Source organism: Ambystoma mexicanum, chromosome 7p (assembly GCF_040938575.1).
Source record: "Ambystoma mexicanum isolate Mex_15411 chromosome 7p, UKY_AmexF1_1, whole genome shotgun sequence".
Classification (NCBI taxonomy): Eukaryota; Metazoa; Chordata; class Amphibia; order Caudata; family Ambystomatidae; genus Ambystoma; species Ambystoma mexicanum.
In genome coordinates, this window is record NC_090939.1 from 874,077,553 (window position 1) to 875,164,579 (window position 1,087,027).

Below are 1,087,027 nucleotides of genomic sequence, written 5' to 3' on the forward strand. Positions count from 1 at the left end.
AGGCCGAGTACGACAGTTAATTTCACATTCTTGGTGTTCATGGCCTGTAAGAATGTAATTGTATTTTTCCCTTATTCCCTCCTTGCCGTGAAGCGCTTTGAGACACATTGTGTATAGGCGCTATATAAATAAACTATTATATCATATCATATCCTCTCCCACCCTGCTGCCCTGGCACCCACTGCCATATCTGGAGCCCTCTTGCCTCCTGCAGCCCCTCCCATACTGGCTCACTTGCCATCTTCCACTATCCTGGCTCCTTTGCCTGCACCATCTTTACTGACACCCTTGTCATCCATGTCTCCTCTGCCTCTCCCTACCTCTATCTCTCAGGCACTCTTGCCGCTTACACGGAAGACCTCTGTATCCTACACCCCCCCCAAACGTCCTCCAAAAGTGGCAACCTACTCCATGTTGCCAAACTAAACTCTCGCTCTTCTGTCAAGCACTCCTCTGACATCTGCCACCTCCTTGAACTCCTGGACCTTGATGTTCTTGCTCTTACTGAGACATGGTTTAAGGTCAGATCTGTCATGAGTGTGGACACACTTCTCCCTGAAGGCCACAAGATCCTCTCCGCACCCAGGCCCAACAGGCTAAGAGGGGGAGTAGCCTTGATCTTTCCTGAATGGGTCCTGTTTCCATTATCCCCACTCAGGTCTACTCCTCCTTTGAAAGCCTGGTCTGAAGGCTCTGTCTCTCCCCTGTCTCCTCTCTTACTCTGGCCACCTTCTATCGGCCACCAGGCCAGTCCACCCTCTTCCGGAATTGGCTGACCTGGCCTCTTCTCTCCTCTCCTCCTCTTGCCAACTCCTCCTGCTGGGGGATCTTAACATCCATCTTGACTCTCTGCACTCCTCAGGACCTTTCTGCAACTTGTGCGACTCCTTTGCTCTTTGCATTCTACCCAATGGAGCAATGCACACTGCTGTCCACACCTTGGATGCTCTCATCTCCAAAAACATCCCACGCTATTCCTCTCACTACCCCACTCTCATGGACTGATCATTCTCTTCTCTCTTCTCACTTGAAGCTCTCTTTTCCCTTTGCAATGGCACACCCTACACCGTATACCACCTCCTGCCTTCAAGGTCATCCGACCCATAAAAAGAGTGTCAGTGGCTGCCTTTGCCTCCATCTACTCTCCTCCTTCTAATACTGCAGATGACTCCCACCCTGATACAGCCCTCTCTAATTTTCACCATTCCATCTCCAACACGCTTGACATTCTTGCCCCTGTCATTGAGGTCGACTGAAGCCTGCCAAAAAGTGTAACTCTTCGTCTGACTCTTAAACGCAAGTGCAGAGCAACGGAACAGAAATGGGGATCTTCAGGTACACCTTCTGACAAACTAGCCTGCCACCTTCTTCAAAGGCAATATAGACTCTGCATCTGCTCCAACAAAAGAGTCTACACTCAAGCCTACATCTCCGCAGCATCTAGTAATACGGCCAAACATTTTAAAGTCTGCATTGAGCTGGCCACCCTGCTGCAGACACATCCTCTACTGCACCCACCCAGGCCCTTTGCTCGGCCCTGGCTGCACATTTTACCCCAAAACACTATATGGGGCTTATATTGACGACACAGTCCTGTATAATAAGGCTTGGGAAGACCATCTTGTCCATCCCTTTACTATTATGAGAGCACTCAGAGGAGCCGGCTTAACTGCCAATCCATTCAAATGTAAGCTGGCTCAATCAGCCGTGAAATACCTCAGCTTCTTTGTAGGGACTGGCAGTGTCCAGCCTCAATGAGAAAAAGTGAAAGCCATCCTAGATACGCCCACGCCTAAGACCAAGAGAGACCTCAGAGCATTGTTAGGATTAATCGGTTATTAATGTAAATGTATCCCCAATTTCTCGGACAGAGCCGTTAGGCTGACATACAAATTAAAGAACGGCGAACCCCAGAAAATTCATTGGACTGACGAGGATGATGTATGTTACAACAGCGTAAAATAAACCCTGTGCCAGAACCCGATCCGAAAGGTAGTAGATTTTTTTAAAGAGTTTGTGTTACAAACTGACACCTCTCGTACAGGGTTAGGAGCAGTTTTGTCACAAGTATGTGATGTATTAGAACACCCTATCTTATTCACTAGTTGAGAAATATTCCCACGTGAAAAACCACGACTCTGTGCTAGAATTAGAGACCCTTGCCATCAAATGGGCCATCACCCATCTAAGATACTATCTCCTAGGAAGGCAGTTCACTCTCGTCACAGATCATTCTCCATTAGTGTGGATAAGCCAACGAAAGGACTCTAACCCTCGAGTCATACGATCGTTCCTAGACCTGCAACCCTACTGTTTCACTGTGGAGCACTGAAAAGGTAAAGACCAGGGGAACGCCGATTTCCATTCTCAGTTTCCCTGTGAAACAAATGCGGCTACATTGCATAGAGGAAGGGCATGTGAGAAACCAGAAGGTGTCTCACTCACTAGTCCCTGTGGATCTGTCATCCAGGTGGCCAGGACACAGCAATCGCTTTTGGATCCGGTTCCTGGGGGTGGACCAGCGTGGGAGGATCAGCTGGGTGAGGGGTCTTCGGATAGTGGGAGTGGGACACCAGATGGTGAGACGCGGTATCCCCTTCCCTGTAACACCTTTACCCCATCCTACCAGGTAGGTTATTTAGGAACTCTACCCCCGCCCCTTTTACAACATGAACAGTTTCACACGTACAGCCCGCTATGAGAGAAAACAGACCAACACCCGAGCAGTATACCCGACGTGTCCCAATACAATGGTCAGGCAATTACTGACCATGACACACAACTGACTTCCATTAAACTTCCCCACACGGATAAAAGGCGGAGCACTATTGTTAGGCAAAATTGCATGCAGTACCCTCTGGGACCACCACATACAATTAGGACTACAGGTGTAAGCAAAACCAACCTTTGGTATAAGTCTGTACTACACAGTTTTTGGTAGCGAGCTGAGCAGCCAGGCCTATCTCAAGAGGGAATGTGAGCAGTACAAGGATGTTACACAGAGGTCTTACAAGCACAGTGGTTCAAGTAGACACTTACACTCAAGGTTTCTTGGTAAAACACTTATTAATTTATTACACAGTCATTTAGAAAACATTCACTAGAAGGAGGCATCTTAATATACACAAATATACTTCAATACCAAACCAATACATTTCTGAGTAAATTAGGCTCCCCTGAAATAGGAGCAAAATGGCATTTCAGTCACTTTAAATAGGAGGAAAAGGCACAAGTTAATAAAATAGATCACAAATACTTTCTTAGGCAGTGCAAATAGTTTCAGTTCACTAGAGGACTCGATTCAGTTCAATAGGCATAGGCCAAAGTCAATGGGCTAGTGTCTTGGATAGGAAAGAGCAGTTGTTGTAGTTAAAGGTAAAGTCTTTGCCAAAGTTCTCAGAAGTAGTTTGTACGAAGAAGAATCATATGTTGGGTCACAAGCTGATTAGGCTGCAAGTTGGGAAAGTTTCACAAACTTTCACTGCGAGAGGTAGGTTCTCTCAATCGGTTTGGCACAGTACCTTAATATGAAGAAAAGATGCAGCTGAAGACGTTGGTTCCTGGCAGTTCCTGCAGATCTCACTGTTCCTGAACCTCAGTTGTGGGGACAAGAGGGAGGACGTCGGGGGACTCGTGCACTGCACAGGGACTGGTCAATCAAGCTGGCAATATGCAAGATCTTCGGTTCGAGTAGCTGTCGTCAAGCACACAAGCTGGTGCCCTTCCCCCTGGTTTATCCTAACCAGCTCTGAGAATGGTATCCAGGTGGCTTACGAGTTGATTGATCCCACCAACTCAAAGGAAGAAGTCGTCCTTGAAGGGGCTTCTCTGTCAAGGTGAACTTGGCGATTCGGAACTGCAGCAGGGCTTCACCGGGCAAACCAACGGTCCAGGAGTCGCAGCAGCTGTCCTCTCCCAGCTCGTCTTCGGTTCTTTCGTTCCAGTGGTCGACTCTGCCTTTCAGTCCAAGACACTCACCTTTTAAACAGTTTTCTCCCTTTCATTCCAGCTTAGTTGTTAGTCACCGGGGCACCTCCCTCATTTCCTGCCCACCCCAGACACTCAGGCGCCAGAGGCGGTCTTCAGTCCTGAAGCCCGCCAAAGGTGTACGAACAAAGGGACCAAACCCGGTTTGGCACGCAGAGACAAACTCTAGAAGGGCCTTTCCTAAAAGAAACTGCAAATAAAGAAGACCGGGACCTGTTTAAACAAAGGGGCTTAAGGCGCCATCTTGAAAAACATGGCTCCCGCAATTTTTAGATACTGGTGTTCGCGGTCGTGAAAAATCATGGTAGTTCGTTGTAAAACCACTGCCACCAGGCTACATGAGTTTCCAGATACAGGGGATACTAGGTAACCCGTCCAGCACTCTATAGGAAGATAGCGTGCTGGGTCTAGGAATTTAAAAAGACTAGTAAAGTCAATTTAACCTTACATTCTCTGGGAAACAGTAGTTTATCCCAGAGAAGGTATGTAAACCTTGGGACAGACTAAAAGGCTTCCCTGTGTCACTGCACTGAGGGTGATGTGTAACGCACAAAATAAGATGATGCCTGTGGAGTTGTCTAAAACTCCATAACCAAAAGGAATAAACACAGAAAACAAACAGAATTAAAAAGTTCAAAGCCCCAAAGTTTAGCAAAAGAGCTGGGGGTTCTCGAAGGTATAGAGAATTAGCACATTTAAGAATTCTCCCTAACAACGCGAGCACACTCGAAGCGAGGCAAAGCACACGAGGAAGCAGCAGTTTTGAGACGGCAACTGAATGAGAGAAGGAGGGGATTGCAAGGAGGGATGTTCCATTGACCTTAGACAAGGAAAAGTTACTTTCCAGAGACCTCTAGAATCGGAAGCGTAAGACCAGGAAACCAGGCTAAAGAATCCTGCACTGTGTGTCCGAGATACCCGGCACCCTCCTGCATCAATATCAAGGTGGGGAAAAGCAGTAGCCGCCGTGGTACCGTCCTTGGCTCCAAGAACAAAGCAGCGTCAGTGAAATCAACACAGTGGGTGAGTTGAGGAGACCGATTCAAGACCGGTCTGTGTTGAAGCCAAGGTTGCAAGCAGCAGCATTGTATGGCGAATGCTGGAACGAACATTGTTAAAGCATGTGTGATAAAGAGATGCAAGTAAAGTGAACTAAGATGCAATACCTTTGACGGAGGGGTCCGGCACTGCGTGGGTGCTCAATCAAAGGTCTCTGTAAGGCATCCAGCTGAAAAGTGGCAAAAGTGAAAGTGAGGAAAAGGTTATATCAAGTAGAAAACTAGTAATTGTGAATCGAAGTGGTCCTATGACGGGTCAAGCAAAATCCTGCGCACACTCGAAAGTATTTGATTTGGATGAAGCAGAGAAAGTTTGGAAAAGTAGATACATTTGGCCCGAGCCCGGCAGAGGAAGACCAATTGAGCATTTTATGTCAAAGTGAGTCTGAGCCTGGCGGAGGGGGACCCGGGTGAACAGTAAATCACCTAAGAGAAGTTAGAAAGAAACTTTAATGTTTGTAGTGTTGCATCAGGCCCTCCGAAATAAGGGACTTTGAATGGCAAAAAGACTTTGGCACAGAAGGCCCTGATGTTGAGGTTTTCAACTGCATCCTTGTGCTAGAGAAGCCAGAGAGTGTGCTAAGCTCGAGTGTGCCACCTTGTCCCGTGCTGAAAACGTGAGGAAGGGAAGCCAACCGCTTGAATATCCTGACATTTCATTTCCTGAACACTTTTCTTTTGCGTAACATTGTTTCCCACACTATTTGTATTAAGAAGTAAGGATTGGCAATACATTTATTAGTATAGGCCCTTTTATTTTGACAGACTCAACTAAGATTGCGTTATTATTATTTGATGTTCATAGCTTGCTCCCAACTTTGGATTTAGGATTAGATAGTGTGAGAAACCTGAAAGTGTCTCACTGACTAGTCCCCGGGGATCTGTCATCCAGGTGGCAAAGACACGGCCATTGCTATTGGATCCAGTTCCTGGGGGTGGACCAGTGCGGGAGGATTACCTGGATGGGGGGGTCCTTGGGGAGTAGAAGTGGGACACCGACAGGTGAGACGCGGTATCCCATTCTTTACAGCACCTTTTCCCCCAACCAACTCTGCAGGATACTTAAAAGCTCAACCATCCCTTTTCTTAACACAAACACTTTCTCACAGACCGATTACCCTGAAAGACAACTGACTAACACCAGAGCCATATAGTGACATGTCCCAACTGAAGGGTCAGGCTGAGTCAGGCAATTAGCACTAATTTCACACACCTGACTACCATTTCCGTACCCCATAGGGATAAAAGGCAGAACACAAGAGCACACTCTGAGCAAAGTGGAATGTTCGAGGAAGCAGTGATTCCAGGACGGCAGTTCAAACAGAGGAGGAAAGCGGTGGGTCCTGAAAAAACGGCAAGGATGGAATTGCCCTCGCCCCTTTCAACCCAGACCTGCAAATCTAAACAAAGAAACGTAAGACCGGGTATCGCATTTGGCGAATGATGCGACGGATGTCGGTGGCCCATAGAACCCTCCCGCACTGATAACCAGGGCGGGGAGACGAGGTTACCATCATGGTACCGGCCTTGACTCGAGTGGCAGGAGAGAGACCACGAGATCAGCACAGCCGGTGAGTCGGGAGGAAACCTGATAGTAGCCGGACTGTATTGAAATTATTGGCAAGCAATCACTCTGTTTCCTCGCAAGTTTTCTGATGATTAATTATAGGTTTCTTTTTTGCTTGAGAAAAGATACACTGTTGTGTTTTCCAAACAGTAATAGTATAGCTAGGAAGTACGTCTTTAGAATACATGTGCTAAGGATAGACAAGATATTCAAATTTCCATTTCCAAATTTCGCATAGCCTGGAGCCAAAGGAAGTATCTTCTTCTCCCTCTGCTCTACCTAAACAAACATTAGAAATTAAATATACCTCACACAAGACCTGAAAAAAAGGATCTATGCTAGGGAACAAACAAATATATTAAGCGACATCGAAAATAGGAACAATCAACAAGTATTTAAATGATACTTACCTCCTGAGGATCCACGTATAGTGGTGAAACACGTGTAGAGGTTCTCTCCTAAACTTTAATCAATCTACAGAATTTTATTTTGAGCAATGTACACTCAAAGAAAATACTCTTTCTTGATGAATATAATGCATGGATTTTTTTCAAAGGAGCCGGCCTGTGTCGAGCTTAATGTTGCAGTGGCAACAAGAAGAAACTGTAATTAAAACTACGAATAACAAGAGGCCATTGGGAAGGCCGATGGGAGGTGTCTAGGTGGTCATACAAGGGTCCAGTCAAATCCTTTGTACAATCGAAAGTCCTTGACATGTTGTTAAGTAGAAATCATTGTGAACTTGGTGCTTGCACCCGGATGAGGGGAACGCCGTGTGAACTGTGCGTAAAGCCTGACTGGGGGCTAAGAGAAAGCCTGACTGAGGGCTGAAAGAAAGCCTGACTGGGGGCTAAAGTAAACAGCATTGGAGGGACAAACGTGAACCCGACGGAGGGATGTCCACAGTGCTATTGGTTGGTCTGAGCCTGACTGAGGGAGACTAACGTTGAGAAACAGATCAGAGTCTGGCTGGTGGGGATCCACGGGTGAAGAGTAATCGCCCAACAAGAAGAGAATTAGAAGGAACTTTGATTTGACCGTTTACGATGTATCAGACCCTCTTAAGTAAGAGACTTTACTTAAAAGAGTCTAGGACACAGAAGGGCTGGGCATTGTTGAAAGGAACTGTAACTGCATACAGGAGAAGCCCAGGAGTATGTTGTGCTTGAGAGTGCCGCCTTTGTCCCATGCTAAGAAACATGGGGAAGGGAGACCCTGGCCATGCCATCCTGACCTATAGTTTTTGTAAATACTTCTTTATTTTCTTGAGAACACTATCCCACACTGTTTTGTAACTTAGTGATAAGGATTGGCAATAGGTTTTTTAGTATAAGCCCTTTTATTTTGACAAGACGCCACTAGGACTGCCATATTATTATTTGATGGTCGTAGCTTGCTCCCATCTTAGATTTAGGTTAGGCATTTTTCTCACCCATTTATACAGTTTAATAAACACCCTTGAACTGTGATCACTTGTGTCTGTCTTTACTGTTGACACCATGAGTTCCTTACATGTGGTGTCAGGAATGGGATGTGACTCATTTGAAACTAATTGGGGAACTCTACAATTTCAAAATCTTAGTCAGAGAGCTGCCAACCCCTCTGTGGCGGCCAAGGAATCAATAGGTTTTGATATCTGTAGCAGTAGGGAAGCTATTATTAGCCCTGGGAAAAGAGGAATGATTCCTACAGATCTGGTCCTGATACCTCCTCCAGGGTGCTATACAAGATTGGCCCCAAAAATTGGCCTAGCATGGAAGAGGTCCCTTTTGAAATACGTCGGGAAGATCAAATTGGCCAAGGAATATTGGAAAATGCTCTATTTCCTCAGTTTAAAGAAAGCAAACCAGAAGACACAGAAAGAGGTACCTTAGGCTTTGGGAAAGCGGATACACTTTTTAAAATTGAAGAAAGGAAGGGAGAAGATCCTATCATCTATACCGACCTACCCTTCGCCCGACAAAATGATCCAGCTCTTGCTGAAGCTTTTTACAAGCTATCTCGGAAGGACAAGGCTTAGAGAAAGGGAGCCCTTTCTCTTTCTTAAAACAAGGATTACTTTATAGAAGAGAGACCTCTACGGAAGGCTTAGTAAAAACACAATTGGTAATACCTACAAGCCATTGAAAGGTTGTGCTGGAGATTGCGCAATTCCATCTTACCGGGGGGCACTTAGGGCAATCTAAAACCCAGGCACATATTAGTGGGAAGTTTTACTGTCTAGGCATCCACGCCGATATAAAAACCTTTATCCAAACGTGCGAAATAAGTCAAAAGACCAGCACACACATCCCATTACCTGCCCCTCTGAACCAATTACCGATCATAGAAGTCCCTTTTTCAAGAATCGGAACGGACCTAGTTAGCCATCTAGAAACATCCAGGTTAGGCAACAAATATGTCCTTGTAATTGTGGACTATGCAACCTGATATCCGGAAGCATTACCAATGTGCAATAATACCACACAGCACATCTCTTACCATATTTCTCCAGGGTTGGCTTTCCCAAGGAAATACTAACAGACCAGGGTTCAAATTTTATGAGTAAGCTTATTGCAGAGATCAAAGAGTTACTCCACATTACCACCTTGCAAACTTTTGTGTACCATCCCTAAACCGATGGCTTGGTAGAAAGATTCAATACAACTCTGTAGTTCATTTTACAAAAATTGGTACATGAGGACGGGAAAGACTGGGATCGAATGATACCGTGGGAACTATTTGCAGTAAGGAAAACCCCTCATGCCTCCACAGGTTTTTACCCCTTTTGAACTGCTTAAAGGTAGAGAGCCTAGAGATATCCTGGACATTCTCTGGGAAACCTGGGAACAATGAGAAGAGGCACCTATTCCCATCTCACAAACCGCCACCAGAATGCAAGAACATATGAAATTGGTTTGAGATCTAGTTTGTACTCATATGAAAAAGGCCCAGAGCCAACAAAAATCTACTTACGACAAAAAGGTGAGCTTAATACCATTCTCCATAGGACAGAAAGTCCTGGTCTTCTTGCCCACCTTAGAAAACAAACATGTACCCAAGTGGCTCGGATCCTATGAGATAGTAGAACGAACAGGGACCTGTACGTATAAAGTAGCCCAACCGGACAGAAAACAGAAAGTCCATTTGTATCATGAAAACTCTTGAAAGAATGGAAAGAGAGCCCATCAGTCACCCATACCAAAGTATTAGCCTGTCTGGTTGCAGAAGAGATAGATAACTTTGAGTTAATTCCTCCAGAGCTATCTACCCAACAAGACGATCTAAAAGATGTAGTTACCTCATTTCCGTAGGTGTTTTCAGAAAAAAAAACAGGAAGAGTAAAAGGAACAATATTAGAACACCCAAGGGTAAAGTGGTTAATTTAAAACCATATAGACTCCCTGAAGCCCATAAACAGATAGTGATCGAGGAAGTCAACAAAATGCTGAAAGTTAATATCATGGAGCCTTCTTCAAGTCCATGGTCGTCTCCTATCATGTTGGTCACTAAACCTGACACTTCCTGGATAGTCTGCATAGACTTCCGACAAGTTAATACTATTTCAGACTTAGATGCCTATCCCATGCCACACATCGATGACCTCATTGATAAACTCGGAGCAGCCACCTTTCTATCTACCCTAGACTTAACAAAAGTGTACTGGCAAGTTCCAGTGTATGGCCCGGATAAGGAAAAGACAGCATTTTCAATGCTGCTAGGACTATTCCATTTCAAAGTCCTCCCTTTTGGCTTACACAGCGTGCCAGCCATTTTCCAACGTCTCGTGGATAGAATCTTGCAACCCTATTCCGATTTCTGTGGAGCTTATATTGATGATATCGTCATTTATAGTAAAACCACTTTTATACCATCATGAAAGTCCTCAGAGGGGCTGGCCTAATTGCTAATCCAGCTAAATGTAGACTGGCCCAGTCAGCCGTAAAGTACATCTGCTTCTTTGTAGGGAATGGGAATGAACAGCCTCAACGTGAGAAAGTAAAAGCTGTCTTGGGTACACCAAGCCCCAAGACCAAAGGAGATTTTCGAGCTTTTCTTGGGTTAATGGGATATTACCATAGGTTTATCCCCAACTTTTCAGACAAAATAGCTAGGCTAACAGATACACTTAAGAATGCCGAACACCAGAAACTTAATTGGAACAACGAGGATGGTATACGCTATAACACCTTAAAACAGACTGTGCCAAAACCCAATCCTGAAGGTAGTCGACTTCTCTAAAGAGTCCATACTTCAGACGGATGCCTCGCCTACAGGGTTAGGAGCAGTCCTGCCCCAGATTTGCGATGGATTAGAACACCCCATTTTATTTACTAGTCACAAACTTTTCCCACATGAAAAAAATTACTCTGTGGTGGAACTAGAAGCCTTGGCCATCAAGTGGGCAGGGCCATCTTAAGCACTTTTGGGGACCTGGGCATGTACATCCTTGCCCCACCCCACCAAACCAGAGGAAGGAAGGGATCAAGAATACTGGTTGCACACCTCACATGTCGCGCTCACAACCTAGAGGTTGATATGCTGTCTCGCAGCATAATAAGCATGTTTACTCCCTTTAAGTCCCCTTACCCTTTTCATTCTTGCTCTAATCAGAATGATAAACAAGTAGCATTTGAAGACCAACATTAGCAGTCTACAAAGAGGTTACTGTTCTAGTACATACAGGATCATTTTTATCAATAACATCCGGAAGGTATGCAGCATGTAGTATTAATGCAGGACTGTATGTAAAAGGTACATGTAACCCGTAATAGACAGAGAACTCACATTAGCTGCCTCACAGAATGCAAAAGTGCTCATGCATGGACAGAGGAGACCAATTAGAAGGAATGAGAAAGCTACACATACCGTAGCATGGATAGTGGATGCAGATTAGAAGTTACCAGGAAGGTGTCTTTATCCAGACAGACTGAGATTAGAAGTGGGATATGGTTTTCAAATAGTGTTGCCATTAGATATCAAAGGAACAAATGCCTGTGGTGTGCAATATAAATATGCTCACTATTAAAGTGGAAGCAACCCTATAGCCAGTGAAAACATGAAAAAGTATTTTATGAAGATCATACAATGAGAAGGAAATCACTCTGAAGGGCTGACAATTTTGAAAGTTTTAGGGCCTAGCAATATTGAGAGGTTAGGCAATACAAGATTAAATGAGATTCCCAGGTTCACAACTTGGTTATGGGGTGATGCTGGGATTTGTGCCAACTCTGTATTTTCTGCATTTGAACACTTTCTTTTCCAGTTCTTACCATGAACTAAAACAATCTCATTTTATAAAAACGGACTTGGAAAGTACACAAACCACATCACCAAACATGACCATGTTTAAACAAAATATTATAGAATGGTGTTTGTGACGACTCAGAGAGTGTCCAGGAACGAATAACACCCAGTGGATGGGGAAAAGAGAACCCGGTGCCCAGTGTACCCAGTGAAAAGGAACAACCCGAAGCACCCATATTTGGAGAATGGTGGGGCCATTCTATGGAGAGAGTGGAAACCCCGAGGATAAGGGCTGATGTAAATCAAACAAAAGGGAAAAAAGATAACACCCACCAAGAGTGGACGGACAAAGAAGGACCCATCCCTGGAGATAGAGAGAAAAACCCTTGAGGAGAAGGTTTGGAGCCACGAGACGAGTATCAGAAACCTGAACCACTGCATCACTGCAAGACGGCAGTTCCGTGGCAGTTCAACCGGACCTGCAGCTACAACACTTGTGTATAGGCGCGTTACAAATGCCATATCATATCATATCATATATCATAACGGCCCTGGGTTGGCTGACAAAACGGCTGGTAGCCTTCGGCCTGCCAGAACCCGAGGGGAAGACCTGGAACGGCGAGAAGGGAGGAGGAGGGACGAATCATGGCTTTGCAACGAGACCACAGTTCTGTGGCCGGTCAGCGGGTACTGTTACAACAACCCCGGCCGCGGGAACGCGACGGACAAACCGCTGTGCGGCAGCACGGCAGCCATATCAATGGCATACAATGAACAACAGAGACAAAAGCAGACCCTCATTTCGCATGAACAACAGAGTTAAAACCAGCCCCACTCACCCCACTACACTTATCTGGGCAGTTAGGATTCAGCCAGGGAGGCACAACCAGGAGGACCGGAGGAAGGACACAAGACGCCATGTTCTCAGGGAAAAGGGGGCGGAGCCTGGGAGGGTATAAACTGGGGAAGGAAGTGGAACATGATTGGCCAGTTACGTTCTGCCTATATAAATGCCCAGAGATGTTGAGAAGGAGTGTTCACTCTCGCTCTCTTTGCAGAACCGACCAGACATGGAGACATGAGTTACGGGGAGCACCTGGGCGTATGAAGACTAGGAGGAAAATACTTGCCAGAGGTCCATACATCGTGCCCTGCAAGGAATCAGAAGAAACCACTGCTGAATAAAGAAGGAGAGACTGAAGGACTCTTCCTGGAAAAGAATTTTGATATTTTTGTTCCAAATTTTGTTAAGTCTGAATAAAGAGCAGATTTTTCTTTCTTCAACACCGCCTGACTGTCTCATTGTCACAGTGTTATACAAAATGGGAATGGTTCTAGCTTCATTCTCTCCATCATCAAGAAAGTATATAAGTACCAACATACCAATCCATGTGATTTAACAAATTTGATCTGGGTTTGTCGTTTGTATTTTAAAGCTTTAAATACTTCCAAAACAATGGCTTGTTACATTTTCATTTATAAACGTGCATAAAGACCTTGGACTTTTTATCATCTGTAATGTATCATTTTTCTACTGTGCAACCAAGCTGAGAACTTCCTTGTAACCTATGCCCTCATGTCTGGAGCACAATACAAATGAATAAACGAAGAAACAAACCAAAAAGCAAACCGTTTTTGTGTCAAACAAGCAGACCTTAAAATATGTTTGCCTGAGGCCTGCAACATCTGGTCCGCTCTCGTCTGTCTACCAACCCTTCCACCCAAATGCCTACATAAGAAGAAAGATCAAGTAATGGGCTAAATGATACAAGGAGCATGCAAGAAGGCAAACCTCACAGAGGACAGCACAGTAATGTAAGATATATTAGATGATTTGCCCAGGATCACTGTATCGTCTGCTTGCAAATCCAGGATACAAGCATGAATGCTTTTGTCCATAGTCTTGAATTTGGATACTTAATCACCTCTTGGACTAAAGGTTTATGCCATCGTTGGAGGCGATTGCCTAGGTTATACAACACTTCATCTGCACAAACCGATTTCTAGACCTTCACCATACGGATGATATGTCAGTTTTAATAGCAACCCCTATCTGGTGCAGGTACATTGCTGATAATTGCAGATGTGGTTCTGCAAAACCAAGTACATTTGCAGGCAGGTTTATAAACTTCAGACATAGGAAAGGCTCAGCCAGCCTTGCTGGAATGTGATATTCTAATTTTGCATATGAACACATATCTCTGCAATGGGTGCTTCACACACTGAGCTAACTTCTGAACCATTGTGGCACTCAATTTATCAATACAGGATCTTTCCACAGGAAGGAAAGAATGCTACAGAGCTGTGCCGTAAGGAACGCACAAACTATGTATACCACAGTGAACACAGAAAGCAATACATGATGAATTGATCAAGGCAGTATTTACTTGTCAAAACAGAAAGGCAATGGGTTTAGAGCCTCAGCAGCACCCCATAAAATATCCTGACGTGTGCTATTTAAAAATGATGAACAATGGAATCTTACTTCTTCAGATCAGGCAACCTTGTGGGCCCTCCTGCCCAACATGGGGGCCCTGGGCAACTGCCCCTTTTGGCCTCCTATAAAAACGTCTCTGTAAGTGGGCCATTAGTCATCGTGTGTATTACCTATTGGGAAGAAAATTCACACTCATTACAGACCACTGGCCACTAGTTTGGATTAGTCAACGCAAGGACTCCAAACCTCGGGTCATGCAATGGTTTCTAGACCTACAACCCTATTGTTTTGCGGTGGAACACCGAAAAGGAAAAGAACAGGGAAATGTAGATTTCCTTTACTGATTCCCCTGTGAAACAAATGGGGTTATATCGCATGGAGGAAGGGTATGTGAGAAACCCGAAGGCGTCTCACTGACTATTCCCTGGGGATCTGTCATCCAGGTGGCCAGGACACGGCCATCAATATTGGATCCAGTTCCTGGGGTGGACCAGTGCGGGAGGATCACTTGGATGGGGGTGGTCCAACGAAGTGGAAGTGGGACACCGATGGGTGAAACATGGTATCCTTTTCTTTACAACACCTTTTTCCCAACCTACTCCGTAGGATACTTAAAACCTCAACCCCCTCCCCTTTCTTAACACAAATACTTTCTCACAGACCGAATTCCCTGAAAGACAACAGACTAACACCAGAGCCGTATACCTGACATGTCCCAACTCAAGGGGCAGGCAGAGTCCGGCAACTACCACTAATTTCACATACCTTACTACCCTTTCCCTTCCCAATAGGGATAAAAGGCAGAGCACGAGAACACAGTCTGAGCAAGGTGGAACGTACAAGGAAGCAGTGATTCCAGGATGGCAGTTCAAATAGAGGCGGTAAGCAGTGTGACCTGAAAAGATGCCAAGGAGAGAATTGCCATTGCTCCTTTCAACCCAGAACCGTGAAACCTCTAAACATAGAAACTTAAAACCGGGAATCGCAGCTGCCGGATGGTGTGATGGATGCCGGCAGCCCATGGAATCCTCCTGCACTGATAGCCAAGGCGGATGGGCAAGTTTACCATTGTGGTACCAGCCTTGACTCCAGTGGCAGAAGAGACACCACGAGTTCAGCACAGCCGGTGAGTCAGGAGGAAACCTGATAGGAGCTGGACTGTGTAGAGCTTAAGGTTGCAGTGGCAACAAAAAGGAACTGTAATTAAAACTGCAAATACCAAGAGGCCATAGGGAAGGCAGACGGGAGGTGTCAAGGTGGACATACAAGGGTCCAGCCAAATCCCTTGTACAATCGAAAGTCCTTGAAATGTTGTTAAGTAGAAATCATTGCGAACTTGGCCCTTGCACATGGCTGAGGGGAACGCCGCGTGAACTTTGTGTAAAACCTGACTGGAGGCTAAGAGAAAGCCTGACTGGGGGCTGAAAGAAAGCTTGACTCGGGGCTGAAGTGAATGGCATTGGACGGACAGACGTGAACCCGACTGAGGGATGGCCACCGTGCTATTGGTTGGTCTGAGCCCGACTGAGGGAGACTAACGCTGAGAAAAGGATTGGAGCCCGGCTGGGGGGGATCCACGGGTGAAGAGTAATCGCCCGACAAGAAGAGAATTAGCAGGAACTTTTGTTTTACCATTTACGATGTATCAGACCCTCTGAAGTAAGAGACTTTACTTGTAGGAGTCTTGGACACAGAAGGTGTTTGTTGGCATTTTTTAAAGGAACTGTAACTGAGTACAGGAGAAGCCCGGGAGTGTGCTGTGCTTGAGAGTCCTGCCTTTGTCCCGTGCTAGAAAAAGTGGAGAAAGGAGACCCTGGCCATACCATCTGGACCTATCATTTATGTGAACACTTCTTTATTTTCTTGTGAACACTATCCCACACTGTTTTGTAATTTAGTGATAGGGATTGGCAATAGGTTTTTTAGTATAGGCCCTTTTTTTGATAAGTTGCCACTAGGACTGCCTTCTTATTAGTTGATGGTCGTAGCTTGCTCCCATCTTAGATTTATTTAGGTTAAGTGTTTTTCTCACCCATTTATACAGTTTAATAGAAACCCTTGAACTGCGATCACTTGTGTCTGTTTTACTGTTTGATACATGCTTTCCTTACAGCTCCGGCCAATTGGTTATGGCTGTTATCTTTTCCAGGTCCTTTGAAACCCCCTCTTTTGACAAAACAAAACCTAAGTAGGCCAAGGAGAATTGGTGAAAGGAGCACTTCGCTGGTTTGGCTAACAGCTCATGGGTGCGTAGTCTATGTAGGACTTCTCGCACATGTTCGGAGGGTTGGATGAATATATCAAGATATCGTCTAAGTAGACGATGACATTGTGATATAATATATTAGCAAAAACATGATCCACATATCTTTGGAAAAAGTTAGGCCAAAAGGTATGACTCCATATTCAAAATGACCATATGGGGTGCAGAAGGTGGCCTTCCACTCATCGCCCTGTCTGATTCGTAGTAAATGATAGGCACCCCATAAGTCAAGTTTGGTGAAGATCGTGGCACCTCTCAGAGCTTAGAGTATATCCGAGATTAACGGTAAAGGATATCTATGCTTCATGGTACACTCATTATGTCCCCGATAGTCCAAACATGGACATAGTTCTGTGGAACATTTTAGGGAATTAAAAAAAGCGAGGCTCCTGCTGAGGACTTGGATGGTAAAATAAGACCATTCTTTTGGTTGACTTCAAGGTACTCCCTTAGAGCTTTTGTTTCCGGCTCAGATAATATGAACATACGACATAAGGGAATCTGGTACTCTGGACGGGTTTCTATCGCACAATCAAATAAGCGATGGGGTGGAAGAGACTTCTCTTGTTTATCACTGAATACATGATGGAAAAAATCAGAATATTGTGGATGGATGATACGTATATAAGACAAAAAAGAAGAACCTTGCTGTTAGGCTTGAGACGAAAGACGTATCACTTGGTTCCTCTTATCAATGCAATGCTGCATCTAGTATTCAGAACCCAAAAACAACACCTCAGAAGCCCAGTTAATATAAGGGTTGTGAAGGCGCAGCCAGGGAATTTTGAGTATCACTGGAAAATGGGCAGTTTTGATCAGATCGAAGGAGAGGTATTCCACATGATTGGCAATTGTCATCGGTAGAGGAATTGAATGTTCCACTAATAACCCTGGAACTAGGGGCTCTCCGTCTATGCCTTCAACTGCCACTGATTTGGATTTCCTTTGTCTGGGTATATGATATTGGTGAGCCCAAACATCAACCATGAAAACTCCTGCTGCTTTGGAGTCTATTAACGCTGGAAAGGAAGTGAGAACGCCGTCCTTCCACTCCAAACTCAGACTGATCACACGTAAATTGGAGGACGAAACTTGGGACACATCATCTATTGGCTGTAGCGTGTTGTCTAGGGAACTGACTGCCTTTTCCCAAACCATGGTTCCCTCTATGTTTGGGAGGTGGAGTTTCCCTACTTCCTACAAGGGGCTAATGGACACTCTTGAACTAAGTGACCAGCTGAACTACAGTACGTGCAAAGACCTTGTTCCCTGCGATGTGTTCTTTCCCCCCATGGAAAGAGGCCCTTGGGCTGAACCCAACTGCATAGGTTCAGGAATGTCTGGTTCCAAGTCAGTTCTGCCTGTTGTGCGTGGTATCTGAGTATAAGGAACAGACCACAAACATCTTTTTTCTGTCTTCCTCTCCTGCAACATATACTCCAACTGCAGGACCATTGTAAGTAGATCCTGAAAGGTAGCAGGACAGGGAACCCGGGCTAGCTCATACTTCAATTCATCATTCAGTCAATGACTGAATAAGGTAAAATTGGCCTCCTCGGGCCATCTAGTTTCATCAGCAAGCTGTTTGAATTTTGTCACATAACTGAGAAGAGAAGTAGATCCTTGTCGGCAGTCCAACAACTTTTCTTGAGCAGTATAAATAAGTTCCGGACGTTCAAACATTCGTTGTAATTCAGTAACAAAGGCATCCAACTGATCCAGGAGTGGACTTGCTGTTATGACAAAAGGGGTAGCCCAGCTTAAGGCACAATCCGCTAAATGTGACACAATGTAACCAACCTTTAATCGATCAGTCGAAAATTGAAGAGGCTTGAAGATGAACTGAATCCGACACGCATTCAGGAACTCTTTTAACTGTTTGGGATCACTGTCGTATTTTTCACAAGCAAGGGTCCCCAAGGGGGATCCATACGAACAGTAATTTGGTCCGTAACAATCTGCCATTAGGCAGCGTTCTCCTGACGCAATGCTTGTACTTCTTCAGTCAGGTTATGCACTGCCCCAAGCAAGTGTTGTACTTGATCCATAGTAGGACTAGAGGTGGCAAGGTCCTTTTGGTGCATTATTCTATCAACACAGGCCTTACCTTCGCCCACTTGGTTTTTTTTGTTGGAAATAGCGGTCCATCGTCCGCAGAAGCCACCTTCCCATGGAAACCAACCGGTGGCCTCTGAGACAAAACCCAATTGAAGGGAAAATAAATAGAAGGGAAAAAAAACCTTAGTAGTCTTGGATTCTCAAGAGTTGTAAATAGGCATCTTGACTAGCACTCGAAAAAAGGCAGGACTCCAGCAGACAATCAGGTTAGCAGCAGAGCACAGGAAAAAGGGGGGGCATAAAGGGGAATTGGCGAAAAAGAGCAAGGCAAGAATAAGGCTAGGGAAGTAAGAACCAACACTAATGCAATAAAGTGTAGCTTACCGCGTCTGCCGTCATGAGAAGTAGCGTTCGACAATGGATTACCGGAAGCGGAAATGCTGCCATGCTGGTAGGGGCACCGCGACTATGCCGATCGCTATTTTGGAGTGGGCAAAATCCGGCAAAAGCGCTGCAAAAGAGCGACCACAGACCCTGAAAAGGTCTGAAATGTTTTGGGAAGGAACCAGGGTCCTCCCGCACCCCCCAAACGCTTAAGAATTAGGAAAGACCTCTTTTATTCACTATAATGGACTAGGGGGAGGAGGGGCACTGGTAAGGCTCTCTCATGCAAATATAATCACATACAGAGACATGGGCAGGCACTGAAGAAGGCAATTATTGTTTAAATATAAGGTGTAATGAACTATTAACTGGATAGATGTGTAATTTTAGATCTTAGGCATTCTAAAATCTTAGTGCGGTAGATGCAAACGCTGCCTCCTTCCTGGAAAGAATGCAGCCAGTGCTAAAAATGGACTACAGACGCTTCCGCAGAGTTTTTCACTAAGGCTAACACTGGCAGCAGACAAAGTGACTCACCAGCTGTCTACTTTCCGTCAAGGGCCCATGCAGGCTAGGAATAGTAATTTACATGTTCTGTGCGACACAATGCAGAATGGGACAGATTATGAAAATAAGGTATGAATGGGACTACAAGGTCCAGATAACATTAGCAGGAGGAGTGAAATATGGATATAATGAATGACAATTGTTTATTAAAATGTTGAATTTTTCCTGGGGCTATGCCTCAAGGTTTGTAAAAGCATGCAGGGCTGCATTGTGCTTCTGAATAAGGCAGCAAAATGTAGAGCAGCATGTTCTGACAAAACCACTGTCAATGAAGGAAATAAGGCTTTGGAGCATCCCTAGTATGGAAGAAAGACATTTTGTGTTGAAGCTATGGTCCACATCTAGTAACACCACTACAGCAAGAGAGGACTATATAAAACCCTGCCTGGCACCACTTTGGAAGGAAGGAACGGAAGAGGGACAGGACAAGACCGTTCAGACAGCAGAGTCCTTTGCTACCATCCTCCTTTTTGTAAGATTAAACTTGTTATTCTTACAAGATAAACTTTTGGCCTTATTTCCCTTTAGGGGTGTTTTTTATTCTGGTGTGAGCATAATTGGGGACACCCTTACAAGTGGTGACTTTCCTGATGTGATCTGTTTTCCCCCATACTTTGCAAAGGCCCTGGCCTAGTCACCAGGAAGGAGTCACACCCATCCACAGCGACCGGTCCCCCAAATCAAAAACATGCATTTCCTGAGCGGTTTTAGTAGAAGCCATTTTAAAAGAAATCCTCTCTGATCAGTGAAGCGGGCGTGGCTCCAGAAAGAAAGACAGGCCAGTATTGGGACCTTGTAACTGAGGAAAACTCGAGTGAACATGCACATATGAGTATACTCTTGTAAGAGATAACAATAAGGGGACATGTATGTATGACAGTATGTTGGTGTGAATGGATGAAGTACGGGTCCAATGACATAGATTGAATAGGACCTTTGGTGATGTGTTATGGTATAGATTGGATAGTATTTCAGGTGATGTTTTAAGGTATAGTTTGAATAGGACCTTGGTGATGTGTTACTGCATAGATTGCATAGGATTTCAGGTGATGTGTTAAGGTATAGATTCAATAGAAGATGGGTTATGTATTGGAATTTCTGTTTTTCTACTTTTATAATGGAAAAAGGGTGACTGAGAGGAAAGGGAGCCTCAGCATATAAAGACTGAGAGGTAAGGGATCCTCAGCCATAATAGGTTGAGAAGGTAGTGCCACGCAGTATTCTTTTATGACAATAAAAGCAATGGGATCCAGTGGCTCTTCGATTGCTGTCTTTCATGGTAAAAAAAAAGGAAGGGGGACGTGGGGGGGAGGTGTGTGTGTGTGCCCCCCTCCCCTGGGATTTACACGTTAATGATATTGCAGCAACCCTCTGTAGTGCAGGTTATGTATTAACAATGTGCAAGCCTTTATTAGAAGTCTCACCATTATTTACATATACCTGTGAACATCCTGCAAGCCCTCAGTGGGAAGACTGCATTTGTGAGAAGTTTGCTGTGCTGTAGTGGAATTAATGCCAGGGCATTGTTCAGTCCATTGTACCGAGGGGAGGCCAAGTGGCCCCTCCCAGCTGAACTCAGAGGCGGCTGCTGCAGCAAATTGCTCTGCATAGTAGGATTTCCGCTGACCAGAGTCCCATCATTAACCCTGATATGCCACAGCCAATGGATTCGCCAAGGAGGGCCCCCACGAGAAGTCTCCCTTCTTTCCCACACAGTGTTACCTTTTGCCAGGGCAGACAGGCGAAACGCAGTGCCCATAATGTCTCCTTTAGGGCCCACCCTGCAGAACAAAAAGAGGCAGAGACATGCAGCCTTTCAACTCTCAGCACAGCATGTGCAAAACTCCATTTCGCTAAGTGGGATTCACTTTTTACTTGATGGAGCAAGGATTGATTTGGAGGACCAGGGAAATTACTTTTTTAAGTTGTTTCTTTGTTATTAGCAGTGCCTATTGTAATATGTAAATGTTTAAGTAATAGGAGTTGTGATGGAATATTTTATTGGGCAATGCAGGCAAGTAATAAAGCTCCTTCTAAATGCAATAAAGAATGGTTATACAAATTGTAAAATGTTTTCTTTAATTTACAAAGTGTTTTTCTTGTCTATATAACTTTATTTATTAAAAAGTTAAGTATTCGGTTTAGGCCGAATACTTGTTCAACTGTTCCATTTTCAGCCGAATACTTAAATGTACAATTGGGTACACCCCAACTCTAGACAGAGAAGCCACCACCCTGGCAAACTCCATGACAGCTCTTGGCTGCACCAAACTTATCTCTGAGCCCACCCATGCTAAAAGCTGCACACTAGACTGGATCCTGGACCACAAAACCAATGGCACCATCCTAGCCAACTGCCCCTGCCCATGGTCCGACCACAACACCATATTCTTCTCCATCCCCGCCCACCACAACCATACTGCTCCCTCCAATACCCATAAACCTGCCACCATCCTAGCCCGCAATACCTGCAACCTTACAAACAATTGCATCATTGCTTTCCTTGGGCAACCCCTACCCAACTCCGACACCTCCTTCCTGGTGCAACACTACCACAACCTGCTCACCAACACTCTTGACCTCCTGGCCCCCCTCGAAAACAGAAAACAAATGAATGCCCAACACCTCAAACTCTGGTTCACACCAGAACTCAAAGCCATGCAAACCAAGAAAAGAGCAGCAGAAAGCACCTGGTGCAAGAACCCTATCCCAACGAACAAATCTCTATTTGCAAACATCTCCCTCCTCTACAGACAATCCATTCACAAGGCCAAGGCATCCTCATACAACAAAAGAATCGCCAAATCAACCTCCAGTTCACGTGAACTCTTCACCGTCCTCCGGGAGCTGGAAACTACCTCCATCCCATCTACCACCTTCCACAAAGATGTCACCCAAGACACCCTCACCAACAAAATCGCCCTCCTACAGCAAAAGACTGCAGCCAAGAAAGTTAACACCACAGCCCCCGCCTAACCACCTACAGAATCCTAGGAGTTCCCTCCCTTCGAATTCCAACCCATCAGTGACCACACCCTCCGAAAGATCACCAAAGGCCTCAAACCAACCCAATGCAAAGGGGATTCCTGCCCCACTTCCATCGTGAAGGACTGTGCGGAACCCCTCCTCTCCATCATCATCAACTCCTCCTTCGCCTCCTGTACTGTCCCTGTGGCCCTCAAAGAATCTTGGGTATCCCCCTCACGAAACCCTCCCTTGATCCAACCATCCCCACCAACTACTGCCCCATTACCACTGTCCTCTTCTTACTAAAGATCACTGACAGGGTCGCATATCTTTCAAATCAGGACTTCCTAGAATTCTACCACATCCTGGGCTCCCAACAGTCCAGATTCTGACCCAAGCATGGATCCGAAACGGCATTAGTAGACCTCAAAAATCAACTTGACGATGCTAACGATCAAGGCAACATCTCCCTACTCATGCTCTTAGACCTCTCTGCTGCATTTCATCTAGTCAACCACAACACACTATGCCACCAGCTCACGTCCGCAGCACACTTCTCGCTTGATGCAGCTAAATGGGTCACATTGTTCCTCACTGACAGATCCTCCATAGTGTTTACCGGAGAAGCCTTGGCACTCCCCACCGCCACAGCATGTGGCGTAACACATTGCTCATCTGTCTCCCCAACACTCTACAACATATACACCAAGCCCCTATTAGACCACCTCGACTTGTGGTTGAAAGAAAAGCAAACGCTAGATGGGTTTGAAATAGCTTTCTCAGTGGCACTATCAGGTGAAAAAGGCAGACCATCTTCGGGATTGATGGTCGCAGTTCGGATCGGAAGTGGCCTACAAATTGTAAAGATTATCTTGAAGTCTCCTTTCGTCCTAGCGGTCCTACTCTCATGGCTTCACAGAGAGGCTGGTTCAGAATATTTATCTTACACGCATCTTCTTGTCATAACCATCTACTGGAATCCTAAGGGGATCCAAAGAGACTCATTGTTCGATCTGGTAACATCTACGCTGGACTCTGTATATTTAGAGTCGAAAGTCTTCGAGATAATTATTTGTGGGGATCTTAACATCAATTGCTCCACGAATATGTCAGAGTCAGCAGATTCAACAACCTCCCAGGCCTTTCAACAGGGAAAAGAGTGATCTAACTTAATGTCATCGAGAAATATATTCAACACAGCAACTATGCTTCCCGAAACCTGTAAGGCACCAACATGGAAGCGTGGTTTGGCTCACTCCACCATTGACTACATCTTTGCTTCGCAGTCATTTTTTGCTAGTCTGGTGGAAACCAATGTTCAATATACAGCTCAAAGTGACCACAATCTGCTATTCATAAAATGGTCATCAGCAAAGCCAGCTAACTTTTATTATCTGGGAGTCGTCGAACCAGTAAGCAAGGGAAACCGTGTACGGGTTACCCGGATCAACATCCGAGATATTACAGACTCCTATTCGAACTGCGAAAACCACCTTGAAGTGGATTATAGATCGATCTTAGAACCTTTTAGAACTGTCAACGTAGGTGCTAAGCATTCCAGTTTGGAGGAGATCTGTCACACTCATACATGCAACGCCTTACTGGTGGCGAAGCGCAACGCAGTACGCAGAGCGAAAAGAACAACTGTACGTTATAATACAGATCTTAACAGAACTCGTGCAAACAAGGTGACAAGGAAGTACAAGGCTTGGTTAAGATCATACCGTCTTGCTCTCTATCAACAGGACTCAGAGGCTATGTTAAAGCAAATTAACAACAGTAACTCCAGAGACTTTTGGAAATTGATCAACCCACGGAGTAAAGCAATAGATTCAACCCTGTCAAATGGCATTGCAGAGTCTACATGGAGAGAACTTTATTCAACACTGTTTAGATCTCCAGAGCCCACCTTGCCATCTACACTGTTACCTATAACTGGCCCCTGGGTCGATCTTCATGATCCAACTGACATACTGCTAGCTATAACTAAGCTGAACTCCTAAAGGGCTCCAGGGCCCGATGGCTTGTCTAATGAGAACTTAAAATCGGCTCCAGCGGAATGGGCAAAACTACAGAGCTTAATCTTCAAAAGATGCACTATTCAAAAGGAGGATCCCGCCCTCCTGGACCTCAGCGGTGATCATACCTATTTTTTAAAAAGGACGGAAAAATTACCCAAGGAATTTCCGACCTGTGGAATTAATGGATGTCATAGGGAAGGTCTATGGCAGCTTACTTCTGAAACATTTTCATCTCTTGGCGAAAAAGGCAGCTTTTGAAGACCCCTTACAATCAGGGTTCAAAAAGGGAACAGGAACTAGCATTAACATCTTGCTACTGAGCATATTAAAAGCCAAAGTCCTGGAAGGGAACCAGAAACTCTACCTGGCGTTCATAGACCTTACCCAGGTCTTTGACTTAGTCAACAGAGTGAAACTCTGGAAGAAACTAAGCCATTGGAACTGTCCGCCGGAGATCCTGGGCCCTCTATAAGCCATATCCTCCAACACCAGTGTACAGGTTCGGCTGAACTCAAGGGGGCTGCTATCTTCCGTGATACCAATATCCCGAGGAGTTAAACAGGGCTGCCCTCTTGCTCCGGCTCTTTTTTTGGCATACTTTGGGGAATACAAGGAAACAAATGCCAAGATAAGATATTTTCCTCCAGTAATTGGCAAAGCAAAAGTTCCTAGAATTCTTTACGCAGACAATCTAATACAACTCGATCAACGCCAATCGGCCTACAACGTCAGCTTGCTTCCTTAACCAAGTACACTAAAGACAATGATCTGGAAGTCAATAAATAAAAAACAAAAGATAATGGTGTATGAAAAAAGGAGCCGGAAAAGAAGCAACCCAACATGGTTCTTGTCAGGAGAGAAAGTGGAACAGGTTTTAGATTTCAAATATCTCGGGGTCCTGATCGACTCTTCGCAAAAAGACACAGCAATGAAATTTCATCTATATGCAAAAATTAGAAATCTCATTTCACAGGCCAAAATTCTCAATAGGAAATATGGTCGCTTTTCACTGATGTCACTGCTCAAATTCTCCCGGGGGAAAGTGATTCCTACATTCACTTATGGAGCTGACGCTATGCCATCTAATATGGCCTAGATTGGAGAGTCTTTTCTGGTGATCAGTTCTTAATCTTCCGAATTCCACACCGATAGCGTTGATCAGACGAGAACTTTTACTATCGTCTTTGGCAGCAATAGTAACTAGAGCTGCTATAGCAGAAGATTAAGGATCCATCGACTCCAACAATTTTTTCCCTGGTCCAAGAAGAGCTGAACTCAGGCAAGTGTAAAATGCTGGCCATTTGGGAGAACAGATGCAAACTAAACCTAGAAGTCTGTGGCAGTTCAATTGAAGAACTAGTTTCAAATCCAACTAAAACAAAAAACCGCTTGGATGAAACAGACTGGATTGATACGCTAGAGAAAGCCTCCACCTATAAATTGACCCAGCATCTGCCTACAATGGTCAGAAAACTGAACGAAGTTCACCCATTCCTTATAAAGCATCCAAATAGGAAAACGAGATAAACACTTCTCCGAGCCAGGCTGAATCTACTGCCTACAAATGAGATCCTGCAGATAAGAGGAGCCTCCATGACTAACAGTTGTCATTTTTGCAATTCAAAGCAAACTATTTAAACGCTACGACACCTCTTACTAGCATGCCCGGGCACAAGTCTATACAGAACCCCATACCTGTTACACCACTTGGAGAAAGCTTATTTGACAGAAGAGCTGTGGTGGGAGCGATTAATAGGGGGCCTCAGACCTTCATGGGCGATAGCAGCTACCAAAATTCTGGATTGCATTTTTAAGGACAAAGTAACAGAGCTCTTGTCAGAAGCTCAGAGCCCTTTAAAATCTACGAATTTTACAATATAGAGGGTATTTGTCTCTGACTTTAATTTTGATTTACTGTGTCTCAAATTGGTGCTTATCTTTATCTCTATTTCTACTTTTCTTCTTCTTCTTCTCTTTCTTCTTCGCTACCTCTTCGGTTACCAGTCATTTGGTCGAAAACCAAAGGATTGAATGCCATTTGATCGACAGTCAAATGGTCGAAAAAAATGGTCTATTTATTTATTTATTTTTTATGAGGGGGTTCCCCCCAAACCCCTGTTTTCTTTATTAACAATATTTTTTAACCAACCAAAACTAAAAAAAATATATAAATAAAAAAATCGACCTTTTTTTTCCGACCATTTGACTGTCGATCAAATGGTCATTCGATCTTTTATTTTCGACCATTTGGCTGGACACCTACCTCTTCATTTTGGATTTATTTACTCGCTTGTAAAAATCACTTTGGTGATGTAAGTAAGTAATGTTCTCTCAATCTGTGCTTAGATAGCATGCTCCCCAAAATGGCCTATGTGGGCCAATGACAAGAGTGCAATGAGTGAACTGAGAGGAATGGGTTTATCATGTCTGAGTAGCAGTTAATCTTCAGCTGTGATTTCGGCGGAATTCTGTTTGAATATTTGCAGTATGGGGAGAGGTCCTTTTCTGGGGGCTATCCTTTCTTGGTGTATTTCGGAATTAATTACAATGTGTGGTCGTTGTGTACATTCTTCCTCCATAAAGGTGCAGAAATGCTCTATGGAGTGCTTTTTTGTGCATCTTGTACAAATGCTACAATGCAATTGTTCACGTTCCATGCTTCATTGGGGTTATGAGGTAGTGGAAGACGTAACATGCAACCAACCCGAGTGTTCTGCCACACAGAAACATACTCTATTTTGAATATGAACTCCTCAAACTTTGCTGCCAGACGTACCAATTATGATGTCACTTTGCTTGTACCTCCAGGCGTTAGTATATTGACTAATAGTTTGTGGTCAGTGCGAAGCATTAAGTTGTGGAAATGCTGTGTGGCCCATGTGCATGCGAGCAGTTCACTCTCGATGAACAAGTAGTTCTTCTCAGGATCCATGAGTGCTCGGGATGCAAAGGCAGCTACTGGATTACCATCTCTGTCTAATTGCATCATAGTTGCACAAAGACCGTGCACACTGGCGTCCATGGTGGTAATGGTATGTTCCAAAGGCACAAATAGGCAAAGTGTAGGGGCACTGATTAGGTTTGATTTAATGGTGTTGAATTCCGATTGACACAAGTGTCTACTTGTATGATGCATTCTTCTTGAGGAGGGCTCAAAGCAGCTCTGCCTTGGCTGAAAACACTTGAACCAATTTAGCATAATATTCTGATAGTCTCATGAACAAATGCAACTGTTCCTGTTTGGCGAGGTTGGGGGCGTTTGTGATTGCCTCTATCACGCACATTTTGCAGCAAATCCCTGACGCTGAAATGATGTATCACAAATACTCCACTTTGGGATTTCAAATTGGCACTTTTCTTTCCGTAATGCAAATCTGCTGTCTTCTAGTATTTTTAGTACCTTGATGTCAGGGCGCAGAGCGTGAGTGCATGTGGTCGGGTGTGGGGGTGGACTCAAGAGGCATATGCAAAGGTGGGCCCCAGACAAAGGAAGCAAAAGAAACACACAAAGCAAAGATAAAGGAAAACATGTAAGCTTTATAAAAGTCATCGTTGCTCTTATTGCAGGAAAAAGGCACTCTGGACTACGTTTCCCAGCAGCCTTGGGGCCGGGAACTATAGTTTACAGGCCATGCTGGGAGTGGCACGTGCGCTGCATGCGCAAAGGCAAAAGCACAGGGCTTGTGCTCAGGAAACAGACCTGAGCAGTCACATCTGGAAGAGCTCCGGTCACGGGGATCAATGCAAGGGGCCACGTCCCAACGAATCTCCATTCCGGCCCTTTGCTTACCACAGATAAGTAGTGCTGATACTGCGGGGTGGGGGGGGGAGGAGCACCCGGGGAAAACGCGCAGGGGGCATCACCCAAGTAGAAAAGCCCCCTTGTCTCTAAGAAAGCTAAGTGCAATGCGCAACTTGTTGCTAGTAGCGAAACCTCTCCCAGCATGAGGCGCGGACAACGCGAGCACCGCGTCACACGCATAAGTAGCCATGTGTAGCCCGGATGCATTTAAAGCCACGGACGGCCAGCAAACCACACTGCATGTTAACGACATGTGCCGCTAGCCTTTTATGAACCGCATGTAAACACAGCCGCTTGCTCCCAAAAGCTGCATGGTTACAGACATGTGCAACCAGTAAACAAACCTGCATGTAAAAAGCAACATGCGGCTGACTTAGAACACTGCATGTGTTCAAATACGGGTGACTAGAAAAACGCATACCCTTGCATGCAAAAAACCTCAGATAAATCATTCATTGCATGAACGCTTACCCCAGGCAGTTAACCAGTCATAGCTACATGTACTTATCTGAGCCACAGCGGCATTACCGTGCAATCATTAATGCAAGCTCTCTTTGCAGCATTTGAACTGCTCCTATTACCGGACCTGAGAGTGCGCAGGCAGGAGGCCAGCACTCACAACCAGGGCTAGGTGCCCTACTGGTTAACCAGTGTTTTATGCTTGTTGAAATGTTGAGTGTATCCATGTGGGTGCATGATTATGTTGTAGAATTGTTTCTAACTTTACCCTATGTTCCCCAACCCATCCACTACCTCTTCCTAAACCTCTTTCCGGTTATCCTCAACACCCGTACCCATCCAACCAATGATTCCCTAACCCTCTTTCCCTGCTGGGTTTGCAGAGGTCTGTGTAAGCCTAGACTTGCAGGCGCCAAGATAGCAGTGGGGGTGGTTGGTTTGTGTCACTCCTGCGCGTGGAAGCTTCAAGCCTGACACTTGACAAGTGCAGCACAATGGAATTCTCTATACCATGGGTGCACAACATACGGCCCGCCATGCTCTTTGTTCCGGCCCGCGAGGCACAAAGACTTTCCTAATGGAGGGCGGCCAGTGGCCGCCCTCCATTAGGAAAGTCTTTGTTGTCTTCTGGGCCGGACAAAACACTGGCCCTCATTGGCTCAGCACACGCATGCACCACGTTGCTCCTACGAGACACGTAATGCGTGTGTGCTGCACCAATGGAGGGCCAGCACTACGGCTGGTGTGGTCCATAAGGCTTGATGCCAGAAGGCATTTCAGCCTTGGACCACGCCAGCCATAGTACGATTCCAGCGTTCCAGCTTACCTGCCGCTTACCTGCCTTCCAGCACGTCTCCGGTAAGTGGTTTGTTTGTGTGTCGGGTCCGTTTTGCTTTATGTTTGTGTGTGTATGTTGCGATGGGGGTTGGGGTGTCGGATGTGTATGAATGTTTGGATTTGAATGTTTTTTGTGTGTATGTTGAGATGCAGGGGTGGGGGGGTGCCGGATGTGTATGAATGTTTGGATTTGAATGTATTTTGTGTGTATGTTGAGATGCGGGGGTGTGGGGGTGTCAGATGTGTATGAATGTTGGGATTTTAATGTATTTTGTGAGTATGTTGAGATGCGGGGGTGGGGGGTGTCGGATGTGTATGAATGTTTGGATTTTAATGTTTTTTGTGTGTATGTTGAGATGCGGGGGTGGGGGGTGTCGGATGTGTATGAATGTTTGGATTTGAATGTTTTTTGTGTGTATGTTGAGATGCGGGGGTGGGGGGGTGCCGGATGTGTATGAATGTTGGGATTTTAATGTATTTTGTGTGTATGTTGAGATGCGGGGGTGGGGGGTGTCGGATGTGTATGAATGTTTGGATTTTAATGTTTTTTGTGTGTATGTTGAGATGCGGGGGTGGGGGGTGTCGGATGTGTATGAATGTTTGGATTTGAATGTTTTTTGTGTGTATGTTGAGATGCGGGGGTGGGGGGTTGTCGGATGTGTATGAATGTTTGGATTTGAATGTATTTTGTGTGTATGTTGAGATGCGGGGGTGGAGGGGGTGTGTCGGATGTGTATGAATGTTTGGATTTGAATGTATTTTGTGTGTATGTTGAGATGCGGGGGTGGGGGGGTGTCGGATGTGTATGAATGTTTGGATTTTAATGTATTTTGTGTGTATGTTGAGATGCGGGGGTGGAGGGGGTGTGTCGGATGTGTATGAATGTTTGGATTTTAATGTTTTTTTGTGTGTATGTTGAGATGCGGGGGGTGTCAGATGTGTATGAATGTTTGGATTTTAATGTATTTTGTGTGTATGTTGAGATGCGGGTGTGGGGGGGGGTGTGTCGGATGTGTATGAATGTTTGGATTTGAATGTATTTTGTGTGTATATTGAGATGCGGGAGTGGGGGGGTGTGTCGGATGTGTATGAATTTTTGGATTTTAATGTTTTTTGTGTGTATGTTGAGATGCGGGGGTGGGGGGTGTCGGATGTGTATGAATGTTTGGATTTTAATGTTTTTTGTGTGTATGTTGAGATGCGGGGGTGGCGGATGTGTATGAATGTTTTGATTTGAATGTTTTTTGTGTGCTGAGTTGGGGGGTGGGGGTTCGGGTCTGTATGGGTGCATGTTTGTGGGTGTGCTGAGTTGGGGGTGGGGGGTTCGGGTCTGTATGGGTGGATGCTTGAGAGTGTGTGTGCTGAGTTGGTGGGTGTGGGCTTTGGAGTGGGTGGTTCGGGTCTTTATGGGTGCATGTTTGTGTGTGTGCTGAGTTGGGGGGTGGGGGTTCGGGTCTGTATTGGTGCTGGTTTGTGTGCGCTGATTTGGGGGGTGGGGGGTTTTGTTGTGGGTGAGGGGGCCATGGGCATAGTGTTTGGTTGGGGGTGAGGGGGCCATGGGGCATAGTGTTTGGTTTGGGTGAGGGGGCCATGGGGCATAGTGTTTGGTTGGTGGTGAGGGACATAGGGCATAGTGTTTGGTTGGGGGTGAGGGGGCCATGGGGCATAGTGTTGCACTCCAAGAGTGAACCCAATTATAAAGCTAAAACAGGCACAGTTAGGAGATGTTCATCTTTGGCTTTTTGAGGAAACCTGACTCAACGAAGGCCATACTCCTCTTGGGCAACCCAAATAGCAAACTGTAGCAGTCCAAAATAACGGCATGTCCAATCTAGGGTCAATAAAATATATATAAGTTAATTAAACAGGCGAGATACAATAACTAAATAGAAATAAATTATAACAATGGAAAATGTGTAGTACAAAATGTAAGTTTGAAATGCAAATAAAAATCGTTACCCCTCAAAAACATTCTTTTTCCATGTGTTTAGTACAAATTGGGGGTTTAAAAAGCCTCCTGCCACGCCCCGCCTACCGCCCCGCCCACATTTACTTTTCGCCCCACTATAGCCCTCGTGTAAGGTACTTTCGGCCCTCTGTCAAAATCAGTTGTGCACCCCTGCTCTATACCAACCACAGACTAGTACGTTGTCCTGAAAGAAAGCAACGTTTGGTACGCTTCTTAGGAGGTTCGTGGTGAGCCGTTGGAAAATAGCAGCTGCGGCTAATAGACAGAAAGTCATCCTAGTATATTGAAAGGTGCCCTCTGGTGAAACAAAAGCTGTGAGAGCCTTTGAGTTGGGGTAAAGGCGAATCTGGTGGTATGCGCTATTGCGGTCCAACTTAGTGAATCCTTTTGCATCTTGCACCAGCAGTAGAAGGTTTATGTTCCGGAGAGGATATTAATCAGTGGCGATGTTCATGTTAGGCCTCTCAGATCCACAAACACAGTTTTTGACTGCCTTGTTTCTTTGAGAGTACCCGTGGGTAAGCCATTCTGTAGCTTCTACTGGCTCACTGGTGCATTGCCCGCAAAGTTCCTTCAACAGTTGTCTAAGTTCTTTGCATGCAGTTAGCAGAAATGACCTTACCTTTTTGGATGCAAAACTATACTATGGACATACTATTTGCGTGTCCCCATACCAGAAACTATATCGGTGATTATCTAGTAAATCTGCTACAGTCATTTGCTGTACTGAGAACACGTGTTCTGAGGAACAGGGATCGAATTTGATCTCCAGAAGCCTCTGGTCATCCTAACCTAAAACCATTGATCGATCTTTGAATTGGATCATGCTGTGTCTAGATCCAATTAATTCGATGTTGTGTTTGCGTAAGCTTCCGGTGCATTGCCTGGCCAATGTAAACTATCTTTGCAACGTGGAAATAGTTTGAAATATTTATTTTGTGTAATGATTGTGTAATCAGATCCTCAGTCAGGTAAAACTGCTGCGAGGACATTGTCTATCTTGATATCACAAAACGGTTTTCGATGATTTGTCTGGGACACGTTAACACAGAAAACCAGTGGGTCCAAATGTTTGCTGGGTTCCTTATCGACCAAGGCGTCTTGCACTGCTGCCCCAGTGCGACTTATACTGGTGTTGCACATGGATGCAAAATGCCCTACATTGTAGTGTAGTAGAATTCCTTTAGCATGGCTGCGCTGGACCGATTGCTGCCGATATGATTCTGAATTCCAAATTTGAAACATTCTCTGGTTTAGTCTCTTCTCTTGGGTTCTGGTGGATGTGAGTCGTCCGAGGACTTTCAATCCATGGGAACGTTCCCTCTTTCCGTTTTACGCCTCGTGACACACACTTCCTCCTTAACTTGAACTTGGCTCACTTTCTTGATGGACCGAAGCAAGTGTTCCACTGTTTTCGCTATGGTAATAGATTGTTCAAGGGTGGGGTCCCTGTTCATCCACAGCGCCTCTTGGGACTTCGTATTGCGACAGCTGGCAATCAGTTGGCCTCTCATAATTTGGTCTGCCATGTTCCCGAAGCGCACGTGCTTGCCACTTCTTTCAACGCAGTGACAAAATCATCTATTGACTTAAATGCAGATTGTAGTCTTGTATAGATTTTTGGTAGGATTTTCTAACCTGTCCAACGCTTCCTCAAAGACATCTTTGTGAGCTGTCCGCTCTGTTTTTTTTGCTATATCAGCTATTGCGAAAAGTCGTTACCCTCACTCCATGAAATGTTTCTTAGCAGCACTGATTTCCTTTCTGGGGTGAATGGGTGGCTCGCCTGAGGTTTGAAGGAATAGTGGTGGCGGAAGGACTCCTTGCTTGTTGTCTCCTTTGTTTGTTTCTGTCTTCATGCCTTGGAGTTGCTATGGGGAAACTGTGCATGGACTCATCTCACCCGCTTGGCTTGTAGCGACGCCGGCCCTGTAAACAGCAGACTCACCGGCCAAGACTCCGGCACGCCCATTCATTTCAATGGGCTCTCACCCGCCAAAAACCAAATCGGGTGTTTTCACCCGCCTTTGTGACACAAAAGGTTGAGCGCTATAATTTTGTTGAAATTACCATGTTGACAATAAGGAGGAATCTTCTGTGCTCGTTCAGCGGTGGATTATTTTGTTACTAGCTGAAATAACCGACTCATGTTGTGTAACATATATATGTAAATGTATAAAGCCATATGCAGGCGCAGGAGGGCTGGATGCATGCGGCTACTACACGCTCCCTTCTTGCCCCGTGTTGTCAGTCACTTGTGTAGGGATATGCTATGACGCAGCGCGGGAGGTGGAGAAATGGCACGCATCACTACACTCGGCTGTCCCGAGAAATATCGGGGACTGACTCATGAGCAAAATTTCTGAAGCTGCAAAAACTAAGGCCCTCTAACTCCATTCAAGGCCTTTGCAGGATTTCACTCATAAATAAACGTGCGCGTTACAAACGTCTTCACTCACACGAGTACAAAAGAAAAGGAAAGTGGGTGAGTTAAGTACAAAATGTTGCAATTATTGCTAATTTAAGAGACCGTACCCCAGAATATATTCAGCGTGACAATTAAACTGTAACGATTTCCCTGAATACAGTTGACAACAAAAAAAATCTGTGCAATGGCAATTAACTGTGTTAAAATATTAACAGAATAAGTTAAACGAAGGTGTAAATTAGGCAGAGCTCACAGATGTCCATGTGACGGGTTTGACCGTATAAGGGTGCCTCTACTGGAGCAGGGGGTGGGGATGTTACGAAGGATCAAATTTCACATCCGAGGTCGGGATTGGCACTGATGTATGGTACGCTGTACAGCACGTGCTAAACGCCCACCAAGGTGCTTGTCGAAGCGGCCATCTTTGACTAGTGATTTCCACACACGTTTACCTAAGCAAACCTGCTACCGTTTTCATTTGCATACGGATGGGTAAATAAGAATGATTGTGTTTCAATAAATAAATCTGCTTTTAATTTTCGATACAACAATCCAAACATAAATACAGAATTTAAAATTAATATATTTCTACTATTAAAAATAACAAAGCATCATCAAAAGAGAAACATATGTTTTCTTTTTTATTTTACAGCGGAGCCTTAATCTGGCATGCTCTGCAGTTATTACATTTCCCTAGACATGGCATAGCTGTTTAAAGATGGACGGGAGCCAGGGGAAGGGTTTCTAGCAGCCGCATAATTTGCACGCAGGAGTCCTTCCTCTGTTTTTTTTCTAATTCCACGGACTCTAGCAGGCGCCGCTGGTAAATCTACCGTGAGCTCGTCGTCATAGAGTCGAAAAGCAGAACGACTTTGGCCTCTGCTCGGTCTCCAGAGCAACGGCAGCCGCAGCAAACTAAGCCGTCGTTGGTCTGTGTAAGTATGCTTTTGTGTGGGGCGCTGTGTCCAATAAACCGACGGGCGGGAGGGACTCTCGGCGTAGAAGGGGTGGTTTGCGAGTCCACTGTGGGGACCCTTTCGGACCTCGATTTCCAGGCCTGTTTCATAGACAAAATATGTCCTAGCTAATCCTTCTCTCCTGCACGTTCATCCTAATGATGGTACCAAAAATAAATATGTATTTAGCGGCCGCTAGGTTTGGAGGAAGTTGGAGGCGGCCAATGGGTCCTCCCCTTCTATTTTGTAGCTTTGGCCTTGGCGACCCAGCAATCTCCCATGAAGTGTGTTGGAGGGGTAAAGAACGCGATAGAAGTTTAATTACAAATCGTAATAAAGATATGTAAACTTCCCGAACGGTTTGAAAGAAGAACGTCTGTTCGCTTTAAAAGCCTATATGATAAAGCCCCAGTTCATACCACAGATGGAAGCTGAACGGTGTGTCCTTTAGTGCGGTGCTCTTTCTCTTAAAACACATAATTCGTGGCAGCCTGCAATGTCGATATACATCCACTTTTTTTTTTTTTATCATAGCCTCTTTGTGACAGTCCTAATTAACTACTGTAATGTGAAAATTACATCATTGCCCCACTAATAATTTCAGTTGATTTTGTAAATTCGCAATACTTGCTGCCGGAGCCAGCACATAGTAGAATTTCATGAACTGTTATGGTAGTTTGATTATTTGTATACACTGCTGGATTTTGACACAAGAGAGATGTCAGTTGCATGTGATTGGTAATTTGTTAACCAGAACACTGATTTTAAATCAACTGCCGTAGTCGTGAAACCTTTTTGCTGCTATTCTGTTTTTATTCTAGCTGAAGTGGCCATTTATTTTATGTATCAAGAACTCTTCTCTTTTCTCCCTGAAAGCAAGCGACCAAGTATAAAGCAGGATGAGTGTGCACATGTTTTAAAAGTGATAATTTAGCATTGAGTTTATGCTTCCGAGCTCTATTATAAACATTACGTTGCATTTCCCGTTCTCCTGGTAGGCCTGTCCTTTCAAATGCCCCAGTTACTCGACAAGGGGAGATTATTCCTCGATACGGTCACTGATATATTATATATTGTCACATGTTGCTATTAGGAGCCCCTTTTGACTATGTTACTTGAGGGTTTATTTTTGTGCTGCATGAAGCTTTTACCCATCGCTTATTTGTTTGATGCCCAGTGTGCCTTTCATTGAGCCATTGCATCTTGATATGGTAGGACATTTTGGACAGTGGTGTTGTGTTTTCAGCGATATGCAAGGTTTTAATTCAGGATGCGTTTTCCTTGTATGTGAGACGATTTTTCGCTGTTGCATGTCATTTATGGCTCACAATGAAATGTGGTCTGCTTCCGGATGTTTCATCTCTAAATTTCAGAGGCTGAAAAAAGTAAAATGGGAATTTAAAACCGCTTGGCACATCTTCATCAATTATGTATTTTTACTTTTGTACATGGAAGAGAAAAAACAATCACCAAAATGTTCCTTACAATAGGCACTGCTACAGTTGTACCATTTTTTTAAAACCCTAAACTGTGACAGTAAAGGGACACCAACGACTTCCCTAGATTAAACCAACAAAATCAAATGATAAATAAGGTTTGATGTACACAAAACGTGCTATTGGTTAAATTAAACTACCATGTAATGTAAGCTTGATTTCTTATACTGTAAACAAAGTAATTGTATCAGGTGAACAATACAAAACGCCCTTTGGTATTGTATACAAGGGATGGTTATTGGGTTGTTTTAATTTCGGTGAATAGTACTTGTGCTCTTTGACAAATTGCATATTCAGGGTGTTTTGACACATTGCTTATTTATTTAGGTATACAGTTCAAATGAACTTTTGCCAATTTAACATCTTAAAAATATCAAGAAAAATCTTATACAGATACTGGACTGGCAGCCGGAGCATAAGCATGTAGCTCGGGCTCCCGGCCGCCCGTCAAGATCCTGTTGAAATACTGCACCGTTTGCACCCAGGTGTGGTTTCCTCTGGAGCCCTGACCCCGAGAATCCAGTGGGTAATCTGGAGGACTGGTGATGTGAAGGCACGCAAGTTTGAGGCCCATGGCGGCGAGAGCTGACTTTGGTGTGTGGGAAAGAGGCTGTGCTTTTAAGATGGCCCCTGCAGCAGATTGCAGGTGCTGGGATTAAGCCAGGCTCTTTCTGGTTTACAGAGCTTTGTCCGGCCCGGATTGCAGGGCAGTGATGAGCAGCTAGAGCCTCAACTGCGGTGCTTGGACTGGTGGACCGACTATGGAGGCAGCTGACTGGGCAAACGGCCCGGGGAGATGGTCAAGGGCGGCGCTGCCTCCTGACATGGTGCCGAGATGGCGGTGAATGGCTTGGTAGCGGCAAGAATAGGGTGGTGTCGGGGTGTTGGCCTGGTAGCTGCAAGAACAGGGTGGTGTTGCAGTGTTATGCGCTCGAAACCCTCATGGAGGCCATTCAAGCAACAAAGGCTTCCCTTGAAGGGATCATTAAGGAAGATGGGGTGGATGTATCCCCTGTAAGAGTGGATTTACGAAAAGTGTGCGAAATGGTCACCGAAGTGGAGAGTAAGCAATGTGGAGCACGACCTGGAATGTCTCAAGAACCAGATAGGTGGCCTGGTGGGAGCTACAAGGACATTGGAAACAAGAGCAGAGGATGCAGAAGGTCAATCTCTGCGCTGTAACATCCGACTTGTAGGGGTCCCAGAGAGGGAGGAAGGGCCGAGTGTGGAGCACTTTGTGGAACACCTTATTTTGGACACTAAGTGTGAACGGGCTCGCAAAACTTTTTACGGTCGAAAAGGGTGCCAGGCAGGCCCCTGTTGCCTGGGTGACTGCCGAGAGTGGTAGTGGCCAAGATTTTGAAAATTTGGGACAGGGACACTCTCTTGCAAGAGTCTGAAAAGGTTGGCTACTGCGAGGTGGGATGTACAGTTATGCATCTTCCCAGACTTCACTTTGGAGGTATGACGGCGGATGATGCAGTGAGATGGTGCCTTCAAGAACATAACTATAAGTACATGATGTTTTTCCTAGCCAATTTAAAGGTCATAGCAGAAGTCAAATCCTTTATTTCATTATATATATATATATATATATATATATATATATATATATATATATATATATATATTTTTTTTTTGCGTCACTGCTGGTGGTGTGGAATTGGTTGGACTCAGCATTGTGGTGCCCAAGCTTGCAGGGTGGAGAAGCGCAAGGAGCATTGCTACTGGGAGACAGTCTCTGGTTGGAGGGGCGGTGGCGCTGGGTTGCACTCAATTTGGGATTACAATTGAAGGTTTTTGGTTGTGGAAGCAAGACATTCTTGTGACGGGCCGAGCAGAGGTTAAGGGGGAAACACCCATGTACTACTGGCGGTTCACCCATGGGAGAAAGGTGTGGAGATGGAGAGAATGACTGGGGGTAGAGAGTAAGGGGATAGGAGGGAGCTTGTTTGGAGAAGGGGTGGGTAGCGTGGATGTGGGGGGGGAGGGAGTGGATAGCCACAGAGGAGACCAGAAATATGGTGAAGTGTGGGTGACTCGAGCGATGCAGGCGGGGCAAGTGGCCACGATTGGGGAAGAATGCGTAAATGGTAGGTTTTAAATGGGGAAAGACGGCCTGAAGATTGGGATGTCCGGGGGCTGGGAACACGGGTCAAACATCAGCGTGTGGGTGGGTTCCTTTTTAAAAGGCACGGGATTCAAGTGGCATTACTTCAGGAAACCCTCATGGTTCGGAAAGATATGGAAGTGCTTCAGAGACAGTGGGGGGTGACAATAGTGGGAATGTCATACTCGTCATCTGCCACGGGGGTGTTGATTTGGGTGGCCTCTAGAAGTTCCGTTTAAGGTAGAGAAGGTCCTGACGGAGGAAGCTGGGAGGGCGGTGGTGCTCGGATGGACCGTGGAGGAGAGGGCTACGTCTAGTGAACTCGTTCACGCTGAATATCGACCATGAGAAATATTTTCCAGCAGTGATGGATCTAGTGGGCGGATATAGGGAGGACTTGTTTATATAAGGGGGGTGTTTAATTGCATGTTGGACGTGGACAGTACTGGGACGTTGGGCTTGCAGAAACAGGCAGCGGTGGCATTGAGAAAGGTGGTGGAAGGAATGGACCTGGTGGGGTTATAGCTTGAGGTGTATTGGCGAACGTTTTTACTTTTCCGGGGTGCATGGCTCTCATTCCTGCCTTGATCATATTTTTGTGGGAATGGAGGACTTCACCACTCTTTTAATGGCACCACTCTTTTAATGGCACAGAGTACTTGGGATGCACCCTGTTGGAGCATTCCCCCTTGGTGATGCAGCTATAGGGGTTGCGGCGGAGGACCCAGAGGTGGCTGGCATTTGCAGGTTGCTTCCTTAAAGGATGTAGGGCTCAAGGGGGTGTTACGAGAGGAAAGGAGTGGTTATTTATTATTATTTTTTTAACTGGATGGTCGGTGGAGACAGCAGGGCCTCTATGGGAGGCGTTTAAGGCAACAATTGGGGGACTATATATTTCCAAGGTTACAGGAAATAGGAGGGAACTACAAGAAATGTTGACCAGGACCAAAAGGCAGGTGGCTGATTTATAAAAGGACCTTGCAGGGGGGAGTAAGGTGGGGGAGGAGCTAGTCCAGGAGCTAGCTGCTCGTCGTAAGGTTATGACTCCCCTGTCAATCTTTAAGATCAGCCGACTGGATGTATGGATCCATGGGGAAGGGGATACGGCATTGAAGCTATTGGCCTGGCTGATACGTAGGGAGGCGGGAGAGCTGACTTGTACCCAGGAGGGGTTAATGACGCTTTATGGGTATTCTACCAGAAATTATACACAAGTGAGGGGCCATACTCTCTGGAGGAGGCACACACACTGCTGGAATTAGTTCAGTTGCCCGCCCTGGTGGTGGATCTTGGGGAAGGGATGGAGGGACCAATTGAGGAGGCGACATACGGGAGGGCGTTGCAGTCTGAGAAAGGGTAGATCTCCGGCAAGTGACTGCTTTCCTTTCGATTTTACAGCTAATATGCAGACCTGGTGATCCCAGGCTTAACAGGCTTTATGACGAGGCATTTGAGACGGGGTCCTGCCGGCTTTGAGGGAGGCACTCATAACAGTGTTATTGAAGGAGGGGAAAGATCCACTTGACTGCACGTCCTATCTCGTTACTAAATGTGGATGCAAAACATTTGGGGAATATCCTAGCTACTGGGCTGTCTGGCGTGACTCTGATATTAGTACATCCGAATCAGTGCAGATTTATTGGATTTCATAATGCTGCGATGAATATTTGTCGCTTGCATTATGTGATGGACCAGGTTAAGCACCTGGAGGGGGAAATGGCACTGGCCTTCTTTGACGCAATGAAGGCGTTTGATTCTCTGGAATGGGACTGGTTGTTTAGAGTGTTGGGGGCCTATGGATTTGGGACTAATATCTGCAGCTGGCTGAGTCCGGCTATTAAATAAGCCGGTACCAGCGGTGAAGACTAATGATTGGGGGTCACAGCATGGACGCGTTATGGATGCCCGGTCTCGCCAGTTGTTATCCATGGCATTAGAACTGCTGGCGCAGTTCATGAGACGAGAGATGGGTGAAGCAGGGGTTTTAGCGGGAGGGATACAACATATAGTTTAGTTATATGAAGATGGTCTGTATGTGGGGGACCCCTGGATAATATGCCTATGTTGCTTGCTGTGCTGGGGAATTTCCAGAGGCTGTCAGGATTCCGGATCAAAAAAGTTGTTTATTTCCATTGGCAAGGTGTAGAAACATGGATTTAGCTGATCTCCCAGATTGGGGGATACGTTGGGAGTGGGAGTCATTCCAGTATCTGGGAATTCTAATCTTACATGATATGGAGGACACATTTGTGTACAACATTGGAAGGGCGTTCTCTGGGATATGGGGCTCTATCCAGTTTTGGAAGAAACTGCTTTTGTCACTAATGGGGAGCGTAGCGCTCTGCGAAATGGTGATACTACCGAGGCTACCCTATTTCACTAATATTCCATATGTGATCAAGAGTGTGTTCTTTGAGATGCCGGATGAGAAAATAGGGCAACTGTTGAGGAATGCAGGGAGGAGGAGGGTGTCGCTGGCGAACCTGCGGTGCCGGCAGTCAGTCCTAATTTACCTAACTATGGGGCATATTTTATGGCCCCACAGTTGCAGGTGGGGGGGACTCTAGAGGGGAATTATTGAGGGGATTGGTGGGGGACCTTCCAGTGGCTAGACGAGTGATGGAATTGTTGTGGGGCATGACGGAGTGGTGGGGGGTTAAAGAGGAGACAATGGTGTTTCAGATGGTATGGCGGAAGTATCTTTAGAAGTTTCATGTTGTGGGTTTATATAGTGCGGGTCCGCTATGGAGTGCAGACCAACTTATGGCAGATCATTGGAAGGGTAGGTATTGGACGTTTGCTGGAGAAAGGCTGGTGGATGGTAGGGGATCTGTTAGAGGATGGAAAACTGATGACGTTTGTTGAATGGAGCACGCAATATGGGATTTCAAAGGGATATTTTTTAACATATGGGGCGGTGACTGAATGGTTAGCTGCAATATGGAAGGAGATACCTGAAGAACTGGGCGTGAGTCCGCTGATGGAGGTGCTGACTGATCAGGGTGGAGGGTGGGGCCAAAATCTCCAGCATTTACCAGGCAGTGAGGAGCGAGGTACCCCTGGAAGTGCTAGCAGAGGTACCCATGGAAGAGCTAGCGGTGAAAAGTGAGAAAAGAAAGGGGTCTGCCAGCTATTTCAGAAGGAGTGGACACAAATTTAGGAACCGGTTCGTAAGATTTCAAAAAATGGCCAGTTTCATCTTATTCTGTTCAATAGACTGTATAATTTGTGCCCCTGACCAAACTCCATGCTATGAATGACGCCCTTAGCCAGGATTGCCCGTCCTGTAGGACAGAACCGGCGGAACACTGGCATATGATCTGGGACTGTGTGGTTATTACACGCTATTGTGGAGCAGTTATATCAAGGATCAATGTGTTATAGGGCACCAGTTTTGAATGCGACCCGAAGGTGTGATTATGGAGCATGATGTCAGGGGGGCTAGGGGACAAGATGGATAGCAAAATCGACTTGCCCAGGTTTTGTTGAAACTTTCCAAAACGGCGGATAGCCAATGCCTGGAAGAGGGCCCGGGGGCCTGCGGTAGAACAATGGACGGCAAATGTGCTTAGATGGGGATGGCAGTATTGGAGATTTTGCAGAAAAACAGTGACCCTGAGCAGGAGGAAGGGGTGGTGGTAGACCGGATTGAATTGTTCAATGAGTTGTGTTCCTCTGCAGATTTTCAAACCCCCCATAAGGGAGGGAAATTGGCAGTTGAGGGGAAGGGAAGCAAGGGGTTGCTATGCACTGTAATTGCTGAATTATTGTCACTGTATACTGCGGATATGGTTTTGGGGGGGTGAGGCGTAGACGGGTTACTCCGAATGAATAAATGTAGCGGGGGAGAAATTGTGAGGGGGAGGTTCAGTGGAATGGGCGGTTGTGGGGGTAAGGGATCGCCATCAACTCCTCCTTTGCCTCTTTTGGTGTCTCAGAAACAACAAAAAGGAGGGAAGGTTAGTAAAGGAAACTTATCCCGAACGAGGATCACGCTAGATACCGGGTTGGTGCACCACAGGATAGCTTCCAAAGTACCATGCACAATCACCTTCTTAATTAACAGTTGTCGGCAGCACTTCCTTTCCCATGTAGCCCAAAAAAGAGTCAAAGGATAGCTGAGAAACCCACCCTTTTCATCATAGGCGACGGGATTCAATTTAGGGCATGGCACAACCAACTTGCGTGTCAATAATACATGCAGCCAGGAACACCGCACAGGAATCTTCTATGCATCTGCAATAGTTCAAGAAACCGCGTGTGGTTTTACACGTGGCAAGTATACCTGCAGCCAGAAAATCTGCACGTTAATCTTCTTTCATGTGACTGCAAGAGTTCAAGAAACGTGTGTGGTTTTCACATGGCAATAGTACACGCTGCCAGGAAAGCCGCACGTTGGTCTTTGACACGCAACCAAACGTTCAGGAAACTGCATGTGGATTTTAAATGCAGCAATGTTACACGCAGCCGGGACTGCAAGAGTTTGCGTCTGCATGGAAAGCCGCACGTTGGTCTTCTTAGACGCGGCTACAGAGTTAGCGTGTGAAAAATTACACGCAGACAAGGAAAACCACCCGTTTCTTCTTGGAAGCGGCTACTGCCGTTCGTGTATGGGAATTACATGCGGAAAGAAAGCAAAAGAAGTTGCTGAAGAGATGCGAGGACGCAGATCAAAGTTTCAGCTACAGGACACTGTTTTTTTTTCAATCCGAAGCAGCGAGTGACGTCCAAACGCTGCTTATGAACGTAAGGTGGAAAACGTGTGACAATCTCTAATCACATAAAACTAACGACGTGAAAAATGCAAACGTCGTTTTCCGGGCAAGGTATCAAACGGCCTCATCTAGAATAGATAGACTTTGCGGTTCTATGGGTATAACCAAATCTTTGCGAAGATTGTCTAACAGGTCCAGAAGATTGTGTGACAGTTCCAGATGTGCTTTGACTGCCATGCATGACACAACTAGTCCAAATGCACTGGAGCAAGAAAAACAAATGTTTATTACATGCAACTGCGATTGGGAACAATCAAAAAGTCATTTGTCGAACAATACAAAAAATGGGTGTTTTTATAGTAGTGTAGTGACATCACAAAACATGGTTTCAGAATACTTTGAAAATACTGTTTGCTGTTTGGTCAACCGAAATTGCTCTATATGGGAATCTTTACAATGCCTATCCTAATCCTCAAGACCATTCTGTTAGCTCCCTTATGATGATGTCTTCATGTTGATACTCTTGGTTTCTCATGATGGTGATTGGACATTCACTGTGTTAAATATTTCATATACTCTTTAACATTTGATTGGTGGAGCTCCTTTTGGCCTTACTGGGGCAGGCCGCTCCATTCACTGTTGACCAATTAAATTGTAAGGTGTGAACAGTGTGGCAACAATGGTATTCTTCGCACCGTGTTCTCATGAGAACTGAGCGTTGGTACCATCTTGCCGTTCTCCCCCTTAGAGCTGCTCAACCGGCAGTATAATATTACTAATTCTTATTGGGAACATGAAACTCCTCTTTCCTTTCACATTGTTTGTGTGTATGACCTCATGTGATGTGCTCCTTGCCTCTTTCTCTGAGACCGTGCACCTGTCTGGATAATGTGTTTTCTGACTGTGTATAAATGTGTGGTCTCTTTGATAAAAACATTTCTATAATTAATTGATGTCATAATCGATGCCCAACAATTATTGCAGCTTTTGTTATGAGGTGGGGCCTTTGCGTGTCTCTTAATCCTGCATGCTGAGTTCTCTGTGAGCTGAGGGCTTATGTTATCCACTGTATGGGTCTTCACTTCTAGGTGGATGTTTTCCTACAGGAGGTCGATTGTCCTGTACTTGTTTTTGTACATAGTCTTGTTCCCACCAGAGCTGTAACCGTGTGTGTGTGTGTGTGTGTGTGTGTGTGTGTTTGTTTGTTTTTAGAACATAAGCTGGAACGTTATTAGTTATGTTTCACTTGCTGAATGTGTTGGACCGGGTTGAAGTTTTCTTATTCGTAGCCAATCCCTGCACAGCATTTTACACCTTTGCCTCAGAGTCAGTTTCTGGTAGAAACATTTATTTAAGTCCTATCCAATCTCTGCACGACTTTACACTGTGTTCAAGGCTGAATGCCTTTTGCTTTTTAAAACTGTACATGATGTTTTGAGGCCTGCCATGGTCTAAATGACCTATGTACCTCTGACGTACGTGTGTGTGTGTGTGTATGTATGTATATGTTGCTAAACCCATATGAAGACCACTTTTTCGGCGTCTTATAACTTCGCTTTCCATGAAGGAATTGTCAAACTTTGCCCAGCTCTGCCGGCTCTGAATTTTTTTCACCACATTGGGTGATGTTTTGTGCAAGGAGGGCAAAGTTATAGGGGGGTCCCAAAATCTTTTATTTTTTTTCTCCATAGACTGAATGGGGAGAAAAACCTTGCGCACGGCTACAGACCAAATGGCTGGATGGACTTTCACCAAATTTGCGGCTGGAGCGGGGGCTTGGGTCAGAAAGTGTGCTTTTGTGTGTTTGGAAATCCGACCAGTAATTTTGTTGCAAATAACTGAAATGTATGGCCCAAAAAATTTGTGATATCTGGGTCTGCGCCGCGGACCCATTTCTCTGTTCGCTCCGCGGGCTGAAGTCTCATTAGCCTGCAGTACGCCGTGATGTCGGCGAACATTGGACGCGGCCGGTGGTTGGCTGGAGGGGAAGCGTGCTGTGCGTCAAAGGTTTTGGGACACGCCGCCATGGTGTATTGGAGGATAGTGGTGTGTGTGGCAAGGCTGTAAACCATTGTGTGCATGGCTTGTCCTCGTGTACTTAGCAGCGTGCACACTAAACGTAGTCATATCTGGCTCCCCTCCGGTGTCCCAGTTCCCTGTTTGCCACGCGGTCACAATTTTGATTACAACGCAGTGTGTGATGACGGGATGTGTGTCAAGTGTTCCATGATGCCGGCATGTTGCATCAGATGACAATGCTGCGGTGAAAGGGCCTGAAAAACAGTGTATGGCATCTGGTGGTGGGAAGAAGGGATGGAAAGGGTGCGGGAGTGAGAAGTGCTTCATATGTTGTCTCATTAGAAGACGACAGTGGTGTGCCAGCGTTATTCGTGCATGCTGCGCGGATACATCGACAGGCAACAGTCTTGTGTGGTCATTGCAGGCAGCCTTAGTTATGGCATGCCAGCTGCAGCAGCAATGTCTTTCTGTGAGTGGTGGCAGGCACATTTGCAGAAGGGAGTGCATTCCACAAGACATGAACATTTACAGATTGGGTGTACTATGGTGTGCTGTGTGTGGCAAGTCCATAGCCCCTTTAATGCATGGCTGTTGCCCTTGCACAGAAAACTATGCCCACTGGTTGAAAGTCGGTGCAACATTGTCGCGCTGTGTGTGTGGTTTGGCTGCATTGCACACATTGTTGGTTGCATGGGTGTGGTGATTGTTAGAACATCCTGTAGTTGTCGGTTTATGGGTGGAGATGCTGCAGTGACTAGTCGTGCAATGTGTCCACTGGGTGCACTAATGGAATAGAGTACATATGGAAGAGGTTATTGCGCAACTGGGTCTTATGTGCTTGCGTAGTGTGCATTGCGCAGATTAGTAAGTGGTGCAGTGCACTATGCAGTATTGCTTGTATGCACATGGAGTGTGGAGAGCAGGACCAATGTTGTGAAGTGTTTTGGTTGCCATTATTACAATGGTTTCTGAATAGAAATGGGTAGTTGTGCCAAACACTGTGGTATGTTTGTGCATTAAGGTAAGTGGAACATGTGTGCTTGAATTCCTGCTTTAGGTTGCAGAGGTTGGGTAGAAGTGCTGGTGCCTATGTTGCTTTTCTGAATTGTGGCACATGCATAGTTTGCCTGCATGGCCTTATGTTGTGGTGTGTGTGGGCAAGGCCTAGACTGTTAGGTGCATGGGCCTGCACCCAACAGCCTAGGCCTTCATCACAGCCACCACAATCTAATGCAGTCATGCACTTGTCATTCTGCATGCATGTCAGTTTCGTGACTTTTACGCAATGCTTGTGGAGGACATTATAGACTTGGTAGAGCAGCAGAAGTGAGGTGCTATGTGTACATTAGCATACGGTGCACATGATTGCCCCTGTTCCACAATAGGGAGCCACATGTCGCTGTTTGCGATGGTTAGGCCCTTATAAGACCCTTGCTTTAGGAAGTGCTGTAAAGATATTGCAGCATGAAAGGACGTGCTGAAATACGTGTAAAATACAGCCAATTTATACTCCCTCCTACATACCGTTCACCACACCTGCACCCAACAGCCTAGGCCTTCACCACAGCCACCACAACATAATGCAGCCATGCAGTTCTCACTCTGCGTGCATTTGAAGTTGGTGACTTTTACACAATAGTTGTGGAGGACATTGTGGACTTGGTAGACAAGCGGAAGTGAGATGCTATGCGTAAACTAGCATATGGTGTACATCATTGCCCCTGTTGCACAATAGGGAACCAGATGCTACCATGTGCATTTCAAATGGTGTCCCTTATAAGCCCCTTGATTTAGGGAGTGCTTTAAGATATTGCAGCATGAAAGGACTTGCTCAGCAGCAAACGTGTAAACTATGGCTAATGTACACGGCTTCCTCGTTCAGCACACCAATGCAACTTTATGCAGCCATGTGCAAATATGTGCCCAGGGTGAAACTGGCAGGCTCAATTGCAGATGGGGTGTGCAGTGCACATGACATCAGCATTTAACCATAGCGTGCACTATGGTGTGTTCTGTAGTTAGGGCCTAGCGCCTTGCAGGCATGGCTTGAGTGGAAAGGGAAAAAGGAGTGTCCCTGCTTTACTGGGGCGCGGCACTCGCAATAGGTGGAAATGCGCACATGCCACATCCTGCCCTTTTAAGGATGGTGGGCATGGAATTGAACTGTGCGATTTAACCAATCTGGTGTCGAGGGTGTGGTTGACAGGAAGGGACAGTGATATCATTCCCCAAAAGTCGATGCAGTGAGGTTGGTGGAGCTGGAGAGACGCATAGTGCTCATCGTGTGTGATACCTTTGTGCAAGATCTGCACAGGTATGCCGTGGAAAGAGGCTTTGCTGCTAACTTTCAGTTGGAAGGAGTGTAGGTTTTTGGAGCACAGTCTGAGTGGGGTTCTGGTGCCATGGTTCTCCTTTGTACATGTGTGGCCTCTGTCGGTACTGTTTATGTAGTCGTGCATTATGGAGGCCTACATTTGGGGTACATGTCATGCTCACGTTTGCTCCGTCATCTCAAGAAGTTGACGACAGCAGTGATGCAGATTTTTCCCACTGCCAAGTTGATTTTCTCAGCCATACCACCAAGAGGAGCATGGGACCATGCCAATTTTATTTATTTGTATAGTGCACTTACAGCCCAGGGGCATCGAGGCGCTGTTACAAGAAATCTTACATGAAAATGTGATTGAGTACAGCTGACCAAAAAAGGTCTCTTAGATGCAGGAGCATAGAAAGCCAGTGACTGGTACATTAAAGGTAGGTGAACTGAAACAGTCAGGTGGGCACGCAATCAGTAGTACATCGGAGATCACAAGGCAGTGGGACATGACAGTTATACAAAAAGCTTGGTTTTGATGACTTTACGGAAAGCTTGGTGGGACCCAATCATCCTTGGGTGAGAGGGGAGAGCGTCCCAATGAGTGGCGCCAAAGTGGGAAAGCTAGACACCCCCAGCGCGGATTCTGAGTGACTTGGGAGTGATGATGGTGTTGGCATAACTTTTTCTGAGAGGCCTTGTTGAGGTGTGCTTACTGATTATTTGGGAGAGGTCGGGTGGTGCCAGATCATGAAGGCATTTATGTGTAACGGAGAGAGTTTTAAAGATGATTCACTCTTTGACTGGGAGCCAGTGCGCCTGTCTCCGTACTGTAGAGACGTGGCCTTCCTTGATGTGGCCGCTCTAAGGACGTTGATTTGCACCAGTTGGAGTTTAGCAAGGTTCTTACACAAGGTCCCTACGAGGAGGGCATTGCAGTAGTTCAACCTTGATCCAATTATTGCCCTAGCTATGGTAAGGCAGTTCTGACGGGATAAGAAAGGCCTGGCTGCATTGAGAACTTTGGAATAGTAGGCAGATGAGGAGGCAACAGCGTTAACCTGTCTTGCATGGTCAAGTCCGAGTCAAGGTAAACACCAAGTGTCTTAACATTATTGGAAACCTTGATGGGGATGTTGTCGATAGTAAAGGACATGTACTGCTGATCTAGATTGCTCAGTGTAGTTGGTGAGCCAATTGGGACGATTTCCGTTTTCTCACTATTGAGGCATAGCCAATTATCCGCCATCCATGACTGGATTGTGGAATATATGGTGGTGAGGGTGATCAAGTCCTCTTTGTAGTTGCCAGTGAGTGGAATAAGCACCGGTGTGTCAGCCGCGTAGTTGGTGTATGAGATGCACAGAGTCGAGAATGCTGAATAGGGGCTTAGTGAAGAGGGTGGGCGCAATGCAGTAGCCTTGTGGTACTCCACATTTGATGATGCCGGGGGTAGCAGAAGCTGATAATTTGTCCACAGCCATAGGTTGGGAGGTGTTTCATAAACTGAAGCGTGTGACTTCATGTGCAATGCTGGGATGTTCTGCACCGTCTATGACCGCATGAATGAGCGAGATTTGCAGTGGTTTCAAGGAAATGGCAAATTGTTGACCTCCATTGGCAATGCTGGTTTGTTGGCCACTATGCACAAAGTGTTGCAGAGAATCCTGTAGAAATGTAAGAGAAGCGTTCACCTTCAGTCGGTAAAAATGTCAGGCGGGGAAGCAAACTGACACAGTGAAAGAGATGCACATTTTTTTTTTGTATGCAAGCACATACATACCAAAAAAGAAAACAAATGCATCTTTTCAGACACTGTACTAAACACCAACCCCCCCCCCCGCCCAGCACAGAAAATCTGGATTCTGCAGTAGTTTCACAATCGCACCTGCCACATCCAGCTATTTGCATGATGGGAGCCATGGAAATGGGATCGTGGAGACTAAGGCATTGCTCAATAAGGGTTGTGGGGGTGTAAGCAAAACGTGTGACGGAAGGTACCTTTTGTACAAAGAAGTGCAGAAGCCTATGGTGGAAGTGTTAAGGGGCAGGAATCCTGTTATGAATGCAATGTGGGTATGATATGATGGCAAATTCTATGATATGCCATTTACAGTGCGCCTATACACTAGCTGTGCTACGAGTCAAGGGAGGAGCAACAGAGGGGAGACAGGCAACAAACCTACTGGACCAGTTGGCACTCTGATCACCCAAGTGCATGGGCGGGGTAAGCGAAAGTGCAGTACATGGAAGAAGAAAAAAATGACAAGTGAAAATACGGCGCCCGATGGTGGCAAGTGCAAGGATAAGTGCAGACCTCTGTAGATGGTGGAACTGTTAGGGATACAGCAAACAATCCCCAAGTGAGGGGTTTGCCAGAAAGGCAGTGCAGGGGTGCAACTGTCCGGTGGCGGGGGTGGGCCTGGCCCGACATCAGAGGGTGGCTAGGTAACCATTGCAGAAGTAGTTTCAGTGGAGAGGAAGAGAAAAAGCAGAGGCAAAGAGATTTTCAGTTGCTTCAGGAACAGCAATGGTTCTCAAGTTTCAGGGAGGCGATTGCAGAGGAAGGACCCAAGCAAAGAAAAAGATCTACAACCAAGTGGTTGCTTGCAGAAGCGAGTGACCCTAAGGGAATTGGAGGCGGATGAGGGAAGAGTTTGAGCATGCACATATTTACGAAGTGACAGTTGCAGGTATTGAAGGCCTTGTGCATTATGAAGAGGGTTTTCACCTTGTTGCTCACAGGTACTAGGGGCCAGTTAGACATTTCTGTCCCGGAGAGATACCATCCCTGGGCTTGTGGCCAAGGACAAGCTGCACAGTCCTCTCTTGGATGAGTTGCAGAGGGTGTAGAGTGGAAGGAGGCAAATTTCGACCGAGGTTGTTGCAATAGTGCAGCCTACTGAGAACCACAGCTGTGGAGACGGTGAGGTTTTCAGACCTTGCTTTATGTTGCTACTATACATTTAGTGCTCGTTTTGGAGCCACATTTTTACAATTTCTGTAAGACATGGGTTAGTGGTGAAAAAAATGTGTACTATTGTTGGAAGGAAAGAAGCGCATATGCAATTGATGTGTCCCTTCATGGCAGTGGATGGGAGAAAAAACAGTAACATTTTTATGAACGTAATGGATGCTCAGTGGCACATACCAGGCGCACAGGTACTTATCACAGAGTTGTACACATTACACAGAAATAATATTCATACCTCCAGTTTGTGTTGATGGGTGCTCACGTGGATGAATGTTGTTGCGCTTATTTTGCATCATTTTACTGAACACTCTACTGGACGCCCTTCACAATGACCTGCCACTTGGAGGCTTAATGTGCAACAGTACATATGAAGCGTTGTACAGAAGTGACTGTGTAAGGCTAACATCTTGAATGCAATTGTTGGATGCGTGTGTGACTATATAACAGTCCCCAATGAGGTGGTGATGGACAATAAATAGTGCACAGGGAAAAAAGTAGTCCTGCTTTACTGGGGCGGGGTACTTGGGGAAACCGTACGTGCCACATTCTGCGCTTCTCACCATGCTGGCCAATGGAAATGGGACTGTGGGCATTGTCCAATCAGGTGGTCAGGGTGTGCGTCACAGGAAAGGGCAGCAATCATTTTTTTCATTGCTCTGTGTAGTGCAGCTGGCAAATATGACAAGACACAGTTTTCGTTGTGGGTGATGCCTTTGTGGAAGATCTGTTTGTGTATGCCCTCCAAGGAGGCTTTTGTGGCAATTTCAGTTTGGAGCAAGTGGAGGCTTTGTGGTGAAGTGTCGAAGCGTGCTGTTTTGGCGGAGTGCTTGCAGAATGTCAACACGTGGCCACTTCCACAACTGTACATGTTGTGGTTGTGCACTTTGGAGCATTGTGGACCGTCAACTGAAGATGCTGAAAGCAGTGCAGCACATTTTTCCCCACTGCCAAGGTGCTTTTCTCATGTATACCTCCGGGAATAGTGTGGATGTATTCCAATGATTCCTGTCACCAGCCAGAGGTCGGAAGCGGTCTCATCAACAGAAGCATGTGACTTCTTGAGTGCTGCTGGGATGTTCTCCTGTGCGAATGAGAACATTGGTACTCGATATATAAACCTTTTCAACGCAAATGGCATGTCTGTCGACCAGTGGCAATGACATTTTGTTTCACAATCTACAGGCTGCAGTGATGACCCTATTGTAAGAATGTGAGCTGACGTACAAAACACAAAAATACTTAGAAAAAATGCAAAAAGGTGTTTCTATGGAAGCACCTTTTTTTTTTAAAAAAAAAAGGCTTTTCAGAGCCGCCACAACTAACGACGTCCCCTACCCTGGTTGAAAGTTATTCCCCACTTGCGCGCACATCAAGAAAAGTCAGCAAATATCACAATAGTTGCAGGGGGGGCGCATGTTAGATACACACCTTTTGCAGATGACTGCCATAGAAATGGGCCTGTAGAGTCTATGGGAGTTATCAATAAGGTTTCTGGGTGTAGTGTGTATGCACAGACTGTGGTACAGTGTATTTGTCGACAGAAATGCAGAGGGTGCGGTCATGGCTGTTTCAGGACCACAGCTTGCAGGTTTTTGGGGGATTTCGAAATACATTGATTGAAAGTGAATGGAAAACACTGTGCCGACACTGAAGTGGCTGCGTTATTTTCATTTGGTCAGCAAATGGAGAATGCAACAGAATTTGTGCTTTTCGACATGTGCCAATGCGTACTTCACACATAGGACTATGACTTTTCACAGCACGAACAGTTTTCCCCAACTATCACGTTCATCATTTTATGCCTGCCATCCCAATTTCACACCCCATCCAAATTGCCTTGGTGCCCTTCTTGAAAGTAGTGGAAGAATTTTTGTAGTAAGTGTTGCGCACAAATGCTTCAAAACACTCTTCAACATGTAAAGAAACCGCTTTCTACAGCAAACCCCTTTCCAACCGATTCAACTACAGTGTTTTGCACAGTGCCATGCCTCCCGCCCTGCATCGGTTCATTGGCAATTCCATTGTTCATCTCTGAAAGGTGCTTTCTTTATTTCCCTTGTTTCCTTTTCCAGTTCATTTCCATTTTGATCTTGTAACACATGCAACAGAAGGAACGGCAGGAAAGGCCCATCAGGAAGGGGCACCACCTGCATGGCTACCATAGGGGTTGTGCCAAGAGACGGAATTATTGGGTGGCCCTCACCTGCGTAGGTGCCAGTCATTGTGTCCTGCTCCCGGACGGACCCTTCTCACCCACTTCCAAGTACCTTCCCTCTGTAGAGTAGCACGTTGCAGTACATGCACAATACAATGCCCTTTGCCGGGTAAGGGTCTGTAGCGTGGGATATGGTCTGCAAGGATGTTTAAGAACTCCGCTGCCCTACAGGAGTGCCCCTGTTGGCCGCAGCAGAGGAGTAAAATGCTGTACATGAAATCACCCTACTGCATTGTTGGAAAGGCGGTAGACTGCCAACTGGTTCCTTGTGCTTCCATTTCAGTTGTCACATGCAGTACAAACACTTCATGCTACGCCATTAGCAGTAGCATCCCCAGAGATGCACAATTTCTGGAACACACAAATGTTTACAAAGAACGCAAAACGCAGCTTCGTTACGTGGAGCAGGAAGAAAGTTATTCAGTGCGACACATGCAGCTACAGTACTTTTCTAACCGCTACTGACATTGTTTGCGCTCTGAACATTCTGCTGTTTGCTTACTTGCCTTTACATGCACTAGTTACTTGCAAGCATAGTATGGATAGGTGGTTGTTAGTGCAAAGTAGCTGTAATGTTCCCGAAACAAATGTTTTTGCACCGAAGTTGTTCGGGCAGCTGAAGCAGAACATGGTTTTTTCAGTAAAGGCATAGGTTTGTAGTAGTGCAACTTAACCATAACGTCCCTTTTTAACAGTGTTTTTTTTATATATCTACTGCACACTCCTATAACTAGTTTAAGTGTTTATTTTCTTCATTTCTTTTAGTCTTTGCTGATGTGTGTACATCTGCGTGCATCTGGTTAAGGCTAACCTCTGTTATTCTGTCATTGTCATCCTTTACATGGTTTAGGGCCTACCTATACATACAACTGTTTGTGTATTTTGCTGGCTAATCTTTTTTTAAATTTGTTTTTGGCTTTTCAAAGAAAACCTTTACACAAATGAGAATTTACAAATTTTATACATAAAATTTGAAAAACGTACATATCTCGCCTATTTTAAATTATTCAATACTCCTCAATCCAAAGACATTTCAATGAGAATCACATATTGTCCAATTTCAAGAATACAGGTTTACATATAGTATGTCAGTTTAATTACAAATTACAGATATAGGTAAAATAACCATTTCATCTCGATAACAATTGCCAATTTCAAAGATGCAGATCTTCCATGCAGCATGTTCCACCAAATTACTTCTGGAGACACTCTCTCCATATTACACAGGCATCTACCAAAATGTTCTAAACGATTTATAGAGAGGGATTCACAATCAATAGGTGCCTACTTGTTTCTTTTACAGTTGTGCTCTTACAGAAGCGACCAGGCAAATGCCCACTCAGTACGGTTTCTGATCTCCAAGATTTCCCCTGTTAGCAACACATTAAAGCGGAATCGCTTAACAATATTCCTCCATTTTCTGTCGGGAAATGAACCCAACATTTTCCAATTTGAAACCAAATGCCCATACGTCAAAAATGCCCATTCGTCAAGGAGATCCTTACTTCGCCCCCACCCACACCCCAGTCTGAGTATAACAATGGGCATTTCACTTTCATAGGATTTGAGGTTAGGAGTTCCATATCGACACCAGTTCTGTCAAGTGATTCTCAGCAACATTCATACATAGATAATAATAATAAATGGGGATTTTATTTTCAGATCTAACTTATATGCGCTACTGGGATCAAAATTGTTACCTGATGCAAGAATCGGCTTTCTGAAAAATGCTATTTTGTTTTTTTCCATTCAGCGCTACTTGGCATGAACTGGAGACCCAGCTCATACCTAAGAGCTGAAAGCGGAATACTTTTTGGAAGATAATATAATAGACTACTTCAGATTTTTACTTCCATCCTACTGAAACCATATTGTGTACCTATTGGAAAAAATTCAAGACCATAATTAAGTTTGGGGATAACTTTTAAATTGTAAAAACAGAGCAGCGGCTGCATAGAATATCTGCAGTGCGGTCTATTGACTCTTTATTTGTGTAATCCATGAAACTGTACAATCTTCCAATACATTCAAATAGGCACATTTGTAAATACAGGGTAACCGAAGTACTTGGGTTTCTAATTTCCATTCTAAATTATTATCTGGGTACCAATTGAATGCTGGTGCTTTTTTCTTAGTTCCCAGTATTAGAATCATGGATTTCTTTTCATTTATACTCGGACCATTGGTGTCAATGTGTTTTTTTAAAGCATGTATCATACAGTGCAGACCTAATTGGAAGAAATTGTCAGCATATGCACACCAATTTACTTTCAATCCCTCAATTTGAGGAGAAATAAATGATGCAAGATCCAGTGGTTTCCATGCATCAGATACAAAGAGATTAAATAGGGTAGGGCCAAAAATACAACCTTGGCGCAGGCCATTCATTGTTTTAATTGGGATTGAGAGTTTACCTTCCCCGTTCAAGCGAACCTGGATCAGGGATCCCTCGTGTAAGTGAATTACGATCGATAAAATATGCCAAGGCAATCCTAATGCTCACAGCTTTGACCATAATGGAACTCTATCGACTTGGTCGAACGCTTGTGACAGATCTATAGGAGCAACATAAATGGGGAAGCGTATTTTATTTTCTCCGGGAGTTCTCTTGTAGTAACGAAAACGGCAATCCTCCCAATTCAGTTCCCATTTGCTTCCTGAATTCAAATTGCTTATACGAAAATATGGAATGTTTCTCTGACCATTCATCCACAAGCTTTAATACCAGCCCTACGAAAATCGTGGTCTGCGTCCATAATCGCTATAGGGCGGTAATTTTTGTCATCGCTTCTCACCCTTTTTATAAATTGGAATGATGTATGTTTTCCAAGAACTGGGTATTTGTTTGGTAGCAATAATGTCAGAGAACAACATATATTGCTACTGTTCACCTTGCCTGTCACTAAGCATTCTGTCTGTAACAAGCGCCACAATGCCCCCGGGCTGTTGCACGCTCCACAAATTCGAATACATAAATTGGCCCACATCGGAGTTTCCCTTAAAATAACATTGGCTAAGCCATTTGGACCTGAAGCTCTGGGTGGATTAGATTTCAGAATTTGGGTCACTTTTTCCACTTCTGTGACGTGACATTTCCACACTTGTGCATTTAATTCCAATATTATGTGAGAGGGCACATGTTTAGCTGCGTATATGTTCCCAAAATGACCCACCCATACTTCTTCGGGCACACAGTTTGCTTGGGTCCCCATTTGGTGTGATTCAATAAAATGTACCCATTTCCAAAATTGACTTTCCGAACCATCTTTCAGTGTGCACAACATAGCCTTGTTATCTGCTTTTAACATTGCGCACCGATGTTGCATCAATCCTGATGTTTATTACGATTTCCAAAAATCTGTGGTCCCTAAAATGTCTTAGAATTTACATGCTTCAAAGAATTTTTCTGACATAAAAATATGATCTAGTACTCGTGTTTTTTGTTTTTTTGTTTTTGTCCCTTTTGACCATGTATAAGGATCATTGTCTCTTTAAAATGGTGTTTACGTGTGAAAGGCCCCAATTCAAAATGAAAGTATGCCATCTATGACCCTGAAGGCTTTTCCTGTTGGAACCCAACGGTCCTACTTCAATCAGATATTTATCCTTTGCCTTAAGAATAGACCGCATACCAAGATCAGATTCCAGGTTGCTATTCAAATTATCTACTATAGGAGTTTGGACGTTTAAAACGCCGGCAACTAGAAATGAAGACCTTTATATTTGATAGTCCTATCCGAGAAGAGAGAATGAATCTTCTTAATTGTAGATGGTAGGTTATACGCCGGGTTCCAGTAAATGTTTACAACCAGGATATATGTTTTTACTTGCTCTGATGTTCCACCAACACTGTCAAGACCCCAATTAAAGAGACTTACTCCAGAATTTGTAAACCATCACCTGAACTTAAGTAACGAAGCCGCCAGATGGGCAGCCCCTAGAAGATTTTATTTGCAAGTTGGAACCTTGAATGATAGCCATTTATGATATTTATGGGTCATCCATGATTCTTGCATACATATGTTTATTAATTTGCCACACATCTCTTTTGAGGAAGATAGGTGAGAGAAACCCCTAGAATTCGAAGAAACCAACAGTATTTTTTTATTGGTACGCAAGATCAAGCTTTACATTTTTGAGTTGGCCAATTGATTCCCTTAGGGATAAGGCCAACCACGTCCAAGATTGTACGTCATCTCGTTTTGGGGGATTCCAGTGATAATGCATGGGGGATTTCACTCAAATACTCTCTTCCAGTCTCGGGTTGAACGTAAGCTTGTCTCCCAGGATTCTGATTATACAATGCCTCACTTTTGCTCCGGCATGCTTTTGTTTTCGAACATGGAATTCCCTGATTATGTTTTAAATCTTTAACATCATAACTCAGCCTGTTTAACTCAATTGTTTCTTTAATAACCACGTCATGAACAGTTCGAGAGAGTAAGACAATACGTACAAAATCATAGCGTTCTGGGTTTATAAAATCCACTAATTTTAAATCTGCAGAAGTCGGGAGTCTGTTTCGGTATCATCATTTAAATAATGAGAGGACAACTTCTATGTAAGGATGGTGGGCCCCCATAATCAAATAAGAAAGATAGTCCAAGCATCTTTCTATGAGGGAATATTGGCTTACGCCACTGAATTCTATTTGGATCTTCTGTTACTGGTTTACATATTGGATTCACCGGTAGATCAGCAGGAATGATATGTACTAATTGATCTTCTTGTGAAGCATTATCCCTTTGTTTTTCTAGCTCCAGAGATTTCATCAATTACTGAGACTCCATCGTTCCTGGAACATGGGGAAACTTGAATTGCAGTACTAGTAGGCTTGGCAAGAAAGTTTGCAGTTTCTAAGTCTCTATCCAGTTTCTTAGGGATTGGATACTGTGGTAAGGTTTGCTCAATAGTGCGCTTAATAAGAGATACCAGAATAGAATGATCAGTAACAGGATTATCGTCATCATGCTCTTTTGAATTATTCTTAATTAACTGAGGTCCAATTTTTAGCTCTTGACTCTTCATCACCAGTTGCTACAGGCAATGTATTGTTATTGCTTATTTGTTCATTAACCCCTTATGTGCCAAGGGCGAGGTATCTCATCCTTGGGATTACCTCCCTGTTGCCAAGGACGAGATGCCTTGTCCATGGCACTTAAGGGGTTAATGAAACAGAAAACGTTAGAAGGCATTGAATGGCGAAATACCAAAATCGGCCAAAAAAGGCCTTGGCACTGGGGGGGGGGGGGTTGGTAGGGACCCATGGCAGTTAAAAGGTTAAATACTTCTAAAAATGTGTTTGGACCAATTTTCTGCTCTTTTTCAGTGACTTCTAATAGATTTGCACTTCCTGTATCCGCATTAATACGGTTAATTTGAGTCTGACTTTCAAGGGTGTTTCTTTTAAACTCCAGTACTACTTCTGGTGGTTTCGTTGATATCACTTGGATATGTTGAGTTTCATTTGTCTGAGTTGTGGATTTACGGACAGAGTCCACGTTTTTTACTGAAAGCTTTGGTGATGATTTAGAGGGTGGTAGTGGATGATTATGAGGGGTTTTAAGAAATAACTGGTATGTCTTTGCTTTCAACCCCTCTTTTACCCTCTATGCACTTAAGCTTCATTTCTTCTGACAGGGTGTTTACAACCGGGTTGACCTCTGTATTCTCTACATACAATTCAACACCAGCAACAGTATCCGGACAGCCAACCAAACGAGCGGTCTCCTCTCCTTTAGCAATTTCGTTCTTAATTATGGTTGCAATTCCAGGGTTAATCTCCTTAGGCTCCATGTTTTTGCATTTTTATTTTTGTTTTACTTGAAATAAATTTAAAGGCTTCGAGGTCAGCGTAGCATTTTCCTCTTTGCCTCATCTCTAGAAAAGATTTGGATTCTTCATCTAATTGTTGAAGATCTTTCAACACCTCATCACTGGATTGATTTTTCTGCTTTTTCACCAACCTTATCTGATTGTCATTTAAAAAAAAAAAAAAGATTTGCTCTGCGTTTCTCGGCTCTCATGGCCGAGCGCTTTTCTTTGCGTGTGTACTACCACAGGAGTTTCATATGGATAGGTCTCCCCCCCCCCCCCTCCTCATCAATATTATTCCGAATGCTAATCCCATATATTTCTGTCTCCAGGTCTATTAGATCAGTCAAAGCTGATGAGCTATTTAATGATGCTGTATCCTCATGTAATGGAAAGTCCGTACTGAGATTGTTGAAACTTCATTGCCTTCGTCAGACTGTTTATGGCCTCCGTGAGGTCTTCAATTTTTCCAGAATTAAGTGCCACTATAGCATTCCCTCCCGAGCCTCCTCCCCAACTTCTCACCGCCCAATTTATTTTGTATGGCGTAAGTCTGCATGTGGTAGCCTTTTCTGTTGCGTTTCTTCCAACATTTCCCCAACTGGTTTACTTCTAGATACTGTATCTGCATAAGTCATTAGATTTTTCATTTGTGGAAATATCCCACAAGTTTGAGTAGATTTTTCAGGCATCAACATTTTTTTTTCTCGATCTGTTGCCAAAGTGGCAATAGCCTCAAGTAAACATTACACCCTCTATCCTATTAGGCATACCAACAATTTCGGCCAATGCCATTTTCATTGCCCTTATCTCCCAACGTGTTTGGCCATGCCTCTTGTCTAGCAAATTTAATATGCGGGTAATTACGGGGAAGGATTTGTTATTTAAGCTTATAAAGCGCACAGTCGCCGAGTCATCCTGGTGCTGAGAAGGGAGAGCTGATCCCACAGAAGATGGCCTAGTGGAGAAGAATTAGAACAGCATGGTTTTAAGAGCTCTTCTGAAGCCAAGGTGATTAGAAGCACTTCTAAGTGTCGGGAAGGTTGTTCCAGAGTCCAGCTGCAGCGATAGAGAAGGCGCTGCCCCCGATCTTTTCACGATTGAACTTGGGGACAACAAGAAGATTGGTGGTCAAGGAACGTAGAGCCTGTGTAGGGACATAGCGAGTACATTTCGCTTGCAAAAACTCTGCCTTGTGCAAAATACACAAGGACTTAAAGAAACCGCTGGCCCACCGGAAGCCAGTGCAATTGGCGGAGTACTGAGGAGATATGGGCACCATAAGGAGTGCCAGTGGCTAACCTAGCCACCAAGTTTTGCATACGCTGCAGCCGCTGTATTAAACCAATCGGTTTTGACAAATACAAGGAGTTACAATAGTCTGATTGTGAAAGCACTAACACAGCCACCAAAGGGGGGGGGGCGGAAGGCTTCTGGTATCGTAGGTGGGGCCCTCTTGAGGAGCCTGATCTGGTGATGGGCGGCTTGGCACACAGCAGTCACTTGATGGAACATGGAGAGGGTAGCAGAGAATATAATGCCCAGATTTCTCACTTTGCCGACTGGGCTCGGAAGTGGGCCCAAAGAATTGGGTCAGAAGGCTGAGGTACACAATGAGGATTCCGGAGGGCAGCCCACCACCAATACCTCTGTTTTGTCGCCATTAAGTTTAAGCCAGTTCAGGTTCATCCAGTCCCCCACGGCTCTCAAGCAGTCATGGAGGCACGACAATACCCTATCCTGGTCTTGATCTGAGCGGATCAGAATTTGGTTATCGTCCGCATAAGAGTAGCAATTGAGGCCGTAAGAGCGGATGAGGCAAACCAGTGCCCCAATGTATATATTAAACAAAATTGGAGAGAGAGGATCCCTGTGGGACACCACAAGTAAGGGAGCAGGAAGAAGAAAGGAGGGCATGGCCAGAGTTTGGATGCGATCTGAAAGAAAAGAAGTAAACCATGCAAGGACTTGGCCAGATATCCCAATCTGAGCCAGATGTGAGAGCAGAATTGGATGGTCAACCGTATCGAAAGCGGCTGATAGGTCCAGCAGAATCAAAGCACCCACTCCACCAGCAGAATCAAAGCACCCACTTCACCTGTGTCAACTATTCTGGACATGTCTTGTACCGACACCAGCACACTTTCCGTACCTCTCCCTGGTCTAAAGCCAGCTTGAGCGGGGTTAAGAATTTTGGAAGATTCCAAAAAAAAGAAGATAGGAGGGGAGTAATGAGAGACTCCAAAAGCTTAGACAGAAAGGGAAGTAAAGAAATAGGACGAAAATTGGCAGGGATCGCGGGGTCAAGTGTTGGCTTCTTAAGAAGGGGAATGACCCTTGCCGATTTCAGATCTAGAGGGACCAGGCCTGAATGGCATGAGTCATTGATGGCTGAGGTAATATCTTCTAGTAGGTCTGGGGCAATCTTCTTCATAATGGCAGCGGGAATAGCATCCTCAGGAGAAGACGATTTGATTTTCGAGATGGCGGCTAAGATCTCTACCTCATTAAAAAGTGGGAAAATGGACCAGCTAGCTGACAGGTCAATAGGGGGAGGTGGATACTGGTGTAATAGCATCAGGTGTCATTATTGCAGAGGATTTCGTGATATTTGAACAAATCACTTCAATTTTAGTAATAAAAAAAGCAAGGCCGTCGCAAAGCTATTGAGAGGGCTTGACCCTGGACGTAAGAGCCCCAGAGGAGGCTAGTGAATGTACAATTGAAAACCGAGCTTTTGGCTGACATAGGGCATCTTCAATTGTCTTGGAAAAAAGAGGATTTAGCCTGCTTAACCTCAGCCAGATAGTTAGAGAGCCCAAGGTTGTAGGAGTCTCTAAGCATAGGCTTATAGCTTTTGCGCCACTTTCGCTCCAGTTTTCTGATTTTCTGACGAGCTGATTTAAGCTGATCAGAAAACCAGGGTTTGGGGGTAGTCTACAACCTTTAATTTAAGAGGGGCATACAGATCTGCGGCGGCCACAAATGATTGGGAGAGAGATTTTAGAGAGAGTGGCCTCCGGGAGGCACAGTCGTTGGCTATTTGGGTGCTTAGAGCCTTAGTATTAACCGATCGCCAGGAACGCAGTAGAGTTTTTGGCGGTAGTAATTTAGGCGGTGGATTCATAAGTGTAAAAGTACAAGATACCAAGTGGTGGTCAGACCACACCACTGGTTCAATGGGGCCAGGACATAGCAGATCGTCCTTGGCAAATACTAAATCGTGTGTTTCCGTAAGAATGGGTGGGAGCCTGAATCAATTGATGTAAATGTAAGTCAGAAAAACTATCAAAGAGGGTAGTAAACTCAGTAGGTCGTGGGAGATTGAAATGTAAATTAAGATCTCCTAATACCACTAGATTGGTATATTGCAAATTCAGACAAGCTGTAAGGTCAGCTAGACCTATCGCAAAGGAACCTATAGGTACTGGAGTACGGTAAATGAGCAGCAGATGGATAATACAAGGTGGTGTAAAAGAAGAGCTTCCATATCAAGTGCATGAGGACACGGCAGTTGGGTGACCCCATACTTGTCCTGAAAAATAACCGCAGCACCACCACCATGTTTGGGGGGTGGGCGGTCATGGTGGATAATAAGGTAAGCGGGGGGAATAGCTTGAACTAATGCTGGTGCAGTGCTGGGGGTAAGTCAGGTTTCAGTTAAGCATAAGAAATCTGGTTGTCTGCTGGACAGTAGGTCCCAGATTGATCGTCATTCAAAACACTATCTGCTGTAGTGGGTGAAAAACTGGGTCACCCGGATTGATGGTACCCATTCTCCACTTCCTTAGGCCCTAATTATTTTTTCATATTCCAAAACCCTTTGTCTATCTAATTCAGAATTAGCCGATTAACCCATGGACAGGGGAGCTTGAATTGGTAATAAATGTGCCAATTGGGTTCTGACAATCTGATGGTTTCATTATGAGGCGGCAAAATTGAAAGTGTTATAGAAGGTGTGTGTGGGGGGAAATCATTGACACCGTATTTTTGAACATGAAGACATTTTCAATTCCTGTCCTCCTTTGTGTTACCAGAGTCGAGGGACCCAAAGAAAGTCGCATACGCCTACCTAATTCTGCCTCAATAGCTGGAGCGATAATGGAACAGGCTGAGTTTTATTATTCAACTGTTAATGTAAAACGCCATTTATCGAGGAGTTTTTAACACTTATATTGACATTCACTAACATAGGATTTGTAGGAACTTCCTGAAGCGCATCAGTTAATTCTTTTAAGGTATACGTTTGGGGGGGATTACAATAGACGGTTGTATGGAAACAGTTTCAGGAATGTTTAGCTCTGTGTCTCCGACATCAATCTGTTGCTTGAGGCTACTGTGGGTTTAAGTGTCGGCCCAAGACCCCATATGTACAGAGCACTCGGTTACATTTTCTAGTACACAAGGCGCCTCCAAATAAACAGGTTCTTGGTCTTCATTGGTCATATTTAAGGGTGTACCAATTGGCTTTTTACCGCTTCTTAACCCGTTGACCATTTTTCCTTTAAGAAAACTCAATCAGTGCAAACGAATAGCTCGTGAGAAACCCCGACTTCAGCACGTAGATTATCTACGAGTTATTCAATCACTCTATATACACATCGGATTGCACAAAGCAACCTTATTATTTAGAATACAGAGCACAACCGCACACTTCAAAGCACTTCTGGATGCGCACGCACCGTGCTATGAGGTGCTGCTGGGAGGCGGGTCAGAGCCAGGCACGCAGAGTATGATGGATTATGTAGTTCCTTGAGCGAGATAATGTTTAGCTGTATTTCAAGAGGCAGCATGATTCAACTTCAGCTCTCCTTATAGCCAGCGGCAGTCAGGAGAGGAGCAGAACTCCGGGCAGCACAACAGCACACTTCAAGGCACTTGGATGCTGTCTAATATCTATTTCATGTTAAAGGGAGTTGGCAGAAGTGCTAGTGCATCGTGCAAGTTGTCTAGATCTGTTAATGCTCGCTCTATTGCCCACCGTGCTTCCTGTCTCTTGTGGCTTACTTGCTTGCACCTATATTTGTTTGTACAATGTTAACTTAACAGGGGTTGCAATTCCTGGGCGATAAATGGCTCCTGGTTTCAATGATTTGGCTCCTGGTAAGGCCCCCCAATAAGACTGCCAGGAGCTGTAAAATGCACCTGCTTGAAAAATGGATTCTTCAGTATTTTCCAGCTACCACTACATTCACAGATACGTTTGTATGTAGAGCAGTCCCAAATGTAAACGGTCCCATTTAAACTACAAAAAATAAATTGGATTTCCCCAGTTTCACAGCAACGTCTCATTTATCTATTGAGGTTTGAATGGTATTTATTGGCTTGATTCATTAAGTGCTGACATGTAAAACAAGCATTAGCAATGCCAACAGCTTGGGCCTTTGTAGGTATGGGAAAGGCACTTACCAGGCACTGCCATAGTGGTATTAACTGGCCATTGATGACAGCAGGTGCACAATGTTGAGAGAATCAGTGCATCTAATAGTAGTGCCTGGCAAATGCCTAATACTTACGCAAGCCAAATCTGTTGGCTTTGGCAATGCTGGTATTGAGCAGGACTTCAGTCAAGGGCACGCATAGTGCTTGTAAATCGAGTGACTGATGGCAGACCCTGGTTAAGACACTTAGAGCTCCAATTAAGTCTTTAACACTCAGAAGACTTCTTTGAAAAACAAAACCCCTAGCAGAGGCATTTGAGTACAAAGTCTGATAAGACTTTATTGAAGCAAGCTGAAAGAGTTCTTTGTGGTGTTTTGGGCGAGACAGGTACTGGGTGGGAATGGCCATTGGGATTTGCATGGCCGTGGGCTGTCAATGGGTGGGCAAACAACCAAACACTTACAAGCTGTGCATCGCCTCATATGCCATTTCTCCCGATCTGTAATCTAATGCAATAGTTTCGTCTTATAGGTGTTGGAAGCGACACCCAATAGCCCAAACTAAAAATGTATTGTGTACTGCAGCATTCTTATGAATCTACAGTAAAGGCGGCCAGGGCCATTTTATTTAGAATCTGCTGCATTTGAGTCGTCATGATGGCCCTGCATGCAAAGCGTTGTAACTATTTTATTGGGCACTCTGCAAAAGTGCCTCAGCATGTGCTGGAAATCCTTTTCCTTCACATTGTTTAAAACAGTATGTGTGTGATTGGACCCTGCCATTGATAACTACAGCAGATAATATGAAGGTTGTGGGAGGTGCTCATGTCCTCTAAGAATTCTCACCTCTTCTTATTTGTTAATTGTGCCATTACTTTGGGTAGGAACATTTGTGTTTCAAAGACCCTATTTGCTTCTCGATCAGTGCTTGCTCTTAAGTAAAACAAATGACCAAGTATTGATAGAATTATAACTTGTTAAAGCTGGCTGATCTATGTCTGCTTTTTGTGCAAAAAACAGTACTGGCGCCAAGGAGCGGTTTGTCTGTATTACCAGCTTTAGTGGGCTATACAATTTTCAACAGCAACAGTTTCTTTGCACGTAGATTATTATTGTGCAGTATAAAATAAAAACATTTACTACTGCAGTGGTTTCATCCCATGAGACCAGGTACACGTATGTTAATCTCCAAAGATATGAGTGCAAACTGCACGCATAAGTTTGAATTCTAGCAGGGACGTCCCCTGCCTTCCTTTGTTCAGCAGTCAAAATGAACGTTTATTTAGTTTGATAATAGCAACATCTGTTCACAATGCAGTGATGCTACTGGCACTTACTGTGATGCAGTGAAGTTTAAATCTTTGCGGAAGTAAGGCCCTAGACTTAGCAATGTTGTCAGAATCTGGCATGAGAGCCAATGAGATGGCTGATTATGTCTCTCTCCTTTAGACCATGCAATAGGGGGTCAAGATTTCCATTAAAACGAGCATTATTCAATAATTGCTCCAACCCCTATTAGCCCACTCAGTCAGGAGCAGAGTGTGTGGTTCATTCATTTATGGGTGTGTATCAGTTTGTAAATGAGATCAAGCTACATGATTTTCTAAGCACTCAGCGTGACTATTCTGTCAAGTGCATCTGTTTCTCTAATGTGCTTATGCACGTCGCTTTTTTTTCTTTTTCTTATCCATTACACATTCACTATGGCAAGAAGGCATTCCTGGCATTTCACTTTAGTAGCTTGTGGGTCAGGTGAGTAACTCGTGGTCCGAGTCAAAGCCCTGAAACCCAGGTGCTACTTTCAGCTCCTGCTCCATGAATACCAATTTCAACCCCTGACTTAATGTGTGGTTGCTAGTTTATAGTGTCTGCCTTCTTTCTGCACATCTGAGCTCAAAACGTGTGTGTTTGTGTCTTGCTGTTCACTGATTATCTCTCATTTAATGGATATGGCGGGGTTTATGGGGGATCTGCTTGCAACGTCGATCTTTGGCTGTATGTTCAGGCTGGTGTCTATGGGTTTTTTAACTTGTATTTCCTTTCGTGTGTGGGATGTGTGACGTTCATCCCAACATTTCCCCCCCTTTTGTTCCTTACGGAATGAATTCCCGCATGAACTTTGTTCCTTAACTCTTGTTCATGTGCCCAATCATGCATCTCTTTTGGGACCCATATCTTGCTGACTTTTATTAAAATCCACACCCCCTCCCCTTTGCATAGTTTCAGGGGCTGTATCCTAGAAAACTGCATAGAAAACTGCAATCTCCTTATCCTGTGGGAACTACGTAACAGTCGAGATAATTTTCGGGCCTTGGGGGATAGCTCAAAGGGATCCCAGCGGGGCCTATGGCATGATCTATGGGTACCATTTTTAGATATGGTTTTTATCTCTACTCGTCTGCGTGTGTTTTCTAATCTTCCATTTCTACTTTTAAGTGATGCAAGGCATTTATTGGAACAGGGAGAGATCCAGTGTCCTGGTCATTTGCAGAAATGTAGGTGCAGCAGTGCACCATATCTCGTTACAAACCCCCTCCCTCCATGGCTGTGAGGTCGTCAAGGACCATGCGTTTCTGAAGTCATTATGCGCCACGCCCACAATTCTTCCCGCACAGCCTTGAGTCATGCTTGGTTGCATTTGCCAGCTGGACAGATTTGTGGCCGCTTGTATTCCAGGGGCTAGAAACGATAAAAAGAAAGTGTCTTTGAAAACCAACAATACTGGGTCGGAACTTCTTCTAGGGCTTTGTTTCCTTGTTTAGGTAATTTTGATTTCTTCCTGCGTGTCAATGACTGTGAGTCTTTCGGTCTTTGCACTACTGTGGGCACAGTAGGGAACTGGGGCTTATTCTTAAAAATCAACAAATGCTCCTCGGGTATTAACCAAATGCACTCCAGCACAGCCAGTCAGAAAAATGAATAGGTGTATGGGGCTCCTTGCACAGGCTGCATGTTTCCTCACCTCTCAGGCGCTCGTACAGGGCCGTTGGTGCTCTGAGAACAACCAAGGCTCTGTCTTTCTTCCTCAGCGAGGCTGCCCAGCAAGTCCCCTCTGAACGTGTCTTCTGTCGACATGGCACCGTGCTGTGGTTTTGCTGTACTGCTGTATCTCTCAATCCGGAAGACTCCGCTCGGGTCTGTGAGCAGCCGGCCTACCCTGGCCAGTGTGATCAGGCACCCTTGGAGGCCAGTCATTGCCTCATCAAGGCACACTAGGGATTTTTCACTGAGATAACCACCCACTCTCGGTGTGCCAGGCCCGGCTCCATGTCTCTTCTGCATCTCTCTGCAGACTGCTTGACACGCTCAGGGCAGGCCAAAGGGATCCACTGTGGGTGCGTGTTGCAGAGCGCCACTCTGCCAGGCACCCCAGGACCTGTTCAACTCGGTAGTTTAGAAGGTCACCCCTTTCAGTCCTCATGCCGTAGCTCAGAGCTCTGCCACAGCACTTTGTGCATAGTCTCCTGTGAGACAGGATTTTCAGGCAGTAGGGTCTCACACCAGAGGCACCCAGATCCAGGAGTTGCAGGCAAGTCCTTTTACGAGCTAATTTGCCCCCAGCCATCGGAGCTGCTTTGCTGTACCACCATCTTGGTTTGCGGCTTGCTAGTATCCCTACTGCTGCACAAAGTAACTTTCCAATTTGAGGAGCGGGGCTCGGGCCACAAAACCTTTTTGGAAAATTTCATTCAGGTACATCAAACTAGTCAAGCTATTGGCAACAGGCTTGTGATATTGGACTCTTGGTGAGTAAACAGTGGTGTGCCCGGTGCATGTGTAGAATTGAGGTGGCAAGTGAATTGTTTTGACGGACTGGCTAGTAGCTTTCAACTTTGAAATGTTTATCCCTGCGTGTTTGTGTGTATTCATCAAAGGATGTTTGTGAACCAGCATTCATTCAGTCCCCCCTCTTCTAAAATTAGTTCTCAATTGAGTGATCAGACCTCCGTGTAGATTGGACAACAGTTTATTATCCTCATTCAATTTCTGAGGCTATCCGACTGGGCATGGTTCATAGTTTAAAATACTTAATGTTAGGTTTAATTTTGTGAGAAAATAAAGGAGCATGAAGCCCAGTGTGTTCTGTAATGTATGCTTAAACCACTAAGCACATTTACTTTCCTAAATGTCAAATATAAATATCTTATATTTTAATGTTCCTAAAATGCTATCTTGTGCATGGCTCATGTTCACCTCATTGGCGTTATCTGTTCTCCGCCTCTCTCATAGTGGTATATTGAAATTCTATAATAGTGTAACACTGTACCTGCTAGATAATATATTTTTTCTAGGGTTTGATGCAGTAAATTTTGTATCATGACTACATATTCCTGAAGTTATCATTTAAAACTAACATGTTGAACATTTAAAGGGCCACTTCACAATGTTAATGCAGTTGTGTTTTTACCCTTGCAGAGCCCTCTTATGCCCCTTTCAGCTCCCTTATGGATTATGTGCCCTCAATTTGATGGTGACGTTTCTTTAAGGCATAAGTGATGACAATGTATGTCTAAAAAATACCTCTCTGGTGCCCAACCTAGGGAGGGGGGGGGCACCTCTGACTCAATTGTGCTGTGAACATTTTAAAAAACGGCCTACACCCCTTTAAGTAGGGCTCCAGATTGCTTTTTCAGTGGCAGTATTTATATTCCCTATTTTATTTTTAATTGGCAGTAAAATGTTTTTTCGGCTGTAAAGTGACCAAATGGGGCAATTTTTCAGAAGAGTAAAAGTATATTTTAGCTGTAAAAAAGTATTTTGTAATGCATCCTTCTTTGCACGTACTATTTTTGATCTGCAGGGGCACTTTCACTCCGATCTCCTTCCTGGGACTCCACTCTGCTTGGTTAACTGTTCAGTTGCGTCTGCAGATGGTAGCATCCTCTGTGTACAATATATTTTTATTTTTTTATTTTTTTTTCCTTTAGTTGTAATGTTTTTTTTAAAGTTTACTATTTGATAATTTGTGGGGAGTAAAAGTGGCTGGTACAGTTTTCTTTGTTTGCACTGATGTCGGCAATGTTTGGGGCGTCTCTAGCAAACCTGCACCTCACAATGCGACTGTTTCCCCAGTGAGACTTCGAGAGAGCATGCAAGAGCACTAGATTGGCATATATACAACTAGTATAATGTGGTACTAAGTTGGAAATATTTCCAGTTGCAAGCTACTAGCCAGGCCTGAAGTGTTTATCCCTTTTAGTTCACCACATAGACACAACACACTTTCTTTTTACTTTTTTACTCACCAAGGGTCCGTTATTAGCCACTGATTACACTTTTTGAGGCGGATAATAATTATCAAATTACAAATAGAGCAATAAAGTTAATAAGTATAACTAAAAAGAAGCCCACACTTTTTTCTAGTTTTTAAAAATAGGGTTTTTAGGGTAATCGAATCAGTGGAACTCCCTGGACAGTCTGCCGCACCGTACAAATCTTAAGGGATATTTTAGCCTCCAGAAAAGAACCAGTTTATGCAAAACTGGAGAAGGGGTGCAAAACATTACAATCACGCTAAAAGATTAGCTTGGAAAAAGAGCTAGAGCGCATGGTTAAGGAGGAGATAATGAACCGGTTGAATCCTCGGAAAGTCTGATTTGGTGTTGCAGTGAAGACCAGATGATCCAAATGTGTGTAAATCTCAGGGAAGTGAATTAAAATACATACTGATGTACATAGCCCTCCAGATATGGGGCATATAGGGCCTTTTTACATGTTTAATTCTTGCAAATACAGCACATTTCACTTTTAAATGTGTACCATTTACGCAGTATTGTCACTTAGGTCATCCTCTTTCTGCCAGTAGATGGCACTGTAGTATGAACCATTACTTATGCACCTGTGAGCTTTGTGAGCAGAGACTACAGTGCCAACTTGGCGGCTGAGTAGACATGAGCTGTGTTCAGATATGAGGCGATCTAAGACCTTGCCAAAGTGTGATGAGCAAGGGTGTGTGCGCAGGGGTGTAAGTGCAAGCAAAGGATGTGAAGGTTCAAGGATGCATGCAAGTTAAGGTGCATAAGAGGGAGCAAGGAGGTGCAATGGCGTGGAAGAGAATGCGTGAAAGCGAGGTATATGAGCTGCAATGGTGTAACTGAAGATTGAATCGAATTGTTGTGCAGAAATAGCAGTGCCCTGGATCTAAGACAGCAGATTATGGGAGGTGATGCCGACATTGCAGCGAATGTCTAACTTTGGCCGGAAGAGGCGGAGCGAAGGGGGCAGCATGCATGCATGCATGCATGCATGCATGTTCTTAATGAGGCAAATAACGGCATTACTGGGCTCACACAGCAAACATTTTCTTACAGCAAGTAGAAGGTGCAGACCTTAAGCGGCACATCCAGCTCAAGTGTTCACACTGTAGGGGGATGGGCAAGGTTGGTGGTGCATACAATGTGTTATCTCTAGGGGGGTCCTTTACAGTATCAGTAATGGTGCTGGCAGCACTGGTGTTCCTGTATTGGGAAATACTCCCATTACTTGGCAATGGCATAATTTGTGTTATTATAGTGCATAATGCGCTGCGCAAATAGTGTTACCAAGTTCGACCACTAGCTAAAATGAGCACCAGAAGACGTCTGAACTCTGAACAGCCAGGCACCCGGAGCCATGGAGGTGACAAGAGATGCCTTGTCATCCTGTATCCTTTTAGGGAGGCTCTTTAGGGAGGCTCCCTCACTCAAGGCGTGAGTTCCCCTGGCTCTCTGCATCATTTTTGTCCCTGTATTTCCATTGGGTTGCATTGCTCTTAAATTTCACTGTGATTCTGCTATCATTAGCACAACCTGATGAGAAAACTATAAGTAGGGGAGGTGTGGCTGGATTTTTGCTTCATGGTTCAGGTCTTCCGATACTGTGAGTGAGCGCATGTTCTTTAGTGCTTTTGCCAATTGTTGCTGGTCCAGAGACACTGCGTCTTTTCAGGATACAAGCAGAAGACGTGCCCTATTGTACAGCATTGCTCTTGAAAGTAAAGGTATGTGGAGAATCCTGCACTTTGTAATGCAATAAGACAGCTAATTGAATTCAGCTCCAGCTCCAGTTGCAGAGAGCTGCATATGTATTCTTCAGGTCACAATGTCTAGGCCTTTTATGCTGGCTCAGCTTTTCATCTTTCTAATCTTATTCCTATACCACATGGTAAAACATCAGGTGACGCACTAAATACTGTAGTGCAGTGGGATACCTAAATTAATGCCAACGGATAGCAAAGCTTTGTTATAGGGTCCGCTTTCAGGCAGTTGGTACGACTTGGAGACAAATATGTACACTCGAGAGTATGTGTCTGTCTTGAATTGCGTAGCATGCACCTTTAAATACTGAAGCAGGTACGCGTTTACCTGATTGGGATAATGCACCTGCTGCAGAAATTGTATTATCTGAGGTTCACAAGCTTGAAAATTGGCGAGGAGGAGTCTGCTGGGCCCAGGAACCATTCTACTGTGCAGCTTACCTCACCCTGCACTCAACATGGTCCAGTTACCATCTCAGTGCTGGTTGATTGGTTAGTCGAGGTCTGCAATCACGTCTTCAGACCTAATTTCAATCATTGTTTGAATGCAGGGACTGACGTGTCCCCAAATGTCTGAAAATTTTAGATGCATTTTACTCTCTCGGGAAGGAAAACTATTTTTTTACTCTGAAAATTGCATGTACTCTCTCATTGTAAAAACAGGAGTGCAATAATCTCCTCTTCAAAATCTTATCTGGAGCACTTGGTGGACAAGTTTCCCTTACCCATCATTACAGATATGTTGAATTGCATCAGTGGGGCGGGCACCTTTTACAATACTGTATTTATCGGCTGCTTATCGGATAATGGTAACAGAAGATTGCAACCGTTTGACCTTCTTTATTGCACCTTTTGGTTTATTCAGATATCACTGGATGCCTTTTTAGTCGAGGGCATATGTAATGCTGTGGGATTTTCAACGACTGGAAGTTGTAACTCCTGGGGGTGCAAAGCAAATGACCACTTGCACGTTCTGAATACTCACAAGGCATAGTAGGTTTGTCCGTCCTTCCCTCATCCCTTCACTGCTCTTGTAAATATTGTCTTTATTTATTTCAATGCCTTGTTCCTCCCCTCGCCCTGTGGGCGCTTTGACACGTGTTACTTACTGTATAAGCACCTAACAAGAAATAAAGTAAGCATATAATGTATTACCAAGTGTTTCGTCTGAATTTGTGAATCTGTGATGTCAATCCAAAATGGCTGCTTCTACAATTTATTAATCAGAATTTGGTCCAACTTATTTCAGAGTGATCCTATTAAATAATTACTAGGGACATTTTTTGCTCGAAATTAAAACCTGAATAAAGACGATCCTCAAAAGAATTGATCTTTTTGTTTAGGAGTTTGTTTGCAGTTTTTCATGATTTCTAACTTTTATTTTCCTTCTATTTTGTTGCAGGTTCTGGTAATTGGCAAGAAAATATGAAATTATTTAAGAGCAGTTGAAGCAAGAAATGTTGTTTGATCTTCCAGTAAAATCAATTTTTTTTTCAAAATTTTGATACCTCCAGATATGAAGTCATTTAAAAGTAGAACTTCCACCTGCCAAAAAAGGAAAATTGTTAACTGACTTTTTTCCTTGTGTAGCTTATGTCAACAAAGAGAGATCTCCCCTGGTTAATACAAAATGTTATGAAAAGCTTTTAAAGTATATTAAGAAGAGCTGAGTGGAACAATAATGAAAGAGAAAGTTCCCCATAAGGAACAATAATGAATACATGAACATAAGCCTATGATTAGGCAACTTAAAACCTGAAGCAATGAAAAAGCATCATGACATTCGGAATGCTACAAGCAATGTGCTCGTAAGGCAAAGGTGGCTTGAAACAAAAGATTGTATGGAGAGCAGTTATGTGAGCCAAAGCTGTCTATCTTCAGCCATGAAGAAGTAGAACAAAACTGCACTAAAGATCAAAAATACTACCTCTGTAAGACGGAAATAAATTCTTTTGCAATAAAAAACAAAAAACCAAATCCATTATTTGATGGCAACTAATTCAGCAGGCATCAGTTTGAAGAGCGCAGTCAAGCTGTCTATCAATGACACATTGAAGATTTGTCTTAGCGATTTTACAGATCCTGAAGACCCTCGCGCAAGGGAAATTGCATACCACAAGCTATGTTAGAACACATGTGTAGTGAATGTCTTATGACACAAGCCTAAACGGAGCGGGAAGATGCAGTCAAATTCACTGTTTTATGACGCAACAAATGCTGAATTTGTATCTTCAATCCAAGATTTTCTCCTTGAAGGCAAAGTAACAATGATGGAGGACATGAATCGCTTTACAGGAAAATTGCAGCTTACAATGCTTTAGAAGGACAGATGAAAACAAAGGAAGTTTCATAGAAGAGCTTGAATTTATTTATTTTTAGTAATTGCAAAAGGATAATTGAACCACAAAGTATCACTGAAAGTAACAGCAGATGTTGCACTCTCATGCAGAAGAAGAATTTGAGGCTATTGAGAAAAATGAGAACCGGTCTTGAAGCAGCTACAATTTTACAGAGAGCTATACTGACTTGTGAAAAATTGAAATTCAATGGAAGTTTTGAAGAAGTGAATTTGGCAGATTTTGAAACAAAGGAAGTTCTTTTTTACAAGCGGCGCTGCCAAGGACAGATGGATATGAAAAGTAATTCATAAAAGTGGGATACCACTGCATTGAACTGGGCTAATAAATTGTCAGATGTTTATATATGAAATACTATCACCACGACAAACTTCCTATGCTAGCACTTTCACCACACAGCATACCCGCGAAATGCCCTTACAAGTGACAATTGGGCTCACAATGCACACAGCTACTCGTAGCAAATTCATTAGATTTCTGCATACCTGGAGCTTCTATAGATAACACCAGAGTCCTTGGGTTTGAGGCACAGCCCCAGAAGTAATAACGCATGGATGAGTGTGGAGGATTTTACTTTCCCCTCAGAGTTGGTCAGAGGCAGATTTGTCTGTTATACTGCTGACCGCATTGTCTTCCTCGATGATACTCCATATCCTAAAGCAACTTTGCACGGTACAGTTATGGTGGTCTATCAGGAAAGAAGTCAGATGTCCTAACCCAATTGAAATATTGTGGCCATCGCTTTGATAACTGCCAAAGACGACTTGGTCCCGGTTTGAGGTTATGTCTTGCAACATTCCCAAAGGGTGTAGATCACAAAATCCTGTAAACGGTTAAATCACAGGTTACACAGAGAGGAATGAGGTTATTTTCGATTCCAACAGGATTGAGGCTCTACTTTTGATGATGGCTGAAGTCTTGCAGTAGTCATTTTTCAAAAATGTTTCGATAAACAGTTGCTGGATACCGTGACCATTCGGAGGATGCCATCCCAACTCCCTTGGGGGGGACCTTTCCCATGGGGCCTGGGTTGTACATCCGCAGTACAATAGTCCCCCTGCGGTGGTGAACAGGGGGACTATCACATGGGAGAGGAATCCCCTTATGGGATTAGGGACAACCCTTCCCAGAGAACGCAGTATAATTCCCCCCTTTAACCCAAACTCCCTCTTTACCGAAGACCAAGCCTTCTTTCCTATCTTCAGATAGGGCCAACCTCTTTGTTGCATAGTCAAGTCAACGTAATACCTCAGACTTGACTAGAATACCAGAGGACACTATTGGCTTTCTCTGTAAAGATTATATAAGTACTGTGAAGATGCTGATCACGCTTGAGAACCAGAGTGATCGCTCTAGTTTTCTGCCATATGTGATTGGTCCAAAACAGCTCAACAGGGAAGTGTGGGAGTTCAAATCCCTGTCAGCTACAATACTGAGGGAAAGCTACCCTCCAAGGAGGAGAGTAGAGAGCAGCTGGCAAGAGGCGAGCAGCTGCAAAAAATGCACTGGCAAGCCCAATAGAGAAGGGGGAGACGCGCACTGAGGTACGCTGCTGGTAGTCGAGGAAGAAGGGATGGTACGCGCAGGTAGGTACCATAATCAACCTCTGGGCACCACCACGCCCCCGAATGGGAGAGCTGCAGTGCAGAGCCGCTCTGAGAAGCACGCCAAAGGATGCAAAGCAAAGTCTCCAAGTGCTGCCGAGCCTCACAGAAGACCAGTTTCTCAGAGACCCGATCCAAGGGAAAAGGTATGTGAGCCTACTGAAAAGGGCTGGAGTTTGGGGAAATGAAGGGAGAAGTGCTGAAAGCATTTGAGGAAGGTTAGAGACACTGAAAGCAGCATGGTAGTCTGGGACTAGCACCCCCACGAGAAACTTAGAACAAGAGGTCTGGGACCCAGAAGAGTGGGGATGCACTTACTTGGCAGGAGCGTAAACAAAGTCGCGGCGTGCCGCATTGTGAGTCTGGGATCTGCGCCTACATGAGGATCCAATAAGAGTGACCCTACAAGGAACAGACTGTTCAGAAGGAAGTACATGTTTTGTCAAGAGAATAAATCAACATTTTGTGACACAACTTTGCGAGTCTCGGACCTGCGCCCATATGAAGACTTCGGAATAAGAGGATCTGAAAATCTAAAAGTAGGAAAGACTGTTCACTATTAAAAAGAAGATAAGCTTGTGATCAGAACCTGTTAAAAGCCAGGGGAAAGGAGCCAAACCATGGTCACTGGGATACTGTTTAAGACATTTGTTTTCCTTTGAACACTTGAAGTTTTGGAGCCCTTGCACGTTAGTCGTTAGTTTAATAGTGTTTGAGTCAGAAGTAGGGTTTTACGACACACCAGTGGAGGACAATTTCATTTGGACATTCTGACAGTTTTCCTTTGTTTCTTTGAGGCAGGGAAACCCCTCTTAGTTTTAGAGAGAGAAACGTTTATAACTAAAACAAAGCAACACCTGTGTCCGAGCTTTACGCTTGCACCCTCTCTCAATACACATTGTAATCTCACTAAAGAAACCGAGGCTGATGGTACAGTCAGAACCACTCACTACAGTTCCGACTTGTTCCGCTTACAGTTCTATTGTGAGTGGTCCTCCAACTAAAGAAGCTAGTCCGTCTACTCCCACTCATAGATGCCAGCTCAACAAGCACACAAACACAGTTCACATTCTTGAAGTTGGAGAAACTAATCTGTTGTCACCTCAGAATCAAAAACCTTTATAACATAGCATCTTGGCCTTTACAAGCCGGTTTTAAAATTGGCTATGGCTAAAAAGACTTGTCGAGGAACTGGATGCTTGGACCAGGTGAGCTCGTTATAATTATGGTTCTTTCTTAGATGGTACACGCATTGAGGCCACCTTAACTGTACTTTATGATGCAAATGTCTCAAGTTTCTATCCGGTAGTGCATAAGGAGAGTTGTTGAAGCACATATCACTGAGGCTTGCACTTACCAAATGCATCAATAATTAATTCTACAAGGAACACGTTAAAGTCAAGGAAATGATTTAACCTGAGCTTATAAAGTTATCTAAGTTTATAAGTAGACGATTCCCAAGAAACAAAATCAGTCCATAATTACATTGTGATGGTTCAGACAATTTTGAATGCAATGGCAAAAATGGAAATATTGAAATTAAAGAATCTCAGGAAAAAACACTTCATATGGTGGACACAACGCTTTTTATTTATCGGATCTGTCCGAACTGCAAACTGAGATTAACACTTTCATCACTTGAAGAGTTTAAGTACTTTTTCATCCTCCATTTGATAAACTACACAAGTATGATAGCATGGTGCTTGAAAGCAATCACCCGGACTTGTGGAGTGAGTTTCAGAAAGGCAATTGGGTAGTAAGCAAGACAACAGTTGGGTACAGATTAAGCTCTGGAACATCAAAACAGCGCATTGACAGAACTTGGTGTGGTTAATATTACTCAAAAGAAACTGGCTCTAGCATGATTCCTTTTAGCCTCTCCTGAACTGTCAGGACTGTCTACAAAAGCAAAAGATTACAAACTGCCAAAACATCACCAAACAGCATCCAAAGCAACATGCCAAAAGGAAGATGCTCAACAGATCTACAACTCGATCATGAAATTGACTGTGAATTATGATGGAAAAGAACTTCTCGACAAAGGCAGTTTTTGATTTAAAAATTCAGAATGACATATTAAGAATGACAGAAAAAAGTTGCTAAATGTACAACGGCTTTAAAGAAGACATGATTGAATCGGACAGTTGCAGCCTGTGGGCACCAATGAAGAACAAAAACTTGCCGCTGTGTAAACGTGCACGCAAAGTTAAGACAAAAGTCTCCGACACCATAGTGCAGTTGATGGCAGATCCTTCTTTAACACGTTTGCTGATTGCTTCACAAATTTGAACTGATGTTGATCTACAGGAATGCTCGAGTAATTACAAATTCTCTGCCGTACCTCATTCAATGTTCAACTTGGATGGTACAATGATTTTAGCTGCAAAAAAAGCAAGCTGATGAAGATACTGGAAGAGGAACCAACATGCAGGTCTTTAACATGACAGGTCTCCATTTGTTATTGAGGACTGTGAGGGGTTGGAAATGGAAACCGGACACAGTCGTCCTTTCTTTGGTTAAAGACATTTATTAAATAAAAATGGGTCGGGGAAAATGCCCCTTTGGCCCTATTCTAAAGAGGAACTTCCTATCTAGCAACCAAAAACTAAGGAGCTATCTGTGTCAGGATGTCAGTAACTGAAAAGCCGTACTTGTGTCCAAAACATCCTATCATGACTCGCACTATAAACCAAACCACAAAGGGGTGTAATGAAATGTCTTTAACTTGATGTTGGCAAAAGTGTTCAAAACCAAAACTATAAGAAAGACTCCCAAAGAAAATGTTCTCCGAGGTAAAGACCCTTGGATCCAGAGGGTAGTCTCCTTGCCCTGGATTTAATTGGATGGCAAAAATGTCTCTAGCTAACTGGACTCAAAAGTTTTTGTTTAAGCAATGGGTTCTGTAACAGTCTTTTTGTAGAATTTCTTGTAACTTTGCAGATCGCCTGGTGTACTTTCCCGCTAGGAACCTTTATATAATTTCAGCTGCCTGATGTGCTCATGAGGTGAGGCTTTTCCTTTTGTCTCCCTCACCTCCTCCCCCCCCACCCCCCTCCACCCCTCTCTACTTCACAGTTCTTCGGCTATATCGCAATGCCATATACCGTCAGGTGCTTGGTGTTTCTTGTCTATGGTAATGTTTGCTCAAACCTTTGCCCCCCATCCACTGGCATCTCGTGCATCTGTACTTATATGGGGTTTGCCTTTGTACTTTGCCTTGACTGCTTTCAAACAAATGTCAGGTATTTTCTGCATCAGCAATTTCGTACCATTCAAACATTTGTTGGTGTGCTTGTCTGAGTGCCGCAGGGTCCCCAATTGGGCACATTCACTGGTTCCTTCCATTGTCTCCGGTACTGCTTGCGCCTCTGCGTTGTGGTTCCTACACTGCTTTCAACTTTGTTTGGCCCATACTGGAAAACGCTGTCTCTTCAAGCGGCTCAACATTGAGGAGCTCCTGCGCGGCTCCCAGCGTCTTCACAGCCCTTCTTGCTCTCACGTGGCCTTTCAACTTCTGTCCCGGCGGCCTTCTCAGTTCCAATACACTTGTCTGTGTGCCTCTGCATGGGGTTCAAAATCTTCTCTGGCACTGCTCCATCCAATGGTGCGGTTGCCTTCTTTATATGTTCTGTGCACTGAAGATTTGGAAAAACTAGCCTGCATGTTGTACTTGAAGCTACTGTCACTTTTCACAAACTCCCTAATCCTCGACTCAGTGCCTGGGTGATGTCATGGATGTCATTGGACATTTAACTCTTAGATTTTTATTCTCAGATTTCACATAAAGGCACATCGGAAACAAAAGGTGTTTTGCAAACTGTGGGTTTGTGTCAAAGGAGGGGGGGAGGGGCCTGACCAGAGTAGTGTAGAGAAAAGATTTCTTTTCTTCCTCTAGAAAGGGGAACTGTTAGCTGACAATGGATTAAGGTCTTGGGTGTCGGAGGGTCTTCCTCATGGTTGAAAGGGGTGGGATACTATGTCTCATCCATTGAAGTCATGACATCTCCCTGGTAGTAGTCTCCTCCCATGTGATCCTCCCCCTGGGTCAGGATCATGTAGCGGCTGCCGTCCCCTGGCCACATGGGGAAGGTCTCTGCCGGGAGAAACAGATCTATACAGGAGCAGACCTATTCAGAAGCTATCTGACGCAATGGCTGAATTGCAAGCACTGCAAAAACCCCTGTGAAGACATGCCATGACCTTGAATTGAGTTCAACAAGAAAATGGAACTTCATCTTCTCAAGTATGCTTAAACGCATTTAGTATTTGATTCCTACCTACAAAATTCACTCCACGTGAATGAAAAGAGAAGGAAAAGCAACACCTGGTGAGTACAATTCTACACATTTTGAATTTTTATTTTGTATTGGAACCCTCATACTGCATTGTGACACTAAAGCTGAATTAAGTTTGCCTCATGCAGAGAGGATGAAAAGAAGCCTGCAAGCCAGTTTTAGAGAAATGAATCCAAGTCATCATATGGAAATTATGTTGGTAGACATTGAAAGCGCACATGAGAAGGCAAACGCAAAAAGAATTCTTCACTCCCTTTATGTATCGTGTTGTCATGCTACTACCCTCAATTTTCTCACCAATGTTTTTGTCCTTTCACTGTGGTGGTCACTGTTTTCCCCATCTACAGCATGTTTGTCACTGGAGTTGGAACTAATGGAAGATTTATAGATCTCAAAAGTGATTGCTCCTGCTTGCGGCCTTCATTTCTGGATAGTTTTCAAGACTTCAGAAAAAGAAATCCTTGAAGCGTTGGGAAGACTTGGACGTCTAGAACAATTTAAGAAGGAAGATGAACGATTGATGGAGCGACTAACCGCCAGGAACAAATATTTCAGACATTGGTCAACTGCGTTAGTGGATGTTCACAAAAGAGATTACAAATGAACATTTGCCACCAAAAAGATCCTCTCTAATACCATACATCTTAAGGACTCATTACCAGTGGAGTGGCAACGTGTTGATCAACACCTGAATTTCCCAGAGCCATCACAATTGAGGTGGGAGAAGGCAGATGATATTCTCCTATGTGTACGCTTCCATGAGCACCATAATCGGTCATAAAGCTAGTATTGATATGTTTTATTTCTATTGCGCTCGTGTTTCAGAGCGCAACAAGTCCAGGGAGGGGAACAGGGGAGAACAAAACAATGATCTTACTAGGCCCTAGAATGGCCTCTGAAGGAGTAGCAGCTTAAGGCAGCAGCTCCTGACCTCCACCCTAGCAACCATCTGAAACCTGGCTGAAAATGTCTAGCAAGAAGAGAATTGAGCCAGTGGACAACCCTCTTTCTAAGAGACCTAAAAAGGTTGATGAGGATCCTGAAGAAAACACCCCAAGCAGGGCTGACCTCTTTAAGCCTCTGAAGCAGGTGGCCTGTGATATGAGCGAGATAAAGGCAACTTTAAATGACTTATGAGGAGAACCCAGCGGTTTGAAGACTTGCATGGTGGACGTTGAGGCCAGAACATCTAGTTTGGAAAGAGAAGCCTCTGGCAGCTACAGAGCATATCAGGAGTTGCAAGAAGGGATGTCTAGGCTCCAACTGGCAAACATGAACTTGGAAATTCAGTCTAGGAGCAACAATTTACAGGTGACTGGAACCCATGAGAAGCCGGAGTCCAACCTGTTCACCTTGGTTATTGATATTTTTGAGAAATGTTTGCCCGGATGTAATGTGGAATTGAAGGACTTGGATATGGCATTCAGAGCTGGGAAACAAGAAGCCAGGAAAACAAGGCAAATTGTCAAGCTTGTGAAGACCTCCATGAAGGAAGATATTCTACTTAATGCAAGGCAAACAGAAGCTTTATTTTGGGAAGGAAACTTGTTTCATATATACCCTCACTTTGCAAAGGAAGAGGCCATTAAAAGCATTTTGGGAAGCGAAACGCATGGCCAAAGAGCGTGGACTTAAGACTTCCCTACTGAAGTCAGCTTTTTTTAACCTTTTTTTTTTTTTTTTTTTTCCTGATGGGATAAAAACTTACTGATGCCCCGGAACAAGCTTGCTCCTGGCTCAAAAACTATCCTTGCAAGAACACAGATAAAGAGGCTTTAATAACGGCTCTTACTTTCATTTCCCTTATTTGGTCTTAATGTTTAATGGCTTTTGCTATGTTAAATGTATCTGTCTTTTTAAAAACATTTTTTTTTTTTTTGCTGTTGTAGACCATTTTTGCATGATTTGGCTTTTAATATTTACAAGTTGCGGTTTAACGGCATCAGTGCGTGGTGTTTACTTTCATTTTTCTCGTATGTCATGTCGTAGGGATTGTATGGTCTGAATTGGAGTAAAGGACCCAGTGATGTGTGCTATTACCGCGAGGTCATTGTCTTGATACGAAGTCACATAGCAGCTCTCTTCCGGGTTTCGTACGATACGGACTCGTAACAAGCCGTAGGGGTTGCTTGGAGCGGAGCTGGCGTTGAGGATAGTGGTTGTTTGCCTTGGGGGGGAGGGGGCTTTCCTTGGGGGAGCCTATGATCGGATCATGACATGACTGTTTGGTTTTGCTGCCTTGATGCATATGTGGGCGCTGCTAAGTGAGCGCAAGGCTGGATGTCCGTGCCACAAAGACTGGTGTGAGGCGAGTGAATGAGGACTGTACGGATTAATGATTATGGGGACTTTGTTATAGTCTGTGTGTGAGAGCGGGTGAGTGTATATGAAGGGGGACCTAATATGAGGTTGCTGATGGTGTGACCCATGAGGACATAGTAGGTGGAATTTATGGCCTACTAATAGGAGTTATCATATATTTGGCATGAGATTTTAAGGCCACAGAGTTCAAATTGGTGGTGCTAAGCTGGGGGTGGGGGAGTGCATTCAGTGAATGGATAAAATCATGAGGTGGTATAAATGGGGGTACTCCACATTTGATCAGCATTGTTGGGCACTATCTAGATATTGGAAATATACAGTGATGAATTAGACTATTACAATTGCAGCAATACACTGCTTACATGGTGAAAGCTATTGATTGATATTTTTATATTTTTCTTTTAATTCATACTTTATATGAAGTCAGAGGCACAATGGCATGGAGGTCAGTCGGTACTTATTGACCTGAAGTTCTTATGTACATGTGCCTTTTTATGTAGGTGGCCGGCGTTCAACCAATAAGCTGCAAGGAATCCTGTGTACCATACTTGATGATCGTCTGCAATTTTTTTTGTTGTAGCTTGTAAATGGTTTGATAGTGGAATTTTGCGATACTGTGGTTCACTCTTAAGCTTGAAACGAAATGTGTCTATATGCGCATGATTACAGTGGCAGGTATGAGCTTCTGAATTCATGCCACTTCCATATTGAGTGTGTAGGGCTGTTTTAGGCAATCGTTGCTCTACTCTTATTGAGTATGGGCTACTACGCTATTAATAGTGCTGAATAGTAAATGTTATCCATTATTGGTTTTGTCAGCACTCAGAGTGGAATAGATAGGGCAGGAGCATTTAGTTCAATTAATATTTTTAGGCATGTGTACATGATTGAAAATGGATGGTTATTAATTTGAATCTAGACACAAGATTCACGGTCATTGCTTTGAAAGGGGCATGTTGAAGGTGTGAATTAGTGATCTTTGCGACTAGGAGAAATGCTTGCTTGTTTAGGACTTTTGACTCATATGGGTGATTTGTTGCTTATGGATAATGCAACGCAATGCAATGTCTATATTTGTGGCGACCACTAAACATATCTATAGGGTGGGGACAGGAGGGCGGGGGTTGGTGTTTTTCATTTTAGAGTTTACTAGTAATATTGTAGTGACTTACTACCTTTAAGGTTAAGCCTGTGCAGTGAGCAATCTATTTGTAACCAATATCAGTGTTACCTGTTTGCCTTATGCCCTGTGTGTTTTTTTCTTTTCTTCTTTCGGTTCTTTTCTCCTTTCCTACTATAATCTCACATTTTTCAGTGAACCAAAATAAGATCTGTGACGTGAATGCTAGAACTGTAAATCATCTTAATCTCGTGGAATGTTAATGGACTTAATGTTGTGAAGCGGACCAAAATATTGTTTGCGATCAAATTCATGTGACATTGCCTTCCTCCAAGAGACGCACCTGGATAATCTTGAGGCTGAAAAACTAAAATGGGGCTGGATTGGTGAAACATTCTTCTCAACCTACTCGTCTAGCAAAAGAGGTGTTTAGATACTTGTTAAGAAAAATCGGCCATTATCAATCATCTCAAGTAAAGCAGATAAAGGAAGGATTGTTTGTGTTTTAATGAAAATGCAAGATGTGAAGATCCTCTTGTGCAATGTGTACTCACCAAATCGGGATGACCCAGCTCATGAAAGAAAAGAGGAACAGATGCTTCAAAGCTTCAACGTTAATTCAACTTTGGTAGCTGGTGATTTCAATCAGGTAATGGATCCGGCCTTAGATTGTTCAAATGGGGGACTGCTCTAGAACTCTGAAGAAGAGCAAGAGATCTTTGGAGAGTCTAATAAGGGAACTCAACCTGGCAGACATATGGGGACTGGAACACCCGTCTGATAGAGATTTTTGCTTTTATTCAGTGTCATGGTGCATACTCGTTGACTTTTTCTTGACCTCTGGTCAGGTGACTTCAAGTTGCTATGATTCAAGCATCGGTCTCATTGCCCTGTCGGATCACGCACCTGTATCTTTATCAAATTGGAGACGAGGTGGTGGGGGAAATTGAAAAGTTTATTCAGATCAATAAGACTAATGTTAAAATTTCAACAGTCTGGGAAGCGATGAAATGCTTTGTCCGAGGAGTACTGATATCAAAAACTGGCAAAGCGAAAACTGAGAGCTAAAGAAATCTAAAGACTGGAAACTGAAGCGAAGCGTCTAGATAACCAATTTGCAGCAAGCAAAGATGAAAGGACTAGGACTGAGCAGAGGAAAACAAAATATGAATTGAACAAGCTAATATCCAGCCAAGTCGACTATGCTCTATTCAGACAAATGATCCATTTTGAAAACTGTGAGAAAGCAGGGAAGTTGTTGGCACGAAAGGTGGCCGAAAGTGATCTCTTCATTACTGCAGTAAGGGGTATGAATAATGCTTTGGAAACCCAGCAAAAGGGATAAACCAATTTATTTTGTGACTTTTATGACAAACTCTATGAAACTGAGCTAAAATGTTAGAAGGTAGAGATGGAAAACTTTCTTGATTTCCCATAACTTATCTCGACTGTCAGTAGATCAGGGGGCAAGCCTTGAAGGGAAATTGAGGATATACGCCAGGCGATCTCAAAACTGTCCGTAGGTAAGTCGCCTGGTATGGACGGACTACCAAATTGCACCTTTTATGTGAAGTCTAACGACGCTTTTGAGTCCGGCTCGTTACCATATACAATGCGGCATGCATTGATCACGGTCCTGAAAAAGAAAGGCAGATCAGCAACTAGATGTGAAAATTACAGACTGATTAGCCTGACCAATAGCGACCGTAAAATATTGGCAAAAATCTTGGCTGTCCGATTGGAAACAGTCATAGCATAGCGTCTTTGGTTCATGAAAATCAGGTCGGCTTTGTCACTGGTAGGGCTGTGGCAGATATGAGATGCCTGTTAGCGATTGAGAAAGGACACCAACAACCAGTCGCCAATGCAGTGATCTCGCTAGATGCTGAAAAGGCGTTTGGCCGTGTGGAGTGGACCGCCTTGTTCTTGTGCTTAGAAAGAATATTTGGACAGGACTTTCAGCGTTGGGGTAAGCTTTTATACAATAAACCCCTCTGCAAGTGTGCTTACGAACAGCCTCATTTCTGATGCGTTTGAACTTCATAGGGGCACCAGACAGGGCTACCCGCTGTCAGCTTTTATTCATTTTGTCTATGGGGCCACTGGCAATAAGTCTACGTGCTGATGTGGACCTTCAACCAGTTATTGTTAGTGATGGCAATAACTTGGTTTGGCTATACGCGGATGATCTATTGGTTGACCTTCAGGATCCTGCAAATTGCATACCTCACATGATGCGAGACATTCAGCAATTTTCGGCAACAGGAGGGGTGGAGACTGCAGCAGGGTTGTCCAACTCCTCGCAGATTTTAAAGAGTTTGGCCGAGTTGTTAGATGCTGCAGACGCACAAGCTTGAATGTGGACTGTGGTACTGTGTGAATACGGCAAAGGACGGGGTCCTGTGCACTGCAAATGCCGACCTCAGTTGCTAAGGTGCACAGAACTGTGTAAGTGTGGTAGTGACGAAGAACTTGTGATAACTATTTTGTAGATGATAAAAATGAACTCTGACTCGGAAGATGGCCCGTAAAAACGTAATTTGCCTTTAAAGGTAAATATTGTAGTTCTAATAAATTTCACCGAGAAAGTTGTAAATTATAACTTTCTAATTTAGTGAGCATACAGTCTAAGGTTTGTGATGAAGTCGCAATCATTTACAAGGCTGTTTCTCAAATGGTATAAGATATCAGAAAATTCCTTCTATGAACTTTTATATTCCTTTGATAATGTTTAACAAAAAACCGACTTCGCAAATGTTTCATAAAAGAACCACCCTAAAAGCAGTTGCAGCTCAAAAACTAAATTCATATCTGTAATGGTGGCCATCTTGGATTAATGACATTACATGCCCCCGCCACAAATTCAGACAAAGCACATGGTAGTATGATTGTATGCTTCTTTATCAATGCATACCTAGTAGGCAAACCTTCCCTCCATTCAAAATCCTACAGACCGTTCTTGTAATAGATGCCCCTCAACTATTTGGATTGGTATCAGCGGCTTCAGTGTTAGAAAGAACAATCAGATATATTATGGGTAATTGCAGGTACAAAGTATAGCAAGATGATGTTTTAGTTTAAGGCAAGGGAGAAGCCGAGCATAAATGATGCAAGGCAACATCTAGTGTTAAATAAGTTGGAGGAAAAGGAATTAACAATTGAGCCCATGTAGTGTAGGTATAAAGCACACAAGTTTGAGTATTTACGACATTACATATGTAAGGAAGGATGTAAACCCAAAAAATGCTCTCAAAGCCATCAGGGAGTCTCCCACACCGTCAACTATGGATGAGTACAGGTCATTTTTATGATTGGCTGAATATTACAATGAGTTTGAAGAATTTTTCAGAGATAACACTGCCTCTACGTTCATTACTAAAGAAAAGGATGTTCCGTTTGTATGGAGCAAGAAATGGGAAGAAGCGGTGGGAGTAATGAAAGCAAAGAAATGTAATGCAACTAAACTGTAAGGCTTCAGAATTGGTGAACCAACAATAACTAGATACTAGCATGAGGACTAGGCACGGTATTGTCACAGAAGATAAACTGGAAGGAAAGGGTGGTGAACCATGCTTCACAAGCAATCCAACACTGCGGCTAAATGCTCTGTGACAAAAAGAGAACTGTTATCCTGATTTTAGTGAATGCAATACTTAAGGCGTTGTCAGGTTGAACCCTCATAGTACAAACAGATCCTAAACCTATTGTGCAAGTTATATCAGTAAAAGGCATGTATAAGGCTATACCACGTTAAGCTCGGTTAAGTTTGATGGCTCCGGAGTAAGAATGTAGTATTGAATGCGTCTGATGTTCAGAGCGAAGTAGTGGATTACTTGTCAAGGCTTGTCTCTCTAGAAGGTGAAACAAACCAATAGTAGGGTGAAGAGGAGGTGCTAGTTAGTGTTTTGTTAAGGGAAGGAGTGATTGGTAAGCAAGAATGGGAAGAGTAGTTGGCGAAGTACTAACAAAGGTAATGGGTCAGACTAAAGATGGGTGGCTTTAAAAAAAAAAACATGCCTAGGGATTCAGAAAGTGCTGTATTGGGAGGTCAAGGAAGAGTTGATAGTGGGATAGTGGAGTGTTAATACAAAAAACATTACCTCATTCCACCTGTGGAGGGGGGGGGGTGGGGAGAACGCTGGCCCAAATTGCACACGAAGGAAACCTGTCTGTTACTTGCACCAAAAGGAAGCTCTGGGAAAGATTTTGGTGGCTTGGAATTGCTGTTTTTTATTTTAATAAATTATTTTGCTATGGAGAGGCATGTGAGAATTTTGGCCGTGCTACGAAGGCATTAGGTTAAAAAGCAAGACGTTTGAGTTCTATCAGCTCATGTTGAACTATCACCCGATCTCCATAACTACTTTTCTGGGCAAACTCCTGAAAAAGCTGGCCATCTCTCAGCTTAATCTTCACAATGAATCTGTTGGTTGTCTCCATGACCATCAGTCTGGCTTCAGAGCAGCCAGAAGCAGGGAAACTGCTCTCCTGAACATCCGTGAAGCCCTGCTTTCTAACCTGATTCTAATCTCTCATCTTACTCAGCCTCTCTTCTGCCTTTGACATGGTCAACCATGCCATCCTCTTCGTGATGACCTGGGTATCACCGACCATGCCTTGGCCTGGCTGACCTCGTTCCTCTCTGATCGACCCTCACAGGTCCAACTTGTGTCCTTCTTTTCCTAAATCTCACGCTCTACCTGTAGTGTTCCCCAGGAGTCTAACCTCTCTCCCTGGCTGTTCAACCAATACCTGGCACCTTTCATCCACTGCATTGCCGCTCTCTGCTCCAACTTTCAGTGCTATGCTGATATGCTTGTTTTCAGGCTGTCTGCTATCCAGGAGTGGTGTACCGCCAACAATCTCTGCCTTCATGCCAGTAAGACAGAGATTCACCTCATCGGCACACCTGCACCCTCCTTTCTTGTCACTCTTTTTGCTCCCACCTGTGAGGCTAAGAACCTCTGAGTCATCTTCGACTCCACACTCCTTTTCTCCTAACATCTCTGACTTCAAGTCAAACTACTAACTGCACCTCCTCGGAGGTATTTTTTCTTTACTCTCCTTCCCCCAGAAGCTCACTTTCTCTAGTGCTCTGGTTCTCTATGCTGCACTACTGCAACAGCCTCTTTCTAAACCTGCCTGATTCTACTCTCCGCCCTCTGCTACTCATCCAGAACAGGACTGCAAGACTTGTCCTTGGCCTCAAGCCCAGGTATCGTATCTCTTCAGCACTGAAATCTCTGCATTGGCTCCCAGTGGCTGGGATTAAGTTCAAGACCCTCTGCATTGTCCACAAGGCCTTCTGGCGCCTGGGTCCTCAATACCTCCAACTTTTTTTTTTTTTAAAATACCTTCCTACTCAAGCTCTTTGCTCCTCCACCTCCCTCCGGGTCAGTCTCTTCCCCAAGCAACAAGTTGGTGGTCGATCTTTTTTTGGGGCCTCCCTCTGGAACAGCCTCTCTGAAACTCGGAGAACCATCTGCGGTTCCGGAAGCACCTCAAGACCTTCCTCTTTGCTTCTGCCATCTCTTCCTCTCCCCTGCTGATTTCCTGTATGATACTGCACTGGTCACCTGGCTACCCTCTGATTTTAGGCCCAGGTTCACACCCGCACTGCCTCCCTGCAACCTTTGCACGTGGGTCTGTATCTGTGCCCCTAACTGCACTTTTGGACACCTGCTGTCTGCACTGCTTGTTGTTGTTTTGATCCCATGTACAGCACTGCCCCCTTCCGTTCTCCCTGGCACTTTTCTCCTTCCTCCCTATCCTGCATTTGCACGATCCATTGTCACTTGGCCTAGTAAGATCATTGTCTCTGTCCTGCCTCTGTTTCCCCCTTCCTTGCCTCATTGTGCCTTGAAACACTTGTGTATAGGCACGTTACAAATGCCATATCATAGATCAAGAACGTTTATTTTAGTCCTGGTAGATCATTTTTCAAAGGCCTGAAATCAAAATGGTGTCAAGTGTAACATGTGAAGTGGTCCAAACATTTTTGTAACCACTATTTAAAGAGTGCCTTACCCTGAAGATGTAATTGGTGATAATGGTCCCCAATTTAGGATTGAGGTGATCATGATATATGCTCCAAGTAATGTACTAGAAATTAACATCCAATTATATCATGGCTAGTGGTTAGAATGCTTTCCAGACTGCCACTGGAAAATAAAGTAGATGGTATTCATTCCATCACATATAAGATGCAGCCTGAAATTGACTCTGTGCTGCCTTTTGATTTAGTAGAGACGATTGTAAGAAGGACTCACGATCATAGGCCGGACACAGTAAAGTGATTAAGCACAAAGTGCTCCATTCTAACCCAACACCATCTGCTGACATTGTAGGTTGTACAGAAAATACTTCTTTGGGTCCTCTGCTTAATCGCATAACGAATACAGGCTAAAGGTATCCCTACTAAACACTCTATCTGTAGTCCAATGCGCCACGAGATGGCGGACCTATTAATTGCACAGGATCTTGACATTGTTTGCTTAACAGACACCTGGCTATCTATTGCTACCTACCATGCTGCCCAGCTGGCGACTCCACCTGGGTATAAAATACAAACTGACCATGAGGAGGGAAAATGGGAGAGGTAGTATTAAGATTTAAATGCCCATACTCTCTCCCTGTTCTGGTCAGTTGTAAATATTCTTTGATCAAATTGCAAATTGATTATAACACCTGTTAGTATATTAATTTTATACCAACCACCCGCCAATTCTCTAATTGGTGATGTCGCCAAATCTACTACCCCGGCTATCATAATGGGAGATTGTAATCTCTGGCAACATAACCCCCCTGACCTTAATGCAGTGTCACCTCTTACTGCCCTTCAGGCCATTGTCTTTAATCAACTTGTCAACGAGCCCACACATAGAGGACGACGCACTCTGGTCTGGGTACTCACTCATAATCTCCAGAATAGTATGCCATAATCACTCCTAGTCATTGGACAGATGACTACCTCATATCTATTGACCCCTTACATCCAGCCACGTATATAAAGGTTAATGTGTATCCCACACTAATAATTAGAGCAAGAAACCTCAGGGGGGCCATTCCTGGGGCTTTTGTTGTACTTGTCCTACCACTAATTTTGCCAACTAAAGAGACATCTCTTTATTGTGAAATCTTGTATATTACCACCTCGTTTATCTATTAAACATGCCTCTGTTAAAATTTGAACTGAAGTTTCTGGTAAAACTTGGTGTTCTACAGAAGTTATAAAATATTGAAAAACCAAGAGGTAGACATAGAGGCAATGGAGAAAAAATCTGTGCCCTTGTTTGGGATCTTCAAAGCGCTGGAGGGTAAAATGGTACAGCGCACTGCCAAACACAAAAGCAATACTTGGTGCTCCAAGATGGATTGTTCACAAAAAAAAATCCCATCAAGACACGATCAACATCCGCCATCAAGACCTAGCAGATTGTGGTGTTCTCCTCCCTACTGCTGTCACGTACTCCTAATTATGGCATAACTCCAGTGTTTCACCTCAGCCCACTTGCTGATATTGATTGATATATTATTTCTATTGTGCTCGTACAGTGGAGATAAACTTACTGATATTTTTAATGGACTAAAGCCTACCATCTGTGCAGGAGATGCCTGTCTGGCCCTTATTATTAAGGACTCAATTTGTCTGGGGCCCAGCCCCACAAATGAGGGGTGTATCGGACACTTTTACTCAATTAAAAATAGGCAAATACTGCCAACAAAAAATGGGAAACCGCATAGTACCATGTGGCCCTGTTTTCACTCGAACTTCATGGATATGTTTGGTCCAGTAGTGCATGTGCTACCACAGGAAAACTATTAACTGCCTGATTGAAATAAGTAAACTTATATATTTTCATGTGCATGAATTATTACAAAAACAATTCCGTTTCCCAGTTGAAACATTTTTACACGCTTATAAAAAAAAATACTCCCATTGGGAATACTTCCTAAAAAATGTTATTTCCACATTTTAAAAATGGGGAGTAAAATACTCCCACTTCCAAATCTTCTCTAGAGCACTGCTTGCGTCTTTGATTACTGACATGAATTCCTCCTTTACCAAGTCGGGAGTCCCACAGTGGTTAAAGACAGTATGCATCCCACCTATACTGATAAAAGAAACTCGACCCAGAGGTTGCAGCAGGGAATCACCGGCCTATCACTACTGTTCCGTTCTTGATAGGGCAACCTACCTGCAACTATAAGAACTCATTAACGAGCACTGTTTATCGGGTCTGCATCAGTCGGGGTTCCACACCGTGCGTGTCACTGAAACCACAATGATTAGCCTGAAAGACAACCTGGCTGAGATTGTGGGTGGACCGCGGGTTCGCCTTGCCTATGCTGTAGGACCTCTCGGTAGCATTTGACTTGGTCGGTCATTCTTTGCTGCTCGAGAGGTTGGGAAGATACACACATTGCTCAGACCATACTGTTGCACGGATGGCATCTTTCTTCGGTCCCAGATCAGCTAGAGTCACTACTGGGGGATTTCAGACGCTACCAGAGTTTGTCATGTGGTGTCCCCCAGGGTGCATGGCTTTTGCCCATACTTTTTAACCTGCTGGATGGCATCGACATTAAGTATACTACCAATGCCGATGACACCCAGCTGGTATTCTAGTTAACGGGGAACCATGTGCTGTACACTGCTATGGTTAATACAACATATGACCTCTTCCAAAATAGGATGATCGTTAACTCACTTGCCCTAAACAATTACAAAACTGAGCTGATATTCATTTTAAAATCGCCAATTATTCCATTCTGGTTAGCCCCCTATGGGAAGACCTTCGATATCGTAGACTCTGAGCTTAACATGAAAAAGCATTTCGAGTGGATTGGTTCCTCCGACGTATTCCACATCTATGACGGGTAATTACCACGGCTGTGCTCCTAGGTAACATTTTCGGCATCTGCGTCGATGCGCTGTCCTAGAGGGCTTCCGTGGAGCCGAAGTCACCAGATGTTGTAAGTAGGACGCACAGCGCCTGTAGCCTCAGTTCCGTTTTTTCTGCGAACGTGTTAGCTTCGGAGATCTTGGTGCGTCTCGGTTCTTCTGATAATTCTATCGGTTCTTCGAACTCGGTTATTTGTGAAGATATTAGGTCTTCGTCTTCTACTCCGCGGTTGGGATTCAAGAAGTGTCAGGACTGCGGTTCCAAGATGTCGCTTACGGACCCGCATGATGTCTGCCTCTGGTGTCTCGGCGAGGACCACGCCACTGACGATTGCCAGTCTTTGACGTCGAAGGCCTTGCGGGAGCAGAAGAAGCTATCTGTAGGTAGGGTTTCCAAACCCTGAAAGTCAAAATCCGCTGGGCTTTCAACCGACTATTCGAGGGGCGACTATCCGTGTCAGCTCAGGGGCTCTTGGTCCCGGAGTGGTTCCTGCCATTCCTCTGCCTCCTTGAGGCACTCGCGGAAGCGCAGTCACCGGTCGCCTTCCTCGTCCGAGGACTAGTTGCTTGTCCCACCAAGCATTCCCCTCCTGCAGAATGGGACGCATTTCGTAAGGAGATGTCGCTTTTTGGATCGCAGGGCTCCGGTCTGTCCGCGCCTTTGCGAGAAGCTGGCAGGGAACGTGCTAGGGCTACCGCTCGCACGCCATCAGGCTTGGGCGGTTGGCACGATCATCGGGAGCCATCGATTGTTTGAAATTTTAATTTTCAAAATTACAGTAGTAAGAAAAACAAATAACAAAAGAACAATATACATAATCTTTAAACTGCATTCCCAACTATATACAAACCTCACCCACAGTCGCATCTGATCTAAAATCGGGCCTAATACATTAAAAGAAATTTACCCCATATCTTGTTGAACAATGCACTTTTCTTCTCCCTTAGGTACAAAACCCTTTCGATATCAGCCAAAATATGCATCTCAGCAATCCACATTTCAGTTGTAATAGGAGTAGAGGTTTTCCAGTGCCTCAATATCAGTTTCTTTCCCACGACTGCTCCCCGAAAGATCCACTTTCTCTGGGAGGTACTCAAGTCTTCTAGCACATCAGCACTGCCCAGCACAATGGTCTTAAAATCCATGTGAACTCTCTCTTCGAGAACCCTCTCACAAATCTGATCAAATTCGAACCACATACCCCTCACTCTTGGACACTCCCACAGCATATGTTCAAAGTTGCCCACCTCATGTACACACGCCCAACAGTCAGACTTATCACTCATTCCTCTTTCCAACAGTCTCTCCGGTGTCCAATAAGTCCTATGCAGAATTTTGATCTGCCACGATCTTTCAACCAGACTCAAAGAACACAGTTTCACATTCTCACAAATTCGAGACCAATGATCCTCCGCAATGTTCTCACCAATCCTTCGGTTCCAATCCAGTCTCACAGCATCATTCATCTTGAAGTTAGACACAATTTGTTTATAAACATAGCTGACTAAACCACACCCACACACCCCCGGTATCCAACCAAGCAAATCCAAATTGATCTCTTTCTCCATATTTACGTCACCCAATGCTCTCTGGATCTTCCTATAGTCTGCCAGACAAATGGTAGGAATATCAAACTTCAACCTGACCTCCCTAGCAGTCATCCAAGTCCTACCATTAAAAAGGTCCCCAATCCACTGAACCCCAGCAAGGAACCATTCATGCCAGAACAAAACTTTCCCTTCATAAGTAACACTAGGTTTCAGCCAAAGTGAAGCATTCGGGTGTCTTAATGCATTAAAACCCAAACATTCATTCAAAGCCAACCAAGAAGTCCGTAGACTCCTAGTCAACGGATTTTCCAACCTCCGTCTGCACGGCTGACTCGTCAACAGCGCCCTAGGTGACAACGGGCTCACATGGCTAGACTCTGCACCAAACCAATCCGCACCATCTGATTTAAGACAGGCAAATAAGGTACGGGCCATGAAGGCCAGATGATATGCCCTGAAGTCTGGCACTCCCAGCCCACCTTTAGACAAGGGCAACTGTAGTTTACTTATCCTCAGGCGTGGAGGTTTATGATCGCACAAGAAACCTTGTATGAGCCTATCCAGTTCCCGCCAATACCTTTTCTCAATCTCCAATGGAACCATACTCGGAACATAGTTCACTCTAGGAGTTGACACCATTTTTAAAGCATTCACCTTCCCCCCCAAAGGGAAAGATGCAGCAAGGACCATCTATCCAGATCCGATTTGAAAGCTGCGCATACCACGTTCATGTTCACTCTCTCAAAATCAGCAATCGCGGGCAAAATCCAAACACCCAAGTACATCAATTTCTCAGGACACCACTTGAAGCCCAACCCAGTAACCAAATGTTTGTCACATAATCGGACAAGGGGCAGAACTTCCGATTTCGCCCAATTAATCTTGTATCCAGAACACCGATGAAAGACCTCCAGAACATTCATAAGTACAGGCAACGATTCAGCAAGATTCTTAAGGACCAATAGCAAGTCATCAGCATATAGCCAAGCTTTTTGTTTCAAACCCCAACAATCAATACCTTGCAGGCCATTCTTCAGCTCTCAGCTTAATGGCCAAAGGTTCAATACTAAGCACAAATGAGAGAGGAGACAACGGGCATCCTTATCGCGTTCCACGTTCCAATTAAAAAAGTTGAGACCTCCGACCATTAGTTTTAACATCTGCCGTGGGCTTGGTATATAGCAGTCTGATCCAGGAACAAAAATGATTACCAAAACCCATTTTTTCCAAAACACTAAACATAAATTGCCAGTTGACTCGAATGCTTTTTCAGCATCCAATGAAAGAACAGCCGAGTCTTCTGACAGCTCTGATGCTCTAGCGATGGTGCACAGTAGATTCCTCATGTTGCTGGACGTCGTCCTACCCTTAACAAAACCTGACCTGATTCTGATCTATCAGCTTTGGTAGAAGGTTTTTTAGCCTTAACGCCAGAACCTTGGCTAGGATCTTGTTGTCCACATTAATTTAACTAATAGGCCTGTAACTGGACGCCAACGTTTCATCCTTGTCCTTCTTTAGAAAGACTGAAATTGTGGCATGCCTAGTCGTATCCGGAAGCAATCCCCGTGCCCTAGAGGTCTTATACATATCCGTTAACAACACCAATGCAGAATTAGGTACCCATCTATAAAACTCCACTGGCAGCCCATCAGGGCCTGGAGACCTGCCATTTAATTTAGAAATTACATTCCTGACCTCATCCACAGTGATAGGTTCTTCCAACAATGTTGATTCTTCTTCAGAAATTTCTGGGACTGGAATCGCCCCCAAAAAATCTGCATTAGTCGCGTCAATGTATGTCTCATTTTTATACAAATTCATATAAAACTTCATAAACACCTCATTTATCCTCACCGGGGATAAAAGTAGTCAATCCACCAGAGTCCGTAATCGATGCGATTGAGCGCTCCGACTCGCTCACTCTCATTCTGTGAGCTAGCCAACGATCACACCTCTCACCCCGTTCAAAATAGGTGCACTTTTGCTGGAAATACCTTTTCTCCACTCTGTCAGAAATCAATGCAGTCAAGTCCCTTTTCAGTCGGTTTAACTCCGGGAATAAAAACAACTGTGATGGGTCCACCATCAGTTTCCGTGACAAATAATTTATTTTACTCTCTAATTCCAACTGCGAATTGTCCCATTTCTTTTTCAAGCCTCTCGCCAAATTAATAAACCTACCACGTACAGTACATTTAAATGCCTCCCAAACTGTGCCCAACTCAACTTCTCTATTACAATTTTCCTCCACAAAATAATCTATTTCTGTAGAAAGTTTGGCCAAACATCAACATTATCAAACAATTTACAGTCTCCATGTAAATTGTCTGCCCATAGTAAAATCCCATCTCAAATCTAGAACCACATGTGCGTGATCAGTCAACACAATATTAATAATACTACTCGCCTTCTAACTCTGTAACATACCTCCTGACATCAAAACCATGTCAATTCTTGAATAAGTTGCATGCGCTCCAGAATAGAAACTGTATTCCCTCACCAACGGATTGTCCATCCTCCAGCTGTCTTTCAGATCATGCTCCTCCATCAAATCCACTAGCGCCCGAGATTGCACATCAGTTCTCCTGCAGAATCTATTATTACTCCTGTCCAAAGTAGAGTCAATGACCGTGTTGAAATCTCCCTCCACGATTATGTTACTAGTCTCCAGATCCTGAACTGTTTTGTGCAACCTCCCTGAAAAAAGAACCATCATCCAAAGTTGGCGCATAAATATTGCAGAATGAAACCATCTTGCCCTGAATGTTGGTCAGAATAGCAACCATCCTTCCACCCTTGTCACATATTACTTTAAGAGCCTTAATCGGGGCATTTTTCCTTATCAAAATCACCACACCCCTAGATCTCGAATCAAAAGTACCGTGTACTCTTCCCAAACCAGCCCTTCCTCAAATCATCCAAATCTTACTTAAGAAGATGAGTCTCTTGAAGAAAATAAAGAAAAGGGTACCTCAAAATCATTGGGAGCCATCGAGGTCCCGATCGGACAAGGTGGATCACTCGAACCATGCCTGCTCCAGATCCCGGTCCTCAACGCCCTCAAGACTCGCGGAGCCTGTGACGTCTTCTAATTAGACGTCTACGCCATCGGCGCCGTGTCGCTCGAGGGACTCTCTCGAGGCTCTGCCTCCGAGGAAGTCATTGGCGCCGAGGCCGTCTAAGGACACACTTGGGGCACCGCCCTCGAGGCCTGTGTCGAAGCCATCGGCGCCACGCTCTACATCGACACTGATTCTGTTGACGGCCTCGACATCTTTTGTGGAGGCTTTACCAGAGGTACCCCGTGCATTGGTGGAAACTGAGGAAGGCCCTGAAGAAGTCAGTGAGGCATGTATTTGAACCTTTTTTTCTGTGCCCTCATCCAGGAATTTATTCCAGCCTCTGGAGTATATCTCTGAGGTGGATGAAGGGTCTGATGAAGGTTTGGTTCCTGATGAGGTTCCTGACAAACTCTTGTCTGGTCATAGCCAGTTGGAAGACCTGCATCAGTCTTTGCACAATGCCAGTGGTCTGGACACCTCTCCAGAGGTTGAGTTCCGTAGGCCTGAGCCTGGCATGCAGTCGGTCTTCATACTGGCGTCTCATGTCGAGGGTGACGGGAGTACTTGTGGTGGTCTGCGCCACCAGTAGATTTTCTGCAGGATGACCTGACGGATATCCTTGACTAAGGTCCACCCACTGACCTGGTGCTGCCATTTCATATCCCCTTACACAGAAGGGTGGCGGCGGCTTGGACTGAACCGGTCATGAGGCCATGTCCCATAGTTCGCCGGTTGGGGGAAGGCTGGCGCAGCATCTTGTAGAGTTGCGTGGCATTACTTCAGATGTGTGGGTTCTAGAGACCATAGCTCACGGCTACTGCCTTCCTTTCCGGCAGAGGCCTCACGACAATCCACCAGGGAATCTCTATTTGAAGAGTCATTATCCGCTCCTTGCTCAGGAAATCAAATCCCTGCTGGAGAAAGGCGTCATAGAACTGGTACCTGTAGCGGAGAGGAACAAGGGATTGTATTCCCCATATTTTTTTGATTCCGAAAAAAGACTGGGGATTAAGACCCATCATGGACTTGTGGGGGTTGAACAAGCTCCTCAGGAAGGACAAGTTCAAGATGGTTACTCTTTCTCAAGTCCTCCAGGCCCTTCAACTTCAGGACTGGTTGGTGCCTCTCGACCTCAAGGACGCTTTCTTTCATGTGCCGATTCATCCCAAGCACAAGAAGTACCTGAGGTTCGCGGTTGGCGACTTGCATTTTCAGTTTCGGGTCCTGCCGTTTGGATTGACCTCCGCGTCGAGGGTCTTCACCAAGCTCATGGTGGTGGTGGCAGCGTATCTCGGGAAAGGGGGGGGGATTCACGTCTACCCCTACCTGGACGATTGGTTGATCAGGGCACGCTCTCCGGAGCAAGTTCTGGATCATCTGACAGTCACCTGCCACTCCCTTAACAAGCTGGGCTCCTCCCTCAACTTAAAGAAGTCCAACTTGACACCAATCCAGAGGCTCCAGTACACCTGAGCAGTGCTCGACACATCCCTGGGGCAGTGTTCGCCTCCCCGGTTGAGGGCTCATCACATTCTGCAGATGGTGCACAGGTTTCAACATGCCCAGTCTCCTGGCGTTCGGAGGCCAGGTTGCGGGTGAGATTATTGCAATGGGCTCTTGAACTGCAGGGGTCGCAGTCCTCCGGCAGGATGTCGGACCCCGTTTATGTGCCGCCCTCGGTCGGCCAGGATCTTCTGTGGTGGGCTGTCGAAGGCAATCTGTTGAAGGGGGTCTCCATTTTGGCTCCCCTGGCCGGAGGTAATGATTGTGACGGGCGCTTCCCTCGCGGGATGGGGAGCTCGAGCCAACGAGTTGACAGTCAGCAGTCGTTGGTCTCCGTCGGGGTCCAGACACCATATCAATCTGTTGGAGCTGAGGGCCATCAGGCTAGCCCTGAAGGCTTTTCTGCCGTCTGTGCGGGGGAAGAATGTCCTGATTCTGACAGACAATACAGTGGCCATGCACTACCTCAACAAAAAGGGGGGGGCAGGGTCTCCCTCTCTGTGCAGAGAGGCGATGCAGCTCTTGTTCTGGGCCATCCAGCAGGAAATTTCGATCTGTGCAGTTCATCTGGCCGGAGACGCATGCGGCGGCGATTTCTCACGAGTGGGAGCTGGCTCAGGAGATTCTCCTGGAGATCATTGACCTTTGGGGGACCTCACAAGTGGATCTCTTCGCCACCATTGTCAACCGGAAGTGTGAAAGGTTCTGCTCGTGGGATTTCCTCCAAGAGGAGCCTTGGGGGATGCGTTTGTAGTGGAGTGGTCCTTCCCGCTACTGTACGCGTTTCCTCCAGTCCCCGTCATTCCGCAAGTGATGCGAAGGTTATTGACGTTCGGTTCCCGAATGATCCTCATTGCTCCGGCATGGGCCAGGAGAACGTGGTACCCGGACCTTCTTAACATGTCCATCTGCCCTCCACGCCGTCTTCCCTACCGAGACGATCTCCTCTCACGGGAAGGGGGTCTGGTTCTCCATCCAGAGGTAAAGTCCCTCAACCTTCATGCTTGGCGTCTGAACAGTTGAGGTATAAGGATTGGGACCTCCCTGAAGAAGTGATGGAGGTGTAGCTTTCGGCCAGAAGGCCCGCAACAAAGTCCCTGTACCGTCGCCGTTGGAGAATGTTCTGCGACTGGTGCAGGGTTAAGAATGTGGATCCTTTTTTTCATGTGCCATTCCTATCGTTCTCTTTTTTGCTTTCGTTAGCCAACAAGGGCCTGCAAGTGGGTACCATTAAAGGTTACATGGCGACGCTGTCCATATTTAATCGCTCGTCTGAGGAGTGTTCTTATTTAAGACTACTTTTGATTTCTCAGTTCCTGAAAGGACTCACTAATGTATTCCCACCGTCGCCTTTCCAGGTGCCTGGTTGGGATTTGAATCTGGTTCTAAATTTCCTCACGGGAGCTCTGTTTGAGCCTTTAAATTCTTGTCCTATTGAGACTGACCTTTAAAACTGTATTTTTAGTTGCGGTTACTTCCGCTCGCAGAGTGAGTTAGTTGCAGGCATTATCCGCTAAGCCACCCTTCAGGGTGCTCCATAGTGGTCCATCGGCTGAATTGGTTGAATTAGTGCAGCATACCTACACTTCCTAGAAGCTGTGTTTACATCTAATTACTTAATGTTTTATTTATTTTTAGTATGGAAATGCATTATGAATGCTGATATTTGATACGATCTTGTACTTCTTAGTTGTGTTACGATCTTGTACTTCTTAGTTGTGTATGTCTTTTAAGTTGTGTAAAATCCTAACGATGTGTATTATATCAAAAAGTATTTATTATTATAAGGACAGGGTTTGTCCTTCTTTTCTTCCGAAGGTTGTGTTGGAATTTAATTTAAGCCAGAATGTCATTCTTCTGGCATTCTATCCTCCGCCTCATCCTGTTAAGGAAGAGGAGAGGCTCTATAGGTTGGATCCTAGGAGAGCGTTAAGCTTCTACATCTCACACATGTCCCGGGTCAGAGTGGACGATCAGCTCTTTGTAGGATACGCTGGAAGGCGTTTGGGTCAAGCTGTTACTAAGCAAACCTTGTCCAGATGGATTATCTTGACCATCTCGAAATGCTACCATCTGGCGGGTAAGGACCCTCCGGTAGGCTTGAGGGCCCATTCTACTAGGGCTGTGGCTGCCTCCACTGCTCTGCAGAGGGGTGTTCCCATTCGTAACATTTGTGAAGCAGCCACATGGGCCTCTGTCCGTACTTTAGTCGAACACTATTCCCTGAATTCTATCCATGGGAAAGATTTGGCCTTTGATAAGGCAGTCCTCTATTCTGCAATTTGATTGGGCAATCTAAAATTCAAAATTCTTTTCCCACCCCCATACGATGGTACTGCTTTGGGAGTCTGTCATAAATGTGGAATACGTCGGAGGAACCAATCCCCTCGAAGAACAAGTTACTTTATTACCTGGTAACGTTCTTTCGATGGGATGTTCCGACAACGTATTCCACATCGTACCCTCCCAGCCTGCCCCTCTACAGAATTTCTTATGCGATTGCTGCTTATGTTTCTGCAAGTTTTTCTGTAGTCATTCTGGCAGCAGATTGGTGCCACACGTTCTGGGGAAAAAACTACAACTGAGGCTACGGGTGTCGTGAATCCTACTTATAACATCCGGTGATGTCGGCTCGACGGAGGCCCTCAAGGACAGCGTATCGACGTCATCAACGAAGGACGCAGATGGCGAAAATTTTCCGAAGCAGCACAGCTGTGGTAATTACCCGTCATCAATGTGGGATACGTCGTCGGAACATCCCATCGAAAGGAAGTTACCAGGTAGGAAAGTAACTTGTTCGTTTTGCAGGTAAAGGCCCTTGAGTGCCTATGTAAGTACATTTATTAACCAAATCTAGCCTTATTTGTCTGCAAACAATCAGTGGCCTCTGCACTGGTTAATACCCGCATTGATTAGCCTATGGGAACCTCAAAAAAGTCCAGTGGCCCAGAACGGAGCTGTGAGAGCAGGTACGTGGGAATAGCAGAAGGAATCACATAACTGAAGCAAGGAGATATCTGCACTTGCCCGCAGTGTTATTCAATATCCCACAAGATTCTCACTTTTATCCATAAATGCTTATGGGGTAAAGCACCAGAGTACCTGATAAAACCTACACAGGGCCCCGATTACGATCACCTTACGCTTCAACGGGTCTGACAAACTACCCCTAGATATAAGCTAAAAACAATTGTTGGCCCAAATTGCTTTCCTAATAATAAATGTAGGATCCCATGCCGCACTAGTTCTAAGAGGGCAATGAAGACTCCTCTTTGTAACTCAAAGAACTAGGTTACCTCTTCTCTGCCTGATGCTTGATTCTGCCTACTCTTGTGTTTGTATCCCATTAGTTTTTGTCCTTTTGTGCACACTGAGGCCTTTGCGGCCTTGCGCAAAGACATTATGCGAAGAAATAATATAATTAGTAATCAACTGGATTGTTTGAAAGGTATAACGGGTGTGGTGGAGAGTATAGAACAAGCGTGGAGGAATGGCACGGATGTAGTTAAGGTTTTGGAAGAAATTATATAGTTTCATGTTGACGTCGAACAGTGACACCCAGATATCTCGCTTTTTATTCTGATCAGAGGCAGCAGGCCTCCTGTTAAGTGTCGTACGAGGTCCTTTTACACTTTAAAATCTTGCAAATAAGACCCCTTTTGTCTTTCTATGTGTACATTTACGCACCAGTTGAGCAGAGGTCGCTACAAAGGGCAGGTGCCTTGCCAGAAACAAAACATGTTTTGATTCTGATCTGCATGTATGAAAATGCAGACCATGAAGGAGGGCTGTACAGACATTTTTCTCTAAACTTTTTTTCTCCGAGCCTGTGAGGGAGCACTCTGAGAGATGAGAAATTGTTTATGTTCAACTGCTGTTGTTTTTGTGTCTGGAGAAGGGGCATTGTGCATGATTTATTTTCCTAGCATTTTAGGACTATAGCAGTAATGCAATGTATAATGAAGATTGTCCATGTTAGCTGCACTGGTCAGTCTTGATTCTGTTAAAGGCGAGCATTCTGCTTAACTCTTTAATTTGCCACCAATATAGCAATTCAACTTTTAATAAACTTTTCTCAAAACAAATATTTATTTTGCTTTCAATAAAAGATCTTTAGTTTTAAAAGTTTGACTTTCTTTGTAGAGGCTCTCCACTGATCTTCTACTAGTCCCATGAGCCTCCTGGTAAACGGTAGTCCTTCCTCCACCAATCAGGTGCCTGACTCTCCTATAAGGACTACCAGCACTAGGTCCCTTCCTCTTTCTTTGCTTGCCGAAATAACCAAGTCTGTATAACTCTTCAACTTCCTCCTCGGGACAACTGATTTCGCATTCACCTTAGTTTGCGGTATTCTCATGCGGGTTTCTGCTCATCTCCTACGTGAAACAGAAAAATAATAATGTGAGGGGGGGAATGCGATGCACTGATAATCCGATCAGTTTCAAATACTTTCAATAGTGAATTGAATTACTTATCGCATTAATTTGGGTGGGACATAATGCTCGCCTCCTTGTCTTTAATAGAATCAAGACTGACCAGTACAGCTAGCATGGGCAATCTTCATTCTATGACAAGACGGAGGCGAGCATTATGCTTGTTCAAAGCTCTGTACCACCCTACTAGCCATTTCTGAAACTGGCTTAAAATAGAAGGTCTTAAAGGTGGATTCTGAGGACCAATCCGCTGCTTTCATGATGTCTTGCAAAGACACTCCTACGGAGAAGGCCCTAGAAGCCATTTCGCCTTTGACAGAATGTGCTCCAAATAGGGTTAAATCCATGCCGGCCCACTGCATAATTTCCCTCACCCATCTACTAATTGTCGCTGTGGCTACTGCATGATGGGGCTTCCTGCGCGCAATTAGCAATTGGGTGACGCCTTGCGGCCTAACAAGTGCTGTCACGGTTTCATAATCTTTAATGCATTGCGCTACGCATAGTTTTGTGTTTTTGGGGAAATGGGGATAGGAAATCACTCTGGAGTCGGACTTTGTCCTTTGCACAATGGTAAAAGCAATTCCCTCCGGATAGAAGATCTTTCTGTCTATCTCTAAAGCATTCACATCCGAGACTCTCCTGCATGCTGTTAGACAGAGCAACATCACCAATTTCCTAGAAAGCTGGGACCTGGTTAGCTGGCTGTTTTCCGGCCAGCTCGTAAACAATTGCAGAACGTCAGACGTCCCATAGGGAAGAGTATTTGGGTTCCGGCGGCCTCTTCATCCTAATTCCTCCCAAAAGCCTGTGGTATGCCGGTTGTTCCCCCACCGGAGCCCCTTCCACTCTCATGTCCTGCGGATAGCGCAGACCTATACTCCCAAAGTCCTGTAAGCGCAGCCTTCGAGGAATTTGTTTGCTAAAAAGTTTAGGACGTGTACTATAGGTGCCGAAACAGGATTCACCTGTAAGTTTGTGCACCATCTCGCCCAGGCATGCCATGCTGATCTATAGCTTCTAAAGGTGGAAGGCGCCCAGGAATCTGATAGTCCGCAGCGATCTGCGAAATTCCTGGCAGTTCCCATCTCTTCCTGAAATTCTGCAGGCTATGAGATGTAGGGAGCCCGCCTCCATCAGAGGATGGCACTGGCGGGATGGGCTGAGGAGGAGGTCTGGGCGATGCGGGATCTTCCTCGGAAAATCCGAGGAAAGTTCCATCACTACTGGAAACCAGGGCTGAGACTTCCAAAAGGGGACCACTAGTACTAGCTCTGCCTGGTCTCTGCAAACCTTCGCAAGAAGTCTCGTGATCATTATGAAAGGCGGGAATGCGTAGTAAACTGCTCCTGTCCACGACTGAAGGAACGCATCTGTCCCCGCTGCACCCGGGTCCATCCTCCAGCTGAAGTAGTTGGCTGTCTGTGCATTCAGTCTGGATGCAAATAGATCTGTGTGCATGGACTCCACAACTGGTCTAACTTCTGGAAGATTTGGGGAAGCAGTTTCCAGTCGCTGGAATCTGTCAGGTACCGAGAGTTCCAGTCTGCTACATTGTTCTGAGCTCCTGGAAGATATTCCACCGCTACTGCTATCTGGTGCTGAAGGCAATAGTGCCAGAAATCTTTCGCTAGCTCTGCTAGCATTCTCGATCTGGTGCCGCCTAGCTTGTTTATGTACCATACCGTGGAGATGTTGTCCATCTTCAGCAGCACGGAGCACTTGACTTTGTCCTTGGTGAAGGTTTGAACCGCAAACAAGCCCGCTAGCAGCTTGAGACAATTTGTGCAGCTGTAACTCATTCTCTGACCATTTTCCTCCTGTCTCTAACTGACCACACCTCGCTCCCCATCCAGCTTTGTTCGCGTCGGATACTATAGTGAGTTCTGTAACGTCGCCGAAGATGGCCCGACCGTTCCAGGCTTCCATGTTCTGTAGCCGCCAGTGAAGCTCTGAGATTGCCTCGGTGTCTAAGGTAACTAGTTGGTGATAGCCTAGACCTCCTTGTAAGTGTCTGATCTTGAGCCTCTGAAGGGCTCTGTAATTTAGGGCTCCTGGGCAAATCGCTTGGATGTAAGCTGCCAGAAGCCATACTATTCTGGCTAGGTACCGGAGCGAGATGGTCTTTTTCGCTAGGACTGTCTTGATCTCCTTCTTTATTGCTTTCACTTTCTGGTTCGGGAGATCCAGAGTTGCTTTTACTGTCTTTGGTGAAACCCAGGAATTCTACTCTTTGAACTGGCTGCAACTGAGACTTGTCGAGGTTCACCAGGAAACCCAGGTAAGATAGTAAGGTGAAAACCCAACGAATATCGTTGACTAGGGCAGCCTTGTTCTGGTTTAGGATCAGAATATCGTCTAGATAAATTATGATCTGAATACCCCTTTCTCTTATGGATGCTGCCACTGGCTTCATCAGTTTGGTGAAGGCCCATGGGGCTGAGGCGAGCCCGAAGGGAAGGCATTTGAAACGCCACACCTCTGTTCCAGCGGAAAGGTAGGTACCTGCAGTGGGCTTCTGCTATAGGCACTGAGATATGCATCTTTCAGATCCAGGCGTGCTAGCTAATCTTTCTCGCACAATAGGTCTCTGAGAAGATGGATTCCCTCCATCTTGAAATGATTGTATTTTAGCCACTTGTTTAGGTTTTTTAGGTTGATAACTGGACGCACTTTTTCTTTTCTGTGAACGAGGAACATATTGCTTATAAACCCTGGGGAAGACTGCGACTCGCGCTCCATTGCATTTTTTTGGAGAAGCTTCACTAGCTCGCTCTGCAGAAGCGCTGCTTCCTGCGCTGCTAGGTGTATCGCTCGCAGCTCCTGGGCTTGAAAGGGGTCGTCTAGAAAATCTATGCGCAAGCCTGCTACGGCATTTAAAACCCGAGCATTGCTGGATAATGCGTGCCAAGCGTTCAGAAATTGCAGGGTCCTGCACCCCACTTGCACATTTGAGGTACTCACCGCCAGTGCTCCTCTTTGTCTGCGACCTCTTGGGAACCTCGTCCGGGAGGGGAAGGAGTCCTGTTGTCTTCCTCCCAATATTGTGCTCTGTTTCCTTGGGCCCTGCGATGATAGGAATATCAACCGGCTGCTCGGCCCCTTTGGCGTCCGGTCCCAGAAAAAACTCACCCGGGAAAGATTCTCTTAACGGAGCTCTGAGCTGTCTCGAGGGCTGAATAAGTTCCCACGAATTTGGACATTTCTTTCGCAAAGGCCTCACCAAAAAGAAGGCCCTTCGCTCCTTGACCCACTTCATACGACGATAAGTCGCTTAGTTTTGAATCAATTTTCAGGAGCACTCTTCTCCTCTCGGAAGAGAGGGTGCAATTGGCGTTACCCAAGAAACACATGGCTCTTTGCGCCCAGTTTGCTAGGACCAGAGGATCAATGGGGGGGGGATCCAGTGTCTTTAACTTTCTCATTCAGATCCTAAATCAAGGACTTTATCCTGACACCCTCTCCAGGCTCTATCCACGCCTTTCCTGATATCTTTGTAAACCTTTGTTACGAAAGTAACCATCTTCGGTTCTAAATCGGGGGTTTCTGATAACTTGTCCGGGAGGTCTGGACGGGGGCATTCTGCTCTCATGCGAGACCTTGCCTCCCTGTCGAGCGGTTTGCGTATATGCTGCGCCATGTAAAGCCCTACTTTTGGGAACGGAACCCACCCTGTGGATTTAGGGTGCCTAATAGCCTCCAGATCGAACATATCGATCATGTCTTCCTCTTGAACTCGGATCACTTCTTCTGCTGCGGTGTGCCCTGAGGGGTCATAGTCTTCCTCTCCCTCGTCGTTGGGCGAGTAGCCCTGGTCTATGGCCCCTAAATTATTCACCCCTGGGGCCGGGGGTCTGGGCTGGCAATCTGTCGATTTTGCCAGGAAGGCCTTCTTTAACCTTGCGACGGGATTGTCTGCCTTGTGGGGGTCCTGGTCGACCCTCTTTCCTTGCTCAGGGGGGTGGGGTCAAAGATTCTGTGCTCTTCCAAGCCTTACACCCCAGTTCAACCCCTCCAAGGGGGTGTCCAGTTGCCTGGGCTAAGCGCCCTCTTTTTTCCCCCTAGGGGATTCCTGCTCCTTTTGTAAAATGCATGCCTAACCTCTGAGCAATCGGCTGCACTCCTTCTGAAACCGCCAGTGATGGGGGAATCTCCCAATACTTTTTTAAAGCTGAGTGACCGCTATGTTTCTTGATGGGAGGGTTCCTCCTCCAACTCTTCTTCTGTATATTTAGGAGTAGTAGAGTGCTCCCCTTCATAATGGGCCATAATGTCCTTTTGTTAGCAAGGCTAACGTTCTTAGTCGACTGCAACAAGAGTTTTGACCCACTGACGGAGGCAGCTGGCAAGCTGCAGGCCTTTGGGAGACGCGTGAATAGTTATTTATTTTTTTATTTTATTTTTTTATATTGGCTAATCGCAGCTGTATTCACGTGCTCCATGACAGGAATTCCGTCTTTTTTTTTTTTTTATATATAAAGCTGTAAGCTTTTCTCTGGGCATCCACACACAGCTCTTTCCGTCACTCGCGTAACAAAGTGAATGCCGGAAGGGCCCGGGGAGAGACGGGAAGGCTCGGACCTCCCGCTCCCTCAGGGTCCTAGCGCACACCTGCCGTGCGACGTCTAGAGGAGCGGGCCGGATGCCTTTTACAGGCGAGAGCACCTGCGGGTCCGGCTCCGCTGCCTCAGCCTCCCGAGTTTCGAGGAGGGATTACCCGTTGCGCGGCTCTTCCGAGCCGCTTCAGTAAGAGGGTCGTCGCTCGAGCGGTAAGCTTGAAAAAGCCGTATTATGGAAGTACGAATGTAATCAAGAATGAATATACATTTTTTTTTTGTTATTTAAATATATACGCTGTGCAGTAAAACGTTCATATTAGGTAAATCTCTCACACAATGCAAGCTAAAATGAGCTCTAAAGCGGTATATTAAACTGAGAGAATGCATCACTTATCTGTATGTTGGCAGCAAAAAGAAAGAGGAAGGGACCTAGTGCTGGTAGTCCTTATAGGAGAGTCAGGCACCGGATTGGTGGAGGAAGGATTTCTGTTTACCAGGAGGCTCATGGGACTAGGAGATCAGTGGAGAGCCTGTACAAAGAAAGTCAAACTTTTAAAACTAAAGATTTATTTTATTGAAAGCAAAAGAAACATTTGTTTTGAGAAATGTATTAAAAGTTGAATTGCTATGTTGGTGGCAAATGAGTTAAGCATAATGCTCGCCTCCGTCTTGTCATAGAATTGGGAAGTATCCTTCAAGTGTTTCTTTTACAGTGAATGCTTAGTTGCATTGCACAATTATTTTTCAGAGTCCCTCTGTTGTGTGCACTTACAAAGTTGCATCTATTTTATCGGTTCATAGACAATATGTTGGATAACATTTTTCCACAAATGTAATCTGTTTGTAGCCAGACATCTGCTATACAACGTTTTGGTAATGTGTTCTATTCATTTATTCATTTCTAAGTTATGTTCTGGTTACTTGCATACTATTTACACTCTTGCTCAGGCAAATAATGTTTTTCTCTTGCAATTTCTTTTTAAATAGTGTGTAAAATACTTCCCACCTTTAAAACCTTATTTCACGCATGCATTAGTATTCAATGTCTAGTTTAAACGACGGTTATTCCCTAACTTGGAGTCAATGTGATAAATAGTCAGCAGCAACAGGGCCCTTGCTCAATGGTGAGTGGCTGTCATTCCACAATAAGTGGTCTAACGACCTCTTTCATATATTGAAGACTACAATTAAAACATTCATAACTCTGCTCTCCAGCCAGTGCAAGCACTGTTATGCAACAAAAATGAAATGGTTGCATTTGCAAATGAAATATATAGAAATGAAATAGAAACTCAGCAGTACATGTCCCTGGAGCGGTAATCTAGATAGTATTTCAATGCTTATTTTGTGCTTCATGCAGGATTCCTCCAACTTTTTTAAGCGTTGTGTTTATTATTAGCTTAGAAAATAGTAATTTTACTGACTTTCGAAGGATGTAAGGCTAACTCGGGTCAGCCAACATTTAACTGATATTAGATGCAGATTTTAGCATTAAGTATTGCATATCTGTGCGATTTTTTTTTTTTTTTTTTTTTTTTTTTTTTTTTTTTTTTTTTTTTATCATCGCAACACTGGCATACCATTAAGCACTACTAGTTCCAGTAAATGAGGACTTTAATTGAGAGAATTATATCAAACCTCAAAACACATAATACAAGTCATTTTTGCATGGCTGTGTCAGTGACTAGGGTGGTTCGCGTCTTAAACATTTTAAATATATAGAGCAGAGATCAAATGTGCAAACCTTTGTGGAAGGAAAATTGAAGGGCATATTGAGTGATTTAGCCTCATGTAATATTAATATCTCCTTTTGCAACATGCTTTAGGAAGTGGGCCATCTGTGGAGTGGCTTCGAAATGGTAATTACGGTTGACTAAATTCCTACTTTGTGGAGTTTTTTTGATTCCAGAAACACTTAGTATTTGAACTAGTCAATAGCACTGCTGTATTAGTTCTATATGTTATGAGCTTCTCCAGTTCTAGATGGGTGTTTCTCCCACTGTTACGCTATTCCTATTCTATATGAGGAGATCTTGGATCACTTACCCCCCTGCTTGGCAGGTTCTGTGTGATGGGAATATGGACTGCCGTGTGACAATCCTGGAATGAGATGCGGACACAGAGGACTCATGGTGTTTGCCATAAACTTAAATAACCGAGGTTGGTAAATACCTGACTGGACCTAGTAGTTATTTCCCTACCTTAACCAAAACTGAGGGCCGGTTGTACGTCAAGATATCCAAAGCAAAAATGGCCTTTGTCCAGAATCCTATCCTAGCCCTCACACTCTAAAAGTAACTACTCTAAGGTACTAAGGGTAATGTCTCTGACTTGCAATGTTCCAGTTCAACAAAAAGGCGTGCATCCAACAAAAGTTCCAAATTAAAAACGTTCACAGTTCCACGGAATGACTCCCCTCCCCAGGATTCTCTCCACCAAAACAAAAAAAGTTCAAAAGAATAATCAAGTTCTTTGTAGCTCAAGAGGATAACCCCCCCCCCCCTCCTCTTGATGTTGCCACTTATTCCAGGGGACATGTCTCCCTTCCCCAAGTCTTTCTCACATTCAACGTAATTTGCAAATCCTAAGGGCATGAATCTTCCTTGGGATTCTCTGACTAGCACAACACCTGGTGTGCTCCCCTGCCAAGTTCTTTCATATAGTTCCTTGATGCATTTTGGGTGAAGGTCCCAGACTCGCAAAACACCTGATATGTTCCATTGCCAGGTTGCTTCTCTTTACACATTAACTGCAGTTGAGAATCCTTAGGGCATGGGTCTTCCTTGGGATTTTTTACCTAAAAAAAAAAAAACTTGGTATACTCTCCTGCCAGGTTCCTTTTCACATTCGCTGTAATTCACATCACCCTCTTTGCCTGCTATACTCTCCTGACAGGTCTTTTAATATTCCTTGCATTTCAGTCTTTTCTGCCACACTATTTTCCGACCTGTATTTTATAACGAGGCTACGGCCTAGACCCTTTTCCAAGGACTTCTTATTGTGTAATGAAATGTCCCAGGGGCCCAATAATCCTGCTCTGGCCCCCCCCCCCTCCCCCCCCCAGCCCTTGCCTTTGGTACACACTTCAGTGTCCCGGCGGCCCAGTCCCCCCTCAGCGGGCTCACCGGTTTTCAGCTGTGCCTTCGGGGGTCCCTCATATCTCCAGTGTCAGTCTGTGGCTTGTCTGGTCTGTGGAGCGCTTTGTTTGCTTCCACCATGCCTCCGGCTCCCCTTGACCAGTTTCTCAGCATCTCATGGCAGAGCTCCGACCGATGAGCTTCACTGGATAGTGTTCCCATGCCTTCCATGACCCCGGCAAGACTGTCTGCTTCTTTTGGCTGCTTCGACCCACGTCGGAAGCTGTGATTCTCGTGCGCCATCAGCCGCCGTACTCCTGGTTCCCCAGTCCCCTCACCCTCCCAAACTGGGTAAGGAAACAAACTCCAAACTTCTTTTCCCAGCATGGTTTTGAGCCAGGCCAATCATTCTTTTAGCCAGTAGAATGCTGGCGATGGTTCGCATTAGGAGTAATCATCGCTCATTCACTCGTCTCAGATTTTGTTCCTTTATTTGCTCTAATATTGACGAATGCTGTCAGTAAAATTGTTGTTGAAAGGGATGATCGCAATATGTCATGAGGGATGGAGGATAAATCTCTAAAAGGTAAAGGAGGATTTTGTGCCTCATCTGATGAAGTCATCACCCATGGGTTGTCTTCCCTCAAATAGTTGCTTCCAAGGTCTGGGTGAGAGGGTGGCTGCCGTCCTCTTTCCATACCAGGAGAGACTATCTCTAGGAAAGGAGTGACAACCTCATCAGATTCATCACATAAGCCTATAACTTGCATTTCAGATGCACTTCATTTACCTGTGAAGTGTGGGGGTGTTTGCACTCTTCTATCCCGTGCAGTTCTTTCTCTGTGAATGGGACCGCTATTGCTTTGACCAACTACTTGTATTCTTGTACTGTTGAGACCCATGACATTCCTGTTACTGAAGATGACCTGTTCTGTGTGTGCAAAATGTAAAAAGGTTTATGCTGCTTTTGTAACTATTCATTGCATGCACAGGAAACCCAGTGTTGGTGCTCATCTTTTCCATTTGTGAAAGGGTGTTTGTGCTACTAAACACTATCTGTTAATTGTTAAAGAAACCTCCTTTTACTGCTGCTGCATATGATTTCTATTCCGTTATAACTCTTTGTATGAGTCGGCTGGACTCTTGCATACCTTTTACTTGTTTTGTGGAGGAGAAAATTCATTTATACTCTTTTGAAATCATTTACTCTGAAAGTTTAAAAATGGGAGTAAATTATTCCCCTATAAAAATCTTATCCTGGAGCACTGGGGGGCAGACCACTTCATTCAGTACTCTAGTCGTGCTCGGTAGTTAATTATATTGGTAAGGACACAGAGCAGCTGAGGTGTCCTCATAAGGTAGAATGGGTTGATGAAGTGCAGAAGGTTGTGAAATTACAAATAGACTTAGAATAAAGTGGTAGGGCTGCACTCAAGTGTGTTTCTAGTACTCTGAACCTTTGCGAGTTTAAAGAATGTGAAACAAAAGCTGACAAACACCAATTATGTTGATGCAAGGACATATGGCAAGATTAGGACTGAGTATGAGACTAGAGTCCAGGTCATTGCAAGAAGTAGATGTAAAGAATGATTGCATTGAGGATGGACTGCTAGAGGAAAACACTGACTGGTCAAGAAATTACCAGTAGGGTTTCAAAACTGAAATTAGTTCATTACCTGGCTCGCATAGGAGCTGGTATTGGTTGCAGCACAGTTTCTAGCGTATGTAGCATGGTACATCATTAGCCTCCAGTTTTACGTCTGTGTATTACTGTGGTTGTCAAAAATAAAATAATTTAAATGTTGGGTGATGATTTGTGGGGGAAGATTTGTTGTGTTCTTTTGTAGCTCATCTTGTACAGCAAGAGTAGATGGAGTATGCGTTGCATGCATTTGCATGGAATGTTTGCAGGGAGGTGTTCAAGAACAGGAGTTGCAGGAGAGAGATGGTTGTGGCAAAGAGCAGTGCTCTTTATAACCAATAAAGACTACCCAACTACTCAGTGTCCATGTGCCAGTCGAACAACCACATCCATCCTAGGTCTTTCTGACAGGGTTCAGGGAGACGTGAGCGTCTCAGTTCAGCCCTGTTTCACCCCTTATAGTTGGTAGAAACGAGTTTAAAAAGACATCTGCAAGATACGTACTCTGGTCCCGATCTACAGGAGATTCGGGGATAATCTCGCTACCATCTTGCCTTCCGTTGCCAACGAATGAAACTGGTTATATACTGGCTCACAGACATTTTTACTGTTCCGCTGTTCTCTTAGGCGGCGAATAATTGAAGGGGAGGTGGAGGCTTCATTCTTCTGCAGTCTTTTTCGCCAGCACAGTCTATTTCGCATAGGTGGTGAAAGGCTCTTATTTAAAAGTGGTAATGCAGGAAGCACTCTTTCTTTTCATTAGCATCCTGTAGAGGGACACCAACTAAATGTGTGCGCAAATTCTCAATGTCTATGTATTTCTCAGTGCCTCTTCCCTGTCAGTATTTTATTTGCTTATTTATTGGACTGTTGACTCTATCTCTTGCCCCCCAGCCCCCGCTTCCCACCCTTGTCACAGATCCCTGACCCCAGAATAAACGCCGTACACCCTCTTATATGCTCTGGACACCGCCTCACCTGCTCTGCGTCCCAGTCATTTGTTATGGAAATGCTTGTATTTTAAAGGAATGGCAGTTGTAAAAACTCTGGGTAAATTACTTGGGGCGCTAATGGCAATCATCCCTGCATTCCGGGGTTGACCAGGGCTCTGCTCAGGCTATCAAACTGTAACAGGCCTTGTCTACACCGCTGCTCCCCAAGCTCATGGGTTATAGCATAAGAGATGAGATTGGCAAAGAATGCTGAGTCTCTTCTGCCCATAGTCATGTGACATGGGACTATAAAAGGACAGACACCCATGATATAGGGTTCCCTCAAAGAGGGACACCTGGTGGAACGGCAGAATAAGCATGCCACAGCCTTGGAGAGTCCAAGAAGGCACCCCTAGCAGTGGAGATTCAGCAGATGTCCGAAACAGTGCTCATACATAGCAGCAAACATGAAACAAGCACCACATTCAACTGGTGAAATGATGAATGCCATTGAAAGCAGTTGAGTGCAAGAGGCAGAGATGGGAGCACCAGAAGGTAATATTGCTCGAGCAGTCAGAGGACCTGCCACCACTGGGTGCACAGGGAACTAGGAAGGCCACAGGCCCGAGTAGATGTCTGAGGGAAAACATGCTAAATAAATGTGCTATGTGATTTTTAACGAGACTGCTGCCTGCAATCTGCAGGCACATTTTCGATTGTGATTGAAAGGAGAAATATAGCATGATGGAAAGGGAAGTCAAATTTATGAAGTATAGGTGACAGTCTGAGAAACCATTGAGACCGGACACACAGCCCTTTCCATCAGAGAATGAATGTGGTGACTCAACAGAGCAGGATGTTGAACCTTAGAAGTAATAAAGCTGTTAAACCCTATTCATGATGCCTTTTTTAAAAAATAAATCTCCACATCTGGTAACTTAAACCATAACTTAGGAACACGAAGTACATAAACTGTACTAAAAAATATACATGGCACCAAGATCTGCTTTATTTAATATATACTTGATCTTAAACAAAATTCCTAACCATTTTTACAATTTCCCTAAACTGTTTGCCTAGGCTAAAAGGATTTGCATGGTTGTGCTCTTTGGAGCCTTTACTCTCCTCGTAATGATTATCTGTTGGGTCTTTAAAGTCTATAGCCATAACTGTCTCCTCCCAATCAAGCATAAACAATGAAATCTGTGGTTGCCAGCAGGTGTCTTGAACTCTTTTCGCCCTAAAGCCCTGGTGAGTCAAGGATCAGTTGCCGCCAAGGTATAGTGAAATGCTACTCTGCCGTTGATTAAATCATATTTGTTTGGAATGCAGGTAAGACTACTTTTGTGTATTGGTGTAGAAAGGGCAGAGTAGGATTTTATGAATTGGCATCTATATCTTCCTCCTTTACCCACATTGCTCACACGATCTTGCTGTCCAGTTGGCCAAAGCGTGCCTTCGTTCTTAATCTCAGCTGGACCAGTCGAATAATATCCATGAAATATTGTTGTCGGTTTCTGGTGCTTGGTCCCACATAGAGTAAAATATATGCTTTTACCATGCCTGAAGATTTAAGATTGGAAAATTGCTGCTGCCACTACATATAGTTGGTGTAGCTATAGGGACAATTTATGGGTGGCCCTAATGTTGAATATTTGTGTACTATACTGAAATACAGCATAGGTTTGCTGGATTAAAAGTATTGTTCGCATAAAGATGTCTGGGATACACCCTTGACCCGCGTGGGTACATCTAATGGAGTCAATCGTCCAGTTCATTAATAAGTAATGAAGAGTCATGGTGTGCAGCAACATCCATGTCTAACCCCACAAGACCTTTTAGTAATCTCTCACCACGTACTACTCGCCTTACTCCACTTTCTAATTTATAAAATAAGCTGGATCATGAAACTAGGAACACCTTGATTCATTTGGAGTATGCATATGTTTTGAATCCAGTCATGCTTATTTGCAGACACTGTACTGAATCTAATGCATTTTGAGTGTAGCTTTTGTACTGTACAGTCTTGCATTCGTCTTGTAGACACTGTATTGAAGTTAGCCCTTGCTTATTAACATAACCAGTCTCACCCTACCGTGATCCTTGCTATGCGGACAATCCAGCTGGTCTTGAGTGGGCAGACAGAGCCACAAGCATGATTCTCACCACCAGTGCAGAGGCAGCAAATCTTCCATTATGCCCAGCAGCTCCAAGGATAGAGGGCCACTATGGCGCACCAGAAATCTGACCAACCCCCATCCCTGGCCAACTCCCTCTCTGACTTACCCCCCCCCAATAGCCAGCACTTGTTGGAGGAGATCTCGCATATTCCCCCCCCCCCCCCCCGGACTCCTTATGGCTCCACCCATCAGGACCCTTCAGTCTGCCCCCCTCACAGATGTCTCCCCTAATCTTCCCAGCTCTGCCACACACACCCTTGTCCCCCTCCTGCAGCCTCCCACCCCATCTCCAAATTCTTCCCATACTTGAGCTCTGCTCAGGTTAGCCTTGCCAATACCCCTTTTTCGGCTGACCCTCACACACATACCATTGTCACCCAAGAACCCGCCAAAACACAGAAGCGCAACTCCCTGGCGCTCTCATCCCTGCACTCACCTTAGCTGCCAGTCTGACCTCGGCCTGCACCCCTCTCCTACACAATTACAGCCTCCCCTATCTCACCCAAACCAGTACAATCCCTCTTCACTTCCCCTGCCAACACTTGGCACCCAGCTCCACCCGCCTTCCGGCATCTTCTTCCTCTCCCAGTGACCTCAGCAAATGCCCAGGCCCCTCACAAGTCGAGCCTCTCAGCCCTGACCACCCACATCATAGTTGGAGGGGGGGGGGGGGCTGTTTTACCCAATCTCACGCACACACCCTCCACCCCCTTCCTTAGAAACCATACACAGCAAGCACTCTGAAACATTCAAAGGTTGCTCTCTGCATCCACCACCACCCCCCCAACATCACCCCATCTTCCATTCCCGCCACCCCTCTTCCTCCCTCCCCGCTTATATCCTGACATGTGGGAATCCACCCAGAAGTTCCCCAAACCTGCAGGCACTCGCACCCACGTTCGGACCTCCGCCACTCCCGCTCACCTAACTCAATCACATGCATCCTTATCAGCACTAGATCAGTCGCCAAAAATAAATACATTTTCAACCTTGCTTCCTCTGAAAGTCCAGACATCCTCATCACAGAAACCTGGATCTGATTTCCAACCCATTGCACGTGAGGCATTCCCCCTTCCCCTAATCGTGCACAACAGAACCAGCAGACAGGAGGGTTATCCATCCTCCACAAACTACACCTCACTGTCTCCCACTATGTGGAACAAGCATGCAACGTAGACTGAAAATCTCTCCTTGTGAAATTCTGCACAGCTTCGTGCTCCTTTTTAGAATTCTGGGCTATAACAGGAAATTTGCAGATGGTTCTTAGTGCCTCCCTAGTGGCCATCCTGGTCACCCACTGCTCCCGCACCATGCTAGAAGATCTCAATATTTGGTTCGATGCCCCAATCAATCTCATGACTTGCCCACTCCTCGACAAACATGGAAGCTCTCAACTGATCAGAGGCTCCACAAATACTGCAGGACAAACCTTGGATGCAATTTTCAGCTCTTCCAATCTGATCTACACTTCCCGCTCCTCCCCTGATCAAAGGTCTGTCCCGATCACACAGCCATCCTCTTCTGACTTTCGACCGCCGCTCCCCTACCTCACTAGCACCGGACCATTCTCCTGCAGTCTGTGGTGGGACAAGGTCCTAGTTGCCCCTGACCTGGCCGACTTGCTGCTTGCCTCCCTTCCCCATCCCGGTCTCCAGTTAGGTCTGCCCTTAATAGACCTTTTTTGACTGATGGCTCTCAAATGCCTTCAAACCACTCATCCACCCCAGATCTTTATCCCACAGACAAGGCCTGACCCCCAGGTGGTTCACCCCTTCCCTCAAACTCCTCCAAATACTCAACCACTCCCTGGAGCACAAATGACGGCCCAACCGTTCCCCTCTCAATAGAGCCAAAGTCCGCAGTTCCAGCAGGGAATTTAACAAGATCATCTTGGAGTTAAAGTCCCCCTTTCTGCAATTCCCCTCCCCACCCCTCTTCTCCCATCTCCCAAGCACTCTGTGATGCCCTCTTGCGCCCCTTTTGCAACATTGCTATAGAAAAAACCCACACCATCAGCACTAAGCTAGCGGCGCTCCTTCCCCACCCCGATTGCTTCACCTCCTGGCTCACTACTCCCTCACAGGCCCTATCCTCTCTTCCTTCTCAACTTGCCTAAATCTGTGCAGGCAGCATTGCTAGATCCATAATTAACCATTCCCTGACCTCAGGCATTTTCCCAGCAGTATTCAAGACCTTGCCGGTCAAACCCCTACTCAAAAAACCCTCCCTTGACCCCATCATTCCGGCCAACTACTGACCAATCTCCAACAACCGCTTCATAGCCAAACTAATTGACCATATGGTATACGCCCAGCTCTGCCTCTCCCTGGTTGACCCTGCCCAGTTTGATTTCAGACCCCTGCAAGGAACTGAATTATCTCTTGTCTCCATTTGGGATCACCAGAATAGATTTGCATACTGTGAATGCTGTGCTGCACTAATCGTCCTTGATCTCTCTGCAGCCTTTGACACTCTCGACAATCGCATACTTTCTAACAGACTCCACTCGCTCAGCATCAAGGACTCCTCTGTAAGATGGATCTCTTCTTTCCTCCCCAACCAATCCCAAATCATCATCATCATCATTTCCCTCTCTAGACCTCTACCTCCAGCCCTGTCACCAATGGGGTCCCACAGGGCACACCCTGTCCCCATTATCCTTCAACCTCTCTGAGCCCCCTCCCTCATCCGCTCACTTGACCTCACCAGCTACAACTACGCTCGTGACACCCACATCATCCCCAAGATCTCTGCTTTCCCTCAACCTGACCTCGTGCCTCAGAAATCAACCCCTGGTTGACGGCTAACCACCTCCTCCTTAACCCCAGTAAAACAGAAATCGCCTGTTGAAAGACACTCTTCCCCCAAGCCACTCCTGCTTGTCTTCCCTAGGCTTCCCTCCAGCAGCCCATGGACGCCCATTGAACTTTCACACTATATGAATGCTGTATCTAGAACCGCATTATCCAACTCCAGGCCTTGAGGGCTGTAAACCCGTCAGATTTTCAGGATGCCCTTAATATTCATGAAAAATTTGCATACACTTCTAAATGCATGCACAGTTTTCCTCATGAATATTAATGAATATCCTGAAAACCCGTCAGTATTCCGACCCTCGAGGATTGGAGTTGGACAGCCCTGATCTAGATCGTGCCATATACACCTCAGCATTCTCAGACGCATCGTCCCTCGGCTCTCCTTCCCTCAGTCACAGCAATTGTGCTTATTGTAGTCTCCCGCCCAGACTACACTAATTCTCTTTACCTGGGTGCCTTGACTTCTCAACTTGGAATGCTTAAATGTGTCACTCTACGACTCGGCTCCTCCTTGCCCTCTCCCCCAGAGAGCAAATCACACCTGCCCTCCAGGTACTCCACTGGTTACCCATTGGCCGGCGTGCCACCTTCAAAGCCATGTGAATCACCCCACTGTGCCCTCCACAAGAAAGGCCCTGAATTTATTCAACATAAATGTACCCGCTACCAACCCAATATAAAACTGGGATAAAGTGCCGCACTCTGTAATCCCCCCCATTCAATTCCACTAGAATATGTGGATCCTACTCTGTCTAAGCTAACTCAATTCCACTCAGCATCCGCTGCTTAGAGGATCACGTTGCTTTCCAGAGGGCTCTCAAGACCTGGCTCTTCCCATCTGCAACCTGACAAACCTTTGCCTCACTTTGGGTTTACCCACATGTCATTTAGGCCATGGCTCCGTTTCCCCTCAGAATCTCTCCATAGCAAGGTAGAGCATAAACTCCAGCAGACCTTGGAACATCCTTCTGCGCCACATAGATGAGAAACAAAAACCAGCTGGCACTCGAGGGTACATATCGCACTTCAAAACACTTGGAGTTTCCAGGGTAATTTGTTAACGCAGCAGTCAGAATACTCATGGAAACCAAGACTCCTGAACCCTTGAGGCCTGCCTGCCTAGACTGCTAGTATAGGATGCCGCCATTTATTTAGCGCACAAGGATTTATTTCCGGAAACAAGTTGTTCAACAATTTATAAAACCAGTTTGTACCCTTCGGTTCAGCATAAAGGAAACATTACATACGACCTTAACATAAAACCAACACAACATTAAAATGCATAATAAAACCAATCCTAAAGTGAAATGTTCTCCAATGTCCACGTGGTGAGTCCTGACTCATGTGAACTCCATTTAACCACTGCGCAAAAAATTCCATTATTTTGTAGATCCTATAGTAGATCTACCTATCCATCTGCCCAACATGTTTTGTTCTCAAAATGCTAGAATCAATCCATAGAACCTCTTCGTGGGCTAATACTCTGTCTGAACCCTTACACACAACGTCTTTCTAGGGTGAGCACTGTTTTCCACTATGCTGCTGGGAGCCGTACAATCTTACACCTTTGCCCCTCTCACAGTAGTTGGAGCGGGTTATCCACTTCTATACAAACGGGGGCTACTTATTCTCTCCCCCCTCAATCACAGATGCTCTCCATTGCTAGCTACTCCACTTACTTGTGTCTGAATCCCACGGTTCCCCGTGTTATTAAGGATGCAAGTACTTCGGGCCTCATTTTAGCAGCTTTTCATTTACAGTAGGAATGGTTATTGCATACGCAATTTCTGTTCTAAACACATGCCCTAATTTCGTAGTAGTATGACATGTTAAAGGACATTTGTACCACACTGGCGGCTCTGCAAGAGGAAGGGAGGGTGAATTAGTGGGAGGAAGCAGGAAAAGTGCAAGAGCGCAGTGATGTGCTGTTGACGGCCACAGCCCAGTGGGTCCGTTGGCTGGGGCTGGGGTGTTTGCAGCCGGTAGTCGTCGTGTACTGTTGTGGAGGTCTGTTTTGTTTTTTTGCAGTGTAGTGAAGTTTGTGCGGTTTGTTGTGCTGTAGGTTTGTGGTTGTGTTTGGTTTGGAGTTTGAGAGGTGTGTACATAGGTGGAAATTGTTAGTAGAATTGGTTAGTTGGCATCTTTAGAAGTCTCTCTTGATGCTCCTCTGTCATGATCTGGGCCCATCTTGCACTAAGCTCCCTTTCACATCTGGCCCCCATCTCAACCAGCCTCCATCATAGCCTCTCCTCCTTACCTGCACTTGTGGCCAGTGCCCCTGCCAATGTCCACCAATCGGCTAGTGTGGAGATTGCCATTGTCTCTGCAATCCAATTGATATTTGGTACATGGTATCAACTGAGGTGGAGTGAAAGGGGGATTGCTGGGATAGTTCACTGTCTCAATGGGTGTCACCTGTGTTTGTCTATACTGTGTCACCTGTCTGACATTGCGGGAGCTTCCCTAAAGTTTCTAGGGATGTTGGTGTCCTTTCCAGTTCCGTCATCCCTTTTCCCTGTTTTTCTATTTTTCAGGTTGTCTGTGGTCTTGAAGAGCCAGGTTTTTAGTAGTTTCCTGAATTTGTGGTGATCTTTGGTGTTTCTGACCTCTTTTGGGATGTTGTTCCAGGTTTTTGCAGCGAAGTGGTAGAAGGAGGTGCCGGCAAGTTTTTTTTTTCTTGAGGTATGGTTTTAGTTCCAGGCGGATTACGTTGCTGGATCGGAGGGGCCTCTTTGGTTTGTAGATTATTTTCTTTTGTTAGAATTCTGCTCCTTGTCCATTGATTGCCCTGTGCGTTATGCACATGGTTTTGAAGATGCAATGTTTTACTGGGAAGCCAGTGTAGTGTTTTTAGGGCAGGAGGGATGTGGTCTCTTCTGGATAACTTGAGGAGTAGTGTGGCTGCAGCATTTTGGATCCGTTGTAGTTTCTTCCGGAGGTATTCTGGCATTCCGAGGTAGAGGCTGTTTGCATAGTCGATTCTTGACATGAGGGCGACGATAGTGAGTGTTTTGTGAGTGAAGGAGAGGAAAAGGTAGGATGATTATTGCTGTGTGGAGGAGGAAAAAGCTTTTCTTCACTGTTGCATTTATTTGTGGTTCTAAGGTTAGTGTATTGTCCATCAGGACTCCCCGATTATTTTTTTTATTTTATTATTTTTTTTTTTTACACTACCTTTAGGTGGTGTTTGTGCGGTTCCTAATTCCGTTGGCCACGGGATGACGGTTTTGTTCTCTTGGTCCTTGGATAAGATCATGATTTCTGTCTTTCCTAGGTTGATTTTCAGGTTGTTGGCATTCATCCAGTTGAAGATTTCTTTCAGACAGTCTATTAGAGCTCAGTGATCGCTTCGGAATCTTTGATTTGGTAGATGATTTGAGTGTCATCTGCGTAGTTGTAGCAAGTAATGTATTTTTTGAAGATTTTGATGACCAGAGTCTGGTAGATATTGAAATATAGTGGTGATAGTGAAGATCCTTGTGGCACTCCACAGTCAACTCGTGGAGTGGATTTGAAGGGTTTAATCCATACGGTTTCTGTTCTGTCTGGTAGGAATGATTTAGTCCAGAGTAGTCCTGTCTGTTCTGCTCATGTCTTCTAGTGTTTTGGTCAGGGTGTCATGGCTAACTGTGTCAAAGGCTGCGGAGAGGACGAGCAGAATAAGGGCTGAGGTTGTGTTTGAGTCTGCGTTGGTTTTTAGGTTGTCCCATATGGATGATCGTGCTGTTTCCGTTCCTCTTGCTGGTCTGAAACCGACTTGAGCTTGGTCTAGTAGGTGGTGTTTTTCTACATATTCTTGGGTAAGTTTATATACGTAGGTTTCCAGGAGTTTTTCTGGGTAGGGTAGGTTTGAGATCAGAGTCAATGCTAAAATTGACCAGGCGGAGGACTCTGTCAAAAATAAACTCACTCGAAAGTGAGTTTAACAATCATTTATTGCAATAAAACAAAGCTTCTGCGGAAGGGCCTACACGTAACATCAGAGGGATGCTGCTAGTGTGTGCTGCCAGTATTACGGTGAGCATGCTTTTTATAGGGAAATGATTACATTGAGTCTTATGCCTGGCTCAGAACCAGACATTTCCAAACATACAAATTCCTGTCAAAACACTTTTGGCTGTATTCCCAGACATTGCTGTGAGATTTTACAAAGGCCGGACATCGCAAATGGTCATTACTCATAACTTATCTAAGCAAATCATAATACGCTTCAGGATGTAGATATAACCTTTAACATGTATGGTCATATAACAAGCTAGTTCATCACACTCGACACGGGGGGAATTTTGCAAGCTACACACATCCTGCTGCTGTAGTGATAATAATGTCCATTTATGGGCTGTTGAACAAAAGCAGGACATATCTTATACAGAGTGACGCACGAGCGCCTGACACAAGTTTCCTTCACGCATATCCCAGAGAATAACAACTCCAAATATAGATACGTTTATGCTTATGTCTCGGGAAAGAGTGCGGATGCTAGCAATCATTTATCCATGAGAGAGAAAACCCAGGGTCAGTGAACACATGCTAACTTGCAAGGCCGCTTTCTGTGGAAGGAAAGTGTAAACGTGCTAACAGACGCTGTTTATGTAGCTTTACAGGAAAGGAGAGCAGGGGGACATTCCTAAATCTGAGTAATGTGTACAAGGCGAAAACCCTGGGCCTCGTGCACGGACACAAGCAGTTGGTTTAACATGGACATAATGCTATAACATGGGCAATGTTTTAAGTCTTGCTGAGGCAAAGAAACATGGCAATTACATGATTTTGGTATTTACATCGGCCTGTAGTTGGAGAGGTCTTCTACATCGCCACTTGTGTTTTTTAGAAGTGGCTTGATATATGCGATTTGAAGATCCTCGGTACGGTCCCTGTTGCTCGTGATGAATTTAGGTTTCTGTAGTATTCTGCTGGCGTTCCTTGTGCGAGGATTGATTTGTAGATGTCCGGGGGACAGGGATCCATGGGTGATCCAGCTTTCTTGCTGAGTTTTACCAGCATTGCGAATGCCTCTGCTGAAATTTCCGGAAAGTTTGTGAGTATGTGCTGTGGTTCTGTGTTGGTTTTTTTTGGTTGTACCTCGCGGTTGGTTGATTGTTCTTGTATGGTTTGTCGGATGTCATTTTTATTTTTTTATTTTTTATTGAAGTGGTCTGCCGGGTCGTTGCAAAGTTTCTCTGAGGGGGTTGGGGTATTATCGCAGCCTGGTGGGTTTCTCATCTCTTTAATGATGTTAAAGGATAGTTCCGGGACTTTTTTTTTATTGTCCCTACGGGTCGGCCATGTGTTTGTAAGCATAAATCGGTAGATCGTAGGAAACTTTCCTATGGACCTTACCCGACTTTTCGCCCATTATCGCACTCGAAATCAGCCTCCATTTTGTGATAATCCTATCATTCCGCCGCATCGACCTGGCTCACCTGCCTTTGCGGCACTAAATCAAATCCCCCGCCCCTGAAACAGACTTTATCAAAACATTCATATTCCCCGCCTCTATCCGTGACGTGACTGAGCTGCGTAGGCAAACGCGCCCAGGCGTCTTCTACGCGACTCCACACAGACCCCGGAAATCAACACAGATCAGCTCACAATACAGCGCGCCACAATTCGGAATATGAAACTGTACTTTGAAATCAAACCGCAAGATTGTAAATGTGGTAAAGTACATTTATTTGACATCAAATGTTTAGAGAATATTCAGCGATTTGCATTGTTATTTGCTCATGTTCCAAAAAGTTCGTATTGAGGAACGCGATGGTCCTTTGCTGTACACAGGGTCTTAGAGCATCTCACAATACAGCGCCACAATTCGGAATGTGAAACCGTGGTTTAAAAGCAAACGGCAAGATTGTACATTTGGCAAAGTACGTTTATTGGACATCAAATGTTTAGAGAATATTCAGCGATTTGCATTTTTCTTTGCTCTCGATCCAAATTAGTTCATCTTGAGGGAAGCGATGTTCGTGTGCAGTACACAGGGTGTTGGTTTACGATAAAAATAAGCTCTTCGGTCGCACTGATAATCGCATGGCTGTTCCAACAACGAGGCACTAGGCCACCACAACGGTAGGTATGTTGCATCTAACCGTTAGTACCGCGTAAGGGCATACTTGTACTTGGCGATCGTCCCATAAAATGGTCAGGGTGGTAACGTTGTTCACGCGGAGAAGCAACTGGCGGCTGTAGAAGCCGTCCGCCGGTGTCCGGTACTCGTGACACAGACCGTAGTGAATGATGTACCTAAAAACATAAAAAATGAAATTAGTCTCACCATCAGATCCTTATTAAAATCATAGCGAGGACAGCGCTACTGGGTGTACACAAGTGTTTAAAGGCGTGGCGAGGCAGGGAGGGGGGGGGAGTGGAGTACAAGGTAAGTAGCATAAAATAATAAATAAATAGGGCCAGCTGGTGGCAAGTGCAAGGTAAGTGCAGAACAAGTGCTGGGAAGGGGGGGCTGTAGGATACTGAGACAGTCCCCCAGTGCAGGGGTTGACAGGGAGGCAGTGCAGGTGGAGAGTGGAAGGGCCCAGGACCGAGGTCGCAGACAGTGGACCAGTTGTAGCAGGGGAGAGGGAGAGAGAAAGCAGAAGCAAAGAGGAAGGTTTTGAGGTGCTTCAGTAAAAGCAGATGTTTCTCCTCAAGATAGTGCGCGGTAGAAAACAATATGCCACAAAGAACGAACAAGTACAACTGAACCCGTCTTTAAAGCCACTGTATAGTAATGAAATTGCGGTATAAACTCATCAAAAGTTACTTACATTATATTTGCATTTTCCATTGTGTCTCTGTGTAGGGCAGACCCGAAACACCACTCCTTCTTTGCCGACGTTACTTCTTCTAATGAACGTGGCTCATCGTTTCGTTTCTGAAATTTTATTCATTATCTTTTCTTAGTCTTTCAGGATGGTCCCGGCCTGTCAAGGTCAAATCACAATAGAACCTTATACTGGGTCGTGGGCCGTTCCGCCACCCGAGCAAAACATCAAAGCAGCTGACCTTCACTTTGAGCGAGCACACATTTCTAGTTAGCTCCAGTTAGTGTAAGGGCATCTTGTCTGCGTGCCTTTTTTTTATTGTCCCTATGGGTCGGCCATGTGTTTGTAATACGGAAACATTCTATAATTTTTGTAAAAATGATTTATATTACTGTTTGGTTTAATTGCAATGGGCCTGCAACATGAGGAGACTCGAGAGAACAGACAATCAAATTACAATCATTTAAACCGTGATGTGTATTTCTCAATGAGCTCTGCTTTAGGTGGACATGGAACAGAGGCAATGTTGGGTGGCAATGCAGTTGTCCCCTGCATAGGTTCGTTCACCACTCCATGTATGTGCCTATCGAGGACATCTACGATAAGTCTCTCAAACTCATATTGCATATCCACAAACACTGGTTTGATCACCCATTGTTTACTTCTTTTAGTGAAGGCCTTATTGTAGCGAAGCGTCCCTAAAGTTCCGGTCGTCCTACTTTGTTGACGGCCAACATTATGGTTATGTGCCAAGACCGCTAGAAGAGTCCGATTTATCATGCCTTCCATGCCAAAATGCAATCTTTTGGGCCTGTACTTTAGGCACATATTGTGGAACACCTCCAAATCTCCTGTGTGGCAGAATTCCGTGAGTCCCCTCAAATCTCTTGTTATAGTTTTATCAAATACAATCTTTTCAATGGCCTTGTGAGTGGGTGATGAAGGAATCAACCACTTCTTCTTCCGTGCCTCCTCTGTGGACAAATGGCCATGTTCACATTTGTGGAAATGCTCATTTGTCGACCATCGATGTACGTTGCTACAGTGCAACATTACTGACCGCCATTTTTCCAGTAGAATTCCCAACGACCCTTCACATGTTTTTGAGCTCCACCAAAGATGGTTGCTGATTGACTTGGACCACTGTGAAATACCTTGCATATCTTTTTTTTTTCCTGCAGCCGACAATTTTTTATTGATTGTTTTTGCAAGATGCCATACGTCAAATTGGTGATTTATATTTTTGTACTCTTCTCTCATTGTCTTGGCAATTGAAACGTGTCTGTCCGTGGCTATCAGGTCGATCACCATTCCCCGCGATTGTAGTTCTTGCAATGATGCTACAAAGCCAACTTTCTCCATGGCCACTGAGGATGTACTTTGTGACACCTGCACGACCACCGAACTCACAATTTTCTTACTTTCCATGTCCTGAAAGTGGTAGGTGCAGTACTTGGCTGAAAATCCTGGGCTGTCGCACTGTCCATCACCGGCTAGCCTGAAGCGTTTGCCCGCGAATGTACTTTCCATTGACATTTTTTCCATTCTCCAAGCTTCGCTGATGGCTGGAAATAGATAATCGGTTTGGTATTTGTAGAACTGACTTTTCGCAGATGGTACAGGTGTTCACACGGGCTACAAGCGGCGAAGGTAGCTGACCAGAGCACTGAAACGAGTCACAGAATACTCAAAGTAACACAGAGAGAGGAATGGAATCGAAAATCTGCTGCTGTATGTTGTGAAACGGTCTGTTTATACTTATTGGGGAAAGAGGCGTCCTGCCATTTCCATGGCAACACGTCAATAGCTGAGGCGCAGCGATTGTTGACACGAGACGTGCTTGAAATGGGCAGTACGCGTCTGCTGATGTCAGGCTCAGGGGCGGGGGATTTGATTTAGTGCCGCAAAGGCAGGTGAGCCAGGTCGATGCGGCGGAATGATAGGATTATCACAAAATGGAGGCTGATTTCGAGTGCGATAATGGGCGAAAAGTCGGGTAAGGTCCATAGGAAAGTTTCCTACGATCTACCGATTTATGCTTACAAACACATGGCCGACCCGTAGGGACAATAAAAAAAAAAAGTCCCGGAACTATCCTTTAAACCTTTCTTTTTGTGTGTTGGTGGCATTGATGATTCGGTCGTCATAATGCCTTCTCTTTGCCTTTTGAATTTCCTTCTTGTATGCGCGGATTTGTTTTTGGAAGAGTTTTTTTTTTCTTTTTCATGTGCTCAATAGTGGGGTGAACCATTTTGCAGTGGCTCTTTTTTTAGATGGGCTGAATGGTTTTTCAGGAGCTATCTTGTCTATTTTGTCTGCAATCCGTTTGTGTAGTAGTTCCGCTTTCCCGTCTAGGTCAGCGAATTCTAGTTCTGTGGTTGAGGGCTTGGTTAATTCCAGTTGTTTGAATAGGTTGCTTTCTTTCACGTGTTTCCAGTTTCGTTTGGTGGTGGCTGTGAGTTTAGGAGGTTGGATGCATATTTTGGTGGGCATGGTGATCCTGAATGGGATGATGTGGTCGCTCCAGAGTATTTGTATCGGCGGTGCCGTGGTGAGTTTTTCATTGGTCAAAATTGCGTTGAGGGTGTGTCCTGCCGACAGATCACCTCCACTCACATAAAGAGGTTCATAGCATGTTCTCTGTATTTCACGATCGCCCGTGATTTGACTTAGATTCTAGTGGTCTGGAAAGAATAAGGGACCTGCATTAGCTTGTTCTGCTGTTAAGGGCGTGGGCTAAATTTATTTAAAGTGCTCGTTCTAGTGCTGTGGGTCCGCAGCTTTCTCCCTGCCTCCTTGTTATGCAATGTAGATCCCTCCCTCCAACCCTCCACCTTTGTCCTGGCCCGGCTTCCAAATGAATCGGAGCCGATACCCCAGTTCCTCGGTAGTTTAGTGTTGGCTTGCTGCCTGGAAACCAAAATGGAGAGCCTGTGTCTCTCTTGTTGGTATCGTGTTATTACAGAGTGCCATCTTTACGTGGCTGCTCGCCAACCACCTATCTATGTTGTCCTAATCTTATCGGGCACTTTGTCTCTCCCGCATTATTTGCACACACTGCTGTCACTGCCAAACTCGCGCCCGATTGATGTCTAAAACCCATTCTTACTGTGTAAATTGTCAAACCCCATTATTTTAATATAAATTACCAGCAAAAATTGCTTTGGGGAACAAAAATAGCCTAGTACACTTAATTCCATTATTGGCCCAACGCGCACTCAATGTTGATCGATAATGGCCGCTAGCACGGCCACCCACCTGCATGCACCCGTCAGCATAAACCGTTCCAAGAGACTATGCACAACACCTCTGCCATCAGATTGCAACTAAGTCCCACGACACAAATTCGGTCTAGCTGGACACATAACGAGTTTCCTGCACTTGCACACTCGCTCGAACTACCTCACAGCACTCATCCACATGCCTGCTCGACATGGGTAGCTCGGACGGGCTCAGCCATTCCAACCTAATTTAGTATTGGCCAAAATGCACATGTGCATTCTAAACCTCTCCGCCGAATTGCCCGTATTTTGGGCTTCAGTCCCATAAGGGCGTTCACCTATGGCCTTTTTAGGCCATACTAATGGGAACAGGCGCTGTACAAATGTCAAATTACAATCCCTGTAGTTTTTAATACTTCACGTCTGTCCATGCATCAAAAGCACTGACTGATCCATTAAGGCTGATCCAACGACCTAGTCACTTGTACTTTATTTTGTTACAGAGCTGTTTTGAGAACTTCTCAGTAAACCCCGCCCATCTCCGAAAGCTGTATTGTTAGCTCTTGTAAGCCTCCGTACACAAATCTGATGGCTAAGGGCACACCAAATGAGTAGTTGATATCGCCCAGTCCCTGCTCCTTTTCTTTATAAATTGGAAAATGGTTTTGCAGTGTTGCATTCTGTTTAAAAAAAAAAATCTATATTTTAACTAATAACTTGAACTAATGATTGGAGGATTGCAAAGGGTCATCAGTCGAGTCACAGCCACGAAGCAGAGCTGGAGATGGATGCTTCTCTAGGCAGGCAAGTGGTGTAGAGGCAAAGGAAGGTGTATTGTGGGAGGACACGGCAGAGCTAACGGCAAACAAATAGGCATTGGAGAGGCAATGGCAGGCCAGGGAGAAACTCTGCTGGGTTATTTTGAGGATTTGCAGCTGTGTTCAGGGCCATTTCTTTGGGCGTCCCCTCTCCAGAGGGTGCCAATAGGCTGGTGTTGGGCCATCTATAATGGCATGGCCATTCCAAAGACCTCTAAAATGTTTTATCTAGTCTACAGCCGGGATAGTATGTGGGTTTGGTAATCCTGATTTGTTACTGCGTGTTAAAGACCATCATGCACAGGTATCTTTGCAAGGTGCAGCTACTTCTATCCCAGACTGTAATCTGTGATTTACTACTGCTTTCACCATTCTTCTACCAGGAATTAAACATTTCAAGTTGCAAGCTTCTTGACAGGCATATTATTCACTCTGCCCCTCCATTCTCCACATGCACACAGTGCATCGTTACTTACGAGTCAGTTATACATTCCCAGTGGCGAGTGCAGTTTTGACTTTTTATGCATGGTTATCTTCGACATGGGTTTTTTTTTGTCCCCAGGGTCCGCAACTCAAGGAGCTCTACTTTTGCTTTGCAATCCTTATAATGCCAGCCTTGCCTTACTGGTTGTCTTTACTGTTTTGGTTTTGGCTTGCAAGTCACCAAGACAACTGTGAATGTTGTTGGCGTCTCGTAGGCTGAACAATAATATATTATGGGCCAGTTCTAAGCTTTGAAAAGAGATGTTCATTTTCCGTTAGTATTTTTTTGTAATTGTTTCACTCATAAGTTGAATCCCAAACCACCTGTTGGGGTGAATTCTCAGAAATGTGCTAATTCCCTTCTACCTTTTTGCTGGACTTTAGGACTTTTAATTTCTATGCTGGAGAGATCGAGACCTTTTTCCCACTCTCGTATTTTGCATTGATTTGAAAACTTTCTTGGAGTCTGACAAACTCCATAGGCATCATATTTTTTACATTGACGCACTGCGCCTTTAGTGCAGTGGCACAGGGAAGTCTTTCAGATTTCCCAACATTTTAAATAACTTCTCTTGGTTAAACTACTTTTTCCAAGTGCAGTGAAGTGAAATTGACTTTACTTGCATTGTAACTTTCTAGACCCAGCCCAGCTATGTTACAATAGGGTGCTGGAGGGTTTACTTAGTATCCCCTATGTCTAGTTTCTCATGTAACATTTTTGTTACCCTTTCTACAATTAATGGCTGGTGGCAGTGGTTTACCTTTTCCTACAATTGTGTTTCTACTGCGTGCTACAATAAAGTACCCATGGGTGCCCATTTTGTGAAAATGGCCCCAGTCTTCTTTTTTCGCCATTTCTTGTTGGAAAGGTCGTTAACATTTACTGTGTGTGCCAAACCAGGTTTGGTCCCTTTGTTCATTTTGTCTTTAAGGGGTTTCACTGCTGATGCCTGCCTCTGGCTCCAGCGTGTCTGGCAGGGCAGGAAGTGAGGGAGGTGCCCGAAACTCCCCGTGTTTAATCCTCTTTGTTACAGGAATGCACCAAGATGATTGGCTGGCTTTCCTTCGAGGGCAGCCACCTTGATGCGAGTGACAGCTAGGCTGCGAATGAATGGGAGAAACCTGCATAAAATGTGAGGTCTTTTGCTTGGAAGGCAGTCGACCACTGGACGAAGGAATCCGAAGAACTTCGAAGAGACGCCTGCTGTAACTCTTGGACCATTGGTTTGCCCAGTGAAGCCCTGTTGCAGTGCTGAAGCTCCGAATTCGCCTCGATTAGAGAAGTCCTGCATAGGCCGACTTCTCCCCTTGGGTTGGTGGGACCAATCTACCCCAAGACTAACTCATCTGGACATCCTCTAGGAAGCTGGCTGTACTTCAACTGCTGCTGCAGGAACCGATTGCCAGGAAGAGGAACACTAGCATAGTGTCGTCTTTAAGTCGGACCGGAGCTCCAGGAAGATCTTCCGGACTCCCATGAAGCAAGACAGACCAAGCCTGAGCCATCTCAATGGAGTGCTGGACCCCAGATGCGAGGACAGTCCACAAGGTATCTGAGAATCGCATTGGTGCTATTCGCGAGAAGCTGAAAACGCAAAGTACCGCTGATCTGAAGTTTGCCCATTGCTGCCATGGACCTTCAATTTGTAGTGCAGGTGTCCCCAGATGTCCTCCTTCATGTCCCCACGACTGAGTCCCAGGAACAGAATCTGCCATTCTACAACTGGAACGGAAGCTAGCTGGAACCAATTTCTTCAGACCGAAGGTACTGTAAACTAAGGGGTACTTGTCACGACCCACAGCCCTGATTCCCACTGGCAAGCCCATTGGCCAGGTGGAATCAGGACTCGGATCTCAAATGAGGCCTGGCATCCACGTCGCAGGCCCTCTTGGGGCCAGTCCTGGCGTCTTTGACGCCAGGCTCCTACACAGTGAAAGACATCTGCTGAGGGAACTACTTTATTTAGGCTTTCATCCAACATGGAAGCACCCACATCCTAAGAACCAAGCTATGCGGTATAGTGTTTTGGATGTTGTGGCCTACGGACTACTTTACCTGGACTACTTTGCAGAGGCTATTTAAACCACACCTGAACACGACAACACGCTTTGCGTTACTTTGCAGCTAGCAACGTGATGCTCACCGTGTCCACCTTACTCACGAGCCTGGGAAATCAGAACCTGCAGAAAGACAAAAGAACATCGTTGGCAGCAGCATCTTGCCTGCGATCTCCATCCTTCACTGCTCGCAGCTCCTGGGTAGCTCCGTTGGATCTGCGCTCTGCCCGAACCAAAGGACCTGAAAAAGGAAGAAAAGACCTCCTTAAAGGAGTTATTGGAGACATTTAAATCACAAATTGCTTTAAAAGACTTACCTGGCTGATCGCCTTTTGGCCGGCATCGCTCTGGGAATCCACACATGCTGGGAGCACACTGCGACCTACGAAAAAGGGAGAAAACACAGGTTCGCGAAGACAAGACATTGCAGCACTGCGCAAAGCGCTTACTTACTGCATCATAGCGCTTATTGTGCACCATCATTTACGGCGAGGCCCAGCTTAGCCAGTTCGCCACGCGGACGCTCCGCACATCTAGGGGAGATAAAGAGACATCATCAAACGGAGAAAGGCATGCAAGAATAACAACTCAATAAACAGCAATAAGACCTACCTGAAAGACATTACTTGGGCCGCTCTCGGTGAAGTAACTGGACTGCACACGCCCACAAAAGACAACGCGCCCCTGCCCAGAAAGCAGGACGGAGAGCTCGCCAACTTCTTCAACAAGGCGGAACGTCCACCGAGAACCATACCAGGGAATCGCTGAGAAGGATACCAGCGACCAACTGGCTGGGTGAGCGTAACGGTACTTGCCTCTTGTCATGTGGCCTTGCTGGTTCACAGTTCAGACTTGTCTTGGTTGCTCGTGTGCAGAGTTGCTTGCAGCTTTGCCCCTCACAAGCCTCCCAGTTTGTGGCCCAACAGTGATTTCATTTTCTACAAACACTGCTAAAGCATTGTGCAAACCTAAGTGCTTCAGCTCACCTAGACTTTTGCTCAATTAATATTGGCTGTCCTGGCTCCCTAAAAGACTCTTCTAACCTCTGACTTTGTGCTTCAAATATCCCTCAACAAAAGTCACATTCTATAACTTGTGCAGCTGGGAAAGGGTTAATTTACTTTGCATTGGGGAGGGGGAGGTTCAAAAGTACTTATCTGCTTAAGAATATTTGTTAACCATTGTTTTATTCCCTCATATTCCTTTTGACACTAACTTCAGTACTGCTCTAAATGTGCCAGATCAATGTCCAGTGTCCTAGTTATCTGTCATGGTTATCTACTGATTTAAAGATATTGAGAGTGTCTTTCGAAGTGTTTGTTATATATTTGCTCCCTTCTAAAGAAGGCTTATTCAATGGACTGTTAAATCAATAATGTTCAATCAAGAAACCATGAGTAAGTGTTTATTTGAATACCTGTCCCTGTGAATCTGTTACAACCCTACAGCTCTCATTGAGATAAGCCTGGCTTCTCATTCACTCTAAAAACACACCTAGGGCTCAGTAAATATGCAGACTTGTGATCCTAAGTACTTTCTGACCGTTAAAAATGATAATTGTAATACTAAAGAACGGTGGTGGAGAAAGTTAAATCAATCCATCATCCATCTTTGAGTGCATCTACAACACACATATAGGCTGTCCCTGCTTGGAAGAACACCCTGTCCCCATCTTCAGAGGGATCTCTCCCTAGGGAGCGGATGGTGTACTGCCTATCTAACGTGGATAGAAAGAAATCTATCCCTGTCCAACCTTCTGTCATACACTTATTTTAATAAAATATCAGATAAAGGTCACTAGTATTTCTAATGTAAGGAGACAAAATACCATATGATTGTCTGAATCTCGGTGGCAACTACCTATTCTCACATGGATTTTCCATCTGTTTTAATCACCATTATTTGGAGGTAGTCTGAGCCACTATAGACCTTATTCTGATAGAGGCATAAAAAATGCTCTCCACAGAGAGCATTTTGGACTAGAGGCTGGTACAGCTTTCCAGCCTAAAAACCACATTTCTGGATGTGTCAAAGTGGTATATTAGTGAACATCGTCTTCAGCATGAGATCACTCATGTCAGGTGGGGTCGACTGGTTTCGATGATCGCGGTTTCTTTGATCTTCTTCAGGACCATTCGTGTTTTGTCCAAGGTATAATTCCTTCTGAAGATCAAAGTGGTGATCTGTGGGACACCTCCGCTTCCCAGAATCTGTGTGGAATCGTGTTACCACGGGCGGATATGGTGGCACGTCAGATGTTTCATGCTATCTTCATAACATCTTGGTATCTAATGACAGTGCGTACAAATGCAAAATTTGTCTGTACACAGCGTGCAGCCTGTGTTAGGAGCACGCTGTGCTGATGTTTAGAGCGCTGTCTGCGTATGATTTTTGCAGACTAAAGGCACCGGATGAAACGTATCCACATGGGCCGGCCGCAACGGGCATCTCTATGGTCTCCACAGATGGGGACAGTGTGTTCTTCCAAGCAGGGACAGCCTGTATGTGTGGTGTAGATGCACTTGAAGATGGATGATTCATTATTTAACTGTTTCTCCATCACCGTTCTTTAGTGCTCAGTCACTCCACCAACTTTTGTAGTGCATGCTTATACCAAAGGTTGGGTTAACTATTGCTAAGAGGACAAGGCTGGTGCAGTCTCCCACAGGGTACTGCATACAATCTTGCCCAACGCCCCCCTTATTGCCGCTGACTGTCGTGTAATCGCGTTTCAGGTTAAGGTGGATTTTCATGTGGTGTAATGGTGCAGTGACTTGGAGTAGTCAAATAACATTAGACCATTTACAAAAATACTATGCTTATTAGACCTTAGCACACAGGTAAGTATTAAAAACCGTATGTGCAGGATTCGTAATTGCTTGGAGCTACTTGGCTTCTGGATTTAGCCCAGAAGAGCCTGGTTAGCTTAACACCAACTGCTACGTTTGCTTCCTTATGCCAGCGTGTGCTACAAAGATATCCCGACCAGGGTGCAAAATTTCAAGTCGTGAGCTACTAGCCACACATGTCACTTGCCCACATTTTTGAATGAAGAGTGTTGCATGATGAGAAAAGAAATTGCATACCAAACTTCAATTACAATATATAGTTGTAGCCCAAGCACCGACTATGAATAGTTGGAAAAGCCTCTATGGTTGGAGATGCAGCCCGTCGCTAACCTAGTCGGATTCCTTCATAGTTATCAAATGGATAAACTACCTCCGAGTTAACTGACATGCGCACAGCCTGCATGTTAAGATCTTGGCAGGGCGATCTGTCCTTTGTCCTACCAAGGTCAAGCAATGAAGTGGGCTCCTTGCACCAAGTCCTCATTGCTGCCTATAGTCTTTCAGAGTATGGCTAACTGGCCTCTTAGCTGCCTGCTTCTCATGCTTGATCTCACCATCCCTGCTTCACCACCATATCCCTGAGCTCTGTCCAGTCTCAAGGATGGCCTACTTCTGCCTCCTTTAAAATGCTCTCTGCATACTCTATTTTTAATATGGTTTGAGGTTGGTGGGACTATAACCACCTTGATTTTAGGAGATCTGATTGGGATCTTAACAAGCTGCATCTAAAAGTAATTCATTGTTTATCAAAACGGCCCACGCTCAATCAATTAAATGGCCCAAAGCTGTATACATGTCTAGTGCTTTGCACACATTTTACTGTAATGGTGAATATTTTGACATATTGAATATTGATACAAAGTGTGCATTGCCTGCTCAGAAGAAATGCACGTTTTGAATTAATGTTAGACAAGTATGATAAATTGGTGGTCATTCTTATGTTCCCAAAATGCACTTTGTTTTTATGCAAAGCAGTCAGCATCTGATATTAATGGCACCCACATTCAACACATACCGCCGCCCCACTGACAACCTGCTTCCCTGCAACACTTAATTAGCTGTGCCTCAAATGTGAGTGAAGCTAAATTATGCTGAAATACAAATCCACCCATTTATACGTGAAAATTATGCCATATATGAACAAAAATGCAGATCCAACATTCCGCAATTTGTATATGAATGCAACCTTTGTCGTATGAAACACCCTAACCTTGCTACCTTTTGTGAATTCTAGTTTTACAAATAGAAAGTGCTGCACATTTTAAGATGTCCCCAAGTAATAATACACAATCCTATTAGGAGTTATGGTCTACTCGTTAAAAGGTGTGATTTATGAGAGTGCTCTTTATTCAATAACTGTAAGCAATTCTCATGAACAAAAGTAATCGTTGACAAACTTGATACGCAGCCACCAGTATTGCGGGATTCCACCAAGAACCCTTCATCTCCTATGTGGGTCACACACTGGCTGCTTAACATGACACTTCGATTTGGTCAAGTTCAGCGTGGTACTCTGATGTTCCCAGTGCGCTCACCCTTGCTAACAAACTATAAATAATGGTGCTCGTCAAGTCTGAATCCTAACTGGCCCTAGCACTAAGGGAAACCTAACGCAAAGGAGGTCGTAGCAATGGGCTTCTGCCTGGCCCAACACTTGGATGACTTGGTTTCAGTCTCCAAATATGATGTAGTTCAAACTTTATGGAGTCTGTTCTGTAAAAACACAAATGTCCTCCGTATCTTCTCCTTTGGAGAAGAATGTATCTCTTCAGACTACTCTCGGCTTTTTTTTTAATCCAGTATTTTAAATCCCTCCAGGATAATTTGTAATGGGTGTTTTATGCCCAGCCTTTGTGGAACTTGGACTCCATAAAGTCTTATAACTCCTTGGTAGGCATACTGACTCTCAGTTAACTTAATACACAGGGACGTCGATCCACTCGGGAGTACTAGGATCCTGTAAACTAGTTGGCTTTTCTTACATTATTGCAGAGTATTCATACTTTCAATCTGTTTCACAAAGGATGCCAACACATCCGACTTTATCCGTTCCTCATACCTTTGTCGGTTTTCTCAGCCCTGGCATAAAACGGATGTCTTACACTTTTTAAAAAAAAAGATTTTTTTACATAGGGCATGTGGTTTCTCGGCTCTCAGGCTCTTGTACTTTTGTCGTCCTCTCCAACCTAGGCATAAAGTGTTTGTATCTTGTCACTGTTTTGCTTAGCTGTAGTTCTCCCCTTTCTTGATACTCTGTAACCTCATCTGGTTTGTCGATCTTGGAGTTCATAGCCCTCGGTGGGGTTTTAATTTGGATGCGTTCATTCCCTGTTAGTGTTCGTATCAGTGGCAACTGCTTTTGCGGGCGCCCTTCATCCTGCTGGTCTCTACGTCTATTGCCAGGCAGCAGGCCCACCACTGCTCTCCTTTGGTCGCACTACCAGCAGAGACGCTTGTGCTTCGGTCTCCTCTCTCAACTGGACCCTCTTGCTCTGTCCTGGCCACAGCCTTTCAGCCTCCAGCGAGCAGTCCTCTGCCTCCACGCCACCACTGGTTCTGTGACTTTGCGTTGCTCCACCCCTCCAGCTCTTCTTCAGAGGTTCGCCTCTATGTAGGGATTTCCCCTTCTCCTTCTGTAGGAGTCACGCTCGAGTTTGCCGTCTGCTCGGCTCTTATGCACATCATTCTGTTTTTTCCTGCACTTTAATGCCCTTGCGCTCTGCGTGCCCCTTTTAACCTGGACTCAGTTGTATTTAATTTCCCCAACGGCCTGCAAGCCACGCGCTTCATGCCTGTACCAACAAGCTGAGATCAGCTGTTTTTCATCCTGCTACGGCCTGCAAACCTTGCGCCGACCATCTTCTAACTGATCAGCTGTTCTTTTTCCTACGGCCTGTAAACCTCACACTCCATGCACGCACCAACAACAAATTGAAATCTGCTGTTTACCTGCACTGTCATGCTATGTTCCAGCTCGACACCTCATTTGTTTAGGGAAGCCTTTGTGGCCATTATTCTCTGCCACAGGCCCTCCTAATTTTTGAGTGCATTAAAAGCATAAATTTGTGGCAGAAGAAAATCAAGCTTGCGTAATTTCTTAGTTTTGCACTTGTCAAATGCAGCTGCCCGTTTTTTTAAATTTTTATTATTTTGGTTTATTACAAACCTTTACAATCTCACAAGAGAAAACATAGTTATACAATTTTTGCAAAAAATCAAAAATTATTACATTAATTCGACATTGAGTTTAGACATAAAATAGAATTCAAAAGCTTAAAATTCCAAACTTTGTACATATCAGTAAAAACTTGCAGAAAAAAAGTTAGGAACAAGTCACCTTTCTTAACAGAAAATTAATTGTCCCAATTAACTCAAATCACAGACATTTCTCAAGAAACGTGTCGCAGCTATTTTTAGACTTTATTTGGCACAGAATGCACCATGACAACTGTTTCTTTGTACTTCAAAAATAGAGACTACAAACTTGGAGAAGTACCTAATCCTCTGTGATTTTTAAGGCAGGAAACACCAGTAGGATATGCTGTAAGGTTTCAACTGTTTTGCAATATCTACACCAAGGGACAACCTCATTGGTCCGATTTCTAATACATAAAATTTGTCTGGTAGGTAAGACATTAAAGCGGAAGTGCATATAGTCATTGCGTAATCTCTTGCTTGGGTATTTACATAGATAGCCTTCCATATTTGCCTGCCATTTCCAAATGGAGCAGGCTGAATTATACAGTTTAGAGTTTTCAATGATTGATTTTGTAGATTGCCAATCTGAACCCATTAAACTAAATTTAACTTTGCCAGGTTTGTTACATAGGGAGCTCATAGCTAGACCTAATTCTGTCATGCAAGTCTCACTTTCTGTCTTTAAGGCAGCCATAAAAGGATTCGGAGAATCAAGGTACACACAATTATACAGCGTTTCTTCCTTGCTGATTTTGCATTTTTTCCAAAGACCGTCTTTTCCGAACCATAGAACCGCTCTCAATATTCTCCCTTCAATAGTTATCAGGTGGGTATGTAATTCCTTAGTAAATAGTTCTATACCATAGGTTAAGCGTGGTATAACCTTTTTTATATGTCTCTCAGCGGCACCATAGTAAATTTACCAAATTTATTATCTATTGCCCTCAATTGCCTAATGGCAATGTCTGCTTTTAGATTTAGCTGAGTTTTTATCAGGGCAAAAGAGTCCTGACCAGAAAAATAGAAACCTAGGTACTTAAATGAAGGTAGCGCCTTAATTCTCTTTCCTTCACATAACCAAGTAAAGGCATTCTCCTTTTTATTCTTATTGCCAAATCTAACTAACAGTTTTTGTTGGGTTAGTTTTCAATTTAATACCCTCGACAAATGATTCAAAAGCTCGTAGTAGCCTCTGCAAACCAATTTTTGTTTTGTCCAGTAAAAGAAAATCATCAGCATAAGCCAACCAGTCAATACACACATTATAAAGCTTGGGGGAAATCAAACCTTTACCACTGAGGGCATTTTGGGCTCCACACTCATCCAAATTAAAAACCGTTGGGGCCAGCATACCACCCTGTCTTAAACCATTCGGAATTATGATAGGTCTGGAAAGTAAACCGTCCGTTGTCAAGCGGACCATTAAGCTGGTGTCGGTGTATAAGGCAATGATAATCTGGAGTAATGGAGCAGGTATTTTGAGATCCTGTAGCTTCCGCCAGAGGAGTTGTCTATCAACAAGGTTCAAAGCTGAACTAAGATCCATCGATGCCACAAACAAAGATCTAGTCCCCTTTACCGTAGAGTTGGCTATCACGTTTTTAGGACCAACGAACAAAATATTTTGGACTCGGGGTCACCAATTGCGATTGGCCTATAACTGGATCGGGACATGCATGCTCCCTTCTTAAAGACAGGAATAACGATGGACACTTTCCATGATAGGGGTATAAGCTTGGTCTCCAAAATGTTGCTATACAATATATATATATATATATATATATATATATATATATATATATATATATATATATTTCTGAGGCTTGTGGAATCTGCTTAGATCACATGCTGTGCATAGGCCGACATCTAGTGGAAGCTGCGGAGTATTACAGTTTGTTTTTCGAAAGTCGAAAATGGGCGTCGACACAGGCGTGCCAGTAATACTATCCCTAGTGTGACGTCCACTGTACCCAAGATCCCTCACGCGTGTAGGATCCTCAGATTGTTTTTTTCCGCCATACTGGTCGGAAGCATCTTGCGGAGTTCCCTGGCCTTAGCCATACTTTTGCTGTTATTATAATTTTAATTCTTATTCATTCCCTTCCCCACCCCAACGTCGACCCTCAACCTCGACGACGGCTGGAGAAGTCATCGACCGTCGACTGCTGCACGACGGATCTGGGCCTCGGTAGGCCGCTGGCCTCGGCCCGGGCCTAGTAGGCCGCTGGCCTCGGCCCTTACAAGTAGGGAGAGTGGGGGGTGGTACATACTCTTCACTCTTGATATATAGTTACATTTATATATATTCCTACACTTAGCAGCCCGCTGCCTTAAGGTGCGTATGGAGGGTACCCCTTTTCAATTCTGCCCCAAGTGCAATCGCAAATACCCTTGGGTCGACAGGCACGCCACGTGCAATCTCTGCTTGCCGAGGGATCACCCCGAAGCCAACTGCAGAGCGTGTAGTAGGTTTAAACCTAAGACACTTAAGGACCGTTCGACAAAGCGTTGGGCCCACCACGCCAGGCAGGAGGCCATGGCAGCGGAGGGCGCCTTCAGCGATGGCAGCGACGCCGTACTTTCGGACGGCGAGGGCATTACGGCGTCGAAAGACAGCCGACGAGCGCAGGTCCCCGACCTCGGAAGGTCGTCCGGCAAGGCGGCTATGGGGAAGACCCCCGGCGACGCAAGCGCTACACACCTAACACACACTAAACACACTAAGACCAACCGGACCTCGACGACGTCGACTTCCCGGAAAGAGGCACAAAAAGAACGGTCCGACTCGGTGTCCTCTGGGCGCTCTCGATCGAGATCGCCTCACGACGCAAGGCAATCATCCACTCTTGCCAAGAGTGCCTCGCTACACACACTAACGGAAGTTCGGTCGTCGGGAGACGAAGACGACTTCCACCCCCAGGCCGCGCTCCAAGATACCGAGACCGCGGTTAACACCAGTGAGGCCCCACGCCCGAAGCACACAGATACCTTTCCAGACCCTCGACGCCAGGCGTCGAAAGTCTCTGGGGCCCCCAAGGGACAGGGAAAACATTTTTCCACGCACGGAGAAGGGGGGAAACAGCGGAAAGCACAGCCTTCCACCCCTGTAAAGCCTAAGCAGACAAGCAAACACAAGTCTACCCTTGAAAATAAATCACCTGCTAAAGTAATACCCTGTTCCAGGGAATGGTCCAGTGAAGACATAGACAGGGTTATGTCTAGGATGTCTTCCTTGGCTGATTTTTATGATAAGAACCCAGAACACTTTCTTTCATATAACCCTCAAGGGGCCACACCCTCAGGCTCCTCCGATCCTATCCCGCTAAGTAAAAAGCCCCGGGTCGAAAGACCTGAACCCTTCGAGGTTCAGCCTTACTCCACTCCATATTCTACTCCACTCCCCAGTTATCAGGGACAAGTTTTCCCTGAAGAGGACCAGGAGTTTGCAATTATGGAAGAACAAACCGGGACAGATTACTATGCAGAGGATGAGGACCTGGAGGAGGGAGAAGATGAGCAGGAAATTTACAGAGTAGATTCCCCAGTACAAAGCGAAGCCCCAGTTACTGACTCTCCAGTTGATAACCAGCCCCTCCTTAACGAGGTTCTCGCTCGAGCAGCGGAACACTTCCACATCGACACCCACGGTGTACAGGAGGAAAGGGACTTCGCGGAGGAGTTTGTAGGAGAGAGAAGACCGGTCGCTCAGACCATCCCTATCCTCAAATCCATCCAACGAAGAATAGATCCTTCCCTGGTGAATCCTAACCTCACCAGAGCTGTCAACCCCAGAATTGAAAAGATTTTCCGGGCAGCCCAGTCTGACCCTCTGTATATAAAGGGACATCTTAAACCAGATTCCCTAGTGGTGACCAACACTAGAAAGAGGGCTGGCACGCCCTTATCTTCATCAGAAGCTCCTCCCGACAAGGAGAGCAAAAAACTTTACGGGTTTGGCAGAAAGGTAGCCTCAACGTCCGCCTACCAAGCAAGGATTGCGAATTCCACCACCCTGTTGGCTAGTTACAATTGCCATCAATGGGAAGAAGTCGCGGCGCTCATTGCCTCTGCTCCAGAACCGTTTAAGGGCCAGCTGGCTCGGATCTCGGCAGAGGGGAGAGCCGTGTCTGGTTGCATTTTAAAAGCAACTTTCGACGCCGCTGACAACGCAGGGAGATTGATAGCAGAAGGTACTGTTATCAAGAGACATGCGTGGTTACGGCAGTCGGGATTCAAGACAGAAACCCAGGCTTCTTTAATAGACAAGCCAGTGGAACCCGACCTATTGTTTGGGAAAGCGGTCGAAGACGCACTTAAAAATGCCAAAGATGAATATGAGACTCTCAAATCCCTTGGCCAGCTTACCAACAAACCCCCTAACCAGAGGGGGAACAATAATTTTCGTCGCCCACACGGCCAAAATTCACAAAGAGGCAACTATGCCCAGGGACAAGGTACACAATGGAATAACAACCAGCAGTCTACCCAGAGTTACGGCAGGGGTAACAAGAGAGGTCGTGGAAGAGGCAGAGGCAGCCCCAACAAGGGCGGTGGCACGCCTCCACCAAAACAGTGACGCTCAGTTCAGGGTCCCTTGCCACGCAACCCCAGTAGGGGGACGCATTTCCACCTTCACCCAGGCTTGGGAAGGGATCACCTCAGACAGATGGGTGCTGTCAACAGTATCCGCAGGATATTGTATAGAACTACTGCAGCGTCCCCGGAATCATCCTCCACGACAAAGAGTGCACTCCCTAGAGCATCAAAGGATCCTTCTCGAGGAGATCGCCATTCTGCTAGAAAAGGACGCGATAGAACTCGTCCCAGGACACCAGGTAAACAAGGGTATCTATTCAACTTACTTCCTTGTGCCAAAGAAAGATTTGACAATGCGCCCAGTATTGGACTTACGGCCTGCCAACAAATATGTCAAGCCCCAAAAATTCCGTATGACCACGCTACAAGAGGTAATCCCCCTCCTAAAAAAGGGGGATTACATGGCAACCTTGGATATGAAAGATGCTTATTTTCATATTTCCATGCTCCCAGCGCACAAAAAGTACTTGCGCTTCAAGGTGGACAGTCGCCACTACCAATTCAAGGTACTGCCCTTCGGGATAGCTTCAGCACCAAGGGTATTCACCAAGGTACTGGCGGTGGCGGCTGCACACCTACGCAGGGAAGCAATCCCGGTGTACCCTTATCTGGACGACTGGCTCATAACGGGGGAAACCCCAGGAATTTGCAGGTCAAACATTCAGAGGACTATCGACCTCCTCCACGAATTAGGCTTCTCCATCAACGAGAAAAAGTCAAGTCTGGTGCCAAGCACCTCAAAACAGTTTCTAGGAGCTATCCTAGATACTCAGAAAGGATTGACCTTCCCTTCGGAAGAGAGAATTCGGAATATACTTCTGCAAATTCCGCATTATCAGTCAGGTCAACAGATAACAGTACGCAAAGCTATGCGGTTACTGGGCATGATGGCGTCATGCATTTACCTGGTCCCCCACGCGCGTCTGCGCATGCGTCCCATGCAGGAATGGTTGGCGAAACAGTGGTCTCAGGCAAGTGGTCATTGGGACGATCTAGTGGTCGTTTCGCCAACACTCGTACAGAGCCTACACTGGTGGACAAGAGAGAATCTCGCAAAGGGGAAACCCTTTTACGATCCCGAAGTACAAGCCGTGGTGACTACAGATGCATGCCTGACTGGGTGGGGAGCTCACCATCTCCACCACACAGCTCAGGGTCTCTGGTCTCACAGCCATGTTCTATCTGAACAAGCAAGGGGGGACTCGTTCGCCAAATCTGTCCAAGCTTGCCCAGAAAATATGGATATGGGCACTCAGACGGAACATCTTCCTGTCATCGCAACATGTTCCAGGGGAGCTCAATTCCCTAGCGGATGCTCTAAGCAGAAACTCCCTCCCAGAAGAACACGAATGGGTCCTTCACAGAGACGTAGTAGAAAATCTCTTCTCTCAGTGGGGTTTCCCCACTATAGACCTATTCGCCACAAGCGAAAACAAACAATGCCCAGGATTTGCATCCAGGTTCCCCCAGCCGGACTCCCAAGGGAATGCCCTGTGGATGAACTGGTCAGGGATGTTTGCGTACGCTTTTCCACCAACTCCTCTCATCAGGAAGGTGGTGTACAAGATGAACAAGGAATCTATGACGCTCATCCTAGTTGCTCCCATGTGGGCGAGACAACCATGGTTTCCACACCTACGCAGGATGGCGGTGTGCGAACCCATCAGACTCCCAGCCTGGTACAACCTACTGTCCCAGCAACAGGGTCAAACAGTGCATCAGGAACCCAACTCTATGAACCTAGCAGCATGGCTCCTGAAGTCATAGAGTTTGGACATCTCAAATTACCACAGAGGTGTATGGACATTCTAAAGGAGTCCAGGAAACCAAATACAAGGCACTGTTACTTTGATAAGTGGAAAAGATTCGTTATCTGGTGCCAGAATAAACAAATCAACCCGGTTGATTGCACTCCTTCCAACGTTGTGACATACATGCTCCACCTGCTGGATGCAGGGTTGGTTTTTAACTCGCTGAAAGTACACCTGGCAGCCCTCTCGGCTTACACCACATCCCATAACAAGGTCTCGTGGTGGAAAGTACCAGTGGTTAAAGCCTTCATGGAAGGAGTAAAGAGACTTCACCCTCCTATTTCGAACCCACCGCCAGGATGGGACCTCAACGTGGTGCTAGCTAAGCTCATGGGACCCCCATTCGAACCCATGCATAAAAGTAGTCTCAAACACCTGACTTATAAAACGGCCTTCTTAGTAGCCATTACCTCCATAAGAAGGGTCAGTGAAATTCAGGCTCTGTCAGTGCAGGATCCTTTCTTTACTATCCACAAGGACAAACTGGTTTTACGCACACACCCTAGGTTCTCACCTAAATTCATATCCAAGTTCCATGTAAACCAGTCCATCGAGCTTCCGGCTTTCTTCCAGAACCCGCAAAGCTCGGCTGAGGTGAAACTACACACCCTAGATGTGCGTAGGGCGGTCCTATACTATGTAAATAAAACCAGACCGCTAAGGAAAACAGATCAACTGTTTGTCTCCGTAGCTACAGGCAGAGAGGGGGATCGCGTCTCTAAGGGCGCTATCTCGAAGTGGATTATCAACTGTATACAGCTGTGTTACTCTCTTTCTGACAAGACTCTGCCTTTTACGCCAAGGGCCCACTCTACTAGAGGCATTGGTGCCACTCTGGCTTTCATTGCAAATGTTCCCCTCGACACCATTTGCAAAGCGGCTACTTGGAGCTCTATTCACACTTTTACTCAGCATTACTGCATTGACACTCATTCCAAGACAGATACACAAGTGGGACAAGCGGTTCTAAGACACCTGTTTGCTCATGACCCTTCTCACATCCCACCTCCTTCTTCTGGTACTGCTCGCTAATCTATGCACAGCATGTGATCTAAGCAGATTCCACAAGCCTCAGAAGGGATACATTACTCACCGTAATCGTATTTCTGATGCTTGTATCTGCTTAGATTCACATGCGACCCACCCTTCCTCCCCTCCGAGAGAAGGCGCATGATTGCTTGTAGTCTTACCTTTTCTGTCTATCTGCTTGGATTATCTGTACTCACGCTACTCCTCATGCTTCCTCATGTCAGAAAAAATACAATCTGAGGATCCTACACGCGTGAGGGATCTTGGGTACAGTGGACGTCACACTAGGGATAGTATTACTGGCACGCCTGTGTCGACGCCCATTTTCGACTTTCGAAAAACAAACTGTAATACTCCGCAGCTTCCACTAGATGTCGGCCTATGCACAGCATGTGAATCTAAGCAGATACAAGCATCAGAAATACGATTACGGTGAGTAATGTATCCCATATATGATTTTCCCCAAATCACAGGGTCCCTTTTTAAGAGTTTATTAGATAGATTATTCGGACCCATGGCTCCAGAGTTTTTGGATTTCCTAATCATATCAGTAATATCATAACTTGAAAACTTCAAAGACCAAGACTGAGGTTCAGACATGAGCAATTGTTGGTTACCTTTGTTCAGTGCATAAAGGTTTGTAAAGTGTCCATGCCAAACATCCTCATTAATTACATTTACTGCCATATCTTGTTGCGGTTTTTCGATTGCATTTATCAGGAACCAGAAGTTTGAACAGCAGTGCCCTTGCAATGCTTTCAACATAAGCTCACCATCTTGCTGCATGCGTACTGCTCTGTTGGATATGCCAATTCTTATAGGTTTGCTTGATTTTGTTTTTCCTCATATAGAAATCGGAGGATGACAGTACTTCCTTTTTTAATTTTCTCAGTGCTTTTCTATAAGCAAGTTTCCATGTATGGATCACCATATCCATAGGATGTTTACGTTTTGGTTTTACTTTGGACCCTGGTGTAAAACGGGGGGACAGATTGTCAATGGTGTCCTTAATATATGTAGAAAAGTTCAAGGGAGAATAGCATAGATCGCGATGAAGCTCAGTCATTACCCGATAGTCGCTTATCATAGTTGAAGTAAACTTCACGTTTTTAGTATGGCACCATTTAATTCTGTTTCCCTGCTGATTTATCATCACACCATGAGTGTATTTTTTTTTAATTGGGGTAGGGAATTTCAAGGCCATTTTACAGTTAAGAAAAGAGTGGTCACTAACACTAAAGCTAGAATCAATCACCTCTAAATCATATACACTCCTAAAAATACCAATAGACACAAAAATATAGTCTAAAGTGGATTCTAAGCCTCTGGCTTTCCAAGTATGTTGGTGCCTTCGAAGGAGATCCAAACCCAGAGATTCTGCAAAATGTAGCCACAATCTGCCTCTCAATACTCCAGAGCCACCAACCCTCACAGACTGTTCAGCATTGGCCAGCATTTCATCCCCCACTAACTTATCACATAGACAGTTTGCATTAAAGTCCCCCTCCATAATGATTTGACCTCCCTGGTTTGTCTCACGCCAGGTTTCAATTATAGATCCCAAAAAGGTCAATTCCTTACCTAGTTGTAAATCGGACATCTCAATGGGGTTCCAATAGATATTAATAAATAAAATAGAGAGACTCGTTGTTTTCTATATCCATTTTAAAACCCGCAACAAGAAAGTGGTGTTCCAGACACCATTCCCCCATTTTTGACCAAGAGTTGTTTTGCTTGATGGCTATTAGTAATCCACCTTTAGAGCGGCTTTTGTTGGAGCCCCGTGCACACAAATTGACCACAGTAAACCCTTCCCAGCATAGCTGTTCCCTAGACCAGGTTTCCTGAAGAAAAACAAAGTTAAATTGTGACAGAAAATTCATGCATTCTTGTTCAAAAGATTCACATTTCCCCCGAGAGTTCCAACTTACAAATTTGAAGAACGAGGAGGAGGCTAGACGGTATTGCCAAGCTTCCTGAGTGAGTCAATAGACTCCCTCAGAGTCAAGGCGAGCCACCTCCATTCCTGCTTGTTCAGGTTTGATTCCTCATCAGGAGGATTAGTGAATTGACTAGGTTGAACTTGCACCTGTTCAGACAGCATAGTTTTCTTTTGAGCAGTAGTTTGAGACTTATATTCATAGATATCAAAACCCAGTTTTTGAAAAGATTCTGATTCCTTCAACAGAACCGATCTAATCAGAGCAGAGGGTATAGCAAGTCTCACATAATCATATCTGATCCTATGAATGAAATCAACCAGGGTAATATCGGCCGAAGTGATCAGACTAAGTTCAGGCATGGTAGAAAATAATGAGTATGTACGATCGATTCAGTGAAATGGGCACTTGCTCTTGGAATAGTGCTGTCAATATCAGACCCGGGATTTCAGGAGAGACAGGTTGTTTCCAAATCAGATCCCATATTGTCAAAGGGTGAGAACCCATTAGTGTATACATTTTCCTGTAGTATAACGTTTTTGTCAACTCTTCCCATTCCGTGATCAATTCTACCAATACCATCCTGCATAGAGCCATGGGTAGAGACAAACTTCTCACCAGTTTGCATACTAGTTTGTTTCATACCCAGAGTAGAACTACTTGTTGGAGTCAGATTCTCACCCAACACCTTCAGAATAATACGTCGTTCTAGCTCTTTTTCATCTTCCGAACAGCCAAGAGACACTACGTTATTGTCAAGGATACAATTGGCATTCAGATTTTCATTCAGTTTAATTTTACTGTCTACTGTTCCGGCACTGCTGTCAACATCCAACTCCAAGCCATTCAAACCCTTATTAATAGATGTTAGTGTCTTTTTTGGATCAGAGAGAATCATAGTATGCTTATCATAGTAGGGTTCTCGTGGCAGGCAGGAGGTTGACATTCCTTCGGAATGCAGTGGTTGGGTGAACTCCCGTGCAATAATAGATGCACATGCGTCATGGAGATTTGTTCCCCAAACGCCCTTTAGAGTAGTATTGCCTTTAGTTGCTTCAAGTGAATGAGGACCTTTGAAGATCACGTCCGATTTTCTTTTTTTAGCTCTTCACTTAGTGTTAGCCCCCTCTGAAAAGGAGTCCCTCAAAGAAGTTCCCTCGTCACGTGCGAGACCCATAGCATTAGTAATTGACAGTGCACGTGTGTCTAGATTAGGATGGACCGTAGTAGGATTCACAAGTAGAGCCCCCTCTATGGGCTCTAACTGTTGAGGATCCAATTTTCTCAAAAATTTTTGAGACACTTTATTTCTGGCTGCATTGTTATTATTGTTTTTTTTATTTTATTTTGCTTTGCCAGTTTCTTACTTTGACGTTTAGAGATTTTACCTCATAGACTTCGTTATCCTGGATCTGGGAGGGACAATTTATTTCCTTGACCTTGTCTGTATTATGGGCCTGTAAATTGGTTGTAGGACTTTTTGGAGGCATCCCCTCCCCCACGGTCGGTGTGGATGGAATAGTGATTATGACATCAGACAAAGCCAGTTTTTCCTGGAGTGTTCGAATTGTCCCTTATTAGCTTAAGAATCTGCGCCATAATGCAGGGGGTTTCCTTATTTAACGCCACTGAAATGAACTCCGATAGGTAGAGGGGTATTTTAGATAGTTCTAACGATAAGTTGTTCAAAACCTGTCTGTTTTCTCAGTTCGGTTAGAAGTAGTCTATTAAATATACTTAGAGTGGTAACAAGATCCGAACCCAGACCCCCGCCCCCCACCTGATTATCAAGTTTCACTTCAGGGACGGAGGCCTGCCCGAAAGCAGTTGATGGACTGATTGGCAGTTCCAAAAAGTTGTCATAACAGAAACTACTATCTTTCTGTCCATTAGATTTCACAGAGGCAGCTTCACCCACACAACCATTTTCCCTCCCCTCAGTGAGCTCTAACAGTTCATCGACGAAAGGTTGCGAGGGGTCAATAGTATCCTCAATAGTTTTGCAGTATGGTGAACAGTCCTGAGCACATTACAGCAGGGCTTCTCCCTCTTCACTAATTACAGGGAGAGGAAGAGCAGAAGCCCGCGCCAAACTAGCGTGACGCGTGCTAACAGCGTTGAAAAAATCTGCTCTTATGTCTTTCATTGGTAATCCTGATTTTTTTCCCCCCATCTTTAAACACACTTACTTGAAAAACCACAACATTGACCTAAATCAATCCCTAAGTGTGTCAAATTATTTTTACCCTTTAGTGGCCAGCAGTATAACATGGAGTGTAGCCAGTCGAGAGTAAATCTTGCGGAGGAATAATAACAGACATGCACAGTTACAGATGGAGAAATCAAGGCACTCTTCCCACTGCACACAGCGAACAGCAAACAGTGCTTTCTCGTGCTTCCCGGTGCGCGCGCGAGTGCGCTGCACCATGGGATTTAATAGAAGAAAAAAAAGTGCCCGAGGCACAGAGTGGGAGGAGTCACGGGCGCACACTCCAGGCAGCGTGGTGTAGCTGCTAAAGGCGTCCTCCAGGCCGTGTAGTTAAGCAGTACTCACGAGCCACAGATGTCGGGTCCGGCCAGCAAACCGGGCTTTCTCGTGCTTCCCAGCTGCCCGTTTAGAAAAGCATGTGTGAGAAGCGCGCGTTTTCCGCCCGCATCTAGCTGCATGCTCCTGATTTGCCCAACTTGTGAGCTTTTTTCCACCATTCGTAGCAGCCTGAAACCCTTTCTAAAATGGCTTCCTGATTTTACTGCAGTCCTTGTTACCTGCCCTAGCCCCATGTCCATTGGCTACCTCTTTGATCTACCTATCACTGGGACTGGGAGGCGGGAGCCAGCCTGTATAAAGGCCCACTTCTAAGGCCCCTGGCCTCTGTCCGCTTTTCGGGGACCTCCATGCACCCTAAAATCATGACTATAAAGATGCTGCCCCTCTAAGAAATCTGCACCTCCTTGACATTGCAGCCTCCTGAACTGTTAGTTCCCATCCATTGGACTCACTCCTACCTTCGCTGTTTATCACATCTTTCTGCATGTTGCTCACTTGTTTAATTGGGATTCACAGTATTCCTTATAACCCTTTGTTAACATCTGATTCCCCCATTTGGAATGTCAAATTGTGCTTTTTGCTGCCTATTGCTATTTTCTGTGAATTATGCTTGTAAACTGCTACTTCTCTGAAACTTGCTGGCCAGTGACCTTACTACACCCTCCATTCCACCCTTAGCCTGCTTAGCCCCCCGCACTCTACCTCCTCTCCTCACTTCCACTCTTGTGGTGCTTTCTGTATCTCCTATCTTTTCCAACTGCTTCTACATTGACTATCCTTCCCTTCTCTCCAAGTCTACCAGGAAGAGGTTCTAAAAGTATATTTTGGATTCCAACCCTGGTCTTCCTATTGCCGACACCTACTCCAATGCTTCCTCCAGACAGACCCTCAATGATATCCTCTTTGCCGTTCCTTTGTGGGATCCATGGACTTCATATGATCTGTGCTCTGTCCTATCTCCTCATCACCCTTTAATGGTGGCACTCACTGGGAAGTTCTCATGGCTTCCTTCGATTCCTCTAAAGTCGTCATAAATGTATACCTTAATGGCACTGTCATGATCCAAGGCCCTCAGGCCAATCTCCTCCTCTTTGATGGGCGTTTCTCTCGCCTTATCAGTTTCCTCTCCTGCTGTCCCTTCCTATATCCCCCTTGTCTACCTTGACCTCTCTCTCCTCCTAACCTCCTAGGACTCCCTCTTCACCTCTGCAGGGCGTACCTCTGATCTGTACCCCTCCCCGGAAAGTCTTTAAGGTTGGCAATGTTCTTAATCTTGCCACTCAACTCTCGCTCTGCTGTCAAAAACTCTTCTGACCTCTGCCACCTCCTTGAGGACCTAGACCTTGATGTCCTTGGTCTTACTGAGACATGGTTCACGGCCAGCTCTGTCACAAGCTTTGACTATCGCCTCCCTGGCGGCTACAAGATCCTCTTTGCACCCTGATCCTCCTGGTCCGGTGGGGGTGGATAGCCATGATCTTTCCCAAGTGGATTCATGCCTCCTTGCCTGGCAACCCTGCTGCAGTCTCTACCCCTCCTGTTGCCTCCCAGGCCCTTTGCAATACTCTTGCCTCACTTCATCTCAGAAACCCAGGACATCTTGTCCACCCTCTCCTTCATCCCCCCTCCCTGTCTGTGCATGTTGACCCTCCTTTAGCCACCCCCCTTCTCTTCATTTCCTCCTTTCTCCACTGACTAGGTCGCCAGACAAGTCTAATCTGTGAAATACTTGTTGAAACAGGTTCATCCCTGTTCCTTTAAAACCATCAAGGACCACATTGATGCCCTCGCTCCGGCCCTTGCCGATTTCTGCAACCTCTCCTTTGCCTCAAGTCCTTACCCTCCCCTCTGAAGCGCTACTTGTGCATCATCTTCTGAAGAAACCCACAGCTGATCCTTGTCCGGCCAACTATCGCCCAATTTCCATTGCTCCTTTTCTGGGCAAACTCCTTGAAAAGCTGGCTATTGCTCAGCTTCACCTTCATTCCGATTCTGACTGTCTAGACGATCTTGAGTCTGGCCTCAGATCTGCCAGAAGCACGGAAACTGCTCTCCTGAACATCCGTGAAGAAGTGCTCTCCAACCTTGACTCTAACATTCTTTCTGTTCTCATCCTACTTGATCTCTCTTCTGCCTTCGACACTGTCAACCATACCATACCATCCTGCTCAACTGTCTCCGTGATAACCTGTGGATCACTGATCCGGCTCTAGCCTGGCTGACCGCTTTCCGCTCTGGTGTTCGCCAAGGGTCTAATCTCTCCCCCTTGCTTTTCAACCAATACCCTGCAATTCTTGCACGATGCATTGCCTTTTTCTGCTCAAACGTCCAGTGCCATGCTGACGACACCCGACTTGTTTTCATTACCCTCTGCCATCTCCTCCTCCTCCCCTCCGATTGCCTAACTGCCATCCAAGCTTGGTGTGCTGCGCCAACGATCTTTGTCTGAATGCCAGCAAGACTGAGATCCTCATCGGTCCTCCACGTGCCCCCCACCTGTGAGGCTAAGAACCTCGGTCATTTTTGATTCCTCACTCTCCTATGCCCATATCTCGGTCTCTAAAAAGTCAAACTTCCTACTTCACCTCCTCAAAGGTACTATGCCTTTCCTCTCCTTCCCCCAGAAGCTCGTCTCCCTAGCTCTGGTTCTCTCTAGGTTGGACTATTGTAACAGCCTCTTCCTAAATCTACCTGCCTCTACTCTATGCCCTCTTCAACTAATCCAGAATAGGACTGCATGACTTGTCCTTGGCCTCAAGCCCTGGTATTGTGTATCTCAGCTCTGAAATCTGTCCCTTGGCTCCCTGTGGTTGCAAAGATTAAATTCAAAACACTCTGCATTGCCCTCAAGGCTTCCTGTGGCCTGGGTCCAAAATACCTTCAGCTATCCCTCTGCAAATACCTCCCTTCTCAAGCTTTCCACTCCTCCCTCAGGGTCCGACATTTTTCAAAGAAACGAGCTTGGGTAGATTCGGCTGGGGCCTCCCTCTGGAACAGCCTCCCTGCCACTTTTAAACTTGACAACCATCTCCAGTTCCGGAAGCACCTGAAAACTTACTTTTGCTTCTGCCTTCGGCCCCTCCCCCCGCATTCCCCTGCTGATCTGTTTTCTCCCTGCACCATGTAACTTGCCTACCCGCTGCCTTCCGGCCAGGCACCTGCTGAACTTGCCACTCTCATGCACTGCTTATGTGTCCACCCCTTGCACTTGGTTCTGTATCTGTACCCATACAGTCCCCTCCACCCCCCCTTCCTCATGCACTTATCTGACATAACCTATAAACTCAGCACTTGCTGGCTGCACTACCACAGTTTGCCTTATTATCCGTTTCTCCTATGCTCCACGCTTACCAATTCTCCCCCTTTCACTTTTCCCCTCTCCCATACGCTTGCGTGTTCAGTGTCACTGGGCCTAGTAAGATCGTTGTATTCTCCCTTGTTTCCCTTCCATTGCCGCGCTCTTAAACACATGTGCATTAGCGCGATATAAATAAAATATATCCGAAATAACATAAATGTGTCCATCTTCTTTGATTATGGCATTCAGTTGACTTTCATTACCTCAAGCCAAAGGAGCAAAAGAAGGGTCATGTTTGAGTCAAAGCGTGAGATCCCAAATCCTTTCCAACACCCAAATACAGAAATTGCGGTTTGGAATGGGAGTCCTTGTCCCCGGTGAGGTCCCGCTTGTCCAACCCCTAGGGAGGGTTTTGCTTAGCAGACCCATCTGCCTAGCCAGGGACGAATTGTCAATATTCGTCTCAGAACTAACACAGGCGGTTCAGGAGGATGCATTTGCGACTTCGTGTAACAAGTCTGTTCTTAGCCTCTCACCGCCCTTCCAGTCAGCATCCATTGTGAAGAGGATCCCCTCTCCTTCATGAAGGCCTTCAAAACCTCGCTCTTCCCTCCAGCAACCCGTAAAACCTTTCCACACCTAGGCCATGAAACTGTTTGTACCTGCCCAGTATATCCTCGAACACAAGGTAAAGTATAATCTCGGAGCAGACCGGACAAGCCCGTTCCACAGCACATCTAAGCAAAATGCCATCTGATGCTCAAGGTACGTAGTTATGCACCACTTTGGTGGACACTAGTTGCAGGTACGGCCGACCACCCGCACACATGTATCCATTCAACAGACTAAAACACAATGCACATCTCTGCCATCAGAGTGCAGCAAAGTTCCACAAGGCAAATTTGGTCTTACTGGACACATACCGAGTCTCCTGCAGTTGCCCACTATCCCGACAACCTCTCGGCACCCATCCACATGTCTGACCATCATGGGTAGCTTACTGGGAACTCTGCCATCCCACTCCTTTTTCTATTTGGCCAAATGCTCACACATTACCCTTCTGACATTGTTCGCATACCTTGGACTTTGGTCACCCATGGCTGCCCCTCTCCCCTCACACACTAGCGCATTGAGGCCATGCTATGGGTCAAAAATGCTTTATAAATGACAAACTACTACTGTGGATCTAGGAAAAAAGCAGTGGCTCAGCATAGTTAAGGAGGTCGTGGAGCAGCGTTATATTTTTGGTGGTTTGTAGTCTCATTTTATGGGCCCCCTACTCTAAATCCCTCCCCTACTCTGTCCCCCCCCCTTTATTTTGGTGGTCATTAGGATTTCTGCTGAAGTCCCCCCATGCCACTGCATCCCTTTTTTTTCTATACTGAAGGTATGTGGTATTTGGTTGCCCACAAGGTGCCCAGTTCCAGGGTTGCATCTCGGGTACCTAGTTTCTGCCCTATAGTGATTTTATTTATATCTTTTTAAATCATTACCCTACATTGAATTTAGGGGGTATGCTGGTGGCAGCTAATTCTTTGTTTTGGCTTCACCAAGGTTTACAGACTGATTTACTGTTAGTAGCCCAATATACCTGTATGATAGCCATTGGGGTACTAGTGGGGTTTACAAGCCCTACTCTTAGCCCTTTTGTTTTAGGGCCTTCCTTAGTTCAGGGTTCCACAAGGAAGGCCCTAAAACTGATATTCTGCCACAGGGTTCCGCAAGGAAGGCCCTAAAATTGACTTTCTGCCAACACAGGCACTTTATGAGCCCAAGATGGCACCGTCCATGGTGGCTTGCACTGGGTTAGACCAGTTTCTGGTCATGGCTGCTACCATTTACATTTCCTTTGGGGCTAGGCCTGGGTGTTTAGCAGTCTTTGATGCTAACGTGATTGGTTTTAATGCGATTTGTGTGTTGGCAGAATCCATCCCCTGTGAGTGAATGGATAGAAATGGGAACCCCTGTTCCTGAGCTCATGGATACATTTTTGGAAGGTAAACAGGACTGCTTATCTGCTTGAGGCGGGTCTACTGTTTTCTACTGTTGCTGCATCTTTAGGCCCTCTTCTGGCCATACTGGCTGGATGAAGTGGCCTCTGCATAGCTCTGGATCTTCGGCTGCAGGGTGTCCTTCCTGAGATTTCCTGCCCTGCTAATTTGCTGGGGCCAGGCCTTCTATCCTGGGGCCATTTTACAGCAGTTTTCCGCCAGAGTGTTCTGCTCTGATTTTGGAAGCTGCTGTGACAAGGAAAGGTGTTGGATTCCAACAAATCTCCTTACTTTCGTCTCTGCCCGCAATATTTTTAAATCTTTGTACCACTTTTCTGCATACGATATACATTGTATCACTGTGTTGCTATGGTTTACCTCCTTTGTGTGTATTATGCCCTTTTGGTCATAGGGACTGTCTTCCTAAACTATATCCTGGACATTGGTAGTCCTCTTGACTGTTTTGGACATTGCTTATCCTTGCTCTACTTCAAAGTGCTGTAACTTGTATGTATTCTGTATAATACTTAATGTAATGGGAAACCACTGCTAAGTTCTGTGTGGAACCTGAACATGATGGGAGTTACTGTGCGTATTATTTAGGGCTACTCTTCAACTCACCTCTGGTATACTATAGGACATATTGTTGCATTTGCCACCAGGTTATGGAGTTTACACTTCTGAGTAAAGAACGGTTTAGAGCTTAGCTGACCGTTTACTTACACTCTGCTCTGTGTGTAGCCTAAGGACTAACCAATTTTTTTTCTTCAATCGTAAATACTTTGTGTGACATTTATAAAGTGTATATTCTTTCCATATACTAGTATAGTGCTTTATTGGGTTTTGACTATTGGGAATAATTGTGCATCCATGTCAACCTTGCGCCCTCCTAAAGTCTGCTCTTCTAACGCTATTATTGGAGAGCCTGGTCTTTCCTTTTGGGTGCCAAACTGTACCACCATCAAGTTTGAGGATTACAGAGCCCTCACAGTTTGGTTATGTTTTATACAATGCACTGATACCACCCAAGGGCAGTGTCCAGGTGCTCACGTGGCTCTGAAAGAGGACTGGGTTGGTCAGTGAGGGAAGAATGGTAGGATAGGTCCAGAACAAGGAGAAACGTGTGTGTGTGTGTGTGTGTGTGTTGGCTTGCAGATGGTAGGTTGTGTGCACTGGCTTGTATCCATACAGGTAGGGCCCAATGCCTTGGATGTTTCTATCTGACTGTTATGTTGGGGCGTGTTTACGTTTTTGTGTAGATTTGCAGGTGTTACATATTGTGCGCCCTGGCGTGTCTGTATGGCTAAGGTCCTGTGTCCGGGTTTGTTTGTAACTGTGCGTGGCTTCTGTTGGGTCTGTTAGCATATAGGTTGGCTAGCCCAGTGTATATAGTATTTGGGTGGTGTGTATGAGGAGGTAGAAGCTAGTGGTTAGTGCTTTGGCTTCTTGCTAAGTTCTTCTATGTGGCTAATCTACACAGTCCTATCTTTTGTGACAAATGATTAATCTCCATAATTCTTCTATTTTAGTCTTGCGCATGGTTAATCCTCACAGTTCTATCCAAGTCTGACGCATGACTAAACTTCATAAATTATGATGCATGCATAATCTTCACAATTCTAAGTGTGACGCCTGGCTAAACCGCACAACTCTATCCAAGGGTGCCGCATGTCGAAACTTCACATATTCACTCTTAAGTGTGACGCATGGATAAAATATATTGAAGAAAATAAAAGAGCCAGAAGGGAGAATGCACAGAAACGCTTCTAGAAGCGCTATAGCCACTCTACTCACGATGAAGATGTAAGCTCTTTAACAGGATGCTATAGAGACCTCCCATTATGAATAATAAGGAAAATGATATGGTGTAATCGGCATTAAGATTTGCTAAGCCAGAGCTAAAAGCTTCTCCTGGGTATCAGCCTTAACCAGTGACGCAGAGCTAGTACTGTGGAACAGTGAATTACCAAATTGCAGTTTGCAGTTCTAACATCCATATAAAATGCAAACCTATCCATTTGTCCGTTCTTTAGGACCCCTTATGCTTTATGCTTTAAATGTCTATATGTGTCCTAATGTTTTTTTAATTATCCCACATGCATAGACTTCAATATACATAGGCGATCGTGCGTGTACTGGCAGTTGGGTGTTTGGTAGGGTGGTTCTTTGTTACTTGGATTTGTGCTTTTGATACAGTTAATAAAAGGTTATCCACCAGCTTTAGCCTTCAGTGAACATTTCTCATTCAAATTGCACTTTGCCTTTTTACAGCCCGTGTACGATCTTCGTAGTGGAAAAAGAATGGTTTCCCATCTGCCCATAAATCCAGCCCCTATTTTGGATAAAGAAATGGGGCAGGCAATTGGTTTACCATTTCCTCCCTCCCTGTTTGAAAACCCTTTACAAGAACTGTCGCTGGCAATAAGTTTACCTTTACCCCCCCGCACCCTCCCTGGGTGACAAATCTATACAATTGCTTGATTCATGTGCCGTGGCCGGAACTTCAATCATTGACAGATTACACAATACCATTACCAACTCTAACATATGGAAAGATTATGGATTATTATTCCATGCACTAGACAGCCGCAACATCTGTGACTGTTAATCGGGGTGCCTCAATGGATAAAAGGGCTCTGCAAGTTGAGTTTGGTAGTCTTAAGGTATTAAGAGGCATTCGAGGCCCCTGTAGAGGTTCACAAGAATGTCGACCAAAGTGACGCCTCTTTCATGTTGGACTCTCCGCCAGACTTAACCTCCATGCACCCATTGAATGATGACTTTGCCTCTACGCCAGCACAGCCCTACCCGCGTGGCTGTTTGCTCTATTTAGGCAAATGGATGACAAAATGGAAGGTACAGACATATTGACGGAAATCAATCAAGTCTTATGCGTCCTGGGTTCTCTGAGGGATTAAAAACAGAAACCATGACTCCTTCACTCATGTTGGAATCACTTTTCTTTAAGTTTGATTTTTATTTAATCAAAAATGATTGCTACAGACAGTGGCATTAGATGGTAATACAGATAATTGTGCTAAGTATGTAGCACAGTCCCCAGTAGTGATTTCACAAGCGACTGTGGTCATGGCCAGTAATGCAAGGGATATTGTACAAACGTTAGTTGAACCTGGGAACAAATAATTATGCCTCCTGTACTGGCGCACTGGGAGGGACAGTTTTGCCTGATCATAATGTAGTTTATTATGCCGATTTGCGGGCTCCACCATCTGCTCAATTTGGCACCGTGAATGTAGAGGTTTGCTCCATTTCCGGGACAATTTCACAAATGGAAGGAAACTCTACTGTGCTAAGCGGGGTCGGTGAATAGGTTGTTCTTGGTAAGTCACCCCCAGTAGTTTACACAAGTAAGGGACAGAACAAAAAGGGAGGCAAAAACCACCAGAAAGGCTACAAATATGCCGTTCAGTAGGCTAATAAGCAAGCAACCAAAAAATCTTTAACTGCTTTTTAAAGCAGCCACTGGTAAAGTCTTTGGATGCAAGTGGGATTGTGATGGAGTTGGGTGAGAATGCATCTACCATACTTCTACCGAAGCCATAGGGGTTCCTTTAGCATCCCAGACTCAAATTGGATCGGGTACCGATATTTGCCCCTATTCAGTGTAAGAACCCCTTACTACTTCCTAACAATGTAGCACCATGTATCGAGAAAACAGTCTTGTGTACTATTCCCATCGTAAACAATAGACCTAGCTACACTAATTCACTTGTTGACTAGGAAAGGATAAAGGGAAAGGAGTTTACTCAGACATCACGATCTTAGATATATAGCGTATTGAAGGGTTTAAAGGGAAGAGAATCCCCAAGTGAAGATCTAGATCATCGTTGCCCCAAGGGGCCAGGAAGGATTCAGGAACGAGTAGCCTGGGTGGCAAGATTTCACTTGTCCAGTTGGGAATCATAAATTGGATTTGAAACTCAAACTACTTTTAGAAAGTGTTTTTCATGATAACAAACATGGTTTTCAATCGCACAAACATTAATCGCTTATTGAATGCAATTCCATCCCTTGATGCAATCCCCTCCTGAGCTATTAAAAGAATGTATGCTTTGTTTTTTGACCATTTTAGAACTGACCGAGTGGAAATGTTTTTTCAGTCTAGAATGATCTTCGACATTGTTACAAGTGTATTAAGCACTATTCGCACATTGGCTCCGACATTACACCCTATATCGATGGGGGTAATCATCGGGGCTGAGTGAGCAATGGTGGCCAACTGAGTCTACCTCTTAATGAAAGTGTGGTCTCCATAGCCCCTGAACGGGGCTCAGAACGAATGGTACAAGCTTTTAAAAGTAACATGAATCTTGTGTCACAAGCTAGTTATTGGTCATGGATTTCCAGTGTCCTAAGTGGAAGAAAACCAGAGACAGCCTGTTATACATCCTAAAAGTAGCTCTCATTTAATGTTCCTTCTATCATGGAATCCCCACTGCCATAATCGTCTAGTTACCAATCCATCAGTTTGTCTTTTTCTAAAGACAAAATCGAAAATAACCCCACGGGAGACCTGGTTTACTTTGCCACCAGTAATTGATAGTTATGAATGTCATTTTCCGTCTGCTAAAAAAGGTACGCATGGTGGTCGTCATTCTGGCGGTCTGCTGGCCCTTGTGAAATCTAGTCAGTCTAGCCTATTGAACATATGAACCATATTTTTGGTTTTATAGCGACCCATGTCAGGTTTTCCGTCGATTGTGATTCAGATATTTTGGTTTTAAATGTCTAGTTGCATTTAGGTTGCGGTAACTCAAATACATTTACAATCTAATTTTGAACTGCATAAATGAGTGGCTTGATAAATGGCAGAACGGACTGATCCTCTTTGCTGGTGACCTTAATGCCACATGTTTGCATGTACATTGAACTACTGGCCTAACTTCGGGGCTAAAAGCAAAGTAATATTTCGAAGGGATTGTGTCCTCCGACGTATTTCTTATCTATGATATTTGTATCTCCCAGCTTGCTGGCCTCGGAAATTTTTTTTCCCAGTAGAGGGCGCTGTGCGTCGACGTCCGTCGAGTAGGTGTTCATCGACAGCCACCGTATCGACGCCGACGTCATCATGCCTATAAATGGCCACACGCAGCGTCCGTTGCTCAGTTCCGTTTTTCCGCGCTTCGTGTGCCTCGGAATACCGTTGCTCAGTTCGTCAGTCGAAATATATTCATATTTCCTCGAGAAAACCGACTCGTACTCGATGGCTCCCTCTTCCGACCCGACAACTCCTCGGTCCGGTTTCAAAAAATGCCGAGACTGGGGGAAGAAAATGTCGTTGACGGATCCTCACAGGATCTGTTTGTGGTGTCTGGGAATTGAAAACCAGTGTTCGGAGTGTGAGGAATGCCTATTCATGACGGCGAAAGCCTTGAAGGAGCGTAAGGGGAAGCTCGAGAGAGGTAAGTCAGTTTTAACTTCCTCAAGTTTCCGCGGTAGAGTCGAGACATTCGTCTCCTCACCGGCGAAAGCATTCTCGGTCTAGGTCTCGAAGTGGCTCCCACCACTCGTCAAGGTCTAGGCACACGAAAAAGAGACGTAGAAGATCTCCTTCGTCTTCTAGTTCCTCTGAAAGAGTACACTGCCCCACAAAACACAGCTCTCAGGTTGAGTGGGAGGAATTCAGTAAAAAGATGCTTAGCGTCTTCGAGAAAGCGGCCTTGACCCCCTCGAAGTCAGCTGAGGGTGATACCCCGTGTGAAAAGCCCAAAAAATCTAAACGCCGCGAGTCGAAGCACCCGGCGAAAGAGTCGACCCGAAAGCTCCATGAGCCATCGGGAAGTAAAGCATCTTCGACGCCATGGTCGAAAGCCCCTTCGAAGCATAGATCAACGCCGTTATCGAAGGGTTCTTTGACGCATCCGTCGATTGAGTCGCCACTGGCGTAGACGCCGATAAAAGAAAAAACCACGGCTACTCCACAGCCAACGGTTAGGCGAAGAGCCTCCGACACTACGCCGAGAGCGTCGTCGACATCCTCGAGCAGGGTTCCAATCCTTTTCGTGTTCTACGGGGACTCTTCAGTTTTCTCGACGCCTTTGATGGCGCCTTCGAGGATTTTTACATCGGTGTCGACGACATCGACCTTTTCAAAGCCAGTGATGGCTCCTTCTGCTTTAGAAATGAGTTTTATCCCTTTTCACTCAGAACACCCCCTTTAACCTCAATTTATGAGGAAAGGGAAGACTCAGATCAAGAAAGGCCTTTTGACCTGCAGAGGACCACATCACCTGAACCAGAGACTTTTGACCCTGAGGAAAGAAGGTTGAAAGACCTTCAGGATGTATTAAAGGAAGCAAGTGGTTTAGACACTTCCCCTGAAGTGGAATTTGTCAAATTAGACCCAGGGGAACATGCTGAAACCCCTTATAGAACCCTAATGTCAAGAATCATAGAATTCATGGGTTGGTCTGCACCTTCACCTGTTTTTCAGCAGGATGACCTCACTGACATTTTGGATAAAGGTCCACAGGAGGATCCTGTGGTTCCATTTCACTCTGCCTTACAGAGAAAGATTTTAACTAACTGGGAAACTCCTGAAGTTATCCCTGCGGTTAACAAGAAGTTGTCAGCGAAATATAGGGTATCTGCTTCTGACCTTGAATACCTATCTAAACACCCTACTCCAGAGAGTCTGGTGGTCCAGGCTGCAACTTCATCAGGCAGTACATCTGCATACCCCACTGCTCCACAGGATAGGGATGATAAAAAATATGATGCCATGGCTAAGAAGGTCTTCTCGGCTTGTAGCATGGCTTTAAAATCTATTAATGCGACTTGTACACCCGCTAGGTTCAGCCACACTCTTTGGGAGTGTGCTTCATCAGCGGCTGACTGCCTCCAGGATGGAGAAGAAAGGGACGCATTTTTAAATATCATCAGAGATGGTAAAGATGCAATGTGTGAGTCCCTTCAAACTGGCATTGATTCTGCTGACAGTATCAGCAGGGCCATGGCGGCAAGTACCACAATCCGCAGGCATGCGTGGTTGAGAATGTCCGGCTTTGCTTCTGACGTACAGGCCAGACTTTTAAATATGCCCTTTGACGGCTCTTCCCTGTTTGGTAAAAAGGCGGATGACAGTTTGGAAAAACTGCAAACATCTAAAGCAGCAGCTAAGTCACTAGGAGCTGCAATCCGCCAAACTAATTTTCGTCCCTCAGAATCCTCTTGGAGAGGAAGGTCCTTTCGCTAATAATCCTCATATGGAAGAGGCAGAGGACGGCCGGCTCAGAAGCCAAGGAAAATGTACCCGTGGTGGACAGGGTAGAGGAAAGAAAGCTGCAGGAGCCGCTTTACCTTCGGCAACTGCATCAGCCGCTCCCAAACCACTCTGAGGTCTCCCATCACAAGACACCTGTAGGGGGCAGGTTAACTCACCATCTGACGGAATGGCAGGCTATTACGTCGGATGCTTGGGCATTGGAGACAGTTGCCCAAGGTTACTGCCTGCCTTTTCTACGCATCCCTCAGGGCCATCCACCGGGGAACAGCTCTCTGAAAGTGCCGGATCCGCTCCTCTTGCAGGAAATTGTAAACCTGCTAGAGAAAGGTGCCATAGAACCGGTACCTGTAGCGGACAGGAACAAGGGCTGGTACTCCCCCCTACTTTCTCATACCAAAGAAAGACGGAGGACTTAGACCCATCCTGGACTTACGAGAATTGAACAAGTTCCTCAGGAAGGACAAGTTCAAGATGGTAACTCTCTCTCAGATCCTTCAGGCCCTCCAGCTTCAGGACTGGTTGGTATCTCTGGACCTTCAGGATGCTTATTTCCATGTGCCAATCCATCCCAAGCACAGGAAGTACCTGAGGTTCGCAATTGGCAACTCTCATTATCAATTTCGAGTTCTGCCATTTGGGCTGACCTCCGCCCGAGGGTCTTCACCAAGCTAATGTCGGTTGTGGCTGCAAGTCTGAGGGAAGGGATTCACGTCTACCCCTACCTGGACGATTGGTTGATCAGAGCAGTTTCTTCGGAACAAGCTCGGATCCAACTAGATTATGTTTGTCACTTCCTTCACAAGCTGGGCTTCTCCCTCAATTTAAAGAATTCACAGATGATACCATCACAGAGACTCCAGTTCATTGGAGCAGTCCTGGACACGTCCCTGGGAAAAGCCTCGCCACCAGAGTTGAGGGCTCAAGATATTCTGCAGATGGTCACCAGGTTTCAAAATGCCCAACGTCTCCCAGCCTATGACTTTTTGAGGTTGCTAGGCCAATGGCATCCGGCATATCCCTTGTGCAAGAGGCTCGCCTGAGAATGAGATCCCTTCAGTGGGCACTGAGGACTCAGTGGTCACAATTCTCAGGGAGGATGACAGATCTCCACCGGATTCCGGACAAGGTAGCCCACGACCTTCAATGGTGGGCCTATCCAGAGAACATCTTGAAAGGAGAACTGTTTTGGCAACCATGGCCGGAGATAACAGTAGTCACAGACGCCTCACTCATGGGGTGGGGAGCCCATGCCAACGACTTGACCATCAGCGGTTGTTGGTCTCCATCGGAGTCCAGACTACACATCAACCTGTTGGAGCTGAGAGCCATCAGACTGGCACTGAAGGCTTTTCTGCCATCTGTACGGGGGAGAAACGTCCTGATAATGACGGACAATACAGTGGCCATGCACTACCTCAACAAAAGAGGAGGCGTAGGGTCACTGCCACTGTGCAGAGAGGCGATGCAGCTCTGGTTTTAGGCAATTCAGGAAGGAATCTCTCTATCGGCAATTCACCTAGCCGGAGAGAAGAACTTGACAGCGGACGCTCTGAGCAGGTAGAACAGTCTCCCACGAGTGGGAGATGGCTCAGGAAGTCCTTCAAGAGATCTTCGCCCTTTGGGGAACCCCTCAAGTGGATCTGTTCACCACCAGTATCAACAGGAAGTGCGACAGATTATACTCAAGGGAATTTCCCCCGAGAGGAGCTCTAGGAGACGCGTTCGTAGTGGACTGGGAGTTCCCACTTCTGTACGCGTTTCCTCCGCTCCCTGTCATTCCTCAAATGATCAGGAGGTTGAGAAGGTTTCGGAAGACCATGATCCTAATTGCCCCGGATTGGGCCAGGAGAACGTGGTACCCGGACCTTCTGGACATGTCCATCCACCCTCCAATTCGTCTACCGTACAGAGAGGATCTTCTCTCGCAGAAGGGAGGTCAGGTTCTCCATCCAGCCATCAAGACCCTCAACCTTCACGCTTGGTATCTGAAAGGTTGAGGTACAAGGATTGGGACCTTCCAGATGACATCATGGAGGTGTTGCTTTCGGCCAGAAGGCCAGCAACTAAACCTCTATACCGCTGCCGTTGGAATAAATTTTGCAGCTGGTGCAGAGAAAAGAATATCGAACCCTTTTCATGTGGTACACCTGCGGTGTTATCCTTACTTTATTTGGCAAATTCAGGCCTTCAAGTTGGCACTATTAAGGGCTATCTCGCAGCGCTATCGATCTTTAAGCGCACTGCAGAGGAGCCTTCATATTTCAAAATTCCATTGGTAATACAATACATGAAAGGTCTAACTAATGTTTACCCTCCAAGACCATTTCAAGTTCCCTTATGGGACTTAAATCTAGTTTTAAACTTCCTAAAGGGTGCTCCATTTGAACCACTCCACTCTGAAGTTTCTCACCCTCAAAACTGTTTTATTGGTAGCATTAACATCTGCTAGAAGGGTTAGCGAGATACAAACCCTATCTTGTAAACCTCCTCATACAATTTTTCACAAGGACAAAGTCGTTCTACAGGTGAAGCCTAACTTCCTCCCAAAGGTAGTTTCTGAATTTCACATTACTCAGAAGATTACTTTACCTTCATTCTATCCTCCTCCCCATCGGAGGAAAGAGAAAGAGAGACTACACAGGCTGGACCCTAAGCGAGCCTTGAGTTTTTATATCAGTAGACTTGCTAAAATTAGAGAAGCAGACCAACTCTTTGTAGGTTACGCAGGACATAAATTGGGATTACCAATAACCAAACAAACCATCTCCAGATGGATTATTTTAGCCATTCTGGAATGCCACAAACTGGCAGGGAAAGAGCCCCCTCAAAATCTAAGGGCTCATTCGACCAGGGGTATCGCAGCCTCCGCAGCTCTTCAAAGAGGGGTACCAATTCGAGACATATGTGCGGCTGCCACATGGTCGTCCGCACAGACCTTTACCAAATTTTATAGCCTGGATTCCTCCTCTAGTCAAGAGACTAGATTTGGCAAAGCTGTGTTACACTCTGTTCATCCTTAAAGAGTAATATGGCATCTCTTGCTCCCGCCTCCAATCAGACTCCCATAGCAGTGGTATATCATAGATGAGGAATACGTCGGAGGACACAATCCCTTCGAAGAACAAGTTACTCCTTACCTGGTAACGTTCTTTCGATGGGATGTTCCTCCGACGTATTCCTTATCGCCCCTCCCATCCATCCCCGCAGTAACATCCTTCAAGGGTAGTAACCCTTCATGCAAGAACTACCTTACTCTACAAAACGGAACTGAGCAACGGACGCTGCGCGTGGCCATTTATAGGCATGATGACGTCGGCGTCGATACGGTAGCTGTCGAGGAACACCTACTCGACGGACGTTGACGCACAGCGCCCTCTACTGGGAAATTATTTTTTTTCCCAAGGCCAGCAAGCTGGAGATACAAATATCATAGATAAGGAATACGTCGGAGGAACATCCCATCGAAAGAACGTTACCAGGTAAGGAGTAACTTGTTCTTTGGTTCCTTTTGGTCTAAATTACTAATCTCTATGGGCTTAGTGATGTTGAATGGAGCAGTTATAGGAGACATTCCGAGCACTTTACTTGGTATAGTGCCTTGTACGTCTACGCTGGATTATGTATTCACAAGTAGCAGAATGTGAGACATGCAAGCTTCTATCCATTATCCCCATAGAATTTAGTGATCATTGTATATTGACCGCAGAATTTGAAATGGGTTGGGGAGTGAGAGAGGGGTCTCATCACATGGGTATAGAAGTTACTCCTGGAAATAAGTTAAGATGGAATCCCTCAACGGTGGACCGTGTAAATATGGGTTATAAATTAGCCATTACACCGGAAGAGCAGTATGACTGCTTTTTGGTAGTTATTTTTAAGGTTCTGTAAGCTACTTAAATAACTGCCTATTCAGATTATGTGCACCCGTGAGGTACTCGGGGGAGTACCCTGCATCTTTATGATGCAGAAGTGGCAAAAAGAAAATAAATCAAATCCAAATAAGAGCAATCTAGAGAACCCCAGTATTATCATTGGCAGACAAATATAGGCCTATTAAAGGGGCCAGGCAGACCTATACAAATTGGCTGGAGACAGAACAATTCTCATTCCTTTTGGCAGCTAATAAATGATCCTGGGAACACAAACTTTGCTTGGGAGTTGAATCCAATCCCGGAATAGACATGGGTATCTCACACCGAACCGACCTAACATACAAATCGAGAACAACCAAACACAACCAAGCAGAAGAACGAACAAAGCTAGAGATAAACAGAACATAGAAGCCGTAACCCCTTACATCACCGAAAAAGAGGACCATCTGCTCAACAGTCATAAAATTTAGAAGGGGAAAAACCCACTGCAACTTAATACATGCAAGATCCATGTCAAAATACTCAACAGAGATCTTCAACCTTCTCTGCGACAACGGTATCACCATCCTGTTCATCACAAACATGGTTGGACGACAGTTACAAAATCACACTCCAAAGCTGCCTCTCCAACCAAGTCAAATGCGTTCAGTTAAACAGAAAAAACAGAGGAGGCCTTGCAATAGCATTCAAAGATCAGCTGTACGTAAAAACTGACGAACCTCTAAACATCTTGAACTGCGAATCCATGATCATACACCTATTGGCGAATCCAAAAACAAACATTAAATACATACTGGTGTACAGACCACTGACATACGATGCAACCTTCGACAACTTCATAGAAGCCATCACCAACATAGCCATGCAACACAAGCATCTGATAATCCTGGGGGACTTGGACAGTTGGTTCGAAGAAAGAAGCCAACTCTCAAAACTCACTAGGGCAGCTTTTTTTAAATTTGTTTATAGTTTATAAAAAAAACTTTTACAAAAAACAAGTTACAATAGAATTTTTTTTTTTTTGGGTAAAAGCAGCAATATCATAGAATTTATATTTCGAATGGATTGTGTCCTCCCACATTTTCCTCATCTTCGATATATCCTTACCTTCAGTTTTGCCTCGGAAAATGTTTCCTCTCCAGCAGAGGGCATTCTACTCGAGGCGACGACGTTGATGTCCCTCGGTGGCCTCCGTCGAGCACAGTCATCAGTTGTATAAAGGCCTCGAGCTCGCCCGTTGGCTTCAGTTCCGTTTTTCCTTTTAGCTTTGCTTCAGATCGAGATAAACGGCGCTTCAGTTATAGCGAATTATGTCGTCCTCTTCGAACCCGTCCACTCCGAAAACGGGTTTTAAGAAATGCCAAAGGTGTGCATGCCTCTGGTGCCTCGGTTCTGAACATCGAATCGACGACTGCGGTTCTTGTCAGTCAATGACCCATAAGGCCTTGAAAGAAAGACGAGGTAAACTGGTGGTGGGGGAGGAATCCTCAAAGTTTTCTTCGAGATGGAAGAAAGACTCAGCCTAGTCTTCGGTGAAACGCCATAAAAAATCCAGATTGAGGAGTAGATCGAGGAAGTCTTCCTCTTCTTCTTCCACAAAAGCGAAGAAAAGATGGCACCGATCTCCCTCTCCCTCGACTACATCGGAGGAAGTTATTACATGTCCAACAAAGCATGAGTCCCCTCAAAAGTGGAAAGCATTTAGAGCATCGATGATTAACATTTTTGAGAATGCGGCCCAGACCCCCTCAATGTCTGAAGATCATGCCTCTATGCACAAAAAAGCGACAGGGGAAGTTCTAAAACTAGGAAATCCGACAAAAAATTGTCGTGTGTCTTCTAGGGATTCTTCCCAAACACCTGAAAAGAAAAGCCTTCCAGTGCATAAATAGGAGGCAGACCTTAAGAAAAAGACTTTAGACGTTGATACGTCATTGAACCTTGATGAAAACATCTTTGCCTTCATCGAAGGCTGTCGAGTATAAGGGGTCGATGACCCAGCCAAAAGTTACGTCGATTACACTATCGACGGCCTCAAAGACTCCTTCGACGGCGTCTATTGTTTTGAAGGCTCCTTTGACGGTGTTGCTTGTCTCGAAGATACCTTCGACATTCGTAACACCTTAGAAAACATCAAAGAATGCCTCGACAACATTGACGGTAACGGCCACGACTTCGACGCCATCAACGCTTCTGTCGACGCCGACACCAATTACAGGAGTGAAACCTATTCCTGAGAAAGTATTTCACCCAGAAAGCAGGCATGATTTTTTTCAACTGTCATCCATATTTGGAGAAATGTCTTCAGGAAATGAGGATGATGATGATGGACCTGAAGTTTCATCAGCAGGGCTAAAATATGGTGCAAGGGAGGTCCCTGAGGAATTAATTGATCCTCACTCAAAAATGCAAGACCTATATGAATGTTTACAATCTGCAAGTGGACTAGATATGTCCCCTGAATACAGTTTGAAGAACCAGATCCAGCAGAACATGCTGATTTGGGTTATAGAAAACTTATGAACAAAAACAGAATTGATGGGATGGGATGGGGTAGGAACTCGCCTGTATACCAGGATGATGATATGACAGATATTTTGTCAGGAGGTCCTCAACCAGATCCCATACTTCCCTTTCATATTGCCTTGCAAAGGAGAGTAAATGCTGCTTGGGAAAAACCTGAATCCATTCCAGCAGTGAATAAAAAATATGTGGCAAAATACAGACCTTGTAACTCTGATCCAGAGTACTTGAGTAAGCATCCATCTCCTGAGAGCCTGGTAGTTCAGGCAGCCACATCAACAAACATGCTGCATACCCTACAATTTCCCCCTGATGGGGATGACAAAAAGATCAATGCGTGGTCGAAAAAGGTTTTTACATCAGGGAGTATGGCTCTAAAATCCACAAATGTATCTTGCACTCTAGCGAGATTCACTTATACTCTGTGGGACTGCATGTCAGCGGCAGCTCAACACATCCCGGAAGGAGAGGAACGTGATGGTTTCCTGTCCATAATAAAGGATGGCAAGGAGGCTTCGGGGGAATGCCTTCAAGCAGGTTTGGACACAGCTGACAGTATCAGCAGGCCCATTGCGTCTAGCGCAGTGCTGTGAAGATTTGCGTGGCTAAGGAAGTCAGGTTTTGCACCAGATGTTCAATCTAGACTTCTTAATATGCCATTTGACGGCTCGAGGTTGTTTGGCAGCAAGGCAGATGAAAGTTTGGAGAAGCTGCAGACCTCCAAGGCAGCGGCAAAGTCACTCAGTGCTGCTATAAAACAACCTCAGCAACGCCCTTACACAGGCTCATCTTCCTGGAGGGTTCGTTCCTATCGTTTTTACTCCTCCTTTGGGAGAGGAAGGGGATGGGCCAGTCAAAAAGGGCAAAGGAAATTTCCTCTGGGGCGAGGAAGAGGTGCTAGATCTGCCCCTGCAGCGGCATCTGTCCCTTCATCCACTGCTGGAGCTGCCGCGACACCACTCTGAGGTTTTGACTCACAAGACCCCAGTGGGAGGCAGGATCTCACAGCATCAAAGAATGGCGGGGCGTTACTTCAGATGCTTGGGCGCTGGAAACAGTATCCCAAGGTTACTGCCTTCCCTTTCTAAAGAAACCTCAATCACCCACCGGAATACAACTCTACCAAAAATCCAGACCCGCTCCTGTTGCAGGAAGTTTTTACCCTGCTACAGAAAGGTGCAATAGAACATGTACCTGTAGCGGAGAGGAACAAGGGTTGGTATTCCCCATATTTCCTCATTCCAAAGAAGGACGGAGGACTGAGACCCATCTTGGACTTGAGGAACTTGTTCAAGTTCCTCAGGAAGGACAGGTTCAAGATGGTCACTTTCTCAGATCCTTCAGGCTCTCCAAATTCAAGACTGGTTGCTATCATTGTACTTTCAGGATGCTTACTTTCATGTGCCAATCCATTTCAAGCACAGAAAGTACCTGAGGTTCTCGATTGGCAATTCTCACTATCAGTTTTGAGTTCTGCCATTCGGGTTAACCTCCGCCCCTAGAGTTTTCACCAAGTTGATGGCGGTAGTGGCAGCGAGTCTCAAAAGAGGGGGGGGATTCCCGTCTATCCCCTATTTGGACGACTGGATGATCAGGGCACATTCCCCAGATCAAGCCTGGGACCATCTATCCAAGACTTGCCACTTCCTTCACAAACTAGGGTTTTCTCTGAATTTAAAAAAGTCAAACATGATACCATCACAGAAACTCCAGTTTATAGGAGCAGTCTTGGATACTTGTTCGGGCAAAGCCTCGCCTCCCGAAGAGAGAGCTCACCACATTCTGCAGATGGTAACAAAATTCCAGAATGCCCAGTATCTACTGGCCTTCGACTTTCTCAGGTTGCTCAGTCTGAAGGCAGCCTGCATTTTTCTGGTGCCAGAGGACAGATTGAGAATGAGAACTCTTCAATGGGTTCTCAGGGGGGAAATGTCAGATCTTTTACAAGTTCCAACCAGGGTGGCACAGGATTTACAATGGTGGACTTGCAGACAGCACATCCTCAGAGGGGAATCTTTTTGGCAACCATGGCCGGAGATGACAGTAGTGACGGACGCCTCCCTTACGGGATGGGGGGGGCTCACACAGAGTTGACGATCAGCAGTCGTTGGTCTCCATCGGAGTCCAAACTACATATCAACCTATTGGAGCTGAGGGCAATCATACTAGCACCGAAGGCCTTCCTGCCAGCTGTACTGGAAAGAATGTCCTGATAATGACAGACAACACAGTGGCCATGTACTACCTCAACAAGAGAGGTGGTGTAGGGTCACTACCACTGTGCGGAGGCAATGCAGCTCTGGTTCTGGGCAATACAAGAAGGGATCTCTCTATCTGCCATTCACCTAGCAGGAGAGCAAAACATAGCGGCGGACGCTCTGAGCAGGCACAGCACAGTTTCCCACAAGTGGGAGATAGCTCAGGAAGTCCTTCTGGATATCTTCACCCTTTGGGGAACCCCTCAAGTGGATCTGTTTGCGACCAGGGTCAACAGGAAATGCGAACTGTATTGCTCAAGGGAATTTCTAGGAGTCGCATTCGTAGTGGACTGGGAGTTTCCACTGCTATATGCGTTTCCTCCAGTCCCTGTGATCCCTCAAGTAATCGGGAGGTTGAGGAAGTTCAGGAAAATCATGATCCTAATTGTCCCGGATTGGGCCAGGAGAACGTGGTACCCGGACCTTCTCGACATGTCCATCTGCCCTCCAGTACATCTTCCGAAAAGAGAGGATCTTCTCTCGCAAGAGGGAGGTCACATTCTCCATCCAGAGGTCAACCTACTGAACCTTCATGCATGGCTTCTGAGAGGTTGAGATACAAGGATTGGGACCTTCCGGATGATGAAATGGAGATTTTGCTTTCAGCCAGAAGGCCAGCAATGGAATCTCTGTACCGGTGACTTTGGAACAAGTTCAGTAACTGGTGCAGGGATAAGAATGTGGACCCTTTTCAATGTGATATTCCAATGGTATTGTCTTTTCTATTACATTTGGCTAATCTGGGGCACCACGTTAGTATGATAAAACGATACGTAGTAGCGCTATCTATCTTCATACCTTTTTAATAATACAATTTCTAAAAGGTTTAAACAATGTTTTTCCACCAATACCTTTTTCAAGTTCCTGTGTGGGATTTAAATTTGTTACTGAAATTTGATATGTGCTCCCTTTGAGCCTTTACATTCTTGCCCATTAAGGCTTCTTACTCTGAAAACTATACTTCTAATTGCATTGACATCAGCCCGCAGAGTAAGTGAGTTGCAGGCACTGTCTAGTGGTCCTCCTCATACCATCTTTCATAAAGATAAAGTTGTCCTTCGAGTCAAGCCTTCTTTTTTGCCAAAAATAGTTTCAGACTTTCACCTGTCACAGAAAATAATTCTTCCTACTTTCTACCCTCCTCCTCACACAAGTAAGGAAGAGGAAAGACTACATAGGCTAGATCCTAGAAGGGCTCTTAGCTTTTATATCTCAAGATTGTCAAAAATATGTCAGTGTGACCAACTGTATTTGGGATACACTGGTCGTAAGTTAGGACTACCTGTAACTAAACAAACATCATCAAGATGGATAATCTTAGCCATAACAGAGCTGGAAAATATCCCCCGAGGGTTTAAGAGCTCATTCAACTGGAGGCATGGCAACTTCAACAGCACTTAAAAGGGGTGTTCTTGTACAAGATATTTGTGCAGCAGCCACATGGTCATCCATGCATACTTTCATAAAACATTATGCTTTGGACTCAACTACCTCTCAAGGATGTCCATTTGTAAAATCTGTGCTACATTCAGTACATGAATAAAAAGATATCTGTTCTCCCGCCTCCAATAGAAAACTGCTTTGGGAGTCTATCTAAGATGAGGAATATGTGGGAGGACACAATGCATTCGAAGAACAAGTTAGTTACCAACTGTAACATTGTTTCGATTGCTCCTCCCACGTATTCTTCATAGACCCTCCCAACCTATACCACAGTACAGTTTACGTGGTTTACACTCCAATTTCTTTTGAGGCTTGGGTCAAAAGTGGCACGCCGTTAACCATAGTCATGGGCTCTGATGCACGAAAAAACAGCTGAAGCCAACGGGCGCACTCGAGGCCTTTATACAACTGACGTTGGTGCTTGACGGAGGCCGCCGAGGGACATTGTTGTCGCCTCGAGGCGAGCACCCTCTGCTGGAGAGGAAAAACTTTCAGAGGCGAAACTGAAGGTAAGGATATATATCTAAGATGAGGAATATGTGGGAGGAACATCCAATCGAAAGAACGTTAGTCGGTAAGTAACTTGTTTGTTACAGAAGAGAAACAATTTCATTATTTCTTTGCACATTCTACTTATTTGCATATATTGGTCGTATTCCTTTTTTAATCTATTTTACACACATTCCTTAAAGATAATACTCTTAACCTCCAGGACATACATTCACTGTGTAACATCCTTGACCATAAAACATCTATCAATAACGAAAGGTTATATACAAATTTCCCAAAGTAACTTATTCTAGGTGTAATAAATTCTGGACATGCAGTCAACAAATGAAATAACGTTTCTCTTTACAGAATCTGCATAGTCCCATTTCCATATTTTTGTGTGCCCTCAGACATACTGTATAAAATATAATTTCATTTGTAGATAAAATTGATTTTATGAGGATGAGAGTGAATGTTTTATCTGCTTGCACGGTAATGTCTTTAAATATGAAGCTGATTCTCCAGATTTTCTGCCGATAATATATGCACATAGTCTATTTACAAATTGCAATTTGAATATTTTGTTTTTCCCACTACAATATCTTGCGTTCTCTTCGCCTTATTCGGGTTTGTTTTCATAATTTCCATTACCTCTCCTATTTCCTCCATAATTACATCACTTTCCACCCTTCGATTGTGTATGTATCCAAGCGTATCATTCTCTTAATTGTCTGTCGAGTGTTCCATCTCGAGTGTTCATTTACTCACGAGGCTTAGGTTTTTCCATTGAATAAGGCTCGTAATCGATTGCAAGCCAATCTCATACCTAATTACTTAAATCGGCATACATTTTGGCAAGAAATACACTATAGCTCTCAATCTTACTTTCGATGGCTCTATATTCTTGTTCCATAGTCTTTGGCCAGAATTCTAGCCCGTACAGTTGGTAATAATTTGCTTCTATGGAATTCCCTACAAGGTTCTGGTGAGAATTTTCCATATTTGCAATCAACTCTTCATCTGGCTTATTCCACTTACTTTAGAGTTCAGATAATTCACAAAGATTTTTTTATACTTTGCGACTATAGGATAACCCAGGAATTGGAAATTATCTTTAGTTATAAGTCGAGTATTCTCCCAGTTCCAAACGTTAGTTTTTTAAATTTTGTTTTGTCTTGTCCTGCCTTTGATATCTTAATTATTGGTCTTCGAAGGGTTGGTTTTTTAACTCCAAGGCTTCCATGTAATTACCGAACATTTTTATTCTTTGTAATCCCACCCGGGTGGTATCAATAAGAAAGTCGTCGGCATATCCTGCCCAATTTATTTTCATCTTTCCTATTTTGGCAGAGACCAAGGTATTCATGTCCCACTCCTTTCCAACCCCGGATACATAAAAGTTGTATAAAGTAGGTCCCAAAATACAACCGTGTCTAATTCCTTTGTCAATAACGCACCACCTTCAGAATTCAATCTTATTTGAATCTTAGACTCATTTTGTAGAAAGATTATCAGGCTCAGTAAACCTTTAGGAATTCCATAGTTGAGTTTTTGCCAAAGAAAATTCATGTTTAGAGTCAAACGCTTTTCTAAGATCCATTGATGCGAGATCTATTGCAACATTATTTCGTTTCCAAACCTGATTTTGTAAACAATTCAACTATAGTCCGTTCTAATCCGTTCCAATACCCTTACGAAAACCTATCTGTCGAGAGTCTAAATCTTATAATCTGCATCCATTATACTTATGGTTCTGCATCCATTATACTTATGGTTCTATAATTTGATGGGAGAAGTCGTCAGCCTCTCTTAAAGACGGAGACCATATATGATCTTTTCCATGATTCAGGAATGGTTTGTGTCTCAATTATATATTTAAACTCCACATATAAGATCTTGGCCCAGACTAGGGGTGAATGCTTCAACACTTTATTTGTTAATTAGGTCCAGGTGCCCTTGATGGATTTGCATTCTTGATTTTTTGCCTCAATTTGATCTACCGATACTTCCAATTCCCATTCTCCTACCCTAATGTTTCCTTTTCTTTATCTGTAAAGTTCTGTTTGATATATTTCAGCCAAGTCTCCTCGTTGATTGGGTTATTTCTCATCATGTTATTTTCTTCCCTTTTATTTATAAGTTCCCAGAAAGCCCTTGAATTATTTTCTTGACTACTCTGGCATTTTTTCACCATCTACCTGAAGTATTCTATTATGTTCATTCTTTAGCCAGTTTTTGTACCTTTGCTTATGTACCCTTATCGCTTTTACCTTCTTCAGAGTGGTATCAGAGGACTTCACGATTTTTCTCATCTCCCTTTTCATTTCATTTATTTTGTTTATTATTTCGATGTTAAATACGCGTTTGTTCTTTTTCAATAGCATACTCTTGCTTTCCACATTCTTAACCAAACCTTTTACCCTAGATTTCAGATATACAGGGAACCCGTTCACTGGATATCTCTCTACTTAGTCTTCAAGCTTACATTCTTCAAATTCGCTTGTTAAAATTGTTCACTTTTTTGTTGGTCCACCAAACACGATTACCCTTAGTATTAATACTCGGGTTCTTCAAGTTATTTTCAGCCCTTATTGTGTGTCCTTCCTGCCATTCTATTTCTAGCAATAACATTGTATGATCACTTGCTTCAAGACTCTTTGACTTGAAATCTCCTTATGCTTTCAAACACATTACTAGTTGTAAAAATGAAGTTAATTGGGGGCGTGGCTTGGAGCCGCCACGATCGGCATGACTCCGTGAAGCTCTGGCTGGCCCGATGCGCTTATCATAAATATTGCTGCCCCTAGACCCCGTTTCTCCCCCAAAATGGACCGTAACGTGGAAGAAGCTCTCTGGCTGCAGCACGAAAGGTGGCGATCGGAACGGAGCCCGGCTTTTGGCAATCTGAGCCATTTTGAGCCTGGGGTCCCCGCGGCGGCAAGATGGCGGCCACTCCACTCGACTGAGCTGTAAGACCTGGAGGAATGGGGGAATGGGCAGCCGCACATGATCACTGAGTGCCGCCGAGGATCTGCTATCCCATGCGGCATAGGGGTGCCGTGACAGTGCCGTGTGCCACCAATCATCCGCACAATCACGGACGGCTGTGAGCCTTTGGCGCCTCGCTCACGGAAGGCTCCGGGAGACGCTTGCAGACGAAGCGGTGAGGAGCGCCGGCGAGCGGGGATGCGAACTGGGGGTGGAGACTCGGATCGCTTGGTTCGCCCCCTCACTTAGCGAGTCCCCGACTGAACATTAAACCACATCCGTGGGTACTGGCAGGAGCGCGAATCCACAGCATTCCATAATGACGCAAGCAAGGGAATCGGGTCCGCCGGGGCTCCACCGCGCTTCGAATATAGGAGGATCAAGCGACCACAAGGTGGCTCGTTGGAGGAGGGGTGTGGAGTGGGGCTCTGTATACAGCAGACTCTCCCCCTCCCCGCTTGCAGAACTGATAAAAACTAGAGCCGGGAATCTGAGTCCATCACATTACCCGGAGGGCCAACACTGAAGCCCATCATACAGTGAGCTCTGGCCAAAAACCACCAAAGAATCTGCTAGCATCGACACTCATTGGGCTTGTGATCCCCTGTCACCCAACAGAGTAAACACACGTGGAAAACACCAGGGGGTGAGTCGGAGTCCCATCAGGATGTCGAGAAGTGTGAAGACGTCAAAGCAGACAGATATTGCAACGCTGATGGCTAATACCCCAACTGAACGCTCCAAAAAAGGTGACACACCTGAGACTCTCCCCGACGAAAAGAATCCCACCAAAGAGGCATCAGCGTCCAAATCAACTCAAATGGTAACTAAGAATGATCTGCAGGAACTACTGGAGGCCCTGACGAAGGAAATTCACAAAAGCACAGAAGTGACCCAAAAAATAATCTCCCTGGACAAGAGAGTGATTGATGTGGAGAGGAGGACGGCGGAGCTCAAGTCGGAAGTCTGTGACCAGCGGTTTGAAGGTGAGACCGACGGGGATAAAATCAGAGCACTGGAGGAAAGATGCAAACTCCTTGAAGTGAAGCAAGAAGATGCCAAATCGATCACAAAGAAACAACATACACATTAGGAGGATTCCAGCTTTTATTCCGGAGACAGAGCTAAGAAGCTACGTCTCACAACTGCTTAGCTTCATCATAACCCTACCGGGTGAATCATCCCTGGATTTGGACAGGGTGCAGAGAGTCTCTGAGATCGGCCTCCAACTTCCCACCGGATGTCTTGGCAAGGGTCAATTTTTACCAAATCAAAGAGGAAATCATGAAAGAAGCAAGAAATATGGGCCAAATAACGTTACAGGGTTCTAACATATCCTTATATCAAGATCTAGCGAACTCCACACTCCAGAAGCGCAGAGCCATGAGAAACTTCATGGAATGGCTGAGGGGAAAAAAGGTTGCCTACCACTGGGGATTCCCGACGTCGGTCAAGTTCGCTTGGGAGGGGACTCGGAGACAAATCCGCTCACAAAAGTAAGCCGACAAATTCATGGGTGTTGGTGGAACAGGAGGAGGATCGGACTCGGAGGAACCATCCCAGTACCAACACAAGAAACCCTCTGAGAGAGTGGTCAAAACCTGCAAGGCGACGCAGACCTCGAGGGCCGCCCAGGAAAAACTCTAATCCGAGCTGATGCTTAAAGGCACACATCCATCATATTACTGGAGGAGGGAGTTGTTAGGACGGAGGGTGCAAAATGAAAAGTTGCGGAATGGGCGGACCCGGGGGTCCAAATGAAGATGAAAATCTCCAACTCTAGCATTCGGCACCGAAGGCACCGCACCAAGCAGGGGGGCACATGACCTCATTCTCAGTTCTCTCGGCGGCCCAGTTGGCCAAGTTGGGCGCATCGGCGCCACCAGTTCCCGACGGCAGTAGGATATTGCCTATTCTACCTGTTTGTTCTTGGAAGGTGGGGGGGGGTGGAGGGTCTTCTGAAGTTAAATGGACAGTCTGGGTATGTTGGCTCCGGCCACTCGGACCAGAACTTATGATCACATCACAACTATTCAACAGCAGCGGCAAGGAACAACCATCAAAACACTGCAACCGATTCAGATATGGAGGATCGCTCTCAGCAGACGGACATGAGCTTGCGCAAAGAAGAGAAAGGAACAAGAAAATATGGTTGATGCGAGTACAATAACGATTTTCTCTTGGAATGTGCAAGGGCTCAACTCTCTGAGGAATCAATCTGTAGAACACAGGCTGGGTCAATTAACAGGAGATATTGTGTTGCTTCAAGAAACGCATTTACTGCAGGAGGACGAACACAGTAAGATATAACAGTTACCGAAAGTCATACTTTGCCTCCTAGGGCCAAAAGAAAAGGAGTGGCAATACTCTTAAGCGGTACCTCTAACAAAAGTCACCATAAAGAGAGATCCAAATGGGCGATTCTTTTTGCTCAAGGGGATGTTCGAGGAGCTCCCAATTACAATAGCGTCTATCTATGGCCCCAACTCGGCTCAGCCTGCCTTTATTGAAAATTTGATTCCTACTATCCTAGCTTTCCAAGAAGGGCATCTGATTATGGGCGGGGATTTTAACTTGATGCCGAATCCCCAGATGGATAAGACTCTTCCGCCCACCAAATCTGATTATACTCGAGCACTCTCGATAGCCAAGCTACTAAGGGAAACAAACAGTGGACGCATGGAGGCTCTTTAATGGATCCTCAAGAGACTACTCCCATTACTCTCAGGTGCATTAAGTCTACTCGAGAATCAACCTTATTCTGATCTTGGCGGTCATTTACCCCTGTCTGGAAGCGACGACAATACACACTTGTATGGTCTCGGATCACGCCCCAGTGTCGGCGAAACTAGCCATATCGGGACAAAAGCTCCCGGCACAAAGATACTGGAAACTGAACGATACTTTGCTACTGGACGAATGCATCAGGGTGCAAGTAGAAAATACGATAACCAACTACTTTAAAGAAAACACCAAGGTAACCTCTCCCATTAACATCATCTGGGATGCGATGAAGGCAGTTGTCAGAGGCTCTCTAATCAGTGCGGGTGCGGAACACGGAAGGGTCTCAAACATAGCGGCTGCCAAGCTGGAGGAAAGGGTGCATCACCTGGAGGCGATCCTGAAAAGTCGATACACCAGGCAGGCCAAAAGAGAGCTCAGAAAGGCCAAGACAGCCTTAGAAATGCACTGCGCCAATCGCACCGCTAAAGCTTTAGCCTTCACAAAACAATTTTATTATATGAAGGGGAACAAAGCGAACAGAGTATTAGTGAATAAACTGAAAAAGACCCGAACCAGAAATAACATACTCAACGATAATTGGATCGAATGGCAAGACTCTCTACACTGATGCGGAGAAAATGTCGGAATTATTGAGGTACCACTCAGAAGTCATGAAGGGGCCACCGACAAAGATGGTGAGCTTACCAGAGTACCTACGGTCCATACTGAAGCAGAATATGAATCAATTGGAGTACCTCGAAAGGCCTACATCGGAGGAAGAAGTAATCAACGCCATCAAAACATTGAAACCAACCGCTCCTGGACCCGATGGCCTAACTGCATCCTTCTACAAGAAATACTCTAGGCTCCTGGTTCCTCAGCTGGCAGAATTATGCAACTCTTTCCTGACATCTGGCACCGTCTCCAGATCAATGGCGGAATCATGGACGGTCCTGTTACACAAACCCGGGAAGGCTCCTGAGCTAGCTGCCTCTTATCGCCCGATCACACTTATGAACAGTGACAGTAAGATTTTTGCGAAAGGTCTGGCAAGCAGGCTGGGGACGGCCTTGCCGGGGTCTAATCGACAGCGATCAGACTGGGTTCATCCCTGGAAGAGGGGCAAATGACAGTATCCGCCGAACAATAGACATTGTTGAACATGCCCACAGGTCTGGGGTCGGAACGGCAGCGATCTCTTTAGATGCTCATAAAGCATTCAATATGATAGATTGGGGGTACATGCAGGCGACCCTGGAACATTTCGTATTCATCCCAAACTTCACCAAATGGGTCATGGCTAACTATCAAATCCCCTCGACACAATTAAGAGTTAATGGCAGGAGATCCGAGGCAATACAGATATCAAGGGGACCCAGACAGGGGTGCCCACTATCCCCATTAATTTTTGCCCTATCTATGGAGCCTTTGCAGCTAAAATCGGGCAGAATACCAGGATTAAGGGGGTCCAAATTGGGGGCAGGAAATATAAAATTGCGTTATACGCAGATGTCTTGATAACAAATTCGAATCTGGCAGCATCTCTTGACGCCATTTGGAAAGAAATTGATGACTTTGGAATACTATCAGGATTTAAAATGAATCTAGATAAATCGTCAGCCTTAGCGATTAATGTCCCTAAACGGGAAAGAGAAGCTCTCCGCCCACTAATGCCTATTCCATGGGTGAAAGAGGCGATAGACTACCTGGGAGTTAGAATTCCTAAGGATCCGGCCCGACTATACGCAGCAAATTTTCCACACCTAATTACAAAACTTAAGAACGACTTGAAGTCATGGCCCTCTAAAGATATCTCCTGGTTCGGCCGTATTTCGGCCATAAAAATTAACACTATCCCCAGGTGGTTATACACATGTGCCGCAGTATCGACCCGCATTCCGGGCCCGGTGTTGGTGGACATGCAAAAGAAGCTACAGGGATTTGTCTGGGGGGGAAAAAGGGCACAAATCAGAAAGCTAATGTTGCGGGACAAAAATCAGGGGGGGGGGACTGAGGGTCCCAGACATAGCAAGATGCACTCTAGCAGCACAACTGTCATCGAAAGTGGGACGGTAGGGGTACGCTAGGCACTCTATCACCCATCTGGAATAATCCAGAGTTTTCACCAGGCTGCAGCCCCAATAATTTTCAAGCTTGGAGGGAGGGTGGATTACTTAAAGTGAGCGATTTCCTGGAGGAGGGCATGCCCATTCTATTCGAAAGATGCAAAGAGAAGTTTGGAGTGGGGGAAAAGGAAAGATTTCACTATACTCAAATAAGACACTGGTTATCTAACAGGACTGTTCGCGAGAAGTGCGAGAGAGAACTCACGGCTTTGGAGAGCACTCTTACCACCCCTACGAAAAACAGTAGAATCTCCATATTGTACCGTCTCCTGGACAGGACGGACCCCACAAAAAAAGAAAGGTACATGACCGAATGGGAGAGGGATCTGGGAAGGGAAATGGAAGTGGAGGAATGGGCAAAAATATGGGCCAGGCTGCACAAAAGCTCACAGTCCATTACAAATAGGGAGGGGGGCTATAGGTTTTGCTATAGATATGTGACCCCGGTCCAAATCAAAAGAGCCAATCCACATCTCTCGGACCAATGCTGGCGGGGGTGTACCACCCCCGGATCGTTGTTTCACCTTACATGGGCATGCCCAAAGGCGGAGGCATACTGGAGGGAGGTGCTGAAACACATTAAGGATATCACAGGACTCGCCATTCCTTGAGACCCGGGGATGGTTCTCCTAGGGGAAAGAGGGGGAGGGGCATTCCCGATTTCAGGCCACATACCTAGACTGTGTACGCACTTACTCCTTGCAGCGAAAATTGCCATGGCACGCCTGTGGAAACATAAAGACGGGCCCTCTATAGCATAATGGGGGTCCAAATGCTGCCACATCGCATTAGCAGAAAGGGTAACCGCGATCCGGAACAATTCGCTGACCAGACACAGGAATATCTGGGGCCCTTTCATGGACTATGCAACAAGATTCCCGGCCCTGTCTAGAAGGCCACCACTCACCAGGTGGCTACAAAGCAGCCCCCTGTACTGACTAATCCACAAGTTACATTGTGCCCACCCCTCCCAGAACGTTTACTTACCTTATCAAGCCCAGCCCAAATAAAATATCAGACATATGAGCAGTGCCACAACAAAGTATATCTCCGGTCCTCCATATGTTTTGATCTAATATGTCTGAATAATGTGATTAATGATCAAATGCTGTTGATGTATGGATGAAACTGTATAATAAAATGTTATGAAAAAAATAATAAAGTTAATTTCAGATTTGGAACTCTAGCTGTCCATGTTGGTTGTCATTCTAGGATCTTTTCAAGCCCCAATTAGAAGCCCAGTTCAACCACATGCCCCCTCGATTTTCTTTTTTTTTGGCCGCGGATACAAATTTGTATTCATACAAAAAGCAATCCTTTCTTTGCAATTTCTCTAGGTTACAGCTTGCATTAACATCCCCGGCTAAAATTATTCTGCCGTTAGCCATCTTTGAAAACCAATCCTCTAATTTCTGATTTAACTTCTCAAGTGTTTTTTCCAGGTTCACTTCTGTGGTTCTGTTGTCATTGATCAACAAGATGGGACCACATGTCCTTTAACGTTCCATCCTGTACCCAGTATGTTCCCATATACTCCATTCCTCTTTTCTCTAAACTCTTTCCCGTTCTCACCATTGTAGCTAAACCACCCTTGAGTCTATCCAGTTTTCCCTGGATTGCACATATACTGGAGGAATCGTACCCATCGCATATCAATCTTTCTGTAGCCCAAGTTTCTTGTAAAAACTGCATCGTTTTCTTTTTATTTCTGCGCAAATCTTCTTACTTTCAAGGAGATGTTTATTACCCCTCGAGTTCCAGCAGAGGATTTTAAGCTACCTCGTTGATCTAAAGAGGTTGTCTCAATGCTCTTAATTGCACAGTAGAATCCTCCAAGACCTCTGCCAAATGCCTCAATTTACTGTGATCCCCCTACGTTAGATTTATTGTCTTCCCAATTTCTACTATAATCATCACTCCTTCTTTCTTCTCTCTGCTTTTATTCTCCCAGATCGGAACATCGTATCCATATTTATGTAGACTTTCCGTTTCCTTCATTATAGTATTTCTCACTAGAGGTGAGTATATTACTAATCTTACATAATCATACCTCCAGCCGTGGATAAAATCCACTAATTGCATATCTGCGGTGGAAATTAGCCTCAATTCCTGTATTAGTTCAAACAGTTCCAATATTCTTGTTCTATTGAGTGAACTTGGGTCCCCTTCAAACAGAAAACCTAAGCAGCCTGACACTCCAGGCAACATTATGTAGTATTTAAGTTTCCCATCCATACCAATTGCCTCGCCATAAGAACTTGCCTTTCCATATTACACTCTTTTCGTACCTTGGGGATCATACAGATTCTTTTCCTTTATAATTTCCCTTATTATATTCCTCACCTTCTCTTCCGATGTAAGTTTGTCTTCCACATTCTCACCGACCGCATTGACATCCTTAGGAATAGTTTTTCCCTCATTCTTATTTCTCTCCTTAAATCCCCGAACTACATCCACTTTTTCTTCTCCCCCCTCTATCTCACACACTTTCACAACTTCCACTCTGAGGAACCTGCTGTTGCCTTTGAGGGTTTGTTGATACGTGCCCCAGGTGTCTAAATATATCAAACAGTTGTTTCCCTTCTCTCATATTTTTTTACTTTTTCAGATTATATATATATTTCTGAGGCTTGTGGAATCTGCTTAGATTCACATGCTGTGCATAGGCCGACATCTAGTGGAAGCTGCGGAGTATTAGTTTGTTTTTCGAAACTCGAAAATGGGCGTCGACACAGGCGTGCCAGTAATACTATCCCTAGTGTGACGTCCACTGTACCCAAGATCCCTCACGCGTCTGGGATCCTCAGATTGTTTTTTTCCGCCATACTGGTCGGAAGCATCTTGCGGAGTCCCCTGGCCTTAGCCATACTTTTGCTAATTATAGAAGTTTAAAATTATTTACTGACATCCTTCCCCCACCCCAACGTCGACCCTCGACACTCGACGACGGCTGGAGAAGACATCGACCGTCGGCTGCTGCACGACGGATCTGGGCCTCGGAAGGCCGCTGGCCTCGGCCCGGGCCTAGTAGGCCGCTGGCCTCGGCCCTGCAAGTAGGGAGAGTGGGGGGTGGTACATACTCTCACTCTTGGTATATAGGTACACCTTATATATTTCCTACACTTACCAGCCCGCTGCCTCAAGGTGCGTATGGAGGGTACCCCTTTCCAATTCTGCCCCAAGTGCAACCGCAAATACCCTTGGGTCGACAGGCACGCCACGTGCAATCTCTGCTTGCCGAGGGACCACCCCGAAGCGAACTGCAGAGCGTGTAGTAGGTTTAAGCCTAAGACACTTAAGGACCGTTCGACAAAGCGTTGGGCCCACCACGCCAGGCAGGCGGCCATGGCAGCGGAGGGCGCCTTCAGCGATGGCAGCGACGCCGTACTTTCGGACGGCGAGGGCATTACGGCGTCGAAAGACTGCCGAGCGCAGGTCCCCGACCTCGGAAGGTTGTCCGGAAGGGCGGCTATGGGGAAGACCCCCGGCGACGCAAGCGCTACACACCCTACACACACTAAGCACACTAAGTCCAACCGAACCTCGACGACGTCGACTTCTCGGAAAGAGGCACAAATAGAACGGTCCGACTCGGTGTCCTCTGGGCGCTCTCGATCGAGATCGCCTCATGACGCAAGGCAATCATCCACTCTTGCCAAGAGTGCCTCGCTCCCTAGATTAACGTAAGTTCGATCGTCGGAAGACGAAGACGACTTCCACCCCCAGGCCGCGCTCCAGGAGACCGAGGCCGCAGTTAACACCAGCGAGGCCCCACGCTCGAAACAAGATACCTCTCCAGACCCTCGACGCCAGGCGTCGAAAGTCTCTGGGGCCTCCAAGGGGCAGGGAAAACATTTTTCCACGCACGGGGAGGGGGGGAAACAGCGGAAAGCACAGCCTTCCACTCCTGTAAGACCATCCTTCCACCCTAAGCAGACAGACAAACATAAATCTACTGGGACATCAACATCCAGCAAAGGTACCCTTGATAAGTCCTCTAAGTTGCCTACTAAAGTCATACCCTGTTCCAAAGAATGGTCCAGTGAAGACATAGACAGGGTCATGTCAAGGATGTCTTCCTTAGCTGATTTTTATGACAAAAACCCAGAACATTTCCTTTCGTATGACCCTCAAGGGGCCACACCCTCAGGCTCCTCTGATCCTATCCCCCTAAGTAAAAAGGCCCGGTTCGAAAGACCTGAACCCTTAGAGGTGCAGCCTTTCTCTACTCCATACTCTACTCCACACCCCAGATACCAAGGACAGCCTTTCCCTGAAGGGGACCAGGAGTTTACAATTATGGAGGAACAAACCGGGACTGAATACTATGCGGATGATGAGGACCTGGAGGAGGTAGAAGATGAACAGGAAATTTACAGAGTAGATTCCCCGGTAGAGAGCGAAGCCCCAGTTACCGACTCGCCAGTTGATAACCAGCCCCTCCTTAATGAAGTTCTCGCTCGCGCAGCAGAACATTTTCACATCGACACCCACGGTGTACAAGAGGAAAGGGACTTCGCAGAAGAGTTGGTGGGAGAGAGGAGGCCGGTCGCTCAGACCATCCCTATCCTTAAATCCATCCAACGTAGAATAGATCCATCCCTGGTGAATCCTAACCTCACCAGAGCCGTCAACCCCAGAGTCGAAAAACTTTTTCGGGCAGCCCAGTCTGACCCTCTTTATATAAGAGGACATCTTAAACCAGACTCCCTAGTGGTTACCAACACTCGGAAGAGGGCTGGGACACCCTTGTCGTCAGAAGCTCCTCCCGACAAGGAGAGCAAAAGACTGTACGGGTTTGGCAGGAAGGTAGCCTCAACTTCCGCCTACCAAGCAAGGATTGCAAACTCCACCACCCTGTTGGCTAGTTAGAACTGCCATCAATGGGAAGAGGTCGCGGCGCTCATAGCCTCTGCTCCTGAACCGTTAAAGGGCCAGTTGGCTCGGATCTCGGCAGAAGGGAGAGCCGTGTCTGGTTGCATATTAAAAGCAACTTTCGACGCCGCGGACAACGCAGGAAGATTGATAGCAGAAGGTACTGTTATCAAAAGACATGCGTGGTTACGGCAGTCGGGCTTCAAAACAGAAACCCAGGCTTCATTAATAGACAAGCCGGTGGAACCCGATCTATTGTTTGGGAAAGCGGTCGAAGACGCACTTAAAAATGCCAAGGACGAGTACGAGACTCTCAAATCCCTTGGCCAGCTTACCAACAAACCCCCTAACCAGAGGGGGAACAGTAATTTTCGTCGCCCACGCGGCCAAAATTCACAAAGAGGCAACTATGCCCAAGGACAGGGTACACAATGGAACAACAACCAGCAGTCTACCCAAAGTTACGGCAGGGGTAACAAGAGAGGTCGTGGAAGAGGCAGAGGCAGCCCCAACAAGGGAGGTGGCACGCTTCCACCAAAGCAGTGACGCTCAGTTCAGGGTCCCTTCTCACGCAACCCCAGTAGGGGGACGCATTTCCAACTTCACCCAGGCTTGGGAAGGGATCACCTCAGACAGATGGGTGCTGTCAACAGTGTCCACAGGATATTGTATAGAATTACTGCAGCGTCCCCGGAACCACCCTCCACGACAAAGAATACACTCCTTAGAACATCAGAAGATCCTTCTCGAGGAGATCGCCATTCTGCTAGAAAAGGACGCGATAGAACTCGTCCCAGGACACCAGGTAAACAAGGGTATCTATTCAACTTACTTCTGCCAAAGAAAGATTTGACAATGCGCCCAGTATTGGACTTACGGCCTGCCAACAAGTATGTCAAGCCCCAAAAATTCCGTATGACCACGCTACAAGAGGTAATCCCCCTCCTAAAAAGGGGGATTACATGGCAACCTTGGATATGAAAGATGCTTATTTTCATATTTCCATGCTCCCAGCGCACAGAAAATACTTGCGCTTCAAAGTGGACAGTCGCCACTACCAATTCAAGGTACTGCCCTTCGGGGTAGCTTCAGCACCAAGGGTATTCACCAAGGTACTGGCGGTGGCAGCTGCACACCTACGCAGAGAGGCAATCCCAGTGTACCCTTATCTGGACGACTGGCTCATAACGGGGGAAACCCCAGGAATTTGCAGGTCAAACATTCAGAGGACTATCGACCTCCTCCACGAATTAGGCTTCTCTATCAACGAGAAGAAGTCAAGTCTGGTGCCAAGCACCTCAAAACAGTTCCTAGGAGCAATCCTAGATACTCAAAAAGGGTTGACCTTCCCTTCGGAAGAGAGAATTCGGAATATACTACTGCAAATTCCACATTATCAGTCAGGTCAACAAATAACGGTACGCAAAGCAATGCGGTTACTGGGCATGATGGCGTCATGCATTTACCTGGTCCCCCACGCGCGTCTGCGCATGCGTCCCATGCAGGAATGGTTGGCGAAACAGTGGTCTCAGGCAAGTGGTCAGTGGGACGATCTAGTGGTCGTTTCGCCAACACTCGTACAGAGCTTACACTGGTGGACAAGAGAGAATCTCGCAAGGGGAAAACCCTTTTACGATCCCGAAGTACAGGCAGTGGTGACTACAGATGCATGCCTGACTGGGTGGGGAGCTCACCATCTCCACCACACAGCTCAGGGTCTCTGGTCTCACTCAGTAGCCAAGAACCACATCAACCTGCTAGAGCTTCTGGCAGTATTCCGAGCGCTTCGGGCGTTCGAGCCCCATCTGCTAAACTTGTCGGTGCAGATCCGGACGGACAGCACGACAGCCATGTTCTATCTGAACAAACAAGGAGGGACTCGTTCGCCAAATCTGTCCAAGCTTGCCCAGAAAATCTGGATATGGGCACTCAGACGGAACATCTTCCTGTCATCAGAACATGTTCCAGGGGAGCTCAATTCCCTAGCGGATGCCCTAAGCAGAGACTCCCTCCCAGAAGAATACGAATGGGTCCTTCACAGAGATATCGTAGAAGATCTCTTCTCTCAGTGGGGTGTCCCCACTATAGACCTATTCGCCACAAGCGAAAACAAACAATGCCCAGGATTTGCATCCAGGTTCCCCCAGCCAGACTCCCAAGGGAACGCCCTGTGGATGAACTGGTCAGGGATGTTTGCGTATGCTTTTCCACCAACTCCTCTCCAGGAAGGTGGTGTACAAGATGAACAAGGAATCGATGACGCTCATCCTAGTTGCTCCCATGTGGGCGAGACAACCTAGTTTCCACACCTACGCAGGATGGCGGTGTGCGAGCCCATCAAACTCCCAGCCTGGTACAACCTACTGTCCCAGCAACAAGGTCAAACAGTACACCAGGAACCCAACTCAATGAACCTGGCAGCATGGCTCCTGAGGTCATAGAGTTTGGGCATCTCAATTTACCACAGAGGTGTATGGACATCCTAAAAGAATCCAGGAAACCAAACACAAGGCACTGTTACTTTGACAAGTGGAAGAGATTCGTTATTTGGTGCCAGAATAAACAAATCAACCCAGTTGATTGCACTCCTTCCAACGTTGTAACATACATGCTCCACCTGCTGGACGCAGGTTTGGTTTTTAACTCTCTGAAAGTACACCTGGCAGCCCTCTCGGCTTACACCACATCCCATAACAAAGTATCGTGGTGGAAAGTACCAGTAGTTAAAGCCTTCATGGAAGGAGTAAAGAGACTTCACCCTCCTATTTCGAACCCACCGCCAGGATGGGACCTCAATGTGGTGCTAGCTAAGCTCATGGGCCCCCCTTTCGAACCCATGCATAAAAGTAGTCTCAAACACCTGACTTATAAAACGGCCTTCTTAGTAGCCATTACCTCTATAAGAAGGGTCAGTGAAATTCAGGCTCTGTCAGTGCAGGATCCTTTCTTTACTATCCACAAAGACAAACTGGTTTTACGCACACACCCTAGGTTCTCACCTAAATTTATATCTAAATTCCATGTAAACCAGTCCATCGAGCTTCCGGCTTTCTTCCAGAACCCGCAAAGCTCAGCTGAGGTGAAACTACACACCCTTGATGTGCGTAGGGCGGTACTCTACTATGTAAATAAAACCAGACCGCTAAGGAAAACAGATCAACTGTTTGTCTCCGTAGCTACAGGCAGAGAGGGGGATCGCGTCTCTAAAGGCGCGATCTCGAAGTGGATTATCAACTGTATACAGCTGTGTTACTCTTTCTGAAAAAACTCTGCCTTTTACGCCAAGGGCCCATTCTACTAGAGGCATTGGGGCCACTCTGGCTTTCATTGCAAATGTTCCCCTCGACACCATTTGCAAAGCAGCTACTTGGAGCTCTATTCACACTTTTACTCAGCATTACTGCATTGACACTCATTCCAAGACAGATACACAAGTGGGACAAGCGGTTCTAAGACACCTGTTTGCTCATGACCCTTCTCACATCCCACCTCCTTCTTCGGGTACTGCTCGCTAATCTATGCACAGCATGTGATCTAAGCAGATTCCACAAGCCTCAGAAGGGATACATTACTCACCGTAATCGTATTTCTGATGCTTGTATCTGCTTAGATTCACATGCGACCCACCCTTCCTCCCCTCCGAGAGAAGGCGCATGATTGCTTGTAGTCTTACCTTTCTGTCTATCTGCTTGGATTATCTGTACTCGCGCTACTCCTCATGCCAGAAAAAATACAATCTGAGGATCCCAGACGCGTGAGGGATCTTGGGTACAGTGGACGTCACACTAGGGATAGTATTACTGGCACGCCTGTGTCGACGCCCATTTTCGAGTTTCGAAAAACAAACTGTAATACTCCGCAGCTTCCACTAGATGTCGGCCTATGCACAGCATGTGAATCTAAGCAGATACAAGCATCAGAAATACGATTACGGTGAGTAATATATCCCATATATTTTGTTTCTGCTTAAGTACGTCCTTCAGTCTCTCTTCTGAATTGGAATACTCCTTTTGAGTTCCATTTTCCATAATCTTTTCTTTGTTTTCTCAAACCTCATCCTCGTTAATATCACTATTTTCTGCCTCTTTTTCACTTATTACTTGTTCTGCTGTAAGTCCTCTTCCCAAATGTTGCAGGAATTTTAATGAGGCCTTACACGTCTTTAATTCACCCTCTTTTAAAACCCTCATCTTTTCTTTTTCTAGCGTTTTTGGAAATTACTACACCTAACTTATTCCTCAACATCCCCTTTTCTTTTTTCTTCTAATCTATCATCCGGAATCTCTTATCGCTTCTCATTTCTCCTTCTTGCCTTCTTTAGTCTAATCACACACCACTTTTTGCTTTTCTACTACCACATTTTGCTTTTCTACTCCACACACTTTTCCCTTCCTCTTCGACCTCATCTTTATCCCCTTGTAAACCTTCTTCCTCTTTTGCTCCTTTTTTGTCAGGAGCATCATTTTCAACATTCTTTTTCCGTGTTTCTAGCTGCGTTAATCTTTCTAGAATACCTTTTAGGCAGGCTGTTTGAATCCTAATATTTTTTTTACCCATGCTCTTGTTTTAAGTAGGATACTGTTACTATCTGATTTCCCACTAGTTTCGTCGTCTTGTTGTTCATCCACTTCGTCTTCCCCCTCTCCCTGCCCAAATTCTATTGGTTTCACCATCCTTGCCATTTGTGTTATTCCCTTGGAAAATATCAACGGGGTGTCGGGCATAGGGCTGCCTTGTTCATCTTGATACCCCAAACCACCCCCTTCTTGTTCCTGTGGTCTTAATGACTGACCTTCCTTCCCCCCCCCCCCCCCCCTCGTCTTCAAACAATGATTGTGACTGACCAGGTTCCATTCTTGGACTTGCACCTTTACCTGCCTCCATTTCTTCAAATTATTTCACCATTTGCCCGTCTATCCCCTGCATTTTTTCTTCTTCCTCCACCACTACTCCATGAATAGAAGTTATTTGCCTCAGTGACTGTCTAGGTGATTGCGGGACAGGCATTGTTAAAGCCCCTGCAATTGTACTCCTCGTGGAGAAGACCATGGGACCTAATTCCTTCCTAGAGCAAATTATTTTTTCCTCATACCTTATTTATTGTATTTGTTGCAGCCACATTTTAGTTATTTTAGAGTTAATTTGTCAAAACCTGTTTCTTCTTATAGTTAGTTGGTATTTCTCCATACAACATTAGGTGATTCTAGTGGCTATTATGTTTTTGCAAGGAGGCTTCATTCAGTTATGGTACCCAGAAACACAATTCCCATATAATAACAGTCTTTGTATAGCTTTTTTCATATGCACAATTTAAACTACGTTCAGCAATACTTTGCGAGTTCTTTCATATTAAATTATCATTTTGTTGTACGCCACCTTAATGACTATATGTAAATTCTTGCCAAAGAAGAAATACCTTATCCACTTGTTTTCCACAATTTGCACCATTCCTTTGTCAAAAAGACATCTCTATACAGCTTCTTCCGTATACACGCCGTATTTGCCCAGTTCAAACTAAGTTCAGCATTACTATTCAGTTTCTGTCATATGTGACTAATCGTTTCTAAATTAAGCCACCTATGCAGCTGAACTTAAACGTGTACATTCTGATTTTCATTAGTTTCGCTTTATGGCTTGCTGTTCAAGCAGCGTGAGACTCAGGTTTGTCTCTTAAGAGAAATCCTGCCACAGCTGCCGATGTCAAATGCTGCCATGCATCTGCGTACTTTCTTTACATAGAACAGTCAGCAATGAAAAGTCTGGAGCTAGCCGCGTGAGCATCTGAGCATGTTATTTGTGCTCACGGATCTTTGACAAGGCTACACGTAAAGAAAGCCTCTATTTCCCACTAACTCTTTTTATTGCCACTTTAACCGTCCCAGAGACCCAGAGTCCAGGAATCCTTTCTGATTCTGACTCTAGGTCACATACCGTAATGAGGCTTCGTACGAGAATCACTCCGCCCTCCCTGCTCCCGGCAACGGGCGAACTGGCACTTATGGGCACTTCTTGGGGCAGGTGCGCGCGGCTGTGCCTTCTGGAATTCTGGGGGCAGTGGGCGGGGCTTCTCTATGGCACAAACAATCTTATTTAGGTGCTTTTTAATATGCGTATATAAGCATTTCAAATGCTTTAGTGTGCTTATAGCCCATAGATATCTTGAAAAGAGCTCACCGTTGACTCAAATAAAATGCCTTAAAGGCTTTTCTTCCAATTTTATATACTCGACTCTTCAATGGAGCAGCAGACGTCCACCCAGGGTGACAGGCACTTCTGGGCACTTCTTGTAATCTGGCAGCTAAGAACCATGAAACTACAACTGGTCAAAGGGGCAACACACTCGGCAGGACACAAGAGGCAGACCTAGATGGGGAAAGTGGAGGTACTTCATAAATGGATTGCTGATACAATCGCAAACGGCTCCCGTGAAAGAATATTTGTCCCCTCAAGAAAGAGAGCAATCGCAAAATGGTTCACCCCACTACTAAGCACCATGAAAAAGAACAAGAAGCTGGAATTAGAATGGAGGAAAGAATACGATGGAGCTAAGAAAACCCAGTTTCAGATACAAATCAGATCGTATAAGAAGGAAATTCAAAAGGCAAAAAAAAGGCATTATGATGACAATCACCAATGCCACCAACAATCAAAAAGAAATGTTTAACATCAACTAAATAAACTCACCAGGTTGCGACAACACTCCAATACCCTCTCAAAAACTATGCAACAACTTGGCAGACAATTTCAAAAACAAAATCAACGATATGTGACAAATTGTACAAAACAGACCAACCAACACTCAACCAACCGGACCTGACGAGGAGCCACAGCACAAACTCTAACTTCCCGGAAATATCAGCAGAGACTTTCGTCAAGCTGGTAAAATACAGCAAGAAAGCAGGATCGCCCATGGATCACTGCCCCCCGACCTCTAAAAATCAATCATCGCACAAGGAACACCATCAGAATACTACAGAAACCTCCTGAGTCTTTCTCTCACAACAGGTCCTTCAAATTAGCATACATTAAACCACTTTTTAAAAACTAGTGGCGACGTGGTAGACCAACTACAGACCAATTTCAAACATTCCCTACCCAGCAAAACTCCTAGAAGCATACGTATACAAACTAACCGAAGAACACATAGAAAAATACCAGTTGCTAGATCAAGCACAAGTCGGCATCAGACCCACAAGAGGAACAGAAGCAACACTACTTTCCATCTGGGATGCCATAAAAACAAACGCAGACTCCAACACAACCTCGGCCTTGATTGATATGATATGATATGGTATTTGTAACGCGCCTATACACAAGTGCTTGACCTCTCTGCGGCTTTTGACACAGCCATAATCCCCCTAATCAAACAATTAGAAGATAAAGGTATAACGGACATGGCATTACTCTGGACTAAATTATTTCTAGCAGACAGAACAGAACCAGTATGGATAAAACCCTTCAGTCAACTTGTGGAGTAGATTTGGAGTACCACAAGGATCCTCACTATCACCACTATACTTCAACATCCACCAGACTTCGTTAATCAGGATTGAAAAAATATATTACATTATATGCTACAACTACGCAGACGACACTGAAATCTACAAAATCGAAAGCCCACAGGCCGATCACTCCATCCAGTCAGATTTGTTTTAGACCTTTCTACTAAAAGTAGCGCCAACAACTTAAATCAACGCAGGAAAGACAGAAATCCTGATTTGTATCCAAAAACCAAGAGAACATCTACCCCCCCTCCCGGCCGATGGAACTGGATCCACCCCTACACCATCTAAGGTAGTTAAAAAAACCTGGGTCTCCTAATGGACAACGCTCTAACTTTAGAACCACAAGTAAATGTGGTAATTAAGAAATGTTTCTTCCTCCTTCATTCAACAAGAATCCTACCTTTCCTCTACTATAATCGCAAAACACTGACCATCGTTGCACTCATGTCAAGAACAGACTACGCAAACAGCCTCTACCTCAGGATGCCGGAACACCACCTGAAGAAATTACAAAGCATCCAAAATACAGCAGATAGGCGCCTCCTCAAACTATCCAGAAGAGACCACGTCACTCGGTGCTAAAAAATGATACATGGGCTTCCAATCAAACATCGCATCACGTTCAAAACAATGTGCATAATGCGCAGGGCAATCAACGGACAGGGAGCAGAATTCCTACAAAAGGAAATAACAATTTACAAGCCTACTCTGATCAAGCAATGAAATCTGCCTACAGCCAAAACCATACGCCTTGGAACTAGAAGGCTCCTTTCTCCCACCTAGCCGCAAAAAAACCTGGAACAACTTCCCAAAAGAAATGAGATGCACCAAAGACCACAGTAAATTTAGCAAACTTCTAAAAACCTGGCTCTTCACTTCGGAACCAAACTGATACAAAGAACAAACTAAAAGAATATACGATGGCACCGCAACACCTAGGACCGACTAAGGGAATCTCATGGAGCAAGAAAGACGATGCTAGGTGGAACAGAATGCGAGCGACAACCCATGAGGACTGAACAATAACAACTCGGAACGGGCACAGGGTAAATGCGTAGGGCGCTAGCAAACCGATCCAAAAGGACTGGGTTGCAGCAACGACTAACTGGGATTAAAGGGTGGCCAAATGCAATGATGGGAACACAGACTAGCTGACTTGGCACAATGACCGAGGGATGAGACAGCCTTATGCTGGAACCTAATTGACGAAAGGAAGACACCTTGCTAAATCATGGAGACAGAATAGGAGTGTGCATTTCTCCTAACGGCTACTAACCTACCCCAAAAACTACTAAAAACCTCACCGCTCCTCACACACTTCACATGCTAACCAAACACAACCACACCTCTTAAAAACGCACTCTGTTCACCACACCACACCGCAACTACAAACACACCAGACAGACACACACACACACACACAACAGCACACGACGGACTAGGAACCGAATACCACACCAATATGCTCAGCGAACGGTGTTAACCGAACTGAAGCTGCCAGCAGTACTTCTCAGCCTCCTTGCTCTACTCCAAATGTCCTAACACGCATAATCCTAACCTACCCCCCTTCATTTCCAGATCCACCAGAGAGCTAGGGGACCACTCCGGTGGTGGTAGTGCGCGGTACAAATATCCTTTAACATTAACATCTTAAGGTTGTAAATTAATGTGATTTCATAATTTTTTTAATGTTTTTGCTTCAATATTTGTTTAGCATTAGCTGGTCTGGGGAGCCAAAAGTAGCTCCTGGAAGCTGCTCGTGTCAAGCATGTAGGATCTAAATGGCTCCCAGCTCCCCTCATTTTCGATCTCTGTATGGCAAAGGTGAAATTGCCTCAAACAAATGTGTCCACCTCAAAAATGTGTGGCGATTTAAAAAAAATAGAACCTTTTGTTCTTCAGTGGGGTGGCAAGTTGGAGAAGGCTTGTTGAGTGGCATCAGGTTTGTAACAAGTAGATCACACTTTTGCTGTTTGGAGTCTGCATATCCAGTGCATTTTGGGTATCCAAGGTGAACAATACAGTAGGGCAATAGAAATATGCCTTGGTGATTTTGATGTGCTCTCGTGCCAGTGACGGCAAGCCATTATAATAGTGTCATTTCACACTCCATGTCCAGAGAGCGGGTTCTCAGTGTTTCATTGTATGTCATTTTGGTGGGAGGATGGGGCAGGAGGTTGGCTAGGGTCCTTTATCCACCTGACCTTCCCTGGCCTGTTCTTAAGGGTATAGTTCAACACTTATGCGCAAACGGACACTTTCACCAGGCATCACAGTGCTGAATAAGAGCAAAACAGACCCCCAACGAATGCTCATACTGAAGATGGCACCTCCCCACCCCCCCCAGTCCAAGGACCCCACATCAAGGTGGAAAGAAATGGGTCTTTAGTTTGTCTAAAATCAAGATGGTTTGCAATGACCCAGAGTCACTGGTAGGGAGTGCCAGAGTTTTGCTGCCTGGACAGAGGATGCACAGCCCCTCATCTTTGTAGTCTAAATTTCAGGCTTGTCAGAAGTTTTGCAGAGCAGAGTACTCTAGGGGATAGGTAACGTTGCAGTTTACAACCTATGAAGCTGGGTGACACATTGTAAAATGCTCTGTGTAAAGCTTTAAATTGTATGCGTTCCTCCACTAGGAGCCAATCCAGTGCACGCATTGCTGGGGAGATGGGATCATTACGCCCCAGTTTTAGAAGAACCCTTGTGGTTGCACTTTGAACCCTCTGGAGTCTGCAGATCGATGCTTTTGGTAAACCCAAATAAATTGCATGGCTGAAATCCACTCTGCTTGCTATACATGCATTCACCAGTAGGATATTGGGTGGAAACGCAGAAAAGTCAAATCTTTTTAGAGCGTGAAGTTGAAAGAAACACGCTAGACCCTTGAGAGATTGGAGCCTCAAACGCCGGCAAATCCGACCAAACCTACAAATTCCGGGCCTTCAGAAAGGGGTAGGACCTATGCCTAATGAGGAGGGGGAAACTCGGAAAGCCAGGTTGCTGGGAACTGGTCCAATCCAGGGTCTGTTGAACAGATTGATCCAACAGGTGAGCACACCACTCTGCCTGTGGTCCCGGGAATGCAATGCAACCCACAAACTGGTGGACATGGTGCATGGGCATCCTGGACTGGCAGGGTGAGTGCTTCTTTAGGTATGTGCCTAACTATCCTTGCCACCTGTATAATTAGTCTTTTACGCAAGTTAACTAATAAGAGAGAGAGCCATATTAGTCTGTGCATAAATGTATAAAACACGATCAATCCTCCTCGGAGTGCTTATCTGAGGCACATGTAATTGATTAGGAGGTTGAAGAGTGCCTTTCCATCAAGTTTTTCCAAAAGCTGTGTGGTTGAATTGGAGTTCTCTGAAGTACAAGTTAAAAAACGATTGGGAAAGCACATGCAGAGGACCTGAATTTCCATTGGCAAGGGATGGGGGGCATGTGGGGAGAACAATTCCTCGTTTAGGAATACTGGATGAAACATTGTGCCTGGAAAGACTAAAGCATGTTACGTAACAGAGCTTACGTTCTGAATGCTTCGCAAATCAGTGTCTTTGGCATACCGAGACCCACCACATGTTGACCAACTGGTGCTGATTTTTGTGCCACTGAGTTTTGGTTCTATTTATTTTGAGATTTTGCTGGTAATGTCAGATTATGAAATACAATCCATCTGAACCAAAGACATTACTGTTTGTTTACATTGGATGTCGTACATTTATGAGCAGCAGTTTACCAGTTTGCTCATCCCTTACCCATTTTATTGTAGCTTAATCGGAACAGTTCCTGTGCCAGTCCCTTGGATAACCTATTAATGTATCCAGATTGCTTTTTGAGGATGCAACATCTATTTGACTTATTTTTATACATTCCTCTTACAGCTGGAAGGAACGTTCCATCCTCTCCCATGTGTTGAAAGATGGCAAGGTCAAGGTCAAGATCAAGGTCAAGATCCAGATCACGGTCACGAACCAGGTCACGGGCAAGGTCACATACCAGGTCACGATCCAGATCCAGATCCCGATCACGATCACGATCCAGGTCCCCAAGATGGAAACATAGGTAAAAACTAAGTTTTGTGTAAGAACTATCCACTTGTAATTAAGCCATAAGAGAGGATGTTAACAGAAATTGATATCAAGTGGTTAAGCTAAACATGCACTTCTTCTTTTTGTAATTCTAAACCGGCCAGTGCAAAGACATTCAATCTGGGTGGCTGAATTGCATTCTGGTGTGCGACAATAGTATGGCTCTTTATAAGGCAAGCCCAGTCCCAAAAGCTCAGACCTATAAATAGTTTCTAACTGTAATGGCTAATCCTTTCAGTGCATGACCTTTTTATTCCTTGATGCACCCGTAACTTAGTGTCTGTGCCCCACTATGTCTCTATTCTGTGTATTAGTGTACCCAGCATGATGGCAGACATTTTAGCAGACATTTTAGAGCTAGAAGTTAATCGCATACAGAAGAAGCCCAAACTCTGCATTATACACTGAAACAAAGGTAGCCCACTATTTCAGAATGTTCCATTTAGCTTTCTAGAAACTGGTCTTGCGTTTTTCCTCTAAGTGGGCCTTTAGTGCACTTTTCCTGGCTGCCCAAACCCCTATTTATGGCCGTTGGTACATTTTCTTTACAGCTTTTTTTCCCAGTGTATTTTATTTATCATAGATGTCCAGATAGTTTCCACCTTTCACAGATGTCTTTGTGAAGGTTAATCGTCTCATCCCTGTGCCTTTCATCCTGTTCGTATGCCATGCTGCCCCCTAACCTCAAATGATGGTACTTTGGCACCTAATTGTGAGTTCAGACTTTTTAATGTGTTTTTTTTAGGATATTACAATGAAAAGCATGCACTGTACATCCCTTTAGGAGTTTGCCATTTCCATCCTGTGCCTACCCTGCACGCTACATTTTTTCCATGAGCGGTTTTGTAATTTAAGCCACTTTGCTGTCACTTATGCCTGTAGATATATATGCTGACCCCTATGGTATGCCTTTAAGCAATGCACTGATTGCAGATGAGAATGTTTTTGCAGTTGTACCACAGACCAGTGTTGCTGGCAAGCTGACATCTTAGGGGCACCTGCCAGTTGTAATTGCACTGTACTACCTCTAAAAAGAAATCCCATGCGATACCAGCACAGGTATGCATATTGTTGACTTAATCTGCAGGTATTGGACTAGCAATTGTTTTTAACCAGTTCAGTTTTGCAGTATTTGAATCAGTAATATCACATTGTATTGAGAAAAAGGATAGAACAGTTTTTTGCTCTTCAGGGGCTTTTCTGTTCTGCTTAGTTGGGCTAAAGTAGACCCTAAATCTGCTAAATAATTTGCATGTCTTTTGGTTCATAAAGATTTAATTAGTCTAGTCCCTGTTTGAGAGATGGGTATGTGGCTACCACATGCTTAATGAGATGTTTAATTAGCTGTGCGTTTGTCACACCTTGCCCATATTTCTAGCCATGGTTTTATCAGTTGATTTAGTTTATTTCACCATTCTGTAGTTTTCGATGCTTAAGCCTTTCAGGTCATTTGTCCACAATTTGTACTAACCGATCCCCAAGGTTGGTCTGTTTGCAACAGAATTGCTGTACAGTATGTCCTCTTTAAGCAGGTTTTTAGAAGCAGGCATAGAATTGTGAAGGTACTCTGAACACTTGGTGCTCGTACACCCCTTTGTACTAAGTCCTCCATATATAAGCAGGGGGAAAAGAGGTGCATACATATTTCTCAAGTTCCTTCTATTCAGTACAGTCTGTGGCATGGCATGATTGCAATTAGCACTACCATCAGTTTTCTCCAGCGAGTTGTATCTATCCCATTGAAGATCCATGTAATATGCTCACAGCCTGTGGCCACGATATTTTGAGCAACAATGTTTTGGTATGGGCTGATAACTCCTTAATTTCCTCACTCCCAGCCCCAGCTCTGACCCAGGAGACACCCAATAAACGCCCCACTCCCCAAACAATCGCTGACACGCAAGCCAACAGTCGTCTTCTGGGCCATGCCCAGTAGCTAGTTCTCTGCTCCTTACCTTTTCCGCCAGTCACTACTGCTCCTTCTGTGTCAGCAAGGAATGCGTGTTTTCAGGCAGCACAATTGGCAGTCTTCCAGTGAATTGGGCACTTTCCCAGTGACAGATCACTGTTGGCGGGCAACAAACCTCTGCAGATTTGTTACTCTACTTCTGCCTAAACTGTCCACTGGCTAACTATATTAACTGCAGCAGAAAAGAAACCGGTGAAGAGCTGCACCTGTAAATGCTATGTGAAAAATAGCTTAAGAGCTGGTTTTGACTCTTCGTGCTTAGAGCATAAACAGTACCTCACCTGCGCACCCTGTCTCTGGAATAACTATTGCAGTGCAGGAAGCCTTAGGAGTGGGAGAGTATGGTCCGGGCACTAGAATAGAAAAAAAGTAGGCTAAAACGCAGGAGAGTAAACTGAACAATATGATCTGGCATTTATAACGTGCCTGTACACAGGTGTTTCTGGGCGCGACAAGACAAGGAAGGGGACACAAAGGGAGGACAAAACAAACTATCTTACTAGGCCTTGTGTCATTCAGATTGTGCAAGGGGAAGGGAGAAAAATGCCAGGGGGGGAGAGTAATGCCAGGGGGGAAGGGGGAGAGTGCAATAGGCAAAGCTTAAGTGCTGCTGGGGTGGCTGGCTCCGAGTAAGTGCAAGGAAGCAGGGTACTGTAGGGTTGTAGATACAGTCCCTAAGTGCATTTTAAGGCCGGAGGCAGTGCATGGGACTAAAGATCGTGTGGGAGCCTGGTGTCCATTAATGGTCAGAGGGTTGACCAGGTAACCAGTTCGCACAGCAGACAAGTACATCAGTGAGGGAGAAAGCGGAAACGAAAAGGAAGGTCTTGAGTTGCTTCCGGAATCTTATGTGATACTGCTAAAGTATGAGGCAGGCTGTTCCAGAGGGAGGTACCAGCCAACGAGAGATCTACCCCCACTCTCTGCCTGGACAGGCATCTGACCCTCAGGATTGGAGGTGGATGAGCAAAGTGCTCGAGAAGGAAAGTGCTTAGAAAGAGAGTTGGATATAGTGTGGTCACCATCCCCAGAAACCCTTGTGGACAATGCGGAGGGTCTTTAACTTGATCCTTGCAACCACGAGAGCCAGTGGAGAGATTTCATGGCTGGAGATACGATTCCTGCGCTTGAGGCCAAGGACAAGCCTCAGTCCTGTTCTGGGTTAGTTGCGGAGGGCGAAGAGTAGAGGCAGGCTGATTTAGAAAGGGGCTGTTGCAGTAGTCCAGCCTAGAGAGAACTGGGGCTCTGGAGATGGTGACCTTCTGGGGGAAAGTGAGAAAAGGTAGAATGCCTTTGTGAAGGTGCAGCTGGTAGTGGGACTTCGTAGTGAGGTCCGTGATGTGAGCAGATAAGGAGATCGTGGAGTCGAAGATGACACCAATGTTTATTGCTGCGCAGGGAGAGGGCCCAAGGAGGGTGGCCAGAGTGAAAGAGGGAAAGCGGGAGCAGGGGTCCCAATGAGAGATATCAGCCTTACTGCCGTAAAGGCAGAGATTGGGAGGCGCACCATTCCTGAATCGCGGATAGACAGTCGGGAATGAGCAAGAGAGGAGGTAGAGGGGAGCCTGAAGGAGAGCAGAGTCATCCGCATAACACAAAGTTAGAGAAGAAAGTAGAGATGAGGTGGGCAAGAGGTGCCAAGTAAAGGTTGAAAAGCCAGGGGGAGAGGTTTGAGCCCTGGGAAACACCACATGTGGAGAGGGAGGTGGTGGAGAGAAATGACCCAAGTTGGACCTGCTAGGTCGATCAGGATGATGGTCCACCAGGCTAGGGCCTGACATGTGATGCCCAAGTTGTCAAGGAGATGATTGCTTTTGAAGCGGTCAACCACGCTATCCTGATCAAAGGTAAGAACAAGGATGAGTACAGAGGGAAGGCTAGAGTCGAGATTAGAGAGCAGATCAGTTTCTGTGTGTCGGGCTGCTCTGAAGCCAGACTGATTGTCATGGAGACAGCCAACAGATTCAGTATGGAGCGGAAGCCAGGAGATGGCCAACTTTTCCAGGAGTTTGCCCAAGAAAGGAGTGATGGTGATTGGGCAGTAGTTTGCTGGAGAGGGAGAGTCAGCAGACAGCTTCTTAAGGAGGGGGTGCACAAGGGAGTGCTTTAGGGGGAGGGAAAATCGAATTCCTGATATGGTGCCACATGCCTTCTGGCGGGGACATCTGAGCTCCTTGTCCAGATTTTCCTGACTAAATAGAGATGTGATGGCACCCAAGGCCTTGTATGAAGAAGAGTGAAAGAGTGAGAAGCAAGGGAAAAATCTGCATTACTTGAATGATTAAGGAGGACATAAATAAGTAATATTCTCCAGACTTAAAATTGGACTGCCTAAAGCAGACACACAAGACAGAGGTGAGGGCTTTAGTGAAGCAAATGATTAGTGAACAGGTTATCTCACTACTTACAGGATCCACTATTTAAGTTATTTAGCGCAACAACCATTGCCCTGACTAGCTAAGGCTCAGGCATTTTGAGCTGCTCTGGGACTGAGCAGTTGCAAGTGAATGAAAACTTTAATGTTAGATCTTGATCACTACGTATAATATTTTTTAACATGTATATTTTAGAACCAGCGCACAGATGAAGCAATACAAGCAAGTCCGACATATCATAACCTCATTTCAAGAATATGTAATTGAGCAAGCATAGTTCAAATTCAACAGAGCCCCATCCCTTCTCCCTCCCCCACCTCCCCTCATGAGTCTTCCCCTCCTGGTCCGGACAGGTGAGCGAAGCAGCAAGCGGGTTGCCGCCCAAATTAAGGGCCTGCATGGCCAGCTGAGTTTTGTGGGTCAGCTCTGGAAAGTTTTGGTCGTAGTCTAGGAATGGCGACCCATATGTTCAAAAACGATGTAAAAGGCCGGATTTAGCTGCTGTGACTGTCTCTGCGATCAATCTGTCCCAGATTTGTATCCACCAAAAAATCATTGAGGGGCCTTCGACTGTCTTCGATGTGCGGCCCACTGTAATTCTCCCGGCCAGAAGGAGTTGTCAAGTTTGGCCATTTTCCCGGATCTCGGGTAGATCCCTGGTATTGGGGCCCCCAGTAGGATGGATTCCGGTTGCATGGTGATCGCCACTTGGTAATGACCTTTATCATGGCGACACATCGTGTCCAGAGATCTTTTACAATTGGGCATGACCACCACATGTATGATCCTGGCTGACCACATCAGCGCCAGCATTGGGGATCCTGGGCTCGGTTAAAATGATGCAGACGAAGCGGGGGTAATACCACCAGTTTATGCACACTTTCCTGATTGGTGATGCAAAAGGATGACGAGTGTGTCTGTGACCAAATGTCCACCCACACTTGGTCTGCCACAGGTTGCCATTGGTCCGCTTCCCACTGTGCCATTATAGGGGGCTCTTGTAGTAAGAATATCTTCCTGCAATAGTTTATAGAGCGTGGAGATTTTCTTTTGCAGCGGGAGTTCCTTTAGGGGAAGTTCAAGTGGGCTGCGGGTACAGTGTGCAGCTTGACTGATGAAAGGATGAGAGCACCAATGTTGCAAGTGCAATTGGGGAACCCTATCAGTTGCTGATAGCTGAAGGGCTGTTTTGCATTGTTCAAAGGAACGTAGCTGGTCCCCTTCAAAGAGTTGTCCCATGGGGTGCTAGAGGGCCAACCAAGATGGCGGCTCGTCTGTGAGCTCCCAAGGGACTCCTGATTAATCCTGAACACTCGCCGCAATCCTGACACAGAATTATTTCTCCTACACAGAAAAAAACTTGGCAAAGAACGCAGTGTCAGCTACTCCCAAAATCGTGGAGAAAATCGCCCCAGGAGATCCTGAACGCTGTTTGGCTGTGATGCAGGAAGTGATCTTCCAAAGGGCCGTCCTCGCGAGGCTTTGACGGGCCCCCCGTGGGGCACAGAGTGCCACCAGGATAGACCCTGGCCCGCAGGCGACGGGAGCTGGGACTTGGAGTCGGGTGTGAGCCCACCATATCGACAGTTGGCGTGAGGCGGAGCTCGCGCCCTCTCCCGACTGAGCGTGACGGAGACATCGGAGCGCGGCCGCCGCTGGGCTGTGGAGGGAGGAACACCGGTCCCAGCCGTGGAGGCTGGCCCCATACAAAGCCGAGCTAGAGAGGGGAGTACGGCGCCGGGCGGGGGAAGGCACAGATCATGCATCATAAGTGGGAGTGCACCCGCATGGCACGGCGGACCCGCGGGTGGAGGGTGGGGGCGAGTGGCCTCTCTGCGGTGTCCTTCTCCCCGTGCCGGTGGCGGGTGGACGCGGGCCTTGGAGATCGGAGCCAGCTAATACAACAAGCGAGCCATAGGCAGGGCAGCGGCCCATCCCCGCTGCGTCATGACTCTCCGGCTACATAGATATCCTGGCCGCAAAGGCGCACACACTGCTCTCCTCGTCCTTGCTACGTGCGGCCCAGACCAGAGTCGAAAAGCAGCGCAAAGAAAGTAGCACACGAAGCGAGGAAAACGGCACGTTTTCAGGGCCAAGAAAGCAACTGCAAGACTTAACACAATAAACCCCAACCCAGCAAGGACTGCCATAGTCTCCAGTGACTCACATAACACAGGCACAGCTCAGCCAGTAACTCCCTGTTCACTGCCGGCATTCAAGCTAAGACGCCCCAGTAACTACCCACATGGAACCCGCTGGCACATGTTCCACGAATCACCCACAGCAGCGCTCCAACTCATGCTAAGGTAAGCTCCCATCGCCGCGCGAAAACCACCATACAAGAGTATTCTAACCCACAATGAGCCTGGGTCTGTAGCTACGAAATAGTCATAGAACTGATTCCATTCTTGCTGGGACCATCTCTCTCTCTTCCCCCCCCCCCCCTGCCACCCCACCACCCCCCTCTTGCTGGAGTGAAAAAGACGGAGAGCGCCCCCTCGCCACCCTAAAGAAGCAGCTCCCAGAGTACCTGGTGACAACATCAGACAAACAGCGGCACCGGTCCCTCACCCTGCGTAACCGTTGGCAGTGGCGCACAGCTTGGACCCCCACCCCGCCAGAAATGCATTGCCAACCAGCTTTGCTTCAAACACAGCGCGATAACAAGAGGCCCACATGCGCAGGACCACCCCCCCCCCACCCCCCCAAATACCAAAAAGCCCGCCAACACACCTGGACTGGGCCTGATTCACGACAGCCCGCTTAATCCGCTCGCGCTCAGAGACCCTGTGACAAGCACCAAAATGGGCAAATCAGACAAATCGCAGCGGAAGCTCAACTTCAGTGTACCATTGTAGACCGCTAGGAATCTACACGCAGCCCGAACGCCCTGAACATGGAACACACCAGCCCAATTCAAGGTAGCAACGTGGAATATCAGGAGGTTACATCCAAAACAAGGAAGTGAAGTGCCACAAATTCGACGTGGCCATGATACAGGAGATTCACTTGATCCCACATAAGGAACACGCCTGGGATCGTAACTGGGGCTGCCACCGCTACTTCTCCACCTACTTATCGTACGCTAGAGTGGCCACCCTCATCAACCCTAAAGCCGGCTTCTGCCTGATAAAAGTAGAAAGACCCTGAAGGCAGAGCTCTCCTGGTTCTCGGAAGTATTGTTGCAAAGGAAGTCGCGTTTGTCAACTTGTACGGTCCCAAAGTGGATGGAGCAAATAACTTCGATTGGGTCCTCTCCCATCTTTCACAGACTGGTACAGCAACCATTATGTGGGGCGGCGACCTCAACACACACGTAAACCTGCAAAAAGACAAATCGCAGGCCACTGCAACCCCCACGTGCAAGGTCAGCCTTCAAGTCCATGAGATATGCAGCGCGTATAATCTGGTAGACATATGGAGGCACGGTAACTGGGAGAATCGCGAGTACACCTTCCTCCTTGTTTCAGCACAAAGTGCATTCCAGTGGGGCGAGTGCCTGATCCTTCCTAGAACTTTCTGGGATCACGCCACTGTGACTCTTGAGTGCATTCTCCCCAATGGGAAATCGGGAGCTCCACACTGGCTCTTTAAACCCGGAACGCAGACCAGGTATTCGCAACGGAACTGCAAGAGGAAATCGCATCCTTTCTAAATGTAAGTCCAGATTCAGTCTCCTCAGCAGGAACGCTATGGGAAACGCTGAAGTGTTATAAGAGGAGTATGCATTGCGAAGGAAAAGAGAATTCTAAAAACAATCTGACGTGAATTAGCTGCAAGCGAAGAACACCTGAAAGCCTTGGAGTTGCAGTTCACCTCTTCAAATCAAAAACATGTCCAAGCAGAACTTGAAGAATTACTCAAATTCAGAAATATAGCACAACGAGAGATGAAATTCCTACGTCGTGGCCACCTGATCCGTCAGTATGGCGAAGGGCAAAGACCTGGAGCACTCCTGGCCTGCCTAATTGCTGCTGATAAAAAGACCACCCTGGTAGAGAATCCGATCCCCACAAGGCACACTAGTCCACACAGAGACAGAAATAGTCAAGGTTTTCCGTGCCTTTTACCAAGACCTGTACAGTGCAAAACACTCCAGTGACCCCGAGCTATTACGCAAGTACCTAGCAAACCCTGAGCTGTACTGGGTAGAGGGAGAACTCTGCGAACCTCTGAATGACCCCATCACTGTAGATGAGATACTGGAAGCAATAAAGAGCCTACCCAACACCAAAGCCCCTTGGCCCGACGGCCTAATAGGTGAATTTTACAAAGCATTCGCTCCACTCCTTCAGAAGGTTTATGAGGAAGCATTCGAGTTAGGCATTCTCCTGCAATCCTTGAGGGAAGCCAATGTAATTCTCCTACACAAAAAAGACAAACCTGAGGAATGCGGTTCTTACAGACCGATCTCCCTAATAAACCTTGATAACAAAATATTAGCCAAAATCCTCTCCAATAGGCTGTTCCCCCGTTATGCCGGCTCTGGTACTCGCAGATCAGGCAGGCTTTATACCTGGCCGTAATACAATGTTCGGCATAAGAAGAATGTTCGGAGCCATGGGGGCGATTGACCCCACACATCAGGTGGTTGCAGTCCTTCTCGACGCCGAGAAGGCCTTCGCCTCTGTCGAGTGGCCCTTCATGTTTGCGGTACTCAGTCAACTCGGACTGGGGAACCAATTTATCAAAATGATAGCGTTACTCTAACAAACCCCAATCAACCATCATCCTTGGCTCAACAAAATCCGCAAATGTCAACATCCAACGCGGGACCCGACAGGGTTGCCCACTATCGGTACTGATATTTGCGCAGGTGATGGAACCGCTAGCCTCTGGCCTGCGATCACGACACATTCAAAGAGGCCTGGCCTTAGGACCCCACAAACTGGTTATCTCTCTTTACGCAGATAATGTGGTGTTATTCATTCAAAACCCCGACGAAAACTTAAACCCCATAATGCATGAGATGAATAAAATCAGCGCGGTCTCGGGCCTGAAAACTAACCACTCTAAGTCCATTATTTTTTCCCTTAACCCTCCAGCACCAGAAAATTTGCTGACTATATAGCATGTACGATACCTCGGGATCCTTCTGTCCCTGAGTCGGACATTTTTCAAGACAACTATGAAACCGCACTGAGATCGCTCCAAGAGAAAGTAAACAGATGGAAATCGCTGCCATTGACGATCTGGGTAGATCGTCATTGGTTAAGATGATAATCCTACCTAAACTCCTCTACCTGTTTACCAACCTCCCAATTTTACTCTTGCGTCTTTACCTAGGGAAATTAAAGAGCCTAACACTAGATTTTATCTGGGCTGGAAAACCGGCGAGAGTGTCCGACTCAACACTTACACTACCGACGACAGGAGGTGGGCTCGGGTCCCTGACCTCGAACGGTATTATTGGGCAGCGCAGGCGCACTTTCTGAATTACTTGTACTCCACCCATTTCATCAGACCACACGTTCAGATAGAACAAGCCCTTGCATCACCTAATCTATTAAGGGCGGTCATTATCAGCCAACAATCGGCACCTCACACCACGCTGAATGTGGTACAGGCCACACATGCTATCTGGAAAAAAATTGCTCAAAGGTACAGGGTAATAACCAGATACTCTCCCCTCCTACCTATTAGATTCATACCCGGAAATTCCCCTCACGAACGAAAGTGTTCCTCCAATGGGCAGATAAAATACACATCCACTCGTTCAGCGATCTGTTAGTTGAAGACACATGCATGACACTGCAGCAAGCTAAAGAAAGAGGAAGTACCTCCTCTCTAGATATATTTACATATTTTAAACTGCGCTATGCTATTCAGGCTCTTCCCTTCATTCCCACGCCAACCTCCAGCGTGGCAGTTGCTTCACGGTGTGATCCAGGCGCAGGGGGAGAGCAGATTAGTGTTGTCAATATACAGTTCTCTCCTAGCTGACAAGGCACCAGAAAATCCACGCACAAAGGAGAGGTGGGAAAAAGCGCTGCAGATTTCCATCCCTGACGAAGAATGGGTGTACATACTTTCAATCCGACCCAGGTCGCACTGAACTCCCGGTTTAAACGTATTCACTTCCAGTATTTACACCAAACATATTACACCCCAGCTAAAAGATCCTTACACAGACCAGAGTCAGCAGGGAAATGTGAGAGATGCATAAAGCTAGCACCCGACTTCCTTCACCTTGCCTGGGGCTGCCCGGCCCTGACCACCTTCTGGTCGCAAGTCCTCCAAGAGACGGAGGCAATAATTGGAGAAGAACTAAAACCCATCCCCACAATAGCGCTACTTGGAATGTCAAAACACTTAACGCCTTCAGTAAGGAAGCTAGCAAATGTATTACTGGAGCTGGCACATAGGAGAGTAGCCATGTCCTGGGGGCAGGGCCCAGCTCCCACATTTACAAAATGGCAGAAGGACATACTCTGTCAAGACGTGTAGACTGAGTTTATAAAAACATTACCTCTGCACGCACGCCCTCCGGACATCTGGGGTCCTTGTGTTGCACACCTGATTAACAGCAAGGGAGACTCTTCGTCCCCCACATCCTCGAGTCAATCAGCAAGTTGAGGGAGGCCAATGAACTAGCACAGAGGGACAAGCAACCAATAAATCTGCACTGGGCATGGAAAAAAAATGCAATGACCTCAAGCAGTCAATGGTGGGCGGGAGGGAGGGAGGTTGGGGGCGGGACACAGGGATGAACTGGGGCATGTTGATCGACCAACAGTTGGGCAAACCAAGTGCTGATTTGTATCGGTTTCCTGTTTTTCTTTCTTTGTCTTGAAAACTATAAATAAAGTTTTAAAAAAAAAATTGTCCCAGGGATTCAGGCACCCCTGCCGCCCCCACCCCACCCCACCCCACCCCACCCCCCCTCCCTGCAATCCAATTGTTGAAATTCAGCGGGTGGAATCCCAGTGAAAAGGTTGGATTATGGAATATTGGGGAGGAGCGACCCAACCCCCTCGGGATGCCCTTATGTTTCAACGCCCAATCCCATGTTTTAAGTATTTAGCGGAGGTCAGGGTCCCAGTCCAAGTCTGGTGCAGCGGGGTGTGCGAGAGGAAGTGCAGGGGGAGTGGCAGGCAAGATTGCTCCACCCATTTCAGACGTCCAGAGGTCAGTGCCTGTGTGTGTGATAACTGTGCTGCTAACTGATATTTGCGCAAGTCAGGGACCCCCAGCCCTCTCAATCTGGTGCTGCCCATAATTACTTTCTGGGAAACCCTAGACTTCCTACCCCTCCAGACGAACCAAAGCATTTTCCTCTAACCTTCGAAGAGGGGGTAGCGGGATCATGGTGGGCACGGAGGAACAAGCCTATAAGAACTGGCATGAGTCATTTTGCGTTAATATGCCCAATGACTGAGATCTCTTGTGTGAGCCATCGATCAAGGTCACCCTCCAACTCTTTAAAGAGTGGGGCGAAGTTTGTCGGATAGACATATCCAGGGCGAGCAGGGATCTGGACACCCAGGTAGGGAATCTTTCTTGCTCCATCGGACGGGGCACAGTGTTTCCAGGGACTCCTGCTCCTCCGGCCCTAGACCAACCCCTAAGGCAACTGAATTCCCAAAGTTCATAGTAAAGCTCGCTACCTCCCCAAATCTACAAAACTCAGTGAGGGCTGGAATCCGCAATTAGTTAATGTCACTGATGGATAGCATCACGTTTTCAGCGTAGAGTGCAATTTTGTGCTTGAAGGTGCCAGTGTGTAGGCCTTTGATCTGTGGGTCTAGCTAAATTAGCTGTGCAAAGGGCTCCATAACCAGAGCAAATAATAAAGGGGATATGGGGCATCCCTGTCTGGTTCCGCACGTTAATGGGATCGGGTCTGATAGGGAGCTATTCACCAAAGAAGGGTCTTTGGGGGACTGATGGCTCCCTAGGAAGAATTTTGGGAAATTTGGACCAAAGCGAAAGGCCTCCAGGGTAAGTCGCAGTAAGGCCCAGTCCACTTTATCAAACGCTTTAGTCGCGTTCAAAGCCAACAGTTGCCAACTCATGCGAATCCTGCGTCGTGACATCTACTAGGTTCGAGGCTCTACGGATATTATCCCCAGTCGACCTATGCATTATAAAGTCTGTCTGATCCCGGTCACAATGTCGGGTAGAGTGGCTTCTACATGGTTCGCTAGTATTTTTGAATCGATGTTAGCATCAATATTTAATAGGGAAATAGGCCTGTATGAGCCATTATCCCCAGGGTCCTTGCCTGGTTCGAGTACAAGGACAGTATTAGATTCCTGCATGGAGGGAGTAATGGACCCCGTCACCCCAAAGGAGTTAAAAAGGGCTGTTAGTGGGGCTATCAGTTGGGGGGGGGGGGATATTTTATAGAACCTTGTGTACCCATCTGGGCCCTGGGCTTTGGGTTTGAGGGATTTGATGGATACGTCTATCTCCTTACCTGAGATCGGGGCGTCAATGCTCTCCCCAACAGTCTCTGAGTCGTGGAAGTGCAGCACTTTGTAGGTACTCTAGTGTTTTTTCTTGGTTCTGCAATGATGCCGACATCACCTCAGACAGGTGGGCTGCCGCCAGCTGCAGTTTATCTTGTAGCAATATGGTATTCCCCTTCTCTTTGGCAAGACTTTCCACTAACGGTTTATTCGCTTGGTTTTTGGCATGATAACCCTGCTTAGACTTAGCCACAGATGTGCCATATCCTCCGCATAGTGGGCCTCAAGCTTTTTCAGGGCCTCTTGTAGAGCTCTTTGGGACTTTGGGGACCAGCCTTTGCGTTTGTGGTCGGCTTCCGCTCTCTGGACCTTTTTCAAGTTCTATTCGGATTTGTTTGCATTTGTGGAACGCCACCCCATGTGCAATTAGTTCTCCCCGCACAACGGCTTTCATAGCATCCGATGTGTTAGCTGGGGAGGTGTCTTTGTTTAGATTTTCCCTCAAAAAATTCCTGATCGCTTTTGCTATCGAGTCTATTAGAGGCATTTTATTAAGTATGGGATCATAGAGGCTCCCATCGGCGTCGAGGCAGTGGGTCAGGATCATGAGCCCGCAGCGACATTTAACGGAGCATGGTCAGATATTACTCTTGATCCGATGGTTACATCAACGAAAGCCAAAGTCTGAGGGGGAGGCCAGCAGGAGGTCAATCCGGGAGAAAGTTCTATGCACCTGCGAGTAGAAAGTGAAGTCCCTCTCGCTGGGGTGAAGCACCATCCACGTATCCAATATCTCTAGGGTTTGGAATAGCTGAAGGAGGCTCATGGCCAGTTTAAAGTCTCTGGGGCCGGAGGGTGTGATCTCACTTGTTAGGGACCCTGTTGAAGTCTCCTCCAACAATAATTTGGCCTTTCGCCCATTTGGGGCATAAATCGAGACAAGGGAGTAGAGCTGCCCTAATGAGGCATTTTACTGAGATAACGGAGCCTCCAGTATCTGAGGTCTCACCCATTTTGCGAATAGGATCGCTGTACCCACTTTCTTGGTGCTGTTGGAAGACCGGTATTGAAGCGGGAAATGACTGTTGCAGAGACGTATGAAATCTGCTGGCATTAGGTATGGTTCTTGAAGGAAAACCACTGCATTTTCTGCCGGGTAGCCGCTGCAGAGTAGATTTTCTTTTGGAAGGGGAATTCAAACCTCTAATATTCTGCAAGATGAACCTCGATTTCTTGTGTGGGCGGTTGTGTCCTGGGCCTCAGTGTCCTGTGGGAGGGGTCTGGGTCGAACGTGGCTCCGCAATCCTCTGAGAGCTTGGTTATCTTTATGTCCTCGTGCAGCTGGAATTTTAACCTCAATCTCCAACTAGAGGCTGAAACTACATTTCCTTCGGCCAACAGGGCCAGATCGAGTTGTGAATTACTCCAAGGGATCACAGGTGACATCCGCCTCCCGGATGGGCATGGGCCGTGCGAAGCCCGTGACAGATGAGAATCTTCTGTGGGTCCCCAGGCGGATCGGCGATCGCCACTCCAACTAATTTAAAGTCCTCTGGAGTGGAGGAGGCGCCCTTCAGAGCAATGGAAGCAATCTGTTCCGTAGACTGGAGATTCTCACTGGAGGGGGGTCACCTCACATTTCGTCCTTTCTGCACCTTTGTCCAGGTCGAACGCTTCAGTTTAGGGGGGAGTTCTGCCAGGCCCCGGATTAGGGAGCCAGATCCTGCCGCTTCCTAGTGAGTTGGGATGCAAGATAGTGTGAGCATCTTCCAGGTGAACGATCATCCTGGAAACCCCTTTGTAAGAAAACTGGAGCGCAGTCAGGAACAACCACCGGTATCTGACATGCTGATCTCGAAGGAATAGGGTAAATTGTCGTAGAGCGCTCTGTTTCTGAATTGTTGCCTTTGCTAAGTCTTGGAAGATCTGAAGGGGGGGGGCCTTGGAAGGTCAGGTCATCCTGAGAGCGACTTATTGCTATGATGGCTTCTTTGATTGTATGGAAGTGGACCCCAGTAATGACATCTGGAGGGGAGTCCCATTCCACCCCCTGACTGAGTCAGAGAGTTCGGTCTAAAATGAGTTGCGACTTATTTGTAAGAGGTAGAAGGGATTGAAATAGGTCTCCCACGTATTCTTTCAAATCTTGGTCCGGGACTGAGGAGCGGGGACCCCCCCCCCCCCCCCCTAATGCGAAGGTTGTTTCGCCGGGCTCTGTTCAAGATCATCTTGTTTATGTTCCAGGATTTCGTTCTTGTTGAGCAGAGCTTGGAGCATGTGCTGTACTTCGAGGAGTGTCGCCGAGTGCTCTTGTGTCAGACCTTCCACCTCCCCAACCCTCTGCTCCACTTCCACAATTCGTTAATCCGTCTGTTCGAGCTTAGTGATGAACTCCGCCATACAAGATCTGAACTCTGCCTTAATGTCCAACATAAAAGCCTGTATATCGCCTTTGGTTGCTAGCTGTCCAGCACACTCTGAGGACGCCTGGGGCAGAGATTTGGTGATGTCATTCTTTTTCCCCTTGTCAGAAGAAAGCAGCATAGAACTAATGTCCGCATTCTTGGTGGCTTTTAGATGTTTGGCCATTTTGTGTCGAGCCCTGGTGCTAGTCTCTGCTTCCTCCTGAGGAATGGATGGCAAGATCGCTGAGGTCATCTTCCAGGAGGGAGGGAAAAGTCTGCTGGGTTTCCAAACCTCTATGGGGGTGAGTCTTCGGGGAAGAAGGGTAAGGAGCAAGGTCAGACCTGGTTATCGTGCATCACTGCGCCTTTGATCAGCAGAGGGGAGGAATTACTTCAATCCTTTTGCGGTGGGGCATACCGGGGGTGGGGAGACTTGTATGGCTATTTGCTGCACCCAGCAGTTTCAGGTGGTGTTCTACTAGAGCAGGGTCTCTGGTTCAGTTAGGACTGTTTGCCGAGGGGCACTGTTGGCAACTCCTGGGAGGAGAGTAGACACTATCCGTTTACAGTAGTGAAGACCTTATGCTCTTGATGGGCTGCTGCAAGAGCCGGCTGTTTAGCAAGGTTTTTGCTGCCTTGGACTGCTGTGCCGTGTGGAAGTCCTGCCAAGCGGAGTGGTCGCTGGCCTTAGTGTGGGTGTCCAAGAAAATTGAAGTGTTGCTTGCGGGGGGAAAAGCTAGATCAGGTTAATTGAATTGCAGAGGCTCATTGTGTTAATTGGGTAATCAATGTGTCATTGTGTGGGCTGGGGTGGCCAGAGGCGATATCTCCTACAGGCACCTTCTTACAGTTATATTGACCCAAACCCCCCAATGGGTCAGTTGTGGGATCAGCTCAGGAACCAGCTGAAAGCGTAGCGTTTAACTGGGCCAGTGTGACCTGCAATGGACCGCTCCCAGGCTGAGAATGTAGGCAAACAAAGGGCCAGAGGGACGTAGCGGCACAGTTTTCAGCCCAGCCGCGGCTCCCTGCTCACCTCCGCACAGAGCACCCAACGCTCCTCCTGCACCGCAGGTCTATGGAGGCTTTGCACCGAGCTGGCTGACTTGGCAATGCAATGGGTGCGCCGTAGCAAGGCACTCCCGTTCTGCATACTGTGGGGTGCTGCATCAAGGGAAGCAAGTGCGGACGTCCACATCCTCACCACGCCGTGGTTGCCCCCAAGCCGCCTCTGTGGGGGCTGAGTGCCTGCCGTGGTCTGAGATGGTGTCAGTGCTCTGCTGTATCAGCCCTCAGTCAGCTGGGAACCTGGGGACTCTAGTCAGTGTATCAGGCTGTGTCTCCCCAGATGCTCGGAAGGGCAAGTATTTAGGATTGTAGAGGTCGTCAAAGACTCCGCCACGTCGCAGCTGCTGTATGCGACTTATAGCTCAGCGGGAGCTGGGGCCGAAATGAAGCCTTCCCGCTCCGTTATGCCCGCCCACCATCTTGAAGTCCTGTGGCAGGGGAGGAGGGACAGGTATGGCGTTCGTTCTGGCTACTACCAGAACGTTAGGGACCCCACTTCTTCGTGTTCATGCTTTTAAAAACTCGGATCAACTGAGTTGCTTTCATCCGCTTGGTGGTCACACAGGTATTGCTGCTTTTTAGACTGAAAGCAGGCTTCGCACGGAGGCCATCAATGGAGCAGCCTCATAGCTGGCGCTCCAGGCCACGTCCCCACCATGTATAATTTAATGTGCACTCGGAATTGGGAATCCCATTTATCTCAGATCTTGCTACTCTGGCTTTGTTACTCAATTATTTGTTACTCAGTAAAATCCTGTGGTTCTTAGAGTTGTTAAACAATGAGGCACATCTGCTGGTTTACACATCCGCTTGTGTACGTTTTATTGTTTGTTTCTTTTTTCCAACTTTTTTTTTACTTGAACGGTGCCCTCCTACACAAATATGCTTTCTTTTTATCCGGTCTGATTATTGGAGTGAGTGCTGCAGGGAAACTGTCCCCTTTTCTTTTAAGTACCATGCACCATACTTTTGTTATGTGCACTGAACAGACTGGTCTCATTGAAAGGATTATAATTTTGAAAAAAGTTTTCCTACTGTACTTTTTTTTTATAAACTTCATTATTCGAAGGCATATAAATTCAAAGTCAAATTATGCAACATTTTCAATGAACCAGCAACAATCGTCTATGCGCAGCTTACCATCACATCCTTCAGTTCAGTGATTGTTCCCTTGCCTCAGTTTTTACCTTTCCCTCTCCCCCACCTGCCTACCCCCACACCCCTTTTTTTTAACTCCAACTTTTGAGAACCAAAGGTCAAACAGTGTAAGGTATTTCATAGCCGATTGTGCCAAGTCATGATCCTGTAGTGGCTCAGATGACATTTGTGTTTTTGAGCAGACGTGTTCTGAAGTACTGGGCTTCTCTGTCCTTCACCAGATCGTGAAAGGGGTTCCAGACTGTTAGGAACTTCAGGTGTTTCCCTGACCTGAGGGCCCATATCATCTTTGCCATCACTCCCCAAACTTTGATGCCGGACCAGATTCATTTTTCCAGTTGTGTGAGGATAATTCTCGCCGCCGACAGGAGATGAGTGATTAAGGTGGCTCAAACCCCTGACATTGCGTATACCCCCTCTATGGGTGCGCCTAGCAGGATTGTTTTCGGAGACATCTACAGCTCTGCACTCGTGATGTCGTTGTGGCCTAATATTTCCTTCCAAAATGCTGCTGCTTTCGGACATGACCACATATGGAATAGGTCTCACCTTGCACCAGTTTCTCCAGCAGGTAGATAGGTTTTGTTAATTTTGTGTATACGGTATGGGGTCATATACCATCTAAGGCATACTTTGTAAGATGATATTTTGATCTTTGCACACTTGGAAGTTCCATGTGCCCTTGCCCCATATTTGATTCCATTCCTCCTCAGTTAATGTCTTTCATGTCTCTTTCCTAGTTCCCTCTATATGGGAGATTGTCCGTCAGTTGTGCATTGGAGAGTATTCTGCAGAGTCTGGTCACTCCCTTCGTTGTCTGCCCCTCCTGTAGGGTCAGTTCGAGACCCACTTGTGTCCTCGTACCCGCTTTCTTCACTGCTAGGTGGGATATCCAGTGCTTGATTTGTGCAGATCCATATCACTCTTTTTTTTTTTTTCCCCCCCTATTCCAAATTTCAGCTGGCAGTCTGTAGAGTAGTGGGGAGCCATCATTATAAATGTCCTTCAGGGTCAATGCTTCTTCACTGGACCATCCCTCCCAGAACCTCTTTTGGAGGCCTGGTGAGAAATCCGTGTTGTGCATTAGCGGACTACAGGGACCCAAACCTTGTGGAATGTGCTTCCACCTTCAGGCTTTATCCCAGCTCTGCAGTGACAACTTAGTTGATTCCAGGAGAGTTTCCCCCTTCTCTCAGATCGCTGCTTTCAGACCCAGCAGGGCGTGTAATGGGATTGTCGTAGCTGTCCAAGCCAGCACCAACTCATGTGGTTTTCAGATCTCGCCCATCTCAGCATTGGCGCCAGCTGAGCTGCCAAAATAGAGCTGTCCACCTTCGGAACTCCAAGGCCCCTGAGGAGCCGGGGTCGCATTAGGATGCGTCTTTGGACCCTGAGTTTCTTGCATTGCCATATAAACTTGTTTGTGTATGGCTCTTTGCAGCGCTTTGTGTTTGGCAGGTGGGATAGCCACTGGAATCGATCCTACCATATAGAGGAGGCGGGTGAGGGTAGTCTGTGTGTGTTTTTTTTTTTGTTCTTTTTTTTTTTTTTTTTAACTGCTGTGATACGGGCGACCCATGACAGTTCCTGGGTTTCCTAAATGTGCAGGTCTTCCTGCAGCTATTTCCATAGGGGTATTCAGTTAGTCTTGTATAGTTTTAGATCCTTTGCTAGGTGAATCCCCAGGTATTCTAATGTTTCCCCCTACCCATATCACCGGGAATGTCTTCTCGAGTTTCTCAATCACCTCTTTTCTCTGTGTTCATGGCTTTGGATTTGGAGAAATTAATGGAAAAACCCTGATGCCTTTCTAAACTCTTGCAGTTTTGTCTTGGCTCTCGGTATCGTGACTTCCGGTTCTCCCATGAAGAGCATGTTGTCCGCGTGAAGTGTAATTTTGTGGGTCTCTTGTCCGTATCTCGCCCCCTCTGAATCCTGCATCCTGTCTGAACTGCTTTGCGCACAGTTCCATTGCCATTGCAAAGACCAATGGGGAGAGGGGACAGCCCTGTTGCGTGCCTTGTCTTATCTTGATGAACTCTGAGCTATGACAATTGAGTGTGAAGCTTGTCAACGGGATCTGGTAGTTAGCGAGCACCATCTTTGAACTCTGGGCCACAGCTGAAGCGTTCCAGAACCAGTTTCAGATATTGCCAGTCCATGCTATCGAAGGCCCGTCTAGCATCCAGGGTGGCCACTGCAAATGTTTGTTGAGTTCGCCTCCCCACATCAATTACATCTATTGCTTGTCTCACATTGTCCTGAGTGTCTTTCTTGGATGAACCCTGCTTGATCATCATGAATTATGCTTGGCAGGACCTTCATCAATCTAGTTGTGAGGAATTTTGCATAAAGTTTCGCATCAGTGTTCAGTAATGCGATGGGGCGATAGCTAGAACAGTTGCAGGGGGTCTTTCCTTGGTTTCAAGGGCAATATGGTTGTAGACCTCCCCATATCGGGCGTTACTAGTCCTTCTCTAATCGCGTTGAATAACTGTGTCAATGGGGCCAGCAGCTGCGTGCGAAAGGTTTTATAATAACTGTTCCCAAGACCATCGGGACCTGAGGCCTTATTTGCCGGCAATGCTGAAATAGCGTCGATGACCACCTGTGCTGAAATTGGGCCCCCAAGATGTAGCCTGTCCTGCTCTGCGATCTTGTGTAGGGGAATAGATTGAATATAGGTTAGTTTCTCCATTGGGTCAAGCTGCTTGCTGCATAGGAGTTCCTTGTGGAATTGCGTCATTTCAATTTTTTTCATGCTCTGCTTTACATGGAGTTCCTTGCCTATCGTTGAGCTGTGAGATATAATTTCGGGTTGTTTGCTTTTTTAATTTTGCAGCAAGGAATCTATTTACTTAGCCCCCATGTATGTAGTAGGTCTGTTTTGTTTTTAGCAGCGACGGGCCACTCTATCTGCAGTGTGGTTCTCTAGTTGGGCTCTGACCTTTCTGAGCTCCCGTAGGGACTTTGTCGATTGTCGGGCCTTAAGCTGAGATGCGGCCTCCCTCACTTCCTCCTCCAGTTGGTGGGTCACCAAGGTTCTTTCCCTGTAATATGCCGATGCCTGTGATATAAACTCTCCCCTGACCACTGCCTTCCCTGCATCCCAAATCACCCCCAGCTTGTCTCCCCGTTATCTTTTTTTTATTTTTTATTAATGGAGCTCTCCATATGGGCTCTGTCAGTGCTATGTCTTGCAGGAGTAGATCATTTGGTCTCCAAGGGGCTTTTGCTTACAACCTTCTACCCCCACTCCACCAGCACCGGTGCATGATCTGAGTGATATTCCACTTCAATTTCCACCTTTGTGATTTTGGGGATTAGCATGGTAGAAACCAGGATCATGTCTATTCTTTAATAGCCTAGGTGGACGGCTGAATAATGAGTATACTATCTATTTTCCCCCTGAAAGAACTCTTGTGTCTTTATTACTCCCAGCTCCCTAAAGAAGCGACCCAGTGCCTGCCTATTTTTCTTATCCGCCACTGTGAGAGGGAGAGTCTTTTCCTATAATCAGTTGGCCTTTGCACCTGCTGCCCAGTTTACGTAATAAGCCACGTTTTACCGGTCATTGAGGACATATATGGAAAGAATTTTGTGTATGCTACCCTTTATCATCCCTTTGAGCCCGAGGTGTATCCCCTCTTTGTCCCTACGAAGTTGTAATTTTTTTTAAATTCTAGTGCCCGTCCTATCAGAATGGCTTATCCCCTCTTTTTTCCCACCACTAGAGGCGAAGTATTGCTGTGGAAAGGTGCGATGGGCCAACCTCTTATCTTTAGGGAGGAGGGTGGTCTCCTGAAGGATCCCTATCGATGCTTGCATTGCCCTTAGCCTTTTTCGATTTGCCTGGTGTTTCATTGTTAAATTTAGTCCCTGAGTGTTCAGGGAAACTACATTCGACTAAGGGTGGGGTGGCGGTCCGCAGTTCTGACTGTGCCATGGGATACCTGACTGCCTCCTACGTCAACCTCACACTACTCATCAGAGTTCTGAATTGACCTTCTATATTTTGCACCCCTAATCCCCTCCTCCTTGTGACCACCATAACCGGGATTACCCAGAATACCACCCCCCCTCCCCCCGCTAACAGCCCGGGGTGTTTAATATCTGTACGATGCACAAGGTCCGAGTAATCAAAGTTTCATGACTGTTTGGATTCCAAGATTCGGTGTTGCCTGGAGATCAGCACAGGCAAGCCTTAGGTTTGTATGTTAGATTAGAGTTGTAACAGTATGCTTCGAGGGGATTGGGTCCTCCGACGTATTCCATATTTATGACAGTAATCACCACAGCTGTGCTGCTTTGGAAAATCTTTGGCGTCCTGCGTCGATGACGTTGATACGCTGCCCTCGAGGACCTCCTCTGATGGCTGACATCACTGGATGTTATAAGTAGGACGCACGACGCCCGTAGCCTCAGTTCCATTTTTTTCCGCAAACGTATTCGCTTCGGGAATCTCGGCGCGCCTCAACTCTTTGGAGTTAGTTGTTTCTCGGTTCTTCGAACCTGTTTGGTATTGTGAAGTCTTTCTTCGTGAGGATGTCTACCTCGTCTTCCACACCACGTCCGGGCTTTAAGAAGTGCGGGGACTGTGGTTCCAAGATGTCGGTTACGGACTTGCACGACGCCTGCCTCTGGTGCCTCGGGGAGGCCCATGACACGGATGACTGTCGACTGCCAGTCGCTCATGTCTAAAGCCTTGCGGGAGCGCAAGAAGACGCTATCGGTAGGTAAGGTGTCGAAGCCCCGGAAGTCTAGGTCTGCAGGGCTTTCAACGGACGACTCGAGGGGCGACTCTCCGTGTCGTTGTCGGAAGTCCAGTGGGTCTCGGTCCCGGAGTCGGTCTCGTCACTCCTCTACCTCTTTGAGGCACTCCCGGAAGCGCTGTCATCGGTCGCCTTCCCTGTCCTCATCCGAGGACTCCGCCCATCAGCGGGTCGCTTACCCCACCAAGCATGCGACGCCGGAGGAGTGGGCTTCCTTAGGGAAGAAAATGTTGGCGATTCTCAAATCGCTTGGCACTGGTCCGTCTGCACCTCCGAGTGGGGTCGGTATCAGTCGAGAGACAATGCTCGCACACCTTCGGGCTCGGGTGGTCATCACGATTTGCGAGAGAGGTCCCGCTTGGACAAGGGGAATCGTTCTCATCATGCCCGGTCCAGGTCCCGGTCCTCGATGCGCTTGAGACCATGTGAACCTGTGGTGTCTTCACGGAAGACGCCGAGGTCGTCGACTGACTCGTTCAAGGCCCCGCCTTCGAAGAAGTTGTCGGCGTCCCGGCCTCGAGGACTGTCAACGCCGATTCACTCGACACCTTTCGAGGCTGTGTCGACGGGGGTACCCCATGGCTCGGCGGAACCCCCTAGAAAGGCTCTGGCCAAGGTCAAGCATGGCTTTGGTTCACGTTCTGTGCCTTCTTACCGCCATCTTGAGTTTATTTCAGAGGTGGATGAGTGCTCTGATGATGGCATGGTTCCTGATACGGTGCCAGACGAGATTCTCTCGGGCCATAGCCAATTTGAGGACCTGAGGCAGTCCTTGCACGATGCTGGTGGGCTGGACACCTCTCCGGAGGTGGAGTTTTGTAGGCCTGAGCCTGGCACTCATGCTGATTCCTCGTACCGGCGCCTTATGTCAAGGGTCACCGAGTACTTGGGATGGTCTGCTCCCCCGGGGGAGTTTCTTCAGGATGACCTTACAGATATCCTCGACCTTGGTCCACCAACTGACCCGCTACTGCCGTTTCATATGGCTCTACAGTGGAGGGTGGCGGCGGCGGCGGCTTGGACTGCTCCAGAGAGTTAGGTGGTGCAGGCGGCTACGGCCCCGGCAAAGCAGGCGTAGTATCCTACCATCCCTCCTGATAGGACGACAAGCGTTTTGAGGGCTGGGCGAAGAAAGCGTTTCTGCAGGGGGTATGGCGCTTCAGGCGGCCAACTCCATATCTGCCTTGTCACGTTTCACACACACTCTGTGGAACTGTTTCCTTGGCGGCTGAACATATTCCCGAAGTGGACGAACGGGATGGTTTCCTTGCCATGATTCAGGATGGCAAGGATGCCATGTGAGGCCGTTCAGTCGGGTTTGGACATGGCAGATTGCGTCTGCCGGTCCATGGTGGTGAGCACCGTGATACGAAGGTTTGCGTGGTTGCGGAAGTCGGGGTTTGCTCCTGATGTGCAGGCCCGGCTCCTCAAAATGCCCTTTGACGGGTAACATCTTTTTGGCAGCAAGGCTGACGAGAGACTTGAGGTTGCAGACCTCAAAAGCTGCAGCAAAGTCGTTGGGCGCTGCAGTTCCACAACCTCCGCCTTTTCGTCCTAGGGGACAGCAATGAAGGGGAGGTTCCTTTCGTTATTACTCATTCTTTGGTTAAGCGAGAGGAGCTGCCAGTCAAAGGGGCCATCGTAGGAGTGCCAGAGGTGGAAAACAAGGTACTTGAGGTGCCAAGGCCCCTCGGGCTGTTGCCTCTTTGCCCTCAGGCAACGCCGCAGCTGCTTCAGCTCAGTCATGAGGCCATGTCCCATGGTTCGCCAGTTGGGGGAAGGCTGGCACAGCCTCTTGCAGAGTGGCGCGCCATTACTTCAGATGTGTGGGTTCTGGAGATCATAACCCACGGCTACTGTCTTTCTTTCCGGCAGAGGCCTCAAGACAATCCACCAGGGAATCTCTTTGAAGAGTCCGGATCCGCTCCTTGCGCAGGAAATTCAATCCCTGCTGGAGAAAGGCGCCATAGAACTTGTGCCTGTAGCGGAGAGGAACAAGGGATGGTATTCCCCTTATTTTTTGATTTCCAAGAAAGACGGGGGGATTGAGACCCATCATGGACTTGCGCGGTTTGAACAAACTCCTCAGGAAGGACAAGTTCAAGATGGTTACTCTCTCTCAAGTCCTCCAGGCCTTTCAACTTCAGGACTGGTTGGTGTCTCTCGACCTCGAGGACGCTTATTTTCATGTGCCGATACATCCAAAGCACAAGAAGTACCTGAGGTTCGCGGTTGGCGACTCGCACTTTCAGTTTTGGGTCCTGCCGTTCTGATTGACCTCCACCCGAGGGTCTTCACCAAGCTCATGGTAGTGGTGGCAGCGCACCTCAGCAAAGGGGGGGATTCACGACTACCCCTACCTGGACGATTGGTTGATCAGGGCGCGCTCTCCCGAGCCAGTCCTGGATCATCTGTCCGTCACCTGCCACTCCCTCCACAAGCTGGGCTTCTCCCTCAACTTAAAGAAGTCCCATTTGACAACTCAGAGGCTCCAGTACATCGGAGCAGTGCTCGACACGTCCCTGGGGCAGTGTTTTCCTCCCCAGGTGAGGGCTCATCACATTCAGCAGATGGTGCACAAGTTTCAACTTGCCCAGAGTCTCCCAGCGTTCGAGTTCTTGATTGCTCGGCCTCATGGCATCCTGCATTCTTCTGGTGCCAGAGGCCAGGTTGCGGATGAGATCTTTGCATGGGCACTCAAGCTCCAGTGGTCTGTCCTCCGGCAGGATGTCGGACCCTGTTCAGGTGCTGTCCTCGGTCGCCCAGGACCTTCTGTGGTGGGCCGACAAAGGCAATCTGATGGGGGGGGGGAGGGGAGAGCTCCATTTTGGCTGTCCTGGCCGGAGGTGACGATCGTGACGGACGCATCCCTCACGGGATGGGGAGCTCATGCCAACGAGTTGACACAGCGGTCGTTGGTCTCCGGAGTCCAGACTCCATATCAATCTGTTGGAGCTGAGGGCCGTCAGGCTAGCCCTGAAGGTTTTTCTGCCGACTGTGCGAGGAAAGAATGTCCTGATCCTGACGGACAACACGGGTGCCATGCACTACCTCAACAAAAAGGGGGTGGGGGCAGGGTCACTTCCTGTGCAGGGAGGCGATGCAGCTCTGGTTCTGAAGTTTCGATCTCGGCAGTTCATCTGGCCGGAGACGAAAATGAAACGGCGGATGCTCTGAGCAGGCAGAGCGCAATTTCTCACGAGTGGGAGTTGGCTCAGGAGATTCTCCTGGAGGTCTTCGCCCCTTTGGGGGACCCCTCTAGTGGATCACTTCACCTCAGCTGTCAACAGGAAGTGCGAGAGGTTCTGCTCGTGGGAATTTCCTCCAAGCGGAGCCTTAGGAGACGTGTTCGTGGTGGAGTGTTCGTTTCCCACTGCTGTACGCGTTTCCTCCAGTCCCCGTCATCCCGCAAGTACTGCGGAGGTTACGGAGGTTCGGTTCCTGGATGATTCTCATTGCTCCGGCGTGGGCCCGGAGGACGTGGTACCCGGACCTTCTCGACTTGTCCATATGCCCTCCACGTTGTCTTCCCTACCGAGACAATCTGCTCTCACGGGGGGGTAGGGGGGTCAGGTTCTCCATCCAGAGGTCAGATCCCTCAACCTTCACGCTTGGTTTCTGAAAGGTTGAGGTATAAGTTTTGGGACCTCCCTGAAGACGTGATGGAGGTGTTGCTTTTGGCCCGACAGCCCGCAACCAAGTGCCTGTACCGTTGGCGTAAGTTCTGCGACTGGTGCAGGGTTAAGAATGTGGATCCTTTTGCATGTCATTCCCATGGTTCTGTCTTTTTTGCTTTCTTTGGCCCACAGGGGCTTGCAAGTGGGTACCATTAAAGGTTACCTGGTGGCGCTGCCCATATTTAAGCGCTCGTCTGAAGAGTGTTCCTATTTTAAAATTCCTTTAATTTCTCAATTTCTGAAAGGGCTCACTAATGTGTTCCCTCCGTCACCTTTCCAGGTGCCCGGTTGGGATTTGAACCTTGTTATCAAGTTTCTGATGGGTGCTCCGTTTGAGCCTTTGCATTCCTGCCCTTTTAGACCGTTAACTCTTAAAACTGTATTTTTGGGTGCAGTCACTTCCGCTCGCAGAGTGAGTGAGTTACAGGCACTTTCAGTTAAACCACCCTTCACTGTGTTTCATAAGGACAGGGTTGTCCTTGGAGTTCGTCCTTCATTTCTTCCGAAGGTGGTGTCGGAATTTCATTTAGGCCAGAAGGTTGTTCTTCTGGCGTTTTTATCCTCCTCCACATCCAGGTAAGGAAGAGGAGAGGCTCGGTAGGCTTGATCCTAGGAGAGCGTTAAGCTTTTATATTTCACGCATGTCCGGGGTCAGAGTGGACGATCAACTCTTCATTGGTTACGCTGGAAAGCGTTTGGGACAAGCTGTGACGAAACACTTTGTCTCGCTGGATTATTTTGGCTATCTGAGTGTTACCGCTTGGCGGTTAAGGACCCACCGGTAGGCTTACCAGCCCATTCTACCAGGGGTGTGGCTGCCTCTACTGCCCTGCAGAGGGGTGTTCCTATTCGTAACATCTGTGATGCAGCCACCTGGGCTTCCTGGGCTTTGGTGCATACTTTTGTACGTCACTACTCCCTCGATTCCATCCGGGGGCAGGATCAGGCCTTTGGCAAGGCGGTCCTTTACTCCGCAATTTGATTTGGCATGCTAAATTTCTGTTTTCTAAAATCTTTTCCCACCTCCGTGCATTGGTACTGCTTTGGCAGTCTGTCATAGATATCGAATATGTCGGAGAACCCAATCCCCTCGAACAAGTTACTCTCTTACCTGGTAACTTTCTTTCGATGGGATGGTCCGACAACGTATTCCATATCGCTCCCTCCCTGCCTTCCCCGCTACAGAATTTCTTATGCGATTGCAGCTTACGTTTCCGCAAGGCTTTGTGCGTCAGACTGGCAGAAGACTGCTGGCACACGTTCTGGGGAAAAAACTACAACTGAGGCTACGGGCGTCGTGCGTCCTACTTATAACATCGGCTGTCGGAGGAGGTCCTCGAGGGCGGCGTATCGACGTCATTGACGCAGGACGCAGATGCCGAAGATTTCCCGAAGCAGCACAGCTGTGGGGATTACTGTCATAGATCTGGAATACATCGTCGGACCATCCCATCGAAAGAACGTTGCCAGGTAAGAGAGTAACTTGTTCTTCTGTTTAAGGGTTATGATAGAAGACTTAGTCTATCGTCGCTGACTATCCGGCTGCGAGCTGCTGCCTTTTGGCCCAAAAGTTTCGGTTCCCTCCTGGACCTGCTTGTTCGTGCTGTGGACCATTCCCAGTGGTTAGCCACTGTGAGCTGGATATTTCGCATCTGGCTGGTTTCCCCGCCGTTCTGGTCGTCCTCCAGATTCAGCAAAGAGAGACCTTCGTCACAAGTGCTAATTCTTGTTTTCCCTCCCAACTAAACATTTGACCAAAAAGGTACGACCAGCTGTAGGATATGCGTTTTTCTTGAAGAGCCTTCGTCATTGGACGCACGAGTCTCCGATTGTGGAGAGTCGAAAGTGCCAAATCCTGAAACAGTTGCATTGGGTTACCATTGACTGTCGGGTCGGAAGTGGTTCTGGCTGCTCTCAGAATGCTTTCTTTTGTAGTGTAGGAAGTGGGGGCCCACCAGCACATCTCTGGGCCGTGCGCCGGGCTCATATATTCTGGGCCCAACACAGTGAATCCTATCTAACCCAATCGTGTCAGGCATAATGTCGTGTAGCATGTTGCTGAAGGTTTGATGCAGCGTGTCTCGGAGATTCCCCGCCTGGAACCGATTCAGGCAGGACCTTAACTGTAATATTGGAACGTTGCAATCTATTTTCAAGGTCCTCTGCCTGCAATTCTTGGTTGTTTGTGGCAGCTGTCTAGTAAGAGGCTGGTCTGTTTGGTCTGTTCCGCAAGGTTGGAGAGTGTTTTCGACCGTATCCACCCTGCCTTCCAGGTCATTTACTACTTTGCAGACCTCCTGCAAGGAGGCCCTTAAAGCTTCCCTCAGCTGACTAATTTGGGCCTGAAATGCATTCGTCATCCTGGTCTCCATTCCCTTCAAGCAGTTCAACAGGTCCTCCTTGTCAGCGTCCATTGTTCCTGGGGGGTGGAGGGGTGAATTCCGTTGAGTTCTGTGGCGACGGTGGTAGTCTGCTCCTCTGGTTGCCTTTGACCCAACACTTAGTCAGCTGGTTCGCCTGTTTTTTGGGGATCCTTTCACACATGGGGTTGCGCTTTTTGTCCTGGTGCCTGCCATTTGGGCTGTCCGGGCGTTACCCCTGTACTACCAACTCCCCTTATGGGTGACTGCCGTTGTCAGGACCTCTGTTATGTGGGTTTATGGTTTGCAGGCTGAAAACTGTCTGCGAACTCCCCGCCAGTGATTCTCCCCCCCCCCCTCTCTCTCTCCAGCCCATTGCTGCAAAGGTCCGCTTTAGTGGGGTGAGCTATTCCCAGTAGCTCACGTTGGGATTGCCCAAAGGCCCCCATACTCTGGGCCATCAGAGTGGCTGGTAGGTTTATGATAGCCGCTGGAACAGAGTGAATGTCAGAGACCAAAGGGACTCAGCACTCTGCATTCAGGCTGTTCAGTGCGAGGCCGTGTCTACCTTTGACCCTTCAGTGCTTTATAGAGATACCGATGTAATGGGGCTATTGGGCACCTGTAACATGCCGATGGGCAGCCTTGCTCTTTCCATTCTCTGCCGGGTCCGGCCTTGGATTATATCCTCTGAGGTGACGGGGAGCTGTTTCCCCCCCCCCCCCTGGGCAGGGATGTGTACTGGGGGGCACCTACCTTCCTTCGCCGCCTTCTGCTCCTCTGCTCAGGGGCTCTCATCCCTTGGCGCGTCCGCTAGTTGCTTCTGCCCCCGCTGCTCTCACCGGATATGTGCGGCTGTGCTCCCAGCTGGTACTCCGATCCCGCCTCAGCGCTCCACCACCAACCCTGGCGCAGACCGTACCACAACAGGGTTGGGCGCCGGGTGGCCCCGTGGGGGTCGCATGGCCTGACTTCGTCGGCATAGCCTCCTCTTCACCAGTACTCTCGACACCTACCCACTCTGTTCTGTGATGTGCGGTCCCCAACAGCCGCCCTCAGATCCGGGCACGCACAAGCGGGGTCAACTCGGACCCCGGATCCACTGGAGGGGCTCTTCCCGCCCGTCTCCAGTATTCCTGTAGCTGCCGAGGTGCAATCTCTGGTAGGAGCACCTCCCGAGCCCGCTTCCAGCATGCTCTAGATGCCGCTGCTCACCAAGTGTTTGTCCGTCTGTGCTCCTGGGCCGGAAGTAGGTGAGCTCCGCTCTACCCCACTGCTTCTTCGGCCACGAGGGCCGAGTGCTCTTTCTTTCTTCCTCTGATGGATTCCACCACAGTGCAGCCCCCGTGTGGGGAACCACCGTTTTACTGCTCGGCGGGAAGCCACTTTCTCTAGCTCCCTCCATGTTCCGGGCCATTCGGCTCTCTCCCTCCACCGCCAGGACAGGCATAGCTGCGTACAAACTGCACCAGTGATCTACACATGATGCTCGCTGTCCGCAAGGCACCTGTCCCTTGCTGACTATCGAAGCGCTCAGGCTCGCAGGGATAAGCCTTCTTATTCCCTTCGAACCTTAAGTCGCCTGGAACGTGCCAATTTGTTGTAAATTCGCCTTTTGTAGTTGCTGTGTACGCCTTTAGGAGCCTGCAGGTGCGGAGCACAGGACGTGCGTCCGCTTCAGCAGGTGGCCATCTTGGAATCTTTTTTTAAAAAAAAAATATATATTTTGACTGTTAATTCTTTAGTACCGTATACTCAAAGTGGCTGCTGATCATCGTGGTTTAAACCCTGTTCTTTGCGTCATACTTTTGTTGCCCATCTTCCTCCCCCTTCGTTTTGGAAATTCCCATGTAACGGTATGCACTTTCACAGTAGTCGGGCCAAGGACTCCCAGTCAATGCATTGTGTGTGCAATGGCTAAGACTAGGTTTCAGACTGCCTGGTCCCAATCCACACTCACCAGGTACTGGCCTTGGGCCAGTTGGTAGACTGTCCATAGAGGTCCTCTGGCCATTCAGGATACATGACCATGAGTTTCAAGAATCTGAAGCAGCAGGACCACCAGAGACCCGTTTTGGTCTGCTTTAGAGACCTTCATTGGCAAAGCAGACTGAGTATCCAACTTTTATTCAAGTCGAAAGGGAAATCCTGAACTAGCTCACTTTCACCTCTGCACTGGTGACACACACACACACCTGCCTGAAGCTCTGTTCTGCATCAGTTTTATCCTAAGGCTGGAGGAGTTGCTGGGTCTGCATTGGCCTGCACTGGGCTGCACCTGCCTGGGAATGAGCATCATCAGTGTATGGCCACTGTTTCACCCAGCGACTGAAAACTTTACTAGTATCTTACCTTCAAATGGATTGTGTCCTCCCACGTATGCCTCATCTTTGATATTCGTATCGTCAGATTTGCTGCTTCGGTAAAAAGAAATTCCACACCAGAGGGTGCTGTGATGATGTCGCTCGAGGGCTGCCATAGAGCGTCAACCTCATCTATAGTATAAATAGCTTGTGCCATGCCCGTTGGCTTCAGTTCCGTTCTTCCGAAAGCTTTTGCTTCCTCTGTATGAAAACAGCGCTTCCATCTTTCAAGATATCTTCATCATCTTATCCTTCTACCCCTAAAACTAGCTTAAACAAATGCCAGAATTGCGGGAAGAAAATGTCCATAGTTGATCCCCCATCGAGTCTGCCTCTGGTGCCTTGGTCCCGACCATCGAGTTGACTACTGCGGTTCCTGTCAAGCTATGACTGGTAAAGCTCTCAAAGAACAACAAGGTAAATTGGCAGTGGGGGAGGAATCTCGAAGGCCTCTTCGCAGAAAAATGAAGGCTCTGCGGAGTCTAAGGAAGCGTCCTGGTGTAAGTTGAAGTCTAGATCGAGGAGTTGGTCGAGAAAATCTTTATCTTCGAAGAGACCTCACCGATCTCCATCTTCTGATACAGGGGTTATCACTTGTCCATCTAAGTATGATTCTCCTAGAAAATGGAAGGCTTTTGGAGCCTCAAAAATGTGAATCTTCGAGAATGAGGGCCCAACCCCCCTCTATCGAAGACTTACCCGACACAAGTGTCGAAGGCTCTGTCGACACCTTACTCGACGGCGCCTCTATAGCACCTTTGACCTTATCGCAGCCAGCAATATACAACATAAACGCCATTGAAACCTTTGTCTAGAGCAACATTGATTCTGGCACCGTTATCAATGGTGTTGGCAAAACCAAGGTCGATGCCCTCTCAAACCACGGGTAAAATGTATACCCCTGTAACAAGGACTTTCAAGTCTAGGGCCTCTATTTGGAAGAACAATCCTCTGAGGAGGAGACTTCCCCTTTTGGGGTTAGATATGCTACAAAGAACGTTCCTGTGGTACTAATTGAGCCTCAGTCAATGTCTGACCTCCGACTGCCTCCAAACAGCTGAAATAGACGATTAAACTGAATTGGCATTCGACAAACCTGACCCAGCTGATCATGCTGACTCAGCATATAGAAGTATTATGTATAGGTTGGTGGAGTTCATGGGATGGAACAAAAATTCACCTACCTACGAACAGGATGACATGAGGGACATTCTCTGTCAAGGTCCTCAAAAGGATCGTGTTCTTCCTTTTCATTATGGCCGCATGGGAAACCCCAGAATCTGGATCGGCGGTAAAGAAATTTTGCTAGGAAATATAGACCCTCATCCTCTAAGCATCGTACAATCTGTATACCCCTCTATTCCCCCAGATAGGGACGATAAGAGAATTGATGCCTGGTCTTGCAATATTTTGTAATTCTAGCAGTATGGCTTTAAAGGCAACAAATATGACTTGCACCCTTGCAAGGTTTACATACACCCTGTGGGATTGTATAAGTGCGGCAGCTGATCACATTCCTGAGGGCGAGGAACGAGATGGCTTCCTGGCGATTGTAATAGATTGAAAGGAGGCTATAGGGGAATGCTTCTAGTCAGGAATGGACACTGCTGACAGCATCAGCAGTTCGATGGCTTCTAGCACAGTGCTACGCAGGTTTGCGTGGCTGAGAAAGTCTGGCTTTGCACCAGATGTGCAGGCCAGACTTCTCAATATGCCATTTGACGGCTTGAGGTTGTTTGGCAGCAAGGCGGATGAAAGTTTGGAGAAGCTGCAGACCTCTAAGGCGGCGGTTAAGTCACTAAGCGCCTCCATACTTCATCCTTAGCGACACTCCTACTCGGGCTAATCTTCCTGGAGGGCTCGTCCTTTTTGTTTTTTTATTTTTTTATTCCTCATTTGGAAGAGGACAGGCTAGTCCAAGAGGACAAAGAAAATGTCCTCGGGGTGGACAAGGTAAGGGTGCTAATTATGCCTCGGCAGTGGCAACTGTCCCCGCAGCCGCTGCTGCAGCCGCCTCTCAGCCACTCTGCGTCCTTGACCCACAAGACCCCGGTGGGAGGCAGGATCTCTCAGCATCTGAACAAATGGTGGGGCATTACTTCAGATGCTTGGGTCACTGCAAACAGTGGCTTAAGGTTCCTTCCTTATTTTTGAGAAAAGGTCTCCGGACCATCCACCGGGATGCAACTGTCGCAATTCCAGAAAGGTGCAGTAGAACATGTACCTGTACCGGAAAGGAACAAGGGTGGTATTCCCCATACTTTCTCATCCCAAAGAAGGATGGAGGATTGAGACCGATCTTGGACTTGAGAAACTTGAACAAGTTCCTCAGGAAGGACACTTTCAAGATGGTAACCCTTTCTCAGATCCTTCAGGCACTCCACTCCAAGATGGGTTGGTATCATTGGACCTCCAGGATGCTTACTTTCTTGTGCCGATCCATCTAAAGCACAGGAAGTACCAGAGGTTCGCGTTTGGCAGTTCACTTTCAGTTTCGAGTTCTGCCATTCTGGCTGACCTCCGCCCAGAGTGTTTTGACCAAGCTGATGGCGGAAGTGGCAGCGAGTCTCAGGAGAGGGGGGATTCAAGTCGACCCCTACCTGGACGATTGGTTAATCCGGGCACGTTCACCCGAACAGGCCCAGGAACATCTGAGCATGACCTGCCACTTCTTACAGAGACCGGGCTTCTCCCTCAATTACAAGAAGTCACATATACCATCCAAAGACTCCAATTCATTGGAGCAGTCCTGGATACTTCCACAGGGAAAGCCTCGCCTCCCGGGGTGAGGGCTCATCACATTCGAGGTGATTGTGTCCTCCGACGTATTGCACATCTGACAGTAATGAGCACAGCTGTGCTGCTTCGGTAAACGTTTTTGGCGTAGGCGTCCTGCTTCTGACGTCGATATGCTGCCTCGAGGACCTCCTATGATGGTCGATGTCACCGGATGTTATATGTAGGACGCATGATGCCCGTAGCCTCAGTTCCGTTTTCTCTGCGACGTTCGCTTCGAAATCTCAGCGTGCCTCGGTTCTCTCGTGTTGAATCCGTTCTATCGTTGTATTGTGAATGTCTTTGTCTGCTGCTACCCCGAAGTCGGGCTTCAAGAAGTGTTGGGGCTGCGGTTACAAGATGTCTTACGGACCCGCACGTCGTCGCCTCTGGTCCCTCTGCGAGAGCCACGCCACCGATGACTGCGACGAATGCCAGTCTTTGACGTCGAAGGCCTTGCGGGAGCGGAAGAAGTTGTCGGCAGATAGGGTTTCCAAACCCGTAAGTCGAAGTTCGCTGGACTTTCGACTGACTATTCGAGGGGCGACTCTTCGCATCGGCATAAGTCCAGGGGGTCTCGGTCCAGGAGTGGGTCCCGCCATTCCTCTGCTTCTTTGAGGCATGCCTGGAAGCGCCATCATCGATCGCCTTCCTCGTCGGAGGACTCCGCCAGATGGCGGGTGGCTTGTCCCACAAAACGCTCATCGCCGACCGAATGGGACGAATTCCGCCGGCAGATGGCGATTTTCGAATCGCAGGGCACAGTTCCGTCCGCGCCTCTGAGTGCATCTGGCAAGGAACACGCTAGAGCCACTGCTCGCATGCCTTCGGGGTCGGGCAGTCGGCACGATCATCGGGAACCGTCGCTGTCCTCATCGGACAAGGATGATCGCCATCGTGCCCGTTCCAGGTCCCGGTCCTCGACGCCGTCGAGACCGCTAGAGCCTGTGAGGCCTTCAAAGAAGGCATTGACTGCTTTGGCGCCATGTCCATCGATGGGCTTGCTTGAGGCTCCAGCTCCGAGCAAGTAGTCGACGCTATCGGCGCCGAGACCGTGGAAGGACCCGCTCGGGGCTCCATCCTCGACACCGTTGTCGAAGATGTCGGCGCCTCAGTCGACGCCACTCCCATTGCCTTTTGTTGAGAACTTGAGGTGCCCCGCAGAGCTGTGGAAGCTCCGAGAAAGGCGCTTGGCAAGTCTGTGCAGCCTTTGTTTGACCCATTCTCTGTTCTTCCTCCCAGGGTGGACTTGTTCCAACCCTTGGAGTACATTTCGGAGGTTAAGGAAGGGTCGGAGGAAGAGGGGGTTGTGCCTCCTGAGATTCCGGATGACCTGTTATCTGGTCACAGCGAAATCGAAGACCTTTGTCAATCTCTGCATGATGCCAGTGGCCTGGATACCTCCCCAGAGGTTGATTTTGGCAGGCCTGAACCTGGTACGCATGCTGACTACTCATACAGGCGCCTCATGTTGAGGGTGACGGAGTATCTGGGGTGGTCTGCTCCACATGTGGATTTTCTGCAGGATGACCTGACCAATATCTTGGACCAAGGGCCACCCACTCACCCGGTGTTGCCATTCCATATGGCCTTACAAAGAAAGGTGGCGGTGGCTTGGAGGGCTCCGGAGTCTCTCCCGGCAGTGAATACCATCCAGCGGCGAGCCCTGCTACTTGTCCACGCACCCCACGCCGGAGAGTTTGGTGGTGCAGGTGGCTAGGGCCGCAGCAAAGCAGGTGGCGTACCCTACGATCCCTCTTGATGGGGACGACAAACGCTTTGATGCCTGGGCGAAGGTATTTTCTTCTGGGGGTATGGCTTTAAAGGCAGCCAACTCCGTTTGTGCCCTTGCAAGATTCACGCACACTCTGTGGAATTGTGTGTCGTTGGCAGCTGAACACTTTCCCGAAGGGGAGGAACGGGATGGTTTTCTTGCCCTCGTTCAGGATAGCAAGGATGCCATGTGTGACCGTTCAGTCGGGTCTGGACGTGGCAGACTATCAGCCGGTCCATGGCAGCGAGCAGCGTGATGCGCAGGTTTGGGTGGTTGCTGAAGTCGGGATTTGCTCCTGATGTACAGTCCCGGCTTCTCAACATGCCCTTTGATGGTGACCATCTTTTTGGCAACAAGGCTGACAAGAGCCTTGAGAGGTTGCAGACCTCCAAAGCTGCAGCGAAGTCCTTGAATGCTGCAGTGCGTCAACCTCTGCCTTTTCGGCCTAGGGGACAGCAATGGAGGGGAAGTTCCTTTCGATACTACTCTTCCTTTAGTAGATCGAGGGGAGCTGCCAGTCAGGGTCCACCGTAGGAGTACCGGAGGTGGAAAGCAAGGTACTCAAGGTGCCAAAGCCGCTCGGGCAGTTGCCGCCTTACCCTCTGGCACTGCCGCAGCCGCTTCCGCTCAGTCATGAGGCCATGTCCCATGGTTCGCCGGTTGGGGGAAGGCTGGCGCCACATCTGGTAGAATGGCATGCCATTACTTCAGATGTGTGGGTTCTGGAGATCATAGCCCACGACTACTGTCTTCCTTTCCGGCAGAGGCCTCGTGACAATTCACTGGGGAAGCTCTTTGAAGCGTCCGGATCCGCTCCTTGCGCAGGAAATACTATTCCTGTTAGAGAAAGGTGCCATAGAACTGGTACCTGTAGCGGACAGGAACAAGGGATGGTAGTCCCCATTATTTTTTTGATCCTGGAAAAAAGACTGAGGATTGAGACCCATCATGGACTTGCATAGCCTATCTGAATCTGACCTATCTGTTCAGATTCCGTCCTCTGTCGCCCAGGACCTTCTGTGGTGGACCGTCGAAGGAAATCTCTTCAAAGCGGCTCTGTTTTGGCAACCGTCGCCGGAGGTGACAATCGTGACGGACGCACCCCTCACGGGTTGGGGAGCTCATGCCAACGTGCTGGCAGCCAGCAGTAGTTTGTCTCCGTCGGAGTCCAGACTCCATCAATCTGTTAGAGCTACGGGCTGTCAGGCTAGCTCTGAAGGTTTTTCTGCCGTCTGTGCGGGGGAAGAATGTCCTGATTATGATGGGTAACACAGTGGCAGTGCACTACCTCAACAAAGGGGGGCGGGGGGCAGGGCCACTCCCACTGTGCAGGGAGGCGATGCAGCTCTGGTTCTGGACCATCCAGCTGGAAATTGTGATCTCGGCAGTTCATCTGGCCGGAGACAAACGCGGCAGTGGATGCTCTGAGCAGGCAGAGCGCAGTCTCATGAGTGGGAGCTGGCTCAGGAAGTTCTTTTGGAGATCTTTGCCCTTTGGGGAACCCCACAAGTGGATCTCTTCGCCACCAGTGTCAACAGGTAGTGCATGAGATTCTGCTTGCAGGAATTTCCTCCAAGAGGAGCCTTGGGGGACAGGAGGGGGGTCGAGTTCTCCATCCAGAGGTCAAGTCTCTCAGCCTTCATGCTTGGTATCTGAAAGGCGGAGATATAAGGATTGGGACCTCCCTGAAGACGTGATGGAGGTGCTGCTTTCGGCCAGAAGGCCCACAACGAAATCCCTGTACAGTTGCGGTTGGAGGAAGTTCTGCGACTGGTGCAGGGTACAGAATGTGGATCCTTTCCAATGTTCTATTCCTTTGGTTTTGTCTCTTTAGCCCACAAGGGCTTGCAAGTCAGTACCATTAAAGGGTACCTGGCGGCGCTGTCCATATTTAAGCGCTCGTCTGAGTAATGTTATTTTAAAATCCCTTTTGATATCTCAGTTTCTCAAAGGGCTAACTCGTGTGTTTTCACCTTCAAAACCAAATTCAAATCCCATCCTGGCACCTGGAAAGTGGAAGTTCCTAATGGGAGCTCTGCTTGAGCCCTTACATTCTTGTCCATCGAGACAGTTATCCTTTAAAACTGTATTTTTAGTTGTGGTTACTTCCGCACGCAGAGTGAGTGAGTTGCAGGCACTCTCCGCCAAACCAACCTTCACTGTATTCCATAAGGACAGGGTTGTCCTTAGGGTTCGGCCTTCCTTTCTTCCAAAGGTTGTGTCGGAATTCCATCTGAGCCAGAATGTAATTCTTCTGCCATTCTATCCTCCACATACTGCTAAGGAAGAGGAGAGGCTCCATAGGTTGGACCCTAGGAGAGCTTTGAGTTTCTATCTCTCACGGATGTCCCGGGTCAGAGTGGACAATCGGCTCTCTATTGGTTATGCTGGAAGGCATTTAGGTCAGGCTGTTTCCAAGCAGACCTTGTCTAGATTGATCATTTTGACGATCTGGGTGTTTGGTGGGAAAATACCCTCCAGTAGGCTTACAGGCTCATTATACTAGGGGTATGGCTGCCTCCACTGCACTACAGAGGGGTGTTCTGATTCGCAATGTTTGCGAAGCTGCCACATGGGCCTGTCCATACCTTGTGAAACATTATTCCCTGGACTCTATCCATGGGCAAGATTTGGCCTTTGGTAAGGCAGTCCTCTATTCTGCAATTTGATTGGGCATTCTAAAAAAAGCTAAATTCTTTTCCCACCTCCTTACTTGGTACTGCTTTGGGAGTCTGTCAAAGATGTGGAATACGTCGGAGGACACAATCCCCTCAAAGAACAAGTTACTTTCTTACCTGGTAATGTTCTTTCGATGGGATGTCCCTCCAACGTATTCCACATCATACCCTCCCTACCTGCCCCTCTACAGATTTTCTTATGCGATTGCAGCTTCCGTTACTGCAAAGCTTTCTGTAGTAATACTGGCGGGAGATTCGTGCCACACGTTCTGGGGGGGAAAAAACTACAACTGAGGCTACGGGCGTCGTGCCTCATACACAACATCTGGTGATGTCGACTGTTGGAGGTCCTCGAGGGAGCGCATCGACATTGACGCAGGATGCCTCCGCCGAAAAAGTTTCCGAAGCAGCACAGCTGTGGTAATTACTGTCACAGATGTGGAATACATCAGAGGAACATCTCATCGAAATAACGTTACCAGGTAAGCAAGTAACTTGTTCTTCTGCAGATGGTAACAAAGTTCCAGAATGCCCAGCATCTGCCGGCCTTCGATTTTCTGAGGTTGCTTGGCCTCATGGCAGCCTGCATTTTTCTGTTGCCAGGGGCCAGATTGAGAATGAAGTCCCTTCAATGGGCCCTCAGGACTCGATGGTCCCAATTTTCATGGAATTTGTCAGATTTGTTTTGCAAGTTCTGGCCAGAGTGGCTTAAGATCTTCTATGGTGGGCTTGCAAGGACAATATTCTCAAGGGAGAATCTTTTTGGCAACCATGGCCGGAGATAATGGTAGTGACGGCGCCTCAATCACAGGGTGGGGAGCTCACACCAACGATCTGACAATCAGCGGTCGTTGGTATCCATCCGAGTCCAAACTACACATCAACCTTTTTGGAGCTGAGGGCAATCAGACTAGCACTGAAGGCTTTTCTGCCCTCTGTACAGGGAATGTCCTGATAATGACGGACAACACAGTGTACATGTACTACCTCAACAATAGAGAAGGCGTAGGGTCAATACTGTGCAGAGGCAATGTAGCTCTGGTTCTGGGCAATACAAGAAGGAAAATCTATCGGCAATTCTCCTAGCCGTAGAGTAGAACACAGCGTGGGATGCATTGAGCAGTCTCCCACGAGTGGGAACCAGCTCAGGAAGTCCTTCAAGAGAGCTTCACCCTTTGTGGAACCCCGCAAGTGGATCTGTTTGCGACCAGTGTCAACAGGATGTGCAAACGGTACTGCTCAAGGGAATTTCCTCCAAGAGGAGCTCTAGGGGACGCGTTTGTAGTAGACTGGGAATTTCCACTCTTATACAAGTTTCCTCCAGTCCCCGTGATTCCTCTCATAATCAGGAGGTTGAGAAAGTTCAGGAAAACCATGATCCTAATTTCCCGGATTGGGCCGGGAGGACGTTGTACCCAGACCTTCTGGACATGGCCAACTGCCCTCTAATAAGTCTTCCTCAAAGAGAGAGGTACTTCTCTCGCAAGAGGAAGGTCTGGTTCTCCATCCAGAGGTCAAGACACTCAGCCTTCAGGCATGCTTTCTGAGAGGCTGAGATATAAGGATTGGGATCTCCCAGATGACGTAATAGAGATTTTGTTTTCAGCCAGAAGGCCAGCAACAAAATCCTTGTACCAGTGTCGTTGGAACAAGTTCCGTAACTGGTGCAAGGTTAAGAATGCGGATCCATTCCTATGTGGTACATCTATGGTACTTTCTTTCCTATTACATTTGGTCAATCTGGGGCTCCACATTGCTACAATAAAAGGAGACCTAGCTGTGCTTTCTATTTCTAAGCACTCCTCGGAAGAGGTGCCTTACTTAAAATTCCATTGATTGTGCAGTTTTTAAAGGGTCTCACTAACGTGTACCCTCCAGTCCCATTTCAAGTCCCTGTTTGGGATCTAAATTTAGTATTGAAATTCCTTACATGCATTCCTTTTGAGCCTTTGCATTCTTGTCCGCTAAGGCTTCTATCTAGAACACAATCCTACTAGTGGCTATTACATCAGCCTGCAGGGTGAGTGAGTTATAGGTTCTCTTGTAAGCGTCCTTACATGAAATTGCCACAGATATGCATTGTCCTCCCTCCCTGCCTACATAGCCTATCCTGGTGCACCGGCAGGCGTAAGCTGGCCCCCAACAAAGGCACACCACTAAGGCACCTGTGCTGTGCCTGTCCCGTGGCGACCGGATACCGACGCCAGGACCCCTGCCTGTTACCATTCAATTTGCCCTATCGTGTCTGTTGCAGCGTTTCTACTGCCGATGATTTAGACTGGACCACTCCAAACTGAACTATACCATAGTGCTGGAAGATCAACCACAGAACTTCATATCTGGTATCTTAACTGCTGTTTCCAGTCACTCTGTATATGCTGCGAGCGTACTGCATACCGCCGCCACGCCTCCCTGTTTCTTTAACAGAGTAATGACATTTCTGATGTTTGTTAATCTGCTTAGAATCACATGCTGTGCATAGGTCCGACATCCAGTGGTCACTGCGGAGTATTGCATTTTGTTTTTCGTAGTCGAAAAGGGGACGTCGACAAGGCGTGTCTGTAACACTATCCCTATAGTGACGTGCATTGTACCCACAATCCCTCACGCGTCGAGGTCCCTCAGATTGTTTTTTTCCGCCCAGTTTCTGGTCGCCTTTCGCGGAGCTCCTAGAGAGACATTGCTAATACTTGCCATGGACCTCGGTCCTTTGTTATACTTAATATATTATTAACGATCCCTCCCCTCGACGTTAGCTGTGAAGCTGTTTCTCCGCCGAACAGATTTTCGACGGAGAGGAAGAGCGGAGGAGATCCTTCGGCGCTGCCGAACACGTGGCCTGGCCTCGACGGCCAACATACAGTAGGGAGAGTGGGGGTTCGCACGGCTCTTCTTCGTCGAGAACGAAGGATCCATCAGCGCCGAAGGGGACGCAGGGCACTCCGGCGTCTACCGCAGACCGTAAAGGTCTCAAGCCCCACCCGCAAACGCAGCCGCGACCAGCGATTGGGCTTTCATCTAACACGGGCGCTACCCCAAAAACATCCGACGTAACGCTCCATAGAGCGGCCGTCGAGGTACAACGCGCAACGCACACAACGTCGACACCAGAGCCCTCGACTGACAAACTCGTTGTCGAGAGCCTAGTGAGAATTGTCTCCGAAGACAAACGTGCGCGGACGACGAAACAAACGTCGAATACCGCGACGAAAAAGCACAAAGGTAGCCAAGAACTGCCCCTTTCATCTAAGGACGCTTCTGAACTACCGGAGGGCTTTTCAGAAGGAGACGGTAACCTCTCGTCGACGTTGTGGGAGCGTTCTAAGCGGTTCGAAGGTGAAAACACAGATTTCCCCCCTCTAGACTATTCAGGGGTACCCCATGAGACCCTTGAAAGACTCCATTCTTGCATGGAGAAAATGGAAAGGTTTCTAGGAAACCAAGACCCACCCACTCACAAAAGACAAAGAGAATGGCCCCAGGATGACCCTAGAGTCAAGATTCCTAGGCTGGTTCCCCCTTCCACAGATGTATGACCTCACTGAGGAGGAGCAATACCTTCAGGAAGATGAGGAGTGTTTGGGTGGGCAAGAAGAAGAACTTGAGGAAGAGGGGTTCGAAGAAGATCCTTACACTAATTTCGAAGAGGATACAGCTACATCGCAGCCCTGGCAATCCCCGTCAGTGCAGCCGTGGCAATCCCCGTCAGTGCAGCCGTGGCAATCCCCATCAGTGCACTCAGACCCTGATGCCTTTCACCCTTCTCCTCTCAAGGATTCACATATTGGGAACTCCTCTCCCATAGATGACCAACCTTCCCTCAATGCACTATTGCGCAAGGCAGCAGCGCATTTTGAGCTTGACACAGGGGAAGCTCTTCCAGACATAGACTTTGTAGAAAGAGTTATTAAAGAAAAAGCCCCTGTTAGCCAGTCTATTCCACTCCTGGCTTCTATTAAGAGAAGAATTTCTCCTTCCCTTTCTAATCCAGCTTTAGTAAGAGGGGTCAACCCTAGAATAGAAAAGCTCTTCAGCCCTTCATCCTCTGACCCTTTATACATCAGAGGGCACTCTATTCCGGACTCCCTTGTAGTTACCAACACAAGGAAAAGAGCAGGGGTGCCACTATCCACTAGGGAAGCACCACCTGACAAAGAAGGCAAGAAGCTGTACGCACTTGGGAAGAGAATCACGACCTCCGCCGCCTTCTCTACTAGAATTGCTAATAACAACTCCCTATTAGCTAGCTACGCAGATGCACAGTGGAGCAAGCTGCGCAGCGAGGCAGAGGATGCACCTGAACCCCTGCGGTCACGTCTGCTAACTGTAATATCAGAGGGAACACTTGTAAACCAGGGCATCGTTAAGAACTCCCTAGATGCCGCTGAAACTGCTGGCCGATCCCTGGTTCAGGGAATACTTCTCAAACGACACGTTTGGCTACGCAATTCAGGTTTTAAACCCGAAACCCAAGCCTCCCTCATAAATAAACCCATAGAACAGACGCATCTGTTTGGGAAGGCAGTTGATGAGGCACTAGAACATGCTAAGAAAGAGTTTGATACCATCAAGACTCTTGATCAAATTTCTAGACCCCCTAACAGGCGAGGCTATGGTAATAGACGCTCCTTTCGTGGCCAAAGACAGCAGCAAAACCAACAACAATGTTACTCTGCTACCAACTGGCCCTCTAACCAGGCACCCAGTTCAGTCAAAGAGGCCAACGGCGTGGCAGAGGAAGAGGTCGTGGCTCCAGCCCCAGAGGTTCCACGCCCAATACCAGCAAATGACCCGAAGATTCGGGTCCCCTCCCATGCATCACCGGTCGGGGGCCGCCTAACATCGTTCCTATCAGCATGGGAGGGAATATCGTCAGACCGATGGGTATTATCAACCATAACCCACGGATACTGCATAGAATTCAACGGTTACCCGAAGTACAAACCCCCACGAAACCAATGCAGATCACCGGAGCACCTCACCATTCTTTTACAAGAAGTAAAAGAACTGCTGAAAAAAGAAGCAATAGAACCTGTCCCCCTATCTCAGGTAACAGAAGGTATTTATTCAGTGTACTTCCTTGTACCCAAAAAGGACTTAACCATGCGCCCTGTATTAGATCTGCGCCCAGCGAACAACTTTGTCAAACCACAGAAGTTCCGTATGGTGACCTTGCAGGAAGTAATCCCACTGTTATCACAGGGGGATTACATGACAACGCTAGACATGAAAGATGCATACTTTCATATTTTAATGTTGCCAGCACACAGAAAATACCTCAGGTTCAAGATAGAGAACAAACACTACCAATTCAAAGTACTACCCTTCGGGATAGCTTCTGCTCCAAGAGTATTCACAAAAGTACTGGCAGTAGCAGCTGCCCACCTGCGAAGGCTATCCATCCCAATATACCCTTACCTCGACGACTGGCTCATAACCGGGGATTCTTACGAAACATGCTTCTCCAATACCCAAAAGACCGTAAACCTTTTGTACCAACTGGGCTTCTCCATCAACGAAAAGAAGTCCAGCTTAGAACCCAGCCAAACCAAACAATTTTTAGGGGCTCTAATTCAAACAAAGGACGGCCTCGTCTTCCCCTCCAACGAGAGGGTCCAAAACATGCTGTTTCAGATCCCCCATTATGTAACAGGTCGGGAGGTGACGGTACGCAAAGCTATGTGCTTGCTACGGATGATGGCGTCATGTATTTATTTGGTACCTCACGCGCGTCTGCGCATGCGCCCAATGCAGGAGTGGCTCAACAGCCAGTGGTGTCAGGCCAGCGGACAATGGGACGATCTAGTGGTGGTCTCGCAGGCCTTAGTACTTTCGCTGAGGTGGTGGACAAAAGAAAACTTGCTAATAGGGAAGACTTTTGCCACACCCGCGGTAGAAGCCACTCTAACCACAGACGCATCCCTCACAGGATGGGGGGCTCACCTATCCCATCAGACTGCTCACGGAGCGTGGACTCCGAGCTTAGCATCCAAACATATAAACCTGCTGGAACTTCTAGCAGTGTTCAAGGCACTGAAAGCCTTTCAGAAACACCTGCAAGGAAAGACAGTGATGGTCCTCACAGACAGCACCACAGCCATGTACTACCTCAACAAACAAGGGGGCACTCACTCTCCAGGACTGTCCAAACTGTCCCAGAATATATGGAAGTGGGCTCTCAGACACAACATGTTTCTACTATCGCAACATGTACCAGGGGAACTCAATCTGCTAGCAGACAAGCTCAGCAGAGACTTCCCACTGCCTGAAGAGTACGAATGGCAATTGCACGAAAACATCGTCTTAGACGTCTTCACGCAATGGGGTTTTCCGGAAATAGACCTGTTCGCAACTATGGAAAACTCACAATGCCAAAGTTACTCCTCCAGGTACCCCCAGAACCAATCCAAGGGGAACGGTCTGTCGATTCAATGGTCAGGGAAATTTGTTTACGCCTTTCCCCCGACTCCCCTTCTCAACAAAGTGGTGCACAAGATGCACCAGGAGCAGGTTACCATGATACTAGTGGCCCCAATGTGGGCCCGGCAACCTTGGTTCGCTCACTTGATGGAGATGTCCCTATCTCCCCCAATGAAACTTCCCTGCCCATACAACATGCTGTCACAAGACAAGGGCAAGACACTGCACCCATGCCCTCAGACCATGAACTTAGCAGCCTGGCTCCTGAGATCGTAGAATTTGGCCATTTACAACTCCCTCAGAGATGTATGGACATCCTCAGGGAAGCCAGAAAACCAAATACTCGCCACTGCTATGCTAGCAAATGGAAAAGATTTGTCATCTGGTGTACAAATAGGAGCATCAACCCAATTGACTGCTCTCCTACTGACATTGTCCTATACTTGACCCATTTACTGGATTCAGGTCTAGTGTTCAATTCTATTAAAGTCCACCTAGCGGCACTTTCTGCATACACCACTTCCCAACTTAAAGTGTCGTGGTGGAAGATACCAGTTATCAAAGCCTTCATGGAAGGGGTAAAAAGAATACACCCTCCAATAGCTAACCCAGCTCCCGGATGGGACTTAAATGTGGTACTTTCTAGACTCATGGGCCCCCCTTTCGAACCCATGCACAAAGCAACTCTTAAAGACCTCACTCTTAAGACTGCTTTCCTAATAGCTATCACCTCCATTAGGAGAGTAAGTGAACTACAGGCTCTTTCTGTACTAGACCCCTTCGTAACAGTTCACAAAGATAAAGTGGTTCTACGCACACACCCAAGGTTTGCACCAAAATTCATCTCAAAATTTCATGTAAACCAGTCTATAGAACTACCAACGTTCTTTCAAAACCCTTCCAGCTTGGGAGAAAAAAGTCTGCATACACTAGATGTACGCAGAGCAGTCATGTTCTACATGGAAAGAACCAGACCACTGAGAAAGACTAATCAGTTCTTTGTCTCTGTGGCAGCAGGAAGAGAAGGAGATGCAGTTTCAAAGTCCACTATATCTAGATGGATTGTTCTATGCATCACTCTGTTACACTCTTGCTAAGAGAGAACTACCCTTCAAGCCAAGAGCACATTCCACTCGAGGCACTGGGGCTTCCATAGCATTCATTGCAAATGTTCCCCTTGAGTCCATCTGCAAAGCGGCTACCTGGAGTTCTGTGCACACCTTTACAAAACACTACTGTCTAGATACACACTCTAGATCTGACTCCCAGGTGGGACAGGCAGTATTAAGACATCTTTTCTCTACTGTTCCTTCTCATAACCCACCGCCAACTCCGGGTACTGCTCGCTAGTCTATGCACAGCATGTGATTCTAAGCAGATTAACAAACATCAGAAGACAATGCATTACTTACCGTAAAAGCATTTCTGATGGTTGTATCTGCTTAGATTCACATGCGCCCACCCTTCCTCCCCGCTCGGATGGAAGGAACATAGACACCTTTTTTTATATATTCTCTCTTTTCTGTACTCACTCACATCTAGAAGGCTCCCTCAGGGCAGAAAAATACAAACAGAGGGACCTCGACGCGTGAGGGATTGTGGGTACAATGCACGTCACTATAGGGATAGTGTTACAGACACGCCTTGTCGACGTCCCCTTTTCGACTACGAAAAACAAAATGCAATACTCCGCAGTGACCACTGGATGTCGGACCTATGCACAGCATCTGAATCTAAGCAGATACAACCATCAGAAATGCTTTTACGGTAAGTAATGCATTGTCATTCAATGTACATTGCCATACCCTCCACATGATACTGTCTGTACTGCATACAATTGGAATGATATTCTATACTTTGCCTGCTTTGACTGCCCTGATAATACTGTGTGGACCAATTGTATGAAACTTGTATTGATGCTAAAGCAGCCCAACCTACTGTTTGCTGCAAGTCCAACCTATGCGCCATGGACCCATAGTGATTAGATTGCTTATACCGGCACCGGCACTTAGCCTAATGACTATGCGAGCTCTGCAGAAACTTCAGTTGCCTGAAACTATTTACGTACTATTGTATCATTAGAAATGTTTAATGCTTAAATTATCCTAACCTGCCAGCTGTATCGTCATTTAGAGGCCCATCATGACTAGCTGCCTTATTCCACATATGGTAACACACTATCCAATTTGTGACATATTGTACTTCTATTGGCCTGATTGACTTATGCTACTTTTATTATGTATTAGGCCTGTACACATCCTTTTTGACAATTTGATACCCATTTAAGAACTAATGTCTGTAAACTGCCATCCTATTGCGTCTGTGTAATAATGCGTACCTACAGCATATACCGCAATGCCATATCTTGGATGAGCCTTTATACCTCTGTCTTCATCGAAGTACCATCACCACCCTGTCTAAGCCTCACCTTAACATCGGCAGCTCACATACCTACATGTCTCGTAACTCCCTTTACTATGGCCAAACACTCTTTTACAGCGGAGAATGTTAAACCTACAGCCGTCCTCCCTCCTCTGGCACTCACTAACAGGATCAAGCCTACCCCATTCTTACCTCCATTGAATCCCTTACACACTATTGCTCCCAACTAAACACAACTACTAGCCCCTAATGCTTACATCTTGCCTGGGGATACCATCCAATATACTAGCTCTAGCACCCCGGATACTAGCTTAGAACCCCCCCTTCACGTAACCCACCCGAATCACCCAGGCCCAACTATAGTAAGAAACGCCAGGCTCTGCTGTAGACTGGGGAACTACCGCCCACTGCCCTACCCATCAACCGTCCCCCTCAATGCTCTAAAAAACCACCTTGAAAAACTCAAACCTCCTATGAAAACCAGACCGATACCAATCATAACTAACCCACTCACCCACAATACTAGCCCTATAGCCATCACCGGGGCATTAATAAATGTTAGATCCCTAGTAGCCCATGCAGCCGATATTGCTGATCTGATTCTCAATTAAAAAAAACTTGATTTCTTGGCAATTTGAGACCTGGCTACATGCAGTAGCAGGCCCATCCTTCCTTATCGCTACACCTGGCAACTATACTGTTCTCAGATCAGATAGAGCCGCGTCTAGAGGTGGTGGCATTGCCTTTATCGCTAAAGCCTCATTAGGATTCAGAATTGTCCCACACGACCCCACTACATCATGTAAACTATTGACAGCTCCACCTCGTGCACATTAACTACGCATCTAATCTATAGACCCCCGGGATCCATAGGCTCGTTTTGCAGAAGAAATCAATACTGTGATCACTGCCAATACCAAACTCTCCTCACAAATCCTCTTATTAGCTGACTTCAACCTAGGATTTAATGGCCCTACTGACCACTCCACACTGCTTCTGGCCAACTACTTGTCTGAACTTGGCCTTACTCAGAGAGCCCTCTTGCCCACTCATGAGAAAGGAAGAATCCTTGGTTGAGTAGCAGACCTTAACTGTACAACTAATATAACTTTTATCGAGCCACTATCATGGACGGACTAATTGCATTCAATCTGCAAGACTATACCTCCCATCAAGATGAATGTTATTGCTCCGTCAATGCCAACTACAAACAAGAAAAACATTACAGTAGATGACCTCAAGCCTTTTCTCGAATCCCTGCTCATACCCATACCTTCTGATGACCCAGCGGAGTTGATGGAGCTGTACAACAGAACTATCACCAAAGCAATAGACTTTATTGCACCCTTAAAAATATGCAAAAGTAAACCTACTGCTCAACTGAACACATGGTTCACCCCCAAACTCAAATTTAAGAAAGGAAAAACGGTAATGTGAAATTACTTGGAAAAACAACCCATCTACAGCTAATAAAGATACCCTCTTGAAAATCACAGCTAACTACAAAGAAGAAATACTCTTAGCTAAACCTGATGCATATAATGAACAGATTGATAAACTAGCTCTAGTACAAGAGAACTCTTCACCATCCTCAGAACTTTAATCACCCCCCAAACCCCACTACAGACGACTGCACCAAGGACCAAATCTGGTGCACTAGAAATCAAGATGCCCTTGCCAATAAAATTACACTGCTCCAAAACGGTGTCCAGTCAAAGGATCGAAAAATAAAGGATCGAATGCCTTTTTGTTGGAATACAAAAGGACCGGGAAAAAAAGGGGGGTGTTTTTTATTTATATATTTTTTAAGTTTAGTATGCATAAAAAGTTTTGTATAAAAAGAAAACGGGGGGGCGGGGGGGAGGTTAGGGGGGAACCGCCCATAAAGTTTTACACTTTTTTTTTTTTTTGGTCCTTTTTGTTGAATGAAAAAAGGCATTCAAGCCTTTTGTTTTCGATCCTTTGACCTACAACCCTCCAACATAATTGCTGACAAGAAACTTAACTTGCCTCCGCAAGGTAATACCTGGGGGGGAAAAAAGCCCTAACCTTCTTAAACGGACTCAACGATTTAAATTCACTTAAGTATCCCCCCAAGAGGTTAAAGAAATTATAGCCTCCCTCAAACCGTCAAATTGTCAAGGGGACTCCTGCCCAGCCACCGTCATAAAGGAAGCAGGGAGTATACTCGCTCCTTTCATCAATTCTCTAATCAATGCCTCCTTCCGTACTTGCACTGTACCTACTAATATGGGTGCTCACTCTTCTAAAAAAAAAAAATCTCTCGACCCTTATTATATATAAAGAAGCCTATAATCAGATACAAAACTATAAGCTACTCAGCCTCCATCAATCAGGCTTTAGGCCCATACACGGTACAGAAAACAGCCTTGATTGACCTAAAGATCCAGATCGACTATCTGGAAGATAAAGGAAGCTCAGCTTTCCTGACCTTGTTGGATCGGTCAGCTGCCTTTGATCTGGTTGATCACAAGGTTCTGTGCAAGCATCTTTCCACAGCGGCTCACTTTTCAACAGAAGCAACAGCATGGATCAATTCCTTCTTAAACAATCGGTCCATGAGTCTTCTCTGTGTCGGCTGCAGCTGACCCTATCCCCATATCTTGTGGTGTCCCACAAGGATCATGCTTATCACCCACCATGTATAATACGTTCACCAAACCAATGCTTGATGATTTGGACCATCTGGGTGTCTCACGAATTATGCAGATGACACCCAGATCCTTATACTACTGACGAGTGACTGATAAAGACCTAGCCCTTATAAACAGAATCTGTCATCATTCAGGCATGGATGGCCACACATAGTCTATGCCTGAATGATGAGAAAACTGAGCTGCTCCTCCTAGCCACCCCTATCAATGTTAATAAACTGGGCAATCAGTACCACTCTTTCAATATTGATGGAAACAATATCAAGGTCGCCAACGAGGTAAAAACACTAGGTTTCTACATAGACTCCTCCTTGAATATGCACAAACCGGTTAGCGCAGCAGCAGCCTCAGCAACTGCATATACCTGTAAATGCATCCTTGCCTGCAAACCCTAACTCTCCGCTGAAAGCTGTTACTTTCGCCAGAGCCGTAGTAGTATCCAACATGGACTATTGAAACGCAATATACTTGGGTGCTAATGAACACATTAAGAAACTACAGATCCTACAGAACAATGCACTCAGAACATCTCTGAGCATTTCTCGCAGACAATACATCTCTTCCACTAGACAGGACAACTGGCGCTCTATTAAGGAGAAAATTCAACTTAAAACAGCATCCTTTACTCAGAAATGCCTCAATAATTTAGCCCCTCGGTATCTTATGGATACATTCTCCAAAACCCATTGTGCCCGACCTACCAGATCTTCTAATTCGGGCTGTTTACAAGTACCTAGACACAAACTTAAAGCAGGCGGCCGTAGCTTTCCAATCTTGGCTGCCCAACTCTGGAACTCGCTCCCCATGACACGAAGATCTGACCAATCCTTCCATAAATTTAGGAAAGATGTGAACTGGTTTATCACCAGCGATGCACCCTACTAGTCCATCAGCCTGCCTTTAACTTAACTCTGTATAGTATAATCCGATCAATTTACATGGACTGTTTATACCGATTACATATTTTGACTCTGCATGCCTTATTTGTACATAACCTCTGCTGTAAATATTTCTCCTATTTGTAAATGACTATTTCTTCCTGTATTGCCTATTGTATATTTTCTGTGTAACTATGAAACTGCATATCCTTGTAATGCACCCATCTGGTATCTACCATCTGGTATCTACCTCAGGGTGTGGTGCGCACTATAAATAAACACACCATCTTCCATAAAGGCAAGTTATACTTAAAGTCAAACCTTCATTTCTACCAAAATTAGTCTGAGTTTCACTTGTCTCAGAAGATCACATTGCCATATTTCTATCTCCCCCCCCTTCTGCAAGTAAGGAGGAAGAAAGGCTCCACAACTGGACCCAAAAAGGGTTCTTGGCTTTTATATTTCTAGACTGGCAACATTTCGGCAAAGTGACCAGCTTTCCATTGGATATACCACCCACAAGTTGGGGCTAGCAGTAACAAAACAGACCTTATCCAGGTGGATGATCTTAGCAATTGGTGAATGTTCCAGGCTAGCAGGTAACCTCCAGATGGGCTAAAGGCTCATTCTACTAGGGCCATGGTGACTTCAATGGCTCTTCAGAGGGGTGTCCCGGTGCAGTAGTGTTCACCTTCCTGCCCTTCACTCCTGTTCCCTTCTTTTTGGCTAGCACCATCCTCCCCATCCTGTTTTGAGTCTCCCCTCCCATGTGTCCTCCACTCTAGAGGTTGCCCATTGTACTTGCTGCATCCCTCCTACCGCACCCTCTTCTACTTTGTCAAAATACCTCCAATACTATTCGTCCCTCAGCGACCCCCACGTTTTCATATCCCAAACTATCAGTTTCCCCTTCTCGTTCTACTCGCACTGCACGTATGGGGGAACTGTCAATCCTGAAGAGGAAATCTCCTGATTTCCATTCATCTTCTGGTAGGGGTGGGGTGGTGCTTGGGGCCTTCCAATTCCTGTGCTGCTTAACATACAGCTCGCTATCGAGCCTATTCTGTACGAGTCGAAGTTAAGGCCACCTCGAGGTCCCGTCTATTCACACCAGTGAGGGCGGGGTTGGTGGTTGACGGATCGTAGGGTCGGGGTGGTGCTTTGCTTGGTGTGGCTGGTGTCCCTCCCTCTCCACCATAAGTTGGATTTGAGAACCCCTCGGCTGGTCTTGTGAGCAAGGGATAGATTTTCTTGGGCTCTTCCTCCCCCCTTCTCCTTCCCGCCCACGTTTCCCCCCGCCATTGCTGCTGTTTCTGACCCCTTCTCCCTTTTAGCTGTGGCTGGAGTCTCTTGGAACATCCGCCACAGATCTAATACCTCCCTCCTATTTTGTAATTGTTTTCCTTTGTATTTTGCAGTTGGGTACGTGGATAAGTGTTCTAATGTTACTCTATGAAAAGACCCGTCCTCCAGCCATGCATGGGATGGCCCCTCCCCTATCGTTTCAGTCACCCACTGGCCATTGATTTATTTGCTCGCTATATAGGGGGAGGTGCTTACAAATGTGGGACAGAGGGGTGTCTATCCCCACTGTTAGTCAATTTATACTCTAGTATAATGCTCCCCCCACCAATCGTATGGGTCCTTTTCCCTCCTTTGGTACCTTGACCTTTGGTGGCTAGCAGTCAATAAGTTATTATCACATATATTTTGATCTTATGTACAAAGATAGTCAAACATGTGAAAAAATAAAACGGTGTTTAACCAACAAAACAAGGACACATAAAACAGAAAACATACCAAATTCCCCCCTCCTAATTTCCTTTTAATTCAATATCTGTTTTCTCACCCACTCTCGCAACATGTTTTTGGCCCTCCTCCACATATGTAAAAAAAAACACTAAAAATGAGCTAAAACAACAAGTTGAAATAACCACTACTTTTTCCTGAGCCCTCTAATTATATGGGGCTCCTACTTTTCTCTGTATTTATTTTCTGCTCTGGTCGAAACAATGCACCGTGGCGCCACCCTCAACCCCTTTCGTAGCTAGGCTCCTGTATCTCCTCTGTATAGTCTCTTCACTTGCTTTTAAAAAAAAGAATAAATGGCCATGTTAAAAGAAAGTGCTTTACTTCAAATAGCCACCCAGTTTATTAATTCAACCACTGCATGTTCCCTTCAATCACACCGCTCTGTTCCCCAAACCCCATTATTTGTCCTTGCAATTTATACTCCCGTGCCAGTGTTCTTCCAAGAGCCTCCGTTCGCATGTTAATCCACAATGTCTGGGCCTCTCCCTGTGGCCACAAAGCCAGAAACCCACGAACAGTTTTCTTCTGCATAGGCCGTTTTTGGGACTGGTCGGCTATAGGTGAGCTTGGCTGTTCCGGAGAGGCCCTGGGTCTTGCCGCAGGTATTGGGTGGGCAACGAAATCACACTAAGGGGGTCACCAAATGAAGGAACGTTCCTTATTTGCACGCCCCAAATAATTGCAATCATGATAAAAATAGGAATGCACCACGTCAGGGAATGAGACCAAGAGATAGTTTTGCAGGGATAACAAAGTTTATGTAATATAGAAAAATGCCAGCAAAGAACTCTGCTGCCCAAGAGCGCTTTGCCAAAAATTACACGGGCAGCACATTATAAAAAAATCGATGACGGGTTTAGGTGGTGGTAGATGTGACATTGCTGGTTGGTGAGGAACGTATAGCTGCGTCTGCTCCATAGGGGAAGCCAGACGCCTATTGGTTGTTGCTCCCTCAGGCCATCTTGTAACATGTGGGTCAGCTGGGCTCATCGCTGCAGTGAAGGTCAGTTCAAGCTGGTGCTACATTTCTAACTAGCTAAACTAAAGAACAGGAATTGAATAATGGCGAATACCTGGACATGACATGCAAGGGGATTCTTTGTAACAAGGTGATAATATATTGGCATGACCACCTCTACATTCAGGGCTTCATTGATACTGCACCTCCTGCACTCTGTATCTCTCCTGGGGGCTTGATTTACTGCCCATCCTTCTGGTGCCTCATGATACGAACAGACATGTTATTTGGACGAAAATATTGCTCCCAGATATTAGGCCTAGGGTGTGTGTTCTGGAATGGTCAAGGCGAGGGGGGGGGGGGTTGGATGCTTATCATGAAAGGGATGGTGAGGTTGGGGTGGGTGAGCGCTGGCGGGGTGGAGGGTGAGGGGGCATGGGCAGTTGTAGATGGATGGGCACTTGTGGTGCAGCCTGTCCCACACTCTTCGCCAGCGCATTCTGTGCAAGAATGATACTAGAGAATTGAAACATTGAAAGGACAGTGAACTGATGAACAAGACTCCCACATGGCTGGTCAAAAATATGAATGGCTTGATCCCTCGGAGAGGCTGGGGGTGGAAATGCCACAGCTTCGTGGAGTAGTGTATTTCGGGCCTTGTAGAAAGATGGCGTTTAGGCCTGGTACAAAATGGAGTTCTATGACGGGGCATGGGTAGGGTTAGCCTATTACGTTTGATACAGGGCTCTTACCCATGCAGTGTAGGAGGGGGGGGGCTTCTTCCTGCATGGCTGAGATGACGTTTATTTTATTCGGCGATATCCAGGGGGCTGGGATAGGAACATATCCTTCCCAACAAGTGGACAAAATGTGTTTTGTGGTTTCCAAGAACATCTTTAGATGGATAGTCGGATGCATACAGCTCTGCTACTCTTTCAAATAAAACGCTGCCTTTCACACCAAGAGCTCACTCCACCAGAGGTACAGGAGCTACCTGAGCCTTTATTGCAAACGTCTAGCTGGATGGCATTTGCAAAGCAGCTACATAGAGCTCTATCTACACTTTTACTCTGCACTACTGCATTGACACTCACACTAAAGCAGATTCCCAGGTGGGACAAGCGCTACTAAAACATTTATTTGCCGCTGTACATTCTCACAACCCACCACCTTCTCCAAACACTGCTCGCTAATCTATGCATAGCATGTGATTTAAGCAGATTCCACAAACCTCAGAAGGGATACATTACTCACCATACTAGTAGTTCCTATGCTTGTATCTGCTTAGATTCACATGCGCGCACCCTGCCTCCCCTTGGAGTAGAAGTTGCATAGATGTTGTCTTGGCTTTATCTGAATCCTAATCTGCTTTACTACACATGTACTCGCACTACACTTCATGCACCCTCATGTACGAAACAAAACAATCTGAGGCATCTCGACACGTGAAGCACCATGGGTACAGTATATGTCACACTAGTGAAAGTATTACTGATGTGTATAGGCTCATTATAAATGCCATATGAGTGTTTCAAGGCACGTCGAGGCAAGGGAGGGGGAACAGAGGGATGACCGACAACGATGATACTAGCCCAGGTGTCATTCAGATCGCCAACTGGCACCCCCTGTCGACATCCGAGTTTCGACAACTGTAATATTCTGCAGCTTCCACTAGATATCGACCTATGCATAGCATGGGAATCCAAGCAGATACAAGCATCACATACGATTACGGCGAGTAATGTATCCCATATATACCAATAGATATCCAGGGCACCATTTCACATTTGGTCTGTATTCCTTTATTTGCATTAGTTTACTATGATGATGTACTCCTGTGGACTGAAGTTTCTAAGCAATGAGGGCAGCACACAAATGCATGATGTTAGTGTTCTGGTGGTTAAACATTTGATGCCTCATTAAGAAGACAACTTGGCTTACAGCCTGTTTGATGAGCAAGAACTCTGAGAAACAGTATTCCTGAAACTTCCTTTTGCAGTTTTTTAAATCTTCTGTTCCATGAATCTGTGAATGCCTTTTAAATATGCACCAAATGCTTGCCGCTGTACACTTTTGTTTTCTGGCATCTCCACACTTCCATGATGCTTGGTAATGATACTGGTTTTCCCTTTGCATTTCATAGGTCTTCATCTCCAGCATATAGGAGTCCAGATAACTTCAGAGCGAGACCATTTAATGACCACCAGAGCAGTGAATTTAGAGGCTACAGAAGAGGTGCTAGAAGACCCGTACAGTGGCGAAATGAAGAATGGAAAAACAATCCAACTAATGTAAGATTTCCACCACGAGAGAATGTCCATAACCGACCTTATGAGCGCCGATCAACATCGCCAAACTTCAGAAGATCACCTTCTTTTGAAAACATGAACAGATTCAAGCCTTATAGAAGCTTTTCTCCTCAAAGAGGTGTAGGCAACCGAAGGTTTCCCTACCCTCCTCACCCGCCTCCCCAACCACACCTTCCCAGATATCCAGAACATGCAGCATACAAAGACAATGAATGGAATTTTCAGGATCAGAGGACACCGGGGCGATTTATGGACCATAAGAACCAGCCATTTAGAGGCGGAAGGGGAGGTGGGAGACCTTTTCGCGGCCCACTTGCAGGTTCCAATCAACGTGGCGGCAGATGGCATGAAAACGACCACTTTAAGCCTGTAAGGATGCAAGGTGATGAGTATTCACAATCTTATCGAAGAAGTCCTGAAGGGTTTGTTCCGAGGAACACTTTCCAAAAGAGGTATGGATATAAAATCATCAACTTGGTGTATGATTTTAACATATTTCTCTGAACATAACACTATTTGACATTTTTATTTTCATGGCAATATTTCTGGGTTTCTCCACCATGAGAATTTCATCATAGTTAATAACTGCTCAGGCGTTTTCACGGGTCCAGTAAAATCCAGCTAGAAAACCACATGGCGGCAGATCTGCCCCTCACTTGTATTATCCACAGCCTAATAAGATCTCAGAATACCAGAGGCTTTTGGAATGTACCTAAATAAAAGCAAAATTCTGTGCATTCTCTAACTTTCTACAGACAGAAGTGCTTTATCAGTTCTGCCTTGCAGAATCCTTGGAGTGGGAGGTAAGCCTTCTACAATTTAAATGTTGTTCTTGATCACAAAGTATCAACATGTTCTTTCGATCTGAAGAGGCTTCTGTAGTTCCTTTTTGAAAACCTTTTTGAAAACTGTCAATTATAAAAATTCACCAGTACTCTAGTACAAAAAATAAGCATTGCTCCCCCCTGTGCTTTTGATCTGTTTGCGTCTCCTCAGGACCACTTTTGGATCATCATAATTTGTGTAGCGCCTGTCACCATTGGTATGGTCCTAACGCGCTGTAGGTTGAACGCCCTCCGGTATAGGAAGATTCGTCAGAGGAGTTTAGAATGCATGTGTGCATTTTATCCAAGGTGAAATCGGGTAGGGGTGGCCAGGTACCTACTAGCACTCATGTCAGGCAGGCACTTAGGTGGGTGCTTTGAAAAGATTGAGCCTGTGAGGAGTAGAAATGCATTGCGTCCAGCTAGACTGAGTTTATATTGTGGGGGATAGCTGCATTTTGATGGCAGAGGCATTATGCTATATGTCATTGGCAAAGGCGCGTATGCTTGTAGATGTGCGCTGGAGAGCGTCCTTGCTTTTGGTAAGTATGAAATTGGATAGGTACCCATCTGCTGTTGCTGGCTTCTTGGATTTGTATCTGCTGTGTGGACTTGCCTTGTGTGTTCTACTGGATATTATCAGGTTTACACATGCAGTTCTTACCATGCTTCGATGAATGTATGGCAGTGCATTCCTGCACTGGTTATACTGGGGTGGATAGCTAGCTCCGGAGCATGGGGTTACTCAGGGTTCCCAAGGGAAAAGCCAAGTCTTGAGGGCCCTCCGGAAGTCAGGGTGGTCCTCTATGTGCTGAATGCAAAGCAGCATTGAATTCTAGATAGTGGGGCTTGAACGTAGAAGGTGGATCCTCAAATTGTGTTTGATTTGAAAGAAGTGATCGCCAGGAGGAGAGCAGGCCCTGACGGCAGGTTTCTATTGGGACGTAGTGGGTGATTTTCTGTTGAAGGAATTTTGGCGCAGTCTTTTGTAGGGCTCGGTGAGTGATGCACATGGTTTTGAAAGCGACCCCGTCTGACAGGGAGCCAATGGGGGGGGCTTGGGTGAGTTGCTCCTGGGACCAAGGGCGAGGGAGGAGAAGTCTAGCTGCAGAGTTCAGGACCCTTTGGAGCTTTCGGAGTTGATGAGCAGAGGCACCGACGTAGAGCGAGTTAGCGTAGTTTAGTCGGGGGAGGACAATGGACATGACTGCAGTCACCCTGTGGGGGTAGGAGAGTTAAGGGAAGATGCGTCTCAGTATGGGGAGGTGTACGTATCAGGATTTGGCTACAGTTAATAATGTGGTAGTCTGGTCAGTGTCCATTGTACAACCCAGGTTTTTGACTGTGGAGGATGCATTCGGGGGAGCAGGGGTCTGGGGAAGCAGTCCAGGGGGGCGGTTGAGGCAACAGGGGTTTCCTTTCAGCAGACCATGATTTCTATTTTTCCAGGATTGAGCAGGGGTGGTTGACGGTCATCCAATGTTCAATGTCCATGAGGCTGGATGCGAGGTTGGGTGGGAGGCTGGAGACAGATTTGGGGATTTTAAAGAGCATTTCTCCGGCATGGGGTCTGGCATGGATTCACATGCTTGTGAATATTCCCGGTGAGGCTGGGAATCCTCAGTAAAGGAAAAAGTTCCAATCCCTGTCCCCTGGATCATACTGCCCTATCCATTGTGACAATACTCTCACTAAGCCCTGCGTCTGGCAGCCATCTTCAGATTTCTACTGCAAACTTCTGTTTTGGGTGTCCTTGAGTTGCTCTCCGAGCTATTCATGTTTTTTTTTCTTTCGATGAAAAAGTTAAATTGTTTCGAGAGTCGGTGCTCTTGACTTCATCTGCCGACAGCAGGGGTCCGTTGTCGGTAAAGTTCTGCACCCCTCAAGGGCTAGGATTCATTAAAGTTTCTTGAAGGCCATCTTGGGCCTAAGTCACGCCCACCGACCATGACTGAGAAGGAGGGAAGGGCCCTCTTCCGGCCTTGCACCAAATGAGGGTTACGGAATGTGTTTGTGGAGGACAAGCACCTACAGTGCCTCTACTCCCTACACCCGGACCATAAGGAGGTAGAGTGCGAGATATGCCTCGGTTTCTCTAAGAAAACTACTGACTGGCATAGTAGGCTGGCGACATTGCTCAACACCTAGGCCTCTGACCAATGCTCCGAGCAGGGTCATGTATCGTCGAAGAGCGGTTTTCTAGGTCTCTTGAGGGCGCCACATCCGTGGGTGCCTAAGATGAGGCCAAGATCTGCAAGTCTGGGTTAATGGCGGAAGCGGGTCCCATAGTGGATTGGGCACGATCGGCATCGCCTTCTGCCTCCATTGCCAGCCTACCATCAAGCTCCTCTTCAAAGAGTAAGTCATCTACCCCGGATAAGCTACAGGAGACATCTGAGAAGCTGTGGACAGAGAAGGCTGCGCAGCCCACTCCGGTTCAACCGGCACAGGCAAAAACCCCATTGGCAGCTCAGTCGACGGGTACTACTGCCACGGCAGCGAAGGACGCTGACCCTACAAGGGTGGCTCCAACAGCAGTGTCCCTGTGCCCACGGCGCGACACCACCGCAGAGACTTTAGCAAAGTCTGCAGGTACGCCAGAAGGGGTGGAGATACCGGCCCAACTCCCAGTTCGGAACCCTCAAGGAGGAAAAAAAGGAGGGGGCAAGGTCATCTCCCAAGCCATGGAGGCCTCGTCCATGGACGACCAAGAGCAGGAGTCCATGCATACAGTCCACGAGTGTGATGTCGAGGATGCCAACAAAGGCGCAGGACCTAGTTTCCCTGGTTTGCCTTCTCAGCCGAGGGACATTTCCTTGGATATTTTGTGGACGCTCCACACCTTGGTGTCGGAGATGCAGAGGAGAAGACCTCCGTCACAGGGGGTCCCCGGTTAGCCTCCACCAAAGAAGAGGAAGCGTCATCGTACGCCAACATAATCAACTTCTTCCACTGCGTCGGGACCCAACTCCCCCAGCAGACCCCGGTACCGGCACGTATAACGGCCACAACGGCTGACATAGATGCAGTCGATGTTGAGTCACCACTTTTGGATGCCCCGCAAAGGTTTTACCCACCGGATGAGGTGAGTTCGTTCCACTACATGATCCCTGGGAACAAAGGACCGACTTGGGTATTTAACTATTTGTCTTTCTAGCGTTCGCATGTGGGGTTGTGTGAGCGGGTAAGTGTGGAGAGGGCTCATGTAGAGATTGGAGAGAAGAGGGGTTAGACAAGAGTCTTAAGGTTCTCTGTTATTGACGGCAGCAGTTGATTGAAGCAAAGTTGCCAACACAACTCATTCCAATCTGTTGATGCTTATCTAGTCCTGTTTTTTCTTTGCATTCCGGGGCTTGTAGTTCAACTTTTCCCATTATGAAACTCGGACTACAAGCCCAGAATGCAAATAAGAGCCAGGACTGGATAAGTACCTACTGATTGGAATGGGTCATGTTGTCAATTATGAAATGGAGGGAGGTGAGTGAGTAGTCAAGGACATTGATTTTGTCCATGAGGGTGCTGTGGTTGATAGTGTTGAAGGCCGCCGAGGGGTGTGAGTGCAGCACAGCCATCTGTGTCACCTGTGTTTTTGTGGTCATCCCATATGGAGACTAGAGAGAATTCAGTTTCATGAAGGGGTCTCAAGCCGGACTGGGTGGATGTCGAAGGTGGTTGGCTTCGTGAAGGTGCAGTACTGGAGTAGGCCGTACGGTCGGTGAGTTTGGCTAAAAAACGGGCGTTAGAAATTGTTCTGTAGTTTGCAGGCTATAGGGGGGGTCAAGTGTGGATCTTTTCAGGAGGGGTTTGATGTCAGATGTTTTTGAAAGGTGCAGGGAAAAGTGCCCGAGTTGAGGGAAGAGATAAGAATGCGTCTTGTGATGCTGCCTGCACAAGTTGAAGTGAAGATTTCTTTGAGGAGGTGGGGGGAGATGCATGGATCACTCTGGTATTTGGATGCATGGCTGTCAGCCAGTAATTTAAGTATTTGCATCTGGAAACGGGAGAGAAAGAGAAGATGGGGGTGGGAGAATGGGTTTATTGGCAGGTTGGTTGAATGGTTCATGTGGGGAAGTGGGTAAAGGGGTGGGTGTGCTGCCGGTTTTGTGCCCATGTGCGGGTTCTTTCTAGCTCTGCTGTAGAACTGGTCCGAGAGGGCGTTGCAGAGATTGGAAGACATGTGATTGGGGGTTTGGGGGGGTAGAAGTGTGAGGTGGATGTCATGAATGCTGCGATAATCTTGCAGTTCCTCGCTTTTGTTATGGGCATTGGCGATTCTGTTCTTGCAAGCATGTTTTGCCTCACGGATTTCAGCTTTGAATATATTGTGCTGATGGGCGTAGGCTGTGTTTTGTTTTGGGGAGAAGGGTCAGCCTGCCATACATGTTCCAGGGAGTGGTTGCAGGTTTCAGGGACTTGAGGAGTGGGTGAAAATCTGGCAAGCAACATTGTCTGGTGGGGGTAGGTCTTTATGTGGTGAGGGGTAGGAGAGCGATGAGTCTTTGTCTGATAGAAGGTAGTCCTCCTTCGACTGGTAGGTTGGGGCGGAGGAGAGTAGGGAGTCAGCCAGGTCTGTGATACTATGACCTTGTTCAATAGTGGGATATGTGTTGTTGTTTTGGTGTCAGCCGTTGGTAGAGGATGAGCGGGTGACCGGAGCGAGAAAAAGATAGCTGCGTGGTCCGTCCATAAAAGCAGTTGTGGGGGAGCGCAAAGATGAGGTCGGTGGAGCTAAAGATTGCCTCAAGAGTATGTCCTCTGGTGTGGGTGGAGCCAGTTAACTGCAGGGTCCTTTTGAGGGATTCCAGGTTGTCCAAGAGGGGTTGTCATGAGGTTGTCGGGCAGTGGGGGGGGGGGCTGGAGGGGAGGGAGGTATCGGACCATATGTGGAGTTCTCCATGTAGGGTGAGGGGGGGCATGAGACCAGGGTGGCTGCTAGGGAGTTGCATAGGGCGTTAGTGAAGTGTCAGTTGTTGCTGGGGAGCCTGTAGAGAGAAGCAGGAAGCTGTGGGTGAGCGAAAGGTTGATGAATTGTACTAGGAACAGTTCAGTTTGTGCAGCATGCCTGTGCCTCATAGTGTGAGATAGGTGAGGTTTGTAGAAGATCGCAATTCTACCTGCTTTGCATACTCTCTTGTGGGGTGTGTATTTGGGGGTGGGGGGGTAATGCCTTGTGTGCGATTGTTCGAAAATTGTCAAAGAACCAGGTTTCTGTGATGAACAGGATGTCTGAGACTTTCAGAGAAGATGAAGTCTATTATTTCTGATGCTTGTTAATCTGCTTAGAATCACATGCTGTGCATATGGTCCGACATCCAGTGGTAACCGTGGAGTATTGCATCTTCGTCTTTCGGGGGGGGGTCCCATAGGAGGAAGGGTTTGCTGGTAGCGGAGCAAGGTGGTGAAAGGGGTTTATGATGGAGTGGGTCGGAGAGTGGATTTGGACTGAGTGGGACAGTGTGGGGTTTGAGAGGACATTGGGTTGAGGATTTCTCTGGGAATGTTGAGGTTGCTGGTGGGATTATCTATTAAAAGATTTGTTTGAGCGACTTTACTTGATGGGGGGGGGTGAAAGTTGGGTGGGTAAGGTGTGGATAGGGATGAAGGGGGTAAGGACGAGGCAAGCAGAGATCAGACAGTTTGGGTGTTGTAGATTCTGTTAGAAGGGATTTTTGGATGCCTGTGGTGTGAGAGGGTTGGTGGGTCTGACTAGGAGGGGGTGTTGGCAAGGGATGCTTGGCCGACACTAAAGGATTGGAAGGCGGAGGTGTGGGGGGGTCTGGAGGATATAGGGGTGAGGGAGGGCGGTTGGCGAGAGGTTTGATGGGGAGTGTTCCCTCAGAGTACAGCATAGGGGTGTTGAGGAGGGGTGGGCGGTTAAAAGGGTGTGATGGGCTGCATTCTTAGAGGGTAGGATGTTATGACTAGGGCGGTGGGAGGCCTGCTGGTCTTCTGTTGCACCAGAGTCCCTCTTGTCTGCGAGTTAGTCAGCATGATAGATTTAATTCTGCTGCTTGTGAATCTGCTTAGAATTGCATGCTGTGCATATAGTCTGACATCTAGTGGTAATCGCAGAGTATTGCGTCTTGTATTTCGAGGATCGAAAGGGGACGTTGACATGGGTGTGCTTGTAACACTATCCGTGACGTGTACCCAAAATCCCTTACTCGTCGAGGTCCCGCAGATTTTTTTCTGCCCAGCTAGCTTGTCTCCTTATTCGGAGCTCTTAAAAATGGCAAATTAAATCTTTGTCCAAGACTCCGGTCGTTTATATATATTCGTCCCCTTTCGACGACTGCTTAACTACCACTGCTGAAGACCACAAAAGACAAATCTAGACTTCAACAGCTAGTGCTCCAGTCATTGCTGTAGACTGCGTGGTCTGGCCTTCTTCCCAGCCTATACAGTGGAGAGAAAGGGGTCTGGGGTTCTATTTGTTTTCAAGAATGTATTTCCTTCTCCCCTCTCTTTGCCCTTCTGGTTTTGCTGTCGCTATAAACCTGAGCTATGGACATGACAACTTTTAACATTTTGCCCTTCTTGTGAAGGCAAGTCTTGGAAGGACACGCACTGGAGGTGCAATCAGTGTCTCCCTCGATCACCACGAGGCGTCCTGTCTGTCTTGCCAGCTCTTGAGTCCTAAGACGATTAAAGAGCAGTGAGTTAAACGGTGGGCGGCCTACGCCATAATGCAGGCAGAGGGGAGCTCCCCCGGCACCGAGAGTGACGAGGAATTGAACGACCGCCGTGGCTTTGACACAGATGCCCATGACCTATCTTTGGAGTGGCCTCGCTCCAAGCGATCTGTCTGTCCCCGGCAGGCAGGAAAACGGTTATGCTATGGGGAGTGCACACGCTGCTCATAAAGGTAAACAAACAATCCCCTGAACCGCCTCGATGGACTCATCTGTACGGTCAAAGACACTAGTCAGACACCAACGGGTACGTCTGTTTCCTTGACGGAACCCGCTGATCTGGAGGGGCGGCAGCCCTCACCGCAACCACCTAGTGGCATGCGTCTGGGCATTCTACTGAAAAGTGCGTTGGCACAAAATTCATAAGAGCATTGAGACGCCTCTTCAGAGCGTGCAGACGCAAAAAGCATTGGCAATGTCGAAGACTACGGCGAAGCCACTTGAGCAGTCGACACACGCCGAACATATGCGAGAGCCTCGCAAAGATTATTTCGGCGGCTAATAAGCCCAAAGACCGGTTAAGGGATACGTCCACACGCTGAGAAAGGCAGGAAGACTATTCTGAAGGTCCCCTGCCCCTGGCTAAGACACTTGCAGATAAATCTCAACGCACTAAGCACTCAGCCCCCTCCAGACCTCTCTGGCTCCTCCTTATGGACCGGAGACAGATTTGAAGGGTGTATGGATAGACTTTCCAAATTTGTGGACTTTTCAGAAAGGTTTACCACACCTAACAGGCCTAGTGAAGCCCTGTACCCTACTGTATCTACATTTCAGAGGACCACCTGCCCCCTTCGTAAGTAGGTGTTTGACTTGACGGAACCTCAGGAGATTCCTCAGGAGATTCCTCAGGACCCGGAAGTATGGAAGCGGGCTCTCAAACAAGATGTTCTTCCTGTCTCAACATGTTCCAGGGGAACTCCATCTTCTGGCAGACTTGCTCAGCAGAGACTTCACACTACCCACAGAGTACGAGTGGTGACTGCAGTCTCCAACGTTTTCGCAGAATGGGGCTTCCCAGAGATCAACTTGTTTGCAACTTGGGAGAACTCGCAATGCCCAGATTATGCCTCCAGGTGCTCTCAGGACCACTCCAAGGGGAATGGTCTGTGGATAACGTGGTCAGGGAAATGTTTACACTTTTACCCCGACTCACTTACTCAACAAGATTGTGCGCAACATGCACCAGGAACCAGTCACAATGATATTGGTGGGCCCGCCAACCCTGGGTCTCCCATCTGATGTCAATCTCCCATCCAATTAAACTACCTTGACCATACAACATGCGAAGGAGTAGACACTACACCCATGACCGCAAACTCTCACCTTGGCGGCCTGGCACCTGAGGTCATAGTTTGGGCACCTCCAACTTCCTCGGATGCACGGATATTCTTAGAGACAAGAAAGCCTAACACTAGACATTGCTACGCCATTAAATGGAGACGCTTCGTCATCTCGTGTAATTCCAAGAGCATCACTCCTATAGACTGTTCACCAACACTTATTTTATACCTGACTCATCTACTCGGGCCTGGCTTTTAATTCCCTGAAGATTCACTTGGCCGCGCTTTCAGTTTACACCACGTCCCAGAGCAAGGACTCTTGGTGCAAGATCCCATTAATTAAGGCTGTCATTGAATGGGTAAAGAGACTTCCATCACCGATTTCAAACCTGGGTCACGGATGGGACTTAAATGTGCTATTAACCTAGACTTGTGGGATATCCCTTTGAACCGATGCAAAAGGTTTAACCTTGAAGCACTCATTACAAGACCGCCTTCCTGGTGGCAGTCACTTCAATAAGAAGAGTTGGTGAACTACAGGCCATTTCAGTTCTAGACCCATTTGTCACTATCCTCAAAGGATAAGGTGGTTCTGCGCACTCGCCCGTGGTTTGCGACCAAATTCATTTCCAAGTACCATGTGAACCAGTCAATAGAACTACCTACTTTTTTCCAGAACCCCACTTACGTGACAGAAGGAAGCCTACACATAGATGTACACAGGGCTGTCATTTATGATCTGGAAAGAACTAGACCACTAAGAAAAACCAACCAGTTTTTCGTCTGTGGCGGCTGTTAGAGAAAAGGAACCTGTCTCTAAATCAGCCATCTCTAAGTGGATTGTCAGTTGCATCACACTCTTGCCAAGAGAGAGCTGCCCTACAAGCCTAAAGCAGTCTCTACTTGGGGCACTGGGGCTTCCATAGCATTTTTTGCAAATGTCCCTCGAGTAAATTTGCAAGGCGGCAACCTGGAGTTATGTACACACCTTTACAAAACACTACTGCCTGGATACTCGCTCTAGGTCTGATTCTCAGGTGGGACAAGCGGTACTAAGACATCTCTTCATTACTGTTCCTTCTCACCTCCCTCCTCCAACTACTGCTCACTAGTCTATGTGCAGCATATGATTCTAAGCAGATGCACAAGCATCAGAAGACATGCTTTACTTACCGTAACAGCATTTCTGACGATTGTATCTGCTTAGATTCACATGCACCCACCCTTCCTGCCCGCTCGGATGGCAGGAACAAAAGACATCTTACTACTTCTCTTTCTGTACTTAATCGCAATAGTCCTAAGGCTCCCTCACGGCAGAAAAATACGATCTGAGGAACCTCGACGTGTGGGGGATTTTGGGTACACTGCACGTCATGTTGGGGATAGTGTTACAGGCACGCCCATGTCGACGGCCCCTTTCGATCCTTAAAAGTAAAGATACAATAATCCATGATTACGACTAGATGTCGGACAATATGCACAGCATGTGAATCTAAGCAGATCCAATCATCAGAAATGCTATTACGGTAAGTAATGCATGCCATACTCGGCAAACTGCAATTCAAGGCTGCACTCATTCAGCTAGCAGCAATAAAGGGCAACACTCAAATATTCATCTTAATGCAGTGCTACACACAGGGAAACCATTTGCATATAGAACTCCATATTAGGCTAGCTGCAGTACAGGGCTATATTCTCAGTTCAGCAAGGACAGCAGGCCTTGACATGAAGTCTGAGCAGCAGCTAAAAGCCATACCTGCATATCGAGCATTAACCAGTGCCCAGGAGCTACCACTGGCGAACAAGGGGCTAGTACATAGTGTTTCTACAAATATAACTTCCACATAAGATGGAGGCATAGTTTTGTCCATTATTTGACACCTTATGCTCTAAATGTTGTATAGAAGTTCCCTAATGTTAATTTAAAGAATGTGCCAAATGCACAGTTAAATTCACATGTGTGTTTGCCATCATTTGGCCCTAGGCGCCACCAGTAGCTTCTGGTTAATGTCAAGCGCACCAGGCTCTTCTAGGCTGCAAGCAGGAGCTAAGTAGTTCCCAGCTCCTCTCAATTGCAATCCCTGGGCTACACTTAGAAATGTTCACTTAAATGTAATGAAGGACATGCTTGAGATATTGAGCTAAATTAGTATGCAACATTCTGAGTATTTGTCTAGCTGCAAAGAAAGTTTATACTCTGTATGATCAGCTAAATGTACTACAGGATATACTTAAGTTAACCAGTTGGATGCAGTACAAGGTATACTTCAGATATGCAGGTAAGAGCGATACTGGGCAGTCCTTAAAATATTCAGCTAGATAAGGTTTAGTGCTATACTCCGAATACTTACCAAATTGCAACAAAAGATTGTTAGGACTGATTTTCTATACTCTGGGCTGGTGGACGGATGCAGAGAAGGCCAATTTAGTTTAGTGACGGGAACAACTCTGGAAGCTTTAGCAAGGCAAGTGGTCAAGGGTAAGTCTCAAGAGGTGTTACACAGTGAAAAGTCAAGGAACACACACAAACATTAATTTGTAGAAATACTTATTCATGGCCATATTTCACTATGAAAAATTACTAGCATGTGACCTTGACACGTGATGGGCCATGGGTACAGCCGACGTGTCACTAGGTATAGAATTGCAAACCTGCCCAGACAACGTCCCTTTTTTCGAACATCAAACTTCCACTAGATGTCGGCCTATGCAAAAAATGTGAATCTAAGCAGATGCAAGCATCAGTAATATGATTACGCTAAGTAACGTATGCCATATACAATCACTGGAATAGGGGCAAATACATAAACCTCCGGAAAGGTAGGCAAGTATTAGTATGCAGCACTACAGGTCCACAGAGATGCAAAACAAACTTAAAAAGTGCATCCCAATGATGTATGGGGCCCTGTGCCTCAAAAGTTCATAAGTTCCACACAGTTTTAGAAGTTAATGGAGGTCTGCTGCGGTCCATTGAAGAGTTCCAAAGCGTAGACAAGTTATTCTAGAATGTGTCCCCCACTTTTGGAATGCGTGCATGGACAAGTAATGGGAAAACCATGGCAAAGCCAAACTGTTGTAAAAATTTACCAACTTTTATAAACTTTTACAAGGGGATATATAGGAGTCCAGGTAAATACTGTTGCAACTCACCTCCGTACTCCGATTCTTCTTAGGACTTGGCAGGTCTTCTGAAGAGGGTTCAATGTTGCTTTTCCCGCCTTCATGGTCCTTGATGCCCAGGGGTTTTAGGTTGGAGTACTTCTCCGGTTTGACAAAGGCTGGTGCAAAGTTTTCAGCATAGCAAATGCAGATATACTCTATGCATGGCCCCTCAACACAGGACTGGATGCAGGAAAGCTGCTTTGGACGGCGGCCACCGATGCTGGGAAACTTGTCGCAGTCAGACTTCGCCTCAGTCCCCATGATGCTGGAACCACGAAATTTGCCAGAAGTGAGTCCTGTAGCACAAGATGTTGTGGCCACTGAGTTATCCAGGGGAACATCCGAGGGCTCTTAACAGGACTCGAGCTGATGTCAAGAATGGATGTTCCCTCCACTCCAAGGGTCATAGCTCATTTGCAGGACTTCTGAAGATCACCTACAAGACAGGACTTCCGAGACAACAGCAGAAGTTAGTTGCAAGACCTTGTTTCAATGGGTCCACGGTCTCCTTAAACATTTTGCAGCTGGACAGGATACTTGGCTCCTTAAGGCTTCTTCCAGGATCTCTCAAGAATGGGTGCGGGGGGGGGGCTATTAATCAAAAAGTAGGTAAGAGCCGAAACTCCCACTAGCAATCAATGATCTGGCCACACACACACCCCAGAACTAGTCCAATCAGGACCACTGGTGGCACAGCCCATGCATACCATTCAGAGACACTGAAACCAGTTTGTGTATTGGGACCAGACAGTCCCAACCCACTTAGCAAAAACACATGGCTCTGCAGTAGCATGTAAAAAGCCTCTGCTTTCCCGGGCACTGGAAGTCCATTTAAGGATTTCCTGACCTCACAGGTCATGAAGAAGTGTTGGAGAGAGGGGTGGCCAAGGGACGAACAAAAAACCTTGTGGCACGGCCATTGTTTTGACACTTGCCACAGTAGTTGGCCAAATCCGGTAAGGCTAAAGTAAAATATGCCAAAAAATTGCTAAATAACTGCTGCCACAAGCTTGTCCCTTAGGCACACCTAAAGTAACCAAAAGTCCTCTTGAGTGCAAGTCTATGGAGTCTATGGCAAAACAAAGTGTACCCTATTGTACGGCATTGTAAATTTCACAAAAGAATGGAAGAGAAGAAAATTAAGTACCTCATAGTGAGTGGAACTGGCTAGCAGCAACCTTAGCAAATAACCGAAGCTAATGCTTATTGAAGCCGAAAAATGTTGGGCTAACCATTGGCTCGTGGAATACAAGGTTTTTCCCCCATCTGTTTAACTCTAAAGAAAAATGGGTTAGTGAGATAGATCTAATATGCCTGCAAGAAACTTGGTTAGATTTGTCCCATTGCAGAGAACTATGAAATGGCATTTAATTCCGTTATTAAAGAAAATAAGGGGCACCCAAGCACAGGCCTTCTCACTCTTGTGAAAAAAGTTTCTGGTTGCAGAGTGGTAGAGTACAATAATATATCATATATTCAAGTTGTTACCGTTACAACGAATGATATTGATAACAAACATCTGACACTCTTTATTATAAATCTGTATTGGCATCATGGCAAAGCAGGTACATTGGCATTTGTTGAACAAATTATGGACATAATTGACGATCAAAGACAGCAGTGCCGGCCTGATCGTATGTGGAGATTTCAATTTAGATTTTATAGAGAGGTAAGAATGAACCTCCAAGGAAACAGAACTTGGTACAAAAATGGTCTGAGGAACTAACCTTACGGAGAATTTCTAGGCTGAATGGTAATGTCGAGGGAGACATACCCGCCAAATCAACTTGGCAAAGGAACGAACAAAACTCCGTTTTGGATTACATTTTTGTATCTGAAAATCTGTCATTACGGATTCTGAAATTTGAAGTTCATAACACACAAGGCAGCGACATAACATAATAGCACGTCTCAAAATGCCACAGCAATTGTCATCAACAACATGGAAGTGGAATACAACACCAAATTGCGACAACTAAAAAATGACAGAAAAGTGGACCAGCTCAAGATGAGGAAAAAGATCAAACAAAACTATAAAAGTTGGCTCATAGCACATCGTGCCCTAACTGAACAACATGATGCAGAGAAAATAATGAAGTCCCTAAAAGAGAAAAATTCTTCAGACTTTTGGTCAATTATCAACAATGAATCCGGTACACAGATGGCTTCGAACAAAAACATGGTCAATGAAAAAAAAAATGGATTGAGCATTTCTCGATCCTGTTCTCAAAAAAGGCAATACTCCTGACCCTCTGATACCAGCCCTCCCATATTGGGACATCCAGTTTGATCAGGATGACATTCTGTCAGACATCAAAACACTTTCGAATTCTCGGGCACCAGGTCCGGATGTCATAACTAATGCCATGCTTAAATCTGATCCGCAAGCCTGGGCCGAATTTTGTAAGGTTTTGTTTGATAAAATTGCCATAAAAGGTGCTACCCCTGCGTCATGGAAAAAAGCCATTGTTCTTATTTTTAAAAAAGGCAACCGATCAAACCCAATGGACTACAAACCTATTGCTTTGCTAGATGTAATAGACAAGATTTATGCAACACAACTTCAGCATAAATTGATGGAATGGCTAGTCCTAAGTAATCATATGTATGCTAGACAAAGTGGGTTTGTGAAGGGTGTTGGCTGTTGCCTAAATCTAATACTCAGCAATTCAATGAAAATGGACATGATTATGAAAAAATCTAAAGTGTACCTTGCATTTGTTGACCTGTCTCATGTTTTTGATAGCATAGACAGAGAAATCCTTTGGACGAAATTAGAAAGCTGGAATTGTCCCAATAGCCTTTTACATGCATATCAAGGATTTGCATACCGACACTAAAATCTATATTTGGTTAGATGCAAGCGGCACTTTATCGGAACCCATTCGAACCTACTATGGAGTTAAGCAAGGGTGTCCTCTTGCGGCCATCATTTTTAATGCTTTCATCTCCGACATCGGTGAAGCTCTTGGGAAAGCAAAAGGATTTGATCCTAAAATAACGGATTCTGCTTTGAATGGTATCCTATATGCAGATGACTAAGTATTAATGGACCTTACACCCATTGGATTACAACGGAAACTTCATGTTTTGGAAGAATATGTCCGATCTAATGGGCTCAAGATAAATCCAAACAAGTCTGTCATTTTAACATTACAAAATCTGACCAAAAGTACATCTAAGCAATTCATCTGGCACCTTGATGGCGAACCACTTAAACAGGTAAAATACCTGGGTATGTGGCTAAATTCCAACATAAATGATCATACTTGAGTTGAGAAAACCAAATCAAAATGTCGTCAATTAAGTGCTCAAGCTATGGCCTTAAATAAAAAAATATGGTAAGTTTTCATTAGTTCCCACTTTGAAATGTTATAAACAAAAAGCAGTGCCAGCTTTAATCTATGGCGCCGAAACTGCCTTTGGATGTCCCGCAAATTTGTGGGATAACTTTGAAAACCTCTTTTGGGGAAGAATTTGGAATGTTGCTAGAGGAATACCAGCAGCTGTAATAAGATACGAATTGGGGCTAATTTCAGTAAATGCAAGAGTCACATGGAACACCTTGTCAATCTTTTGCAAGATAATCCTGCCATATGGTGCACCGCAAATGAAAATTCTACATGATTTGGTTGACAAACAGTTTTCTCAGCTTGGATGAATCAATGTCACCAAATCCTAACGGACATAAATAGTGATATAATCACTTTGAATGAAAACCCAGATGCCGTAAAAAAAAAGTTGTGGGAAATCGATTGGATAAATACTTACACAAATAGAGCTAATTATTCGCTCTTGAAGAATGTTCCCTGTGAAGGAAAAGCGTACAATTCGACTTACAAATACCTTGAAAAATGTCCATATAAACAAAAAAATCTTGCTTATGAAATTCAGGCTGAATCAATTTAAGTCTAAAGAAGTAATTATGCGATGGACCAAATATGAGAAGCTGTATCCGAAATGTAGATTCTGTGACCATTTTGAAGAGAACATCAAACACTTGGTTCTTACCTGCAAAGCGTTCTCCACGTTAAGAATAACACTGTTTGAATCAATTGTGGCAAATAAATCTTTTCATACCATGGAAGAATGGTGGGTGGAATGTTTTACAGAGGTAAATAATAAATTAACATATGCTGTTACATTTCTCCTAAAAAACATTGCGGAATTAGCCAAATCACTTGAAAAAGCTCATTATTTTTCTTCATTATTTTGATTGTTTACATTTCTTAATTTGTGATATTTTTTTACTTTTCTATTTTTTATTCGCCAATTGCGCATATATATGAAAAGTTAAATGTGATGTCATCTTTTTTTAAAGGTTTGATTAAACAAAAATAAAAAAAAATACATTTTACTATGATAAAGTTACCAAAAGTGGTAACAATGTAACTGAACTAAGGGAAACAATGTTTCACAGTGCTGACGGCTAGCATGACATGCCAGTTTCCTCATGACAAATGAGCGAAAGCCAGTGTAGTGGAGATGGAGGCTTCACTGCACTGTAAAAAGTTCAGGTCAGATTCAAAAATAAAAAGCAAAAGGTTTTGGGGTGCATTAAAAATGGAGGGAAAAGTGCTGTAAAGAGATCTTACCTAATCAAGATGAATTCCATTATACAGCTAAATGCAGATTACATGCAGGAGGCACAATTTTGGATAGGTGGCTATGGTCAACACTCTCAGAAAAGTTGCAGCCGACCACTTACAAGGCTAGGCATGGGCTCTCACAGGCGAACAGGGCAAACTTGAGAGCTGCCCTTTGGCCCTTAGCCAGCTACCATGGGAGGGTCCCTAAAGAGAGGGAGTTCCGGTCACCTGATCCAAATACTGACCAATTGGACAGGGGAGGCCGGCAGGGGGTGTTGAGGGAAATGGAAGGGCCCTGGTGCAGGAGGACAACCAGGAAAGAAATGGGGATCAGAGTTGGGCACATAACAAAGTACTTCAGAAAAGAGGCACTTGCCAGCAGTGTTCCGTCCATGGAGGGTTCCATCATTTACCACACTTCTTTGGTTTCTCTTCTCTGAGGCATTGCTTGGTGACCGGACCGCCATTGGAAAACTTTTGTCAAATAGTTGTCCTTGCGCTGGCTTATCTGACGTATTGCTTTGCATTGACGAAGTTCACTCGGCTTCCAGCAATTTGGGCTTCTCTCGGCATCTCGAGTGCATATCTGTTCCCTCCTGCTTCAGTCATATCGAATAAAATATTGAGCACTCCTCAGCAGGAACCTGTCTACCACGTGAGCATGGTATCTAAAAGAAGCCAATGGGTGTCTCACTGACCAGTCCCTTGGGATATTTCATCCAGGTGGCATTGCTATTGGATCCAGACACCAGGGGTGGACCAGTGCAGCAGGTTCACCTGAATGAGGGTTCCCTTGGACGTGGTAGAGTGGTATCCCAGTCCCCATTTTCCTGTAGAACATTTATTCCATGTAATATCTAGGAACTTTACCCCCACCATTCCTACACATACTCTGCTGCACGGATAAAACAAACGCTTCAGGGAAAGACACACACACACACATAGCCAGTCTGGTTGACATGTCCCAACATCAATCGGGCACTTAACCTTAATGACTCAGTCATGCCACTATTCCAATTTGGCATGTGATGTAACGTGGGGGAAGGGAGTGCATTAGTTCAGCAATCCTGAATTACTGAAGCCCTTTTAGACATTTCAGTTTGCACTACTCTTTCGTTTTACATATAATTTTCCCACACCCTTTTTATTATATAGAGAAATGATTTGGCAGTAGCTTTATTAGTATAGGCCATTCTGTTTTGACACAACGCCACCAGGACAGTGTTTTCTTTACTTTTATGGTCGTAGCTTGCTCCCATCTTAGATTTACTCATTAGTTTTTCTCACCCATATACTGTTCAATAAACACCCTTGGATTGTACTCCTTGTGTCTGTTGTATTTCTGTTAACCATGCCTTTCTTACATATCTCCTTTTACTTCAGGAACCTCAATCTCTTATGTTAAAGGTCAGGGATCACTCGCTGAGTTAAGATGGCTACTGCTGCTTTATTTGTAAATAGGGTTGCAATGTGGAGGTCGGTCAACTTTTTAAAAAACATTACTGTATGTATTCACCCTATAAGCCAGAGGCCATGCTTGCACAGGTATCCAATGGAAACATGTGTCCAGAAGATGTTCGGTTCCGCCAGTTCTCCAGCATGGGGTCTGGCATGGATTCACGTGCTCATGAATCTTCCCCGTCAGGCTGGGAATCCTCGGTAAAGAAAAAATCAGTATCAGTTTCGTTTCTGATCTGTCTGTCTTAGTAGTAACCAATCACTGGTCTCTGGGTCATACTGCCCCAGCCAATGACTGCCCTCTCCCTAAGCCCTGCCTCTGGCAGCCAGCCTCAAGCTCCACCGTGTCTACATCCGATCACCGGGGACCAGTTTTGGATTTTCTACGCCCCTCAAGGGTGAAGTTTTTGTCGAGTTACGCTTCTTGGAGGGGTCCAGAAGTTTCTGCGACCTACCCGGACATGGCCCAGGAGAAAGCAAACTCGACGGCCGGAATGCTGTTCAGGGTTTGCCCTGGATGCCAGCTGCAGAATGTGTTCAAGGGGGACGAGCACTCGAAATGTCTCTGCTGCCTTCATGAGGACAAAATGCACGTGGAGAAGGACACTGCGTTTTGCGGGAACATGTCGGAACGGACCATCAGGGACCGACACCTTCGTCTCTCCAACTGGCTGGAAGGAAAGAGCCCGTCGGGTGAGAAGTTGTTCGAGGGGTCTTCTAAGTCCTGTGAGGGCGTCCCGGCGACTGGGGCCCAACAGAAGGCAAAGCACTGCGAGTCCGCGGGCACCGGGAGCGCCGATCAGTCAGGCTCCTCAGCTGCCAGGCATAGCGCATCCTCTCCAGCGCCATCAACCATGAGCCAATGCTCTGGCTCAGGGAAGAGGAAGGCCGAGAACCCGGCGAAGCTTCTGGAGAGGCCCCGGTCGATCTTGAAGGATCCAGCAAAGTTTCCCTGCCACCGCGGAGGGAAGCCGCTTTCAGGCCCATCAAGAAGACCCCCGTGAAGACCCCGGCGGAAAGAGGGGGAGCCGGTGGCCATTGTGGACATGGACACAATGGACTTGAAGTACTTGTTCAGTCGCAGGTCTAGGATGGGTCGCCACCCTCCTATCTCCTTTTTCACGAGGAAGTACCTTGAGTATACTCCGGAGCCTCTTTGGGACGAGCTCGATGGCACATTTCTTGAGCATCACCCTTACCTCCAACAGCAGTTGAGGGACGTGGTTTTCTTTCCTGGCCACGGGAGCAATGCGGGGGCACTTTTTTAGAAATTCGAGAGGCATGCCCCTGGGCCAGGGCGTCCAGCACCCAACGGTCGGTGATGGATTCCCACACGCTGACTAACTTCGCCAGCCGGCCTCCCACCAGGGTGCTTCGGTGAGGGCCCGACGCCACGGTCGGTTCAATCTTGCTTGGAGGACGCCTTGGCCTCCCTGGCGACGACGGCGGGATCCACCCGACTTGCCTCGTTCTCTATAGGCTTCCTGCGACGAGGAGCGGGCCGCTTGGCGGTACGTAGGGGAGCCACCGCCGAATCCCAGGGAGGCACCCTGCTTGCCTCCGGAGCCCCGAAAGGACGGCCTTTGTTGCTGGAGAACTCCTAGGGCCTTAGCTGTCTCCGTGTCCGCCTTGATAGCTTGGAGGGACTCATCCACTGTTTTCCCAAACAGGTTGTTCCCGTCGCACGGCATGTCCAAAACCTTGGCTTTTACATCCTGGCGGAAATCCGTCGCCTTGAGCCACCCTCGTCTAAGGTGTAAACGCTGTTGCCTAGCTGGCGGAAACGGGTGTCGGCAATGTCCGTAGCCACCATTATGGCATGGTCCGACGCCACCTCACCTTCCTGCAAGATCTCCAGGGCCTCAGCCCTCTTGTCGTCCGGTAGGAAGTCCAACAGGGGGGCGATCTTGTACCATAACTCCCTGTCGTAGCGGGCCACGATCGCAAGGGCGTTGGCCGCCTTAATCGTTGTTGCCGCCGACGAGAACTCCTCGTCCATTGCATCCAGCTTCTTTCCTTTGCCGTCCGGCGGGGAAGTTGATGCTGAGGCCGGTGTCCCCCCTAACCCCCCCTGCTTTCTTCTTGGCCGCCGCTGAGACGACCGAGTCAGGGGTCGGTTGCGCCGTAAGGCACAAAGGTGGCGCATCGGGCACCCGGTACTTCTTCTCGTACCGATCCCTCTTGGCAGGCGTCGTAGACGGGTTCTTGACGAGGGTAAGACCCTCGTCCCAGATGTCATCCAGCAGAGGCACGGCGAGGACGGTCTTCCTCATGGCCTCGTGCCGTTGGTAAAGGAAACCTTCCTTCTCTTCGGGGCAGAGCTGAAAAAGCACAGATGCCCTGGCGATCATAGCTTGGAAAGACCCAATCTTGTCGGGCGGGGAGGCCCGGGCTGGAGGCGATGGGAGCTCCGTCCCGTCGCCGCTGTCATCCGTACCCGTCGTGGCCATGTCCGTTCCTGTCATCCCAGGTACGGGGGACATGGGCAAAGGCTGAGCAGGCCGCAAGGACTGAAAAGGCGGGGCTGGATGGGCCTGTCTTCTCTTGTTTGGGGGACTTCCTGACGGGCCTGGTTCCGGCTCCTCCATCGGGCCTGGTTCCGGCTCCTCCATCGGGCCTGGTTCCGGCTCCTCATCGGGCCTGGTTCCGGCTCCTCCGTCGGTGGTAGAAGCAATCTCGTCCTTATCTCTGAACATAAGGATTGTATTGCCAACAAAATGGCTGCTGAGTTGTCCTGCGGCTCGGGGCGCGATGGTGGACTAGGAACCTCACCGTCGCTCTCGTCCCCTTTGTCGGGATCTCTTCCGTGGGACCGGGCCTCTTCGACGCCCTCGTCGAGGCCCTCCAAGACTTCAACCAGTTCCTCCTCGATGACAAAGGCCATCCTAGGCAAGGTGCAGCGTCTGCTGGCCACGGACGTGGCCAGAGTGAGGTCTATCAAGTCCCTCCTCGGGATGATGTCCTCTTGCATTTATCTCGTGCGCCTGTGCAGGCTTCGGATGCGCCCTCTACAGGAGTTCCTCGACGCCCGCTGGATTCAAGTGACGGGCAGCTTCGAGGACAGGATCCCTCAACGGAAAACTTCCAACGAGCGATCCGGTGGTGGGGCATCGGCACTCATCTAGCGGCGGGGACAGACTTTCAGACCCCGGCCCACCAGGCGACGGTGACTACGGATGCCTCCCTGGAGAGGTGGGGAGCCTACACCGGAGATCTTCATGCGAGAAGCCTTTGGCTCCCAGAGGAGAAGCCGCTCCACATCAACATCCTGGAGCTCCAGGCAGTGTTCTGCGCCCTTGGGTCCTTTCTCTTGTCCCTCAAGGGCAAGGTGGTGAGGATCTTCACCGACAACACCACCACGATGTTCTACATCCGGAAGCAGGGCGGAACCAGATCCCCGGCCCTATCCACGGAAGCCCAGGTCCTGTGGCATTGGGCCGTTGCTAAAGGGATGTTTCTGGTGCCGTTTCATCTGGCAGGGATAAACGCCATCGCCGACGCTCTCAGCAGAAAGCTGCGCTCGTACCTCGAGTGGGACCTACGCCAGGATCAAGTGGACTGACTCTTTCAGCGATGGGGCAAACCCCAGATCGACCTGTTCGCGACGACGACAAACTCCAAGTGCCAGAGGTTCGCCAGCAGGTTTCCCCAACCGAGCAGCATGGGCAATGCTTTCTCGTTCCCCTGGGACGGCCTGTTCCTATATGCGTTTCCTCCATTGTCGCTCCGACTCATCAACCAGCTGAAGAGGTCCCGGTGCCGAATAATCCTCGTTGCACCGTTGTGGCTGAGACAGATCTGGTTCCTAGACCTTCTGGACTTGTCAGCGTCCCCACCAGTGAAGCTGTCGACAGACGCAGATCTTCTCTCCAGAGAAGGAGGCGCAATTCTCCATCACGACCCGGAGTCGCTGAACTTGCAGCACTGGCTCCTGCAGCACTAGAGTTTGGAGGATACGATATCCTGGCCGACTGCAGAGCGGTTCTTGCGAAGGCCAGGGCGTCCTCAACTCTCAAATGCTACGGACATAAGTGGAAGAGGTTCTCTATCTGGTGCCATGCACAGAAGATTAACCCTCTGTGGATTACGGCCCCTCAAGTATTGCCGTACCTTCTGTCGCTAGCCAAAACTGGACTATCTCATGCTTCAATCAAGATACACCTGGCAGCAATTTCCCGATACACCAGGACTACAGGGCGGTCATCCCTGTGGTCTCATCGCCTGGTTAAGGAATTTATGAAGGGACTGTTTCGGTGTTGAAGGGGCCATCCCAGGCGTGAGAACGCAACGTGGTACTGACCATGCTCATGGGTCCGCCATTCGAGCCATTGCATTCGGCCCCGTTGAAGTTCCTGTTGTGGAAAACAGCGTTCCTAGTGGCCATCACCTCCGCACGACGGGTCGGAGAGATCCAGGCCCTATCTTGCAAGCCTCCATACTTGACTTTCCATGAGACGAGGGTGGTGCTGAGGACGCACCCCTCCTTCATGCCCAAGGTGCCGTCGGACTCCCATCTCAACGAGCCCTTGGTGTTACCAGTCTTTTTCCCGTCGCCTTTGTCGCCGGCCGAGAGGACTTTGCACTCGCTAGATGTAGCTAGAGCGTTGAAGTTCTACGTGGACTGAACGAAGAGTTTCGGAGGACATCACAGCTGTTTGTGAACTTTGGACCTGTGAACCAAGGGAAGGCTCTCTCGAAGGCTTCCATTTCCAGATGGCTCTCCGGCTGCATCATGCACTGTCATTGGTTGGCGAACCGACCGTTGCCCAGCCGTCCGAGAGCCGATTCGACCAGAGTAGTACGCTGCTACCATGGCGTTCTTGTCTGGTGTGCCCCTGGTGGACATCTGCAGGGCTGCTACGTGGAGCTCGACGCACAACTTCACAGGATTCTACTGCGTTGACCGGGATTCCAGGGAGGAGTCCAGGGTCGGCCAAGCAGTGCTGCGCTACCTGTTCGCTTAAGGTGAGCCTGGTGAGGAGGTAAGAGATGCTGCTTGTTGTTGTATTACTTAATGTTTAGCCTGTTGCCACCTCCCGTGGTTGTGCATGTGTACTGATATGTATTCTTATATTCATGAGCATGTGAATCCATGCCAGACCCCATGCTGGAGAAGGAACAAGTTACTTACCTATAACTGTTGTTCTCCAGCATGGGTCTGGCATGGATTCACATGCAACCCCTCCCTCCCCTCTGCGGCTTGTCACTTGGTCATATTGCCACTTTACGTGCTACCAAATCTAAGGATGGCTGCCAGAGGCGGGGTTTAGCGAGAGGGCAGTCATTGGCTGGGTGCAGTATGACCCAGAGAACAGTGATTGGTTACTACTAAGAAAGACAGATCAGAAACGAAACTGATACTGATTTATTTTCTTTACCGAGGATTCCCGGCCTGACGACAGGGAATATTCATGAGCATGTGAATCCATGCTAGACCCATGCTGTTTAACAGTTACAGGTAAGTAACTTGTTCCATACCCACCTGACAAGCCCACCATGCAAATTGCATTGAATCCTCCACATAATGTACAGTAGAGATCCGATGAGGTAGAAGGAAATGTTACTTAACAGTAATCTTATTTCGCAATTTTAAGTATCTGCAAGCGTAACATTAGCCACCCATTCTCCTGAAGCGTAATCCTGATCTAATTTTAAGCTGATGGGTGGAGCTGCTACAGAGCCTATTGGAGACTGCCTGGCAGGCTTGAAGGGACGGTGTCCATATTTACTAGTAATTGCTGATAGTGCGCTGAATGTTTTTTAAATTTTTTTAAAAAATTGTTCAGCAAACATCCACAATGCCCTAGCCGTTCAGACTAATGATGGAATTGAATCATGTATGGAAATAGGATTACCGGTTGACTAGTTAGTGGGATCATATGTTATGAGGTGTCATACAAAGCATTTAAAAATCACTGTCCTTTGTTAAATTGTTTTCAAAATAGAGGGCCCGTTTTTCAGATCTTTGAATGCCTATATTGCTTCCCCCCTGACCCCTGATTAAAATCATTGTAATCGTGAGCAAATGTGCTGCTTTAAATCGATGAAAGCATTGTGTCCTCCTCAAAAGAAATAGCCATTTACGGTTAAACTGAGGATAAAGTTAGTTTTAAGCAGCAAAGCTTGTTAGTTACATCATCCAATGGAGGGGGCTGTTGATTCTTCTCTATAGAGCATGGATCTCTCAACCCTGACTTAAGCTTTTCATTATCAAAATGAGTTTTGAATCCTGTCATTTGGCTCTCGCTGGCACATGGCTGGTTCCATTTGACAATTTTGCTCTGTGATGTGAAAACAGTCCAGAAAAGAGCACCTTGTACTCTTAGAAGAAGCTGTTACATAGTGAGGTGTGTAAATTAATGCTCCTTCCCTTCCCTGCTGCTGACTAATCATGATTCTGCTTTGTTTTAACCCCCATTTCAATTCTTGTGTGGATGGTTATTGGTTTATGTACATCATGAGTTTTTCTTGGGAACATATAACATATATAAATTCTCCTTCTCTTTAGTGCAAGTGTAAACTGCTTTATATCAACACAGGTTTCCCGAGGATCGTGAGTTCAAAGAGTTTGGACCCTTACCTAAGAGAGGAAGAGGAATGGCGAGGCCTGAGAATCGTGATCTAGCAAGACCGAGATGGACTCCAGATCGTTCATCACCAGATAGAAGGGGGCCGGGACGTTTTGGTACCAGACCTCGTCAGTCAATGGAGAGGGAGTATGCAGGACCTCCTGCATCAAAGGTACCGTTTAGCTACAGTAATAGACCTCAGAAATTTCAAGAGGGTAAGCAAAACTTTCATGGGCAAGTGCAGAAGAATATAAGGTTGGAAGACAGAAAAGGCAGTGCACCGAGACAGCCGTCACGTGATAAAGAAGTTGAGGGATACAGTGATAAAAGAGTAAAACCAGCTGAAAATGTGGCACTGAAAGTACTGCCTAAATCTAGCTCCAAGAAATACTGTAAAGATGATGGTGATGCAAGACCGGTGTCGAACAAGACAAAGGAAAGAATGAAAAAGCAAGATGGCGATCCTAGTTCTGTATCTAGCAAACCAAAAGAACGGGTAAAAAGAGAGGATGGTGATGCTTGGCCTCAAAGTAGCAAATTGAAGGAAAGGATAAAAAAGGAAATGGACTCTGAAAATGATCCAGACTCCACTACGCATGACAAAAGTCAAGCCCTTCCGGAATTGAAAACGTCATCAAATGGCAGTCCGAGGACGAAAATGATTACAGTGAAAGTCGATATGAAGAAAATGGATACATACAGGTATTTTGTTTTTATTTTATTTCTCTTTCCCGCCCCTTCTCACTTCCCTATTTTGTCTCCTTTATGTCGTGAGGCTGTGTCAAAAATTCATGCTTCTTTCTCATGTCAGTTTGTGAAGATCAGAGAAAATGTAACTTTCATGAAGTAACAGAAGGGACGCTCAAAGTAAAAACTGAAGGCTTGCTGATTCTGAAATATGGACTCTCTAGCGCAAGTTGTTAGTGCTGCCATCATTCATCTGCTAAATAAATGGTCGTTTCCCCTCGTGCAGAAATAAAGTCCAGAATTTTAAAGAAACCGATCTGTGAAATTGCATCAAATGGAACTGCTTTAAAATCCTAAATAAAAAAAAAAAATTTTCACAATTGTATGGAAATGGATCACAGTAGTGATTTAAACAGTGGAGATACATTGCACATTTCAATCCCCATTTCAACACCAACATTCTTTCTGCATAATCCTGTAATCATAATTAAACAAAAGTCTTATGTCAGCACAATTAAGGGATCATGTATAACGGAGCCGTCTAAAGATTTTTTATTTTTTGTACTGAGCATTTATTCTTTTCGTCACCCACAAAATTGAATTTGACTTTTTATTAATCCCTGTACAGAAACCATTGCTTTAAATATGAAATGTAAAATTTCCCCCAATGGAGATTGAGTTTGACGCCAATGTGCTTAATCTTATTTGACGGTCCTTTTGGAACCATTGTTGCACCACAGGGGTTGGTTTTTCAGTAGGATGACAGTTCTTTCCAAAAGATTAAAATATATTTTTATCATGTCTGAATTGGCATATTAAAAATGGAGTGGCGCAAAGAAGACTGCCAGGAGTGAAGCAAATACTACAGATGTTCTCCTGGAGCGATTGTCAGAATATTTTTGTGACCGGATTGAAAGATCACACTATTTCTGTGTGAATCCAAAGAGAAAATGCTGGTAATGTTTGTAAAAATATTTTTTTACATTAAGTAAAAAAAGCTGTATGTTCTCTGCTGGCACTTCTGGACTGGCTGCAAGCAAGCAAATGGTGTACTTCAAAGTGCCAAATAATTTGCTCTGTGACAAGATATCTTGCTGAATGTGGAATGCTTCGAGGGAACAGTACCCAAGTATTTCTGGAGAATACCTGATTGTATAATTTGTTATGGAATTCCTACCCAAAACTTATTTTGCCTTCGATCTGGCGGCAAAGGACAAAACCAATGCAAACTACCTGCAGACGTCAACGGATGCAAACTGCCTGTTAACATAAACTGATATAACTCTCACCTGCTGTTTCAATGAAGGCCAAAAAATGTGTAGTACAACTAAGTGAATAACGGCTTGTCAAAAGTTATGAAGTGATTTCATGCAGATGACTTCTACATTGATTGTAAGACATGATGCTGCAAAACCCAGAGTGGGGGAAGTATAATACCTTGAAAACAAAGGAGAATGTGCAGTTGTGCATACAACCTTTAACCCTGAAACTTACGAATAATCAAATGATTTGTTCTTTGTGGTCTGTTACCTTCTCTCCGGATGAGATGATAAAGGAGCCGTACAAGTGTTCTGTAAGATTTGACAATATTAACTAACCTACACAGGTCTTCTGCGTTGATCAAAACCAAGAGTTTGCAAATGGAACCATCACTCATAATTAGACTTTGATCATCATCAACAACGGAATGTTCCATACATGTAGTTTTCGGCTATGGCACTGGACTTGATATCACATTTTCCACCTATTAGTGCCATTGGTAGTTGACAAAAACATATTGATAACCGCTTTTCTTGCTTCACCATTTTGCAAGTCAGAAGAAAGTTGCATGAAGTTTTTGCCTAGCCTCACAAAGTATTCCAATCTAAAGTACAGCGTCCTAGATGGTGTATTTTGAATCATTTTTCACTTGAACGATTGTGAAAAATTCTCAATCACATAGAAGTGACAGGATAAAAGTTAACTAGTACCTTATGAATGGGTGGATAATGTCTGGCCATAACATTTCGTCATGAAGTGAACAAGGAACCACCTTAATGATGCGTTGATATAGGGGTTCAAGAAACCTTTCATGAAGTCTTTTTCCAAGGTAAGGAATTTTGGATACTATCCATATTTATCTCGTCTAATATAACCATTTAATTGTCGCTGAAATGTTACTTTTTTGACGTGCAATGGTTATTGAAAAACTGTAGTCAAAGCATTCAAATAATGCCCCACCCAATCTTCCTGAAGGTTTTTAATCTTTCTTGTATTTGCTTTAAGTTTAATTTATTAACTTCTGGTTGATAGACTTTTTGATTGTATACAATATTTCAGGCGTAGTTCTGGAAGCACAAAAGAGAGACAAGTTTCACAAGATTTGGTTGCTGCTAGCAAGAAAGAGGAAAACTTTCATCCAGTGTTTGAACACATTGACTCTGCAACACACAGTGGCCAGAACTCGCCAAAAAGTGACTTTATTCAGGAGGTCATCACCATTACTCATCAGGTGAAAGGCAAGTATCTTTTTTCTTTTGTCATCTAGAGATGCACTTTATTTTGTTGCTTAATTTGGCAGGCATGAAAACTAATTTTACAAATGTATTTGCGACATCCGCTTCTAGCGGTGTTTGTAAAAAAAAAAATGTTTACTGTTTAACGTCCTTGATTGTAGCTCTTTTTATCATCTTGTCAAGCTTTTGCAAAGGGAAGCATTGATTAAAATAATGTATTGGTAATATCTTAAATTTGTAACTCAGGAATACTCATTTGCCAAAAATATAAGTAACTTCTGAGTGCCTAATCAGTAATGAAAACACTCTGAAATAATGTGTTCTGCTTCCATTATTATTTTACCATAACATCCAATGCCCAGAAATGGAATTCTCATTTAAAGATTAATGTGTTGGCTGCATAGCGATGCAGTGTGCAAGATGGCTGCACGAGCCCTGAGCTCCTGCTGACTCCCATGTGAAACTCCTCGCACCAGTCCCACATAATTGCCCAAACTGTATTGTTAGCCAAGCTTGTATGCAGTATCCTTTGGGTGCACTAAAATAACCTTGACCACCTGGCAATAGGGACCCAGCCTTTGGTATAAGTCTTAACTAAAGAGGTTGGTAGTGTGGTCAAGCAGCCAGGCTTATCTCAAGAGGGGTCAATGTGAGCAGTAAATGTAACCATTTCACTGTACAGTTATTCAAATAAACACGTGCACTCAAGGTTTCTTGATAAAACCATTTATTTCAGTCGGTTGTATAAGCCTTCAGAAGGGAGCAAAACATTTAACAATTAAAATATACTTCAGAACACACTTTCTCTAAATCCGATTATACCCATTGGGGATGGCACACACACTTACACCCTCAGGTGACTTGGATAGCTGGGACACTGGACATTGATTTATCACTGGTACATTTAGAGCAATACTGATGTTGGTGCATAGGTTAGAAAGGGGAATAAAACAAACATTAACAAATACTTCATAAACAGGTAAGTACTTATGAAACCTTCAATGTTCAGTAAATTTCCCCTTTCCTGGGGAAAAGATAAAGCACAGTCTGAGGTAAGAAGAGTCACTGAGGGAGCCAGGACAGCCAATGTTAATTGCATAATGTCCAGGAGAGCTGAATATATTCTTTGCAGGTAAGTAAAACGTCTTGCACAATGTTTTTATAAATGTTTGTCGAAAATGGAACACTTGAAGGGTCACAAGCTGGGAGGCTTGTGAGGGGCAAAGCTGTAGCAACTCTGCAAGGTAACCAAGACAGGTATCAACTGAGAGCAAGCAAGGCTACACAAGAGGTAAGTTCTTAGATTTTACAGTACCTCTGGTTAGAAGAAATGGTTCTAGCTACAGCTCTGCAGATACTGTTCTGGCGCCTCAGTCATGGCAACAAGAGGGAGGGTGACAGCTGCTCTGCAATCAGGCGGTCAGCGGCAGCAATGGGCAAACTTCAATTCAGCGGTCCTTCTTTGTTGTATCTCCTCGCGTCTGAGAGCAAATAGCAACACAGTGGTTCTCGGATACCACTTCAGACTTACCTTGCTTATGGGGGTCCAGCACTTTGTTCTGGTGGCTTAGGCTTTGTCAGTCTTCCATCAGGGAAGTCCGGAGGATCATCCTAGCGCTCGGGTCCGACTTAAAAGCAACGCACACAATCTGGTGTTCCTCTCCCTGGCACTTCGGTTCCAGCAGCAGTGGAAATGGAGCCCGCTCCGAGAGGATCTCCAGACAGGCTTAATTTGGAGTTGATTGGCCCCACCAACTCAAGGGGAGAAGTCTCTCTTGCAGGGCTTCTCTAGTCGAGGCGAATTCGGAGCTTCAGCTCAGCAGCAGGGCTTCACCGGGCAAACCAACGGTCCAGGAGTTACAGCGGGCCTCTCTTCCAAGTTCTTCTTCTGATTCCTTCGTCTAGTGGTCGACTCTGCCTTCTAAGCCAAAAACCCTTGCCTTTTATGCATGTTTCTCCCATTCATTCCATCCTAGCTGTCAATCACACAGCAGGGTGGTTGTCCTTGCCGGATAGCCACCCAGCCAATCACCTTTGGGTGCATTCCTGTAACCAAGGGTATTAAGCACGGAGTTTCAGGCACCTCCCTCACTTCCTGCCCCTGCTAGATGTACTGGAGCCAGAGGCGGGCTTCACTCGTGAATGCCGCCAAAGGCAAAACTAACAAAGGGACGAAGCCTGGTTTGGTGAGCAGAGTAAATCTCAAGAAGGACCTTTCTGATAAAAAATGGCAAAAAGACTGGGGCCATTTTGACAAAATGTGCACCCATGGGTGCCTTACTGCAGCTGCGAACGCAGCCAGAGGTCAAAACACACAATGGTAGTAAAAAGTAAACCACTGCCACAAGCCATTAATTGTAGAAAGGATGACATAACAATGTTACATTAGAAACTAGACAAAGGGGATGCCAAGGAACCCCTCCAGCACCCTATGGTAACATAGTGTGTGGTGGATCCAGAAAGTTACAAAATGTAAAGTCAATTTCACTTCACTGCTTTTGGAAATAGTCATTTCACCAAGAGAAGCTATTTAAACCTTTGGGAAATACACTACCCTGTGGCACTGCACTGAAGGTGCTGTGTCACAATGCAAAGATGATGCTTATGGAGTTTGTCAGACTCCAAAGCCAAAAAAGTCTAAATCACAGAATAAAATACATGAGGGTGGGGAAAAGATCTCACTCTCCAGGTTAGAAATTAAAAGTCCTAAAGTCAAGCAAAAGATCTGGGGTTCTCGAAGGTAGAGGGGAATCAGCACATTTCTGATGATTCTCCCTAACACTTACTGCCATCAAACGTAGCCATACTAATCTCTACAATTGAATTTATCCATCTTTTGAATCTTCGGGACCATTGAATTTAGGCACCTTAAACCTAAACACCTTGGACTTTGTTCCTTGGAATTCCATTTCTGGAAAGAAAGCTCACCCACTGGAACGCCTACTGTTTCCAAAGTAGATCACAATTCACTCCAGAGACCCTGAAATATTTCGACACAGGAGGGCTTTCAGCTGTAACCAAAGGGCGTATGAAGCCCTGACAAACATGGGCCTCCTCTACCACGACCTATAACTACAGTGAGGAATTTGCCACGTTTGTAGGGCTAACAAAGAGGCAATCTGTTTTTGTATATGCCCACAGTACATCATAACCAGCGTGATTCGAACCAACCGGACCTACCAAAATCCATGAACTGCCCCGACCAGGGAGCCTACCACTGGAACAGCTTGACACACAGCCACCCACAACTTCAAAGATGCCCTGATGGAAGAAAAACAAATGAACGAGGAAGGAACACAGAACAAAAAGATAGAAGAAATCCTACCCCCACCAAACAGTAAGAATTACCTACCTGAATTCACAAATTCACCTATGCACTCCCCAATCTTTCCCCTGCAAACAAACTAACGATCTAGACCAAGACTAAAGCAGACATCCTACATCTTCCACTACCTTGGGACATACAAGCCAGCAACAACAGAAATCAAACCGCACACAATAAAGGATCCAGGGAATACTAGAGGAGACCCCACTTTACTATCAAACTACAGACCCGAAAACCCGTAACCTAGACAACAGAATTAATTTGCAAAGACAACTAGAAGAGGTACAGTGGAATCCCTCACCAACTACACTCCTTGCATAACCAGAGATTGGAAAAAAGACCACTACAACCAAACACCAAACTACAGTGATTCGACCTAATGGAGCTCCTCAACAAAGGGACAGAGGAGACCATGGCAAACCTGACCAACAGGCCAGCTCAACAGTCTAAAGTCTGATGAACACCGCCCACAACGAAACGCCAAAAACGACACCTAACAAAGAACATGCTAAACCGCCCACACAACACTGCAGCCTACTTGACGTGCGATCTATGGCAAAGCATAAAACAGATTTACGACGACCTAAGCGAAGGCGCAACAAACACTTTTCGGCACAAACATGGCTCGCGAAAGCTACAAAGTTAAATCGCTCATGAAGCCATACACTACCACTACAAACTATTACAAACCAATGAGAAACAGGAAGAGGAGGAATCGCTCTAGCACATATAAATTGTAGTTTCTCAACAGGCATAAACTGCAAAATCACTCAATCAACCTCAACAGCCAATTCAACGTGCTCTTCTTCCTGATCTACAGACAGCCCACCTCTAACCCTAACATTGCCGCAAAACTCCCTGATGCTGTAGCTAACTTACCCACAAATCACAAAAATGTCAATGTTCTATAATCAGAAAATACTTTTCCTAGCTTTTAGAGCAGCTTCATAAACTTTATAATGGAGGCAATGGGAGCACCAGCAAGTATTGAGACTACTCGCCGCCCTCACTAAGATTTACCCAAAGGACTCTGCAGGTTGAAAGAGGGGTGTGGGTTGCTGTAGGTAGGTTTTTCTGCTGTTGAATCTAGTAGAAGATGCCCAGGAGCTGCGGGTACAAGGACGTTTTCGGTTGGGTTCAGGTGCTGAGTGCAACCCTTTCCAGCAAGAATGCAGCACACCGATGCAGGACTCTTCAGGGCTCTTTACCATATGGTGGAAGGCTGATTCTAGCGACAGCCACCGCACACGGCGATGGCGGGCGTCTTGCCAGTTGCAAACAAAAGGAAGCCTTCCAGAACAGGACCTGTCGATCTGGGACGCAACCCTGGCAGGAAGGACTTTTAGGACTAGCTGAAGACTCCCAAAGTTCCAAGCAAAAAAGCAGAACAGTGATTCTTCTTGCACAATAGTTCAAAACTGAGCTGGTCAGTCCACCGGGTGGTCTAGGGGCACTTCTGAAGGCTCCAGGCTGCATGTTTGTGTGAGAGGCATTGAGACTGGTTGGTCCCACCTGTCCAAAGGGTCCTGATGCACCAGCGAGGGTCTTCTGAGATCAGGTAGTCCAGCAGTGCTTCACCTGGACAGTAGCAAGAATGGTCACCAGGCCTCTTCAGGATTCATCCTCTGGTCTTCTGTCTGCAGATCTGCACAGGATACTTGGCTCCTCTTCTGCTCTGTTAGAATGGCCGCAGAACTCCTTACTATTCTAAATTCAGGGGAGTGATAACTGAACTTTCCCATAGAAAGGATCTGCACTACTCATGCACACCAGCAGTGGTCCAATCGAATACCACTGTGGAGCTGACTCATGCATGCACCCTACACACTGGCACAAGTATGTGTATTGGGGCCAGACAGTCGCAGCCCACTTCTGTGCCCATACACACTTGGCATGTACAAGTTCGCAAAAACAGCAGCTTTCATAGGCATAAAAGCGAATTCCTGCCCTGAGAAAGCAGGAAGAAGGCCAAAGAACAAGTGAAAAATCTCCTTGCGCTGCCATATAGAGCCACTAGTTAGTAGCCAGAACGCAGTACATCCGAATGTTCCAACTAAAAATATAGCACAAATGGTAAAAATGTAACTGCTTCAACCAGCTTGTCTTTAGGCACGTTTAAAAGTAGCCAAAAATCCTTTTGGTGTAAGCCTAGGGAGATACAAAGGTATCCCCATTGCAGTGCTTCGTGCAGTATAAAAAGTTAACCAAACAGGAAACTTGTCCAAAGACAAAAGGGAAACATGGTTTCCCAGTACCGACCGTCTTAAGGACTAGTCATTTTTCCCATAACAAATTATCAAAGTCCAGTGAAGTGAAGCTGAAGGCTTCACTTCTCTGCAAAAAGTCGGAACAAGCTGTAAAACCAAAGCAAAACATTTGGGCTCCAAAGAATATGGAGGCAAAGTTACCTAAATGGAAATCTTTCCTCACACAGCCCTGGAGACCATGAAAATGGGACTGGTGTGCGGAACAAATCAATTTAAGTCTTCCTCGGGGTGATATCAAGTACAGGATGATTAAATTCCACAAGCTCACTGGAGAACTACCACTGGTAAAATTGATTCAAAGAGCAACTGAGCTCTTGCTCCTCCTCTGGACCTGCTCTACATCACTGGTGACCATGCTTTTTGCTAGCATTTGCTCTGCCCATTCTGAAGCAACCCTTTCTATGCTTTTATGGACTTTATAGTCCTGGTCTTTGTAGTGGAGCTTGGGGTTTGAGTGCTCATCCCCAGAAAGAAATCGGGCTGCGGTACGAAAATCACCTGCAGTTCCCTTGTGTTTCAAATAGCACTCCTTGCAAGGTCTTGTGGTAGATTTTGTGTGCCCGCGGCACCCTCCTATAGCAAACGTGGCAGCTTGGCTCCTCTCTTCTTGTGTTTGCTCTGTTTGCTGGGGTGTGTTCTGTATTTGTTGCGGTTTGTGCTGGTGGAGAGCGTGTATCCGCTTGGCTTCTTCCTTGTTCTGTTTCTCTTGGGCGGCGTCCAGGCTTCTTGTGGGTTCTTTGTGTTTGGACGGTTTTGAATTTGGGTTACAGGGGCTGTAGCCTGCCTGTAGGACCTTGTTTGCATTTTGGATGGTGTTGATTCTTATCCTCTTCTGACTTATATGTTGGTTATGGTCCAGAGTTGGTTGTGAATATTGACCTTGCATGCTTCGGAAGGTGTTCATTCTTAACCGTATGCACTGTGATAGAGGGATGCCCTCTGTGGGCTTCTGTTTTATATGTTGGCTGTGATCCGGAGGTGGTAGTGGTGGTGAAGATTTAGGCTGCTGATGTGAGTTGGATGAGGTGTCTGCCTAAGAGTGAGTTGCAGATGATGGGGGACGAGGGGGGGAATCCAGGTTTGGTTTTTGTTTTTATGCTGCGGGTTGTGGGCTCAGGGTTCCGGGTGGTAGGACGGGTAGTGGATTACGGTCCTGGCTTTCTTCCTTCCATGGGTGGAGGGACTGACCCTCATAATTCTGTCTAGATGTCACGCCAAGCTAAACTTCACAATTCTAATATATGATGCAAGCATTACAATTCAGTTTAGATGTTACTCAGTGCTAATCTACAAGATTCGATCTAGATGTGACGCGAGCTGTCCTAGACATTTTTGTCTAGTCAAGCTAAACTAGACTTTACAGTTCTGTCTAGGTGCGACTATAGCTAGTCTTGACAATTCTATATAAATGTTATGCCAAGCTAAACTTCAGTTCTCTCTAGATGCAATGCAGTGCTAATCTTCACATTCCGGCCAAGTGTGAAATGGGGCTATCTGGTGTAGTCCACCCAAATGCGAAATCGGTTAACTAGGTGTAATATATGGCATGGGAGTATCAATCTACCTAGATGCAGGTGGGCTACCTAGATGCAATATATGGATAAGGGGCACAGTTTATCTATATGCAATATTAAGGGATACGATCTATCTAGATGCAATATAAGGCTATAGGCTAAGGGGTGCAATCTGTCTAAATGCAATATGACTATAGGGTACAAGCTATCTAGGTGCAATGTAAGGCTATGGGGTACAATCGATCTAGATGTAATAGGCTTTCAGTATAGGTCACAGATCTTGGTGCGTAAAAAACAATGGTTACTTTCACAATTACCTTCAGTAATGCAAGGGCAGTAGGGCCTACCAGTTGTACAGTGACTCTCAGTACAAATCACATAATCAGTCAACTGGACAATATACTTTTTGTGAATAGTGGAACACTTATTCCAGGTTCAGTAAAAACATATAACTACTTTTGTGATAAGTTATACGAGGCGAGTAAAACCTAAAGATGTAATATTCAATTCTGATGTTTTTCAATTTGCTTAGAATCGCATGCTGTGCATAGTCCGACATCCAGTGGTAACCGCAGAGTATTGCATCTTGTCTTTCGATAATTGAAAGGGGACGTCGACATGGGCGGGCCTGCAACACTATCCCTACGTGACGTGTACTGTACCCAAGATCCCTCACGCGACGAGGTCCCTCAGATTGTTTTTTTTCCGCCTAGATAACTGGTTGCCCTTATGCGGAGTTCGTAAAGAACATTGCTATTGTCCAACGACCTTTGGTCGAATTATGCTATAGAAATATTCAATTTCGCCCCTTCCGTCCCTTGTCTCAACGGCTGTCCCAGTTTCTGCCGAAGACCTGCGAGATTCAACGGTATCCAGTAATATTTTCGAAAACATGGTTTAGAATGACAAGTTTTAAAAAAAATTAAATGCATCAAAAAAAAGCATTTTTTGTAGGTTTTTTTTTTTTACTAAAATGTGTGTTAAGGGGTAAAAAAACAGTGGTGGGGGGGACCCCCATAGGACCCCCTCATAAAAAATAAATGCATTTTTCGACGCATTTTAATTAGAAACTTTGCCATTAGAAAATATCACTACAAACCGATTCGACGGAAGGTGATCCTGTTGGTGCTGCTGACCACGTGGCTGGGCCTTCGCCGGCCTATATAGTTGGGAGAGTGGGGTTGGGGCGGACATTTCTTTTCAAAACTGAAAATGCCTTTCCCTTTCTTCCCTCTTTCCCAGTTGGTCTTAGTCACTCTGTGTTACCTCAGCTATGGAGAGGACTCATTAAGATTTTGCCCTATTTGTAAGGGCAAATTCCTGTGGAAGGACAAGCGCAGACTGTGTAACCGGTGCTTGCCGCTCGATCATAAAGAGGAAGGGTGTGCGGCCTGTAAGCTCCTCCGACCCAAGACTTTGAAGCAGCGTAGAGTGAAACGGTGGGTGGCCTACGGTATGTCAAAGGGTGGGACTTCTCCCACTGCCGCTTCCACCAAATGTGACAACGGCGAGAGTGACTATCAGGCCTCCGAATCGGAGGTTGTAGACCTTTCGACGGAACGCTTGCGTTCCATATCGTCTGTCCCCGGCCCGATAAGCACGGCGTAAACCCTGCTATGTGGAAGTTGAACCCTGGCGACAGACACGCGTGCATGACACTAAGCACACAACCCCTAGACTTATTTCGACTACATCGAAAAAGACTTTGGTGCCAATGGGTGCGCCGGTCCTTCCGGTGATACCCGCCAATCGACGAGTTCGGCAGCTTTCCCCGCAGCCACATGCATGTTTAGCGACTGGGCAATCTAAGACAAAGGGCTCTACCCCCAAAACACATAGTTCCATCGACAAGCATCATGGGAAAGCGTACAGCGATGACAAACATAAGACGCCGAAAGTTACAGCACTGCCGGAAAAGGCAGCCGATGACGGCAAGGCCTCGATTCCGCCAAAACAAGACTTCCTTACAACTGTCAATGTACCTACGTGTCTCCCGACAGGTGAGGACGTCGCGGTCAGCCTGGCAAGGATTGTGGCCGCCGATTCCCATAAATGGCAGGCTTGGGACTCTCAAAGTCTCTGAAAGACCCAAAGATCTGCCGAGACCTAAGGATAGTGTTGAGAAGTCGAGGGAAGGGCACAGGGATACCCCACCTTAGTCTGCCCCGCCAGAGGATTTCTCTGAGGGAGAGGAAGGACTTTCTTCGACGCTAAGGAACGGAGCTCTACGTTTTTTGACGGAAGGAGGTGCTGGGGACACTTTTTCGATGGAAGACTGAGGCACCTTTCCACCCCTAGACCGTTCTAGATAGTCAGTCTGGACTAGGGAAAAGTTTGATGACTACATGGAGAGGTTGGACAAGTTTGTTTTACGTGCAGAACAACCTACACCACGAAGGCTAAGGGATGAAAGTCCTGCTAACCCTAGATCTAAATTTACAAGGCTTTCTGAACCCTCTTTAGAAGAAGACATATATAATTATGACCTTACTGAAGAAAACATTCTACCGGTTAAGGTACAGGAGAATATCTTTTATAACTAGGAGGAACATGAGCCCATTGGAGATGAGCCCATTGAGGATGATCCTATTGAAGGCTGGGGGAGGAGCCAGATGTGGATGACCCTCAACCATGGCAATCCTCGGAGCCACAAGATCCAGACCCAGATATTCTGGCCTTGGACTCTCCTCAGAATACCCCTACAAGGAATCCTTCTCCTATTGATGATCAACTAACATTTAATGTAATGCTACGTAAAGCAGCTGATCACTTTAAAATTGCCACTGAAGAGGCAGCACCTGAAGCCGACTTTGTTGAGGATATACTCTGAGAAGCCGCCAACCAGCCAGGCCATCCCTCTACTCAATTTGATTAAAAAACGCCTTGCTCCATCTTTGTCTACACTGGCTCTTACAAGGGGTGTAAACCCAGGAATTGAAAAACTCTTCCGCCCCTCTCCATCAGACCCTCTATATTCCACTCCAGATTCTTTGGTAGTGACTATCACAAGGAAAAGTGCAGGGGTCGCTTGATCAACAGGCGAGGCTCCCCCTGACAAAGAAGGGAAAAGACTTTATGCCCTGGGTAGGAGGGTTACCACAGCGGCAGCGTACTCCACGCGTATTGCCAATAACACTACTCTATTGGTTAGTTACTCAGATGCGCAATGGGCTTTAATACAAGAAGCCCTACAGGAGTCTCCAGAACCTCTACGGACTGCCTACTTGCCACAGTCTCTGAAGTTACGCACGTTAACCAAAGTGTTTTTAAAGAACACAGATTCTGCCGAGACAGCCAGCCGAGCCCAAATTACTCAGACTTGCCACAAGGCGAGGATTTGAAAACAGAAGGTTTTTTCGTGGCCAACGCTCCACTCCCCAACAATACCCTTCAGGAAACAACTGGAACTCTCCACAGGGTGCCAATACTTACAATAACCCGTACCCTCAAAGGGGACAGCAGCGTGGTAAGGGAAGAGGCAGGAACCCGACCCTCAGAGGTTCTCCTGCCTCGGGCTCCAAATGACCCAAAGATTCGGGTCCCCTCCATGCCTCGCCGGTCGGGGGCCGGTTGACATCGTTCCTGAAAGCATGGGAAGGAATAACCACAGACCAGTGGGCGCTAAAGACCATTGCCCACGGGTACTGTGTAGAGTTCAACCAATCCCCAAAATACAGACCTCCACGTCAACAAAGGCTAACACTAGAACATCTTCGCATACTTCAAGTCGAGATACTGGAACAAAAAGGAGCCATAGAGATTGAATAAATACCCTCATTTACCGGTGATAGAGGTACAGTGTACTTCCTTGTACCCAAAAAGGATCTAACCATGCGTCCTGTTCTAGATCTGCGCCCAGCAAACAAGTTTGTAAAACAGAAATTTCGCATGGTCACCCTGCTGGAAGTAATTCCTCTGCTCGCACAGGGGGGTTACATTGCAACGCTGGATATGCATACTTTCATATTTCGATGTTGCCAGCGCACATAAAGTACCTCATGTTTGTGACGCAGAACAAACATTATCAGTTCAAGGTACTACCCTTCGGCATAGCATCTGCGCCACGGGTATTTACAATGTTACTAGCAGTAGCGACAGCACACCTGCGCAGGCAATCCATTCCAGTTCATCCTTACCTCGACCACTGGCTCATAACAGGGGACTCCTACGAAACATGCCTGTCAAATACCCAAAGGACAATAGATCTTTTATTCAGCCTGGGCTTCTCCATCAATGAGAAGAAATCCAGCTTAGACCCCCAGTCAAGTCAAACCATTCCTAGGGGCTCTAATTCGAACAAAGCCGGCCTCGTCTTCCCCTCCACAAGAGGGTTCAAAACATGCTGTTTCAAATCGCTCACTATATAGCCAGTCAAGAGTTAACAGTACGCAAGGCTATGCGTCTACTGGAAATGATGGCATCATGTATCTACTTAGTTCCTCACACGTGCCTGTGCCCAATGCAAGAGTGGCTAAGCAACCAGTGGTGTCAGGCCAACGGACAGTGGGACGATTTAGTAGTGGTCTCGCTGGCACTAGTTCTTCCGCTGCGGTGGTGATCGAGGGAAAACCTCTTGCAAGGGAAATCCTTCACCACCCCCGCAGTGGAAGCCACTCGAACTACGGATGCCTCCCTTAGAGGGTGGGGAGCCCACCTGCTCCAACAGACAGCTGAGTGTGGTCCCCAGACATATCGTCCAACCACATAAACCTGCTGGAACTGCAGGCATTGAAACACAACTACAAGGAAAGACTATACTAATACTTGCAGACAGCACCACGGCCATGTACTATCTGAACAAACAGGGAGGCACTCATTCTCCAGGGCTGTCCAAACTGTCCCAGAACATTTGGAAGTGGGCTCTCAAACGCAACATGTTCCTGTTATCACATGTTCCAGGAGAGCTCAATCTTCTGGCAGACGTACTCAGCAGAGACTTTCCGTTGTCCAGGGAGTACGAATGGCGATTACACTGACATTGTCGCCAATGTTTTCGCACAATGGGTTTTTCCAGAGATCGAACTGTTTGCGACTCTGGAGAAGCCCAATCCCAAGATTTCGCCTCCAGATACCCCCAGAACCGATCCAAGGGGAACGGACTCTGGATAACATGGTCAGGGAAATTTGTCTATGCTGTTCCCCCCAGAAACCCCTCCCCCCCCCCCGTCCCAGACACCCCTTCTCAACAAGATTGTGCACAAGAGGCACCAAGAACCAGTCACAATGATATTGGTGGCCCCATGTGGGCCCGCCAATCCTGGTTCGCTCACCTGATGGAGATGTCCCTATCTCATCCTGTCAAACTGCCTTGCCCGTACAGCATGTCGCAAGACAGAGGGGAGATGCTTCACCCATGCCTGCAGACATTGAACTTAGCGGCCTGGCTCCTGAGGTCATAGTTTGGTCACCTGCAACTCCCTCAGAGATGTATGGACATTCTCAGGGAAGCAAGGAAACCTAATAAATGGAAACGGTTTGTCATATGGTGTAACTCAAAGAGCATCAACCCTATTGACTGCTCTCCCACTCATTGTCCTATACCTCACTCACTTGACTCAGGCCTAGTCTTCAACTCAGTAAAGGTGCACCTAGCGACACTTTTAGCATATACCTCAACAGAAAGTGTCATGGTGGAAGATACCAGTAATTAAGGCTTTCATGGAAGGGGTAAAAATAATTCACCCTCCCATTTCCAACCCGGCTCCCGGATGGGACCTAAATGTGGTATTAACTAGACTTATGGGAGCTCCTTTCGAGAACATGCATAAATCAAGTCTTGAGAACCTCAACCTCAAGACTGCTTTTTTTAATAGCAATCACCTCCATTAGGAGGGTAAGTGAACTGCAGGCACAATCTATCCTAGATCCCTGCGTAACAGTTCACAAAGACAAGGTGGTTTTGCGCACTCACCCTAGATTTGCGCCTACATTAATTTCCAAGTTCCATGTGAACCAGTCAATAGCTACCAACGTTCTTTCAGAATCCCTCAAGCCTGGGGGAAAGAACCTGCACACCCTGGATGTACGCAGAGCTGTCGTGTTCTATATGGAAAGAACTCGTCCACTAAGGAAAACTCATCAGTGTTTCATGTCAGTGGGGACACGGAAAGGAGGAGATGCAGTCTCAAAATCCACTATAGTGTCAATTGCATTACACTCTGCTACCATCTTGCGAAGAGAGAACTGCCCTTCAAGCCTAGAGCACATCCCACTCGAAGCACTGGGGCGTCCATAGCATTCATTGCAAATGTTCCCCTTGAGTCCATTTGCAAAGCGGCAACCTGGAGTTCTGTACACACCTTTACAAAACACTATTGCCTAGACGCTCAATCTAGGTCTGAGTCTCAAGTGGGACAGGCAGTACTAAGACATCTTTTCACTATTGTTCCTTCTCACAACCCACCTCCAACTCTGGGAACTGCTCGCTAGTCTATGCACAGCATGTGATTCTAAGCAGATTGACAAACATCAGAAGAAATGCATTACTTACCGTAAAAGAATTTCGAAGGGATTGTGTCCTCCGACGTATTCCTTATCTTTGATAATACGTTTCCAGCTTGCTGGCCTCGGAAATTTTTTCTGTAGAGGGCGCTGCGTGTCGACGTCCGCCGAGTCGATGTCCCTCGACGGCCACCGTAACGGCGCCGACATCATCATGCCCATAAATAGCCACGCGCTGCGTCCGTTGCTCAGTTCCGTTTTTCCGCGCTTCGTGGGGCTTCGGAACGTCATTGCTCAGTTCAGTCAGGATAACTACATATATCAACTCGAATACCTTCTCGTTCTCGATGGCATCTTCATCGGAACCGACGACGCCGCAATCCGGCTTCAAGAAATGCCGAGACTGCGGTAAAAAAATGTCTAACGGATCCACACAGGATCTGCTTGTGGTGCTTGGGATCCGAGCACCATTGTTCGGAGTGTGAGGACTGCATGTCCATGACGGCGAAAGCCTTGAAGGAGCGCAAGGGGAGGCTCGAGAGGTGTAAGTCAGTCAAAACCTCCTCGAAGGTTTCTTCAGCTGAGTCGAGGCATTCGTCTCCTCGCCGTCAAACATTCCCATTCTAGATCTCGAAGTAGCTCCCATCATTCATCGAGATCAAGACACTCAAAAAAGAGACGTCGAAGATCCCCTTTTTGACATTTTCAGTGTCCCCAGAAAGGGTCTCCTGTCCCACTAAACGCAGCTCTCAAGCTGAGTGGGAGGAATTCAGAAAGAAAATGTTAAGCGTCTTCGAGAACGCGGCCTCGACCCCCTCGAAGACAGCTGAGGGTGATACCCCGGGTGAAAAACCCAAAAAATCAAAACGCAGCGAGTCGCAGCACCCGGCAAAACATTCCACCCGAGAGCGCCACGAGCCATCGGGTAAGGAGACACCATCTTCGCTGTCATCGAAGATTCCTTCGCACGGATCGGCGCCATCGACGCCGTTGTCAAAGGGTTCCTTGACGCGTCGGTCGGTCGACTCGACGCCGATATCGACGCCGATGAAAGAGAAGACCAAGGCCACTCCACAGCCAACGGTGATTCCAAGGACCTCCGGCACGACGCCGAGACAGTCGTCGTCCTTGAGTAGGATCCCGATCCTCTCGAATTCTTCGAGACCCCTTCCAGTTTTTTCGACGCCGTTCTCAGCGCCTTCGAAGCCTGTCACATCGCCGTCGACGTTTTCTTGCCCAATAATGACGAGTTTGGCTCCTTCTGCCTTAGAGATGGGTTTTACACCATTTCAGAGGTCAGAGTACCCTGGACTATCTTCAATTTATGAAGAGGGGGAAGATTCTGACCAGGAAACATTTGGGTTACAGAGGACCACACTGCCTATTTCAGAGGATTTCACCTCTGAGGAAAGAAGGCTGAAGGACCTACAGGAGTCACTATATGAGGCAAGTGGGTTGGACACTTCCCCAGAAGTGGAATTTGTTAAACCTGACCCAGGGGAGCATGCCGAAACACCCTATAGAACCATTATGGCAAGAATTATTGAATTTATGGGTTGGTCTGCGCCTTCACCTGTTTTTCAACAGGATGACTTAACAGACATATTGGACAAAGGTCCACAGGAGGACCCCGTGGTCCCCTTCCATGCAGCCTTACAGAGGAAAATTACATCTAATTGGGAAACTCCTGAAGTTATCCCTGCGGTCAAGAAGATTGTCAGCCAAGTATAGGGTAGCGGCTGCTGACCCTGAAAACGTATCAAAACACCCGACCCCAGAGAGCCTGGTGGTTCAAGCGGCAACTTCATCTAGCAGTAGGACCGCTTACCCTACTGTCCCACAGGATAGAGATGACAAGAGGTATGATTCTATGGCGAAGAAAGTCTTCTCTGCTTGTAGTATGGCGTTGAAGTCCATCAACGCCACCTGTATGCTCGCCAGGTTCAGTCACACACTATGGGAGTGTGCTTCATCAGCAGCTTACTGCATACCCGAAGGAGAGGAAAAGGAAGCCTTCCTTAACATTATTAAAGATGGCAAAGATGCCATGTGCTAATCACTTCAAACTGGCATCGATTCCGCTGACAGTATCAGCAGGGCCATGGCAGCAAGTACAACAATCCGCAGGCATGCGTGGTTGCGAAGGTCTGGCTTTGCTCCAGATGTACATGCCAGACTTTTGAATATGCCCTTTGACGGCTCTTCACTATTCGGGAAAAAGGCTGATGACAGTCTGGAAAAGTTGCAGACTTCTAAAGCAGCATCAAAATATTTAGGAGCTGCTATCCGCCAAACTCCTTTTCGCCCCTCAGGAACCTCTGGGAGAGGAAAGTCCTTTCGCTATTATTCCGCATTCGGGAAAGGCAGAGGACAGCCGGCTCAAAGAGGCCAAAGGAGATCCACCCGAGGTGGACGGGTCAAAAGTACTAGGGCCGCAGCAGTTGCCTCTTTACCCTCGGCATCTGCATCAGCCGCCCCCAAACCACTCTGAGGCCTTCCCACACAATACACCTGTAGGGGGCAGGTTAACTCACCATCTGATGGAATGGCAGGCTATAACGTCAGATGCTTGGGCATTGGAGACAGTTGCCCAGGGCTACTGCCTACCCTTTCTACACATTCCTCAACCATCCACCGGGCAACAGCTCTCTAAAAGTTCCAGATCCGCTCCTTTTGCAGGAACTTATAGACCTGCTAGAGAAAGGTGCCATAGAACCGGTACCTGTAGCGGACAGGAACAAAGGCTGGTACTCCCCCCCCCCCCCCCCCCCCTACTTTCTCATACCAAAGAAGGACGGAGGACTGAGACCCATCCTGGACTTACGAGAATTGAACAAGTTCAAGATGGTAACTCTCTCTCAGATGCTTCAAGCCCTCCAGCTCCAGGACTGGCTGGTATCTTTGGACCTTCAGGATGCTTATTTCCATGTGCCAATCCATCTCAAACACAGGAAATACCTGAGGTTCGCAATTGGCGACTCTCATTATCAATTTCGAGTTCTGCCATTTGGGCTGACCTCCGCCCCGAGGGTCTTCACCAAGCTGATGTCGGTAGTGGCGGCGAGTCTGAGGGAAGGGATCCACGTCTACCCCTACCTGGACGATTGGCTGATCAGGGCTGTATCTTCGGAACAGGCCCAGGCCCAGCTAGATTATGTCTGCCACTTCCTTCACAGACTGGGCTTCTCCCTCAATTTAAAGAAGTCACAGATGATACCATCACAGAGACTCCAGTTCATTGGAGCGGTCCTGGACACTTCCCTGGGAAAAGCCTCGCCACCAGAGGTGAGGGCTCAAGATATTCTACAGATGGTCACCAAGTTTCAAAATGCCCAACGTCTCCCAGCCTTCGACTTTTTGAGGTTGCTAGGCCTCATGGCATCCTGCATCTTCCTTGTACCAGAGGCTCGGCTGAGAATGAGATCTCTTCAGTGGGCACTGAGGTCAGTGGTCGCAATTCTCAGGGAGAATGACGGATCTCCTCCGGATTCCGGACAAGGTAGCCCGCGACCTTCAATGGTGGGCCTATCCAGAGAACATGTTGAAAGGAGAACTGTTTTGGCAACCATGGCCGGAGATAACAGTAGTCAGACGCCTCATTCACCGGGTGGGGAGCCCATGCCAACGACTTGACCATCAGCGGTCGTTGGTCTCCATCGGAGTCCAGACTACACATCAACCTATTGGAGCTGAGCGATCAGACTAGCGCTGAAAGCTTTCTTGCCATCAGTACAGGGGAGAAATGTCATGATAATGACAGACAACACGGTGGCCATGCACTACCTCAACAAAAGAGGACGCGTAGGATCACTGCCACTGTGCAGAGAGGCGATGCAGCTCCACCTAGCCTGAGAGAAGAACTTTACAGCGGACGCTCTGAGCAGGCAGAGCACAGTCTCCCACGAGTGGGAGCTAGCTCAGGAAGTCCTTCAAGAGATCTTCCCCCTTTGGGGAACCCCTCAGGTGGATCTGTTCTCCACAAGCACCAACAGGAAGTGCGATCTGCTCTGTTCAAGGGAATTTCCCCCGGGAGGAGCTCTAGGAGACGCGTTCTTAGTGAACTGGGAGTTTCCACTCCTTTACGCGTTCCCACCTGTCCCTGTTATTCCTCAAATGATCAGGAGGTTGAGAAGATTCCGGAAAACCATGATCCTGATTGCCCCGGGAGAACGTGGTACCCAGACCTTCTAGATATGTCCATCTGTCCTCCAATCCGTTTTCCACTCAGAATCTTCTCTCGCAGAAGGGAGGTCAGGTTCTCCATCCAGACACCAGAACCCTTAACCTTCACGCTTGGCTTCTGAAAGGGTGAGGTACAAGGATTGGGATCGACCTGATGACGTCATGGAGGTGTTGCTTTCGGCCAGAAGGCCAGCAACAAAGTCTTTATACCGCTGCCGTTGGAACAAATTTTGCAACTGGTGTAGGGAAGAGAATATCGACCCTTTTTCATGTGGTACACCAACGGTATTATCGTTTCTACTCTACTTGGCAAACTCAGGCCTTCAAGTTGGCACTGTAAAAGGCTATCTCGCAGCGCTTTCTATCTTCAAGAGCACTGCGGAGGAACCATCGTATTTCAAACTTCCTCTAGTGGTACAATTTCTCAAGGGATTAACTAATGTTTACCCTCAAACTATTCCAGGTTCCCTTATGGGACTTAAATTTAGTCTTAAACTTCCTAATGGGCACTCCATTCGACACCACTTCACTCTTGCGCGCTGAGATTTCTCACGCTTAAAACTGTCCTATTGGTAGCACTAACATCTGCTAGGAGGGTGAGCGAGCTACAAGCTCTCTCCTGTAAACTCCCACATACAATCTTCCACAAGGACAAAGTTGTCCTACAGGTGAAGCCTAATTTCCTCCCAAAGGTGGTTTCTGAATTTCATATTACTCAGAAAATTACCTTACCTTCGTTGTACCCTCCTCCCCATCCGAGGAAAGGGCTACATAGGCTAGACCCAAGGCGAGCTCTCAGCTTTTACATCAGCAGAATGGCTAGGATCAGGCAAGCAGACCAACTGTTTGTAGGATACTCGGGTCACAAGTTGGGTCTACCCATAACAAAACAAACCATCTCCAGGTGGATTATTTTGGCCATCCTGGAATGTTACAAACTGGCAGGGAAAGAGCCACCCCAAAATCTCAGGGCTCATTCAACCAGGGGTATCGCAGCCTCTTCGGCTCTCCAAAGAGGGGTACCGCTCCGAGACATATGTGCGGCTGCCACATGCTCGTCCGCACATACACAAAATTTTACAATCTGGATTCCTTCACTGCTCAAGAGACCAGATTTGGCAAGGCCGTATTACATTCGGTCCATCCCTAAAGGGATACATAACATTCTCACTCCCACCTCCAATTACATGCCACTGCTATGGGAGTCTATCAAAGATGAGGAATACGTCGGAGGACACAATCCCTTCCAAGAATAAGTTACTTCTTACCTGGTAACGTTCTTTCGACAGGATGTTCCTCCGACGTATTCCTTATCGCCCCTCCCAACCATCCCCGCAGTGATACTTCCCTTGTGGCTGCAGCTTGCGCTCCTTCAAGGTCAATAACCAATTCAGGCATGACTTTTCCTATGCTACAAAACGGAACTGAGCAACGGACGCAGTGCGTGGCTATTTATGGGCATGATGACGTCAGCACCGATACCGTGGCCGTCGAGGGACATCGATTCGGCGGACGTCGATGCGCAGCGCCCTCTACAGAAAAAATTTCCGAGGCCAGCAAGCCGGAAACGTATTATCAAAGATAAGGAATACATCGGAGGAACATCCCGTCGAAAGAACGTTACCAGGTAAGAAGTAACTTGTTCTTCTGATGGTTGTATCTGCTTAGTTTCACATGCGCCTCGGATGGAAGGAACATAGACTTCTTACTACTTTCTCTCTTTTCTTTACTCACTCACGATAGTCATAAGGCTCCCTCTTGGCAGAAAAAGTACAATCGGAGGGACCTCGACACGTGGGGGATCTTGGGTACACTACACGTCACGTCGGGATAGTGTTACAGGCACGTCGATGTCCCCTTTCGATTCTCAAAAGACAAGATGCAATACTCCGCGGTTACCACTGGATGTCGGACTATGCACAGCATGTGAATCTAAGCAGATAGAACCATCAAATGCTTTTACGGTAAGTAATGCATGTCTTACAGGTGCTTTTGAGATCAGTAAACCACAGATAGAGAAGCAGTAACTCTTGTAACTTATTTTTGGGAAGGCACACAGCTAACTCCAGGTAAGTAAAAACCATATACTTTTTATATCTCGCAAGCAGTCCAGGTTAGATCTTTCCCAGCTATAAGGATAACTGAAGTATGACTTATCAGGGACAGTTGGAACCACAGGTTAGATAGCACAGGGAAAGGAAAACCCAATATTACACTTTACTGAATGACTGTTATTCTAGGTAGGCAACAACCTAATGCAGACTTATTCTGGACAGGCTTAGCAGCAAGTCAGGGGAAGCAGGACCCTGTTTGGGGACACTCCTACAATTATCCTCAAAGGACTAATCTGGTGATACCAACAGTTGGAGGACACTTATAAAATGTATCCTGGAGGAATGATCTGGTGAAACTAACACTTTATTTTTGGGAAGAGGCACAACCTAATCACAGAATTTTAATCTACCTTCACATCTACTTTCTATTAGACTGGCAAAACAGTTTTAAGGAAGAAAAGATGTTAACCATACTGTTAAGAATAGTGCGTCACACGCCCAAGTTAATTAGGAATTTTTGTAACTGTTCACTCTTAAAGATACCAACCAACTCTTTAAGTTACTAATAAACACTTCTTTTCTTTGTTAGGCAATAGTCCCAATCCCTTAAGTCTTTCCCTTAGCAAAAGTCAGAGCTCCTTAGGAAGACTGGGCAAACGGGTGAGTACTTTACTTTTGAGGGTCCAGGGGGCTTTGCAGAATACACCCTAGCAGGATTCTAGCAGTGGGACTGGGTGCACTGGATGAGAGGCCTCCACATCACAAAACACCCCACAGCTACACAGAAATCCCAACAGGCTTAAGGTAATTACATACCAAAGCCAACTCAGTACCTCAGCATTGAAGATTTTGCAGCAGGAAGACTCAGGATCTCGGAAGACTTCAGGATCTGCACCCAAAAACCCGGTCAGTGGTTTCCTTGTCGTGGTGACTGAAAACTAGACCTCAGAAGAAACTTTGCAGCAGGTATCGATAAAGAAGGCTCTAGGCAAGGTTTTCCTCACGGCTGAATGTGGTTCTGCAGATTTGGTGCTTTTTCAAGGAGCACAGAAGACAGAACATCGCTGTTGAATTTTCATTGTTACAAAGATCCAGCACTCTATTGAGGGGATTTTTCAGACTCAATTTGTGTCTCTGGAGATCCACCAAAATGCCCATGAAGTTTCAGCGAGATTCAGAAGACTGTGAACTTCACGGTGGCTCGAGGTCCCAGGGTATTGCGGCATTGCAGCAACGCAAGGTTGTAGCAACAAGTGTGGGATGGCTCAAAATGCAGGTCTTCTGTATAGCGGGTCTTGTCAGGCTCTGGGTCCCCAGGTCAATTGTTTACACTGCAGTCTCTATGGTTGCCTGGAATCATGTGTAGCTTTTCCTTCATCATACTCTTCGGTTTTGGTTCCAGTGGTCGACTTTTCTTCAGCTTCCAGGTTCGCAGTATTTATCCGGAATTACAGCATAACCTCTGCATTCTCTCCTCACATTTTACAAGAAGGGGCGGTCTGCTTGTCTAATCAGGACAGCCAGCCCCCCACTAGGATTTGTCCCCATTAGGGCAAGGAGGAAGACATGGCTGTGGAGTTTTGGACTCCTCCCTCGCTTCCTGCCCTCACAGACTGGAGCCTGGGCGGGGAGTCCAGAGGACTCCCGCCTAAGATAAAAAAAAATCACAAAGGAATTTCCTGCCCTGGATGTCAGTGGAAGGAACAAGAAACACTAAAATGGCAAAGAAAGACAGGGAGAGTCAAGAAAATGACACCCATAAAAATGTGTTAAAGATTCTGTGATTGTGGAAAAAGGTTCCTACTCACTGATGTATTGAGCAAAAATAACCCATTAGTAAAGCAAAAAGTTCTGGGTTTGAGCCAGGTCACAAAGATTTACCCGTTGTGTGAACATCTTACCTAACATACTTTTCAAGGCAGAATAATTTTCTTATCCAATCCTTACCTAGTCTATTGCAGAAGTTCTCTCGGAGGCAGACGAGGGACCCTAGTGGTCTAGGTGCCAGCTGTAGGCAGGGTGAGAGGGTTAAGTTGCAGTAAAAGTTCAGAGTTCTTGAGGAAGTCTCTTCAAAACAAGTAAATAGTTCACTTTAGAGTTAGAAAGGGTCCAGGAACTTCTGAGAAGACGCCCTAGGAGGATTACAGCAGTGGGCCTAGGTGAACTGGATGAGGGGACTCCCAATCACAGAAAACACCCCCAAAGCTTTACAGAATTTACACAGGCTTAAGGTAAGTAAATACCCCAGCCACGACAGCACCTCGGCACAGAAGAAAAGTTGCAGCAGTAAGACTTCAGGATCTACAGGCAAAATCCCGGTCGACTGATTCCTTTGTCGGGACGACTGAGGCAGGATTTTGGAAGGGATTTTGTAGCATGGATCAGTGGAGAAGGCTCCAGGCAAGAGCTGCTTTGTGGCTGGATGCAGCTCCGATTTTGGTGTTTTTTTTCAGGAGGCAGGAGAAGACTAGATGGTCGGATTCTTGTTACTAATGTGGTCCAGCACTTGTTGAGAGGACTTCAATGACTTGATTTGTCTCTCTGGAGGTCCAGCAGGATGCCATCAAAGTTTCAGCTCACTTTGGAAGACTGTGAACCGCACAATAAAAAATAAAATGCAAATACAATGGCTCGAGGTCCCAGGGTATTGGTGTATTGCAGCCCCGCAAGGTTGAGCACAATGTGGGATGGCTTGAAATGCAGGTCTTCTTGAGTCTAGTGGATCTCACCAGACTCTGGGTTGGGGGCGTCATTGTTTTCGGGACACCCAGGTTGATTGGAAAGAAGGGTCACAGCAGGCTCTCCGGTCACTGGAAATCGCTACAGCCATATTCCCTTAATCCGCTCCAGTGTTCGATTTGGCAGTAGCTTCCAGGTTCAAAATATTTATCAGGAACTGACGCAACTTCTGCATTCTCTCCCTGCATTTTTACAGCAAGGGGTGGTCTGGCTGTCCAGTCCAGTCAGGACAGCCAGCCCCCCCACTCAGAGTTGGTTGCTTTCAGTCAAGGTGTATGACAAAGGCCTGCAGAGTTTTGGACTCCTCCCTCGCTTCATGCCTTCTCACACACACTGGAGCTTGGGTGGGTAATACAAAGGAATCCCGCCGAAGACAAAACTTCTGCTCAGGTTGTTCCTTCCTAGAATGGCAGGGAAGGCCTCAAAGAACAAGCACACAAATGGTGAAAAAAGGAGCCCACCATTTTAGCAAAATGGTGGCCCTTCTGTGCATTGCTGAGGCTGAATTAACAGCCTGCGAGAAATGGTGACTAAAAGTCATAAAAGTAGTTACTGTCACCAGCCATTCAGGTAAAACTTGCAATTGTAACACGTAAGAAAGAAAAGAAAGGGGATACATTGTGTCTCCCAGCACTCCACAGAAGTTTGGGTGTGCTGGCCCACTTATTCAAAATGTAAAGGGGATGAAAAGCCCTCTTTACTGCTTGGGAACAATAGTTCACCAAATATATTAAAGCAAATTTAACAGTGAAGCCAAAAGGGGCCCAAAAGTTGTAGGAAACTAACTTCAATCATAAACTACTGAGACATAAAAAGGTCACCCATAAAAAGAGTAAAGACTAGGTGAGAAGGGGATAAAGATTCCCCTTCACCTTGGGACAATGTTAAATGGTTCCCAACTCAAAGCAAAATGTTCTGGGGTTGACACAGGTCGGGAAGATTTATCATAAATATGAAAATCTTGCCTAACACTGACCTAAACCCCACCAAGGAATGCCTGAATCTGCACAACTGGTCCCCCTCTGTCTATTTCCAAACTTCCCTCTTTTTCCAAACTTTCTGGCCTAGGTAGGTGACATGTTGTACCTAACAGCGATTGCTTTTTCGCTCCAAGGAAAGACTGAGTTGAACTTTGAAGAACTTTTTGAAACTGTTTCAACTTACCTGTTGCTAGTTTATTTTGTAAAGTTCACTTAGTTATTCTATTTCTTTTGTTCTAGTTTCATTTAAATGTTTATATATTATAATATATATTTTTGTAAAAGCCTATACTGTACCAGTTCACTACCTCTGTACACTTCCTGGGAGGTAGGCCAGGGCTACCGTGCCACACTACCATTTAAAGAGCCTTGGAAACTTGAGAAAATCACTGGTCATTTTTTGAATGTCTTATCTTTATTTCGACAAACGCCCTAAAAGATAGTAACCCAAGTTGAAATGAATGACAGCAAGTTAAAACAGATTATAAAAAATCAATTGCATTACCATGGAATCGCATACAACAATCACACCTCCTCCCACCTTGACACAATGCAATGGATTAAACATTGATAAGCAATCTTCTCTTTTGAAAAGCAAAAGATAAGACCAAAACAGGCAACACAAGTGGGTAAGAAGGGTAACCTTCAAGTATTACAAGGGCCAACTGAGTAGACAATACTTTGTGACGTATCCATAATGGCCTAAGCCACTGCCGCCTTACCACACGATAAAATTGGCAAAAAAGAAAAGATGCACTTTATCTTTGGTTTCATCCAGGCAGAGTGGGCAAACAGTTGAAGTACTACATTTGCTCCATTTGGCTGTAAAATTTGGCAGTTGTAGAATACCCAGACGAAACTTGGTATACCAGCTTTTGAGTTTGGGGGTAAGCTGAAAATCTAAGTTTCAGCACCCCAATCCTTTTTTAGCTGCAGATTAAACCACAGACTTGTTCCCTGCCAAACGGCTGTCGAGCCCGTTGACAACTGTTGTATCTGGCCCCAAATTTCGGGGGTTTTCCCATAGGTCTGCAAGCTCAATACTGGTTCACATATATTTCTAACATGTAAAAACCATGTAACCTTCCAGTATTGTGAGGAACCTCGAATAGACCTTCCCGATATAACAAAAGGGCTTCAGTGTTCCAAATACGAAGCCAGTTGTTGGGGAGAATTCTCATTTCTGTGCTAATTCAATTCAACCTTAGAGACACCATCTCTTTTGCTGTACTTTAGGATTTTTACCCTGGAGTGAGTGAAACCTTTTTCTCACGCTCATGTATTTTTGACCTGATTTGGAGTGTTTCCTTTGCTTTTGGAATCAAACTCCATAGGCATCTACTTTTTGTATGGTGACACACGGCACCTTCAGTGCAGTGTGTCAGAGAAATACTTTAGATTTCTCATGAGATTCAAATACCTATTCTTGTGTGAACTACTGTTCCCAAGAATAGTAAAGTGAAATTGACCTTACTCAACTTTTCTGTTTGTAGGTCCAGCACACCCCATCTTATTTGGAGTGCTGGGGGATAAATTGTAGCCCCTTTTCCTACTTACTCATGTAACATTGTTACCCTCCCGTCTTTAAATGGCTGGTGGCAGTGGCTTAATTTTCCTATCATTGGGGTTTTTCTACTGCAGGCTGACTCCTCAGCTGCAGTATAGCACCCATGGGTGACCATTTTGTCAATGGCCCTAGTGTTCTTTTTTCGACATTACTTGTTTGTAAGATCTTTCTTGGGTTTTACTCTGCGTGTTAGACCAGGGTTGGCCCCTTTGTTCATTTTGCCTTTGGTGGGCTTCAATACTGAAACCCGCCTCTGGCTCCAGTGTCTGCAAGGGCAGGAAGTGAGGGAGGTGCCTGAAAATCCCCTGTCCTTAGTCTCCAGGGCAACCTGAATGCACCCATTCCTGATTGGCTGGCGGGCTGTCCTTGCAGGAAAGCAGCCACCCTGCTGTGTGAATGACAGCAAGGCTCTGCATGAATGGGAGAAACCTGTAAAAGGCCAGGCTTCTTCGACTGAAGACAGTCTACTGCTTGAATGAACACCCCGACGAAGAAACTGAACAAAGCTTGCTGCATGCTCCTGGAACGTTGAACTGCCTGGTGAAGCTCTGCTGCTGTGCTGAAACTCCTTTTACTCCTACGTCCCGTCCCCTTTCCTCCATACTTATGGGACATCTCTCCGTCCTATGGGATGGGACCGGAGCACTTTGTAAAAAGCATCCAGAAATGTTGCAAAAATTTGCCCTTCCTCTTTCTTGTGTGGGGCCCGGCACGCGGCCCTAACCCCGCCCACCTTGGCTCTGCATCGCCCATCAGTCCTTTTCTCCGCTCGTTCGGGACTGGACGCACTTGCATCCGCTGAAGATTTACTTCCCTTTTTTCCTCTCTGGCTCTCGCTAGCGATCGTGTACTAGTCTTTCGTTCAAACTAGACTTTCCTGATTGTTCATTGTGTCACCGACGGTTTGCGAGGGTGGATCCCCATCCTCCTTGTTTAGAGTGTTTGGTTCCAGATCACCGTTGGGACTCCTGTTTTTACTGTGACTCCCTTTCGGTCCGGGCTCTTCAACATCGGTTGGAGCGGTGGGAGATGTTCCGACCAACTCCCCCTTTGTATTTTGAAGAGTTTATCGACGAAAAGAAGCAGCGCCTGGTAAGTTCTTTACTTTTCAGAGCACCCCGGCCGGGAGACACCTTTCCGGGTTCTTCCTGAGCCGGGAGGGACGTTGATCGCTTTGTCACCGGGGATTGCCCTGAGGTGCCTGTGGGGCCTAATAATTCTACCGGAGTTTTCTCCGAGGGTCTCCGTAAGGGGCCTGTGAATATGAGTATGCTCCAAGGCCCCTCCTGTGGGGGCTGCTTGTAGACCCAGTTTTACTGAGTCGTGGGGTATCGGAGCTCGCTCTGAGGCCTCTGTCGGCTTCCCTCAAATAAGACCGGGGTGCGCCCCGAGGCCTTGGTTGGGCTTGGTGTTACCGAACGGATGTTCGAGGCACGCGCTAGTAAGGCTGTTACCGGACCTGGGTCCGAGGTCCTTCATACAGAGGCTAAAGTTAGCAACATTTCTGAGAGGCCCGGCAATGCCTTGTCGGTGAAGGTTGTTTCTCACCGTTCCCGCTCTTGCGGCGACACCAGATATGTTGATGGGGCAAAGAAGGTAAATTGTTTTACCGGCAGTGCCGAGGTCCTTCCTGAGAAGGCTGATTTGGCGGTTGGTATGTCACAAACATTCCAGGCCTCATAGTACCGGCTCTGCCGAGGTTCCTTTTGTTGAGGCTAAACTTAAGACCCCTGAGGCATCGACGGGGACCCCTGGCTCACTTCCTCACGTGCCGCAGTTCCCCTCAAGTGATGACAAAATGGCAGCCATTCCCGCCACGACTGCAGAGGCCATTTTGGGTGTTACTCCTACAACTACGCCATCGGCCTCAGGTGTAGGACATGGCTCTGGGGGTGAACCTAGGGTTCCCCGTGTGCATCCTTTTCGGCCAGTGTCTGACTGGAATGCTCGGATGCCCCTTCTGCACAATGTTTTGTTGCCTGCAGGGTCGGCGACTTTGATTTTTGTGGATACTTCGGGAGAGGGGCTGGTGTGGCAACCTTCCCCGTTACATCCCTGGAATTATCATCCTCATGAGCAGCCTCCTCCGGTTCCGAGACAGTCCTCGGAGGAAGCTTTTTTCAGCAAATTTCAGACGCTTGTGTACCGACCCCATGAGGGAATATTTCAAAGGGCTTTTCAGAGAAATATGTCCACCTGCGCCTTTGGCTCCACCCGTTCCTCCGGTGGTTCTGCTGGCGCCCCCTTAACCTAGGATGCCTTCTCCTACTCTTCCACCTTTGCCTCCATTGACCCCCGTGGACAATGTAGTGCCCGACACGGTTCAGCAGGATCCTGACCTGTCGGATGACGCGCAGGGAGATCAGGACAACGAGGACCTGGCCCGCTCTATTAGAGCCTTTTATGACCGGGTACTGGACATGATGTGCTTCTTGGATGTTCCGGTGCCCGAGGCACCCGCTCCGCAGGAGGGCATGCTTTCTTGGGTGTTCACCCTGTCTCCTTTGAAGTGTACCAGCCTGTTCTTGTAGAAGGACGTTCTGGCCGAGGTCGGCAGGGTCTGGGAAAAGCCACACTCTGGACTTTTCGTCAATAAGAAAATTGACGCCCGATACAGGCTGCATTCTTCGGAAGAGGTGGCCCTGTCGTCTTGTCTGCCCCCTTCGTCCACAGTGGTGGCTGCGGCCACTTTACAATCCAGGCCTGCAGCATCCTCTTCTACGATGGCTATTCAGGATCTGGGAAAGGAGGATAAACTCCTTGACTCCCTTGGGAGGAAGATTTTCGCCAACTCGGCCTTGCAGCTCCGGCAGGCCAATGCCGAACCTGTGTTAGCGGGGGCTAATATGCGGATGTGGAAAGGTCTGTCAGAGTTTGAGGAGTTCATCCCGGTCGAGAAGCTGGAAGACTTTAGAGCGTGATTATCCGACGCCAGGGTCTTGGCCCAGGATCTCCTGGAGGCTGCGGCTCATCACGTAGACACATAGGCTTGGGGCCTTATGCTGGGGGTTGATACCTCACGACAGGCGTGGCTGCAAGGAAGTACAGGACAAGGTGTTGGACCTTCCGTTTGATGGTAAAGAGCTCTTTCATTCTACAACAGATGTAGAGCTGACTAAGGATAGCACTCGGACAGCTAAGTCCTTGTCGGTCCTTGTTAAAACTCCTTTTAAGACCAAGCGGCCGTTGTCGCAAAGTCAGCCCTCCTCTGGTTTTAGGGGCTTCCTAGACCGGAAATCTCGCAGAGTGGATACCACTTTGGGGAATAACTGCCAGAGGCAACACTGTTTTTCTCCCACTCCTCAACCTCCTCCTCGGGAACAGGTGGCAACACCACCGAAAAACCTACAAAATGAGGGTTCTCCGCGCACGCACGAGACCCCGGTGGGAGGACGCATTGCGTTTCATTGGGAGGCGTGGCAGACCATCACCGAAGACAGATGGGTCTTGTCAGTCGCTCGGGCGGGCTTCCGCTTAGCCCTACCCCACCCTTCAACCCTCCTTTTCAACTGTCTGGTTCTCCCTCCCTCAGAGCCGAGGTTCAGAAGCTTCTGGACCTCAGAGCTGTAGAACCCGTTTCCCTTGCGGTGCGAGGGGAGGGCTTCTAATCCCGGTGCCCAAAAACCCAACCAGGCTGGCCTGCGCACCATCCTAGACCTTTCCCAGTTCAATCTTTTCCTACTCCAAGAGAAATTCAAGATGATTGCGCCCGGCCAGATACGGTCATCCTTACAGATGGGCGATTGACTCAGCATGGTGGAACTTCAGGATGCGTACATGCATATCCTGATTTGGAATCCACACAGGAGGGATCTCCTTTTCTCTTTGGGAGAGGAGCACTTCCAGTTTCGAGTGCTTCCTTTTGGCCTCAGCTCTGTGCCGCGTGTCTTCACGAAGATGTCGCTGATTGCGGCCTAGCTTCGTCTGCAGGGTATCCATGTGTATCCGTATTTGGACGACTGGCTCTTACGCAGTCATTGCCCGTTGAAAGCAGCGTGCAATCTTCAGTCTCTCCTTCAGCTCCCGTTCCACCTTGGGCTGTCGGTGAACTGGCGGAAATCTTCCATGACGGTCTTGCAGGACTTGATTTTCCTCGGTTTTCTCTGGAACACGATTGACTGCAGTGTGTACCTGACCGGGGACAGAATGGTGGATCCGTTAGCCACGTGTCAGAGGTTTGCAAAGTCGGAGAGCATGTTTGCCTGGTGGTTCCAGAGGCTTCTGGACCTCATGGCCCCGTGCGTGTTGGCACTTCCTCTTGCTCGTCTCAAGATGAGGCGGACTCGGATGGCTATTCAGAGTTCTTGGCGTCAGGCTGTGGATCCGGATTCCAAGTTGATAATGATTCTGGCTTCCATGAGAGTGGACCTGGAGTGGTGGTCATCTCTCGGCAACCTGTTGGTGGGTGCGGGGGTTCCAGGACCCAGCCCCTATGGTGATGATCACAACGGACTCCTCCCTTCTGGGGTGGGGCTCGACGTTAGATCTTCATGTCTTGGATCTCTGGTCGCCTCAGGACAAGCTCCTCCACATAAATCATCTCGAGCTTCTGGCGACCTTCTTAGCGCTCAGGGCGTTCAGGCCGATCATTGCCAACAAAGTGGTCTGCATACGCACGGACAATGTGGTGTCGATGTATTACTTCAACAAACGGGGGGGGGGGAACCAAGTCCCCCCACCCCCTCGTGGACCTGTCATCCAGATTTCGGAGTGGGCTGTACTTCTTGGTGTTTGGTTGCTTGCAGTGCACATCCTGGACCAGCTGAATGTCGCAGCGGATGCCCTCAGCCGGCGGACAGTGGTCAGCTACGAGTGGGAGTTGAAGGCGGAGGTCCTCTCATGAATTTTCCTGCGTTGGGGCACACCGGATGTGGACCTCTTTGCTACGGCGGTAAACAAGAAGCTTCCTCAGTATGCCTCCAGAGGGGGGATGGGAGCCTCCTCTCTGGGGGATGCTTTCAAGATTCCATGGCACAACATGAGAGCTTACGCCTTCCCGCCTCTGCTTCTAGTTCATCGAGCAATTTGCAGGTGGAAGAACTCGGTGAACTGTTCCCTTCTACTCATAGCCCCGTGGTGGCCGGCCAGGTTTTGGTTCTCAGAACTTCAACACCTGTCGGTGTATCTGCCGATCAGGTTACCAGTGACCCCCGATCTTCATCAGGGGGAACAGCAACTATGGCACCCCTCCCCACAATCGCTCAGCTTGGTGGTATGGTGCCCGAGTTAGTCTTTAGAACATCTTAACTTGTCTGCGGATAACATGCATATTATCCAGGCAGCTAGGAAACCCTCGACTAGGTCCAGGTACAGAAGCAAATGGCTCAGTTTCTATCATTGGTGTTTAGACAAGCAGTTGGACCCAAGGGGGGGGGGGGCTACAATTGACACAGTGCTGTCCTTTGTATCCTTCTTAGCAGAATCGGGTGTCCATGGTCTGTCATGCAGAACTTAAATTTCAGCGGTTTCCGCTTACCTTTCTACGGACCAATGCTCTTATTCTCTGTGTAACCCAGTGTTAAGAGGTATTTTGCAGGCTTGACACACCTCTATCCTCCAATTCGTAGTCCGCACCCGTCGTAGGATCTAAATGTTGTCCTGACAGCGTTGTGCCATTAGCCTTTCGAACCGATGGCCACGGTGGACCTCCAGTACCTATCCTGGAAGGTGTCCTTTTTGGTCGCCGTTACTTCAGCAAGGCGGGTGAGTGAGCTCCAGGCTTTGTCGGTGGAGCATCCCTTTTTGCTCTTTCACAAGGATAAGGTAGTCCTAAGGACAAATCCTGCTTTCCTGCCGAAGGTGGTATCCGAGTTCCATCTGAACCAGTCGATCACCGTGCCGGTCTTTTTTCCGAACCCTTCCTCAGAGGCAGAAAGGTTTCTGCATTGTCTCGATGTCAGAAGGGCTCTTCTGTTCTATCTGGACAGAACAGCCGAGCTTGGGAGATCTTCTCAATTGTTTGACGTTTGGTAACCCTTTGGGTAAACGGGCATCTAAGGGGACTATTTCTCGATGGATCGCCGCCTGCATTACGGAGTCTTTCACCGTCCAAGGGCTGAAGCCTCCTAAGGGTATTCATGCGCACCTGGTGCGTGGCAAGTCAGCTGCGGTTGCTTTTCAGAAATGTCCCCTGGGAGTCCATCGCTAGGGCAGCTACTTGGGCCTCCCCATCTGCTTTTTGCAAGCATTATTGTCTTGACATGAGCTCAAGAGCTGATGCTCAGTTTGGTCAGGCTGTGCTGAACAACCTTTTTCAATAAGGGGTATTTCCACCCGTAGTTCCTGTAAGGAGTGCTTCGGAATCTCCCATAAGTATGGAGGAAAGGGGACGGGACGTAGGAGTATAACCAGGTTACTCACCGTAGTGACTACCTTACTCCTAGTCCATAGTCCCCGTTCCTCCATACGTCTGCCCGCCATCCCCTCTAATAATGTTCCTGTGTTATTGCTAATAGGTCTTTGACCTGGCGATAGAAAAGGACTGATGGCCGATGCGTGGGGCAGGGCCAATGTGGGTGGATTTGGGGCCGCGTGCCGGGCCCCACGCAAGAAAGAGAGGAAGGACACATTTTTGCAAAATGTTTGGATGGTTTTTACAAAGTGCTTCGGTCCTGCCCCACAGGACGGAGAGATGTCCCATAAGTATGGAGGAAAGGGGACTATGGACTAGGAGTAAGGTGGTCACTACGGTGAGTAACTTGGTTATTCTGATCGACACGAGAAGCTCCGGAAAGGATGACTTCTTCCCTTGGGTTAGTGGGACTGACTAATCCCGAGACTAACTTTGCTGGAAGACCTTCCCCAACTGGCTGTACTACTTTGCTGCTGGAACCGAGTGCCAGGGGGTCAACAAATCTGTAGTAGAGTAACTACTGTAAGCCGGCCAAAAGCTCCAGGAGTCTCATGAAGACCCTCCAGAAGCAGGATGACCCAAGCTCAAGTCACCTCACCAGAGTGCTGGACTCAAGGAGTGAAGGAAGCCCAACCGGTGCAAAAGATCTGCGGTGGTGCTGTTTACTGAGCGCTGAAACTGCAAAGTGCTGCTGATACGAAGAATGCCATAGCTGCTGCCGACCGTTGAATTGCTGTGCAGGAGTTCTCCAGACGTCTTCTGTCTAGTCCCCACGACTGAGGCTCAGGTACACAGGAGCTGCATCAATGGAACCTGACAGAAGCCAGCTGGATCCACTTCTAACCAAAGGTTCTGTTCTGACTTTGGGGTACTTACCTCTTTGTAGTTCTGCTCTTCTCAGTTGAGACTTGCAGTAGCTGCTTTTCTAGAGTTTATTTCAGCTCAAACTTTCACAAGTGTTTGTGGCCCAACAGTGATTTTCTACAACAAAACTCTAACGTTTTGCAAGACTTTTTGCTAACTAAGTGCCTCAGCTCCATAGACTTTGCGCCAATGACTTTGGCTGTCCTGGCTCCCCGCACTCTTCTGGTCCATTGACTTTGATTCTTACTGTCCCTCATAGGTGATATATTGGTTTTTAACTAATATTGCTGGGAAAGGTTTTTATCTAGACTTCATTGGGAGATTTAAAAGTGCTCACATGCTCCGAGAACCTGTTAAACTTTTGCCTTCCTTTCCCTTCTACCAAACCTAAGAATTTATTAAGTGCAAAAGTGATATATAAATGCCAATACTGTCCTAGTTAGGGAAGTATTTGTATTTATTTAGTTTATATAGCGCTTTACACCAAAGCGCTGCACATTTTAACAGGATACATATAACAGCATAACAGTAACAGAGGAAGCAATTTACAATTGAGAATCAGCCCAACAAAACAATAAGTAGTGCAATTAACTTTAGGGGAGAAGGAGAGTAGTGCAGTAGAACTGAGAGGGGGGGGCGGAGGAAGGGGGGAAAGGAAGGGAGGATGGTGAGAATGGGAGGGGGATGAGGGAGAGGGAGATGAGCAAGGAAGTAAGGCAAGGGGGCCGGAAGGGGGGGATTCATGCGGGGGAGGGAGAAGGAGAGATTTGAGGGAAGATCGGAATGAGGAAAAGGTAGAAATAGAGCAGAGCGAGAGGGGTAAGGAGTTCCAATGAAGGGGGGCTAGGAGATGGAAGGAGCGGAAGCTGGATGTGGCACAATGGGAAGGAGGAACAGTGAGAAGGAAGTGGTCGGCTGAGCGAAGGGAGTGTAGAACGAGAGGAGGGAGGAGAGATCAGGGGGAGCAAGACCATGCAGAGATTTAAAGCTTCATTCATTCTAAAGGAGTGCTGTGTCTGCTAATTACTTTCACCCTGCGCACCCCGTTGGCAGCACTGCGAGCGTTGCTCTTGCTGCAGTAACCGCTTCCTGGAGGGGGCGGAGCTGAACTCCGACACGTGTTTGGTCACGTGACTTCATCCAGCAGTGAAATCGCCGGCACAACCGCCCGTGAGGCGGCTTCATTCATTTTCTAAAGGAGTGCTGTGTCTGCTAATTACTTTCACCCTGCGCACCCCGTTGGCAGCACTGCGAGCGTTGCTCTTGCTGCAGTAACCGCTTCCTGGAGGGGGCGGAGCTGAACTCCGACACGTGTTTGGTCACGTGACTTCATCCAGCAGTGAAATCGCCGGCACAACCGCCCGTGAGGCGGCTTCATTCATTTTCTAAAGGAGTGCTGTGTCTGCTAATTACTTTCACCCTGCGCACCCCGTTGGCAGCACTGCGAGCGTTGCTCTTGCTGCAGTAACCGCTTCCTGGAGGGGGCGGAGCTGAACTCCGACACGTGTTTGGTCACGTGACTTCATCCAGCAGTGAAATCGCCGGCACAACCGCCCGTGAGGCGGCTTCATTCATTTTCTAAAGGAGTGCTGTGTCTGCTAATTACTTTCACCCTGCGCACCCCGTTGGCAGCACTGCGAGCGTTGCTCTTGCTGCAGTAACCGCTTCCTGGAGGGGGCGGAGCTGAACTCCGACACGTGTTTGGTCACGTGACTTCATCCAGCAGTGAAATCGCCGGCACAACCGCCCGTGAGGCGGCTTCATTCATTTTCTAAAGGAGTGCTGTGTCTGCTAATTACTTTCACCCTGCGCACCCCGTTGGCAGCACTGCGAGCGTTGCTCTTGCTGCAGTAACCGCTTCCTGGAGGGGGCGGAGCTGAACTCCGACACGTGTTTGGTCACGTGACTTCATCCAGCAGTGAAATCGCCGGCACAACCGCCCGTGAGGCGGCTTCATTCATTTTCTAAAGGAGTGCTGTGTCTGCTAATTACTTTCACCCTGCGCACCCCGTTGGCAGCACTGCGAGCGTTGCTCTTGCTGCAGTAACCGCTTCCTGGAGGGGGCGGAGCTGAACTCCGACACGTGTTTGGTCACGTGACTTCATCCAGCAGTGAAATCGCCGGCACAACCACCCTTGCGGCGTTAAGCCCTTGAGGCAGTAAGGGCTGGAGCCGCTGTTGTGCTGTTTGGCTGTGACCTGTGAGTAATTTGAGCCTGGATATTGATGCATTGCACATTTTAAGCACTCTATTAGCTCTAAGGGTCTGGGGTGGAGAGTCGGACTCTGGCAGCTCCACAAGCTGTCGGGCGTTCCCTACCCTGAGACTGAGTGCTCCTCTTGGTTCCTTTGACAATTGTGGCTATTTCTAAAATTAATATTTTCTGATTACGTATGGACTAAGATCATTTTATCTTTAGTTCACAATACATTTGTTTTTTCTATTTTGTTTTGGGGTGGGGGTGCTGCATAGATCCATTTCTTTTTGTATTTTTATCCTAAGAGTGTTTTTGGGACAATTGTTATTATCTTTGGGCTGAGGTTTCCTTGGTTCTTTAGTGCAATATTTACTAGATCGCTGTGTTCATATTTTTATCGACTGTGGTGTATTAAAATTGTATTATTGCAATTCCGGTTTACTGTAGCTTAACCCTCCACTGCTTTATTTTTAGTCCCCTGTTTTTCCCTATTGGGTCCTGGTTCTCTCTGAATGACACGCAAGGGACTGCGAAGTCAGACAGTTATGGAGGCCTCACTGGCCTCAACTCCGTCTGCTACTGGTAATTTACCCTCTGTTTCATCAGTCACTACTTTGTTAGATGTTCCCTCCCCGGCTATACTGGGGAATTTACAGCATGCCCCAGCAGATTCCCCTTATAACCCTCTACTCCTTAAAACCCTAGCCCAGGCTCAAATTCATGTCAGCGATAGGTCTGAGGTACTTAATGCTATGGGTATTCTACCCCGCAATGCAGTCTATAATAGCTGCATTTTTAATGGAACTCATGATATCTCGATAGACACACAGGAAGAACGTCTAGCAGCTACCTTATCCTCCAATCTTGCGAAAGGTGTTACCCTTCAAAAGGATAAGGGCCTTGTGGATTATTCCAACAACAATATGGTTAATTCTGTTCTCTCAACATCTGTTAATTCTCACCCTAGGATGCCTTTCTTATCGGTTAGGGCGGCTGACTCTGTAGCTACTGCCTCTGCATTACCAATGATAATGGTCAATGGGAACATTGCTTTTCCTTCCACTGAAACACCGCCCGAGGTTAACTCTGCAATTAGGGCTATTAATCACACTTCGACTATCCATGTTAATCTGTCTACTAATATGGCTGGAACTCCACACACGCCTATAGGGAAATCTATACCTACCTTGTTCAAAACTCCATTTAATAAATCCCATAATCCCACCCTCAAAACAAAATCCAATCTGGGTACCCAAGGGAAACCAATTCAAGGGAAAAACATTTCACACTTCTTTGGAAAGAGGTCCACATCTAGTACCCTTGCTAAATCTCTACACCCAGTTCCAACAGTGTCTTCATTAGATCATACTAACCTAGTGGATGTAGTTAAGAAATTGGAGATCGATGATCCTTTAGCTCAGGATATTGACGACATCAGCATTATAGAATGTGCAGACAAGGCAATTGCTGATAGTCACCTGGGCCCCAATTGCAATAATACTAATAATGTCACCCAGCAAATCTGTGATGATTCCTTTGCAGGCTCTCCTTCTGATCTCATCAACTTTATTGATGAGTACACAGAGAAACAAAATTGGTTGAAAGAAAGGGGTTTACTCCCAGACTCAAAAAAGGATCAGGGTAGCGAATCTAGTTTACATCACACTCTTAAGGAGGCAGATGAAAGAATTAAACTTTCTCAACCCACTATTTCGGCTCTGAATATGGTTCTGAGTTCCTTTGTGAATCTGTATGACAATATATGATCTGAGGTCAGATCTCACTCTCTCCTCTTATCTGAAATTTATTCTAGGTTAGAGGGCCTTGACAGATTTGAGGAGTTAGTTAAAATTATAAAGGAAGAACATCCACTCTTGTCTACACACGGTTCTGACCCTATTCCTTTTAATCAATTACCCTCTGAAGCCCATACCGTACATAAAGGACTTACCGTGATCGCGCCAAGTATGAAAGAGGTAGTTTTAGTTAAGGGCCAGGGCCCTATGGTCCCTCAAGGCCCAGTTTTGAATTCTTGTAGCCAACCCGCTGGTCCGCTTCCTAATCCTATTGTTCAAAGTCTTCCCCTTGTGGGAAGGTCTTTAGAACTGGCAGATCTCTCCAAGGGTCCCCCTATCGCCTCTTCTCTGGAGTTCATATCTATTTCAACTTCAGAGAATCCATCTATTCCCATTGAACCCATCAAAGAAATCCTACATCAAAAAGCTGTGCCCTGTATAGGAAGGAAAAGGATAATTACTCAGCAAATGAAGAAAACTAAAAATCAGAAGAATGTGAAAAATTTAAATTCTTATACGAATCAATTTTTTAAAAATCTCTTCTTGGCGAATACTGTGGCTTCCTCATCTATTACCCCCGTTCCGAAGGGGACGGGGAATCATGCTGAATCAGTGGTTTCTCGGACCCCTATTCCTATTACGGTGGCTACTGTAGCCACAGCTGACCTACATCCCACTACAGTAGTTCTATCTCCTTTTGGTGTGGTTGATGGTCCCTCGACTAACAACATTCCTTCCCTAGTAGTGGGACCTAATATCGAGGGGGTTGTGGACTCTGTGGCCTCTGGTACCCTGACAACAACTCCAACCTTACTAAAGCCGACCTCCGTTAATGCTCGACTGTGCTAACTACCTCTGGTACCCTGACAACAACTCCAACCTTACTAAAGCCGACCTCCGTTAATGCCTCGACTGTGCTAACTACTAATGCTATTGTTAAAGCAAAGGATTCCTCCTCTGATGCAGTATCCCCAACTATCTCATCTAACTGTATATCAGGGACAGTTCAGAGTCACTCTGAGATTACTCGGCCAATGATCACAGCAAACTTGGTTAACATTGATATGGTCAAACATCTTTTCCGGGAGATATTGGCTCCTAAAATTGTATGTGGGGCAGTGCCTAAGTCTAATCTAGGACTGTCCCTAGATGGGGCTTCTTCTACTCCGCCCCTACCTCTGGAGCCAACGCTCACTGCTGTCACTGAGGGTCTCCCTGTGAGTATTGAGCTTATAACGAGGGACGGTGATATGGGAGCTCTACTAGAGAGGGGTTTGTCTGCCCCTCCCCCCTATAACCCAGCTTTTTCAAGTCTGCCTACTGCCGGCCAGACTATGGGCAGTGAAGGTGCCCCCTCTGGGCCCGATTCTGTTCGCTACAATACCTCTTTTAATTTATGTGAAAGATTTCCTGTGGGTCCAAATGCTATTCAAAATAGGACTATATTAAGAGGTGCTAGGGGTCCCGACTCGGCGGTTGATTTTTTAACCCAGTTTACTAAAAAGATCTCTGACTCCTTACCTAATATGTCAGAATCAAAAGTTCCTCGGGATATTATACAACTTACCAGCCTTTGGGGCCAAGATACGCCAATCTGCTTAAATCGTGGTAATATTTTAAAGATCTTTCATCAACTTCCCTCGCTCTCGCTCATTTCTAGCTATGACATGGATAGCATTATCTTCCCCATCCATGATCGGGTAGATGTAAGTAATATCATTCTTAAATCAAGAGTGGTTTTGGATTTGATCATGGGACATAAGGAAGGGTTAAAGCAACTTGGCTTTGAAGCAAATTTACTGAAATCTACTCAGTTCTCCAGTAACAATGGAGGGGATGTAAAATATAGGGATAATCTCACTATGGTATATCATCCGGAAAGAACCCCACAGCACCAAGGGAGGCATTTTATGCCCAAATCAAATGGAAACTTTCGTAATTGGGCACAGGTCACCGCAGGTCTGTGGAAATAAGTACCTCTTGACTAATCCAGAACTATCCCCAGATGCTCTTCCCGTGAATAGCTTTGGGTTTCTCTCCTGGAACTCTAGAGGTAACTCTCACCTCTTTACGAACTTAGACACACTTACTTTGATTAGGGCTTCGCATTGTTTCTTTCTCCAAGAAACCTGGATGCTCTCAACTCCCGTCTTCGATGGGTTTGATATCTTTTCTCAAAATGCTAAACCCAGCCTGGGAGGGAGGCCATCGGGTGGTCTTCTCATGGGATTAAGAACTTCTCTAGGTTATAGGACTAAGGTGCTTTTGGATACGCCTTTTGGTATCCTGGCCCTGGAGGTGTTCTCTCTTGATCTAACGGTTATTCTACTTCTGGTTAATGTATACTGGCACATGGGAATTTCTCCTCTTGAACCGTTTTTTCAAAAGTTAACGGATATGCTTCTTTCTTGGAGATCTGTGCATCCCAGGGGTAAACTGATCCTGGCAGGCGATCTTAATTCGGATTGTTCTATTTCTTCTGAATCCAAATATGATGACTTGGGACTGGCGATGGAGGATGACTCCCGCCTAGGCATGAAATTGGCACGTGGTCGTTGTTGGAATTTTGCAATGGATTCAGTGGGTCTTACTTGTCTCAATGGTTATTACGACGATACCAATTTATCTCGCCCCACATGGCGTAGATCTTCTTTAATATCTACCTTAGACTACGTGTTTGTAGATCACTCTCTCACTCCTTTCTCGTCTAATGTCGAAGTTTCTTTCAATTCATGGAGTGACCATGGTATCCTCCGGGTCTCATTTCTCTGTCTCCTTCCGACTAAGTCTTTGCCCGCGGGGGGTCCTACCCATCTCCAAACTGTGGGACAAGGGACAGGGGTACGTTGGACTCCTCTTAATATTAGCCTACTGAATCGTAAACTGATTTCTTCTTTTAACCATACCTCCTTTTCTTGGAAATTGGCAGTTTTCAATACAGTTCACTTCGATAGCTTTCTCACTGCTCTACAGCGTAGTATTCATGGCCAGCTTAGGAAAGGTGTTTCTAAAATATCTCACCTTCATAGATTTGACCAAGAATTGGCTAATGTAAAGGGTCTCACTAAGAAACTCATTAGAGATGTACAAGCCCTAGATATGGAATGGGCCGATAAAAATATAAAAATTAAAACTATCCGCCAAAAATACAAAAACTATTGTAAGTCTAGAAAAGCTTCTATGCTACAAAATGATGCAGACCATATGCTTGCAGTGCTTATAAAGCGAGATCTGAGGGCATTTTGGGTTACAGTATCTAGCTTAGACATTGCGGCAGTCGCCGATCAGCTAAATGCCATCCCTGAGGCTCAATGGGTTGAGCACTACACTAAACTCTTTGACATTGGGGGTGAGAGAGTAGTTTCCTGTCTTCTGGAGGATAACCCCTCTAAGGACTTTTGGAAGCCTCCGACCGACGCCGAGACAGTACTAGGACTCCTCTCCAAAGCCAAGAAATCCAGGGCTCCTGGGCCTAACGGCCTCACTAACAACACATTTAAAGCTGAGCCAGATCTCTGGGCTAATCTCCTCTCTTTGCTTTTTGAAGATGTCGTTAACTCCAGGAAGGTACCCATTAGTTGGCATACTGCTCATATTGTTCCAATTTTCAAAAGAGGCCTGCGTAATGAGGTCAAAAATTATAGACCTATCTCGCTTATTGATGCGGATTGTAAGCTTTTTGCCTCTCTCTTGCTTTCGCACCTTAATGTTTGGATCAGGGAAAATCATATTCTCCCCAAACAACAAACAGGCTTTAGGGCAGGCCACTCAACTAATCTCAATGGTTTTATTCTCAGTGCCCTACAGACTTCTTCCTGGGGCAAATATGATGGTTCTCTCTATGTTGCATCTATCGACCTATCAAATGCATTTGACCTGGTTATCAGGTCAAGACTATGGGAAAAACTAACGAAATGGGGCATTCCGGCAGGGCTTTTAACCCTTATCATGGCTATGTATGAAAATTCAGGGGTCAATATCAGGCTTGACTTGGCAGGAACCCTTTCCAGAAGGATAAGGACACGTATTGGGGTGAGACAAGGTTGCTCGCTAGCTCCCTGTCTCTTTATCCTTTATATGGCTGATGTTGATGACTTCCTGAGGAATGCAGGCATGGTGAGTGCTAAACTAGGGGATCTGAGGCTCTCATGGTTGGCTTATGCCGACGACTTTCTTCTTTTTGATAAAACTAAAGTGGGCCTGCAGAGGCTCATATGCAAATTTGAAGAATACGGTATTCTTAATGGGCTTAAAATTAACCCGAGCAAAACCCGTACTATGGTCTTCTCAAAGGGGAGAATGGGGAATAACAAAGTATGGAAAATAGGTGGCGAAAATATAATTAGAGCAAATAAAATCGTCTATCTTGGTTATTTGATTTTGGCTAGACCCTCGGCGATCGAACTCAGACGATTTCTCAGACACAAACTGCTCCCTCTCATCTCCCAATCCCTCAGACTAGACAATAAATATGGTATGTTCTCCCTTAAGCCTGTAGTAGATTTTTTCAAGGGTAAGGTTACTCCAAAGCTTTTGTATGGAATGGAACTCCACTACTCGGCACTTTTGATTTTCTGGGACTCTCTTGAGGGTATCTATTGGAGGAAAATTTTAAAACTGCCAAATTCCATTCCAATAGTGGCTATTAGGTATGAATTAGGGTTAGTCTCATTCCGAGCGAGGATTCTCTGGAGGGTTCTCTCACTCTTTTCAGCTTTGCTTTCTCCTAAGCCTGACACTCTTTATGCTGATGTGGGCCACATGATTTCTTCTCAGGGACCTTTAGTCCAGAATCTATATCTCAACGCTTTTAGTGATCTCTGTGACAAGACCCTGTTGGATATTTCCTCCGATAGGGACACCCTACTAACGAATCCGAATAAGGTCAAGGAATGTCTCTTCAGTCACGACTGGAGTAACACTATTGAAAAATTACACACGTACCCCTCTCTGAGAGACTTACAATTTGATCATAAGAAAAGAGGCCTATTGTCTTTTATTTTGAACCAATTTCCCAATAGATATTATCGCTCCCTTCTCATTAAACTCAGATGGAATCTCCTCCCCACTCGGGAAGTTTTACATAAAAGGAAGGAGTTCTCTGATTTAGATCTTAGTTGTCGTTTCTGTAAAATCCCGGGGGTGATTGAAACCGCTCGGCATCTCTTTTTAGACTGCACTGCTTTGACAGCTTTAAGGGACAAATATCTAGGTCGTTTCAATGTAATGGGGCAAATGGGGGAGGCCCATTTGATCTGGCCTCAGTGTCTCAATATTTCAAACATTAAGGATGGACTTTCTGTGGCTGGATTTATCAAAGCTTTAGATTTATACGCCCCGCTGTTATGATTATGCTTGTTATGACTATGCTTGTCTGTATGAAAATTCTCTTTATTCTTTGTAGGTTTATTCCCTATTTTTAGAATTCTGTAAATTTTAAATTTTATTGTCGGTATATTCTTTATGCTGCACTGTACTCTGCACCGAGCTTTTTAAATCTAAATTTAAATTTGTCCCTTATTCTCTGGAAATTCTCTGGAAATTTTAATTGGAAATTGGATCTATGTTTTAATGCTTGTTTGTATAATTGAAATTTAAATGTAATGAATGTTTTTTTTCTACCTTTTTGTAAAGGTTTCTTGTAAACCATATACAATAAAAACCAAAAAAACCAAAAAAAAAAAAAAAATTTGAGTTGGGAGTGAAAGGGAAGGCAGTCGAGGGAAGAAAGGGAAGCAGAGATGGAGTCACGGTGGGAGAGGAGACAGAGGGTGCGGATGGCAGAGTGGTAGATAGATTTAAGGGGGGCGAGGTTGTAGGAAGTGTATGAAGCATCTCTAAAGAGTGTCTACATGCTTTGTCTTGATTCTGAGAAAGTAATTTGAAGTGTTTTTTTTTATTGTTTTACATTGCCCTTTTTAAAGAATGCTTTTTTAAAACTGACTGTTTCATAAATAATACTTGTACATTCTGTTCTTTCTTCAATACTGCATGGGCCTCCCTCGCTATGGACGGGAGACGGAACCTTTTTGACCAGAAAAAAATCTTCTTCCCCTTTAAATTTAGAGGCGCGGCCCTGGGAGCATGTGCTCCTGACTTTGCCCACCGGCACCACGCCCCAGTACCCTTTTCCACATCGTCGGGAACCGGCCGATTTTACCAGCGCTCCTGGGTTTAGCTTTGGCCATGTAATACCACACGCTCTTCCTCTGATACTTCCTTCTGTCTTTTTTGTCTTTTATCATTCAGGTATTCGGTCCTCTGGTGCTACGCACCTCCCCGTCGCATGTCTACTTCAGCGGGCTTCAGCAGGTGACCAACTTGCAAGGGGATCTTCTCTACATCAGATCCCCACTGTTGGGGAGAATTCTCAGAAATGTGCTAATTCCCTTCTACCTTAGGGACCCCAAGCTCTTTTGCTGGACTTCAGGACTTCAGGACTTTTCATTTCTAACCTGGAGAGAGGGAACCCTTTTTCTCACTCATGTATTTTTATTGTGATTTAGGCTGTTTCTTTTAACTTTGGAGTCTGCAAAAGATGATGCCTATGGAGTTTATCATTGTGACACATAGCACCTTCAATGCAGTGGCACAGGGAAGTCTCTCAGATTACCTAAAGGTTTAAATACCTCCTCTTGGGGAAACTGTTTCCAAGAGCAGTGACATTTTAGTTATTCTTTCTAAAATTAATGGCTGGTGGCAGTGGTTTACTTTTTACTACCATTGTGTGATTTTACTGCGGGCTGCGTTCCCAGCTGTAGTAAAGCACCCATGGGTGCCCATTTTGTCAAAATGGCCAGTGCCTTTTTTTCGTCGTTTTTGTTGGAAAGTTTCTTCTTGAGATTTACTCTGCGCTCCAAACCAAGTTTGGTCCCTTTGTTTGTTTTACCTTTGGCAGGATTCACAAATGAAGCCCGCCTCTGGCTCCAGTATGTCTGGCAGGTGCAGGAAGTGAGGGTGGTACCCGAACTCCCTCTGCTTAATCCCCTTGGTTACAGGAATGCACCCAAAGGCGATTGGGTGGCTGGCTGTCTGGCAAGGACAGCCGCCCTGCTGTGATTGACAGCTAGGCTGGAATGGGAGAAACCTGCATAAAAGGCGAGGCTTTTTGGCTTGGAAGGCAGTCGACCACTGGACGAAGGAATCCGAAGAAGGGCTTGGAAGAGACGCCTGCTGCAACTCCTGGACCATTGGTTTGCCCAGGGAAGCCCTGCTGAAGCTCCGAATTCGCCCCGACTAGAGCAGCCCTGCAAGGACGACATCTCCCTTGGTTGGTGGGGCCAATCGACCCAAGACTAATGCATCTGTATTTTGTAGTTTATTGAATTTATATAGCCCTTTAATCTAAAGTGCTTTACATGAGAACAAGCAAAATACAACAAGCATAAGATGGCAATTGAATCACAACTCAAACAGTATGAAGAACAATTTACAATATTTCAGAAGTGAGGAGGGAGTGGGGAGGGGCAGAGGTGTGTGAGGGAATGGTAGGTGGTAGTGGAGCTAAGAGCGGGAGTAAGAGGAATGCAAGAATGTGTGAGGAAGAGAGGAAAGAGTAAGACTAGATGAGAGCAGGGGAGTAGAGGGGATGGAGAGGGTAAGGAAGAGCAGTAGTGGAGGTGAGGAATGAGGGGGAGGGAGAAGAACAAGAGGAAACGAAGGTGCTAGGGAGGTGAGTGAAAAAGATAAGATTTTAGAAGAGTGAAAGGAAAGTTAGGAGGGGAAATCTGGAAATTCTCTCGGAGCTGGCTGTACTTCCATTGCTGCTGCAGAAACCGATTGCCAGGGAGAGGAACACCAGAATCGAGTGCATCGTTTTTATGTCGGACCCGAGCTCCAGGAAGATCCTCGGGACTCCCATGAATCAGGACTGACTAAGCCTGAGCCACCTTATTAGGGAGAATTCTCAAATGTGCTAATTCTCTCTACCTTCGACACCCCCAGCCACATTGCTGGATTTTGATGACTTGATTTTTTTTTTAACCTGTAGAATGAAGCCTGCCTCTGGCTCCAGGGTGTTGTGGTGGGCAGGAAGTGAGGGAGGTGCCCGAAATTCCCTGTTTAGTATACTGGGAGACCCAAATGCACTCTGTAGTAATTGGCCGGCTGACTGTCCGGCAAGGAAGAGCCACCCTGCTGGGTGATTGACAGGTAGGCTGGAATAAATGGACAGAACTGAATAAAAGGCGAGGCTTTTGACTTGGAATGCAGAGTCGACCACTGGGCGAAGGAACCGAAGAACTTGAAGATGACGCCTGCTGCAACTCCTGGACTGTTGGAGCCGTGCTGAAACTCCAAATTCATATCGACGGAGAAGCCCCTCCAAGACGACTTCTCCCCTTGAGTTGGTGGGACCAATCAACTCAAGCGTAAGCCTCCTGGATATTCTCTCTGAGCTGGTTGACTTTCCAGAGTTGCTGCTGGAAACAAACGCCAGGGAGAGGAACACCAGATTGTGTGCGTTGCTTTTAACCTGTCCAAGAGCTCCAGGAATATAGACTCCTAGGAAGTAGGGCTGACCGAGCCTGAGCTCCCCTCAACAGAGTGCTGGACCCCAGAAGCAAGGAAAGCCCATCTCGACAGCCAGGAACCACAGTGTTGCTATTAGCGGTAGACGCGAGGAGCTGAAACACCAAACAGCCACTTGTTTGAAGATTGCCGGTTGCGAGCAGTGGTCGTCCCATTGCAGTGCCGGAGTCCCCATAAGTCCTCCCTCTTGTCCCCACGACTGAGGCCCAGGAACAGTGAGATCTGCAGAGCTGCTCAGGAACAATAGTCATCTGCTGCACTTTTTCTTCAATACAAAAGTACTGTAAAAGTCTGAGAGAACTTACCTCTTGCTGTAAAATTGCTTGCATCTTCTACTTCTCACAAGTCTAACGGCTTGTGGCACTACATTGATTCTTCTTTTTCTTCAAAGACTTCAAAAACATTGTGCAAAGACTTTTCCTACTTACCTGCAAAGAAGTTCTACAGCTCACAGGGTCTTTTGCCCATTGACTTTGGCTTAGCCTGTTCTACTGAATGACTCTTAGTAGGGGAATATGAACATATTTGCCTTTTTAAAAATATTTGTGGTCTCTTGTATGTTCTAATAACCTTTCCTTTGGCTTACTCCTAAATGATTCTAAATGCAACAGTGATTTCTGATGCTAGTTAATCTGCTTAGAATCACATGACATGCATATCGTCTGACATCCAGTGGTAACCGCGAGTATTGCATCTTGTCTTTGGAGGATCGCAAGGGGACGTCGGCATAGGCGTGTAACACTATCCCTAACGTGACATGTAGTATACCCAAAATTCCTCACGCGCCGAGGTCCCTCAGATTGATTTTTTCCGCCCAGATTACTGGTCGCCCTAATGCAGAGCTCTTACATAGAACGTTGTCATATTTATGGACTTTGTCGTTATTCCAGTTAAGTCACTTTGACAGTTGAAATCTGTGAAACCACGTCGAAGACTGATGCAGACTTTCGACGCCGGTTGATCCTAGCGGCGCTGCTGTCCACGTGACCGGGCCTTCTGGCCTGCCTGTACAGTAGGGAATGTTGTTGGGGTCACCATATTCTTAAGTATGCCTTTCCTCTTTCACCCTCTCTGCTCCCTGGGTTTTGTCATCACTGTACTTGTCTTTCGTATGGAAAAGACGCCATTTAGATTTTGTCCTTCGTGTAGGGCCAAATATCCTTGCAAAGACTAGCACTCTCGGTTCCGGTTCAACAATTGTCTTCCCCTCGACCACAAAGAAGCGGGTTGCGCGGCCTGTAGACTCCTGCGCCCTAAGACAAGACAATTAAGGAGCACTGCTTGAAGCAGAGGGCAGCCTACGGCATGTAGCAGGACGAATGGTCGTCTCAACCCCCACCCCCCCCTGCCGTCGCAACCGCCGAAAGTGTTGGGGGGGGGGGGGGTGCGAGAGGGGAGGTGCGAGGGGGAGGAGGTATGGAATAGCAATGACAAGGTCTCCGTGTCGGAAGCCATTGACCTAACGGCTGACTGCTCTTGGTCCGTGACGCCCGTCCCTGTTAGGCAGAAACCTGTGCAGTTCCCTTAGGGACCACTGCAAAAGGCTTAAGACTACAGGTGTTGGCAGTAAACCCAATTGGTAGCAGTGTGTACCACCCAGATTTACCTGGTAGCTGTGGTTGAGCAGCCAGACTTCTCTCAAGAAGAGTTAGACAGTATATAGAGTATACAAGATAGGTACCAAAATACAGTAGCACAAGCAAACACTGACCAGAGCTTTGGTATCAAGTATATAATTTGACACATTTAGAAACTCTAGCACTATTATAGTTAAGTTCAAAAAGAGTCACTATTATTATTATATATACATCCCTTATTCCTTATTAGACAAGTCTTAGTTAACACTTATTTCCAGACAGAGGTGAGCGCTTAACTAAAGATGGCACTCCAATAAGTTTAAGAAAAAGGGGGGGGAGGCAGAAATTGGGAACAGCACACAACACAATACTTTAGAAGCACTCAGCAAGGCAGTAAAGTCAAAGTCTACTTGTGAGCAAAAAGATCAGAGGCCAGGCTCCCTCTTGGAGAGAGTAGAACACCAATGCGCCCAAGATCACGCAGTTTAAAAGGCTTGGAAAGTCTTGCAGAGAGTTTAAAAAGGAATCAGTTCAGCTCAGAAAAGTTGTTAGCCAGCCTAGGGCCAACCCAAGTGGTAAGTTGAGGATTTACGAGACACCCCACACAGACCGTTGCGAGGGAGGCCAGGCGGACACAGTACCTTGAAAGTGGAGAGAATCCTCCAGCGGGGGCAGTTGTTCCTGGCAGCGGGTGCAAGTCGCGGCGTCGTCCAGAGGAAGAGATGATCTCGACATGGAGGAAAGCTGAAGCTCGTTGCACTGCCAGGGAAGAAACCAGCCGCGGTGTTCTCCGGTAAAAAGGTACTACCTTTTTATTCGCAGTAGTGGAAAAATGTGGTATTCCGGGTGCCGGGGTGCTTGGCACAGGCCAAGGCGGCCACGAGATGATCCGGGCAGGCGAAAAGGCGGGCAAACTGGTTATCCCCACGAGTCAAAGAAAGAAGACTCTTCGGGATGAAGATCTCGTCTGTCGTTGGAAGAAGTGGTGAGTCGGTTCAGCAGGGCTCCACCGGTGGTGTCGTCGTTGCAGGTCGGCTCAGCTTCTCCCTCTTCGGATTCTTTGGTCCTGTGGCGACGTCTCAAGTCCCAGTCCCCAAACCCCTGCTTTTATGCAGAAAACCCCCATTCATCAGTCCTAGCTGTCACTCAAACATGCTGGGCCAATCACACGAGTGCGACTTGAGTTGCCGAGGCAACTCAGTCCAGGGTGCCTAAACCCCCTCCCACACCCCCTTTGGTACCCAGACAGAGTGGCACCACTTTTGGAGGCTTTGTGGAGAAGCCCGCCAAAAAGTGGAACAAAGGGCTCGACTTGGGTTGGAGTCACAGAAGCGAACACAAACGCCATTTTGTAACAGAGTTCTGGCAGAAAATACCAACCGGTGAATTAATATTAAATAAACCGGCGGTATTTTTGAGGCTATGTTAAAAAGTATTATCTCGAACAATGGGAAAATCCCATAGGAATATATTCGCGGTTGAATGTAAAAAGTAGTATACACTGCCACCAGCCAAAACTCGCTCAGGGGGGACTGGACAGTGCCCCCTTGAACAACAGACCCAGGGGCAACCGAATTGCCCCTACCAGTACGCCCACAATATGATGGTTTGTACTGGTTCTGTTCACAATTTAGGACTAGTAAAGCCAATGGTGACTTTACATGCCCTCAGACAGTAGTCAGTCCCAGGGTACGGAGTCTGTTTGGGGGTCACTGACACCCCTGTGTTAAGGAACGGAGGGTGCTGTGTAACACATACCAAAAACACATGAAGCCCTATGGAGTAAAAGACCCCATAGCCCATAAAACACATTACAAAGTCAAAGGATATCTCAAATCATGTCTAAGAGTGGGAGAAAAAGAGTCACACTCTTAGCAGGAGAAAAAAATAAACGCCAAAAATCCAGCAAAGCTGCTGGGGGGACTCGCTAGGTTTTGGAAATTAGCCTTAACGGAGAATTCTCCCTAACAGTCCCCGACCCCACCAGGCCTGACGCAAGTCACGATATGGGGTAAACACCCTGCGACAGGGGTGCACATGATCATAACACCAAACACACAACCCAAGGTTCTGCTTCGGCGGCACTGTCAAAGCGTACCAAAGTACCAACGGAACAGTCAGACTTCGAAGGGATCCTCCGATTGGCATGATCAGCAGCCTTCCCCGCAACCGAAGCCACGGCCTGCGACTGGGCAATCCAAATTAAAGGCGGCTAACACTAAAAAAACACGCGACGGTCGAAGCACTCCAGGACGACGCTCAGACGCCGCTTAAGGACCCGGTGGTGCCGAAATCCACCGTTCAGCCGGTAGATGGACCAGATTCCCCGAGCATCACCAAGAGCATCGCAAGATTGCCTCGGCAGTTAGACCGAAGGAACGGTCGAAGGAGGTGGCAAAGCACAAAGAACAGCCTAGAGATGTGCCGAAAGACACACCACAGCGCCCTGAACCCTGCAAGGACTACGCTGAGCGTCCTGTGCCTTTTGTCAAGTACATTAGGGGCCAAATCTCGACAAAACAGGGAAGATGAACCCTTTCCTACCCTTTCCTCCCCTGGACCGCTCTGGTTCATCCTCCTGGACCAAGGAGAAATTTGAGGGATGGATGGACAGATTAGAGAAATGTCTCTCATTCTGAGAAGCTTTACACCTGTATCGAAGTGTCAAAGGACCTTGGAAGATCTACACGAGGATTATATTTGTGTCCTCACAGATGTAATGGACACATGATCAGGATGAGGATGCCACCTTTCTGGAAAACTACAATGTGGATGACCAGATAGACAATTGGGAAGACAGCCGTCAGGTTGATACTCAACCTTGGACTTCCTTTTCTCCCACCCAGGACCCCGATGCCCTGCGCATAGATCGACCATGTCCCCCCCCTTTGATTTACCCCCCGCCCCCCCCCCCCGCACCTCCCCGACTCCACTCTGGCCCGCCAAGCCACCCCAGTGGACAATCAAATGGCGTTTAACGCCATCTTGAAAAAGGTTGCTGACCATTTTCAGATCACCACTCAAGAAGTTTTACCAGATTCTGATGTTGTGGAGGATATACTTAAAGAAAAATCTCCGGCCAGCCAGGCCATCCCTTTGTTGAACTCTACTAAGAGGAGATTGGCACCTTCCTTGTTAACACCAGCCCAAACCAGAGCGGTGAACCCTACGATGGAAAAGTTGAGTTCTTCACTGACCGACCCTGCCTACATCAAGGGACATGCCACTCCAGATTCTTTAGTGGTTACCACTACTAAAAAACGGGCTGGTGTTCCCCTGTTTACAGGAGAGGCACCACCCACTAAGGAGTCCAAGAGACTATATGCACTGGGAAAGAGGGTTACAACAGCTGCTGCGTTTTCCACACAAATAGCTAATAACACCAGGCTACTGGCCTGCTATGCAGACGTCCAGTGGAACCTTCTGCAAGTAGGCCTTCAGGAAGTGGCAGAACCTACACGGACCATGTTGCTCGCCATCATTTTGGAACGCAAGCAAGTCAACCAGAATGTGCTCAAGAACACTCTGGATGCTGCAGAGACAGCGGCAAGAACCCTGGCACAAGGTACTTTGCTCAAGTGACATGCACGGCTGAGGAACTCCAGTTTCAAGCTGGAGACCCAAGCAGACCTCATAAACAAACCCGTTGAGACCAACCTGTTTTGCAAGGCAGTGGACGATGCACTGGAAACAGCCAAGAAAGAACATGAAACGCTCAAGTCCCTTCAACAGATGACCCAAAAACCCTCTCCTCAGAAAGGAAGCGGCTCCCGCTGGTCCTTTTGTGGGAAATCTCGTTTTTCCCAGAACCAGTATAATACTGGAATTCGAGACACGGGTCTAATACCTCCACCCCTTATCCACCCAGAGGACAGCGGCATGGCAAAGGTAGAGGACGAGGTTCCAACCCGAGGCGTCCCGGCCAGAAATGACCTTTTGGATCCATGTCCCCTCCCATGCCACCCCGGTCGTGGGGCGTATAACCTTTCTTTACTGCATGGGAGGGGGTAACAGACCAGTGGGTACTCAAGACAGTCGCCCACGGGTACTGCATAGAATTTGCCTGACCGCCAAAATGAAGAAGCCTGACGCCAGACCACCTACGGATCCTGCTAGAAGAGGTGGAGACCCTTCTAGGAAAGGACGCCATAGAAGTCGTCCCTGTTCTACAGGTAAACTAAGGTATTTATTCAGTGTACTTCCTTGTACCCAAAATGTATCTCACCATGCGGCCTGTGTAAGACTTGCTCCCAGCGAACAAGCTTGTCAAACCTCAAAAGTTTCATATGGTCCCTTTACAGGCAGTAATCCTGTTGTTCAAACAGGGTATTACATGGCAACACTGGACATGAAAGATGCATACTTACATATTTCAATGTTGCCAGCGCACAGAAAATACTTAAGGTTCATGATGGAGGACAAGCACTATCAGTTAAAAGTGCTCCCCTTCGGCATCGCCTCAGCACTGAGGGGGTTTTCAAAGGCAGTAGCAGCAGCACACTTGTGCAGACTATCCATCCCGGTTTACCCTTACCTCGATGACTGGCTCATAACAGTGGAGTCCTGCAAAACATGCCTATTGAACACGCAGAAGACAATAGAGCTCTTATTCAGTCTGGGATTCTCCATCAAGAAGAAATCCTGCCTAGACCCCAGTCAAGTCAGTTTCTAAGGGCTCTAATTCGAACGAAAGACGGCCTCGTCTTCCCCTCCAACAAGAGGGTTCAAAACCTGTTTCAGATCCCTCAGTATGTAGCCAGTCGGGAAGTGATGGTACGGAAAGCCATGAGACTTAAGAATGATGGCGTCTTGCATTTATTTAGTTTCTCACGCGCATCTGCCTCCCATGCAAGAGTGGCTCAACAGCCAGTGGTGTCAGGCCAGCGGACAATGGGAAGATTTGGTAGTTGTCTCGCCAGCCCTCGGACGAGGGAAAACCTCTTGAAAGATGACCTTCACCACCCCCACAGTAGAAGCCACTCTCACAGGGTGGGGAGCGGGGGACCTTCACCTGCTTCAGCAGACGGTGCACGCCGTGTGGACCCCACAATTAGCGTCCAACCACATAAATCTGTTGGAGCTATTAGCGGTATTAAAAGCGCTGAAATCTTTTTTTTGTTTTTTTTTTGTTTATAGTTTTACAAGAAAACCTTTACAAAATCGTATATAAAAAATAAGTTACAAGATATAAAAATACAATTAAAAACAAGAAGAAGAAATTACAGGTGATCGTAATATAGCAAATAATTCATCAAGAATGTTTCAAACAGTTACAGAGGGAAGACAGTCCTGATCTTGACAAACAGCACCACAGCTATGTACTACCTGAACAAGCAAGGAGGCACACTCTCTCCAGGGCTATCCAAGCTGTCCCAAAACATTTGGATATGGGCTCTCAAACACAGGATGTTCCTGTTGTCCCAACACATTCCAGGGGAACTCTTATCTTCTGGCAGCTGTGCTCAGCAGAGATTTCCCACTGCCGCTAGAGTACGAATGGCGACTACACAAAGTCATTGTCTCCGTTTTCGAAGAATGGGGCTTCCCAGAGTTCGACTTGTTCGCAACTCTGGAGAACGCTCCATGCCAAGATTATGCACCCAGATACTCACAGAACCGCTTCAAGGGTAACTGGCTCTAGATAACCTGGTCAGGGAGATTTGTTTATGCTCCCCTCCCACCCCGACTCCCTTACCCAACAAGATTGTGCACAAGATGCACCAGGAACCAGTCACCATGATATTGGTGGCCCCCATGTACCGCCAAACCTGGTGTTCTCCTGATGGAGATGTGCCTCTCCCCTCCTATGAAGCTGCACTGCCCATACATGTTATCTCAGGACATGAGGGGAGCACTGCACCCATGCCCGCAAACTCTGAGCACAACAAATGTCGTACCTTCCCGCATTCCCACAGGTGTCCCGACGACAACTGTACCGCACATGTGTGGTTGCACTTATCTGGGTGCTAAGGAAAAAGGCTAAATCACTGGTAACCCCAAGTCTTTCAACAGCATATTTTGCTGGGATTTGCTCTTGTGGACAACCTACAGATTTGGGCCCGAGGTGTTGCATTTCCGAAAAGAAGACATCCGTGGGAATCCAGAGGTCTGACTTGAGCAAATCGGCTCAGAATTTATTACCCACAATCCACGGCAAAGTCCGAAATTTGACGGGGAAACACAATTTTCAGACATTTCCCACCGTCAACCCACTGAAATACGCTGGCAACACATGTCCTGCCTTCCCGTGTTCCCACAGGTTTCCTGACGAACGGTACCTCACATGTGTGGGTGCACTTACCTGGGCGCAAAGGGAAAAGGCTAAACCACTGCAATCCCCCAAAGGGTTTGGGGAGATAACCTACAGATTTGGGCCTGGGGTGTCGCAGCAACCAAGGAAAACGTGGAACGCCATGCATTTCCGAAAAGAAGACACCCATGGGAATCAACAGAGGTCTGACTTGCATGAATCTCCCCTGAAATTATTAGGCACAATCCCCAGCAAAGTCTGAAATCTGGCCCAAAAAAAAAACAATTTCCAGACAGTTCCCACCTGGAAACGACTGAAACATGCGACCAACACATGTCCTACCTTGCCACATTCCCACAGGTGTCGGGATGAAAACAGTACCTCACGTGTGGATGCACCTACCTGGGTGGAAAAGGAAGTGTCTACTGTCAACAAGTCCAATGGCAGTCCCAAGGAGCCCCAGCAGGGTCCCCAACCTTTCCCAGAGGGAGAAGCTGTAATGCAGGCCAGCCAGAGCTCCATGAAAGTCGGGGGTAATGTGCCTGGCCTTGGGCAGCTGTCTCCCATGTGGGTTGACCATCCCCAAGTGCAGAAGCAGTCCCAGGAAGCCTTGGCAGTGTCCCCGTCCTGTTGGCTGGGCTTTGTTACAGAATTTCTGCTTGGGGGGGGGGGGGCCCTGCCAGGAGCTCCCCGGTGCTGCCGCTGTGATTGGGGATGGTACACCCACATGGAAAACTAATGCCCACGCCCGGGGACATCACCTCCAACCGCCCTGGAGATCTGCGGGGATGGATGGGGGCACCTCATGTACCCCTTCCTAGGGGCAGAGGTCTGACCCCAGGGAGGGCTACATGAGGTGCCCTCCATCCATTTGGGATGGGGGGAGAGGGCCACCCCCCCCACTTAAAAAAGAGATCCCTGGTGGTCTAGTGGCATTGATAGGCGCGGATTGAGTGCTCCACGCCCGATATGCGCCCAGCAATGCTTCAAATAAGGCGTCACTGGAAAAGGGAGAGTAACCCCTTTCCAACACCTCCCTCAATGTGAACGACACAATAATGCTGCAGATCGAGGGAGAAAAATGTGGCCACTCGCCTTCTCATTTCACTACAGCACCCGAAGATGGCTGCTGCAGTGAAATTTACCTTGTTTCATGTCAGCACGCATTACATTTGCTGATGTATAGTGAAATGTTGGAGAAAGGCCTCTCTGCCAAAAACCGAACATTTTCTTCGAGATGTGGCATACTTAAACGAATGTGAGGAATATACCATGACTGTGACACTGAGATGTCGCCCAAAGGACATATGGGCCCCATTTAGAATGTACTTATGTGAAATGGCCTCTGATGGAGACATATCTATGTGAACAAGTTATGATACCTGAGCTATGAACTTTTTTCTAAAATGGCGTTCGTGTCCGTCTCTGTAACTCTGACCAAGGTCGAGCCCTTTGTTCCACTTTTTGGGCGGGCTTCTCCACAGAAGACCTCCAAATGGTGCCACTCTGTCTGGGTTCCACAGGATGTGTGAGGAGGGGAATTGGCACACTGGACTGTGTTGCCTTAGCAACTCAAGTCGCACTCTATTCTGATTGGGCCAGTGGTGAGCCGCCCGGCTCACCACTTCGCATGTTTGAGTGACAGCTAGGCTGTTGAATGGGGGTTTTTCTGCATAAAAGCAGGGCTTTTGGGACTGGAACTTCAGAAGTCGCCACAGAACCCAAGAATCGGAAGAGGGAAGAAGCTGAGCCACCTGCAACGACTACACCACCGGTGGAGCCCTGCTGCAACGACCTCACCACTTTCCCGACGACAAGAGATCTTCTGCTGGAAGAGTCTTCTCCCTCTGAGCTGGTGGGATCAACCAGTTCGCCCTTTCACCTTCCAAAGATGTCTCTTGGTCGACTCGCCCATGCCACGCACCCCGGCGACCGACTAGCCAAGCTTCACCACTTTGACCGTGAATAAAAGGAACACACCTTTTACCGACGAACTCCGCGGCTGGTCTCTTCTCTGAGCAGTGCAACGACTACAAGGTTCCTCTTCGACGAGATCTTCTCTTCCCCTGGTCGAATCCACGACTTTCATCCACTGCCAGGAACAACTGCCACCGCTGGAGCTTCCTCTCTTTAAGGTACTGTGTTCCACCTGGCCTCGCTTTCTTCGGATTGCTAAAGGTGACCCTAAATTCTTGGCTTTCCAACTGGGTTGGCCCCAGACCTTCTAACCTTACTACTTGAACCACCCCAACCTTTTTTGAACTCTGCAAAGACTTTTAGTGCATTTTAAACCGTATGATCCTGGGCACATTTCGCTTTGCTCCATTTAAAGTGGGCCTGGCCTATGAACTTTGGCTCTACAGTGTATACTGCCTTCACTGACTTGCTTTGGACTTACAAAAGTGTTGGGAACTGTTTTATTTTTATGCTCTGCCTTTTTCTCTCCCTTTAACCTAACTATTGGAGTGCCATCTAGGTTATGGGCTCACATCTGTTTTAACAAATAGTGGTGTTTTAACTCTGACTTGTCTAATAGTTATTAAGGGAGGTGTTTATACTTTATCTGACTGAGTTTGGATTTGCTTTTGATTTAGAGTGTTAGTGTATTACCTAAAGTGTGTTTTAAATAATTATATACTTTTGATACAAAGCTCTGGTCAGTGTTTGCTTGTTCCACTGTGTTTTTAGCCCTATTGTGTATACTCTATATACTGTCTTGCTCTTCTTGAGAGAAGTCTGACTGTTCAGCCACAGCTACCAGGTAAATCTGGGTGGTACAGACTGCTACCAATTGGGTTTACTGCTTACTCCTTTAGTCTTAATCTTTTTGCAGTGGTCCCCAAGGGAACTGCACAGGATTCTGTCTAACGCTCCTCGCATAGCCTGGGGTTGGATTACACTTTTGGGCGCTCCCTGCTTTGCAGGGATCGCACAAGGTGAAGTGCCAAAAAGGACGAGCTAGCTTGTCCTGGGCACTTAAGGGGTTGAATATAGTTTTTTGTATAAAAAGTTTACTGTACCAGTTCAATACCTCTGTTCACCTCCTGGTAGCTAGGCCCGGGCTGCCATGCCACACTACCATTTAGAGCCGTACAGGTCTGTATGGTTGTACAAGCTTTCTCTATCGCAACAGGACCCATAGATCATCAGGAATTAGTCTTGCCCATCAGCCGTAGAAAACCTTTTTCTGAGACCACTGCAGCTAACCCAACTCCTTCCCAGCAACAACGTTGCCACTTTGCGGGAACACATTGGCATGCATCGAAACATGTGATCAGCCTTGTCATACTGTTAGGAGGCACTCGGTTTCTGGCAAAGATCGATGAGAAAGGAGGCACTCCTACCCAACATCCTTATGATAATCGAATATAGCATTGGTTATACATTTTCAATAGCCTATTTGGGAACCTATGAGCTAATATTTCCAAATTACTTTTCATATGAGTTAGGCAAGATTGTATGCAGTACCCTTTGAGTGCAATACAATAACCCTGACCTCGGCAATAGGGACCCAACCTTTGGTATAAGTCTGAACTACACAGGTCGGTGGTGTGGTCGAGCAGCCAGGCTTATCTCAAGAGGGGTCAATGTGAGCAGTAATGTTGTGACAGTTTCACAATACAGTTGTCCAAATAAACACTTATACTCAAGGTTTCTTGATAAAAAAAAAATGATCAATATAAGCCTTCTTCAGAAAGGGAACAAAACATGTAACACTTGTACTTCAAAAAACACTTTGATTCTATAAATCAGATGATGCCCAATGGGGATGGCACCCAGAAAATTCCTACACACTCAGGTGACTTAAATAGCTAGGACACTGTGGACATCGATTTATCACTGGTACATTTGGAGTAATGAGTTTGGTGGAAAAGATAGAATGGAGGAATAAAACAAAGGTTAACAAGTCATAAACAAGTACTTTTAGAAACCTTCCAGTGCAGAGTAAATTAACCCTTTCATGGGGGTAAAGCACAATGTTGAAAGTGAAGTCTCTCAGGGAGCCAGGACAACCAATGTTAATTGCACAATGTCAATGGGAGCTGAAGATCTTCTTTTGCAGGTAGGTAAAACGTCGTGCAAAATGTTTGTTGAAAATAGAACACTTGAAGGGCCAGAAGCTGAGAAGCTGAGAGGCTTGTGAGGGGCAAAGCTTTAGCAACTGTGCAATGTAATCAAGATGGGTCTCATCTGAGAGCAAGCAAGGCTACAAAACAAGAAGTAAGTTCTTAGACTTTACAGTACCTCTGGTTAGAAGAAATGGTTCCCACTGGCTTCTGTTCCTGTACAGCTCTGCAGATCCTGTTGTTCCTGAGCCCTAGTCGTGGGGGCAAGAGGGAGGACGTTTGGGGACTCCTGCTCTGTAGCGGAACGGTCCGCAGCAGCAATGGGCAAACTTCAATTCAGCGGTCCTTCAGTGTTTCAGCTCCTCTGTTCTGACAGCAAATAGCAACACTGTGGTTCTCGGATACCACTTCAGACTTTCTTTGCTTCTGGGGTCCAGCACTCTGAGGTGGCTCAGGCTTGGTCAGTCCTGCACCAGGGAAGTCCGGAGGATCTTCCTAGTGCTCCGGTCTGACTTAAAAGCAACGCACACAATCTGGTGTTCCACTCCCTGTCTCTTCAGTTCCAGAAGCAACTGCAGTGGAAATGCCACCAGCTTTGAGAGGATGTCCAGACGGGCTTACTTTGGAGGGACAAGTCGTCCTTGCAGGGCTTCTCTAGTCAAGCGGAATTTGGAGTTTCAGCACAGCAGAAGGGCTTCACCGGGCAAACCAACGGTCCAGGAGTTGCAACAGGCGTCTCTTCCAAGTTCTTCTTCGGATTCCTTCGTCCAGTGGTCAACTCTGCCTTCCAAGCCAAAAAGCCTTGCCTTTTATGCAGGTTTCTCCCATTCATTCCATCCTAGCTGTCAATCACACATCAGGGTGGCTGTCCTTGCCGGACAGCCAGCTGCCCAATCACCTTAGGGTGCATTTCTGTAACCAAGGGGATTAAGCACAGGGAGTTCGGGCACCTCCCTCACTTCATCTCCTGCCAGACATACTGGAGCCAGAGGCGGGGATTCACTCGGAATCATGCCAAAGACCAAACAAAGAGACCAAACCTGGTTTGGCGCGCAGAGGAAATCTCAAGAAGGACCTTTCCAACAAGAAATGGCGACAAAAGACGACCAGGGCCATTTTGACAAAATGGGCACCAATGGGTGCTTCACTGCAGCTGCGAACGCAGCTTGCGGTAAACACCCACAATGGTAGTAAAAAGTAAACCACTGCCACCAGCCATTAATTGTAGAAAAGGTAACATAAAAATGTTACATGAGAAACTAGACAAAGGGGATACTAAGTAACCCCTCCAGCACCCTATGGTAATATGGTGTGTGCTGGGTCCAGAAAGTTAAACAATGTAAGGAAAGTAAATTTCACTTGACTCCTCTTGGAAACAGTAGTTTATCCAAGAGAAGGTATTTAAACCTTTGGGCAATCTAAAATTGCCCTGTGCCACTGCACTGAAGGTGCTGTGGGACACAATCCAAAGATGAGGCCTATGGAGTTTGTCAGACTCCAAAGTCATAAACACGAGAATAAATTGCATTAAAATTATGAGATAAAAAGTTGTAAAGTCCAGCAAAAAGAGCTGGGGGTCTTCAAGGTAGAAGGGAATTGCCACGTTTCTGAGATTTCTCTCCAACACTGATTGCCAATTTGTTTGTTTCTCAACTGGAACAAGCCTTGTAGATTTCTGCCATAGATCACGGTCTTGGTTCTACTCTAGCTCAAGTGAAATGGTGTTTTTTTTCTTTCTTTTGATCTTGTCAATTTGTTGTGTGATTAGAGGTTTTGCTGGGGGTGGGGCGGCGGATGTTGACGGGGCTCTAGCCCCTGGTCCTTTGGTTGTAGCCCCGGATAGAATCTCAGTGGCTACCAAAAGGCTAGCTAGCTCTGAGTCCTGACACTAGCATTGCCTCAGATCTTTTCCCGACCTAGCAGCAACACCCCTGTCTGTGATGTAAATTCTGATGTTGATTTTCACACCAAACCTTACCAGGATCGTGCAACAAGTTCTAGTGTGCAATCTTAGTATGAATTGCTCTCAGCAATTTTGGGATTAAAATGTAAAATTACAACTAGCTTTCAACTTTGTCATACTTGTGTCTAGGCTTCAACAGCTTGTAGTGATCTTTTCTGAAAACTATGTATAAGTTATTTTCAGGTCCAAGTATTGGACTTTTTTATCTGGTTTGTTTACACTTTTAACCTATTTATGAACAGGAAAGAAATATAAAGGTTTTAATGTGGGCGTTTAGTGGAACCTTTTGAATGTTTTACTTCTATAGGGTTGTTCTGTAATTTGAGTTTGTAGCAAGTTGCATTTCCCAAATGAAAAATGTACATAATTGTTCTTTGCATCAATCTCCTCGTTACAGCAAACTATTTCAAGTCTTCTGAACTAACACTTCATGAGCGTTTTTCCAAGTTGAAAGACAAACCAGTGGAAGAAGTGAAGGAAGCTTCGGTGCGTCCAGATCCAGAAATTCACAGGTATGCCGGACTGTCTAGGAAGGGCTTCACTAATATGGTGTCTTTCTATTGTTTGCCGGTGTTGAGTTGTTATGAACGATTTTCCTTTTTTGATGCTTTTTAACCTCGATCTCAGATCCCACTTCAAATTTGCTGGCTCACATGTTTTTTCATGACCCTTGCAAGTGAGATGCTTTTTCCACACTTGCAACTGCAATGCCAAGTCTTTGAGTAATACTGGTCAGTCCCTAAGGCGAACGGCACAAAGGGTGACTGTCCCAGTTTCTATCATTATATGTGGCACTACCACCACCCTTATGCATACTACTGTAGGGGGACCCTGTCCCCATTCCCTTTTCTCTGAATGTTTTTTTCCTCTTAAGATGGTGTTCCTGATAGGTTGGTGGCTTGCATGGTTTTCTTTTATTGGTCTAATATGCACCTTTTGATAACACAAAGGTGTCTCTTAACCTACTGCAATGGCAATCTTCCTCTTATTCAAGGGGTAGAAATAGTTGTGTGATGTCTAGAGTCTGGAAAAGGGCCACTCTGTTCTTGAAACTGGAGAAGGCTGGTTAAAGGTGCAGACACCCTAATACACATCCTCATCCAGAACGCAGCATCCACTTTCCTTCCTGTTGTAGCACCATTGGTTTATCAAATTCTGTGATCCTTTCAGAACTATCCTTGCACCCGAGCCAGCTCCATATTTCAACTGTGAAAAGCAAAGGTAAGGAGCCCCATTGTTGCCAATATTTGTGCTTACCTTCATTTTAGGTCTCTTTGCTTTCCAGCACTCCCTGGCCTTTTTCCTTTCGCTCAACCCAGCCCCAACCTCTAGTACCATGCCCACTGCTTTACTTGCATTCCCGGACCTTGTAGCCTTTCTCCTTCCACTTAGCATTTTGAAAGCTGAGCTTTTCTCTTGAATTGCACAAACCGGAGAGACTGAAGGATCTGCATGACACGAGAAAGCAGAACATTTACAGACAAAAGGAGGAAGTTGTATTGAAGGGGCAAGGGCAAAGATGGATACTATGTAGGCCCAGTGTGTGAAGAGAACGCAGGAAATATGCCTTTTCTTGACTCACCGGAAGTACCAGCATTAGGCCGGCAGGGGCAGTCTGCGGCCGTAGTGCCCCATATCATGAAAAGGCAGGAAATGACACTGCAACCAAAAAGAAGCATACCAATGACACCATTACATTATTTTCTAGCATTTGGAACTCGCTTTACAATTTACATTTCTGACACTTGTTGGGGCAGAGTTCAATTTTTTAAAGTTCTACTGTAACATTTAATAGGCCCTTATACACCTACGTACCACCCCCTTCCCCCCATACGGTTTGGGCGTCTCCGTACAGGGACAGGCTGGAGCCTTATGCACTGCACAATTCGCACTTCCCCTTTACATTTTAATTTATACATACATAGGTGTGACCACGCACGCTAACCCTGCCCCATGGCACCAACTTCCATCCCTTTCTTCTGTGCAACTGGAATGAACGTCTAGCTTTTCATTAGTGCCCCGTCCTTCAGCTTTCTGCCCCATGTCTGGTTTACCTTGATTTGGTTGGTGCACGTCATGTGGCACTTCTTTCCCTGCGTCAGACTCCCATACGGGTGTCTTTTCTTTTTGCTTTCTCTTGCTAGCCTTGTGAGGACTACAGTTCCCAAGGGTAGAAAGGATCGCATCCCCACCTTATGTGGAGGGGTGGCCAGGAAATACTGGGTATCCCCTTTCTCATTGTAACTAACGTTTGTTACAAGGACAAACCTGCCTTTTAATGGCTTCTGGCAGTGAATCTTTTAACTAATTTTGGGCTGTTTCCCACTGCGTGCACTCCTTCGCATCTTAGGCCCCCCCCCATCTTGTCTTCGCTTCCCCTCCCAGCATTTTTCCTACCTTCCTCTCGCATCTTCGTTCCTTCGTTCTCTGACCTATCATATTGTCATCTTGTGCAGCGTTTCCCTGGTCTTTACTTTGTTTTCTCTACTGTACCTTTGCATTGCCTGCATTCTTCTACTTCTTGGTTCCTTAGTTGTGTACTGTGCCTTTGTTGGATTTCTGTACTGTAATTTGTCACTGCCGTTGTTTTTCTGTACTGTATTAACATTGTGCTGTTCACAGCTACAGTAAAGCACCCAAGGGTGCCATTTTTGTAAAAGTGGCCCCAGTCATCTTTTTTTGCCATTTCTTTGTGAAAAGGTCCTTCTAGAGAATTTCTCTGCGCGCCAAAGCAGGTTTGGTCGCTTTGTTCATTTCACCTTTGGCGGGATTCAGGAGTGAAGGATTGCAAGGAGAATATCCTCAAGGGGGAACCTTTTTGGCAACCATGGCCGGAGATGACTGTAGTGACTGACGACTCACTCACGGAGTGGGGAGCCCACACCAACGATCTGACAATCAGCGGTCGTTGGTCTCCATCAGAGTCCAAACTACACATCAACGTTTTGGAGCTGAGGGCAATCATACTAGCGCTGAAGGCCTTTCTGCCGTCTGTACAGCGAAAGAAAGTCCTAATAATGACGGACAACACAGTGGCCATGTACTACCTCAACAAAAGAGGCGTGGGTTCACTCCCACTGTGCAGAGATGCAATGCAGCTCTGGTTCGGGGCAATCCAAGAAGGAAACTCTATCGGCTGTTCATCTAGCCGGAGAGTTGAACACAGCGGTGGACGCTCTGAGCAGGCAGAGCAGTCTCCCACGAATGGGAGCTAGCTCAGGAAGTGCTTCAAGAGATCTTCGCCCTTTGGGGAACCCCTCAAGTGTATCTGTTCGCGACCAGTGCTAACTGGAAGTGCGAACTGTACTGCTCAAGGGAATTTCCTCTGAGAGGAGCTCTAGGGGACGCGTTCGTAGTGGACTGGGTATGTCCACTCTTGTATGTGTTCCCTTCTGTACCCGTGATTCCTTAGGTGATCAGGAGGTTGAGAAAGTTCAGGAAAACCATGATCCTAATTTCCCCGGATTGGGCCAGGAGGACGTGGTACCCGGACCTTCTGGACATGTCCATCTGCCCTCCAATACGTGAGGATCTTCTCTTGCAAGAGGAAGGTCTGGTTCTCCATCCAGAGGTCAAGTCACTCGGCCTTCACGCATGGTTTCTGAGAGGCTGAGATGTAAGAATTGGGACCTCCCGGATGACGTAATGGAGATTTTGCTTTCAGCCAGAAGGCCAGCAACAAAATCCCTGTACCAGTGTCGTTGGAACAAGTTCAGTAACTGGTGCAGGGATAAGAATGTGGAGCCATTCCTTTGTAATACTCCAACAGTACTTTCTTTTCTCTTACACTTAGCCAATTTGGGGCTCTAAGTTGGTACTATAAAAGGATATTTGGCAGCGCTATCCATCTTTTCCTCGGAAGAGGTGTCCCATTTTAAAATGCCGTTAGTAATTCAATTCTTGAAAGGGCTAACAAATGTGTAATCCACCCCTCCGCCCCAACACCTTTTCACATGCCTATTTGGGATTTTAATTTAGTCTTTAAATTGCTCATGTGCCCCTTTCGAACCTTTACATTCTTGCCCATTAAGACTTCTCACGCTCAAAACAATTCTGTTGGTGACTACAACATCAGCCTGCCGGATAAGTGAGTTGCAGGCACTGTCTTGTAAGCCTCCTCACACTATTTTCCATAGGGACAAGGTTATTCTAAAAGTCAAAACATCTTTCTTGCCTAAAATAGTTTCTGATTTTCATCTGTCACAAAAAATTACCTTACCTTCTTTTTATCCTGCGCCTCACGCTACTAAAGAAGAGGAAAGGTTCCATGGACTGGACCCAAAAAGGGCTTGGTTTCTACATTTCCAGATTGGCAAATCTTCGACAGTGTAACCAATTATTTGTTGGGTATACTGGACACAAATTGGTCCTTGCAGTGTCAAAACTCTATCCATATGGATAATTCTAGCAATCTCTGAATGCTATAAATTAGCTGGGAAAGAGCCTCCAGATGTCTTAAGGGCTCGTTCAACCAGAGGCATGGCAACTTCCATGGCTCTTCAGAGGGGTGTCCCGGTGCAGGATATTTGTGCTGCGGCCACCTGGTCGTCAATACACACCTTTTGTAAAGCATTACTGCTTGGACTCTACTTCATATCAAGGAGGACTATTTGCAAAAGCTGTCCTTCATTCAGTCCATAATTAAAATGTCTAGTACTCCCACCTCCAAAATTACCACTGCTATGGGAGTTGATCATAAGATGAGGAATAAGTGGGAGGACACAATCCATTCGAAGAACAAGTTACTTACCAACTGTAACGTTCTTTTGATTGGATGTTCCTCCCACGCATTCCTCATCGACCCTCCCAAACTACCCGTCTGTACAGTTTACGCCAGTTGCACTGTAACTTCCTTAAGAGCCTGAGGACTTAAAGCCTGATCAGCTGATGCGACCATGAACACCGTAAAAACAGAACTGAGGTAACGGGCGCTGCTAGAGCTCTTTATACAGCGGATGATGTCGCTCGCCTCGAACACAGTGCCCTCTGGTGAAGAAAAATTTCCGAAGCAGCAAAGCTGGGATACGAATATCATAAAATGAGGAATACGCGTGAAGAACATCCAATCGAAAGAACGTTAGTTGGTAAGTAACTTGTTTTTCGAGGGAATTGTGTCCTCTGACGTATTCCACATCTTTGACATTGATTACCACAGCTGTGCTCCTTCGGAAAACCTTTCCTACGTCTGACGTCGATACGCTCCCTCAAGGACCTCAGTCTACGTCTCGGGATGTCATATATAGGACGCACGACGCCCGTAGCCTCAGTTCTGTTTTTTCCGCGAAAGTGTTCGCTTCGAAATCTTGGTGCACCTCAGTTCTTGTGAATTGGTTCTTCTATTGTTGAAGATGTCTTCGTCTTCTGCAACCCCTAACTTGGGCTTCAAGAGGTATCGGGACTGCGGTTCCAAGATGTCAATTATGGAACCGCACAACGTCTGGCTCTGGTGCCTCGGCGAGAGCCACGCCACTGAGGACTGCGATGAATGCCAGTCTTTGATGTCGAAGGCCTTGCGGGAGCGGAAGAAGCTGTCGTTGAGTAGGGTTTCCAAACCCCGTAAGTCGTTATCTGCTGGACTTTCGACCGACGATTCGAGGGGCGACTCTGCGTCCGCGTAAGTCCAGGGGGGTCTCATTCTAGGAGTGGGTCCTTTCATTCCTCTGCCTCTTTGAGGCATTCTTGGAAGCGCCGGCACCAGTCGCCTTCCCCGTCCTCGTCAGAGGACTCCGCCAGATGGCGGGTGGCTTGTCCCACAAAACACTCGTCGCTGGCCGAATGGGCTGAAGTGTGCCGGCAGATGGCGATTTTCGAATCGCAGGACACCGTTCCGCACGTGCCTTCGTATGAAGCCGGAGGGAACGCACCAGAGGCACCGCTAGCATGCTTTCAGGCTCGGGCTGTCGGCGCGGTCATCGGGAACCATTGAGGTCCCAATCGGACAAGGATGATCGCCACCATGCCCGATCCAGGTACCGGTCCTCGGCGCCGTCGAGACCGTCAGAGCCTGTGAGGCCTTCGAAGAAGGCATTGACGCTGTCGGCACCATGTCCGTCGAGGGACTTGCTCGAGGCTCCGGCTCTGAGGAAGTTGTTGATGCCGTCGAAGGACATGCTCGGGGCTGCGGCCTCAAAGTCGTTGTCCAAGTCGTCGACACCACTCCCCTCGACGCCTTTTTGAGGAAAATTTGCCAGAGGTGCCCCAGAGAGCTGTGGTAGCTCTGAGAAAGGTGCTCAGCAAGTCTGTGCGGCCTATATTTGACCCATACTTTGTTCCTCCTCCCAGGGTGGACTTGTTCCAACCATTGGAGTACGTTTCAGAGGTGGAGGAAGGGTCTGATGACCATTGTCTGGTCATAGCCAGTTGGAAGACCTTTGTCAATCTTTACATGACGCAAGTGGTCTTGATACCTCCCCGGAGGTTGAATTTGGCAGGCCTGAGCCTGGTATGCATGCTGACTCTTCGTACAGGCACCTCATGACGAGGGTGACAGAGTATCTTGGGTGGTCTGATCCACTTGTGGATTTTCTGCAAGATATCCTGACAGATAACTTGGAGCAAGATCCACCCACTGACCCGGTGTTGCCATTTCACATGGCTTTACAGAGACAGGTGGCGGCGGCTTGGACTGCCCCTTAGTCTCCCGGCAGTGAATAAGTCGTTGTCGAAAAAATACTGCCCAGCCAGTGGTGACCCCAGCTACTTGTCTACACACCCTACTCCGGAGAGTTTGGTGGTGCAGGCGGCTGCGGCCCCAGCAAAGCAGGCGGCGTACCCAACAATCCCTCCTTATAGGGACGACAAACACTTAAATGGCTGGGCGAAGAAGGTATTTTCTTCTGGGGGTATGGCTTTAAAGGCAGCCAACTCTCTGTGCCCTTGCAAGATACACGCACTCTCTGTGGAATTGTCGTTGGCGGCTGAACATATTCCCGAAGGGGAGGACGGGTATGGTTTTCTTGCCCTTGTTCAGGATGGCAAGGATCTCATGTGTGACACCGTTCAGTCGGGTCTGGACGTGGCAGACTGTCGGCCGGTCCATGGCGGCAAGCACCGTGATGCGCAGGTTTGCGTGGTTGAGGAAGTCTGGGTTTGCTCCTGATTTACAGTCCCGGCTTCTCAACATGCCCTTTGATGGCGTCCATCTTTTTGGCAGCAAGGCTGACGAGAGCCTTGAGAGGTTGCAGACCTCCAAAGCTGCAGTGAAGTCGCTGGGGGCTGCAGTTCGCCAACCTCCGCCTTTTCGGCCTAGGGGACAGCAATGGAGGGGAGGTTCCTTTCGATACTACTCTTCCTTTGGTAGATCGAGGGGAGCTGCCAGTCAAGGGGGCCAATGTAGGAGTACCAGAGGTGGAAAACCAGGTACTCGAGGTGCCAAAGCCGCTCGGGCTGTAGCCTCTTTGCCCTCAGGCAACGCCACAGCTGCTTCAGCTCAGTCATGAGGCCATGTCCCATGGTTCGCCGGTTGGGGGAAGGCTGGCGCAGCATCTTGCAGAGTGGCGCGCCATTACTTCAGATGTGTGGGTTCTGGAGATCATAACCCACGGCTACGGTCTTCCTTTCCGGCAGAGGCCTCAAGACAATCCACTGGGGAATCTCTTTGAAGAGTCCGGATCCGCTCCTTGCGCAGGAAATTCAATCCCTGCTGGAGAAAGGCGCCATAGAACTGGTGCCTGTAACAGAGGAACAAGAGATGGTATTCCTCTTATTTTTTGATTTCCACTTTCAGTTTTGGGTTCTGCCGCTCGGATTGACCTCCGCCCCGAGGGTCTTCACCAAGCTCATGGTAGTGGTGGCAGCGCACTTCTGGAAAGGGGGATTCACGTATACCCCTACCTGGACGATTGGTTGATCAGGGCGCGCTCGCCTGAGCAAGTTCTGGATCATCTGTCAGTCACCTGCAACTCCCTCCACAAGCTGGGCTTCTCCCTCAACTTAAAGAAGTCCCATCTGACACGAACTCAGACTCCAGTACATCGGAGCAGCGCTCAACACATCCCTTATTTTTCTATGTTCCTGAGTCAGAACCTCCACCCCCCCCCCCCCCCCCCCCCCGATCACCCTTTCTTTTTATGGGTGTCCTTTTTATGAGAATACTTTTTTGGTGGAATATTTTCCTCTAACTTTTTGGGCATCTGCATTTTCCTATTGCATCAGACTGCACTTTCTGTGCAGTGTTGGCGGGGTGCACCTTGGGCTCCCATTTTATTTTCTATTGTGTTCCTTGTGTGAGCTACTGTTCCCAAGGGTAGGAGGATACTTGGTTATCCTTTTTACAATCCCCATAGTGAGATCAACACACCCCAACTTATATGGAGTGCTGAGGAGATGCATAGTATCCCGCTTTTCACTGTTTCTGTAACTTTTCTGTTGGTCACTTACCTTGCAAAGCACATGTTCTCAAGGGTAGAGATTTGTATCCTCTTTACATTTTAAATTGAGTCCAGCACACCCCACCTTATGTGGAGTCCTGGGGTGTTAACTTGTATCCTCTTTCTCACTGCTACTGTAACATTACTGTTAGTGACAGGCTTTCTATCATGGCTGGTGGCAGTGGACGTGTTCTACTGACTTGTGACTTTTTAAAAAATATATATTTTACTCGCAGGCTGTCAAACGAGATGCGGTAATACACAGATGGTCACATTTCGTCTAGAATGGTGGCTTTCTTTGCCATTTTTAATGTGCTTGTCCTTTCTTGGTCCTTTTTTCTGTCATCCTGTGAAGGGGAGGTCCCTGTTTGATTTTTGTCCTCGGCCGGAACCGTTTGTGTAGCCCGCCGAGACTCCAGAGTGCCTGAAGACTGGAAATGAGGGAGTAGTCTGAAATTCTGCAGGCCTTTGTCTTCTGGCATGCCTGCCTGGAACAGACCTAACTGGGAGGCTGGCTGTCCTAAAAGGACGGCCACCCCTAAAGTTTGAATGTCGCATGTGTGTTGATTGGCTGGGTTCTGGGATAAGTGGGCTGGATCTGGAAGCTTGATGAAAGTCACTCGAGCTGAATTGGATGAGGAAGACGAGAAGATGGCTGTAGCTGATTCCAGCGACTGGAGATGCCTGCTGTGAATCGCTGCCTGTGCTGACCCCCTTCTTCCATGTGATTTGGGAGTGACGAAGACTGTCGACTCTCGCACTGGTGTGACCAATCAGTCTTAAGACCTGCATTTCTAGCCATCCCACGATGAGCTGTGACCTTTCTGGGTTGCAAACCGCCAATACCCTGGGACCTCAAGGCTGAGATTGCAATGTCGAATTTCATTGCAAGTTCAGTGGACGCCTGTTGGACCTCCAGAAGGAAGATTCCGCTCTTTGAAGTCCCTTCACCAGAGTGCTGGACTGAGGCAATCAATTGGAAGATGACCGTTCCACATCTGGTACATTGAAAAGGACGCCAAATCCAGTCGCGAGAAGCACCGACGATTACTTTGTTAGGAGCCTTTTCTGTTGACTACTGCAGCAAGATGCCATACAGTGTCCTATCTTTCGTCTAACTAGCAGAGGTGATTAAGCATAAAACTGATAAATCTCCATAACGCACACATCCCCAACCTCATCAATACACACTACCTTGATGCCATCTTCATCACTGAAACCCTCCTCCACCCACATCCTAGATGTCCTTGTCCTCGACGGCAACAGAGACTGTCAGAAAGACAGACGGTGGCCTCGTTGTCATCCACAATACCTTGTGGCCCTGCACCAGAATTGACATCTGCAACATTGGCGCCTTCGAAGTCCTCTACTGCCACATCTCGCTCTCCCCGATGGACAGCCACCTTACATCTCATCGATGGACCACCCAAACACCCCTCACTGCCTTCATCGGAGACTTCACCGACCTGGTAACTACCATGACCCTCACGCCAACATCTTCATAGGTGACTTCAACCTCCCAGGCTACAAGTCCACCAAAACGATCAAGGAAACTCTCCTCTGCCTTCTCCACACCTTCGGCCCCACACAGCACACAAGACCCAACACACCAGAAAGGTAACATCCTTGACCTAATCATCACTTCACTGCCTTCCCGCCACTACAGTTCTCCTCTCTCGCTTGACTGGTCTGACCACTTGGCCCTGCTCCCCGCACCCAGCCAAGCACACCCAACAGAAACACATCAGACAAACCTTCAGGTCTTTGCGGTGGAAACCCTCGCAGAAGACCTTGCCAACCTCCACCTTGCATGGAACGAGCACCCCCCCAACTGAATTACAGCTCTCTACTGGAAGCACTCAGCGCCACCCTCTCACCCTCGATCGACTGACTCGTGCCACGGAAACAACACACCTGCCAACCAAAACTGTCAGCACCCTGGTACACGCAAGATCTAAACCTCAGCAAAAGTCATCAGAAATCAAGAGAACCTGGAGTTCCTCAAGGAACTCTGAGCAACCTGCTGACAACTAATCAACGCAGCCAAGGCCGCTTACTATGAGAACACCATAGCAGACGCCAACAGCAAAAGTGTATCCCTCTTCAAAGCGGTCAAGCACTGCGTCAACTAGCTACCCAACCCGGCCATACCATACTCCATTGAAACATCCACCGCCATCAACACCTTATTTCGACGAAATCAGCAAACTGCCTGCACATGGAGACCAGCTCTGCACCCACCTACACACCCACCTTGCGAAATCTCCACACCATGGACAACATTCAAGACACTAGAGGACCTGATAGAAACCCTGGCCGCCCTCAAAGCCACATCGTATACAGACATCCTCACAGCATCCATCCTCAAGACCCTCCCCACAGAAGCGCTCCTTCCCTACCTAGAGATCAGCAACAGCTGTCTATTTGAAGGCACCTTCCCATCGACCCTAGACAGGACAAACCCTCCCTCTGGATCCTGACAACCATAACTATGGCGCCATCACCCATCTTCCCTTCCTAGGTAAGATTGAGAAAGCAGTAGCTGCGCAACTGCATCAACACAAACGACAATCTCCTTTAAACCTACCAATCAAGGTTCAGATGCAGCACAGACGGCAACCATACAAGTGGTTGACCACGCCCTCTTTTACTTTCTTGATGGCCACCCCTGCCTCCTGGTTCTACTCGACCTCTGTCGCTTTCGACACACTAGACTACCAGACGATCAGACAACCTACAGTGGTCCATGGGGATCATCAACCTTGTCCTACGCTGGTTCAAATCTTACCTTGCCTACTGCCAGTAGTTTGTTCAAATGGACTCCTAGATAGCCAGGGCTACCCGTCACCTGTGGAGTCCTGCAGGGTTCTATCCTCTCACCAGCAATCTTAAATCTATACATGGAGCCGCTGGGAGCCCACCTACCCACATAGCATCCACATCCACATCCACCAATACACTGATGCACAGCTATACTTCAAGATTGACTCCATTCACAGGCTCAAAACCTGCCTCTTGCTGATCCAGTCTTGGATGTTAGTGCATACTTGAAGTTCAACCCCCTGCAATACTGAATTCCTACTCTTCACCAACACGGAACACCCAGACATACAGACCCCGATATCAACCATGAACCTTGAGGGCTTGACACCCAAGCTCACACCTGTGCCAAGTCCCTCGGATTCCACATCGACAAACATCACTCGTTCAGGACACACATAGCTAAGAACTCGTAAAGCTTGGTATCAGCTCTCCCTCCTGCGGAAAGTCCAGCTCTTACTTCCTTCATCCTCCCTCCCAGACATCTTAGGTCCCCTGTTCAAGCACTGGTCCTATTTCACCTCGATGAGGACGTTTGCCCCCCCCCCCCCCCCTTCGAAGGCCTCCTGTCGTCCTCCCTTGTGTCACTGAGAAGTGTACTACACACGGCTGCATGCCTCACCAAGGGTCTACACAGATACAAGCACATCATCCTGGCCCTCATCGACCTTAAATGGCTCCTATTGCATGCACAAATCACCTACAAATCTTGCTGCATCATCTTGCTGCATCATCTGTAAGGCAGTCGCCCTCAAGCAACCCAGCTATCTTGCAGAGATACTCTACTTCTCCAGCAGACCGCGCACCACCAGAATCCAGGACACGTGCAGACTTGAAACCTGCTGCTGCAAAAAGGAAAGGACCAGAAAACAAGCTTTATCTAAGCGCCAAGACTTATGGACCCTCCTCCCTGTCAGCATCAGACTTGCCCCACATTCCTGCAATTCAGGAAATGACTAAGACCCATCTCTTCAAGGTGTCTCTGCTCCTCTACACTTAGCAATCACATCCCCCTCCCCACCCCCTGACTTGCTAGACAGTTAACAGCTCTCCTCCCTGCCACACTGTACAGCTGTACCCCTCCTCTAAGTCCCTCTATATCCTATCCCTTGCTGTATCTGTTCTGTTACTGCTGAAAAGTGCTCAGTTATGCATCTGCCGCTGTAAAGGGCTCTAATGCTTCCTGAAGCTAGGTCAGAACTCAATAAATACCATAATAAATAACCCAGCCAATCAGCACTCCTGCTACAGTCAAACTTTGGGGTGTGGCTGTTTTTTCTCAGGACAGCCAGCATCCCAGTTGGAACTGGTTCTATGCAGGCATGCCAGAAGGCAAATACTAGCAGAGTTTTGTGATCCTCCCCTGCTTCTTGTCCTCAGACACTCTGGTACCTAGACGGACTTCACAAGTGATTCCCGCCGAAGACCAAAGTCAGACCAGGCCCTCGCCCTGACCCCCTCTGTACCCCACCCAGCAGAAGGACCAAGAAAGGAAAAGCACACAAGAAATGGCCAATAAAGAATAGTAATCATTTTGGGTCAAAGGTGACCCTTCTGTGCATTACCAGGGCTGTGAGCACAGCCTGCGGGTAAAATGTACCCAAAAGCCAGTAAAACGCGTTCACTGCCACCAGCTATTCATGTATGCTTGTCACTATAACTAACATTTTACAGGAGCAGTGAGAAACGGGATACCGTGAAACCCCTCAGCACTCCACATAAGGTGGCGTGAGCTGATCTCACAAAAGGAAAAGGATAAAGTATCCCTCAATCCTTGGGAACATGTGTTAACACAAAGAAAACTCTCCCAAGAACACAGACAAAAAAAAAATCATAAGTCCAGCAAACTTGCTGGGGGTCTCACAGGTGAACGATTTGGTATAAAATTGAAAAATCTAGTAAATATATAGCAACTCAGGAAGGGGGGTCTGATTTCTTCCATAATGGGGGCACCAACCCTAGGCGATGCAGCCATACGCCATGACTCACTGAGGGCCACCGCAGACACTAGTCTATCAGCAGCTGCAAAAACTGAAGGGAGGCCACCTTGATTAGAGGTTCAGATCTGTGAAAACTGGTACCTTTTTGGCCCACGCCCTTCTCCAGGAAATCAGCTGCCTGCAAGTGATCTCTCCCTCACTTGCTACAACCTCCTGCCTAGGAGAAGCTCAATCCCGGATTTGGTGCCTAGGAGGCCCAGCATAGTCCTCCGCTCCTACAGGGTGCAGTAGGCACACAGCAAGACCTCTGCTGGGAGGCCAGGATCGCTGAATGGCCAGCATTCCAAACACCCCCACCCGTGCTTGCCCATCCTAACAGAGGACAGAGTGCATGCAAGAAAATTATGACTGGTGGCCCATCCCTCACACCGGTACTTCCAGGTGTAGTGGTGCTGTGAGCCTGGGATGGGCACCGCAGGCCAGCGTGATAAGAGGCACTTGTCAGGAGCAGGCAAATCCCGTCCCCTCAAGTTGGCAGTAAAGCTGAGCCCTGCCGCAGTCACCTTGCTGTCCCTGTCCTACCACCTCACGTGACCTACACATGGACTCCGCTACAGCAGGCAAGTACAAGGGCATCTGGAGTCTGCACTGTACTGGGCCTTTGTCTCACCAGAGCTCCGGAGGCACTGAAGGAGCCATCTTGTTCGCAGGCTCTCCAGGCCACGCAAGACACAGTTGGGGGACACTCCTACAATTATCCTCAAAAGAATAATCTGGTGATACCAACACTTTACTTTTGGGAAGAGGCGCAACCTAATCACAGGAGAGTAAAATACCTTCACATCTACTTTCTATTAGACTCGCAAAACTGTTGCTAAGGAAGAAAAGATGTTAACCAGACTTAAGAATAGTGCATCACACATTCAAGATCAGTAAGAACTTTTGTAACTGTTCACTCTTAGAATTACAGTTACCAACCAACTCTTTACAAGTAAGTAACTTTTAAACACTTCTTTTCTAGGCAAACGTCCCATTCCCTTGAAAGTCTTTCCCTTATTCTTGGAGCATGAGTGTTCTCGGTGGCAGAAGGGGGAGTCACTAGGACTAGTGACCAACAGGCAGTGTCAGACTAGGTTCTTTAGGAGCAAAAGTCAGAGTTCCTTAGGCAAACTGGGATACAGGTGAGTACTTTACTTTAGAGTTGAGCTGAATGCGGTTCTTCGGGTTTGGCCACTGCTCAAGGAGCACAGAAGAAGACAGAAAATCGCTGTTGAATTCTCGTTGTTTTAAAGGTCCAGCACTTAGGTGAGGGGATTTTTCGGACTCGATTCGTGTCTCTGGAGATCCACCAGGATGCCCACATAGTTTCATGGAGATTCGGAGTTCGTAAAACCGTACACCGCACGATGGCTCGAGGTCCCAGGGTATTGCAGCAACGCAAGGTTGCAGCAACGCGTGGGATGGCTCAAAATGTAGGTCTCGAGGGTCTCACCAGGCTCTGGGTCGGGGTCATTGTTTTCGGAGTCCCCAGGTCGATTGGAAGGAAGGGCTACAACAGGCTCTGGTTACACAGCAGGCTCTCCGGTCGCTGGACATCGTTTCTGCCGCGTTTCCTTCCTCTTCCAGGTTCCCTTTATCAGGAACTACAGCACAACCTCTGCAGTCTCTCCCTGCATTTTACAAGAAGGGGCAGTCTGGTTGGCCAATCATGTCAGCCAGACCCCCCCTGCGATTTGTCCCTGTTCAAGCGAGGCGTAAAACAAAGTGCTTTGGAGTTTTGGACTCCTCCCTCACTTCTGCTCTCACAGGCAGACTGAAGCCTGGTCGGGGAGTCCAAGGGACTCACGCCGAAGCTAAAAATCACACAAAGGAATTTCCCGCCTGGATGTCAGGGGAAGGAACAAGAAATGACAAACACTCAAATGGTGAAAAAAGAAGACTGGTGTCATTTTGGTAAAAATTGACACCCTTAGGTTCCTTTACTGCAGCTATGAACACAGCCCGCAGTAAAGGTGCACCACATTAATACAAGTTATCACTGCCACCAGCCATTGAAGGCAAGCTTCTCACTGTAACAGAATTGTTAGTTTTAGTGTGAAAGGGGATACATTGTATCTCCCCAGCGCTCCACATAAGGTGAGGTGTGCTGTTTTCACTTAACAAAATGTAAAAGTGATCCAAAGATCCTTTCTACCCTTGGGAACTGTAGTTCACCCAAGGTTTAGCAAAAAGTTAAAAGGGGAGCATCTAGGGTAACTCGGCACAACAGGCACTTATTACCAATATGTTAAAGAGGATAACTTTAAAAAGACACTGCAGAGTCTTAAAGTTGACACCCATAAAAAGAGTTAGAATCTGTGAGTCTGGAAAAAGGTTCCCACTCACTGAGGTATTAAGGAAAAATATCCCACTAATAAAGCAAAAAGTTCTGGGGTTGACCCAGGTCGGGAAGATTTACTAGTTCTGTTCAAATCTTACCTAACAAAGGATTATCTAGATTTTTCATTGAAAGATTTAGTTGTCCCCACACTTACTGAGAAACTCTGAAAATGTTTCCTTCTTACCCTTTCCTTTCTACAACCTCAATCTGCAAAGTTTACAAGTGTGATAGATATAAATGCAATTCTGTCCTTGTGATGGAATTCCCCTTGGGGTGTAGGAGTTGTGTATGATGCATATCCAAAGATTATCCACTAACTTGTTTTGATTCTGAAAAGTAATATTAAAGTAAATTTACATTGTTACTATAAATTGCCTTTTTAATGGATGTTAAATAAATGACTATTTAGAACTAAAACCTTGGTTACAAGTGTTACTTGGCTACTTGTATTATACATTTCTTTTGTACAGCTCACACGTATCCGTCAGTCACACTACCAACATGTGTAGTCCAGACCTATACCAAAAGGTTAGTTACCTAATACCGAACAAGTAAGTGTTGTGTAGTCTCAATGTGACTGCACCAATTCTTACCGAACACAAAGTATCCTGTGTAGCTGTGCAGACGATTGAAGACCGGATGACTAATCCTCAAGAGGTCTGGTGACCATTCTTGCTGTCTGGTGAAGCCCTGCTCTACTACCTGATCTCAGAAGACCCTTGCTGGTGCTTACACCCTTTGGACTGGTGGGATCAACCAGTGCCGATGCCTTCGAACGATCCTGCAGCCTTAGGAAATGAGCTAGCGTGCCAGGTGAGTTTCTGCTCTGTGCTTTTTCCTGGAACTTCAGTAATCGCTATCTTTTCCTACAAGACTTTCCTGCAAAGTCTGTATCAGCATAGACCAGGTCCTGTTCTCGAAGGCTTACTTTGTCCATGACTGGAGTGATGCCTACTGTCTCCTTTATGCGGTGACTGTCCCTGGAACCATCCATCCCGTCTGGTCGTGTCCTGAAGATTCCTGCATCGGTACCTGCTGCATTTCTTTGCTGGATTGGGTTACACTCAGCTCCTGGATTAAACTTCCTTGCACCTCCGGCTTGTTCTGCTGGATCTCCTGCCACTCCCATTCAACCTGCCATGTTTTCCGGGAAAATCGAAGTAAGGCTGGTGAGTAGTCACTGTCAGAACCAATGCTGAAGATTCCTGCAGGAGTGAAGCTGGTCCTCTAAACCCCCAAAGCCTGCCTGCCCAACAATCCTGTAACAATAAAACTACTGGACAGGCAAGCCCAAGGGGAAAGGGGAATTGGATTGAGAGAAAAGACAAGCCTGGAACTCTCTGGCACTCCTACTGCTGGCACTTCTGTCTGTCTTTGCAGGAAAGATCTGGTATTATTTTTCAGTAGTGTTCCTAAAATAAAAATGCAGTCTTGGAATACCTTTTTCTATTTCTCTACAATGACTAACCTTCTGATTACTAGATTCTTTTACCTGTAGCCTAAGCTCGAATTGCCATTAGGCTATTTAGTTTCTTCAGAGGTTATGTAGCAATATTGTAGGTAGTCTGCTGTAATTCGATTCTTGACAATGTAGTATCATTAATCTTTTCTTCTAACACCACCTCGGATGTCCTTTAAAAATAAACACCCAAAAACCTATCACTACTACAGTTCCAGTTTTGAAGTAACTTTTGAACTTAACTTTTTAGAAATTAAATAATACCTTGTACTATATTGGACGAAGATGTTATTTTGGAACTGTGGACAAAATCGGAAGAATTCTGCTTAATCTAAGGCTTCAAATACTTTCGAACATCCTCCGTGAAGAAACGCGTTCGTATTGAAGAAATAATGAATTCCAAGATGGCCGCGTCGTTGGGTCCTTTTTTCTAATCGCGCGCATCCAAATACACTCGGTACGTGCTGGCGAGCAATACAGAACCGACTCGCGCTCGTAGATAATGAAGTTGGTACTTTCTAATGTTTAAACATTAGAAACGCAGCGCATAGAACCGCGTGCCTTATTAGTGGTTACTAAATAACAAAATACGCGCTTACCATCTTATTAAAGTTAACCAGTCTTACAAATTATTGCTCTGATTTCAGTAGAGAAACTTTAACATAAATTGTCACTTGAATCCCAATAAATTGATCTCTAAAGATCCAAAAGTTCACTTAGCTTTGTCTTTTACTGGATGACTGGATACAGCTGCTCAGCAGCAAAGTCACTTGCAACTAGTTTCTGGAAACAGTTGCTCAGCTTCTGAGTCACTTGAAACTAGTTTCTTTCTTCTACTGCAGTCTTAATCAAACTTGAATACTATGTTAGTTAAGCTATAATACTGTAATCTACCACTTATTATGTGGAAATAAACCTCATTTATTGGAGCTAACTAAAACATGACCTACTCTGGTAGAAACTTTAATGAAAGGCAGTTTAGAACTTTTTAGAACATTCCACAATGACAACACAATGCTGCCTGCAGTAAACCAAACGAATTACTGCTGAGAAAGTGTTCCACCATCTTGGCTTGGGAGAATCTCATCTTTCTAATTGGAAAAAAGTAGTTAAGGAAATATGAACAAATCTTTTAGTGACATTTTCTACCCTCACACCTGGGATGATTTAAATAATTCAATACTTTAACAAACCCCTCTTTCTAGCTTTCCAGGACTAATAGCTGTAACTTCTAAAAGGACCCTTGCAAATGTGAAAACCTGACAGTCGCTATACTTATTGGTGCCCCTATCGCTTCAATTATAACATTTGTAAAGAACTTTTGATTCATATTCCATTCCATTGCTTTTTAAGTGTTTGTTGAAAAAAAACTGCTCTAGAAACTGTGGAAAGTACTTTACTGAACTGTAAATCCCTTTGAAAGACTTATGGAACAATCTTCATATCCACAAGAGCATTTTCTAAGAGTGTCCCATCTACAAAAGGTACTTTGAACTTTGGGGCACAAGGCCCCATTCAACTTAGGGTTGGACTCATAAAATTAGGACATATTCCTGTGGACTGGTTATACAATTGCTTAATTCTATTGGTGAATTGTGTGCATTTTTGTAACCAACTGTATTTGTTTTATATTCAAGAGTTGTGTGATATTACCTGCTCGATTCATTTTCCTAATGTTTTAGAACTAATAAATATTAAATATAGTATTTTTGGTCTTACCAGGATCATTGTGTATTTCACTGTGTGGCCTCATTGTGGACCCCTGACCGCACTCGCCTCTCCTAAGTCTTGGCATTGACCACTCTCCGCGCTTACCTGGATTGGTCTGGCTAAACTCCCAGTATACCATAACTAGGTTTGCCTCCTGAAATCTGTCCACCAGGCCAGATTCCAGAAATCCATCTTTACAGTACTCTTAAGTCCCGTCCCCTTTCCTCCATACTGTATGGGTGTCCCTTCCAAGGGACGGGATACAGAACCTTTTTCACCAGTAAAAAAAAACATTCTTCCCCTTTAAATTTAAAGGTGCACAGGGAGCATGCGCTGCCCTGACTCCACCCTCATGCGCCACACCCCAGTCCCCTTTTCCACGTCGACTGGAACGGGCCGAATTCACCAGCGCTCCTGGGTTTGGCCATGGCAATGTAATTCCACGCACAGATACTTCTGGACTTTTCTTTTTGTCGTTTTGTCCTTCAGGTACTCGGTCCTCAGGCGTCACGTGCCTCCCCCCGGCACATGTCGACTTAAACAGGGTTCAGCAGGTGTCCAGTCTGCAAAAGAGCTATTCCCAACTTCAGATCCCCACGCCCTCTGCCTACGTTGCCTTGGCCCAGACCACAGTTGGCAAGCTTGTTCAGCGTGTGACTCTGTCCTCGAAAGCGCTGAAGAACAGATTAGCCAGGTGGAGGTACCTCTTCCAGAAGTCTCCTCCGGGGGACCTCAAGAACTTTGTGAAAGATCGTGCCAGGCCGAAGATGGGGCTGATATTCTCCATCGCACCCCGCAAGGGAGACTCCTTCCCAGGGACTCTCCAGGGTGAGAGGGACTGGTCAGGTTCTTCTATCAGCGCTTGCACAGAGGCCTCTGCAGCTATCTGCCTCCAGGCCGAGGGATCCTCCCGGTGACGATGAGGGACCAGAAGGTTTGAGGGGTGTCACCTACCGGGCCTAGGCTCGAGGAGCAGGGTAGGCCTTGTGATCCACTCGAGTCCTGGAGGAGGCTGGGCCCATTGTGCCGAGCAGCACATCGCAGGCACGTGGCGGGCAGCCTGACAAAATGGCCACCGTGCCAGAAAGAGGCACCCGCCTGGTGCCATTCCAGGAATTCGTCGAGGTGGGACTGGTTTCAACCATGTATGTGGCCTACAGCCTACCCCTCTTACGCACAGGGCAGCTTTCCTTCATGTCTGTATGGCCAGGGTATGCAGCAGCTTCAGCAGACCCCCGCTACCCCGTCAGCGCACCCTGCCACTGCTTCAGTCAGTGAGGAGGTTTTCTTCGAGACATTCCTCAGCCTCAGGAAGTCACCTCTGATGGGCGTTGTCCTCGAGGTCACCGTCGTTGAAGTAATTCCCGCCATGCTAGTGGCACCACAGACTCTTCCATCGGGCCCCCAGCCCCCGGTGCAGCCGCCTCCTTCGGCTCCACAGCTAACTCTGCAACCTCCGCCTGCGGTCCCTATGTCCCAGCCTCTGGCACCAACTACTCCTCCAGATACGGATGAGGAGGAGGATCAGGAGACGCCATCCTCAGCCAGGGCCTTCCACGAACATCCTGCTGGTCTGGCGGAGTACCTGGGCCTACCCCTAACCTGAGGTCGAGCAGCCGGCAGAGGGGGTTCTGGTGAAGTCCTCACACAACGCCCCTCAGCCAAATTGGGGATACCTATGCAGACCGATGTAGTCTCCCTGGCCAAGAAGGGCTGGCTCGAACCCCACTCGGCCCAGCCGGTCAATCGACACCTGGACGCCAAGTACAGGCAGGTGAAGGGGGGAGATGCACTCTTGCTCTTGGCCCATCTTCAGCCACACTCCTCGGTGATCGCTCCGGCATCACTATACTCCAAGCCCCAGTCGTCCTCAGCCTCTTCCTCTGCGGCGCTGCTAGGCAAGGAGATGATCTGCAACGTCTCTTTACCTCTACATCGGGCCAACCATGAAACTCTATTCCAACGCCTCTTTACCTCTACATCGGGCCAAGGCGTATGCCATGCTGGCAGTCGCCAACCAAAGATTATACTTCCTCCTGGAACGCCCCACCCAGAGCCAAACGCACTTTAAGGCGGGGCTAACTGAGGCCAAGCTGGTCTCGCATGACCTCATGGAACCCATTGGCAAATATTGATACCTCAGGCCGTGCCATCTGTATTGCCATGGACATGAGAATGACAGCCTGGCTTTGGGCAGCAAAATTCAACCCGGTTGTCCAGGAACGCATACTAGATCTACCATTCGAGGGGGAAGCTCTTCCACTTTTCCACGAACGAAGAGCTGGACAAAAAGAAAAAAAGCTCACAAACAGCTAAGTCTTTGTCCATCCTGCCAAAGACCATGCCCAAATTGTACACTCCATCTCAGCAGCGCTCCGAAAGGGGTCGTACATACGGAGGGTTCCATGGCTCGCCATCTCGGAACCGGCGCAAGCAACAAAGGGTGACGGGGGGGAAGGGCTTTTTCCAGTCCCCCTCCTCAGCGACCGCCTTTGAGGGGAAAGAAGGAATTACATGCCCCTTCAGGTCCATGTGTCTCTGGTGGGGGGCAGGCTTGCTCTCCATGCACATTTCTGGTGCCAGAATTTTCCCGGACCCCTGGATCCTCTCCGTAGTACCGCCTTCCTATCCCAGCCTCCTCCCCCCCCCCCCCCCCCCCACAGGTTGGGACAGCAACTCTTTTGGCGGCGATCCGGTCGCTCGTAGAGAGGCAGTAGAGGAAGTCCCAGCCTCCCAGCAGGGCTTTGGCTTTTACTCCAGGATTTTCGCCACTCGGAAGAACCAGGCGGGCCTGAGTTGTGCTGGACCTTTCCACCCTCAACCTCTCCTTGCACCTGCAAAAATTCAAGATGGTTACACCAGCTTTTATAGCAGAGACATTGGACAGGGGATACTGGATGTGCTCCCTGGATCTGAAGGACTCGTACCTACACGTCCCGATTTGGCAGCCCCATCGTCCTTTCCTACGGTTCAGGATCATAGGCTACCATTTTCCATACAAGGTCCTTCCTTTTGGCCTCAACTCGGACCCCATGGGCTTTATGCTCATGAATTGCTTTGCCGGCCCTCCTCAGAACGCAGGGCCTCCACATCTACCCATACCTCGACGACTCTGCAGGCCACCATCACCACAGATTCCTCACTTGAGGGCTGGGGAGCCACCCTCGACGATGTCTCGGTCCACGGCACCTGGACTCGATAGCAGCAGAAATGCCACATCAATTGGATAGAGCTGAACGCCATCTGGCAGGCGCTCGGGGCATTTCTCGGGGTCAAGGTTGTCCTCATCCAGCATGTACTACGTCAACAAGCATGGAAGGACCATATCGCCTCTGTTCAGACTGGCGATTAGCATGTGGGAGTGCACTCTGGAAAACGACATTTACCTCACGGCAGTTCAGCGGACAGGCTCAGCAGGCTGGGAGTGGACAATTACAAGTGGCCTTGAAACAACCTTATTCAGTAGATTTTCAACAGGTGGGATAACCCCGAGGTGGATCTCTCTGCCACCTGGCACAGCAAGAAGTGCCCCCAGTTCACATCCTGGCAAGGTCAGGGCCCCGGCTTTCTGGCAGACGCATTTCACCTCCTTTGGACCGGCATGAAAGCCTACGCCTTTCCACCCACTCCCCTGATTTCACAGGGTAATTGCAAAATCAAGGAGTCTGGCCCACTCCTAATCATTCCAATAGCTCAGTGGTGGCCGGCCAGGCCATGGTTTTCGGAGCTGCCCAGTCTCTCAGAAGTGCCCCCGATTCACCTCCCAACAGGCCCAGCACATCTGCTGGTTCAGCAGGGGGGCAGAGTCATCCACCCTGCACCAGGGAAACTAGCCCGGAGTGTGGTACCTGAGCAGGTAAGGCTTCGCCACCTTAGCCTCTCACAGGCCAATCTGGTGATCATACAGGGCGCCAGGAGCAAAGCTACCAGGGCCCAGTACAAAAGCAAATGGACCAGATTCTGCCACTGGGCAGACTCCAAGGGAATCGACTCCCTGGCATGCACATTGGACGGCGTGCTCTCCTTTTCGGTGCACCTCACTCATTCAGGCGTGCAGGTGGACACCTGCCGCGCATACCTTGCAGCCATTGGGGCTTACAGGAACTCTGAGGAGGGCATTTTCTCCTCCTCCAACCCTATCGTCAAGAACCATCTGATGGGACTCGCAAGGCTCTACCCGCCCGTCAAGAGCCCGCACCTGGCGTGGGACCTTAACATAGTCTTGGGCGCCCTGGCGCACAAACCGTTCGAGGCAATGGCGTCCATGGAGATCAGGCTGGTTACCATCAAGACGCACTTACTAGTCAGCCTTACCTCGGCTTGTAGAATCAGCGAAATCCAGGCGCTGGTCGCCTCTGAGCCAAATACCACCTTTCACAAGGACAAGGTAGTCTTGCAGACACACCCAGCATTTCTGCCCAAGATTCCGTCTGCTTTCCACTTAAACGAGGAAACCGTCCTTCCTACGTGTTTCCCCGATCCCAAGGACGAAGCACAGTGTTGCACTGCCTGGATGTCTGGCGTGCCCTCAAATTCTACTTGGACAGGACCAATGGCTTCCACAAATCGGACGTCCCGTTTCACTTTCGTGGGCTCAAGATCAGGCCTCTAAGGCTTCCATATCCCGCTGGATGGTCTCTGCCATCAAAGAAGCGTATGAGGGCCTGCACAAGCCGCTCCCGGCCAACATGCATGCCCACGCAGTCAGGGCCAAGGCAACAGCCATCGCATTCCATACCTATTTAAGGAGGGTCTCCTCTCCACCCTGGGGCTACAATCAGTTGTAATCGCCCATACAGTATGGATGAAAGGGGACGGGACGTAAGAGTGATTATAAGTTTCTCACCGTAGTGACTAACTTACTTGGTCCATAGTCCCCTTTCTTCCATACTGCCCACCAACTCCCCCCCCCCCCCTAATAATACTGGTGTCATTAGGCAATGTTAAATCTGTTGTCGACGCATCAATGGGGACTTGAGGTGTGGCTGCGGCGTCAGGGCAGTGCATGCTCCCTGGGCCGCACCCCTCTTAATTTAAAGGGGAAGGTTTTTTCTGGTGAAAAAGGTTCATACAGTATGGAGGGAGGGGGACTATGGACTGAGTATGTTAGTCACTACAGTGAATATCTTATAATTTGTCACAAAACTTTGGTGGGAAATGCTCATGTGCATTGTTGGTGAATTGCAACTATTGTTTCCCTACAAAACCAATTGAAATCTGTCTAGCTTTTTACCCATTTTTTCATAGAAAGTGTGCTGTATAATGCACTATTTTAACCCATTATTAAAATGTTCTCGTGGGTGACACCTCCCCTCTCCCCTGAACCCTCCTTGATTGGATCCGGCTCTGTTGTTGCGCTCTGTCGATTTGGCATTTGTGGGAAATGTTTATGCCCCTCCAATTGGTGAGTGGCTGGTGGGTGTTTGGTAACATTTTCATATCCATGATGAATCTTCCTGACCCGTCAACCCCAGAACGTTTTGCTTTGACTAGTTGACTATTTTGCTTTGTCCCTAGGTTGAGGGTAATGTTTTTTTCCCTGCTCTCCTAGCCCTTTTTATGGGTGACGTTTTTGTGTGTCCATAGCTTATGGTTCAAGTTAGTTTCCTAGAACCTTTGGGCTTAGGCTGGGTTTCCCCTATGGGCTCCCCTGTTAATGTACTTGGGCGAACTACAGTTACCAAGTAGTAAATGGTGATTTTCATCCCCCTTTACATTTTAGAAGTGAGCCAGCACATCTCACCTTATGTGGAGTGCTGGGGGGGGATACAATGCATCCCCTTTCTTACTTACCTGCAAGTTACCTTGAGATGGCTGGTGGCAGGCTAACTACTTTTATGACCATTAGTCTTCAGTACTCGCAGGCTGTTAATTCAGCCTTAGTAATGCACAGAAGGGCCACCATTTTTCTAAAAGGGTGGGCACCTTCTTTTGCCATTTCGTGTTTGCTTGCTGTTTCTGAGGTCTTCCCCTGCTATTCTAGGTGGGAACAACCCCAGTGGATATTTAGTCTTTGGTGGGAATCCTATGGGTTACCTGCCCAGGCTCCAGAGTGTCTGTAAAGGCAGGAAGCGAGGAGTCGTCCAAAACTCTGCAGCCCTTTGTCTTCCTCGGTGCCTGAAAGTGGACAGCTCCCATTGGGGGGGGGGAGGGGGGGGGACTGGCTGTCCCGATTGGACAGCCAGATCGCCCTTGCTGTGAAATGCAGATGTTGTGCTGTAGTTCCTGATAAATACTCTGAATCTGAAAGCTGCTCTCAAGTCGACCACTGGAGCTGAATCCGGAGAGGAAGATGAAGAAACGAGGGCGGTAACGATTGCCTGCCAGAGAGCCTGCTATTTACTTGGCGCCTGCTGTTACCCTTCCTTCCAATCGGCCTGTGGGAGGGAAATCCCAAAAAGGACAGACTAGTGAGATGCAGTGGACTCGAACACCTGCATTTGGAGCCATCCCACATCGTGCTGCGACCTTGCGGGCTGCAATATCCCAATACCCTGGGACCTTAAGCCATTGTGTGGTGCATGGTCTTCAGAATTCCGAATAGAGCTAAAACTTTGGTGGCGTCTTGCTAGACCCTTCGAGACATGAATCAAGTCCCAAAAGCCTGCTCCTCAGAGTGCTGGACCTTACAAACGACGCAAATCTAGCAATATTTAGTCTTGTTCTGGCTCCTGAAAAGGGCAACAAAAACCACAGAGCCGCATCTGGCCGTGAGGAAACTCTTGTTTGGAGCCTTCACTGTTGATCCCTGCTGCGTAAGCCCTTCCAGTGTCCCGTCTTCAGTCTTGTTGATGAAGGAATTCAGCAGCCAGGTGTTTGGCTGCAGATTCTGAAGTCTCCCCCGTTGCAACCTCGCCTTTGCTGAATAAACCATGTGAAGAACCTCTTGCCTAGAGCCTTCCCCGTGATCCCGGCTTCAAAAGTCCTTCCAGTTTGCTCTCTTCATGATAAAGGAATTCAGCTACCTGGGTTTTTGATGCAGAGTGTTCTTGCTGCAACTCTTCTTCTGTGCTAAGGTACTGTGTTGGCTGGGGAATTTACTTGCCTTAAGGCTGTGTGATTTCTGTAAATATTTGGGGTGTTGTTGGACTTGGGAGTCCTCGTCAAGTTTATCCACGCCCACTACTGGAATCCTCCCAGTGTGTTTTCTCTGGAGTCCCAGGACCCTAACTTTAAAGTGAACTACTTGTTTGAACAGTCTTCCACAGGAACTCTGACTTTAGCCTGCAACAGAACCCATCTCACTTTGCCTACTGCTGGCTCTTGGACCACTATGGTCCCTCTTCTACCTCTGAGTGAACTCATGCAATGGAATAGGGAAGGATTGAATAAGTAAGTGGTTCTAGCTTAAAGTAGAACATGTGTTTAAAAGTATTCACTTGTGAAAGAGTTGGTTGGTAACTGTAACTCTGAAAGTGAGCCGTTACAAAAGTTTGTGCTTGCCTTAAGTGGGTGTTGTGCCATTTTGAAAAGTATAAGTAAGTTTGTTTTACTCACCTGTGATTTGGGTATGCCTCTTTTCCCAAAAATGCTGTTGGTTTCCCTTAACTATTTCTTTCAGAATATTAGTGTGGAATTTCACCAACTGGCTCTTGCTTCTCCTGACCTGCTGTATAGCCTGTCTAGAATAATTACGCCTTGAGTTTTACCTACCTGGACTAACATTGAGTCATTCTTAAAGTGTAACATTGGGTTTTGCTTTCCCTGGTCTGTTTTATACAGCTGATAAAACAGTCTTGGGTTTGTAGACATACCTTGAAGTTGCTGCTAGCTTCTTTAAAAAAAGCATATGGGTTTTACTTACCTTAAGTTAGCTGTGTGCCATCCTAAAATAAGTTAGTTATTGCGTACCTCAGTCTGTGTTCCACTGACCTGAAAGCAACTGTAATAGTATATTACAACATTAGATTTTACCTGCCTATAATAGCTGTGTGCCATTCTAGTGTTCTGTAGGTGTAGTTGAACTTGGTCTGCCTTATGCAATCTCAAATTAGTGTGAAGAATTCTTGCTAACTTAGTCTGTGTTCCACTGAGCTGAAAAGCAACTATAATTGCATATTGAACCAAAAGGGTTTATAGTCAAAACACCGAATAAAAAAATCTCGAAAAAAAAATCTCGAATTTTTTTTAATACGTTTTTATTTCAAAATGGGGGGTTCCCCCAACCCCCCTTTTTCATTTTTTTTTTATTTTACCCTTTTTTTTATACTTACCTGAACCCACAAATACATATAAATAAATAAATAAATAAATAAATCGAGATTTTTTTTGAGATTTTCAATTCGAGATTTTTGTAATTCGATATTTTTTTTCGGTTTTTGGACCGACCACCCACCAAAAGGTCTTACTCACCTAGTATAACTGTGTGCTATCCTGAATAATAGTTATAGGTTTTTACTGCCCCTTGAATGTTCCACTATTCAGAAAAGTATAATTGCAAGTTAGTTTACTATGTGATTTCTTTGCTGAGCGTCACTGCATAACTGACAGGGTCTAGTACCCTTGACTTACTGTGAAGTAATCTAAAAGTAACTCATGGTTTTTACTCCCCATGAATAGGTGTGGCCTATACTAAATGTGTATATTATCTGGCTTCCCTACAATGACTGTTGGGTATTGCATAGAAGTTTTATGCTTTGGTCTGTGTACCTTCAAGCATTGTGTTGTGTTTTTATAATGTGTTTGACTCTATGGCCAGTGCTTACCCCAAGAATTAACTTGGCCTACTTAGATTTATAATAAACTTTTATTTTTTATATCACTTCTGGTTTTAATCCTCGGTGTACTACAGGTTCTATGTACTTTCCTACAGCCCTCTCTCCTAAGACCAGCCTGGCTGCTCTATACTTTGGTAGTACAGCCTTATACTAAGAGTGGAGTCTTGTACTGTCTCGGTTGAATGGTTTTACTAAGACCTAACTCAAGGACGGAAAAATCCACAACTGTCCCTTCACCTAGGCACTCAACTCAAACAAGAACTACAACTGCTTCTACATCTTAGCTGCACCTGATTTACCCCCCTCCCCCTCGCCCCTCCAGCCCCCACCTATACCATCCTCATCATGGAGGCTGCAATCTTGCCAATAGAAGTAGCTGCACCAAGCACAGGTATCTGATTCATCTCTGCTAGGTCCAGCATAGTTGTCCCAGGTTCTTGTGCCATTTTCTTTGCTGGGGGTTGCCGCCTGCATCTCATGGAATTGGTCACATAGGATATAAATGGGCACATAAAGCATTATGTACCACCTAAGCAGCACCCTGAATTGTGCTGCAGCTTTCTTCTTGGGTTGATCCCGTTGCTTAACATCGAAGTTAAACTCTGTTCAATACCTGTGAACTGGATGCTAAGGTTCTTTTTAAGTGCCTGATAATCTTTGGCAAAGTCAGAAAACCTTAATACTAAAGTAACACATGACCCTTTTTACCAAAGCCGAATATATAGCATACATTTTTAGAACTACTGTGTGAACATACCCTTATTGTGTGCTTTTATATTCTACCATGTGCCACCTTTTCCACCATTGTCCCATCCTGAGAGCATATAACCTTCAATCCTCATCCATGATAACCCCCAATGCTCATCCATGATAACCCCTTGGAGAGTCAGCATTATATGGACCCCGTGTAACCAACGTGTGGATAGAACTTCCTGAAACCTAAATGTTGCTGTCTTGGGATTCCCTCCAAGACCAATAATTTAAGCAAGCACATCTTTTTGTGGTCTCTAGAGTACAGGGTGATATGTGAATGGAGAAAATGAAGGGACATGATTCAGTCGGAGTTGGGGAGAATTCTCAGAAATGTGCCAATTCCTCTCTACCTTAGAGACCCCCAGCAACCTTGCTGGATTTTGAGGACTTGCATTTTTAACCTGGAGAGTGAGAGACCCTTTTCCCCACTCATGTATTTTAATGTGATTTTGAACTCTGTTCCTTTTGGTTATGGAGTCTGACAAACTCCGTAGGCATCATCTTTTACATTGTCACACAGCACCTTCAGTGCAGTAACACAGGGAAGTCTTCTTAGATTTCCCATGGTTTAAATACCTTCCCTTGGATAAACTATTGTTTCCAAGGGCAGTAAAGTAAAATTGACATTACTTACATTTGTAACTTACTCTTACCTCGCGTCCCTTTCCTCCATACTGTATCGGTGTCCCTCGCGAGGGACGGGAGACGGAACCTTTTTCACCATAAAAAATCTTTTTCCCCTTTAAATTTAGAGGCACGCAGGGGCGCAGCCCCGGGAGCATGCGCTTTCCTGACTCTGCCCACCGGCGCCACTCTCAGTCCCCTTTTCTGCATCGACAGGAACAGGCCGAATTCACCAGTGCTCCTGGGTTTGGCTTCGGCCATGTAATTCCACACACTCTTCCCCGGATATTATCTGTCTTTTTCTTTTCACTGGGTACTTGGTCCTCCGCTGCCACGCTCCTCCCCAGCGCATACCGACTCCAGCAGATGTCCAGCCTGCGAGGGGCTCTTCCCTACATCTGAACCCCATGCCCTTTGCCTATGCGAAACACTTGTGTATAGGTACGTTACAAATGCCATATCATCATATCATATGCTGCCTTGGCCCTGACCACGGCTGGGAAGGTTGTTCCGCGTGCGACTCAGTGTCTCCACAGGCACTGAAGAACAGGTTAGCTAGGCAGAGGGAGCTCTTCCAGAAGTCCCCTCCGGAGGACCTAAAGGACTTTGTCAAACATCGCTTGAGGCTGAAGGAAAGGCCTCTATTCACCATCGCACCCTGTAATGGCGACTCCTTCCCAATGAAGCACCTGACCGGGAGGAACCGGTTGGGTTCTAGTACCAGCACACATACTCCGGCTAGTCCAGCGGTCGGCCTCACGGCTGAGGGGTCTCTGGATTCTTCTGGTGTCAGTACTGAGGGACCGCAAAGTTTTTACCGGGGTTACTCACGCTGGGCAATGCCCTAGTTGCAGCATCACGTCGAAGGGGGCGCCTTCACGCAGCACTACCGGCAGCTCTTCCCAGGGCAATATGCCTTCCAGGTCACAGCTTGAGGTGCAGGATAGGCCTTTAGTTCCAACACCAATCGTCTTGGACGGGGCTGGTTCCAGCGAGCCAGGCACGTTTTGCACGCAGCTCGACAAAAATATTGCCACGCCAGACAAGGTGGCCGCTCTTTCGATGCCCCCTCTTGCAGAACGGGTGGAGGATTCGCAAGGTGGGAATGCTGTCAACCAGGTGCGTGGCCTACAGTAAATCCATCGGCAGTGCAAGGCAGGTTTCCCCTGCACCCCTGGCAGTGTGCCCCAGCTGCCCTTGGCCATTCCGTCCGTATCACCTGCCACCTCTACAGCCCCCGAAGACAGGTTCTTCGTAAGGTTCCTAGGGCTGATGCAAACTCCCCAGATGGGGGCCATCCTCCGGGATGCCATCAGGGACATGCTCCCTCAGATCACCACACCGGCACTCAGTCATTCCTCCGATTGGCTCGGTGCTACAGGCCCAAGCGCAGACGCCGCTGCCCCAGCCAGCTCCTCCGATTCCGGCTTCCCTGCCTCCCACAGTTAAGGCGGTTCCACAGCAGCCACCGACTCCGGTCTCCACTCTGCAGCCCACGGCGACCTTAGCACTCCTCCACCAGGTCCGGACCCCCTGTCCCCCCACCCCGAGCCTGATGGACACGAACGAGGAGGACCCTGACATGCAGTCTTCAGCCAGGGCCTGCCACGAACACCTTGCAGGTTTGGCAGAGTATTTGGGCCTTACTCAGCCTGAGGTAGAGCAGCCCGAGGGGGAGGTCTTAGCAGAAATCCTCACCCTAAGACCCCCCCCACCAAGACAGGGATCCTGATGCAGAAAGACGTAGTTGCCCTGGCCAAAGCCACACTCTGTGCCTCGACACAACATAAGGACGGTCTGGCTCCAGGCTACTAAGTTTAAGGCCGATGTCAAGGAATGCATATTGGACCTTCCCTTCGAGGGCTGTGACCTCCTCCGCTACCATGGAGGAGGAATTGTATTAAAAAGAACAGCTCGCAAACTGCAAAGTCTTTATTGATTCTTACGAAGGCCGTGCCCAAGGCTTACACCCAGTCGCAGCAATGCTCTGACGAGGGACAGGTGTTTGGCGGGTTCCGAGGCTTCCAAGAACGGAAGTCCAGACAACCTGACCCTTCTCCAAGTCAGCAGTGGTGGAAACAACAAAAGGGGCAGGCGGGGGCAAGGCTTTTTTTCCAATCCCCTTACTCTGCAACAGCCTCATAGGGAAAAAAAGCATGACGCGCCCCTTCGGGTCCACGTGTCTCCGGTGGGTGGCAGGCTTGCCTTTCACGTGCAACTTTTGGTGCCAGAATTTTTCTGACTCTTGGATCGTCTCCGTAGTCCACGGGGTACCGCTTATTGGTACGATACAATGGGTTATTTATAATGCGCTTAAATACCCAGAGCTTTCTAAGCGCGGACTTGGGGATCGAACCTGTTGTGCTCAGTGTCGTCTTGCTTCCAAGACGGGCATGTTGCCCCTGAGCTATCCTCCCGAGTACCTTCCTCTCCTTCTCTCACACAGATTGGGACAGCAACTCTGCTGGCGGAGATCCGGTTGCTTGTCGAGAGCCAGGCTGTGGAAGAAGTCCCAACCTCCCAGCGAGGCTTGGGCTTTTATTGCAGGATTTTCGCCATACAGAAGAATCACCAGGCTGGCCTTAGAGTTGTGTTGAACCTTTCCACCCTCCCTCTGCAAAAATTCAAGATGGTTACGCCAGCTCATATTGCGGAAACACTGGACAGGGGAGACTGGATGTGCTCCCTGGATCTGAAGGACACTTATTTACAAGTATCGATTTGGCAGCCGCATCATTCCTTTCTGTGTTTCAGGATCATGGGCTTCCATTTCCAATACAAGGTGCTACCCTTCGGCCTCAACTTGGCTCCCAGGGTATTTACCAGGTTGACTTATGCAGTGGCAGCCCTCCTAAGGGCCACCACATCTACCCATACCTGGATGACTGGCTCGTCCGTGCCACCTCTCCGGAAGCGGTTCACCATACTGCCTCCGCACTGATGAACACACCCCACGACCTGGGGTTCACTATCCATCTCAAGAGGTCTTAGCTGCAGCCCAAGAAGAGCCTGACTACCTTGGGCCTTATCTGGGACACTAGCTCCGTCAGGGTCTTTCGGAGGACAAGATCGCGGCCAACATGAAAGCTACAGCTCACTTCCTCTTCAGGCCTGTGACCTTGGCCTGGTGGCACCAACACCTACTGGGGCTTATGGCAGTGGTTCCAATGCCTCGCCCCGAAGAGTCGGAGCACTGGAACATTACGGCATATGCCTTCCCGCCCACACCCCTTGTCCACAGGGTGATCTGCAGGATACAGTAGTCCAGGCACATCAGCATCATTTTGATAGCTTGCTGGTGGCCTGCAGACCGTGGTTCTCAGAGCTTCTCAGCCTCTCGAACAGACCACGCATTCACCATGCGCTGGACCCTGATCCTCTCCTGGCCCAGCAAGGGGACAGGGTACTCCACCTGCTTCTCACAAAATAGCCCTTGCAGTGTGGTTCCTGAGCAGGCTATTTTAAGATGGTGTGTGCTGGGTCTAGAAAGTTACAAATGTAAGTAAAGTCAATTTCACTTTACTGCTCTGGGAAACAGTAGTTTATCCCAGAGAAGGTATTGAAACCTTTGGGAAATCTGAAAGACTTCCCTCTGCCACTGCAATGAAGGTGCTGTGTGACACAATGTATAAGATGATGCCTATGGAGTTTCAGACTCCACAACCAAAAGAAAGTGTTCAAAGTCACATTAAAATACACGAGAGAGTGGGGAAAAGGGTCTTACTCTCGTCAGGTTAAAAAAAAAAAGTCCTCAAAATACAGCAAAGTTGCTGGGGCTCTCTAAGGTGGAGGGAAGTGGCACATTTCTGAGAATTCTCCTTAACCGGGGCCTTGGCGCACAAACTGTTTGAGCCTATGGCGTCCGCGGACCTCAGACTGGTCACCATTAAGACCGCTCTGCTCGTGGGCCTCACCTCAGCTCGCGGAGTCAACGAGATCCAGGCCCTAGTGGCACCAGAACACTACACCACTTTTCACAGGGACAAGGTAGTCCTGCGGCCGCACCTTGCTTTCCTACCCAAGGTGGCCACCTTCTTCCATCTCAACGAGGAAATGGTCTTACCCACTTTATTCGCCTACCCTAGGATGAGCCTCAGCGGGTCTTGCACCTTCTGGATGTCAGACGCGTGCTGAAATACTACCTGGTCAGAACCGAGGACTTCCGCAAGTCGGATGTCTCGTTTGTCACTTTCGGTGGATCAAGGCCCGGTTATTGGGCCTCCATAAGTCCTCCATAGCAAGGTGGATGGTCACGGCCATCAAGGGGGCCTATGAGGGACTGCACAAACCAGTGCCAGCTAACGTACATTCCCGTGCGGTCAGAGCCAAGGCCATGGCCATAGTGTTCCAACAGCAGGTGCCGTGGCAGGTCATCAGCAGGGCTGCTATCTGGGCCACCCCTGCGTCGTTCGGTAAACACTACTGTTTGGACGCCACCTCTAGGTCGGTCGCGGCATTCGGGTAGGCGATTTAAGAAACCTGTTTTCTTAAGGAGGGTCTCCTCTCCACCCTGGGGCTACATTCAGTTGTAATCGCCCAAACAGTATGGAGGAAAGGGGACGGGACGTAAGAGTGATTAAGTTACTCACCGTAGTGATTAACATACTCTTCTTCCATAGTCCCATTTTCCTCCATACGTCCCACCATCCTCCCACATAATACTGGTGTCATTGGGCAATGCTGATCATTGTCGATATGTCATTGGGGACCGAGGAGTGGGCAGTCAGGCGAGCGCATGCTCCTGGGGCTGCGCCCCTCTAAATTTAAGGGGGGGAAGATTTTTTTTCTGGTGAAAGTCTGTCTCCATCCCTCGCGAGGGACACCCATACAGTATGGAGGAAAGGGGACAAAGAGTACGTTAGTCACTACAGTGAGTAACTATTAATTTCTAGACCCAGCATTCACTATCTTACAATAGGTTGCTGGAGGGGTTACTTAGTATCCCCTTTGTCTAGCTTCTTATGTAACAATTTTGTTACCCTTTCCTCGAAGAATGGCTGGTGGCAGTGGTTTACTTTTAACTACTGTGGTGTGCTTTTAACGCGGGCTGCATTCGCAGCTGCAGTAAAGCACCCAAGGGTGAAATTTGTCAAAATGGCCATGGTCGTCTTTTTTTTGCCATTTCTTTGTGGAAAGGTCCTTCTTGAGATTTACTCTGCGTGCCAAACCAGGTTTGGTCCCTTGGTTAATTTTACCTTTCGTGTGATTCACGAGTGAAGCCCGCCTCTGGCTCCAGGGTGTCTAGCGGGGGCAGGAAGTGAGGGAGGTGCCGACAACTCCATGTACTTAATTTCCTAGGAGACAAGAATGCACTCTTCAGTGGTTGGTGGGCTGTCTGTCAGGTAAGGACAGCCACCCTGCTGGGTGACTGACAGGTTGGCTGGAATGAATGGGAGAAACCTGCATAAAAGGTGAGGCTTTTTGGTTTGGAAGGAGAGTCGACCACTGGACGAAGGAATCCGAAGAAGAACTTGAAGAGGGACACCTACTGCAACTCCTGGACCATTGGTTTGCCTGGTGAAGCACTGCAGCTGTGCTGAAACTCCAATTTCGTTTCGACTAGAGAAGCCTTGCAAGGACGACTTCTCACCTTGAGTTCATGGGACCAATCCACTCCAAAGTAAGCCACCTGGGCATCCTCTCGGAGCTGGTTGAAATTCCACTGCAGTTGCTGCTGGAAGCGAATAGCCAGGGAGAGGCACACCAGATTGTGTGTGTTGCTTTTAAGCTGGCCAAGAGCACCAGGACGATCCTCTGGACTCCCAGGAATTGGGACTGGTCGAGCCTGAGCCACCTCAGAGTGCTGGACCCCAGATGCAAGGAAAGCCCATCTCAATGGCCAGGAACTGCAGTGTTGCTATTTGTGGTAGATGCGAGGAGCTGAAACCGAAGTGCCACTTGTTTGAAGATTGCTTGTTGCGGTCGGTGACTGTCCCATTGCAGTGCAGGAGTCCCCAGAAGTCCTCACTGTTGTCCCCCTGACTGAGGCCCAGGAACACCAGGATTTGCAGAGCTGCACAGGAACAGAAGTAATCTGCGGCACTTTAGTTCAACCTAAAGGTACTGTACAGTCTAAGAGAATTTACCTGTTGTCGTGTAACGCACTTGTCCTCGTTGGAGACTTGTCTTGATTGCATCTGTGAAGTTGCTAACGGCTTCTTTACCTCAGAAGCCTAATCAGCTTGTACCCCTACTTTGATTTCTTCTTATTCTACAAAGACCTCTACTTAGCTGCAAGAAGTGCTTCAGTTCACCTTGACTTTTGCTAACTTAACATTGGCTGGCCTGGCTCCCTGAATGACTCTTCCATCCCCTGCTTATTTGTTGCGTCTTCCTTCCAGAAAGGGGTTAACTAACTTTGCATTGTGGGTTACCAAAAGTACTTGCCTGCTTCAGAATATTTGTGTGATCTCTTGTTTGGTTTAAATAAACTTTATCTTTGACCTACTCCAAAGTCTGATTCTAGATGCAACAGTGATATATTAATGTCCCCAGCACCCTAACTATTGAAGTCACCTGAGGGTGTATGTAGTGTCTGTGCCATCCAAAAAGGGTATTTGCTGATTGTGAAAACTAAGTTTATTTCTGTGTTGCTTTATATTGCTCCCTGCTGAAGAAGGCTTACTCTGTTTAATAATTTAATCAAGAATCCTTGTGTGTACGTTTATTTGAATGCTTGTCACTGTGAATCTGTAACTACCCTACAGCTCACATTGACCCCTCTTGAGATAAGCCTGGCTGCTCAACACGCTACCAACCTGTGGTGTACATACTTATACCAAAGGTTGGGTGCCTATTGCAAAGGGTCAGGGTTGTTGTAGTGCACCCAAAGGGTACTGCATACAATCTTAAGTCAGTCTTGCTGTGATCTACCTTACATATTGCTTATAGTGAAGCAGATACTGGAAGCATTGGTGCTGTTAATATTGATCTGCTAAAAATATTTCATAATAAATTTCATAAAGGGGGTTAAATGTTTGAAATAACATTTGATTATGTGCCAAACACAATTCATGCATTATTTTCGCCTGGCTTATAAATACTAGATGTGTTGTAATATATATATTTTTTTTCCCTTAAGGCGAATTAATATCTCTCTGGCAGATCTTCAGAACAAACGTTCCAGCAGAAGTGCATCTGAACAGGTGTGTTATACTATTATGTTTTTTTCTTGTAATGGAAGCAAATTTGTAGCGCAATGTTGGGGAGTCTTGCCAGATCTGTTGGTGTGCTCCAGCTTGCTTTTTTACTCCCTGAAGACGCCATTTGTCTAGTGTATACATAATAACTTCCATGGACAGATGACTTTCTGTTGATGCAAGTTTATTTCTGCGGTGGACTGGTAGATTTATACAATAGATTCCTTTTAAGTTAACTCAACGTTAGTCATGTTTGGGCTCCTTAGTCCAATCCATCTAAAAGTAAGCAGTGTTTTGGTATTTTATGTGAGCACATCTGAAAATGTACCCCGTCCCCCTGCTACCTTCTATTTCCGGTATTTACAGACATGCTCTGTTAGGCAAAGTTTGTATGCATTACCCTCTGGGAGCACTACACACAACTGACTAGAGGTGTAAGCAAACCAACCTTTGTTAGAAGTCTGTACTACACAGTTTTGGTAGTGGGGCTGAGCAGCAAGGCTCATCTCAAGAGGGGGATGTGAGCAGTAATGTTACATGGAGGGCTACAATTACAGGTGTTCAAATACACTTGCACTCAGTTTCTTTGATAAATGCTAATTAATTTGTCAGTTATAAAATATTCATTAGGAGGAACTTATATAATACACAAATATACTTCTATACTATTTCAGAATACTTTTCAAGAGGAGTAAAAGTCAAAGATGTTTAGAACATGAAAGCTTACAATTATTCTTAGACAGTGCAAATACTTCACCAGAAGATTCAATTCAATAGACTAGGCCAAAGTCAATGGGCTAAAGTCTTGGTTGGGATAAAGCAGTTCTGGTAAGTAAACAGAAAAGTCTCTGCCAAAGTTCTCAGAAGTAGTTTGTAAAAGGAATCATATGTTGGGTCACAAGCTGCTTAGGCCTGCGAGTTGCAACATTTTCAAGCACTTTCACCGCGAGAGGTAAGTACTGTCTATTTCACAGTACCTTTCAAAGGAAGAAAAAGATGCAGGTGAAGACTTCTGTTCCTGGCAGTTCCTGCAGATCTCCCTGTTCGAGGGCCTCAGTCGTGGGGACAAGAGGGAAGACGTCGGGACTCCTGCACTGGGGCTGGTCAAAAAGCCGGCAACTGGCAAAACTTAAATTCCGGTAGCCGTAGTCAAGCACACAAGCTGGTGTCCCTCTCCCCGGTTATTTGGTTTTCTGCAGCACTCTGAGGAAAATACAACCAGCTCTGAGATTGGTATCCATGTGGCTTAGTGTTGAGTTGATTGGTCCCACCAACTCAAAGGAAGAAGTCGTCCTTGTAGGGGCTTTTCTGTCAAGATGAACTTGGTGATTCGGACCTGCAGCAGGGCTTCACCGGGCAAACCAACTGTCCAGGAGTTGCAGCAGCCGTTATCTTCAAGCTCGTCTTCGGTTTTAGTTCCAGTGGTCTACTCTGCCTGCCAAGCCAAGAGACTCGCTTTTTATTCAGTTCTCTCCCATTCATTCCAGCCTAGCTGTCATTCACCCAGAGGGGGTGGCTGTCCTTGTCGGACAGTCAGCCAGCCAATCACCACAGAGTGAATTTGGGTTTCCTAGGAGACTAAGCACAGGGTTTCGGGCATCTCCCTCACTTCCTTCCCACCTCAGACACTCAGGCGCCAGAGGCGGTCTTCACTCCCGAAACCCGCCAAAGGCGAATGAACAAAGGAACCAAACTTAGTTTTGCGCGCAGATTAAACTCTAGAAGGACCGTTCCACAAAGAAATGGTGAAAAAAGACTGGGACCTGTTTTATCGAGGGGGCTCAGACGCCATCTTGAAAAACATGGCTCCCGCAATTTAACGCTACTGGTGTTCGCGGTCGGGAGAAATCAGGGTATTTCGTTGTAAAACCACTGCCGCCAGCCATTCTGAGAGAAAAGGGTAGCATTTGACCCCTCCAGCACTCTATTGTAAGATAGGGTGTGCTAGGTCTAGGAATTTAAAAGACTAGTAAAGTCAATTTCACTTTACTTACTCTGGGAAACAGTAGTTTATCCCAGAGAAGGTATTTAAAACTTGGGAAAGCATGTAAAGTTTTCCCTGTGCCACTGCACTGAGGGTGCTGTGACACACAAATCAAAATATGATGCTTATAGAGTTGGTTAGACTCCATAATCAAAAAGAAACAAACACAGAAAACAATTAGAATTAAAAGTACAAAGTCACATAGTTCAGCAAAAGAGCTGGGGTCTCTAAGGTAGAGAGGAAGTGGCACATTTTGAGAATTCTCCCTACACTGTGAGGCTAGGAGATTTGGAGTTGGATCAGTAACAATATCAAGCCACTTCTACCTCCCTTTGAAAACAAGGACTAAGTGTTAAGCTTTGGTCTTCAGCATCCTCGTGCATATCCATTCTGGGAGTAGGGGTTACAGGCCTACTCACAGTAACTTTGTGGTCCAACCAACTTTGGATCTGTTTACTTTTCTTTCCTTCCGTACTGATACATCTTTCTTTACACATCTTTTAGTTTTTCTGTCAGATTGATTAGAGCTCCAGGCTTAATGTTTTTCATTGTTAGTGAATTAGTAGTTCACAGTATGGTAGCCAGATTTGTGGATGTATTCTTTGGACACAGCAACAACCAGTTGTCCATGTATTCCAACACTACTCCATCCCAAAAGTTGTAACACCAGTGTTGGGATTTTTCCTAAAGTCCACTTGTGGTAAGACACTATAACTATCTCTTGGCATACAGGTACCCAACTCTTAGTACAAGTCTGTACTACCCAAAGGATCTTAGTAGAATGGCAGAGCAGCCAGGCTTATCGTAGTAGGAAGATGTGAGCTGTAGGAAAGTACACTGAACCCTGTAAGTACAATAGTCATCTAGATTGTTCTTTTGCGCCACTAACCCGAAGGCCTCGGGGCGCTCCCAAAAGGAATCACATACAAGACAATGATATAGGCCTAGGAGAGAAAGAAGGCCATCCCATAGAGGCAAACCAATAATTAGCAAGACAAGTAGTCCTAGGTAGGCATGTTAAATGGGAAGGGCATGCCAGAGAAAAATCTCAACCATGTGCAGCATCACAAAAGGTTTTCAGATGCTCCTTGAAGAGAGCCGTAGAGTCACTACCTACAAGATGTTTTAGCAGAGCATTCCATGGGGTGGGACCCCAGAGATTGAAACTAGCGCCACCAATTTTATTCACAGTTGAACGTGGTTGTATAAGGCAGGTAGGATCATTGAAGTGTAGAGTATGTACTGTTGATTTCATTTCTTCTTCAGCCTGGTAATAGGGTGGTGCTTCATCATGCAGGCACTTGACCACACTAACTAAGCCCTTATACTGTAGTCTGTATCGAATGAGCATCCAGTGTAGACTTATTCTTGCTTTGCGTTTGAGTCCACACACCACACCATTCTGAATTACTTGCAGTTTCTTTGTGTTGGTCTGTTAATTTCCAATTAAAAGGGTATTGCAATAATCCAATTAGCATTTTATGATAGCAGCTGCTATCATGGCAAGATTTTCAGCAGACCAAAAAGGACGAATCTGCCAAAGTAGCTGTGTGGAAACAGCAGGATGATTTTAGGGTACTGACCTGACGATTAAAAGACAGTGGGGGGCGGGGGGAAGGGGGCAAAGAAAACACCTGAAGTCTTTAGTTTTAGAGACTGGAATGAATTTGTCATATATGAGCTCGAGCCATTGCAGTTTTTGTTGAGTATCAAGTAGTTCAAAAACTCTTGCACAGTAAATGTTGTTAGAGAAAATAAATTTGTTTTTATTTACAGCAGGAAGGTAGATACTTATTTCACTAACCAACACACATTAATTCGTATTACTTTTCAGCGGTCATTAGTTCAATAGTCGTTGCTCGCAATTACTTACAATTGTTAGTTTGACGCTAGTGACAGTTCTACTGTATTATCAGTAGTACGGCGCACTAATTCAGAAATTATTTTTAGTTAGCAAAATAACATCAGATAACGCAAGGAAAAATGTTGGTTATACACACAGCAGCAAATCTTAATGTTCTAGAGACAGTTTTCGGAGCTTTTAATGCTTTTAAAGTCCAATCCCTAACTATGAAAAGTCAATGTACGTGTGGAGCTAAAGTCTTACAAAGTAGCAGAAGAAGCCAAGTTCCTCAGTCACTAGGATTAAAGATGCTTGGCAATATAACGCAAGGTAGGGGGGACCCTGCAAAACAACTCCCTAATGGGACACAAGCTGGCAAGCCAGGGTAAGAGGTAGGGTGGACACCCGGATAACTCTTCATGCACTCCAGTTGCACTGGAGCGACTCTTTGGTTCAAGGTAAGTTCTACCATTAACCCCACAGTATTTTAGGTTGGAAGAAGTACACTTAGCTGGATTCTCAACTGTGCAGCAGCGACAGACCCGGTCTCCTGATTCCTCGGTCTAGTGATGAAAGGAAGGACTCTGAATGGGATGTCTCAGCCGCCGTGTGTCTCTCGCTCTCCTTTTGCTCTTTTCTACCTCCGCTTTGGTTGGTCTGCTTTTATCGCGCCTTTTTATCCGCTCCTACAAAGGGCGATATTCGCCTGGTCAACCTTCCATTCTGAAGTCCTGCACCCTGGTGAGGGGACTTAGATTAGTGTGATCGTGCCTCTGGATGTCCAACTGGAGCTCAGCAAAGACTTGGACGGATTCATTCTCACCAAGACGTTGCACTGTAAACGGCCCGATGTCGCCTGGTATTCGCTGTCAAGCTCTGGAGAGATACAGGACCTGGGCGAAATTATTCGATTTTGTAGTTCGTCTCAGTGTTAGGCAAGATTGTATGCAGTACCATGTGGGAGACTACATCAGCCTTGTCCTCTTAGCAATAGTTAACCCAACCTTTGGTGTTAGAATGTACTACACAAGTTGGTAGAGTGACTGAGCAGCCAGGCTTATCACAAGAGGGGTCAATGTGAGCTGTAGGGTTGTAACACAGATTCAAAGTGACGGGGTATTCAATCAACACTTACACTCAAGGTTTCTTGATTAAACAATTATTAAACAGTTGAATAAGCCTTCTTTAGAATGGGTCAAATATATGTAACACAAATATACTTCACAATACACACTGTTTCTTTAAATCAGTAGATACCCATTTGGAATGGCACACAGACTTGTCCTACAACCTGGGGTGACTTAAATAACTAGGACACTGTGGACATTGATATATCACTAGCACATTTAGAGCAATACTGAGGTTAGTGTCAAAAGGAAAAGATGAGGAAATAAAACAATGGTTAACAAATATTCCCAAGCAGCTAAGTACATTTGGAAAAGCCCAATGCAAAGTAAATTAACCCTTTCCCAGCTACACAAGTTATAGAATGTGTGATTATTGTTGAGGGATAGTTAAAGCACAAATTAGAAGTCTTTCAGGGAGCCAGGACAGCCAATGTGAATTGTGCAAAGGTCTAGGTGAGCTGAAGCGCTTCTGGCAGGTAAGTAAAAAGTCTTGCACAATGTTTTATAAGTCTTTGTAGAAAATGAAAACACTATTGGGCCACAAGCTGGGAGGCTTGTGAGGGGCAACGCTGCAAGCTACTCTGCACAAGAGCAACCAAGACAAGTCTCAACTGAGAGCTAGCAAGGCTACACAACAAGAGGTAAGTAACCCTTAGTTTTACAGTACCTTGGGTCTGAAGAAATTGGTTCCAGCTGGCTTCTGTTCCATTACTTGAGACCACCATCAGTTTTCTTTTCTGTAAATAATAGTTTCATCCTTTCCGTAATCTTCACCGCTGCCCTTGACTGCCATAGATAAAGATGCCAATTAACCATTGGCACTAACAATCCTCCCCCCACCCCCTTCCTCCCCTCGGCATACACCTCTCAAACCCCAAACACAACCACAAACCTTCAGCACAACAAACCGCACAAACTTCACTACTTTGCAACAACAAAACAAAAACTCACTCGCATAACAGTACACGACTACTACCGGCCGAATACACCCCAGGTCCAGCCAACGGACCCACTGGGCTGAGGCCACCAACAGCACATCACTGCTCTCCTGCACTTTTCCAGCTTATTCCCACTAACCCCCCCCCCCTCCCCTCTTCCCCCCCCTCTTTCAGAGTGCCAGGGGACCACTCTGGTGGTGATGGTGCACGGTACAAATTTCCTTTAACATTAACTTGCATTTGTAGTATGGCAGATCCTGTTGTTCCTGGCCTCGGTCATGGGGACAAGAGGGAGGAAGCTCTGCAGCAGCAATGGGTAAACTTCAGATCATCAGAACTTTGCGGTTTCAGCTTCTCGCAAATAGCACCACCGCGGTTCTCGGATGCCTTATGGACTTTCCTCGCATCTTGGGTCCAGCACACTTTTGTGGCTCAGGCTTGGTCAGTCCTGCTTAATGGGAGTCTGGAGGATCTTCCTGGCACTCGGGTCCAATTTAAAAACTATGCACTCAATCCTGGTGTTCCTCTCCGTGGCAATTGGTTCCTGCAGCAGCAGTGGAAGTACAGCCAGCTCCGAGAGGGTGTCAAGACAAGTTCGCATTGGGGTTGATTGGTCCCACCAGCCCAAGGGGAGAAGTCGTCCTTCGCAGGGCTTCTCTAGTTGAGGCGAATTCAGAGCTTCAGCCCTGCAGTAGGGCTTCACTGGGCAAACAGACGGTCCTGGAGGTACAGCAGGCGTCTCTTACAAGTTCTTCTTCGGATTCCTTTGTCAAGTGGTTGACTCTGCCTTCCAAGCAAAAGAACTCTCATTTTATGCAGGTTTCTCCCATTCATTCGCAGCCTAGCTGTCACTCACACAGCAGGGTGGCTGTCCTCCAAGGACAGCCAGCTGGCCAATCACCTTTGGGTGCCTTCCTGTAACCAAGGGGATTAATCACCAGGAGTTTCAGGCACAGAAGTCCAGCAAAAGAGCCTGGGGTCTCTAAGGTGGAAGGGAATTAGCACAGAAATGAAAATTCTCCATAACGGTAAGATGCATTGTACAATGATAAGTTAACATTCTCCAGCATGGGGTCTGGCATGGATTCACATGCTCATGAATATTCCCCGTCGTCAGGCTGGGAATCCTCGGTAAAGAAAAAACCAGTATCAGTTTCGTTTCTGATCTGTCTTTCGTAGTAATAACTGCCCTCTACCTAAGCACCGCCTCTGGCAGCCATCTTCAGATTTTTACCGCACGTTCATGTGTTGGGATCCTCGTGCTATTGCTCTCGAGCGTTAGTGCTATTTTTTTCACGTTTTTTCTCAAAAACTTTGTTTTTTTCGGTCAAAAGAGCCTCAAGCTCCACCGACTCTCCATCCGATCAACGGGGACCCGTGTCGGATTCGTCTGCGCCCCTCAAGGGTGAAGATTTCGTCGAGCTACGCTTTTGGAGGACTCCAGAAGCTTCTCAGGCCCGGACATGGCCCAGGAGAAGGGAAGCTCGACGCCCGGAAAGCTGTTCAGGGTCTGCCCTGGATGCCAGCTGCAGTACGTCTTTAAGGAGGACGAACACTCCTTTTGTCTCTACTGCTTACATGAGGACAAGACGCACGTGGAGAAGGACTGTGCGTTTTGCGGCAATATGTCGGAGCGGACCATGAAGGACCGCCATCAACGTCTCGCCAACTGGCTGGAAGGGAAGAGCCCGTCAGACGAGAAGAAGAGGAAGAAATCCGAGCGGTCTTCTAAGACCTTTGAGGACGCCCCGGCGACGGGGGTCCAACACAAGGCCAAGCACCGCGAGTCCGCTGGCACCGGGAGCGCCAACGGTCGGGCTCTACGGGCGCCAGGCAGGGCGCACCCTCCCCGGCACCTTCAACCACGAGCCAACGCTCTGGGTCGGGTAAGAGGAAGGGCGAGCACCCGGCGAAGCTCCTGGAGAAGCCCCGGTCGAGCTCGAAGGCCCCATCGGAGGGGGAGCGAGGCAGTGTCCCCCCCCCCCCCCCCCCCTCAAGGATAAGGTGGTGAGCGCACCTAAGGTGGTGAAGGCCTTAATCCATCCGGCCAAGCCCTCTATCGAAACTGTCGCGGCGGCCCTGGCTCAGCCTGTGGAGGCTACACCAGTGGTGGCGACCTCGGGGCTCAGTCTCCCTGCCACCTCGGAGGGAGTCCTCTTTTGTGCCCATCGATAGGACCCCCGTGAAATCCCCGGCGGGGAAGAAAAAGGGGGGGCAGGGCATCGTCGTAGATTCGGCTTCAACCTCTGAGGAAGAGCTGATCGAGGTCTTAAGCCACGGCCTTGGCGTGGAAGAAGACCGGCCCGTCGGGATGGATCCCGACGCAGGTGACGACGACATCGTCGAGGGTGCCGACGGGGCCCCTGATCGCCCGTCGGATTCCCCTCTGCCAGCGCCGCAAGACAACTCGGCGGCCATTTTGTTGGCTATACAGTCCTTATGCTCAGAGATAAGGACGAGACTACCGTTGCCGACGGAGGAACCTCTCCCGTCGGGGGATCCTGAACCGGGACCTTCTGGTGTTCCCCCACCCAAGAAAAGGATTCACCCTCCACCTCCTTTTCAGTCGTCGCGCCCCGTCCAGCCCTCCTCCCCGTCCACCCGAGGGGATGATACGGGGACTGACACGGCAGCGACGGGTACGGACGACGAGGTATACGACGAGGATCTACCGTCGTCACCTCCCACCAGGGCTTCTCCGCCCGACGAGATTGGATCGTTCCACTCCATGATCGCCAGGGCATCCGAGCTTTTCCAACTCTGCCCTGAGGAGAAGAAAAAGGAAGGATTCCTTTATCAACGGCGCGAGGCCAAGAGGAAGACGGTCCTCGCGGTGCCTCTACTGGACGACATTTGGGATGAGGGCCTCACCCTCCTCAAGAACCCTTCCACGACGCCAGCTAGAAGAGACCGGTACGAGAAGAAGTACCGGGTCCCGGACGCGGCCCCCCTGTGCCTCCGGGCGCAGCCTACCCCGGACTCCGTCGTCTCCGCGGCGGCCAGGAAGAAAGCGGGGGGGGGGCGGCCTCCACATCGACTTCCCCACCGGACGGCGAGGGAAAGAAATTGGACGCTATGGGACGCAGGGTCATCTCGTCTGCAGCGACGACGATTAAAGTGGCCAACGCCTTGGCTATCGTGGCCCGCTACGACAGGGAGCTATGGTACAAACTGGCTCCCCTGCTGGACTTCCTACTGGACGACAAGAGGGCGGATGCCCTGGAGATCCTACAGGAAGGTGAGGTGGCGTCGGACCACGCCATCACTATTGCGACGGACATCGCCGACACTGGGTTTCGCCAGTTGGGCAACGGCGTGTGCCTTAGGCGGCGTGGATGGCTCAAGGCTACGGACTTCCGTCAAGACGTACAGACCAGAGTCCTGGACATGCCGTTCGATGGGAACAACCTGTTTGGGAAAACAGTGGACGATTCCCTTCAGGCCATTAAAGCGGACACTGAGACGGCCCGGGCCCTTGGGGTTCTGCATCAACGACGGACGCCCTTTCGGAGCAGCGGAGGCAAGGGCGCCTCCAAAGGTTCCGGCGGCGGTTTCTCCACCTACCGTCAAGCGGCCCGCTCGTCGTCTCAGGAGGCCTACAGAGGACGAGGCAAGTCTGGCGGACCCCGCCGTCGTCGCCAAGGAGGTCAAGGCGGCAAAGCCTCGTCGAAACAGGATTGAACCGGCCGTGGGGTCGGGCCCCCACCGAAGCACCCCGGTGGGAGGCCGGCTGGCGAGCTTCGTCAGCGTGTGGGAGTCCATCTCCACCGACCGTTGGGTGCTGGACGCCTTAGCCCGGGGCCACGCGCTCGAGTTTCAAAGAAGGTGCCCGCGCGTCCCCCCCGTGGCCAGGAAAGAGCTTCACGTCCCTCAGCTTCTCCTGGAGGTAAAGGCGATGCTCAGGAAGGGCGCCATCGAACTCGTCCCAAAGAGGCTTCGGGGCTCCGGAGTTTACTCGAGATACTTCCTCGTGAAGAAGAAGACGGGAGGATGGCGCCCCATCCTAGACCTGCGACGTCTGAACAAGTTCATCAAGGCGCAGGAGTTACGGATGGTCACCCTCCAGCACGTCCTGGGTCAGCTGGAGGAAGGAGACTTCCTGTCGTCGTTGGATTTGGAGGATGCCTACTTCCATATTCCCATCCTAAAGGGGCACCGAAAATTCCTCAGGTTTGTGGTCCAAGGGCGTCACTACCAGTTCAAAGCCCTCCCCTTCGGACTACGGTCGGCACCCAGGGTATTCACCAAGTGCCTTGCACCGGTGGCGGCGCAGCTGCGCCGCGAGGGGATCCACGTCTACCCCTACCTGGACGACTGGCTCATCCGAGCCAAGACGAGGGAGCTCGCCGTGGAGCACACGGCAAGGACCGTCCAACTTCTCACGGACCTGGGATTCTCCGTGAACTACGCCAAGTCCCACCTGGTACCCGCGCAAAACGCACTGTTTCTGGGAGCGAAGCTCGACACAGTGTCCCTTCTGGCCTCCCCGTCGGAGGAAAGGACCAGGTCCCTCCTGGGCAAGGTACAGCGGATGTTGGTTTCCGACGCGGCCAAGGTGAGGTCCATCAAGTCCCTCCTCGGAATGATGTCTTCTTGCATCTACCTCATTCCCATGTGCAGGCTCCGGATGCGCCCGTTGCAGGAGTTCCTGGACGCGCGCTGGATCCAAACGACGGGCGGCTTCGAGGAGAGGATCACACTCGACGAGAGTTTCCACCGAGCGGTCCGGTGGTGGGGCACCCGCGCGCATCTGACGGCGGGCATGGACTTCCAGACCCCAGACCACCAGGAGACAGTGACCAAGGATGCCTCCCTGGAAGGGTGGGGAGCGCACACCGAAAATCTGCACGCGAGAGGCCTTTGGCTCCCGACGGAGAAGTCCCTCCATATCAACGTCCTGTTGCTCCGTGCAGTGTTCTGGGCCCTCAGGTCCTTCCTTCCGTCCCTCAAGGGCAAGGTGGTGAGGATCTTCACCGACAACACCACCACCATGTTTTACATCAGGAAACAGGGTGGCACTGCACTGTCCAAGGAGGCGCAGGACCTGTGGCATTGGGCCGTCGCCCAAAGGATGTTTCTGGTGCCGTTTAATCTGGCAGGGATAAAAAACACCATCGCCGACTCACTCAGCAGGGAGCTGCGCTCGTGCCACGAGTGGGAACTACGGCAGGATCTAGTGGATCGCCTCTTCCGACAGTGGGGCACACCCCAGATCGACCAGTTCGCGACGGCGACGAACTCCAAGTGCCGGAGGTTCGCCAGCAGGTTTCCCCAGCCAAGGAGCATGGGCGATGCTTTTTCGTTCCCCTGGGCGGGCCTGTTCCTATATGCGTTCCCTTCATTGCCACTACTGATCCGGCTCATCAACCAGCTCAAGAGGTCACGGTGCAGGATGATCCTCGTCGCACCTGCGTGGCCGAGGCAGATATGGTTCCCGGACCTTCTGGACTTGTCAGCGTCCCCGTCAATCAAGCTGCCAGTGGACGCGGATCTGCTCTCCAGGGAAGGAGGCGCCATCCTCCACCACGACCCAAAGTCGCTGAACTTGCAGGCCTGGCTCCTGCAGCATTAGAGTTTGGAGGATACGACATACCGGCCGACTGCAGAGAGGTTCTTGCAAAGGCCAGGGCGTCCTCGACTCTTAAATGCTACGGACACAAATGGAAGAGGTTCTCTGTCTGGTGCCACGCACAGAAGATTAACCCTCTAAGGATTACGGCTCCCCAAGTACTGCCGTACCTGTTGACGCTGGCCAGAGCTGGACTGGCACACGCGTCCATCAAGATTCATCTTGCTGCGATCTCCCGATACACTAGAACCACGGGGCGGACGTCCTTGTGGTCTCATCGTCTGGTGAAAGAGTTCATGAAGGGACTGTTCAGATCGTTCCCGCCGGTGAAGGCTCCGGCCCCGGCGTGGGAGCTCAACCTGGTGCTGACCAAGCTCATGGGACCTCCGTTCGAGCCTCTGCACTCGGCCCCGTTGAAGTTCCTGTCGTGGAAAACAGCGTTTCTTGTGGCCATCACCTCCGCACGACGGGTGGGAGAGATCCAGGCCCTTTCCTGCAAGGCCCCGTACTTGACTTTTCACGACACGAGGGTGGTGCTCAGGACGCACCCCTCCTTCATGCCCAAGGTGCCGTCGGACTTCCACCTCAACGAACCCTTGGTGTTGCCTGTGTTTTTCCCGTCGCCTTCGTCGCCGGCTGAGAGGACTTTGCACTCGCTGGATGTGGCTAGAGTGCTGAAGTTCTACGTGGATCGCACGAAGTGTTTTCGCAAGACGTCACAACTCTTTGTGAACTTTGGACCTGTCAATCAGGGGAAGGCTCTCTCGAAGGCTTCCATTTCCAGGTGGCTCTCCGGCTGTATCATGTACTGTCACCGGTTGGCAAACCGACCGCGGCCTGGCCGTCCGAGAGCACATTCCACCAGAGCGATCGCAGCTACCACGGCGTTCCTATCTGGTGTGCCCCTGCTGGACATTTGCAGGGCTGCTACGTGGAGGTCGACGCACACCTTCACGAAATTCTACTGCGTCGATCGGGATTCCAGGGAGGAGTCCAGGGTCGGCCAAGCAGTGCTGCGCAACCTGTTCGCCTGAGGTGAGCCTGGTGAGGAGGTAAGATTGCTTAATGTTGAGTTTGATGTGATGCTTAATGTTGAGCCTTTGCCACCTCCCGTGGTTGTGCATGTGGGTACTGCTATGTATTCTTTATTCATGAGCATGTGAATCCATGCCAAACCCCATGCTGGAGAAGGAACAAGTTACTTACCTGTAACTGTTGTTCTTCAGCATGGGTCTGGCATGGATTCACATGCGAACCCTCCCGCCTACCCCTCTGCGGCTCTTCACTTGGTCATACTGCCACTTCACGTGCTTCCAAATCTGAAGATGGCTGCCAGAGGCGGTGCTTAGGTAGAGGGCAGTCATTGGCTGTGGTCAGTATGACGCAGAGACCAGTGATTGGTTATTACTACGAAAGACAGATCAGAAACGAAACTGATACTGGTTTTTTCTTTACCGAGGATTCCCAGCCTGACGACGGGGAATATTCATGAGCATGTGAATCCATGCCAGACCCATGCTGGAGAACAACAGTTACAGGTAAGTAACTTGTTCCAAGTGATACATTTCCAAAAGTAGTAACGAGACTAAGGGAAGAAATGTTTCCTAATACTGACAGCCTGAAGGAAATGTCAGTTTCCCCATGAAATATTAACAAAAGCCAGTGTAGTGAAGTTAAAAGCCAAAGATTTGGGGGTCCACAGAAATGGAAGGAAGGTGCTGTAAAGACAAATCTTTTCTAACACCCGCTAACATATTCTTGATGCTTGAACACAAATTTGCGCGCATGGAAGGCTGCTACCTCTAGGCGTTCTACATGGAAATGTCCCCATGAAAATGTCATGTGACGATGTAATCGGCAAAATGTATTTTTAACAAATGTAGTCATTCAATAAAAGCAATGCAAAGTGTACATGTCCCCAGTAATAAGGTCACCTGAAAAGAAATTTCTAAATACACAAGTGCAAGGCTGTAACCATAAATATGATAAAACCTCTAACAAAACCTCCATAATCACCCTAACTCTATTTCTAAACCTTCTCCTAACTCTAATTACAACCCTTATTCCACCCTGAACTCCTACACAACACTAACCCTTCAGCGCGCTAAAGCATTTTGTTTGCATGTTACCCAATACAAAATATAAGAGAAAGTTAACCCTTCTCAAACTCCATTACCAGCTCGACACATACATAGTATTTGCCCTAATCCAAACCCTTGCTCTAATATCCTTGGCCTTTCCCGAACTGCAACTCTACCACTTGCCCTAATGCTTACTTTACCCTAACCACTATCCTACAGCAACATCACCCGCCCTCTTCAACCTCCCTATCTTTAACACTTACCCAAACCATTACTCTGTTAGCCCTAGATTTACAATAACCCCTAACGCTAACCCTGACACTTAATGTACGCTTACGACTAACATAACCCCAACTGCTTTACTCTAACCCCTATCCTTACCCCTTCTACCCCAACACTAAACCAGGCAATCACAAACCCACTAAACCCTCCTTAACAATTACTGTAGCAGCACTACATTCCAACAACTTTTCCGCTGCATTTCACTCCTTTTTGCTTGGCAACTTTTTCACTGCAGAGGTATTTTCACTGATCTTTACACTTTTGTTGGCTAAATCTCCACTGGATACCCATCTACGAAGGGGACTGAAGCTCTCCACCAGCATTTCAAGCTCCCCACAAAGTCTAGTAGTGAAGCTCTGTCTCTGCAGCAAACAAGAAGGAACTGACTGGTCTCCTTCCTTTTGTACCGACTAAGGCAGCTTGGCTAATCTCCTGCCCCCACACCATCATCTCCCTGAAGCTTGTGGGCGTGTTTTTGCGTGTCCCAAAATTGGGAGCCCCTTTGTTGCAACTAACTCGGCATTCCTCTGTGGCTACTGGACTTAATCTTCTGTCTGAACTTGGCGACATCTGGCAAATGCCAAGATTCAATCGGTACTTGAACCTCCAGGCGCCTATGCTTCCCTTCCTTTGTCACCCAACCATGTCACCACATTATGTGGGGGTTGAGATGACCAGCATTTTTCTTGTTTTTTTCCGATGACAAATCTCGAATCATTATTCCCTGGCGTCTTGATGTGGACCCCATTGAGTTTTCTGCTCCTGTGCCTGTAGACCTTTCTGGCGCAAAGCTTGTCGGAGAGCCTGCTCCGCTGCTTCCGGCACGTTCGGGTTGGGCTGTCTGCTGAGTTGGCAGGACATTTTGATAAAGATGCTGTACCTTTTGGTCTGCTGCGTCAAGTTAGCTGAAGTCTCAGGGGGGGTCTCTGGACCATAGTGACTATTGATCAACCGCTAGAACTGCAAACCTCCTTCACTGGGACTGGATGCTGGGATTTCTTTCATCTTCCTGCGCTTCGGTGGGCAGCTTTATTGGGATTCTTATCTTGGGTTCCTTTCTTGGGGTCCAAGTGTCTGCATGTTTTGGATCACGCTGAACTCTGGCGCTGTAACTGGTAGGGCACTTCACAATCCAAAGCCTTTCCACATGTCTCCTTGGTTGCCATTGGACGAAACATGCCTTATTTCTGAAAAGTTAGGGAAAACTAAGTTCATCCCCGATAAGTATTTTACTAGACTGCCACACATTTTTAGAGATTGCCTCTGTTGCCTCTTTGGCACAGTTGCCTTCTAAAGATTAACTGTAGTCATTTTTGCCTTTGTGAAGATTACATTTGTATACAAATTGTTCAGTAAGAATTGGTGCAGTCACACTGTGTGAGACTACACAAGGCTGATCTGCTTGGTATTGGGTAACCCACCTTTTGGTTTAGGTCTGTACTACACAGGTTGGTAGTGTGACTGAGCAGCCAGGCCTATCAAGAGGGGTAAATGTGAGCTGTACCAATGAAATCCATCAATACAAGTGACCAGCTAACACTTAACGTTTCAGTTGTAAATAATTAATTTAACATCATTTTAAATGAGCATTCTTTAAAAATGCAATTCTTTGTAGTAGTTCAAGTAAACTTTACAGAATCAATAAAGCTTGGGAATAATCTTCGCATATGCTCGATACACTTCTCCTACAACCAGAAGTGACTTAGTATTTGCATTTATATTACTCTTACGTCCCGTCCCCTTTCCTCCATACTGTATTGGGGGGGGGGGGGGGTCCCTTACAAGGGACGGGAGACGGAACTTTGTTCACCAGAAAAAAACTTTCCCCTTTAAATTTAGAGGCGCAAGGCCCAGGGAGCATGCGCTGCTCTGACTCCGCCCTCCGGCACCACACCTCAGTCCCCTTTTCTGCATCAATGGGAACAGGCCGAAATCACCAGCGCTTCTGGTTTTGGCTTCGGCCATGTAAATTCCACGTGCGGATACTTGTCTTTTGTCTCCATCATTCAGGTACTCGGTCCTCAGGTGGCATGCTCCTCCCCGGCACATGTCGACTTCTACAGGGTCCAGCAGGTGTCTATTCGGCAACAGGCTCTTTCCAACTTCAGACCCCCGCGCCCTCTGCCTACGTTGCTTTGGCCTAGACCACGGTTGGCAATCATGTTCGGCGTGTGACTTGCTGTCCTCGAAGGCGCTGAAGAACAGACTAGCCAGGTGGAGGGAGCTCTTCCAGAAGTCGCCTCCAGCAGATCTCAAGAACTTCATGACGCATCGAACCAGGCCCAAGGTAGGTCCGATTATTTTCCAGGGCACCCCACAAGGGAGATGCCTTCCCAGGCACTCTCCCGCGTGGGAGGGACCGGCCAGGTCCTTTTACCGGTACGTGCACTGAGGCTGCTGCAGGTACCGGCCTTCGGGTCGAGGGATCCTAGGATCCTCCCGGGCGCAGTGTTGAGGGGCCAGAAGGTTGTTTTACTGGGTCTACACCCGAGGGGCTCTCCAAGAGTCTTGGACGAGGCCGGGCCCAGCGGGCCGAACACCACATCGCAGGCAGCTCGACAAAATGGCTGCCGCGCCAGAAAAAGGAACAGGTCCGACGCCATTCCAGGAATTCGGCGAAGAAAGAGTGTCAAGGTGGGACTTGCTTCAATAAGGTACATGGCCTACAGTCTACCCCTCATTTGCGCAGGGCAGCTTTCCCTTGCGTCCATATGGACAGGGTATGCAGCGGCTCCAGCAGCCCTCCGCTATCCCGTCGGCAACCCCCCCCTGCCACCTCTTTGGCCAGTGAGGCGGTGCTCTTCGAGAAGTTCCTCAGCCTCATGAGGTCTCCTCAGATGGGGGTTATCATCAAAGATGCCATCAGGGAAGTCATCCCTGCCATGCTAGCGGCACCATAGACGACTCCATTGGGCCCCCAGATCTCGGTGTAGCAGCCGCCTCCTCTGGCTCCACAGCCAACTCTGCAGCAACCGGCTGCAGTCCCTGTACCCCAGCCTCCGGCACCATCTACTCCTCCCCCAGATCCGCAGGATACGGACTAGGAGGATCCGGACACGCCATCCTCACCCAGGGCCTTCAACGAAAGTCTTACTGGCCTGGCAGATTACCTGGGCCTCCCTAACCCGAAGTCAAACAACCAGCAGAGGGGGTTCTGGCTGAAGTCCTCACGCGACGCCAGTCTACCAGCACGGGGATTCCACTGCAAACCGATGTAGCCTCCCTGGACAAGAAGGGTTGGCTCAAGCCCCACTCGGTCCAGCCGGTCAATCGACGCCTGGATGCCAAGTACAGGCAGATGGAAGGGGGGGGGATACACTCTACACTCTTGCTCTCGACCCATCCTCAGCCACACTCTTTGTTGATCGCTGCAGCATCCCTTTACTGCAAGCCTGTCGTCCTCAGCCTCCTCCTCTGTGGGCGCTGCTTGGAGGCGTACGGCAAGAAACTCTAATCGAACGTATCCTTGCAACTTCGTCAGGCCAACGCTGCTGCCATTCTGGCTGCCGCCAACCAAAAGTTATGGCAGTAAATTGCAGACTTCCTCCCGGAACTCCCCACCCAGTGCCAATCACGCTTTAAGGCGGGGCTAGCTGAAGCCAAGCTTGTGGCGCATGACCTCATGGAATCCAGTGGCTCATATCGATGACTCAGGCCGTGCCATCTGCATTGTCATGGACATGAGAACAGCCTGGCTCTGGGCAACGAAATTCAACCCAGATGTCCAGGAGTGCATTCCAGCTCTACCGTTCGAGGGGGAGGGGGTGGACCTCTTCCACTCCTACGGACGAAGCGCTGGACAAAAAGAACAGCTCACAAATGGCAGTCTCTATCCATTCTTACAAAGACCACGCCCAAATCGCAACATCCAATCTCAGCTGCGCTCTGAAAAGGGTCGTACATATGGATGGTTCTGCGGCTTCCAGGAACGCAGATCCAGGCAGTCGGACTGCTTGCCATTTGAGAACCAGCGCAAACGGGGGTGTAAGGGCTTTTTCCAGTCCCCCTCATCAGCGTCTGCCTCCGAGGGAAAGAAGGCATGACACGCCCCTTCGGGTCCACTTGTCTCCGGTGAGGCGCAGGCTTGCTCTCATGCACATTTCTGGTGCCAGAATTTCACTGACCCCTGGATCCGCTCCGTAGTATTCACGCGGTACCACCTTCCTATCACAGCCTCTCCTCCCCTCCCACAGGTTGGGACAGCAACTCTTTTGGCAGAGATCTGGTTGCTCGTAGAGAGCCAGGCAGTGGAGAAAGTTCCAGCCTCTCAGCAAGGTTTTGGCTTTTACTCCTGGATTGTCGCCATTTAGAAGAACCAGGTTGGCCTGAGAGTTGTGCTGGACCTTTGCACCCTTAACCTCTCCCTACCCCTGCAAAAATTCATGATGGTTACGCCAGCTTTTATAGCAGAGACATTAGACAAGGGAGACTGGATGTGCTCCCTGGACCTGAAGGACAGGTACCTACACGTCCCGATTTGGCAGCACCATTGTTCTTTCCTATGGTTCAGGATCATGGGCTACCATTTTCAATACAAAGTCCTTCCATTTGGCCTCAACTCGGGTCCCCAGGGTCTTTACCAGACTAATGAACGCTGTGGCGGCCCTCCTCGGAGCGCAGGGTCTCTACATCTACCCATACCTAGACGACTGGCTCGTCAGGGCTACATCTCTGGAAGCTCTTCCCATGCCCTTATGAACACACTGCAAGATCTGGGCTTCTCGCGCAAACTCCAGAAGTCACAGCTGCAGCCTACGCAGACTGACATTCCTGGGACTCATTTGGAACACGTGCTCCGAGAGGGTCTTCCTGTCAGAGGACAAAATCTCAGCCATCAAGAGGACCACCGCCCACTTGCTCAGCAGAGAGGTGACCTCGGCATGGTCATACCAACATCTCCTGGGACTACTTGCAGTGGTCCTATGAGCCTTGCCGCACACGAGACAAAGGATGAGAAGGATTCAGCTGCACTTCGCTGCCTCATGGAATCTGGAGCAGGGCTCTCAATCCGAGATCAACGTTCCTCCATCTCTCCACCCGGACCTAACCTGGTGGTCCATGGACTGCAACCTACAGACTGGCAAGCCCTTTTCGGTCACCCTCTCCGCAGGCCACCATCACCAGACTCCTCGCTCGAGGGCTGGGGAGCCACCCTGGACGATCTCTCGGTCCACGGCACCTTGACTCGACGGGAGCAGGAATACCACATCAATTGGTTGGAGCTGAACGCCGTCTGGCTAGCGCTCAGAGCATTCCTACCACTTCTCAAGGGTAAGGTTGTCCTCAGACAGACAACTCGACCAGCATGTAATACGTCAACAAGCAGGGAGGCACCAGATCCCCCTCCTCTGTGTAGACTGGCGAACAGCATGTGGGAATGGGCCCTGGAAAATGACAATTACCTCTGCAGTCCATCTCCCGGGGGGGAATCCAACCTGGAAGCGTACCAGCTCAGCAGGCTGGGAGCGGACAATTAAGAGTGGCAGCTAAACCTCGTTCAGGAGAACTTCGACAGGTGGGGTCACCCCGACGTGGATGTCTTTGACACCTGGCACAACAAGTGTCCCCAGTTTGCATCATGGCAAGGTCCGGGTCCCGGATCTCTGGGCGACGCATTTCACCTCTAGTGGACCGGCATGAAAGCCTACGCCTTTCCGCCCATTCCTCTGATCCGCAGGGTAATTTGCAAGATCAAGGAGTCTCGCTGACTCATCATTCTGATAGCTCCATGGTTTTCGGAGCTACTCAGCCCCTCGGAGGTGCTCCAGATACACCTTGCGACGGGCCCAGCACATCTTCTGGCGATGCAGGGGGGCAGAATCATCCACCCTGCGCCAGGGAAACAAGCCCTCACAGCGTGGTACCTGAGCAGGTAACGCTTCGGCACCTTAGCCGCTGACAGGCCAATGTGGAGATCATACAAGGCGCCAGGAGCAAATCCACCATGGCCCAGTACAAAAGCAAATGGACCAGATTCTACCACTTTGCAGACTCCAAGGGAATTGACCCCTTGGACGACGTGCTCTCCTTTTCGGCACACCTCGCTCATTCAGGCATATAGGTGGACACCTGCCGCACATACCTTGCAGCCATTGGGGCATACAAGAGCTCAGAGGAAGGCATTCTTTCCTCCTCGAACCCTATCGTCAAACATCTGACGGTCTCGCTAGGCTCCACCCGCCTGTCAAGAGATCGCACCCGGTGTGGGACCTTACCATAGTCTTGGGCGCACTGGCACACCAACCATTCGAGCCAATGGCGTACGTGGACATCAGGTTGGTCACAATCAAGACAGCCTTACTAGTCGGCATTACCTCGCTCGTAGAGTGAGCGAAATCCAGGCGCTGGTCACCTCTGAGCCATATACCACCTTTCACAAGGACAAGGTAGTCATGCGGACGCACCCGGCATTTCTGCCCAAGGTTCCGTCTGCTTCCACCTGAACGAGGAAATCGTCCTTCCTATGTTTTTTCCCGACCCTAAGGACGAAACAGAGTGCTGCACTGCCTTGATGTCGGGCGTGCTCTGAAATTCTACTTGGACAGGACCAAGGGCTTCCGCAAATCGGAAGCCCGGTTTGTCACTTTTGGAGGCTCAAGACCAGGCTATCAGGCCTCCATATCCTGCTGGATGGTCTCCGCCATCAAAGAAGCGTAGGAGGGCCAGCACAAGCCCCTGCCGGCCAACATGCATGCCCACTCGGTCAGGGCCAAGGCAACGGCCATCGTATTCCAGCACCATGTCCCTTGGCAAGTCATAAGCAGGACGGCCACTTGTCGCTCTCCTTCATTTTTCAGCAAGCATTGGATGCTGGCTCTAGATCTGATGCGGCTTTCGGACAGGCGGTTCTCAGAAACCAATTTGCTTAAGGAGGGTCTCCTCTCCACCCTGGGGCTACAATCAGTTGTAATAGCCCATTCAGTATGGAGGAAAGGGAACGGGACGTAAGAGTAATAAGTTACTCAACGTAGTGACTAACGTATTCTTAGTCCATAGTCCCTTCTTTTCCGCCATACGTCCAACCAACCCCCCCTCACTTTGCCCCCCCTCCCTAATAATACTGTTGTCATTAGGCAATGTTAAATCTATTGTCTTGTCGACTCGTCAATGGGGACTGAGGTGTGGTGCTGGAGGGCGGAGTCAGGGCAGCGCATTTTCCCTGGGCCACGCCCCCGCATGCCTCTAAATTGAAAGGGGAAGGTTTTTTCTGGTGAGAAAGGTTCTGTCTCCAGTCCCTTGGAAGGTATGCCCCCCATATAGTATGGTAGAAAGGGGACTATGGACTAGGAGCACGTTAGTCACTACAGTGAGTAACTTATAATATCACACCTATATACTTTGTAGACACTGGGTTGCAGAAAGGAAGGGTTCAGAAAAATAAAAGGTTAGAACAGTTTCTTAAAAGTGCAAACTGAATCCTCCAATGAGATCTAGGTAAGCCTTTCCAGCAGTAACCGTATTCAGCAAGTTACACCCTATGGAAGGACACGCAATGCCAAACTCAATGGATTTAGAAGAGTACCTTTAGGGAGCCAGGACAGCCAAAGTCATTTGGACAAAGGCTATATAGTTCTGATGCACTTCTTGCATAAAGTTTTTCACAAAGTCAGATTGTTCACAGAAAATCACCGAAGAGAAACAAGCTGTTAGGCTTGTGCAAAGGGGAGTTGGAATAAACTCAAAGTTAAGCAAGTGCAAATCTCAAGTGAGACAGCACTACTTACGGCAGGAAGGTAAGTACCCCCAAGCCAAAACAGTACCTCTGGTTAGAAGAAAAGTGGTCCAGCTTGATGGTCTCTTGCTACAGCTATGCAGAACCTGGTTCCTGAGCCTTTCCTGAGCCGCAGTCCTGGAGACAAGAGGGAGGACGTCTGGAGGGCTCCTGCAGCAGTACTCTGGAAGGTCGTCAGCAGCTAGGGGTTCTCTTCAATTCAGTGACCATTTGCGTTGTCAGTGCTTCGCAAACAGCACTGATGCAGAACAAATATCTGGTTAGACTTTCCTTGCTCCCTCGTCCTGGACTCTGGATCGGGATTTCCTGCTTCTGGAGTTTCCTTGGGAGGCTCCTGGAGCTTTTGTTTGTATTCTTTCTACGGCAGATGTTGCACTCTGTTATGGACACTCAACCCCTGGCATTGGGCTTCTGCAGCAACCGAGAGGCACAGGAAGTCGCAGGTTGCGCCAAAGTGGAGTTTGTCTCTGGGATACTAACCCAAGGAAAGAAGTCCCCTTCCGGAGCTTCTGTCGATTCCAAAAAGGTCCGCACAGCAGCAGGGCTTCACCGGTACTTCGAGGTCCAGGAGATTACAGCGGGCTTCTCTTGACGATTTCTGCTTCAGATGTTTTTTCCAGTGGTCGACTCTGACTCTAGTCCCAAAACCTCCTTTTAAGCAAGTCTTCCTATTCATGCACAGCCTAGGCTATCAATCACACAGCAGGGTGGCTGTCCTTTAAGGACAGCCAACTGGCCAATCAGGACTGGTTTTGTTCAGGCACACCTACCGACAAAGGACAGGAGTTACGGGACCCTCCCTCACATAGTTTCCTCCCAGACACATGGGAGCCAGGGGCAGGCTTTAGGGCTGAAGCATGCCAAAGGCAAAACACACAAAGGGCTCAATTTTGTCAACGCGCAAAGTAAAAGCAATGAAAGACCACACAAACAGAAAATGGCAAAAAAAGAAGACTGGCCATTTTGACAAAATGGACACCCATGGGTGCTGTAATGCAGCTGAGGGTCCAGCCTGCGGTAGAAAAGCACAATGGTAGTAAATATTAAACTACTGCCACCAGCCATTTAAAGTTGAGGGTAACACAAAATGTTACATGAGAAAGTAGATTAAGGGCCTACTAAGTAACCCCCCAGCACTCCACTTTAGATGGGGTGTGCTGGACCTACAAAGAGAAAAGGTAAGTAAGGTCCATGTCACCTTACTGTTCTTGGGAACTGTAGTTCACCCAAGAAAATGTATTTAAACCTTAAGAGAAATCCAAAGGACTTCTCAGTGACACTACACTGAAGGTGATGTGTCACTATACAAAGATCAGATGTCTATGGAGTTCGTCAGACTCCAAAAACAGTGAAAACATAAAATCCAAATCAGGGAAAAACACACGAGAGTGAGAAAAAGGTCCCACTCGAAAGATAAAATGAAAAAGTCTGGGGGTCTCTAAGGTGGAAGGGAATTAGCAAAAATGAAAATTCTCCCTAACACAAATATATTGTGCGGCCCGTCTCTTGTTGCATCTATAAGTTTTGTCTATACCTTTTTCACCACCATGCTCACTTCCTGAGAATTTGGTCTGTCCTGCTCTGCCACAGTACCCTTTGAAGAATTTTGTGCACCAAATTTATTTTTATTGGACATTTGTATGACGCCTCTACACAGATTTTTCGAAAGGACATCCTGTGACCCCAGTGAGCTGGATGTACCTGGAGCTTGTAGAAATGTCCCTAGGGAAAATCCACCCAATACTCCCATTTGCAATGCCTATTACAATCAGAATTGTCTTGAGGCTAATATTTGCTTTTCAACTGATGTGCTAATTAGAACTGTGTGCGCCTGAGTCAGGCCCATTGGTATTCAAACCTATAACCTTCATGTAGTAATGTACTCTGCCTTAAGTGCACTTGCCACACATTTTCTGAAATGGTTATGCAATATCAATGTTTTTCATTTTTCAGATTAGAAGCTCAGGAGGAAGCCTCTTCAAAGGAAAGGTAGGAATAATATGTATTCTATACAGTTTAATAGAAAAGAAAAACCAATTTGTTAATCGAGATTGCACAGTAAGATTGTGTACTTAGCTCTTGTCAGTTTATGGTACATAGTGTGTCTGTGTGCACTGTATAGTCATTATTTGGGCTAAATCAACTAAAGGACATTTTTCATTAGTTATTGAAAATATGCACCCGAGGAAAGACCCTCGGCCAATCGGGTGGCTGTAATCACGGGTGAGAACACTGTGTACAAGCCCACGTTTCTCCAGCCACCAATGCCCTTCTCAGGGTGCCGCCATCTTGATATTGGAGAGCCAATAGTGATCACCTTGCTGTTGCCTCCCCACGCTCCCACCCTCTTCCCCCACCTACCAAGACATCCCACACCCTTTCTGTTAGGGAAGATTGTGTGCAGTATCCTTTGGAAGACTACAGCAACCTTGACCTCCTGGCACTAGGCACCCAACCTTCGGCATAAGTCTGTACTTCACAGGTTGGTAGTGTGGTTGAGCAGCCAGGTTTATCTCAAGAGGGGTCCATGTAAGCAGTAGGGTTGTAACGCAGAGTTTCACAGTGACAGTTATTCAAATAAACACACTCAAGGTTTCTTTATTAAACAATTTATTAATTTAAGTCAGTTACATAAGCCATCTTCAGAAGGGAGCAAAACATGTAACAGTTATAATATACTTCAAAACAGTTTCTCTAAATCAGATGACGCCCATTGGGTATGGCACACAGACACTTCCTACACCCTCAGGTGACTTAAATAGCTAGGACACTGGACATTGATTTTTTTACTGGTCATTTAGAACACTGAGTTTGGTGCACAGGTTAGTTTGGGGAATAAAACAAAGGTGAACAAATAATTCATAAACAGGTAAGTACTTTTTAAACCTTCCAATGTCAAGTAAATTTAACCCTTTCCTGGGGGAAAGGTAAAGGCAGAGAGTCGTAGGTAAGAAGAGTCTCTCAGGGAGCCAGGACAGCCAATGTTAGTTGAGCAAAGTCTAGGGGAGCTGAAGATCTTCTTTGCAGGTAAGAAAGTCTTGCACAATGTTTGTAGAAAAGTTTGTAGAAATAAGATTCACTAGAAGGGCCACAAGCTGAGAGGCTAGTGAGGGGCAAAGCTGTAAGCAACTCTGCAAGGGCAACCAAGACAAGTCTCAGCTGAGAGCAAGTAAGGCTACACAACAAGAGGCAAGTCCTTTTGGGTTTACCGTACTTTTGGTTAGAAGAAATGGTTCCAGTTGGCTTCTGTTCCTGTAGAGCTGGGGTCTGGCATGGATTCACATGCTCGTGAATATTCCCTGTAGTCAGGCTGGGAATCCTCTGTAAAGAGAAAATCAGTTTTATTTTTGTTTCTGAACTGTCTTTCTCCTAATAACCAATCACTGGTCTCTGGGTCAAACTGCCCCCAGCCAATGACTGCCCTCTACCTAAGCCCCTCCTCTGGCAGCCATCTTCAGATTTTTACTGCATGTTTAAGTGTTGGGAGTCCTCGTGCTTAGCTCTCAAGCTTTTACTGCGTATTTTCAAAGACTGGCCGTGACATCGGACCCCACACGAGCACCCCGGTGGGAGGTTGGCTGGCGAACTTCCGCATGTGGAATCCATCTCTGACGGTTTGGTGCTGGATGCCCTGGCCCACGGACACACCCTTGAGTTCCAAAGGAACTGTCCCAGTTTTCCACCTGTAGCCAGGAAAGAAAACCACATCCCGCAACTGCTTCTAGAGGTACGAGCGATGCTGAAAAAGGGTGCTCGCCGTCGAACAGCGAGGACCGTCAGCCTGCTCACGGAACTGGGGTTCTCGATAAACTATGCAAAGTCCTGCTTGGTGCCATCGCAGGACGCTCTGTTCCTGGGGTCCAGGCTCAACACAGTGGCGTGCCTGGCCTCCCTGTCGGAGGACAGGATAAAGGTCATCCTGGGCAAGGTACAACGGCTGTTGACCATGGAAGTTGCCAGGTTGTGGTCCAAGTCCCTGTTCGGCATGATGTCTTCTTGCATCTACCTCGTTCGGCTGTGCAGGCTGCGAATGCGGCCGCTGCTGGAGTTCCTAGACACCCGTTGGATACAAGTGTCGGGAAGCTTCGAAGACCATATCGCCCTCAACGTGACATTCCTTCGAGTGATTCGGTGGTGGGGCTTCCGCGCGCATCTAATGGCGGGCACAGACTTTTCGACCCCAGCACATCAGGAGACTGACGAGGGACGGGGCGCGCACACTGGAGATCTCCACGCAAGAGGCCTTTGGCTACCCGAGAAGTCGTTGCACATCAACGTTCTGGAACTCCGGGCTGTGTTTTGGGCCCTCGGATCATTCCTCGCGTCCCTCAAGGGCAAGGTGGTACGGGTATCGCCGACAACACCACCACAATGTTCTACATTCGGAAGCAGGGGGGCACCAGATTCCTGTCCCTCAAGAGGAAGCGCAGGATCTGTGGCACTGGGCTGTTTCCCAGGCGATGTTCCTGGTACCTTTTCATCTGGCAGGAGTGAAGAACACGTCACTGACTCGCTCAGCAGGGGGCTGTGCTCTTGCCACGAATGGGAGCTTGGGCAGGATCAAGCGCATCTTCACTTCCGATGATGGGGCAATCCCCAGATCGATCTGTTTGCGACGGCGACCAACACCAAGTGCCGTAGGTTCGCCAGTAGGTTTCCCAAGCCGGGGAGCATGGGGGATGCCTTCTCCTTCCCCTGGGACGGCCTGTTTCTTTATGCGTTCCTGCCGTTGCTTCTGCGACTCATCAGTCAATTCAGGTGGTTCCGGTGCAGGATGATCCTCGTCGCACCAGCATGGCCGAGGCAGATATGGTTCCTGGACATGTCGGCGTCCCCTCCAGTCCAGCTTCTGGCACACACAGATCTACTCGCCTGGGAAGGAGGCGCGATTCTGCACCACTACCCAGGGTTGCTGAACCTGCAGGCCTTGCTCCTGTAGCATTAGAGTTCGGAGGGTACGAGATCCCGGCAGACTGCAAGGAGGTACTTGCCAAGGCCACAGCTTCTTCGACTCTTCAGTGCTATGGACATAAATGGAAGAGGTTCACCGTCTGGTGCCATGCACCGAAAATAGACCCTCTACGGATTACGGCCCCTCAAGTGCTGCCGTACTTGCCGTCGCTGGCCACAGCGGGGCTGGCGCACGCCTCCATCAAACATCCAACTATCTCCTGCTACACCAGAACTCCGGGGCAGTCATCGCTGTGGCCTCATCACCTGGTGAAGGAGTTCATGAAAGCACTTTTCTGCTCATTTATGCCGGTGAAGGCTCCAGCCCGCCGTGGGAGCTCAATGTGGTGCTGACTAGGCTCATGGGTCCTCCGTTCGAGCCTCTGCATTCGGTACCTCTGAAATTCCTATCATGGAAGACAGCGTTTCTTGTGGCCATCACTGCCGCAAAGTGGGAGGGATCCAGGCCCTCTCCTGTAAGCCGCCGTACTTGACATTCCACGAAACGAGGGTCGTGCTGAGGACTCGTCCATCCTTCATGCCCAAGGTGCTGTCGGACTTCCATCTCAACGAGCCCTTGGTGTTACCTGTTTTCTTCCCGTTGCCTTTGTCGCCGGCTGAGAGGACTTTGCACTGGCTGGATGTGGCTAGATTGCTGAAGTTCTACGTGGAAGGCACAAAGAGTTTTCTGAAGACATCACAGCTGTTTGTGAACTTTAGCCCAGTGAAGCAAGGGAAGGCCCTCTCCAATGCTTCCATTTCCAGGTGGCTTTCCGGCTGCATCACCCACTGTCATTGGTTGGCAAACCGACCGTTGCCTGGCCTTCCGAGAGCCCATTCGACCAGAGCGATCGCTGCAACTACGGCGTTCCTGTCTGGTGTGCCCCTGCTGGACATCTGCAGGGCTGCTTTGTGGAGGTCGATGCACTTTTTCACGAAATTCTACTGCGTCACCTGGGATTCCAGGGAGGAGTCCAGAGTTGGCCAAGCAGTGCTGTGCAACCCGTTCGCTTGAAGGTGAGCCTGTTGAGGAGGTAAGAGATGCTTAATGTTGAGATGTTTAAATGCTTAATGTAGAGCCTTGCCACCTCCTGTGGTTGTGCATGTGTGTACTGCTATGTATTCTTTATTCTTGAGCATGTGAATTCATGCCAGACCCCATGCTGGAGAAGGAACAAGTTACTTACCTGTAACTGTTGTTCTCCAGCATTGGATCTTTCATGCTGTGAATATTCCCCGTCAGGCTGGGAACCTCCAGTCATTTTAATGTAGCGTTTTCCTATGGAAAACTGCAACACTTCAGTGTCCTATCAACGTCCTTTTCGGGTGCTTTAGTCACCACCAATAGGATGTAGGGTATAAATAGCCCTGCCCCTGTGGCTTCCCTTCAGATTTCAACAGTCTCCAAAGTGTTGGGATCACCTCCTGTTCGTTGCGGTTTTTGCACGTGCTTGTGCTATAGGATTTTGCGATGTCTTCAGGATCGAAGAAATCTGTTCCGGCCCTGTGCGACTTGTGGACTGAAAGTGTATGAGGGGAACGGGCATATGGACTACCTCTATTGCCTTTACCCCATCACTTGGCCGGTTCTTGCGAAATATGTAAAGGGTTTTCGCAGAAGACGCTTAAGGACCGTTAAGGACCGCAGTTGGTGTGTTGGCTGAATGAAGGTACCTACCCTGCCTCGGAGGTGGGGTCGGTTCGAAGCCTGGCGTCTGAGATGCCTGTTCAAGTGGTGGATCATCGTCGGGCGGCGTCGGCTGAGCCTCCGGCTAAGACGTCTCGTCCTGCCCCTGGTTCGGAGGTCGGGAAGAGTGGTCGCTCCTCTTCATGTAAACACCTGTTGAAGCGGGCGTCTTCGTCCAAGCATGGTCGGCCGGACCATTCCCGGGGGTTTGGAGGTAGGCCCGAGAAGTCGGCATCGCAGGTGAAAGACTTGTCGTCGCAACACTCCTTCAGGGGACCATCACAGCCCATCCTCTAGCAGAGAGTCTATTAAGTACTAGTGCAGTGGGACCATGCAGGCGGGATCGCCTGGAAAATCTATGCTGCAGGTTGCAGTTCCGACTACATCCTCGCCAACGGGAGTCCTGACTGTTTCTCTGCCAGCTCCACTACCGTCGTCGACGGGTGTCATCTGCTCCGGCGACGACAGGGTTTAATAAAGGCCCGATGTTCTCATCTAGGATGGATACGGAAAGCTTGCTGCCGAGTGGTGTGTGGCAGTCTTCAGCTTTTGACGCGCTTATGCCTGACACTCTTATGCATCAAGAGACTGCTTTTTCGGTTTCATCAGAGGTTGGGGACGAACGGGAGCCGGTGTTGGCTCTGTCGGGCGTGGGCTTACAGTGTGTTGGTCCTTCGATGATGAGTGTGGGGGCTGGTCCTTCCAGTTACCTGCTGGGGAATCCGCAGGCGATGTTGTCGCTCCAGATCCTGTCCATGCTCCAGTCCTTGTTGGTCCAGCTGGATTCCAGGTTGCCTCCTCTGAATGTGGGGTCTGTCGTCGACGCTGCAGGTATTCCTGTGTTCTGCGGCTGAGTTGCCGGTGCCTCTGCCAGAGTGAAGATCGTCCAGGTCCCTATCCTGAAGAGGGTGAGCTGCTGGACTCTGAGTCGGACAGTGTGCCTAGGGAGACCATGTCTACTGGCTCTTCGTCGCCGTCGAGGGATCCGGCATGGGATTCGGACGTGAGTTGGAACAGCCTCGTAGTCCGGCACAACCGTCTCCTCCCGCTGTTGGGGCGTTCCACGCCATGATGGCGAAGGCTTGTGTGGAATTTGGGTTGGCTTCTGAGGAAGAGCGGAAGGAGTGTTTCCTGTTTGACCACATGGGCAAGAGACAGAAGGCTGTGTTCTAAGTGCCTAAACTGGACCACGTGTGGCAGGAGGGCCTGCTCACGATGCAACATCCCTTCTCAGAACCAGCTGTCAAAGGGAGGCTGGAGAAGTTTAAGGCCCCGGACTCTACACCGAAGTGCTTAGTGTCGCAGCCCACGCCTGAGTCGGTGTTGGCTAGCCGTAAAGCCAGGAGTCAGCACAAATGTGTTACCCCTCCGGACAGAGACACCAGGAGACAGGAGGCCTTCGGTAAAAAGGTGTTGGGGCGACGACAATGAAAGCGGGCAATTAGTTGGAGATCATGGCTTGCTATGATCGTGAGATGTGGCATCGGCTAGCGGCTCTGTTGGAACATCTGCCGCAGGAACACCGCAAAGCTGCCATGCTGTTGGTACGCGAACGGGAGGAGGCGTCCAATCATAGTATTACCATTGCTGTTGACTTGGCGGAGTCTGGTTTTAAACAGATTAACAACGGTGTTGTGCTACGTCAACAAGCCTGGCTCAAGTGCACGGACTTTTGGCCGGAGGTGCATTACAAAGTTCTGGGGAGTGGTTGTTGAGAAAAATGATAAGGCCCTCTAGGGTATGAAGGAGGACTCTGAGACTGCTAAGTTGTTGGAAGCTTTGCAGAGTGGGGGCTCTTTTCGCTCTTTTCGTCCGTTCCGTGGGTTGTCAGGAAATGCCCGGTTTAGTTCCTCCAGAGACCGGGTTACAGTTGGTCTGGTTACTCCTCCCAGGGGTATAGGAGGTCGGCGTAGAAGAGTCGGGATTTTCAGGCCTCCAGGAAATGGTGCGCAGTCCTCTCCCTCCAAGGGGGATACAGGCTAAGCCACAGCAATGACTGTCTTCAGGGAACTCTGCTGGGGGGCAGGGTGGCACTGCATGTGGACGAGTGGTGCAAGATTATGTGGACCGTTGGGTGTTGCACACAGCGAGTCTGGGCCACTCGCTGGAGTTCAGCGGTTTCCATTCCTCCAGTGTATACCGTGCAACCTCCCCTTCACATCCTGCGGCAGGAGGTTGTACTTATGCTACAGAAAGGGGCTATAGAATCGGTTCCAGTGGCCGAGAAAGGCCAAGGGGTTTATTCCCATTACTTTGTGGTGAAGAAACCCAACGGAAAGTGGCGACCCATTCTGGATCTTCGTCGTTGAACAAGACACTGCAACGCCTGAAGTTCAAGATGCACCCGCTTCAGGAAGTCATTCAGTCTGTACAGCTGGACGAGTTTCTGGCCTCGTTGGATTTACAGGACCCATATTTCCACATTCCCATGCGTCGACGGCACTGCAAATTTCTGCGGTTTGCCGTAGGAGAAGATTACCAGTTTCGGGTGCTCCCGTTTGGTTTAAAGTAGTCTTCCAGGACGTTTACAAAATGTTTGGCGGCGTGGCTCCGATGGGAGGGCCATCACGTCTACCCATACCTGGACAACTGGCTGGTGTGCGGTTCGTAGCCGGGTCGTGCGGGGAAGTCTCAGCACTACCATGCAGCTGTTGCAATGGCTAGGCTTCGCCGTGAACTTGGAGGTTTTTTCTGTTGCCCTCCAAGGACTTGGTGTTTCTCGGGGCAGAGTTTGACTCATCTGGGACTTGTGAAGCCCTCGGCCGAGAGGGTTCTGAAGCTCCGGCAAAAAGCGGCAAGTGGAAGATGGGTACAAGGGTGTTGGTACAGACCTACATGTCACTGCTGGGGGCTAATGTGTTCTGCATTCTGCTGATGAAAAAACTGTCAGGAGTTCCTCGCCGACTGGTGGGCTCAGTCGCGGTGCGTGGTCCGACAAGGTGGTGATCGGCGGTCTGGTGGCAGCTCTTCGATGGTGGCAGTACTCTGACAATCTGGTTCGGGGCATGACATTGCTGGAACCGGAGTTCCACTTTACAATTGTGGCAGATGCCTCTCAGGATGGGGGGCGCATCTCAAGGGCTAACAGGTTCATGGACGGTGGTCTCTGGTGGAGTCGCGGGTCCACATCAATGTGCTCGAGTTGAGAGCATTACATTGGGCCCTGAAATCGTTTCTGCCGCACATACGCGGTTCGGTAGTGATGGCGTTGACGGACAATACCACCACAATGTTTTATCTCAGGAAACAGGTGGGCACGCATTCCAGGGTGGTGTCGAAAGAAACACAAGAACTTTGCCACTGGGCTCTGTTGCATGACATTGGCATTGTGCCGTTTCATCTGCCGGGAGTGTTGAATGTGCGGGCAGATGCGCTCAGCAGGGCTGTAGGCCAGCTCCACGAATGGCAGCTGAAGGAGCAACAGGGATCCATGATCTTCCAGAAAGGGGGCTGTCCTTCGTTGGATCTCTTCGCAATGAGGCAGAACAAACAGTGCGAGGAGTTTGCCAGCAGGTGGGCTCACCCCGAGTCTCTAGGGGAAGCGTTGTCATTCCCTTGGACAGACCGGTTTGCTTATGCATTTCCTCCGTTTCCGCTCATTCGACAGACCCTCCAGTGGATTCGGAGATGCCCATGCCGTGTGATTCTGGTGGCTCAGTTCTGGGCCAGGCAGCCGTGGTTCTCGGATCTCCTTCATCTGTCTGTAGCGAAGCCGATTCGGTTGGAAGTGATGCCGGACCATCTGTATCAGGACAAGGGTGCTGTCTGGCACCACGATCCGGGATTTCTCAGCCTGACGGCTTGGCTCCTGACTTCTGAGTTTGGCCTGCTAAAGCTTTCCAGTGACTGTCGGTGCATTTTGGAGGCGGGAAGAGCTCTGTCCACGAATGTGTCCTTTGCGTGTAAATGGAAAAGATTTAGTGTGGTGTAAGGGCCAGCCTGGGGTGGACCCTTTGAACATTTTACTGGAACAAGTTCTGCCCTACTTGTAGCAGTTGGCGGAAAAGTGTCTGGCGTTATCCTCCATAAAGGTACAGCAATTTCTAGATTTACTCGGAGGCGGCACGCAGCGCCTCGGTTTAGAGATAGTCTCATCAAGCATTCCTTGAAGGGGTTTTTCCGTACGTTTCCTCCAGTCAAGTTTCCGCCAGTGTGGAGCCTTAAGGTGGTTCTGTCAGGTCTGATGAGAACGCCGTCTGAACCGATGTCATCGACTCCTTTGCAGTTTTTGTCTTGGAAGGTGGCTTTTCTGGTGGTTATTACTTCAGCCAGAAGGATGTCCGAGTTGCCAGCTTTAGTTGTGGACCCTCCATACTTCAGGTTCTTCAAGGACAAGGTGGTGGTGGCTACTAATCCGCACTTTATCCCATAAGTGCCAAAAACATTTAATAAACTCTCTTCTATTGTGTTGCCCGCGTTCTTTGCTTCAGCCTCCACGCCTGCAGAAAGGGCTTTGCATTTGCTGGATGTGAAGAAGGCATTGAATCTTTATTTGAATCGTACTCAGAAGTTTAGACTTTTCAAACGGCTGTTTGTGGCTTATGGACCGCCCGTCAAGGGACGGGCAATCTCCAAGCAAGGACTTTCTTGTTGGGTGTCATCTATCTCATTCTGTCATCTTATTCTGCCACACTAAAGCTGTAAGCCTTTGGAGAGGAATCCGAGGGCACACTCGACGAGGTCTAAAGCTTTGTCGGCTGCATTATGGTCAGGGATTCCGCATGTGAACATTTGCCAGGCGGCCTCCTGGGCGGTGCCGCATACCTTTACTCGACGTTACTGTCTGGAGCAGCAGCATGGTGAGGATGTGCAGGTTGGACGGGCTGTCCTGCAACGCCTGTTTCAATAAGGTAAGCCCTGCATCTTCGGGCTTATTTGTTTTGAACTTGATCACTGGATGGGTTTCTTCTCTCATGTATGTGATTCTGTTTCTATATTGGTTTGCATTTACACTCCGCCATGCATGATGGGTACTGCTATGTAATCTATTCACAGCATGTGAATCCATGAAAGATCCAATGCTGGAGAAGGGAGTAGTTTGTTACCTGTAACTCTATTTCTCCAGCGTTGGTATCTTTCATGGATTCACATGCGCCCTCCGGCAGCCCCTGCATGCAAACCTGGTTCGGGTTGCCTCTACTTTGGAGGTTAAAATCTGAAGGGAAGCCGCAGGGGCGGTGCTATTTATACCCTGCGTCCTATTGGTGGTGACTAAAGCACCCAAAAAGGACGTTGATGGGACACTGAACTGTCAAAGTTTTCCGTAGGAAAACGATAAGTTAAAATGACCGAGGTTCCCAGCCTGACGACTGGGAATATTTACAGCATGTGAATCCATGAAAGATACCAACGCTGGAGAAATGGAGTTAAAGGTAAGAAACTACTCCCTTCTCCAGCATGGATCTGGCATGGATTCACATGCAAACCCTCCTGCCTACCCGTCTGCGGCTCTCCTCTTGGTCCTATTGCCACTTTATGTGCTACCAAATCTGAAGATGTTTGCCAGAGGAGGGGCTTAGGTAGAGGGCAGTCATTGGCTGGGGGGGGGGGGGGTATGACCCAGAGACAGTGATTGGTTATTAGGAGAAAGACAGTTCAGAAAAGAAACTGATTTTTTCTTTACTGAGGATTCCCAGCCTGACTGGGAATATTCATGAGCATGTGAATCCATGCCAGACCCATGCTGGAGAACAACAGTTACAGGTAAGTAACTTGTTCCTTCCTGGGTTTGTCGTGGGGGAAAAGAGGGAGGACGTCTGGGGGTTCCTGCACTGCAATGGGAAGGTCAGCATCAGCAGCAATCGGCAAACTTCAATTCAGCAGCACTTTGCGGTTTCAGCTGCTCGCGTCTGACAGCAAATGGCAACACTGCAGTTCTTGGATACTACTTCGGACTTTCCTCCCATCTGAAGTCCAGTACTCTGTTGTGGCTCAGGCTTGGTCGGTCCTGCTTCAGGGAAGTCCAGAGGATCTTCCTGGCGCTCTGGTCCAACTTAAAAGCGATCCACTCGATTTATGTCCCTCTCCCTGGCACTTCGGTTCCAGCAGCACGGAAGTACAGCCAGCTCCGAGAGGATGTCCAAACGAGTTCACTTTGGGGTTGATTGGTCCCACCAACTGAAGGGGAGAAGTCATTGTTGCAGTTGAAACGAATTCGGAGCTTCAGCACAGCAGCACCCTTCACCGGGCAAACCAACGGTCCAGGAGTTGCAGCAGACGTCCCTTCCAAGATCATCTTCGGATTCTTTCATCCAGTGGTCGGCTTTGCCTTCCAAGCCAAAAGCCCTGCCTTTTATGCTGGTTTCTCCCATTCATTCCAGCCTAGCTGTCAATCACAGCAGAGGGGCTGTCCTTGCTGGACTGCCAGCCGGCCAATCGCCTTTGGGTGCATGCCTGTAACCAAGGGGGTTAAGCACAGGGAGTTTCGGGCACCTCCCTCACTTCCTGCCTGACATAGTGGAGCCAGAGGTGGGCTTCACTCGTGAATCCCGCCAAAGGCAAAAATGAACAAAGGGACCAAACCTGGTTTGGCGCACAGAGTAAATCTCAAGAAGGACCTTCCTGACAAATGGTGAAAAAAGACTGGGGCCATTTTGACAAAATGGGCACCCATGGGTATGGGTCCCTTACTGGAGCTGCGAACGTCGCCCACGGCATCTACACACAATGGTAGTAAAAAGTAAACCACTGCCACCATCCATTAATTGTAGAAATGGTAACAAAAATGTTACGTGAGAAACTAGTCAAAGGGGAATTAAGTAACCACTCCAGCACCTTATGCTAAAATAGTGTGCTAGGTCTAGAACGTTACAAAATGTAAGTAAAGTCAATTTCACTTCAATCCTCTTGGAAACAGTAGTTTCACCAAGAGAAGGTATTTTAAACCTTTCGGAAATCTAAGACTTCCCTGTGCCACTGCACTGAAGGTGCTGCGTGTCACAATGCAATGATGCCTATGGAGTTTCAGACTCCAAAGTCAAAAGACAGTGCAAATCACTGAAAAAAAAATAAGAGTAGGGGAAAAAGGTCTCTCTCCAGGTTATAAATTAAAAGTTAGCAAAAGAGCTGGGGGGTCTCTAAGGTAGAGTGGAATTAGCACATTGCTGAGAATTCTCCCTAACACTTTTTCTCATCCTTCTCACTCCATCTCCACTTACATGCTGGATCAAAGCTTTGTGCTCTAGTCCCGTCGCTTGGTCCTGCCTGCGCTCGTCACAGAAATAGAAGAGGGACTAGTCCCTTTTCTATTTACATGGCAGTGGCCATCTTGTTTTATTTTTACTGTTGCTTGGGCTTGCGTTACCAGCCCTGTATGCGCCCCTAACCAAGGGTGATTGCTACATTGTTTGAATTGCCTTTAATACAACATTGTTTGCCCGGACAGGCTACAGGGGAAAGGAGGGGGGGTTGCAATGATCTTTTGATGAATAGGGTGATTGAGTATATGGGTTGGGGAGGAGCCTCCCCTACGTTTGAACAAGACGATATGACGGATATTATAGTCTGAAGACCCCGGAAAGATCCAGTTCTCCCCTTTCATAGGGCATTACAAAGAACAGTTGAGAAAAACTGGGAAAAACCTGATGGCATTGCTGCAGTAGACGACAATCTCCCAAAAAAGTACAGAACTTCCACTTCTGACCCAGAATACCCGAGTAAGACACCCTACTCCGGAAAGCTTGGTTATTCAGGCAGCTACTACATCCAGGCAGGCAGCATACCCAACCATACCTCCGGACAGGGAGGATAAAAAGGTTGATGCCTGGGCTCGTAAAGTTTTTACGTCGGATAGCCTGGCCTTGAAATCTACCAATGTCACCTGTACCCTGGCCAGGTTCACACATACTCTGTGGGAATGCATTTTGGCGGCTGAGCATATTCCAGAAGGCTTCCTGAATATAGTAAATGACGGTAAGGAGGCAATGGGGGAATGCCTCCAGTCTGGACTGGATACTGCTGATAGTATTAGCAGGTCCATGGCATTAAGCACAGTGCTTTGCAGATTTGCGTGGTTGAGAAAGTCGGGGTTTGCACCAGATGTGCCAGGCTGTTTGGTAGTAAGGCTGATGAGAGCCTTGAAAAAATACAGACCTCGAAAGCGGCAGCAAAGTCCTTTGGTGCCTCCATGCGACAGCCTCAGAAACCCTATTCGGGCTCATCTTCCTGGAGGGGTCGTCCTTTTCGATACTACTCCTCTGTTGGTAGAGGAAGAGGACAGGCTTTTCAAAGGGGCAGAAGAAATGTCACTCGTGGTGGACGAGCAAAGACTACAAAACCATCTTCAGGAACGGCATCTATGCCCTCAGCCGCACCTGAAGCTGCCTCCAAATCTCTGAGGTCTTATCATACAAAACACCTGTGGGAGGCAGAATCTCTCAGCATCTGGAAGAATGGCGGGGCATTACTTCAGATGCATGGGCATTGGAGACAGTAGCTCAAGGTTACTGCCTACCCTTCATAAAAAGACCTCAAGATCATCCACCAGGAGCCAGCTTTACCAAAATTCCAGATCCGCTCCTTTGGCATGAAATTATAACTCTACTAGAGAAAAGTACACTAGTACAGGTACCTGTAGTGGAGAGGAACAAAGGATGATACTCCCCCTTTTTTCTCATCCCAAAAAGGACGGAGGATTGAGACCCATCTTGGACTTGAGAAAATTAAACAAATTCCTCAGGAAGGACCAGTTCAAGATGGTAATCCTTTCTCAGATCCTTCAGGCTCTCCAACTCCAAGACTGGTTGGTATCATTGGACCTTCAGGATGCTTATTTTCATGTGCCAATCCATCCGAACCACAGAAAATACCTGAGGTTTGCAGTTGGTGGTTCTCACTATCAGTTTCGAGTTCTGCCATTCGGACTGACCTCCGCTCGAGGGTTTTCACCAAACTGATGGCGGTAGTGGCAGCGAGTCTCAAAAGGGGGGATTCACGTATACCCCTACCTGGACGACTGGCTAATCGGAGCACCTTCTCCAGAACAAGCTCAGGAACACCTGTCGATCACCTGCCCCTTCCTCCACAACCTGGGCTTCTCCCTCAATTTCAAGAAGTCCCACATGGTACCATCCCAACAACTCCAATTTATCGGAGCAGTCTTGGACACTTCCTCGGGGGAAAGCCTCGCTGCCCGAGGTGAGAGCTCTCCACATCCAGCAGATGGTAACAAAATTCCAAAAAGCCCAGCATCTACCAGCCTTAGATTTCCTGAGGTTGCTCGGCCTCATGGCATCCTGCATTTTTCTGGTGCCAGAGTCAAGATTGAGAATGAGATCCCTCCAATAGGCCCTCAGAACTCAGTGGTCCCAATTCTCGGGGAATATGTCAGATCTTCTGCAAGTCCCGAGCGCAGTTGCCCAGGATCTATCATGGCGGGCTTGCAACGACAACATCCGCAAGGGAGAATCTTTTTGGCAACCATGGCCAGAGATGACAGTAGTGACAGACGCCTCCCCCACGGGGTAGGGAGCACACACCAACGATCTGACAATCAGCAGACGTTGGTCTCCATCTGAGTCCAGACTACACATCAACCTTTTGGAGCTGAGGGCAATCAGACTAGCTCTGAAGGCCTTCCTGCCCTCCGTACAGAGAAAGAATGTGCCGATAATGATGGACAACACAGTGGCCATGTACTACCTCAACAAAAGAGGCGTAGGATCTGTGCAGAGAGGCGATGCAGCTCTGGTTCTGGGCAATACAAGAAGGAATCTCTCTATCGGCAGTTCACCTAGCCGGAGAGCAGAAAACGGCGGCAGATGCTCTGAGCAGGCAGAGCAGTCTCCCACGAGTGGAAGTTAGCTCAGGAAGTCCTTCTAGAGATCTTCGACCTTTGGGGAACCCCTCAAGTGGATCTGTTCGCAACCTCGGTAAACCGGAAGTGCGATTAGTATTGCTCAAGGGAATTTCCTCCGAGAGGAGCTCTAGGAGACGCATTTGGAGTGGATTGGGATTTTCCCCTGCTGTACGCGTTTCCTCCAGTCCCTGTGATTCCTCAAGTAATCGGGAGGTTGAGAATGTTCAGGAAAACCATGATCCTAATTGCCCCGGATTGGGCAAGGACGTGGTACCCGGACCTTCTGGACATGTCCATCTGCCCTCAATACGTCTTCCACAAAGAGAGGATCTTCTCTCGCAAGAGGAAGGTCGGGTTCTCCATCCAGAGGTCCACACGCTCAACCTTCATGCATGGTTTCTGAGAGGTTGAGATACAAGGATTGAGATCTTCCGGATGACGTAATGGAGATTTTACTTTCGGCCAGGAGGCCAGCAACAAAATCTTTGTACCGGTGTCGTTGGAATAAATTCAGTAACTGGTGCAAGGATAGAGATGTGGACCCTCTGCAATGTGGCACACCAATGGTGCTTTCTTTCCTGTTACATCTAGCCAATCTGGGGCTCCAGATCGGAACAATCAAAGGACACCTTGCTGCGCTGTCCATTTTTAAGCGCTCCTCGGAAGAGGTCTCTTACTTTAAAATACCATTAATAATACAGTTCTTGAAAGGACTTACAAATGTATATCCACCAATACCATTTCATGTTCCAACCTGGGATTTGAATTTAGTTCTTAAATTCCTAACATGTATACCATTTGATCCTCTGCACTCATGTCCATTGAGGCTTTTAACGCTAAAAACTGTCCTCCTTGTGGCATTAACATCAGCCTGCAGGGTTGGTGGACTATAGGATCTCTCATGTAAACCTCCATACACCACTTTTTATAAAGACCAAGTGATTCTGAAAGTAAAACCATCTTTCTTACCGAAAGTAGTTTCAGACTTCCATTTGTCGAAGAAAATTGTTTTACCAACATTCTATCCTCCTCATTTGGGAAAAGAGGAGGAGAGGTTACATAGGCTGGACCCCAAGAGGGCTCTGTTTTTACATTGCAAGAATGTAAAATATTACGTCAAGCCCACCAACTTTTTGTGGGATATACAGGCCGTAAATTGGGGTTAGCGGTGACAAAACAAACCATATCCCGCTGGTTTATTCTAGCTATATTGGAATGCTACAGATAAGCAGGAAAAGACCCACCGGATGGGTTACTTGCTCACTCTGCAAGGGGAATGGCTACTTCTGCGGCTTTGAAGAGTGGAGTCCCTGCAAAAGATATTTGCTAAGCTGCAACATGGGCATCAATGCATACCTTCATCAAACATTACTGCTAGATGCCTCATCCTCAAATGAGGGACTTTTTGCCAGAGCAGTACTTCACTCTGTACATGAAAACAAAAACTAGCACTCCCACCTCCGAATTGGTCACTGCTATGGGAATCTATCACAAGATGAGGAATACGTGGGAGGACACAATCCATTCGAAGAACAAGTTACTTACCAACTGTAATGTTCTTTGAACTGGATGTTCCCCCCACGTATTCCTCATTGGCCCTCCCAGCCTACCCTGCGGTATAGTTTGTTTTCTTACAATTTCCTCTCACGATGGGCCTATCGGTCACAGCATACTCCTAGATCTTCCACAAGTATTTCCTTGAAAAAACAGAACTGAAGCCAACGGGCGCGGCTCGAGCCATTTATACCATCGGTGATGTCGGCACGGTACGGAGCCCGTCGAAAATTCGACGCCACAACCTCTAGCACAGCGCCCTCTGCCAAATTTTTTTTTCAGATGCAGCAAAGCTGGCTAAACGAATTATCACAAGATGAGGAATACGTGGGAGGAACATCCAGTCGAAAGAATGTTACAGTTGGTAAGTAACTTGTTCTTTTGGGGGATTTTAACTATTGGTTATTAGATGGGAGTGACATGCGAGCCAAGTCTCTGGATGAAGCCCTTACAGGCCTTGGCTTCATTCAATTTGTGAAAACTCACACGCATATAAAGGGCAATACGCTGGACTGGATAGCAGCACATAATGTCACCTTTGCTAGCCAGAATATATGACCTTGTTCTGGAGAATTCTAATAAATAGGCTAATTCCCCCCCCCCCCAGACCCCCCTCCCCCTAGGAACCCAGCAAATTTGCTGGATTTTGAGGACTTGATTTTTTTTCAGCCTAGAGAGTGAGACCCTTTTTTCCACTCATGTATTTTAATGTGATTTCTGAACATTGTGTTTCTTTTGGATATGGAGTCTGACAAACTCCATAGGCATCATCTTTTACATTGTGTCACATAGCACCTTCAGTATTCAAACGGGGGGTCATGTGAAGCGGAACAAAAATTTGTTTAATACATGAGTGTTAAACAGACAAAAAAATAGAAAAGCGGGCCCAGAGAGAAACCAAAAACATCAAAAATACAGAACAATTTTATATCCTTTAAAAAAATATATATTTCGAATGGGTTTTGTCCTCCCACGTATTCCTCCTCTTATATTCGTATCTTGCCAGCTTCGCTGCTCCAGAAATGTTATTTTGGCAGAGGGCGCTGTGCACAAGGTCGTGGCGTTGATGTCCCTCAACAGGCTCTGTGTCGATGTCACCATCAGTATAAATAGCTTGTGCCGTGCCCGTTGGCTTCAGTTCTGTTTTTCCGCTTGCTTCGCTCTCGAACGGTGCGCTTCGAGATTTTCTTCAGAAAATGTTGTCTTCCACCCCTTCACTCCCAAGACGGGGTTTAAAAAATGTATCGACTGCGGATCAAAGATGCAGATTACAGATCCTCACTGCGTTTGTCTTTGGTGCCTGGGTTCAGATCATCGAACCTGTGACTGTGGCTCCTGTCCGTCGATGACGGAGAAGGCCCTTCGTGAAACTGGAGGCGTGGCGGGAGCGAGCAATTTCGAAAGAATCGGGACGTCATAAACATTCCAAGAGATCTCTATCTCGTAGTAGAGACGCTCTTCATCTTCCTCTTTGAAAAAGGTTGAGGAGACACAGGTCACCCTCTTCTTCCTCTACCGAATTGGTATGATGCCTGACTAGGTCGGATTCCCCAAGAAAATTGGATGATTTTAGCAGGAAGATGGAGGTCTTTGAGAATGCGGCCTGACCCCCCCCTCAAAGAAGCCTCAAAAGAGCCAGACCCCGGTCGCTCTGTTGGACGACACAGGGAAGTCAGGAACTACTGCAGTAAAACCCAGTAGTATGGGCGAATCTCGAAAGTCTTGAGTGACGTCAAATCGTTGAAGATTCGTCGAATAGTGTTTCCCTGATACCATATAAAAAAACAGAAGTCGTTGAAACCCTTGACAACTTCGACATTGAAGCCAAAAGAGTTCTTGATGCCTTTGTCGAATACATCATCGGTGTCTTCGAAGACTCCTTCGATTCCATCAATGGTTCCTTCGAGCCAAACTCAAGATCAGGAAAGGAGATTTACTCCTTTACCTAAATCAGACTTTGTCGATCTTCTATTTTTGAAGAAAGTAGCTCTGAAGATGGAGTTTTTCCTTTTAGGAGTGCAATATGGTACAAGAAAGGTCCCAGAAGAATTAATCGATCGCGAATCTGAAATGAGACGTGTGATACCCTTCACTCTGCTAGTGGCGTGGATATGTCACCTGAACTAGAGTTTGCAAAACCTGACCCTGCAGAACATGCCGATTCGGGGTGCAGGACCCTAATGAATAGAGTGGTTGACTACATGGGCTGGGGTAGAGCCTCACCCACTTTTGATCAGGATGATGACAGACCTACTTGATCAAGGCCCCCAGAAAGATCCAGTTTTCATTTTCCATAGGGCACTTCAAAGAACATTGGGAAAAAAAAGTGGAAGTTCCTGATACAATTGCTGCAGTCAATAGTAATTATCCGAAGAAGTATAGAACTTCTGGTTCAGATCCTGATTATTTAAACCGGCATCCCACTCCAGAAAGTCTGGATATTCAGGCTGCAACTTCCTCAAGGCAAACGGCATATCCATCTATCCCCCGGTTAGAGAGGATACGAAAGTGGATGCTTGGGCCCGTGAGGTATTTACCTCGGGTAGCGTGGCTCTCAAGTCAACTAATGTCACCTGTACCCTGGCCAGGTTCACTCATATCCTGTGGGACTGCATTTCGGCGGCGGCTGATCATATTCCGGAAGGCGAGGCTTCCTGAATATTGTCAAAGACGGAAAGGAGGCAATGGGGGAATGTCTCCTGTCTGGACTGGATACTGCTGATAGTATCAGCAGATCCATGGCTGCAAGCACAGTGTTATGCAGATTTGCGTGGTTGAAGAAGTCGGGTTTTGCACCAGATGTACAGGCCAAACTTCTCAACATGCCTTTTGATGGGTTGAGGCTGTTTGGTAGTTAATCTGATGAAAGCTTAGAAAAACTACAGACCTTCAAAAGCGGCAGCTAAATCTTAGCGCCTCCATGCGACAACCTCAGAAACCTTGTATGGGCTCATCTTCCTGGAGAGGCCTTTCTTTTCGGTACTACTCTTTTGGTAGAGGAAGAGGCGAGGACATTCAAAGAGGTAAAAGAAATGTTTCTCGTAGTGGACGAGGTGCGAAACCAGCCTCAGGAACGGCATCTTTGCCCTCAGCCGCTCCTGCAGCCGCCTCCAAATCACTCTGAGGCCTTATCAGGCAAGACCCCGGTGGGAGGCAGAATCTCACAGCATCTGAAAGAATGGCGGGACATTACTGCAGATGCTTGGGCACTGGAAACAGTAGCTCAAGGTTACTGCCTTCCTTTCCTAAAAAGGCCTCCCGATCATCCACCGGGAGCCAACTCTACCAAAATTCCAGATCCGCTCCTGTTGCAGGAAATGTTAACACTGCTAGAGAAGGGTGGAATAGAACAGGTACCTGTAGCGGAGAGGAATAAGGGTTGGTACTCCACGCTACTTTCTCATTCCAAAGAAGGACGTAGGTTTGAGACCCATCTTGGACTTGAACAAGTTCCTCAGGAAGGACAAGTTCAAGATGGTAACCCTTTCTCAGATCCTTCAGGCTCTCCAACTTCAAGATTGGTTGGTATCATTAGACCTTCAGGATGCTTACTTTCATGTGCCAATCCATCCCAAGCACAGAAAGTACCTGAGGTTGCAGTTGGCGGCTCTCACTTTAAGTTTCGAGTTCTGCCATTCGGGCTGACCTCCGCCCCGAGGTTTTTCACCAAACTGATGGCGGATGTGGCAGCGAGTCTCGGGAGAGGGGGTGAATCACGTCTACCCCTACCTGGACGATTGGTTGATCATAGCGCATTCTCCCGAACAAGCTCAGGATCATCTATCACCTGTCACTTCCGTCGCAAATTGGGCTTTGCCCTCAATTTCAAGAAGTCTCACATACCATCCCAAAAACTCCAGTTTATCAGAGCAGTTTTGGATACTTCCTCTGGCAAAGCCTCACCTCCTGAGGTGAGAGCTCTCCACATTCTGCAGATGGTAACAATCTTTCAGAATGCCCAGCATCTGCCGGCCTTCGATTTTTCTGAGGTTGCTCGGCCTCATGGCATCCTGCATTTTTCTGGTACCAGAGACCAGATTGAGAATGAGATCCCTTCAATGGGCCTTCAGAACTCAGTGGTCCCAGTTCTCAGGGAGTATGTTGGATGTTTTGCAAGTCCCGAGCGCAGTTGCTCAGGATCTAATATGGTGGGCTTGCAACAACATCCTCAAGGGAGAATCTTTTTGGCAGCCATGGCCGGAGATGACAGTAATGACGGACGCCTCACTCACGGGGTGGGGAGCCCACACCAACGATCTGACAATCAGCGGTCGTTGGTCTCCTTCGAAGTCCAAACTACACATCAACCTATTGGAGCTGAGGGCAATCAGACTAGCGCTGAAGGCCTTTCTGCTTTCTGTACAGGGAAAGAATGTCCTGATAATGACTGAAAATACAGTGGCCATGTACTACCTCAACAAGAGAGGAGGCGTGCAGTCACTACCACTGTACAGAGAAGCAATGCAGCTCTGGTTCTGGGCAATACGAGAAGGAATCTGTCGGCAGTTCACCTAGCCGGAGAGCAGAACATGGCAGCAGACGCTCTGAGCAGGCAGAGCACAGTCTCCCACAACCGGAAGCTTGAACAGTACTGCTCAAGGGAATTTCCTCTGAGAGGAGCTCTAGGAGACGCATTTGTGGTGGACTGGAAGTTTCCACTTCTGTACACGTTTTCCTCCAGTCCGCGTGATTCATCAAGTAATCAGGAGGTTGAGAAAGTTCAGGAAAACCATGATCTTAATTGCCCCATATTAATTAATTGGTCCCACCAACTCAAAGGGAAAAGTCGTCCTTGCAGGACTTCTGTCGATGGGAACTTGCTGATTCGGACCTGCATCAGGGCTTCACCGGGCAAACCAACGGTCCAGGAGTTGCAACAACCGTCCTCTTCCCACTCTTCTTCGGTTCTTTCGTCCAGTGGTCGACTCTGCCTTCCAAGCCAAGAGACTCTCATTTTATTATGTTCTCTCCCATTCATTCCAGCCTAGCTGCCACTCACCCAGAAGGGTGGCTGTCCTTGCCGGACAGTCAGCCAGCCAATCACGCCAGAGTGCATTTGGGTCTCCTAGGAGACTAAGCACAGGGAGTTTCAGGCACCTCCCTCACTTCCTGCCTACCCCAGACACTCTGGAGCCAGAGGCAGGTTTCACTCCTGAAGCCCGCCAAAGGCGAATCAACAAAGAGACCAAGCCTGGTTTGGTGCGCAGAGAAAAACTCGAAGGACCTTTCCACAAAGAAATGGCGAAAAAAGACCGGTACCCGTTTAAACAAAACGGGCTCAGACGCCATCTTGAAAAACATGGCTCCCACGATTTCACGCTTCCGGTGTTCACGGTCAGGAAAAATCATGGTAGTTGGTTGTAAAACCACTGCCACCAGACATTTCGATAGGAAAGGGTAGCATTCGACTGCTACATGAGTATCTAGACACGGGATACTAGGTAACACCTCCAGCGCTCTATTGTAAGATAGGGTGTCCTGGGTCTACGAATTTGATAAGACTAGTAGTCAATTTCACTTTACTTTCTCTGGGAAACTGTAGTTAATCCAGATAAAGTATTTAAACCTTGGGAAAGCCTGAAATGTTTCCCTGTGCCACTGCGCTGAGGGTGCTTTGTGACGCACATGAAAAAATTATGCTTATGGAGTTTGCTAAAACTCCATAATCAAAGAACACGAGTAAAACGCACATAAAAATACATGAGGGATGGGGGGGGAGCTAAGGGGGGGCTCACGCTCTCTCCAGAGAAAAAAATCAAATCCAGCAAAGTTGCTAGGGGTCTCTAAGGTAGAGGGAATTGGCACATTTTTGAGAATTCTGCCTAACACTTTCTTTTGCTCTTTTCATGGGTGACATTTTTGAGACACTACATAGTCTCTTTGATTTGATCCTTTTTGACAACTTTTTGGCATCTAAATTTTATTGTTGCAGCATGTTGGGCAAGAATTGGTGCAGTAACCCTGTGGGAGACTACACCAGTCTTGTCTTCTTGGTATTAGATAACACACCTATTGGTATAGGTCTGTACTATACAAATTGGTAGTGTGAGCAGCCAGACTTAACTCAAGAGGGGTAAATGTGAGCTGTACAGCTGTAGCATCGAAATGCACAAATACAAATATCCAAATAACACTTACACTTAAGGTTTTTCTAGTAAAATAATTATTTAACGAGCAGTTGTATATAAGCAGTCTTTAAAAAGGCAATGTGCAACAATAAAAATACACTTCAAATGACTCAGAATGAAGGCAAAGCAAGATGATACTCTAGAGATGCTTCATACACACTTCCTACACCCTAAGGTGACTTCACTAACTAGGACAGTATTGGCATTTATATCACTTTTGTACTTTGTAAAATTCTGAGGTTGGCACAAAGGGAAAGGTTAAGGAAGGAAAAAGGTTGAACAGGTTCTCGGAGCATGTGAGCACTTTTAAATCTCCCAATGAACTCTAGATAAAAATCTTTCCCAGCAATATTGGTTCAAAACATTTGTACCACATATGAGGGACAGTAAGAATCAGTCAATGTGTTAGTCTTCAGGGAGCCAGCACAGCCAGTCATTTTGGAACAAAGTCATGGAGCAGAGGCACTTCTTAGATGGCAAAAAGTCTTCAACAATGTTAGGAGTTAGTTGTAGAAAATCACTGTTGGGCCACACACTGTTACACTTGTGAAAGTTAGAGCTGGGATCAACTCTAGAAAACCAGCTACTGAAAGTCTCAACTGAGAATTCAAGCTACAAACCGAGGCAAGTACCCCTCAGTCAGAACAGTATTTTAGGTTAGAAGAGGATCCAGCTGGCTTCTGTCTTGGTTGCAGTGTAGCAGATCCTGTGTTCCTGGGGCTCAGTTGTGGGGTCAAGAGGGAGGTTGTCTGGAGGAATCCAATTCAGCGGCACTTTGCAGTTTCATCACGCGGTAAACCGCACCAGCATGGATCTTGGACACCGGTTGGGCTTCCTTCACTCCTTGAGTCCAGCACTCTGATAAGGTGACTCGAGCTTGGGTCTCCCTGCTTCAGGAGGGTCCTCGGGAGACTCCTGGAGCTTTTGGCTGGATTACAGATGTTGCGCTTGTCTATGGATTTCTCGACCTCTGGCACTTGGTTCCAGGAGTAGAAAGGAAGTACAGCCAGTTGGGGAAGGTCCTCCAGCAAAGTTCGTCTTAGGGTTAGTTGGGCCAAGTAACGCAAGGGAAGAAGTCGTCCCTTCCGGAACTTCCCTTGTCGATTCAAAAAGTTTCAGCACAGCAGCAGGGCTTCACCGGGCAGTTCAACGGTCCAGGAGGATGCAGCACGCTTTGCGATTCCTTCAGATGTTTCTTCCAGTGTCTTCAGTCCAAGAAGCCTTGCCTTTTTATGCAGGTTTCCCCATTCATGCACAGCCTAGCTATCACTCGCACAGCAGGGTGGCTGTCCTGAAAGGACAGCCAATCGGGACTGGGTGCATTTAGGTTGCCCTGGAGACCCTCACTTCCTGCCAGACACTGGAGCCAGAGGCGGGTTTCAGTACTGAAGCCTGCCAAAGGCAAAATTAACAAAAGGGTTAAACTGGTTTGGTGCGCAGAGTAAAACCCAAGAAAGACCTCAAAAGCAAGAAATGGTGAAAAAAGGCGACCGGGGCCTATCAAACTATACCCTGAAATCTACCATTGAAGTCCGGGCAAAATTGATGGTAACATTGTTTGATCAAGTTATGGTAAACAAATGGGTCCCCGGGTCTTGGAGAGAGGCCATAGTGGTCCCAATATTCAAGAAGGACGATGGAGGCCAACCGAAGAACGATCGTCCAATTGCCCTTGATTCATTGGGGAAGCTTTTCGCGTCTGTTGTACTGCATGACTTGAATGCTTGGGCGATAAGTGGCAGACTTGAGCCCAGGCAGTCAGGATTTATGACGGGGGATGGGGGGAGGGCGGAGGAGTCCCTCAATTTGTTTATCCAAAACGTCCTGAAGCATAGGGTGATTGAAAAAAAATCTTGTATCTATATGGCATTTATAGATCTTCAAATTAACAAGGAGGTCCTGGGAGTCCCTCTGCCAGCCAGACATTAGTCCTGGTTACGAGAGACTTACCCAGAGTCTTTAGCTCACTATTGTTCACAGAGAAGAAATTTCCCAAACATATCAGTCTTTGTCCTGCCCTGGGGCAGTCCAGCACCGAAATGCTAGGCAATTCTCCTCTGAACAAGAGTACCAACAGAAACCCCAGACACGTGTTTCGGTCTGGTTGGACCTAATCAGTAGGGTGGAGCTGTGCCTCTGTAAGAATAGTGAGCAAGGGGTCCACGTTTGGATTCCCCTAGTAACTTAGGGTGAGCCCCAAAGTTACTTAAATATGCAAATTAACAAGGGTCTTCAACACATCAACAGGCTTTTGATGGGGTGGATAGGCAGCGCCTGTGGGCTAAATTGAAGAGCTGGAATTGCCCGATGGATGTGTTGAAGGCTATCCAATCTCTGTACACGGGGACATCTATACAAATTAAGATAGCGGCTGATGGGACTGTGTCAAGAAAATTCCTCACATTTGGTGGGCTTAATCAGGGATGCACTCCACTGTTTAGTATGTGTTGGACTTGGGGGAAATCACAGGAGGGTATTGGAGTTCCCCCACCCCCCCAAGTTAAATAATGGAGGTTCCTATACGTTGATATAGTATTCTTAGATTTAACTGCCATAGGACTCCAGTGAAGAATTGACGTCTTTACTGGTTATCTGGGAGCAAATGGCGTGAAAATAAATGTAAAAATATCGAAGGTATTATGTCATCGGCAGTTATGAAAAGGAAGGAGTCCTTTGTGTAGAAGGTTGAAGCCCAGGCCCTAGAAAATGTTGATTCAATTGTATACTTGTGAACGGTGATAAACGCAAATCTAAATGAAAGTGGCCAGTAGACTTTTTTGGAGGGACAATCTGAAAAAGTTAATGTTTCAAGGGGCAGCCATTCACAAGAGAGATGGTGGGTTCTCGCTAACACCGGTATCACCTTCTATAAACAGACGGTGGTCCAAGTACTAACATATGGGGCTGAAGCCGGTCCGATACGACAGCGAGTAGAGCGCTCGCTTTGACATCTGTGCAGAGCCTGCTAACGCAGGTTCGAATCCCGGCAGTGCCAAACTCAGCCTTTCATCCTTCCGAGGTCGATAAATGAGCACCACACACCGTGGGTAATGAGCAGCGCTCATATGTCTGAGGGTTCGTAGTGCTATATAATTGCCAAATTATTTATTATTAAACCTTAGCGGGAAAATAGGGCTGCTATTGGAAAGGTACTTCTTTTTTTTCTTTTAACTTCTGTTTATTAGGTTTACAATACATCAGTTCCACATAGGCTGAAACAAACAATAAAGCACTCAATTCAAATGAAAACACGAACAAACCAATTAAACCAAATCTTGCAATAAAATCAACTATGTAAAACTCAGCTAAATGAACCTCACCAAATGTCTAACCCTACACACACAACACCACGAAGACAAAACACATCACAAGGAGAAGAGAAGTAAATGAGAAAAAAAAGAAAAGAAAAAAAACCTTATACCAATCTCCACCTGCCACCAAAATGTTCCATGAACGAGCAAATCAATCATAGAGAGCATCAAACGAACCCCACACCAACAAATACTCGTCCTCCTTGCCTCTATTCTTCAACAAAACCTTATCATACCTAGACAACACCCTCAGGTCTATCAACCAATCCTCAAGGCTTGGTTTCTTCCTAGTTTTCCAGATCCTGAGGATTAATCTAATCGCAACCATCACAGCTCTATCAATCCAAAAATTGTTTCCTAATTTGAGCACCCCTTTCAACATGCGAGAGCAAGATTATATTCGCCGCAGATCTAGGTAAACGTATTCCAAAAATGAAATCAATCCTATCTATCACCTCACACCAAAATGACAGTACTCTAGAGCATTCCCACAATAGATGTAAGAGTACCCCTATTCGTACCACAACTCCAACACAAATCATCCAAACTCGACCGCAACTTAAACATCCACACAGGTGTCCAATACAACCTACCCACAATTTTCTGCCGAATTAAACGCAAGGTTAAATCTTTCCCTAGATTCACACCCACTCTCAAAATATCTTTCCATTCAACATCAGAAATGACCCTGCTAATATCATTCGACCAAGCAGTCATCAACACACCCCATGCCAACAGGTGTTTCGCATTCATGGGCATGAAATTCATGTAAGTTCGTGCCCCATACTCTGGACCATCGAATAATTTACTGATCTCCGGTCTCCTCCCAAGCGAGCCACCCGCCATAGCAGTTCTATGTTCAACCATCGGAGCCAATCTCAAATATCTAGCCATTTCTCTTTGACCCAGATTAAATCTATCAACCAACTCCACAAAACTCAACATCCGAGTGCCATCCAAAACATCTCCCAGTTTCAAAATACCCCTTGACACCCAACTCTTCCAATGAAGACATTGATTATCAATCTTTATTGCTTCATTATGCCAAATGGAGGCATCTGCACTGGCGTAAGGTATTGAGGCTACCAAACTCTCTCCCGGTGGCAGCCATACGGCATAAATTTCAATTGCAATCTATGGTTTCCCTAGTGTTATGGACATCAATATTGTATCGAAAATGTACGATGGCTGAGGGGCCACTCCCATTTGCCATTTTAAGAATCCAGGAACAATAAGATGAAAAGACTGTGAAAGAATGGAAATAAAAAATAAAGGGTTTTACAACTCCATAATATTGGAATCGAGGAGTTGGCGGGTAACTCTCTTAAAGTGAAGGATATTCTTTAAAGGACAGATTGGATTGAAACTATTGAAGCTAGAGGTAGGGCTACCCTGACCTATGGGTGGTGGGAAAAGAAGCGTTGATTAACCTGCTTAAGTATCTTCAGAAATTTCCCTCAGCATTTCAGAGTCGTCCTGCTGAGGTGCCGCCTGAATGTTATGCCTACAAAAGACGTTCAATTAAGGAGGCATCAAATGGCAGACACTGTTCACTGCAGATATTGCAAGGAAAAGGATCCGGTGGAATCACTGGTCCATTTAGCGACTGAATGTTCGGTATTAAGCTAACTTAGAACCCTTTATTTGGGAGATCAATTGGGTAAAACAAGGTCACTTGTAGCAGAAGAATGGTGGGATTTGGTGTTACTAGGGTAAAGGGTGGATCTGGTAGCGGTAGCCATGAAATTTGTTGAGCTAATTTTAAGAGTGTAAACGAAGAAGTGACGAAATGGCTGTTATTATGGCTCCCTCTGCTTTAAGTTTTGAAATGCTATTAATAGATGGATAGGACGTTGAAGTCTTTTTTAATTTGTGTTTTTTTTTTTGTAACCTTGTGGTTTTCGGCATCTATCCTTGTTCTTGTTTTTTGGTGTCTAAGAGGGTAAGGGAGAATGTGTTGTGATGGAACTGGGTGTGAACAAAACTGTTAAAGGTTTCTTTTTGCTTCTTTTGTATTACATGAAACCAATACAACGTTTAATTAAATCTGGTTTGGCACGCAGAGTAAAACTCAAGAAAGACATCAGAAGCAAGAAATGGCAAAAAGACAACCAGAGCCATTTTGACACAATGGTCACCCATGGGTGCTATGCTGCAGTTGAGGATTCAGCCTGCTGTAGAAAAGCACAATGGTAGGGAAATTAAACCACTGCCACCAGCCACTTAAAGTAGTGAGGGTGACATACAATGTTTTACATGAGTAAGTAGAAAAAGGGGCTACTAAGTAACCCACCCCCCCAGCACTCCACATAAGAGTAGTTCACACAAGAAAAGGTATTTAAACCTTCTGAGAAATCCAAAGGATTTCCCTGTGACACTGCACTGAGGGTGCTGTCGCCATACACAAATAAGATGCCTGAGGAATTGGATTACAAAAACAAAGGAAACACATAATCCAAATCAGATCTAAAATACTTGAGTGAGAAAGGTCTCACTCACTCCATGATTGAAATGAAAAAGTCCTAAAGTCCAGCATAAGAGCTGGGGGTCTCTAAGGTGGGAGGAGTTTAGCACTAAAATGAAAATACTCCCTAACACAGCACTTTCTGTGTAGTGTGGCTGGGTTGCCCTTTGGGTCCCTTTTTATATTTTCTCTGGCTTACCTTGTGTGAACTACACTTCCCAAGGATAGAAAGGAGATTTGTATCCTTGCTACATTGTATTTGATGAGACCAGCACAACGCACCTTATGTGGCGTGCTGGGGAGATAGTGTATACATACCCTTTCTCACTATCGCTAACATTTTTGTTAGAGATCAGCTTAACCTAAATGGCTGGTGGGAGTGAACCTTTTTAATTATTCAGTGCAACTTACAGGCTGTTTCCACAGCTGCATTAAGGCACCCATGGGTGGCCCTTTTCCCAAAATGGCATCTGTCTTTTTTCGCCATTTTATGGTTTCTTGTCCTTTCATGGTCCTTCCTTCCAGGGCGGGAAAGTCCTTTGTGAAAGTTATGTCTTTGGTAGGAGACCCCGGTCAAGCCCGCCCAGGGTCCAGAGTGTCTGTGAAGGCAGGAAGCAAGGGATGAGTCCAAAACTCTGCAGCCCTTTGTCTTCCAGCCTGCCTGGAACCAGTTCCAAACTGCAGCCCCCTCAGGTTTGATTGTTGCACGCCTACTGATTGGCTGGGTTCCTGCATAAACATCCATCCTTTGAGCTGCAAAGGTAGTCGACCACTGGAACCAAATCCGAAGATGATGAAGTAAAGCGGTTGAGGCGATTTCCAGTGACCGGAGAGCCTGCTGTAGCCCTTCCTTCCAATCAACCTGGGGACTCTGAAACGACGACCCCGACTCATAGCCTGGTAAAACGCGCTAGACTCAAAGACCTGCATTTTGAGCCATGCCATGCCATGACGTGCTGTGACATTGCAGGGCTGCAATACCCCAATACCCTGGGACCTTAAGCCATCTGGTGGTGCACAGTGTTCCGAATTGCGCTGAAACTTGGTGGGTATCGTGCTGGAACTCCAGAGATGATTCCAGTCCGAAAAGTCCCCTCTTGAGTGCTGGCCCTTTGTAACAACGAGAATCCGTCCGGCAATAGTCTGTTTTTCAGTGCTGTTTGAAAGGCGTTGAAACTAAGCCGCTGAATCTAAGAAAATCTGCAGCTGACAAAGCCCCCCCTTCCTAGAATAACCTTGAGTCATTTATAAAGAGGAACACTGAGTTTTGCTCTCCCTGTTCTGTTTTAGACTGACACAAAACCAGTCTTTGGTTTATACCTGCCTAAGTTGTTGATAGCTCCTTCAAAAAAATATATGGGTTTTACTTGCCTTGAGTTAGATGCGTGCCATCCTAAAATAACAAGTTACTGCTTATCTCAATCTGTGTTTCACTGATCTCAGAAGCCCTTGTAATTAAATATTACATCCTTAGGTTTTACTCACCTGGTACAACTGTGTTACAAAAATAGTTATAGGTTTTTACTGTATTTCGAATAAGTGTTCCACTATTCACAACGTATATTGTCCAGTTGACTTATTATAGGATTCCGTGCTGAACATCACGGTACAACTGTTAAGGTCTAATCCCTGGTATTACTGAAAGTAACCATTGGATTTATTCCCCAAGAATAGGTGTCCTATACTGAATGTGTTTAAAAAGGTTTGATTTCCCTAGAACTACTTTTAGGTATTCCAAATAAGGTCATATGCTTTGGTCTGTGTACCTTCAAGCATTGTGGTGCTACTCTTTTAAATGTGTTCGACATTGACCGTTACTTACCCCAAGACTTAACTTGGCCTAATTGTATTTAAAAATAAACCTTTATTTTGCATAATACTTTGGTTGTCAGTGTTTCTATCGATTTATTTGTATCTTATAGATTCTTTGTACTATCCTAAAGCCCTCTCACCCTTCTAAGATATCCTGACTGCTCTGTCTATGCTCCCACAAACTCAGGTGGTACAGCCTTATACTAAGGGTGGAGTCCTGTACTTTCTCAGTTGAACGGTTTTACTAAGCCCTTAGTTGGGCTTAAGAAAAACTGTCCTAACAGCCATGACCAGGTGGACCCTTGGTTCGGCAAATAGGGCAAACGCCAGATCGATCTCTTTGCAACTGCGACATATGCCAAGTGCCAGAAGTTTGCCAGCAGGTTTCCCCTCAGCCGAGGAGCATGGGGGACACGGTCTCGTTCCTGTGAGAGGGACTGTTCCTATACGCTTTTTCTCGGTTTCCAGTCCTGCTACGTGTGATCAAAACACTAGTACCACTGCAAGATGATACTCGTTGCCCCAATGTGGCTGAAGCAGATCTGCTATCCGGTACTGCTATGTCGGTCAGTGGCCCAGTTCATCAGGCTACCTCTGTTCTCTGACCTTCTCACCAGAGAGGGATGTGCAATTGTGCACCACAACCTGGGGGTCGCTGAACCTGAGGGCATGGCTTAGCAGAATGTAAGGAGCTCCTAGCCAGAGCCTAGTCTACGTTGAAATGCTACAGCCATAATTGGAAGCGCTTCTCTGTGTGGTGCCGGACTCAGAAGATTACTCCTCTGCGGGTCACTGCCTCGCAACTCGTACCCTATTTGCTTTCTTTGGCCAAGGCGGTATTGGCACACACCTCTATCAAGGTGCTCCTCGCTGCCCTATCCGGTACACCAGGTCTCCGGGTAGACCCCCTGTGGTCGCATATACTTGTCAAAGAGTTCCTCAAGGGGCTATTCAGGACTTTTCCACCGGTGAAGACTCCAGCCCTGGTTTGGGAACTTAGTGTAGTACTGACTAAGCTGATGTGATCAACCTTTTGAACCTATGCATCAAGTATCGCTCGGGATCCTCCAGTGAAAGACTACTTTCTTCGTGGCTATCACCTCAGCCAGGAGGGTTGGCGAGATCTAGGCCCTGATATGCAATTAGCCTTGCAAGTCTTTCCACGCTTCAAGGGTGGTGCTGCGTACACACCCCACCTTTATGCTAAAGTTACCATCCGAATTCCACCTCAACAAACCCAGCGGAGAAGACCTTGCATTCACTGGATGTTGCTTGTGCTTTGAAGTTCTAAGTTGCGCGTACAAAGAATTTTCGGAACACTGCTCAGTTGTTAGTCAACTTTGGGCCTGTAAATCATGGACACATCTTAAGGAAGGCTTCCATCTCCAGGTGGCTCTCCGGCTGCATCATGCACTGTCATCGGTTGAGCACTCTGGTGTGCCCCTGCTCTACATTTGCAGGGCTGCTACGTCGAGGTCCATGCACACCTTGCCGAGGTGCTACTGCAGGGAGGAGTCCAGAGCGGGCCAAACCTGCTACACAAACTGTTCACTTGAGGTGAGTGTTAATGCTTCTGTTGAGCCTTGCCACCTCCCATGGTTGTTTATAGGTACTGCTGTGTAAACGTTAAATCCATGCCAGACCCCCAAGGTGTTAAGTTACTTACCTGTAACTATTGTTCTCCAGCACAGGTCTGGCATAAATTCACATGCAAACCCTCCCTCCTTCCTTCCCCTCTGTGGCTCTTCTTGGTTCATACTGCCGCTTTGTGCTTTCCAAATCTGATGATGGCCACCAGGGATGGAGCTTAGGGAGAGGTCTGCCATTGGATGGTGGCAGTATGACCGAGATGATGGTGATTGGTTTAGAGCAGAAATACAGTTTTAAAGTGAAAGTGCAACCGTTTTTCTTATACCAAGGATTACCAGCCTGACAGGCAATATTCATGAGCATGTGAATCCATGCCACACCCATGCTGGCGAACAATAGTTACATGTAAATAACTTAAACCTTTTCAGAGTGGGAGAGGGAGGGCAGCTGCTTGCTAGTAGTGTAAGGCGTTGGTAGGCAAGAATTGATGTAGTAACCCTGTGGGAGACTACACAACCCTTGTCCTCTTGGTATTAGGTAACCCACCTTTTGGTATAGGCCTGTACTACACAAGTTGGTAGTGTGACTGAGCAGCCAGGCTTAACTAAAAAGAGGGTAAATGGGAGCTGTAGCAATGAAATCCACCAATGCAAGTAGCCAACTAATACTTCTACTCAAGGTTTTTGTTATAAATAGTTAACAGTTTTTAAATAAGCACTCTTTAAAAAGGGCAATGCGCGTAACAATCAAATATACTTTTCCAGAATCCACACAAAGCTAGTAGAAACTCTTTAGAGATGCTTCTTACACACTTCGTACACCCGAAGGTGACTTCACCAACTCGGACAATAATGGCATTTATCATTAGTACACTTTGTAGATTCTGAGGTTTGTGGGAAGGAAAAAGGTTAAACAGGTTCTCGGAGCATATGAGCACTTAAATCTTCCAATGAAGTCTAGAAAAACCTTTCCCAGCAATACTTAAAAACACAGTTCACCTATTAGGGACAGTAAGTATCAAAGTCAAATGGACTATAAGATCTGCAGGGAGCCAGGACAGCCAAAGTCAATTGGAGCACAGTCTATGGAGATGAGGCACTTTTTAGAAGGCAAAGTCTTGCACAAAGTTAGTTTGTTGAAGAGAAACCACTGTAGGGTCATAAGCTGTTACACTTGTGGAGGTTAGAGCTGAAATCAACTCTAGCAAAGTAGCTACTGCAAGTCTCAATTGAGAAGAGCAAAGCTAAAAACACTGAGGCAAGTACCCCAAGTCGCGACAGTACCTTTTGGTTAGAAGGTGTCCAACTGGCTTCTGTCTGGTTGCAGCGATGCAGTTCCTGGGCCTCAGTCGTGGGGACAAGAGGGAGGATGTCTGGGGACTCAGCAGCAATTCAGAGGTTGGCAGCAGCTATGGGCTCTTTTCGCATTAGCAGCACTTTGCTGTTTCAGCGCGCGGTAAACGGCACCGCAGCGGATCTTGGATACTGGTTGGGCTTCCTTCACTCCTTGACTACTGCACTCTGGTGAGGGGACTCGAGCACTGGTCGTCCTGCTTCTGGAGGGTCCTGCGGATACTCATGGAGCCTTTGGCCAGATAAGACGTTGCAGTAGACTACGAATTTCTTGACCCCTGGCACTTGGTTCCTGCAGCAGCAAAGAAGTACAGTCAGTCGGGGAAGGTGATACAGTGGAGTTCGTCTCGGGGTTAGTTGGCCTCCCTAAACCAAGGTAAGAAGTCGTCCCTTCCGAAGCTTCTCTTGTCGATTTAGAAAAAGTAGTTTCAGCACAGCAGCAGGTCCAGGAGGATTGTTAGGCAAGATTGTATGCAGTACCCTTATGGTGCACAACAACCCTGACCTCCTGGCAATAGTAACCCAACCTTTGGTATAAGTCTGTACTACACAGGTTGGTAGTGTGGACGGGTAGCCAGGCTGATCTCAAGAGGGGTCAATGTGAGCTGTAGGGGAGTTAGAGATTCAAAGTGACAAGTATTCAAGCAAACACTTACACACAGGGTTTCTTGATGGAACAATTATAAATGTATTTACCAGTCAGTTAATCTAAGCCTTCTTCAGAAGGGGAGCACTGTAAAACACCACACAAATTTACTTCAAAACTATACACAAGTTCAGAATCAGTAAATATCCATTTGGGATGGCATACATCAGAGGCCTACACCCACAGGTGACTTCAATAGCTAGGGTGCTGTTGACCTTAATATATTGATGTTGCCATTCAGAATTGATTTAAGAGCAAGTCAAAGGGAAAGTTTTTTTTAGAGCAAACAAGATACCACAATTCTTCTTAAGCAGGCAAATATTTTCAGATCCCCCAATAAGTCACCCAGTGAAACAGGCTAAGCCAAAGTTGTTAGGGAGAATTCTCAGAAATGTGCTACTTCTCTCCACCTTAGACACCCCCAGAAACTTGGCTGGATTTTGAGGACTTGATTTTAACATGGAGAGAGCGAGACCCCTTTTCCCACTCGGTCATCTATTTTAATGTGATTTTGTACACTGTATTGGTTAGAGTTCTCAAAATGTGCCAATTCCTCCCACCTTCGAGCCATCCAGCTCTGTTGCTAAAATTTGGGACTTTGAACTTTTAAATTCTGTTTGTTTTCTGTATGTTTTCTTTGGTTATGGAGTTTTAAACCACTCCATAGGCATCATCTTCATTTCTCCAGCATGGCGTCTGGCATGGATTCACAGGCTTATGAATATTCCCCGTCGTCAGGCCGGGAATCCTCGGTATAGAAAAAAAAATCAGTATCCGTTTCGTTTCTGATCTGTCTTTCTTAGTAGTAACCAATCACTGGTCTCTGGGTCATACTGCCCCCAGCCAATGACTGCCCTCTCCCTAAGCCCCGCCTCCGGCAGCCATCCTCAGATTTTTACCACACGTTCAAGTGTTGGGAGTCCTCGTGCTGTAGCTCTCGAGCTTTTGCTGCGTTTTCGCGCTTTTTCAGGAGATTGTTCTCATTTTTCGGTTAATTAGAGCCTCAAGCTCCACCGTTTCTACATCCGATCAACAGGGATCCGTTTTGGAGTTTTCTACAACCCTCAAGGGTGAAGATTTCATTGAGTTACGCTTTTGGAGGATTCCAGAAGTTCCGAGGCCTACCCCGGACAAGGCCCGGGAGAAAGGAAGCTCGACGCCCGGGAAGCTGTTCAGGACCTGCCCTGGATGCCAGCTTCAGAATGTTTTCAAGGACGAGCATTCGTTATGCCTCTACTGTCTCCATGAGGACAAGACGCACAACGAGAAGGACTGTGCTCTTTTGTGGGAACATGTCGGAGTGGACCATGAAGGATCACCACCTCCGTCTCGCCAACTGGCTGGAAGGGAAGACCCCGTCAGGCGAGAAGAATAAGAAGTCCGAGCGGTCTTCTAAGTCCTGTGAGGGTGCCCCGGCGACAGGGGCCCAACAAAAGGCTAAGCACCGCGAGTCCGCGGGCACCGGGAGCGCCGAACGGTCGGGCTCCTTGGCTGCCAAGCAGGGCGCATCCTCCCTGGCGCCATCAACCACGAGCCAACGCTCTGGCTCGGGTGAGAGGAAGTCCGAGAACCCGGCGAAGCTTCTGGAGAGGCCCCGGTCGATCTCGAAGATTACGGCAGAGGGGGAGCGAGGCTCGGACCCTCTCCCCAAGGTGAAGGCCCCAGGCGTCCAGAAGGTGGCGATGGCCTTAATTCACCCTGCTAAGACCTCGATTGAGGATGTCGCCGCGGCCCTGGCTCAGCCTGTGGAGGCTACACCAGTGGAGGCGCCCTGAAGACCCAGAGTCTCCCTGCCACCGCGGAGGGAGTTTTTCAGGCCCATTGAGAAGACCCCCACGAAGTCCTCGTTGGAGAAGGTGGGGGAGGGGCTGATGGCCATTGTGGATACGGACATAACCTCTGAAGAAGAGCTCATCGAAGTCATGGAAGAGGCCCAGCCCATCGGGAGGGATCGCGACGAGAGCGACAGTGTTGCTGACGAGGCTCCTCAAGAGCCCTCGCGCCCGTCGTTTCCGACGCCGCAGGACACCTCAGCGGCCATTTTGTCAGCGATTCAGTCCTTATGCTCGGAGATAAGGACAAAGTTGCCCCTTCCCCCAACGGAGGTACCTCAGCCAGACCCGACGGGGGAGCCGGAGCCAGGACCTTTGGAGAGTCCACCGCATAAGAGGACGACGACGCATCCTACGCCATCTCTCCCACCTCTGCGGCCTGCTCTGCCTTCCCCCCGGTCTACTACCCACGGGGATGATACAGGCACGGACACGCTACGACAGGTACAGATGACGATGGAGGCGACGACGGGACGTGTCCCCCGTCGCCCCCTGCTCGGGCGTCCCCGCCCGACGAGATTGGATCCTTTCATGGCATGATTTCCATCCATGGCATCCAAGCTTTTTCAGCTCTGCCCAGAAGAAAAGAAGGGTTCCTTTACCAACGTGGTGAGGCTAAAAGGAAGACGGTCCTCGCCGTACTGCTTCTTGATGACATCTGGGATGAGGGGCTCGCCCTCCTCAAGAACCCTGCCATGGCGCCGGCAAAGAGGGACCGGTACGAGAAGTAGTACCGGGTCCCCGAGGCTGCCCACTTGTGCCTTCGGGCACAACCTACCCTGGATTCGGTCGTCTCGGCGGCGGCAAAGAACGCTGGGGGGGGGGGGGGCATCGGCCTCGACATCAACTTCCCCGCCGGACGGCAAGGGCAGGAAGTTGGACACGATGGGACGACGAATCATCTCATCCGCAGCGACTATCAAGGCGGCCAATGCCCTGGCTATCATAGCCCGCTACGACAGGGAGTTGTGCTTCAAAATCGCCCCTCTTAGACTTCCTTCCGGACGCCAAAAGGGCTGAGGCCCTTGAAATCCTTCAGGAGGGGTTGATCGCTTCGGACCACGCCATCACGGTGGCAACTGACATCGCTGACACCAATTTCCGTCAGTTGGGCAACGGCGTTTGCTTGAGACGACAAGGATGGCTCAAGGCCACGGATTTCCGCCAGGACGTACAAACCAAGGTCTTGGACATGCCCTTCGACGGGAACAACCTGTTTGGGAAGGCGGTTGAGTCCCTTCAGGCCATCAAGACAGACACAGAGACTGCCCGGGCACTGGGAGTGCTCCAACGACGACGGCCATCCTTTCGGAGCTCCGGAGGCAGACAAGGTGCCTCCAAGGGATCCGGCATTGGCTCCTCCACTTACCGCCAAGTGGCAAGATCTTCGTCCCAGGAAGCCTACAGGGGACGCGGCAAGTCAGGTGGTGCCTGTCGTCAAGGGGGCAAGGCGGCCTCCAAAAAAGATTGAACCGACCGTGGGGTCGGGCCCCCTTGTCGGCTGGCAAGGTTCGTCAGCGTGTGGGAGTCCATCTCCACCGACCGTTGGGTGCTGGACGCCCTGGCCCAAGGGCACGCGCTCGAGTTTCAGAAGAAGTGCCCTCGTGTTCCACCCGTGGCCAGGAAGGAAAATCACGTCCCTCAACTACTGTTGGAAGTAAGGGCGATGCTCAAGAAGGGTGCCATCAAGCTCGTCCCAAAGAGGCTTCGGGGCTCCGGAGTTTACTCAGGGTACTTCCTCGTAAAAAAGACAGGAGGATGGCACCCCATCCTGGACCTACGACGACTGAACAAGTACATCAAGGCACAGAAGTTCCGTATGGTCACCCTCCAGCATGTGCTGGGACAGCTGGAGGAGGGCGATTTCCTGTCGTCGTTGGATTTGGAGGATGCGTACTTCCACATCACCATTCTAAAAAGACACCGAAAGTTCCTCAGGTTCGTGGTCCAAGGGCGGCACTACCAGTTCAAGGCCCTCCCGTTCGGGTTGAAGTCGGCACCCAGGGTGTTCACCAAGTGCCTCGCACCGGTGGCGGCGCGGCTGCACCTACAGGGATCCACGTCTACCCCTACCTGGACGACTGGCTCATCCGGGAAAGGACAAGGGAGCTCGCCGTGGAGCACACTGCGAAGACTGTCCAGCTGCTCACGGACCTGGGATTCTCCATCAACTTTCCAAAATCCCACCCGATTCCGTCGCAAGTCACCCTGTTTCTGGGAGCCAAGCTCGAAACAGTGGCGCGGCTGGCCTTGCCGTTGGAGGAAAGGACCAGGACCATTCTGGGCAAGGTGCAGCGTCTGCTGGCCACGGACATGGCCAGGGTAAGATCTATCAAGTCCCTCCTCGGGATGATGTCCTCCTGCATTTATCTGGTGCGCCTTTGCAGGCTTCGGATGAGACCCTTACAGGAGTTCCTTGACGCCCGCTGGATCCAGTCGACTGGCAGCTTAGAGGACAGGATCCCTCAACAAGACGTTCCGTCAGGCGATCCGGTGGTGGGGTACCCGCTCTCATCTGTCGGCGGGCATGGACTTTCAGACCCCAGCTCACCAGGTGACGGTGACGACGGACGCCTCCCTTGGAAGTTGGGGAGCACACTCCGGAGATCTTCACGCGAGAGGCCTTTGGCTCCCAGGGGAGAAGTCTCAACATCTTGGAGCTCCGCGCGGTGTTCTGGGCCCTCAGGTCCTTTCTTCCGTCCCTCAAGGGCAAGGTGGTGAGGATCTTCACCGACAACACCACCACGATGTTCTACATCCGGAAGCAGGGCGGAACCAGGTCCCCGGCCCTATCCAAGGAAGCCCAGGATCTGTGGCATTGGGCCGTCGCCCAAGGGATGTTTCTGGTGCCTCTTCATCTGGCAGGAATAAAAAACACGATCGCCGACTCACTCAGCAGGGAGCTGCGCTCGTGCCACGAGTGGGAACTACACCAGGATCAAGTGGATCGACTCTTCCGACGATGGGGCGAACCCCAAATCGATCTCTTTGCGACGGCGACAAATTCCAAGTGCCGTAGGTTCGCCAGCAGGATCCCCCAGCCGAGGAGCATGGGCGATGCTTTCTCGTTCCCTATTTCTTTATGCGTTCCCTCCGCTGCCGTTGCTGCTCCGGCTCATCAACCAGCTCAAGAGGTCCCGGAGCAGGATGATCCTCGTCGCACCAGCGTGGCCTGAGACAGATCTGGTTCCCAGACTTTCTGGACTTGTCAACGTCCCCACCAGTCAAGCTGCCGACGGACGCAAACCTTCTCTCCAGAGAAGGAGGCGCCATTCTTCACCACAACCCAGAGTCGCTGAACTTGCAGGCCTGGCTCCTGCAGCACTAGAGTTTGGACGGTACGACATCCCGGCCGACTGCAGAGAGGTTCTTGCAAAGGCCAGGGCGTCCTCAACTCTCAAGTGCTACGGACATAAATGGAAGAGGTTCTCTGTCTGGTGCCGTGCACAGATTAACCCTCTGCGGATTACAGCCCCTCAAGTACTGCCGTACCTACTGTTGCTATCCAAATCTGGATTGGTTCACTCCTCCATCAAAATACATCTGGCTGCAATGTCCCGATATACCAGGACGACAGGTCGGGCATCCTTGTGGTCTCATCGCCTGGTGAAAGAATTCATGAAGGGACTATTCCGATCATTCCCGCCAGTGAAGGCTCCTGCCCCGGCGTGGGAATTTAATGTGGTGCTGACCAAGCTCATGGGGGCCCCAATCGAGCCTACTATGCATTTGGCGCCTTTGAAGTTCCTGTCATGGAAGACAGCTTTCCTCGTGGCCATCACCTCCGCACGACGAGTGGGAGAGATCCAGGCCCTATCTTGCAAGCCTCCATACTTGACTTTTCATGACACGAGGGTGGTGCTGAGGACACACCCATCCTTTATGCCCAAGGTGCCGTCTGACTTCCACCTCAACGAGCCCTTGGTGTTGCCAGTTTTCTTCCCGTCGCCTTCGTCGCCGGCCGAGAGGACTTTGCACTCGCTGGATGTAGCTAGAGCGCTGAAGTTCTACGTGGACCGCACGAAGAGTTTTCGGAAGACGTCACAGCTGTTTGTGAACTTTGGGACTGTGAATCAAGGGAAGGCTCTCTTGAAGACTTCCATTGCCAGATGGCTCTCCGGCTGCATCATGCACTGTCACTGGTTGGCAAACCGACAGCTGCCCGGCCGTCCGAGAGCCCATTCGACCAGAGCGATCGCTGCTACCACGGCGTTCCTGTCTGGTGTGCCCCTGCTGGACATCTGCAGGGCTGCGACGTGGAGGTAGACGCACACCTTCACAAGATTCTACTGCGTCGATCGGGACTCCAGGGAGGAGCCCAGGGTCGGCCAAGCAGTGCTGCGCAACCTGTTCGCATAAGGTGAGCCTGGTGAGGAGGTAAGAGTTGCTTAATGTTGAGTTGTTGTATTACTTAATGTTGAGCCTGTTGCCACCTCCCGTGGTTGTGCATGTGTGTACTGCTATGTATTCTCTTATTCATGAGCATGTGAATCCATGCCAGACCCCATGCTGGAGAAGGAACAAGTTACTTACCTGTAACTGTTATGAAGTTTAAGTAACCTGGAAAAAGACTGCGCCAGATCTTTGCAGAGTAAATTTATTGGTCAAAAAGAAATTGCCCTTATAACTGATGACACGTGTTTCGGTCCTCCAAGGACCTTTTTCAAATCAGGGCTATTGATTTCTTAACATCATATAATCATAAAACAAATGAATACATAACAAAATAATCACATTGGTAGACATGTGTATATATCAAAAATAAAATGACCACGTGAGAATGAATAAGCATCCAACAGAAGAGTGTGAATACATGAAACGTACATTGATGTCAGAAATAAATGGGGTGGGGAATGAGGGGGCGGAGAAAGCAGGGGTGTGATTAGGAGAGAGGTAGATACAAAGCAATTGTTAGTTGTGAGGCATTTAACAAAGTATAAGCATTATTATAATCATTTGTTCATATCAACAAACTTATGGAAAATATGGTACCTTGTAGTCATATAAGGTGCCCCGTCACATAATGTGAGAAATAAGCTTCCATATATTGAACAGGTAAATCCCTGTAATTGCAAAATAGATTCATATACAAATTGTTGTATTCCTTGATTATAGAATCTTGATAGTAAAAATGTACTTGGTCCTGGGTTTCAAACTCGAAAGTAAGTGGTGAGGCAAGGTACACTTATTATTGGAGTGGCTGATCTAATTGGTAAAAAGCGCACAGAGGCGTGTGCGAAAAATACATTTAATCATAAGCTAACGGGATTCAAAAAGGTTATGGCCAACGGTAAGTATAGACGCGCGTTCACGTGTGCAAACTAATAGGTTTGCATATGTGGTTCATAAAAGCGAATCTTAGCTAAACGCGTGAAAGAGTAATTGCGTGAAAGCGTTTGTGTGTTGACAAGTACCATTGGCTGGAAGTGCACGATCGCGTGCGCGATATTACATATTATAACAAATAAGAGAGTCTATGCAAGTGACAAAAGCACGTTCGCGTGCGTGAAACTACACATATCTCAGGATGCGGCAGGCCATGAAAAGTCAGACGCTCTTACCTGCTGTTCACAATAAAAGCGTCTGATCGCAAAGTTGCTAAGAATCTCGAGGGGGCGCAATTAAGCGTCCTCTCTGTGATTAGATACGTTGCTAAGGTAGCAAGTACCACAATCTGTCCTTCCTCCATGTCTAGTCGCGTGCTCACTGGCGGCCATATTGTAATGGAGTCGGGGTGACAAACAAATATAGTGGATTACAATAAGTGAAATAGTACGTTTAAATAGAGGTATGCAAATTACGTGTGTTAATGTAGTCTGAATGTAGGGGAAAGGGTAATAGAAATAAGTTATTTGGTGTAGATATATCAATTGTTGTTCTACTCTAAATCCTAATAATAATAAGTGGAGAGGCCTCAAAGCAGCGTGTGAATGAGATATTCAACATATTTACAAACACATTAGTCACAGCTAAATTATTAGACCAATTCTTATAAAAAGGCTCATTAGCTGTATTGAGGCCAAGTACTGTGGAGTTGAATTTACAAATTATTTTCGCCTCCGTTTGTCTGAGTTTCTTTTCTCTGTCACCTCCACGTCTTCTGAGGGACACTCTTTGAAGACCAATGAACCGGATATCTGCTTTATTATCCATTTGATGTTTCTCTTGCCAATGACAAGCAAGAGGAAGTCTAGGGTCCTGGCTTCCAATTTTAGCAAGATGTTCACGTACCCTAGTCCTGAGTTCCCTGATGGTGCTCCCAATGTAGACCAAATTGCATACACATATTTAACGCGTAAACCACATATTTCGTCCTACAGTTTATGGGTTGTTTGATTTTTAGAGTCTTGTTATTGCTGCTCTTAAAACAATTCGTTTTTTCATGTGCATGTTTGCACATGGTGCAGGTCCCACATTTCCTGAACCCATTAGTGGATTGTAACCAATTGGGTGTTCCCTCTGTTAGATCTGGTAAGTCCGAAGGGCTTAGTTTGTTCTTTAGTGTCTGTGCTCTCTTAAAAATGATTCTGGATTTATCGTCAAACTTCGAAATGTGGTCATCCAATTTCAAAAGATGCCAGTGTTTGGCCAAAATCTTTCTAACATGTTTGTGATCGTTGCCAAATTTTGTGATGAAACCTATAGTGGGTGGCTCCAAAGTCTTGTTCCTTATAGCCAGAGTTTGTTCCTGTGTTAATTGCAAACTTTTATCCAAAGACTTGGTAACGCATTTCTTTGAATATCCTCTTGACAGAAATCTGGATTGTAACAGCCTGCATTCTTTCTCAAAGTGTTGTTTGGTCTGACAGTTTCTCCTTGCTCTTATAAATTCTCCTGATGGCATGTTAAGAATCGTTGTTCGATTCTGTGCCTTTCCATAGTATCATCTGATACTATGGAAAGGCACAGAATTGGAGTACAGACTTCCTAAACAGAATCAATGTTAACGAAATGGGTATTCAATTTACTGGTGTCTGCGATGCAAACAGTATTAATTTAGGCTGTCCCAAGGTTTAAATACCTTCTCTGGGATAAACTTCTGTTTCCCAGAGAAAGTAAAGTGAAATTGACTTTACTAGCCTTTGCAAATTCCTAGACCCAGCACACACTAACTTACAATAGTGCCTCTCGAAATGGCTGGTGGCAGTGGTTTTACAACGAACTACCATGATTTTTCCCGACCTTGAACACCGGTAGCGTTAAATAGTTTAAACGGGTCTTCTTTTTTTTTGCCATTTCTTTTTGGAAAGGTCCTTCTAGAGTTTGTCTCTGAGCGACAAACCAGGTTTTATCCCTTTGTTCCTACGCCTTTGGCGGGCTTAGGGACTGAAGACTGCCTATGCTGCCAGAGTGTCTGGGTTGGGCAGGAAGTGAGGGAGGTGCCCGAAAGTCCCTGTGCTTAGTCTCCTAGGAGACCCAAATGCACTCTGGCGTGATTGGCTGGCTGACTGTCTGGCAAGGACAACCACCCTGCTGGGTGAGTGTCAGCTAGGCTGGAATGAATGGGAGGGAACTGGATAAAAGGTGAGTCTCTTCACTTGGCAGGCAGAGTCGACCACTGGAACGAAAGAACCGAAGACGAGCTGGAAGAGGATGGCTGCTGCAACTCCTGGACCGTTGGTTTGCCGGTGAGGCCCTGCTGCAGGACTGAATTGCCAAGTTCATCTCGACAGAGAAGCCCTTAAAGGATGACTTCTCCCTTTTGAGTCGGTGCGAACACACAACTCGTAAGCCACCTGGATATCATTCTTGGAGAGTGCTGCAGGAAACCGAATATCCAGGGAGGACACCAGTTTGTGTGCTTGACTACAGCTACCAGAATTGAAGATTTGCCTTTGCCAGCTTTTTGACCAGTCTCAGTGCACGAGTCCCCTAACGTCCTCCCTCTTGTCACCACGACAGAGGCTCAGGAACAGAGAGATCTGCAGGAACTGCCAGGAAAAGAAGTCTTCAGCTGCATATTTTTCTTCATTGTAAGGTACTCTGAAAACCCGACCAAGAGAACTTGTCTCTCACTGCGAAAGTGCTTGGAACTTTGGCAACTTGCAGGACTAGTCTGCTTGTGACCCAACATATGAATCTTTCTTTTACAAACTACTTCTGAGAACTTTGGCAAAGACTTTTCCTTTTAACTACCAGAACTGCTTTATCCAATACAAGACTTTAGCCCATTCACTTTGGCCTAACCTTTTGCATTGAATTGGCTCCTCTGGTGAACTCAAACTATTTGTAACTAATATTTTTTTTGTTAGCCTATGCCATTTTGCTCCTACTTCAAAGTAGTTTAAATGCCTCTGACCCGTACCGTGTAAAGAACTGAAGTATATTTTTGTGAGAGATTGCCGCCTCCTAGTGAATGGTTTATAACTGACTGTTGAATAAATTAAGTGTCTAACCAAGAAACCTTCAGTGTAAGTTTATTTGAATACTTGTGATTGTAGACCTCGGTATAACATCCTTACAGCTCACATGAGATGAGCCTGGCTGCTCAGCACTGCTACCAAAAACTGTGTAGTACAGACTTGTACCAAAGGTTGGTTTTGCTTACACCTGTAGTCATAGTTGTGTAGTGGTCCCAAAGGGTACTGCATACAGACTCTGCCTAACACACTGCACTGAAGGTGCTGTGTGACGCAATGTAAAACATGAGGCCTATGGAGTTTGTCAGGCTCCATAACCACAAAGAAAAACAAAGCTCAGAAATCACATTAAAATACATTAGTGTGGGGAAAAAAGGGTCTCACTCTCTCGGGTAAAAAAAAAATAATCAAGTCCTCAAAATCCAGCAAAGTTGCTGGGGGTCTCTAAGGTGGAAGGAATTGCCACATTAGAATTCTCCCTAACAAGGATACAGCAGGGTTTGTTCATGGTTTTTTCATCTGGCTGTTCTTCCCAGTGGTCGACTGTCTTCAGTCCCAAAACCCTCACCTTTTTAAGCAGGTTTCTCCCATTCATGCACAGCCTAGCTGGCACTTAAACAGCAGGTTGTCAGTCCTGTAAGGACAGCCAGCTAGGACTAGATGCATTCAGGCATTCCTAAAGACAAAGGGCAGGGGAGTTTCTGGAACATCCCTCACTTCCTGTCCTTCCCGACACACTGGAGCCAGAGGTTGATTTCAGTACTGAAGTCCGCCAAAGGCAAAAAGAACAAAGGACTCAAACATGGTTTGGTGTACAGAGTAACACCCAAGAAAGACCTCACAAACAGAAAATGGCGAAAAAAGACGACTGGCCCATGGGTGCTATCCTGCATCTGGGGATTCGGCCTGCGGTAGAAAAGCACAATGGTAGTAAAATTAAGCCACTGCCACCAGCCATTTAAAGTAGTGAGGGTAACATAACATTTTGAGTAGGTAGGAAAAGGGGCGAAGTAACCCCCCCCCCCCCCCCCCCGCCCTCTCCCCAGCACTGCATATACAATGGTGCGCTGGACCTACTAAGAGAGAAGGTAAGTAAAGTCAATTTCACTTTACTATTCTTGGGAACAGTAGTTCACACAAGAAAAGGTATTTAGATTTCTCATAAGGTTTAAAGGATTTCTCTGACACTGCACCAAATGTGCTGTGTCATCATACACAAAGTAGATGCCTATGGAGTTTGTCCGATTCCAAAAATAGAGGGAACACAAGCCAGATAAGGTCAAAGCACACGAGTGGGAAAAAACAGCTGTCATTCCAGCGTTAAAATGAAAAAGTCCTAAAGTCAAGCAAAAGAGCTCGGGGTCTCTAAGGTTGAAGGGATTTGGCACAGAAATGAGAATTCTCCCCAAAATGCGTTCAGGCTGGAAGATGTGATAGAACGTAGAAAAAGGTGGGACGGGAGGAGAGTGGGGGCTCTGAGTCTGGTCATGTGTGTGCGAGTTGAGCAGGAGCACTGCCGATTGTGCGGTTTCTTTACACGGCTATGCTGTATGTTGAAGTGGTCAGAGTGCAAGTGCCTGAGTGTGGGGTTGGGGGAGGATGTGCAGAGGTTGGCCTTGAAATCTGAGCTAATCGTGAGGAGTTCCCTGCTGGTGTTTGGGGGGGGGGGGGGGCTTTGGATATTCTGTTCCAGTAGAAGGATGTTTTGACTTTTTGCGAATTTCGGCCCTGTAGGCTTTAATCTGTTTGATATATGCAGTTCTATTTTGAACTGAAGGGTCTATCCACCATCTGCTTTCTAGAATGTGGTTCTCGGTTTCGAATGATCTGAGGGTAGGGTTGAACCATCTGGGAGGGGCTGTCTGTTGGAGGAGGATCGAATGGGGGCTTGGGGGGTCGGGGGGTGAGTGATCTACAAGCTTTGTAGAGCCAGTGGACAAAATGGCTGATGGATAGCTGGCCCGCCCGGGGTGGGTGGGAGGAAGCGAGGGTAGAGACGCAAACAGTCTGCCTAGTGTCTGGAGTTACTTTCCCACTTGTTCCATAGTGGGAAGTGGGTGGCCGTCCATGGCTTATTCGGGTAACAATGTTCGTTTCCTGCTGTCAGCGGGGTGTTGAGTAATACGTTTTATAGAATTATGTACGATTCAGAGAACTATGTTGAATTCCCTTTGTCCTCCTTTTGCAGGGTTCGAAATTGCTTGGAGCTATTTAGCTCCTGCTTCAAGCCTAAGAGAACCTGGTTGCTTGAAACCAACAGCAACCAGGGGCAACTTTTGGCTCCCCAGGCAAACTGATGACTTAGAAACATGCATACATCACATTAACTTTGAGTATTTAAAAATGTTAATAAAGAAATATTGGGACATATTTAGTACACATTTCAACATAATGGATCATACATAATGTGAGAAAGTGATTGTTTTTCTTGTGTAGAAGTTAGATTCACAGTGTTGGATAATCGGTCCGGGTTCCCAGCAGTAGTTCTGCCTACTAGTAGAGGCCTCACACCCAGGGGCTGATTGTATCTCATGCTTGTCGAATCATAATTTCAAACCTTGCTTTTGGCTTTACATATGTTGAGAACTATACGGGAGATTAGTCAGTTTTATGCTCGATCCCCTCTCCTAGTGAGACCCCCAGCACGTTTTGCTGCACTTATGGAACTTTTTCTTCTCCTGTGTTCGGCAAGATTGTATGCAGTACCCTTTGGGTGCACTACAATAACCTTGACCTCCTGGCAATAGGAACCCAACTTTTAGTCTAAACTACACAGGTTGGTAGTGTGGCTGAGCAGCCAGTCTTCTCTCAAGAGGGGTCAACGTGAGCAGTAATGTTGTGACAGTTTCATAATACAGTTATTCAAATAAACACTTACACTCAAGGTTTCTTGATAAAACAATTATTAATTTGCCACTTGTATAAGCCTCCTTCAGAAGGGAGCAAAGCATGTAACACTTAAAATGTACTTCAGAACACACTCTTAGTTTCTCTAAACAGATGATGCCCATTGGGGATGGCACACACACTTCCTTCACCCTCGGATGACTTAAATATATTGGACACTGTGGACATTGATTTATCACTGGTACATTTAGAGCAATGCTGCGTTTGGTGCAAAGGTTAGGTGGGGGAATAAAACAAAGGTTAACAAATAATTCATAAACATGTAAGTACTTTAGAAACCTTCCATTGTTCAGTAAATTAACCCTTTCCTGGGGAAAAGATAAAGAATGGATTCAGAGGTAAGAACGAGTCACTCGGGGAGCCTGCACCGCTAATGTTAATTGCACAATGTCTAGGGGAGCTGAAGATCTTCTTTGCAGGTAGGCAAAATGTCTTGCACAATGTTTTTAGAAATGCTTGTAGAAAAATAGAACACTTGAAGGGCCACAAGCTGGGAGGCTTGTGAGGGGCAAAACTATAGCAACTCTGCAAGGTAACCAAGGCCGGTCTCAACTGAGAGCAAGCAAGGCTACACAAGAGGTACGTTCTCTTGGACTTTACAGGACCTCTGGTTGGAAGAAATGGGTCCAGCTGGCTTCTGTTCCTGTAAATCTCTGCTGATCCTGAGCCTCAGTCATGGGGGACAAGAGAGAGGACGCCTGGGCACTCCTGCTCTGCAATGGGCAAACTCCAGTTCAGCTGTACTTCGGTGTTTCAGCTCCTCGCGTCTGACAGCAAACACTGCAGTTCTCGGATACCACTTCAGACTTTCCTTGCTTCTGGGATCCAGAACTCTGTTGAGGTGGCTCAGCCTAGGTCAGTCCTGCATTAGGGCAGTCCAGAGGATCTTCCTAGTGCTCTGGTCTGACTTAAAAGCGACTCACACAATCTGGTGTTCCTCTCCCTAGCACTTCGGTTCCAGCAGCAGTGGAAATGGAGCCCGCTCCGAGAGGATCTCCAGACAGGCTTACTTTGGAGTTGATTGGCCACACCAACTCAAGGAGAGAAGTCGTCCTTGCAGGGCTTCTGTAGTCGAGGTGAATTTGGAGCTTCAGCACAGCAGCAGAGCTTCACCGGCCAAACCAACGGTCCAGGAGTTGCAGCAGGCGTCTCTTCCAAGTTCTTCTTCGATTCCTTCGTCCAGAGATTGACTCCGCCTTCCAAACCAAAAAGCCTTGCCTTTTATGCATGTTTCTCCCATTCATTCCAGCCTAGCTGTCAATAACACAGCATGGTGGCTGTCCTTTCTGGCCAGCCAACGACCAATCACCTTTGGTGCATTCCTGTGATTAAGCACAGGGAGTTTCGGGCACCTCCCTCACTTCCTGCCTCTACCAGACATACTGGAGCCAGAGGCGTGCTTCACTCGTGAATCCCGCCAAAGACCAAACAAAGCGACCAAACTTGGCGCACAGAGTAAATCTCAAGATGGACCTTTCCTACAAGACATGGCAAAAAAAGACAACGCACATTTTGATGAAATGGGCACCCATGGGTCCCTTATTGCAGCTGGGAACACAGCCCGTGGTAAACACACAATGGTAGTATAAATTAAACCACTGCCATCAGCCATTAATTGTAGAAAGGGTAACAAATGTTACATGAGAAACTAGACAAAGGGGAAACTGAGTAACCCCTCAGCACCCTATGGTAAGATGGTGTGTACTGGGTCTAGAAAGTTACAAAATGTAAGTAAAGTCATTTTCACTTTACTGCTCTTTGAAACGGTAGTTTCACCAAGAGAAGGTATTTAAACCTTTGGGAAATGTAAGACTTCCCTGTGCCACTGCACTGAAGGTACTGTGTTGCAATGTAAAGATGATGCCTATGGCGTTTGTCAGACTCCACAAAGTTAAAAAGAAACCCATAGTCCAAATCGCAATAAAAATACTTGAGTGAGAAAAAGGGCTCTCTCTCTCCATGTTAGAAATTAAGTCCTAAACTCCAGCAAAAGAGCTGGGGGTCTCCAAGGTAGAAGGGAAGTGGCACATTTCTGCGAAATCTCCTGAACATCCTGTATGAGGAGAAACTCCCCTCATTCCTTCTTACTGCTCTAACTGTGGGGACTTTTGGTCTTTGTTTTTCTTGATATTTTGGAGTCTGCTTACCTCCATATCTCAAATGTTACTTTTGCAGCACACAACACCCTATGTGCCGTGTTGCTTGGAACCTGTTGGCTTTTCTTTTTTATAGTCTTTCATTTTCCCTAAGAACTACCTTAAGGAAAGAGGGATACTTTGTATCCCTCCTAAAACTTTGATTTGAGAGATTAGCACAACCCACCTTATATGGAGTGCGAAGGGGATACCTAGTAGCCCCCTTCTCTCTACTCCTGTGACTTTTTGGTCAGTGATGACCCTTATGGCTGGTGGACGTGTTCTAACAACTTTGCTGCTATTGTTTTTACTGCAGACTCTGTTCACAGCCTCGGTTATGCACCAAAGGGTCACCCATATTCTAAAATGGTGGCTCTATAATTTGATATTTCTTGTATGGTTGTGTGTTAGCCCTTCTACCATTCTGGGAGGGGGATGTCTGTGTTGTCCCTGCTTAGGCTCCAGTGTGTCTGTGAAGGCAGGAAGCAGTGGAGCAGTTCAACACTCCATTGTCTTTTGTTTGCCAGAGCGCCTGAATGCGAACCGTTCTCCCGGGGATTGGAGGGGGAATGGCTGTCCTAATTGGACATCCACCCGCCCGTTTCTACAAACTAGAGGGAGAGTTTGCAGAGGACGGAATGGGAAATCCGAATAAAAGGCAAGGTTACCAAGGCAGAAAATTAGACCACTTGAACAGAAGATTCGAAGCTGAAGACGACCAGAGACTCCTACAGACCCGTGATGCGACCCCTGCTATAATGACCCCATTTTCTCATCGACGAGAGGAGCTCGGAAGAGGAATCCTTCCCTTTGGCTGGTGGTACCAACCAGCCCTGAGACAAACTGCAGATCAAACCACCCCTTGAGGTGCTGTGAACTTCCAGGGCCGCAAACCGTGAATAACAGGGGACCTAGAACTAGTTGCAGTGCAACGTCTTTGCATGAACAAATGCTCCCAGAACTTTGGTGTGGTCCAGTTGGACGTCCAGAGTCACGATCCCACTCATCCAAGTCCCCTCACCAGAGTGCAGGACTGCAGAATCGAGGAAGATCAACTGGGTGGTAACCGTTCACTGTTGGAGCTGATAAAAAGGTGCCAAACTACATACTGATGTTGGGACTGATTCCTATACTCTGGCCTGGTGGACAGATGCATAGAAGGCCAACCTATATTGACAGAGACAACTCTTGGAAGCTGTAGCCAAACCAGTTGAAGGTAGCAAGGCGAGTGGTCTCTCTAGTGGGTGCTGTGGCCTCTTCCTAGCCAAAAAGCCAGGTAAGAGCAACAGCCCCCACTAGTCAATGACAGATCTGCCCTACACACCACTGCATAACTGATGTTTCGTTCCTGCAGCATTTTCTTGATCCCAGTGAAGAGGCGACGTTCCTGCTGGACCGCCACTGACAAATCGGGGAAAATTCGGATGGTTTGAGAGCCCAACCGTAGCTCCTTTTTGTCTCTGGCAAGTCACAATATTTGGTCCTTGTCACGATAACTCAGGATCTTGGCGATGATTGGCCATGGGATGTCCCGGGCCTTGGGCCGAGAGCTTGTGGGCCTGTTCCACCACAAAAAGGGGATAGAGCTACAGGTCATCAAGCAGTTCCCTGTGTATACGCTCAACCGCCTGCTCCATACCCCCAGCTAGAGCATCCTTGGGCACTCCCACTATTCAGATGTTGTTCCTCCTTGACCGAGATTCTAGGTAATCACATTTGTTCTTAACCAGCGTCATGTCTGTCAAGGAGGCAACAGTGGCCTGGAGGTTGTGAACCCTGTCCTCTGTCGCCTTGATCCTTTCCTCCGCCTCATCAATACGTACAGCCTTCTTCGCCACTGGGACTGCATAGATGACACATTGGCTGTGATGTCATTGTGAGACTGCCAAGTATTTCGAAGCCGAAGGGAGCAGTTGACTCGTCGTGTAGAAGACGATATCTTACTGCCAATACAACTCTTAATTATACACAAGGACGGTATATGAGTTTGATTAGCTGGAAGATGGACTCTGCACCCAGGAACAGGATTCGGACACTGGAACAGGAACGTCACAGCCACTGTATGCAACAAAACAGTGCTCAAAAACTGGTCTCGTGCATAAACAACAATAAGCACCAAGGCTAGAAAGAGGCTCACTTGTGACTTCCTGGTTGGGTGTTTTCCTCTATAGTAACTAGTAATCCTGTTCTAATGGTACAAAGGAGGCGAGAGCCTGTAGGCAAAATAGAAGTACTGTAAGTGAGGGTAAACCGAGGTAAAGACAATAGAATTGAGATGAGGCGGAACAGTCTTACCATCAAAGGAATCTTAAGAGTTCCAGAGGAATTCCTTGGTGGAGTGACCTATCCTGCCGGCATGCGGACGCCTGCAATGGTGTCCCGCTCAGGCAACCTAACACTGATGGCACAAGAACGCCTAATACCGGGTGTGCGGAATCGGCAGTCTCTAGTCCAGCGAACCTAGCAAAATCCGTTAAGCCCAGAGTCTGGGCAGGCCAAGTTCCTTGGTGAAAAGTTATTTTCCTTAAACACGTGAGGAAAGAAGTTGTGGAACTCAGTCCGTGTCGGCGTTATGCTAGAGGTGACTGTAGACAAAATGCAAGACAAGCAACCCGTGTCAATGTTCCAGGTCGGCGTTGAAGCACAAAAAGGTAATTGGAAACAAGATCAGAGTTCAAGAAACGGGGCAAGGGGAGAATAAGCATAAGCAAGATCCAGAGGGCAGGAATACAAGGTAAGTAGAACCAAATTGCAGCTGAATAGCAAATTCAGAACCGCTGCTCGGGCGCGAAGGAGGAGCTTATATTGCAGTCAGCTGATCTGTGTAGTGGGTAACATGAGAGCGCATAGGCAGAACGTGAGTAAAAAATGGTACGCCAGCGTTTCCATGCTAACAACCAACGCTCTCGTAAAGACCATGAGCGTGGTATGAAAGACTTGTATTTAATCGGGCGGGATTTCTGAGATTTCCGTACAGTGTGTATGCCCCACTGTTAACGAAACACCAGATGCCCTAGGAATATTAGAAGAGCTATTCCTGACAGTCATCCAATTTCTCATGTACTGCTGCAAATCCCCTGGTCATTGCTTCCATCATTTGCTTAAGATCATGGGCTGCAGGGTTTGGGTGCCAGTACATCTGAGGGCTTGGCGGGGTGTGCGTCACCCGGGTCGTCCCGGAGGGAGGGGAGGGGGGTAAAGGGGGAGGGGCAGGGTGCCTTGGCATACTTTTCCACGACCCCAGTTTTCCTTCCCTCCGCCTGCCCCTTTCGTTGTTAAAGACCCCAAGGGGTTGAGACTATCAAAAAGGGGTTCCCAATCAAATACCCTGTTGGGGGGGGGGGGGGGGTCTATCCAAGTTCAATTGGTGATGTAGGGCAGTCTAAAGAACCCCAAACCCCGCTCCAGGACACAAGTTCCCACAGCTCCACCAGGCTCTGGGTGGAAACTGGGAGTGATGAGAGGTTTGAGGGCCAGCACACAGAATGGCTGTAAAGGTAGTTTCAAACGGGGGGTCCCAGGTGCCACGATCAATCTGCGATTTGATTGGCCAGGGGGTTGGGGGTGTTTGGCCAGAAGTGTAGTTACTGCTGTGGCAGTAGAGGAATAGCTACGGTCGCCCCAAACCCCCGCCCGTCCCCCCTCCCCCCCCACCGCAGGTGGCGCAAGTCAGATCTGGGGTAGCAGGCAGGGCCACCTTTCCCACAAATGGAGTCAAAACAGCGCTGCGGGGGCCCAACTACCTGAAGGCAAAACAGAAGCCGGTAGAGGACAGGCCCAGGACGCAGCACACAGCTGCAGCAGCGTATCGCCAGATGCCATCACAGCAGCACTCTGCAAGTCTCACTGCAGATTCCAGAGGGCTGCCACAAGGTCTGCACGATTTGGCGTGCAATACCAGTTTACGGGGTCCAGGGCTGTCCGCCCCAGTACGCCATCCACCCCCGCAGCAGGGTAAGGGCAGTTCGCAAGGCCGCTGCTGCAGGCTCCTGCCGGGGCCAATGTCCAGATGCTATGGCAGTGCAGGGGATCTGATGTTTGGGGTGCCTGGGGGAAAAATCCATCGCTTTCCTCAACCCCGGGCTGTGCAGCACAGCAGCCCGAGGCTTACTGCCAGAAGGGTTTCAGAGAGAGCAAGTGTCGGGGACTGCCACAAAGCACAGGATTATTATGCGGCGACCCAGAGCTCGAGAGTTATATAGCCATTTTCCTTGGCTGCTCAACAGCACCTCTGACACAGCCCTTTCTAACGTTCATCCATCTCTAACACTCTTGATGTACTTGCCCCTGTCATGAGGATCCACTTGAAGCCCAAATCCAAGTGCAACTCTTGGTACGAATCAGGGTAGGCTTACTGACAGGAAGTGGAGGGCATCAGGCGCACCCTCTGACAAACTGGCCTGCTGCCTGCTCCAAAGGCAATACAGACTTTCTTTTCTCGCCAAGAAGAGAGCCCACATCCAAGCCCGCGTCTCTGCGACATCTAACAACTCGGCCGACCTCTTCAAAATCTGCAAGGAGCTGGCCAATCCTCCTGCAGTCTCTACCTCTCCTGATCCCTCCCAGGCCCTCTGTACGGCCTTGGCTTCTCACTTCATCACTAAAACTCAGGACATCCTGCCCACCCTCTCTTCCTCCTCCACTCCTGGCCCACCTGTGGCCTTCTCTCCTCCTCACTTCTCTTCTCTTCTCTTCCCTTGTTCACCCCTGACGATGTTTCTAGACCAGTGTGATCTATGATAGTCTCGTCAAAACAGGTTCTCCCTTGTTAATCAAGAGCCATCAAAGACCACATAGACACCCTTGCTCCATCCTTGGCTGATTCCTGCAATCACTCCTTTGCCACTGGAACCTTCCCTGCGCCCCTTAAGCACTCCCTTGTGCACCCGCTGCTAAAGAGGCCCTCTGCTTATCGCCCGATCTCAATCAGCCCTTTGCTGGGCAAAAATTTGGAAAAGCTGGCCATTTCCAGCTTAATCTGCGCACTGAATCTATTGGTTGTCTCCACAACCACCAGACTGGCTTCAGAGTTGCCAGAAGCACGGAAACTGCTCTCCTGAACACCCATTAAGATCTGATCTCAAACCCTGATACTAACCTTCCTTCTGTCCTCATTCTCCTGATCTTCTGCATTTGATACGTTCAACCATGCCATCCTGCTCAATCGCCTTCCTGATAACCTGGGCATCACAGATCAGGCCCTGGCCTGGCTATCTTCCTTTCTCACTGACTGACCTTCCCAGGTCCAACTCTGCTCTTCCCTCTTCTATCTCGCTCCACTTGTGTTCCCCAGGGGTCTAACCTGTCTCCCTGGCTATTCAACCAATACCTGGCACTTCTTGCCCACCACATGGCTTCCTTCTGCTCCAACTTTCAGTGTTATACGGATGACACCCAGCTTTCCTTCAGGCTCTCCTCAGCCGCAGACTGTTTCACTGCCATTCAGGAATGGTGTGCCACCAATGACATCCTCTTCATTGAACACCAGCTCTCTCCTTTCCCCTCTCTGGCCTGCCCTGCTCCTCCCTGTGAGGCTAAGAACCTCGTGGTCCTCTTTGACTCACCCTCTCTCCTCACATAGCTGTCTCGAAAAAGTAAAACTGTGAACTACACTGCCTCATAGGTATTCTTCCTTTCCTCACTTTTTCCCAGAAGGTCACTATCTCCAGAGCTTTGGTCATCTCTACGCTGGACTATTGCAACAACTTCTTTCTAAATCTTCCTGCCTCTACTCTCCGACCTCTTCAACTTATCCTGAACAGGAAAGCAAGACTTGTCCTTGGCCTCAAGCCCAGGGATCGTATCTCAGCAGCTCTGTAATATCTTCACTGGCTCCCAGTGGTGGTAAGTATCAGGTTCAAGACCCTCTGCATCGTCCACAAGGCATTCTGGTGCTTGGAACTGCACTACCTCCAACGCTCTTCCGAAACTTCTCCCCTCTCGGGCTCTCTGCTCATCAATTTGCAACTCTCTGAGGGCCAGTCGCTTTTCCAAGCAGAGTTTGGGGCATATCTCTATCCTTGGCTGGGCCCTCCCTCTGGAACAGCCTCCTTGCCTCTCTCAAACTTTAGCAGAACTGTCTATGGTTCGGGAAGAAACTCAAGACCTTCCTTTTAGCTTCTGCTTTCTCTTCCTCTCCCTTGCTGATTCCTGACTGCTCCACACACTGGCCACCTGTCTACCCTCTGAACTTGGGCCCAGGCTCCTGCTTGTCCAGTTGCACCTTGCACTACCTCCTGACTTGCCTAGCACTTGTGGTCTGTATCTGCAACCCTACAGTCCCTTCTCTCTGCACTTATGAGACACCCGATGGCTGGGAATCGTTCCAAAATGTTGCCCTCACAATTACGACAGCCAAAAATGCCGACTTTTATATATTTTTTGGACCCCCCCCCTTACACCACATATATATGTGGTGTAAAGGGGTTGAAAAAAGTCTGCATTTTCAGCCATCGCCATAATCACATAGATCCGATGGCTGCCCTTCTTGATTTACCTGCACTGAGCTACTCGCTGGCTGCACTTTTGAGTTATCTGTACTCATCCCCCCTCCTTTCGGCACTACTCCCTTTCCTCTTCCTGCTCTTGCACGATCTGAATGACACACGACCTAGTAAGATCCTTGTTGTGTCCTTATGTTTCCCCTGCCCTGTCTTCGCACGCTTAGAAATACTTGTGTACAGGCGTGTTATAAATGACCTAGATCATACAGAATCCCAAACTAGCTGTCTAGCGTCAAGGTCTGAGGATCTGGAGAAGCATACAGGTACAGCCAGAATACTCAAACACCCCTTGTTCCAAAACAGGGTGGATCTCACACCAACTATCAGAATTTCTTGTTTGGTCTGAACCACCACAACACCCAAAATTGTGGTGGGTTCACCAACTCCCATAATAGTCTGGTTTAGACCAACCGGTTATGGGGTTTTTTTAGTGACAAGGAGGGAGATTGCCTCAGCAAAATCTCCAGCTCACCTTGCTGATGTGGGGGTCAGGTGAGGCGACACCAGGTCCTCCTAACTGAAGCCATGAGATGGGCTGCTTTGGCCCAGGGTATGAAGGCGCACCGAATTCTGTGGCTCCCTCTCTGTAATCATAAGCAGGACTCCAAGTCGATCTCTAAATATAGAATCCTCCACACTATCCATTGGAAACTTTATGTACCCTGTCCAGGTCCACCAATGACCACTGAAAAGTTTACCTTGCCAAGCTGTGAAACCTGACAAGGCCTCGACCACTGACCGGTGGTCAGGGATTTACAGAGTGAGTTTGACAGGATAAGGTCTCCACCTCCTTCTCTGGGGCTCACTGTAGGCTCCAATATAACCGGAGGGCTTTGACAAGTCTCTCTCTCGGACCATCTTCCTGTGGATGACCGTTCAGTGACACTTGACGGGTCACTTCACCCTCCTTCCACTGGGTCTTGCCACTACTGAGCACAGGAGCTACCTCTGGGACTGTTATTCAGTAAGGTGTCAGTGACTGACTTGGCAGTCATTCTCTGTGGGGTGACACAAGGATATAAGGGATTCTGATCAGCAATCACCAATTCAGACCTATTGCCTGAGGTCTCCAGGGTCAAAGGGCTAATCAAATTAGGCCTCACTTCTGGTGTAAATGAGTTCGCTACTAAAAGTGAATTCTGGAGTAACTGAATTGATGTCTCACACCTGTCAACCTGGCGAGAGATAGTGAGACTCCTACATTGGTTTTCTCCTGGGACCCCCATCATGGGCCAGCAGAATGTGTTAGACTACTCTGGTGGTATCTTGACACTAGGATGAACCACAAGAGGAATATCACACACCAACTGCAGGAGAAAGGGCCTCACAACCTGAGAAACCTCCAAACTCAAGGTTTTCTCTGTGGGCTTACTTTTCAGTAACCCATCTCCCTGTTGGATCCTTGGCTTCACTGGCGGGGGGGGGGGGGGGGGGGGAGTCCTCCAATTGGAAGCAGGCCTTTCTCCATAGGCCTATCCAGGATGGTTTTCTTTTTCTGTTGGCCCATATTTTTATCTTCCTCTACCAGTATGCTAGGTAGCTAAGGAGTCTTGAAGGATCAAAGATTTTCTGGGGATCCTTCTTCCAAACTTGGAATAGGGACTCTACCAACTACGTCAACAGATGTATGTTGGTAGGACAAGGGGCATTTGCTCCTCCCCCCACCTCTGTTCGACTCCTCTGGCCGCAGGCTTTTCCCTTAGGCCTAGGCTTTTCCCTTAGGCCTAGGCTTTTCCCTTAGGCCTGGCCAAGGCAGCCTGACTCTAAGACCAAGTGTTTGAAGTGTTGGGTGAGGGTCTATCAGGACGCAAGTCTTGAAGACTAAGCTCACCCAGAGTTCTTCTAGGAACCACTCTCCTAATAGTGACCGATGTCCTGACCATTTCTCTATCATCAACTCAAATGACAGGTGCTACTGGAACATTCAGTCAACTGAGTAGCCTCAGGATTTCTGGCAAGAACCTGTGGTTTTACCATGAAGGAAGCTACATGCGTAGGACTGGGCCCAGCATTCTTAACAGTAGAGGCACTTGCACCTGCTACTTGAACACTATGCTCAGAAGGGTTATGACTAAGGGAGAGGACTGGAATGGGAGCAAAAGCTCCAGCACTACTATTTTCAAAGGAATCTAGTCTAACTTAAGACTCTTCGCCTGTTGGAAGGAATCTTAAGGGAAGGACACCCCTGCAATCTCTCTCTCTTCATACTGAGAGAAGGCCAGACCTCTTGTGGTCATTGGCTCCCCAAGCGTAACAAGTCCCACTGGGTCTTGACACACAGGGAGGCTTAGAGAAACCACTCTCATGCTTGGTAGGCTTAGTCCCGCTACCCTGACCTGACTCTTGTAACTTCCCCTTATTAAACTTTTGCGTGGGCCTTCTTGGACAAAATGTTATCCGTACCCCCACCCTCTTTCTGCTCTCCCACCCCTCGCCCCCAACCCCCCCCCCCCCCCTTCTGCTTACCTGAAGCATTTTTGTCCTTGTCGGCAGCAATGACTGACCAGTTAGGATTTAGCTCCTTAGAGCCAGCCAAATGCTGCTTAAGCTCTGGGGGACAAGAGGCAAAAATATGCTCAAGCATGACCAAATAAATCATGCTAAAGTTGTTTACTTGATAACTCTCTACGCAGCCACACAAGTTTTTCAAAATCTGTAACAAAAGTAACAAGTCATACATTCTTTTTTACTTGTACTCTCTAAATCGCCTCAACTATTGGGCAGGAGTCTTCTCAAACTTTAAGATGAAAGTTTGTATAAGTTTTGTAAAATCTTGCCTCTCTGCTTTTGACACTTCCATGGTTTATAGTGATAATTTCGAATTACTTTATATCCAAAGTCATAATGTCGAAAAAAAGTTGAATTTTTTTTTCGAATGTCTATTTTTGTTTGTTTTTTTGTTCGAAATGGGGGGGTTCCCCCATCCCCCTTTTTTCTAATTTCTTTTTGGTTTTACCCTTTTTTTTTACATGCGGAACCCAAAAAAAACATGTAAATAAAAAAATAAAACATTCGAAAAAACATTTTTGACTTTTTTTCGACATGGACTTTCGACATGTTTTTGACTTTTTCACTGCACACCCACTTCCAGAATGGGGCAGTCTGCTGAGCAACCATGCAATCCGATCAGCATCACTCACATCGTGTACTTGACATGCATACTCAAAGGTTCAGGTTACAAGACAATCAACTATATAATTCTCATACACATTAAGCAGATCTTTTGGGAATCGTGGATGTGAAGACGACCCAGAACAATCTCCAGACCCTCTGAAAGAACCTTGTGAAGCTTGGCAAGCTCCATCTGGTGATCTGTCATTTTGACTCTCAATTCTTTCAAGTGTAACCTAGCCAAGTTAAACTTGCTCTTTTTCCTTAAGTTTCAGCTTCTGCTTTAAGTCAGACATTGCCTCAGCCTCTGAGGCTGTGACAGAATAAAGTCCAGAGGATTCACCCTCTTCCTCCGCTTACTCCACATTAGTAGCTGCAGTGGCAGCAACTCTGTTACTGTCGCTGGTTCCAGCCCCAACTCCACTATAGGTGCCATTAGTTAGCTGAGGTACTCATGTACTCTTCTCAAAATCAAGAATCTTTAATATCCGTTCAGCTTTAGTGCCAGACGGTCAGGCTTGTGTCACTACACAACTTTTTCCAAGTGATCCAATTTTGAAGAACTTGATGTAGTGAAAGTAATTGTTTCCATTTTATCAAATCTAGTAGGTGTTTGGAAGGCACCAGGGTCCTCACGCACCCCAATGGCTTTAGAAATAGGCGAGACCTCTTTTGTGCTATAATGTACTAGGGAGAGGAGGGGCACTGGAAAGGCGCTCTCATGCAGATATCACATACACAGACATGGCAGGCACTGAAGAAGGCAGTTTATTGATTTGTTAAGCGCACCAAACCCTCGGGTATCTGGGCACGTTAATAACTTACATAAGGTTGCATATACACAGATGAGATTACACAGAATTACATGAGCTAAGGTATATACAGAAATTAATTTACAAGGGAATATTTACAGATTTATAGAAGGCATCTTAGTATGCGTACTTAAACGGACCATATGGAATGCATCTGTTCTACCCATAATATATGTACAAAGCTAAATATTTACACTCAGTAAAAAGGACACTCATGGCAGTCATGTATCGATCAGGTGCAGTACAATCTGAAATCAGGTTAAGGAGGTGTGAGGAGGGGGACATAAGTAGTAAGATGTCATTCGACACCATCCAGTTTTGGTCTTTTCATGAAGCATTGGAAGGACTAGTCAGTTTGCAGATGACAGGGGTGAGAATTCCAGTAGTGGGCAGCTTGGACCGGAAAGCCGGCTCCGCCAGACTTTTTCAGGTTGTATCTGGGCATTGTTATACAGTGCAAGTTGCTGACCTTGTGAGGTGTTAAAGATGGTTTTTTGGTGATTTTTTTTTCTCTTAGGTATTGGGGGGCAGCATTATTTAGGCATTTGTGAGTGATGGAGATTATTTCCAACTGTGTCCTATCCTTGATGGAGAGCCATTTGCTGTTTCTTCTGATCTGAGATATGTTGTCTCCTTGGGATGATTAATGCAGTTCTCAGTCCATTATTCTGTAATGTCTGGAGTTTGTTCATAATGTTTTTATTGGCTCCTGCGAGGCACAATGGTTATTGTTTAAATATAAGGCGCAATTAACTATTAACTGGATAGATATGTAATGTCAGATCCTAGGCATTCTCAAATCTTAGTGCGGTAGATGCAAACTCCCCCTCTTTCCTGTAAAGGATGCAGCCTGTGCTAAAAATGCACTACAGGCGCTTCCGCGGTGTTCGCAGCACACAGTGACTCACCAGTGTCTACTGTCCAAGAGTCCATGCAGGCTAAAAAATGGGATTTACATGCTCGGTGCGACAAAAGCAGAAATGGGACATATTACAAATGTAAGGTGTAAAGGAGATTACAGAACCAGATACAACATGAGTACAAGGAGTGGAATATGGAGAGAATGACTGGAATATGTTTCTATACATAAAATGTTCATACGTAGCAAAATGAAGGAAAGCATGAGTTAGTGTGTATTCTTGCATAAGCTAGCAAAATGTAGAACAGCACGCTCTGACAAAACTACTGACAAAGAAGAAAAGGTTTTGGAGCATCCCTATTATGGAAGGAGGATGGATTGGGATGAAGCCATGGCCCGTATCCAGTGACACCATACAGCAAGACAGGCCTATATAAACTCCTGCCTGGCACCACTTTGGCAGGAAGGAACAAAAGAGGGACAGGAGTAGACGGTTCAGGCAGCAGAGTCCTTTGCTACCATGCTCATTTTTGTAAGATTAAACTTGATATCCTTACAAGAGACTTTTGGCCTCATTTCCCTAGATGGGTGTATTTATTCTGGTGTGAGCGTAATTCAGGACACCCATACATATGTGACTTAAATACAAGGCAATCAAATATCTGTACTGCGTGTTATCTAGACACTCCAACGGTGCACAACACGGAGGTACCTGTTAGACAAGATTGTATGCAGTACCCTTTGGGAGACTGCACCATGCTTGTCCTCTTGGCAATAGTTCACCCAACCTTTAGCACAAGCATGTACCACACGAGTTGGTAGAGTGACTGAGCAGCCAGGCTTCTCAAGAGGGATCAATGTGAGCTGTAGGGTTGTAACATAGAGATTCACAGTGACAGTTATTCAAATAAACACTTTAACATTTATTTATTTAACAGTCAGTTGAATAAGCCTTCCTTAGAAGGAAGCAAAACATGCAACACAATAATATACTTAAAAAATACACACTCAGTTTCAATAAATTAGTAGATACCCATTTGGGATGGCACACACTTCCTACACCCTGGGGTGACTTAAATAACTAGGACACTGTGGACATTAATATATCACTGGCACATTAAGAGCAATACTGAGTTTAGTGTCAAAAGGAAACGTTTTTGGGAATAAAAAAATGATTAACAAATATTCTTAAGCAGGCAAGTACTTTTGAACCCCCAATGCTAAGTAAATTAACTTTTTCCCAGCTACACAAGTTATGGAATGTGACTCTTTGGAGGGGTAGCCTAAGCACAAAGTCAGAAGGAAGTCTTTCATGGAGCCAGGACAGCCAATGTCAATTGAGCAAAAGTCTAGATGAGCTGAAGCACTGTCCGAAGGTAAGTAAAAAGGCTTGCACAATGTTTTAGAAATCTTTGTAGATAATGAAATCACAGTTGGGCCACAGGCTGAGAGGCTTGTGAGGGGCAAAGCTTCAAGCAACTCTGCAAAGGTATCCAAGACTAGTCTTCACTGAAAGCTAGGAAGGCTTCACAAGAGGTAAGTGCCCCTTATTTTACAGTACCTTGGGTCTGAAGAAATTGGTTCCAGCTGGCTTCTGTTACAGTTGTAGTATGGCAGATCATGTTGTTCCTGGGCCTCAGTCGTGCAGATAAGAGGCAGGACATCTGGGGACTCCTGCACTACAGTTTGAAGGTTGGCTGCAGCAATGGGCAAACTTCAGATCAGCAGCACTTCGCGGTTCCAGCTTCTCGCAAATAGCACCACATGGTTCTCGGATACCTTGTGGACTTTCCTCGCGTCTGGGGGTCCAGCACTCTATTGAGGTGGCTCAGGCCTGGTCAGTCCTGCTTCCTGGGAGTCCAGAGGATCTTCCTGGAGCTCGGGTTCGACTTATACGACCCACTCTTCTGGTGTTCCCCTCCCTGGCAATCTGTTCCTGCAGCAGCAATGGAAGTACAGCCAGCTCCGAGAGGATTTCCAGATTAGTTTGTATTGGGGTTGATTGGTCCCACCAACCCAAGGGGAGAAGTCGTCCTTTGCAGGGCTTCGCTTGTCAAGCGAATTCGTAGCTTCAGCAATTGTCATGATCTCTGCTTCCAAAAGGTCAGGGTTTTCCCAACTCCCTTGGAAGCAGATCCATAACCCAGGTTCCGAGTGCCAACCAGTCCCAATTGAGACCTTTTGGACCCAGTCCTGGCGCCAGTGGCACCAGGCTCATAAATATGCCCAGTCCCAGCGCTGGAAGCGCCGGGCTCATAATGCTTGGGTGGACTTACCTTCAGCAGACCATGCTGCTTACTTGCCTGCCAGTTGAGCCTCTGATCCTCTTCTGTTTGGAACTACTTTTCCTGTTGGGTGGGGCTGGAGCCACTCCCTAGATTCAGAACACTGGAACTCTTCTGGAAGGCAGGAACTCTTTTCTTACCAGGAACTCTTTTCTTACTTAGGCGTGGCTGTGGAAGGAGACACCTAAGCACTACAGGAGGCTATTTAAACCACACCCGGTGGATGAATCTTGCTTTGCGTTATTCTGCAACCTCTGCAGCAGAACGCTCATCGTGTCTTCTGCATCCAGTCCTGGGCCTAAGGAAAAAGGCTTACCATCCTGAATCCAGTCTTCAGCAACTCCTATAAAGACAAGAAAGAACAGGTTAGCATTCCGGCATCTGAAAGACAAAAGTTTACGAACTCTTCGCACGCTCCGGAGGCCTTCGGCGCTGCATCCCGCATCTGAAAGACAAAACAAGGTGCGTTTAAAGACATTGGGGAACTTTAATACTCACGTGCCATTACTCCTTTCCACATCTAATCCAGTGGGTATTCCGGCACCCTGCAGCCGCTCCGAACTCGTACCTGCAAAATAAAAAGACAGTTAGAGCGCATAGTGAAGCAGGCAACAAGCGCTTACTTACGTGCTTCCAGGCGCTTCTATTCATCACACGGGCTCCATCTTCAACTCACTTCAGCCCGTCATCCGCCATCGCCGGAACCCTGCAAAACAAGAGACATCATTACTAAAGACCTTTAAAGACATTTGAATGACTCGAAACTTACCGTTCGTGCAGTAAACGACGGACAGCAGTCCTCTGAAGTCAAGAGGCCTGCGCTACCTATCCAGTGAAGAAACTGGTTACAGCACCCTGCCCCGAGGCAGATGGAGAGCTCGGCATTCACTTACCTAAGGTGAGAGCGTTAACCTTTGGGGGTCTACAGGAGAGGAGAAGAGGAAAGAGATAGGGACACCCCAATAACCCCAGTTCATTAACCCCATATTTTCTATCTGCAGACATCTTACTCTACACGTCAGGCATACAGTGCACAGAGGTCCAGCCCAAAGAGCCAACCGGGTGCTACACATCACCTTTGAAGATACGGTAGTCGCCCAGTCAAGACCGGCGCCTCTGCGAGAATCAGGTGAGCGTTACAGCAATGCAGCAGGGCTTCATCGGGCAAACCAACGGTCCAGGAGTTGCAGCAGGCGTCCCTTCCAATTTCTTCTTTGGAATCCTTCGTCCAGTTGTCGACTCGGCCTCCCAAGCAAAAGACCTCGCCTTTTTATGCACGTTTCTCCCATTCATTCGCAGCGTATCTGTCAATCACACAGCAGGGTGGCTGTCCTCAAAGGACAGCCAGCCGGCCAATTGCCTTTGGGTGCATTCCTGTAACCAAGGAGACTAAGCACGGAGTTTACGGGCACCTCCCTCACTTCATGACATGCTGGAGCCAGAGGTGGGCTTCACTGGTGAATCCCACCAAAGACAAAATGAACAAAGGGACCAAACATGGTTTGGCACGCAGAGTGAATCTCAAGAATCACCTTTATAACGAGAAATGGCAAAAAATGAAGACCGGACAATTTTGACACAATGAGCACCCATGGGTGCTTTACTGCAGCTGCAATTCTAGCCCGCGGTAGAAAAACTTGATGGTAGTAAAAAGTAAACCACTGCCACCAGCCATTAATCGTAGAAAGGGTAACATAAAAATGTTACATGAGAAACTAGAGACAAGGGGATACCAAGACACCCCTCCAGCACCCTATTCGATGATAGTGTGTCCTTGGTCTAGAAAGTTACAAAAGTGAATAAAGTCTGTTTCACTTCACTGCTCTTGGAAACAGTAGTTTAACCAAGAGAAGGTATTTAAACCTTTGGGAAATCTGGAAGACTTCCCTGTGTCACTGCACTGAAGGTGCTGTGTGATGCAATGTAAAAAGATGCCTATGGAGTTTGTCAGACTCCAAAGTCAAAAGAACAGTGTTCAAATCAATGAAAAATACATGTGTGGGGGAAAAAGGTCTCTCTCTCTCTCTCTCTCTCCAGAATAGAAATTAAGTCCTAAAGTCCAGCAAAAGAGCTGGGGGTCTCTAAGGTAGAAGGGAATTGGCACATTTCTGAGAATTCTCCCTAACGCTACCCAATACTGATCCTCGACACACCTAAAGTTTAAGTGGATAGGGTCATCCTCCTGCTTCACAGCAATTTGTTACGACTGGTTTTCTATACTCTGGCCTGGTGGACAGATGTATAGAAGGCCAACTTACATTATGACCGGCAGAACTTTGGGGAGCTGTAACCAAACCAGTTCAAGGTAGCAAGGCGAATGATCTAGGCTAAGTCTCAAGAGGTGGTGAGCTTGTAAGGGGTCCACCATGAGTACACCCAGTGCAGCAGTCAAAGATTACATTTAGACAATGTGGTATAAAAATATTTCTTTACTTACGGCCAAAACACAGTGAAAAATTACTCCAAACAAGTAATATTATCACGCAATACTACAAATTGGATACATGCATAGAATTACTGGTGTAGGTCGAAATACAGATCAAACCCTTGAAAAGAAAGGTACAGGTAAGTATTTCCACTACAATTCCACAGAGAATCAATCCTAACTTCAGAGGTCCAACCTAAATTGTCTGGGGCCTTGTACCCAAAGGTTCAGCAAAGATTCCACATAATTTGTGAAGCTGGACAACATGAATGTAGGGTCTTTGGTGTCTAGTGAAAAGTTCCAAGTGTCAGGAGACAATTATTCTAATAAACGTGTTCCCCACTTTCGGAGTGCTTGTGTGAACAGCCTGTGGCAAAGCAAAATTATTAGAAATGTTTTGTAAAGGTTAGCAACGTTTTAAAGGGGAGTTTAAGCAACACACAAGTATCGCTAGAACTCCCCCCCTGAACTCCGATTCTTCATAAGACTTGGCAGGTCGGTTGAAGGAGGTCTGAGGTCGCTTTTCCCACCGTCTTCCTCAGCCCTTGATCCCAAAGGGTTGTAGGTACGAGCAGATCTCCAGTCGGTGTCTGATGCTGGTGCAAGGACTCGGTGGTAGTATGCAGCAAAACTCGATGCAAGGCTGCACTCAGGACAGGAATGGACGCATGTAAGCAATTTCGAATGACGGCCACTGATGCACAGCAATGCAAAAGAATTCAATTGCTGCGGTCACTTTCCCTCCTATCTCGGATACCCTTGATGCTAGGACCACGAAATTACACAGAGATAAGTCTTGTAGCACAAGCTGAGGATCCCCCAAGTTCTAGGCCTCAACTCGGAACAGTGACTTGGGCAGTTCAGTAGCCCGAACCCGGAGCTGGTCAGCCACAGGGTGGTCCCGGTGCACTTCTGAAGGCTCTTCTCTGTAGGACTCCGAGCGGACGTTGAATGGATGTTCCTTTCCCTCCAAGGGTCGTGGCTCCTTTGCAGGACAGCTAGAGATCACCTTCAAGACGGGGGCTCTCCGAGGACCGCAGCAGAAGTTGGTTGCCAAGCCTCCTTCTGAGTGGTCTCTGGATTCCTTGCAGGTCTTGCAGCTGGAAAAGAGTCTTGGCTCCTTCGGTTTCTTCCAGGATCTCTTGAGTTGTTGCAGGGGTCCTTTTCCTATCCAAAAAGCCAGGTAAGAGCACCAGGCACCACTAGTCAATGGCAGATCTAGGGGTGTGTGTATGTATGCATGTATGTATGTATGTATGTATGTATGTATGTATATATGTATGTGTATATATATGTATATTTCTGAGGCTTGTGGAATCTGCTTAGATCACATGCTGTGCATAGGCCGACATCTAGTGGAAGCTGCAGAGTATTACAGTTTGTTTTTCGAAACTCGAAAATGGGCGTTGACACAGGGCGTGCCAGTAATACTATCCCTAGTGTGACGTCCACTGTACCCAAGATCCCTCACGCGTCTAGGATCCTCAGATTGTTTTTTTTCCGCCAAACTGGTCGGAAGCATTTTGCGGAGTCCCCTGGCCTTAGCCATACTTTTGCTAAAAATTTAAAATAATAATCTATGGACATCCTTCCCCACCCCAACGTCTAACTTCGACACTCGACGCCGGCTGGAGAAGAAATAGACCGTCGGCTGCTGCACGACGGATTTGGGCCTCAGAAGGCCTCTGGCCTCGGCCCGGGCCTTGGAAGGCCTCGGCCCGGGCCTTGGAAGGCCTCTGGCCTCGGCCCTGCAAGTAGGGAGAGTGGGGGGTGGTACATACTCTACACTCTTGGTATATAGGTACTCCTTATACATTTCCTACACTTAACAGCCCGCTGCCTCATGGTGCGTATGGAGGGTACCCCTTTTTCAATTCTGCCCCAAGTGCAATCGCAAATACCCTAGGGTCGACAGGCACGCCACGTGCAATCTCTGCTTGCCGAGGGACCACCCCGAAGCGAACTGCAGAGCGTGTAGTAGGTTTAAACCTAAGACACCTAAGGACCGCTCGACGAAGCGTTGGGCCCACCACGCCAGGCAGGCGGCCATGGCAGCGGAGGGCGCCTTCAGCGACGGCAGCGACGCCGTACTTTCAGACGGCGAGGGCATTACGGCGTCGAAAGACAGCCGAGCGCAGGTCCCCGACCTCGGAAGGTCGTCCGGCAGGGCGGCTATGGGGAAGACCCCCGGCGACACAAGCGCTTCACATACTACACACACTAAACACACTAAGTCCAACCGAGACTTGACGACGTCGAGTTCTCGGAAAGAGACACAAACAGAACGGTCCGATTCGGTGTCCTCTGGGCGCTCTCGATCAAGATCGCCGCATGACTCCAGGCAATCATCCACTCTTGCCAAGAGGGCCTCGCTCCCTAGGCTAACAGAAGTTTGATCGTCGGAAGACGAAGACGACTTCCACCCCCAGGCCGCGCTCCAGGAGTCGGAGCCCGCAGTTAAAATCAGCAAGGCCCCACGCTCGAAGGACAGGGACACCACCCCGATCCTCGACGCCAGGTGTCGAAAACCTCCGGAGCCACTAAAGGACAGGGAAAACATGTTTCCACTCACGGGGAGAGGGGGGAAACAGCAGAAGAAACAACCTTTACACTCTTCCACACCTGTGAAACACACCTCTCCCCCTAGACAGACAAAACCAGGTCTGCTGATATGTCTAAAACCAGCAAAGCTACTCAAGATAAATCCCATAGACTTGCTGAAAGAGTCATTCCCAGTTCCAAAAAATGGTCCAGTGAAGACATAGATGGGGTCATGTCAAGAATGTCTTTTGTCTGATTTTTATGATAAAAATCCAGAACATTTCCTCTCGTATGATCCACAAGGGGCGACACCCTCAGGCTCTAAGGATCCTATCCCCCCCTTCCCCCCCCCCCCCCCCCCGAGTAAATAGCCCCGGTTTGAAACACTGATGAGGTCAGAACCCTTCGAGGTACAACCATACGCAAGACCATACTCACTGTATCAAAGAGAGGCTTCCTTTGGTGAGGACCAAGAATTTGGCATGGTAGAAGAGCAAACCGGGACGGGCTACTATGGGGATGATGAGGAAGAGGAGGACCTGGAAACATACAGAGTAGATTCCCCGGTAGAGAACGAAGCCCCGGTTTCCGACTCCCCAGTCGATAACCAACCCCTCCTAAACGAGGTTCTCGACGCGCAGCAGAACATTTCAACATTAACACCCACGGTGTCCAGGAGGAGAGGGACTTCGCAGAAGAGTTAGTGGGAGAAAGGAGGCCTGTTGCCCAGACCATCCCTATCCTTAAGTCCATTCAGTGGAGAATAGATCCGTCCCTGGCGAACCCGAACCTCACCAGAGCAGTCAATCCCAGGGTTGAAAAACTTTTCAGGGCGGCCCAGTCTGACCCGCTCTATATAAGAGGACATCTGAAGCCAGACTCCCTAGTTGTCACCAACACTCGTAAGAGGGCTGGAACACCCTTGTCATCGACCGAAGCTCCTCCCAACAAGGATAGCAAAAAACTATACGGTTTCGGCAGGAAAGTAGCCTCAACGCCTGCCTATCAAGCAAGGATTGCAAACTCCACCACCCTGTTGGCCAGCTACAACTGCCATCAGTGGGAAGAAGTCGCGGCACTCATAGCCTCTGCTCCTGAACCTTTAAAGGGCCAGTTAGCTCGGATTTCCGCAGAGGGTAGAGCCCGTGTCTGGTTGCATTTTGAAAGCAACCTTCGACGCCGCGGACAACACAGGCAGATTGATAGCGGCAGGCACTGTTATCAAAAGACATGCGTGGTTACGGCAGTCTGGTTTTAAGGCAGAAACCCAGGCATCATTGCTAGGCAAACCGGTGGAAACCGATCTGTTTGGTAAGGCGGTCGAAGACGCACTGAAGAATGCCAAGGATGAATACGAAACACTCAAGTCCCTTGGCCAGTTAACCAATAAACCCCCTAACCAGAGAGGGAATAGTAATTTTCGTCACCCACGCGGCCAAATTTCCCAGAGGATCTACCTATTCCCAGGGGCAGGGTACACAGTGGAACAACAACCAACAGTCTACCCAGGGTTACGGCAGGGGTAATAGGAGAGGTCGTGGTAAAGGCAGAGGCAGCCCCAACAAGGGAGGCGGCACGCCTCCACCAAAGCAGTGACGCTCAGTTCAGGGTCCCTTCTCACGCAACCCCAGTAGGGGGACGCATTTCCAACTTCACCCAGGCTTGGGAAGGGATCACATCAGACAGATGGGTGCTGTCAACAGTATCCACAGGATATTGTATAGAACTACTGCAGCGTCCCCGGAACCATCCTCCACGACAACGAGTACTCTTTAGAACATCAGAAGATTCTCCTCGAGGAGATCGCCATTCTGCTAGAAAAGGACGCGCTAGAACTCGTCCCGGGACACCAGGTAAACAAGGGTATTTATTCAACTTACTTCCTTGTGCCAAAGAAAGATTTGACAATGCGCCCAGTATTGGACTTACGGCCTGCCAACAAGTATGTCAAGCCCCAAAAATTTCGTATGACCACGCTACAAGAGGTAATCCCCCTCCTAAAAAAGGGGTATTACATGGCAACCTTGGATATGAAAGATCCTTATTTTCATATTTCCATGTTCCCAGCGCACAAAGTATTTGCGGTTCAAGGTGGACAGACAACACTACCAATTCAAGGTACTGCCCTTTGGGATAGCTTCAGCACCAAGGGTATTCACCAAGGTACTGGCGGTGGCGGCTGCACACCTACGCAGGGAGGCAATCCCAGCGTACCCTTATCTGGACGACTGGTTCATAACGGGGGAAACCCCAGGAATTTGCAGGACAAACATTCAAAGGAATATCGACCTCCTTCACAAGTTAGGCTTCTCAATCAATGAGAAAAAGTCTAGCCTAGTGTCAAGCACCTCAAAACAATTCCTAGGAGCAATCCTAGATACCCAAGAGGGGTTGACCTTTCCTTCAGAAGAAGGAATTCGGAATATACTACTGCAAATTCTGCATTATCAGTCCGGTCAACAAATAACGGTACGCAAAGCAATGCGTTTACTGGGCATGATGGCGTCATGTATTTACCTGGTCCCCCACGCGCGCCTGCGTCCCATGCAGGAATGTTTGGCGAAACAGTGGTCTCAGGCAAGTGGTCAGTGGGACGATCTAGTGGTCGTTTCGCCAACACTGGTACAAAGCCTTCACTGGTGGACAAGAGAGTCTCGCACAGGGGAAACCCTTTTACGATCCCGAGGTACAGGCAATAGTCACTACAGATGCATGCCTGACTGGGTGGGGAGCTCACCATCTCCACCACACAGCTCAGGGTCTCTGGTCTCACTCAGTGGCCAAGAACCACATCAACCTGCTAGAGCTTCTGGCAGTATTCAGAGCGCTTCAGGCGTTCAAGCCCCACCTACTAAACCTGTCAGTGCAAATCCGGACGGACAGCATAACAGCCATGTTGTGAACAAGCGAGGAGGGACTCGCTCGCCAAATCTGTCCAAGCTTGCCCAGAAAATCTGGATATGGGCACTCAGACGGAACATCTTCCTGTCATCACAACATGTTCCAGGGGAGCTCAATTCCCTAGCGGATGCTCTGAGCAGAGACTCCCTCCCAGAGGAACACAAATGGGTTCTACACAGAGCGGTCGTAGAAGATATCTTCTCTCAGTGGGATTTCCCCATTATAGACTTATTTGCCACAAGCGAAAACAGACAATGCCCAGGATTTGCATCCAGGTTCCCCCAACCAGACTCCCAGGGGAACGCCCTGTGGATGAACTGGTCAGGGATGTTTGCGTACGCTTTTCCACCAACTCCTCATCAGGAAAGTGGCGAACAAGATGAACAGAGTCGATGACGCTCGTCCTAGTTGCTCCCATGTGGGCAAGACAACCGTGGTTCCCACACCTATGCAGGATGGCGGTGTGCGAGCCCATCAAACTTCCAGCATGGTACAACCTACTGTCCCAGCACCAAGGTCAAACAGTGCACCAGCAACCCAACTCAATGAACCTGGCAGCATGGCTCCTGAGGTCATAGAGTTTGGACATCTCAATTTGCCACAGAGGTCTATGGACATCCTAAAGGAATCTAGGAAACCAAACACAAGGCACTGTTACTTTGACAAGTGGAAGAGGTTTGTTATCTGGTGCCAGAGTAGACAAATCAACCCAGTTGATTGCACTCCTTCCACTATTGTTACATACATGCTCCACCTGCTAGATGCAGGATTGGTTTTTAACTCACTGAAAGTACACCTGGCAGCCCTGTCGGCTTACACCACTTCCCATAGCAAGGTTTCGTGGTGGAACGTACCAGTAGTTAAAGCCTTCATGGAAGGAGTAAAGAGACTTCACCCTCCTTTTCAAACCCACCACCAGGGTGGGATCTTAATGTGGTGCTAGCCAAGTTCATGGGCCCCCTTTCGAACCCATGCATAAAAGCAGTCTCAAACACCTGACTTATAAAACAGCCTTCTTAGTAGCTATTACTTCTATAAGAAGGGTCAGTGAAATTCAGGCTCTGTCAGTGCAGGATCCCTTCTTTACTGTCCATAAAGACAAACTGGTATTACGCACACACCCTAGGTTCTCACCTAAATTTATATCAAAATTCCATGTAAACCAGTCCATCGAGCTTCCGGCTTTCTTCCAGGACTCGCAAAGCTCGGCTGAGGTGAAACTACACACCCTAGATGTGCGTAGGTCGGTCCTTTACTATGTAAATAAAACCAGACCGCTAAGAAAAACAGATCAACTGTTTGTCTCCGTAGCTACAGGCAGAGAGGGGGATCGCGTCTCTAAAGGTGCCATCTCGAAGTGGATTATTAACTGTATCCAGCTGTGTTACTCGCTCTCTGAAAGAGCTCTGCCTTTCACGCCAAGAGCCCACTCTACTAGAGGCATTGGGGCCACTCTGGCTTTCATTGCAAATGTACCCCTTGACACCATTTGCAAAGCAGCTTCTTGGAGCTCTATTCACACTTTTACTCAGCATTACTGCATTGACACCCGTTCCAAGGCAGATACACAAGTGGGACAAGCGATTCTAAGACACTTATTTGCTCATGACCCTTCTCACATCCCACCTCCTTCAGGTACTGCTCGCTAATCTATGCACAGCATGTGATCTAAGCAGATTCCACAAGCCTCAGAAGGGATACATTACTCACCGTAATCGTATTTCTGATGCTTCTATCTGCTTAGATTCACATGCGACCCACCCTTCCTCCCCTCTGAGAGAAGACGCATGATTGCTTGTAGTTTTACCTTTCTGTCTAATCTGCTTGGATTATCTGTACTCGCGCTACTCCTCATGCTACCTCATGTCAGAAAAAATACAATCTGAGGATCCTAGACGCGTGAGGGATCTTGGGTACAGTGGACGTCACACTAGGGATAGTATTACTGGCACGCCCTGTCGACGCCCATTTTCGAGTTTCGAAAAACAAACTGTAATACTCCGCAGCTTCCACTAGATGTCGGCCTATGCACAGCATGTGAATCTAAGCAGATACAAGCATCAGAAATACGATTACGGTGAGTAATGTATCCCATATGTGTGTTCATTCTGAGGCTTGTGGAATCTGCAGATCACATGCTGTGCATAGGCCGACATCTAGTGGAATCTGCAGAGTATTAGTTTGTTTTTTGAAACTCGAAAAGGGGCGTTGAACTAGGGCGTGCCAGTAATACTATCCCTAGTCTGACGTCCACTGTACCCAATGTCCCTCACGCGTGTAGGACCCTCAGATTGTTTTTTTCCACCATACTTGTCGGAAGCATATTGCGGAGTTCCCTTGGCTTTAGCCATTTATCAATATAATTACAAAATGTCCCTGTTTTCTCCAACCCTACGCCGAAGATAGACGTCTGTGAATCAAGACTGAGGAAAACATCTGTCGAGACTACACGACAGACTTTGGGCCTCGGAAGGCCTCTGGCCTCGGTCCTGTACAAGTAGGGAGAGTGGGGGTGGGCACACACACTAGTTTCCTACATATACCCACCTGCTGCCAATTAGTAACATATGGAGAGTACTCCCTATAAATTCTGCCCAAAGTGTAACCGTAGGTTTCCCTGAGTAGACCAACACAATACGTGTAACTTGTGTCTCACACAGGACCATTCCGAGGTTAATTGTAGAGCTTGTAAGCTCTTCAAGGCCATAACACTCAAGGACCGCTCGACGAATCGCTGGGCCCACTACGCCAGGCAGCTAGAAGCCATGGACGCCGTGGGTTCATTCAGCGATGGCAGCAACACCTCCTTATCCGACGGCGAGGGCACAGGGGGACTTCAGGCACCCACGCTCAAGCCCCAGAAATCGGAGGACTGACAGGCGGTTCAGTTATGGGGACAACACCCAGCAGCAAGAGCGCAACGCACACCTCTTCCACCAAACACATTAACCCCAGCCGAGATTCGACACGTATGTTGAGCGATCGGCAAAAGAAGTCATCGAGAGTGGTCCGCAGATTCGGTGTCCTCTGGGCGTTCCAGGTCACGTTCGCCTCATGACACACAGCAACCATGGTTGCAAGAGGTGCCACGTTACCAAAAGTCATTGAGGCCCAGTCAGACGAATCCGACCTCTTCGCCCAAGTAGCGCGTTCGACGTCTACCTCAGTAGTACGTTTGATGTCTGCTTCCACGATTCAACGCCCCTCTTCCAAGACTCCCGAATCTTGTGCTACCACCTCCGAATCTCAACGCCAGGCGTTGAAACATTCAGAAAACCTTAAAGGTTCAGGAAAACATTCCTCTAGTCATGGGAAGGGGGGAAAAACAACATAAAAGAACCTCAGAACACCAGGTTCAGAAGGAAAAACAAAGAAAAATCCAAGGTCCCTGTCATCAAGGGAAAGGATTGTTCCTCCCACTCCTCAGGATATAGGCATGGATGAGGAACCACAGCAAGAGGGTTATCCCCAGTTCCAAGCAATGGAACTCCGAGGACATTGATAGGTTAATGAGGAGGATGTCCTTTTTTGTAGAATTCTACGAAAACGACCCTAATTATTTCCACAGCTATCAAAATACACCAGCTACATCTGCCCTTAGAGATCGAAAGACCCTCAACCCCCTACTTAGAGGCTCCGTTCTGAGACTCCAGTTCAGGGTTTGGTTTCAGACCCTTCTATAATTCAGCCTTACCAGCCATATGGTGTGGAGTCAGAAATACAGATGCTGGAAGACTAGACAGGGGTTGATTACAATGGGGATGAGGCGGAACCCTACAGTCTTGACTCCCCTATTCCAAGGGATCCCCCAGTGAATGGCTCACCGGTTGACAAACCATTACTGAATGAGGTACTAGCTAAAGCTGCAATCCATTTTCAAATAGACACACAGGGAGTCCAAGAAGATAGATTTTGCCGAAGAAATCCTAGGGGACAGGAAATCCATTGACCAAGCTATCCCCATTTTAAAATCAATCCAACGCAGAATTGATCCTTCTCTGGTAACCCCTAATCTTACTCGGGCAGTCAATCCACAAGTAGAAAAACTATTTCGGGCCGCACCCTCTGATACCTTATACATAAGGGGTCAGTTAAAACCAGACTCATTGGTAGTAACCACTACCAGAAAGAGGACGGGCACACCACTAGCTTCTTCAGAAGCACCCCCTGACAAAGAGAACAAGAAAATGTATGCTCTGGGGAGGAAGGTGGAATCAACATTAGCATATCGGGCACGTATTGCCAACACCACCACTCTGTTAGCAAGCTACAATTGCCACCAATGGGAACAAGTAGCTGCCCTAATAGCCTCTGCACCTGAACCACTAAAGGGCCAGTTGGCCCAAATTGCAACAGATGGAAGATCTGTGTAAGGATGAATCCTTAAGGCAAACTTCGATGCAGCAGATAATGCAGGCAGATTAATATTGGATGGCACAGTAATAAAACACCATGTTTGGCTGAGACAATCCGGGTTCAAGCCTGAGACCCAAGCCACCCTCATAGACATGCCGGTTGAACCAAACGTCCTATTTGTCAAAGCAGTGGAGGAGGCGCTAAAGACAGCCAAGGACGAATACAAGACCTTAAAATCCCTCGGCCAACTGACAAATAAGCCCTTGGGTCAAAGGGGAAATAATAATTTTCTTTGATTCCGCGGCCAAAGCTCCCAGAGGGGTTCCAACTACTATCAAAATCAAGGAACCTCATGGGGCAGCAATCAATCCCAAGCTACTCAAGGTTTCACCTGAGGTCAGCACAGGGGCCCCTCTAGGGGTAGAGGCATCCCCCGTGGAGGTTTTACACCACCCAATAAACAGTGATGTTCCGCTGCGGGTCCCTTCCCATGCATCCCCAGTAGGGGGGGGGGGCACATTTCCACCTTCACCCATGCATGGGAAAGGATCACTTTGGACAGATGGGTGCTGTCCACAGTGTACTGTATAGAGCTACTAGAACGCCCCCGCAACCATCCTCCTTCCTTGGAGCACCAAAGAATCCTCCTCGAGGAGATCACCATTCTTCTTGCAAAGGACGCAATAGAACTTGTCCCGGGCAATCGGGTAAACCAGGGTATTTATTCAACCTACTTCCTTGTGCCAAAAAAAGATCTAACGATGCACCCAGTATTAGATTTGCGCCCTGCAAACAAGTATGTCAAGCCATAAAAATTCAGCATGGCTACACTGCAAGAGGTAATCCCCCTATTAAAAAAAGGGTGATTACATGGCAACATTTGATATGAAAGATGCCTATTTTCATATTGCCATTTTCCCAGCACACAGAAGATTCTTGCGTTTTCAAGATAGACAGCCAGCACTACCAGTTCAAGGTGCTGCCCTTCGGTATAGCCTCAGCTCCAAGGGTATTTACCAAGGTACTGGTGGTGGTGGCAGCGCACCTACGCAGGGAGGCAATCGTGGTGTACCCTTACCTGGACGACTGGCTCATCACAGGGGAAAGCCCCATAATTTGCAGATTGAACATTCAAAGAACAATTGACCTCTTCCAATTGGGCTTCTCAATCAACGAGAAAAAATCAAGCACGGTGCCGAGCATCAACACCCAAGAGGGGTTGGCCTTTCCGTCAGAGGAAAGAATTCGAAATCTCTTGTTGCAAATTCCTCTATCAGTCTGGTTCCCAAATAAGGGTACGCAAAGCGATGTTTGCTAGGCATGATGGCATCTTGCATTGACCTGGTTCCCCACGCGCGCCTGCGACCCATGCAGGAATGGTTGGCGAAACAGTGGTCTCAAGTAATTGGTCAGTGGGACGATTTAGTGGTTGTTTCACCAATGCTATTACTAAGTCTTCGCTGGTGGACAAGAGAATATTACAAAGGGGAAACACTTTTAAGATCCAGAGATACAAGCCTTTGTCACAAGAGACGCCTCCCTGGCAGGGTCGGGAGCTCACTACCTTCACCACACAGCTCAGGGTCTCTGGTCTTTCAGACTGGCTCAGAACCACATTAATCTGCTAGAACTTCTGTCAGTCTTCAGAGCGCTTCGGGCATTCGAACCCCTCCTATCCAACCTGTCTGTGCAGATTCTAACAGCACAACAGCAATGTTTTACTTAAACAAGGGGGCACTGCGTTCGCCAAATCTGTCCAAGCTTGCCCAGAAAATGTGGAAATGGGCACTCAGACGGAACATTTACCTGTCAACCCAACATATTTCAGGGGATCTCAATTCACTAGTGGATGCTCTGAGCAGAGATCCCCTCCCACTGGAACACAAATGGTGACTACATGAAGAAGTTGTAGAAGATCTCTTCTCTCAGTTGGGTTTCCCCACTATAGACCTATTTGCCACAGGCGAAAACAGACAATGCCCAGACTTTGCATCCAGGTTCCTCCAGCCAGGCTCCAAGGGGAACGCTCTATGGATGAATTGGTCAGGGATGTTTGCCTGTGCTTTTCCACCAACCCCTCTAATGAGGTGGTCAACAAGATACTCAGGGAATCGATGACACTCATCCTAGTTGCTACTATGTGGGCAAGACAACCATGGTTCCACACTTACGCAAACTGGCGGTGTGCGACCGCCATCAAGCTCCCGTGCTGGTACAACCTACTCTCCCAGCACGAAGGACAAACAGTGCATCCTCAACCCAACTCTATGAACTTGGCAGCATGGCTCTTGAAGTCAGAGTTCGGCCATCTCAATTTGCCCCAGAGATGTATGGATATCTTAAGAGTCTAGAAAACCTAACACAAGACACTGTTACTTTGATAACTGGAAAATATTCCTTATTTGGTGCCAGAATAAACAAATCAACCCAATTGATTGTACTCCTTCCAATATTGTCACCTATATGCTCCACCTACTGGATGCAGGGTTAGTATTTAATTCTCAAGCTACACCTGGCGACGCCGTCGGCCTACACCACCTCCCATAACAAGGTGTCATGGTGGAAAGTGCCAGTTGTCAAGGCCTTTATGGAAGGGGTAAAGAGACTCCACCCTCCAATTTCTAACCCACCACCAGGTTGGGACCGTAATGTGGTGCTTGCTAAACTCATGGGACCTCCCTTTGACCCCATGCATAAAGCTAGTCTCAAACACCTGACTTATAAAACTGCCTTCTTAGTAGCCATTACATCCATAAGAAGGGTCAGTGAAATTCAGGCTCTGTCAGTGCAGGATCCTTTCTTTACTGTTCATAAGGATAAACTGGTTTTACGCACTCACCCTAGGTTTTCACCTAACTTCATTTCAAAATTCCATGTTAACCGGTCCATTGAGCTACCGGCCTTCTTCCAAGAACCCAAAAGCTCTGCTGAGGTGAAACTCCACACACTAGATGTGAGGAGAGCGGTCCTCTACTACGTGAACAAAACCAGACCGCTAAGGACGGTTTTATCTATCTAATCTGCTTGGATACTCTGTACTCGCGCTACTCCTCGTGCTACCTCATGTCAGAAAAAATACAATCTGAGGGTCCTACACGCGTGAGGGATCATGGGTACAGTGGACGTCACACTAGGGATAGTATTACTGGCACACCCTAGTTCGCCCCTTTTCGAGTTTCAAAAAACAAACTAATACTCTGCAGCTTCCACTAGATGTCGGCCTATGCACAGCATGTGAATCTAAGCAGATACAAGCATCAGAAATAAGATTACGGTGAGTAATGTATCCCATATATATCCCTTTACCCCCACCCCGTGGCAACATTCATTCATTGCACCCAGACACACTGGCACCAGTATGTGTATTGGGACTAGACAGTGCCAACCCACTTCCTGACAGCAAACACATAGCCCTCCAGTAGCCTGCCAAAATTATCTACTTTCCTGTGCAGAGCAAGTCCACATAAGGATTTTCCTGGCCTCACAGGCCTGGAAGAATGCTAAAAGACAAGATGGACAAAGGACAAGCGAAGAATATCATGGTTTGGCCACTAGCCAGTTAGTAGCCAAACGTGGAAAACGCGGTAAGACCAAAAAGTAACTGCTGCCACCAGCTTGACCAGTTAGCGCACCTAGAGTAACCAAAAATCCTCTAAGTATAGAGTAAAACAAATTGTACTGCATTGCAAGATGCCTTGTACAATGATGAAAATTGTGATAAGTTACTGAAAGTAGGAACAAGGTAACCGGACTAAGAGAAACAAGGCTTCCCAGTAATGACAGCTTGAAGTACATGTCCGTTTCCCCATAACAGATGAGAAAAAGCCAGTGTAGTGAAGCTTAAGGCTTCAGTTCACTAGAAATGGAAGCAAAACTGATGCGAGAGACCGAAGAAATCCTTGCTGTTGGGCCTTTCTCAAGACTGCTGCTGTGACATCCCATTCAGTCATTCCTTTCGTCACCAGGCCGAAGAATTTGACCAGATACGCTGCTGCTGCACAGAAAAGAATACAGCTGCATATTCTTGAACCACCCTGAGGTACTGTGGGGCTCAAGGTAGAACTTTCCTCAAGCCGAGTAGTCACTCCCCTGTGAGTGAAGTACGATCCTAGGTTTTAAGCTGTCAACCCATACCTCTTGTTCAGGCCTTACGGCTTGTGCGCTTTTAGTGAGTCCTTTGCAGGATCTTTAACTGGTTTTATCCTGCTGAAGTATATTTATTTAAGTAACTTTGCCTTTCCTGCTGCTGCATAAGACTTTTGCAGTCATCCTACGCTGACTTTGATGAACTGTTGACTAGGTAGGGATTGGACTGCTTAAGCATTAGAAGCCTTAAAGTATTGCTAAGAAGTAAATTGCTACTAATAGTGTTGAATAACCCTCTCTTTCCTTCCTACAGACTTTGTAAATGAATGACTGTCATTTCACTGTAGCCAATGCAGGCGCACCCTACTACTATTTAAACAGTGAAACTGTCATTACTATTGAAGCAGTCACGTTTGAAAAGTGTTGTTAATATTTCCTATGTGTATTGGTTAATATAAAAGGGTATTTTCTTACCTGACTTGTGTATATAAAATAAATGTATATTTTATAATAACATTCAGTGTGTAAGTTTATTTGGGCTATTGTACTGACTGGGTTAATTATACTTACCTACAGCTCACATCCCCTTCCTAAGATAACCATTGCTGCTCTCATTCTAACAATCCTTTCGGTAGTACATACTTATACCAATGTTTGGGGACCTGTACACCAAAGTATAGTCCCAACTTCAGGTTTTCTTGAGCTAACTCGATCAAGTAGTAAACTTAAACTATGGCCTGCCTGTATTTTTTCTAAGCAGCCTGCTGAGAGTTTAGAGCTTCTGTACATGCGCTACTTGTGTAATAAAAATGTCTAAAACAAGTGTGCCCACTTGATTTAGGTCTGTTCCTTGCACCGAAGTCAGCTTAAAGCAAACATTTACAAAGCCAACAGTTGGAATGTGTATAGCATTCGATTGGCATTTGCCAGACATTATCATTTTCAAACTGTTGGGATCGTACAGCAACCGCTAGCACCATTATGGCAATTTCTGGCAAGTACTAATCCCATCCCCACTCCAAAGCCAAACCTATTGCCTTTGCCAATGCCTGTTTCAGATTGCTGAAGTGTGCATATTCAGGTGCTTTTGCTTTACTTGTTAAAACAATCTCTTCGGGATGTTTTACAATGCTTAAACTGAACTGTCAATCTTTCAGTTTACATCTATGTATTTCGCTTAATAAAATACAACAGAGAAACGTACTTGACTTGAAACTCCAAAATCGATTTTCAGTGCAAATGTGGTTTTATGGCAAGATTAAAGGCTTAAGATATTCAGTTGAGTAGTTTAGGGGTGAGTGATGAATATCTCAAATACACAAATGAAGAAAAAAACCTGCTATACATGACCAAGTGTTTCCCACCAGTTATGTGGAGCATAGGTGAAGTCCAAAGTGATGGCTTTTACTTTTGTTTTTCCTGACGCTTCGTCTCTAGAAAGTTGTTTTTTTTCATTTTAAGGCACCTTGATTGCCTTTCATATGTACTTGCTCGCAGTGTTTCTTTTCCACTGTTGTGCGTTGCATTTCCTATCGGTGAACACAATGTAAACTTAATTCTATTGCCCTGCATCATACCCCTTGTGACCACTTTTTCTAGCAACAATTCCCGAGATATTAATGTCACGTCAGTGCTTAACATTTGAGTGCACAGCTTCCTCTTTAAGATTATCAAGCCACGTTTCCTAGCCTAGGCACAAAGTGCTGTGGGCCTCATTCAGTCGGTGCTCTTTTTTGAGAACGTGTTCCTGGCTTCTGAACATGCACACAGGAGTGAGTTTCTCCCTTCGTTGCCATCCAACTTGTTTGCTATAACTCTGTTACCGTGTATATTGGCTGAACCTTTCACTAGGGCTTCCTTCCATGTTTTATAGTCCGATGCCCCTTGGTTTTGGGGGTCTTCGTATAAGGGTTTTTCCTTTTGGGCTTTCAATTTCAAATCATATGCATAAAGACTCATGTACATTTTTACATACGATAACTGGCCATGTTTTCATGTTTGTGCATTAATCACTTTAGAGAAGTCATTTTGAAGATGTTCTTGTTACCAAAGGTTGATGGCTTGGGACTCTTTCCATCTTTTCTTGACTGGCTAATCCTTTGTTCCTTTGGAAATACCTGTTAATGCACTGCGGTATATTTGGATCAACAATCAAAATCTTTGTTGTAGCAGCCATGTCCTAGAAGAGAAGACAATAAGGGTGGTTTATAGGTTTTTCCCATTTCATGCTCTGTTCCACCTGAACATACATTTTTTTTGTTTAGAATTTAATCCAGATCTTCAGGCTCCCAATACAAGAAATACATGCTTCTCGAGATTGTAGCACTAGACAGGACTGAAAACCCCCACCCTCCATTGAGTCTCGGTGGTTTTGCAAGTGTACTTTAATAATTTTTAATGTGGTGAAGGAAAAAGGCTAGCGCCATAGTTTGATCAGACACGCATGAAAGCAGGAAGGCATCTCCACAAAATGGACGGCAGAGAACATGTGCCTGTTGCTCATGCCATAATGTCCTTAGCGACAGAGTCCCCTGGCCAAAAATAAGTCTGGCCTGGACCATTAAAACCTATGAATGTCCCCCATATAGGCAGAAAGTCCTAAATGGATAGTTGTAGAGTGCACTATTATGCTCAATGTGTGAGAATTTCTGATATCCGGAACTCAAACAGTTATCCAATAGATGAACAGATTTCTCATCGGGTTTTCCTCACTAGATTGGTAACAGACGTATCAGGAAAATATCCACCACCAAATGTCTTGATGTTGACTGTGCGGTGTAGAGCTGCCTGGAAATGTACTCTATGTAGAGCTTTTGTTGTGCACCTGGCTTCACAAGGTTTAATTTCCCATCACATACAAATGGATTCCATTTTATCTACCCTTCTCGAGATTGTGCTTTTGCAGAGGTTGGGATTCAGCAGCCAGAGCCCAACTTGAATTATTTGCAACTAATACTTCCCTCACTTTCCCCTTTTTTTGGGGGGGTGGGAGAGGGTGCGGGGAGTGAGTTATACAATATGGTCTTTTTTTCCAACTGTCAAAAGGTTGCATCAGATACTTGGATTATGTGTTATCTGGATTAAAATCTACCTTCATCCTACTAGTTTTTCTTTGTTGTAAATCATGACAGAACTGTTATATTTCACTTATCTGGCTTCCTAAGCTATCTTTTACAAGTATTTAAAAAAAAAAAGCAAGAAGAAATGCTGCAAGTCTAAAGCATTTCAGTGCTTATGATCTTATACAGGCGTTTCTTAACACAGGGCATGCCCTTGCAAACTCCAAAGCGTTTGGCTGGTGCAAACAATTCCATCTAAAAATGTCTGTTCCTAGTTAATTTTTTCTGGGAAGGGTATATTTTTGAGGTTATAGTAACTTTCTTTGTGCCAGGTGGCATTATCAAGCTTCTGAAAACTCTCAATGGAACTATGAGCAGCCAAATGTGTATTATGAATAACTAGAATACAACCTTTTTTTAAATTTCAAAGCAGTCTGTTTAAAAAAAAAAAAACTAACTACTTTAACGGCTTGCATTTAGCAGGCATTACTGTTGCAATGTGGCTTGCCTAATTGGGATGTGGTACTAGATTGAGCTTCTATTTGTCCTCTGCATTCCATAGCAAATGACCTCGACATACATTTCGCCTACACTATCGCTGCTTTGTTACATTCTTGGGCTTCATCATAGACATGACTTTCTGAGGATGGAAGCTTCTTCTGGTTGAGAAATCTGGATGGTGTTCATTGAGCTAACCCCATTTGTTGCTGTGATCAACGTAATCAGATTAGTGAGTTGGTTTTTCCTGTCCATCCAAGGGAACTTTGGGAGTCCTCCTTTTCTTTAACATCTCTTAAAGGTTGCAGACGTCTCATCTCTGTGAAAGACCGGCTTGTTGTGAGCATGTTTCTCAGTAGAAAAACCCAAGAGCCAAATTACTTTGCTGGCGCAAACCTATTCCTTCTTGGGAATTGCAAGCTGCATTTGGCAGCACAGCAGATCTAATTGAATCACTGTTTGTGGGAATCTTATGGTTCGCTAGATCGATGGATGGGCAGTGGTCCATGAAGAAATGTTTGTATAAATTGCCAGAAACCTCAAGCAGGCTTGCCATTTTTGTGTGAATTTAATGTTGCATCCTCAGAATGGACACGCTCTCAGCAAAATCGTTCACCAATATCAGGGATTGGAAGCACAATTTCGGTTTTCATTCCCTGAAAAATAAAGTGGATCAGGTCCTTGACAATTGATCATTTTTGTATCTTGCTTGATTATTTTGATTCCATTTGTAGATCCAATCCATAGGCTATGGAGAAGGATGCATTGATGCAACGTTTTTGTCTCCTTCATAATGGCATTTTGTCCTGCAAACCTATTGCCCAGTTCTTGAGTTTGTATTTTGTTAATTTCCCAAATTGGTCAGTCTACTTCCAACAGGCATTTTCCACAATCTAGTTAAGCCTCTTGTTCCTGTCTGGATGGTTACAGATTTCTGCTGGTTGAAACTAAGGCTTTCACATATTTTCCTTAATTAAGATTCTTGCATTTTTTTAAAAACTTAAGTTCAGCATAACATAACCATACAGTTACAGTTGATCAGCAAACAAACGTACGATAGAGTACTCTGTACATACGCACAGTCAGCAATTCAATTTCACTTTCACCACCCAAGTGCCATTGTTGTCCCTGCATTTCAGCTTTAGCCACGTCGCGTCTCTCAATTCACCCCAAATGTCCGTTGGTCTGGACACATGGGGCACAATTCTTGCATTTTAGATGGAAAACCAAAGCAGATCCATTGTTTTTAGGATTTATATCTGGTGTTGACAACACCACGCCCCTTTTGCCAATTAAACTTATTTTCTCAGCTCATAGATTTTATTTTGCACTGCAAATGCACAGATACTAAATGCCAGTGTGACATTGCCAAGTGTGTGGACATAATTGACAGTTTGATGGATACTTTCACCAACTTCACATTATTTGGAATTGTTGGCTTTTCATACCGTCTTTGTACTTTTGTTAATGCCATTATTAGCCCTAGGGTAATTTCTTAAATTCTTTTCTAACACGCTGCACTGAAACACACTTGGCCTCTGTTTTTGATCCTTTGTCTTCATAGTATGTTGGTATTTGCATGTCTTCAGGTATTCAAGGCCTGCACTGCTCCTAGGAGATTATTGTAACTTTGAGAATTAATTTTCTGGAGAATTTACGCTCTCGTATCCTCCCTGACATGGTTTTGCAGTGAGGCCAGGGTGAGGTCTCTGTTTTGGGTTTAATGGACTTGGAGTACTATTGCTTATCTAGCGTCATAAGCAATAGCACGGTTAAAGTCTGAGTGGTTGGTCAGGTGGCTCTGCATTTTAAGGCTTTTTATCTTAAACCTAATAAGCTTGTATCTAAAGTTGGTGTTTCCATATTTTTAATTAGCATAATCTGAAGCCTCCAGTCTTGCCATAAAATGCAGATTTCCCTAACTATTGTGGTTTTTAAATCTTGATTTTATTAAAGGCACGGAGGCGAGGATTATCCCTCCTCTCAAAACCCTTATCTTATTTAACGTTTTCTTGTTTTATACTTCATTTCAGCTGGGGATACCAGAGCGTGATGATCCTCCAGATGAATGAGGCGTGTACGGTTTAATGAACTGAAACCAGACTTCAAATCTGTTGCTGAAGTCCACCTATGGATTGATTGCACCTTTAAAGAATACCTGTTGGTGTGGCCGATACTAAAAAGAGGGAAGACTGCATAAGCCTGGACTTTAAATTATGCTAATGCTATGATCTGATTGGTGGGGATCCCCCCAGTTGCAAGAGTTTTCCCCACCTTTGCCCTGTAAAGGGAAACGTTTGTTTTTTTTTGTTACTTTTTTGTTCGAGAAAAAGTAAAGCAAGACAGTTTTAGCCTCACCTATGTGTTTTATAAATAGTTTATTTTGGCAGCTGAGAAAAATGCAAGCGGGATTTCCTGCCATCTTCCTCTGCATATTTGAAAAATACCCCTTGCTACTTCCATACTGTCTTTTCTTTTTACTGTTTTGAGCTGGGAGTGAGTATGTCAACTGCAAGTAGCTGTTAGTCTTTTCTTAATGTCTTTTAGAGCTGGAGACACTTTACTTTTGATGTATTTTACCCTACAGATGTGATTACGTTTTTCTTTTGGCGTTTTTCCATTTTTCATTGTTCAAGATCGTTGTGTTCCAGCTGTGTTTTCTCACTCAAAAGTGGATTGGTATTGTATTTAACATTTCATAGGGTACAGGTCTCTTTTCACAGAAATGTCACTTAGTATCCAGATTTTAAAGAATGCTTTCCCACCATCTACTTCCGCAGACTCTTCAAATTATGACATTCCGAAACCTTTTATAATGTTAGGTGCCCCTCATGAGCTATGGTTGGGTAGGCTGGTGGAAAGAAAATGTAAATAATGTGCACATCTGCTTGCCTGCAAACCCTCCCCACCCACTCTGCTCCCCATCACCTCCCACACCTCACCGCCACAAAGGTTTTTCTCCAGATAACAGCAGACTATTGTTAATATGTGGATCAGCATACATGCAACAAGAATGTGAAGATCTAGGCAATGTTTACGTTTGGATAATACAATACAATGTCTGATGTAGACTCTGCCGTCTTTCATTATGTCCTGTGAAGACTGAACTTTTCTGAGATGTGACAGTTGGTGCCATCAATCTTCTCATTTATAACGTTTGTAGTAACCTTAAGTAAATAAATATAAACTGTAAAATGAACTGCAGACGTTTCTCGCGTGGTGTAAGGGGCAGGCCGCTTGCTGTTTTTTTGTGGGCTACTTCATAACTGGTTGTGGATAATCTTGGCAACCAAGTGCTTGCTGTATGACCTGTATTTTCATTTTACCCAGACTATTGTGAAAGTTATTGAAGATCCAAATGATCTACGACACAACCTTGAGAGGAAGAGGAAAAATCGGCAGCTGAGTGCAGAAGAGGAAGCATTTTCTCCTGAAAGGTGCTTTTCCCCACACGTACTGCTTTTCCCAGTGCTGTCCTAAAATATTTCCTTCCTTTCTGAATTTTCAGCATTGATGGATTTAGTACCATCTATTTGAAGCTGGGTCCTGCTACCTTTAAACTTTGTTTCTGATCATGAACACTTATGTTTTTTTGTTCAGAGTCGCTGGCAGTGTGATACACAATTAAGTGAACGGTACAAATCGCGTGTGTACTCTGGGTTAGAATGCTGGTTGAATATTCACATATAAATTGTGTACAAACTAAAATAAAGGTGCTTATTCAGACATTAGCATCCCTGCCTTCGAAGAGACCTCACGATTGCTGTTTGTGACAAGGTTTGTGCCAGAAGGAGAAGGTACAAAGTACATGTGCCTCCTGCTTGGCTGTTGAAACGAGAAAGATAAATAGAGGTGAAGTATTTGGTGTGTCCTTAATTGGCTAGGGGTGGGGGTAATGGGCTAGCTAGGATATGCAATGCCTTTCTCTTGCAGGCTTTGTGCCATTTGTTGTTTTTATTTATTTATTTTTTCCTCCAGCTCTTGGTTTCCCAATTGTGTGCGTGGTAAAACCATGCAGTTTGACATGTTTTCTGGGTTTAGCAAATATTTTGTCCTGTATGGTGAGATTGGGCTTGGGTTTACCAGGTATGCATGCACCCAGTATCTAAACGTTTAGTGTTGACCAAATGTGCATGTAATTTGAATGAGAGCGCTCAACTGTAGAATTAGTCCTGTTTATACACTTTAATCTCTTCCACGTTTAGTGCATTATCAACCAGATATCAGTTGGATGAGTCCCATCCCAAATTTGATCCATGCAGGCAACTAAATATGCACCGAGTTACCACACCACATCACACCTGGCAAAACTCTTAAATGCGTTACTCATATTAGTCCTATCTACCCAAAGTTGTAATTTGTGTGTAATAGCAAAGCTATAGTATAGTGTAATGCCCTTCTCTTGAAATGCAGTTTATTTCCCATCTATGCTCATACTATGGTTTGCGGAGCTCAGAGAAGCTATACAAACATAACATACAATAAATAAATGTAACAGTCTGACACACATTGAAACCCCAGCTAAGTGCACAGTGAGCATTTGTAGTGCACTAAAAAGCTTTGCCAGGAATTGAGACAGGGTATGTTACAGTTAAGGGGCGTGGGTAGATGTTGTTGGAGCATACATTGGAGTATGGTAGCAGGCTTGATAGCTAATCAGTCCTGTGTCATTGAGTGAAGCCAAGTTGCTCTAGAGGTTTGTAAGAATCCCGACTACAGTTTATTTGACTAACTGGATTTAACATTTTGTACATTTGAGGGGGTATTGTGCCTATTCATACTTGGTTTTGTGATTAACATGCTGTAAACATTGGGCACTGGTGTTCTGAATGTGTGAAGAAGATACTAAGTGGTGTGTTATTCCATTAACTGAAGAGAAGTGGGGCCTAATTTTAGTTGAGGGTGAGAGGAGACCGCATGGTGTCTGTGGTGGCGAGTTTGTGCTAGTTATTGATTTCTGAGGGCTGGCTCACATCTTGAGTATACTGACATCTAACGGTTGATGCAGAATTTTTATCAGTTTGCCATTGTAAATTGAAAACGGTTTTTGTTCACATGGGCTGCACAGATGCAGTCTGTGGCCCCTTTTTTTTTCTTGTACTTCTTCCTTTTTTCCCCTTTTTGTTTTCCTTTTGCCCAGTTAATGCTGCCTTTTCTTTGGTGCCTCTCTCCCCTTCGCCTGCCCTCCTGTGCCCCTTTTTGGATGTAACCTTCCTTGTTTTTTTATTTCTTTCTTTCCTGCCTTCCCCCTAATCCCTGATTGGGCCCAGCATACCATTGTCTCCACCAGCTAGGGTCTTTTTCCCTTAGGCACCGTACAGGCCACTTAATCTCCAGCCTCGCACAGGTGAAGAGGAGCATGCGTCACATCTAAACAGAATTGTGGAGTTTAGCATACGTCGAAACTAGATGGTATTGTTGAGATTAGCATGCGTCGCATCTAGATGGAGATGCCACTAACCAGCTCTACTAAAAAAAACTCGCCCCTCTCCATACACCTCTCAAACTTGAACTAAACAAAACCATACCTCCTAAAGCACAACAAACCGCATGCACTTCTCTACACCGCAACAAAACAAACTACATATAGGGCCTCATTACGACCCTGGCGGAAATCGTGGCGCCAAATGCACCATGGAGCACGGCGGAAAGCTGCCGATAGCGCCATGGGGGTTGGCGGATTTACCGACCCATTCCGACCTTGGCGGGGCGGTAAATCCCCATTCCCCATTTTACCCTTCCCCATTTTTGCCCCATAGGGTATAATGGGAGTGGGGAAGGCGTTAATTACGCCACCGTAAAATACGGTGGCGTAATTAACAACAAGGTCCCGTAGCGCCATGGATTTCTCCGCCCGGAAAAACCAGGCGGAAAACGCTCCATGGCGCTACGGGAACTCGTAGTGGGGCGGACGGGTCCGCCGTGAATACCGCTGGCGTAAACCCACTCCGCCAGGGTCGTAATGAGGCCCATAGTCTCACACAACCGCACATGACGGCCATCATCCGAAAAACACAATTTAGCTCCGTGAACAGTGTAAACTGAAGCTGCCAACAGCATATCGGAGCTCTCTTGTTCTTTTGTCCCGCTCAGTCCTACTAACTTACACCCCCACCTTACCCTCTTTCAGATCCGCCAGAAAACCGTGACCATGCAGGTGGTGGTAGTGCGCAGTATAAATCACCTTTAACATAACATATGATGTAAATGTCGGCCTATGCATAGCATGTGAATCTATGCAGATAAAAGCACCAGGAAAAAAATATATAATTTATTTCTGGTTCTTTTATCTGCATAGATTCACATGCTATGCATAGGCCGACATCTAGTGGAAGCTGCAGAGTATTTATTTTTGAAACTCGAAGGTACGTCGACGGGGCGTGCCAGTAATACTATCCCTAGTGTGATGTCCACTGTACCCATGGTCCTTCACCCGTCTAGGGACCTCAGATTGTTTTTTTTCCGCCATCGTGAGCGGTCGCTTCTCAGAGTTCAATTTTGGCTGACGCCATTTGCTCATGAAAATTTAAATATACTTAACTCTTTCTGTCCTTTTCCTTTCCGACAGCGTCATATTCATCGATGTGGTGGAAAAGACAAGACAATGCCATCGGACGAAGTCAAGTTTCGACGGATCCCTTCGGCCTTGGAAGGCCCACCGGGTCCAGGCCCATACAGTAGGGAGAGTACAATGCATTTTCCCACCCTTTCCCTTTATCGCCCAGCTGCCTTTCCCCAGACATGGATAAGACGCCCTTTAAATTCTGCCCCACATGTCATAAAAAAATGGAGTATTGACAGTGTGCAACCTGTGTCTGAACCGTGACCACGACTAAGGGCACTGGCAAGCTTGCAAGCTCTTTAAACCTAAGACCCTTGGAGATCGCAGAACCAAACTCTGGGCCCATCACTCCATGCAGGCCGAGGCCACCATGGACATGGAGGGAGCCTCCAGCGAAGGCAGCGTCTGTCTTTCCGGACGGCGACGGAACATCCAAGTTCCCAAGTGCAAGTCCCGACCCTGGAAGACAGGCCGGCGGCACTGTTGTGTGGACACCCGGCGGCAAGAGCACTTCCTCTTCCCACACGAAGCACAGACCCTGAGGCGACGCGTTGAGACGCCAACCAAACGCCCAGATTTGGTGTCTAGGGGAGATCAGTAGATTCCCTGGGCACTTGAGGGCCTGGTTGCCCAATGACAGGCCCTGTAAAACAAAGGACGCCGCCCATAAAACTTCGACCGAACATTGACAGATGAGGGGGTGGTCCCTTCCAATGCCGAAATTCAACATATTGCGTCAAAACCGGCTGTGAAGTCCAAAAACAGAGTTATCGCACCTGATTAAGAAACATGTCCCAGAAGGACTTTTTAAGCCTACTAATTCAAATAAATCTTCTTCAAAAAGCTCTGATCCTAGAGACAAGTCTCATAAGAACAAAGACAAGGCTCATAATGACAGTTCTACCCCTTCAAAAGAATTTGTAACTGTCCCAAAGGAAGGAGAGGTTTCCTTAAGTGAGGCCTTAAAAAATCAAGGCCTACCCACTCCTACACCCCAAGTCCCTGCCATACCCTACCCTGGGGTCATCCCCAGCTCGGCCCTATTGGCAGCAGAGGACATAGATAGGGTGAAGTCCAGAATTATTTTTTTGCAAATTTCTTTGGAAAAAAACCCTCGGGCAATAGAACATTTTGAAATCACACCTCCTACTACTCGGACTTCAAGCTCTCTGCCCCTGCCTTTCACTTCTCAACTACTGTCTTCATCCCAGGCAAAAAGGTCTTGCACCTCTGCTGACCTTTATGATATCCATACAGACACTGAAGGGGATCATGAGGAATATCAATGCTCTGATGTTAATGATGATGCAAAAGTGTATGTCTTCTCCAATTCAACAAGATTCCCCAGTCCCTCCAGTAGATATTCAGCCCTTATTCAATGACTTATTAATCAAAGCAGCTGAGCGCTTCGGTATTCAAACACAGGAGACTCAGCAAGACAAATATTTTTTCGAAGATATCCTGAGAGACAAAAAAGCCCAGTTCATCCCATCTTGAAGTCGGTACAGAGAAGAATCCACCCTTCACCGGAAACACCCAATCGGACTAGAGCAGTAAACCCACGGATAGAAAAACTATTCTACCCGGCGCCATCTGATCCTTTTTATATCGAGGGACAGCTTAAGCCGCATTCGCTAGTTGTCACAACGACTCAGAATAGGGCAGGTACACCACTAGCCTCTTTAGAAGCTCCCCCATACACTGAGAGCAAGAAGCTCTATACGATGGGGAGGAAAGTTGCAACTTCATTTCCACACTGTTGGCGAGCTATGACTGCCATAAATGGGACATGATTACGGCCTCATCGACTCTGCTCCAGAGCCATTAAAATCAAAACTTGCTCTAGTAGCAGCAGAGGGCAAAGCCACTGCCAGCAGCTTGCTGAAGAACAACCTCGACGCTGCAGATAATGTTAAAGGACATTTGTACCGCACACTATTGCCACCGGAGTGGTCCCCTGGCGGCTATGTAATAGGGGAAAAAGGGAGAGTGAGTTAGTGGGAGGAACCTAAAAAGGTGCAGGAGAGCAGGGATGTGCTGTTGGTGGCCTCAGCCCTGTGAGTCCGTTGGCTGGGCCTGTGGTGTTGGCGGCCAGTAGTCGTTGCGTACTGTTGTGAGTCTGTTTTTGTTTTGTTGTTGCAATGTATTGAAGTTCGTGCGGTTTATTGGGCTGTAGGTTTGTGGTTGTGTTTGGTTTGGAGTTTGAGAGGGGTATGCAGAGGGGTAAATTGTTAGTGGATTGGTTAGTTGGCATTTCTGTCTCAAAGTGAGGCGCTGGGTTTGCGTAATCTCCCCAGATGGGGGTGTGGGAGCATTTCTGCACCTCTGTCCTGATCTGGGCTTGTCCGGTACTCAGTCCCTTTCACATCTGGCCTCCACTTCCATCTACTTCCTTCATGACCTTACCTGTGTGGGCTATATTATTGCAGAAGGAACCATTCTCAAGCGCCATGCTTGGTTTTGCCAGTCTGGCCTCAAGCTTGAGACCCAGGCAACGTTACTCAACATGCCAGTGGAACCAACTGTACTCTTTGGCAACGAGGTAGAGGATGCTCTCAAATCAGCCTGAGAGGAATACGATGGCCTCAAATCCCTTGGGCAACTGACTAACAAACAACTTGGCCAAAGGCCGGGAACAATGTTCGCCGTTTTCACTGCCAAAGTTCCCAAAGAGGGTCCGGATACGGACAAAATCAAAATTCATCATGCAACAACCAGGGTCAAGCGTACAAGGGTTATCCAAGAGGTCAACGCAGATCCTGAGGCTGGTGGAGATCCTCCACATCTAGAGGTGGATGAACGCCTCCCAAACGATGACTGCCCTCTACAGGTCCCCTCCCATGCCTCCCCAGTAGGGGGCCGGATTTCACACTTCACCCATGCATGGGATGGAATAACAACTGACAAGTGGGTGTTATCTACAGTAACGGGAGGTTATTGTGTGGAGCTCCAGGAAAAACCATCGAACCGCCACCCCATGTGCCAAAGGAAAACCACAAAGGAAGAATAACTCGTCCTGGTAGAAGTCGGCGCGTGCCTCCTCAAAGACACCATTGAGATTGTGCCATCCAACGAGGTAAACAAGGGTATTTATTCAACTTACTTCCTTGTGCCAAAGAAAGATCCAACTATGCGCACAGTATTAGACTTACACCCTGCAAACACTTATGTAAAGCCACAAGGGTTTCCCCATGACAATGCTACAAGAGGTAATTCCCCCGCTAACATGGGGGTGATTACATGGCAACATTGGATATGAAAGATACCTATTGTTGCGCTCACCTGGCTCCCACAGGGGCGTTGATCAGAACTGGACAGCTGCGGTCTCCACCAATGTGACGCGTAGGGGCGAGATGAGACTGGACTGGCCCACCTAACTTCGTTTGCTTGGCCCGTAGGAATATTCTTCTGATGGTTTGACAAGATGAGCTCTCCATCCTGCATTGAGCGCAGGGGCACGTTGATAACCAGTTGCTTCACTGGCTTGAAGGAATTGGTGAGTTTCAGAACAATATTGACTCCGAGATTCCCGGCAAGACGCCGTAAGTATGAAGTTCGTAAGAGTTCAAATGCCTGACTTTCACTCTTGTCCAATTCCTTCCAGTTTGCAGCTTGACCCTAGTGAAGAGTTCCTCGTGGCAACTGGTAGTATTCTGATAAGGATTTGTATTTTCCAACACAGTTCGATAAAATAATGTCAATATGTAACCTGTTGCTTTCTCCCTTATTCAGGCGCTGAGAGAAAGTATGAAGTCTCGGGGAATAATACCTCCGGCGGTAAAATCAGGTCAGTCTATTGTGGTGAGGAGGATTCCCCTTGTTAGTCCTTTTGTTTCCCCTTAGGGGCCAGGGTTCTGTGAAGATGCAGTGGAAGCTGCGCCGACCCGTGAAGAGGAATCATACCCCCGGTGGTATATGATATGGCATTTGTAACGCGCCTATACACAGGTGTTTCAAGGCACGTAAAATCAGGTAAGTCTATGGGGGGTAACTAATATTCCTCTGTGTATTCCCTTGGCTCACTTTGCTGTTCTTGTCTTCTCCTTAGGTGCCGGAGTGTGGCGGGAACATGCAGGAGGATGCAGTGAAATGTGAAAAAGATGCTGCGAAGGCTGGTGAGTTCAGCGCGGCGCTGCAGCTGGCGAGGCGATGCACATAACTTTTCTTCCAGCTCGAAGGCGCTTTCTCCGTTTTTCTAGGAGCTCCAAACTCGAGGTGGGCGTGGCAGAAGGCTGGATGCTGACTTGCAGGCACAGTGAGTGTTACACTGCTGGATGCAGAATAACGCGAAGCGTGTGCTGTTCTTCGGGCGTGGTTTAAATAGCTTCCAAAGTAGTCCCAGATAAGTATTCCTTCCCAGCCCCGCCCAAGTAAAAAAATAGTCCCTAAGTAAAGTAGTCCCTTCCAAGCCTCTTTTGGCTTGGAGCTCTTGCAGCATGGTCTGCATCAGGTATGTTTGCAGCATGGTCTGCATCAGGTAAGTTTTAATCTATGAGCCTGGCGCCATAGGCGCCAGGACTGGACCCAAGTAGCCCCTAGCAGGGGTTGTTGGGCTTGCTTGGGATAACTTGATGCCTGCTTCCGGGGTTGCTGGACTTGGTCTGGGTCCCCGGGGGTAGGCATCATGACACCTATTTTCAGATGTCAATGCTCCCAGAGCACAGAAAAGTCTTGCGGTTCAAAGCAGCAAACCAGCACTACCAATTCAAGTTGCTAACCTTCGTAAGAGCTTCATCTCAAAGGGTATTCACCAAGGTACTGGCGGTGGTGGCTATACACCTGCGCAGGGAGGCAATCGGTGTACCCCTACCTGGATGACTGGCTGATCACAGGAGAAATACCCCATCTTTGCAGACAAAACACGCAAAGAACCATACATCTTTTTCAATTGGGCTTCTCAATAAGCTAGAACAATTCGTCTTGTACCAAACACAACAAAACAGTTCCTAGGAACTGTATTAGAGATGAGAACAGGCTTAGCTTTTCCATCCATGGGAAGAGTGCATTACATGCTTCGGCAAATACCCCAGTATCAAGCCGGTCCAAATAAGCGTACGCAAGCAATGCGTTTGCTAGGCATGATGGCATTGTGCATATATCTAGTCCCACATGCACGTCTGCGCATGCAACCAATGCAGGAGTGGTTGGTAAAACAGTGGTCTCAGGCAAGTGGTCAGTGGGATGATCTAGTGGTCGTTTCGCCAACACTAGTTCAAAATCTATGCTGGTGGTCGAGAGAAAATCTGTTAAGGGGGAAAACCTTTCCACGAGCCGGCACCACAAGCGATTATCACAACAGACTCATCACGCTGTGTGGGGGGCTCAATACCTTCACAACACAGTACATGGTCTGTGGACTCTCATCACGGCACAGAACCATATCAACCTGCTGGAACTACTAGCAGTATTCAAAGAGCTTCGAGCATATGAAGTGCAGCTGACAAACCAGTCAGTTAAAATTCTAACGGACAGCACAACTGCGATTTTCTACATCAAACAGGAGGGCACACTCTCCAAGTCTGTCCAAGTTGGCGCAGAAAATTTGGAAATGGGCACTCAGATGGGGGATAGCCCTATCCTGCCAGCACGTTCCAGGGGTACGCAACAGTGTAGCTGACTCTCTGAGCAGAGATCCCCTACCAGAGGAGCACGAGTGTCAACTAGACTCCAGCGTCGTAGACCACATCTTCCCTCAGTCGGGTTATCCCACAATAGACTTATTCGCTATAGGAAAAAACAAGCAATGCCCAACTTGCGTCCAGGTTCCCCCAGCCAGACTCCAAGGGGAACGCCCTATGGATGAACTGGTCAGGGAAATTTGCTTACACTTTTCCCCGACTCCATTAATGATTATTATAATGAATAAGATGGACATAGAACAGATGACACTCCTACTAGTTGCTCCCATGTGGGCAAGACAACTGTGGAATCTACATCTGTGCAAACTGGCGATGTGCAATCCCATCAACTTCTGTGCCAAACCAACCTGTTAACCCAACACGGGGAACAGTGCACCCGCAACCTCACAATGAACTTGGCAGCATGGTTCCTGAAGTCAGAGTTCGGACACCTTAATCTACCACAGCGGTGTGTGGATATCCTCAAGGAGGCACAAAAACCAGACAGTTATTTCGAAGTGGGGATTTGTAATTTGGTGCCAGTCAAAACAAACCCCATAGAATGTACTCCTTCACACATTCTAGATTAAATGCTCCACTTTTTAGATTCAGGGTTAGTATTCAACTCTTTAAATTTACAGGCGGGCAGGGGGCGCGGCCCAGGGAGCATGCGCTGCCCTGACTCTGCCCTCCGGCGCCACACCGCTGTCCCCTTTTCCCCGTCGACGGGAACGGGCCGAATTCACCAGCGCTCCTGGCTTTGGCCATGTATTTCCACGCGTGGATACTTCGTCTTTTTGATCTTTTCTATCATTCAGGTACTCAGTCCTCGGGTGGCACACTCCCCCCCGGTGCATGTCGCCTTCTACAGGGTTCAGCAGTTGTCCATCCTGCAACAGGCTCTTCCCAACTTCACACCGCCACACCCTCTGCCTACGTTGCCTTGGCCCTGTCACAGTTGGCAGTCATGTTCGGCGTGTGACTCGCTGTCCTTGAAGGCGCTGAAGAACAGATTAGCCAGGTGTAAGGGAGCTCTTCCAGAGGTTGCCTCCAGAAGATCTCAAGAACTTTGTGAAGTATCGAACCAGGCCCAAAGTAGGGCCGATATATTCCAGCGCACCCTTCAAGGGAGACTCCTTCGCAGGGACACTCCCGCGCAGGAGGGACCGGCCAGGTCCTTCTACCAGCACTTGCACAGAGGCAGCTACAACTACCGGCCTTTGGGTCGAGGGGTCCTCGGATCCTCCCGGATGCAGTGTCGAGGGACTGGATGTTTCTTGTACCGTGTCTACATTCGAGGGGCTATGCCCTTTTACCTGCACAATGGTTGAGGGGCTACGCCCTAACACCGGCAATATACAGGCAATAAGTCTGAGGCGCCTAAACGCAGCTCCACCGACCTTCAGGTCGAGGGTGCCACACCTACCGGGCTGAGACCCAAGGGGCAGGTAGGCCTCGTGATCCACACGCAAGAGTCTTGGATGAGGCTGTGCCCAGCAGGCTTGGCAACATGTGGCAGGCAGCTCGACAAAATGGCTGCTGCACCAGAAAGGGGCACCTGTCCGACGCCATTCGGCGAAGAACGAGTGTCAAGGTGGGACTGGTCTCAACAAGGTACTTGGCCTACAGTCTACCCTTAATTTGCGTATGGCAACTTTCCTGTGCGTCCATATGGACAGGGTACGCAGCAGCTCCAGCAGACCCCTGCTTCCCCGTCGGTACTCCCTGCCACCTCTTGGGCCAGCGAGGAGGTGCTCTCCGAGAAGTTTCTCAGCCTCATGAGGTCTCCTCAGATGTGGGTTATCATCAAGGACACAGTCAGGGAAGTCCTCCCCGCCATGTTAGAGGCACCAGACGCCTTCATCGGGCCCCAGGCCCCAGTGCAGCCACCCCCACAGCCAATTCCTCCTCCTCCTGCTGCGGTCCCTGTACCCCAGCTTCCGGCGCCATCTACCCCGCCTCCTCCATAAGGTCCTCCAGATCCGCAGAATACGGATGAGGAGGATGATCTGGGCACACCATCCTCAGCCCGGGCCTTGAACATCTTTCTGGCCTGGCGCAGTACCTGGGCCTCCCCCAACCTGAGGTCGAACAACTGGCAGAGGGGATTCTGGCTAAAGTCCTCACAAGGCGTCCCTCTACCAACACAGGGATTCCACTGCAAACCGATGTAGTCTCCCTGGCCAAGAAGGGTTGGCTCAAGCCCCACTTATTCCAGCCGGTCAACCGACGCCTGGACGCCATGTACAGGCAGATGGAGGGGGATACACCCTTGCTCTCCACCCATCCTCAGCCACACTCCTCGATCGCTGCGGCATCACTTTACTCCAAGGCTCAGTTGTCCTCAGCCGCCTCCTCTGCGGCACTTCTAGGCAAGAAGGAGATGATCTTGGAGGCCTACAGCAAGAAGATCTACTCCAACGGTTCCTTGCACCTGTGTCGGGCCAACGCAGATGCCATGCTGGCTGCCGCCAACCAACGGTTATGGCGGGAAATTGCAGACTTCCTCCCGGAACTCCCCACCCAATGCCAATCGCACTTTAAGGCGGGTCTAGCGGAAGCCAAGCTCGTGGCGCATGACCTCATGGAATCCACAGTGGCGCATATCGATAGCTCAGGCCGTGCCATCTGCATTGCCATGAATGAGAACAGCCTGGCTCCGGGCAACAAAATTCAACCCTGATGTCCAGGAGCACATTCTAGATCTACCGTTGAAGGGGAGAGGCGGTAGGGCGGGGCTGCCGATCTTCCACTCCTCCACGGACGAAGAGCTGGAAAAAAAACAGCTCACAAACTGCAAAGTCTTTATCCATTCTTACAAAGACCACGGCCAAATTGTACACCCAATCTCAGCAACGCTCTGAGAAGGGTCGTACATATGGAGGGATCTGCGGCTTCCAGGAACGCAGATCCAGGCAGCCGGACAGCTCGCAGTCTCAGAACCGGTGCAAACAACAAAAAGGGGGGTAGGGGGAGATCTTTTTCAAGTCCCCGGTCCTCCGCCTCTGAGGGAAAGAAGGCATGACACGCCCCTTCGGGTCCGTGTCTCTGGTGGGGGGCAGGCTTGCTCTCCATGCACGATTCTGGCACCAGAATTTTACGGACCCCTGGATCCTCTGTAGTATCCACGGGGTACCGCCTTCCTATCCCAGCCTCTCCTCCCCTCCCACAGGTTGGGACAGCAACTCTTTTGGTGGAGATCCGGTTTAGAGAGTCACGCAGTGGAGCAAGTTCCAGCCTTCTTGCAAGGCTTTGGCTTCTACACCAGGTTTTTCGCCATTCAGAACAACCACCAGGCGGGCCTGAGAGTGGTGCTGGACCTTTCCACCTTCAACCTCGCCTTACCCCTGAAAAATTTCAAGATGGTTACGCCAGCTTTTATAGCGGAGACATTGGACAGGGGAGACTGGATGTGCTCCATGGACCGGAAGGACACATACCTACACGTCCCGATTTGACAGCCCCATCGTTCTTTCCTACGGTTCAGGATCATGGGCTACCATTTCCAATACAAAGTCCTCCCTTTAAGCCTGAACTCGGCACCCAGGGTCTTTACCAGTCATGAATGCTGTAGTGGCCCTCCTCGGAGCAAGCAGGGAGGCCTCCACATCTACCCATACCGCGACGACTGGCTCGTCAGGGCTACATCTCCGGAAGCGGTTCACCACTCTTCCCATGCCCTTATGAACACACTGCACGACCTGGGCTTCTCGCTGAATCTCAGGAAGTGTCGTGATTCCTGCCCCGCATGTCCCCAGCCCTCCAAGATGTCAGGCTGGAGCCAGGCCACGATCACCTACATGGCCCTCAAGGGCCTCTCCATCCCCCCAAAGACCCACTTGGTGTCAGACTTGGCGCTTGTGGCACCAGACTCGCTCACTCCGATTGGATAACATTGGGGATTGGACTTGTAGTGCTTTGATGGGGACAAGATGGATGCCCCCACATATTTCGGTTCCCAGAACTGCATGTGCAGTCTAGTCTCTTGGGTGTGGTTCAGCCCAGAGACACCTGGGATACCCAGAGACTATTTAAGCCATGCCCAGGCTGAGAAACATGCTTTGTGTTTTCTGCACCTGCAGCATGACACTCACCGTGTTCAGATCGGTCTCCAGTAGGCCTGCATCTTTCTTCTGCGCTCTGCTCCTGCAAGAACAAGAACACAGTTGGGAACAGCCTTACCTTGCGGTGCTTCTGCCCATCATTCATTGCTTCTTCTGTTCTGTGGGCGTCTTCGGCGGTGTCATTTCCATCCCGGAACGCCGCTTCCTAAGGAAAAGGGAAAAGAACTGAAAAAAAGTCATTAGTAGGCATTCAGCAAATCTTCGCTTATTTTTAAAGACTGTACGAGCTTCAAACGCTTACCTGAATCCCAGCCGCTCTGGGGGAACTCTGTCTCTGGAACTTCTAATCCATCTGCAAGAGGGAAAAGGCACTCCAGGTTAGCGTGGAAACATCTAGAGGCGCCGCATACCGCGCTTACTCACCGTATTTCTTCATAACCGGCATTCACGCTGAAAACGTGCGGCACCTAAAAGACACAGAAAAAGAACTCCGTTCAATACAAATACGAAAGGGTCCCATCCCGCATCGCGCTCTCACTCACCTTCGGCGCTACTCATCTCGGCAGCACGTCGCCGTCCCCGGACGCTGGCCATCATCGAAGGAAGGAAAGGAACGAAGTTGGAGAACTGTTCAAAAGACTCATTATACTTACCTGTCGGACTCTTGCCAGTGAAGTAACTAGGCAGCAACAAGCCTGCATCAATCAACGCGCCCCTGTGCTGAAAGCAGGACAGAGAGCACACTTCAAGAAAACAAGGTGAACTGTGGATCAAAGGGATGGGTTGGACCCCGCGGAAGAAGGGGGTCAAGCACACAGACAACAGGGAGTTAAACTCTACCAATCCTGTTTTAGGCCCAGTCTCCAGTCGAGTAGACTCCAGGGAAGGGTTCAAGGTGGTAAGAGGTCAGAACAGGGTGAGTGACGTCCCTGTGGATACCAGCTGAGCGTTACAAGAAGTCACAGCTGCTCCCTACGCAGACTGACATTCCTGGGACTTTTCCCGTCAGAAGAAAAGATCTCGGCCATCAAGAGGGCCTCTGCCCACTTCCTCAGCATGGTGGTACATCTTCTGGGTCTAATGGCGGCAGTTCTGTTAGCCGTGCCACACACACGACTAAGGATGAGAAGGATTCAGCTGCACTTTGTGGTCTCATGGAGTCAGGAGTGGGGCTCGCAATCCGAGATCAACATTCCATCTCTCCACCTGGACCTAACCGCAGGCCACCATCACCACAGACTCCTCGCTCGAGGGCTGGGGAGCCACCCTAGACGACCTCTCGGTCCACGGCACCTGGAACCGACAGGAACAGGAATACCACATCAATTGGTTGGAGCTGAGCACCATTTGGCTAGCGCACAGAACATTCCTACCACTTCTCAAGGGCAAGGTTGTCCTCATCCAGACATTCAACTCTACCAGCATGTACTACGTCAACAAGCAGGGAGGCACCAGATCCTCTTTTCTTTTCAGACTGGCGATCACCATGTAGCAATGGACCCTGGAAAACGAAATTTTCCTCCCAGCAGTCCATCTCCCGGGGGAATCCAACCTGGAGGCGGACAGGCTCAGCAGGCTGGGAGCAGACAATTGAGTGGCAGCTAAACAACCTCGTTATTCATGAGATCTTCAACAAGTGGAGTCACCCCAAGTAGATCTCTTTGCCACCTGGCACAACAAGAAGTACCTCCAGTTTGCATCCTGGCAGGGTCAGGGCCCCGGCTCTCTGGGCGACATTTAACCTCCAGTCGACTGGCATGAGGGCCTACGCCTTTCCACCCACTCCCTGATCCACAGGGTAATTTGCAAGATCAAGGAGTCGCACCGACGACTCGAAGTTATGGTGGCTGGCCAGACCATTGTTTTTTGAAGCACCTCAGCCTCTCGGAGGTGCCCCTGATACACCTCTCGACGGGCCCAGCACATCTTCTGGCACAGCTGGGGGTCAGGATCATCCACCCCGTGCCGGGGAAACTAGCCCTCACAGCGTGGTACCTGAGCAGGTAACGCTTTGTCACCTTAGCTTCTCTCGGGCCAATCTGGAGATCATACAGGGCGCCAGGAGCCAAGCCACCAGGGCCCAGTACAAGAGCAAGTGGACCAGTTCTGCCACTGGGCAGACTCAAAGGGAATTGACTACTTGGCCTTCAATTTGGACAACGTGCTCCCCTTTTCGGCACACCTCGTCCACTTGAGCGTACAGGTCGACACCTGCCGTACATACCTCGCAGCCATTGGGGCTTACAGTAGCTCGGAAGAAGGCATTTTTTCCTCCTCCAACCCTATCGTCAAACATCTGACCGGTCTCGCTAGGATCTACCCGCCCTTCAAGAGACCGCACCCTGTGTGTGACCTTAATATATTCTTGGGTGACCTAGGGCACAAAACATTGGAGGCAATGGTGTCCGTGGACATTAGGCTGGTCACCATCAAGACAGCCTTACTAGTCGGTCTGACCTTGGCTTGCAGAGTCAGCGAGATTCAGGCGCTGGTCGCCTCTGAACCATATACCACCTTTCACAAGGACAAGGTAGTTAGGCTGACGCACCTGGCATTTCTGCCTTTCACTTCAACGAGGGAAATAGTCCTCCCTACATTCTTTCCTGAGCCAAAGGACGAAGCACAGAGGGTGCTGCACTGCCTGGATGTCAGGCATGCCCTAAAATTCTACTTGGACAGGACCAATGGCTTCCGCAAGTCGGACGCCCTGTTTGTCACGTTCGGCGGCTCGAGGCCAGGCTATGGGGCCTCTAAGGCTTCCATATCCTGCTGGATGGTCTCTGCCATCAAAGAAGCGTATGAGGGCCAGCACAAGCCGCTCCCGGCCAACATGCATGCCCACGCAGTCAGGGCCAAGGCAACGGCCATCACATTCCAGCGCCATGGCCCTTGGCAAGTCATAAGCAGGGCGGCCACTTGGGCCTCTCCCTCTGCTTTCTGCAAGCATTACTGTTTGGATGCCAGCTCCAGATCTGATGCAGCTTTTGGACAGGCGGTTCTTAGAAAACTATTTGCTTAAGGAGGGTCTCCTCTCCACCCTGGGACTACAATCAGTTGTAATTGCCTATACAGTATGGAGGAAAGGGGATGGGACGAAAGAGTAATTATAAGTTACTCACTGTAGTGATTAACGTACTCTTAGTCTATAGTCTCCTTTCCTCCATACGTCCCACCAATCCCCCCACCCCCCTAATAATACTGCTGTCATTAGGCAATGTTAAATCTATTGTCGATGTGTCAATGGGGACTGAGGTGTGGCGCGGTATGGCAGAGTCGGAGCAGCGCATGCTCCCTGGGCCGCGCCCTAGCGTGCCTCTAAATTTAAGGGGGGGTGAAAGTTTTTTTCTAGTGGAAAGGGTTCCGGCCCTTGGAAGGGATGCCCATACAGTATGGAGGAAAGGGGACTATGGACTGGACTAAGAGTACGTTAATCACTACGGTGAGTAACTTATAATTTTGTCTCTGTAGCAGCATGCAGAGTAGGAGACCGCAGTTCCAAGAATGCCATCTCCAGATGGATAGTCAGATGTATACAATTATGCTATTCATTATCAAACAAAACACCGCCTTTGACACCAAGAGCTCACTCCACACGGAGCACAGGGGCTACTCTGGCTTTTTTCACAAATGTCCCCTTAGACAGCATTTGCAAAGCAGCTACATGGAGCTTAGTACACACTTTCACTCAGCACTACTGCATTGACACCCATTCCAAAGCAGATACACAGGTGGGACAAGCGGTTCTAAACATCTTTTTGCCGCTGCTCCTTCTCACTACCCACTTTCTCCTAACACTGCTTGCTAATCTACGCATAGCATGTGATCTAAGATGATTTCATAATCCTCAGAAGGCCTACATTACTCACAGTAGTCATATTTCTGATGCTTGTATCTGCTTAGTCACACATGCCCACCCTTGCTCCCCTGAGAGAAGGTGGATAGATGTTATGAGCTTTCTATTATCTATCTGCTTGGATACACCTGTTCTCGCGCTACATTTCATGCAACCTCATGTCAGAACAAAACAATCTGAGGGATCTCGACGCTTGAAGGACCATGGGTACGGTGGACGTCGCACTAGGGATAGTGTTACTGGCACGCCCTGCCGACGTCTTTTCGTGTTTCGAAAACTGTAATACTCTGCATCTTCCGCTAGATGTCATCCTATGCATAGCATGTGAATCTAAGCAGATACAGCATCAGAAATACGATTCATATATATATTTCTGAGGCTTGTGTAATCTGCTTAAATCACATGCTGTGCATAGGCCGTCATCTAGTGGAACCTGCATAGTATTAGTTTTTGAAACTCGAAAAGGGACGTTGAATAGGGCGTGCCAGTAATATTATCCCGTGTGACGTCCCCTGTACCCATGAACCCTCACGCGTGTAGGTCCCTCAGATTGTTTTTTTTCCCCGCCATACTAGTCGGACGCTTGTGTGCAGAGTTCCTTTTGGCGTAAAGCCTTAGTTATATTTAAATTACCGTTAAATCTCTGCCTATCCTTTGATTACTGAACGCCGAAGAATGACACAGGTGACGATCGGAGAGACATCGAAGACTGCTGTGACGGATCCTGGACCTTGGAAGGCCGCCTCGGCCCAGTCAGTAGGGAGAGTGGGGAAGTCATAAATATATAGTTATTCCCCTTTTTCCTACATATATTTGCCCCGCTGCCATATTTTGACCTTATGGAGAGTACTCAGTTAACATTCTGCCCAAAGTGTAACAAGAAGTTTCCCTGGGTAGATAAACATACTGTTTGCAATTTGTTTCGCCCTCTGGACCACTTTGAGGCATCTTGTAAGGCCTGTAGGCTTTTCAAGCCGAAAACCCTAAAGGACCGATGTATGAAGCGCTGGGCCCCACATGCCAGGCAACTCTAGGCTATGGAAGTAGAGGGCGTGTTCAGCGATGGCAGCAACGCCGCCAAATTGGAGGGTGACGGGCGGCTTCAGCTACCCATGCACAGGCCCCCGACCCCGTAGGACTGGCCGGCGGCCATGTTGTGGGGACCACTCCCGACGGCAAAAGGGCAACACTAACATCCACCACCAAGCACACTATACCCAGCCGAGACTCGCCACGCATGTTGAGCGATTGGCAATGGTCGGCGCCTAGAGAGCGGTGCACCAAGTCCTTGTTCTCTGGGCGGTCCTGATCGTGGTTGCTGCACGACAAGGCCCACCCGTCCTCGGACGGAAAAGGTGTCGGCCATCAAACTGCTACAGACATCCGGTCGTCCGATGACACCATGTCTCCACCCACTACCAAAACTAGACGCTCTGCGTCTAACCTACACCCGAAATTCAACGCTCCTTGTCGGATCACGCCACTCAAAGTCGACGCGATGCGTCGGACCAAATGGAAAAGCCCAAGAAGTCTAGTAAGACCACTTCTAGCCATGGGGGTGGGGATAACCACCGCAAAAAAAATTAAAGATACCCACACTTCTAAAGAGAAGCAAAGGGAGGACAAGGCTGCTAAAAAAAATCAAAAGAACATCAGTCAGCCCCCAAGACCAAGGTTATACCTCCCACAGATGAGGACATGGGCCTTAACACTCAGTCTGTGTTTATACTAAGCTCCAAGGAGTGGAGCTCTCAGGACATATACAGGGTAATGAAAAGGATGACCTTTATGGTGCATTTTTATGAAAAAGATCCTAACTATTTTCAGAGTTATAAGAACACCCATCCTACCTCCACTCCTCCTGGTTCCAGGGCCACTCCTGTGTCTCCTCAACCACCTCCTAAGATGGCTCGCTCTGGTAATCCCCTTCAGGACTTCGTATTAGATCCCTTTGTAGTGGAGCCTTATGACCCAAGTTCTTACCATGAAGAACCTGACCCTCAATTTGAAGAGGGACAGGCTGCAGACCCTTAGTACGACGGGGAAAATAAGGCTCAGGAGGCTGAAGATGAACCTTACACTTTAGACTCCCCAATTCTTAAGTACCCCCCCCCCTGTTAATGATTTGTCAGTCGATAACCAGCCTCTCATTGAGGTGTTGGTTAAGGCTGCTGAACACTACCAGATAAACAACACAGGAAGTTCAGGAGGATGGGGATTTCGCAGAACAAATCCTGGGAGACAAAGGGGCAGTAACGCAGTCCATCCCTTTACTAAAATCTGTCCGGCGCAGAATTCGACCTTCCTTGCAAACACCTAACCTCACACGTGCAGTAAATCCACGGGTTTGGAAGTGATTTGAGGCTGCTCCCTCTGACCCCTCATGTATCAGGGGACAATTAAAGCCAGATTCCATAGTTACCACCACTAGAAAGAGGGCTGGTACCCCACTTGCTTCCTCTGAGGCACCTCCAGATAAAGAAAGTAAAAAGATCTATGGTCTAGGGAGGAAAGTCGCTTCATTTGCGGCTTATCAGGCTACGGTAGCCAATAATGTCCCCCTTCTAGCAGGCTATAATTGCCTTAAGTGGGAGGAAGTGTCTGCATTGCTTTTCTCTGCACCTGAACCCTTAAAGTCTCAGTGAAGTAGCAGCTGAGGGGGGGAGGGCAGTGTCGGGCTGTCTCCTGAAGACCAACTTCAACGCGGCAGATAATGCCGTTAAAATAATCACTGAGGGCACGATCATTAAGAGACATGCATGGTTAAGACATTCGGGATTCAAGCCAGAAACCCAGGCGACCCTGATAGACATGCCGCTTGAGCCTAATGTATTATTCGGCAAAGCCGTCGAAGATGCACTCAAAACGGCGAAAGATCAGTACGACGCATTGAAATCACTTGGTCAATTCACCAACAAACCCTCTGGACAGAGGGGAGATGGTAATTTTTGTCACTTTCGAGGCCAGAATTCCCAAAGAGGGTCAAACTTTAGCCAAAACTAGGGCTCATCGTGGGGGAATTACCAGTCACAATCTTCACAGGGCTACCCAAGAGGGCAGTGCAGTGGCCGTGGGTGTGGAAGAGGCAGCCCTGCTAGAATAGGTCTATTCTGAGGAAACCCCACTGAGAAACAGTGACGCTCGGCTCCAGGTCCCCTCCCATGCATCCCAGTAGGGGGCGCATTACCAACTTCACCCACGCATGGGAGGTGATCACCTCGGGTAGATGGGTGCTGTCCAGTGTCCGGAGGCTACTACATAGTTACTACAGCGCCCCCACAACCATCCTCCACGACAGAGTACACTCGCAGGAACATCAGAAAATCCTCCTTGAATAGATTACAACTCTATCAAAGGACGCCATAGAGGTCGTCCCGGCGCATCGGGTAAACAGGGGTATTTATTCAACCTACTTCCTTGTGCCAAAGAGAGATCTCACAATGCGCCCAGTATTAGATTTGCGCCTGCAAACAAGTATGTCAAGCCACAAATGTTCCGCATGACTATGCTACAAGAGGTAATCCCCCTATTAAGAAAGGGGATTACATGGCAACACTGGATATGAAAGATGCCCATTTTCATATTTCAATGTTCTCAGCGCACAAGATTTTTGCGTTTCAAGATAGTGAATCAGCACAACCAATTCAAGATGCTGCCCTTCGGAATAGCGTTGGCTCCAAGGGTATTCACCAAGGTACTGGTGGTGGTGGCAGCGTACCTGCACAGGTAGGCAATCCCAGTGTACCCTTACATGGACGAATAGCTCATTAACGGGGAGGCCCCCCTAATTTGCAGACAAAACATCCAAAAGACCAACTTCCTTTTTCAATTGGGTTTCCATCAACGAGAAAAAGTGAAGCCTTGTGCCAAACACCTCCAACAGTTCCTAGGAGCTGTCCTAAATACTCAAGGGGTTGGCCTTTCCCCTTAGAGGATAGAATTCGAAATTGGTTGCTGCAAATGCCTCAATATCAAGCCGGTCGCCAAATAAGGGTGCGCAAAGCTATGCGCTTGCTAGGCATGATGCCGTCTTGAATTTACCTGGTTCCCCGCGTGCGCATGCGACTCATGAAGGAGTGGTTGGTGAAACAGTGGTCTCTGGCAAGTGGTCAGTGAGACAATCTAGTGGTCGTTTCGCCAACACTAGTACAGAATCTTCGCTGGTGGACGAGAGAGAATCTAACGAAAGGAAAACCCTTCTACGACCCAGGGGGATCAGACGGCTCCCTAACAGGGTGGGGAGCTCAATACCTTCAACACACAGCTCAGGGTCTCTGGTCTCGCAAGGTTGCTCGGAACCACATCAATCTGCTGGAACTTCTAGAAGTATTCAGAGTGCTTCAGGAATTCAAACCCCTCTTATGGAACAGTCTGCGCAGATCCTTACAGACAGCACAACAGCCATGTTTTACATAAACAAGCAGGAGGGCACTAGTTCTCTAAATCTGTCCAAGTTTGCCCAACAAATTTGGAATTGGGCACTCAAACGGAAGATTTACCTGTCAGCCCAACATGTTCCAGGGGAACTCAACTCACTAGCAGACTCTCTGAGCAGAGATCCCCTTCCAGAAGAACACGAATGGGGGCTACATAAAGCCGTCGTAGAACACCTTCTCTCAGTGGGGTTTCCCCACAATAGACCTATTTGCCACAAGCGAAAACAGTCAATGCCCAGACTTCGCATCATGGTTCCCCCAGCCAGACTCCAAGGGGAACGGCCTATGGATGAACTGGTCAGGGATATTTGCCTACGCTTTTCTACCGACCCCTCTAATGAGGAAGGTGATCAACAAAATACACAAAGAACCGATGACGCTTATCCTAGTTGCTCCTATGTGGGCGAGACAACCATGGTATCCACATCTCTGCAAACTGGCGATCTTCGATTCCCATCAAACTCCTTTGCCAGTACAACCTACTCGCCCAGCACGAGGGGCTAGCAGTACACCCACACTCAATGAACTTGGCAGCATGAATCCTGAGGTCAGAGTTTGGATATCTAAATCTGCCACAGAGATGTATGGATATCTTGAAAGCCTCAAGAAAACCAAACACTAGGCACTTTGACAAATAGTGAAGGTTCGTAATTTGGTGCTAGACTAAACAAATCAACCCTTTACAATGTACTCTATCGCGCATTCTAACTTATATGCTCCATTTGCTAGATGCAGGGTTAGTTTTTAACTCCCTAAAGGTCCACCTGGCGGCTTTGTCGGCCTACACGACCTCTCACAATAAGGTCTCATGGTGGAAAGTACCAGCCATCAAAGCTTTTATGGAAGGAGTAAAGAGTCTCCACCCTTCAATTTCTAACCTACTACCAGGGTGGGACCTCAATGTGGTACTAGCTAAGCTCATCGGACCACCTTTCAAGCCTATGCACAAGTCTAGTCTCAAACACCTGACTTATAAAACTGCCTTCTTAGAGGCTATCACTTCCATAAGAAGGGTCTGTGAAATTCAAGCTTTCAGTGCAGGATCCTTTCTTTGTTGTACACAAAGACAAGCTGGTTTTACAAACTCATCCTAGGTTCTCACCTAAATTAATTTCCAAATTTCATGTAAACCAGTCAATTGAGCTGCCGGCTTTCCTCCTGGAACCCAAAAGCTCAGCTGAGGTAAAACTCCACACACTAGATGGGAGAAGAGCGGTCCTCTACTACGTAGACAAGACCAGACCGCTAAGAAAAACAGATCAACTGTTTCTCCATAGCGCCATGCAGAGAAGGTGACGGCATCTCTAAGAATGCAATCTCTAGGTGGATAGTCAGATGTATCCAACTGTGCTATTCCCTATCAGATAAGACAATGCCTTTCATGCCCAGGGCTCACTCCACAAGAGGTATTGGAGCCACTTTGGCTTTCATTTCAAATGTCCCTTTAGACAGTATTTGCAAGGCAGCTACATGGAGCTCTATACATACTTTCACTCGGCACTACTGAATTGACACCCATTCCAATACAGATACACAAGTGGGACAAGCGGTTCTAAGATATTTATTCGCTCATGAACCGTCTCATATCCTACCTCCTTCTTCCACTGTTCACTAAGCTATGCACAGCATGTGATCTAAGCAGATTCCACCAGCCCCAGAAGGGATACATTACTCACTGTAATCATATTTCTGATGTTTCTATGTGTTTAGATTCACATGCGACCCACCCTTCCTCCCCTTGGAGAGAAGACGCATGGATGCTTATGAGCTTGTCTATCATATCTTCTTGGATACAACTGTTTTCACGTTACACCTCATGCTTCCTCATGTCAGAAAAATACAATCTGAGGGACCTATACGAGTGTGGGATCATGGGTACAGGGGACTTCACACTAGGGATAGTGTTACTGGCACCTCCTATTCGACGTCCCTTTTGGAGTTCCAAAAACTGTAATACTCTGCAGCTTCCACTAGATGTCGGCCTATGCACAGCATGTGAATCGAAGCAGATACAAGCATGAGAAATAAGATTATGGTGAGTAATGTATCATATATACATATATTTCTGAGGCTTGTGGAATCTGCTTAGATGATATGCTGTGCATAGGCTGACATCTAGTGGAAGATGCAGAGTATTAGTTTTCGAAACTCCAAAAGGGGCGTGCCGGTAATAATATCCCTAGTGTGACGCATGGATGCTTATGAGCTTGTCTGAATAAGTATCTGCTTGGATACCACTGTACTCTCGCCACACCTCATGTCAGAAAAATAACAATCTGAGGGACCTCGCTGCGTGAGGGATCATGGGTACAGTGGACGTCACACTAGGGATAGTATTACTGGCACGCCCTGTCGACGTCCCGTTTTGAGTTTTGAAAACAAGTGTAAAACTCTGCAGCTTCCATATTACATGGCTTGCGGCAGCGGCCATGTAATTCTGGTTAAGTTGCTAAACCATAGGAAGAGCACTTTTTGGGTGGCTTATAACTTCGCTCCCCCTGGAGGAATCCTCACCAAACTTTGTATAAACAGTATGACCTACTCTGAATGTTTTAGCAAAGTCTGGTAATGTTTGGTCCAGAGGGGGCAAAGTTATAGCAGGGGTCCCAAAATGTATTTTTTCCCCATAGACTGAATGGAGAAAGAAATTGTTGTACCTACAGCCCAAACCGTTGGATGGATTTTCACCAAATGTGTGGCAGGAGCAGCAGCTTGGTCCTGAAAGCGTGCTTTTGTAAATTTGGTGAAAATCCATCCAGTCTTCTTTTTTTTTTTCTTTAAAACGACCAAAAAGTAGGTCTAAAAAAATGAGTGATGTCTGTCCCCTCCACGGACACACTTCCCTGTTCGCTGCGCGGACAGGACACTGATTGGCTCATCGGCTTGCGTCATGTAGCAGACACGCAATCTCTTCTCTGATTGGCTGGGATGAAGCGTGAGGTGTATCACATTCTTTTGATGCACCGCCATCTTGGATTCGTGGACACAGGCCGGTATCCGCGGACATCGCGGTAAAAACGCATTAAACACAACATTGCACTTGTCAAACTTATCAAATAATCTCTGGGGAGGGGAGAGGTTTTGAGGATGGGATGGAATATGGCTGCAAGAAGCAAAAAAACGGTTGTTTTTCACTGCGAAAGTCCGTGAACAGTTTGGATGTTCGAACAGTCCTGTTAAGTTCGCGGACACATCAGCATTACAGGGTTGGTCAAAAGCCCTTGGATGGCCTATAACTTTTGTGCCACTTAATGAAACTGCATGAAACTTTGCATTTATATTCCCAACCTGATCCCGAATGTGGTTGCACAGTTTGGTAGGATTCTGTCAAGAGGGGGCAAAATTAGAGGGGGATCTCAAAATAATGTAAAGGCTTCTAAATGAGGTGCCATTTGACGAACCTGCACTTAATTTGGCAAACTGATAATACAAATAGATATAAATGTTTTTGCAAAGTTTGGGATTTTGTCAAGAGGTAGCCGAATTAGAGGGGCGGGGTCCCAAAATATTGTAAAGGCTTATAAATGTGGTACCATTTGACAAATCTACACAAAGGTTTGCAAAAAGATTATAGATTCAGATATAAATGTTTTTGTAAAGTCTGAATGTATTTTGTCAAGTGGGGGTTAGGTTATATGACTATGCATGTGCATACATTTGAACCTTTTTTTAAGAAAAAATAAAACATGGGTGGATTTCCAGCAAACTTGTCAGGAGCATTGAGAAGGACCTGAAAGCATGGTTTTGCAAATGTGCCCATGTTTTATTTTTGACAAGTGTCATAATGTAGGTACAAAAAATAGTGATATACCTATGGTGACTGAGGCCATGGGTAGTGGCCAGATTATGCGGGGCATGGAATAAGGTCCTAATCTGGCTATTGGCCATGACCACGAGGGACAAAACATGGGGTTAAAGTGGCCGTGTCCACCTGGGTCTGGCTCTGTTGTAAAGGTATTCGAAATTTGGATAGATTTGAAAAGGAAGAAAAATGTGCTTGTGGTAATATTGTCAGAGTTCTTTTTGCCTTCTGCAGTCTACCATGGAAAGCGAAGAGGGGCCCTGTATGGAACCCCACCTTCCCTTTCCATGGTGGCCATCTTGGAAAAGGATTTTCCTTCCGACGGTGTAGGAAGAAAAATCCTTTTTTAGCACCCCAGATTCCTGCTTTGGGAACCTAGGATGCTAAAGGCCTTCAACCCCCATTACAGGGGCTGGAATGGAGGGCCGGGGGGGGGTAAGTAATGGTCCAGAGACCTTGTTATCCACCCACGCTTCGCTTGAGCTGATAACTTGGGCTGCCCGCCCATTAACATCAAAATGCTAATGGAAATGTTGAGAAAATGGTATTGAGTCTATGTACTTTACTGAGAAATATAAAGTATATGGATTCTATGTATTTTTTAGTTCTATTTTTTAACTGTGAAAGATGGTTCATAAAGGAACATTTCTTTTGTTTTTGGATGTGTTTTTTTTTTTTTGACAGGAGAGCTAAGAACAAAAGGCGGGGAGGGAAATGGCACCAAATACTAATATGGAGGGGTAGCTGGACGGGAAATGTTGCTTGTGTGTTTTTTCGAAGGTAGGGGGCAATGTGTCTCATGCTCCTTGAGTACAGCAGTGGTGGTGGCTCTTGGGGAGGAGGGATGGCATTAGCTGATGCCATTTTAAGATAAATGGCAGTTTTGCTAAAAGTATGTACTGTGTACTAGATTGTTAATGGATAATGAGTAGGAATAGGTGTTGGAGCTGGGCATTAGAAAATGCAGTTGCAAACTGCCTGCGAAGCACGGATCTTGTGAAGTGCGGACGGGTTCTCGGACACGTCATCATGCCGCGCGCCAGCGTATGGTCATGTGGCACTGTCCGGAATGTCCGCGATGAAATCGGATGTTCGTAGACGTCTACGGATACAAAACAAGTTAAAATAGTTGCATATATAGAAGTGTTAAAAATGATTCTAGAAGGTGAGACATGGCAGGGTTTTAAGGTGACACTTTGTAAATTGGACCCAAATATTGCTAAATTGGGTAACTATGATATTAGTAAGTTGTAGGAAAATAGCATGCACTGCTAAAAACCCATGAAATTCACTCAACAAAAACTTTGTTAAAGGGACGTTATGGTTACAAGTAAAACCTAAAAACCCCAGAAATTCGCCAGTTATATTAAGCTAAGCAACCATAACTCGCGCCACCACCGTGCACTGCTAAGACTAACACCCAGGACATCAAAGATGACATCACAAATGTCATTGATGACATCACATGTGAAATACATTTTGATGAAAAGTCCATAGGAGTTGTTTATATTGTTGGTAACAAGATGTCAGGGGTGATCGGGAGACCTATCATGAAGTACTTAGAACATTTTGAATTGTTACTTCATGACTGCTAGTGAAGAAAATCACCTGGCCTACTTATGTCGGTGAACAAACGAGATTTTTGATGGCATCTTTGAGGTCATGGGTGTTAGTCCTTGCAGTGCACACTGGAGGCGCGAGTTATGGTTGCTTTGCTTACCGTAGCTGGCGAATTTCAGGGGTTAGATCTTGACCTCCAAGCGCTTTCATGCCTCTTGCAATCTTCAGGGAGGCAGTCTGTTCAGGTGTTAATGGTTGGTACCAATTATGGCCTCAGGGAATTCTGGTTGCTGTAGTCCATTCATGTAGCCAGGAAAATCCTCCCCCCATTACAGTGTAAATCCCTAATTGGGGGGGGGGAGGGGAGAGGGGAGAACCAGCAGTGTGGCTCTCCTGAGTAGGGGCATGTCACCCCGGCGCCGCCACCTCTGGAGCCCGGGACCCCCAAAAACATTACTTCTGATGCTTGTTAATCTGCTTAGAATCACATGCTGTGCATATGGTCTGACATCCAGTGGTAACCGCAGAGTATTGCATCTTGTCTTTCAGGGAACAAAAGGGGACGTCGGCATAGGCGTGTCTGAAACACTATCCTTATTGTGACGTGTGTAGTACCCAAAATCCCTCACGCGCCGAGGTCCCTCAGATTGTTTTTTTCCACCCAGATAACTGGTCGCCCTATAGCAGAGCTCTTCATGACCCATTGTTTATCTTACCGAATTGTTGGTTTTATTCCTCGTTAAGTCACTTCGCCCATCAAGAACATCTTCGACGAAGACTACGGGGGAATCGTCTACACCTGTGGGTTCCGGCGCCTAAGATCCGGTGTTCGGACTTCCACGTGGTCGGGCCTTCTGGCCGTCCTACACAGTAGGGAGAGTGGGCTCGGGGTTTGCCATACTGTTATGTCTTTCCTCTTTTCCACTGCTTTCCCTTTTGGTCTGGTCACCCTTCCCTTCTGCTATGGAAAGGACTCCATTTAGATTCTGCCCTGTGTGCAGGGTTAGATATCCGTGGAAAGACGAGCACACCTTGTGTAACACTTGTCTCCCCCTAGAGCACGACGAGAGGCAGTTTTTGGTGTGTAAACTCCTTAAACCTAAGACCGTTGGGGAGCGTTGGTTAAAGCGGTGGGCCGCGTATGGCATGTCACGTGTGGAGCCTCCTTCCCCTGCCGCGACACCAACCGAAAGTGACGGGGGCACGTCGGATGACCAAATGTCCAATGCGGGCGTTAAAGACCTTGAGGCGGACACTTCTAGGGCCCCCATGCCCGTCTCCGACCCTTCCAGACTCGACTCCGGTCTTGCTACAGGTAACACACCCGGCGACAGGGGCGTACAATCGCACCGTACCAAGTACATAACCCAAAAGCCGTCCTCAACGACGTCGAAGAAGGCGAAGGCGCCAACGGGCCCGCTGGAAATTTCGGCAGGGCCCACGGATCGCTCAGGGCCGAAGCCTTCCCCGCATCTGCAGCAGCGCATGACTGGGCATAACAAACATAACAAGGGCGCTACCCACCAAACTACACACGCCGAAGTTTCAGAACAAGAAACTTCGAAGGGTTCCAAGGCCCGTACAGGCCCGAAAACTACGAGTAGGCCTCTACCCGAGAAGCCATCTGCTGGCCCTTCTGGAGCCGTGGAAGACATTTTCACTGCCCACACATCATTGGAGGCGTTGTCTCCCGAAGATTTGGTGACTATCCGTAAGAGCATCAATAGGATTGCTACGGGCCTAGTTCCGGTTCCGCCCACAGTTATGGGCCAATCCGCTGAAAAGTTTTCCACGGAGTTGGAAGACGATCCCGAAGACTCTTACAAAAAAAGCCAGGTACCCCTCTCAAGCACCCTGAGGAGATCCTCTCAACGCCTTAGGGCGGAAAACACGGTTCCTACTCGGCTAGGTCCATTTGGGTCATCCAAGTGGACTACGGTGCAATTCGAGGGGTGTATGGATCGGATGGAGCAGTTTTTCAGGGCTTCTGATCAACCTCTGCCGAAAAGAGCTCGGGTAGACCCTAACCCCCAAACACAAGATGTCCAACACCTAGATGTCCAACACCAAGTTGACTATAAAGAAGATGTCCAGATGGACACGTAAAGAGCCATCTATACAGAAGAAGAGTCTTCTTTTCTGGACAACTATGGGGAAGATCAAGGAGCAACGGACAACTGGGAGGACACCCAGCAGGACGATCAAAACTCTGATATCGTTTGCCTCGGCTCTTCCCCATCCATCCCGATTCGACAAGCTTCCCCGGTGGATGATCAAATGGCTTTCAACAATATGTTGAAAAAAGCCGCGGAATTCTTTAAAATTGCCACGCTTGAAGCCTTGCCCGAACAAGAGTTTGCGGAGGACATTATTAATGGAAAGCCTCCGGCAAGCCAGTCTATCCCTCTCGAGCTCTGTAAAGAGACGGCTGGCACCTTCCTTACTCGCACCCGCTCAGACTAGGGCTGTGAACCCATGGGTCGAAAAACTTTTCCGACCCTCCCCCACCGACCCGCTTTATATCAAGGGACACGCAATCCCAGACTCGCTGGTGGTGACCAACACTCGCAAGAGATCAGGCGTTCCACTTGCCACGGGAGAGTTACCCCTGGACAAGGAGTCCAAAAGGTTGTATACCTTAGGCAAACGGGTTACGTCGGCTGCGGCCTATACCGTCCGGATTGCCAATAACACAATGTTACTAGCAAGCTACGTCGACGCCCAATGGAACCTACTCCAGGAAGGCCTTCAAGAGGTTCCGGAACCAACCAGAGCTAAGCTTCTCGCCATTGTCTCGGAGGGCAAACTTGCCAATCAGAATGTAGTAAAGAATACCCTGGACACCGCAGAGACAGCAGGCAGGTCTCTCGCACAGGGTACTCTCCTAAAGAGGCACGCGTGGCTGCGCACTTCAGGCTTCAGGCCTGAAACCCAGGCATTCATTATCAACAAACCCATCGGAGAGGCCAACCTCTTCGGGAAGGCGGTAGACGATGCGTTGGAGACGGCCAAGAAGGAGCACGAGACTATTAAGTCGCTGCACCAAATTTCCCAGAAACCCTCTTCAGAGGGGCAGTAATTCTCGGCGGTCCTTTCGAGGACAAGCCCGGGCCGCTCAAAACAATTTCGGCACAGGCAACTTCAACTGAAGTCAACCGGCTGCAAGCCCCACTTACTACCACCAGAGGGGTCAGAAGCGCGGAAAGAATAGAGGCAGAGGCTCCAATTCCAGAGGAGCGTCAACTTCAGGTCAGAAATGACCACCAAGTCCAGGTCCCCTCCCATGTCTCCCCGGTCGGGGGGCCGATTAACATCTTTCCTCAAGGCATGGGAGGGGATAACTTCAGACCAGTGGGTCCTAAAGATGGTCGCCCACAGTTACTGCGTGGAATTCACCCGACCTCCACAGTTCAGACCGCCGAAACATCAACGGCTTTCACCGGAACATCTGCAGATCCTGATCCAAGAGGTGGAAGCGCTGCTGGGAAAGGACGCCATAGAAGCCGGCCCGATGCTTCAGGTAAACGAGGGTATCTATTCAGTGTACTTCCTTGTACCCAAAAAGGATCTCACCATGTGTCCTGTTCTAGACCTGTGCCCAGCGTACAAGTTCATAAAGCCCCAGAAGTTTTGCATGGTAACAGTGCAAGAGGTGATCCCATTGCTAAAACAGGGGGACTTCATGACAACATTGGATATGAAAATGCATACTTTCATATTTCAATGCTGCCAGCGCACAGAAAATTCCTAAGGTTTGTGATTCAGGACAAACATTACCAGTTCAAGGTACTTCCCTTTGGCATAGCCTCAGCGCCAAGGGTGTTTACCAAGGTCCTGGCAGTGGCAGCGGCACACCTGCACAGCCTTTCAGTTCCAGTTTACCCTTACCTCGACGACTGGCTCATCATGGGGGACTTGTTCGACTTTTGTTTTTCAAACACCCAAAAGACAGTGGACCTACTATTCAGCCTGGGATGTTCTATCAACGAAAAGAAATCCAGCTAAGTCCCCGGCCAAGTAAAACAGTTCCTGGGGGCTCTAATTCGTACGGAAGACGGTCTAGTCTTCCCTTCCAGTGAGAGGGTTCAGTACATGCTCTCTCAGGTTCCTCAGTATGTAGCCAGTCGAGAGGTGACGGTACGCAAAGGTATGCGTTTGCTAGGGATGATGGCGTCATGCATATACTTCGTTCCCCACGCGCGGCTGCGCATGCGTCCCATGCAAGAGTGGCTCAACAGCCAGTGGTTTCAGGCCAGCAGACAATGGGAAGATCTGTTAGTTGTCTCGCCAGCCCTCGGTCTTTCTCTGCAGTGGTGGTCGAGGGAGAACCTCTTGAAGGGGAAAACCTTCACCACCCCTGTAGTGGAAGCCACTCTCACGACAGACGCATCTCTCACCGGGATGGGCCCCCCCCCCCTTCCTCACCTGCTTCAACAGATAGCGCACAGTGTGGTCCCCTCAGGTAGCGTCCAACCATAAAAACCTACTGGAGCTACTAGCAGTGTTCAAAGCATTGAAAGCCTTTCAGGAGCAAATGCAAGGGAAGACAGTGCTGGTCCTAACCGACAGCACAGCAGCATTACCTGAACAAACAGGGGGGCACTCACTCTCCAGGGCTATCCAAGCTGTCCCAAAACATCTGGATATGGGCTCTCAAACATAAGATGTTCCTGATATCCCAACATGTTCCAGGGGAGCTCAATCTTCTGGCAGACGTACTCGGCAGAGATTTTCCTCTGCCAGAAGGGTAAGAATGGCGACTGCACAAAGACATTGTATCCAACGTCTTCGCAGAATGGGGGTTTCCAGAGATCGACCTGTTCGCTACTCAGAAAGCCCAATGCCAAGATTACGCCTCCAGGTACCCCCAGAACCGATCCAAGGGGAACTCTCTCTGGATAACTTGGTCGGGGAAATGTGTCTACGCTTTTCCCCCCGACTCTCCTTCTGAACAAAATAGTACACAAGATGCACCAGGAACCAGTCACCATGATTCTGGTGGCTCCCATGTGGGCCCGCCAACCTTGGTTCGCGCACCTGATGGACCTGATGGAAATGTCCCTCTCCCCACCAGTCAAGCTGCCCTGCCCGTACAACATGTCCCAGGATAGGGGGGAGACTCTGCACCCATACCCACAAACTCTGAACTTAGCAGCCTGGCTCCTGAGGTCATAGAGTTTGGACGCTAGAAGCTAGAAAACCCAACACTCGCCACTGCTATTCTAGCAAGTGGAAGAGATTTGTCATCTGGTGTAGAGGTAAGAGCATCAACCCAGTCCACTGTTCTCCCACACAAATTGTCCTTTACCTGACCCATTTACTGGACTCAGGTCTAGTGTTCAATTCTATTAAAGTCCATCTAGCTGCACTTTCTGCATACACCACCTCTCAATTTAAGGTGTCATGGTGGAAAGTCCCAGTTATCAAAGCCTTCATGAAGGGGGTAAAGAGAATTCACCCTCCGATAGCAAACCCAGCTCCCGGGTGGGAACTTAATGTGGTACTTACCAGGCTCATGGGCTCACCCTTTGAACCCATGCACAAGGCAACTCTTAAGGACCTCACCCTTAAGACTGCTTTCCTAATAGCTATCACCTCCATTAGGAGCGTAAGTGAACTACAGGCTCTTTCTATTCTAGACCCCTTCGTAACAGTTCACAAAGATAAGGTGGTTCTACGCACACACCCAAGGTTTGCACCGAAATTCATATCGAAATTCCATGTCAACCAGTCAATAGAACTACCAACGTGCTTTCAAAACCCTTCCAATTTGGGAGAAAAGAGCCTGCATACTCTAGATGTGCGCAGAGCGATCATGTTTTATATGGAAAGAACTAGGCCACTGAGAAAGACCAATCAGTTCTTTGTCTCGGTGGCAGCAGGAAGAGAAGGGGATGCAGTCTCAAAGTCCACTATATCGCGATGGATTGTACAATGCATCACTCTCTGTTTCTCTCTTGCTAAGAGAGAACTACCCTTCAAGCCAAGAGCACACTCCTCGAGGCACTGGGGCATCCATAGCATTCATTGCAAACATTGCCCTTGAGTCCATTTGCAAAGCGGCAACCTGGAGTCCTGTACACACCTTTACAAAACACTACTGTCTAGATGCTCACTCTAGATCTGATTCCCAGGTGGGACAAGCAGTATTAAGACATCTTTTCTCTACTGTTCCTTCTCACAACCCACCTCCAACTCCGGGTACTGCTCGCTAATCTATGCACAGCATGTGATTCTAAGCAGATTAACAAACATCAGAAGACAATGCATTACTTACCGTAAAAGCATTTCTGATGGTTGTATCTGCTTAGATTCACATGCGCCCACCCTTCCTCCCTGCTCGGGTGGAAGGAACATAGACATCTTTCTACATCTCTCTCTTTTCTGTACTCACGTATAGAAGGCTCCCTCAGGGCAGAGAAAATACAAACAGAGGGACCTTGACGCGTGAGGGGTTGTGGGTACACTGCACGTCACTATAGGGATAGTGTTACAGACATTCCTTGTCGACGTCCCCTTTTCGACTACGAAAAACAAAATGCAATACTCTGCAGTGACCACTGGATGTCGGACTATGCACAGCATGTGAATCTAAGCAGATACAACCATCAGAAATGCTTTTACGGTAAGTAATGCTTTGTCATATATATATATATTATGTTTTTTTTTTTCCTTTTTCTGGAGCAATTGGGTTATGGCAAAGTCTCCATTTACTTGGAGGCTCCTTTTAATTCTTATGCACGAGTGGGGAAAAAATGACATATTGATGGTGATTCCAAGCAAAAGGCTCATATTAAATCAGTAGGGTATTGATTTAAGGGATGGGGCAGAGGAAGGGGCAGGAGGATTGGAATTTTGGCTATGCTTGCCACTAAATCTGTCCAATGTATACACGTTTGGTTTGAAGACATTCGGCCTAGGGCACCAAACCCCCCACCAGTGGCCAGAATTTGGCTAGAACGCCATTTTCTCAGAATGCAGAAACAGTCAGGGCACAAAAGCCGGCCCAAGAGACCTGCAGGCTCTGGGTTAAGCAGCTGCATGCTCGTCGCACCCTGGTTTGACAATGGTTTAGCAACCACCCCTGTACCAACAAATTGGCAATGCCCCTCCACCCCCCACAGTACTCTCTTCCTCCCTGATCATGACTCCAAACCTAAGACACTCTAATCGTATGCTATGACCAGGCAAGCTCACTGCCACCCAACCAGACATGCCCCACAAGACCAAGAAAAGTTTGTCTTTATAGATCAACTTGGAAACTAGTGGTCCACAGCGCCCATAACTGAGCTGAATTCCTATATCTTCCCATAAGGAAGCATGGCACGATCACTCCAGGAGATGCCAACCACTGTCACACAGGCTTATCCGCAGACCCCTGTGCACTATCTGGCGCCCGGAACGTAATTAGCCTCTTAGACAGCTCTTGTACACTGAGCGGTATATGCTCATGCCAGGCAACCCTGCACCACTAGAAGTGACACGTGGAACCACCACTCCTGAGGCAAAATAGTGACTTAACCTGGTAAGACTCTCTGGAGAATTACCCAATAACCATAGACATGTCAGGAATTACCTAGCCACCTGCCATGGTCTGACCAAAGACTGGGAAAATTGGCCCTCTGACACCTATAACATAACCTCTGGAAGAGGGAATGTTCAACTCTGCAAAGACCACACTCCACACCAGCAGAGAATCTCTCTCGGAAATCCACTACCAGGAATCATCAGGACAGACATAGCCAGCTCATTGGCTTCTGGAAAGCAGACCGGAACAGGGGCCTACTACCAGTAAGCACAGACACTCACTCCAACCAATGGGCTCACTCTCCATTTTACACCAACAATAGAATGCAGCTATACCATTATCAATTTTGGCCTAGCTGCACGCATACCTGCACTGCTCCTTGAAGACCAACAGTCTGTAGAATGCACTTCTACCCCACGAATAAATCGTCCAAGCTGCACTCACAATCGCTAACACAGGCCCCACGGCAGCCAGAATGCAGACTCTGCGGCCAACTACCTTGCTGCACCTATTCCACTGACCTCTCAACTACTGCACCGCACCTAGTATTAGACAGCAGCCACATCCGTGCAAACAGTACTGGCTGCACCCATTCAGAGTGGACCTTAGCACTATATGCTACTCTACTCTCTCTGCTGACCTGTTCTACGGTCCCCAAGAGCATTCAGCCTACAGCACGTTGAGATCATACCAATGATCTATAAGGCACTATACAAATGTACAATAACATAGCATAGGATGAGAGGATTGATTTTGGAAAGAAAACATGGGGATGCATTAATGAAGGCAGCATACAAACGTTTCTATAGGAAACTTATCAAAACACAGACCATCCATTACTTCAGTCCAAAATGCAGTTCCAGCTTTGGCATAATCATTGCTTGGAAAAGCTTTGGTTTGCTGCTGTCGAATACTGAAACTGGCAATGTGTCAACTTTTTTACCCCGATTTTGAGTTGCCCTTAAATTTTTCACAAATCCTTGGCCATTTTTTATTTGTTTTATTAGAGTAGGTTTTTATTTTATTTAAACCTACAAGAGCAATGCACACATTATAGATTCTACCGCAGCTCTATCCAAAAGATAAGTGTTGGGACTGTTTTTTTCTTTTTTCTTTTTTTTTTAAAAAACTTTTATTCTGGCCTGGTGGACAGATGTATATCAGGCCAACCTAGGTTAGTGACGGGGACAACTCTGGGAGCTGCAGCCAAAGCAGTCCAAGGTAGCAAGGGGAGTGTAGAGGCTACGTCTCAAGAGGTGTGAGCCTCTAAGGGGCCCTCAGTGAGTACACACAGTGACAAGCCAAGGAACCCACTTAGACAGTGAGTTATATAAGTCAAAATGACTACTACCATGTATTATCACACAAGACTAAATTACAAATACATATACAATCACTGGAATAGGGCAAAACACATAAACCCCTGGAAAGGAAGCTAAGTATTAGTATGGAGCACTACAGGCCCACAGAGATACAACACAAACTTTAAAAGTCCATTCCTTAGATGTATGGGGCCCTGTGCCCAAAAGTTCACCAAAGTTCCCCACCATTTTTTTAGACAGGAAAGTTAGTGGAGGTCTTCTGGGGTCCAATGAAGAGTTCCAATGGGTAGAGGACAAGTTATTCTAGCTAGTAAGTGTGTCCCACTTTCGAAATGCTTTTACGAGCAAGTCATGGCAAAAGCAAACTGTTGTAAAATGTCTAAAAGTTGGCAAATGTTTAAAAGCAGCAGGAGTTCAGTTAAGTAGTGTCGCAGCTCACCCCCATACTATGATTCTTCTTAGGGTTGGCATGTCTTCTGAAGAGGGTCCAAGGTCGCTTTTCCTGCCTTCAGCTATGGTCCTTGATGCCCTGGGGTTGCATGTTCGAGCACTTCTCTAGTCCGCAACAAATGGCTGATGCAAGGTCTTCATGATGGAGAATGCAGAAGAACTCTGTGCAGGGCCCCTGTCAGCACAGGACGGGACGCAGGAAAGCTGCTTTGGACGATGGCCACTGATGCAAGGCGACACAGAGGGACACACTTGTCACAGTTGGACTTGGACTCCTTTCTCGGGTCCCCTTGATGCTGGGACTACGAAATTTTGCAGAGCTGATGCCCAAAGTTCCAGTCCTCAACACGGAATGGCGACGTCTGCATCCCGTTAGCCCAAACTTTGAGCTGGGCAGCCACTGGGTGATCCAGAGGCCATTTCCAGGGGGGTTATTCGCAGGACTCTGAGCTGATGTGGAAGCTCCTTCGCAGTACTTCTGAAGATCATCCACAAGACGTGGCTCTTCCAGGACACCTGTAGAACTTGGTCACTGTTAGTAAAAATTGTATGTAGTACCCTTTGGGTGCACTACAATAACCCTGACCACCTGGCAATAGGGGTTCAACCTTTGGTACGAGTCTGAACTACACAGGTTGGTAGTGTGGCTGAGCAGCCATGCTTATCTCAAGACGGGTCAATGTGCGCAGTAATTTTGTGACCGTTTCACGGTACACTTATTCAAATAAACACACTTAAGGTTTCTTGATGAAACAATTATCATTTTTTCAGTCGGTTGTATAAGCCTTCTTCAGAAGGGAGCAATATATTTGTAACAACTAAAATACACTTCAAAACACACTTAGTTTCTCTAAATCAGATACCCATTGGTGCTGGAATAGACCATTCCTACACCCTCAGGTGACTTAAATAGCTAGGACACTGTGGACATTGATTTATCACTGGTACATTTAGAGTAGTACTGAGTTGGGTGTAAAAGATGGAATAGAGGAATAAAGCAAAGGTTAACAAATAATTCAAAAATGGGCAAGTACTTTTTGAAACCTTCCAATGTTCAGTAAATGAACCCTTTCCTGGGGAACAGATAAAGCAGAGTCAGAGGTAAAAAGTCCCTCGGAGCCAGGACAGCCAATGTTAATTGCACAATGTCCAGGGGAGCTGAAGATATTCTTTGCAGGTAGGTAAACAGTCTTTCACATTGTTTTTAGAAATGTTTGTAGAAAAATAGAACACTTGAAGGGCCACAAGCTGGGAGGCTTGTGAGGGGCAAAGCTATAGCAACTCTGCAAGGTAACCAAGACGGGTCTCAACTGAGAGCAAGCCAGGCTACACAAGAGGTACGTTCTCTTAGACTTTACAGGACCTCTGGTTGGAAGAAATGGCTCCAACTGGCATCTGTTCCTATAAAGCTCTGCAGGTCCAGTTGTTCCTGTGGCACATTCGTGGGGACAAGAGGGTAGATGTCTGGTGACTCTTGCTCTGCAATGGGGCGGTCATCGCCAGCAATGGGCAAACTTCAATTCAGGGGTCCTTCAGTGTTTCAGCTCCGCACGTCTGACAGCAAATAGCAACACTGCGGTTCTCCAGCATGGGGTCTGGCATGGATTCACATGCTCATGAATATTCCCTGTCAGGCTGGGAATCCTCGGTAAAGAAAAAATCGGTATCAGTTTTGTTTCTGATCTGTCTTTCGTAGTAGTAACCAATCGCTGATCTCTGCGTCATACTGACCACAGCCAATGACTGCCCTCTACCTAAGCCCCGCCTCTGGCAGCCATCTTCAGATTTTTACCGCACGTTCAAGTGTTGGGATCCTCGTGCTATTGCTCTCGAGCGTTAGTGCTATTTTTCACGTTTTTTCTCAGAAAAATTTCTCTTTTTTCGGTCAAAAGAGCCTCAAGCTCCACCGTTTCTTCATCCGATCAACGGGGACCCTTGTCGGATTCGTCTACGCCCCTCAAGGGTGAAGATTTCGTCGAGCCACGCTTTTGGAAGACACCAGAAGTTTCTCAGGCCCATCTTGAACATGGCCCAGGAGAAGGGAAGCTCGACGCCCGGAAAGCTGTTCAGGGTCTGCCCTGGATGCCAGCTTTAGAATGTCTTTAAGGAGGACGAACACTCCCTTTGCCTTTACTGCCTACATGAGGACAAGACGCACGTGGAGAAGGACTGTGCGTTTTGCGGCAATATGTCGGAGCGGACCATGAAGGACCGCCATCAACGTCTCGCCAACTGGCTGGAAGGAAAGAGCCCGTCGGGCAAGAAGAAGAAGTCCGAGCGGTCTTCTAAGACATTTGAGGGCGCCCGGGCGACGGGGGTCCAACAGAAGGCCAAGCACCGCGAGTCCGCTGGCACCGGGAGCGCCGAACGGTTGGGCTCTACGGGCGCCAGGCAGGGCGCATCCTCCCCGGCGCCATCAACCACGAGCCAACGCTCTGGGTCGGGTAAGAGGAAGGCCGAGCACCCGGCGAAACTCCTGGAGAGACCCCGGTCGTGCCTTAAGGCCCCATCGGAGGGGGAGCGAGGTGGTGACCCTCCCCCCAAGGAGAAGGCGGTGAGCGCACCTAAGGTGGTGAAAGCCTTGATCCATCCGGCCAAGGCCTCTATCGAGACAGTCGCGGCGGCCCTGGCTCAGCCTGTGGAGGCTACACCAGTGGTGGCGACCCCGGGGCCCAGAATCTGCCTGCCACCGCGGAGGGAGTCCTCTTTCGTGCCCATCGACAGGACCCCCGTGAAACCTCCGACGGAGAAGAAAAAGGGGGGGCAGGAGGTCATCGTGGACTCTGCCTCAACCTCCGAGGAGGAGCTGATCGAAGTCTTAGGCCACGGCTCTGGCGTGGAAGAAGGCCAGCCTGTCGGGAGGGACCCCGACGTGGAAGACGACGAGGGCGTCGAGGATGCCGACGGGTCTCCTGATCGCCCGTTGGATCTCCCTCAACCAGTGCCGCAAGACAACTCGGCGGCCATTTTGTTGGCTATACAGTCCTTATGCTCGGAGATAAGGACGAGACTGCCGTTACCACCAACGGAGGAACCGCTCCCGATGGGGGACCTGGAGCCAGGCCCTTCTGGGAGCCCTCCCCCTAAGAGAAGGATTCACCCTCCACCTCCTTTTCAGCCATCGCGCCCTGTTCAGCCCTCCTCCCCGTCCACGACACGTGGGGATGATTCGGGGACTGACACGGCCGCGACGGGTACAGACGACGAGGATCTCCCGTCACCTCCCACCCGGGCTTCCCCGCCTGACGAGATTGGATCGTTTCACTCCATGATCGCCAGGGCATCCGAGCTTTTCCAGCTCTGCCCGGAAGAGAAGGAAGGTTTCCTTTATCAACGGCGCGTGACCAAGAGGAAAACGGTCCTCGCTGTACCTCTACAAGACGATATTTGGGATGAGAGCCTCGCCCTCCTCAAGAACCCATCCACGACGCCGGCTAGAAGGGATCGGTACGAGGAGAAGTACCGGGTCCCGGACGCGGCCCCCTTGTGCCTTTGGGCACAGCCGACCCCGGACTCGGTCGTCTCCGCGGCGGCCAGGAAGAAAGCGGGGGGGGCGCGGCCTCTACATCAACCTCCCCGCCGGACGGCGAGGGAAAGAAATTAGACACAATGGGACGCAGAGTCATCTCGTCGGCAGCGACGACGATTAAGGCGGCCAACGCCTTGGCTATCGTAGCCCGCTACGACAGGGAGTTGTGGTACAAACTGGCCCCCCGGCTGGACTTCCTACCAGACAAGAGGGCGGAAGCCCTAGAGATCTTGCAGGAAGGAGAGGTGGCGTCGGACCACGCCATTACGATTTGCGCTGACATTGGATTTCGCCAGTTGGGCAACGGTGTGTGCCTTAGGCGGCGTGGATGGCTCAAGGCTACTGACTTCCTTCAGCACGTGCAGACCAGAGTCTTGGACATGCCGTTCGACGGAAACGACCTGTTTGGGGAAAAAAGTGGACGATTCCCTTCAAGCCATCAAGGCGGAGACGGCCAGGGCTCCTGGGGTTCTCCAGCAACAGCGGCCACCCTTTCGGAGCGGCGGAGGCAAACAGGGTGCTTCCAAAGGTTCCTACGGCGGATTTTCCACCTACCGTCAAGCGGCCGGTTCGTCGTCACAGGAAGCTTACAGGGGACGAGGCAAGTCAGACGGACCCCGCCGTCGTCGCCAAGGAGGACAAGGCGGCAAAGCCTCGTCGAAGCAGTACTGAACCGGCCGTGGGGTCGGGCCCCCACCGAAGCACCCCGGTGGGAGGCCGGCTGGCGAGCTTCGTCAGCGTGTGGGAGTCCATCTCCACCGACCGTTGGGTGCTGGACGCCCTAGCTCAGGGTCACGCGCTTGAGTTTCTAAAGAGGTGCCCGAGCGTCCCCCCTGTGGCCAGGAAAGAACATTATGTCCCTCAACTTCTCTTGGAGGTAAAGGCGATGCTCAAGAAGGGCGCCATCGAGCTCGTCCCAAAGAGGCTTCGGGGCTCCGGAGTTTACTCAAGATATTTCCTCGTGAAGAAGACGGGAGGATGGCGTCCCATCCTGCACCAACGACTGAACAAATTCATCAAGGCACAGAAGTTCCGGATGGTCACCCTCCAATACGTCCTGGGTCAACTGGAGGAGGGCGATTTCCTGTCGTCGTTGGATTTGGAGGATGCCTACTTCCATATTCCCATCCTAAAGGGACACCGAAAGTTTCTCAGGTTCGTGGTCCAAGGGCGTCACTACCAGTTCAGAGCCCTTCCCTTCGGATTGAGGTCGGCACCCAGGGTGTTCACCAAGTGCCTCGCACCGGTGGCGGCGCAGCTGCGCCAAGAGGGGATCCACGTCTACCCCTACCTGGACGACTGGCTCATCCGAGCAAAGACGAAGGAGCTCGCCGTGGAGCACACGGCAAGGACCGTCCAACTGCTCACGGACCTGAGATTCTCCATAAACTACGCCAAGTCCCACCTGGTGCACGCGCAAGACGCACTGTTTCTGGGAGCGAAGCTCGACACAGTGTCGCTTCTGGCCTCTCCGTCGGAGGAAAGGACGAGGGCCATCTTGGGCAAGGTGCAGCGGATGCTGGTTGCGGACGCGGCCAGGGTGAGGTCCATCAAGTCCCTCCTCGGAATGATGTCTTCTTGCATTTATCTCATCTGCCTGTGCAGGCTCCGGATGCGCCCGTTGCAGGAGTTCCTGGACGCACGCTGGATCCAGACGACGGGCAGCTTCGAGGAGAGGATCACACTCGATGAGAGTTTCCGACAAGCGATCCGCTGGTGGGGCACCCGCGCGCATCTGACGGCGGGCATGGACTTCCAGACCCCCGGCCACCAGGAGACAGTGACCACGGATGCCTCCATGGAAGGGTGGGGAGCGCGCACCGAAAATCTGCACGCGAGAGGCCTTTGGCTTCCGACGGAGAAGTCCCTCCATATCAACGTCCTGGAGCTCCGTGCAGTGTTTTGGGCCCTCAGGTCCTTTCTTCCGTCCCTCAAGGGCAAGGTGGTGAGGATCTTCACCAACAACACCACCACCATGTTCTACATCAGGAAGCAGGGCGGTACCAGATCCCCAGCCCTGTCCAAGGAGGCGCAGGATCTGTGGCATTGGGCCGTCGCCCAAGGGATGTTTCTGGTGCAGTTTCATCTGGCAGGGATAAAAAACACCATCGCCGACTCGCTCAGCAGAGAGCTGCGCTCGTGCCACGAGTGGGAACTACGACAGGATCTAGTGGACTGCCTCTTCCGACGGTGGGGCACACCCCAGATCGATCTGTTCGCGACGGCGACGAACTCCAAGTGCCGGAGGTTCGCCAGCAGGTTTCCCCAGCCGAGGAGCATGGGCGATGCTTTCTCGTTCCCCTGGGAGGGCCTGTTTCTATACGCGTTCCCTCCATTGCCATTGCTGATCCGGCTCATCAACCAGCTCAAGAGGTCACGGTGCAGGAAGATCTTCATCGCACCTGCGTGGCCGAGGCAGATATGGTTCCCGGACCTTCTGGACTTGTCAGCGTCCCCGTCAATCAAGCTGCCAGTGGACACGGATCTTCTCTCCAGGGAAGGAGGCGCCATCCTCCATCACGACCCGAAGTCGCTGAACTTGCAGGCCTGGCTCCTGCAGCGTTAGAGTTTGGAGGATACGACATACTGGCCGACTGTAGAGAGGTTCTTGCAAAGGCCAGGGCGTCCTCAACTCTTAAATGCTATGGACACAAATGGAAGAGGTTCTCTGTCTGGTGCCACGCACAGAAGATTAACCCGCTACGGATTACGGCTCCCCAGGTACTGCCGTACCTTCTGACGCTGGCCAAGGCTGGACTGGCGCACGCGTCCATCAAGATTCATCTTGCTGCGATCTCGCGATACACCAGAACCACGGGGCGGACGTCTTTGTGGTCTCATCGTCTGGTGAAAGAATTCATGAAGGGACTGTTCAGATCGTGGTGCTGACCAAGCTCATGGGACCTCCGTTCGAGCCTCTGCACTCGGCTCCGTTGAAGTTCTTGTCGTGGAAAACAGCGTTTCTTGTGGCCATCACCTCCGCACGAAGAGTGGGAGAGATCCAGGCCCTTTCCTGCAAGCCCCCGTACTTGACTTTTCACGACACGAGGGTAGAGCTCAGGACGCACCCCTCCTTCATGCCCAAGGTGCCGTCGGACTTCCACCTCAACGAACCCTTGGTGTTGCCTGTTTTCTTCCCGTCGCCTTCGTCGCCGGCCGAAAGGACTTTGCACTCGCTGGATGTGGCTAGAGCGCTGAAGTTTTACGTGGACCGCACGAAGTGTTTTCGGAAGACGTCACAACTTTTTGTGAACTTTGGACCTGTTAATCAGGGGAAGGCTCTCTCAAAGGCCTCCATTTCCAGATGGCTCTCCGGCTGTATCGTGTACTGTCATCGGTTGGCAAACCGACCGCTGCCTGGCCGTCCGAGAGCCCATTCCACCAGAGCGATCGCAGCTACCACGGCATTCCTATCTGGTGTGCCCTTGCTGGACATCTGCAGGGCTGCTACGTGGAGGTCGACGCACACCTTCACGAAATTCTACTGCGTCGATCGGGATTCCAGGGAGGAGTCCAGGGTCGGCTAAGCAGTGCTGCGCAATCTGTTAGCCTAAGGTGAGCCTGGTGAGGAGGTAAGAATTGCTTAATGTTGAGTTTGGTGTAATGCTTAATGTTGAGCCTTTGCCACCTCCCGTGGTTGTGCATGTGTGTGTACTGCTATCTATTCTTTATTCATGAGCATGTGAATCCATGCCAGACCCCATGCTGGAGAAGGAACAAGTTACTTACCTGTAACTGTTGTTCTCCAGCATGGGTCTGGCATGGATTCACATGCGAACCCTCCCGCCTACCCCTCTGCGCCTCTTCACTTGGTCATACTGCCACTTCACGTGCTACCAAATCTGAAGATGGCTGCCAGAGGCGGGGCTTAGGTAGAGGGCAGTCATTGGCTGTGGTCAGTATGACGCAGAGATCAGTGATTGGTTACTACTACGAAAGACAGATCAGAAACAAAACTGATACTGGTTTTTTCTTTACCGAGGATTCCCAGCCTGACGACGGGGAATATTCATGAGCATGTGAATCCATGCCAGACCCATGCTGGAGAACAACAGTTACAGGTAAGTAACTTGTTCCTTCTCGGATACCACTTCAGACTTTCCTTGCTTCTGGGGTCCATCACTCTGTTGAGGTGACTCGGGCTTGGTCAGTCCTGCATCAGTGAAGTCCAGAGGATCTTCCTAGCGCTTGGGTCAGACTTAAAAGCAATGCACACAATCTGGTGTTCCTCTCCCTGGCACTTCGGTTCCTGAAGCAGTTGAAATGCAACCAGCATCGAGAGGATATCCAGACGGGCTTACTTTGGAGTTGATTGGTCCCACCAACTCAAATGGAGAAGTCGTCCTTGTAGGGCTTCTCTAGTCGAGGTGAATTTGGAGCTTCAGAACAGCAGCAGGGCTTCACCAGGAAAACAAATGGTCCAGGAGTTGCAGCAGGCGTCTCTTCCAATTTCTTCGGATTCCTTCGTCCAGTGGTCGACGCTACCTTCCAAGCCAAAAAGCCTTGCCTTTTTATGCAGGTTTCTCCCATTCATTGCAGCCTAGCTGTCAATCACCCAGCAGGGTGGCTGTCCTTGCTGTACAGCTGGCCAATCACCTTTGGGTGCATTCCTATAACCAAGGGGAGTAAGCTTAGGGAGTTTCGGGCAACTCCCTCACTTCCTGCCCCTGCCAGACATACTAGAGCCAGAGGCGGGCTTCACTTGTGATTCCCGCCAAAGACAAAACTAACAGAGACCAAACCTGGTTTGGCGTGCAGAGTAAATCTCAAGAAGGACCTTTTCAGCAAGAAATGGCGGAAAAAAGACTGGGCTATTTTGACAAAATGGGCACCCATTGGTGACTTCCTGCTGCTGCGAACGCAGCCTGCGGTAAAAACACAATGGTAGTAAAAAGCAAACCACTGCCACCAGCCATTAATTGTAGAAAGGGTAACATAAAAATGTTACATGAGAAACTAGACAAAGGGTATACTAAGTGACCCCTCCAGCACCCTATGGTAAGATAATTGTGTGCTGGGTCTAAAGTCGATTTCACGTCACTGCTCTTGGAAACAGTAGTTTATCCAAGAGAAGGTATTTAAACCTTTGGGAAATCTAAGACTTCCGTGTGTCACAATGTAAAGATGCCTATGGAGTTTGACAGACTCCAAAGTCCTAAGAAACACAGAGAATAAATCACATTAAAATTACATGAGACAAAGTCCTAAAGTCCAGCAAAAGAGTTGGGGGGAATTGGCACATTTCTGAGAATTCTCCCCAACTGTCACCAAGCCATCTTCTGACAGTCCACGGTCTGCTTACAAGTCTTGCAGCTGTACAGGGTACCTGGCTCCTTCAGGTTTCTTCCAGGATCTTTGAAGAATGGCTGCAGGGGTCCTCTTCTCATTCAAAAAGCAGATAAGAGCCGAAACTCCCACTAGCCAATCAAAGATCTGGCGCACACACACCCCAGCAGTAGTCCAATCTGAACCACTGATGCCACAGCTCATGCATACCATTTAGACACACTGAAACCAGTTTGTGGTTTGGGGCCAGACAGTCCCAACCCACTTCCTAGCAGCAAATGCACATGGCCCTGCAGTAGCCTGTGAAAAGCCTGGTAGTCTATCTGCTTTCATTGACTGCTATACTTTGAAACTTGGGCCTATCTCCCACTATCCAGGAAACTCTAATTTATCCAGCATTGGGTCTTTCATAGATTCACACGCTGGGACTCCTCGGTAACATAGAGCAGTTTAAACTTACACTGAAAACATAGTCTTTTATATGCTCTATCCTAGTCATTTTGGGTCATACTGCCCACAGCAAATGGTAGCACCTCCATTGGCTCCTCACCTGTCAGCCATCTTCAGTTTTTTTACTGCACCTTAGTGTAGGGAGTCCTAAAAAATCATCTCCAACTTTTCTATTGAAATTTAACATCCTTCCCACAAAAAATATATATTTTCAGACATCCGTTCGACGACCGGCATTTGCAGTGACAGCGCAGCTCCGTTGACCATCCCCTCCTCCGGTATTCTTCAACAAAGCTTTGCTGCGTAGTTTCGGCCTATCTTATGGCAGAATCCACAAGGAAAAATCTTTTCAAGGCTTTTGCCTGCTGTGGACTGCAAAATGTCTACCTAGAGGATCACCACGTCATGCCTTCATCCTCACCATGTCATCTAGGACTGCAAAATCTGACAGTTCAACAAAACCCTGAGGAATCGTCTCGTTGCTAGAGGACGCAGACGGGGCCTCTGACTCAGCTTCAGTACAGAGTCGTGCTTCGATAGCGCTGGGGTCGTACGGCCCAGCGAACCACCTCTAGCAAGAGGACTAGGTCGCATTATTTCCAGGCCTCGAGGATACCTTGGGCAGCAAGCCCAGATTCTCGCACTGGTGTTCACCAAATGTCAGTGCCCAAGTGATGTCAACAGGGTATGAGAGACGATGCGCTTTACATCGCCCCAAGGACGTAATGTCCCCCAAGACCACATTGAAATCTGGTGGCCACTCTTCATGTTCATGGTCGAAAACAAGCTTGTTGAAATCTGGGACTTCATAGTCGATGACCAAGCCTCACTCCAAGTCATCTACCCCGAGGCTGTCCATGCCGCCCAGCACCCTGTCAACGAAACCGTCTACAATTGGCGAGGACCGCGACTACCTCGTCGTTAACTAAACAGTCAGCTGCGGCTACCACATCAACGAACACGCCAATGACGATCAGCATCTCGTCGACCTCTGCATACATGGCTGTCACACAGTAGTCGCCTGTCCACGTCCATCTTTCCCTAACCCTGGGGTAGCCTTGCTCCTGTATGGTATCGCTTATCAGAGCCAGCTCTCTCCCAATCTGGAGGAAGGAGAGGAGGAGGTCATCCTATTGCTACCATCATCGCCAGAGCAGAGGACATCGCTCCCAGAGAGCGGGGTGAGGCACGTCTGTTCACGCTACCTCTGCATTGACGAACCATCACTGCTACGCAGACATGTCACTGGACATTTTATCTACTCTTACCACTCTGGTGACAACTTTGCAACAACGTCTGCCTGCACCAGCTCCGGTTACAGCGCTGGTCAGACAAACTCGCATGGATATCGCTGCCCCATCCAGGGAGAGGGATGACACCCCTGAACTCCAAAAAGCATAAACACCAAAGGGTAAGCACTAGTCAGCACTGCAAAGGCTGTCTGATACTGGGATGGACACAGACCCAGACGACGGGGCCTCCAAGCACACAGCCCAAACTGATGAATTTCACAATTTAATCGCAGCTGATGGTGGAACCACATTCCACTCAGGGACTCACCTCCTTATGAGGTGAGGGCCTTCCACGCACCATTGTCCAGGACAGCCACAATGTTCGGCCTTGCGCCGGAAGAACAGCGAATGGAGTGTGCTGTACGAGCGCAGCGCAGGAAATCCATCATGTCTATCCTGCTGTTGGAAGACGTCTGGGACGATGGCCTGATCACCTTAGCACATCCTGCAACTGCCCTGGCTAATAAAGACCTGTTCGACAAAAAATAGAGCCCCCAGAGAGTGCTGCCATCTGCCTCTGCAGTCAACCCACACCAGACACCATTGTCTCGGCTGTGGCCAGGAAAAGGCTGGTTAATCCATCCTCATCCTGCTCTGTCCCTCCAGAGAAGGAAGGAAAACGCCTTGAGACCTTCGGTTAGATAATGATCACCACCACAGCCACGACTATTAGGGCGGCAAATGCAATGGCCATACTTGCACGTTAAGATTGTGATCTGTGGTACAAGTTGGGTCCCTTGCTGGAGTTCCTACAAGACAAGAAGCAAGAGGCCTTGGAGATCTTCCATGAAGGTGAGATGCATCGGACCATGCCATTGTGGTCTCTGTAGATATCACGAACACTGTTTTTTGCCAGCTGGGGAGCGGAGTGGCCTAAACCGGCACAGTTGGCTCAATGCTACACATTTGTGACCAGTCGTCCAGTCAAAGATTGTAGATATGCCTTTCAACGGATCTGCCCTCTTTGGGAAGGTGGACAAGGCCCTACAGTCCATAAAAACGGACACTGAAACCTCTTGCTACTTGTGCACACTACAGCAAAGGTGCCAGTCCTTTCGTTCAGGAAAAGGTTTTTATGGCAGCACTTGTGGGATAACTGCCCAACGCACAGCACAGGAAAAGGTACCATTACAGGGGTTCACAGCGATGCTGTGGCTCAGCTCAATCGAGGGGCCAGTCTGGTAAGCAGGCATGACCAGCCCAGGCCCTCCCACTTTAGCACCCCAGTGGGAGGGCGCCTGTCGAAGTTCATTGAAGAATGGACACGTATCACAACCGACAAATGGGTGCCATCTCTTTTTCTACAGGGCCACTCGCTGTAATTTGTGGACTATACACCGAACATTCCTCCCACGCACAAACCAGATAGATTGCAACACCTCTTCTTTCAGTGCGAGCTCTATAGCGGAAGGGCGCAGTGGAGAAAATTCCAAGGGGAGCTGTGCACAGGAGTCTACGCCAGCTACTTTCTGGTAAGGCAAACATCACTGCACAAGAAGTCAGGGGGGGTTGGAGACCCATCTTGCACCTAAAGGGTGCTCGACAAGTTCCTAAAGGCGCAAACGTTCTACATGGTCACGCTACAGCAAGTGTTGTCCCAGCTGCAACAAGGAGATTTCTTTGCGTCCCTCGTCCTTGAGGACGCCTACTTTCACATCCCTAATCGCCTCTCAAACCAGCGATACCTACGCTTCGTGGTATCAGTACAATATCAGTTCAAGGGCCTTCCATTCAGCCTACGGTCTGCTCTGCGAGTGTTGACCAAGTGCCTTGCACCAGTGGTGGCTCACCTGCGGCAGAGTGACGTGCACGTCTACCCTGTCTAGACTGCTGGTTAGTGAGGGCACCCTCCTATTTGCTGTCAAACTGCCAAACATCGCCGTGGAAGCTTTGGGATAGATAGGGGGGGGGGGGGTGGAAGGACTATACATCCGGGTCCTTGGGAATGCCTTGTGCAGTCTAGTCTTTTTCACTCAGACTACAATTACCCAGAAGTCTCAAACGCAGGTGCATTGCAACTTTACTTTCTAATTTTACTTTCTACGGATCGTGCTTACCCACACTCTGTGCCTTTCTGCTGCTCTCCGTGTGTTTATCCCTGTTTGTTCTGCTTTCCGCTCTCGGGCAGTATCCCTGCTTTCCGCTCTCAGGCGGTATACTTTTCTTCCAGCTCCTGTGCTCTAACGGGCTTCTCTTTCCTTGTCCTCTCAAGTACCTGCTTGTTCTCTGTGAACGCGGCTGTCTTCCGCATTCTGCGGCGCCTGGCGCCTTTCATTCAGATGCTTGTGCTACTGCCTGTGCCGGTACGTCCCTTTACTCCCACTTTCCAGGAAACGGACAGGAACTCCCGTTACCTTTTTGTGCAAATTTTTCAGTTATTCCTACTTTGGAGGATACAGGCTTTTGAGCCAAAGTTTCATCTATGCACCCAAATGCATGCTGGATCGTGAAGTCTTTAGCTACCGAGGAAAGACCATCTATTCTCGGATTCACCAGCGTTTTTCGCCAAAGCTTTTCCCTGGCTTGGCGCGGGCTCTCCAGAGTTCCCACAGCCAGGCAAATAGCCTAATTGGCAAAGTGGCCTCTGGGGGAGCCTGTCCCTATCTCTTCAAGCAGAAGGGGAAGACCAACAGGAAAAAGGCAAGCAGCTCCTGGAGAGACCGAAGAGTCGACTTCCACACGTACTCGGGTGAGGAGTGGGCGAGTGATAAGGGTACTGTTGATAACCCCATACCTTCAGAGTCTCAGAGAAACCAACACTGCTACCACCATCCGGTGTCAACAGCAACTGGGTTTCTCTATCAACTTGCCAAAGTCGTGCCTGGTTCCATCGCAACAGGCACTCTATCTCGGAGCAAGACTCGATACCCAAACCTGCACTGCCAGACCCTTGCTCTTTTACACAAGGTGCGTTACCTCAACAGCACCCAATTTTCGCTATAAGGCAACTACAACTCCCTCCGGCGATGTTATAATGCATCCCGTTAATCTCCAACTGCTGATTACACATGAGACCGGTGTAGAATTCCTGGATGACCGCTAGGTCCAGTCCTCCGTTTCCTGGGACGACCGCATTGCCTGAACACCGGGTTTCAGATTGAGCCTTTGCTGGTGGTCAGTCAGGGAACACCTTGTACAGGGTGCCATCTTCAGATTACCGGACCATTAGGCTACCGTCATGACGGATGCTTCACTGGAGATTGGGGCGCCCACTGTCGAGACCAACACACCAGGGGCCTTTGGTCAGAGGAGAAAGAGCAAGCATATAAACCTGCTGGAGCTACGAGCAATTTTCTGGGCCCTGGAGTCTTTTCTTCACCTCCTGAAGGGGAGGGTGGTACGGATTTACACCAACAACACAATGTCGGTTTTATGTCCACAAGCAAGGAGTAACAAGATCCCCACTGATTTCCAAGGAGGCCTAAGACTTGTGGCACTGGGCTCTACAACAAGGCATGTTTCTCATGCCCCTCCATCTACCAGGGATTCAGAACACTGGCCAACTCTCTCAGCAGGGAAATACACTCTTGCCACGAGTGGGGAACTGCACAGCGACCAGCTTCATTTGTTTCAGACGTGGGGCACTCCAGAGATCGACCTCTTTGCCACCCACAACAACCGGCGCTGCAAGGCCTTTGCCAGCCGCTTCCCCCATCTGGAGAGCTTGGGGGACGCCTTTGCGATTCCATGGGAGGGGAAGTTTCTTTATGCATGCCCCATTCCTCTGGTGCCTCGAGTCCTGCACACCTTCAGTGTATCGGTGCAAACGCATTAGTGGCCCCTGCGTGCCAGAGACATTACCTCCTTTCCCTCATCAGCACCACCAATCATGCTGCTTCTGCACCAGTCTCTCCTGTCCAGGAATCAAGGAGCCATACTGCACCACAACCTGGCCTCTCTCAATCTGACGGCCTGTCTTCTTAGAGTTGCCAAGCTATCCTGGCCTGAGCTAGAGCCCATTCCATCTTGAAATGCTGCAATAGCAAGTGGAAACTTTTTCAGGTATGGTGCAGGAGCCAACGACTGCAACCTCAAACCATCCAACCAGAGGATCTATTGTCCTATCTGCTGTCCCTGGCTCAGTCTGGGTTAAAACATTCCTCCATTAAGGTGCACCTTGCAGCAATCTCTAGGTACAACCGCGCTGCCGGTGTGCCTTCCTTGTGGTCTCACCGGCTGAAGTTTTTACAGGGGCTTACGGTCTTTTCCACCTGTCCCCCGCCCAGTAAAAGCGTGTTAGCTCAAGCCACCCTCTGAGACCAAGCATCTGTTAAATATCTTTCCTGGAAAATGGCCGCCTTGGTGGCTGTAACTTTGTCCAGACGAGTGGGTGAAATGCAGGCGTTTTCTGTAAAACTGCCCTATTTAACGTTTCACAAGGACAAGGCTGTTCTATTTACCAACCCAACATTTGTGCCGAAAGTGCCATTTGCTTTCCACCTAAACCAGCAGATGGTTTTGTCTATTCTTTGGCACACCTTCTCCAGCGGAGCAGACACTTTGCACGCTGGATGTGGTGCATGCCCTCAAGTACTATGTGGTGCATACAAAATCCTTCCGTACAACGGATACGTTGTTCGTTTCATTTGGACCTTCTGTTCCTGGGAAGGCGTTCTTGAAGTCCTCTATTGCAAGATGGATTGGGACTTGTATTTCATTCTGCCATCAGCAACCCGGTTGGCCACTTCCCGGCAGATACCGAGCTCATTCTACCAGATTAGTAGGTGCAACCACAGCTTTTCTCTCTGGAATTCCGCTGCCTGACATCTGCCTTGCATCCACCTGAAGATTGTTGCATACGTCCACCAGGTTCTACTTTGTCGACAGACATTCTGCACAAGAATCTAGAGTTGACCAATCAGTTCTTCTGAAACTTTTTGCCTGAGGTGGGTAAGTCTCCAGTGGCAAATTATGCTGGGAGCTTTCCTCCACTTATGATTGTATACTGCTTTGTAATCTATTCTCAGCATGTGAATCTATGAAAGATCCAACGCTGCAGAAGGAATAGGTTACTTGCCTGTAACTCTGGTTCACCCAACTACCCTGCATGGTTCGTCTTTTGGCTCTTACTGCCACTCACATGTGCTGCCAAATCTGTAGATGGCCGACAAGGGGAGGAATTGAGGGAGGCCTTCCTATTGGCTGTGGACAGTATGACCCAAAAGGACTAGGATTGAGCATAAACATTTCAAAGTTTTCAGTAGAGGTCTTAACTGCTGTTACTGAGGATTCCCAGTCTGACGACTGGAAATAGTCACAGCATGTGACTCTATGAAAGATACCAATGCTGGTGAACCGGAATTACAGGTTAAGTAACCCATTACCTAGGTGTGTTTTCATTGACTGCTATACTTTGAAACTTAGGCCTTTCTCGTACTATCCAGGAAATTAAAGTCTAGGTGTCTCCTTAACTGCTGTATTTGTAAATCGGGCCCACTACCCTCTTGCAAAAGAAGGCAACCGTGTGGGTATCTCAGTCTCGACTAAACCTGAAGGTCGGGTCTTTTCTCTCGCCTCCCAACCAGCCAACCCAGAGAGAGTTGGTCTCACTGCTGTGCCTACAAACTTGGGCCCCTCTCCACTTCTGTCCACCTTTCACAGGAAAGTGGAGCATAAGGATACTGTCCTGCCACATGGGTAACATTTCAGCGACACCTCTATCGAGATAGCCATACTCCCCTACAATAACCCTAGAATCCTATCAAGCCTGGGATTCTTCTGCCCCCCCTTGCCTCCTTATTCTGTCCCCAAGACTATCTAGCTCTAAGGTAAGGACTTCCCAGCCACTCTGCCTCCGGTAGCCTTCTCATCTCTAGCCGATAACCACCCCACTTACCAAACCACAAGACCACCCAGAACACAGTTATACCTAAAATCACAACCGCAAGGAGGCCAAGAACTGTCACAATCCCAACTCTGCAAGGTGTTGCATGTGGGCTACTTCCCCTGCGACTCAAAATCCTAAGTCAACTTGAGCGCAATATGCCACAATACAGAACAGGACAATGTAAAAGAAAAACGGAGAAGGAATTAACCAAATGGAATCACACCACATCTCTCATCACGACTGCGGAACACACCTCCACAAACAGTGGGCAACAGAACAAACGCCATGAGAACGGGCGTTTCTATACCGAACACTGTACCTCGCTACTCACCACCCAATAGGACAACTCAATACCACCAATAATGCTAGACTTGCCAATAACCTACCGGAACCATGCTGAAAAAGAACAAACGCCCAAAAGGAATCGGAACAAAATCGACACCCTCACTCCATATGTCACAAAAACGTGAGCCTGCCCCGCCTTGGCCAGCGATAGCAAGTACGACAGCACTTGAGGAGCCGTAATCCGCAGAGGGTTGATCTTCTGTGCACGGCACCAGACGGAGAGCCTCTTCCATTTGAGTGCATAGCACTTGAGAGTCGAGGACGCCCTGGCCTTTCCAAGCACCTCCTTGCAGTCTGCCGGGATATTGTACCCTCCGAACTCTAGTGCTGCAGGAGCCAGGCCTGCAGGTTCAGCGATCCTAGGTCGTGATGTAGGATGGCGCCTCGTTCCCTGGCGAGAAGATCCGCGTCTGTCGGCAGTTTGACTTGGGAGTGGGGGGGGCGCTGACCTGTCCAGAAGGTCCGGGAACCAGATTTGCCTCAGCCACGCTGGTGTGACGAGGATCATCCTGCACCAGGACCTTCTGAGGTGACTGAGTCGCAACTGTGGGAACGCATACAGGAACAGGCCGTCCCAGGGGAATGTGAATGTGTCGCCCATGCTCCCCGGCTGGGGAAACCTGCTGGCGAACCTCCGACACTTGGTGTTTGTCGCCGTCGTGAATAGATCGATCTGGGGATTGCCCCATCGTCGGAATCTGAGATCTACTTGATCCTGCCGAAGCTCCCACTTGTTGCAAGAACGCAGCTCCCTGCTGAGGGAGTCGGCGATGGTGTTCTTTATTCCTGCCAGATGGAAGGGTACCAGGAACATCCCCTGGGCCACCGCCCAGTGCCACAGATCCTGTGCTTCCTTGGATATGACTGGGGATCTGGTGCCCCCCTGCTTCACGATGTGGAACATCGTGGTGGTGTTGTCGGTGAAGACCCTCACCACCTTGCCCTTTAGGGACGGGACGAAAGACCTGAGGGCCCAGAACACGGCTCGGAGCTCCAGGACGTTGATGTGTAGTGACCTCTCTTCCGGGAGCCAAAGGCCTCTGGCGTGGAGATCTCCGGTGTGCGCTCCCCATCCCTCCAGGGAGGCGTCCGTCGTCACGGTATCCTGATGATCCGGGGTCTGGAAGTCCATGCCCGCCGCTAGATGCACGCGGTTGCCCCACCTACCAGATCGCTTGGCTGAAAGTCTCGTTGAGGGATATCTTGTCTTTGAAGCTGCCCGCCGCTTGTATCTAACTGGCATCGAGGAACTCCTGTAGTGGCCCCATCTGCAACCTGCACAGACGTACGAGGTAGATGCACGATGACATCATTCAGAGCAGGGACTTGATGGACCTCACCCTGGCCACTTCCATGGTCAACAGCTGTTGTACCTTGCCCAGGATGGCTTTCGTCCTCTCCTTCGACGGTGAAGCCAACCGTGCCACTGTGTCCAGTCTGGCTCCCAGGAACAGGGCGTCCTGCGATGGTGCCAAGTGGGACTTTGCGAAGTTGATCCAGAATCCCAGTTCCGTGAGCAGGCGGACGGTCTTCGCTGTGTGATCGACAGCGAGTTCTCTTGACTTTGCTCAGATGAGCCAATCGTCGAGATAGGGGTATACGTGGATCCCCTGCAGGCGCAGCCATGCCGCCACCAGTGCCAGGCACTTGGTGAAGACCCACTTGAACCCGAAGGGCACGGCCTTGAACTGGTAGTGCTGCCCTTGGACCACGAAGTGTAGGAACTTTCAATGTCCTTTGCGTATGGGGATTTGGAAGAAGGCATCCTCAAAGTCCAGCGACTACAGGAATTCGCCTTCCTCCAATTGTCCCAGCACATGCTGAAGGGTGACCATCCTGAACTTCTCGGATTTGATGCATCTGTTGAGGCGGCGAAGGTCTAGGATGGGCCGCCGGTCTTCTTTCGGACGAGGAAGTACCGTGAGTATACTCTGGAGCCCCGGAGCCTCTTTGGGACGATTTCTATCGCGCCTTTTTTCAGCATTGCTCGTACCTCCAGGAGCAGCTGTGGCATGTGGTTTTCTTTCCTGGCCACAGGCAGGAAACGGGGACACTTTCTTTGAAATTCCACGGAGTGCCTGTGGGCCAGGGCATCCAGCACCCAACGGTCAGTGGAGATGGACACCCACACGCTGACGAATTTCGCCAGCTGGCCTCCCACAGGGTGCTCAGGTGGGGGCCCGATGTCACAGCCGGTGCAGTCTTGTTTCGCCGAGGCCTTGCCACCTTGGCGTCGACAACAGTGTCCTGTCTTGTTGCGGCCTCTGTAGGCTTCCTGCGACGAGTAACTGCAGCCGAATCCTTTGGCGGCACCTTGAGACTTGCCTCCGGAAGTCCAAAAGGATGGCCGTTGCTGATGGAGAGAACCCAGGGTCCGGGCTGTCTCGGTGTCCGCCTTGATGGCCTGCAGTGACTCGTCCACTGCCTTGCCAAACAGGTTGTTTCCGTCTAAGGGCATCCCCAGTACCCTGGTCTGCACGTCCTAACGGAAATCAGTGGCCCTGAGCCAACTGCGAAGGCAAACGCCGTTGCCCATCTGGCGAAAGCCGGTGTCCGCGATGTCTGTGGCCACCGAGATGGCATGGTCCGATGCCACCTCACCTTTCTGCTGGATTTCCAGGGCTTCTGCCCTCTTGTCACCTGGGAAGAAGTCCAGGATGGGCGCGATCTTGAACCACAGCCCCTTGTTGTGCGCCATGATCGCGAGGGCATTGGCCGCCTTGATGGTCGTCGCTGCCGACGAGATGACCCGTCGTCCCATGGCATCCAGCTTCTTCCCCTCTGCAACCAGAGGGGAAGTGGAAGTTGATGCCATCGCCCCTGCCGATTTCTTCTTGGCCGCCGTGGAATCCACTGAATCCAGGGACGGCTGTGCCCTGAGGCACATAGGAGCGGAGTCCGGGACCCGATTCTTCTTCTCGTACCGGTCCCTCTTTACAGGGGCCGTGGACGGGTTCTTCAGAAGGGACAGTCATTTGTCCCAGATGTTGTCTAGTAAGGGGACCGAGAGGACGGTCTTTCTCTTGGCCTCCCGTTGTTGGTAGATGAACCCTTCCTCCTTCTGCTCTTCGGGGCACAGCTGCAAAAGCTCCGATGCCCTGGCGATCATGGCGCGAAAGGAGCCCATTTCGTCGGGCAGGGAGGCATGGGCAGGGGGTGATGGGAGGTCTGTCCTGTCACCACCGTCTTCGTCCGTCCCCGTCGTCGCGGTCTCCATCCCTGTCACGTCCCTCGGAGGAGATGATTGGGGTGAAGGCTGGTAGGGAGGTGGAGGATGGATTCGCCTCTGCTTGTTCGGTGGGCTCCCCAACGGTCCAGGCGTCGCTGGATTGTCCACTGTCAGTAAGGGCAACCTTGTCCTTGTCTCTGTACACAGGGCCTGCAAATCTATCAAGATTGCTCCTGAATTGTCTTGTGGCATCGGTTGCGATGGGAGCGAAGGCTGGGGCGTGGGGTCCTCTGCTTCCTCCACGGTCCGCGGTTCCTCGTCGGCCCCATCGTTGCTCTCTATGTCCGCCTTGTTGGGATCCCTCCCTTAGGCCCTGGCCTCCTCGAACTTCTTGTCCAGGATCTTTTTGACGGCAGCCAGCTCATCTTCGGAGGTGGTATCTGTGTCCGTTAGGGCTACCGTGCCCCCCTCTTTCTCATCCCGGGGTTTCACCGGGGTCTTCTCGATAGGCTGGATGTTTCCCTCCTGGGTGGCAGGGAAACTCTAGGCCCGGAGGTCGTCTCCACTGGGGTAGCCTGCGCAGGCTTCGCCAGGGCCGCCACGACTCCTTCACTGGGTGAATCTGGGCCTTCACAACCTTGGGCGCGTCTGAGACCTTCACCTTGGGGGGAGAGTCACTGCCTCACCCCCCCCCCCTGCCTTGGCTGTCTCCATCGGGATCGACCGGGGCTTCTCCCGAAGCTTACCCGGGTACTCCGACCTCCTTTTCACCGAGCCAGAGCGTTGGCTCGTGGATGATGGCATCGGGTACATTGCGCCCTGCCTGGCAGCTGAGGAGCCCGAACCAACATCTCTCCCGGTGCCCACGGATTTGCGATGCTTAGCCTTTTGTTGGGCCCCCTTCGCCGGAGTGCCCTCAAAGGTCTTAGAAGACCGCTCTGACTTTTTTCTTCTCACCTGCTGCTGGGCTCTTCTCCTCCAGCCATTTAGTGAGTCGAGTACGACGGTCCTTCATTGTCCGCACGGACATGTTCTTACAGAACGCACAGTCCTTCTCCACGTGCGATTTGTCGTTGTGAAGGTGGTAGAGGCACCGGGAGTGCTCATCCTCCTTGAAGACATTCTACAATCCACATCCAGTGCCGATCCTAAACAGCTCGGATCCAACAAGCGTTGTCTCCTTTGTCCTGGGCCATGACCATGCAGGGTAGGCCTCAAAGATCTTACGGAATCCTCCAAGAAGTGAAAACTCAACGGAAATTCACCCTTGGGGGAGGAGAGGGGCGTAGAAAATTCCGAAACGGGTCCCCGTTAAACGGAAGAAGAATCGGTGGAGCTTGAGGCTAGAATTGATCGAAAAATTAGAGCAAAACTCTTTGAAAAATGTGATACGCAGTAAAAGCTCGAGAGCTATAGTACGAGGACTCCCAACACTTGAAAGTGCGGTAAAAATCTGAAGATGGCTGCCAGAGGAGCCTTAGGTAGAGGGTAGTCATTGGCTGCGGGCAGTATGACCCAGAGACCAGTGATTGTTTCGTTTCTGAACTGTCTTTCTACTAATAACCAAACTGATTTTTTCTTTACCGAGGATTCCCAGCCTGACGACCGAATATTCATGAGCATGTGAATCCATGCTAGACCCCATGCTGGAGAACCATAATTCAGGTCAGTAGAGAGATACTGTCGTAGGGTGCGAGGGTGCACTAAGATGTGTGCAGCTGATGTAATTGCTGGGTGGTAGCTGCATCCTAGCGTTGGGTGTGGTGCTGGAGATATCAGTTAGATGTGTGCAGTGTGGTGGATGGACACCCAGAATGGGCTCTGGCTGCGTTACGCCTGAAGGACGCATATTTGAGCGACTAAGCTGGAATGTGTTCGGCTAGCTGCGTTTTATTCGGGTGATGAGGTGTTCATTGGTAGTATTCGTATGTGAACAGCTAGGCCAAATTAATCAGGGGTATAGCTGTGTTCTAGTTGAATGACTGTGTATAGTACAGGGTAAGTGTAGTGATGTAATATGATGGTTGTCTTAAAAGCGCCCGAGACCAGGCACGTGAACAGGATGGCAGGTAATATAGCGACACACAGACACATAGAGACAGGGGGCTGGGGTTATATCGACAGGAGGGGGCATACGGAAATATAGCAACAGCATGGGGGCAGGAAAGCAGGGTACATAGTGACACACGAGTGGGGCATGCTAACATTTTACATTTGCATTTCTATCTAGATGTGATTCAGACTAATCTTCGACTTCATCTAAGTGAGGTATATGCTTCACCCACAAGTCCATCCAAGTGAGGGACATGATGACACTTGCCTGTCCGTCCAGATGCGACTCAGGCCAATGTTCACGATTTCATCTAGGTGTGGCACATGTTGCCATTCACAATTCCATCCAATTGTTGGGTAAGCCGACAATCTCATTTCCGTCTAGTTGTGGGACATGCTAATATTCACATTTCTATCCACATGTGACTCAGGATAATGCTCATCGTTTGTGTGGCACATGTTAACATTCACAATTCCATATAGGTGTGGAACATGCTACTGTTCATAATTCTGTCTAGGTTTGGGTCATGCTAACATTCACATTTATATCGAGGTGTGACTCTGGCTAATGCTCATGATTTCATCTAAGTGTGGGACATGCTAACATTTATATCAAGATGTTGACACAGGCTTATGTTCATGATTTCATCAATGTGGCACATGCTAATATTCTCAATTCCAACTAAGTGAGGTACACGCTACCATTCATGCTGACAATTCCATTCTAATTAGATGCGGCTTAGGCTAATTTCATTTGTAAGTGTGGCACATGCTAACATTCACATTTCTATCTCTGTGTGGGACGTGCTGGGACATGCTAACATGCACAATTCTATTTGGATGCAACGAAGGCTAATGGTCATGATTCCATCTAAGTGTCTGACTGTTAAAATTCACAAATTCAATCTGTTGTGGGACATGCTAACATCAGTTCATCCACCCACCCAGTTAAAGCGCCACGCAATACATAATTTGTCCGATTACGTCTAGCCCTGTCCAGGACACTTGGAGCCATGTAGATCCCTCCGCCGTGCCACTAATAAGACCAGAACCAGGCCGGGGTACAGAAAGAATATATAATTATTGAATAGATTCAATTAATATTTGCACCAAATGATTACACACGCCGCATTCTCTGTGGCATAAAACAAAGCTTCAAAACAAAATTCACTTTGGGACTTCACTTTTGGATCTCATGTACATGGAACACAGGCCAAACAGTTCAACCCTCCTGTCCCCCAAAAAGACTTGAATGTTTAGATTTAAACCATGCAACGTTTTTATATTTTCAAAAGCAATTTTACGCATGCAGCGCTTTCCCTGCGCACTTGAAAATGCTAGCAGTTTTGAAAGTGCAACAGACTTTAGATAATATTTTGGATTGATGAAACCCTTCTTCCTTTACCCTGAAGCAATACAAACTCTCTTCTAATAGGGTCACTTTCTCACGCTCGGGTGGGGGGGGTGCGGTTTGGGGGTGGAATAGTAGTAGGAACTAGTTTGTTTCATTTAGCAAAGCACTTCTCTACCCATCACCAAAACCCCTGGGGGATGGGGGGCTTGGGGGAGGGAGATTTTTAAAATTTTGAATGTTAACAATCACCTTATTTAACTATAGGGGAATTAATAGAATTATCAAAATATACTAAGCATCTATTTCCATACCCCCCACCCATTAACTAAGGGGAAGAAATAAAATCAAATCCCCCACACTTGATTCTGTTAAACTACTTGCATTGAATTTCTGGGTTTGGTGCTCAGAAAAGACATCAGCGTTTCAGGACCCTCTCTTGGGGAAGCACCGTTATCTGGTCAGGCACTTCAGTCATTAATAGCCACTAGCATTCATCCCTCTTTTGCTCTCCCTGCAAAGATCCCATCCTCTTTAGTGTTGCCCAATTGCTGTCTCAAGGCAATGTGAAGTCTGCAGCATGTTTTCAATATTTGCATCCAGATGATTTTTAGGCAGCTTCCATCCCACCTCTGGATTGTGCATGTATTTTTATAACTCAAGGCCGCACTTCTGAAATATTAAAATTAGGAGGTGCTATCTTATTGGCACTAAATTTCAATCGGGCCCCTATGGTTGAACACCACCACCTCCCTGTGAATATGCTCCTGGAGTTATGTACTTGCAATTATGGGAGGAATGCTTCCACCCATTGGAGTTTCCATTCAACAATTACCTTTTTCACCTAAAGAATCACTATGTGGCAACTTTCTTTTCTTCTATTTTTGGGTTCCTCTTATCATGCCGCTCGTAATAAACTCTCAGCAGGATGTTGCTGTTGCAAACAGCAATTTGTCGAAGTTTATGCAAAAATTAGTTATGAATGTGAAATGTTCTACCCCAGAATATCTACTTCAAGTCATTACGTCCCCAAATCTGCTTTGTGACATTTTCTTGGGAGTTAGAAACTGTTTAGTTTGTAACTGTCTCCAAGGTCTAATTTTGATATGGTTTACATAGCAGCGTTTTAGGTTCTTGAGAAAATGAACAATGATTGTCCATTTAAATGAATGGGAATCTTCAAACATGTATGCTGATCCTGACTTTCTTTTTCCAGTTCAGTTTCATTTCTCATCGGAGCATCTGCTCCAGTCTCTGCTGCACCGTTGTTGATTTCAGCCTGCAAAGACCCATCAGCATTTTTTCTCTCAAACTTATCTGAGAGAACAGGCCCCAACACAGTTCCTTCTTGGTTACTGCTTGAGTGTCCTGAATAGAAACTGAGCTCTTTTGAGGAAATAGAAACGTAGTCATGCCTCTAGAAAAGGTTATGTTTGTGACAGTTACATTTCCTTGGGCACATGAGGTATTTGTAATCTAATTGCCTGATGTTGCCACTTGTTCATTTTCTCATCATATGTTCATTTTGGCAAGGGAAATTCTAACTCCGTGTGTATTATTTCAGCAATAAAATGCACCCACTTCCATGATCGCAGTTTGTTTGAAAATGCCTTGCTTTCCATGTAAGTTACATTTTTCTTGGCTTTATCAATCACATACAAGGCCCAATTAGTAAGTGGATATCTCTTTTCATTGAAACAGCATTATATGTGGCAGATGCTCATGAAATACTGCCTTTTCAGTTTGGCATTCATCTTGGCATGTTTTCAATGCCCTGCAATGTTTAGGCCCAACGTGGCTAAGTACAGTTTCCTTCATTTTGGGTGAAATATATCCCACTTGGAGTTAAACCGTCCCTTGCCAAAAGGAGCATATCATGATTAGAAAATTAACAAGTGACAGCAAGACCCAATTATACTAAAAAGGCCTCCTGTGCCCAAGGAAAGGAAACCTTCCCAAATAGAAGTGCTTCTAGAGGCATGAATTTAAGTTTCTATTTCCTGACCAGGGCTCAGTTTCTATTCAAAACACTTGTGCAGTGACCAGGAAGGAATTTTATTGGGTCTTGTTCTGAGATAAGCAACAGAATGACCATTAGTCCTAAGGCTGATGGGGTCATTGCAAGCTAAAACCAAAAACCGAGCAGCAGAGACTTGAGCAGATGCTCGGGTGAGAAATGAAACTTAACTGTGAAATGAAAGTCAAAATGTGCATATATGTTTGAAGATTGCTATTAGTTCAACTGGAGGATCATAGTTCATTTTCTCAAGAATTGTAAATCGCACCATAGGTCCAATTAAGATCCAGGGCTAATTAGCGAGCACTGCCTAATTTTAATATTTCTGATGTGTGGCTTTTAGGTTAAAATGTTGATGTACAAGCCAGATGTGGGGGGGCAACGCCTGAAAATCCAGCGTTTTAGGACCCTCTTGATGTCTTTCCTCAGCACCAAACCCAGAAATCCAATCTTAAGTAGTTTGTTCAACAGAACCAAGTGTAGAGGAGCAGGTGGATGCGTCTTCCGTGGCTCTCGCTCCCTCACCACGGTCATATTGGAACAGCAGGAGAAGAACCCTAAATGGGACTTGATGTATTGTCCCTGTACCGCAGCAAGTGTACGAGAGATATGCACTCAACCATACCAATGTACCCTTGGACTGAAAGTGGAAGGATGTCAGCATGCACCGTTGGACATCATGGAGCGCTGAGTGAAATCTGATGAGGACAGTGCAATAAGCGAAACATGTGTGAAATTAGAAAGTAATCATATATGCAAAGTAACTTCTTGACCAGTAAATAAGCAGTAATACAAGGTAGATGAAATGTATAGAAGCTTGCTATAGACGAAAATATAATGTGGCTAGGAGCAGCCATGATAGGAAGATGGACATCAACTCGTGTCAAATTCAATCCAGCTACCTTGGAGACAGACCAGGGCTGCAGAGTCGGAAGATGCTGGAAGACCGTTTTGTGTGCAAAATAAAGCATAGTCTGTTGGCCTGGGATCAAGGATGTTATTTCAAGGCACAAAGGGAGACAGACGGATAAGCCTTGTACTCAAGACCTATTTCAAATGGATTGTCTTCCCACCTATTCCTTATAATATGATATTTCCAATATCCACTCAGCAGAGGACGCTGTGCGTCGATATCTGTCAACTCAATGTTCCTCGGAGGCCTTCATTTCCATGTCAACGTCACTGAAAGCAGATAGTGTGCGCAGCGACCGTTCGCTTCAGTTTTGTTTTTCTGTACCAACACTTTGGATATGGTACGCTTCGTTCCTTTGTGAAAGGAATCTTCGAGAGAAATCTTCAAACCTGGCTTAGTCATCAGCGTCTTCTACTCTGAAGTCGGGTTTAAAAAAATGAGTTGACTGCTGTTCGAAGTTGGACCCCCACAGAATATGCTTGTGGGGCATCTGGGATCTTCTCATTCTTCATCAGAGTGTGAGGACTGCCTATTCATAATGTTGAAACCCCTCAGAGAGCACAGAGGGAAACGTGCAGCAGGTAGGACCCATAAATCCCCATGAACTCTTTCGCAAAGAGACTTCGGACGAGTCGAACTTTCTCCTTGGCGTAAAAATATTACATAATCCCGGTCACAAAGTGGTTCCCACCGTTCATCAAGATATTCAAAGAGAAACGGTGTCATAGGTCGCCATCTACAACGTCTTCGAGTTCCTCTCTGGAACGGGTCGTATGTCCAACAAAAACAGCCTCACCAGCTGAGTGGGAAAAGTTTAGACTTAAAATGATGAAAGTATTTGAGAATGCGGCCTTGACCCCTTCGAGTACTGTCAAAAGCCATGCTTGAGTCCGGCAGGCAAAACTACTCGAGAGCGGTCTAAGGATCCCTCTAGTCGAAGAAATATCCCATTGAGGACTGAGTCGTCGACTCCACCGGTGCCGAGAGACTCTTCCGCATTAGCACCAAAAGAGTCATTGACGCCATCTGTGTCAAAAACCTGTCAAAAGCAGACGCACCCGGCTTCGAGCTCCCCTATGCTACAGATGGCGAAGTTGTAATTTTCAGCACCTTTTGTCGACAAATATGACACCATCGGGTATAATGGAAAAATATACCCCATCATCGGATGAATCAAGACCTTTTGGGCTCCAATATGGTACGCCATCAGTCCATGAGGCCCCAATTTCTGAAGAATCCAAAATAAAGGATCTTCAAGAGTGCCTTCATGATGCCAGTGGTTTGGACACCTCACCAGGGGTAGAGTTTGGTAGATCAGATCCATTTGATCATGCAGAAGTTACCTATAGGCAGGTGATGTCGAGGGTAGTTGAGTATATGGGATGGACTAGACGAAGTCCAATTTTCAAACAAGATGACCTGACCAACATTCTGGACAGGGGGCCCCAGGAAAACCCAATTGTTCCACTCAATTCAGCTTTGCGAAAGCATGTAAACTACCAATTGGGATGCGCCTGACGTGAATCACACTGGCAACAAGAAACTGACTCCTAACGATGGGGTGTCAGTGATCCCGATTATTTGTCACAACACCAAACTCCGGAGAGTCTGGTGGTACATGCCGCCACGTCCTCGACCACTAGACAAATGCATACCCTACTATCCCTCCTGATGGGGATGATGAGCGTTACGACGCTCTAGCCCAAAAAGCTTTTTTGGCTGGAAGTATGACCCTGAAGTCAGCAAATGCCACGTGCACATTGGCTAGGTTCACTTATACCCTTTTGGGAGTGTATATCCATGGATGCTGACCATATACCCGAAGGCGAAGAACGAGACGGGTTGTTGAACATAGTCAAGGATGGAAAGAACGCTGTGTGCCTCAGCAGTGGCTACTTTTCCATCAGCCACTGCGTCAGCTGCCCCAAAGCCTTTCTGGGGAATTGGTTCACAAGACTGCAATGGGAGGCAGACGTTCACAGCATCTTCAGATGCATGGGCATTAGAAACAAGTGCCCAGGGTTACTGCCTTCGCTTTCTAAAAAAAAAAAAGCCGGTCATCCACCAGGAAACAGCTCTTTCAAAGTTCCAGATCCACTCATAATGCAGGAAATATTAACCCTGCTAGAGGAAGGTGCTATAGAACCAGTACCTGTAGCGGAGAGGAGCAAGGCTTGGTACACCTCGTACTTTCTAATTCCACAAAAGGACAGAGGATTGAGACCCATCTTGGACTTGAGGCTTGAACAAGTTCCTCAGGAAGGACAAGTTCAAGATGATTACCTTTTCTCAGATCTTTCAGGCCCTCCAGCATCAGGACTGGATGCTATCGTTGGACCCTCAGGATGCTTTCTTTCATGTGCCAATCCATCACAATCAGTCAGTACCTGAGGTTCGCTGTTGGCTGTTCTCATTATCAGTTGAGTTCTGCCTTTTGGGCTGACCTCCACCCCAAGGGTTTTCACCAAGTTAATGGCGGTGGTGGCAGTGAGCCTCCTGAGAGGGGGGGGATTCACATCTACCCCTACCTGGTTGATTGGCTGATCAGGGCAAGTTCTCCCGAACCAGGCCTGGAATATCTCGGCTCCACCTGTCACTCCCTCAACTTCAAGAAATCTCACATAATACCATCTCAAAGGCTCCAATTCATTGGAGCAGTCCTGGATGCATCCCTGGGAAAAGCCTTGCCACCAGAGGTGAGGGCTAAAGACATTCTGCATATGATAACCAAATTCCAGAGTGACCAGCATTTCCCGGCCTCTGACTTTTTAAGGTTGCTTGATCTCGTAGCATCCTGCATTTTGCTGGTGCCAGAGGCTCACCTTAGAGTGAGATCTCGCCAATGGGCTCTCAGGACTCAGTGGCCCCAATTCTCAGGAAGGATGCCTGTCATGATCACTGGCAATATGCTAAATTCTGGTTCACAAGAAACACCTTAAAGGATTGGTCCTTAGCCTGGCACTCTTGGATTGCTGCATTACACAGCTTATAATTTGGATTCCCATTAGGATTAATAAGCTTCCGGGTTTCCTAACATGGCTGCCAGCTTTATGCCAGGAATTAACCTTGCAGGTCTAGGCTTTCATTTCGTGTCTCCTAATTAGCCCCGCCCCCTGGAGGACCGCACTTCATGTTCCTTACTGCGGCTGCAGTGCAACTCTTACCGCGGTTCCAGTTTTTTCCCTCAGACCGTCCATCACAGCATTTTTATTATTTCCTCTGTTTTCCCTCTATTATCCAGCCCCCTTATTTTCCCTTCATTCCACGCGCCATTAGTTATTTCTGTCAAAGTTAGTTTCCACAGAATATTCCCTCAGCGTTTTCCTGTCATTCGCACGGACGCATTTCTCTCCTCAGGTGTCTTTGCGTAGACCTGCCTAGAATCATCATAGTTCACGCAAGTACAAGTTTTGGGGCTAGTTGCCTTTTCTCTCTGAATGTTTAATTATTCTGATGAACGTTACCTTGTTGCCTTGTTACGTTCGTAGTGTCAGGAATTCCGCATAGTGGCGGTTTATTCAATTGTAGCGTTAATAGGTTGGAATGCTCCACTCACACTTTTGGCTATTTTGCTATTATTATTGTTACACAAATTCCGTTTTTAGGCTGGAGGTTTAGTGTCACATTTCCACTCCTCATTATATTAAATTAAGTCTTAAAACCCTGATTGAAAAAGTGAACTTCCCCCTAGAACTAAAAACAGTTAGGAAGACTCCTCAGGTTCCAGTTGCCATCAACTTCCACTGCCAACTTATACCTTCCCTGTATTAAGTACCCTTCTCCATTTTTTCCATTAATAGCAGCTCTTCCCATCTTCCCTATTGAATTTGTACTCCTACACCAGGTTCTCATTTATCAATCAAACTAGCTCCCCTGCACCAGAGCATCAATTCTACAGGACTAGCGCCCCTGCATCAGAGCATTATGGATAGCTCATGAATCTAAAAATACAGGTGAGCGTTCCATCTTCAAGAGGAGAATCCTCTCTTGACGTCAATGTTCATGCATTGTGGAAAAGACTGGACACTATAGGGTTTTATTTTAGGAAAATTAAGTCATTGTTTAATATTACAGAACCCACCTGACAGTTCAACCAGAGGGAGCCTGGGAACACCTATTCCAGTTCTGGGTGCTCCTGCAGAGTCCAGGTAAGCATTACAATGTCAGACCTCTAACACATTCCGAGCAGTCTCTCACAGGTCCTTTCGGTGATGGGCTTGCCAGGAGAACATTATGAAAGGAGAACCTTTTTGGCATCCATGGCCTTAGCGAACAGTAGTGACGGACGTCTCACTCGTGGAGTGGGGAGCCCACGATCTGACAATCAACGGTTGTTGGAGCTGAGGGCAATCAGACTAGCGCTGAAGGCTTTTATGCCCTCTGTACAGGGAAAGAATGTCCTGATAATGATGGACAACACAGTGGCCATGTACTACCTCAACAAAAGAGGTGTAGGTTCACTACCACAATGCAGCTCTGGTACTGGCCAATCCGAGAAGGTATGTCCCTATCAGCAGTTCACCTCGCCAGAGTGGAGAATACAGTGATGGACACTCTGAGCAGGCAGAGCAGTCTCCCATGAGTGGGAACTAGCTCAGGAAGTCCTTCAAGAGATCTTCACCCTTTGAGCAACCCCTCAAGTGGAGTTGTTTGCGACAAGTGTCAACCGGAAGAGCAGCGTTCTCCAGCATGTGGTCTGGCATGGATTCACATGCTCATGAATATTCCCCGTCAGGCTGGGAATCCTCTGTAAAAGAAAAGTTTCACTTTCATTTTATAAACTTTCTCCTATAAACCTATCACTGAGCTCTGCGTCCTACTGCCCCCAGCCAATGACTGCCTTCTCCCTAAGCCCATCCTCTGGCAGCCATCTTCAGATTTTTCTTCATGTTCAAGTGTTGGGAGTCCTCGTGTTTCACTCTTGGAGCTTTCTGCATTTTTCACGCTTTTTTTGGCTAGGAAAACACTAAAAATCGAGCCTGTCTGCTTCATCATTTATTCATCCGATTAATGGGGATCTGTTTTACGGCATCTTTCTTCACCCCTCGAGGGGAAAATCGTCGAGTGTTTTCTTCTTGGAAGTTTCCAGAAGGCCATCAAGCCTACACTGTGTTAGATCAATGAGGACGACTACGGTGAGGCTTCCCTCTTCAAGCTCTGCACCAGCTATGATTTGCCGAATGTCTTCACGGACGACGAGCATTCCCAGTTCCTTTGTCTTCACCCAACGCACTAGGTGGAAGATTGCGAGATCTGCCGTGGCTTTTCCAAGCGCACGATGAAGGGTTGGCACGACCGACTGGCGGCGTGGCTCACAGCCAGGGCCTCTACCGAGTGTGGTCCACAGGGGCATGCCTCACCCGGAGCCAGCCAGCCAAAGCAGGCTTGTAAGTCCTTTGAGGGTGCTCCATCCGTGGGAGCCCAAGACCAGGTCAAGCACCGCAAGTCCACTTTTGTCGGGGTCGCTGCGCAAGTGGGTCCTGCAACGGTCAGGGCGCGTTCATCGTCTCCATCAGTCCCCATCTGCAGCCAGGGCTCCAGTTCTTGGTCATAGACAAAGTCAACTACCCTAGGGAAGCTGTGAGAGAAGGCCAAGCAGGACAAGGGGTCCAGCCTGCCAGTTAAGTCCCAGGTGATCCGGGCCAATTCGTCCTATCTAGATGGTTGCTTCAAAGGTGAAAGGGGCTGTACCGGTCCAGGTTACCCCAGCGGAGGTCAGGGTGACTCTTCTTTTCAGGCAGCAAGCTTCGGTCAAACCACTGGAGAATCTTCTGGAAAAGAGGATGCCGGACCTAAGCCCAAAGCTGACCCCTCAGGACCCGAAGGAGGGTGGGGTGGGAGCATGGAAGAGCTCCAGGGCACAGATATTTCCTCTGAAGACCTGGTTTCCGTCTTCTCCATCCCAGAAGAGAATGGTGACAAGAACGTTGGAGAAGTCTGCCGGAGGCGGCAATGAGAACTATGACAATAACGTTGTCGGGGGCAACGACATAAGTTCTGGTCCCAGCGACCCTGTTCCCCAGGCACCTCCCAGGGATATGTCGCATGATATTCTCTCGACCATCCACACCCTGGTATCGGATTCAGAAGAGGATGCTGATGGCACCACCCACAACGACCACATTGACACTGGAGACATCCTACGCCTCCACTCCAACTGTCACTACCCTGCCTCCCTAGGGATACGGGGACGGACACGATGACTGACACCGAAGATGGCGGAATCTCACCAGCAATCAAGGGCTTCTTCACCAGACAAAGTGGGATCCTTCCAGCTCACCCTGGAAGAGAAGGAGGGCTTCCTTTTTGCCTCCCGGCACTGATACAGGAAGACCATTCTGTTGGTACCGCTCCTGAACAACGTCTGGGATGAGGGGCTGGTGCTGCTGAAGAACCTCAGCACCAGCGAAGAGGGACCGCCTAGAAAAGAAATACTGGGTGCCGGAATCTGCACCCAAATGTCTGTGGTCACAACCATTGCCGGACTCTGTCTTGGCTCCGGCTAGGAAGAAGTCGTCCAACCCTTCAACCTCTGTAGCCCCCCCACCACCAGACCGCGAGGGGAAGAAATTGGAGGCCGTGGGACGGAAGGTCATTTACTCAGTGGCGACGACATTCAAGGTGGCCAGCGCCTTAGGGATCCTTGCCAGGTACGATTGGGAGCTATGATACAAGGTGGCTCTGATCTTGGATTTCCTCCCAGAGTACAAGTAGGTGGAGACAATGGAGATTCTTAGGAAGGCGAAGTGGCAACAGACCACGCCATCACCGTGGTCCTGGACATTGCGGAACCAGGGTTCCGCCAGATGGGAAACAGGGTTTGCCTCAGTTGTTGTGGCTGGCAGAAGGCCATTGACTTCAGAGAAGAGGTCCAGACGAGGGTTCCGGGCAAGCCGTTCGACAGACAATCTTTTCGGGAAAACCGTTGATGAATCTCTTCAGGCCATCAAAACAGACACTGAAAAGGGCCTGTGCCCTGGGCACGCGCAACAGCACAGTCTGTCCTTTTGTCCATTAGGAGAGAAGTCTGGTAGGTCTTCAGAGTTTTGGCAGTGGATCGTCCTCTTACCGCCAACCCCCCGCACCTCCTTCCATGTAAGCCTATAGGGGTTGTTCCAAGTAGTTCAGAGGTAGCCACCATCGTCAAGGCTCCCAGGGCGGCGCGCTGTCCTCCAAGCAGGACTGAACCATCCCGGACGTTGGGTCCCCACCCCTGCATCCTGATGGGAGGCTGGCTGCCGAACTTAGCTTGTGGGAAAACCTCTCCACTGAACGATGGGTGCTGGGCACTCTTGCCCACTAGCACTCTTTGGAGTTTCAGCGAAAGTGTCTGCCAGTTCCACCGCAGGAACACATCCCTCAGCTGCTGCCGGAGGTTCAGGCCATGTTAAGGAAAGGGGAGATAGAGCTGGTTCCGAAGCAGCTCCAGAGTTTACTCAAGATACTTTCTAGTAAGAACGAAGACCAGGGGCTGGCGGCCCATTCTCAACCTACAACTCAACAAGTACATCAAGTCCCAGAAGTTCAGGATGGCCACATTGCTGCACGTGCTTGGCCAACTGGAGGAGGGAGGCTTTCTGTCGTTGGATCTAGAGGATGCATACTTCCACGTCCCCATTCACGTACAACATCGCAAGTGCCTGTGCTTCGTCGTACGAGGGAAGTACTACCAGTTCAGTGCTCTCCCCTTTGGACTGAAGTCGGTACCCAGAGCCTTTACAAACTGCCTGGCTCCGGTGGCAGCATATCTGCGACTGCAGGGAATTCATGTGTACCCATACCTAGACGACTGGCTCATCTGGGCTAGGTCAAAGGACATCGCCATCTATCACACTGAGGGCTGTCCGGCTGTTGATGGATCTGGGGTTCTCAGTGAACTATGCAAAATCCTGCTTGATTCACATCACAGAACGCACTGTTCATGGGGTCCAAGCTCAACACGGTATCCAGCCTAGCGGCTCCATCAGAGCAGAGGATAACGGCCATTTTGGGCAAGGTGCAGCGGCTGTTGGCACTGAAGATCGCCACGGTGAGGACCATGAAGTTGCTGCTTGGCATGTCGTCATCGTGCATCTACCTGGTCTGACTGCAAGTTGCGGATGCGACTGTTCCAGGAATTCCTGGACTCCCGTTGGATCCTGGTGTCCGGAAGCTTCAAGGACAGGATCGTGCTTGATGAGTTTTGTCGCGAGATAAGGTTTTGGGGGGTGCACTCCAACACCACCGGGGGCACAGACTTCCAGAGCCCCCCCATATCAGGAGACCGTCATGACGGATGCTTCCCTGGTGGGGTGGGGAGCACACACCGGACACCTCCATGCCAGAGGCCTGAGGCTGCCGGAGGAGGTGCTACACATCAACGTCCTCGAACAACGGGCTGCTTTGGGCCCTCAAGTCTTTTCTTCTGTCGCTCACGGGAAAAGTGTGGAGGGTCTTTACGGACCATACCACCACAATGTTTACATCCGGAAGCAGGGGGGCAGCAGATCCCCAGCGCTCTCCAGAGAGGCGCAGGTGTTGTGACACTGGGCTGTCGCACAGGGGATGTTCCTCCATTCCTTTTCACCTGGCGGGAGTCCAAAAAAATTCAGACTCCCTCAGCAGGGAGCACACTCTTGCCACGAGTGGGAGCTTTGGCAGGATCAAGTGGACAACCTCTTCCTCAGGTAGGGCTGTCCCCAGATCGATCTGTTTGCGACGACGACGAACACCAAGTGCCAGAGGTTCGCCAGCATGGGGGACGCATTCTCCTTCCCTTGGGAAGGCCTTTTCCTGTACGCTTTCCCTCCTTGTCCTCAGTCAACTGGTGCAGGATGATCCTCGTCGCATCCCCGTGGCAGAGTCCAATCTGGTACCAGGTCTTTCTCAGCATGTCGGCGTCCCCTCCAGTCAAGCTACCAGTGGTCGCGGATCTGGTCTCCAGGGAAGGAGGCTCAATCCTGCACCACGACCCAGGATCGCTGAACCTGAAGGCCTGGCTCTTGCAGCATTAGGGTCTGGTGGTTACGAGCTGCCTGCAGACTGCAGGGAGGTCCTAGGCAGGGTGTTGTCGACTCTGAAGTGTTACGGACTCAAATGTTCTCTGCGACTGTCTTTTCTTTGGTTGCACGCTTCGGAAAGTGTTCATCAAAAGATGGTCCCATTTGTTCCCGCCGATGAAGGCTCTTGCCCCGGTGTGGAAACTCAACATGGTGCTGACAAGGCTCATGGCGGCCCCATTCGAGCCGATGCATCAAGCTCTGCTTAAGGTCCTGTCTTGGAAGACCGCTTTTCTCGTGGTCTTCACCTCTGCTAGGAGGGTAGGTGAGATCAAAGACCTGTCCTGCAAGGGCCTTACTTGACCTCCCACGAGACATGGGTATTGCTGCGGACGCACGCCTCCTTCATGCCCAAGGTTCTGTCGGAATCTCATCTCAACGAGCCCTTGGTGTTACTTTTTTCTGACGCCTTTGTCGCTGGCTGAAAGGACTTTGCACTCGCTGGATGTGACTTGAGCGCTGAAGTTTTATGTGGCCCGCACAGAGTTTCCGGAAGACTTCTCAGCTTTTTTGTAAACTTTGGTCTTGTGAACCATAGGAATGCCTTGCCGAAGGCTTCCATCGCCAGGTGGCTCTCTGGCTGCATCACTCATTGACACCTGTTGGCAAACCGACTGCTGCCTGGCCGTCCGAGGGACCATTCTACCAGAGCGATCGCTGAGACGTCAGCTGTTGTCTGTTGTGACGGCTGCTACGTGGTGGCATACACACACCTTCACGTAATTATACTGCGGCGACAGGAATTTCAGGGAGGAGTCCAGAGTCGTCCAAGTAGTGCTACGCAACCTGTGCTTGAAGGTGGGTGAGCCTTTTGAGGAGGTAAGAGTAATTGCTTCTGTTGAGCCTTGAGACCTCCCGTGGTTGAGTGTCTACGTACTGCTATGTATTCTTTATACATGAACATGTGAATACATGCCAGACGCCAATGCTGGAGTAGGAACAAGTTAATTACCTGTAACTGTTTTCCAGCATGGTTCTGGCTTGGATTCACATGCTAACCCTCCCTCCTGCCACTCTGCGGCTGTTCTTGGTCATACTGCCATTTTACATGCTACCAAATTTGAAGATGACTGCCAGAGGAGGGGCTTAGGGAGAAGGCAGTCATTGGGGGCAGTATGACCCTGAGCTCAGTAATTGGTTTATAGGAGATACAGTTTATAAACTAAAGTTAAACTTTTTTCTTTTACTGAGGATTCCCAGCCTGACTGGGAATATTCATGAGCATGTGAATCCATGCCAGACCCATGCTGGAGAACAGTTACAGGTAAGTAACTTGTTCCTTCTGCTCCATGGAATTTCCCCCAAGAGGAGCTCTAGGAGACTAGTTGTGGTGGACTGGGAATTTCCACTCCTGTACAAGTTTCCTCCAGTCCCTGTCATTCCTCAAGTCATCAGGAGGTTGAGAAAGTTTGGGAAATCTATGATCCTAATTGCTCAGGATTGGGCCAGGAGGACGTGATAAGCGGACCTTCTGCACATGTCCATCTGCCCTCCAATACGTCTTCCATAAAGAGAGGACCTTCTCTCGCTAGAGGAGGGTCTGGTTCTCCATCCAGAGAGCAGGACACTCCTCCTTCATGCATGGTTTCTGAGAGGCTGAACTACAAGTATTGGGACTTCGGACAGGAGGCCAGCAACGAAATCCTTGTACTGCTGCTGTTGGAACAAATTCTGCAGCTAGTGTAGAGATGAGAATGTTTATCCTTTTACATGTAATAAACCTATGATGTTATCCTTTCTGTTACACCTGGCTAATCTGGGGATCCAGATTGGTACTATTAAAGGATATGTTCCTATTCTTTCTATATTTAAGTGCACTTCGGAGGAGGTATCTTACTTCAAAATTCCTCTAACACAATTCCTTAAAGGATTGACAAATGTTTTCCCTCCGATCCCATTTCAAATCCCAGTTTGGGATCTCAACTTGGTGTTGAAATTCATGGTGTGCTCCTTTTGAGCCTTTACGTCCTGTCCTTTGAAGATGCTAACCTTAAAAACCATCTTCTTGGTAGCCATTACATCTGCCCGAAGGGTGACTAAACTTCAGGCTTTATCCTACAAGCCTCCATACACTATTTTTATAAGGACAAGGTCATTAAGGTGAAGCCCACCTTTTTAATCCAAATTGTATCTGAATTTCCATCTGACTCAGAAAATAACATTACCATCATTTTACCCTCCTCCGCACCATGGGAAGGAAGAGGAGAGGCTACGCAGCCTTAATCCTAAACTTGCACCAAGTATCTATCACCAGAATGGCAAAAATGAGACAAGATGACCAACTGTTTGTTAGCTACTCGGGCCACAAGTTGGGTATGGCTATCACTAAACGGACATTATCCAGATGGATCATACTGGCAATATCTGAAAGCTACATACTGCTGTGAAATGATCCTCCAGAAGGCCTTTGGGCTCATTCGACCAGAGGCATGGCGACTTCCTCTGCATTACAGAGGCGAGTATCAGTAAAAGAAATGTGTGTGGCTACCACTTTGTCGTTGGTACATACTTTCACCAAACATTACAGTTTGGACTCTTCTTCAGGCCAGGAAGGCTGATTTGGTAAGGGGGTGTTGCATTCTGTGCAGACAGACCCTTGAGAACTACTAAATTGTCATGAAAAATTCAGGCTCCCTCCTCCAGAAATACTAGAAACTGCTTTTGGAGTCTATCATAAGATAAGGAATACGTGGGAGGACATAATCCTTTCAAAGAACAAGTTACTAATCTGGTAACGTTCTTTCGACTGGATGTTCCTCCCACATATTCATTATCGACCCTCCAACCTACCCCTCAGTAGTATTTCCTTTGCTATTGCAGCCAGCGCTCTCTCAGTAGGAGTAACTGTTTGGTATGGGATAGATCCTACATTGGTAAAAACTGAACTGAAGCCAACGAACGATGTGCGGCTATATATGCCTTCGGTGATGTCGACATCGAGACAGGGGCCTCCGAGGACATCGAGTCGATGGGCATGGACGCGCAGCGCCCTCTGCTGAAAAGAAATTCCAAAGCAGTGAAGGTGAGAGGCCCCCAAAGGCCTGCTGGTGAATTACACAAGTCAATAAAGGTACATCCCAGGAGGGAATAAGACCAAGTGAGAGTGCGGTTAAAGGCTTTTTATCTAAAGTTAGGGCAAACGGAATCTACACTGCTCACGCCGAGAGCACTCTGCAGAAAACATGTTACATTTCATTCTTATACACATAATGACGCGTCAAAAAAGGGGGATGCCTAGGGGGCACATAGTTGATCGGGATTGGTCACAAAGAGGAGGCACCTATGGGTGCTATATGGTCGGAGATGTCGCATTGGTCCACATGCATGTGGTGAGTTGTCATGATGTGGTACGTGGGGTCAACAGTTCAGCTGGGCTCATATGTCTGACATCCGATGGGCTGATCCATCAATATCCAGTTCCTGTCACATTTGCCCTTGTGGCCACACATTCTCATCCATTCATACGTTTGATCATCTCGTCCGGCAGCAAGGCCAGTAGGTTGCACATGTTAAAACAAGGCATGATTCTCCGTTACTGAACATCAATTATTTCTATCAAAAATTTCACTTTCATGTCCAAACATATTTGAATACTGGGTTGGGGGTGTTCGTTCAATATTGACAAGGGGAGGCTGAGGTATATGGTTGCTGAAACTGGATTACAAAAAAGTCTATTTCATCTTAGACGTGTCCTTTCTTGGAGGGGTTTCAATGACTAGGTGTCCAAACAACATAACTCACTATGGGGCCGGGGTGTTCATGGATGGGCTCAGGCCCCCCTTTCATGGCTTTTGGTCTCACATCACATAAGGGCCTTCTATATTTACACGTAATGGGTTACCTCCTCATATGCGTTTAGCTGATTCATTGGTTGAGAGGAATATACTTCTGGCATCTTTCAATCTTCATGCAATTTGAGCAATGTCATAACACTAAAACAAGGGGTGGTGAGAGAGGAATATCTGATACATAATCACACAGAACGAATAGCTAGGTACGATTAATGGTTCATATGGAAAGTTTCTAACGATATGCATACAACTACATTATCAGCAGTGAGGTAGCATTGTGCAAACTTGCATAGATCTATGATTTGTTTACTCGTTATGGGAGTACAATTAGTAGTGTAAATATTTAAATGTTTCAAGTCAGCATACACTCTATCTTCAATACAGCAGGTTCACATAGAAACTTCTAATAACACACATATATGTATTTACACGGTTATACTCATTAGCTCGCTTAAGATGTCAGCGGGTTTATATGAACTCCAGACACAATGATAGGGCACCCTTTTGCACATACAGGTCAGAAGGGAAAATACATTCACTGATTTAAGGGTCTCTTTTGTTGTTGACTCTGCTCTGGGGTACACAGATTACATTTCTATGGGCCAGGTCTAAGGGGTGCAAGGCAGGTTTACAGAGACAGATAGCCCTGGCCTTCGCCTTCTTCCTCTGAGCTGCCTCTGAATCAATAGAGGGAGTTTGTACAGCAATTGATAGTGTGGATTTTGTTGCGTTTCGGCAGTCAGCCTTCTCATGGGAACCAGGCAGTTATGTGGACGGCAGAGAGGAGGTGGCTGTGCGCTTAACAGACGGTTGCAGGCTGGGGTGAAATCTGAATGGCATCTCGCTTATTTGCAAGATGGAGTCTGTATGTTACAAAATGGAGTCTTGGTTTAACCCTACAAGGGTATGCATGAGAACATGGCAACGGTCATGAATGTATTTGCACGAAAGGGGTGATGCTTCCCTGAGGTGTTCCCGCATGAGTGCCTCAAGTCCGAGGCCCTGGACCCAAAGCAGTCACGACTGGGCCCACCTGGGAAGCATAGGAAAAAGGGGCAGGGGTCTTGAATGTCCCCTCCTTCCACTCAGCAGCTAAGCTGGATATTGGAAATATTGTAAGTTAAGGAATATGTCGGAGGAACATCCAGTCAAAAGAACGTTACCAGGGGTAAGTAACTATAAGATTTATGAAGAAAACCACATCTACATGAGGCAAGTATTGGAAAATTAAGTGTATAAAGTCTCTACAAAATGGAGTGAGCAAGTCTCTAGAGGCCAAGAGGAACAGGAACACCCAGTATAATTAAATCAAATGGCAGTAAATAAGAGGTCGAAATGGACACATTTGCAGTCTCCTCACACGTGATGCTGAAGTCATAAACAAGTGTTATTAAACTTTGGATGAAGATAGTGATGTGCTTACACTTGAATGTCTCAAAACAGAGAGCAGGCTACAAGGTCAACTACAGACGGGAAATTTTGGCTTGTGGCCGGACTGATGAGAAGATGGATTAATTGGGAAAGTGGGGAATAATCTGACGGGACTGAAACACCTGGGTTTCATTTCACTTACATGCTGCTAGCAAGCCGAACATCCATGGTTGTGGGTGAATGCCAACCAATCGGAGGATCTGTGGGGCAACCTGCTATACAATGTTGCATAGACAATCCGTTTCCATTTTCTCTACTAGAATAAGTATTCGAAGTATAAGAGGGATCCAATGATGTACTAACCTATAGGTATTCTATAGGTACATATGTTCCCTTAACCAATCCCTCCCTTCAATGGGTTTTATGGTTTGGCAAGTAGGATGACCTCATAGATGACTCATAATGGGGTATAAAGCTCGTGTATAATCAAGTTTGTGCGTGAGTGTGCGAGCATCAGTCTGCCAGTTTTCCCTCCTTTATTGAACTGAGAATAAATAATTTTGCCATACTCCTTGTCTATCTGGTTATTTGCTCAGTAATCTTAATTGGTAATCCCATCTAGCACAAGAGACGCTTCAAGGTGCTAGAGCACACGTGTGTGGGGATTTCTTTGATTTAATACCCTCCGCTTAGTTAATAGGTAGGGGGGTATGGAAGTAGACCTTTGATATATTTTGATAAATAATTCAATAATTCCACTAAAGCTAAATAATATGGGTTGGTTTTGTTAACTTTCGTATTAAACAAAGCTCACTCCCAGTGTGAATAAAAACTATATTCTGTTAATGCAATTGGTTACACCTATTTTCCTTGTCAACCCCCCCTAAAGGGAAGGAGGTGTTCTTGTCTAAAACGAAATTTTGAACTGTCACCATTCCTCAGTCCTGGCCTTTAAGTAGAGTGGTACTGAATGGAACTGAATGTCTGTGTTGGTGCTCGGTAGAGAAATGCTTTGCTGAATGAAACGGTGTGGTTCCTACTTGAAAAATGCACACTCTATCCTGAGAGTGAGAAAGTGACACTGATGGAGATTTTGTTTTGCTTCAGGGTGAAGAAGGTAGAAGGGTTTGATCAATCCAAAATATTATCAAACATCAGAAGTCTGTTGTGCTTTCAAAACTGCTAGCATTTTCAAGGGCACAGGGAAATTAAATACCCAAAGTGCTATATGTGTGAAGTTGCTTTTGAAAATAGAAAAAATTTGCCGTTGGTTTAAATCTAAACCTTATTGAGGAATGCTACTGCTCATGTAATGATCCAAGATACTGTTTAATTTGGACATTCTGGAATTTTGTGGGACAGGAGGGTTGAAATGTTTATTTGGCCTGTGCCCCATGTACATGAGACCCAAAATTGATGTCCCAAAAAGTGATTTTTGTTTTGAAGCTTTTTGTGCGACACGGGTGGCGGCGTGTATAATCATTCGGTGCAAATATTAATTGAATCTATTTAATATATATTCTTTGTGTTGCCCAGCCTTTTTCTTGGCTTATTGGTGGCACAGGGGCAGGACCTATGTAGCTCTGAGTCATAGACCGGGCTAGACTTAATCAGGCAAATTATAAATGGTATGGTACTTTAACTGGGGGGACTATGAACTCCCCATGTTAGGGATAGTTTCTAAATATATCGTTCAAGTGGGGGTTTGTAGCGGGGATCTAGCTTTGTGGTTTAGATGCATGAGCATTGCTTTGTTTAGCAGGCCAGTCATTTTAGTGCAAAGTCAGTACGGTGTATAGTAGGTTGTGGATGCTTTGTAGAAGTAACACTGTGGGTTGGCCCCTGAGAATCAGTAAGGTGTTGGGATACAAGTGTTAAGAGTAAAGCAAAAGTAATCTGATTTTACATTGATTGTGGAAACTTTTAAAATGAGTGCCATTGAAATGGAACAGGCCATAAAGCATTTCCTGGCAAATTTATTTATTCGTGGTGAGTGGCCAGATATGGACGCTTGGGGATGGCACACCAGAATGGTACAGGAGGTTACTGCACTAAGCACTGATATTTGATTTGAAGGTGGGATGTTACACAAAGCTTGGAGGGATTCTACATGAGCCAAAATATTAAAGGGGGGGTGCAGATTCAAATAGCCCAGCTCACATCTCATGTATTTTTCCATTTTCAATTAGTTGAATAACTATTGCAAAATAGAGTCCGGTATGCTGACTCAGACTGGAGGCATACAACAGCCCAGAAATCACCGCAGCAATTAGAAGATAAGTTAAAGCAATGTCAGATTTTTGAGCCCAAATCTGAAGCTATGCTTGAGAAACTAAAATATGTGCCTAAAATACATCAGCAAATGTGTGGAGCGAGAAATGCAGTTCTGTGCACTGCAAGACAAGAGTGCAGAAACCGTGAGCCACCTTCAACACGAATTGGAAGATCAGCCTATTCACAAAAGTGTTATTGAATGAGATTATGGCCTTTTAAAAAGGCCATACATGAACTAACGTGAAAAGTCAGTTACTGATAAAAGGGATTGATTGTTAAAATGACTTATCAGATTCACCATGATGTAAATACTCAAACAGAAAATGCAACCGATTAAGGAAAAATACCTCTTGAACCAGGATAATTGTCCTACTACAAAAAGTAAATCTTTTGAAAATGGGTGCAGGAAAGGGTCAGTCAGGTTCTCAGGAACTGACAAGAATTGGGGAAGAGACTATAGAGCTTATGCAGCGTTTGAGGCAAGCAGAAGCTGACCCATCATAGGCAGTGCATTTTAGGGACGCCCAAGAGAGATTGGTATCTTGAAAGAAAAGCACCTTGTATATGCACCCTTAACACAATTCTCTCAGAGAATGTAAAGTACTTCAAGATGAAGTACAGAAAAGAAAGGATTGATTGGTGGCTTAGAGCAGTGTCATCAAAGCCAGCTAGGGGTTGGTGTCAGAGTTAAAAATGCAGCTCTCTGAATATAAATAGGAAATCCGGGCAGAGAGAAGCAGGTGTGAGAGTTAAATCCATAAAATGGAGAAATAAACATGCATTGAAGCACCCTGACCAATCTGGGTATGGGATAGTGCCTCTGATCATGGAGAAATGCCCCTCCCATCAGGGACCTCAGGCCAGTTACCCACAACCTCCAATGTACAGACAAACTGACCTCATGCATACCACTTATAGAGAACAGGGAAACATGAGGTAGGTGGACTTATCTAAGACTGGCCAACTGATCCAGAAGGCCAGTCCTCATCTGACTTTGAATATTCACCTCTACCAAATAGAAGAGAAGGTGGCTGGACCAGTGTGTCCTGGGAGACCCAAAATAATGCTACAAGTACTTTGGCACCTGAAAACTCATTTGATGAGAAAATCAGCGAGACTTGCAGAAAATGATCTTGCAAAGGGAACATCTGACCTGCTTCGCTGAAATAGAAAATTCAACCTAAGAAGGGCATTCTAAAAACGTCCACTCATTCAGGTGAATGGGGGAGAGATTTCCCCAGACTGCTTGGAAGATGGGATAGTACCCAATGGCACAGTCGTCTTGTCAGACTGTGTTCTACCCTGTGCCAAAAAGTAACGACCGGAAGTGACCCTGAGAGTTCACGGTGGCACAGGTGAAAGGAGTCCAGATTGTATAATTCTGTGAGGTATTCCCAATCTCATAGTGATAAGGGAGTGTTTAGGAGACAGGGATGGAGTTAAAATAGCAGCTCGAGTCGGAAGGTGAATGGACTCTGGTTTAAAGGTTTAGAACTATGAAACAGAGAAATGGTTTTGTTAAAGACAGACAAATCAAAGCCATAAAGAGCTTCCTGACCCCATGCCATGATAATGCAGAGTATTCGGTATGGGAGCACTTAGAACTTTGAGTTTGCAAAATTGACATTTTCCCCTGTGTACTTTGCAGAACTTGGAGGACCAGGGTCATTATAAATCTATTGATATTGACAGGAGGAGTGTCGGAGGCGGCGGTAACGTTTTCGTTTCTGTGTGGCTTGACGCTAGTTAGACTTTGGTCCTTTCCTCTAATCAACTTTGCCTCGCAGGCGTGTCGGCTGCAGTTCTTCTGCAGCTTGCAGCTCTTGCGGCTTGCAGCCCAGAGGTTTCTGCAGGATTTACGCCGGAACCTCGCTGCCCCTTGGGCTCCTCAGCTGCCTCCTAATGCTTTGGGGCAACGAGTTCCTGAGTGGCACAGCTTTCACGGCTGAGTGCCTATCAATGCGGTAAGCGCCCTTTTCCCCTCTATGGATATCGAAGTGATAGCCCGGTCACTGCTTTCTTACTACTAATTTAGTTCTTAATGATCACCAGTAATTTTGCTCTCATTGACCTCCTTAATTTAAGGATCTGGACCACGGCTATAACCATGGCCTCCAGTAGAAAGGGAGGGGCCTATGGGTGACGATCAAGGGACCAGGAGTACACATTTGAGACTCCTAGGACGCCTGACAAGTCCTTTGTGAGGCTGGCGGAAGTGGGATCAGCAGGATTAGTGACCTCTGCTGTTTCACCTACCAGAGACCATGTTCCGGAGGTCTTGACTCACAGTTCCCGTAGGAGACGGAGAATGCAGGGTGACCTTTCCGAGCTGGAATTGCACAAAACAGAGTATGCCTCTTCTCCCAAATGTCCAATCGGAGAACATAATTCTCTCTTGCTTTTGTATTCTGCAGTACCCATATCCTTGGGGATACTCCAAGAAATGATAATACTGACATTATGGAGTTTGCCCCTATTCCTGCTGTTTCCTTAGCCTTAGAAGGGTTGGAGAAATATACAGGCATTAATATGGTTCCCCTTATGCCATCTAACGCTGTCGTGCAAGAGGGGGTTATGTTTAACCCTTTTCAACCAGAACAATCGGTTCTTGATCAATGGCCAGGTCTTATGGCCAGTATAGCCAAAGAGCTACTTGTATGTACCACACCTTTTGACCTTGGACTATTGGTGGACTCCTTAAATGACTGGGTGGTGGAATTACCCTCCCCGAGAGATAACACCACTCCACAAACCAACGAGCCCCTTAGTCGTATTGCTGGGACTCAGCCATTCAAATGGGACAAGGTCTGTCAAGTTAATTTTCAAAGTGAGTTGCTAGAGCAAGCATCACAAACTGACCCCTCCAGTAGGGAGCCTATGGTGCCTATCAGTCCCATTATAGCCGTCAACAAAAGAATTGAAATCTCTAATACGGACATGACTTGCTCTGCACCGGAACTACCTTCTTCCAAGGTATTGGCTCAGATTTTGGGTCAAAAAGTGCTTAAACAACCCGCATCAGTGAATGCCATCCACAAGTTGGGATCCTCGCAGAATCTGAGTGCCAAATGCCTAAAGTAGCTGACACTTGTACACATGACTGTTATGGACCACAGAAACATTGTCATCACTAACATCCGCTAGGCTGAAGGTCTGGAATCCAGAGAAGCTTTGCGATATAAGGTCCTAGCTTGGTTAAGACAAAGCACAGGGGTGATGGGATTATCTGACCTAAAAATTCTTCGTAGGGCTGACCTTAAAGACTGGTGATTGCATGTTAATGACTGTGTTCTAGTGGGCTGTGGGTCTAGTACCTTACCTATGTTCCTTATATTGGGTAAATATCTCCCCAGAAGGTCTTCTAGGTGTAATCTAATTATCTGATGTATTTCTGGGTTATGGGAGTCCATTTATGTGGCTTTTTAAATGTTTTTTTCTTATTAAGCCTTTGGCGCTCACCATCTTTTAGGGTGTTGGTTTGCACCTTTCAGTAGGTTGTTCCATAGACTGTTTCATTGTTATTTGTACATCCTGTTTGTATTTATGGTGTTTTGTTTTTGTTCCTGCGCCCGTTAGCCTTCAGGTACCTTGGTGCTCATTATAAATTAAACATAAATGGTCCACCTATAAGCGGCCATTTTGAAACACTTCTCCACTTATAGGAACGCACAAGAAACCCCCCTTAAGGCTGCATATAACTTGCAATGTGGTGAAGATCAGGTGTGTAGGGAGTTTGTACAGGAATTAAAACGTGCATTTGTGCTGACCTCCAGGTGGGTGAATACCAATACTTGGGAATTTGTAACCACATATTTCCATGTGCTTCTCAAATATATAATTCCCGAATTGCTGCGTGGTTTTCATGAGCCCAGGACACTGTATTCGGTAATGGAGCAAGCCACCAGGATGAGGTCCAGAAAACCACTGACAGAAATAACCACAAAACCATCTACCACACCTGCCGCTGCAAAGGTGAAGCTGAAAACTACCCTTCCTTTGGACCTGGGGGCAGGGAAGCCTAAAAATACTCCACCTTCCTGCAGGGCAAGGAGAATGAAAGGCAGAGGGGACCCTTCTCCCTGGCCCAATCAAACTTTTGTCAGGCAGGATTCCATAACTATGACCTTCTGACATTGCCACCTATGTAGGTCCTCAATATAGGGGTACCCTCCCCCAGCACAAAGGGGGAGGAGGGGTGTGGGACCAAACCAGCTAAGTACTTCCCTCCAAACTTCACAGGAGAAAAGTACTACATCTGCCAACCTGAATTAGTTTCAATAGATACCCTCAAAATCCGAGCTTCCAGAAAAATCCTTCCATATAGTAATCACCACAGCTGTGCTGCTTCGGAAAATCTTTCAGCGATGGTGTCGATACGCCGTACTCGAGGGCCTCCGTCGAGCCGACGTACCGGATGTTATAAGTAGGACGCACAACGCCCGTAGCCTCAGTTCCGTTTTTTTCCGCGAACGTGTTTGCATCGGAGATCCCGGCGCGCCTCGATTCTACGGAATCCTGTGTTTTCGGTTCTTCGAACCTGTTTCTTCATTACCATATCGAATATGTCGTCTTCGGCTTCTTCCACCCCGCGGTCCGGGTTTAAGAAGTGTCGGGTGTGCGGGTCCAAGATGTCGCTGACGGATACGCACGACGCTTGCTTCTGGTGCCTCGGGAAGGATCATGACATGGACGGCTATGTCGACTGCCAATCGCTCACATCGAAGGCCTTGCGGGAGCGTAAGAAGAAGCTGTCGGTCGGTAAGGTGGCCAAGCCCGGGAAGTCGCGTTCCACTGGTCTTTCGACAGACCATTTGAGGGGCGACTCTCTGCATCGTCGGGAGTCTGGGGGTTCTCGGTCTGTGAGTCAGTCCCGCAATTCCTCTGCCTCTTCGAGGCACTCCAGGAAGCGCCATCAATGGTCGCTTTCCCCGTCCTCTTCCAAGGACTCAGCCCGTCGGCGGGTTGCTTGTCCCAACAAGCATTCCACTCCTGAGGAATAGGATTCCTTCCGAAAGGAGATGTTGACGATTTTTCAATCGCAGGGCTCTGGTCCGTCCGCGCCGTCTGAGGACGCCGGTCGTGGCCGTGCTGGAGACACCGCTCGTCCGCCTTCGGGCTCGAGCAGTCGTCACGACCACCAGGCGCCTTCGAGATCCCGGTCTGACAAGGATGGTCGCTCTAGACATGCCCGTTCCAGGTACTGGCCCTCGACGCCATCGAGACAGTGTGCACCTGTGAAGTCTTCGAGGAAGACATCGACGCCGGCGGTGCCGAGGTCCTCGACGGACTCTCTCGAGGCCCTGCCTCCATGGAAGTCTTCGAAACCATGGGCTTCCAGGCTGTCTAGAGACACGCTCGGGGCTCTGCCCTCAAGGCCTGTGTCAATGCTGTCGGCGCCACGCTCGACGTCGACGCCGATTCCATCAACGCCTTTCGAGGCGGTTTTGTTGGGGATGCCTCGTGGTACGGGGAACCCCCCCTAGAAAAGCTCTGGCTAAGGCAAAACATGTCTTTGTTCCTTTTTCGGTTCCCTCATTCCAGCCTCTGGATTATATTTCTGAGGTGGATGAGGGGTCTGAGGAAGGGCTGGTTCCTGCAGAGGTCCCTGATGGCATTGTTTCTGATCATAGCCAGCTTGAGGAGCTGCGCCAGTCATTGCAAGACGCCAGTGGACTTGACACCTCTCCGGAGGTGGATTTTGGTAGGCCTAGGCCTGAGCCTGGCACGCATGCCGACTCATCTTCTCGGTGCCTGATGTCGAGGGTCATGGATTACTTGGGGTGGTCTGCCCCCCCCTGAGGATTTTCAGCAAGATGACCTGACTGATATCCTGGACCATGCTGGTCCAACTGACCCAGTGCTGCCATTCCATATGGCCTTGCAGAGAAGGGTGGCTGCGGCTTGAACTTCTCCGGAGAGTCTCCCGGCAGTGAGCAAATCCTTGCCGAAGAAATATCGCCCAGCCAGTGGTGACCCCTGCTACTTGACCACGCACCCCACTCCAGAAAGTTTGGTGGTGCTGGCAGCTACGGCCCCCGCAAAGCAGGCGTTGTACCCTACCATCCCTCCTGATGGGGACGACGAACGTTTTGACGGCTGGGCGAAGAAGGTATTTTCTTCTGGGGGTATGGCGCTTCAGGCTGCCAACTCCGTTTGTGCCTTGTCTCGTTTAACGCACACTCTGTGGAACTGTATTTCCCTAGCGGCTGATCATATTCCCGAAGGGGAGGAACGGGATGGTTTTGTTGCTATCGTGCAGGATGGCAAGGATGACGTGTGAATCCATTCAGTCGGGTTTGGACATGGTTGATTGCGTCAGCCGGTCCATGGCGGCGAGCACCGTAATACGCAGGTTTGCGTGGTTGCGGAAGTCGGGTTTTGCTCCTGATGTGCAAGCCCGCCTCCTCAACATGCCCTTTGATGGTGAACATCTTTTTGGCAGCAAGGCTGACGAGAGTCTTGAGAGGTTTCAGACCTCAAAGCTGCAGCGAAGTCGTTGGGCGCTGCAGTCCGCTAACCTCCGCCTTTTCGTCCTACGAGACAACAATGGAGGGGAGGTTCCTTTCGATATTACTCGTCCTTTAGTAAATTGAGAGGAGCTGCTAGTCAAAGGGGCAACCGTAGGAGTGCCAGAGGTGGAAAACAAGGTACTCGAGGTGCAAGGCCGCGCAAGCAGTTGCCGCTTTGCCCTCAGGCACAGCCGCAGCCGTTTCAGCTCAGTCATGAGGCCCATGCTTCTCCAGTTGGGGGAAGGCTGGCGCAGCATCTTGTAGAATGGTGTGCCATTACTTCAGATGTGTGGGTTCTGGAGATCATAGCCCACGGCTGCTGTCTTCCTTTCCGGCAGAGGTCTCGCGTCAATCCACCAGGGAACCTCTTTGAAGAGTCTGGATCCGCTCCTTGCGCAGGAAATTCAATCCCTCCTGCAGAAAGGCGCTATAGAACTGGTGCCTGTAGCGGAGAGGAACAAGGGATGGTATTCCCCTTATTTTTTGATTTCGAAGAAACATTGAGGTTTGAGACCCATCATGGACTTGCGCGGTTTGAACAAGCTCCTCTGGAAGGACAAGTTGAAGATGGTTACTCTTTCTCAAGTCCTCCAGGCCCTTCAACTTCAGGACTGGTTGGTGTCTCTCTACCTCAAGGACGCTTATTTTCATGTGCCGATCCATCCCAAGCACAAGAAGTACCTGAGGTTCGCGATTAGCGACTCGCATTTTCAGTTTCGGGTCCTGCCGTTCGGATTGACCTCCGCCCGAGGGTTTTCACCAAGTTCATGGTGGTGGTGGCAGCATATCGTAGGAAAGGGGGATTCACGTCTACCCCTACCTGGACGATTGGTTGATCAGGGCGCGCTCTCCCCGCCAAGTCTTGGATCATCTGTCAGTCACCTGCCACTCCTTTCACGAGCTGGGCTTCTCCCTCAACTTAAAAGAAGTCCCACTTGATGCCAAAACAGCGGCTCCAGTACATCGGAGCGGTGCTAGACACATCCCTGGGGCAGTGTTTCCCTCCCCAGGTGAGGGCTCACCACATTAAGCAGATGGTGCGCAGGTTTCAACATGCCCAGAGTCTCCCAGCGTTGGAGTTCTTGAGGTTGCTCGGCCTCATGGCATCCTGCATTCTTCTGGTGCCAGAGGCCAGGTTGCGGATGAGATCTCTGCAATGGGCTCTAAAGATGCAGTGATCAGTCCTCCGGCAGGATGTCGGACCCCGTTCACGTGCCGCCCTCGGTTGCCCAGGATCTTCTGTGGTTGGCCGTCAAAGGCAATCTGATGAGGGGGGCTCCATTTTGGCTATTCTGGCCGGAGGTGACGCTCGTGACGGACGCATCCCTCACGGGATGGGGAGCTCATGCCAACGAGTTGACAGTCAGCGGTTGTTGGTCTCCGTCGGAGTCGACTCCATATCAATCTGTTGGAACTGAGGGCTGTCAGGCTTGCCCTGAAGGCTTTTCTGCCGACTGTGCGAGGAAAGAATGTCCTGACTCTGACGGACAACACAGTGGCCATGCACTACCTCAACAAAAAGGGGGGGGTTACTTCCTCTGTGCAGGGAGGCGATGCAGCTCTGGTTCTGGGCCATCCAGCAGGGAATTTCGATCTCGGCAGTTCATCTGGCCGGAGACGAAAACGAGACGGCGGACGCTCTGAGCAGGCAGAGCATGATCTCTCACGAGTGGGAGTTGGCTCAGGAGATTCTCCTGGAGATCTTCGCTCTTTGGGGGACCCCTCAAGAGGATCTCTTTGCCTCCAGTGTCAACCGGAAGTGCGAAAGGTTCTGCTCGCGGGAATTTCCTCCAAGAGGAGCCTTAGGAGACGCGTTCGTGGTGGAGTGGTCATTCCCACTGCTGTACGCATTTCCTCCAGTCCCCGTCATCCCGCAAGTGCTGCGGAGGTTACGGAGGTTTGGTTTCCGGATGAGCCTCATTGCTTCGGCATGGGCCAGGAGGACATGGTACCCGGACCTTCTCAAATTGACCAAAGGACAATTCCACGTCGTCTCCACGTCGTCTCCACATCGTCTTCCCTACCGAGATGATCTGCTCTCACGGGAGGGGGGGGGTCAGGTTCTCCATCCAGAGGTCAGATCCCTCAACCTTCACGCTTGGCTTCTGAAAGGTTGAGGTATAAGGATTGGGACCTCCCTGAAGACGTAATGGAGGTGTTGCTTTCGGCCAGACGGCCGGCAACTAAGTCCCTGTACCGTTGCCGTTGGAGAAAGTTCTGCGACTGGTGCAGGGTCCAGAATGTGGATCCTTTTTCTTGTGACATTCCTGTAGTTCTGTCTGTTTTGCTTTCTTTAGCCCACAGGGGCTTGCAAGTGGGTACCATTAAAGGTTACCTGGCGGCACTATCCATATTTAAGCGCTCATCTGGGGAGTGTGCTTATTTTAAAATTCCTTTAATTTCTCAGTTTTTGAAAGGGCTCACTAATGTGTTCCCTCCGTCACCTTTCCAGGTGCCCGGTTGGGATTTGACGCTTGTTCTCAAGTTTCTAATGGGTGCTCCATTTGAGCCTTTACTTTCTTGTCCTTTGAGACTGTTAACCCATAAAACTGTATTTTTAGTTGCGGTCACTTCCGCTCGCAGAGTGAGTGAGTTACAGGCACTTTCAGTTAAGCCACCCTTCACTGTGTTTCATAAGGAAAGGGTTGTCCTTAGAGTTCGTCCTTCCTTTCTTCCGAAGGTGGTGTCGGAATTTCATTTAAGCCAGAAGGTTGTTCTTCCAGCATTTTATCCTCCTCCGCATCCTGGTAAGAACGAGGACAGGCTCCATAGGTTAGATCCTAGGAGAGCTTTAAGTTTCTACATTTCACGCTTGTCCCGGGTCAGAGTGGACGATCAGTTCTTTATTGGTTACGCTGGAAGGCGTTTGGTACAAGCTGTGACTAAGCAGACTTTGTCTAGATGGATTTTCTTGGCAATTTCTGAATGTTACCGCTTTGTGGGTAAGGACCCTCCTGTAGGCTTACGGGCCCATTCGACTAGGGGTATGGCTGCCTCTGCTGTCCTGCAAAGGGGTGTTCCGATTCGTAACATCTGTGATGCAGCCACTTGGGCTTCGGTCCATACTTTTGTACGTCACTACTCCCTAGATTCTGTCCATGGGCAGGATCTGGCCTTTGACAAGGTGGTCCTTTACTCTGCAATTTGATTGGGCATTCTAAATTTGTATATTATAAATTCTTTTCCCACCTCCTTACGATGGTACTGCTTTGGGAATCTTTCATAGATATGGACTACATCGGAGGACCCAATCCCCTCGAAGAACATTGCCCTAGACGACGGCGTATCGACGCAGGACACAGATGCCAAAAGATGTTCCGAAGCAGCACAGCTCTGGTGATTACTGTCATAGATATGGAATACGTCGTCGGACCATCCCATCGAAAGAACGTTACCAGGTAAGATAGTAACTTGTTCTTCTCCCTGGTTCCAGGACAATAGATGCCTGAAACAGGAAGAATCCAGATGGAAAATTATGGGGAAGTTACTCTGCATGTAGGGATAGTTTCCCTTTTAGGGAGCAGCAAAGGTATGAACAAATACCTCACTAACATCCTGAGAAGATTACTAACAATTGACAGACCTGTGGCGCATGCTGAGGGTTCAGTCAAACCCCTAACCCTGCTTCCCTGAATCCCCCAACAACCGGGCCTGATGCCACAGGGGGAAGGGCAGGGGGAGGGAAAATAACTGAAGGAAAATCTCGACAAACAACCTGTTCATGAGGATGGGGCCTGGGTGCAAGGGAGATGCCAAGCCTTAGAGGAAACTTAATTTCTTCCCTGATGAGAACCCTTGGCAACCTCGCAGCATGATAGTGACTCTTCTAGCCCTAGGAAGCTAGAAACTAGATCTGAGGCCAAAGAAAAACCCACTTATGCTAGAGAGCCCGAACAAGATAATCCACTTTTGAAGAAGAATGCCCGGAGGGGTCTGTTAAAGAAATATTCCTTAAAAGACCCAGAGTTTGACAGGCTATGTATGGGAGACACTGAGATTCCTAGACCCAAAAAATGTGAGCCACATAATACAGAATCTGTATAGGTATCCTCACCACAAACCGGTTCTGAGAAGGGTCTTCAGGTAAAGGGGGACAGTGAAGAATCTGGGGAGAAAGAGGATCACCCAACTATGTGCATTGAGAACTTCAATTTCCCTCCTGCAGATTCCTGATCTCCGATACAGACATTGTGTGATCTTGGGTGATTTTCTGAGTTTAATATCAAGAAAATGAACTCTGACCTGGCAAATAACTAACTTTCTTTGCACCCCTGAGGGGGAAAAAAGAGCAGATTTTATGCCCCCTGTCAAGGTGCAGGGTTGGAGTGAATTATCAGCTCTGGTGGATACTGTATCCCAAGCCACTCTTCTATCCAAAAACACATTTGACCAACTGAATATAGGAATCGGGCAGGGGTGGGGGGGGGTCATTACTTTCCCCGGATACCTCTTCCCAGACAACTCAATATTCAATGAGAATGATTTTTAGGTCGAGGGGACTGCAGGTCTAGAGTTAAAAAATTGGGCAACATCGGTTTAAACACCTGGTGATAGGCGTGACTCCTGGGGAACGATCTCCTTTTGGAGGTTTTCAGCTCTGATAGTCTGTGAGAACAAGGTCCTCTGGACCCAGACTAACCAGCCTACAAAACTAAAAATGAGTACACATTATGTTGGTTTGAATAGTACCTGCCACTTAATTGAACAACGTTCTGAGAAAGTGGAATTTAATTTCCAGAATAATAATGTTCCAGACATCACTCATCTCTGTAGAAGAACAAACTGGTGAGAACCCTTATCAGTTCTGGAAAATCAACCTTCCTCCCAGTTCTAAGTGGCATTCCACATGGGAAGGGGACAGCCCAATCCAAAGTCAGAAAAAAACCCTGAGTCCCATGAAAGAGTATAATGAACTAGCTCAAAGCCTGACCGACGTTCCGATGAAGGGCTAACAGTGTTTTTTTTCCCCATTCAGATAAATGAGGGCAGAGTAGCCTGGCTTGCCAGAGTATGTCTGAATAATGGAAAAAACTTAATCCGCGAAGGATTGTTCAGGAAAGTCTGAAAAGACCAGACCATTCCCACATTGACTGATTAATGGGAAGTAGGTCTGGAAACCCCTGTCCTGGGATGGTAAATTAAAAATATTTCCTGCTTTGTAGGTGTATGCTAAAAATATCCATTGGTAACAAAAGCACAGAAGGCAATTGTCAGGTTGTGAGACTTTTATTTAGGTAGCGACAGTCGCAATACATTCTCAATTTGGATCAAATTAATAATAAAGTATGGTCACGACTGTGAAGTAACCCCATGGTCTTTGACAACACAAAAAAGCATTTTGTTCAGTTCAATTGCCTCATGCAGTTGAAGTTCTAGTGCGAGAAGAGGTTACCATCCCAGGACAGGTGCAACAATTCACTATTCCCCCGAGAATTAAGTGAGGATATAACCTCAAACATCAGGACGCCTATATAAATTAGAATTCTTGTCTTCAACCTTTTGTATTTACATCCAACACCTCTAGTGGGTCTAGAACATGACACCATTCGAATATTGGTGAAATACAGCGACCCTGAAAGTATCACTTTGGGCGCAGACACCTTTATCGGACTGGCAGTTGATGCCCGACATTATTATATTAATTTTAGTGACGAAATTGGACCAATTCCAAACAACTTTTTCGACACCAGTGATATTCCTCCAGAAAAGACTTTTGCCAGTCATGGGGGGGAATTTCTTGGTGTACTCTTCATCCCCATATGGGGTTGCAGAAGTAACCTTCGACATCAGGAAGGATGAAGTGGTGCTTAGAGTAGCAAAATTACCTCAAATCCATGGAACCTCATGTCCAGGTTAACACTTGGAGATCTCTCAACCCAACTGGATGATTACGCTGAAATTGCCAAGCCTGAGGTCATTCCAGGTTTCAGGCATATGGTCAGGAACCGGATCAATCTTGCTGATGCCTGTGAGACCGAGGGCTAGAGACCTAACAAACAGGTATTCCTGGACTTCTGGGATATCTTTTCGGTAGACTCATGATTGTGGAAGGAAATCTATTCATTCAACCACCATAACCATGGACCCAGAGATGCTACCAGTATTTGTGGAACTATACTGGCTACCTCTCGCGTCCATGGTGTCACTCACAGATTAAGAACTTAGAATCCTGTGGGATAATTCATCTGATCCACAGTTCCTTTAACTAAAACCCAACGGCGAATGGCGACTATGTGCAGACTTGAGGGAGTTGAACAAACTGGACCGCATGTCAGGATGGCCTCGTCCCTACATCGATAAAGGACTGGCACAGATCCATGGGTCAAAAGTGTACATGGCCATTGATTTGACCAACGGTTACTGGATGACACGGGTGAGTAGGGATGAGAAATGCAAGCTTGCCTTTACCTTTTGGGGGGGTCAACAAAAAGCATTGATTCGAACACCCTTTGGGTACATAAACTCTGGCAATGTGTTCAGCATCTTTCTACGTAAGGCCATGCCCAATTTGGGCGAAAGGGGAAACCTAGCCTATGTAGATGTTTTGATAGAGCTCAACTGTGGAGGAACATATGGCAGACATCTGCTATGCTCTGACCCAGTTTCAGAAAGCTGGAGCAAAGCTGTCCTTTCAGAAAGCAGTAGTTTAAGACCCTACTGAACTCGTTACGGCACAAAACCAGAGGGTCTCAACCCCCAGGCAAAGAAGGTGGAAGTCTTATTGAAATTAAGACTCTACTACTCTGCGAGAATTGAGACGCCTTCTTGGAATAGTCGAAAGTTCATTGAAGACCAGGCAGAGGTCACTTGACCCTTAGTTCATTTATTAAATGGCCTGAGTCAAGTGCGAATGGGGTCCGGAACAATTTGAGGCAGTTAAACAACTGAAAAGTAGCCTTTCCCAAGCTCCTTGTTTGGCTTGCCCCATCAAGAATGAGTTCTTTTTGGAGGCAGGTGCCTAACTGCGGTATTGTAACACAAGCATGATCAACAGTCATCTTGTATGCAAGCAAAACTTTGTCATCTGTGGGGGAACAATTCATTGACTGCAAAAAGGCACTCCTGGAAACGGTATGGGCACTAAGAAACTATTGTCCGTTTATCCAGGAAGAGCACATAATCATAGACTGCTCACCAACCCTTGTATTACTTACAAAGTGACAGAATCTGGGTGGGGGATGTAAGTAATTCCAGAGTTTCTTCCTGGATTCTATCCATGCCAGGCTTTCCTGTGGTGGTCAGATATGGTCAAAACAAGAAGAATCCTCTAGCGCAAGGATTGCCTGATTTGCATGATTGTGCTCAAGAAAACTTTTCCTGAGGACGAAAGCCTAACTAAAAACAATATGGGGGCTTACTTCCATCCCCACACAAGGTCTATGAATAAGACATGTGTCTGTGGATGTGTGATCCTAACATGTTGCCAATAATGGGGGTGGGGGTAAGAACTGGTGGCTGGCTTTGAGAATGCCTGTGTGAATGATTCCCTGGAGCCCTCTGCTGGTTACAAAATAGGACCCTAAAGTAGTCAGGTGGCAGAGTTGATGGCCATCCATCAGTCCATCCTCGCTGCAGTACACTACCAACTCGAGGAACTGGTCCTAATAACCAACTTTGTCAGGAATGGGTTTGTGGAACACCTGATTAAGAATCGAGGTATGCTTTGTGCTAACAAACTCTTAAAGAATGGGAAACAGATCCATTCCATTGATGATCTGGTGACCTCTAATGAAATGACCATCTATTGGGAGATAAGAGGTCATTCCAAAATAAACAGGCTGGATAAGACTGGTAGTGAGCTGGCTAAAATCCGAGCTCTGGAGGGGGATTTCATAAAAGCTGAATCCTTGCTGTGTGAAATCCAAGTCCTTGCCGTAACCAGGTCTGAAAGCCATGCCAACCGTGAACTCTCAACTGCTCAGTGGAGTAAAGATACCCTGGATTCAGATTTCATCACTGCACAGAAAGGGGATCCAATTATTGGAAAATGCTATTGACACACTGAACACCCCAGGAGTTTTCCATCTAACAGAATCAGATTATCTCAGTAAAGAGGATCCTTTGTGTTTTGATGAAGGTTTCCAGAATGTTCTGAATCCAAGCCGGTTTGCGTGTACCGAGATCCCTATCTGGATTTGACCAGTGGGTGGTACCTATTTCATTCCAGAGCCTAATGTTGAATCACGTCCATGACATGGCCACTGCCAGTACTAGGGGGTTTCATACGACATTGGGTATCTTGCCTAAGGTTGCATACTGGACACTCATGGGCCAGGAACTCTACATTTAAATAGGTGTCTCGTATGTGCTCAATTTCAACCCAGTTCTCGCACACAACTCCCCTTCAGACATGGGGAATAACACTGCCTTAGTCAGATTTGCAAGTATATTTCAATGGGCCAGTGAGTCTCTGAAGTTCAATGTAAGTAGTTTGTCCAACAGAAACAAGTGCAGGAATTTGTTTCATTTAATACCTTCCCCTTAGTTAATGGGTGGGGTCTATGGAAGTAGACTCTTAGTATATGTTAATACATAATTCAATTCCCCTTTAGCTAAATAACACATGGTGATTTTGTTAATATTAAAAATTAGCAAAACCCACTCCCAGTGTAAATAAGAAATAGTAATTTAACGTGAGTAGTACCTGATTTTATTCTCAACCCCAGAATTACATAAAGGGAAGGGGGTGTTCTTGTCTTAAAACAAAATTCCCAACTGGTGCCATTTTTCAGACCTGGCCTTTTACACACAGTGGTGCTTAATGTATCTGAAAATCTGGTGCAGTTCCTAATTGAAAAATGCACACTCCCGATTGAGAAAGTGACCCTGGTGGAACAGAAATGTTGTATTGCTTCAGGGTGAAGCAGGAAAAGGTTCCATGTGTGACAATTGTGCTGTTTTACAATTTGTGTCCTTTCACATTGTTAATTTTCACATGTGCGCAGGGAAATTAAACCTACAAAGCGCTCTGCATGTGTGAAATTGCTTTTGAAATTAGAAAAGTTGCAGATGGTTTAAATCTAAACCGTATCAAGGAATGCGGTTGCTCATGTTCTTGTAATGTTCCAAGGTATTTTATGTTGACATTCAGGGGTTTATGTGGGACAGGAGAGTTGAACTGTTTATTTCATTCATACATTGTCATTTGTTATTTTGCCTTTCACTATAATTATAGTCCCAATGCGCTTTTGGTTGAAAGCCCTCGAGCCGGTTCCAGAATATTTGGGAAAGGTTTGGGAGGTGCCATTATCGTGTGTGCATTTTTGTTAAGTGAAGGTGGCAAGGAGGACCCATGAAGTTTCCCATGACTAAATGGAGCGTGTAAGGTTGCAGCTGAAGAATACTATGTACTGGGGGGGGAGGGGGCATTTTGTTTAAGGCTATAGTTATGTGGGAAGCTACAGTTCAAATTTTTGTCGTTAAAAGTAGCTTCATTCTTATGGCAGAGGTGATGTGCAAGAGTGTTTCTGTAGTGTTTGTGTATGGTGTATTGAGTGAAGCTGTGCTTTACAATAAGCTGTGAAGGTGCGGTGTGAGGGGAGAAATAGGTTAATTGTGCAAACAATTCTAAATTCCTGGGTTCAATCTATATACCAGGAGCATTACTTCGTCTGACAGTAGATTTAAGTGCTTCAGTGCATAATACTTGCCCTCCGACAGGTTCTTGGAGAGAAATTGCCATCCTTAGATCGCTCTTGCGTGAACAAGGACCCTGTTTCATGATTGCTTGCAGGAGCCTGGCCTACCATCCTGGGCTTTAGTTACCTGCCCTAAGCGAAAGGTCTGAGGTGCCCGGTTGTCCTCCTTCAGCACGATGAGCTTGATATCCTCAAGGTGCATTTTAAGTGCAATATGTTGTCACCCTCCCAGCCCATATGGGTGCATTACCTGGCCCGCGTCAGGGTTCATTCTAGGTGCAAGTCGCTAAAGTGACCACCTGAGTCCTCCATGAGTGATTGGCATTCACCACTGAAGGTTGGATGGCAAGAAACTATGCTGTTTTCCATAGAAGAAACTAGTGACTGAGATGGGCAGTGGGGCAGGGAGCAGGCTGGAGGTGGGAGGTGGTGATGGGCGTGAGGGTGGGGGACTGCTGGCTGAAGCAGGGTGCGAAAGGCCGTTGGTGGGTGCGGGAGATCACGAGGTGCGGAGAATAGCCAGGTTCTGAGGGTTTTCCTGATGGCCAGGTGACCCTCTTAGGCGGTGCACACGCAGAAGGGAGTTCCAGAATGTGGCTGCGAGGATAGAGAAGCAGGTGCCTCCTGGTATGGAGTAATTGAAAGGAGGGACTACCAGGAGGTATGCAGAGCCTGATCTGAGGTTTCTGGTGGGGCGGTAGCGTGAGAGCTTGTTCCTTTCTTGTGGATTGTGCGGTGGGTAATGCACATGGCCTTGAAAGAGGCCCACCGACTGGCCTGCGTGGGGGAGAAGTGTTGCCTGGAGGAGATTGCGAGGAGGAGCCTTGCTGCAGAGGTTTGAACCCATTGGAGCTTTCTCAGTTGGTTAATGGGTGCACCTATGTAGATAGTTAGAGTAGTCTAGGTGCGAGAGGATGATGGCCATGATTGCGGATACTCTATGGGGGTACGAGAGATAAGGAAAAATCACTTGAGAATACAGAGGTGGAAAGTTCATGAGCTGCGGACACTGTTGATGTGGTGGGAAAGGGTCCGGTCTGAGCTAAACGTGCATCGTAGGTTGGGGGATGGAACCTAATGAATGCGGCTAAAGCATAGTTTGGTGAAGGAGTGCTGTTATGCCACAGATTAGGATTTTGGTTTTACCCACCAAGGTTGAGGAGCAGGTAGTTGTACCGGGTGAAATTGTGGGAACTGATGAGGTTGGAGAAGGGTGAAAGGTAGAGGTTGTAAAGGAGGGAGGGGGATGCAGGCTCCCATGAGGGACTCTGTGTGGGAGGAGAAAGGTGCAAGAGAGATGATTTGGGAGCAGTTGGCGAGGCAAGAGGATATCCATCTGGGTGCAGTCTGTTCTTGAGGATGGAGTGGCTAATAGTGTCGAAGGCTGCTATGGTCAAGGAGGATGAGAGCAGCGCAGCCCTCAGTCCGCTGTTATTTTCAGGTCATCCCAGATAGAGACCAGGGAGGAGTCAGTTCCATGGAGTTCCTGAAGCCATACTGGGGAGGGTCCAGAAGGCTGTGGGCTTGCTTGGAGTAGGCTATGCAGTCTAGTAATTTTGTTATGAAGTGGTTGTTGGAGATGGGGCAGTAGTTGGAGGGGAAGAGGGGGTCAAGAAGGGCTTTTTTAAGAGTGGTTTGATGTCTTCATATTCTGATGAAAAGATGCCTATTGTCAGAGTGCCTGCACAAGTAGAGGAGAGGATGTTTTTGTGGAGGATCGGTGGACAGGGGTCTCCTGGGGACCCTGAGGTGCGGCTATTGGAGAAAAGCTTTGAGAACTCGGGAAGGGACATGGCAGAGAAGGATTTGAAAAGGCTCTGAGTTGGGGCTCTGGGGAAAAGGGGGCAGTCTGTATTGTGGGGGGGGACAGGCTTGCTAGTTTGGCATGGATAGCGAGGTTCCTCTCCATGGCTATGTTGAAATAATGGCTGCAGAGGGTGTCGCACAGTACCTGGGAGACGATGGGTAGAGAGGAATAGCAGAGGGTGGGGGGGTCTTCAACTCCGAGGTAATCTTGTGGAGTTCTTTGCATGGGTTGTTGCATTTGCGATGCGGTAAGTGTAGAAGGCATGTTTGGCTTTCTGATTTAAAATCTGTAGGCTCTCGTCAGTCTTGCCAGAGTGGCATTCTTTTGGGGGTATAGGGGGGAAGGTGGGGAGGAAGTGTTCCAGTCGATGGTTGAGGGTTTGAGCAATTTGAGGCGAGGGTAAAGCCACCTTGGTGAAAGGCCTGTGCTGTTCAATGGGGGGGTTTGGGGATGGGGTGGGGGGCAGAGCATCTGTGAGCCATTGATCCATGTGGTCTGGGGTGGGGGTACATCCCTGGTTGGGGCGGGGGGGGGATTTGGGCAGGGGGATTAGGGCAGATGGTTACCTTGTTCCAGTTTGGGATCCTGGGGGGGGAGGGAGGGCAAGTAGTTGCTGCATTCAGGGCTTAAAAGAAGATAGCAGATTGATCAGTCCAGATGAGGGGGTGGGTGAGATCAAGTTGGAGGAGCTGAACCCTACATCTAGTGTGTGACCTGCAACGTGGGTGAGGCCTGAAATGCTTTGGGTTGGTTAAGGACTTGTATTTTGTCACTGAGATGGCGGGTCATGGGGCTGGAGGGGGTGTCGAACCAGACGTCTAGAGCACCAAGAATAGCGAGTTGGGTGAAAGGCAAGTTTGGGCAATAGTCACTCTGAGTCTGTCATATCCAGGGGGTCTGTAAAGGAGGAGGAAGCTTGGGGAGAAAGGAAGAGAGGATTGGAATTTTACTAATGGGGATTCGCAATCCTCATTGCAGTGTTTCTCAACCTGTAAGGGTGTGAGGTGGCATTTGTGGAAGATGACTATGCCCGCTGCTCTGCTGTGGGTGTTGAGGGAGTAGCCTGAGGGTGTGGGGAGGGGGGAGATCTTGTGTGCAGAGGGGTGAAAGTCGGAGGACCAGGTTTTGTCTGAGGTGGTGGTAAAAAATCATGTTTGTTTCTGGCGTTGATGACAATGCAATGGATGCTGCAGGGGAGGTCAGGGGCAGGGGTACAAAGAGGGGTCTCGAGAGGTGGAGAGGGGACAGGGCTGTTTAAGGGAGAGGGCTGTGGTGTGTAACGGAGGGGAGGAAAGGGTTTGCAGGGACTGAGGTGGTGGGGAGTGCAGCTGGGGATGTGGGGGGGGCAAAGGTGAGTGGGTGGGGGTCTGCGGAGTCTGGAGTTCTGGCCAAGGCAGAGCAGGCTTCGCTTAATGAAGCAAAGGTGGTGTGCCTATCGGGGGCGATTGGGCCAGGAGGGAGTGGGGTGATGGTGGCTGGGGTGTTCAGTGAAATTGGGGCGGTGGTAATCTGGGGAGAGCAAGAGGATGCTTAGTGGATAGTTATAGGTGGGAGGGTGGAGACTAGGTTTGAAGATAGCGGAGGTGTTTGGGGCGGCTGTGGAAGAAAGGTCTTGTGGTCATGGGCTGGCAGACAGGTGCCAGGGGGTTGTGGGTGATGGTCAGAGGGACAGCTGAGGGGAACGCTTTGGCCAAGGCTGCATTGAGGGATGGGAAAGTTGGGTGTAGGGCAGCAGGGACCACCAGCCGGTGGATGTCTGGGCAAGGTCTGTCCTTGTAGACTGTCCTAAATCGGCCACAGGGCAGAGGGCAGGACTAGGAAGTTAGGAAGTAGGTCGTGAGTGGGGAGGGAGAAGCACACTGAGTGCTGGGCTTAACAAACAAAGGTATAAATGAAGCACTAGAGCACAAAATGCTAGAAAGGCAAAGCGATTCTACTCACCAGCAAGCAGAAAGTTTAATACAAATGTTTTGTCTCCATGTACATGAGACCCAAAAGTGAAATCACAAAATGAGTTTTTTTATTGAAGCTGTTTTGTGCCACGGAGAAGGTGGCGTGTAATCATGTGGTGCAAATATTCATAGAACCTATTTTTCCATAAATATATTTCGAATGGATTGTCTTGTCACATATTCCTCATCTATGATGGTCGTAACTCGCCAGCTTCGCTGCTTCTGAAAAAAAAATCAGCAGAGGGCACTGTGCTTGAGGCCGTGGCATCTGTCCCTTGATGGCTGCCGTGGTGTCGATGTCACCGGTAGTATAACTAGCTTGTGCTGCGCCCGTTGGCTTCAGTTCCGTTTTTCCGATCTTTGCTTCGAGACAACAGCACACTTCGTTTTTCCTTGTGAAAAAATGTCCTCTTCTACTCATTCGACCCCTAAGTCGGGTTTCAAAAAGTGTTATGACTGTTGGACAAAAATGTCCATCGCCGATCCTCGCCGGGTTTGCCTTTGGTGTTTGCGAAAAGACCATCGTATCGACGAATGCGGCTCCAGTCACTCTGACTGAAAAAGCTCTTTGCGAATGAAAAGGTACATTGGCGGTGGGGCGGGAAGCTTCGAAGGTCTCTTCGAAGAAATTAAAAAACAACGGGAGTCCAAAGACTCCACTTGGCATAAACATCCGAAGAGGTCTCGATCGAGGAGTTGGTCCAGACATTCTTCGACTTCTAAGAAGTCGAAGAAGAGACGTCACAGGTCTCCCTTTTCCATCATCATACACCTCAACTGAGGTAATAAGATGCCCGACTAGGTCGGAATCCCCCAGTAAGTGGAATGCTTTCAGGGTGGAAATTGAGAATCTTTGAGAACACGGCCTCGACTCCCTCAAAAGAGCCTTTCAAGAGTCAGACCTCGGTCGCTCCATTGGATGACACAGGCAGGTCAAAAACGACTTTGCCAAGTAGTAAGTTGGAGTCTCGACACTCTCGACCCAACACCAAAAAGTCAAAGACTTTGACCCAGGAATCGAGTCGATCTCCGGTTCCGTCAAAGAAACATAAAACGTTGAGTTTAGCGACTTCTTCATCAGCGCTGATCGATTTGACGCCGAACTCAAAGGCATCTCCATCGAGGAAACGTCTACGTCTTGAACGGTCCCTACGAATCCCTCGAAGCAAATTCCAGTAGAGGAAAAAATCTACAAACCTGTACCGAGATTTGACTTTAAGTGCATGTCCTCTATTTTTGAAGAGGAGAGTGCCTCTGAAGGGGATGTTTCTCTGTTAGTCAAATTTGGCTCTAGAGAAGTTCCTGAAGAACTAATTCAACCCTGAGTCAAGGTTGAAAGACCTCTGCGACTCCCTCCACTCTGCCAGTGGTCTAGATAAGTCACCAGAGTTGGAGTTTACCAACCCTGACCCTTCAGAACATGCTGATTCCAGGTACAGGAACCTTAGGAACAAGGTGACTGAATTCATGGGTTGGAGCAGGGCCTCACCAACTTTCGAGCAGGTTGATATGACAGGCATCCTGAATCAGAGTCCACAAAAAGACCCAGTTCTACCCTTCCATAGGACCCTACAAAGGAAGTTAGAAGCTAACTGGAAGACCCCTGAAACTGGCCCAGCCATTAATAGGAGCTTTACTGAAAAGTCGAGACCATCTTCCAGTGGTACGAGGTCCTTTCATCACGGGCTGTTTTTTTGCTGGGTTTTTTACTGTGAATTTTTTGCCGAAAAAACTCATCGAATTTTTGGGGGGGGGGGGGTTTAGAAAAATCTATAAATTGGGTGTGGGTGTAGGGACTATAAAAAAAATAATTAAAGGGGATGGGAGCTTTGGAGGGGTAACCCCCTCCCCCACCCCCTCCCAAAATAAAAAAATACAAAAATTGAGTTTTATTTCATTAAAAACCCCATGAAAAAACATCCTGCAATGCAATGACATGGAACCCTTCTAGTGACCCTGATTATCTCGGGAAACACCCTATACCTGAGTCTAGTGATCCAGGCTGCGACTGCTTCTAGACAGTCAGCCTATCCCTCTATTCCCCTAGATAGAGAGGATAAGAAAGTGGATGCTTGGGCCCGCAAGGTATTTACCTCAGGCAGTATGGCTCTAAAGTCCACGAATGTCACCTGTACTGTAGCCTGGTTTACCCATACCCTGTCGAATTGTATTAAAGGGGCGGCTGAACCTATTCCAGAAGGCAAAGAAAGGGAAGGCTTTCTGAATATAATTAAGGATGGCAAGGAGGTGATGGCGGGGCGGGGAGGGAGTGTCTCCAGGCAAGGCTGGATACTGCTGACAGCATCAGCAGATCCATGGCTGCAAGCATGGTACTACACAGATTTGCGTGGTTGAGAAAGTCAGGGTTTGCACCGGACGTGCAGGACAAATTTCTCAACATGCCTTTCGACAGCTTGAGGTTCTTCGGCAGCAAGTCGGACGAAAGATTGGAGAAGCTGCAGACCTCCAGGGTGGGTAAGTCCCTTAGCGCCTCCATTCAGCAACCTTATTCGGGCAGATCTTCCTGGAGAGGTTGTTCTTTGCGTTACTACTCCTCCTTTGGTAGAGGAAAAGGACAGGCTGTACAGAAAGGACAAAGGAAATTCCCTTGTGGTGGACAAGGTAAGAGTGCTAAATCAGCCTCAGCAGCGGCATCCTTACCCCCAGCCGCCGCTGCAGCCGCCTCTAAACCAATCTGAGGCCTTAGCCCACAAGACCAGACCCTGGTGTGAGGCAGAATCTCTCAGCATCTGAGTGAATGGCGGGGCATTACTTCAGATGCCTGGGCACTGGAAACCGTATCCCAAGGTTACTGCATTCCTTTTCTAAAGAGGCCTCGGAATCATCCACTGGGACCCAGCTCTGTCAAATTCCAGATCCGCTCCTTGTGCAGGAGATTTTAACCCTGCTAGAGAAAGGTGTAATAGAACATGTATCTGTAGCGGAGAGGAACAAGTGTTGGTGTTCCTCTTATTTTCTCATTCCCAAGAAGGACGGCGGACTGAGACCTATCTTGGACTTAAGAAACTTGAAGTTCCTCAGGAAGGGCAAGTTCAAGATGGTCGCTTTCTCAGATCCCACAGGCTCTCCAACTCCAAGACTGGTATCATTGGACCTTCAGGATGCTTACTTTCATGCGCCAATCCATCTCAAGCACAGAAAGTACATGAGGTTTGCAGTTGGCGACTCATCAGTTTTGAGTTCTGCCATTCTGGCTAACGTCTGCCCCAAGGGTTTTGCCAAACGGATGGCGGTGGTGGCAGCGAGTCTCAGGAGACGGGGGGAGGGGGAATACACGTCTGCCCCTACCCCTACCTGAACGATTGGTTAATCAGGGCTCGTTCACCCGAACAGGCCCAGGAATATCTGAGGATCACCTGCAACTTCCTTCAGAGACTGAGCTTCTCCCTCAATTACAAGAAGTTAGTCCCATTTGCTACCTTTCCAAAGACTCCAGTTCATCAGAGCGGTCTTGGATACTTCCTCAGGTAAAGCATCTCCTCCTGAGGTGAGAGCTCAACACATTTTGCAGATGGTAACAAAATTTCAAAGTGCCCAGCGTCTACCAGCCTATGACTTTCTGAGGTTGCTCGGCCTCATGGCATCCTGCATTTTTCTCGTGCCAGAGGCCAGATTGAGATTGAGATCCATTCAATGGGCCCTCAGGACTCGAAGGTCCCAGTGTTCGGGAATGTCAGATCTTCTGCAGGTTCCGAGCAGAGTTGCTCAAGACCTTCCATGGTGGGCCTGCAAGGACAATATTCTCAAGGGGGAATCTTTTTTGGCAGCCATGGCCGGAGATAACTAGTGGCAGATGCCTCACTCATGGGGTCGGGAGCCCATGCCAACAATCTGACAATCAGCGGTCGTTGGTCTCCATCAGAGTCCAAGCTACACATCAACCTTTTAGAGCTAAGGGCAATCAGACTAGCGCTGAAGGCCTTCATGCCCTCTGTACGGGGAAAGAATGTCCTGATAATGACGGACAACACAGTGGCCATGTACTACCTCATCAAGAGAGGAGACGTAGGTTCACTACCACCGTGCAAAGAGGCAATGCAGCTCTGGTTCTGGGCAATACAAGAAGGAATCTTTGTCGGCGGTTCACCTAGCCGGAGAGCAGAACGCTGCGGAGGATGCTCTGAGCAGGCAGAGCAGTCTCCAAGTGGGAACTAGCTCAGGAAGTACTTCAAGAGATCGTCACCCTTTGGTGAACCCCTCAAATGGATCTGTTTGCGACCTAGTTCAATTGGAAGTGTGATCAGTTACGCTCAAGGGAATTTCCGCTAAGAGGAGCTCTAGGAGATGAGTTTGTGGTGGACTGGGAGTTTCCACTCCTGTATGCGTTTCCACCAGTCCCTGTGATTCCTCACTTAATCAGGAGGTTGAGAAACGTACAGGAAAACCATGATCCTAATTGCCCTGGATGGGGCCAGGAGGACGTGTTACCCAGACCTTCTGGACATGTCCATCTGCCCTCTAATACGTCTTCCACAAAGAGAGGATCTTCTCTCGCAACTGGAAGGTCAGGTTCTCCATCCAGAGGTCAAAACACTCAGCCTTCACGCATAGTTTCTGAGAGGCTGTGATATAAGGATTGGACCTCCCGGATGACATAATGGAGATTTTGCTTTCAGGATGAAGGCCATACAAAATTGCAATTATCTGTGGATAAGTGCACACCCTCCAATCATTAATAATACAGTTCGTGCGTGAAGATGCCACGCAATCCGTTCCAAAAAACAGCCCTACGTAAAGGGTGTATATTCTAGACAAAAGGCAGTGTGAATATTAGAATTCATTTATTTTATTCATCGATCAAATATCACCAAAAAACATTTACAAAAAATCACATGATACATTGACGTCACATCCATTAAACAATTTTAGAAACACACATCCCACCAACCAATGATCACATCTCACACGTCATTTCTCACATACTCTTTCACCCCATTTCTTCAATACTCTTTCACCCCATTCATACAAACAACCATTCGTTTGGGCTCATTCCTTGTCTACTGAAACTACTGAAAGTGCATAGTTGACAGTATTCCATATCTATGACATGTAATCACCACAGCTGTGCTGCTTCGGAAAATCTTTGGCGCCTGCGTCGATGACGTCGATACGCCGCCCTCGAGGACCTCCTCCGACGGCGACGTCCGTGGATGTTATAAGTCGATCGCACAACGCCTGTAGCCTCAGCTCCGTTTTTTCCGCGAACGTGTTCACTTCGGAGATCTCGGCGCGTCTCGACTCTTTGGAGTTCCTGTTCTTTCTCGGTTCTTCGAACCTGTTCGTATTGTGGAGAATTTCTTCGTGAAGATGTCTACCTCGTCATCCACCCCGCATCCGGGCTTTAAGAAGTGCGGGGACTGTGGGTCCAAGATATCGGTGTCGGACTCGCACGACGCCTGCCTCTGGTGCCTCGGGGAGGCCCATGACACGGATGACTGTCGACTGCCAGTCACTCATGTCCAAAGCCTTGCGCTCCCGCAACAAGAAGTTGTCGGTAGGTAAGGTGTCCAACCCACGGACATCTAGGTCTGTGGGGCTTTCGAAGGACGATTCGAGGGGCGACTCTCCGCATCGTCGTCGGAAGTCCAGTGGGTCTCGGTCCCGGAGTCGGTGCCGCCACTCCTCTGCCTCTTCAAGGCACTCCCGGAAGTGCCGTCATCGGTCGCCTTCCCTGTCCTCATCCGAGGACTCCGGCCATCGGCGGGCCGCTTAGCCCACCGAGCATGCGACGCCGGAGGAATGGGCTTCCTTCGGGAAGAAAATGTTAGCGATTCTCGAATTGCAGGGCACTGGTCCGTCCGCGCCTCCGAGTGGGATCGGTCGTGATCGGTCGAGAGACACCGCTCGTACTGCTTCGGGCTCGGGGGGGGGGGGGGGTCGGCACGATTCGTGGGAGAGGTCCCGCTCGGACAAGGGGAATCGTTCTCGTCATGCCCGTTCCAGGTCCCGGTCCTAGACGTGCTCTAGACCGTGTGCATCTGTGGTGTCTTCGAGGAAGTCGTCGACGCCATCGGCACCCAGGCGTCGAAGGACATGCTCGGGGCTCCGCCCTGGAGGCCTGTGTCGAAGCTGTCGATGCTGTTTCACTTGATGCCTTTCGAGGCTGTGGTGTCGGAGGTACCCTGGGGCACGGGGGAACCCCCTAGAAAGGCTCTGGCCAAGGTCAAGCATGGCTTTGTTCCACATTCTGTGCCTTCTTACCGCCATCTTGAGTTTATTTCAGAGGTGGATGAGGGCTCTGATGTGGGCTTGGTTCCGGTTACGGTGCCAGATGAGCTTCTCTCGGGCCATAGCCAATTTGATGACCTAAGGCAGTCACTGCATGATGCCAGTGGACTGGATACCTCTCCGGAGGTGTAGTTTTGTAGGCCTGAGCCTGGCACTCATGCCGATTCATCATATCGGCGCCTTATGTCTCGGGTCACCGAGTACTTGGGATGGTCGGCTCCCCCAAGGGAGTTTGTTCAGGATGATCTCACGGACATCCTCGATCTTGGTCCCCCGACTGACCCGGTACTGCCGTTTCATATGGGTCTGCAGAGAAGGGTGGCGGCGGCTTGGACTGCTCCAGAGAGTCTCCCGGCAGTGGCCAAGTCTTTGTCGCGAAAATACCGTCCAACCAGTAGCGACCCCTGCTGCTTGTCCAGGCACTCCACTCCAGAGAGTTTGGTGGTGCAGGCGGCTACGGCCCCGGCAAAGCAGGCGTCGTATCCTACCATCCCTCCGGATAGGGACGACAAACGTTTTGATGGCTGGGCGAAGAAAGTGTTTTCTTCAGGGGGTATGGAGCTTCAGGCGGCCAACTCCGTATGTGCCTTGTCTCATTTCACACACACTCTGTGGAACTGTGTTGCATTAGCGGCTGAACATATTCCCGAAGGGGACGAACGAGATGGTTTCCTTGCTATGGTTCAGGATGGCAAGGGTGCCATGTGTGAGGCCGTTCAGTCGGGTTTGGACATGGCAGATTGTGTCAGCCGGTCCATGGCGGCGAGCACCATAATACGCAGGTTTGCGTGGTTGCGGAAATCGGGGTTCGCTCCTGATGTGCAGTCCCGGCCCCTCAACATGCCCTTTGACGGTGAACATCTTTTTGGCAGCAAGGCTAACGAGAGCCTTGAGAGGTTGCAGACCTCCAAAGCCGCAGCGAAGTCGTTGGGCGCTGCAGTTCGACAACCTCCGCCTTTTCGTCCTAGGGGACAACAATGGAGGGGGGAGGTTCCTTTCGCTATTACTCGTCCTTCAGTAAAGCAAGAGGAGCTGTCAAAGAGGCCACCGCAAGAGTGCCAGAGGTGGAAAACAGGGTACTCTAGGTGCCAAGGCCGCTCGGGCAGATGCCTCTTTGCCGTCAGGCAACGCCGCAGCCGCTACCACTCAGTCATGAAGCCAGGTCCCATGGTTCGCCGGTTGGGGGAAGGCTGGCGCAGCATCTTGTTGAGTGGCGTGCCATTACTTCAGATGTGTGGGTTCTGGAGATCATAACCCACGGCTACTGTCTTCCCTTTCGGCAGAGGCCTCACGACAATCCACCTGGGAACCTCTCTTTGAAGAGTCCGGATCCGCTCCTTGCGCAGGAAATTATAGCACTGCTGGAGAAAGGTGCCATAGAACTGGTGCCTGTAGCAGAGAGAAACAAGGGATGGTATTCCCCTTTATTTTTGATTTCGAAGAAAGACGGGGGATTGAGACCCATCATGGACTTTCGCGGTTTGAACAAACTCCTCAGGAAGGACAAGTTCAAGATGGTTAATCTCTCTCAAGTCCTCCAGGCCCTTCAACTTCAGGACTGGTTGGTGTCTCTCGACCTCAAGGATGCTTGCTTCCATGAGGCGATCCATCCCAAGCACAAGAAGTACCTGAGGTTCGCGGTTGGCGACTCGCACTTTCAGTTTCGGGTGCTGCCGTTCGGAATTGACCTCCGCCCCAAGGGTTTTCACCAAGCTCATGGTGGAGGCAGCACATCAGGAAAGGGAGGATTCACGTCTACCCCTACCTGGATAATTGGTTGATCAGGGGGAGCTCTCCCGAGCAAGTCCTGGATCATCTGTCCGTCACCTGCCACTCCCTTCACAAGCTGGGCTTCTCCCTCAATTTAAAGAAGTCCCATTTGACGCCAACATAGTGGCTCCAGTACATCGGAGCAGTGCTCGAAACATCCCTGGGGCTGTTTTCCTCCCCAGGGGAGGGCTCTTCACATTCAGCGCACAAGTTTCAACTTGCCCAGACGCTCCCGGCGTTTGAGTTTGAGGTTGCTCGGCCTCGTGGCATCCTGCATTCTTCTGGTGCCAGAGGCTCGTCTGCAGATGAGATCTTTGCAGTGGGCACTCAAGCTCCAGTGGTCTCAGTCCTCCGGCAGGCTGTCGGACCCTGTTCAGGTTCCGCCCTCGGTCGCCCAGGACCTTCTGTGGTGGGCCGTTGAAGGCAATCTGATGAATGGGGCTCTGTTTTGGCTTCCCTGGCCGGAGGTGACGATCGTGACGGACGCATCCCTCACGGGATGGGGAGCTCATTCCAACGAGTTGACAGTCAGCGGTCGTTGGTCTCCGTCGGAGTCCAGACTCCATATCAATCTGTTGGAGCTGAGGGCCGTCAGGCTAGCCCTGAAGGCTTTTCTGCCAACTGTGCGAGGAAAGAGTGTCCTGATTCTAACGGACAACACAGTGGCCATGCACTACCTCAACAAAAAGGGGGGGGCAGGGTCACTTCCTCTGTGCAGGGAGGCGATGCAGCTCGAGTTCTGGGCCATCCAGCAGGAGGTTTCGATCTCGGCTGTTCATCTGGCCGGAGACGATAACGAGATGGCGGATGCTCTGAGCAGGCAGAGCACGATCTCTCACGAGTGGGAGCTGGCTCAGGATATTCTACTGGAGATCTTCGCCCTTTGGGAGACCCCTCAAGTGGACCTGTTCGCCTCCAGTGTCAACCGGAAGTGCGAAAGGTTCTGCTCGCGGGAATTTCCTCCAAAAGGAGCCTTAGGAGACGCGTTCATGGTGGAGTGGGCATTCCCACTGCTGTACGCCTTTCCGCCAGTCCCTGTCATCCCGCAAGTACTGTGGAGGTTACGGAGGTTCGGTTCCCGGATGATCCTCATTGCTCCGGCGTGGGCCTGGAGGACGTGGTACCCGGACCTTCTCGACTTGTCCATCTGCCCTCCACGTCGTCTTCCCTACCGAGACGATCTGCTCTCACAGGAGGGGGGTCAGGTTCTCCATCCAGAGTTCAGATCCCTCAACCTTCACGCTTGGCTTCTGAAAGGTTGAGGTATAAGGATTGGGACCTCCCTGAAGAGGTGTTGGACGTGTTGCTCTCGGCCAGACGGCCAGCAACAAAGTCTCTGTACCGTTGCTGTAAATTCTGCGACTGGTGCAGAGTTAAGAATGTGGATCCTTTTGAGTGTGACATTCCCATGGTTCTGTCTTTTTTGCTTTCCTTGGCCAACAGGGGCTTGCAAGTGGGTACCACTAAAGGTTACCTGGCGGCGCTGTCCATATTTAACCCTTTAAGTGCCATGGGTATTTCTCCCCAGTGCCAGGACCTTTTTTGGTGATTTTGGTATGTGGCCATTCAATGGCTTGTAACTTTTTTGTTACATGAGATATCTCGGCCAAATTTGGCTCCTTTTCTTCCCACATGTAGGCGGTCGTAAACGCCACCAAAGGAATACCAGGTTGCTGTAGGGGGATGAGAGAAAATAAGGAAAAAGTGCGAACATTTCGGGGTTTTTCAAAAAACGCCAATAAAATGATATACAAAGAAGCCTGTGGTTTTTTCCTTGTAAGAGCTAGGAACAAATGGTTTGCTGTGCTGAGTTCCACAATTTCGTGGCTTTCAGGAACAGGTTGAGTGGAAATGGAAAAAAATTATTTTGATGTGGTTATCAACCGTTTTGTGAAAGGTAGGCGATTTTTGCCATTTTTGCCAATTGGACATGCATGGACGGAATGGAAGAAAAGGGCAGGAAAGCCAAATTGGAGGACAGAAAGGCATATATTTCTGAAAAGTAGACAGAATTCCAAGTTTAGGAAGGGGTGATTTGCATAGGTCAGGCAACAACTAGGTAGGGTAAACTGCCATCGAATGGGGGAAAAGCGGGAAAATGACTGAAAAAAAAGGTATGTGTTGGACATGGTTGGCTTGGTACGGCAATGGCTTCTATGAATTTTGAGAAAAGCAATGCTCCGCTACATTCCCCCTTCTCTTGCAGTTAGGAGAGCATACAATCTTTGTAGTGTTTTTACAAAACAAGCAATACCACAAGCCAAACACTGAGCCATGGTACACAGGAGTTTTACGCTCACGGCCTGACCAGACGCACTTAGCATGTGTAAATTGGGAAAACCAATGTGGTGAAAAATGGCAGCCATACATTTTTTGAAAGAGCACAGGCAGACCTTTTCAGGGGTAGGTGACTTGTGCAGGTTACAAAAGTGTATGGTGGCTAAATCAGCGACTAAATGTAGGTCACATTTGGGAAAAGAAAGGGTTGTGAGACAAAGGGCACCAGCAAATGGGTCAAAACGTTATGAAAACCACACAAACACAACCCATGGCCTACCGTCCCGCGTTCCCACAGGTGTCCCGATGAAAACGGTACCTCACATGTGTGGGTGCACCTACCTGGCCGCCAAGGGGAAAGCCTAAAACACAAGTAACCCCAAGTCTGTTTTCAGAGCGAAATCTCAGACATTCTGCCGACCGGCACAACGTACAGATATGGCCCTCGGGTGTCCAAGCCACCAAGGAAAACGGGGAACCCCATGCATTTCCGAAAAGAGGACACCTGTGGGAATCCGCCGAGGTATGATTGGTGCACATCGCCCCAGATTTTAATACCCAGACAGCCCCGCAAAGTCCGAAAAGTCGGGAAAGAAACGCTTTTTCCGCACATTTCGCTCGACGCACCCATCGAAACACGCCCCCAACAACACATGGCCTACCGTCCCGCGTTCCCACACGTGTCCCGATGGAAACGGTACCTCACATGCGTGGGTGCACCTACCTGGCTGGCAAGGGGCAAGCCGAAAACGCAAGCAACCCCCAGTCTGTTTGCAGAGGGGAATCTCAGCCATTCTGCCGACCGCCACAACATACAGATATGGCCCTCGGGTGTCCAAGCCACCAAGGAAAACAGGGAACCCCATGCATTTCCGAAAAGAGGACACCCGTGGGAATCCGCAGAGGTATGATGGCTGGGGGACACACCTCATGCAGGCCTCCCTGGGCCTCCTCCAAACGCTGCGTGAAGTACACCCCACCTCCATTTGGGGTGAGGTGGGAGAGGACCACCACAAAAGGTGGGGCAGGACCCCCAATAGATGGGCCAGTAGGGTTTGGGCACCCTGGGGGCAGATAGCCACACTAATGTGGCCATCTGCACCAAGCAAAGTTGGGTAAACAAAAAACAAAATACAAATTCATAGGCTGCTTTTTAGGGGGGCTGAGGGCCACCCTAAATTGGCAGCGAATGATGTACCGCAACGGGGGGTGGCCCTCAACCGCCCCTCACCCCAAATGGAGGGCCCCACCTCATGCAACCCTCCCTGGGGGCAGATAGGGGGGCCCACCTCATGCATCCCTCCCTGGGGTCAGATGCCCCTTCCTAGGAGCAGATATCTGCCCCCAGGGAGGGTTACAAGGGGTGTCCCTTTCTACTTCGGTTGGGGGGGGGCATCCCCCCCCCTTTCATTCAATAAAAAATCCATGGTGGCTAGTGGCCCCCCACCCCCTTTCCACATCATTTCAATTTCTTTTTTTTCATTCCCCTGGGGCAGATAGTCAGCCATCTGCCCCAGGGTTCTCATGCATGTGCCCCCATGATTTGGGGGCCGGGAGGGGGGAGAGGGCTGCTTACTTGAGGCAGCCCCCCCACCCACGGATCCATGGTGGTCTAGTGGGTTGCTGGTCACGGATCGAGCGCTCTGCGCCGATCCGTGACCAGCAATGCCTCATATATGTGGTGTCCTTGGAAAGGGGGGAACCCCCCCTTTCCAAGGACACCATTTTTTACAAAATCCCTGGTGGTCTAGTGGGCCCCAGGGCCCCAAACGCCCTCCCACCTCCCCCTTCCCCCTGATTTTTTTTCTTTCTTCTTCCCACCGGTATTCACCCCTCGGGGCAGTGATCTGCCCCCAGGGGTCTCTGCCGCTGTGGCCCCATGCCTTGGGGCCACGGGGAGGGGGGCTGCTTACCCAGTAAGCAGCCCCCTCCTCCCCCTGCATCATTAAAGGGTTAAGCGCTCGTCTGAAGAACGTTCCTATTTTAAGATTCCTTTAATTTCTCAATTTTTGAAAGGCCTCACTAATGTATTCCCTCCGTCACCTTTTCTGGTGCCCGGTTGGGATTTGAACCTTGTTCTTAAGTTTCTTATGGGTGCACCGTTTGAGCCTTTGCATTCTTGCCCTTTGAGACTGTTAACTCTTAAAACTGTGTTTTTGGTTGCGGTTACTTCCGCTCGCAGAGTGAGTGAGTGAGTTACAGGCACTTTCAGTTAAACCACCCTTCACTGTGTTTCATAAGGACAGGGTTGTCCTTGGAGTTCGTCCTTCCTTTCTTCCGAAGATTGTATCGGAATTTAATTTAGGCCAGAAGGTGGTTGTTCCGGCATTTTATCCTCCTCCACATCCTGGTAAGGAAGAGGAGAGGCTCCATAGGCTTGATCCTAGGAGAGCGTTAAGCTTTTATATTTCACGCATGTCCCGGATCAGAGTGGACGATCAACTCTTCATTGGTTACGCTGGAAAGCGTTTGGGACAAGCTGTGACAAAACACTTTGTCTCGCTGGATTATTTTGGCTGAGTGTTACCGCTTGGCGGGTACGGACCCACCGGTCGGCTTGCAGGCCCATTCTACCAGAGATATGGCTGCCTCTACTGCCCTACAGAGGGGTGTTCCTGTTCGTAACATCTGTGGTGCAGCCACCTCGGCTTCGGTACATACTTTTGTACGTCACTACTCCCTCGATTCTTATGCGATTGCAGCTTACGTTTCCGCAAGGCTTTGTGTGTCAGACTGGCAGAAGACTGGTGCCCCACTTTCTGGGAAAAAACTACAACTGAGGCTACGGGCGTTGTGCGTCCTACTTATAACATCCAGTGGCATCGGCCGTCGGAGGAGGTCCTCGAGGGCGGCGTATCGACGTCATCGATGCCGGACGTAGACACCGAAGATTTTCCGAAGCAGCACAACTGTGATTACATGTCATAGATATGGAATGGTTTATAGTCATAATGTCGAAAAAAAAAGTCGACAAACAAAAATGTCGGAAAAATTTTTTCGAAAACAAAAATGTCGACATCCTATACTTATAATGTAAAAAGTCATTTTTTAGAAAAAAAAATGTCACTTAGAACTATCAACACCTCACCCAACACACCCCCCACCACCACCCTCCCACCCCTCATACTCAACACATTCTAATTATATATTTATTTATTCAATAAATAACCAAAAAGAGTATCATTTACTATTGGGGGGGGTACCCCCAAACCCCCCCTCACCCAACACCCCCCTGCCACCCCCCCACATCCCCCCAACCACCCTCTCACCCCTCACTCAACACATTCTAATTATATATTTATTTATTTATTCAATAAATAAATAACCAAAAAGAGTTTAATTTACTATGGGGGGGTCCCCCAACCCCTCCTCACCCAACACCCCCCCAACCACCCTCTCACCCTCATTCTCAACACATAGTAATTATATATTTATTTATTTATTGAATAATTAAATAAATAGAGTATCATTTACTATGGGGATGTCCCCCAACCCCTCTCACCCAAGACCCCCTGCCACCCCCCCACACCCCTCACCCCTCATACTCAACATATCTTAATGTTAATACAAATTTTCGAAAAAATATCGAAAAAATGTCGACATTGTTTGTCGACATTATTTTTTTCGACATTTATTTTTCGAAATTTTGACTGTCGACATTTTGACTGTCGACATTATGACTGCCCACCATATGGAATACGTCGTCGGACCATCCCATCGAAAGAACGTTACCAGGTAAGAGAGTAACTTGTTCTTGCCGAAAGTAGTTTTTGACTTTCACCTGTTGCAAAATATACGTCCAACTTTCTCCCCTCCCTCTCATTTGGGCAAAGAGGGGGAGAGGTTGCATAGACTTGACGCAAAAAGGGCTCTGAGCTTTTATATGGCAAGAATGGTGAAATTACACCCGGATGATCAACTATTTATAGATTATACTGGTCCTAAATTGGGATTAGCAGTGACAAAGTAAACTATATCCTGCTGGATTACTCTAGCTATTGTGGATTGTTACAAACTAGCGGGGAAGGATCTGCCGGAAGGGCTTAGAGCTCATTCCACGAGGGGTATGTCTACTTCCGCGGCTCTTCAGAGAGGGGTCCCCGTAATTGACATCTGCTCAGCTGCAACTTGGGGGTCCATTCATACTTTTGTTAAGCATTACTGCTTAGATTCTTCATCTTCCCAAGAAGCCTGTTTGCTAAAGCAGTACTTCATTCCATCCATGATAAAGCTAAATAGTACTCCCACCTCCTATTTTCTTACTGCTTTGGGACGTTATCCTAGTTGAGGAATACGTGAGAGGAACATCTAGTCGAAAGAACGTTACCAGTTTGTAAGTATCTTGTTCTACTGATGTTTGTGAAACTGCTTAGAATCAAATGCTCTGCATATTGTCTGACATCTAGCGGTAATCATAGTAATGCATCTTGTTTTCGAAGTTTGAAAAGAGACGTCGACGTGGCTGTGTCTGTAACACTATCCCTATTGTGACGTATAGTGTACCCATGATCACCCCCGCTTCGAGGTCCCCCAGATTGTTTTTTTTTTTCGCTAAACTGGTTGGTTGCGTAATGCGGAGCTCATGGCATGTTACGGATATATTGCAAATATATTATTTGAACTACAGTTAAGCTTTCACTGTACTCTCGACTGGATACCTCAATCACCCGAAGACTTCCTCTGTATGATGGGCTGCAGTCTTCACCATCAGGCTTCAGCCTTTAACAGTAGGGAGGGTGGGGGGTCTTCTCAATGTTCTTCATTATAGAACAATTTTTCTTGTCCCTCCTTATACTTTCCCCTGTCTGGCTATTCTTTTCTCAGTATTTGGAGAGAACGTCACTTAAATGTTGCCGTTCCTCTAGTAGGAAGTTCCCTTGTAGGGACAATCACAAAGAGTGCAACAAGTGTTTGCCTCGTGAACATGATGAATGGCATTGCAAGGCATGTCGACTCTTTAAGCCTAAGACATTTGCACAGCGCACTAAGGGGTGGGCGGCCTGTGCTTTGCAGGCCAAATCCTATTCCCCCGCTGGCGCATCAGATGAGGAACACTCCAGCAGCCATGGCTCGAGTTTGGATGCCGAAGACATTATTGCAGAGTTTTCAGACTCCTGCATGCACGTCCCCAGTCCCACTAGGCATGCTGACCGCACTGCTACAGGAATCTCTTCCAATGTTGACAGGTGCGTGCACACTCACACAGAGGCTAAACACACAACCCATAGGCGATCCTTGATGGAACCATTGTAAAAGCCAACTGCACCTACAGGTATATCGAAATCCGTGAGGGGACCTGGAGAACCTGCTGGTACTCAACCCGCTGCAAATCCACCACTGCGGGCAGATCATGGTTCAAAGTCTCATGGTGCTCGTTCTAAATCTTTGGATGAAAATACGGGAAAATTGTCTAAAACACTGAAGCAAATTGACTCCCATAGTACTAGGACCAGGCTTCCCCTACTGCTTTATCTCAATGGTATGTGCTTGCCTCTTCCACCTTGTCTGTCCTTACAGGGTCACAAAGGTCCTGTTCAAGAGTAGGTGATTTTTCCACTCCCTGAGACTCCTCTATTCTCCAGCATTGGATCTTTCATGGATTCACATGCTGTGAATATTTCCCATCGTCAGGCTGGGAAACCTTGGTAACTTTAATATAGCAGTTTTACTATGGAAAACTGACACTTTGCATGTCCTATCGACGTCTTTATGCGTGCTTTAGGCTGCACCAATAGGACGTCCAGTATAAATAGTCCTGCCCCTTCCCTTCAGATTTCAACCATCTCCAAATACTTTGGATCACCTTGTGTTCTCTCGAGATTTTTTGCACTTTGTCTTTTCTACGTGTTTGTCTTTATAAGGAAACTCTAGTGTATCGTATGGCGTGGCCAAGAGTTCATTATTCGTATGAGTTCTAACCTGTTGTGCTCTTACTTTCCTCGCAGGTGGAGGCCGACTGCGAAGAATGGTGTCCGTATGCTCGATGAAGAGTCGTGGTTGCAGGATGAAGATACAGCGGAGAAAGTGCAGAGATGAGGAGCTCCGGGTAACTGAGCGGCCGGATTAGGAAAGATGAAGACTCTGGCTCTGGCAGTGATGGAATGCAGGTAAGATGCGCGCACAGCTATGTAGCGGCTGGCAGCAGGTAAGGAGCGCCCTCAGCGACGTCTTCAGGAATGGAGCTGCAGGAATCCAGTGATGCACAGGTAAGCACAGCGTTGAGCGTTACGCTGCTGAAAGCAGAATAACGCGATGCGAAGGCACGTGGATGGGTTGGCCTTATATAGGCTGGCTCAGGCCCCTCCCTTTAGCCCTGCCTACTTGCTCCACCCTGCCCTTCCCAGGGACTCTGGCACATGCCTTCCAAGGCTGTTCTATGGCCACGTCTGGCCCGGCTTCACCTGCCATTGGCACAGAGTGTGCAAGGCACACTTTTACATGAGCCTGGCGCCAGAGGCTCCAGGACTGGGTCCAATTGGACCCTGAGGATGGACTGGCCCCTCTTCCAGTGGCCATGACAGCTGGATGCCCGGTACCCCAAACCCTGGTGGGGCCCTTGAGACAGGATTTACTGGCATTTCCACGATAGGCGGAGGTGGTGGGTACCCCCTCAACAGGGTTTACCACGGAATTCTCCCCAGGATAGGCAGTTCTATCGCCTAGGGGATACAGCTCTCCTCGTAGGGATCAGGAAGAAGGGGGATCTGTTGGCGTCTGGACCTGAAAGCATGCCGCAAGACACGCACTCTGCTGCTTTGTCATCGCCCAGGAGGGTGGATACCTGGAATACAGTCCCAGAGGTGGACCCGCCCCCCCGCCCGAGCAGCCCGGCACAGCCCTCTCCGCCAGACGATGTGGGTGCTTTTCATTCCATGATGGCCAAGGCTTGCCAGAAGTTTGGTCTTGCTTCAGAAGAGGAGACGAAAGACTGTTTTTTTGTTTGATCATACGGCGAAGCAGCAGAAGGCAGTCTTCTGTAGTCTCTGCCCACACCAAAGTGCCTCATGTCGCAGCCCACTCCAGAGTCTGTGGTGTCAGCGGCTGCCAGTAGGAAAGCATGTAGCCAGCATAAGTGTGCGACTCCCCCCGGACGATTAGGGCTGTAAACTGGATGCTTTTGGCATGAAGTTGAGGGCGGCGAAGGCGGCCAACTTGTTGGCCATCATGGTGTGCTACGACAGAGAAATGTGGCACAGATTGGCGCCGCTGTTGGACCATCTACCTGAGCAGCAACGGAAGGAGGCGATGCTTCTGGTTCATGAGGGGAAGGAAGCCTCCAATCATAGTATTAATATTGTGGTGGACCTGGCAGAATCCAGGTTCAAACAAATAAATAATGGGGTTGTCCTCCAGCGGCAGGCATGGTTGCGCCGTACCAATTTTCGACCTGAAGTACAGCACAAGGTGGTGGATATGCTGTGCGAGGGGGAGCAGCTGTTTGGGCAGAAGATTGGCGAGGCTCTGAAGAATATGAAGGAGGATTCGGATAGGCCGAGGTCCCAGGCGACGCTACAGATAGGCGTTTGTTTCGTCCCTTTGGCTCATATCGGGGAGCCTCTAGGGACTACAGGTTTGCGGGATCTCGTGACAAAGGCTGTGGTCGCTCCAGCGATTCCTCTGAGGGGTTTTGTCGATTGTACCAGTCCGCTCAGCGGAACAAGGACTATCAAAGTCGGCAAAAGAGGGTTGTTGTCCTCTGCTATTCGAGGCCGCCAGTCCAAGCCTCAACAATGACTGCCACAGTGGCAGTCGACTTGGAGATAGTGGCACAACATTTTGACGAGTGGCGTTTGATTACGACAGACCGAGGGGTGCTGGATGCAGTCCAATACGGCCACTATGAGTTCTGGCGTCCGCCACTTCCTATTCCTCCAGTGATGGTGTTACAGCCGCACCTACAGATCTTGCGGCAGGAGGTGCGCCTGATGCTGCAGAAAGGGGCTACAGAAAAGGTCCCAGAGTCGGAAAGAGGAAAAGAGGACAAGGTACCTACTCCTGGTTTTACGTCATCAAGAAACCAGATGGAAAGTGGCGCTCCCATTCTGGACCTGAGGCCATTAAGTTCAGGATGCTAACGTTGCAGGACGTTATACTAACGTTGCAGCCTGGGGAGTTTCTGGCGTCATTGGATCTGGAAGATGCTCATTTCCACATCCCGATGCACACCAGACCTCGAAAGTTTCTGCGGTTTGTGGTCTGCAATGAGCATTACCAGTTTCGGGTTCTCCCCTTTTGGCCTCAAGTCGGCTCCCAGGACTTTCACCAAGTGCCTGACTCCGGTAGTGGCTTACCTCTGCTGGGAGGGAGACCAGGTTTATCCGTACCTGGACGACTGGTTGGTCGGGGGGGTGACTCGTCAGCAGGCGTCATTCTCTCCAATCGGCTATGCTCCTGTTACAGCCTCTGGGCTTTGCAGGCAACTTCGCCAAATCTTGTCTGATGCCCTCCAGGGACTTGGTTTTTCTAGGGGCTCATTTTCATACGCAGTTCAATCTGGTTAAGGCCCTCTTGGAAAGGGTAGGGAAGCTGTTATCCATGGTGGATTCCTTTGTGCCTGGATCACCAGTAACGGTCCAGGTATAAATGTTTCTTCACAGCACCATGCCGTCCTGCATCCCACTCACCCCGATGTATCGGCTATTCATGCGGCGTGTACAGGAGTTTCTCGCTTCAAGATGGTCACGGGTCCTCATTTCCTGGTCCAAAAAGATTCTCATATCTTGGGCACTGGCAGACGCCCTGCAGTGGTGGACTTGCTCCGACAACATATTGAGGGGTATGCCTTTGGTGGAGCCAGTTTCAGCATACGATCCTAAGACACTTCCCAGGTGGGTTGGGGTGCTCACCTCGACCGGTTTCGGGTCCAATCTCTATGGTCGCTCAAGGAGGCTTCGTTGCACATCACTGTTCTGGAGTTGAGGGCAGTACACTGGGCACTGAAGTCTTTCGGACCCTCATTCAGGGCTTGTGGTACGGGTTCTGACGGACACCACCACAACTGTTTCATCTCAGCAAACAGGGAGGCACGCATTCCCAGCCCCTGTCCAGAGAGGCTCAAGCGGTCTGGCACTGGGCCAAAGCGCACACGATTCTTCTAGTGGATTACTATTTGCCAGGGGTTCAAAGCGAGCAGGCGGATGCTCTCAGCAGAGAATCAGTGCAGATGCACGAATGTCAGCTGAAGGACGACCAGGTGGCGAGGATATTCAGGAAATGGGGGACTCGTGCCGCTGGACTTAATCGCCAGCCCCGAAAACAGGCAGTGCAGTCTCTTCGCCATCAGGGTAGCTCATCCGGACTCGAGGGGGTGGGGACGCATTCTCATTCTCGTGGACGGGCCTGTTCGCATACGTGTTTCCTCTGATCCAGAAAACGATCCAGATGGTGGCCAAGGTTCAGTACAAGGTGATCCTGGTGGCCCTGTTCTGGCCCAGACAGACCTGGTTCTCGGATCTTCTTCACCTAGCAATGAACAACCCTCTTCATCAGGGTTCAGAGCGGGATCTTCTGTCATAGAACGAAGGAATGGTGTGGTATCACAACCCTGGCTCCCTCAGCCTTGCAGCGTGGCTGCTGACCTCTCCGAATTTTGACACCTAAGAATTCCACTGGACTGTTGCCGCATCTTAGCGGCCGCAAGAGCGCCAGCTACCAACTTGTCTTACAGCCGAAAGTGGAAGAGGTTCTGTGTCTTGTGATCGCAGCAACCGAACTTGCAGCCCTTGCAGGTTTCACCCCCACAACTCCGGCCTTATCTTCTGCTGTTTGCGAAGCTGGGTCTGGCGTTGTCTTCGATCAGGGTGCACTTGGCTGCCATCCCCCGGTTCATGAGGCAGCGCAACTCTACTCAGTTCTGCGACAGATTGATTAAACATTTCCTCAAGGGCCTTTTCAGGACGTCTCACCCACCCACACCCTCAACAAAGTTGTTTTCTACAATCTGGAGTCTCAACTTGGTACTCTCAACCCTCATGAATCCACATTTTGAACCCATGTCCACGGCGGCGTTGAAGTTTCTCACGTGGAAGGTTACTTTTCAGGTGGCCGTTACATCTGCCAGGCAGGTATCCGAACTTCAGGCTCTGGTTATCGACACGCCATACCTGTGTTTCATGAGGGACAAGGTTCTCCTATCTCCAAATCCTTACTTTATTCCAAAGATTCCGTTGGAGTTTCATAAGACACTGTTAGCCTTGCCCACGTTTTTTTTCCGAAGGCTACCACTCAGTGAAGAAAGCGCTACATTCCTTGGATGTCAAGAGGGCTTTGAAGTTTTACCTTGACAGGACTCAGTCCTTCAGGTCATCAAGACAGCTATTTGTGGCTTTTGGCCGCTCCAACAATTGGAATCCGATTTCGAAAGCAGGGTCTTTCCAGTTGGGTATCATCTACGATTTCCTTTTGCCACAACAAGACCGGCAGGCCATTGCAGTCGACTCCCACGGCCCAATGTACGAAGTCCACAGCATCCTCTGCGACACTGGGTAGGCATACCACTCAGTGACATTTGTCAAACAGCAACATAGGCAGTGCTGCACACCTTCACCAGACACGGTCTGGGTTAACAGCATGCAGAGGATGTGAAGGTGGGGCGTGCAGTCCTCCAACACCTGTTCCAATAAGGTAAGCCGTGCAGCTTTCGGGGTTTGGTTTTACTAATGTTTTCGGTCTTAACTGTAAATGCATGTTTTTTGTGGTTCATGATTGCCTGGGGCATGAGTGTTTGCCTGTTATGCACCTCCAGGTTATCTTACTGCTATGTAGTCTATTCACAGCATGGGAATCCATGAAAGATCCAATGCTAGAGAAGGGAGCAATTTCTTTCCTGTAACTCCATTTCTCCAGCGTTGGTATCTTTCATGGATTCACATGTGCCCTCTGGCCTTCCCCCTTCAGGCAAACATACATTTGGGGTTCCTCCATTTTGCGCAGGTTAAAATCTGAAGGGAAGCCGTGGGGGCGGTGCTATTTATACTAAACGTCCTATTGGTGTAGCCTAAAGCACCCATAAAGATGTCGATGGGACACTCAGTGTCGAAGTTTTCAATAGAAAAGCTGCTATATTAAAGTTACTGAGGTTTCCCAGCCTGACGATGAGAAATATTCACAACATGTGAATCCATGAAAGATACCAACGCTGGAGAAATGGAGTTACAGGTAAGAAACTACTCCCTTACAGGGTCCTGGACCAGGAAAAGGTCTTAACAGACCATGGAGAAGATGTCCGATTTTAATTCTTTTTCAGACAAATTCTCAAAATGATCACTTCCATTAGATGAGGAACCTAGGACTTTTAAGTCGCCTAGACTCCAGCCATACCTAAACACATTGATACTTCAAGTGATATTTTTCTTCTTGATCAATATGATCAGGATGAGGATTCATATTCTGTTCCAGACCAGGGAGACAAAGTCCAGGATCCTATTACCAAGACACATGGCTTCATGACAACGATAATCGGAGTCCTTGGCCAACAATACGCTCTCATGAGGCAGAGCCAGACTACATATTTGCAGACCCTACACCCATTGTGCCGCCTCAAGAGGCATCCCTCATTGATGATCAACTGCTGTTAAATAATATTCGGAAAAAGGCAGCAAAACATGTTAAGATACACTTAGGAGGCAGTGCCCGACTTTGACTTTGCTGAAGATATCTTTTAAGAGAAAAAGCCAATGTGTCCAGCAATCCCATTACTTAACTGTATCAAAAAGCGGATTGCCCTTTCTTTGCTCATGCCTTCCCGAACCAGAGCAGTCAAAGATGTTTAGACCTGCTCCCTCAGATCCCCTATACATTTGTGGAGACACTGTTCCTGATTCTCTGGTTGTAACTACAACCGCGAAGTGCGCAGGAAAAGAATCACTAATCTAGCAGCCTAGAATTCCCGTATTGCAAAAGACACAACTTTGCTTGCCAGTTTCAGTGACGTTCAATGTGGTCTTGTACAGGAGGCCCTTGGTAGTGTTCCTGAGGCAGCCAAGTCCCAATTGCTCCCTATTGTTCAGAAGGTGAGACAAGTCACCCAAAATATTTTAAAGGACACTTTAGACTCTGCCGAGATAGCTGTCCAAGTCTTGGCTTAAGGAACTCTACTCAATCGAACATAACTCATGGTTATGGAATTCTGGGTTCAAACCAGAGACCCAGGCTTCCCTAGTTAGCAAACCAACAGAGGAGTCGCCTTTGTTTGGGAAAGCAGCTGAAGAAGCTTTCGAGACCGCGAAGGATGAACATGAGACTCTAAAGTCATTAAATCAAATATCCAACAAACTGCACCTGCTGCCGTAGAGTCTTCAACACCCCTCAGTGTTTTCGAGGGAAGTCCTTCTCCAGACCTACACAGCCCCCCCCACCCCCCCCACACCACAGGAGGTTTACCCTGCTACTCCAATCAGGGATCAACAAGCATGTATAAGACCACTCCACAACAAGGTTTTTGCCGCAGCAAAGGAAGGGGTAGGAATGTAGCAGTCAGAGGCTCCCCTGCCAACAAATGACTCTCTGCCATCTCCAGTAGGTCGGTTAACATGCTTCACCCACGCATTAGAGGGGATTACTTCAGACAAGTGGGTGCTCAAAACAGTGGCTGAGGGAGAATTCCTCCAGATACCTTGGTACCACAAGAATGGCCCAGGACCATCTCCTTATTCATCAAGCAGAAGTGGATGCCCTGCCAAAAAAGGGAGCGATAGAACTCTGCCCTGCTCACCTTGTAAACAAGGCTATCTATTCAGTATACTTCCTTTTTCCCAAAAAGAATCTTCCCATGCGCCCTGTATTAGATCTGCGTCCTGCGACAAGTATTTCAAGACTCAGAAGTTCATTATGACAACTCTGCAGGAAGTTATTCCACTGCTAAAGCTCGGGGATTACATGGCAACCTTGGCTATGAAAGATGCATACTTTCATATTTGTGTTGCCTGCTCGCAGAAAATACCTGCGGTTCAAAATAGGAGATGCTATTAATTAAAGGTCCTTCCATTCGGCATTACCTCAGCGCCAAGGGTTTTTACCAAGGATCTGGCAGTGGCAGCAGCTCACTTTCAGACGGTATGTTCCAGTCTACCCTTATCTGGACTACTGGCTTATAACAAAAGACTATAGTTCCACTCTTCCAGCTGGGGTTCTCAGAAAAAATCACGCCTTGTACACAGTCAAGTAAAACTATTTCAAATGGATTGTGTCCTCCAACGTATTCCTAATCTGACATGTAATGTCCACAGCTGTGCTGCTTCGGAATTTTGTTTTGGCAGAGGGTGCCCTGAGTCGATGGCGTCTGGTCGATGTCCCTCGAAGGCCTCCGTCGAGGGTGACGTCATCGAATGTTAATAGTTTAGTTTATTTGTAGAGCACTCCGGGCCCTCGGGCATCTGGGCGTTTGGTTTGAGGTTACATAGATGTACATTACAATTTATATTAGTGTTACAGTGGTCTGCATAATTGGCATGATTTCAAAATTACATATTTACATTTAGAATTAAATAGTAGATACAGTATTGGGTCATGATTGCAAAATAGGAGTGCCTAGCTAGGTATGCACAGTGTTGGGTACTTTTGCAGAGGCCTAAAAGACTAGGTCGTGGAAGTGGGGTGAGTTCATGGTTTTCTTGCTCTGATAGCCAAAGCCTGATATTCTTTCTGAATAGATGGCATGGTGGTTCAGCTCTTAAGGTGGTGGGTTGTGCGTTCCAGTTTTTGGCTGCCAGGTCCGGGAAGTTCGAGCCTCCTGCAGTTTGGAGGGCAAAGCGAGGAACCATGATACAGTTGGATTGGGCCACTCTAGTTGGTCTGGACGGTATGTTGCGTTGGAAACTGTTGGCTAAATATTGGGGTGCGTCATTAGATAGGCATTTGTGTGTAAGTGATAATGTTTTGAAGGATATTCTTTGTCTGGTTGAGAGCCAGTTCAGATTTCGTCTGGTTTCTGAGATGTGTTGTGTCTTGGGAATGTTTAGGGCTGACCAGATGGTGGTGTTTTGTTAAGGTTTGGTTGGGAGGTTCCTAGATATAGTGCATTACAATAGTCTAGCTTGGATAGGACTAATGCACTGGCTAGTGTTGTGCAGTTGTCAGTAGTTGGGAATGGTCTGCAGGCTGAGATAGGTTTGCAGGTATAGGCAGTTGAGGATAGCATGGCATTGCTTTGTCTTTTTAGTGAGAGGGCCGAGTCTAAATAGATTCCTAGAGTTTTTACGTCTTTGAATATTTTAATTGTTTCCATCGATATTAAAGGAGTTAAACTGGTCGTTAAGGTTGTTCAGTTTGCAGGGGTACCTAGGAGGAGAAGCTCTGTTTTCTCGTCGTTGAGACAGTCCGTGCTTGGCCATCCAGGCTTGTATAATCAAGTATATGTTGTTGAGTGTTCGGCTGTCTGTGGCGTGGTCACCTGTGATAGGATGAGTATCTGGCTGTCTGCGTAGTTGGTGTAGACTACACCCAGATAGTCAAGGTCATCAAATAATGGTTTAGTAAACACATTATATAATGTTGGTAATACACACAGGCCTTGAGGCACTCCAATTTATGACTGGGGTTGGGTCTGCAGAGGCTGAGGGAGCAAAGACTCTCATGGATCTATTGCTAAGGAATGACTTGATCCAGGTGTTGGCTTCATGGGAGAAATGTGCTGCGGTGGTAAGGTGGTTGCAGAGGACCTTGTGATTCACAAGGTCAAATGCGCCGACAGGTCTAAAAGGAGTAGTAGGGCTAATTTGCCTTTATCTTTAATGATCTGGATTTGGCTCTTATGGTCCAGCAATGCGGTTTCAGTCCCGTGTTTGGGTCTTAACCCAGACTGTCTGAGGCCGAGGAGATTGTTGGATTCAAGGTGATGTTGAATCCGCAGGTAAGCTGCGCGATCCAGTATTTTAAGCGAAACGGGACTGTCGTGATGGGTCTATAATTGGAGGGTTTGCTAGGGTCTAGCCTAAGCTTTTTTAATAGCGGTAGTACACAGGCATCTTTTAAGTTGTTTGGAACGTTGCTGGTTTTAAATGAGGCATTGATGAAGGAGGTGATGAAAAGAGCGAGTTCCTTGGCCGCTTCTTTGATAATGAGGGCAGGGCAGATGTCTCCCTGGCATTTTGATGGCTTGAGTTTCAAGATAATGTTCTCCACCTCTTTGATAGGAGGGGGTGAAGTAAAATTGTTTGTTATATCTGCTGAGGCTGTGGCATGGGGTAGGTATAGGGTTGGAGGTGAGTTTTTTAAAAAAAAAATTTATATTTTTTTATTCAATTTGCTTTGGAGCATGGTGATTTTATCCTGTAATGCGTTTTGGTTGTCCGTGCACCAAGTAGTCTTTGATGCAGGTGGTATGCAGTGGGGCCGGTGATTATAATTCTCTAAGGATATTGAACAATTCTTTAATGTTTGATTTTGGTTCATGATGCGGACATTATAGCTGTCTTTTTTTAGCCTGGAAGATGGCTTCTGTGTAGTCGTGAGCTGTTTGTGAGAAATATTATTTGTTGATTAGGGTAGGATTACATTTCCAGAGTGTTTCTGCGTTTCTTTTCAATTTTTGCCTTGACCTTAGGAGAGGGGTGTAGCATGAGTTGAGGTGGGCTCGAGGTTTAGGTTTTTGTAATTTAAGGGCTGCTATTTTGTTGATTGCTGTGAGTAAGGTGTGGTTGTAGAGGTCTACTAAGGCAGTGGGATCTGTGATGGCTGTAGTTGGGTTGATAATGGGCTCAAGTAGGGGCAGGATGTTTTCTAGGGTGATTTTGCGTTTGTTTCTGGTTTTGGACGGAGGGGCTGGAGGTAGATTGTTGAAAGGGATGCTTTCCTCGATAGTGAAGGAGATAATATGGTGGTCTGACCAGGCGCAGGGTGAGTTGGCTGAGATGGTGATGTTAGAATTGTGATCCACTAACCAATCAAGTGTTTACCTTTGCAGTGTGTAGGTTCAGTAATTTGATGTTGGAATCCAAGACCAGAGATGGTGTAGGCAATGGACGAGGCTTTTTGATCTTTGGGGTCCAGATAGCCCAGGTTGAGATCGACCCAAAAGTATGACTTGGGATTTGGGTTTAATGTTGGTCGATAATAGGAGTGATATGTCGTCCTCAAATGAGGTGATAGGGCCAGGAGGCTGATAGATGAGGTGCAATGTGATGGTACTCAATGGTGAGGTTGATAGTTTTACAATAGTTCTGGGTAGGGTGGCACTGGTGATGGATCGCAGATCTAGTGTTTTGTGGATGAATGCAATGCCTCCACCTTTGGAAAGGTTTGAGTCTTTATCTTGTCTGATAAGAGTAGTTGGGGGAGGGAAGCTAGGAGAGGGAAGGGGAGTAGCGAGAGCAAGTGAAGGCCCTGAGGCTGGATGCAGCCAGGTTTTGGTGACTGCCATAATGTCTAGGTCATGAGAGGTAATGAAGTCTGCAATGTCAAGTGCATGGGCCGATGGCGATCTTGCATTGATAAGAGCTGCCTTGACATCGGGCAAGGTATTCTGGGGTATATGAGTAAATTGTGTCTTTGTGGTGTTAGAGGCTATGAAGTCATTGGGCCAGTGGTTTTTGTGTTTGGTGGACGGAGATGATTGTCAAGTGATGAATTTGGAGCAAAGACGGCTGTTCCTGTCATTAAGTGAACAGGGTGAAGTGGAGTTGTTTGTGGGGGGGATATGAGTGAAAGGTGATGAGTCTAGAGCGAAGACGGTGGTTCCTGTCAATGGGTGAGCAGGGGAAGGTGGAGTAGGGTGCAATTGTGCTAGATAAGTTTGCTTTGCACGTGAGTGGGATCTGTTTAGATGGGTATTGTGTTGGTGACTCAATAGGCAATGATGGAGTTTGGATTTTTTTTTGTTTTGCTGGTAGGCAAGGTGATAAGAAATGGGAGGGTGGAACTAGACTTGATAGCGGTAGGTTGCGGGTCATGTGTAGGTTGTAAGGGTGGAGGCCCGCTTGGGTGTATTCTTGACCTGATGTTGAGCAGGGTGATGAGAAGGATGGTGTGACTAGGGTGGAATGCGGTAGGTTAGAGGCCATGGAAAGGCAGTTGTGATTGTTATGGTTTGGATCCATGGTGAGTCGAGCAATGTGGCAGGTGTGGGTGGCCTTAGGTGTAGTCCTATATGCAAGTAGGAGGCCAAGCAATGTGGTCGTTGTGGCATATGGTAATGTGCACATGTTTGGATTCTGAGAAGCAGACTTAGGTAGTGGTTACCTAGTAGTAGGATTATAAAGCAATTAGATGGAGTTTGCCAGGCATGTACTAGATTGGAGTGACAGGCATGGCGGACAAATAACAGTATACAGTTGTATGTTGACAATCACGTAATATCATGCAATATGGCAGTTATAAGGATAGGCGTTCTACTGTACTATACAGCAACTTGCACGGAATGCATTAGGCACAAATAGCAATGGGCTTTTGAACTGCAGCGTATGGATATCTTTTTAGATCAAAAACAAGATAGAATTCTACAATAATACGTGGTGGTGTGGGAAGGCGTGCTGCTATGTTATGTAGCAAGGCATACATAAGCAAGGATAGCTGATACAGGTTGTGCATAGAGGTCAAAAACCAAATAACAAAAATCGGAGGTATACAAGCAAGCATGATAGGAGCAATCTGCTATAAGGGCAGCTTTACCATGTGGTTTTAGAGAGCAGTTCCAAATGCGGGATGGGAACAATAGTCAATATGGTATGTCATACGAGGTGCAGTGCAAATCAGGATGAGGCGAAAGCGGGACAGCAGAATGTATTCGTGTGAGTCCGGTGGCGGTATGCTCAAGCTTGCAGTATATGCTGAGCAGTGGATGGCGTAATACTCTAGGTTCACTGCTGTGATAGATGTAGTCTTAAGGCGTTCCGAGGAGTATGCATAAGTCTTGGTTTAGTTTATAGTGCTAGGCTAGTAAAACTAAAGGTAATTGACACAAGGAAATGAGCGCGGGGGGGCTGCAAGATATGATAGCGTTGGTTTCGGGAGTTAGCAGTAGGCTAGAATAGCTATAATAGGGTGTTATGCTTACGCTTGGTGAATGGTTGTGGGTAGATCAGGGGACCGTCGGCCGTCTCGGCGCAGACAGGTTCTGCCCTTGGATAGTGGGCCTTCGAGAGGGGGTACTGCTTGCGCCTTCCGGTCGAGTCATTCGACGGAAGTATAGCTCTCAGCCCAATCAGATGTTGGGGCTCGGCTGAGTGGGTTGCCAGCAAACCACTATAAGTAGCTTGCTTTGCAACACTCTGCGCACCACGTGGTTACTGTTAAGCTACTGTATCATGTCGTCTTCTACCCCGACGACCCCGCAGTCTAGCTTCAAGAAATGTTGGGACTGCGGTTCCAAGATGTCGAATACTGATATGCATAGACTTTGTTGCACTTGGGCAACAACCACACGACGGATGACTGCTCGAAGTGCCTGTCGACTGCCAAGGCCTTGTGGGAACGTAAGGGGAAATTGAAGGTAGGAAGGGTGTCCCAGCCCCGTAAATCGAAGTCTGCTGGTATTTCGACCGACGAGTCGAGAGGGGACTCTCCTTGTCGGAAGAAGTCCAAGCGCTCCAGGTCCTGCAGTGGTTTGCGCCACTCTTCTTCGTCCCAGCGGTCCAGAAAGCAACAGCACCATTCGCCTTCTTCGTCCTCTTCGGACGACTCCTCGAAAAAGGTGACCTGCCCCACCAAATCCTCGACCCCGGAGGATTGGGACGCTTTCCGGTTGCAGATGTTGAAGATCTTTCAATCCCACGGCGCAGTTCCGTCCGTGACCTTCTGACAATGCCAGCAGGGAACGGTTTTGGCCCTATGGTCGCGTGCCTTCGGACTCGGGTGGACGGCATGATGAACACCGGGAGCCTACGAGGCCCTGTTCGGACAAGGCATCGGGTGTTCACCAGAGACATGCAAGGTCCAGGTTGCGCTCTTAGTCTCTGGCGAAACCTGTGAAGTCCTCGAAGCCCTTGACGGTGTTGACGCCATCGGTGGCGCCTGTTGGGTCTTTGCCCCCGGTCAGGCCCTCCAAGCCGTCAGCCCCATTGTTGCCACCGATGCCATCTGGGCTGAATTTACCGGTGGAGGTCCCTGTGACTGTGGACCCTCCAAGGAAGGCCACTTCTAAGTCTGTGAAGACTGTTACAGAGAAGAGGTGTACCCCTCTCCCACGAAAGGACTTCTTGAAGTCTCTCCAGGGCATTTATGAGGACGAAGAAGGGTCAGAGGAGGATGTTGGGCCTTTTGGTCTTCCATATGGGACTCCTGGTGTTCAGAAATGAGACGCTCCGGAGGAGTCAGATGGAGGATCTGTGTCAGTCCTTGCATGAGGCGAGTGGCCTTGTCGCTTCTCCTCAGATGGTTTGACAGGCCGGATCCGGGGGAATCGTGCCAACTCCTCTAATTGAAGATTGATGATGAGATTTGTGGAGTACCTGTTCTAGACTAGGCCAGGTCTCTGGTGCAGTTTTGATCAAGATGATACAGTCAGAGGGCCCAACATAAGTTTCCTCGTGGTGGCCGAGGTAGAGGTGCCAAGGCCGCTCAAGCAGCAGCCTCTTTGCTATCAGGTGCTGCTGCTGCAGCTGCTTCAAAACTGCTGAGGCCTTGTCTCATTGTTCACCAGTAGGGGGCAGGCTGTCTGAACATCTAGAAGAGTGGCGAGCCATTACTTCAGATGCGTGGGCTCTGGAAACAATAGCCCACGGCTACTGCCTTCCCTTTCTAAGATGGCCTTACGACAATCCACCGGGGAAGCACTCTTTGAGGGTTCCGGATGCGCTGCTTTTGCTGGATATTTTGACCCTGCTAGAGAAGGGCGTTATAGAACCATTGCCTCTGGCGGAGAGGAACACGAGTTGGTATTCCCTGTATTTTTTGATTCCCAAGAAGGACTGAGACCCATCTTGGACTTGAGATATTTGAACAAGTTCCTCAGGAAGGACAAGTTCAAGATGGTCACTCTTTCTCAGATCCTTCAGGCCCTCCAATTTCACGATTGGTTTCATTGGACCTGCAGGATGCTTATTTTCATGTGCCGATCCATCTCAAGCAAAGAAAATACCTGAGGTTCGCAGTTGGCGGCTCGCACATCAGTTTCGGGTCCTGCCACGGCTCGCACATCAGTTTCAGGTCCTGCCATTTGGGTTGACCTCCGCCCGAGGGTCTTCACCAAGCTCGTGGTGGTGGCAGCGTATCTCAGGAGAGGGGGGGATTCAGGTCTACCCCTACCTGGATGATTGGCTGATCAGGGCATGTTCTCCCGAGCAAGCAGTGTATCATCTCAGCGTCACCTGCCACTCCCTTCACAAACTAGGCTTCTCCCTATATTTCAAGAAGTCACATATGACACCTTCCCAACAGCTCCAGTACATCGGGGCTGTGTTGGACACGTCATTGGGGATGTGCTCGCCACCCAAGGTGAGGGCTCAGTACATTCTCCAGATGGTCTTGTTTCAACAAGCCCAGAATCTTTCGGCTTTCGAATTAAGGTTGCTCGGCCTCATGGCATCCTGTCGGCCTCATGGCATCCTGCATTTTTCTGGTTCCAGAGGCCAGCCGGAGAATGCAATCCCTTCAGTAGGCTCTCCGGACTGAATGGTCCCAGTTCTCAGACAAGATATCGATCTCCTTCATGTTCCCATCAGGGGGTCTCTGGATCTTCTGTGGTGGGCCAGCGAGGAAAATCTCAAGGTGGCAGCCTTTTTGGCAACCATGGCCAGAAGTAAGGGTAGTGATAGACGCTTCCCTCACAGGGTGGGGGGCTCATGCCAACGATCTGACCATCAGCAGTCGTTGTTCTCCATCGTAGTCCAAACTACACATCAATCTTTTGGAGATGAGAGCAATCAGGTTAGCACTGAAGGCTTTCCTGCCCTCTGTACTGGGAAAGAATGTCCTGATAATGATGAACAACACAGTGGCTATGCATTACCTCCACAAGAGAGGTGGTGTAGGGTCACTCCCTCTGTGCAGGGAGGCAATGCAGCTCTGGTCTAGGCAATTCAAGAAGGTATCTCTCTAACGGCGGTTCATCTGGCCAGAGAGGAGAACATGGCGGCGGATGCTCTGAGCAGGCAGAGCGCAGTCTCCCATGAGTGGGATCTAGCTCAGGAAGTCCTTCAAGAGATCTTCGCCCTTTGGGGAACCCCGCAGGTTAACCTGTTCGCAACCGCTGCCAACCAGAAGTGCGAAGGGTACTGCTTGAGGGAATTTCCTCCGAGAGGCGCTCTAGGAGACACGTTCGTCATGGATTGGCCGTTCCCGCTTCTGTACGTGTTTCCTCCGATCCCTGTCATTCCTCAAGTTCTCAGGAGGTTACGACGGTTTGACCCCTGCATGATCCTCATTGCTCCAGATTGGACTAGGAGAGCGTGGTGCCCGGACCTTCTATACATGTCCATCTGTTCCCCAATACATCTTCCCCAAAGAGAGCATCCCCTCTCTCTCTCTCTCTCTCTCTCTCTCTCTCTCTCTCTCTCTCTCTCTCTCTCTCTCTCTCTCTCTCTCTCTCTTTCTCTCTCTCTCTCTCTTGAGAGAGAGAGAGAGAATCCCATCTGGATTCCAAACATTGTTTGCAGCCTTAGTCAGTTTCTCTTACACACCAATATGTTAAAGGCAAATGTCCACTGAAATTGACATGTGCACAGAGATCTAGGGTTTCTTTTGAAGGTTTTATATTTGACACTTTATAGCAAGTCAAGCATTTTTCCATACGGCTGAGAGTACATTTCAGGTGATTTCCCAGATCTTGCCTGCCACAGCCTGTTATTCAGTGATAATGCTCTCCTGCTGGAGCATAATCTGAATATGGATGGGCATAGCAGGGTCTCACTGATAAAAGCACTGTAATGTTGAACTAATGAAGAGCATCAGAACGGCATTGTTTTAAATGTAAGACATTTCCTTTTCTAATGGTAAATTTTGAGCAAGCAGCAAAGCAGTGCTGCTTTTCAATTCTCTTCCTTGGTGCATGTAAGACAATACCCTGGCAGCCTTTCTCAGTGTGCTCCCTGTTCCATCTTGCCCAATAGGTGTTTGGCAAGACAGTGCCGCCATAATTTTGTAGCTGCAAAATGCAGATTTGATGCGAGGCAATGGTGCTCAAAGGAGCCAGCGCAGCCATTCTGCTGGTAACTGTTGAAATGCAGCTTGGAGATGGAGAGGATTTCTGCTGAGTGGGTAAATGTATCCCACAGTGCTCCAAGAAGGTATTTCCGTCGGAGGACAAGATCTTGGCCATCAAGAAGGCCACCGCCCACTTCCTCAGCAGAGAGGTGACCTCGGCTTGGTTGTACCAGCAACTCCTGGGTCTCTTGGTGGCAGTCCTATTAGCCGTTCCACACACAAGACTGAGGATGAGGGTTCAGCTGCACTTCGCTGCCTCCTGGAACCAGGAGCGGGGCTCTCAATCCGAGAGCATCTCTCTCCACCTGGACCGAACATGGTGGTCCAGGGACTTCAATTTACGGACGGGCAAACCCTTTCGGCCGCCCACCCTTCAGGCCACCATCACCACAGACTCCTTGATCGAGGGCAGGGGAGCCACCCTGGATGATCTCTCGGTCCACGGCACCTGGACGCGACAGGAGCAGGAATGCACATCATTTGGTTAGAGCTGAACGCAATCTGGCTAGCGCTCAGAGCATTCCTACCACTTCTCAGGGGCAAGGTTGTCCTCATCCAGACAGACAACTTGATCAGCATGTACTAAGTCAACGAGTAGGGAGGCACCAGATTTCCCCCCCCCCCCCCCCTTCTGTGCAGACTGGCAATCAGCATGTGGGATTGGGCCCTGGAAAACGACATCTACCTCATGGCAGTCCACCTCCCGGGGGAAGCCTACCTGGAAGCGGACAGGCTCAACGGGTTGGGAGCGGACAATTACAAGTGGCAGCTAAACAGTGTCATTCAGGAGATCTTCTACAGGTGGGGTCATCCTCAGGTGGATCTCTTTGCCACCTGGCACAAGTAGTGCCCTCAGTTTGCCTCCTGGCAGGGACCGGCCCGCAGCCACCTGGGCGACGCATTTCGGGCTTCAGTGGAACAGCATGGAGGGTTACGCCTTTCCGCCCACTCCGCTGATTCACAGAGATTTTCAAGATCGAGGATTCTCGCCAACTCAACACCATTCCAAATGCTCCATGGTGGCCGGCCAGGTCATTGTTTTCAGAGCTGCTCAGCCTCTGAGGTGCCTCCAATCCACCTCTCGTCAGGCCCAGCACATCTTCTGGCGCAACAGGGGGGCACGGTAATTCACCCTGCACCACAGAAACTAGCCCTCACAGCGTGGTACCTGAGCAGGTAACGCTGCAGCACCTCATCCTCTTCCATTCTAATCTGGAAATCATACAGGGCGCAACGAGCAAGGCTACCAGGACACAGTATAAAAGTAACAACCAGATTCTGCCACTGGGCACACTCCAAGGAAATCGACCGCCTGGCATGTTCTTTGGACGACGTGCTCCCCTTCTCGGCGCACCTTGCCCACTCTGGTGTGGAGATGGACACCTGCTGTACATACCTCGCAGTCCTAGGGGCTTACAGGAACTCTGAGGAGGGGATCTTCTCCTCCAATCCTATCTTCAAGAAACATTTGACGGGGCTCACAAGGCTCTACCTGCCTGTCAAGAGGCCGAACCCAGTGTGGGACCTCAACATAGTCTTTGGTGCCCTGGCGCATAAACTGTTGGAACCAATGCCGTCCGCGGACATCAGGCTGGTCACCATCAAGACGGCCTTGCTAGTCGGCCTCACCTCGACTCGTAGAGTCGGCGAAATGCAGGCGCTGGTCACCTGGGAACCATATACTACCTTTCACAGGAACAAAGTAGTCCTGCGGACACACCCAGCATTTCTGCCCAATGTGCCAACTGCTTTCCACTTGAACAAGGAAACGGTCCTTCCTTCGTTCTTTGTCGATCCCAAGGACGAAGCACAGAGGGGACTGCACTGTCGAGATGTCAGGCGTGCCATGAAATTTTTTGAGTTCTCCCCTTTGACCTAAAGTCCTCTCCCAGGACTTTCACCAAGTGCCAGGCTCCGATGGCGGCTTATCTCCGAGAAAAAAAAAAGCGCCATGTTTACCTGTACCTGGACGACCGGTTGGTCAGGGGGACGACTTGCCAGCGGACGTTGGAGTCTCTTCACGGCGCTATGCTTCTGTTGAACCATCCGGGCTTCGCCATCAACTGCAGCAAATCCTTTCTGACACCCTCAAAGGATCTGGTTTTTCTGGGAGCCCAATTCCAGTCTTTTCTCAAACACGTCAAGCCATCAAAGGAAAGGATAGAGAAACACTTGTACCTGCAGGCCTCGTTTTCACCAGGAACATCGGTCACGGTTCGCTCATACATGTTTCTCCTCGGCACCATGTTGTCTGCGTTCCCACTCATTCCAAATTGTTGTCTTTTCATGCGCCCAGTACAGGAATCTCTCACTGCCAGGTGGTCTCAGATACAGGGTTCCTGGTCGGACAGGGTGTTCGTTTCACGAGCTCTGGCAGACGCTCTGCAGTGGTGGTCTCATCCTGTCAACATCGAGCAGGGCATGCCCCTGGTGGGGCTGGATTTTCAATACACCATAGTGGCCGACGGCTCGCAGACCAGATGGGGTGCTCATCTGTAGCAGTTCCAGATCAAGGGTATGTGGTCTCCCACAGAAGCATCCCTACATATCAATGTTCTAGAGTTGAGAGCAGTACACTGGGCACTCAAATCTTTTCTTCCCCTTATCAGAAACTCAGTGGTAGGGATTCTCACGGACAACACCACAACCATGTTCTATCTGTGCAAGCAGATTGTTGGGGTGTGGGGGGTGGGGAAGCACGCTCACCTACTGCTTTCCCAGGAAGCCCAAACCATCTGGCACTGGGCCATAAAACACGGAATTCAGATACTGGCTTTCCACCTGCCAGGGATTCAAAACATGCAGGCAGATTCCCTCAGCAGGGATTCTTCTCAAATGCACAAATGGCGACTGAAAGACACCCAGGTGGGGAAGATATTCAAGAAAAAGGGCACTCCTCTGGACCTGTTCTCCAGCCCTGAGAACAAGCAATGCCTTTGCTTTGCCAGTAGAGTTCCTCATCCGGACTCCAGGGGGGGACACATTCTCTTTTTCATGGGCAGGGATGTTCGCTTATGCGTTTCCGCCTTTTCCCCTGATAAGGAAAGTGATTCAGATGGTTCACAAGGTTCCCTGCCAAATCATCCTGGTAGCCCCGTTCTTCCCAGACAGACCTGGTTCTCCGACCTTCACCTGCCGAGGGGTGACCCTCTTCATCTGGGTTCCCAGCTGGATCTTCTCTCCCAGAATAAGGGGATGGTGTGGCATCACAACCCAGGCTCCCTCAACCTACCCGCTTCGCTCCTGACCAATCAGAGTTTGAAAACCTAAATATATCTCAGGATTGCTGACGCATTTTGGCTGCAGCACGGGCTCCATCTACCAACGCATCATACGCCCGTAAGTGGAAAAGGATCTGTGTCTGGTGTTCTCAGCAACCTGACCTAGAGCCATTACGTGTTATACCTCAGCAACTCCTTCCTTACCTTCTCCTATTCGCAAAGGATGGTCGGGCAATATGGTCTATGAAGGTTCACCTGGCGGCCATCTCCAGATTCACACGGAAAAGGAATTCTGCATCTCTTTCAGCGATAGGTTGATTCAACATTTCCTCAAGGGCCTTTTCGGGACTTTTCCCCCCAAAGAAAACGTTTTCTCCGGTTTGGAGTCTCAACCTGGTGCTCTCAGCCCTCATGAAACCACTTTGAACCTATGTCAACGGCGGCCATAAAATTTCTCACTTGGAAAACAATTTTTCTAGTGCCTATTACGTCCTTTAGACGAGTATCAGAGTTGCAGGCCCTGCTAATTGACCCTCCATATTTGTGCTTCATGAAAGACAAGGTTCTTCTCTCCACAAATCCGCACTTCATTCCAAAGATTCCGTCGGACTTTCATAAGAACACAATAGCCTTAGCAACTGTTTTCCCTAATGCTTCTACTCTGGCAGAAAAAGCCTAGATTTCCCTGGATGTCAAAAGGGAGTTAAAGTACTATCTGAATCGCATTAAGTTGTACAGAGCATCCAAGCAACTCTTTGTGGCGTTCGGCCCCTCCAATAAAGGGAGGCCGATTTCTAAATAAGGCATCTCACGCTGGGTGGTGGCGACTATCTCTCTACCACGCTAAAGCCAACAAACCATTAGTCGACTCGCAGAGCTCACTCTACAAGGTCCACGGCGGCCTGAGCGGGTCTTTGGGCAGGCATACTGATCAGACATTTGCAATGCAGCAACGTGGGCAGTGCCCCACATGTTCACCAGGCACTATTGTCTGATCCAACAGCATGCTGAAGACGTGCAGGTGGGACAAGCTATGCTCCAACGCTTGTTCCGGTAAGGTAAGCCCTGCAGCTTCTAGGGTTTTGGCTCTATTCCCGTTTATGTATTGACTGGAATGGATGTTCTTTCTCTTAATAATTTTGCCTTACGTCTGCGTCGTGTTTGCCTGTTATGCACCTCCAAGCTCTCTTACTGCTACAAAGTCTATTCACAGCATGTGAATCCATGAAAGATCCAGTGCTGGAGAAATGGTGTTACAGGTCAAGCTACTCCCTTTCATCCTATAAAAGCAGGTAAATATGTTAATACAGTAAAGTGAGTGTAAGGTGCATTAGCATCAGATGGCAAAATAATGTTGTCTCCTCCTCCATGTGCAAATATTTGGCTGCTACAAAAATCATTATTTCATTATTAGTTTTACCACAAATTGCCATAGCTTCAGTAGGCAATCTTATCTGAGCTAGAAGAAATCTTGGTCTGGGCGTAGTAAAGTGCATATTTTCTGTTAAGGATTGACAATGACATTTACTCGTGGACCCTACCTTCAATCTTTCAGCTGTGGGAGTGTATCACATGGTTAATAAAAAGGCAAAAAAAGGATTGGGCGCAAGCACGCAGCCTTGGCCGACACCTTTTTGGATCTTAAATGGACTAGTAGTTTCTCTGTTTAACCCACATCGAACTGTAGCCTCACTGTTGTACGAGTATTGCTGCGAGTACAGAGGGGGGGTATGCCAAGCGCTCTTAAGTGGTTCCAGGTTTGCGTGCATGGAACACAATCAAATGCTGTTTTAAGTTCTATGTGCATAAAGTAGAGGTTAATTTTCTTTAGGATCAGATATTTGAAGATTAGTATCAAACATTGATCTGTTGGGTGATTCCCAAGTGAAGCTGGTTTGAAAGTGGTGTATAAATAAATGTTCTCCTACACAGTTTTCCTGATGTATTAGGACCACGGTTGCAAATATTTGACCCCTGAATCGAGCAATGTAATGGGTTAGAAATGTGCAGGGTCCACTTACTTGTTTCCCTTTCTTGTATATTGGAGCTATCTCCGCCCTAGTCCATGATGGAGGGCACTAAATTCAACATCAGAACTGCATTGAACAGTTGTCATATAAGGAATACACGCAAGTAATTCAGATTTGAAGAGGTCGAAGGGTATGTTGTCAGGAAATGTAGCTTTTTTAAAATTTATTTCTGGGCCTCCATAGCCTTACGCACCACCTCCTGTGATTACAAGACTAATATTCCTGAGTCAGGCCCTTGAACTCATTCTGCTCCTGATCGTCAGCCTCAGCCATGTACAGGTTTGAAAGATATTTGAGCCATCTGTCCTGCAATATTACTGTGGATAATTCTCAACTTTGTTTTGCCCAAGATTAACAGTTTGCCAGAATTTAGCACTATCCCTATTTTTGATTGTGGCACGTCGTCCCATAGTTTGGCCATGTGAGCTTTCTTTTTAGTTGCAAGTAGGTTCTTCTAATTACATATGGCTTCTTTTAAGCTATCATTCACTTGCTTCTTAGTGTCTTTGGCACATTGTATTTAGTAGGATTTAGCACCTCTACATTCTTTGTCATACCAGAATAGCTTGATTGCTTGCTTACCTACTATAGTCAATAGTTTAGTTACCAGTGGGTGAATTATTTTTAAACTGTCTTTGTAGGAATTGAATAGCTCTAGGGGCAATGACTTATTTTCCCCACACATGTTCAAAATAAGGCAATAATTTATGGTAGATGTCATAAACAATCCCTTTCTTCAGTTCATCCCATCATAGTATCCGTCCGGCTGCTCCCTCCTGTTAATCAGAATATTCCCAGCTGGATTAGGGTTGGAGTTCTGGGAACTATTGCCCAGATGAGCTGAGAGTGCTTTCTCTGATATACCTCGAATATTTTGATAGTTTTCCTTTGCTCTATATGAATTAAAATGTAGTCTATATGGCTACTGCAGGCTTCAGAAACAAATGTACCTTTGGAAGGTCTATCATTTTTAACTCTGCCATTACAGGCACTAAGGTATAATGATGACCAGATTTGTGCAATTTCAATAGCAAATTGGAGATCTCTTGGGGTATTTTGTGTACAGGACAGGTATAGCCCAGGCCTGGCCCTCATCGTTTAGAATTCTGTCCATATTGCGTGTTGTTCATTTTGTAAATTCAGGTTGCACACTGTAATAATGTGACTTAAGTTATGTTGCTTGCTTTTCCAGCATTCTACATGATATTTAATTGAATGTATCATTTTCAACCCAGTCGCCGAGGGCTGGGAGTTGTACATGTTAATAACACTTTGTTGCCGTTTAACAAATTAATTTCAAGTTCTTGTAAATCAGGGGAGTTTCTTTCTATTTCCTAAATGTTGAAATCCAGACTTTCTTCCACCCAAATGTTTACTCCCCAGCTGGGCCTCCTTTCTTGACCCTTCTGGGCTGAGATGCCATGTGTTTATCCCTGGAGGTTGATTGTGTCCCAGGTTTCTTGAAGGCAAATGGTTTGGTATTGCCTTATGAAATTGCACCAGTAACTATCTTTTACATTTTTGTGCAAGCTCACTATATTCCTGGACCGGATTTGCACTTCGTTGGCCAAATTGTTACACCCTAAAGTAATTGCATATGTCAAGTGATCGCTTCCCAGGTGCATTTCCGGTCAATCTGGATCCCCCTTGCGCTCTTCAACTACCCTGCTAGCAAGTGATTTCTTGCTCCCTTTTCAATCCTAGCTTTAGCATTGGGTTGTGGATTACTCAAATCGGGAGTATCCTATGCCTTTTGCGTCACATAATGTACAGACTCATGTATGATTCAATCCCTCGACCCCTGTGTTGATTCTCTCGTATGTACTCTACTAGTGAGTCTGATTCCACTCTGCCTATTCTGTATGTACCAAATGTCCAGAACAATTGATCCGCACCAAGCCGCTATATATTTATCAAATTTGTTAGATGGAAGGTCACCCGTTTTTGTGATACTAACCCGATCGGGTGGATAAGCTATGCATTATTTAGAAAGTAATCCATCTGCTGCTTAGGCGTCAACAGTGTACAATCAGTGGCTGGGTGTCTGCTGCAACTCAATACGTCCTCTCTGAAGAACGAATAGGAACCACGCCGGGATATAACCCAATGGATGACTTCCCTTATCAAGGGATCTTTAGGTTCTCTCTCAGCTGTTTCTAATTTACGAACATTCACTAGCTAGACAAAATGCCTTTCCCAGTATCCTCTTAATATTTCTGAGTTCCTCCATCCTGTTTTGCCCTCTTGCATTCTGCTTTATCGATATTGTGCAGTTAGCTATTGGTGGTCCACTTGGATGCCCCTTTGTTGGTACATCATTGATATTAATATTTTTCTTGCTCACAGCATAGTAAATATCAAAGTTTCACATAGCCCTGGTATTGCTGGTCATCAGTGGGTTATTTGATTCATCAGCTTGTCTGGTTAAGAATAATCTCTTTCTCCCTTGTGTCTATGGTATCCCTACCTGCATCGGGTGGTTACTCCTATGGAATCCCTCACTTTTCAGAAGCTTAACTATCAACTGGATGGCATCAATAGTCTCCCTCAATTTAACACTATCTCTCAGTTCACAACAGGTGGAGCATTTAGATGGTTCATTAGTTGGTCGGTTGATTGTGATTTCTGTGCATGAGTCCATTGGGGTCACTCCTACATTCTTGTACTCCATTTCTACAGGTTTGGGTGATCGCTTGCCTTTTTCCTATAATGGCAACAGCCACCTGATTGCTTAGGTTTGGGCTATCTGGCTTGTCTATTGTTGCTAGACTTATATTGACAACAACCATCTGATTGCGTAAGTTTGAACTATATGACTTATCTATCACTACAAGGGGTTCATATCTTTTTGAATTCGAAATTTCAGCTGGGGAATGAAATGGGAGGTCTGGCTATGAATCTATTTTTTTGTCAGAAATCTTTGGTGTGTTTGCACCTATACATATTCTCCCTGCATTCCCATGTATGTCAACAGGAATACTAAAGTTAGCGCCCAACTGACTTTTCTCTTTTGGTATTTCAAATTTAGGCAACAATACACCTATATTTAAAGTTCCCAAAAGGGATGGCTACCCCATTTATAGTATCAGCAGGTGAGTGATTTATGCTTGTGCCCTTCTGCATTTGCCCCTGGTTTATATTCAATTCACGGGGTGCTTAATTTGATTCTTCATGGATTCTATTGACGATACAACTCTGCATGAACCGGCTATTACACAATTAGCTGCATTTGGGGCTTGCACTGAATCTAGATCCCAAAAGGTGTCTTCAGTTTCATGAAATTAGAATATTTGCCTAATCAATCGGTTTGCTAATTATGGATGAGCGTTTAATGTTGTGGATGGTGCGTGCTTAGCTTTTCCTTTTACAGTGTTTGTTCAGCGTTTTGCCAATGTGCTACTATGTTTATGGTAACCAAAAGCATACATTACTTTTACCATAATTGGATTAAAACATTTTCGAAGATGATGCTGGCTAGTATTGACCGTGTTTTTCAAACCTTTCTGTGGGGGGGGGGAACGAAAAAGACCAAAGATTCCAAAGTTTATTTTGATGCGTAGTACTAATTGCTGAGGTTTTGGGTACCCTGATTTGGAGTGTTACTATGAGGGGTTTCTTTTGAAAAAGGCGGCGCGCTACTTTCAGTTGGGGAGTGTGTCGGAGCCCTTTTGGGTGTTAATTGAAAGGTGTAAAATGAATGGTTTTCAGTTGAATACTATTACTTCCTTGGGGAAATTGCCTGGGAGAGATAGTAAGCTGCCGTCTGTTACTGTAACTAGGGACATTTTGATTTGGTGGTTCAATATTTTTCAAGGAAATGTATATCTCCATTATGTAGCCTCTATTTGGCTTAATCCAGGCTTGCAAATTGAAAATAAGCCTTTATATTGGAGCAGTTGGGTCTCGAAAGGGATTATGTGTATCAAGGATGTGGTACGGGATGGTCAAATCTTACCATTTGAGGAGTTGCAAAGGATGTTTCGCTTAACCGGGAGGGAAATGAGTAGATTTGTGATGCTGAAGGCACTCTTGAGTGAGAGGTTGGCAATGTTGGTAAGGCCATTGGAGGAGGTGTCGTCGGGTAGTAAGATTCTTATGTCTTCACCACAGATGGTAAGCACTTATATTAACCTAATGCCAATTTGCCCTAAGGTTGCTGATTCTGGGAGGAAAGTGCTGGAGAGGTGGAAACAGGAATTGGAGTGTGATATTACGGAGAAGGAGTGAAAAAATATGTGGTGTGGGTTTTAGGGGTAAGTTTGATCTTAAGTTGCGTTTGATTCATTTGAAAATATTGGGTCGTCTGTATTGGACTCCGCTCTGGATGTGTGCATTAGGACTATCTGATGAGTTGTGTTAGGGATGTGGGAAGGAGAAGGGAACTTTGATTCATATGTTATGGTATTGTTCTCGGGTGTTGGACTTTTGGGTGGATGTATTGGATAGACTGGATGTGATTTTGTCCATAAGTATTCCTAGGATGCCTATGCAGGTGTTACTTTTATCAGGAAAGGGATGATGCGCAGTTGCTCGTAGATATGGGCAGTGGATGGATAAAGTACTTGTAGTTGCTGTGAAACAAGTGTTGATGGTGTAGAAGACGAGGAAAAAGCCTAGAGTGGAGAACTGGATTAATGATGTATTAATATTTTCGGACTTTGAGCGGGTAATGTTGGGGAAGCAGGGCCAAAAAGATAGCTATTTATCTCTTTGGACACCGTTTAATGATTTGTATGGTGATTAAGTATTTGAGGATTGGTTGTTTTATAGGGCCCAACGGACTGGAAATGTGTATGACCATTGATTGAGGATTCCCCACCCCTGTTTTGTTCGATCTGTGTGGCGTCTTTGTGTTGCTCTGTGTTGGGGTTTTGTATACAAGAATGTAATGATTGGATATTTATGCATAGGCAGAAGTAGTTGTTTCAGTTGTCTATGATATGGTAGTGTTTCTTCAAGCTTTACATTGCTTTACGTTTATTTGCCTATGTAATAGTGTTGTGTTATGTATTCTGTTAAGCTTTTGGTACTGTATTGTTTTATTGTTTGAAATTCTTGAAAATAAATTTTGAAAAAAGTCACAATACAGCATGATTAAAGTGCACATTAAAAGTAAAACATGTTGAATATCAGTAGAGGCAAACTGCTGATATCCCTGCCAGCTCGCCTATACTTGTGTAACAAAAGTTGTGAAAGTCGCCATTTGAACTTGACAACTCTGTGCCCCTGTGTTCCAGTTCAAGTTCTCCCACCCTCCCTCCACGCCTTTTACATGCCTTTTGCATTTAGAGCGATTTGATGGTATCCCTGCAAACATATGCCTTTTGCTTCACATAAAGTTGGGGGATTCTACTGATAAGCAGCCAATCTAGTCCTTTCAGAACAGTATGATCACTAGTTTGAAATGGAAGGTCTAAAGTCTTGATGCTATATGGGATTTGTAGGGAGCCAATTAGTAGACCTGGGCTAGATGTGCGTAGTAAAAGGCAGGGTATCTGAACTTATCAGGGATGTTGTAGTTTAGTTACCAGTCGGTAGCTTCTCCTTGATCATACGTCATTATAAAAGAGCTGCTATTGTGGGCCCCCAACAGTAGCACCCTTTCCCGGCGGCTTCTCCGCCAGGGTGGTGGCTGCTTTTGAAGTGGCCCCCTCAACGGGTCGTCTGCTGACTTGTGATGCTGGTGGGGGGCAGAGCCTCACTCAAGCACTCCCGGGCCTTGCTGGATACTATTGCGGCACAGGAATCTGGCAAAATGGCACAATGCTCTTTCCTGGTGTTGTATTGGTTGAGTAAGATGGCGGGGTGTGGGTGTTAGGAGTGGTACTAAGGCTATGTCTGTAAGGTGTTTTGTCTGGCTGGAGGGCGAGGGGGATATGTGGCAGGTAGCAGGATTTTGTGTGGTAGTCTGAGCGTGAAGGCGATAGCAAAGTGGCCGGACCACAATACCAAGATTCAATTTGCCATGGAGAGCTGATTTTTGCTTGAGATAAAAAGTTCCAGGGTGTTGCCAGCAATGTGTGTAGGATAGGTGATGAGTTGTGTGAGGTCATAAGGGGTGAGTGCAGTGAGGATACTCTCTAGCATGTTATTGGTGTCTGGAAGGGAAGTGCCACGGAGGTTGTAAGTCCAGCCTTAATTGTGTTGAGGTTGGGGTCACACTTGCTCTTCAATCCAGTATTATTTCCTTGGGGGGTTGCCCTAGTATGCAGTTTTCCGAGGTTCCCTACATGTCTCTGGTCTCACAGGTGGATATGTTTTCCAGGAGGACCTTGTATATTAAATAATCCACCAATTCCCCTCTCTGAATTTCGACGGGTTTGGGAGCGTTATTTAGGAGGATGAGTTGGGACTTTCCTTCACAAGAAAAAAGGGAAAAAACTACTAAGCCGGTTTTCTGTCAAGGTCTTGCCGGCAGAGTCACGTAGAGCTGAAAACCTAGACGAGAATAACCTTGTCCCTCCGCAGGACTTAAGATCTTAGTTATTCCCCTCTACGTTCTTTCAGACAGGTAGAATGTCTTTGGAAGTCAATCCATGGAAAGTGAGGCCAACCTACTTCTGTTGGTGTCCTATTGACCATAGGACTCTGACCAATCAGGTTGTTGCTGTCCTAACTCTAAACCATCAAGAAAATTTGTATCTTCCTCCAACTCATCGAACAGTAGCTTGTCAGGGTCACCTCCAAGAGGGGCGACAACATCCAAACCAAGAGGACAACAGCAATTTTTTCAAGGGTGAGGAAAACAAGGCAGACCGAGACAGCAAGGCTACCACGGGATGCGGACCCGACAGTGGATCCCCCCCCTCAACAAAATTGGTGATTCTAATCTTCAATTTAAGAATGTATAGCTTAACACCATAAGACATAGAAGTCCTCAGCAAAGGACTGAGTTTTGTGCCAAGAAACAAAGCAGACCGCCTCAACACGGAAGTCGAAATCGGGAAGTTTTTTAGACTAATCCGGCTCCGATATTTTTTCCGTGACTCCACAAGAGAACAAGACAAAGACCAGACCACAAAAGGCCTGAAACCCAAGTCTATCTTCACGCCCCTGGCATCCATGGTATGCCCAGAGATTCTCACGTTTGAGAACAGGATTCTGAGAAATGGACAACCTATTCAAAACAAAAAAACACTGTAGAGATAATCTCACCAACGCAGAAAGAATAGCCTTGAAGAACCTAGAAACAAACAACCTCTTCCTAGTAAAACCCACAGATAAGGGAGGCGGAATTGTCCTCTGGGGAAAAGATCTATACGAAGAGGAAACCACCAAACAACTTAGTGACAACCGGTTTTACAAGAAACTAAATAACCCCACACCACGCCTAGCAGAAGAAATTAAAAGCCTCTGTAACGCTCACCTGATTCCCGTAGAGGCGCCGGTCTTGACTGGGCGTATACCGTATCTTCAAAGGTGATGTGTAACACACGGCTGGCTCTTTGGGCTGGACCTCTGTGCACTGTATGTCTGACTCAAAGGGTAAGATGTCTGCAGATAGAAAATATGGGATTAAGGAACTGGGTTATTGAATGTCTCTCTCTTCTTCCCTTTCTCTTCTCCTGTAGAACCCCAAAGGTTAACGCTCTCACCTTAGGTAAGTGAACGCTGTGCTCTCCATCTGCCTCGGGGCAGGGTGCTGTAACCAGTTTCTTCACTGGATAAGGGGAGCAGGCCTCTTGACTTCAGAGGACTGCTGTCCGTCGTTTACTGCACGAACGGTAAGTTTCGAGTAATTCTAATGTCTTTAAAGTCTTTAGTAATGATGTTTCTTGTTTTGCAGGGTTCCGGCGATGGCGGATGACGGGCTGAAGTGAGTTGAAGATGGAGCCCGTGTGATGAATAGAAGCGCCTGGAAGCACGTAAGTAAGCGCTTGTTGCCTGCTTCACGATGCGCTCTAACTGTCTTTTTATTTTGCAGGTACAAGTTCGGAGCGGCTGCAGGGTGCCGGAATACCCACTGGGTTAGATGTGGAAAGGAGTAATGGCACGTGAGTATTAAAGTTCCCCAATGTCTTTAAACGCACCTTATTTTGTCTTTCAGATGCGGCATGCAGCGCCGAAGGCCTCCAGAGCGTGCGAAGAGTTGGTAAGCTTTTGTCTTTCAGATGCCGGAATGCAGCGCGAGGCGTTGGTGACAGCCGATGGACCAGGTAAGTGAAGAGCTGTCACTGAAGACCGTAATGCTAACCTGTTCTTTCTTGTCTTTATAGGTGTTGCTGAAGACTGGATTCAGGATGGTAAGCCTTTTTCCTTAGGCCCAGGATCAGATGCAGAAGACACGATGAGCGTTCTGCTGCAGAGGATGCAGAATAACGCAAAGCAAGATTCATCCATCGGGTGTGGTTTAAATAGCCTCCTGTAGTGCTTAGGTGTCTCCTTCCACAGCCACGCCTAGGTAAGAAAAGAGTTCCTGCTTTCCAGAAGAGTTCCAGTGTTCTGAATCTAGGGAGTGGCTCCTGCCCCACCCAACAGGAAAAGTAGTTCCAAACAGAAGAGGATCAGAGGCTCAACTGGCAGGCAAGTAAGCAGCATGGTCTGCTGCAGGTAAGTCCACCCAAGCATTATGAGCCCGGCGCTTCCAGCGCTGGGACTGGGCATATTTATGAGCCTGGTGCCACTGGCGCCAGGACTGGGTCCAAAAGGTCCCAATTGGGACTGGTTGGCACTCGGAACCTGGGTTATGGATCTGCTTCCAAGGGAGTTGGGAAAACCCTGACCTTTTGGAAGCAGAGATCATGACAGCCTCATGATGTACGCCACTACACAAGGATGAGCAAGCCTTCCTGACAAAAGAACACCCACTAATCCCAGCATTTTACTGCATCCCGAAAATCCATAAAAACACTACCAAACCTCCAGGCAGACCCATAGTGTCAGCCATGGGGTCCATTTTAGAACCCTTGTCCATATATACGGATATATTCCTGAGGCCCTTTGTGAGAGACATGAGATCATTCATCCAAGATACCATGGCCATGATCCACCACCTGAACAACATCCCCACATCACATCAAGATATACTGGTTACTTTCGATGTGGAGGCGTTGTACACAAGTATACCACAAATGGAATGTATCAACGTCCTCAAGGATTACCTAGACCAATGCACAGGCATATCAACACCAACCTTGTTTATCCAAGAATGTATCAGTCTGGCACTCGCAGAAAATTAGTTCTTATACAAAGGACAGTTCTACCAGCAGATTGGAGGAACAAGCATGGGGATCAACCTTCGCACCAGATATCGCGAACCTCTATATGGACAATCTAGAGAACCAATTTATATATAGTGATACAAACCAGTACAAGAACAACTAGTCGGAGGAGTGAGGTACATAGATGACATCTTCACGATCTGGACAGGAGGTCCCGTAGAATTACAAGAATTTCACACATGGCTCAACAGTGTGGACCCCGGCATCAAATTTACAATGCATTACGACACCAACTGCTTAGCGTTTCTGGACCTCAACATTCTCAGGGCGGAAGACTGCACAATCACAACCACATTGTACCACAAACCGAAGGACAAAAACACCCTGTTACAATTTACAAGTTACCACCCACAGGCGCTCAGAGAATCTCTCCTTCGGTCTGTTTTTGAGAATCAGAAGGAATTGCTCTTGAATACGACCATCATGGAAAAGATCTAGTAACTCGTCTGAAAAACAGGGGATACCCATTAGCAATCATAAGGAAAGCACGCAAAACGGCAAGGAATCGGAACAGAATAAATGGCCTGACAAAACAAACAAGAACAGAACAGAAAGACAAGATGACCTGTTACCACGTTCTCGCCAGTAAGTAACATACTGAGAAAAACGATCACGAAGAATTGGCACCTACTACAAACGGATACCTTCCAACCAACCATGCCACGTTTTGCCTTCAAGAGAAGCAGAAACATCAAAGATCTCCTGGTCCATACATATCCAACAGAAAGACCCGCGACCACAGCCCAGACGACTCTGGCATTTACCGCCAATAGTCGGACACTATCGCTGCGGCAAGTGCTCTGTCTGCCACCTCACTCAAGACCAGAAAGAGGTCAACCTAAACAGCACCATATGGAAATACAAAAGCTTCTCCAATTGCCTAACCAAATGGAGTGTATACATGATCAAATGCCCCTGCGATCTGTTATACATGGGGAAAAGCAAACGTGAAGTAAGACAAAGGATCTGTGAGCACAGATCGTGCCTGAAAAATAGTCGAGGATAAACCCATGGTGGCCCATTTTTCAAAAAAAGGACATACACACAGAACTGAGATGGTGTGTCATTCAACCCATAGAAGCTAAAGCCCGGGGGGGTGATGGAGATTTGGAACTAAGAAAACTAGAGCAAAAATGGATACACCGTCTTGACACTGTAAAAAAATGGTCTCAAGGTGTCCATTGAGTGGAATTTGTTTTTCCGAATATATAGCGATTCACGCAAATGACCTTGTTTAACAATGTGTTCACTATTTTACATTTTCACACGAGGTCACACACATATAGTCATGTTATGAGGTACTTCACCCTCACTCCACAACACGTGCCAGTATGTTTACGACAATGGATACACTCCACAATGTTCCGTGTGCTATGAAACTTTATTAACAGATATGTGAAAAGAACAATGTGCGACTGTGTTTTTAGCCTGAACAATGCCTATCTGCCAGCACAAATGTACAAACCAATGGAGATGTAAGTCGTGCCAGTATGTGTTTTAAACAACTGTACAACACCAGGGGCAATCATGACACGCGAGCCGTAGCAGACCAACAATATAGAGTTATCAGCGACAATGTGTCTGTATACAATAGAATACCAGCATTATATTATAACAGATATGTAATAGTATTATCCAAGAGGTTAGTACAAATCAGCCCACACCAATGCGCCGGTACGCTCCCGTATCTAACCTAATCCACTGTTACACAGCACCTCGTAGTGTACACTGTCCCTGCCTCCAATAGAGACACTGATCCCCATATTGAGCCGCAATGACACTGATCATACGCGCTCCACACAGAGACGGACTCTTTTCAATGACGAATATACATAACTAACACGCATGCGCGAAGCAGCAGACGGCGCCATTTCTCCGGCAATCTGGAGCTACGCGGACAGGTAAGCATGAGACTGCTACTTTGAGGGGCTATCGAAGTATATGGCAATCGTGAATTATTCTCCCCCCATCGTTAAGAGCACCTTTTTCAGCTCCCATACGCGAATCACAACTCGCACGGCAACCATGCCTTTTTAAATAAGACTCCATCTGCCGTCTAGAGCACCCCTACAGGCTCCCACACGATCGCATTTGGCACCGTAGGGGTACAAGTTAAGGTACTCCCCCGCCCACACGCCGACCTCACTGATCTCCAAGTGGGTCACAGATCGCATGGATCACGTTGTGATACCGCTCACTTGGCATCCAGCACCAGCAAAGCACTTGGCTACAGCGGGCCTGAGCACTGCACCATAGCCCACATAAGAGACACAGACCTTAGCCATCATTGGCGACTCTAGCACTGTAATATGCCAGTGCAAGACACGTGTTTTAACCAAATACCTCACCAGATATTCATTATCTTGTCCCCCAACCAGCATGCTGCGGACCCAATCCTAGACATACAGGATCATATTCAAATAAAGCGTACAGAAGGCGCTTGCAGCGAATGACTTAGTTTCTTCACTACCTGTGACTCTGCAAAGAAATTCCTCAGGTAGGATACAGCCCAACACACCTTCCAGGCACTTTGGTCCCTACAGAGACACACCCATTCTCTAATTTGTACCCCCTTACCTTTAGATGTCCCACCACTGTGACACATTGCGCACACTACCAAGTCCTCCACACTTGTCCTGAAGACGGCACCTGAAGACTAGCTACCCACAGGCTGCCAGAAACACTACTGAGTGTTGACTAGATAAATGTGAAGACAGTCATACCACATAAGTCGCCAGATGTACTAACCCACACTGCATAAACTGTATGCCAATTTCAATTGTGTTAGGCTAAGATGACATGCCTTGAACAGTGTATCATTACCCAGCAATTACGGGCAAACAAAAGGTTTTCAGAAGATAGCTCTGTAATGCTATTAATTTTTGTTTTGAGTCACATGAATAAAATTGTTGTATGAAAAGCAACCTGGGTGTTCTCTGATACACAGATTACCAAAAGGGATCTGTATAAAGTGTGTTGCATCCATACCCGGCCAGAGCCATACAGGTGGGGTAGCCTAAGTCCCTGTTAGTATTATATTAGACTCCCTCATTACTTAGGCCCCCCTTATCAAAAAAAAGGGCCCCCCTACCCCTTTATATTATAAAACTAACTCTAATGGGGACTGAGCCAACTCGATCTCCGGTAACTCAATCTGAGGTGTTACTATGGAGGTCGGGTAGATCAAGTTTACGGAGTAGATCCCACTCGGACACTATGTAGCAAGCCAGAAGGATGACCCAAAAATTGGTGTTTATTCCGAAGGTTTTATTAAAAGAAGAGTCAGAAGGCCTAACTAGCTTTATCACCATGAGTGAAGTTCCCCATCATAAAAGCTAAAGGTGTGCTTTAAAGTCCAAAATAAATAAAGTTGTTTGGTTCCCAATCCTATCCAACTAACTGGCACTACTACTTTAGAAACAAAAATCGAACTCAACGTACCTCTGCTTGCCTGCATTGCAGACACTCTTCCTCCTTCACTGTGACTATGAGGCGGCATTCATAAACGGACCTCCCACCAACGCCAGGTAAGCCCAGTGAGCTCTGCTGTGTTGTATTGTGCAATTTTCCATGTGCACCGACTGCACATGTGGGCCTAATTTGGCCATCAGGGCAATTTCTTTAAATTGTGTGCTACCAACATAGTTTTTCGAGTTGGAGCTGCAGTCCAACTACCCCTATTGCTGAGTGTGGCGGTCTACTATTGAGGCCTTACCCTCTCAAATATGGCCACTGCAGTGCTTCCAGGCCCCCGAGTGCCTCATCTACCATCATCTGTGGATGCTGTGATAGGCAGATCCACACTTAAAGCCAATCATTGAGCCGGCAGGTGAGAGCCAGCCCACTTGCAAAGGCCCTTACTAAGGCCCCTGTCTGGAGCTTGAAGGAGACCCCCTCCTTGCTGCTGCAATTGCAACTTTTTTCCACTGTCCACACAGCTCTATGAACAGACTCGCTGTTACCCCTGCATTTCAGAACCATCACATGACATTCTCGCCTCTACAGCTCACCGGTATCCTTGATTCATCCACCTACCTGGCTGCCTGCTCCATTTCGTTTCCCTTCCCCTCTAGCCTAACTCGACCTGTACCTTCCTGTCCCTTTATCTGCCTACCTAACTTACATTTACATCCTACTCACTTTTCTGCTTTGAATACCAAACTCATACTTTCTTTAAGTATGCCGTTAACTCCTTGGCAAAATTGAATTGAGGTGTGCTGTAATATCCTTGCATCCTCCATGTTGTACTGTTTCTAGTGCCTTCTGGCAAAGTCGAATTTAGGTGTGCTTTCTAATCTGTTAATAATTTGTATATCTGGGTATTCCCAGTGTGCATTGATTTTTTTGTCTGCTTGGCTGCCTGGTGAGATTCTATTGTTGCATAGTGCTTCTGACCCTCTCCCCTGCCATATTCTGATTCCCCCCCTTCCTCTTTTTTTGTTTCTGCCCTCATGTTGTTCTCCATCTCTCCTATCTATTCAAATTGCTTCTCCTTCAGCTATACTCCCTCTCTCACGAAGTCTGGAAGGAAGAAACTTAAAAAGGCACTCCTGAGTTCCAACTCTGGCCTGTCCATTGCAGACACCTACAGCAATGCTTCCTCCAGACAAACTATCACTGACATTCTTTGCTGTTACTTCTTCTGACTTAGGGATTCCCCATATAGTTTCTGTCTTCTCCCTTTTCTCCTCCTCACCCATTACTGGTGGCACCAGATCTGAAGTGCTCTTGGCTCACTTTGCATCTTCCAAATGCACCATTAATGTCTATCGCAATGGCACTATCATGGCCCAGGGCTCTCAGCCCAACCTCCTCCTTCTTGACGGGCGACTTCCATCTCTCTTCAACTCCCCCACCATCTCCTACCACCTCTCCATCCCTCACCTCTGTCCTCCCCCCTCACCCCTGTTTGGTGGCCCCCATACCCCTGTGCTTCCCCTCGCAAATCTTTTAAAAGGGGCAACCAGCTTCACTTAGCTCACCTTCCCCCAGAAGCTCAGTCTCCAGAGCCCTGTTTCTCTCCAAGCTGGACTACTGCAACAGCCTCTTCCTCAATCTGCCCCTTTCCTCACTTCGCCCCCTTCAACTAATACAGAATAGGGCACCAAGACGCATCCTTTGCCTCAAGCCCAGGGACCACATCTCTCCAGTCCTAAAATCTCTTCACTGGCTCCCGGTGACCGCAAGGATCTAATTCAAGACCCTTTGCATCATCCACAAGTCTGCCTGGGACCTCCTCTACATCCAGCTTTCCCTCCCTAAATACCTCCCGACAAGAGTTCTTTGGTCCTCTGGCTCCAAACATTTCTCCAAGCAGAGCATGGGCGGTAGATCACTTCCCTCGGCTGGTTCCGCCCTCTGGAACGGCCTTCCTGCCCCCCTCAGACTTGAGCCATAACTTGTTGAGTTTCGGAAACTTCTCAAGACACTCTGCCACTGGGGCCTGGTCCCTTCAGTCATACCGGAGCCAGACTACCCCCTACCAGTCCCCCCAGCATGCCTAGCCAGCACTTGCCTTCGGGCTCCCTTACCCAGACTAGCCCAACCTGGTCCTCCCTGTCCACCGCACTCATTCTCCCTTCCCTCTCTTCCCCTTACACTTGGCACTTTGGCCCGCCTAGCACTTGCCTGCCCCCACCGTTGGGGCACCCCACTCCTGCACTTCTCCTGCTATCACCTCACCCCTGCACTTACCACCTTGTCATGCACTTGTACAGTAGGATTGTCACAAGGCTAATATAACCATTTTTGTTCTACTTTTGTAGTATCCATGTTCCCTATCCCTGGGGGAAAGTAGGAGCAGGGGTCCAATGCAAATGATCTTGGTTTTACTGGCATTGAGGCAGAGGTTGTTTGCAGCACACCATGACTGAATAGGGGACATGCAGTTGGGTATGAGTAAGGAGGAGACGGCTGAGGGTAGCTTGAAAGATAGTTGCGTGTCATCAGCGTAACACTGGAAGTTAGAGGTGAAAGTTGCAATCACGTGCCACGGCAGCCATATAGACGTTGAAGAACCATGGGATAGGTTAGATCATTGGGAACGCCAGAGGTTGAGAAAGCGATAGTCGAGAGAGAGGCTGCAAGGTCCACCTGTGATGGGCGGTCAGAGAGGAAGGAGTTAAACCACACTAGAGCCTGATCTGTGAATCCCAGGGTTTCACGCAGACGTGTGATTAGGAGGTTGTGGATAACCGTGTCAAAGGCAGGGGAGAGATCAAGAAGAATGATAACGGGAGGAGTGTTAGTGTCAAGATTTGAGACCAGGTCTTCATGGGTATTCAGAACAGCAGTTGCCTTTGGCTGCTCTAAAGCCAGACTGATGGTCATGGAAGCAACCGATAGATTCAGTGTGGAGGGTCAGCTGAGAGAGCGCCAACTTCTCTAGTACTTTGCCCAGGAAAGGAGTGATGGAGATAGGGCAGTATATTGCCAAAGTGTAGGGATCAGCAGAGGGTTTCTTGAGCAGATGGTTCACAAGGGAGTGCTTAAGAGCAGTTGGGAAAACTCCAATAGAAAAGGAGAGATTGCAGAGATCTGCCAAGACTGGGGTGAGGGAGTCAATAATGTTTGGATGAAGCCTTAATAGACCGGCCTTGTCTGGTGACCTCATCGGGTGTGAGGGGTGAGCGAGAACAGAGGGTAAGAGGAGGGGGGGGGCCAAGGGAGGCTCAGGTGTTGGTGTATGCTGTGGTGTGGAAGAGCGGGAGGATTTGCAATGAAGTGTGCAGCCAGGGCCGAGCAAAGGTCCTGGGTGGGTGTGACGGAAGAAGAGGCTGCTGCAGGATTGGCTAGTTCCTTGTGGACTTTGAAAGGTTTGGCCGTGTTTTATGCCGCAGAGATGTGGGTTTGAATAAAGACTATTTTCTTGGAGCGGATGAAGTCGATATTGCCTTTAAAGGAGGCAGCAAGCCAGTTTGTCAGATGGTCCGTCCGACGAGTTGCATTTCCGCTCAGCTGCCCTACAATTGCGTTTAAGGGCAGCCAGTTCGGAGTTGTACCAAGAGTTGCACTTCAAACCTCAGACCTTTGGTTAGCACTTCGCTCGCCCTCCTTGCTGCCACAGGTTCCATGGCCCAGGATGTCAATGATGCAGAGGCTTGCCTCTGCATAGCGAATCTCCTCCCTCGGTACGAGTGTCTTCTCTTATATATGTTAGAGGAATACACAAAACAGTGTCCTACCTAGCTTGTTATGGTGTTCAGGCTGTGTTCAGCATTACCTCAAGCGAACAGAATGAAAATAGGGAAGCTGGGTGTTGTAAAAGTTTGAGGAATTGTCACTATTGGATACATCCAAAGTGTGATCGTAAATAAGAGGGTTCTGTTCTGAGAGAGCGGAGAAATGTCACTATTCAGGGACATCATTTGGGGGTTTCCAGGGGGTGCAACTGCGACCCCTGAGATCTCTCTTGCTACCCCTCTTGTCTCCCTTGCTACCCCTAAAAAATGTTGATCTCCAGTAGAAGCTCCTGTGGCTTTTTATTTCTGGAGTGGCTGGCTTTCTTGTTCAGGCCTCTTTAAAAAGAAAAAAAAAAAAGTTAACTCGGTTCTCCAGAGGAAGGAACATTTCGGTCTTTTTTGGAGTCTGGTTGAAGGCTCATCCTTTGGAACAACTGGTGGCTTCAACGTTATTTATTTTACTCGACCAAACACTTGGCTTGTGCTTCTGTGCAAAGTGCTTTAGGACACAAAGCATGTTATTGGCTCTGCATTGATCAGACTAGAGTCTGCCACCGTGTTGGGGTGAGCCTGAGCATGTTGTTGCCCTACCAGGATAACACAGACAGGAAGGCCATTCCATCTTCTTCCATATCCCCCGACCCCAACAACATTTGAGGGGTGTGGTTGTATGTCAGAAATCTGGAATGTGCCAGTGTTGCAACCATACTGAGAACTAAGCGGTGGGTGGGGAAAAGTAAGTAACGCCAAAATCCTAGACGCCTCGGTATTATAGTGAAGGAAATCTCTGGAGGTACAATCTGACTGTCTGAAGGCTGTCACGAAACGGGACACATGAAAAGTGTTTGACATTACCAGCTGTGCAGATATAGTCCTTGGCATGGGGGATGGAGGGAGGTGAATGGAGTTTTGGGTGGGTATGACGGAAGAATTTTTCGTTTGAACTTGACGTTGGTATGAGCTAGACACTGGTTTGAACTTGGAAGAGAAATAAACATCCAAGATTAACCGAAGTAGAAAAGAAATTGCTATTTGGTGGAAATGTCGAGAAAAGACTATGGCAGGTGGAAGGATGGAATGCTGCAACCTTGAATGTTCGAGGGCTTAATACTCAGTATAAAAGGAGAATTTAAGAGAAGTAACTTAAAGGTCCCATTTGTTCAAGATAAGCATTATAAAAAGTGGGAGGAGACCGCTTTGAAGTGGTCGAGATATGGTCAAAGGTTCTGGACGTCACAGGAAAGAAGAAAAAGCAGGGGTATGAATCTTTATGATGAAGATTTAGGTAGATCAGGCAAAGGTGTGCTGAAAGATCGAGGGAAGGCTACTGTTGGTTTTGGGTCGATGTACATGCTATTCTCCAAACAAAAAGCAAGGAGAATGTTGTGATCGAGCAATGGGCATGTGTGCAGTGAACGAAAGGAAACCATGGCAGTGGGAGATGAACCTAGTGCTTAACCCCAACAGAGACAGTTGGCTGGAAAAGAAGGATTAAGGGCATGCCCCTCCTCATCAAGCTCCATCACAACTAAGTTCAGGTTAAGAGATGTGTGGCAAGTAGCAAATGCCCAAATACGGCCTTACACATTTCTTGTAAGTACTTTCTAGTTTTTCTTGAATTAACTACTTGTTTTTGGAGGGGCAACCATGTCCGGTCAGTTGACAGTCTTGATTATGTGATCAGACCACAATATGGTATTGCTTAAGTTAGAGATACTGGAAGAGGAGCATAGAATTACAAACAGCAATGTAATGAGACGCTGATGAAAGATCCAGTCTTTAAAGCCTCTATGGAACAAGAGTACTGAAAAAAGAAAAAGTGATTGAGAAAGGAGGGAGCGAGATGGGGAATAGAAAGTGCCCAAAGACCACCAATAAGTAGGAGCAAAACCTTGTTTATTTCCTCAGAGAAACATGCCCTTATTCCTCTGAGATGGGGAATCAGTCAGCACTGAGAGTACTCACAAAATGCTTAGGTCCGGCCCACCACCGTCGTCGTTCAGGTGTCCACGTTTACCCATATCTGAACTATCTAACAACCCGGCCGAACTCTTTAACCCTTTAAGTGCCAAGGACGAGGTATCTCGTTCTTGGGATTACCTCCCCAGTGCCAACGACGAGATAGCTCATCCTTGGCACTTAAGGGGTTAATGAAGGAGAAAATGTTAGAAGGCTTTGCATGGTGAAATACTGAAATCGCCAAAAAAGGCCTTGGCACTGGGGGGGGAAAACCCATGGCATTTAATCTGCAAGGAGCTAGCCAATCCTGCTGCAGTTTGTAACTCTCCTGTCCCCTCCCAGGACCTCTGTAAGCCCCTAGGTTCACATTTTATCTCAAACCTAGAACATCCTGTCCACCCCCTCTTCCTCTCCTCCTTCGTGCTCTCCTTTTTCCTCTACCTCTGGCCTTCCTGCTGCCACCTCTCCTCCTCCCTTCCCTTTCTTTCCTTTGTTCGCCCTTGACAAGGTTTCTAAACAAGTCCGATCTATGAAAGTCTTGTCAAAACAGGTCCTTCCCTGTTCATCCAAAACCATCAAGGACCACATTGACACCCTCGCTCCAGCATTGGCCGATTTCTGTAACCACTCTTTCGCCACTGAAACCTTCGCTTCCGCCCTGAAGCACTCCTGTGCACCTTCTTCTTAAACCCTCAGTTGACCCCTCCTGTCCGGCTAACTATCCACCGATCTCCATTACTCCCTTTCTGGGAAAACTTGGCAAAGCTGGCCATCTCCCAGCGTAACCTTCACACTGAATCTGTTGGTTGTCTCCATGACAATCAGCCTGGCTTCAAGGCGGCCAGAAGCATGGAAATTGCTCTCCTGAACATCCGTGAAAACCTGCTCGGAAACCTGGTTACTAACCATCCCTGTGTCCTCATCCTACTCGATGTCTCTTCTGCTTTTGATACTGTCAACCATGCCATTCTGCTCAACCGGCTCTGTCATAACCTGGGTATCACTGACATGAGGTCAGGCCCTGGCATGGCTGACCTCCTTTCTCTCTGACCGACCCTCCCAGGTCCAACTAGGGTCCTTACTCTCCTCTCTCTACCTGTGGTGTTCCCCAGCGGTCTAATATTTATTCCTGACTGTTCAACCAATACATGGCATCTCTTGCCCACTGCATAGCCACTCTCTGCTCCAACTTTCAGTGCTATGTGGATGACGCTGAGCTTGTTTTTTAGGCTCCCCTCAGCCGCCTCTTCTCCCTCGCTCATCCCTGATTGTCTATCTGCAATCCAGGAGTGGTGTGCCGCCAATGACCTCTGCCTTAATGCCAGTAAGACTGAGATCCTCCTCATCGGCTCACCAGCTCCTCCCTTTCCTGTCACTCTCTGGCTGCCCACTCTGGGCCCTCTTCCTGCTCCCACCCGTGAGGCTAAGAACCTCAGGGTTATCTTCAACTCCACACTCTCCTTCTATCCTCAAATCTCTGACGTCTCTAAGAAGTCTATCAGCTGCACCTCCTCATGGCTATTCTTCCTTCCTCACTTTCCCCCAGAAGCTCACTGTCTCCAGAACTATGGTTCTCTCTAGGCTGGACTATTGCAACAGCATCTTTCTAGATCTACCTTCGTCTACTCTGTCCTCTACTACTCATCCAGAAAAGGACTGCGAGACTTGTCCTTGGCCTCAAGCTCAGGGATCGTATCTCTCCAGCTCTGAAATCTCTGCATTGGCTCCCAGGGGCGACATGGATCAAGTTTAAGACCCTTTGCATTGTCCACAAGGCCTCCTGGGGCCTGCAACTGCAATACCTCCAACTCGCTCTTCAGAAATATCTTCCTACTCAAGCTCTTCGCTCCTCCACCTCCCTCTCCTTGAGGGTCAGTCGCTTTTCCAAGCAACGAGTTGGGGGCAGATCTTTCTTCGACTGGTGCCTCCCTCTGGAATAGCCTCCCTGCCTCTCTGAAACTTGAGCAGAACCATCTCCGGTTCCGGAAGCACCTCAAGACCTTCCTGTTTGCTTCTGCCTTCTCTCTTCCTCTCCCCTGCTGATCTTCTGTCTGATAATTGCACTGGTCACCTGGCTACCCTCTGAGTTCAGGCCCGGGTCCCTGCTGTCCAGCTGCACACCCGCACTGCCTCCTGGCACCTCCCCCCCTTCATTTGTGGTCTGTATCTGTAACCCTACAGTCCTCTTCCCTGCACTTTAGACACCTGTTGTCTGCACTTTTAACTCTCGCCCTTGCTGCCTGCCTGTTGCGCTACTTGTGTTGATTTCTTGTCCTGCACTTGTCCATCCTTCCCCTTCCCACTCTCCTGCACTTGCGCGATCTCAATGTCACTAGGCATAGTAAGATGGTGTTTTTTTTTGGTCCTCTCTGTCTCCCCTCCCTTGCTTTGTCGCGGCTTGAAACTCTTGTGTATAGGCATATTATAAATGCCATATTATATATCCTATCATATCCTAGACACCCTTTGGCAACAGGTCTCTGGGTCCTGGGAAGACAAACTTCACATCACTCCATCTTTCTGCCATGCTCTCCATTGGTGGAACTGCCATCTCAAACTCACTCAGGAAGCACCCTTTTGTCTTCCTGCACATTAAGTCACTGGGACCACGGGTGCATTCCTGGAGGCATTGGGAGCCCATACAGGAGGGTTCCATGCCAGGAGTCTACGAGTTCAGAGCGGTGTTCTGGACCTTGAAAAGTGGATGGGGGGGAGGCACTTGCCCATTCTCTCAGCTGACACACAAGCACTATAGAAATGGACACTCATACAGGGCAGGTTTCCTTTCCACCTGCCAGGCATCCACAATACAATAGTGGACTCACTCAGCTGAGAACTCCGGTCCTGCCATGAATGGGAGCTTCACCAGACCCAAGTTATCTATCTCTGCTCAGTGCGGACGTCCAGAGATCAATCTGTTCACTACAGCGAGCAACTGGAAATGCACAAAGTTTGCAAGCTGTTTGCATCGAAAGGAGTGTGGGAGACGTGTTCTTTGCAGTGGGACCGCCAGTTCCTGTGCCCCCCCGCCCCCCAGCCTCCACCAAATCCCACTACTTCCCAGAGTGGTCGTTACACTCAAACAGAGCAGCTGCTGGATGATTTTAGTTGCCATGGTGAATTTGGTACTCGGACCTACTGCACCTGTCGATGACACCCCATGTCAGGTTGCCTCCTCTACCCGACCTTCATTCCTTGGAGGGTGGGTCAGTGCTGCATCACTCAACTCAACGGCTTGGCTCCTACAGCCCTAGAATTCAGCGACATTCCACTACACTCAGAATGCAAAAGGATTCTAGCCAGGGCAAGAGCATCTTCTACACTGTCCTGCTACTACAGTAAGTGGAAACACTTTACCATCTGGTGTACGACTCAGCACTTGCATCCATTGCACATTCAAGCGGCTTTAGTATTACCTTACCTTCTGTCTTAAGCAGAATCTGGCCTTTTGTATTCGTCCATCACGGTGCATTTAAAAGCCATTTAACGCTATACGTTAACACCAGCCATCTCTATGGTCTCAAAGAATTTCTTAAGGGCCCGTTTCGTACTTTTCGCCATCGGGAGAACGGAATGTTGTCCTCTTGAAATGTGTGGGCCCTCCTTTCGAGCCTCTACACACAGGGCTTCTGAAATTTCTCTCCTTGAAGACAGCATTCCTAGGGATCTCTCTGTGCAGGGGGGAAAAATACCAAAGCCGAAAATAGATTTTTTTTCTTTTTGCGCATTTCCACACAATTATATGCATGGAGGGTGAACCCACAGCCCCCCCCCCATACTATGCATACATTTATTACCCTAACCGCACCACATATAATTGTTTAGAAATTGCGACCTCTGCATTTTTTCCACAAAATTATGGGGTGATATCAATTCCTAGTTGCCATCACCTCAGCCAGAAGGGTCATTGAACTGTAAGCTATCTCATGCAAGCACCCCACCTGAGTTTTCACCAGTCTAAACTTGTGTTACGGACAAATCCGTCTTTCATGCCAAAGGTCTCTTTGGCATTTCACCTGAATGAAACCTTCATTCTGCCACTTTCACTCTGCTTAGAAACCGGCAGAGCCATCCTTGCACTGTCTCCCAAGCCCTCAAATTCTACGTGGCTCATGCTAAGGAGTTAAAATTCATTGCAACTATTAGTTGCCTTTGTACCTGTTGCCATGGGTAAAACCCTTTCAAAGTCTTCCATTGCGAGATGGTTGTGTGGGTGTATTTCATACTGCCATTGTCTGGCTAACAAGCCCCTTCCAGGAAGATCAAGAGCACACTCAGAAAGATCCTTGACGTCTACTATGGCTTTCCTGGCCAGTGCTTCCCTGGTTCAGATCTGCAGGGCAGCCACGTAGAGGCCAGCCCACACCTACATGAAGTTTTACTGCATCGATAGTACTTACAGAAAGGAGTCTCAAGTCAGCCAGACATATTTGGCTTACATGAAGTGTAGACAATTGAAGGTGAATTTGGAAAATGTTTTGTGATGTGTCTCCTGAACATCTGTTAAGCCCTTGCAGATTGTCCTGGATCGCCGGAGGCTTCTAGTTTTACTTTTTTTGACTGCTTAGGACTGAGATTTAATAGCGGATTGACTTGGGATGTCCATATTGCTAAGCAAACGCTTTAAATGCACCAAACTGTAGGTGGTATTTTCAGTTTTGCCAAGACATTGAAACATAGCTCTGCTGAACATATGCTAACCAACTATAGGGGCAAAGCGATTCCTGCTGGCAGCTATGGTTGTGAAATCTGGGCATAGGAGAGGTTGCAGCAGAAACTTCTTCAGAAAGTGGAGAACTACTTACTTTCACATTTATTAATGGTTCCCTTCTCAACCCCTGTGTACTCAACGCATACTGAAAAAGCCGCCACACACTTATCCTATACTGTTTTTCTGAGACCCCTTCTAGCTTGGAAAGCTCTTAAGGATAGTCAACACAGCAACCTGACCAAAGATTTGATAAGGAATATAATCTCACTTGGTGGATATAGCAATGTGAGTTGCTTATTGCACATTAAACTTTCATTTAACCTCCTTTCTCTGACTTCCTACTTTGAAAACTCTAATAGGATGAGATGTGTTTCTAATGTTAAAGATTAAAGTTTTGTAATCCTTGGAGGCGATTGTAGAGGATGCCATGCTTCTGAAGCCTCAATGGGGGATTTCTGCCTATCCTTTACATATTACCTATATTCAACACAGGTTTTTTCTTACGCGTGCTGGACTGAATATTCTCCCCATCAAGACTGTCACTTGTAAGTGGACAAAGAACCCATCTGATGTTGTAAATAGCTGCTACCTTTGTGGGGATATATAGAGACTTTGAATCATTGTGTTATTCTGTCCCATGTATGCTGACTTTAGGAGAAGGCTACTGGTGGGACTACTCAGACACTGGGCTTGAGACTCTGTCGACCGGCCATGTTTTTATTAGCATCAACTGTCTATTTTGCACTAGCAAGCACTTTGAGGAAGGTCTGGGTAAGGAGATCCCTTTCCTTGGACGTCACTACACATGTCCAGCAAGTGTTGACGTAACGAGCTGATGTGTGCTTTATAAAACTCAGCTGTTGGGCCACTTGGTCCAGAGGACTTGCCAGTAGAAAGGCTGTCTACTCCTGAGCGCTCTCTGATAGTATTATAGTGGCATCTAGGCCATCTATCGCATTAGGTGGCAGTCTGGGCAGTGTAGTCTTGTTTAGATATTATTTTTTCAAATGTGGGTGATGCAGACTGCATATCATAGTTTCACAAAAAAAGGTTTGTGCCCATTTTGGCGTCATCGTCTGCCATGATCGTGTTAAGCTTTCTATTCTTTTTCTTTATTAGCAAGCTATGCTTCGAATCTACTTGGTCTGTCCTTTTCCCCTTATTTCTTTGCAGCTACAGCCCTGTGTATATGTTCAACCCGCGTGACCTATTAGTTTGGGTGGGACCAAGCATGATTTGCATATGGTCTTTCCCCTCCTGTAATGGCTTGGCAGGCAAAGAACGATGCTCTGGAAGTTTGCCCAGAGCAATGCCAGTGGTTAAGATTCAGTCTAAACCTTCCAGCCATCACCTCTTTGTTTTTGCTTTGTCACCCGAGTGGGACGGGTATGCCCAGACGTGGGTCCCGTGCCTGCTGGGCCGAGAGACCCAAGCTACTCCTCACTGATGAGGCCCAACAAGGACGAAACATGTTTGGGGATGCTTGTGGTCTCGTGCAGAAAGGATGTGACCTAGCAGTTCGGGCTGGACTGCCCCCTTTGGGGTGGGACCAAGCATGATTTGCATATGGTCTTTCCCCTTCTGTAATGGCTTGGCAGGCGAAGAATGATGGTCTGGAAGCTTGGCCAGAGCAATGCCAGTGGTTAAGCTTCAGTCTAAACCTTCCAGCCATCACCTCTTTGTGTATAGGGAGCTGCCACCCAACTAGCATTGAGTTGTGATCTGATAGAATATGTGCTAGTCTTTTACAATCTCCTGTGCTTTCTACTGCATTGTTTGACATTAGCATGTAGTCGATATGTGCCGATGTATTGTGCACTCCAGAGCAATATGTGTAATCTGGTAGTCCGGGACATTCCAAGTCATTCTTACTAGCTTTACACTTATCGTTTCAATTCCCCTAATATATTTGATCTCTTTGACCCAACACCTGTGTCTGTTGTTAAGATAAGTTTCTACATACCCACCCCCACACTGATGCACTCCAACGGTCAGTGGCTTTTCCCCATTAAACATCCAACATAATGATGAAGCTATCATCACTGTCTTACCCGTTTTAACCATGGTTTATGTTGACTGACAAGTATGTTAGTTGGAATCCCACCCTTTGGCAGTGTCCAACATCGGAAACCATGGTGGCACTAAAATTCCTGACTGTGCCTTGAATGGACATGTTACATGGTTCCTTCTAGCTTGTCTGACAGATTTCAATTTGTTGCATTAACAGTTTTGTCTTTCACATTAGGTAAACATATTTGTTTCATTGCCTTGTGTGATCAGTAAAAGAATCACAATCTTCCAGCACTAGCCAAAGGTTAGAAGGGTACAACGTGGCATATTCAACTTTACTGTTCCTCAACCTTTTCTTCACTGAGTTGAGGTGTTTGCAAGATTTTTGCATTATTTGAGTAAGGTATAAGTCAAACCTGATTGTTGCATTTTCATGCTTTACTTTCCCCCTTTACTTAGCCGCCTGTCGTATCACAACCTGATCTTGGTAGTTCAAAAGGCTTATTATTATTGGTTATGGCAGAGGTCCAAGGATGGGCTGGGGGCACAGCACCCTCTCCGCCCACTCTATTACAAAACATTAGATTTACAGGGCCGGGATTAATAATGTAATGGCCCCTGATTCCATATAATTTTGATTCCTCCTGACTGTGATCCCTTTCTGAGACCCACCAGAAGTATGTTATTTTTTTGTGGCCTTGTGTTCAAGTCTTCCATTTTTCGTTTGGATTGCCTTCATTTCTGCATTTGTGTTCAAATATCTTGTTTCTTGCATAACAATCAAATTCTCGGCCCCAGTGATTTGTTTTTCTGCTTCTTTGCTCGTGTTAGCTATTTCGTCCTTGCTTGTATACCGTACATCCTAGACATGACATGGACATTTTGTGACTATAGGTGGTCGGCATGATCGTCATTTAGCACTGTCCTTGTTTCTCAGAATGTTGCTTCATTGGTCTCATACTCTTTAGTAGGTATATCATTCAGAATTTTGGATCCTGCTTAGGGTTTGGTTGTTTTTGAAGTTGAAATGCTGCAGCTGTAGGTTAGTACTTTGTTTGACCAACGATTTATTGGGTTTGGTCATGTCTTGCACCCAAGATCTTGGTTTCTGCTAGTGGCTGCCAGCTCGAATTGTTAAGTGCTTTGCCCTTCCCTCCTCCAGCGAGTCTGTGTATGTGTCAGACGTCTAGGTGGAGAGTACAGGGCAGAGGCTATCCCTCAATGTGTGCAAGTAGATTAAGGGAGATTCCGTAGACAATGCTAGAATATAACAGATTAAATGTACATACCAAGCAGTTAGTTGAAACAGGTATTCACAGGAAGTGCAGGAGCAGGCTGTAAACAAAGACACAGAAAAGGCAAAGACAAGCAAGTACAAAGGGCAACACGGCTTGATCAGAAATAAGGGTGTACTGGAATATGATAAGGGGTCTCCAGGGATTAATGAAAGCCCTTGGGATAGGTACCAGCAGATTACTCTTAACAGTCATACAGCAACGTCATGATTTAGGCGTGCTGAGGAAACTGTTGTACTCAGTGCAAGGGTAAAACTGAAAGACCATATACTGAGGCAGGTACGACTTCCACAGACTAGGTGAAGGCAACAGAAGTCTTCCCTTATCTGATCTGAACAGAGACCAACCCAGGGTCACACTATAAAATGGATTCAAGTTGAGACACCACAGTGGACCAAGATGTATACAAGTAGAAAGCAGCAACCAGGTAGAGGACAGGATAGGACATCAGAAGCTACAACAGGAAGGTTGCAAGGCAAGGAGCCCAGAGGAACAGGGCAGAAGGCAGAGGAGTGTGGCAAGGCTGCCAGGCAGGGAAGCCCAGAGGAGAAGGGCAGAAGGCAGCGGAGTGCGGCAGAGCAGTCAGGCTAGAGCCCGAGGAGCAGGGCGAAAGGCAGCAGAGTGCGGCAGAGCCGTCAGGTGGGAGCCCAGAGGAGCATGGCAGAAGGTACAGGTTGGAGCCCAGACGAGCAGGGCAAAAGGCGGCGAAGTGTGGCAAAGCCATTAGTCGGGAGCCCAGAGGAGCAGGACGGAAGACGGCGAAGTGTGGCAAAGCCGTTAGGCGGGAGCCTAGAGGAGCAGGGCGGAAGGCAACGGAATGTGGCAGAGCAGTCAGGCTGGAGCCCAGAGGAGCAGGGCGGAAGGCAGCGAAGTGCGACATAGCCATCAGGTGGTAGCCCAGAGGAGCCGGACAGAAGGTACAGGTGGGAGCCCAGAGGAGCAGGGCGGAAGGCAGCGGAATGCGGCAGAGCCGCCAGGTGGGAGCCCAGAGGAGCAGGGCTGAAGGCAGCAGAGTATGGCAGAGCCACCAGGTGGGAGCCCAGAGGAGCAGGGCAGAAGGCTGCAGCAGACTGGAGAGGGAGCTGCAAGCATCAACAGGAATCAAAGGCCAAAAGAGGATTTCCAGGAAAGGTCAAAAACTGGTAACAGGAGCACCAGCACAAACTCCCAGTGGAAGCAGTTGACTGACCACTGTTTCTGTTCAAAGTGAGCTTATAAAGGCCCTCCCAGCCAGCAGGCCAGCAGGGTGGAGCGGATTGCAGACTCTGGCAGCTGTGTTCAATTTTAGTAGCCTGCAGCAGTAGCAGCAGTGGTTTCTAATCAAGTGCTCTCCAGCTCTCTGCAGCCTAGCCTGCAGTAGCTTGGAACAGGTGAATGCAATCAGGTCCTCTGCCGCTCTTAGTAGCTTGCTGCAAACAAATGTATTTAGTATGCCTCCTCCAGCCCTCTGCCTTTTGGACAGCATACGTGTCCCAGAATGCATCTGCTGGTTTAACCAAAACGCCGGAATGGAACATGCAATTAGATTAGTCCAAAACTGCAGCTGTAAAACAAGGAAATAAAGGCACAGGAGCATGTAGCGGTACTGGGTGGCAGGCGAGTAGGATCGTGACAGTATGTCACCAGCATGGGCTTAAACTGGGTAGGCCTGTCATTGTGTAGTTTCAAGAGTTTGCGGCTTCTCACCAGGTCTATCTACTGGTGCATCTCATATTCTTTGTTTGACCCCATACAAAGTTGTCCCACTGACATACATGCCAATATTCTAACATTCTGAAGCACATGGGAGGGAGATTTTATCACAGAAAGCAGGAAAAATGAATTTTCCCATATGCTTCTACTGGGGTTAGAATTCTTTTAGGTGGGTGAAATGGAAAAAAAAGTTGTATTTCTTTTGTTGAAAAATCGTGTCTCCTGCCTAAATCAGGACGATGGCGTGTATGCACTCTGCAGTTTTGTATCGTGACACCAGCGCTGCCCGCCAACTTTATATGTGCATTGTCAAATTCACCCGCTTCGGTTGGTGTCCCCTGCAGATAGGTGCTCTGTGGGTGTAACTGTAGCCCTTAGCTACTCATTTACTGAGCAGGAATTCTATTATACTGGGAAAACCCTTTTGGTGTCCCTATTGCCAGCTTGATTTTAGTGACGTCCGATTAGCAGCTCTCACTTTCACAGACTGAATTACCAGCAATGTTTTTTATTCAAAATTAAAAAAGCTCAGGCTAGTCCTCCATCACAGGTGGCATTCTGTTAGTTCCTGGGTACTGTAAGGAAGGCATGGCATCAAAAGTAAGACAGACACCAGTGATCACAGTTCAAGGGTGTTTATTGAACTTCAACAAGGGTATGATAAATGCCTATCTAATCCTAAATCTACAGCTGGGAGAAAGCAACGACCATCAAATAATAATGAAGTCCTAGTGGTGGCTTGTCAAAATCAAAAGGCCTATACTAAAAAGCCTATTGCCAATCCTTACCCTTAAATACAAATAGTGTGGGAGAAGTGTTTATGAAAACAGTGTTCACAAAAATGTCAGGATTGCCAAGGCCGGTGGCCTTTCTTCCCCATGTTTTTAGCACGGGACAAGGCGGTTCACTCTAGTTTAGCACAACTTCTGGCTTCTTCAGCTCAAGGCTACAGTTCAATCGCTAGCATCAGGGCCTTCTGTGCCCCAGTCTCTTTACTTATCAAATTCTCTTGATTCAGAGGGCCTGATGTGTCAAGCACAACTGTTATTTTCCTCTTACAAGAGTTCAATTCAGTTGATTCACTCTTCAACCCGGATCACCCTCTTCCGGGCTCGGATCCCCTTTTATACAATTAGTCTCCCTCAGCTGGGCTCGGACCAATTCCCTTGAGTATTAACTAATGAAGTTTTTCAAATGTGCACAGGGTTTAGCTTGACCCGTTGCAGGTGCACTTAAATTTCACAATTCCTTTTTACAATAACACCTTTCAGTTGGATACCCAACAGAGGCCTTCGAATGAGCACCTGTGTGGCGCCAGACTACTCTGGTTATGGTATCTGCCTTGGCTTCAAAAGTTCAGTCAATCTGCTGTTTAATTATTCACATAGTTCATCACCTACGTTTCACGCACTGTTCCCTTCCGATTTCTCTATATAATGTTGCTGCTTGCAACCTTGGCGCTAACACAGCACAGTCTGGTATCTGTCTCTCCGACTCACCGGCTGTGCTGACTTTACTGGCACTGCTTTCGTGTAGGAGCCAAGGACCGTACCACGACGGCAAATGTTTGTCTCGCCTTGGCTATCAACTCGGGAGAGGCCTGGGTACCTCTGACACACAATGCAGGTTTCTTCAGCTTTAATTCCAGGTCTTATGTTTCTTATTCTCGAAGGCTCATGAAAGTAGTGGTCTTTCTCTGAAAAGGTCAAGGGCACTTCCCTCCTTGCAACCCTCTACGGTCTTGCCCTCTTTCCCTTCGTGTTAAACTGCCATCTTGGAACTGCTTCTTCCTTGTGTGATTTGCCTTACGCAGACTGTGCTTTCGTGCTCCACCTTTTATCCATGTGGCTAAATGTGATGTAAGTCAGGTATGTGTAATTATTAGTAATGTCCTGACTCTGCCTGACCATTGTGTTATGACATGTCAGGTGTACGGCTCGACTGTTTGTCCGTTTTCTCTCACAATGAGCTCTCTGTGAGAAAAGGTTTGTCGGCAAAGGGGGTGGGGTGAGTTCCTAAGTATCCTACCTGGTAGGATGTGGAAAAGGTGTTACAGGGAAGGGGATACCGTATCTCGCCGTTCGCTGTCCCACTTCCACTCCCCTAAGACCCCTCATCCAGGTGATCCTCCCGCACTGGTCCACCCCCAGGAACTGTATCCAAAAGCGATGACCATGTCCTGGCCACTTGGCTGACAGATCCCCGGGGACTGCTGGTGAGACACCTTCAGGTTTCTCACAGTGCCGTTGGGCATTTGTCAAACCAGTAAGGTGTTTGATCCACACTTTGTCCCTACATTTATCATTGCCTTGAGTTCCCCAAAAGACCCAATGAATATTAGAGAGGGCTGCAGTTCTGTGATATTTAGGTGCACTCTCCAGAGAAAAACAAATGCAGGGGAGCTTTGCAGTTGAAAACATTCTGATGTTTCCAGCCACTAGCCATCAACTTTTCTGTTCCACACAAGGCTGGCATTAAACCTGAGTGAGTTTTCCGTTTCTGTAGTGATTAACATCTTCGCGCAATCTGCTCTCCAGGAGGGTTATTCCATTGATAACATTGAGTGCAGTTGGAGTCCAGTAGTTTCAGTTCATATAGGACAAATTAATTTCACAACCCCTTGCATCAGAGGCACTCTGGCTTGTGACCTGACTTTACTCATAGGCTATGCGGTTGGTGCACTGGTTTAGTTCTCTGTGGTCCATTGAGACGTACTGTACCTGCCAACACTGCGGGAGGCTCTGAAAAATCATCCGGTTTTAGCAAGACAGTCAGCAGAGCTACTGTGTGGTCCTTTTTGGTCTAGTTTCATTGGGACTCGTCCACAAAATCAACTTCCATTGAGCAAAAAAGGGAAGTCAGAAGTAAAAACTAAGCTACCATCGGGGGTCTCCATGTTTTTAAACTTTGTTGACTGCCCTCATCACCTGCAAGCTTCCTCATAAAGCCTGCATGGACTTCTCCCTGCACACTAAGTTGTGGATTCCAAACACACATTGACACAACTAGTTATCATTGACCTTTGTGATGAAGTCCCATACCTGATTTTGAGGACCATAAAGTTGTTTACTCAGAGGGGCTGGTGCCATCCCGATCCAGTAGATTTTGGGTCTCAGGGTATTATGAGTCAGATCCTGTGGTCCCTCGATCTTGGTGTCTGTCGCATACCAGGGGACAATCAGTGCTGTACCACAGTCTTTTCTTGGGTACTAGATTTCACCCACCCCAATGACCATGTAGTGCAGGTCCGCACTAAAAGCAATGCCCTGCACATTGAAGCTCCCCTGGCTAACACAAAATTCAAGCACAGAATCAGAAAGCTTTCTCTGTAAGAGAAATTATTTCTCCTCACTTGATGGGAGTGCGTGTTTTCACATGGTTATAGCTTCACCAGTGTGTTTTGTTAATGGTAGTTTCATGCAACGCATAAGAAATTGTTTTACAAAGCTTGAGTGCTCCCTGATGAACTACTGTTCTCTTCAAAATTGTTGGCTGTTTTCGTCTTTCCCCGAACACTGAGTTCAGTGCAGGAAACTGTTTCAGAATCATTGTTACCCTACAAGGAATCCTCAAACAGGGGAAACAATGTTACTTATCCCCTGCTCCCTTTAACAAAGCAGTGTTTTGAAAGCTTACCCGGTGTTCCCAGCTGCTAAATCACAGGTGGAAAATACTGAACATCACAGCATAGGCAGCACCAGGGAAGGTAGTGAGGAACGCTTCGAAATCAAGATGAGGTCACACCAGTTAGAGACTTGGCCTGACCCTTGGAGCCCAAAGCAGCCTTATGTGCACTGTGGTGTACTAGCCATTACAACGCTCACCAAATTACAAACCAGTGCAGACCCTGACGAAGTCCAACCCAGAGGGAGGAGGGAACACACTATAAATCTCTTTGCCCCAGTTCATTGTGAATTGTAGGTACAGGTTGTGTAAGAGGGTGAGAAAGCAGGAGAAGGTGTTACGAGTTAAGGGAATAATTGAAAAGGTGATAACATCAGGCGAAGCACAATTTCAGCAGGAGGGTATAACATGAAAGCAGGGCAGCGGAAGTCCAGATGAGCCAATGGAAGCCTGGGTGCAAGATGAGCTGGTGTGGCCCTAGGAGAAGGAAGAGTTGGAAACGGAGTGGAAGTGGCGCAGAGGCAGTAACATCAGTGGGGAGAGACTGATGCAGGAGAAAACCATGAGGATGTGATAGCGATTAGGAAGTCGGTAGTAAAAGTGGTACAGAATAGATGATATAACCTCAGGAGCAGAACAGTACATCCTAGAGGAGATGGCTCTTACAGGAGAAGGTGGGATAAGTGGTAACGACTGTAGGCACTGATGCCAGAGCAAACCAGAGGGTAATATCATAAGAGCTGAAAGCTGAACTAAGAACACTGAAGGTTGTGATGAAAGTACCCAGGTCAATAGAGTGTGCCACCACTTGGGTAGCTTCTAGCTGGCTACATTGGCCGTAGGCTGGATCAGACTGGATGAAGGAACGAGCCAGAGTCTGAGAGATGACTGAGATTTGAGAGATGAGGAAAAGAACCCGGGGTAAAACTAATAATACCACGCTCTCTGCCGCCTACGTCCACTGAAGCATTGGCTCATGAGACTTTACAATAGAGTGAGTCATAGGGTATGGTAACGCCTGCTCCTAGTTCAGACAATGGACGTTGCAGGCCACCATAAAGCCTGCAGTTGCTCAGATGGATCAGGTTACCCCTTTGGAACTCTACGAACTGGGACACTTGTTTCTGGATACCCGCATCCTGCGTAAGAGACATTGGCAATGGGGTGGTGTCTGAGGAAGGAACGCCAACTGACTGGGGAGAGGGACGTCCTAGTTATTTCTTTGTTTGGGAAGATCCCTTCTTGGTCCGACTTTCCCATCCGTGCGGCACATTCCCACTAACGATAAAGAACTCTGATATAGTTTCTTGATCCCAGTGAGACCAAGTATTGATATGTATCTGCCAATAGTTGTAGGAATACATAATAGCTCTTAGATGCACTACTGTATTCTGTGCATGAGGTTCTAAGCAGGTACACCCCTAAAGTACAGCAGGCCCCAGCAATGTTATATGCATGCATCATAAACTGACTCCATCCAGAGCAGTCTTTACAGCTAATACGTTAAGGTTACTGTCACACAAACAAGGTGTCTTTCGTGCACCATACCCCTGAAGGGGATTGAGCCTTCCAGCCATCGTGTTGGGGAATTAGCATAACAGTACAGCAGTCCACAGCCAGATGTACAATTTGACTTTCAACATCACCAAGGTCAGTGGGGGATGGGGAGAGAGCTGGTCTGAATACAGGTGTGGCCACACGTGTTCAGGCTTCTCTTCCTGATGAAATGGCAAGCATTCTTATCCCTTCCCTTGTGGGCAAAGGCTTGCCAATGATATCAAAGAAGGGGCTGATTGACTGGAAGTTACTAGGGTGATAAACTTGTTGAATTTGGGGGCAGTTTATTACCAAAATAAACAATTGTACATGTCTTTATGTACAGCAACTTTTATTTAATTCTGTTACAGCCCTCTTAATAAACTTTGGTCAAATAAGGATATCATGATGGCCTTACTACAACTCTTAAAAAATATTTCCAACAAAGGCGTTATTTGGGAAAACTTTGTGGTGCTGTTGGCACAATCACCCTCTGGCTGATATCACGACTGAGCAACATCTTACTTTGTATCTGCCCTTATTCTAAATACACAAAATGGTATTCATCGACTCTATATTTACTGTGTTTTGTGTATCTTGTGTATCAAATCAGGGAGAAAGAAAGATCTAGTTTCCCAGAATTTCGGAGTCCTAAAACAGAAGAGTTTCGTAAACCAAGCCGGTTCATGAGGCAGCCTTTCAGGAGTGGTGTTGGCCGATTTCATATGGTAAGCTCAATTTATTTGTTGGAAAATCATTATTCCTGTGTATTCTAGAGTGCAACTATATCTGGGATGACAGGGTACAAATTTCATGTAGAAGTGGTGATGTATTTGCACTACTGCCTCATCTGTATTGAAGCTGTGTGATACTCGTGGGAAGATGACATGCAGTGGCAAATCGGGTGTTTGCGTTTATTTTTTGTTTTTTTAAGTATTGTTTTAATGTCAAGTTCTGCCGCTTTTTTTTTCCTTTTTGTTTGCAAAATAAAAATGTTACAATTCTGAAAACAGTTATCTGTTGCTTCTGATTCCATTTGTGATATTACTGCAAGGTGTGGTGTGGTCTGGTTCAGTACTTATGAAGCCAAATGCATTGTTATAGCAGGGATGCAGGTAAAACCATGTTGGCTTCTTGAAGGATTAAGTGACTATTAATTTTGAAAATATTCAATTTCGGGGGCGCTCGAGAGCCCGAATGAAGATGGCGGCAGGTCTCGGAAGCTCGGCCAGAGCCTGCCATTGCGCAATGTAAAGCATACACCACAACCCCTGGAGTGCTGCAGAGAAGATTTACGTGAGACAATGGCACCTCCCAATGCCAGCCCTGAAAATTCTGGCCCGCTACAAGAAAGCTTAGCCACCGTCTGACATCGAAGACCCGAGCCTGGGATTGAGGGCCGCACAGCACTGTTCCCGCCCGGGCATACACACCGAGTGGGATTGAAGAGGGGTGGGGTGGAAGCAAGTTGTCCCCGCTAGACCTGCCCTTGGCTTTGCTCCGAGAGGAAGCTTGGCGATCCAACCCCATGGCACTGCATTCGCCAGACACAGGAGGATCCGAACATACAGCCGCCTTGCCTGGCGGGTCACCCACCGGGCCTCAGCCGTGTCCTCAACCCCGACCCGGCAGAGTGAGCGACGCACCAGCCCTTGCTGGGGACAAGGTCTACAGGAAGACACCAGGCGGTCATACGAGATGCAGAAGGGGCTAGGGAGACCAGCATTGCCCCTGGCCTGCCGACAGGCCCTTGGGACTCTGGCCAGACGCCGCGTGACAAAACTGGTCTCTGGGAGGCTGCCCTAACACACCACCACTCGTCTAAACCGAACCAGCTGGCGGTTCAGGCCGCGGGCTGTACAAGCGGACCAAAGACAAAAGCCCGGCCCCCGAACGGGGCTTGTGAGGAGGGCCCCACAGGACATTCAAGAAGCCGGAGCTGAAGGGGCCTCTCTCTCTCTCTCTCTCTCTCTCTGCGGCCCCCTCTACATCAGGCAGACAGGCCTCCGGCCCCGACCCAGCGGAGAAGGAATGACAGAGCCAGCATCCCAACATAGCTGCAGCGTGGGCGTGGGGGCAGAGCAGATCAGCTCCGGGCCCCAGGTGGGCCTTCCATAGGCCTGGGGGACCCCCTCGGTGGCGGCCGGACCCTGAGGTATTGGGGGAAGCGCTCTTGCGCCCCGCCTCATTGCATATTAAAGGATTTAGAGGGACACAGTAGGTACCTCTCAGCTCACGCCGGGGTATACCTCTGATACAGCCCGGGTGGTCTGAGCACACGTGCCCACGCTACACAGGCAGTCCCGAGCCATTAAAAGAACCAGAAGACACACCGCCCGGGGCAAGAAGATATCTAAGCGGCAGAAGGACATCGGGCCTGCAGATCCTTCTAATTAGGAGCTTGTTGCCAGCGTGGTAGGTGACCGGTGGAGATGGAAATACCGCAACAGCCCAACAACGGATTTGCCGGTACCAACACCCCTTCCCCCGCACACCTGCACTCACAAGGGCTCCTAAGGACGCCTCTGCTTCCCACTCAATGGAAGGCCACGCTGTGGTCACCGCTCTTAAGAGGGCACCAGGGGCTGCCCCCATAGTGACACGGTCAAGGGGACCCTCCACACTCAACATCATCCTACAGCAGCACAGTGAAACCATCCCCGTGCCCAAGAGGCAAACCACACACCGTTTAGACACTGATCAACACCTCTTGAACCCCCGGCCTATCGGCCACAGAGGGGTGCCGATCACAGAGCACACCCGAGGGTGACACCAAAGCAGGTAACCTGCCCCCGCAGCCTCAGAAGGTTTGGCATCGGCACACCTGACATGGGACTGCACCCAACTTTCAGCCCATCGCTTTGGCGCATCGGCCCGGGAGCCTGTACACGGTTGATACGACCTCTTAAATAGGCTATCCAACCCCACACAACAGGCACCACACGCCAGCGCCCTTCCCGTAGGGTTAGTGGCCCCTGAGCCCCCGAACAATAACAAAAGATAGAAGATGCCTGGAATGATATGCTGAAAGAGACCGCAGACAATAAGCCAAAACCATCGGGAGAATACGATGCAGTTGACACCACGCCCAGGCTGTCCACATGACGCAAAACGACAATGGACATTCCCGCCAGCTTCCGACAAGATCTTCAGGATGTCCAGGCGAGACTCCACGTCCTGGCGGAAAGGACGACGGATAATGAGCAACATATCAGTTCCCTGGAAGACAACCAAAGTTCGACAGCGACCGAACTGCATGGTGTAATCGGAGAGGTTCAATGCCTCGGCGCCAAGATGGAGGACCAGGAAAACCGGTCCAGGCGCAACAACCCCCGCATGATTGGCCTCCCTGAAAACGCAGGAGGGCCCAATTTGGAGACCTTTATGTATAATTTTTTGCAGGACGTGCTCCACATTGAGAACCCCGGGGAACTTACAATAGAAAGGATCCACAGGGCACCAATCCCGAAACCGGCAACGGGGGAACGCCCACGACCGATCACACGTAGGCTTCTAAACTTCCAGCACAAGCTAATGATCCTGAAGGTACAGAGAAGTTGGGCAGGTCTATATCTATGGGGTGCCTATCGGGCTCTTCAGTGATGATTCTACAGAGGTCTCATGCTGGAGGAAGGGGTTCAACCCCCAGTGTGAGGCTTTGAGGGGACAAGATGTCAGACATTACCTGAAATTTTCGGTGGTATGGTGTGTCCAAATAGACCGCCAGTAGCACTCGTCTGACGCCCTGGAGTACGCCTGGCAATTCCTGCAACGTCTGAATAAACTGACTGCAGACTATCCAGAGGAGAAGACGCAGACACCATCGACATCGCAAGCAACTTCCTCGTCCAAATTCTGCCTGCCGCACAACAGAAGTAGGAGGCAAAGATCAGGCAGAGCACTGAGGGGGGCCTGATCGGGGACGGAAGGAACCCACGACCTGAGCCCTAGTTTGGGCTGGGCTAGAGTTTAAGATCTGCCCACAAACCAACCCAGCCCGAAGTTGGAGGAGAGACTAAGACCACCCATGGGGCTTGGCCTCGGGAACAGAACACCGAATTGGAACTTTATCTCTGAACTGCACCCCCACACAGCCATTTCCGGGGGAGGGAGATGTGGCAGCTTAAGTGCATGATGGGCACCGTGCCCACACAGGCAGACAGACCATGCGGTATCTGAACCCCCACAATCTTTGTTGCGAAGATTCTCCACACCGCCATACCAACGCAAACAGGTCCTGGAACGTGCCTGGAAGGAGGCCTGCAATCACCACTGCCGATACCGCCCAGCCCTGGTACCTCAGAGGGACCTCACGGCTCAAGGTCCCAGGCGGAGAGATCCTCGCTATGCATGGGAAGGAGTGCGGTTGCATGGGCTAGCACTCTGAAGCCCCATGCATGGGCTTTATTGCCTGGTATTGGTTGTGGGATACTCACCCCCATTGTTACAAGGCAAATGTTACTTTCCTCAGTTTTAGTTTTTCTACTACCTTGGGATCAAGAAATAAACATGGCTTCCGGGAATATAGGCACATTATTAGTGTGGGGATCGACACATGAGCCGACCCATAGGAGGGGATCAATCTAGAAAGGCCCCCACCCTGCACTAAACTGATGGCTGAGGTCACTCTGATAACCTTGAAAGTGCAGGAATTGGGCCACACTAAAATGTAGGCGGGTCCTGAATCATCTGAGGGACCTCCCGGGGCGAAATACTGTTTCTCCAAGAGACACACGTGCACAAGGCAGAATCTAAAAAAACTGGTGAAGGGCTGGGTTGGCACCGCAGCCCATGCCCCCCCTGCAGAGGCAAACTAGGCGTGTCCATACTGTTCCACAAACTATTAACTTCCACTATCCAGCTCATTGTAGCGGACAGGGAGGGGAGATATGTTCTTGTTCAGGGTCAATTACATCAATACACACTTATCAACATCTGTGCTCCTACGACTGATGCCCCTGCCTTCTTCACCCACCCCTTTGCTGCTTGCGCCCCATTCATGAGACGACTTACATTGGTTGGAGGGCACCTCAATGTAGCGTTGGACCCGGTACTGGACAGAGGGCAATGCCCCTCGGCCCGGGCACACTGAAAAAGCTTATCATGCTCACATCCCTTCTCACGGACATGGGGCTGAGAGACGTGTAGAGGAGCAAACGTGGAATAAACAGGGACTACACCCATTATTCTGGCAGACACCAGTGTTAGGCAGAAACCTGTGCAGTTCCCTTAGGGACCACTGCAAAAAGTTTAAGACTACAGGTGTTAGCAGTAAACCCAATTGGTAGCAGTCTGCACCACCCAGATTTACCTGGTAGCTGTGGCTGAGCAGTCAGACTTCTCTCAAGCAGAGTTAGGCAATATATATAGAGTATACACAATGGGGCTAAACATACAGTAGCACAAGCAAACACTGACCAGAGCTTTGATATAAAAGTATATAATTATTTATTTAAAAACACACTTGTAAAAATACACTGGCATTAATATGCCAAGCAAGTTCAAACAGTCACTAGAAATATATACACCTCCCTAATTATTTGACAAGTCTAGGTTAAGACACCACTTATTTAGCAAAACAGAGGTGAGCGCGTAACCATAGATGGCACTCCAATAATTTGTTAAAAAAGGGGGAGAAAAGGCAGAATAGGAAAATCACACAGTACCAACACTTTTAAGGAACCACAGCAAGTCAAGAAAGGCAGGGTCTACTGTAGAGCAAAAAGTTCATAGGGCAGGCCCACTCTTGGAGAGAGCAAGGCGGAATGTGCCCAAGATCACACAGTGAAAATGCACTCAGTCTTTGCAGAAAAGTCAAAAAGAGGTTGGATCTAGTTGGGTAATGTTAACAGGTCCGAGGTCACCCCAGGATAGAGAGTCAAGGATTTACGGGACACCTTGGACAGTCTGTTGCAAGCAAGGGAGACCAGGCGGGACACAGTACCTGAAATGGTGAGAAAGCTCCAGCGGGGGCAATTGTTCCTGGCAGCGGGTGCAAGTCGGGGCTTTGTCCAGGGGAAGAGAAGATCTCGACGTGGAGGAAAGCTGGAGGTCGTTGCACTGCCAGGGAAGAAACCAGCTGCAGAGTTTCCTGGTTAAAAGGTACTACCCTTTTATTCGCGGTAGTGGTGAAGCGTGGCTATCCGGCCACCGGGGTGCTTGGCATGGGCGATTCGACCACAAGACGATCCATGAGGCGGAAAAGGCGAACTGGTTGGTCCCACCAGCACAAAGGGAAGCAGACTCTCCTGGAAGATCTTCTCTATCGTTGGGAAAGTGGTGAGTTTTGTACAGCAGGGCTCCACCGGTGGTGTCGTCGTAGATGGCTCAGCTTCTCCCCTCTTTGGATTCTTTAGGTCCTGTGGCGACTTCTGAAGTTCCAGTCCCCAAAGCCCTGCTTTTATGCAGAAAACCCCCATTCATCAGCCTAGCTGTCAAACATGCTAAGCGGTGAGCCGGGCGTCTCGCCACTGGGCCAATCACACAAGAGTGCGACTTCAGTTGCCAAGGCAACTCAGTCCAGGGTGCCTATTCCCCCCTCCCACACATCCTGTAGACCCAGACAGAGTAGCACCACTTTTGGAGGCTTTTGGGCAGAAGCCCGCCAAAAGTGGAACAAAAGGGCTCGACTTGGGTTAGGGTTTCAGAGGCGAACACAAATGCCATTTTAAAACGGAGTCCTGGCAAAAAGACCCAACCGGGGAATAAATATTAAATAAATAACCCGGCGGTATCTTTAACATTGCACCAAAAAGTGGTGCGTTTAAGATGAATGGGAAAATCCCATAGGAAATATTCCGGTGGAATATTTCGCGTGGTATCCGCTGCCACCAACCAGAAACTCGACAAGGGGGGGAGTGGACAGTGCCTCCTTGGAAAACAGACCCAGGGGCAATCGAATTACCCCTACCAGTACTTCCACAATATGATGGTTTGTACTGGTTCTGTTCACAATTTAAGACTAGTAAAGCCAATGGTGACTTTACATACCCTGGGAGACAGTAGTCAGTCCCAGGGTATGGAGTCTGTTTGGGGGTCACTATGACACCCCTGTGTTACTGCACTGAGGGTGCTGTGTAACACACTTACCAAAACACATGAAGCCCTATGGAGTAAAAGACCCCATAGCCCATAAAACACATTACATAGTCAAAGGACATTCTCAAATCATGCCTAAGAGTGGGAGAAAGAGAGTCTCACTCTTAGCAGGAGAAAAAAATAAACCCCAAAAATCCAGCAAAGCTGCTGGGGGACTCACTAGGTTTGGGAAATTATCCTTTACAGAGAATTCTCCCTAACAACCAGAGCTACTTAGGGATAGGTTACTGGTTGGCCCCAGACACAATGCTCCATGCATTAGGGGAATGCACAATCCTCCCCACCAATGTCTCAGACCATGCACCGTTAAAACCAGACTAACACTGCCCGACACCTCCTGAAACCCCCCGAACTGGCGCCTGAATATGAGAGCCTTGGCGTACCCTGATTTTGTAGAACTCATAAGGGGAGACAGGGCATTATTTTGTAACACCAACATCAACCCCTCCTATAATACTTGGGCATGCTGGGATGAATTGAAGGCTTGTTTGAGAGGCCAGTGCATCTCTTGATGGGCACATAAGACGAAGCTGTGGCGCGACAAGGAACACCGACTGACTACTGAATTGGAAGCCCTAGAAAAATGGCACAAAAAACACATGATCAACAGACACCCCTGCAACTTCGCAGGGTTCGAGCAGACATTAAGGACACATCTTTTTCGAGCTGGTCCCAAAAATTCTACATCAAAATGACAGGACCCTACGCCTGATGGCGCTCGCCCTAAAACAACGCCAGGCAGCCGCTGCAATCACTTCTATTCGGGATGGGGAAGGGAACCTGGTGGTAGGGGATGCTGGCATCAATTCCAGATTTGCGCAATTTTATGCAGAGCTATATGCAAAGCCGGAAACGCTTCCTCCACAGGCGATGCAGGGATTTCTAAACGTAATCCGGCTGCCCAAAATAACCCAAGCCCAATACGAGGCGCTGGATACCCTGTTGACCGTGACCGAAATCAAACAGGCGATACTCACCATGAACCCAGGCAAGGCCTCAGGCCCCGACAGTATCCCGATAGATATGTACAAACACCCATAGATGATATTGCCCTGAAGCTCCACGCGGTACTCTCAGAAGCAGCCAACTGCGGCCGATTGCCAAAGTGAATGCTAAGCGCCAACATTGTGGTGTTCCATAAAATGTGGAGGCCGGGGGACGAATGTGGCTCTTATAGGCCCATATTCCTTATAAATTCTGATGCCAAGATCCTAGCGAAATGCCTGGCACTAAAGATTGAAGCGGTCATGCCCCATCTGATACAGGACGACCAAACTGGCTTCATCTGCAAATGGCACTTGGGAGACAATGTACTCTGGCTGTTCCATGTCATCGCGGGCGAGGCAGGAACGATCAACGCCGAAAAGGCATTTGAAAAAGTCAAATGGGATTTCATGTTCCTGGCCTCGCTGAATATGGCCTCCCCCTGTCGATCATAAATCTGATCTTACTGTATATGGGCTCAGTGGCAACGATGACAACCAACGGCCTTATGTCGGCTCCCTTCGCCCTCCACTTTGGCACACGTCAGGGGTGCCCATTATCGCCCCTCCTCTATGCCTTGTCCATCAAACCGTTAGCCGAGGTACTGCGGACTGACCCGAGTTGACTGGGCTCTGGAGGGGTGGTGTAGAACATCGGGTCTCCCTATACGGTGATGACCTCCTTTATATAGTGACACTCCCAATTCCCTCTCCAGATTACGCCGCCTCCTACAGCAATACAGTCCTATGGCGGGGTACTGGGTAAACTGGTCCAAGTCCGAGATACTGCCGCTGAGACCCGACATTCCCTGGGACCCTGGAGTGGTGGCCCTGTTCCGATTGCAAACTAGCCACAACAAATATTTAGGGGTCTACATCAGCGGCCACATCGCAGACCTCCGGGACCTCAATTATCCCCACATGGTGGAGCGGATATGGGCTGATCTATCTAACTGGGACACCCTGCCATTGTCTCTAACTGGCAGAATCGGTGCCATAAAAATGAACGTGATGCCCAAACGCAGCTATCTAGCTATGATGCTACCCTGCGCTGCAAGCCCAAAGATGTATAAAAAGATAGAGACCGCGGTCACGAGTTTCTTATGGAGGGGCAGAAAAGCATGCTTACACTCGAAAGCCCTTACGGCGTCCAAACCCGATGGTGGCCTTGCGCTACCCTCGTGGCGTACCCATCAGGCTGCACAAATCTGCTAGGCCAAACGGTGGCTCAACCCGGAGGATCGCTCTAGTTGGAGAGAGATGGAACTGACATTGCTGGCCCCCTTGCCACCTCTAGAGGTCTTAGCCATCCCCTCACGGAAGCTTCCGAGATGCATACACATCCCATCCTAGGCCAGACCATTGCCCAATGGCACAGACTCCACTCTCAACAAGGAATCGACACTAGAAAAGCGCCTGCGTGGATGTCGGTCAGGACCCTCCTATCACTTGATCAGACGATTAAGCTCCATCCCAAGCAGGTCACCAAATGGGCGCAGTTTAGAATCGCTGACCTGTGTGGCAGCCCAACGATACAAACATTCTCAGAAGGTGGCAGAACCCTTGACCTGCAAGCAAGACAATGGCTCCAGTATGGCACAATCTGTGCCGCCATAGCACAACATACCTCGGCGACCTCCAGACAGGCTCTCCCTGCCCCCTGTGAGCTCGAACTAGATCTTAAGACCTGAGCGCACCCACGCCTATCTATGTTCTACTCTACGGCCATCACAAACAACATGGGGAGAACCTCTGCATTGGCTGATACGTGGTCGAGAGACCTCGGCAGTCAGATCGAGACCGGAGATATATATCAATATTTTGCGGCCATCCCAGTGTCTCATTGAACATAAACGGGGAAATCCAGTATAAAATAATACAACGCCTATACTACACAATATGGGGATACTGCCCTCACCTCTTTGCTGGTGGGGGTGTGGGACAATAGGCACTATGGGACACATCGTTTGATCCTGCTCAAAGATCCAACCGTTCTGGCAAACGGTGCACACTACGCTGAACACCCACTTTCCAGAGTCCAAAATATCAATACCGGAAGACGTGCTATTCGGGTCCAACTATAAAGACTGGCACAAAGACCCCATGGCATGCAAAGTCATACATGCAGTATTGTTTGCCGCCCGTAAACTCCTAATTGTGAATTGGAAAGCCTCAGAGGTACCCTCCAATGACCAACTACCTGCTATACTGGCCAAGACTGGCTCCGGGGAGGGGGGGGGAGCACACTCCAAAGACTGTACCCGACCGAAGTGGCGTTAAGACACATATACTGGATGAGGCTTGATCCACCCACACAGAACTTGCTCCGTACGGGGGGAGGTGGACGCAGACTAGACGATTAAGTTATCCCACTGAAACATACAATACACTAGGCGCTCACCGCTCTCCCAGGCGGCCCATCCCCAGAGCAACCACCACATGATGCCAGAAGCACACACAGGATATTGGCACCCCCACACACGGATGCCACCATGTTAATCTCACTAGCGACAGTTATCTTGATCCCAAACAGTTCCAGTGGTAGTTGTTGAGGTTTAAGTTTCGGGGGGGGGTGGAATCACGGGACTGTTCTTGAAGAGACACTGAATCTGCACTAAGCCGCGCTGTTGTACCCCGCAGCGGGACAGGGATGGTCTCCGGAACAACCTCAATCCACTCCATATATGTTACGAGCGGTGAGTGGTCCGGGGATCGCTCTTGACGAGAAATGTTTTATTTCATGGTGTAAGATGTAATGTAATAAGCTGTTTGTAATGGAAAAAGAAAAATATAACTCTTTAGTAAACAGATGTTACAAAAAAAAGAAAATATTCAATTTCTAGAAAAGTTAAAAAGGAAATACAAATATGCATTTTAAATTAAGAAAAACCGAGTACGCTTGTTTCATTGAGATCCAAGGAGATCCACCTTATTTACATATGACTAAGATTGTGTGGGTATTTTAAAGCGTTTTCATATTTACTATTGAAACAACTTGTCCATAGAATTAACAAGCCTGCACATTAACTTTAAATTAAAAAAGGTTAAACTTTTTCTTTGACTATCAACGTTATTTGTTGAGATAAGGGAAACCGGTTTCAGTGCATTCACGGACCTTGCATAGACAATAGCTACAGTTTTGTTTAAGTTGATGGTGTAGATAAAAAGATGCTACATTTAGTACATTCATATTTTCTGGGTTAATTTTAGTTTTGTTAATGCATGTGGTAAAAAGCTTTTATATTCAGTCGTTATGCATCATGCATTTTATAATTCAGTGTTTTGTCTTTGGCTTGTTGAACACGCAGACATCCAAAATAACAAAGAAATGCTGGTGTACACGCTTAAATGTCTTTAATAACCTGCATGTAACTATGTACTGGTTGAGCCGAGATAATGGGTACAATTTCAGTAGTTACCAGAGGTGATCTGAGTGGGGAAAAATGCTGGTGAATATTGAGCAGTGGAGACCTGTCTACTTAATAGAGGAAGATAAATGTCCTTTAAAAGAAAATATTAAGAGTTAGTCCTTACTTCCATGAAGGTTTTCTTACATAGGTTTATAGGATCACGATAAGGAAAGAAGGCTTCAAGGGGTATACAGGAGATTTATTACCTTTTGTATGGTCTGTGGAAAAAAAAGAAGTCCACTGTTAATCAGTGCTGAATAATGAAGATTGCCCATGCTATCTGCACTGGTCAGTCTTGATTCTATTAAAGACAAGGAGGCGAGCATTATGCTTATCTCTTTAATTTGCCACCAACATAGCAAGTCAACTTTTAATAAACCTTTACAAAATAAATGTTTCTTGCTTCCATGAAAAAAAGAAATCTTTAGTTTTAAAGTTTAGAGTCTTTGTAGAGACTCTTCCCTGGTCTCCTACAAGTCCCATGAGCCTCTTGGTGCTCAGTAGTCCTTCCTCCACCAATCCGGAGTCTGACACCCCAATGAGGACTCTCCACACTAGGTCCTTTCCTCTTTCTTTGATTGCCACAACAACTGAGTCTGTATAACTGTCCAACATCAACCTTTCCCTTGAGCCAACTGGGGATGCAGCTTGCTATCCAAAAGGTCCAACGGGACAACTGTTTTCGCTTCCATTAGAACCCGGCATCTTCATGCAGGTTTCTGTTCGTCTCCTACGAGAAACAGAGAAATAACAATGAGGGAGGGAATGCGATGTACTGATAAACAGCTTTGGTACCAAATACTTTCAATAGCATAATAACTTCATCGCATTCATCTGAGTGGGATATAATGCTCGCCTCCTTGTCTTTAATAGAATCAAGACTGACCAGTGCAGATAGCGTGGGCAATCTTCATTCTATGACAAGACGGAGGCGAGCATTATGCTTGTTCAAAGCTCTGAACCACCCTACTAGCCATCTCTGAAACTGGCTTAAAATAGAAAGTCTTAAAGGTGGATTCTGAAGACCAATCTGCTGCTTTCATAATGTCTTGCAAGGGCACACCTATGGAGAAAGCTCTAGAAGCCATGGCGCCTCTAACAGAATGTGCTCCAAATATCGTTAAATCTATGCCAGCCCACTGCATAACTTCCCTCACCCATCTAGCAATTGTCGCAGTAGCCACTGCCTGGTGAGGTTTCCTGCGCGCTATTAGTAATTGGGTAACGCCTTGCGGCCTAATCGGCATAGTCGCGGTCTCATAATCTTTAATGCATTTCGCTACACATAGTTTTGAGTTTTCGGGGAAATAAGGGTAGGAGATCACCCTGGAATCTGATTTAGTCCTTTGTACTATGGTAAAGGCTATACCCTCCGGATAAAAGATCTTTCTATCTATCTCCAAGGCTTTCGCGTCTGAAACTCTCCTGCATGCTGTTAGGCAGAGTAACATCGCTAACTTCCCAGAAAGCTGGGATCTGGACAGTTGGCTGTTTTCTGGCCAGCTAGAAAACAATCTGAGAACGTCACGGACATCCCATAGAGAAGAATACTTGGGCTCTGGCGGCCTCTTCATCTTGATTCCTCTCAAAAGCCTGTGGACTGCCGGGTGTTCGCCTACTGGTGCTCCTTCCACTTTCGCATGTCCTGCAGATAACGCTGACCTATAGACTCCCAAGGTCCGGTACGCGCACCCTTCGAGAAATTTGCCTGCTAAGAAATTTAGGACGTGTACTATAGGTGCAGAAACTGGATCCAACTGTAAGGTTGAGCACCATCTAGCCGAGGCATCCCATGCCGAACTATAGCTTCTAAAGGTGAAAGGCGCCCAGGAATCTCTGATACAGTCCGCAGCGATATGCGAAATTCCTGGCAGTTCCCATCTCTCCCTGAAATTCGGCAGGCTATGAACTGCAGGGAGCCCGCCTCTATCAGAGGATGGCTCTGTCCGGTTGGGCTGAGGAGGAGATCTGGCCGATGAGGAATCTTCCTCGGGAAATCCGAGGAAAGTTCCATCGCTACTGGGAACCAGGGCTGAGATTTCCAAAGGGGGACTACTAGAACTGGTTCTGCCTGGTCTCTGCGAACCTTCGCTAGAAGTCTCGTGATCATTATGAAGGGTGGAAACGCGTAGTGCACTGCTCCCACCCATGACTAGAGGAATGCATCTGTCCCTGCTGCCCCCGGGTCCATCCTCCAGCTGAAGTATTTGGCTGTCTGAGCATTCAGTCTCGATGCGAACAGATCTGTGTGTAATGGACCCCATAATTGATCTAATTTGAGGAAAACTTGGGGAAGCAGCTTCCAGTCGCTGGAATCTGTCAGGTACCTGGAATTCCAGTCTGCCACTTCGTTTTGGGCTCCTGGAAGATACTCCGCCGCTACTGCTATCTGGTGTTGAAGGCAGTAGTGCCAGAAATCTTTCGCTAGTTCCGCTAGCATTCTCGATCTGGTACCTCCTAGTTTGTTTATGTATCGTACTGCGGAGATGTTGTCCATCTTCAGCAGCACTGAGCATTTGACTCTCTTTGAAAGTTTGGACAGCAAAGGAGCCTGTTAGAAGCTCGAGACAGTTTATGTGGAGCTGTAACTCGTTCTCTGACCATTTCCCTCCTGTTTCTAATTGACCACACCTTGCTCCCCATCCGGCTTTGCTCGCGTCAGATTCTATAGTAATATCAGGAACGTCGCCGAAGATGGCTCGACCGTTCCAGGCTTCCATGTTTTGCAGCCACCAGTGAAGCTCTGAAATTGCCTCGCTGTCTAAGGTAACTAGCTGATGGTATCCTAAACCTCCTTGCAGGTGTCGGATCTTGAGTCTCTGGAGGGCTCTGTAATTTAGTGGCCCAGGAAAATCGCTTGGATAGAAGCTGCTAGAAGTCCCACTATTCTGGCTAGATATCGTAGCGAGATGGTCTTTTTTGCTAGGACTGACTTGATCTCCTTCCTTATTGCTTTTACTTTCTGGTTCGGAAGTTCCAGAGTTGCTTTTACTGTGTCTATGGTGAAACCTAGGAATTCCACTCTTTGAAGTGGCTGCAATTGAGACTTGTCGAGGTTCACTAGAAACCCCAGGGAAGATAGGTACAAACCCAACGAATATCGGTGATCAGGGCGTCCTTGCTCTGGTTCAGGATCAGGATATCGTCTAGATAAATTATGATCCAAATACCTCTTTCTCTTATGGCCGCTGCCACCGGCTTCATCAGTTTGGTGAAGGCCCATGGGGCTGAAGCGAGGCCGAAGGGAAGGCATTTGAAACGCCACACCTCTTTGTTCCAGCGGAATTGAAGGTATCGGCGGTGGTCTTCTGCTATGGGCACTGTGAGGTAAGCGTCTTTCAGATCCAGACGTGCTAACCAATCCCTCACGCGCAGAAGGTCTCTTAGAAGATGGATTCCCTCCATATTGAAGTGATTGTATTTTAACCATTCGTTTAGGCTCTTTAGGTTGATAACCGGGCGCACTTTTTCTTTTCTGTGCACGAGGAACATGTTGCTTATAAACCCCGGGGAAGACTGCAACTCGCTCTCTATTGCATTTTTCTGCGAAGCTTTACTAGCTTGTTCTGAAGAAGCGCTGCTTCCTGTGCTGTTACGTGAATAGCTTGCGGCTCTTGGGCTTGAAAGGGGTCGCCTAGAAACTCTATGCGCAAACCTGCTACGGCTTGTAAAACCCAAGCATCGCTGGACAATGCGCGCCAAGCGTTCAGAAATATCAGGGTCCTGCACCCCACTTGTATATTTGGTGTACTCACTGCCAGTGGCGCCTGCCTGCTTGAAGGCTCCTCTTTGTCTGCGATCTCTTGGGAACCTCGGCCGGGAGGGGAAGAAGGAATATTGCGGTCTTCCCTTCCAATATTGTGCTCTGTTACCCTGGGGTCTGTGATGATAGGAATATCGACCGGACGCCCGACCCCTCTGGCGTCCGGTCCCAGCAAAAACTCTCCCGGGAAAAATTCTTTTGATGGAGTTCTGGGCCTTTTCGAGGGCTGAATACGTTCCTACAAATTGGGACATTTCTTTCGTGAACGCCTCGCCAAAGAGGAGGCCTTTCGCTCCTTGGCCCGCTTCGTAAGACGATAGGTCGCTTAGCTTTGAGTCGATCTTTAAGAGCACCCCTCTTCTCCTCTCTGACGAGAGGGCGCAGTTGGCATTCCCCAGGAAGCACATTGCCCTCTGTGCCCAGTTCGCTAGGACTAGAGGATCAATGGGGGAACCTGTGTCTTTGGCTTGCTCCGCCAGGTCCATAATTTTTGCCAATGGGCCTGCTAAATCAAGGACTTTATCTTGGCATCCTCGCCAGGCCCTGTCTACGCCTTTCCTGATATCTTTGGCAGACTTTGTCACAAAAGTAACCATCTTTGGGTCTAAATCTGGGGTTTCCGATAACTTATCTGGGAGATCTTGACGGGGGCATTCCGATCTCATGCGAGACCTTACTTCTCTGTCGAGCGGCTTGCGTATATGCTGCGCCATGTAAAGCGCTACCTTTGGGGAAGGAACCCACTCCTTAGATTTCGGATGCCTAATAGTATCCGGGTCGAACATATCGTTCGTGTCTTCTTCTTGATCCAGTATTACTTCATCTGCTGCTGTGTGCCCAGAGGGTTCATCATCCTCTTCTGCTTCGTCATCGGGCGAGTAGCCCTAGTCTATGTCCCCGAGAATATTCACCCCTGGGGTAGGGGGTCTGGGTTGGCAATCTGTTGATTTTGCCAGGAAGGCCTTCTTCAATCTTGCGGCGGGATCGTCTGCCTTGTGGGGGTCTTGGTCTACCCTCCTATCCTTGCTCGGGGGGGTCAAAGAGTCAGAGCTCTTCCGAGCCTTACACCCCTGTTCAACCCCTTTATGAGGGTGTCCAGTCGACGTGCCTTCGCCAGGGCTAAGCGCCCTCTTTTTATTGGGAGATTTCTGATCTTTTTGTGTAAAATCCATGCCTCCAGCATGTCTAATCTCTGGGCAATTGGTTGTACGACCCTCGGAAACAGCTACAGATAGGGATTCCCCTAGTACTTTTTTAAAACTGAGTGACAGTTCTGTTTCCTGATGAGAGGGTTCTTCCCCCCACTCTTCCTCAGAATAATCAGGAGATGTGGAGTGCTCTCCATCTTGATAATGGGCCATAACTTCCTTGAGTTAGCAAAGCTAACGTACCTTACAGTCGACTGAATGAGGCCCACTAAATGAGGCAATTCAATGTGAAGGCCTTCTGGAGACACGTGTTGCTGTAAGAACGAAATGTTTTTTTTTTGTTTTTTTTTTTTTTAATTGCCTCTCAATGCATACGCTCTCCATCAGGGATCCAGTCTAATTTCCCTTTGTTTTTTTTGTTTATTTTTTTGTGCTTTTTGCAGTAGAAAAGCAGATAGGGCACAGAACGCGCAGCACTCCCTTCGCGTACGCGATGAAAGGAAAATGCTGGAAGGGATTGGGGAGCGACGGGAAGGCTTACCACTTCTCGTTCCTTCAGGGTCCTAACGCACGCCTGCCGTGCGATGCCTTGAGGAGCGGGCAGGATGCCTAACGCGGGCGAGAGCGCCTGCGGCTCCGCCTCCTCAGCTCTCGAACTAACTGGAACGCGGATGACAAACGCGGGTCAGTTGAACCGCTTAAGAATGAACTGAAGCAGACGCGGAGCGCCGCTCGCTTACAAGGTAATAATCGAAGTTTACTTAAGTATAAATATCTACATTTTTTTTTTATTTTATAAATATGCGCTGCGCTCACGTTATATATAGATAACTTTCTTATTGATGAAAGGAAAATACCCTAAAAATATGTTCATACTGAGAGAAAATAAATCACTTATCTCCGTATGCTGGCAGCAAAAATAAAGAGGAAAGGACCCAGTGTGGAGAGTCCTTATAGAGGTGTCAGGCTCCGGATTGGTGGAGGAAGGACTACTGAGCACCAGGAGGCTCATGGGACTTGTAGGAGACCAGGGAAGAGTCTCTACAAAGACTCTAAACTTTAAAACTAAAGATTTCTTTTTTTCATGGAAGCAAGAAACATTTATTTTGTAAAAGTTTATTAAAAGTTGAATTGCTATGTTGGTGGCAAATTACAGAGATAAGCATAATGCTCGCCTCTGTCTTGTCATAGAATGTGGTTATATTTTTCCACTGTTGGAATTTTGTGGAGAGTATTTCCATCTGCATGGACATGCAAGGAAACCGTTGTTCAGAATATGGTGGATAAAGTAAATGATGCATTTGTATGAATACCTTGAATCTGGTAATCACACTGACCAATCTCATTAATGTATATAGTTGTCCGGCTGTTTGCTAATTGTCAATCTATACTAATCGTCCAGATTGCAGTTGGAAAATGGAGTTGCTAATAAAACAATTTAAACATTTAATTCAGGATGGTGTAGTCCTAAGTGCTGTATGTTGAAATTGTATAATTTGATAAATGGGGTCGAATAAACCAAAGACTTAATGTGTAGTGAAACACTTTCACAATGGCTCCAGCCTTGCATTGGTCATGGTTTCCCACGTTACTGTACATCAGTAAAAGGAGCCATGTTTTTATAATAGCCGTCCGCAAGTGGAAATGGAAGTGAGACTTTTGCAAACATGGCTGCCTTCATATGAATTCTAAAAGAGGGTGCCATGTTAGTTTTTTGTCAAAGTCCTGTCTGTGGGAAGACTTTGGAAAGCCCACCTTGAATGTACAGGGGGCCACCCCTTAGGTTTAGCCTGAACTACCCAAAGGTTTGGTAGCAATGGCTGAGCAGCCAGGCCTGTTCTAAGAGGGATGAGGGTTGCCGTGAGGCACACAGTACTCGGAGGATACACTTAGTTCAATGAAACATTTACACACCAGCAGTTATATAAAAAATAAGCTTGTATTTCATATATAGTAACGCTGATACACATAAGTACTATCACACAGCATTAAACACAGAATAGTTGAAATATCCAAAGGATAAAAACTACTTTAGAACAGTTGTAAGTTAACACAAAAGTAATAGAAACTTCTGAAACAAGTATGCAAACTTCAGACCAACTTGTATATTTGTATTTAACCCCTGCTTAACCGATCTTAAGAGATCGAACACTATTCTAGGTGAGTCTCAGAGTCAAGGGGTCGGGAGGCACTGGGGGTCCAGTGACCAAGGGCTGAAGGAGCAAAAAGCAGGTAGCAGACGAGGCAGATTATGAACATTTCTTCAACTTTACAGGTGAGTAGCAGTAGGTTTTTTTGGCTGAAAAGCACAAAGGGCTGTCCACCCCAATGTAGGCCTAGGATGGGATGCAAGCTAGCAGCCTAACTGCAACCCTCCAAAGCACGTGAACAACAAAGCCGGTCCCATGTAAGTATTAGGGGCTGAACAGTACCTTGTAAGTGAAGAAGTGTGTGCAGCAGGATGGTCCCCAAGGGGAGGAGACAGCAGACCCGGGTTCAGGATTCCTTGGTGTTGGCGACTGAAGAATCAAACTTGAAATGGATCTGGAGGTTGCTCTCAAGTAGTTGGATGCCTAGCAGCAGATCTTCGCAGCACTGGCTCATTGGTGTCATTTTCAAAGCTCGGTTCTTGCTATGGTTCTCGTTCCTCATCTCGGCTGAGGGGGACTTTCAGCAGCGGGATTCAGCCTCTGGGATTCCAGTAGGATGCTTGCAAAGTTTCAGACGAGACTGCACTTCAGAAGACGTTGCACAGGAACCACAGGCATTGACAAATTGTAGGCAGTGCAGGTCGCAGCTCTTCCAGGGAGGACGTTAAATGCAGTTAGTCTTGCGGACTGGTTAGGCCCAGCAGTCCAAGGGAGGACGTTCACTTCTGGGCTTCCATGTGGCACAGAAGTTGAGGGCAGGACTGCAACAGTTACTTAGACTACTCTGGAAGTGGCTGCGGACGTCCTCCTTTGTTGGATCTTCATTTCCAGTGGTCGACGGTATTGTACGTCTTTACCAAGTAAAAACATCTGCAAGCATCAAAAGTCCAAAAATGCATACCACCAAAGGTTCGAACACCAAAAGTTTGAACCTTTGCTGGCATGCATTTAAGGTAGGTAAAAAAAAAACAGTGCTGCGGGGGTGTCCCTCACAACACCCGCTCACTACACTTTACTGTATAGTTAGCAGGGGTTGCGGGGGACATGTATTCCGCATGGAACATATACAAACCTTTTGTGGTGCGTACATTTCCCATGCAAACTTTTCCATCGCGGGAAAACCAGGGCAGCGGATCACGCAGATCCGTGGTCGACTGAGTTTCTGCTCCAGGACCCTCATCTTATATGCAGGAAAACAGGCTGAGCCCACCAATCACCAGACATGCATTCATTCAAACTCGGGGGGTGGCTGTTCAATGGGGACAGCCAGCCTCCCAGCACAAACTGGTTCCACGCAGGCACAATGCAGGACAAAGACCAAGGGAGCTTGTTACTTCCCCCACTTTCTGTCCTTTCAGGCACTCAAAGATCCTTGGCTGGCTTTCCAAGGGAAGCCTGCCAAAGACCCATCAAAACCTCCCCCACCCAAGTAGATAGGAGAAGGCTCATGTAAGAACAAGTCTTCATGAACAGGGCTTAGAAAAGTATAGTCACCATTTTAAGCAAGTGGTGACCCTAGTGTCCCTTAGTGCAGCTGTGATGGCAGCCTGTGACAAGTCAACAAAAAGTTGTGCAAAAAAGTACACTGCCAACCAGCCTGTCAGGTGAACTTGTAACAGTAACTAAAATTTACTGGAAAAGTGAGAAAGGGGATGCAATGCTCCCCCCCGCACTTGACTTAGGGTGTGGTGTGCTGATCTCACAAAATAAAATACAGGTGGATCAAAGTGTCCCCCTGCCGTGGAAAGCTGTGTTAAAAATAAAGATAAACTCAAGGAGCTCCCCAGCAACACTGCACAGAAAGTGCTGTGTGCTGCAATAATAAAATGTAAATGCAAGAAAAGATGGAGGAAAGCATAACATTAAAAAGTATCAAGGATAAAAAGGATCCCAATGTCTGAATAAAAGAATGGAAAAGGGTTCTCCGGACAATCTGTCAAAATCCAATAGTCCAGCAATAATGCTGGTGGACTAACGAAGTGGGGAGAATTTAACTCAAGAAGGAAAATCTACCTAACACATGTCTTTTTAGATAGAGGTTTAACTGCTGCAAACTGAAATAAGACAAGTATATATATATATATATATCTGCCCCAATTTTAGCTAATGCAGGGTGCCTTGTTCGATTGTAAGTTATGAACAAAATGTATAAAAGAAAGAGGAGCACACGGTTCAGTACTCTTCCCAATGAATCCATTAGTCAAAAAGTATGGTTGAAAACCACTGTGCTGAAAAGTAAGATTTTCATAAGGTATTTTTTTTTTGTTGCATTTATAAAGCGTGCAGCAGCCCTGAGGCATCGTGGTGCTGTTACAGAAGATTCATGCAAGATTCACTTAGGTACATACGAATACAACAAGGTTCAGGAAAAAGCAGGACAGGGTTAAAACACAGACATCTACAGTTTTAGGACTGGAGCGTTCCAGAGGTTACATGAGAACTGACATCAGGAGGTGCCTAGTTGAAGAGCTTGGTTTTCAGTGCTTTTCGGAAATGCATTGAGGGAGGTTTCCTTCCTGAGAGGAAGTGGCAGGTCGTTCCAGTTTTTATGAGCTAGCACATGAAAGCTTGCTCCTCTGACTTTGGCTCTTTTAAAGGTAGGGCCTGTGAGCTAGTGGGAGTGCTGGGCCCGCTTCGGTCTAAGGGAGTTTACCAGTGAATTCTTTCTGACAAATACAGGGGTGAAGAGTAGGATAGGCATATATGGGTGATAGTGAGGGCCTTGAAGAGAATACATTCTTTAACTGGGATCAAGTGGGCGTCTCGTCTGGCTTGGGACATGTGCTCCCTCCTAGGAATGCTTAGTGCCACTCTAAGGGCATTGTTTTGAGTGATTTGCAGTTTATTCAGATTTTTCACTCAGGTGCCTAAGAACATTGTTACAGTAGTCCAACTTTGCCCAGATGGTGGTTCTGGCAATGGTATGGCAGTTTGTATTTTGACAAGAGGTGGGGTTTCACTGCATTAATGATTTTGGTAGTGAGTGCAGCTGATGAGGAGATGGTGCGGACTTGCTTTTTTTTGGAGAGGGTGGAGTCAAGGTACACACCCAAAGTTTTGAACGCAGCAGCAGACTAGATTACAGCATCCTCAATGCTGAAGGACCTGTATTGACTGTCGAGTTTAAGAATTTCCTTAGGACTTACTAGTCGGATTTCTGTTTTGTCTCCATTGAGACACAAACGGTTGGCCGCCATCCAGGCCCGGATGAGGGTATAGGTTTCACTGAGGGTTTCTGCATCTGTTTAGAGAGGGGGAGAAGAACTTGAGTATCATCGGCATAGTTTGTAAATGCTATGCCGTGCTCATCTAGATCATTGAAGAGGGGTAAGGTGAAAATGTTGTCGAGAGTAGGCAAGGTACATGATCCCTGTGGGACTCTGCAGTTGGTGGGGGCCGGGGCAGCACAGGCCTGTTCAGAGAAAACTCTTAAACCTTTTTTCAAGGAAGTAAGTGATCCAGGCTGTGGCTTCCTGGGTAAAATGGGCGGCTTCCCTGAGGTGTCTGCAGCGGATCTTATGGTCCACTAGATCGAACTCTGGAGACGGGAGCAGCGCTGGCTTGCCTTTGTCCATTTTTTCCTGCAATTGGTTCTTAAGGTCGAGTAATGCTGACTTGGTAACATGACGTGGACGGAATCCGAATTGCCTTTTCCCCCCAAGATATTGTTGGTTTCTAGATCGTTCTAGATTTGTAAGTATGGAGCTTTATCTAGAATTTTTAACAATATGGGCATGGTCATGATGGGCCTGTAATTATTGGGTGGGTCAGGGTCAAGGGACGTTTTTTTTTTTTTTTTTGCAGTGGTCTAACCCATGACTCCTTAAGGGATGGAGGGACGATACCAGTGGCGAAGGATGCATTGATAAATGCTGTGAAAAATGGGGCTAGGGAGTCTGCAGACACTATTTTATGAGGTTGGCAGGACAGATATCGCCTTTACACGGAGAAGGCTTAATATGTTTCATGATAGTCATGACTTCTGTCTGTCACTTTCCTGAAGACAAAAGGCTGGATGTCTTGGTTATCCAGAGTGACGGCGCCGGGAGGACATCGTAGCTTTGGGCGCTGGGGTAACCGTAACTTTGGGCAGTGCGTTGAATTGGGTAATGTAAGTTATAAGTTAATAAGGTAAGTTATAAGTCACTTGATGACCAGGTGAAATTAATTAGAATTTCAGGTTTTATATCACTGATAGAACTGCTTACAAAGTAAAATTTAAATGCATTGATGGAATCAAATAGTTACTTGCACATATACAATCCTCTTGCCAAACCAATAATAGTAATACATTTTGTTCACAAAGCATTGCAAATGTTAAAAACATTAATATATTATTTCATTTGAACTTGGTGTTAGACATCTGAAGAGTTTCCTCTTAGAGGTACATATGGTTTAAGTGTACTATGTAGGAGCTCTGATCTGGTGTACTTCCCTGAACAATATGTAGGGTGGTTAGTGGCCCCTTTTGTGAATAGGACGCCTGATGGTTTGTAGAATGTGGTGGATGTTTCCCTTGCCGCTCTATTAATGTTGGATTCTAGGCCCTTGTATACTCTGACCTGGAGGGCCATGGGATTGTCTGAGACCCTGCCACTATAACAAATGGGAAACTAGATAAATTAATCGTTCTGAAACTACTTACTGGCTGGTAAGTCTTCACCCCCGTCAATAGGAAGCATGATGGCTTAATGGTTCCAGATTTGCCGTGGGGAATCCCCTATGTACCACCTATTGTTAGCTCTTTATACAGCCTGTCAACATTTTTGTTCTCCATACCCCATCCTGGTCCCCGACAAAGGGGGATTAGTCAATGCATCTTTGTCACATGAACTAGTACATAGAGTTGGCTAAATGTGAAGCTGGAACCTTGAGGTAGGTAGACGTCATCAAGTTATCTGGTTGCTCATACAACCAGGTTAGACATATTTTCAAACTTGAGAAAACAAATTCAAATATTTCAGATCAAGCAGTAAATTGTGATTCATGCACAACATGTGACTCGGAAGCCGAGACAAACTGGTAAAATAATATTACATATATAAAATGTGTGTCATTAATAGGAAGACAGGACAATGCTTTTCATTTAAAAAATAATTATATATTTTTGGATGAATTGAGAAATGTATTTTGTGACTGATTTTCTGCCCCCTTCAGTGCTCTTAAGTTTAGACATATGCGTCAAAAGATTCAGATGTTTTTCACAGTGAATTCACAATATCCTTCATCTTGTAGCGTTCATATCAAAGTTGGAGGACAAATGACCACTTCACTGGTAAAAGAGACTACGGAAATCGTTTTGAAAGGCTTAGAGGTCTTGGGAGACCATTTAAGGTATTGGATTTTATTTGACTACATTTATCAAGTTATGTATGTGACCAACCCATTAGTGACTCCACAAGAGAATTTGCTCTGCAGAGATCAAGTATATATAATACCCTGTTTGCTTGTTACCAAAATAATAGAGTTGTTACAGTTGTTGAATGCGGCCTACCATAGTCTCACTCAACTCAAGAAAATCTGTTCTGAACATATAATTGGATGTTCTGAAATATAATTTAATCGCTCAACATTTAAACCCCCTGTTTTCAGCTTGTATGTTCTATTGTTGGTATAACACTTCAGTTGAGGTATTCATAAGTTATTTAACATTTACTTTTTGGCTTGGGTGTACATGTTACCAAGGCTCCCAGTTGTAAGAATGCCTCCACTACAAGGTGGACATTCTCCTCCGTCACTAGATCAATCACCATATAAATCAGGGGTCACCAACTTGTCCTAGACAATGAGCAAAATGTGCCAAATGGAGCTGTGAGCAACCTTAGTACTTTGATGGAACAGATAATTGTTCCATTGCCGAAAAATTATTGGAACTCAAATTAGAACTTGAAGAAACATAATATTGCTGAGAATCTGTATTAATGTGTAGTAGTAATCTCAACCAAGTTCAAATATATGGTCCAGGCTTTTAGCAATGGCCTTCACTTCATCTGACCCTAAGTTGGTGTTGATAAGGAATGTTTAGAGCATGTAAGTGGCATGCAGGGTGCTTTTAGACCGATGAGGCAAGTAAAATGGGTTACAAGCATGGACACACTTAAGGGAGAACTCCAAACACTATGTAATGTTTACTAAGAGATTTCGAGGAAGTTTTGTGGCAAATCTTGTATTGTAATTAAGCATGTTTGAACAGTAAAATTGCCCATAAATTGGAGCATTTCAAACAAATATTACAGGTGGATTTTATGGTGACCTAAGGAAGGGTATATATTTAAGAATACAAGGCCAGTAATGCTGGTCAGAGCAAGAATGTGTAGGAATTAAATACCACTGAGGTTTTGTGGGCTATTCTCCTTTTCATATTTTTTTTAACTTAATTACCTTGGTTAGCCACAAATGTACTTGGGGGAACACACCCAAATGTATTCATCAATCTTTAATACAGTTTACATGCTGGATGATCTTTTGCATTAGGTTCTTTTTTTTGTCTTCCTTTTTGTTATCCACTTCACTTTTGAATCACCTAGTTGAATTGTTTAATGATGATTACTATGCATATGATGATAGTATTTTGCTCCGACAGACCCATGTCCCAAATGCATTGGCAGGCAATTATAGATTTAGGAGGGTCTGTTTTCTCTGGAATCGAAAGGGTGAATTAAAAATGGATCTGACCACTACGAGAAATATTGAGTTTAATATTTCTTAATGTGTTAAGTGATATTGCAGAAGCTGTTGATAACTTGTGAGCACATAGCTCTTTGGAATGGTTTTTCAGAGTTTCTTCACGTAGTTCTAGTTGCCTATAAGTGCTCAGGGCGTTTAACTGCAGTGCTCCTAGAAGTTTGAAAAAAGTGACAAGAACTACCCACAACACACACCGAATCACAGTAATGCCCGCCTATCCCATTTGCTCATGGTTTCCTCCAGGGCAATGTAATGAGTTTTTATTTATTTTATTTATTTTTGCCTTTTTATAGCGCACCAAACCCTCAGGCATCAGGGTGCTGTTACATACATGTTACTCTTAGTGCTGAAGTTACGGTTATGGCAGAGCTACAGCACGTGGTGCAAAAGCTACTGCCAAAGTACAAATAGAACAATGTTAGACATATTCAGTAGTTGCAGGTAGGTACAGTTCAAAGGCCGGGCAGGCTGCCAAATCAACGGTTGCATGTAGGTATAATTCAACTGCAGCGCAGACTGCCAAATGTCAAATCAACGGTTGCATGTAGGTATAAATCAAACGAAGCGCAGGCTGCCAAATGTCAAATCAATGGTTGCATGTAGGTATAATCTAAGTGCAGCGCAAGCTGTCAAATCCAAGGTTGCATGTAGATATAATTCAACTGCAGCGCCAGCTGCCATATGTCAAATGCAAAGGTTGCATATAGGTATAAATTCAAGTGCAGCACCAGCCGGTAAATGTAAAATCCAAGGTTGCGTATAGGTACAGTTCAAGAACAGTGCAGGCTGCCAAATCCGATGTTGCATGTCGGTACAGGTATATGGAAGGCTGCCAGGAGTCACAGAGCACTAATCCTTACAGTAGATCAGCATATATAAGCTAGCACAACCTAACCTCCTGGTGTGGGGGGCTGTGTCCAATGAGCGAGAAGACATAAGCAAGAAAATTGCATTTGTAGTCCTGGCTGCCTAAATCGTAGTCAGTAAATTACAGGCTATAACATAGATAGCAAAGGCTAGGTTAGACACCGTAGGTAGGATGCAGATTATTACCCGTGTTACACATGGCTAGGATATTAAATTGGCCGTTCAGGTGACTTGGTCGCAAAAGGTAAGATGCAGGATGATATAGCAAGGCTAAGTTGGTCAGGATGCTAGCTGGTAGCAGCTGCTACGCAAGTCATAGTAGGTATAGTACATAAAATTCCTTTGGTGTCGCACGGAAGAAACGACAGACGAGAATGTTACAGCATAACCAGCAAATGCAGTAGAACATTTGAACGTATAGGCAGATGGGGTGGGGGCGGTGTGCTGGGGCCGTTTATGGAAGCACTGGTATTCCAACAATATTACAGAGGCCTGGTGATAGAAAGTTAGTTCCATTGAGGGATGTACAGAGGCGAAGAGTCGGAGTCAGGGTAGTCGGCATTCAGAGCATATGGGCCAATTGCATGGCAGCAGAGACGGCGGGTAAGTAGAGGAGAGCAGGAGTGATCGCACCCGCGGCATTGGCTCCAGGTAGTTTAGATAAAGGTATGCATTGGCTGAGTAGGTGTTAGGAGGCTTTGAGCGGTGGAGACCGCCTTCCGAGGTGTCGCGACTCAGGAATCATGGTCTTGGCCGGGAGTCGGTGAGCAGAAGGCCAGACCATGGGCGTGGTAGCTGGGATGAGAAAGGAGGGGGCTGTGGAGGCGAGTGCCAGGTGGGCAAGCAGGAACAATGCTGGGGAGCTCCTGCTGCAGGGTGTGTAAAACCCGGAACACGCTGAACAGTACCCTAATATATAAAATGACAGCAAAATTCACCTGAAAATGATGCAAACACACATGAAGAACATTTTGAAATGAGAAAGGTACACCAGTGTGCTTTCATTAACCCATTACTGCCCCAAATCTACATTTTTATGCTAAAAAGTAACGGAACGCTACCCTAATATGTAAAACGGCAGCAAAATTCACCTGAAAATGATGCAAACACACATGAAGAAAATTTTGAAAGGAGAAAGGTACACCAATGTGCTTTCATTAACCCATTACTGTCTCAAATCTACATTTTAACACACAAGTACCCGGAACAGGCTGGAACGCAATCCTTATATATAAAAAGGTAGCAAAACTCACCTGAAAATGATGCAAACACACATGAAGAACATTTTGAAATGAGAAAAGTACACCAATGTGCTTTCATTAACCCATTACTGCCCAAAATCTTCTGCAGTAAAAAGGCAGCTAATAAGTAAACTCAAAGGGGGACTTTCTGATGACATCTATATTGTACTAGAAAATCCTCTTCTCCCCAAATATACTCTAGTCATGTAAGGATAGAATTGTAATACGTTTGCTTTGATTGAAATGAAGGGAAATGATATATTTGAAAATATTACTATAGGGTGACTACACCTTACTCAACACCAGATGGAGCAGTAACTCTTTAGTTTTGTTCGGAGTCAGGTTTTCGAATGATGGCATTGAGGCTTCAGCGGCCAATCAGAAAGGATGTTGTGACATGGCCAATGACTGAGGATGTCGGATGATACTACATTGAGGGGCATGGACAGAGTCGCACACTGTACAACGGTTTGCCGGTGCACGCCTCTAAGGGTTTGAAGAGAGTCTGAGGCGGTGGTGTGTCCTGATGGTAATGCCGTTGAAAAGAAAAAGCGGCAGTTAACATCTAGTGTGGGCGCCCAGCATGGAATGCTATCCAAACCGGAGATGGGAGTTGTTTCAGGAGAGCCGTTAGTGTGCTGTCAGCATAGTGACCAGCTGGGTGCTGTGTGGAGAGCCGTGTGGGCGCATTCAGCACATTGAACAGCAGGTACCTGAAACAGTAAGGTTGGCAGTGATAGAGGTTGGTCCCAGCGTGTGTTGGGGTCACAGGTACCAGGTTGGCAGCTGCTCCAGGTATTCTGCATCAGGACTGAATCTCTGGGAAGCAGGAGTTGACTGTTCGCTGGGAAGAACTGTTTTTTTTTCTGTGGTTGTGGCGCTGCCCTGGGTGATCCAAGAAGTCCACCTTGGCTGCTAGCTGCCAGCACCCGGCACATTGGGGAGGTGTTATGTGCCCATGCCATTTGGGTTTATGGTTGTGGTTGGAGAAATGTTGAGTGTAGTTCACCTCATTCGTTTTTCTGTGGAGGTGGACCCCACACTCACTCACATGTTTTACTTTGCCAGTTGGTCAAGAGTGCTTTGCCATTGTGTGTTGGGAGGACCCCGGTACCCTTTGTGGGGGTGTTGCTCCCACACCTTGGATGTGGTGGTCTCAACCCATGTGTTGGTCTTGTGGTTGGGGTGCTCCTTGTTGGGGCACTGGTGGTCCATTTTTGTGCGCCATCTATTTGAGGTGGTGTAGTGTTGCTTGTCTCTCGAGCAGCCTCAGTGTTGGTTTGGTTAGGTGATAAAGTGGTTTTGTTTGGGTGAGGTGGGTAGTCGTCAATCGTACTGAGTGGTGTGGGGCCAGTCCCCTGTGTGAGTTCCTGTGGTTTGGTCAACAGTGTGGATGGTGACGTGTTTTGGGTTGTGATGTTTTTCTAGCATTTCATTGGTAGGACGGTTGAGGGGATTTTATTTTTTTTAATGTTATTTATTAATATATGGTGCCGAAAGCCTGCAGGCATCGGTGCGCCAGATAACATCAACACCAAAAGACATACAGAAAGACGGGACAGAAGTCAGGAAAGTTGGGTCAGGCCAAAGGGAGCATTACTTCAAAAGAAAGGTTTTTAGTTGTCGGAATCTTGTATTGTTTTGTTCTTGCCTCAAGGCCAGTGGGAGAGAATTCCAAAGTATGGCTGAGAGGACTGGGAATGACTTTCCCAGTCTGTTAGCCCGCTTTACGCTTAGGATGGTTTGAGTGGCAGGTGTCTGTGTTCTGAGCAAGTTTTATAGTGACTGATTATTGGACATGTCATGGGTCACTTGGTGTTGGTTGGTTTTTTGGCATTGTTCCTTTGTCTCTCTGTTCCGTTCCCTTACTCCTGTTGGTTTTAAGGAGGGTGATGTGTTATGTCTTGCTTTCTCCCCTGTTCCTGTGCTGTGACCCTGGATGATGTGGAATGCTTGTAGACAACCAGTCTGTGGAATGTTGAGTGAGTGTTTGTGTGTGTTCCTTGGGAGGCAGTTGGAAGTGGGCTGCTGGATTGAGTGGGTGCCGGTGGATGTCTCCTATGTCTTTCTGTACTTGAAGATCCTTTTGTACTTACTTGCTACCTATTATCCTAGAAACCTGTATCTAAGTAAAGAGGATACCTACCCCTGTCTGGCCTCCCTGTCATCACTGAAGTACCCACTTAACATAATGCAAAAGAAGTGAAAAATGTCACCTCTTATATCATATACTACTGTAACAGTGATGAGGTAGTCTATGCATGTTGTGACAAATCCTAAGGTATATTCCATGAGGCCAGGGAGGTGAGGCCGTTACCCGATAGTCCCCTGGGGGTGGTACTCAGCGGGTGGATCGCAACAGGAGAGAAACCGCTCATGAGACCAGTGACGATCCACTTGGGAGAATGCAGTATTCGAGGGGATTGGGTCCTCCGACGTATTCCATATCTATGACATGTAATCACCACAGCTGTGCTGCTTCGGAAACTTTTTTCGGCGTCTGCATCCTGCGTCGATGCGCCGTCATCGAGGACCTCGTCCGACATCATCCGATGTGATAAGTAGGACGCACGACGCCCGTAGCCTCAGTTCCGTTTTTTCCGCGAACGTGTTGCTTCGTGAATCTCGGTTAACGCCTCGACTCTTTGTAGTTCTGTTCTTCTCGGTTCTTCGAACCTGTTAGTTTTTGTGAAAATCCTTCGTGTGAAGATGTCTTCTACTTTGTCTTTGACCCCGAGTCCGGGCTTCAAGAAGTGCGGGGAGTGTGGGTCCAAGATGTCGGTGACTGACTCGCACGACGCCTGCCTCTGGTGCCTCGGGGAGGCCCACGACACGGATGACTGTATCGACTGCCAGTCGCTCACGTCCAAAGCCTTACGCGAACGTAAGAAGAAGTTGTCGGTAGGTCGGGTATCCAAGCCCCGGAAGTCGAAGTCTGCGGGGCTTTCGACGGATGATTCGAGAGGTGACTCTCCGCGTCATCGTCGGAAGTCTCGTGGGTCTCCTTCTGGAGTCGGTCTCGCCACTCCTCAGCCTCTTCGAGGCATTCTCGGAAGCGCCGACACCGGTCGTCTTCCAGGTCCTCTTCGGAGGACTCTGCCCGGCACGTCGCTCACCCCACCAGCCGTGCGACGCCGGAGGAATGGGCTTCCTTCGGGAAGAAAATGCTGGCGATTCTCAAGTCGCAGGGTACTAAGCCGTCCGCGCCCCCGAGTGGGGTCGGTCGTGAGAGGTCGAGAGACACCGCTTGCAAGAGTGGTCGGCACGAGTCACGGGAGAGGTCCCGTTCGGACAAGGAGACTTGTTCTCGACATACCCGTTCCAGGCACCGGTCCTCGACGCGTTCGAGACCGTGTGCACCTGTGAGGTCTTCGAGGAAGACATCGACGTCTGTGGCGTCGAGGGCGTTGACAGGCTTTCTCGAGGCTCCGGCTTCGAGGAAGTCGTCGAAGCTAGGTCATCGAAGGACACGCTCGGGGCTCCGGCTTCGAGGGCTGTGTCGACGCCGCCGATGCTGGCGGCGCTGCATCTGACGTCGACGCCGATTTCCTCGGCGCCAATGCCTGTTCTCTCGACGCCGGCGCCGGTTCGCTCGACGCCATCGACGCCTTTCGTGTCGGAGGTACCCCGTGGCATGGGGGAACCCCCTAGGAAGGCTCTGGTTAAGAGCAAGCAATCTCGGGTGCCGCCTTTTCGCCACCTGGAATATATTTCAGAGGCGGATGAGGATTCTGATGGCCTGGTTCCTAGTCAGGTTCCAGATGACATTGTCTCGGGCCATAGTCAGTTTGACGATTTGAGGCAGTCACTGCATGATGCCAGTGGACTGGACACCTCTCCGGAGGTGGAGTTTTGTAGGCCTGAGCCTGGCTCTCATGCCGATTCCTTGTACCGGCGCCTTATGGCTATGGTTTCTGAGTATGTGGGATGGTCTGCTCCCCCAGGGGAGTTTGTGCAGGATGATCTAACGGACATCCTTGATGTTGGTCCCCCAACTGACCCGGTACTGCCGTTCCATATGGCTTTACAGAGAAGGGTGGCGGCGGCTTGGACTGCTCCGGAGAGTCTCCCGGCGGTGGGCAGATCCTAGTCGCGAAAATACCGTCCAGCCAGTAGCGACCCCTGCTACTTGACCAGGCACCCCACTCCGTAGAGTTTGGTGGTGCAGGCGGCCCCGGCAAAGCATGCGTCGTACCCTACCATCCCTCCTGATGGGGATGACAAACGTTTTGATGGCTGGGCGGAGAAAGGGTTTTCTTCTGGTGGTATGGCGCATCAGGCGTCCAACTCCATTTGTGCCTTGTCTCGTTTCACACACACTCTGTGGCACTGTGTTGCGTTAGCGGCTGAACATATTCCCGAAGGGGACGAACGGGATGGTTTCCTTGCTATGGTCCAGGATGGTAAGGATGCCATGTGTGAGTCCATTCAGTCGGGTCCATGGCGGTCCATGGCGGCGAGCACCGTGATACGCAGGTTTGCGTGGTTGCGGAAGTCGGGGTTTGCTCCTGATGTGCAGTCCCGGCTCCTCAACATGCCCTTTGACAGTGAACACCTTTTTGGCAGCAAGGCTGACGAGAGCCTTGAGAGGTTGCAGACCTCAAAAGCTGCAGCAAAGTCGTTGGGCGCTGCAGTTCGCCAACCTCCGCTTTTTCGTCCTAGGGGACAGCAGTGGAGGGGTGGTTCCTTTCGCTATTACTCGTCCTTCAGTAAAGCGAGAGGAGCTGGCAGTCAAAGAGGCCAACGCAGGGGTACCAGAGGTGGATGACAGGGTACCTGTGGTGCCAAGGCCGCTCGGGCAGTTGCCTCTTTGCCCTCAGGTAACGCCGCAGCCGCTCCCACTCAGTCATGAGGCCATGTCCCATGGTTCGCCGGTTGGGAGAAGGCTGGCGCAGCATCTTGTAGAGTGGCAAGCCATTACTTCAGATGTGTGGGTTCTGGAGATCATAACCCACGGCTACTGTCTTCCCTTTCGGCACAGGCCTCGCGACAATCCACCGGGGAACCTCTCTTTGCAGTGTCCGGATCCGCTCCTTGTGCAGGAAATTCAAGCCCTGCTGGAGAAAGGCGCCATAGAACTGGTGCCTATAGCAAGAGAGGAACAAGGGATGGTATTCCCCTTATTTTTTGATTTCGAAGAAAGACGGGGGATTGAGACCCATCATGGACTTGCGCGGTTTGAACAAACTCCTCAGGAAGGACAAGTTGAAGATGGTTACTCTCTCTCAAGTCCTCCAGGCCCTTCAGCTTCAGGACTGGTTGGTGTCAATCGACCTCAAGGATGCTTACTTCCATGTGCCGATCCATCCCAAACACAAGAAGTACCTGAGGTTCGCGGTTGGCGACTCGCACTTTCAGTTTCGGGTCCTGCCGTTCGGATTGACCTCCGCCCCAAGGGTTTTCACCAAGCTCATGGTGGTGGTGGCAGCGCATCTCAGGCAAGGGGGATTCACGTCTACCCCTACCTGGACGATTGGTTGATCAGGGGGAGCTCTCCCGAGCAAGTCCTGGATCATCTGTCCGTCACCTGCCACTCCCTTCACAGGCTGGGCTTCTCCCTCAATTTAAAGAAGTCCCATTTGATGCCAACACAGCGGCTCCAGTAAATCGGAGCAGTGCTCAACACTTCCCTGGGGCAGTGTTTTCCTCCCCAGGTGAGGGCTCTTCACATTCAGCAGATGGTGCACAAGTTTCAGCATGCCCAGACGCTCCCAGCGTTCGAGTTCTTGAGGTTGCTCAGCCTCATGGCATCCTGCATTCTTCAGTTGCCAGAGGCTCGCCTGCGGATGAGATCTTTGCAGTGGGCACTCAAGACGCAATGGTCGCAGTCCTCCGGCAGGATGTCGGACCCGGTTCAGGTGCCGCCCTCGGTCGCCCGGGACCTTCTGTGGTGGGCCATCGAAGGCAACTTGATGAAGGGGCTCCATTTTGGCTTCCCTGGCCGGAGTTGACGATCGTGACGGATGCATCCCTCACGGGATGGGGAGCTCATGCCAACGGGCTGACAGTCAGCGGTCGTTGGTCTCCGTCAGAGTCCAGACTCCATATCAATCTGTTGGAGCTGAGGGCCGTCAGGCTAGCCCTGAAGGCTTTTCTGCCGACTGTGCGAGGAAAGAGTGTCCTGATCCTGACGGACAACACAGTGGCCATGCACTACCTCAACAAAAAGGGGGTGGGCAGGGTCACTTCCTCTGTGCAGGGAGGCAATGCAGCTCGAGTTCTGGGCCATCCAGCAGGAAGTTTCGATCTCGGCAGTTCATCTGGCTGGAGACGAAAACGTGACGGCGGACGCTCTGAGCAGGCAGAGCGCGATCTCTCACGAGATTCTTCTGGAGATCTTCGCCCTTTGGGGGACCCCTCAAGTGGATCTCTTCGCCTCCAGTGTCAACCGGAAGTGCGAAAGGTTTTGCTCGCGGGAATTTCCTCCAAAAGGAGCCTTAGGAGACGCGTTCGTGGTGGAGTGGTCATTCCCGCTGCTGTACGCGTTTCCTCCAGTCCCCGTCATCCCGCAAGTGCTGCGGAGGTTACGGAAGTTTGGTTCCCGGATGATCCTCATTGCTCCGGCGTGGGCTCGGAGGACGTGGCACCCGGACCTTCTCGACTTGTCCATCTGCCCTCCACGTCGTCTTCCCTACTGAGACGATCTGCTCTCACGGGAGGGGGGTCAGGTTCTCCATCCAGAGGTCAGATCCCTCAACCTTCACGCTTGTCTTCTGAAAGGTTGAGGTATAAGGATTGGGACCTCCCTGAAGACGTGATGGAGGTGTTGCTTTCGGCCCGAAGGCCAGCAACAAAGTCTCTGTACCGTTGGCGTAAGTTCTGCGACTGGTGCAGAGTTCAGAATGTGGATCCTTTTGCATGTGGCATCCCCATGGTTCTGTCCTTTTTACTTTCTTTGGCCCACAGGGGCTTGCAAGTGGGTACCATTAAAGGTTACCTTGCGGCGCTGTCCATCTTTAAGCGCTCGTCTGAAGAGTGTTCTTACTTTAAAATCCCTTTAATTTCACAGTTTCTGAAAGGGCTCACTAATGTGTTCCGTCCGTCGCCTTTCCTGGTGCCCGGTTGGAATTTAAACCTTGTTCTTAAGTTTCTTATGGGTGCTCCGTTTGAGCCTTTACATTCTTGCCCTTTGAGGCTGTTAACTCTGAAAACTGTGTTTTTAGTTGCGGTTACTTCCGCTCGCAGAGTGAGTGAGTTACAGGCACTTTCAGTTAAGCCACCCTTCACTGTATTTCACAAGGACAGGGTTGTCCTTAGAGTTCGTTCTTCTTTTCTTCCAAAGGTAGTGACGGAATTTAATTTTGGCCCAGAAGGTTGTTCTTCCGGCATTCTATCCTCCTCTGCATCCTGGTAAGGAAGAGGAGAGGCTCCATAGGCTTGATCCTAGGAGAGCTTTCAGCTTTTGTGTTTCACGCATGTCCCGGGTCAGAGTGGACGATCAACTCTTTATTGGTTACGCTGGAAAGCGTTTGGGGCAAGCTGTGACGAAACAGACTTGGTCTCGCTGGATTGTTTTGACCATCTCGGAGTGTTACCGCTTGGCGGGTAAGGACCCACCGGCTGGCTTGCGGGCCCTTTCTACCAGGGGTATGGCTGCATCTACTGCCCTGCAGAGGGGTGTTCCTATTCGCAACATCTGTGATGCAGCCACCTGGGCTTCAGTACATACATTTATACGTCACTATTCCCTCGATTCCATCCTAGGACAGGATCTGGCCTTTGGCAAGGCGGTCCTTTGCTCTGCTATTTGATTGGCTATTCTAAATTTTGATTCTAAATTCTTTCCCTCCTCCTTGCTCTGGTACTGCTTTGGGAGTCTGTCATAGATATGGAATACATCAGAGGACCCAATCCCCTTGAAGAACAAGTTACTTTTTTACCTGGTAACGTTCTTTCGATGGGATGGTCCGACGACGTATTCCATATCGCTCCCGTCCTGCCTTCCCCGCTGCAGAATTTCTTTTGCGATTGCAGTTTACGTTCCGCAAGGCTTTGTGTCTGACTGGCCGTTGTCTAATGTCACACGTTCTGGGGGGAAAAAACTACAACTGAGGCTACGGGCATCGTGCGTCCTACTTATCACATCGGATGACGTCGGAGGAGGTCCTCGACAACGGCGCATCGACGTCATCGACGCAGGACGCAGACGCCGAAAAAAGTTTCCGAAGCAGCACAGCTGTGGTGATTACATGTCATAGATATGGAATACGTCGTCGGACCATCCCATCGAAAGAAAGTTACCAGGTAAGAAAGTAACTTGTTTTTTCCTTCTTTCACTTCTGTCCTCTACTTACCTTTACCCAACTCAGACCCCACTTTCCTTATCTTCTATTCAGACCATTTTGTCTCCGAGACCTTTGTATGTTATAGTGGAGTGAAAGGTATAATTGACAAGAATGGGATGAGGAAGAGGGAGACGCACCCTAGCTTAATGCAAAGGATCATTGAGATGAAGGAGGAAAAAGCCCACTGTGGAACCAACACATATGGACAGTTGTCAAGAAGCAATCCCAATCATAAAAAGGCAATAATGAATCAATTGTCTGTGGAATCTGCCCTGGAGGAGCAAGGAACAAGATGCTTGTTCTATGCCTGAGAACACAAAGGCTGAGAGCTGAGACGCAGAGGCGTGTAGCAAGGAGAGAGGTCCAAGCAAGGCAAACCTGGGTGGTCGCACGGAGAATGGAAGCCAAACTGCCGACAGCAGACTAAGAACGAAGACACAGGCAGCCAGAGACACAAATAGGAATCTGGAGATGTGGAACCGCGGGAAAGAGAATGCCAAACGCAGCTGCAGCAGACAAACTCCGGTCCGCCACCTGATGAGACCGGAGACCACCCAGACGCTTCCCAAAGGTAGTGAAAGGGTTGGGCTGGTGGCGAGGGCATTAGAAGAGGTAGAGCAGCTGAAAACCCATGCAGGCATATCCCAAAGAGCACACATGGATGCAAGTGGTACTATATTTGATACAAACTTTGTAAATCATGCCAGCATATTCCGAAGAGCACAAGGGGATACCAGTGGCATTATACGTGATACAGATCTGATACATCACGCAAATACATCCTGGAGAGTACAAAGGGGTGAAAGAACGATGAGAATGTGGTAAAGCGGGTAAGTCATCCTAAAGATTTCAAAGGGATAAAAGAGGGGATACTTAGCCAAATGCCAACCTCAAGAGAATTCCTATTTGTGATAGTTCATGGCAGGAGAGTATACCAGGTCTGTCCGAGTGCTTGGTATGGTTTTTGGGTTGTTGGGCTCAGCCATATGGATATTTAAGAGGGTTATGACAGTGGTCATATAATGAAAGGAACAGGATAAAGGGGGTAGGGAGGTGAAGTTTAGCAGTCCTTTAACAGTCTGGGGTACAAAGGGGTCTGTGGGAGCACAGGAAGGGTTGGCAGAGCAGAGGATGGGAAGTTTGGAAAAAATCGGAGCGAATGGGGGTTGAGCATGTGGGATAGTAGAGAGAAGGTTCTGAGGGTGGGAGGGAAAGGAGGCTAGTGAGATCGGGGATTTCAAACATTTTGCTGTGAGATGAAATAATGAAGAGTTGTTGGGTGGTGGGGGCAAAAACTGATGGTCCTGGATAGTTTGTAATAGTAAACATGGAGAGATGAGATGAGATTGGTGTGGCAGAGTGCAGGATGTAAGACTATGTGGAGTGATTCCTTGTAGGAGACGAGAACAACCTGGGAAAGGATTTTCTATCAACAGCAGAAATGGATGTGCATATATAATATGATGAATCAGTAGTGATTCCCCCCCAGAATCTTGGCCTGGGATCCTTCTCATATGGCCAGGTGAAGGCATATGCTTCCTGAACCCGACCCTGGGGGTGGTGTTCGGTGGGAGGATCACATAGGGTGGGAACAGGCCAGGAGGAAGGAAAAGCCCCTAGTTTACTTTTACCTGAAACCCTAAAATCTTTGAATGGTTTGGACTTCAAGTCCCATAATTCATTCAGTATTAGGACAAGGAAGAGGGATGCAGAGGAGTACTGCTGTGGGTGCAGTCAGATAATTAGTGTAAACGACCTACACCTGAGTGAGGCTGAGAGACTTAAAAAAAACCCTCAGTTGCAGGGAGAGCAGGAGCAGCAGAAGAGGAGAAAGCAGTGCAGGTCACGTATGCAGAGGAAAGTGAAGCTGGCGCGAAAGAAGACGCTGTGACCACTGTGAAGCCAAGAGCGCTGTTGAGTCCTGACAGGGCCTTTGCTTCGAGCTATTCCTGTTGCATAGGTTGCGCATCAGGAAGCAGAAGTAGAGAGGGAAGTGTACCCTTGTTAAAGGCTTCAGGTGGCTGGGTTGCACCTGAGCCTGTACCGAGCGGAGGAAGCTCCAATTTCGAGTGGCGTGAGCAGAGGTGGGCCAGACGAGGCTGTTTGCCTGACCGCAAGGGGCCACAATGTCAGAAGACCTGAAAACATCAAGCGGAGCTAGATCGAGCAAATTACCTGGTGAGTTCACAGCTTGCAAGTGACTCCAGAGTGCTCCGACGCTATCCACGGCGGGCAGTTTTACTCATGTGTGAGTGAGAGAAGCATAGTTACAGAGGAATCCTAGAGAGCATTAATGTGACTCCTTGTTTCACCAAAAATGGTTTAAAGTTTGATGCTAACTGAACCTTGTGAAGTTGCTGTTCTTAGTTGGAAGTTACCACTGAAGCACACTTTGTTCTTTTGTGAAGTATTAGACAGGCAGGCGAGTAAACCCGTCTGGCAGGTTGCTGAAGTAGAAGGCCTGGCATGAGTGAAAACCAGGTAGTAGTTGATGAGAGTGCTAAACTGTGGTTGTAACAAAGAACACTTTAAATCCCTTCTTACTCCTCAAATATATGGAATTGAATATATTTTCTAAAGCGCAACATTTGCCCTTGGGCATCTTGGTGCTCCCTACAGAGCAGTGAAAGAGAGAGCCTAGAAAAGAAAGAGGTAGAGAATTCCATAAAACGGCTGCAGCCACTGAGAAAGCACAGCCACCAATGCAGCTATACCTGACGGATGGAACAGTCAGCAAGCAAGCGTTAGCTGACCGCAGAGCTCAGCTTGGGATGTAAGGTGAGAAGTTCGCCATGAGGTATTCCACCCCCTGGCCATAGAAACCTCGGTGGACCAGGCAAGGGGCCTTGAATTGAAGATGTTTGGCCACCGGCAGCCAATGGAGTTTAAGGAGAACAGGGGCGATGTGACAGCCACGAGCAGTAGAAGTCGCCATTCTCCAGCATGAGGTCTGGCATGGATTCACATGCTCATGAATATTCCCCGTCGTCAGGCTGGGAATCCTCGGTAAAGAAAAAATCAGTATCAGTTTCGTTTCTGATCTGTCTTTCTTAGTAGCAACCAATCACTGATCTCTGGGTCATACTGCCCCCAGCCAATGACAGCCCTCTCCCTAAGCCCCTCCTCTGGCAGCCATCCTCAGATTTGGTAGCACGTAAAGTGGCAGTATGACCAAGTGAAGAGCCGCAGAGGGGAAGGAGAGAGGGTTCGCATGTGAATCCATGCCAGACCTATGCCGGATAACAACAGTTAAAGGTAAGTAACTTGTTCCTTCTCCAGCATGGGGTCTGGCATGGATTCACATGCCCATGAATATAAGAATACATAGCAGTATACACATGCACAACCACGGGAGGCGGCAACAGGCTCAACATTAAGCAATACAACAACTCAACATTAAGCATCTCTTACCTCCTCACCAGGCTCACCTTAAGCGAACAGGTTGCGCAGCACTGCTTGGCCGACCCTGGACTCCTCCCTGGAGTCCCGATCGACGCAGTAGAATCTTGTGAAGGTGTGCGTCGACCTCCACATAGCAGCCCTGCAGATGTCCAGCAGGGGCACACAAGACAGGAACGCCGTGGAAGCAGCGATCGCTCTGGTCGAATGGGCTCTCGGACGGCCGGGCAGCGGTCGGTTTGCCAACCGGTGACAGTGCATGATGCAGCCGGAGAGTCATCTTGAAATGGAAGCCTTCGAGAGAGCCTTCCCTTGATTCACAGGTCCAAAGTTCACAAATAGCTGTGATGTCTTCCAAAAACTCTTTGTGCGGTCCACGTAGAACTTCAGCGCTCTAGCCACATCCAGAGAGTGCAAAGTCCTCTCGGCCGGAGACGAAGGCGACGGGAAGAAAACAGGCAACACCAAGGGCTCGTTGAGGTGAAAGTCCGATGGCAACTTGGGCATAAAGGAGGGGGTGTGTCCTCAGCACGACCCTCGTGTCGTGAAACGTCAAGTATGGAGGCTTGCAAGATAGGGCCTGGATCCCTCCCACTCGTCGTGCGGAGGTGATGGCCACGAGAAATGCTGTCTTCCACGACAGGAACTTCAACGGCGCCGAATGCATAGGCTCGAATGGGGCCCCCATGAGCCTGGTCAGCACCACGTTGAGCTCCCACGCCGGGGCAGTGGCCTTCACCGGCGGGAACAAACGGAATAGTCCCTTCATAAATTCCTTCACCAGGCGATGAGACCACAAGGACGCCAGATGTATCTTGATGGAGGCGTGAGCCAGTCCAGCTTTGGCCAGCGACAGTAGGCACAGCAATACTTGAGGGGCCGAAATCCCCAGAGGGTTAATCTTCTGTGCACGGCACCAGACAGAGATCCTCTTCCACTTATGTCCATAGCATTTGAGAGTTGAGGACGCCCTGGCTTTTGCACGAACCTCTCTGCAGTCAGCCGGGATATCGTATCCTCCAAACTCTAGTGCTGCAGGAGCCAAGCCTGCAAGTTCAGCGACTCTGGGTCGTGATGAAGAATGGCGCCTCCTTCTCTGGAGAGAAGATCCGCGTCTGTCGTCAGCTTGATAGGTGGGGACGCTGACAAGTCCAGAAGAACCAAATCTGTCTCAGCCACGCCGGTGCGACGAGGACCATCCTGCACCTGGACCTCTTGAGCTGGTTGATGAGACAGAGCAGCAACGGCAACGGAGGGAACGCGTACAGGAACAGGCCGTCCCAAGGGAATGAGAAAGCATCGCCCATGCTCCTCGGCTGTGCGAACCTGCTGGCGAACCTCTGGCACTTGGAGTTCGTCGCCAACAGGTCGATCTGGGGTTTGCCCCATCGTTGAAAGAGCCGATCCACCTGGTCCTGGTGTAGTTCCCACTCGTGGCACGAGCGCAGCTCCCTGCTGAGTGAGTCGGCAATGGTGTTTTTTATTCCTGCCAGGTGGAAGGGAACCAGAAACATCCCCCGGGCGACTGCCCAGTGCCACAGATCCTGGGCCTCCTTGGATAGGGCTGGGGATCTGGTGCCTCCCTGCTTACAGATGTAGAACATAGTGGTGGTGTTGTCGGTGAAGATCCTCACCACTTTGTCCTTGAGGGACGGAAGGAAAGATTTCAGCGCCCAGAACACGGCTCGTAGCTCCAGGATGTTGATGTGGAGAGGCCTCTCCTCCGGGAGCCAGAGGCCTCTTGCGTGGAGATCTCCGGTGTGGGCCCCCCATCCCTCCAGGGAGGCGTCCGTCATTACCGTCTCCTGATACGCCGGGGTCTGAAAGTCCATGCCTGCCGTGAGGTGCGCACGGGCACCCCGCCATAGAATCGCCCGACAAAACTCTTCGTCAAGCGGGATCCTGTCTTCGAAGCTGCCCGCCGATTGAATCCAGCGGGCGTCGAACTCTTGTAGCGGACGCAACCGAAGTCTGCAAAGGGGCACAAGATAGATGCATGAGGACATCATCCCGAGGAGGGACTTTATGGACCTCACTCTGGCCACATCCGTGGCTAACAGGCGCTGCACCTTGCCCAAAATGGCCTTCGTCCTTTCTTCCGATGGAGATGCCAATCGCTTCACTGTATCGAGCCTCGCTCCCAGAAACAGTGCCACCTGCGACGGGACCAGATGGGATTTGGGGTAGTTGATGGCGAATCCCAGCTCCGTGAGCAGGTGGACGGTCCTCGCTGTGTGTTCAACGGCAAGTTCTCTTGACCTTGCACGGTTTAGCCAGTCGTTCAGGTAGGGGTCGACGTGGATCCCTTGAGAACCAATCGAGGATGGCCTAGCAGGACTCCATGATAGATGGCTTCAAAGGCGGCTGATGGGTCCAATAGAACCAGAGCACTGACGCTGCCATGTCATGAGTCTGCGCCAAGTCGTCCATGACCAAGACCAGGACTCTCTTGGTGCCACGTCTTGAGCTTAACCCCGTTTGTGAGTGGTGAAAGAAAGAGGATTCCTCAAGAAAAGTGGAGAGTAGTGGACAGACCAGGGATTCAAGAAGTTTCTTCGGGAAAGGTAAAAGAGTGATAGGACAGAAGGTAGAAGGGATCAGTAGATCCAGCTAGGATTTCTTGAACAGTGGGATCACAGTGCCCAGTTTACGGGAGGCCGGGATCACTCTCGCAGAGAGGGATGTATTAACTGCTTCCGTCAACAAATGAGCAATGTCAGTGAGGGTATCCTTAACTGGATGAAGAGGAATAGGATCAGGAGGGGATGATGACCTGAGCTTAGTAACAGCAGTAGTCGCCTCCAGAACAGAAAAAGTAGGAAATACACACCAAGAAGTGGCCGGCAGAGGCTCAGATACCCATTATCATTTGCTGCTATTTTGAAGATAGCCGTTTGTACTATTTGCTGCTTTTTTTTACCTTGGCTGCGCCCAGTGACTACCCTGCCTTTTCCCCATCCTGTCTCCCCTACACTCCTCCTCCACTACTTTTCTTCATCCTCTTCCACGACACCTATGGCACTCTGCCTCCTATTTGTTCTAACTGTTTCTTCATTGACTATCCGACCCTTCTCACTAAGTCTGGTAGGCAGAAGTTCAAAAAGGATATCTGGCCCTCTAACCCTGGTCTTCCTATCGCTGAACACCTACTCCAGCACTTCCTCCAGACAGACCCTCACCGACATCCTTTTTCGTTCATTCGCAAGACCTTTGGACACCTCTTATGGTCTCTGTGCTCTCTCCCTTCGCTTCCTCACCCATTAATGGGGGCACCCTGTGGGAGGCACTCCTGGACCCCTTCCACTCCTCTAAGGTAATCATTAATGTCTACTTCAATGGCACCGTCATGGTCCAAGGCCCTCAGGCCCTCAGGCCATCCTTCTCCGCTTTGATAGACCCTTCCCACGCCTCATCAATTTCCTTTCTTCTCCTGCTGTCCGGTCTCTCCCTTCAGCTTCCTTGCCTCCCCCCTCTGCCTCCTCCTTGGCTACCTTGCCCTGTCCTCCTTCCTCTTCTGCCCCCCTCGTGCTCCTTCTACACCTCTGCAGGGCTTACCTCTGATTTGTACTCCTCCCCGGGAGTCCTTCAAGGATGGCAACGTTCTCCATATTGCCACTCTCTCAGCTGTCACACTCCTCTGACATCTGCGGCCTTGTGGAAGAACTTGACCTAGATGTCCTCGGTCTCACCAAGACTTGTTCACAGCCAGCCATGTCATAAGCTTTGACACTCTCCTCCCTGATGGATACAAGATCCTCTCTGCGCCCCGATATAACCGTTCCGGAGAGGGTGTAGCCTTGATCTTCCTGGAATGGATTCCTGCCTCTCATTCCTATGCAGGCCTACTCCTCTTTGGAATGCTTTGTCTGAAGGCTCTCTCCTGGCCCCTCTTACCATGGCTACTATCTATTGGCCACCTGGTCAAATCACCTCCTTCCTCTGAGGGGGCGTACCTCTACTCCTCCCCCCGACCACTCAACTCCTCCTTCTTTGAGTCTTCAACATCCATCTGGATGCTTCCTGTCCCTCCTCTGGAGTTTTGCGACCTCTGCGACTTTCTATTCTCCCCTCTGGCCCGAATCGCTCTGCTGGGCACACTCTGGATGCTCTGATCTCTTCAGACCTCCCCCTCTCTATCCCTCTGACCACTCCTCTCCCCTGGAGTGATCGTTCTCTCCTTTCCTCCCGTCCTTCCCTCTCTACCCTTCAGGCCAAGCAAACTCCAACACTGCCACCTACCATCTCGGTCATGCGATCTATGAAGCGTGCGTCAATTGAGGCTTTCGCTACCACTGTCTCTCCCCCTCCTCTGGCTGACTCACATCCTGACTCAGCCCTTTCCATGCTCTACTCTTCTATCTCTGATACTCTTGATGTTCTTTCCCCTGTAATGAGGATACGCTTGAAGCCCAAAACCAAGTGCAACTCTTGGTACGACTCTGACCTAGGTACCCTTAAACGCAAGTGAAGGGTGGCTGAGAGGAAATGGCGGGCTTCTTGTGCATCCTCTGACAAACTGGTCTGCCACCTGCTCCAAAGGCAATACCGGCTCCTTGTCCGCACTAAGAAGAGAGCCCATATCCAAGCCTGCATCTTTGTGGCATCTAATAACTCGGCCAAACTCTTTAAAATCTGCAAGGAGCTGGCCAACCCTGCTGCAGTCTCTACCTCTCCTGTCGCCTCCCAGGCCCTCTGCACGATCCTTGCCTCTCATTTCATCTAAAAAAAAACAGGATATCCTGTCCACCCTCTCGTCCTCTCCGCTACCTCTGCCCCCCCCCTGCAGCCGACTCTCCTGCCTCTTTTCCATTTTTTCCTCTCTTCTCCCCAGACAATTTCCAGACAAGTCCAATCTATGAAAGTCTCGTCAAAACAGGTTCTTCCCTGTTCGTCCAAAACCATCAAGGACCACATCGACATCCTTGCTCCTGCTCTGGCCGACTTCTGCAATCACTCCTTCGCCTCTGAAGCCTTCCCCTCCCCTCTGAAGCACTCTCTTGTGCATCTTCTTCTCAAGAAATCCACAGCCGATCCCTCTTGCCCGGCTAATTATCACCCGATCTCTACCACTCCTTTCCTGGGCAAACTCCTGGAAAAGCTGGCCATCTCCCAGCTTAATCTTCACACACCGATTCTGTTGGTTGTCTACATGACCATCAGTCTGGCTTCAGAGCTGCCCGAAGCATGGAAACTGCTCTCCTAAAAATCTGTGAAGACCTGCACTCCAACCTTGATTCTAATATCCCATCTGTTGTCCTCCTACTCGATCTTTCTTCTTCATTTGACACGGTCAACCATGGCCTCCTGCTCAATAGTCTTCGTGATAACCTTGGTATCACTGATCAGGCACTGGTCTGGCTGACCTCCTTCCTCTCCAATAGGCCCTCACAGGTCCAACTTGGGTCCTTCTATCTCACTTTCTACTTGTGGTGTTCCCCAGGGGTCTAACCTCTCTCCCTGACTTTTCAACCAATACCTGGCACCGCTCGCCCACTGCATTGCTGCTCTCTGCTCAAACTTTCAATGCTATGCTGATGACACCCAACTTGTTTTCAGGCTCCCCTCTGCTACCTCTTCTCCCTCTCCCTCTCTCATCTCTGACTGTCTGCAATGCAGGTGTGGTACACTGCCAACAACCTCTGTCTTAATTCCAGTAGGAAAGAGATCCTCCTCATTGGCACAGCTGCACCTTCCTTTCCTGTCACTCGGCAGGCCTCTCTTGGCCCACTCCCTGCTCCCACTTGCGAGGCTAAGAACCTCTGGGTCATCTTCGACTCCACGCTTTCCTTTTCTCTACACATCTCTAACATCTCAAAGTCTAACTACCAACTGCACCTCAGAGGTATTCTTGCTTTCCTCTCCTTCCTCCAGAAGCTCACTGTCTCCAAAGCTCTTGTTCTCTCTAGGCTGTACTGTTGAAACAGACCCTTTCTAAATCTGCCTGCAACCACTGTCCGCCCTCTGCAGTTCACCCAGAACAGGACTGCGAGACTTGTCCTTGGCCTCAAGCCCTGGGATCGTATCTCTCCAGCCCTGAAGTCTCTTCTTTGGCTCCCAGTGCCTGCAAGGATTCAATTCAAGTCCTTTTGCATTGTCCACAACGCTTTCTGGGGTCTGGGTCCACAAAACTCTCCGTACATACCTTCCCACTCAAGCTCTTCACTCCTTCACCTCCAACTCCCTCACGGTCAGTCGCTTCTCCAAGCAACGAGTTGGTGGTAGATCTCTTTCCTCTGGAACAGCCTCCCTGCCTCTCTGAAACTTGAGGAGAACCATGTCTGGTCCCGGAAGCACCACAAGACCTTCCTCTTTGCTTCTGCCTTTGCTCTTCCTCTCCCCTGCTAATCTATCTGCTTTGGCACCGGGCACATGGTTGCCCTCGGATATTGGGCCCAGATCGCTGCCCTCCCAGCCACACACCCACATTGCCTCCTGGCAACCCTTGCACTTGGGTCTGTATCTGCTACCATAAAGTCCCCTTCCAGCACTTATCAGGCACCCGTTGTCTACACCTTATTCTCGCACTTACCACCTGCTGGCTGCACTACCTCTTGTTTTATCAATAAGAGATGCAAAGTAGACACGTTTGGCACCTGAAATGGCAAGGTGATTCTGGGAGGTGACCAGAGACCAGGCAAGCTTGTACCTGAGGGTATAAGAGTGCCTCCACTTTTGCTCCATCTACCTGCCTTGTAGGCGAAGGACACGCAGCTCGTCCATGAACCACTGCTGAGGGGCGTGAAGATAGCCTAAAGTCTTCAATGGAGCAAGGCTCTCTGCAACTGTAACTGCAACTGGTCAGAGTACTAGTTAAAGAACTCAAGTCCAAAGGGGACAGCCCTGAAAGTCGGGCAAGTATAAATGAGGTAATATCAGCTGTAGATACTGAGTGCCAACCACGCCGCTTGACTAATTTGTCTGGGGGAGCAGATGGCGGGCCCTTAATGCCCCAGGTGAAGGGAACAACATTATTAGACCACAGGATTTGAAAGGCCGCAAAAAGAGTGACCTCAGCATCTGGTGAGAAAATCAGGCCCAAGGTGTTACCTAAGAAATGGGTCTATTAATGAACCCTCTGGGGGAGGAAGAGTTCTTTCATAGAGCACAGAAAGATTTAAACCTTAAAGTTCTCCCTCATTGACCTTAAAATTAAAGGTCACCCACAATTGTAATTGTTTATAATACGCTTAATATCCAGAGCTTTCTAAGCGTGGACCCGGGGATCGAACCTGTGTTGCTCCGCATCTTGCTACCAAGGGGAGCATGTTGCCCCTGAGCTATCCTCCCGAGACAGTGGCAAATCATCCTGACCGAGACAATTGTTTACTTGAAGGAGACGGATGTAAAACCTGTTCTTAGTGTTGGAACCTATCACTTCTTTTGGTACATTGTTGATACCACTGAACTTTTTATTATCAAGGTTTGAATCCGAAATAACTGTTTGAACTTTGTGGCAAAACAGGATTTCCTGATTCCTTATGAACTGTGGAGCAAAACCTTGCTCAAACCTGGTGAAGGGGAACTGCATTGGCTATATTGTGAATGTGGTTTTATGTTCTATATAATTGTTGGATTAAACTACCATACATTTCCTTATTGATTTATTGAATGTACAAGTGTGAGGGACAGATATTCTTTTGTTAGTGTTTTCTTTAGTTTATTTTAGATGGGGGAAATCCTTGTCAGGGTAGGTGTTTATCCAACCTTTTCATTTAATAAAAATAAAATCTCTTTACAAAGTTGTCGCCTAAAATTTCTTACCCCTCACAATAGGTTCTGATATGCTGGATGGTTGGGGAAATCCTAGGTTCAGGACATGGGCAGGAGGGATAATGGTACTCAACAAGAGCACTAGTGCTAGGTTAAAATCTTGGAAGGGCTTCTCACTGGAGTTGGTAACAGATGGAAAGAGCACCTAAAGGAAGGGCCTGACTTTATTCAGATGAGGAGTTCTTTAGTCCAGTGAGTTTCAGCAAACTTGGGTCAGCTAATTGTGGAGGGCGACCAGAAAATGGTCACAGTATCAGGCGTCAAGGTGAAGACAGTGGCAGTAGTCCTGACTGGCAGGTTGAATTGCCTGCCAGGAGTTCAGTGGCAGGGATTTGATTAAGAGGTCTAAGTCATTGGAAAAGAGAGATTGAAGACTCGAGGAGGTCAATAGATGAGAATTATGCAAGAGGAGGTGGAGCAAGGAGTTGTATACAAACGTACTCCAAAGAAAATGAGATTAAGTCATTGGGGAGAGAGGTGGATGGTGTGTCTTTACTGATCAGAAGACCTCCCATCCTGCCATCCTTCTAGGATAATCAGTGAGAGTAGGAAAAGTTAGAACAATCAATGTGAAGGGCTTCTAGTGAGGCTGCTGAAGATATGGTGTTTACCCAATTGATAGACACAGGTTACTGGTTATCAGCACAGAGACCCATTTTAGTATATAGTGTGGAACTTAGGGCCATATTCTCCCAGAAAGATTAACTTCAGACTGTAGCCGCAATGGATTCTATTCCAAGTGAAACTAAATTTGATGACACTCAGGAAGACATTAAAGCAAAAAATAAACATACCAAACAATTGAACCCATATGAGAATGTTCCCAAGAAAGAACATTTTACCTCTTTTCTGGTAGGCGAGTATGATCTGGGTGTACCACAGCGGTCAATCTCTCCTAAACAAAAAAGTGCCACTTCTAAGGGAATTAATACCAGGTTATCCATGCATGCAGAGTGTCCTAGTCTAAAATATTTACATCAATGTTGAAGACATGAAGTCTCTCTTAGGTAATAACTGGCTGGTTGACAGTCATTGAATGTTTCTTGCTTACTAGAGCTTCTCTAAAACATGTCACTGAATGTCATGTACATGTGTGTTTTCAGTCCATTCATGATTCATTCCATTGATTTATGTGGATACTCTTCAAGTGTTCACGAGTTCTGCATCAAATCAGATATTATGGCAAAGGACATCTGGATCATCCCCACAAATGTGCAAAATACTCACTAGGTGCTTATGCTGGTGGTCATGAAGTGGAAGATTATTCTGTATTTAGACTCCAATCAAATCCTCTACACAAAGTACATAAACATGCTACAAACATTCATGGACGTGCTGATGGCATCCAACATTGACCGGGCTAAGTGGAAAATCCATGCTCCTCATGATTCATCCAGCTGTGGACTATTTCTCTTCCTATTTGCACATATATTGTATAGTGGGTCACTTGTAACATTCCCTGCAGACATGACTGCTGTGCGGCAGTGGATAGCTATGGAATTAATTTGTGGAAAATCATTTCTCCTAAAATCACAGTTGAAGAAGCAAAAATATTGCAGAGCAAAGAAAGAGATTAAGCAGAATATTAAGAAAGGTTTGAATACAATGCTTACAAGGAATCATCCAAAAGAGGCAACATCCACTGTTGAATTCTTATCTACAGCATTAGATGACTATTACACAGCTACCTAGTCCCTCTGTTTCATGGGTAAACTCTGTATAAAAAATAAAATTAAAAAAGATACTATGCCAGGACTGGTATCATTTATCTTGCCTTGACCTTGCTCATTTCCCTAGTGGCCTGTACAAATGTCCAAAGTGCATTTAGGGAAGCACTATGTATTTGAAAAAACTGAATATATCTCTTCAAATACAAACAAATGTCTACCTAAAGACCAATAAAATATGACGCTCATGCGGCATTTGGTTACGTTTTATGTGACTTGTTCGCACAACATTTGCCAGATGAAGCTGGGTCAAGCAACACAATCAGCATATCTCGTGTGCTAGACCAACAGGAATAGAAGGCAGGTTTTACCGACATCCTAAAACTGAGATGATCTCCCAAGGCTCTCAGGTGGCTTGGTCAAGAGTTTGAAGAAAGGGATGGCATATACTGTGAAAGAGAGCTCATCCATGAATGTCTTATTGGTAGCTGGGAACTGTTGTAGGATCTTATTTAGAATGTTATTTAATTTATTTACATTTGGTTAAATGTTATAAAATCTATGCTAATATTCAAATAGTAATATCTCTCACCTTTGCAGATTTATTACACTGGGGGTGGTAAGTGACACTGGTGAATGGTACTTGGTGCCATTGCTGAATGTGAGTGTTCATTGCAGTCATACCCAATGCAGAAAACTCAGATCTCTTGTCCCATCTTACAAACTTGTCACACAACGTTGCCCTCCTCTGCCTATGCCTTCCACTTGTGTAGTGGAATGTATATAAACATAAGCATATCCACAGCACTCGCCAAGTTATCCTGAGCGAGTCACTGGTCCCAACATGTAGCGAAGAGCAGAGAGTATTCACCTTTGCATGTGCTCCCATCACCCAAGTGGGTGGGTGATTCCACTTGTACCGCCCTACCAGATACTGCTGGTGAGTGCCCCTGCTCTTGTGTTCCGCTTCCGGTGCCCCTCCCTCCACTTTTGTTTCGTCTTTGTTTGTTAGTTTGGTCCTTTCCCAGTTCCTCGCTGACCTTCCCCCCTGCACACCCCGGTCTGCCTGCAACCCCTGGATTGAGCCGTGAGCAAGTCAGGTGTCCCTCATCCTGAAGAGCCCCAGGGCAGCCTTGGCTGAACACCTATCGGCTAAGGACCAGAGGCAAAGGGCGGCTCCCTCCTGAGCAGCTCCACTCCCTGGTTGCCTCTGTTAGCCTATGGACGCTTCACGTAGACCACCTACAGTGACTGACACGGTAATAGTGATGTGGGCGGGGAGTACAGCCATTACTGTACTCCAGTAAAATACCACCACTCTTATTAACTAATCATATATCTACCTGCATTCCATATTTTGCATTTAGCCTAACTGTGTAAGTTAGACATGTTTCTTCTAACTAACCATACTAAAACCTATCAAATTCTGCATACTCACCTGCAAACTCTGAACTGGACACACCCATACCTCTATCGCACCACAGTCCACATGCACTTCCCAGCACCCAACCCAGCATGAAACCAAACCATGCACAATCATACCTCAACACCACATGACCGCTACCAACCGAAAATGCACCAATGCTCAGTGACCGGTTTCTCCGAACTGAAGCTGCCGACAGCACATCAAAGCCCTCTTGCTCTTTTCTCTCTGTCCGACTAACAGCCCCCCCGCCCCAACACTCCTTACCTTGCAGATCTGCCAGTGTGCCAAGAGACTATACCAGTGGCAACAGGGTGCGTTACAAGATCTCATAACATTAACATCATTTGCCAGTTTTGGCATCAAATGCCCAGCTTCTTCCACCATATGTTCAAGCACTTCTGTGATGAGACTGCCTGTGCTCTTCTAACATACAGCATACCCTCATACCTTTAACTGACAAGTTCTACTCCATTTATCCAGGTACTGGCAGACACATCACTATAGACCATGTTCGTGAGTAATGGGTTAATGACGACCATCGTTTAACCCTTCTAATTTCCAAATGTTCTTCATGTGTTTTTGCATCATTATCAAGTGAGTTTTGCTGCCATTTTATATATTAGGCTAGCGTTCCGGCCTGTTCCGGGTACTTTTTCGTGTTAAAATGTAGATTTTGGGCAGTAATGTGTTAATGACATCATATTGGTGTACCTTTCTTATTTCAAAATGTTTTTCCTGTGTGTTTGCATAATTTTTTGGTGAGTTTTGCTGCCGTTTTATATTTTAGGGTAGCATTCCGGCCTGTTCCGGGTTTTACACCGTTCCCCTGTTGCACGTGTTACCGCTAGGATGTGAGAGTATGCATGGGTACGGGTGAGGAGCACCGGTGGGTGCCTGTTGCAGAGGGAGGACGAGACAGAAATGCAGGTGAGGAGACGAGGCACCTCTTACATGGAATGAGCATACATGGATTGGATTGCTGTAAGGTTGTTGGCACAAGTCATAGCTGTTCGCATGAGTCGAGGCTGATGGCGAAAGGGAAGGATAGGCGAAGGCAGGCTTGGAGGCCTTAGACCCGGGCCTTTGTACCCGGCCCGGTGTAGCCTCCCAGCTTGGGTCAGATTCCTCACTAGTTGTGGCCCTCCAATCGGATGGTTGCTTGCAGGCTTGTGCATCCAGGGAAGGATGGATGTTTGCAGGGAGAGGGAAACACTGCGGTATGTACCATTTTTGATAATTATGCATGGTGGCATCAAATATACACTTCACTGGTTTAAAATTGGCATATGTAAATTTAACAAAGGAAAGTTGGGTCGTGCATGCCACTTACTTGCTCATTATGTATTTGCCAGCTGTGCAAAGGTGCAGAAGACTGCAATTTTCACCAGGACACAAATATGGATATGTTTAATTATTTTGGCCATTAGTGTATAGTTGACATCCGACTGGGCAAAGTATCACAAGATGGGAATTTGTTCACAAGGGCAACGAGCATGCAACATTTCCAACAAATAATGTGCATGCTAATTTTACATTTACAAAAAAAGTGAATTTAAACTTTTGAATCTTGCACAATTGGGCATTCATTTAACCTATTTTGCCTGTACTTGTTCAGCTTCTGCGACTAGCTCATTGCAACCTGCTTAAGTACAACAGGGTATGCTTGGTTGAGTTCAGCAGTTGCTGCACAGATTGTGTACCTGTTCCAGCTAGCGGTGCACCTCCTCGTGTTATGCAGTTGTAAGTGGCATAATGGCTGTAGAGTGGATCTGGTCTAGCAAGTGTGCAGATATAGATGGATTTTTAATGCTAATTACTACAGCATTTTCATAGTCTTCACTGGGATGGTCAGACCGGCCAAATTTCAATCTTTGCCTAGCTAGGTCTGTTTACATTATACCAACGTGGGCCAAGCTGTGTGGGGGATGGTTTCTTCTGCTTTCACCAGTACTAGGGTAGTGATCATGGGGCTCATCTAATCTGCTGTTTTTATTATCTCAGCCACCTCATGCACTTTGTACACATCTGACCCCCTCTGCCATTTAGCCCACTATACTCCTGCCTCTGCAACGAGTGGAATATTCTGTCTGTCTGTTTAGCTTTCCCATCCAGTCCTGGCTCAGGCTACACTGTTAATGCGGTCTCATACTGTCAGAACTCTCTGTAAATTCCTCACTTCTGTTCTGCTCCGGCAGTTGAACCTGTCATGTAGCTGATGAGTTCTTTCTGCCAATGTACCTCTCAGGGATGTAGAGAAAATCCCCTGAGAAGTCTATTGACCCAAAGATGGATGGATGGATGGATGGATGGATGGATGGATGGATGGATGGATGGATGGATGGATGGATGGATGGATGGATGGATGGACGCCACAATATTCCACTGACCTGCAAAGGAAATTAAAGGTTAATACCACAATGTAAACTGAGAAAGCAATATTCAAGAAAAAAGGCTTTGTACCTTATATTCAGCGGAAGTTTCCCTGTAATTGGTTTGAATTCCTGATGTGATCCTAACTGGCTTATCCTATAAGGATAACACAATGATTAGAATGTGGATTATCCAAACAGTGACTATAGCAGTAGCAAAACAATGCCGTAATAAAGAAAACACTCTTACCAAAGAACACAGTGTAGAATCCCATAGATACTGTAACCATCCAGATGTAGTTCGATGATGAAAGAGAAAACATACTCCTCACATCCGCTGGCACGAGGACGCCTAACAGAGTTCTAGGAGGCAGTCCAAGTTCAAGCAACGACAGTATGTTCCAATGTCAGAGAGTTGAAAGGAAATAGTATGCTAAGGTGTGAATGGATTTACCAAGAGTAAACGCAGGGAAGTAGAATCGCTGGACTACAGGACAACAGGTAACTCGGCCTTGGTCATAAATTCAGTAATTTGTGGTCATGTGGATTCCGGGTCGATAACAGTGCGGGCAGAAAGAAGAACAAAATCGGGAGACAATGCAGATCAAGGAACGTTTGAATAGTCGTAAGGGGGAATACTTGATAAAGGGCAGACAAAGAGCAAGACAATTGGATAACCGTGGGACGCAGCCAGGTTGTACATCAAGAGAGCAAGAAAGATCACAAGGTTCGGTAAGGCTGTAGAAAGTAAATTCAGAAGCAGTGAATTCAAAAACAGCAATAATCAATACATGGGCGCAGGTCTACCCTCCTTCTTAGGTACGAAGAAGAGGGGAGAAGCGTACAGGGAATGAGAAGTATGTATGAAACCGTTCTCTAGGGCTTTGTCCAGATATTCCTTGAGGACAGCATTTTCTTTTTGAATAAGAGAATAGATCCGCCCTGAGGGAATCCTAGCCCCTTCCACAAGATCAATGGGACAGTCATAAGAACAATGTGGTGGTCGTTTCTCTGCCCCTACCTTGTCGAAAACATCCCGGAATGTGTCATACTCCTTGGGAAGAACAACCGTTGGTATGTCCCCTATCACAGGAGCTGAATCCAACAACGAAAAACATAGGCTGAAGGTTTTGGTTGTTCGGGAAAACAATGGTTTTCACAGTGTTCAGAAGTAAACGTGACCAGTCCGGTTTGCCAGTCCACCAAAGGGTTATGCAACACCAATCGTAGTAAACCCAGTATAACCTTGAACTGGGGTGCTGCAATAACATCAAAATGTATCTCCGCATGTCCGGCGGAGAGGGTCATAGTAAGATTTATAGTACGTTCTGTGACCAGACCTGGTAACAATGTGGTACCATCCACTGCACTCACCAACTCCGGATGGTCTTTGGAAGTGACAGGGATGTTCCACTCACGTACATATTGCGCATCAATGTAATTCCCTGTGGCGCCTGAATCCAGAACCGCCTGAACAGACCATGGTTCTCTAGCAGAATAAGCCAACATAGCTTGTAAAAACAAAAAAGGAACAGACCAGCAGGAACCATGTTTCTTATTGCTCGGCAAAGGGGTTCCCTCTATTACCGGGCCCTGGCATTTCCCTGCTTCTTAGGTTTCTTTGGACATTCCCTTAGGAAGTGTTCTGCGGAGCCACAATAGAAGCATACATTGTTCTTCTTCCGATGCTCCCTTTCTTCGGAAGACAGAGGACCTCGAATTTCCCTGATTTGCATGGGTTCCCCATCCCCTGCAGCTGGGGCACTTGTTGGAGGCGGAGCAAGACACACACCTCTTTTTTCCCTGTTCCTTTCTGACCTATGGGCGTCTATTTGCAAGACTAGGTCCAATAGTTTGGGGAACTTGGAAGGCACCGCTGGTACCGTGGCCAGGACATCCTTCAATATATCCAACAAGGCGCCCTTCTTTTCATCAGGCCACCCAGTCTTGGCCTCCAACTGATTAAATTTGGCTAGATAAGCCACCAAAGGAGTATCCCTTTGTTGTAAGGACAGGAGTTCCAAATCATTGGCCTGAGACTTATATCTGGTATCAAATACACGTGACATAGCAGTGATCAATGCATCACAATCATTGAGGAGTTCGCTCCCCTGTTCCAGCAACGGATTGGCCCAGACTGCGGCTGTACCACCCAGATAAGACAAAACAAATGCAGACTTGGTGGTAGAGTCAGGAAATGAGGATGGCCGATACAAAAGTGTAATTTACACTGATGGATGAAGGTACGGACGTGTTTGGGGTCACCATGAAAACGTTCCGTTGGAGCTAGGGGAACTTGAGCTGCCATGTACACAGGCATTCTCCTGTCTGGTGGAGGATCCGCCTGAAACGGAAGTGGAGCCTGATGCCACACCAGAGGCTCCTGCTCCACCTGATTGTGACTATAGCAGTAGCAAAACAATGCCGTAAGTAAAGAAAACACTCTTACCAAAGAACACTGTGTTGAATCCCATAGATACCGTAACCATCTAGATGTAGTTTGATGATGAAAGAGAAAACAAACTACTTCTCATCACACCCACTGGCACGAGGACGCCTAACAAAGTTCCCGGAGGCAGTCCAAGTTCAAGCGAAGATAGTATGTTCCAATGTCGGAGAGTTGAAAGGAAGTAGTATGTTAAGGCGTAAATGGAGTTCCCAAGAGAAAAAGCAGGGAAGTTGAAGCGCTGGACTACAGGACAACCGGTAACTCGACCGCGGTCATAAATTCAATAATTTGTGGTTAGGTGGATTCCAGGTCGATGATAGTGCGGGCAGAAAGAAGTACAAAATCGGGAGACAATGCAGATCAAGGAGCGTTCCAATAGTCGTAAGGGGGAATACTTGATAACGGGCAGACAAGGAGCAAGACAATCGGATAACCGTGGGACGTAGCCGGGTCGTAGGTCAAGAAAGATCACAAGGTTCGGTAAGGCTGTAGAAAGTAAATTCAGAAGCAGTGAATTAAAAACAGGCGGGGCATAAGTAGGAACATGCAGAAGTCGCATGACACCATGGGAATGGGCCTAACGTGAAAAAACATGTGACCTAATGAACGCGGAAGGCCCGCATCTCCACGGCAAGCCCCAACGCCGCCAAAGAGAGACACAGCGGTTAGCTGTCTGTTTGGGAATACGTAGACAACGTTGACCAGATACTTTAGTGGGTAAACGGGAGGCTAATGTAGAAAAAGAATTACCTGTCGGAAAACACGTTCCCGACCTTCCTGAATACCGGGGCCTTAGTTTCCTGACAAATACATAAAGCATCCCCTTTTTTGCCTCCACACCATGGCCCAGAGCAACATTTTAGGTTGCCACAAGCAACATGTTGCTATAGAGCTCCACACATTGGAGAGTACTATATTATGGAGCAGCGTTGGGAGTTCATGTCTTGTTCTGTGTGAAAGTTAAAGCTTGCCTAGATCAGGAATAGTTATTGACTCTTTTCTGGTTTGAGCATTTTTCTTGAGAAACTGGTCTGAAAGCCCCATGCTCAAGCCACGCAACAGGTGTTGCCCGAGAAATGTACTGACAGTAAATCCTTACAAGGGTTGCCAATACCCAGATCATAACATGTTGGAATGCAAACCTTCTCAGGAAGAACAAAGAAAAGGTGCTTTGTAAGTTCTATGTGTATACTCTGAAGATCAGAAATGTGAAAAAGGCCAAGGGGCTAAAGGGTTACTAAAAAAAAAAAAAGACTTTCCTCGTCTAATTCAGAACTGAAGTCTAGGGACTCTTTTGGATTGTGGCTCTGAAAGCACTTCTGGCTCTGCTTCCAGATGAAGGTTGGTTTTCACAGACATCAAGTAGGAATGGCTTAATGTTCTACATGTGTCCAAGATGGTCTCAAGTACACACCAACTTTCAAAGACCATTCAAGGGTTTTTATTGTTTTTGCAATTGAGGCTGTCTAAGGGCTGTCCCTCTCTTTCATCTAGAGACTGGTTTTCCTACCCTGGCCCAAACGTTCCTAAATCTTGGGATGGTATCTAGACTCCTCGAGAGCAATCAAAGGATCCCTTGGGTCGAGGGAAAGTCCATTCGAGGACTGAGTCGTCTACTTCGACGTCGAAAGACTTGACATCGACACTATCAGGGTCGAAAGGTGTCATTGATGCCATCAGCGCCGAAAACCTATGGGAAGCCATCTACGATTCGAGCATCGAGCTCCTCGACACCACAGGTGTCAAAGCCGTCAATGCAGTCTTTAAAACAGTCGACATGCTCGAGGATTTCGGCTTCTTTAACCACTAATATTATGACAACATCCACTACAATGGAGAGAATATATACTCATTTGCCCAGATCTGATTATTAAAAATCTCTCTCCTCTTCTATTTATGAGGATGCAGAAGAATCCTCAGATTAATCTAGACCTTTTGGTCTACAGTATGGTACACCATCAGTGCTTGAGGCATTCATTTCAGAGGATTCTAGAATAAAAAATGTGCAAGAATGTTTGCATGATGCCAGTGGGTTAGATACCTCACCGGAGGCAGATTTTGGCTGGCCAGACCCTGGTGACCATGCAAAAGTTACTTATAGACAATTGATGTCAAGAGTTATGGAATATATGGGTTGGTCGAGACCGACTCCAGTTTTTGAGCAAGACTTCTTAACTGATATTTTGGACAGGGGCCACCAAGAGGACCCAATTATACTATTCCATCAAGCCTTACAAAGGCGTGTGGTTGCCAACTGGGAGACACCAGAGGTTATTCCAGCTGTCGACAAGAAGTTGACATCAAAATACAGAGTTTCAAGCGCTGACCCATTTTACTTGTCAAAAAATCCAACGCCATAGAGCCTGGTGATACAAGTTGCCACCTAGACTACTAGACCGAATGCCATCCTTGCAATCCCTCCGTATAGGTATAAGCGTTATGACACCCTAGCCAAAACAAGTTTATCCGTCTGGGAGTATGGCCTTTTAATTGGTTAATGCCACATGCACGTTGGCAAGGTTTACTTTCACGCTTTGGGAGTGTATTTCCATGGCGGCTGACCACGTCCACGAAGGGTAGGAGCAAGACACATTTTTAAATAGTCACGGATGGGAAAGATGCGATGTGCTAATTCCTCCAGACTGGTTTCGACTCTGCTGACTCTATCAGCAGAGCTATGGCAACAAGTACAGTTATGCTCATGTTTGCCTGGTTAAGAGAGTCTGGATTTGCCACAGATGTACAGTCCAGACTTCTCAACATGCCCTTTGACGGCACTCTTTTATTCGGAGCAAAGCTGAGGGTTTGGAGAAGCTCCAAACTTCTAAGGAAGCAGACAAATCACTTGGTGCTGCAATCATACAACCTCCCAACCGCCCCAAGAGCACACCCTGGAAGGATAGGTCCTTTTGTCACTACTCCACATTTGGAAGGGGCAGAGGACAGCCAGCTCAAAGAAGCCAAAGAAGATTCCCCCGCGTTGGATGGGGAAGAAGTACTAAGACTCCAGCAACAGCGGCTACCTTACCTTCAGCCACTGCGTCAGCCGCCCCAAAACCTCTCTGAGGACTTGGTTCAAATACTGCAGTGGGAGGCAGACTATCAAAGCATCTGACAGAATGGTAGGCTATTACTTTAGCTGCTTGGGCATTGGAACAAGTTGCCCAGGGTTATTGCCTCCCTTTTCTGCAAAAGCCTCAGTCATCCACCGGGGAGCAACTCTTTCAATGTTCCAAATCCGCTCCTTATGCAGGAGATACTAACCCTGCTAGAGAAAGGTGCTATAGAACCAGTACCTGTAGCGGAGAGGAGCAAGGGTTGGTACTCCCTGTACTTTCTCATTCCAAAAAAGGACGGAGGATTGAGACCCAAATTGGACTTAAGAGACTTGAACAAGTTCCTCGGGAAGGACAAGTACAAGATGCTTACCCTTTCTCAGATCCTTCAGGCCCTCCAACTTCAGGATTGTATGGTATCATTGGACCTTCAGGATGCTTAATATCATGTGTCGATCCATCACAAGCACAGACAGTAGCTGAGGTTTGCTGTTGGCGGTTCTCATCAGTTTCGAGTTCTGCCATTTGGGCTGACCTCCGCCCCAAGGGTGTTCACCAAACTGATGGTGGTTGTGGCAGCAAGTCTCGGGAGAGGGGGAATGTGTTTACCCCTACCTAGACAATTGGCTGATCAGGGTCAGTTCCCCAGAACAGGCCTTGGAACATCTCTGCTATACCTGCCACTCCCTTCACAAACTGGGCTCCTCCCTCAACTTCAAGAAGTCCCACATGATATCATCACAAAGACTCCAATTCATTGGTGCAGTCCTGGATGCATCCCTGGGAAAAGCCTCGCCACCAGAGGTGAGAGCTGAAGACATTCTGCAGATGGTGACCAAATTCCAAAAGGCCCAGCATCTACCGGCCGTCAACTTTCTCAGGTTGCTCGGCCTCAATGGCATCCTGCATTTTTCTGGTGCCAGAGGCTTGCCTGAGAAGGGGATCTCTCCAATGGGCTCTCAGGACTCGGTGGTCCCAATTCTGAGGAATAATGTCAGACCACCTACAAATCGTAGACAGTGTCTCACAGGACCTTCGGTGGTGGGCCTGTCGGGAGAACATCTTGAAGGGAGAACCATTTTGGCAACCATGGCCAGAGATTACAGTAGTGACGGCCCACACCAACGATCTGACAATCAGCGGTTGTTGATCTCCATAGGAGTCAAACTACATATCAACCTTTTGGAGCTGAGGGCAATCAGACTAGTGCTGAAGGCTTTTCTGCTCTCTGTACGGGGAAATAATTTCCTGATCATAACGGTCAACACAGTGGCCACATACTACCTACCTCGACAGGTGCAGGGTCACTACCACACTGCAGAGAGGCAATGCAGCTCTGGTTCTGGGCAATGCAAGCAAAAATCTGTCGGCAGTTCTTATAGCCGGAGAGCGAAACAAGGCGGCGGACGCTCTGAGCAGGCAGAGCGGTCTCACATGCTTGGGAACTAGCTTAGGAAATCCTTCAAGAGTTCTTCACCATTTGGGGAACCCCTCAAGTGGATCTATTCGCGACCGGTGCCAACGGAAGTGCAAACTGTACTGCTCAATGGAATTTCCCCCAAGAGGATCTCTAGGAGATGAGTTCGTGGTGGACTTGGAATTCCCACTTCTGTACGCATTTCCTCCAGTCGCAGTCATTCCTCACGTAATCAGGAGGTTGAGAAAGTTCATGAAATCCATGATCCTAGTTGCTCCGGATTGGGCCAGGAGGACATGGTACACAGACCTCCTGGACATGTCCATCTGCCCTCAGATACGTCTTCTTCAAATAGAGGACCTTCTCTTGCAAGAGGGTCGGGTTCTCCATCTGGATTTCAGGACACTCAGCCTTCACGCATGGTTTCTGAGAGGCTGAGATACAAGGATTGGGACCGCCCGGATATGATATGTTATTTGTAACGCGCCTATACACAAGTGTTTCAAGGCGCGACGAGGCAGGGGGAGGGAACAAGGGAAGACAGACAACGATCCTACTAGGCCAAGTGTCATTCAGATCGCGCAAGGGTAGAGGGGAGGGGAAAAGTGCAAGGGAGAGGGGAGAGTGCAGTACAGGGGAAGTAGAATAACAAGATAAATAATAATAAGGGCCAACTGGTGGCAAGTGCAAGGTAAGTGCAGACAAGTGCTGAGAAGGGGGGCTGTAGGGATACAGAGACAGTCCCGCAGTGCAGGGTTTGCCAGTGAGGCAGTGCAAGGGAAGAGTGGCTGGGACAATGGCCGAGATCGGTGAGAGTGGCCCAGTTGCAGACTCAGTGCAATTTCAGTCAGGAATTTAGCAGGGGAGAGGGGGAGAGAAAGCAGAAGCAAAGAGGAAGGTTTTGAGGTGCTTCCGGAACCGGAGATGGTTCTCCTCAAGTTTCAGGGAGGCAGGAAGGTTGTTCCAGAGGGAAGCCCCTGCCGAGGAGAGAGATCTACCCCCAGCTCGTTGCTTGGTGAAGCGGCTGACCCTGAGGGAGTTGGAGGCGGATGAGCGAAGAGTACGAGAGGGCAGATATTTGGGAAGAGAGAGTTGAAGGTATTTTGTCCCCAGGCCCCAGAAGGCCTTGTGTACAATGCAGAGGGTTTTGAACTTAATCCTCGCAGCCACTGGGAGCCAGTGTAGGGATTTCAGACCTGGAGAGATACAATCCCTGGGCTTGAGGCCAAGGACAAGTCTCGCAGTCCTGTTCTGGATGAGTTGCAGAGGGCGGAGAGTAGAGGTAGGCAGATTTAGATAGAGGCTGTTACAGTAGTCCAGCTTAGAAAGAACCAGGGCTCTGGAGACGGTGAGCTTCTGGGGGAAGGAGAGGAAAGGAAGAATACCTCTGAGGAGGTGCAGCTGGTAGTGAGACTTCTTAGAGATGTCATATATGTGAGGAGAGAAGGAGAGTGTGGAGTCGAAGATGACCCCAAGGTTTTTTGCCTTGCAGGTAGGAGCAGGAAGAGGGCCAAGAGAGGCCGGCCAGAGAGCTTCAGGGAAGGAGGGAGTGGGGGTGCCGATGAGTAGAATCTGTCTTGCTGGCATTAAGGCAGAGGTCATTGGTGGCACACCATTCCTGGATAGCAGGCAGTCAGAGATGAGGGAAGGAGAGGAGGCAGCTGAGGGTAGCCTGAAAATGACCTGGGTATCATCCGCATAGCACTGAAAGTTGGGGCAGAGAGCACCGATGCGGTGGGCAAGGAGTGCCAGATACTGGTTGAAAAGCCAGAGAGAGAGGTTAGATCCCTGGGGGACACCACAGGTAGAGAAAAAGATGTCAGAGGAAGGTCCCCAGTTGGACCTGGGAGGGTCGATTGGAGAGGAAAGAGGTCAGCCACGCCAGGGCCTGACCAGTGATACCCAGGTTATCACAGAGACGGTTGAGCAGGATGGCATGGTTGACAGTATCAAAGGCAGAAGAGAGATGACGTAATGGAGATTTTGCTTTCGGCCAGAAAGCCAGCAAAAAAATCTTTGTACTGCTACCGTTGGAATAAGTTCTGCAGCTGGTGTAGAGATAAGAATGTTGACCCATTTACATGTAATACACAGATGGTTTATACTTTTTGTTACATCTAGCCAATCTGGGGCTCTAGATTGGTACCATTAAGGGATATCTGGCGGCGCTTTCCATTTTTAAGCGCACGTGAGAAGAAGTTTCTTATCTTAAGACGCCTTTAATAATACTTTTTAAAGGGTCTGACAAATGTTTTCCCTCCAATCCCTTTTCAAGTCCCGCTCTGGGATCTCAACCTGGTGTTAAAGTTTATGATGTGTGCTCCTTTCGAGCCCTTACACTCTTGTCCTTTGAGGCTAATAACCCTACAAATCATCTTTTTAGTGGCTATTGTATCTGCTCAAAGGTTGAGTGAGCTTGAGGCTTCATCCTGCAAGCCTCCTTGTACTGTCTTTTAGAAAGATAAAGTGGTGCTGAAAGTAAAACCCACTTTTTCTACCAAAGGTCTGAGTTTCATCTCACACAAAAGATAACTTTACCATCATTTTATTCTCCTCCTCATCCTGGGAAGCAAGAGGAGAGGCTTCACAGGTTTGACCCCAAACATGGACTGAGCTTTTATATATCTACAATGGCAAAGTTAAGTCACAATGACCAATTGTTCGTGGGCTATTTGGGGTCACACATTGGGTATGACCAAACAAACATTATCCAGATGTATTATTTTGGCAATATCAGAATGCTACAGAGTAGCGGGAAAAAAAATACTCCAGATGGCTTACAGGCTCATTCGGCCAGGGGCATGGCAACTTACTCTGTTTTATAGAGGGGAGTACTGATAAAGGAAATCTGTGCGGCTATCACATTGTAGACTGTACATACCTTCACTAAACATTATAGTTTAGACTCTTCCTCTGGTCAAGAAACTGTATTTGGCAAGGCAGTGTTGCACTCCGTGCTCACACACCCCTGAAATCTATTAAATTACCATATGAAATTCAGACACCCTCCTCCAGTAACATTATAAACTTGCTTGGAAGTGTTATGTTATGTTAAAGGTACTTATATACTGCACCGTCACCAACGGAATTGGTCCCCAGGTGCTCTGCATCAAAAGATCAGGAATACATCGGAGGACACAATCCATTCGAAGAACAAGTTACTTACCAATGGTAACGTTCTTTCGACTGGTTGTTCCTCCCACGTATTCCTTATTGCCCTGCCAAACCTACCCCGCTGTAGAATTTCCCTTGCAGTTAGTCTGCGCTCTCTTAGGAGGAGTAACCATCAGGTATAACACAAACCCTTCACTCGTAAAAACGGAAATGAAGCCAACCGACGCTGCGTGTGCTACATATACCTTCTGTAATGGTGCATACCCGCAAACATCAGGAGCCGACTGGCCTACCCCAGTTACTGGCACCCATAAGGGCTTATAAAGCCCCAAAAGGTTGCCTTAGGACTTCCTGGATTCAGTCCTGGCGCCGTTGGCGCCAGGCTCATAGTATTCTATCTGGTGGTAAACTGCATGGGACTACATACAGTCCAGCCTAATGGGGCTGAGCCATCCAGCCTAACCCTGGGTGTGGCTGAGGGACTACTTTACCTGGGATTACTAGTGCAGGGTGAGGCTGGAGGGACTACTTTACCTGGAACTACTTGCAAGGCTATTTAAACCACACCCTACAGACAGAACACGCTTCGCGTTATTCTGCACACCTGCAGCGTAACGCTCACTGTGTCTACTCAGCTCCTGTACCCGATCATCAACAGCCACGCCTGTCCTGGGATCACGATCCATCGGCACCTGTAAAGAAGGAAAGGAACAGAACAGGAATTAGAACAGCGATTGAGGCCTTACCTGAAGCAGTCCATCCGAAAGGTCACGCCTTCAGCTGGTCATCGGATCGTCGCACCTGCAGAAAGGAAGGCATTTGCATGAAGAGCCAATATTCACCCAGAGGCTGCTTTCTTCAGGATTCCATTGAAGCGGTTCATCCTATCGCCGCTCCGGAGCCGAGCCGCACCTGCAATTCAGAAAAAGAAAAGAACAGCAGGTTAGTTGCACACAGGAAAGAAACCATTTAAAAGACATTCAGCGCCACACACTCGCGCTAATACTCACCCGCAGGAAATCTGCTCAGCGTCTTAGGAAGAGGCAAATCTTCATCAGAAAACCGCCCAAAGCTGCGCCTGAAAAATTTAGTACAAAAGTGAGAACTTGGGCAATAAGGACATTAAGCAAACTATACCAAGCATCTATTGGCATAGACTTACCTACTGTGTCAAGCTATTCAAGACTCCGCTACAGCCCCGCAGGATCAATGAAGCAACTTGATCCAGGGAAGAGGCTGAACGTACCGCGCCCCTGCTAGAGATTGCAGGACGGAAAGCCCACCATTAAAAAACCCAAGGTGAGGCATAAACAGAGAGGGGCACTAGGAGGTTACGGGAAGTGGGGACCAAACCCGCTCCTCACGGCTGGCTAATCTCTCTTCGACATTTTAGGCAAACGCTTCCTGGGAAGTGATAGTGAGGGAGAAGACGCGTGCAAGCATCATCACTCAGCCCCGTGGAACGTGAGTGCAGATGTCATTCGTGCAGCTTCGTGCGACGCCCCCGTGGAGACCAGGTGAGTGTGACACCTTCGGTGACGTCGACATCGAGACGGAGGCCTCCGAGGGACATCGAGTCGACAGGCATCGACGCACAGAACCCCCGGCTGGAGAAGAAAAATGACAAAGCAGCAAAGCTGGATATTGGAAATATCAAAAGATGAGGAATACGTGGGAGGAACATGCAGTCAAAAGAAAGTTACCAGGGGTAAGTAACTTGTTCTTCTCCCATAGTCGCCCTTCTTTCACCTACCCAGTCACCATGTCAATCATTCCCTATGGCCCCATCTTACTCCATTTCTCGCTCATACCTTTCACACTTATTCAAACACAGCACCACACTCTCCCATGAACCAACACCTCACGTTTCACACTTTGATAATATATATATGCTGCGCTTTTCTTCCCTGTCCTTCCTCCACCTGGTCTCTTGGTCCTCCTACTCCTCTCTTGACCTCACTGGAACAATTGATATTGTTATTTTATTTGTATTGCACTCGTGCACAAGTGTTTCAGAGCACGACGAGGCAAGGGAGGGGAACAAGGGAGAACAAAAACAACGATCTTACTAGGCCCCGTGATATTGAGAACGCACAAGTGCATGGGAGATGGAGATGGGTAAGTGCAAGAGAGTGGGGGGGGGGTGGAAAGTGCTGAGCAAAAATAAGAATAAGTAAATAAAACATGAATAAATACATAAATAACAAAAAGCAACAAACTATGGCAGTGCAGCCAGCAAGTGGCAGGAATAAGGCAACAGACAGGGTGTGTCTGAATAAGTGCAGAAAAAGAGAGGGCGGGGGCTGTAGGGTTACAGATACAGATCCCAGTGCAAGGGATTGCCCTGAGGCAGAGAGGGTGGGTGGCAGGGTGAGAAGTTACCTGGGCCCTAAAGATAGAGGGAGACCAGGTGCACAATGCCGAGGCAGAGCAGATCAACAGGGGAGAGGAGAAGAGAAGGCAGAAGCAAAGAGGAAGATCTGGAGGTGCTTCTGGAACCTGAGATGGTTCTCAAGTTTCGGAGTGGCAGGGAGGCTGTTCCAGAGGGAGGACCCAGGTGAAGGAAGATATCTACCCCCAGTACGTTTCTTAGAAAAATGACTGACCCTGAGGGAGTTAGAGGTGCTGGAGCGAAGGGCTCTGGAGGGAAGGTATATACGGAGGGACAGCTGAAGGTATTTTGGACCCGGGCTTCAGAAAGCCTGTTTGGACCCAGTCCCCAATCCCTGCTTTCATGCTCCCTGGCCTTCCTTTCATCCTCCTGTCTTGCCTTTCATTGGCCCTTCACCTCAGCTGATTCTGCAGGCTAACTTCTGCCTGTCCTTTCCCCAGGGAGGTGTTAGAAACATTAGAGTATTCAAAATGGGTCTTAAGCACCTCTCCCTTTTTGTATTTGGGCCAGCTGGTCTCTGGCAATAGAGGCCTGCAATAGTCAATTTCCCTATTTGTGTGGGTCCTTCACAGCTGGTGGACAATGCTGGTTTGGCTCGGGTTTGTGCAATGTTCTTTAGCGAGCAAGTCTCTCTGGGCGCTCCTCGCTCTTGCATTGTACTGTGCTGGTTGTTCTGTCTGTGCTGGTAGATCATCTGACCCACTCCACTTTTTAAGTCTCTCCCATTTCAACTGCGGTGGGTCGCGTAGTGGCTTGCTACGTTTTGTGCTCTTACGTGTTTGTTTCTGCTTCTCGCTCAACTCTGTCCCTCTCTGGTTGTCTGCTGGCTGTACCGTCTGATTGCTGCTGGCATAGTGTGTCCTGTGGGACAAAAAGTAAGATACTGGGCGGAAAGGTGCCATGCAGGCATGGAGTGGCAGACAATGTACCCTGAACAAACATATAGGCACTTGGGTAAGAGATATAGATTGGTTCCCTCCCAACTCCCACACCCGGTCTCTGGGGTAGGACTGGTTCTGGAGTAAACTCTGGTCGGCCTCCCACCCCGGGCTGAGAGGAGTTTCTACCCTCACCTGACCGAGGCTGTTCTGTCCCTGTCGCACGTTATCACCAGAAGCACAGTCAACATCAACACTGACCTTCTCCATAGGCACAGAGGAAATGTTTGTAGTTGAAGAACGTACATGCTTCAGTAACAGAGCTTTTGACAGTGACATGGTGCCGCAGACCTAGGCTCTGGCACTGTACAAGCCAAATAAGGAAATGGTAGAAGAGAAATTGAAGGAAAAGGCCATGGGGCGAAAGGAAACAAAGGGGGGGTGGGGTGGGACTACCATGATAGAAAAGGATACCAAGAGAAATTGGAAAAAAGATGTAAAGGCACACGTACACATATATATTTGCATACAGACGGAACATACATTAAAAAAGGACAAATGGAAAGATGCACTCATATGTATACACCCATCCACCCAACGTCCAGTAGCTCTATACCATGTATTGACTGAATAAAACAATCAGTCCATAGAATCTGTATTGACAGAAAATTATGCTTAAAGGAAGAGGTCACTTCCACAGCCCCTTTTACAGCATCGTATGAGATGCACAATGGCAAAATGTATCCATAGCATAAAGGCGGGTTCATAGGAGAAAGTCCATTTACACATTTGTATGCTGAGGTGCCACAGGAAGCTGGCTAGTGTGGGACCCAGCAAGTCAAGGCCACATAACCTAAGTATTACTAGTGGGCAGGCTCACAAGATAATTCATTAAACACTGTTACTCCTAATAATGTGCCTGTTGCTCCTCATGTGGAATCACCATTTGAGGACTCGGTGGTGTGCACATCCCTGCTGCACAGGGTCACGCTGGATTGCAAATGCCTAGAAACGATAGGGATACAGATTTGCCCTTGAATAAGGGCATGAGAAGACCACTTTTGTGATGCCTGAAATTTCCAACCTGTGGGAGCGTTATGAAGATCTTAAAAATCCCCTCCCTGTTAGGCCACCTACCTGGGGGGGGGAGACGCTCCCGGTCCTGGAGGATCTATCCGAGGTTTCGGTTAGCAGGGAGAGGAGTCTCCCGGCACCCGATTCCTCGGATAGTATCCGTTGTGCGCATGCGCCACGGCCCGCGGAGTCCAACGGCTTGCGCTTCAAGCCTCGTTGTCACTCCGGGGTTTACGGGCTGCGCCATGCGCAAGGCGGCCTGCGTTCCACGCCTAGGCTTCATGCCGAGGGATGTAAATAGCGGCTGTGTCAGGTAATGAATCGCGTCTTAACGCGGTTTGTTCCTGACCAGCCGTAGCAGCGCCTACCTTCTGTTTCGCCTCCAACCTGAGTTCCTGTTCTTGGTCCTTTTGCCTGCTCTCCTTCCTGGGTCCGTTCCACGTTGGCTCTCCCGAACCCTGCCCTCCTGGGGTCATCTGGGAGCCTTTTCTTGCTGCCTACCAGGAATCAGTCTCTCTTGCCTTTTGGACTCACCCTGCATTCTCACCCTGCATTAATTCTATCCTTGGTTACCAAGACCTTCCTGTTACCATTGGCAAGCCAATCCCTATACCCTGGTCTCCTGCCTACTGGGATTCCGCTGGCTCTCTGTGGTACCTTGCCCCTTGAAGATATCCCACCTATTGGTGGTCATCGCTCCAGAAGAACCGGTGCACTTGCCTGGTACCTTAGCCAGTGATTAGTCCCTCAGCCTGGCCTCTCCAGTACAGACATCATCCAAGAATCCCGCCTCGACAGGTGCTGTCCGCCCTAGGGACACACACCTTAACAGATTAAGACGCCTACCAATCTGTACTGTTCCAGGGATGGATGACATTGAGGAATTAAGGACTGAGGTCCGAGCCTTACGAGCCGAGATGACGGTACTCCACCAAGAGAACGTGGCCTTACGGCAGATGGTTGCTCAAGGATCCGGAGCAAATATAACGCCAGAGTCTGTGATGGCACAGACCAGCCCGGTGAAATTTGATGGAGATCCCAGACGAGTAGCAGAGTTCTGCAACTATTGCCGGATACATTTCTTGTGTCGCCCAACCCATTTCAGTCTGGACAAAGCCAAGATCGGATATATATTGGGTAACCTGGTTGGGAATGCGTTGGCTTGGGCTACGCCCCTGGTTGTAGCCAAGAGCCCGATACTGGAGGATTTTTTAGCCTTCGAGAAGGTCTTTTTGGATGTCCTCCAGTCGCCAAACCTAGCAGCAACAGCACAGAACCAGTTAATGGACTTAAAACAAGGCACCAGTGATATCATTGCCTACATCAGTCGTTTCCGTCAGTTAGCCACGGATTCCCAGTGGCCAGAAGTCACCCAGAAAACCCTCTTTCGTAGAGGATTAAGGGAAGAGTTCAAAGACGAATTATTACATATCCCAGAACCTGAGACCCTACAGACACTACAAGAACAAGTCCTGCGTATTGATCATAGATTGACGGAGAGGCGAAATGAGCGACGCAGATCTGACAAACCACTTCCTAGAATCCTGCCAGACATTCCCAAAGTCCAAGGCTCACAAGAACCAGCATCCGAACCCATGCAATTGGGAGCTCTGAGAGGACCCCTGTCAGAGGCTGAAAAGAAAAGAAGAAGAGATCTCCGGTTGTGCCTGTACTGTGGGGCCTCAGGGCATTACCTTTCCACGTGCCCACAACGTCCTCTCCGTAGGTCGGAAAACTAAACGGCCTGTCGTATGTAAGGAAGGCGACGACAGGCCCCTCTTCTTTGTTATCAGTCCTTCCAGTGAACGACCGGGAGAAACAACCCATGCAGCCAGTTGTCCTCATGGCCTTGAGGATCAATGTTACCTGGGCGAGAAATGACCCTGTAGAAGTCTTCGGGCTGCTGGATTGTGGGGCTTCCGGGAATTATATCGATGCTGACTTCGCTGCCAAGACCGGGATTGCCTTGTTACAGAAACGTTGCGCCTCCATGGTGGAGGTCATTGATGGCACTCCTCTGTCTTCTGGACCGGTCCATCAGCATACTGGGACACTACAACTTCAAATCGAGGAGCACCGGGAAACGATTTCTCTTGACGTCATCAAAACTCCTTTGTATCCAATCATCCTGGGTTTGCCTTGGTTGTTACATCACAACCCCAGTATTAACTGGGAGACCAGGACACTGGAATTCTGTTCAGTCCGTTGCAAGCAGGAATGCTTTGTCCACTATCATCCGGCTCTGAAGGCCTCGCCTTCTACTCAGACCGAAGTAGGCAACAGGACTGGTCTCTACTCGGTCACTACGATACCAGCTGAATACAGGGAATTCCACGAGGTATTCTCTGAACCCAAAGAGATTCCATTGCCTCCGCATAGGAGCTTCGATTGTTCAATAGAGCTCCTTCCTAACACAACGATACCACACGGCAAGGTCTACTCCTTAACTGTGCAAGAAAAGGAAGCTCTCCAGGAATATCTACAAGAATGCCTTCAAAAGGGATACATTATACCCTCCACATCTCCTGCGGGTTTTCCTTTGTTCTTTGTTAAGAAGGAGGGCACTCTTCGGCCATGCATTGACTATCGTCAATTAAACGACATCACTAAGAAAGACCGGTACCCGCTCCCCTTGATACGTACCATGATGGAGTCGTTACATGAAGCCCGGGTGTTTACGAAGCTGGACCTCAGAGGGGCCTATCATCTTGTGCGGATTCGAACCGGTGACGAGTGGAAAACCGCATTTAAGACCCCGATGGGTCATTACGAGTATCGCGTGATGCCATTTGGGTTGTGCAATGCCCCCTCCATATTTCAACGCTTTATGGATAACGTCTTTGCTGATTTGATCGGAGTATCAGTCTGGGTATATCTGGATGATATCCTTGTGTATTCCAAAGACCGCAAGGAACACTTAGTCCAAGTCCAAGAGGTTCTCAAGAGGCTACAGCTGAACCATCTGTACGTTAAGCCTGAAAAGTGTCTTTTTCATCAAGCTCAAGTGGAGTTCCTGGGCTATGTTATCAGTGCTACGGGAATACATATGGACCCTGCGAAAGTCCGTGCCATCCTAGAATGGAAACCTCCCAGAGACCGACGATCCTTGCAACGCTTCCTTGGGTTTATAAACTTTTATCGGCGATTCATCCCTTCATTTTCCAAATGGGCAGCCCCGCTCTCTAACTTGACCAGCAGTAAGAGATCCTTTTTGTGGGAACCGGAGGCCGCTGCTTCCTTTCTACGGTTAAAAGAAGCCTTTAGCACCTCCCCCATTCTTCAACATCCACGGGAGGATAGACCCTACATTGTTGAAGCAGATGCATCAGATTATGCTGTGGGAGCAGTTTTATTGCAATTGGATCCAGACGAAGAGATGGAGCTACCCTTAGCTTACTATTCCAGAAAACTCACCGCCAGTGAGCGTAATTATCCCATCATCGAGAAGGAGCTCCTTGCCATCAAGACTGCTTTCGAAGAGTGGCGCCACCATCTATTGGGAGGACGTTTCCCTGTAGAAGTGCGTACCGACCACCGCAACCTACAGTTCCTACGTTCATTACAATGTAGAACATCACGTCAGGCTCGATGGGCCTTCTTCTTTTCGCAATTTGATTTCCACATAACATACATACCCCACAACAAGAACGTCAGGGCTGACGCACTATCCCGCTCACTGGAGGATGACGTTGCACAAGAAAACAAGGGAGAGCTTGTGCTAGCCCCGAAACACTTTCTTCTGGCTCTTACGCCCTATCTACAGAAAGTCGCTCAGGAGACTGCTGCGGACCCAAGACGTACAACTTTATTGAAGAATCCGGAGGTGTGCGAAAAGGACGGCTTCCTGCTCTTCCGAAATAGATTGTACGTACCCTCTGAAGAACTCCGTAGGGCCATATTACAAGGACTACATGATTCAAAAGTTGCAGGACATCGTGGGGTACGCGCTACACAGGAGAAGATGGCTCGTCAATTCTGGTGGCCTGGCTGGGCTAAACAAATCAAGCAATATGTGGAGACCTGTCCAGTGTGTGCCCAGGTCAAGACACCTAGACAGAAACCTGTAGGCCTACTGCAACCCACTGAAATTCCTCCTCACCCCTGGCACACACTTGCCACAGACTTCATCGTGGACCTGCCAAGCTCCGAGGGTCAGACTTGCATCATGGTAGTGGTGGATTGCTTCACCAAGATGGCACATTTCGTTCCCTTTCCGAAAATACCCACAGCTACTCAGATGGCCCAGTCTTTCTTACAGAACATCTATCGTCTACATGGCCTGCCAGAGAAGATTATATCTGACCGGGGCTCTCAATTTGTATCCGCCTTCTGGGGTCAACTCTGTCGCCATTTGAGTATACACAGGGCTCTCAGCTCTGGCCACCACCCACAGACCAACGGGCAGACGGAAAGAACCAATCAGACTTTGGAACAATATCTACGTTGTTTCACCAATGCTTCCCAAACCAATTGAGTGTCTAATCTAGCTTTGGCAGAGGTCGCCTATAACAACTCCATGCACTCAGCCACTGGGTTTAGCCCTTTCTATTGTTCTTCCGGCCTACACCCCAAACTCCTACCACTCTCACCCGTACAACCCAGTTCAGTTCCCTCAGCTGATCAGCTGATAGCCAAGTTACAAGGTTGTCATAGCCAGGTTTTGAGTGCCTTGCATGTGGCTAAAGCGAGTATGAAAAAAGCCACTGACAAGCATCGCAAACTTGGTCCGGTTTTTCATGTAGGAGACCTAGTGTGGCTATCATCCAGAAATCTCCCGGCCAGAAACCTTCCGTTGAAATTGGCCCCTAGGTTCCATGGTCCTTTTCGTATCACTAAGCAAGTGTCACCGGTAGCTTTTAGACTGGCCTTACCAGCTTCATGGCGTGTTCACCCAGTCTTTCATGTGTCCCTGTTAAAACCCTATCGTCCCGATTCCTTTGGTCGTTCCCACTCTCGGCCAGCAGCCGTCGATGTTCAGGGTACGCCAGAGTTTGAGGTCCAGGAGATTTGTGACTCCCGTTTCTATAGGGGTAAATTGCAGTTTCTGGTGGACTGGAAGGGCTATCCCCCCTGTGACCGCACCTGGGAACCGGTCATCAATGTTCATGCCCCTCGTCTTGTTCGGGAATTCTATCTCTCTCATCCTTGGAAACCCGGTTCTCCTGCCCTTTCTGTGGGGGGTTATGGTGTTAGGCCACCTACCTGGGGGGGGAGACGCTCCCGGTCCTGGAGGATCTATCCGAGGTTTCGGTTAGCAGGGAGAGGAGTCTCCCGGCACCCGATTCCTCGGATAGTATCCGTTGTGCGCATGCGCCACGGCCCGCGGAGTCCAACGGCTTGCGCTTCAAGCCTCGTTGTCACTCCGGGGTTTACGGGCTGCGCATGCGCAAGGCGGCCTGCGTTCCACGCCTCGGCTTCATGCCGAGGGATGTAAATAGCGGCTGTGTCAGGTAATGAATCGCGTCTTAACGCGGTTTGTTCCTGACCAGCCGTAGCAGCGCCTACCTTCTGTTTCGCCTCCAACCTGAGTTCCTGTTCTTGGTCCTTTTGCCTGCTCTCCTTCCTGGGTCCGTTCCACGTTGGCTCTCCCGAACCCTGCCCTCCTGGGGTCATCTGGGAGCCTTTTCTTGCTGCCTACCAGGAATCAGTCTCTCTTGCCTTTTGGACTCACCCTGCATTCTCACCCTGCATTAATTCTATCCTTGGTTACCAAGACCTTCCTGTTACCATTGGCAAGCCAATCCCTATACCCTGGTCTCCTGCCTACTGGGATTCCGCTGGCTCTCTGTGGTACCTTGCCCCTTGAAGATATCCCACCTATTGGTGGTCATCGCTCCAGAAGAACCGGTGCACTTGCCTGGTACCTTAGCCAGTGATTAGTCCCTCAGCCTGGCCTCTCCAGTACAGACGTCATCCAAGAATCCCGCCTCGACAGGTGCTGTCCGCCCTAGGGACACACACCTTAACACTCCCACACTCTGCCTGCCCCATTGCACTTGGAGAAGAAGTGAAAAGTAGCAGAAGATGCACCTATGTTCCTTTAGGATTGAACCAGACAAGCCTCTGTGATAATTGCCACAGTAAGAAAAAGCCTTTGTCGGATCTTCAGTTCCAGTGGTCGACTGAGTTTCTGCTCCATGACCCTCATCTTTTGAGCAGAAAAGCAGGCTAAGCCCACCAATCGCCAGACATGCATTCAATCAAACTCGGGGGTGGCTGTCCAATGGGGACAGCCACCCCACCCCTCCCCCCCAGCACCACATCTGTACCTCGAGGCAAAAAGGGTGTGGGGGTAGTGGGGTGTCAAATTTAGACTGCATCTGTGCTAGTGATTACAGCATCAGATTCAACACTGGCTTCACAAGATATGACAGAGACCAGTGGCAGAAAATGCATGCACTTAACTCCATTCCTTCCTGAAGATGAGCACAAAGCATGCGTTCTCTGAATCTACGCAAAGCGTACTTCCGACGTGGTGTTTGCTAAGATTCCTTGCGGGAGAGGAGCGTTGACAGTTCAAAGTGCTTACCTTTGGACTGCAAGCAGCACCAACTTTTCACCAAGTGCTTAGTCCCGGGGGTTGCGTGTCTGTGCAGGAGAGGAATCAATGTGCTCCGATACTACGATGATAGGCTGGGCACTAACAACCAAGGCCCACAACGAAGGCCATTGTCTGCTTCCTGTCCGCTACGGTAACGCTGCCTGCTTTCCCTGCCCCTCCTTGGTTGCCTGTGTGCCGCTCCCCCACCCCCCGGTTGTCTGCATGGTCTGTGTGCCACTCCCTGCACCCCCTCCAGCCCCCAGTTGCCTGTGTGGTCAGTGTGCCGGTCCCTAAACCCCCCTCTGGTTGCCTGTGTGGTCTGTGTGCCGCTCCTTGCGCCCACCCTCTTGTTGCCTGCGTGATCTGTGTGCTGCTCCTTGCCCCCTTTTTTGTATGCATTTTCGCCTGTTTGCTTGAATACCTTCTATCCTGCTCTCCCTCCCCCCCCACACCCCTTCTAGCCCTCTCCTCCTATGCCCCCCGCCACATCATACCCTTTTGGAGTTCGTCTTGACACATTGTTTTTGCCTAGTTCAGGTCTGGCCTGTGTTGTATGCATTTAGCCAAGTTTGGGTCTGGCCTTTGTTGTATGCATTTAGCCTGGTTCATTTCTGGTCTGTTTCATGCATTCAGTTTAGTTCACTCCTGACTGTGTTTGTTGTGCAAACTTATTGTGTCATTTTCGATGCTTCACCCCTGCTTTGTTTGTGATCTGTTTTGCCTTTGTTTTCCTGTTTGCCAGCCCCTAACCGCCGCTACCTGCTTGCCTATTCTTCTTTTTTACCACACTCGGTCTACTCAGTTTCTCCTACTCTCACCATCCTCCACTCTCCCCTTTGCCCCTTCCCCTTACTATATTATTGCACTTACTCTATCCGAAATGGCATCTGACATAGTACTATAGTAGCTGTCTTTCTTCCTCCCCCTCCTTGTTCATCCTCCTGCTCCAGCACTACCTGAAAGGTCATCAGGCCTCGTATGATAGTCGCTTGTTTTGTTCCTCTCCTCCTTCCTCTTCCCCCCCGCCCCCCGCCCCTCACCTCTTGTCAACTCTCCGTCTCTATCGGAAATGTTGTCAGGCCTAGGATGATAGTTGCTTGTCTGTCTCACTCCCCCCCCCACCCCCCATCCCTTTATCTTTGTCACAGCTCTTGCACTATCAGAAATGCCGCCAGGGCTAGTATGATAGTTATTTAACATTCTGAATGTCTCATGGCCTTGTAAGAATCTTCATTGTATTTTCCCTTGTTCCCTCCCTTGCCTTGAAAGCGCTTTGAAACACATTGAGTATAGGCACTATATAAATAATTCAATTCAATTCAAAGCCAAACGCAACAAAACGATAGACTAAGCAGCAGAAAGTATGTCCACTTAACCAACAAATTGGGACTGTCTGTTAGGATTGGAAAATCTCCAGGGTCCCAAACATTAAAATAAAGGTCCAGAGCGTGGTCGGACACATTTTAACACCAGAGAACTGGTAGTTTGCAGAATGTGACCTCTGAAATCAGTTGTTTAGAGTCTTTCAGGGGTAATGCCATCTTCCCCTTTTCTATTGTTAAAAAAAGAGTGTTGCAGGAGGAGTTTCAGTCCCTGTGAGTACAGTAAATATCCAATGGAAAGACGCAGCTTTTATTACAAGAGACTGAAACTGACCCTGCCTTGGCGGACAGAGAGCGTTTACATCTGTAAAGAGGAATGCAACTACAACATCTTCAGCCAGAGGTGATGGTGGTTACGGACACATTATTGGAAGGTTGGGGTTACACAGTCTTTCTTACAACCAGACCCCTTTGGCCAGAGTAAAAAATGTGCATAAATGTTGTCGAGTAAATGGGAATAATGTTGGTGCTCAGAGCGTACCTGCAACACGTTTTAAAAAAAGTCTCTTAGCCCCAGATAAGGTCTTTAACATTTTACATTGAGTAGCCAGTTATGACGAGGTCATCGACCCTATTGAAAAAATGCACAGAATGTACAAGTGGGAGTTCAACTGTGCAGAAACTGAAGAATTCATCCTGTTCTATCTTATCAATACCTCCATTATGGGTTAAACGGCTTTGGGGCCTGGATCTATTTGATCTGCCCATTGCACAGCACTTTGCTTTCAGAGAAACGTCTACGCTGCAGTTGAGCAGCAAGGGGGCGATCCTCCACTCTAATCAGGGCTTCTTAGACTTGGTAGATGAGCACGTAAAGGGCTAGAATTTACATTATTATTCTCATCCAAAAATGCATTCATTTTGTAGGCACTGCCAAGAGCAGGATCTAGAAAGACAACAAAGGAAATGGTAAAGATTCTGTGTCTGTGAACATTTGAACCCTCCAGCTTGTCTTCCACATGAGGTATTAGGTTATCTTCTGCATGTCGCAGTCTGGCTTTACCATGAAAGCAACTGCCAGCCATTTCAAGATACAAAAACGAAGAGTACTTAAGATACGTTGTTTTCAAAACCTGTTTGTTTTTAAAGGGATTTCTTAAAAGGTACCCTTCAGTAACAACTCTGGCTCCTGCTTGGGAGATAAATGTTGCCTATAGCAGAATGACGAAGGCTCTGTTTGAAGGAGTGCACTCTTCGTAATTGAAATATATATTGTGGATAAATGCATTGGTCGTTATGTTGGCTGAGCGCATGAGCAGGGAAGAAGCATTCCCAGTAGTGAACCTACAGAAAATGTTATCCTGATAAAGGGGCATGTCTAAGTCTTTCAAGATGTCTACCAAATATGGTTTGAGTCCTACTTGCATCACAGGGTGTTTAGCAGTATTTTTGGGGAATCCTACCATGGAGGCAGATTTCTTAACACACTGGATGTTAAAAGCACTAAGGTATTATGTAAATCGCACAAAGCACTGTAGACTGACATCTCAGCGGTTTGTACAGTACTTGTCTACACCTTTTGCTGCGATATAAAACAGTTTACCTCGATGATAAGCCTCTGGCGTATTTATTTTGTCCCCATCACTGATGAACCTAAAGATAAACGGCAACAAGGTGCCTTATCCAGTGTTTTGCTGGAACAAAACCACATTGCCAGTGCACAAGGTTTTGGTCAAACCCAATGTGTTGCATTAGTCACTGTGCTACAAAGCAGGCACTGAGTCCCTTTCCTAAAATGGCACAGAGCGCATGGTTCTTTACTGTGTTGTCCAAAAGCTATTGTACCTTGTTTCAGGGTTCATGATCACTGCATTGGTTATGTCGAGGTTTGAACAATCTGGGACAGCCTGAGATCTGAGTTTGAGCCTCCATTCCAGAGCCTTTTGTAATGGTTTAAAACTGCCTAGAGTTAAAACAAACTGATTTAAATGTGTCCTATGGTTCGTTACCATATTGACTAAATACAAAATCAAATCAAAACCAAAGATGAACACTTTAGGGGTTAATTTCATGGTACAAAGGAGGGCAACAGAAGTTGACAACCAGTTGTCTACAATTATCCATGGGAGCAGTGCACAATCCACCCCATCACCCTGCTTATTTTTCTTTTGTAAGGCCAGATACCACATTGTGATGGGTCTGTCTTTGTTGTCTCAGGCATTGATTACTTGCTATATTTCTTTCTTACATGATATTCTAACACTGAGTGGTATACCAGGCAGATACTGAATTATGGGTTAACCCACTGCACGTTGCAAGGTGTTGATTCACACCGTTTCAGATTGTGATTTCTGTATACTCGGGATACAGTGGCCAATTGGCCCTGATTATTAATGTGACAAGTTTCTCAGATGGTGTTAAGAAAACTCACAAATCTGATAAGACGGTTGAAGGGTTTTCATTAACACATAGCATACATCTGAAATGCAGGATTTGAGACAACAGGATAATTTGACTTAGGGGTTGATCTAACTGGTCCCTCAGCCACCCGTGGGCTCCCTCCACACTAGCCCAGTCTTCCCTATTTCTGGGTCAGTGTAAACACTAAAGGTCAATAACCTCACTACCGGGAAAGCCAATAGACTAAGTTGTTATGCATCTTACTACTTTCAATTCTAGTGTTCCCATAGTGAAGGTTTTAAGAATTCAAGATCACACCTGTTTTTCCTCGAACAGTCCTGTTTGCTGTCTCCCTTCTTTCCCTGATCTCCTGCCTCTTCACTCTAATCGCCTTTCTACTCATTCTTGCTCTCTTGCCTTCCTCCCTCCTATTCTTCCACATTCACTCCCTCTTCACCCAGGCTTGGCTCTCTCTTTCTCCCCCACCTCTCTCCCCCTCTGTCCCTCTAATCTTCACACTCCTTGCTCTACTATCTGTACTACTTCTTCCACATACTACTCTCTCCACCGTCCAACCTTCCCGTCTACAACTCCTGCCACTCCCTTCTCTCTACTGCTCACTCTCCACTCCACCATTACCTGTCACCTTATCTTACACTCCATTCTCTTCTTTACTCTCACCCTCTACACACGATCCCTTCCCTCACCTACCTCTTACACCCCACTACCACTCACTCTCACATACTCGCACTCTTACCACTAGGTACCACACTCTCGAAATTTTAATATTACACAATCCACTATGCAGGTAAATCCAATTCCTGCTATTACTTGGAAAATATATTTTGCTGATCTCTATAAAGCCTTAAACATTATAGACCCCATGGTTACACAAGCTGACCCTTAGAGGTTACATCTTGATATTGAAATAATAAGGCCCCTTATTAACAAGGCATCTGTCAAGAGCTCAGGGGCAGAATGGTGGTGTTTAAATATGCGCCGGATATATAGGCAATTTTCCTATTTGTCTTCCAAGATAACTGTAAAGCGGAACACGTCTGAATCTTGAAAACCATCTTACATCATACCGATATATAAGAGAGGGGATGAAGAGAGCCCAAAGAATTATCGTCTAATTGCATTGTTGGAGCAAAACAGCAAGCTGTGGTATTTGTGTTGAATCAATAAGTATGGGCAAACGGGTCCGGGTGTCTAGCAAAATTTCAAACTGGTCTTGGAAAAGGCCGCAGTACCATGCTCAATGGATTCATCATAAATGCACTGGCATACTCTGCAAACCATAGCCACGGTAAAACCCTTTATGTCTCTAGCATAAACCTGTCAGTGGCATTTGATATGGGAAACCGTGCAAAACTATGGCCGAAACTGAAAGGATGGAGTCTTCGTGAGGGACGTTTCAACATTCTGATCTAGCTTCATACTGTGACTAAACTTAAAATCAGGTTGAAAATACAGTGGGTCACCACAAAAGAAATAGATTCTAAATACAGTTTACGACAGGGCTGTATAGCCCTTGCCTGTTCAGCCTGTATGTCTCTGATATGGGTGAAGTACTGTTTGGTGTGGCGTTTGTGTTTAGACACAGGGCTGCAGCGATTGTTGGATACCATCGGCAGATATGCTGTTAACGATTTAAAACTAAACGCCTCAGAATCAAAGTTATCAGTTTTCTTTAGAAAAAGGTTGAAAAAATAGGGCTATAGGTGGAGTGCAGGCAAACGAGTTTCTGGAAATGAATTTACGTATTTGGGTTTTTCATTTATTGTCTCGCCCAACAAAGGAGGCCCTTAATTCTGAACAGGTGGTGAAAGCTAAGGGTTTCATTCCTCAAATGAAACAAATAAAAACATCAGTATTCTTTCTTGTCGGTACAGCCTTGACTAAATGTTTATATAGGGAAAATAGTCCCATCCCTTTTTATATGGGTTTACAATTTTGCAGGTGGCAGACAAGATTGATATACGTCATGAATTGGGTTTGATCTCACTTAAGGGATGTGTTTCACTGGTGTCTGCTACAATTCTATAGAAATATGCTTGTTCAAATTGAGAATTCTTTATTCGAGGATTTAACCCTCCACAGTTGGGGAAATAAGAGTGTTTGCCCCATACATAAATTTAGAGCAAGAGTGGAAGAAAACATGGCAGGCAGTCTGAGTAAATCAACATTACTTGTCGTGAACACAGGGGAGGCTAAGAGGAGATTATTCAATAAAGACTGGTCAGATACCAGGGCTGGTATACTGAATTATAAACTATATAATCATTTGCAATAGGACTTGCATAATCGGGGCACAATTCTGAAATTGTTAACCACCATACCCAATTCGAACTTGTACATGCTGTTTTTGAGATTTAGATTACATTTGTGGCCAACGGGTGAAATTAACTACATAAGTAACGGTGTAACTTCAAAGCATATTTGCCCATACTGTAAAGATTCTGGGTTATTGGAAAACTTAGTGCACACTGTCATTGAATTTTCCGGTTTGCAGGAAATTAGAAGTGGCAATCTGTTTTTATTCTGAAGATAGGCTGCCTGTTCGAGGGGATTGGGTCTTCCGACGTATTCCATATCTATAACAGTAATCACCACAGCTGTGCTGCTTCGGAAAATCTTTCTGCGTCCTGCGTCGATGACGTCAATACGCCATCCTCGAGGACCTCCGCCGACGTCACTGGATGTTATAAGTAGGACGCACGACGCCCGTAGCATCAGTTCCGTTTTGTCTGCGAACGTGTTCGCTTCGGAGATCTCGGCGCGCCTCGACTCTTTGGAGTTTGTTGTTTCTCGGTTCTTCGAACCTGTTCGTTTGATGAAGTTTCTTCTTCGTGAAGGATGTCTAGCTCGTCTTCCACCCCGCGTTCGGGCTATAAGAAGTGCGGGGACTGTGGGTCCAAGATGTCGGTGACGGACTCGCACGACGTCTGCCTCTGGTGCCTCGGGGAGGCCCATGACACGGATGACTGTATCGACTGCCAGTCGCTCACGTCCAAAGCCTTGCGGGAGCGCAAGAAGTTGTTGTCGGTAGGTAGGGTGTCCAAGCCACGGAAGTCGAGGTCTGCGGGGCTTTCGACAGACGATTCAAGGGGAGAATCTCTGCATCGTCGGAAGTCCAGTGGGTCTCGGTCCCGGAGTCGGTCCCGCCACTCCTCTGCCTCTTCGGGGCACTCACGGAAGCGCCGTCATCGGTCGCCTTCCCCTTCGTCATCCGAGGACTCCACCCGTCGGCGGGTCGCTTATCCCACCATGCATGCGACGCCGGAGGAATGGGCTTCCTTCGGGAAGAAAATGTTAGCGATTCTCGAATCGCAGGGCACCGGTCCGTCCGCGACTCCGAGTGGGGTCGTACATGATCGGTCGAGAGACGCCGCTCGCACACCTTCGGGCTCGGGTGGTCGGCACGATTCACGGGAGAGGTCCCGCTTGGACAAGGGGAATCGTTCTCGTCATGCCCGGTCTAGGTCCCGGTCCTCAACGTGCTCGAGACCATGTGAACCTGTGGTGTCTTCGAGGAAGACGCCGACGCCGGTGGCGCTGAGGTCGTCAACGGACTCTTTCGAGGCCCCGCCTCCGAAGAAGACGTCAGCGCCATCGGCGTCCAGGCTTTCGAGGGACACGCTCGGGGCTCCGGCCTCGAGGCCTGTGTCGACGCCGCGTTCAGCATCGACGCCGATTCACTCGACGCCCTCAACGCCTTTCGCGGCTGTGTCGACGGGGGTACCCCAGGGCTCAGTGGAACCCCCTAGAAAGGCTCTGGCCAAGGTCACGCATGGCTTTGGTTCACATTCTGTGCCTTCTTACCGCCATCTTGAGTTTATTTCAAAGGTGGATGAGGGCTCTGATGATGGCATGGTTCCTGATACGGTGCCAGGCGAGATTCTCTCGGGCCATAGCCAATTTGAGGACCTGAGGCAGTCCCTGCACGATGCGAGTGGGCTGGACATCTCTCCGGAGGCTGAGTTTTGTAGGCCTGAGCCTGGCACTCATGCCGACTCCTCGTACCGGTGCCTTATGTTTAGGGTCACCGAGTACTTAGGATGGTCTGCTCCCCTGGGGGAGTTTCTTCAGGATGACCTTACGGATATCCTCGACCTTGGTCCACCAACTGACCCGGTACTCCCGTTTCATATGGCTCTACAGAGGAGGGTGGCGGCGGCTTGACTGCTCCGGAGAGTCTCCCGGCAGTGGGCAAGTCTTTGCCGCAAAAATACCGGCCAGCCAGTAGCGACCCCTGCTACTTGTCCAAGCACCCCACTCCGGAGAGTTTGGTGGTGCAGGCGGCTACGGCCCCAGCAAAGCAGGCGTCGTAGTCGTATCCTACCATCCCTCCTGATAGGTACAAGCGTTTTGACGGCTGGGCGAAGAAAGTGTTTTCTTCAGGGGGTATGGCGCTTCAGGCGGCCAACTCCGTATGTGCTTTGTCACGTTTCACGCACACTCTGTGGAACTGTTTCCTTAGCGGCTGAGCATATTCCCGAAGGGGACGAACGGGATGGTTTCCTTGCCATGGTTCAGGATGGCAAGGATGCCATGTGTGAGGCCGTTCAGTCAGGTTTGGACATCGCAGATTGCGTCAGCCGGTCCATGGCAGCGAGCACCGTGATACACAGGTTTGCGTGGTTGCGGAAGTCGGGGTTTGCTCCTAATGTGCAGGCCTGGCTCCTCAACATGCCCTTTGACGGGGAACATCTTTTTGGCAGCAAGGCTGACGAGAGCCTTGAGAGGTTGCAGACCTCAAAAGCTGCAGCGAAGTCGTTGGGTGGTGCAGTTAGACAACCTCCGCCTTTTCGTCCCAGGGGACAGCAATGGAGGGGAGGTTCCTTTCATTATTACTCGTCCTTTGGTAAAGCGAGAGGAGCTGCCAGTCAAAGGGGCCACCGTAGGAGTGCCAGAGGTGGAAAACAAGGTACTCGAGGTGCCAAGGCCGCTCGGGCAGTTGCCTCTTTGCCCTCAGGCAACGCCGCAGCCACTTCAGCTCAGTCATGAGGCCATGTCCCATGGTTCGCCGGTTGGGGGAAGGCTGGCGCAGCATCTTGCAGAGTGGCGTGCCATTACTTCAGATGTGTGGGTTCTGGAGATCATAACCCACGGCTACTGTCTTCCTTTCTGGCAGAGGCCTCAAGACAATCCACCGGGGAATCTCTCTTTGACGAGTCTGGATCCGCTCCTTGCGCAGGAAATTCAAGCCCTGCTGGAGAAAGGCGCCATAGAACTGGTGCCTGTAGCGGAGAGGAACAAGGGATGGTATTCCCCTTATTTTTTTGATTTCCAAGAAAGACGGGGGATTGAGACCCATCATGGACTTGCGCGGTTTGAACAAACTCCTCAGGAAGGACAAGTTTAAGATGGTTACTCTCTCTCAAGTCCTCCAGACCCTTCAACTTCAGGACTGGTTGGTGTCTCTCGACCTCAAGGACACTTATTTTCATGTGCCAATACATCCAAAGCACAAGAAGTACCTGAGGTTCGCGGTTGGCAACTCTCACTTTGTTTCGGGTCCTGCCGTTCGGATTGACCTCCGCCCCGAGGGTCTTCACCAAGCTCATGGTAGTGGTGGCAGCGCTCCTCAGGAAAGGGGGGATTCACGTCTACCCCTACCTCGGGCGCGCTTGCCCGAGCAAGTCCTGGATCATCTGTCTGTCACATACCACTCCCTCCACAAGCTGGGCTTCTCCCTCAACTTAAAGAAGTCCCATTTGACACCGACTCAGAGGCTCGAATACATCGGAGCAGTGCTCGACACGTCCCTGGGACAGTGTTTTCCTCACCAGGTGAGGGCTCATCACATTCAGCAGATGGTGCACAAGTTTCAGCTTGCCCAGAGCCTCCCAGGTTCTGCTCGCGGGAATTTCCTCCAGAAGGAGCTTTAGGAGACGCGTGCGTGGTGGAGTGGTCATTCCCACTGCTGTACGTGTTTCCTCCAGTCCCCGTCATCCAGCAAGTACTGCGGAGGTTACAGAGGTTCGGTTCCCGGATGATCCTCATTGCTCCGGCATGGGCCCGGGGGACGTGGTACCCAGACCTTCTCGACTTGTCCATCTGCCCTCCACGTCGTCTTCTGTACCGAGACAATCTGCTCTCACGGGAGGGGAGTCAGGTTCAACATCCAGAGGTCAGATCCCTCAACCTTCACGCTTGATTTCTGAAAGGTTGAGGTATAAGGATTGGGACTTCCCTGAAGACGTGATGGAGGTGTTGCTTTCGGCCCGAAGGCCAGCAACAAAGTCTCTGTACTGTTGGCGTAAGTTCTGCGACTGGTGCAGAGTTCAGAATGTGGATCCTTTTGCATGTGGCATCCCCAGGATTCTGTCTTTTTTGCTTTCTTTGGCCCACAGGGGCTTGCAAGTGGGTACCATTAAAGGTTACCTGGCGGCGCTGTCCATATTTAAGCGCTCGTCTGAAGTGTTCCTATTTTAAAATTCCTTTAATTTCTCAGTTTCTGAAAGGGCTCACTAATGTGTTCCCTCCGTCACCTTTCCAGGTGCCCGGTTGGGATTTCAACCTTGTTCTCAAGTTTCTGATGGGTGCTCCGTTTGAGCCTTTGCATTCATGCCCTTTGAGACTGTTAACTCTTAAAACTGTATTTTTGGTTGTGGTCACTTCCGCTCGCACAGTGAGTGAGTTACAGGCACTTTCAGTTAAGCCACCCTTCACTGTGTTCTAGAAGGACAGGGTTGTCCTTAGAGTTTGTCCTTCCTTTCTTCCGAAGGTGGTGTCGATACGCCGTCCACGAGGACCTCCTCCGACGTCACCAGATGTTATAAGTAGGATGGGCGTTGTGCGTCCTACTTATAACATCTGGTGACGTCGGCTGTCGGAGGAGGTCCTCGTGGACGGCGTATCGACGTCATCGACGCAGACGCCGAAAGATTTTTTCTGAAGCAGCACAGCTGTGGTGATTACTGTCATAGATCTGGAATACGTCGTTGGACCATCCCATCGAAAGAACGTTACCAGGTGAGAGAGTAACTTGTTTTTTTGTTCCATTCTCAACAAGTTAGCAGGGGAAGGCATTGCCATTTCTTATAGAGCAATCTACTGCCACTAAAATCCCCCATTAAATAACATTTATGTTCCTTTCCTCTCCTTTTCTTTGTTATAAGCTTGATGCATTTGACCCTGCATTTACACATGATGAAATGACTGTATAAGGGGCCTAGCTTTCTGTTCTAGTAAAGGCTCGAGTTATATTGTGTATGCTTCAACTGGGTAGTTTTTTTTGCAAAACTGCTTAATAAAATTGCATGTAGACAGACACAAATTCCCTATTCATATAATGCTATATGTTCCACCATTCACAGACGACAATCAACTTTGAGCTTGTAGTGCACGAGTCAGAAAAATAACAGGGGCACTAGAAGACGAGTTGAGGACTTAAGAAGTATCATCTCGCATGTGACCCACATTTTCACTGACAAATTACCAACTGTCTCAAATATACATCAAGTCCCACTGCATGACCATGGAAAGTGCAAGTTATACTAATGTTTCTCTAATTTGAACTAATTTGTTTTGACAGATAAGAAATGTAATGTAAATAAGGCATTAGATTTTGATTTAGATTCACATGGTAAGCATAGTCCACCATCTAGTGGTTGGCCCGGAGCATTTCACTTTATTTACTTTGTACCAGACATCAGCACAGGATCAACAGTAGGAGCCTCATAGTGCATGGCTTTTCAAGATGTTGTGCATAACTCCATTCGATTATAAAGTTGAGGGCAGTTTTAATGGGGCTTTAACACCAGCCAGATCCAGTGACCCGTCCATTTTAGGTTACCTAAAAACATGTTCCACATAAATCTGTGGAAATAAAGAACCTCCCAGATCAGGGACAATATTTCCTGGAAGATGAACACAATATACAAGATGTACAACACTGTGTTTGAGATGATTATACAATAGATACACCTGAAGAAACTGACCCACCAGTAGCCTCTTCCCACAAAGTTTCAATGTCAAGATGCAGAAAGAGGTAGGTAATCGATTTTAGCAGAAACACTAAATGAACCACAAAGCCAGATCTAAATACTCCCACTGCCAGCTACACTTATAAAACAATTAAAACAGACTATATTTGACCTGCCACAGTGGCAGCAGTAGATTAGTGCATTGAGAAAACAAATACAAACCAGCTTCACAGCAGCTAATCTTGTTGCGTGAACATCCTGCGCCCGACTTCATGATTGTGGCTACAGTATTAAAAAGATAAAGTATACCTGCTTCCATTTCAAACTGTGAGGGAGGCATTGTATCACACGTAGACACTGACACAAGAGCTGCAAGTTTCAAAACCTTTATTGATCGTTTAAAAGGGGTTGGGAAACTCCTAGCCTGCCCTATAACTAAAATGGGAGTATTCTTGACTATTGAATACAGTCCTAGTCCGTCCTTAAAATAAAATGGCCTATACTAATGAACCTAATGCCTGCCCTCTTTCTAATACAAATACAATAAACGTGTAAAGGGAATGTTTAATGCAAAAAGGAAAATCAGTGTTCAAAGGAAATGTCAGTATGGCTGAGTAAACTCCATTCCCCACGTTTTGTAGCACAGGATAAGGTGCCATTCTTTGACCTTGCGACAGACTTTGGCTTCAGACACAAGGATGCAGTTTGTTTCGTGCACCAGGGACCACTTGGCCTTCCCACGAAAAGTCGCTAGTTTATCCACTGGACCTCTCGGCTTTCTCTCCAGCTGAGGTCCCCTTTTAACTTGTAATACAGTTCAACAAAAGTTTGCTTACTTCTGGTTACCACAATTCAGTACAGGTTTCCCTCCGCCGGGCTCAAAACTTTTGATCACAATGTGTGGGGTTCCCTTCCCCAAGCTTCAATCACACCTTCCTAGACTTCCCTCTGTCGGGCTAAAGCCTCCTTTCACTTTCCTTCCGCTGCGAAGACATTCGTAACTGCGAGGCTTTTGCTCTTTCCTCTGCATGACCACTTCAACCTTCTTTCCTTAAACGTCACTTTTTCACACAAACAGCAAATTCTCTTGGTAAATGTAGTTTCGAGCACAGTACATATTTCAAAGTTTCAAAGACATCTCATATATCAAGGTCTCCCTCTGCCTGCCAGGATCACACCCAACAGTTCAAATCTTGTATCTCAGTTTCTTTTTCTTCCCGCCACTTCTACGGCATCGGACATTTCACAGAGGCTTTTGATTGGGCAATCTTCTTTAGCTGGACCACTCCGTTACTTTGTATCTTTAATTTACTGTTCTTTACAATGCTTTGCTTTCTCTCGTGTCTTACCGGTACATGCACAACCTTCATTAGTTGGATACTGTTGCCACCTAGTTTCATTTAACACAGACCGGACTTACATGGCTTTCATCAACTCACCGGCTGTGTTAATTCATTTTTCTTTTTTGCGGCTTTGATCCGGAAGTCAAGGCTGATACCACAACTGCCGCTGCACCTCCCCAGCTCTGCCGTTCACCCAGGAGGGTGGCTGGTATCCTTAAAGCACAAGGGATTTGTCCCTTTTCTCTGGCTGGGCTTCCTTGCGCTACCTTAAAAGCCCTTCAGAGGTAACAATCTGTCGCCGGGTTGTGTCCAAGGTTTCTCCGTACCTCAGTTCTGTCCCTCGGCCTGGTACTCTGCTCCACTGTCGCCCTGGGAGAACTGCTCCTTCTCGTGCATCGCCTTGCTTGTCTTTCTCAGTTTCTTAAAAGAACATGTCTCTAATGCTCCCAAGTCCCATAATGTCTCATTCTTATTTCACTCCCACTTCGCCAGCTCTAGGAGCAGCAGGTTCTTATGGGAATTTTTGAGGTCAGGGTCTCACCACCTGCCCCTCAGCAGCTCCGGCTTGGGCACTGCCAGGTAACCCCAGCTACCCTTGGTTCGTCTCCCTGGAAGCACAGCTCCCTCGCCACACTGCAGCCCCCCTTCCACTCACAGGGCCAGTGTCCTTGCAGTCCTTCCAGGCTCTCCAGGATTCCTCCAGCTGGTGTTCTTTCCTTCTGGCCTGGCCTCTGTGCTCCCTCCAGCATCCCCATCCCGTGCTCAGTGTCCCTGCGTGCTCCACCTTTTATACTGGCTTGGAGAATTACCAGGAGTCAGGTGTGAGTGGTTGTCCAGCCCTGCCTGACTCTGCCTGACCTTGTTAACGGGTCAAAATGGAGACTGCCCATTGTGTATTGTTTTCTGTGGGTAATCTTCATGGTTCCGACTTGCCTTCTCTCACTGGTTTTGGGAAAAAGCAGTGGGGAAGAATTATGGGAGTTATAGTGTTTACTAGTGTTTGTAGGAAAATTATTAAAAAAATGCAGTTAGGAGAAGGGGATAATCTTGCTGTTGTAAAACATGGGGTGATTATATGTGCTCTCCTTTTCCAGGTTCTCCTACACCTCCCTTTGATTGGTATCCGTTGGAATAGAAGAGGGGATAATGGGACAGGGTTCATAATGGTTTAGGACAGTGGTGGAAATGTCGGATAGGGAGGTGTTAAGAAAAGGGGGACACCAGGTCTCACCTTGGGACGACTCCTCCCTCACTTGTCCGCTCCCAGGGTTGGGATCCGAGAGAGATGGCTTTCTACTGGCCACCTAAGTCAGGGATCCCCGGGAATAACATGGGGAGAAATGCCTCGGGTTTCTCACACAGCACACCACTTTTCAAAGAGATTATGCACTAGAAATTGTGTAGTGAGGTAATATATGCAGGTTATAACATGACGGTTGCCAATACAATATTATTAGCCAGATGTGAAAGAATCAAAAGGGATGAGATGGCACCACGGATTAACATGCTTCCAGAAAATGTGAGCTTATAAGTGCATGCCATTGTACTGGAAAGGCAAATTGGCTGCATTGCAATGATCAAGACTAGTCCAACTTCCACTGACACTGCATTTAGAAGAGCAGCAACAGGACTTGTGGTCAAGAAACATTCATGGCTAAGAGCAGTCTGATTGCTCCCTCAGATACAGACCCAAGTCACTAACATGCCTTTTGATGGACCAAACATTGTTTTTAGAGCAAATTAATGACATGTTACAAAACGAAACACGAAGAGTTATAGGGGCATTAACAGACCATTCTTCAGAAGAAGGGCCCCTCCAACAGGGGAGAATACAGACCCCTTCAGGCATCTGTGTCATCCACCAGCCTTTCAGACCCAGTCATGGCAATAACACTGTGAATGTTGACATGTACAGATCACCACCTTGCATAGCCCAATGGGTATTGCTTCACCAAAACAATGCCAGTCCACTACCCATCTCCTCCTACTGAACCAAGGCAGAAACATGTCAAACTGCAAGATCTGTATTGCCTCTAGAGCAGAGAGCCAAAAAGGAAAGGAATCAAAGTATTTGTTGAAGCAGCAAAAGAAGTTCATTGAAACTGTTGTGGTTTCCATATAAAAAAAAGTCATCTTTCACTTACCAGAATAAACTTTCTTTAATGTATTTGTCAACATGTCATTTCTTTCATGGAATGTTTCTTGCTGATTATTTGCGAAATCCCCCATATTTCAGAGTGGGTACTGCCAGATCTTTCTTTTTCTCACAATATCTCATGAATACTTCTACTGTTTCCCAGAATGCAGCATCGGGGCCAAATCCTGTGTATCCCTCCAGGATCTCACTTCCATTCGGTAAACCCCTGTACTTTTCATCTAGACTTCACTCACAGCTTTCCAACTTCTGTCATATTCCCTGTCTCTCAAAGCACACCATCTCTCTCTCTCTCCAGAAATCAACCAACTCTTGCAGGACCTGTAACAGACTTCCTGGCAACACCTCCATCTCCAGGGCCTCAGCTGGTCCCTTGTGAGTGGTTCTCAGGTCTCTGGTCCTCTGGTGACTGCATATTTCTTCCAGAATGCAGAGCCCCTCTAGCAACCAGGGTTCTCTGGTACACAGTTACACCTTTCAGCCCACACGTAGATCGGCATCTGCTATTCTGAGCTGTGTCTGGAACCTCGCTCTTCCAGGCATCAAGATCTTCTGCCTCCATCTTGTCTCTTGCAGGTCTCAAAATGTTCCCCCTTCCAAACCACCATTTCTCTCTTCAGCTGTTTGGTCAGTGGTCACTATTCTCATTGTTCACCAGGGGTGACAGTTTGTATTTCTGCTCCCATTCTGCATACAACATGTAAGTCCCTTTTTAGTCTGTGCTGCTAAATGGAGGCACATACTGTCCTATTCCCAAGAAAGACTGATGTCTTTGACACATTCTGGAACCCAAATCCACTAAAAAGATTTACCAAGCCACCAACATTTTGGATTACAGCAATTCAAGAAGTCCTTCCTCAGCAATAGGTGAGGGATTTCCTGACCACCATCAATCTCAAGAAAGCATATTTCGACTGGATTGTGTCCTCCAACGTATTCCACATCTTTGACATGTAATGTCCACAGCTGTGTTACTTCGGAAATGTTTTGGCAGAGGGGGTCCTGCGTCGATGACGTCGGGTCAATGTCGAAGGCCTCCGTCGAGGGCAACATCACCGGATGTTATAAATAGGACGCAATGCACCCGTAACCCCATTTTTTCCGCAAACGTGTTTGCTTCAGCGACTCGGCGCACTTCGTGTATTCCTTGTGAATGTCTTCTTCGACCCCTCCGACTCTGCGGTCTGGTTTTAAGACTTGCCGCGACTGCAAGTCTAAGATGTCGATTACAGACCCGTATCGCATTTGTTTGTGGCGTTTGGGAGAGAGTCATGACACCGACTGTTCCAAATGCCAGTCGCTGACTGCTAAGGCCTTGCGGGAGCGTAAGGGGAAGTTGCAGGTAGGTAGGGGTTCTAAACCCAGTAAGTCCCGTAGAGCTGCTAAGGGGATGTCCACCGACGATTCGAGGGGAGACTCTCCTTGTCGGACGGAGTCCAGGGGATCTCGGTCCCATAGTGGTTCCCGCCATTCTTCCTTGTCTCAGCATTCTCGGAAGCGCCATCACCGGTCGTCTTTCCCGTCCTCCTTGGAGGATGGTGCGGCGAGGAAAGTGTCTTGTCCCACTAAGTCCTCAACTCCGGAGGAATGGGCAGCCTTCAGGGAGCAGATGCTGGTGATTTTTCAATCGCAGGGCACAGTTCTGTCCGCGCCTACGGAAGAAGCCGGCAGGGAACGGTCTTGGTCTGTGGCTCGTGCGCCATCAGGCCCGGGTCCTCAGTGCGATTCTCATCGGGAATCTTCGAGGTCCAGTTCAGACAAGGTTCAGGTTGATCGCCAGAGATGTGCTGTTTCCAGATCTTGGTCTTCGTCCCCGGCGAAACCGCAGAAATCTGCTAAGAGCTTGAGGTCGCGTTGACTCAGTCGGTGCCGTGTCCGTCGGATATGGATGTCGAAGCTTTACCTTCACACCAACCCTTGGTGCCTTAGTTGACGCCGAAGCCGTCAGCGCTCTCGACGCCTTCAGGGCCTTTTGGCCGCAATTTGCGGATGGAGGTCCCTGGTACTGTGGATCCTCCAAGGAAGGCTACTTCCAAGTCTGTGAGGCCTGTTAAGGATTCCAAGCCCTCTTCTGTCCCGGGGCAGGAGTTCATTCTCCCTCTGGATGATATCTTTAAGGATGAGGAGAGGTCAGATGTGGAATTTGACCCTGTTGAGCCTGATGTGGCTCCTCTGTGGTCTGGGGACGGTCAGTTGGAAGAGTTGCGTCAATCTGTTCATGATGCCAGTGGCTTGGACACTTCTCCTGAGGTGGAGTTTGGTAGACCTGAGGCTGGGGCTCATTCTGAGGCATCCTATAGGAGACTGCTGACTAGGGTCACTGAGTATCTTGGTTGGTCTAGTCCTCTGGAAGCTTTTGTTCAGGATGATTTAATTGATATTTTGGATCAAGGTCCGTCCTCTGACCCAGTATTGCCTTTTCATTTGATGTTGCAGAAAAGGTGGCGGCTGCTTTGCAGACACCGGAATCTCTTCCGGCGGTTAACAAGTTAACTAAAAAATACTGCCCTTCTAGTAGCAAACCCAGCTACCTTTCCTCTCACCCCACTCCCGAGAGTTTGGTGGTTCAGGCGGCGTACCCTACCATCCCTCCTAATAGGGATGACAAACGTTTCGATGGTTGGGCACGCAAGATGTTTTCTGCGGGGAGTATGGTGCTGAAGTCGGCCAACTCCACTTGTGCCTTAGCAAGATTTTCACACACTCTCTGGAATTGTTTCTCTGGCGCCTGAGCATATTCCTGAAGGGGAAGAAGGGGATGGTTTCCTTGCTCTCGTACAAGATGGCCAGGATGCCGTGTGCCAATCCCTTAAGTCGGGATTGGAGACAGCCGACAGTGTTAGCCGGTCCATGGCTGCGAGCACCATTATACGCAGATTTACGTGGTTGCGGAAGTCAGGTTTTTCTCCAGATGGTATCAGGTAATATTATCCACACCAAAAATATCGCTGTATAAATGGTCGTCTGGAACGGCCATAGGCGATATTTTTAGTGGGGATAATATTAGGTTTTTTTGGAAGCGGGGGTGCCCCTGCTCCTTTTAAAATAATACAGGGGTTGCGGGGTGTCCCCCGGAGGTTCCATAACTTAATATTGCCACAAAAATGTGGCGATATTTTTGTATGGCGATATTTTTGCGGGGGTATTAACACATGGAACCCTCCAGATGTGCAAGCCCGTCTTTTGAACATGGCCTTTGATGGTGCGCATTTGTTTGGCAGCAAGGCTGACGAGTGCCTTGAGAGGTTGCAAACCTCAAAAGCTGTGGCTAAATCTTTGAGCGCAGCTGTGCGTCAACCTCCACCTTTTCGTCCGAGGGCACAGCAGTGGAGGGGAGGTTCCTTTTCGTTAATACTCCTCTTTTGGTAGGACGAGAGCAGCCGCCAGTCAAAGGGGTCAACATAAAAGTACCCGTGGTGGTCGGGGAAGTAGGGGTGCCAAAGCCGCTCAAGCAGCTGCCTCTTTGCCTTCATGCGCTGCCGCAGCAAAACAACTGAGGCTATGTTCCATTGTTCGCCGGTTGGGGGCAGACTGTCTAAGCATCTCGAAGAATGGCGAGCTATTACTTCAGATATGTGGGATCGGGATACAATAGCCCACGGCTACTACCTTCCCTCAGGTGAGGGGGATTCACGTCTACCCCTACCTGGAATACTGGCTGATCTGTCTGCGTTCTCCCGAGCAAGCGATGGATCATCTCACACCTGCCGCTCCCTCCACAAGATGGGTTTCTCCCTCAATTTCAAGAAGTCGCATCTGACACTTTCCCAACAGCTCCAGTACATCGGGGCTGTGTTGGGCATGTCCTTGGGGACGTGGTCGCCTCCCAAGTTGAGGCCTCATCACATTGTGCAGATGGTGGACAAATTTCAACATGCCCAGTGTCTCCCGGTTTTCGAAATTCTTAAGGCTGCTCGACCTCATGGCATCCTGCATTTTTCTGGTGCCAGAGGCTAGGCTGAGGATGAAATCCCTGCAATGGGTCCTCAAGATTCAGTGGTCACAATTCACAGGCAACATGTCGGATCCCGTTCAGATTCCACTCTCGGTCTCGCAGGATCTTCTGTGGTGGGCCAACGAGGGGAACCTGATGAAAGGGGAGCCGTTTTGGCAACTGTGGCCGGAGGTGACGGTAGTGACAGACGCTTCCCTCACCGGATGGGGAGCTCATGCCGACGACTTGACTGCCAGCGGTCGTTGGTCTCTGGAGTCCAAACTCCACATCATTCTGTTAGAGCTGAGGGCCATCAGGCTGGCCCTGAAGGCTTTTCTGCCATCTGTGTGGTGGAAGGGTGTCCTGATCATGACAGACAACACAGTGGCCATGCATTACCGCAATAAAAAAGGGTTGGTAGGGTCACTCCCGTTGTGCAGAGAGGCAATGCAGCTCTGGTTCTGGGCAATCCAGAAGGGAATATCACTCGGCAGTACATCTGGCCGGAGAGGAGAATGCGGCGGCGGACGCTCTGAGCAGGCAGAGCACGGTCTCTCACGAGTGGGAGTTGGCTCAGGAAGTTCTTCTGGAGATCTTTGCCCTTTGGGGAAGCCCTCAAGTGAATCTCTTCGCGACCAGTGCCAACCGGAAGTGCAAGAGATTCTGCACAAGGGAATTTCCTCCGAGAGGAGCCTTAGGAGACGCCTTTGTCGTGGATTGGTCATTCCCACTTCTGTACGCGTTTCCTCCGATCCCTGTCATTTCTCAGGTTCTAAGGAGGTTCCGTAGGTTCGGATCCCACATGATCCCACATGATCCTCATTGCTCCGGATTGGGCCAGGAGACCGTGGTACCCGGACCTTCTAGAAATGTCCATCTGCCCTCCACGCCGTCTTCCCTATCGAGAGGATCTGCTCTCGTGCAAGGGGGGGTCGGGTTCTCCATCCAGAGGTCAAGACTCTCTCAACCTTCACGCTTGGTATCTGAAAGGTTGAGATATAAGGATTGGGACCTCCCGGATAACGTGATGGTGGTGTTGATTTCGGCCAGGCGGCCTGCAACCAAATCCCTGTACCGTTGGCGTAAGTTTTGCGACTGGTGGGACACAGTCGATCCTTTTCAGTGTTCCATTCTCATGGTTCTGGCTTTCTTTGGCCCACAGGGGCCTTCAAGTCGGTACCATTAAAAGTTACCTGGCGGGGGGCATGGCCTGGAGCACCAGCGATGAGGCAGCTCCATTGATGGCCTCCGCATGGTTCCGCGGCTAAAAGCTGATTTCTCCCGGTTCCTGCTATGCCCGCCATGAACGCCGCCAGATTGATGCAGCGGAACATCCCCAGCACCATCGCCTGCAATCTGGGAGCTTAACGCCCCTGAGCTCGCTATAAACGCGGCGAAATAAACGTTCCTCCGGCGGTCGGCGCCGTATCCAAGATGTCGGCCACTCCTCTGAACCCGTGCCTCTGCACCCCGCCAGCTCCTCCTCCCCGACGCGCGGCTGACACTGGGTTCCGGAGCCTTCCTGGCACCCTTTAGGGGGGCACTGATGGGCCCTGCCCCCGCCTGCCTGCCAGTTAAACTTCATTCTGGAGCAGCTCGTAGGATCCTAACCTGCGCCCCGCCATTGGACCGCGCCCAATGCCTTGGTGAGCCCACCATCAGCGTGATCTGCGTGCTGGTCCCCCGTAGGCCTGGGGGCCTGAGGTGAGCAGCTGGGGGTGGCCTAGCCTCCAGAGACTCGCAACATCTGCCCCCCCACCCCCGGCGACCCGCCGACCCACACAAGCCCACGCTGTTCCCGGAGTGTGACGCTCTCCCTGCTTTCCTGGGGCGCCCCGGCCCACCTCCCCTCTTTGCCAGCGGGGAGAACCTGCTCCCGCCAGCCGCATCCTGGACCCCGCCGCAGAGGGCCGCCTGGAGCCCCGGGTCCCTTACGGCGACCCAGACCGCTTTCTGAAGGCCTGGAATTCTTCCCACCTCATGGGGCGCTCCGGCCTACTCCACCCCCAATCGCTCTCACCATTTTGGATCCTGCGCCAAGTGGATCTGGGGCCAGACCCCCGGAGGGTGCCCCTAATCCCGAAGCCATGTCCCGAGCGTTGAAGTCCTCCAAATCGGCGGACATTTCCATCATGCTACAGGCCGCGGATAAAGGAAAGAAAGCAGATTCCTCCAAACTTACACCCCAGAAAGCGACCGACGACAAGGGGACACTCGCAACAAAAGAAGACCTCCAGGCCTTCATGTCGGACATCAAGTCAGAATTCAGAACCTGCATGACGGAACTCACTGCTAAACTGGAACAAACTGACCAAAGGGTCGGGAGCATAGAGCAGAAGATGGGGGAGGCTGAAGACCTGGCCACAGATCACTCTAACTCGTTATCGGCCCTACAACGCACCGTCCAGATGCTAACGGAGAGGACCGAAATTCTTGAGTTCAAACAGGAAGACATGGAAAACCGCTCCCGCCACAACAACCTGCGCATCCGAGGGGTACCTACCTGGGTATCTGATAAGGAGCGCCCCGGATATGTAAGCACTTTCTTCCAGTCCCTCCTGCCGGATCTGGACGAGGCCCAACTCCTACTTGACCGGACCCATAGGTTGTGCCCTCGCCGGGGAGTGGCTTATGACTTCCCTCCAGACGTAATTACAAGGATCCATTTTTACACCTCTAAGGAGGCCATCGAAGCAATACGCCGATCAAAGGAGGAGCTCTCCTTCCAGGGCGTCCCAATACAGATCTTCCAGGACCTCTCCCCTCTGACTCTCCAGAACGCAGGATGCTTGCCCGTTTTCGCTATTTCTCGGAGACCAGATTCGCTATCGGTGGCTCTTCCCCACAGCGCTACAATTCTCCTACAAAGGTACTTCTCGCACCATCAGCCACCTCAATGACGCAGCATCTATTCTCTGTCCGGACTCCTCCGGGGCCTCAGATCCATCCCTCCCGGGCCGAACTCCAGCTCCCCAAGGCCAAATTGGTCAAGGGTGCAGAGAAACCGCAAACCCAAATGACGTGCATGGATGCCCGCACAGGACACATAGCACTGGAACCACTTGAGCCGTTCGAGCTCGCCGCGGACCCTATGCGGTCCATACCCTCCTCCAAGGTGGATGCCAACTCTTTACCCTTGGAGAACTTCCCAACTATGTTGGTTCCTTTCGGATGACAGCCTGGGCGGCCAGGGGCCATGCCGATAGTTTAAAATCGGCCCCCTTGGTCGCTCATATCTCCCATTGGAGACCAGTCTTAAAACCCTCAACCACAGGAGAATCTGAATTAGCTATGCTCTCACAGCCATGGCTAATTTAAACACCCCCAGTCCTCCTGCCGCCAGCAAGCGAACTCTTTGAGCCAGCCGCCACATCTGAAATTCAAGTTCACCACCTTGAACGTTAGGGGTTTGAACTCCCCACCTGAAGAGGAAATCCATTTTGCAGAGGCTACAGGACGTTGGGACCTCAATCGCTTTCCTGCAAGAAACACACCTAATCCCATCGGACTTCTCTTGTTTGCGAAGCAGACTCTTTCCGTTACAATTCTTTGCTTCCAATGGAACTAAGAAGGGAGGCACTGCTATTCTATTCATGAAAGACCTGAAACCCCAGATCCTAGACTTGCTACGATGTCAGGATGGTCGCTTTATTGCAATAAAATGCATTGTCCTGGGCCAGCTCTACACCCTCATCTCGGCCTATGCCCCGAACGAACACCAGGAAGGCTTCTACCAAGACCTAGAAGACTCCCTCCTCCCATTCATCGAGGGGCAAGTCATCATGGGAGGGGACTTCAACGGGGTCCCGGACCCCCTCAAGGACAGATCCCACCCCCCGACATCCATGGATTCGAAGTTGGCCACTGGCCTGCTCCATCTGTTCCGCACGCTGAACATTATGGACTCCTGGAGGGTATTGTCCCCGGACGAGAGAGATTTCACTTTCTACTCGTACGTGCATCGCACCTTCTCCAGGATCGACCTACTCCTGACCTCCCCCAGATCCTGACCTTCACGGACGATGTGGTGATTGGCCCCCGGATCCTCTCGGACCACGCTCCAGTCACCCTGACCCTGCGGTCTCACGACCCGGATCCCCCTCCTTGCCGCCAGTGGAATCTATATGATCCTGTTCTGGGACACATGGCAGTGAGAGACTCAATCGCCAGGGCAATAAAAAACTTCTTTGCAGAAAACCGGGATCAGGATACTTCCCCGGCCAACACCTGGGATGCCATGAAGGCAGTACTCAGAGGGGAACTGATCGCCGAGGCGCCGCATTCCATAAAAGAAGGCAGGCGACCCGGGCTTTCCTGGAAGCAGAGGCCCGTGAAGCTGAAGCTATTCACAAAACAAAGGGCTGGGCCCCAAAATCTTAGTCCTACAAATGGCAAGGAAGAAGCTCGAAGCGCATTACGCTGAGTCTACTGCAAACCTATTAACTAGAACCAAGCAATGGTATTATGTTCATAACAATAAGGCCAACAAATTGCTGGTTAATAGGCTGGCCAGGGAGAAGAGCAGGAATTCCATCCTGAGCCCCCGTGACCCGCGGTGGGCGATCCACTATGCGGACCATGAGAAATTACGCCTGGTGGCCGCCCACCGCTCTAAAATAATGACGGCAGCCCCGAGAGTTCCGGCCGAGCAGCGTGCGTACATCCATGAGGCGGCACCCCCGCACCTGACCCCGGCGGCCAGGGAAGAGCTTGAAGCGCCCATTACAACCGAGGAAGTGGAGGCTGCCATCGAAAGCCTGAAATCTAGAGCCCCAGGTCCAGACAGTTTTTCCATCCGCTTCTACAAACTCTTCACTAATGTGTTCCCGCCGGCACCTGAAACGGAGATGGCGGGAACACATTAGTGAGCCCTTTTAGAATAGGGAAATCAATGGAATCTTAAAATAAGACCATTCTTCAGACGAGCGCTTGAAGAGACTGCGCTGCCAGGTAACTTTTTTAAAACAAAATTTGATGAGTTTATTTATAACTCAACACACAGGAGAATATACATTCACAGTACTTATAGCAGCTCATGACATGTAAGGCACAAAACCCTCCTCCCCTTTAAGTCCCTCGGTGAGCACTGTACCCGGGCCTAGTCGGCCTGGTCCAATAGTGGCGACGGATCGTCCATAGAATGAAGGGCTCTCGCAATCAGGCATGGCTTAAATGTCGGCCGGAAAGTTCTGGTCATAGTCCAGCACCGGAGCCCAAATGTCCATGAATCGGTGGAGCAGTCCTGCTTTAGCTGCCGTGACCTTGTCGACGATCAGGATGTCCGAGAGTTTGATCCAGCAGAGGGTCATCAGGGGACCATCCGCGGATTTCCAAGTGTGGATCACCGTGATTTTGGCTGCCAGCAGAACTGGGATACCAGAGCCGCTCTCCTCCCCGATCTCGGGTACACGTCTGGTAGTGGGATCCCCAGGAGGACTTGCTCAGGCGCCAGTGGAATAGCCACCTGGGTGACGTCCTTTATAGTGGCTAGGCAATGAGTCCAGAAGTCCTTTACTCTGGGGCAGGTCCACAACATATGAAAGTATGATCCTGGGAGGCCACAGAGATGCCAGCAGTGAGGGTCCAGGGCCCGTTGGAAGTGATGGAGGCGGAGGGGGGGGGGGTAATACCACCGCAGGAGCAGTTTATGGGCGCACTGTCGGTTGGTGATGCAGCGGGATGCTGTTCGTGTTCTGGACCAAATGTCCACCCACGCGTGGTCTTCTATGGCGTGCCCAAGGCCCGCCTCCCATTGAGACATATAGGAGGGCCTGGAACGAAAGGGGTCCTCTTGTAGCAGCTTATAGAGTTGAGATCTTTCCCCGGGCCGGCAGGTCGCTCACCGTTGGCTCTAGCGAAGTAAGGGGTCTTGTGGCCGTTGCCCGGGTCTGGGGGTGGGAGCACCAGTGCCTGAGTTGGGCCTAGAAGTATCTATCCGTCTCCGCTAGTTGGAATGCGCCTTTACAGTGTTCAAAGGTTAGGGGGGAGTCCCCATCGAAGAGTTGCCCCAGGGTTTCAAGGCCTCCCGCGACCCAATTCTTAAAGTTCCTTGGACAGGCTCCAGGGGAGAACGCTGGGTTGAGGAAGATTGGGGATAGTGCACGCAGGTCTCCAGGGAGGCCACGATGTCTGCGGGCCCACTCCCACTCCCAAGCCTTTATTGACTGGTTCGTGGCCGTCAGGACTCCTGGCCAGCTCCGGCGGAGGGGGAGAGGGAGGCAGGATTGCTCAATGTCACCCATTTTGGTCACCCTGTGGCAAGCCCCCATGCCTGAAGGTGGGCCAGTTGTGCTGCAATTTGGTATTTTCAGAGGTCGGGAACCCCCAATCCACCCAGTCTCGTGCTGGCCATCATCGATCTTCGCGGGATGCGTGCTTTCTTCCCCTTCCAGATGAAGGCGACCATCTTTCTTTGAAGCCGCTGTAGGAGGGGAAGCAGAATTAGGGCTGGGAGGGAGGCGCAGGCGTAGAGGAAGCGGGGGAGAAGGTTCATTTTACATGTCGTGATGCGACCCAACAGGGAGATTTCTTGCGATTGCCAGCGGGCCAAGTCCTTCTCCACTTCCTCGAAGAGCGTTGGAAAGTTAGCCTGATAGACTTTCGTTGGGAGTGAGGGAATCTGGACTCCCAGGTATGGGATCGAGTGAGTGCTCCATTGGAACAGGCCTTGTTCCTCTAGGGTCTCTCGTTCGGCTGGGGTCAGGCCCACTCCGAGCGCCGCTGACTTTTGAAAATGAATGGCGAACCCAGATACCCTCCCGAAGTCGTGGATTTCAGTCAGGGCCGCCCTCATGGAGTCTTCAATGTTCGTGATGGTCAACAGGACGTCATCTGCATAGAGGGCCACTGATCCGGGGGCTTTTGCGAATCCGTAGGGCCAGCGGCTCCATGGCCAGAGCAAAGAGCAGCGGGACATAGGGCATCCCTGCCTCGTCCCGCATGTGAGGTGGATTGAATCCGATAGGCGGCCGTTGACCCTCAGCCTAGTCTTGGGGGCTTGGTAGTTCGCGAAGACCATCTTCGCGAAGGTCGGACCAAAGCTAAAGGCCTCCAGAGTGAGGCATAGGTAAGACCAGTCCACCTTATCGAAGGCCTTGGTTGCGTCCAGTAGGGCCAATTTCTGAGAGTCCCGGTTGGCGATCTCCATCAGGTTCAGTGCTCTGCGAATGTTATCTTTCGTCGACCTGGGACTTATAAACCCAGTCTGGTCTGGGTCTATGATGCTCGGATGATGCTCGGAAGGAAGGATAGGTGCAGAACATAGCATAGCTTCGCCATCGTGTTCATAAATGATGGCTTGTCTGCTACATATCCAATTTCGATATGAGCACTTAACATGTTTTAGAGGGTTACCAGTCAATTGGTCGAAAACATTTGGTCGACAGGACAACTGGTCGACACCATTTGGTCGAATGCCAAATGGTCGAATTTTTTTTTTTTTTTACCCTTTTTTTTTTTTTTGGGGGGGGTCCCCCCCCCAACCCCCTTTTTTTCTTTTTTTTCCCCCACACGAAAACCCACAAAACACATATATATATATAAAAAAAAAAAATTCGACCATTTGGCATTCGACCAAATGGTGTCGACCAAATTGCAGTCGACCAGTTTGCTGTCGACCAATTGACTGGACACCGTTTTAGAGCTATTAGCTTTTCAGCTGCAGGGAATTTTTGTATAAATTTTTTCACCTGACGTAAGGCAGTTTTTTGTTTAATAACTGGATCAAAATTATGTTTGTTTATATGCAAAGAAGGAATTGCAGGGGCGGGAGCAGCTTTAAAAAGCATCAAGGCCGCTGTATAGGAGACAGTATGATGCCATAACCATATTTTGCACAATCATATGATTTAGATGTGATAATTTGGCATCATTCCAACGAAATGTTGTTGATCGTCACAGAAGCTTGAAGCCATTGTCGAGTTATCTTTGAAGGTCCAGTTCCAGTGTAAGCTTGACATGAGATGATCACTTTGGGCATGTTTTAATACTGTAAACGATTCAGCGGAGGCATACAGTTTGTAGTCAATGATGCTCTCACTGGAGCCTCTGGACCATGTACAATGTGCTGGAAGGTCTCCGGCCAGCGAGCCATTTGCCATATTCAATTATCTCTCACACATCAAAGATAACCACTCCGCTGTTGCAGGAATACTGGACCAACCACCAACAGGTAGACAATGTAAATTAAGGTCACCAGTTACTATAATATTGGTTATGGTAGGATCTTCCAGGATGGTATCTAATAAGGATTGAACATCACGAAAAAAGGAGTGATCGGAAATACCTACAAGTTTTCTATAAACATTCAATAGAGCAATTACCTGTTGGTGAACTTTAATTTTAACTAATTCACGGTACATGTTCGGACTGCCCAGGGTTGTATAGTAAAGCCAGAGCTGATTTTGACTGCTACCAGCAAACCTCAGCTTGGGCATTCTTTTCGAGAGGGTCTAGCTGGAAGAAGCACCAATTCATGATCATTCCACGTCGGATTGGTGGTCAGCCATGTTTCCTGCAAAGCCAAAATATCATATTCGTCTATATGATTGCCATTAGTTCATTGTAAATGAATATGACCACGGGTGTTCCAACTGGCCATTACAATGTGGATCTTGTTGGAATTGTCTAGTTGTTATCTGCCATTATTAACTTGTTGCATGTTTTGATGTTGTTCATGTACAACGCATTTAAGGCATGTATTCGTAGATGGTCCTATTGGTGTTTTTAGAGAATTTAGGTAGTTTCATCTCGAGATTTTGGCAGGTTTTTTGGTTGCACTGACCATGACTTCCGCATCTGGTTTTTGTCCTCCAATTGGAGGTTGTTTTCTCAGTTCTGTTATTAGTGCGTATAAGGGTGGATGATCTAATACTTTTATCTCTGATTTAGCTGGAGGGTCTTTCTTATGTTTGAGTCATTTTTTAGTGATTGCTTGAGTGGTAGTAGCAGTGTGTTTTTGAGCTGATGTTGTAGCACGGAAAAATCTTTTAGAGCCTGCTCCTTTATTTAAGGCATCAGAGTTGACAATTTTTTCTTTTTTTTCTTCTGTTGCACTACAGATTTTTCTTGGTCTATATGTGATTTGGAGGTGTGCTTTTGAGTATTTCCTCTTTTTTGAAGACGAAAAAATCTCAAATCGTGTGGACGATTTACATATTCCATTTATAGGATGAATTTCATGTGCTCCCACATGTGCAGGGTCGTAAGAGTCCATCTCTGCTGGGTAATATGCTATTGTTACGAACTTCTCTGGCAATCTGCGTGAAGAAGGAAAGAAATTGGAACTTATTTCTAGAGAACGTGGTTCAGTTGGTACTTTGTCCCTTCATTTGGACTCTATCCAATCAGCAATTTTTAAAATCTGAATTGCTTGATGGTTAATTTTACTATCCATTGTTTCAAATTATTTATGTAAACTGATTATGGTTGTGTTGATTGCCGAAAGGGCGATTTCTATCATAAAATTAGAATGTTTTACTTCTTCGTGCAAAGTGGTGGGTCTCCGCGGAATTGGATTAGCAAAAGAATCTGATATCATTGAAGTGCCAGGAGATTTATGATTGAACAGAACCGGTGATTGCGAGAGATCTAAAACTGTGTTCGAATCATGTAAACTCGCATGGATGGAAATAACAGAAGGAGAGACCATGTCAGGAACTTCACTTGTTTCATTTCCAGCGGAGTTAGGCATGCTGTTCGAGGAACTCATGTTCTGATTGTTAATATTGTGTGGTCCGAAATTATTTGTTGCAGTGGTTTCTGGAGAGTTGATTTAAAAGAAGATGGGCCACTCGGCCGTTGAGTTCCAAAATTATGCGGTCGTCCATATTTCAAGTTGTTTGTCTCCATGCTCACCATGTTCTTTATCGAACGGCTGAGCTATGGCTTCAAAAAATTCAGTTGTAGTGTTTGTTTCACAGGGCATGGTTATTGACGAAAAGCGAATATTAAGTCCAACTGAATGGGTGTTGGGTGTAGTTTCTATGACATTTTGTACTTGATTAATGGTTCTTAGGGGGACGTGTAGTACAAAATCCTTGTATGTCAGCCAACAATGTTTTAAAAAAGGGTGTTGTGACTGGGGAGAGGATTGTCTTTCTTCGAAGTGCGCATGGGACGAGATGTGCTAGGCGTCACATGAGTAACCGTTATGTTGAACGGCATTCCTGTTTTCAATGTGTAAAACGTACCAAACATACAAATGATGTACACTTCGACAATAATATGATATCGTTTAACATAAGAAGGAGAATGCTAACCTTCCTCAGACAGAGGCAAGAGATGTCAAAATGCAAAAATACGATAATCCCGGGATCGTTAGTAATAAGTAAACGCTTGCCGCCGTGGCAAAGCGGTACTTCCCAGGTACTTCTCCTCGTGGGCACATGATGGTGCGCGCAGGATTTCAAAATATAGCAAACATCACCAAAGGGGAAGAGTCAGCCAATTAAACGTATTGTATTGTGCAAATAGCGATCCAGGCAGCCAGGATCAGAGTAGCAGTCCAGCAGGGAGTGGCGCAGCAAAGCGCTACTTACCAGATACTTCTCCTGGTGCGCGCCGGTTGGTGGCTATATAATGGGGCCCTTTTTCTGTTGTGCCATTGGACTGTCATTAAGGCTGCCTCGCTGGATCTCGGTGTATTATATCTGGCTATAATCATTGAATTTTAACAGGATTAATTCTGGGCCCCCCTCATGGATGGCCTGATGGGTTTTGTACTTGATCTAAAACACGACTTGTCACATCTTTTTTCATGCAAATCCCAATACTCCTTTTACCTATATGTTGTAAAATGCAACCCCTGCCAGCCAGTATGCCTCGTTAATAAACCATGTGTGTGGCATTTGTCCAAATATACCATACAAAAGCCCAAACTACGAGCTGTGGAAATGCTACTTTGTAAATTGTAATAGACAAACATTGAAAACATTTAAGATTGTCTCTCACAAATGCCCAAAATAAATAAATCAAAATAGGCCATAGAACTGACTGTATCAAGGGGCCAATGAATAAAGAGTTGGAGTAACTTTTTTAATGCATTCTATTCTATTTGGACAGTTCTGTTTACTTGCGTATGGTAATTACGGATGCAGAAGGAGACTGACCCACAGGTGGCTTTGTGGTTGCTACCAACTTTTATTGTTAAAGAAAATAAAGAGAAAACTTAACTTTCCCTAACTCCCAGAGGGGTATCCCAAGCTCAACTAAAAGACGAATGGCTATGTCGGAATGTCCATATGAATCAATTGTCCACCGTCCTGTGTCAAAACCCTACTTCTGTCCCTTACAGAGGCATAGCCAGGATTGTATAGCAAATGGGGCCTGAATCTAATGTAGTTGGGTCCACTACACTGACAAAAATATCTGTAAATGCCCACGCAGCGCTGCTGAGTGGGCGTTTACAGATTTTGGGTGGGCCTTGCCCCTCAGGCCCTACCCTGCTTACGCCTCACGCCTCTGGTCCCTTACTCTTAATACTAAACTAAAAATAAAGTAGATCTTCTTCATCCAGAAGGATGACCCCTTATTCTGGACTGGCAATAGAAGTTTGTTTCCAAATATTAGCTGCTTCTTAGAGGAATGGCTCCCTTCCCCAGGTCAAAACACAGTTCTCCTTAGCAGATACACTGCCTATCTTGACCAGTTTGGTTACTATGATGAAGACTCCCTTCTGCTAGTATCTTCGCTTTAGTGTTCGTAAGACTTTGGTTACTAGGAGAATTACTCCCTTGTCCTAGTATCTTGACATTCCCCTGGTTTTGGGTACCAGGACGATGACTCCCTTCTCCTGGTATCTTTTCACTTGTTAGCACAATTCCAGATCACCAGGGGGATGACTCCCTTCCCCTGGTCTCTCTCTCACTCTGGTTTCACAGTTCACCATTACCAGGGGAGGGGACTCCCTTCCCCTGGTCTGTCTCACTCTGGTTTTACAGTTCGATATTACCAGGGGAATGGCTCCCTTCCCCTGGTCTACGTCTCATATAGCTTCAAATACACAGTTCTCAAATGTTCGAAAGGGCCCCCGACTATGGCTTCTCTTCTTCTTAGATTCGACTCGCTTGGTATCTCTCTTCACAAAGTACTGCAACAAGGACGATGGCTCATGCTATTTTCTGATTTCAGGTCCTGTAAGAGTTCAGAAACAAGAGACCGATATAAGGGTGGCATTTTAATTATCATAAACTTTTATTCACCTTAAGGTGGTTTCAGAAAATGCCTCACTAGCCCTAATATTAAGAGGATTTTCCCTGACTCAACACAAATGTTCTAATGGTTCAGTCAGGATGGCCAAAAGCAAATCAGTCTACCGTGTCAAAACCTTATCTCTAACCCTCACACTAGTAACTCAAACTAAAGTGCACAGGACTGTTCTTTTTAATTGTTCAATAGTTCCACTGTAGCCAAAACATTAAAGTTTCTCAAAAGGTGCAAAACAATTTTAGAAAGAATAGTCAGCCTTGGTCCTGCAAGCTGTTGGCTCCTGATATTCCCAACAGAGGGTTTTCTTCCTCTTGTCTGGCACCAATGTCCACTCTGACGCTCATCACAGTTCAAGGTGACATAAATGCTCCTTCCCCTTTCTCCTCCTACTCGGACAACCCGATTCACTAACCTGCCAGCACTGTGGTTTTGAATATTAGTATGGGTGCGAGTATTATTGCTCAGCTCGCCTTCCCCAGGATTGGCTTCAATGGTCTTGATTTTAATGCCTCTTACAGTCCCAGCCATCCTGGGACACTAATGTGCCAGGTGCTCTGGCTAGGGAAATCCCACTAGATGCAATTTGTTTTTGTGTGGGGGTCCCAGACCCTAATTCCTCTTCCTTGTCCCTGTTGCAGACTTGCTGCATTCACCTCCCAGATACTGCCACAAGGAAGATTTCCTTGGAAGCAATCTTGATATGGGTGCTGGACCAGACTCTCTTTTCTTCTGTCTCACACTTCCTTGGACTTCCTTGTAGTTCACCAGAGTCCCTGGCCCTGTTTTCAGGGTCTTTCCCCTTCAGGCATCTTCTACTACTACTTCTCAGGGCCCCCGCTACTACTCGATAGCCTGCATACCTTGTTTATTGGTCCACAATGGCTTTGGGTCTCTTGTGATGCCAGCAGTCTTCTGTGGGGGTTGGGCTGCGCTCGCTGTTCTCCAGCACTCATCTGTGGACTGACGGAGGTAAGTGAGGCTTCGGAAACGTGGCTTTGCTTCCTCACACCTCCCCCTGGCCAGGTATACCAGGCCCTTCTGCTTCCTTGCGTGGAGAGCGGTCTCTCCTTTGGGCCGGCTTCTCTCCTCCTCGTTCCCTTTTCAGTGTCCTGCGCCGCCTGCCTTCTGAACTCCATGGAGCACCCCTTGTGACTGTGCTTCCTACAGAGACGGGCTTGACTCCGTGTCAAGGCCTTCCATCATTATACTAGTAAGCGTCTCGATTGTCCAAATTTACTAGACCGCACTGTTAATGCTTGCGCTGTATTCTTCTTTCTTGCACGCTTCTTCTTTATCCCAGTACTTTTGCTTGGCTGTTTAATTGGGTACCGCTTGTTCTTCTTAGTCTCAGTACATGGTGTGATATTCATATAGTATACCCTACAGAATAACATGGGGTAGTTGAGTGCTACGTTACCATGTGGGGTGTGTAAGGGTATGGATGGCTGGTAAGGGGGTATCTATATACCACGTTCTCCCCTCCAGGTCGTCCCTTGGCCCATGAGGGATATGCCTCCCCATGTGATCCTCCTGCTGAATACCACCCCCAGGGGGATTATTGGACTGTGGCTGCATCACCCTGGCCACATGAGAATGGTGGGATTCGTCACAGTCCCACCCCCTGGTTTCTCTCTTCTGTTTGGCCCACTTGGTTCACTCGCCTGCCAAGTATGAACATGAAGAAGATACCTCGTTTCCTGAGTTTGTCCCAACCCCGTCTCTGGTGCTCAGTGGTTTTCCTTAGGCCACTGGGCAGAGGAAGCGTTCTTCCCCGCGAACCTGCCCCGCGTCCCTAGCGGTCCGTCCGAACTTCCCTGTAATTGCCACAGGGAACGGGTAGCTCTTGTTCTTCCTGGGATTGTGACACTTCATGGCAGCAATGGCATTCCTTCTACCTCGGTCCATCGGCTGCTTGGGTCTGCGGTCTGCTTCTCTGCTTCCTGGCCTCGGCGCTGACAGCAGACCATTTGTTCCACCTGGTCAAGGCCGCGCCACTACATGGTTCTGCAGGACTGGTGGGAAGGTTGCTTCATGCTGAACCTCCTCTGGGCTTCCACGGCTGCTTGCTTGCATCTGCTGCTCTGCCTGGTTCTTCTCTGAACGAGATTCGAATCTTCTGGATTCGTCACGGGCTAAAGACAAACAGTCCTTCTGTTTTACTTTTATCATACAGGCTGCACTCTGGTGCAACTTCAACACCTGCAATTGTGGTTGTCATGTCAGTCCTTATTCCTCCTACGGGCCACCTCGTCCCAGTACTTGGGTCAGGTAAACGCTCAGGGCTCTTCAGGATCTTCTTCGTCCCAATGCCTTTGGCCTTGTTAACCTCACAGATGTTACAGAGGTACATGGGCCTACTCTCATTATGGGAGTTTGTGTTGGAAATGCGGTCTAAGGACTGAAGGGCATTGGTGGAGGGTGGGTATAGCATGTTCTCCAGAGATGTTTTCCCTTGTCTCCAGAGGGGAGGCCTCTTCCCATGAGATCTTCCCGCTGAGAACCACACCAAGTGGGACTTATCTGGTAGCGGCCTGACCTCATGGGAAGGGGCTTCACCCTCTTTCCCCCAGGGAGAAGTGACCACATCTAGGGATTCGTCACAGCATGCAGGAAGTTAATGTAATGAGAATTAGTTGCTCCTAGATTGAAAAATATAGGGTAGTAATGGTGGATTTACATCCTTCACTGAACGATTGTGGAGTGTCTTGGAATTTTGTCAGTTTTGAAGTTAAAATAGTTCTGTTTTTGTCCCTGGAATAGTTGGCCAGAGCTTTCAAGTTCCCCCATTCCATGTGATCTGGAAATAGATCTGATTTGCATGATAGCTTTCGCTGGTGTGGTATTACAATATCGCATGTCCCCTACTGACATAGTCCAACCACACAATTCAGGCCGTTTCTCTAAAACTCGACATGTATTTAAAAGACTTAAAGTCAAATCCAAACAAAAGTGGTTTCGAACTTTATGCCAGGGAAGTCACCAGAATGTTACATAGGCACATAAACAATGCCAGCAAAATGAAATGTTATCTGCCTACATGAATCCTTGCTATTTACACACAAACATTAATTACCATAATCACATGCTACACCTATGCTGACGAGACACAACTAGTCTACAAAATACAAGATGCACAAGAAGAAAAGGCAACACTAGAGAGCTGCCTTCATGAAATCTACAGCTGGATGAACTCGAACTATCTTTAACCCAACCCAGGCAAAACAGAAATAATGATCATCTAACTGAGAAAACAATCACCACATCCCTTGGCCAATGGAACTTGGTACAGCGCCAGGCCCATCAACGATAGTGAAAAACCTGGGGATCTTAATGGACAACAAACTAACTCTAGAGCCACAAGTATATGCTCTAATCAAGAAATGCTTCTTCCTCCTACGCGCAGTAAAACAGTGCCTACCATTCCTCTCATCCGCCCACAGAACGCTCACCAGCATCTCTTTCATGTCCAGAGTAGACTACACCAACAGCATATATCTAGGAATGCCAGAGAGACTTTTAAAAGAAACTCCAACGCATTCAACACGCTGTGGCCAGACTCCTGCTCAAACTACCTTGAATAGAACATATCAGACCAGCACTGAAAACGCTACACAGACTGCCAATAAAACAGCAAATTAAGTTCAAATCAATGTGCATAACGCACACAGTAATCCACGGCCAAGGAGCATAGTTCCTAAGAGAGAAAATAAACGTCTACCGCCCAACAAGACCACTCCGATCTAGCAGCGACATCCTTTTTGAACCCAAACCATACTACAACAAGAAAATTCGGAGGAGTCTCATTCTCTCACCTTGCACCAAAAACCTGGATTGAGCTACCAAAAAACATACATAACGCGAGAGATCACCTATTTAGAAAACTATTCAAAACCTGGCTCTTCGTCCCAGAACTAGAAGGAATGCCTATGGGGCACATACGCAGCGCAAACAATAACCGATCCTACCTATCTTCCTAAACTAGCTTCCATAAACAGGGAGGGTAAAGAACAATTTAGAGCATATCACTATACCAAAATGAAACCTAGGTAAATTAGGATTACCCTAAGCGGGAGTTGGGAGATTTGAACAGACAACAATGTATTGTATCATTGGATGTTATTTATAATGACTGTAAGTTATGTTGTGCAATATTAATAAAAATTGTTTTAAAAAAAGTTAGGATTACACTAAGGAATGAATGTGGGAGAGATCAGGAGGGAAGGGTAAGGATGACATATCAACACTTTTAGTCGACAGTGAAAACATAGGCAGCTAAGGATCACCAACAGGGAAATGGGTAGAATATACAGCAAACATACCAGAGCGGGGGACAATGTGTTGCTCAACCTGCTACACAAACCTCCCAAATGTAAACTTGCCACTCCATCACACCTAACTAGACGGACAAACTACAATACGAATTCCAGAGGACAATCGGAGATGTTGAAAAAAGAAATGCAAAGACTAAGACAAAAAACTCACTAACCCCAAAACTAAACTTTTCCCCATACATCCCTCACCTAAAACCCAAACAACCACTTCTCTGCACAGCAAACCGCACATACTTCAACACACCGCAACAACAAACCCATAACTCGCTCCAACGGCAAATGAGGATCCACATCGATCCGATAATTGCACCCAAGCTCAGCACACAGTGCAAACCGAACTAAAGCTGCCAACAGGACACCACCGTTCTCACTTTCCTACTCTTACTTCACCCTACTAACCACCAGCCCTCTTTTTTTGTTTGCAGATCCGCCAGAGCGCACAGTGCCCAATTCTGTTGGTGACGGTGTGTGGTACAAATACCTTTAACATTAACATGTACCATTTACATAGTCAGAGGACTGTTAAGATTTACAACATCTCACTTTAACACTTGAACTGCCAAAGGTTTTCCCATTGCCAAGGCCTTTTTTTGGCGATTTCGGTATGTCGCCGTTCAATCCCTTGTAACTTTTTTGTTAAATTGGTTATCTCAGCCAAATTTGGCCCCTTTTCTTCCCACATGTAGGCGGTAATAACGCCACCAAGGAATCCTCGTTTGCTGGGGGGGAGGGTGAGAGAAAATAACCAAAAAGGGAGAACAATTGGGTTTTTTTCAGAAAATGCCAATAAAATGATGTACAAAGAAGCTTGTAGTTTTTGAGCTAGGAACAAATGGTTTGCTGTGCTGAATTCGCCATTATCCAGGCTTTAAAAAACAGGTTGGGTGGAAACCAAAAAAACATATTTTGATATGGTTACCAGGCGATTTTGGGCTTTTTTTCCAATAGGACATGCATGGACGGAATGGAAGAGGAGGGTAGGAAAGCTGAATGGGAAGACAGAAAGGCATACATTTCTGAAAAGTAGACAAAATTCCAAGTTTCGGAAGGGGTGATTTGCGCAGGTCGGGCAACAACTATGTAGGGAAAAATTCCATAGTTTGGGGAAAAAAGACAGAAACAATGGTATGTGGTGGACATGGTTGGCGCGGTAAGGCAATGGCTTCTATGAATTTTGAGAAAAGCAATGCCCCGCTACATTCCCCTGACTCTTCCAGTTAGGAAATCACACATTTTTCATAATGTTTGACAACAAGCAATACCACAAGCCAAAAACTGGGCCATGGTACACAGGTTTTTTTATGCTTACGGCCTAAACAGACGTACTTGGCATGTGTAAGTAAGGAGAACAAATGTGGTGAGGAAAGGCACACATACATTTTCTGAAAGAACACAGACCGACCTTTTGAAGTGTAGGTGACTCAGGTTTCAAAAGTGTATAGTGCCTAAAGCAGCGATTAAATGTAGGTCACTTTTGGGAAATGAAAGGGTTGTGTGGCACAGTGCAGCAGCAAATGTTCGAAAACGTTATGCAAACCATGCAAACACAACAAATGTCCTACCTTCCCGCTTTCCCACAGATGTCCCGACGAAAACGGCACCTCACATGTGTGGTTGCACCTACCTGGGCACAAAGGGCAGATTTTGCTGGAATTTGCTCTTGTGGACAACCTGCAGATTTGGGCCTGGGTGTCGCAGCCACCAAGGAAAACGGGGAACCACATGCATTTCTGAAAAGACACCCGTGGGAACCCACAGAGGTCTGACTTGCACAAATGTATTACCCACAATCCCTGGCAAAGTACGAAATTTGGCATAAAAACACAATTATCAGACATTTCTCTCTGCCAACGCACCGAAACACGCCGCCAACAACACATACCGTATCTTCCCGCATCCTGCGAAAATCGGTACCTCACATGTGTGCGTGCACCTATCTGGGTGCAAAATGAAAAGGTGAAACCACTGGTAACTCCAAGTCTTTCGGCAGAGCAGATTTTGAGGAATTTTGCTCTTGTGGACAACCTACAGATTTGGGCCCAGGGTGTGGAAGCCACCAAGGAAAACAGGGAACCCCCATGCATTTCCGAAAAGAAGACACCTGTGGGAATCCACAGAGGTCTCACTTGTGCAAATCGCCCCTGAATGTATTGCCCACAATCCCTGGCAAAGTCAGAAATTAGTTGGAAAAAAAACAATTTTCAGACATTTGACACTTGGAAACTAAAGTAACACGCCACCAACAACACATGTCCTACCTTCCCACAGGTGTCCGGATGAAAACAGTATCTCACATGTGTGGGTGCACCTACGTAGGTGGAAAAGAAAGTGTCGACCGTCCACAAGTCCAATGGCAGTCCAAGGGAGCCCCGGGTGGATCCCCGTCAGATCCCTGAGGTAAATTCTGTAATGCTGGCTAGCCAGAGCTACAGGATGGCCGGGGGTGATGTCCCTGGCCTGGGTGGTTGTCCCTCATGTGGGTTGACCGTCCACAAGTTCAGCAGCGGTTTCGGGGAGCCTTGGTGGGCTCCCTGTCCTTTCCCAGATGGAGAAGGTGTAACACAACCCAGCCAGAGCTCAAAAATGGTCGGGTGATGTCCCAGGCCTTGGGCACCTGCCACCCATGTGGGTTGACCATCCCCAAGCCCAGCCTGGTGCTCTGGCTGGGATGCTTTACAGAATGTACCTCTGGGAAGGGAGGGGGACTCTGCCGGGACTCTCTGCGACTGCTGCAGCACTTGGGGATTGTCATCCCACATGGGAGACAGCCGCCCAAGGACATTACCCCTGACATTCCTGGAGCTCTGGCTGGTCTGCCTTACAGCTTTTCCCATCGGGGAAAGCATGGGGAATGTCCTGGACCTCTAAGGAACCAACCCTGTGTTTGGGTACCATCACACCACATGGGAGACAGCCACCCAAGGCCAGGGACATCACCCCTGACTATCCCGGAGCTCTGGCTGGCCCGCATTACAACTTCTCCCTCCAGGAAAGATTGGGAACCCTGCCGGGCCTCCCTGCACCCGCTGCTGGGCTTGGGGATGTTCAAACCAAATGGGAGGCAGCCGCTCAAGACCAGGCACATTACCCCCGACTTTCCTGGACCTCTGGCTTGCCTGCGTTACAGCTTCTCACTCCAGGAAAGGACGAGTAATGTCCCGGGCCTCCCTGGAACCAACGCTGTACTTGGGGACGTTCAACCTACATGGGAATCAGCCGCCCATGGCCAGGGATATGAATCCCTACCACCCTGGAGCTCGGACTGGGTTGTGTTACAGCTTCTCCCTCTGGGAAAGGTTGGGGACCCTGCTGGGGCTCCCTGGACCCGCTGCTGGGCTTGGTCAAACTACATGGGAGACAGCCGCCAAAGGCCAGGGACATCACCCTGACTATCCCTGAGCTCTGGCTGGCCTGCGTTACAGAATTTCACCTGGAGGAGGGAAGGAGGACCCTGACGTGGCTCCCTGGAGCTGCCGCTATGCTTGCAGAAGGTACGCCCACATGATAAATGGATGTCCAAGGCCGGGGACACCATCTCCAACCATCCTGGAGTTCTGGTTGGGCTGCGTTACAACTTTTCAGTTCGGGGAGGTATTGGCACACTGCCGGGACTCCCTGGGAGCCCAGCTCTGCTATAGTTCGTAGTGGAAACATCCAATCTTTACTCACTTAAGCATATATGTATATGTTGGTGCATTTCGCAATCTATTCACTATTAAGCTAGCCTCAAGAATACTTTGCTTGCGTTTCTCTTGCATCTGCACATGTGTAAACTGATTTGATATCTTCATCCATTTTGTAGCATAAGTCTCTTCATCTTGATCCCAAGATGCCTATTAGCTTCTATCCTTTCTTGATGCCTTATAGAATATCAGCATTCTTTAGTCTCTGCATCTCTTCTATGTACGTCAGTTTTGATTCTGTGTGACATCACCAGTCATTTTGGCCATTCATTTGCTCTGCTTCTTCTGGGATTTAATTAAAATGGCCATCATACTTTCTCGTATGCAGGTATGGTTTTCTCAATGGGAACCTTGCCTCCAGGATTCTCCTTGGTATCAGCATTTTGAAAGGTACCACACATGTCTCACACTCTGGTTCCCAACATATAGGCAAGATGGGCAAGGCGATTGAGGTGGGGGTACTTGGCTCCTTCTCTACAGTGGTTTATTGCCCCCTCACCCCCAACTAACTAATGTATATTTTTATAATTTATTTTCTGTTTTGCACGTTCCGTTGGGGAAGATGGGCACATTAGTGTGCCCATCTGCCCCCAGGGTGGGCAAAATTTACTGCCCCATGCTTTGGGGGGCTATTCCAATGTTTTCTGGTGGTCCCCTCCCCCACCCCAAATGGATGGAGGGGCATCTCATGTACTCCATCCTAGGGGAAGATTGCACTAGCAATCTGCCCCCAGGGGGGGCTACATGAGATGCCCCCATCTACTTGGGGTGGGGAGAGAGGGTCACCCCCTCCCCCTTTCCTCTAAAAACATCCATGGTCGTTTAGTGCACCCCCCGCCCCCCACTCAAAACAAATGTTTCTTTTTTTTGCCTCTTCCCTAGGGGCAGATTGGCACATTAATGTGCCCATCTGCCCCCAGCGTGGGCAAAACGTACTGCCCCATGCATTGGGGGCCCAATCCAATGTTTTCTGGTGGCCCACTCCCCTTTCACCCCAAATGGATGCAGGCATCTCATGTACTCCTTCCTAGAGGCATATTGCACTAGTAATCTGACCCCAGGGAGGGCTACATGAGGTGCCCCCATCCACTTAGGGTGAGGGTAGAGGGCCCACCCCCCTTTCATTATGGAAAATGCCAGGTGCTCTAGTGCCCCCCCCCCCCAAAACTGAGATTAATTTTTTTGTAGTTTTTTTTACTCCTTGCCTAGGGGCGGATGGGCACATTACTGTGCCCATCCACCCCCAGGGCGGGGGGCAAAACATACTGCCCCATGCTTGGTGGGGGCTGCACCAAGATTTCTGCTGGCCCCCTCCCCCCACCACAAATAGATAGGAGGGTATCTGCCCCCAGGGAGGGCTACATGAGGTGCCCCCCATCTATTTAGTGTGGGGGGGAGGGCCATCCCCTTTCATTGTAAAGAAATCCTGGTGGTCTAGTGGCCCTCCACCCAAATCTGATTTTATTTATAAAAAATGTTGTGTGGCCCCATGCTTTGGGGGTCTGGGGAGGAGAGGGCCGCTTACATAGTAAGCAGCCCCCACTCACCCCCCCGGACCCCCAACTTCACAAACCGATCCCTGGTGGTCTAGTGGCATTGCTGGGCGCGGATCGAGCACTCTGCGCCCGATCTGCACCCAGCAATGCTTCAAGTGTCTCCCCTTTCCAACACCTCCCTCGATCTGTATGGCACAATAGTGCCGCAGATCGAGGGAGATGAAGGTGGACACTCACCTTTCATTTTCACCACGGCAGCTGAAAATGACTGCCGCAGTGAAAATGACTTTCAGTTTCATGTCAGCACACATTATGCGTGCTGACGTGAAACTGAAAGAAATCCAACCCCTAGGCGGTGAGGTGGAACCTCCTCCTCACATAACCCGGGGGTTGGATTTCACACAAAATGAAGTGCCAAAAAGGACAAGCTATCTTGTCCTTGGCAACAGGAATGTAATGCCAAGAACGAGATAGCTCGTCCTTTTTGGCACTTAAGGGGTTAATGTGTGTGCCATTTTCTCCGAACATGTGTGCAACTTCCAATCTTATTGTGTGCACAGCTTACAATAAACATGTGCAATAAACATGTGCTTTCAACTGTACACCCACCATTTTATACTACCTTCTAGTGCTTTCTGGGATGTTTGAATTTCAGTGTACTTCCAATTGTTCATCCACCATTGTCCACTGCTTTTTGGCATAATTCGAATTTAGGTGTTTTCCAATTTCTTATTGTTCTGTAAATCTGGGCATTTCCAGGGTACTCATTGTTATTGTCGGCATGGAGCTTGGTGAGATTCTACTGCTGCATATTGCTCTGGCCCTCTACCCTGCTTTCCTGATTTCCCAACCCCCTCCTGCCTCTGCCTCCATGGTGCTCTCTGTCTCCCCTATCTTTTTTCGAACTGCTTCTCCGTCACCTATCCTTCCTCTCTCACGAGGTCTGGAAGAAAGAAACTTAAAAAGGCACTCCTTAGTTCCAACCCTGGTCTACCCATTTCAGACACCTACCTCAATGCTTCCTCCAGACAGACTATCACTGACATTCTCTTTCCTGTTCCTTCCTTCGGACGTATGGACTCCAGATATGGTCTCTGTTCTCTCCCCTTTCTTCTCCTCGCCCATTACTGAAGGCACTAGATGGGAAGTGCTCTTGGCTCACTTTGCATCTTCCAAATCCATAATTGTCTATCACAATGGAACGATCATGGCCTTGGGCTCTCAGCCCAACCTCCTTCATGACGGGCGTCTCCCATCTCTCTTCAACTCCCCCCTCTCCGGCCACCCCTCCCTTCCTCATACCCCCCTCACACTCTCCCCCAGCAGTTGACCCCCCCACCCCTGTGCCCCTTCATAAATCTTTTAAAGTGGATACCAGCTTCACTTAGCTACCCTCAATTCTCACTCCTCTATCAAACACTCCTCTGACATCTGTCACTCCTTGAAAACCTTGACGTCCTTTCTCTCACGAAAAGTGGTTGAAGGCCAGCTCTGTCACTGCTTTTGACCCTCTTCTCCCCGAGGGCTACAAGATCTTGTCCAATCCCAGCCCCTACCGGTCTGGTGGTGGCGTGGCTCTTATCTTCCCTGAGTGGGTTCCTGCCTCCATCATCCCGTCTCAAGTCTACTCAACCTTTGAAAGCCTAGTCTGCAGACTTTCTTTCTCCACCCTTCTCTCTTACTATCGCTACCATCAACAGGCCCCCGGGCCCATCCTCCCTCTTCCTCTCAGAATGGGCCGACCTGTCGCCCTCTCTTCTTGCCTCCTCGCCCCAACTTTTCTTCCTTGGGGACTTCAACATCCATCTCAACTCTCCCGATGTGGCCACTGTTCTCTTTCGCAACCTCTCTAGCTCAACCCAATCTGACGGATACGCCATGGATGCTCTCATCTCAACAGACACCCCCCCTCCAATCCTCTTATTACCCCACTCTCCTTGTCTGATCACTCTCTCCTCTTTCCACCTTGACCTACCCTGTTGCTGCCTCCGCCCGCACTGCCAGTCTCCTTCTCTGTCATTCGACCGATGAAGCGCATGTCAGGCGCTGCATTTGCCACTTCCTTCACTCCCCCCCTCCTTTGACTCTCCCTCTGACTCTGTTCTATCTAACCTCCGCCTTTCTATGTGGAACACTCTGGACAGCCCTGCCCCCGTCTGGAGGATCCGCATAAAGCCTGCCCCCAAATGTAACTCTTAGTATGACTCTGATTTGGCTGCTTTGAAACACACTTGAGGGGGGTGCCTGGCAGAGCAGAGGCACATAGCACCCCAGCCAAGATTCTCTATTTGGTAAACGTGGACGAGCAATCAAGGCTTAAGCTCTCAGGAGGTGATGCAGGCTGGTTCTTAAGTACAGTGTAGTCCCCAAGCACCCATAGAGGAATGTCCACACACTGTTAGTGAAAACAGTCTTTATATAAATAAGGTTTCTATTACATACACAATCACAATAACACACTTTGTGCTCTAATTAATCTAAAATGGTAAATATGTACAGTTTCTATGTGGTACCACAATTCATCTGATTCCATTAAAATGCATCAACTGTAGACAGTTGAAATAGCATACAAATCAATGAATAATGTGAACCAACAATAGACCTAGGAGGAAAGCAGGTTGGTTAAAACAATAGGCAGAACACTGGGCCCATACCTCCAGGCACAGTTCTGTATGAGGATCCCCCCCATCTGGGCAACCTGTAAATAAAGATATAATACAAGCCCAGTCCATATATTGTTGGAGTCTTATTTCCTTCTAAAATAGTTCTACCACCCCAATGTACCTGGAATAGCAGAGCTCGATGTCGGGTCGTCAACGATTACTTGAGCGGCTCCCTTTAAGGCAGGAGCCACGGATCGTCAAGATCCCTCGAAGAAATGGCGAACAATGGCGTTGAGGCAGCGGCTTTGATCCTGGCGGTGCTCATCGACGATCGGTCGTGGATGTCCTGCGAAGTGTAAGCGTGCGGTGCACCCCGACGACGGGAGTTCATTGCCGCAGAGAGTCACTAAAAACTTTGGCCCAGCAAGGGCGTCGGGACGTCTGGCGTCCCTGCGGTCTTTGGGTGGCGGGAAACCCACCGGCGAATGCTCCTCGGCGGCCTTGACTTTCTCCGGTGGGACAAAGCGGTCGGCGGTGCTGGCAAAAGCGTCATTGAATTCAAAGTGTCTTCATCAATGGAGCGTTGCGGCTCCGGTCATCAGCGGCTCAGCGTCAATCGGTTCCCGCTTCTGGGCAACACACCTTCGACGGGCCTCCAGCGGCTATAGCAAACCTGTGAACCCTGGTCAACGACGGTGGACGGAATGTCTAGTGCAGCTCCTTGTTCTCCTCGACAGTCCCCATCTCCGGTTGACAGTCTTTTCGAAGGCTGACTTCCAGGGCGCTATGACGAAGTTTAGCGGTGCACTAGTCCCTCATAGCTCTGGAAGAGGACTCCTAGCCAGGTCCTCTCTTGGATCAGTTTCCACTGCAGCTTTTGGATTGCGGTGAAGGTAACAGCAGTCAACCTTCTTCCTCGGGCTCAGGCTCGGCTTCGAGATTAAGCTTCAGTTTCAACTTCAGCTTCTGAACAAATTCTAGCAGTGAGAGGCCCCCAGATATACTGTTCTGTGTCTCATTCATTCTGCTGGGTCACACTCATGCAACCAATCACTCAGAAGGGCATTCAGCATTCAGGCAGGTAATTGGGGTTACAGTGCATTCAGGCCGTTCTCCTCCCTCTGTCACTCACAACAAGGAATGTGTATTGGGCCAAGTACCCAGCCATTCAGCACTACGCACTGCATTCATACCAGTTTTGTGCAGGGCTGTCTCAGTCTTTGTGTCACATACCAGAAACTAGACACCCATAACAAGAAGTGCATATTGGTCCTCCACTCCATTAACCCATGTCCCACCCCAAGGGTGTACCCACAACATACAGTCACTGAGAAGGATCTAACCAGTCTCGCCGGGACTTCCCCACAATACTATATATGGAACTTCCACCCAACAGCCAGTCATGGGGGAGGGACAGCGGCAGGGCTTCCCAGGACTTTGGGAAAACAAGTTAACAGGCAATAGAAAGCAAGAGGCCACAGGGCCGTCTTGTTTTCTATCAGGAATCAAATGATTCCAATGGCAGGGCCTCGGTATCTCCAAAATGGAGGATACTCCGCGCACCTGTCAAATTCCGCATGGAACTGCCACCAGCCCAAATCCTGCTCTGTGGGCCACACAGAGGTGCCCAAAAACATACACTAGGGGCACAGTGTTGTACCCCTACCCATGGGTGCCATAAGGGTATCCCAAGGGTCTGTACACCAAATCAAAAAGAGGAAGAGCTGCACTGCCAGGAGTCCCACATGGACTCCTGGGCAGAAACCAATACAGAACACACATGAAAAAGGACTACAGGACAAGGACAGGGAGGCCCTGTCCCTCCAATGGATTTCCAGCATCACACTTAGCTACCCTCAATTCTCGCTCCGCTATCAAATACTCCTCCGACATCTGTCACTCCTTGAAGCCCTTGACGTCCTTGCTCTCACGAGACGTGGTTCAAGGCCAGCTATGTTACTGCTTTTGATACTCTTCTACCCGAGGGCAACAAGATCTTGTCCAATCCCAGGTCATCCCGGCCTGGTGGTGGAGTGGCTCTGATCTTCCCTTAGTGGGTTCCTGCCTCCATCATCCCCACTCAAGCCTACCCATCCTTTGAAAGCCTAGTCTTCAGGCTTTCTGTCTCCATCCTTCTCTCTTCACACTCGCTACCATCAACAGGCCCCCGGCCGAACCTCTCTCTTCCTCTCAGAATGGGCCCAGGTACAACTTGGGTCCTTCCTATCTTCTATCTTCCTCTCTACCTGTGGTATTCCCCAGGGGTCTAACCTCTCGCCCTGGCTTTTCAACCAATACCTCGCAACTCTCGCCTACTGCATTTCCATCTTCTGCTCAAATTTCCAGTGCTATGCTGACGATACCCAACTCATTTTCAGGCTTCCTTCAGCCACCTCCTCTCCTTCTCTCATCTCTGACTGTCTAATCGCCATTCAAAATTGGTGTGCCGCCAATGATCCTTGTTTAAATGCCAACAAGACTGAGATCCTCCTCATTGATACACCCTCTCCATCCTTTCCCCTCACCCTCTGGCCGGCCTCCTTTGGCCCTCCTCCTACCCCTACCTGCGAGGCTAAGAACCTCGAGGTCATATTTGACTCCACACTTTCCTTCTCTGCACACATCTCCGACGTCTCTAGAAAGTCAAACTTCTTACTGCACCTCCTCAGAGGTACCCTTCCTTTCCTCTCCTTCCCTCAGAAGCTCATTGTCTCCCAAGCTCTGATTCTCTCTAGGTTGGACTACTAAAACAGCCTCTTTCTAAATCTACCTCCCTTCACTCTCCGCCCTTTACAACTAATCCAGAACAGGACTGCAAGACTTTTCCTTGGCCTCAAGCCCTGGGATTGTATCTCTCCAGCTCTGAAATCCCTTCATTGGCTCCCAGTGGATGCAAGGATTAAATTTAAAACCCTTTGCATTGTCCACAAGGCTTTCTGGGGTCTGGGTCCAAAATACCTTAAACTATCCCTGCGTAAATACCTCCCCTCGCGAGCCCGTCGCTCCTCTAACTCCCTCAGGGTCAGTCGTTTTTCAAAGAAACAAGCTAGGGGTAGGTCTTTCTTCGACTGGGGCCTCCCTCTGGAACCGCCTCCCTGCCACCTTGAAACTTGAGAACCATCTACGGTTCTGGAAGCTCCTCAAGACCTTCATCTTCGCCTTTGCCTTTGCCCCCTCTTCTCCCCTGTTGATCTGCTTTCTCTCTCGGCACTTTTCCACCTGGCCACCCTCTGTCCTCCGGGCCTAGGCACCTGCTCACCCTGCCACCCTCCTGCACTGCCTCCTGGCCACCCGTTGCACTGGGGCCTGTATCTGTAACCATACAGCCCCCCCCACTTATCTTCTTCACTTATCAGATACACCCTATCGGATTTATTTACTTATTGTTAATCTTGTTCTCTCCTGTGCTCTGCACGTTCACATTTTTTCACCCTTACATGCACTTTGCCACTTTTCCCTTCCCCATGCACTTGCGCGTTCTCAATGTCACTGGACCTAGTAAAATAGTTGTTTTTGTTTTCTCCCCTGTTCCCCTCCCTTTGCCTGGTCGCGCTCTGAAGCACCTGTGTACGAGTGCGATATAAATTAAATATCATATCATATCCTCTCCTCTTGCCCCCAACTTATCTTCCTTGGGGACTTTAACAACCATCTCAACTCTCCCGATGTGCCACTGTTTTCTTTCGTGACCTCACTATCCGTCCCTCTGGCCCAACCCACTCTGCCGGACATGCCATGGATGCTCTCATCTCAACAGACATCCCCCTCTCCAATCCTCTTATTACCCCTCTCTCCTGGTCTGATCACTCTCTCGTCTTTCTACCTTGACCTCCCCTGTTGCCTCCGCCTGCATTGCCAGTCTCCTTCTCTGTCATTCGACCGATGAAGCACGTGTCAGGCACTGCATTTGCCACTTCTTTCACACACACCCCGACCCTCTGTTCTATCTAACCTCCACCTTTCTATCTAGAACACCCTGGACATCCTTGGCCCCGTCATGAGGATCCACATAAAGCCTGCCCCCAAATGCAACTGTTGGTATGACTCGGACTTGACTTCTTTGAAGTGGCAGCCATCTAGCTCATCTAACAAACTGGCCTGCCGCTTACTCCAATATCGTCTCCATCTGCTCCAAGAGGATGCCTCATGTCCAAGCCTGCATCTCTGGAGCCACCAATAGCACCAATTGAACTTCTTAAAATCTGCAAGGAACTTGCCAATCCAACCACTGTCTACTCCTCTCCTCCCTCCCAGGGCCTCTGCTCTCCCACTTTTCCTCAAACTCTGGACATCCTGTCCTCGGTCATCGGCTCCCTCCCCCCACTTCTTTCGCCTCCCACGGTCTCCCCTCCACCATACTCTCCTCTTTCTCCCCCATTGCACCAGACAAGATCTCTAGAGTTGTCTGCTCTATGAAAGTCTCCTCTAAACAAGTGCTCCCCTGCTCCTCCAAAACCATCAAAGGCATAACCTCTCTCACCCCAGCATTGACTGACCTCTGCAACCACTCATTTGGCTCCTTCCCTCAACCCCTTAAGCACTTTCTTGTGCACCCTCTCCTAAAAAAGCGGTCTGCTGACCCTTCTTGCCCAGCTAACTAGCGCCCTATCTCAATCACCCCTTTTTTGGGCAAAATCATGGAGAAGCTGGTCATCCCCACAACTGACCCTCCACACCGAAGTGGCTGGCTGCCTCTGTGACCAAACAATACATAAAGACCGGATGCTGTGATTCGTCCACACTGCAGAGAAACATGTGTGCAGGAAATGCATGCAGAGCAAGACTAGAGAGTTAAATAAGGATTCGATTGTCCCACTATGATCATGAAAAACATCATACATGTTGTTCAAAAATATTTCATAAAGATTAAAAACCAAATCACATATTAAGAAACCACAATGCAAGTCTTGGTCAACATTGGTGAAAAAATTACTTTCACTCATGTGGTAATTAAAGACAAACCACCTAACAAGGAACATACAACCAAATAGTTCATCATGCTCAAAGTTTATCAAGAGAGCATGATACACACACACAAGACATTTCAATTTCATAACATATACTCAACAAAACCTCTAAACAAATTGTGCAAATTCAAAGAGCATTGTCATTATAGCTCAAACTAACACATGTTTCTTTCATGTGTAAACATCATCATGTATAGTTGAAGGGAAACTCTTCAGGGGTTTGATTATTCGGTAGCTAAATCTCTACCGGTTTTTCTGAGCGGTGTATCCTGTTCTGTCAAATGGCGTGATGCTCTGCAATATGGTCAGAAGATAGAAGCAACTTACTGTTGTTTAATTACCACCAATAGCGGTATTTGATATGAAGCATAGTAATCGCTCATATTGTCTCGTAACCCACTTACCAATTGTTAGTATTATCACTGATAGTGTAATATGGAAGTATCAATCCACCAAACCAGCTCCTTCCCTATAAGGGCATAAAGGAAAGTACCAGCAATTAGTGACAACAGATCACTATTAATCACTATTTATGGTTGCAAAACGTAGAGGGAGCAAATTAAACCCTGGAAGTCATTGGTGTTAAACGCCTAACAATAACAGTAAAACTGTATTTATGATGCAATTGGAACTTGGACTTAAAATGCATCCGGAAGAAGAAACCCTCAACCAGGTAGTCAAGCCTTCATAAAAGATCTTCGCGAAGTGACTGAGGTGTCCCGAATGCAATCAACAACTGTGGGAGGCGTGAGGGAAGAGAAACCCACAAGCAATCCCTTTAACAGGTTTATGAACCTTTACTAATGGACAACAACGTGCTTGTATGCGGAAGCTATTTCAGGGGGAGGTTTTTGCAAGTCAGTGAAGCAGATAGATTAGTCTAATTGCTGTTTTATCAAAAATACATATTTTATTAACTCATTACATAAAAAATGTATACAGTTCATTTGCTAGAACTAACAGTGCAAAGCAGACCGTTTACTAATGGAAAAGATACAGGTGTTAACCTTCCACTGATACAAATTAAGTGTCCAGTGCTGTGCAAACAGAATCAATTATGTAAAACTCGCATCAAGCACACATTCACGCTCATACTATTCCAGTCATACTAATTTGTAAAACATCACACATCCCAACATGTTTCTTTCCTTTGTAAACTATTCTACATAGTACCAGGAAATTCATCAGGGGCTGCCTGTCTGAACAATGTGCACTGCTCCAAAAATAAGCAGCAAGTAAATATCTGTTTATAATTTACTTTTTTAGTAAAGAAAATCATCTTGTATTCTTGACTATTGGTCCAATAGTGTCGTCTTCTCTTAAACAGAATATAGAACCTTCACCTAAAACAGAGTTAACATTGGTATAAGAATACCATACGAAGACAAATACGGTCATTTCCATCATTTCTCAGTCCATATTCCAGATGACCTTTCCTGTTGTTATTGAAGGCTCTCTTGAAGGCTTTTTTTAACAATTTTAGTTGGGTATCCTCTTTTTTGGAGATTGGTGCTTAATACCTTCCCTTCTTTAACGAACGCTTCTGTGCTGTTACTGTTCCGTTTCAGCCTAAGAAATTGTTCGATTGGTAAATTATAACGGACATGTCTCTGGTGAAAACTGTCATAGGTTAAAAGGGAGTTTTTCGGTGTAGGTTTATGCAACGGTTTCACCTTGAGGACTCCTTCGACATTATCAGTGTAGATGGTAATGTCTTGAAAACTGAGTTGGATATTCCTGCTGCTCATGGTGAATTTTAAATATGGGTTCTGTATGTTCAACCAGTCAAAAAACCTGGCCATACTTGTACAATCCCCATGCCAGATCATAAACATGTCATCAATGTATCTTTTCCACTCTACAATGTTGGTACGGTAGGGGTTCTCATTGCACAACATTTTACTACTTTACAATTATTCGACATAAAGGTTAGCTAAAGTGGGCGCAACAGCCAACCCCATGGCAGTGCCTCCATGTATCTGCTTGTAGAATCTATTATTGAATTGGAAGTAGTTTTCAGTAAGTGCCATCTCAGTGCACCAAAGGATGAACGAGTTGGGGGTAATACCAAAGCAGTCTGGTTTCAGGGCAGCCAAAGGCACAGAAACTGCTCTCCTGAACACCCGTGAAAGCCTACTCCTTCTGTTCTGATCCTCCTTGATCTTTCTTCTGCCTTTGACAGTCAACCACTCCATCCTCATCCGTCTCCATGATACCCTTGGCATCACAGACAGGGCACTGACATGGCTTGCCTCCTTCCTTTCAAACAGACCTTCCCAAGTGCAAATGGGTCTTTTTCTCTCTCCTCCACCACACTCTACCTGTGGTGTTCCTCAGGGTGCTATCCTATCGCCATAGCTCTTCAACATCTACCTGGCCCCTTTGGCCCACCGGATCTCTACTATCTCCCCTCATTTCCAGTGTTATGCAGGCAACCTGCAGCTCTCTATCAAGATGCCGGCCTCTTCCTCCTCCCTCATACCCGACTCACTGACTTCTATTCAAGCATGGTGCTCTGCCAGTTATCTCTGCCTTGATGCCAGTAAGTCCGAGATCCTTCTCATCGGGATGCCTGTTCCTCCCCCCACCCACCCCCACTCTCTGGCCTGACTCATTGGCTCCCCTGCCCTCACCCACCTGTGAGGTAAAAAACCTTGGGGTCATTTTTGATTCCTCTCTTTATCGCCACACAAAACAGACCTTACCAAGAAGTCCAACTTTCAGCTCCACCTTCTCAGGGACATTCTGTCTTTCCTCAATTTTCCCCAGAAGCTCAACGTCTCCAGAGCTCTGGTTCTCTCTAGGCTTGACTACTGCAACAGCCTCTTCCTCAATCTGCCTCTTTTCTCCCTTCGCCCCGTTCAACTAATACAGAATAGGACTGCGATACTTATCCTTGGCCTCAAGCCCAGGGAATGCATCTCTCCAGCCCTAAAATCTCTCGACCAGCTCCAGGTGACCGCAAGGATCAAATTCAAAACCCTTTGCATCTCCCACAAGGCTGTCTGGGGCCTGGGACCTCTTTACATTCAGCTTTCCCTCCCTAAATACTTCCCTGCCAGAGTCCTTCGGTCCTCTGGCTCCAACACTCTGCAGGTCAAACGTTTCTCCAAGCAGAGAGTGGGAGGTAGATCCTTCTCCTCGGCTGGCTCCTCCCTCTCGTACAGCCTCCCTCCCACCTCAGACTTGAGCTGGATCATCTAAAGTTCTGGACATTTCTCAAGACTTTCCTTTTCTCCTCTTCCTTCCCTCTCCCCCTCCCGTGCTAACTCTCCCTCTGCCGCTGTGACGTCCCCTCAGTCATATAGCGGCCAGACCAACCCCAACCAGTCCCCCGAGCATCCTGCCAGCACTTGCCCTTGTGCTCCCTTTCCCGGACTAGCCCAATTTGGTCGCCACTGACCGCAACCTCCCTTTCCCCTGGCACTTGCCAACTTCGGCCTCCCGGCACTTCCCCGCCCCCTTCCCTGGGGGCACCCCTCTCCTGCACTTCTCCCTCTACCGCCTCACCCTTTGCACTTACCACCTTTTCAAGCACTTTCATGGTAGGATTGTCACATGGCCAATATAACCGTTTTTTGCCTCCCCTCCCCCCACTTCTTGTCTTGTGGCACCTGGAAACACTTGTGTATAGGCACCATACAAATGTCCAATAAACATGTCTGTTCACTGCTTTCAGGCAGTGTGTGTGTGTGGTTTTCAATCTATTTCTATTCATTTGCCTTCAGGGTTACGCATTTTGAAATGGAGATATAATATTCTCTGGTAAAAGATACAATATTAAAGCACACTTGCCCTTTCGGTACGACATCCTTTTATCGACACCCGTTTTTTGGATGGGTGTTTTTTAACAGAGTTTTTGCAGAAAAAATGAATCACATTTTTGTTTCGGTGGTGGGCAGGGAAAGGGCATATAATGGGATGGGGGTGGGGTGGCCGGTATAACGAAAATAGGCAGAGGACAGGGGGGTTTGGCAGGAGAACCCCCAAAAAGAATTTTTGAAAATATTTTGAGGAGTTTGTTCGGTTAAAACTCTTCTTAAAAACAGTCGAAAAAGCGGGTGTCGATGAAATGACATAGAACCGCCCTTTCGCATCACAAATTGGTGTCCCTGTGCATTTCAGGTTGAGGGTTTACATGGGTTTTACACTTGATACGATTTTCTGTGAATAGAATGAAATCTGTGCTACCGCTCACCCACAACACTTTTTATAACTAAGTCTCCCCCAGCGACAAATGCTAATGGTGCCTTGGTTGCTGGCCATAAAAGCGCTATTCTGGACCGGTTGAAATCTGACCTTGAGCAGTCACTTATACATGCCTGAAAAACAGTCTTCTATAGTATAGCAACTTTTGCACATCAGAGAGGGTATGACTATATGCTGCATGTGCCCCCAAGGTCCCGATAACTAATTCCGTCTGGCGATGCCAACAGCCACAACCAAATTAAATTATCTTCAGGTGCTAAAATTGAATAGTGCCGATTTGGCTAAACATCTAGAAAACCATGTTTGGGTACATTTTGTTTCCACTTGCAATATTTGCTTTCAGGAAACATGGGCTTATAACAATATAATTCAGGAGGGATACATTACCCACACCGTCTCTGCAAGTCGGCCTAAAAATAACATAGTATGCTCAAGTGGGGGACTGTGTATATGGGTAAAAGCATCTGTAAAACAAACCATTGGCCACAAACTCCCCTGACCTGCACGGCCTGGTCATTTCACTTCAGGGTGGGACCAGTCGTTTGACTTGCAATGTGTATAATTGACCATACGAGCCAAATGGCATTGACATTATGAACCAAATGGAGTTTGTGGTATAGCAATGGACAACTTTGGGAATTAAGCACCCCCTTGTGGTTATCACGGGTGATGTGATTTTCCAATTTGGACCTCAAGAGGATATGGGAAAAATGTATGGAGGAGAATTACATATGGGATATTACTCGGTTAACATCCCGGCATACATAAAATTATACAAGTATACAGCTGCTACAGCACAGTTATTTTATCGAATGGTCCTAAGAGCTTGCAATGGTCGATTGAAACTTGATATTCCACTTTCTCAACCTACCTATAAGTGTGGCAGAAAAAATAGTTATATTGATTACATCTTAATTGATCTTCCGAATTGTAAATATGCCAAATCCATAGAAGTCCACCAGAGACCTGAAAGCGATCATGCTGCGGTGTACTTAACTTTAGAGACCTATGCCATGGGGAGTAACAACATTCAAACTAAAGATAGGATGCCCCCTAAATATGGGAGGACATTGATTTAGTACAAAATCTTCTATTGGTGTATCTGGAAAATCTGCCTGACCTGGTTCACAGGGATAGCTTTTAATGGTCCCTATGCAGTAAGGAATATAAACTCCGTCAATGCTGCCACCATGGCACCCTTTTTCAACAAGCCGGTGAAAGTATCCATAACCAAACGGAAAAAGAAAAAAGGTTGATTTGATAGTGTGTATAAACGAAAGCAAATTTAGTGAAGGCTTTTTTTGTGTAATTTTCTTTATTCATAGTACATCAGCACCAGAGTTTAGAAAAAAAATACATTCAAATAAATTATAGTGTGAACTGACCACAAACAGCAGTCCTCTGATAAAGGCACAGTCACATACATTTCAGAAATTTGTCTCAAACATTTGTCTCATGGCGACGATGTATTTTATATTCCCATATAACAAACCCCATGTATCCTGCCCCCCCTCCAACTGCAATAAACATAGAGAGAGCAGGATGACCTCTTCATCACCTTGTAGGAAACTCGGCTGCCAAACTCCTATTAGTGAAGGAAGGTTCTCAATAGGAGCACACCAAAAGTCCATCAATTCAATAAGTACAATCAATGTGAATATATTCTGGGTGATGGGGAGGAATACTGGCCCTGACACTGAGCCTGTGTAATATATGAAAAGGAAAAAAGTGTCTAAACTAAAGACACTCCCGTCCCCTGCACAACTTCAAAGCTGACAGTCGAAACATAATTAGAATAGTAATAATTATATAATTTCTATTTAGAGATATACCACAAAGTAAATAAGTACAGTAATATCTGATTTACACATAATTCAAAAGAAACATACATTTACTTCAATGTAACGGCCATCAGGAAAAAAACGGACAAAGAAAATAGTCTTGTGATGAAACGGAATTCAAGCTCTACGCGTTTCGGGGTTCCAACCCCTTCAGGAGCAAGGAAATCTGAAATCGCATGTATGAACAATAATCCATCAATTTATAAATCAACATCATCGTAATTTGACAATGACACATCATAAACATTCTCAGTGGACTTAACTCAAAACGTTCCCGTTCTTAACACTGCATCACATGTTCCCATATGAAAACTTCATCATCCCTTAAAAGTATATCCAAAATTATAAATTGTGTGACTCCAAAGGTGAAGCTGAAAGTGAAGCAAAGTGGTCAAACACTAGGTGTACCTGTATCATGGTCGTCTGAGGAGATGGCGTAATTAACTGAAGGAGTTAAAAGAACAGGGTTCAACTGCAGGGACAAGACTTTGGATTGTAAGGTTTGGAGGGGCAATCTCACCCAGCGAAAGTCACTTAGACAACCACACTCAATTCCACATGTAATCTATAAAAAATAGTAAATATAATTAGAAAACTAGTGATACCTATACCCTAATACTTGAATACTTGAAAAAAGAATATAAAACAACAAAAAAGTTGCCTACCCAATATATGAGACAGTAAGACTTGCGCAAAGGCACATAGATTCCTTCTTGGAAAAGGCAATGCAGAGTTCAAGGCAGTGTATACAGACAGAACGTCTATCAAAGTAAAGGCAGACAAAAACGCTCCGTGTCTCAAACAAATGTAACTGAACCCTTGAAACCAAGTCCTAAATGGATGTCTGCACTATAATTGTGTGCCCATTGAATAGATCAATGGGTACAATATTAACAGTGCTAAAAACAAAAGTAAAAAAGAGGAAGCCCCACATGAGTCGCGACATGGAAAGAACGCTCAAACAAGCCAAGATAACAAAACACGAGTTCAATTTGTAACTCTTAGGTACCTGCAGAAAGAAACTGCCCATAAAAATGCTAAATTACCTTGTCAGGGGTGTTCAAAGGATCGTAACAAATGTACTCCATAAACTTCCACAAACGTATCCACTGTGCTGTCCCAAAGCTAAGGGAAACAACTGTGCGGGTACAAACAGCAAGAGTAACTCGCTGCGCGGTAACAGTCATGTGATTAAATCACGTGACAAAGCGGCGTGAATTCATGAAGTGAGGGAGTCTAAAACACGGGCAACCAGTGTGCTGTGCAAAACTTTCCCTACGCTGAGGCGCAACTAAGGGAAAGATGAAAAAAATATTGAATGAAAGTGAATCAATAAAGTAAAGAATAACAGGCAGAATATTGACGGTGCCAACAAAAAATTAATAGAAGTAGAAAGAGTACTAGATTGAAATTACTGGAAAACACAGTGTAAAAAGAGGCAGACTAAAAGTATACAGCACGAAAATGAATTTAAAAGGTGAAAACAAAAACAAGAGAAGGGGGGCAACCTCTAAGTGGCTAAAGACACTGTCTGTACTGCATACCACTATATTCAATAACAGATATAGATGGGGCAGCGAACCGGAACCTATGGAGAGTGTAAAGTATTCAAGTAGAAAAATAGTAGTCCAGAGGTGAACAACTAATTAAACACCATGTACGTAATACCTGAAAAAATATAAAAGGTCAAGTAGACCAAATGATCAATAGTCAACTTGCTACATAGATAACTCACACGTGCATAAATAAAAATGACTATATAACTCGAGACCCAGTCAAATAAAAATAAACAAAAGACTAAGGACTCATTTAAAAGTGAGAGTGTAGGAACAAAAAATCCCAAAGTAATTCAGCTAATAATTTCAAATAAAGCAATTGAGGGAAAACTCCTCATTTAAACCTTTAGGGGATATTGTGTCAAGAAAATCAATCCAAAACATCTTTGTGATAATAGCTTGTTATAGTCACCACCCCTTGTGGGTCTCTTAACCACTTCCAGAATGTAAAACTGTATCTGTGCAATGGTGTGTTGAGCTGAAACAAAATGTCTGGCAGCAAGAGATTTCTCGTTTTTACGTCGGATGTTAGATTTGTGTATGGTCTACCTCTCCCGGCTGATCTAGATGGTTGCCCAATATAAAGACCACGTGGGCATTTAATGCTGTAATGCTGTAGATGTCAATGGATCGACAAGTTGCAAAGTGTTTCAATTGTATCTTCCTACCTGTGTGTGGATGGACAATATGTTCACTCTTAACAACATTATTACAATGACTGCATATAAGACAGGGGAATGTACCTTTCTTCTTGGTGGTCAAGGTTGATTGATCCTGTCTAGATCCCCTTTCAGCCTTCACTAACCTATATCTAAGGTTAGTGCCTCTCTTATACACCATCATTGGTGGTTGTGGAAAAAGTTCCAACAAGGTTGAGTCATGGTGAAGGATGGGCCAATACTTTTGGAGAATTCTTTTGATATGAAAGCTTTGTCTGGAATATTTTGAGATATGCAAAATCGATGAAGTTTCTTTCTTGGGTTTAGAGGTGAGAAGTTGTTCTCTTGTAATTGGAGATGCCCTGTTTTGTGCTGCTTCCACAATTTCCTCTGGGTACCCTCTAGTTGTAAATGTATTGGCCAATACTGAACATTCACTCTCTAAATCATCCGTATCTGTAATGATTCTCTTTAGACTTAAGAATTGACTATAGGGTAAACTTGCCATCATTGATCTTAGGTGGGAGCTTGCATAATGCAATAAACTGTTGACATCGGTGAGTTTGTGATACAGAGATGTTTTGATCTGATTGTTAACAATCTCCAGTTGTACATCGAGGAAATGTAATGTGGGTTCACCAATATCCAATGTAAATTTGGTACGTGAATGTACACTGTTAAGGTACTTAAAAAAAAACTCTTCCAATTCACTTTTGGAGCCACACCAGACACCAAAAATGTCGTCGATATACCTTTTCCAGACAATGATCTTTGAAGACCAGTGTAAATTGTCAAGCACAAAGCATTTCATAAACCAATACGTATAGATGTTAGCGTAAGCTGGAGCCATCGCTGACCCCATTGCTGTTCCAGAGACTTGTGCAAAGAAATCTTGTTGGACCTGAAAAAGATGTTCTACAAAATAATTGTAATGAATTCAATGACCAACTGTGGTTCACATTTGACGTTGCGTGATTCTAACAGTATCCATTCAACAGCCTCAATCCCTTCCTGATGTGGGATCGACGTATATAAACTACATACATCCATGGAGAATAATATGCAATCTGATGACAAACATGAAATCTCATTGACATTTAGAAGAAAATCAGTGGTATCCCTCAGGTAGGTTGGTATTGACTGAACTAAGGGTTGTAAAATCCTGTCGACATATTTAGAGAGTGGGTCTAGAATGCTGTCCGTACCAGCGACAATAGGTCTTAATGGAGGATGGTCTTTATCTTTGTGAATTTTGGGTAATCCATATAGTACCGGAATAATAGGAAACTTCTTAAGTAGAAAGGATCTAGTTTTAACATTAACCCAGTCATTGTCAAAGGCCCTATTCACACATTTTTCAATAACACCTCTGATCTGTGGAGTGGGGTCCCGATCTAATTGTAGATGGGTAGAATTATCTTTTAGCATCTCTTTACATTGTGTATGATAAAAAGTCGAATCCATTACAACTGTTCCACCCTTATCTGCTGGTTTAATAATCAACTCTGGGTCCTTTGCCAAGGACTCAATTTCTTTAAGTTGAAAGTCTTTGATGTTAAATGGTACTCTAGCGTTAAACTTGATTTTCTTCAAATCATTTTCAACTTTAAACTTAAACATATTGATCACCGGATTGTCTATTGGGGGATCAAAAGAACTTTTAGGTCTGATTTCTAATTGACCTCCAAAATCCTCCTCTCTAGACTCAACCATGTTAGATGCAAAGAAAAGTTTGTTCAATTTTTCGTTCCAGTAAGTGAAGATTAACCATCTCTTCAAAAAGTGACAAATTAGTAGTTGGAACGAAAGAAAGACCTCTATTCAATACGTCCAATTGATTCTGAGTTAAGTTTTTTTTTTTTTTTAGATGTTAACAATGATAGATTCTAGCATTTGTTTTTCTTTTTGGACCTTGTGCCCACGTCTGGTCTTTTTTCTAAAAAAAGAAGAGACAGCGGGTCAAGAATTCCGTTTCATCACAAGACTATTTTCTTAGTCTGTTTTTTTCATGATGGCCGTTATATTGAAGTAACTGTTTCTTTTGAATTGTGTAAATCAGATATTACTGTACTTATTTACTTTGTGGTTTGTCTCTAAATATAAACTATATAATGTTTGCAATTCTAATTATGTTTTGACTGACTTTGCCAGCTTTGAACGTGTACAGGGAACGGGAGTGTCTTTAGTTATAGACACTTTTTTCCTTTTCAAACTCCCATTAGTCTCATAAAGTGCTGCAATAATTGTTACAAGATGGACAGGCTCTTAAGTAATTTAGGTCTATAATACTGTTGTTCCCTATCCTGAACAAACCACCGAAAGGGGAGCCAAACTCTGAGATGTTTCTGATAGGTCCCTGCTGCTATGGAACCAACCTTTTCCATGGCCAACATCCCCCATACCTTCACCCACCACCACGGAACTGAGAGGCCCTCTTCTGTTTTCCATGCTTGGGCCAATGTTGCCAGTAAATGAGTTTAGTGTAGCTCCAGGCCACTGGCTGCATACACTTTTTCCGCGGTTGCCCCAAGTAGTACTACTAGTGGGGAGTCATGTAGATCCACTCCTGCAATCTCCTTTATATGGCCCAGTATCTCCTTCCAGTAAAATTGAGTTTTCGGATACGTCCACCACATATGGCCAAGGTCCCCCATGGCACCGCATTTCCTCCAGCAAAGAGGGGATAGTTACGGTTTCATTTTGTGTAGGCGTTGGAGGGTGTTAGTTACCATCTGTAGCAGAGTTTATATGACTCTTTAATGACTGTAGATTAAGAGGTGTTATATGCTCGTCCCCAGACCTCTTCCGACATATTCATGTCCAGGTCTTTCTCACACTTGTCCATATATGCAAGTATATGCAAGCTTGTCCTCCATCTGAGCTCTATCCAGAAGACGATATAATCGTGAAATGCCCTTTGCTCCACCCTCTCCAATTGCCATGTCTATCCCTATAGGTGATTGTCTTCCAGCTTCTTTTTCCTCCCTTTGGGATATCCAATGTCTAATTTGTGTATACCTGTAGCGTTCCACCTCTCCCAAATGGAGCGCGCCTTTTTGCAATCCTCAAAACAAAGTGGCTCCCCATTATAAATCCATCAATCGTAGGGCAGTACGACTCCCTCGACCCCCCCCCCACTCTCTCCCCCCCCCCTCCCCCCACACACACACACACACACACACACACACACACACACACACACATTGCTCCAGCCTGGGGGTGAACTCTGTTAAAACCCATCGAGCTAAAGGGACCAAGACCTGGAGACAGTCCTTTCATTCATATAGCCTGATCCAAACCTTGTAGAGTATTCTGGGTAGATTCCATTAATTGTCCTCCCGCCTTTTCGGGCCATTGGTCTCATGAATGGAAGCATCCTTAACGGAATTATAGTAGCCCCATGCTCTAATTTACACCAACCTTTCCCTGAATCACTCTGCCCACTGCCAGTATGTATCTTTTTAGTTCAGGTACTCCCAGTCCTCCCATCAGTGGGGCCCTAAATAAGACTGATCTAGGGACCCTCTGTTTTATGCCAAATAAATCCCAGCACCACTGCTTGCAAAGATTTAACCATCTGAGTTGGGAGTTTGATGGGGAGCGAGCTCAACACATAGGAGTCTTGGCAGTAGTCATTTTAACTGCCGTTATCTTAGTGAGCCATGAGAGTTCCTTGTTATCCCATCTATCTGTCTTCTAGCAATTTGTATCCATAAAGGAGAACTGTTTGCCCCATATAGCCCCTTGTACGTTTTAGTTAAGGTTATTACTAGGTAATATATCCCTTCTTTTTCCCAAACCAGTGGGAATTTGTTGCGTAGCTCGGTTATGCTATCGGATCTGTCTGTTATGTTCAAGGCTTTAGATTTGGCATAATTAATAGTGAAGCCGGAGACCCCCGCAAATTCCTGCAACCTCTTAATTATTTTTGGCATAGTCTGTTTTGAATTTCTCATGAATAATAAAATGTCATCAGCATAGATTGCAATCTTATGTTCTTTCTGTTTATACATTATGCCCGTAATCTCATGGTCCTGACTGTTCATGGCCGCTAATGGTTCCATAGCCATTGCAAAGATCAGTGGGGTCAGCAGGCACCCCTGTCTCGTGTCCCGGCTTATGCCTACTCGTTTCATATGCCTCCCGTTAATTAGAAATTTAGTGGAGGGGATCTGAAAGTTAGCCAAGACCATACATATAAATGCAGGGCCACACCCAAAATCAAGCAGCATCTGTTAGAGGAACTGCCAGTCCATGCTATCAAATGCAGGTCTGGCATCTAATGTGGCTCTCGAGAATTTTTGGCCTGTCCTGACCCCTATTTCACTGTCCTGACCCTGTTCACTGCTCGCCTAATATATATATATATTTTTTTTTTAAATAGTTTTTATTGATTTTGATTTGCAACCAAATAACCAAACAATAAACATTTGTCATGATGCAACAATAACATGACTTCAATCTCTCCCTGTTTCCCCCCTGCCTCCCGAGCTTACTCTATTTCATCCTTGTTCAGCACTTCCTTCAAGGGTGTATTTCCCACTTCACTTATCCTGGGGGCTTCCTCCTCGGTGTCCGTCTGAGTCGACTCAAACATATTTACCACTTATTGCCTCCAGGCCATTAATGTCTCACCCGGATCACTCCTCCACCCCCCTCTGTTAACTGCTTTGTTCCACACCACTGTTTCGGCCTCTACCCATTTCTGAAGGTCACACCACCACACCTCCACTCTCGGTCTGCTAGTAGCTTTCCATCCCATGACTATCCTGCGCTTGGCCATTATATAGGCCATGTCCTTGAGCTTGCAAACGTATTTCAACCTGCGTTGCCTGGGAATCCCCCCGCCCCCCTATCATGCACACCCACAAAGATCCCATTTCCATTTGAATCCCCTTCTCATTCAGGCGACTTGCCACCTCCCTTCAAAAATCTTCTGATTTCGGGGCATCCCCAAAACATGTGTATCATTCCCGCATTCACTTCACCACATTTAGGGCATTTTTGTATCCCGGCCTCATTGAATCGTGCAATCCTTTGTGGGGTTATATACGCCCTATGCGTAATATACAACTGTATTTGCTGTAATCTGGCATTTCTAGACACTTTTTTGTGATATCTTTTGGCTCTAATCCACACCCCATCACCCATATGTTCCCCGGCTGCTGCTTCTCAGTCCTGTCTCATCTTAAGCACCTCTTTACCAACCCTGGTCATGAGCAGGTCATAAATACGTGAGACCTCATGACCTCCCTCTGACACATCATAAATTGTTTCTATGGCCGAGTCGGGCTCACCTTCCAATACTGTCTGCCCGTGTGTTTTTAACCATCCTCACCACCCTGGTTTAAGTGATATATTGTCCCTGTTGCAGACCTGTGTCTTGTGCTAGCGTGTCAAATTCCATAACCTTCCCATCTTGCCACAGATCCCCAACCGTTGGAATGCCTTTCAGTTTCCAGTGTCTGCAAATTATCTGCCGTAACTGGTCCTCCACTACCGTCAATGTCACTAACAGTATTTGTGGGGACCATGGGGCCGAATTCTCCATAGCCTGGCACGCTCTCTGCCATATCTTCCTTCCCATTCCCAACATTCCTGGGCATCCTTTCTGTTGTGCCTTGGGCAACCAGATCCATTCTTTCAAAAGGAACGGAGCGCAAACGGCCTTCAGTAGTCTGGACTCTGGTGTTGGATTGTCTGACAACCACATAGCGACATACTGCAGTTGAATGGCCAGATAATACATCGCGAAATTTGGCAACCTAATGCCCCCCTTGTCATGTTCTGCAGTTTCCACAGCGCTATCCTATTTCTACTGTTATGCCATATAAATCCCCTGCACAGGCTGTTAAGCTTAGAATTGCTTGGGTATTATGTATGTTATATTCCCGAAAAAGTGTAGCAGCCTAGGCAACACCACCATCTTAAGTAACGTCACTCTCCCCATCATGGTCAAGGAGAGCCTGACCCATAACTTCATACTGCGTTCGATTTTGGACACAGACTGCTCCGTGATGTGTTTATGTTCGATCTCGGGTGTATGGTATATGTCCACCCCCAGGTACCTGAATGTCTCTGTTTCCAACTGTATTTGGTGCACCGGTAGCTCTTCATGTGGTGTCCCTTTATACCTGCCTAGGGGAACTATACATGATTTCTTGGGATTCACTGTAATTCCTGAGAATGATGCATACCTGTCCATCACTTCTAATATGTTTTCAAGATTCTCCTCAGGGTATCTCAGGTATAGCAACATATCATCCGCATACATTGAGATCGGGTGCAGCCCCCCCTTCGTAGGTATCCCCACCTCTCTGTACTGATGCCTTAGATATATCGCCAGGGGTGCCAGAGCCAGGATGAATAGCATCAGGGACCACGGGCATCCTGGTCTAGTGCCCCTGCCGAGTTGCCGTCTATCAGAGATGACTGCACCCGTCTTGGCTCGTGCCAGTGGCGCTCTATACAGCAAATGCACCCACCTCAAATAGACCGGCGCAATCCCATAGCCTCTCAGGGCCACTATCAGCCATGGCCATTTGACAGAGTCAAAGGCCTTCACCTCATCCAGTGACACTATTGCCATTCCCTGTGTCCTCCTTAGTTTGATCTATGGTATGATGGAGCCTTCTGAGATTGTCTGATATTTTCCTGTGTGGGACGTACCCTGTCTGATCTGGTTGTATGAGTCTACTGATGACCGGTCTTAACCTGTTTGCTAGCACTGCCGTTAATATCTTGCTGCTCTGGTTCAGTAAGGATAGGGGTCAACATTCCGCGCTGGGTTTGTTGGGCTTAAGGGGTGGGATTATTATCGCCTCTCTCAAGGATTCCGGCAACACTCCTTTTTCTAATGCCTCATTTAGCATTGGCAGCATCGGGGGGAGCAGTTCCGCATTATGTTTTGTAAAATTCACGAGGGAGTCCATCAGCCCTCGTGGCCTTACTGGTAGGTAGCAGTTTAATCACTGCCTCCAAGTCTTCGAGGGTAATTGCGGCCTCCAGATTCTCCCTTTCCTGTGCCTCCAGTTTGGGAAGCCCGAAGTCTTCCAATGTATCTAGTATATCCACCTCTGTTTCTCATCCCGCCTCGGCATATAGCTTCTGGTAAAAATCTACAAAGCCCTCATTCACTTCTCTTTGAGTGTCTAGTGTTTGCCCAATTTTGTCTCGAATTTCCTATTGGCTACCTAGGCATCTCGCTTTTGTACAACCAGGCCAGCAACCTGCCTGGCTTGTCTCCCCCAGCATGCTGCCTTTCCACGTACTTTTTGTAATTTAGATTACACACTCTACTCCAGATTGCCTCACAATCTTGTTTTGCCCTGCTAACGGCTTGGACCTCTTCCGGTGTGTGCACTCCCCTGTGCATCGTTCTTTCCAGTTTCTTTTCCTCAACCTGTGACTCTCTAGAGATCTCATCCTGTAGCCCTTTGGATTTAGATAGCGCCACTCCTCGAACAACCACTTTCAATGCCTCACACAGTGTGCAACCTTATTCCACACTACCCGTGTTGTGTTAGAAATATTCTACTATCTCATTTTTCAGGTCCTCCCTAAAGATTGTATCTCTCAAGGCCTCCGCCCTGAGTCTCCATGTCGGTATCCGTGCTTTAGGTGGAGAGTATTGCCACTCTATAATCAATGGCGAGTGGTCCGATAGGACCAGAGCCTTATATTCTGAACGCACTCTCTCTCCTACCAGTTCCGATGTGGTGCACATGTAGTCCAGCCGTGTGTGCAATTCTTGTGGTGCCGTGTAGTGTCGGTCTTGTGGGTGGCGCATCATCCAGACATCCACTAGATGGAAGTCCCTCAGTAGGGCTCAAAGGGCCTTGGCTGCTGGGGCGGGTCTTAGCATCTTATTATCTGATCTATCCATCTCGGGGTCCAGCGTGCAGTTGAAGTCTCCCCCCATATGATGTCCCCCCCCCCCTATGTATGGGCTAATCTTACCATACAAGGTCTTGAGGTAGCCCACTGTGTCATGATTGGGGGCGTATGTGTTGATAATAACCAGCTCCCTGTTTTCCACCAGTCCCCTTATCACTACCATCCTCCCATCAGACTCTATCGTGGTCTGTAACAGCTTAAAGGTGACATGTGATGATATCCAAACAATGACTCCTCTAGCGTATGCTGAGTATGTCGCTCCTATGATGGTGCCTTTCAACTTCCTCCCTGGTACATCTTGCTTCTCTTTCGTAAGGTGGGTTTCCTGCAGTACGGCGATGTCTATTCTTTGCCGTTTCAGATGCATCATAATCTTATTTCTCTTCAAAAACTGTTGAGCCCCCTGACATTCCAGGTGGCTATCTTCAGGTCTCCCATTCTATCCATATCCTAATACCCCCTCACTCCCCTTACTCTTTGCTTTATGCATAATGGCGTATAGGTGTAAGCTCGTCTCCCAAACCACACAAACTCCCCATCCCATCTCCCACCCCGCCTTCGACCCCTGCCCCAACTGTTGCGCCCCTCCCAATCCCCTTCTAACTCCCCAAACCTGTTGCCCAGCTCCATTCCTGGATCTCAGGCTACCCCGCATCTAGCACTTTTCTCGGTTCGACGGATACTCGGTACACAGCAGAGGGATACCGCCCTAGCAGTATCCCAACTGAACTACCCCTGGGGGTCAGTAGCGTGTCTCTTGGTACTATGCGCTAACTGCTCTTCGTAATACAGGACCATATAAGTAAACCCCTTGATCTCTTATGCAATCTACTATAATCCAGTCCCAGTGTTGCTATTTATATCGTACTTATCTCCCAAAAGGCATCTCGTGTATGTATGCGGTACGTGCGAGGTTCCGGTTCATTTCTCCATCGCAGTCTCCTTCTGGTTGTCTGTTCCCGTCGGACGGTTTCTTGAATCTAGCCACGCGGTTACCTCTGGTGATTCAAAGAACAAAGCTTTATTCTTCAGGAGCACCTTCATTCTCGCCGGATATAGCAACATGTATGTATCCTGCCTCATGCATTCTCCTTTTCACTGCCACATAATTCAGGCGTTGCCTCTGCACCAAAAGTTTGTAGTCTGGGTATGCTATGATAGATGATAGGCCGCGCTGGAGCTCCCAGGGGCAGCCTCCTTGACTGGGCCCTGTGCGCCCTCTCCACTGCAAACCCTTGGCTTAGTATTCCACCTGAAATTTCCTGCAACAGCATGTTTTCCACATAGTTCGTCGGGTCAGATCACTCCTCGCCCTCTAGAAGCCCTGCTATGTGCACGTTGTTTCTACGAGCCCACCCTGCCGCTTCTTCGGCTCTATTTTCTAAATTGCGTATCTGTTGTTGCAACACGTGAACATCTCTTGCGATATCCGTGCATGTGCTTGTTTTCTTTCAGTTCCTTTTCAAGTGTCCCTGTGCCTTCTGCCAATGATCGTACGTCTTGCCGCAATAAGTTCACATCTATGCTCACAGTGTCTATTTTGGACTCCAGCCTGAACTTCAAGTCCGATATGGCCATGTTCATCTTACTTTCCCATGATGTCAGCAGTTCACCTATGGCGTCCAGTATCTATCTATCTATTGGTTGTTGAACGCCATCTTCTCGAGGTCTCAAGTGCCTTGTCCTTTCCCGCTGGCTCCCTCAGTCACTTGTGGCGGTTTTGCAAACTCTTCCATGGTGGACTGTTTCCCTTTGGTTTTGGGCAATTTGGATGCCATTTTCACCTATAGAAGGGGCCGTAGGTCTGTTACTACCACAACTTCTGTTTCTCTTGCTGTCCCAGGTGCACTTTTTCTGTCACGGGACATGCACCCAGACCTGTCTCTTCTGGGTATGTTGGTCTTGCAATCTTCCTTGTCCCGGGGTCACTCGCTCTAGCGGGACACGTGCAGACCTATGTGTCCCTTGGGGGGCCAGCCTGTTCCCTCTGGTTGGTGAGTGTTAGTGTGGCTGAAGCCTTAAGGACAGCGTACAGTGCTGTTTCTGTGCTGACCACGGGGTCCTCCCAGGGTGATAAATTGTTTAATGCCCTTGGCTATGCTCCACATCCTCATCCGGCACTTCTATTGACCTGCCACCATCTCCCACAGCCTCCACTTCAGCGATGCTAGTGGCTTCTCACGTGTGCCCACACTGCAGGTCTGCTTACCCATCCGATGTCGTTCTGATGTTGCCAGCTTGTGATGCCCTTTGTGAAGCACCTCTAAATTCAGCAGTTAATTTTGTGCTCGCCCGCATACGCTTGCTAGATACAATGTATCTCGCTGATCACAAAGTCGTTTGTTCTTCTGATATGTACCTACCAGCCTCCGTTATTCTGCAGAGTGCAGCCCGCTCCTTCGAGTCTATGTACCGGGCTTCACTGGCATGTCCACCGCCTTATGTTCGAATGGCGGCCAGCTGGTAATGTTGCCTGACCCCGCGGCGTGTCTGTCCGCGGCTGCTGCGGGCGGGGGCTTGTGCCCCGTATGCTCCTCCGATGCGCTTGCACAGCACCAGCTCTCCTGCAATGATGAAAGGCTCAGCAGGTCCCCGAACTTAACGGGACTCTCCCGGCCGCGCTCCGACAAGCTTCCCACGTCCTTGGGTCCCGCCGTCACCGGCGCCTGCAACAGCTTCTGTATTGTGCCCGATAAGGCAGACGTGAATTCAGTGTTCCTTATATGCACGTACCGTGCTGTCCTTTTCCTGACTCCTCCATCCTGCAGCCTCAGACGAAAATCCTTCTTGTCCGCTGTTGTATCAGGCGGTCCCTTTGATGTCTGGGTCTGCCATTTTGCTACCTTTGTCCGCCCTCGTCCGCATCCCGCCAGGCTCCACAACTTGCGAATCTATGTATTGAAGCGCACCCAAACCCGGGTACTTGTGCAGCATACTTTCCGACGTCCAAATCTTCAATTATAGAGACCTCGGGCACTATTTAGCATACATAAATGCGTTCAATTCCGGATCTCACTGCTCGCCTAATATTATCATTTGCTTGTCTTCCCAGGATGACTCCTGATTGATCTTTGTGGATCACCTTCGGCAAAATTCTCGCTAGTCTCCTGGCCAATATTTTTGCATACAAATTGTAATTGCCATTAAGTAGGGAGATGGGGCAATATTCTCCAGCATGGGGTCTGGCATGGATTCACATGCTCATGAATATTCCCCGTCGTCAGGCTGGGAATCCTCGGTAAAGAAAAAATCAGTATCAGTTTCGTTTCTGATCTCTTTCGTAGTAGTAACCAATCACTGATCTCTGCGTCATACTGACCACAGCCAATGACTGCCCTCTACCTAAGCCCTGCCTCTGGCAGCCATCTTCAGATTTTTACCGCACGTTCAAGTGTTGGGATCCTCGTGCTATTGCTCTCGAGCGTTAGTGCTATTTTTTCATGTTTTTTCTCAAAAAATTTCTCTTTTCAGTCAAAAGAGCCTCAAGCTCCACCGTTTCTTCATCCAATTAACGGGGACCCGTGTCGGATTCGTCTACACCCCTCAAGGGTGAAGATTTCGTCGAGCCACGCTTTTGGAGGACTCCAGAAGTTTCTCGGGCCCATCTCGGACATGGCCCAGGAGAAGGGAAGCTCGACACACGGAAAGCTGTTCAGAGTCTGCCCTGGATGCCAGCTTCAGAATGTCTTTAAGGAGGACGATCACTGCCTACATGAGGACAAGACGCACGTGGAGAAGGACTGTGCGTTTTGCGGCAATATGTCGGAGCGGACCATGAAGGACCGCCATCAACGTCTCGCGAACTGGCTGGAAGGGAAGAGCCCGTCAGGCGAGAAGAAGAAGTCCGAGTGGTCTTCTAAGACCTTTGAGGGCGCCCCGGCGACGGGGGTCCAACAGAAGGCCAAGCACCGCGAGTCCGCTGGCACCGGGAGCGCCGAACGGTCGGGCTCTACGGGCGCCAGGCAGGGCGCATCCTCCCCGGCGCCATCAACCACGAGCCAATGCTCTGGCTCGGGTAAGAGGAAGGCCGAGCACCCGGCGAAGCTCCTGGAGAGACCCCGGTCGAGCTCGAAGGCCCCATCGGAGGGGGAGCAAGGCGGTGACCCTCCCCCTAAGGAGAAGGCGGTGAGTGCACCTAAGGTGGTGAAAGCCTTAATCCATCCGGCCAAGGCCTCTATCGAGACAGTCGCGGCGGCCCTGGCTCAGCCGGTGGAGGCTACACCAGTGGTGGCGACCTCGGGGCCCAGAGTCTCCCTGCCACCGCGGAGGGAGTCCTCTTTCATGCCCATCGACAGGACCCCCGTGAAACCTCCGACGGAGAAGAAAAAGGGGGGGCAGGAGGTCGTCGTGGATTTGGCCTCAACCTCTGAGGAGGAGCTGATCGAAGTCTTAAGGCACGGCGTTGGCGTGGAAGAAGACCAGCCCGTCGGGAGGGACCCCGACGTAGGAGACGACGAGAACGTCGAGGGTGCCGACGGGGCTCCTGACCGCCCGTCGGACTCCCCTCAATCAGTGCCGCAAGACGACTCGGCGGCCATTTTGTTGGCTATACAGTCCTTATGCTCGGAGATAAGGACGAGACTGCCGTTACCACCAACGGAGGAACCGCTCCCGACGGGGGACCCGGAGCCAGGCCCTTCTGGGAGCCCTCCCCCTAAGAGAAGAAGGATTCATCCTCCACCTCCTTTTCAGCCATCGCGCCCTGTTCAGTCCTCCTCCCCGTCCACGGCACGTGGGGATGATACGGGGACTGACACGGCCGCGACAGGTACAGACGATGAGGTTTACGACGAGGATCTCCCGTCGTCACCTCACACCCGGGCTTCCCCGCCCGACGAGATTGGATCGTTTCACTCCGTGATCACTAGGGCATCCGAGCTCTTCCAGCTCTGCCCGGAAGAGAAGAAGGAAGGTTTCCTTTATCAACGGCGCGAGGCCAAGAGGAAGACGGTCCTCGCTGTACCTCTACTGGACGATATTTGGGATGAGGGCCTCGCCCTCCTCAAGAACCCATCCACGACGCCGGCTAGAAGGGATCGGTACGAGAAGAAGTACCGGGTCCCGGACGCGGCCCCCTTGTGCCTTTGGGCACAGCCGACCCTGGACTCGGTTGTCTCCGCGGCGGCCAGGAAGAAAGCGGGGTGGGGGCGCGGCCTCTACGTCGACCTCCCTGCCGGACGGCGAGGGAAAGAAATTAGACACGATGGGACGCAGAGTCATCTCGTCGGCAGCGACGACGATTAAGGCGGCCAATGCCTTGGCTATCGTAGCCCTCTGCGACAGGGAGCTGTGGTACAAACTGGACCCCCTGCTGGACTTCCTACCAGACGACAAGAGGGCGGAAGCCCTAGAGATCTTGCAGGAAGGAGAGGTGGCGTCGGACCACGCCATTACGATTCCGACGGACATCGCTGACACTGGATTTCGCCAGTTGGGCAACGGCGTGTGCCTTAGGCGGCGTGGATGGCTCAAGGCTACTGACTTCCGTCAGGACGTGCAGACCAGAGTCTTGGACATGCCGTTCAACGGAAACAACCTGTTTGGGAAAACAGTGGACGATTCCCTTCAAGCCATCAAGGCGGACACTGAGACGGCCCGGGCTCTTGGGGTTCTCCAGCAACAGCGGCCGCCCTTTCGGAGCGGCAGAGGCAAACAGGGTGCCTCCAAAGGTTCCGGCGGCGGATTTTCCACCTACCGTCAAGCGGCCCGTTCGTCGTCACATGAAGCTATCAGGGGACGAGGCAAGTCAGGCGGACCCCGCCATCGTCGCCAAGGAGGACAAGGCGGCAAAGCCTCGTCGAAGCAGGACTGAACCGGCTGTGGGGTCGGGCCCCCACCGAAGCACCCCGGTGGGAGGCCGGCTGGCGAGCTTCGTCAGCATGTGGGAGTCCATCTCCACCGACCGTTGGGTGCTGGACGCCCTGGCTCAGGATCATGCGCTCGAGTTTCTAAAGAGGTGCCCGCGCGTCCCCCCTGTTGCCAAGAAAGAACATCACGTCCCTCAACTTCTCTTGGAGGTAAAGGCGATGCTCAAGAAGGGCGCCATCGAGCTCGTCCCAAAGAGGCTTCGGGGCTCCGGACTTTACTCAAGATACTTCCTCGTGAAGAAGACGACGGGAGGATGGCGTCCCATCCTGGACCTACGACGACTGAACAAATTCATCAAGGCACAGAAGTTCCGGATGGTCACCCTCCAACACGTCCTGGGTCAACTGGAGGATGGCGATTTCCTGTAGTCTTTGGATTTGGAGGATGCTTACTTCCATATTCCCATCCTAAAAGGACACCGAACGTTTCTGAGGTTCGTGGTCCAAGGGCGTCACTACCAGTTCAGAGCCCTTCCCTTCGGGTTTAGGTCGGCACCCAGGGTGTTCACCAAGTGCCTCGCACCGGTGGCGGCGCAGCTGCGCCGAGAGGGGATCCACGTCTACCCCTACCTGGACGACTGGCTCATCCGAGCAAAGACGAAGGAGCTCGCCGTGGAGCACACGGCAAGGACCGTCCAACTACTCACGGACCTGGGATTCTCCATAAACTACGCAAAGTCCCACCTGGTGCCCGCGCAAGACGCACTGTTTCTGGGAGCGAAGCTCGACACAGTGTCGCTTCTGGCCTCTCCGTCGGAGGAAAGGACGAGGGCCATCTTGGGCAAGGTGCAGCGGATGCTGGTTGCGGACGCGGCCAGGGTGAGGTCCATCAAGTCCCTCCTCGGAATGATGTCTTCTTGCATTTATCTCATCCGCCTGTGCAGGCTCCGGATGCGCCCGTTGCAGGAGTTCCTGGACGCGCGCTGGATCCAGACGACGGGCAGCTTCGAGGAAAGGATCACACTCGACGAGAGTTTCCGACGAGCGATCCGATGGTGGGGCACCCGCGCGCATCTGACGGCGGGCATGGACTTCCAGACCCCCGTCACCAGGAGACAGTGACCCCGGATGCCTCCCTGGAAGGGTGGGGAGCGCACACCGAAAATCTGCACGCGAGAGGCCTTTGGCTTCCGACGGAGAAGTCCCTCCATATCAGCGTCCTGGAGCTCCGTGCAGTGTTTTGGGCCCTCAGGTCCTTTCTTCCGTCCCTCAAGGGCAAGGTGGTGAGGATCTTCACCGACAACACCACCACCATGTTCTACATCAGGAAGCAGGGCGGAACCAGATCCCCAGCCCTGTCCAAGGAGGCGCAGGATCTGTGGCATTGGGCCGTCGCCCAAGGGATGTTTCTGGTGCCGTTTCATCTGGCAGGGATAAAAAACAACATCGCCGACTCGCTCAGCAGAGAGCTGCGCTCGTGCCACGAGTGGGAACTACGACAGGATCTGGTGGACCGCCTCTTCCGACGGTGGGGCACACCCCAGATCGATCTGTTCGCGACGGCGATGAACTCCAAGTGCCGGAGGTTTGCCAGCAGGTTTCCCCAGCCAAGGAGCATGGGCGATGCTTTCTCGTTCCCCTGGGAGGGCCTGTTTCTATACGCGTTCCCACCATTGCCATTGCTGATCCGGCTCATCAACCAGCCCAAGAGGTCACGGTGCAGGATGATCCTCGTCGCACCTGCGTGGCCGAGGCAGATATGGTTCCCAGACTTTCTGGACTTGTCAGCGTCCCCGTCAATCAAGCTGCCAGTGGACGCGGATCTTCTCTCCAGGGAAGGAGGCCCGAAGTCGCTGAGCTTGCAGGCCTGGCTCCTGCAGCATTAGAGTTTGGAGGATACGACATACCGGCCGACTGCAGAGAGGTTCTTGCAAAGGCCAGGGCGTCCTCAACTCTGAAATGCTATGGACACAAATGGAAGAGGTTCTCTGTCTGGTGCCACGCACAGAAGATTAACCCTCTACGGATTACGGCTCCCCAGGTACTGCCGTACCTTCTGACGCTGGCCAAGGCTGGACTGGCGCACGCGTCCATCAAGATTCATCTTGCTGCGATCTCCCGATACACCAGAACCACGGGGCGGACGTCTTTGTGGTCTCATCGTCTGGTGAAAGAATTCATGAAGGGACTGTTCAGATCGTTCCCGCCGGTGAAGGCCCCGGCCCCGGCGTGGGAGCTCAACGTGGTGCTGACCAAGCTCATGGGACCTCCGTCCGAACCTCTGCACTCGGCTCCGTTGAAGTTCTTGTCGTGGAAAACAGCGTTTCTTGTGGCCATCACCTCCGCACGAAGAGTGGGAGGGATCCAGGCCCTTTCCTGCAAGCCCCCGTACTTGACTTTTCACGACACAAGGGTAGTGCTCAGGACGCACCCCTCCTTCATGCCCAAGGTACCTGTGATATGGGCCCCCTGTTTTCTGTTATTTAACGTGATCCTTAAAACTGGTACAAAGCCAATTATTTGGCAAAAATGCAGAGATTGGTAAATTTTTTTAAAGGATGACTTATACCCCTGGGAATTACCGACCTATCTCGCTACTTGATACAAGCAGTGAGATATTTGGCAAAGTTTTGCAAACCAAACTAGAACAATGGATTGTGCTCTCTGGTGCATTGGGCCATCTTAAAGCTGGCTTCAGTAAAGAGGAGAAGTCCATAGATCAATGAGATTGGTTTTTATTTTGCACAAACACTTTACCCTTAAAAGGCCAAACATATATAACCTTTATAGATGTCAAGGCTGCTTTTCATAGCGTTTCGAGCAGCTCTACATATAAGGGGTGTATCAGCCACATTTATTCCCTAAAAATAGGCAAGTACTCCAGAAAAAATAAAAATGGGAAATGGACACATGGAGCCTGTGCTTCGGCGTTCACCCAAAGAGACCCCTGGGTGTGCTTGGACCAGTAGTTCATGTAGTAGCACAGGAAGAACGACTAGAATTATGGAACAGGTCAAATGTATCTTTTAATGTGCATGAATAACTTGGTGTAAAGTAGTATTTATCACAAAAGTATTTGTTTTGCAGTTGAACATATTTTTACTAGTTATAAAATACTCCCATTGTGAACATGACTCATGTTTTTGCTCCCTAAAAAATCATTTTACTCCCAACTTTCAAAAATAGGGAGTAGAATACTCCCACTTCAAAATCTTATCTGGAGCACTGATTCTGAGGAGTGAAATTGGCATGCCTTGACCAAAAAGGTTCCTTTCCTTTGCTCAAGGCAATCGTGAAACTCTAACATAATTCTGCAGCTCAGGTTCGGCGGGGCCCGGGTGAGGAATGTACCAAACCCTTCCCGTTGAGAAAGGGGTACGGTAGGGCTCTATTTTGCCCCCCTTTGTTTTTACCGGTATACAAATAGATACCTCTGATGCCCCAGTTTTGGGGGGGGCGAGAGGATTGCCATTTTAATGTACTCTTGGGTCCCGTCCCCTTTCCTCCATATCGCATGGGCGTCCCTTCCAAGGGACGGGAGACAGAACCTTTTTCGCCAGAAAAAACCTTCTTCCCCTTTAAATTTAGAGGCGCGCAGGAGTGCGGCCCTGGGAGCATGCGCTGCCCTGACTCGGCCCTCTGGCTCCACACCTCAGTCCCCTTTTCTGCGTCGATGGGAACAGGCCGAATTCACAGGCGCTCCTGGGTTTGGCTTCGGCCATGTAATTCCACGCGCGGGTACTTCTTCTCTTCTGTCTTTTTTGTCTTTTATTATTCAGGTACTCCTCCCCGGTGCATGTCGACTTCTACAGGTTTCAGCAGGTGTCCATCCTGCGACGGGCTCTTCCCGACTAAAGACCCTCACGCCCTCTGCCTACGGTGCCTTGGCCCAGATCACAGCTGGCAACCTTATACCGCATGCAACGCGCTTTCCTCGAGGTCTCTGAAGAACAGTCTAGCCAGGTCAAGGGAGCTCTTCCAAAGATCGCCTCTGAAGGACCTAAAGGACTTTGTCTATCATCTTTCCAGGCCCAAAGTAGAGCGTCTCTTTTGTAGTGCACCCCGCAAGGGAGACTCCTTCCCAAGGACTCACCCGCGCGGGATGTACTGCTCAGGTCCTTGTACTAGCACAAGTACCGAGGCTGAATCAGCTACCGGCCGCCAGGCCGAGGGGTCAGTAGATCCTCCTGGTGACAGTGCTGAGGTACCGGAAGGTTCATTTACCGGGTCTTCACCCGAAGGGCTGTGCCATAGTACCTGCAACATGTCAGAGGGGGTGCCTATATGTAGTTCTACCGGCAGATCCGCAGAGGGTGAAATACCTACCGGGCCTCGGGCTGAGTAACAGGATAGGCCCCTGATCCACACTCAAGAGTCCTGGATGGAGCGGGCCCATGTGAGCCGAGCAACACGATGCAGGCACGTGGAAGGCAGCTCGACAAAATGCCCGCTGTGCCAGAAAATCCAGACATCTGCCCGACGCCGCTCCAGGGAAGGCAGCAGGTGGAGTATCGTGTGTCAAGGTGGGACTGGTGTCAACCAGGTATGTGGCCTACAGCTTATCCTTCCTTTGCGCAAGGCAAGTTCCTGCTGTGTCCATATGGGCAGGGCACACAACAGCTCCAGCAGCCCCTCGCTACCCCGTCAATATCACCTACCACCAATCTGGTCTGCAAGGACAGGTTATTTGAACGGTTCCTTGGATGGGGGACATCCTCGGGGACGCCATCAGGGACGTGCTTCTGCCAATTGCTCTGGCGCCGCTGGCTCCAGCGCAGACGCCGCTGGCCCCTGCTCAGCCTCCTGTACAGGTGGTTCTGCAACAACCTCCGGCTCCGGACTCCACACCGCAGCATCCCGGCTCCCAACTCCCCTCCTCCGGTCCCTGACCAACAGGACCCAAGGGCAGACACAGATGAGGACGACCCCGACACACCATCTAGAGCCAAGGCCTTCCACGAATGTCTGGAAGGGCTGGAAGAGTACTTGGCCCTTCCTCAACCCGAGGTCGAGCAACCAGCAGAGGGGGCTTCTCACAGAGGTCCTCACGCTAAGTCTTGTGATAAGAATGGGGATCCTGATGCAGGAGGACCTAGTTGCCTTGGCCAAGAAGGGTTGGCTCAAGCCCCACTCAGTCCAGCCGGTGAACAAACGCCTGGATGCACAGTTCAGGCAGATAGAGGGGTATACACTCTTGCTATCGGCCCATCCTCAGCCACACACCGCAGTCATCGCTGCGGCATCACTATACTCCAAGCCTCAGTTGTCCTCTGCCGCCTCCTCTGCGGTGCTGCTAGGCAAGGAGGAGAAGATCTTGGAGGCGTACGGGAAGAAGCTGTATTCCAACATGTCCTTGCACCTTCGTCAAGCCAACGCAGATGCCATGCTGGCAGCCATTAACCAGAGACTCTGGCTGGAAATTGCTCCCGCCAGCCTCCCAGAGCTTCCGGCACAGAGCCAATCCCGATTAAAGGCGAGATTGGCAGAGGCCAAGACGGTGGCGCAAGACATCATGGAGTCCACCGTGGCCCACATTGACACCTCCTGGCTGTGCCATCTGCATTGCCACGGACATGAGAAGAACGGCTTGGCTCTGTGCTAGGAAATTCAACCCAGAGGTCCAGGATCGCATCTTAGATCTTTCGTTCGAAGGGTGTGACCTCTTCCACTCCACAACGGACGAGGAGCTGGACAAAATGAAAAACAGCTCACAAACGGCCACGTCTTTATCCATCTTGACAAAGACCACACCCAAAACGTACACCCAGTCACCCTTGTTCTTTTCTGTGATTCAGAATCATGGGCTACCACTTCCAATACAAGGTGCTTCCTTTCAGCCTCAACTCAGCCTCCAGGGTCTTTACCAGGGTGCTCAACACAGTGGCAGCCCTCCTCAAGTCGCAGGGCCACCACATCTACCCGTACCTCAACGACTGGCTCGTCAGGGCAACATTCCCGGAAGCAGTGCACCAAACTTCCCATGCTCTTATGAACACATTGCACGCGCTGGGTTTCTCACTCAACCTCAAGAAGTCGCAGCTGCAGCCCACGCAGAGACTGACCTTCTTGGGTCTCATTTGGGACACGTGCTCTGAGAGTTTTCCCTTGGAGGACAAGATCAGGGCCCTCAGGAGGGCCACCACGCACTTCCTCAGCAGAGAAGTTACCTTGGCCTGGTGGTACCAACACCTGCTGGGTCTCATGGCAACAGCCCTCTTGGCTGTCTCTCAGACGAGACTCGGGGTGAGGAGGATACAGCTGCACTTTGCAGCCTCTTGGAACCAGAAGCGGGGCTCTCAGTCAGAGATGATCAACGTTTCTCCAACACTTCACCCGGACCTCACATGGTGGTTCAGGGACTGCAACCTTCGGCTGGGCAAGCCTTTCCAGCAACCTACCCTGCAGGTCACCATCACCACAGACTCCTCTCTAGAGGGTTGGGGGGGGCCACCCTGGGCAACCACTGCATCCATGGCACCTGGACTCGGCATGAGTACCACATCAATTGGCTGGAACTGAAGTCGATCTGGCTGCCGCTTACAGGCTTTCTTCCGGTTATCGAGGGCAAGGTCCTCCTCATTCAGACAGACAACTCGACCAGCATGTTCCACGTCAACAAGCGGGGATGTACCAGACTCCCCCACACCCACTGTGCAGGCTTGCAGTCAGCATGTGGGACTGGGCCCTAGAGAACATTACCTCACGGCTGTCCACCTGCCGGGGGTATTCAACCTGGTGGCAGACAGGCTCAGCAGATTGGGTGCGGACAACTACGAGTAGCAGTTGAACGACCTAGTACTGCAGGGAATCTTCTGCAAATGGGGACACTCCCAGGTGGACCTCTTTGCCTCCTGGGACAACAGGAAGTGCCAACTGTTCGCTTCCTGGCAGGGTCAGGGCCCGGGCTCCCTGGGCGATGCATTCCAGATACAGTGGGACGGAATGACAGCCACTGATACACAGGGTGATACGCAAGATCAAGGAATCTCGCCACCTCAGCATCTTTCTAATAGCACTGTGGTGGCTGGCCAAGCCATGGTTCTCGGAGCTGTTCAGCCTCTCGGAGAAGCCACCCATTTGCCTTCCAACAGGCCCAGGATATCTTCTGGCGCAGCAGCGGGGCAGGGTCATCCACCCTGCGCCACAGAAACTAGCCCTCGGTGTGTTTCCTGAACAGGTCACGCTAACTCACCTCAGCCTTTCCCAGGCTAACCTAGAAATCATACAGGGCACCAGGAGCAAGTCTACCAGGGCCCAGTATAGGTGCAAGTGGACCATGTTCTGCCACTGGGCAGACTCTAAGGGTATCACCCCCTTGCATGCACCTTGAATGACGTGCTCTCCTTCTCGGTGCACCTCAGGCGTGCAGGTGGACACTTGGCGCACTTACTGGGCAGCCATTGGAGCTAACAGAAACTCTGAGGAGATTTTTTCCTCTTCCAACCAGATTGTCAAACATTTGACGTGTCTCGCCAGACTCTACCCGCCCACCAAGAGGCCACACCCCGTGTGGGACCTCAACATAGTTCTGGGTGCCCTGTCGCACAAACCATTTGAACCAATGGCGTCTGCGGACATCAGGCTGGTCATCATTAATACGGCCACACCTCGCAGAATCAGCGAAATCCAGGCGTTGGTCACCTCAGAGCCATATACTATGTTTCACAAGGATAAAGTAGTCCTGCGGACACACCCAGCATTCTTGCCCAAGGTGCCTTCCGCATTCCATCTGAACAAAGAAATTGTGCTGCCTACGTTTTTTGCTGAGCCCAAAGACGAGGCTCAGAGTTCTGCACTGCCTTGATGTCAGGCGTGCCCTGAAATTCTACTTGGACAGGACCAAGGGCTTCCGCAAGTCGGACGCACTTTTCGTCACCTTTGGCGGATCAAGACTGGTGTATAAGGCCCCTAAGCCCTCCATAGCCCGTTGGATGGTCTCGGCCATCAAAGAAGCTTATGAGGGACAGCACAAGCCACTGCTGGTCAACATGCACGTCCACGCGGTCAGAGCCAAGCAACGGCCATCGCTTTCCAGCGGCAGGTGCCCTGGCAAGTCATAAGCAGGGCGGCCACATAGGCCACCCCCCTCGGCTTTCTGCAAGCACTACTGTTTGGATGCCAGTTCTAGATCAGATGCAGCTTTCGGACAGGTGGTTTTTAGAAACCTGTTTGCTTAAGGAGGGTCTCCTCTCCACCCTGGGGCTACACTCAGTTGTAATCGCCCAATCAGTATCGAGGGAAGGGGGCGGGACGTAAGAGTAATTATGAGTTACTCACCGTAGTGACTAACGTACCCTTATTCCCCTTTCCTCCATACTTCCCACCGGCCTCCCCCCTAATAAAACTGGTGTCATTAGGCAATGTTAATCTATTGTCGGCGCGTCTATGGGGACTGAGGTGTGGCGCCGGAGGGTGTAGTCAAAGCAGCGCATGCTCCCAAGGCCACACCCCCACACACCTCTAAATTTAAAGGGGAAGAATGTTTTTTCTGGTGAAAAAGGTTTTTTCTCCCGTCCCTTGGAAGGGACGCCCAAGCAGTATGGAGGAAAGGGGACTAAGGACTAAAAGTATGTTAGTCACTGCAGTGAGTAACTTATAATTTTGCTGACAATGTGGTTCTTATTTCCAGAAGCCCATCAGGCCTCTGGAAGCTAACTGGGCAGTTGGCTACATTTTGCGATCAGTGTGGTCTCGAAATTCATAGAGAAAAAAAATAAAACCAAGATGTGGCAATCAGCAGGATCATTATACATGTATAAAAACCTTAGAACAGGGCGAACATACACTGCGGAAATGCCATATTTGGATTACTTGGGAATTTGAATCCTGGGTGGGGTTGAAGGGGACTGGGACTGTAAATGGCCAGGACATATAGATAAAGCCAGTGTTTCTTTTGGGAGAAAGTGTAAGAGTATCTTACGATTCTCAAAAACATATGGTGGTAACATCTTAATTCCTGCAATGGAAATGTATAGAGCTCAGGCGATAACATCTGCTATATATGGTGCTGAGCTGTGGGGGCACTGCAAAACGCAACTTACGTCCTCTTTGGAGAACAACTTTTTACAACGTTTGCTGTGGCTCCTAAAAATGTAACCGAATGTCCCATCATAGCTAGAATTTAGTGTCTGGTCCATAAGTGATCATGCTGCTTTGAAGCCTCTACTTTTCTGTGTATGGGTCTGGTCTTGTGACACCCACCTTACCGTCTTAAAACCAAAACCTTCAGGAAAAATACTGAAGCAAACTCCACCTTATTCTCTACCAGTTGTCATGCTAATTCTGTGATAAAAAATATACCTAAAGGAGAATTTATTAGGGCGAGGAGGAATTGTTCTGAACAGAAGAATTTTGAAGAAGAGTGCAAATTACTCACAAGGAGATTCCAATTAAGAGGATATAGGAACAACACCATAGCTCAAGCTAAAGAAAAGGCTTTCAAAATTGATAGAGCAAGCACCTTAAAGACAACAAAAACTACTCAAGATGATAGACAAGAGATAAGCTTCATCACGAACTACTGTGCAAATAATAAAATATTGAGAAAGATCTTAAGGAAGAATTGGCATCTTCTGCAACTAGATGAAAATGTTCGGAAATACATCAATGACACACCCACGTTGACGTACAGACGGGCCAAAACTATCAAAAACATTTTAAGCCCTTCACTCCTTCCAGAAGAGAAAGAAACCTCATTGACGTGGCTTCCGCCACCAATAACAGGATTTCGGAAATGTGGAACATGCACAATGTGCAAACATACTCAGAACAACACAGTGACTTTCAAGGACAAATATGGTATATCACATAAAATTGTTGATCAGATTAATTGCAGAAGTAAGTTTGTGGTTTACGCTATTATTTGTCAATGTGAAGACATATACATAGGGAGCACTATCAGGGAACTTAGGATAAGAATAAGGGAACACATCTCAAGTATTGGTAGCCAGGATACCAACCTACCCTTAGCTCAACATTGGCAACAAAAACATCAACTAATTGATAAGAAACATCTAAAATTCATTGGACTCAAAAAAGTGACTATGGGACCAAGAGGAGGAAACCTTGAAATTAAATTGAGGCAAGAGGAAGCAAAATTAATTTGTAAATTTCGTTCAGTGGAAAGAGGCTTGAATTCAGAACATGAGATGTCCTCATTTCTCTAAACAAGGAAAATAATGGTTAACCAAGTCAACATAATGTGATTAAAAATAGTTGTTTCCAGTACTTGTGTATGTATATATAATAATTTATATTTTTTCCTTCGGGGCAACACCATTTGGAAGGGTCGAATAAGAATATTTTATACACCAGGTTCAGAAACTTCAATTAACAACCAGAGGGCAATGCTGGAATGGCATGTTAAGAAATTGGGACAGCTCTGTCTAAAAACATAGCTTTCCGGAAAAAGTTTTCCATGTACAAAGGTACTTTTATGCAATTTCTCACATACACAACTAACTTTAAATAAGCCATCGATGTTTAGTGACAGAAATTAACGTAATAATAAGTGTAACAAACAAGGAGAACGTGATCTTCATAAGTCAAAATTGAAATTTTCCCAAAATATGGCCGCAGGTTTAAAAATAGAAAAGGGACTGTCAGGGATCCGATCGGAACAGTTCTTCGACTGAAGCTTAGTTATGTATATTTTACCTTAGAGACAAATTGACCTTAATGATAAATCTAAATCAGTGCTTGACCAGGGACTATCAAGAAATGTAATTTATTGGTAAATTATCGAGCAACAATTTTTTCGGTTAAAACTCCGTCTTGGATTAGTAAATTATAACTGACACATAAAAGTAATATTTTAACTTGCGCCAATAACAACAATTGATTTTTTGATCGTATTGTGCAAGAATTAGGACGAAAGTAATAAACATAGTAGTAGGACTAAGCGGTACCGTTACTAAGCCGACAACAATAACAGTACCTAGATGCAGAATACACGGGGACTCTTAGAAACGGAATACGCTCGCAGGGAGCAGGTAAGCCTGCTGAGGGAGCTCTGAGATGGGGGTCTTGTTTATACGGTCCAACTACACGCGGGGATCACGTGGTAATACTTTTTGGATCTAGTTATAATCGTGAGAGAGGCCAAGAGGCAATGCGATGATCAACAAAGCTTAACACGGACAATGGCACTGATATTCACGTTCTCCACCGAGAAAATAACGGAAGAGATAGCTCTATATAGTATTTGTAGTGAATTGACATATCGCGGGGTAGATAAACTCACTAATGAGCCTTATGATGTTTATATTTTAGGGATTTAACCCATGACCATTGAAATTAAGCATTCAACTTATGAATTTTGAAAGAAACAGATTAGGTAAGAAATAAGAGTGAGCGATACACTCAATGATGAACATATAAAACAATTATGAAGCGATCTTTTATCAATCAATTTCTAACAAAAATGTTCTTTCTCATTGGGTTTTGTCAAATATTTCTTTTTCTTCATTTTGAAAAACGTTTTTCTCATTCCTAACAATCCCACCCTACCCCCTCCCTCAAAATGGCCATTCATTAATGTTGTTTAATTTTTGATTGGGTGCATTTTTGAATTTTCAAAAAAATGTTAATTTTTGTTATGTATTGTGTGACTAGCCCTGATTTGAAAAAGACATAGAATGTCGAAACACGTGTAATCATATAGGGCATTTTTCTAAGAACTAAAGGAGAAATAAAAGATCAATAACTTGACTTGGAGTACAAGAAGCATTGATTGATCCTTTCTTACAACGTTACGACAAGGGCGCATGATATTAGTAAGAGTAACACAATTCTTATACACCTTAAAAATAGAATAGCATTAAGAGAGATTCTAATAAAACTTGAATGCTCTATTCCATTGCTCAAACATATTAAAGCTGTCAAACCTAGCGCATTACTGGGTTAAACCTAGGGGTATCTCCAAGAACAGCAGGCAGGAAATATTGTATGCTTAGTCTGAATCGAGTCTATAAAATTGTATAGCTTCAGGCACTCTATAAAATTGTATAGGTAAGTGCCTGAAGTTAGCAACTGTCCCGTGTCTATGTGAAAATGTTGCATTATTAGTGAGATTGCAAAAAAGTCTAATCGTTTACAACTAATATATGTGATAATTGCAGGGGGAGACCCCCTATCCCTGTGCCTCCACGTTATTGAATAGCTTAACCCACCCCCCATCTATATGTTCACGTCTGTTTGTTGCAAATGATGCAATATGTTTGTATATTCACAGTAATGGTGTGCGCGGTTATGGGTGATGCCAACTGGCCATGCTTATTTGTTAATTAAGGAAATGAGTTCACTGGAAGAGTACCTGTGCCTTGTTATAAACTGTACTCGGAGCATCATTTATAAGTTTCGTTTGGGTATATTACCGATTGCCACAGTTATGGCGAGGTGGGATGAAACTGCTTCTGCCTGTTGTCCATTTCATCCTGGGGTTACCAAAACGGTGCAACATTTCTTCTTCCAGTGTCCCATGTATGCTGACATTCGCAAGAAAACTCTAAAACCCTGTTTGCAAAAGGGGACAGGGGTATCTGCTCAGTTTAATGCTGAAGAAATATGTACATTGGCAAATAGCACTGATACTTTTTATGTCTCAAGATATTTGGAAAAGGCATGGTGGAAAAGAGAATATCTCTAGTAAATGTTTAGGAAGTGTTTTCGTCCTGAAGGACACTTGTGCTTAATTAGTATATTATTGTATTTATTTGTTTTATTGCAATTTTGGCGTATTGCATTTATTTAGGAATGAGGTGTGAAACAATTAGATTTTAGTTATTTCTTACTGTTTTGTACTTTTATGGTTATCAGCCGAAATAATGATAATAAAAAAAGATAAATATTATGTCGAGAGATGACGCTTCATGACTGCCATGGCCCGAATCAACGGCTGCACCGGTAGGGTAAACTGATTCTGTTTTAAGTTGATAAATTCTGCACAATCTGCATTTAATTTGCACAAAAGGCTGTCCGTTTTTAATCTGTGCTCATCAATCAAAAAATCCATCGGTCTTTAAGGAAATAATCTCACTTGCATTCCGATTCAAATAGAGAACACAGTGCCAGTTTCATTTTACACTGACCCTGCGCCCCTGTTAATGAAATAGTATCCCCTTGGTATTAACAAGCCGCCCTATTCCCAGGATATCACCATAGAAAGCACCAAGTGGAATCTGGAGCGTTGTAAAATGGAACGGGGGGCAAGGCTCCTTTTAATCTTATGGAGAGGCATTTAATTTTTGTAAAGTAACTTTTGGTGTCAATGTGCTTGTTTAATAAAATAAAGATCAATACACATCAGGAGGAACGATTTAAGACACATTATGGTATGCCACTGTGAGATGTATATTTACAGAGATAATTTTTCACATTTTCTAATACTTTCTTTAAACTTTATTTTTCCATTTCTATCAGAAATTGGGAACGTGTCGAGAGCTGCTTTCACTTTCGCTTTGACCTGTGATAGATAATTTGTAGATTTAGTGTTGTGCCCCTCATTGAGCACAGGGAGCAATAATCAAAACAGTTTACAGTACTGCATTACCTTGCAAAAAAGAAAATAAAGGGGGAGTAACAAGCACAGTCAGTAAGCATACAATAAAAACCTTCAGCATGGCAAAACTTCATTAGCGATTTACCGGACGAAGCAATACCTTCATTGGGAGTTCCCAGTACCATTAAGGTAGGACATGAAGCAGGCCCAGTAATCCTTGTCGGGCTGAGGGCGTCCATAGCTCTCTATAGGTGTCCCTACCTCTCTATAGCTGTCCCTAGCTCTCTATAGGTATCCTTGTACATTGCACCAGGTTCGATTCCCTCAGCCAATCTACCACTGGGGTCTGCTGCGCCCACCAACCAATGGCCACATGTTGCTTTGCACTCGAGCAATTCCCAGGAACCTACGATCACTCATTGGGAATCAGGATGTGGAACCCAGTTATTTCACTAAGAGCACTTTGTATATTTCCCCAGTATGAGGCAATCCCAGCACATTTCCAAGCCATCTGAATGAAGTCAGCCTCATACATTTTGCAGCGTGGGCATGCACCTTGGGAAGCGGGGTCGAATTTTTTAATATTTTTAAGGGTGATGTACGCCTAATGTATATATATTCCGAACTGGAGCAGTTTAGGCTTACAATTCATGGAGACTTTCCTAATTTGTCCATTTATTTATCTACACTGGTCAACCGATATGTCATGCCCTAGAGCGCTTTCCCATTTCCACCTAGCTGTCTGCAGTTTACCCCTTCGCCACTCCTGTACCATACTGTGCAGCATATATATTGTGTGTTGTGACTGGTCATAGACCATAAGGAGCTGCAGTGTATTGGGGGATTGAGGCCTGCATTGGGAATGTGTCGAGAGTTGCTTTCACTTCCGCTTTGATCCGGTGATACATCATGTGTAGCTTTAGTGTTGTGCTCCCGATGTCCCTCAAATCTGCAGCTGATAAGTCTGCCAGCTCTAAACCAGTCATCGATTTTAATAATGCCCAGTTTGGCCCGCTTCCTACATAATCCCAGATCGAATTAGCTGATCAGGCAGGCAACAGCCTATTCTGAATGTCTGTTGGTATGGGGCAGTCTTATTGCGGCCATGGATGTATGAATTGTGTGAATTACTTTGTGTGGTGCATGTTGGTTTCCCCAAAACTGTGGTGAGCCTATGGGATGACACAATGGCCCTTACCAGGATGACCTGTTGATCGTATAGCACCGTACCCATGTTTTGCGATGTTACTAGCCTGCGCAATTTGATGGATGTCTAAATCGGGGACAGCAATTCCTCCCTCCTGAATAGGGCTGTGAGGATCTCCCAGGTGACCCTGGCCTGTCTGACCACACAAATAAATGTGCACAGCATAGAGCACAGACTATCCAAGTGTGCCCTAGGTGTTCTAACTGGGATAGCTAGGATGTTTTTAAAGTACTTTTTACAAATCAGGCAGATTTTGTATCTTCTAAAATAGTTGTTTATCTACAGATCACAAATTATTTCTAGGCTATTCCACTGTATAGCTATTCATTTTTAAATAATAAAATGTTTAGGTTTAAATGCAACACAAATAACTTTCTTCAGTTTGATCTGAAGTGTGTGCAATGAATGCCAATTTCGACTACTAGGTGTCACTGGTGGTACATGGGGAAATAAGCTCTTTTCATGGTACTGTTCTACATAAGCGTGCACATCTGGTGATTCTAGTTGAAGTGAACTTTGTCTCATGGCCACAGCCTGGAAAACTTGTTTGAACACAATTAAGCAGGTGACTCCTACTGTGGAGAAAAAACCATAATCTGTCATATGATGCACATTTCTGAGGTTGGGGCTTACTGCTCCAAGCTGAATCCAATCACAGATGCAAATATGCACTATTTCAAGTTATTAAATATAATAATACATAATTTCACTGGAGTTCAGTGAACAGCATGGCAAGATACAATGGTTGAACACATGTTATGTTACTATCCACAAATGCACCTTCTGCAAAAAAACATTAGGAATATAGCACTGCGGTAAAATCCCGGAATTGTTAATTTATGTTATAAATATACAAAAAAAATTCTGGAGTCTGCTTAGTTTTGTTGCTGGTAAACACTCCAAATGTCGGGCCGTATCTTTTTTTTTTTAGCACACATGGCGAGTGCGGGGACCAATCAGGTTGTGCCAAACCCGGGCTGAATTTATTGATGCAATCCCGGATTCGGAGCAACCCGAGTGCTCTGCGCACCACCTTCTACCGACGCTGCCGTTTCCATCCTCCGCTGCCTCCCACCCCCAAGCCAGACCCTCCACACCCACCCCCTGTCTCCACTCAAAAACTACTTACCTCTGGGGCTCCTCTGTCCGGCCACACAGCTTCCTACTTCTGACTGTGCCACGAAAATCGAAGAGGGTCTCTGGGCAGAGCCCCGCCTTCCATTTCCATGGCAACCGCTGGAATCGTTGCAGTCACAAAAGCATTAGAAATGGTTATAGAGTTTTTCTCTTGAGTGCACACATATATTCGTGCCTCGTAGGCGCACCCTTTTTGTCATGGCAGCGAACAAGAGGTGAAATTCGAGAGGAAGCATACTTTTGCAAACAGCACATCTACCACTCTATGGAAACACTTTGTTCTCATTTTACTCCTGGGGACTGGTAGTAGGTTCCACAATTCCCCACAGAGAGAAAACCAACCAGTCCTGTTTTCCCCCCCCCTTGGAATTCTTTGAATTCTAATTTTAGTTTTTCCATTTTACATGTAGGTCTACAAATCGAAGAGTTACAAGAAAAAGCTGTACTGGATGGTTTTCTCATGAATGGAACTGGGCAACTTCAGAGCTTTCGGTTAGCGACTTGGGGTGATTGCGGAGTAAAAGCACAGACTTCCTTTCATTCAAGTTTTCTTGTTTTGTCTTTTCAGCGTATTTTTACAGATGGTCGATTTCAACAACACTATAAGTCTGACATAGTGCAGAAGGGTATGTACATCCAAGCAAAATACCAGCGTTTTCGAACCATAGGAAGGGGAATTTCCACTTACAAGTACAGAGAGCGATTTCAGAAGAAAGAGGTGAGATATGAAGTAAATGTTAATCCCGGTATCTAGGTGTCCTTGTCTCAAATGGATTGTTCTTGACAGTTGTTTCAGCTATTTTAGGAGCCAGCTGGGGGAAATGGTGTTAGTGGGCCTATCTATAGACAACCTGCTTGTGGGTTTTTTTCTCGCACAGAATTTCCTCTATGAACTTTTGCATATTGGTCGTCCCCAGGTGGTCGACATTTGCACTGCTTGCCTGCTTTTCCCAAAACAAATCCCTTCATCTTCCCTTATAACCTGTTCCCTCTTTCTAGTCCCCTCCCTGTTTTTTTGACTTTCAGAGATATCCCCCGCTGAACCCCACTTTTCTATTCCCATCTCCTCCCCTTGCTCCATCTGGACTCCACCATCACCCACTACCCCTGCGCTGCACCACCTCCTACACCGCTGTGTTACCCTCAGCCCGCCACCAGCCCTGTCACATCAGCCCCCTCCCCACATTACACAAGCATCCCTCACATGCATTCCCCCACCATACAAGCATACCCCACCCTGTATTGCCCATCCTACTCCCCCTTCCCACTAGCACACAACCCCCATGCATTCACTCCACCCCCTCCCACCCTGCCCCCTCCTCACCTTGTAGATTGGGAGTCCCTGCTCGTCATTAATTGATCAGTTGGACAGGTCGCCTTGTTTAAAGGGTCTTTGGCGAGCAGCTGTAGCATTGATAGACCCAGTACCAAAGTGGTAATCCTTGAAGTGCACCACTCGATACATGGTTCAAATCATAGAGCTGCACTGGGTAGGATTTTGAACCAAGCCTTGAAATGTCCGCTTCGTATGGTTTATGGTTGAATTTGTCCGAACTAAAGGTACATATTGACTGGAATCGGGTTGAATCGAACAAATGCGTAGGATCAGAATAAAATGAAATCAAAGCAAATTGAAGTAGCCTACAGTAAATTAAAAGGAAATGGGTGAAAAGCCCCCAAAGCTGCCAAACGTTCCAAGAGGGTCAAGACATAAATGTCCTACTCGATCCACTCAAATCTACAGGGGTTCTCGTTAGCTCAAATTGGTCCAAAAAACAAAGAATGCTTGGTCACCACCTGTCTAACACTTTACAGTGGATCCATACCCTCAAATAGACTGTGCTCCAGTGACAGTATCAGAAACCTTGCAAAAGCACTTACATTTTTTTTTCATACAATGGTGTAGCCATTCACTCCACAGAAAGACGGCTCTTTGTGTAATGGTCTACCAGAACACTTTCCACATCTTTTTTGCTGTCACATGCGTGCCCTTAAACCCTACCTATGTCCTATTTGCTCTTGTTACTATCGATATCAGTATTTCATTTTATGATAATTTATAATAATTTCTATACTTTATCCAAGTCACAACTATTTAATGCATCATCATTTCCTGCATCCGCCTAAAACATTTGATCTCTTCTCTCCCGGCATTATATCCAATATGCAGCCCTCCTTTTGCCAATTATTGATCGACGACCGCTGCAAGTGTGATCACTAACACAGCGGCTTGCATGTTTAAGCGCCTGTTCTTTTAGCCGTGATACCAATCATTCCACCTTTTTGCAGCCATTTAAATCGCCTCACAACACTGTCTGACTGCGCTCATGTCATAACTTTTTGTGGGTGGGGCGAATACCCTCCTTTTTAGTTCCTCCATACAATGACTTTGTTCCACTGATCGGTCTGGTAGCTCTCAACCCACCGCGCCGAGTCGGGTACATGGCCCTGCTGGCTTCCCCACTCTGGCTTTTCGTGCCATTGCTCTTCCAAGGCCCATGCTCTCGTCATATATAGGTGCACCTCATCCTCCCAAGTACTATTTTGGGCATAACTAGGTGTATCAAGCCGTGGCACTAGTGCAAGAAACCCATGCCTTTAAACAATTTAACTGTGGCCTTAACTTTTTTACTGCATGCCATTTGTAGCTGCACTATTTCAGACCTTAGTAGCTCTGTATCGCGCAGGCAGGAGGCGAGCCTTCTACATTATGCCATTAAGCGCGTTTCAAAGTGTGTAAGGCAGCAGACTTGCACTTAAGCAGGCCATGGTCGAGGACACTGGTTTACTTCGTGACCCGAATTCCAAAACCTGGGCGAGATACAAACAGCTATGCAATTTAGTATTCTTGGTGCAAGATACGTGCTTGCTAGTGAAACATTGTTGTAACAACCCTCGGCAATATGCCAAAGAGATCCAAGGGAGGAAAATGTGTATAACCTGTGATCACTGTGATCACGCAAACAACCCATAAACAGGACCACCACTAATTTTGATAGGGAGCTGATAACATGTGTGAACAAACATGAGCAAAAACCAGGCAGCCACCAACCAAAAGCCTCATAAGAAAAATTACAACCTTCTTTGAGGTGTCACATCGGTTCAATTGGATGTTAGTAATGGCTCCAAATCCACACTTAATGATAACAACTCCTTCCTGGAGTTGTGTTTCCCTCTTCAAAACGAGATAAACGACCCACAGTCTGGAGTGATTGAGGTGGGGGATGGTGGGGGGCCGAAGTTGGAAGAGCAACCAAATGAACAGGTACAACAAATTAGTCAAAATCCGATGTTAAGTCAAAGACTCGAAGTCCCCCCACCCCTCACACACGCCTTATTTGGTGAGACAAGTAGGAACGCTCGAGATAGTGTGCACGGAAAGGAGTACCTTGCAGTTTGCTGTTAAAATTCTACTAACATTATCTAATAGGATTTTTGAAAATACTATCTGTCAGAAATGAAAAAAGGGTTGTGATGCAGCTAAAAGCCCTACAAAAAAAACAGTGGTATGTACCCTAGTCTGTCGGATGAGGTAAATGACTGCATTATTGCAGTAAATGACTGCGCACTGGGTCCTATGGGCGTGTTGCACTTTAAAATAATGTAATAATAATGATTGCAGAGGTAGCCGATAGTCGGCAGAGATAACTGGAAAAGTACTAGCTCTACTGCAGTGATGGAAATCGTGACTTGGGTGTGGAGGCTCCTCAGGATTGCTCACTCAGTATTTGCCTGATGGCAGGAAAGGCCCTAAAAGGATAGAGGCGTCAAAAACCACATCTGCTGGCAGATTAAACTCTACTATCATAATTGTTATTTTATAACAAAGCGAGAGCCCAGGATTCGAACCTGTGTTGCCCATGAGCTATCTTGCCGGCCACACCACAAACGACCTGAGTAGGGACAAAGAAAGTAAAGTGCGGCCAATAAAGTCTAGAAAAAAGGCCAGAGGAAGGATGAAAAGAGCAAACAATTAGAGTGGCGTACTTAGTTGTTGGCTCATCCAAGGTACGGAAAACAGGATATAGTACAAAATAAGAAAGAAAACGTAGTAAAAGAGGGTATCCAGGAGGAGGATGGCATGTCGGATATGTTGGCCGATTGTTGGGAAAATATCCCAAATCATGTATTGACTACTGATGGCACCAGACATGCTGGAAAAAAGTGAATCATCTGCAACTTAATTTCTGCCCAGGAAGGCTATGTTGATTAATAGACATCATTTATTACAACTCCTTAACATCATCCCCCATCTACGTGTATTGGATTCGAGCCCTGTGGATTATGTAGAACTGATAGAGAATGCCAAAGTTCCTACCTCAAGGGTGAACTTTTTTTTTTCTACGAGACAGTAGAGCTGGTGAAATCTCATATGCACAGTTTCCAAAAAGTGGGATATGATATAGTGGCAGAGCAAGAGAAACATGTAAATGGAGGGGCTAGAGGAAGTGATAATGATATACAATGGGCATGCAACAGATCAAAATGCTCTCTTTGGACGAGGGTATGGTTGGATAATGTTGGTATGGCAGGCCGAAAATCATTGTCTAATAAATGGTAGGAAGGTGGTGGACGGTCCTACAGAGTCCCGACGCTCACAGGACTGGAATTGGCTGACAGTTATTTTATACCAATCATTCCATCCAAGAGATTGTGATCTCTAAATATATTATCATGGAACACTAGAGGGCATAGTCACTATACTGATGAAAGAAATAGCAGTCAGATAATGTAAGAAAAGTACATGTTCCTACTTCAAGAAAGTTAGTTAATGACCCCATTGTTGATGGATGGATTTCACATATATCAAACTTTGGCAAAAAGAGGCGAACATGGGAGACCCATGGGTGTCTTAATGATTGGGGTTATTCATCGTTTGATTGCTAATAAGGTAGTAGTGGCAGATTGTGAAGATAATATAATGGTAGTGAAGATCAGCTTGCATGGGGCTGAGTCAAAATATCATCTTATTCATATTTACAATCTGCCAGGTAGAGTAATCACAAGTTGCATACAGTACTCCTTGGGGGAAGTGGTGTGGGGGTTGGATGTCTAAAATTTAGGGCAACATTGTGGTGATTAAGGGGGGAATCTAAACGCACATTGCGTGGATGACCAAGTAATTGAAGGTAAGGGGAATGTTAAATCCATGAGCACCGTGATGCAAGATAATAGGAACCACCAGGAAAGAGGTAGGTTAAGATTCATGGAGTGAGGCTTTATTATGACAACTGGAGTATAAGGGGTGATGATGTGGGTGATTATACATGGAAAATGGTTCATAAAGTAGCAACACAGGACTATTTTTGGATAAATAAAGCAGATATTACCAGAGTTGAGCATTTAGATATAAAGTTCAATGAGTACAGCGATCATGCAACCCTTAAACTCCAGCTCTGCTGGGAAGGCAGCTCCCAAAGGAGGTAATATATTGGTGATGTTGATATAAGTGCGGGAAAAAATTTAATAACATGAACTGGTTCAAATCTGGATGTGATAAATGCAATAATAGTTGTAAGCTGGCCAAACGAGATATTGGACAATCCTAACCTGGTGGCGCACAAATCTCACTCTAAAGCTCATGCCCTGTGGAAACGGTATGCTCATAGGGGTAAATTAAAAAGGGAGCAATTGTTTGACCCGGAAATAAGGTGGGCAAAGGGTTAACTCGAATGGTATATAACAGAAGCAGGGACGTGTTGTGAGGTCGTCCACCTGATAAAAAAAAATGCAAAATGGAAGTATTACAATTGGGTAAAGAGGAGACGCTTCACCACATATAATGCTAAGTGACAAATAATGTTTGCAATGATTAAAAGAGGAGATTCTAAAGGTGTGCAGAAGGCCTTTAAAGAAGACCAGGACAATAAGGCAGAGAAAATCATGAATACAATACAGGACGGGTCTGGCGATAACATATCCTTAATACGCATGGCGGTAAGCATGGTCCCCCTACTGAAGAATTGGATATCGAAGAGTGCCCGCTGCAGATAAATATTGAAAAAGAGGACATCATGAATAGAATCAGAAAGTTAAAGAAGTCTAGAGCGCCGGGCACGGATAGCCTTGCAAATATTGTCCTCATTGGAAATCCAGAAGTTGGGGAGGCCGGGGGGGGGGGATGAGTTGTTTACCTTATTTAGCAAGGTATGCGTTGTGGGCCACATACCGGATTTGTGTAGACGTGCCATACTTCTACCGATATATAAAAAAAATGCACGGAAAGTACCCACTAATTATAGGCTCCTCTCTGTACTCGATTTCCCAGGAAAGGTATTTGCCTCATTTGTTCTAAGAAAACTCAAGGATTGGTAAACAGAAATAACATACTTAGCCCCTTTCAAACAGGTTTTAGAGAATAATCAGCCGTAACTCCCAATATCCTATTGCTTAACACTTTAATCAAAAGGGCGAGAGATTTCAAAAACCCTCCTTTATATTTGATTTATATTGACTTCAAAGCCGCATTTGATACGGCAGAAAGGGAAGGACTGTTGTGGAACTTGAAAGGCTGCGAAATCCCAGCCCATTTATTGCAGCTGTTGGAATAGTTTCATATGCATACATATGTACAGGTCAAGTTGAATAGCAGAGGCGTATGCACCACCGATATTCCTACATTGTAAGGGTTGAAACAACGGTGTGTGCTTGCACCCCTACTTTTCAATTTGTACCTGGCAAATGCACCTGGTTGGTTGGAGGGCGTTAATTTCTGCCCAAACTAGGTGGTTGCCCTATACACTGGCTTTCTTATGCTGACGTGATGTTACACAAGGATCGGTCTGAGGACTGTCGAGTCCCTTAACCAGTACCCCAAGGAAAATTCATGAAACACTTATTATGAGAAAATAAAATGGATGTACATAGGTAAGGGTGCTTATACAGATAGGCCCTTTAAAGCCAAAGAGGGCATGATAGAATGGGTACCCTCATATAATTACTAGGGAATCGATGTGAGTAGTGACAATAAAGATTCTAATTTGATGGATGTTAAGAGGCAAAGCCCTGGCCTTTGCTACTCTACTAAGGAAATGTGCTGAAAACAATGCAGGGTATAAGCATGGACGGTTTAATAATAGTATATATCATCTTGAGGCTACATACATGCCCAATTTATCTTGGTTGGAAATTATGGAAGGCAACATTTGAAAAAGATACTTGGACTCATGCAATGTTCTTCTAGAGAATCATTGCGACTAGAGCTGGGTCTGTTTTCGTTGTTAGGGTTGCTATACGCAAGGAGAGGTGTACTCTTTATTAAGGCCATGAAGGACCACATTTCCCCACTATTAACTATGCTGGGAGAGATCATGAAAATTGAAGTGGTGCTGTGTCTAGGAGCATATAGAAAACTGAATATGGAACTATTCAAACGTATTGTAAGGGTTCCAAATTGAGAATTTAGAATATTGGGTTCTGAGACAAGAATTCATGGCAAAACTTGGTGTGGTATTGGAATTCGAATCACGAGCATCTCAGATTGTTAACATTAAAAGATTATAAGGAGTGTCAAATCTCGTTTCTATCCCCCCCCCCAAAAATACTTGAAAATGACCCCCTCGCCACAATTGAGAAGATTTGTGATATTGATGAGGCTCAACCAATTGCCTATTTTGAGGCTATTGGGCCTTCGTAAAGGATCGAGTGAGAATGAGAGGCTGTAGATTATGCAAATTGTTGGGGGTGATAGAAACTAATTGACATATTCAGACCTCTTTCAAAATATTGTGCATTATATATTTCAATTATTTAAGAGTTTGTACATGACACAAATAGTATGAAAGTAATAATTTTCGTGAAATTGCTTAATGGTGAGAAACTGCAAGTTGAATAAAGCATTGAGATTCGGGAAGTGATGGCTAAGAAATTGCCAAAAGTTGATAATTGACAGAGGATAGACATGCCAAAAACTGCAAGAAGTAGGATGTATGTTGCCGGATGTTTAAGATCAAGATAGTGCATAGTGTGATGTGTGAGTAAAATGCGTAAAGATGATTTTAACCGTTTTAAAGACTTAAAGGAATATGTAATTTAAACATGGCAGTAAGCCTTTTTGGAGATTTGAATGTGGTATGATATGATATGGCATTTGTAACGCGCCTATGCACAAGTGTTTCAAGGCGCGACGAGGCAGGGGGGGAACAAAGGGAGACAGACAACGATCCTACTAGGCCAGGTGTCATTCAGATCGCGCAAGTGCAAGGGTAGGGGGACTGGGAAAAGTGCAGGGGAAGGGGAGAGGGGAAGTGCAGTACATGGTTAGTAGAATACAAGATAAATAATAGGGCCAGCTGGTGGCAAGTGCAAAGGTAAGTGCCGGGAGAAGGGGCTGTAGGATACAGAGACAGTCCCGTAGGGCATGTAGGCAGTGCAAGGAAGAGTGGCTAGGCCAGGACATGAGATCGGTGAGTGGGCCAGTTGCAGATTCAGTGCAGGTTCAGTGATTTTAGCAGGGGAGAGAAGAAGAGAAAGCGCAGGCAAAGAGGAAGGTTTTGAGGTGCTCCTGGAACCGGAGATGGTAGATGAAACATTCAGATTTGTATACTTGCCTTATATTGTAGGTATGGTATGGGTTATGAATATTTTGTGTATGCTATGTGTAAAGTTCAAATTGAGTTATGACACAATAAAAAAAGCCATAATTTCTAGCAATACGTTTTCTCTTCCAAGGCGTGTCAAGTGATTTACGCCATTGATTGATTGATTGATATTTTATTTCTATCGCGCTCGTACACCAGTGTTTCAGAGCGCGACAAGGCAAGGGAGGGGAACAGGGGAGAACAAAACAGCAATCTTACTAGGTCCAGTGACATTGAGAACGCGCAAGTGCATGGGGGAGGGGACAAGTGCATGTAAGGGGGAGGAGTGGAAAGTGCGAAGCAGAGGAGAAACGGATACATAAAAATAAATAAATAATAAAGGCAACAAACAGTGGTAATGCAGCCAGCAATTTGCTAGTGCTAGGTTTAAGGCAGCAGACAGGGTAGATCTGGTAAGTGCAGAAAGAAAAGGGGGGGCTGTATGGGTACAGATACAGACCCCAGTGCAAGGGGTGGCCCGGAGGCAGTGCGGGAGGGTGGCAGGGTGAGCAGGTACCTGGGCCCGATGGACAGAGGGTGGCCAGGTGCACAGTGCCAAGAGAGTACAGATCAGCAGGGGAGAGAGGGAGCGAAGGCAGAAGAAGAGGATGGTCTTGAGGTGCTTCCGGAACCGGAGATGGTTCTCCTCAAGTGGAGTGGCAGGGAGGCTGTTCCAGAGGGAGGCCCCAGCCAAAGACAGATCTCCCCCTAGCTTGTTTCTTTGAAAAACGACTGACCCTAAGGAAGTTGGAGGTAGAGGAGCGAAGTACTCGAGAGGGGAGGTATTTGCAGAGGGATAGCTGAAGGTATTTAGGACCCAGGCCCCAGAAAGCCTTGTGGACAATGCAGAGGGTTTTGAATTTAATCCTTGCATCCACTGGGAGCCAGTGGAGAGTTTTCAGAGCTGGAGAGATACGATCCCAGGGCTTGAGGCCAAGGACAAGTCTTGCAGTCCTGTTCTGGATTAGTTGCAGAGGGTGGAGAGTAGAGGCAGGTAGATTTAGAAAGAGGCTGTTACAATAGTCCAAGCTAGAGAGAACCAGAGCCTGGGATACCATGAGTTTCTGGGGGAAGGAGAGGAAAGGCAGAGTACCTTTGAGGAGGTGCAGTTGGAAATTTCACTTTTTAGAGACCTCAGAGATGTGGGCGGAGAAGGAAAGGGTGGAGTCAAAGATGACCCCGAGGTTCTTAGCCTCACAGGTGGGGGTAGGAGGGCGGCCAAGGGAGGCCGGCCAGAGAGTGAGGGGAAAGGATGGTGAAGGTGTGCCGATGAGGAGGATCTCCATCTTGCTGGCATTCAGACAAGGATCATTGGTGGCACACCAATCTTGAATGGCAGTTAGGCAATCAGAGATGAGAGAGGGAGAGGAGGTGGCAGAGGGCAGCCTGAAAATGAGTTGTCGTTAACGTAGCACTGGTAATTTGAGCAGAAAGTGGCAATGCAGCGGGCGAGAGTTGCCAGGTATTGGTTGAAAAGCCAGGGTGAGAGGTTAGACCCCTGGGGAACACCACAGGTAGAGAGGAAGATGGATGAAAGGATGAATTGCATCACAAACCCTGCCAGAAGCAGTGACTCTAGTGTTAAATTGTATGTGTCATTGGCAGATCATGAACCAGTGTCCATCTGAACTTCCTAACCCCTTTTTTAAACCAGCCTCCTCTGTCTGCCTCTGCAGACTTGAAACTGGCCTCCTAATCAGGGCGTTGTAACAATGAGCACCACCATCCTAGTCCTTGTTTCTTTGGTGCAGAAAAGTGCTCCTTTGTGCCAAAATCTGTCCACCCTAGGACCTCAGTTAAGTTTACGGCCATGTAACAGGCAGCCAAGGAATGCCCCTCTGTGTTCTTAACACCCCCCCACCCCCGAACACTCCTAATGCCTGATCTTCCCACACACACTCTCCTGTGTGCCTGGCTTCATCAGTCTTCCACTTCTAGACCTGTTCGCTTTTTGAGACCCTAGTTTTGCTCTGCCCCTCCACGGATCACCAGCCCAGATAAACTACTTATCCTTTAGTTCTCCTGCCTGTAATTTTAGTGTTCATATTGTAAAGCGTTAACCCAGATTAAGGCCATCTGTTTGCTTTGCACCTCTGCTTACTCTCCTGTGTAATACATTGGTCTATCCCCATGCAGTTTGGCGCCATTCCCTGTGCCTGTTCAATCCTACTTGCTATGTTTTCCGTTGTGCTGTACTAATTCCTGCTCTGTTGTCACTTGCTTGGTGTAGGGGCTTCTGTGCAGTTCGCCACACAACCATAGGAATATGGTGTCTTGCAGTTTAATTCCCAGTACTTCAGGCACGATTTTGGTAGCGGAAGTACTAACATTGCAATTTTATAATTTTCGAAGCCATTTAATCTAGTTGGAATTCAAAATACTCCCATGCTTAAAATGTTGGCCGTAAACGTTGCACCAACGGACAAATTAGTCAGTCTGTGAAAAAAAACAGAAAACATTGGGTCAACTGGATATGAAAATCCTGGTCTGCTTACAGGGAACAGTAAAAGGGGCTTTGAGTGAAGTGCCTGGAAAACAAAAACATGGATAGCATATTTCAGATTACTTATGAGGATCCACAGCCTGTGACTTCCTGGCACTGAGTGTTTAGAGTTTGTTTTGGTGCCAGACCAACTCGCATCGGCCATTTTACTGCATTTCCTGCAGCGTTGTGTTAGTGGTTAAGGGGTCAGGGAGTAGGTAAAAGGGGAATAATAAGGCTGGGGGAGGGTTTAAGAGGATGGCAGATGAGTATGGTTGGCTGGCACCCCATACAAAAACTGAAATAAATATGGTTAAAAGGCCAACACAGTGGGTAGTACCAGATCTGTTTTGTGGGTTATTTCTGGACTGATACATATAGGAAAAGTGCTTAACTGAAGTCCTCCCATACACTTCTTATGTGGTTGTCCTTACTTCTGCTTACTTCCCACCCACCGCCTTGCATTACTTCTGTCTCCATATTGGCACCCTGGCCAGTCCTGTTCTGGAATACGAGTGCAGTGCTACTTTGCCATTTCACCTCCCTGAATCCTCAAGATCGGTGACCCCGCTTCTTTACCTCCAGCACCCAGTGCAGTTTGGATCCCACTCCCTGGACCCTGGTTGCCTTGTGCAATCCTTTTCCCCATTGCCAGCCACAATAAATCAGTTTATTATATATAAAGGACAGCCATACATTTCAGGCAACGTCCCACCCATAGTGCTGTTATTTTTTCCGCAGCCAGAATGTCGGATTTTTCCCCCACCACATCTGAATGATTGGTCCTTTTTCCAATTGCGTGTGATTGTGGTTTCGCTGGGTCCCGGTAAGTGGGTAATGAGGTTTGCCTGAGGTCCCAAGATGGGGTAGATGCCATCTCCAGCATCCCTCACTAGTATTACAAGTGGGTTCATGGGTAATTGTTTCTGATTGCTTCAATCTGCGATACTACCTTCTTACAGAAGTATTGCACCTCACCATATGACCATAGCAAGTGCACAAGTGAGCCTTCCTCTACGCACCCTCTAGCACACAGGTGGGTAGGAAGCATTAATCTTGTGGAGCCGCTACAGCAACATGTACCATCTTTCCATATTTTATACACTTTCTTTATCATTGGTATAGCTAGAGGACCTCTGCATGGGTGTCCAAATCCGATACCAGGATTTGTCATCTATAGTTTCCCCAAGTCACCTGCCCGTTTCACCATATATGAAATGCCTTCCTATGAATCAAATCGATCTATTAATTTAAACAGTGTTGATACCTTGCCTCAGCTTATTCTTGAAAGAAAGGTCAGTTCCTTTATTTTTTGCTTTTTTATTTGTAACTTAATCAGAGTGCATACAGAACATTTGAATGCCTATTGATTTGTACTATGGGGTGTCCATGTCAAACTATTAAAAGTTCAAATATACAGTATATCAAAGGATAGATAACTAAGAAAATAGAGTGAAACAAAAAAAAACAATTAGATTGGATGGCCCCTGGTGTCTAGTCCAGGGGCGTAAAAGACTTCCCACGATAACGAGTTGAACACTTTAACTGCATCTAGTAGTACTGCCAATGCTTGAACTGCAGGTTGGGCAAAATGTTTATGCAACTTAAGGCTTGTGGATCCGCCCAGGAGAAAGCCACATTGGTCAGGATGTATCCGCGGGGAGATCTGTAGCATCAGGCTGTTAGAGTTGTAGAAAATATTTTCATGTCAATATTTAACAAGGAGAGGGGCATGTAGGAGGGGCACCGCAAGGGCTCTTTACTTGGCTTTGTTATTATCTTAATTATTGCTTCCCTGATGTCAGCAGGAAGTGACCCTTTCAACAGAGCTTTCTGCCAAACATCTAGCAAACATGGGGAAAATAATGGAGTCAATTCCTTGTAGATTTAGTCCATAAGGCCATCAGAACCACGGGTCTTGGATGTAGGGAGCGAAGAGATTGCATTGAGGATATCTAGTTTTGCTTCCATATGGAGGAGTAGAGATTTCTCATTAGATCGCTCCATTTCCTTTTCAAAATCTCTTAATTCAGACCTATCTCAGGTCTGATGGACTTGAGCAGATCATTTTCAATTTCCATACAGAGGCACCAAATGGAATCCTTGAGTGGCTCCCAAATAGAGGGCATTCATGGAACAGATCCCATGTTAGTTTCAAAGAAGGAAGATATCACTTTCTCCACCTCTGCTCTTAAGGCTATGTTGGTTATTCGTCTCATGCACCAGGGATACCGGGACATAGATGTAGTCTATTCTAGACCATGAGTCATGGATCGATGAGTGGAATGAGTATTCCCGGGAAGGGAGTGAAGGGTTTTCCAGACATCAACCAATCCAAATCGTGACATACCTTGATTTTTTATGTGGCAATTGAGAGAGAACATAGTACTACATAATATTTAGGATAGTATTAAAATCCTCAGACAAAATAATACAAGTGTCGGTGTATTTCAGGTATTTATCAAAAAGGGATTGGTGAAAGTGTTGGTTATCCATATTGGGTGTGTAAACATTCAAAACAGTAACCCTAGTGTGGGCACGTAAACTTGACATAATGACATATCTATCACTAGGTTCATATTCACATGCAATACCTTTAACATAAGAGATTTATCAATGTCAAAACCCCTCTGAAATTAGTGGAGAATGAAATAAACCATCTTGATCTGTTCCACACTTTCGCAAACCCTTCATTGGATAAGCCCATAAGGTGTGTAAGTAACGTTTTCAGACCCAGTCTCCCACTGTACGTCTTTACTTTAAGAGCCTTAATCACTGAATTCAGACCTTGGACATACCAGCTTACTAAAAGGCAAGTATTAGATTCATGATGTCAGGTTTTTACCTGACAAGGGGTCTATAGTGCAAACCCAAGGACTAATGAAATTTAATGGGTGCACCTAGGGGTAATATTGCTGAGCACTGTGATTACTTTTAATTTTCGTAACTGGAGTGAGTGGCCAAAACCCACAACTTGCCTTCCCACCCCCACTATGGCTGGACCCCTTTTGCAATGGCGCAGGCGAGCTAAAAAACTGTGGTGTGGAAGGTTGCCCAGAGCAACGCCAGTGGTACAGATTAATTCAAATCCTTCCACCCATCACTTTTGTGGTTCCCACCCACACTGCCATCTTTCCACCTGCAATGAATAATCCCCATTTCTCCAAAAACTTTAAATACAACAAGGTTAGGGTAACTGATGAGACCAACAACTTTAGAGCTCCCCCTGAGTGGCCAACGGCTTTCACATCATGAAACATTCCCTTAAACAGGACAGAAAACATTACGTTCCTGAATCCATATTGATATTACTCAAGGAAAAAAATTTCACAACCAAATCATTTGGTCTCCTGAGGCCAGCCTTCTCCGGATAACACCAGACTTCATAAAACTGTTAGCAACAAATAAGGATGGTGTGTTTCAAGGTGGGGGAAGGAAGTCAAGGAAAGAATGGGCCTCTGCGGGGTCTATGAAGAGTAAAGTCTTCCCATAATGCATGACACTCAGCATAAAAGTGAAGAGCGTAGCATATTCAATTCCCTGCTCTCTCTGAGCTTCGATTTCATTGCAGTAAAAGACATCATGCTTTGAGTGGTTGCAGTGAAGTCTGGCTAGAAAGATTTGTTGACTTCCTGATACCTCAACTCTCCCGGATCATGTGCTCTCTGTAGGATGACGTCTTTGTCACTGGAATTGAGAACCCACACTATTATTTGGTGTGAATTATGACCAGGTGGTGTGTTTGGGTCCGATATCCGGTGCACTCTTTGTCCAAGAAGCTGGGAGGAAAGCTTGGGGTCCTGCAACACCTTACTTAAAACGTCTTCCATAAAGACCTCCATATTGGACATAGAAGAGGATTTCGAGGGGCACCCATCACTCACGTTATTTCTCCTGAATCTGGCTTCCAGATCTGCATTCTTGTCTTGGGTTAACCAGAGGTCGTTTTGCCATCTTGTTGCCGGTCCTCAAGCTCCACCATTGAAAGGTGAGTTCTAATGGATTTAGGTCGCTAGTGCCCTTCGCGTTTCTACGTGGGTAAGAAGCCCAGTGTTGCAGCTGTACATAATGGAATCTCTCGCTGATATGTAAAGTGGCTTTGCACTCTAAAACGGTCAATGGATTCCCTTCTTTATATAGCTGCTGCAATTGTCAACCCTCCCGTTACCTTTTTTTAAACTACTTTTGACATACATGGTTGGAAATTCAGATTGCCCCTGAGTGGTGGTAGTGGACCCATTCCTGTTGGAACCCCCCATCTGCACGTAGCCTTATTCCAGTAATAGATTGTATTTTTGGTCACAGTTGCAAAAAGGAAGCCATTCTTGTGGGCATGTATATTCACAAAGGAAGTCAGTGACATTGCCTATTACATGTATTTCCACCTTGGTGTAAGGGTGCTTAATCCCCAGGTCAGGACATGAGATATTTGCACCACAAGGTTATATCTATGCCCCTCTTGAGCCTCCATATGGCTTATCATTTCCAATCTCGCCACGGTTTTCATGCATCCTAGATTAGTCTCATTGAGTGATGCCCTGAAAGGTTTTCATTCAAGTAATTAGTGATAGCGTTAGGTCCTGATGAATGATCTGGTCTTTCAGTATAGGGTCATATAGCTTCCAGGGGTATGTGGTGGGCAGAGATAGAGCTATCGGTTTGTAACATTTGGGGCATGATCAGAAAGTATTCTGAGCTGTGGGAATGTATGGTATCAGTGCTGTAGTCACTAGAAAGTGATCAATCCTAGAAAAGCCCTTGTGAACGTGGGAGACATATCTGAAGTCACTAGTACATAATATGATATGAGATGTAATTTATGGGCATATTATAGTATACCCATTCATTAGCCTCCACACATATACAGCACCATTTCCCTTAAAAACCTAATGAATGGGATTGTATTTTTGATATATTCTTGTAGGTGGGGTTGTTTTGTCATTTTACGGCTTAGAGACTACGAGGCCCATTGTCTGCCCCTCAACAAATGCAACGGCTTGAGGTAGGAAGTTTTCTATAAATTGGTCCGGTTTACTATTCAGTGCGTATTGAGATATCAGTGTATTCTGATGACTCAAAAGATACCCCTTAACACTGGTTTATCTCCCTGTGGATCCCACAAGCTTTTAATTTTAGTAAAAGGAATGTCTTTAGCCATCAAAATGACCACCCCTCTTTTCTTTCCGCAGGCAAAGAATTCACACGTAAATCGCTTGTGGAACAATCTGTTAATCTACCTGCCGTAGGCATTTCTTGTCAAGATATGATTGAAGCTGATAGGTCCCATATTGTTGCAGTATTGTTTTCTTCATATGGGAATTCACTCTGTTTACATTTCATGTAATCTTAATTGGGTTGATCTGTGCATTGCTAGGTAGACTTTTCATATCTTTGAGTTGTTCTCAAGCATTTGGAGGTTTTGCCCATTCTGTTGTGATTCACAACTTCCCAAATCTGTTGCTTAAATAACTCTGTATCACAGTACATTTTGTAAGAAAACCTAAGTTCCCTGCATTCCTCCTGTCGACGGTTCCAATAACTGTGAAACTCAAAAACGGAACTATAATTAACAGGGCTTCCAGATTTAGAAGGTCTATTGTTTCCCTTATTTATGTTGGCATTCGGTGGCAGTTATATCAACCTTTCACCTGTAGCACTTGTTTGGGAAGAATCCCTCGGCTGAATTCTGTCCATTCAATCTATTTTCCCTTAGCGTTTATTTCCTCTTGTTTGCTGATGGGCCTCTTGGTTTCTGTGATTTCTCACCTGAATCCAAGGATTAGTAGATGATGATGTTTTCTGTGTCATGGTCTTTGCAGACTCGTAGCCTGTGCAGTTTTTAGCTCCATCCGGTGTAAGAAGCTGCTCCCGCTCCTTCCTCATTTTTCTCCAGCATTGAATCTTTCATAGATTCACATGCTGTATGAATGGTCCCTGTCATCAGGCTGGAATCCTTGATAACATAGAGCATTTGAATTTTCAGTTTTAAAATAAGTCACTTTAGTGCGCTAGTGTATTCATTCTTTGGTCACAGCCAATGGAAAGTGCTCCCTTATCTCCACCCCTGGAGGCCATCTTCAGATTGTTTTACTGCATGCTAAATTTTGAGTCCTCAAAATCTCTTAAATATATTCAATGTTTTCTTCAATTTTGGACACAAGTTTTTCTCGTTTAACCACCGTTTGTGGAATTCATAACTACGCTGACATCTGGGGTTTGCTCCAGTTCTGGTGACTGCCCTGTGGAGCGGATTCTCATCTCCGATCGGGAGGCCTACATCCAGCATGGAAGAAACCAAGAGAAAGAGCCTCTTCACGGCCTGTACCCGCTGCAGCCTAAAGAATGTGTATTTGGAAGACCTCCATGACAATTGCATCTACTCTCTACACCCGATACACGACATCCAGGGCTGTTCCATCTGCCAGACTTTTTCAAATAAAACACACTGACACCGCAGGTTAGTGGTGTGACCTCGGTGTACAGTCATGCCTCACTTATGCAAAACAAAGCGATCCAGCACACTCTCCAGCAAGAGGTAGAGGATGCATGAAGATGCTTCCCAGAGCAGAAAATCTCAGAACACATGCTCCAAAGAGGCATTGGCAGCGTCCTTCTTGGCGCCCTTAATAAAAAAGCACTTGTCGGCTGTGCAAGGCACTCAGGCGACTCATAGTAAATAGTCCTCAAAATCGTCAACAGCGTTCCAGGTTGCCAGGTCTTCACCTATGACTCCATCGACCGGTCAGACCAAGTACTCATCAGCAATGCAAGGTAAAGCCCTGTCAATGTTGTAGCATAAGACTTTGACCACAAACCCATCGACAAAAGGCTGCAAATCTTCGACCACAACACCATCGACAACAACACTTGTCTTCAACCACAACTAAAGAGAAGCATGCTACACCGTCGACACCTATACCATCAACACCTGCAATAAATCAACCATCTGCCCTGGCTGACTTACCCTTGCTTCCGCATCCTTAACACCTAACCTTAGGTGTTAGCCCCGGCTAAACAGAGCTTGTGAGCTATTCCGCCAGAGAACATTCTCAATCCAGGATCGACTCAAATCGAGATAGCCATTTGGGAGTCTTCTCTGGTGACATGGAGGTGGAGCACTCCAGCCCCAGGTTGGCCATGCCCCCTCCAAAGGCAATTCCAGTGCCGGTTGTGGTTCATCCTGCCATTCCTGAAGCCCTACCTCCTACACTTGTCAAGGATCACGAAACATGGGGTCAGGGTTCGACACCCTCCCCGAACCACAGAAGCCGAATAGATCGACCCCTCACACCGTGGTTGGCATGGGCTCCTGATGTTAGAAAAACAGGTGACCATGTGACAGCCAATGGGGGGAAGAGGAATTAGGGAGAGGTTGTGGATAGGTATGGGGTAGTAGGAACACTGGAAAAAGGGGTAAGGGATTCGTAGTTTGGATAGGTAAGGGGATTTTCAGGGAAAAGAACACACACATAGATATACAATCCTAACACTAACCTGCCTGACAACTTGTGTGCTATAATGCTTGTCGTTACTAGTAACCTCTTATTGGAACCTTCCTCCTGCCTATCACTGTGTACAAATACCACTATGTACCTGTTGACACCACATAATGTACTAACAGTACATAGCACATGAAGCAAACATAACATGAAGCATGCCACCAGTACGTAGTTTCCCAGAGCAGCACTTAATACCTTGCAACCCTGGTGAGTAGCACATGCAACATACATTGAAACACTTCATTACAAGAGCAAGCGGGCTGTAACAAACACAGGGATTATCCCCTTCCTGAGAGAGACAAATGGCCCTGTGGGCACGCAAAGGCAAAAATGAGTAGCAAACATTGAAAGGGAGATCCTTGGAAGCATGTAATGCTTAACCAAACGTGAAGTTGAACGTAAGGCATGGGCAGTTTTGTCCGTAAGACTTCATTCTAAAGCAACTATGCCTGTAATGTCCCTTTAAGCCACCAAACACCTTATGTACTCCGATTCCCACTTCTGTAACTCTTTGCCTTTTGAACTACAGCAATGCACGTAAGTATAATGCAGAAAACATGCCCTTGTTAACTTCCCAAGCACTTAATTGAAGGTCCGGGCCTCCCGAGGGAGGACCCGGACTAGACGCTGTAGAGTGTAGAATCAAAGGACTGGCTTCGTGCTCGCTGTGATAGCCCGGGATGAAGGTGATTAACCATTCCTTCGGCGTCCCTCAGATGACTAGAACTCCTCGCGCATGCCGCTGTGACCGCCCGTGCTGCATACCGTTAATAAGCCACACCTAAGCACAGGCGGCCGGCGGTTGAACTAGGCATTGGAATCAGCCTTCAGCTGTTCTTGTGCACGGAGTGCGGATGACTACAGTTTCCCCCAAGGCTGCAGGAAACTGTAGTCTCTTTAGTGCACCATATGTTCCTTGCTCCCCAGCCCCAATTCCAGACAGTACCTCCTCTCCCAGGGCTCTTTCCAGGGCCAGGCTTCTCTGGATGTCTCAAATGAAATTGATGCACCAGTCTGGGTGCATTCGACCGCACTCGCCGGTTCCCATGAGCAATCTTCAGGACCATAGCCATTCCATTGAATCAAATACCACAATCCCGGCTGCCTTCTCCTGGAGGTCAGAATCCGCTTCACCTCATATTCCTCTTGCCCATCCTTCATAATCACTGGAGGCCTCTGCGTACGGATTCCAGGAGCAGCAGGTTTAAGCAGAGACACATGGAATACCGGTTATATCTTGAAATTGACAGGTAAATGTAATTTAACAGCCACTGAAGAAACACACTGTACAATTTCATAGGGGCCAATGAAACGTGGCGCAAATTTACATGGTCCTACCATTGGTAAATTGTGTGGATAACCATACCCGGTCCCCCACCTTGTATCTGGGTGCTCCCGGACGTTTCCTGTCTGCTTGCTTCTTGTAGGCCACTTTGGCCTTCTCCAAATTGAGTCGTGCCTTCTGCCTAATGTCTAGAAGCAACTGCTTCCTTTCCTGTAATACAGGAATCTGTTCCACTTCTGGTAAATTCTCTGGCAACATATTTTGTTCATGTCCATACAGATATTCATTTGGGGCCATACCCAGCGAAGCATGTTTATCATTGTACGTAAATTCTGCTATCCACAACGCTTGTACCCATGACTCTATGCCACCCCCCCAAGTAACAACGTAAATACTGTTCCAAAGTCTGATTGGCTCACTCGGTCTGCCCATCTGTCTGTGGATAATAGCTTGTGGACAGGGCACAGTGAATTTTCAACTATCGACAGAAGGCACGCCAAAACTTGGAAGTAATTTGAGGCCCTCGATCTGAAGCAATACTTCAAGAAAGGCCATATAATCTTACAATGTGTTGCAGAAATAACTCCGCAAGTTGCCCTGCCCTAGGTATACCAACACATGGCACAAAATGAGCCTGCTTAGATAGATAATCTACTACTATCCACATGGTGTTGTATTCTGTTTTGTATTTGTCGGGAGGAAGATCAGTAAAAAAGTCCATGGACATATAAGTATATAATTTTCTCTTGTGTGGGTAAGGGCTGGAGCAACCCCATCGTTCTAGCATGATCCGCTTTGTTGCGAACACATGTTTCACATCTTTGAATGTGTTCAATAATGTCTTTTGTCAGATTTGGCCACCAGAAATACTTTCCTAACATGTCTTGTGTTTTCTTACTTCCTCAATGTCCTGCGAGTGGAGAGTTGTGGCACCAATACAATGCTTTCTCTTGCAATTCCTGAGTGGGCAAAAACAATTTTCCTGCATAATAAGGAAGACCCTTTCTGATGGATTGTAACGGATCCTCCACGCCCCATCTCGCCCCTTTCTGCTTCATGCTTTTCTTGACATGCTCCAACAGTTTTTCTGTAATAGCCCCCACCACCTTCTCAGTGGGAACGATTGCCTTAACCTCTGTTACCACATTCTCTAGATTTTGTTGCCTTGTTAAAGCATCCGGTTTCCCATTCTTCTTCCCTGGTCGAAAAGTCATCACAAAATCGAACTCATTGAAATATTGTGACCACTGCAATTGCCGTGGGCTAAGGGTTTGGACTGTTTTAAAGTACTGCAAGTTCTTATGATCTGTAACTACCACCACCTGATGTCTGGCTCCCAACAGGTAATGCCTCCATTCTAGAAAGGCAGCTCGAATTGCCAACAATTCCTTGTCCGTAATTGAACAGTTCTGTTCGTAAACTAGTAAGTTTGCGAAAGTAGAAAGCAACCGGATGCCAAACTCCCTCCTCATCCCTCTGGGACAACACTGCTCCTACTGACGCATTTGAAGCATCCGTTTCGAATGGATTGTGTCTTCCGACGTATTCCTCATCTTATGATATTCGTATTCGCCAGCTTCGGAAATTATTTTTTAGGCAGAGGACGCTGTGCACGAGGTTGTGGCGTCGATGGCCCTCGACGGGCTCTGTACCGTGTCGACGTCCGCGTCAGTATAAATAGCTCGTGCTGCGGCCGTTGGCTTCAGTTTTGTTTTTTCGAGGAAATATTTGAGGAACACCCATGCGTGCCCCGTGACTGATACTCTCCGTGAGAGGAAAGTGTAAGAAACGCACTGGCTTCAGTTCCGTTTTTCCGATTGCTTAGCTCTCGAGAACAGCGCACTTAGACATCTGGGTTCAAGAAATGTATCGACTGCGGTACGAAGATGTCAATAACAGATCCTCACCGCATTTATCTTTGGTGCCCTGGTTCAGATCATCGAACCAGCGACTGTGACTCCTGTCTGTTGATGACGGAGAAGGCCCTTCGTGAGAGGAAAGGTAAACTGGCGGTGGGGCGGGGATGCTTCTAAGGCCTCTTCAAAGGCCTCGTCGAAAAGACATTAAAAAAAATCATCCGATTCGAATGAATCGAAGCGTCACAAAAAACACTCTGAGATCCCGATCTCGTAGTAGATCGAGGCGCTCTTCATCTTCCTCTTGTAAAAGAGTTAAAAGGAGACCTAGATCTACCTCATCATCCGATACATTGACCGAATTGGTACGATGCCCGAAGAAGTCAGATTCCCCAAGAAAATGGGAAGATTTTAGAAAAAAGATGATGGAGGTTTTTGAGAATGCGGCCCCGACCCCCGCAAAGAAACCTCAGGAGAGCCAGACCCCTGCCGCTCTATCGTACGACAGAGGGAAGTCAGGAACTACTGCGGTAAAACTCAGTAGTATGGGTGAACTCGTAAGACTCGAGTCGACGCAAAGTCGTCGAAGAATCTTCGAGAGTAGAGTGTTTCCCCGACAACGCATAAAAAACAGAAGTTGTCGAAAACTGCAACTTCGTCAATGTAATCGGCGCCAACAGCTTCGACATGGGTGTTGTCGGAGATTCCTTTGATACCTTCGAAGGATCCTTCCATTCCCTCAACGAAAACTCATGAACAAGACAGGAGATTTACTCAATTACCAAAATCAGACTTTATTTTTAAGTCTATGTCTTCGATATTTGAAGAAAGTGGCTCTGAAGATGAGGAGGTTTCTCCTTTTGGAGTGAAATATGGCACTAGACAGGTTCCAGAGGAAGAAATAGACCCAGAATCTAAAATGAGAGACCTGTGCGAGACTCTTCACTCTGCTAGTGGCATTGATACGTCACCTGAGCTAGAGTTTGCGAGACCTGACCCTGCAGAAGATGCAGATTCAGGGTACAGGAGTTTAATGAACAGAGTGGTGGAATATATGGGTTGGGGGTAGACCCTCACCCACCTTTGATCAGGATGACATGACAGACTTTCTAGATCGGGGCCTCCAGAAGGATCCAGTTCTCCCCTTCCATAGGGCATTTCAGAGAACAGTAGAAAGGAACTGGGAAGCTCCTGACAACATTGCTGCAGTTAACAGTAATTTTCCTAAGAAGTATAGAACTTCTACTTCTGATACTGAGTATTTGAACAGACATCCCACTCCAGAAAGTCTGGTTATTCAGGCTGCAACTACTTGAAGACAAACTGCGTATCCAACCATCCCTCCAGATATAGAGGATAAGAAGGTAGATGCTTGGGCCCGTAAAGTTTTTACTTCGAGTAGCATGGCCTTAAAGTCAACTAACATCACCTGTACCCTGGCCAGGTTCACACACATCCCGTGGGACTGCATTTCGGCGGTGGCTGAACATATTCCTGAAGGCGAGGAAAGAGAAGGCTTCCTGAATATTGTCAAAGACGGGAAGGAGGCAATGGGGGAATGTCTCCAGTCTGGACTGGACACTGCTGAAAGTATCAGCAGGTCCATGGCACAGTGCTACATAGATTTGCGTGGTTGAGAAAGCCAGGGTTTGCACCAAATGTGCATGCCAGACTTCTCAACATGCCCTTTGATGGCTTGAGGCTGTTTGGTAGTAAGGCTGATGAAAGCCTAGCAAGACTACAGACCTCAAAAGCGGCAGCTAAATCCCTTAGTGCCTCCATGCGGCAGCCTCAGAAACCCTTTTCGGGCTCATCTTCCTGGAGTGGTCGTCCTTTTCGGTACTGCTCCTCTTTTGGTAGAGGAAGAGGACAGTCCTTTCAAAGAGGCAAAAGAAATGTCACTCGTGGTGGACGAGGAAAGGCTGCAAAGCCATCCTCAGGAACGGCATCTTTACCCTCAGCCACTCCTGCAGCCGCCTCCAAATCACTCTGAGGCCTTATCACACAAAACCCCAGTAGGAGGCAGAATCTCTCAGCATCTAAATAAATGGCAGGCATTACTTCAGATGCTTGGGCACTGGAAACAGTAGCTCAAGGTTACTGCCATCCCTTCCTAAAAAGGCCTCAGGATCATCCACCGGGAGCCAACTCTAACAAAATTCCAGACCCGCTCCTGTTGCAGGAAATTGTAACCCTGCTAGAGAAAGGTGCAATAGAACATGTACCTGTAGCGGAGAGGAACAAGGGCTGGTACTCCCCTTATTTTCTACTCCCAAAGAAGGACGGAGGATTGAGACCCATCTTGGACTTAAGAAACTTGAATAACTTCCTCAGGAAAGACAGGTTCAAGATGGTAACCCTGTCTCAGATCCTTCAGGCTCTCCCAACTCCAAGACTGGTTGGTATCATTGGACCTTCAGGATGCTTACTTTCATGTGCCAATCCATCACAGGCACAGAAAGTATCTGAGGTTCGCAGTTGGCGGTTCTCACTATCAGTTTCGAGTTTGCCATTTGGGCTGACCGCCGCCCTAAGGGTTTTCACTAAGCTGATGGCGGTGGTGGCGGCAGCGAGTCTCTGGAAAGGGGGGATTCACGTCTACCCCTACCTGGACGATTGGTTGATCAGAGCACGTTCTCCCGAACAAGCTCAAAAACATCTGTCGATCACCTGTCACTTCCTTCACAACCTGGGTTTCTCCCTCAATTTCAAGAAGTCGCACATGATACCATCCCAAAAACTCCAGTTTATTGGAGCAGTTTTGGACACTTCCACGGGCAAATCCTCGCCTCCCGAGATGAGAGCTCTCCACATTCTGCAGATGGTAACAAAATTCCAGAATGCCCAACATCTGCCGGCCTTTGATTTTCTGAGGTTGCTCGGCCTCATGGCATCCTGCATCTTTCTGATGCCAGAGGCCAGATAGAGAATGAGATCCCTTCAGTGGGCCCTCTGAACTCGCTGTTCCCAGTTCTCGGGGAGTATGTCGGATCTTATACAAGTCCCGAGCGCAGTTGCTCAGGATCTACTATGGTGGGCTTGCAATGACAACTTCCTCAAGGGAGAATCTTTTTGGCAACCATGGCCGGAGATAACAGTAGTAATGGACGCCTCACTCACGGGGTGGGGAGCCCATGCCAGCGATCTGACAATCAGTGGTCGTTGGTCTCCATCGGAGTCCAAACTACACATCAACCTATTGGAGCTGAGAGCAATCAGACTAGCGCTGAAAGCTTTCCTGACCTCTGTACGGGGAAAGAATGTCCTGATAATGACGGACAACACGGTGGCCATGTGTACTACCTCAACAAGAGAGGAGGCATAGGGTCACTACCACTGTGCAGAGAGGCAATGCAGCTCTGGTTCTGGGCAATACGAGAAGGAATCTCTCTATCTGCAGTTCACCAAGCGGAGAGCAGAACATGGCGGCAGACGTTCTGAGCAGGCAGAGCACAGTCTCCCACGAGTGGGAGCTAGTATGGAAGTCCTTCTGGAGATCTTTGCCCTTTGGGGAACCTCTCGTGGATCTGTTCGCGACCACTGTAAACCGGAAGTACGAACAGTATTGCTCAAGGGAATTTCCTCCGAGAGGAGCTCTAGGAGATGCGTTCGTGGTGGACTGGAACAGTCCCTGGGATTCCTCAAGTAATCAGGAGGTTGAGAAAGTTCAGGAAAACCATGATCCTAATTGCCCCGGATTGGGCCAGGAGGACGTGGTACCCGGACCTTCTGGACATGTCCATCTGCCCTCCAATACATCTTCCACAAAGAGAGGACCTTCTCTCGCAAGAGGAAGGTTGCGTTCTCCATCCAGAGGTCTAGACACTCAACCTTCACGCATGGTTTCTGAGAGGTTGAGATACAAGGATTGGGATCTTCCGGATGACAAAATGGAGATTTTGCTTTTGGCCAGAAGGCCAGCAACAAAATCTTAGTACCGGTGTCGTTGGAACAAATTCAGTAACTGGTGCAAAGATAAGGATGTGGACCCTTTTCAATGTGGCACCCCAATGGTGCTCTCTTTCCTACTGCATCTAGCCAATCTGGGGCTCCAGATCGGAACAATTAAAGGATATCTTGCTGCTCTGTCCATTTTCAAGCGCTCCTCGGAAGAATTTTTCTACTTCAAAATTCCGTTAATCATTCCATTTATGAAAGGGCTTACTAATGTATACCCTTCAATACAGTTTCATGTCCCAACTTGGGATTTAAATCTAGTACTTAAGTTTCTAACTTGTATACCATTTGAGCCTCTGCTCTCCTGTCCCTTGAGGCTTCTAACACTAAAGACTGTTCTTCTTGTAGCCTTAACATCAGCCCACTGGGTTAGTGAACTACAGGCTCGCTCATGTAAACCCCCATATACTACATTTTACAAGGACAAGGTAGTTCTTAAAGTTAAACTATCTTTCTTACCAAAAGTAGTTTCTGACTTCCATTTGTCACAAAAAATAATTTTACCAACATTCTATCCTCCTCCTCATTTGGGCAAAGAAGAGGAGAGACTACATAGACTGGACACCAAAAGGGCCCTCAGTGTTTACACTTCAAGAATGTCAAATTACGTCAAGATGACCAACTTTTTGTGGGTTATACAGGCCATAAATTGGGATTAGCAGTGACAAAACAGACTATATCCCACTGGATCATTGTGGCTATAATTGAGTGCTACAGATTGGCGGGAAAAGGCCCACTGGATGGGATTTGAGCCCACTCCACTAGGGGGATGGCTGCTTCTGCGGATCTGAAGAGGGGAGTCCCTGCAGCAAATATTAGTTCAGCTGCAACATGGGCATCAATGCATACCTTCCTCCAATGAGGGTTTATTTGGTACTTCATTCCGTCCATGAGAACAATAACTAGTACTCCCACCTCCAAAATTACCACTGCTATGGGAGTCTATCATAAGATGAGGAATACGTGGGCGGACACAATCCATTCGAAGAAAAAGTTACTTACCAACTATAACGTTCGTTCGACTGGATGTTCCTCCCATGTATTCCTCATCGACCCTCCCATCCTGCCCCGCATTACAGTTTGCGTTTCTTACACTTTCCTCTCACAGAGAGTATCAGTCACGGGCACGCCTGGGTGTTCCTCAAATATTTCCTCGAAAAAACAGAACTGAAGCCAACGGGCGCAGCACGAGCTATTTATACTGACGGGGACGTCGACACGGTACGGAGCTCGCCGAGGGACATCGACGCCACGACCTCGTGCACAGCGCCCTCTGGCGAAGAAAAAATTCGGAAGCAGCGAAGCTGGCGAATACGAATATCATAAGATGAGGAACATCCAGTCGAAAGAACGTTACAGTTGGTAAGTCACTTGTTCTTCTACCTGAAACGGCTTCCCCGTGTCAATATGCCTCAGCGCAGGAGCTGAAGTAAACGCTTTTTTCAATTCCTTGAAAGCTCCTTCTGCTTCCTTATTCCAACTGAAACTTGTGACCTTTCTCAATAATCTAATTATAAGAGTCACAATGTGTGAAAAATTGGAAATGAATCTGCGGTTAAAGTTGGCAAACCCCAGGAAAGATTGGATTTCCTTAATACATTGAGGACTTGGCCACTCCATGACTGCCTGTACCTTTGTCTTGTCCATACCAATGCCTGTGGGAGTCAGAATGAACCCCAAAAACTCAACCTGCTCAGTATGAAAGGCACATTTCTCAGGTTTTACATACAATTGATATTCCTGCAGCCTTTTCAATACTGCCCTCACATGTTCTACATGCTGTTCCTTTGATGATGAATAAATCAAGATATCATCAATATTAACAATGGCGAATTTATCAATGAATTCACTCAAATCCTCCTGCATGAAATATTGGAACGCGGCCAGAGCATTAAACAATCCGAAAGGCATTACCAAATATGCAAACAATCCAAATTTAGTTCTGAAAGCCGTTTTCCACTCATCCCCCTCCTTCGCTCGTAGCAAATGATAGACACCTCAAGTCCAGCTTAGCATAAACCACTGTTGACTTTACTTGATCCAATAACACAGAAATTAATGGCAACGGATATCTGTTCTTCACTGTCCCTTTATTCAATGCCCGGTAGTCTTTGTAAGTCCTGAGCGATCCTTCCTTCTTGGGCACGAAAAATAAAGACGAGGATACCGGGGAAGTGGTATGCCTAATAAAACCCTTTCCCAACATCCTGTCCCAATACTCCTTGAAGTGCTGATTCTCTGCCTCAGATTCACTGCCTCAGTCAAAGCGTATATCCTGCTACATGGCAATTCTGCCCCACGTTCTAAATCAATTACACAATCATAGGGCTATATGCTCTCCACACTCCTGTGTCTCAAAAGATGCCTCCCTCATGACCCAATTAATCCGGGGTTGTGCTGCACCAGCAATGGCATTCCCAAAATAAGTCCAAACTGTGGAGCTGCTATTAAATCAAACATTATTTCTTCCACGTGGCCTGACCCACACTTGATCTGTAGAGGTTGTGTAATTGGGCCCAAAATAAGCGGCGATCCATCCACTGACTGCGCTCCCTACACCTGTGGTTTGTCCCGTAGGGGCAACCCCAATTGTTTTGTCAAAGTGATATCAATAAAATTCCCTGTAGCCCCAGAGTCTACCATTGCTGCCACCACCTGTTTAGAAACTGCAAAAATCAATGTCACCAAAATATACAAATGTGAATTTTTCTTATCAACTGTGTTGTCTACCCAGCCTGGGAACTGTCCCTCAGACGGGCCTGACACCCGAGTTCCCTCTAAGGCCTGCCCAATCCTTTTCCCACTCCCTCCTTTCTTTTGACCCCTCTTGCTCCCTTCTTTGTGTATTAGGGCATGTTCGAATATAATGTCATGCTTGCCCACAGTACAGGCACTGATTATTGCTCTTGCGCAATTCCTTCTCTGCAACTGATAAGGGCCCTCTTACAGCACCAATTTGCATAGGCTCCCCTTCGCCCATCCTACTCCCTCTCCCCTTGTCCAGCCTTACGAAGGGTACACCTTCTGGTTTCTTTTTGTCTCCTTTCCTTTCATTCGTGCAATGGTCTAATATTAAAGCTAAATCGATCATAGCCGTGCAACTATTAGGCTGGGGCTCCACTTACGCAATGGCATCTTTCAACTCCTCCCTTAAGCCCTGATAAAACCACACCGTCTGTTTATTCTCTGGCCAATATATTTCAATTACCAGCCTGCTGAACTGCGTCACATAAGACACCAAATCGCGTGTCCCTTGCCTTAATGCTAGCAATTTTGTCCTGCACCAAGGATACCTCCCGCCGGTCAAATAACCTCCCAAACTCCACCAAAAACCGGTAGATCAGGAAGGTAATGGGGGGTCAGTTTTCAATAGTTGGTTTATCCGCTCCCAGGCTTTGCCAGTTACGGCTATTGGTTGGACCTCACCTTTCGGGACAGTATCTCTGTTGCCCCAGAGCATTCCCATTAGATTGTCGGGGTTGTCGATTGCCTTGGCCAGCTGAGAGTATGGAGAGCAGGGGCTATAGGGGTTCCACCCTTCTATATATTGTACTTGAGCTGCCAGTTAATATAAGTGCATATCGGGGTATTCCAAGCCAACGTGTTCATAAGGGCCTTCAAGCGTATGCTATCCTAGGTTGTCTGCCGGCCCAAACCAGTCTAGTCATCAGGCTTCTAATACGGGTCCAGTAGCATGCAGGGGGCCATATAAGCACATTAATCAAGATGTATAATAGTTTAGGTAGTATTCCCATTCTGGCAAGTGCTATACAGGCTGCCTGTGAGATGGGGAGCAAGATCCAGGATTTAACCTTCTGTTTTAAGACCTGTAGTGTTTTTATATAGTTATCTCTGTGCAGGTTGTCTACCTTAGTGGAGACACTGATGCCTAGATAGCGTCTTCCCGCTGCACTCCGGGGGTCAGGGAGAGGACATCGGATTTATCGCAGCTAATCCTGAGCCCGGATAGTTCTCCGAATCTGATCACTTCCTGAGTAATCAGGGTTAAGTTCTGTCTGTAGTGCTTGACGTAGAGAAGGATGTCGTCTGCATATAGGGATATGGTGGCAAGATGTGTATGTACCCGAATCCCACAGTGTGCATGTAGCTCCTGAATATGGCAGGCTAACGGCTCCATTGCGAGGGCAAAACGGACCGGGGAGAAGGGACAGCTCTGGCGAGTGCCACGTGTGGGGTAGATGTGGTCTGAGGTCGTTCCATTTGTGTATATGACTGCCCTGGGGGCAGTGTACAGCAGTTTAACCCATCGGCTATAGGTTAGGCCAAACCCAGAGCAGCATAGCTCCTCGAAGAGAAAAGCCCCCTCGACAGAGTCAAAAGCCTTTTCAGCGTCCAGGGCGGCAATCGCCACCGGGACCTCCGGATTCACATTATGCATAAGGGAGAATAGGCGTCTCCGGTTATTTTGAGTGGAACGACCAGGAGGGATGAACGCCAGCATGTGTGGGAGTATGCGATCTGTGAGAATCTTACCTAGAATTTTATTATCAGTGTTAATCAGCGATAGTGGCCGATATGATGATGACAATGTTATTAGGTCATTTAAACAAGGCTCTTCAGCCTCTACAGGTTGGTGTGGCACTCTTCTCCCTGAAAGGGCAACCTCTTTGCCTTTCCTCTAAGTCTTGTAGCTACCACATAATCTGCTTTAGCTTTTATGTGCCTTAGTGTCAGCTTTACAGATGTGTAATTGTCTTATTAGAAGTACCTGACTCCCTGCTCCAGCTTTATATGCATCTGTGTCCCCAGGATTTTACCCCAAAGCTGTAATGCCACTCTCCCATTTGTATATGCTTTTGTCACTTTTGTATCAGAGGACCGTGGGTTAGTGTCAGCTTCAATAACTTCAAGACAACAAGCTTCAGTTCTTATTTTGGCTGGTTTCTCCCTACTGGCTTGAGCAAAGCTTGTTCTACTTCTAAGTTCAACAACTTCTGCAGCATTTGAATGTAGGATGTTAAGAGTTGAGGTTCATTTCAAAGTCAATTTCAGGCACACACGATTGCTCTTTGATGGTAAACTTCAACTTGCTACTTGTGTTCTCTTTTACGAAGACGGCGTTCGTCTTTAACAATGATCAGGAAACATAATATTGCATATGCAGCCTCTCTGAAGTGATGTTTCCTTGTAACTAAATGGACTACCGTTCTCCCTGTTAATAGGAGGCACGCAACTTCTCTGGTCAATGATTTTAAAGTAGCAATGGGAAAAGAAAGACTTTCTTCACACGCAAGCACTTCAGTTATTGCTGGATAAGCATGCAAGGCATAAAATAAGCAGTGTTGCATAGCAATTTGCTCTGCAATTCTGTAGGTTTGCTAATTAAATTGACACTTATGTAGCAAAACTAGGCATTTAAGTTTCCCTGTTCAATAAAAACATAGCTCACCCTGTATTCCTCTCTTGCCTGCAGGGCTCTCTCCACTCTTGTTTCACTGCAAGTTCAAAGAGACTAATGGAGAAATAGTGCAGTAGTACTCATCTCCTCCACTCTTTAAGGGCCAAAGGCCTGTGTGGTAGTGCTAGGCTAGATATTTCTTTTTCTTTTTCAAGGAATTGCTAACTAGAAGTAATCGGGATGATACTTCTGCGTAGCCAAGACCAGTATGTGTTAAAACTATTTATAAAAAAAGACAGTCCTGAAATTCCATTCCAAAAATTTCTGTTATATAATGCATAATTAGTGTTGCTACTGTAAAAAACATGCTGTACAATAATATTTACGTTAGTGTGTCTTCATTTCATAGTGTCAATTTTATATCATTTTGTTGGGGAAGATGCCTCACATTGACGATTGACATTTTTGAAAATGTACATGATCAAATGGCCACATGCTTTTGATGGCAAACCCAGTTCTGTTACTTGCTGTTACTTGCTGGGTGCACACCTCTGTGCAGATGGTTTTCAACCCGTGAGCTGATGTTATCACCCTTTTGATTTATACCAGATACCCTGAAAGTAAGATGCGTGCAAACTACAATGTTCCACCTAGTTTGCCCAGTTCTCTGCCTGCTACACCACCCACGTTGCTTAGTCTCTTACTTTCCACCTAACGTACTCGGCACATTTTTCTCCATACTGTTCTTGTTTATTTGAATCATGAATTGTATTCTACTGTTTCTCATGTATTCCTGTTTAATGTGAAGCGCTTTGGTGTAAAGCGCTATATAAAAGTTAATAAATACAAATACTTTCTTTTCTCTTGCATCATGAATACACAAAGCTAACTAGAGGTTTACACAAAGTAGTGATCAATAGTTCCATCTAGACTGTACATCTCAAGATCTACTGCAATACCATGCACTGTAGTAGGCCTGCAGTGCTCACTTTGCTCCAATTAGGATTGCATTATATTTTAGAACCTGCAGGAAAGAGCTGGCCAAACTGTTTTCAGAGCCCTTTTATCAGATCTATTTATTTGGGTCCATTCATGCAGGTAACCTTTCAAATTTTAAAGACACTCATCCAGGATACGCCAGCCTACTTGCACACTTTCATAGTTTAGTAGATTTTATGAAGGGCGTGTACCATTTGCAGGGGATTTTTGAAACTTTTATTTAACGTTTACTTTGCAATAAACAGCCACTAAAAATTTCACGGTTAATGGCTGGCCTCTGAGTGGCAGCAGTGTGCCAAACAAAGTGGGTTTGTGGTGAAACGCATCATTTTACAGAAAGTGCATTTAAATGTGTTGTGTAAGGAAGGCATGGTATCAAAGCAAGACAGTCACAAGTGATCACAGTTCAAGGGTGTTTATTAAACTGAAAAATGGGTGAGATAAATGCCTAATCTAACCCTAAATAGAAGATGGGAGCAAGCTACAACCATCAAAAAATAATACAGTCCTAGTGGAGTCTAGCCAAATAAAAAGGGCCTATACTAAAATACCTATTGCCAATCCTTACCGCAATGCTACAAAATAATGTGGGTTCATGTTTCACAAGAAAAGAAAGAAGTGTTCACCAAATGATAAGTCAGGATGTTATGGCCGAAGTCTCCCTACACCACGATTTTAGCATGGGACAAGGAGGGAGTCTGGAGCACAGTACACTCCTGGGCTTCTGGCTTGAGTTTACAGTTCCTTTTCTGTATATCAGGGCCTTCTGTGCCCAAGTTTCTTGCTTCAGAGGGGCCTGATATTCCAAAACCAAAAAAACAAAAACAGTTCCTTCTGGTAACCTTCACGTCGGGTAGTTAATCTTCACCCTAGGATCCCCCTGAGCCGGGCTCCGATCCTTCTTTCAGCGTTAGTCTCTCAAAACACATCTCGCTGGGTCACTCTATTCTATGGCAGGGGCATGCTTTCACAATATCACAGTTCATACATTGTTCCCCTCAGCCGGGTGTAAACGGCTGTTTCACAATTCCCTCAGTCGGGTTCACACTTTCCACAGTTCATAATTTCTACAATTTGTCAAGGGCATTAGATTGTACAAGGGGTTTGGCCTGACCATTGTATGACCACCTTGACACCTTACACCGACCTTCTCTATGACCTCTTGGTACTTGTAGTTTCACTATTTTCCCATTCAATACTTTCCTTGTTCAGGAGATGGGTACCAGCTAGAGACCTTCGAATGAGTGCCCTGGTGGCACTGGACCAGTCTATCTCTGGTACCAAGTTCGTTCACAAAGAACTCTGGCTCTTAATCATCTTAATGTTACCGCTGCAACCTCTTGTCTAGCACACTCTGGCCCACTATCAGGTTCTTCTGACTCACCGACTGTGCTGAACTCGTTGGCGTTTCTTTTGCCTCAAGGACGGTACCACAATGGCAACCACGGCTCCCTGCCCTGGCTATCAGTGCGGGAGGGGTTCCATGTACCGCTGACATCCGTCACACCATTCGCCAGCTGCGATTCCCGGTCTTATGCTTTTTTTTGTGGGAGGCTTTGCGGGTCAGGGTTGAAAAGGGCAAGGTTAACTCCCTCCTTGACGTCCTCTCAGGTCTATCCGCCTTTCTCCTCTGTTTGAACTGCCGTCCTGGAATAGCTGCCTTCGTGCGTTCGGCCCTGCTCGTCGTGTGCTCTTGTGCTTTTATCCCAGTGGGTAAGGGAAAGGGAAGTCGGATGTGTGTAGTTGTCTGCAATTTTTTTTATTTATTTTTTATTTGATATAGCTGATTACATCAACTTTTCAAATTTAAAAACAAAACACTAACATTTTCAGATTACTTAAAACCGTCAAAAATGACAAAAATTAACAAAATTAAATCACAAGGAAAGAGAGGATGTATGAAACAGATAAGATATAAAAACACATAGTAGATTTTCTACTAAAACAAACTAAACTACATCTCCACGTTGATAAAGTATATGCAGTTCAAATCGACTAGCCCTAGATAACATACAAAAGTGGATGTTTTACCACCGGAACTCATCACCAAATTCAATTTATACATTAATTTCAACAGGCAATATGAGCTCCAGATAGTGCACCAGGGCCTTTATCACCGAGAATCTCGTAGTGTTGCATAATATACTCCATATCTGGTTTTAGTCAGTTTCCTCGTACAGATTTAACAAGTTGCTAAAAAACCTAGCTCGTATGACCTTCAAGTTTGGACAAGATATTATCACATGTTGGAGGGTTTCCTTCTCATTACCCATTTCACAAAACCTACAAAAAATTAGGTCAGGAGAAATGATTTTTCGTCTCACGAAGACTGCTCTTGTAGTCCATAAATTGAGTCTCATGTGTAAAAATTGGTTTCGTACATGCCCAGATGAGCATTTCAACAAGTAACCTGCCACTTCTCCCAGTCACTTGCTTATGAAACAGTTGGTATTAAAGTCTTTAAAATTTGAACAACATGCATAGTTTTGTAGCCATGCCCAGCGATTAAATTTGATCTTGGCACGACCTGGATTTTCAAGCAATATGGCAAGTGAGATGTCAGCCTCAACCAGTGTATTCAAAACTAAATTCCTCCATTTTAGTGGAAAGACATGGTTCGAACTGGTCAAGTAGCGTGCTACCGTACTCAGAATGTTATTATTTTCGACACCACACAAACACTTTTGAAAAAAAAGGAGCACATTCTCCACTTGAGTCTACTAAATAGGGAATTAATACCTAGTTTGAATCGCAAAAGAGGCATTGGTGAACAATTTGGCAGATGTAACACTTTTCTCCAAAATTTAGCCTCCAACTTATCCCACATTTTGTCATTTATATACAACTTTGACTTGGCACCATAGAGAACAACAGGAATTACTTTCTGCTCATAGAACATTAAAATGTGTTTTAAAGTAAATTTCCCATATTTGTAATGCAGTATTCTGGCCTGAGATATCAAAGTCAACAATTTTGACTGTAATTCAGTCAGATATTTATTATCAGTGACAGTATTTTGTAAAAACAGTCCCAAATATTTGTGTTTTGTAACAGATTCCATAGCTTCATTACCAATGTGCCAATTTCGAGTGGAACATTTCGATCTATGATGGGACCCACAAGCCAAAATCTGTGATTTACTTAAGTTTACAATGAATTGGTTTTTTGTAACATATTCTGACAAAGCAGATAGCAGAGCCTGTAGTCCTTTGTGAGTTTGCGAGATAAGGACTAAATTGTCAGCGTATAAAAGCCACGATATGCATTGCCCTCCCAATTCAGGAGCATCAGACTGAATATCGAGAAAAGATAGCCCCATGTCAAAAATAAAAAGGTTAAACAGAGTTGATGCTAAAATGCACCCTTGCTTTACCCCAAGAAAGTAGCAAAGGCTGCCGACAATAAACCTTCTAAGGATAGTCTAACTCGCATGGAGGTCCCCAGATGCAGCTGCTTTACTAATTCCAATAGAGAGGGAGGGCAGGCCAGCAATTTTAACTTTAAAAATAGAAGATCCCACTTTATAGAGTCAAATGCTGACCGAAAATCAATGAAGGCAAGATAGATTGTTTTCGACCAGCATACTGTGATTTAAGCATGTTGAGAGTGATAATATTGGGCAAAGTTCCCAGACCAGTGACGAATCCGGATTGAAAAGGATCCCTCTTAAAGCAGTTTTTAGACGACAAATTGAGATCTCTCAAAATAAGACAAAAAATCTTCCCTGGCACATAAAGTAAAGAAATCGGCCTATAGCTGGCTGGGTTGGCCCGATCTCCTTTTTTGTAGATCGGGATAAGGATGGATTGCTTCCATGACAGCGGTATTTTCTGGGACCGATTAATGTCCTCAAAGATGAGGTATAGTATCTCTGCCCAGATTTCTGGGAATTGCTTCATATGCGTATTAGACAACCCATCCGGTCCAGGTGCTCTCGAGTGGCTCGCTTGTTTAATGTAGTACAAGATGTCATCTTTATCATACGATAAATGAAAATGAGACTGAGATTCAGGCTCATTTATACTAGCATGAGCCACGGGAGCAGCATATAATTTGTTGTAGTACGAAACCCATGCTGCCTCAGACACATCATTCGCTTGTACAGCAATCTGCTGACCTGCTACCGCCTGGTTGATGATATTCCAGGACTGGGCTGAATTTTTATCGGCTAAGGATTTAAGCATATTACTGCCATCGATTTGATATAGTTTGGCTTGGATCCCTCTTGACCAATTTCTATATCTTGTTTTAATCAAGGTTAGAGTTGCCAATCGTAAAAAGACAGGAAGTTTATAGGCCTGCCTTTTTTCGGCCCGTACCATCGCTTTTCTGATTCAAATTTCATGATCGCAAATATGGAGGTGCGGAGGTTGTTTTTGTTTGTGTATAAGAGGTAGTTTGGAATAGTTGCATTAGTTCATGATAAACTACCTCATGTTTCTGCTTCGACACCATTTTAAACTTCAGCTCTGCATCATGATATAATCTAAAGGCTTCCAACGATGATTCAGTCCACCTTACTCGATTTCTAGCTACATTTACTTTATACGAACCTGTGAGATAACACAATTTTCCTTGGGCCATGCGATTGTCACAAAACCATGTTGCATGTAAGATGTTATGGTCACTCACTGCTGTATCTATTATCTGAAACAATTTCACTTTGTTGAACATGCTAGCATTGACTTAGATAAAATCGATAATACCCCGACTGCTAGCCCGATGCCAAGTGGGTCTAGATGGAATATCTCCAGAAAACGAACCATTTAACATAAATAGATTTCTGGCTTTAATAAAACTTGTCCACTGGCTTTAATAGTTGTCTGCAATTGCCTGACCCTGCATTACCCTTGTGTTGGGACATGTCAGGTAAATGGCTCTGGTATTAGTCCTTTGTCGTTCACGGTGTGAGAAAGTGTTTGTGTTGTAAAAGGGGAAGGGGGCGTAGAGTTCCTAAGTATCCTACTGGGATGGATGGGGAAAATGTGTAATAAGGAAGGGGATACTGCGTCTCACCCTTCGGTGTCCCACTTCCACCCCCAGGAACTGGATGCAATAGCGACGGCCGTGTCCTGGCCACCTGGATGACAGATTCCCGGAGACTATCTGGTGAGACACCTTCAGGTTTCTCACAATTGTCATTCATTGCCATGGGTCTAGTGCTTTTCTTTTAGTTTGAGTGGGTAAACCAAGTTACTCAGCCTGCAGGTCTTGCAGAATTGTAGAGAATTTGCAAGGCCTGACTCATCTCACTAATGTCTTTCAACAGTGCACAAAAATGCTGCATTGATGGTCCTTTTATGTTTTGGTTAAAAATCATTTCTGGTTACATTAAAAATATTAGAACAACACTGCTAATTAAATGGATTTGCTTGCTAATCAAGAACATTTTAATGATCAAACTCTGCAAATCAATTTTTGAAAGCTAATGTATGCCTTGGCAGGTGATACATTTCCGTTTGGTTGACAAGACTTCCCACAACTACGAACACTGTCACTCGCTTTACCTTCGGAGAAAATGAATTTCAGCTGGTTACAGTTACCGGCAAGGAGTTTCTGCTGCTCTGGAGTTATGGTCCTTCATTTACCGGCTCCAGTATTACAGCCGCTGCGGGCTGCCTCGACTTTCCGTCTTCTTTTTCTCTGGTATTGCTACCACAGGCACTCTCAGAATAGCACACCTTTCCTTTTACAATACATTACAACATTTGTAATGCGCGCTGTGGACCTTTAGGCATGAAAGCGCAAACAATTTGACAAACAACACAAAAGAGACATTTAGTAGACTACGATGCCTGAAGTCTAAGAACAAGGCGAGGGGTAAGAAGTCCTCAGCAAATTAAGAGAATCGCGTTTTCAAGTCTCTCTTAAAAGCTTGTAGGGACCGTTGACTTCTCATTGTTGCCGGTAGTTGATTCCAGAGTTTAGGTGCTATAAAAAAAATGCACCATTCTCGGTTTTCACTGTTCTACACCGGGGAGAAATAAATAATTGAGTACAGGACCTCAAGGACCTACCGTTAACCTTGTTGAGAATGTAGATCTGCAGGTATGGTAGCATCTGTCCGAGTTTACACTTAAAGGTGATGACCAGTACCCTGAACTTGACCCGAGCCTCTATTGGTAGCCAATGAAGGGAGTGCCTAACCTCCGAGACGTGATCTCGGCGGGACAGGCCTACCATAATTCTAACTGCCCAGTTTTGCAGTCTGTAAAGATCCTGCTTACATATACCAGACAGCAGGCTGCAACAGTAATCGATATTTGCCCCATTATAGCTCTGGCAATGGTTTCAGCACTTGCCTGAGTAATAAGGGGCCTTAGATGTGATAGCATTTTAACGTAGTATACCGATGCAGGTACTACACTGGTTACATGGGGTTTCATGGAGAGTGCCTGTACAAGGATCACTCCCATGATCTTTGTTTTAGGAAGAGGACTGAGGATGTCACCTAGCGTGAAAGAGCTAGCAGTCTGATCCAACTTTCGTAAGGAAGCTGGGCTTCCTTCTATCATCAGCTCAGTCTTCCCCTTGTTTAGAGCAAAGTAGTTTTCTAGCATCCATTTCTCTATGATGTTAAATACTCTATTTATTTCCAATTCATCCTTTACATGACAACCCGAGAGAGGGACGACACATTGCGTGTCGTCAGCATAGTTCGAGAACATGACTCCCTCTAACTCTAGCATAAAGAAGAAGGGAGCCATGAATAAGTTGTACAAGCATGGAGAGATGCTGCCCCCCTGTGCTACACCAAAGAGAACAGGAATGGGAGAGACCTCAGCAACGTCCGAACAGACTCTACTAAATCAAAGCTCTAAAAACGAGGCAATCCAGGAGACGGCTGTGGGGGAGAAATTGGCTACCTCCTCCAATCTAAAGATCAGTATGGAGTGTTCGATCAGGTCGTACATGGCAGATTGGTCCAAATATATTGAGAGAGAGAGAGAGAGAGAGAGCCCTTGTCCATCTGCTCCAATATTCTTGACTTCAACTCAAGGAGGGCTGTCTCTGTCCCAAATGTTTTCCTAAAGCTGGATTGGTGGTGGTTATAGATGGGGAACTGGTTTAAGTGCTCCGGAATCTGACCATAAGCAACCCTGTCCAATGTTTTGAGCAGGAATGGGGCGTTGGATATGGGGCGATAGTTTAGGGGGTTGTCCCTAGCGAGCCCTGGTTTCTTCAAAATGGGGGTGACCATGGTTTGTTTTAGGTCATCCGGGACCTTGCCCTCCTTCAGGGAGGTGTTAACAATTGCTTTTACCAGGGGAGGAGCAAGCATCCCCTCTACATCAGGTTGCCTTAAGCTGTTCAATAACTTTCGTCAGAGCTATCTCTGATATAGGTTGAAAGTAAAATGTTCCCACCGCAGGGTTGCGCTGAAATAGTTTCTGTGGCTCGCTTGATCCTGGTGGTGGAAGCACCTTTTTTTTTTTTCTAGCATTTCCGTTCTTATGCCAAACAATTTATTTTGCAGACTTGTTTGTATAAACTGAAACCAGTCGTTATCCTTTATCACTAGTTGGTGCACAGGGGAGGAACTATCTGTTTTTCTTTCAGGATTTTGAAGATTTCCTTCACATCTGACTGGGCATTGGCGATTCTAAAATTGTGGAAGTTCTATTTCTGAGTCCAGAATAGCAGATGTATATGCCCTTACTAGATTTATATAAGCTATTAGTGAGGCTGGGCTCGGGGATTGTTTCCAAGCAGCTCTATCGAGAACCACGGTTCACTTCTATTATCCTCTTTATTGTTTTTTCTGCTTCAACGAAGCTAGAATATTTGTAATATTTGACATATTTAAGGCTAGGGAGGTAGCCCTATCCTGAAGAGATGTCTCTAAAGCGAAATTAACAGAGCTGTCTAATAAAGGTTCGATGTTATTCGCTGTGAGGCGTTTTAGATTTCGTGACATAGTCTCTTGGCATATTCCTAGATTTCACAGGTAACAGGAGTGAATAAAGTGTACAACGAAATGGTCTGACCACAGGGAGGGCTTGGTGAGCACATTAACACAAGTGATATTAAGGACCACAAATCAGTCCATTGTATGGCCAAGCAAGTGTGTGGGTGTTACCACATGCTGTGCAAAACCTAATCGGAAAGGGACTGTTGTAACTCTTGCTGGCTGATCATCATCACCCAACCAGTGATTGACATCGCCTAGAATGCCAATTAACCACATGAAAGGGCATAAAAGCCTGCTGCAGGAGGGTGTCACAGAAGGAAGCTGGAGCAGGAGCTGGAAGGTGGGCAGCAGAAGTAGGAGAAGAAACGTAACTGGAGGCTGGAAGTTTACAAGTAAGTGTGAAATCAGAAGGGACGCCGGCGCAAAGAAGCCGATTTCACCTCCAGACTGATTTGGTACTGTGTTCACAAACCCTGTCTGGCTGTGGCTGCATTGGAAGAGGCTGGAGAAAGCTGGCAGTTTTTCCAGTTGCACCCGATTGTCGTGAATGCAGAGCTGAAGTCCTCTATTTTACCCGAGGCCCGTGTGCAGAAGCAAGCTCAGGGAAGTTGGATAAAGGAAGGCTCTCTATTGATGAGGCCGATCCGATGCACCCGTGCTGAGGAATTTCCATAAACCTGGCGTGGATGCACCGGCGCTGATGGGTTGGGCCAGTCGGCGCCAGTATATAAAGTGACACTGCCCTCCCTCCTCATAAATTGTTGACTACATTTAGGTGCCTTTTTATCCTGGGTTTTTACTCATTTTAAATTACTTTGGAAACTGTTTGTTTTTAAATTGTGTATTTTATTCATTAACCCTCCTGTCTAATCTGCTTATCTATCACGTGTACTTGCGACCGTGTTCATTTTAGAATAACCCTAAACGGTGCGATTTGAATCAGAGTTGCTATTCGAACTCTGCGCGCACTGAACTTAGGGGAACTACAATCCGCACAAGGATTGTTGTCTGGAAGCGTTTATTTCCATAAACCCTGCGCGAACAAGCCGGCGCGGATGGTTTGGGCCAGTCAGCACCAGCTATTGCGTTACGTTGTATGTTACTCAATACTCGCTCCCTTTTCAAGCACGCCATCGAGATCTCCAGTTACATAGAACTCTATAACTTGGATCTATGTACCTTGACGGAGACCTGGAGATCTAGTGCTGCTGGCCCCACCTTTAACTTAGCAATCCCTACAATCTGTGTAATGATTCAAAAGGACAGAGCTGAGGGCAGAGATGGGCGGGGTGGCCTTTATCCTGAAAGAGTCACTCTGTGTGGGAACTTATCCTAGAGGACTTATCCTAGAGGGAGTCGATACCCTCTATATAAAAGTAAGAATGAATGCAGAATCTACCATAAATATTCTTCTCATATATCGCCACCCCTCATAGAACGTAAATTTGCCAGAAGCTATTAGCAGCTTTTGTCTTACCCATTATGAAACCTGATTCTCGCTTCATTATTCTAGCTGGCGTAACTACCTGCATGTGTGGAACCTGCGGCTTCCCTGTGTTTCACATATATATATGAGAATGTATTCTTGCGCTTTTGATGTGGCTGCTTGTGGCTAGGTCCTACAAGCATTCAGTATCGGGAGGGTAGGAACAAGGTCGGGACCGGCATCAGCCAGGTCCTCTACAACAATGGAGGACGCTGGCTGCTCACAATCCTCGTAGTCATCCCTGACCTTCTGTTGGGGAGGTAGCAGTGCATGTATAGTTGCAGAAGGTTTACTACACAGCATGCTAGATTGATGGGATCCGCCTACCTGTATTTCTTGGGAAATGTTGGCTGAGCGTAGAAGAGATTTGTTCCTCTCTGCATGAATGGCTTCAAGCACTTCTGCTAAACCCATGAAGGAGAAGGGGCTGGGATGCCCTCTTGCACCTCCTGGTCACGGGCTGTCGCTGACTTAGAGTGTAATGGAAGCCGGATTTACATTTTATTCACATGTCCAGAAAACCTAATGGTGAATAGATTGTTTGTTTCGGCTAGAATGGTAGAACGACTCCAGGATGTTGTTCTGGGATCAATCGCACTTTCGGATCATGCGCCACTGGAGATCAATCTGACCATGACATCTAGGAATAGCGGTCTATGGAACTGGGTATTACCAGATTGGATTTTAACAGACAGTTTTTTCGAGGGAGATAGAGGCTAAAGGATAGAATTCAGACTTTAGGTGCAGACCCTCAGTCTTAATTGCCTGACCTTGTCATAGGCCTTTAAGCTTGCCTGCCTGTTCTCTACTGCTGCATGCCTCTTTAGCCCTCTTCTTCGTCACAGTTCCTGATGGATTCAGGGAAATGTAGTCCCTTTCAAGTCATTTCGGTTTTCCTACTGCTTTGATGGTTTTAGCAACAATTCCACTTCCCTCAATATTTTTAGAAGAGGACGTATAAGACTTAGCCTTTTTGTAGATAGTTGGAATAGGAATGGCAACATTTCCATCATCCCTTTTGGTACACCTTTTGTCTCTGGAAGGATATATATTTTTAGGGAGACAAAAGACGAGTTCCTCCAATATACCACTTTGTTGGGTTGTACCATGGGAGTTCATCTCCCCATCTTTAGTAGGAGCTTAAGATATTTTAAATTGACAATGTCAATTCCTCCTTTAACCCAGTAATACAGTGTCCCTCTCTCGGAAGAAATACTATCTTATTCTGTGATGAACCTTAATCTTTTTCCAATAGATGGTCATCCCACTAGAGGTGACCAGATCATCAATATTTTGTATTAGCTTGCCATGTTTCAGAGGTTTATTAGCACATAGCATGCCTCTGGTTTTCAAATTAACCAGGTGCTCCACGAACCCGTTCCGGACATAATCTGAGTCGGTGATTATGACCAGTTCGTGGAGTTGGTGTTGGACGGCAGTAAAGATGCCTTGATGAACTGCCACAGCTCCGACACCTGACTACTACGGGGGCCGATTTTTGTACCCAGCGGAGGGTTCTGGGGCATCAATCACCCAGGCATTCCCAACGCTGGCCACCAGTTCCTTTTCCCCGTTGTCAACATGGTAGGAGCACCCGTCCACATAAACTGTGGGCATTCCCTGGCACTTGTCTTCATAGACTTTGTGCAGGGAATTCAGGTACGCCTCCATGTTGTCCTGGGTTTTAAGACTTTCATCCTCGAGACAGTTTTCTCTGGCACAATCATGCAAGTCAGCAAGACCTTGCGCGAGGGGACTCTTCTTGTTTTGGCCATATCTGGCCTCCACAGGAAAGCCTTGCATTGACAGAATCCAGGAAGTAATTCTGGAATTACTCACATTTCCGGCCCGGATTCTGTCACTTTGGAGGTATTGCAGAGGCTGGTGTGGAGTCTCCACTATGATGTGTTCCCCCTGGATGAACGGGCGGTAATTTTTCAATGCCCACACCTTTGCCAGGCGTGCCTTCTCACAATCGTAACATTTTTCCTCCACAGAAGATAGTCTTGCTTGCATAGGAGATGACTTTATTGACCTTGTCGTGCTTTTGAAATAATACTGCTGTCAAGCATGTATTAGAGAACCCTGTCTCCAAGAAGAACTCCTTATTTTTGACAGGGTAAGCTAGACAAGGCGCTTGTGAGAGACTTCTTTTAAGTTGCTTTACTGCCTCAGCTTGTTCTGGACCTCACTCCCACTTGGGCCCCCCACCCCTTCAACAGATGGATCAGGGGTCTTGTGATCTCTGCGTAATCCTCAATGAACTTCCTACTGTAATTAGTAAGTCCAAGGAGACTTCTTAGCTCATGCAGAGTTGTCGGGTCTTTTACTTTTAGGAGTGCTGCCACTTTCCCTGGGGACTGAGACACTCATGAGTTATTTCATGTCCCAAGAAGTTGACACGGGTCCTGCACCACTGTGCCTTTTGGCAGGACAGTTTTGCTCTAGCAACCCTCAATTGGGTCAGATCATAACGGATTTCCGCTATGTGTTCCTCCACAGTTGAGCTTTTTATCAGGACATCATCCACATAAGCCAGGTTACCCCTTTCCCCCAAGTCGGGCATGGCCTTATGTAGGAAGATGTTGAATTAATTTCCGGAATTTATGTATCCGAACGGAGTCCGGGTCAACGTGTACTGCTGCCCCTGAAGGTAAAGGCCAGATTGTATTGGTCCTCTCTACTGACGGGCATGGTCCAGGACCCATTGGTCAGGTCAATGGCAGTGTATACCTTTGACAACTGGATCTGGGCCAGTCCTTGGTCAATTTAGGGGAGAGGCCATCGGGACATGTGGGCCCATTTATTTAGCTCCCTAAGGTCTGCGCAGTCTCTCCATTGGCCATTTGGTTTTAAAATCCCCAGCACCGGATTATTAAAGGTGCTGTGGACTGGACACATTTTCCCACGGGACTCGAGGTTTTTGATGATTTCTGTCAGGGACTCCATGGATGCGAAAGGCAAGCGATATTGCTTCACAAACACTGGAGTCATTCCAGGGTCCGGGGGAATTCTTGTATGGATTTCGGTGCAACCACAATCGTACAAGTCCACAGCAAAGAGATCTTGAAAATCGAAGAACACCTTTTTCAACTTTTGCTATTGCTCCGGAGTCTCTCAGCCAGGTTGACCCGCTCTTCAACCATTTGCCTGAAGCCTGGAAAGACTTCGAGTTTTGCTATCTCAGTGGCCTCCTCCAGCTGTGTGGAGAGGTCTCTGGTTAGAGTGTTGACTTGGACAGAGGGTTTCAGGTAGGACAGGCAGTCATTGTGGACCTGGAATGTCACCTCATCCTGCCTGATGTCACAAGTCACCTCTTCCTACCCGTAAGGGCAGGAAGCATACACCAGGAAATTCCCCCCTTGCTGGGTGAAGATCCTGTCTGGTGGCAAGTCATTGTCATTGTCATGAACAATCATTGGGTATTGGTCCTATCAGTTAATTTCCTATATCCATGGAAAAATGTCGGTCATCAACCGCCATTCCAATAATGGTGCCTGCGCCCATCGTGATACGCCTAGGGTCGCTGTTAACCATCAATATTGGAATAGTGTTGTGCTCTACATTGACTAATGGAGTTTTAACCCCAACCACTGCTGTTGGAGATGGGCATTGAGGTGTACATATGCGTCAGGATTTTGCAGTTTCTGTCTTCTTTTAATTTTTAATTCAAGTGGGAATAGTCGGGTCTGTCCTGGGATGTGACCTCTCCAATTTGAACTTCAACTGCATACGGCATCAATTGGGCTGACCGAAATGCTTTTTCAGAATCATCAAAGCCCATGGGATTGCCCCCTAGTCGGGACCATGCTTTGTAATTTATCAGGTCCAAATTAATTGCAAACCGATTGAGAATGTCACTGCCTAAATAGAATGCAGCAGGGACATCTCGCACAACCCAACAATTATGTTCTTTGCTTTTGTTACCTATAGAAAGTTTGAGCATACACCTGCTAGGCAGGAGATGTTTGGAATTGGGAGTTTCGATGCCCATTTCCCACTTATCTATCAATTTAAATGTGGGAATGGCTGGATCTTTTGGGAGTTTTCTTAATATGGCATCGCTGATGAAGCTCTTTCCGTTGTTCACGCACACTCGGGCGAGAATAGACTCCTTCCCCTCATTTAACTGAATTGGGATGAACAACTGTTCTCTAATTTTCAGAATATCAGCTAAACTTTGAGCTGGTTTCTCATCACTTATGACTATAGAATTGGGATGTTCAGATTGTGAAACAGTATAACATTTCAAAGTATTTCCCTCCAGCGTGGAATGCCACTTAAAACTGGAAGGAAGGTTGATCTTCAGGAATGGAGAGGAGTTCCCATTACAGTTTGTTGTCCTACAGCAATTACTGTCACATCAGATATTTGATTATTCTGGAAATTAAACTCAATATGATCAGATTTTTGTTCAGCCATGTGGCATGTGCCATTTAAGATAACACGGTTGACACTCTGTTTTAATTTTATTGGCCTTTTAGTCTGAGTCCAGAGGACCTTGTTCACATAGTCTATTAGAGGGGACAACCTGCGCAGGGTGTCATTCCCCAGAAGACAGGGTGTTCCCTCTGGAGTCACAACTATGACCGGGTGTTTCACCTTGTCGCCCAATTTTTATTTCCAAATCTGCAGGTCCCTCGACAGGAATTTCATTCCTGTCGAAGTTCTGGAGTTGTCCAGGAAGAGGGGTGAGAGGGATCTGATCTGTCTCCCCCCTTTGTGATTTTAGCTGCTCAAAGGCCCTTTTTGACAGAAGAGTGGCTTGGGATCCAGTGTCCACCAGTGCTGAAATTGCACATTGCCCTTGCACTTGAACGGGGGCATAAAATCTCCCCTCCTTCTCCTCATGAGGGCAAAGGTAATTAGCATTTCTGGCAAGATGGGTGGTCAGTTTCTTTATTTTGGACTCTGACACAGTGGCAATTTGGACTATTTTCTCTGCCAGTGTCTGGGAATCTGTAATGAAAATTTGGCATCCTGAAATATTGGAGATTTTGGAATCCCCTGTTTCCCTTAGCTCTGTGCTGCCACTGCTTACCGAGTGGCAGTTCCTACAACCAATTTGTGGGGAGGATCCCTCCATTACTATTTTTTTCTCAGGATGACCATTCTGGGGTTCAGGGTTGGGTGACTCTGAATCAGTCCCCACACCCATCCAGTCTTCATTTAGATCTCTTGGGACCCATTTTTCTTTGGGAGGAATTCCCCCATTCCTGAAGGAGATTTTTTTTCCCCAGAATTCTCGAAGGATTCTTCCCTTTCAAACTGGAGGACACCAACTTCCTCCACAAAATGGGCCTTTTTACTGTCTTTATTTCTCCTACCCACCCTCTGTTCCCTGGGTTGCAGATTTTCGGGAGCAAGAGATTTTTGTTCTGGTTCATGGGTTTCCAGGGGTTTTTCACAGGTGAGGGAGGAAGCTTCCTCTAGGGCTTTACACCCGCTTGGCTCCTCCTCGGGAACTAGTGAGTTGTCGGGGTTCTCTCCCCGTCATTGTTCTGTGTTGCCGTACCCTTGATTGGGGGGGGGGGGTTCTGAGCCGCCATGTTCATCTGAGGGTTCTATTGAGCCCCCAACATGCGACCCAGATCCTGTGTGAGGTTCTAGACCTGGCGCTCTAGTTGGGACACCTATTCAGGCTGGTACTGGGGTATCCATTCATATCTAGGTGGTTCGTGGGAAGGGTAACTATCCCTTCTCCCGGAGTACCTTGGATATTGTGGATTTTGGTAACCCTCCACCCTTGTCCTCCCCTCTCCCGGATTGGGCTGCCTGGGCTCCTGAAAGCGGGGAAAGAAAGGAGGATTGTCCTGCAGGTTGGGGTTTTGTGGATACTAGAGAAAGAAATTTAGCCCAGAATTTGTGGGACTACCCTCCTGGGGGAATCTTGGAGGGAAGTTTTCCAGGGTAGTACTTACCTGATTGGATCCCCCCTTGGGCTGGGGGAGTCCATACATACCCCAAGATCGGTCATTTCCCCTTGTATCTGGGACTTATATAATCAGGAGAATTAGGGGTCCCATTGGTGGAATTGCCTCCCTGACCGCCACCTGTTTGTGATTGGCTTGAAGGCCTTCTTGGCCTCTGGTTTTGCAGGTTTGGTGCATTTTTAGGCTCCCCCATTTCTAGGTCCAAAATGGGGGCAGCCTTCACCTCCACCACCTTAGCAGCAGCACGGGTGTTGGCTGGTTTGGGGTTTTTGCTCTGGTTTTTATTTTCTGCAGGTTTTTGGACTTCATAAATGCAGGTAGGCTGCTCTATTACCCAGTCCAGATATTGATATTGATATTTTATTTCTATCGCGCTCGTACACAAGTGTTTTAGAGCGCGCCAAGGGAGAGGAACAAGGGAGAACAAAACAGCGATCTTACTAGGCCCAGTGACATTGAGAATGTGCAAGTGCATGGGGGAGGGGAAAAGTGCATGGAAGTGGGAGAAGTGGAAAGTGCGAAGCAGAGGAGAAACAGATAAATAACAATAAATAAATAATAAAGGCAACAAACAGTGGTAGTGCAGCCAGCAATTTGCAAGTGCTAGGTTTAAGGCAGCAGACAGGGTAGGTCTGATAAGTGCAGGAAGAAAAGGGGGGGGCTGTATGGGTACAGATACAGACCCCAGTGCAAGGGGTGGCCCAGAGGCAGTGTGGAAGGGTGGCGGGGTGAGCAGGTATCTGGGACCGGAAGATAGAGTGTGCCCAGGTGCACGGTGCCAAGAGAGAACAGATCAGCAGGGGAGAAGGGGAGCGAAGGCAGAAGAAAAGAGGAAGGTCTTGAGGTGCTTCCGGAACCTGAGATGGTTCTCCTTAAGTTTTAGAGTGGCAGGGAGGCTGTTCCAGAGGAATGCCCCAGCCGAAGACGGAGATTTATCCCCAGCTCGTTTCTTTGAAAAACGACTGACCCTGACGGAGTTGGAGGTAGAGGAGCAAAGAGCTCTAGAGGGGAGGTATTTGCAGAGGGATAGCTGAAGGTATTTTGGACCCAGGCCCCAGAAAGCCTTGTGGACAATGCAGAGGGTTTTGGATTTAATCCTTGCATCCACTGGGAGCCAATGGAGAGATTTCAGAGCTGGAGAGATACGATCTCAGGGCTGGAGGCCAAGGACAAGTCTCGCAGTCCTGTTCTGGATTAGTTGCAGAGGGTGGAGAGTAGAGGCAGGTAGATTTAGAAAGAGGCTGTTACAATAGTCCAACCTAGAGAGAACCAGAGCTTGAGATACCATGAGCTTCTGGGGGAAGGAGAGGAAAGGCAGAGTACCTCTGAGGAGATGCAGTAGGAAATTTGACTTTTTAGAGACCTCAGATGTGGGCGGAGAAGGAAAGGGTGGAGTCAAAGATGACCCTGAGGTTCTTAACCTCGCAGGTGGGGGTAGGAGGAGGCTCATTGGAGGCCGGCCAGAGAGTGAGGGGAAAGGATGGTGAAGGTGTGCCGATGAGGAGGATCTCCGACTTGCTGGCATTCAGACAAAGATCATTGGCGGCACACCAATCTTGAATGGCAGTTATGCAATAAGAGAGGAGAGGAGAGGAGGTGGCAGAGGGCAGCCTGAAAATGAGTTGAGTGTCGTCAGCGTAGCACTGAAAATTTGAGCAGAAAGTGGCAATGCAGTGGGCGAGAGTTGCCAAGTATTGGTTGAAAAGCCAGGGCGAGAGGTTAGACCCCTGGGGAACACCACAGGTAGAGAGGAAGATGGATGAAAGAAAGGACCCAAGTTGGACCTGGAAGGGTCGATCTGAGAGGTAAGAGGTCAGCCAGGCCAGAGCCTGATCAGTGATGCCCAGGTTTTCACGAAGACGGTTGAGCAGGATGGGATGGTTGACCGTGTCGAAGGCAGAAGAGAGATCGAGGAGGATGAGGACAGAGGGAATGTTAGAGTCAAGGTTGGAGAGCAGATCTTCACGGATGTTCAGGAGAGCAGTTTCTGTGCTTCTGGCAGCTCTGAAGCCAGACTGGTGGTCATGGAGACAGCCAACAGAATTGGAATGTAGGTTAAACTGAGATGGCCAACTTTTCCAGGAGTTTGCCCAGAAAGGGCGTAATGGAAATTGGACGATAGGTAGCTGGACAAGAAGGATCAGCTGTGGGTTTCTTGAGCAGAGGATGCACAAGGGAATGCTTCAGAGGGGAGGGGAAGGATCCTGAGGCAAAGGAGTGGTTGCAAAAATCAGCAAGGGCCGGAGCGAGGGTGTCAATGTGGTCCTTGATGGTTTTCGAGGAACAGGGATGAACCTGTGTTGACAAGGCTTTCATAGATTGGACTTGTCTAGCGACCTCGTCAGGGGAGAAAAGTGGAAAGGACGAGAAGGATGGTGGGGGGTTGGCTAAAGGAGGGTCAGCAAGCATAGATGGAGAGGGGAGAGGAGGGGTGTGGTTGAGAGGGTGGATAGGATGTCCTGGGTTTTTTAAATGAAGTGAGAGAGGGGTAGAGACTGCAGCAGGGTTGGCCAGCTCCTTGCAGATTTTAGAGAGTTTGGCAGAGTTATTAGATGCCGCAGAGACACGAGCTTGAATGTGGACTCTCTTCTTGGTGAGGATAGAGAGTCGGTATTGCCTTTGTAGCAGGCGACAGGCCAGTTTGTCAGAGGATGAACAGGAAGTCCTCCATTTCCTCTCAGCCGCCATACACTTACGTTTAAGTGTAGCTAGGTCAGAGCCATACCAGGAATTGCACTTGGCTTCAAACGGATCCTCATGACAGGGGCAAGAGCATCAAGAGTATCAGAAATTGAAGAGTAGAGCAGAGACAGGACAGTGTCAGGATGTAAGACAGCCAAAGGTGGGGGAGGGGGCAGAGAAAGTGGCGTCAAAAGCCTCAACTGACACACGCTTCATGGGCCGGATGTCCGAGAAAGTAGGTGGCAGTGTTGGGGTAGGCTTGGCTTGGGGGGAAGAGAGGGAGAGATGAGAGGAGAGGAGAGGAGAGGAGAGGAGAGGAGGGAGTGATCGCTCCAGGAGAGTGGAGTGGTCAGAGGGATGGAGAGGGGGAAGTCAGAGGAGATCAAGACATCGTGTTTGCCCTGCAGAGTGAGTCGGGCCAGAGGGGAGGATGGACAGGGAGAGGGTGTCGCAGAGGTCACAGATCTTTTATCATGGAAATCCCTCACCAACTGAGTTGTGATATATTTTAGGAGTGCATGAAAGTAGGTAGTGACAAATTTTCTGCCATCCGTGTGCACCCTCCTAGTGGTTTGTGCAAAGCGCGTTTTAGCTCCTGCACAAATTCTTGTGGGGCCTGATCTTCTCCATACTGTAGATTGTAGGCGGCTTTGCGAGCCTCTTGGGGGTTTCTATGGGTGGAAAAGTGCTTCAAGATGGCCGCCTTGTAGGTGGACCATCTTGAATATTTTTGGTCTTAAGTCCAGCAAAGAAACTGGAGTATTCTGGTGATAATGTCCATATGGCATAATCTATACAGTTCTAGCTATCTTTTATGTGAAAACTGTCCATTTGTTCATAGAGTTCCAAATGCTCCCATACAGAATATTTTGCGTTTTTATTGTACAGTGTTATGAAATTCCTGATGGCCTTGATCTGTCTGATAGGGTCTTTCACCAGAACGCTTTTTGGTTTATCTGCCTTCTTTCGCCGCGTCACCTGAGTTACGGCGCTGCTGTTTGAGGTTCCCTCATGATCATCTAGGCGCTCCCTGATTCTGTGAGTTTGAGAGGGGCTTGCAGAATGGTGGGGCCTAGTTTCTTCTCATTTGTGGAGCACAGTAGAGTAGTCTTCTGACTCCTCCCTGCTTCCAGGGTTGGCAGAGTACACCCCCACTGCCCTGATTGGGTGAAGGTATTCAGGATGCTCTTTTTGGGCCTCTTTTCCTGTTTTTCTTGTGCAATTGAACCAACTTGTCCCTTTGGAGGTAGTGATTCTGCAGATCGAATTCCCTGACTTTCTCCTCATAGGAGGTTTCCGGGTCAGAGACATCAGCCATTATATTTTTGTATCTATCCAGCGATTCCCTTCTAACAATTTCTGGGGGGCGCTGACCTGTCAGCTCCATCATGCTTGGCCTATTTAATTCTGATGGCCTCATGGTTTCTGGCTCATGTGAACCGGTAGCCATGAAGTCGAGCAGTGCACAAAGTATTAAATGTGTTGGAGTCCTTTAGTACAGAGGTCATCATACTATGATCAGAGGTTGCCCTGTCCCTCTCTACCTGTTCGGGGTCCCTCCAGTTTGGATTAGATCTAGGATAATCTTTTTCCAACCTCGCTAGTTTTTCCTTTTCAGCCCCTATCTCTTGATAATAGGCAAAGATCTGAGCCTTTTGCATGGCTATCAGGGCTTTACTGGCCTCTATGACCCGCTCTTGAGCTGCCACTTGCTTGTGGAGCCCATCTTTCTCCTCACAGAGGGCCTCGTTTTCTCTTTGTGCTGCCTGTATAGCTTGGGAACACTGTGCCAATTTTTGTTGCAGGAGGCTCACCTCCAGAGATTGTGCATTTCTAGTTTGGGTGTTCTCTTCCAGAGCACCTTCTACCTGTCGGGTGTGCTCCAATAACTTTCCATATTCTGTTTTGGGTTCATTTAGTTTCTGGAGGCCCCACTCAATTTCCTGTAAATCTCTTTTTAAATTGCTTACTTCCTGACATAGGGCATCTCTCTCCTGATTTAAGGTGCCCCTCTGTTGAGCCAGGTCATCCCTTTGTTGCTTGATGGCATTTTGTTTTTGGCGTTCTTGATCAAAGTTTGTCTGGAGGTGAAACTCTCTATTAATTCCTTGCTCTCCTCTTCCAATTTTTCAACCTGTTTTTGTAAAGCAATTACTTGCGCTGAACAGGCTCCGTTATATTTTTTTTTGTCGTTTTAATTTCAGTTGACCCTCTTCCAAAGAGTCAACCTTTTCTTGACACTCCATTCTTAAGGCATTTAATTGGGCCTCTTGGTCTACATTATTTTGTGGTGGAGAAGCAAGTCCTCTTTTAGCTTTTTAATGTAATTTCCAGATTCTGCCTCAGAATCTTGGCTCTTTTGCAATTTTTGTTCGACAAATTTTAGTTCAGTCTGGATTTGTGCTAAAAGTTCAGATTGATTTTGCGCGAGAGTTCTATTTTCCTCATGCTTTTCCCGCATCACTGCCATATGGAGATACATGTAGGCTGTGATTCTGACAATTTTAATCTGCTCCTCCTCAATTTTCGCAGTCATGTATAGTCATGTATGAAAGCTGAAAGCTTGATATAATAGGGCACGTGTCCATGTCTATGGCGGTGACCTGTTGCGTCATTTCTTCTCGCCAGACTTTTTCATCTTGTTCTGGCCATTCCCCCCCTGACAAATAATTTGTGCAGAAGGTGCTCCCTAGCTATATTGATCTCTACTGTGGCTATTATGGAAAGTGTTCTTTCTTTGTTAATTTATTTATGCAAGGGTAATCTGTATTATGTTGCTTTTGTCCAGTTTTTGGGGTTGATTTAGCTTTAATTTTATACATAGGCCTGGCACTTAGGATTTTTGTTTTGGGGAGGCGCTTCTACAGTGTAACAGTGTTCCAACCACACAAAGTATCAGTACCTTGAAGGTTAGCCTTCAGTATTAAGCTGTCACGGGTGAATAAACAAACCCAATCCCAGACGAGCCCCTAATTTGTGAAGGATTCTAACCAGGCGTCATATACCGGACCAGGACCTTCACCCTGATCCTTAGATGTAGCGCGCAATTAGAATGCTTTTTCTTTAATTTCAACGAATTCGAATTGAGCCAATACCCGACCCGTCTCACATCCCCTTTTACAAATACCCCGGGTCACAATGGACCATGAACCAGGCCGGTGGGTGGTAACACAATATTTATTTTAATTTCAAAGAAAATCACACCATTTTTATATTGGGCAGCAATCATCAATGGGGTGATAATTACAATGAAAACCACTAAAATACACTTGGGTAACCTTCTACAAGAACATATCCAAAGCACAAATGAATAGTAGCGCTTTTTCAATTAGGACAGATAGCACCAGAGTTACGATTTCCCCCTGCAATGTTCCCTCAACCCACAATCTAAGTCTGATGGCTAGAAAGAAGCAACAGGGAGTCAGGGATATGTGGCAGCAAACAGAATCAAACTCCGACCTTCCCTCATAAAATAAGAGGCAAAAACCCTTTGCAATGGCCTAAAATGACACTCAGATTTTAACATAAAATAATTAACTATATGTGTAATTAAATAATGATGTACATATGTTTTATCACAGTCTCGGAGATGTCATATCACTAGCAACTATAAGTTAAGGTATCACCAAAGGCATACAGTTCACAAAGCAGGTTGAAATTGAAAACAAAGTGCAGTCAAATCACACATGGAAAAGTTGCATTTTTCTAGTTTGCAGTTTTAAATGTCAAAAACGGTTTTTCAGAAGAACAGTTGAAATACTCTGAATTGGAATGCAGTTTTTGGGGTGGTGGATAGGGGCACATCACAGGGACAATATAGAAGTGAATGGATGGTTATAGCTGAAAAATTGAATGAGATTTTCAAGGTGGAATGAGGTTCGATTTTAGGAAAATAAAGCAGTTTAAAAACAAAAATCGATTTGGAAGGAAAGGAAAAATTTTACTTACACAAGATTTAATGGCTTAACGCCACCCGTGAATATAAAAGTTACGCTGCAGTTGTAACCCTTCACGCAGTGTACCCCTTTTCTTTAGGGAAAATTTATTAATTTAATCAAAATATTGCTAAGGAGTTACAAGATGCGGTGAATGAAAGAATGGTGCTAACACTAGAAAAACAAGGACCGGGTGCACAGAAAATAAGAACAGTTTAGACAAGTTATCAGGGTATGGATAGGATTACTTAGAAAATAGAGCAAAGACAAAGGGGTCAAGATGGGGTGTACTATGTGTTGTTATGGGATGGGGAAATGCTCGCAATCAGGGCTGTCATTTGGAATTTGGGTCAGCCAACCGAATTCTGTACTCAAATGGTTCTGGTCACCGGATAGCGGGCTCTCCTGGCAAGACCGCTTGGCAAAGGTCTGGTCACGGCAAAGCGACGCCTCAGCTCGATGGAGCGGGTAAGCAGGGCAAGCAGGCGGCACTGGAGAATCCCAAAGCGGGCACAGCCACCTTTCCCCTTTCTCCCTGAAGTTAGTGGGATTTTGTTATAGGGTTTTAGTGCCGAAGGGTGGTTCTGCCTGGAAAGGAAGACCTGGGTCAACTATCCCTTTTCTGGCACTGGGGTCTGGAATCTTGCAGAGTGAAGGTGGAATATCTGGATACACAGGCGCTGGAAATTTCAGTAGAGTGTGTCCCATCCCTGTGAGCTCCCACCCATTATTTAAAAATTTTGACATCACTGGTTTATTGTTGGACAGAACTGAGCTAGGACTACCCCCAAGACCCTGATAGGTCAGCCAATGTTGGTTGCCTCCTCTAGGTGGTGACTCAGTTTATGGGGTTGTACTTTATGATGTACAAAGCCTTCCCATAGTCCTTTTTGCCAAAAATCTATCTGGACATAATTTACACATTTGCACAGTTGTGGCATTTTAACAAATTACATAGGCAGATTACATATTTTACGCAGAGCATGGCAGTCCAATTAAAATTCTATAACTTTAATGGGTACAGATTGTCATAAGGCATGTACTGAATTTCAGAGTGGCATCATGTACAATTTCCTCAGAATATCCAATTTTCTGCCATTTCTGTTCCTGATATGGCAGTGACGGCTACCTCGTCTTGCTTAACAGCCACAAAAATTACATTTACACTGTTAACTTTTTACATTTCTGCAAAGTCCTGTTGCCGAGATAAGTCTTAAAAGTTTATTAATAAAATAGTCTTTTGAGGTAAAAGGTCAGCATTGTTCACCATATATGGGCATAGCTTATAAGGCTGCTCTTGAGTTGGCTTTGAAGCTCCCATTAGAAGTTGTGGGGATGTGTGATTTCCTATTTCACATGTTCGTGTCCCAGAATCTCTATTGTAAGAGGCCTCAGCCCAGACAAAAGTCTGATGAGCCTGGGCTGTTTAGTGCTTTTGGTCCATTCAAAATGTTCAAAGGTGGCAATTAACAGGCATATGTCCCAGCAGTCTATGGTGGCTCCTTTTGGGGGAAGGCCTCAGTTTAGCCAGCAGAAAAACCTGTTTTGGAGCTCCCAAAGCAGCCAACTAATGCATTTAATTCTTGATTTTATTTTATTTTGAATCAGATGCAAGCCTGTTAAAACATCCGATATGTTTCCCAGCACAAACCCCTTTGCATTGCCAGGCAATAAAACAGGTAGTTTTCTTATTTGCAAAAGTACATTTAAACACGTAATGAAGCCTGCTGGCATGTTCCTTTCAAAATCTGAATTTCCCACATTGTTCCACAGCCCCAGTCAGTTTCTCTTTTGCAGCAATCTGTTTAAGACACAGATCCACTGAAATGGACATTGGCCTAGAGAGCCAGTGTCTCTTTGCCGCTTTGATTTTTGACATTTTGTAAATCCAAAGTCAAGCGTTTTCCCATGCGGCTGAAAGTAAGCTTCTTTTGATTTCTCAGATTTGGCCTGACATGGCCTGTCATTCAGGGATAAGGCTCTCTTCTGCTGGAGCACAATGTAAATATGGATGGGCATGGCAGGGTCTCACTAATAAAAGTAGTGTCATGATGAACAGATGAACATAGCGTCAGGGCAGCATCCTTTATTCATGTAAAATATTCCCTTTTCAATAGGAACTTTTTAGCAAGCAGCAGAGCAACGCTGCTTTGATTCGCTTCTTTTGGTGCACACAAGAACACACACTGGCACCTTTCTCGGTGTGCCCCCTGTTCCAACTCGCCCAATAGGTGTTTGGCCAGATGGTGCAGCTTTATTTTGCAGCTGCAAAATGCAGTTTTGATGCAGTGGTGCTCCAAGGAGCTAGCACAGCCATTTTGCTGTTGACTGCTGAAGTGCAGCTTGATCATGTATGGGAAATCTACTGAGTGGGTCAATGTACCCCACACTCCTTACAGGCCGTCTACCCCAAGGCCATTGATGGCGTCCAGCGGCACCCCATCAACAAAGCAGTCGACTGCCATGACCGTCTCGTCATTGACGATACCGTCACCGACCACGACTACTGCGTCATAGACAAAAACGTAAACGGCCATGGGGATCTCAACGACTGCATGTACATCTGCAGCTGTAATACCCTCTTCAACGAGCAAAAGTGGTTCCATCCATACCATTGTTGTCACTGGCGTCTCTGACACCTACACCAGCACAGTGTCTGCATTGACGGCCCGTCCACGGGCATCATTCTCTAACCTTGGGGTGGCCTTGCTGCCGGGTGGTATTGTCGTGTCATAGCAGTGTCTCTCCCAATCAGAGGATGTGGAGGAAGCAGAGGAGGGGCCCATCATGTCACTGCCATCTTTGACATTGCCTCTCAGAAGTTCACCGCGAGGTGAGGTAAACCTGATCAGGCTATCACCTTTACGCCATCAGCATTCAGCTCAAGCGATCAGTCTACCAGAGCCATTGCTGCCTCCACAAAGCGACATGTCACTGGACATTTTATCTACTTTGACCACTCTGGTTTCAACCTTGCAACAACAGCTGCCTGCACCAGCCCCGGTTGTGAGCCTATTAGGCTACCTCACACAGATGTCCAGGGGAATGGATGACATCCCTTGTCCCTCCAGCAAGGATGAGCACCATTCAGTGCCACAGAGGCTGTCTGCTACTGAGACAGACCCCGACGATGTGGCCTCCACAAATTTGACCCACACTGACGAATTTGATTTCATGACAGCTGATGGGGAACCAGATGACATTCCAATCAGGGACTCACCCGCCGTTGAAGTAGGGACCTGCCACATGCTCATGTCCAGTGCGGCCACTGCGTTTGGCCTTGCACTGGAGGAGCAGCAAAAGGAGATCTGTCATGTCTAGCCCGCTGTTGGAAGACATCTGGGAGGATGGCCTGATCACCTTAGCGCATCCTGCAACTTCCTTGGCAAAGAAATACCGATTCGACAAAAAGTACAGCGCCCCAGAGAGCGCTGCATCTGCACTCAACCCACACCAGACTCTGTCTTTACGATGGCCAGAAAGAGGTTGGCTAACCCATTGACATCCTGCTCTATGCCCCCAGACAAGGGGGTCAAGCCTTGCCTGACACCTTCGCTAAGAAGATCATTACCGCTGCAGCTATCAGGGCGGCAAATGCAATGGCCATACTTGCACGTTACGATCGTGAGCTGTGGTACAAGTTGGGTCTCCTGCTGGAATTCCTGCAAATGGCAAGAAGCAGGAGGCCTTTGACATCTTCCATGAGGGGGAGTTGGCATCAGACCATGCCATTACGGTCTCTATGGACATCGCCGATACTGGTTTTCTCCAGCTTGGGAATGGAGCGGTCCTACGCTGGCAGGGTTAACTCAAGGCCACAGATTTCGACCGGATGTCTAGTCCAGGGTCCTGGATATACCTTTTGATGGATCTGCCCTTTTTCGAAGAAGGTGGCTGAGGCCTTACAGTCCATAAAAACGGGCATGGAAACCGCTCACTCCTTGGGCACACTACAGCAAAGGTGCCAACCCACCACGTACCAGTCTTCCTCCTCTTACAAGACCCCGTACTCATCAGGGGACCAGTACAATAAAAGGTCCTAGTCCTGCAGGGGTTCACAGTGATGGTCTGGCTCCACCCAATCTAGGGGCCAGTCCAGCAAACAAGCATGACCAGTCCAGGTCCTCCCGCTTCAGCACCCCGGTGGGAGGACGTCTGTCAAGGTTCGTTGAAGAATGTACACACATCACAACCGACCAGTGGGTGCTATCCCCTCGTCCAGCAGGGCCACTCACTGGAGTTCGTGGATAATCCACCGGACATTCCTCCTGCGCACAAACCAGAGCAGTTGCAACACCTCTTGCTTCAGGAAGTACGAGCTCTGCAGCAAAAGGGTGCAGTGGAGAAGGTTCAGAATGACCAGCTGGGTGCAGGAGTCAGGGGGGGAGGGGCCGGGCCGGGGGGGTTCTTAGGGGTTGGAGGCCCATATTAGACCTCCTGGTGCTCAACAAGTTCAGCAAGGCACAAACGTTCCGCATGGTCACACTACAGCAGTTGTTCTCCCAGCTACAACAAGGAGATTTCTTGGCATACCTTAACCTAGAGAACTCCTACTTTCACATCGCAATTCACCTCTCACACTGGCGCTACCTATGCTTTGTGGTGGCAGCAGTACATTATCAGTTCAAGGCCCTTCCATTCGGCCTGCGGTCTGCTACGCAGGTATTTACCAAATGCCTTGCGCCAGTGGTGGCTCACCTGCAGTGGTGGGGCATTCACATCTACCCAGATCTAGACGACTGGTTGGTAAGAGCCCTCTTCTATCCTCTGGCAGAAACCAGCACCTCCACCCCCATCCAGTGTCTAAAGCAGCTGGGTTCATCTATGAACTTCCCAAAGTCGTGCCTGGTTCCTTCGCAACAAGCACTCTATCTCAGAGCAAGACTGGAAACCCAAACCTACACCACCAGACCCTCGGATGAAACAGTGGCAGCTCTTCTAGATAAGGTGCGCTATCTCAACGGTGCACAGGTAATGCCAGTCCGCGACTACAAATCCCTGCTGGGGTTGTCATCATGCATCCCGTGGATCACCAACTGCCGGATACACATGTGATTGGTTCAGGAATTACTGGGTGCCAACTGGATCCAAGCCTCAGGGGCCTGGGATGACTGTGTTTCTACGAGCAGTGTTTTGGGTCCTGAAGTCCTTTCTTGCCGTCCTGAGGGGGAAAGGTGGTACGGATGTACACCGACAACACGTCATCAATGTTTTATGTCAGCAAGCAAGGAGGAACAAGGTCCCCAAAGCTTTCCAGGGAGGCGTTTTCAAGTATGGTGCAGAAACAAGATGCTGCAACCTCAAACCATCCGGCCGGAGGATCTGTTGCCCTATTTGTTGTCCCTGGCTCAATCTGGTTTAACGCATTCTTCCATTAAAGCGCACTAGCTGCAATCTCCAGGTACAACCATGCTGCGTGGGTGCCATCCCATGTGGTCTCACCGGCTAGTGAGGGAGTTTTTTAATGGGCTGTTCCAGTCTTTTCCACCTGTCCATCACCCAGTGCCAGCATGGGAGCTCAATGTCCTACTCGCAAGACTTATGAAGCCGCCTTTTGAGCCCATGTACCAAGCATCTCTTAAACATCCTTCCTGGAAAAGGGTGTTCTTGGTGGCCATAACTTTGGGCAGGCGGGTGAGTGAAATCCAGGCGTTTTCCAGAAAACCACCTTATTTGACTTTTTACAAGGACAAAGCTGTTCTACATTCTAAAATGACCTTTGTGCTGAAAGTTACCATCTGCTTTCCATCTAAATCTGCAGGTGGTTTTGCCCGTATTCTTTTGCACACTTTCTCCAGCGGAGCGAACACTGCATGTGGTGCACGCCCTCAAGTACTATGTGGCATGTACCAAGTTATTCTATACAACAGATCAACTGTTAGTTTCATTTGGACTTTCTTGGCCCGGGAAGGTTCTCTCAAAGTCCTCTATAGCAAGATGGATTGCTGCTTGCATCTAATTTTGCCATCAGCAAGCCGGCAGGCTGCTTCCCGGCGGGCTCCGAGCTCACTCTACCCGCCCGAGCAGTGGCGGCAACCGCTGCTTTCCTCTCTGGAATTCTGCTGCCTGACATCTGCCGTGTAACCACCTGGAGATCGGTGCATACGTTCACCAGGTTCTACTGTGTCAACAGAGATTCCGCAAAAGAGTCTAGAGTCAGCCAAGGTTCTGCAGAACCTTTTTGCATAAGGTGGGTAAGTCTCCACTGCTAAGTTATGCTGTGAGCTTTCCTCCGCCCATGGGTGGTATTGTAATACTGCTTTGTAATCTATTCACAGCATGTGAATCTATTGAAGCTCCAATGCTGGAGAAGGAATAAGTTACTTACATGTAACTCCGGTTCTCCAGCATTGGTATCTTTCAAAGATTCACATGCGACCCTCCAACCTACTCAACATGGCTCGTCTTTTGGCTCTTAATGCCACTCACGTGTGCTGCCAAATCTGAAACTTGTCGACAAGGGGAGGAGTTGAGGGAGGTCTACCTATTGGCTGTGAGCAGTCTGACCCGAAATGACTACGATAAAGCACAAAAGTGACTGAAAGTTTGTTTCGTTTTAACCTGCTCTGTTACTGAGGATTTCTAGCCTGACGGGGAATATTCACAGCACGTGAATCTATGAAAGAGGCTAATACTGGAGAACCGGAGTTGCAGGTAAGTAACTTATTCCATAGTCGGATCTCAAGCAATATTCTAAAAAAATACTTGAAAGTTGAGTGAGGTTGCTGTTGACTCTGGAATAGTGGTCGATGTAGCATCACAGTCCTTTAATCGATGTACCTATGCATACCATTGTTCAATAGAAAATGGACATTAGTATTATAATTTAGACCATAATAAAAATGTTTTCAAAAAGTTTGTGTGCAAGATGCTTGACCTCACCGTTAGGATGTTGGACGTGTCTGTGGTTTTCTCCATGGTGACGGTCTGAAATTCTATCAACTATTGAAGTATCACTAAAGTAGGGATCCACAAAAAAATCTAAAGTTCAAAATGTGCAAACCATAGTACATTGTGTCACAAAGGAAACGTGTAATAAAATATCAATGGAAATATTCCATGAAAACCCTTCATTATGTTACCTGTTCAGACTATTCCAATATATTGAGTGGTCGTTTATAAGGCACATTATACTTGCACATTAAGAAAATGGTAAAATACTTTAAAAAAAATTCACTGTCCATTACTCACCTGGGAAATTGGGTTTGGAACCTCGTTTGTAATGCGGTGGATATGGTAGTTGCCGACAGGTATAGTAATACCCTAGTGTAACTTTCCAATAACTATGGTATCTGGTGACATATCTGTTTGACAAGAAGTTTGATAATCACCATGCACCCCTATATATCTGTTTGAGTCATCCTTAGCCCCCTGTTCGGTTCTGGGGGTCAGTAGGGTTTCTCGTACAGTTTGTTTGGTAAGGTTGGCTGCTGAGCCAATTATTGCTTCATTGTTGCCTCTCTCATTGAAGCGTTTGCAAAGTAGTTCACATTCGGATTCAAATGCTTGTGTCTTACTACAATTGATACAAGCCCTGATGAATTCCCCTTTTGGGATATTGTTTCACCGATTTGCCCCTCAAACCTGTCCCATTACTAACTCCTTCCTTTCGCCCCTCCTTGTGCCAACTATCTCGGAATCTGCTGTTGTATGAAACACATGCTCATTGTTATTATCTTGCTTTGGTCACTTCACCACACCACTCGTGACCTACGGTCAACTCACATCTCAGCATGAAATGATAATGGTATACATGGAAATATATGCTATCCTATGTTTTTAACAATATAACCAACAACTTGTATCAACCATTGTGACTGCTAACATAACATGCAAATGCATACCTGTTTGAATAGGACTATGGAAACAATGTCTTTCACTGTACCCAATCATGATATGCGCACACACTCTCACATCTATGCACAGCTTTGAAAAAGTCCCTAGGACCAAACACGTGTTGCCAATTCTTGACATGCAGCTAGCATATATATAATATGCAATTGTAAACAAGTCTGTCTGCCCAAATTGGGCAGCTTTTGTGACCTGACCAAAGCACAAATAAAATTCAACCAAGCTTAAAAATCTAACTGTGTCCAATAGTTATTGTAAAGTTACACTATGGTATTACTATACCTCTTGGCAACTACCATATCCAGCGCCATTACAAACGAGGTTCCAAACCCAATTTCCCATTTTCATAATCACAGGGACTTGAGGAGCTTTGTCCCACTGGAACCACAACACCAGGCTGCAGGAAGAACTTTCATCAACTAGAGAGAACAGATCAGCGCAGGGGTTCACCCTACGTATAAGCTCCTACAATTCTCAGCGCTACTCTCCTGGGTCACTGTGTGCTGAAATTCAGTTGGAACTGTATTGGGGACGCTTTTTAGTGTACTGTGATTCTTCGTACATATCATCTGAGAATTGCAGACATAGAATCGATTGCCCCTCACGTCATTCAGGCATCCTTGGCACTGCTTTCAATTTCAGACACTGGAGTTACCCAGCTCAAGCGCCATTGTCTTATTAAATTTAAATCCTTTGTAAATACATGCAGTACTGTACTGACTTTTAGCATGGCTCTTATTAGTGCAACCCAAAACAATACAAGAAGGCATTGTTGGTTTGTTCCTATGATCCTTTAAAGAAATATAAGTAAATATTTACTATTAAAAAAATATTGGTGAGTAAATCGAACATCATATTGCTTTGATAATAAAAAAAAGACTTTATAAAAAATGGCACCTAAAGCAAACATGCATTGAAAATATGCACTACGAAAGATGACATATGGAAACGATACTCTGTAATGTTATGTGCTAAATACAGAGATAACAATGCATAGGACGGTTCATAATGGTGTAGATTTTTTGAATAAACTAAATGAGAATACTGTGTACATTGAGTAAAAAGCAATAGAAAGTGGCCTAGCAGAGAACGTTGACACTACAGAAAACAAAAGTAAAAGTTGACTAACCGTTACTTGGAAGAACAGATGAGCCGACTAACAAGCAAGGTAAAATGTGGAGAGCTGGCGATATCAGTTGTCGATCTCATAGAGGTTTTCTTCTTAACCCACACATTGTTTATAAAGGATTACAGAAGTGGGTGTGTATGTGAATGTCTGGTATGTTTGCTCACACTCACAAGGCGTCTATGACAATGTTTGACATCCTCAATCCCGCCAGTGCAGCTCCCTTGCGAGCGCACACCCACAGGTGCAAACAGCCATTGATGGCAGAGGGGGATGGATGTTGATGTAGGTGAGGCGAGCGCAATAGGACCGGAACACTGTCAAAGGACACTGACATATGGAGATTGCAGGAACAGGGTCTTCAAAGGGGATTCTGGAGACACTGGGACTGGGGTGGCCATGTGGATAAGAGGACCCATGCGAAAGAACCCTTTGTGGTGTACATGGTTTTCAGCACCTTGAGCATTCCCACCCTCCTAGCCCGCTTTGCGAGCGAACGCCCACAGGTGCGAACTGTCATTGATAGCAGAGGGGGATGGATGTGGATGAGGCGAGCACGATAGGCTAGTAAACTTGTTAAAGCACACCAATCTTTTACAATACTCTTAGATGTTTGGACGTGTTGTGGATTTACAGAAAATATTGAACAACTGTTCAGATTAACTCATTTTTTTATTTGTTTATTTAGTTTGATAAAGTGGATGGCAATGACACTACAAATGATACTGCTGCGGTTGATGTACTGTGTGTATAAATCCACTGCATTGTCTGTGGCCACAGGGGAATTCATCACAAATGGCTTGAACAACACAGGCAGGTATTGCTTATCGAACGCGGAATCCCAGTCTTCCATAAATCCACCATGTAAAGGCACGATATGCCACAAGTCTGTACCACCTGTTTAGAGATAAAGAAATAGTTTACTTGAATGAGCCCAATAATTGCATTTTTTTCTTGCACTACCTTTTGAAATTTAAGGCATTGTTATGCTTTAAAAAGTACCTTTTCATGCAAAGTACTGGATCAATTAAAAATGTGAACGCACATTCCAACAAAAAGTTTGGGAGATACTTCCAAGTGAAAGAAACATAATTGTTCGAATGATAAATCTAAATATGAACCCTTTGGTTTCATATTAGAATGAAAAATGTATTCAAGTTACAGAAAAATTCTTTCATCAGTCATCCATCGAAGTTATATTGATGTAGGGGAACAACATATGTTAGCCGTCTCGGTCGTCAAACACACAACGTATATAGAGTGAACATACTCGTTACTTGGATTACGAGGGCGAACTGTAGCTCCAAGTTCGTGCATAAGGACCATCATTCGCAACATGGATCTTGAAAGGCATACAGCCCTGAAGTCCTGCAGCTCGGTAACACATAGCGGTGATGTCTTTTTCGTCACTGTAGGCCAAGCAGCCAGAGTTTTCTTTGCAACAGCAGGTCTCCACCAGAGTAGGCATAGGTTCTCAATGATACCAATGTTAAAGATCATTTGTACTGTGCACTATCACCACTGTAGTGGTCCCCTGGCGCTCTGGTGGATCTGAAAGTTAGAGATGGAGGAGGGGGGGGGGTTGGTATGGTATAGTGGGATAGTTATAGTGAGGGTTGTGATGTTCAGCTTTAGTTCGGTTTGCACCGTTTGCTGAGCTTGGGTAAGATTTACGGCTCAGTAGATTCCTGTGTGCTATTGTGCAAGGCTATTTGTGGTTTGTTTGTTTGGTTGTTGCAGTGTGCTGAAGTGCGGATTGCTGTGTAGAGAGGTGGTTGTGTTTGTTTTGTGTTTCAGAAGTGTATGCATAGCTTGAGGTTGTAGGGTTGGGTTAGTGGTGCTTTTTTTATCTAGTTGTTTAGAACCTCTGTGCTCATTGTCTCTGTACATGCTGTGAGGTGGGTGTTATGAGTGGTTCATTTGCCGGGTACAGTGCATGGGTGGTGGCTTTCCTCTGTACCTTTCTAGTGGGTTGTCGGCATAAGGTTGTGAGGGCCTCCCCTCACTCCTGAGCTGGAGAATGGCTATGGTCGGGGTTTGGTCTTAGGTTGTGAAGGGTGTGTCTACCGTTATCTCCTGGGGTTTCTTGTGTGGTATCCCCACCCACCGAGGGCCAGGCCTACTAAGGTCTCCTGGGGTTCCCATTATTGGTTAATCCCCCTCACTCCCTGCCTGCAGCTGGGTTCTTGTCCCTAGGATAATGACTACAGTGGGGTATTGTAGATGGTGTGTGCTTCTTGGACTCTCTCCCTTGTTTGTTGCTCCATGTATGTTTGTTGTGGTGTGCTCTGTTTCCAATGGAGTCTATTTTTCCTAGTCGTTCCCGTCTGGTTCTGAGGTGAAGAACCAAGTTTTAAGTAGTTTTCTGAATTTTAGGTCATCTTTTGAATTGTGTATATTTTATGGGGGGCAGTTTAACATTTTTGCTGCCAGGTGGGAGAATGATGACCCCCCCCCCCCCCCCCAAGTTTTCTTTTTTTGTATGCTTTCGTTTCTAGGCGAATGTCACTGCTGAGTGGTGGTGTCAGAAGGTAAATGATTATTTTCTTTCTTAGGTGGATTGGGACGATGGCAGATACACCAGATGGAAACATATTCCATGCGACTGGGTTTAGGCTCGGGTGATTGATCTTCATGACTTTCATCTGATTCCACATTGTCTCGTGTTTTTTCTCTTTCAAGGATTTCCTCTTCTGAATATTCGGGCTCATAAAGGTAGGGCTGAATTGTTGACATAGTTCCTGAATAGTGAAAAGGCACAGAATCAACAGTGAGGTTAATAACGGTTTTGTTTGTATACAGTAAAGAAAAGAGGTTTCCCATTAACATTGAATGTTAAAGAAAGACAAGTGAAGAAACAGCCATATGTGGCGAATTTACCGGCCATTCGTGTGCAGCACCTCTCCTGTGAGCTGCTGGTTGTCTCGCGCTGCACAGAGCACTCCTTCCCTAGACCACCAGGGGTTCCGTGCCGGTTGCGGCAACTTTCCCATGGACTGCAGATGGTCTCGCACCAGAGTGGAGCATACCAGCATCCCTCCTCCAATAACCGTTGGCAATGCACATGGAGGTTGCCATGGTGCCTCAAGGTTGCTGGGCAACGCGCGCATCGTCGACGGTAAGGCAACACGATCATGTGATTATGCCATGTCACATGATCTACCAGGAAGCCTTTTGGCATTATTTAAACGACCAGCTATTGCACACCTTTGCTTCTCAGCTGTTTTTGTGTGTGGCGTTTGTTTCTGTACGTATGTTTTGACCTCCTGATTTCTGGATTTTGGCTCTCGCATTTCTTTGGATTTCTGATGTTTTTTCCCTGTTTGTGGTGAACTGCCTATTTTTCTGGATATTGGATTACCTGGATTTTGACCCTGAAACTTGCTTTTGGAACTCTCATGGACTTACCATGGATTTTTTGGAACATTGGACCCTGTGGAACTGTTTTCTACCCTGAAAGTTGGTGAGACTGTAAACACTGGATACTGTCACCTCCCTATCTTGCACCCTTGTGCTGTTCGGGTTAGGTTTGCCTTATATTCGGTTTGTTGACAATTCTTAGCAGGATTTCGTCACCTCAAGGCTTACCTCTTCCTGGATCCGGTATGTTATGTATACAGGGGTGTTACATGTATATATAAATATCTGTGTAACTAATTCCCTATTTTCTTCTAGCTGCCGAGTGCTTGGCGGTGCTGAATCCTGTCTCATCTTTTGTCCAAATTTCTGGCCAGGGATTTTCTTTGTTCTTCCCTAGTTGGTACTTGGGGAAGAAGGTATGAGTTCATCTGGGACCTCAGTTCATGACACCATGTTACAAAAACACATTGTGAAAAGACAAGATTCCTAGGCTCAAAGTTTGCAAGGACATTTGTCCATAATATAAGAAATAAAAAGCGACTACTGAGTTAACTCATTTTAGGCAGTATAAGTACTGGGTTCTCAGTGTGTTGTACTTGGCAGATAGCTGAACAGAGCAGAAACAAGTCGGGGAAGCTTGAAAATAAATGCACTGACACGAAGGAAAAAGAAACTCAAATGTTGTGTGATCAGAAAGGGTTTTACACTTGTTGAGGAACGAAGCGTCTTGCCATTTCCATGGAGACACATCAATAGATTGCGCACAGAGGACGTTGGCACGTGCATTGGCGTTGTGAAAAGGGGCGTAAGCGTCTAGTGATGTCAGCTTGAGGGGCGTGTGATCTGAATCACTGGCGTAACAGCCCCCGCAGCCCCCGCGCTGCGGGGGGCCCCGCCAGCACATGTCCTGGGAGGGGGCCCCACTTGTAGAAACAAAATATATATATATTTTTTTTCACCATTTTTTTTTTCTTTTTGAATTCACTCGGAATTCATAAAGAAATTATTTCTGTAACAGAAATAATGTCTTTATGAAGGCAGAGTGACTACAAAAAGAAACTTTCTTTTTGGAGTTTGAGGGCTGCGCCCTTGCCATGGCATGGAAGACCCTAGGCTGGAGGGCTCCATATCATGGCGTGAGGGAGCCCTATGACTTCAAAAAGAAATAGATTATTTTTGAAGTCACTCTGCCTTGACAAAGAAATTATTTTCCTTATGGTTCGGTCCTTAACGAAAAAAATTTTTATGAAGTTGTTGACTTCAAAAAGAAACGATGGGCCTCCTTACAGGTTTGGCGGTAACCGTGCCGGTGCTACCAGCAGGGTTTCTGCCGGACCCGTAATGATTTACCGGCGCCCGACTTCTCGGTAACACCGGGGGATTACAACCCTGGTGTTCTGGGAAGTCAGGCACCAGCATATGGTAAGTCCCCATTTCAATAAAGTCCTATTGGTCTCTATGGGAATGGGGACCACAGAAGCACCGGTACGGTTAATAACGGTGCCAGTGCTTCCGCGAAGACTATGCGGGTGGGTGCCGTTCTGCCCGGCAGGTCTGACCTGCCGGGCAGGTCGTCAACCGCCCGCAGAGCTGTAATATGCTGCCCGGAAACAACAGTGCCGATAATCTTACCAGCACCGTTGTTTCCAGTCCGGCATAGTTGTAATGAGCCCCAATTTCTTTTTGAAATGTTAGGGCTCCCCTCAACCCCATGACGTGTGCGCGTGTGAGTGTATGTTGAAAGGGTTCACACTTAAATGTATAGGTGGCTGCCTGTGTGAGTGTATGGTAAAAGGGTGCACAGAATGTATGGGTGGCTGCCTGGGTGTGCCTGTATGGTGAAAGGGTGCACACTTAAATGTATAGGTGGCTGCCTGTGTGAGTGTATGGTGAAAGGGTGCACACTTAAATGTATCGGTGAGCGCATGGGTGTGTGCCTGCATGGTGAAAGGGTGCACATGGAAATGTACGGGTGGCTGCCTGGGTGTGTGTGTGCCTGCATGGTGAAAGAGTACACATGGAAATGTACGGGTGGCTGCTTGGGTGTGCCAGTATGGTGAAAGAATGCACATTTAAATGTATGGATGGCTGAGTGTGCGTGTGTATATGGTGAATGGTGTGTGTGCTTGCGTTCAGGGGTGCAACAAAACCGACATTTTGAAGGGATTGTGTCCTCCGACGTATTCCTTATCTTGGATATCTCTTTCCAGCTTTGATGGCCTCTCTAGAGGGAGCTGCGCGTCGACATCCGCCGAGTCGATGTCCCTCGACATCCGCCGTGTCGACGTCATCCTGCCTATAAAGGCCGCGCGCAGCGTCCGTTGCTCAGTTCTGTTTTTCCGCGCTTACTCAGTGCCTCGGAATATCGTTGCTCAGTTTCGTAGAGAATTATTCCAATTTCCTTGAGATATTCGATCCATACTTGATGGCTTCCTCGTCTGAACCGACGACCCCTCAGTCCGGCTTTAAAAAATGTCGAGACTGTGGAAAAAAGATGTCGCTGACTGACCCTCACAGGGTCTGTCTGTGGTGTTTGGGAGCTGAACACCATTGTTCGGAGTGCGAGGACTGTATGTCCATGACAGCTAAGGCCCTGAAGGAGCGTAGGGGGAAGCTGGAAAAAGGTAAGACTTCTAAAGCTTCTTCTTCCTCGACGAAGTCGAGACATTCGTCTCCTCGTCACCATTCGCGCTCCAGGTCTCGAAGCGGGTCCCATCACTCCTCGAGATCGAAGCACTCGAAAAGGAGACGCCGAAGAACCCCTTCTTCGTCCTCTTCCTCTGTTTCACCTAAGAGAATCCCTTGCCCCACGAAACATAGTTCCCGGGCTGAATGGGAGGAATTCTGAAAAAATATGAGCGTCTTTGAGAAAGCGGCCTCGACCCCCTCGAAGACTGCCTAGAGCGATGCTCTGGTCGAAAGACCTGAAGGTCCAAAACGCCGCAAGTCGCAGTACACGGCGAAGGAAGCTTCTCGAGCGCGTCACGAACCCTCGAGTAAAGCAAAGACCTCGAATCCATCTTCGAAGTTGCCGTCGACGAAGGTTCCGTTGACGCCGAGGTTGGTGTCTTCGACGCCGTTGTCGAAGGGACCTTCGACACACGGGTCTGTCGACTCAACGCCATCCTCGACACCGGCGTCGACGCCAAGGAATGTCACGGTTGCGGCGCACCCAGTGGCTATTCCCAGGTCTTCGATGGCGATGTCGTCGAGATTGTCGACATCCTCAAGCAGAATTCCAATTCTATCGAGGACCTCGAGGCCTCCACCTTTGTTTTCGACGCCACGTTCGAGGCCTTCGGCGTCGACGACATCGACGTTTTCGAGGCCGATTACAAGTTTGGCACCCTCTGCCTTGGAGATGGGTTTCACACCCTTTGTGAGTTCAGACCAATTGAGAAAAATGTCCTCAATTATGGAAGAGGGAGAACTATCTGACCAAGAAGAGACATTTGAGTTGCAGGGATCTGCAACCCCTGTTCAAGAGGAGTTATCCTCAGAGGAACGCAGATTAAAGGAACTCCATGATTCCTTACATGAGGCAAGTGGTTTAGACACTTCCCCAGAGGTGGAGTTCGCTAGGCCAGACCCGGGGGAGCATGCTGAAACCCCTTATAGAGCCTTAATGGCCAGGATCACAGAATTTATGGGGTAGTCAACACCTTCACAGGCTTTCCAACAGGATGACCTCACGGATATTCTTGATAAAGGTCCACAGGAGGATCCTGTAGTACCTTTTCATAAAGCTCTTCAAAGAAAAATCATGACGAACTGGGAAACCCCAGATGTCGTCCCGGCAGTAAATAATAAACTGTCTACTAAATACAGGGTATCTTCTGCAGACCCAGAGTTTTTGTCCAAACACCCATCCCCAGAAAGTCTGGTGGTACAGGCAGCATCTTCTACTGACATCAAGACTGCTTACCCTACCGTCCCACAGGACAGGGACGATAGAAAATACGATGCTATGGCTAAGAAAGTCTTTTCGGCATTTGTAGCATGGCGTTAAAATCTATTAATGCTACTTGCACCCTTGCTAGATTTAGCCATACACTTTGGGAGTGTGCTTCTACAGCAGCTGACTGCATCCCGGAGGGAGAAGAAAGGGAGGCGTTCCTAAATATCATAAAGGACGGTAAAGACGCTATGTGCGAATCCCTCCAGACGGGCATTGATTCGGCTGACAGTATCAGCAGAGCAATGGCGGCAAGTACAACAACCAGGAGATTTGGTTGGTTGAGAAAGTCTGGTTTTGCCCCAGATGTGCAAGCCAGGCTCTTGAATATGCCATTTGATGGCTGCTCTTTGTTTGGGAAAAAGGCGGATGACAGTTTAGAAAAACTGCAAACATCAAAGGCAGCAGCAAAATCCCTAGGCGCTGCAATCCGTCAGACACCTTTTCGTCCCACAGGAACCTCTGCGAGAGGCAAGTCCTTTCGCTTCTACTCGGCATTCGTAAGAGGTAGAGGACGACCGGCTCAAAGGGGACAAAGAACAACTACCCGAGGTGGACGGGGTAGATATTCAAAAGCCGCAGCAACAGCAGGTGCCTCTTTACCATCGGCATCTGCACCAGCCGCCCCAAAACCACTCTGAGGACTTCCCTCACAAGAAACCTGTAGGAGGCAGGTTAACTCAACATCTGGCGGAATGGCAGGCTATCACGTCAGATGCTTGGGCATTGGAGACAGTTGCACAAGGTTACTGCCTGCCTCTCCTACGCATACCTCAGAGTCATCCACCGGGGATCAGCTCTCAAAAAGCTCCAGATCCGCTCCTCTTGCAGGAATTTTAGACCTGCTAGAGAAAGGTGCCATAGAACCGGTACCTGTAGCGGAGAGGAACAAGGGCTGGTACTCCCCTTACTTTCTCATTCCAAAGAAAGACGGAGGACTGAGACCTATCTTGGACTTGCGAGAATTGAACAAATTCCTCAGGAAAGACAAATTCAAGATGGTAACTCTTTCTCAGATCCTTCAGGCCCTTCAGTTCCAGGACTGGTTGGTATCTCTGGACCTTCAGGACGCTTATTTCCATGTGCCAATCCATCTCAAACATAGGCAATACCTGAGGTTCGCAATTGGCAACTCTCATTATCAATTTCGAGTGCTGCCATTTGGGCTGACCTCCGCCCGAGGGTCTTCACCAAGTTAATGTCGGTAGTGGCTGCAAGTCTAAGGAGGGAAGGGATTCTCGTCTACCCCTACCTGGACGATTGGTTGATCAGAGCTGTATCTTCGGAACAAGCTCAGATCCAGCTAGATCATGTTTGCCACTCCCTTCACAGACTGGGCTTCTCCCTCAATTCAAAGAAGTCACAAATGATACCATCGCAGAGACTCCAGTTCATCGGAGCGATCCTGGACACTTCCCTGGGAAAAGCCTCGCCACCAGAGGTGAGGGCTCAAGATATTCTACATATGGTCACCAAGTTTCAAAATGCCCAACGTCTCCCAGCCTTCGACTTTTTGAGGTTGCTAGGCCTCATGGCATCCTGCATTTTCCTAGTGCCAGAGGCTCGCCTGAGAATGAGATCCCTCCAGTGGGCACTGAGAACTCAGTGGTCACAATTCTCAGGGAGAATGACAGATCTTCTTCAGGTTCCCGACAGGGTGGCTCGAGACCTTCAGTGGTGGGCCTGTCAGGAGAACATTCTGAAAGGAGAGCAGTTTTGGCAACCCTGGCCGGAGATAACAGTAGTCACGGATGCCTCACTCACGGGGTGGGGAGCCCACGCCAACGACTTCACCATCAGCGGTCGTTGGTCTCCATCGGAGTCCAGACTACATATCAACCTGTTAGAGCTGAGGGCCATCAGACTTGGGCTGAAGGCTTTTCTGCCATCTGTACAAGGAAAGAATGTCCTGATAATGACGGACAACACAGTGGCCATGCATTACCTCAACAAAAGAGGAGGCGTAGGATCACTACCTCTGTGCAGAGAGGCGATGCAGCTCTGGTTTTGAGCAATCCAAGAAGGAATCTCTCTATCGGCAGTTCACCTAGCCGGAGAGAAGAACTTGACAGCGGACGCTCTGAGCAGGCAGAGCACAGTCTCCCACGAGTGGGAACTAGCTCAGGAAGTCCTTCAAGAGATCTTCGCCCTTTGGGGAACCCCTCGGGTGGATCTGTTCGCCACCAGTGTCAACAGGAAGTGCGATCTGTTCTGTTCAAGGGAATTTCCCCCGAGAGGAGCTCTGGGAGATGCGTTCATAGTGGACTGGGAGTTTCCGCTCCTGTACGCGTTTCCACCGGTCCCTGTCATTCCTCAAATGATCAGGAGGTTGAGAAGATTCCGGAAAACAATGATCCTAATTGCCCCAGATTGGGCCAGGAGAACGTGGTACCCGGACCTTCTAGACTTGTCCATCTGCCCTCCAATTCGACTTCCACTCAGAGAGAATCTGCTCTCACAGAAGGGAGGTCAGGTTCTCCATCCAGACATCAAAACCCTCAACCTTCACGCTTGGCTTCTGAAAGGCTGAGGTACAAGGATTGGGACCTCCTGATGACGTTATGGAGGTGTTGCTTTCGGCAAGAAGGCCAGCAACAAAATCTTTATACCGGTGTCGTTGGAACAGATTTTGCAGCTGGTGTAGGGAAAAGAATATCGATCCCTTTTCATGTGGTACACCACTGGTTTTGTCCTTCCTACTTTATTTAGCGAATTCAGGCCTTCAAGTTGGCACCATCAAGGGCTATCTCGCAGCGCTATCCATCTTTAAGCGCACTGCGGAAGAACCATCCTATTTCAAGTTACCCTTGGTAATACAGTTTCTAAAGGGGTTAACTAACGTTTATCCCCCAAGACCATTCCAGGTTCCCCGATGGGATTTAAATTTAGTCCTAACTTTCCTGATGGGCACACCTTTCGAACCACTCAACTCTTCTTCGTTAAGGTTTCTTACCCTTAAGACTGTTTTATTAGTAGCACTTACATCTGCTTCTGCTAGAAGGGTGAGCGAGTTACAAGCTCTTTCTTGTAAACCCCCTCATACAATCTTTCACAAAGACAAAGTTGTTCTGCAAGTGAAGCCTAATTTCCTCCCAAAGGTGGTTTCTGAATTTCATATCACACAGAAGATTACCCTTCCATCTTTCTATCCTCCTCCCCATCCGGGGAAAGAGGAAGAGAGGTTACACAGGCTGGACCCAAGAAGGGCTTTAAGTTTTTACATTAGTAGACTGGCTAGGATAAGACAAGCAGACCAGCTGTTTGTAGGCTACGCAGGTCACAAGCTGGGGTTACCGATAACTAAGCAGACCATTTCCAGATGGATCATTTTAGCCATTTTGGAATGTTATAAACTGGCAGGAAAAGAGCCCCCTCAAAATCTTATGGCTCATTCGACCAGAGGTATCGCAGCTTCATCTGCCCTCAAAAGAGGAGTGCCGGTTAGAGACATATGTGCGGCTGCCACATGGTCGTCCGTCCATACCTTTACACGGTTTTACAACTTGGATTCCTCCTCCAGTCAGGAAACTAGGTTTGGAAGGGCAGTATTGCACTCTATTCATCAATAAGAGGAAGCATGAAGTCAGTACTCCCACCTCCAATAACAGAATACTGCTATGGGAGCCTATCTAAGATAAGGAATACGTCGGAGGACACAATCCCTTCGAAGAACAAGTTACTTCTTAACTTGTAACGTTCTTTCGATGGGATGTTCCTCCGACGTATTCCTTATCGACCCTCCCATCCATCCCCGCAGTACTACTTCCCTTGTTGTTGCAGCTTACGCTCCTTCAGGGTGATTAGTCTAGTCCAGAAAGAATTATTGTGGGCTACAAAACGGAACTGAGCAACGGACGCTGTGCGCGGCCTTTATAGGCAGGATGACGTCGACGTCGATACGGCGGCTGTCGAGGGACATCGACTCGGCGGACGGTGACGCGCAGCGCCCTCTAGAGAGAAAAAATTTCCGAGGCCAGCAAAGCTGGAAAGAGATATCTAAGATAAGGAATACGTCGGAGGAACATCCCGTCGAAAGAATGTTACAACGTAAGAAGTAACTTGTTCTTTGGGGGCTAACCCTTCAAATGTTGGGAGAGGCGCTAACTTCATGGGCGGTGAGGGAGGGGCAAACTTATTTGTTTGGGGTATCTAATTTCTTTACGCACTTGAATGAGACTATTCTAGTGCAGCTTCAATGTTACAAGTAGTTAACTCTCTCCTTTAAGGTTGAAAGCAAGTGCAGCCAGGGCAGCGTGGCTCTGGGTAGTGCAAGGAAAACAAGGGAATGTAGGGTTACAGTTACAACCCCTAAGTGCATGGTTGGCCCAGAGGCAGTGCAAGGGTGACTGATCAAGAAAGAGTCTGGACTCCGTGAGACTCTGAGGGTAGCCAAGCAACCAGTCGGTACAGAACACAGGTAGGTCAGGTAGGCCAGCAGGGGAGGGAGAGAGATAAAGCAGAGGAGAAGAGGAAAGTTTTGAGCTGCCTCCGGATCTTCAGGTGGTCCGGCTCAAGTTTGAGAGGAGCAGGGAGGCTATTCCAGAGGGAGGCACCTGCAGAGGAGAGAGATCTACCCCCCACACTCTGCCTGGAGAAGTGTCTAACCCTCAGAGTTGTAGGTAGCCGAGCGAAGGGCTCGAGGGGGAAGATATTTTGGAAGAGAGTGTTGGATGTAGTGTGGTCCCCGGGCCCAGAAAGCCTTGTGGACAATGCTAAGGGTCTTGAACTTAATACTTGCAGCAACTGGGAGCCAGTGGAGAGATTTCAAGGCTCGAGAGATATGATCCCTGGGCGTGCGTCCATGGATACATCTCCCAGTCCTGTTCTGGATTAGTTGCAGAGGCTGGAGAGTAGAGGAAGGCAGATTGAGAAAGAGGCTGTTCCTGTAGTCCAGCCTAGAGAGAACCAGGGCTCTGGAGACAGTGAGCTTCTGGGGGGAAGTGGGAAAGGGAAGAGTCCCTTTGAGGATGAGCAGCTGGTAGTGGGACTTCTTGGCGACGTCCGAGATGTGAGGCGAGAAAGAGAGAGTGGAGTCAAAGAGGACACCAGGGTTGTTTACCTCACAGGAAGGTGAAGGAAGAGGGCCCAAGGCGGGCGGCCAGAGTGAGAGAGGGAAAGCAGGGGCAGGAGTCAAAATGAGAAGGTTCTCCATTTTACTGACATTAAGGCAGAGATCGTTGGAGGCACAGTGATCCTGAATCGTGGATAGACGGTAGGGAATGAGAAAGAGAGGAGAGGAGTCTGAAGGAAAGCGCAGTGTTATCTGCATAACACTGAAAGGTAGAGGAGAATGTAGAGATCAGGTGGGTTTAAGGGGCCATGTAATGGTTGAAAAACCAAAGTGAGAGGATGAAGCGGAGAAAAAGGACCAAGTTGGACCTGGGAGGTGCAGTCCAAGAGGAAGGAGGTCGGCCACTCAAGGGCCTGATCTGTGATGCCCAGGTTCTCATGGAATTGATTGATCAGGATGGCATGGCTGACCGTGTCGAAAGCAGAGGAAAGATCAAGGAGGATGAGAACAGAAGGAATGCTGGAATCAAGGTTAGACAGCAGATCTTCACAGGTTTTCAGGGCAGCAGTTTCCGTACCTCTGGCAGCTCTGAAGCCAGACTGATGGTCATGGAGACAACCAACAGATTCGGTTTGGAGAGTAAGCTGGGAGATGGACAGCTTTTCCAACAGTTTGCCCAGGTAAGGGGTGATGGAGATTGGGCAATAGTTTGTCGGACAGGCAGGATCGGCAGACGGCTTCTTAAGGAGTGGGTGCATAAGGGAGTGCTTAACGGGAGAGGGGAATGTTCCAGTGGCGAAAAAAGTGATTAGAGAAATCGGTCAAGGCTGGAGCGAGGGTGTCAATATGGTTCTAGATGGTTCTGGCGGAGCAGGAGAGCACCTGTTTGAATGACACTTACATAGATCGGACTTGTCTAGAAACCTCGTCGGGTGTTGTCAGAGAGAAAGAGGAGAAAGGAGGGAGAGAGGTAGAGATGGCCAAAGGAGGGCCGAGAGAGGAAGAGGGAGAGAAAGAGGAGATGGAGGACAGGATGTCCTGAGTTTTAGCAGAGAAGTGAGATGAGAGCCATACAGAGGGCCTGGGAGGGAACAGGAGAGGTAAAGACCGCAACAAGATTGACCAGTTCCTTTTGGATTTTAAAGAGTTTGGCCGTGTTGTTAGAGGCCACAGAGACACGTGCTTCAATGTGTGTTCTCTTCTTGATGAGTGTTATTGCTTTGACTGGCATTTTGGTGCAACCAGTCTAGACATGTCTAAATGTGGCCTTGCACGCTTTACTATATTGTTATTACGCATCTACGCTGGTCTACATTGTGCAGCCAGTTGGACATGTTTTCATTGTGGCATGGCATTTTTAATAGCAAAGCATTAATGTTCCTGTGCACTGTTGGTGACTTACATCTATTGGATTGGTGTTACCCTACAAAACAATTGCAAACACTCTGGCTTTTTAGCCAATTTTTCTCGGAAAGTGTGCGGTATATTTTCTTAAAACACATTCATATCTTTCTCCTAGTACAGTGTGCGGCATATCACTTCAGCAGCACGTTCGTGCGTATTGCGCAAGTGTGATAATCTAGGCCAGCCCAGAGTGTGGCGCGACCCTTGATTTGTTGCTGAGTTGGGGGGGGCTCGCAGGGGGGCCCCCACATTTTGTGTTACGCCACTGATCTGAATTAGTGCCGCAAGGGCATTTGAACTTAGGGCGATGGATCACCGGATAAGATTAGCACAAGATGGCAGTACGCGACCTGTTGTTTTCGCATGTGTTAAAGTTAGAACAACTCTAGTAAGTTGCATTGGACATATCTTTAAGAATGATAGATGTATTCTCTAAAATACATGCACAATTGATTGGGCCAATAACATTTCTGACCGTACTACCCCTTTAGCGTTGCCCTTTGTCTAACAAATCAAATGTTTGCATGCATGATAAGGCCAGGCTACTGTTTGCTGCAGGCCTAGCTACTGGTTGCTTTGCAACTAACTTAGATGCCTCATAAAACAAAGATGTGAGAGGTTCATTAAGTTTGAGTCATTACAAAAAGAAAAAGAAATAGATGAATAATGAAATAAATGCATATAAATGAATAAACCGGGATACTTGGATCACTACTTGGGTCCAGCAAGTGTTTCCTAGGCTGACTGCTGCTTCTGTTCGTCTTTCAGCTGCCTAGTCTTGGCTGGACCAAAGAGTGAAGTGCGTGTGAAAGTGTTTTTTTTTTTTGTGTGTGAGTGCATGCATGTTTAGTATGTCATCCTGTGTGCAGATGCAAGAGTTTAAATGTGTGCTTGCGTAGGAGTCTGCCTCTATGTATGTAGGTATGTTTGTGTGAGGTGAAGTGACCAATATGTATGTTTTGTGTGTGTATGCGCAGTGCAAATGATACATGCATGTGTTTGGTGGGGGCGGGGGCAGCACCGGCATCATCAAAGTTACTGTGAAATTTAAAGTCTGACTTTTCAGGCTGCAGTTATGAAATGTTGAAGCAAAAACTCCAGTCTGCAATTTCGGTTTGCAACAAGTAAGAATCCGTTTTTCATTGCAATGCAAGAAAACAAGGCAAAAGTGTATTCCTATCAGAAAAAGAGTAAAATGTTATCAACATGGTGCTATCTCCTGCCATCTCTCGCTTGTACATCCCTGCTCCACTTGGTCACGTATTATCATTTCCCGCGTACACATCCGCTACCCATCTGGTCACATGGTTCGAGTCCTTCTGCCCCAACCTCTGTGGGTCCCTGCTTTATTCTGTTCAGAATTCCTTATGGTCTTCCCCATGCCAGTAAACATGACTACCCTTGTAATGTCTTATTTGATGGCTTAATATGCTTACCCTTCCAACACGTTATTTCATGGTGGCTCATGTCACCAATTTGCTGTCACTGGAATGGGCCACAACAGATCATATATTGTGTTCAACATAATGAGTGATTTGCAATGGGAATGCCTGCTTATTTTGTGTGTGCATCATCAAAGTGATTTATAGTGGCAGTGCTGGCACACATTGTGAATACCTTCATGAAAGTGATTTACAGTGTTATTGCTGGAAGAAAATATTATGAGCACAACTTCAATGTCATTTACACTGGGAATGGTGGCATATACTGTGGGAGAATCATGAAGCTGATTTAGAGTTGCAATGAAGATATATATTGTGGCACATCACCAAAGTGATCTGCATCCATAATGCAGACATTAATAGTGGGCATGATGCTGGCATATATTGTAGGCACAGCATCATGAATGTGTTTCATAGTGGGCATGACTTGATAATGATGTACAGTCATATTGTAGATGTGGGGCTCATGGAAACGTTTCAAAATGTTCCTGTGTACTATTGGTGGCAAAGCAGATGTTGGATTTATTTAATCTATTACCCTAAATAACCGATTGTATACTGGAAGGCTTTTACTGCATTATTTTCAAAGATTGTGCTATACCATGCCCCATTTCAAACCCTCCTTTAAACAAAAATCTTAGCGGACAACCCCCCCCCCCCCCCGTTTCCTACATTAATCCCCTGTATGCTTGGTCGCTTGGGCTAATTTCAGGGAACTCTTAATGTACCAACTACAAATATTGACTGACCAGCACTGACCTTGGATTGTTTGGCCTGCTGGTGCCCATTCAGGATCCTGTTGCTCCTCCTGGCACCAAAAGCTGTGCCCTCATTGGCAGCGCCTTTGAGGTAGGAATGACTTGATTAAGCTAGGGATCCATGGAGTAAGCGCAGCATTTCCACTTGGTGATCAGAGTGGGTGTGAGCAGCACAGAGGTTGGCTGATATCAATACACGAAGGTAGGCGGTTCTATGGTCTATTATATCAGGATTGCTAACTGCACCATGCTATTAGAGCAGTATAATTGCAGAAAGTGCGACACAATAGAGGATATTATTAAACTGATCCAGATGAACCAGCTCATAAGCCCAACCTATAGGCCAAGAAGGACAAATAAAGCGAAATGCCGTGATCAAAAGAAGACTGGATGTTGCTCAACGAGCTTGCAGACAAACTGTCCACTGACTCTGTGGTAAATGCCATTCAATGTTGAGAGTTCTGGTTTTAGATCAGAGATCTGGTAGTGATTGAGCGATTTGACCTTGAGTGGTAAAGGTATTTGCAGGATTATGTTCCATGTCAGACTTGTTCAGTTTCCCCTTCATCCATTTGTCAAAACAGATTTTGATCTCACTTTGTAGTAGGTTAGTGATGCTCTAGTCATGCTTTCTCTTCTGATTGAAAAATCGTATTTCCTTTTTTTTTTTCTTTCAGGGCGATACAAATATTGGCAGGAAAATATGAACCATGATGTTGGAGTTGCTGCAGTTGAATTTGGAACATTAGGAGTGGTTAAGTGCAGAGTTTGTTCTTAAGCTGCACCTTTACGATTGAATGCAACCTTATTGCAAGAATAACTTTATTTTTCTTAATGGAGTACTGCTCAAACATTGTACAGTTCAGCCAATTGCTTTTGTATGATGGTATCCAGTATGTGCTGTGTAATGTTGGTTCTTTTTTGAAAAGATAACTTTGCCAGGAAATAAATCACTGAGTAAAAGTTGTACTTATTGTACTTCCTGTTTCCTACGAAACGGTTTTTTTTTTTTTTTTTTTTTAAATGGACGCATGTGTTGTATTGTTGAACAAGAAGTTTGTTAGTAAAAGTTTGTTATTTTTCAGAAAGTGCATTACTTGGCCTGGTGTCTTCTTCCTGAGTGATTACCACAATTTACTTTGATTCGCTAGCCATAGTCCACAGAAATCATAAATACGCTTTCTAGGTTCTACAGTGCATCCCAGTGGTTTGTCGGTGTATTTTTTTGTCATTGGATTTGAATGTCAGCTTGAACAATTTTGTCTCTGAAATTGGTGGGACCATTACTAGATTTTTTTTCGAAAAAGGCAAAAGCTTGTTAATTTACAGGCATTTAAAAAGCTGCTGATGTTTTCTGAAACAGTTGTGTATTAAAGAAATGGCTTACTCAGGTGTTTTAACCCACCAATCACAAATACATTCACTTTGGGCCATGTATATCGATCTATTACATTTTTTCTTTCGATGCATCTTACTTTACATTTTGTAACAATAATATCTGTGCACCCCACGGGTCCCCAACTGCCATTTTGTGATTTAATCTGTTCCCTGATCGTCGGGCTCGGACTGGCCTATAGGGCAATAGGCCCATGGCTGAACCAAAAACACAAAACGCTGGTGTGGGCCTGTTTTTTTTGGTCAAAGTGGGCCACTTTTTTGACAATTTGGGCCAGTTTGATGAGCAGATTCACTTTGTGGCTAGTAGTTTTGACCATTGTTGCTGAATAAATATTCTTTTAAATGCACAATTTGCATCACATTCTATCCAAAAACTCCCCTTTGGGTACTATTCAAACAGTGTCACAAAAGGAATGAATTGCCATTTGCAACCGTGGCCCACTTTTTTGGCTAATTTGGGCCAGTTTTATGAGTTCATTCATTCTGCGGATAGTAGTTTTAACCAGTGTTGCTTAATAAATATCTTTAAAATTCACAATTTGCATCACACGTTATCAAAAGGCTTCCCCAGCTAGTTACTATTGAAAGAGTGTCACAAAAGCAATGAACTGCCATTTGCAACTGTGGGACACTTTTTCATTGGTGCCTGAGACAATATTATGGCCCAGTCCGCCCTTGCTGATCGCCTGAAGGTCAAGGGCACTGGTGGCAAATCTTACCCCACACTGCGAACGGTATGCAACGCCCCTTGTCATGATGATACTGCATGATGTAGAGAAACATGATCTGTATGCCACTACAAAATCACGTTTTTGCATGCAAAACACAGATGGCATTCCCTCATTGAGTTGACACAAAAGGACCAAGAAAAGGGTCTCAAGCCTGAGTGTACCCTTACGTATTCACACAATAGAACACTCAGGTTGATCGATTCTGTAGGGATATTTTCACAAAATGTTTTTTTTTAGTTCGCCCTCTAGAGAAGTACTTGGAATTACTTTAAAAGACTGCTTCATAGATGAAAAAATGGTTTTATTCGGTTTCTCTATCCACAGGGTATAAAAAGGAGGTACAGATAGATATATTTCTATTGTTTACTGATATTCCTTTGTTTTTTTTCAAAAAGGATAATGTTTCAAATCCCCTGTGTTTCTCTTCTCTTCTGTTCTGATCTTTCTCATAATTTTCCTAAATTTTCAGAATCCAGTTTGGAAGGTTTTTGATTCCCATCTTTTTTGTGGGGAGTCATAAATCAGGAGGCCCGGACGAGTTTTGAGTTCATTATCTACTCGTCTGAGACTCTTCCTGATATTTGAAGCCTACCGGTTTGAGTGGCACAAGGGCCACATTCATCAGGGCTGGACAGACACTTAAAGGTTAATGTGTCAATGTCTAGGTAGCTGGTTGGATAGTGCCAGGGGATCCCACCTGCAGATGAGAGGGGGAGGGGATTCGGGGGGAGGGGGACAAGAAAGGGTAGTGAATGGCACCATAATGATCTTTGGGCAGTGTCACAATTGTATATTACATCAGTGCTATCATGTTGTAAATTCAACCTAAGTCCTACCTAGTTAGAGGGTTCCCCATGAGTATCCGTGTGGTTGGAAAGAATGAATTTTGTACTTCCCAAAGAAGCATGAAACATTTGTCATGTTCTGGAATCTGGAAAACAAAGGGGGGGGTAGTGTTTTAACCAAAGAGGGCGGGCAGTAACATTATTTATCACAAGTAGTTAAAAATTAGTGCTTAATTAAGAGGGTCATGTCCAAATAACCCCCGGCAAATTTTCATTCAAAGGGCTCCAAAAATATGTGCCATGTCTCAAGAATGCTTAAAATGTCTATGCTAGAAGATTGTCATTCAATGTAGAGTATATAACTTATCCCTCATCATGTAATGCCAGAATCCCCTGAGGTACAGTTACCAACGGGGGGTGCAGGCAAAAGGAGGGAGAAACTGGGGGAGAGGAGGGTCCACTAATCGACCTGCTGGACTCCAGAGCTCATGGTAAACGAAAGGGTAAAGGACAGAAATGCAAGGCTTGAAGTCTGTGCCTGCATGTCTAATTGAATTAGCTTTTCCTAATGATTCATGCAAAATGGGCTTACCTTCTCCGCTTTAAACTTTCAGGTCGGGGAGGGACGGCTCACTGAGGATGATGTTGGTCCGTGTGGTTATTTTCGTGGCTGTACGCGAGTCCAGCCGTGTCTGAATGATGTATTGACTAAGCGTCCACAACGCCGAAAAACGGCCAGGGACACAAAAGAGGGACTAGTTCCTGGTACACGCCATCTTGTATGAGTATACAAGCACGTCTAAATCAATAAATAAGACGTGAGAGGTCCGCACGTAACTCGACATTACCTGTTATGACAATATACTGTATGGTTACAATATCTGAAAATGTTACTCCGGAATGGTAGCAGGGTGTGTGAGTCGACATCCTTCATACAAAGAAAGTGTTATTGCCATTGTTCGAGCACAACGTGAAACTCATAATGAGAGAGGCAACATAATGAGAGAAACAAAACATCAAAACCCGGGGTACAGAGGGTTATGAGAGAGTAAATAAATACTGAGAAGCCCTCATACATGCTGGTGGATTATGTGTTTTGAGTCCTACCGCACATTTGGCATAAAGAGTATTGAAAGCTATAACTATGCAGGTCCTGACATATAGGGGGCATCAGTGTTAATTTTATAGATCCGCAGGCTGAACGGCACTGAGTGCATACAGGACACGTAATTGCAGATGGCAGTAACCCAGGTACATTCAGTGGTATCACATAGCTTATATCACATTGTTTACAGACAATTATACACATGGTCAAATACAGTTGGGGTGGTTTCTTCTCGTAAAGTAGCCAGAGTCTGCCAGCTAGTTGGTTCATTCAAGCCGGACTTGTCTGTTTGTAGACGAAAGATCCATAATTGTTCTCTTTTGAAGAGTAAGTCATGAATTTTTCCCCCTCGTTTAGGGACATTGACTTTTTCAATTATTGTCCATTTGAAATCCGTCGCTCCATGCTGATGTCGAACCAAGTGAGTTACCATGGGGGCAGTTAGTTTTTTGGTGCGGATACATGACCGATGTTCAGCCAGTCTGGTTTTAATGACCGGGTGGTCATACCCACGTATTGCTTGTTGCTTGGGCAAGTGATTAGCTAAATAACGTTCTTACTGTTACAATTTGTGAAATTTTTCTGCAGCCATGGGTAGTGCCAACCAATGTCGATAGATGTAGTTCTAGTAGTTCCTGCGCATGCACTGCAGTTGCCACATGGCGCATGTCCCGTGGGTTTTGCCTGATTCCATAAGGTATTTGCAATGGGTTCCCTTGGTTCCTTGTAGGTGTGAATAAGCGAGTCTCGAAGGTTCTTCCCTCGCTTAATTGCAAATCTAGGTTTCTCAAGATTTGATTCACCCACATTCAAGAGTGGCCATAGTTTGATCACTTCTTTTTTAATTTTGTTAGTTAAGGGTGAGAAGCTGAAGATCGCAGTAATTTTCTCTTCTTGATCTATCTTTCTGGTATGTTGTTTCAAAGTAGTATCTCGTAGAATATTTTTTGCTCTTTTTTTAGCTCTCTATCGTGCGTCTGGGATAACCACGATCCCGCAACTTGCAGTAAAGTTGGTTTGATTGTTGTTCATATGCCTGCATAGTTGAGCAGTTCCTGCGGTATCTCAGTAATTGTCCAAAGGGTAAATTGTTTCTCAAGCTGGATGGATGGTAGCTCGTATATTTCAAAAGAGAATTTCTATCTGTGGTTTTGTTATATACCTTGGTGTTTATTTGGTTGTCTCTTCTCTCCAGGTTCAAGTCTAAAAAATGCACAGACATCTTACTGTGTGTTTCAGAAAAAGTTAGAAAAGGATTCTGTTCATTGAACCAGATCATAAAAAAGATGAGTTCTTGTTCATTGCCTTGGAAAATCATCAGAACGTCATCGATATATCTCTTCCACAGTTTCATATATATGCCCCAAGGGTTGGTAATAGAGTAGATGGTCTTCTCTTCGAAATCCGCCACATACAGATTCGCTAGGCTCCGCACGAAGGTAGCGCCCATCGCTGTACCAGATGTTTGTTCATAGAATGAGGTTTCATACATGAAGTAATTCTTAGTCAAGGCAATCTTGGCTAATTGCATAATGAGATTAACTGGCGTCTCAAGAGGTGGAATTGTGTCTCTCAGGATTTTCTCGATCCCTTGTAGGGTTGCCATCAGCGGGATTTTAGTGTATAGCTGTTCAATATCCAGTGTCACAAGTAATCAACCTTCTATGTCAAAGGGTAGATCTTTGAGTAGCCGAAGGACGGCAGTGGTATCCTTCAAATGTGATCTCATCTGGCTCACTTTAGGTCTTAGAAAAAAGTTGACAAACTCTGACAATGGCTCCAAAATGGAGCCTATGCCTGACACTATGGGTCTTCCGGGGATTGTAGTAATTCCCTTATGAACTTTAGGTAAGGCATAAAACGCTGGTCTCCTCTGTGTTTTCGGGTTCAAATAGTCATACTCTTTTGTGCTGATGTGACCCTCTACTAGGGCTTCTTCCAGGATCGGTACTATCAGTTGTTTAATATCTTCCGTTGGGTCTTTTCCCAATTGTCTGTAGCTTGTTCGTTCCTCTAGTAAAGTTTGTACCATTTGTTTGTAATCCTGTATATCTAAGAGCACTGTAGCTCCACCTTTGTCCGCTGGTTTTATCATTATTTGTTGGTTGTCAGTCAGAGCTCGTAATGCCAGTCTTTCTCTCTTCGAGATGTTGTTAAATGTTTCAGGTTGTTCGTTCTCCATTTCTTCGATCTTCCTGAGCAGCGCTTTTTCAAATGTTATAGATTCCGGAGTGATTCCGTGCGGAGGTGGATAAAAGGTGGATTTCCCCCTCAGATTGGTCGCACTTTTTTCTAATTCTGTATGGGTGATATTCTCAAAATATTGTTTCAGTCTGATTTTACGGACTAATTGTGCTACTTCGATTCCGGTTTGGAAAGGATCATGTGTGGTGGTAGGAACAAAGGATAGTCCTTTTTCTAGGAGGTCCTGTTGGTCTTTAGTCAATCTATGACTGGAGAAATTCATCACTAGGGATTTCTCTCTTAGTTGTTCTGGAGGTCCTGGATTATTGAGAGTCGGATCAATATCTATCTGCGATACACTAGTGCTGGCTCTCTGTGGCATTCCTTGTCTCTCATGTGTTTGATTCATGTCCTCATCGTGCCACGTGACTGACTTTTTCTTAAGGGCACTTTTTAGGGGGGCATTGATGTCTGTCCTCGTCCCTTGCTGCGTGTTACCCGTGGTGATTGGTTCTGCCAGGGTGCTTGCCACTGTGCTCTTCCTCTGTTTCTGGTTTTTCCTTGTCCCCGATTAAAAAATTGGGGTGCTGTGGTGGAATAGTGATTAGATTGATTGTTGGCAGCACTGGTAGTACTTGCTGTGCTGCTATTGCTTCCATTGGAGCTCCCACTTGAAAAAGTCCAGTTTTGTGATTTGGGGCAATTGTTTTGTATCCTTTTCCTATTGAATTGATTGAAAAATTGGCCTGGCATAGAGGGAGTTTGGCTCTGATCTTCATAGTGGGCATCCGTAATATAGGGATGTATTCTTTCTTGAGTGTAGGAGGCTAGATCTTAAGTTTCCACACTTTTTTATTTCAATTTAATTCCTTAAATTCTCTCATTCAGTGCATCCACACAATTATTTTCAGAATTGCCTTCTCACAAAACACACTATTGTATTTTTATTCGAATCAGTTAAACGACTTAAAATGTTTATTATATCGCTATGTTTTGTATTAAAGTGCAAATTATTAAATACATAGATTGCAGCCATTACAACTGTTTACGGCCATCACTGTGTAAAGAACAGAGCAACCACCAATAACATTTTGGTTTGTTAAAAAACATCAAAGTGATAAATAGACCATGTTATATGAGACAATACATTTCAGAATTACTAGAAATGGATATCTTCTCGATAATCAATTTGACGAATTCCAAAACAATGTGCTTAAGCAAACAGCAAATAAAAATAGTTCCTTTGTAATGCCAATTTCGAGGGGATTGGCCCCTTCGACGTATTCCACATCTATGACAGGTAATCACCACAGCTGTGCTGCTTCGGAAAAATGTTCTGCGTCTATGTCGATACGCTGTCCTCGAGGGCCTCCGTCAAGCCGATTTCACCGGATGTTATAAGTAGGACGCACGACGCCCGTAGCCTCAGTTCTGTTTTTTCCACAAACGTGTTCGCTTCAGAGATCTCGGCGCGCCTCGGTTCTTCTGTTTTGATCGATTCTTTGAACTTGTTTTGTGAAGATATCATGTCTTCGACGTCTTCTACCCCGCGGTCGGGATTCAAGAAGTGTTGGGACTGCGGTTCCAAGATGTCACTTATGGACCCGCACAACGAGGGGGCGTGGCCAGCGCGCATGTAGTGAAGGCGGCTTTCCGAGGAGCTCCTGCCCATGATCCTGCAGCACAAGAAATAACGGCGAAAATAATGAAGCTCCAGGGCTGAAATTTGACCGGGCCATAATAGAGCCTTTCAAGAGCACCCGACCGAAATATCGGGAAAAATCGGTGCAGGTAAAGCCGCAAACGAAGCACCCGGAGTCTACCCCCCTGCGACATCCAAGATGGCGGCCCGCATCGGAGAGACCCACTAAGCGAGGCGAGACGGAGACAGGACCCGCGGGCCTCCGCTGAACACCACAACAACCTACCTCCCCCCGGACGGAAACACCAACACCGGGCTCCCACAGCTCCATCCCAAGCAGGAGGGGGCGAAGACGCTTGGAACGACCCAGGAGAGGCAGCGGCAAGCGGGACCCGGTGGGCCCCAGACGTGGAGACTGAACGGCGCTCGCCGCCATCCCTGTCGAGCTGTCCAGAGGAGTGCGCCCGAGGGCGACCCGCCCCCACACGACCGGGAGCCTCAAACGGAGCCGCAGGAGAACCGGCCCACCCGGCGCCTGATGACGATCTGACCCGGCGAAAAATCCTTGCGGTGGCCCGAGAGCGGAGGAAGGTTCCCCCCTGAAGGAACCCACCACGAGCCACAAGAATCCTGACGACAACTGTGGATCCACCCGACCCAAAACGAAGTAAGTGGCTGCCTCACCACCCCATACTGTCACCAGTTATACGAGGGCAACTGTCCTCCCTGCGCAGGCCATAGACGGCGAACTAGGGAAGTGCCTTGTAACTGCCTCCGCTTAACTATTGCATCGGGTCAGCCACTGAGGGGCCAGAATCACGCATAACTCAACCTCATACTCGAAGACGCAAATTAAGGCCACCGACCATACACGAAAACCCGGACACCCCGTATGGTGCGATGTCTCCTCCCAAAAACAGGTCCAGAACCGTAACGATGGACTCGTTCACCACAGCTCGACCGAAGACACATATGCCACAGGGAGAGGACACCATGACCGAACCACCGACCCCGCCGGAGGACCCCCGTGACTCACAGATCCTCCAGGCGATCGCAGCACTGAAAACAACTGTTGAAGATATGAGAGGAGAAATAAAATCGGAACTACAACTAATAAGGCAGGATGCCCGTAACCTGGCCGAGAGAGTCACTGCCACCGAAGCCACTCTACAGGAAACTACAGAGACCACACAGGAGCTAAAAGCGAAAGTTAAAGAGCTGGAAACAACAGTGGCCCGTTTGGAAACACGCTCCGAAGATGCGGAGGGCCGGGCCCGCCGAAATAACGTCCGAATTCTGGGAGTTCCGGAAGACATGGAGGGCTCAAACCCCACAGAGTTCATAGAAACACTGCTGATGCAGGAAATTGGAGCGGGTAATCTCACCCAGGGGTTCTCTGTGGAGCGGGCCCACAGGTCTCTTCAGAAGCGGCCACCCCCCGGGTCTTACCCTAGACCAATGATTGCGAAAATACTGAATTTCAGAGACCGAGAGACTATACTGAGGTTCTCGAGGGAGGGAGGTGAAATCAAAAGAAGCAATGCATCGATAGTCATGTATCCTGACTATACCCCTTCGGTGCAGCGGGCAAGGAACTCCTACATTCCCATAAAGGCCAGACTACGAAAACTGAACCTTAAATATATGCTGCTGTATCCAGCAAGACTCAAAATACTATACAAGGGAAGGGCCGTTTTCCTAGAGACCCCGGCCGCAGCGAACCTATGGCTCGAACACAATAACCTCGCAGAAGACACTGAGGAATTGCTGGAACACAACAAAAGATGAAACCACAGGAAGGCCCCATGTGCACCCAAATACTGTGACCAAATTTACTGCCGCACCAAGGAAATGTCACAACTGGGCAGGAAACCGGAAGCCCGAACACAGGTCCGCTGATGACCCCCCCCAAACTTGAAAGGTGTAGGTAAAAAACCTACACACTACCTGAGCCGAAAGACCTGGACAGGACTGGAAGGCCCAGGAGCCCCCGAGCGTTGTCAGTTCGGAACGACTGCTGGGGGCAGTTCCTCGTTGTTGTTCCTAGTTAATTCATTCCACGGAATGACAGTTAAAACAGTTACTAAGTCTCCATTCAGTAAAATGCAGCCAGCGATTTGGCGAGTCGAAACGGCGGTCGAGGAGGGCTGGAACCCACGAATTGGCAGGGACCCTAGGGCCCTGGTCGAGACCACAAGCACTTCAGGGGAAGCGAGCGTCTCCTGCACCCTCCAGCGATACCAAGATGGCAGTGCGCATTAAGATATTAACTTGGAATGTGAGGGGCCTAGGCACCTATCTCCGCAGAAATAGAATACAATCCTACCTGCAAAGGAAAAAAGTAGACATTGCCCTACTGCAGGAAACACACTGTACCACGGAAACCAATGCAAAGCTGCAAGAACACTGGGGAGGACAAGGTTTTGGAGCACCCTACTCCAAATACGCAAGAGGGGTTTACACCTGGATCAACCCCCAAGTGCCATTCCACTTGACTAGCATGGAAAAGGACCCAGAGGGCAGATACCTAATAATTTGGGGCACTTTCGAGCAAAGGGAGATCTGCATAGTAAACTCATATTTCCCCAACAATAATATCCCTGCCCATTTGAAAACACTGAGCGCCAAGATGGTGCAATATAGAGAGGGCTTTTTCTTGTGGGGAGGAGACTTCAATTGTGTCCACGATTCTTTGCTGGACAGGTCTTGGCCTCCAGCGAGGGGTCCCTCCACAGCCACCATGTCCCTAGCCACTCTGGTCAGGGAACTAGACCTGACAGATGCATGGCGAGAATTACATCCAGACGAGAGAGCCTACACATATTACTCATCCCCCCACAAACTCCACACTAGGCTGGACTATCTCTTCATAAGCAAGGAGCACCTGCCACAAGTAGGGGGCATGCAATATTTGGGGAGGACCATCTCTGACCATTCCCCACTCCTGATGGACTGGCATCACAACAGTCCCAGACCACCCATCCCCATGTGGAGGATGCCTACCAATGCCCTGAAAGACCCAGTCTTCAGGGAGGAATTGCAAGAATCCATAGAGAATTACATAACAGAAAATTCAGGCAGTGTAGAACACATCAGCGTGGTTTGGGAAGCCCTAAAAGTAGTTACCCGAGGGGAAGTTATAGCGAAAGCGGGAGGCATCAGAAAAGCACTAAGAGCTGTGCTTGAGCAGAAAGAAGGCGAGATCCAGAAGCTGGAGGCCACCCCAATAGAAACCCCTGGGAGGGAAGATAACCTTAGAACCCTTAGAGATGATTGCTCCAGCGCGTGGAATAGACTAGCCAAATTTGACTTTAGCGCCAGGACTGACAGAACACACGCGGAAGCAGATAAACCAGGCCGGTTATTGGCCTGGCTGTGCAAACGAGAACTCCCCAGACAGATAACCACAACATTAAGGGACGAACACAACACAGAGCACAGAACCCAGCAGAGCATCAACGATACTTTTAAACTCTATTACACGGATTTATACTCCCATAGGGACAAGATCCCACCAGAACAAATTGCAGATACACTGGAGGAAATAGGCTTACCTAAGCTATCACCAGCACAATCCGACACCTTGAACTCCGACATTACACCAGAAGACATAACAGACGCCATCCGGTCCCTAGCCACGTGTAAAACCCCGGGAAGCGACGGGCTGCCCCCTGAGTTTTATAAAGCATTCGAACCCTCCCTAACGCCGCTACTACACCAGGTCTTCTCAGAAGCATACGAAAGAGGCGTCCTCCCAGACAGCATGAGAGACCCCCTAGTGATCCCAATGCTTAAGCCCGATAGGCCCCCAGACAAATGCGACTCTTATCGCCCACTCGCCATGCTCAACTACGACGTTAAAATATTAACGACGATCCTAGCAAAACGACTATCCAAAGTGATAGGAGAAATAGTACATACAGACCAAAACGGCTTCATACCCGGCCGCAACACATCCCTAAATTTGCGCAGGCTCCAACACATCATAACCCAGACTGACACATCTGACGAACATCTAGCACTACTATCCTTAGACGCCATTAAGGCTTTCGACTCCGTATATTGGGAGTGGCTAATAGCAGTCCTGGAGGGCTTCGGAATCGGCCAGGGATTCATCAGATGGGTCAAGATCCTGTACAACAAACCTAAGGCCAGGCTGAAATCTGGGAAATACGTGTCAGAAAAATGGGACATCCAGAGGGGCACTAGGCAGGGCTGCCCGCTCTCCCCCATGCTCTATGTCCTAGGATTGGAACCTATAGCAATTTATCTCAGACAGCAATTTTTCGATGCAGGGATCAGGTTGGCAGGAATTGACCATATCATCTCATTATATGCTGATGATGTACTAATATATGTTAACAATCCACACTTAAATGTACCGACAATATTAGAAGTCCTCGACAACTTCGCCAAATACTCTGGCATCAAGTTTAGCAAAACTAAATCCTGCCTGTTCCCCCTGGCAGGACTGAAAAACAGAAGCTGCGAAGATCTCCCCAGGGTGGGGGTCAAATGGCAGACGACCTCCTTCCGCTACCTAGGGATCCAAATAATGCATACCCCGGAGTTAATGCACATACACAATACGAAGGCTAAAGTACCCGCACTACGTAAATCCATAGGATTCTGGGAGAAGCTTCCATTATCCATGCTAGGGAGGGCCTCGATAGCCAAGATGATCATCCTCCCCAGATTCCTATATGGATTCCAAAATGTCAATTTTTACATCAAAAAACCCTTTTTCCAACTTCTTGACACGATAATCAAGGAATTTCTTTGGGGTAAGGGCAGACACCGGGTAGCCCTATCCACGCTAGTCCTACCGTATGATCAAGGTGGCATCCAACTACCAAATCTAGAAAAGTACTATCTGGCGGCCCAACTGAGCCATGTGTCCAAGTGGTTAGCGGATGAAGCCACGTCCGAGACCCCCCTGCTACAGGCCATGATTGCCCCGATCCACCTGAAAGAATGGCTTTGGGCCCCACAGAAACTGATACATAGGCCACCATTACTGGCGACCCTGGGCAAGCGGATATGGCACAGAACCATAATGGTCTTGCGCCTGAAACACCCATACTCCCGTGAAGTGCCAATCATCTCAGGGCTCGACAAAACAGATACCAACCTATACAATATCAGGCTATGGGAAAAGAAAGGGATATATACTTGGGGTGACCTATACACCGACGGCACATTCAGAGAATTCTCTGAACTACAGGCGGTAGAAGATATCCAGGCCGGTCAATTCCTGTGGTATCAAAAGATCCGCAGCATAGCCCGCACGAGATGGGCCACCTGGCCAGAAGAACCTGAAGAGGACCCCTTCTTGACGCTGATGTACAACTTGAACGAAGGAGGAAAAGCGATATCTCAAATATATAGCCTTCTAAGGGACATCCCCAATCCTCGCAGTGCTGCACTAAAGACCTGCTGGGAAAAGGACATGGAACTTGAAATGACAGAAAGTGAATGGCTTAGAGCATTGTCCTTCCCAAAAGAGGTCTCCAGGAACCAAAGATTCCGATCAATACAAATCAATGTATTATACCGCACCTACTTGACCCCGAGCAGGATAGCGAAGTTCAAAAGAACCACTGAGACACAATGCACCTGGTGCGGGACAGATGGGGCAGACTTGATTCACATGTTATGGAACTGCACCAAGGCACAGAACCTCTGGTCGAAAGTAAAACAAACCTGCGAAAAAGCAGAAGTCACAAGATACAAATGGACTCCAGCTGAGTGCCTCCTAGGCAGCTATCCCAGGCCAGCCAAACTTAAATACGCTGTAAAAATAATGGACCTGCTGTGCATAACGGCCAAAAGAACCATCGCCATGGCCTGGAAAAAGCCCACAGGACCAAGCCATAAAGCATGGCGCAAAGAACTGGAAAGGTGGGCGAACGCCAAAACCAGAGCCTGGGAGGACAGTGTAACTAGGTCCACTGAAGACTCAAGCATGGCACTGGAGGCATGGAAGGACACCTTAGCCAAACTGTTCAGATCCTCGGATGATAAACCTCCCTGAATGACGCAGATGTTTATCCCACTGCTAAACGTGAAGGCATAGAATACTAAACACCATACCCCCCAGCCCTTGAACTGCTCCAGAAAGGACTCCTCCCGCTCCCCTGTGGAAATTGAACTCGCCCTCCCCGACAATACCAACCACCACTCGCCCATTGTAAGGAGACTGTTAATGTTAAGTTTGTTGTACGAATGTTGTTATTTTGTTTCATAAACAAGGCATAACTGCAATAAGTCTGTCAGGGGTCCTGAATAAAGGCCCGGACTAGTATTAATGTAAAACGCTCTTAACCACAAATGCCAATAAACAAATTTTTAAAATAAAAATAAAATAAAATAAAATAAAATGGACCCGCACAACGTCTGCCTCTGGTGCCTCGGCGAGGACCATGCCACCAATGATCGTGACGATTGCCAGTCTTTGACGTCCAAGGCCTTGCGGGAGCAGAAGAAGCTGTCGGTTGCTAAGGTTTCCAAACCCCGAAAGTCGAAATACGCTGGGCTTTTGACCGACGATTCGAGGGGCGACTCTTCATGTCGTCGGCGTAAGTCCAGGGGGTCTCGGTCCCGGAGTGGTTCCCGCTATTCCTCTGCCTCCTCGAGGCATTCGCGGGAGCGCCATCACCGGTCGCCTTCCTCGTCCGAGGACTCCGCCAGACGGCGGGTTGCTTGTCCCACCAAGCATTCTTCTCCTGCGGAATGGGGTACATTTCGTAAGGAAATGATGGCGATTTTTGAATTGCAGGGCTCCATTCTGTCCGCGCCTTCAAAAGAAGCCGGCAGGGTACGCGCTAGTGCCACCGCTCGCACGCCTGCGGGCGGTCGGCGCGATCACCAGGTACCTTTTGAGGTCCCGGTCGGATAAAGTGGATCGCTCTAGCCATGCCCGCTCCAGGTCCCGGCCCTCGACACCATCGGAGCCTGTGAGGTCTTCTAAGAAGATGTCGACGCCATCAGCGCCATGTCCTTTGAGAGACTCTCTAGAGGCGCCGCCTCCGAGGAGGTCATCGACGCCATTGGTGCCGAGGCCGTTGAAGGACACGCTCGGGGCACCGCCCTGGAGGCCTGTGTCGAAGCCATCAGCGCCGCGCTCGATGTCAATGCCGATTCTGTCGACGCCTTTTGTGGAGGCTTTACCGGAGGTACCCCGTGTTTCGGTGGAAACTTTGAGGAAGGCCCTGAAGAAGTCAGTGAGGCCTGTATTTGAGCCTTTTTCAGTGCCCTCATCCAGGGATTTATTCCAGCCTCTGGATTACATCTCTGAGGTGGATGAAGGGTCTGATGAAGGTCTGGTTTCTGATGAGGTTCCTGACGAACTCTTGTCTGGTCATAGCCAGTTGGAAAACCTGCGTCAGTCTTTGCACAACGCCAGTGGTCTGGACACCTCTCCGGAGGTAGAGTTCGGTAGGGCTGAGCCTGGCACGCATGCCGAGTCTTCATACCGGCGCCTCATGTTGTGGGTGACGGAGTACTTGGGGTGGTCTGCGCCACCAGTGGATTTTCTGCAGGATGACCTGACAGATATCCTTGACCAAGGTCCACCCACTGACCCGGTGCTGCCATTTCATATGGCTTTACAGAGAAGGGTGGCGGCAGCTTGGACTGCTCTGGAGAGTCTCCCGGCAGTGAGCAAGATGTTGCCGAAAAAATACCGTCCAGCCAGTAGCGACTCCTGTTACTTGACTACGCACCCCACGCCAGAGAGTTTGGTGGTGCAGGCAGCTATGGCCCCAGCAAAGCAGGCGTCGTACCCTACTATCCCTCCAGATAGCGACGACAAACGTTTTGATGGCTGGGCGAAGAAAGTGTTTTCTTCAGGGGGTATGGCTTTAAAAGCAGCCAACTCTGTGTGTCTCTTAGCACATTTCACTCGCACTCTGTGGAATTGTGTGTCTTTGGCGGCTCAACATATTCCCGAAGGGGAGGAATGGGATGGTTTTCTTGCCCTCATTCAGGATGGCAAGGATGCCATGTGTGAATCCCTTCAGTTGGGTCTGGACATGGCAGACTGTCAGCCGGTCCATGGCGGCGAGCACCGCGATGCACAGATTTGCGTGGTTGCGAAAGTCGGGGTTTGCTCCTGACGTACAAGCCCGGTTTCTCAACATGCCCTTTGATGGTGTGCATCTTTTTGGCAGCAAGGCTGACGAGAGCCTTGAGAGGTTGCAGACCTCCAAAGCTGCAGCGAAGTCGTTGAGCGCTGCAGTTCGCCAACCTCCGCCTTTTCGTCCTAGGGGACAGCAATGGATGGGAAGTTCCTTTCGATGCTACTCTTTGGTAGGTCGAGGGGAGCTGAAAGTCAACCGTAGGAGTACCAGAGGTGGAAAACAAGGTACTCGAGGTGCCAAGGCCGCTCGGGCAGTTGCCTCTTTGCCTTCCGGCACTGCCGCAGCCGCTTCAGCTCAGTCATGAGGCCATGTGCCATGGTTCGCCGGTTGGGGGAAGGCTGGCGCAGCATCTTGTAGAATGACGTGCCATTACTTCAGATGTGTGGGTTCTGGAGATCATAGCCCACGGCTACTGTCTTCCTTTCTGGCTGAAGCCTCACGACAATCCACCAGGGAATCTCTCTTTGAAGAGTCTGGATCCGCTCCTTGTGCAGGAAATCGAATCCCTGCTGGAGAAAGGCGCCATAGAACTGGTGCCTATAGTGGAGAGAAACAAGGGATGGTATTACCCATATTTTTTGATCCCGAAAAAAGGCAGGGGATTGATACCCATCATGGACTTGCATGGTTTGAACAAACTCCTCAGGAAGGACAAGTTCAACATGGTTACTCTCTCAAGTCCTCCAGGCCCTTCAACTTCAGGACTGGTTGGTGTCTCTCGACCTCAAGGGATGCTTACTTTCATGTGCCGATTCATCCCAAGCACAAGAAGTACCTGAGGTTCGCGGTTGGCGACTCGTACTTTCAGTTTCGGGTCCTGCCATTCGGATTTACCTCCGCCCCAAGGGTCTTCACCAGGCTCATGGTGGTGGTGTCAGCGTATCTCAGGAAAGGGGGGATTCACGTCTACCCCTTCCTGGATGGTTGGTTGATCAGGGCGCGCTCTCCCGAGCAAGTCCGGGATCATCTGTCAGTCACCTGCCACTCCCTTCACAGGCTTGGCTTCTCCTTCAACTTAAAGAAGTCCCACTTGACACCTACCCAGCAGCTCCAGTACATCAGAGCAGTGCTCGACACATCCCTGGGGCTGTTTTTCCCTCCCCAGGTGAGGGCTTCTCACATTCTGCAGATGGTGCACAAGTTTCAACATGCCCAGAGTCTCCCAGTGTTTGAGTTCTTGAGGTTGCTCAGCCTCATGGCATCCTGCATTCTCCTGGTACCAGAGGCCAGGCTGCGGATGAGATCTCTGCAGTGGGCTCTCAAGATGCAGTGGTCACAGTCCTCCGGCAGGATGTCGGATCCCGTTCAGGTGCCGCCCTCGGTTGCCCAGGATCTTCTGTGGTGGGGCCGTCGAAGGCAATCTGATGAAGGGGGCTCCATTTTGGCTACCCTGGCTGGAGGTGACAATCGTGACGGACGCATCCCACATGGGATGGGGAGCTCATGCCAACGAGTTGACAGTCAGCGGTCGTTGGTCTCCGTCGGAGTCCAGACTCCATATCAATCTGTTGGAGCTGCGGGCCCTCAGGCTAGCCCTGAAGGATTTTCTGCCGTCTGTGCGGGGGAGAAATGTCCTGATTCTGACGGACAATACAGTGGCCATGCACTACCTGAACAAAAAGGGGAGGGCAGGGTCTCTCCCTCTGTGCAGAGAGGCGATGCAGCTCTGGTTCTGGGCCATCCAGCAGGAAATTTCGATCTCGGCAGTTCATCTGGCCGGAGACGAAAACGAGGCGGCGGACGCTCTGAGCAGGCAGGGCACGGTCTCTCACGAGTGGGAGCTGGCTCAGGAGATTCTCTTGGAGATCTTCTCCCTTTTGGGGGACCCCACAAGTGGATCTCTTCGCCACCAGTGTCAACCGGAAGTGCGAAAGATTCTGCTCGCGGGAATTTCCTCCAAGAGGAGCCTTATGGGACACGTTCGTAGTGGGGTGGTCCTTCCCACTGCTGTAAGCGTTTCCTCCAGTCCCCGTCATTCCGCAAGTGCTGCGGAGGTTACGGAGGTTCGGTTCTCTAATGAGCCGCATTGCTCCGGCATGGGCCAGGCGAACGTGGTACCCGGACCTTCTCGACATGTCCATCTGCTCTGCACGCCGTCTTCCCTACCGAGACGATCTGCTCTCACGGGAGGGGGGGTCAGGTTCTCCATCCAGAGGTCAAGTCTCTCAACCTTCATGCTTGGCTTCTGAAAGGTTGAGGTATAAGGATTGGGACCTCACTGAAGACGTGATGGGTGTTGCTTTCTGCCAGAAGGCCCGCAACGAAGTCCCTGTACCATTGCCGTTGGAGAAAGTTTTGCGACTGGTGCAGGGTTAAGAATGTGGATCCTTTTTCATGTGCCATTCCTGTGGTTCTGTCTTTTTTGCTTTCGTTAGCCCACAAGGGCCTTCAAGTTGGTTCCATTAAAGGTTACCTGGTGGCGCTGTCCATATTTAAGTGCTCGTCTGAGGAGTGTTTTTATTTTAAGATTCCTTTATTTTCTCAGTTTCTGAAAGAGCTCACTAATGTGTTCCCACCGTCACCTTTCCAGGTGCCCGTTTGGGATTTGAACCTGGTTCTAAAATTCTTAATGGGAGCTCCCTTTGAGCCTTTACATTCTTGTCCTTTGAGACTGTTGACCTTGAAAACTGTGTTTTTAGTTGCGGTTACTTACGCTCGCAGAGTGAGTGAGTTGCAGGCACTATCCGCTAAGCCACCCTTCATGGTGTTCCATAAGGACAGGGTTGTCCTTAGGGTTCGTCCTCCTTTTCTTCCGAAAATTGTGTCGGAATTTCATTTAAGCCAGAAGGTCATTCTTCCGGCGTTCTATCCACCTCCGCATCCTGGTAAGGAACAGGAGAGGCTCCATAGGTTGGATCCTAGGAGAGCTTTAAGTTTCTACATCTCACGCATGTGCCGGGTCAGAGTGGACGATCAGCTCTTTGTAGGATACGCTGGAATGCGTTTGGGACAAGCTGTTACTAAGCAGACTTTGTCTAGATGGATTATCTTGACAATATCTGAATGTTACCGCTTGGCGGGTAAGGACCCTCCGGTAGGCTTATGGACCCATTCTACTAGGGGTGTGGCTGCCTCGACTGCTCTGCAGAGGTGTGTTCCCATTCGTAACATTTGTGAAGCAGCCACATGGGTCTCTGTCCATACTTTTGTCAAACACCACTCCCTGGATTGTATCCATGGGCAGGATTTGGCCTTTGGCAAGGTGGTCCTCTATTCTGCAATTTAATTGGGCATTCTAAAATTCTAAATTCTTTTCCCACCTCCATACATTGGTACTGCTTTGGGAGTCTGTCATAGATGTGGAATACGTCAGAGGAACCAATCCCCTCGAAGAACAAGTTACTTTCTTACCTGGTAACGTTATTTCGATGGGATGTTCCAACGACGTATTCCACATTGCTCCCTCCCTACCTGCCGCTCTACAGAATTTCTTATGCGATTGCAGCTTCCGTTTCCGCAAGGCTTTCTGTAGTCATTCTGGCAGAAGATTGGTGCCACACGTTCAGGGAAAAAACTACAACTGTGGCTACTGGCATCGTGCATCCTACTTATAACGTCCGGTGACGTCGGCTCAACGGAGGCCCTCGAGGACAGCGTATCGACGTCATTGATGCAGGACGCAGACGCCGAAAATGTTTCCGAAGCAGCACAGCTGTGTTGATTACCTGTCATAGATGTGGAATACGTCGTCGGAACATCCCATCGAAAGAACGTTACCAGCTAAGAAAGTAACTTGTTCGTTCCATTGACTGACTGACAAATCAAGTAAACGTTTGTGTTCACATTGGACTGGACGGCTGGTTCTTACCAGTTAGCTGACTAATATGTGGTTCACATTTGATAAATGGCTCGTCTGAGGACTTCCATTTAAAATCATGCAATGGATGTGCTGGTTCACATTATCGGAACTGTAACAGGGTGGGCAAACAGGTCCAGCATGGTCATCCTAAATAATAGAGGTGGAATCATTCCATTTGACAGCATAATGTTAAAATGTTGAATAGGAAGTCTATAAAATGGAATATCATTTCTATGGCAGACACAGATTAGGCTCACATACCTAAAATTCAAAAAAAGATTTGTATTTTAGTATTATGCCACAATCAATACTTGTTACATAATTTTCTATATTTTGCCTTTACCTGTTCTCATCGACATGTGCAAGAGTAAAACCAACATGAGTACATTTCAATTTTTGTAATGCTTGGCACCCCCTTCATTATAAATACATTCGCGGTGCACCCACGAGTAAACATATTGCTGATTAGGCACCCCAGATGCTTATTTATTCTTACATTGTCTGTTTAAAGCAATCACCCTGCTCTCTTTCAACGGCCTTGCGCATCCTTTGGATTCCCTTCATTCGCCAATTATGGGACTTAGCCCCCAGTTTAAAGACCTCTGAGCTACCGTGACCAAAACCATTTTGCAGGGTGGCTTGGACGGGTGATGGTGAGGGTTTGGTGAATCTGTCTCCACTCTATTTCTTCTCTCTGCATTTATTACAAGGGCTTACACTATGTATGGTATGGCCGCTACTTTGATCGTACTCGAAAGAGGGTTGATAATTAAAAGCTATTTCTTCTACTTTCAGACAACAAGAAATGTCTGGATATAAATCTGTATCAATAGTTTGTTTTCCCAAATCTAAATATTAAACATACCTTTGATCTACCTTAAACTGTAGTCGCCTCCATGTTTCACATGTCATGTAGTTTACTCTCAAACAAAAGTAAACAGATATTTGTTTATAACTCTGTCTATTTTAAACAATTGAATATTTATTTTGTTGTCCCTTGTAAGAAACCAGTATATCTTTTGGAATGTTAAACTCACTACATTTCTCATGGTCATATAGGGCAGAGAATAGAGTTTCAAATAAACTCACCACGGTCAGCGGTGTTGGAACATATGCACTCACACTTTACTGGCCGAAATGTTATGCTTCTTATAGAGTGCAATGCAAACACAGAACGTGAAATGTGGTTATAATCAACTAATCAAACTACAATTCTTGATATATTTTATTTCATTGTTTTTTAATTATTGACAATTAGACATTTTGTTTTAATAATGCAAGTAATGCACACAGTACAAGATGCATGCAGGAGTCGGGAAGGAAGAGATTCGTGGGGTTTGTAGAGAAAAGCAAGAGAGACCTAATGAAACCATAGGAAGAGTGATACAGAGAGAGAATGAGGGAGTGGGAGACTGATGGAGTGAAGAGGAAAATGAGGTGGAAAGATGGATAGTGATGGAGAGGAAGGAAGAACTAGGCAGAGATGGAAAATGAGGGAGAGAAGTAAAGAAGTAAGAGGCAGAATGAAAGGGGAGAGATGAAGAGTGGGGGGAACTATAGAGATGGAGTGAGAGGGAATAAGATGGGATAATGAGGGAGAGAGGAATAAAGACAGAGGGAGAATGAGTGAGGGTGAAAGAGTGAGGACGAGTGCAATAGAGATGGGTACAGGAAGGAAGTGCGCCTATGTCCTGTCCCCTTTCATTCATAGTCTTGGGACATCCCTTGAATGTAACCGCACGCCCCGCCCCAGTCGCCCCAACTTTCTCCATGTTAGACGGGACAGAGCGTTGAGGGACAGCTGCACCTTGATGCACATACATTAAAAATGCCAATGCCGAACGGATTTCGATAGTGTATGGGGGTGCACCTTGAGCTGCTTTTTATTTTTATATTTTATTTGTATTGGTTTATACAAACCTTAAAAAGAACAACATACAAGAATACAAAACACACAACACAAAACCTAGCAACATCTAAGGTTCTTGTTATTTCTTCACAAGTCCTCTATATTAAGTACATCCGACTTAGTATTTTTCGACAGTTCATATACTAAATCACTCTCATTCCGACTCCAAACTCTCGAAGGTCAGGTGTGCTTGTAATTCTCCAAGAAAGTTTATCAGGGCAAACATTAGTTTCCGACCCAGCGAACATAAGATGCCACTAGTCATCAGCACTAACTTTTAGATATTTGCAAATGACAGTGCCCAAAGTCAGAGTTCGCAGATTACGCAATTTTGTGCAAAGTAGAGTAAGGTGCTTCAATGTCTCAGTACTTTGCTCACAAAACCGACAAGTTACATCCATTTCAGTATTTTGCGTCCAGCGTCCTGTACGCTCTTTGATCGGAAATAAGTTCAGTTTGAACCTCATATATAGAGATCTTGATTTCCAGTCCGGAAACTGTGTTAAATAAGGTTGCACATCTCCAAATGCTCTTGCTTCATAAGGCGCCTCACTCATTGATTGAGATTTGCCTCTTAAATCACATGTTTGGCACCAGTCTGATCTCCAAAGTTGTCTTTTGGCCAAATCAGGATTATCCAGTAATGTAGCTACTGAAATGTCATGAGCCTTCAGGATTTCCATACATTGTTTGCTCCACATATCTAGCATAGAGTTTCTTTTATCCCTGCCAGAGTCGTTTAGTATTTTATACTGTAACATCGAGCGGAAGTGATTGTCTTTTGGAATATAGATGGTGCATTCCAACATACTCTAGCATGGATTGATGTTAAACCAAGTTCGTATCTTAAGCACACATTTGATGTTCCCTTGGATAATTGTACGACCCTGACCCAGAAGATGTTCTCCAACGTGCACCATAACAGCCAAAAGCATTTTCCACACACAAAAATCATTGCTGGTATGGCCTTTTGAAGATAAAAGGCACACAATGGTTTCAAGGAAAATTTCCCATATTGTTTGTTAATAATTGATGCTTGACAGGCTAGCGTCCAACATTTAATTTTTATTGACTGAGCCCAAGGATCGTCGTTTATATTGGTGTTCAGCCAAGTTCCCAAGTATTTAGCACTGCGTGTCATTGACAAACTCGTTTTTTTTCCAGATGCCAGACGTATTTACGTTGTTTATTTACAGTCATCAGGTTTTGCAAAACCAGTATTTCGCACTTCTTTTTGTTGATCTGTAGATTGTTACTTGACACGTATGATTCTAGTACGTAGAGTTTCCGCTGCAGACCAATCGGCATCTTGTTCAAGAGTATCAAGTCGTCAGCATAAAGGAGCCACCCTACATGAGCTCCATTAATCTTTGGTGAAAACGATGAAATACCACTGAGTGCCTCACCTATATCAGATAATAGGTTAAACATAATTGCTGCTAATGGGCATCCTTGCTTCACACCCTTATAAGTTTGTATAGGGGCAGATAAAGTTCACTACGGTCCAATCTGATATTAATGGACGTGTTGGTGTGAAGTTCTCGGATTGCCTGAATTAGACTAGAAGGGCAATGCCAGGCAGACAGTTTTTTCCACAAAATCTCCCTGTCAATGCTGTCAAATGCATGGGAGAAATCAATTAGGGCTAAATAGACTTTGGTGTTTGTTTTTATGGCTTCCATCTTCAGTAGATTTAATAGAAGAAGGTTAAGACCACATCCAACGCTCTTCAAAAAACATGCTTGTCTTGGATCAACATGCTTAGTGTCAATAGACCATTTTAAGAGTTTACGTTGCAGTTGAGTTGCGGATATCTTACCCAAGACATCATGAAGGGCAATAGGTCTATAGTCTTTCGTATTGGCCCTGTTCCCCTTCTTAAAAACAGGAACAATTATAGCGCTTTTCCAAGATATAGGGGTGGTACGTTACCCTATTATTCTTGAAAAAAGGGTACTACACAAATCTGCCCATGCCTCTGCGTTTTGCTTTATAGTGTAGTTGGTAAACCCATCTGGTCCTGGCGCTCTTGCGGCATTCACGTTATTTATTGTGTTCAGTATTTCACCGTGGTTGAACTCCAGCTCCCAGGTGTCGAGTTTGGGAGGGCTGAGATCATTAGGACTTCCATTTGCGCTATACATTTTAGTATATTGTTCAATCCAAGTTACTTCCGTAATCTGACTTGCTTGTAAGGCATCTTGTGGTTCGAATTTATCATTAATAAAGCGCCAAAACTCTGAGGAGTTTTTGTTTGCCATCCTGGCCATCATTTCCTCTGAGTCATTTTGGAGTAGCACGGATTTATGTGCCTGGCTCCAATTCCTGCATTTTTGTTTGGCCTCTTTTTTCATTCCTAGAAAAACTCTGATGTTGGATTGCGGAAGATTTCGTATTCCTCGTTGCATCTGTTGTTTCCTCTGTTGTAAAACTTCTGATTTTTCAGTCCCTGTTTATGTTCCATAAACTGGGTTAGCGGGTGTTGATATTCAATCTGTCCGTTCTCCACATTCAGCCCGTTGACAATATTAGAGATGTCTTAGTCTTCTAGCTCCAGTCTTATTCTGCCAGATCCAACGCGTACAGAGTGTGTCCACGTAGCACACAGTGTTTGACAAGAAACATTAAATGTCAACTTCATCATGTTGTGATCACTATGGACCATTGATGTAACTTCAAGCCGTGAAGCTTTTAGGTGCACTGGTTCCAAAACAAAAATGTAGTCCAGTATTGAGCATTGCTCATCTCTTTTCCACGTTGTTTTAGGTGGAATATCACCTGCCAGGTTGCCATTTAACATTACCAACTTCCTTGCGTCCATCTCTTGACCCCAATTAGTGGCTGCCAACTCACGAGCAGCCATGTTCCTTTTTTTGTCATTCTTCATTGTGCCAAAATGTACACAGTTTATATTGAGGTCACCACAGATTATTAAATTCAAGGACTCTAAATCTTCAAGCACTTTGTCGATGACTGTAGTGACTTGGTCAATAAACGGCACGGTTCCTGCAGCAGCATGATTCCAATACAGATTAATAATGTGGAAAGTTTCATAGTTGGACCTGCCCTTTTGGGATCTAGTTATCATGGCAGTTTGTATGAACGGTGAGATGACATTGGATTCCACAATCCTCAAGCCAGCATATTTCCTTACTTCAATCAACAGTCCTGCCATTGGTCTTCCTTTCAAGTGTTTTATTGGAGGATTTAATGCTACTTCGAAGTCTTGTAGAGTTGGGCAAATAGACAGCCAGGTTTCTTGTAAACACGCCATCTCAAGATCATTGAGCCATGGCGTTTGAAATAAATGGATGAATCCTCGGGTGTCCATGATCCTAATTTAAGAATAGTCCTGTCCGGCCGTTCCTGGCATTACTTTCTCGGTTTGAGGTTCAAGGCAGTCGCCACCCACTCCCAGTCATTACTGTTCGGTATGCATGAAGGGCGTTTTTCAGGGCTACATGTTGCAGTCGTGATGCGCTCCCGCCCCAGTATAGTTATCTTCAATTGCTCACCCTCCTTCGGTTGACAGATTGTTTTTTCCAACATCGAATTTATGGAAGCCTTTGGATCAATGTTCAAATTCTGCCTGTCCGCGTTATTTATGCAGGGTGGGGTTTCGAGCAGGGTCTTACAAACCTCAGATTTTGCTTTGCTTCCCTCTTCAAGATTCATATTTGAGCCTTTGTAAATGTCAAACCCCAGAGAAAGTAGTGCTGGGCCAGCCTCTAACAGGATAGCACGTAAAATTGACGATTGAACGTGTAGGATCACTTTGTCATTTCTAGTTTCATCAAAAAATTCCACAGTTTTCAAATTGTCTGAAGCAATTGCCCTCAGGCTTGGAACAAGGTAAAAAAGTCACAGCACATTTTGATGATTTAGTATCAAGTCATCAGAATCATCAACACGCTCCAAAGTCAGTCTATGGGCAACAACGTTCTTCTTAAGAGTACTCTTTGGTTTGGTGTTGTTCATAGCCGACACTTGAGTACTCTTCCTTTTATGTGCTGGTTGTCGACTGTTTAAAGGCTCCTGATTCCTACATTCAAGTTTATGGTCGTCTTTCAGATGGTGCTGCAGTCCAGACAATTGACTCAATGGTTTGTGAGCCTGAAGAGAGATTTCACTTAGTGCCACCAACTTCATTTGTTTTTCTTCCAAAGTGGAAAAGGAATGTTTTCTTCTTATGTTATCATGAGCAGCAGAAACAGATGTTTGAATTAGTGTACATACTCTTTGTGACTTTTTTTACTTGAGCTTCTTGAGCACGTATTACATCTACCTCTGGCCTAATTTGTGTATCGAAGGGAGCATCGTAGCTCATTTTGTTCCATCTATCGTCCATAGTTAGAGAGAGAACTGACTCTAATTTTGTCAATTGTTCCGGTGTGCATTGAGTGAGTTTGGGCGTGAGTTTTTTTACACTTCCGGACATCACGGATTTCTTGCTCATTTAACAATTCAACTACTGCCAATTTTGCGTGCACTTCAACAAGAGAGTCGTTATACATCTTTCTTTTGTTGTCCAAAATCAAGAATGGAATAAGAAGACACTCTTTAGGAGTTGTGCCAATATGCGATGGTTGGTCTTGTGTACATGTTTTTAGACGCTTTGCTGCCTCTTGGACTTCATGTCCTTTTGTTACCTCACATACAATCGACTTAGTTAGAATGTCACCAGGACAGACAGGGGGCACTTCATTCTTTGACATGCCTGGCACCATTGAAACTTCAGTGTCATCCTCTTCATAGGTAGACATATTTGTCAAGTCGATTGATTCCTCATTCAGATTAACCTGTTCCATAACCGGACCACTTGCAGGATTTTTTGCAATGATGTTTTTTTCCTGCAAGTTGTTGGTATTGACAGTTACATTAACTGTTTTCAAGTTGTGTAGGAATTTTCTTGAGTTATTTCCTCGTCATGTTTTTTTTAATCGTTTTTTTGATTTTTTTCACTGGGCCAGCTTTTAAAGAGGACTTTATGGGTTCTGTGTTGGATTTCTTCTGAACGCCTTTAAAAATGTGAAACGGTTCCAGTTGATTGATTCCATCTATGGATTTTATGCTTGGCAAACTAGAGTCAATTATAGGACTCTTGTTTAAACTGGAGGAGATTGAAGTCGAAGCAATTTGTGGATTTAAAGTTGCTTCGTTGTCAGAAGATAAAGTACTCCGTAGCACCTCAGCAAAGGTGGCGGTAATGGTAAATTCCTCGTTATTTTCCATAGGTCTATTTTTAGAGGTGAGACATTATCTTCATCAAGGATACAGTCCTTGTTGATAGTCATGTTAGGGTGAGATTCAAGGCGGTCTTCATTGGGCAGTACCACAATAGGTATCTCTTTTATATGCTCCAAACAGTGAGTTGAGATGTGTTTTCGGGTGGAATTTTTTGACCCACTTGAGTCCAGTTTAGGGATTACTGTTTGTTCCGTTGTACTGTCTTGTTGGTCTCCAAGTAAATAATCATGTTGCCTTCCAACATTTATTTGGTGTGTTACAAGAGTTGGTCCCAGTTTTTTGTTCATGAAGAGGCCAGGGGTTTTGCCACCTCTGCCACTAACTTCTTTTCAGTGTTATTGTTTTTTGTTTGTTCAGTGATTATGTGTACAGTTGACTCAATTTTGTTATTACACATAATTAGTGCTTCTTTAAGGTAATTACTGCTGGTGTCAAGATGGAGAAACTTTGTATTTAAAGTGTCCACCAAGGTCGAAAGATCATTAATTGATTTGTTCAAATGTTGATAAAGTTTAGTAAAAGGTGCAATTGTTAGAGCCATAGATGAGATTATGGTTGCTTGTAGGTCCCTTGTCCAATTAGTGTCATTTATTAAGGCATTTTCATTTCCATTAGCAGCTTTTGATAATTTACTCCTTTGGCGACGATGATTTCTCAATTTCTTAATTCTTGGGTATGGACGCTCCATTAAGGAAGACTCGGCAGAGAGGTAATCCGAGAATGATAACGCACGGCTCCACATAGACTCAATAAATTGCTTATCTGATATGGGGTATGAAGATTTTAAGGGATTAATAACCAGAGTGCCCCATTTTGGTTTCTTCCTCTGGGAGCATCCAATGCCAGGTCAGCTGCTCATCTCTTTCCTTCTACGTTTGACTGCTCCTGCAGTTTTATTTGCAAGTGGCTCTGAGAATCTCTGTATTTCATAATATTCTATGTGATGGTCAGGTGAAGCATAAGTCACGGTATCTGACAGTTCGTTTACCTTAGATTTTAATAGTCTGCCTTTGTTAAGGCGTGTTAGGTCGAGCAGTAGTTTGTTTACAATGTCTAAAGAATTACGTCTATTTTTTTAAATGTCGTCATTTTGTCGCGTAAGACTCCAGGTGCACGGTTCTGCTGTATCTACCATGTCAGCCATCTGTGTGAACACATTGTCATCCACATCTATGTTGTTTAGAGAGAAGTCTCCTCCACAAGTTGCCGAAGACGCTATGGCAGTAAAGTATTTAGACCGCCTTTTTTTGCCAGCGGTCCTAGCAATTATAGTAGTAGCACATGTGTTGGAAGAAGCAAGAACACATGTCGAATGGGCCAAAGCTGGCTGCTCCGTTACTAGCGTCGGCATTAGGGAAGAACAACTAGTAATTGGATTTCTACCATGGGAGCCACATGACAATGTTTTATAGGACTCCCAGGCCAGCGCCCGGAAATGAAGAATTGTGTGGCCGTAAAGGGGACTCCTGTGCCGTACTTCCATAGCCTCCGGACATAGCCGGGGGCAGTGCAGGTTGTTCGAAAATAGACACCCCTCACATTTCCACATTGGCAGTTTTGTGACATATAAACGTCGCCGCCACGTTGTCGACAAACAAGATTGGGGTGTAAAGCTAGGGGTAGGGGTGGGGGGAGTCAGCAATGGAATAATAGGAGGCTCAACGGGACACAAAGCCAATCTATCAGTCAATCGCCCCTCAATATCATTACTAATTCCACTGTCTCCAATAACCCCGAACCCTCGCCCCCCCCCCCCATTGTGAGCACTCACTTGCTCTAATGCTGCTGGGGTTCCTTCAGCAAGAGGTCATTCCATGGCCGAATGTAAACGGCGCTGAACGCTCCTTTTTCCAGGTATCATGATGTACAGATTGGTTTAGTCACTAACTTCTAGTCGAGATGACCGGAACGTTGGAGGGGGAACTTCCAGCAGCCAGCAAAGCAGCAACAGAAAACAGTCAGCACAGAAAGCAAGCGCCTTTACTTTCGCAGGCTTTTCCGCGTACCCCTCCTACCCTGCCCCCCCACACACTTGTGATTGGGGAGGCCCCGTGCATAGACCGCGTGTGCCTCTCACGCTCTATCTGAACTTTTGATCACCCGACGTATCCTGCTGCGGATTCTTTCGGGGAGCATCTCTTCAAGGTAGACGAGCACTACATTGGGTCAAGACGAACTGTGTAAGTGAACTTCCATTATTTGCAAAGGCTCCCCGTGCAGGAGAAACCTTACAGGGTCAGTCCCAGTAACCCTCGCCCCTACTGGACTCATCGTGCACAGGCCCGAAGCCGCAAGATGGAGTACTGTGACACCCCGCCAGGCCGCCTGCTGGTGAAATGAAGCGCTCAATGGCGGTGCTGCGAACAAACATAGAAGGCCCCTCCAGATCCCGGGCCCATCGGCGGTGTGTTGGGTGAGGACGAGGGGGGAGCCATAAAGAACCCTGTCTCAGCCCCATGTGAGGGGCATGCAAGTGGCGGTGACATATAAAGAGCTCTGTGTCGGAGCTATGTAGAAATAAAGAGAGGGTATCCGCGACCCTCCTGCAGACATCATGGGCTCATTTGGTGGTGAATTGGAGAAAAAGTAAGTGGCTAAGGGGCATGTGAGGGTTGCAGCTCTCACAAGTGCTTGTGTGCCCTCCCCTGGGGGAAGCAATCTATTGTGCGCAATGATCGAAGTGAGCGGGAACGGTTAGGAGCGGTGTTCCACTACTTTTATTTTTTTCTGTTTACCATTCCTCTACTTTTTACAGCCATATTCACCATTCTATATAGAGGATGTGTTCATTCAGGTCCCTGTGCAAGTGTAAAGTTGTAATAGGAGCCTTAGTTACTAGTCACTTGCAATGCCCAGCCTCAACACTTCTACCACTGATTGCGCGGCCACGCTCATTTGACAACATGCAGCGCAACCCCAGTGACTGCTGGGGGTGTGTGCTCTCTGCAAGGGGAGCTGTGAAAGGAAGAATACAAGAATGATGAGAAGGGAAATGGCAAACAAGGGTTGCGGCTCCCATGCGTGCTTGTGCGCCTTTCCTCCAACAGCCCCTACCTGGAAGGGGGATTCAAATGAGTGGCCTGTCACTTTGCCACCAGTGTTGTTGCTTGCCCCCACCATCCATGGACTGGGCCGATGTGGCCCCTGGTGCCCCCAGGTTGGGGTGAAGCCGGCCCGTGAACTGTAAGTTTGAGTGTCCTGAACAGCTACTGGTCCCCTACAGTCCTACAAATGCTTCAAAATGGACTCCGTAGTCATCCATATAAATGATGGGAGACTGCAGACTCTGGGCATGCTTAATGTGGCACCAGCTAAAATATTATGTGAAGCTGTGCTCCGGCATATTGTGGGCATGCTTTGAATGGTGTAGGAACTAACGATGGTATCATTTGGTAGATGAGTTCCACTCACCCAATTTAATCCAGGTTTTTTTTGTTTTGCGGAAGTCCCAACGTGTCACCTGCAGTCCACCAACCCTGGCTGTGTTATGGTAATACATGCACAGGTCTCCTTAGAACCTTGTGCATGTAGATTCCATTTGAGAGTGCCTCGCCAGTTGATGCTTCCACTGCAGCTACCTGGGGGCCTCAAATAAAGCTCTTCTCTTCTCCCATACTTTGTGCCTCTTTATTTCATATGCCGGACGATTCCATAAGAATGTGCGTCGACTTGAGAGACCTAAACAAAAACATATGGGTTGACAGACACCCACTTCCCAATATATCTGAACTCCTATCGACCATGAAACCTGCAAAGTACTTTACAACTCTGGACCTCTCCTCAGCCTATCACCAGATTGCTTTGGAAGAGAGCTCAAAGAACCTAACATCTTTTGTCACACCTCTCGGTGCATTCATGTTTAACAGAATGCCATTCGGACTCGCTTCAGCCGCAGCAGTCTTTCAGAGACTCATGTCACATCTATTTGGAGGACTTGATGGCATACACTGCTTCCAAGATGATATCCTCATATCAGCCAGTACAGAAGAAGAGCACAACGCAAAACTTGTGGGTCTCCTACAGGTCATACAAAAAAGTGGGCTCACACTCAAATTAGAGAAATGCAACATAAAGTGCGACCGAGTTTCATACCTGGGCCATTCCATTGACGCCAACGGCATCAGCCCCAAGAGGAAACTCATGGACACCATAATGAATATCGCCGAGCCTCAAAATAAAGACCAATTAAGGAGTTTCCTTGGGATGACAGAATACTACTCCAAGTTTATAAGCAACTATGCTGATAAGACCAAAAACATGAGAAACATCTTGAAGAAGGCAACCAAATTCATATGGTCCACTGAATGCAAGAACGAATTTGAAGAAATCAAATTTCAAATTAACCAAGCCCCAGCCTTAGGAATGTTCGATTGTAAAGCTAAAACCATCATATCCGTAGATGCAAGTAAAACCGGACTGGGTGGTGTCCTAGAACAGCAACAAGATAAGGACATCGTGACGATCGCATTCGCATCGAGAGTACTGAGGGGAGCCGAACTAAACTATTCCACCATTGAGAGAGAAGCTCTGGGTCTGAGGTGGATTCTTCAGCATTTCAGGAACCTAATTTGGGGCTTACCCGTCATACTGCAAACAGACCATAAACCTCTAGTAAATGTCCTTCAGTCCAAAACTCCTCACCATATATCACCGAGAATAAGACGTTGGTTCCTCGACATCATGCAATACAACCTCCAACTATGCTATACTCCTGGTCCACAAAACCAAGTAGCAGATTGTCTTTCCAGATTATCGACCAACATCGACACTGAGATTGCATCTCCAGATGAGGACATCATAGCTGTCGTAAACCCTGCCATCTCGAGAGATGAATGGAAAATTAATGCCAATACTGATCCGGAACAGCGAGAAATCAGGGAAGCGATAGCTAATGACTGGGTGGAAACGGGAGAGGCTTTAACAACCTTCATTCCCTTCAAGGAAGAATTATCCATGGACGATGAGCATATCTTCAGAGGCGATCGAGTAATCCCACCCACCCAACTCAGGAAAAAAAGTACTCCAACTGGCACACGAAGGTCACCTAGGAAGAAGCTTGACGAAAAACAAGTTGAGAAACAACTATTGGTGGCCAGGAATGTGGAAAGAAGCAGAAGAACTGGTCAAAAATTGCTCCACGTGTGCCATGAGTGACAAGTCCAAGATCTTAAGAAAGACCCCCTTACAGCCTATTGAACCTCCCAAACATGTGTGGTCCAAACTGGCAATCGACATCATGGGTCCATTCGAGAACCTCAAAACAGTCAAAGTATATATCATAGTACTTGTCGATTACACCTCTAAATGGACAGAATGGGGAATAGCTGAGGACAATGTGACCTCAAAGAAAGTCATAGATTTCCTGACAGAGATCTTCAGCAGGGAGGGAGACCCCAAGGAATTGGTTTCGGACAACGGGTCTCAGTTCATATCTATGGAATTTGCTGATTTCCTCAAGAAAAGGTCCATCAGCCACATAACATCTTTGTACCATCCAATTTCCAACGGACTTGTGGAACGCATGAACAGGCTCGTGAAGAGCGTAGTCCAACTGGCCACGGCCAACAACCTCCCGTGGAGAGAAACCATCAAAGAAGCTTTGCATGCGTATAGAACTACCCCACACACCACCACGAACATAGAGCCCTTCACCCTCATGCGAGGTAGGGTTGCAACTAACCGATTTAGACCGGCGTGGATGTTCTTATACACGGGAGAAGCAAGGGTGAACATGGATCTACTTCAAAAGACAGTAAGAGAAAAACAAGCAAAATACAAAAGACAATACGACTCCAGACATGGAGTAAAAGAGATGATGGTTCTTGAAGGAGACTGGGTACGTGTCAAAGAACCGAAGAAAACTCTCAAGGGTGAATCCATCTTCAGACCTCCACAGAGAGTTGTGAGTTGTCATGGGAAGTCTGTCATCCTCGATGATGGAAAGAGATGGTCTGGAGATTATCTCATAAAAGTAACAAAAGACATCCAAGAGACCAGCATATCTAAGGACAACAGTCCTGACAAACCATCACAACACACCTCACATTCCCCAAGAGAATCCCTCTGTGAACATGTGGACAATGACAGACCTCACTCCATGCATCAAGGAGTCCCCACTGGAAGAATGTCCAGAAGGAACCGCAAAATCATCCAAAACTTCAACAATGACTATGTTTATTACTAATGTACCCCAGTTTACCCATCTTCCCTCTGCCTCTCCCACTTTACACCCTTTTTTTTCCCTTTCACTTTCCCGCTTTTCCCCCACCTGTTTTTCCTTTTTCTTTTGCCTCACATGGGGGAGATGTTATGGTAATACATGCACAGGTCTCCTTAGAACCTTGTGCATGTAGATTCCATTTGAGAGTGCCTCGCCAGTTGATGCTTCCACTGCAGCTACCTGGGGGCCTCAAATAAAGCTCTTCTCTTCTCCCATACTTTGTGCCTCTTTATTTCAGGCTGTCACCCTCAAATGTATACCAACGCTCAGTGTATGTTCTATGTTTGAAACTACCAAAGTATGTTTTAGGTAATGATTGTCCCAACCTGTGCTCCAATATACACCCGGATTCCAAGTGTTACTGTTTGTGACTGTTCATTTATTTGATGTCCAGTGATGCTTGCCATGTGTTTGTTATGGAAAAGGAGGAGTGTGGTGTGCCACCCCCTTTTACAGAATGAGTCCCTCCCAGGGCTCGTGCTAATGTCGGATGTTTGTGACCATGTGGCTTACTAAAACTTACTAAATAAAAGGGACAAGCCATTTCCGGCTCATCAGTCGATACCAACTGACTCATGGCTGTGGTGGTGTGGTTCTTTTAGCAGCGCACGGCTGGCGAAGCGTAGCAGGCAGAGGGCGTGCTTGCAGGGTCCTCCACCATGCCATTGCCACTACGGGGCAACACGGTCCCTGTGCACTGGGTTATCAGAGGCCCTGCTGGGCAACTCTGCAGCTGTTCTACGTAGCCCCTGTGGGGCAACTCTGGGTCTGATGGTCTGGTTGCCCCCAGGCCATGGTCTGGGCCTGTGTGATCACGGCACGGCCCATCAGGTTGACCCCCTTCCACTGTGTGTCGTGGGTGCCCCCACCACCCCACGGGCTGGCGCGTGTGAGCCAGCCTGACATGTTCACCAGAGGTGCCCCCCCTGCAACGGTGTCCTGGACCCTGTGCCCAGGACACTACGACATCTAAATTGAAAGCGGTCCCTGTCAAATGAGTAAGGGAAATGGTGTGCCATAACAGTTGAGGGGGGGCACTTGCCCGTCCCCTAAAATTACACCCATGCAGTCTCAAAGTACTGCAGCAGCTTCAAGTAAATCACATATTTGGAAAAAAACATTTCTTTTGTATGAAAGCGTCATCTTTTAAGCATAGCCCTGCTAGCGGCTCTCTGGGTGCAAGACCTGCAACATGTGCTGCACCTTTTATTTGGGGTGCTTTTTTTTGTTTGTGCTTTTTTTTCTTTTGCCTGAGCCTGGCTAGGCAGGCTCATTTCCTGCTCCACTCCTCAAACGTATGCATTTGCTGGCTTTGAAGCGGGACAGGAATTATCTGTGATCAGCCTTGAAAAGGCTAATGGGAAAGACCTTTGCCCTTTTCCGTCAGTCTTTAGTTTTTAATGTTACGAACCTGAGCACAGGAAGGAACCAGAGCAGCTCGAGGCCAGGCTCCGACTGGCCTATAAGGCAACAGGGCAATGTCCGAACCAAAAACGCAAAATGCCAGTGTGGGCCAGTTTTTTTGTGTCAAAGTGGGCCACTTTGTTGGCCCATGTGGGCCATTTTGATAAGTTACTTTACCAGTTTTGACCAGTGTTACTGAATAAACATTCTTTAAAATGCACAATTTGCATCACATTTTGTCAAAACCCTCCTCCTTTCGTGACACTCGGGAATGAATTGCCATTTGCAACTGTGGGCCACTTTTGTATTGGTTCCCCATACAATTGTATGCCCCAGTCCAACCCTGCTTGAGGCAAACGTCCCGTGCCAGCCAGGGTGAATCCCTCTTTCATTGGGCTGCCTGGGGGTGGGCATGCCTGAAAGTGCGAGCAAAGGCCCAACAATCTCCTTGACTGTGGTGTGGGCCCCTTTAAAGGCACACACGCGGCAGAGTGACGTAACAGCCGCGTGTGCTGGTGATAAACGAGGCGTTTCCACGGCCGCCTCAGAGCGACGTGGAGCCCGGGAAGCGAGCACGTCTCTTGTGTGCTCTGTGGCTGGGGTGTTTCATGGGGGCCAGAGGGGCAATTTGGCCACACACAACAGTGGTGAAGAGTCGGGGCATTGATCCGACATGGACCCGGACGCAGGCGGTGAACAAACGTGGAGGCATTTTCTCCAGTTTTCATGTCGCGGAGCCGGTAGAATCCATGCGGTCCGCCACCATCTTGTCCACGCAGTGGTGAGGGTTGCGGCTCCTGCAAGGAATGCTTGTGTGCCCCCGCATGGAATTTTTGGAACCTCTGTACAGGGGACAGCATTGTGCTGCACATTCATAATTTCTGGGTTGTTTTGACACTTCAAGCGTCCAGTGTGTGGTGAGGAGAAAAGGTAGGCCTACAGTATGTTATTCTTGTCCCCTGGCCCCAACCCACTTAATTTTCAGGACACCTTGTCTTTGGACCAGTAGAGTTATCCCATTGTTCCTGGCTGTTTTGACATTGATGGAGGGGCTTTTAATATCACAAGCCCTAGGGTGGAGTAGTGGAAAGTAGCTACAAGCCCAATTTTTGGACATTCTGAACTGGGTGCCAGGCAAGGCATTTTCGTGCCTGTGTAGTTTGGAAGAGAGCTATCATCAGCAGTAGCTGGAAGGGGGGTGTTTGGCCAACATTATCACGCTCAATATTTTGATGCAGTTTGCCTGGAGTGGGCCATCTGTGAGTTGCGGCCCCAGTGCTCTAGTGGGGTTCTTGTGCGCTCATAGGCCACTACAGGGAAGTATTTGTTATGTGTCAACACCTCTACAGAGTATAGACCTTTCTGTTACATATACACTATAGTATCTCACACAAACAGAGATAGGTACACATCACTATTTTCTTTATTTCTGTTAGCTAATTAATGTGTCCGCTACACGCTATTCCTAACCAGAAGCACACCCTATCCCTGTGAGGTGTGCATTCCCTAGACAAGACATGGAGCACCACCTATCGAATAGAATAGAGGGATGCTAGGCCATAAAGACTGCATATGGAAACAAAGGCACAATAACCATATACAAAAATGACACGTCAGACATGATATTCGTTTTCCAAACAAGTCTGGTTTATTTCAAAGTATTCTCAGTCGGCCGACTGGGCCTCACTGCCTCACGACGTGTGTTCCCAAACACAGTGAGATGCGAGAGTGCGCGAGTAGCAATATATATATACATTAGACATATCCTTTGCTAAGGCAATTCGACCCCGCCCTCATACATGTCATACAGGCTAGAATTCAGTGATTCACAATTATGACACTTTGACAAGTCTTCATTCAGCCTAAACATAGTTATTTTAGCAAAGGCAGCAGAGACAGCTTTCTGTTATGGGGAACATGGAGCTCTGGCTCAGCAAGGATATCGTGTTCTTAGCAGGGAAACATTCCTTACTACGTTATCTGTGTGTTTCGGCTCATGAGCTAAGGGTCAGATAGTTCTGAAGCAGAAAATACCACTCTCCGCGAAGGAGCACCGCTAGGAGAATATAATTCATGTTTAACTGACTTCTCGACTTCAAGAACTTAGTGAGAGAGAGAAACAATGTATTTCTGCACAGTTTGACATTCCTGTCTGTGTTAGTGTTTTAGCGTTCAAGCCGTGGCCTCGCACGGTCTGCAAGTCTAAAACATGGAATATATTTGCAAAGCGTTTTGACAGAAAAGAAAAAAGCAAATGGACGATATTTCACAAAATGGACGCCCTTTGGTTACACTGACTATTCTTAGATTGCAATGTTTGTCCCATGACGCAATTGGCTTCTGGCCAACATATTATACGTATCATTCAACTATCGGGTTACTTTTCTGGTCTAACAAGCCCTCCTTTTGGCCGTAAGCCAATAGCATCATCCATACATCACGTCTTCATCGGACCACGTGTCCAATTCTGAACTACCCATGCTGCTATAATCGTCATCTGAAATATTAATTGCCATAAATCCTTTAATTATTTCATTTTCGTGTTGTGCACCTTCACATAACATGCAAGGAGGTTTCGTTCTAATTGCAATAACACACTGGGAGCAGAGGACTGGCAGGCATTGTATGCAACAACAGCAGAATATTAGGATTCCAAATATCATAACCCAAATTGCAATTAGTTTCCATCCCCATGATCGTAGCAGTTCCCAAACCCATTGTTCTAACTTGATGGATCCGACTTGATGGTCGTGCAGTTATGTAATGCCTCCGTCCCCAAGTACCACTCGAGCAGAATGTAAAATACTGCCCTAGCAATCTTTGAGGCCACAGGTGGGAATGTCGTCGTCAGCCTGGTATCGGGAACGCCAGAAGGACCCCTGAGTACTGTAAGGCAAAGGGTTATAATCAAAGAAACACTCAAAAAGGCACTTGGCAATTGGCAGAAGGAGTAAACAAGATGCAGTGACACCAGCTTACCTAAAAGGGGTGGAGTGTAGGTAAGGAACCTATGCAGGGGAACCCACAGCAGGCTGGGATGATGTAATTGACACTCCTGAAAGCACCTGGTGGAGCAAGACTGGATCCGTGGCAAAACGTGAAGCAATCCGAGGGTTGCAAAAACAGAAGGGCAATCCAAAAGCAAGTCCAGAGTACAAATAGGTATCAGATGTCCGGGAAATCAGAGAGCACGCCAGAGTCCAAGGGTAATCCAAGAGCAGTTCCAAGAAACGTTCCAGGGTCGAAGCAAGGAGAGAAAACAAGAAGCAGAGGTAACGCCTGGCAGTCTTCCGTAGAAGTAGCTGTGAAGCAAAGAGTCTTGTTTGCCGGCTTCTTTTGAAGAGGCGAGCGGTATCACGTGACGCATCACGTGACTGCTCGCGCACGTTGCGTGGAGCGCAACGTGGCCAGCGATTGGGGCTGCCGGTACGTCCTGGTATCCTGGCGTCGCCGGCTGTGCAGGAGGCGCCATGGCAACCGCCAACGCGGAAAAGGGCGAAAAGAGGCAGGTCCGCCCAACATGGTATTCCGCCTGACGTGTTTCCCCCGCTGGTGTGAATGGGAAATACGACGGCGAGAAGCGCCTGATGAGGGAGACAGGTGTGAGGGGGGAAGTGAGAAATGGGTTGTGTGAGAGGGCGTGACACCCATGAACTTATATTCAGATTCCAACCTCCTGTGTAGACATGAATTTCAGAACTTAGGACATGCAATTTCTTAATTGCATCAAATATTGTGGGGGAGGAGTCACTTACGAATACACAGCACGCTGACCCCACCAATTTGCATACTTCTCCACGATCAGCCAAAATTATATCAAGCACCATTCTATTTTGAAGTGCAATTAATCTGATTTCTTTTTGTTCCAATGTCATATTATAGAGTATATTTGTTGTCCCATTTATCGTTCTTTCTAACACCCTGGACAGTTTTCTTATATTCCATGAGTTTATTGCTTGTCCCCAAAATGGTATAAATAATTTCGCTATATCCCCTACGATCTGTCCTGCGGTATCATCTCATTGTGTCCGAGATCTGAAACAGCAAAATTATATAGAAGTTTTGGAAAGAAATACACCAGGTAAAAGTATACCTAAATAACAGGTCCCTTCCCAAGTTCTTGGTAACCATGGATAGGCCTGATCTCCACATATAAAATGGACAGAACCTCCTATATATAATGGTTTTTCTTCTTGTTCAAGCACAGCAATATTCATGCATCTAGTGAATGTTCCCACTGGGTATGAACACTTTTTCCTTAAGCAAAATGGGACAGAACGTGGACTATGATTACTAGTATAGGAAGGAGGCACAGCATCGTTATTTCCTACCGGAGCCATTTTAAAAGTGTTTAGGGACTGGTAAGGCCTAGAGAGCCTATCTACTGGGCTTGTTGTTACCGGTTTTATTTTGCTTCTGCTTGTAAATACGGAACAACCCAACGGTTCCAATACCAATCTTTCAAATTCATTCATGTATGTTCCATCAAACTGACCAGTGACACTATCATTCCATTTTCCCAAAAATAGCACTCTTTATGATGCATAACAGGCGGGATTAAGTGGCAAAGGATGTACATACCAACCCATTCCTCTTTCTACGTGCTGAGGTAAATGGGAACAAACCCAACAATTGGACCTATTCAAGATAGCATGGGTCATATTCATAATCAGTAGCAATGTATTATCATACCCTTTTCTATGTTTCACTTCTTGTGAGGGGAGGGTATAAGAGAGCACATGTACTGGGCTGCTCATAGTAGGAGCATTCGTAGCAGTCAAGAGAGAGTTCAAAGGATGCACAGTCTTAAGATACCAAAACATTGGGATCAGTGTAATCAAAATGCAAAGCAGTATCATAATCATTAGCATATTATTCTTTGCGAACCAAGTCTTTCCGGTAATTTAAAACAAGAACGTCACAAAACAGTTCTCCATCTGGCTCTTTCTGTGGGGTGTCAGTTAGGTCAACTCTTCCTTTTGTCTCTTGTTCGGTAACCATTAAGCAATCATGGGGGAATCGTTTTTCACCCCCTTTCTCATTTGGAGGAGGCATTAACTCGGCTGTATTTAAAGCGCAACATCTCATAATTTGGATATGCGGAGCAAATAGAACAATTTCATACCTTGTTAATCTGGCTGATGTAAGATGTTGCGTCTGTGTTCTATTTAAAAGAACGTCCACTGAATGAGGTACCATTACGGTTAAAGCGTGACCTAAAACCATTCCCTTGGTTTGTTTTACTGACGCAGCAGCTGCAGCAACAGCTCGCAAACAACTCGGCAAAGCTCATGCAACAGGATCCAACGTGGAAGAGAAGTAGCCGCATGGTCTATTTCTCCCCCCGTTTTCCTGAATCAAAACAGCCAAAGAACATCCATTGTTTTCATACACAAATAACTTAAAACTCTTGTCGTAATTTGGCATGACCAAAACTGGAGCTGAACACAATGCAGCTTTGAGCAGGTCAAATGCTTCTTGACATTCCATGTTCCATGGCAAAGGTAAGGTAACATCCTTCCTTGTCAATGCCACTATCGGTTTCACGATCATTGAAGGATCCATTGCCTACAATATGAATCCATGCCAATTAAAGCCCTGACTTCTTTCTACATATTTGGAATAGGCATATCAGAGATGCTTTCTATTCTTTCTGGTGTCAATCTTCTTCCCTCCTTCGAAAGGAGGTAGCACAAGTAGGCTACTTCCTTTCGACAATATTGGAATTTCTTTTAGTGAAGCTTTATGTCCATGCGCTGCTAAATGTGTCAATAATGCAACTGTGTTTTCTTTACAAATTTCTTCTGTGTCTACAGCTATTAACAAATCATCTATGCATTGTAGTAACATGCAACCTGTTGGTAGTTCAAGCATATCTAGTTCCTTCAATGCTCTACTGTAAATACTTGGACTCTAAGTGTAGCCTTGTGGAATTTGTGTGAATGTAAATGAACGTCGTCCTAGTGTAAAAGCAAACAAATACCTACTATCTGGATGCACTGGAATACTAAAAAATGCATTTTTCAAATCAATTACACTAAAATATTATGCAGAAGCTGGAATCATAGTCAAAATTGTAGTCACATCCGGAACTAATGGAAATTGCGGATCAACCACTTTATTCACTCTGCATAAATCAATTATAAAACGGTAAGGTGTATCATTACCTCCTTTCTTGTAAACCGGAAGAATCGGACTATTGCAAATACTACCAGAAGTTTCTTCAATTATGTTTCTTTTAATTAAATCTGATAAAATGCATTTCAACGCTTTTTATCCCCCGGTCAAAATTTTATATTGTGGAATATGTGGCAATGTAATTTCTTCTTTCAGAACAATTTTTACTGGCTCTACTTTCAAAGAACCAACATCTTTGTTGTTCACTGCCCATATATAAGCCGGTACTTTACTCAATTCAGTCGGTAGTGGCATAGATACAAATTGTGATACAGGAGTCTTTTGTGGTGAAATTGTCAAATACACTCCATCAGGAGAACAATAAATGACCGCATTCAATCTCTTCAACAAATTTAATCCCAACAAATTTTCGCTGCAATTTTTCATTAAAAGAAATGGCCAATTACTGGCCTACCTGCGAACCCTACTGAGACATTGTTAAGCCCTGACAGTGGTATTTCTGGAACCCGCTGATGGTCAATTGAACATTTTTGTGCACCTGGGTCCACTAAAAAATGTGCTCCCTATTCCCAACCTTCATTTCTATGCACGGGCCTTTTGGGCCTAATGGAATAGATACTGGTTCCAACCTCTGACTCGGGCTGTCCTAGTAGAACAGTAAATCGTCAGATGTAAAGTCGCCAGAGTAATATGCATTTGACTGATTGTCAAAAACATTCCCACCATTTGTATTGTTTCATTGTTGATTCTGATTACCCTGATGTTCCTGAAATTGTGGCGCTTTTTGGTTTCTATTTTGTCCTTATATTCCCGGGCGACCTCTATTCTGTCTTCTTGGAAAAGTCCCATTTCTATTCTGTATATGCGGGCACTGTGCTCGCCAATGGCCTTCTTGTCTACAATAGACACATTGATTAATCCCTATTGGACCCCTTTGCATATTGGATATTAATGCAAATTGGACTCTGGACGGTGCGTTCTCACCGCCTCTATTATTGTTCGCTACTTGCTGTAACAATACTCTTGTTTTCAAATTCCCTTTGTCCCATAGTTCTCTATCCTTTTCTGAATTGACTCTATTCTCATAATATTGGGCCATATGTAATACTTCATTGTGTTTTTGCTTGCCATGCACTTTCAGATGTCATTATTAAACTTTGGATTTGCGGTAACGACCCTCGCACAAACTTATCAACAAACTCTTTGCGGGTTCAGTACTTAGATCTTGACCACTAAAATCTGCAAATACTTCTTCAAATTGATTAAAATAATCTGTCGCTCCTTCCTCGTTGCCCTGTAAACAAGCAGTCAATGTATCCCAAACTATTCTCTTTTCAGGCACTAATGTTTTCAATTTCTCTACTATTCACGATGGGAAAGCCAACATTACTTGTGGTGGCTTTTCTCCAGGCTTTCTCTCTCGATCAATTCTAATCAAATTCTCCCACGTTTCACCTAATATCAGCGCGTCATTTATATTTATAACCTGTTTCCATATGTCTACAGGAAGAATCACGGGAAACAGTAAATCATTGTCACTTAATGTAAAAATAGATGAATTCAAAACAGATTCTATTTCCTTATAGAATCCTGCCAGGTTTTTCCTAATATCAGGGATTGTCTGCTTTATAGTATTTACCTCTTGCCTAGAAAAAGGGACATGTACAAACTGTGCGATATAATGAACTTCTATCGTTCAGGCTGGAGCTCCTCCAGCGGCAGCAACCTCTACTTTCCGGACAAACGTGGGAGGCACCTCCCTCATGGGTAATTGCAAACTATGCGATTCTACATTTGTTCGTCTATTAAGCAACACAGCTAAATCAAGTGAAAAAGCAGTTGTCCCAATTTCAGGCGAAAATGCTTTTTTATAAATTGTCATTAGATCAGCAGCACAACATATCTTAGTCTTCATACATTCATCTTGTAGGTACTCTACCATAACCTGTAATTCCTTTCTGTGCATTTCTGGTGTGTACTGACTGAATGTATCATGCACTTCAATTGGGGAAATGACGGCATCCGTAATCCATCTAAGCGCATCTCGGATACAAATTCGCATCTCTTCGCTAACAGGTTTCAACGGTGGTAAAAACCGTTGCTGGACATACATATGCGGTTTATCTTTTTTCAATAATTCTTTGTGCAATCGATCAAGTTCTCGCTTAAACACAAATATTCGGACTACATGTTCTCGTACTTTCGTCGCATTATCTCGCAGATTCGAAAGAACAACCAGATCACGCAACTCTTGCAGTTGTATCGGTCAAATCACTCCATATTTTCACAAGATAATACCCCATGCATTCTAACAATACCTGCTGCTCACCATGGCCTCTATGATCAGATATGGAACTTTGCACAGCCACTTCATTGTCATCATCAATACACGTTTCGGCCCATTGTTTCAGTTCTTCTTTCCTTCCTTTGCTAATCATGCTTCGAGTCTGTCTAATGCTTCCTTGCTCGGGCCCCATCTCTGTAGAACTGCCTATTAAAGCGGCTAACTCATGCTCTGGCGGCGGTGTAGAAAAGGATGTCACAGACACAGGGGGAGACAAACTGCTTTCTGCAGGTGCAGATGGAATAACGGGAATGGGAGGTACATAAGGAGGAGGTGCAACTGGGTCAGTACTTTGATGTTAATTTCTTCGCTCATTTAATATTTTGTTTATTAGTTCATCTGATGTATGCAAATCTTGCTGGGGACAGTGGTCGAAGTGGGTGGGAGTGGTGCTCCTCTACTTCTTTTAATTAAGTTTTACCTTTCCTATACTTTTATTTTAAAAAGAAACTGCTACGGAACAGTTTCGTTTTAAAATAAAAGTCTAGGAAGAAGTTGAAACTTGCACTTTCAGTGCACTGCACAGGACGTTTCCTTAAAGAGGAGGCACATGTGTTTTGGGGGGTTTATTGTGCATGGGAGGGGGCAGTGTGATGGTGTTTGTGGGGAGCGTTGCAGGCCAGTAGGGAACATAGTTCTACTACTTCTTTTTGTAAGCTTCGACCACTGGCTGGGGATATATTTTCTGTACATCTAATTGGAAAGCCCTATCCATGTTCCTAATGGCTTTTGTCTGCTGATGTTGGTCATGCTCTAGCGCTTTCTCTAAATTTTTTTATGTCTGCGGGCATGTTTCTCCCTACTTCTCAAACAGAGATTAGCTTCCTTTCTCCAGTCTCTTACAACATCGAACGCTGCAGGTCGTGCCTTTTTGCGTAGCAATATTGATTCTTGGTGTTCTATACATGCTAATTCAAAGCTCCCATTATTAGGCCACTGAAGGTCTGATACACGTCTGGTCTGCCTATGCCAGATCGCATTAAACACTCTTGCCCCTATACCATACTTGATATACATTTCGTGCGCCGGCGACCCTGCGGGTGGCGCGACCCGGCCAGTTTCCAAAGATTGTCTACTGCAGTGAAAAAAACTCGCTAAACAGGAAGAGAATTTCTCAGGCATGGTTAATTCTTACCCTTTTCTTACCCTGAGCGTTTGAACTTGCAAGTGCAACTCTCTACCAATATCAGGTCATTTAAGAATCGGGGCACGACTCACCTCATCAACCAATTCGTCACTCAGGACGCAATTCGCCCGTATACAGATGCAACCAAGAATCATCGTGACTGCGTGTCTGGCTCAATTTGCCTCGTTCCATTACCCTCGCCTTGATGCTCTCTGGGTACTGCTCGTCGATCAGGGATCGGCTGTGTACAGATCTGCGGAGGAGTCTCATCACTTCTACAGGGGCGCCCCGAACACCTTCCGATCCCAGTTCGGTGGCTTCATCCTCGACTTGTTTTTGCTTTCCTTCAACGTATACGATCGAGCATTAGAGAGAGGATCCCTATTCGGGCGCCATATTTCCTAGACCATAAAGACCGCATATGGAAACTAAGGCATAATAACCATATACTAAAATGACACATCAGACGCGAGGTTCGTTTTCCAAACAAGTCTGGTTTATTTCAAAGTATTCTCAGTCGGCTGACTGGGTCTCACCGCCTCACGACGTGTGTTCCCAAACACTGTGAGATGCGAGAGCGCGCGAACAGCGCTCAAGCAGCAATATATATACATTACACATATCCTTTGCTAAGGCAATTCGACCCGCCCTCATACATGTCATACAGGCTAGGGTTCAGTGATTGACAATTATGACACGTTACGACAAGTCTTCATTCAGCCTAAACATAGTTATTTTAGCAAAGGCAGCAGAGACAGCTTTCTGTTATGGGGAACATGGAGCTCTGGCTCAGCAAGGATATCGTGTTCTTAGCAGGGAAACATTCCTTTCGAGGGGATTGGGTCCTCCGACGTATTCCATATCTATGACATGTAATCACCACAGCTGTGCTGCTTCGGAAACTTTTTTCTGCGTCCTACGTCGATGCGCCGTCGTCGAGGACCTCCTCCGACGTCATCCGATGTGATAAGTAGGTCGCACAACGCCCGTAACCTCAGTTCCGTTTTTTCCGCGAACATGTTGCTTCGTGAATCTCGGTTAACGCCTCGACTCTTTGGAGTTCTGTTCTTCTCGGTTCTTCGAACCTGTTCGTTTTTGAGAAAATCCTTTGTGTGAAGATGTCTTCTACTTCGTCTTCGACCCCGTGTCCGGGCTTCAAGAAGTGCAGGGAGTGTGGGTCCAAGATGTCGGTGACGGACTCGCACGACGCCTGCCTCTGGTGCCTCGGGGAGGCCCACGACACGGATGACTGTATCGACTGCCAGTCGCTCACGTCCAAAGCCTTACGCGAACGTAAGAAGAAGTTGTCGGTAGGTCGGGTGTCCAAGCCCCGGAAGTCGAAGTCTGCGGGGCTTTCGACGGATGATTCGAGGGGTGACTCTCCGCGTCATCGTCGGAAGTCTCGTGGGTCTTCTTCTAGGAGTCGGTCTCGCTACTCCTCAGCCTCTTCGAGGCATTCTCGGAAGCACCGACACCGGTCGTCTTCCAGGTCCTCTTTTGAGGACTCTGCCCGGCACGACGCTTACCCCACCAGCCGTGCGACGCCGGAGGAATGGGCTTCCTTCGGGAACAAAATGCTGGTGATTCTCGAGTCGCAGGGTACTAAGCCGTCCGCGCCCCTGAGTGGGGTCGGTCGAGAGAAACTGCTCGCAGGAGTGGTCGGCACGAGTCACGGGAGAGGTCCCGTTCGGACAAGGAGACTCGTTCTCTACGTACCCGTTCCAGGTCCCGGTCCTCTAAGCGTTCGAGACCGTGTGCACCTGTGAGGTCTTCGAGGAAGACATCGACGTCTGAGGCGTCGAGGGCGTCGACAGGCTTTCTCGAGGCTCCGGCTTCGAGGAAGTCATCGAAGCCGTCGATGCTCAGGTCGTCGAAGGACACGCTCGGGGCTCCGGCTTCGAGGGCTGTGTCGACGCCGCCAATGCTGGCGGCGCTGCATCTGACGTCTAGGCCGATTTCCTCGGCGTCGACGCCGTTCCTCTCGGCGCCGATGCCTGTTCTCTCGACGCCGGTGCCGATTCGCTCGACGCCTTTCGTGTCGGAGGTACCCCGTGGCACGGGGGAACCCCTAGGAAGGCTCTGGTTAAGAGCAAGCACTCTCGGGTGCCTTCTTTTCGCCACCTGGAATATATTTCAGAGGCGGATGAGGATTCTGATGGCCTGGTTCCTAGTCAGGTTCCAGATGAAATTGTCTCGGGCCATAGTCAGTTTGACGATTTGAGGCAGTCACTGCATGATGCCAGTGGACTGGACACCTCTCCGGAGGTGGAGTTTTGTAGGCCTGAGCCTGGCTCTCATGCCGATTCCTCGTACCGGAGCCTTAAGGCTAGGGTTTCTGAGTACTTGGGATGGTCTGCTCCCCCAGGGGAGTTTGTGCAGGATGATCTAACAAACATCCTTGATGTTGGTCCCCCAACTGACCCGGTACTGCCGTTCCATATGGCTTTACAGAGAAGGGTGGCGGCGGCTTGGACTGCTCCGGAGAGTCTCCCGGCGGTGGGCAGATCCTTGTCGCGAAAATACCGTCCAGCCAGTAGCGACCCCTGCTACTTGACCAGGCACCCCACTCTGGAGAGTTTGGTGGTGCAGGCGACCACGGCCCCGGCAAAGCAGGCGTCGTACCCTACCATCCCTCCTGATAGGGACCAGAAACGTTTTGATGGCTGGGCGAAGAAAGTGTTTTCTTCTGGTGGTATGGCGCTTCAGGCGGCCAACTCCATTTGTGCCTTGTCTCGTTTCACACACACTCTGTGGAACTGTGTTGCGTTAGCGGCTGAACATATTCCCGAAGGGGACGAACGGGATGGTTTCCTTGCTATGGTCCAGGATGGTAAGGATGCCATGTGCGAGTCCGTTCAGTCGGGTTTGGACTTAGCTGAATGCGTCAGTAGGTCCATGGCGGCGAGCACCGTGATATGCAGGTTTGCGTGGTTGCGGAAGTCGGCGTTTGCTCCTGATGTGCAGTCCTGGCTCCTCAACATGCCCTTTGACGGTGAACACCTTTTTGGCAGCAAGGCTGACGAGAGCCTTGAGAGGTTGCAGACCTCAAAAGCTGCAGCGAAGTCGTTGGGCGCTGCAGTTCACCAACCTCCGCCTTTTCGTCCTAGGGGACAGCAGTGGAGGGGTGGTTCCTTTCGCTATTACTCGTCCTTCAGTAAAATGAGAGGAGCTGGCAGTCACAGAGGCCAACGCAGGGGTACCAGAGGTGGACGACAGGGTACCCGTGGTGCCAAGGCCGCTCGGGCAGTTGCCTCTTTGCCCTCAGGTAACGCCGCAGCCGCTCCCACTCAGTCATGAGGCCATGTCCCATGGTTCGCCGGTTGGGGGAAGGCTGGCGCAGCATCTTGTAGAGTGGCAAGCCATTACTTCAGATGTGTGGGTTCTGGAGATCATAACCCACGGCTACTGTCTTCCCTTTCGGCACAGGCCTCGCGACAATCCACCGGGGAACCTCTCTTTGCAGAGTCCGGATCCGCTCCTTGCGCAGGAAATTCAAGCCCTGCTGGAGAAAGGCGCCATAGAACTGGTGCCTGTAGCGGAGAGGAACAAGGGATGGTATTCCCCTTATTTTTTGATTTCGAAGAAAGACGGGGGATTGAGACCCATCATGGACTTGTGCGGTTTCAACAAACTCCTCAGGAAGGACAAGTTCAAGATGGTTACTCTCTCTCAAGTCCTCCAGGCCCTTCAGCTTCAGGACTGGTTGGTGTCGCTCGACCTCAAGGATGCTTACTTCCATGTGCCGATCCATCCCAAGCACAAGAAGTACCTGAGGTTCGCGGTTGGCGACTCGCACTTTCAGTTTCGGGTCCTGCCGTTCGGATTGACCTCCGTCCCGAGGGTTTTCACCAAGCTCATGGTGGTGGTGGCAGCGCATCTCAGGCAAGGGGGGATTCACGTCTACCCCTACCTGGACGATTGGTTGATCAGGGGGAGCTCTCCCGAGCAAGTCCTGGATCATCTGTCCGTCACCTGCCACTCCCTTTACAGGCTGGGCTTCTCCCTCAATTTAAAGAAGTCCCATTTGACGCCAACACAGCGGCTCCAGTATATCGGAGAAGTGCTCGACACTTCCCTGGGGCAGTGTTTTCCTCCCCAGGTGAGGGCTCTTCACATTCAGCAGATGGTGCACAAGTTTCAGCATGCCCAGACGCTCCCAGCGTTCGAGTTCTTGAGGTTGCTCGGCCTCATGGCATCCTGCATTCTTCTGGTGCCAGAGGCTCGCCTGCGGATGAGATCTTTGCAGTGGGCACTCAAGACGCAATGGTCGCAGTCCTCCGGCAGGATGTCGGACCCGGTTCAGGTGCCGCCCTCGGTCGCCCGGGACCTTCTGTGGTGGGCCGGTGAAGGCAACTTGGTGAAGGGGGCTCCATTTTGGCTTCCCTGGCCGGAGGTGACGATCGTGACGGATACATCCCTCACGGGATGGGGAGCTCATGCCAACGGGCTGACAGTCAGCGGTCGTTGGTCTCCGTTGGAGTCCAGACTCCATATCAATCTGTTGGAGCTGAGGGCCGTCAGGCTAGCCCTGAAGGCTTTTCTGCCGACTGTGCGAGGAAAGAGTGTCCGGATCCTGACGGACAACACAGTGGCCATGCACTACCTCAACAAAAAGGGGGGGCAGGGTCACTTCCTCTGTGCAGGGAGGCGATGCAGCTCGAGTTCTGGGCCATCCAGCAGGAAGTTTCGATCTCGGCAGTTCATCTGGCCGGAGACGAAAACGTGACGGCGGACGCTCTGAGCAGGCAGAGCGTGATCTCTCACGAGTGGGAGTTGGCTCAGGAGATTCTCCTGGAGATCTTCGCCCTTTGGGGGACCCCTCAAGTGGATCTCTTCGCCTCCAGTGTCAACCGGAAGTGCGAAAGGTTTTGCTCGCGGGAATTTCCTCCAAAAGGAGCCTTAGGAGACGTGTTCATGGTGGAGTGGTCATTCCCACTGCTGTACGCGTTTCCTCCAGTCCCCGTCATCCCGCAAGTGCTGCAGATGTTACGGAAGTTCGGTTCCCGGATGATCCTCATTGCTCCGGCGTGGGCTCGGAGGACGTGGTACCCGGACCTTCTCGACTTGTCCATCTGCCCTCCACGTCGTCTTCCCTACCGAGACGATCTGCTCTTACGGGAGGGGGGGGGGTCAGGTTCCCCATCCAGAGGTCGGATCCCTCAACCTTCACGCTTGGCTTCTGAAAGGTTGAGGTATAGGTATTGGGACCTCCCTGAAGACGTGATGGAGGTGTTGCTTTCGGCCCGAAGGCCAGCAACAAAGTCTCTGTACCGTTGCCATTGGCGTAAGTTCTGCGGCTGGTGCAGAGTTCAGAATGTGGATCCTTTTGCATGTGGCATCCCCATGGTTCTGTCCTTTTTACTTTCTTTGGCCCACAGGGGCTTGCAAGTGGGTACCATTAAAGGTTATCTGGCGGCGCTGTCCATCTTTAAGCGCTCGTCTGAAGAGTGTTCTTACTTTAAAATCCCTTTGATTTCACAGTTTCTGAAAGGGCTCACTAATGTGCTCCCTCCGTCACCTTTCCTGGTGCCAGGTTGGGATTTAAACCTTGTTCTTAAGTTTCTTATGGGTGCTCCGTTTGAGCCTTTACATTCTTGCCCTTTGAGGCTGTTAACTCTGAAAACTGTGTTTTTAGTTGCGGTTACTTCCGCTCGCAGAGTGAGTGAGTTACAGGCACTTTCAGTTAAGCCACCCTTCACTGTATTTCACAAGGACAGGGTTGTCCTTAGAGTTCGTCCTTCTTTTCTTCCGAAGGTAGTGACGGAATTTCATTTGGCCCAGAAGGTTGTTCTTCCGGCATTCTATCCTCCTCCGCATCCTGGTAAGGAAGAGGAGAGGCTCCATAGGCTTGATCCTAGGAGAGGTTTAAGCTTTTATGTTTCACCCATGTCCCGGGTCAGAGTGGACGATCAACTCTTTATTGGTTACGCTGGTAAGCGTTTGGGGCAAGCTGTGACGAAACAGACTTTGTCTCGCTGGATTATTTTGGCCATCTCGGAGTGCTACCGCTTGGCGGGTAAGGACCCACCGGCTGGCTTGCGGGCCCATTCTACCAGGGGTATGGCTGCATCTACTGCCCTGCAGAGGGGTGTTCCTATTCGCAACATCTGTGATGCAGCCACCTGGGCTTCAGTACATACATTTGTACGTCACTATTCCCTCGATTCCATCCGAGGACAGGATCTGGCCTTTGGCAAGGCGGTCCTTTGCTCTGCTATTTGATTGGCTATTCTAAATTTGATTCTAAATTCTTTCCCTCCTCCTTGCTCTGGTACTGCTTTGGGAGTCTGTCATAAATATGGAATACGTCGGAGGACCCAATCCCCTCGAAAAACAAGTTACTTTCTTACCTGGTAACGTTCTTTCGATGGGATGGTCCGACGACGTATTCCATATCGCGCCCGCCCTGCCTTCCCCGCTGCAGAATTTCTTTTACGATTGCAGCTTACGTTCCGCAAGGCTTTGTGTCTGACTGGCAGTTAACTAATGTCACAGGTTCTGGGGGAAAAAACTACAACTGAGGCTACGGGCGTCGTGCGTCCTACTTATCACATCGGATGACGTCGGAGGAGGTCCTCGACGACGGCGCATTGACGTCATCGACGCAGGACGCAGGCGCCGAAAAAAGTTTCCGAAGTAGCACAGCTGTGGTGATTACATGTCATAGATATGGAATACGTCGTCGGACCATTCCATCGAAAGAACGTTACCAGGTAAGAAAGTAACTTGTTCTACTATGTTATCTGTGTGTTTTGGCTCAAGAGCTAAGGGTCAGATAGTTCTGAAGCAGAAAATGCCACTCACCGCGAAGGAGCACCACTAGGAGAATATAATTCATGTTTAACTGCCTTTTACAACAGTGCTTGCAAGACAAACTGGCACCTGTACTACTGATTAGATGCGGCTCCTGCTCGACTTCAAGGACTTAGTAAGAGAGAAAAACAATGTATTTCTGCACAGTTTGACATTCCTGTCTGTGTTAGTTTTTCAGTGTTCAAGCTGTGGCATCGCACGGTGTGCAAGTCTAAAGCATGGAATATATTGTGTTTTGACAGAAAAGAAAAAAAGCAAATGGCCGATACTTCACAAAATGGATGCCCTTCGGTTACACTGACGATTCTAAGATTGCAATTTTTGTCACATGATGCAATTGGCTTCTGGCCAACATATTATACGTATCATTCGACTATAGGGTTACTTTTCTGGTCTAACAGGGAACCTCTCCCTACCACTACAATGAGTCTATAACAAATCAACTAAAAATATGTGGGATCCTATCCCATAGCTATTCGCACACTGGATAGTTCACTTGGGAGTATTTCCTTGTCGGCACAGTGCCGTAATTTATTCACCCTGCGTGAAGTGTTTACCTTCTGTGCGAGAGAAATTAATTTGTTAAAAGAAGAGGTAAGACGCTTATCATTTTTGTTCATTTGCAGCTCATGGTATGAGTTTTTTGGGGTGTTCCTCATAGTAAAAAGGAATACAAACTTTCCAACAAATGAGCAAATAGCTGATATAATGTCATATAGACAAGTGGCATTTATGAATGATACTTATACTCTGTATCCCAGGGGTCACTCAGAGAGATCAGCACATTCACATGGTCGAACGGTTTCAATGACACTGCTGCTTTGGTCATCTTCTTGAAGACCTACTTCTTATGTAAATGCAGCCAGTCGTGCATCCAACCCAGCCTTATATCCTGTTCCAAGACTTAGACGTGTAAAGAGAATAATTACAGTGGTCCTTTTTATGAATCAGTCTGTCTCACAGGCTTTAAGTTGTTTTTGCTTCACATATCACACGAGGAAGGCAGCAAGGCACCCAATGGAATCTTGCGTGTAGCACTCGCATTTGACTGACCAATTAATAAAAAGGACCGCACTAATGATTCTCTTTGACTGCACGTCTAAGTCGCGGAAAAGGTTATAAGGCTGGGTTGGATGCCTAACCTTATCTGATGGGCATATGACTGGCTGCATTTATATAAAAAATAGGTTCTGAAGAAGATGACCATAGTAGCAGTGTCATCGAAACTGGTCAACCATGTGAATGTGCTGATATCTCTGAGTGACCCCTGGGATACAAAGTATAAGTATCATTCATAAATGCCACTTGTCTATAATATGGCGTTATATTGGCTATTTTCTCATTTGTTGGAAAGTTTTCATTCCATTTTACTATGAGGAAGACCCTAAAAAAACTCATACCATGAGCTGCAAATGAACAAAAAGTATAGGCGCCTTACCTCTTTTTTTTTTTAGAGAATTAATTTCTCTCACACAGAAGGTACACACTTCACAAAGGTTGAATAGATTAAGGCACTGTGCCGACAAGGAAATACTCCCACGTGAACTGCCCACTGTGCGAATAGCTATGGGACAGGATCCCACCTATTTTTAGCAGATTTGTTATAGACTCATTGTAGTGGTAGGGACAGCTTCCCTCTATTCTATTCTATTAGGTAGGCAGTGCACCACCTCTTGTCTAGGGACAGCACACCCCACAGGGATAGGGTGTGCTTCTGGTTAGGGATAGTGTGTAGCAGACACATTCATTGGCTAACAGAAATAAAGAAAATAGTGATGTGTGCTCACCATCATGAATGACCTGGATGGCAGTGCAGGAGCCGAGGCACCAGTGGCAGGACCAGTAGGCCCATTGGGTGCACGTGTGCCGAGACAACGGGGGGCCTGAGCACCAATGCCCGAGTTTGATATCTCAGGGGCCCGTCAAGCCTTGCACTGAGGTGGAGGCTCTGGCTAGATGGGCTCTACATGTACTTCCGAGCCACGGATGAGAATGATGAGGATAGTAAAGTGGCCACATTTCTCTACTCAGCGGGACCAGTGGTGCATGAAGTGTTTCAGTCCGTGACACCTGCGGATGCATTGTACTTGGCGGCCAAGAACGCACTGCTCAAGCATTTCATGCTGCTAGCTAACGCAGATTATGAACGCTTTGTGATGTGCAGTGCCAGACAGAAGGACGATCAGTCTCGGGACACATTCTATGAATGGCTGCAACGGATGTCCCTGTCGTGTGCCTGGTAGAACCCCCAAACAATGATCAGGAACCAACTCATTCAAGGCTGTTCATCTGGAAAACAGTGCTGACAGGTGCTGCGGGAACTGGGACTCGATCTACCCCACATATTGGAGCTCGGCCGTTGCCAGGAGGTGTCGGAGTTGCGAGCCTTGCAAATTTGAATGCGGCAGTGCGTCCGGGGAAGACGGAGGAGGTATGTGCTATGGGCCGCGGTCAAGGCAGAAAAGTCGCTCGATGTCCAAGTGGTGGCTAGTGTGACAGAAGTGCTAGAGCTCTCGAATCCTACATAAAGTGTGGGTATGATCTTCCACACCCCGCAGGGGGTCCGACGCAGGGGAAAGCCTGTGGACGTTGTGGGGCACTCAACCATTATGCCTGTTTGTGCAGGGCTTTGGTGTCGGTGGTGGTACCTAGGAGGCTGGGACGGACAGGGAATATTAGACCACAGCGCCGTCCAATGTCTCCCAAGTAGACCAGGGGGAGGATGATGTACCTCACGAGGATGAAGAGGATGAGGAGAACATCTTTATCTCGAGTGTCAGTGCTCTACTTGCCACCACCACAAGACAGCCACGGTGCCTCGTCAAAATCAATGAGTCGACGATGCCGGTGTGGACACAGGTTGTCTGTCAATGAAATGGCCAAGGTGCACTATGTCGCCATGGTGGCGCCGCCCACATTCTAGAAGCCGAAGGCATGCATATTCACGGTTGGTGGTGATCAGCCAATCCCTTTGGCTAAGGCATTGGTGGGAAACATTGAGAATGGAGGGTCGTCCATCAAGGCCCAATTCTATGGAACGAGCGTCAGCAGCAATACCCTCCTCAGTTGTGCATTAGCTGAAGCGATGGGCATAGTTACCTTCACCTACTCAGTGTATGTGGAGGATGTGCAGGGGCTGCTTGTGAAGTACAGCCAGCTCTTTGAGGGAATCGGCTGCATGGCCGGGGAACCAGGGAGGCTGCATATTGACGATTCAATACAACCTATTGCGCTCAAGCGCCGCAGAGTGCCGTTCCATCTGCAAGACCTCGTCGACAAAGAGCTGGACAGTTTGGTCGCACTAAACATCATTGAGAAGGTGGATGGACCGACCCGTGGGTTTCTCCAATTGTCATCACAAGAAAGCCAAAGCAACCGGATTCAGTGAGAATTTGTGTGGACATGAAGCTCCCGAACAAGGCCATCAAGCATGAAAGACACATCACCCCCATGATCGATGACATAATTGCAGAACTGCAAGGGGGGCGTTTCTTTTCAAAGCTTGACCTACGGGCAGGATACCATCAAGTGGTGTTGCATCCGGACTCAAGGTACATTACCACCTTTACCATGCACCAAGGCCTCTACAAACACAAGCGCCTAATCTTCGGGGTGTCCTCTGTGGCGGAGGTGTTCCAGAACATCATTCGTGGGGCCCTCCCTGGCTGATTTGGATGGAGTCTTCAACATCAGTGATGACATCCTGGTGTTTGCAAAGATGGAAGCAGAACACATGGAGAGGCTAATGAAAACTCAGGAATGGCGGCAGGCACTTGGACTGACCTTGCATAAGGAAAAATGCAAATTCTTCAAGAAAAACATTGCATTTTTCGTGTTCGTATTCAAGGAGGGAAGCGTGTCACCGGATCCCCGAAAGGTCAAAGACATGGTGGAGGCAAGGCCCCTGGAGAATGTGTCTGAGGTCTGAAGCTTCCTGGGGATGAACACTTACTGTGGTCGGGTCATCCAGAACCTAGCCTCCAGGTCTGAGCCCCTGAAAAGTCTCACCAAGAAAGAGGCACCATGGCAGTGGGGTCTGCTCAAGCAGGCCACGTTCGAAGATGTGAAGGGAGCACTGATGGCGGAGGACACCATGGCATTTTTCTCTCCACCCCTGACATCAGAGATTGTGGTGAACACCAGCCCATTTGGTCTGGGTGCAGTTCTCACCCAGACGGATGCTAGCGGGGAGATCAGTCTGATTGCCAACGCGAACAAGGTGCTGTCAAAGACAGAGCAGCGATACTTGCAGATCGAGAGGGAGGCCCTGGCAGTCTTGTGGGGATGTCGACACTTTCGCCTCTATGTGCCGGTGACAGTGGTAACTGACCACACGTCCCTGCTGCCAATCATGGCTGGATCGTCTTCCAAAACTCCTCCCAAGATTGAGAGGTGGATGCTGGCACTCCTGGAATATGGGGCCTCATTGATGTATCGGTCGGGCAGTAACAACGCTGCAGACTATCTGTATAGGCACCCCAGAGGCAAGGCGGAAGGATGTGAAAACATCAGTGGGGAGGAAGCTGATGAACATGTGAGGCTGATTGTAGAGGCGGCAACCCCAAATTCGGTACCTCTCCAGGAGCTCGGAAAAGCGGTGGCCGAGGATGAGTGCTTTCTGATTCTAAAGGCGGCCCTTCAGCAAGGCTCGTGGAGGTTGGTGGAGGGCATGCTGGCACAAAGGACCCAGGAGGTACAGTCAGCGCTTGAACAACTGCAGGGAGTCCAAGATAAACTGGCATTTGTTGAGTCTGGGCTATTGCTCCAAGGTGACTGCACAGTACTACCAATGTGCAAGGTTCCCCAAGTCATGCACAAGGCCCATCAAGGAATTGCCAAGACTAAGGCCTGGCTACGACAGAAAGTATGGTTCCCGGACCTTGAGAAAAGGGTGGAAGACTTTGTGTCGGCCTGTGTGTGGTGCCAGGCAGAGGCCCGAGCACAGAAGGAGCCCCTGATTGAGATGATGCCCCGAGGTACGAGGCCCTGGGAAAACGTCCATGCTGACTTTGACTCCACAGGCTGGGGCCCTCATTTCCTGGTGGTGGTGGATGAGTGGTTGCGGTACCCTGAGGTCAAGTTCATCGACTGTCTCTTTTGACAAGGTGACAGTGGCCCCAGAGAAGATCTTTGCCACTCACGGCCCGGCTCAGACCCTGTGTTCAGTCAATGGACCACCATTCCAAGGGGACAGCTTCACCCAGCTGATGGGGGACTACGGGATACAACATCGGATGATTACACCAGTCTGGCCCTGTGCATATGGCCAAGCTGAAAGGTTCAAGAGAACTCTGAACAAGTTCTTTTGCATCGCTCACGGCCAACACTGTCTGCAGCAGGCTCTGTATCAGTTCCTGAGGGAATATAGGGCCACCCCTCATGTGTCCACTGGAGTGGCACCAGCAGAGGCAATGTTTCAGGGGAGTGTGAGGGGTCTGATCCCTGAGGTGCAGTAGCGGGAACTGGCTGTCATTCACATGCTCAGGTGGAGTGGAAAAGGAGACTCAGGATGGAGGGAGAGAATATAAGGAGAGGACTCTGGCCCCAACAGCTGATTCCGGGGGATGAAGTACTCATGAAGAACCGGCATCTTCAAGGCAAGCTTTCACTAACTTATGAGCCTGGTGCGATGGACGTGGTAGCAGTGCGTGGCTCGATGGTGACTGCATCAGATGGGACTGCCACTGTTACCCGTAGTGTCAGCTTCTTCAAGAAAGTGGGGGAGACCCGGCCGGAGGTGATCCTGAGAAGAGACTGTGGTGAGGTACCAGACGAGGGCAGTGGCCTGGCCCATCCGCAGAGTCCCCTAGGTGGAGGAGACGCAGGTGAGGAGGGCCCGATCCGGGAGGCAGGCAGGAGGTATCCCCAAAGGGTCAGGAGAGAGAAGCCTGCCTATCTCAATGACTATGTGTTAGACCCCTTATCTGGTCGGCCCAGCCCACAGGCTGAGTAGTGGGGAAGGAAGCGATTAAAGGGGTGTTTTACTTTGCGTTCAGTGTACTGTTTTTGAAGTGTTTGTAGGTACCTTCTTTTGTTTATGAAAAAGGAGGAGTGTGGTGTCGGCCCCTGTAAGGGCACACATGTGGCAGAGCGACGCAACTCCGCCGCATGTGCTGGTAATAAGCAGGGCATTTCCACGGCCGCTTAAGATCGACCGTGGTGTGCAGACAGCGAGCACGTCTCTGAGTGTGCTCTGTGGCAGGGGGATCACGGGGAAAAGAGGGGCAATCTGGCCATACACAACATTGACCAGACCCTCAACCCCCTCCAAAGCCCCTCACAGTCATGCTGGGCAACTCCCTCTTCCCTCATCTGACACTAAAGACCTGTAAAATAAAATCTGAACCTATGAGTGTGTCCCGGATGCATAGGTCTCAGTGCCCACTGAGAAATGCCCTGCTTTCCTCTATCTCCAGTAGTAGATCCTTTTTGGGAGAAGATGCTTGCCAGCTATTTCTAGATGTGGTGTGCAGACTGGAAAACCCTTATCAATATGTAGTAAATCAGTGTTAGGGAGACAACATGTTCCCTATAAATTAATTATCCCTGATCGCATCGCATGGAGCTGCGGAATGAGAAACTAATAATAGGATAGCTCTGCGGCTAAGTGCCTGCTGCAGACAACTGTATGAAATATGCAGATTTCCGGGTGTTCATACCAATTTCTGATATCTTGGTGATTACTATATCCTTTTTCCATGAAGACTTACAAGTTCACAATAATTTGTTTCAATTCCAAGTACTGTATGCGTTCAATGTCGGGTCCATCACGTCTATTGTTTTTTGTGTTGTATGTGTGATGTACGTTCTGGGCTGGTTGCATGTGGAATTGGTAGGGGCATGTATTTGTTTTGGGGGGATTGTGATTTTTAGATGATGGTGCTCATTTCAGGGAGACAAGCCAGTGGGCAACCTCGGCTTTTCCGGGAATATTTTTATACTGAATGTTTTTGTCTAGCGCCCAGTGTAATTTTAAACAGCCTCAAGGTGCTTATGACTGAAAAGTCTTTGTGGGCTAGCCAACTGAGCATGAGTTCTGGTCACCGCGTGATGGGGGAGTTCAGGCATTGAGATTCCACTTACATGAAATGATAATAATTTAGCATTTATATAGCGCTACGGACCGGTCAGGTATCTGAGCTGCTGCTTATTATTACCCACGGTGTGTTGTACTCATTTAGCCACTTGGGAAGGATGAAAGGCTGAGTTTGGCCCTGCCGGGATTCGAACCTGCGTTGGCAGGCTCTCCACGGATGTCAAGCGCTCTACTCGCTCTGCTATCTGACCAGTTCTCAGTTCACTTTTAAGGTATGAGATACTGCCTTCGTGGGATTTTCAATTGGTTTTAGGAGCAGGGTGTGTGAGCCCTTTTAAGATCAGTGGTCTGCTTTCATTGCTCCTTGCCGATGCAGCAGGAAGCAAACTACTGCATTCGCCATTCCCCCTCTAACCTGTCCAGATCATGTGCGTTTCCTTTACTCTGCCCCTACTTCATCAACCCTCCTCTCTGATGCTCTTTTCCAATCCTTTTCAGACTGACAGCTGGCAGGGGCACAAGATGCTCTTTGCAGACCAGCCTTGGTGCTCTTACGTTGGTGACTGGCGCAGTACATGATGGACATAACGTAGCCTGTGTGTGCTTTGATCATCAGCACTTGCACAGGAGGATGACCGTCATCCCTGCAGGGTGCTTTACAAGAGAAAAGTGATAGATGAGGAGGCAATGGTCTAGGAGGTGGTGGACGGGTGAGAACATTGATAGGGGACCGCCAAGATTGACAACATTGGTTAAGTATAATAATGGCGGTCTGTTGCCATCTTTGCTGTGCCTGCCTAAAGAAGTGTCACTTTAGTGCAGTGGTATCGAAAAAAGTAGTGGAACTGTGGTCTCGGCCGCAAGGGATAGCGCAGGCGGAAGCATAGTGCAACATGTGACAAGGTGTTGCAGCCGGGGCGCTGCAATATTCCTAGTGACAAGTACCTAAGGCTCATATTTTACACATGCAAAGAGACAGAGTGGTGAATATGGTCGTAAAAAGTAGAGGCATGGTAAACGGAAAAAAATAGAAGTAGTGGAACACGTCTCCCGACCGTTCCCGCTCACTTCGATCACTGCTCTTGTGGTAAATAATTTGCAGTCAAATGGAGAGGTCACATGTCTATCCAAAGCCGACAATGACCATCATGGCTCGAGCCTTTAATGGACATCAGATGGAGAGAGAGAGTGAGACCGAGAGTGGCAAAATAAACTCTGAAATGGGACCTGTCTGGTAGGGGCAGAAGTAGGAGTGCAGGGTTGCACGTCGGTTTGCCTTGTAAGGCCTCCCTATCCTCTGCTCTGACTAACCTACTCCAGTGTAAGATCTCCTTCCACTTTACACTACACATGCAAACCACTTCACAGAGAGCAGCCACAGGCCAAGCAATTAGCACATCAACACTAACCGAACAATGACTAAGCGCTGCCCGATCACTCTCCCACATCAACAGCTAACCAGACACAAAGCGCTGTCATTTTTAGATCTAGAGCTCTTCCCTAGGGATAACATATTCCCAAGTTTCTCGGCCAAACTTATAGAAAGCAAATTGGCACACAGGAACCAGATATTTCCATAATTAAACATTTGCCCAGGATCACACACTTTAGTTAAGTAGTGAAATAAGGATTAGGCTCCAGTCTGCACTTGAGGCACTTGACCAGATATATTTCCAGTCTTGGTGTCAATGCATGTATTGATGTGACAAGCCTCATGATGGTCTATGGGGACAAGTAGCATGACATTTTTTTCCAGTGGCAATGCTAGCCTATTAGGTAATCGGGGACCAAAGTTGATAATGAGTGCAACATTGGCGTATATTGTTGAGGAAAGCCTCATGATGGTTTTTGGGCGCACACGCAGCATTAAAATGTTTAATGGTGGTGGTGCTAGTTTTTAATGTTTAGCAAGAATGGAGTAGAAACATATGGTACTATTCTTGCTGTCTGGTATCTAGTTATGAGGGAAGATTGCACTTAATTCTGTGTCTCTTGTGTTTTGCGTGAAAGAAGATTGCAGAGGCAGGCCGCCTAATCCCTTGTGACACATGTTATCACTCACTTGTGCTCATGTCCTTGTTAAGAGACCCACCATTGTGCAAATGAATAATCACCTTTTTAATTTCTTTAGTGCATGTTAATCTCCATAAGTCTAATTATTCACTAAATCCTCTCAGCCCCTCATAAAATGGCCAAAGATTTTACTATCCAACCGGCCTTACTGCGAGTAGGGTACGCCTGAATCACTGACGCTATTTGGGGGTCACCAGGGAGGGACCATATCTGTGACCCCTGGTGACTTCAGTGGGAACCCTTGCATTGTCTCTGCGACCCCTGGTCAGGGATTGCAGAGGCAGTGTTGTGTCAGTTAAAACAAAACTAAAACGGTTCTTTGAGCACGTTTTATTTTCAGACTTAGAGAAAGTAATATTTCTATAAGGCTGCATTATTTTAGTTCTTGAAAACCAAAATACATATATGTACTAACTAATGCTTGGAAGGTATGTCGTCAGGTGCCTGAACTGCAGAGTGTGTTTAAGTCCTGGCTTCACTGCTTAACTAAAGCATGTGATCTTGGGCAGATAATTTAATCTCAAAATGCCTTGAAAAATTGGAGGCCTTAAAAGTGATTCACACTATTTGAAATATAAACTTGTGGTGGGACAGATTTAATGGACAAAATATATAAGCTACCGTCCCATCACAATCTTGAGAAATAACTTGTTCTGTGAGTTGGTTCCAACTCGGTAGCTCGTTTTAGCTCACTGTATCTTTCGCAGAAGAGGAAATATCAATTTTCATGTAAGCCTGGTAATGCCCACAATGACAGTGCTGACCCGAAATGCTAGGCAATTCTGCTCTGAACCAGAGTTCCATCAGTAACCGCGGACACGTGTTTCAGCCTTGTTTGGCCTCATCAGTGAGGTGAAGCTGAGCCACTCTAAGGCACAGTGAGCAAGGGGTCCATATATGGATTACTCTTAGTAACCTATGGTTAAACCCTAGTTTTTCAAGACCAGACTGATATCATATATATTTGTGAAAGTATGTTTGTATGTTCAGGGTTGTCTCCAGCCCCATAACAGGGTGAAATGTTGGCCCACGGTCGGCAGCTGTTACATCCTGGAACCGACGCTGGTGGATGTTTGATAGATTGAAGACAGTGCACTGCATGCCAACCATTCAGCCATGCGCTGTGCTTGCCAACCTTTCAATGGCTGCCCCATTCCCAACCACAATGCAGGATACACTCATTGCCAGCCGTAAAATGGCCGTGACACGACAGGCATGTCATGCGCACTGCTGGGAGGAGCTTTAGCAACAGACAAATAAATACAGATCAGGTACACTGCTTGCTGCATTGCAACTTTGTTGCGTCTATGCTAGTACTTTCCCTTGCACTCTGCTATGCTACTTGTGTCTTCTCCCTGTATGACTTGCTCGCTGCCAAAGCTTTCCCTCTGCAGCCCCTCTCCCTCTCTCCCTCTTCGTTCTCTGCTGCTCTGTTTCTCTGAGTCCTAGTACTTTTTCTTCGCTCTTCATTGTCTATTGCTCCTTGTTCTGGAATTGGACTGCCATCTTCACAAGGAACCTCAATCCAGTGCCATAACGTTTTTTTTACCCCTTGGGAAGAGGCTTTATCCTTGGGTCTGGCCTTTCTAGCGGCAAGTCCCATCGTTCCTATCCTGGGAGTCCTGGCAGCCAGGATGGACAGGCCTTTTCTCAGTGATACAAAGACCTTAATTAACCCACAGGTGAGACCAAAATATGACGGCATGCCAGTCTGGGGTGTACTGGCGATAGTGACATTTCACCAACCCCACCCATTCGCCCAGCACAGTGCGCGGTCCGGCCCTGTGCTATCAACATAGGAGATTTCGGGGGATTGCCGATTTTGCGATTGTTGGTTCCAGCCCCACAATAGTTGGTGGGCTGAAGTTTTGGCCGGAGGTCGGCATACCAGTCTGGGGTGTATTGGCAATGCTGAAACCTGACCAACCCCACCCATTAGCCCTGCACAGGTGTGGACCGTTGTCCGGCCCTGTGCTATCAGTATAGGTGATTCTGGGAAATTGCCGATTTGGGGATTTTTCAAAAATCAGAAGTTAGGACACAATATAACATACACTAGTATGGCTAGTGATACATATTTTTCCTTCCTTTTGTGTAAGGTACAGTAAGCTAAAATGTGGATGTAGGCTCCCCCCAAGCACCCTCCGAGTTGGAACCTACCCAGAGAACAGGTTATTTGGCTTTGCTCATTCTCAGTCAAGGGTCTTCCACATTTCTGTAGATTATCATTTTATGGATATAGTGGTGTCCTCATGGCCCCCAATACTATTGCCTAGAATTGGGTTATTGCAGCACTGGCCTTCCCTCAGTCCAACGTTACTTGGTTTGGCAGGCCAGTCAGTGAATCAGGGATTCTAGTGTCGGGCACTGACTGCAGCAGAACCACTGTTAATTTCCTCACCTGCTGCTGCCATCTTCCAGAGTTGCTTGGGCTGGCCACAGCTCAGCCTCACAGGAGAATTAAGGAAGGGCCTTGTAGTGCCCTGTTGCACTATGTTACTGAGTCTTGGACAGCACAGCTTGAGCCATTTGAATTGTTGCTTGGCATTGCTGGATCTTCAAGAGAAGGACGTGATGAATCCTGCACATCCCACACTAAACACCTTCCTAAAGTTTTCTCCCAGGTGGCCAGGGAAAGGCAGACGCTTCCCAATACTGACCTTGAGGGTGGTGCTCTGTGGGAGGATCACGTAGGAGGAGACAATGCTCACGGTGGTGAGGAGAGTTCATGGGATGAGATGCGGTATTTGTCTCCCAATGGGGAGAAACATTTTAAAAAACCAAGACATGTAATGGCTTATTGTCGTTCTGAGTTGTCTGTTCCATGAATTAAACATCTGAATGTGGATAAAGCTGATGTAAAATCTCTAAACATCTTAAGAAATGAAAATGTCTAAGAATTATAAAGTTAGAAATCAACCTAACTCCCTGAGGTATAGTGAAAAGAAATCTGTAAATAATGGCTTAAATTAACTGCCTTCCCCATTCCGAGTAAATTCTTGTGATGTTTCCTTAAATCCATTTAGAAGAAGTGAACTTGAGTTAAAAAGTAGAAAACTGACTAGAAAACCTAATTGTGGTGTTGGGGACTTCAAGTCCCATAATTCCCTCCGTACTGGGAAGAAGAAGGGGGCTCAAGAGCAATACTGCAGCAGTGGTGAGCTTGTTAGGGCAAATGACACATTTGAGGGAGGCAGAGGGCTTAAAAACCCCCCTCAGGTGCAGGCCATTAGTAGCAGCTGGTGTAGCAGTCGGAGGAGTAGCAGTAGCAGTCGCAGAAGGAGAAATCAGCAGGAGGCGTCTTGTTGGCAGTCCACATAGAAGCTGGAGGAAAGAGAGGGTGCTGGGACCACTGCAGGGCTGATTTCAGCTGCCGTTCCTGACAGAGTCCTGTTCCCCCTAAATCTGAAGTGCAAGGGTTGCACAGCAGAAAGCGTGAAAAAGGAACTCTTTCCTCCATGTGAACCAAGTTGCAGGGACTGCGCAGAAGGAAGCTCACAGGAGAGTGTAGCTGGGGGCCGGTATGCAGCACAGGGTCTCAGGATCAAGCAAGGCTCGGCGTTAAAGTGGCGGGAATGAAGACAACTCAGAGAGGAAGTGCGTCTGTTCAAGAAAAGCCAGAGCAGTGGAAACACTGCTGCCCGCGAAGGGATCGAAGGAAAAGGAAGAAGCTGGTGAGTATTGCAGAGCGCCCTAATCCCTTTTGCGTATTAAGGACAGGCCACCGTAGCAAGAAGGAGTCACTCGCGTGCAAGTGAATTTGCTTTAAACCTGACTGTTCGATTGTCGAACGATGAAGGCAACAAAAGTAATACTTGCACATGAGAGAAACTGCTTTGCTAATATTATTTGAAAACTGCTTAAATACCAATCGTGTATGTCTAAAAGTGATTCTAAACTGAAAGCTAACTGAAGAATCCTTCATAAAGTAGCAGAAAACATTGTAGCATTTAAACCAAGTGATCAGACTTTAAGATTGAATTTCAGTGAACATACAAGCATTGCGTAAAGCCAAGAGTTATACAAACATTGCCCAAGCCAAAAAGAGATTAACAACAAGGCATGCAATTAAATGAATATATCCAACAGTAAGAAAAGGGGCGAATGAAATGTTTTCAAAGGTGAAGCTTATTAATTTGTGATTGTTTCATAAATTTAAAGCTGGTATAAAAACTCACATTGCCAAAAGGAGGAAAGTCAAAAGTACTTGGTTATTGGTGTTGCAGGAAGACGAGAGTGGCAAAGAGGCTGCCCTTCTGAAAGGTGAATCTTCAGAGGAAGAATTGCATTGCTTACATGAAAGTGTTGAAGAGCACTAATGTGTCTTTTCTGAAAAGTGTTTAAAGTCATACAACTGCAATCTGCTGAAGCTGTTGTGAACTTTTGGTTGCCAGTAGATGTGGAACTTCAGAAGCACTGTTGTTTGTGGAAAGCTGTTGGGCAGGCAACTAAACCTGCATGGTGAATCCTAATTGAAGCAGACCTGGCTTGGGAGTAACCCAGGTGGAAGTGCTGTGAAGTTATCATGACAAAGATACAAACTGTGATTTATGGTGTTGAAAGGAGAGCTGAGAAAAGCTGATATCAAGAAGCTGTGTTTCTTTGAATCTTATAAGTTGTGGCAAGTCATCCTGACCAAGCATATCACTGATGCTATTTGATGAACTAAAAATACCTATTCAAAGAAGAAGAGGAATCCTACCTTTGTTGAACTTTTGATTAGTGAAACTTTCTTTTGACAAGTTGAAGGTGCAAAGAACTGTGTTGGAACTTTCTTACACACCCACATTTCCTTGTTTCCCTTTGTTGAACAGTGGAACTGAATCCAACTTGAAACCTGGGGAAGGTGAATACACCCAGTTTATAAAGAGAGACGGTCAATACATTGCAAATGCAATTATTGTTGTTGTGAATTGCCATAGATTTGCTTGTGTATTATATGTATAAGCGTGAGGTCCAGACATCCTTTGCTAGAGTGTTTCCATTAGTTTATTTTAGACAGGGAAATCCTTGTTGGAGTAGGGATAGTGAGGCGTCTATTGAAACCTATGATTTAATCAACTGTCATTTATTGAAAAATCATCTAAAAGTTGTCCGCCTCATATTTCTGGGTCCCTTACAAGGGGTATTGGACTAACATATGAACTGAGGGAGTAGGATACATTTGCTTTGTTTTAGTGTTGTATGCAGAACTGAAAAGATGGGTCTCTCATGCTGAGTGTTTTGTAGATATTTTGGGAGTTGTCTGGAGCAGTATTTGTGAGGAATTCGACCATCTGCACGGGGAGTGAGTGCTTGCCTGCCTGTGCTTTTTTGAAGTTTTGTAATTGAAATGATTGATGGGAGATCAACTTCAGAAAATGTGTGGAGCTAATCCGCACACATTTTCCTCTGCTCACCACACAACAGACACATAGTCATGTGTACTCTGCGGGGAAACAGCCTACAGGTGCAGTACTCATTGTCACATTTAGCTGGAATGTGACAGCCACAGGTATATCAAAGCAGCTCTGAAGGGGGAAGGCAACCCCTTGCTCCGGCCATGGCCAGCCTAATTAAAATATCAAAGGCTCCATGGGTCCGCCCTGTTCTATTGTCAAAGTTCTGCTGGTGGCAGCGCGTACTGATGAAAGTTAATTGAAACAGGCCTGCGATAGGCCTGATCGAGGAACTGACAAAAGGGGACAGGAAACCCCAACACCTCTTTAATATGCAATGTGTCAACTTGAAGCTAGCTCCCACCCCTCTGTATAAAGGGAGGTGAATGGCATGTCTGGGAAAATGTTTACAGTAGGCAACCCCTGCATGGAGACCCCCTTTCAGAGGGAAGAAGTATGTGAATTGATGGAGACTGACTACAAACTTCAAGGGAGACCTGTGTTCCTTGATCAGGAGTCACAGAGAGCTGAATTAACAAGAGAGACACTTTGATCCACAACAGACATAAAGATGGGTCCAACTTAGTAGTACATGTTGCCAGCCCTTACCTTTCCTGTTGCAAAGCACTCTGGTATGACCCCATGCATAACAGAAGATTGTTGGTGGGAACCGAGCATTGTTTCATTAAGGTAGGCATAGCCTGCACAAATCACTGAGGCCAATTTGGCTTTAAAAGAGGGTGGGGCCCCTCACTTAGCAGATCATCCGACGACTTTGAAAGGAGTATGAAGGACTCATTTGGAACTGGTGAAAGTACAGTCTGCCTTAAAGCTTCCACCACTGAAGGAAGGCCAGGATTTCCAGGAGGAAAGCAAGATCGCTCCCCTAAACATCTCCCAGGGAACAGAGGGAGATACCGACCTCAGAGGACCCTTCCAGGAGTTTTGAACCGGCACCCAGCCAGCACACAGCATGACCTGCTAGCTTCTGCCAGCAAGCTTCCTAGGTGGGAAGTGCCAGAGAGTCTCTGACCAAAGAACAAGACTGTTTACTGCAAGCACTCTCCTCAGCTTTGGGCCGTCCACTTTAAAGGACGACACATGTCCAAGAAAGAAGCAAGGAGGAGTGCCAGGACAAGTATCAACCAGCATCCATCTTTTAAGGACATTTTCGAGACAGTCGAACCCTCAACTCATGACGGGCTGCACCACTGACTTGAAGTGGAGGCTTCCAGCCCTTCAAGATGAGTAGCAATACCCTGGAGATAGATGGGGATGAAGATTTTAATCAAACATCAATAACTCTGACGACACAAATAGCTTGGCAGAAATTTTTCTGTTTTAATGTAAGTTTTTAAAACAGGGTGCACAACAAACATCAGCAATCGTTCAATACCCTAACTCTCAATCATTTCATAAAAAAGCTGGGTTCTTAAACCCATAATTGGTCATAGCAGACGTGTTGACCTGCGTCATTACCAACGACAACCTACGTGGCATTACAACTAAACTTATCGAGAAGCGGGATTGGTTCTAAGTGAATAACTAAGTATAGGTGTTATATCTGTATGGAGTAACGGAGAGAAATAATTGGATACTTAACATCAGGTGGGGCAACTAAGCCCTCCATTCAAAATGGCCACTATGAAGGTCACTAAATATACAACGTCCCATTGGTTACACAATCTATAGGACCCCAACTACATGGTCCCCTACAATTGGTTGACTTCTAACCCCCGTCAGTTACTTTCCACAGACGTGAGCAGCACGCAGACCGAACAACCAGGTGCGTTTGGGCTTGTCTTTAAACAAGCTTCCCACCAATTAAAACGCTAATCCATCATCACCTTAATGGTTCAGTGTCAATTAGCACTTTGAAGTTGGCCTTGAGTCTGTACTGTTCGCTGGAATTTTTTAAGGAGTATGGGTACTGTCTGTCTTCGGTGCATAGGTGTGATCTTCTCATCCGTCCAACTTTCTTCCATCACGTGACTGGATACCACAAATTGAGCCTTTTCGTGTATTTGATTTTATTCTCCAATAGTCTTCTGATGTCTTTTGTTTTCACTTGACCTTTTTGAACAGGAGCTTCTGTTCTTTCACGTTAATTGTATCCAATGTCAGACAATTCCAGTTCTGATAAGACCTCGGCTTCCGTGGCTCAGGCAACTCCTTAGCTGAAATATATTCTGTTTAATTCAATTGCTTTTGTAACTGCGATACTGAATTCAGGCCTTCCTCGTTGTTTAAGTCTGCTTTATACGTAGTGGAACATTGATTCTTTATTTTTAATCCATATGTATCTATGAGGTATATATGAATATGTTGGTGCTTGCCGCAATCTATTTACTATAAGCATGTGGCTAGCTTCATGATTGCTTTGCTGCTTGTGTTTCATTGAATCTGTACACGTTTAAACTAAGTATCTTCATCATGCTTATGGCACAAGTCTCTTCATCTTGATCCCAAGATGTCACTTATCCTTGGTACTTCTTTGTTCTTCATAAATTGTCTGCCTTTCTGGACTGGTTATCATCTATATGGAGTCGATTCAGCTTCGTATGACGTCACCATTCATCTTGGTCATTCAGTTTCTTTGCTTCGTCAGGAATCTCATTCAAATGGCCATAATATTGTCTTGGATGCAGGTATGGTTTCCTCAATGGGTACCTCACTTCCCATATTCTCTTAGCTATAGCTATTCTTATGGGTACTGCACAGAGCCCTCTCTCGTCTCTTTGCTGGTTTAACTGTTCAGTATATGTCACATATTTTGGTTCATAAATTTCAGGTAAACTAGGCGGGGCAGGTGGAGTGGGGGTACTTGGCTTCTCCTCTACACTCCCCCCTCTGGGCGATTTATCAACCACTCTCACATCTTCTATACCTATACATCCTGGTCTGAAGAAATGCTTCTTAGGGAGCCATATCTTTATTACTCCCTTCAGACATCCGGCTGATTTGACATGCTCAACTTTGTTCCATGTCATGAGCATGCACTGTCAACTTGGACTGCAGTAGATCCATCTTCCCACATATTTCCTGTGGTCCTTTGGGTACAAGAACGTTGTTCCCTCAGGGGCATGGATGCTAGCCTTCACAAAATCTCTGATTTCTTCATCAGTCAGGTCTTTAGGCTTCCATCCTGGTTAAACATCAACCATAATCTTCATGGGAGTGTACAGAGTGTTTCCTGTGTTCTGTTTTCTGGCGAGTCTGTTTGCCATTGCCACTGCAGGAAGAGGAGGAGTTTGCCATAAAATCCACCATCACTCCAAGCGGAGCGTAGCGGAGTGTACAGAGTGTTTCCTGTGTTCTGTGTTCTGGCGAGTCTGTTTGCCATTGCCACTGCAGGAAGAGGAGGAGTTTGCCATAAAATCCACCATCACTCCAAGCGGAGCGTAGCGGAGTGTACAGAGTGTTTCCTGTGTTCTGTGTTCTGGCGAGTCTGTTTGCCATTGCCACTGCAGGAAGAGGAGGAGTTTGCCATAAAATCCACCATCACTCCAAGCGGAGCATAGCGGAGTGTACAGAGTGTTTCCTGTGTTCCCTGGTGGTCCGTGGAGGATCGTGAGGGTCGTGTGGTCTGTGGGACGTTCAGCAAAAGGACCGGCGAAAGTATTAGCAAGCAAGCGAGCAACTCTCTACTGACCCGCCCCGTGGGGAGAAATCTGGTAAGAGTAGTCTGCTCGCGTACGCGAGCCGACTTTAAACTGAGCGAGAATGCGGACTGGAGCTACGGCGAATACCCGTGCTCAAGTGAAGCGCGATATAGTAAATGCAAATGTCACAAGTGTACAGGCTTCTTTTGGAAGGAACGCGCAAGCAGGGGAATCTAGATTCGCTGCCCCGCCTGCCCCGTTTGAATCACCATGTCCTTGTCCAGCGATGGCGGCGCCCGCTAGCACACGGACCAGCAGAAGGGGGAAAGGGGAAAAGACTGGTGCGGTCGCAAATGCCGACCGCAATGAAAGTGATAACAGCGATCACAGCACGACCATGAATGACAGCGAGAGTGACAGCGAGAGTATTGATGAGGTTGCTGACGGGGTGGATGACGGGTCGAGCAGGTTGACTAAGATGGGGAAGCGAAAGGGGAGAAAGGGTCAGCCCCCCGTGCTCAGCAAATAATAATAAACTCACAGACAACACACGCTGAGGATCACAGGGCGAAGGTGACTCAAGGGGAGACCATGAAGGTTGATGCCGATAAAGATAAAGAAAACTGCTCAGTATTGGTACATCACATACCGGAGGTGAGCCCCCGCCCCTCCTTAACTCCTCCCTCCCAACTCGAACTCTGGCATAGACCGCCCTCAGAAATAACTAGAGAGGGTGAGTCTCTCAAGTTGGGTTCAGCTGATATCCTTGCTCTGTCAAGCCCTAAAAATAAGGACAACACCAGCGAAAAACAGAAAAATCTCCAGGAATTGGATGAGTCGAACTGTCAAGAAAGCTTTGTTGATGAGCAAACATCGTCGGGGTTGATTCAGTCAGCTCAAGTGGCAAGGCTCTGGAAGAAGAATTGTAACAAGGAACAGACACCTTCACAGATTGTATCGAGCATGGAGAAGACAACGAAATCTGGATCCTCATTAAAACTTTTGGCGTGGTCAAGAGTGGCAGCGATGCACAAACCCGAAAATAAAATTCCAGAACGAACAATTACAAACGTGCCATCAACAAAGTTGAGGCAGACTGAGGATTCAAGCCCGCCCCCTCTACTAATGCTGGAGAACCCAACTTCCGTTGGGTCAACGAAAGTTGTTAGCGAGGACTGGACGAATCCCGAGGTCTGGAATGAAAGAATTGTTGACCAAATTGTGTCCAATCCAACAACTCGAAGAGACTCCCTTGAGATTGCTGATCAACTATTGAAAAATCTCACTGAGATGAACCGTAAAATAACACAGCCACGAAGATCCTCACAAACAAGCGAGTGTGGGAGAATAAGACCACAAGCTGAGCGACTATCGACTAAAGATAGGAATATCTCCGATGTACTGAGACTTGAGACCAATACACCACCCTTTGAGACAAGAAATGATGAAATCATAGTCTCACAAAAGAGGAGTAGAAGAAACGTAAGTTCGGATATTGAAATAGAAGGCTCGAACAAATGATTTAAAGGAAGGGAAGCGGCAAAAGACGCTATACCGCCCAAAAGAGCGAGTGAATATATAACGAGTCCTACAACCTCGGAGTCAGAGAGTGAAGAGAAGACAGCACCGAGACAAAATGAGTCATCAGATGGGAGATCCTCCAAAGGCTAGTGCTCGAAGAAACTCTGAATTCAGCCCTGCCCTGCTGGAATCGGTGGTCTCAAAACTAAGTCCGATCCTGATGTCAGCAACGACGATAGCAGTGGCACCCCTGATGAAGTTATACGAGAATCTAAATGAGAATTGTTGCGATCAAACCACGCTAATTGCACTACTCAACTCGAAAATTATAAAACTAGATGCTGACCTAACAGATATGACAGCCCAGGTCGTGATGTCAAGAAGAGGTAATGAAATCTCCCTAACAGCTTTAAAAGAGTCTCTAAGAAACTCAGAAGAGCATAAGAGACTCTTAGCAGATGTCACGAGACAGGCACTGACATTGCTACAAAATGAACGTGAAAACAAGGTTGCCTCGGTGGCCATAAATCAACCGCCCAAATCCTATCCAACAGCAGAGTCAACGATAGATTTGGTGATCGTTGATAACAGCAAGAGCTTCCCCAGTGTTAAACATCAAGAGAAAACATCAAAAAACAATAAGGCTATCTCAAATCAAAACTGCTGCTATGAAAAAGAACTCACGATTAGCACTGTGGAAAGCGATACTCCTGTGAAAGGGCCCAATGAAAATGATAGCTCTAAGGAATTGGACACACACATGGCTTCCACTTGCTTGCACGACGAAAACAACAAAAGTAGACTCACATGAGATCTCCCGAATGGAAATGAGAAAGAAAAAGGTGACAATCCCCTGACAATCGACCTGACCCAAGCAGAAAAAGGCAATGAGGCCAGCTCAGTGAGTGTGGAGATCAATCCTAAAGCTTCATCAACAAAAAAGAACAAAGCGGAGTGGTTTGATATTTTTGAAAATTCGAAGGAAACAGCAGGAAATTTCATTAAAAAAACATAGCCGACCAGATTCAGAGCAAAGGTCAATGAATTTCTTTAGAAATATAAAAGCATTGAATATTACAGTAAACAACTCTGAGCAAAAATCAACAAAGAGTAATCGAAAAAGTGAGGAAGATGAGTTGGAGACTGAAAAGAAGACTTCTGAGATTCAAATTGAAGTCAAAGAATCCCCCCCAGGAGCAAATAAAAAGCTGAGGAGTCAAAGTGCACCTCCGGTGACAGAAGGTGATGAGGCTGAGGTCGAGGAACTATTGAACCTGTCAACGTATAGCTCACCTGGCGAAGAGGACATGGAGACTGAAAATGTGGCCGAGGCCGATCAAAAAAAGTGAGGAGGGAATCGGCAACGCTGAGGTCACAGTGGACTCATTTGGTCCATGGTCGTAAATAAAAGATCTTGAGAAAGTGAGTAAGGTCCAATCCAAAAGCAAAAGAGTTTTCTCATGGCCAAGGACTCCAAAAAAAATCAACGATACAAAAGAAAAAGAAAGCGAAAAGCTCCAAGATGCACAAAGATATTACACACTAGAGGAGAAACGTGCGATAAGCACGCAGAAAGCTAACAGCATGACAAAGAGCTCATCAGAATCGCAGAAGAAAACATATGATTTCTTACCAAAACAGAGTGCAAATCCTGAGACTCTAAAAGCGACTCAGTGCACCTTAACAAATTCAGAGAGGGTGTGGAGTGAAAAGCCAAATAAATCTAACTGGCAGCAGCGACTTGCCACAAATATCAACTCCATCACTCCGGCAAGACATCAGGCATTCAGAATATTGGTGGAAAAAATAGAAACCAGAAAAAGTGACACGCCTCTAAACAGGTATACCATACTACAGTTATTTCAAAAAATCCCTGGCCTAAGAACAATAAAAAGTTCCCGAATCGATCGTGTTGAAATCATAACAGAGGCGAACCAGAAATTCGTACTATTACACATTATGGACAGGAAGGATGTGGAATTGGTTATGATGTGTGAGAGGCAGTTGTGGGAGGCGGGGTACCTTATCTATGAGGTGGACAATGCGTTGGTAGGTGAAGTAACTGAAAATTCAACGGGCACTAACTTGCCTGTTGAAAATGGAATCTTCACTTTGGCGAACACCTCTGTGCCAACAAATGTAAGAACTGCGGCTCAGAGGAGTGATGAAGTGCAAGAAAAGGAAGGAGTTGTGAAAAACCACTGCTCAACGATAGAGACAAAACTGAGAGAAATTAAAATAACAGTGGAAAATTCTCAGATGTTAAAGTCAACGGATTCAAAGGTCGAGATCGCCCTTGATAATGGGGGTGACAAATGGGCTTGGCTTGCGAAAACTCTAAATAGTCCAATGATGAGTTAATGCCATGAGCAACCGACAAAGGGGACGATAGCCTCCTGGAATACGAGAGGCTTCTCTCATCTTTTGAACTCAACACCTGAAATCTTGGCAAAGGCTGATGTGATATGTCTCCAAGAAACGTGGGTCACGAATACACCATGTGTGGAAGGCTTCGAAGTTGCAATAAATCCAGCCATCAGACAGAAAAAAGGCTGCCCGATGTCAGGCCAATTAGTCCTCATTAAACGAAGTTCTGGCATGAGAATTAAATCAGCACTAAATATATTGCCTTTTTTGCAGATGATCTGTGTAGAATCAGTAAACCAGAGAGGGAAGAAGGAGCAAGTTATCTATCTCCTAAATGTTTACTGGAACACAATGCCAAAATCATACCAAAAATTCAAAGATGACTTCCTAGAAGCAATAGATAACATTCTAAGTGATAACCCGGGAGCCCCGTTGATAGTGTGTGGAGACTTCAACATGAAACTAATAGAACTTGACCAAGTAAAGACTCCGATAAATTTCAAAGAAAGATATAAGTGCGAATGTTGGCTAGACGAAATTGCACATAGGAATCTGGTAATGCAGAACGGAACAACGCAAGGAGATATGCCAGCAAAGCCAACTTGGGAAAGAGGTGGGCAAAAATCCATACTAGATTACATCTTTGTATCGAATAGTCTAGTGCAAGAAATAGTTTCACTGAATGTGACCGAATAAAATAAAAGTGACCACAAGATTGTGTCAATGGAATGGAAGATGGACATTCCAGTACAGCGGAAGCAATGGAGACAAGCAATCTCAGTGGTACCAGGTCAGAATAGACTGCGTCTAAAGAATGCCGATATAGTGGCTGTGACAGAGCCCTTGCATCAGTCTCAGGAGTTGGGTGGGTGTAACCCGATTGAATACCAGCAATTTTTTGAAATTTATAAAATTAAAAAAATCACTCTGAATAGAGCTGGGTACCAAAAACACCAATATGATCCTGAAGTTGCGACAAGAAAGAGAGAGTTAAGGAAGACCCTAAGAAGAATTGGCGCTGCAAAATCGGTGGATGTTAAGAGCCAGATAAAAAAGGCTAAGAACCAATATAATATTTGGCATAAACAGCATAGAGCAGTGATGGAGCAACGAGATGCCGAGCAAATGCTGAAGGCCCTAAACAAAAGGAACTCAATGGGCTTTTGGGCCATAATAAATGAAGTAATGAACTCTGAAAAAGCGATAAAATCAAATATGGTAACCGAAAATGAGTGGGAAAGGCATTATACAAAGTTATTTAAAAAAAGGAAAACTCTGAGTACCGCAAACTTTCAGTGGAGCAAGCCGTGGGAAATTGAAATTAACAGAGAAGATATCCATACAATGATCACAAAAAGCAGTGCCTCACGTGCTGCAGGGCCTGACAGCTTGTCAAATGCGGACCTAAAAGAGAACATCGAAGAGTGGGTAGATTTCTGTGACAGTCTGTTTCAATTAATAATAAAAGAAGGTCGAATCCCATTGACATGGAAATCTGGAATAATCGTACCCATCTTCAAGAAAGGAATCCGCACAGACCCTGCAAACTATCGGCCAATAGCCCTGCTCGACGTAGTGGGAAACGTGTTTGCCTCACAATTACTTGCACAATTTACTACATGGATTCGAAAAGAGAAGATCTACGATGACCGTCAGTCGGGGTTTGTTAAAGGTGTAGGATGTGGCGTCAATCTGTTAATTTTGAATCTGTTAAAAATTGAAGCAATTAGATCGGGCCAAAGAACTTACCTTTCATTTATTGATATGGCGAATGCGTTTGATGGAGTGGATAGAGAAACACTTTGGAACAACCTTATGGTAGGGGGTGTAATAGGAGCCTTATCCAAGCCATCAAAGAGCTATACTCTGACACTTACATCCAAGTGCGTCTGGACAGCGAAGGAAACCTAACGAACCCCATAGCAACAAAGGGAGGCGTCAAACAAGGGTGCCCATTAGGAGCTACTCTTTTTAACTTCTATATATCAGAAGTTGGTACTGCCCTTTCAAATGTGGTGTTGTTTCCACCGCGGATCAATGGAATCGAGATAAATCATATCATGTATTCAGATGACATGGTGATCTTAGATCGTACACCAATTGGCCTCCAACGAAAATTGACAGCGTTAAGAACCTTCCTGGAAGACCTGGGATTGGAGATCAATGCAGCCAAATCAGAAATCTTGGTACTTGAAAATAAAAGAGGAAGAAAACCCAACAAGTTTAGACAAGGATGGTCGATTGGGGAGAAAAAGCTGAATAAAGTACCACATACAAGGTACCTAGGAGCAATCATCAGTTCCAGTATCAATGATGAGCCAATGACCAAAAAGCTTCTAAACAGTTGTAAACAACTGACTTCTCAAGGCATCATAATCCAGAAAAGATATGGAAAATTCTCATGCGACCCAGTAAGAAAATTTTACCAGAGTAAAGTCTCCCCAATCTTAACTTATGGTGCAGAGAATATGTTTGGGTGCGACCACAAATTATGGTCGTGATGTGAAGGTTTCTTTTGGAAGAAAGTTCTTCAGATTGCACAAAGTACGCCTACGGCCAATGTACTATACGAAGTAGGGATCTCCACATTCAATGTGAGAATCACATGGAATAAGTTGGCTTTGTACGGGAAACTATATGAAGATGCAAACCTGCCACCTCTTAAAATCTTGGCGGAGGAAAAGACACAAAGGAAATCAGCGCTAAAAGAATGGAAACAACAATGTAAGGAGATCCTAATTCAATTAGGAACAGATGAACGAACCCTATGGTACAACCCAAATTTAGTGAAAAGGAAACTGCTTGACCTCGATTGGATCGACATAGAAAAAAAAATATCAGCTCATAAATCTATGCAAAATGTCCCACCTGAAGCCAAACAACGTAATATATTACCAAAATATTTAATGCTATCACCCTGTAAAAGTTTAAGAAGGCTGTTCCTAAAGTTCCTCTTAAACATCTTTGAAACTAAAGAAATTTTAAGACATCGACGGATGATTCCTGAAAATAACGTAAAATGCAGATTTTGCGCAAAAGATGACGAAAATCTAAAACATCTGGTGTTGTCTTGTACGGAACCGAGGGTGCAATGCGAGAACTGTGTGGGGAAGGTGATGAGTACATTTCAGACATATGACTCTGAAGAATGGTGGAAACATCTTCACATTGGCGAAAGTAAATCTTTGATGATTGGCATGATGCGATTCTTGGAGCAAATCCAAATCCAACTAGAGACAAGGCCACATATCTGAATAGTGCGTAAGAAAGAAATTAGCCATGACGACCAATGGGAAGGGCTCAAGAGACATTGATTAGCTTAACATTGAGTAGAATAAAAATTTGAGTAATTTTTAAGGTTAAAATCAGGGCAAAAAGTGACAAAATGTTTTGTCTGCTTTATCTTTTTTTTTCCCTTTTACGATTTTCAAAAAGTTTGTATAAACTAAATGAAAAAAAATAAATAATAATCTTCATCCCTATGGCTTTCTTTGCTGTCTTCTCGCATTGTGTGATTGCTATCTTAATCACACAGAATCTAAGCATCACTTATAATAGCAAAGCTCTGAAAAATTTGAACATATCTGCCATTCATTGTGGAACCCAAGAGAAGAGCGATCAAATCCAGCTGTCATCAGCAATATCTTCTACCTCTTCTATCATTTGTCCATGAAGTTTTGTCAGCATGTCTATTGTCTCTGTCAAGGTTCTGTTCTAGTCATCGTGAGACAGTATAAATGTGCAACATGATTCTCCAATTTTGGCAAAAACGCCTCCATCCATGGCTGTGATCATGTCCAGGGCGTATCTGTTCTGGAGAGCCATTAGTCTTACAGCTCTCAGTTCTTCTCTGATTGCATTGAATCATTTTATAGTTGTGTTAATTGTCTGCAGCAATTCCCATCTGGTAATTTGAAGCCACTTGGTATTTGTTTCAGCCTTGATTCTTGGCATATAGATCATCGTGAACACTGATGAGGTCTGGCTAAACAGCCTTTGTTTCTATGGAATAGCTTCAAAGGCTTCTATTGATTTAGCAGAGTAGTAGTTCTCTCTCTTTGTTCGATTTATCAGTTCTACAGATCTCTTCTTTCTTAGATGAGCATCTGCTTTCGGGAAACTTTCAATGTTCAGGTCACCTTTAGGAATCACCAATGCAGGAACATGGACATTCACCAATGTGCAAATTCCTCCCCAATATTTAGGCAGTGTGATAGAGGCTTTTGATCCACAAGCCCAATAACAGTTCTGATGTTCACCCATTTTTCTTGTACCATTGTTTCTGAAGTATAATTTAGAACTTTCCAATGGTACTATATGCAAAGGTTCTCCTTTGTCTTCAACCCATGTCAGTAGTCTAGCATGTTTTGGCCATAATGGCCTGCAGCCATTCTGCACTATGTCAATAGTAGGTTGATAACAGCCAATAACTACCCATGCTCTGCAGATCACCACTCTTTTCTCCCATCCGTCTGGTGACAGTACTGTTCCCTAGATTTGCATTTGACCTCTGTTCTTCCATCTGCGAGCTTCTGCAGATTTTCCTTTAATCTCCATTTTCTTGTTCACCTCCAATTTTATTCCTGCTCCTTTTACTCCAGGCTTCTCATATCTGATCACATGATTTCTTGTATGGGCCCTGTTTCTTGTCTTTATATCTTGTATGTAGTCATCTTCGCCTGGATCTGTCTTTTCAGTTGCCCATTTGCGAGAAGCATCACTTCCCACAAATTGGCCTCTTGTTTTGCAAAGTGCTATGTGCGAAAGGCAATGAGCAGTCTGGACATCAGTTTCGATTGCTATGAAGATTGTTGACTTCCCCATGCTGTATGGCAGGAGTGCATTCTTCATCTGACGTCCTTCCAACTTCTTTTATACATTGGTACCATATGTTGTTTCCCAAGTGTGCTGTGCTTTCTAAATAATCATTCAGTTCATAATTGTCTTCCTGGATACTTCTTTTGATTCTTAAAGTCTTCATGTAGTTTTCTATAACCACATCTCTGAATACATCAGTAAAACTTTTTCTGGCTGGTTTGTCTGCAGGTACATCCATTCCCTGTGTAGAAGAAAGTTCAGCAAGTATTTCTTTATCCCTCTGTTTCTTTCTGGCAATGGCTAAGAATGTCCATATAGATTCTGCTATCATCTGTGCACATGATTTTTCTGTGGGGCTTGTCCTTGGGCTTCTTGTTGCTGGATCAGGTGTGTCTGCATGCATTATCTGTGTGGGCCTAACCTTCGTCAATCCCTTATTTTGCCTGTTCCGCTGACCCTGTCTCTGGCGTTCAAAAGTAGTGTTTGAAGTAAGTACTGTGTGTGATATATTACTAATAGCATCCATTTCAAGCTCAGGTATCTGCCCATTTTTTTCTGGGGACAGGAATGACTATGTATGGCCTAGGCTGCTTTGTTGTTGCCACGCTTATGTTTTCCTTTTGTTCAGAAACATATACAGGAATCTTTGCATCATGTGCTCCTATATAGAATGCAGTTCTTACTGTCAGTGAAAGCAATATGAGAATGAATACAATACATGTGTAGACAATTCAGTGGTACATCATCTTCTTCTGGGACAGTATGTACGTCTTTCCTCTTGGGGCAACACAAAATTGCTGTTCTGGGTCCCCATCTCGATCATCTGATGCTAAGGAAGAAAAACACTTTTTAATGACACTGTATTTTTTTAGATTGCATCTGGAAGCTGTTGTTTCATTCAGCATTCGTCCTCAATAAACTAGCTGCTTTCTAGAACCAATTCCTTCACCAGTCGTGGTACAAATTATCCTTTGTGAAGAAGAATGTCCTCTGTTGGCCTCTATAAAATCTGCTTCATTTATTAGTTCCCAGTAATGCCTTGAATCTGCTTCAGTTCAGATGACATTGTAGCTTCTCTGTCAGCATGAACAAAGTTTTAGGTTTTATCACTTCTTCGATCTGTTCCTCGGAGGAAAGTCTCTACACAGCTCTGTGATTTCTTTCAGAATAGATTGCCACCTGGATGATGATTCCTTCCAGCATCACATTCAAATTTGCAGTATTTCTTGGGTCTCTAAGAAAGATTACCACATCAGTATGTCTCCCAACAAGATGCGGGTAGTCTTCAATTAGACCAAAGAACACCACACCGACCAATCTATGTGCTGCGTCGGGTGATAGGGGCATTTGTGTTTTCCTCACTGAACTCGGGCAACTTCAAAAACTCTTCAGTTATGATTATGAGCAATCTTCTAACAATCTTTTTGTTGTCAGTATTACCAATAAAATCTGGAATGCGGCAAGTTCTCCCCACCCGTGACGGATACAAACGTAACACCAACTCAAAATACATAAGTATGTGCCTAGAAAGGTCATTACTGGTTAACACCATGAGTAACACTGAACAAGAGCTCTGTATAAAAGGAATCAGGGTACTGTTTCCATTTCCAATTGCTGTGTCCACTATCAAAATTTGGCATACCCTTATCTTATCAAGACTTAAGTGTGCCTCAGTCCAAGGTCAATAACTACTGTGGCTTTCAAGAATGTATATCTTCTTTTACTCTGCAACTAAGATGCACACAGTGTTCGAATGTGTCCTTTTCCCTTTTATTTATAGCTCAAAAGGGAGTGTCCAACTTAAACCACAGTTCAACTAAAGAGTTCTTCATGCTTTCTACTTGTTTTGTTATGCGTCCTTCTTCCTAGTCATGGATCTCGTCTGCACATGCTGTGGTTCTTCCCCTATGTTTGTAGCTTCTTCGTGGTGAGGTATAGGCAGAGGAGTCTCTTGTCATGATCTCTGCTTCCAAAAGGTCAAGGTTTTCCCAACTCCCTTGGAAGCAGATCCATAACCCAGGTTCCGAGTGCCAACCAGTCCCAATTGGGACCTTTTGGACCAGGCTCATAAATATGCCCAGTCCCAGCGCTGGAAGCGCCGGGCTCATAATGCTTGGGTGGACTTACCTTCAGCAGACCATGCTGCTTACTTGCCTGCCAGTTGAGCCTCTGATCCTCTTCTGTTTGGAACTACTTTTCCTGTTGGGTGGGGCTGGAGCCACTCCCTAGATTCAGAACACTGGAACTCTTCTGGAAGGCAGGAACTCTTTTCTTACCAGGAACTCTTTTCTTACTTAGGCGTGGCTGTGGAAGGAGACACCTAAGCACTACAGGAGGCTATTTAAACCACACCGGGTGGATGAATCTTGCTTTGCGTTATTCTGCAACCTCTGCAGCAGAACGCTCATCGTGTCTTCTGCATCCAGGCTTTGGGCATAAGGAAAAAGGCTTACCATCCTGAATCCAGTCTTCAGCAACACCTATAAAGACAAGAAAGAACAGGTTAGCATTCCGGCATCTGAAAGGCAAAGGCTTACCATCCTGAATCCAGTCTTCAGCAACACCTATAAAGACAAGAAAGAACAGGTTAGCATTCCGGCATCTGAAAGGCAAAGGCTTACCTACTCTTCGTGCGCTCCGGAGGTCTTCACACTGCATTCCGGCATCTGAAAGACAAAAGTTTACCAACTCTTCGCACGCTCCGGAGGCCTTCGGCGCTGCATCCCGCATCTGAAAGACAAAACAAGGTGCGTTTAAAGACATTGGGGAACTTTAATACTCACGTGCCATTACTCCTTTCCACATCTAATCCAGTGGGTATTCCGGCACCCTGCAGCCGCTCCGAACTCGTACCTGCAAAATAAAAAGACAGTTAGAGCGCATAGTGAAGCAGGCAACAAGCGCTTACTTACGTGCTTCCAGGCGCTTCTATTCATCACACGGGCTCCATCTTCAACTCACTTCAGCCCATCATCCGCCATCGCCGGAACCCTGCAAAACAAGAGACATCATTACTAAAGACTTTAAAGACATTTGAATGACTCGAAACTTACCGTTCGTGCAGTAAACGACGGACAGCAGTTCTCTGAAGTCAAGAGGCCTGCGCTACCTATCCAGTGAAGAAACTGGATACAGCACCCTGCCCCGAGGCAGATGGAGAGCTCGGCATTCACTTACCTAAGACATCTTACTCTACACGTCAGGCATACAGTGCACAGAGGTCCAGCCCAAAGAGCCAACCGGGTGCTACACATCACCTTTGAAGAAACGGTAGTCGCCCAGTCAAGACCGGCGCCTCTGCGAGAATCAGGTGAGCGTTACATCTCTCCGGAGTGGATCTTGATGTCGCCCAGGAAGATCCAAGCTCGCCTACCTTGCAATTTGACAGCAGATGGCGTGACGTCCTAAACAACGAAAGGTCCGTTGAAACTGGGCTCGTCCCACTTTTTCCTTGTATGATTACGAATCAGGACTTTATCTCCTGGATAGATTCTTGTACGTAGGCATTTGGGAGTTTGGATTGTTGAAGCATCTTCTTCTATGTTCTGTACTGCCTTACACCCACGTCTCTGCAACTGTCCTGAAATTACAGAAAAACTAGATTTTAAACAGTTCAAGTAGTTTTGCAATTTAAGTCCTAAAACTTCTGACGTTGGCTGAGCATCACTTTTAACTCGGGATGGAGGCATTAAAGGAGTCCTCATTCGCCTTCCTGTTACAATTTTGTGCGGTGTAAGATGGTGGTCAGAACCTGGTTGGTTCCTCAATGCATACAATGCCAGTGGTAGGCAGTGCAACCACTCTTTTTTCAAAGTAAGCTTCAATTTAGCTATTCTTTCTTTTAACAGGCCGTTGAGCTTTTCACAGATACCATTTCCTTGCAGATGATAAGCCGAAGAAAACTGTATTAACAAAGTGAGGTCCATTATCCGATCTCATTACGTCGCATACTCCCCATCTAGGAAATACTTCACGCACCAAGAACTTGGCTGCACAGGTAGAGTCTGGGTGCATACATGGACCTGCCGCTAGCCATCTAGAGAAAGGACATGCTACAACTAAGAGGTATCTATATCCATTACAGACTTGTATCATGTCGACATAGTCGATATGCAAGTGCTGAAAAGGACCATTGGGTCTTGGGATGACCCCCCCTCACTATGCGCAGTGTATGCCCAGCCGTGAATTGCTGGCAAATAATACAATTTACCTTAAAAAATGCAACATGCTCAATTAGGTTTGGTACGAACCAATCCTCAGCAATGGTTACAGCACAATTCTCCCTAGTTGTATGTGCAGGGTAGTGTAGCTGTTCTAGCGCTACCCTTAATAAAGCTATAGGAATTACTGGTTTACTAGTGCTGTCTTGTCGCCACAATGCTTCGAAGGGGTTTAAAGAACACCCTCTTCATTTCCACAAATTCTTTTACGGTGCCTCCCCTGGAAGCTCCACTATTTGTGTTTTACACATATGATTGTATCCCTCTTCCACAATAGTCATCAGTCATTCTTTAATTCACGACAATGGTTTGGATATTCATCATTCCTATATCTGTATTTGCTATGCGCTTGGCTTCAGTGTCTGCTGCTCGATTTCTGCGTGAAATAAAATCTGTCCCTTTCGTGTGAGCTGCACATTTAATGACTGCTATGCCCAATGGGAGTTGTAGTGCCTTAATGAACCTTTCCATTAAGGCTGTGCGCTGCACTGGCATGCCGTCCGCTCGGAGGTAGCCCCTCCTTTTCCAGCATGCTAATCCTGCATGCACCGTCAACGTCACATAGGCGGAGTCGCTGTACACTATTACCTCCTGGTCTGCATGATTCTCAATTGCAAGTATCAATGCCAATAATTATGCACCTTGCGCTGAATAATGTGATGGCAATCGAGTACTCACGAGCACTCGAAATTCTCCATTTGCCAAATGTTTAACTCCCGCGGCACCTCTATATCTTTGCCTGTCATTTTGATCGATCCTTGAAGAACCGTCAATGAAGACAATCTCTCCCCCTGCAAGCGCATTCTCCTTTACTCTAGTGAGCTCATCACAAAACTCGTCATAGTTTGCACAATCGTGTATAGGCTCTCCTTCGGTGATTGGCTCAGCTATAAACATAGCTGGATTCACTATTTTACATCAAACTATTTTAATCACTGGAGTTGATATAATTACCTCATAGGCAGAAGCCCTTTGAGTGGTTAACGCGCCTTTTGGTTTTAGCTAAGATTGCAAATAATGCATGTTAAACAAATAACGTCATGGAGCATCCCATCACTACGTTTGTATCCTTTTCTATGGCGAACTCAGCGGCTGCTAAACTTTGTTCGCTTGGAAAGTGAGCTCTCATTACTGGGTCCAAAATTCCACTGCAATATGCTAGGGGTTTGTACCCCAATGTAGTTCTCTGTGTGAGTACTGCTGTCATAAAATTACCATCTTTATGCAAGAATAAAAATAATTCCTCTGCATAATTAGGAATCCCTAAAACTGGAGCCGTGAAAATTGCTTTTTTTAATTCATCAAACCCTTTTTCCATTTGCTCAGTCCACACGATTTTCTCTTGTGTTGCCTGTGCTTTCTTCAAGGCCTGTAAGAGCGGCCTAGTATACAAGCTGTAGTAAAAGACCCATGCTCTGACATAATTACACAGCCCCAAAAAACTCTGCATCTGTTTTATCATGTGTGGATTAGCTGTTTTAAAAATGGCCTCAGCTATTTCTGGGGTGACCTTCTTTTTTTCCCTCATGTGAAATCAGTTCACCTATATACAGCACTTCTGGTTGACAATATTGTAACTTTTCCTTGTCAACCTTATATTATTTGTCAGCAAGTATAATCATTAGCTGAACAGAATCGCGTCTGCACTCTTCCTCTGTGGTGCTGCAAACTAAAATGTCATCTTCGTATTTCAAAACATAGCTCTGTAATGCGATATTGCTCAAGTCCATCTGGAGGACTCTGTTGAATATTGATGGGGACTCACAGTACCCCTGAGGCAGCCTTGTGCCTTTTAGGCAAACTTGTCTGAAAGTAAACAATGTCAAATCTTGTGAGTCTTTGTGCAATGGGATTGAGAAAAACGTATTTTTCAAGTCAATCACTGTGAAATGTCGTGCATCAACAGGTATATAACATAGAATTGTAGGTGTAGGTGTGTTCAGGACTAGAGGGAACTCAGCCTCTACAATCTTGTTTTTTGGGCGAAGGTCTTGGATTAGCCTCCATGATGCCCCTTTCCCTTTTTTCACTGAGTAAATCGAAGTATTACATGGTGACTCTGACGTTAATAGGATACCTTGGTCCATCATGGCAGAAATTGTCTTGAAAATTCCTCATCTGCCTCTCGAGACATGGGATATTGCTGTGCTCGAGGCAAAATTGCTGCTGGTTTCAATTTAATCTTCACTTCCCCAACTCCTTTCAGTAATCCTACATCATAGGGGGCAGTGGTCCATAATGAAGTTGGCACTTTTGCCATATCTTCATCAAAATATTCAGGACGCTTTTTTGCTAACATCATTCTCTGCGGGACCTCTCTCTTAATCGCCTTAATAAGTAATGCACATTTCAAATATCACAAAATCGTCAGATCTGTCATCTCCAAATAAGATCATCAGTGACGACAGTCACTCTGCAGCCTTCCTCAATGGCAATTATTGTGCTCCATCGTCTACCCTTGTCATCCGTTGCATCAAGCAAAGCCATATTTCCTCGGACTATAGCTGTTTCTATGGCTAAGTGGAAAATTCACCCCTCTTCTTCATCCATAGGTATCTGTGGTCTAAATAGAAACTCATCTGGTATTCTCATGGTTCTGCCTACTAGGCCTGGCAGTCATGTTAACAGGATGCGTATTCTATAATGGTACACATCGGTTTCAAGCGGTATTGCTCTAGGCACTACTTGTCCTGCGTATTCCCTGATAATTTCGCACACTTTTAAATAATGCATTCCCAGTGTTGAGCATACTATGCCATCTTCTGTAAATAAAATGTTCATATTAATTTTTGTCATAAAATCTCGTCCTAATATGTTGACAGGTGTTTGCCTCGAATAAAGTAGTGGCACCTTCATATCACACTCTCCTATGGAGACTGGTAATTCTTCTGTAAAAGGAACACGACTCGTAGCTCCTGTAAAACCCTGAGTATTCATCACATCGCCAGACATTGAATATTTGCCTCCACGTATACATGAGCGTGTTGCACCCGTGTCCACTAAGAAGGAAAAAGCTTTGCCACCTACATTTACGTCTACCCTTGGCTCCTCATGAGGATTCGGAGTAATAGGATTGAACACATCAGATAACCCAGTGAGCTGTCCTATTGGGGTACAGTCACACTCCATCACTCGTGAATGGATTTCCTCCATCAACAGTGACACCTCTTACTCTAAGCGTCATCGGTTGTTCTGTGTTGGTGTTTTGCTGAAGTTGCATAGGCAATTGCTGCCATTGTCCTTGCGGTTGATTACCTGTCACTTGCTGTGGCTGCAAGCCTTGCTGCACTCTCGGCCCTTGCTGCTGTATTGTTGGATCTTGCGCAAACCCATTTCCGCTCTGCTGCATTCTCTGTCTAGAAAACTGAGCATTCTGCACCATCTCTTGGCTTCTACACATACAAGCTATGTGCCCTGTCATTCCACATCTCCAACATACAGGAGGTTGTCTTCCCCTCTGCCCATTTTGCATGCTTTGATTACCATTTTGCTTATTTTGAAGCCCTTGTTGATTATTCTGCCAATACCCTTGATTACATTGGCAACCTCTTCCTCAATGTCCCCTTCCTCGTGAAGCATATCCATTATTTGTCTGATCAAACTGTCTTTGGTCATTCACTTGTGGCATGTTCACTGCCTACTGCGAGTTTGATCCACCCACGTTAGTTAACATTGCCCCTTCAATGGCATACTTGGATAATTCTTTCTGAACTAACTTTGCTTCTTCACCTTTTCGTGCATAGTCTTTTTTTCAATTCTTTTCCTGCAGGAGTCTGCAATAATGTGCAATGGTTAACTGAATTTCTGACCATGGTTTTGCTTCTATTGCCACTTATTTCTTGAGCTGTTTCTGCACCTGTTCTGGCAGCTCTTGGCATAATATATGATAAATACAGGTATTGACTTCCCCCAAGCTTCCCGTGTTTCAAGCGCCCATGCGTCTTGAAAATTCAGAATATAAAGCAACAGATCTGCTCCTTCTATTATCTTTCTTGTCATTATAGCTCCCATCTCCACGTGTCTGGATATAGTACTCGATGTGCTTTCCAAATCACTGCTCTACAATTGTTAAACGGCACTCCATCATGCGCGTGTTGACTAGTCATACCAAGGTAACCTGCCTGTGTCCATACGTCTTCAGCTCTTTCATCAAGTATGGCAATTAGAAGACCTCTAATATCCCCAATAGCTAATATATTCCCACCCGTCATTTGTTTTAACACGTGTATCCATTTTCCAGCGCCGGAAGTTAAATTCATGAGTTTACATTTTAAGTTTTCCCTGTCCATCTGGGGCCATGGTATATACTGTAGCCTGGCCCCTCCGTTTTCCAACAAGGGGAACTGTGATGCTCCAAACTAATTCTCATCTCTCATCATTTGTCTATCTACTGTTGGAGTAATATTCCTGCATCGCCGTCTACCTGGCAATGATCTTAGCCTACTTACATAAGGCGGCGACTCCCCCCTCTGACCATGGGGTTGTCCCTTATGTCGGTCTGACTGTGTCAGTGGCTCTGATGCCTTGGACATAGCTATCTTTAAAACTGACCATCTTACCTCCTTGTCTAAAGGTGAATGTTTTTCTGGATCACATATATCACTCCTAACTTCCCTCGAGAAGGTTTCCCTTTCTTCGTCTGATACTTCTTGTTCCTAACTCGTGCAACTCCTCTCATCGTTCTCTCTATTTAATATTAGTCTGTCTAAAGATAGCTCCTTATGTCTCACACTACAGGAGACTTCCTCTGTGTCATACAGCTGAGTACTCTCGAGGCAATTATTTTTTTCCTTCCTTTGTGCTTCTTTCTGGGCTTACATTTCATGGTATACTTTATCGATCGTTTCCCCAATGCTTCTTCTAGATTTACTCTAGATGTGCTTGGTGACGAGTCAGACTCAGGAAAGAATTCCTCTGTCTTCCCAGTCTACCCGTGGATTTGGATCTCTTCCTTCCCTTTCCAAATACTCAAGATCACGTGCTCTGTCTCCTTTTGCGTTCCCTGTCGTCATCGACTTCTCTGAGCTTTCTCGCCTCTTCTCCTACTCTATCTTCCTCTTTCTTTTTCCTATCCCTTCGTTCATATGCCCTTTGTATCTCTTCATCTCTACGTCACTGTATTCTTTTCTCTTATCCTTTCCTGTTCATCGGCTTCTATTCTTTTCTCTTTTAGCCTTTCTTTTTCATCGGCTGTTCTTTTTTTATCATGTTTTCTCTGCTATTCTGCTCTCTGTTTTTTAGCTTGCTCATCTTGATATAACTGTTTTCGTCTTTGTCTATCTTTTCTTTTTGCTCCTTCATCTCTCAATCGTTCCTCCCTTTTTTTGTCTTTTCTGTCTTGTTCGTCTTGATCTCCCCTTTGTCTTACATCTTTCGATGCCTTTACCATCGAGTTTAAGTAAAATCTGACCTCCCAACCATTTGTTCTGTACGATCGCTATCTCATAAGTTTTATCCTTATCTCCCTTCCATCTCTTTATTTCTCTCCCTATGTCTAGAGATGTGCTTGCTTGATCACTTCTCTCCTTATCGCGTCTTTCCTTGTCCCTTGGGAAATTGGAGGTTATATCTTTCTCGGTATCTTTCTCTGGGCCCTCGTCACTACTTTGTGTAGGTGACTCCTATGACGGATTGCTAGATCCCGTTGCTGCTTTAAGTTCCCTTAATGGGTATAACCCTTTGTCTTTCTTAATCTCGTCTTTTATTTAAAACGGGATAGGCAGAGCAGAAGGCTCTTCACCCCCCCGCTCTTTGCATATATTGAGTATCCAATCTAAAGGAGGCTCTTCCTCCTTCTCGTGTGCATACATTTTCCAAAGCTCTAGACTCGCTAGGCACTTTTCTAACTCTTTTCCTGGGTACGCAGTATGCAAATATGTCATCATATGTTGTAGAACTGCTCTCGATAAGGATCCTCCTTGTGGCCATGGCATAAACATTTTATCTGTGGTTCCTTTAACCCATTCAGCACTGTACTTTTGAAATTTAAGCGCATGCTTTGGTAGCTGTTTGCAAAGATGGACTAATGGCGTAACTTCTTCCATTTCTACCTTTTACTTTTATTTTTGCTACCACTTCGCTTATGCTTTAGTTTCAGTTTTATGTTTCAATCAATATACACTTATGAGCGAGCACCAATCGTTGCAAGCTCCAATCCCGCCCCAATGCAATTTTTTAACTTTAATCTTGCTAAAAAAACAACCATCAAAATTTCATCTTAAAATAATCACTTTTCGTGTCTCAACTTCACGTTTCTTCTACTACTTAAAACATTTATTTTTTCCAACTCTGCCGTCATCACACTTTACAACCACATAAAACAGACAGACTTGACTGGCCCACATGTACGTGCACCTCACGATCCTTTCTTAGGACTCGTCTTACCCTCTATATTCTGCTCCAATTGGAACATAAGCTAATTCCCTTAAGAAAGTCTTTAAACTTATCTCGTCTTCTATATGTCCCACGTAAGGGGCTCTGAATTAAAGCGCTTGCTAGTATTCTTTAAAGTCTGGGAACAGGGCGTATCCTCATAGCGTGGCTACAGCTCACTAATATTTTCCTCATATATTACTTGGGAACAATCAAGTCAATATCTTTTTCCCATATACATATATATTATACTCTTATTTTTGCATTTTATCCCTCCTCCCTCCGTTACTCTCCGTTATTTACTATGCATGCATCCTTTTGTCACTTTATTTGGTCTTATTCACTCACCGTTCACATGTTTTTCATCTTCGGAACTTCAGGATCACGCCATCATTACCGCCTCTTCGAGCCGCTTTCCGATCCGCTTTTCGTAGATGTGGGAGGGGTTCGAATAGAAACCAGGGGGGTCCCGTCACACCCTCCTTGCAAGGATTTTGTCCTATTCTAACCACTATCCACAAGGAGCTTCACGTCATATGAGCCGAATGGCAAAGGTTGTGCGATCTTGCCGAGACCTTAAAGTAACTTAACTCGACGGCCGATGGTATCTTATCTAACCATCAATCTCTGCTACCAAGGGAACTGGAGGCTTCCAGCCCTTTAAGATGAGAAGCAATACCCTGGAGATAGATGGGGATGCAGATTATAATCAAACATCAATAACTCAGGCAACATAAATAGCTTGGCAAAAGTTTGTCTATTTTCTTTTCCACTTTGTCTTTATTAAGCTTTTCAAAAAGTAACAGAGAGATCAGAAAACATCCAATAGCGAAACACAAGAACATACCCAAACAATAACCCATTTGCCCCATCTCCCTCTGCCCTTCCCCTCCTCGAACCCCCCGCCAAACAAGGAGCTACCCAGGAAAAAAACAATCAAAACGTGCACTAGAGTTCGAGCCACGGCCATATACACAAGGAAACTCCACTGAAATCCTTCCATGCCCCCTCTCTGTCTGCGGGGTCCCCTAGATTTGCCCCTAGTCAATCAGCCCCATCTTCAAGTTCCAACATAGGCCCAATTATTTTACAGCTTAAAGGCCTCGAAGTCCACATTAAACAGCACAATCGACCATTCCTGTAGAAAAGAAGACATGTTATCATTGGTAATAGACGCCAGTTTCCTCGTAGGTGAAGATTGCTAACAGTTTGTTCAACCAATCCACTTTCGTTGGGGCTTGGGGGCTTTTCCATTTCTGGGCTAGGGCCATTCTCCCGGCCCTCAACATGGCCTTCATCACCTTAGAGAAAGACAGCGACTCAGAATCAGGCTTCGGAACACCCAGCAGAATCTCCATAGGGTGATGGGAGGGGCACATTCCCAGGATGTCTCTGATCCAGCTGAGCACCTCCGCCCAATAGACCTGAATGACTGGGAATACCCACCACATGTGGAACCACGTTCCTCTGCCTGCACATGCCCTAGGACAAAGGGGGGACACACCGGGGAACATCTTGGAGAGGGCGACAAGGGGTTGATGCCAGGAGTGTAAGACCTTAAAGTTATGCTCCATGGCTGCGGTGTACAACTTCCCCTCGAAGGCTTCCTTAAATACGGATTCCCACGCTCGATCATCCAAGGCCATCCCCATCCTCTCCTCCCACACATCTCGAAACCTACGCCTACCCTCTGGATTGGCTGACACCAGCACTCTGTAAAGTTTAGAAAAAGAGCCCTTCCTGGACTTAGCCTCCACAAAAACTCTTTCGAAGGAAGTCAAAGGACGGGAGATGGGGGGAGCCCAGTCCGGCTGCATGAGAATACACTTGAGCCGCAGATAATCAAAAATAGACATTGGCCTTTCCGGAAGCGCTTCTGACAACTGGACGAAGTCTATAAAGCAACCCTGACTAAACAACTGTGACGCCCTCTCAAGCCCATGGTCCGACCACGACTGCGTCCCGCGGAATCCCCTGGTTCCTAAATTGATCGGCAGGCCCCACAAGGACGATGGGGAGGAAGGCCAGGTAGAAAGAAGCCCATTATCTCTACTCGGCCCCCACAGTGCCCAGAGAACCGACAGAATCGGATGGGACCTAGCAACCACTGGTAAAGAGCGCTGGGGAGTCCAAAGTAAGTCCCTGACCTTATATGGGTGGACCTGCACGTCCTCAATATACGTCCAGTACGTCCTCAAGTCGTCACGCAGATGCTCTAGCATCACTCGTAATTGAGCTGCTTTATAATAGAGTTTAATATCCGGAAGGCCAAACCCACCTTGTGACCTAGGAAGGGTCAGGGTATCGAATTTCACTCTAGCCCTCTTACCAGCCCAAATAAAACGAAGAAGGCGGAATCGCAGCGAGTTGAATAAGGAGTCTGGAATGTTACATGGGAGAGCCGAGAAGAGATAGAGAAGACGGGGGAGAACGTTCATTTCCACAGTGACCATACGCCCAAACCAGGACAACGTGAGAAGTGCCCACCTAATCAGATCATTAAAAATCTTAGCCTGCAGGGGCAGAAAATTCAACTCATGAATCTTACCCATCTCCCTGGGTATATTGGCACCCAAATATCTAATGCAGGAGTTCTCTACCCTCATTCCCAACACCTTTGTTCTACCATTAGTCGCCTGGTCAAGCTTGCTCATGGGCATAACGCAAGATTTAGATAAATTAATTTTAAGTCCAGAGAACACCCCAAAGCATTGAATTAAGTCTAGCAACCTCGGGAGAGAGTCCTGAATCTAAGATATCGTCCGCAAAAAGAGACAATTTAAATTCATAGTCCCCACACCTTACCCCCGCAATCAGGGCATACAAAAGGGGAGACAGGGGACATCCCTGTCGAGTCCCTCTCCAAAGCGAGAAAGCTGAAGAGGTTGCACCGTTAACAAGCACCTGCACCGTGGGATTGTTGTACAGGGCTGAGACGAACTAGCAGAATCTAACACCAAGACCCATCTTTTGGAGCACCTTCCCCATGTAAGGTCACTCAACGCGATCAAAGGCCTTCTCAGAATCCACCGAGAGGAGGTAGGCCTCTGACTCCCGCTTGGATACATAAGACCCAGCGTTTTCCGAATGTTATCCGAACCTTGACGCCCAGCAATGAACCCCACTTGATCCCCATGAACCAAAGAGGGGAGAAACTTAGGCAACCTATTCGCTAAAAGTTTGGCCAAAATGTTTACATCTACATTATGAAGGGAAATGGGCCTGTACGACTGACAGAGTGAGAGATCCTTTCCCTCCTCGGGATAACTACAATGAGAGCCGACATCATAGAAGGGGGGAGAGAACCAGATTCCAAGGCATCGTTGTATACCCTAGCCAAGAAGGGGGCCAATGCAGATCGTAACGTTTTATAAAACCGGACAGTGAATCCATCATCGCCCGGAGCGGTGCCGCTCTTCAGCGAAGAAATGTCAGCATGTACCTCCTGGGGCGAGATGGGAAGCTCCAGCGAGGCAGAGCTCTCCCGAGCGAGACATGGGATTGGAAGAGAATCCAGAAACTGGTCCACCTGAACACCGTCCCCGGAGTATTCGGACGTGTACAGCTGTTCATAATAGTACTTAAACCGTTCTACAATTTGGGTATCACATAACAGCCTTCCACCCTCCTGATCGAAGATACAGTTAACGCACCTACTTTGCCGTTGCTCCCTCAGTCGCCAGGCCAGGATCTTATCCGCCCTCTCTCCCTTCTCCATATAACCCTGTTTATAAAGCGCAAGCTTCCTCTCTGTCTGCCCCACAAAGAGGGCGGACAGCTGCGCCCTAAGATGTTGCAATCTCCCGCGCTCGTCAGGGCCCATCTGCGTTTTCAACTTACCTCCCTGCTGAATAGCCGAAGTCTGCTCCCTTAATTTAAGCTCCTCTCTAACCCTGATCCTCTTCCTCCTAGCTCCCATCTCCATCAGGATACCTCTGACTGTGACCTTAAATGCATCCCACACGCTTCGAACTCCCACTTCCCCAGAGTCATTCAAGAGGAAGAATTCCGTAATAGAGGTCAAGAGGGACTGCCTGAGTTCCTTATCTAGTAACAGTGAGTCATTACATAACCACCTCGATTTGCGTGTTACCATCTGTGGTAAGCCCAACTTTACCAGAACTAGGTCATGGTTGGACCAGGGGACAGTCTCTACACCAAAATCCGCAATACACTCCCGGATCGAGGAGTCTACCAAAACGTAATCTATTCTAGAGAAAGTTTGGTGCACTGCAGAGAAACAAGTATAAAAAGGGTCACGACTATCGTCGACTGGGTGTGCATCAACCATACCCAGCTCTTAATTCACACGGCGGAAGGAGTCCGCTATCTTCAGCTGGGGCTTAAGACCAGGACCGGGCTTGGAAGGTTTTCTGTCCCTGTCTGGGCGTAACACCATGTTAAAGTCTCCCCCAACTATCAACGCCCTCTCTCCAAATTCCCTAATTTTCCCCCCATCCCCTGCCAGAAAACATCCTGCGCTTCATTCGGGGCGTACACTCCCACTAAAGTGAGAAGCCGGCCCTTCACCTCCCCCTTCACCATTATATAATGCCCCTGCGGGTCGGCTCTATGGGCCTTGGGGGAGAAGTGGGCATGAGGGGAGATCAAGAGCACAACCCCCCGCTTCTTTGCCCCATAGGAAGACCGAAACATCTGATGAATAGCTTTTGACTTAAAATTGGGCTCCCTCCCCTTGATCCAGTGGGACTCCTGTAAAAAAAGAAAATGAAGTTTCAATCTCACAAACTCCCTCAACACTAGGGACCATTTAGTCGGGGAATTCAAACCACGCCCATTTAGGGACCCCACCGACAAAGACAGAACAGGGTCACCCATCAGTGCAGCCAGAGAGCACACGCACCTTTCGCAGGAGACCCCCCATGCCGACCCAGCCCCCAACCCCAAGTGCACATGCCAAGCATCCCCTCAAACTTGTAAGATCCTGAAAACCGAGAAGCTCCAACCTTCCCCCCTCGCATCCCCAACTCTCCCACACCCAGACACCCAAACATTTGAGCGTCTGAAAAGACTGCATCAACACACTGCCCAGCCCCCAGACCACCACGGATCGCCTCCACCAGGGTGATGAACCCCAAATTGCACCCCAAAATTCTGAGCCGTCCAACTACAAGCGAGAGAAACAAAAACATTGTCAACAACATGAACAATTCATTTGAGCCTGCAAATAAAAACACACCGATAATCTAGAGTTCCAACCCAGCCAGACACCCACAGAGACATTCCATAACCATTACAAAAAAGCTGACAATAGGAACACTATTTCTCAGTCAAGGTGGCGGGTGTCCCGGGGACAGCGTGGTGATCTTTCTGTACTTCCTATGCCCACGGACCCGCCGCCGCCCCAGGAACTCCGAGGGCTCCTTTTGACGATCCCTCGTCGGGCCGACACTCGACCCGCCTTGCCCCGAAGAAGGATCTTCCAGTAGCTCACCCATCACTCTTCGAATGTCGGCTTCCGAGGTGAGGGAGTATTTATCTCCATTGAGTTCAAATAGGAGCGAGAACGGGTGACCCCACCTGTAACGAACTCCCCTGGCCTGAAACCATTTTGTCAAGGATCCACACAGCCGTCGGCGCGCAAGAGTAAGCACTGAAAGGTCTTGGTAAATGGATATCCTGACGCCGCTCCACTCGATCTGACCCCTCTTTCGAGCCAAGTCAAGAATCTTGGTTTTTTCCACAAAGTAATGGAATTTCACCGGAACAGAGCGAGGGCCAGCTGGGCGACCTCCTGCCCTATGAGCTCTATCAATCGTAGGAACATTGGTATTCTCACCACCACACAGAATATTTATAATTTTCTCAACCTTTCGTATAATATCCGCCTGTGTGTCTCCTTCCTGCTCCGGTACACCAAGAAATCTTAGGTTCGAGCGGCGTTCCCGATTTTCGAGGTCGTCCAGCCGGAACGTGACCCTTTCCTCTCTCCTCTCCAACTCCGCCAGCCTCAAGTCAAACTGACTTTCGAAGAGGTCGGCAGAGGTCTGGTTAGCCTCAAGGGCCTGGACACGCTCTTCAACATCATCCACTTTCTTATCAAGGGAGTCTAATCTCTTACTAATGTCCGCCCTGAAACCCCGGATCTCCTCAAGCAGGGCTACCATATTACGACTCATAACATGGGTTTCAGAATCTTCCTTTTGGGTGGAATCCTGCATGACTAGTTCTGCCTCAGGCTGCCGGGGTGACCACCGAAACCTCTGCAGTGCCCTCACTCCGTCCATACAAGACCGGGCAGAACCGGTGACTAGGGAGACAGCAAATTTCCAGACGGAGGGGAGGGGGAGGCGATCACCCGGGGCCTCGATGCTGCACAGAGTGCGACCCAGTCTTCGGGCGATGGGGACGCCCAACACACCCAGACCTCTTGTAGTCCTTGAACAAAAAGCTCACCAAAGGGGCAGCGGGGGAGATGAATGGAGAAAGAGGCAAAGACCTGCAGAGGAAAAGCCACAGCAGGGGGGCCCCACGCCCTACCAACAACGCCTAAGGGCACAGTCCTCAGAAAGTCCATCAGAGGTAGGTTACACAGCGCTGAGTCCCCCGGTGCTCCCCAGACCCTCGAGTCGGGGGCTCCGTACGCAATCCCTCCAACACCTACACAGCGGTGGTCGCTCCGTGCCCCTTTTATCCAACCTCACCGAGGGGCGCTCGCGCGCCGTTTCAGTGCCCCCTGAAGCACAAGCTCAGTCACTGAGGCCCACCAGTCCTCCTGGCCGGAAAGCCCCAGCCTTGCACCATCAACAGCGCACTTTTGTCGTTGGGGGACAGTCCTAATGTAGTGGGGAGCCTGGTATTCAAATAATCATGGAGGCTGATATCTGCCCTCCCATTGTTCAATTTGAGAGCATTAGGAACCTTTCCTCAGTAGCCCAGGTTTATGGTAAGTGACAATATTTCTCTCCACATTGGCTTCCTGAAATGGGCTGCTGTGTGAGCTATACCATTTCTTTACTAATACTGCTCTCGAGTTTTCAGCGCTTTCAGAAGGGGACACATGTCTGAGCAGTAGCTGTTCCAAGCACTCCCCACAAATATTTTAATTGGAGTCAAAAGCCGCGCTCCCACCCTACCGGGCACCAGGAAAGCGTCCACTCCACGCTGCTTAGCCCACCGCCTCCGGGCCACTTCGCCAGCACCCCATGCACTGGCCGGCGATTGACAGAGGCCCCACACCACCTCTACAGGGACTCCGCCTCCATCACCCACGGGAGCCTCTCCTCGACTTTTTGCCGAGGCCCCCGATCGCCAGTCCAAGGCCGACCAGCCGCTCGGTTACGGGGGGGGCCTCCCAGTCAGGCAACACCACGGCCACTGGGGGAACTCATACACAGGCCCCCCCGCCCGCACCTCTAGGGGACTATCACTCTCCCGCCATGGAGACCTCACCTCCCCGGCCCTTGGAAGCCGCTCCTCGCCGTCCTCCAACACACTGGGATGTTCGTCCACTGCTTCGTGAGCCGCCGCCTCCTGTAAGGCTTCCCAGAGCAGCAGCACCGCAGCAATGGAGGGGCACAAGCACAGGCCGCGATGCCGCTCAACAGGCAGCCGCCCCTCCCCCACTGACTGCTAGCCTGAGAGCGCGCAGTCTCCACAGCAGGTACTCACTCCAGGGCCTGACCGCTCGCCTCCTGGTGAGCCGCGATCTCAGGGTTCCCAGCACCTCCAGGTACCGGAGTTCCGCTCCTCTAATGCACCACCTAGTTAGACAGCACCAGGGGGGTCATGACTCAACTCCAACCAGGCCCGAAGGGGCTCAGAACCGGTAAAAGATGCCCTGGTGAGGAGATCGGCTGAGAAGCGTCAGCACATCTTAGCGCCCCCTGGTGGCTCTGTTTGTCTATTTTAATGTACGTTTTAAAAACAGGGAGCACAACGAACATCAGAAATCGCTCGATACTCTAACTCTCAATAAAAAGCTGGGTTCTTAAACCCATAATTGGTCATAGCTGACGTGTTGACATGCGTCATTACCAAAGTCATCCTACGTGGCAAACAACTAAATTTATCGGGAAGCGGGATTCGTTCTAAGTGAATAACTAAGTATAGGTGTTATATCTGTATGGAGTAACGTATAGAAATAATTGGATACTTAACATCATGTGGGGCAACTAAGCCCTCCCTTCAAAATGGCCACTATGAACGTCACCAAATATACAAGGTCCCATTTGCTACACAAACTATAGGACCCCCAACTACATGGTCCCCTACAATTGGTTGACTTCTAACCCCCGTCAGTAACTTTCCACCTACGTGAGCAGCACGCAGACCGAACAACCAGGTGCGGATGAGCTTGTCTTGATACCAGCTTCCCACCAATTAAAACCCTCATCCATCATCACCTCAATGGTTCAGTGTCAATTAGCACTTTGAAGTTGGCCTTGAGTCTGTACTGTTGTCTGGGATTTTTTTAAGGAGTATGGGTACTGTCTGGCTTCCGTGCGTAGGTGTGATCTTCTCATCCATCCAACTTTCTTGCATCACGTGACTGGACACCACGAATTGAACCTTTTCGTGTATTTGATTTTATTCTCCAATAGTCCTCTGAAGTCTTTTGTTTTCACTTGACCTTTTTGAACAGGAGCTTCTGTTCTTTCACGTTAATTGTATCCAATGTTAGCCAATTCCAGTTCTGATAAGACCTTGGTTTCCATGGCTCAGCCAACTCCTTAGCTGAAATATATTCTGTTTAATTCAATTGCTTTTGTAACTGCAACACTAAATTGAGGCCTTCCTCGTTGCTCAAGACTGCTTTATACGTAGTGGAACATTCATTCTTTATGTAATCTGTATGTATCTTTGAGGTATATATGTATATGTTGGCGCTTGCCACAACCTATTCACTATAAGCATGTGGCTAGCTTCATGATTGCTTTGCTGCTTGTGTTTTATTGCATCTGCACACGTTTAAACTAATTATCTTCAGGCTGACCTACATAGCAGCTCAGGGTCAAGAATCATTGTCTCTGTGCTGGTTGGTGGATCTGAAACGCTGGTACTGGCGTCTCCGACAGCTTTAGTGACTGCAACATGACAACAGTCTGTAGAGGAGGAGCCAAGTACCCCCACTCCACCTGCCCCGCCTACATTACCTGAAATTTATGAACCAAAATATGTGACGTATACTGAACAGTTAAACCAGTAAAGTGAGGAGAGAGGGCTCTGTGCAGTACCCATAAGAATACCTATACCTAATAGAATATGGGAAGTGAAGTACCTATTGAGAAAACCATACTTGCATCCAAGACAATATGATGGCCATTTGAATGAGATTCCTGACGAAGCAAAGAAACTGAATGACCAGGATGAATGGTGATGTCATTCAAAGCTGAATCGACTCCATATAGATGATAGCCAGACCAGAAAGGCGGACGATTTATGAAGATGAAGAACCAAGAAGTACCAAGGATAAGTGACATCTTGGGATCAAGATGAAGAGACTTATGCAATAAGCATGGTGAAGATAATTCGTTTTACACTGTCTACACCATGGAACCTACCCACTTGCCACATGTCAGGTTTGTAGCATGTTGGGAAGTATGCTGAACATTTAGAACAGACACACACACATATCCACACATTTCCCTTTTAAATATAGAGAGACAAAAATTCTTTCTACAGCCTGTATGTTATGCTATATTGTGTGATGTCACGCTAATTCATGTTACAGTATACAGCGAGGAATTGCCATCTGACAATGGTGTCGAAGCCAGAGGATGTTTTGATTTTTATTAAAGTAATACAATGATGCAGGTAGTTCCATCCCAGCAAGTGTAATCTACTAATCAGATTCCCCTTTCATAAACTCCATGCCAAAGCATAGCGTTCACCTGTGCCCTGCTGCATCAGTATCCTGATCTGCAGCGGCTGCTCTCCAGTGGCACAGAGCAGGTTCAGGGGTCACAGGTTGATATTCGGAGCACGATTGACTTGTTGGCTTCAGGAAAAGGTTACAAATGTTTCCATTTTAATTTTCTGTAGGGCTCTGGTCTGATGGTCTAGGCGCTTAGATACCTTCCATTTGTAGAACCACTTCCCTCGTTCGGTGTTGCAGTTGTCTGGCCCTGGCTTACCATCCTCAATCTCAATAAATAATAACATATAGAACAGGTACCCTATTGACAGCTGCAGTGACATCCAAGTCACTACAGTGCAGGGGTTGTATTTAAAATATACATCCCCATTTCAAAAAACTGTTACTATGAGAATGCTATTCTGGAGGCATGTTAAACTGTAAATGTAAACTATAAGGGAGTTGAGGTATGGTGGCTGCATGTCTCGTAATTATCCAAGCCACATTGAGTTGATATCACAGATGTGTCAGCCCATTCTCCAGCCTGTATGCCTTCTTATGATGTACTATATGATGCTATGCTAACTCATGTTACACTATACCATGGCATAACTTCAGCATCCACAACTCGTAGCCAGTTGGCCAGGGCCTCACTTCTTACACCTCAAAGACCCTTCAACCATAGCAACACCCAGACTTACCTGGGATTAGGCTACAATGCAGCTGGACACTCAGAATGAACTGGCAGCTGCCAAAGTCTGCCACACCACATCACAACCACAGCATTACGGTGCTGCTGCGACCTCTGGTGACTTACTGCCTCTGCAACCGCTGGTCAAGGATTGCAGAGGTAGTCTGAAAATAAAATGCTCATTTTCTTTTTTTTAATTAAATTAGCGTACGGTTTTCAAACTAAACCAACAATTATACAGTTGAATGACATAAGAAAAAGTAAAAGCATAGCAGTAACCTTTGCTGGACCAACAATTATGAAATTAAATGACATAAGAAAAAGTAAAACAGCGACTGTTAAACTGTACATACGGAAATGTTTACAGTTTAAATTCATTTTTGCAAATTTCCGAATCGAGTTCCTTCTTTTGATTTCCAAAAAGGTTTCCCTAAAACATTCCAGCAACGCAAATGACAGAAATCCTTTTCCCGGCATTAAAATGTCCCACCACTCCAACAAAGTTAAAGTCTGGTACTCACTAAAAAATGTTACCATCAAATTAGATCAAACATCCCTTAAACCCAGGCATAACATAATTAGATGGTACAGTGTCTCAGGTGTCTGATGACACAGTCTTCAGCTGAAATCTCAGAGTTTTGGTTCTTTCCTAGCTTCCAATATCTCCTTTGTAGGAAACAAATTTAGGTGGAACCTCATAAACTTGATTGTGCAGAGAGTCTGAAGGACATTTTTTCAGATAGTCCAAGATCGTGCCACACCTTCTGAGGTCCGAGAAGCTCTTACCATAGCTCTTATGCATGTGTCCCACCTCCAGCGTCTCAATACAATCCTGGTCATACAACCTGTGCTTTCCATGATCAGGATTCTCCAGTAACGTTTTCTCTGATATGCTCCTGCTCTCCAGAATCTTCCTGCAGGTTTGACTCCACTCCACGAGGGTCAGTTCCCTCACAGTTAGCAGGGCTGACTTTAATACCATAAAACCACCATCAGATGGAGGTATCAAACACTTACGGTAGAAGAACAGCGTTTTCCAAACTGTTACCAAGTACATCAAGGTCAAGCCAAGCTCTGTCCTAATTATCACAGAGGTGGTTGATTTGAGTAAAGTTAGTACATTCCTCCAAAAAATATTTCTAGCTCAGACCACACAGTGCATGGTAGTGAAAACGATGCTTCAGCACCGTAAGTCAGGATAGGCAGCACTTTCATCCGATAAAAATCTAGTACAGGAACTAGTGATAATTAACAGTAATGAAATCTAATCAGTTTGGCTTGTGCAGCAAGATTTCTCATTTTACTTCTTAGATTTTGTTCTCTGTTAGTATCATTAATGCTGTCATTTATGCGCATTCCCAAGTAGGTCATCAGTGTTGTCTCTGGTACCTTCACGCCTTCCAGATACCAACCCCTAGATCTCAACCTTCGGCCCGACAGTCGACCAATACAATTCTTGATTTTGCTGCATTTATCCGAAGTCTGTTCACTAAAACATAGGAGACCAGTGCATCCAATTGGCGCAGCAGACCAATCTCGATCTGGTCCAAAAGTAGCAGATTGTCAGCATATAATAGCCTATTCACTGGTACTCCCGCTAGACATGGTGGAAAGCATTGAGTGGTTTTAAATGCGCTTTCCATGTTGAATATTGCTGGTGCTAGGCGACATCCTTATTTGAGACCTTTTGCCACTTGGATTGGTGCAGTCAGATTTCCTGAACCACCCAGTCTTACTCTGAAGCTGGTTTCCGTGTGTAGAGCCCTAATGGCTTCTCTCAGATCTTGCGGGCAGCCCCAGGCCTTTAGTTTCATCCACAATATAGATATATCAACGGTGTCAAACACCTGTGATAAATTTATTGAGGCCCGATAGATCTTGTTGTTCTTCTCTTTGGCCCTGCTCTTCAAAAGATTGATAAGAAAGAGGTTTAGGGGTGTGCCAATTCCCTTTACAAAGCCTGCCTGCCAACGGTCAAAGTGATTCGTGTCTGAACTCCACTTGTTCCAATTCTTGAAGAGTAGTGCTGCAAATATTTTTCCAATAACGCTGAGAAGGGTGATAGATCTATAGTTTGCTGGAAGTGACCTATCTCCCAAGATAGGCACAACAATTGATTGTCCATGAAGCAATTTCTTTTTGTAATTTTAATCACATCAAACAGCTCCTTCATAAAAGCTGCCCATTTTTCTGGGTTACTCTTAAGAATTATGTAGCGATGTCCTTGGAATGTTGGAGCACGCGAACCAATCTCCTTGTATTCTTTCGGAGCTTGGGTTGCGTGACCCAGTGAACCATTGGAGGCGATGTTGAGTGGATGGGCACGGCGGGCCCCTATTGAAATAAACTTACCTTGTGCCACTCCAAATGCCTCCCTTCATCCTTATATTGGCAACAAGGTGAGGGGGCACGCCAAGGTACTCGGACAGTCCGTGGTCCACGGCGAGCGAGAAGCCGACTAGCTGTAAGCGGCTGCAGCGCCACTCCAGCCCCTCCCTTCAGGGCCTCGCCAGCGCGGACGGCTGGAGGTCCGGGGCTGTGTGGAGCGGCGGCTCTGCTGGAGCCGCCGGAGCCGCAATTGAAGCCGCGCAGGGCTGTGGAATCTGCTGCGTTCCCCTGTGTTGTGTCTTGACTGTCGTGTAGCCGAAGAGTCCTCTGTCCACAAGTGCCGCACAGAGAGAATCAAAGTCACTCTCTGTGCCGCCTTTGAGGCCACAGGTGGGAGATGTTCTTTCCGGAACTGCGGTACTCGTGGAACCCCGAACCACTGTAAAGGAAACACCGGTTTAGTGTCAAGCCAAAACAGAATCAACAACCAATCAACAAGTAAGTGGAACGGTTTTACCAAAAGGTGTCTGTGGAGTGGCGGTTGTACCTATGGGGGAGGTTCCGAGACTCAGCAAGGCAGTTCTTTCAATATGTAAGTATCCCAGCAAGGTTGCAAGTGCCAGGCCCACCTGATGCCAGAATCCGCACAAGAAGGGCGGAACGTAGTAAGAGTCCGTGAAGCAGTCCGTGGTCATAACAATGATCCAAAAGCAAGTACCAAAGCCAAGGGTTATCCGTTGCCAGTCCGTGAAACAAATCCGAGGTCAAGATCCAAAAAGGGGTGAAACAAAATGTATGTAGCGCCGTACAGGAATCCGAAGAAACAGCTGTGAAGCACCGAAGCACCGAAGCACCGCAACAGAGCCGTTTAAATTCTGGCGCTGCTATTTCCTTCCGGGTACATGACCCGCGAGCGCATAACGTGAGTGTAGTCCAGAAACACGTGAGCGAAAGATGGCGGTCATGTGACGCGGAAGAAGTCGGTCTAGCAGCCGCCATGGAAGACGCCAAGGGGGCAGACGTCTCCGCGGGCAAAGAGCATGCCGACCCAAGCTTTGTGGCAGTCGGCGCCGTGGCAACTGGGGCGAAGAGAGAACCTGTGAGTCCCGGAACCGGGCCAGAGGGCGAGGGGTGTTCGGGGCACGGGGATGAGGAATGGGATCCCCAGAGGGAGTGGAATGCATGACACCCTGGCCATACATGAAAGAGGTGAGGAGGGGAGGCAGGGGCGGACACAGGATGGCGGCTCAAGAAGAATAGCGATCCACCCTCTGCACGAAGGGAAAACAAGCCCAACCGGCCTGAGAAAAAAAAAAGGATTTGAAGATTTGAAGCCAGGGAGCTTTATGCGGGCATTGTCACGGTGCATGAACGTGTAGGGAAGTGCATAGAGGAGGAACAGTGCTGTGAACATTGGTCAGCATTGAGTGAAGGCAATTAGGAGACAATTGCAAAGTGGTCAGGTGGGACTGATAAGTAAGCTTAAGGTTGCTGGGTGGAGCAAGTGACATTATCCATCCATCATGGCTGCAGCTAGCATGGCCCCGCCCCCGCCTTTCTTACCTGAGCCGGGAGCACCGCCCATAAGGTGGGACAGGTGGAAGAAGATTTTTGATACCTACCTGGTGGCATTTGGGGGCGACAAATTTGCTGCAGGAAGGAAAGAAGCGATTCTCCTGCACAACCTGGGCACTGAAGGTCGTAGTGTCTATGATGGCTTGCCTCAGCCCCCACTAGAGGGGCAAGGGGATATGGACCAGTACAATATAGCTGAAAGAAAACTGGAAATCCACTTTGAGGCAAAAAAGAACACAACATTTGAAAGACACAAATTCTTCAGAGTTCAAGAACCACAGGAGCCAGTGGAAAACTTTGTGGCAGCGCTAAGATTCTTAAGTCACACCTGTGAATTCGGGGCGCTGTGACTCATTGATACGGGATCAAGTAGTATGTTGCACTAGCAACATGAAGATACAGGAAGGGTTGTTGACCAAGGATGTGTCTCTGGAAGTAGCAATTGAAATTGCCCGGGGCATGGAACAGACCCACAAATACATGTCCATGATAAAGGGTGAGAAGCCAGAGGGTGAAGTAGCAGCTGTGAGAGCATTCAAGAAAATGAATTTGAGTAGGGAGGTCGAATTCCACAAATGTGGCAGCAATCGCCATATCTCTACGAGCACGTTCTGTCCTGCAAAGAACATTTTCTGCTTGAAGTGCAAGAAGAAAGGGCATTTCGCCGGAGTGTGTAGAGAATCAGGACAAGTGCAGTACATTGGGTCAGGTACAAGAATCTTGGAGCAGCAGGAAAACTCAGATGTTGCTCAACTAACTCAGGCCAAACATGTGCTGGAAGTCTCGGAAGTGTCCGGCAAACGTAGTGCACCAACCGATGAATTTATGATGAACGGAAGAGTGGTGACGTTGAAAGTGGATAGTTGCTCTCCATGGACTTTGATTTTGAGGAAGACATATGAAGTTTGTTTGCAAAGAAGAGTGGGCGAATTGAAGGAGCACGGCATAGAGCCATATACCTATGGAAATGTCAAGATAGAGGTGTTAGGCAAATCCCAAGCAGTAATTAAGTATAAAGGCAGGAGTTGTGATTCAGAGCTATTTGTCACACAGGAAGGATCATCCTTGTTAGGCTGGGAGGAACAGCGCAAACTCGGGATTAGGATACAAGCAAGTGCCAAAGAGCCAGTTTCAGTGGCTGAGATTTGTGACAAGTGGGAGGAAGAGTTCCCGACAGTTTTTAAGGGAGAATTGGGGATGGTTAGAGATTTTGAACATGAGATTCGCTTGAAAGCAGGAGCAGTCCCCAAAGTGCATAAAGTGAGGCCAATACCTCATAACCTGAGAGAGAGACTAAAGACTGAGATTGAGTCCTTATTACAGAAAGGGATGATTGAAGAAAGTGAGAGTTCAGAATGGCTATCACCAGTCGTCGTGGCAGCCAAGGCAAATGGTGATATAAGACTTTGTGTTGATATGAGGGACATCAACAGGAACATTCTTGTGGACAGGCACCCCTTGCCGATAATCAGTGACAAGTTGTTGACTCTCGATAAGGCCATAGTATTCTCTGTGATTGACCTCTCTCAGGCTTATCACCAGATCCCCTTGAAGGAAGAGTGCCAGCATTTGATGGCGTTCATTACAGTTTTTGGAACTTTCAAGTATCGAAGGATGCCATTCGGTCTTGCCTCGGCAGCGGCCGTATTTCAGAGGGTGATGGACAAAGTTATGGAGGGTGTGAGGAATGTTGTAGTGTTCCAAGATGACATGCTTGTGTTTGTGAATTCTAAGTCTGAACATGATGAGGTTTTGGGGCAAGTGTTGGGAAGGTTGTCAAAAGCCGGTATGACTGTGAGAAGGGACAAGTGTAATATTGCGGTGGGGAAGGTGGAGTATCTTGGACATGAGATTGATGAACTGGGTGTGAGACCAGAAAAGTGTTTGGGAGAAGCTGTGGAAAAAGCCCCTCTGCCGACGGACAACGACCAAGTGAGGTCTTTTTTAGGCCTTGCAGAATATTACCATCGTTTTGTGAAAGATTTTGCTATAGTGTCAGCCCCCATAAGAAGGATTCTTAAAAAAGGGTCGAGGTTTGAGTGGTCTCCGGAGTGTGGTAGGGCATTTGAAAGTATCAAGGAAGCAATCAGTAAAGCGCCGTCTATTGGGAGGTTTAATCCCATAGATAAAACAGTTCTGATTGTAGATGCTAGTTTGATGGGGTTGGGAGCCACATTTGTACAATTGGATAAAGAGAATAAGGAGAGAGTTATTGCCTTTGCTTCAAGAGCATTGAGGGGGGCGGAGTCCAAGTATTCAGTGATCGAGAGAGAGACTTTGGCCATGTTCTGGGCTGTTTTGCATTTTAAAATGTTCTTGTGGGGCAGGCGATTTGTAGTTCGCTCTGATCATAAGCCATTAGTGCAGTTGTTTGAGAGTGGAAGGTGGGCTTTAGGTTCGCCAAGGATAAGCAGGTGGGGTTTAGGTCTTCAAGGGTATAATTTTGACCTGAGTTTTCTGCCTGGGAAGAAGAATGTTGTGGCAGATTGTCTATCGAGGATGCCTTTAAGCAAAACTGAGATGGTGGAGGATGAGACAGTGCAAGAATGGGTGGTAGTTGAAATTAATGAGGCAGTTGCTCAAGAAAAGTGGTTGCAGGGAGAAGATACTGATGAAGAGCTCAAGTTGATCAAAGAATGGACGGTGAAGGGATGGCCCCACAAGAATAGTTTGGATAGGAGATTTGACATATGGTGGAAGTCAAGGAGGAGTTAAACATACTTGAGGGCAGACTGAGGAGAGGACGATGTGTTGTACCTCCGGTGTCGATCAGGCAGACTCTTTTGGAACTGGCTCATGAGGGTCACCCAGGGGAAGGTGCGATGAAGAGGAAACTGCGGCAACATTTCTGGTGGCCGCGCATAGACAAGATGGCGGAAAGGTGGGTGAAGGAATGCATGGCGTGTCAAATGAGTGTCAAATGAGCCTATCTGCTCTTGAGTTACTAGATACCATGATAAGTTTGAGGATGTCTTCTTTTTCCATCTGGAAGGACCATATGTAAATATTCTTCTCCTTGCCCCCTGGCTCTTCTGGACTCAGACTTGCAAACAAGGAGCTATAATGGATTATCCATTCACTCGTAGGTACTGGGTTTGACATCAGTGACTGTTGGGGTCACTCATTCCATTGAAAATTCTCCACATTTCCCCTGTGTTTTTAGTTGCCACCTCCTGTCAGACTTCGGCTCCACCTCCCCCTTCTCCTCACCTGAATCTTCTGATACTGAGTCCTTTACCGTAGTCCGAATTCGGGGACGTTCCTTCTTCTTGGTAGAGATAAGATCCTTAGGTGTTCTAACCTTCTTATCGTGCAAGTAAGGTCTGGCCCCTCCGGAGGCCACCTTGGCAGTAGTGGAAACCTGCCGTGGGGGGCTCCCAGTGGGCCAGCCTCGGTGCCCAAGGGAAAAAGCCGGAACGGCAGAAAAAACCCTTGAATGAAGATCTGCAGGCAAGGTAAGGAGTGGTTCCTAAGGCAAGGTATAAGGCAGGTACTCCCAGGCTGAAATGATGAAGATTCAGGAATGATGGATCGAAAAGCGAGGACTTTCTCCAAAGTCAGGACACTGTAGAATGTCTGGAGTGCCAGATGCCTCGGACACAGAAACTTATAGGAGCCGCAAGCGGTATAAGGCACAGGAAGGTAACAACGAGAAGTAGAGTGCGAAAGGTTTCGCTGGCAGAGAACTGGTTAACCGGAAGGCTAAGAGAGGAGCGGAACGTGAAAGGGATCGCGAGCAGAGAAAGGTTTCAGGAAGGCAGAGCGAGGAGCAGAGTGCGAAGGGTTTCGCAAGCAGAGAAAAAGTAAACAGAGAGGTAACGGAGTGCGAAAGGGATCGCGAGCGGAGAAAAAGGTATCAGGAAGGCAGAGCGAGGAGCAGAGTGCGAAGGGTTTTGCAAGCGGAGAAAAAGTAAACAGAGAGGTAAGCAAGGAGCGGAGCGCGAAAGGGATCGCGAGCGGAGAAAAAGGTATCAGGAAGGCAGAGCGAGGAGCAGAGTGCGAAGGGTTTCGCAAGCAGAGAAAAAGTAAACGGAGAGGTAAGCAAGGAGCGGAGCGCGAAAGGGATTGCGTGCAGAGAAAGGCAGAACTCAGATAGTCGGTTACGAAAACCAAGTAGACAAAAACGCAGAGCGGACAGAAGGAGAAAAAACATGCTCACGCCGAAAACGAGAGCGTGAAGGAAAACTCGGAAAGAAAGTTACGAGCAACTCTGAGCGCTGGTAGAAGTGTAGGCAATACACAGATACAACGCGCCGAGCTGGAGGCAGGGCCTAGATTTATAGTGGAGGCAGCCATGATGGGTGAGGACTAGAGCGTCCATCGATCCCACAGCTTCCACCCTCGATTCCTGACAGTATACCCCCTCTTCCTTGGGGGTCCCCCCGGCTTGCCTGGGTGAAAACGATGGAACCTTTTCACAAGATGAGGAGCATGTATGTGGTAGTCAGGCTCCCAGGTTCTCTCCTCCTTAGGATAGCCCCTCCAATGTACCAGGTACTGTAACCTGCCCTTACGATACCGGGAATCGATCAAACGACCCACCTCGTACTCGTCCGGGGCAGGATCAACCTTAGGGTGTCCCTTATGAACAGGCCTCTGAAATGGGTCTTTCTTGTACGCCTTGAGAAGAGAAGTGTGAAAGACAGGGTGAATCCTCTTGAGGGAATCCGGGAGTTTAAGTTTGAAAGCCATCAGATTGATCTGTTGAACTATGGGAAAGGGTCCTAGAAATCTAGAAGAAAACTTCCCCTTGTGAATCCATCTCGGAAGAAATCTGGTTGACAGCCATACCAATTGTCCCACCTTCCAGTCGGGGTTTGAGCGTCTGCTCCTGTCTGCCCACTTCTTCTGGGCATTCTGGCTGGCTAGATGAGCTTTCTTGGCTGTCTCCTGTACCTCGTGCAGATCTCTGAGAGCCTCATCTAAGGCCGGAACCTTGGTCGATCGTGTATTAACCCAGGGTAGATGGTGTGGGTTGAAACCGTATGTACAAAAGAACGGACTCATCTGTATGGTGGTGTGAATTGCATTGTTATAAGCAAACTCGGCCTGGGAGAGAAATTCAAAACACCTCTCTTGCTGTGGACTACAGAAACACCTAAGGTACTGTTCCAAGCTGGCATTGAGTCTTTCCGTTTGGCCGTTGCTTTGGGGGTGATAGCCCGAGGAGAGAGCCCTATGGATTCCCAGAACCCGACAGAGAGTGGCCCAGAATTTTGAGGTGAATTGGGAACCACGATCAGAGACTATAGTCCTAGGCAAACCATGCAGGCGGACTACGTCACGGAGGAAGACGGTAGCTGTCTCTGAAGCCGAAGGCAGTTGCTGAAAGGCTGAAAAGTGTGCCAACTTGCTGTAGGAGTCACAAGTGACCATAATTACAGTCATACCAGAAGACACCGGAAGATCCACAATGTAATCCATGGAAATATGTTCCCAGGGGCGATTAGCTAGAGGAGGCTGTTGCAACAAACCTATTGGCCTACCAGTCTGATACTTGTTTGCAGCACAAACAGAGCAAGTAGAGACGTATTGACTCACGTCCTTTCTTAGCGTTGGCCACCAGAAACCCCTACTTAATAAGTCATATGTCTTTCTGATGCCAGGATGACCTGTCAAGGGTAAATCATGGCACCAGGAAAGAACCATTCTTTGAAGCTTCTTGGTGGGAACATAAAGCGCCTCCTCATGGTAATACAATCCATCCTTCCCCTTGGTGATAGTAGGCGCGAGCTCTGGGCAACTCTGATACAGGGGTATAAACTCCTTGAGAAAAGTGGTCGTGGAGGCCAAAATCCTGAACTTGGGGAGAACAAAGTCATGCCCTTGATATAATCCTGACACCTCCGCCTTACTTCGGGATAAGGCATCAGCCTTCTTGTTCTCCGTCCCAGGAATGTAAGTTATCACAAAGTCATACTGTAGAAAGAAATAGGCCCATCGGGCATGACGGGCATTGGTGCATTCCATTTGCTGGAGTACCCTGAGATTTCTGTGATCGGTGCGAATCAAGAAGCTATGAGCAGCTCCCTGTAGGAGATGACGCCATTCCTGACAAGCTAGCTTGATGGCTAGTAGCTCTCTTTCCAATACGGAATAGTTCAGTTCGCTACATGTTAAGGTCTTGGAAAAATAAGCTACAGGATGCTCAAGATCGTCCTCAGATTCTTGGAGGAGTATGGCTCCCACTGCTCCAATGGAGGCGTCAGTTTCCATGATGAACCGTCTTGTCTGGTCAGGTTGGATCTGGATGGGAGCCGTGGAGAATCTTTCTTTAAGGAGTTGGAAAGCCTTCTGAGGTTCTCCTTCAAAAGAAAACCGTACTCCCTTCTTAAGTAGAGAGGTAAGGGGGAGCACAGTTTGTGAGAAGTTGGGGATGAAACGCCAATAAAAATTGGCTAACCCCAGAAAACTCTGTAGCTCCTTTATGTTTCCGGGTTCCTTCCAATCGTGAATGGCCTTAACCTTTCTTGCGTCCATTTCGATCCCTTCTTGAGAAAGGATGAACCCAAGGTAGGACGCAGAAGTAGCTTCAAACTGACATTTTTCGGGCTTGACCAACAACCGATGGGTAAGGAGTCTTCTCAACACCTTCTTGACCTGTGCTCTGTGTTCATCAAGGGATTTGGAGTAGATGAGGATGTCGTCTAGGTAGACCACCACGGATAGGTATAACATGTCAGCAAACACCTTGTCCATATACCTCTGGAAAACTGCCGGGGCATTGACAAGACCGAACGGCATGACTCTATACTCGTACAAGCCTAACGGAGTGCGAAAGGCGGTCTTCCATTCGTCCCCCTCCTTGATAGTAAGGAGGTGATAGGCCCCTCTTAGATCTAACTTGGTGAAATACCTAGCCCCTTGAACCGCCTCCAGGATGTCTCGTATCAGGGGCATGGGGTACCTATCCCCTATAGTGATCTTATTAAGGCCTCTGAAGTCTATGCATGGGCGCAACTCATCCAAATCCTTCTTGGGGATAAAAAACAATGATGCACCGCAGGATGACTTGGATTCCTGAATCAGCCCGTTCTTTAAATTAGCGTCCAGATATTCTCTGAGGGCCCTCGTTCCGGAATGGACAGGGGATACATCCTTCCGAAAGGCACGATAGAATCAGGCACCAGGTCGATAGAGCAGTCCTCTGCCCGGTGTGGGGGTAGCTGCTTGGGGAGAGTATCCAGAAAGACTTCGGTGTATTCATGGTATTGGGGCGGAACTGTTGCTACGATTAAGGAGCCAGGAGCTTCGGGACCTTCCCCAGTCACCACCATAGCCGCAGCCGTAATCAGACAGTTTGATTTGCAGAATTGGGAGTCGAAGCACACCTTGTTGGCAGACCAATCGATAAGAGGATTATGTCTCCTCAACCAAGGTATTCCCAGAACTAAAGGAAAATGTGCTGCACGTATCTGGTCGAATACCAGGAGTTCTTGGTGATTGCCCACTCTCATCTGCAATGGAATCGACTCCCACAGGATAGGACCCGAAGAAAGAGGTACACCATCAACACCCTCAACAGGTATGGGTCTGGACTTGGGTCTGGTAGAGACTAGGTTCTCCTTAGCCCAGTTAAGGTCCATGAAGTTACCCGCGGCACCACAATCCAACATTGCCAGTACCTCTACTGATGTCGCTTCCGATAACTTCACGTGGACCTTGAAAACCAGTAAACTATTGTCTTCGCCCTCTTCTAGGGTTCTTGAGTGGTTGCAAGGGTAACTGGCAGGTCCCCCGAGACTTCCCTTGCAGCAGCCCGGGGGTGGAAGTTTTCCTTCTTCCTAGGAGGAACTTCTGGACAGTTTCTCAACAGGTGTTTAGAGGATCCACAATACATGCACAATCCCGCCTCTCGGCGCCGTCTCCTTTCTTCAGGAGTCAGAGGTCCACGAGCTGCTCCGATCTGCATTGACTCTTCGGTGGACGATATCGGTCTCTGGACTGGAGTCTGGGAGGGCAGGCCTATCGTCTGTGAGGTTCCCCGTGGGCGTCTCCTTTCTTGTCCTTTCTTGTCTGCGTTCATGCAGCCTGAACTCGATCTGGAGAGACAAGGTCATCAAGTCACGAAATGACTGTGGTCTGGCTATCCTCGCAAGCTCATCCTTGATCTCGTCCTGAAGTCCTCTTCTGAAGATCGTCTGTTGAGCCGAGTCCGGCCAGTCCGCCTCTGCAGCCAGTCTGAGGAAGCGTGAGATATATGTTTGCACGTCTGTATTTCCTTAACGGACATCAAGAATGGCTTCTAATGAGGAGTATAAAACCTCAGGTCTATCATATCTATCCTTAAAGGCTGTCACAAACTGTTCGTAGACATTCAGGGATGGATCATCATTGGAGACCAGTGGAGATTGGCAATTATGAATCCGACCTTGGCACGGCTAGTCTCATATGTATGAGGCCTGAATGTGAAGTATACTTTACAGGCGTCCAGGAAATCCTTGAGACCTCCTGGATGACCATCATACTTGCCGAATGAGAGAGGCATCGTGGGTAGGTCTCCGTGGTCATCTCAACACAATACTACTTGTTGGCGAAGGACTATGTTTTCAGCCCTTAGGGATTGTACTTCAGCTGTCAGGTTCTGTATAGTCGCTACGAGTTCCTGGTATTGTTCCAAGGATGCCATGATTGTAGTTGGGCGTTGTATGCTGTCAGACTTCGGCTCCACCTCCCCCTTCTCCTCACCTGAATCTTCCGATACTGAGTCCTTTACCGTAGTCCGGATTCGGGGACGTTCCTTCTTCTTGGTAGAGATAAGATCCTTAGGTGTTCTAACCTTCTTATCGTGCAAGTAAGGTCTGGCCCCTCCGGAGGCCACCTTGGCAGTAGTGGAAACCCTCCGTGGGGGGCTCCCAGTGGGCCAGCCTCAGTGCCCAAGGGAAAAAGCCGGAACGGCAGAAAAAACCCTTGAATGAAGATCTGCAGGCAAGGTAAGGAGTGGTTCCTAAGGCAAGGTATAAGGCAGGTACTCCCAGGCTGAAATGATGAAGATTCAGGAATGATGGATCGAAAAGCGAGGGCTTTCTCCAAAGTCAGGACACTGTAGAATGTCTGGAGTGCCAGATGCCTCGGACACAGAAACTGATAGGAGCCGCAAGCGGTATAAGGCACAGGAAGGTAACAACGAGAAGTAGAGTGCGAAAGGTTTCGCTGGCAGAGAACTGGTTAACCGGAAGGCTAAGAGAGGAGAGGAACGCGAAAGGGATCGCGAGCAGAGAAAGGTTTCAGGAAGGCAGAGCGAGGAGCAGAGTGCGAAGGGTTTTGCAAGCGGGGAAAAAGTAAACAGAAAGGAAGCAAGGAGCGGAGCGCGAAAGGGATCGCGAGCGGAGAAAAAGGTATCAGGAAGGCCGAGCGAGGAGCAGAGTGCGAAGGGTTTCGCAAGCGAAGAAAAAGTAAACAGAGAGGTAAGCAAGGAGCGGAGCGCGAAAGGGATCTCGAGCGGAGAAAAAGGTATCAGGAAGGCAGAGCGAGGAGCAGAGTGCGAAGGGTTTCGCAAGCGGAGAAAAAGTAAACAGAGAGGTAAGCAAGGAGCGGAGCGCGAAAGGGATCGCGAGCGGAGAAAAAGGTATCAGGAAGGCAGAGCGAGGAGCAGAGTGCGAAGGGTTTCGCAAGCGGAGAAAAAGTAAACAGAGAGGTAAGCAAGGAGCGGAGCGCAAAAGGGATCGTGAGCAGAGAAAGGCAGAACTCAGATAGTCGGTTACGAAAACCAAGTAGACAAAAACACAGAGCGGACAGAAGGAGAAAAAACAAGCTCACGCCGAAAACGAGAGCGTGACAGAAAACTCGGAAAGAAAGTTACGAGCAACTCTGAGCGCTGGTAGAAGTGTAGGCAATACACAGATACAACGCGCCGAGCTGGAGGCGGGGCCTAGATTTATAGTGGAGGCAGCCATGATGGGTGAGGACTAGAGCGTCCATCGATCCCACAGCTTCCACCCTCGATTCCTGACACCTCCTTTAGCATGTGTTCTGCATCCTGCTGGTTTAAGATGAATTTGTGCTGCTTTAGCCAGTTTTTTTATTATTGTTTCCCTGCTGTTAAGGCATCCGAAGTGGCCGCTGTGGCCCTTTTCTTGTGCGCTCTTTTTAGTCAGTTTATCCACTTTTTCTTTATTGCTACTTTGCTGTCAAATTTGTGGCTGTTAGAAAATGGCCTTTTTCATACCCACACTGCTTTTTTCCATTTAGGCTGTCAGAAACTTCGGATAGTCCATGATTGTTTGTGGGGAAGAAGCTGTTAGTTTTGCGGTTAAGATGTTTTCAGATGTTCTTCTTAACCTGTTTCTTCCAGGAATTATACCAATGATTTCCTTCGGTGGAACTAGTGAAACTGTTTTCCATCCCATAATCGATAGCTTCAAAATATTGTGATCACTGGATTTAGTTGATATTACCTCTAGGGTTCTCAATTTCTCTTGAAATATGTCTGAGGCGAAAATATAGTCTATAATCTGCTTCTCTCCACCCCTCTTCCAAGTCGAGGTCGGTGGAATATCCCCCGTTACAGTCCCATTGATTAATTTGATATTTCTCGACTCAAGTTCATTCCTCCAAAGTAAACCTCTCAAAACTAGTTCAAACGAATTTGGTGCTGGATCTTTTATCAAGACAAGGTTTTTGTCAAAACAATGAATATTAAGATCCCCACAGGCAATGATGTCCAGATCAAGCCAGGTCACCCTGGTGTCATCTATCTCGTCCATGGCCATCTTTTGAAAATTATTTGCCACCTTGGATTTAGCATTCCAATACAAATTGCATATCAACAGTGTCCTTCCTTGCTGGTCCGGTGAACTGATCTTTTTTAGTACTAAAATCTGTATCAAGGGTGTAACATTTTTCATAGAAATTACCAATAGGCCACATGAGTTCTTTATTTCGGTAACAAGAGCCACCATTGGGCGTCCCTTCAATCCTTTTACTGTTGGATTTATATATAAGGTAAACCCTTCCAGAATCAGAAACTTCCCTTATCCAGGTTTCCTGAAGGCAGATTACACCGTATTGCTCATTAAGAAGTTCACTCATTCCAAACAGGTTCATAAAACTTCTGGTGTTCCAGCTTCCAAATACGACATCTCGAGGCTCCAAGTCTTCCCTAGAGTTTAGGCGTTATGAACACAATGCCAAAGTGCCCGCTAGCCAACTCCATCTTTCTTCTTCTTGATGATTCCGCCATTTCTCAATAAATTCCCTCTTTTCCCGCATTGGTCCGTTATTTTCCACCACAATGCGAAGGTTAGATGTCCTATTTGTCCCTATGTTGTGAGCTAATTTTAAAGCAGCTACAGTTAGGTTGCCTCCCCTGACCCGGGATTGTTAGGTCTGCTTTTCCATAGTGGTTGAGGGGATTAATTCCTTTTTCTTTCATCCCTCTGGGATTCATTTGTTCTTACCCCTTGTGTATCCACTTCCTTCAGTAGAAAACCCATCATTGATCATTTCGAAGCTTCCCTCAATATGAGGTGCTTAATCTCAGCCAATGAGAAGTAGAACACCACTTTATCCTGCCTACACTCATCTGGGAATTCAATGAGGTGGATGTCTTTAGAACGGATCTTATTTAGAGTTGGAAGGCGGTAGAGGAGTCGTAATAGATTTGCACGTGTCAGGCTGAGAGGTCCGGTGTCCCCGGAAGCTGCTGAACCCCCGACAATCCCCCTGAAATGTAATTCTCAGAACTGGATTTAAATTCAGCTCTGCAAACCACACCCCAAAGGGAAAGGGAGAAGTGGATAACAAAACAACACCAGGCAGACTGCGTCAAGGCTAACCAAAGCTGAACCTGCAGAGGATATAAGAAAAGCAGATACAAATCCTTTTATTACTTACTTAACCTTAAGAGTGGGAAAGACTTTAAATCCTTAACTAATAATTAAGAATCATACCTGGTCCTTCTCTTGAAATTTCTTAGAGAAGCTTGTAAAGAAGCTGAAAATCTCTCTTACTTGAGACTCTTGAAATTCACAGCAACTTCTTAATTTGGGCAAACCTGGAAAGTTTTGCTCTTTGCCTTTTCTCCAAGATTCACTAGTTGTCCAGTAAAATAGTCTTTACTTTTTCTTTCAAACTTTTCTTTTGTTTTCAAACTTTTTACAATTCAATAAAGTTTGTGAATTCTTGAAGAAACACGTGCAAAACACACACGCGGATAATCTCAATACAGAATATTTGCACGTGAAAAACTTCCTGCGTTGAAGAACACGCGCACTGTAAGAAAAGTCCACCTGCAAAAACACACGCGCTTGTAAAAACACGCGAAGCAGAATTCACGCGCTAAAGGAATCACGCGCAGATAACACACGCACACTTGTAAACTCCTCGCTGAAGAATTTCCGCGCCTATTTTCACACGCCTTATAACCCACGCGCAAAAGAGTTCACACACGGTCGAGTACAGGCGTTAAAAAGAACATGCACAGGTAACCACACGCGCAATTGAGTTCTCGCGCTGAAGCACACGCGCTTGAAAACACACCCGCTATAGAGTTCTCACGCGGCGAGCCGATTCTCGCGCTAGGAATTACACGCGCTGGAAAACACACGCGCTATAGAATTCTCACGCGGAGAACAGATTCTCGCACCAGGAAGCACATGCGCTGGAAACACACACGCGCTATAGAGTTCTCACGCAGTGAGCCGATTCTCGCACTAGGAATTACACGCGCTGGAAAACACACGCGCTATAGAATTCTCACGCGGAGAACAGATCCTCGCGCCAGGAAGCACACGCGCTGGAAACACACACGCGCTGTTGAATACTCTCGCACGCGCAAAGGTTCAACGGTAGTTTCAGACTACACGCAGTACGCGTTTCTTTCAAATAGCGTTCAAGCGCACTCAGATAGTTCAAAAATATAAATTCAAAGGTAAAACTCCACGAGTTCTCACTTAAATGTCATTAAGATAAACAGAGCTGCAGTTAAAATAAAGTCACTTATCTCCAGAACAATTTCTTAAAGATCTTCAGAATTTCCTGTCTTCAAAATGAATTCCTGACAGCTGATAGCTTCTCCTGACACCCCCAAGAAAGTAGCCGCTCAACTGCTAACGCCTGAAGGATAAAATCCACCAGGCCCAAGACTAAAGCAGGAGCAGCCACTGAACACGTCCTCTCAGCTGGGGTTTAGATGATGAAAGGCAAAGAGTGACAGTTTAGAGTGTTCATTGTTGTTCAGCAGTGTTTTCTAACCAATCATAGCTGTCACTGTGAGACTCCATTTTGCCTTGGGTCAGAATCAGGATTCTGAATCAGGAAGTTAAGGCCAAACCAACTACAATAGAAAACTTCCCACCCACCCAAGGCTAATCTAGAAAGGATAATAAAAGAAAAATAATGGGAAAGAAACTTGAATAAGGGAAAATAGCCAGAATAGGGGAAGGAAACCTGACAGTACCCCCCTCTTAATGCCCAGTCTCAGTGCCTACCTTATGTGTTTTTTTAGCATGAAACTTAGCGAATAAACCGGGAGCTTGTACATCAACTGAATCTTCCCATGATCGTTCTTCAGGTCCATATCCATCCCAATCAATTAAATACTGCAACCTTCCCCACACTTTCCGGGAATCCAAAATTTGTTTAACCACAAATTCCTCAGATGAATCCTCCAAAATCACAGGGGAAGGTGGTGTTCTAAATCTAGTTCCTGAACAAACCGGTTTTAAAAGGCTAACGTGGAAAGTAGGATGTACCTTTAAATGCTTGGGTAATTTCAATCGTACTGCCACAGGGTTGATGATTCTCTCTACCTCGAATGGGCCTACAAATCGTGGACTGAATTTATTCTTCCCCTTAATTTTTAGGTACCGGGTAGAAAGCCAAACTAAGTCTCCCACCTTATATTCAGGACCAGCCTTCCTTCTCAAATCAGCACACCTTTTATATTTCAACTTGTTTTCTCCCAGCACCTTTTTTGCTCTATCCAAGTTATTCTTCATTACCAACAAACGATCTTCCACTCTAGGATTCCCGGAATCCTCCAACACCTCACAACTCAGAAAGCGAGGATGAAACCCACGACCCAAAAAGAAAGGGGACATAGAAGTAGCATCTTTACCACAATTGTTGTAAGAGAATTCTGCCAACCATACCAAATCCACCCATTCCTCTCCAGCTTGTAAATAACACCTTAAGAACCTCTCCAATTCCTGATTTACTCTCTCCACTTGTCCATTAGTCTCCGGATGATACCCAGAAGTCAAACTAACGTCTACCCCAAGTTTCCTACAGAAGGCCCTCCAAAATTTTGAAATAAATTGAGATCCCCTATCAGAGATAACTTGACTTGGGAGTCCATGCAGTCGAACCACACCTTGCAAAAAACTATGAGCCAGTTTTTCCACGGTAACCTCTCCCTCCATTGGTAAAAAATGTGCTTCTTTAGTAAGAAGATCCACCACAACAAGAATGGTAGTACAACCCTTATCTTGAGGGAGATCAACAATGAAATCCATAGAAATAGTGTGCCAAGGACGAGGAGGAACAGGTAACGGCTCCAATAAACCATGCGGCTTCCCAACTTGACTTTTTGCTTGTGCACAGACTACACAAGTTTTAACAAAGTTCAATGTGTCTTGGCGAATTTTTTCCCACCAAAAGTTCCTTCGAACCAATTTCAGAGTTTTTCTGAAACCAGGATGTCCTGATAAAATGGATTCATGACAATTTCTCAAAGCCTTTTCTCTTAACTCTTCAGTAGGTAAATAAAGCTTGTTATCAAAAAATGGAAGACCGTCTTTTAAACTTCTGGCTGGATCCAGTCTCACCCACTCCTCCATCTTCTGCAAGGACATATTCTGGTGAACTTCGTTCAAAAAATCCATTTCTTTAATGGCTCCGGCTAACAAAAAAACGTTCTGGAGCAATTAGAGGTTCTGGCTCCAGAATCTTTCTCTCCTCACTACCAGGAAATTGGCGGGATAAGGCATCAGCTTTTTTGTTCTGACTTCCGGGTTTAAAAGTCACAACGAAATCATAATCGGCAAAGAATAAGGACCAAAGAAGTTGCCGTGGAGACAAGGTTCATGCAGATTTTAAAAACGATAAATTTCAATGATCAGTAAGAACCGTTACAGTATGTCTTGCCCCTTTCAGAAAATGCCTCCATTCTTAAAAAGCGGACTTTATTGCTAATAGTTCACGATCTGCAATTGTATAGTTCACTTCAGCAGCAGAAAACTTCCTAGAAAAGAATGCAACTGGATGTAGTTGACCAGTAGTTTCATTCCTTTGAGAAAGCACCGCCCATAACGCTAAATTTGAAGCGTCCGCCTCCACAAAAAAAGGTTTAGAGAGATCAGGATGAATTAGAATCGGACTAGAAGTAAATTTTTGTTTTAACTCTTGAAAAGCTTTTTCTGCTTTAAGGTCCCAGTCAAATTTCACTCCTTTTTTCAAAGGTCTCGTTATAGGAGCAACCAGCCGAGAAAAACCTTCGATAAATCTCCTATAAAAATTGGCAAACCCTAAGAAACTTTGTATTTCCTTAACCTTAGTAGGAGAGGGCCATTCAAGAACTGCTTGAACTTTTTTAGGATTCATTTCTAAACCCTTAGGTGAAATTATAAAACCTAAAAACTCCACAGAATCTGTATGTAATTGACTTTTTTCCAGTTTGGCAAACAAATGGTTTTCTCGCAGCTTTTGTAAGACTAAGCAAACATGTTTCTGATGTTGATCCAGGTCAGAAGAGAAAATCAAAATATCATCGATGTACACGACCATAAAAATATCCAGGTATTCTCTAAAAACCTCATCAATAAAAAATTGGAAAGCCGCTGGAGCATTACATAAACCGAATGGCATAACTTGGTATTCAAACACCCCAAACCTGGTCTTAAACGCTGTCTTGCATTCGTCCCCTTCCTGCACACGCACAAGATGGTAAGCTCCTCTCAAATCTAATTTAGAGAAAATATTTGCTCCTTGTATGTGATTAAGCATTTCCGAGATGAGAGGAAGAGGATACCGGTTCTTAACAGTGAATTTGTTAACTGCTCGATAATCTATGCACGTTCGAAGCGTTCCATCCGGTTTTGGTACAAAAAATAAAGGAGAGGCCGCCGGTGACTTAGAGTGACGAATAAACCCTTTGGCCAAGTTTTCCATCAAATATTCTTTTAAATAATCATTCTCTTTCTCTGTATGAGCATATACTCTACTACTAGGCAAAATTGTTCCTGGCTCCAGCTCAATTTTACAATGAAAGGGCCTATGGGGTGGTAATTCTCCTGCCACTTTCTCATCAAATATGTCCCAAAAATCTTTGTAACACTGGGGAAGTTGACCCACTACAGCTCCCACATCATGACATCCAATTCCAGTCTCAGCCAGAAAACTAGACACTGAATTACTTTGTTTGACATCTTCCTCAAAGAGACTTCCTGAAAAGCAATTCTCTTTACAGAAATCTGACTGCATGTCAATTGTCCTAGCACTCCAATCAATCAGAGGATTATGGAGAGTAAACCAAGGCATACCCAAAATAATCTTCAACAAAGGAGCATCAATTAACTCGAACGAAATTATCTCTCTGTGACCTCCTGATAACTCCAAAGTTAAAGAACCAATTCTGTGAGTAATAGGACAGAAGATAGAGACGTACCATCAACAGCCCTTGCTCTACAACCTCTTTCTGAAGAATTGGAATTCCCAAAGATTTTGCCAGACCCCAATCCATGAAATTCCCGGTGGCACCTTAGTCAAGCATAACGGGACCATTTCCCTTACACTCCAACTCAAAGAACAAGGATACATTTACGGTTATATGGGGAACCGCTGTCTGCACAGTATTGGCGATCTGTTGTACCTTGACCGCTGAAGTAGAAAGAAGTCTTCTTGGGAGTGTAAGGACAGTTCCCTAAAAAGTGCCCACCTCTTCCACAGTATAAACAAAAATTGTTATCTCTCCTCCTAGCCTTTTCTTCCACAGTTAAAGGACCTCGGACCCTGGGAGGTGGATTATTCCCTTTGGATCTACTCTCTACTTTAGATCTATCCACTCTAACTAGAGACTTTACGTCACTCTGACAATGACGCCTCTCTGCCTTCCTTTCACTCAAACGAAAGTCCAATTGAATAACCAAATCAATCAGACCTTCACAAGTAGAAGGGCGTTCAACCACTCCAGACAATGCATCCTTTAACTCATCTCTAAGGCCCCGATAAAACAACGAGGCCTTTTTATCCTCGGGCCACTTGCTTTCTAACACAAGGGACTTAAATTGTGTTATATAAGCAATCAAGTCTCTATTACCTTGTTTGAGTTCTAAAAGTTCACCATCCACTTCCAGAGATAACTGTCTTCTATCAAACATCTTTCGAAATATCTCTAAAAAACTGGTGTAATTTCCTAAAACTGTACTCTTTTGACTCACCAACAACCCAGCCCAAGCAGATGCCTCCACAGAAAGATAGGACAGCATAAAAGCTATGTTAGATGCATCCGAGGGAAATAATTCTGGTCTACTCATAAAATGTAATTCACATTGCGTCAAAAACACCCTAAACCTCTTGGGGTCCCCATGATAACGTTCTGGAGGCGCCAAAGGAACTGGCATAATTAAACTCCTTACCCCTTCTGCCACTGGAGGGGCCCGTTGTATTTGTGGTAATTGATCTCCACCTTCCCTTTCTAACTCAGGTGGAGAACCAGCACCCCCTGAAACCTCATCCTCTCTCCTTTCTCCCCTCTGTTGAATTTGTGTTACTTTTACACTCAAGTCATCCACCTTTTGACTAAGTAATGCATTTTCATCCCGAGATATTTTCAACTCCTCCCGTAACTCCCTGATCAAAGATTCTAACGCCTCCATGGATTCGTCGGGGTTCATGACAGCTCGGGCGGACAACATTATTGGCCTTTCATTCTGTCAGGCTAAGATGTCCTGTGTCCGCGGAAGCTGCTGAACCCCCGACAATCCCCCTGAAATGTAATTCTCAGAACTAGATTTAAATTCAGCTCTGCAAACCACACCCCAAAGGGAAAGGGAGAAGTGGATAACAAAACAACACCAGGCAGACTGCGTCAAGGCTAACCAAAGCTGAACCTGCAGAGGATATAAGAAAAGCAGATACAAATCCTTTTATTACTTACTTAACCTTAAGAGTGGGAAAGACTTTAAATCCTTAACTAATAATTAAGAATCATACCTGGTCCTTCTCTTGAAATTTCTTAGAGAAGCTTGTAAAGAAGCTGAAAATCTCTCTTACTTGAGACTCTTGAAATTCACAGCAACTTCTTAATTTGGGCAAACCTGGAAAGTTTTGCTCTTTGCCTTTTCTCCAAAATTCACTAGTTGTCCAGTAAAATAGTCCTTACTTTTTCTTTCTTTTGTTTTCAAACTTTTCTTTTGTTTTCAAACTTTTTACAATTCAATAAAGTTTGTGAATTCTTGAAGAAACACGTGCAAAACACACACGTGGATAATCTCAATGCAGAAGATTTGCACGTGAAAAACTTCCTGCGTTGAAGAACACGCGCACTGTAAGAAAAGTCCACGCGCAAAAATACACGCGCTTGTAAAAACACGCGAAGCAGAATTCACGCGCTAAATGAATCACGCGCAGATAACACACGCACACTTGTAAACTTCCCGCTGAAGAATTTCTGTGCCTATTTTCACGTGCCTTATAACCCACGCGCAAAAGAGTTCACACGCGGTCGAGTACACGCGTTAAAAAGCACGCGCACAGGTAACCACATGCGCAATTGAGTTCTCGCGCTGAAGCAGACATGCTTGAAAACACACGCGCTATAGAGTTCTCACGCGGCGAGCCGATTCTCGCGCTAGGAATTACACGCGCTGGAAAACACACGCGCTATAGAATTCTCACGCGGAGAACAGATCCTCGCGCCAGGAAGCACACGCACTGGAAACACACACGCGCTGTTGAATACTCTCGCACGCGCAAAGGTTCAACGGTAGTTTCAGACTACACGCAGTACGCGTTTCTTTCAAATAGCGTTCAAGCGCACTCAGATAGTTCAAAAATATAAATTCAAAGGTAAAACTCCACGAGTTCTCACTTAAATGTCATTAAGATAAACAGAGCTGCAGTTAAAATAAAGTCACTTATCTCCAGAACAATTTCTTAAAGATCTTCAGAATTTCCTGTCTTCAAAATGAATTCCTGACAGCTGATAGCTTCTCCTGACACCCCCAAGAAAGTAGCCGCTCAACTGCTAACGCCTGAAGGATAAAATCCACCAGGCCCAAGACTAAAGCAGGAGCAGCCACTGAACACGTCCTCTCAGCTGGGGTTTAGATGATGAAAGGCAAAGAGTGACAGTTTAGAGTGTTCATTGTTGTTCAGCAGTGTTTTCTAACCAATCATAGCTGTCACTGTGAGACTCCATTTTGCCTTGGGTCAGAATCAGGATTCTGAATCAGGAAGTTAAGGCCAAACCAACTACAATAGAAAACTTCCCACCCACCCAAGGCTAATCTAGAAAGGATAATAAAAGAAAAATAATGGGAAAGAAACTTGAATAAGGGAAAATAGCCAGAATAGGGGAAGGAAACCTGACAGTACCCCCCTCTTAATGCCCAGTCTCAGTGCCTACCTTATGTGTTTTTTTAGCATGAAACTTAGCGAATAAACCGGGAGCTTGTACATCAACTGAATCTTCCCATGATCGTTCTTCAGGTCCATATCCATCCCAATCAATTAAATACTGCAACCTTCCCCACACTTTCCGGGAATCCAAAATTTGTTTAACCACAAATTCCTCAGATGAATCCTCCAAAATCACAGGGGAAGGTGGTGTTCTAAATCTAGTTCCTGAACAAACCGGTTTTAAAAGGCTAACGTGGAAAGTAGGATGTACCTTTAAATGCTTGGGTAATTTCAATCGTACTGCCACAGGGTTGATGATTCTCTCTACCTCGAATGGGCCTACAAATCGTGGACTGAATTTATTCTTCCCCTTAATTTTTAGGTACCGGGTAGAAAGCCAAACTAAGTCTCCCACCTTATATTCAGGACCAGCCTTCCTTCTCAAATCAGCACACCTTTTATATTTCAACTTGTTTTCTCCCAGCACCTTTTTTGCTCTATCCAAGTTATTCTTCATTACCAACAAACGATCTTCCACTCTAGGATTCCCGGAATCCTCCAACACCTCACAACTCAGAAAGCGAGGATGAAACCCACGACCCAAAAAGAAAGGGGACATAGAAGTAGCATCTTTACCACAATTGTTGTAAGAGAATTCTGCCAACCATACCAAATCCACCCATTCCTCTCCAGCTTGTAAATAACACCTTAAGAACCTCTCCAATTCCTGATTTACTCTCTCCACTTGTCCATTAGTCTCCGGATGATACCCAGAAGTCAAACTAACGTCTACCCCAAGTTTCCTACAGAAGGCCCTCCAAAATTTTGAAATAAATTGAGATCCCCTATCAGAGATAACTTGACTTGGGAGTCCATGCAGTCGAACCACACCTTGCAAAAAACTATGAGCCAGTTTTTCCACGGTAACCTCTCCCTCCATTGGTAAAAAATGTGCTTCTTTAGTAAGAAGATCCACCACAACAAGAATGGTAGTACAACCCTTATCTTGAGGGAGATCAACAATGAAATCCATAGAAATAGTGTGCCAAGGACGAGGAGGAACAGGTAACGGCTCCAATAAACCATGCGGCTTCCCAACTTGACTTTTTGCTTGTGCACAGACTACACAAGTTTTAACAAAGTTCAATGTGTCTTGGCGAATTTTTTCCCACCAAAAGTTCCTTCGAACCAATTTCAGAGTTTTTCTGAAACCAGGATGTCCTGATAAAATGGATTCATGACAATTTCTCAAAGCCTTTTCTCTTAACTCTTCAGTAGGTAAATAAAGCTTGTTATCAAAAAATGGAAGACCGTCTTTTAAACTTCTGGCTGGATCCAGTCTCACCCACTCCTCCATCTTCTGCAAGGACATATTCTGGTGAACTTCGTTCAAAAAATCCATTTCTTTAATGGCTCCGGCTAACAAAAAAACGTTCTGGAGCAATTAGAGGTTCTGGCTCCAGAATCTTTCTCTCCTCACTACCAGGAAATTGGCGGGATAAGGCATCAGCTTTTTTGTTCTGACTTCCGGGTTTAAAAGTCACAACGAAATCATAATCGGCAAAGAATAAGGACCAAAGAAGTTGCCGTGGAGACAAGGTTCTTGCAGATTTTAAAAACGATAAATTTCAATGATCAGTAAGAACCGTTACAGTATGTCTTGCCCCTTTCAGAAAATGCCTCCATTCTTAAAAAGCGGACTTTATTGCTAATAGTTCACGATCTGCAATTGTATAGTTCACTTCAGCAGCAGAAAACTTCCTAGAAAAGAATGCAACTGGATGTAGTTGACCAGTAGTTTCATTCCTTTGAGAAAGCACCGCCCATAACGCTAAATTTGAAGCGTCCGCCTCCACAAAAAAAGGTTTAGAGAGATCAGGATGAATTAGAATCGGACTAGAAGTAAATTTTTGTTTTAACTCTTGAAAAGCTTTTTCTGCTTTAAGGTCCCAGTCAAATTTCACTCCTTTTTTCAAAGGTCTCGTTATAGGAGCAACCAGCCGAGAAAAACCTTCGATAAATCTCCTATAAAAATTGGCAAACCCTAAGAAACTTTGTATTTCCTTAACCTTAGTAGGAGAGGGCCATTCAAGAACTGCTTGAACTTTTTTAGGATTCATTTCTAAACCCTTAGGTGAAATTATAAAACCTAAAAACTCCACAGAATCTGTATGTAATTGACTTTTTTCCAGTTTGGCAAACAAATGGTTTTCTCGCAGCTTTTGTAAGACTAAGCAAACATGTTTCTGATGTTGATCCAGGTCAGAAGAGAAAATCAAAATATCATCGATGTACACGACCATAAAAATATCCAGGTATTCTCTAAAAACCTCATCAATAAAAAATTGGAAAGCCGCTGGAGCATTACATAAACCGAATGGCATAACTTGGTATTCAAACACCCCAAACCTGGTCTTAAACGCTGTCTTGCATTCGTCCCCTTCCTGCACACGCACAAGATGGTAAGCTCCTCTCAAATCTAATTTAGAGAAAATATTTGCTCCTTGTATGTGATTAAGCATTTCCGAGATGAGAGGAAGAGGATACCGGTTCTTAACAGTGAATTTGTTAACTGCTCGATAATCTATGCACGTTCGAAGCGTTCCATCCGGTTTTGGTACAAAAAATAAAGGAGAGGCCGCCGGTGACTTAGAGTGACGAATAAACCCTTTGGCCAAGTTTTCCATCAAATATTCTTTTAAATAATCATTCTCTTTCTCTGTATGAGCATATACTCTACTACTAGGCAAAATTGTTCCTGGCTCCAGCTCAATTTTACAATGAAAGGGCCTATGGGGTGGTAATTCTCCTGCCACTTTCTCATCAAATATGTCCCAAAAATCTTTGTAACACTGGGGAAGTTGACCCACTACAGCTCCCACATCATGACATCCAATTCCAGTCTCAGCCAGAAAACTAGACACTGAATTACTTTGTTTGACATCTTCCTCAAAGAGACTTCCTGAAAAGCAATTCTCTTTACAGAAATCTGACTGCATGTCAATTGTCCTAGCACTCCAATCAATCAGAGGATTATGGAGAGTAAACCAAGGCATACCCAAAATAATCTTCAACAAAGGAGCATCAATTAACTCGAACGAAATTATCTCTCTGTGACCTCCTGATAACTCCAAAGTTAAAGAACCAATTCTGTGAGTAATAGGACAGAAGATAGAGACGTACCATCAACAGCCCTTGCTCTACAACCTCTTTCTGAAGAATTGGAATTCCCAAAGATTTTGCCAGACCCCAATCCATGAAATTCCCGGTGGCACCTTAGTCAAGCATAACGGGACCATTTCCCTTACACTCCAACTCAAAGAACAAGGATACATTTACGGTTATATGGGGAACCGCTGTCTGCACAGTATTGGCGATCTGTTGTACCTTGACCGCTGAAGTAGAAAGAAGTCTTCTTGGGAGTGTAAGGACAGTTCCCTAAAAAGTGCCCACCTCTTCCACAGTATAAACAAAAATTGTTATCTCTCCTCCTAGCCTTTTCTTCCACAGTTAAAGGACCTCGGACCCTGGGAGGTGGATTATTCCCTTTGGATCTACTCTCTACTTTAGATCTATCCACTCTAACTAGAGACTTTACGTCACTCTGACAATGACGCCTCTCTGCCTTCCTTTCACTCAAACGAAAGTCCAATTGAATAACCAAATCAATCAGACCTTCACAAGTAGAAGGGCGTTCAACCACTCCAGACAATGCATCCTTTAACTCATCTCTAAGGCCCCGATAAAACAACGAGGCCTTTTTATCCTCGGGCCACTTGCTTTCTAACACAAGGGACTTAAATTGTGTTATATAAGCAATCAAGTCTCTATTACCTTGTTTGAGTTCTAAAAGTTCACCATCCACTTCCAGAGATAACTGTCTTCTATCAAACATCTTTCGAAATATCTCTAAAAAACTGGTGTAATTTCCTAAAACTGTACTCTTTTGACTCACCAACAACCCAGCCCAAGCAGATGCCTCCACAGAAAGATAGGACAGCATAAAAGCTATGTTAGATGCATCCGAGGGAAATAATTCTGGTCTACTCATAAAATGTAATTCACATTGCGTCAAAAACACCCTAAACCTCTTGGGGTCCCCATGATAACGTTCTGGAGGCGCCAAAGGAACTGGCATAATTAAACTCCTTACCCCTTCTGCCACTGGAGGGGCCCGTTGTATTTGTGGTAATTGATCTCCACCTTCCCTTTCTAACTCAGGTGGAGAACCAGCACCCCCTGAAACCTCATCCTCTCTCCTTTCTCCCCTCTGTTGAATTTGTGTTACTTTTACACTCAAGTCATCCACCTTTTGACTAAGTAATGCATTTTCATCCCGAGATATTTTCAACTCCTCCCGTAACTCCCTGATCAAAGATTCTAACGCCTCCATGGATTCGTCGGGGTTCATGACAGCTCGGGCGGACAACATTATTGGCCTTTCATTCTGTCAGGCTAAGATGTCCTGTGTCCGCGGAAGCTGCTGAACCCCCGACAATCCCCCTGAAATGTAATTCTCAGAACTAGATTTAAATTCAGCTCTGCAAACCACACCCCAAAGGGAAAGGGAGAAGTGGATAACAAAACAACACCAGGCAGACTGCGTCAAGGCTAACCAAAGCTGAACCTGCAGAGGATATAAGAAAAGCAGATACAAATCCTTTTATTACTTACTTAACCTTAAGAGTGGGAAAGACTTTAAATCCTTAACTAATAATTAAGAATCATACCTGGTCCTTCTCTTGAAATTTCTTAGAGAAGCTTGTAAAGAAGCTGAAAATCTCTCTTACTTGAGACTCTTGAAATTCACAGCAACTTCTTAATTTGGGCAAACCTGGAAAGTTTTGCTCTTTGCCTTTTCTCCAAAATTCACTAGTTGTCCAGTAAAATAGTCCTTACTTTTTCTTTCTTTTGTTTTCAAACTTTTCTTTTGTTTTCAAACTTTTTACAATTCAATAAAGTTTGTGAATTCTTGAAGAAACACGTGCAAAACACACACGTGGATAATCTCAATGCAGAAGATTTGCACGTGAAAAACTTCCTGCGTTGAAGAACACGCGCACTGTAAGAAAAGTCCACGCGCAAAAATACACGCGCTTGTAAAAACACGCGAAGCAGAATTCACGCGCTAAATGAATCACGCGCAGATAACACACGCACACTTGTAAACTTCCCGCTGAAGAATTTCTGTGCCTATTTTCACGTGCCTTATAACCCACGCGCAAAAGAGTTCACACGCGGTCGAGTACACGCGTTAAAAAGCACGCGCACAGGTAACCACATGCGCAATTGAGTTCTCGCGCTGAAGCAGACGTGCTTGAAAACACACGCGCTATAGAGTTCTCACGCGGCGAGCTGATTCTCGCGCTAGGAATTACACGCGCTGGAAAACACACGCGCTATAGAATTCTCACGCGGAGAACAGATCCTCGCGCCAGGAAGCACACGCACTGGAAACACACACGCGCTGTTGAATACTCTCGCACGCGCAAAGGTTCAACGGTAGTTTCAGACTACACGCAGTATGCGTTTCTTTCAAATTGCGTTCAAGCGCAGTCAGATAGTTCAAAAATATAAATTCAAAGGTAAAACTCCACGAGTTCTCACTTAAATGTCATTAAGATAAACAGAGCTGCAGTTAAAATAAAGTCACTTATCTCCAGAACAATTTCTTAAAGATCTTCAGAATTTCCTGTCTTCAAAACAAATTCCTGACAGCTGATAGCTTCTCCTGACACCCCCAAGAAAGTAGCCGCTCAACTGCTAATGCCTGAAGGATAAAATCCACCAGGCCCAAGTCTAAAGCAGGAGCAGCCACTGAACACGTCCTCTCAGCTGGGGTTTAGATGATGAAAGGCAAAGAGTGACAGTTTAGAATGTTCATTGTTGTTCAGCAGTGTTTTCTAACCAATCAGAGCTGTCACTGTGAGACTCCATTTTGCCTTGGGTCAGAACCAGGATTCTGAATCAGGAAGTTAAGGCCAAACCAACTACAATAGAAAACTTCCCACCCACCCAAGGCTAATCTAAAAAGGATAATAAAAGAGAAATAATGGGAAAGAAACTTGAATAAGGGAAAATAGCCAGAATAGGGGAAGGAAACCTGATAGCACGGTTCAGGGTGAGGTCGTCATTTATGCGTAATATCCTTTCCGGACACATTCTGGTTGTGTCGTCTCCGCTTCGGGTGTTGCGCAAATTTGCTGGCTGACTCCACTTGACCCCTTTGGAGGCCCCCAGGTCTTTCCCTTTCCCATTTGGGGGTTCTTGTCTTGCAGGAGCATTTCTCTTTTGTTCTAAGGTCTTAAACACCACTCGATTCCCCTGTTGGTAATCCAGATAAAACCCCCAAGTAAGAATGGCCGAGCAGACCATCTCCCTTTCTTCCGATCTCGATTCTGTATCTGTGATGTTTCCAAGGTATTGTTTACTTCAAACTCAAACTGCCCGCCATCCTCCTCCACCTCTTCGTCCGTACCTTCTTCACTTTGAATATCTTCCATCAAAATACAATCCTGTCCCTGAGATCTAAAGTCAACCAAACGTTGTTGGGTCATCCCCACGTTCAGTATATCCTCTTCTGCTTCGTATGAGTATGTTGAGAGGTCAAGTAATTCCTCAATCTCTGTATCTTTCTGAATTTATCAAGCAACCCTATATGATTCATCAGATCCAGGCCCCTTTTTCACGTTAGTAACCTTGTCATTTTTGGCTTGATCTGTTTTGTTTGAAACACCAAATTCTTTTTTAGAGATTCCTAGTAGTGAACTCGGAGCCAGGTTTCTTATTAGATTAACCTTTTTCCGACTCAAGGATTGTTTAGTTGCCCTCAGGTTCTGCCCAGATGTGTTTGTCTGCTGACCTTGTTTAATAGAAGTTTTTTTTAAAATTTGTTTTGTTTTCCATTGCTAACCCTAGGAACCCTCTTTTTGAATGGGGTGATCCTTCCACAACCCAGACGTTCTTTACCCCTTCGGATAGTTTTGAGAAAATCTTGAAGGTCTTATCAGTTTTTAGTTGCATTAACTCCACATTAGAATCCGAAGATTGTTTTAGCACAACGTCCTTCATTATAGGACTAGGGCATGATCGTTCTTTAGACACCTCCTGATTTTCACCTTTATAAAGACTTTCTTCATTCACTACTTCCTCGATTATTTGCGAGTTTCGTTGGACGTTCAACCTCGCACCCTTGCCAGAGTTAATCTTCGCTGTAGTTTCTTAAGTAGAGTTAGAACATTCCCTGACCTCTAGGATTTCGTAGACTATTATCAGATGGAGGCTGGTGTTTCCTGTTGTCCATTCTGACTAATAAAGCAGGTACTTGAAGCTTTGACATTCTGTAATTTCCTATAAGCTCAAAGCTGCAACTGGAACTTAGTAATTATCTACATAGGTGAGGGAGACTGGAGGCCCCAGACGTAGAGCTTCTTATTCATAGTCAACTTTAATGGTTTATGTTTCTTGGGCCTATCATTTTGTGCACAGATAATCAATTGTTTGACATTACTGTGGCCTAGATTTTCTTATACTGAAGTAAAACAGTTGGAATGATGGCATATTTGTATGTACATCACTTCATGTCTAACTCCTGACTCTACCTGCTTCTAAGCACTGTAAAAATACATGTTATTACTGTGAACTGCAGTACTCATATATCAATCTCAGAAGGATGAAGGGCTGAATGAGCCCTGCTGAAATATGAATTTGGAAGGTGCAGAGTTGAGCTTTTAACCGTCTGAGCTATCCAACTGTGACACAGCATGATGTGTTATCAGTTGTGCAGTTAAAAAGAAACACTTTCTTTTTTTAAACATATTTTTATTGCATTTCGAATAAGACATGACATCAACAACAAGTTTATTCCAACCACCCCGCTCCTCCAGCCGCACCCCCTGCCGGAGAGCGTCTTCCTCGTTTTCATTGCAGGTTATCGTTTCAAGTTGTGATTAGTTCCAACATTTCTATTTTGTGTGGGTACCATTGGGCCATGTAGTCTGATTGTAAATAGGTCAACACTGATCACCATTCCTTCACGAAACCCTCTTGAGTTCCTTGTAGTTTATGAGTTATCCATCCCATTGTTACCAGTGTCCACACTTTCTGCAGCCAGTCCTGTATCGTTGGAGCTGCCCGCTGTTTCCAGAAATGGGCTAACGCCAGCCATGCTGCAATCAGCAGGCCCACAAAGAACTTTCTTTGTGCCTTCGTTATTGTCTTTGACTTTGGGTCCCACAATCCACAGAGCCATACTTTTTCTTCTATTTGGGCCGTGACTAGTAACATCCCCCTTTATCTGGGTTCTCACCCCATCCCAGAATCCCTGTATTCCCGGACAGTCCCACCATATATGCCTCCAGTTTCCCGTCATTGTGCATCCCCTCCAGCATCGGTTTGAGACCTGTGGGTACATCGCCTTTAGTCGTTCCGGTGTATAATGCCATTCTATTACCATCTGCACCAACATTTCTCTCATCTGGATGGCCCTCGTAAACTTAGGTATATCCTTCCAACGAGCTGCCCGCTGGTTCCGGGAACTGTCTCCCCTAGTATTATTTCCCACCTTTTCATGTAACTCCACTGGATCTCTTCTTTCTGTATATTAATAAATCTATACAGGGTTGAGACTAGCTTTTCTGCGGCTGTGTTGGTCAGCGTATATGTTTCAAAGAGGGTGAGGTCTCTTGTGGTTGCTTGCGCTATGGCCGGTGTTGATAGCCAATGCCTTAGCTGTTCATATTTAAATCTATCCGAATCTCCCAGGCCTAACAGTGTTTTACATTCCTCAAATGATCTGATGTTCTGGTTGCTATACACATTCCCTATTTTAGTTCATCCTGCTGTTTCCCACTTCCTGAAGGCTCCCTCCTCCATTCCCAGTGGAAACTCTGGATTACCGAAGATAGTTTTAAACTGAGACGAGAATGCTAGCTGTTCTTTGTAACCATCGTTCCTCTTGTCTCTTGGATGAGCTGCTTCAAACCCCTCATCGGAGGTCTTACATCCCTGCCCGCTGGGGGCGCACTTTGTCTTTCTCTTCATTTCTTAAGCATGTTTTGTTTCCTTTTGTGGTATATCGTCTTCCATTCCCATGGCCTTCTCCATGGTCCCTCTCTTGTTTCATGTTTCTCCGCCTCCCTCTCTTCTTCTCTGACGTTTACAATATGGAGCCCTTCGTCACAGGTGATCACCCTATGTTGTTTGCCCTCCCAATGCGAAGAGAAGGCCAAAAGGGAAGGCCCATTTATAGCCTATCTGTTTCGCTACCAGTTCTTTCACCACCAAGGCCATCTCCCTTCTGTTTTGGAGTGTAACTTGGGCAAGGTCCTGGAACAGCTGGATTTCCACCTCATTCACCCTATGTCGTCCATTACTCTCTCCTTCTGCAGTATTCGCTCCTTCTGAGGATAGGAGGATAGGGCGACCAGTACATCTCGGGGGCATGGCACTTGGTTCTCCCGCTAGTCTTGGGCCCACCGTGTGGATTCTGTCTTTTACGATTTCCTCATCCTCCCCACTCACCGGAATGTCCTTAAATACTTGCTGAACAGCATCCTTAAGGTCTTTATCTTCCACCGATTCAACCATGTTTTTAATTTGGATGTTGGACCTGCGGGAGCTGTATTCTAGGTGCTCACACTGCAGTTCCAGGTTGTGTGTGAGACGTACGAGGTGTTCCTGTGTCTCGTTGCTTTTCTGTTCTTCTTTTGCTGTTCTTCTCCCTCCACATTTTGGAACACTCTTTCAAGGGTGTCAGTGCGTTCTTTTAGTTTTGTTACGTCTGTCCTTAATTCCTGGACCGCTTGCCTCATATCCTCTTTTACTGATGCAAATTGCTGTTGCACCGTGGTAATACATTTCTCTTGGAGGTCTTTGAACCATGCTTGCATATCCTCCTTTGTGGCCGCCATTGTCTACGAGGATGTCAATACCTGCTCTTTTGACGCTTCCCCTTGGATTTTCCCCTTGCGGGAGGTGGAATTATTATTGGTCCACAGTTGGATCAGGTTAGTGTCCGGTCTGGAGGCCAGGTTCTGAGGGGTAGCCGTGCCCCTTTTCCTCTTTATTTGGACAGCTACGGCCTTTGGTAATACCACTTGCCTCTCTCTGCTCGTGTCCCTCCCTCCTCTGTTGGGACCTTGGGGTTGTACTCTGTTCTCTCCCTTATGACACCTCTGTTGGGACCCCGGGGCCTTGTAATTGCCATACCTTGTCCTTTGTGCTATCCCCTTCGTGACGCTGTCTTATTTTTGAATGAGGGGGTATGAGGGTCTCTCCCTTATGTGGCCGCCTGCCCCTTGGCTGAGGCGGGACCAGGGCAATCCCTGTTTGGTAGGAGTTGTGAGATAAGCCTGCCTGTACGTCCCGGCTCCCTGTGAGTCTTTGAGGGTTCCTACTGATCTCCCCCTTGTGTTTCCATATTCGTGGGGGCACCTTTGTGGATCAACTAGTGGCCTGTATTGGTGTGTAAAGTTGCCGGGCCGGGGAGAGTTGTCCCTCTCCTCCCCCTCCTACCCTTCATCCCCTTGCAGCTGTGTGCCCTCCTCTCTTCAGTTTGTTGAGTGGAGGTCGTATGCACGTGGCGATGTTGGTACAATCTTCTTCTACTGATGTTCTTTCCTCCTAGCAATACGTTGGGGAGCCGGTTCTGCTCTCTTGTGCTGGTTGCCTCTGCGGGGGGTCTGGCCCTAAGGACTTTTTGCATCCGCCCGACTGTGCTCCGACCTCAGGGACGCTCTTCCTGGTGCTCTGCCTCCCCGCCCGGGCCCGTTCCCCACAGTCTCTCCTATGGGGCTTTCCTTCCTGAGCTGAAGGATGGAAGTGCAATCGCCTTGTGAGGGGGATTGTACTGAGTGTCCTTATTTGCTCCTTTTAGAAAGGTCCCTGGCGCATACAAATCCGTGGGGGTGGGGCAGCGGTGTGCACTGTTCTAGGCCTTTCCCTTGGTCCTGCATACATTCAATGCTTTTTAGTGGCCCCTTGGCTTCTCTCCCCGCCCCCGGCTTACTGCTCCATTGCAGCTCTTTTTGTCGTCGATCTTGGGAAACTTCCTACAGCCCTCAGCTCATTTCTGCTGAGGCCATGTTCGTTCCGGCTCTTCTGTCCGCTGGTGGGGGAGTGTCAGATGCCTGTATCCCCTATTCAGTATCCCTGTGTTCTTTGACGTTTACTGTGCCTCCGCGAGCCCCACAACGGAGTCTCAGATGAGATTTCGCCTGGATTGTAGCCCTGAGCCCCTGTGTATTAGCTCCTCTTCAACTTGGAGGGGGATATAGGGGCCACCTTCCCCTGCCCCTCCTCTTTGTCATTAGTGTGGCTTAGTTCTGCAGTTCCCGACCACTGGGTGAGTATGTGGGAAGGCCGGCAGGGGGGCCCGGTCTGCTAAGGGGCTTTCTGTGTTGCCGGATGCTATGCCCCCATTTTCTCTGATGAGTGGGTATGCCATTGGCTCCTTCCCGCTGCCCGCGATGGGCCGCCTTCCTTCTCCTGTTCTGCAGGGGTTGGGGCGTATCTTCCTCTGTATAGGCGGTCTCCGTACCTGTTTCCCGCCTTCCGTCTGCTCACTTTCCAAGCACTGTAATAATAAGTGTTATGTTAGGAAATGGAACCCCAAGAGCCAATGCATTACCAACTGCTGTGGTATGCACATTTAAGGAGAAATGGCTGGTAAGATAGCTCAGCATTTAAGTTTTCACTGCTGAGATCTATGTCTGTTCTACATGTCACAGTTAGCAAGGTCTACTCATGCGTCATCCTTCTGAGGCCGACAAATGGGCATTCATTTGCGTTGCCGGGCAATATGATTTTATGCAAGTGCCTTGTCGAAAGAGTTACATAAGTAATGGATTTTTGTAAATGCCTAAGTATTTGCATCAACAAATCCAAGCACAGGCGTAAAATAATGTCATAGGGGAAGATTGTCAAAACATTGTTTATGGCAGGCGCTTACCTCATTCACGGCCCCGGAGTCCGACTCCTCCCACCCTCTCAATTCGGCGCCGACTCCGGGGCCGTCCTGTGTTCTCACCGTCATGCTCACAGGGGTCCATGGGCCATCCCGGTTTGCCCGTGCGGTCCCCAGGTGCTGTAACATTGCCTGCGGCATGCCTGGTGTTGCACAATCACGACTCATGCTGCAAGGTGATTGGAAGTTGACATAGTGCCTCCTGGACACCCAACAAACTCGTTCTCCTAGTCATGTGACCAGCAAAATGTCACGTGACCAAGTAACTAGGAAGTCACTATAAAAGCCCAAACAACAGCAATTCCTTGCTTCTCAGCTGTTCCTGTGATGAGCATTTAGCGTTTTTGTTATCTTGGTCCTGATTCTGTGGCTTCTGACCTTGGCATTGCCTACTGGATTGCTTTTTGGATATCCCTTGATTTTTGGCTGCCTGTCTTTTCTTTTTGTGTTCTTTTCTCTGGTGTTTGACCCCTGGATTTTTCATCTTGGATTGCTTTGGACTTCCTTGTGTACTGGCAACCTGGATTCATTTTGGTCTTCCAAGGAACTTTGTACTTTGGATTTTGGACCTGGATTACTTCCCTGGAACTTGTGGCTGGAACATTTGTCAGTACATTACCATCCTGTGCTTCTCTTCTCCTGGAGGTTTTTTTTCCTGCTCCTGGGTTTTTCTCCTCCCTTCCTTCGTTCCATCCTCGGTGCCCAGTTAGGTAGGTTGTTTACCTGTCTTTATACTCTGTTGTTGTACAACAAGTTATTGTGTCCTAACACTGTCCTTACTCTCCAGCTACCTGGGGATCCAGTGTTGCAGTTCCAGTCCACCTGTGACCCCAATAACTGGTTGGCGAGTTGTTTTGACTTCTCTGACTGGTGCTTGGGGACAGAGGTATTTAGTCCACCGGGGGTCCGCGTCTTGACAATTTAGTCGCCATCTAGTACATCTCAAGACTTGCACCAGAAAAATGTTTGTGTAATTTATTTATTTATTTTGTTTTAATGCATTATACAAATCACATAAAACAATGTAAACCACTTAATAAATCACCATTTAAATAGTCAAATATAGGGCCTGATTCATGGAGATGTTTTATAATGGTGCAATGCCATAGGAAACTGTTCTGTGATTTAGGCCCATAATATACGCACAGACATTGCCTACTGTGAGAAATCTGAGGGTATTCTCACTACTAACCCCCTTGGATCCTCTGCGCAGGTGGCCAGGGAAAGTCCATAGGTCTTGAATCCCGACCCTTGGGCCGAGAAGCAAGGAAGGATCAAATGGGTGGAGGGTCCTTGGGGACTGGGAGTGGGCTACCTTTGGGCGAGGCATGGTAATCCCCTTTTCCTATTGACAACCAACCCAATCCTTTTCAAAAGGAATACTTTGTATCAGAGTGGTCGTGTGTTTGAGGAAAACAGTTTTTGATGGTCTCCAAAACCAAACCCTTATCAACTATTGAACTTTAAGAAATACTTAATATCAGAGTTGTCGCGTGTTGAAGATAAGTACGTTTTCAAAGGTTTTAGGGTGGTGGGTATTTCGTTTGAAGCAAATTAAAAAGAATATTAAACAGCAGGTTGAGTTAAAAGTGTGTTTCATGTACAACCTGTGCCTATTGAGTACCGAACTGAATGAAAACTTTACAAAGAAGCAGAACTGTTACATATTGCCGTTAAAAGGGAACTGAACTTTAATTTCAAGTGAAACCACCATATGATGAATTCTAAAATAGAACTTTAACAATGAACTTTAAATCCAAGGAAAACCATTATATGCTGAACCCCAAAGTGAATGGAACTTTAACATGGAATTAAAGAGAGGCATATTGAATACCAAATTGTCTGAAAACTACCCATAACATAAATATACATTGAAAACAGAATTAATGGAAACCCTGAAGTTTAATCTAACACAGTCAAGATATTTACATAAAAACCAACCATGAAAAGATCATTAGGCTACCCGCCGTTCTACGCAGAGAGCCTTTCTTGGCACATGTTTGAAATACCTGGTACCCATCCAAGTAAAACGTTGAGTATAACCAACTTTCTTGTAGTACAAATATGTCATGGTCTACAAGAAAATCATAAGCCCCCCTCGCTAGTGAAATGTCTGTGGCCCCACGTGTTCCAATCAAGCACATTGCATATTCATGGCCTTTTTTCGAATGTTCTGGTAAAAACCCACGAGTCACTTCCAGCCATTTTAATCACTTTCCCTTGTTCCAAACAGAGCCCCCCAGTTGCTTGCCTACCTTTCTCCATATTAGTCACCTTTAAATCATATTTACAGGCATAATCCAGCCTAGTTTTAACATTCACCCTTGGAATTATTTGTGAGGCCACGTCTTTATTTGTGGCCACAGTGTCACACATATGCAAATCGTACCCCATTTTTAAAAAAGTTCTACGTATAAGACATTATTAACTCCACAGTAACTGACAGTTGACAATGAATCACAGAGGTAGGTTCCTCGTTATGTTCAAGAATATCCACAAAGTCAATGTCACTCAAACGTAACACCTGTAGAGGGGGAATAAGACCCATCAAGTACAAAATATGGGCACGATTCAACCAACCAGGCTCTCCACCAGGAAATAAATTACATATTGTGAAGGACTTTGCCCTCCAAAGCGGTCCTAAACACCTCCTCTCTTAATTGTGAGTAGCCAATAGGCAGAGTGTCCCGATTTTCCCCAGGCTTGTTACTGCACTGAGGAGGAGTTATACTAGCCTTTTGGCCTTCCTCAATCAACAAGCTTAACGTAGACTCACTTTCCAAGTCTTCAACAGCTCTTGCACCCTCTTGTTCGCTGTCTTATAGTTGTGCTTTGATCACCCATTTCGAAGGATCACAGTTCTTATTCCCAGCTCTTTTCCCTCTCCAATTGGCTTTCTTCCTCTCCTTTCTCGAATGAGAGATTTTAGCAGGTGCTCTATAGCCTCAATATTAGTGGAAGGACAGGTGAAGCAGGGCTTCTTACCCTCCTTAGATTTCAGGATATAAAGGGCCCCATCGAGAGTTGGGCGGTATTCCAGCAGAATTTCCGCTGAGCGTAAGTATTGTTTCTGCCGGGACGTGTGGCAGTATTAGCGCTGAATCTCAACGTGACGTGAACGCGTGCCCCACTCCGGCAGTAAAGTTAATACCGCCTGGCGGAATCAGCGCTGAAACGAGACACTCTGCTGAAATGTTGTTGATAATTGCACTACCGCCAGCGCAATTAGCGCAGGCGGAAATAGCATCATCGCCGGAACGGGAAGCATGGCAGCTGTCATCTTTAAAAATGCTAATACCGCTGTACAGGGACTTGTGGTGCAGTGGTGATTGCGTTTCATGTTATCAGTGCAGATTCTGCCAGCTGTAATAGCGCCAGCAGCAATGGCGCCACTGTATTTGTGCCGGCTGTTTTGCAGTTGGCAGTATTTGCGCCTGCTCATGGTGTGGTGGAGCGGTATTGGCAGCGCTAATTCCGTTAACATCACTTTTAGGGCTCACCGCCCAACTCGTGATGAGGTCCTAAGTCTGATCAGTTGCCTACGTTCTATACGAGTTATAAATGTATCTTCAACGTCTTCAATTTCAACAAAAGTACCTTATATTTGTGCTTCAGGCTCTTGTTCCTTGGTAGATGTGCTCTCCATTTGCATGTCTGCATTACCTGAGTTACAGACCCCAGCCTCGACGTAATCCAAATGTGAGAATTGCCTGTCACTGTGTGAATCTGTAATAGCATCAGGGATCAAGTCGAGGGTACATGCGGGGGGACGGAATCCCCCCACTTTATTCAGAGGGAGGACTCAGTCCCCCCCCAGCTAAAAGAGAAACATTGGATGTACTCTTTGAATTCATGAATTAAAGCAGACCTTGACTACAGTCGTTAGCTTTTGAGCCGGACATTTCACCACTGCACTATATAACCGATCAAAAATAACAAACAACTAAGGGTGAAATATCCCATTTCGGCACTGCAAGTCCCAGGGAAAACATTTGTAGTGGTTCTTGGAGTTTAAAACATGCACACCTTTCAACGTTTTCAAAATCACTATTAGAAGAAAATATCCACTCCTGGTTTTGTGTGTGTGTTGATTTTATGAAAGGCAAATGCCATTCGTCCTGTTCAATTTGGGTGGTTATGAAAAGCCAATTTAATAAAATGTGCATATTTCACCTTGATATGCTAATTTCTGGCGACGTCACATCCCATTGCGTTTGGTGATTGTTAAGACGGATTTCTGAACTCTGTCCTGGAGGCGCAGAGGTTCAGAAGGCCAACCTAGTTTCTTGGAACAGGGTAACCTCTGGACAAGCCAGACCAATCAGGGTAGCGATCGCGGCGGTCAAGACTAGGTCTCAAGAGGGGTGAGGGTGACTGAAAGCCCGCAATGAGCACACAAAGCAAGGACTCTTACAAATTACTCCAAACAGGTGTTATATTAAAAATATATACACATTTATTACAAGGCCTTTGTAACATTGACCGTAGTGAGAAATCACAATAAAGCTCCAGTAAACCAACACATACCAAACCAATACAATATACATACAAATACAAACGAGTCTAACGAGTTAGACGCACAAAATGTGTAGACCACCTAGATGGGGAGGAAAACAGGCAGTGCGAATAATAATTAGACCCAGTCCGCCTTCAGAGGCACCTAACTAAGAGGAAGTCCAAGCCCTACGAAGAGTGGAGCTTTGTGCTCAAAAGTACCTGCACACGCTGGTGCCAACGGGCAAAAAGGGGAGTCTCTTCGAGGGAATCAGGCAGTTTAGTTCAGTGAACAAATGAAGATGAACAGAGCTCCGCGACTCAAGCGCAGCCTCCACTGTGGGCAGAAGCAGAGCGCGAGTACGGAAAGGCGTGCTGTTAGACACAGCAGGGAAAAGCTATGGGCTCCTGCAGGAGGGCGACCAGTTCCTAGCGATGCTACTCACCGGTCCCCGATGCAAGCAGACCCAGGCTTCTCCGCGTCAGTTTCAATGCTGGCAGGTTCAGATAGGAGCAGGGGACGTCTCGTCGTCGTGTAGATTCCGCAGCAGCAGAAGTTGAGTTGAGGGCGTCCCAAACGCAGTGAACCCGCACAGTTTGTTACCACAGCAGGGCAACGGAGCGGCCGTGTGTATTTCAGCCAAATGTACACTACTCACTTCAGACCTGGGAATGCCAAGTGTATGAATCGTGTGAGAGTGACAAGGACTCGTAATACAACACAACCTGACGGTGGTTACAGAGCAAGGCTCCTGGGTAGACTGGTCAGTCTGCTGGATGGCCCAGAGACACTTCCGAAGGCTTACGTGCAGGAGATGGTGAAGATGCCGAGAATAGTTGTTCCCACTATTCCAAGGGTCGAAGTACCAGTACAGGCCTTCTCGTTCGATCAGAGGTAGAAAGGGTTTCACAAAGCGACAGCAGTGCAGAGGAGCAGTCCTTCAGCGGGTCACCAGCGATTCCTCGGTTCAGCCTCGTGGTTGCAGGATACTTGGCTCCGGTATTCCTTTGTTCGTGAGAACTCAGGAGATCGACATGGTAGTGGCGTTTCCAGCCCCCTCTTATCCACGGTTCCCTTCGCGCCAAAACGGAGGGGACCCAATGGGAGATCCGCTCATAAAACACTCACACCATCTGTGGACCTCATCACGGACCACAGGGGTCCCAGGCATTCACACCACCCTAGACTCTCTGGCGCCCAGGATGTGTATTGGGACCAGACATCCCAGCCCCCATCCTGGAGGCACACACAGGCCTGTAGAAGCCCGCGAAAGCATCTGTGTTTCGTGGGAAAGTACATGCCCAAATAAGGAAGGCCCCGGGTCTGCTCGACCTGGGGGAGGTGAAGGGGGCAAGACGGTCAGCTGACAGGACAAAGAGCCTCGTGGTCTGGCCATTTTGGGAGCCAGGCCACCATTTTGGGCTAAGCGTGAGAAACGTGCTTAAAACACCAAAAGGAGCTCAAAAACACAAGAAATGATCGCTGCCACCAATCCCGTCCGTGATTCACTTGCACCGTTCATTTACAAACCAAAGAGAGTATCTAGGGCCTGTAGAAGACTAGAGACCCAAGAGAGCAGTAACTTAGCTTACAGTGCCCTCTTGTGCCATGTTGCACGAAAGCTGCAACATGATAAAGAAACTACGGAAAACAGCGTTTCCCGGTACTGACTGTCTTAAGGGCATGTCAGTTTCCCCGTAAGAATGGAGCGAAAGCCCAGAGGAGTGCGGCAGAAGGCTGCACTTCTCTGGCAAAGTCTAGATCATGGTGAAAACAACAGCAAAAAGTTTAGGGGTTGCCACATGGAAGGAAAATTACCCACAATTAAGAAATCTTTCCTAACACTGATGAGTCCCCCCACTTTAATTTGTAGGACTTGACCCGTGAATAGCATAGCAAATGTCACAATCTGAGCACACAAGTCTTCCTGTATTTACATAACCCTTCAAATAATGGGCCATGAGCTGGGGCACTGTGTAAGAAGGTGTTGACCTGTCTCCAATTTACGTTTACAAAGTGGGCAGAGCTGCTCGCCAGGAGTCAGATTAATCCAACGCCCAGTGAGATCAAAGGTGGGCAGGATGTTAAGTTTTAAATAAATAATAAATCTGTTTAATTTGACCGAGCATAACTCGGAGAGATAAGTATGAGGAGTGATGCGATGGAAACTCGGCATGCTGCATGCAACATAGTTTCTTCTTCGCTAGACTATCAATATTTACAATGATATCAAAGTCCATGGATTTCTTTTTTCAGCATAGCTTCCGCATTTGGATTCTGCAACAAATGCTCTAAAGCCTTGTCAATATGAGCAACATGGGATCATGCAGTAGATAGCAGCTCAGCCAACAATCTATGTTTACGCCCTCGGGTATACACTTCTGCCAATGCACTAACGAGTGTATCGTTCCATCGCTGTACAAGCGAAAAATATTGTATAGATGGAATTCCCAACTCACAGCAAAGGGCTTCCACTGGGACTGAAGAGGGACGCCCACAATAGAACGCAAAGGATTCCCTTCAAACTTATCTACCCAGTTTATCAGGGATGCGGGAAATACAGCTGGATCATAGAGTATACCTAGCGTGATACTTTTATGGTAAATGGGTATGAGTACTTCAATGTTGTAACCACCTGTTCTGCTTATAAAACATTTAAATATGGTCCATGTTCTAAGTATTTTAAGCCTGATGAAGCTCCCGTAAAAATCTAATGTGGGAGAGCAACCGACAGGACTGCTCAAATATGTATATCTGTCCACGACCAGCAATGATCCATTTATGGACCAATGTAAGCACGATTTTTTTTATTTATTTATTTATTTATTTATTTATTTAAACTGTTTTTATTATCATTATACAGCATACAGAAATCAAAAACCAAAGGCCCAACCGAGGCCCAGTAAATCCTGTACCCCTCCCACCACTCAGCACCTTCCATATTCCCAACACATCAACCGGAGAAGTCTTAAAACCATAATACCACTTCAGTTCTGGTACGCAGCGCCACAGTTCAATACTGCTATAGCAACCAGATTCACTTAAGGGGACACATCCTTCGTGACAGATCAACAATACAGTCAAGATAAACGGAGCACGAAGTCCATGCCGCACAAAGGAGATCAGGCCTCCAAATGTGTCCTTCCTCCATCCTTTTTTCTGGGACGAGACTCAACCTGAGAAGTCACAATGGAGTTTCCAGTGGGACTATTTCCCTCACGAAAGGGAGAGCACGAGGGCCGCAGCTCCTCCATGTGGTTCCTGAAGGCAGCCCAGTAGTCCTTGGGTCTCATTGCGGTGGAGTCATTGAGTTAAACTGTGTTTCCCTCCACTCACATGTTGACATAACATTGAGCCAGTGGTGGAACGAGGGGGGTCTGCTGGCTCCCCATGCCTGCGCAATAAGCGATCTCACCACCACAGATGCCATACCCACCAACCGCTTCCCCTCCCCCGAACCCTCCTCCACATGGGCCAACAGCCAAGTCTCAGGGGACAGTAGTAAAACTATGTCGACCATTTTTGATACAGTGTCAGCTACCTTTGACCATAGGGGCTGTATCACGGGGAAGTTCCAGGCAACATGAAGAAAATCGGCATCCACCCGATTGCATCTCTTACAATTTGAGGGTCTATGTGGATAAATCCTGTTCAACGGAAGTGGGGAGTAATATACCTGATGAATATATTTAAAGTGTATAAACCGGAATCTATTATTTAAGCAATATGCCCCGAGCGGTGGGGGCATTACCGACTCAGGTAATTGCCCAGGGCCCATAGTTATAGGCCCCGAGCGAAGCGTGGAGCCTAACGAAGGCCCTGGGGCATTACCAGAGTCGATAATGCTCCCGCCGCGAGGGGCATATAGCTGTTAGTATCCCGGCCCACAAAAACTGTGTGACCGGGGCACTAAAAGCTTTATTTTTTTCCCAAAACCCTGCAGCGTTTCAGTAAAAAAAAAGACGTCAAAGGAAATGGCCGCCATGGAAAGAGAAAATGGAGTCCGTTTTCCCTTTCGATGGCGGCCATCGGGAGCGGACGCGCTGGAAACAGAAGCGTTTCCAGCGCGTCCGCTCCCGAAAAAAAAGAAGGTAAGTGGGGTAGGGAGTGGAAAGGGAGAACAAAAAAAAATAATAAAAAAAACGTACCTGGGTCCCCGGCGGGGGACGATGGAAGTCTCCAGCCGTGTGGAGGCTCAGAGCGGGGATGGCCCCGCTCTGAGTCTTCACACGGATGGAGGCTTTCATCGGCCCCCTCCGGGGACCAAGGCATAGAAGGTAAGTGGGGTGGGGAGGGGCAGGGAAGTGGGAGGAGGGAGGGAAGGAAAAAAAAGCCTTACCTCTGTCCCCGGCGGGGGGCGAAGGTAGCCTCTCAGCCTTGGGGAGGCTCGGAGCGGGGATGGCCCCGCTTCGAGCCTCCTCATTGGCTGAGGGGCTGCCATGCCCCCCGCCGGGGACAAAGGCCGTGGAATCCGATGGAGGGATTCCCGGCCTGGTAACGACTCGGCCAGGGCCAATCAGAATGGCTCTTTCATTCTGATTGCGCCCTCGCCGGGTACTAATAACTGATATAGATTTAGACTGCACCCATATAGAGCTCCATTGCTTATCGGTCAACGAGTATCCCAGAGTACTCTCCCAGTGTTCTCTATACCGGGCCGCATGGGGGGGTCTGAGGGACCTAGCCATACTATACAGGGTCGATACCAGTCTCCTTTTAGGCGTTGGTGTGGTGATATATGTCATGAATGGAGGGGAGGGTGGAGCGTTTGGGAACTCGGGCCACCTGGCCCGGAGCACCTCACGCAAACGGTAATATAGAAATAGCGTAATCGGGTTCCATTTGCCTCTTACTTTGAGGTCACCCCAGGAGACGAATCTGCCCTGCGGTGCTATATTGCCCATGGACTCAATCTGTGAAAATGCTGAATGAATATCGACTTGTGTGTGAGTGGAATACCTTGTACATGATAAATGGCCATAGCAGGAGAATACCACTGTCCCTGTCCAGTCAGGGCGGCAAGTTGGTCCCAGGCCCTAAGTGTAACCGCCATAGGCTGTACCTCCGTCTTATCACACCGTTCCCGAGTGCCCCCAAAAGGCCCTTCAAATCGTCAGGACAAGCAAGAGCGCTTTCCAGGTTCGTGTGGGGTAAGTCGGGTGAGAGTGACCACCACCAAGCCGCATACTGAGCTTGTGTGGTCAGATAGTACAAAAACAGATCTGGAACCTCGATGCTCCCTTGAGAGGTCGGACAGCACATTATTTCCATCGATACACGGGGACGTTTACCAGCCCATATTAGTTTATTCACCAGACTCTTCACCTTGGTCCAGTAGTTTGTCGGGGGCTATATCAGAACATTATTAAACACGTACAATAGTTTAGGTAGTATTACCATTTTTATGAGTGAGATCTTGGTGGCTTGGGAGATAGGGAGCCAAGCCCAGGTGTCGGCCTTATGTTCCAGGATTTGAAGAGCTGTTATGTAATTCTCCTTGTATAGCTTGGTTGGGGATGTGGAGACTCTGATACCCAGGTAGCGGATCCATTGAGGACACCACGCAAAGTCATCCCCAATATCCCGCGGGGACACAACCACAGTGAGGGGGAGTACTTCAGACTTGGACCAGTCCAGAAAGGGCGCCAAAGCTAGTGATCCCTTCCACAATCTGATGTAAGTTTTCTCGGGGGTGTTTGAGATAGATTAACATATTGTCAGCATAGAGGGAGATGATGGAAGTATGAGAGTGAAGGGTAATACCCCTATGCGCATGATATTCTCTCAGCGCGCAAGCCACCGGTCCAATAGCCAAAGCGAACAGGATGGGGGAAAAGGGGCACTTTGCAGGAAAGTATTGCCCAGCCCCAATCGGGGACCTCAAACAGAAACGGCCACTCCACTGAGTCAAACGCCTTTCCTGCGTCCAAAGCGGTGACTGCCAACGGGACTGATTGGTTCACATTATGCATCAAAGAGAATAGCCTGCGCAAATTATTCTGGGTGGAGCGGCCAGGTATGAAGCCTGCTTGGTCAGGGAGGACCAACCCAGGCATATGGGGTAACAGTCTGCCTGCCAATAGTTTAGCAATAATCTTATTGTCCGTGTTTATCAGGGACAGGGGTCTATAGGAGGAGCTCTTACAGGGGTCTTTGTCAGGTTTTAGGAGAACCGTGACCTGGGCCGTACTGGTAGATTCAGGGAGGACGCCTGCGCATTGGCCGCCTCAAACATGGACCGCAGATGGGGGATTAGTAGATCAGGGAACGTTTTATACAATTCTGCAGTAATGCCATCAGTCCCGGTAGCTTTGCCATTAGGCAGAGACCGGATCACCTTGAGGAACTCTTCATCAGAGGGGGGGATTGTTTAATAAGGCACTGAGTTCCGGCTCAATCCACCCCAAGGCCACCCTATCCAAATAGCGTACAATGTCATCATGCCCCGCCTTAAATTGTGTGGAATATAGGCATTCATAATATTCTCGGAATGTATCATTTATCTTTGCAGACACCGTAGTACGTTCCCCACTTGGTGTCTCTATTTCCAATATAGGGTTGGAGTGACGCTCCCGTCCAATGGCCCATGCAAGGGTCCTACTAGGGCGGTCCCCTTCCACATATCTGGCGGTGACTAATGGATCGCCCAGGAACCGTTCCTTGCTGGCCATTAATGCGCAAATCTCTTCCCTCTTGAGCTCCAACTCCATACGGGTCGCCTCAGAGTCCCGAAGCCCCTGACGGATCTCAAGATCTTTGAGTTCCAGCTCTTTGGAGGAGATAGATCTACAAATGCATTTCAGGACCCGCCCTCTTGCGAGATGCACCAGCCTCGGATATAAACTTTAAATGCCTCCAAGACTACTCTGGGATCTGGGACCGAGTCAGAGTTTATTTGAAAGAACTCAGTGAAAGAACAAATGTTGTTTCGGAGGGGACACCGGGCCAGAGAACTGGACCAGGACCGGGGAGTTGTTGGACAAGGTCTGGGGTAATATCTGAGCCAGCTCAGGGGACAGTTGTATATAATCTATCCTCAAAGAGCACCCATGAACCCCCGAGAAAAAGGTAAAGTCGCAATCACTGGGGTGGAGGAGTCGCCACGCATCAACAAGGGCATCGTTGTCCGCTATTGCTTTCCATTTATAGACCACTTTTGAAAGTGAGGTCTGTGAAGAGGAGGACCTGTCCTGAAGTAGTAAGAGCGCTACATTATAATCTCCCACCCATACCACTTCGTACCCGGGAAGGAGCGCAAGTGTTCAGAGCACGTTTGAAAGAAGTCAGGATGGTCATAGTTAGGGCCATATATAGATTGATGAATAAAACCAACCATGCCGCAATCTTTCGAGCCACCAGGATAAACCTACCCTCAGCATCCGCTCTCTGAGTGTGTAATTTGAATTCTAATAAACGGTGTATATATATTGCTACACCCCGGGAGCTGGAAGTGAAAGGAGAACTATATCTATGGATCCCCCAGCCTGTCAGCGGGGGGAGCCTATGATCCCTACTCAAGTGGGTCTCCTGTAAGCAGAGAACATTTACGTGGTGGATCTTGGCATAATTTGAAATCATTCTGGTTATCTTGCCATTCGTGAAGCCCCAAATATTCCACAACGTCAGAGTTATGTCTAAGTTAGTGTGTAAGTCAGAAGCACCTGGCGATGTCATGGCGGGACCAGTCTAAGTCGCGCAGTAGAATGGTGGCATGCAGATATATTCAATTCCCCATGAAGAGAGCTCGTACTTTAGTGTGTACCTGCTAATAATGGAGATGTAGTTGCTTGGAAAGTGTACCACCCCCCAATAAGAGCAGTACAACTTCATTATAGTAACGCAAAACTTCCCTCCATTGTTCCCCTCCCTCACCCACGCCAGAAACTCTGACCAACCGGCCAAGAAGTCCCATCCCCCACCCACATAACAAAAACTATCAACCTTAACTCTGTACAGTGCCGCTGGGCTTGAGGGGGTGCCGGCGGCCACTGTGCCTCCTGATGGTGAGAGGCTCATTTACCACATTTAACTTTTTCCTTGGTACTATCAAGAGTAAGTATTGCTACAAGAATTGCCGATTCGGGCCCCAGGGCTGTCCAGAGAGGGCCAGCTGTAAAATTTGGCGGCAGAAAGAGCCGAGTGCCACTCCCGCTGACATACGGCGGGCGGCGGGGGGAGGCTACCGGGTCCGGGACCTCCAAGGCAAATCTCTCCACAGCTTCCGGTGAGGAAAAGAACAGAGTTTTGGCCAGGTACATCATAGAGTATCGTATATCTTTTTTCTTAGGATGTTTTCACCTATCGGAAGGGCTTCCTCAGTTCCTGAACCTGTTGGCTAAAGTCCGGAAAGAGCCTTATTGTTGCTGAACCCCATCGTAAGGGCTGTTTTTTCCTTGCAATTCGCAGCAGGATATCCCGGTCTCAGTAATTGAATATACGAGCGATGATGGCTCTCTGCGGGGCCCCAGGGGGGGGTTTCGCTGCAAGTGAGCGATGGGCTCGCTTCACCATGAATATATCTGTAACAGGAGGGTCTCCGAGAACCTCTCTAAGCAGTTTTTCCACGAAGACTTCCATGTTGTCGATGGGTGTCGACTCGGCGACCCCTGTGATCTTAATGTTGTTTCTCCGTGATCTCCCTTCAAGGTCCTCATTCTTGGCAAACATTTATTTTCTTAACCACTTGTTGAAGAGACGCCACCTCCCGCTGGAGCTCTGCAATTTTTTATTCCCCATCTCCTATCTGGTGCTCCGCCTCCGACATCCTACCACATAGTTTTTAGATTTGGACTGCGGACACATCAATTTTACAAGTTAGTGGGTCAATTTTGGCTCCTAAATTGTCTGTGCTGTTTTTCAGAGCTAACAGCATCTGGTTAAGAGCCGAAATATCCAGTTGGGAGGGGCCAGGTTCGTCCTGCTCCATCCTCGCCTTGTTTCTTTTGGTTACCCATTCCGGGGGCCAACCCGGGTAATATAATTAGGGCATTCGTGGAGTAGGCTGAGATTAGCTGGGTGTATCGTGGGGGAACTCCGTAGGGCCAGCAGAGGGGACTAGTTGGACAGTGGGCTCCAGGTGTTATAGCCGACTGGCGAAGCTGTAGAGAGGCAGAGCGTGATGAGCAATACCTGAGCGGGCCCAGGGCAGGGGAGCAGCCACGCCTGTGGGGCTGGGCGGCCCAGACTGATCCTGTTAGGGAACAGTTCCCTTGAAGGGGTGCAGCGCAGTGTAGAGGATAAAAGTCCTGTAGGTAGAGGGTGTGTTGCAGCCCCCGCGCAGCACCCAGGCAAACCCCAAGTTGTAATGGTTCCCAATCTGGGCCCAGGATCGGCCACGTTGTGTCCGGTTCCCCTCAATCCATTACTGGGGAATGATATTATGTCTGTAGTGCAGGCTTAGAGACTGCTCGTGAATGCCAAAGGAAAGACTAGTCAGGGGACCAGCCATATAGTGAAGGACTCAGCCCTACTGTGACCCCCCAAGCTGGTACAGTACCACACTCCGTGATAGTATGTGCCAGGGAGATGGGGCCCCCAGTGACCCCAGCATAAGGGGAGCAGGTGTCAGGATCAGAAAAATAAACTCCCCCCCGCCCGGTCCACTGACTCACCACAAAAGTGTGATGTTGGAGAGGCAAGCCCACCAAGGGCCCGGGAAGGAGCAGTGATGGAGCCGCCCCTCGAGCACTGTGAGCTGCCCAGAAGTAGCCGTTAGTCCTGATGTCATCCGTGGCAGCACCCGCAGAACCCAGTAGAGCATGAGCCTCACGCCACCACCCGCACAAGGACGGCGGCGGGGCTGGAAGCGCGGGTGAGTGAATTCCAAAGAGTGGCACAGACAGGCTGGCAGCGTCGGTGGTACCGCTGCCTCCCGATGGAGCCGCCTACTGGCCGAGTCTCAGGCAGTGCAGCCAGGAAGGTCCAACTGAGTAGGGAGCTCCCAGGTCACGCCATCCGGGGTCTGATCCCTCAACCGGTGAAGAGGAACGGAGCTGCAGCAGAGGAGTTTGCACGCGGCAAAGACCAGGAGTTCCACAGCCGTTCCATGGGGGAAGGGCGGCTCGCCAGATTAAGGCCGTGAAAGTCCAAGTCCGGAGGGGAGCAAGCCCGCACAGCCCAGGACGTTCAGAACCGGCTCCACCAATGCCGCCCAGGTTCCGACCCAACGTGCCGCCCCAATCACAACGCAATTCTTGCAGAAATGCAGGATTTTTCTCCATATGTTAGAGCCTCTCCAGGAGCACTCTCATGCTGCGGCCATCTTACGAGCCATGCAACAGTGCTCCACTAAGCACGATTTTTTCAATTTACTAATAACAATCACTATCTTAGTTTTTAAAACATACATTTTTAGAAAATGTATACCAGCATAAGAATCTAGGGCATCAAGTGAAGGTTAAAGTCCTATTGGAGTCTGATCCAGCAAAATGGTATCATCTACGTAACCAATCTATGATACCGGTAATTTTCCTATACAGGGAGGGGAATTACGAACCGACTCAATGGCTGGACAGATGTCACTAACAAAGATTGTAGAGTAGGGGCACCAGGACACAGCCATGTTTCAATCCAAGGCTGGTAGGAATTTCACAGGTGACCTCACCATCTTGGTTAAACCGAACGATTATAGTAGTATCTGTATGAAGAGAAATAAGAAAGTATAACAAAGACGTTTCGATGCCCCAGCTATTTTAATTTGGTCCAAAGTAGGTGGCGTGAGACTGTATCGAATGCCTTTGAGAATTCAATGAAACATAAATAAAGGCTTCCACCAACTTTCTGCCTAGATGCAGAGATGATATAATGGAGAGTGGTAATGTTATGCAGAGTGCTGTACTATTGCGAAAACCTGTCTGTAGAGGGGGTATTAGCTCATTAGCAGTGGACCATTTTGCCCGTTTTTTTAACACTAATGCACTCAAAAATGTTTGGCTGATGTCTAGTAGGACCAGCAATCTGTAATCCTGAGGAGAAGAAGCACAGTTTCCCTTTTTAAAAACAGGTATTAGTATGACTTTCCGCCAACTTTCAGGTATGCTGCCACTTATTAAAATTCTATGAAAAAACTGTTCAAGAATAAAAGGTCAAAGCTATGTGTTTAAAAAAAAAAACAATGTTGGGCAGTGAATAAGGGCCAGGGGCGCGACAACTATTATGAGAATTAATAACAATAACAATGTCATCCCTTCCAAAATCTGCCAAAACGTGGGCGTTGGGAGAGTGCAAGGGCACACCTACAAGGGCAATCAGGATTCTAATAGAGTTCTAATATAGCAAGGGCCCAGTCAGATGTACAGATTGGATTTAATTTGATCTTTGAGTGGCCATTGAATCCAGGCCCTGAATTTTTTGCCATCATTGTTTTTTAGAAGGCCGAATAGAAATTTCCAGTCAGCGCTAGTAGTGGAAAATGTATAGCATCTGAGCGGGTTTTTATGTTGAATAGTGGTGAAGGCAAGCAATTGTTTCTTATCAAGCCAATCAGAAGTGGGGTCTCTCTTTATCCTCTTGCAACCTGATAAATACTGTTTTTTTGCATAATGGATGGCAACATCAAAGAGATGCGTTTTGTTCTTTACGGTCTTGTTAGAAGCCCTGAAGTCCAATCTCAACATCTTTCTCAAGTGTGTCATGAGGCCAAAAAGGTCCCATTGATTCCACTTTAGCCACTTTACCAAATAGGTATAGTTATCATTTACAAAATTACTAATTCTAACAACGTTCCTATGGCTCCAAATAGTCAGATTTCCCTGAACGCAAAGTGCTGCAGAATTATCAATGTGCTATAGCTTACGAGTAGAGATAACTTCAAAGGACCAGGACAAAATAGCATGATCACTGGCCCAAGCCTGCTCAGCCACAGACTTGGCCGGCTTGGGATCAAGCCAAGGTACTACATATGATGCATTGGTGGGAGATGAAATGGATGACAACAATGCGGCGGTGTTCAGATCTCCAGCAATAATAACAACACCCCCTGGGCAGAGCGCGAGCCAACTATCAAGAATAGCATCAATGGTACAAAGAATATTTTTAACCAAGAGCCCATCAGTTGGTGAGTACACATTAATGATCAATATTTTTGTTGAAGCAGGTTGGTCATGGAAAACTGCAGCCATGACATACTGGCAATTGATTTCATCTCCAAATGGTTTAAAACTAAATCTGGACCTTACATCAATCGCAAGGCTGCCAAATGGGCGACATTTACTACCATGAGTGGTGACACAGATCTGGATATTGTAGCCATCAATAAGAAAGGGTTTAAGTGCCCACGTTTCTTGAAGGAGGAAAACATTGCTCAATTTAATGCATGCAGTCCCCAGCGAGTGTATCAAAAACCAGAGTCCAGTTGGAGGGACTGTCCCGTTTGGGTAATTCAATACACGTGTTAGGGTAATTTCTAGTGGTCGGCAGAGCCGTACCCGGGGTCCGCGGACCTCAAGCTCTCAGAAGGCCCCAACTCCTTCCACGTCCCAAAGAAGTAGAGGGGCCACACAAGAGCAATTGGTTACTGCTGTTTATTAGAAGAAACAAGCAGGGACAAATTCATGGAGCGTAGGTTCCCGGCAACTTCTCATCCGAGTCGGGCTGGCAGGCCCGTTTTCTACCTACGTGATGTAACAATTTGCCTCACCTGAGAAAGCTCGTCCCTAATTCTATCGCCACTGCGAGTTGGCTCCCCGAATGGTAGGTTCAGTATAGGACCACATAGTGAAAAGGGTTATTGGTAGACTAGAGGTCAGATGGTGCGCTTGGTTCGCCCCTATAAATTGCTACTCCGAAAATGATACATAGAAAGGGTTAGTGATTGGTTGTGTGGTATTGTCGTCAGTGGTTAGCCCCCGTGTCCTGATTGGTCCATCAGCGAGACCCCAAGCCTGGGACCATCGTCATTCCAGCCCACGATGTACCTGGTGTTGGTAACAATGTATGACTATGTGGCAGTGAGAGACAATGGACAGGTTCTGCTACTGCCGTTAGAGTGCTCCTTTCCCAGCGTCGCCTGTGTATGAGTTGTTATGACTTTGTTGCAAGAGGGGTCCCAGACGTGGGACACTAGTACTTCTTCAGTGTTTGGGAATTGGCATTATATCAGGTCGGCTGGGTCACAAGTTGGGAGACCATAGCTGAGGCAGAATTACAGTGGTTTGATTTGTGTTTTGCTTCAGATAGTCACAGCAGTGGCGGGTGTCACCTTGGCTTGGAGAGTGCGGAATGTGGGTTGCAACATTGCGACCTTGGCTGAGGTGGGTCCAGCCAGGGGCTGTTCTGCATGCTCAGCATTTTGTAGCTCTGTAGTCTCTATGAGCCGCTTCTGGCCTGTCGGTTGTATTCTGAGGCCTACTTCGGCTTGGGCTGTATGTCGTGCCATAATGTCCATAGGCAAGGAGGTGTGATGCGTAGGGTGATTCCTTGTGCATCAGTCCATCTATAGGGTCTTAGCCTCAGGGTTAGTAGCATGAAGCCTCTGCAAGCATATGCACAAATTCTTCTGACGTCTTGCGTTTCTGCAATGCGGTTGTGGAAAATAAGAACGATGCACGTTTTTGATTCTGCGCGGTCCGCTAAGTCATAGCACTGAATATGTTCTTTGTGTGGATTGGTGTCTGAGTAATCCAGGTGCACAGCAGCACATGTGTGTCAGGAATAAGGGTTGGCAGAGATGTGGAGTGATGAAATATGCCTATTAATATACAGGAGTGTGAATAGGATCTTAAAACTACAGTTCCCAGCAGCCTCAGCATGCCGGGTAGTCCAGCTCGCGTGCGCATTGCCAGCTGTTTGGAATTAAGCACAGCTTATTAGCAGGCAACGGCGAGCGGCAGGTGTGGCTTATTTTGTTAGTTGGACGGTTGGGGAGCAGGCACGGCGCACGGCGGAAAAAGCACGATGGAACGCGAAACGAATGCAGCACGGTAACGGCATCAGGAGCAGCAGGAGGGAACGCAGAGCGGTCGGGTGAATCACGGCACGGCATCCTTCGTCTGGGAGGTCCCGTGGGGCTCCCAGACCTGAGATAAGTACAGTGGGGAAATTGTTGTGGTTCACTGAATTACCTTGTGTTCCGTGTCCCGGGTTGAGTTACTGCAACGCCTTTTCGCGTCTGGGAAGTCCCGAGGGGCTCCCAGACTCAAGCTAAGTACTTGGGCTAACTGGAACAGGCGTAATGTGTTCTAGCTAATGGGCATATGTTAGAAGTGCTGTTCTAACGCAGTTTCGGTTTGCTACATCAGTGACTTGCAGGAGCAAATGAATACGGCTGTGTGCAACGAAGTTCACGCATAGTGCATGGCTAAAAAGACTATGGAGAAGCTTTTCTAGTGCAAAGAACTAGTGAGGGCTCAATATCTGTTGTGTATGTTGCTTATGCTGCCCAAAGGACCATGTGTAATTGTATGATCATGCTGGGAGTAATCCCTATTGGTTGTTTATTCTGTTGCTTGCTATATGTGTCATGTGGGCATAAGTCCGGGTTAGTACATGTATTAAGGTGTGCTACTTTTCATGATAGGCAGGATCTGGAGGTTCATGAGTAGCCAGGTAATGGTACTACTGATATGTCTATTTGTTGGACAGGTTAGGGTTTTTCCCCGTGCTTCCCCAGTCCTATCCACTGTAGGAGTTCCTTATCCTCTATCCGATGTTCCTAACTTCCCCCTGTCCTATCCACAACCTCTCCCTAACCATCTTCCCCCCACTGGCTGCCACGTGGTGACTTGTTCTCTAAACCAGGTGCTTGTGCCAACCACGGTGGGAAGGTCGAATTCATTCGGCTTCCATGGTTCGGGGGAGAGTGTCGATCTATCTTCCCTATTAATTAAGTTGTGTTTGTGACAATGTGTTTCTGTCTATCGCGGCTATGTCATCATGTCATCTCAAACTATGGCAGCTTAGGTTGCGAAGTGTTTAGTCGAGTGGGTCCATGCAATCGGTCCCAGCTTCATCTTGGTTCCCACAGCATGTCTTGGGTAGGATGCGGCCTGGTTTTTCAGGTGGAGCATGGTCACGGTGTGTGTTGGCATCCGGGGCAGTGGGCAGATGTGTGAACTCGTGTGGCCGGTGGTTCTTTGGCTGTGACATAGTCTTCCAACGTTTGGGTGTGGCTTGAGGGAAGGGACCCTCCCATTTTCCCTCTTTAATTCCCCCTCTGGTCGACTTGTCGACCACAAAATTATCCACTCTATTATCACCTTCATTATTCCTGCCAGATGTCCGTAGCAGTTAACATGATCTTCAAACGACCAATACATATATACACATCCACCACCGGGTTTACAATAAACCCATTTCCCAACATATACCTTCGAATTTTGCAGATTTTCAACTTTTATGGATGGTGGGACAAGTCTGCTTCCATTATCTGCTGGCGTATTCTTTCTCATTACTTGATAATCACGTAGGTGTGTAACTCGTCGTCTGAAGGCATAAGAACACGCATTCCAATAATTTCTTCTGCCGTCTGCTTTGATCTTGCCATCAATACTCTTATTCCCAGCAACGATACCAGTCCCAGTATTATACACCCTGCTAGCACCTTGAGAACATTTGCTAGCTATGATGGCATCCGTGACCAGAGGTACGAGAACCAGCTTCCATCCTTTTATGTTCCCTTAGCTTCTTCTTCCATCTTCGCGTGCATCTTTGCCAATTGTGATACCGCTTCTGATAGTGTGCCATTATCTTCGTCATTCGTGAGAATGAATGTGCAGCAGGAACTCCCAATTTTTGCACAAACTCCTCCTTCCATTGCAGTGCGGAGATCCAACACGTATCTGTTCTGTAAGGCCACCATTCGTATAGCTCTGAGTTCTTCTTTAATAGAGTTGAATCCGATCACTGTGGAGTTTATTGTCATCATCAGCTCTCACCTGGTTATCTGCAGCCATTTCACATTTGTATATGCTTGTATCCCTGGATGTATGATCGACGAGAAGAACATAGTCACTCTACTGAACAGTCTGTGAGGTGCTGGGATGTCGCTGAGGGCAGTTTCCGACTTGCCCAAGAGGTAATTTCCAGTGAGAGGTTCTCCTTGTCTGTTTACTCTCAGTATCTTGCCTGTGGAGGTGTCACCCTGGGATGTGCGGCCAGTTTGTCCCAGGGACCTTCTCCTCCTCCTATTTCCTTCATCCATTTTGGGGAAGGCTTCCATTTTGATGTTTTTCTGTGGTACTACTAGTGAGGGTATATTGACGTATATTTCAAAAAAGGTAGCAGGCGCTCCTCTCCAGAAAGAACATGGCATGATAACCTGTTCTGAGATGAGAGTTTGCAGCACACACTTTTTGCTCACTGTACCTTTCACAGATGGGAAATATCCATTTGCATATCAGTCTTTGTCCCGCCCACATGGGCAGTCCAGTACCAAAATGCTATGGCTATTCCTCTCTGAACAAGAGTACCAACAGCAACCCCACACATGTGTTTCAGCCTTGTTGGGCCTCATCAGTGAGGTGAAGGTGTGCCTCTCTGAGAACAGTGAGCAGGGAGTCCACGTCTGGTTTCCCCCAGGTAACTCAGGGTGACCAACCCCAAGTTCCTTGCAAATATTTCAAAAAAGGTAGCAGGTGCACCTCTCCAGAAAGAACATGGCATGATATCCTGTTCTGAGATGAGAGGTTGCAGCACACGCTTTTTGCTCACTGTACTTTCACAGATGGGAAATAACCATTTGCATATCAGTCTTTGTCCCGCCCACATGGGCAGGCCAGCACCGAAATGCTATGGCAATTCCTCTCTGAACAAGAGTACCAACAGCAACCCCATACAGGTGTTTCAGCCTTGTTGGACCTCATCAGGGAGGTGAATCTGTGTTTCTCTGAGCACAGTGAGCAGGGAGTGCACGTCTGGTTTCCCCCAGGTAACTCAAGGTGACCAACCCCAAGTTCCTTGCAAATATTTCAAAAAAGGTAGCAGGTGCTCCCCTCCGGAAAGAACATGGCATGATAACCTGCTCTGAGATGAGAGTTACCCCATACACGTGTTTCAGCCTTGTTGGGCCTCATCAGTGAGGTGAAGCCGTGCTTCTCATTGACGTGTACCAGAGTACATACTCCTCCCCATTATTGTGGTAGGCTGTGATATGCTTTGGCCCGCAGGCCCAATAGTGATCCAATAGTACTGCTGTTCCCGCGCCCACCCCCTCAGGAAGCTTCACTATTCTTTTACATCCTTTGTTTACTCCTACAGCAATCTCTCCATCATGCTGGTAACACAGCGTGGGGGATGCCACAGGAATTATTGTTAATGGCTCCTCGTCCTTATCCAACCAGGTGAGCAGGCCTGCACTCTTCATCCACTCCTTATAGCACTTGCTGTTTTCCTCTTGTACTGTCACTACTAGAGCTTTCGCCAACGTCAGTATCTTGCTACCCGCTACTCCATCCACCCATCCATTCTTCATGTACACCTTGCTATAAATCAGTATCAATGGCCTTTCCCAGCATCCAGGTTCTCCTCCTATCTTTCTTGCACTCCATTTGCATGACAAACAGTTCTGTGTCACTTCTTTTGTCTCCCCTTTGTTTGGCCCGTCTGTTATGTACTGCAGTTCTTCTGTGAGCTGCCAATAGTTATCAAACATAGGTAGTGTTTTGATGAAGTTGTCTTCGTATGGATATGTTGACCTTAATTTCCATCTAAGCATTGCTGTTTTACCTTGGAACCGTACTCGTGTCTGAAACAGTGCTAAATACAGAAGACACTGTGCTGTGGGCGCTGGTACTTCTATTGCAACAAACGTTTGGGAGGCACTCATGGCATACGGCATCAGTGAACAAATGTAATAGCTGTCCTTTGTTGTATTTTTACCAATTTTGAACATGTGTTTATACCACATGTTGTTTGAGACGTACGTGGATTGTGTGAGATATGTGTCAAACCCATTTACATTGGTGGAAATACCACGTTTACCTCTTCTTACCTTTTGTTCTGAGCTATCCGTACCACGTAACGCAGTGCTCCTGGGAGCTGGGGTAGGGAAAATATTAGTATTGGGTTTTGCAGATTCATGCAAAGTGCAGTAAGCCTGCCAAACAGCAGCAGTTATCAGCCCACTGGTCAAAAATAACCATAACATTTTAATCACAATCGTTGCGACCACCGCATGTTGATCTTACCTATGCGGCCGTCCTGCAGCTGTTCAGTCGAGATCATATAAGTGCCCACCTGAAAATTGTCTAAAGTTTTGCGTTATTACGTGTTAGTATTTGTTACTTATTTAAGCCCTGTGGATCAAATAATCATTCAATGCCCATGCAAAAAGTTCCTCCCACACCCTCCTAACTGCCCTGTTTCTCAGAGTGGGTAGGACCACATGGAAGTGTGGGTCTGATTGAACGATTAATTGAACAAAAGCGTTATAAAAAACGCGTGGCGGTCTAGGTCTTGAATGGGTTGGCCTTGTAAAAACCCTTATATTAACTGGTGTGACAGTGCTTCTGGGTGTTCGATGGGAGGCAACATTTAAGCCTGGGTAGTGTGTTTTTATAATGTATTCACGTATAACATCATAATGCGCAAAACCTGCATGTACGAGACAAAAAGGAGAAGAGAACATGCACATGTTACACAGTGTGGTGCATTTCGTCGATGCCCCTGTCAACATCTGTTGTTTATTAACTACTGTCAGATACTTATTTTATGGCATTCTCCATTATTCCAATAGCATCTTCGTATCAAATGTCAATAAGTTGTTCAGTGTGGACAGTTTGTGTCTGCGATCTCCTGAGCATGGGGTGGGCTGTGGGCTGTGACTCGCTTGTGTCCTTAGGGGTATCTGATGCTTGTGATGTGGTTTTTTTCGTCGTCTGTCACTGCAGTTGCCAACGCGTTGGCCCTGTCGCTGCTGTGGTGGGGCGAGGTTGGTGCTTTGTAGGGCTTGATGTCGTGGATATGTGTCCAAACGTCTTTACCTACTAGTTTCACGGCCCTGGGCGCCACTCTTTCTACTACATGTGGCCCTGTGAACCTGGGAGTGTTCCACTTCCTGTTGAAGCTTCTCAATAGCACATTGTCCCCCTCTTTTACCATACACTGTCCTGTTTGGTCCTTGTTGTTAGTTGTTTCTTGTTGAGCGTTCTCTGACCTGCCCTGTGTCCATCGGATCTCTTGAGAAATAAAAGTGGCACTAGTAACCAGGGAACTAACATAATCATACATTTCTCGTCCAAATATATCATTAGCCCCTTTGCAGTCGTACATAGACCTTGTGGGTGGCATTAATGGGAGGTGCATTTGGCGCCCCGTCACCACTTCGTGGGGCGTGAGGTGGTAGTCTGATACAGGCTTATTTAGCAACTCAAACAAGGCTAGAGGAAGGCAGTAGAGCCAATTCATTTTAGTAGCCTGCTGCGTTTTCACAATGGATTCTTTTAAGAGGCCGTTAAGCCGTTCGCAGATGCCATTGGCTTGTGGGTGGAACGCACAGGCAAACTTATGTTGTATCTCAAGCAACGCAGTGATGTGCTAGAATAGTTAATTTGCGAAGAGGGGGCCATTGTCTGATCTTAGTAACTTGCAAACCCCCATCTCGGGAACACCTCCCTCACCAGAAATGTTGCTGCCTGAAGTGCGTCGGCATGGGAGCACGGGCCAGCCTCAATCCACCTCGAGAAGGGACGCACTACCCCAATCATGTATCAGTAGACTTGGCATACATTGATCAAATCGACATAGTCGATGTGAAGGTGTAGAAAGGGTCCTTCAGGCCATGGTATTGTACCTTTAATTACTTGTAACGTGTGCCCGGCTGTAAATTGCTGGCAGGTTAAGCAATTGCTAATGAAGTTTGCTACATGCGCATTTAATTCGGGGAAGAACCATGACTCTTTTATTTGTGCTGCAATGACCTCCTTTCCTGTATGCGTGGGGTGCTGCAGTAGGGCTAAGGCTGTCTTTAGTAGGGCCAGGAGCATAACAACTTTTCCTGTGTTATTTTGTCTCCATAGTGCATCTGTTGAGTTTCCTTGCAAAAGCTACCATTAGTCGGCCATGCAATCCTTATTTTTTCATCTGTACCTTTAGTCCATTCTACACTGTACTTTACTATCTGATCTCGGTATGTTGGCTGAGTCTTACAAATGTATTGGAGTGGTGTTGTCAATGTATGATACCCATGGTGGGTCCCTACCCCATAGTACGTCATTTTCAACTATGTACCACCTTTACCTGGCCCCTAATTAGGGACTTTCGACTCTCCGCTGTCAGCAGAAAAGAAAAATGTGCATTCAAATCTTATAATTGCTTCAGCGTCCATCTCTCTGTTGTCTTGCACTGAGCTGCCGTCCTCCGGCATGCCCCTCTGTGCTTCTAGGGCCCACTTGGCCCGTGGTGTGCGAGGTACCTTGTGACAACACACTCAGCGCGGCGTGCTCTTGGGCCTTCCGGGGTAGCCGCTTCTCGGCACGTCCTTGTTACTGCTCGAACCCCTCCTCTTTTCTACTGCCTCACAGCCTGCGCTGCGTATTCTCTGACCGTCCTGCCCACACGAGTGGTACCACTACCCGGCACACCCCCCTCCAGGACGTGCTGGCATTCTCCGTGCACGGCCGCCTGCTCTCCTGCACCCCTTCCTAGCCGCTGGCCGCAGCTTCAGTCCTTCATAAAAAAGGGATGTCCTATGCTATACTCTATGGGTGACGTCACCGCCTAACCACATAACTACTACTTACACAAAATTTGGACATGTAATGCGCATCAATTTCCCCGTACGAAAAAGCCCACAATCCCCACAGCTGTCTTCCAACTACGCCTGGAGTGGAGTATCCATTAATCACCTTTCTCAATATAGTTAGTCTGCACCCGCTGCGTTGCCTCGCGTGTGATACGTTCCTTCACTGGAGGAACTTAACCAGCCCACTATCTTCCACAATCTGAGAAAGAATCTAGATACCTCCTGCGGGAATCCGTCATCTATTCACTGAGTTAAAACCCTCAATTAATAGGAATCCTCATCTACTCATCGAAGTACAACACTGACGCATAGGAATATTACACCCCCATACATGTGTTTGCTATTCAAACCAACCAGCGCGGCACTCAGTCCAACACGTGGGGACTCGTTACCCCACCCACTCCTCCGCTCCGTTCCCTACTACAACTCACGTGACGATCACCACCGATTCACCAAATTTTGCAACAATGTAAAACCACCCGCCACCCTATTTAGATCTCCTCCCCCACCCGCACAACACAATATTTCTTGTTGTGTGGTCCATACTTACATTAGGCTCATGTCTGCCGGTGCCGCTCGGCTGCAGACTCCCCTCCCAATCGGCTCGCCACTTCCCCTCTTCTGGACCGCGTCTGGACACTTGCCAATCGCGGGCGGGAAAATTTTGAAGTCGGTTCCCGACGACCAATCTCTGGTTGTGCATTCCGGTTGTCTCGCAGTTCTGCGATGGTCCTGCAGTCCTCCAAGTGGGCAACGGCGGAGGGGGCCCCATTGCCGGGAACCTTATCAGAGAAAATCTTGTTGGGGCCTCCAACGTGTTAGGGTAATTTCTAGTGGTCGGCAGGGCCTTACCCGTGGTCCGCGGACCTCCAGCTCTCAGAAGGCCCTAACTCCTTCCGCATCCAAAAGAAGTAGAGGGGCCACACAAGAGCAATTGGTTACTGCTTGTTTATTAGAAGAAACAAGCAGTGACAAATTCATGGAGCGTAGGTTCCAGGCAACTTCTCATCCGAGTCGGGCTCGCAGGCCCGTTTTCTACCTACGTGACGTAACAATTTGCGTCACCTGAGAAAGCTTGTCCCTAAAGCTATTGCCACTCCGGGTTGGCTCTCCGAGTGGTAGGTTTAGTATAGGACCATATTGTGAAAAGGGTTATTGGTGGATTAGAGGTCAGGTTGTACGCTTGGTTCGCCCCTAGAAATTGCTACTCCGAAAATGATACATGGAAAGGGTTAGTGATTGGTTGTGTGGTGTTGTCGTCAGTGATTAGCCCCCCGTGTCCTGATTGGTCCATCAGCGAGCCCCCAAGCCAGGGACCATCATCGTTACCAGCTTGTGATGTACCTGGTGTTGGCAACAATGTATGACTGTGTGTCAGTGAGAGACAATGGACAGGTTCTGCTACTGCTGTTAGAGTGCTCCTTTCTCAGCGTCGCCTGTGTATGAGTTGTTACAACTTTGTTGCAAGAGGAGTCCCAGACGTGTGACACTAGTACTTCTTCAGTCTTTGGGAATTGGCATTCTATCAGGTTGGCCGGGTCACAAGATGGGAGACCGTAGCTGAGGCAGAATTACGGTGGTTTGATTTGTATTTTGTTTCATATAGTCACAGAGGTGGCGGGTGTCACCTTGGCTTGGAGAGTGCGGAATGTGGGTTGCAACATTGCAACCTTGGCCGAGGTGGTTCCAGCCAGGGGCTGTTCTGCATGCTCAGCATCTTGTACCTCCGTAGTCTCTATGAGCCGCTTCTGGCCTGTCGGTTTTGTTCTGAGGCCTACTTCGGCTTGGGCTGTATGTCGTGGCATAATGTCCATAGTCAAGGAGGTGTGGTGCATATGGTGATTCCTTGTGAACCAGTCCATCGATAGGGTTTTATCCTCAGGGTTAGTAGCATGAAGCCTCTGCAAGCATATACACAAACTCTTCCGGCGTCTTGCATTTCTGCGATACAGTTGTGGAAAATAAGAACGATTCACGTCTTTGATTGTGCGCGGTCCGCTAAGTCATAGCACTGAACATGTTCTTCGTGTGGATTGGTGTGTGAATGATCCGGGTGCACAGCAGTCATGTGTTTCTGTCTATTGTGGCTATGTGGTCATGTCATCTCTAACTATCGCAGCTTAGGTTGCGAAGCGTTTAGTCGAGCTGGTCCATGCATTCGGTCGCAGCTCCATCTTGGTTCCCGCCACGTCTCTTGGGCGGGATGCGGCTTGGTTTCGCAGGTGGAGCATGGTCACAGTGTGTGTTGGCATCCGGGGCAGTGGGCAGATTTGCAAACTCGTGTGGCCGATGGTTCTTTGGCCGTGACATAGTCATCCAATGTTTGGGTGTGGCTCGAGGGAGGGGACACTCCCATTTTCCCTCTTCTGCCCCCCCTCTGATCGACTTGTCGACCACAAAATTATTCACTCTTTTATCGTCCCGTAAGGGCCAGACCTTAGTTATTCCTGCCAGATGTCCATAGCAGTTAACATGATCTTCGAACGACCAGCACATATATACACATCCACCACTGGGTTTACAATAAACCCATTTCCAACATATACCTTCGGATTATGCAGATTTTCAACTTTTATGGATGGTGGGTACAAGTCTGCTTCCGTTATCTTCTGACGTAGTCTTTCTCGTTCCTTGATAATCACATTGGTGTGTAACTTGTCGTCTGCAGGCATAAGAACACACATTCCGATAATTTCTTCTGCCGTCTGCTTTGATCTTGCCATCCATACTCTTATTCCCAGCAACGATACCAGTCCCAGTATTATACATCCTGCTAGCACGTTGAGACCATCTGCTAGCCATGATGGCATCCATGACCAGAGGTACGAGAACCAGCTTCCATCCTTTTTTGTTCCCTTAGCTTCTTCTTCCATCTTCGCATGCATCTTTGCCAATTGTGATACCGCTTCTGATAGTGTGCCATTATCTTCGTCATTCGAGGGAATTAATGTGCAGCAGGAACTTCCAATTTCTGGGCAAACTCCTCCGTCCATTGAAGTGAGGAGATCCAACACGTATCTGTTCTGTAAGGCCACCATTCGTATAGCTCTGAGTTCTTCATTAATGGAGTTGAATCCGTTCACAGTGGAGTTTATTGTCATCATCAGCTCTCACCTGTTTATCTGCAGACATTTCACATTCGCATATGCTTGTATCCCTGGATGTATGATCGACGAGAAGAACATAGTCTCTCTACTCAACAATCTGTGAGGTGCTGGGATGTCGCTGAGGGCAGTTTCCGACTTGCCCCAGAGGTAATATCCGGTGAGAGGTTCTCCTTGTCTTTTTACTCTCGTCAGTGTCTTGCCTGTGGGGGTGTCACCCTGGGATGTGCGGCCAGTTTGTCCCAGGGACCTTCTCCTCCTCCTGTTTCCTACATCCTATTTGATGTCTTTCTGTGGTACTACTAGTGAAGGTATATTGACGTGTATTTCAAAAAAGGTAGCAACCGTTCCTCTCCAGAAAGAACATGACATGATGACCTGTTCTGAGATGAGAGTTTGCAACACACGCTTTTTGCTCACTGTACCTTTCACAGATGGGAAATATCCATTTGCATATCAGTCTTTGTCGCTACGACATGGGCAGTCGAGCACCGAAATGCTATGGCAATTCCCCTCTGAACAAGAGTACCAACAGCAACCACATACACGTGTTTCAGCCTTGTTGGGCCTCATCAGTGAGGTGAAGCTTTGCCTCTCATTGACCTGTACCAGAGTACATACTCCTCCCCAGTATTGTGGTAGGCTGTGATATGCTTTGGCCCTGCCGGCCCAGTAGCGATCCATTAGTACTGCTGTTCCCATGCCCCCCCAGGAAGCTTCACTATTCTTTTACATCCTTCGTTTACTCCTACAGCAGTCTCTCCATCATGCTGTTAACATAGCGTGGAGGATGCCACAGGAATTATTGTCAATGGCTCCAATTCCTTATTCAACCAGGTGAGCAGGGCTGCACTCTTCACCCACTCCTTATAGCACTTGACGTTTTCCTCTTGTACAGTCACTACTAGAGCTTTTGCCAACGTCAGTATCTTGCTCCCCACTACTCCATCCACCCATTCATTCTTTCTCTACACCTTGCCAAAGATAAGTATCAGTGGCCTTTCCCAGCATCCAGATTCTCCTCCTATCTCTCTTGCGCTCCATTTGCATGGCAGACAGTTCAGTGTCACTTCTTTTGTCTCCCCTTTGTCCGGCCCATCTGTTATGTATTGCAGTTCTTCTGTGAGCTGCCAATAGTTATCAAACATAGGTAGTGTTTTGATGAAGTTGTCTTCGTATGGATATGTTGACCTTGATTTCCATCTAAGCATTGCTGTTTTACCTTGGAACCGTCCTCGTGTCTGAATCAGTGCTAAATACAGAAGACACTGTGCTGTGGGCGCTGGTACTTCTATTGCAACAAACGTTTGGGAGGCACTCATGGCATACGGCATCAGTGAACAAACGTAACAGCTGTCCTTTGTTGTATTTTTACATTTTCTCTGCCATTGGGGCTGCCGCCTGCAGCTCCATAATCTGTGTTTCTGGGAGGTGCGTGTAGCCTTCTTTCATTATCATCAGTCTTGCTCTCCCCCTCTCTTTTTGTTTTTCTTGGAGGTCCCACATCTCGGTAAAAGATGCAGCATGCTTTGGATAGGGGTTTGCAGCATCATTACCTCTAGATATTGGGTCTTCACCATTTGTATGTGCTTGACATTTCACCAGTGCTAGTTCATGTGGGTATGTTATTACTTCTATTAATTCTCCAAGGAGGAGAGCATGTTGCACCGGGGTACTATCTGCTCTTCTAAAACCCCTTCATAGCCATCTTATTAATCCCAAGTGTACTTTTGACGTGACGTAGGCACTGTCTGAATAGATTGTTACTGTTTTGCTGTTGCTTTCTTCTAGAGCCAGTGTGAGCGCCACTAGTTCTGCTGCTTGTGCTGAATATTGCGGGGATAATTTGACACATTTCACTGGCTCGCTTGTCCAGTCCTCCCTTAATTGCACTACAGCTGCACCTGCTCTTCTTATGCCATCACTCTGATCAATGGTTGAGAACACATCAATGTACAAGACATCACCTTCTTCTAGGGCGTCTTCCTCTACCTTACGAATGAATGAGTAGTATTCAATGGCATGTGCACAATCGTGAGCATTTCCCCCCTCTGTTACCTCTTATGCTATGGAATGTGCTGGGTTAACATTGTTGCATCTCACTATTTTCAGTTCTGATCTTGATAGTATGTTCTCATATCCTGTCGCCCTTTGGGTAGTGAGTGTACTTTTTTGGCTTGTGCAGAATTGCAAAGAGGGCGTGCTCCACATACAGTGTTGTAGAGCAACCCATCGTTATGGATGAAGATTTTTCTACGGCCAACGCTGCAGCAACCAGGTGTTGTTCACATAGGAAGTGGCCCATCATTACTGGGTCTAGGTGTCCGCTGTAAAATGCAAGAGGTTTGTGTCCTATGCTTGTTTTTTGGACAAGCACTCCTTTCATTACTGCACCATCGCAATGTGAAAAGATGTAGAATTTGATATTGCCTCCTCTAATTCATTGAATGCATCAGTCATTTCTCTTGTCCATCCCAATTTTCTCCCCCCTCTTTGTGCTTCTCTGGAGGCTGCCAGTAGGGGTCCTATGTATGTGCTATAGTCAAATACCCATGCTCTGCAATAATTGCACAAGCCGAGGAATTGATGTAACTCTCGCACCGTTTGTGGCTGTTGTGTATTCCTTATTGTTTGTGCTCTTTGTGGTGCGATGTTCCGCCCTTTTTGAGATATGATCTGACCTATGTATAGAACCTGTTCCTGGCTGTATTGCAATTTTGCTTTGTCAACCTTGTATCCTTTCTCAGCCAACACTGTGAGCATCTTCACAGATTCCCTCCTGCACTCCTCTTCGGTAGTGCTGCAGATGAGAATGTCATCTACATATTGCAACACCATGCTCTCAAGCTTGCACATTCCCCAGGTCCATCTGTATAACCCTGTTAAAAATATATGGTGATTCGCAGTATCCCTGGTGTAACCTAGTGTGCTTCAATTTTGTTTTGCGGTATGTGAAACCTGTCAGATCTTGTGACTCTGGATGTAGTGGTATTGAAAATAATGCATTTTTTAGGTCAATGACGGTGAATCGTGAGGCTTCTGCTGGTATTCCGCACAGTATCGTGGCCGGGTTAGCTGCCACCGGGTACTCTGCCTCTACAATGTGGTTGAGAGGTCTCAAATCTTGTATGAAACCCCAAGACCCTCCCTTTGCTTTGTGCACAGGGTACACCGCAGTATTGCATGGTGATTCTGATTGTACCAATATACCTCTCTCTAATAAAGCACTTATTGTCTCATAAATCCCTTCATCAGCTTATTTTGACAGTGATTATTGTCTGACTCTGGGTAGGATTGCTCTCTTTTTAAATGTTATCTTCACATCGCCAATGCTTTTTATGCATCCTACATCATAGGGATTAGTCGTCCATAGTGAGGCAGGTACAGCAGCCAAATCTTCCTCACAAAAATCAGGTGGTGCTGGGAGGGGTGCCACTAGTGCCATTGACATTTTCTGTGCTACCTCCTTGTATGTCACCTTTAACCAGACATAGTCGCTCATTCCAAACACCATCTCGCCATCTCCTTTCTCGTCTGAGAACAGTTCTTCGTCTGACACATGCCTTAACCTACACCCTTCTGCCAGTGCTCTCATTGCTCTCCATGCCTTACCCTCTTCTTCCTGAGCGTGAATGGCAATCCAATCCTGTCTAACCACTATCCCTTCGATATCCACTGATATTATTGACCCTTCACCTGTGGGTGTCTTTGGTCTAAATAGATAGGCGGCTGGTCTCCTCCACACTTTACCCGCAAGACCTGGCAGCCATTCTATTGCCATGTCTGTTCCATATTGGAAGACCTCTGGGTCCACTGGCTCTGCTCTTGGGACTGTCTTGCCACAATAGGCCTGAATTATCTGTCTCGTCGTGAACATGTGTACGCCTGGTGTAGAGCATATTATGCCTTGATCAGTGAAGGAGATAGCCATGTTCTATCTGCTCATGATGTCACGCCCGAGTATATTGACTGGTGCTTGTTTTGAAAATGATAATGTCAGATATATCGTGATCTCGGACAGATAAGGAGATGTTATCAGTAAATGCAACCACCCCTCGAGCCCCAGAAAATCCTTGAGTGTGCATGGCATCACCTGACAATTTGAACTTCCCCTCCCTGATGCAAGACCTGGTAGCCCCTGTGTCAACTAGGAAGGAGAATGTCTTGTCACCTATCGCCACCTTTATGCGTGTTTCCTCTGCAGGGTTAGGTGTTACCGACAGGATGGGACACAACAAGGAGGTCTGTGGGCTGTCCTATTGGGGGTATAACGATTGTCCCTTGGCCGTGTAGGGTTTATGTCCCATGATCATCACTCCTCCCATTCGCGTCATCGGTACCTTGGTGTCCATGGGTTGTTGTGAATTGTCTTGTACTTGTGTAAGTTGCTGCACTGTGTGCACATGATGATGTTGTGCGGTTACCATTTGCTGTTGTGCCTGTTGTTGAGCAGGTTGGTGTGGTGGCATCTGTTGTGTGTTGGACATTATGTGCGATTGCTGTTGTGGCACGTTATATTGCTGTCCCATCTGCACCTGACCCATCTGTTGGGCTTCTTTTTGGTAGTAACCATTCGGTCCCTCATGGTAGCCCTATTGTCACTGTTCACCCCATCCTGGTTGTGCCGGTCTTGCCCTGCATGTGTGCACTACATGTCCTACCACCCCACAGGTCCAACATGTGGGCGGCTCCCGTGCCTGCCATGGAAATCCCCCTGTGTCATCCATGTATCACTGATACCCATATTGGGAGTAGCCCCGGAACCCACAACCCCGGGTGGTGTGCCAATGGTCCAAATCCCTTTAAATCCTCCTCTCCCTCTATAGTTGTTTGTGTAGCCATTGCCCATTGTCATGTATCCTCCCCCCATGGGTTGTGTATTTTGTTGTAATGCTGTGTATTGGGGCATGGGCTGTGGTTGCTGTATGGTTGGTTGTTGCTGTGCAAGTGTTTGCGCCTGTGGGGCAGTTCTTGTTATGAGCGCCCCCTGTAGGGAGTCTATTTTGATATTTTTTTCTGGAACAACTTTGCCTTGTCTCTCTTCCTGTCTTCCTCTTTCTGTTTCATCTTTTCTTGACATAGTCTACAATGGTGTACTATAGTCAGTTGAATCTCTGGCCACGCCTTAGCTTCCATCCCCACTAACTTTTTCAATTGTCTCTGCACGGGTTCTGGGAGCCCCTGTATCAGTATATGATAAATGATAGCTAGTGATTTGTTCCACGGCTCCCGCGTTTCCAGGCACCACTTCTCCTGAATTTCTTGGATGTAACTAACAGGATCCTCATTTTCATGCATTTTGCGTGACGTAATCGCCCCTATATCTGATGTGTTGGGGTATTGTACCCTTAATGCCTGCCATACCGCGTACCTACAGTTTGCAAATGGTGACCCGTCGTGCAATGTGTTTCTGATGGTCACCCCAGGGAACCCCGCCCTCTTCCATATGTCATCTGCAGTGTCGCCTAAAATTGAAATCAAGAGCCCCTTGGCGTCTCCCACCGCAAGCCTGTGCCCTGCTGTCAATATTTCTATTTCGAATATCCTTTTCCGCGCCCCTCCACTCAAGGAGAGCAACCTGCACTTAACGTTCTCCCTGTCTTCATGCTTCCAGGGTACATATTGTGGTCTTGTCCCTCCCCTTTCTATTAAGGGCATCTGCATGTATTCGGCCATCTCCTCCGATGTGTGCTTATGCTGTGTTGTCTGTATGTCTTCCGTGTCGTCCTCCATATCGGACAATTCGTCAAAGAGGTCTATGAGGTTGTGTGCATGAGGCGTGTCTCCTGTTCCCCTGTGTTCCCCGCGTTGGCATGAATGACCCTTGTTGTGCGCTATCGCCGGCCCCTCCCTTTTGCGCCCCGGGAGATCTCTCAGCCTATTGAAACATGGCGTGTGTGTGGCTGACGATGTTACTGTCTGTAGTGTATCCCCCTCTGTGTGCGTGTACCTTCCTGTCCTGCTGGTTTCCCTTCTTGTGTTCTGCATTCCCATGACATCCCTCTGCCTGTACGTGTGATGTAGAGTATGCTGAGCCCCTCTCCATTTTCATCGCCCGGTCCTCTGCATGTTTCTTCCTAATCCTCGTCACTGCAGAACCCCCCTGAGAATGTGAGCTTTGTGCGTGGGCGTGGATATCATACCGTTACCATTTCCAAATCTATGTCCATGCACTTACCTGCATCTCTAGTATCCGCTCCTACCTGGTTGGCTGCCGCCAATTAACTTCCGCGTGCATCCAACTTACTCCCCGTTTCCCTTTCAGTTTCCTTTCACGCTCATTCACTTAGCTGCTCGTCCTGATTTTCCACGTCCGCCCTGACCCTGTGTAGTTCTCTCATTATTGCGTCACTCACCTCGCTCATGGCCTTCACATCCCAATCCCTCATACTCTGATCTCTGCTACCCCTCGGTAGTATGCTGTCTATTATCCGGCCTTATTCGTACTTACATGCGCTCTCTGATATGATCTTTTTCTTCCACAGTGTCATTTCTCAATCAGCCTCTTCCGTCTCTTCTTCCCTTCTCCTGTTCTCCCACTGTTCCATACACACTGCCCTTTCTGTGATACCCGTATGAGTGCCTCCTCCTGCTCCCTGTCGTCTTTCCCTTTCTGCTCAAGTTCTATCCTCGCTCCTCTTTCCCTCCCCAGCTTCACCTGCCTCTCTAGTTCCTTTACCTCCAGCTGCTCAATAAGTATGTTTCTTTTTCTCTTTAGTTCTGCTATCTTTGCTTCCAATCTTTCCTCTTCCTCCTTTGTTGAGTTCCCTTCCTCTCTGTTGCTTACCTCTTCCTCCTTTCGCGTTTGTTCTGCTTCCACTCTTTCTATTGCCTTGGTTGCCCCCTCTTCCTTTCCTGTTGTCGTCCCCAGTAGCTTCAATAGTACCCGTGCTGCTATCCATTCCTCTGGCCCTATCCCTGCTAACTCAAGCTGTGCTTTCCTTATGCTGCCACCGTCCACCCATGTCTCCTCCATACCTACCGTCCCCTCTTTAAGTTGTGTGTTTCGGTAGAGCTCTCCCAAAGCATACAGTGGTGGGTTGTACGCAGGGTTCGAATACCCCTCTGCGGCTGTCAACTCCCTAGGTTGGGTACTTCCTTTAAGTCTCTCATTGGGTACAGACCCTCGTTCTTTTCCTCGCTTTCTCAGCGCTGTCTGCGACACCGCTTGGAGGGGCCTAAGGTGGAGCGCACCCCTCTCCCTCACCATCCTTTACTTTATCCTTTACTTCTTGTACGCTCATCATCCCTGGGCCATATCCTTGAAACATACTCCAAAGCTGAAAAATGTCTAAATGGTTTGCCAACTTCTTCCCCTTGTATGTGTTGTGTAAGTACGCTAGCAATGAATGTTGAGTTTCCTTGCAAAAGCCACCATTAGTCAGCCATGCAATCCTTATTTTTTCATCTGTACCTTTAGTCCATTCAACACTGTACTTTACTATCTGATCTCGGCATGTTGCTGGGTCTTACAAATGTATTGGAGTGGTGTTGTCAATGTATGGTACCCATGGTGGGTCCCTACCCCATAGTACGTCATTTTCAACTATGTACCACCTTTACCTGGCCCTATTTGGGGACTTTCGACTCTCTGCTGTCAGCAGAAAAGAAAAATGTGCATTAAAATCTTATAATTGCTTCAGCGTCCATCTCTCTGTTGTTTTGCACTGGGCTGCTGTCCTCCGGCACGCCCCTCTGTGCTTCTGGGGCCCACTTCGGCCCGTGGCGTGCCAGGTCCCCTGCAACCCCGAACCTGGTGCGGCATGCTCTTGGGCCACCCCGCCCTTCCGGGGTAGCCACTTCTCAGCACGCCCTTGTTACTGCTCGAACCCCTCCTCTCTTCTACTGCCTGCAGGACATGCTGGCATTCTCCATGCGCGGCCACCTGCTCTCCTGCACCCCATCCTAGCCGCTGGCCGCAGCTCCAGTCCTTCATAAAAATGTGATGTCCTGTGCAATACTCTATGGGTGTCACTCTTCCTGCTACTTTTCCTCGTTCCCAGAAACCCGGTTTCTCCTCAGTGTCATGATTCCTGCCCCTCATGCCCGCAGCCCTCCAAGATGTCAGGCTGAAGGGCCTCTCCATCCCTCCAAAGACCCACTTGGAGTCAGACTTGGCGCTTGTGGCACCAGACTCACTCACTCCCATAGGATAACATTGGGGATTGGACTTGTAGTGCATTGATGAGGACAAGATGGATGCCCCCACATATTTTGGTTCCCAGAACTGCATGTGCAGTCTAGTCTTTTGGGTGTGGTTCAGCCCAGAGACACCTGGGATACCCAAAGACTATTTAAGCCACTCCCAGGCTGAGAAACATGCTTTGTGTTTTCTGCACCTGCAGCGTGACACTCGCCGTGTTCGGATCGGTCTCCAGGAGGCCTGCATATTTCTTCTGCGCTCAGCTCCTGCAAGAACAAGAACACCGTTAGGAACAGCCTTACCTTGCAGCGCTTCTGCCCATCATTCATCGCTTCTTCTGTTCTGCGGACATCTTTGGCGGTGTCATTCCCATCCCGGCACGCCGCTTCCTAAGGAAAAGGGAAAAGAACAGAAAAAAGGCATCAGTAAGCATTCAGCAAATCTTCGCTTATTTTTAAAGACTGTACGAGCTTCAAACGCTTAGCTGAATCCCAGCCGCTCTGGGGGAACTCTGTCTCCGAAACTTCTCATCCATCTTTAAGAGGGAAAAGACACTCCAGGTTAGCGTGGAAACATCTAGAGGCGCCGCATACCGTACTTACTCACCGCATTTCTTCTTCATAACCGGCATCCACGCTGAAAATGTTGCAGCACCTAAAAGACGCAGAAAAAGAACTCAGTTCAATACAGATACGAAAGGGTTGCATCGCACATCGCGCTCTCACTCACCTTCAGCACTACTCATCTCAGCAGCACGTCACCATCCCTGGACGCCGGCCATCATCTAAGGAAGGAAAGGAATGAAGTTAGAGAACTGTTCAAAAGACTCATTATACTTACTTGTCGGACTCTTGCCAGTGAAGTAACTAGGCAGCAACAAGCCCACATCAATCAACGTGCCCCTGCACTGAAAGCAGGACGGAGAGCACAATTTCCAAGAAAACAAGGCCCAGTCTCCAATCGAGTAGACTCCAGGAAAGGGTTCAAGGTCGTAAGAGGTCAGAACAGGCTGAGTGACGTCCCCGTGGATACCAGGAGAGCATTACAGAACACAAAGCCTCACATCAAAATCCACCTGGGCGTCATGGAAACGTCAGAAACTGACCAGTTAGCCCACATGTTGGGGCAGCTACGTTCTGAAGTACATGCAGCCAGGCAGGAGACCAACACCCTCAGGAGAGAGCTGATAGTAGCCAAAGAACGCACTGATGATTTAAGCCGGCAACTTCTCCAGTCACAAGCAGGGCATGCACCATTGCTGGGAAGCATGCCCTCGATGCTAGCACCATCAGCTAATCCCGTTCAGATAACCCTTCCTGGGGCAGTTCCCTTGGCCCCGTCCGAACAATTTACGGGGGATCCCAAGAGGTTTGCAACGTTCATGAACCAGTGCCGCCAGCACTTCCTTTGTAGACCAGGGGCCTTTCCGAATGACCAATCACGGGTCGCTTTTGTGCTATCCTACCTGAGTGGTAGCGCCGCAGACTGGTCTGTACCCTTTGTGTCCCAAGACGATCCTTTGCTGCATGACTTCAGGGGCTTTCAGCAGGAGATGGAAAAGCTGTTTGCCCGTCGTACTCATGGGCAGGCATTAGACAATGAACTTCTGTCCGTACGCCAAGGGAATCAAGACCTATTAACATACCTAGCCGCGTTCAATAGACTTGTAGTGGAAGCAGAATGGCCAGTGGAGAAGAGAACCACGTTATTTCATCGAGGGTTGCGGGGAGAGCTCAAAGATGTTCTCTCGCAAGTAGTGAACCCCCGAAAGACTGCTCAGAATTCATTGCCCTAGTTGTGCAACTGGATCATAGGTTACAGGCCCGAAGAGCAGATAGAACCAGACCGGACTCTCGCCCTATGTATGTGCATTCAAAGGACAATATTGCCCACACAAAGGAAGGTTCAGGAGAACCAATGTAAATTGGGGGGGTCAGATCCCCCTTGACTAAAGCTGAAAGGGATAAAAGGAGACAGCAGCAGTTATGTCTGTACTGTGGAAGGTCATGTCATTTCCTTAAAGAGTGCCCTGCGAAGCCACCGAGGAGGACGGTAGGGGCCACGGACAAGGAAGATACCAACAAGGAATCGGAAAACTCCCCAGCCCGGCAAGTGTAGGGGTCTACTTGTCGAGCGAAGAAAGTGAACTACAGACCTCCCATTTTGCACTATCTGACGTCTTGATCAATCACCAACAACCATCTCGGATGCACGCAGTGTCAAGGAGTTCCCCCCTTCTCACCTGAGTTCGATCTCTGCTGGATTTCTTGTTCGATGCCTTTTTGTGGATGGTTCTGGTCTTCAATAAGGCTGTACGAGTCTCTTCCGACTACAGCGTGCGTTCAAAGTCCCGGGATGCAAAGATCCAGGAATCCAGGAAAAATACAGAGTGCGCTACTCAGCACACGAGTCCAGGAATCAAGAAAGGAAGGAAAGGGACTAGGAATGGGGTTGGTTGGGAAAGAAGCAAGGAAAACAATACCGCGAGCTACGGAGCACACGTCTGGTCGCTACTTCGCAATAGAATTGAGACGCGCGGAGCAGCGGGAGGTGTGGTCTATTAATAGAACACGCTACGTCCAACGTGTAGAGCGAGGAAGGTGTATCACAGTGGACGTCCATGTTGGGAGTACCAGAGAGTCTAAGCCCCGTTGAGACAAGGACCAGGAAGTCCAAAAGGGGCGTGTTCTGTAGGTCATGACAGCATGCCTCCTCCGAAGACCCGTTCCTCTGGGTTTGCCCGAGTGTATAAGGTGAAATCTTCTGAGCAGTCGAGGGGCCTTGAGATTAGAAAGTGGTTCCCAGGTTCTTTCACTAGGAGGATATCCTTTCCATTCAACCAGGTATTGAAGCTGATCCCGTTTATACCTGGAGTCACATATTCGGGATACTTCATATTCCAATTGGTTGTCGACCAGCAGAGGAGGAGGTCGGCAGGATTTCCGTGAGGATTGGGTGTAGGGTTTTAATAAGGATGTGTGAAATACTGGGTGAATTTTCTTCCAGGAGTCTGGTAGTCTGATCCGGTATGAAACTGGATTGATAATTTCCGTGATGGGAAATGGACCATAGTACCGAGGGGATAACTTGTTTGGCCGTAGATGTCGGGGTAGTAATTTCGAGGACAACCAGACTTGATCACCAATTGCATAAGAAGGGCCTGGTCTTCTTTTGGAATCCGCATCACTCTTAGTCTGTGTTCTGGCCTTCTCTAAGTTTTCTTTGGCCTCCTGGTGTACGTTGATGAGGGTTTCTATCCAGGAGTCGACAGTAGGTACTGGTGTAGGATGAGAGAGAGCAGAGGGAAGAACCGATGGATGGAAACCTTGGCTACAATAAAAGGGACTGGTCTTAAGTGCTGAATGATCGGAATTGTTGTAGGCAAATTCAGCCAGGGTATCAGGAGCGACCAGTCATCCTGAACCTTGGTGGTGAAACAATGAAGATACTGCTCCAGGGCCTGATTAGCACATTCTGTGGCCACGTTGGTTTGGGGGTGATAACCAGATGAGAGAGCGCGTTGGATTCCCAAAATGCGACAGAGATGTTTCCAGAATTGAGAGACGTATTGAGGTCCTTGATCAGATACGATCTTGGAAGGAAGTCCATGCAAACGGAATATGTGTTCCAGGAAGATTCCAGCAAGTTCGGACGAGGATGGTAGCTTAGACAGGGGTGTAAAATGAGCCATATGAGTGAACAAGTCTATGGTAACCATGATGTTCGTGTATCCTCGGGAAGGTGGTAATTCCACAATGAAGTCTGTAGCAATGAATTCCCATGGCCTTGTTGGCAGTGTAGGTTGCAGTAGAAGACCCGCCAGTCTCTTGTTATCATGTTTATTTTGACTACAGATAGTACAAGCTTTGATGTATGTTGGTCTTCATTCCAGGCCACCAAAACTGTCTTTGTATAAGGCGGAGGGTGTTGGTTATGCCACGATGTCCGGAGTGAAGGGTATCATGACAGAGGTTTATTATTCTTTGTTGTAATTTCTGTGTAGGAATAACCAGTGCATTGTCCTTGAATAAATATCCTTCCTTAACTCTTAGGTTCCATTGATTCTTCCTTGAAATATCTTTCCAGAAATCAGAGGATTGGGTTTGCACTCAAATTTCTTCCAGGAGATTGACTGCTTGAGCAACAAAGATCGTGTGGGGAAAGATCTTAGGCTAGACCCTATCTTCAGTAGCTACATAGTCAGGACGTCGAGATAAGGCATCAGCAATCAGGTTTTGTGATCCGGGAACATGAGTGTTTTGGAACTGGTACTGGGCAAAGAAGTAGGCCCAACACGCCTGGCGACTGTTCCTACACTCCAATCACTGTAGAATTTGAAGATTCCGATGGTCCGTGCGGACCTGAACTGGATATCTAGCACCCAGAAGTAGATGTCGCCATTCAGTGAAGGCTTGGCGGATGGCTAACAGTTCCTTTTCCAGGACGCAGTAATGTGTCTCACTGGGAGTCAGGGTTCGTGAAAGGTAAGCAATTGGGCGTTCCAGTTTATCCTCTTGTTCCTGCTTCAAGACCGCTCCTATGGCGTAGTTAGAGGCATCCGTTTCCACTAGGAATGGCCGATTTATGTCTGGTTGGGCCATGATGGGGGCTTGCGTGAACTCTGTCTTTAAACGTTGGAATGCCTTATCTTGCGGTGTAGACCAGATAAAGGGGGTGTCTTTCTTCAGGAGAGCAACGATTGGCTGGACGATCTCGGAAAAGGTGGATATGAACTTCCGGTAGAAGTTGGCAAGCCCCAGGAAGGATTGAACTTGTTTCACGGACGTGGGAGCGGGCCATGCCAGCATGGCCTTTACCTTTGAAAGGTCCATACCAATTCCTTCTGGGCTAAGGATGACTCCTAGGTAGTGAACAGAAGTAACGTGAAACGAGCATTTTTCGGGTTTGGCTAAAAGTTTGTGTTCACGGAGTCGTTGTAATACTGCCTTTACATGTTCTTCGTGCTTTAGAGGATCCTTGGAAAAGATCAATATGCCGTCCAGATAGACAATGACGAAGAGGAATAACATGTCAGAAAACACCCTATCCATAAAACGTTGAAAAACTGCGGGAGCATTAGCTAGTCCAAAGGGCATGACGAAATATTCATGGTGACCAAAGGATGTTCTAAAGGCTGTTTTCCATTTGTCTCCTTCCTGGACACGGATCAAATGATAGGCACCCCGGAGATCCAACTTCGTGAATATTACGGTGCCTCTCACAGTTTCCAGGATATCCGAGATCAAAGGCAGTGGGTACCGATCTTTGAGGGTGCATTCATTTAAGCCACGATAGTCGAGGCAAAGTCTGAGTTCCTTAGTGTCCTTCTCGGGAACAAAGAACAATGAAGCACCCGCTGGAGATTTTGAGGGTCTTATGGTACCATTTTCAAGGTTGGTATCTAGGTATTCTCTGAGGGCCTTTTTCTCAGGTTCGGAAAGGATGAACATTCTGCCAAAGGGAATCAATACTGAGGGATCTGCATCTATGGCGCAGTCTTCAGGTCTGTGAGGGGGTAAGGCCTGGACTGTGGCAGTTGAAAATACATCAGCATATCCCGGATAGGCCTCTGGGACTTGTATGATATTGGAAACCATGAGTGGTGTTTGCTGGTCTCTTGGTGGTTCTTTAGAGGGTGTCGAGGAGGGATCCAGGAATAGACAGTGGGACATACAAAACTCTGAGCCTAGGAATAGTGATCCTGCTGTCCAATTGATATATGGATTGTGCTTCTGTAACCAGGGCATACCCCATACCATGGGGTAATGAGATGACTTAATGATGTCGAATCTAATCCGCTCTTGGTGATGGTTTATAGATAGCTGGATCTCTTTTGTCTGCAGGCTTATGGGTCCTGAAGTGAGGGGTCTTCCGTCGATTGCTTCCACTGGCTGCATGGTGCTTCGTGTCTCGTATGGAATATGATGACTAACAGCCCAATCTTGATCAATGAAAATTCCCATAGCTCCACAGTCCACCAAGGCCACAATGGGATAGGTCTTATTCTTGGAGGGCGATAGGAAGGCCTGCAGTATCAACAAATTGTTTTGTCCAGGAGAGTTCAAGCATGGAATTGATGTGGAGCAAACGTCTCTCTCCCGAAGCTCTGCTCCATCTAGGATCGGGAGCTGCCGTTTCCCGAACGCCGAGGAGGGGCTAGAGGACACTCCCTAACCAAGTGTTTGTCTGTGGCACAATACATGCACAACCCCGTATGAATCCTTCTCATCCTTTCTTGCAGGGTTATAGGTCCACGGAAGGCTCCTATCTGCATGGGTTCTGGTTCAGAGACTGGGCCTGGGTTTGTGTCCGTCTTGGTGGTACTCTCAAAGGACACTTTCGGAGGATTACCTCTGGATTTCTTCTTTTCTGCCTTCCTTTCCTGGATACGGAAATCTATTTGCATGGCAAGGTCCATTAGTGCCTGGAATGAGTTTAGGCGAGCCACTCTGGCCAACTCATCCTTAATCTCCTCGTTCAGTCCTCTCCTGAAAAGGGTAAAACTCGCCTCAGGGGACCAATCAGCTTCCTTGACTAATTGCTTGAATCGGGTTACATAGGTGAGCATATCCTGGGATCCTTGCTGAAAGTCTAACAGGCGTTCCTGGGCAGTATAGACCTGCTGTGGACGGTCAAACATGGTCTTAAGGGCTTGTATGAACCCATCATAGTCGTCTAGGAGAGCATCGCTGGAATTAACGAGGGGCGTAGCCCAGGTTAAGGCATTTCCTGAAAGGTAAGAAATTATGAACCCCACCTTAGCCCTGGGAGTCGAAAAGTAGTAGGGCTTAAAAGTAAAGTGGACCAAACAAGAATCCAGGAATCCGCGAAGGGGTTTTTGCCGACCCATCGTATTTGTCCACTATGCCGCCCAGCAACACACTTTCTTTTGTGGTAGAATCACGGGATAGAACTAATTGTTTGAGAGCTGCGTTTTATGCCTTTAGATTCTGCACCTCGGTTGATAGCTCTTGCATGCCACGCATCAGGTCCTGGATGACCGCTTCCATGTCCATATCGAGTTTGTTTGGGTGTCATCTCAAACTGTCAAGGAGTTCCCCCCTTCTCACCTGAGTTCCATCTCTGCTGGATTTCTTGGTGGATGCCTTTTTGTGGACGGTTCTGGTCTTGAATAAGGCTGTACGAATCTCTTCCGAATCCAGCGTGCGTTCAAAGTCCTGGGATGCAAAGATCCAGGAATCTGGGAAAAATGCAGAGTGCGCTACTCAGCACACAAGTCCAGGAATCAAGAAAGAAAGGAAACGGACTAGGAATGGGGTTGGTTGGGAAAGAAGCAAGGAAAACAATACCGCGAGGTACGGAGCACACGTCTGGTCGATACTTCGCAATAGCATTGAGACGCACGGAGCCGCGGGAGGTGCGGTCTATTGTAGGTAACTCCTTGATGAAACCTCGGTTTCACTTTTCGCTGATCACTGCCGACACAACGGCAGATTGGAACATGCATCTGGCAGCAGACACGGCTAACTTAAGCAGGCTGCAATTACCAAATTGAAATTCAATTAACTTATGCTGAGGTAACACCACCATCGGCAATAGTTGTCCGACCACTGGAATAATCCCAGTTCTGTTTCTGGAGTGGTAATATTGTATCAATTGTTTCTCCTGACGAAGACGTTCTTTGAATTATTTTTCAAAACGTCGAAACCGGTAGAGAAGAATATCCGGGGATGGGATTTATCATTCTCTGTTGAACGTACCCACTCCGTGGAATAGAGCACATTTCTGGTCAATGGTTGTGCTGATACACATTTTATGTGGATAAAATGAAATATTTAAGACTATGTGGGGCTAATTTATTAAATGCTACCACATATGGATTGTACTAAAAGTTTTAGTCAAAAAAAGTTTTACTGTGAGTGAATGAGGCTGATTGATTTAAGTTGCAAATTATGGTTTGATTGTTGATGAATGATGGTTGTGTTAGGTTTTTATTATCTGGTGTCTTATGCTCTCCTGCAACACTAATGTAATCTAATGTGTGTGCATTAATTAATGATTAATTCATTTTTGAAAAATAATGTATCAATAAATAAAATTTTGATACCTTTAAAAATAAAAAACAACCTCTGGACATTTTTTTCAGTAGACTGTGGTCTATTAATAGAACACGCTACGTCCAACGTGTAGAGCGAGGAAGGTGTTTCACAGTGGACGGCCATGTTGGGAGTACCAGGGAGTGTAAGCCCCGTTGAGACAAGGACCAGGAAGTCCAAAAGGGGCGTGTTCTGTAGGTCATGACACGCAGTAAGTGCGTACATTGACAGTGGAGCTGTTGGGAATTACAGGATCTTGCGGCAAAGATGGGGCTTCCGTTATGCCCTAAATCAACCACCGACACTGTTACCACTGTCAACGGCACGGAAATAGCTTCTGGTCCAGTATCCCAATGCACTGCAGCTTTAACCCTTCTTGCCAGGATGGACACCAAGAATCTATCGTTTTCGACCTCATTAAGGCACCACAGTTCCGGTTGATTTTGGGAATGCCATGGTTGGTAGCTCACAATCCTCGAATCGATTGGCGAGCAAAAGAATTGGCCTTTCCCGGGACTTGCGCCCACACATGTTATCGCCAAGAGAAACAACCAATAGACACCAGAACCTCCACGCTTGCGACTGTGGCAATCGGCACCCTACCAAGTGAATACCAGGACTTTCAAGATGTCTTTCAGAAGGAACAGGCTAATACCCTGCCACCGCATAGACTATACGATTGCCAAATCCCTTGTGGGCGAATTTACGCACTCACGGAACCAGAAAACCAGCACCTGAAGGCCTATCTTGACCAATACCTGGCCAACGGGTTCATCCGTCCCTCGAAGTCTCCAGCAGCCAGTCCTCTATTCTTCGTACCGAAAAAGGAGGGGGACTTGACAACGTGCATCGACTATCGTGCACTGGACCAGATTACCATAAAAAAACGCTATCCCCTGCCACTGATCCCTGAATTGCTTGATCAAGTCAAAGATGCCCAAATCTACACAAAACTAGACCTGAGGGGGGCATATCACCTTGTTCGCGTAAAACAGGGGGACAAATGGAAAATCGCCTTTCGCACCAAATACGGCTTGTACGAATATCAAGTAATGCCCTTTGGCCTTTGCAACGCACCTGCAGCATTTCAATACTTCATGAACGATGTCCTACGGGAATTGATTGATGTATGTGCTCTAGTGTACATCGATGATATTCTAGTATATTCCGCATCAAAGCAGGACCACGTTAAACACGTCCGATCCGTATTGGAGAAACTCTGTCAACACCAGCTCTACGCCAAGCTCGAAAAGTGCTCATTCCACGTCTCTGAGGTGGAATTCCTGGGCTTTATTCTCAGCCCGAATAGAATCATCCGAATGGATGTACACAAGGTAGATGCTATCCTGAACTGGCCATCCCCAAATTCATTCAAGGGGGTTCAAAGTATGCCGGGTTTTGCAAACTTCTACCGCCGGTTCATCCCAGGATTTTCGCAAATCGTGCATCCCATCACGTCATTGCTAAAGAAAAGCAACAAAAAGTTCCAGTGGACAACAGAAGCCGAGGAAGCTTTCCAGGAACTCAAAGCAAGATTCACGTCTGCCCCAATCTTACGCCACCCTCGCCCTTATCTCCCATACCTGGTGGAAACGGATGCCTCAAGCATGGCTATGGGGGCTGTCCTCTCACAAAAGGACCCCAAAATGGGCCAGTTACACCCTGTTGCCTTCTGGTCGCGTAAATTCACACTCCCTGAACTCAATTACGCTATCACAGACAAAGAACTCCGGGCCATTAAGTCAGCCTTTAAGGCATGGTGGCACTATCTCTTGGGCGCCAGGCACACAATCACAGTAATAACTGACCACTGGAACCTCCAGTACCTAAAAACGGCAAAGGCCCAATCCTCACGACAACTACAATGGGCTCTTTTTTTTGCTGAATATGACTACGTGATTACATTTCGACCAGGGGTGAAAAACGGGAAGGCGGATGCCCTTTCCCGTATGGGGGTGGAAGAGCAAGGGTATCAGACCCCTGACCCAATAGCAATCATCCCGAGTGACAAGTTCCTAGGAATCACAGCAACCATAGCTCAGAAAGAATTACATGAAGAAATCCAAAACCTGATGAGTCGGGAGCAATTACAAGCGTGGAGTGCACAAGGAGAACATTACATGATAAAAGATCAGTTGCCCTACTTCAGGAATCGTTTATTCTTACCAAACCAAGAACTACGAGAACAAGTCATGTCCGGTTATCATGATTCCTTGATTGAGGGCCACCCCGGAATCGCTAAAACCCTAGCCAAGGTAAAACGAAATTATTGGTGGCCCACGTGGCGTAAAGACAATGGGCCTCATTACATGGTAGGCGGAGGACCAAGGTGCTATTAGCACCTTGGTCCATGCCGGTAAAATACCGGCAACACCTTGGTGGAAAGGGGAATTACCGCCCTATTCCAAGGTTGACGGGGCGGTAATTCCCCCTTCCCCTTCCCCATTCCCATTTTTGCCCAATAGGGCTCTATGGGAATGGGGAAGGCGCTAATTACGGTGCCGCAAACTGCGGTACCGTAATTAGCACCCTGGTCCCTTTGCGGGTTGTTTTTTAACGCCTGCTAAACAGCAGGCGTTAAAGTACCTACCCGCAAAGGGACATCGTAGTAAGGCGGTAAGGGTTTACCGGTACCGGTGCCCTTACCGGTACCGGTAAACCCTTACCGCCGTCCGTGTAATGAGGCCCATTATCCAATTCATCCTATCTTGTGGAGTGTGTGCTCAAAACAAGTAATTCAAGCAGAAACCGGCTGGGCTATTATAACCATTGGAAATCCCACCAGCACCCTGGCACACGTTGTCCCTCGATTTTATTACTGACTTACCACCCAGTCAAGAGTTTAAAACTATTCTTGTGGTCGTGGACCTATTTTCAAAAATGGCACATTTCATTCCTCTTAAGGGGCTCCCAAATGCTTCCACTCTGGCAAAGGTATTTCTTGAAGGCATCGTACGGCTCCATGGGTTTCCTTCAGTTTTAGTCTCAGACCGAGGTACTCAATTTGTATCTAACTTCTGGAGAAAATGCTGCTCTATGGCCCAGATCGACATCCGGCTATCCACCAGTCACCATCCCCAAACGGATGATCAAACTGAGAGGACAAATCAGACGCTCGAGCAGTATCTGCGTTGCATGTTACACCAAGCTGAAGGAAGCTGGTTCGACCTATTATGGATAGCTGAATATGCTTATAATAATTCCCTACACACCAGCACTGGGCAGACACCCTTTTATACCATGTGTGGCAGGCACCCACGTACTTCTGAGTTGGACGTTCCTACAACCCTGGAAATGCCAGCAGTCAAAACCTTGCACACGACAATTTTTCAAACCTTTAAAAGGGCAGCTGAACACCTACTTCAAGCTAAGAATCGCCAAAAGAAGTTTGCTGATCAACACCGAGCAAAGGCCCCCAACTACCAAGTGGGAGACAAAGTCTGGCTGGCGTCTAAACACGTGTCCATTAAAGGAACCCAAACTTTCCGTCCAAGATACCTGGGTCCATTCACTGTCACTGCCGTGATAAATCCTGTGGCAGTCAGACTAGCTTTGCCGTCAAACATGCAGATTCATCCTGTGTTCCACGTGTCTCTCCTTAAGCCTGTTCAACCTGGGACCCGGGTAGCAACGCCACCGCAGCCAGTAATAGTCACCGGGGAGCCAGAATTCGAAGTCAAGAACATCCTGGATTCAAAGTACGTCAGATCCAAATGATACTACTTAGTAGACTGGAAGGGGTATGGTCCACAAGACAGGACATGGGAGCCTTGTGAGTACATCCATGCACCTTGCTTGCTTAGACGATTTCATCAAAACCATCCAAACAAACCAGGACCAGACAGAAGAGCCACCTTGAGAGGGGCCTTAGGGGGGAGTGCTGTCAGGATTCCTGCCCCTCATATCCCCAGCCCTCCAAGATGTCAGGCTGGAGCCAGGCCACGATCACCTACATGGCCCTCAAGGGCTTCTCCATCCCTCCAAAGACCCACTTGGAGTCAGACTTGGTGCTTGTGGCACCAGACTCACTCACTCCCATAGGATAACATTGGGGATTGGACTTGTAGTGCATTGATGGGGACAAGATGGATGCCCCTACATATTTCGGTTCCCAGAACTGCATGTACAGTCTAGTCTTTTGGGTGTGGTTCAGCCCAGAGACACCTGGGATACCCAGAGACTATTTAAGGCACGCCCAGGCTGAGGAACATGCTTTGTGTTTTCTGCACCTGCAGCGTGACACTCACCGTGTTCGGATCGGTCTCCAGGAGGCCTGCATCTTTCTTCTGCGCTCAGCTCCTGCAAGAACAAGAACACCGTTAGGAACAGCCTTACCTTGCAGCGCTTCTGCCCATCATTCATCGCTTCTTCTGTTCTGCGGGCATCTTTGGCGGTGTCATTCCCATCCAGGCATGCCGCTTCCTAAGGAAAAGGGAAAAGAACAGAAAAAAGGCATTAGTAAGCATTCAGCAAATCTTCGCTTATTTTTAAAGACTGTTCGAGCTTCAAACGCTTACCTGAATCCCAGCCGCTCTGGGGGAACTCTGTCTCTGGAACTTCTTATCCATCTGCAAGAGGGAAAAGACACTCCAGGTTAGTGTGGAAACATCTAGAGGCGCCGCATACCGCGCTTACTCACCGCATTTCTTCTTCATAACCGGCATCCACGCTGAAAACATTGTGGCACCTAAAAGACACAGAAAAATAACTCAGTTCAATACAAATACGAAAGGGTCGCATCGCGAATCGCGCTCTCACTCACCTTCAGCGCTACTCATCTCAGCAGCACGTCACCATCCCCGGACGCCGGCCATCATCTAAGGAAGGAAAGGGACGAAGTTAGAGAACTGTTCAAAAGACTCATTATACTTACCTGTCGGACTCTTGCCAGTGAAGTAACTAGGCAGCAACAAGCCCGCATCAATCAACGCGCCCATGCGCTGAAAGCAGGACGGAGAGCACACTTTCCAAGAAAACAAGGCCCAGTCTCCAGTCAAGTAGACTCCAGGGAAGGGTTTGAGGTCGTAAGAGGTCAGAACAGGCTGAGTGACGTCCCCATGGATACCAGGTGAGCGTTACACTCCGGTGCCCGTCACCTCCCACTCAGACACCTAACATCCTTGCTTACCCGACGGCAGCAGTCGAATGTCTGGACCCAACACACTCGGAGGAGGGGCTTGGGTGATCGTCCGGGATCGTTGCGTCCCTTCCTCCACTGGCAGTTGCCGTGGCAATCCCCGACGCTGTATCATAAACAGCGGCATCGTGTGGCTGCGCGAAGGCTTCCGCGTCATGTGACCAGGAAGTGACTCCCATTGGCTGCACAGAAACTTCCGCATCATGTGACCAGGAATTACGTGACACGATGTACACGTCATGTGACTGGAGTCATGTGCTCAGTCCGTACATTCAAAAGGACCAAACGGACACGCAAACAACGCTTCACAGCTGCTTCCTGCATTTCCTGTTTGGCGTTTCGTTACCTTGACTCCTGTACTAACTGACCTCAGACTGTTTCACGGATTCCTTTGCTTCCTCCTGGATTGTCGCTTGGCTCTGTTTTTCTTGGATACTCGACCCCTGGCTTTGTCAACGGACTAGTGATTCGGATTTCCCTGGAACTGACGCTCTCCTCTGATTCTTGACCCCCGGACTGTATTTGGATTGCCTACGGATTCTCCTGCTTGTGACTTTGTTCTCTGCTGATTCAGGTGTGTGCTTTTCATCCAGAGTGCTCATAATATTCCGCCTTTCTTCTGCTGCCGCCGGTTACCTGCTGATCCCTGCCCTCAGTATTCCATCTAGGGTGTTCCGACCATCCCGATTGGGTAAGCCGCTTTTTGGGTCTTCTCTATTGCCCTGATTGAACTGCCTTGCCATTGTCTAACCTCTTTACTTGCCTTGCAGTGGTCGCGGGGGGTCCTTCCGGCGTTCCTGGTTCCAGTGTGACAGCACTCTACACCTGTGGCTCCGAAGACTGCACGGGCAGTTATTTATTACCTTACTGTGTGGTACTTGGGGACAGAGGTTTCATAATCTGCACGACCATCAAGTCTGAACAGAGTGTGAAGCCTTCTGGTCGCCCAGGTCATGGAAGCCTCAGCCGGGGACCCTGTGGCCACTCTAATGCAAGCGGTAGCAGCCTTGGGACAGATATGGCTGCAGCCACAACCGCAATTCACCACTGCCTTGATTGCCTCCAAAATGCCTGCCACCCATTACCGGCGGATTCCGAATTCGGGGATGCCACACTACAGAATCCAGCTCCCTCCATGCCTCCCACGCCTCCTATTCCCGTAATGGTACGCACTCCGTTCCCATTAGCTGCCCCGGAAAGATACCACGGTGATCCCAGACGGTATCGCACATTTCTAAACCAATGTAAACTTCACTTCCTCTGTCGTCCCCAGGCGTTCCCTGACTCCACCACCAAGGCCGCCTTTTTTCTTTCCCATTTGACGGGTGTAGCCGCAACCTGGGCGCACCCTTTAGTAGAAAATGACCACCCGGCCCTCTATGACTTTGACCTCCTAGTGAGCGAGATGGCCAAGGTCTTAGGCAGTAGGTATAAGGCCCAATCACGAGACTTGGAATTATTGGATCTCACTCAGGGCAGGCAAACCCTCATTGAATACATAACACGGTTCAATCAATTGTCTGCCGAAACCTCTTGGCCTAAAAACAAAAAAGCTGTGGTGTTCTATAGGGGTTTGTGCAGTGCCATGAAAGACGCCCTCTCAGTGGTACCCTCACTTCCAGCCGCCTACACGAAGTTGGTCGATCTGGCGCTGCAAGTAGACGCCCGTAGAACTGAACGTCGGGCAGAAGCAGGCCTTTCTAACAGTCAGGCTCTATCCCCGTCAGATACGGTCAGTGAACCCATGCAAATAGGAGGAATACGTAGTCCCATAACCCATGCTGAACGACAACGTAGAAGAACAGACAATGCCTGTTTTTACTGCGGTCTCCATGGGCACCAGGTTAAGGAATGCCCTTGTCGCCCAAAGAACAAGAACCAGGGTTTTCAGAAGGCTCGCCTTGAAATTGGGGGTAAGGGCGAGCACCTCACAGACCCCCTCCAAGAACGTTCCAGCTTTTTGTCCTGTAAGACCGGTCATAGTCCAGGCCCTCCTAAATCCTACTAGGGATTGCACCCATTCCGTGAACATAGTCATTGACTCAGGGGCTACAGGTTTTTTCATAGACATCATGTTGGCCAACACACTCAATCTACCACTGGTTACCAAGAAACACCCCAAACCAGTACAGGCCGTCGATGGGACTTCCCTTGCGTCCGGCCCAATCAAACAACAAAACCGCCCCTATGGAAGTGGTCATTCAAGGTGTCCACAAGGAGATACTGACCTTTGATCTTATTTCCACACCCCAATTTGGGGTCATCTTAGATATCCGTTGGTTGAGACTACACAACCCACTAATCAACTAGGGTACAGGACAGGTACTTTTCGAATCAGAAACATGTCAAGACTACTGTCTAGTGGAACCCGAAGGTGTGCCTAACCCTGCTAGAGCCCTTGGGCCGGTGGCCTCTATATCCATCGGGGTGGATGACGCACCTCTTGTGACTCCACATACAATAGGGGCAGTCCACGCCGGTATACCCTCAGTATATCATGATTTTCATGCCGTGTTTGATAAGGCCTCGGCAGAGGGCCTGCCACCGCACAGGATATACGACTGCCCCATCGACTTGGTCCCTGATGCTTTGATACCAAAAGGTTGAATCTATTCTCTGTCACCCCCTGAAGAATTGGCCCTGAAGGAGTACATCCAGCAAGCCCTCTACCTAGGCCATATCCGACCCTCTTCGTCTCCTGGAGCAAGTCCCATATTTCTTGTCCCAAAAAAGGAAGGGGATCTGCGCCCCTGTGTAGATTACAGGCGACTAAACTCTGTTACAATCAAGAACCGCTTCCCCATTCCACTCATCTCCACTCTCCTAGACAAACTGACACATGCCTCCATTTACACCAAACTGGACCTCCGGGGGGCTTACAACCTGATTCGTATGCGTAGAGGGGATGAGTGGAAGACTGCGTTCTGCGCTCTCCAAGGTTTGTTTGAATACACTGTGATGCCCTTCGGCCTATATAACGCCCCGGCCACCTTCCAGCGTTTCATGAACGATGTATTCAGCGATATCCTGGACATCTATGTAGTTGTATATATAGATGATATTCTTGTGTTTTCCCCCTCTTTGGAGGAACATATCATCCACGTTAGGGAAGTACTGTCCCGACTCAGTAAGAACGCTCTGTTTGCCAAACCCAAAAAAATGTCAATTCCATACAAAGGAAGTAGAATTCCTGGGTTTCCATATATCTCCAGGGGGATTGTCTATGAATCAGTCTAAAATCTGTGCAATCTTGGATTGGCCTGTTCCGGGGAACCTTAAGCAATTACAGTCCTTCCTTGGGTTTGCTAATTTTTATCTGCATTTTATCGCCAACTACTCATCTATTGTTGCCCCTTTGACAGCCCTGACCATTTCTCTTGTTCCTTTCTGCTAGTCTCATAACCATCAGACAGCTTTTGATTTCCTCAAAGCCACCTTCACCACGGCTCCGGTCCTTCAACACCCAGACCCAGAGCACCCTTTCATTGTAGAAGCCGACGCCTCGTCATTTGCGCTAGGTGCAGTCCTTTCTCAACCTTGCCCAACTACGGGTCATCTACATCCAGTGGCCTACCATTCACGAAAATTCACAACGGCTGAATCACATTACACGGTCACCGAGAAAGAGCTCCTTGCCATCAAGGACGCTTTTCCAACCTGGAGGCATCACCTTTTGGGGGCAAAACACAAGACCATCGGATATTCAGATCATAAAAACTTGCAAGATTTAGCTTCGCTCAAATGCGTGAACAGCCGGCAAGTATGCTGGCATTTGTTTTTTGCAGCCTATGACTTTTTGATCAAACATAGGCCAGGGGTGGTCCATGGTAAAATGGACGCACTGTCCCGTTCCCCAGGGGGGTATCTCTCCCATCTTTTCCAGACACATTGTTGGAACAGGGGCATGTAGTATGTGCTTGCACCCCATCACAACCCATGTTGTCCGCTATACGCCAGTGGGTCTCTCTTCATCCCCACGCGCTGTCGGAGTGGGATCCTGTCTTCCAGGATGGGTTACCTTTTGTACAGGGAAACTGCTTTTGCCTACTAGCGACACCCGTAACCCTGCACTAGACTGGTCTCACAATGCTGCCATCAACGGCCACCCAGGGCAACGAAGGACATTGGATCTACTCAAGCGTTGGTGCTGGTGGCCGTCGATGAGACGCGATGTAGAGAACTATGTAAACACCTGTTCGCTCTGTGCGCAGTGTAAGTCACGCAGGGGTCGCACACTAGGACTGCTCCAACCCCTACCCATACCCCCGAGAGCCTGGCATACGGTTTCGATGTATTTAATTACGGATTTGCCTCGTACGCAGGGTTTCGACACAATTTGGGTAGTGGTGGACTCATACACCAAAATGGCACGTTTTGTCCCCTGTACAGGAATCCCTTCCGCTCCCGCACTAGCTCAGATGTTCTTCAAGTCAGTCTTTTATTTATTTGGGTTACCACAGGTTATAGTGTCAGATCGTGGATCTCATTTCACGTCCCGCTTTTGGCAGGCCCTAACTAAACTTCTTGGTATTGATGCTCGCTTCTCCTCCGCCTTCCATCCTGGGAGCGATGGACAGACTGAGAGGGTGAACCAGGCATTGGAACAGTACTTACTTTGCCTGTCCCTCCAGTACCAAAACACCTGGCTTAGTTTGTTACATCTTGCGGAGTTCGCATACAACAATGCCCTACACTCTTCCACTGGTTTTTCCCCGTTTTACTCCCTTTATGGTCAGCACCCTTGTACTCTCGCGTTTCCTGATTTGACCCCTTCCAGTACCCCGGCCGCCAATGTTTTGGTCCATGCTCAGACCCTCATCCATCTAAGGGAGGACCAGTCATCCATGAAACGGCTGCTGACAAGAAGAGGGCGGATGCACCGACATACCGCGTGGGGGAGCGGGTTTGGTTGTCCTCTCGCCATTTAAACATCCCTGGATGCCGTAAACTCCTCCCGTGGTTTGTTGGTTCCTATCGGGTGTCCAAGGTCCTAAACCCTGTAGCTTATCGCCTTGCTATCCCTTCTGCCTGGCGCATTCACCTGGTGTCCCACACCTCCCTGCTTAAACCGTGCCCTGATCCTACCCGTATTGTGCCCTCTCCTGCTCTGGTTTTGGTGGGGTCTCCTGACTTGTTTGAGGTTAGTGTCATTCTGGGTTCACGCCTTTGTAGGGGGCGGTTGCAGTACCTTGTGGACTGGCTGGGTTACGGTTCCGAGGAACGCTCCTGAGTTCCCTCTCAGGATGTCCATGCCCCCCGATTGGTTGCTTGTTTCCATCGGGATCACCCTTCCAGCCCACGGGGTCGTGGGCCTTTGGTGGGGTCTCTGTCACGCTTCCTGCTACTTTTCCTCGTTCCCAGAAACCCGGTTTACCCTCAGGTGCCCGTCACCTCCCACTCAGTCACCTAACATCCTTGTTTACCCGATGGCAGCAGTTGAATGTCTGGACCCGACACACCCGGAGGAGGGGCTTGAGTGATCGTCCAGAATCGTTGCATCCCTTCCTCCACTGGGAGTTTCCGTGGCGGTCCCTAATGCTTGCTGTATCATGAACACCGGCATCTTGTGGCTGCGCGAAGGCTACCGCGTCATGTGACCAGGAAATGACTCCCATTGTCTGCACGGAAACTTCTGCATCATGTGACCAGGAATTACGTGACACGGAGTACACGTCATGTGACTGGAGTCATGTGCTCAGACCGTACATTCAAAAGGACCAAACAGACACGCAAACAACGCTTCACAGCTGCTTTCTGCATTTCCTGTTTGGCGTTTCGTTACCTTGACTCGTGTACTAACTGACCTCGGACTGTTTCACGGATTCCTTAATTCCTCCTGGATTGTCGCTTGGCTCTGTTTTTCTTGGATACTCGACCCCTGGCTTTGTCAACGGATTTCTCTGCTGATTCAGGTGTGTGCTTTTCATCCAGAGTGCTCCTAATATTCCACCTTTCTTCTGCTGCCGCCGGTTACCTGCTGATCCCTGCCCTCAGTATTCCATCTAGGGTGTTCCGACCACCCTGATTGGTTAAGCCGCTTTTTGGGTCTTCTCTATTGCCCTGATTGAACTGCCTTGCCATTGTCTAACCTCATTACTTGCCTTGCAGTGGTCGCAGGGGATCCTTCCGGCGTTCCTGGTTCCAGTCTGACAGCACTCTACACCCGTGGCCCCAAAGACTGCACGGGCAGTTATTTGTTACCTTCCCGTGTGGTACTTTGGGACGGAGGTTCCATAATCTGCACGACCATCAACCACAAACCTACTACTTACACACAGTTTGGACATCTAATGCGCGTCAACTTCCCTGTACGAAAAAAACCCACAATCCCCACACCTGTCTTCCAACTACGCCTGGAGTGGAGTATCCATTAATCACCTTTTTCAATTTGGTTAGTCTGCACCCGCTGCGGTGCCTCGCATGTGATACGTTCCCTCACTGGAGGAACTTAACCAGACAACTATCTTCCGCAATCTCAGAGAGAATCTAGCTACCTCCTGCGGGAATCCGTCATCTATTCACCGAGTTGAAACATTCAATAATAGGAATCCTCATCTACTCATTGAAGTACAATGCCGACTCATAGGAATACTACACCCCCATACATGTGTTTGCTATCCAGACCAACCAGCGCGGCACTCGGTCCAACACTTGGGGACTTGTTACCCCACCCACTATGCTCATCAACACAAGAAGGGACTACCTCCGCTCCATTCCCTACTACAACTCACGTGCCAATCACCACCGATCCACCAAATTTTGCAACAATGTAAAACCACCCGCCGCCCTATTTACAACTCCTCCCCCACCCGCACAACACAATATTGCTTGTTGTGTGCTCCATACTCACATTAGGCTCTTGTCTGCTGGTGCCGCTCGGCTGCAGACACTGTTCCCAATTGGTTCGCCACTTCCCCTCTTCTGGACTGCGTCTGGACACTCGCCAACCGCGGGCGGGAACATTTTGAAGTCAGTTCCCGACGACCAATCTCCGGTTGCGCAGTCCGGTTGTCTCGCAGTTCCGCGACGGTCCTGCAGTCCTCCAAGGGGGCAACGGCAGAGGGGGGCGCGTTGCCGGGTCACCTTATCACAGACGATCTTGCTGGGGCCTCCAACGTGTTAAGGTAATTTCTAGTGGTCGGCAGAGCCGTACCCGGGGTCTGCGGACCTCCAGCTCTCGGAAGGCCCTAACTCCTTCCGCGTCCCAAAGAAGTAGAGGGGTCACACAATAGCAATTGGTTACTGATGTTTGTTAGAAGAAACAAGCAGGGACAAATTCATGCAGCGTAGGTTCCAGGCAACTTCTCATCCGAGTCGGGGGCCTGTTTTCTACCTATGTGACGTAACAATTTGCGTCACCTGAGAAAGCTCGTCCATAAACCTATCGCCACTCCGGGTTGGCTCCCTGATGTTAGGTTCAGTATAGGACCATGGGGGTCATTACGACCCAGGCGTTAAGGGGTTAACGGCGCCGTAAAAGGTTGTGGCGCCGTTAACCACTTAACGCCTTACTACGAGGTCCCTTTGCTGGTCCCGACCTGAACGGCTGGTTTTACCAGCCGTTAAGGAAGGAACCTGCAAAGGGACTTTCGAGGTAATTACGCTACCACAATTTGCAGTACCGTAATTACTGCCTTCCCCATTCCCATTGAGCCCTATGGGGGCAAAAATGGGAATGGGGAAGGGCCAATGGTGAATGGGGAATTACCGCCCTGCCAACCTTGTATGTATGTATGTATGTATGTATTTTATTTTGTATAGCGCCGGTAGCCCGAGGGCATCAGGGCGCTTGCAATTTACAACACATCAGTAACATGACAGACATTAAGTAACGAACACTGCCGCCTAATAGGGACCCCGAAACATTGCTTTCCCCAGCCTCTTCATCTGAAAAGGTGTGTCTTCAAGTGCTTCCTGAAGGTAAGGTGGTTTACTTCTGACCTCAGCGCTTCAGGCATGCTGTTCCATAATTTGGGAGCCATCACCAAGAATGATCTACCCAAACCAGATTTCAGCTTGAAGTTGGGGACAGACAGCAGACATTTTCCCACCGAGCGTAGACTTCTCATCGGTATATAGGGCACTAGGCTCTTTTTCAAATAAACCGGCGCAGAGCCGTAAAGTCACTTGTGCACCAACCTTGGAATGGGGCGGTAATTCCGCCATTCACCATGGCGGAGTTGGTAAAATACCGGCATCAACCATGGCGCTAATAGCGCCATGGTTAACGCCAGGGTCGTAATGAGGCCCCATATATTGAAAAGGGTTATTGGTGGATTAGAGGTCAGGTGGTACGCTTGGTTCCCCCTAGAAATTGCTACTCAGAAAATGATACATGGAAAGGGTTAGTGATTGGTTGTGTGGTGTTGTCGTCAGTGGTTAGCCCCCCGTGTCCTAATTGGTCCATCAGTGAGCCCCCAAAGCCAGGGACCATCGTCGTTCCCAGCTTGTGATGTACCTGGTGTTGGCAACAATATATGACAATGGGCCTCATTACACGGAAGGCGGTGAGCCATGGCGCTATTAGCGCCATGGCTCATGCCGGTAAAATACCGGCACCGCCTTGGCGGAAAGGGGATTTACCGCCCCATTCCAAGGTTGGTGGGGCGGTAAATCCCCCTTCCGCCATTGCCCTTCCCCATTCCCATTTCTGCCCCATAGGGCTCTATGGGAATGGGGAAGGCGCTAATTACGGCACCGCAATTTTGCGGTGCCGTAATTAGCTCCGAGGTCCCTTAGCGGGTTGGTTTTTAACGCCTGCAAAAAGCAGGCGTTAAAGCACCAACCCGCTAAGGGACCTCGTAGTAAGGCGGTAATGGTTAACGGTCACCGTTACCATTAACGGTGGCCGTTAACCATTACCGCCTTCCGTGTAATGAGGCCCTATGTGTCAGTGAGAGACAATGGACAGGTTCTGCTGCTGCCGTTAGAGTGCTTCTTTCCCAGTGTCGCCTGTGTATGAGTTGTTACGACTTTGTTGCAAGAGGGGTCCCAGACGTGTGACACTAGTACTTCTTCAGTCTTCGGGAATTGGCATTATATCAGATTGGCCGGGTCACGTGTTGGGAGACCATAGCTGAGGCAGAATTACAGTGGTTTGATTTGTATTTTGCTTCAGATAGTCACAGCGGTGGCGGGTGTCACCTTGGCTTGGAGAGTGCGGAATGTGGATTGCAACCTTGGTTGAGGTAGCTCCAGCCAGGGGCTGTTCTGCGTGCTCAGCATCTTGTAGCTCTGTAGTCTCTATGAGCCGCTTTTGGCCTGTCGGTTTTGTTCTGAGGTCTACTTCAGCTTGGGCTGTATGTCGTAGCATAATGTCCATATGCGAGGAGGTGTGATGCGTAGGGTGATTCCTTATGCATCAGTCCATCTATAGGGTCTTATCCTCAGGGTTAGTAGTATGAAGCCTCTGCAAGCATATACACAAACTCTTCTGGCATCTTGCGTTTCTGCGATGCGGTTGCTGGCCTATGTGGAAAATAATGACGATGCACGTCTTTGAGTGTTCGCGGTCCACTAAATCATAGCACTGAACATGTTCTTTGTGTGGATTGGTGTTTGAATGATCCAGGTGCGCAGCAGCACATGTGTTTCTGTCTATTGCGGCTATGTCATCATGTCATCTCTAACGATGGCAGCTTAGGTTGCAAAGCGTTTAGTCGAGCTGGTCCATGCGATCGGTCCCAGCTCCGTCTTGGTTCCCGCGGCATGTCTTGGGCAGGATGCGGCCTGGTTACGCAGGTGGAGCATGCTCACGGTGTGTGTTGGCATCCGGGGCAGTGGGCAGAGGTGCAAACTTGTGTGGCCGGTGGTTCTTTGGCCGTGACGTCGTCTTCCAAAATTTGGGCCTGGCTTGAGGGAAGGGACCCTCCCATTTTACCTCTTCACGCCGTACATCCTTACTGCCGATAGCAGCTAGACACAGTATAGTTTTCCACATGGACAGCAAAAAAGTATGATTTAAAAAAGGACTGTCCACCGCGGGGCACAGATCCTCGAGTTTGATCAAATTTCCAAATGTTGTAGTGGTTTGAGGAGCAATTACATGATTGGGATACTGTATCAATGCAGCAGCAGTTTTACAAAAATCATTCCCATTTTGCAAAGGAGGTCCAAGTTCACTATGCCCATTAGAGATGTTAGGTGATTCAAGGGCAGACTTCAATGAGTTACGTGCCTTAGGCATTGAGCTGGTATTTCCAAGACAGAGCCATTTATCCAAAGGCCCCCGCAATTCGTCTTGTCATGCGGTACAATCCCCCTGATCCTTGGTGACCATAGTTAATGCAGTTTTCAGAAAAGTGGCTTTACGCTCAATGCGTCGTGAAGATGTAGGGTGGGATACCTTGTTTGAAAATGCCACTCGATTATTGCTTTTAACAGATTTACGAGTAAGTTGGCGTTTACCACCTTGTTTGTCACACGCTTTGTGGGGACTGTTCATCGTTGAAATTTTATTGCACAGAGCTTCAATGCCATCTTCTTCAGAGCAGGCAATGATATTTAGGGAACCCTGGAATGGCACTGTGCAGGCCTGCGTGTCTGATCTTATGTTATGCTATGCTACTTGGCATTTATATAGCGCCTTATGTTTCATTGGTATGATCTCAAAGCGCTGGTAAGTTGAACGCCCTCGGGAACCGCAGTTCATTCAGTAGAGAGAGAGAGTGTGTTATGGTGCGTGGGCGCACCGGATATGTGTGCAGCTGGTGTGGTTGTTGCATGAAAGCTGCTTCTTAGCGGTAGGTGTGGTGCTGAGGAAATCAGTTGGATGTGTTCAGTCTGGAGGGTGAACACCCAGACTGAGTTCTGGCTGCGTTAGGCCTGAAGAGACGCTTAAGCTAGCCGGAATGTGCTCAGCTAGCTGTGTTTTATTAGGATGATGTGGAGTTTGTGGGGTCATGTTATTATGAGAACAGCTAGACCAAATGTGTCATAGTACAGCTGTGTTATAGTTGAATGATGGTGTATAGGGGAGAGTAAGCGTAGTAGTTTGATATGGTGGTTATCAGTAAAACGCCTGTGATCAAGCATGAGAGCAAGACAGGGGGCGTACATTGGGCACAATATCTAAGTTCAACAATACCAGAGTTACGCTATTAGGAAAGATTTCTAGACTCAGCATTTAGCACAACGATGATATTAGGCACACTTTCTAAATTCAAACTTTGGCAGAAGTGATGCTTTTAGGCACACCTTCTGAATTCGACTATACCACAGTGACGCTTTTAGGCACACTTTCTAAATTCAGTCTTTGGCAGGGTGATGCTAATTGGCAAACTTTCTACATGACACTTTAGCACAGTGATGTGAATTAGGCACACTTTCTAAAGTCAACTATACCACAGTTACACTATTTCTAAGTTCAACTATACCACAGATTCGCTATTAGGCACACTTTCTAGATTCAACTTTAACAACTATACTACAGTTACGTTATTAGGCACGCTTTCTAAGTTCAACTATACCAACTTTTTTAATGTTTTTATATTAGTAAGTGTGGTAGGGCTTTCTGGTGTGAAGTTATTGCTTCAGTCCCCACCCTTACCACACTTATGTTTTGGTCAGAGTTGGTTGACGGCAGGCTTCTGGCTTCTTGCTTCTCCTGCGGATACCTGCAGATATGGTCTGGAGCTGCCTCTGTAGGAGCCGCCCTTTGCCTTGGGGTCCTTAGCCGAAGGGGCTGCCAGGCAGAGGGCTGCCTTAGATGGGTGGTTTTGACACTTAGGCCTGCCAATCATGGCACAGTGGGCAGGAGGGACAGGGAACCAGGAAGGCAAGCAGTGGGAAGAGGACGGCAACAGGGAGCTAAACAGTGGCTCCGGGCCTGAATTTACTTTAAGGAGGGGGTTGGATGGGATTGAATTAGGGCACACTCACCTCGGATCTCGGGATGAGGGGGTCTAGGGCAGGGAGAGCTGCAAAATGGAGGTCGGATGGCCCCAAAATAAAGATACACTCACCAGTGGGGCGCAGATGCAATGCTAAAACATCTTGAGCAGGAGCAAGAACTTTCACAGAGGCTAATGCGGTCTTGTATCTTGGAACAAATTCCTAGTTAGGGACAGCATCGGTGCCTTCGGTCTCAACAATAGGCTGTGTATTCGAATCAGGAATACAAGTAAGGATGCTATCTACCACTTTCGCCGTAATTAACGTTATCTCATGTTACTCTGCAGCTATATTTGTGTAGAGTATGAAAAAACGTCAATTTGTTATAACAATGTGTTTATGAGCGACAGAGAAATTGTCCGACAGGGAGTCATTCCTTAATGATACGAAGATGTCCTTGTCGGGGAGCCAGAGACCAATGCTTCCAAGTTTGGGCTCACAGACAGATTTGTATCAATGATGTTATCAAAACTATTAGGAATGACACTCAATGAGTTTCAGCTCCATTTTAGGCACATATTGAGCAAGGAACTGTTATTATTGATGATCGGTGAAGAGCAGAGGCGATGGTTACCTGCAGGGGTGTTGTTAGGTCTGGCAAAGATTCAGGGCTACTCTAAAGTCGGGAATGTCGTGATTGTCGGGGATAGCTAGCCTTTTGGTTGTAGCCTCTGATCTTCTATCTGGGGCTACAACCAAAAGACTTGGGGCTATCGCCTTCTAAGCCCCCACAGCCCCCCATAGTGATGCCTCTGGTTATCTGGTTCACCAACAAGGTAGGTGGAAAAGGGGTTGCTCTGATGGAGGGTCAGCAATCGAGAGTGCCACCACAGTTTTTATTTTTTATTCAATAATTTTGACCTGTTTTGCCAAGCAGGCATCAGGTTTATCAAGCTCATCTTTCTTTGAACGTGGTGTTTCGTTTGATCCTTTAAGAAATTTCGTAGGGCTCCCAACACGCTTACCCCTATGTGTAGCACCGCTACAAAGTCCTGCTCACCGTTGGCCCATGAGTCCAATATCACCATAATTTAGGAAAGAGCAAATCAGTTACAGGCTGGACAGTGCAGAAAAAAAATATCATCTCATATCATATCATATCATATC

At 47.3% G+C, this 1,087,027-nt stretch overlaps 1 protein-coding gene and 1 long non-coding RNA gene across 8 annotated transcripts; one reads left to right on the forward strand and one right to left on the reverse strand.

The window, feature by feature from the left end:
* The first annotated feature begins 34,779 nt into the window (after positions 1-34,779).
* BCLAF3 (BCLAF1 and THRAP3 family member 3) lies at positions 34,780-891,199 on the forward strand. Of its 7 annotated transcripts, XM_069637097.1 has the most exons (14): positions 34,810-34,965; positions 72,442-73,678; positions 195,935-196,115; positions 251,195-251,812; positions 275,908-276,639; positions 278,944-279,122; positions 338,181-338,295; positions 373,637-373,700; positions 397,204-397,239; positions 482,541-482,647; positions 652,480-652,594; positions 675,654-675,752; positions 811,804-811,953; positions 890,784-891,199. In XM_069637097.1, the coding sequence occupies exons 3-14, from the start codon at positions 195,973-195,975 to the stop codon at positions 890,811-890,813; spliced, it is 2,388 nt and encodes a 795-aa protein (XP_069493198.1). In that variant the 5' UTR covers positions 34,810-34,965; positions 72,442-73,678; positions 195,935-195,972; the 3' UTR covers positions 890,814-891,199. The 7 variants fall into 7 exon arrangements, with proteins under 7 accessions (XP_069493205.1, XP_069493198.1, XP_069493197.1 ...); XM_069637096.1 differs by lacking the exon at positions 72,442-73,678; XM_069637098.1 differs by lacking the exons at positions 34,810-34,965; positions 72,442-73,678 and adding an exon at positions 73,701-77,792.
* Positions 663,683-811,556, reverse strand: LOC138526396 (uncharacterized). The gene is made up of 3 exons (XR_011283569.1): positions 811,228-811,556; positions 773,830-773,894; positions 663,683-664,087 (listed from the first exon to the last, which is right to left on the reverse strand). It is a non-coding gene; the product is annotated as an uncharacterized lncRNA (long non-coding RNA).
* Positions 891,200-1,087,027: the final 195,828 nt, after the last annotated feature.

Coding starts and splice junctions, on each gene's coding strand:
- BCLAF3 (XM_069637097.1), top strand. CDS start 195,973: ATGGCAAGGTCAAGGTCAAGATCAAGGTCAAGATCCAGATCACGGTCA. Junction 397,240..482,540: donor GAAGCCTCTTCAAAGGAAAG/GTAGGAATAATA, acceptor CATTTTACCCAG/ACTATTGTGAAAGTTATTGA. Junction 675,753..811,803: donor GTCTTGGGAGACCATTTAAG/GTATTGGATTTT, acceptor TTGTCTTTTCAG/CGTATTTTTACAGATGGTCG.